Source organism: Ceratotherium simum, chromosome 2 (assembly GCF_057802395.1).
Source record: "Ceratotherium simum simum isolate JZ-2026a chromosome 2, ASM5780239v1, whole genome shotgun sequence".
NCBI lineage: Eukaryota > Metazoa > Chordata > Mammalia > Perissodactyla > Rhinocerotidae > Ceratotherium > Ceratotherium simum.
The window spans coordinates 67,038,323-68,167,099 of NC_141901.1; the positions used below are offsets into that span (position 1 = coordinate 67,038,323).

At 35.9% G+C, this 1,128,777-nt stretch overlaps 1 protein-coding gene across 3 annotated transcripts; it reads left to right on the top strand.

The window, feature by feature from the left end:
* The first annotated feature begins 133,696 nt into the window (after positions 1 to 133,696).
* Positions 133,697 to 911,259, top strand: DPYD (dihydropyrimidine dehydrogenase). 3 transcript variants are annotated; one of them, XM_004420800.3, is made up of 23 exons: positions 133,697 to 133,852; positions 171,924 to 172,034; positions 241,676 to 241,758; positions 323,922 to 324,009; positions 343,224 to 343,385; positions 363,685 to 363,881; positions 372,046 to 372,127; positions 379,861 to 379,948; positions 467,466 to 467,573; positions 469,580 to 469,749; positions 483,133 to 483,343; positions 506,230 to 506,414; positions 530,397 to 530,612; positions 589,175 to 589,339; positions 641,057 to 641,125; positions 649,672 to 649,755; positions 708,256 to 708,376; positions 709,213 to 709,332; positions 769,549 to 769,691; positions 804,165 to 804,344; positions 889,984 to 890,127; positions 906,859 to 906,999; positions 909,821 to 911,259. In XM_004420800.3, exons 1-23 carry the CDS (start codon positions 133,814 to 133,816, stop codon positions 909,989 to 909,991), a joined length of 3,078 nt encoding a protein of 1,025 aa, XP_004420857.1. In that variant the 5' UTR covers positions 133,697 to 133,813; the 3' UTR covers positions 909,992 to 911,259. The 3 variants fall into 3 exon arrangements, with proteins under 3 accessions (XP_004420857.1, XP_087303052.1, XP_087303060.1); XM_087446926.1 differs by lacking the exon at positions 649,672 to 649,755; XM_087446934.1 differs by lacking the exons at positions 133,697 to 133,852; positions 171,924 to 172,034 and adding an exon at positions 243,374 to 244,256.
* The last annotated feature ends 217,518 nt before the right edge of the window (positions 911,260 to 1,128,777 follow it).

Below are 1,128,777 nucleotides of genomic sequence, written 5' to 3' on the forward strand. Positions count from 1 at the left end.
CCCACACCCACACACCGCACTCCACCACCGCTCCCACCACTCCCACTCTATTTGCATTTGAAAACCTCTGGAAACAAGCGCTTTCAGGATGAACTTACACACACACACACACACACACACACACACACACACACACACGGCCCGCCAAGTGGAAACCGAGTTGAGTCATAGGATGCGTATGAATAAGATTGCCTGGTCTTTCGCTTATGAAGATAAGACTGCCTAATAACCCAGGATTTCGGCAATATCAGAACATTCCTAGGTTTCTAGAACCCTGTTCGGATCCTTTAGAAACAATTAGAACAATAGTGGTAAAAGGAGCAACAGTCAGAGGAAGAGAATTGTGTCTTTCAGGGCAATCTGCTACGTCGTGTGCGGGGAGAACTAAAAACGTTTGCCTTGATTCAGACCCACAGGTCAAATGACACCATCTCTCTTTTCTGGACGCTAATTAAAAGCAACTCTGTCGATAGGCATTTGAATCAAAATAGTTGAAATTTTCTTGCTCAATGACAATGTACTTCTATATATGTAATCATGTGTAATCACATCATACATATGATATATAATTTTGAAAGAGAGGTGAATTTTTTTTTCTTTAAAAATGTCCACTCAAAGACAACTAGAAATGTCAGCTGCAGGCAGCCAGTCGCTATTCTGGCTATAACAAGTTGTGCAATTAATAGTCCAACAGCCTAGTCCAAAGCGTCTCTTGGCTTGAAGCAAGAGTGTTAATAACTGTAGATGCAAAGGTCTTAATGTATAGATGTATTGTCCTTTTGAAATTTAACAGCAAGCTTTAAAAATAGAATGAAATAAAGATAGGCATTCAGGTTTTGGTTGGTTAGTTGGTTTTGTTTTTAGATTTGTTTAAAATATAATATAGTCATCCCCAGTTACTATCCCATGTTTCTATTCTGGAGGATCTGGAAAAAGCCATTAGTGGTTAGGGTAAAAAATCCTCCAATAAACCCTGAGTCTTGCCACAATCCTTTATTTAAGTCTTTTTTTTTTTTTAAAGATTTTATTTATTTATTTTTCCCCAGTACATAGTTGTCTGTCATAGCTGCACATCCTTCTAGTTGCTGTATGTGGGACGCGGCCTCAGCATGGCTGGAGGAGTGGTGCCTCGGTGCACACCCGGGATCCGAACCCGGGCCGCCGGCAGCGGAGCGCACGCACTTAACCGCTAAGCCACGGGGCCGGCCCTATTTAAGTCTTTTGTGAGCATTTCAGAATAGCTCTAAGATAGCAGAATGCATTTCGTGTTTCTAACTACTTCAACGCAATGTGGAAATAATACTTCTAACATTTGACTAGGTAAAATTCTTATTGATTGCTAATTTGGCATTAGAACTGATGATGTTTTGCATAATGATATCCTATTACTCAGTGAGATGTGCATTTAAATAATAGAGAAATACAATTGCAGTCTTCTTTACAACGTGGTGTAACCATATCATGACTTCCAAAATATAAAAAAATGTCTTTCCATAAACCTTCTGAAATTATTCCCATAAACCTGCTCCACTTTCTAATACTGTGGAAAGTTGATGTAGTTTAATTTCTATTCTGTCAACAATACATTTATTTCATCTTGGCAAGGTGCCTTGTTTAGAAAAGTTGATTGTAGGAAAGGCGTATAGGATGGCAGGAGCATGGAGGTTTAAACAATGTTTCATTTTATAATCAAGAGAAACAATATAATTGTCCCCATCATATCAGCAGTAGGAAGAATCTGAAAGGGTTTGATTGAATGCACTTCATTGAGTCTACCAAGAGTATACTGACATCAAGCAGTAAATTGCCCAGGATTATTTCTTTATTACTGCAAAATCATAATTCCAATTCTGTTGCATTCATTTTTGAGTTTTGCTAGATCTTGTAGAAAAAGAATAAGGGAACATGAAGAAACTATATTAAGTGTATCAAGCTGCTTCCTGTGGGACAGTAAAGTGAATGATCTGCTCCACCCAGCAAAATTCTCAGAAGGAAAACTGAAATCACCTATCTTTAAATCTCATTTTTTTCTGAATTTACTATCTCTAAATAAATAAACTATAATGTAAACACACAAAGTTAAAAAATCGACTCCACTTAAATATTGGGAAAGAACGAATAACATGACTACCATAAAGTTCTTGAGGACTTGGCCAAATTCTGCCTGCACTTTCAGCCTAACCTGCAGGGGGCAATAGCTTGACACGAATGACAACACAGGCTGCTGAGCTATTAGACTTGGATTTCTGACTATGACCCTGGAATGTTGTGTAGGTTGGAAAGAGTGCTTAATTAACGTATATTGAAACAAAAGATCAGGTAAATTGTTTGATTTGTCTTCAAGCTATATTTTTAGACTAATATAATTCATAACTGGTAGGGTTTTTTTTTTTCCTTAAAGAGATTTTCAAAGTTTCAGGAGACATATTCAGCTATCTCAAGAATTATCCTAAACACTAATTGTTTACTATGAATAGATGTAATTTATGTTCTCACAAAAGGCAGCAAAATAAAAATGAACACAGTTTTCAATGTTTAAATGCATGACAAAATCAGAGGAAAGGTGGAATATTAGATATATAGAGATAAAAGAATGTCACATATCTAGATAATAAACTCTCTGTATTTCTTTTTTAAACCTTAAAATTGCAAATGGGAGAGGGACAGTCACTCTATTGTTTACAATATATTTTCTTTCCACATATAAAACATTAATTTTGAAAACTGTTTATGTTTCAATATTATGATCGACGACTAGTAAGTGATCTCTTTTATTGCCGTAGTTTTTTATTACAGATGAAATAGAATTTATTGGCTCTTGATAATCTACACTCTCCCTCCCCTTGTCCCCCATATCTCTACTCCCTCCTCAATCCCAATACCTCCCCTATCAGCTGATCAGGAAAGACTGGAAACAGACCAAAGGGGTTTTGGCTGGAGGGAATAACCGTAGAATTAAAAAAGAAAACTCTCCCCATCTCCTCACTGCAATCACAGTGAACGTTTGTCATGTCACTTTTCAGTGATGCAAAATGTCTTGCCCAAGAGGCATCCTGATTTCAAGAAGTCAAAAGGGTACCTGGCATTAAACAACCGCTAGTCAATCCTGGTGGGATTAACTGGGCTGAGTTTCTATACACTGCACACGCTATGGATCTACTTTGATCACAGTAAGGAAAAAAAGGATAATAGTTTTGTTTTTGTTTTTGTTTTTGTTTTTTTTAGAATTGCTGCACAGGAGTGTTCTGTTTCTTTTATATGGCAGAGTTTAATCTTGATAAAAACCTTTTTAAACATCTTTTTTCCTCCACTATGGTAAAGATATGGTATCTATTTTTGCTTTTCTTTAAGGAAAGAAGATGAGGATTTCTTATACCGGGAAGGAAAATTTTATTCTCCAACACCGCCCCTCCCATTCTACTAAACCGTTTTAGTCGACATATGTTTGTTATCAGAGAGAGGTGCTGTGAACACACAGCCATTTTCGTAGCAGCTTTTTGACTGTATGTTACCATAGTCCCACAAGGCATTGGTCCTTTCCCATTGGGAAGTCATGAATAAGAGACTATGAAGCTTGCACGTCAGATCTTCCTCAATTAATCCACCATTAGTATGTTTGGGATCCACTACTGGATGGTTAACAGCAGCTTTTGTAACTGTATGCCGACCATACTCAATTATGCTCTGCTAAAAATGAACTCTTTGCAGACCAACCCTCTCGGGCTGTCAGTGTTTTCCGTTTTCCTATTTTAACGTTTGTGTATAGTGGCAGGCGACAGATGGTGTAGATCAGATCGATTTGATTGCATTAGATGATTTTTTCCCCTTCCCCACTCCTTTCTGGAAGCTCGCATCAGCTGAAGGCTATCGCCTGGGACTCCTCGGAAGCGTGAGCAAGCCGCCAACACGCGAAGGCACTGGGGCACAGCCAGCGAGAGGCACGGAGGTCCCTTCCCAGGGCTTGTTAACACTGTAACCCAGCACTCCGAGGGAAGCAGCTCCCACTGCCCAGAGCCTACCTCCACCGCTCGTCAGATGACTCCCTGGCTTCTACACACACTTGGAGTTCCGCTTGAAACCTGGATTTAAAGGGTAAGCACTTCAATCGAGATGGATTTGTGACAGTTACTTTGCTATACCGCAAGACAAATCTCAGCAAACGTAAAGGATGTAGGATGTGTGGAAGAAGGAGACTATGTTTACATACATAAATGTGTTTCTTTTTGTCTGAGAATGAGAGTATTATTCAGTAAAGATGTGTATAGTGTTTTTCCATTGATTGTAAGAGTCGACTACCACCCTCCTCCCGATTTTTTTCCTCTCCTTGGTGGTTCCCCCTTTCTACTTGAGAGGGAAGGAGAGAGGGAGAGGGAGGGAGGCAAAGGAGAGAGAGAAGGGGGGGGAGAAGAGAAGCATTTCTGCTTTAGCTTAATTGGCTTATTTCCTCAAACCCATTGCTTTGTCGCGTTTCTTTATGTATATTTGGTTGCAAATTACCAAGCGTTCGATTGGGATGGGTGTTGGAGTGTGGGGGACAGGGTGGGAAAGTAGTGGGGACTGGCAATCAGTCGCAGTGGCCTTGAGAGATTAAAAGGTGCTGAAAGCCCCCTGCCCGCAAAACACACCTCTAGTTATTGGGGCTCGAGAGAAATGTAGATTCTAATAAACATGGCTTGCAGGAGTCGATGAACAAAGGTACTTAATGCGGACCTAAGCCTCCGTTGATATTGCTCCGCTAGCAGAATCTAAATATTCAAAAGCAAAGTGTAAGTTGATCAACAAACGCCCTGATGGTATTGGGCTTTTTCCTTTTTCTGTTTGTGTGGAGGGTGGAGAAGGGGGGAGGGTGGATGGGTGGGGGAAATCCGACAGCTTAAGGAGGTTTGAATTGAATATGCACCCAGCGGCAGTGGTCTCGTAGGAAATGGTGTTCTCGTAAGTCAGGCTGCCCCGCTGAAGCACGAGAGAGCTTTGGTTAGAGCTCAGAGCGTCAGTTCTGCTGCGAGTGCTGCCGGCAGTCGGCCCAGGCTGAGCTGTCCACTCGTCCAGGTGCTGAATCTGGTGGAACATTTGGGTAGGTAGGGAAAGGGCTGGCACTGACTAGTTAGATTTAAAAAAAAAAAAAAAAAGCATATCAACTGCGTTGTTCTAGTTTCTTAAAGCGTGTGAATCTGTGGGTCAGTTTATGTATTTTATTTCAATTATAAGGAAGCAAAACTAAAGGAGATTACTTGGAAAGCATTGAAAAGCTGTGTGGGTATTTATGCTGCAATTCTGATACGCCGGGTATTGTTGTGTATGTATGTATATGTGTGTGTGTTTGTGTCTGTGTGTATATGCCTTGATAATTCTTTTTAATTCAAAAAGAACAGTACATTTAGTGAATCGAAATCCATCTGTATAATGTGTTTCATGTTTTCCTTTTAATGTTAGTTGAGATTTAAATGGAAGAGTTCAGGAGCAAACGTACACTTTGCTCATAGACTATTGCATTACTTTCCCTAAGGGCTTTTGTTTCTAGGAGTTCAAGCTGAAGGGAACCTGTCAGCTTTCTGTGTGTATGTGTGTGTCTATATGTGTGTGTGTGTGTGGTTGGTTGTAGCACCACCAGAGAAAAGCTCCACTTTATAGCTGTGTTAGGTAATGGCAGAAAATAGTGCTTATTAATTTGTTTAATTAGCATCTGTCTTTTTGCTAAAGGTGTACTTAAGAGTCATCTGAAAATACTGTAAAATAGGCTAGTAATTGGGCAATGCTGCTTTTCTTTTGAGTTATTTTAGGCATCGGGCGGTATATATTAAACAACTGCTTATAAACCTAGAATTCATGTTGATTTTTCTATTTGTAACATGTCAGGAAAATGATGAGTTGGTGTGTCTGGAGAAGTGATATATTAAAAAAATAATATTAATAGCCAGCACAACCTAAGTGCCTTAAATTGCAACCAGGTCAGTTAGAGATGAGTTGTGGTAGTGGGAGAAATGCTGTTATATAATTACTCCTTGATGAAGAGCTATTTGCACTTACATAATTTGAGGAATCATAATGTCTGTTGCCATGTTTCCACATCCCCTCCCTATTCCACTCACATGGATGTACTTCCATGTATTGGAGAGTGAAGAGAAAAACAAATTGAGAACTTTCTAATGGAGCTACAACATGGCTTGAGTAGTGACGTTGCACTTGTCCATTTTACTTAGTGAACAATAAACCCTTAATATCAGAATATTCACTGCAGGTTCTAAGACAAAGCTTTTCCACTAAGAGCCACATTGATCATCAAAGAATCACAGAAATTCTCTTTCTGAAAGCCAAAATTACAATCACTTTGCAAATGAGTTTTTATTGGGTTTTTTCCTTAAAATAGTTTTTATGGAGACAGAGCTTCAAAGGTTTTTCTGTCAAGGTGTTCACAACAACTGCACAGCATTGCATTTATACTGTATTTAAAAAGGTGGGCTATGGAATTACACATTGTGGTACTACAAAACAATGCCTAAATCATGGAAACTCTATCAGCTTGTCAACTCAGTGAGTTCTGATACTATGGAAAATGAGTTTAATTATTTTGTGATTTGAAGCTTTTTTTTTCTTTAAAAATCATTGTTATATAGCTCTAAGGCCTTCAAAGGAGAGATGCCTATTTTTGTAGATCTATAAGTATTTGATTTTGAGTAGTAAATTGAATGTGTGTTTATTTTCTGTAATCTTGGGCTTGAGAAAATGCATTTCCAAAACACACTGGTGAAAATTTCACCCATGCATGACCCTATCTTTATTTGAGCCTCAATTCTTCTTTAAGCCGTCTAGGCAAATAGGTTTGTAATATTTGTGTGCTTAACTGTGCATGTCTCTTACAGGGCTCTCTCCTGCCACGACACTCAATCAAAACACCTAGAGCGGACTGGCCGAGACCAGAGAGGGTATGAAGCAGAGCAAGTACAGAGGAAGGCACTGGGAGAGCACCAGGTAAACTAAAGGTTACTTGTCACGCCCACCCTGTGCCCAAAGCGCCTCGCCACATCCTCCTTCTTCACTGGGAAGAGAGCACCCGTCTTCTGTGTTAAGTGCTTGGTTTTGTGATTTGTCTTTCAGAATTGGAAATAGAGCAGCCATTTGGATTCGGGCAGGAAGCAGCCGAGCACAGCTTTGGATCCTTCTTTAGGGAAATCGAGTTATGGATTTATGGTCCCGGTCAAGCTCTGCCCAGCCCCAGCCCCAGCCAGGGGCGGGCTCAGCAGCAAGAGTTCTGGTGGCGGCGGCGGCAGTAGCAGCGGCAGCAGTAGCAGCGGCAGCAGCAGCTTGGTCCTCTGACTCTCTTCGGTGACGGGTATTCTTGGGTGGATAATACGGATTACGTTGTTATTGCTTAAGAATACGCGTAGTCGAGGAGAGTACCAGCGGCAGGCGGGCAGCGGCCGCCCCTCCCAGCCCACCAGCTGGCCTCTAAACGCCTGTGGTTGCCAAGGTAGCACTTTTTTGATCTTTTCCTTTCCTTGGTGTTTTCGCTCTGGGTCGCGTGTTAGGTGATTACAAGACACATCCCACCAGAACGGTTCTGTGCGCCGCGCCTCTGGTGACCAGGGCTGTATAATGGGTGCGTGCAGTGGGGCGGGGGTGGAGGCGCAGGGGAGGGGCGGGGAAAGGGTAAGGGTCTGTTCGGCGGAGCCTGTGGGGAGTTCTGGCATCCCCGGCCTGCTGGTCTCCTCTCCTCGGTGGGGTGCGGCTGGGGGTGGAGACGCGGGCGGAGCGGGTCTCTAAAGTTGGGAATGATTTAAAGGCCTTGAGCAGTTTGGCAGCGTCGCGAGCGAGGAGCTAGAGCTCAGCAGAGGGTCGCTGGGGGCTGCCTCCGCAAAAAGGGCGTGTCCGTGGGCGAAGGTGCCCCCGTGAGCTGCGGAAGCTCGTGACTTCGCAAATCCCCGGCCCGGGGCGGTGCCGGAGCCCCACCCCCGGCCGTGCCACTCTGCAGCCAGACGAGGCGGCCCGTGCTGGGGAGGGGGCGGGGGACAAGGCCCTGGGTCCCCGCGGCACTTCCAGATTGGAAGCGTGGCGGGTCTCTCAGGAACCCATGTTTTCTTTTCGGATTCTCCGCGAAGGGGTGGAGAAACAGGATGGGAACCGGATTGGTTGCGGTGTGGCACAGAACTGGAACCTTCCTGAAAGTGGTTGGGGCAGGCAGTGACTGTTCAGTCGTCCAGTTTCTTTGGGACACCTCTTCGGCGCTGTCTTCCCTGCCTCTGCCTTTAGGACGAGCCTCAAACACCAACAAACCCAAGGCACGTTCCTCCTCTCAGGTCTGCTGCGAAGGGACGAGAGGAAGAGCGAACCTGTCCTTCCTTCTACTTCCAGTTTTTGTTTGTTTCAAATATTAATGGACGAGAAAACCATACGGATTTTCCCCCTGCTAGCGAAGAGCAAGCCATCACCCACCCACCCCCACAAGCACACCCGGGCACTGCTGGGGACAACCGGATGTGGCAGGAGTTGAGAAGCCCAAGATGGAGCTGGAAAAGCGGATCCACTGTAGAAGGCGCGGGCCCAGGAGGCTCCCGCTCTCGGGTCTCGGGGACGGCGGACCACGCAGTTCTGCAACTCCCCTTTCCTTTTTGCGAAGGGCCCGGCCGGTAGTGGCGCTTCAAAGGTGGGAGGATAAAATGCTGGGGACAAGAACATAGCAGGAGCCCAGAAGGTTCCACGAGGCTCGGCAAGAACCTCCTGGGACACTAAGACCGGGTTTCCTCCCTGCGTGGTGGCCATTGGCTGCGAAGACTGAATTCCTGAGAAGTCGAAGCTGCAGGAGGAAAAAAAGAGAGAGAAGCCTGCGACGCTCTCCCTCGCGGCTCTTCCAGACCAGCTCTAAGTTGAGCTACGCCCTAGACACCTTTTCCCTTTGGAAGATGGACCTTTCCCAGGCGCGACGTGCATGTACCCCATGGGCTGTTGCTCACAAGAGCAGCTCTGAGCCCTGGAGACGCTAAGAGCCAGGTGCCTCGAAGGAGGCGGGCGCACTCTCACGCTTTCCCACCTAGAGTCTCGCCTTTCTTCCAGTACTTTGGATTCCGAGTGAGGGGTGCACAACGCCACTCCTCTCCCTGTCCCTGGTTGCACCACACCGCGTGTGATCCCACAGTTACTCTCGGGGTGTCTACATTCACAGCTTTTGCGCTCGAGGAAGGTTGTTTGCAAGAAAAACCAGTGGGGCCCTTCTCAGAAGATCCCAGGGCGAGTCCATTTTAAGAATGAGTTGAACTAGAAAAGAAAACACAGATGCTGTCTTTGCACACGATATTCTGTCACTAGCAAGAGAATATGTAACTACTGTTCTTTCCTTCATCGTTCCATGAATTACCCTCTTTCTCTAGGGACCCACCAGTTGGTGATTAAGGGCTTTTAAATATTGCGCTTGTTATGTATTTAACAAAATTCAGTATGTCTACTGGTGACATTGTTTTACTGGGAAATTAGGAAACTAGAGACAGGCTGCATAATCTAGTAATAATCTAGAGGCTGCCTGATCTTTGGAAAGTTGGCTTCATGCTGGTTGGCTAAATACGTGTATAAACTTTGAAAGGCAGAAAGGGGGCTGGGGGCCTAGTGACCGAGTTTTCAAGAAATGATAGATGTAATATTCCAGTAATCCGGCATTTGTTTAGAGAATGAGGAAGAACTTTTGAAAAATAAGCTGTTTCATTCTGTTCTTTGACACTGGTACTTCAGCTTATGATTGCAATTGCTTTATAAATGAATCATCATAGTTTTTAGAGTGGAATAATTGTAAATGCTAGTGATGAAATCTAAAGGAAGCCTCTACTTACCTCATGGTCAAAAAAAGTATCTGATTTTCTTGGTTCAAGTTTAAATACTTATTGCATTGCTTTTTTTTCCTTTACAGAATTATTTTCTTATAAAAGTTTCCATTAGGTGTCAGTCTGACTGAGCTGGTTCCTATGTAAATTTGAAAAGAAAAAAAAACAGAGTTTTTACCAGACTGAACCTTTTTAGATAAAAAGGAGGGGAAAAAGCCCCAAAACTTTATTAAATTGAAATTACTGTAGTTAGTTACCGTTATAAAGCAGCTCTTTTTCCTCAGAAAACAGAATTTTGAATTACATCACCACTAGCCGTTATCGCTTTTGCCCTCTTAGTATCCATAGACAAGATAAAAGACGTGCAAAGTGACTGTGTGTGTTTTTCACGCTAGATCCAAGTGATTTTAACTAATCGTAATAGCTGGATTATGTTTCAATTGATGTCCAAATACTAGAAGAGCATGCGTCCTTTTTCTAAAATTTGGTTTGCTTTACAAAGGTGACAGAATTTTTACCTGAAAAAAGCGCATGGATACAGCTTAGACTATTCATTTGACAGTAATACTTAGGCACAGTGGAGGGGGAGGGAGAAAACTTGTCAAAATTGCTTTTGTCTACTATTTTTACTTAGTTAAGCCTGCCTAAGTACTCAAATTTTTATGAACACAATTTATGGCTTACAGATGAAGATTTTAGATTTTCCATTGAAATTTATATATTGTCTATGAACACTCAAATTTATACTGTGATATTCACTAATAGGTGTATGAAACATCATCTTGGTTGATGATTTGCCATCAGGTAAGGAGCTTGATGGAAACTGCATTTTACAAAGAATTTGCTGATTTTATTCTTTGGGTTTGAGAATCGTATTCTGATATTTTTGCTTGAATAGAACTGCAGGGAATGGTGGTATTCAGGGTTCAAGATCCGTTGAGGATCATGACAACCTCTATTTGAATACAACAAAAAAAATTATGGGACAGATGATTTTGACCAAGTACATTTGTTAATAGTAATTGTGTCCTGGAGCCAGGATCTCTCCCCAAGTCCACTGTTAGCCCTAGAATGATGTGGTTCTTGTTGCACAGCAGTGCCAATCTAGAACCAGGGCAGAACTGTCAATGAATGTCCAGGCAAAGGACAGCAATGGTGAAGTAGCATTTCGATGGATAGAAAATTTCATAAACCATATTATCATTTTTTCTTATTATATTCCACATAAGTAATGGTAAAATTTCAAATATGAAAGTAGACATTTCTATTTTGTCTAGGTGGCGATGGTGGGTGAATTGGGGAATATTTTGTGCATTTATGCAGGACAGAGGAGAAGCACTAAGGACATAGAAGACACTATAAGACCATCATGATTGTGTACCAACTTTTCAGTGCTGTACAGTTTCACTACCATTGTATCAAAGAACTGACAGAATGATGTTCTTACAGTGTTAGAGAGTAGTGTATTCTGCATATTAGACTTAGTATTTGAAAGTAAATTTACTTTGGTGATAAATATTTTCAATAAAAAGAGAAAATATATTAATGACAGAAGACTTAAAGACTTTTTTATTATTATAGTTAGCTATTACATTTAGTTATTGGTAGCTTATACACCTATAAATGTAAATGCTAAATAGGTTTTAAACAAAGAGTTTTGTAATACAATTTATTTAAATGTTTTGAGATTTTTCCCCTGGCACCTATACTTCAAGTCGTGACTTATAACTTAAATTTCAATCTACATAACATTGGGTGAGTGTATATTAGAGGCTTTTTAATTGAGAAAACACTGCAATGCATCCAAAACTCTATAAACTAAAAGAGAGATATTATAAAATTTTAAGTTTCTTGAAGTATGTTTAGTACCTGGTGATTAGTTGTGTTTTTTGAGTCCAGCTTAACAATCAAACCAAGGTATCTCTAACGTTTGTATTGTTGTCTAGATTACAAATATGTGACTACCCAAATCTTTCAAGTTATGAGTTCTGTTATATTCTGGTTAATAGTAAGAGCTAAATAAGACAATCTGATGTTCAAAATCAACGAAAAATGTTATGCTATCTATACAAGTGTAATGACAACACTTTTCATTTGCTGTGTTTGTGGAAATACCCTGCAAGACTCAGAAATAATCCACAGTATCTGAAAATTTACATGCCACCTATAGCTAGAACCAAAAGTTTAAACAAAAACTAAGAGTAAAGTACGAACGTTAAAACATTCAAAGGATTTTAAATAAGGCTTGTGACATTTATTGGCTTCAAATCAATACTGAATCTCAAATTCTAAACTAAAAAACATTTATGTTGCTGTAATCTATTTAGTATGTTCCTGGTTAAAATGCAGTTTATATGATAATATACTTTTTTTTTTTAAAAGTTGACAAATTATATTACAGTAGTGGCATGATTGCATAATTTGAAGTAGTGTCTATTTTTAAACTTGAATAAAATGTATGCTCTTAAGAGACACTGTTTCTAAAAACTTCTTTTTGTAACATAAATACAATTTAATTGGAAATATAATTTAAATATAATTTAATTGGACAACTGATATTTCTTGCAATTTTGTTTTTTAAATTTATATCCAATACTCGAGTGAAAATTAATTGTTTGAGGTCTATTTTTATCTCCCCAAGCAAATGTGGCCAATTTCAAGAATTAGTTCAAACACGTCCCAAGATAAACTAAAATTACTTATTTAAGATAGGTTCTGTATATATACTAAATATTCCATTCATTTTTGGACTCCAAGAAGAATGAATGAATGAATGAATGAATGTCATGCCTAATATTCTATCAGAAGCATACGTGTGAAGATCTTTTCCTTTATCATAGAAGTATATTAGGATAAGACAAATATTCTGGATTGTTTTATGCATAACTACAGAAAATTCAATTTAAGAATGGTTACTTTATGGGTCCAGTTTCATGCACAATTTGTTTTCACAACTATTATTTTAAACAGGCTTTGACAGTGTTGTCAGACAAAGCAAATTAGAGAATTGAGGCAGTTATATGGGAAAACTCAACTATATGATACTTAAGGGAAGAAAGTGTGCATCCTATGGTGGAAAGAACTTTGAAATAAAAGCCAGAAAATCTGATTTTGAGTACAGGTTCTGTTGTGAACTATAACAATGGACTAGCCGCAGAGCTTCCCTGACCCTCATTGTCTCATCCACAACAAGAGGGGCTGGATTTAGATTCTCTGAAGGCCTTTCTACATCTTATGCACTCCGTTTCAAAGAAGTCCTTTTTTTTCGGCCTGAATTCTACTCTTCATTTTAGCTATAAATTGTGTGCAAATCAATACGACAGTGAAGAAAGCTGCTTTAAAAAAGACATAAATCTTTCAAAGGTATTCACCAACATATTTTGTCTTGATATCAAACAAGAAATTGGTCTTCAATATTTTTACTTAAGGTGCCGGCCTGGTGGCGCAGGCGGTTAAGTGCATGCGCTCTGCTGCAGCGGCCGGGGTTTGCAGGCCGAATCCCCGGCGCGCATACACGCGCCACTTGTCAGGCCATGCTGTGGCGGCGTCCCATATAAAGTGGAGGAAGGTGGGCACAGATGTTAGCCCAGGGCCAGTCTTCCTCAGCAAAAAGAGGAGGATTGGCAGATGTTAGCTCAGGGCTGATCTTCCTCACAAAAAAAAAAAAGATTTTTGCTTAAAATTTTAAAACATGAAACACATGGAAACTTTTTTGTCACTTCTTAGCCCCAAAAGAATGACTTACAGATTCATTCTAGTGTGTAATTGTGGGAATGCATAAATGTGTATGTCTCTATATGTATAATATATGTGAGACTCCCCAAATCGTGGATCCACCTCAAAAATATGTCAGCCTAATAAAACCAAATCACAAACAACTTTTTTCAAAATCAGTGTATATGACTGTAGTGCATAAAGAATAAACACTGGGCCTTTCAAAATTTTTATTCTGGGGTCTGGCCCAGTAGCGCAAGTGGTTAAGTGTGCGCCCTCCACCGCGGTGGTCCGGGTTCCCCGGTTCGGATCCCGGGCGCGCACTGACGCACCACTTGGCAAGCCATGCTGTGGCGGCGTCTTATATAAAGTGGAGGAAGATGGGCACGGATGTTAGCCCAGGGCCAGTGTTCCTCAGCAAAAAGAGGAGGATTGGCAGATGTTAGCTCAGGGCTGATCTTCCTCACCAAAAAATAAAATAAAATATTTATTCTGTGTGTAAATGTTTATGCTATTAAACTTAGCTACAATTTTATGGGAGTAGGGAAATTACTATGTTTTTTTTTCCATTCTTATAAAAAGAAAAAGACTAATATTTGTCTAGGATATTTAATTCTAAAATAGCATAGCAATGGTCTAGCCTTTTAAAATACCTTATCCAGCATCTGGCACATGATAGGTGCTCAAAAACATTTATTAATTTAGTGAAAGCAATTATATCCTTTCAGAACATACTAATACAGAATTTTACTTTTTTTTCCATAGTTAATGTCCTTTTAAAAGTAGCTATTATATAAAATGGCTATTGAATTGCACATATTTAAGTTTAATTTAATGTTAACATAATTTCTCAAATTTGTTTACTAAGAGTGCACTTATTCTTTGTTAAGGTAGAAAATTCATTTTCTCTGATTCTCAGGTATAACTACTAAGTAATTGAAAAATCCATGAGAACATTTGTTTTAAGCTGGTATTCTTTTTGGAACAACAAGTAACTGTTTCATCTAAAATCATTTCGTTCCATATGAATTTTGATGTAGAAAATGTTACCTAATATGTTTTATTTAATATTAAATGTATAAATACTCATAAGAATTCATAAATTTTTAAACAAATAATCAATGGAAATCATTTTATCCAATATAATAATTACTGTGGTAGATATATTTTCAAAGATAAAGATCTGTGTAGTATTCTTTTCATTATTTACTAGCAAAGCAAATTTAAATTATAAGTATAAGTAAATGATAGTTTTACTTGAAAGGTGTGACTCTCCTGGATGTTCCAAGTACAATAAATATAAGATGACCTTTTAACCACAGAAGAATACACCCAGTCTCTAAAAATTAAAATAATATAGTTTTTGTCAGCTATTGCTTTATTCTGATAATTTACATAACATTTCATCTACAGTTTGATGATGGATATGACACATTATGTCCATTTAAAACTTTGAGAATAGGTTCAATAAAAGTTCTATAAAGCTTTCAAAAGCAACTGATTTCAAATAGATTTTTGGTGGTGAGAGTGTGAGGTTTGGAAGCCATTTACTGACAGTTTTATTAAAATATCTCATATTTCTTTCTGTCGCTGGATGTGGCTATCCAAAACAGCTTTAAGATTGTTTAATACTCTATATTAGGATAGAGTCAAAATATGAGAATTCTTTACCCCAAACAAACAGGTTTTTGTTAGTTGTGTCTGCTATATTAAAAATCAGAGTTGATGTTAAATTTTTGAGACAATTTCACATTTAGATCCGATATTTGTGCAGATAACAATTGAATTTGACAAGAGACAAGGGACAATGATGGCAAGAACTAATATTAAGGATGTGGACTGTAGAGAGGACTGTTGCAGTTTTTGGTGATGTGTTAAAGAAAGAATAATTAAATTATTGGTGGCTATTTTTTTGGCAGACGTAATAGCTATTACTGATACACATTGAAAAAATATAAATTTTAGGAAACTTTAGAAGAGATCTTTATATAGTGCCCGTGTTCCAGTTGAGATGGGAAGTTGACAATATTGATTTTATATAGTGTATCTATATAGTAGGAATTCTTTCATAATATTCAAAAGTTCTTGCTTTGATTAGTTAGACAGTCATGCTCTAGTATAGAACTGTGAATCAATTAAAATAGAAATAGTGTCTAAGTAAAATGGGCCTGGCTTATAGGTAGAAAATTGAGAAAGGCATGAAATCTGGATGTTTCGCAAGTCAAAGGAAAGATCATCAGTCTGAAAAGACAGATTGTGGAAAATTAAGCCTAAGGGGGACATGACTTACAAAAAGAGACTTTTTATCCATTTTTCTATTGGAAAAGATGTGTGTTATATTTGAATTCGTGCTTTAGAAATAGTAACCGAGGGGAATTTGTTTAAGACTATATTAGCAATATTTCTCAATTAAAATACAGACACTTGTGTCTGAGTTTAGCTTTTTCTATTCACTGCAATTGATTTAGATTTTAGGGAGGAGGGCTATTTTTTAATTAACCATGGTAAAGATATAGAAGATTGACATGCTTGTTCTTCTCTGGCTTGGCCTTTGTATCCAAAGACATAGCATTTCCATTAGATCATTTGTTTTCTTTAGATGGAATTATTTTCCAGTCTATTATTCACATAGAATACAAAATTTCATGAGTATTAGATAAGCCCATAGTAAATTCCTATGATATTTAGTTGTTATGATAATTTCCTATTTCAGATCCAGTTATTTGATGTATAGTCCTACTTCCATGTTTTACACATGAAATCCTCACAACACGGAGAATCTAAGTAACTTCCCTATGGACGCTCAGATAATGTTTGGAACCCATTTCCTAGGTCCTCTCTGGATGTTTTTTCCCAGCATAACCACACTAAAACTTCATTATTGAAGTTTTTCTTACAGCTTTATTCTTCTAGTGTCTGACAATAATTCCTATATTCTTCTTACTAGACAGTGATTCATCTGATTTAACCTTTTTCAAGCTCGAATATTGTATATACAGATGTAAATGTGCTGGTAGATTCCAAAAATCGATAGTGTGCTTATACTTACATTTTTTCAAAATCTAAGAAAATTTTATATGTCAAATTAATATTAATGTAGAAACAAATATAAATCATAATTAAAGGATTAGCTTGATGTTTTACTCAAGTTGCAAATATTTCAGTAAAACAAGGAAAATTTTAATCTCAATTAAATCAACTCAATTTAATAAGCTTCCAAATGAAAATATTGGCTGAAATATTGGAATGACAAATATTTGTCATGTAGTATATTCAATGGAAAATTAAAAATAAGTTTAGTAAATAACACTGACCCAACAATGTTCTCACACCAAAGAACAGAAATAAACTCACATTTTAATATATAAATTAAAATTGTATTTATTCTGTCTTATTTCACTTTTTAAATATTCAGAGGTATCTTGTTGAATAAAGACAGACAGATTGACTCGGATTACAGCAGAGTCAAAATAAAATTCTCAATTTTACTAAACCCTTGTCCACTGCTGTTGGCGCTATTTATGAAAACTGCATGGTGGCCAGCCACAGACACATCTGGGTTACCTGTGATGCTAACCATTTAGGAAGCTGAGACAGTGATTTGTTGCTGTGTGGTCATCCAACTTATCAATCAAAGAAATATGCTTCTTACACTTGAAAGACGACTGCTCCCAAGTCAGACCTCTATCACAGCAATGAGAGGTCACTGAAAAAAGGGTGTAAGTAACTATCATTGTTTTAAACTTCACCTAAATAGAAAAATATCTTCTGAGCATTTTGTCCTCATCAAAGCTTTTCCTTTTCGTTAACTCTAAACTATAACAGTAAGTAATTATGCCCATTATTTTCCTCAACTTTTAAAAACAAAATGTAGATATAATTCTAAGATAGAGAGATGAGGGAGAGACTTTTCTTCTTCTGGTCTATTTTGGTGCTCAATTAAAGGTAATATGGTGGCAAAATTGACTCTCAGGAGCCACACCTAGAATAATCAACATTTTGTCCAAGGAAAGATATTTTACGGATTCACATAATTTGGTCAAGAACAGAAGGCTTTAAAATGTGTAAAGGATAGATTTTAATCCTCAAACCAGCTAATTAAGCTTCTTCTGTACAACATACAGTTTTAAGTTAACAGTAATTAATATAGCCAGCTTGGAACCTCAGGAAGCTAAAGCCGGCAAGTGCTTTTTGGTTCACTCAAGAGGATGCGGTTTGATTGCTGGCGCCAGTAAACAGGTTGGGAATTGTCAACATTGTAATTAGCAGCAAGTTTCTGGATTCTCAGCCTGCCAGACTAGTGGGCTGATGCTTGGAGCACTTGCCCCAGGGGGGAGAAGGAAAAACAAAGGAAGAGAATTTGAGCAACCTTGCAATGCTCTGCCAGCATATGCCACTGGACCGGTGTTTTTCTTGGCAAAGGTCTATTTTAAGACATCTAGCAGTGGTTTCCACAAAATATGAAACTCACCATAGCAACCAAAATGGCAAGCGTCTCTAGGAAGCTTTCCTTGATTGGATATCTGGTCAAACTGTGTTCAGAGCTGTATTGCCTTATGTGCAGTATGCACTGTACCCTCCACAGTGTGATTATTAACAGTATGATTAAAAGGGTTAAAATCTGTTTTGGCAGCAATCCTGAAATACTCTGCCGAAAAGCCGTCAAAGAATAAGGTCATGTAAACCTTATTAACCCTTCGTGTAGTACAAATAGAAAGGAAATGTCAACCGTAATACCACCAAGAATCCAATCTTCAATACTTAAATGATAATTTAAACATAGTTTTCTTAATTCAAAGCCCTGTGATCGTTGTGGAGAAAGGTTGTCATAGATTTAAAACCCAAACAGTATTTACAGTGCTTCTCAGACTAAGGACGACATTAATAAAGTTTATGGGTAACTCATAACCCAACTGAACGAAAATTAGGCTAGCTTTTGGAACCTACTTGATAAAAGTTCATATATATGTGTGTGTGCGTGCGTGTGTGTGTGTGTAGGTGTGTAAAGTTTCACTGATCTTATAGCCGAATATGATTTGAAATAAATTACATATATAGTCTGAGTAGTTACAGGGTAAGTACTGAATCCACCTACCTTGTGGCGAAAGCATAATAACAAACTCACTTTTTCTTTCAAGCAGCTCTGAAGTAAATTAATTGTATCTTCCAGCTGAAAAAGGTCAAGGTTGCTGAGCATTGCTAAAATACACGCATTAATTTCTCCCAAATAAATGCTTGGAATCATATCAGGGATATTCTTACTGTCACTTTTTACCTTTGCCAAAATAGGAGGCGGCGGCTTCAAAGAGATAAACAGGATGCAGAGAGACAAACAAAATAACTTTCTTTACTATAAAAGAAAAAAGCTCTCAAATGGATCAACATGCTATATTCAGCAATTGCCATGTGGAGATTGCTGCAGGTGGATTATCAAAAGTGCCCAAGAAAGGGCTGTGTAGATCTGGCACCCGGGTGTCTGGTGTTGCATTTAGCAGACTCTTTTGTGGGGAGAAGGATTACTCATATTTGTTGGAGAGAGTACAGTTCTCTAATCCTCCTCCACAACAGAATCCGTGTTGGAGTGAACCAGCAACACGATTCTTATCCCCTATCCTCTAGACTCTGAGGAATTCTCCACAATTATTTATTATTTTCAGTGGAATTAGATGCCTACAGGTGGCCCCATAATGTGCCTCCAGGCATACAACCTGCTGTAAATTTTTAAGTTACATTAACTCAGCAGTATGTTGTCTTATAACAACAGTTCATTCAGTTTATGGGTGAAGGGAGAAGGAAGCAGAAAGGCAGTCTTTCGTGTTAAGCACCATTGCAGTTCTTTCTCACCCTGTTCTTTCTTTGACGTTAGTAAAAGATATTTGCCAGAAGCAGGGCTGCTGGTGTATTAGTGTGGGCTGCGCCTTCTTATAGAGTCAGATGGGGGTCGTAGCCAGCCGGCCTCAGGATTGTGTCTCAGGGACTGGTATATTGCGGGACAATATTAAAAACAGATGCAGAACGGTAGGACTTTTTCTTTCTTCCTTTTTCTGTTTTTTTTTTGTTTTTTTTTTTTAAGCCTTTAAATGACTTCTGTTATTAAAGTATTTTGTCTTTAGTGGTTTTTCATATTGTGTTAGAAAAAATTAATTCAGCTTCGTCAAGACATTTGGGTTTATCAGGTGTTATTGCAATTTCTCCCCTGTCACACATCCTAGACGCTATGATAGTTTTTCCTAGGCGTTTAGGTTACCAGTCAGTGAGTGACGGAGGGAACGCCTTGATAACTTTTTTGTCATTGGGTTTTATGCTCATCTTTTCTTTGTAGTGATGCAGTTATTATTGAATATGTACAGTTAATTCCCCCAGCATATTTTGGGGTACAATTCCCAAAACTGACGAAAAAACAAAGATAATATCTGGGTTACTATACTTTAGAAGCAGAAATTAACATTTTAGGAGCAATACACAGGTCTATTAAATTTAAGCCTCAGAAGTACTAGTTCTAGGTTATAAAGCTCCTTCTTACAGCCGTAAGAGAACAAAATGTGGTTCCCACCATTCTGGTCTCATTAAACCTGTAGCTTATAATACAAATAACAATGATGATGTGTGTATTTTAAATATACATTTTATTGTGTACAAAGTCATATCTGCATTATTAAAAACAAGAAAACTTTTTTTAAATGTAGAAACATGTTTTTATTATAATACCTATAGCATAGACATGAGCAAAATTAGTAACCTAAGGCCAATTTGACACTTATCGAGTTATCTACCTTAATGTAAAGATTTTTAGACCAACCCCCCTTTCATTTTATAGCATCAAACCAACATGCTAAGATCAAGCAGCTTGTATATTCAAAAGAGCTAGGATGCCTTCCAGAAGAAATCAGTAAATATCTTTTATGCATGTACTATTCATGGGGCATATATTCAGGTCTGTTAACATTTATTAAGCACCTACTGTGTACCTGGCATTCTTCTAAATTGTTGGGATTACGTTGTCCTTAAAGCATTTATGCCCTATAGGACATCTCACAATCCAGGCTTTGATGAGTTCTGTGGGAGATTCAAAAGAACGTAAAGCAACATCTTCCTTTCAAGGAGCTTATTGGGTTGTGGTTAATATATCAGATATTAAATTGTGTAAAAGTGAATATTGCCACAAGCCCTTACAATACAAGTCTGTATTCACCAGAAGGCACTTAACACATCACAGATATAATAAGAATAATAATACTTTCTAGAAATGGATTTCTTCTTTTTTTTTTTTCCTCTTAGAGTATAGACAGTCTTTCAGAACTGAATAGACCAAGGAAGCACCTGACTGGAAAAGAATCAAGTACACAAAGCAATAGTTACTCTGTTACCATTTCTAAGTTGTTATAACACCATTTATAATTACACACGATTATGTTATCCTAGGAAAGATTGTTAGTATATCTATGGCTATCAGAAAATTTATTTTAGTAACTATAAAATTATAGTGAATACATGTGATTCCCAAATCCATTAATATCAGGTTCCAGAGTCAGTCAATGTCTTTTGAGAATGTGATGATAGGCTTTATCAAAGAAGGTGCTAAAAGTACTATGCTACAATGCAGATCAGTGGTTCTCAAAACGTGGTCCCCTGATCAGCATCACTTGGGAACTTGTTAGAAAGGCATCTTCTCAGATGGCATCACAGGCCCACTGAATCCAGAACTCTGGGAGTGAAGGCCTTCTAATCTGTGTTTTGACAAGCCTGATTCTAATGCCTGCTAGAGTTTGAGAACCACTGCTTTCTATTGATTATAAAAATTCGTAATTGAAGTCAGGTTCTATGCAACACTGACCCAAATAACTTAGGCTCTGTTGTAGATTTATAGTAACAAGTTATTATTAATTATAGCACGTATTTTAAATTAAAAATCAGGACTTTACCTGACTGGCAAATTCTATAACATTTGGGAAAAAGTTTAAGCTACCAAATATTCCACTTTATTTGGAATTCTATTTATATGAAACTTAGTACTCTTGTTAGTATTATATGATACTCTTATTGCTAATAGTTTTATACTTATGATAATATATATTGAAATGAATTTTTCCAGGACTTAAACTCTCTCTCCCTTTTTTTTTTTTTTTTTTTGGTGAGGAAGATTAGCCCTGAGCTAACATCCATGCCCATCTTCCTCCACGTTTTGTGTGGGACGCCTGCCACAGCATGACTTGATAACTGGTACAGAGGTCCGTGCTGCAAATCCGAACCTGCCAACCCTGGGCAGGGGAGCAGAATGTGCAAACCCAACCACTATACCACCGGGCCAGCCGCTAAACTCTTCTTTTGATTTAAGTTATTATTATTGTGGTAATTCCAATAGCTGCCCACATTTTACTCTGGTGTTACATTACCTCAGTTTAGAAGCAAGGAGAATGAGCTTCATTTTATAAAAAGCATAAAGCATTGAATAAGGTCCTGCGTGTGTGTGAGATTGTCCCATGGATTATTAATATTTTCGCATTCATCTGTGACACAAAGACGTTTTAAATTCTCATGTAAGACAATTATCCTGAGCAAATTCTTTGAGCATTTACAGAATGTTCCAGTAAGACAGTAGTATAAAATAAATTTTATAAATATGTTTATTAGAACTATATTTTATAAAAATTTACTTAGAACATAGATTATTATATATATGGTAAAAATGAATGTTATTGGTTAAACAGTTAGATTACGTAAATTCTCATTATGCCAGTTGGAGACTGTTTCATAAAGCTAAAATATGTTCTTAGTTTGTCAAATCACAGCTTTTTATTCAAGCTTTTATGAAAATGCTAGTAATTCAAAGGCTAAAATGTTTAAAATGCAGCTCTAAAGTGCAATGAATTGTTTCTTGTTTATGCTTTAAATTCAAATTTAAAAGGACAACTATTGAACTATATCACTGTGGATTGTAAGACCTAGAATAGTCCTCTGATCCATAAAAGTTGGCTTTTGTATTTAACACAAAAAATAATTTCAAACCACCTTTGCTTTAATGTTAAAGTAACCAATTGACAATATAACTGGGATTTTTCTCAGTCTAAAATCTTCTTTCTATTAATGAGACACTGTACTTTCTTATGTCAAAGTATAAATTTAGTCACGTACGTTATAGCATGCCAGAATATATAATGAAGAATTAATGATAATATGTCTTAGGAAATATTAGTAAAATACTTTTACTAATATGTAAAGTGAGGAGGTGATGGCCTGATACTCCAAAAATTACCTAACAGAGAATATGTGTAACATTAAATAATAAATTATGTAGTATTTTACTTTATAACTTTAATGCATTAATGTGTTCTATAATATTGTTTTCTCAAATATCATCTTTTTGTAGTTGCTCCATTACTTGACAGAATAATAGAACTTTCCTTCTGTAAAAATACATTCTGACTATAAGCATAGGACTGTAACTCTATTTTAAGATATGATCTTTTCTCTTTCTCATGGTGGGAGATGAACAACATGTCCAGACTTAAATACTAAAGTTAAGAGAGAGAGTCAGTGGCGGAAAAATTTATGCACACCCGGTTTAGATAGAATGATTGACAAGAGATATGTAAGAAATCCACGTTATTCTTACAGAGAAAAAAAAGTCCATTATTTTGACAGTTAACAGTTTAAGATTAAGCACTTTAGATTAACCAGAAAGGAAAATGAAATCATTTTAATAGGCCTGCAGTTTGATGGATTTAGTTATTAAATTAAATAGACACTAATTTAAAGGTTACTACTTCAGACCTCAGACAGCGAAGACTTGACTGTAAAAAGGATACCAAGTAAGTACCAAGTAGTTTATATTTCGGCAGAGAAGATACTTAAAATTCAGAAATGTCAAAAATAGCTTATTTTTCTCTTAGTTTTCATTCTAGTTCTTAAGTTATGTGGTAGACTCATAGGTGATCAGTTATATTGTTGTTGACGTTTGGCAAATTCTTTTATATGTAACAACTGTTACTTTAAACATTTTTTAAAGGAAAAGTCAGTTTGGAAAAATTGTTAATATTACAAAGCCCAATGTTTCTCAAATGAGTATATAGATTTATTTTTTAGCCACATCTCATTTGGCTTATTGTGGGCCTATATTGCTGATAATCTCATCATCATGGGTTTATACATAATATATATTAGTGTATTGATAGCTAGAAAAGTTATCAGATGTGAGCTTTTTTTTTCTCCTGGTGAAGAAGATTTGCCCTGAGCTAACATCTGTTGGCAATCTTTGTCTTTTTATTTTGCTTGAGGAAGATTAGCCTTCAGCTAACTTCTGTGCCGATCTTCCTCTATTTTGTATGTGGGACACCGCCACAGCATGGCTGACAAGTGGTTTAGTCTGCACCCAGGATCCGAACCCACGAACCCAGGCCTCCAAAGCAGAGCATGCCAAACTTAACCACTACGTCCCAGGGCTGGCCCCAGATGTGAGCCTATTAATTATCGACAATAAAACATTAATGGTTTAACATCTCCTAGAATGCTTGAAATGTTTGGCAAACTTGATTTAGTCACGTCTCTTGACCATTTTATTTGCAGATTGCTACCTTATGCTACTTAGAAAATTTTTCAATATGCCTGTAAAGGCAGTTCTGTGATGGAAATTTTAAAAAATTATTCACATAAAATTGTGTTATTTAATAGTTTTTGAGCTCTAATTTTTAAATAATGTAAGTTTTAAAGTTTGTACTAAATCAAATTTCACGTTCATGAAAAACTAAATATTTGAAAAGAAGGAAATAAAAGTGAAAGGACCCTTTGGTCAGATATTAAGTCCCAGTATTAAAATTAGCATACCAAAATAGGAAATATTAGGTGTAATGTTTATTAAATCAAGGTATTTCTATTACTCTTTTTTTCTGTTCTTCCTTTTTGATATATATTGACTTTAATGCCATGACTGGCTCACGAGTAAGTATCAGCCAAGATCATAATTTTAGTACTTACTTCAAATTACATGAAAAAACTGGCATACTGCAACAAAGTCTATTTTCTTGGATCAAAATGGATTGTTGTACATTATAAATGATACTCCCTGATGTTTTTGTAAAGATTCATGAAACTATGGGGCTGACATTTTAGCACCAAGATTTCCATAAAATGCTAATAAAGGAGGAAAACTAATTGCAAAGTACTTGTAGATGTTGATAAAGCAAGGTATTCAAATAATTCTAATTCTTTTCTACTACTAATGCTATTTATAATACTTTTAAAAAAATCTTTAAATACAATCCAAAATATTTTTAATAACTAAGTTAACGGGGATTAACTCAAAGCTAGGCCGTGGTAAAAGACCATCACATGATAATTAAACTTTTGCTTTTGTATCTCTTAGAAAAACGTAACCACTTAAAAAACATTCAGTCTAGGGGCCTGCCTGGTGGCGCAGCAAAGTGTGCACGCTCTGCTTCAGCGGCCCAGGGTTCACAGGTTCCAATCTCGGGCACACACCAGTTCACCGCTTGTCAAGCCATGCTGTGGCAGCGTCCCGTATAAAGTAGAGGAAGACGGGCATGGATGTTAGCCCATGGCCAACCTTCCTCAGCAAAAAGAGGAGGATGGGTGTCAGATGTTAACTTAGGGCTGATCTTCCTCACATAAAAAAAAAGAAAAAGAAAAGTTCAGTCTTCAGGAAGATTCAATATCTTAGCCTAATGTAGAAACAATTATGAATTATAAAGAGTTATCATTTATATCCTTTTTAAATTATGATCTATTTTTCTTAAAGAAACTTTAGATCAAATTTGAAATTCTGTTCTGATTTATTAACTTTTATTGTAGTTTATCTCGGTTTTGTTTTTTTTTTAATTTTTTTTTATTTTTTGTGTGTGTGTGCGAGGAGATCAGCCCTGTGCTAACATCTGCCAATCCTCGTCTTTTTTTTTTTTTTTTTTTTGCTGAGGAAGACTGGCCCTGGGCTAACATCCGTGCCCATCTTTCTCCACTTTATATGGGACACCACCGCAGCATGGCTTGCCAAGCAGTGCATCGGTGCATGCCTGGGGTCTGAACCGGCGAACCCTGGGCCGCCGCAGGGGAGCACATGCACTTAACTGCTTGCGCCACCGGGCCGGCCCCTATCTCGTTTTTTTAATCTTTAAAAAAGAATCACACATATCTCACAGGCATGTCCTATACATCAGTTAAAGTTATTTACATACATTTAAAAATGTAAAGTAATATTTTAAATAATCGTCACTTCTTAATTGTGTTGGCTTATTTGAACAAACTAGGCCTATTGTGTCAAGAAAGTCACTACTTATTTTCAATCAAGAGATAGAAATCCAATTTGACTTAACAGATTCTGAAATGATTTCCCAAAATGATGTTTGGTACATAGTGATTACTGTTGTCATTTTCGTCTCTTTAACTTTACATGTTGTTTAACAGCAGAAAGAACACTTGTGGTAAAATTTGTTTACAGAAATTTATTTTAAAAGAATTAGCTTCGTTTGTTTTCTCTCCATTCTTCAGTAGGAGGGATATTTATATTGATTCCTTTTTTTACATTTACTATAGTACAAAATTACACTAATTTAAATAATATAGTTTGTATTCAGAAAAGGCATTTCCTTCATTTTATTTTTATTTTGCAATATACATAATTTGCTTTCTGTGGCCAGATTCGTATGGCTACAGAAATTAATTATTTTGGAAAAAAATACATTAACTTTTAATATTTAAGTTGCTTTGGTAGTATATTTTTTTCAGAACTATTTATATATCATTAATTGTTATACATACATATCTATATATTCGATTTACATTGATTTATGAGGATTATTGTGTTTCCAACCTATCTTTACTATGATTTTCATATTTTTCCCCAAGGTATCTAATTTTAGCCAAAAATGTAATCTGTCAATGTGAATTTCTTGGTATAGCAAATTTAAAATATCTGCAAATAGAGGTTGATGGAAGTATACCTGCTTAGTGTTTAATATCGTCTCAACTTCTGTGAATTTCATGCTCACTTATCCCCTTCATCTCTATTTGCAAGTGGCCACTTCGTCATGTGTTTTAACTGTAGGAGGACGGAAAACTCTAAAAGTGCCCACCATCAGCATAAAGTGAGGCATTTTGAGCTCACTCTGCAAAATGAAAGCATAATATTCACTGCAGAGAAGACTTAGAGTTCTGTTATCCTGTCATTTACACTTAAGGGCACTTAGATTTCTGGGAACGGGCTAAACAAAAGAAATTTGGAAGGAATGGCTCTTTAAAAGTTTGCAAAATTAGAATCCTGAGTTTTGAAAACCACTGAATACTTTCAGCAATGTTCCAGACAATATGTGGATGGAGGATAATCTATGATGTAATGAACTCTAAGTGTCAAGATATGTGAACATGAAAAAAAGGAAGTTGATTTTGTGATTTCACTTAATCACAGCCACCAACGGAATGGGTTAGCACACTGCAAGCGACTTCCCAATTCTGGAAAATGGTGCAGTTCTGCTTCTGACTGTGAATCTGGGATTTCCTATTGAAGTCAAAAGAGGATTTATGCTGTCCTGATGGACCAGGAACAAAATAGGTGGTGATTATGGAAGCAGTCTCTCTGGACTCACTTCTAAGTCCTCCAATAGTCCTGGATGTTGATTTGATTTATAATAGAACCTCACAGAGAGGAATGTCTCCCCTCCAGCCTCAATCCTGGTGGATTCTGGGCCCATGTATAGGGACAAAGACTATCTTTGAATTGATGTCTTTGAATTGATGATAGATTTGTTTACAGAGCTTAGTGCTGGAAGAGATTTAAGTGGTCATTTGGTACAATCCCTCTGATTTTAAAGACATGAAACTGAGCTTTAGAGATCCTACAACTTCCACTCTTGATACAATAGTGTTTTCTCCAGTAAAAGTCCTGCTCCTACAATAACTCCAGAGTCATGGATCACATCCAGCTTAACACACGTGTGGTTTGACCTATCAATTATTTGTATTATCATCATTATTATTGTTATCAAAATGATTATTATCACAAAAATATTTCTTCTTCACATATAGTTTATCCCTAATTTTCCCATTCTTTACTCAATCACTGGATAATCTTATGAAACTTATTTAATTTATAAGCTATTTTAATGACTTTATTTGAAGTAAAAATATTGTTCGAACATAACATGACAAACAAACAGAGGATTCTTTTCTCCTTTATCAAACATAGAGGCAGGAAGGACAACTCTATGTCCAGTTACTACTGCTGATGTTTACGTTAACATTAAAAGTAACTGATTTTCCCAGTCAGCGCATCTTCTCATTGGCATTCGTATGATGGCACAATCTCCTCCTTTTCTGTGTAGATCCGATTAAGGGGCTGCTCCAGCCATCGTTTTGAACACAAAACTTACATTCCATTTCAACAACAATCCTATTTACACCAGGACCTCAGGGTTGAACACTGAAAGTACCTAACCATTACTGAATATTGAATCATTTCTCTCCACATAAAATTGCAAATATGGTCTGAGAGCCAATTTCCAGATTACCTTGGTTGACTAGGACTAATTACTTCTAAACCGGCTGCAGCCAAGGTCTCCCAAAGCAATACTGGATTTTCGCAATGTCAGGTGAGCTCTGCCCACCCAGTGCTTGTCTCATACTGTAGAGCGCTGCAAAATTACTCATGCTTACAGTAAAGATTAACTATAAAATTAATGCCAATTTCAAATCATACTAGTAACAGGTACACTTTATTTGAATGGCTACCATGTGGCAGATGTTGTATACAGTATCTATTATCTCGTTTCATTTACTCCTGAAAAGGATCTTATGTGTCAGGTACTATTGTTGACATTTTATAAATAAGAAACTGAGCTTCGTAGGGATTGTCACACAGCTAATAAGTGCAAGAGCCAAAGCTACCTTCTATTAAAGTAGTTCAATTCTTCCCACTGCGTTGCCATTTCTGTGTCTTCTTAAAACAACCAGCGAAGATGAGTGATGCCTGAGAATAGCATCTGCTTGAGAACCGGTATTGGGTTCTATTCCTGCTTCTGCCATTAGCTGAAATGTGACCTTAGGCCAGCAGTTTGCGCCTCATTTCCTTCATCTGAAGAATTTGGTGATAGAACTAGTTTAGCTTTGTGTGATTTTAGGTAATCTCAGAGAGGTTTGTTTTTTTTTTTTTTTTTAAAGATTTTATTTATTCAGTTTTTCCCCCCAAAGCCCCAGTAGATAGTTGTACGTCATAGGTTCACATCCTTCTAGTTGCTGTACGTGGGACTCGGCCTCGTGTTGGACGGAGAAGTGGTGCCTCGGGGCGCTCCCGGGATCCGAACCCGGGCCGCCAGCATCAGAGCGCGCGCACTTAACCGCTAAGCCACGGGGCCGGCCCATGTTTTTTTTTTTTTTTTTGAGAAATAAAATTGAAAAAATCATTCACAGTAATAATACCATTGAACAATATTTCTCTGGTATTTCCCAGGTTCTCATCTGATTTCATGGCTTCAATCACAGGAGAAAATCTCTGTTGATGTAAAAGGAAGTCCATCTTCTGACCAGATCAGTGAAGCACAGAGAAAGATATGAAATTGGCTTATCTTGGGTCAGACTCTTACCAAGTTTGAATTTAGCATGGTGCATTTATTATGCTGCATATATAAAAAAATTAAATGGATGGTGTGAAGCATAAATGGATGGAGTACAAGCATAAAGGATATTTACAGTATGTGTGATGAAGCATAAAAACACATTTATCTCCCTCAAAAAGCAAAATGTTGGATACATTGCTATGAAACACCTTAGGCTGTATCAAGAAAACTAAAATACTTAAATATATCTACATCCTATTCATGTAAATATATTGACTTAATCATAGCAGCTCTAGGGATTTATGATAAGCTGTAAAAACTGCCCATAAAAGATAAGCAAATGACCCTTTAAAATAGAATAAAAATTAATTATAGGACACCAGCAATTTTAGACACATATGCCATTTTGAAAATCTGTGCTTTTGAAATGTTAGCAGTTCCTTATGTAGTTCTCATAGTGATGCATCCATATCACATATACAGTTTCCTAAACATATTGTATTTTTCTTAGAACATCAAACATCATTATGTCCTATGTCAATTCTGTAATATTTTGAAAGAACAAAATATGGTATAGTAAGCTGACATATTTTCCTTCGTTGAAATATCCTTTTGTGTGTAAACTCTTTACAGATTTTTCTCACCATTTTCTCCTTTTCTAAAGTTGACAAAAATGTAAATGATGGCAAAGTGAAAAGAATTATCATTTCTTTCGGCAGTTATTACTCTGTGCTCTCATATTGCTATTGCATAAATATTGACATAATCCCACAATTTTTATATTAGAAATAATAATAAACAATTGTTCCACACAATTTGTAAGCACCTAGAATACCTTCTTGGAATACATATGATTTTTCACTCACACGAAAATATGTCACTGAAGGTGATTTTGAGCTAGTTGGAATTTTGGCAAAAAAAAAAAAAAACTTTAGTTAGATTTGATTTTGCTCATTTATATATTCAACACGTATTTATTGAACTCCTACTATGTGCCAGGCACCATGCAAGGCACTGGGTCTATATTGCTAAAAAACACAGCCAAAGTTGATACCTACACGAAGCTTCCAGTATGATAAGAGAGACCAATAAATAATTAAACCAATATAGAGAAAAATAATCACTAATTGTGAAAGCTTCCTCTGAGGAAATTAACACCTTGAGGAGATAGAGATTAACTGGGGGAAACCAATTTAGATAAGGTGGAATGAGGGTATTTCCGAGATCCTGAAAGACAAGAAGGAAACCAATGTTTGATGAAGAGTGTTCTAAACAAAGGCAATATATCAAATGCAGAGACATTGAGACATATCAAAATATTTTAGAAATACATTTTCTGCTTTGTCCTTCACTTTCATCAATAGCATGATTCTCAGGAAAATCCCAACACTCTGCACAAAGATTTGCTAAAGAGATAAACATTTTTGAAAAGTTGTAGCAATTTGGAAAAATAAAAAAATTACTCCTAAGAAACAGCTGTAAGAGTAGGGATGGGTGAAGTACTTAATACTTAAAATATTATTGTTTCCTAGATATTATATTTTTAAGAAACTGATATCTTAAAGCAATGATTTCTGCTTGGATATTCTGTTTATAATAGTCTATGAGAAAGATTAATTTTTTTAATAGAATATGAAACTTATTCAGATACTTTTTTGTCCTTAGAGTCTGACCCATGATAAGTCAATTTCATATCTTTCTCTGTGCTTCACTGATCTGGTCAGAAGATAGACTTCCTTTTACATCATCAGGGATTTTGTCCTGTGATTGAAGCCATGAAATCAGATGAGAACCTGGGAAATATCAGAGAAATGTTGTTCAATGCTTGTTATTTATTTCTTATTAACAATGAATGCATTTGATTCCCAAAATATACACCATATTTGAGAAAGACAGAAAAAACTAAAAGTTGTTTGTCAAAAACGTCTAAAAATATTTTCATGTGAACTCATCATTTCAGAAAAAAATACGTGGGTTAGCTCAAAGATTGATTTAATAAACATTCTCTCATTTTATTATATTATACATGGGTGCTAGTTAGAAAGTGTTTTATTTTGTTTTGAAATATTTACATTGCACCACCAAAAAACAAATTAAATAATACTTTATAAAATTATTATAAATGTTTTTCATGAAAATGAATTTTAATCAATTTTACATACAAATTCATGATAATAATGACATATCTGCATAACAGAACAAACTAACAAAATTAAGAGAAAATCAGTTAAATTGGTTTTGTGTACAAAACGGAAAGATTTGCCTTTTTTAATGACTATTCTGAATTTATTTTAGGACTGAATGTTCTTAATTGACTGGTATGAAGTGACAAGAATTAAATACAAAATTGAATTAGTTCACTAACTTTGCATTTGTCTATGAGATGATAGTGCTACCAGGTTAAAATAAATAAAGTGAAACTAGTATGGTTTATGAAGCTTTGGCTTAGTACTTGGAGTGGGCATCACTCAGTCTTCATATTATTTTCGACAATTCTAATTCTCATTTATGTACAATTCTAAAACATAGATATCAGTTAAATGTCATTTTTCAATCAATTTTATAAATTTAGAGCTTAATAGAGAGCTAATACACCTCTTCTGAGACAAAAGTAACAAAATCCAAATTCACTTTGAAGAAAGTAGATTCTAGAGCAAGCATTTTGCAAAATTTGGAGATATCAAGAATTTCTCAGGAAGCTCATAAAATAAGACAGGAAATAATCTAACCTGGAGGCTAAAGCTTGAAAGTGAAAGCCAAACTCTAATCCCATTCTGAGGGTTATAAAATGAAGTTTTATCCAAAGAATGAATAGACACCAGGTAAGAATCATGAACCTCTTTTCCATTTTTACATAGTATTAAGAAAGAGGCATTTTACACATGCATCACAGGTAAATTGCAAATTATGTTCCAATTTCAGTTAGGGTTTACTTGTTAAAGTTTTAAGCCAGCTAGAAGTACTTCCACTTATACAGCAAATGATGTCATTGAACATGCTTCAGTAAATCTTGTGTGAAAGACAAAGTAGATATTCTTGTGCACATAGTGATTCAGGAAATCACAAAGATGTTTTAATCTGGAATCCACCTGGCAGAGTTAGGGGCTTTCTGTGGTTTCCTATTTCCTTATGAATATCTTCTGGTACCTATCATATTCTATTGTAATTATTGGTTCACATACCTTCTGCCTCCTCACTAAGAGCTCCCTGAGTACACAGTGGTCTTCTCTAAATTATCTGTTCTCCTTCCTGAATCTCTGATAGGTGCTTAGTAACTGTGAAAGGAAAAGACGAATGAATGAGACGAGAGAATGGGAAATGTAACAAAGATAAAATTGAAATCAGCTAAGCATGAAACAAGTTGGTTAGAGAAAGAGGAAAACAACCTTCTTACCCCATCCTATTTACAAAACCATGGAGAAATGGAGAATGTTGAATGATAAATTAAGAAACTATAAATTTTTGGTGCTCTAAAATTCATTATTTGGCATGTTTTGGTAGGAAGGCAGAAAAGGAGGTTGATGAACTATGATGTCTTTTAGGCACTTTTATATTCACATGAGACTATACATAATAATTTTCTCACATCTTTACATTCTTGCCTCATATTGCATCTTCATGGGATTGTATGATCTGATTCCGTTTCCACTGATCGATCCTTACAGCTCTGTCAGCCTCATTGTTCTGCAGAAATTTAATCTCATATGCATTCTTATTTCAATAGTTGTCCTTCAAGAAACAAAGATGGTCTGTATGTAACGATGCTGTTTCCACTAAAATGTCATCTTAGCCAGTATAGAAGGGTAAAAATAGAAACAATTTTGGATAACTAACACTATAAGAGTAGCCATCTGCTTCTCAGAAAGATATGAATGTGTTTTCTTGTTTCTTTCCTTAAACTAATCCAAAAGATTTTCTTCCTAAAATCTAAGATTATGATATTTCTCCAAATAAAATTAATGATATTTTATTACCAAATAGTTAACTTGCAAACAGCTTGGAATAACTTTAAATAACCCATCAAATATTGTTGATGGATACTACATAGAATGATCCAGCAGTCATCTGGAGACCCGTTGGACGATCAAGCTAACCATTTTGCAGATCGAGAAAGCCATCAAAATGAGGAAAATGGGAAGAGTACCACACCAGATGGTATTCCAGCTGAACTATACAAGTGTGGCTACACAGCAAATAGTGAATACTTTCACCACTTGTTCAAAACCATATGGACATAGAAAGATAGATGCAGATATTTGAGGGACACCTATTTCTTAAGAGAAAAAAGAGAGGATAAATTACGTACTAAAAGCTACTGAGTTAACTGGCAGGAAGCTGCAGACTTAAATTTTGTTAAATTCTCTGTTATCTAAAGTAATTTACTTTGGAATATAATAATCATGACAATGTCCTGGAACTTCAAAAAGTTCATTTATGAAATAGTAGAATAAAAATAGTTTAGAGAATATGGGGAAATACATTGAGTTAATTTCAACTGAATTTATTTTTTCAGATCAAAGTTAATAAAAATGTTAACACTCTAAACTTTTGGTATTATCATTATTTCTTTATGGTGTAAATCCCACAAATTTATATTATTCAAGGTCATAGCTACTTTTTAAAATTTCAAAGGAATAAAACACCTAAGATAAAAAAATTATTAAAAGACCTAATACTTAGAATTTATTTGGATTGTAATAATAGGTTACTAGGTTATTGGGTGATATTAGGTTATAGGAGTATATATAAGTTACTCTTATCATTAAGAAAAATTCTAATCTTATGGTAGCCTATAGTGAGGCATTTTTTTGTTGTTTTGGTCTGTGTGAAATATAGCAGATGACTCACTGGCTACTTATCACAAAAAGTCTTGGGCAATCTTAGACAAAGCAAGGGACTATATTCTTGCATGATTTTGACCTCTGAAACATATGTCAGCACCAAGTTCACTAATTGTGCACCCAGTACAAATGTTGGAAAGCTCAACCAAAAAAACAACTCTGAAGTATGAAATAAATGTACACATAAAGAGAAGATACATGTTTTGATTTTTCCTTATCTATGTTAGTAACTTTTTCCTACTAAGAATTTTATTATGAAGCTGCTTGGAATGCTTACTATAAATGATACATAAATAGAGATAACTCTAATGATAATTGAACTAATGAAACTTTAAACCCACGCTGACTTTTGCAGAATATTTTAGCATGCAATGCTATGCTTATCTCATCTACATCAGTGTAGAATACAAGCTACAGGAGAGAGATAGGAGGCTTCTAGAGGTAATTTTAGAGATAGTGTCTTAGAAACATGTAAAATGGGAGTTCAAATGCTATGCAAACAACTGAAGTTCCACGTTTAAGTTTACAGGGAAGAAAGAAGTCAGAAATATGTTCTCTCAGAAACATATTGTCAACATTTCTTAAAACCAATACCCCCAAATGAATTGTAAGTGAAAATTTCAAACCCTAAAGTCTTAAAATTTACCAATTTATTTTTTAACTGAGACTACTGCAATTTTAATGACATTATTATTATATCAAAAATGTATGGAGCATTTTCTATGTGCCAGGCACAGTGCTTAGTTTAAATGGATTATTTTACTTAATTCTCACAACGACGCTGTGAGATAGGCATTATTATTTTTTCCATTTTATGGGTGGAAAACAGGCACAGAGAAGTTAAGCAATTTGCCCAAGGGAAAACATTAACAATGTCAGAATGGGGCTTTAAAAAAAGCAATCCGACTGAAGAACGCTTTTCGAAATTTATCACCGTGCTGTGCTGCTTCCCTTAGAGTAATCCACCTAAAACATTCTGGTGCTCATTATTTTTAGAAATGAAGAAAACTCACAACATTTAAAAGGAATCGTATCTCTATTTGGAAACTAACATTAAGATTTAGTTGCTTCTAGGTGAAATTTGATACAGCTGATGTTTTTTCCTGAGGGTTTGATGATAATCAGTATGCCAAGAATTCTTGATATATGTAAGTCATTTTGCCAATTTAATGAATATTAACATTAGTATTATATTTACCTATAAACTGATCACTACACTCTTAAGGTATTTCACCCTCCACATGTAGTCTTTCTTTGTAGGAGAAATATTGATAATGCCTAAGTCTATATGAATAACTTATATTAAAGATCTGGAACACTTCAAGCATCAGAGTCATTTGAAGTCATGAAAATTAGTCAAAATATTGGCAACCATGAATATGTAAAAATTAAGACTTGGCTGCTCTATGTTTAAATAGGCAAAATCACTTATTCAAATATTAACTCTTTCCTTTCACCCTGGAGAGCTAAATGCCAGCTGTGAATGAACAAGGCAAATATAGATTGAATTTTGTAAAATTAATATTTTTATGCTAGTGAGATATTATTACACTGATGAACTGAAAAATCAACTTATAAACCACAATGATGAAGGAATATACTTTTTTTTTCATTTATGAAATCTATCCGAAGTTGAAAAACTAAAAAAGAGGAAACCACTTTTGTGTCATCTAAATATTTTGTATGGAGATGTCAGAGGTCTGTTATACTCCTCAACTTCTGACCGTGTGTTTATCTGCAGTTGTCATTCATGAAAGTGATTAGGGCACAGGTGTTAGACCGGATTCCTGCCTCATAACCTCACAGCCAATTCATTCGCAGCGTGTAAAGTTATATAATGGATGCGTTTAGGGACATTTTTTTCTCTGTCTCTCTCATTTGTTTAAGATTCTATTATGCATGGAAAAATATTCCCCAAGATCGCATAGGGGAGAAAATTCTTACATGTTCTATGTTTATTGTAAGTAACAGTCCAATTTCTCCAACGTATGAAAACCAAAAGACTACTTCCCCGTTCAGTTTTTTTTTCTTGCACTGCTCTATTGTAACGTTTATAAAATTAGCCTGTTGGTGACATAAATAATATACTCTAAATTATTCTTGACACCTATTTCCTTTAACGATTAACAAATAAATGTCTGTGATGCTTGACTGCTCTATCAGGTGGTGTATAAATGCTAAATATTTGCTGATTACTTATAAAAAATATGAATACACACAGCCAACATCTGCTGGCTTCATGTAGATATACATTGAAAAACTCTGAAATATATATTCACACTTTGAAGGATTTCTCAAATTTTCATAATTACATATTTCCCAGTTTCAGTAAATCAAGTTCAATAACTATTTCAGGCATCTAATTTTTAGAAAACCTTTCCCCCATGCTGCTGTAATGTTGATTTAAAATAGATGACCAATTACTTCTGATAAAGGAACTCATTTTTTCAAAAGAAAAAGAAAAGAGCATTTGAATATTTTTAAACAACGTAGATTTTTAAATTATATATATGTACATATATATTCTTTTTTTTAGTTGTGGCAAGAACACTTAGCATGAGATCTACACCCTTAACAGATTTGTAAGTGTACAATACAGTAATGTTAACTATAGGCACAATGGTGTACAGCAGATTGCTAGAGCTTATTCATCTTACACAACTGAAACTTTATACCCTTTGATTAGCAACTCCTCATTTCTCCCAGTCTCCAGCCCCTGGCAACCACCTTCCTGCTCTCTACTTCTGTGAGTCTGACTATTTTAGATAACTCATATAAGTGGAATCATGCAGTACTTGTCCTTCTGTGACTGTGTTATTTATCTTAGCATAACGTCTTCTAGGTTCATCCATGTTGTAGCATATTGCAGGATTTCCTTCTTTTTAAAGACTGTATAATAATCCATTATATGTATATACCACATTTTCTTTATCCATTTATCCATCAATGGACATTTAGATTATTTCCACATGTTGGATATTGTGAATAGTGCTACAGTGAACATGGAAATGTTAATATCTCTTCAAGATCCTGATTTCAGTTCTTTTGGATAAATACTTGGAAGTGGGATTGCTGGGTCAGATGGCAGTTCTATTTTTAATTTTTTAAGGAACCTCCATAGTGTTTTCCAAAGCAGCTGTGCCATTTTGCATTCCCACCAACAGTGTATAAGGGTTCCAATTTCTCCACATCCTCACCAACACTCATCTTTTGTTTTTTCGATAATAGCCATCCTGACAGGTGAGAGATGATATCTCATTGTGGTTTTGATTTGCATTTCCCTGGTGATTATTGATGTTGACTAATTTTTTTTTCTTTTTTTGGTGAGGAAGATTAGCCCTGAGCTAACATCCAATGCCAATCCTCCTCTTTTTGCTGAGGAAGATTGGCCCTGGGCTAACACCCATGTCCATCTTCCTCTACTTTATATAGGACACCACCACAGCATGGCTTAACAAACGGTGCATCAGTCCACGCCCGGGATCCAAACCTGAGAACCCCAGGCCGCCAAAGCGGAACACACGAACTTAACTGCTACGCCACTGGGCCGGCCACAATGTTGAGCATTTTTTTATATACCTGTTGGCCACTTGTATGTCTTCTTTGGAGAAATCTTTCTTTAAATCCTCAACTTTTTTTTTAATTGAGTTATTAGATTTTTTGCTATGGAATTTTAGGAGTTTCCTACATATTTTGGAAATTAACTGCTCATCAGATATATGGTTTGCAAATATTTCCTCTCATTCCATATGTTACCTGTTCGTTCTGTTGATTGTTGTTCCCTAAAGACTCCACACACAAAAAAAAACCCTGTTAGCACTAATAAATTTAGTAAAGTTGTAGGATACAAAATCAACATATAAAAATCAGTTGCATTTCTATATATTAATAATGAACTATCTGAAAAGGATATTAGGAAAACAGCCCCATTTACATAAGCATCAAAAAGAATAAAATACTTAGGAATAAACTTAACTAAGAAGATCAAAGAAATGTATGCTAAAAACTACAAAACATTGATGAAAATTAAGGAATGGAACCACAAACAAATGGAAAAATATTCTGTGTTCATGGATTGGAAGACTTAATATTGTTAAAATGTCCACACTACCTGATGTGAACTACAGATTCAATGATATCCCTATCAAAATCCCAATGGCATTTTTTGCAGAAATAGAAAAAACGATTATAAAATTTCTATGGAATCATAAAGGACCTCAAAAAGCAAAAAAAAAAACAATCTTGAGAAAGATTAACAAAGCTGGAGGCATCACACTTCCTGATTTCAAAATATCTTATAAAGCTACAATATGGTGCTGACATATTAAAACTGTGTGGTATTGGCATAAAGACAGCTATATAGACCAAAGGAACAGAATAGAGAGCTCAGAAATAAATCCATGCATATACAGTCAACTGGTCTTCAACAAGAGTGCTAAGAATACATAATGGGGGAAAGATAGTCTCTTCAATAATGGTGTTGGGAAAACTGGTTATCCATATGCACAAGAATGAAATTGGACCCTTGTCTTACACCATGCACAAAAATCAACTCAAAATGAATTAAATACTTAAATGTAAAACCCCTAACTGTAAAACTCCTGGAAGAAAACATAGAGGAAAAGCTTCATGACATTGGTCTTGGCAATGATTTCCTGAATATGACACCAAAAGCACAGGGAACAAAAGCAAAAATAGACAAGGGGGACTACATCAAACTATATATGTGTATTCTTGACATATCTATATTCTTAATTTATGTATATATATTGCTAGTATATATCTATTCTCCAAAAAATATAATTTAATCTAGAGGATTAATGCTGTATTCAAGAAATAATTATGAAGGTGTTGGTTTGTGACAATGGGATTTGTATTTTCATTTATTTCGGAATTGAGAAGTCCTGACAAAACTGTAAAGTTTTATGGGAGTAGGGCTTCTAGTCCAGAATGTCTTGCTAAGGGGATTATAGTCATGATTATATTGAAAGAATAATTTATGGCATAAGCTCCTTCAAAAATATTGTGATCTAGATCATATAATATCACTTAATTGGGGGTTGAAAGTTAACTTTTAACATGTAAGATTAAATCTCAATCCTACAAACATATGAGGCTTCTGGTTTACTCAGAAAAGCTTTAAGAAACTGATGGGGCACTTTTAGGACCAGGAATGGAGTATGGAGAGCCTTATTCATCTCCACGGTCCATGCTTCTATCCTCAAGTTCAGGGTTGTTGAACATGTTTCCTGCCCTAACTCATTTATGTGTTGAAATAGTCACAGAGGCAGAGTTGAATCTCAGGTATGCTCACTTGCTATTAACATTATAGGTGCATTCTTTCATTTATTCAGCCAGTACTTATTGAGAACCATTCCCTGTTCTAGGAACTTCGAATCCAGCTACATTCAAAGTTCATGCCCTCATGTGGCCTTTAATGTGGACAATAAATAATAAGCGTATAGTAACAACTACTCTGAAAAAAATAAAGCAGAGTAAGAAGATAGAAATTACAGATTACATGCTACATGATATTGGATCAGAGAACTGACTGAAATGAGAGAATAAACTATTCAACTTTTGTGGGCACAAGCCTTCCAGAAGGGAAATTTGCAAGTGCAAAGGCCCTGAGATCGGAATAGGCTTGATGTGTTCAAGGATTCGATTCATCAGGGACTTTATTTTTCAACCCTATGTCTTGGTACTTGCTGTCTCCCTTGCCTGGAATTCCCTTCACTACTTTATATCCTATTATTCATCCTTAAGACTCAGCATCATCTCTACCACACATTCACCAAACCCTCAAACTGGCCCAAATGCCTTTTCTTCTCTGTTCCCATAGCACTTGCACAAACCTCTAGCCAATTATTTTTCAAATATTGGCTTTTTCTGTTCTTGAGTCTATCTTCCCTACTTGACTATTAGTGCCTCAAAAACAGGGACTTTCTCTAATGAATTTTGGTTATTCCAAGGCCTAGTACTGTGTGCAGGATGTCACGGCACTCAATGAAGAAAGAAAAATAATTGGTTATAAAACAATTTTATATAACCTATTTTCCTTTACTCAGATTATAATTGGAAAATCTTGATTTAAGTCACATCCTCAGGCAAAAACAAGCAATGAGGCCCATTTTTTGGAGATGTTGTCGTTATGGAAGATTCCCAATCTTCAAAATTAGCACTTTTCTGGGAATCTTATTTGTAAAAATTCTGAAAAGAGCTTAGATGAAATTAAGTAAACCTTTGTAAATAGAATAATATGTTAACAGCTATTTGTTTTATATCAGAGGACAGCAAATGACACTACATGGCATAAATATAAAAATTTTAAAGGAGAATCAAAAGAATAGAGCTATTCCATATTGAATTCTTGCTTCATCACATTTTCATAATTAGAGCAATTATCAAACTAAGAAATAATTTGTCTGGATCTGGTATTTATATTATTTAATATTATAATAAGAATGCATGTAAGAGCACTAAGGTCGTTTCAAAGATAAATCAGTGGCATACATTTACAATTTCTCTATTTGACTGCATAGACACAACTAAAATTACATATACGATTGAATTTTGTAATTATGCACCTCTCAAGAAGATATTTTATTGCATTTTTTTAAAGTTTGAAACATTATTAGGTTATCCAAAATGTTTTATTTCCTTTGGATGTGAAACACATCTGGTTGGATCATTTTGACAAAGTACTGCCTAGTAGGCCCAGAGTCAAACCCAATCATATGGTCATTGAACAAATGGCCACTGTATTTCTTGGATTTGATGCAAGTTTATTCTCCAGTGTAGTTGCTCTTTTCTCATTTGGCAGTGTACTGTCAGCTCTCAATTAATTGCACGTTGCTGTCTGTATATACTGAATGCTGGTGCCTCTCAGCATTTTCTTCCTTCCAGAACAGTGTCCACCTCACGTCATCATCCCGTTCTCCCAGATGGGCATTTCCCTCCATCTGGTTCTCTTAACAGTCTCAGAAGTTAAGTGAATTAAACATTCTTCTAGGCACTTTGATATGCACTGGGGATACCCACTAATGGAAAAAACATGGCCTAACCCCTCAATAAGCTAAAGTTCTAGTGATGGAGTTGCCAGTGTGGAGACAAGCACCTGAATGGATAATCTCAGTGCAATAGAAAAGGTCATGAGAAGTCTGTATAGAGTAGTGGGTAGACTCAAGGAAAGATGCTCTACTCTCTTTGGCAAGGTTTCCTGGAGAAATTACCACCTGAGCTGAATCTGGCATGAAAATAGCATTTAGGCATAGAGATCATTTAAGGGCAAAGAAAGGGCATGTGCAAAGGTACAGCAGAGTGAAAAGGAATGTGAATAATCAGAAATAGACCAAAAATAGAAGTCTTTAAATTCTAGAGGGTGAAGAGTATCTCTGGAAGGAACCTTATTTGTAACAATATTTTGTTTTAATCTCTGTTAATCCCATAATCTGCATACATAGGCACTCAAGGAGTGTTTTTTGTTTGACTAAATGAAGATTAAATTGGCCTTTTAGCAAACTCAAAGCTGTCCATAGTTGAAACTAAGAGAATCTGAATTAAAGGATATACTGAAAAGATAGTAGATTCCTATTTTCAATTTTTGAAATCTAAGGTTTCCAAGTAAACACAGAAACACTAATAGAGTGTTGGCCAATTTCAGTCAAGAAATCCGTTCATCAGAAGTTAGTCATTTTTGGTTTTGACTCTCTAAATGCCTCTCTCCTTTGAAGAACTTTTTTTCCCCCCACAAAGTAACAGTTGTGTGTGTCTTTTTTACCATTCTAAGAGAGACGCTTTGTTGTAGAGATGGTTAAAGAAAAATGAACAGCATTGATACCCAGTGAGTGACTAGACTCACATACTAGCTAAGTGATTCTCTCCAAATTACCAGAGTTGAAAAGAAAATAATTTAGATTTTGGGCTTCAAGAAATGATCACAGTTTTTAAATGTCATAAACTTTTGGGGCAGTGCAGTCTGTGAATAGTCAAATTTCAAATGGCAGATCCATAAATGGTAAGGATCTAATATAAATGACAACTCGTATTTCTGGGGGCTTCCTAGGTATTGTTTATCTTGTACCTACTTATCAGAATTATCAAATCTCTCAGTCCTTAGGACTGCTGAACCAGAAAGAAAAGTCCTGAATAAGTCACCCTCCTTTTTGAGCTACCCTTGTTCATACTTCCATTAGGCTAAATATCCTAAAATTGACTTAATTGCAATACCTAAGGACAAGTTTGCAGTATGTGAAAGTGCTTTGGAAAAAAATGAAGTGCTCTAATATTAGCAGGGCTGCTGAAAGATGAGTGACACATCAAAGAAATTTGAGCTGGTTTTTCCCTGATAATTTAAGAGACTCAAAGTCCTCCTAAATCAAACCAATTCTCCAATATATACCCTGGTCTAAGATTCAACAAAGCACTAGGAATAGAAATTTAGTGTTATATTCATTAGCTGACACAAACAATTAAACCATGATATAGTTAATTTTTTTTTCTCAAAAGGAAACTTCCTTCAAGGCCCTATAGAACTGTAAGGATTTAGAATAACTGGAAATGCCATAATATTCTAGACCATTTTAATAATACTATCATCATCATTTATAGAAAAGACTAGAAAAACAAAAAATTATAAAATGTGATGAACTAAAATGTTTGCTCATTATGTTTTGCTTGCTCATGTTAGTTTCCAATTACAAGGCGATATAGAAATTTAACTAATACCAGTATAGAGAGAGTAAAAAGAAAATTGATCTCCATTCCAACCCCATCCTCCTTCTCTTGTCATTCTTATAGATAATGAATATTAAAAATTACATTTAGGGGCTGGCCCGGTGGCTTAGCAGTTAAGTGCGCCCACTCCGCTACTGGCGGTCCAGGTTCGGATCCCGGGCGCGCACCGACACACGGCTTCTCTGGCCACGCTGAGGCCGCGTCCCACGTACAGCAACTAGAAGGATGTGCAACTATGACATACAACTATCTACTGGGGCTTTGGGGAGAAAAAGGAGGAGGATTGGCAATAGATGTTACCTCAGAGCTGGTCTTCCTCAGCAAAAAGAGGAGGATTGGCATGGATGTTAACTCAGGGCTGATCTTCCTCAGGAAAAAAAAAAAAATTACATTTAATTGTGGGTTCCTTATTCACTGAAATAACGCTAGGCTTCTGGATTTGATTTTGTCCTCATCATAGGACTTGGATTCCATGCTGCTTCACTATTACCAGCCCAACTGATTTGTCTTTGAGCAGTAGGCTAGAATTTAAGTCTTCTGTTTTTCCGTTGTCAAACTGATATGAATCCAAATAATTCAATGTAGAATTTTTCCATTTACACAATTTCTTGGGAGTCATGGCAGCCTCAGTGACTATCTAGGAGTATACACCTCTAATCTTCACTCTAGAAGAGGTGATTTTGTCTTGCGTTACAGCACATGACGCATTATTAAAAATAACAATTTCCTATAAACTCTTCAAATTTCCAAGCGAGTCCTCTAGGGTTACAACTGCCAACAGGGGACAGCCAGGTATGGTAAATGTGTAAAATGGCTCTGCTGAGGGCTGTTGTGAACTGGAAAGTGCGAGTCCTGTGTAGAAGGAACAGCTGCTGTTCAGTTCTAGCCAATCGTTGCCACGTGAGAATATGGACCCAGCGTTGTCAGAGCTTCCAAATTTTCAAGAGAAGCTGGAAACCCAGATATTCATGTAAAAAACAAATACCCTGGTGTTTAAATACTGGCTTAAATTTTTAAAAAATATTATGCATGACAAACAACACATTTATGGACCAAATTCAGTCCATGGCAACCAATTTGCAATCTCTGCTACCCATTTATAATCACAACTTTGTTCATTTTATCCACTAAGTTATAATTCACATGTTTGAGCATTGATCCAAACATGTCTCGGGGTGGTCTCAATGATCTGGAGCAGCACATTTCCATTCGTGTCAGCTAATTGCTTTTCAGTTTTTGTGATAAAAAGTAGTAATTTTTGCTGCTTACCTTGGTTGTAGAGACATGTTGTACTTTTCTTTTAAATCCTAACCTCATTGAAATATTCAGACACAGGTTTCATTGTGTAAATAACCCTTTAAAAAATTGATGGAATGCAATGATAAATTAGGGACAGTTCATAACAAACTCGCTTTCCAACTTGAAGAAAGATAAAACCTTTTCTCAGAAATTGAACATGTCACTATCTTAACCCAGTATTTTTCAAATTTTGTTCCATGAAAACTAAAGAGTTTAAAGTTCCTTAGAAGGCACATCATGGAGATAACTGAAAGGTGTCATTTGAAATGTGGATTTTATTTTAAAAACAAAAAATTTGAGAATATTTGTTCATCAGATTATAGAATCAAGAATTTGATCCGTAAGGAAAGAGGTCTTATTTTCAGATCAGTGGATTCCTCAGTGTCCACAGAAGTATTTCAGAGGATCCATAAGCCATCTGATAATGCAAATTGATCTGCAAATGGCATTTTAAAATTACTTTTATCGTATTTTCAAGGGAGTTTGTGACCCAACATATGATATTTAGGATAAATGATTATATGTGTTTAAAGGCATGGACTCTGAAGTTAGATCTACATAAGTGGTTCATCTGGGACTAATTGCAAACTTTTTAAGCCTCACTTTGCTCATCTGTAAAACAGGAGTAAAATAGCATCTACCTTATTGTGTTGTAGTGAGGTCCAGCAACACAAAGGGCACAGCACAATGCCTTACATAAAATAAGCACTCCATAAATGTTAATTATTACTGTGGTTGTCCTTGCTATTGTTGTTTAGCAAATTGAAACCCTTATAGGAAAAGTCACAAGAAATTAGTATACTATTATGTTTTTAAACAAAGTGATACAGAAGCACAGGGCACTCTTCTTGGATAGTCACTGTAGACTTCCAGAAGATGTGCCATTTGATCTGGGTCCTGAAGATGAGTAGGAGTTTTACCAAGAGAAGAGATGGGAGAAGACCTTTCCAAAGAAAGGGCAGGACCAGTATGGGAACGGCATTGGAAAGCTCAGGGAGTGGTGAGAAGGTTGGTGAAACTTAATCAATAGGGGCCAGGAGTGGAGAGGCAAGAAATGAGGTTGGAGAAGTAAAGTGGAGTTAAAATATCCAGGTGAGTTGGATTTGTAAGCAATGTCAATCAATGAAGATTTCAATAGAATATGATCACCTTTTTAAAGGAAGAGAATTCTTACGGTGTCGTCCAGGATAAACTGAAATGAAAAGGTAACTCACATCTGTAGCATTTAATACATGCCAAGAATTGTATTATACAATAATTTTCTCAATTAATTTGAAATGTTCAGATTATTACTTCACGCTTACATGGGAAAATTGAAGCTTAGAATAGTTAGCTATCCAAGATCACATAACTAATCAGTGGTGCAGCTGTGCTTTTAATCATTTTGAAAGATTCCAAAGCCCCTTATATTTCCACTACATGGTACAGAAATAGGATATGAAACTATTGCCGTTCGTCTAGATGAGAGGTGATGTAGGACTGAAATAAGAAAGTGGCGATGAGGATTGATATTCAAAAGCCATATCCGAGGAAGATAAGCAGACTTCTTTTTTTTTTTTTTTTTAACAGATTCAATATAACAAAGGAAATAGAAAGCACTAGTCAAGGATAACTTAGAGGTTATGAGATTGGGAAAGTGTTGACACAAGCGGCAACATTCAAGACTGGGAATCCAGTAGATGAACAATGATTTTTTTGGTGGTTAAAGGAAAATTGGTACAGAGAAAATTTAATGTGTGAAACACTGAGTTTTAAGTGCCTAGAGGACATCAAAAAGAGAGGTTTAGTAAGGAGTTGGAAATACAGCTGTAGATAAGAAGTGTCAGGGATGTCAGTACTTACTGTGGTTTTGAAGTCTTGAGGATCAGTGAAATTACTCGGGCAGAATGTGTAGAGGAAAAGAGAAACACTGGTCTCATCCAGTTGGAATGATATGTCTATAAGCTTTCTTCGCTACTAAAGGTCAAGATCTTCAGGACAGCGCCTTTGTTGCATGCACTCAGATTTTCACACTATAGTACACGTGGTAATTTCTTCCTAAGTGTTCTTTGGGTCAATAAGTGGGAAGAGTACAAAAAATTAGAATCTAAGGAAAAGGGAAGGGGCCCAGAAAGGAAGTTGAAGAGGATTGGTTAGGTGATGGGATGAGAAGAGAAGGAGAAGAATGGAAGCTAAAGGAGAGAGAAGAGTATTTCAAGATATAGAAAATTGTCACAGATATTGAAATGCTTCACCGAGATCAGTCGGGACAAGGACTTAAAATAGGCCATTGAGTCTGACAATAGGAGAACACTGGAAAATGTGTTATGTAGTCTAAGCTAATCACTGGAACTAATCACTGGGATTTTGGAATACATCGTTTGATGAGTTGGGAGTCAATCTACAAGGCAAGTTTCCAAATCCACAATTTAGCAACATAACTGTAGTATAGATCTAGTGTAGGAGACTAACAGGCAATTAATTGTACTGAATTTCATTACAGGTGTCCTAATTTAAAGTGCTTCCTGCTGATAGGGCATATTAAAGGGAAAAAATGAAACAAAATATATTTACACTGTGATTCTTTAACAATTAAAAACCCCAAACACAGACATATGATCTGAGAATGCACTGATTTGCCTAAAGATTTCAAAATTTGGGGGTCAGTTAACATCTTTGCATACTTAAAAACACACTGAGAATGCAAATATAAATAGAAGGACTGCGATTCTTGAAAAAAAGCAGATGTCTTTGATATTTCTGTTTTTATGTTTCATGCTTCCAATGCTTGTATCTTTCCATGAAAAACAAATAGCCATTTAAAAACTCAGTCTAATAAGAATTGGTATGTTGTTCCTGGAAAATTAAAGACTCATAAATATGTTATACACTTTTGTAACTCAAATATTTTCATTATTCTTCCCAATCAGGTGGACTTTTTGGATAATAAATATAAATATTTAGACATATTCAATTATGTATGATATAGTGCATTTATAATACTTCATTGGAATGCTTTGAGAGAAAGGCACTAAAATCTAACAGTAATTGCATTTCAATAGTATTTTTTTATTGTTAAGAAATAATGGCCGAAAAACAAATGTAGTTTCTTCATAAAAATCAGGATAGATTGTCCTCTAGGCATCGAATACCTAACAGTACTTTACAATTTTATTTAGATAATGTCTTATATATAAAGTCTAGAAATAACAACCAAGATTTCTTTTTTTTTAACCCACCAGAGAATCTGACACCTCTGAATTACTGAGCAATCATTGATCAAGAGCTAGCATGGCCTCTTAAAGCCCGTAATAGCTAACGGGAAGTATACCTGTAGGCTATAGAGTTGGGGATTTAAAAATGTCAAGCAACACTAATAATTCATGCATCTTGGGAGCATAAAGCCAGCAGCATGTCAATAATAATGGCATGCTCTTTGGAAAACAGGTAAAATTAACATGCTAGTGTTTTAAGTTAAGGGAATATTACAGAACTTCGGTAAAAGAAATCATTTTGTCTGGCATATGAGGTTGCTGATTTGTGTTCTACATGTTGCTGCTACTTATTATGCCTTCTAGACATGTATCCCCAATACAAGGCTACCCATACTGTCAGTTGACAAAGGGCCTGACATGGCGTAATAGCAAAAGGTGTAGGCAATAAAAAGAAATGCACCAAATAAATATCAATACCCGAACAAGTCAAGTGTGCTGGAGCATACGAGAGATTTCACATGCAGGAAACATTTAAGCAAAGAGATGACAGAATAATGAAGGATACCTTAGGAAGCCTACTCTTTTGTTAAAATAAAATTTGCTGAGATTTGTTATTTTTATTTTTATTATTTCAAGATGGCCTATTTTAGAAGTCATGCTTAGAAGCAAGACTTCAATCCAATCCAATGCTCAAAAAGCTTCCCGGCTCTTCAGAGACTGCCTCCTTTTCTTGGTTTTTTTTTTTTATGGTCTTCACTTTTGAAAGAAGCTTTAAGAGAATAGCTGCATTTGAAGAGGAAGGGAGGACCGGACACAAGAGAAAAGGGAAATTGTGTTGTATTGAACGATATTTTTATTACCACTCTGGGAACCAAAAAAGTGACTATGGCTATCAAATAACTCTCTCTCAAAAAAATCTTTAGATCAATCTTTAATGAGAAAGAAAGAAAAAAAAAGATATTCACCCAGGTCTTGTTTTTTGCACACAATTCTGTACCTTTTCCTAACTCATCAGTATGCTCGTGGTTCTTAAATTTAGTATTTGAATAAAGCGCCCAAGAGCCTTGAATGACATTCACCCCCTCCCATTAAAAGATATGTAGATCAATTATACGGCATTGATGAAAACCTTGATATGATTTGTGACCCTTTAACTAACGACATTTCCTCTAAAGTGACAAAATCACAACAAAACATAAAAAAAGAGTGCCTCATTACAAAGGAACCCGCCATACATTATTTAAATCTTTCCCTCTGAGAGAGCGAAAGAGAATGCATACTGAGTAACCGCTACTCAATGTGAAATGATTCTTTCTCACGGAACTCAGAGCACTGATTTCTGGCTGGTCATTATGAGAAAAACAAATACCATCTGCAAATAATAATTAGAATGTAATACTATTTAAGGTTCTGAAAAGAACATAAAATATGTATATAGAAGCTCTGAAGCTAATAAAAATATAATGTAAATGACTTCAAAGCATTTCACATTTATATTGGCTAACCACTAATAAGATGAAACAATGTTAAATCCACTTTCTTAAGTCCTATTAAAAAAATCTCTCAGTTGAATCAAGAATGGTTCAGCTCACTTGAAGTTACAGCCTGGTTTAGAAAAATTGCATTTTACTGGTCTTCTATTGATTTTTAGCAAATTTAAAACTGTCACTATCTGCTGATCTCTGCTTATCTTTGAATTTAAAATGTCCATAGTATTTACATAGCATTGAAACATTACTGTTTCAACACACTGTATTTTTAATGCGGCTCTCTTTTTGTGGTTTATATAGCTAGCTTGCTACCAAGAGGACACTTTGATGTCATCCTCCTTTGTAGCCTACAATGAAATCTCATATTTTTCTTTAATCAGCGATGGCATATTGACTGAGAAATAAAACCATTTCTCATTTCCTTCCTTCCTCCCCCCGCCCTTTTTTTTTAAGTGATCACTATTTCAATTGCTTTGCATTTGTAGTTTTCAATAAAACTCACACTGAGTATTACTAGATAGTTCAATACCTTAAAATTATTTTCAAACAAATACAACATCATCTTCAAATTAGCCCAAGCAGAGATATCAAAGTTCTAGTTTCTTACTTAGCTTACTGGTGAAAATTCTACCTAAAGATAAATGTATTATTCAGGTCCTGCTGTCCATAAAACCATGTATATAAAATACACATAAAATTCAAACCACAAGGCATTTGTTGAATGCTAGTCCCATCAATTATGCTTTATTTCCCTATGACTTTGCAAATTATTTACTCAGAAGATGGGCTTAGGGAATGTTTAAATATCTTGGTAAACAATTAATGTGCATCAATCAATATAAAACCAGATTTTTTTCTAACTCCTGTTGAATGTGATTCTTTTCCTAAAATAGGCATTACCAAACAAAAGCTATAGATTAACTTGCTAAGCATCCATTAAAAATGTAATAGCCACATGTAATGAAAGTCACATCACTATGGCAAAAATGAAATTTGCATTCTTCATGCAAATTTGTCACGATTGCAGCTCTCAGTAGTACAACTTTGGGGGCCTATCAGTAATTTTATTGTAATCATGAAAACGTATATGATAGCATTATTATTTAGGCACATATACAATTTCCTCTTTCCTGAGATTTGAATTTAACTAAAAACCATAGCATTTTGCCTACTATTTCAACTTACTCTACTCTGGAAATTTTAAAATGATGTTAACCAAAATAAGTTTAATATCATTGAGTTGTAAACAGATACATTTTTGTTTGTTTTGTTTTGTTTTAATGTGAAATCTTCCAGGTCACACTGCAGGCTTGAATTTTTCAATTGGCTATCAGTTAAAGAAGAAACAGTGATGAAGGGGGAGGAAATCAGGGTTCATTAAATGCCCATCATTTATTCATTCATTCAACGTTCTTTTCAACTTGTTCCTGTCATGTAGGGAACACTGTGCTATGGGGTGCCTGGGGCTGAGCAAACTTCATACATATTAACACAATTCATTCATAAACATTTTCCATACCTATATTTATTCAATGAAAAAGTGCTGAAATAAAGGTGTTAGCTGTGTTGTTTACCATGAACAAAAATCATTTTCTTCCACCATTGTTCTTCCACAATGTTATTGGGACGAAATTGAGCAGTCATGCCTATTTCTAAGTTATACTTGTCCTAACACAACTCTTCCATTTTTGTAGTTACCAGCTAGGTGGCAATATAAAAAAACATAATAATTGTTAGTACTAAGGCAAAGATCCTTTAACAACTCTAATACTTGGCTTTGAAATATCCTAAATGAAACTAATAAACTCTTGCTAGTTTCCAAACATTACAGATTCAAGTTCTTCCAAGTCAGTATTGTTTGTAAAAAAGCACTTAAAGTATGCATTGAAATCATCTTCACAGGAAAAAAAATTAATTTTATAGTATATTTGGTGAGTTATAAAGGTCTTGTTCTGTATGAGTTTATAATTATTTCTTAGTTACTATTTTCATACCTCCTTTGGAATTTTAGAAAAACTCTCAACTTACACTTACTGTTTTGCACTTGACAAAAGGAAATTTTACTCTACATTAAGCCAAGTACCTCAATTATTGATAATTATACAAACCAAGTTATCAAATATATCTCAATTTTTCACTCATGAGTAAATGATGGAACATTTCAGTATATGGGGATAATCTGATAGTTTTTTATGCTTGTCAGACAGGGACACATCAGTTGATAAAGGGCACTCTTTTTCTCCACTACCAGGGGCTCAGTCTACTATTTTAAACAAGATTTTTGTGATTATAAAAATAATTTAATCTAATTTTATGCAATTTTGAAAATGTGTAAAAGTGTAAAGAAGTTTAAAAGGGCAGGCCATTTCATTATCTCCTTGAAGGTTGTTAAGCATTTTAAACATCGTTACGTAGAAAGATGCAGAAATAGGTACAAATATAGATATGCACATACATGCAGTTACGATTCTTCATAAATTTATGTAATTCTTTCTTAACAATTGTTTTTCAATCATGAGTTTTCATTTAAAATTATTTACCATTTTCTGAACAGTCATAAATAATTTAATTATTTGCAATCGCTTCTGCATATGGATGTATTATAATTTATTTACCCAGTTCCATTTTGTTGGATGTTTCAGTTATTTCCATATTTCAGTATGACAAATGTCACGGTCACAATCACCTTTCAATACAAGTTTTAGTCAGTGTTCTAATTTTTCCTTATGATAGATCCCCAGCAACAGGATTTACTGCTTCAAATGACACGAATATTTCAAGGTTCCCAGTGCACTTTCCCAAACTGATTTTTAGAGGGATTATCAATTCATTCTCACTATCTATGTTTTAAAGTGTTGATTCCACTGTACTTGTATCATTTGTGTGCTCCAATTCAGTAAAATGTTGCTAATTTCATAGTTAGGAAGTAGCACCTTGTGTTGCTTAAATGTATATCTCCCATCAGCTAAAGAGGAAGCCAGACTGCATTAAAGATACGGGCTCACAAGAGATGGTTGGATTCTGCAGGTGATCCAGCCTGGCTAGAACTTCTCACTAATAAATGCATAACTAGACTTCCAAGTGAAACTCAGGACCAAACCTGAGAATTTTACACAACACATGTTTTGGACTTGACTTCCAAACAAATGACCTCTCTGGGGGTAGAAAGAAAAGAACTTCCTGAATCCATAGACCAAGATAGCGCCCCCTTTGTCTTCATGCCTTTAAATATGGACTTCATATTAAAATATACTCATAAACTTACAGATGAAGAAGATTCTTCAGTAGGCAGCCAGAGACATAATCTATCCATTCATGTTGTAGCAATAAATTTTAGAGGTATTGGTGATAATTATCTTTGTAAAATGATATTTAATCAAACAGCAGTTTTCTGAGTAGCTGCTGAATGATTTGGAAGGCACCTCATGTGATTGTTTAAAAAAAAACCTTCATTTGTAACTTTGCTTTATATAGCTTAATGTATAGAAATTGGTAAGAAAATAGTATCACTAATAATCAGATCAGGAAATTATTTTGAGTTTTCTACTTTATAATGAATAATAGTTCACCGATTAGTCCATAGATTAGGCTATTGGCACCAGTTAATTAAATGGGTGAATGGAACTACATTTCTGAAATTAAATTTTGGTATTTAAATTGAACTCACTTTAACAAAAGATCATTTAGACTAATTCTATATGATGCCAAAATAAATTAATTCAAATTGGTTGTTGAATTTTAAAGAAAACCTTGGTCCTACCAAGTTCATAGAAAAGGTAGTATTGTAATAAGCTGATAGTTCAAATCCAGAATCTAGGGCCCAGCCTGGTGGAATAGTGGTTAAGTTTGCACACTCCACTTCGGAGGCCCAGGGTTCGCAGGTTTGGATCCCGGGCACAGACCTAGGCACCACTCATCAAGCCATGCTATGGTGGCATCCCACATACAAAATGGAAAAAGATGGGCACAGATGTTAGCTCAGGGCCAATCTTACTCAGCAAAAGAGGAAGATTGACAACAGACGTTAGCTTAGGGCCAATCTTCCTCACCAGAAAAAAAAAGAATCTAAAAAAGAAATAGCAAAGTCTATTTGATAGAGTTAGAAAATAAGCTCAATTAGTACTTGGTAAGAAACTGTTACAAGAGGAATCATAACTCAGAAATGCCATAATTTATATCAACTCAAAATTCTAAAATGGATTAATAGGAAACATTAGTTGAAAGTGTTCTGGAAATAAATTTAACTATTATATAAGTTTATTCATAAGTGAAAGTCTTTTTGTGTGGGCATCTGGAAATCTTTTCTCTAAACAGACTTTCAGAGGTTACACATGAACAGGAAGACCTTCCTCCCAAATCTACTAGTACTCAGGATTTGTTTAATTATTAATTTGGAAAAATCTGAGAGGAAGAATGATTTCCAGACAATAAGTGAAATAGCACCACTCACCTTATTTGTTTCTCTAAATGCATTAGAATAATGACAGTATTTCCTATGTGTTTAATAATTTCCAGACATTTTTACTGTTTGTATCAATTCAATGTTTGCAATAAAACTCTAATAAATAGTAAATAGATTGGGTAAATTTAATATATTGTATGTACAATTATTAAGGATCAGCAGAAATGTTGTAAGTTTATTAGAGACAGTTGGTATATAGTTTCATGTCCTCTGCATTTCAAAATGATCAGCAAATGGATCTGTCATGTCCTATAAAGATGAGAAAAATCTCATTGTTTATCCATTTGAAGCACAAAACAAAAGGTGCAATCAAGGAACACATATGTTGAAAGTTTCTCCAAAACCTCCTAAAAGTATGATAAACTTCAAATGTACTTCAATAAGTTCCTTAGAAAAGATTTGATGTTGAACAGTCTTCGTAAGTCATTTCAAGTACAAGAGTTGCCATTAAGAAGTCTGAGACAAATAGTTACACACTGGGTATTTTTCTGTCATTGCGATCTAATTTTATACTGGTTTTAAGGTTGCAAAAGCTCAAAGGGTATTCCTGATACATGATCTCAATCTCCAACAGATGAGACAGCCCTCACGAGTACATACTGCAATGAGACTGTCTTCAAAATTGAGGGGATTGTTATGGAAGTACGAACAGGATAATGTATCAGGAAATATACAAAGGATTATTAATAAAGCAAAATGAACATAGGAATCAATTGCTTAAGTGTCACAGATTACTGACATCATACTGATGACGTACAGTCATCAGTATTCTTGCAGACTTTATTTGTGTTTTTAAAAGCTTTTGAAAGAAATACAATTGACCTAATCTATCATGGATAGACAGACTCATGATCCCTTTCCTCTGGAATACAGGGCAGAATTTTTTGTAAATTTTCCACTATTGGACACTATTTTCAAAGTTTAAGGGCTATAGAACAAGTGGAATAGCTTTCATTTTATAGTTGTGTCAACACTACCCAATCGTAGATGTAGAGCTGGTTATTCTTTAACTTTTCTTATACTCTTGGGGCCCTCTGCCCTCCAAGACATAAAAAGAGAAAATGAAGCTGCATTGTAGTAGAAGAGATTAAAGCTACATATAACAATTTCTAGACAGGAAGGATTGCTAAATTTTGAAGACACTAAGGGAAACTGATAAATCTCTCAGTCTCTCCCTCTCTCTCTTCTTTTCTCGCTCTCTCTTCCTCTCACCTCTCTAATCCCTTTAAAGACATTTCTTTCTAAAGTTAAACTGGTTGGCATGCTTCACTCTGTTTTAGAGATTGTCATTATTATTCTCAAGTTAGGTGAGAAACATTATATTTTAAACTAAAAAACCAAAGATATTTAAAATAAAATAAATAAAGTTACATAGGTATGCCACTTTTTACTCTTTTCCTCAAAACCGTTGATAATTGCCTTTGGAAAAATTGTTCAGGAATTCAATTTGCTACTTTGAACCCTAAATCTTTTATTGAAAATTTCAGGAAAAAAGAACCCAAGTCACTACAAACAAATTCACATTTGCTAATAGCCTTTACTTGAGACATAAAGTTCAAATACTGGGCCGGCCCCGTGGCTTAGTGGTTAAGTGCCCACTCCGCTACTGGTGGCCCGGGTTCGGATCCGGATGCTCACCGACGAACCACTTCTCCTGCCATGCTGAGGCCACGTCCCACATACAGCAACTAGAAGGATGTGCAACTATGACATACAACTATCTACTGGGGCTTGGGGAGGAAAAAAAAGGAGGAGGATTGGCAATAGATGTTAGCTCAGAGCCGGTTTTCCTCAGCAAAAAGAGGAGGATTAGCATAGATGTTAGCTCAGGGCTTATCTTCCTCACAAAAAAAAAAACAAAAAAAGTTCAAATACTTATCACCTTCATCATCGGAGACATTGGAAACAATCTATTTCAATAGAAAGCTGAGATATAAAATACAGAAATGTCTCCTGCTACAATTTAGGCTCAAGGAAACTAAACAAAAAAAAAAAAGAACATGTAGTCTTTTTAATGCTACCATTTCTTTCAAATCCAACACAGAGCTTCCCACGTGGTATGCCAGTACACCCTGATGTGTGCAAATGGGCTTCAAATGTGCCAGGATAGTGATGCCTCCAGCCCTCAGGACTTCTGAGTTGGGCCTGGGGCCCAGACCTTTTCTGGCTTTCAGTCTCTGCTGGAAGAAGCCTTCTTTTTAACCCCAGTGTGCTATACAAATACTATTTTCAATGAGTGCTATGATGTGAAAAAATTTAAGAAACCCTGCTGTACAATATACCTGGTGGATAGTGGTGTCTATAGTAGAGTTGAGAATTATCCTAACTACAATGATAAATACATAATTGTGGGGCTCGTAAAAGCCCTGGAAGGAAGAGAGATAACTTCTCTTTTTGATCTATCAGTTTTTAAAATATGTTTGTGTTTGATACAGTCATCTTCAAAAGATCCTAGGGATGGGTGAACAGTAAGGGAAACTACTAAATGCTTTAACTCTCTTACATTTACAGCATGGTGATTACTAAAAATCTCCCTCACTCTGATAAATAAAACAAAAAGGATATTTATTTTGATATCTTGGCTTTCTATTTTCATAGGTCAATTGCACCATTCCATGGACATTTAGATCACTGCTAATAAAGAGCAATTTCTCCATATTTATTTTTGCAACTATAAGTGGAATTTTAGGAAAATTCCAAAAGTAAAGTAGTTTCCTGGTTTTTCTGCAAGTCTGTTGTCTATGTAAGAGTCTATGTTTCTTAATTCCCATTTAGTGACCAGTGTATTTCTTCTGGTCTTTGGAAATACACCCACAGAAATCACATGACATTCTTGGCTCTTGTTGAAAATTCTTCCATTTTCCAAAGCATCCACACCTGTAAAACTGTTTTACTTAAAAACAAAACACCAAAAACCTCATGCTTATTATTTTGTTTTCAGTTTTTGTATGTGCAGAATTCAGTTTTTAAATCGAACATATTTCAATGTGGTCTTTTATTGCCCTTAGATCTAATTTAGTAGACTTTGCCTTTAAAAGAATTTCCTTGTGAAAATGTAGCAATTTGATTGTACGAACGTGCCATAGTCTGCTTTTTGAAATGAGAATAGTACTACAGAGAAATAAAATACTGAGAAATCTAAACCTTGACTACTACACAGGATTGAAAAAAAAATAGTACAGTAGAAAACATTGCCTGTCTCAGGGCCATCATTTTAACTCACCACATTTCATAGAAACATTAGGTGTACTAAAGAGTTGACAATGTTTAAAAATACTTCTGTTACCATAAGGACATATTTACAAGTCGTCTTAGCCACCTCAAACCTCTGTTTCTTAACATGCTGTAAAATGCAGATAAATTATGCAGTAATTTTAATGTATAGATATTAAGTGCCAGTTTCTATCACACTCTATTTTATATCTCATTTAATTTCACAGCTTGTAAGGTAGGACCTATTCTCCCTACTTCACCGTTCTGCCTCTACAGCTTGAAATATTTATAGGATTATAAAAGTGAGTAGAAAAAATGCCCAGTTCAAAAGATAAAAATAAGAAATACAATGTATTTCCACTTAAAATGATAGAGCATTTAGTGGTCAGAGGCTAGGCCTGGAACGAACTCCTCAGTCAGGATATAAATGGGTCCCACAAGATGAGAAGTGGTAGCTGATAATCTGAAGCCAACTGTCATACCTTCAGAGGACATGGGGACCCTTTTGAGTTTTCAGTCAGACCAAACCCTGGACACTTATTTTTAACAAGGATAATGATGGCTCCTTGGAGATGATCATTTTCAATTTGCATAAGAACCAAGTGGCTATGAAATTAACTCTTAACTGTAGAGTTCTAGAGACAAGCATGGTGAGTTGGGACAAATCAGCTGAAAGAATGCTTAGATTGTGTGTTATGTTATTGCTATTTCCTCAACACCTAGAACGGTACTTAGCCCATAATAGGTGTTCAATAAATAGTTGTTAAATGAATAAACAAACTTGGGAACTATATAAAGATTTTCCTTAGAATCCTTGAGAATTGGTCATAACGCTCTAGATCTGGTGACACTTGGACCCAGCCATTTGTCGCCAAACTCCTCCTATCTGCATTCTGGTAAATCTCAAGTCAGTCACCTGCATCTACACATGTATAAACTATGACTTCTACTGGAATCAAAGTACCCCAAACTTCATGGAAGGGAACGAATTTAGGGTCACATAGTCCAGCTTCCCACATTGAGTAACCTTCTAGTTTCCACATATTAACTACCACTTTAAGAAATCTTTCCCTAACTTGCCTGAACATAAGAATCAATTAAAGCTATTATTTAAAAAAAAAATAGAGATTCTTAAGTCTTCCTTTGGAAATTCTGACTCCAGAAATCTTTATTTTAAAATCGAAATCTTAAAAACACACCTCAGATAATTTTTATGAACAGGCAAGGGTGTGAAATGTTTTCCTAAAGCATCCATCTCCATTTTCAGACAGCTCCATTGGGAACTTTTATGAGCTAAATCACCTGTCCAAATTTTGGCACAAGTGGACTATAATAGCCATCTTCATTTATTCAGTCATGCAGCATTGATTCAACAATATTTAAGGAACATCATATGTGAGGCGCTTGGGGGAGAAAAATGAAAAGACAGGACAGATACACCAGGAACTAAGTCTAGGTAAAATAACATCGGAATCTAGATTCCTCGTGGAGTGAAGGGCAGGCACTGGAGATTTCTGAGCATGAGTGTGACATAATCAGATGTGAGTGATGGAAATATCACCATGGGAGAGAAGTCAGACATAGAGTGGGGTGGTGACTTTTGACTTATGTCAAGTAAGTAGTAAGAAGGCTATTTCTGTAGTCCAACCAAGAGAGGATGAGAACATGTACCAGGACAAAGGCAATCCAGATAGAGAGGAGGATTGCACAGGATTGTTTTCATCCAATTTCAGCAAACAAGGATATGGGACAAAGACAATCAATCACATTGAAAGCCATATTTATTAAAAAAAAAAAATAAGTAGGTAACAGCAAGTGTGAAACTTTGATGTCATGCTATTCACTCCTTCAAAAATATTAATCAAGTACTTATATGTTTGCGGCCAGGTTGAAGATACAAAGATGTATACGATGAATATGACACCAACTCTGCCCTCAGGGGTCCACTTTTAGCAAGAGAATCACAACTATGCGGAGACAATTATAATAATATAGTATTTAAAAGAGGGCTATAATATTATCATTAAAAAGTACCATCACAGAGAGGGGAGTTCATTGAATGTTTTAGAGAATATTTATGTGGTAACATAATGAATCAATAAATAATCCTTTCAGAAATAGTCATTTCTTGCATAGTCTTCTGTAACTTATGAAATGGTTTCATACATTTATTTACAGTCTATTCTTTCTGAAAAGCAGGGACGGGTGGCAGGGTGATATTACTGGTCACAATAGACAGGGAGAGGCATTTAACTCCAGCAGTAAAATTAAATGCATAAAAAAGCACTAAGACTTCCCAGAATATTATTTACAAAAATCATCATGTTGTGGATTAATCTTCTATTTAAAATTGCTTTTCCGTATTACTCTATTGAGGCTTCCTACTTAATGAGATGTTTGGCAGGGAAGATTTGGGGAACATTTATCCAAAATGCCAGAACTGCCTTCCACTTTGCTAAAATGCTAGCAAGAAGCTTTGAAAGTGGTAACACATTTGCGAGACATCATTGTCAAATTTCCCCTAAAGGAACAATGTGAATGGATAGTAAGAGAGCCGTGAATCAGATTGTCAGTGCCAGGCTTATGCTATTGAGTTTCCCGAACATGTCCCTAATTTTGCAGTCACTTCTCCGTTTTAGGATTGAATTCCACATTTCAAATTATTTCTTACAAATGTTTAAGCCCACGTGCCCTTTATGTGATCATTCATCATATTCTCTCACTCATCCTTTTCCTAGATTATATGTATATAAGAAATTAAGCCAATTTAAAGATTAGCCAGTCCAACACAAAAGTTAATAAAACAAATTTGCTTGGCAACAATCAGAATGCATGCCAAATTGAAACAGAAATAACATACACTGTGTGCCAGATTGGATTATCCATTGGGCTAGGTGGCCTCTCAGTGACTCTGCATGTCTATGACAGATCTGACTATGTGGTATTGGTGTTACTTGTTTCCGCATCCACATCGTCTTCCTTTCTTGCTAGAGTATGTGTTTTTGGAGGGGACGTACTTTGTCTTATAAACCTTTGTGTCTAGAGAAATGCTGGACACAAAGTTAGGCTCTCAATAATTGAATGGCAGATGACTGATTGAATGCCGAAATGAATTAATGAAATTCTTCTCTGTCTTATTGTTTTGTGTTGGGCCTATGCTCTTTTATTTATAACAGTTATTCAACTTTTGGATTGGCATAAGATTTGATTTATAATTCTTTAAACTTATATATGAACTGAAAGCCATAATATTAAAATAAATGCTGTATTAGATATTTTTTCATTCTAAAAAATGAACAAATATATTGATACGTTCTTAAATTCATGAGTTTTTTAATAGATAATATTTATCTGAGCCTTGCACATTCCAAGGATATTTTTTCAAACAGGAAGAAAAAAATTACCAGCTATAAGCCAGAAAAAGTGTCATGCAAAAAATAGTAACCTAGAGGAAAAATATGAGGAAGAAAACAGTCACTGATATTTGCAGGAATAATATTATTATTCAGTAATCCCTTTCCAGTATTCATCCATTCATTTAACTGCATTGTCTTCCCGTGTTCTCTGAAGGGTAATTAGGTAAATACTTAGCATTCTCATAATAATAATTAAGAAAAGGTATTCTGCTGCTCAGAGTAAATAAACAATTTAACAAGGGAAAGAATACTGAAGAAAAGAATAGTCATGCCAGATCTAAGGGGAGAATGAGCATAAAAGAAGCAAATAACATAAATAACTAAGATGTCAGAATGTAAATCAGTGGAAAACATAATTGTAATTTAATCTATAAATAAGACAATGGCCCAAGATAATTTGTACTGTCTCCTCATGATCTGCATTATCCGTTACACTGAAAATAGTGCCATATGAAACCTTGTCATTTGTGTATGAAAATGGTGCTATGACCCACCAGTAACAAATCTACAAAATTGTTTTGTTTTTGGAGTAGAAAAGGGTTGGCAGTAAATTCATTCACCCTCTCTCATCGGGTCCTCTTGTGAGCAATGGTGTACATTGACAAGTTGAAGTTACAGCTGCAGTCAGTGAGCCTAGAACAAAACAAAACAAAACAAAAATCCAATGAGTGAAAAATCAATCAGATTGTAATTAGTGCATGGGGAGATTGAATACCCTAACTTGACATCTTAGCACCAAGTTCTGACCAACTGAGCTTAACTATCCATATGGTGTCAAATAATGCATCTATATTTAATCCAGTTTTTAAAATAAAGTGGTGTTGTAATATCTTGATGAATTTCAGAAAGCATCACCAATTCCTCCTTACTGTACAGCCGTCAGCATGAGCATTATAAATAGAATGCCAGGCATCACTTAACACTATAACCAGGAGAAAATAAGAGGAAAATGCTTGGTATGTCTCAACTCTTTTTGGTGGGAAAACACAACCCAAGTAATATTTTGAGTGGTCAGCTCATATGGGCCAGTCCAATCACTAGCAGATGAGTTTGATGTCTCCACAAAATAAATAGAGTAAGAATCATTAAGTTGTTTGCCTGAACGCCTGTGGTGGAATGTTGTAAGAAGGTGTTTAAATAAAAGGATAAGCCAGCACAGGTTTTGCAGCCAAGCATGAAGAGGAACTATCATTGACTCATAAACTACCCTATGCCAGCTGCTATACCAGTTTCTTATATAATATATTGTGCTTGATCCAGGACTATGTGGTTGGTATTATCTTCATTTTCTAGATAAGAAACTAAATTGTGGGGTAAAAAAAACTTGTCCAGGGTCAGTGAAAGCCTCAGAATTTGGCTACAAAGACTCCAAATTCCATGATCTTTTTTACTTAAAATAAAGATAATATAAATCTAACCAAAAAACTTGATAGAATTCATATAATTTGTACTGTTTATATTAACCTATGACTATAACTACTTGGCCTAAAAACCCAAGTGGAGAACATGGATTTTTAGATGACTATAATTTGTGACCACGAATTTTATAGACACAGGACACATGGACAAAAATACTCTATTTTCTCACTTATTTTAGCTTTATCTTAAAGACTTTGCTAGACTGGCAGAATTCCTGGGTAGTTACAGCGTTTCAGTGATTCTAATGTTTTAAGAGATGGTTATAACCCACAAACTAAACATCTGTTAGGCTAAAAATAAAGGCATTTCTTTCATTAATTTACCAAAACTTTCTTAAATGCCACTATCAGCATGGCTTATTAAGACCCCTATAAATATAGATGGCCCAATATCCATTGTATTAAACCACATGCTCCAAGCACAATCAAAGCAATTTGAATTTATCATTCCCTATGAGGTTTTTCTGTTTGAACAAACTTGGGAATGTTATTTATTTACAAATTAGTTGGCAACTCAGAAAGACTAAAGTTGCATACTACATACATATATACATACATGCAAGCTTTCAATCATTGATATGCATGTATGTAAATGAATCACAATGAAACAATCATCTCAAAAAATGATTGGAAGGTTGGTTTAAAGGCTCTTCCTCTGCACTCCCATGACTTCCTATGAATTCTGTTATATTGCTTACGATGAGGTATTGTCAATGCCTTTCTCCCTAACCAGAGTATGAACTTTGTAAGGTCAGATATTGTGTCTTTTCCTCTATGAACCAGTGTATAACACAGTTCTGGCATTCACTGATTACTTATTGAATAAATAAATGAATAATATAAAGTAAAATATCAAATTACATAATGGCAACATAGGGTATAATCCATGTTTACATCCGTGAATGGATCTGATTTCTTCTTACACACCTTGAATGCTTGAAAATACATCTTTAGTTGATCCAGGCACAAATTTTATAGAAGAAAGTGATATTTAATCATGTATAGATGAAATAGAATTATTACTCAAAAGCAACAGGAGCCACCTATAGCGCCCACGACAGAAGCTGAAAGGAGTTGACTTTCCTTGAATTCTAAGCAATTGTGGCATGCTGGTCCCTGGACAATAATATAAAGCTGGGAAAGTTTGTATCTGAGATGATCTTCACCCTCCATTTTTTGAACTTCTTTGACCTTTTGCCTCTGTTCCCAGGCATCCAAAGCCTTTGGGATGTGCTCTGACTGTCAAGACTCTGATGTTATAGAAACAGGATAAGCTTTGCCTCCACTCGAACTAGGTAACTGGCTTGGGTGTGAGTCAAATTCTCTGACACTTAGTCCCTTCAGTGTAAATTTAGAATAATAATGATGTTCCTCTGAGAGAAATGATACAGGCCTATATGAAAAGATGCAAGTGAGAATGCTCTGTAAACTAGAAAACATTAAATAGATATTTGACATTATTTTTTAAAAGCCTTAAAATTGGGAAACTGTTAAGGTCCTCTCTGCCCTGAAGTATCTGTGACTTCAATAACGTCATTCTTTCTCTTATCCAAACTCCCATCTCTTGTCTCAATTGTTGGGATAGAAAACACAATCTGACTGTTGTCTAAATTTATACACTTCAAGCTAAAATGCCCGATAAACATAAAACCACCTTAGTTTGTTGACATTTTTAAAGAGGGGATTGTGAATCCAGTTGTTCTGGAGGCTGCTCGTGACAAGTCCTTCTTTTGTCTAATCCGAACGCTAATCCCCACCCCAAGAAACACAGGGGTCAGAGAGGTGGCATCCTGGAAAGAAGAGGCTAGTCATCTCAATTTTAAGGCTGTAACACATAAGGGATAGTAATTTAATTTCCTGAAATTTGCTAGTCTGAAAGTTTAATTAAGAGAAACCAAGACACTAAAATAGTTTTGTATCAAATATATAGAATAGTGGTACTTAACTACTAGATGACTTATGTTACCATAGTGGTTGGTAAAATTATATTTATAAAAGAAACCAAGTGTAACCATTTTAGCAATTCTAGAGAGGCATACTCTAAGAGGTAAAATTAAAATTAGGGAAAATGAGACCATTTATAATGGGTCGTTATGACTCTGAATAATGATGATTATTGGTTCTGCTTAATAAAACTGTCATCTAACACAAAATAGATATTAAGCTAAATTACATTCCATTATCATTCTATCATGCTACAAAATTCAATGGAAAGCTTTTTAAAAAATAAATCCACCAGAAAACAGACCCAGTACTAACTTTTTCTACCTATTTCCAAATGGTTTTAAATTAATAAAGGACTCTGTGTGAAGAATAAAACAAATTGTGTGCTGTAAAATGTTGCTTTTCGCCAGAGCAAATGACCAAGCGTTTATTATTTACATATGTATTTCTAATGCTCTAGCTTTGGTATGATACTTGATGAGGCCAGGATCAGCCTCTCTCAAACTTTGCTCCTGTTATTCGGCTTTTACTCCTCCATTCCAAAGCTCCTCTTTCCCTCCAGTCTCCACTGTCCCTTCTGCTGACTAACCCGTGCAGAAGAATCTGTAGTTGACCTGTCTATCACTACCATTTCTACATCTGAGTGCACTCAGGCAGTATTTCTCTCAAAGGTGCTTCTTGTTCTCCCAGAATCAAAATCACATATGTTGTGAAAATACAGATTTCTAGATCTTTCCCCAGACCTACTGAATTAAAAACTTTGTGGTGAGGCCTGTGAATCTGCAATTTAATGTTCTCCCGAGGTGTTTCTTAAAATCTTTGGTTTGAGAATCATTCTACTCGAACTAAATTACTATCTCAGTAAGATAGCATTAGTTCAAGACTTAATATAGAATCCTGAGTTCTCTGCTTCCACAAGTTTAAACCAAAAACAGATTTTAAATCAAATAAAATAATATAGTCATTGAAATAAAATAATAATAGAAAGTATATAAAGTAGACTAGACATAGATGAAGAGAAAATGAACGAACAGGAAGTTTGAAGCATGTAAAATGCAGCACAGAGAGAAAGAAAGAAAAAAAATATGAAAGGGAATTAAAGAGACATGGAGAAAAAGAATCAAGAATCTTTGACATATGTCTAATAAGAATTCCAGCAGGAAATAATAGTGTTCATAGGGAAGAGGAAATATTTGAAATGATGGCTGAAAATGTTCTTGAACTGAAAACAGTGATGAGTCCTCATATAAAAAAGTTAGATAAAAAATAAATAAATTATACCTAGTCATTTTGTAGTGGGATTGAAGAACATCAGGGACAAAGAGAAAATCTTAGAATTAAACAGTGATCAAGGAGAAAAAAGTTCCTTATTTACAAAGGAGCAATCAGACTGATAGCAGACCTCGTCAGCATTAAGGGAGGCTAGAAGAGAGTGGAGTAATAACTTCACAGGGCTGAGGAAACAACATTCAAAGTAAAGATAAACATTTAAGAAAGAGGGTGGAATAAAAAAGTTTAAAGACATACAATATCTTTGTATGCTGTAAAATGCTGCTTGCATTTTACAATCACACGGAGCTGCCTACCCTCACTCGAAAGAAAAACTAAAAGACATATTTCATTAATAAATAAATAATTCCATAAAGAAGGAAGGAGTGTGATTCAGGAAGAAACAGTGTGCAAATAGGTCAGAAAAATATGTTGTTAAATCTAACTAAGTTTTGGGTAGGAATGACAAAATATTACAAACACTATTTTTATTGTTTAAGTAAAAACTAGAACTAAATTATGGAAAATGCACATCTCGACAAGAGATTTATAAAAGTAGATTAGCAACAGGCAATTTTATAGCTTAAATTAATTTGAGGAGATAGCAAGAGGCACTAGAATTAACATTAAATGTGTAATCAAAATCATTTTATTTTCCTTTATATCATCAATTTAATAGCAACCTAAACTCTATTGATTTGAAAACAGATTTTATTTTACCAGTTTCCCTTAAAAAGATTGTTTTATTTTAAGCAACAGCCAATTTTGCTCTATAGTTTTGGACATGTAAAATATGTTAAACGTAATTATTGAATGACTAACTTTTCACAAAAAATGAAGGTCCCTGTCTTAAAAACTGTTTTACTTATCAGAGAGTCTGTTTTTTTGAAGATATAGACATTAGTTACTATTATAGTAGAATTGACAAAGAGAAGTGGCTATATGGGCAAAAAACGAGCAACTTGTTTATAACATAATTTAGGAGATTTCTTATGGAGTTGGATTGGTGTGCTGCAGATCAATAAGTCACACTTGTAGCCAAACTTAAAAAAAAGTACGTTCTTTCAATTTTTTCACTGTTTAGTAGTGTAAAGTTTTCCCTTGAATTAAAAAAACAGCAACAAATTTCGGGGAATAGTTCTTGGTAAAGTCAAAGAGGTAAATTCTTTTTACGTCTCTAAGAGATGTTTGGTTCTGTTGGTATCTTTAAGATGATGACAAAGAAATAAATATGAACTTTAATATTTACTTCATGAGAAATTCAAAGGATGATCTCAGTTCGGTATTTAATTAAAAAAAAATTGTTGGCATTACTGACATCAATACATTGTCAATGTCCGATAGAAGTTATCATACATTTGGTTGGTCCACTCAATAAGGAAAAAAGTATTCAATTCACTGAAAAAATAATCAATTGAATTATTTTAGTGTAGATAACGCTCTTTGAATTTTTTGTTTATGGGGGTGTGAAAATAAAGTGATGATTGATTAAAGTTTTCTTTTTTCTGCTAATTGCTACAAAAATACAATTTTTAGTCTTTTTTTCCTAGATTTTTTTTCTTATTACATTTCTAAGTAATTAAAGAAATGATCTCCTTATTTCTTTCCCCACAATTAATGGATGTGGTCTTCTCTCAGACTCCCTAACCTTATACCTGAGAAGCAAATCTCCAGTTCTGCCCCCATGATTCCGTTCCTTAGTGTAGATTGTAATGATGAAACACGAAGAGAGAAGTGTCCCTTTTATCTCTCATGCTGTGGCATTTGAGGATTTTTTTCTGTACGACTAAAAGGCTAGAAATACACTAAAAGTACCAACACAATCAAAAGAAAAACTACTATGAAAAAGTACAAACATTCTACACATAAAATGTTGAGAAACAGAAAAAAAAAATCTGCTTTTAACAGAGCTCATAAAACTGAAGAAAACAGGTCAATATAGACATTGGGACCATAGCAAATCCTTCTTGCAGTAATCCAAACACATGAAGTACTCTAATATATCTGAGATAATCTACGATAACAGAAAGAATCTAAGGTAAGAAAGAAGGGGAATTTAAATGTGTTATAGTTTTGTGTGGAAGTAAGAAGCTGAATGGAAAAAGAATTATTGAAGAATGTTGGAAGAAAGAGAACATGAAGAAATAGTTAAGAAAAAGAGAACAGGTACGGGGAGCCCATGGTGATGAAAAGGCACTGCTCAGTTTTATTTATTTATATTTATGTATTTATTTATTGTCTCAATTCATCAAACCTTGGAATTCCAAATTTTTAGAAATTAGTGATTTTTCAGATTTGAACTAACATGTTTACAACCTTACTACGTCCTTGTTAAATCTTGTACTTGTGCAGCACATGTTCTAATGTGAACCTAACATCATGGTTGCCATATCCATATTTTAAAAAGAAAATACTATAATCAGATACTATAATCAATTAGTTGATTATTCATCCATATTTGCTTGCAGGAAGTTAATGGTGTAACTTGCCATAATACAGGAAGCCTGAAAAGTATTCTAGATGCATTAATAAGAAGGATTCTGTATGAATTTAAAAATTTTACCACCTATAGAGTGCCTACCACATTCTAGGCTGTTTACCTGTATCATTTATTCTCACATTGAGAGAATGAGAGAAAAGAGGTTAAATTTTAAGCACTATAGATTTAAATTAACCATAAGGAAGATTTTCTTATAATATGAATTGTTAACCTTTATTTTTAAAAGATATTTGTTTATTTCAGGTGATTTATTGATGGTCCCTTCTGGAAACAGGATTTTGAACATATGGACTTATTTAGGTCAATTTCAACCCAATAATTCTGTATCTGACAGGTTCTCAGCTGCTTTTATTAAACAACAGATTTTCTAAATAATGACTACAGTCAAACTCACAAAAGTCCATCACCATTTATAGCCCAATTTCTTAGTCTCACAGTCAGCACAGCATTTTGTCAAATGAAAACCATATATGGTACTCATTATTTATTAAGATGGTCTTTCTTTGTAGTAATTTTGTAGTAAATTGTTTACCTATATAAACTTCTGATTTCTGATTTAGTGTATTTTTGAAGCATTTATTTTTCTTATCATATGTAACACTCTCTATTGAGGACGAGGATAAACTAAGTTAGACCACAGTGAATGGTTGTGCAGGTTGCTCACTGCACAACCCTAGAGGAACCATTCATATTGCAGACTGCAAAGTTAAGTATTAATTACAACAATTTTCTGGCAGATGGCAGTATAGTGCCTTGTTCTAATAAAATTAGTTTATTAGGACAAATTGCCTACAGATGGACATAAAATGTCTTGAGGAAGGGCACCTTTTCCAAGTTGCACAACGATGCCGAATGACTTCGTGGACAATCAGATCTAACAGGGCCACTAGCCACTAATTCATATGGCATCGTCATGTTACCCTAGAAAACACTGAAGAAATGTTCGTATGTTCAATGAAGATAATTTGAGTAACAACAACAACAATAACTAAACTTCACAGGGTTTTTATGTATAGTATTATATGTAATATGTGGGTATTTCATTGTAACTAATATTTATATAACTAAATAAATCCACTTAACAGAAACAAGAGTCTTAATTAAGTGTAATCTGACTGCTTTAATAATAAAGTAAATTTAGGCTTTGAAGATATTTTATACCCATTTGTACCATTTTGTATTAAGGAACACCTTGATTAAATGTACACTTCATCCTTAACTCTAATTTTCAGTCATAGTAAGTTTCTGAAGTCACCAAGTACAGTCTGCTATTAACTGGGGAGAGTATTTGATAATTCAGTGGATTACTATAAGAAAATTGAAGTTTTTATGGTGTCAAACTCCCCACGTATCTAGATGTCTCCTTTAATAAGTTTCCTTTGCTCTCAGAGAGGAGTGGCCAAGGAGAGGCCAAAGACTGGGGCAGAGTGGACACTGTGGATCAAACCCACCTGGAACGAGAGCCAGGATCAGCTTCAAACTGAAGCTAACATCTAAAGAGAGCCTTAAAAATAGGTTTTTCCAGCAAGACTAGATGCGAGAAGTCAGATCAAGCAGAGGAAGTGCTATGAACAATCATTAAACAGCCTGACATTCCTAAAATGTCTTATTCTTAAACTACAGACACCTCGACTGTGCTCTCAGAACTCACTATGCCTCTCTCTGCCTTAGAGTCTCTTACTGTATATTGAAGTGTGTATTTATAGTTGTTTCTTCCATGGACTATTATATTCTCCAGGTCAGAAGCAATACCTCCACTGCCTAGCTCAGAGCCTGCTAGCATCAGTTTGTTGAATTAGACAGAGCTCTAATTCAAGGTATTGCCTCCTTCACCACGCCATCCATAACCCCCAATTCTACCTTCCCTTAATACCCTGGCATATTTCTTGTAAAGCATTCACCACTTTGTGTTCAGTTATTACCGTGTTCTCTTCGTAATTAGACTGCAAGATCCTTGAGGGCAGAGATTAGATCCTATTCCTTTTTAGACTATCAGTGACTTGCCTGGCACATAGTAGGGTGAACTAACATTAAGTATTTCAATATTACTGGAAATGAGTCTTCTATAAGAAGGAGTGAGAGGAGGGCAGATGGAACAACATATGTGAATGAAAAAATAGGGGGAAATTCATTATTGGAATTAAGTGATTAAAAAAGAGGAGCCCAGAGTGACTCCTGTGTTTGTGTGATGATAGCATTCACAAGGTAAGCTATACTAGAATAATAAATTGGGAAGATGATAATGAGTTGAAACATCTATGGACCATCTACGCTCCTAGTTGAGTTAGATATATAGTTAGACAACTAGTTCCCAGTTTCTCAATTTTTGGAACTTCAGATAGTGGGAACAGAGATAGAAATTTAGCCACCATGAGAGGCAATATGGAGTAATAATAATAATAACAACTAACCATTAAAGCGCTTTCTAAGTGTCAGCATTGTTCTAAGTGCCTTGCATATGTTATCCTACTTAATACTCATATAAACCCTGGGAGACAAACATAAGTATCCCCATTTTATAAATCAGAAATTGGGGCACAGATCTGTCAAATGGTTTACCTCAGGTGACAGAGCTCCCAAGCCAAACAAGATTCAAACCCAGTCTGCTTCTAAAATCCACAGTCAGTATAAGTCGAGGGTTGGGACCCAGACTTCTAGTCCTTCCTTTCCCATCTATGAGCTGTGTGACTTTGATTATGTTACCTACCCATTCTCTGAGTTCCTACCAGCTACTGAGTTCCAGAGCTGGGATTTGGACTGATGGCTTCAGAGTCCGTGCTTGAAACTATTACAGATTCCTTATTCTTACCCACTTTACTCTTTCAGGCGGCTCATTTCATTACATCCCTTCCGTGTTTCTGAAGGGCGATAACCTCTTTATATCGTTTCATCTCTACCTCCTCTGTGCCCAACAAGCCTGGATGGGGGTGGGGATGTGGCACATTTTTGGTTTTTAAGGAATTTCCCTCTCAAATATATATCTATATTCTGAATCCTCTCCATTCCCCCCAGGGCTTCAGGTTTTTTCTAAGTAGTTTCAGAAAAAAAAGAACAACTAAATATTTTTCTGCTTTTGACTCTATGTTATCCTAAAATATTGACAGTTTTGGAGCAGTGTTAGGGTAGAAGAGGGAGGGAAGTGGCAAAAGAGGAACTTATTAAGAAAAAAATGCTTAATATTTCAAAACTAGTTAGTGAATTACTGAGTCACCAATGGTGGTATTAAAAACAGTCAATACCATTCTAAAACAAGAAGGGTGAGTTAAATAATACCAATTGGCTGCTTGGTGATATCTAAAATGCAAAAAATATTTCCAAATATGTGTTATGTTTGTATTTAAAGACAGAGCAAGACAAAATAATGGGAATATTAAAAACTCAGCAGTGATTACGTCATTTATATCCTTTCCTTCTTTAAAGCTTGGTTAATGGATTCAAAACCTGTAATGAGCCTGAAGGCCTTATCAGGGTCCTAGTGACTCCAAAGATAATCAATACTGTTAATGATCACATAAGATACATTCAGGATCAATAAGCTCTAGAATTTAAAATAGCCTGATATGGAATCACTTCTGCATGAATTAAAATTGAAATTATAAGCAACCAAAACATAATTGAATATTAATGTTGGTTAAATGAATAGATAAGTGCATGACTAGAATAAAAAGCCTAGGCATAAATTATGATGGTTTGCTTTCTGGTCTTGTCACATACTCTTTTTGCATAGTCTAATCTCAGATCATTGTATATAGATTTTAAAAGTCTAATTGTCTATTAAAATGAGTTCTTTTTTCTACGTATATTTTCCATTAGCTGTAGATCTATTAAGTATCAAATTCTGATGCTAGAGAGAGTGAAAGGATTCATTTAAGTGGATTTGATTGTTGCAGTAAATATAGTAGAGGAAAATTCGTCTTAAACTAAATTCAAAATTCAAATTTCCCCAGCCTACACTCACTCTCTAGCTCGAAAGTTTTTAACTTTGGGTGTACTTCAGATTGCCTGGGGAACGTTTAAAAATACCGTTTACTGAATCCCACCCAGGACAATTAAATCAGACTCTCTGGAGGTGGAACATTAATGTTTCTCAAAATCTTCCCAGTGATTCTAGTGTGCACACAGGGCTGAGAACCACTGCTCTAGTCTTTTTATTATCTTTGATCTTAAGAGAATTCTATTGCTAGGCTGGGATGTCAGAATTTCCAGGATGAAGAGGTGGTGGGTAAAGGCTACTTCATTCATTTATTCATTCACCATAAAAACATGTATATTGAGATTCTAGAATCAAGGGTTGTGTGAAGGGCTAGGGCACACAAAGACAACACAAAGCCCTATTTCTCAAGAAACTTACAGTCTATTATAAGGGAGAAAAGACAGGGAGAATAAATCTTAAAAAGATACAGAATAAAAAATATTTGGCTAAATAGTGAAGGTTATTGAAATAAAAAATTGAGTAATTAAGAATTCTCGTAAAAAATCATTGAAAGTTTCTGAATATGATCAGAACTATGTTTCGCAAGAAAGAAGTGGATAGAAAAAGTCAAGTTATGTAATTATTTTGATATTTTAGATGAAAGTTAAATGAAAGACTAATGGCAAAAATGAGAATCCAGAGGAGGGAGCAGAGGTTAGGAATATTGTGACGGCAAAATCCACACGGTTGTAAACTCAAGACATGTGGTGAGGAGGGTAGGGTGGGAGTCAGACCCAAGTCCCATAATCAAGCCTGATTTTCTGCGATTATGGTCCTGCTACCTAAGGAATAAGAAAGTGTGTGGAGAGAGGAGAGAGATGCTTTGGATGTGTTGAGTTTGAGGTGCTGATGGGATATCAGGTTGACGTCCAGCAGGCAGCGTGCAGTGAGAGAGAATGATTTGGGGAAAAGCCTCACCGAAGGGAGAGACAAGAGGTACATTTGAGGGAAGTTGAGAACTATAAAGGAAAGCAAGCAAGCTGATCCTTAGGAAATACTTGTATTTCCGGACAAAAAAGAGATGAAGTCAGACAAGTTGTCAGAGTTAAGACAAGGCGAGGAAACCAAGAGAAATAAGTTTTAAGATGGGAGTGATCAATAATGCCAAAAATCAAAAGATGATTCAGAATTAATTTGGAGAGAACGCCAGGAGGTTGATAACTAAAGAGTCTTGCTATCTTCAACAGAAAAGTTTGGATACAGGAAGCCAAACTGAAAGTAGTTGAGGAGTGAATGTGTGGTGAACAGCAAGGCAGTGGATACTGGCTATTCTTTAAGAAATATAATCTTTAAAAGAAAAAGATGACTTTTTCTTATATTGTATAGTCTATGAATATAATGTGTCTTTTACATTGTAGGAATAAGTCTAATTGCTTCTTTGCAGGGGAGTTTACGGAAAGGAAGGACTATAAGTGAAAAGAAAAAATGTAGGAGGAGAAGCTAGCTAGCTGACTAAAAATCATTTGAGAACCATGATCTTCCCACCACATCTTTTCCTTAAAAGAGTCCTCAGGTGAAATCAACTAGTATGGCTGGATTAATATGGAGCTTCAATTGGACAGGCAATTAATACTAAGATAAAATGACAAGGTTGATGCTATGTATTTGAATATTGTTTAAAAGTGATGAAAAAAAGCAAAATTAAATATTCTACACATTTCAAATATAAACATATTACAAAGCAAAATGCAAAAAGCAAAAAAATGTAAATTTATAATATGTGAATATTAAACATCATTTTAGTATAAATTATTCATAGATTTCAACTAATAAAAGTAAAGTATTATTAAAAATAAACAAAATACTAGAAAAAAATGAAGAGAATTTAATTATTTAAGACAAAATTGAAAGCAAACTAATATTCTTTGGATTTGTAAATTTGTGACCTTAAGAAGCAAAAAGCTTCATTCAGTCCATTTTGTTGTAATTTTTCTAACTTGATAAGCTCTTTTCGCATCTACATGGTCAGGGAAATTGTAAACTATTTCTACACATTTTCTTCTGATTCCTTCATCTTCAAATAATTCTACGTCTTGTTTGATAATTTTAAGATCTTTTTTATTACCTTTTTTCTTTTCAGGAATTGAAGTTTTTAAATTAAATGAGAGCTGTAGTTTCTATTTCTTTTTTGTTTAAACACTTCCAGTTTGTCTTTATCATCTTTAATTTTATTTTGGGTACTTGGAGATTCCTACACAGAATTACCTCTCTCACTATCAATACTGTCTTATTTATATGACACTAGGGTAGGATTATTCTTATAATATAAGTATGTAGCACCACGATGTGTTTGCCTGATGTACTGGGCAGTGACCACTCTGGAATTGTAGACCATTTTTCCGTTTGTCTTTTTTGTATAAATTGAACAATTAAATTCTTAATTTTAATCTTATGATGTAAAAAATTTCAGAATAAAAAATCAAACAATATTATACAAAGTTACCAGTACCTTAGTACTTTAAATTGGTGTCATATAGTTGAATGCTGAAATACCAAATACCTGTATTGAAATCAGGTTTAAATTTAAATTGCACTACTAACAATATCATAGTTCTTATGTCTTAAAATAATGGTATTCATACTAGGTGGACTTTTCTAAGTGAGGCACTATATGTACAATGGTTCAAATTTACATAATGCTCTGTAATATTCTGCAATTTAATTATTATGAGCCTATTATAAAGTAATAAAATTGCTTAGGTTATAAAGCTGCCTAATAGGGGCAGCAATTCTCTTGCCATTTAGTTTTTTGTTCTTTACTTTAGACTGAAACGCCAGATGGCCACAGGAAAGTATACTAATATTTTAATAATTGTGTTTTTATCCTTTGAATGGCTTATGAGATCTTAAAAAATTATCATTTAATATAAAGTATTGTGTTTTACTTGGAGAAAATTATTTGTTAAATTATTTTCCATTTATAACATTTGCATTTAACATAAGTGACAGTAAATTATATATATGTAAAAGCAATTCTATTCTCAGTTTTAATAATTTAATATCATGCTTTAGGTGGGAAAAACTACAAAAAAATTGCCTATTGCAATTTAATTTTCAGGGTTTTAAATTTTATTTATTTTCTGTTTCTAATTTTATTTATTTTCTGACATTTATCTATCATCTATCTATCTGTCTGTCTGTCTTTCTATCTATCTATCTATCTATCATCTACTGGAACACCCACATATATTTACACAAATATACAGAGATGTTCTGACTCTACACTTCAGCTCAAAGTTTTGTTCTGCCGAGAATAACCTAGTTTGTCCTTTCCACCTTTGCAAATCTCATCCATTCTTTGAGATACTGTACAAATCCACCTGTTCTATAAATATTCTTTGATCACCATAACATGAAATCCTCTCCTCTTCCTTTGAATACCTTTAGTCTTTAATATTTGTATCATTAATTTATTAAATATGTACTTCCTCCTCAGAGTTCTTGGAATGTTGTACTGCTTAAATATTTTGTGTTTGTCTTTGATACACAATCAACTAATTATTGAAAACAGAGTGCTTCCTGAGTAAATCTTTATCAATTTGATCTCTAATTGCCTTTTGCAAAAACTAGCAAATAAAACATAAACAAGCAATAAAATATATACTGCCATTTCTTACATTGTATACAGTAGTCCCCTCTAATCCATGGGGGATATGTTCCAAGATCCCCAGTGGATGCCTGGAACCACAGGTAGTACCAAACTCTATATATACTATGTTTTTTCCCATACATACATAACTATGATGAAGTTTGATTTATACATTAGGCAAGGTAAGAAACCAACAACATAACTCATAATAAAATAGAACAATTGTAACAACATACTGTAATAAAAGTTATCATAGATCTTAGCAACCTCAGCATATGATTCTTTTTCTTAAGGCGAAAACTTTTACCTTTTCACTTAAAGGAAGCACTTTACAGCTTCTCTTTGGCAAATTCGAATTGCTAGCGTCACTATGCTTGCACATGGGGGCCGTTATTAAGTGGAATAAGAATTGCTTGAACACTAGCACCTTGATACCACAACAATCGACCTGATAACGAGACAGCTACTAACTGACTAACGAGTGGGTAGCATATACAGCATGGATACGCTGGACAAAGGGGCGTCCAGGGCAGGATGGGGCCGGAGGGCCTGAGAGTTCATCAGGCTACTTAGAATGGCTTGCAATTTAAAACTTATGAATTATTTATCTCTAGAATTTTCCATTTAATATTTTTGGACTGTGGGTGATCACAGGTAACTGAAACTGTGAAAAAGAAAAGTGTGGCTAAGGGGCACACTTGTGTATGGGAAAGAGATAAGACAAATTTATATTTATGATGAAATGTTGAGTATACACTCCTAATTCTCCATGGAACATGTATGTGTGTTCATAACAGTGACATGTAATAACTAAATTCTGATTAGCCTATTACAACTTTTCAAAATTCATTCTCCTGTATTGTCTCATGACTGATAATAACTTGGGAAAGTGAGTGACTGGCATTATAATCCCTGTTTGTTTAGGAGGAAACTGGTATTCAGAGGATTATAATTAACTTAATTGGTTAGGGGAGTACCACAATTAGAATCAAGAAGTCTTCTAAACCAGTGCCTCTCAAAATATCTGTAGTGAAAGAGCAGTTTCCCACCCACCCCTAATCTGTCACCAAGCATTATTTTTTAATAATATAATATATATGAATCCCTAGAAAAATGAACAAAAAAGTTATACAAAATACAAATCCAAATTTTTTATTATTAGATTTAACAGCCATCAAATGACTTTGCAAATAGCTATAGGAGTTCCAAAATGGTTCTCCTCAATGTGTTTATAATTTTGGATGGGTAACAAATAGCACGTGGACCAGCTCCAGTCTTTGGACCACACTTTGAATATTGTCTGTGTCAACCATGACATATCCCTTCTAAGAGAATCATCCTCATCCAGAACATTTGCCGTCTAAGTGGCCATGTTTACTCACAAGTGTGTAAACCACCATTTACTGCTGATTGGACTGGAACGAAGAATAGGCTAGGCAGCAATCTATGAACGGAGGCCAGGCTTGAAAAGATGAGCTGGGCCCATCAGTTTTTTTGTCTCTGGATTTAGGTCTAATAAGTGAGGAAAGGATTTTCTATGATATCCCAAGGTTTTGTACATGCTTAAAATATGAGTTAGCAGAAACTCTGAGTAGGCTGTGAAAGTTGGGTTGGGGCAGGGAAGAAAGAGAGAAAGAGGAAGATGTGAAATACAGCTGAGTCATATTAATAGCGGATCGCTAAAGGTTCAAAAACTGCTGATACTGAGGCATGAAGAGCTGCTGTAACTCTAGAACTACCTTCCAACTCCAACATCCCCTGGCCCCAGGCATGAAACAGCGTTTTCTTTGAATGTCCTGAGACATGGATCCCACACGTCTTGCAATGTGCATATATATCTTAGCTGGCATAAATGGGTCTCTGAATTATTAAAGAAACTTAGCTTATCTAAGACATAGTCCAAGGCTTTTCCCATTATACCAAATAAGCTTATTTTAGACACAATAGATGCCATATTTGAAGACGAGGTGTTAGCATCCACATCTCTAACTGACTTTCAGTCTGCGATGAGACTGTAAGCCAAACTGGATTGGTCTGGTGGAACTATCTGTTTGCTACCAAATATCTATCTCCTATCTACCTACATATTTACTTCCCCAAAAGACTGATTATAACAATTTCCATAGTTAATTATAGTTTGATTTTGCTCAGGGAGAGAATCCCTTAAAATTTATAATAAATTATCTCACTAATGGATGAGCCTCCATGCTCACCTGCCCTCTGGATGTCCTCTGATTTGCAGAGCTCTTTAGAACCAGACCACTGTCTAAAGGACCAGATGTGCTTTTAGTTCATACTATTCCAGACACATATCATGTGTTAGTGGTTGCTGGAGTCACCCCAGAAATCAAAGGTGCAGGTTTGAGATGGAGTGCACAGTGATTCTCATAACAAGTTTTATTGCCCTGGTGCTTTTTGTTTTTTAAGTGAACATGTTCAGATTATTTTTAACTCTTTAGCTGTTAAAATAGCATACTTGCTTTGTGTAAAGAAGTATATTTCAGTGTAAAAATGGAAATATAACTTCTTTTATTATTCTCCAGTACATTCTAAATTTTGAATTACTGCTAAACGAAATGGTTTATGTCAGAGGTTAACAATATGGGGTCTTAGATTAAAACAAGCTCCGTGTAATCTTATTGAGCCAGTAGGTAACAGAAATAAGAGAAAATGTGTTTGAATCACAGGAGAGAAGGGCTGTTGGATGGATCTGTGAAATACTTTCTGTTGTACTATCAGCTGATTGATAGCAGCGATTCTCAGAAGGGTTCCAATATTATGCCTTTTAAAAGCTGGAGATTAGTGCAACCATGGTGAACAGCACAGCGACACTCTGGCAAAGAAAAAGAGCCAGGGCTGGCAAAATGTGGCAGGTGTCAAAATAAAAGGTTAGGCTCTGTGCCTGGGGACCCATCTGTCAGATAAAAGTATGATAAGGCAATTAGTGTATTTATTTATATTGCTCATGACAAACCATGTATTCCATAAAAATGGTCAATTTAAACATTCTCCACTGTTCTCTAGAAATTAGAATTAACATAAAAACTAAATGTTCAAGACAAAAAGCAAGATCTAATAATGAAATGGATTGCTTATATAAATAAATAAACGTTGGAAGAATTATAGTAGCCTACATTGAGGGATTAAAACTATTAAATATAACATGTTGACAACACAGTGATTATATTAAGGACCAAAAAAATCGATGTTTATGTTGCACAATAATTTTGATAGCATTCCTTGTAAGTTCAGCATGCTTTATAATCACTAGGCTAGATTTCATAATCTAATAAAATGAAGCCCAGAAAAATTATAAAAATAGAAATTTAGAAATCCAAGATGTGTGTCTTGCATTTTCTTTAAATGTTTTGCTCGCAATCTTGTCATTATTAGAGCTTTCATTTTCACTTTGTGACTAATCCTGACTCCTCTTTAATTTATTTATTATTTATTTAGCTTTCTCACTACTTCTGCTTTACAATCTGTTTAGAGTATGTTTAGATTTACTATTCATCAGTGATACATTTTTTTTACAGATAAAATAAATTATCATAAATTTTTTAAATGTTATGCTATTTTACTGGTTAATAAAAATCCAACCCAGAATTATATCAAAAGTGATATTTACTATAGTTCAAAGTTTTATGCAAAAACTGACCCCTTTATATATTTACCCCCAAATAAAATAAAGTTATATCTCTCAATTATCATGTTTTAATAAGTGAGCTCACACCTTATGGTAATAGAAAAATTTGAAGAGAAACAACATGTAAGTCTGTGGTGTAATATGCTATACAGAGGGAAAATTCAAGTTCTTTAATTGTAGGCAGAAAAAATGCCAATACGACTATGTTATTGCCAAGTTGCACATTCTGTCTGCTAAGTGATGAAATTTAACAAGTAGAGCCATTGGAATAGTAAAGAAACATTTGGCTTTGGAAAGAACAGAGGTATTATGTTCAATACATTTATTTGCTTTATGTTGATGCAGCATTTATGCCATCATCAGAACTTTCCATTTATTAGAATGATATTGGTTAAACCTTAACCAACTTTTTTAAATTTTTCTCCCCTGACTCCATTCTAGCGCCTGACATTATTACAGTCTTAAACTATCTTCTATTGGTCATACGAAACTTGGCTTTCTATAGTATAACAGCAATGGTAGAGTGGGAGCTGAGGAAGGAAAAATAAACAAAAAGACACAAAATATAAACTTTGTTATATGTTCCATTTAATGGTCTGATACATGATTTACAAATTATATTTGAAGTTTAATTATAATTAACCACTATTTAACATCAGATTCACTCATGGCTTCATTTCCTGACTCAGAGTTCAACGTTGTTCCTCTCGCTGCTTTTATTTCATTTGAACCTCAAGCTTCAAAATTATCTCTGTTTCCTATCAATTTATTTTCATTTGCCTGGATGTACTTGAAAATGCATCAGGCCAAAAAAAAAAAATTTTCCTTATTCACCATTCTGTACAACTCTTCAAAACTCCAGGATATGCTACATAATAAAAATAATAATTTCAATAGAAAATCAAGATGTCGTTGAATTTTGCCATGGAGCCACAAGAATAATATATCAAATAGAAGGTAAGATTTTTGTTTTACTCCTTGAAAGTGAGAATTATCCATTTTAAGTTAGCTCTCTCACAGCATATATTCTATCTTTATATGGGAAGAAAATATACAATGGGGCTCATTTTATAAAAAGAGAAATCAACTTAATTTTTACTCTTGTTTTTCTACAGAAGTAGATGAGAAAAATTTTGCTGGGTCCTCACTCACTTCAGCCACTTGAAGAAATTATAAAAATTCTGTTGAGTTTTAAAAGTCTCATTTGCTCTGGCATAATACAAACATGCATTGATCTATCGTCACAGGTATGTTTTCATAAATTTTCTCTCACCAGTCGGATATAAATTCATACCAATTTGCTAAATTGTTTTCTTTACTTTTTTAAAAGCTTAACAGATATAAGATTTGGGAGAAAAAAACCCAGATTTTCTCATTTGTCATTCTTTCAATCCATTGTAATGGTAAATGGTATTCATGAGTACCTTAATTATTTTAACAAAGGATGAAAATTTTTAGTATAAAATCTGTTGTGTGAAGAAAGTACTCAAGTACAATTTTATTTTATGTTCTGTAAAAAATGTTATCACTTTCAAAAGTCCTTTTGTTTCTAAATCTTTGAGATGTGTTCCCATCAAACATCAAATGATATTTTTCATCAGCATAAAATAGTGTTGGATCTCACCCATCAAGGCATCATCCATACCCCCATTATCTCAGACCCTCCATATTTGTTTCTCCTATAGTTCCTGGTTTTGTTTTGTTTTTTTAATTGATCAAGCACTCATACAACACAAGGTAAGTACTATTATTATCCCCATTTACAGATAAGGATATGCTGGTACCGAGAGGTTAAATACTTCTTAAAATGTGAAGCCACCTTATTTTAGTAATTAGACTTTTATCCATCTACTTACTTGCTCAAACAAGGAAGGACAGAATGTTGAACAACTAAAGAGCAGAAGTGTGAAAGTTATGTCATAAGGTAAAAAAAAAACTATAAAAAAAAGGCAGCAACTAGTCTGAAACACTAAAGGAATTTGTTGGGGACCAAGCATAAGAATTTTAAGATGAAAAGTGGCAATAAAATATGAATAAGATGCAACATTAGCAAAAATTGTGAAAGCTTAAGAATGGAAAGGAAGAATAATGGAATTGGTGATAAGAAGAAATGTACAGATTTTCTTGGCCTCTAACATATGGTTATTAAATAATTCTTAGAGAATATTTTCTGTATTAGTTTCCAAAATAGAATAAAGAAACATCTATGTTTCTGGGATTAAAGATGTTACTGACGTTCATGATTTTTGTGATTTGTCAAGTGAATAGTTTAATATGTTGAAAGGCATAACTACATGATGGTTTAGATGGACTTTGTAGACAACCAGGAGCTCAAATCCTGGCTCTCCAACTTCCTACTGTTTGTGATCTTGGTGGTGGTGTGCCAGAGCCACCTCCTCCGGGCTCACAATGGCTGATGATGTGCATCTCTTCCCAGCATCGTGTTCAGTGACATCACACTGGTCATCTGAAATCAGCCAAGTCAAAATTATTTACATCCCCAAAATTGGCAAATGCTATAAATCAAGGCTTTATTCACCATGTGCCAGCTTACCAGCACACCACCAGACCTTGGGCAAATTCCTTAACTTTTCTGAGCTTTAGTTTTTTTCATCTGAAAAGAAAAAATAGATATGACAGGTCCTCATAGGATTCTGCAGACCTTTCAATGATGATATATTTCATATGATGCCTGTACCTAGTAAACATCAATAATGGTAGCACTCTAGTAATTTAATTCAGCCTATTACACAGGACATCAAACAATTTTGCTTTTCTAACACACTAGAAAGCATTTCAATTAGTTCATCTAAATTCCAGGAAAGGAGGATTTATAAAAATTATTTTACTGACTTTGTAGATGAAACAGTTTGTCCTTTATATTATTAGATTTTTTTAAAGATAAGCAATTACTAATACTTGTATAATAAATTTCTTCAGTATGATTAATTTAGGAAAACTTCTATTTCCTACAGTGACTTATATATAGAAGCTCAAGGGCATCTCTTGGGTTTTAACCCATCACCCCTTGAATTAGATTAAATTCATGGTTTCAGTTCTTCAAAACTTCTTGATAAGTTAATACAAGAACTGATGCTGGCTATACACCCCACTGTTTGGAAAGCTGGAACAGAAAATTCTGAGCCAGAGGCCACTATGTCTGTCAAGATGACAGGCAGTATGTATACCTTGAAATTTTAAAGGTAGGCACTGCAGGAAATAAGGAATTATAAAAAGATTAAACAGTCTAGAGATAACCCTGCTTAGTTGCCTAGCTAACAGCTCTCTCATCTAGGTAGTCTTCAATATGGATTATTTATTCTTAAGATCATTTCTCTGGCCTTGGAATATAATTCTTTCTACTATTTTAAAATAAGCTTTACATACATATTTTCCACTATAGTTCACAAAGTATGAAGATCATTTTATTGTTAAAAATATTTTAAAATTCATTTAAGTAATTTTGTAATCAGAAAAGAAACTACTGAAGTTGAATTGAATTGTAATGTCCTTTATTATTTCAAAGACTTTGTGGTAGATTGTTTATAAAGATGACGAAAATAATTCCTCCTATGCCTGTACACACACACCTTTGCAACATGATTTTGCCGTTCCTCTCATCAAGAGCTAAAGTTTATTTCTCTGCCCCCTCAGTCTGGGCTTTGCTGTGTGGCTTGCTCTGGCCAACAGGGCATTAGCAAACACGATGAAAGCAGGGGTTTGACAAGCACCTGCACGATGGGGCTTGCTGTCTTTGCTGCCGTGAAACAGTCGTGTGAAGAAGCCTGAGCTAGCTTCCTGGAGAATGAGAGACCACATGGAGTGGAGACGAGCCATGCCAGCTAAGGCCCCCTGGACCAACCAGGCTGCCAAACATTAGGCACATGAGCGAGGCCATTCTAGATCATCAGCCTGAGATAACCTATCTGCTAACTGGACAACCAATTTATCCCACAGAAGCATAAGCAAAAATAGAATAGTTGTTGTTTTAAGCCAGGGGTCAGCCGATCTACAGCCCATGGGCCAAATCCAGGCCACTACATGTTTTTAAAATAATGTTTTATTGGAACACAGCCACACTCATTTGTTTCTATATTGCCTATGGCTGCTTTCACACCACAGTGGAAGGGCTGAATAACTGGAACAGAGACTGCATGGCCTGCAGAGTCTAAAATATTTACTATCTTCCCCTTTACAGCAAACGTTTGCTGATCCCTGGTTTAAGCAAGTAAATTTTGGTGCAGTTTATTAAGTAGCAATAGAAAAATGGCACAGACTTATTTTTAAAAAGGGAATATGCCTCATTCCTTATTAGGTTAATAAAGTCCTATGCTCATGAAAAAATACATGCACTTTTTTTCAAGGTCAATAATCTCCTTTAGGGCAAAAGCAGTACCATTCAGTTTGCATTTGTAAAGTATAGTTATGGAGACTGCTAGTTGTACCAATATCGGTTCTTCCCCTTTTCCATAGTAATACCAGGGGGGCTGGGCATGTAGCCACCCAGTCAGAGATCACATTTCTGAGCCCCATTCTCAGCTATGTGTGACCACAGCATAGGTTTTCACTACTGGGCTATGGATGGAAGTGATGTATGCATTTCTTAGGCTTTCTCCATGTTCTCACTCCCTTTCCTACTAACTGGAACTTACAGCAACCTGATTTACCATGCAGACAGGTAGAATGTCCTAGAGAAAGAGGGAGTACACAATGAAAGGAACTTTGGTCACTTAAAAACCATGTGGAGGGCCAGCCCCGTGGCTTAGTGGTTAAGTGCGTGCGCTCGGATGCAGGCGGCCCGGGTTCGGATCCCAGGCGCGCACAGACGCACTGCTTCTCCAGCCATGCTGAGGCCGCGTCCCACATACAGCAGCTAGAAGAATGCACAACTATGACATACAACTATCTACTGGGGCTTTGGGGGAAAAATAAATAAAATTTAAAAAAAAAAAAAAAAAAACCATGTGGAGTAGGGGCCGGCCCTGTGGCCTAGTGGTTGCGTTCTGCATGCTCCACTTCAGCAACCCGGGTTCATGGGTTCGGATTCCAGGCACAGACCTACACCACTGGTCAGCCATGCTGTGGCAGTGACCCATATACAAAATAGAGGAAGATGGGCACAGATGTTTGTTCAGGGTGAATCTTCTCAAGCAAAAAAAGGAAGAATGGCAACAGATGTGAGCTCAGGGTGAATCTTCCTCAAAAAAAAAAAAAATTTTTTGGGAACAGAGCCAATCCCAACTTGGACCACTCCTAGGGGACTGTTAACATAAGAGAGAAAGAAACTTGAATCTTCCTCAAGCCACTACCTTCGGGTGTTTTTTTGCCGCAGGCTACTTTTATCTTAACCAATACATTACTTTTATACAACACACTTTTATGTAATATATACCATATACACATACCAAAATGATTTCGTTGGTAGAACATTGGATTTGGGTCAAAAACTCTAGGATACTTTGATAAACTTTGTCCCAATTTTCTGAATTGGCCAGAGGCTAGTCATTTATAGTAACTGTGATTTTGTTTCCCTAGATAAAAATATACAGCTCTGGATAGGCTAGGCAGGAATTTTGAACACTGACCTTTCTAATTCCTACTTCTACCAAGTAAGAGGGCCACAATAACTGGTGATTGCCCTAGGCATGTGTCATTTTAGTCCCAAGAAATGTTTATATACCAACATAGTGCCTTGGGTAATGCAATGGGAAATAATCAAGGTGAGTGTTTGGCACTTGGACAGCTAGGGATAGTTTTCACTTGAAAAGACACATATATACCTCCATTTTGAGGTAACTAGAAGAAAATTGGGAAAGGAGATTTTAGTTACATTCTGAATATACACTCAGTGATAGCAGCCAATAAGTCTCAAACCTTAGTGTGTATGAGGGGAACTTGTTAAACATGCAAATTTGAGTTCTCTCTCTTCCTCTCCTCACACTCCCAGAGATTATGTTTCCGTAGGACTTTGGGGGATACTACCGGAAGTGGTTCCAAGATAGGGGGTCAGTGACTCTTCTTTGAGAAACCTCAGCCACAGTAGAAATTAAATTCAGATATTAAGACTCAGTTCTAGGAAGTGCAGAAATCTAGATGCGGCAAATAAGTTCTGGAGAAAAAGAGTTAAATCAAATTTTCCCAAAGAAAAGCTCCTAGATTTTAAAATATTCTTTCACAAATGATTTTGTTTAAAAACTAATAAGAAAGAGTTACGAAACACAACAGTAAAAATGAAATTGGCCCATTTTGCCTGTGAACTTCCTACTCAGCATTGTGTCCAGTTGAAAAGTAACCTCTTTCTGAAGTTACAGTAGGTGTCTCTGTCATGTGCTTTCATCATACTCCATAATTTCTGAATCAGAACAAGGAGCAAGCATGTTGAGTTTAGTTGTGTGATTGTATGTCTTTCCTGCTGGACTAAACGCTCTGTAAGGGAGAGAAACTGTCTCTTTCTTGCTCACCAAAGTATCCTCAAGGCTTATTAGTATGCCGGGAATATGCCAAGTGCTTAACCAATATTTATTGAAGGAATGAATCTCTGAATGGAAAATCGCTGGTTGATTTCACCAACATAGGAAATGGACATGCACAGTAATGAGACCAGGTGGAAACTGCTTAAATGATGTGCTTATATCAAACAGATAATGGCTTAAGCAATACAGACCCAATAGAGGTATATTCAGAAGATAATGTTGGGCCATGTCCTCTTGAGGGCATTCTACTTCGGAGGAGGGAGTAGATTTTAGTGCAGGGCCAAGGACTGGAGATAGAATTGGCCTTATTCAGACCAATCTCCCTGCAAGCACTATACTTAGCTTTGGGTAAGAGACTTTGAACCACTTTGATTTTCTGTTTCGTTATTCTTCTATAATTATTGTGGTTATTCTTCTACCTTATTAAATGTTCTTTTGGATAATATTGAGGATGGTGTGCTTATGAGGAATAGAGCTGGTGTTTAGGTTTCCCAGCTATTAGAGAAGTGATAGTCCAACCATTAGAATACAAACTTGAGCAAATAAAAGCACAATGAAATGTGGTATCTAAAAATGTGGAACTCCTAGAAACAGAGAGTAGAATGGTGGTTGCCAGGGTCTGGGCAGTGGTCGAAATGGGGAGATGTTGGTCAAACAGTACAAACTTTAAATCATAAATTGAAGAAATTCTGGGGATTTAATGTACAGTATGGTGACTACAGTTAATAATATTGTATTGTATGTTTGAAATTTGCTAATAGAGCAGATCTTAAGTGCTCTCACTACAAAAAAAATGTTAACTATGTGAGATAGATGTGTTAATCAGCTTGATTGTGGTAATTATTTCACAATGTATATGTATATCAAATCAGCACATAGTATATCTTAAATATAAACAATTTTTATTTCTCAATTATATCTCAAAACTGGGAGAGAAAAAGCCCAACTGACTTAAAAAATAATGTATCTCTCCAGATTATGTTTCTGACAGAATTATTTAAAATTTAGGTAAAATATATTATTTGCCTGCTTTAAAATTTGGGTTTTTAGGTTCTTTGTATTCCAAGAGTGAAAGAAAAAATGGACACTAATACATTAGAGGAGAAAATGGAAAGAGCTTGTGAAAAAGGTACAAATGCAGGCCAAAAAGGGTGCAACCCAGTCCTAGAAAGCAGCTAGCCAGCTGCATGAACTGGGAAAAGTCACTTAACCCCTTCTACCTGATCTCATTAGTAAAATTAGGAGGCAGGAAGAAATAATTTATAAGGTTGCTATTAGCTTTAAAATTTTTATGAGTTCAGAGCCTTTAAAAACATGGTGTCTTCAGCAAAAAACACCACTGCATATTTTTTGTTTCAATATTCCTTTTACCTATAATGGAAACAAGTTAAAAATAATAGACCTAATGTTCACAAATCCATTAAATATTTACTGGTTACCCTCTTGATAACCATTTTGATTCAATATATGGTATGTATAAATCATCAATATTTTCAAAATTCAAAAATGTGCACGAAGGAATTTTATAGCTTCTGTGATGGCTTTGAACTAAAGTCTGATATACTTTTTTGTTTGTGCAAGTGTTTTTATGCATATCATTTGTCACTAAGCCTCAGAATCTAAGTGTAGTATTATATATACATGCTAAGTGTTTAGTTTATCATCATAATTTTTCTCTGGAATTGCAAATTGTATAAATTTTCTAGGGTTTCCCTATTTATTTTAAAAATGTTAGTGTTCAGGTAAAAACCAAAAAAAGGAATTTCTCCAAATCCTGTGGTATGCTAATACTGAAAATAAAATGAGTATTATTTCCCTTGAGGGAAATATAATTAAAAATAAAGAGGAGATAAGTATAGATAAGGACATTTGTTCATACATACATAATGTGATAGTACTATTTTATAATTCTGTACATTTTTCTTATTTTATTTAATTCTATGTCCTGGCAAGTATTTTTGCTTTTTTATTTTTTTATTTATTTATTTTTTTAAATTTATTTATTTATTCTTCCCCCAAAGCCCCAGTAGATAGTTGTATGTCATAGCTGCACATCCTTCTAGTTGCTGTATGTGGGACGTGGCCTCAGCATGGCCGGAGAAGCGGTGCGTTGGTGCGTGCCCAGGATCCGAACCTGGGCCGCCAGCAGCGGAGGACGTGCACTTAACCACTAAGCCATGGGGCCGGCCCTATTTTTGCTTTTTTAATTAAAAAAATTATTTTTCTTCTTAATGACATATTGCCATCTTTTTTTTTTTTTTGTATTTTCCCCAAATATTCCTAGAATAGTTCTCTGTCCTAGATGTTGTACAGGAAATATCTGTTGATTGATTAACCTTTTCAATGCTGCTTACAACACCTCCTTTCCATCCTCGATGTGACAAATACTGTCACTTACCTACTTTACCACCTTCACCCCACTTCTTCCAGGGGCATGTGATGCAAATGTGGCCAATGAGATACAGGACAACATCTTCCAGGAAGATTTTTTCATACTCTTCAGACAAAAGGAAGAGATGCCTTTTCATCCAACCTGTGAACAATCTTGTGAGCAGCTACCTGAAGCCGCTGTAGCCATCTCATAAGGCTGGGGGGAGTAACAGACATGCTGAGGATGGCAGAAAAGAGAGATTCTGAACCAACCCCGTACCACTCTACCTTTTTAAAGGAATTCTTGATATGTGACATAATAAATTTTCCTTATGGTATAAGCCACTTTTAGTTGGGTCTTCTGTTTCTTGCAGCTGAAACTAATAGCACTTCTCATTCCTTTCTTTCTAATCTCCACACATATAAACACAATCTTTTATAGAGCCTACCTAGTCTGAAATCTTAGATAAGAATAAAATAACACATCCATGCTGTTTCATTTGAGAAAGAAACTGGCCACAGGTGTAAGCACTACCCCAACCAGATAATAATAATGACAGCAGCTTACAATATTGAGTGCTTTCAATGAATTAAAGACGTTGTGCTACAAACCTCACATATATTATTTTGTCTTCATAACAAACCTCTAAACTGAGGAAAAACATTATCTCTATTTTATAAAATGCAGGAAATGTGGCAGAGAGACAGTAAGTAACCTGCCAAGTTTCCATGGCTAATAAGTGATTAAATTCAAGGTCTGTTTGAAAACAGCTAGTAATCATTATGATATCTCAAGGCGTGTGTATATTTAAGATATAGGCTATGTATGGACCTTTGGCTGCATGTAGCAATAAAATGAACAGACTGGCACATCATCTTGGTGTTCTCTAAGCTTATCACTTATATTACAGCTCTGTGCACTAATGGTTTGTGGGTATGAGAGTGGGAGTATATCGCACTATATATATTCAGCATATGGTAATTCAAGGAATAACATTTAAATGACACCTAGCAATGTTGATATTCCTCTACATTAAGAAATTTTTACATGTTCACTGGTAGTTTCAAACTTATAGTTACATACTGAACACAATTAGATAAAATATGTCAGCTTTCTCTGGACATACTATATATATAGCCCTTCTACACTGAGAAAAAAGTGAAGTGAACTGGAAAGCTGACCATTAAGTTGAATAAATTTAACATCTAAAAAATTACTATTTTCTTCACTTCAGGAATCTAGGAGACTCAGAATAGTAAAGTATGATCTTTACTGAGTAGACCAAAATTGAAGATCTACAGTGAATAAAACTTAGTAATGAAATTGTTAAAACTCATTTCCTAAAAAATTTTATCAGTATAATGATATACCTTGCTCTACTTAATAGACATGATCTTTAAAATTAATTTTTAAATTTTAAATATTATTTTATTATATACTTATAAAAATTGATATATAAAAATTTGATATATATCAATAAAATATTTGATACATAAAAATCATAAAGCATGAAAATAAAACAGTCATGAACCCTCCAGCCAGCTCAGGTGGTAGAATATTACTCATATTACTGAGGCTATACCTATGTTTTCCTCCAAATCTCCTCCCTCTGCCAATCCCAAAAGGTAACCAATATCCTGAAATTTGGGTTTATTGTTCCTTTCCTCTTTGAAATAGTTTATATTTTAAATGCACTATCTCTAGATTTGGAGGTTTATAATATGGTGTCATTGTCTGTGTGGTCTGCAACTTGATTTCTTACTCAAGGCTATGTTTCTTAGATTCATCATGCTGTTGTGTGTAACTGTAATTTTTCATTTTTATGGCTATATAATATTCCACTGAATGACTATACAACAAATTTTTAATTCAGTCACCTATCAAAGAATATTTTGTTTTTTTCCAGTTTTTTTATTGCTATTAGAAGTATTTTGTGAGCTCAAATTATTTCTATTTTTCAGCTTCTGCTTAATGTATCAACATTGAAAGAGGTGAATGGAAGTCTCTCACTATGATTGGGGATTTGTCAGTTTTTTGTTGTTTCAACCATTTTTGCTGTATATATTTTGAAGATGTTTTATTAGGTGCACACAACTTAAGAATTATTAAATCTTCCTGATGAATTTATTTTGGTCATTAAGTATTTAGCCATTTTATTCCTAATTATGCTATTTTGTTTATTAAAGTTTATTTTCTCTGTCTTTAATAGAACTACAGTCGAGTTTTAAAATGAACATTTGCCTTCTATATATTTTTCTATGCTTCTTTCAACTTTTCCATGTCCTTATGTTTTAGTGGTGGCCATTTAGAAGAGGGAATCTAAAAATGTCTTTTCAGCTGATATTTAGTCTATGTCTTAAATAAGCTTCCCTAGAAAACAGACCTTGAGGCAAAAGTTTATGTGCTACAGCTTTCCTGGGGTGCAATCCCAGGGAAGCAGGAGTGAAGGAAAAACTGTGACTGATAAAGAGTACATTCCTGAGCTGGTCATAGCTTTGCATCACAGTTGGCTGTTAATTGTTGCAGGAAATCTCCAGAAGGGCTATATGAAACTATTGTGGCTTGGAATAGTCCATTGGGGGAAGGAAAGGCAAACAATTTATTTGCTGGCTCCTTCTGTTTCCTATCTTTTCATGGTTTTAGTCTGCCCCATGCAACAGTAACTCCCCGAATTTCTGGCTTATGATTAGTTGTCCCCTCCAGGTATACGCTGGGGAAGTCAGAGCCTCCAGACATCCAATACAGCCAGTGGGCTGATGCAGCGTCTTTGTCAGGCAGTGCGATGTGTGGAGGCTCCTAAAGTTGTGGCGATGGAGGTGGGAGTATCAGTGGCAGTGTCCGGGGCTTCTCAACCGTGGAAGGTGTGTCCTTGCTAGATCCTCTCTCCATCCACCCCATCACCAGGGAGGCAAGTGCCTGATGCTGGAGATGTAGGTGGTTTTCAGCAGAATTCAGGTGGTGCATATCTGAGCCCAGTATAGTCCGTCCCTGCACCACTTGGATCGTCTTGCACTCGAGCTCATGTGAGTACAAGTGCCCACACTTTTTCTCTGAGAGCTGAGGTGCAAGTCCAATCTGTTTAGGAGGTAGTGATTTACAGGAAACTGAAAAACTTAGAGAGTTCTAGCAAATCATAGTTATAGTCCTCACTGCTGCAGCTGTCCAGTGCTATAATTAAAGGATTTAAGGAATAAAAAGTGCAGGAAGAGAGTAATAGAAATTCAGAGAGAAAAGATGGCATTATGCTAGGTTTAGAATATTTAAAGCTTGTAAGGATTCAAAAATTATATCATCTCTAGTTGTTTCTTATTTTCATCCCCCCTCCCACTAACCAGATGTCAAACATTTTTCGCTTATTATGGAATTGATCTTTTTAACATTTATCCCTTCATGAATACTTTTAGAATGAAAAATATATTTTTTAACCTCTCCTAAATGCAGCGAGAATGGATTTATTGTGTAATTTCTAAAATTGATTCTACCTCTGAGTAGTCCATCATGCAGCAAAATGTCAATTAGATAATGAAGTTTCTTGCAATTCTACTTGAAACTCTAAGAGGGCTATGAAGTTAAGCCACTGTAAAAAAATGTAAACATAAAATAAAACAGAAAGCTGATTGTTCTAGACCCTGTATAGACTATATATTTAATACAAAAATTAGTTTGATATGTTAACCAAAACAAGTTTTCGAGGTACAACTTGATGGGATAGAACTTAATATTGGAAGAAAGAAAGATAGATATCTTTAAAAATAGGCTTAATGGGAAGGGGATGGGAATAGCATTGTATGTCAAGAAGACATTCCACACATATGCAGAAATCTTCAAACTCTGGGAAGGAAGAGAGGGAAGAGGGAAACAAGGGAAGGGAACAAAAGAAGTAAAACCATTGGAAGATTCTGTCAAGAACTCGCATGACACTCTCCTGATAAACATGATAAGACTACCACGAAGGCAAGGCACAGTGTTAAAGAGGGGCTTCACCTACCTGACCTTTCTCTCAAAGCGGATATCTGAAAACATGTTAATTATATTAATAATAAATGTATGCCCAGAAGGATGCCATGAAAGCAATGAGTTAGTGTATCTAGAATTAATTTTCATCAATGTGGGAAAAACTATTAGTAATAAAAAGAGTGATAGGACAATTAGAAAAATAGTGGCCATGAAATCAGTATGGTTCTTCTCTTCTCTGCTAGTTTTCTGCCTGCTTCACTGATGCCTTATAGTTTCCTTTCCCAGTTAAGGAGGAGCTCTGCGGGCAATTCCTGGGTTGGAGTTCTGGGAGAATAGGAGTCAGGTGGTCCTGGTCATAGGAGTTGGGTGGAATTCACTTATAGGCTGTAGAATATGGAGTAGAGAAAGTCAGTATCCAAGGGCAAGCCTGGTATCAAGCAAAACAATCTTTCAACACCTCTATCTTAAGAAGATGGGCTGAGATGCTGAACCTGGGACCAAGGCAACAGACCAGGAATCTGGGCCCTAGCTGGAGAAGCTTTCGGATCATTCCCAGAATCATTGAAATGGGAGAATTTACCTTGGCCCTTCAGGTAGCAGCTGGTTCAGACTTCACCCAACTCTTAAATTTGACTTATTTTTTTAGGATTTTATTCTTTTCTTATTGCAAAAAAGGTCATGCCAATCATTTTTCTTATCCATACATTCTGACAACACTCAAATTTTTCTCTCTCTGAACTGTCATCTGACCTCTAGGTCATATTTCCTTTCAGGCTAAACTCTCTCAAGTTATCTCAGAGCCCAAACCTCTTCTATTTAAAATCTGAAGATTTTAATATTACAATCTACCAAATATTCCAAGGTAGAATTATTCTTGTGTATTCCCTCCCTTTCATGGTTCCCACATTTAGTGGATCACCAATTATACTTCATGACAATCTCTCAGGCCTTTCGTTACCTTTTTATTCCTGCTGCTTTTTGGCTTATCTCAAGTCCTAGTCACGTCTTCTCTTTAATATTAAAATTTGCCTCCAGAGTTAGTCTTTCTACCCTCCAGTCCACTATCAATATCAGTGTTTTCTTTCTATGATACCAATATGATTGGATCAATTTCTGCTTTTGATCATTTATCATTTCCTTTATATGAGATAACCGAGGATAAAGAATCATTTCAACAGCATTGGTAAAATTCATCTGAAAAGATAAGCACATGAGAATATAAATGAATCTCATGAAAAGAAGGATGATGGAAGAGTAACCAGAAAGAATTTAAATCTATTTTAAAATCAACCAGTTATAAAACAAGGAGATATTGAACAAAACTGGAAATAAACAACTATGGAACATAATAGAAAACTTTTTTATGGAAAATGATTAAAATATATTAAAGTATATGTTCAACTAGCAAAGAAAAGATTTATGAGTATGTGCTATAATGATAGCAATTATATAACATTAATTTAAATTCACATAGTACACAAAAAATTCTGTAAGAATTAAATAGTTATTCAAGTTTATAGAATACAGTATGTTATCAAATATTCACTGGGATAAATTTCTAAGAAATTTTTTTTTGCAATTTTTAAGTAATCTTTTGATTGACATATAATACATAAAACAGAAGCATAAAGTCATAAGTATTCAGCTTGATGGATTCTTACAAAGTAAACATGCTTGTATCACCAACTCCCAGACCAAGAACTAGAACATTACCAGTACCCCAGAAGTACTCCTCATGTCCTGTCCAAGGAATTAATAACCCCATGGGTACTAATCTGACTTCTAAATTCACAGTTAAGTTTTGCCTGTGTTTGAATTTTATATAATATAATCATGTAGTATCTATTATTTTTTATCTGGTTTCTTTTACTCAACATTGTATCTTTGAATATTATGCATGTTGGTGCATGTAGCAATAATTTATTTTCATCACTTTATAGTATTAAATTGTATGAATATAGCACAATTGAATTACCCATTCTGCTATTGATAAATATTTAGGTTGTGTCTAGCTTTTGACTAAAGTGAATAGTGCTGCTGCGATCATTAGAACATTTTGTGGGGGGAAGTAAATATATGTAATCATTTCTATTGGGTGTATACCTAGGAATGGAATTGCTGGTAGTACATAAATGCAGCTTTAGTAGATATTGTCCAACCATTGTCTAAAGAAAGCCTTGTACCAGTTTATAGCTTCACTGGAACTACATGAGGTTTCAGTTGCACCACATTCTCACCAACACTAGCATTATCTATATTTTTCATATTATCCATTCTGGTGGGTGAGTAGTGGTATCTCAGTCTGGTTTTAATTTGCACTAACTTGATGATCAATGAAATTGAGCATCTTTTATCATATTCATTGTCCATTTGGATGACCTCTTTCGTGAAATGTCCATTCAAATCATTTGCCTTTTTTTCTACTGGACTATGCTTTTCTCTTATTGATTTGAAGATGTGCTTAGTATATTTTAGATAAAAGTCTTTTGTCAGATATATACCATATATTAATATATACATATATGTATGTGTAACTTCTACCACTGTGTCTTGGTTTTGATTCTATTAACGGTTTTTGATCAGAGGACATTCTTAATTCTAATGAGGTAATACTTACATATTTAACTCAAATATTATCCAATTTGTCATTTTTTCCTTTAAAACTAATGCTGTCTGTGTCCTGATTAATAAATCTTTTCCTCTTCCAACAAAAAAAATCCATTAAGTTTTTTCCTTAACTTTTATTGTTTTAACTTTAAAATTTTATTCTACAGTCCTTCTGAAATTTACTTTTCATTTTTAATTTTTTTTTGTTGAGGTAACATTGGTTTATAACATTATATAAATTTCAGGCGTACATCGTTATGTTTCAACCTCTGTACAGACTACATCATGTTCACCACCAAAAGTCTAGTTTCCATCCATCACCATACAAATGTCTCCCTTTACCTCTTTAGCCCTCCCTCCGTCACCCCTTCCCCTCTGGTGACCACAAATCTGTTCTCTGTATCTATGTGTTTGTTCGTTTTTTATCTTCCACATATGAGTGAAATAATACGGTATTTTTCTTTCTCTATCTGACTTATTTTGCTCAGTATTATACCCTCAAGGTCCATCCATGTTGTTGCAAATGGCAAGATTTCATCTTATTTTGTGGCTGAGTATTAGTCCATTGTATATATACACCACACCTTCTTCATCCATTCATCTGTTGATGGGCACTTAGGTTGTCTCCAAGTCTTGTCTATTGTAAATAATGCTGCAATGAACATAGGAGTGCATATATGTTTTCAAATTAGTGTTTTTGTGTTCTTTGGATAAATATCCAGAAGTAGAATGCCTGGATTGTACAGCAGTTCTTTTTTTAATTTTTTGAGGAATCTCCATACTGTTTTCCATAGTGGCTGCACCAATTTACATTCCCACCAGCAATGTATGAGGGTTCCCTTTTCTCCACATCCTTGCCAACACATGTTATTTCTTGTCTTTTTAATAATAGGCATTCTGATGGGTGTGAGGCGATATCTCATTGTGGTTTTGGTTTACAGGAAATTTACTTTTCTACATAGCATGAAGTAGTTGTTGCATTTCTATACACTAACAACAAAACATCTAAAAAAGAAAGGAAACAATCCCATTCCCAGTAGCATCAAAAACAATAAAATACCAAGATTAAAGGTCTGTACATTGAAAACTACATCTTTGATGTAAGAAACTGAAGAAGACATGAACAAATGGAAAGATAACCCATGTTCATGGATTGGAAGAATTAATATTGTAAAATGTCTATACTACCCAAAGCCATCTATAGATTCAATGCAATCCCTATTAAAATTCCAATGGCATTTGTCACAGAAATAGACGAAACAATTCTAAAATTTATATGGAACCACAAAAGACCTCAAATAGCCAAAGCAATCCTGAAAAAGAAGAACAAAGCTGGAAGCCTCACACTTCCCAATTTCAAGCTATACTACAAAGCTATAGTAATTAAAACAGTATGGTACCAGCATAAAAATAAACACGTAGACCAATGCAACAGAATCAAGAGCCCAGAAATAAATACTTGCATATATGTTCAACTAATATTTGACAAGATAGCCAAGAATACTCAAGGGGGGAAAGGACAGTCTCTTCAATAAATGGTGTTGGGAAGATTGTATAACCATATGCAGAAGAATGACATTGGATCCTGTCTTACACCACTCACAAAAAATTAACTCAAAATGGTTAAGACTTAAACATAAGACTTGACACTGTAAAATTTCTAGAAGAAAACATAGGAAAATAGCTCCATGACATTGATCTTGACAATGATTTCATGGATATGACACAAAAATCACAAGCAACAAAAGCAAAAATTAATGAGTGGGACTACATCAAACTAAAAAGCTTCTGCACAACAAAAGAAATGATCAACAAAATGAAAAGGCAACCTATGGAATGGGAGAAAATATTTGCAAATCATATATCTGATAAAGGGTTAATATCCAAAATATATAAAGAACTCACACAACTCAATAGCAAAAAATAATCCAATTAAAAAATTGGCAGAGGAACTGAACATTCACTTTTCCAAACAAGACATAGAAATGGCCAACAGGTACATGAAAAAGTGCTCAACATCACTAATCATCGGGGATATGCAAATCAAAACCAAAATGAGATAATTACCCCACACCTGTAAGAATGGCTAGCATCAAAAAGACAAGAGATAACAAGTGTTGGCAAGGATGTGAAGAAATTGGAACTTCTGTGCACTGTTGGTGGGAGTGTAAATTGGTGCAGCCACTATGGAAAATAGTATGGAGGTTCCTCAAAAAATTAAAAATAGAACTACCGTATTATCCAGAAATCCCACTTCTCTATATTTATCCAAAGGAAACAAAAACAATTCTCAAAGAGATAACTTGTACTTCCATGTTCGTCACAGCATTATTCACGATAGCCAAGATATGGAAACAATCTAAGTGTCCATCAATGGATGAATGAATAAAGAAAATGTGGTATATATATACAACGGGATATTATTCAGCCATGAGAAAGAAGGATATCCTGCCATTTGCAACAACATGGATGGACCTTAAGGGCATTATGCTAAGTGAAATAAGTCAAACAGAGAAAAACAGATACTGTGTGATATCATTTATATACGGAACTTTAAAATGTCCAACTCATAGAAACAGGGAGTAGAGACTTGGTTACCAGAGGTTGGGGGGTGGGAGAAATGGGGACATGTTGGTCAAGGGTATACACTTCCAGTTACAAGATGAGTAAGTTCTGGGGATCTAATGTACAGCATAGTGACTATAGTTAATAATACTGTATTATATATTTGAAAGATGCTAAGAGAATAGATCTTAAATGTTCTCATCACAATGAAGAAATGGTAATTATGTGATATGATGGAGGTGTTAGCTAACACTATGGTGGTAACCATTTTGCTGTATAAGAATGTATGAAACCAATATATTTTACACCTTAAACTTACACACCATTATGTGTCAGTTACATCTCAATAAATCTGGAAAAAAACTTAGCATTTTTCCACATGGATATTCAATGGAACTAGTCCAACTTATTCTCCTCTGCCCTGCAGTGTTATCACTGGCATATATAAAGTGGCCACATGAGTGTGGGTCTGTTTCTGAATTCTTATCTGTTCCTTTGGTCTGTTTGTCCATTATTTTGCCAATATCATACTGTCTTGCAGCTTGACAGTATGACATGATAACTAGTACTGGAAGTCCTTCCACTTTATTCTTCTACAAGTTTGCCTTGGCTATTTTTGGACCTTGGCATTTTACATAAATTTTAGAATCAGCTAATCAATTTTCACCAGAAAAAAAAAACTCTTCTGGGATTTTGATTGGGAGTACATTGGACCTATAGATCATTTTGGAGAGAATGGCCATCTTATACACTATTGTTCCAATTCATGAACATGTTCTATCCTTTCATTTATTTAGGTCTTTAATTTTTCTCAACACTTTTGTAGTTTTCAGGATACAAAGTTTGCACATATTTTGTTAGATTTACTTCTAGATCGTTTATGTTTTATGTTATTGTAAAAGCTATCTTTTAAAATTTTATTTTATATTTTCTGTTAGTGGTATATAGCTATACAAATGATTTTGGTATATTGACCTTGTATTTAGTGATATTGCCAAATTCACTTATAAATTTTAATAATTTGTTTAGATATTCCTTTGGACTTACTACATGTATAATCAAATAATTTAAGAATAATGGCAGTTTTATTTCTTCCTGTGATATGTTTATACCTTTCATTTCTTTTTTCATGTCTTTTTGTACTGATTGGGACCTCCACACACCCTTGTCTTATTTCCAATCTCTGAGGAAAGCTTTCAGTAACTCACCATTAACTATGATATTGTAGATACTTTATGAGAATTTCCTGTTTAGGAACAGAAGATCCCATCTGTTCCTAGCTTAGTAAAAGTACTTTTTTTCATGAATGTATTTAATTTTTTTATCTATTGATATGATTGTATATGTTTTCTTCTTTTTCTATTAATGTCAATTATATTGATTTACTTTTGATTGCTAAAACACCATTAGAATTCATGAAATAAAATGGACTCATTTTAATACACTGCACTATATGGTTTGGTGCAGGAACTTTTTCACCTGTGCTCATTTTTTTTTGTAATATTATTTCCAGATTTTGGTATCAAGGTTATTTAAGCATCAGAAAAAGAATGGGAAATGTTTCCTTTGTTTTTTTAATCCTCTGGAAGGGGCTGTGTAGGATTAGTGTTATTTCTTCTTAAATATTTGAAAGAAATCATTGGTGAAATCAACTTGACAACATGTTTCTTCATGTAAAATTCTGAATAATGGGTTCAATTTTTAAAATAGATGTAGAATTATTCAATTTTTTATTTCTTCTCCCGACAATTTTGGCAAGTTTTGTTTTTCAAGGTATTTCTCCCTTTCATCTAAATTGTCAAACATATCTTTGCCAAGTCATTCAAAATATCCTTTATTGTCATTTTAATATCATTAGAACCTATAGTGATGTCTCCATTTTTGTTCCTGATATTGGTAAGTTGATTTTCTCTCTTTTTTAATTGATCAGGCCTGTGAGGAGTTATCAATTTTATTATTCAAAAACAAAAAACAACTTCGCACTTTGTTGAATTTCTCTGTTGTGTGTTTGCTTTCTATTTCATTTATTTCTGCTTTTATCTTTATTACTTCATTCAGTCTACTCTTTTACATCTATCTGTATCTCTGGTAACGTATATGTGCTATGTTAATAGGTGTATACAAATTTATAATTGTATAGTCTGTTGTTAGTTTGACCTCTTTATCAATATGAAATATTTCTCTTTTCCTGTAGGAATTCTAGCCTTAAAATCTAGTTGGTCTTACATTAATTTAATACCCAGCTTCCTTTTGAATAATGTTTTTATGATACATCTTTTCATATCCTTTTACCATCACTCTTTCTGTGTCTTTATATTTAAGGTATACCTCTAATAAGCAGTATAGTTAAGTTTTATTTTTTTTAATCTTAGTCAGAATATTTAATCCCTTTATATCTAACAATATTACTTATGGGGGTATACTATTTGTTTTCTATATAACCCATCCGTTTTATATTTTTTATGTCCTTTCTTACCTTCTTTAGGATTAATTACTTATTTTTAATTATTTACTTCCCCTCTATTTGTCACTTGCACATTCTTTTTTTTCTTCTTTCTGTGATTGCTATAGTTATTAAAATATGCATCCTTAACTATAAATTATTACTTTTTCACTCCTGAGACAATGCAAGGATCTTGGAATGGTGTGCCTCAGTTTATCCTACTTTCCCTTTTGTTATTATTTTTTCTCAGCTTTACTGAGGTATAAGTGACAAATAAAATTATAAGATATTTAAAGTGTACAACGTGATGATTTGATACACGTATGCATTGTGAAAGGATTATGTTAATTGAGTTAATTATTGTGTTATTATGATGCATTTAATCCTGTTTACACTGTAAAGCCCCAAGACATTAGTACTATTATAACAATATCAATATTCATTTATATTTACTCATATACTCACCCTTTCTTTTCTTAATTATTTTTCCCCTCTGAGATTATTTTCCTTCAGTCTGAAGACTTCTTTTTAGTTTTCTTTTTTTTAAGCTTAATTCCACTAGCAACAAATTCTCTCAGTATTTATTTGTCTGAAGAATTTTATTGCATCTAAGTTTTTGGAGGATATTTTCTCCAGAAATAGGATTCCCTTCCAGTTCTTGGGATATCATTTCATTGTCTTTTGGTTTTATTGTTCTTTTAAGAATACACTATCGATCTTGTTGCTATTTTAAGGCAATGTCTCTATTATCTTGAACGCTCATAATTTTATTTTAGTCTTTAGATCTAAGCAGTTTTACTGTGGTGTGCCTAGGAATGGTTTTGATTGTATATAGCCTTCCCAGATTTGGAAGAACTTCTGAACTCTATAGTGGATGTCTTTCATCATGTTTTGAAAATTTGTGGCGATTATGTATTCAAAAATTTCTGCCTCCCTATTCTCTGCTTTTCTTATGGGACATAATTACATGTATGTTAGATCTTTTCACTATGTTATACATTTCTCTTATGCTTTTCTGGATTTTCATTTTTTCTCTGCTTCAGTTTGCATGATGTCATTAACTCATTTTGGAATTCATTATGCTCTGCTGCTGTGTCTAATCTGCTATTAGACCTCTCTTTAAAGTTCTCAATTTGTTATTTTATTTTTCATTTCCAAAATTTCCATTTATTTATTTTTACATATTATAATTCACTGGTGAAATTCTCAACATTTTCACCTATTTTCTCCATATTTTCCTCTACTTATTTTAATTATCAATCATATTTACTCAAAAGTTCTTGCTGATAATTTCTAATATATTTATCATCTGCTATTCTTTTTTCAGTTTTCAATCCTGTTTTTTTTAATCCATGTAGTCTTGTCTTTTCGCCTGTCTAGTAATTTATAATTGAATGTCATTCATAAATTTTTGATATTATAGAGTCATCATATGACATTATCTTCCTGCAGAGAGGGTTCATATTTTCTTTTGCCAGGCAGATAGAGTGAGGACTGAATTTAATCAGGGAGTGGATTAAGTTGGATGGGCTGAAGTTTTGATGTGATTTTTCCTACATCTGGTTTGCTGCCATTCAGTGTATCCATTTACTACTTACAAACTAGAGCTTAGTTTGTTCATTTGGATTGCTTTCCCTGGTAGATGCTGAAATTATTATTATTTTTTTTTATTTTTTGGTTAAGAAGATTAGCCCTGAGCTAATGTCTGTTGCCAATCTTCCTCTTTTTGCTGAGGAAGATTGGCCCTGGGCTAACATCCATGCCCATCTTCCTCTACTTTATATGTGGGATGCCCACCACAGCACAGCTTGATAAGCCGTGAGTAGGTCTGCACCTGGAATCCAAACCTGTGAACCCTAGGCTGCCAAAGCGGAGCACTTAAACTTAACCACTACGCCACTGGGACAGCCTCAATTTCTTTTCTTTTCTTGTTTTTTTTTTTGTGAGGAAGATTAGCCCTGGTCTAACATCTGTTGCCAATCCTCATTTTTTTTTTTTTTTTTTTTGCTGAGGAAGATTGGCCCTGGGCTAATATCTGTGCCCATCTTCCTCCACTTTATATGTGGGACACTTGCCACAGCATGGCTTGATAAGCGGTGCGTAAGTCTGCGCCTGAGATCTGAACCCGCAAACCCCGAGCCTGCTGTAGCAGAGTGCAGGAACTTAACCACTACACTACCAGGCTGGCCCCTGAAATTATTTTTGTCCACTCATTTTGACAAGAGTGCCAAAATCGCCAGTCTGTTTTTCAGAAACTATTTAGCTTTTAGCTCTCACCGGTGCAGCTTCAGAAATTGACAAATATCCTGTGAGGAAAACTTCCCATGTGCAAAGGTCAGTTTTCTACCCCTCCCTTCTCACTAGGATCTTAGCCCCACAGGTCTCAAATTTCATTTTTATCCTGAGCCCACCAAAAGCTCTCCTGTTCTCTCTCTTCCTGAGTTCATTCTGCAGGAGGACAGCCTGGATTTTCAGATTCCTATCCTGAGCCCAATATTGGCAAATACCCTCAGAAAAGAACTCTCATCAATCTATGAACTAACTACTCTTAACTTTCCCTCTGTCCAAAATCTTGTGTCTCCCTTGTCCTTTTGCTTCTACACTTCCCCAGTGCTTCAGACTCATGTATTTTTTTTAAATTAAGAGACTTAATTTTAGAGCAATTTTAGGTTTACAGGAAAATTCAACGGAAAATGCACAGAGGTCATATGCATTTTTAAAATCTCCTTTTATTGTTGCTCTCAGTAGAAATGTTGGTCTACTGCAAGATAGTCTATCACACCAACAAGTAGATAATGCCTCTTAAGCACTATTTTTTGAAGTGATCAATATATTAACAAAAGGAACATCTACTAAATATTTACATACAAATTCTCCAAGTTGTTAGTAATATACTTATATATTTAAATAAAAGACTGGGAAAATATTTTCAGCAAATAGAAAAAGATGAATATATTATACAGAGAGCTCATTGAAGTTGATAATTAAAACAATACTTCAATAACTAGATGGATAATGTCTATAAAAGTTTTAATGAGAAGGTAGATTTAATATTTAAAAACTTAAGAATTTGCTAAATTGATGATTTATCAAAAATGCAAGTGAAAATATGTATGTTTTGCCCATTAAATCAGTTCTGATAACTGCTAGATATGACTTCCTAGGTATTGGACCCTGATCCTTAATGCTAGCTGTTAGCTGGATTTTGCTTTAAACTGAAAAACAATATCTTCATATCCTGGTGCTTCCATTAGCCTTACCACAAGAATTACCGCCATCTTGAAATTCCCGCTGCTCTGCTCCAATCCACTAGCTTGTACTTGGGTATTACTGTTAGAACAAATCAAGCCTGAGTCTGCCATATCCCCTTTAACAATGCTTTGGTTTGCTCATCACCCTCCTTGGTGTCCATTCTATAATCAAGTGAATTTCCTTATGCTTTCTCTCTTGACGTAATTCCCTATCTTTACCAAAGTCCTGTTATTCCTAATATTAAAGTATGTATGTGTTAGACTAATATCCACCATTTATGAGATAGTGGTAAAACTGGCAATTTCAAACATAGTTAGTGTCAGAGCATGTTATTAGGCTATGTTAGGAAAGCAGAAAAATATAATGAAAGCAACTAAATGTTCAAAAATAAGAGAATGGTTAGGGAAATTCTTTATCCATTTATATATTTCTATACACTGAACACCTTAGTACACATACTCTTTTAAATGGCTTAAAAATATTCAGATCATCATGGGTAAAATAAATACATAAAAAATCAAACAAAAATTTTTAAAAAGTGTAGGAAAAATAAAATCAGAGATAAGACTACTAAAAAAAATATGCATGGGTGTTACAGGGTTTTGGAGAAAAACTGGCCTCTGCTTTTTGAGCTTTCTATCAGCCAAACAGGAGAGAGAAGCACAGTCGATTATGATTCTCACAAGTGTCTGAAAGATAAAAGACAAACCAGTTGATTAGGAACAATAATGTCTGTCCTGAGACCTGAAAGAAATTTTTGCCACATGTTAAGTTTCCTCCTACCTAAATGCAATAATTTAAAAAAAAATTTTTTTGAGCAGCAAACAGCTTTTTCAAAAGAAGTCTTACACAAATCCTCAGTATTTAAAACAATAAATTAGATTAAATAGACCTGCTTAGATATAAAGAACTTCATAAGATTTTCTTGGCAAAGAGAAGTCTTAGAAAGAACAAAAAAGTGCAAAGCAGTGGAAATAACATCAACTTTCAGGCTAGGCAGACTAGTGTAGATATCAGTTAAATCATTTATAGCGTGCAACTGAGCAAACAACTAACCTCTTTGAATCTCAGTTTCCTCAGCTTTGAAATGTAGTAATCCTTCCTTATAGGATTATTAAACTTAAATAAATGAGAAAAAGTATGTCAAGCACTTGGTACATAGAATGTGTTCCTTCCTTCTTCTCTGCTTTTGGTGATTCATATTTCCAACAACTTCTTTTTTTTTTTTTTTTTAAGATTTTATTTATTTATTTTTCCCCCAAGGCCCCAGTAGATAGTTGTATGTCGTAGTTGCACATCCATTCTAGTTGCTGTATGTGGGACGCGGCCTCAGCATGGCCGGAGAAGCGGTGTGTCGGTGCTCGCCCGGGATCCGAACCCGGGCCGCCAGCAGCAGAGCGCGCGCACTCAACTGCTAAGCCACGGGGCCGGCCCTCCAACAACTTCTTAAATTGATTTTGTTATTCTAACAGATTTATGTATTAATTACTTTATAGACAGAGCTCTCTGTGGGCCAGGGCCTATTAACTAATTAATAATTAAGGTCCTGATACTTGTGTTAGGTGCTCTGGGAAGTACTATAATAGGTGATGATATAAACTGATGATTATTAATCTTTTTTTATATCTGTGGTTATAGTTCCTCTTTCATACATAATGTAAAGAGCTTGCATCTTTTTTTTATTTTCTTGAGTTTTCTGCAGTTTATCTCTTTTAATGGTCTTTTGAAGAGCCAGCATTTACATTTATTTATCATTCAACTGTTCTTGTCATTTATAAATTATTAATCTACAATTTTATCTTTGTAAATTCTTTCATGCTTTTCTTATATTCATTTTAAAGAATTATTTCTAGCTTCTTCACTTGAATGATTAATTCATTTATTTTCATTCTTTCTTGTTTAATACAAAATCATTTAAGCATTAAATTTTCTTCTGAGGATAGGTCTGGCAGCATCCCACCAGTTTTAAACCTTCTGTAATTATAGTTTTGATTTCATCTTTTATCTGAGCTAAGAGAAATTTTCCTTTTAGAATGGCTACAATGACTGGTTGCCCCAGCACCCCAATATCTGTTATCCCCTTCTTTTATTGAAATATATTTTTTATCTGAGCACATGGTCACCAATCTGGAGGCTACTACTTCTTAGTTGCTCTTGTAGCTAGGTGTTGCCATGTAACTGAATTCCACGAGGAGATGTGAGTAAAAGTGATGGAATGAAGTGATGCAAACTCTTACTCTGAAAATGAAAGAGTGTGCCTTCTTCTCAACGCCTGAAATGCAGACATGAAGGAGAGAGGAGGCGGAGCAGCTAACGTGGACCACAGGGTGGAAGCAACAAGTTGAGGTGTGTGGAACAAGCAAATAGAAGGCGCCTGGGTCCCTGACACCGAGGAGCTGCCCTAACTACCCTGACAGTTTATGACAGAATTGTTCATGAGATAAAAATAAACTACTGTCTCATTTACGAACTGTTATTTTGAGGCTCTGCCTCAGCAGCTATAATTATACCACAACTAATACAGTTAATAATTTTTAGATTCTTTGCATTGTTATCAAAGAATATAGAATGCACAATTTCTGCCTAGAATATGCTGAGATATTTTTGGTTGCCTAATAAATGATCAAGTTTTGTAAATATTTCCTGCATTTTGTTAGTTTTCAAAGCTATATAATAATGTGTGTATGTATAAGTTTTGCATATATTTATATTTTATTTAACCTACCTAATTAATAATATCACCACTTTCCATATTATGCTCTATAAAATACTATTTTTATGGAATATTAATAAAATCACCTCAAAATAAAAAGTTTAATGGTCCCTATATGCCCTGCTTCCTGTCTTTATTGTAATGGTTCGTAACACAGACTCTGGACCGGATCGTTTGAATTCTAGATCCCCCAATTTACAGACTCTGTGAGCTTGGGCAAGTTATTTAATCTCACTTTTGCTCAGTTTCCATGTCAGTAAAATAGGGAAAATAATAGTACTTCCCTCATGGGATTGTTATGTGGATTGCAAGGTGAATATATATTGAACATTTAGAACAGTGCCTGACAGAGAGTAAGCATTTTTTAAAAACAGCTAGGTATTGATACATTGCATATAAAAGGCTCTGAGAAGTAACGAAGTGATGGAATCTGCTTAATATTGCTTATCCTAGCATTTCCAAAACGTGAGTATAGGATACTCTGATCATAGCTGGTTGGGGAAAAAGTATGTTCCAGGAAATATTGGTTTTGGAAATATTGAACTAGATGATTCAGATCCACTGCGTACTGGGAATTCTTCACCATAACAGGGGGTACAGGAATGCAATTTGGGAGGTCTGTGAACCCCTTGAAACTGATATGAGTTTTAGGTGTATATCCATGTGTACGTATTTCTGGGGAAAAGATCCATGGAGTTTATCTTATTCTCAAATTTCTCCATATGCATTTTATACTTAACCTAAACATCAGAGACTAGAAACAGTATAAGTCGTCTTCTATCATGTTATTGTTCCTCTCTTTCTTGTTGACCTTCTCAAGTTTATCCTCTACATCATCAATAAGCTTTTTGGAGTATCAATGGATTTTTGTTCTTTTAATATAATCTTTAATTTCTTCATAATTCTTTCTTATTTTAAGTGATTCCTTTACCATTTCATTTGAACACTGTCTCTCTAAATGACTTTCTCCTTCTGTTTTAAGAAAAGCAATGATTTCTTGCATACTTTTTTGAATGCTAATTGTTTTCTAATATTTCCTTCTGGTTCTTGCACCAAATCATTTTCAGAAACAAAGCCCTTTTACTAGGTTATCTAGATGCTGTTTCATTTCCATTGTTTTGTATTGTTATTTCACATATTCAGGTTTGGCCTTTATTTTACTTGTTTTTCTCATTCTTAAACAAGATAATATCTAGCCCTACTTCAAATGAGTCAGTTTAGATGGTGAGTAAACTTTCTTGTCCCAGCACATTTTCCAATTTTGAATAACCTTTCCAGATATAAAGCTGATGGAAAGGATGATACATATATATTTTCCTCACATTTCACAATTTCTATCAGATTTTGTCTATTATTCTTCCCTCATTTGAGAGGACATCTTTTTATACCCACAACTGACACTCTGATACTTCAAAATAATGCAAATAGCTTTGCATAAAATATAATTCAAATAAAACAGTTTATTAGGTTGGCTTTCCTCTGATACACATACTAGAAAATGACATTAAAAGAAAGAAAATTTTAGACAATATTCCTCGTGAATATAGATGTAAAAATCTGTAACCAGTAGTAGTTGCTAACTTCTTTATTTCTTTTATCTGTCCAAACATTTATTTGTTTGCACAGTATTTTTATTTCAATCTCTGCAACATCATCTACTTCTTGCTTTCTATTCTTTCTGTTATTGTCCTATTTCAGATTCTTGATACCTATCATCTGGATTATTTTAACTTTCCAACTTGTCTCCATATCTTCACTCCATTCTTTTCACTGCCCTCCCCCAGAGTTTTCTTCCTAAACCCAGCATCTCATCATAGATTTGAGTGATGAAAGACTTTAAATAGCTTTACAGATTTATTTAATACAACTAGTACTTTCTATCCCAACATTTGAAATTCTCCCTTACTATAATCAATCTACTTTTTTTAGATTTTTATGCTCCTGTATACACTGTATGCTCAGTCAAGGCAACTCCATAATCTAGCTCCACCTTTGTAACGTTAGTATATTTGCTAAATTCTTCCCTCTACATGAAATCTTAGCCTATTAAAATTCTATTTCTTCTTTCTCAATTTTCATCCCTCCACCTTTTATGCTCCCATGCTATTTGTTGTTAACACTTATCACATTCCACCTGATATCATAGTTTAATACAGCACTTATTGTTTTTTATACATATTTTGGACATAGCAGATGATATCAGGTTTTATTTTCTTTTTATGGATATTTTCTGGCTTTCTAATAAGACTATAAAACCTAAGGAACTAATGATTCTCTGTCTTCTCATCATTTAACATGGCATTGTACATACATAAATGTTATATTATTAATAAATACTTGTCGGTGATGGGATCAGATAGATTTAGCGGTAGATTAGTATAAAGACTGAAATGCCTGCCCCTTCTTCCAGAAGCAAGCCTCATTTGGAAATACCTGCATTTGTTTCTCTGCTTCTATTTAGTAGCATCTTTTAAACTGAAACTAAATCACACATGTCAAAATGTGTGGATTTTCTGCATTCCTGATTCTGTAATTTTCTTGTCCAATGAATAATAAAAGTATTTTCACACTTTTGGTTAGTTTATGGCTATCCTTACTTACATCCCTATTCATCTTTGATCCTCTTTCTCCTCACCCAACTCCAGGCTTGCTATAAGCTTGCTTCTCCCATACAGTGGAAGAACTTCCTTAAGGTATATAACCATAACACTGATTTTGAATATTTAAGAACATTTTATCATCTAATACACACACAACTTGGGACACTGAAATTCTCACTCAGTCACGAGAAGTATCATTTATTTTCCATTTATTATAAAACATGCACAAAACTAACTCAAATATATACCTACTCATACACACAGAGGCAACTCAATGTTAGCATAATTCCGTATGCTGCCTAGAAAATTATTACCTTCAATTTGAGTGGATATAGCTTAAGAAATACTCCTCTAAATATTTCATTTAATATCTAGACACTTTTACTCTGTCTTTTATTGCTCAGATTTATATTTTAAAAATACGTGTTCAAGAGATATTATTGAAAAGATCAAAGCATTTGATACACACAAAAAAAACGCCTCTAATATTTCCTGGGAGTCAGATATTTGTGCATTAGAAATAGAAATATTGAGGGGCCGGCCCCATGGCTTGGTGGTTAGGTGCTTGCACTCTGCTGCTGGCGGCCCGGGTTCGGATCCCGGGCGCGCACCGACGCACCGCTTCTCCGGCCATGCTGAGGCGGCGTCCCACATACAGCAACTAGAAGAGTGTGCAGCTATGACATACAACTGACTGCTGTGGCTTTGGGGGGAAAAAATAAAATAAATAAAATCTTTAAAAAAAAAAAAAGAAATAGAAATATTGAGTCAAAATGTTACAGATCACAAATTTGTTTCATAAAATCACCAAAAATGGCATCAACATTTGTATGCCCTTACCGTGTCTAATCCATAAAATAGAAAAATAAACCGTAATTTTCATTAAATTCAAATAAGCTGTATGCTCAGATTTATAATTAGTGGATATATTTGCATTTAGCATTAATTTTAAAAATATTTATTGAGCACCTACTAAGTGTCAAGCACTACACAGTAGAGGATGATTGTTTTCTTAGAAAAGATATAAACAATTTCAGTTTAATTTTAAAGAGAATACTTTAGTGGGAAAATGTAATCAATACTTTCTCTCTCAACCTCAGAACAATTAAATTGTCCCTGTTTCCAAATACCCAGTTGGAGAGTTTCCATCTTTCCTACATCTCTATTGTATTGTGAATAATTTTTCTAGCTCACTAATTTTGCTGCTAATCAAACACTTAAAAGAGATTCTTTATACTTTCAGATAAGCTTTGAAAAAGAGCCCGCCCAACATATGCACAAGGGAATTATAAGTTCATTAGTATACGGTTTTTCAAATCTTAGATTCATGGTTCATTATGTTACCTTAGAGATAAAAATACAATTTTAGGGCCGGCCCCGTGGCTTAGTGGTTAAGTGAGCGCGCTCCACTGCTGGCGACCCGGGTTCGGATCCCGGGCTCGCACTGACGCGCTGCTTCTCCGGCCATGCTGAGGCCGCGTCCCACATGCAGCAACTAGAAGGATGTGCAGCTATGACACACAACTATCTACTGGGGCTTTGGGGGGAAAAATAAATTAAAAAAAAAAAAAAAAATACAATTTTACACTTATATGACAATAAAAAGAATTAGAATTAACATCTGATTATGAGTTTTAATTTTTGAAATTAATCTTCAGGCATCTCTAATTTAAATATTTCAAATCAAAAACTACCTTTAATGTTTTATCACAAACAATACTTAAAACCTAAATTAGATCCATTTAGCGAATGCTTTCCAAAAACATGCAGTATTTCCAGATTTTTAAAGAATTTCCATATTTTATGGTAAAGATTCTAATGTAGACAAACCTAAAAATATATGCAGACTTTGCATTTTAGAAAAATTTGCCATGCTTCTTATTCAACTCATTCTTTATTCAGTTGAAGTTTGTGACTACATATTTCAATGGGAAATAGATTATCTGTAATCTGGTGATATGACATAACACTCTAAATCACAGAAGCACATAGCACATCAATTCTGGCCATAGGAAATGTCTCGTGTTGTTATTACATGTCACTAAAGCCTAAATCAGCTCTGAGACCAATCCAGGAAATTTAGCTAAATACTAAGCTCTCTGAAAAGCTTTACCTAATTTGCAAAGGCTTCCACCAATTTCCACAAAATTGTATAAAATAGAATATTCAGGTTGTGGGTTAGAAGAATCCTAACCCAGCTCATCCTCCTAGGAATATAAATTGGACAGACCTTATAGACCCGCTTTTCCAGCACTAACTGTAGCCATAACTGGATGCTAAGCATGAGGTTTGCCCACTGGATACTATTTGTGTATAAACAAATTCATCGGTTACAAAGATTAAGAAGGTAATAAATTCCAACAAGATATCTGTTTCAGTTCTTGTGATACCTTCTATATGAAGTATAGGTATAGGATATTCTAAGAGAGATTTTGGACTAAATTGAGAATTGGGGAGGATGTTTTTCATTTTACTTTTTCATCCTGAGTCAATTATTCCTTCAGTGCCTAGCTAATGTTTTTTCTTGAACCTCTTTTCTCATCACAAGGAGATACATTCACATTTAGTTTAGTGATGGTTATACATATAATAAAATGCTCTGCTGTTTAATGTCCAGTCCAAATATGAAAAATCGTGTCCAGAATAAGAGATTGACAGAAAAATATGTATATACATATACATGCACAATAAAATTGATAAGGAAAGTCAATATAAACAAAATTGTTCCAGGACGCCAAAGGTTATGCTTGCAAAAACTATACATCTCTTTATTTAAAGTATCATGAAACAGCCCAGGGTGATCATCAAAGTTATAGGACCAAAGAATTGACTTTTTGATCAAGAAGATATGATAGTCTTTCTAATTTGTTGCTATTATGACTTTATATAAAAGTATTTGACAAAACTGCAAAGGAAAAGTACTTATACCATTTATTGCAATTATTTTATATTTCTTTTTTTAAAGACCTCTTTTGAATACTAGAGAAAGTTGCGGGAAATACTGGATGTCAGTAAGATTTTTCACGATTTTGTTAAATCTCTCCCTCTTCTACTTTGTCCTGGGAATTGCTGCCAAATTCATAAGTCTAAAACATGGCCTAATCATGTAATTTCCTTGCTAAGTTACCTTTGGGTAATTTCTTAAAAATCCTCTCCACCCATCGAGTGTGATTATAAACCAAATCCTTGTGTACCTTCCTAACATGGCAGTCTCCTCCCTGTCGCTGAGCCTTTGAGCATGTCACACCTCATTTAGAATGTCTGTCTTATTCTTCTATGCCTGGCTCATTCCTACTCTTTCCTTCCTATTAGTTCCTGATACCAAAGTGGCTTGCGTCTTTCTTGAATTGCTCAGGCAGCTCCAGATTTCTCCCTTGCCTGAATTACTGCAATAATTGGAAATTATACCTTGAAGGACAGCATGTGATGATACAGGTAACACCCACTAAATTTACGTGTTCTAAAAGATCATTTGTAAGTTACTTAGAAGTTGAAAATTTATTTGCCCACAAAAATGCTAAATATAATTAACATGCCATGCTATATTTTGGATAATCTAAAAGGTAGTTGAAATGTATTATCAACAAAAATATAATTTCCAAAAATTTCAGCAAAAAGATGTATACCATACTCCAGCTCAAAAACTGGAAGTCAGTTACATGAGGTATCTGAAATAGCCAAGTTCATAGAATCAGAGTGGAACGGTGGTTTCCAGGAGCTGGAGGAGGGAGTAATGGGGAGTTCCTAATCAAGGGGCATAAAGTTTCAGTTAAGCAAGATGAGTACATTCTAGATCTGCTGTACAACACTGTACCTATAGTCAGCAACACTGTACTGCACACTTAAAAATTTATTGAGAGAGTAGATCTCAGGTAAGTGTTCTTACCACAATAAAGTAAGATTTAAAAAACCCTGGAAGTCAAACACGCATCTCTCCATCATCTATTCTTTGGCCAACTACACACTGCCAGATATTCAGCAGGTGCTTTTTCTGGTTATTCATTGCCTCAAAACTAAACACCCTAAAACTTATCAGCTTGAAACAACTGTTTTACATGCTTACAAGTTTGAAGTCTGGGCTGGGCTCAGCCTCTGATTCTTCTGCTGGTCCTACGGCTGGTCACTTTTGTGAGTGAATTCAGCTGGCAAGTCAGTTGTGGGCAGCGGGGAGGCTGAAAGAGCTAGGCATCTCTCTTTTCATTTAGTCTCAGGGCTTGTCACTCTCCTTGGTGCTTCTTCACATGGTCTTTCTAGAAACATAGCTGAGTTTCTTACATGGGGGTTCAAGTCTTCTATGAGTGCAAGAGCGGAAACTGCCAGACTTTTTGAGGCATAGGCCTGGAACTGGCACAGTGACACCTTAGACATATTCTTTTAGTTAAGCACATCATTTGTCCAGCCCACATTCAAGGGGGGAGGATTGCATATGGTGACGAATACCAGGAGACTGATTCATCAGGGTCACCAATGGAACAGACTACCACATGGCTTAATCACTACTTAGGAAAAATATATTCTAGTCTCTAATCACTAGGGGAAAAAATGAATTTAGTCTTTTGTTAACAGGCAAAATTCAAGTATATGGAAATTAAGTGTTTTAGTATGTACAGAATGTGACCTGGTTATTCTTTTGACAAAGTTCCACTTCACCACAATTTAAGCTATAATTCCTACCAATGGGAGTTAAATTGAGAAGTTTTCACTTTTTTCTGTGTTAATTCCTGGTCTATAATATTGAATACATTATCTAAATACTAAGCCCTCTAAAATAATATACCACATAGTTTGAAAAAACTTGCAAAGTATTGGCTTTTTTCCCCTACCCAAATATTTGATTTGAATTTGGTTTCAACTTCATAATTTGGAGTGTCCTCAGAAACCAATTCATTAGCATCACATAGAAAAAATGTAACTAATCAAAGTATCCCAAATAATGAGCTTGCCAGGTTAATATTTAAAGATACCACAATTACTTGTAATGTTTTAATGACAATGCAAATTAGTCCTAAGAGCCTATAATGAATAACTTCAGAGTAAAGTGGGGACTTGAACCCCACTCTTCAAATTCCACCCTCTTCACATCTTTAGGGGAAAAAAAGGTATGCTGGTTAGCATCTTTCAATTGTGAAAACGACATGCTCACTTAGGTAATCTAAATAATATTAGATGTCAGGACAAAGACACAAAGTATAAATAAGGAAAACAAGGGTCTCAAGGGACCCAGGGCTTGTCATATAGAGACTATAACATATTCAGGTCCCAGAGATGACTTAAGAATCAAGACAACTCTAGGAAGGAGATCTTAGGACCTCTCAGTCCTAGAAAGTTGTCAGTTAACCACTATTTCCTTGCCAAACTTGCTTTTGTCACTTGCAAATTTTGAACTCTACCCTTTACTATCTTTTGGTTTCTGCTAACTCATATGTCTGGCTTCTATTTTCATCTGAGATGCTCAGCGACATTTCAGATAGGGTATTTCTTAATTGCACAAGACTCTTTCACACATTGCACAATATTGACTGAGCCTCAGACACTAAATGCTTGCAGCACACACTGGTCACTGTGACAACTGAAAGTACCCCAACACTTTGCCAAACTCCCCTAGAGGGCGATATCTCTCCTCCCCACACTCAGGAAAGAACCACAAAGGGCAACATGAGCTTTCTGCCTTCTTTCTGGCTAACAAACATCTAGCTGTCACAGTACGTAACAGGTAGGAACTGTCCCACAAATATTGGTTACAATTCATATCACATTTATTTGATTGAATTAAAATAAAGAGACCACAGTCTTAACACACAATCCAACAATAGTGCTTCTAGGTATTTACCAAATTGATTTGAAAATTATCTTCATACAAAAATCTGCACATGAAGCACATGAAAATACGCTCGTCATTAGTCATTAGAGAAATGCAAATCAAAACCCCAGTAAGATACCACTTCACATCCATAAGAAAATGGACAATAACAAGTATTGGTGAGGATATGGAGAAATTGAAACTTTTATACATTGCTAGTGGAAATTTAAAATGGTACAACAGCTTTGGAAAACAATTTGGCAGTTCCTCAAAGAGTAAAACATAGAGTTACCACATGACCCAGCAATTCCACTTCTACGTATATATCCGAGAGAAATGAAGACATATGTTCATACAAAAATTGTACATAAATGTTTACAGCAGTATTATTCTTAATAGCCAAAAAGTAGAAACAATCCAAATGTCCGTCAACTGATGAAAGGATAAACCAAGTGTGCTATATCCATATAATGAAATATTATTGAAATATTATTCAGACTTAAAGAGGAATTAGTATTGATGCACGCTACAACATGGATGGACTTTGAAAACATTATGCTAAGTTAAAGGAGCTGGCCACAAGGGCAACATATTGTACCATTCTATCTACATGAAATGTCCAGATAGCCAAAGCCATAGAGACAGATAGTAGAGTAGTAGTTGCCAGGGGTGGGGGCAAGAGAGAAGAGGGGATAATTGCTAATAGGTATAGAGTTTCATTTTGAGGTGGAGAAATTATTCTTGAATTAGATAGTGGTGATGGTTGCACAACATTGTGAATGTATTAAAAAACACTTAAATATACATTTTTATAGCATGAATTTTATGGTGTGTGACATATCTAAACAAATTTTTAAAGATAAAGCTAAAAATCAATTCTGCACATGAATTTTTACAGAAATTTTATTACCAGAACCAGAAGCAACCAAGATGTCTTTCAGTAGGTGAAATGTTAAACAAAAACTGTGGTATATCCACATAATAGAATACTATTCGGTGATAAAAAGGAATGAGCTAACAAGCCATGCATATTACTATGTGAAAGATGTCAGTGTGGAAAAGCTACATACTGTGTGATTCCATTTATATGACATTCTGGAAAAGGCAAAACTATATAGTTGGTAAACAGACCAGCAGTTGCCAGGGGTTCCAGAAGAGGGAAGGTTTAAACAGACGAAATACAGGAGTTATTTTAGGGCAACTAAACTATTCTGTATGATACTAATAGTGGATACAGATATAATGCATTTGTCAAAACCCATAGAACTTTATAGCACAAAGAGCAAACCTTAATGTATGCAAATTAAAAGAAATAATTTAGGAAGTCAAGAGATCCCAGGATGCAATGCAAACTGTGATGAAACAATCTAACTGTATTACTTCTGGATGAAACAATCTTACTGAATTTTGGAAATGAGCAGAGTCTGTAAAACTAATGGCAAACAAATATTTTGTATATAACTATTGTAGTGTAGCTGATAAAGTTGCTTCCCACAGGGTTATTGGTTAACAATTCTGGTACTGCTATACATGTATACTGAAATTGAACAATTAAGTAAATGGATGGTGGATGTGGGTGCCAGGTTTCTCACTGTTGGAATAGGAGGCTACAGAAAAGCAAGGGGAGGAGGTTGGAATGATCAATGTAGTTATGGATTAGAGTTGGAGACATCAGTATAAACACATGGTTAGTTTAATATAGTTACAGATGGATACATATAGAGAAATTTATAGATATTTATATATACAAGGGTTAGTATATACACGTATATTTTCTTGTTCTGTCTGCTGAGAAGGCCTAGAAGCAATGACACTCCAGCAGCAATAAGCACACTTAGTTCCCGATGATCTTGGTTTCTAATACCATTCTCCAATAAAAGGGACCAGGGCTCCTTGGAGAAACGGTTGCTTCCAGAACTGGTGCAGGGAATATACAAGACAAGCTTGGAGCATCTCATAGTGCCACAAAGTAAGAAAGTGTTAAAACACAGACACTGTTATGAACTGAATGTTTGTGTCTCCCCAAAATTCATATGTTGAAATCCTAATCTTCAATGTGATGGCATTTGGAGATGGAACCTTTAAGAGATAATAGGTTTAGATGAGGGTGGGGATTGGATTAGTGTCTTATAAGAAGAGGAAAAGAGATCAAGGCTTGCTCTCTCTTTCTCTCTCTCTACCATGCAAGGACACAGGGAGAAGGCAGTCATCTGCAAACCAGGAAGAAGACCCTCACTGAGGAAATGAATGAGCCGGCATCTTGATCTTGGACTTCTCAGCCTCCAGAACTGTGAGAAGTAAATTTCTGTTGTTTAACTCACCTAGTCCATGGTATTTTGTTATAGCAGCTCAAATAGACTAATACACACACACACACACACACACACACACACACACACACACACACAATAATGATATGTCAAAGCAGTCAAAGCAACACAGGAGCCAACCGAAAGAGTTCCCAATGTCCAATCCCGGAAAAATTTGAGCAACAAAATAAACAAAGTAGTATTTAATTATAACCCAAAGTACAAAATAAATATCCATGCATCTATACTAATATAAATAAATGATTGAATACGTAAATAAACAGGGGAGAAAATAAAAGCTCCTATGCGGAAGAATTCCAAATAATTTATATAGATTTTGGGCCCTCAAGGAGGGGGAGCATAACTTCCCTTTCCCTGTTCCTTCTGCTTATCCAAACTCTACCTCTGTTTCCCTCTTTTTCAAAGCATTGATTAAACCCTAACTCTTTTATATACTTCACCTATTCACTCCTCCCCACAATCATTGATCTTTCCCTTTTCCAAACATTAAGTGTGGGCTTCCCATAGTGACTTCCTTGAAAACAAAACAAAACAGTAGAGAAAGAGAGAATAAAAAAAAAGAGTAACTTTACAGTGGAGAAATCTGACAAACACCATCTCAGCCAAGCGGTCGTTTAATATCAAAAGTGCTATCATGTTGATAGCATATACTCTTGATATGAGAATGGCACTTTACTTCTGTGGTCTTCCTCCCAAAAATCCTTAACCCAGTGTAATCATGAGAAAAACATCAGAAAAATCCTAATTAAAGGACATTCTACAAAATACCTGACCAGCACTCCTCAAAACTGTCAAGATCATCAAAAACAAGGACAATTTGACAAACTACCAGAGCCAAGAGGAATCTAAGGAGACATGCCAACTAAATGCAATACTGGAAGGGATCCTGCAACAATAAAAAATATTAGGTAAAGACTAAGGAAATCTGAATAAAATTTAAATTTTAGTGACTAATACTGGGCCAATATTGGTTAATTACTTTGACGTAGGTATCATACTAATGTAAGGTGTTAATAATAATGGAAACTGGCTGTCAGATACATGGGAACTCTCTGTACTATCTTTGCAACTTTTCGGTAAATCTAAAACTATTCTAAAGTAAAAAGTTCATTAAAAAATGAGCAGACCATCTAGGGCCTATATAATGCCACTATCAGACTTTGATATTCCACTATATGCTCTATCATTTTTTTATCAGGATTCCTGCCCAGACAGCATAAAACCTTTGATGGTTGTGGCTCCAGTGGAAGGACAACTTCCTCTTTGTCTGGCTTTGCTGTGAGGAACATTTGCCAAGATCCTCAAAATGGTGAAACTCAGTACTCAGTCTTTTCAGGAACCCATAGAGCCTTCTCTTTCTAAGACCCTAAGTATTCAGAGGGTCTCTACTCTGTGGAACCTGCACTCACCTTCCTTCCCATTTCCCACTCAGGACTGAGGACCAACTCTGATTCTCACCCCACCTCCAAAACATAAGGCCTTCACTATCCTTGCCCCTTTCTCTCTCAAAACATGGACTCATATCTCAAGACATGCTTATTCGTCCAAAAAACCCTCCACCAGAATGACAACATAATCTAATTTATCTTTCTTTCTTTGATGGGCAGGAGGATTGGAAAAAACTCCTTAGACACACAATGACAGGGCTTCCTTCCCAGGAATCAGAAGAAGAGCAGGAGGGAATTCCATTCACAACTAATGAGTCACCTTCCCCCAATGATAGACAAAATGTTCTTCTAAAACAACAACTAACCAACAAATGAACAAATAACAAGAATTCCTAAGTCACCACAACCACTTCTAAAAATACATAATAAAATTTTATTCCCGGGAACACCTGAATCTCTAAGTAAAATTCTAAGGTTGAGAATATGATTGGGCCACATATTATTACAGGAGAAATTTGGCTCCAGGATCCCAAACAAACACTAGACAGTCAGGCATTATTAGATGACATAGTTGCATGGCACAGAATATGACCACCTTACACAGAAGAAACCAGCCATGAGTATTGTGTCAGCAGGTTACAGAATAATATCTTGATAAATTGGTATGTATTTTTCTTTTCCTTTCCTTATTTTTTGCCTTTCTTCTATTCATTCAGTGAGATTATAGCTTCAGATTAGGGCTATTAAAACAGAACAGGAGTAAAAAGAGCCAAATTTTAGCTTTTTCATTTCAAAAGCTGAGGTCCAGGAACAAGGTTATGCTACATCATAAGATCTGGGAGAATACGTGATCTGTCAATTTCTATACTCCTCACCCTTCCTATCAAGGATGAAAAATTAGTCACTTATGGGTCTCCGAGAGACGAACCCCTCACCCTCATCTCATTCCTGACAAATTTCCAGTGTGTTAGAGGAACAGAATAATGTGCTTCCTGTGCCTCACAAGAGCACAGCAGTAACAGACAGAATAGGAAGCTTTGGAAGCCTTGTCTTCAGGAAAGAGAAGCATACTGTACTTATGTGTGGACCAGTGAAAAGAACAGATGACGGTCATCTCATCATTTATCACACGGGAACATGAAAATGACTGAGGACAGGTGCCCACTCTCCTTACTGAGATGTTGGCACTTTGTCAACCCCCTAGAACTCAGAAGCCACTCTAGGTGGAAGGGAACTCTTGGCTGAGATTTTGGTTTTGCCATTTGGCTGATTAAGGATTCGAAATAAAAATTAAGTTCTATTATAGAATAAGTTATATTTTTAGTGAACCTAAGTCTGAAGCCTAAGGTTACTTAGTAACTACTACATTTTTATCAACACTTGAAAAAAGGAAAGGACACCTTTCTTGATAATCATAACTTTGAGAAATCGCTGTTAAATATAAAGCTGAAGAAATTATATTAAAGGAAGAAACTTAAGAGGCCCAGTTATATAAATTATTTCCTTATAGTTTTCAGCCCCCTTGCAATTAGGCGAAGTGATGTAACTTGTTCTGGCCATTGGACTATGCGTGGAAATGACATGTGTCATTTCAGGTTTAAGTATTTTATTGCTGAGATGAATACTGCCTGCATCTTTTTAACATGCTGGACTGTCTGAGGAGGCCACATTTTCTGGAAAGTACAATCAAAAGAAATGTGAACCTTTGGCAACCTAGGTCCCAGAGTGACTGCATGGAGCAGTTTTCCTGTCAACCCACATGGGATATGTAGCATGAGCAAGACATAAACTTTTATGGTATTAAGCCTCTGAAATTTCTGGAGTAATTTGTTATTGTAACATAATCTAGCCTACACTTACTAACATATTCTAGAACACTCACAATTTAGAATAATATGAATCTAGAACTATCATATTTTGTGTTAAGTGAAACAAAATTAGATTACATATCAATGCTATTAAAATAATTTCAATTGTCTAAAACAATTGTGCAAATTGACATAGATTAAAGCACTGAGGGTGGGATATATTTTCTCCCTTCCTTTTTTTTTTTTTTTTACATTTTTCTTATCACACTTTCAGGAGAAAACACTATGAATAAAGAATTATCACATATCCCTCAAAAGCTCACTAGTAGAAAACCAGGATGCACATTCTATACAGTTTAAGTTCTATAATAGGAGGTAGGGTAAATTTTTTCTGTTAAATTAAAATCAAGATTTGCAGGGGCACAAACCTCTGAATTTCCATGACTTGATAATTTTATTAGAATGTTAATTCAAAACTACAAGCGTTTGTTGAGCATTTATTCAGTGCCCAGTAATGTGTTATATGTTTTCAAAGACAAAAAGAAATATGTAAATCAGTTACTGGATTGTTGCACTCAAAATCTTACCTGGTGACACAGACTGAAACAAACAAGAAGTATACAGCGGCACACAAACACAACTCTCCTTCTTCATTCCACTACATGGGTTAAATAAAGTACTGAGTTGAATGCAGAAGCATAGTATTTTCTTACAGAAAACTCGATATATTGTGGTGGAATCTCAGACTAGATCTTTAGGTTCTTAAATAGGATGATCAAATCACAGACTATTAGGATCTGAAGAGATTGTGAGTAACACTGGTTAAGAAAATAGGCTGTGGAGCTGGAAATATCTGGGTTTAGCCTGAAAATTTGATATTTCCAGCAATGTGACTTTGGTCAACGTACTTAAACTCCAAAAGGCCCAATTTCCTTTACTGTAACACAAGCATAATATCTACTGAGATTGCTTTAAGTATTGAATGAGATATACATAATGCACTTAACACGGTGCCTGGCATAAAGTAATCTCTCAATAAATGGTAGCTATTTACTACCCACCATGTAGTTTTACTTACAGGAAAAAAACATACAAGTTCAAGGTTTAGGGAACTGCCCAAAGTCATAAGGCTACATTAACTCATAATATATTTGAAAAATAGTATCAAATGTGCTAAGTACCCCAACCAACATATGACACTAATATATATGGGAAAATGGGCTATGAAAAGTAATCACTATTTAATCTTTCAACTAGGGATTCTCAGAATGCACGTACACTTTTTGATCTCAATTCATGCTTGACACTTTCCATCTACTTTATCATGTCAAGTGGATGGGGACTTCCCCGGTTATGAGCTTTTACTGTATCCTTCATGGCTTAGGGCAGATAGTACAGCAAATTAGGGTGAGCAGTAGCAAAAGAAGGGCACCAAAACTACAGGTTGTCTGTAGGTAGCGCCTCTAGGGTGAGGAGCCAGGTGAGAGTTTGAGTGAGAACTATAACTAGTTAACCATGAGATGTAGTTAACTAACTATAGGGGAAGCTGAGGAAGGAGAAAATGGAGAGGGAGAATGAGGACAGAAGAGTTCAAGAGGAGTTATGGAGATGGTGACCTTTACTCTCCCATCTATAATAGCATTACTCACACTGGTATTACATCCATAATCAGGTAATTAGATACCATGCAAGGCCAGGATTGAGAAAAATCTACTAATTGCAGGGATTATTGGGAGAAGTATCATGGAGAGGGAGAAGGAATGCGTTGAATGATTTGAAGGACTAGATTAGGTACAGAGAAAAAATGGACAAGAATCCAGATGAGGCACAGATTGAGATAAACGGAGACTGACTTGCTTTTGGGGTAACGAAGATACTGCCCTAACTTTGTCCTTATTAGTCCTTCTGTTTCTTCTAGGATTGTCAACACCGTGGCAATTCAGAATAACAGGAATAGCTGTTTTACGACAAATGGACCTGACCACAAAGGAATGAGCCTGAGAGCACTGACACAGTTCACATATGCTACAAACAACCGTCTTCAGCCAGTAAAGCCACCCAACGGTGCCAGACTCAAACTGATGACCTTGAGGTGAAAGGTTCTATTAGCACATTTCTGATCACCGAGGCTTTCCATGTTCCCTAAACTCTTTTCCTTAATATTCTACAGTGTGTTTTCATGGCTATAAAGTCGTACTCAGATTTGCAATGATATTTACTACTATGTTGCAGAGTATTTTAACAAGATGTTAGTTCAAATCAATTCTGGAGAAACTTTCCAACCAAGGGAATTGCAAGCTAGCTGGTTGACACTGGAGGTCAAATACTCCAGGGTATGGGTCTCAAATCACTTAATTCTTCACAGCAAATTAGAAATGGGACTCCAGCTGGTGCTAAAGAATAAGATAGACTTGCTGTATAAGGACAAGCTGCTGCTTGGATTTCAAGTCTTTATATTCCTAAAATAAAAAATATGAGACTCAATTTCCGTCCCCCAATCTCATTCTTCCAGAGTAAAAGCTTTCTTAACAACAGCAAAAATCTGGCCACCTGATTTCAATACATAAATCTTGCCAAGGTATAAAAATAAAATATGATTTAAACAGCAACCTGTAATCTCCTGTTGACGACCAGCTGTGCCTCCTATTAGTATTAATGGAAGTTACACAGGCATAATAAGAAGGAGGGGAAAATGCCACCTTATGCTTTTTGCACACCTTAACGTTTTTACAGCAAGTCTGATTACAAGGGTTTACTTGAGCGGCAATTAAACACTGATTGATTACTAAGTACAATTTGTATTCCAGGCAACATGCAAATGGCAATGAAATTCTCAGATAGGGAATGGAATAAATTCTCACATCAAAGAGAGAATCACATTTTTTAAACAGCAAACATTTTCTTATGTGGAGAAAAGAAGTTCACTCTAAGTTTTTTTTGCAATATATTTTTACCCAAAGACAATAAGCCTTGATTCACTTTAGAAAGAATAAATGATATGATTTATGCAGATTGTACTTCCCACTTCACCTTCAGACTATAGCTCTCTTTCCACGAGAACAAACCATATGTGTGGAAAGCATAATATTCAGTCACAAATATCCTCACTTTGGCTATAGTCACAACTATAAACAATATTTTTTCATCAGATTTTGGCATTGCAGAAATAATGTCTACTTTTAAATTGAAAGTGAAGTGAAAGGTTGATTTATTAAATGTCTATCATGTGCCAGACACTATTCTAGGTGCAGGCAATACAGCAGAGAATAAGAAAGAAAACAGTCCTTGATCACAGTACTCATGATATGGAAGGAGAAGGTGACAATAAACAAGAATACAAATACAGATATAATGTCGGTGCGTATGCAGGGAAGAAAAATACTCAGGAGAAAAAGAAGGACGTTGATGTGTATGTGTGCCTATGCATGTTCAGGAGAAAATGACAGAAAGAGAGAATTCAGAGCTTTGCATTTGATGTTGCCTATGTGTGGAATATCCTGATCCAACATTGTTAAATGGTTGCCTGTTCTGTATCATGTTGGGATTAGTCTAAGGACAAAGAATCGAAAGAGCTAAGAAGTTGGTATGGTGGATAAATAGTAAGGCTAGAGTGGCTGAAGTGGAATGAGCTAGAGAAGAAAAGGAGGAGATGAGATCAGAGGTAGAGGGACGTTCAGATATGTCAGGCCTTGTAGACCATTCTAAGGAATGCAAGTTTTACTTTAGTGTTAATGAGAAACCATTGATAGGTTTGAACAGGAAGTGTTATGATTTAAATATGTATTTCAACTATCAATCTAGATGCTATATGTACGTTAAGGGATACATTAGAAATGTGATCTACCTTGGAATCTGTATTTTTCCTGAAAAACTGGCTGTTACATAACTGTTTTCACTTCTTGACAATGGGATGTAAAAGAGAAACTGCAGTTAATAATCTCATAATCAGATAAGTTTAAAAATAAGAGCCAGAAATTGTTACTCCTTAAAGTATTGTTATGAATAGCAGGGAAAGATGGACAAAAAGTAAGAGAAGAGTAATGGTGTTTATAAAACAAAAAATTAGGAAAGACTACCGGAGATCATATTGTCCAGCAGCTTGCCTCTTTGGGGCAGGGATAAATGGCTGTTTATACTCTGTGCTGATTTCCAGGTATAAAGACTTCACATCTTCCTTAGTAGTCCATGCTAATATTTTATCACTTTGACATAGAAGTTGTTTTTCTTATATCCAATTAAACTACCTCATAAGTTATTAAACACATTTGCTGATCTGATGTCAAAACAGAAAACAACAGGTCACTATTCTTATTAAAAAAAACCCTATTTAAATAGAATAATTTATTCAAGCTTAGCTAACTTTATCTTCTCTAGGCTAAATGATCTCAAATTCTTAAATCTTTATTTTCGTCACTAGCCAAATTTTTCTTATTTTCAGAACAATCTATTTTAAAGTATGAATTGCTTCTTGTATCAGTGCATCATATGAGCTGTTTAGAAATTTCTGTTATGTTTAGTAATTTAGTTTAGTTCAATTTATGGGAGAAAGATGACAGTATTTAACGCATTATATTTGCATGAAAATCTATATAGAGCTCATCATCTAGGCACGAATTCATTATATGTATCAGCCACAAATTCATATATTTACTTAGGATGTGGTTAATACATATAGTCATATATGTAACTTATATGTAGTCATAAATATAAAATGTTTGTTTCTTATTGAGCATGGAGTAGCCATGATATAGAGGATACCATTCCCCAAACATCAGGATTATTATAGGTCATGGACAGAATAGAATAGATAATAGATAGGTAGGTAGGTAGGTAGATAGATAGATAGATTCTGCTATTTCAAAGCAGAATAGTAAGATGTAAGGTGTACTGAGTGAAGGAGTCCTGGGCAAGAATCCAGGATCTACCACCGTTCAGTCTTGTGAAAATCCAGTTAACCTTACTAAGTCTGCTTTGCTTACACTGTGTTAGTTAATATAAAGTCTAATGCAGTGCTTAGCAAGGTAGGAACTTTAAAAGTTCCATGAAAAAAACTAAAACGTACTTTATAAATTACAATGCATTTAAAACAACAAACAAAATCCACAAATTTCTAGTGTTGTTTTAATTAGTCCTACCAAAAAAATTAGTTAGAAATTCCCATAAAATATGTAAGCATCAGTTTCTCTATCTTTAAATTCAGATTATTGTGATGATTAAACCAGAAATTATGTGTAATGTCCTAGGCACACAGTAGATGATCAATAAAGACAGGTATTTTTTATTAGCTCTAAGTAAAATTAATGATGAAGCACGCGTGGTTCAACAGAGGACGCAACACACAGCAATCGATGGTAGTTCAGGCAAGTACAGATGGGAAGGTGGCTCTGTCCATATACTCCAGTCATTCATTATCCGGCAACAACAAGTGTGGGCCAGGAAAATCTTTCCCTAGAACAATAGTGGATGCCAAGATCCTAACCACTCAATACAATCTCTCGGAAAGAAACATTTGGTGGCCTTTAAATAGAAAGTATGATGCCAAAAGAATGCTTTTGATTCCATATTTTTTAATCTTCAAATTGCAAATAGTTGTGTGGAAAAATGTTTCTCAACTGAAAGATGCATTATATTCTTTAGGGGGCCAAAGTCAATCCTGAAATATGTTAACGTTCTTACACCCCCATAATGATGCTGAGGGGGACAAAAAATATCATAGAGCCCTCAAGAAACAAATTTTTGTTTGTGTCAGTGACACAGATGGTTGGAATAAATTATGGGACTCAACAAAAAGCAGTTCAATTTACTTAGTTTTAAAATCCATTTGGACATTTATCAAAGATCACATTGTGATATGTATTTGTGCTACTTGGGAGAGTCATACTAATCAGCATCCCCCACACCTTCAGCCCCCCTCCCCCCAAAAAAAGGAAAAGAAGAAAAAACTAAAAGAAGTTCTTCCAATTAAAGCCTAACACAAGATAGCTGAACTTATGAGTTCAGTGATGACTCATCTTAACAATAAATTGAAAAAGTATACTGGGTGGCAAAACATATATACACACACAGACACACACATCACATACAATGGCACTAACGTGTAATATATTAGTTCTTTTAAAAGAATGTTAAAATACTTTAGGAATGGTTATTCTGCCTAAGATACAAACTACAAAATGATTGTTCCCTTGCACTCTGTAAACCAGATGCAAATATTTAAAAAAAAAAAAAATTTGATAACATTTTCAATAGATGCAGAAGAGACTGCTCAGAACACTTGAAAAAACAAAACTAATAAAAATCTTTGTATGTATTTAAGACACGAAATAAGGAAATGGAAAATATTTTTGAATTTATTAAAAATATTCTATTTATTGAGAATACTTTACATGGATGATTGTATTTATCAAATATTGCTAAGTGAGTTGCTAAGACAAGAATGAGAAGAGGAAATACGTTTCAGAGTAAGCTTCTCGCTTAGAGTTTCTCTGATTGTCATACATGATAAATTTCAATTTTTAAACATCAAAAGATGCATTGGGGTGAGTGCTATTGGGAAAGTACACAAACATGCTGATTTTTAATCCATTTGTTCACTCAATCAACATATTTTAGAGCATACTTACTTATTTCCAGACACTATGCAAGCTGAAGGATTCAAAGATTTATAAGACATAGTCCTTGCGCTTGAACAATTCTCTCTGGTGGGGAGACAGATACAGAAACATATAATATTCAATATTAAATGCTAATATATAAATATAAAAAATGATAAGGGACTGTAACCTACAAGCTGTTTCATGCATTCATCCAAAATATTTGTTGAACATATACAGTGTGCTAGGCACTGGTCCCAACACTGGGGATATGGCCACGAATAAAACAACCTTATGGAACTTACCAGTAGGGGAAAGTAGATGATAAATGAACACATAACAGTTTATATTAAATGCTATGGAGAAAAATAACCAGCTGTGGTGGTCTAGTAGTTAAGATTCTGCACTCTCACCACCACTGCCTAGATTTGTTTCCCAGTCAGGAAACCACATCACCCATCTGTCTGTCCGCTGTCATACTGCAGTGGCCGCATGTTGCTGTGATGCTAAAAGCTATGCCACCGGTATTTCAAATACCAGAATGGTTATCCACGGTGGACAAGTTTCAATGGAGCTTCCAGACTAAGACAGACTAGGAAGAAGGACCTGGCCACCCACTTCCAAAAGAACTGGCCATGAAAACTCTACAAATAGCAGCAGAGTTTGCCTAATGTAGCACCAGAAGATGAGAGTACGGTGCAAAAACACCAGGGAGGGTTCCGCTCTGCTGTACATAGGGTCGCTAGGAGTCAGAAACGACTCCACAGCACTAACAACAATGGACAAAAATAAAGCAGGGAAGAGGGGAAAGTGAATGTGAGAAATGAGGGTTGCAATTCTAAACGTGGTGGTCAGAGAAGAATTTACCAAAAAAGGTAATCTTTACGTAAATGCTTGAAGCTGATGAGGGGCTAGCTGTTGGAATATCTGGTGGAATATCATTGCAGACAGAGTAAATAACAAGTGGAAAAGCCTGTGTGGATGAAGTTAGAGTGAACAAGAATAGCAGGAATTAGGAGAGAGAGGAAACAAGCAGCTAGATCATACACACTTTGTAGGCCACAATAAGGACTTTTTTCTACTGAGTGAAATGGGAAGCTATGACGGGTTTGGAGCAAGACTGACACGCTTATTGTTTTATAGATTAAATAAATTAAACATTAAAATGACTATTTTGCAATAGAAAATTATTCAAACATTCAGATTATTTTGTCTAGTTAGATAAAGCTTAAGTAGTTCCCACTATTTGCCAGTTTCCCTAACTTAAAAAAATTTTACCCAAGACTATGATAATATTAATAATTCTATTTGCCAGTTTCTATAACTCTTAAAATTTTTCATCCAGGAATATGATGATATTAATAATTTTCATGGAAGGGACTGTAGAACATTATAGACAATTTTGGTATTCAGTTTTTCATACCAAATACTTCATATATAAATTACAGTGTGCCTAACGTGTACCAAGCGCCGTGGCAGGAGTTACGAGAGTCTTACATAAAAGCACACACATACAAATTTGTAAAAGTTATATGCGTTTGTGTATTTGTTCATAATGCAATGGAATTTTTAAAACCACTTTTACTTTTTTCTATAATTAACTAATACATGTTTGTTACTTGGCCATGTATATTTAGACCCTATAAGCTCATATGTTCTTTGATATATTGTCAGTATCTTTCCCTGTTGTTAATAGTCTACAACCACATTTCTAAAGACTACATAAGATTGAATTGTATCGACTCAGTATAGTTATTAATCAGTCACCTGTTGTAGGACATTTATGTTATAATCTTTTTGTATAAACAACTTTGGAATGAATGATATTTTTTGGTATATTTTGCATATAAGCATAGTTGTTTTCTTAAGATAAAGATATCAGAAATGAGGGGCCAGCCCCGTGGCTTGCTAATGGCGGCCAGGTTGGATCCCGGGCGCACACTGACGCACTGCTTCTCCGGCCATGCTGAGGCCACGTCCCACTTACAGCAACTAGAAGGATGTGCAACTATGACGTACAACTATCTACTGGGGCTTTGGAGGGAAAAAAAAAAGGAGGAGGATTGGCAACAGATGTTAGCTCAGAGCCGGTCTTCCTCAGCAAAAAAAAAGAGGAGGATTAGCATGGATGTTAGCTCAGGGCTGATCTTCCTCACACACACACAAAAAAGATATCAGGAATAAAGTTGTTGGGTCAAAGAAAATGCACACGTTTATAGTTTGGCTATGTATTGTTAAATACATAGCCTATATATACTGTACCAATATACCGTGTACTGTACCAAGTTTTTACTCATTATTGAATCTTCTGAATCTGTTAATCTTCCTACCCCTGATCACTCCTTAAAAAAATTTTGCAAGAGCTTCCAGGTTGGTGAACACGTGGAGGTGCTGGGAGAGAGTGGTGTGCTGGGACAAGTCGTGGAAGCTCCACGCCCTTTCCATCTGGCTGTTGCTGAGTTATTTTTTTTATAATAACATAGTAATCTAGTAAAAGAAAAATTTGCCAGTCTGATAGGTGAAAAATCATATCTTATTATCATTTAATTGGCATTTCTTTGATTACTAGTTTGGCTGATACAATTTTACATTTTTATCAACTACTTGTATTCTTTTTTTGGGGGGAAAAATTGCCCATTAATGCCCTTTTTTTATTCATATATTACTAGTAATCTTTTCCTTTTAGCCTTTCTAAACCCTATGTCAGCTTTAGAGAGAGTAATAATGAATACTTATTCCTAAATAAATATTTATGTACCTACTATTACTAAGTACTGTGTTAGGCATGGAGGATAAAATGATAAGACCCAGTCAAAACCACTAAGGACGCCACAGTCTAGGGAGGTGGCGAACAACGGCAAACAAACTACAGAACAAGAACAGCATGTCATTCATTATTCAGATGATTGAAAATGGATCACTACAGTCTTAGGTTGGAAAACAGAAAGATAGCTTCTGACTGGGAGACAGAAATCTTTCTGGGGTGTAGGTTTTTCTTTCCAGACTCCGATAAAAACATAGAGATCTGCGCTTTAACCGTTACAAAATGCTAAATAACAATGGCATTGATAGACGGTAGGGAATTCACTATTTTGGTTTCCAGTGACAAAGATGATAACCACCCAGGCTAGCATGTGGAGAAAATGACTGAGCCCATCTTCAGAAATCACTTGCCTTGGTTGATTTTCACACATTCACCCTAGTGAATATATGAATATGCAATTACACATATATTGCAATCAGTGATACTTCAAAATACATATTTGATTATGTCATTCCTCTGCTTTAAAAAACGTCCATGACTTCTCATTTCTTATAGCATAATATTCAAAATCCTAAACTATGACTGAAACACTGCATGGCATGCTTATCTCTATGGCTTCACTCTGGGTCACTCTCCCCTAGCTGCCTGAGCTCTAGCTATCAGAGCCTCCATTCCCTTGTATCAGGATACCTCTGGCCTTGCAGCCTTTACACAGTTACTTCTTTGCCTGGAATGCTTTTGATCTCTTACTTTTTGCCTTCTTAACCCCTGTTGTCCTTTAGATCTTAGCAGCAAGGACATTTCCTCAAAGAGTCTTTCACTGATTTCCCAGGTCCCTCTGCTATAACAGCTCCCTATTTTTCCTTGATATCGTTATTCACGATATTATATTTTTGTGTGATTACTTGACATATGTTCATCTCCCTAAGTCATCTGCAAGGTGCATAAGCATAGAGTTCACTTCTATTTTGCTCACCATGGTACTCTAATATTTTTCATTGCACTTAGTATATTAGTCACACAGTTATTTGTGATATGAATAAATGAATGAAAGATGTTGGGATATCCCAGAACATTGAAATAAATGATGAGACTTTATTATATAAGTCAATTTCTTATGTCCAGATATGTGGATAATTAAGTACAATTTACATGCAATATATGCAATCAGTTAAATAACATACAATGGTGACAACGCAGCTTAGGTCCCCTGGAAAGTGGACTCAGAGATAGAAATGTGCGTGCAGGAAGTTTATTTATTTGGAAGTGCTGTCAGGATGATGACCTGTGGGGGTGAGGAATGAAGCAGGATGGACAGAGGAAGAAGCTGAACTCTACTGCAATCCCAACAAATGTCTCAGATGATCCCTTGAGGGACCTCTAAAGTTGGGATGGCCCCTCAAAAATGTTGAATTGAGACAAGTGCCAGGACTATATAGCCCCATATCAATCAATCAGTGGATCTCCTCTACCCTGAGCTTTAGGTGAATGGCTCTCTTCAGCCAGCGGTAATTTCCAGCGAGGGACTCAGCAGAGAGATGTCTGTCAACCACCGACACTCCCAGCAGCTCTGACAGTGAGCACCTCCATCTTGAAGGGGTTGGGAAGAAGGGTGGGAATCTGTGAGGTACATCACAGCATCCACTACAGATGACCAAAAGGAACAATGAATAATTTACAGTAAGGTTCTGTCTCAATTCCAAATATGAACACACTTAAAAACTATGAAAGAGTAAAATTCCAGCCAGAAAACAAAGAGACAGCTTTAAATTGCCAGCTGCTGGAATTATGGTAACTTTCCATGGAGAGAGAGAGAGTAACAAGCCCAGGCAAAAGGCCTCAAGGCGATGAGGGAAATTCAGGGAATATTCATTCTCGAAGATATCCCCCCCCACCCCCCCACCCCGCCCCGCTTTAAATCAGATAAGTCTACAAACCTACTCACCCTGCATTTTACCCCAAATCATTCATAGTCAATCATACACCAATGGCATTTCCCCAGAATATGAGCATTAGAGAACGTCTTTAAATTTTTAACTAACATTATTTGGCATTTGCAATTTACAAAATATTATTACATGCATTTTGACATTTAACTCTCACAATAACCCCATTAAGTTAAATTACTCAAAATCACTATGTGACGATGTGTGTTTTTGAGCTAGTTAGTGGCTTAAGGTTTGTGATGACAAGGACAATGTCTGTATTATACACTGAAGTATCACTAATGTCTATGACAGTGCCTGAAACAATAGCACTCAATACACAATTGATGAATAAATTTCCAAGAGAGATTTGTAGTTTCTCTGAGTTAACTGTGCTTTTTATGGCATTATACAATATATATGGATGTATGCAGCACCCATGTGTGTGTGCATGCATGCTTATATAGGATACATGTTATATGTAGGTGAATAAATTATACCAAGTTTATTCCATAAAATATCAACTAATACATATGTTATCTACATTATAGACTTTTTGAGTATGAATACATACTAGCAATATTTGGACACAACTGATTTTTATTCATTATCCTTTGGGTCAGTTTGGACAGAGTTAATATGGCCTTAGAAAATCAGAACGGGGAAAAATAAGTCTCATGATGATTCAAAGTCTCTGATTTTTTGGGAGAAAATCACCTTCCAAGGAGTATCTGAAAAAAACTGCTTAATGCTAGACTACAGGGGGAAATAAAAGCATGTGGAAATCTGAATTTTTATTGTGTTTCTAAATTTGTGGTGCTGAATAACTTTTCATAGATAAAAGATGATTCATAAGCCTTCCTTTTAAATATGGCAATAATAATATTCGTTTGTGTAATGTAAACTATTAGGCAGAGATGCATTTTGGTAAATTTGTACACTATTAGATGAGCTGTCTTTCCAAAGCCTACAAAAAATTAATGTGGAACACCTGATATTTGACTGTGCTTCCAGATGGAGGGACAGCTTGACAAATGCCATCATAATTTACAACTTTTAAAAAGTGTGGTGTGAATGCATTTGCAGTGAGCTTTAAACAGCTTGGATTATTTACAGGTACAACTGTGTTTCATGTGGAATTTCAATAGATTTAAAATATTATTGGGTTCAATCACTGATCACAGAACATAGGTGTGGCATGTGAGCAATGTGATTAGATGCCTTAATTAAATATCTCAGAACAGGATACATCTGTTTGCTGAGGTTGGGGGGGATGGTAAAATACCATTTGGATTTTATGTTTGATTATTGAGTGTCACTGAAGAAGCTCTTACCTTTGGAAAGACAACATATTTTGGGCTTATCCTCTATGGTGGTTTAGGAGACTAGTAATCACAGAAAACAAATACAGAAATACAGTGTCTAACTCTTAAGACTAATTTGGACACTTGTACCCATCAAACAGCTAAAGTATGGATTGCTAACTGAAAAGATCTGTATTACAGTGCAACTGAAAAGAGCACATAAGTCTATATCTCTAGAGGTTAGGAAACTGAATATTGAAGTTTTCTGGTTAACTTGGAGAAGGAATCATATATATTACCATTATATATATATATACACACACATATAATTATATATGTATATGTATATATCTTTGTTCTCTCCTAAATATGTATATGTATGTGTGTGTGTATGTGTATTTGTGGTACTGAATAGATGTATATATATATTTGTGGTACTGAATATATATATATATAAATTCTCCAAGAAGATATAGATGATTTTAGAGGAGGGTAAGGTATGGTTGTAGAGAGATGCAGGAACATCTGACTTTGGAGCATTATTCCACGAAAAAGAAAGTAGTTAGTTTGACACATTTTAACTGATACATATTGTGATTTACTTCTCAAGATTAAGTGGAATATTGAGAAGAATACATGGTAAAGTGAAATTAAAGTTTCTAAAATGAACTGCTTAATGCATAAACCAACACAGGATCTACTGTGTTCATTCAATCACCAAGTATTCTTGGTCTCTTATGTTTTAGTCCTGGGCTAGGAACTGAATATCCAGTAAACAACCAAGCCAGACATGGGCCCTTTCTTCCTGGAGATTCTATTCTAAATGGAAGACAGACATTAAACAAGTCACACTCAAATAAATATACAAATAACATTTGACAGAGCCATGAAGAAAAACTAGGGTGTGATGAAAGGGAACAACAGACACAGGGTGGGTCTAATTTTGTTGGTGGTGGGGATGGGTCCAGGAGGCTTCTCTGAGAACTAAAGAACGAGTAGAAGGGAAAGAATGACCCAAATGAAGGACACGTGCAAAAGGAGAACAGCGGTTGGAGGATGGGAAGATTACTTTGTGGTTGGAACACAACCAGCCATGGCAAGGGTGGCCCTAGGTGAGATTGGAGAAGTGACGCAGGGGTCACTGTGGAGTTTGTATTTCTTACTACAATGGGAACCACTGAAGGATTTATACTCTCTCTGTGTGTGTGTGTCAGAGCCAATTAATACTTTTTAAAAGTCAATCTGGAGTGGAAAAGGGTAATATGGAATATGTAGCTTGGACATTGGTGGATTGCAGTGAAGATGGAGAAATGAAGAAAGATTCCAAGGTCTATTTAGGTTGAATCCAGAGAGCTTGGGAATGGATTAAATTTGGGAGTGAGAAAGAAGGAGTCAAGGATGATTTCAAGGTTTCTATGTAACTTTCCAGTGTCTATTAATACTACTACTTGATTCAAAAAAGAAAAAAAATAAAATGTACCCATCCCCTAGCGAATTCCAGGCCCTGGAAGGTAATCTGGTGGTTTGTTTAGAGAAGTCTTCCTCAGCCACTCAAGGTAGTGAGCGCCTACACCCCAGTTAATCTGTGCTATCCCTCTTTTATCTTCCGAGCAGGCATCACAGCTTCTTATCGTTTTGCTTACTTGCTTACTTTGAGTATAATCTCCATGAGAGTGATGTGTCTTCTTGAAGACTATATCCAGATCACCTAACACAGCATTAGGCACACTGAAAATGTTCAATAAATATTTGTTGAATGAAATGATGAATGAACTAATGAAAGAATAACGATAAAGAGGAAATACTTGACTCCAAGGTGCTCACAATCTAACCAAGAGGATTAAGTAGTGTGATAAAAGCCTTAATAGAAGTAAGCAGGAAATGTCGTGAGAAGAGAGGACTATGCATCTGTGTAACTGCAGGAGAGAGGCGGGAGGTCTGGAGTTCAGAGATACTCAAAGACGAGGCGAATATTTTCTGGATTGAGGCCATCTCTAAATGAAATCGCTCCCCTCCGCGCAGCAAACTCGGGAACTGAACATAAAGAACAATTGTTCAAAAGAGCTTCACATTTTAGAATAATTATTTTTTAAAATAGAGAGTAAAACGGACTGTCCTGCAAAAATACAATCTTGATTTTGTACAACCTACGGCACTGACTACTTGCCGCTTCTGGCTGTAGAACGTTCGCTCGCCTCTCCCCGCTGGTGCCCCCTTTCCCCGCCCCCGTCGCGAGGGCCCCTCGCGGAGACCCGTGCTCTCGCCTTCCCCACCGCAGCCCAGCGCCCTGCTCGCCTATTTGTTGGGTGGATGGAGGAACACTGATTACCTCCTCCCTGAGGAGTTCCTGAAGATGCAGTGGCCCATAAGACAATGTTTCTGCACCTCGGGGGGTCGTGCGGAAGGAAAGAAAAGGGGCAATTTGTTCCTTAGGGCGCCCACAGTTTTTACCTTTAATCCAGTGGGTCTCACATCGGGCCCCGCCTACCTAGCTCAGCCTTTTACAGTTTCTAGAGCAAAGGCCAGTCCCCCGAGCGAGCACTCCCTCCCGCCCTTCTTCCGCCAGCCGAAGGAAACCAGCCGCTAGGGCGGGGGGCGGGCCGGCGGCCGAGGCCCGGCTGCTGTCCCCGCCGCTCGGCCGTCTGCGCCCGGCGCTCGGAGCCGCGGGGCCGCGCGCTCAGCCCCGCCCCGGGGGCGTCGCCGCCCGCGCCCGCCCCGCCCCGCCCCCGCGCCGCGGACCCTGCGCTTCCGATTTCCCGGGCGCTCGGGCAAGCTGTCGCTTCGGTCTCAGTCTGGAGCCTGAGGACGCAGGGAGGGTCTGTCTCTGGGAGACTGCAGACTGTAGGCACTGCCATGGCCCCCGTGCTCAGCAAGGACACGGCCGACATCGAGGTACTGACTGCGCGCCCGGTCGCCTGGGGCGGGAGGGGGCCCGGTGGTGGGTGTCCGGGAGGCCGCCCGGGCAACCGCCGCGCCCGGGCAAGAGTGGGAGACGCGGGAAACTTTGCTTCGGCAGGAGGGTTGGGGGGGAGGCGGAGGAGCGAGGGGCCGGAGCCCCGCGGGGGCAGGCCGGGGAGAAGTGCAGGAGTCCCGCGACTGGAAGGGCGCCCTTTGGATTGGGACCTGGCTGTTTACTTCGGAGAGGAGTTCAAGAGCCTGTCTTGTGCTGCCCCGAGTGGCAGTGACTGAAGAACCACAAGAGTTGGAGAGAGGTGGACTCTGGAGGGTAGGAGCGCCCACTTCCCACCCGATCTACCCCGCACGTCCCCTTCTGCCCCCTGTGTGCTTTTCGGGACACCTGTCTGCTGCCCCCACCTCCAACAGCTGAATCCTGAATATTTGGAAAGGTGGAGTACAGAAATAAAGGAGATCTGTTTGTCAGCTATAGCGGTCTCCGCTAGCCATAGTATTTCTTATGAAATAATTTAACACTGGGAAGAATGGAATAAAGTATTGAGAACGTGAAAAATGCAGTGCCGGTAGAAAAACATAAACTGTTTTTGTCTCCTCAGCAGATTTTTTGATTCTCTCTTGCACTCTTTTTCTGTAAAAATGTCATCTTTCCTCCTGTGAATAAGGTCCTACCAGAAGTGACATGACCCTTTCCTTTGAGTTCTCCCTAGGACCTTTCTGTAAGAGATGAGAAGGATTTAATTATCAACTGTGATTTTAGACATGCTAAGCCAATGTTAGCCCTTCCGAGCTAAGATAGACTGCTTTTTAGTTTTTTGTTGTGTTTTGTTTGGGGCTTTTCTTTATTTGAGTCTCCTGTTCTAGTAAAATGTGTGTCTGTGTGCAAGCGTGTATGTTATCTTTAGAAATGACAAATTTTTTTTTCCCTTATTTCTTTTCAGTGGCTTAAGTAAAAGTTTAAAACCACCTGTTTGCAGAATAGCTGCTTTTGCCATGTTTTGCCTCTGTCATTGATTGAAGGAACTTTGTATTCTGTTTGGGGGAAGGTAGTAGTGTTTTCTGCAGACTCTATATTGGTTTGAAAAATCCATTTTAGTGACAAGAGCCATAGTATATTATGTGGACATCTCCGGTTAATTTACTTGTGGTTTCTCTTGTGGATAGTTTACTTTTTCATATTGATCAATATGATGTATTTAACCCAGTATTTATTCATGTGCGCTTAGGGTAAAAAATACTTGATTTATGTCATTGGTCCTTTTTGGTCCTTGTTACTTTAACTTAACCAAATCCTTTTTTTACTAAGTCAAATGGCACACTCCAGACCACATTCAGAGGGTACTGATTTCAGAGATAAGTGTGTCAGAGGGCAGGTGGCTTTTGGCTTTTGAATTTCAGAATGGTACGTTGTCTGTCTGCTTAACTGATTTCTTTCTCTGTATGTCTCTTGCAGTTGTCTTTGAAATCAGTTCTTAGCCACATTACACAAGGAAAAAGATGCCGGTGAAACGTTAAATGACTGGCTTGATTTCGTGTATTGTTTCAACGAAGACCGTTTAAGAAGTCCATGCCCTTGCACTTACCTTGATCTAACCTTAGTCTATGTGACTAGTCTGCCTGATATTACTTATAACCTAGAATAGTGGTATTCAAACTTTTTCAGCTTTTATGTAGTTCATATATGCAACACACTTTAAACAGTAACATCTTTCATCAGACACAGTACCTTACTTTTTTCTCAAAGTAATACCCATGGTTCATGAGCTGGAGTACCATGAAAGAGCGTGAAATTAATCATGAAAATATAATACAGTGAGGAAAAATACATTAAGCCTAGAAAAATACATTGAGCCAAGAAAAATACATTTAAGCATAGGTGTCTCAGTTGATTCTGTTGACTCACCAAAGTTCATTTTTGTTTGAAGAATCAGAATGAATTACAAAAGCTCAGTTTTCAATCAAATTTGAATGCATACATTCGATTTGCCTTCCTTGCATGAATTCATTAAAATCATTGTCTAGAGATTGATCTGATTGTAACCTTTGCCTTAGTCTAAAATGCATGGAGAAGCAAATAATCTTAAAAAAAAATTATTGGTATGAAACAGAGTACATGTTCACTTGATAAATGTGAAAAGAACAGAAGGTGATGGTGACAACCCACTATAATAGTGATTTAATTTTCCCATAAGCTACCCACAAAACCTCAGATTTCAGTGAAGCAGCCAAGAAATATCTTTGTTTCTGAGGAAAAAAGTTATTGAGATATACAGAGTTGCTTTGTGTGCTCATGCCATAATTTCTAGCCTCAATCCAATATCAAATCAGAGTTTGAAGGATTGGGGGCATGAAAAACAATCAGAAGGTCACCACACTCCAAAACTTGAATACCTCTGGGTTGGAAGATAGGCGTAGCAAGGATGCATTAGTAGATAATTAGGCAACAGAACCTAGCTCATGTACTCAAAAATTGTTGTCGTTGTATTAATGGCAGAAGTTACGTGAAAAATGAAGTTTTTTTCCAGACACATTAATGTGGTTCAGAGCCTGGGATCTGGAGCAGACTGCCTAGGGCTGAGGTCTAGTTGCACGCCTTTTGAGCTGTGTGACTTTAGGCAAGTTACCTCACTTCTTTGAATCATATTTGCCTAATCTGTTAAGTAGGGAAAATAATAATAGAAAAGATAATAAACAAATGTCACAAGTTGACGTCTTCTTGTCAGGAAAAGCCAAAAACATGTTAAAAAATAAAGATATAGAAAAAATATCAGGAAAATCACTGCCAATGAAGTGATTAATATTCTAAGGGTCACTAATGGTAGCTATATACTTTTAAAAGATATTTTACTTTGTGGACTTACTTTTTGGATAAAGCTGAATTTTGTCAAGGATGACTTTTGACTACCAGTTCTCCTGGGAAGGTTTCAAAGAAGGTGCATATCAGACATTGATCAGTTTCTCTGACCTCAGCAGTGCTTTCACGGTACTTCATTTAGTTTGAATTGATAACTGGTATAATGTCAATATCTGCACATTTAAAAGGAAGTTAGAATGATTTTGTAAGAATTTACTTTTGTTCATTGTCTTGTTCCTCTTCACTGACATGGATAACTGAGAATATACAATAAAAGTACAGCCAAAGGAAAATGTATGCAGCTGCAGCCAGCTTTTAACTCTTTGAATACTAATAATTTTGGTATGCATTTAAAGACAAACTAAATTACTACCTACCACTCTACTTCTTCTGCAATCACAAGTCAAGGTCCATTCCCTTCAATTATCAGTTAATGAGTATTAAAGGTTATAAACTCATTTCAAATTTACCATGAGTAAAAAAGGGATTTCAGTCCATTGTCCACAAAATCACAATACATTTCGAGCCAAATAGAAACAGTTTCTGAATTACTGATACTATGGCTTCTATTCATTTGAGAAGATAATTGAGAATTTTCTGTTTATTAATTAAGAAAATAAGATAATAAAAAGATAGATTTGGAAAACGGGAGTATAATGGAAACAACTTGGAGAAAGTAAATTTTAAGGAGCATTTTGAAAAAAGGAAAGGCATGGGTTATGTATTGGTGGAGATGGCAAAGGATATTTCAGAATACTCTTTATCATAACTGCTTTTGCCCCTGGGGAAGGAGAAGGGCCATAGATCCACAGGAGAGAATAAGGATTTAGCTTTGCAGATGCTATGGGTTATTTATTTATTTATTTAAATTTATGTTTTTTTTACTCAATGTATAAGTAACAGTCCTTTCTTGTCTGCTTCCTTTTATTGATTGGGCACCACAGATCTATGGAAATGCTACCTTCACTTGCTAAAGCTTTTAAAGCTTTTTTTTTTTTTTACTTTCAAATTTTTTAGCTTTAAACCTATTTTGTGAGTTTGAGTTGTTAAAAATGTATTTGTCCTCCCTACTTTAAGCTGTCCCATGGACCATGCTTAGTTTCACTTTAAAGTATTTCTCCTGTCTAAGGAATTTAGCTGGGCAGTAGAAATGGGTCTAATTATGTGATTGGAGAGTTACTTTATTCCAGCGATAGATCCTTATAGTTTTAAGGTACTACACATTTCTTTAGTTCAGCATGGTCGTATATATATTGCCACAGTTAAAAAAAAATTCTACCTCTGGCACATAAATTCAGAACTAGTGTCAGTAGTTTAATTACAAACTGTGAGATTAATGACTAATGATGAGTCTATCACTGGGGAGGTTTTTAGATTGGATCTGCTTAATCATAGCAGGTCATGTTGACTGATCGCTTATTGTAAAAATGTCCTAGAATTCAATAACCTCCTTTCTTACATTCTGGAAGAAAAATCCAGTTTTGGAAAGCTGAACATTAACAGGAAGGAATTAATAAGAATACCAACAAAATCTAGAGTCAAAATGCTGAGATAATTGAATGATCTTTAAGCAGCTGTATCTTTTCTTAACTATTTGAATACAACATTTTACCAAGCTCTCTATATACACAGGCAACAACACAAGAGCTGAAAAATAGACCTTCCAGTTAAAGTAAACATGTCTGGTCACTGTGGCAGAATTCTAATAATTAGCATAAATTTAAGTTACAAGATTAGAAACACTAAAATTAAAGACAATGAGACTGAAAAAAAATTGCCAAAAATAATATGACAAAGAAAATGTGATAAAAGATGTGGTATGGTCTAGGCTTCAATGCAGCTAAAGAGGAGATTGAAAAGTAGGATTGGCCCATTCATTTTTCTGCCTCTTAGCTATATGGACACAATTGACAAATAAGTAGCAGAAACCTTCACTCCTTAAAACTGTAAAGAAAATTCTCTGTCATTTATTCCCTGACTTAATTCAAAAATATTTAATAAGGCGTTCTAAGATTATAAATTTATCTAAAATCAGGATTCTGATTTTCAAATGTGACATGTTTACCTTCTGGACTTCATTTGCTCTTAATCCTCCATATCAAGACAGAAGGTGTTTTTTGGCCTCAAACATCAATAGTCTGGGTGTTCACAGATATCCTGGAGCCAATTATACTACTGAGATAACTCTTAATAGGATTATGTCTTTCCTGTGGCTTATAATTATTACTGCTTCCAGTAACTTTAATTAAGATGTTACACCAGTAGATATGAAACATCTGCATTTAACTCAATGTATAACTTTTCTTTTAGAGTGTTCACCACTGATGTTAGGAACTAAGTACTTGTGTAAAGTTATTTATTTTGTATTTCACAAAATCAAGCTTTATTTCATGGTTAGTTAAAAAAACAAAAACAATAACATTATATTAAAATATAATGGTTCAAATCCTGGCTCTATTATTTTTTTATTTGTGTGATTGCATTCACGTTCTTTCCTGGACTGTCATTTCTTCCTCTGTAAATTGGATTTAATCTTATTTATTTCATGCACTAGCTGTAAGGATGAATTGGAGTCATGTACATATAATGCCTCAGCATCTGTCACATAAAATATTTACTTTTTAAATGGCAGTAGTTATTTTAAATATTTTTATTGCATATATCATGGGTGTTATATAAACGTCATTTGGCTAGAATTTTGTTCAACTCCAAGAATCAACTAGTGGTACTGAAGTCTTTTAAAATATGTGAGGGAGGAGAGAGTTAATGAAGTTAAAAGAGTTATGAACAGCACTCATTACAGATTCAAAAATGTTGCAGATGTGTCTTATGAGAAAGTTACTGAATTCTGTTTGTCAGGATTACCAGATGGGGGAGTTTCTGATATTCAGGTCAAATTAAAAAGACCTACTTCATTTTGCTTTTTATTTCTATTTAAAAAATATTTTTAATACCTACTGTATTTATTGCCAGCCCTCTTGTTTAAGCTGCAGGAGATTTGAAGGAAGTATGTGGCATAGGCTTTGTCCGTTGCAGGATTATCCACATCTAATACACAGGAGAGTAGGATTCAAATCCAGGGCTGACCACCCCCCCTGCCCCCCCAACCCTTGCTGCTTTATTGCAGGGTACATATAGAATGATTCTTCAGTGTTTTTCTGTGTGTTTTTGAGACTACATCAGGGCCGATGTATGGGTGAAAATTTTCCTTGGCATTCTCAAGGATATTTGGAAGGGATTTGGTGTTAACCTTTTCTGAAAGGAAATCCCTACACAATTATTAAAAAAACCCAGCTCAGGTATCTCTTTGTACAAACTGGGCTAAGCTCACAGTTTCTCTAAGCAAGCATATTAGTTTCAAAGAAAGTCTTTTCTAGACTTCTAAGCATCCCTGCACCCACTGTATTTGTTCATAAATAAGATTTTTAACTCCTAGGAAGGAGGGAGTTGGAGATCAACCTATTTTGCACCAGGAAAAGGTAAAGCATGCCCTTTCTGAAAGATGACTCTGATAATAAACTTTTTATACTAGGTTATAATAATTTTATTTCCTTGAGATTTTCAGCTTGGTTGTGTAATAGCATTCTCACTATCCTCTACCTCTAGCATAATAATTAAAGAGACAGTCTGCGTCCCTACCTCCCAGGTGCTTGGAAATTGATATTATGAGTGCTTATGAATGTCCCCTTGAGGCACTCCTGACGGGGCCACTTTGAAGAAAAATCTCTTCATCAATAATGAAGCCCTGAGGGCCACTTCTCAGGGGACTCACACAAAATTACATGTCAACTCCAGGCCTGATTTATATGGATGGCGCTCATGGATGGAGCCCTGACTGCACCTCACCCTCCCCTCATATTTTATTACCCACCACTCTCTGTTGATCCTCCCCACATCACCCCCTCAACTTTCACTTCCCTCCCAAAACTTCAGCCCCCAATTTTCAACTTGTTTTACCTACCCAGGATTGACTCATCTAAGTAGATCGTTTGTTTAATCTTTGTGAAATCCTTTGAATGGTATTAAAAATTGACTATAGTAGCATGTTAAAACTTGAAAAGTGTTAGTCAGTATGTCTCATGTAAAGGCCATGTGAAAATCTTCAGCAAAATAATAGAAGAGAAGGTGTATTTACTGTATGTTAGTTGAAATAAGTATCCTGGGATACGGGACAGGCCTGGGGATATTTTTGCTCTACATGTTGGATCCCTTGCTCTCTGACCTTGTGGAAATCATTCAACCACTATGAAGAGTTTGTGATTCCTCAATGAGTTTGCTATTGATCAGTCTTTTAAGGATGGTTTGTAATGAAATATGGCAATGGTGAAATTGTTTGGACATGTGACCTGCTGAGTGATCATATTAAGGAGATGCAGAGGTGGTGTTGTCATAGCTACTCTCTTTTACATGCTAGGTAGGATTAAGTATACATTTATACCAGCCATGTGGATTTGATAGACTTATTCACCTGATTTTTTAACTTTCTTCGTGCTTGCCTGCTTCCTTTTCTTCTTTAATCAAATGAATGAGCTAAATCTACATCTCTCCTGAGCATACAGAAAAAATCCGATCCTGCTATATATGGCTGGAGTTCTATGAGCGTGATCTGCAATTAATAGATTCATATTTTGTGTCTTGTAGATCATGCTGTCTCGAAGTAGAATTTAAGACCAGATATTCCAAAAAGGAGATGGGACTCTCGAAGTCAGTTTGTCCAGTATGTTTGTTGATTGATTACTGTCAGTGAAACCAGAGTATCAACAGTGGGGTCCCCAGCCCCACAGGGAATTCAGGTTACCTTTGTCTGACTCCTTCCACCACAGTGACCTCAAAGCTTTGGGGACCTTCTCTTCCCTGACAAATATTGGGGAGTGCTGGGCTAAAACATTTGAAATCCTCCGTAATTCAAAGAAGAAAGACATTCACTTCCCTTCATAGATCTCTAGGGTTAAGGCATGACAACTTTCACAGCAAAATGTTCTCTTTTTTTGGATTAACTTTCATTAAACTTTTTTTCATTCCTCTGATTTAATTTTTAATTATTTTTTATCATCATTACAGAAGATTTGAAGGATGCAAAAAAAAGTGAAAAGAAAATAGTTATAGCACCCGAAACAGCCATGTTGATATTGATTTAGTACTTTTCTTTCCTATGCATGAGGGTTTTTTTCCCTAAATAGTTTTGATCATATACAATTTTACATTTGCTTTCTTATTGTATCAGAAGTATTTCCCCATATTCTTGCTAACTTTTTAACTGGTTTTAAGTAGCAGCATGAGATTCCATGGGAGCGGAGATACCAAAATTTATGCAAGCCTCCCCTGTATTATAAGACATTTACTTTGTGTTTAGTAGTAGTTATTAAGAATAATGCTTCAACAATTTTTTTTTTTTTTTTTGCTTAAAACATTGTATTGTAAATACGCTTGAGAGGGTTGGCTTCAATAATAAATAGTGCATTTCAGTTCTGCCCTTCCACCCTACATGATTCAGCTGAATTAAGTGTCTTTTAAAAAGTGTTTTTAAGAAGGAAAAGGGGCCCAATTTTAGGTGCAAAGGCAGAAAGGACAAAATGGAATGGGGACCAATTACCCATTTGCCTTATCCTTCCAGCACTGATACAAGGCTCAGAACGCTCAGGCATCTGGATGTAGTTTCCCTTGCTATGAATGTGACTTCATTTGAACTCAGTGCTGACCTGATGCTTCCTTCTAGATCATGACTTGGCTGCCTGAAGGTTCCTTATTTTTTCTGCCCTGAGAACAAGGAAGAATAAGGTTAGGGCTCAGGTTGTTATCTTGAATGGATAAATCTCAGATTTTTATCATGAATGAATAAATATAACACCAACTGCAGATGTCCCAATGTGTGACCAAGGATGGAAACTTTTATACTGTACCCCCTCGTCCCCCCAAACCACTCTGGCAGACCAGCTTCTCAAAGAATTCTTTTAACCTAGGCCTTTACATTAGAAGTATGAGTGGTTGTGTGTGTGTGTGTGTGTGTGTGTGTGTGTACGTATGCACAGGCACACGTGTGTGTACAATTTTTTTATTTTTCTTTTCCTTATGGTACTCAGGAAGAGGAAAGAGATGGTGAGTGTAAATGACACTTATCTCACAGAAAAATGACATTTTTTCTCACAGTGACAAATTTTTTTTTTTCTCCTGAGGAAGACTAGCCCTGAGCTAACATCTGTTGCCAATCTTCCTCTTTTTTTTGCTTGAGGAAGATCAGCTTTGAGCTAACATCTGTGCCAGTTTTCCTCCACTTTATATGTGGGTCACCGCCACAGCATGGCTGAAGAGTGGTGTAGGTCCACACCCGGGATCCAAACCCGTGAACCCGGGCTGCCAAAGCGGAGCGTGCAAAACTTAACCACTACATCATGGGGCCGGCACCTCACAGTGACAAATTTATTAAAATGAAACATTCTTCTGTATTAGATGTGTTAACCAAAACAACTGTTGATTCATGCTACATTTTAAAGCTAAAATTTACTTGCAGCCTGAACTCTGAACGTTGTTATGCTTAAGCCTCTGTCTTTGAAAGAGAGAAAAACATTTGCAGAAGAAAATTCTTATATGGTTCGTGAAAATTACTGCCCATCAACCCTCTACCCCAAGACACTAATAAAACTTTAAAATATTCTTTATACTTGTTTAAGACCACACTATTATGCAAGGATTCTAGAAGGGAAATTATCACTGGTACTTAGGACTGTTTTAAGGATTTGAAATATTTTCGAGTTGTTATCCAGGTAGTATCAGTTCATACCACTGCTATCAGTATATGAATGTGTATGAAATGATACCCTTTTCAATGTTAATAATATTTAAAACTTTTTAATAAACAATTTGGTGAAAACTCCTGTCTCATTGGTTTAATTTGCATTTGTCTAAATATTGGTAAATTTGAATATTTTTCGTTGTTTTGAAATAGTTTGGATTTTCTTTTAAACAAATTATTTTAACAGAATTTTAATGTAAGAGTAAAATAAGAGAAAAAAGAAATAAGAAAAGTAGAAATATCATAGATTTTAAGAAAATTAAATACTAATTATAAAATCACAACAAAATCAGTATTTTGGAAGCATACAATCCACTAAAACTAACTTCAGATAAGTTAAGAAACAACAATAGCTCAGTAGATGCAATCTGTTATAGTAGTTATTGATAATATATAATGGATGATTATTTATTTTAATTATAATGAATGTGTAGCATAAATTAGCAGTTAAGAGGGTAGTTTCTGGAATTAGAATGCTAACGTTCATATCCTAGCTCTGCCACTTACTAGTTTTTGATGTTGGCAAATAACTTAAAACTTTGTTTCAATTTCCTCATCTATACAATGGGGGCAAAAATAGTACCTATATCATAGGATTGTTGTATGGTTGAAGGAAATACTACATGTTCATCACTTTTAATAGTTCCAACATGTAGCAAGTGTGCAGTTAATGTTAGCCTATTAAAATATTAATAATGGCTACCAATTACTGTTTTGACTCCAGTGGCCTTTCTATCTCTTTGATAATGTTATTTTGGTGTTTTAAAAACACGGAAACTTCCTGTAACTTTTTCTTTTGTTCATTCAAAAATATTTACTAATTTCCAGGCACTGGTCTAGATTTTGGAAACATACTGCAAACAAGACAGAAAAGATTTCTGCTCTTAATGACAGAGCGTTACTGTAGAGGAATAATAGGCAGTAAAAAAAAAATTTACAATGTACAGTAATTTCCAACATTATCATGAGATTTGGTAAAAGTAAACCAGAATAATATGATGCAGAATGATTGGTAAGGCCTTCTTTATATATGGCAGTCAGAGAAGGCCTACTTGTGGAGGTGACATTTGAACTCAAACCTGAAAGACCACATGGAGTCTGACATGGCTTTTGAGGAAAAAAGAAAGCAAATCAAATAGGTGGGATTAAATTTAGTATAAGAAGCAAAAAGAAGTGACAGATGTAGGGGAGGTCCAATGTTGTATTTATGGCATTAAACTTGAAATCCTTATTCAATACCAAAATAAAGATATCACATAGGCAGCTGGAAAGAAGCATCTGGAGGTCAGTAAAGAGGTCCTAGTTAGAGGTGGAAATGGAGGAACTATTGATATAAAGGTGGTGTTTAAAGTCTTGGGGCTGAGTAAGATCATTTAGAGACAGTGGAGCTAAACAAGGGGCTGGGGATTTAGGCATTGAGAAGAGGAGACAGTGGCCAAGGAGTCTCTGGTATCACAGAAATTAAGGAAGGAGGAAAAGTGTTATTGTCATCTCTCTTAATTGCTGTTGAGAAGGTAAGATGAGGGTATAAAAGATTCCTTTTTAGTTTGTTAATAGGGAGAAATTGTGAGCTTGACAAAGCTAGCTTGGAGAAAGAAGCCCAATGAGAATGGGTTGAGAAGAGAACAAGATGTAAGGAAGTGAGACAATGACATTAGAAAACTTGGGGGGGGGGAAATTTGCTGTAAAGACAAACACAGAAATAGGGAAGTAGCTGGAGAGGGCTGATAGAGTACATGCATATGCTGATGAAGAGATCCAGTAGAAAGGAACACCAGTGTTGAGGGACACAGAGGGGATGATTACCTGTATAAAAGGATTCTTTTGGTGAGAGGGAATAGGATTGATAATGTAAGCATTAGAGTAAGATGGAAGGCAGAGTGTGGTATATTGGGTGGTGGGAAGATGAAGGAGTTCTGATCTGATGGTTTTTATTTATTCATTAAGAGTATAAGGCAAGATCATTAACTGATGTTAAGAGGAAAACAGGATATAGATGCAAGTATGAATAGACTTTCTGGGAAGTGGGAGAAAGAAAATAATAGGAAAGTATAGTAGGATTGTTAGGCAGTGTTTGCTTTCCATTTGAAATTTGTCAAAAATTTAACATGAGAGCAGTGAACATAGTTGTGAGTTCTCTAGCTGCTTTTAGCTGCTTGGGTTCAGACAAAGAGTAGTTCAAGAGATGGACTCAATTGGGTTAAGATTTGCCTGGGTAATAAAGTTGGCATGAGAGAGGACCATGGAATTAAGTGTATTGTGAAGAAGTCATATTGGTGGGTCATGGAATCTGATCTGAGGCAAGTCGGGATAATAGGGAAAAGATGGCTAGTGAGGATACCCGGGGTTTGCTCAATGGATTGGCTATCTCAATAAGGTCAAAGAATTGCTGGAAGGTGGAATGGTGTAAGAGGTGAAAATTAGAGTAATATGTTTGAAATAAATCTTTTGGAGATGGTACAATAATTAATAATAAGCACAAGAATATAGCCAAGGGAGATGGTGGCTGAGGTGGTGTGGAAGGAAAAAAAATACTGGTGGTGAAATGGTTGAGGAAGAGGCAGATGCTGGATGATCCAAGTGGCTGTTGAAGTCACTAAGACTGCTGTAAAGAATAGAGGGAGTGAAGGACGAGAGAGCTCAATGTTAACTTCTCACTGTTGGGGCAGAGGGTGGTTTGGTGACCAAGGGGTTGGTAGATGTCAGGAGTATGGAATTCATAAGGAGTAGAACACAGAAGAAAGATGATGTGACGATATGTGAAAAAAGATGGCCATACGACTATGGAGGCAGAGATTAGAGTGAATTGGTATGAATTTTGGTATGCATAGTGAAGAAGCTAGGATGTCTATGGAAGGAGAAAAGAGAAGGAGGGAAGATACTTTGGAAGTAGAGATAGTGAGGCTGGGGTTATCTTTTTTTTTTTTTTAATCATGCATTTTCTTTTGGAGGAAGATTGGCCCTGAGCTAACATTTGTTGCCAATCTTCCTCTTTTTCTTTTTTCTTCCCAAAGCCCCACTACATAGTTGTATGTCCTAGTTGTAGGTCCTTCTAGTTCTTCCATGTGGGACACTGCCTCAGCATGGCTTGATGAGTGGTGAGTAGGTCCGTGCCCGGGATCTGAACCGGCAAACCCTGGGCTGCTGAAGCAGAACATGGGAACCTAACCACTACGCCACTGGGCTGGTCCCTTATCTAACATTTTTAAGAGAGAAGATCTTTATTAAATTCAAATTCATAGTTTAAGGAAGTAATTAGGGTTAAATATCATAATATATTTTAAAGAGTCCTATGTATGCTATTAAAGTCTTAGTTCTGCTACTTTTTAGCTTTGTGAACTTAAGCTAATTTCTTGTCTATAAAATGGAGATGATAATCTTTGTCCTGTGTACTTCATAGTATTATTGTTTTGAACAAATGAATTAAGAGTAAATGCAAATGTAAGCTGATATTATCAGGAAGTTGTTTAAGTTACAGACATGTACAGTCCTTGAATGAGGGGAAAAGATGTTTAATATCAAATATGGCAAAGAACCAAGTAGATAACTTTTAAAATCCATACTAAAAATTAAATATATATTTTTCCAAAGCTTAAGTTACCAGCAGAATATACCTTCATTCAATTTTGTAGGTAATTATCAAGTACCTGCTAAATTCTAGGCACTGTATTAGGTACTATGTAGGGACTGGCTGGAAAGAAAAATGCGTCTCTTTTAAATGAGTTTATGATACCAGAACAGAAGATGAGGCAAATTCACAAATAGCTATAAATCAAGACAGAAAGTGAAAAGTGCTTAGGGGTATGGTTCAAAATTATGGTGTTAGAATTAAAGTATGCATATTATAAATTCACATTCATGTGGCTTAATGATTTAGTTTTGTACCGTCATTTTGAATTTATTTAATAAATTCAAAAGAAACAAAGGAATTCATTTAAGTTGTGTTACAATCTCCTCCCACCTTCAATACAATCTCCAATAATTCAGGGGCCAAAGAATGAGTTAAGTGTCTCTTTCCAGGGATGGAAGTGGAGGGCTGTTCTGGCTGAAATGGGTCTAGTGTAAGACACGTGTAAGTGCAGGAACTGGCAGAGTTCGAGTTGAGTGGGGTCAATGTGGGTTTGTGCACTCACAGCATTTTTTTTTTTGCTGCTGCCTCACTTAAAAACATGATTCTAGCCTTACAAAGATATATCAGTTTTGGAAATGGTGAAACCAAGGGCATGGGAAGGTTAAATGGTTTGATTAACGTCAGTAGTGAACTGGAAACTAAAACCTATGAATATGAGTCCAGTTTTATGTTGCAGTTTATTCATACATTAAAATACATGACATGAAAATGAGGAATCAAAGAAGGATGGGAGTGGGAAGTCCTTCAAACGTTACCTCATTTTTTCCCGCTGTCTGTATTCACAGAATTTCCCAATAAGATGTTTTATATTCAGTTCTTCAAGGAGTCCTTCACATGTGTAAATGAAGCAAGGTATGAATGGCTTCTAATCCACAGGCCAGATGGTTGCAGTGGAGGGAGCGGATGAGATATCGTCAATCACTTCTCAACATGATGTCAACTGACCTGTTCTGCCCTTTGCCAGGCTACTTTAACTTCTGACAGGACAGATTCTTTATTTGTTGGAGAAATTAGGGAAAAGAAATAGGCAAAATGGACTGCAAGCCTGGAATTGGTTTTGGGATTCTCTATATTCTTTTTTTTTCCTTTAGTTTATGTACATTTAGACAAGCATTATAAAACTTGGATTCACTGGACCCCTGGACTGAAGGACTTTTTCTTTTGCCATTCTACTTTATAGCAATAATAATGCCACTCTCAAGACAACCAGTTCATATGTGAAGATTTTAAAAAATGTCGTTAGAAGGGTATGATCTACAGTTAATTCCCTTGCCCCTTTTGCATCTTTAGTACTGTACAATTTTGAATTGATGATGCTACAAGGGCAAATACTTAGAGGTACATATTGTGTGATTATAATTTGCACTACAATGTTCAAAACAAAGCAATTTGTCTAGCTCTCCGTTAATCTGAAAATGAAATAAATCAAGAATCTATGAGATTATTTAGTTTCTTAATTTGAACGTAGCATACCTCCATAAAAACCTGTGGCTTAAAAATAAATGTAATATTTGGATTTGATAACTTTCATTCTTTGAGTCAACTTTTCTGGGGAAATTAAATTACATTAACTAGTTATACAAGTTCTTGTGCTATTACTCAAGCTCAGCAATGTCTTTTAATACCCATGGAAGCTACTTTGGGTTGACATGGAACTTTGAGTTCTTTCCATTGTTATTAAGGTATCATCACTGAAATGTTAAGATCACCTTGTTGCCCAGTGATTCCTGTAGAATAATTTCTGAATTATCCCACTTTCTAAATAGTGGCATCTTTAAGTGTAGTTTAATTTTTATCTGTATAATGAATGCACAAAATAAAAATAAAAAGTAAATAAAGAAGAGCTTTTAAGGAAAAGTAGTGGTGCTCTTTACCATTCCTCCCAGTGACTTGCTGGTAAACAACTAATTGAGAGTAGGGAATCGAAAGCAGGGAAGCCCTGATTTGTAGTGTCTGCTGATTATTATGGGATGAACACATCTCTGTGGCAGGTTTTAAGCCCTCAAATTCAGAGCTGGGAAGAGAGGTTAACTATGGGCTCTCCAGTGCCCATTGGAGCTGGGTCCAGCACACCATTGGATTATCTGCATTCCTTCTCATCTTCTCCCAGTCCCCAGAAGCAACACTTTTAACTGTTTCTGTTTTTAATTCATCTACTAATATGATTCGAATTGCTATTTATCTACCAAATTTTTGGACATTTTAATTTTTGTCTTTGGCCATTTGCCTAGCCGTTTTGGAAAAGTACAGTTTTTTAAAAGGCCACCTAAAGTTTAAATTAAGATTTAAAAACACTGGATATTTCAATCCCTGGATTCCTCTACTATAGTTTAAACTAATTTAAATTACCAGATAATGGGTTTGAAAGTGAAAATGATGAATTGTAAGATAGTACCACGAAAAGTTTTCCAAGGAATAATTTAAAAAAACACGATTGATATGCTAATAATAGAATTAATTTAATAACCACAGGACATTTCCTCAGACTTGCCCATGTTATATATTGCTTTGCTAGACTAATATGTTTTGCCTTTTTCAAGATTCTGCTTATGGCAGAAGCTCTACGTCGGAATTGGCCACAAATTGTGAGAAACACCATTTATATATATATAGATATATATAGTTATCAAATGCTTCATCCACTTTCATAACCTGCATTTTTAGGAGGGTTAAATTTCACTTCAAGTGAAACTTACTTTTTACAATGTAAAAATATTCAATGTAACAAATTTTAAGGCAAAAGAAATCTGAGAATTTATATTTTTTGTGATATTGTTTAACAAATTGTATCTAGTCCTTCAAATTTTAATTTCACTTCATAGTAAATGCTACAAGAGATGTATTAATCCTGTAGCCTTTGCTTCCTTAAATGTTAACAAGTGTGTAAATAGCAGGAATGTTGCTCACAATCAATCCTGTTAGGTAATTACATAGCTACTTTGTTAATTTCCATCACAGAGTGTCTTCTGTTAAGTCAAATTCTCTTCTATGCTAGGGCAATAACCTTCATTACAACCTAATATCTATCATCCTTGAGAAAAATGTTTATACCCTTGAATAAGTTTAAGTGTCAGAAAGGCTTATAGAAAGTATGTGGACCTATACAGTGATGGGAAGTGCCTTTTATCAAACACCTGGAAGTTATTACAGTTATTTAGATTGAAATAGAGAATAATAGCTGATTGTTTCCTAGTGGTATGTCCCATTTAGGAAAAGTCTTAAAAGGTAGATGATTCTGTTTAGTATGCTCCTTTTACAAAATATTCTATGAATAAAATAATAAAGAAATCTCACTAGAAGCTGAATGCTACTAATTTGATGAAATTATTACTCATTACCCAGCAATGTAACTCTGCTTAAAATTTATGTTCAGTATGAATCTGTAAAATGACAGCTGAAGTGTAAGAAGCTTTGTATTGAAAGTGATGGTGATAATTTTCTCATCTTGAGATGAAGAGTATTTCAATGGCAATGGAAAACTTTTAATGCTTGAAGAATTATTTTAAATATAGGGATCATGTAATCTTTCCTGTGGAAATAAAAGAATCTAGCCTTATCCAATAAATCTGAAACACTGAACTTCTGACCTGTTATGCCTCTTTCTGGTCATTTATTTATCCATCTCCTGATTCTTGCTTCCTTTCTACTTTTATGTATGACTTCCAATCAGAAGTAGGGTCAGAGACAATAAAAAATAGTAGATAATTCAAAATATTTGGGAGCCTCTTTGTAGTAATATGTTTGTATGAATGTAATGGAGTCAGGAGACTTGGTCCTAATCTTGACTGCCTTTAACTTGGGTTGTCCTTTCACCTTACTAGGTCCATCTGTAAATGGAGGCCCTAACGCTCTAAGGAGATGCAGTTCAATTCATTGCGAGCCTTCTTTATATTATTCCCTATACAAGGTACTGAAGATACTGAGATGAGTCATAGTCAGTCATTACACTCAATAAGCTCAAAGTCTAGAGGGGCAGACTGGCACTTAAACAGAAAATTTCAGGGGCCGGCCTTGTGGCTTAGCGGTTAAGTGCGCGTGCTCTGCTACTGGCGGCCCAGGTTCCCATCCCGGGTGTGTACCGACGCACCACTTCTCCGGCCATGCTGAGGTGGTGTCCCACATACAGCAACTAGAAGGATGTGCAACTATGACATACAACTATCTACTGGGGCTTTGGGGAAAAAAAGGAGGAGGATTGGCAATAGATGTTAGCTCAGATCTGGTCTTCCTCAGCAAAAAGAGGAGGATTGGCATGGATGTTAGCTTGGGGCTGATATTCCTCACACACACACACAAAAAAAAAAAAAACAAGAAAATTTCAGACAGTGTGGATTTCAGTTGGAATACATGATCTAATAATGTAGGTAAAAAACTTTATAAATTGAAGTGTTAATCATATAATTTCTATTATAATGGAAGTAGTGTTACTTGGCATTTCTGAGTTATAAACTGTATTTTTCGTACCAGAGCATCTGTGATTTCTTCACAATTAAGGAAAAATATTAGCTTTTCAGATAAGATGTCTGGACTTAATTCAAATCCAACAATTGAAAGGCATTGGAAACATGCTATATTTCACTGTCTTTTTTTTTTTTTTTAGCTTTTAAGTCATTTGCAAGATGACACCGATATTCAAGTGATGTGCCAAAAAGAATTGAGCATTTTTTCCTGAGCTAGTTCTCTATCCCAACTTTTATTTTCTGTGGTTGCCATTTCCCTTGTAATCACAAATTGCTGACATGGGATGTATATTTATGTTTCTGCCTCTTCACAACATATATTCATTGTCATCAAGTCGTGCTAGAGCTTCCTTAACAATATTTCTAAGATTTGCCCCTTTCTCTTCATTTAAACCAACTACAGATAACCAGTGTGTACCAGGCAGTTTGTTAGATGTTGTGGCTAATAGACAGATGATAGACTTTTCTTTAAGTCTGACTTGTTTCAGGTCTTGTTTACATTGTTATCGGCCCCAATGCAAAATGATTTCATTATTTACAACAAATATACAGCAATCTTTGAGTTACAAACATTAAAAATAAATAAGAAGCTAATATTATTGCTGGTCACGGAGGAAGTACAGATCAGTGACTAACAGTGTAGAATCTGAAGCAATACCTGTGGGTTAGAGTTTCTGTCGCTTCCCGGGCAAGTTATGCAACCTCCTTGTGATTTTATTTCCTCATCTGTAAACTGGAAACTATAATACTAATGTCATCATAAGATTGTTGTGAGGATCAGCTTGAAAAGAAAAACACTGAGAAAAGTCTCTGGCATAGTGTAAGCCCCCATTCAACACCAGCTACTCTAAACAGTCAGCTGATACAAGAGCATTAGAAAAATGTGTGTAAAACACTTAGAAAAGTCCCTGGCGTAGTGTAAGGCCCCATTCAGCACCAGCTACTGTAAACAGTCATCTGATACAAGAACATTAGAAAAATGTGTCTTAAATATTTTTTTCAAAAGAGACATTATAAAATTTTGAGAAAAAGGAGTTAAACTGTTTTCTTGTTTGAAATGTATATTAGACTGAGAACAAATCCTGAAATTAAGTCAGAGACCGTTGATAGAAGTGTGTTATCTACCACAACCTGGTAGGAGGGGGTTAACACAGCCTGGTTGGGAGAGTGGATTGAACGGAGGGAGTTGTATACAGGGGATGGTTATGGATGGTTTCCAGAAAACAGTTTACAAAGGAACACTGGGTAAATTTTTATTCACATCATTATGCCATATTGTAAAAAATTCATGTCAGTTAAAATGGAGAAACCTATTAGCAGTCAATCAATGGAGATTAAAACGAATCATTTTTTTCTGTGCTGGCATAACAAAATTTCCATTGATCATTTTTTGAAATGAGTAATTTTTGGTTTAGGATTTTTGACATTTTGATGGATTTCAAGAAAAATACTAACTTATGCTGATGTGGTTTCCCATTTGTCTTTTAAGTACATAAGCCAAATGCTTTCATTTTGACATTTATATACAGCCTGGCTCTGAATATTTTCCCTTGTTGATTAGACTATCAGTACTTCCCACACCTAGTTGGCCACCAGAATCACCTTGGGCACTGTGAGAACCAGATTATGAGGCATATTCTAGAAAAAAGTTAATAAAAGTGGGGTAAACAAGACAGTAATTTATTTGTTCCTCATGTAAAGAAGTCCAGAGATATGTAATACAGGGCATGCAGCACCTTTTTCTTGTCAACAGGTTTCTCTCTTTCCATGGTGATCTCTTCCAGTCCAGCTCAATGTTCAAGTTGGAAGCTAGAGCTCCAAAAGGAGGGAGGAAGGGGAAAAGAAGGGTGTATCCCTCCCTTTAGTGAGATTTCCCAAAAGGCCTACACTTCTAAATATGTCTCATTGGCTGGCACTTAGTTGAATATAAAAGTGAGTGGAGAAATCACTTTATTGCCATTTTGAGAACTTTTATATATTTTTGTCAAGGTGCTTTACAAAGTTAAGCTGTGTGCGGAGGGAGTGGCCATTAAAATATGGTACTCTTGTCTCTACTTCCACTTCTGCTCAAGGTGGAGTAATAGGGAATGGATTTACATTTTGTGTCAGGGGTCCTCAAGAGCATTCTCAGGCTCATTGTTTCACTAGAGGTACTTACAGAACTCAGAAGTTATTATATTGATGGTACAGTTTATTACAATGAAAGATAGATTGAAGTCAACAAGGAGAAAAGGCTCATAGGTCAAAGTCCAGAGGAAACCAAGCAAAAGCTTCCAGGCATCCTCTCTCAATGGAGTTATACAAAACACACTTAATTCCCCCTGTGACTATGTGTGACAACATGTGTGAAGTGTTGCCAACCAGCAAGGCTGACCAAGCCTTAGTGTCCAGGGTTTTTATTGGGCATTGGCCACATAGGCATACAGTGCTGCATGACTGATGTCAATTACTCAAGCTCCAGACCACCAGAGAAAAAGCAGATGTCAGTCATTAATCACATTGTTAACATAAACTAGTCAGACTGGTATAGCATGGCCCAAGGCCTTAAGCATACAAAAGGACTCTTGTCAGCATCTCCAGCTTGATTTCCAGGAGTGAGTAAAGGACCACTTCTGAAAATAGGCCTTTTTTGCAATGTGCAGGATTGAAGCAACTCAGGCCTACTGAATTAACGCTTTCCTGCATACATTTCCAACTGGAACAGTTAAAGAAAAAGAAAAAAAAAAAACATATATATATATATGACACAATGGTTTTCAAGACACTAGCTATTAGGCAACAAAAGATAGTGATCCCTGAGAGACAGAAAACAAATGACGAGAGCCCCAGTATTTCCCCAGCTTACTATCTTGAGAGAGTCTATATAGGCTTCAGCTCAGGAAGTGATAACCCTCACAGAACCTGGTGGACTCCCTCAGTTGAGGAGACAGAGCTGAGAGTCTGGGGAGACCAAGGCGGCTAGAGTTTGTAAAACAGAGTAACAGAGGAGAGAACTGCTCAGAGAGAAACCTGGAGATCTGCAGAGGGTCCTCAGTGAGTTTTCTGCAAATTAGTGATCAGCAAATGAATGTAAGAAAAAGGACCCAAGGCTGGGTAAAGAACAATCTGAGAGAACTAGAAGGAACAGTGCCTGACATTCACACTGCTCTGGGAATACTGCTTGCTCCCACCAGCCAGACTGGAAAACTTCATGATTCATAGGACATTGAGTACGCAGAAGTTTCTTGCCTCAATAGTGGGAAATAATTAGCCCTAGAGCAAATGCTATTAAGTCCCACCTCACAAATCTTAAAAGCAAGACCTGAAAGGATCAAACTATTTCCACATAACTCAACTGTGTCTTAGAACAAAACTCAAGAATATTTATAGGAATACGAAAACATCCTGCCCCCAATAAGGTGAAATCCACACCTGGCATCCAGTTAGAGATTACCAGGTATGACAAGCGGTAGGAAAATACAGCCCGTACTGAGGATAAAAATCAGTGAATTGAAACAAACTCAAAACTGACACAGATGTTAGAAGTAGCAGAGGATATTAAAACAGTTATTATAACTATATTCTATATGTTCAATAAGTTAAGTAGAGGCATGGAAGATAGACAGAAGACCCAAATTGAACTTAATAGAAATGGCAACTACAGTGTCTAAGATGAAAAATACACTGGATAGGATTAAAAAAAGCTTATATATTGCAGAAGAAAAGATAGTGAACTTGAGAACATAGCAATAGTAACTATTAAAAATGAAACACAGAAAGGAAAAAAAGAGTATCAGTGAGCTGTGGGACAACTACAAGTGGCCTAATACACATGTAAATGGGATCTCCCAAGGAGAGGAGAAGTGCAGGGGTGGGAGGAGTGAAAAAACATTTGAAAAAATAAACCCATAGGTCCAAGAAACCCAATGAAGCCCAAGCAGAAGAAATATGAAGAAAATAGCACCAAGGCACATCATAATCAGATTGCTCAAAATTTGATAAACCAGTGATAAAGAGAAAATCTTGAAAGCAGCCAGAGGAAAAAAGGCAGACTAGGTACAGAAGAAGAAAAATAAGGCAAAAAGCAAATTTCTTGTTGAAAACAATGCAATTGAAAAGACAACAGAGCAGCGTGTTTACTGGGGGAAAAAAAAAGCTGTTCATCGAGAATTCTATACCAGTGAAATTAGCTTTCAAAAACCAAGGTGAAAAAAGACTTTTTCAGATACACAAATGCTGAAAGAATTTATCAGCAGCAGACCTGCACTATAAGAAACGTTAAAGGAAGTCATGTCCTTCAGACAGAAGGAAAATGATACCGGGTGGAAATATGGATTTACACAAAGGAATACAAAACTACAAAAATGGAACTGCATGGGTAAATGATTTTTTGTTTAAATCTGATTAAAAATAATTGACTATTAAAATATAGTGTGAGGTTTAAAACATGTAAAATTCAACTTGGATAAACCTTGAAAACGTTGTACTAAGTGAAAGAAATGAGTTACAGAAGACCACATATTGTGTGATTCTGTTTATATGACATGTCTGGAATAGGCGAATCCATAGCAAGAAAACAACCCAATTAAAAAACTGGCAAAGTACTTAAATAGACATTTCTTAAAATAAGACATACAAATGGCCACCAGGTATATGAAAAGGTGCTCAACATCTCTAATCAACAGTGAAATGCAAATCAAAACCACAATGAGATATCACCTCACACTTGTTAGAATGGCTAGTTTCAAAAAGACAAAAGATAACAAGTGCTGCTGAAGATGTGGAGAAAAGGGAACCCTTGTGCACTGTTGGTGGGAATGCAAATTGGTACAGCCATTATGCAAAAGAGTATGGAGGTTCCTTAAAAAGTTAAGACTAGAGGGGCCGGCCTGGTGGTGCAAGTGGTTAAGTGCTCGCGCTCCGCTGCTGCGGTGGCCCGGGTTTCGCCGGTTTGGATCCGAGGCGTGCACCCGTGCACCGCTTGTTAAGCCATGCTGTGGCGGTGTCCCTTATAAAGTAGAGGAAGACAGGCACGGATGTTAGCCCAGGGCTAGTCTTCCTCAGCAAAAAAGAGGAGGATTGGCATTGGATGTTAACTCAGGGCTGGTCTTCCTCACCAAAAAAAAAAAAAAAAAAAAGTTAGAATTCATAGAATTCCCATATGATCCAGCAATCCCACTTCTCAGTATATATCCAAAGGATAGAAATCAGTATCTGAAGGGATATCTGCACTCTCATGTTCTTTGCAGCATTATTCACAATAGCCAAGATATAGAAACAACTCATGTCCATTGATGGATGAATGGATAAAGAAAGTGTGGTGTGTGTGTGTGTGTGTGTGTGTGTGTATATATATAAAATGGAATACATTTAGCCATTCAAAAGAAGGAAAGGCTGTTATTTGAGACAACATGGATGAACCTGGAGGACATTAGGCTAAGTGAAATAAGCCAGGCACAGAAAAAGAAATACTGTATGATGTCACAAGTGGAATTTTAAAAAGTTGTACTCGTAGAAGCAGAGAGTAGAATGGTGGTTTCCAGGGGTTGGGGGTGGAGGAAATGGGGAGATAATGGTCAAAGGGTACAAAGTTTCTGTTATGCAGGGTGAAAAATTTATAGAGATCTAATATGTATAGTATGGTGATGATAGTTAATAATACTGTATTGTATACTTGAAATTTACTGAGAGTAGATCTTAAATGTTCTTCCCACAAAAATAAAAAAAGATAACTATGTGAGGTGATGCATATGTTAATTAGCTGGATCATAGTAATCATTTCTTGGTGCACATGTATATTAAAACATCACATTGTATACATTAAATATATATAATTTTTATTTGTCAATTATACCTCAATAAAGGTGGAAAAAAGAAATAGATAAATCCATAGGGTCAGAAGGTAGATTAATGTTTGCCTAAAGCTGGGAGTTTGGGGGAAATGAGAAGTGACTGCTAATGGGATTTTTTTGGGGGGAGGTTGATAAAACGTTGTAAAATTGATTGTGGTGATGGTTGCACCACTCTGTGAATATACCAAAAGCCATTGAATTGTACACTTTTAGTGGGTAAATTGTGTCGTAAGTGAATTATATCTCAGTAAAGCTATTACAAAAAATTACTTGAAAAGAAAAAAAAGGTACTAAATATGAAAAATTAAAAAAAAAGTAAAGTGTATGACAACAGTAGCCCAGAGAGAAGTAATGGGCAATGCATTCATCATCAGAGACTTGACAAGAGCATTTCCAGTAGTGGTAGGGGCAGAAACTTATTTGCAGTGAAGACCCGGTGGGTGGCTAAACATTTCTCTTTTTGTCTCTTAAATTGGAAATATACATGCATTCCTCTGTGAAGTGTTCATTCCTTTTTCTTATTTATCTAAAAGCATTTTCTTATGAATTTATGTGAGCCTTATATATTAAAAAGACTAACCCTTTGTCATAGTTCTTTGATAAATTTGATTTATACAGTTCAATGAATATTTGGAATAGGACTCCTGAATTAGGATGGGAAATCAAATGTTAATATCTAAAGTCCATTCTAACTCAAATATACTAAATTCTAGAGACCCAAAAAAGATGCAAAGAGTTAATTTTATTCATCCCTGGAAGGAAACTGGTTTAGGTCATGTATTATTTAATTACAACTGAATATTAGTAAAAGAGGCATCATTTCTTTATATCTTGCTTTAGGTTTAAATTTAAATTATTTAAAATGAGATATTTATGCCCTACGTTGGAATTGCTAGATCATGTTTGTTAAAGAATTGAGATGCCTTGATCTGACATCATACTGCATATTTCCCACTAGCTAATATTACTTTTTAAATGGAGACCATTCTCCATAGGCACTCAAATAAAGAGCATTAGTTAAAAATACAAGGTATTACTTATTAAGAGTACAAAAGTGCCTCAAATAGTAGTTATATACATGAATTTTATATTATTTAAAAATATTTAATACACACAAAATTATATCTTTCTAACAGAACTGGTATTATTTCATATATAGATTTGATTTCTCCTCCTTTTAAAAACTTTCCGTGATACCAAGAGTATTTTTCCATATCAGTAAATATCCTTTTAAACATGATTTTTAATAGGTATATATATTACTCCACAGTAGACAGACCATAATTTAACTTTTCTCTTCCTGCCAGGTATTTCCCAGCTTCTTATTATTATAAATAACAAACCATACTTTCTCTTAAGGGAGATTTTTTTAAAGGATCTCCTTTTTATTTTAAAGATTAAAACAGATACATTAAAAAAAAAAATACACATCCTTCAAATGTAGCCTTTCCTAGACTCAACTTCTGGGTTCACATAGCACTCTGCATTACTCTATGAACCTATTTAAACTACTTTTATTTTTTCATGTCTGCTCCCTCCAGTGATCTACAGCTTCTTTCGTTGTAGGAACCATGTCTTCTGTGTGTTGGAGGTGTCTGTGTTGTATAATAAAATCCAAAATTTTGACTCTAGAACATTTTAAGGGGGGATAACAAGAAGTGATTCATTTGTTTTCCTGTCAGAACTTGTTCTTGATGTAATATTACCACACATTGCAAGTTTCCGTTCAGAATGTTTCACTGCTGTTTCTGCAAGTGAGTTGCATGATTAAACGTGGGAATGAAAGGGAGGAAAACACTGACCTCTCCCATTTTGGAGTAGTTCGTGATTATACGGCTTAAAATCCTTGTAACTGCTGACAAGTACTGAATGGTGTTCTCTTTGTGTTCTGCAATAGAAGGAACACTAAGAAGAAAACAGTTCAGTTTGTTTTGCCAGCATTAAAGTCCTTCTACTCTCCACTGAAAGTTTCTTTCTGCTTTTTGAGACTGTTTTGCTAAGGAATTTTTCCCATTAAGAATTTTTTTTTTTGTATATTTTCACTTCATACTTTCATAATGAAATATTATGCTTGGTTTTGCAGACAGGAGGATATATAAATTATATCATTGCTTTTGAGGGTTTTCCTGACCAGTTTGATGGGAGAGGACATATATATTAATAATTACTTGATATCATATCCTATGTGTCAATGAATGGCAGTGGCAGTAGGTTCTTTAGAAGTTCATGGGTGCAATCTAAATAAAGGGATGGAAAGTTTTTCTTAATTTTTGGAGGAAATGGTTCTTAGTTAGAACTTAAAGAAAAGTTAGCATTTAAGGTAACATAAAGTGCTGCATCCTAGACATAGGAAGTGATGTGAGCAGAGTTATGGTTGTAGGATTATACAGAGACTCAGTAAACAACAAATAGGTGAAGTGGGGGTAGGTTGGAGTGGTAAATGGGTACCAGGTCTAATAGCAAGGTGCTAGTTTTTATTGGTATTCTGTATGTAATGGGGAGCCATTTAAGCTTTGTGTGTGTGTATGTGTGTGTGTGTGGCCACGCCTTTACCTGTGTGTATGGAGGATGTCTGTCATATGAGAAAGTACAGACTTGAGGTGAATAGTTCAATCAGGAGAATACTGTTATATTATAATCCAAGCATACTGCAATAAGGGTTCTGTAATAGGTTGGAGAAATAGGAAATACAAAGGACGGGCCAGATGTGACTAACATTGACTGGCATCGTGTGGGTTTAAGGAATAAAAGAAGTAGTAGTTATAGATTGACCACAATATGAAGTCCAATTTACTGGAGAAGTGGTGGTGCAGTAGTCCCCCCTTATCTGTGGTTCCACTTTCCCCAGTTTCAGTTACCCTCAGTCAACTGCAGTCCAAAAATATTAAATGGAAAGTTCTAGAAATAATTCATAAATTTTTAATTGTGCACCTGTTCTGAGTTGCATGATGAAATCTTGCACCTTCCTGCTCTGTGTCACTTGGGACGCTACATCACAATGCCTGCATCATTCACCTCACTTCATCTCATCACGTAGGCATTGCGACATCTTACATCATCGCAAGAAGAAGGGTGAGTACAGTACGATACGGTACAATAAGATATTTTGAGAGAGAGAGACCACATTCAGATAACTTTTATTACGGTATATTGTTATAACTGTTCTATTTTATTTTTGGTTATTGTTGATCTCTTCTTTTGCCTAATTTATAAATTAAACTTTATCATAGGTATGTATGCATAGGAAAAAACATAGTATATATAGGGTTCGGTACTGTCTGTGGTTTCAGGCATCCACTGAGTCCATTGGAACGGATCCCTCTACAGATAAGAGGGACTACTGTGTTATTGATGGACGTCAAGGGGAGTTAAAAAGTTGGGGGGGGGAAGGCAATGCATTGCTTTTCATGTGAAGAAATTGAGATAATGATGGAACATGCAAGTAGGTTATTTGGCATCTAGTGAAGCGGATGACTGTAGATCAAGGCAGAATCTCAGGATTTGGAATATAGAAATAAAACTGAGCTACAGAAGAGTAATCATTAGTACAGGGGCATGCAGTAGAGGTCCACAAACCCTTCATTGTGGTCAAGAGAGGAAATGCAAGTCACAAAAGTAAAGATAGTGAAAAGAAAGAGGTTTTAATGCCGTGATGTCAGGGAAACCAAAGCAGATGAGTTTCTGTATAGAGGAGCAAATCAACAGAATTGAATACTGCATAAAAATCATGGAGAGTTGAGAGTTAAACTAAGGCTTATAGCGTAATAATAAAAAAATGTTTTCAAAGGTTGCATTTTCTTGATTTTAAATAGTCCAACTCTCCAACTTACCATATACTCCTTGCCTTGCTTTTATGCTTCTCAAAAGAAAAAGTATCTTATGATAATCCTTCATATTAATAAAATCCAAAAATTAATAGGTCGTTTTTTTGTGTCTGTCATTTCAGTCATTATTTCTGATATAAATCACTTGCTAGCCGCATATATGTTTTTTCCTTTTAGCTGTTAATCATATAGATGAAGGGCAACTAGTCAATCCTTCATTTATTACAATTTTGTGAACCTGAAAATCATGCTACTTGCTCAAAAGTATAAATTCTAGGATATGAATTTTCTTAATTACCCAGTGAACTGGTCAATTTTTTTTGGCAATGTAATAATCCTCAATTCTTTCCCTTCGTAATTTTATCTTGGTTTTCTGTGTATAGATTCATATATATGTTTAACTCTTGCAAACACAAGATAGTATTTTAGCATGGATTTTCACAGTTATTCCTTTTCAAAATATTAGTTTTTACTTAAATATATAATGCATGCATGCTTTGCAACATTATATTAAGTAAAAAACAATTTATAATTAAAATAGTGAAATTTTTAAATAGAATAGCTGTAGTACGGGTTCTTATCTTTTTTATATTTTTGATACCACTTTATAAGTGCCTGCATGTGATACTTTATTTTTACTTCTTGTAATGAAAATTTATGAATAGCACATAAATTAGTATGTTATTAGTGCTTTGCTATTCAAAAGGTTTAAAGAATAAAGGAAGATGGGTAATTAATGGCTAGTGTTGATTTCTTTGTTAATATTGTTTTTACTTTATTTTTTAAATGTATTTTTGTTTATTCTGAAGTTTCCTCTTGATAAAATAATAAAGTGTAGACTCAATGAGGTATGATATGCAGTCTTTAATAAAGCTGTCTTTTAAGTTAGTGCCCAGTATTAACAGCATTCACATAGTTCCGCAGGTAGATGACTATTATGGACTGAATGTTTGTGTCCTCCTTCAATTTCATATGTTGAAGCGCTAACTCTCAGTGTGATAGTATTTGGAGATGGGGCCTTTGGGAGGTAATTCGGGTTAGATGAGGTCCTGAGGGTGGGCCCCTCATAATGGGATTAGTGCCTTTATAAGAAGAGACAGAAGGCTCTTTATAAGAGAGACAGAAGGCTCTCTGTCTGTCTGCCCTGTGAGGACACAGTGAGTACGTGGCTGTCTGTAAGCCAGGAAGTCGTCTCTGACCAGTAACTGAATAGGCCAGCACCTTCATCTTGGAATTCCCAGCCTCCAGAGCTGTGAGAAAGAAATGTCTGGGGCCTGTCCGGTGGCACAGCAGTTAAGTTCGCTCATTCTGGTTTGGTGGCCCAGGGTTCGCCGGTTTGGATCCTGAGTGTGGACCTACTCACCACTCATCAAGCCATGCTGAGACCGCGTCCCATATAGAAGAGCTACAACTCTACAGCTATGATATACAACTATGTACTGGGGCTTTGGGGAGAAAAAAGAAAAAGAGGAAGATTGGCATCAGATGTTAGCGTAGGGCCAATCTTCCTCAAAAAAAAAAAAAAAAGAAATGTCTGTTGTTTAAGCCACACAGTTTAAGAGATTCTTTTATAGCAGTCAGAGCTGACTAATACAATGTCTAAGTCAGAATCAGTCACCACCTTTGGCATGCTCTGTTCTCTGTTAAGAATTGTGAGATTACTATCAGATGTATAAGTTTTGGTTCTTGTGTTTGAGTTCTCAATCTTTTCTGAAAGACAATAAAAATACTTTTTTTCTGTTAGAGAGCACGTAGGTACCTGGTGTGTGCTGTCTATTCTATAAGTGAAGGAGAGTCACAAACTGGGCCTTCCAAAGCCAGACAGGAACTTCATGTAATGGACCTTTGCTTGTTGAGCAGGAAGGTGACGTGATGAATGTGATGTTTTAAGATAGGTAAACTATTTTATTTGTGTTAACTATTTGTTCAATAGAAGTGAAACAAATTTCCCAGGCAATATGGGTAGTATTCTGAAGGGGTTCATTCTTTTCCAGTTGATGAGTTTTTGATGTTTTATAAATTTATCACTTTTGTTCCGACCTGTCTTTCTTGAGAAGGAAATGTAATGTGAATTCAATAAACATGTTGGGACCAAAGTTCCATGAGGTATATACAGTTGTATGTATTATGAAATGATATGTACGTTGCTGTATATATGTAGTGGATTTTAAAAATCTGTATTTGAATTTCATGAACTTCCGTTTTAATTTGTGAAAAGCATATTGCATTTTCAGGCAGTCTGCTTTTGAAAGTGCAGGCTTAGGGAAAGATAAGTTCACAGACCAGTGATTTGGTTTCACCTGGAATACATCTCTTTTTTCTTCCTATCTTATTTATAGTTATCTTTTCACTTGTTGCCTTCATCTTTTTCTGTATTCCTGTACTTTAAAAAAATGATTCCCATGTGTGTATTCAGAATTGGTAATACAAGAACGTGAATATACATTGGTTGAATGGAGTCTAAAATCTGGTTCTGTCCCATACTAATTGATAACATGTGGTAAGCACTTACCGAATGTACCATTCTAGATGGTTTTATGTATCATATTATTTAATTATCAAAATAGTCCTATGAGGTAGCTACTATTACTAATCACCATTTTATAGTTGAAGAAGTGGAGGGATTGAGAGTTAAAATACCCAGCAAAAATAGTAGAGCTAAGATCTAAGCCCAAATTTAACCTCAAACACTATGCGTATTGCTTAGTGAATACTTAATAAAATGAAAGTTGTAAGATTTAGGACTGTCAGAGATTCTTTCCTTCATCAATTATTTATTAATTACAATGAATTAGCCATTGTGCATAAAGGGAAAATTGGCCTTTTTTTAGAACTAGTAAAATGAAAAAAATAGAAGATAATTTACTTGGAAAAGTAGTCTAAGCTAAAGGAAAAGAATTCTGAGCCTGGATAAAGAATGGAAGTGCATTAAAAAAAAAAAAATTGGGAAAATCTGAGAGTCCTCAACCAGCACTGATTACCATAGATTTCCAAGGTTTTCAGATTTCAAGGTTATATATATCTTAATCGTGGGCGTAGGGTGCAAAATGAAGCTGCGTTCTCTTCTCTTCTGCTCCCAGCCCAGCTGGAGACTGACCATATCAGTTCTGAGCTTATCCAAGAACCAAGTCACCTTTGTAAAATTCCTAAGATACTTACTTAAACTCACCCTACACTATGACTAATGATAGATACGGGAAAGGATGGAATAATTAACTGAGATAGGGCATATAAGCAAGAGACTGTTAAGTAAGTACTGAAAATCTCATTTCTCCATTGATCAACATTTGTTAGATTGTTGCCTGGATGAAGCAACAAATACTGATCAAACCCAGTGATCAATAGATTTTTCTGTTTTCCTGTTAGCTGAGAATATTTGTTGAGGAATAAAATGGCAGCACAATACAGTGTTTTATCGAAATCAAGGTATTTATGCCCAATTATGAAAAAATGAGAAAAACATGGTTTTTATTGTTTTTTTTTTTTTAACTATTGCAATGGAAAGTAGGAAAAAACTTATAGAGGACTCAGGATAAGCCATCAAACACAAAATTTAGGCATAATTTAAATAAGACAAAATGTAATTCATCAAGTTCAGCCTGTAAATCTAAAATGTCAGTATGTGTGTGTGTGTATATATATATATATATATATATATATATATATATATATCATGTTAATGGCTCAGAATTATAGTAAGTAATGACCAGTATTGAAGAGGAAACATTTGTTTATAATTTAAAATGCAAAGGGCGAAGGAAGCTTAATGGTGTGTTATGTTTGATTGCGTATAATTGATATTATGATATAAAACAAAGCCACGTTTTTAGAAAGAGGACATGTTGGCCAAATGGCTTCCTGCAATTGGAATTCAAGCTCTCAAATAATACTGCAGTTCCAATATTTTCGAGCTAAGACTTATTTTATTTGTGAGGTGAGGGCTTGTGGTTGTAGTCAATATGGCCTCCTCTTTGTCCTCTCTTTGGTGACACAGAAAGACTCTCCTCAGATACAGAATTCTAGTTTGTATGTTGTGGCATTCCAACTGCTTCCCCAAATAGTGCTGACAGAAAACACAGTAACAACACATAACCCTGATTTGATCTCATGTGTAAATCTGTCTCTGGATCATATTCTATCATTTCTTAAACTAAATAAAATTAGTGCGGTGAAATTTTTTTCTGTCTCTGGAATCACCAGTACATTTTTATTGTGTTAGTGAAAATGATTGGGAAAGCCAAAGGCCAAATTCTTTGCGTGGGAGAAAATCTCCCTCTGTAAGTAACATACCTTATATCTGAAAGGGTAAACGGGCCTCTTAAAGTGCTCAATTTACCAGAGAGGGGACCCCATGACCCTGTTAGGATCCACCTTTGGTCATTTCTTAGGAAGAATGCAATTTAGAACTCCCGTGTATGTTCCACCAGCTGCTTAGTTATTGATGATATTGGCTTATAGTCTTAAAAAGTTTTGCTTTGGAAAATTGTTTTTAACAGCTCTCAGCCACTCATGTCCTGTATTTTTATTTTATATCGCTTTTCATTTGAGATATTATTAAGTCAAATCCTCGGTAACCATTCTCCACAATCCAATTTATTTTTACCTAAGATCCATTGAATTCAACTCACTGCCTTTTCACAAAAGGTTAACCCAATATTTCATGTTATGTTATACTTTCTACTTATGCTATGTAAAAGAAAAGCTACTGTGATAAGCAGTCAATAAATTGCATTCAGAATGTTTATTCTTAAAAGTTATATTACTATGCCGACATAGATAAACATAATAATTTATCACAATATGGATTGTGGAAGTAAAAACTAAAATAAATGCATCCATCTTTCTTGCATGTTGCCTAGTTTTTTTGCTTTAAATGTTGGCCACAATAACTACCTTTAAAAAATGTCATCTTTTTATTTATCAGCTTGAATTAATGTATGAGGTTAGTAATGGTTCAAGGTTGAATAAGTAGACGAACAAAAAACTGCATTTATTTTATAATGAGAAAATGTTTTCCTTTTTTGTGTATAAAAATGAGATTTCTATTTTCTAATGTTGGCTCTTGTTTGTGGGTTGCTCTGGCGTTATTTCATCATAAGGAATAAAACTCATAGCTTTGTTTTGTGTTTGTTGTCCAGAAGACAAAGAGAGCTAGATTGATAGAGTGAAGAAATATTGTGTCTCTCATATATAGGAATTACTAAAAATAATCTTTGTTTATATTGGGCTAATAAAGGAAGCCCTAGTGATGTTTATTTGAGTGACTGCAGTGTATAGTGAAATCCATGGAATGTAGAATTTAGTGGTTATTATTTTTTTTGGTAACAGCTTTATTGAGATATAATTTATATATCACACAATTCACCTGTATAAGGTGTAGAATTCAAAGGTTTTTAGTGTATTCATAGAGTTGTGCGACCATCACCAAATCGATTTTCATCACTCCAAAAAGAAACCATATACCCTTAAGCAGTTACTCCCCATTTTCTTTTAATCCCCCAGCCCCTGGCAACCACATTGTACTTTCTGTCTCTATAGCTTAGCCTATTCTGGACCCTTTTTTTTTTGTGAGGGAGATTAGCCCTGAGCTAACATCTGTTGCCAATCCTCCTCTTTTTGTTGAGGAAGATTGGCTCTGGGCTAACATCTGTGCCCATCTTGTTCTACTTTATATGTGGGGTGCCTGCCACAGCATGGCTTGATAAGCTGTGTGTAGGTCCAGGCTGGGATCTGAACTTGCGAATCCCGTGCTGCTGGAGCGGAGTGCGCGAACTTAACCACTATACCACTGGGCCAGCCCCTATTCTGGACACTTTATATAAATGGAATTATACAATATGTGGTATTTTGTAATTGACTTCTCTCAGCATAATGTTTACTGTTTATCTAAGTTGTTTGTGAATTTCCCAGATTTCTTCCTGTTTTGATATCTAATTCCATTCCATTGTGGTTGGAGAACTACTTTGTGTGATTTAATGTTTTCAAATTCGTTGAGACTTTTTATGGCCTAGCATGTGTTCTGTCCTAGAGGATGTTCTGTACACTTAAGGATATGCATTCTGCTGTTGTTGGGTACAGTGTTCTATAGATATTTCTTAGGTCTAGTTGGTTTATAGTGTTGTTCAAGTCTTCTATTCCCTTATTGTTCTTCTGCCTTCAGTATAGAGTTTTTGGTTGACATTTTATTTTCTTTTAGTACTTTGAAATTTTCATCCCACTATTTTATGACATGTATTATTCCTGATGAGAAGTCAACTGTTAACCTTATTGGAGTTCCCTTGTACGTAATGAGTCATTTTTCTCTTGCTGTCAAGATTTCCTCTTTGTCCTTGACTTTTAGCATTTTTACTAATATGTCTATGTGTATTTCTCTTTACATTTATCCTACTTCACATTTGTTGAGTTTCTTTGATGTATAGTTTAAGATTTTTTCTGTCTGTTTTTTTTAAATCAAATTTGGGAAATTTTCAGCTATTATTTCTTCTTATGTTTTGTCTCCTTTCTTTCCTCACCTTCTGATATGCCCATTACAGGGTGTCCTTAATGGTGTACTGCATATCTTTAAGGCTCTGTTAGTTTTTTTCATTCTTTTTTCTCTGTATTCTTCTGAGTACATAATCCCTCTTGATATCTCAAGTTCGCTGATTCTTTCTTCCGCCAGTTCAGATCTACTTTTGAGCCCCTCTAGTGAATTCTTCATTTCATTTACTGTAGTTTTCAGATCCAGAATGCCCATTTGATTCTTTTTTATAATAATTTCTGTCTCTCCATGAATATTCTCTATTTGACGAGATATTGTCACCATACATGCCTTATAATGGCTGCTTTGAAGTTTTTGTTAAATTTGACACCTGGGCCCTCTGAAAGGTAGTTTCTGCTGTCTGCTTTTTTTCTTATATGGATCACACAATCCTCTTTCTTTGAATGTCTTGCAATTTTTTTTATTAGAAACTGGACATTTTAAATAACATATTGTAGCAACTCTGGATACTAATCCCCCCCCCCACCCACAGGGATGGGGGCTTGTTGTTCTTTGCTTATTTGTTTAGTGTCTTGATGAACTATTTTAGCGAAATCTATTTCCCCTGTAGTGTGAACCTCTGATAGCACTCTCATAGGGTGAAGCCTTGGGTGTAATAACACAATTATTATGGGCACAGTATTGGGCACAATAACCCTGGTTTTATCAGGAGTCCTATGCCTTTTCCCCTGATTTCTTTGTTAAACTGTTTGCCTGTGTTGGTATCACACCCAGCTCTTAGTCTCTACTGACTGCTGGTTGATTGCTCTGTTATTTTTGACAATGTCCTGGGATATAAGTTGTTCCACAGTGTGATTCAGTTGAATTTGGGCCCCTTTGCTGGGGTAGTTTTTGAGGTGAGTCTTTGAGGTTTTTTGTGACCCCAGGGGAGCTATTCTTAGCTATCTCTTTCTCTGGTTCTCTCTGGTAAACTATCAGCCTTATGATTTAGTTCATTGCTCTCATGAAGCTACCAGCCTCCTCTTAATTGTTTGCCATCAAAAATCTTTATTGTTTTTGAGAACTTGAACTTCCTCACATACAAATTCAAATAAAGTCAGTTCCTTTGGGGAGAGCTGTCTGTTCTTATGGCCTGACTCTTCCTCTGGGAAAAATCTCTGAGCCACAGCTCCAGAGCTAGGGTGGTGACAGTGGCCTGCTACTCTCAGAGTGAGACTCCTGCTTTATGAACAGGGCACTGGTGTAGGCAGTAGCCTTGATGTCAGCTTGTTTCTCCTGGTGTGCTAACTCCAAACCATTGCAAGCTGAGGTGAGGGTGATCAGGACCCCAGTGTTATAGGTATGCTGTTCCTGAGGCAGAGCCTCTGCTCTATGAGTGGAGTCTGGTGGAGCAAAGGAGCTCCCGACTTCTCAGCTGCACTTTCCTGGAGTTTAGTTGCTGCATGGCAGGTAGAGGGAGGAAGGGGATGATAAATGCTGACAGTGCTCCCCTCCTTAGGAGATACCACAGCCCTCAACTAGAAGCAGGGGGCAGAGAGAGCCCTGTGTTCTTGGCTGCACTCAAGTGAGGTGGAAGTTCTGTCATGCTGAGCTGGGAGAAGGGATGGTAGGGACAAGTTGTACTTCAAATGCCGAAGACTCTTGCCATTCTTACCAAGTTTTAGTAGATCTTTCTTGAATAAATGTTTCTTTATTTGCTGTTTGACTTTAAGGTGATTTCTGGAGACTTTGAAGGATTGTTATTTTTATCAATTATGTTTGTTTTGCTGGGGAGTTGATCTGCAGAGGTCTTCACGCCACCATTCTGAAAGTGACCACTAGTGGTTATGTTTTAAAGGCTTGCATAAGATAGGGCTTTGAAATTAATTCTTTATTGAGTTACTCAGGTGCCATTTAATATTATTTACACACGTGGTTAAAAAGATTTTCTTTTCTACTTTATACCTCACAAAGTCACAGTAGAATATAGTCTTCATCTTTGGATGAATTTGAATATAAGCCCAACACTTAGAAGAACTGAGTTCTAATTCAATCCCTTTTGCATATTAATAGTGAGATCTCCAGCAGTTTATTTAACCATGCTGAACTTATTTGCTCATCCAAAATATTGAGATAATAGTAGCTGTTTGTAAGTTAAATTAGATAATATGTGTGAAAGCAATTTGTAAACTAAAAACTTAAAGTGGAGAGTATTGTTGTTACTGGTTTAAATCAAATCTGGAGTGAAGTGCCTCTTTTCTGATTTTATTCTCATCTAAGAATATTAAGTATAAAATTTATCTTGAAGAGTCATTTTTATAGTTTACATAATTTTTAAATCCTTCATATTATCATTAATAAATATTCTTATAAAATCAGCTAGGATATCACCTAGTAAATGATAAACTTAGATAAGTTTATTGTGGAATTACAATAGTAGAAAGGAAAACAACGTTTTTAGTGTATGTCTAGTAGTATTATAATTTCTTATATCTACTCATTTATTTTGCTCTTTCTGATGATTCTTTGTGGAGCCGAATAAAGGCTCTTTTTCATATGTGAAAAAGATTAAACAACCATTAATTTTCATAGTATCATAGAATCTAGATTTGGAAAGTGATCTTAGAGTTGGTTAAGTCTAGTAGGAACTTTCCCCTCAGGGCCCCTGTCAAATTCTTATCCAGCCTCTGCATGAACAAGTCATGGGCAGTGAATTATGTTGCTGCGAATCCATGTCGCAGTACCCTTGGATTCCATTTTCGCTCTGCTTTAATTGTTAGGGTGTTTATCCTTCAGAAAGCATGTTGTATCATGCATTTCATTTATTCTTTACTGCAATCTTTTGATCCAAGTGTTGCCACATTTTGCATGTGAGGAAACTGAAGATCAAAAAGAATAAATGGTTTACTCCAAGTTATGTGACCAGTATGGATTAAAAACCAAATTCACGATTTTGAAATCATTTGTTTCAAAGACATGAACATCTGCTACCTACTAGGTGCTGCATGTTAAAGACTCAAAGTTTAAAAAAAAATCCCTAATCTTTCAACTCAAAGTGTTTATGGTTTAGGAGGGAAGAAAGATTTATAAAGCTGCAGTTACTGTATAGATTGGTATGTCCCAGAATAGATGTTTGTGTTTTGTAGAACAAAAAGACAGATCTAGATTAGTCAAGGGAACCCTCTTGGAAGAGGAAAGTTTGAGATGAATGTCATTTTAAATGACAAAGTTGGCGATAAAGTTGGCTGGTGTGATTTCTAAGATAGTCGCAGCTGCCACTTATGTATTTATTATATCTGAATCCAAATCTTCCTCCGTTAATTTTTACCGTCTCAGTTCTGCATTCTCGACTAATACAAAATAAGTTAAATCCCTCTTCCATGTGAAAGCTCTTGAACTATTGAAAACCTCTGTCTCATTCTAAGTCTTTTCTCTGGTTTTTTCTTCAGCTATTACATACTGTTTCTTAACACAGAAATATTGTTGAAAGATGTTGGGAAAAATTGTTAATTGGATTAAACTGAAGCAATTACCGCCATAGTTCCTTCTCTCTGGTCAAAGTCTGTTGTTTTGTTGTTGTTGTATTCATGTTTCTTAGTTTGTTTTTCCTGAAGAATTAATTTTTACTATGCATTGTCTGACAACTTAGTTGAAAATGTGAGAGGAATTACTCCAATCATATTTTGTCCAGTATAACGCTATTAATGTAAGCTGAGATAACTGTTTGAGGAGCCAGGTCACATTTTGGACATGCTTTTAGCTTTTTGTCAATTCATGTCCTTAAGAGTTTTTCTTAATTATTTGATTTTTTTCTAAAAGTACTTTGATCCTTCTCACTTTATCTGTATGAATTTTTGTTGTATTAGGATTTTCCCACACTGGACTCTTTTTTTTTTTACCCAAATACAGAATTTCTCACTTACTTTTCTTTAACACCATCTTGATAATTTTGAGTCATTTTTCTAATTTGTTTAGATCACATGTAGTCTTATTTTTCCGTCGTGTATCATAAGTTTTCTCTCCTAGCTAAGCCTTTGTTTGGCAGGGGGTGGGGGGGCGTGGGGGTGTGTGGAGGGTGGGGGTATAGTGTGTGTGTGATGTGTGTGTGTGGCACTGGTGGAATATTAAAATAAAATTTTGATTTTTTTTTACATGCCAACATATTTACGTATGTTTATACATTGTTTACACTGTTTTCAGAGTATCCTGGCTTTAAATCCTCGAACACAAACTCATGCAATTCTGCGTTCCACTTCGGCCAAGAAATTAGACAAGAAACATTGGAAAAGAAATCCTGATAAGAACTGCTTTGTAAGTACTGCTGCTACATGATTTCATGCTGAAAATTATCTCATTCTACACATTGTAAGACAAGATTTTACATATGCTTTGAAATACAATTAAATATGCATAACATACAGCTGTGATTTTTTCCTATTTTAAATATTTTATATTTGAATAATCTCGAAAGTGTGTTTAATTTTACTGCTTTAAAAAAATCTAGGGCTGGCCCCGTGGCTTAGCGGTTAAGTGCGTGCGCTGCGATGCAGGCTGCCCGGGTTCGGATCCTGGGCGCACACAGACGCACTGCTTCTCCGGCCATGCTGAGGCCGCGTCCCACATACAACAACTAGAAGAATGTGCAACTATGACTTACAACTATCGCTTGGGGCTTTAGGGGAAAAATAAATAAATTAAAAAAAAAAAAAAAAAGGGCCGGCCCTGTGGCTTGGTGGTTAAGTGCGCGCGCTGCGATGCTGGTGGCCCGGGTTCGGATCCCGGGTGTGCATCGAGGCACCACTTCTCCGTCCATCCTGAGGCCGAGTCCCACATACAGCAACTAGAAGGATGTGCAGCTATGACATACAACTATCTACTGGGGCTTTGGGGGGAAAAAATAAAATAAATAAAATCTTTAAAAAAAAAAAAAAAAAATCTATTAAAACGCTTAAAAATCATGTAAATTTAGGTTGGTGCCAGCATTTTTCTTAAAACTCTATAAAATTTACCTTAAAATTGTTTATGTAATGACACAATGATACAGAAGAGTTTCCATATTACAGATATAATTCAACTGAAGAAGGGTACGCTGGTATATACAAACTGTTTGAAAATATGCTTTGGGGGAACATATGAACATTAGATGTTTAGTGTGAACATCTAGTATTTCCAGGTGAGGTGCAGAAGCAAAATAGTGTTTCTCTGGGATTACTAATTGCGAGAACCTTATTTAACTGGGCCTATGAGGTGATTACAGAGCTACGACTGCGAGGCCATAAATGGGGATGGGGATTAAGTAAGTAGAACCTTGAAGGCAATATTTAAAATGCCATTTTAGGGGATAGAAATCTTTAACTTTGGAAAGCAATTTCCTTTTTTTCCTGATTTTTCAAAATTAATTTCCACGAATTAATTTTCTCTAATTAATTAATGAGACAATTAATAGTATTAGCTTATTTAACATTAGCTCTTTTGGTGCTTTGTATATACTGTCTAATATAATGATTTTAGTTTATTTTTATGTACTTCTTTGTTTCTTCCTACATATGAACTCTTTGAGGATGGGAATTGAGGGTTTGTGTGCATGTGCATATGTGTTTATCTGATTTTTTATTTTTCTGTCACTGGCCACTCAGCAGTTTTTTGAATGAAAAAAAGAAATAGAAATACAGAGAGAAATACAGAGAAACAATATGACTTGAGATGATCACACAGCCACTGAATAGCACACCTGGATTTGGAATTCAGTTTTCCTTGCTCCAGTTTTGTGAGGTTTGCATTCTACCATGACATTTCTAGTAGAGGTCTCTAGAAGGACATCGATGTGGTCCAAATTAGATCAAGGAATAGACCGACTATAAGGCATGACCCTGTATAATGATGTGAACAATTGAAGGGCAATGAAAAAAGAATCATGTAATTTTCGAAGTTAGAAAGCCTTTAAAGATTATCACGTCTAAATTTCTCATTTTAAAGGTGTAAGAACTATGATCCAGATAAATTAGATGACTTCTCTAAGGTCTCACTTATAGATTATTAAACTATTGATGGTCAGAATTTTACTTAGAAAGAGACTTTTTCTATTGTGATTGTTGTTATTATTATTTTATGGAAATTAGCATTTTTATTCCAGAATGATATCCTGTAAATTGAGTCTTATTTTATCATATTTTTTATAATTGCAAAGATGCAGTGAAATGGGCTCTCTCCGTTAAATATATATTGGCACAAATTCCTAGGAAAGCAATTTGACAATATCTTTGACAATATTCATTAACATCTGTGTTAGTTTGCTAGGGCTACCATAACCAAGTCCACAGACTGGTTGACCTAAAGAACAGAAATTTATTTTCCCACAGTTCTGGAGGCTAGGAGTTTGAGATCGAGGTGTCAGCAGGGTCAGTTTCTTCTGAGCCTCTCTCTTGGCTTGTAGATGGCTGTCATTTCCCTGTGTCTTCACATTGTCTTCCCTTTGTATGTGCCTGTGTCTGAATTTTCTCTTCTTGTAATGATACCAATCATAGTGGATTAGGGCCCACCCTAATGACCTCATTTTAACTTAATTATCTCTTTAAAGACTATCTCCAAATACAATTATATTCTGAGGTACTGGGGGTTAGGACTTCAACATATGAATTTTGGGAGGATTCAGTTTAGCCCATAATAATGCCTTTAAATTGTCAAACACTTACACCCAGTAAGTCATCTTCTAGTAAATTATCCTTAGGAAAGAATTAGTAATGTACATGAAGAATTCAGTAGAAAGTGGATTATCCCAACATTATTTATTTGGTAGAGAAAAATGAGAGGGAAGATCCACTGAATAACAACCACTGGGTTGTGGTTAAGTAAATTAGGGCATATTCATTTGGTGGTAAATTGTGCAACTGTTAAAATTATTTTTGAAATAATAATCTGGAAAAATACTCATGATCTATACATGGGAAAGGCATTACATATCACTATATTTAAGAATGTGTGCACTTATCCACAGCCACACATATCCACAACGAAAAAAGAAAATATAACTAAATGTTAATAGTGATTATCTTTGTTTCCTTGGCACTTTTGTACATTTCGAGTTTTCTATAAAGAACAGTGTTAGTGGAAAAATGAAATGAAAGCTTTAAATATATGTTAAAATAATCTCAATTTATTAGATCATATTTATATCTCTGGATGTATACCATTTTGAAAACTATATGACACACCTGGATTAACAAAGAGCAGTGACGTTCATTTGAAAAAGGGAAATAAGGAGCTAGGGTTGAAAGTTATCCTCAGTGCAGTTAAAGGATGCGGTCCTTTTCCTTTTTATTATTTTCTTCTTTGTGCTGGTATGATGAATTGAATAAAAGTTTTGCCAAAAGATATGATTTATTTTTTAAAATTTATAAATTTTCATACTTGTGTTTTATAATCACTCATCTAAATTAAAAAGCCCTATACATAAGACAAATATAAGAAGACTCTGAAAGATGGAGAGAAGGGCAACCAGCTAGGGATATGGAACCTGAAGACCCGTAAGTGGTGAGTTCTCTGGGTTTTCTTTTTTCATCATATATTCCAGCCTTGGAGCTGAAGAAGTTGGAAACCCAGAAAGGCCAATCAGCACACACACACGCAAAAGCTGCAACAAAAATCTATTCTCTCTAATCAAAAGACCGGAAAGTGACAGCCTAGCAAGACAGAAGACTTTTAGACAATAACTGCTCTCCTCTAGCCAAACACACACACACACGAAATTGTGACCCCATCCCTATGCATTTCATAAAGGCTGAGTGGGGAGCCTAGACTTACACCCTGGGGTGAGATAATGAGATGCCCCAATACCCCTACTGGGTGAAAGAGTAGGGAGTCAGGACTTTCACCCCCACTAGCTAGCCAGTAACCAAGCCAGCCTGTGCCCTCACCCATACGCCGTGCTGTCAGTGGAGAGACCACTGGACTTTCACCCTGATCCAAAAGAAGAGAAGAAAGAGGGTGGAGCTCAAAAATACTCAAAATAGAAATAATGGCTAAAAACTTCCCAAATTTGACAAGAGACATAAACCTACGGATTCAAAAACCTGAGTGACAGCCAAAGAGATCCACAGCAAGACATCATAATTAAACTTCTAAAAACTAAAGGCAAAGCCATTATCTTAAAAGAAGCCCACCCACTCGCCTCAAAGTAGGGACGACTCTTATGGGCGTTTGATTCTGGCTAAGACTAGACAGTACCATTGACTGGATCCTTGCTCAGCATTTCCTTCCTCTTTACCCTGCTTCACCCCTCCTGTACTGGTTTTTCCTGAAGAGCGCTCACACCATAATCACGTGCACCAGAATCCTTGTCTCACATTTTGCTTTTAGGGAAAATGAACTTTAAATTATTAAACAAAGAGCCAAATCTTGGCCTGTATCAACAGCTCTTGGTACAGCCACTCACTCTTTCCTTCCTGAAATATATTTTTCACTTGGCTTCCGGGACACCAAACTCCATGGTTTTCTTTTCTCCTCATTGGTGTTTCCTTCTTGGCTTCTTTGTTGGTTATTCCTCATCTTTTTACCCCTAAATATTAGAGTGCCCAGCTGATCTCATTGGTGATCTCATTCCATCTCCTCGCTTTAAATACCGTCTACAGACAGATGACTCCTGTATCTATATCTCTAGCCTGGAACACTTTCTTAAATTCTAGACCTCTATAACCAAGTGCCTCCTGAATACCTCCACTTAGATGTCTAATAGGCATCTCAAACGTAACATGTAGAAAATCCAAATTATGATCTTATCTCCAAAACCTGTTCTTCCTGGAGTCATCTCCATCCATTCTTTCATTTAGAGAGAAATATTAGAGTCCACAATTTCCTTTTTTCTCTCACTTCCCATAACTAATTAGAAAATCCTTTGACTATGCCTTCAGATATACCCAGAATCTGATCACCTCTCACCACCTCCACCACCGCCAACCTTTCTAAGCCACCACCATCATCTCTCACCTGAATTGCTTCAATAGCTTTGAAGTGGATTTCCATGCTTATGCCCTTTCCTGGTAGAGTCTCTTCTTGATAATATATCTAAGTAATCCTTTTAAAATTCCTGTGCTCGGAATCTGTGAGTGGTATTCCAGCTTACTCACAGTTTGCACAGTGTCCTCTGTACAGTTGTCACCTCAGCAAGGCCTTCTCTGGCCACCCTGTTTAAAACTCTAACCTGCCCCCCTACCTAGCTCTCCTTAGACTTCTCTGCTTGATTTTTCTTCATAGCACTCATCACTGATAATACTGTTTTTCACTCGCTAATTTGTGTATTGTCTGTCTTTTTCCACTAGAATATAAAGTCTGGGAAAGCAGGGGTTTTTGTGTTTTGTTCATCATGTGTTTTGATTCATAAGCTGAAGACACAGCTTCTAGAACAGTTGGTGCTCACTAAATATCTGTTGAATGAATGCATGAATGAATATGACTCTTCTTTTACATATTCTTTACATACCAGACATAAGGATTATATATCTTCTTGTGTAGTACTGTACAGGTTTCAGAGTACTTTTGCATATTGCATTTGATTTTTACCATGATGCAAATGGACAATTCAGAATTGTTTCCTCATTTTATTGATGAGGAATACTATGCTGAAAATGTTAAATGATTTCGTTAAGCTCATTAAAATTACTTAGTGTTGCAGCCAAATCTGGAATTTTGGTCATGTGAATCTAGTGTGCCCTTTCCACTATATCAGCTGGCCTCCTTAGGAAAGACAAATAAGATTGTAAGGAAAGACATAAATCAAAGTTAAGGAAATTGTGGATTGTAATGGTTGTCACATTTGTGACCAGTAATCTTACAGCATTTCTGAAGAAAGTGAAAAAGGTACATTTCAACCAACTCCCTGACCAACAAATATAAGGGTTTTATTTTTTTGTGTTTATTTTGCTTCATTTTCTGACTATTTTGCTTTGGCGTTAGAATTTTCTGTTTTAATTTAATTCAGACAATCACTGACTTATCACTGTTTGCATATCTACATCAGGGTTGTGGGTTGGGGTTCTTTGACGTCTCAGAGAAGATATTTCTCTTGAGCCGCTGTGTAATCCTCTCTCCACTGTACAGTCCTCTCTCCATTGTATAGTCTTCTCTCCCTATCGGCTTACTTCCTTCTTTCCACTTTTGTCCTTAAAGCAACTGTATTTCAGGCACTGTATTGGATGCTATTCAAAGATTAATAAAATCTACAAAATAAGTGGTCTAAAATTGTCTATTAAAGTATATTTAAATTTGGTTTTAATAAATGAATTATAGGCTTTTTAGAAAAATAGGTGTGTTTGACCTCTAAAAGTGCCCTAAGAGTGGCAATTTTGAAATTTTTTCCCTTGGCAGGTTAATACCCATCTAGAATTAATTGGAAATTCTGAATTCAGTAGTGGATTTAAACTGGCAAATGTATTTATACTGGTTAATGAAGCATGAAGCAGTTATTTCCAGTATCTTTTAGGCAGGTGTTCCATAACTGCTGTTTATTTTTGCCACTTTTGAAAATGTTGAACTGTTCTAATTACATAAATATTTTGCACTCATTTTCCATTAGGAATTTTTGAAGACCAGAAAATGTTACAAATCAGAAAACTTATCCTAGGTGAAAATAAAAAGAAAAGGCAATTAAAGACAGCCAATTATTAGACATGTTTTTAAGAATTTTAGCTACTTTGTTCTAAACACATGGCACATAGTAGGTACTCACAGTAAAAAAATAAAAATATGAATAAACCATTAGGTGTATTAAGAGTTTGCTAACTGTAGTTATATTTCTAAGTACTCTTTGTGAAGTAACTTGTTTAAGACTGAGAACCACCCTATGAACTAGGTGCTATATTTTATCTCCATTCGTAGATGAGGGAACTGAGGCACAGGGAAGCTGAAGAAACCTGTCCAAGTCCCACAAGTAAATGGTGGAACTAGAGGCTGAACACACGCAACCTGGCACTGGAGCTTTTTAAGTAGAAATTTTTGAATGAGTAAATAAAGATAAATCATTGACTTTTCTTCTTTCTAGGCAATGAAAATGACTGAGTAATGTATAGGTTTTGATAAATCATTTTTCTTCCCCACGTGAATTTCAAAATCTCAGTTACTACTTTGGTTCTGCGTTTATTGCCTGTTTACAGTGGGCCAGGCATTATGCCACTTAGCACGCTGGAATAAAGATGAATATGAGATAGGCCTTGCCGAGAACTTCTCAAATTCTTTTGAAGAAGACAGAAATGTCAGTAAATAATAATAGTACTCTTTCAAAGGAAGAACCATGAAGGAATTTTAATTATCAATGTGAGTCAGTCAGATTTGCCTTTAGCTGAAACAGTGTAACTTTCAGAGTGGAAGGTGATTTTATAGGATAAATTGAGAGAAATAGGGGAGTCAGTTTGGGATCTTTTGAGTTTCTTGTACCTGTAGGACATCCTGTTTAGTTACAAAAGTTGTAGCTCAGTGAATGGGTCAGGGTTGGAGATGAAAAGTTTTGAATCATCAGAATATAAATGGGTAATAATGGGTAATTAAAAGCCTTTGGCTAGGGTTACCCAGGACGTGTGTGTAGAGTAGAAAGAGAGTGCGGGTTAGATCTTTGGGACCTTTGGGCAAGGATTAGGGAGAGGCAAGTGGGACATTGGTCTCAGGTACAAAATGTAGGGGGGCACCAAAAGACTCAGTAATCAAGATAAATAATCTAAAAATATATAAAAAAGTATATAGGGGCACACCTTTTTCCTTTTGCCTCAGGATGGCTCAGCATGTCACTGAACACCAGCATAGCAAGGGCAGGCCGAGATGAGAATTTAGCTTAATGCTTAAGCAGCACTATGAGCGGTGAGATCAGAACCACAAGAGCAGAGTGGGAGAGTTCCTACAAGGCAGAAGAGGTCAGTGTGTTTTTCCTCTAATACGTAATTTCCAAATGTGGTTATTTTTTGTACTTTGGAAATTATCCTTACAGTTTGCCTTGTCTGCTGGGTCCATTTTTCCTTGTCAAGTTTACGTGACTATTAAGGGATGAAATCTATGTAGTTAATAAAGTTATCAATTAATTAATCTCATTCAGAAAGGGAAGGCGGAGTCATTCTTGCTTAGAACCCAGCCACTTAGCTCTGTTAAACTTGACGTAGGATGCAGGTCCCGATATTGGTACATATCAAATTCACCATATGGATTCCTACTTTTAAGCTCCGAAGTTAAGTGAACTTTTGACCAGATGCACTGTAAGAAGGCAATCCTTGTTCTACCCTCGCCTCTTCTTACACTGTATTTTGAAACAACTTCTCAAGCTTGAGCTTGCTTTCCTGATTGCTAACAGTAGTTTTCTTTCAAAAATAGACTCACTGCCTGAAGGAGTTTCTGAAATAAAAAAATAACGAAAACCAAGATTGTTTGCAACTTAAGGCCCTCTTCAATAGGTGAAAAATACATTGGTTGTGTAGAGAATACAAATATCAGACTAGAAACTCAGGCATGCAGGAAATATAACGTTTATTTTCCTAGAACCGAACTTTTCTGTTTTGCGCTTCTCTACAAGTCGAAGCATAGTTACTGTCACTTTCAGGATTCTTTTTCCCCTGCTTCCACTCCCAACCCCCTCGCCCCCCACCTTATTACTCTGGGCTAACATCTGAGTTCCTGGGGATTTGGTGGGAGGTCTGGTAGGTGAGAGGAGCCCAGCTGATTCTTCATGACATTTTGCCACTAATAACCATCATGGGGGGTGTGGAGTCATCCTTCATCCCCATTCACCAGGTTTCTTCCTGTCCCCTACTTCTCTACTACTTTGAAATCCCTCTTGAACACAGGACAATCATTCTAATGTCCCTCTCAACACTGGGGCTTGGGACGTTTCATGGTTAGTCACCTCTCCCAGGGCTTCACCGTGTTGTCGAGTTACAGGTTCCCCATCTCGTGACTTCCATGCACCTGGCTAGTATTTGCCATCTCCCTGTTTCCAGCTTGAGGAGCTGGGCACTGATCCTCTTTCTCTGGGATCTACCAATATTTCTGGGCCCTTTCCTTTCGATCCTCATGTTGTCTTTCTATTCTTAAAATATTCATATAGTCTAGATGAGAGGGTAGGAATGGAGAAGAACATTTGCTTTTCACTCATCACGCATTTCCACCTAAATCCACTGTCAATCGCTCAAATCCTTTCCATTTCCTTGAAAACGTGACTTCTGAAATCTCAAGTCTGATAGAAACTCTTCTTACTTCTCTGCTGTCTGCAGTTACATTTTTTCCTTCAAGAAATGCAAACCATTGGCCTCACTACCTAACATGTGTAAATTTCTAAGGGGAAGAAGGAGGGATTATAGCAAAACTATCCCTACCCCATAAAGTCTGATTTTGAATTTGGATTTAACATAGTTGATGATTATTTCCCATTTTCAATCCAGCAGGATGTCAAATAAGGGCTGGTGGGGGTGGGAAGAGGAGGCAGGTTAAGTTACTCTTTTGGGTGGAGAGACTATAAAAAGGAGGGTGAGGACAGGCAAGGCCACTGGAACCCCATGTTGGGAAACTGAGACCACACTTGCAGGACCCTGAGAGTGAGTGCCTCCTTGAGTCTTGTGCCATAGATGCCTCACTTACCTCACCCTACTAGTGGCCCTGAAAACAGCTGCCAACCGAAGGAGTTCCACTGTCCTGCTGTGTTGACCAGCCTCAGGATCCAGGAATGTTCCCATGAATGTTTAAACTTGGGGAGCAAGTGCCAGACCGCAGCAGGGACTCACATGGCTTTGGATGGCACAGGTGGCCCCAGAGCTCCTCGCTGGCTAACTGGGTAGGCTTCTGTGGTCATTACATTAACTTCTCGGTAATGCTACCACACGTTATGCAGTACTGGATTTTTTGGAATGATTAATCTGGTGCTGTTTTACCGTTTATATTTTATGCACAATTATCCTACTGCATTTGTTGAGAACATCGTAATGAATTAGAAAAGTAAGTTTGTTTTAAAATGAGTATATATATATAAGTATATTTTAAGTGATCTTTATTGGACAATCTCTTCTGTACTTCTAACAAAGATTAGAAGTTATCACTATACAAATTTAGTAATTAGTTTTATGTGTATGTGTTAGGATAGACATTAACTAGAAGAAACTATTTAACCCTTTAAAGAAAATGCAAGTTCAAATGTGATAACCTAAACATCCTGTTATCAGAGTATAAAGCTTTAAGGAGAACAGAGATTCTGAGTTTAAAATCTTGAGGTCATTTAGACATATGTAGACCTTATAATTTTGAAATTGGTGTGGGGTCTTTCATTTTATGGATTCTGACGCATAACCAGTATTTATTTTAAAATAGTAACATACTGTGTATCATAAGGCATTTTTGTTAGAAGTTTTAGAGTCTAGTTATGGATTTCAAAGGAGAATTTTGGGTGATCTCAATTTTTTTAAGAATACAAAGTATATCCTGAATCAGTAATGAAAATATGAAATCATTGATTGGTTCCCATTGTTTATATATGAAGTATGAACTCTAATGAGCATCTCCTGAACATTTTGGGGCATTAATCTAATGGCTGGAAATTTTACTTTCCATAGCAGTGAACCCTCTTAAAGAATTCATGTATTGCACCACATTTTTCTATATTTATACAACATTACCACAGATAAATTATTCTACCTAATTTTAAGATTTACGTAGGATAAATATTTGCTTGAAATGTGAATTATACAGTTTCATTAATTACCAAATATTAGCGATAGACGTAATATCTACCAGACACAGTGATAAGTCGGGGGGAAGGGACAAACACTTTTCTTGCCCTGACAGCTTACAATCATTTGCACAGGCATTAAACTCATTCACAATTGAGTGTTGTCAGTACAGCTAATCATGGGAGTTATAGCTGAAGTACGTAACCTGGTTTCAGGATTCAACGTTGCCTCCCTGGGGAAACAAAATTTAAGTTGAAACTATAGATGAAGGAGGGAAAGAAACAGAAGAGAGGTTCCAGCAGAATAGAAAACATATTGAAAAGACTGAAGATGAGGGAGCATATTGAATTTAAGGTACTGTAACAATTTCAGTACCGCATATCTGAAGTGTAGGGTTTGTGGGAAGAGTAGCAAGAGATGAGACAGAAGAGATCAGCAGGGAGCAGTACAAGTAACGATATCAGTGACAATGACGACGATGATAATAATCACACGTATTGAAAAGTTCTAAATTCTGGTTATTTCATTCAGAGAAGTGCATGTGATCTTATTGAAAAAGCGCCTTTTGCTACGTGGTATAATTTAGAGTTTTGCCGTGTATTAGCTTCTCTCTGTGACAGTATGTGGTTTCTTGGTGCTTCATTCCACACATAGAATAGTATTGTCAGAGATTTATTCACCAGGCAGAAATATGTAATAAAATGTTAATTGACTAAAAAGAAGAAAAGTGTTAACTCTTGATTTCCTGAGGCTCTTAACAAGAAAGCTTTGCTTTAATTATTTATTTCAGATTGATCACAACTTTCTCCATGTCCGTGTGACACACAAATTAAACTCGTTTGTAATTGCCAGCCGTCAGCTGTGTTACTGTTATTTTGTTCTTTTTTAGTTTGAAATTTTTGTAATAGTTAAATGGTGGCTCTTTTTTAAAACCAACTTTATTGTTAATTAGAACAGAGTGTAGTTATCTAGTCAGGATTTAAATTAAACTGGAAAAAAGGTGTGTTTCAATTAGCTTTATTAGCAAAAGAAAGAAAACTTTTCCTTTAAAACTAGCTTCCTTATCTTTGAGGTTGGGTTTTTATTAGAAAAGACAGTGGAATCAAAAGGGATGACCTATCAACAGAAAGCTTGATTAAGAGTGAGCTCCAGAGATAAACTAATTGGGTTCAATTATTGGTTCTGCCATTATTAGCTGTGTGACCTTGAGTAAATTCTTTAATCTCTTCCTGCCTCCGTTTCCTCTTCTGTAAAATGAAGATAATGATAGCTTCTACTTGATACAGCTGTTGTTAGGATTAAATGAGTCAATTTGCTTACTATACTTAAAACAGTGCCTGGCATATCTATAATCCTCTATAAGTGTTGTTGCTTATCATTATCAGCATTGATGGGTTGATGCTCCCAGGTCTGTTTCTGTTACTACATATGTAGGTCCATCATGACAGTGGATACAGAACAGAGTAGCTAATTATGGAAAGAACATGGAGAGTTAATGAACAGGAAGATATTAAGGATGATAATGGAAAACAGAGCATTTCCTCTATTGCCCAGAAATTTCCTGGCAGCAGATTGTGTGTGTGTGTGTGTGTGTGTGAGAGAGAGAGAGATACAAAGACAGAGATAGAGAGAAACAGAAAGCGAGACACCAGATTTTTTGAGCACTTCCTAAAATATGCATAAAGTTGGAATGAATTATCTTCCTGTAAATTTTTTTGCCACACTTTGCCTTCTCCAAAAAGCTTCAACGTGACGCCTTGGTCCTGCCCAGTTTCATTACAGTCTACAGCTCTGCGTTGTCATGGGGACCCCACCCTGGCTGATGCTCTCTTGTGTGAGCCCCTGCAGGGTACTAAGTGATAACTGGAAATGTGCCTCTTCTCTTAGAATGGCCCTAGAGTGAAATAATTCATCTCAACGTTTGACAAGGAAATTTCTCTTTGGAGAAGTTGTTGATAGAGATTACATATTCGTCCAAGAATATTGAAAAAGGATCCGAAAAATCTGGAACCAAGCTGATTTGATTTGTTTATACAGAAATTCTTCGCATAGTCATAAATATTCAACTGGAATTGTATGATGTATTGTAGGTCAATAAGTACTATATAATAAAGCAGATGTGTGTTAAGACTATGTCTATAAAAACAAAATATGTATATTTTAAAAGATATTAATGAAGCACATTACTGTATTTGCAAATAAGAAATATCTTTGCATATGGGAAAATAGAATGCTTTGAACAAAAGAAATCAGCTAAATTGTCTTTAGAGCCTAATGGTATATTTTACCTTTGCAAAACATTTATTTGGTGCTCACAGCAAATAAATATGCGAGTTTTGCTGTTTTCCGAATGGGCATACAATGGCAGCTGTCTTTCTAACCGCTCCCCTATTCAAATACTAATCGGTGGAACCCACAGTAGAATGCTGGGCGCCTGAATAGGTAGACAATGGCAGCAGCGTTTTTAATCACAGTCCTATTCAAGCACTAATCGGAGTGATGATTAAGGGACATTAGAGGGAGCACTTTGACATCTGATCCTTTGAACTGACGTCTGTGCAGGCTGCACTCCACAGAGCTCACTTGGCCAGACTGATTTCCTTAAATAAAGTGCCGTGATTTCCAATGTAGGAAATATTACATTAGAGCCTATTGAAATGATTAGGATTTGAGGAGCTTTTCTTTTCGTGGGGATTTGGTGTATGGTGTATACTCACAAAACTGAGCACATTAATATTGCATGCATTACGCTGAGTATCAGGGACTATAGAGAAAAAGCATAAAAAGATCCTCCTGTAGTCCTGCACTTACAATTGAATGTGAATAGAAATGTGGAGCTCTGCTGTCATGGTCCTCCATTGTGGAAGTTTATGAATTTAAAAATATTTGGATTTTCGTATAACCCAATCAAGATCAGCACATCCTAACTGCATTGCATTTTTTTGTTTTCTTTACACTAGAGTATTTTTAGTGTTGCCTCTTGTGAGTTGTTTTAATAAAAAAAAATTTGTGTTGTACCCTATCTACATGGTCATACTTTGATTCAATAGTCTTTAGTAAGACAAAGTGGAATCTTTTCTTTTTTTTCCTCTCAGAATTTCTAATATCTATTTAGATTTTACGAACCTGTTTTGCAGAACAGTTCATGTGATTGATCCTGAAGACATTACTATCTAGTCAACATTTGCAGATTGGATTAGTGGTTAAAATTTCAACATCAGCATTTGAAGATATAGCTCCAAAGATCTTTATATCTCTGTCTGTCTATCTATCTATCTATCTATCTATCTATCTATCTATCTATCTATCTATCTATATCTATCAATCATCATCATCATCCATCTGTATTTATGATATAAAGGAGAAACAAAAACTTTTCCTCTACCTTCTTATGTTCATTGAACCAGGCCTGTGAATTAAACTGGCAAAAGACATTAACAGAACAAAAGGCATACCAATTTTATATGATGTTAAAATTTTATTATTTCTATGTGCACAGAGGCCTTCATAGAAAAGAAGTGAAGACCCAAAGAAGCAGACTCATGGGCTTATATACCAGTTTAACAAAGGGTGATAAATTGTGGAGAAGTGACAAGACAAACGAAAGGGGGTTTGGGCTTCTAGGGGTCATTAATTTTGGGAAGGTATATATAGGGGGGAAACTAATAGAAGATAAAGAGTCATTTTAGTAAGGTAGGTTTGTGCACCTTGGTGCTGTCTTTCTGTCTGCAGTGATGAGGGATGTTCTTCTGGTACAGGAGAGGGGAGGAAGAACACTTTTACAAAGGGATATTTATGTCCTGCTTTTAGGCAGATGGGGGAGGGTGAAGAACTCTTTCTCTGTTTGTTTTTTCTCAATTTCCCGCAGCTCAAAATAATCTATATGGGGCTGACCCAGTGGTGCAGCCGTTAAGTGTGCATGCTCCGCTTCGGAGGCCTGGGGTTTGCAGGTTTGGATCCCGGGCACGCACCAAAGCACTGCTTGTCAAGCCATGCTGTGGCGGCGTCCCATATAAAGTGGAGGAAGATAGGCATGGATGTTAGCCCTAGGGCCAGTCTTCCTCAGCAAAAAGAGGAGGATTGGCATCGGATATTAGCTCAAGGCTGATCTTCCTCACACACACAAAAAATAATAATAATCTTTATGCCAAAGTGGCGTATTTTAGGGTAGCATATTCTGATCCCCTTCACATACAATGTCTTAGGATTGAGTTCCCTGTAGTTTTTATGTTCCTTAGTTAGAGGATTCTTTACCACAAGAGACAAATATTTGTCATAAATTCTGGGATAAATATAACTGTGGAGTATACTGTGAGAGTATCCACCCCCCAAGTCTGCAGGTGTGGAGGTGTGGGTCCTTGAAACTGTATTTGTACTACCTGACTCTGACCCCAGTTCTGGTGACTTGAATCTGATTGAGAAAACTGATTCAAGCCAGGAAAATCAGATTGTCTCCCAGAAATCTGAAGTAAGAGATTCTATTTCATTTTGGGCTCTTCGAGCGGAAAAGAAATGAAACCTGAGTGTTTTGGGATGGCCATTTTCCACCTGCCATGTATATTAAAAGGCAGAAAAAGCCATCTGAAGAGAGAGAATATAGAGGCAGATATAGGCAAAAAAGCTGCCTGGGTTACTTATGGCTTTTCATGGGATGAGTTTTGCAACTTTGTGTTTTGTGAGATGCTCTTGTATCCAAATATAGTCTCCTTTTTTTTGGCTTAAACTATCTAAAACAGGTTTCAGATACAGACAACCAAAAAATCCTAAGAAGCACAGTGGAATATGTCAAATTCTAATGACTTAGAAAAAGTTGTTTTATTTTTAGGGAATATGTTAAAATTATAATTAAGTAGAACAAGAAAAACAGAATAAGGAGGAAAGATATTTAACTTTTATATTTGTGAGGCAATAAAGTAATCAGCTCCTATCTAGAATTTCTTTGAAGAATTTTACATCTTTTAGTAATAATTTATAGATATTAAAAATTGTGTAAAGTGATACTACATTTATTTCTCTTAAGTGTGACTTTTTAAAAATGTCAAATGCTTTTAATTTTAGTATTTGGTAAACAATTCCAGGTTGATATATCCATATTACTTTCATGATTAAATAGGCCCTGTATCATGAACTCTCTTAGTCTTCCTTATTGTATAAGAGACAAAACTTATACAGATGCAATATTTTTAGTTTGTTTCTATGTTACATGAGGTAACTGTAGTTTGTTACTTTGGATTCCTTTCATTTTTTTTTCCCCCCTGAGCTACAATAATAAGAATACGAGTAGTATTTATGGTATAACTTTGCCCTTATTATCTATTGGTTCACCCTGTTTCTATCAGTTTATTTTTAGGCTTATTATGTTTTCTTTAAAATTGCCTCTCACGTTTTTGAGAATTGAAATTTCTGTCTCTATATTTTTCTATCTCTATCTCTAGATCTAGATCTGTATGCCTTCTTTTTTCTGACTTGAAAGCTAGCAGCTCTGTAGTACTGCAAATCAACAAGTAATCTACCCAAGTCATTTCCCCCAGAGCACTGCCCGAGAAAGTTTGACAGTGTTCATCTTCTTCTTGCACGTATTTGGAATAGCATTTCTATCATCTCTAGACTCTTGCCATTTTCTGGTTTAATAGGGAAAGATTTAAAAGAATGAATAAAAGGAAGAAGGTGAACAGGTCTGGCAAGGAGAACAGAGATTTAAATGTGGAATATGCATAGTATGTTTTGGAGATAAAGAACAAATAGATAATTCAGCTTCAAGGAGGGATTCATGTCTGAGAGCAATAGAAGAAAAGTTTTGGAAGGAAGGGTGGAGATGGAAATATCTAGAAAAGAAGACTGGATTCAGCTTATGAAAATAATTAAATACACTTTAGGGATTTTGGATCTTTTTCTTGCGGCAATAAACTTGTGATTTTGATTAGGATACTATCATCATAAAAGTGATGTTTTAAAATTAATGAGTAATCTTTAGAATATTAGTTTGGAACTCGCTTGTTAGGGGCGTCAATAAAGGTGGGAGCTATGGGAATAGAGAGAATGAGATTAAGGATTCTTCAGACATTGTGAAAATTATTTAGGAAGAATGGACAGCACTGTTGGTAGGAAAGAGATGAAAAAGATCAAATAAAATGTCATCATTCAATGACCATCTTAATGAGTACCATAGTAGGCATATAAGAATGTGTCCATACTGTTATTAGGGAGAAGCAGACAGCAGTGGAATGAAGCATTGACATACAGTAGAAAACAGCAGCTGTGATGCCACCTTGGTCCATTGTTCTCAGCTGGCATAGTTCCTGGCACATAGTAAGCACTCAGATATTGGTAGCTGTTGTTTCTGTTCTTGGCAGATTTTGTTATCATTGTTGCAGTTTTTGTTATTATTATTGTTCTTACTATAGACATTTAGGGGTAGGGTCACTTCTTTCTAATTCCGGGTAATATTACACCTTTGTGCTTCTGGCTGCACCAGAATTGCCTCTAGGCAGAGATGAAAAAAGGAACAAGTGGAAGAGAACATAGCTTCGCCCTCCACCCAGAAACAGACTGAAAGAATTTATCAGGCCTTTGTATACATATTGGAACAGTCATCTGCTATGCTAGTTTTAGGCTTTATCAGATATACTAAGCTTTATTAGGTTGAATATAATATCCTTAGTTATAATTTTTTCATTGCTAGGGTTCTTTTGAACACTCTTACTTATCTTCCATTTAACAACGTTATTCTTTTTTGCTACATTCGTCTTATACTTTCTTGGAAAATAGCTCATTGTATACTTTCTCCCACACTGAAATATTGTTTTCTTTGTAATGAATGCCATTATAGTACCCTGGTTTTAATATTTTGAGTGGGAACTATTATGAATCAATTACACAAATATTTAATCCCGCAAAGACAGAAGTGAATGGAAATGTGGAAATAGTGGCATGTCAGTCTTCTTTTTATTCACCCAAATGAGCTGGGCTTGGGCCTGATGACAGAAAGATGAAGAGTAAAGAAGATCAAAATTTAAACAATATTTTAAAATATAAATCCTTGAATGGATAAATTCTAAAACATTAGAAAAATTCTAGAACATTGGATAATGATGGACATTCTATAAATATTTGTTAAATAAATAACTGGATAATTATAGAATAATCACCTCTCCCAGGAGAGAATGGAATGGTTTTCCTGAGAAGACGATGGGTAATTTGGATATCAAAGATGTAGCAGGACGTTTAACAGAGTAGGAAAGAGGAGGGGAACAGGAGGCAATAGCACAGCATGTGTAGCCTCACAGATCTATACAACAGTGCCATATTGTCACCCAGCGGCATATAGTATGGTATTACTAGAATAGACAAGATAATAAGGACAAGCTCCTGAAGGCCTTTCAATATGTTACTATGCACCTTTGTAAAAGAAGAAATTAAAAAACACGTATTTAATTTTCACAATAATTCAATAATGTTAAGTGCCAGAGTTATCCCTATTTTAACGACGTGGGAGTAGGCGATTAGAGTTGTTGAATTCCTTGTCCAAGTCACGCAGGTAGGAAGAAAAATATTAACATTGGGGGGATGAAATTGGACATCTACGTATTCTAGCACATTTCAGAATATATAAAAAGATACATATATTTTTACAAGAAGAAATGAAATATTTGGAATAATTTTGTACTGAATTGACATTGGGCAAGAACAGTTGCTGCATTTACTCATTTTTTTGTTATCAAGATATAATTAGGCAAATTTTACTAGGTTTCCCCAAAATTCAAATCAAGTTTTTCCAAAGAAACTTATTTTCAACAAAGTGATCTAAATACACTCAGCAGCTTGATGTGTCTGACAGAAAATTGTCTCAAAGAAATAATGTTATTGTATTGTCACATGAGGCAATAACTTAAAGAAAAATAAAAATATTTTATTGTTAATTAAAAACTAGAAACAGGGGCCGGCCTGGTGGCGTAGTGGTTAAGTTTGCACACTCTGCTTCAGCGGCCCAGGGTTTGTGGTTTGGATCCCGGTCGCGGACCTGCGCACTGCTCATCAAGCCATGCTGTGGCACCGTCCCACATATAAAGAGGAAGATGGGCATGGATGTTAGCCCAGGGCCAGTCTTCCTCAGCAAAAAGAGGAGGATTGCCAACAGATGTTAGCTCGGGGCCAATCTTCCTCACCAAAAAAGAAAGAAACAAAAATATTTTAATAATGAGAATCAATATCTAGAAAACTACATGTGAAAGCTAAGTCAAATTGAGTAGTGTTGAAAACAGTGCTGAAATGCTGAAAACAGCACTGTTGATAAAAGAAAGCTTTTTTCCTATTGAGACTTGCATCATATTTGAGTCTTTCACTGGCCCGTTAGCTCTACCATTCTGTCTGTTAACACAATGTTGGCATCAGGAAGGAACTTAGAGCAGATGCTCTAAGAATTCATTTGAAAACTATTATAAATGTAATATCAAGATAACAATTCCGGTTTGCATTTATAGAATATCTTCCTCCAAGGAACTCAAAACGACATTCATCTTATCACCTTGGTGAAGTATTTCTGTGGTAGGTATTATTGTTCTGTCATTCCCCTCAGGAGAAAAATACATTAAAAGCATTAGCAGTTTTTTCTAGCAGTTACCTAAACTTTTTTTGTTTTCTAATAGCCAAGTAAGTCTCAGTAAATGGCAACTTTATCCATTTAATTCAGGCCAAAAACGTTGGATCCTTGATTACTAATTTTCTTTCACACATCATATCCAGTCTGTTAATAAATTAGCTCTACCTTCAAAATATACACAGAATAAGATAACTTCTCACCTTCTCCACTTTAAGGGAGCTTCATTTATATTGTGATCTGTGTGAGTAGTCTGTGCACAACCTGTACAACCATACCTGGTCTTACTGGCTACTACCCTTCTTGGGCATTTGTTTGGCTCAGGCAAGAGTACAAATAGAGGCCCTCATATCATATGTCTAAATATTTACAACCTATAAAGCAAGACAAAAAAGTTTTACATAAATTATGTTCTACCACTTAGCTTTCACAAATATATAATGACAAAGTTGAAAAATATGCTTTTTATACATGTCTGTTCTCTTGGTGGGCTGGTAATGCTTAAATGAGTAATAAAATAAACATGTGCATAGTTTATAAATTATTATATATATATTACAAAATTTATTTTTTCTTGACTTCATTTCAGCAGAATCACAAATTATGTTCTGTTAATCAAGGTTGCTGTATAATTTGTGTTCAAGTGACAATAATGTTTTAAAGGATTAAAATATAAATGTAATTTATTTAAAATGCACAAATTTGAATATATTTTCATTAAAAAGTACACAAAAGTAAATATTTAAAAATAATGAACTAAAATTATTTTCTTATATTTAAAATTGATTATTCCAAAATATTCAAATTTTAAAATGATATAAGAAAGTAATATAATAATAGAGACAAAAAATATGAAATGAAGTAAGAGAAACAATTTATAGTTAATGAATATCAACATTTTAAGTACAACTATTTAAATAAAGCTGGAATTTATATTGAACTTTTGTAAATATCAAAAATTTTTTTTTTTTTTTTTTTTTTTGTGTGAGGAGGACCAGCCCTGAGCTAACATCCAATGCCAATCCTCCTCTTTTTTTGCTGAGGAAGACTGGCCCTGGGCTAACATCCATGCCCATCTTCCTCTACTTTATATGGGACGCCGCCACAGCATGGCTTAACAAGCGGTGCGTCAGTGCGCACCCGGGATCCGAACCGGCGAACCCTGGGCCGCCACAGTGGAATGTGCGCACTTAACCGCTTGCACCACCGGGCTGGCCCCTCAAATATTAATATTTTTATAAAAATAAATCTATTTGATTATTAGCTTTAGTTTTCATGTATAGGGTAATATAAAGAATCATATTTCACACCGTATATCTAGATCTATATATGCACACAAATTTAGGAGTAATATGGATTGTCTAATATTAAAAATTATTCTCTGGCTGCCATGTGCAAATTTTGTGAGGACCACAATAATGTGTTTCTGGAATTATGAATTAGAAGATGGAAAGAAGCAAGACAATTGACTCTTGGCACTACTAGAAAATGATACAAGAAGCATAGTATTTATGCTATCTGTACAGAAGTACCTTAGTTAATTTTTTGTTGCCTACTTAAATGCTTCTGCAGCTCAAATCCTCCCTTCATTCCAAAGCAGTTTTTGTCTCACTTGTCAGTAGCAGTGTAATGCACAATTATTCATGTTATTCTCCCTTTATCAAGGACGTAGGATGGAAGATGTAGAGAAGTGTTCTCTGGGGCCTGAATGGTTGGGTATGAAAATGGGTGTCTAGAGTTATGATAGAGTTTAGAACTGTGTCAGCAATTAGCACCAGTTTCAGGATGACAGAGCAGGAATTTGTTCTTTAATAAATTTATTGTGTGTATGTGTTTGAGATATGGAGGTTCTCCAAAGTGACCCTCTCTTGCCCAGGTCTAAGGGCAATATTGAACTTCAGTATTCTCCTATATGGTCTCCCTGCTTCTTCCCTTGTTGTCAGACATTTAAAAAAAATTTAACTGTATTATTGTTGTTTTGAGACATAAAATAGATCATATCTTCCCATTGTCTGCCCATCTCACTCAGAATACAATCTGGTCTTTATACAGACTACAACACCCTACATCATCTCTTGCTATTCCTCTTACCCCAGCTTCTGTAGTTCTCCCAATAGTTCACTTTGTTTTGACCTCTTTGATTTTTTTAAGACTTTATTTTTTAGAGCAGTTTAAGATTCAAGCAAAATTGAAGAGAAAGTAGAGATTTCCCGTATACCTCTTGTCCCCACATCTGCATAGCTCCTCCCATTGTCAATATCCCCTACCAGAGTGGTACATTTGTTGCAACTGATGAACCTGCATTGACAACATCACTCAAACTTCATAGTTTACATTATGGTCCATTCTTGGTGTTGTACATTCTATGGGTTGGGACAATGTATAATGACAATCTCTACCATTATGGTATTACACAGAGTATTTTCATTGCCCTAAAAATCCTCTGTCCTTCACCTATTCATCCTCCCTCTCTCCTAAACCCCTGGCAAATACTGATGTTTTTACTGTCTTCATAATTTTGCCTTTTCCAGAATGTCATATAGTTGGAATCACATAGTATGTAGCCTTTTCAGATTGGCTTCTTTTGCTTAGTAATATGCATTTAAAATTCCTCCATGTCTTTTCATGGCTTTTTAGCTTATTTCTTTTTAGCACTGAATAATGTTCCATTGTCTGGATGTACCACAGTTTATTTATCCATTCATCTACTGAAGGACATCTTGGTTGCTTCCAAGTTTTCGCAGTTATGAATAAAGCTGCTATAAATATCCATGTGCATTTTTTGTGTGGATATAAATTTTCAACGCTTTTGGGTAAATACTAAGGAACACAATTACTGGATTGTATGATAAGAGTGTGTTTAGTTTTGTAAGAAACCACCAAACTGTCTTCCAAAGTGGCTGTACCATTTTGCATTCCCCCCAGCAATGAAGGAGAGTTCCTGTTGCTCCACATTCTTGTCAGTATTTGGTGTTGGCAGTGTTTTGGATTTTGGCCATTCTAATAGGTGTGTAGTGGTATCTCGTTGTTTTTATTGCATTTCTCTATTGACATATGATGTGCAGCATCTTTTTATATGCTTTTTGCCATCTGTATATCTTCTTTGGTGAGGTGTCTGTTAAGGCCATTGGCATATTTTTTAGTCGGGTTGTTTGTTTTCTTATTGTTAACTTTTAAGGGTTCTTTGTATATTTTGGATAACGGTCGTTTACTGCTCTTTGCAAATATTTTGTTCCCCTCTTTTGCTAATCTTCTCGCTCTTTTGGCATTGTCTTTCACAGAGCAGAAGTTTTTAATTTTAATCAAGTCCAGATAATCAATTATTTCTTTCATGATCATGCCATTAGTGTTGTGTCTAAAAGTCATTGCCATACCCAAGGTCATCTAGATTTTCTCCTATGTTATCTTATAGGAGTTTATAGTTTTACGTTTTACATTTAGGTCTGTGATTCATTTTGAGTTAATATTTGTGAAGGGCGTAAAGTCTGTGTCTAGATTCATTATTTTGCACGTGTATGTCCAGTTGTTCCAGCACTGCTTGTTGAAAAGACTACTTTTGCTCCATTGTTTTGTCCTTGCTCCTTTGTCAAATATATCAGTTAACCATATTTATAGGAGTCTATTTCTGGACTCTCTTTTCTGTTCCGTTGATCTGTTTGTCTGTTTTTTTTTTTTTTTTTTTTGCCGGTACTACACTGTCTAATTTACTGTAGCTTTACAGTAAGTCTTGAAGTCAGGTAGTGTCAGTCCTTCAACTTTGTTCTTCTCCTTCAATAATGTGTTGGCTATTCTGTTTTTCTTTTTTTCCTCTCCATATAAACTTCAGAATCAATTTGTTGATATCCACAAAATAACGTGCTGGGATTTTGATTGGAATTGCATGTAATCTATAGATCAAGTTGGGAAGAACTGACACCTTGACAATATTGAGTCTTCCTGTCTATGAACATGGACGATCTCTCCATTTGTTTAGTTCTTTGATTTTGTTCATCAAAGTTTTATAGTTTTACTTATATAGATCTTGTACATATTTTGTTACATTTATATCTAAGTATTTCTTTCTTTCTTTTTTTTTGGTGAGGAAGATTAGCCCTAAGCTAATCTTAACATCTGTTGCCAATCCTCCTCTTTTTGCTGAGGAAGATTGGCCCTGGGCTAACATCCGTGCGCATCTTCCTCTACTTTATATGTGGTATGACTGCCACGGCATGGCTTGATAGGTGGTGCGTAGGTCTGTGCATGGAATCTGAACCTGTGAACCCCGGGCCGCAGAACTGGAGCACGTGAACCCAACTACTACGCTACTGGGCCACCTCCTCTAAGTTTTTCTTATTTTTGGATGCTAATGTAAATGGTAATGTGTTTTTAATTTCAAATTCCAATTGTTCATTGCTGGTATATAGGAAAGTGACTGACTTCTCTATATTAACCTTGTATCCTGCAACCTTGCTATAATTGCTTATTAGTTCCAAGAGGTTTTTTTTGTCGATTCTTTCTCCTTATCTACATAGACAGTCATATCATCTGCAAACAAAAACAGTTTTATTTCTTCTTTCTCAACCGGTATACCTTTTATTTCCTTTTCTTGTGTCATTGCACTAGGCAGAACTTTCAGTATGGTGTGGAAAAACAGTAGTGAAAGGGGACATCCTTGCCTTGGACCTAATCTTAGTGGGAAAGCTTTAAGTTTCTCACCACTAAGTATGATGTTAGCTGCAGCATTTTTGTAGCTATTCTTTATCAAGTTGAGGAAGTTCCCTTCTATTCCTAGCTTATTGAGAGTTTTTATCATGAATGGTATTGCATTTTGTCAAATGCTTTTTCTACATCTATTGATATGATTTTGTGATTTTTCTTTTCTAGCCTGTCAATGTAGTGGATTATATTAATTGACTTTTGATTGTTGAACCAGCCTTGCATACCAGGAATAAATTCCACTTGGTTATGGTGTATACTTCTTTTGTACATTGTTGGATTTGATTTGCTAATATTTTGTTGAGGATTTTTACATCTATGTTTATGAGAGATATTGGTCTATAGTTTTATTTTTTTGTAATGTCTTTGTCTGGTTTTGGCAGTAGAATAGTGCTGGTCTCATAAAATAAGTTAGGAAGTATTCCCTATGCTTCTAAGATAGAGATTGTAGTGAGTGGGTATAATTTCTTCCTTAAATGTTTGGTAGAATTCACCAGGGCACCCATCTAGACTTGATGCTTTCTGTTTTGGAAGGTTATTAATTATTAATTCAAATTTCTTTAATATATATATATTATTCAGATTGCCTGTTTCTTCTTGTGTGAATTTTTGCAGCTTGTATCTTTCAAGGAAATGGTCCATTTCATATAAGTCATCAAATTTGTGGGCATAGAGTTGTTGTTAGTATTCTTCTATTGTCCTTGTAATGTCCATATTATCTGTTGATACCTTGTCTTTGATTTCTGATATTAGTCATTTGTGTCCTCTCTCTTTTTTTCTTAGATAGCCTAGCTAGAGGCTTATCAATTTTATTGATCTTCTCAAAGAACTAGCTTTCGCTTTCATTGATTTTCTCTATTGATTTTTTGTTTTCAGTTTCATTGATTTCTGATCTAATTCTTATTATTTATTTTCTTCTTTTACTTTGGATTTAATTTGCTTTCTTTTTCTAGTTTCCTAAGGTGGAAACTTAGATTATTGATTTTAAATCTTTCTTATTTCTAATATATGCATTCAATGCTATAAATTTCCCTCTAAGTGATGCTTTCACTGTATCCCATATAATTTAATAAGTTGTATTTTCATTTTCATTTGGTTCAAAGTGTTTTTAAATTTCTCTTGAGATTCTTCTTTGACCCATGTGTTATTTAGAAGTATGCTGTTTAAACTATGTATTCTGGGATTTTTCAGTTATCTTTCTGTTATTCATTTCTAGTTTTATTCCATTGTGGTCTGAAGGCAGACAATGTACAATTCTTATTTTTAAAAATTTGTTAAAGTGTGTTTTATGGCCCAGAATGTGGTCTATCTTGGTGAATGTTCCATGCGAGCTTGAGAAGAATGTGTATTCTGCTTTTGGCTGAAGTAGTCTATAGATGTCAGTTATATCCAGTTGACTGATGTGGTTGAGTTCAACTGTGTCTTTCTAATCTTTTGCCTGCTGGATCTTTCCATTTCTGGTAGAGGGGTGTTGCAGTTTCCAATTATGATAAGGATTCATCTGTTTCTCTTTTCAATACTATTAATTTTTGCATCACGTAGTTTGATGCTCTGTTGTTAGACATAGACACATTAAAGGTTCTTATGACTTCTTGAAGAGTTCACCCCTTTATCATTACATGATGCCCTTTATCTCTGATAACTTTCCTTGCTTTTAAGTCTATTCTCTCTGAAATTTATATAGCTACTCCCGCTTTCTTTTGATTAGTGTTAGCATAGTATATTTTTCTTTATCCACTTACTTTTAATCTATATGTGTCTTTGTATTTAAGTGGTTTTCTTGTTGACAGTATGTTAGTTGGGTCTTATTTTTTGATCCACTCTGACAATCTCCATGTTTTAATTGGTGCATTTAGACCATTGATGTTCAAAGTGATATAATTGGATTAATATCTACCATATTCTTTACTGGTTTTTATTTGTTGCCCCTGTTCTTTGTTCTTATTTTTGTCTTCCTCTCTTTTTCTGCCTTTTGTGGTTTTAATTGAGCATTTTATCTGATTCCATTTTCACTCCTTTCTTACTATATCAATTAGACTTCTGTTTTTACTTTTTTTAGTGGTTGCTCTAGAGTTTACAATATACATTTATAGCTAATCTGAGTCCACTTTCAGATAGCACTATACCACTTCACAGGTAATGTGAATACCTTATAAAAACAAAATAATCCTAATTCCTCCCTCCTGTCCCTTGTATAATTGCTATCATTCATTTCACTCATATATTAGCATACATAAATGCTAATATATATACACACACACACATATATATATATATATATACACATACACAGACAAGAGGCGATTGTTCTATGATATTTACTGTGAGAACCTGGTTGAGCTCCTGGGGGTAAATCTCACAATATTGTGAGGACCTCCTTATGACTGGGTCCCTCTGGAGTTTTTTACTCTCAGACTTGTCCACACTAAGCCTCCAGCAATTCATCAATTACAGTTCAGGTTTTCCTACCCGGACACTGGTTTCCCTGGCAGTTTCCTCTTGTGAGTCTCTGCTCGAATCAGCTGTGACTCCTTGTAAGCACTGGTCTGTCTCTCCAGTTGTTGGGGAAAGCAGTTTGCTCTGGGTCCTCCCCTCTCTTAGGGCTCCAGGAAGAGTTGTTGATTTTTCAGTCTGCTCAGGTTTTTACTTGTTAGGATGGAATGATGATTTCCAAGTTCTTTCATGTGGAACCAGAAACCGAAAGTTCGTGCCTCCTTGATTTTTCATGAACACTTCCTATAGCCTCCTGCCTCATGGCATTTGTAGTATCGTTTTTTTCTGTCTAGAATACTCTTCTCTCAGACATCTGCATAGCACACTCCTTTACTTCCCTCGGATCTCTGCTCATATGCCGGCTAATTGGCAAGATCTTTCTTGACAGGCAAAATCATATAGCAACATCTCTCATCCTAGGATTTCTTATTAGCCCTAACCACACTTAATTTTTCTCTGTAGCATTTATTGTCATCTATATATTTGGTAGTTAATTTGTTTATTGCCTTTCTCCCTGTCTAAAATGCAAATTTCTTGAGGACAGTAGCTCAGTCAGTTTTGTTCACAACTGTGTCCTCAGGGCTGAGACAAATACTTGGCAATAGTTGATATGCAAATGAATGAAACAAATATTCTAGAGACTAGGCCACGCCACTATCTCAAATCTAATTAATGAAATTTTAAAAAATACTGTCGCGTATGTATCAAAATTGAAGTTCACATTTAAAGTTTGGTTTTTCAAATTCATTTGCTTCTTTGAACACTAATAATTTCATGTTGTATCAATTTTGAGGTGGATTGAGATTAGAAATATTTAGCCCCGCAGTGGGCACAGTAAAAAGGTCTGTAGCAGAATGCCTGATTTTCCCTTTCAGACTACCATCTAACAGTGTCTTTTAGTCAGGAAAATGATTCTCAAGTTCTCTCAGTAAATATTAAAATACAGCAGTTATCCTGGCTTTTTTTTCTTTTTTTTTTTTGAGGAAGATTGTCCCTGAGCTAATATCTGTTGCTAATCGTCCTCTTTTTGCTGGAGGAAGATTGTCCCTGAGCTAACTTCTGTCCCTGAGCTAACTTCTGTGCCAGTCTTCCTCTATTTTTTGTATGTGGGTCGCCACCACAGCATGGCTTGACGAGTGGTGTGTAGGTCCGCGTCCAGGTTCTGAACCCACAAACCCTGGGCACTGAAGTGGAGCATGCAAACTTAACCACTATGCTACTGGGCCAGCCCCCAATCCTGGCTTTTCATTGAGAAGGTTGTTTTATATCATAGGAGGAAAAATATCAGATAGCTTATATCTTTGGACTGTTATGATGAGAAGTTTTTATTTTATCTGGAATTATTCTGTATAAAGGACTTGAAGAGGAGCATATTATGCTTTTTCTATGGTGCTCAAATGAAATCAGTAATAATGTTTCTTACCCTGAGTCACTTAAGAGCTAGACATTTTATAAAATTGTGAGATCCTTGGGGCATACTTTGTAATATTGTTTATAGGTTAAAATTTTACAAACAGAATAATCTAGCTGATGAGAGCACCACTGATTTTACTACAAAGATATGCTGGTTTTCTCATTGTTACAAATGGAGGAATTTAGTGCAGCACTTCCCAACTTTTTTCTTTTCTTTCTTTTGTTTTAGAACACCGTGGCACACATAGATATTGATAATATTTGCATACCATACTGAAGTAACAAGGAGGATTTGGAAGTTTCTATATGGGCCTTGGTGAATGAATTAATTACATCTCCTTATATCATATAAATAAATTTATATCAACAAAAATACCTACATATAAGTAAATATATAACATAAATGTCATTATATATAAAAACATAAATATAAATGTATAAATAATATAGTACAGTGAAAATTCAAATATAGAAGGAAGAGATTAAGTATTTATAATTTATAAAAAAATACTTTCAAATGGGATATTTTTCAAATTATTAAGATCAAGAAGTTAGCAGAAGGACTTATACAAATAGTATTCAAATATATTTTCAAGTGTTATAAATTTTGAATGTGTACAAATGACTCAGTAATTTTTATCACTATAAGAAATGTTATCACTTTACATCCATCAGTGTGTCTTGTCACCCCTCTACCCCATTTGCAGAAGGCCGGTTAAGAAGCTGCATTATGGAAGTCATACTGAGAGGCCACAAGGGTGATTACTCTGCATTTGCCCTCCTGCGGCATCTCTCGATTGAAACAAGTCTTTCACTTCAAAGACTGTGGCAATGTGGTTAGGAGACTGAATGGAAAATAAGGATTTATTTTATATGTACTTTTGGAAATACTTCTTGAGAGTTCGTTTTGGTTTAAAGTAAGGAAGTTTTCTATCCGTGGCCGTGAAACTGCCATTGCAACATCAGAGACGATTTGAGCTACTTGATGGTAGGAATTATGTCTCAGTCATCTTTGCATCACCTGTGTCTATATAATCACTTGTAGTTCAACAATTTAAGGAATAATTAAAAAATGGAAGCAGTCCTATGTATGCCAATTTAAAATGCATGTCAGTATTGATATTTTAAATTATTTTATATACTTGTTTATATTAGACTTCTTTTTAAAACCCGGGGCTTTAGGCAGAGACGTTTAGGGCATGGTTTGACGAGAATTGCTGTTTCTCAAATAAATGCTTGTTAGTCCGCCCATTGTACAATTCTCCAAATTACACATTCCAAAATATTGGCACTTAGTTGTAAGAGTGCCAATTGTTATATTATAATATTGTCAAATGTTTTATAATTTTAAAGCTAATTTAAAAAATAAAAGCAATGTACTTACATTTATGTGGTATAGGTAGAATTTCTGGGTTACTTTTGCAGTAAATTTAAATGTAAAAAATGTAATGTCACTGACTCTTATGATCATTTGAAATCTACCTCTTAGTGCCATAACACACACAAAATTTATCATTAACTTTCAATAAATATTTACTGACAATATATTGTGGAAAGAATGGAACTATGCAGTTATCAGAGAGTGAAGGAAGATGGCAAGAAAGAAACAGAAAAAAAAATTGAGTAAGAAAATGGTAATGATGGAAATTCTATGGTAATTTTCCATTATATAAATGAATGAATACCTAGTAATCAATAAACAATAAATTTTAGGTCTCAATATTTCGTATTCTTTGAAATAAATGATTTTCAAATATCCCCAGAAATGTTTTGGTATTTTCACAAATGTTGTCCTAGAACAACCAAAAGCACAGAATATATACAACCTTGAGTACACCTGTGGTGAGAAAAATTAAATACATTTCATGTGGTTCAGTGAACAAGCTTACTCTGCTTGTTAAAGCTGTTTATTTTTCTTTTCCTTTCAAATCCAAATAATAAGCAGGCAAATCTTTCCCCCGCCAAACAGTGTCAGTAAGTAAGCTTATACTGTTTGATTCTCAAAGCTGCTAGTGAAAATGTCCAAAAGCGTGTAGAAGCTGACGTGTACAGTGCAATACACTTTTTTCCCCCTCTCCTTCCACAGCAATAGTTCCTTGTCCACAAGCAAACACATAGCCTAGGTTTGTTACTTCAAAAAATCAGTTAAGTATTTATTACAACTAGAGGCATTTACAGACGTAACCAGCTAAATCTGCCTTTGCCCAGAATCAGACTTGGAAAACAATGCCCATTCTCTGGAAATGCCAAGCTCTCATCTCTCTTACTCCTAAACTCACCACAATTTGGTTTTCACCTCCTCTGCTTCAGTGAAATTGCTCTGATTGGGATCACAAATAGTTCTGTGTTGTTAGATCAAGTGAATGTATTTCCAGTCATTTTTCTTACTAGAACTCTGTGTATAACTTGATATATACATCGTTCTATCTATCTATCTATCTATCAATCAATCAATCAATCAATCATCTATCTATCTATCTATCTATCGGACATCTTCACCTTGGATACTCCACAGGAGCAATAATTGCAAATTAAACAATGTTTTCACAGAAATCCATTCCACTTATCTCTGTCTAAGCAATCCTCTGTTTGACCTAGGACCAAAAACAATCTCACACCATTCAAATACGTTCACTAAATCCAATCTTGTCCCTCAGGTTTCAGCTGAGGTTTCATGTCTTCTGGAAAACCTTCTCTGATTACTACCCCGCCCTCAGCACCCTGAGCCTACCTCTAATTTAGTACCCCTCCCTCCTTTCTGCTTTCCCTCCCTTCTTTTCTTCTCTCTCCCTGTCTTCCTTCAATCAGCTAATCCCAATGAAGACTTATTATGTGCCTGGCACTGCTCTAAGCATTTGGAATACAACAAAACAGAAAAATATCTTTTCTTCATGGGACTTTCATTCCAGCTAGGGGAGACAAACAGCAAAAATTTACAAATAAGTAAATTATATTACACTATTTAAAAAATTACTTACGTTGTATTAACATTGCTTGTTTACTTGTCTCTCTTCCCCACGATACTCTAAATTCCTTTACCTACTAAGTGTCTGGCATTTTATTAGGTGCTTAAAAATATTTATTGAATCTAGAATCTGCCTTTCCAGCTAGTTGTTGAGTGTTCTTACCAAATTAACCTGTTCTCCATTCCCATATTCCAGAGTCTTATACAAATTAACTTTAGACTAATGCCACCTTTGTGCTTTACTAGGACCCTAAAGAAAAGTTCTCTCTGAGCAGATCTAGATTACTATATTACATGCATTAAATATTTTTTTATTCCAGTTTGGGAGTTTTATTTTTTAATTTATTGCTCTCCAGAAACTTAATGTTATATATAATTATATTTAACATTGTAACTTAATGTTATATTGGATTGCTCATCAGATTATAGACTTTTGGAAGAGTCTGCTGGTTAGTAGCTACATATAAGGCGAATTTAACTGATTCCTGGGCAGTACATATTGTTCTATTTCATTAATTTTAATGGCTACATAATATTATATCATATACATATGATATCATATATTTAATCATCCTTTTTTAAAGGCCATTTAGTGCTTCCCTGTTCTTGACCATTACAAACCTTGCTACAGTGAAACTCCTTGAATCTACATTCATATGTACATATCTACATGTTTCTGTAGGATAGCTTCCTAGAAGTGGACTTGCTGATTCAATGAAGGCTGACAAATTTTCCTCCAGAAAGGGTTTACCAATTTATACTCTCTATGATAGTGTAACTGCTGCTTCCTTTCTTTCTTTCCATATCCTTTCTATATAGATGTAAATGTACGCGCGTGTGTGTGTGTACGTGTGTATTTAATTTTCTTATATTCTGATGATCATACAGCATTTCCTTGTGAAAGGAAGAGAAGGTTGCCCCTGAATCTGTAGCCTATGTTCTGTCTCTCTGCTGGATGCCCTCATAGCATACCACATCACATTTTATCCTAATTCCTAATGTCATCATTATTATATTTTACTTTTTTTACTGTCATTCTTGTTTTTTAAAATCATAACTTCTTGAGTTAAATACATCATTATGATTAAAAAATAATAATAATTACAACATGGATAGGTCTTTAATATGAATTTTTCTCATTTTACTTATTTTTTTAAGTTTTTTTTTTGTAATTATAGTTTTACCTAATAGATGTTCAACAGAGTGGTTACTGCTTTTATCTAAATGATTGCTATTTTTCCTGTTTTTGCTATGTTTGTTATCATTTTCTCATTATGCTGCATTGTAGTGAGAAACTCTATAGAATAATTGCTTTTTTGAATTGACTGTAAAATATCGTTTTTAAATTGCTGTAATATTAGGTTATTACTTTTTAATGTTCTAAGAACAATTGAAAATAAAGTATGTCCTCTAATTGTGGGATATCATGTTTGACATATATCTATTAATTTAAACTTGTTAGTGATATTATTTAAACGATATCATCAGGTCTCTGTTTAAGAAAGAGTGATCACGTGATGTGTACAATCAAGTTAGGGAAGATGAACAATAAAGAAAGAAATAGATAACATTTTAGGTACTGTAAATATACTGTAATGAATATAAAGTAGAGGGAAGTGAGAAGTGGCTGGACAGGGAATTTAGGTTGGATTCTCTCTGAAGAGGTAGCCTTTAAATTAAGCTGTCGTATCTTTTATCATTTGTTGAAAGTCAATTTAAATTTACTGCTTTGTATTTTACTTTATCTGGAAGTATTCGCTATTTTATTTTTGTTTGTTTATTTAATATTTTTTGTCCATGCTTTTTATCTTTAAATCTATTTCTTAGTTTGTTTTTGCCTTGTTTCTCCTAAGTAGTATATGTTCAGATTTAATTATAATTCAAGGTTATTTATTATCAATGACTGCAAACCATTTAAACTTACAATTACAAATGACATATTTGATTTCCATCAAGTGTTAAATGCCTTCTATGTGTTAGTTCTAAAATATTTTCACTGTTTTCTACTTTTTAAGCATATATTATGCTATATTTTCTTCTGTCTCCTACAGTGTTTCGGCAGGAAAATTCCCTTTTTTTTAAAAAAAAAAGGGTAGTGAGTATCGTTAATACTTTAATAACTATATTTAAACTGACATTGTTCTAATTTTGAAAGTCAATAATTAAATAGTGGTAAGGATGTTAGTACCTGTATTTTGTTCTATACATGAATATTTGCATTGTTTTGATTTTCTTCTTCTTATGACATCATTGTTTTATATATTTTTATACATTTATCCTGGTACATATGTGCAAAAGATTCTCTAATGTATATACTGGGTGATAGGGGCTGCAAAAGTACACCATTACAAGATAATGTCCAATTATTTATGCCATTTATACTTTAAAGAAGTATTTTAGAAGTCCTGTTAATCCACATTATCTCCAACAATTATATTGTCAGCCTCTTGATTTTGGCCCACATAGTGGTGTAAAATTCTATCTTGGTACATTCTTAATTTGCCTTTTCTCTGGTTTCTTATGAGGGAAAAAATCTAGTGAGGTTGACCATCATTTTGTGCTTATGGCCATGCATGTTTCCTCTTCTGAACCATGCCTCTTCATGTCTTTTGCCCATTTTTTGGATTAGATTGTCTTTTTCTTATTGATGTTGAAGAGTTCTTTGTATATCACAAATAAAATAATTTGTTGGTTATATGTGTTGCATATATCTTCTCTCAGTTTGTGACTTATCTTTTCACCCTATTTATGTTTTGTTGAACAGATGTTCTTAATTTTAATTTGCTTGAATTTATCACCCTTTTATTTTACAGTTAGTGATTTCATTTCTTATTTAAAATTATATGAAATTATAGCTAAATATGAAATTTTCCCACTAATTTTTCATAAAACATTATATGTCTTTTCAATTATAGAAAGTGTCTTTTTTTCTTAGCTGAGGAGCATCTTCTTTTGCTTTACTTTGTTACTGTTTCTGCATCATTTGTAGTGTTTCATTCTTTCAGGAGCTCCATTATCCATAGATTAGATTTCTCTTACTAGTACATAATATATATTATTTTTTATTTGTTTATTTCACATCTGTTCTTTTGCAGTGTATTTTGAGAAACAATGTCAAATTGATCTCTGATATTAGTAAATTTATTTTTGTCTGTAATGTCAGTTCTGTTGTCTAGTGTATTTGGAGATTTTTATTTCTATTGCATATTAGTTTCATATAAGTACCTTTCCCTCATCCTATTCTCATATTATTTAGCTCCATTTTATCTCAAAAAACATATCAGCTTAAAAAAATATTATCTTTATCTCTTTTTTTTGAAGTTCTTTTATATTGTAGCTTTTTCTCACTTGAGAAGACAAAACATTTTCTATTTCTGTTGTTAAATATTTTTAGAGTAATGCTTTATTCACAATGATTCATATAATGTGATTTTTTTTTGCTATGATTTTGTTATATGTCTCTTGGTTTCAGTGTTTTAGGTTAGATAAACTTTTACAAAGAATGATCTATCGATGCCCAGTTTTTGTTAACTGACTTTATAGCTGTCATTTCAGTTGTGAGTTTCTGGTCTGACATTTGTATAGAATTAGCATTGTGCATTGAGAATGTCAGGGGTTATAATATATTTAACATCAACTGGAAGATTTGTCCTGTATTTAGATGCCCCATGTTTACTGGAATTTATACATTTAAGTTTAGTTTTGTGTATAATTCCCTTCTGTGTGTTGGTTTACGTTATAGATACCTGTTTTATTTTATTATTTTAGAAAAGTTCTTGATGTCTTGTGTCCCACATTAAGTTTATTTTGTTGTTTAGGTTGTTTTCTTTTATACTTTTGACTAAAAATACTTGGGTATCTCCGTATAATTGTTTTGTAGAAGTAAATAAGATATTTTAAAATGTGATCTCATAAAAATACTTAAATATCTACTGTCTCCCAGAATTATGAAAATCTAAGGCTATCTCATTTAATCCATCAGAGAGAAATATGGAACAAAAGAGTAAAGTGTTATAAATACAATTAATAGCGGAACATATCTTTGTCATTTATATCTTTGTGTTTACCGGTGAGTTGCTACATAGTGAAAAAAAGGTTTTGCATACCAATGCACTAAAGAGACAGAAAGGGAAGGAATCTTTATTGCTGCTCCACGTTAAAAAGGTCAACGAATGGTGTTGCTAGACAACATAACACTACCAAAGAGAACATTCTTTGAATTAATTTATTTTTTGGTTGAGAAAAAGTACTGCTTGGAGTCATTTGGGTAATCATCAATCAGATATAACGGTGAACAATAAAACAAAGATAAAAAAATAAATATTTTGATATTTTCAAAAACAAAAAAGGAAATGATTCAAGAATGAGGGGCAGGTTTACAAATTACCAGTAGAAAATAAACAGAAGAGAAAAAATGAAGTAAAATTTAGAAAACCAGAAAAAAAATCAAACCTTATGTATAGATCATTGTAAATTCATAGAACTATAACACAGCTTGTTATGTTGAATAGAAATTAAGAACTACTGCCACATAATATTTGTCAAATAACATTCTGCATTTGGGATTAAAGATTTCATGTATATATTCATTAAGCATGTATTATGACTAGTATTAAAATTGTTTTGACAGTAGTGTAGATTTGATAATTCTTAATTGAAGTACTAGACAGTAATGTCTATTTTTCCTTCCCAAAGGCCTACATGTTTAGGTAGTTTAATTTTTTTTTAAACCAAAGTTTATTTTGGTAAACATATCAGTCTCACCAATAGATTAAATTTAATCATTGGTTACAAAATAAAGTTTGAATTTCAAATGCCTTGACTGCAAGATTTCCCTTTTAAAACTCTTACTATAGCTAATGTTGGGGAGGCTTATGAAACAGCAAAACAGAAGGGCTGTCTTTATACTATCTAGAAACTTAAGAAAGGAAGCAATTTAGTTTTGAAGAAAAACAAAAAATACTTGTGTTTCTGGATTATTTTAGTAGATTTAACAACAAAACAATGTAATTACAATACCTACAAATTGAATAAGATGGAAGCAATTTGCTTATAAGATTCACATTTAAATAATCTCTAGTTATAAAACATTTTCCTATGGATTATAATCCTATCAAACTTCCATTTGAGCCATTGTATAATCACTTAATAGTAAAAGAAATAAAAGAGAAAAAAATCAAAATTCCTTTAGTAAAGAGAGAAAAAAGCATCTCGCTATGATCCTGAATCTTCAGAACCATATTCATAGATGGGATCAAGTAGGAAATTGACTCACTTATATTTTCAGGCTGTATGGTCAGAAGACAAAATCCAGTGCTTGGTATAAAAACCTTTCTTGTTGTCAGGGGAGAATGTGCTGGGTGAGGGAAGTCTTTCAGGGAAGAGGATTCTTTGGGAGGTTCATCCTCACTTTACAGAATAGAGGGGAGGTCAAAGGATCCTATTCTCATTATCTGCCCATGGGGACCACTTTGTATCATTCTGACAGGAGGTCAGGATAAACTCAGAACACCAGAGTCTGGACCGGAAACTCCATGTCAGATGGGAGAGTTGAGCCCAAAGAAGATATGAAGCATCTGCCAGTAGAGGGAACACCAGGACAAGCTCATCTTTGCTCTTATGGAGGACCTGCTGTGTCAGGAGGGAGTTGGCCTGATAGGAGGACCCTGCTCATGTGGCTGTAACCCTGGGGCAGGGGCGGGTGCCATCTGGTCCATACTGGACACGAGACTCTGTATCTGCCAGCATCACAGCTTGATACTCCTCCTTCTCCAGAAATCTGTTCGTCCAGAGCATTCCTCAGTGGTCCTGTTAGGCCTCTGCTAAATACCCCACTTGGAACATCAAGGATGTTAAGATACTTTTCAGAATATTTAAATTCTTGATAATTTGTATAATGTGTAGGCATTTTGTTTTCTTTTGTTATCAAGGTTTCTCTCAGCCAGCCAGCAGAGCTCTCAATCTATCTGAGTTTTTCTCTCATGGGAAGTAAGCTGGCTTTGATAGTAGCCAATGATTTTTTTTCAAATTATTTCTAATAGACTTTTGGCTGTAATTTTGTAGGTGTCCATCTCTTCGCATGCATGGCTGATCTTTTCACCTCTGTTGGAAAGATTCTCATCTATCTTTATGGAGTAAATTCACTTTAAATTGGATATTTTGTGAAAATGCAGTTCATTTTTTTGATTCAGTTCAAGAAGGAAGTGAAGTTTCTATCAGCACTTTGGCCTCTCCTTTGGCCTCTCCTTTGGCGCGCGCGTGCGCGCGCACATGCTTATTTTCTGACTACGATGAAGCTTTGTCAGTTTGGAGACTTTTGATATGATCTTTAAGTACATCAATTCTCTTAGCTTTTTCAGTTAGAAGAAGCGTTTAGTTAGCATTCGTTAAGAGTTTCTAAATAAGTAACTCAGCTACATCAGTTCATTTCTTCAAATTTCCATTCATTGTCTAAGAGGTCTCCACTTTTTACTGCATTCTTTATATTCATTCCAAGTTCCCACCATCCATGTTGTCTTCTCCAAGAGCCGTAGCCCAGTCTCTCTAGTTAGTGTTCATCCAGAAGCTTGATCTGACTTTCTTTATTTTTTGGAATTTGTTTCGTATACATTTTAGAGTTTTCTAACCTTTAATCCTGTTTAATAAGTTTGTTCTGTTTCTCTTTTCCATTTTCTGGCTTCATGTGAAAGCAAACTTTGTGCTTCCCTGAAGGTTGGAATTTTTATCCAGTGCATCATTTAGTGCTATTGGAAGTTGTTCTTCATTTTTCTGGTGTATTTTGAAGGCTGTTTTGGTTGCACCTACAAGCAATTGGTTGCGTTTTGATGTATCTTCTAAAGACTGAAACATTCTTGTTAAGCCAGCAGCTTAACTTGTTCTAAACGTTTAGATTTTTCTTCTTTTGATCCTTCCTGTAAGTCTCTATTGTAACCCAAGTAAAGAGTTGAAGATTCCTAGCTCCTTATTAAAGATTTCTGGTTTGTGTATTTCTCATAATTTGTTCTTAAATCTAGCTTCTCTTAAACTTGATTTAAGTCTTCCACATTCTTTTTGAATCAGGTTTATTTTCTCATGGATTTGTTGTCTTTCCTCCAAAATATTTGCCCAGAACCAACATTGCAATTATAAATGTCTTTTCGTCTTGATTGTTTCTCATGTATTATTCTTTTTTTGGTCATAAATATTTTTTTGCAAGGATAAGTCAGACTTGCCTCCACATGGACTGGTATATTTTTATGGCTGGTTTTTTTTTTTTGTTTGGAAGATAGTTTTGTAAAGCAAAATAATACTGGAAAATGGAAGAACACTCTATTTGTGCTAACTACTCAATCTTAGACAAGTCACTTGACTATTGTGTGTTATCTTGTGATCTCTTGTTATCTGATGATAACCTTCATGTCTACCTTCTTTTTTTTTTTAAACTTTTTAAAAATTTATTTATTTATTTTTTCCCCCAAAGCCCCAGTGGATAGTTAGTTGTATGTCATAGCTGCACATCCTTCTAGTTGCTGTATGTGGGACATGGCCCCAGCATGGTCGGAGAAGCAGTGTGTTGGTGCGCACCCGGGATCAGAACCCGGGCCGCCAGCAGCAGAGCACGTGCACTTAACCGCTAAGCCACAGGGCCGGCCCATGTCTACCTTCTACTAAAAGTAGTATTCTGAAGATAATTGAAGATGATGTGTAAAACATTTTGAAAGAAAAATTAAATGTTAAATTTAATTTTAAGTTAAATGTTAAAGTGTGGCTGCTAATTTATTTACACAGTTAAGTAGATTTACTAAACATTTTTATTCAGATAATGTTTTAGTTATAGTCTCTAGGCGAGGTGTGGTGTGATATGTATCACACTTAGGTAGGAAAAAATCAGCCTTGAGGTTGTATTCAGCAATTTCATAAAGGCTGCTACTCATCAGATATGCCCACATTTGGCAGCAGAGTCTTCATTATTCTTGTCAGAGTGATTCATCTAGTTCAGAAACTTAAGTAGGACAACACCCAATGAGTTCATTGAGTCAGGATTTTTTAAGACTACACATAACTAAACTTACAGCATAGAGGTTCCTTAAGAGTTGATTTAAGTATAAATCAATCATTAATTAATTCAGTAAATGGATATTGAGCACTTACTGTAGACCAAGCACTGGGTTATGCACCAGGTATTTACACACAGAAGAATGTTTAGTCTAGTGAGGGAGAGAGACCCGTCAACAGAGGGCTACAGTAAAATAAGAGAATTAACCTGATAGACAGATGCCCAAGTGCTAGGGAGCACTTCTGTGGAATCACTAACCCAGAACGAGGTTAACAGGTGTCAGGGAGACTTACGCCTGGAAATAATGTCAAGAACAAAGACTGCACTGTGGGGTTTGGGTATTGACAGCTAATTGCTTCTCACTAATAAGTTGGTGAAGTATTTGTGAGGGTATATCTGATTGATTCTTGCTAAAATAGCTTTCAGTGTGCCAGTTTACTGATTTATAATGAGGAAAATAACTCTTCCATGTAGCAGAATACTTTAATTGCTATGAATATCATTTTCTGCCTGTGTTTGAGCTACGTGGCGTATCAAATCATCAACAGAAAAATGTTCTTGATTTAACCTGAGAAATCACCATCATTGAGAAAGGAAATTCTTTGAAAGCCAACTCATAATCAGAAGATTGCTATATGAGCATCAGATCAGTTGACTTTACTAAGTAAGATGAATAGAAAGTTGGCATTATACAAAGCAACTTCATGATGGAGATGACCTTTTTTAGAAAATGCATATGTTCAGTGCTCGTTAGCTACAACTCCACTTTTACAATTTGAATAACATTATCATTAATAAAATAATTATTATAATAGATTACATGTATTATGCTGTGTGCTCATTTTCAAAGATGGGGGAACAGGTTTAGAAAATTACTAGCTCTGTAATATTAAGGAGGTTATTTCAACTCTCTGGTACTTAGTTTCCTCATCTATAAAATGAGGATGATACTAATACATACTAATATTAATAGTGCTGGTATATAATAATAATATTGTTAACAAATGTAACACCTTATGTCTGGCACATAATAAATACTACATAAGCCATAATAACACTTGTGGGGTATTGTTATTATAGCTAAGAGAACATAGAAAGGAAATTAAACAGAGAATTTGAAGAATTAGTTTTTAATGTGAGGATTTCTGATTTTAAGAATCTAGCTAATAAAAGTTTAGTTCCTAATGCTGGTCCTTGAATATTTGTCAAAACTAGCCTAATTTCCAGTTAATTTCCTCATTCCTTCATTTTGTTTTCTTCAGCCATTTTATAACTGCACTTCTTGGCTTGTTGAAAGATACAAACTTGAACAACTTAATTTCTTTCTGGTTTACAGTCCTGACTTGCCTGAACTAAGCACATACGTGTGCGTGTGCACACACACACAATTCTTATTTAGAGTGCTTTATGATTACAGAAAACTTGCACATTTATTTGTTCAGAGCCCAACTGTTTTTTTCTTGCTGCCAGCACCATTAGTCATGTGGAAATTACAAAAGTAGGTATGGTCTGGTTTGGTATTTGCCGAGTTTTGGGAACAAGGGTTGGATATCTAATTTTGACTTAGTGTCAGAAACTTTTTGTAAAATAGTGTAAATATATGGATATCTGAAAAAGACTACATAAGGGAGGTCCAAATGTCCCTGCATATTTAAATAATAATTACTCTTACTTGAATTTTCATGATGGTACATACCTTTCAAGTGTTTTGCCTTTATTTGACCTTGACTTTATAGGTGATATTTACACTTAGGTGATTTAATACATCATAATTTAGGGGAAAAGAATAATGAGTGAGGTGATATATTACACTAACTTAAAAATAAGGAGGATCTTAATCTGGCCTCATCATAACCAACATTTCCACTACTTTGGTTGAATAAGAATATTAAATAAGGGTATGTATGTGGTAATTAGACAAATGATAATTGTGTTCCAAAATTGTAACTTATTAGAGACTTATATTTTTAAAAAAATCTAAATTAAAATATCCTTCTGTATTTACCTTTTACATTACTATAGATATTTCCTTTGTCAAATATTATCTCTTTAAGCATCATTGCTTTGTCAAATGATAAAACAGTGATATATTTAACTGAGGAAAGACGTTCGATAAAGTTCTGTTCTGCTCTGTTTTCCATATAATGTGTTGTTTTGTTTTATTCCATAGGCAATTTAAGAAAAAAAGAGGACAATGCATTTTTCTCTTTCATTAGCAAATTGATAAGGAATCATGGGAGATATATCATATTCTAAAAAAGGGCATGTATTTAAAAAATCATCATTGATTTGATTTTTAATATATAATTTATAGAAGAACAGATGGTGGAGTTAGAGTTATAAGCAATGAAATACAGAAATCACCTAGCCTGATGGTTTTTTAGTAGGCAATTTGCATGATCAAATTAATTTGGAAAAAATAGGAGACAATTCTATAGATAACATTGCTGGTAGTTTTATTTTCCCTATGATTATTTCTTATCTCTCATGGTTGCACAGCACCCCTCATATTATTCCACTTCTCATTTTTCCTCCTATTCAGTCACTCTAGTATTCTGAGGCTGATTTTTTTTAGATATTTAAAGCCAGATTCTGGTGTGAAAATCCATTTATGTTAAAGAATTCATATGAAATAAAAAGACTATTGAATCAAAGCACAAAATAGTTCATTAGGAAGCATTGTAGAAGTGAATAATGTCCTAATAAAGAGTTTTAGACTTCATTTTCATAACTAAGAATTTAGTTAAGCATATCTTAATTTACTTCCTTAATTAATACCTACTTTGGAAGTTAAGTAACAGAGGAAACTGGAAATTTAACCTGCATTTTACCATTTGTAAGAGAGGTGCAAAAATATTCTATACCGGTTGTAATGGTGCATGACTTTAATCAGATATTTGGAGACCTATTTCAATTGCCTGCAGTGTTAGCTATTCAAACTCAGAATATTCTGTAAGATTCCCTTATAACTTGAGAAGCAGATGACTCATTTCCCTTAGACAGCTCAGCTTGTGCAATTTTAGCTGTGGAAAATGAGCTGTCCATTACTCTTTATCACCATTCTCTGCTGAATGCGTTTGCTCTTTCTTCCTTTCCATTGCTTGTGTTTGTTTATCTAATTTGGATTATTAGCATGCCATAATGGTCTATAATTTTTTCCCCTCAGTCATTTACTTCTCAGGCAGGAAATTTCTTAATGCTCCTGAGGACAACAGCAACACGTGATATTTTGTTTTTGTTAAAGAAAGTCACAAAATTACAAGTTTGAAAGAGACTCATGTCTTTAGGAAAAACTTTATTCAAACATTGCTGCAGAATATTTGCTCATATTTTTTCCTGTAAATAAGCATAAAAGGAGCTAGAACTGATCTTGGTGATAAATGCCAAGCATGGCAATTCTTAAATTCATTTTTAGTTTAATTTTTAATATAACTATTATAGTGCTTTGAAAATTATGAAAGATAATTCAGTACTTATTTGTGTAATGCTTAGAGTGTGGTGCAGGTCCTGGTACCAGATGAGTAAGGTTCAAATCTAGGCTGTCAGTGGCTACTCAGGAAACTTTAGGCAAGTTATTTAACCTCTGCCTTGGTTTCCTCATCTGAAAAAATGAATATAGTTATGGCTCTCTTATAGGGATGTATAGGATTTAAAAGAATTAAGATATATAAAGCACTTAGAACAATGCCTGGTACAGAGCAAGAATTCAGTAAACGTTAGCTATTAAAGGATTTTTGATAGTGTAGAGAATTTTAGGAAATACATATAGACAGAACAGAGAAAAATGGAATCACTTGAAATCCCACCACTCAGAAATAAGTCACTAACGTTTTGAAGTATTGTTTCAGTCTTAGTCTGTGCTTCTATATTTTATTAAAAGTGGCATTATAGCATACATCTTAGTTTGAAACCTCATTTTGTTCACTTAAAATAATATGTACATTTTCCATATAATCACATATCATAATACATATTTAAACACCTTTAGTATCACGGTAATATGGTAATTTATATATTCAGTGTCCTAGAGCTGAACATGAAGTTTTCATAAAGGTTTTTTTGTTTTGCTACTGTCAACAATCCCTCAGTTGGTATTGTTGTACTGGCCATCTTTTCACATATTTACATATTTAAGATTATTTTCCTAAGCGATATAAAAAATTTCTTTTCATATCTAACCTTCAGTTACTAGATATAATTCAAAGTGAACTGAAATTGATTCCACTTCTGATGTTTGGAAACATATGACTGATAATCTTATAATACACAGAAAAACGTTCTTAATCTTTCCTCATTGTTTTCCTCTGAAAACTCTTTGATTTTTGTTTGAGCTTCTCCAAAACAAACATAGCGCTCAAGATACTGACCAATGGTGACATACAGAGGGAAACGCTACTTGCTGTTAGTGATACAACACAGTTCTTTTATAACTATGATGTGAATGACACTGATTAATGTCTAATTAAGCATAATTGTATAAATTAGTCATTTCATATATTATTAATTTACATTAGTATTTTTAAAATAGGCAATTTAAATGTGTATTACACACATGTATGTTTTAAATATTCGTATGATAATGGTGTTTTATATTTACATGCTATATATACATAAAAGAAAACTTCTTTTAGTATATCTGCTGCCCTAATAACATAAATATAATTTCGTATCGCAGCCCAACCTCCTATCTCCTCTACAGTGACACTTTTCACATCCTCTTAAAGGATGAACTGTTTTGGATTTATTTTATTTTATTTACTCACTGTGACGTTTTAGGAGAATAGTCACAATCTTTAAAAAGTTCTTAAACAGAAATGATATTTTCTCATTGCTAAACAGAGAGACATTCAAGTTTTCAATTGATATTGACTATTTTAAAAATATTTTAAAATACTGTTTTCATTTCAGTTTCCTATTATTATTATTATTATTTTTTTTTAATTTTTAATTTTTTGTTTATTCAGTTTCCTATTATTGTATCTTCTTTGTGGATTTTACCATTTATCAATGGTAAAATATAAAACAATCTTCTGCTTTGCGTTTTCCCGGCCCATATTTTTATTTTTAAATTGTCATTTGATATAGAGGTATATCTTGTTTTTATATTATTTTTGATTCTAAGAATCTTTGTCTTGTAATGGAGAAGTTTAACCATTTTACATTTATGTTTAATTGGTAGATTTGGATTTGCATTCAACTGCTATCTTAGTCCCCATCCCATTCTCATCATGTCTGTGTTTCTTTTTCTTTATTTTTTTTTTGCTGAAATTTTTATTTTTTTCTCTAGATGAATAGGTCATACACTATATTTTGATTCTATCAGTGTATGATATTAAATTTTCAACATATTTGAGTTAATTGACTTCTCTACCACAGTCAGTAAATAGCAGAATCAGTAAATGGAGTCAGGCTCTATTGAGTACCTTCATTTAAGCTGATAAATTTATCATGCTTTTATTTCCTGCCTAACAATCCCTTCTCTTATTTTGTTAGGATAAGCTTGTGTTTAAAATCTGTTTTATTTTTTAGATACTATGAAGCTTCTCTTTTAAGAATAATTTTAAATATTTTCACTAATCTCCATAGGTATGTTAAGGACAATTACCAATTGCTTAAGTTTTTTATGCTTTTATTCCTCATTTATCTTCATTTTTTATACTACATCTTTGCACTTAAGAAATAAAATAAATGAAGGAAGTTCTTGTTTGAATAATTTGAGATTTTTTTTTTGTAGAAATAAGATTCTTAGTTTCCAGCAGTCACTATATCCCAAAAATATTTTGCTTGCTTTTGGGAGGAAAATAATTTATTTTGAGGAAAAATATACAGTTCAGTGTCAAACATGTTGTGTGACATAGCCCAGTTCTAAATTACTAGCAGTCAGTTGGCAATATAAGACTAATTCTTAAGTAAGAGACCAGAGAGTAAGTTAGATTTGAGGGTGAATAAAAATGATAGCTGAGGCAGCCATTCCCCCCTCTTCTTTCTTTTTATTTAATTCCACAAACTAAAAGGTAATTACCTCTTGTGCTTTTTTTAGAAGTCAGCGCTCCTTGGTGAATATGTTTGTTGTAGAAACACATGACGAACTAATATTTTAAGAAGTTAAAAAACTAGTAAACAAGGACTGGTGATTTAAAAAGAGAACAGAAAGTATGATGTGATGTTCTTCCTATGCTTTTAGGACAATGATGCTCAATAACTATTTTCCTGTAAAGGTTCATTTTGTATTTCCAATAAATTACAATCTCCTTATCATGGTTTAGCAAGATTCTGTATGATCTGGACCCTGTCCACCTCTCCTATTTTACCTCCTATCGTTATGTACTTTATTTATCATACTTTAGGCACACTGTCTTTTTTACTTTCCTTGGAATTAGCCAAATTCATAAGCATCTTAGGGTCTTTGCAATTCCTGTTCCCTCTATCATGACCTTAGAAAGGCCTTCTCTGACTGTTCTGTTTGTACTAGGCCCACATATCCCTCTCTGTCACATAACCTTCCTTTCTTTCCCTAAACATTTAACACTATCTGAGGCCATCTGTGTTAAATGTTGACATTTGAAATGTGTATGTTGACCATATTTTAAATAGATATTTTAAGTATATATTTGTATCACCTCTTTCCCCTCCATTAAAATGTAAGGTTTATGAGGACACAGAGCTAGAATATTTAGAATAAACTTTAAAAGGATTATTAATTTATTTCTACTAACTCCATACAAATCAAATTCATGCAAATGATTTATGTATGCAAATATTATAGAGTGTCTATTTTGGAGTACTCGTTACTCAATTAATGAACATTTGACTTCTTAAGGAAAGAAATGTGGCTACCCTTTAATCTAGTTATTACATTAAACAGGGTCAGCCTGATGTATGCTATGATTAGTGTTTAAAAGATCAGGTTTACATTTCAAGCTCGTCAGGAGAAATAAAAGTTACCATGCAGCCAATATCATATTGTTTGTTGGGGATTGTCAGAAGGCTTCGTAAATGATGGATTTGGGCCAGACAATGGAATTATTCAAAATCGCTATACAATGGCACATGGGTGTTTTTTACTGTATTTTGTTTTGTTTTAAAATTGTATTCAGTACTGAGCCATAAAAAAAGACAAAATCATCCCATTTGCAACAACATGGATGGTCCTGGAGGGTATTATGTTAAGTGAAATAAGCCAGAAAGTGAAAGGCAGACACTGTGTGATCTAACTCATATGTGGAATATAAACTAACACATGGACAGAGAAAACTGTATTGTGGTTACCAGGGGCAATGGGGGTAGGGGGTGGGCACAAGGGGTGAAGGGAGACATATGTATGGTGATGGGCAAACAAAAATGTACAATCCAAAATTTCACAATGTTATAAACTATTAAAACATCAATAAAAGAAAAAATTGTATTCAGTTTGGGGCCGGCCCGGTGGTGTAGTTCACTCACTCCGCTTTGGTGGCCCGGGGTTCACAGGTTCAGATCCCGGGCATGGACCTACGCACCGCTTATCAAGCCATGCTGTGTCAGACATCCCACATATAAGTAGAGGAAGAAGGGTATGGATGTTGCCCCAGGGCCAGTCGGCAAACAGAGGAGGATTGGCAAAAGATGGTAGCTCAGGGCTAATGTTCTTCACAAAAAAAAAAAAAAAGAGAAAAAAAATTGTATTCAGTTTACATGTAATCAGCTTATGCTAAAGAAAATTATGATAAAACCCTGCTGAATATACTGAAAGGAACCATAGTATTTGCTTTGATTGAAAATAGCTTCTGCCACTAAATTAATGTGTTCTAGTGAGTCAAAGTGTTATTTTAATTCCTAAGAACATCTAGATTTGGGGGGTTAAGGAGGAAGTTATTCCTATAGTGAGAAGCTATAAAGGAATATTTTGTTGATTATGTTCAAAATTGATTAAATGCATAGAGCAAGTTGTCCAGTTTTGACCTCCATTAATAAGAAGAGAAGTTGAGAACCTGAAGTGGATTCCTGAGATAAGCACATGTATAAATTGAGAGTTAAAAACAAATCAGAATGATGAAGCAAGGCTAAAGGATTGGATTGTTCAGGCTTGAGACTAGAAAAGTGGGGAGTTAATAACAGTCTTTAAGGATGAAGTGTTCTTACAAAAAAAAGAGGACTAGCTGTTTTCTGTCTCTAGTGAGTACAGAACAAGAGGATGGGATTTAACAAATATTTATTGAACAGCTCCATTGAGTGCAGAACAAGAGGATGGGAAGCATAAGGGCTTTAGATTAGAACTAAAGAATACCTGAGTGAAAATTTTAATTCCTTGAGAGGTTGTGAATTTTGTTTTTTGGAAGTCTTTTAAACAATATGGATTTTTACTTCATAACTCTACCAATAGACAGTAGTGTCAATTCAATTTAACAAATATTTATTGCAATCTTAAGGCCTCCTCCGGTTCAGTGATCTCAGCAGTCTTTCACTGAATAGAATGCTGAGCAGATCCTTGTAGAACTAGTAACATTTAAGCTATTTAAGATAATAATAACCATAATCATGGTAATTATGATAATAGTAATTTAGTAAAATTAATAAAAGAGTAAAAGTAAAATGTATTAATAGTAGCATTTAGTAGAGAATCATTACACTAAGTTCCTTCATGAATTGTAGGATATGTTTATAGGTACGTATGTAATATACGAATATACAAAATGTATGTAATACTTTATTAAAGCATTAAGGTATTTGAACTATTCAAATATATTATATAGATGTCCTCTGATAGAAATAAGTAAATAATATTTAGAGAGAGAAGAGATCATCTTGAATTGCAGTGTAGTATGATTTTCTTAAAAATGTCCATTTGAAAATGAAGCTCTAAAAGAATTTTTTCCTCACTGCACTTTTAACATATTCACTGACAATTTAATTTTATTATACTTGTTATTCTATTAATGATTATATCCAACATTTAATGATTCTAATAAGGATGGCTAGATTTATCAGTTTATCAAGTTGAAACATATTTAGTATGTTTAATAGAAATGTTACTTTATAATAATTTAAATAATATGTTACTCGGTGTATTATTAATGGTCATTAAAAAATAGAATTAAGATATGCTTATCATCTTCCCCTGTGAAGCAAGTCAGTTTTTAAGAAGAACTGTATCAATATAGCAGTGCTTATCAAATGAGCTGCTGCATACTAGAGAAGGTCTGGGCCTTTACCCACAGGGAAAATATCTATGAAGTCTTCCTTTGTTTAATTTTAATATTTATGCAAATTTTGTATTCTATATATAATATGGTTTTTATTCATTCATTGAACACCTAGTATGGGTCAGGCACTGTTTAATACCGTGGAGACACAGCAGTGAATAAAACAGAGGAAAATTCTTTCTCTTGTGGAGATTGCATTCTAGTTTGATAAAATTAGTGACAAACAAAATAAATAAGTGAAAGATATAGTATGTCAGCTTCGTTTAAGATTTGTTCGTTTTGACATTAAAATATTTGAATTATTTATGCCGAGGAAAAAACCTTTTTTTTTGCCCCAGCTACTCCTTTTCGGGGTAGCCAGTAGGATGCTGTTTCAGTGATCCTATATCAGTACCGGGAAACTGGTTTAAATTAAGAAGTACTTATGTCACATATTCATGCAGAAAGGAGGTGATTATCGTTCTTTGTTAGCCTTCACAGCATTGGAGAGTGCATACAGTCATGTGTGGAGAGTTGCCCTCGGTTGCCTTTTTCATTGCTTGCTAAGTCTATCCAGATAATCACTAATAAGAGATATACAGAATCAAGTCAAAGAGGCAGTGCAGTACAATATTTCCAGGCTATGTTGATGGAAACTTTGATAAGTATATTTTTTCATGACAGGTTAAGCCACTTGTGGTTTATGATGGGATGAAAGGGTCACTAATCTTTTGGTCAATCTTCTCTTGTCTCTGTGATAATCTCATAAAAGGACTGGTGCAGGGAATAACGATGACTGATAATGCCATTAATTTAAAAACTGATACTGTAATTTTCATCACATGTAAATTATCTGAGACTTGCAATCTACATAATCAACTCTCTTCCTTCAATTTTCAAATTTCATTTTCCTTGCAGCATTTTGATCATGTACCGTAAATATACTGTTTTCCTTATGATTTTTTTTATGATCATCCCCAAATTTGTAAGAATATTTAAGTAGACCAAATTTGCAAATCTCTTTATTATGGTGAGCAATGAATATTGATTTACCTTATTTCAGCTTTTAACCTCTGACAAAGCATCAGTTTTCCTTCATGAAGAAAAATTCTTGGACCAACACTTTCCTCCAGTGAAGTGCAGCAGCACAAGCTATACACACTCCTGTTTATTTCATTAAAAATTATCTGTAAATACAGTTACTGATACCTCAAACTTTTTTAAAAATAAAATTTGACTGTTTTACCACTCAAACCCGTCAAGAAAAAGAGGCAAACTCTTAGAAACAAGATGTAATTTGAGAATGAGGCTATTGTCCTGGAGCCTTCAGAAAGTGGCATGGCCCAGACGCAGGTGATTCCTCTTCTATATCTGCTTTTCATGGATTTGGCATCATTATGCACATGACTCCATTTTTTTTTTCCTAATTAACACAATATTTATTTAATAGTAATAAATAGTGAAATACTGAAAGGAAAAAGCTCAGATACCCTACTGAAGTTTTCTTCACTGATTATTTTATCTTTAAATATTTGGGAAATGAACACATCACAAATAATAGGGTGAAATGTTAAACATGGCAAAAATAAGTAAAATTAGTGATATTCATGCTTTCATCCAAGAAAAATACAGTATCTGATTAACATTCCTTCTTAACCAGTTATTCAGAGGTCATTTGAATGTATTAAATTTTATGGTTTAAATGTAAATAAATAACAATGCCATTTTCTGCTTCTTTTTGGCCCAAAGCAGATTCAACCAAAATATTACCACATTGTGCTCCAAAAATTTACTTCTATTTTATTAGACATGTGGGGAGGGGTTCTCTTTTCTTTTTTTCTTTTGTTATAAATTGTTTTAAATGCTTACTTCGTAATTTTCAATACTTTATTTTTGTTTGTTTCCTGTTGTATTTTTAATTCTATAAATTTTCCTCTAAAAATCCATTTTAGATTCATCTCATAGATTTTTATGTTATTTTTTGTTATTCTTAATATACTTTAAAAACAAACAACAAACTAACAAGGAATGATTGTGTGGCAAAATGTACCCTAAACAAGTCAAATAGAAACAATTGTCTGGGAATATATTTATAACATAAATACTAAAGAAAAATGTCAAAGGATATAAATAGGCAATATCTAAAAGAGAAAATATGAACAGCCACACATGAAAAGATGCTCAACCTCATTAGTAGCCAGGGAATTGTAAAATGGTTTCCAATCTGAAATTGGTAAATGTGTAGGAGATTAATAATATCCAGCATTAGCAAAGTTTCAGGTAACTAAATGCTTTCATACACTGCTAGTGGGTTGTGAATTGGTACAAACTCTTGGTGAAATATCTGGTAATGTATATTAAAATGAAAAAAAAGATCCTAACATTTCCATTCTGAATAATTTATCCCATGATAAGAAAAATCACCACCACCCATGTACCATAGTATATGTTATGGCATAATTTGTAACAATAAAATGCTAGGATAAAAACTACATTTTTATCATTAATAAAATTATTAACAAATTATGGAATTTTAATCAGTTTTTTGAATTTTAGAGATATATTTATTGATCTGGTCAGATATCCACATATCCATGTTATGTGAAAAAAAATTTGCTCACTTTTTAAAATTTAATTTTTTTTTGTGAGGAGGATTAGCCCTGAGCTAACACCTGTTGCCAACCCTCCTCTTTTTGCTGAGGAAGCCTGGCCCTGGGCTAACATCCGTTCCATTCTTCCTCCACTTTATATGGGACGCTGCCACAGCATGGCTTGACAAGTGGTGCATCGGTGTGCACCCCAGATCCGAACCCTAGGCGGCCGCAGCGGAGTGCGCGCACTTAACCGCTACCCCACCAGGCTGGCCTCTGCTGACTTTTTTTTAAAAGGTAGATCCCATTAGAAAACAAGTACACACACACACACACACACACACAAAAACCACAACGTAAAGCTATGTTTGTGTGAGCATGGAAAACTCTATAGACAGATAGTAATTGTGCTTAAAATGGTCAGCACAGAGTGGAATTAGATGTTAGGTTGGGGGTAAGAGATTATAAATTATTACATAACTTTGTATTTTTTCCAATTTTACAAGGGCATATATTACTTTTGTAGTTGAACATCTAATTATTAAATAAAATTTGAAGTTAAAGAAAAATTAAACTTAAAAATGCTAATTCATTTATGATATGCAGATTTTTCAACATGTTTTTTGTGTTGGGGAGTATACTGTGAAAGGAGTGAAACTTCATGATGTTTTTATTACTAAAAGATGTTCATAGAAGTTGTTATGGAAGATGTTGATGTATTTTGTAGGAGACAGTTTTGTCTGTTGGTTGGTTTAACCAAGGAGGCAAGAAGCCTGGTTTCTAGGCTACAAACTAATTTTTTAGAAAATTGGTTCATGAAGATCTGCTGAAATCACTGATTCTAGCTCCTACACTCCTTTTTGGGCTATCAATGGTCCTATTAATTTGATGTGACTGCCAAGTTTATAATGTTGAATTCAGTAATAATACTCAATTTCCATTATTTACCGATTAATGCACATATCTTTTTTCCATGCTGAGATTTCGTGGAAAGGACACAATATTGGGTAACCTGGAACATGTGACTCTTTCGATTATAGTTGACAGGCAAAATTTCAAAACCTTTTCGCAAACTATCTTTCATGCAACTAACGTTCCAGGAAAATACACCCTTTTTTCATTTGGCTTTGAATACTCACAGTTCTGAGCCACTTTATCTGTTTCATCTAGCCAGTTTGATAAGTTATAGCATCAGAGTATTCAGAGAACTGGAATTATTATCTCTGCTAATTCTAAAATGCTTGAAATGGTGAGAAACACACCAAATAAAACGCTTCCTAGTGTGGATAATTGAATATAAAGATCACTGTCTAAGACTTTGGTTTTTATTATGATTACGCTTATATTCAAAATTCCATCTTTTGGTCTAAAATCTGTTTAATTAGAGAAAATCAAAGCACTCTTGTAATTTATGATTATTGGAAGAAAGGGAGAGAATTTACTTTTTATTTCATACCTTCTGAAATGAAGGTCATATTTTATAAGAAAGATAATTGTATTTTGACTGATGATCGGTAACTTGATACATATTCCAGACACAGATAGTGTGTTTTGTGTGCCTCTGGTGTTGAAACATAAAGTAAATATATCTTAGACTTTCTAATCAAATCTGTACCTCTGTGTGCCTACTATCTTCTATGTTAGATTTTTACCTAGTCAACATTAAAAAAAAATTCATTGCCACATTTAAGTCTTCAGTTCCTTAGGATGGATGGTTCATGAACACTGAATTTATACTTTCCGTATTGATCTACTTATTACTGATACTTAAAATTTTAGAACTGATTATCACTTATTATTCTGGGGAATATGAATTATTGAATCAGTCCCAAACTTTTGAAATAACTGTCTGGTGTTTTAGAAACCAGAAACAAAAATTATAATAGGAGTTTAGACTATAATATATTGCTGCAAGGATAATTATTAAGGGAAAACACAGCTGACATTTTCTGATTTATGCACACAATCAGAGTTGGAGTCCAAGGACTGTGACATAATTATCTTCATGCTAACAATTTTTGTAAATCTCTTGACAGAATTTTAGCTAATTTTAAAATGTCTTCTGAAGATTAGCACTTAAAATTGTTGGGGAAAATAGCACAATTTATTAGCAAGGGTATAATTGTAAACCTTCTAAATACTCATTGTGAATATCATTTAGACAGTAACTCCTGCTTTAGCAGCTGGTATATAAGACACCAGTTTATGGAGTCTTGAAACAACAGAGAGTGGAATCTAATTAAAGAGGATTACATGCCAAAGAAAAATTATTAAAAACAGACTAATAGACAATTGTTATGAATTTAGAAGTCTCTGCCAACTTCTCTTTTTGATACAAATTTATGTAAGTAACTGTCAAGTAAAAGCCTTTATTTCTTCAAAACCACAAGGATTTTAGAAGGCTTTATCTTTTGTGACTTAAAAATGATTGCTTTCCTGAATTTTAACTTAACACAAGATCTTAAATGGTTCTATTAATCTTTTCTCACATATTTAAAATGCACATGTGCTTTTAAAGATAAATGATTAGAAATACTATTTTAGGTTTTTTTGTTTGATATCTATCTGGTACCAAGCATTCCCTAACTGTATAGAGGGAAATCTTGAGCATATTTTTCCTTTATAAACAAAAATCAGTTTATCCAATTAGATACTGTTTATGGAGGCTTATGTTGAATTGGTTTTGTTGTTTTTGGAATGGACATACAAAATTTGTGAGGCACTAAAGATTGTTGAATGTCAGTACCCCAGTTTACTAAATTCCTCCTTCCTGTTTGAATTGACTCACTGTGCTGTGATTTCAAGGGGTTTTATTCCAAACAAGAGAATTGAGATAGCTTAAAATGATGCATTGGCAGATTTTAATTATTTTTTAAGAAATAGAATTTTAAAATAAGGGGTCTTTCCCAGTACTAGAGAAAAAGACTATGTTCATATCTCTGAGTTTACCTGGTGGCTAACTGTACATCTTACACACTCTCTATGGTATTATTATAATACATCATGCATTACATTACACAGCCACGTGGCCTAAGTAGACTTTTGTAGATTTTGACCAAATTAAACATGTTAAAAATTAATTGCTAAACACTGGGAATAATGTGTTCTGTATGTAATTAATAAATGCATGAACAAACACACTGAATTCACTAAATGAGACATTTGTTTAGCATTCTTCAGTGGGAAGTATTCCTAAAAATAATCCTCTATATGAAAAACTTAACTATCTACAATTGTCTTTGAGGTGTAGAGAAATACCACAGTAGTAGTAGTGGAATTATTTGACTTAGTTTCCCTTTATCCCTGACCCCAAAGTTTTCCTCATCTGCTTATTGGGCACCTATTCGAGCAGAATTGCCTACTGCTTCAGAGAGAAATTCCCCAAGGACAAGGGATTGTTTTAAATTTGAAGCCTCCAGATTACATCAAATTTTTTTTGTCTGGTATAGGCTTAAGATCCTATAGAACAATTGTGTACCTATGGTTTTCTAGTGGTGGTATTTAATTTAGTGATGTGGTAATTAATATTGATGTTAGTAAAAACTATTAGTAAATAATTTCTTTTAAGCTTCCATATGGCAAAGGTAAACAGCTGTTGGATCATGTGGTTGATGGTCATTTTAATGTAGATTGCTCAGTATTAGCATTGGGTCTCCTGTATGATAACAAATCAGCCAGTAAATGAAGTGCTTGGTACTGTGGACTTATTAGTATTAAGAAAATGAATTTAATATTCTGTTTTGGTAGAAATACTTTTTGTAGAAGTTAATTCATAAATATGTCACACCTGAAGACTTGTCTTATGGGAAAGTTCTGATCTTCTTGGAATTAGGTTTTTCCTGTTGGCTTCATTTAGCATAGCAGGCTTCAAAATATCCACCAGAAGGGCATTTGAAGGTACATGAAGTCCTCTCATTCATTTGAAGATCATAGCAAGGAACTGCCAGCAGCAAGTTGACCTGTGGTGCTAACTGTGGTCTGTACCCACTCCAGTGTTAAAGAAGTGTTTAAATTTATGTGCACAGACAAGCTTTGGAGACAAATAAGATGATCAAAGCTTCCATTCCTTCTGTAGCTTTCTGTCCATCTTCTACTACATTGTTGAACATAGGAAGGTGAGTTTGGCCAATAGGTTTTTGCCATTCATCAAAAAAATATATAACCGTACTATTTAGTAGATAGCATAAAGCTGAATTGGAATGAGAATGCTAGAAATGAACTAGGAATTGAAGCAAAGTGTTGAAAAAATGATACAAATGTAAATTATGATTTATAATCCAACTTTTCTTATTCTTATCAGGCAGATTCTATAAATCCCATCAGTTTCTGGCATTTTCAGGGTTTTTTTGTTTGCTTACTTTTTCCCCCTCTATTTTAACAATTTATTAAATACTTAATTGGAAGTCCTTATTGTCTTACTATATGTGACTTGCAAATAATTTTCTTTTTGAGTTTTTTTTTTGGTACCAGAAAGATCATTTGATTGTGATTTATGAGTACATACATAGGAAAAATTATCTTAAAGAGGTTGGGAGATTCAACTGGCAGATCAGTACTTGTTGGAGTTAACTATACCAAAATGTCCATTAGGAGGGCTTAACTCTAGAATCATAGGAGAAGATGAGTTATAAAGCTCAACAAGAGCAGCGTCTATTCAAGCCAAGTAATATGACTGGTAATGATCTCTTTGTGGAATGCAAGAATCCTTTATGCAGTCTTTACGATGTAAAACTTTTTAAAAGCTTCTAATTTCTTTTGGTTAGAATCTATGCTCACTAAGCAACATTTGATTTTTATTTGCCATTCCATGTTGAGTTTCCAAAAAGTTAAATTTCACTGATCATGTTATCATGATAGTTTGGCCCATGTGACAGTTTCATGTAATAAATGAGTTCATTTGCATTCGAGTTTTGTACATCTGTTTCTATTAACTTGGTTAATGTGAGACAGAATATTGAAGGCAGACTCATTGTCACGGATGACAAAATTAACTTTGTTAGTTTGCAAGACTGAGAACCAAATTTGGAGCGTGATGTAGTCATCAAGCTCAGGCTACCATGGAAGGTCTCTTGGAGGAGAGAGAGCTAGCTGCATTCACTGACTTTGTTTTGTACTTTTTTTTTTTTAATTTTATTTATTTATTTATTCCCCCAAAGCCCCAGTAGATAGTTGTATGTCATAGCTGCACACCCTTCTAGTTGCTGTATGTGGGACGCGGCCTCAGCATGGCCGGAGAGGCGATGCGTCGGTGCGCGCCCAGGACCCGAACCCAGGCCACCAGCAGCGGAGCGTGCGCACTTAACCGCTAAGCCACGGGGCCGGCCCTGTTTTGTACTTTTAATTGAAGCTAGCATCTGACGCATGTATGACTAAATATGTGTGAAAGTTCTAGAACATCCATTCAACAAACTTTAATGGTTAAATACTATGTGGAAATGTAGTAATTAGGAAAAAAACACCTCTTGTTTTCATGAACTTACAGACAGTATTTGAAAATACTGTAATGTGTAATATAATGTTAAGTATAATAAATATCGTGAAGAAGAATAATGAAGCAGGGCAAGGGGGGCGGAGAGTGAGGATGGGTTCATTTTTGGAGGTAGTCGTCAGGGAAGATGTTTCTAAAGAAGTGACATTTAAACAGACACCTGAATGAGATGAGAGAGTGAGCCATGTGAATATTTGAGGGAAGAACATTTCCGGTGCAGGCCCTGAGGGGAAAGGGTGCTTTTGTGTTGAAGGAACAGCACAGAGGCACTGTAAGAGCAAATTGAGCTCAGGAAACGAGATTGGTCAGATCACACAGAGCTTGAAGGTGAGCAAACTTCCTTGGTTGAAATAGTAGATTTTCATTATTTAGATAGCTCTTTGAAAGTCTTCCCCTTGTCAAGATTAAGTGAAGAAGTAAATAATAATGACTTCCAAAAAGCAAATATTAAGGTTTGTGTAGTGATTTGAGGTTAGCAGTGCTTGGCAATGGTACTCCACAATATTTGTTGAAATAGTGATACTGTGTTTTATTTGATTATCCCGTATACCATGTGACTCAATTGAAACATAACCATACATTATGTAAAGAACTGTGTGGTAATTTTGAATAAGAAATTAAGATTAAAAAGTAAATACTTAATCTTGAATTTTGTTGACCTCCTTTAGATATAGGAATTAATGATGAGCAGGTAGGATTCTGCAACATAAGTATTTTTATTTTTATTTTTGCTTACCTAGGGAAAGTACTAATATATTACTTAATACTTACAATGAGAGTTGAAATCTTAAAATATTTCAAAATAAATATAACTAAAATACATTTTGATTTAGATTATGAACCTCAAAATGAGATTTATTCTATCCATTTAAAAATGTATAGTAATATTTGAACAATACTTTCTTGTTTAGAATGTATTTTCACATACATGATCTCATTTATCCTCACAACAACATTTTGAAATGGGCATTGTTACTTTTATCATCTTCACTGAGATCTTCATTTCTTGAAGGAATCTTTCCAGGTTGAGATGTTAAGCATTTTCCTGAGAACACACAAGCAGTTTAGTTGCAAAGCTGGAACTTAAAAGCAGATTTCCTGTCTCCACAGCTTCTACCTCTCCTACTCTACTATATTCCATTTCCCTGTGACTCATGTAAGATTCTCCTAGACAGTGCCTGATTGTAAGCTGGCCACCATTAGTGAAATGACATTAGCTAAATATGATTATGTCTTAATGTTCCCTGAAAGGATTAGACTAGTTAAGACATACCGAAGGGAAAAGCAATTATCTATTGAAATATGAATCTCTTGATTAGAACTGGAAATCGTATATTGGTATAAGAATGTTCATCTGGAATTTAAAAAAATCTGAATAGAGTCATTATTTCTTACTTGATGTGTAAAGAACTTTAGTGGGGCTGGTTTTGAGGCTTTTTGTTGAGTGCCAAAATTAAAATATAACATTTTGCTGGAAGAGTAAGTTCACCTAATTGACTCCTTCTTCAGAGAACTTAGACCTTAGGAATTTTTAATTGCATGAGAAACATACGCACTGGTATTATCTTTTCCCGATTTACCATACTGCCTAAAGAAAACCATTAAATTAATCAACATTTAATAGCCTTAGAATTGCAGTAGTATGACTTGGAGTGTGCTATTTTACTTAAATTCTTCAGATTTTAAAATGTGAATTTATAAATGCCTCCTTAAGACTTGTGGCCTCCTTGGTGATAATTCCCTGTGGGTCCTTCAAAACAGAGTATGCTGCAGGCTTTCAACCATCTGAAATTTGTAATGATCGTTAATACATGATTAATATATGGCAGGGATTCTCGCACTGCATGCGGGACATACTTACCTGATAACAATTACCTTATTGAATTGAAATAGTATTTTTTGAAAATGAAGAGTTCTTTTTTTTTTAACCTTGGTATCCTCAGTGACTAGCACAGTATCTGACACCTATTAGATTCTTATTAAATATTGAATGAATGAATGAGTGAATGACTGTCTTTCATTTCTGGCTTGGCAACAGGATCGACTTTTGGATCACATTTTTTATTAGTTATTTGAATGCTTGAACTTAAGCGTCGTTATCAAACACCAATAGAAATATGCCAACTATTGGACACCTTGCTTCTCAAGGTACTTGGACAACTGATTATATTTGTTAACCTTCATTTTTGTGTCATCTAGGTCTGCTGCAAAATCTCTCTTCCTGGTAATAAAATTTGGTGAGCATAGACATAGTACCATAGATGGATTTCCGGGGATCTATTGGACCACTTAAATTGTATATAGCATATTGTTTATATATGCATATGTATTTTTTGTGAATGTTTAATTTTTTAAAAGGAAAGGATCATGATGTTCATTGTATTCTCATAGGGATCTTACGACCAAAATGTTAAAAATCTTTTTGTTCCATAAAGACTGTATTTATTTTACTTTATTAATCATAAGAATCACCTGGAAAACATGAAAAATACACATTTTTCTACCTCACTCCTTAAAATCTGATCCATTAGGATTATGGTGGGTTCATGGATACCCTTCCTCTTCTTCCTCTTTATTCTTTTCTCCCTCTTCCCCCATTTGCTGCAACTCTCCTATTTGTTCAGTGTACTAAGTGATTTACACATATTATCTCATTTAATTCTGCTGCAAGCCCTAGAAGGTAAGTATATTTCACTTAGAATAAACTGAGTTAAGTAACCTGCCTAAGGACACCTAGCTAGTAGGCGATAATGTTGAGGTCTGTGGTGAGAGCTAATTCTACTACCTTAGATTTTTTTTTCCCCCTTAATCTGGAAAATTTGGACCTATTTCAAAAACATGTTCAGAAGTAATGAACTTGTAGATATCTCTGCTCCAGAAGAATTAATTCTTCTCTCTTCTCTCTATTCTCACTTGATTATGATCAAGTTGGGGTCGTGTCTTATTTACCTTTATATCCCTCGTGCTTAGTACGATGCCTATCATATAGTAGATTTTCAAGAATTTTTTCCTGAATTGAAATGTAATTGATTAGTAATTCTGAGACGTAAGTTCTTGTAGCTGTGCTGTTAACTCTCTGTCACCTTAATAATATAGAACTGAGTTTCCTCATTTATTAAAATTAGTTTTCTAATTTTTAAATTTTGGTTAGTATATAAATTTCAGATCCAACCCATTTAGTTCCAGTTATTGTGATTATTTCATAAAGGAAATGCAGACCTATGGAAATTAAGTCCTGTAGTAATACCATGAAATCTTTTATGAAATAATGTAATTTGCTGACTTTTTTCTTCTTTCCGGCTCCATCCAGCATATGAATCAGTAGACATTTGGTTGAATTTGTTATTGTTTGGTTTCATTTAATCAGTGATCTCATTTAAATATTTCAACCTTCGGAGATCTCCTCATGTGGTATTTTGCTCCCATGTTGCTGTTGATATTCTACTCATTTGTTTTATTATACTTTTATATAATCCTTAACACAGATGAGACATAAAACACTATAAAACCTATCGCAGTTGAAACTCTAGACCTTCCCTCAACCCTTGGGGATTCATTTGGCAGGAGGCCACCCAAACCAGTTCTTTTTGATGCTTAGTTTCTAGTTTCTACTTTAATTGCTGCCAAAATCTGAGTACTTGGGGATTTAATTGCTCATTATATTTGTCACAGTGGTGTCACAGACCCAAATAAAGACTGTAGCATGCAAAATATTTATGGGTATTAATTTGGCCTAAACATGTGTATGTTGGATTCCTTATTTTTCTACATTGTAAAGTATATAGCACATCTAGACAGAATTCTGCAAGAACTATGCCCCACTTTACTAGTAAACTATTATCCATCCAGTCCAGTATCTAAATTTAACAACAAACACTGAGAGGAGGACCTATTCAGAACTTGATTATATTACTTTATTCAGTTTACTCTTTTGAAGCAATCTCTGAGAGATTTGAGTCTGGCTCTGAGGTCAGGCTGCTTGGGTTCCAATCCCTGCTTATCCCTTATAAGCTATATAGTTTTGGGCAAATATCTTAATCTCCCTGTGTCTGTTTCCTCATTTGTAAAGTATGGATATCGATGGTGGTAGTGCAGATTAAATGCATAAAGCTCAGAAAAGTGCCTAACACAGAGTAAACCCTCAATGTTTGCAAGTTTACTGTAATTCATCCTCATATGCTAAAACACTATAATGTTTACAGTGGTTGCTGATATGGATTTCCAGTTTCCTACTAATTAAGGGGGATAACCTTTGCCTGTTGTAGCAAATGGGATGTCTGGTCAGCACTAAATTCACTACTTTTCCTGTCCTTCCATGTTTCCTGTGTGTCCCCACTGCTTGCTCCCTGGTGTCCAGGCTAGTAGGACTGCTTCTTGTTCCAGTGTTTTATTACTAATCCCTGATTTTTCTTGTTCTTGTGCTTGCTACTCTGAGGAGTAATTTGTTCACTCATTTTCTCTCTGCGTCCCCTTTTCCCTTTTGTTTACCCTCTGCCTTTCCCTTCCTTCTTTCCTACAAAATAGATGCACCACCTTGCTTCTGCTGTGATGGTTGCAGCTTTCTCACACAATTATCCTGATCAAAGGAAATTATGAGGCCCTTGAAAAGTAGGAAGTGCAACTCATCACTATGGACAAGGGAATTTTTTTAGAATTGTTTGGAAGTTTTTATATCCTGGAAAATAAGTCCCCTATGTCTGACTTATGCCTGAAATTGCCTTCTGGGGTAGTCCTACACTGACATATTGAATCCCCTCGAATGAACAATATATTAAGATATTTGTTATTTAAAAATAAGTTTATAATTTTTCTCAGATTCAACTCATGTGAACTGGGCTGAGGATAGAGTTTGATAGGAGGACATCGGCTCCACTTAACTTATAGTTGCTCCTAATGTTAGGGAAATGTAATTGATGGTGACTTGACAGTGAGTCTGTTTGCTTCTCATCCAGTGGATCTGATGCTTAATGTTATTTATGGATGTATCTCTTATTTGGTACTTTCATATATTGTTCTTGAAAAATAAAAAAATTCTTGGATTTGATTTCCATTTCAGGACACAGAAGTCTTTTTGATGAAGGTAGCAATTAGACTGTTTAAATGCTTACAGGGCTTACTTATTTCCTTTAGTGTTCTGTTAAGGCACAATAAGCTTAGTGCAGACTCAGGAACTATAAAACATGGAGCATTCTTTCCTTTTCTGTTAGTCAATCTGGTACTCATTTTGTGTTCCCATTCCACCTCATGATGAAATATGTACTGTTAACCACTTCCAGATAAAATCACTGCTAAAGTTGAGACTTCTTATCAATAAAATGAAGAAATACCTTCAGATGCTCCAGAAGGTATTTCTGGAGCTAACTTAGCTAACTCTCTTAGCTAACTTTGAGAACTTTGGTTGTCCTCACTTCCTGGAGCCACAGTGAGTTGAGTGGGGCTACTTCAAGCTTCTGTGTCCAACTTTTCTCTCTCTTTTGCCTTCAAGAGAGTGTTTTTATCTCCTGTCTCTGTGGCTGGAAAAACTAGATAGTCAAGTAGTCTTCCAACCCTATTGTTTATGCTAGGAACGGGTCTTTAAGAACTCAAAATCCAATAAGTTTATTTGCTTCTTCTTTAATGTCTTTTATGAATTTGTTCCTCTGCAGAGGAAGCCAAGATAAATTTTAAAATTACAGTGTGGGTGGCGAAGAGGAGGAAGTAGATGAGGGATTTCAGGGCCAAAAGAAAAAAGAAACAAAAAATTGTATGTATTCTTTCTTTATGCTCTCAATTCACCATATAGAAGAGGAGGCAAATGCATTTTTTGTAATAACATCTGGACCTGTTTGAGATTCTGAAACCATCTGTATAATTTTTGAAAATATAAATCTGAGAAAGTAAAATTTTCTCAAGAATTCTGCTTTTAAGAGATTGTCTACATGTGGGGGCCAGCCCAATGGTGTAGTGGTTAAGTTCACACGCTCTGCTTTGGCGGCCCGGGATTCACAGGTTCAGATCCCGGGGGCAGACCTACGCACCGCTTATCAAGCCATGCTGTGGCAGGCATCCCACATATAAAGTAGAGGAAGATGGGCATGGATGTTAGCCCAGGGCCAATCTTCCTCGCACACAAACACAAAAAAGATTGTCTACATGTGGATTTTAGTGTAAAATGACCTTTTCCAAAAAATCTATCAGATTAACATTAGTTTTTTGGAAGGATTTATAAATTATAAAAAATGAAAAAAGCTTATTTTTTATTTTTGTTTATTACATTTTATTATACAGTTTTTTCCACAAGGGGCTTCAGACATGGATATTGGGATGACAAGAGGTTTTTGTGGACTCCATCTGTGTTTGCTTTTGATTCTAAGCTACCACATCGCACTGTTGTAGCAGGCTGCCTTAAATATTTGTTATCTGTGACTTTCTTTGGCCATGGGCATTATTGCTGTAGTCTAGGGAGTAACTTTAAATGGCTAAATTGAGATCTTAAAATTCTTTCTTAATTACAGTAATGCAATTATCACGCCCCTTCCATTGGTTTTAACAATTAAAGAACACATTTCCTATAGCATCATGGGTCTTAAAGACAATATTCTAACTCCAAACAATTGTTTTTAAATAAAGAGATTCAGATATAGTGTTATTTGATTTTGTTAATCCCTACTGGTAAATGAAAATAATGTAGGGGAACTGATATCAAGGCAGGCATCAGTTTCTAAGATTTTCTGAAAAACCAATCAAACAAAATAAAAATATCCTGTCAAGGGACAGATTTATTTCTATTAAATGACTCCGTTTAGCAAAGACATATATATGTGTACATGTATGTGTTTGTGTGTGTGTGTGTGTGTGTATATCGAAAATTGGAGATTTATTAAAAATATGCCCATAGCAATTAAATAGAAATATTCATTCCCATGTCTGATATATAAACCATCTGTGGGGAAGCATCAAATTAAAGATAGTTGTTGTTTTCCATGTCGCGAGTCAGTCAAGTTTGAAAAAAAAAAAGGTTATGAAACCTTTTTCACTTTAAGATTTAAATGGAAGACTCTTAGCAGTGATTCATCTAAATTGTTGGGGTTGGGTTTATGGCAAACCTAATTGCAGAGAAAAGTAAATATAATTATATGACCACAAAGAAAACATACATTCTTTTCCATTAATGGTGTAATTTGGGAACAAAAAGAGATTTAGAATCAGAAACCCTGAATTTGGGTGTTGACTGTACCATAGATAATAACACTCACATGCTTTGAATACATTTTAGGTGAAAACAGTTTGAGTTACAGGAGAAGTTAGCTGAATGAATAATCCCAGTCTATGAATGTTTTTTCTTTCTTAATACTTTTTAAGCTTTTAATTCATTTCAGCCATCTATTCCTGTCCTATGTTTATAATAGCATTAGGAAACAAAACAAACCAAAAAGAAATTGGCTAAATAAATAATAGCACATGGATGCAGAGGAATATTAGACAGCTTTAAAAATGGCATCGTGAAGTCTGTTTAGAATCATGACTAGATACTATTCATATATTAATGAGTTTAAATTTATGAAGGTTAAAAACACTACATTCCAAATGTTATACACTCAGTAGTCGTGGTTGGTTCTTTTCAGGCATTCATTTAGCTCAAGTGGTGTTATTTGAGTAACAGTTGTTAACGTTAACTATGTTGTAGGTTGAATGTAGCAAATGAATGTTAACTGATTTTATTACATAGCTTTCTTTTCTTTTATTACTTTGTGTACATCCTCATACCTCTCTTTGTGTGTGCAAGTGAAGAAAACAAACTGAGGATTGGAAACACTTTTTGGGATGATTTGAAATATGAAAACTTTCATGAACTCACTGGGAAATAGAGGACGCAAAATCTTAATTAGTGAAGTGCATATTTAATAGAAAAAATTAAAAAATATTGAAATAGTCAAGTCCTATTCTATATTAAATGTCTTTTATTGCTAGCACTTATCTTGTTTTCTTATATTTTACAAAAACAGCATATTCAACATAGAATATACAAACATTTCCAAAAACTTTGAACTTTGGAAAATATTGAAAACTATAAGTAAAAAGAAACACTCTTATTTATTCAACATTCTGAGATAATCTGAGTTATTAGTATTTCATTTCTAGTCTTTTTTTGGTTTTGCTTGTTTCTTCCCCCCCGCCCCCCGTATTTCACTGACATAAAAATGCTGCAGTAAACATCTATGAGCATTAAGCTTTTTTAAAAAAATTATTATTTCCATAGAAATAATTTGAAAGGGCACTATAATCTGTAGAGTGTAAAATTTATATTTGTTTCCTCCCCTTTTTTTGGTCTGACTGCCAGTATTAGGCAAAGAGAAAGGAAACTCTGCTTTCTACTTTAGAGGCCCAGACTCTAACTAAACTTAAGTTTTATTCCAGAAGTACTGGAAAAGTGGTCTTCAAAGGCCATCTAATTCAAATAATTTAGTTACTCATCTTTGCAATTATAATTGTATAAATTTCATCCTTTAAGACTATTCACTATAGAAAGAAACATTCATAATGTAGTTAATAAAGTTTCAAAAGCGTATCGGGATAAGTTAGACTTTGTTACAGGAACTGGATCTTTAGTACAGAGTTTTATTTTATTATTATTATCTAGTAGCTAACATTTACCATGTCAGATACTTTGAACTTCTTTATATGCATTCTTTAAATTTAACTATAGTGATATGTGATTGCCTTATGATTTCTTAACCAGAATTCAAACTCTCCTCTTAAAACTTTTTATTGCAATATAATTACATATGGAAAAGTAAACAGATCTTAAGTATTTAGTTCGGTGAATTTTCACAAAATGAATTAAACTGTGCTCTGAAAGACCCTCTTGTACCTCCTGTAGTCACTATTCACCAACTTCCATCTTGATTAGTTTTGCCTATTTTTTGAATAACGGATTTATTGAGATATATTCATGTACTATAAAGTTCACTTTTTAGTTTGATGTAGTCCCATTTGTTTATTTTTTCTATTGTTTCTCTTGCCCGGTCAGACATGGTGTTTGAAAAGATGTTGCTAAGACCGATGTCAAAGAGCATACTGCCTATGTTTTCTTCTAGAAGTTTCATAGTTTCAGGTCTTACATTCAAGTCTTTAATCCATTTGGAGTTAATTTTTGTGTATGGTGTAAGGTAAGGGTCTACTTTCATTTTTTTGCATGTGGCTATCCAGTTTTCCCAACACCATTTGTTGAAGAGACTTTCTTTTCTCCATTGTATGTTCTTGGCTCCTTTGTCAAAGATTAGCTGTCCATAGATGTGTGGGTTTATTTCTGGGCTTTTGATTCTATTCCATTGATCTGTGTGTCTGTTTTTGTGCCAGTACCATGCTGTTTTGGTTACTATAGCTTTGTAGTATATTTTGAAATCAGGGAGTGTGATGCTACATCAAACTAAAAAGCTTCTGCACAGCAAAGGAAACCATCAACAAAACAAAAAGACAACCTAACAATTGGGAGAAGATATTTGCAAATCATACATCTAATAAGGGCTTAATCTCCAAAATATATAAAGAACTCATGCATCTCAACAACAAAAAAGCTAACAACCCAATTAAAAAATGGGCAAAAGACCTGAACAGACATTTCTCCAAAGAAGATATACAGATGGCCAACAGACACATGAAAAGATGTTCAAAATCACTAACTATCAGGGAAATGCAAATCAAAACTACAATGAGATATCACCTCACGCCCGTCAGAATGGCTATAATTAACAAGACAGGAAACAACATGTGTTGGAGAGGATGTGGAGAGAAGGGAACTCTCATACACTGCTGGTGGGAATGCAAACTGGTGCAGCCACTATGGAAAACAGTATGGAGATTTCTCAAAAAATCAAGGATAGAACTACCATATGATCCAGCTATTCCACTGCTGGGTATTTATCCAAAGAACTTGAAAACACCAATTTGCAAAGGTACATGCACCCCTGTGTTCATTGCAGCGTTATTCACGATAGCCAAGACTTGGAAGCAACCTAAGTGCCCATCAAGGGACGAATGGATAAAGAAGCTGTGGTATATATACACAATGGAATACTACTCAGCCATAAGAAACGATGAAATCCAGCCATTTGTGACAACATGGATGGACATTGAGGGTATAATGCAAAGTGAAATAAGTCAGAGGGAGAAGGTCAAATACCGTATGATTTCCTTCATTAAGTAGTAGATAATAACAACAGTAAACAAACACATAGGGACAGAGATTGGATTGGTGGTTACCAGAGGGGAAGGCGGGAGGGAGGAGGGTGAAAGGGATAATTGGGTACATGTGTGTGGTGATGGGTTGTAATTAGTATTTTGGTGGTGAACATGATGTAATCTATACAGAAATAGAAGTACAATGATGTACACCTGAAATTTTTACAATGTTATAAACCAATGTTACTGCAATAAACAAAAAATTAAAAAAAAAAAATACAGTTCACTTTTTATAAAATTCAGTAGTTTTTAGTATATTCATAGAGTTGTGCATTGATCAATCACCACTAATTCCAGAATACTTTCATCTCTCTGAAAAGAAACCTCCTTACCATTAACAGTCATTCTTCTCGTTCTGTTGAGTGCGTGGCAACCACTAATCTCCTTTCTGACTTTATGGATTTGCCCATACTGGATATTTGGTATAAGTGGAATCATACAATGTGGCCTTTTGTGTATGGCTTTTTTTTTGGTAAAGAAGATTGGCCCTGAGCTAACATCTGTGCCAGTCTTCCTCCATTTTGTATGTGGGATGCCACCACAGCATGGCTTGATGAGTGGTGTGTAGGTCTACGACGAGGATCAGAACCTGCAAACCCTGGGCCGCCAAAGTGAAGTGCGTGAATTTAACCACTACACCACTGGGCCGGCCCCTTCTGTCTGGCTTTTTAACCTAGCATGATGTTTTCAAGGCTCATCCATGTTGTAACATGTATCAGAGCTTCCCTTTTTATGGCCATATAATATTCCATTTTATTGGTATACTGCATTTGTTCATCCATTTATCATTTTATTGACTTTGGGTTTTGTCTACTTTTTGTCTATTATGAATAATGCTGCTCTGAACACTTGTGTTCAAATATTTATGCAAATATATGTTACTCGGTATTTTCATTCTTATGCCAGTACCACATTATCTTGATTACTGTGGTTTTGTAGTCAGTTTTGAAATCAGGAAGTATGAGTCCTTCAGCTTTGCTCTGTTGTTATTAAGAATGTTTTGACTAATCTGAGTCCCTTGCATTTTCATATGAATTTTAGGATCAGCTTGTCAAAATCTGCAAAAAAAGTCAACTGAGATTTTGACAGGAATTGCATTGCATCTTTAGATGAATTTAGGGAGTAGTACCATTTTACCAATATTAAGTCTTCTAATCCGTGAATGTAGAATGTCGTTTTATTTATTTTGGTCTTCCTTTTTATGATATTTTGTACTTTTCAGTGCACAAGTCTTATGCTTCTTTTGTTAAATTTATTTGGAAGTATTTTATTTTTTTATGCTCATAAATCGACTTATTTTCTTATTTTCATTTTTGGATTATTGATTGTAGCTTTGCCTATTTTTGAAATTCATATAAGTGGAATAATTTTGCTATGAGCTCTTTTCTGTGTCACTTATTTTGCTCAATACTACGTCTGTGAGATGCATCCATGTTATTCCATGTGGATATAGTTTGTTCATTCTCATTGCTGTGTAGTTTTCCATTGTATTAATATATCACAATTTATTTATATATTCCATCTTGACGTGCATTTGACTTGTTTCCAGTTTTGGGCTATTTTGAATAGTGTTTCTATTAACATTCTTGTACATGACTTTAGGTGACCATATTATGTGTTTGTTCTGGGTGTATTCCTAGGCCTGAATGTTCAGCTTTTGAAAGCACTGCCAAAAAGCTTTACAAAGTGGTTGTAACAATTTGCAGTTCCACCAGCAGTGTTTCAGTTGCTTTTCATACTAAAAAAACACTTTGTATGATTTATCTTTTTCATTTTAGGCATTTCCAAAGTGTGCAGTGATGTCTCGTTTAAATTTGCATCTTCCTCATGACTAAAGATGTTGAGCTTTTTTTTTTGTCAGATTAGCTATTTGGATATTCTCTTTTATATAGTGTTTATGTAAGTCTTTTGCCCATTTTCCATTGAGTTATTTGTCTTTTTCGTATTTATTTGTAAGCGTTCTTTATTTATTATAGAGATAAGTAATTAAAATATTATGGTACTGGCACAAGTATAGGAAATTGACCAGTTTGCCTTAATGGACTCCAGAAACAGACCCCATTTATACTGTGACTTACTTTATGGAAAACATGAATTACAGTGGGGAAATGATGGTCTTTTCAATAAATAGTACTGATTTAATTGATTACCTATATGGTGTGATTTCCTATTTCACACCATGTACAAATATCATTGCCAGTGGATTACACATCTAAGTGTGAAATGTAAAATAACAAATATTTATGAAACAATGTGGGAAAATATATTCATAACCTTGAGGAAGTCAAAGATTTCTCAAATAGGAAACAAGAAGCACTAATTGTAAATTTAAGCAATAATAAATTGGACCTCATTAAAAATAGGAAATTCTCTTTATGAAAAAACACTACTAAAAAAATGAAAAGACAAGACGCAGAGCAGGAGATGATATTTGCAATTTACATATCCAAAAAAGGACTTTTATTCAGAATTCAAATTATTTTAGTTACATTTTGGTCATTTTCAAGATTTTCATTATAAAAGCATGTAACTATGTGTTAAAAGGATCTTTACCTTAATTTGGCTGACCTGAAGAAATCAAGGTAAAAATAGTGGTATATATTTCAGTAGATTTTAAATCAATTCTTACACAGTGGAAATTATTAATTTAAATTCTGTAATTTTCTAAAATCCAGCATACTTATTTACAATTTAAAATAGAAAGAACACATTAATATTTAAAATCTTATTATTGAGCTTTTCTTTGTTAAATTAACAAAAATGCTAAATCCAATTATTTTGTTACCTAAATACCACTAAATTCTTTATAAAATCTAACGTGCCGAAAGATGCATACGGGTACATTTTTTAATCTCAAATTTAATCCTATACATTATGTTCTCAAAATTTATTAGGGTCATGTAAGATTTGGTTAGTTTTACATATAAAAATATAGTTAAAATGTAGTAAAATGAAAAAACAACTCTTAGAAAATTCAGTTTAGTAATGCTAAGAACCTAATAAAATATCACTTCTTTTTAGGAATTGGCCCTATTTATTGGACATATATATATTTATATATATATTTGAAAATAAACGTTATATATACAATTGTTATTTAAAGATCTTACTATAAAATTTTGATTCCAAAATGTTGGAAGTTTTATTATTATATTATACCTGGGCTCTATTGTTCCATGTCAGTAAATGCTAATTTTTTTAGAACTAGATATTTATCATATACAGTTTATTGTGATTTCAAACTTTATTGACTTTTTCTTTTGAATCAAATTGGCTTTGATATGCTTGAAATTATTTTAGAGAACTAATTTTTAAACCTCAAAACTCTAGAAGTTGTACTACTTGTATATAATATTCATTTCTACTATTTGCCCAATTTTGAAAAATTGATAAAAAGACTTTTGTGACAGCTGTGTCATAAGATGTTTTTATTTTGTTACTGTTGAATTCACACTGTCAATTTTAATGAATCCTACCAATTAAAGTGGGATGCGTATTTTTCATAAGTCCATAATCAATATAATCAATTATTTTTTTACATAATTGCATAGATATAATTTTGTCTCAGGATGTTGGAGGATTAATGCATTTTTAAAATATGTTGCAGAATTGTGAGAAGCTGGAGAATAATTTTGATGACATCAAGCACACCACTCTTGGTGAGCGAGGAGCTCTCCGAGAAGCAATGAGGTAAGTCTGGGTCACCATAGCAACAGTCACAGATGTGGTAAAGAAAAAGTCATTCTTCATTATTGGGGGAACAAATGAGTTCATTGCCACCATTCAGCTCTGTTCTCTAAGGTATTAATTTGTCAGTGGAGAGACTTCCCTTGAGGCTGTACTTTGGTTTTGAAGCTGCATAAATGTTAAGCCTCAGTGCACAGTAAAAAATGTAAATGTTTAATTTGTTACTTAAAATGCTTAAGGGGTGTCTTGTTTTATATTTATACTAAACTGTGTGAGTGAATGGAAATATTGTTTATCTAAATTCTGCCTGTATATAAAAAAATAAACAGTACAATGGTGGTTTAACTGAGTAGTATTTTCTCCTAATTAATATTTAATTAAAAAAGAGGTACTTAAAATTTCATATTCTATTAGATTTTATAGGATTATATCATAGTATTTTTAAACTGATTTACATATTCACACTATTATAAAATTTACAGATTAACTTTTTTTCAAATACAGTGCTTTATAATGAGCCTGATGGTTTTTTCTTTTTTCACTTTTTAAAAAGACTATTTCTGAATATTTCTCTGAGATATCCCCAAACTTGATACCTTTTTAATAAGTTTTAGGAAACAGTTTTGAAATCCATCTTATCAGAATCAAGGAAGGCTTTTTACTAGACATTAAAAATGCGTGAGGAATAAAACCCATCATCCTTTCTGGCTCCTTAGAGCCAGAAAACAACAACAAATGATATTAATCTTAAAAGTTCTGAGCTTGAACCTTCGTGTTGGATAATTTCCAGTATATTTGTAAAGAAATAGTGTATTTACCTTTATTTAGCCTAAGAAACTAACATTGATTTTTAAAATATATCTTCTAGCAATGCTTGTTTATTTAGGATCTTAAATCAAGGCTAAAAAAATTTAAAATACGAGAAAGGATAAACCTATGAGGCTTCCTAGAAAGGTAGTTTAGATACAATTTTGTTATTGCTGGTACACAGTTACCATATACTTTAGTTTAGAAGCTGCTCTTATTTAGTAACCTCCCTTTTACCATGCAAGCAGCAGGGGAAAGTAATTAAATTTAATAGAAGCTGCCCTCATTTTGAAGCCACTTCTACTTAAAACCACAGGGGGAGGTAATTAAATTTAATGGAAACAGTAGCTTCTACACAAAGATACATGGTACTTCTGTATAGATGATTATGATGTCACAAAAAGAGGAATAATATATTACTAGTACTGAGAAATTACCAGCTGGAGCAAGTGAGCCTATTTTATTGTTAATGTCTTTACTAATAAAAAAGAGAGAAAAATACAACTGAGTACACAACAGAGAATATTTATCTATATAAAATGCAATCAGACATTCTCAGAAAGTTAAAGTTATTGAAAATACTAGTAAATTAAAAATAAGGTGTAAAATATATTGTGGAAAAGGCCAATGCAGAAATTATGAATGAACTATTTTTTAATATAGTCTTTATCTTCTAAAACTACCACAATTATAAATTGAACACATCATTTTTTGTACATGCCAGTTTTAATAATTTTGAATATATTAAGCATGCACATCAATGTTTATTTAGAAAACTACAATTATTTTCCTTATTTTTGTATCTATTCAGTTTGAAGTAAATGCGTAGACACACAGGAAGACAAAGAGAATGCCAGCTCTGAAGCTTTGAATAAAAGAACTGAAGGCCAAAAACATAGAAAGAATTGCAAAGGGGGAATGTGAATGAAAATGGGTGTGAGTGAGGGAAATAGAACGAACAAACGAAGGACGTGTAATTAGTATAGAAAATTTGTCATCAGGAAACACCAAATTGAATTATGGGAGAACTGCATATGAAGAGACTATTAAATTCTGCCAAATTTTGTAATACTTGCCTTTTTAGAAAATACCAGTGTATTCTGCTTTTAAAAAAGTAGAGATGAACTAATGAGAAAAACAAGTATTACCTGGTGGAGTAACCTCTCAACCACCATGCTCTGAGATAAAGCAGTAGTGTAGACAGTTTCAATCAGCATTTAATTATATGGCTCAGTAATGTACTTTGTTTACATAGGCTGCATGTATTATACACACACATACACACATATTATTGGTAATGTTTAGATTCACTAAACACAATTAAATAATTTAGTAACTAAAAGCATTCAACAACCTAGTATACTGTGGGCCTGACACTTTTTGTTTTTGTTTTTTGCCTTTAGACAATGCAGCAGGAGCTCATTCTTTTACATGTGAGATTATGGAAACATGTAAACAAAAAGTGATAATGCCATGTGACTAATAGAATAAGAGGAGACAGCATGAAGGGGAAAAATTGTTCTCTCATCTGTGATCAATTTTTGCCTTTTGTGAAGGATGTCTGGATCAAAGAAAACCATAGAGAGATGAGAAATTTGATCTAGGCCTAGAAAGATGGCCAGTTTTGCAGGTAGAGGGAATAGTATTGAGCAAAGGCATGGAGGCCTGCAGGTGCCAGGTGTATTCCAGGAACGGTAAGTGGTCTGATATAAGGCAAATTTTTTCAAGCTTTTTTGGATATGTGTTTTCCCACAAAACTCACATAGCCAGAATTTTTCAATCAGTAATATTTCTCCTTATGTGTCAAGAATCCTTGGGCGGAAATGGAGCAGTACAGGGTCGGCAGGGACGATGGGAGCAATTCAGAATCTCGGAGTGGGAGAGGGGGCAGTGGGAGACAAGTATGAATAATTTGCCAAAAACCTCAGTTAGCACAGGGGCTGGTCTCAGGAGGCTGGCTGGAAATGTGTTTGTTTCTATATTCTAGAGGCCAGTTACATAAAGTCTAGTTTGCCATGGTAAAGAATTTAAATTATTTCAAGGAGTCATTGTGGGTTTTTTTTTTTTTTCCGGAGGAAGAGTCACCCTGAGCTAACATCTGTTGCCAATCTTCCTCTTTTTTGGCTTGAGGAAGATTAGCCCTGAGCTAACAGCTGTGCCACTATTTCTCTATTTTGTATGTGGGTTGCCGCCACAGCATGGCTGACGAGTGGTGTAGGTCTGTGCCCAGGATCCGAACCCACGAACCCAAGCAACCAAAGCACAGCACACTGAACTTAGCTACTATGCCATGGGGCCAGCCCTGAGTCATTGTTTTTAAGGAAGGGAGTGACAGGATTAAATATAAAAACTGGGAAGACAATTTTGCAGCTCTGTAGAATTCTAGTAGGAGAAAAAGATATAATATAGAGATGGATACAGTCATTCATTTACTTCATAAACATTTATTGGGTTTCTATAATATATCAGATAATGAAGTTACAGATGTGAATGAGGCACAGTCCCTGCCCTCAAGGAGCTAACAGTCTAGTGGAGGAGACAAGTACAAAAATCGAATGCTTGATGTGAAGACTCAGACCCCCCAGTACTTGAGTCTTTTCCCTGGTCCCAAAACTCCAAGGTAGCATTCTTTTGGTCCATGGGCATGGCAGCTTGGTTATTGGAAGCATCCTCTTTTCTCATTAGCTTGGCCTCTGCAGCAGCCCTCAGGTGGCTTCTGGCACCCACAGTGGTGCTCTAGTCCTAAGCGTGTCTAGCCTGAAGAAGCTGGAGCAGAACTGGACTAAATCTGAAGATTGACCTTTTGTGGCTGCTGTGTTTGGGGCCTTTCTCCAAGTTGGGTATACCTCGTTGTTTATTAAGGTTCTGCTTTTTCTAGAGCTTAGAACAAGAGAGAGAGAGGATTCTGCCATTGCTCAATTCTCTTCTCCCTCATCCAGTCCCTCTTCCTGGCCAGTCTTTGCCATGCAGTCTTAAACCTGTTCTTTTGTCAGTATTATCCCACCTCATGAATCATTTTAGACACCTGCCATGCTTCCCCCTGATCCCAGATTGAGGACGCCTCAAGCCTATAGCTGGCTGTGGAAAAAGCACAAGGGGCTACAACCTACTCTGGAATGTGCTAATTAAATACAGCAGGTATTTGATTACGTTTTAGCCGATTCCCAGAATGGGAAAAAATAATTTAAAAGTTAGTTTTGGCAGCAGAGGGGAGGATGCAGCGGAGGGAATGAGAGAGCAGGAGAGATCAGTGACTCCACTAAGACAGAGGTAGGAAGGTGTAGAGGGCAACAGAGAGGAGTGTGTTTGAGGAATTTAGAAATATTTAGAATGTAGACCTGATGAGGCTTTGTGACTTACTAGTCTCAATAAATCATATACCTGATTTAATCTGTGCTGCTCTGTTTTAAAACTTTTAAGGTTTTCTTCTGCTTTTAGAATAAAGTCTAGTTTATTTGTGTGTCCTACTAGATAGTAAATCCCATGAGGGCAGGAGGATTCCTATTTTGCTCCCCTTTGTATTCTTAGCCTTACCATAGTATTAACATATAGTAAGTGCTCAATAACTATTTGTTGAATTATTGATAAAGGTAAGAAGGAGACTGATGAAGGGCAAGTCAAATGTTTTCATTTTGAGTGTTTGGGTATACATTAGTTGAGATAGGGAAAGAGAAAAAAGAAGAAGATTATAGAAGAAGATTTTGGTTTTCAGATAAATTTGACATAGCTATGGTAAACTCATGTGCAAATTTGCAGTAGGCAGAGAGGAAGTACAATACTAAATTCAGGAAAAACCCTGGGGCTTGATGTGCACAGTTGGTACTTGTTAGCATTTTAGTACCTGTAGCCGTAGAAAAGCATGTGATTTCCAAGAATAATGCATCAAATCAGAAAGGAGAGTCTAACCATATGCCTAAGAAAATATTGGGCTTAGGAGAATGTGTGTTAGAGAGAAACGTATTTTGGGATTTAAAAATTTTAAATAACCTCCAACAGAGTCAGTGGGACTATAATATGGTATGCTTGAGAAGAAAAGGGTAGATGGCATTCTTGCCCAGTGTTCTGCGGCTCTTCAAGACATCTAGAATAGTGCTGCCCAATAGAACTTTCTGCGATACTATAAATGTTCTGTATCTGTGCTCTTCAGTATGATAGCCGCTGGCCACATGTAGACTGAGCACTTGAATTGTGGCTAGTGTAACTGAAGAACTGAATGTTTAATTTTATTCAATTTTTACTAATTTAAATAGTTGCCTGTGGTTAGTGGCTATGGTTTGGACAGCATTGCGTTGCCCCAGAGGGATGTTTTTGTGTTGCTAAGGTGACATTCAGCCGCCCTTCACTGATGGAATTCTCATCAGTGGAGAGGCTATGGTAAGGCTAAATCACAGTCACACACATCACACATATACATCACACACACTCAGAAAACAGAGTAAAAGGTGAATTCATAAAATAGTAATGGATGTAAAACCAAAATTAACAAGTATGATTTGATACGGAGGAGACAAAGTAACTATTATTCTCTAGCGGCATGATTTATATCTAGAAAGCCCAAGAGAATAAACAACAAAAGCGCCCTAGGAATTAATAAGAGAATTTAGTAATGTGGTCGGATTCAAGATAAAGATGGAAATTCATGTGATTTTCTGTGTATTACCTACCACCACTTAGTGGTTGTAACTGATAATAGATCCTATTAAGGTCCTATGAAGTTATTATAAAGTACCCCAAATCATCCAGGACATGTTGAATCACTCAGCAGATGGTATAAGAGGCAGTTGTTTTGCTGTTTGGAAAAAAGAAAACACTATATTCTCACCTCACATATGCTAAAGGAAATTTCATGTATATTAAAGAGCTGAATGAAATAAATGAAGCAGCCAAAGTCCAATAGAGTATGGAAGAGATTATTTTTTTGAGGTTTGTAGGGGGGGAAGAGATGATAAGCTAAAAAGTAGTTGAAGAAATTAAGCTTTGACTGCATTAAAAACACTTCTCCTTGTATGAAAAAAAATCGCAACATTAAAAGACAACATCAGTGCACCATATTGCCATGTGCATAGCAGATTCAAAAAGATTAGGAGCTCAGTGGATAATTGGCAAAGTATGATTAAGAAACGCTTGAAAATATTCAACTCTAATGGCAAACAAAATATAAATTACGTAAAAAAATACTAATTTCTTGGTTATTGAGGGTACTGCAGTTCAGTGGGGAGGAGATTTTTGAGTGCTAGTGATGGAATGGTAAGAGAGCCATTCTTGAGTTCTCAGAGCTCAAGAGGAGTGGGAATTACTGCTGCGTTTAAGGAAAAAGGTACCAATAAGTACTAAGAGCATTAAAACAAACATACACTTTTCATATTAATTTGGCTTCCTGAAATATATTATGCAGAAGACATGAAAATTATGGACAATCTGAATCTGTTTCTCAACTATAGAATATGATAGTAAACAAATTGAATGGAACCTGATTGTCTGCTATTAAGGCAACAAAGAAGGCAATGAAGATTTTATTTGAAGATTTATTAAATGAAGATTTTAACAGGAAACAAAATTATGTGTAGAACATGGTCTCCACTGAACACAAAAAATGCAGAGAAAAAAGATAGGAATGAAATATAGCAAAATAGCTGTTACATCTAGGTGATGGGCTTACAGATACTTTTTTTCAGGCTTATAATTTTCTGATATCCTAAATTTTCTATTATGGGAACATATTATGAATGATTTGAAAAATGATGAAGAAATGAAAAAAATGGAAAGAAAAAATATAAATTGTAGGATAAGTGGTAAACATCAGATTTGAGACTCCAACTGTGATTTTAGGTAAATGAATCTTTTTTTTAGTTTTACTTTTTTGTAAAATAGGATTGAAAAATTCATAGGGTTGATATGAAGAATGAGGATAATGTAGGAGAGAATGCTTTATAATTTATGAAACATTAATAAAATGAAGATATAAATTTTATGTTTATACACATTATTTTCATTTAATGGTGTGTAGTGCTTATTTCAAAGAATTTATATATGTCACACATAATGGAATTGACTGGAAAACTTCAGCGTAGTCTTAGAATGTAGGATACCAGAGGGAATATTTCTTATCTAACTTAGAGTCCATTGTAGTTCCACATCTGTGTGGAAATATTGTATGAGATTTCTGAAAATTATGACATAAAAAAACATTTTAAGGTCAGAAAGAAATGCTTTATCTCGAACTTAAATCTCTGTCTATAGTACAATAATAGTGAATTTACAGGTAAAATTCTCAGTTTCTTTTCATCATATTTTCTCCTTATCTCTGCCAATTCAACCCTGTTACCATGCCAAAGTGATTTGATTTCTGTATTGTCATATTTTGTACCTGTCTTAGCCCCTGCAATAAATTCGAAATATCGAAGGGAAAAGTGAGACCATTTTTAACATTGTGTCTCTGTCTCCTTTTCAGTTCCAGAGGCAGCAGTGGGCCATGCATAGTAGACATGTGAAAGTGGAAGGTGTTTGAATTGAGTAACTTGAGAAAAGGGAGTGTCAAATTCTGAAAAAGAAAAGAAACGTATAAGAAAAGAATATAGTTAATTAACAAAAAATAGTAAAAATGCAAATGAAGCTTTTTGACAATGACTTAATACACAAAAATATAGATTGGTTCGATATATGGATATACCTCTATGATGAGAATACAAATTACATTTTTGGAGTACAAACATTGCCAATTAGGGGTTAATGTTTTATTTGCAGAGCCAAGCCAATTCAGTGAGAGCTGTTACATTTATATTATTATTATAGAGACGAACTTCCAGCACATAATGTCTCGGAAATCTGTTCTTCCGTTTTGCTTGGCCTTGTCACGTGTTAGGAATTCTGTCACTAGATGGTGATGTTGAGTTGCACAGTTTGTGTTCCTGGCTTTTTTTCTGGTGTGTGTAATAGTGATTGTAGCCGCGCCATAAACCCCACCATTAATACAGAGTTAAAAATTAAAGTATAACTGTGTAAACTTGGAAAATAGCTTTAAGAGGTACAACACTTTCAAATATTAAGTCAAAAGGTTAAAATTGCTTTAATGTGCTTGTTTCTTTACTTTAGACTCATAGACTTTGAGAGGTGAAAGGAATATAAATAGCAGTCTAAACTTTTCATTGAAAGACTGAGGTCTGAAGAGAGATTCAAAGACATTTAAAAGATGTATTTTTCAGTTTTTCCCTTCTAGATGTGTTAGTCTAAAAAGTACATCTTTACCTTCACTCCTTTGTTAATATCCAGTGGTACTGGGGCTGTTTACCATGTGGTCTAAGGGCTGTGTTACTCCTGGTACCTAGATATTGTTTTCGCTGCTAATTGTTCTAGTTATATTAAACTTACATCCCTTGCTAAGAGAAATGGTTAAACTACATTGATATTTCTTAAACTGGTACTTCTACGTGAACTGGAGCAAAAGACTGTCTCTATGAATAATTTTGTCCATATGAATAAGACTTAAAGATAAGAATGTTATCATAATCCTACTTAATCTTATTCTTGTAGATAAATTTGTGTTTGTGCATATATTATATATGTGTAAATGTGTGTGTTTGTATACATGTATGGTCTCTAGATCTCTATCTAAATCTCCCCCTCCCAGTGAAGGAAATCTGTCAGCAGACAGCATTTGGAATTTGGAGATCCCTTTGTTTTTCAGACACACTATTAGGATTATAAATATTTATGTACAAGGAGGTTCAACGAAATTCTTTTATATACAGGAGGGAGAGGATGAGGCAACCTAAAGATTTCTGGTTAGTGAATTGAATAAGTAGTTTAGAAAATGAATATAGGCTATGAGAAAATTAAAGTGACATTGAAGAAAAATATAAAATAACTAAAACGAGAAAGTATTAATAAAATACTTCTAGTGAAATCAGCAGCTTTTTTAATAATATGGAATGTAAATACAATCTTTTAAAAATCCTGAATATGTGATGTAATGATATCAATGATTACGGATGATTTAACATTTGTAACATATTTTTTGTTTTCAAAAATAAACATAAATTACTTTTATAATCATAAATGCCCATGTATGTGTGTGTCTGTGTTTTTTTTTAAACTACATGAGAAGTTTAACCTGTGAAATTGGACTCAGAAACAGTGTGTTAGCTTTCTATTTTAATCAAATTTCTTGATCCTATCATAATTATATTTCTCCAAGTATTCTTTCACTAAATGGATCAATAGGAATCTCTTGAAAGCCTCTTACTCCCAAATGAGCAGATTACAACAGTAGTCTCTTTTCTCCTCTGCAGAGGAGAACACTTGTTTTTATCATCTCTGTTATAGAGAGGCACATATCCCACCATGCCTACAGTAGGTTCCTGGATTTGGTTTATGCCATCTAATGCATGGATAGGGCAACCAGCCTAATATCTTTAGATTTTGTGAAATCTAAAGACAAAAGAAAACCATCTTTTTTTCTAGATAATGATGATGCAACTACTCTAATAACCATCATTGGAATGCAGCTTAGGAAATGTAGGTTAGTCGTTAGAAAAATGGTTAATTACATAAAATATATGTAATTGATTGTGTTTGATTATATATTCTATATAATAAAGTTTATGTAATTTGTGTAATATGAATATATGTGTATACACACATTTTACATACACATATGTGTGCAAACGTGCACACACACACAGACATTTGGTATCGTCTGTTTACCCCATAAATTAGGAATGTTACTTTCATTCACTCCAGGAGTGAGCGAAAGCAAGATTTGACATTCAGTTTCAGATGGGCCAAAGATAGTTTAATTTTTCACCATTTATGGGGAATAGAAGAAAAGTCTTACATTAATTCTACTAATGTTTAATAAAACTGAATATATGCTTAGCATTAATACTTCGGGATTATTTATGGATTTGGTAGCAATTGGCATGTATGAATTTGGAACTATGTTTATTTACAATCTTTTTATCTACTTTGAACTTTAATTTGAACTTAAATGTGAGAAATATTGGTTACATACTTATCAGTTATAAATTTTGTAAAACAACAGCACAAATGAAATCAGGCGTAGGTTAATTCAATTATATATTTTTAAAATGCATTATCGTACTCATTCATCTAAACATTGGTTTATTTAACCTGGCCTACTATGTACTAGACAATGTTTATTTAAAAGCAGTTTTTGTAGAAAAAAATGAAATTAATATTGTAACTGCCATTTTATGACAACTTGATACATTTAGAATGATAAAACCAGAAAAGAAAATATATATTATTGGTATATAGTATGTTTCTATTTAAAACAACGTTGGCAACAACATAAATAGCATTTATCCAAGGTAGAAAAAATTGCATTTTTCCCTTACTAGCAAAAGATTGTGTATTAAAGACTAGAAAGGAAGGGATACGGCTTTTGTTTTGCTATCAAAGAAAAGTGCAGAGCTAAGTCTTACTCTACAATGCTTATCATTTTAGATACAGACTTTGAATGAGCAGCTAATAGCTAAAATTATTTAGGAGATAAAAATTGGTACTGTGAGGATTAGCTTTAAGTATCCATAATTGAAGTGCCACATTATGATTTTAATGTTATGATAATCTTGTTAACAAGCTGTTGTGTATATACTATCATATTTTAATGTAGTTGCAAAGCTTAAGTAAACCATAAAGTAAATTGCTTTTTGAATCAGGCTTTTACAAGTGGAAAATTAGTGGTTTACATGTTTTGAATACGTATTTTGTCATCATATTTGGCATTTTCTACAACTTAAGAAGAATAATAGAATAGGTTTATAGATAATACATTATTGTTTATAAGTACATTGGCATTTTTTGTTATTGCCCATTCTAATTAATTTGGGTTCATTCCACATGTACTATAAGATAATAGCTGATTCTGTTTTTTTTTGGTGGTGGTGTTATAGTCTTCTCTTCTGGAAGATATACATTGCAGTTTAGTTATGATATTCTCATATCTCATATACCAGCACATTACATTTAACAGAAAATTAATACCTTTTCTTGTTTAGTATGTCTATAGGTTATTATGATGTATACTAAATTCCATCCATTGAGAATGTTTGTGTTTATTTTGGGGGAAAAAAATGTCCCCTTCTGACAATTGGTGAAGATAGCTAGTACGTTAGATTTACTTTTTCTGAATTTGTTGCTTCCATTGACAAAGCATGGTAATTTGATAGTCTAAAGCAAAAGTAAGCAAACATTTTATGTGAAAGTCCAGATAGTAAGTGTTTTCAGCTTTCTGGGTTATATGGTCTCTGTTGCAATTATTCAGTCGTGCTGATGTAGTTCAAAAGCAGCCACATAGATAATATGTGAACTAATGGCTGTGGCAGCATTGGTATGGCTGTGTTCTAATAAAATTTTGTTTATAGAAATAGGCACCCAGCTGGATTTGTCCCATAAGTCATAGTTACTGACCCTTGGTTAAGAGCAATCTTGACATAGATCAATTAAAATAAATTTCAAAGAATTGTTAAGTAAATATATTATGAATTTGTGATTGTCCTTGATAGATAATTAATAAAAAATACGTGAAGCTCTTCCAATTTTATTAGTAAATGTGACTGTAGAACAATTACTGAGATGTACTATCTTTCAATTTCTGGGCTGTTCTTTGAAACTGAGTAAGTTATATTTCCTAGATTACTCATTTAAGTAAACAAGCATGATTAAGAATTAAATCACCAACTGCAATTGTAAAATCACCAATATGCAACTAACATGAGGTATCAGTATCAATGCCACTGAATCAATTAGCATTAATTTGTTACATTTATGGTTTATAGTTAAAATATGGACTAACCACTGAAGAACCATCTACTTTATGAAGCAGTATAATGTTACTCTTCAGTTTCATACTAGTTTACCGCAATGTGGTACCTATAAAAATACAGCACTGTGATATTTTAGTTTATCAATTTTACTTATAAATGGATGAAGAATCATGGCATCTAGTAAGGTACATATATGATATCTGGTAGTGATTGGAAAATATTGATTGTGGTGTGTTCTGTGGTCTACTATTTTAACTCTTTTATAAAGTTTTGTACCCATGGGACTATGTAAGGAATTGCCTCCATTTCAAAAATTTAATTAATAAATATTTATTTGATAAATCAGTGAGTAATGAATAATTTTTTGTCTAGTCCACAAAGAAAATTTTTTTAGGATTAAATGAGATGCCATATGGGATAGTCTGAGCTCTTTTTAAAGAGTTCACTTAAAGTTCAGTCTTCCTAATGTCTTCTAAGGAGCCTAAGAAATTAGTTTAATTTAGTACATTTCCTAACTTTTAACCCTATAGCTCTCTCTCATTTTAGATACAGACTTTGAATGAGCACCTAATAACTAAAATTATTTAGGAGATAAAAATTGGTACTGTGAGGATTAGCTTTAATTTTAGGTATCCATAATTGAAGTGCTACATTATGATTTTAATGTTATGATAATCTCGTTAATAAGCTATTGTGTATATACTATGTGGTGAATAGAAGAAATAATAGTAGTCATTTTATTTAGAGACCTTCTATAATATCAACTTTCATCAAATTTGAGTTGGAATGAGTGTTTGTCTTTGGACCACAGAGGTAATACTTTTAGTCTATATCTATGCTATGTTTACAAAACAGTTATTTTGCCAGTGTCTTCCTCTATCTTTCAGGAGAGTATAGAGTAATCTTTATTTTATTTATTTATTTTTTAGATGGGGAAGAAAAATGATTTACAATAAGGTTAAATTACTTACCAGTATTATATTTGTCATTGTCATATTTTTCCTTCATATTTCATTTCTTCCTTCATCCCCTTAGATGTTGTTTATAATTTCATATTCTGTGAGTGAATGTTACCATGTTGCTTGAGACATTTCTCACCCAGAGGTAAGAATTGTGTTGAAATTTAAACACTTTGGATGAAAAAGCTGTTTGGGGAATCAGATTTTTTCTTTTTAATAGTGAAACAAGGATAAGAAATTTTTTCACTGTAAAGAAAAAATTAGTAGTTTTGACACATAATTATAGTTAAATGATTATATGAATAAAATATATTAAATAATTTAAAAAGCAGTAGATAGCCAGTTTGAGCCAGTCGCCACCGTTAGCTGAAGCCTGAGAATCATTCCTTGAGTTGGGTCATTCTATTAGAATGAAAGTCTGTTGTTATTTGGTATGAATACAATACTTGTCCTGCAATTCATTTTTATTCAGGATTATTCTGCTTATCTGAAATTTTTAGAGAATTGATTGTTCTTTCACTACCTCTGCCAAAATATCTGCCCTGTTTTTAAGGGTCATGACAAATATTTTTGTCACACGTATTTCTATAGATGATATGTTTATTCCAGGGAGATATCTTGACTATACCAATACTAATAACTACTATTTGCAACCTATAACTATATGAGCAAACTAAAATTTTCTAGACATGTATAAATTATTGCATGCCTCTATTCTGTTATCCACTTACATATAACAACAAATACATTTTAAATATGATGATACATAAAAATAGTATATTTAATCAAATTACCAAACAGTCCATTTAGGGCTATAAATAAATCTCCTTAAACTACGTTTTATGTTTTATATCCTCATAAGTATGTAACATGGTAGATTAATTGGGCTTGACTAAATCCAGACTATTGTGTTACTGTTAGGGTGCTCAGTTTTCAAAATGCACTTTGGAAAAAATACCTTTGTTGTTTGGAAGCATATAAATGTTAAACATACACACACACAAAGCATATATATTACACACATAGACACACATACATTTATTGTAGCATAATTCAAATTGAATATTTTTGAATGTCTCACCACATTCCAAGTTTAACTTTAGTGCTATGGAAAGTGATTGTAGTTACCGTAAGTGTCTACTAAAAAGAAAAGTAGGCAAACCTTTTCTGTTCTTGATTGTGCAGTTCGGTTCAATTATGGGACTGCCAAATATCAAGCACAAGGCTGGGTGCCAGAATGGAAGGGTGAGGATCCCTCAATCTCTGCTTTCAAAGCGTAGTGCCCAGGGGTGGATTTGCTGGTGAAAGACGTAGCCTTTTGAAAGTGTTTAGATAGAAGCCAGTGATGTGCATAAAATTTCATAAGTCATTAGCATGCATTTATTAATTTTAAAATCATGAGAGAAGATGAAAACAAAACCACTGGTGGGGAGCAGTGGATAAAGCTGAAAACCTAGAAATTGTCTCAGAGCATAATTGATAAGGAAACAAAGAAAGTAGCATCAGAAAGGGATGATTTGTTGTATTGGTTTTTAAAATTTGTTTATATTTAAGATTTTCTGATCTTGATTGATATTCTTGAAATATATATTTATCAGATTTTTATTTGTGGTTTGTCATTAATTTAAGTTAGTGACCTTAGGCTCCTTATCCATGATTGGTAATTAAATGATGTTAGGATTTATAAGGACTATCTGTAGCTAACAATTACAGATTGCCTTTACATAAATCTTGAATTTCAATCTATAATTTGGAGATTATAGTTTAGGAGAAGTTATGTATATTATATATATATATATATATATATATATATATATATATATATATATACAACATCGATATGTGTTCCAATAGAATTTTAAAAATTTGTATGTATATTGAGGTATAGTTAAAAATACTGGGGCTGGCCTGGTGGCATAGTGGTTAAGTTTGTGTGCTCTGTTTCAGCTGCCCAGGATTCCTGGGTTCGGATCCTGGGCATGGACCTATGCACCACTCATCAAGCTATGCTGTGGTGGCATCCCGTATACAAAATAGAGGAAGATGGCCACAAGATATTAGCTTAGGGCTAATCTTCCTCAGCAAAAAGAGGAAGATTGGCAATGAATGTTAGCTCAGGGCTGATCTTCCTCACCAAAAAAAAACCCAAAAACTGGTGGTACAATTAATTGAATTTTAGTAATGAAGTTTTATTTTATATGTGTCTCAGATCTCATTTATGACATTTTAGAGGATTTGATAAAGAAAGAGGGTTTTGTTATTACATTAAAGTATTTATTGTTTAGATCAGTGTTTGTATTTGTGAACTCTCATAGCATTTATATCTAAAAGGATGACTCTAGTATAATAGATATATGTAAGCTCACTGAAAAAAAAGTGGCATTGAAAGTTTGTGGAGATAGCTACTCTCATATATGATTTATTCTTTCAAATATTTATTGAGTTCTTAAATATGCAAAGTATAAGTAGGCACTGGAGATAACAATTATGAGCAAATTTTCATGAGCTTTGCCTTCATAGTCTAATAGGAGGGGAGGTGGGCATTTGTCAAATAACCACACAAATGTATATAAAATTATAACTAAGATAATTCTCCAAAGGAGAGGAAGTATTGCTAGAGGAAGTGTTACTAAATTATAGAATGATTTGACAAGGGAGATTCCCCAATGGAGTTTCTTGAGCTGAGATCTGAAGAAAGCTAGGAGGCTATAGGCTAAAAGAAGAGGGCAAGGCATAAATGGAAGGCCATTGTGGTGCACAGTTCTTTGGGAATGTGGTGCATGAAAGGAACCTCAGCCACCTGAAACCTCCTTGTTACCACTAATTCACCTTGTAGTTCAACAGCAGTTAGCCTAACCAAAAACTTGGGTCATTCTTGACTCCTCTTTTTTTTCCCTCATACTCTACATTCCATCAGAATACATCAGAAAATATTGTTGACTTTTCTTTACAAATATATCCAGGGGCCGGCCCCGTGACTTAGCGGTTAAGTGCGCGCACTCCGCTACTGGCGGCCTGGGTTCGGATCCCGGGCACGCACCGACTCACCGCTTCTCCGGCCATGCTGAGGCCGCGTCCCACATACAGCAACTAGAAGGACGTGCAACTATGACATACAACTATCTACTGGGGCTTTGGGGAAAAAAAGGAGGAGGATTGGCAATAGATGTTAGCTCAGAGCCAGTCTTCCTCAGCAAAAAGCGGAGGATTAGTATGGATGTTAGCTCAGGGCTGATCTTCCTCACACACACACACACACACAAAATGTATCCAGATTATTCAAACTCAGTAGTTCTGAACCTTGGGTTCACATTGGAATCATCTTGGGTAGGAAGGGAGTTAAAAAAGTCCCAGTAAGCCCAACTCCAGATGAATTAAATAAGAATTTTATGTGTGTGTATGTGTGTGTTGGGGAGGCTGTAGTTAGCATCAATATTTTTAAAACATCCCAGGTGATTCCAGAATGCAGCCAAGGTTGAGGACTGCACTTCCAAATGGTCTTCATAAAGTCTATTCTCCACACAGCAGCCAGAATGATCATATTAATTTGTCAGATCATGTTTCTCCTCTGCTCAGAACCCCACAGTGGCTTCCGACTTTACTTAAAGTAAAAGGAAAATTCCTACAGTTCCCTTAATTCAGATCCCCTCCATTGCCTCCCTGACCTTATATTTTATGACTCAATTTCTTTCTTTCTTACTTTCAGCCACAGTGGCCTAAATATTTAGAAATTAAAGAACAAATTTCAAAATAACCATGAATCAGAGAAGAAATCACGGGAAATTTAAAAAAATATTATGAACTGAATAATAATGTAAATAAAACATCATAATTTGTCAGATGCAATTAAAGCATAATTTAGAGGAAAGTTTACTACTTTGGAAGACAGTTTCACAGTTTATTACAAAACTAAACTACTTTTACCATTTTTACAATATTTGAAAAAAGATGATGGATATATAAATCACTATTTTAAATAATAAAACGATAAAAACACGAGTAAAAAAATGGTCTACCTGTTAAGATCAGGAACAAGGCAAAGATGTCCCCTCCCACCCTTCCTTTTCAATATTGTACTGAAAGTTCTAGCTAATACAATAAAACAAGAAGAGGAAATAAAAGATATATAGATTGGGAAGGAAGAAATGAAACTGTATGTTCACAGATGACATAATTGTCTATGTAGAAAATCGGAACAAAATTGACAAAAAACCTCCTGGAATTAATAAGCAATTATATCAAGGTTGCAGGATACAAGCTTAATATATACAAGTCAGTTGTTTTCCTAATATCAGCAATGAACAATTGGAATTTGAAAATTAAAAACAGATTACCATTTATATTAGCATCCAAAAAAATGAAATAAGTATAAATCTAACAAAATATATACAAGATCTTCTATGAGGAAAACTGTAAAGCTCAAATGAACAAATCAAAGAAAAACTAAATAAATGAGAAGATATTCCATGTTTCTGGATAGGAAGACTCAATATTGTTAAGTTGTCATTTCTTCCCAACTTGATCTTTAGATTCAACACAATCCCAATCAAAATCCCAGCAAGTTATTTTGTGTATATCAATAACATGATTCTAATGTTTATATGGAGAGGTGGAAGACCTAGAATAGCCAATACCATATTGAAGGAGAAGAACAAAGTCAGAGGACTGACACTACCTGACTTCAAGACATACTTTAAAGCTACAGTAATCAAGCTGGTGTGGTATTGGTGAAAGAAAAGACAAATAGATCAATAGAATAGAATAGTGAGCCCAGAAATAGACCCACACAAATATAGTCAACTGATATTTGACAAAGGAGCAAAGGCAGTACAATGGAGAAGGGATAATCTTTTTCAACTGATGGTACTGGAACAACTGGACATCCACATGCAAAAAATTGAATCAAAACACAGGCCTTACACCCTTCACAAAAATGAACTCAAAATGGATCATAGACTTAAACGTAAAATGCAAAACTAGAAAATTCCTAGAAGATAACAGGAGAAAAACTAGATGATCTTGGGTTGGTGATGACTTTTAGCTACAAAACCAAGGCATGATCTATGAAAAAACAGATTGATAATCTGGGGGCCAGCCCAATGGCATAGTGGTTAAGTTCTCACTCTCTCCTTTGGCAGCCCGGGGTTCTCAGGTTCAGATCCCAGGCGTGGACCTATGCACTGCTCATCAAGCCATGGTGTGGCGGCGTCCCACGTACAAAAATAGAAGAAGATGGACACAAGATGTGAGCTCAGGGCCAGTCTTCCTCAGCAAAAAAAGGGAAGATTGGCAACAGATGTTAGCTCAGGGCCAATCTCCCTCACTAAAAAAAAAAAAAAAAAGATAATCTGGACTTCATTAAAATGAAAAGCTTCTGCTCTGAGAAGGATAATATCAAGAGAATGAGAAGAGAAGGCACAGACTGGGAGAAAATATTTGCAAAACATACATCTGATAAAGGACTGTTACCCAAAATATACAGTGAACACTTAAAACTCAATAAGAAAATAAACAACCCAATTGAAAAATGGCAAAGGATCTGACCATACACATCACCAGAGAAGATATACAGATAAAAATAAGTATGTGAAAAGATGCTCAATATTATACATCATTAGAGAATTACAAGTTAAAACAACGAGATGCTACTATACACCTATTAGAATGGCAAAAATCTGAAACACTGACACCAAATGTTTGCAAGGATGTGGAACAAAAGGAGCTCCCATTTATTGCTGACGAGACTGCAAAATAGGACAGCTACTTTGGAAGACAGTTTGGCAGTTTCTTACAAAACTAAATATACTTTTACCGTGTGATACAGCAACCACACTTCTAGATATTTACCTAAATGAGCTGAAAACTTATGTCCGCACAAAGACCTGCACATGGATGTTTATTGTAGCCTTATTCCCTGTAATTGCAATAGTTGGAAGCAACCAAGATGTCCTTCAGTAGATAGATAAACTGTGGTACATCCCGACGATGGAATATTATTCTGTGCTAAAAAGAAGTGAGCTATCAATCCACACAAAGACGTGGAGGAAACTTAAATGCGTGCTGTTTAATACATATTATTAAGTGACAGAAGCCAGTCTGAAAAGGCTACATTCTCTACGATTCCAACTATATGATATTCGTGAAAAGGCAAAACTATAGAGACAGTAAAAAATCAGAGATTTCCAGGGGTTTGGGAGGAAGGTGTAAGTATGTGGAGCACAGGGGATTTTAGGGCAGAGAAACTGTATGATACTATAATGGTGCATACATGTCATTGTACATTTGTCAAAACCCATAGAATGTAAAACACCAAGAGTGACTCCTCAAGTAAACTATGGACTTTGAGTGATAATGATGTGTCAGTGTTGGTTCATCACTGTGAAAAATGTAGCACTCTGGTATGGGATGTTGATGTTAAGGGGTCTGTGTGTGTGTGTGTGTGTGTGTGTGTGTGTGTGTGGTGGGAAGGGGGTGCATGGGGACTCTCTGTACCTTCCACACAATTTTGCTGTGAATCTGAAACTGCTATAAAAAATAAAATTTGTAAAACACTTTTTTAAATGGTCAAAGCATTTGAATAAAAGGTATCACAAATGGTGGTATACACGTATCCAATAGGCACATGAAAGTGTGCTTGACATCCGTAGTCATCAGGGAAATACAAATGAAAACAACAGTAAGATACCAATTTATATGCACTTGCCTGATTAATATTAAGCAGACTGACAAAAACCACATTTTGGTGAGGATGGGGAACAACTTCAACTCTGATATTGTGGGTGGAGCTCCTCTAGGTTTTATTGTCATTGACTTCTAACTCATTTCTGTTATGGCCATAAAATAAAATCTGTAACATTTTAATCTTTGAACGTTGATTTTTTTATCAGTATGTGGTTTATTTTTGGTGGATGTTTGATGTGGACTGGACAATAATGTTTATTCTGCAGTTGTTGGTGGAGTGCCCTATAACTGTCCTTTAGTCGTGGTTGATAGTGTTATCTAGATCTTCAGTATCCTTACTGATTTTTATTTATTTAAATATTTATTTTTTCTGAGAGAAAGTTGTTGAAATCTTAAAGTGTGAATTGAGATTTGTCAGATATCTCCTTTTGGTCCTAACAGTTTTCATTGCATGTCCATCCCCTCCTATTTCTGTCTACCTTTTAGACTCTTTTAGCCTCACTCTTGAGCCTCCCACACGCCACTAGAATTCTGCATATGTCCAGTAGGGAAACAGACATGTGTTTGTCCTCTTAATTTTCCAATTATAACACCCCTTCCGCAATGCCAACGATCACTGAAATAGTTTTGCTGATTTCTCCTCAGCTCATCTTGAACACATTCTCTCCTCTCGGGAACTTTAGTTTGTGTAATTTTCCTTGCTTTCCCAGATCTCTGACGCCTCTAAAAATTGGATGTTTGCAGTTTATCTAACTTTTTCTAGTTTTTAGCAGTGGGAGCATTGATTGGCATCTTGTGACCTACTACATGCTTCCTAGAAGTTGAAGTCCCTCTCTGTCTACCTTAACACATTATTTTGGTGATCAAAGTTATGTACTGGTTGAATATAAGCAATTACATGTCATTGTAAATTTAAAGAAAAACAAATCTTGTGCTTTTTTATAATTTATCTTTTGTTTTATTCATTTTAAGCAGAATATTTAATCCACTATCTTTTTGTTTTTTCCTTTTCTCTCTAAAATATGGGCATATAAGTAGCTTTCATCTCTGGTCCTCTTCTCTGCACTCATGCCTCTGGTGATCTCATCTACTTCTTTTGCCTTTATTCACAGACTGTATATTAATATCTCCTAAGTCTGTATTACCTGTCACATCACCCTCTTGAACCCCAGATCCATAGTTCTGAATATTTATTTGACATCTGAATGTTCTTCAGGAACCTCAAACTCAACTGCTCAAAATCAAAATTTATTTGCTTTACCTTTCAATTGCTCTTCTGTATTCCCAGGGTTCTAATTTTGGCTCTGTCACTAGGACTGACTGTAATTTTTAGTAAGCTCCTTAACCTCCTTCAGCCTTATTTTTAAATTTATATTTCATTTAAATGAATCAAAATAAAGCTAGGTCATTGCTTGTTTTAACAAAATATTTTATCAAGTGTCTACTTAGTATTTATTTTTTTTCACAACTGAAATAGTGTACGTTCAGGTTACCTCACATGTAAAAGAAATAATTCACTACTTTGATAAGAATTAGTTATTAATTGGTCAAGTTAAACAAGGAACAATTAGGATAACTTGGTCCTGTCAGCTCAGTTCAATGCTCAAATGTATATGTTTACAAATTCTAAGAGACAAAGCTAAATTAGTTTTAATTGAGCTTTTTTTTAATAGCCACTTAAACACTTACCTTCCCTAAAGTGTCTATTTTTACAAATAGAATATGCAACCTGTTATCTTCTGATTTCTTTAATTCCCTCTTCTTTTCTCAGGAGAGTGTTCTGTGTCATTGAGTATGCTACACCTGAGTGAACACAATCAAATGATTTAGACTTTGGTGTAGGAAGATAGATATCAGTGAGATTTGTAGGGATAGATAATGTCAAAGATACATTGTACGATGTGTCTAATTAAAGTTTTATGAAATAAATGCATTTATTTATTTTTCTAAATGAATTTATATAACATGTTAAAGTCATTACAACCTCACAAATAGTGAGTTTCAGGACATCATACCATACGATGCAACATAATTTGCAAAATTATGTTTAGTTCCTTTCTATTTTTTGTTACTGTTATATTCACAAGTGTGTCTGTTCCTGAAGAAATTCTATATGTGTTTCTATCTGTAATAAAGTCTTTTGGTATCTTTATAATCTGATCCTCAGTTAATGCTGCTAGTTCTTAAGGAACAAGTATTATTTACATAAAGCTCCAAATTGGATGTTATATCCCATTATATACACTCCTTTTGTTCCCTCAGTGATGTCTGCATTAAATGAGAATTAAGGGTTAAGAAAAATAACATTTAACATATTAACAAATTTTTTTTTCCTAAGTAGAATGTGATAAGACTTTTCATTACTCACTAGAAATGAAATTTCATTGCTCTGTAGCACAATTGTTCATAAAGCTACTTCAGCTTGTACTAAAAATTATTTTCACTTTAAAGGTGGTCTTAATATGTGGAATTCAGGGAGAGGTGGGGTGGGGTTATCAAGTATTTTCTAAAGATCACTTTTAATTCTTCAATGAAGGTAATAGCACTTTCATAAAAGTTATTTATTTCGACAAAATTAACCATGGAGCACATGATACTATGTAAGCATCATGAAATGTAAACTCTAAATGACAGTTTCTAGAAGTAAATTTCAAGACCTTGTATACAAGAAGACTTTGCTTTTTAGCCATATTTTACTTAATAATCAAAGGGCAATCAAAAACCCCAACAATTCTGTAATCTTTGAACAGTAAGATATATGCTGTTAATCATTTAAAAAAAATTCGAAGACACATTTTTCAGAATTCTTCTCATCTCTCTATTTTGTGTAGTCCCATTTCATAGATATTTGGATATAAGTATGTGTGTCTATATTTCCATCATCAAAAAATACATTCAGTCATGTTATTAGGAGCAATTGCCAACACAAGTGGTTCTAAAACACCTGTTTGATTAATGTCTTTAAAATTTTTTTGTCATACTATTTTTATCCTGAATATAAAATAATTCAGAAATCCTTATGTTGTATATAAAGGAAGAGCATGAGACAAGGTTATTATAGTAACTCAGTGATATATTATAAAGAAGAGTGTTTCCTAGGGTAGTCCAATTACAAAATAGTAAAAGAGGAACAAAACACAATAAAGTGTTTTTTCTATTTGTTTCAGTAAGTTTAGCACAGCAGGAATTGTGGCATTCCTCCTGGCTGGTGCGTCAAATCTGCAGTTTGAAATGTAACTGCAAATGGGAGTTATTTTAAAGACATCATATATAAGCTAATAACCTTAGCCATATAAATGAGATAATTATACAGCATTTAATATATTTAATTTGCTTTTATTGTAATAATTTCATACCTTCGGTTTGAGAAAATATTGATTTGAAAAGAGTAGTAAACTTGTATGTTGAAGACATGTAAGAACAAAACTTTGAATCATTGAAATGCCACTTCTGCCTGTATCAATTTTTTTGCAGATGTCTATTTACTTGACTATGTCTTGATGAGACAGTTCGGTTTACTTTGAGAAAAAAATGTTACTGGGGGTATAAATTAGACAACAACAACCATAATACAAAAAAACTGATATAGGATCCAATAGAACTTTTGAAAAATAATCTGAAATCATTTCAGGGCTATACCCTGGATTATAGCATGAGAGGAAAAATATGTACATTATATAGATTTGTAGAAATTTAAAACATATATATTTTTTAGTGGTAAGAGGTCTAGGTTTCAGAAAGGTCAGCCAAGGCAAGAAGGATCAGTGGGAGAGCTTGGATATCTACACCAAGGAGAATAAGATCTCTAAAGTCAAGGTCCCAGATAGTGAGTCTTGAAAAGATATAGCCAGGGGTCTTGGTAACAGAAATATCTGAGGAATACATCTGGAACACCCAAAGGACAGATGCTTCATTGAGTAGTAGAAATTGCTTCTGACTCAGTGGTTTCTTGTATATTTCTTGAATGAGTCCAAAGGTCTTACTGGAGCAGAGTTGGCCCTGAACCTGTGTGAGAACACACTTAGTGCTTCCTGGTAGTGTAGTGCACCGTACCGTCTGCAAATATGGAGACTGTAAAATGAGTTTAGACAGAAACTTTTAGTCTTGCCCTCTGACATCTTGGCAGTTCTTATTCAGGCAGAAGAAAGATTTGTCTTAATTAAGGCTTATGTTCATATGTTCATAATTAAATAGTTTTAAAAACCTGAAAGAATTCACTAAGAGCCAACTGTCAGAATTGTGCTGTGTCCAACTACAAATTTATCTGGAAGGCGTTTCACTGCCAAGCTTTTAGAATATGTAGTTTAAACAGCGTGACTCCATGTCTTTACCTCCCAGTCATAGCTCAACCCACTACAATCTGGCTTCTTTGCCTTCTTTTTCTGTTAAGCATAGTGTCCTTTACAAAGTAAAAGCTCAATTGACACATGGGTGTATTTTAATTTGACTTATTTTGTTTTTTATCATTTATGTCCTGCTTACTTCTAAAAGAAATTAAAAGAGGATCTGTTTGCATGAAGATAAGGCACTACTAGTCAAATAATAAAATGAATGATATTTATCACTATTGCAAAGTAAACAAGAAAAGGAGTAAGACATTTAAAAAGATGCTAGACAGTGAATAGTTATTGTACATGGCTCAAAATTCAATAAGAGAATGAGGAGGCAAACCATAAAAAAATGTTTCACAGAGCACAGGGGAAAAGGAAAATGAGAAGAAAAAATACTACTTTGCACTGGCTGTTCCTTCTGCCCCTAGATATCTGCATGCTTTATTTCCTTTCTGTCTTCAGTTCTTCTCTCAAACGTTACCTTCTCAGGGATGCCTTCCTTGGCTGCTATCTGAAGGTAACCTAACTTTCATCATCAACCTTTTTTTTCCCATCTTTCCTAACTTATTTTTCTCCTGAGAACTCATAACTCTCTAATATACTATATATCTTATTTGTTTATCCTCAGTACATCTCCCTCAATAGAATACAAGCTCTATGAAGGCAAGAAATTCTGTGTTTGCTTACTGTACATCCTCAGCACATAGAACTATTCTTGGGACATGGCAAGTGCTTAGTAAGTGTGTGTTGAATGAGTGAATAAATGAATGGATTTAGTCATTATAAGTGACACGCAAGTCCATAGATAAGTGTGGAAATCTGAGAATGCTGGACATATAGATGATAAGTATGAAGATATGATTGAAGCCATGGAAATGAGTATAGAATGAGACAAAGAAAAGACTACAGCAGAATCTTGAAGAGCTCCAATATTTAACAATTATTTACGAAAAGAAGGAGAAAACAAAAACAAAGTAGACTGGGGAATGGCCAAATAGATCTGCAAAGTAAAGGAAGAGAATGTTTTAAGATGGACAGAGTAGCCAACTTTATTGAATGCTTCTGAAAGATCAAATAAGAAGAGATCTGAAAAAGTATTCTCTCATTTGAATGGCATGGACATGTTAGTGACATGAGCTATATCCATGGAGAAGTAGGAGCAGAAGCTAGACTGGAATAGACTGTGGACTGAATGAATAAATTAATGGACAGGAAGGAAATAGGGACATTCAGTATAGAAAACAAACTTTTTTTGACCTTCTGGCTGTGCATAGGAGGAAGGAGATGTAGGATTCAGGGAGGAATGTTATCAGATTGGGATGACAAAAAATAATTAGATGCTAATAAGACGGTTCCAGGAAATAAAAGGAGAAAAGGTGAAAATCGAAAGCATGTGACTTTAGAGGAGGTAGAAGGAAATGGAATCCAGTTACTGTACATATGTGGGGATTCCCCTTTGATAGGAAGAGGTCAGAAGCACCCTGTGATGAGTGGCAGAAGAAAAGACAGTGGTCATTACAGATAGGTTTAGAGTTGAGGTGGCAGCACTGTTACGGAGCACCACCTAAAGGCTTTTATTTTGTCACAAGAATAGAAAGAAAGGTTATCTGCTTAGGATAAAGGAATGGAACAGGAATGGCTTGGAAATCAGAAGGAAAGAAGAGAGTTTTAAATAGTTGCTGTGGAGTATAGAAGAGTGGAAGGTTGACCAAAGAAATATGTTCCATTGCTGTGAGCTCAGTTAATCGGTAACACTGGCTATATCATGATGCTGGTTTTCTGCATGTATGTATGGTTTTCTCTGTGGACATGGATGTTTCCATCCAGAATATGAATTTTCTAAGAAAGGCCTGGTGGAAGAACTGAGTAATAAGAGGCGAGGCATCTTTGTTAAAGGTTATTTGAAATGATTAAAAATGGAGTTTAGGCTGAGTAGAAACCAAGATGAACTTAGTGGATAAAGAAAAATTGGAGGAATCAATAATAATAATAGCTATAATTTATTGCTTACCATATGCTAAGAACTTATCTAAATACTTATGTTTACTCAATTCTTGTGACAATCCTATGAAGTAGATATTATTACTTAAATTTAAGATATTATTCTTACATTAATTTTACAGTTGAGTACCAGGCCTAAGATTAGACAGATAATACAGAGCAAATCAGGGATTTGAATCATTTGATAGTTTGGTTCTGGTGTTTTCACCTTAACCCCTTTGCAACACAGAATATAGCAGAGATCTTGAAAAGCATGAAGAGCAGTACTAATGGGGGAATTAAACAAGCAAAATGGGAGGCTAGGAGCTTCACGTTGAAAGCGTTGGATGTTTGAATTAGTAAATTCAGAAGGAATACACTTTAAGGTGACAACAAGGTTCTAGTCTTGGCATGTGAACTTTTGTTTTTTCCTTCTCTCCTCCAATGTAACAATTCAATGCTGCAGGTACAAAATACTTTAGTCACACTTACTAAAGATTATGTTTTTCAGGTATCATTTTTGAAACATAGGAGTTTTGGTAAGTCAGTGAGACCCTAGTAATTTGTTATGGATTTTTAAGAAACTGGATTAAAGTATTCTCAGGGAAGACTCCATGGGAGAGCATCTTGAGGTAACAATCTCAAGAAATGGGTCAGACTGGGATAAAGATCTAAATCACAGAGTAGCAACACATGTTTATTTCACATTATGATGGATCGCATAGTTTGTTCTTCACCTTTGTTATTTCAGACAACCAGTGTGGACTTTCAGAAGGTGATTTTTTTTTTCAGGGTGAGAACTTATTCATGCAGGTATAAATTTGCCTCTAGAAATTACTGTCATATACTCTAACTTCCTTAGAAATTTGCTGATTGATCATACAAATCAGAGCCGCATTAGATGGCAAAGCTGGAATAATCATTAGCGTTTCCTAAGAAGAATTAAAGTTACTCAAGTGTAAGAACATCCTGGGAACCTGTTGTTCTTAGTTAATGTAATGTGACTAACCATTGTATAAATCCTCTGTGCCTCCATGTTGCTTTCTGTGGGTGAGGGAGGTGTACCACTGTGGTAAAGTGCATGGGGTTCCAGATCCACCTTGATATGAGAACAAGCTTGCTATATCTGAGGACTCTAAGAAGGCAGTGTGGTTGGAGCTTGGTGGAGGAAGATGTGCTCTAAGGCAATGTAGAACCTGTTGGCCATGGAAAGGAGTATGAATTTTATTTAACAATACTAAGATGCAAGTGAAGATTTATAATCTCTGCCCTTTTTTTGTAGATATAAAATTAAGACTCAAAAGTGTCCAATATTTTGTCGATGAGAACTCTCTTAAGTGACAAAGCTGGAACTTAAACTCTTTTTGCCTGATGTCAAAGTCTGTTCTTTTTTCAATACCACCTTATGTTCCTGGAAGATAGCAGATAAATTAGCAAAGGTTTTTGAACATATGTGGGCTGCATAATATGGTAGATAGAAAATTTAATCACTGAAGTGAATACATCTTAAGTAATTTAGATTTGTTTATTTAATAAATTATAACAATAACATAATGTTTGTTGTGATCTGTTTTTCAATACTAAACTAAATACTTTGCATGGATTATCTTGTTTCTTGCTAATAACAATCCCATGAGATATGTCCTATTATTATACCCATTTTATGTATGAAGAGACTGAGATTCAAGCAAGTCAAGAAACTTGCCTATGGTCATTCACTGAGTAAGTGGTAAATTCATAATAGCAAGAATTATTTGTTTACTTGATTGTCACAGAGAATTCTGTTAGACTATGGTTTATTTGCCTAGTTTTTGGTTAGCGTATATGTGGTTAGTTAGTAATAAAAATAAAATTATATAATACCCTGTAATTCACATTCTTAGTGATCTTTTCCAAGACAATTTCAGAGAGAATATCCAGAGATCTAAATTAGAAGACTAATTCTGGAGAAGTAGATGTCAGAGCAGAGGTCTCTAAATGTAGGTTAGGACTATGTGCTTATTGGCAATATGGCTAAATAAGAATTTTGAGACTATTTATTCAATTATTCAACAAATGTTGAAAATCTACTACATGCCAGGTACTTGGGGCAAAAAGAAGATAAGTGAATAGGAGCCAACTAAGATCAATAAATTTCTATCTGTGATTTAGCTCTTCTTCTGAACTTGTCAGAATCTAATAGTCCCTAAAGTTAATTGTTTTGGTTAACAGGAATCTATCATATGCCAAATAAAAGACTTTCTAGTAACCATTAACCTTGCTTTGCATATATAAGGTAAATATTACTCATCAAAAGGTTATCGTAAATCTTAAGATGCAATCATATCTCTAGGTATGGTTTGATCATTTCAAAAGCAATGATAGATTTTAAAAAAGACTTACTGAATTCTGAAGGATTCATATTTTCTCTCTGAAAAATGACGAAGTCGTGCCCGTCGCACGATGATTGGTTTAGCACGGATGCATATATGTTAGCTAATCTAAATAGTATGCTTAGCTAATTCATTATCATCCTGGAATGATATTCAGCGTGGTTGGTATCATGAAAGAAGGGGTGAGCTGGAGAAACTGGCCTCTGCCTCTGGGTTTTTAAGCCATCCAAAGCTCAGGATGCATGGCTTTTAAATATGCACCTCTAGTTCAGGATTTCTTATGATGAGCAGGTATGCTCTTCCGTTTCAGTGTGTGCTCTCATCGATATTTCATACTGAAAAAGAAAGAGTAGAAATGTAAGCTTCTATCCTTTTGGCCAGATATTCAACTTTTCCTTCTGTGACTTTGAAGGTAGTAGACTGCAGATGTAATGGACCTTTCCTTTTTAAATGAGTTTCCTTAAGCAAAATTGTTTTAAAAATATGTCTGGTATCTTTGTTTATACCTAAGGGTTGCCTAGCTATCAGCTGCATGAATGATTTTTACTGAAGCATGTATGTGTGTGTGTATATATTTATATATGTTTGTATGGCTTCTAATAGCATAGTAATAGTTTCAGGGGAGGAAAGAGAGAAAGATAAATGTATTACATTTCTGTACTTTGTCCTTGTAGTTTTTTAAAGATAAGAAGGCCCTGTTGCTAAATATAAACTGGTAATTTGATCATTACTTGCTATTCATTTGAACTACTATGGTCAACAGATAATGGACAGTGAACAGAGAGAACCCTTTTGGTAAGCCATGTAGTTTTTCCAAGGGTGATTGCTATGCTATGTGTATTTAGACAGAAGCTTTTCCCTGTATAATCGGCTTGCTGCTGCCCATTTTACTGCCAAACATTCCTTCTCTATGGTAGCATAATATTGTTACCAAGGGAACAGCTTATGGCCGACACTTACAGTAGTGCCACAAATTAATTTCATAGTTATCAGAATATAGGATGATAACAGTAACGTGAGCTACTGTGAAATTACCATTGTTCCCATGGAGTTACAGTGTAATTATTACTTTTGTGGTAACTAAGCAAATAATTCACATCACTACTGCTGGGTGTTTGTGCTCTCTTCTCCATTTCTCTGTCTCTCCCTCGTTCTGTCTTTCCCTTCCCTTCCAATATCTCCCTCCTTTGTAGGTTCAGAAACTCCCTCACACCTTATTCACAAGTAACAATATAGAGTAGTTTTTATATTGGCATTAATAAACGGTTGCAGTGAATTGGGGTGAAGACTTATCATTTATGTAAGTCATGTCCATAATTAGGATGTTTACTTACATCAAAAATATAAAAGGACCAAAACATGGATTTTCCTGGTGTGTTGAGAGGGTGTATTCAATTTTCAATTAGTGTGGAATGAGAACTTGCAATCTTATTTTCACAGAAAATTAAATTTCTGTGTTAAATAGAGGGATCTATTTAATGTGATTAAAAGCACTGAAGAAAAATAAATGGTACCTAACTTCCTTACTTAGCTGTGTGATTTGACACAAGCAAAAAAACTTCCTTCATGCTCAATACAGCCATCTGTAAAATGGCAATAATAATAATCTCTAGCTAAATAGAATTGATATGTAGATTAAAAGAGATATGTGTGAAAGTGAATTTTAAACTGTATGGTACAATAAAAGTTTTAAGATGTTACCATCATTACCATGTCTTTAATGGGGGCATCTCTTGATGAAATACTCTTCTTGTTAATAGGAGATCTATAGGGAGACTTCAAAATAACAGTAGTAGTAACACAGGCAAGGACCAGTTTTTGTTGCATTTTATTAGAGTAAGAAATAGTATTTCATTATATCTACGGTACAACAAAATGAGATGTAATCATTATAATATCATTTAATTTTTAATAATTAAATTCCTCAGAGAATGAAATTTTTTTTTTATATTATCTTTATTGAGCATGTACATATGTTAAATAAAAGTTGTGTTGAAATATAAAATAATAACAGGAGTGTGTATAATAGGCTAATTATTTTTTATAAAACTATAATAATGAATATATGTGAAATTCTAATTATTCACTATGTCAAAAAATGAAATTGTTAAGATAAAGGCAAGAATATATAAATGAAAATCAAATTTATTTAGGAATATTTGTTGTGATTATTTGCTGTAATGTACACTATGGTCTTTATTCTCTATTCTACTTCAGTTTGCTTTTTAGTATATTTTATATATTCTATTGGTAGGCTCCACATATGACTTAGAGTTAATATTTTTCACTAAATGTTCAATAGTTGATTGCATATTTATTTATTATTCCAACACTATAAATTACACACCCCTAGCATTTAGAAAATTGATGCAGGATGGAATAAAATAACTTGATGAAATTGGTTGTAGGCAGATACACTTTGTGAATGAATGATGATGAATATGTAGTAAGTTGCCTCCAGTTGCTGAATATCTTTTTAGGGAGGATAGACAATTACAAATAGAAACTTTTTTCTCCCTTATATTTTTCTGCTACCCATTTTGAAGTTACCCAACACTAGTAACTTATATAAAGCAGCATAACTTTGTGCTTATCTCATTAATCATCACTGTTTTTTTTATATTATTTTAATGACACGGGTGGTGTGACATTATGGTGACTTAGTTTCATCACTGGTAAGTGGAGATGCTGCTGCTGAAATGCTCTGAAGACTAAGTTAGAAAATATATGTGTAAAGTATTTAGCATAAGGGTGGTCTGATGCAGGCTACAGAGTTCAGGAGCCCTTTCTTTTTTTCCTCGCTGCCAGATGGGCAAGGTCATATGACTAAACTGGTGTCAGGGCAGTGTCTGTGATTAAGGTCTTACGGTATAGTCCTTCTTTGTGTCTGATGGCATACAACAAACAATTGTTAATTGAAGTATCTTCACTCTATACTGCATTATGACTATGCATAACAGAGGTTAGCAGAGGAAGGTTCTCTTTGGATTAGAGCTATTAAGAAGCATGAATCTATTCCCTTATTTTTTTTACATTTATAATTTTTGAAATCAATTTCTTAAACCCAAAATAGTATTATGAACATTGTGCTTCTTAGAGCAATTGAGAATTGAGATTTTTTTCCACTTTTCTTGTTACTAACTTATTCTGTATATTCCCATTTCCTTGTCTTTCTCCACAATTCAACAAAAAAAGAAAGTTCTAATAAAATATTGGTGTAGCTGAGTATTTAAGTGCATAAATTTGAGGGATCAGAATAGCTTTAGACATAAAATATTTGTTTTTCTCTTGTTCACAAATGTGAGATTACTGATTGAGATGAATTAGCGTAGTCTATTCACTATTATTTAAATATTTTTTTTTTCAAAAGATAGGGGATTTTGAAGTAGTAAAAAGAACTGTACCTGGGTCCAATTGATTCATGAACAGACCATGATGTCGTTACTAGACTTAAGCATGGTTTCCCTGTAAGCTTTCTGCATTATTGCAAATGCAAATTTCTCACTCCTTTAAAAATGTTTAGCACAGCTATACTATAAATACACACTAGACCATAAAACTTGTTACAGTACCGCTAATGCTACAGTTGCAAAAGCAGATTATTATGGTTTCCAAGTTAAGTAGAGGTTTCAATGGTTTCAGTTTGTAAAACGTGTTTTCCCTCCTGAATTGTAAAGTGAATCTAGTAGTTCTTCACTGGGGGAGTGGGTGTTATTACCCCTCAGGGGGCATTTGGAAATGTGGGGAGGCGTTTTTGGTTGTGACAAGGATGGCTGGGTGCTTTGGCACTTAGTAGGAGGAGATCAGAGGTAGCAGACATCCCACGAAAAGAAAGAGCTTTTCCTTAGGAAATGTGAAGGATGCCTCTTAGAAAGTGCGGATATAACTGATCTTTCCTATTGAGTATTTATTTATATTATATATTAAACTCTTATTTAGACATATTTTTGATGAGCCAGCTGCCTATTTCCTGACCGAATGTATAAACATTAATAAAGAAACTATAAGCTCAGCAGAGTGACTTATCTATTTATAAAATATATTACAATAATTTAATAGATAACTGGAAGCTATTTTCGATTGCAGCTCATACTAAAGCAAAGAAGGACATTTTACCATGTGATAATTGTAGATAATCTTTAATCATGCCTATAAATGTGATTAAATTATCTATTGATTTTTTTTTCTAATTCAATATTTTGTATTCAACAGAATGTTCTCTGTAGTAATTCTACTTTTTCCAATATAAGTGAGCTTACATGAGCCTAGTCTTTTGAAAAATTGTAAAGAGCAGTAAAGAAGAGATGTAAAGAGAGTAATAAATTATACCCAAATGATAGGAGAATATAGAAAATAATTGCACTGTTTTTACTTTTCCAGCATGTGTTATTATCCACATTTTGCAAAAAATAGAATGTATTCAGGATATTTCTCTGAAACAAATGTCAAAAATGTAAGAGAACCATACAAATCACATTGTTGCAGAATATTCTGTGCCCTCCATAGAAACATTATATTTTTGTTTGAAATGCATAGATGCTGTAGAAAATCTGTTTTCTCCTGGGTCCCCTGATACAGAATCCCTCCGAGCGTTGTACTATCCTCTTCAATATGTTTAAGAAAGAACTTTCAGAGACTAAAATTCTAATATCCCGATTGCTTTCCTTTTTGTGCAAGAGTGACCTCTTCTAGCACCAACTTTTCTGTTTAAGAAGAGTATAATCCTAAAGTCAGCTGGATCTATGAGTAGTGTCTGTTCTGAGCCCAGACTAACTTTGAGATAGAATTTATCACTTTTCTCCAGCACCAGAAAGAGTTCACTCTTAGAAATTGTTAGTAAGCAGTATAGAAATTACTGAGGATTTCGTGAGGGAGGTGGATGACGGATTTACAACATAGGTCCCAACTTCCTGTTAATGTGTATCCTCAGTAGCCTTGTCCCTTCTCCAAAGCTGCCCCTGCCTCCCACACGCACCCTCATGTGTGGTTCTTCTCTGCTCTTTGACTTGATTTCCTTCCTTGGAATCATGAAGGCCTCCCTTCTTTATTTTTCAAAACCTTCCATCTCTAAATCTATCTGAGATTTAAAGCAGTATAGAAATTAATCGTTTTATGATAAAGTTTTCTTGCCGAAAAGTATCTGAGATCAGCTGTACTCAGAGACTGAGCATGTAGATTTTGGGAAAGGAATTGAGTGATTTTGGGACATGAATCCTTTGGGAGGTATATCTGAAAAGACGTATTTATGTTATACTTAATTTTGTTATTCAAATATTGCTTCTCTGAATTGAGAACTGAATTGAGAAAATTGTGAAATAGCTAAAGGAACTCAGGCCAGCATGGGATCCCGTGGGCTGAGAAAGTGTGGAACGTGAGAGAAAAGTGGAGAAAAAGAAATGGGCCTATTTAAACTTTTGCCTAACATCTATAATAAAATATTTATTATTTTTTTATTTTCTAGGAAAAAAAGCCTAAAATTCATATTCATAAGCTCTTTTCCTAGAAATTAAACTGCTAGAATTTAACACACAGGTTTTTGTATCCTAGTCATCGATAGTAAGCGTGTGAGTAATAGCTTATCATACCATTTTACAAAAGAAAGAAATGCTGTTCAATGATTGATGCTCCTTGTACAGACAGAAGCCATATCATTAAACCATATCTCAGATAAAGCATTTCTGAGGGAGACTCAGCTCAAATGGTCCAGTTATATTGGTTTATTAAATGTGATACATGGTTAGCACTTTCAAAATGTTAATACTGAATAGTTAGCAAATTAATTGTAATATCTCAGATTGGGGCTGTAATAACTCAATGAACCTTTACCAGATTCTAGATTGCTGTGAATTTGTTATTCAGTGAGGGTGCTAATATGTACCACCAATATAGGTCATCTCTTCTGTTGATTAAGGTGAGTCATATTCAGCCACAGGATTTTGTGTTCAGTTTGAGAATAGAGCTTGTGTTTTTGCCTTTGCCTCAGTCCTGGAGGAGAATCCAAGGGAATATGTTTTTTTGTCCTTTTCTAGCTGGTTATTCTTGGGAAAATCAGATTAGATTCTATAGACCTAAGTACTCCATGAACATGTTTCTCTTACTTTATCTCAGTTATTCATTGCTGCATAATAAACCATCCCAAAACTTAGTGGACTAAAACAACAACAATTGACTGTTCCTTGCATTTCATTTGACTGGATTCACTGGATTGTTCTTCTGCTGGTCTTGCTTGGGCTCAGGCATATGGTTGTAGTCACGTGGGAGCTTAGCTGGTGCTGGAATGACCAAGATGGTCTCACTCACATGGCTGGCAGTTGGTGCTGGCTATTGGCTGAGTTGCCTTCGTTCTCCCCACAAGGTCTTATCCTCCAGTAAGCTAAACCAGCATCTTATGCATAGCAGTTGGATTCTAAGAGAGCGAAAGTGAAAGCTGCCAGGTCTCTTCAAGTCTAGGTTCAGAACTAGTACAGCATTACTTCTGCTACCCTTTTATTGGTCACTGGAAGTCACAAAAGTAGTTCAGATTTGAGGGGAGAGGAAACAGAGTCCATATCTTAATGGGAGAAGTGGCATGCACATACAGGGATGGGAGGAATTGTTGGTACCCTCTGAAGAAAATCTACCACATATTACTAATAAAGTAGTTGTTACGTTGTATTGCAATTATTATTTCAATCTATTATTGCCTATTTCTCCACTGCAGTGTAATTTCCCTAAGGGAAGACTTACTATTAAACTGTCTCTCGGATGTACGCAGTAGGTGACCAATAACGGTCAATGGCAGAGTGAACTCTGTGCAGATGTATTGATAATGATAATTTCAATGTTAATACACACTTATATGTTAGCACTTAACATATAAATACCTTCTATTTTCACAAAAGAACATTTTGAGAATAATTAACTCTATTTTTAAAGGTAATCTTATTACCATAGATTTACTCAACTGAACTTCTGTTTGTTCAAAATTTCCCTTAGGACTTTAGCTTTTTTTTTTAAAGTAGAGGACATCATAAAAATTGCAGAAGGATCATTATTTTGAATTTTGTATCTTAGACTTGTAGTCTTTGCTAGGAATCATTCTTTAAAAGTGTTTGCTACTTCTCTGCCAACGGGTAAGTTGAATCTTGTAAATAGACCTCTTTCTTCTTCTTCATGTATTACGGACTAGCAGGGGATCCTTGCAATGGAAGACTGCCACTGTTCTAAATGAACACTAGAAATGCAGGTTGACAATTTAAGCCAGCAGTTATGATATAGCATTTTGAAACTTCTGTCTTTCCAAAGTGTTGTCCTTATGATCTGTTTCTCTGTTTAGGATGAAAGTCTCACTTATTCCATTTTACTTTGGATATAGATGCAATTATGGCTTATTAAGTGATGCTTTCAAATATTTTCACTGCCTATATGAAGTATTCTACTGGGAAATCTGTGAAATGAGAGGGGAGGTTTTATTTTCCTTCTGAATTTAGCTATTATTTATGTGCATATATAACTTGAAAGTTTTAGTTGTCTTTTCTGTAATTGGACAGAATGTTCAATTTTCTCATTGCTATTGTATGGAGAATAGAAGGCGACATGAATATTTTAAGGACTACTCTTAGTTCACAGTGACCTGCGTATTTTTTTACCCCAAAGCAAAGGAAATAAAGCATAAAATATGAAGCTGTGATTAAGTGTTCTATAAGTTAGGAACTTCCATGCAAAAAGAGAACAATTTACACAGTTTTCCCCCTCAGCAGTTATGCTAGCATTAGCTTTTTATTTCCACCCAAATTCCTGTGGGTATATGCTTTCTTTTAACAAACTTTACCTTTGCAAATTTTTGCTATTTTTAAATCAAACAAAATAAGTGATAACTGCTTGTTGCCAAGATAGCGAAAATTAACTCATTGGCCTCAGAATGTGTAAATTTATAGCACCCCTCAGAAATCACACACTTCAACCTAAAAAGAGTGCTACTCTTTAGGTGTAAAGTTCAGGTGTCTATTCTAAGTTTCATTCAGAGACGAGCTAATCAAATGACTAATACTAATATCTCCTCAGGTAGGGCCTTGATCTTGTGTGAGCACATTTCCAGGATGAGGAGGATGAATATTTAATGGATGTTCCCTTGGTATAAAATAAGATAATCTCTGACAGATGGTGGTTTTAAATGAGAACATTACGGTAATTCAGAGTAGACTGGGCACATCTTATCTTTATGCTTTATAAAAAAAATCATTTACAAGGCTGATGTTTTTTGTGAAGAAATGAAGGCTAATTACAAGTCACAAATGTACATATTTTCATATATCACCCTATATTTTTCATCTGTATGTTAAGAGAAGGCATGGATTTCCTTAGAAATATCATTACATTGTTTTAGGCACTAACCATCAAATTTGACAGGATTGGTAAATTAATGGTGACTAATAAATATGTTGTAAAAAGAGAAGGGAATGCTTTTTAAAAAATTGCCTTTGTTCTTTTCAGAGTAATAAGATTTAAATGCCATTCCTTCTCTATGGTTGTCTTAAATTGAGTATTTTTGGAGAAATGTTGAATCTTTTTTTTAAATTTGGCTGAGGCCTATTATTGACCTAAGATTTAAAGGCCAAATTGGGCACCACATTATTTCAGTCAGGAGGCAGTGACCTATAAGGAAAGGTCATCTTTCTCTTTCAACTAGCATAGAGATCTATTAATAAACACAGAGATGTCTGATGTGCTTGAAACTCACTGCATATTTAAGTTCTCTTCGTGTTTAGAGAACTGCTATAAAAACATATGGCACGAAAGACTGTTGATGGATGGGTGTCATTGCCTAAATAAAAGCTTTGAATCACAAATGTGTGTGTAAGTAGTTATTTTCTTCCATTTGTAAAATATTACCCTAAATATATATTCAAATTGAATAATATGCATAGCATAAAACAATGGTCCAAACTGCTTCATGTGATACTGGTAGAAACATGTGGAAACCTGTGTTCTATCTATGGAACATACTCAAAAAGATAAATTTTGACCTTTCTTATATTCAGTAAAAGCCTTTTAAAATATGGTGGATGTTACCAAAATGACCAATGAAATATGCATATTCATTAAATTAAATGTTTAATGGACTTCATGGTGTTTGAGGCTTGTTGAAAAGGCAAGTATATTTTTGTTGTGCTTCTATATTTTTTCCCTTCTTTCTACAAATTAAAGTGAGTTAGCTATGGTCTCATTTAATGATTTTACTAACCAACAAGATGCAAATGTAGTTCCCATTAAATAACAAAAATTTAATAAATGTATTTGTGTTTACTAAAATCAGAACATTAGGAAATTATAAAATATTATCTTTTATAAATAGCATCTTCCCTTTCTTTTAAGCACAGTTGTACTGTATTTCCCAATATAAAAGTTGTCAATGCAGGGATTATTTTGCCAGCTTCTGTTTGTTGTTAAAATTCCTATGGGCAACATTTTTATGTATTGACTACCTTTGTGGTATGTACTTAGCAGTGCAAAAAAAAATTAAGAAGTTGATAAAGATGACCATCAAAATCACAGTCCCATAACAATGCCACTTTGGATAACATGCATCTGGTAATATGATGCAGTCAGTCTGGTAATATGATTCCCTCACATGTTTTTCACAGAAGCAGTTACAAAGGACTTTCTGAAAGAGAAGCAAAGGGAGGGGTGGTATTTGAACAAAGACTGCCTATGAGAGAGAGTGCTTCTTTAGTGCCCTTATGAGTAATAGGAAATATAATCGGGTTTTTCCTCCCTTAGTAAATTAACAGCCTATTATATTAAATAAGAACTACTCAGAATACATTGTGTACTCCATTTCTTGAAGACAATGGTTTCGTCTTGTGAAACTGTATATATTTACTTTTTTCTTAAAACACTTAGAGACTTAAGTATATTCTCTTGTTCTGTATTTCCTTCTCCTCCAAAGAACTACTTCATATAGCCCCTAAAGCTTTTTGCCAGGGAGTCTTGGTTATTGCATAGATATTTGTACTCTCAACTGTTGGTATGAAGAGCTGAAAAATTGGTTTTATTTACACTGTAACAGTAATTAAAAAAAAAAAAGGGAAACGTGAAAGCATGGCTCACACCTAAGGAAACATTATTGCTGGGAGAGGGAATGATCACTGGGAATTGAGATGTCCTTAGTTTGGCTTTTGTTTAGTATTCCCCCTATACTGAACATTTTTAATTTCTTGGGAATAGAAATTCAAATGAGATCAAGTATTGCATATCAGATTGATTATACCAATCTGACTCATGTCTCTTGCAAACTCTTGGTACTATTACTAAGGAAAAACGTAAGAGGATAATAATGTCAGTGTCGTGTCAGTCCTACTCTTTAAGCCACAGTATGTTTGTTTCTACTCTGAAGTTGCCTCTCCTGAGATAACATCTGTTGCTGTGGGAAAAATAATTTCATTAGAAGTATGAGGGATTCTGGGGAAAAGTTGATGCTTCCTATTACCATGATATGGGGTCAGGCTTGGGATTTAGGAGAAGGTACTGATCTTAAGAGAGGTGTGGCCTTCCACTGAACAAGTTGTCATCTCAATCTACTCCTTTCTCTCTTCCCCAGGTTTATGACTCCCAATAAATTATGCCTTCTTATTCTTGCCTGAAAGTAAAATAACAAAGTGTAGATTCTTCCCTCATTTATAAATATTATCTCTAGGGTAACAACCCCTTCCCCACCCCCTTTTAAAGAAAGCACGTCTGATTTTCTATGGTCTGAGTCAGCCTGTATAAAAATATTATTTTTAAATAGGATGATCAATACGTATCCGTACAAAACTGGGCCATGGAGTTCTTTATATTTTAAGAGGCCAATCATTTATAGTCATGACTATTCAAAGAATTATTTTGTCAAAATCATTTTCTATTATGTTTTTATGTTCAACAGCCTTGATTCTGTAAGAACTAGGAAGGGAATGTTTGAGAGATGGGTAACACAAAAGCTATATGAGACTTGACATTTTGTGCTTCTCCCCCAACCTACCCCTACCCCACACTCTTAGACTTCTCTGGTGCCTGCCACATCATTGCACATTTCTTTAGGACTGTGCCTTCATTATGTTGTCTCACATTTTATATTTTTGAGTCATAGAGAACCATAGCAACACTGTGATGGTACTGCCAGCTGATGTTCAGGGAATATTTTCTCAGCCTTGATTCATACAGACAAATGCGGAAAAGAAGTTTGTTCATTTATTCTGTTTTCCAAGTGTATCGAAGGAAGATAGTTTACTCTTTGTAAATGACTTAAGGCAGTTGATTAATCTGGCTAATGATAGAGTGGGTTTATATGCAATAGAAGCTGTGACTTTGTGGCCTATTTCTGAGTGGCCCTTCCCTCACTGGTCTTGCATTTGTACCTCTTTCACTTTCTGTGCTTTTGTTGAAGGTTATGAATGTAAATGGACAACTGAATAAAATTAGAGTGCAGCTTGGTAGGGTGGGAAGAAAAGTGAACTTGTGAGTCACTGTCCCCAGCAGATGAGTAATTCCCAGTGCAGATATTCTACCTGCAGATAATCAAGATTCTCTGTGGTAGGCTTCCATTCTCCAGGAGAGAGGCAGCTGCTAGGGATGAAGACCTCTCACAGAGCATGCACCAAGTAAAGCTGCAGTGACCGCCATCAATTATGTTGTTAACTACAGCAGCTATCTGGTGCCACAAAAGGAAATGAGATGGTGGTTTAAAAAAAAGAGATGAGGTAAAACTACCTGTAAAGAAGTGAAGATTACAAAAGTAGTAGGGTTGTGAGTACACCTCCCACAGTGGGTTGCCTGACTCACAGAAACCAGGCAGTGTGAACAATGCCTCCTATGTAGACCTTCTTTGTTTGCAGTGGCTTAATTGGGCATCTATTAATGTGAGAGGATAAGGAAGAGAGAAAGCAGAAAATAGTGGCTGATTTTCTGGCCTCAACAATTTAAATTTGATCTTTCTGTCCCTTGATGGTACCTTTACAACAGATGCAAAAAAACACCTTTCAGTATTTAACTTTTCTGCCTGAAAGTTTCATCAGGGAATAAGAGACTAGAATGAGACATTCACAAACGTGAATCGATTAGTCAGAACCACAGTGCTCTCACTCTCCGTGTGATCTTAGGCAGCTCTCTCAGCCTTTGTGAGGCTCACCTTTCTTATCTGTAGTGTGGGTGTAAAGATGCCTATTTCTCATGAATGATGTGGTTGTTGAATTAAAATAATGTTGTAAAATTATAAGCATTTGAAAAGTGGATAGTATTATTAATAAAATATTTAGTGTTGATTAACTACATTAAGCTGTGTTATTATTGGTATAGAAAAGTGAAAGTTGACTTGTTAAAATCATTTCTATAATTCTTGAGCTTTATTTAGAAGAGAAGTAAACAATTTGTGTCATTATGAAGCTGTTAAGAAATTGTTTACCACAGAGTTTTTCATGGGGACTCAGTGATGTCTTTCATTAGGATATCATACTCAAAGGAGATTATTAAGGATGTGGTTCAGGTTCTTGATACAAATCATTCTCTTTCAGAATTAGTAGGGTATTTTTCCTGTTCTCAGCAAGACTCCAGCTGTAAAAGAAATGTTTAGCGATATTGAAAGGATGGCTCCATGTAAATAAAAATTATATAGTAGGTACTCAACAAATGTTTTTATGCAGGCATACAAGAATGGATGGACAAATTAACGCATTCCCAGTGGCACCTCAGAAATAGTAAAGCTTGAACTCTAAATTTGAAATAATTAGAGATGTCCAATTTTATGAAAAGCCTCTTATGGTCTTAAAATCATAAGTAATTTTTGGTAGCAAAAATACAAAACAAAATTACTAGTTTCTGATCTTTGTATACATTCACAATTAAATCTGGCCACAGTATATTTAAAATTATTATGGTAATTTCGTATAATGGCTAGAAAGAGAAGACTATAATGGAGATACAGGTGGAGGTTTGGCCATACCAGCACAGCTAGGACTGCTATATCATGAATAATACAGCTTGTTTTCTGGTTTTCTGTGGCTGTGTGCTCCAAGCAGATTGCACCATTAACTGTTGTGAGAGATGGCTAGTCGTGCTGCAGTCATAGTCATTCTGGACATTATTCAGCTTCTAGAATGATGCCTTTTATTTCTTCACTCTGTTACTACGTTAAAGATATAATCATATTCCCATTGTCTTTCCCTTTATTGTATTCCTTTAAAGATGTGGTATTGTCTTTACCTGGAGTAGCATCAAGCATCTTTAGTTTTCTTAAAATGTCGGTGAAATTTTGGAAAATTGAGCTACCAAGAATTTAAAGCTGCACATACAGAGATCCATGCAATACGATTTATAGTAATTCTTCATTTGCAATTTGACAAGTTGCATGTTTCCATCTGGCTTCTTCTCAGTTAAAAAAAGGGACAGAATGAGGTTTTGTGGAGTACTACTTGCTTGGTAGAACTTAGAATATACCTCCTTCTGAGTTGACAGCTGTTGCAGTATGTTCAAGAAGTATCCATGATTTCTTCCCTGTGGCGTCACCAGGTGCTGCAATGCCTAGAGGAGTTAAACGTGGCGCTAACTTTTACAGATGTCTCCATTGTTATCCACATGTAAGAAGTCTCTTGATTAAAACTTTGGGCAAACAGCAAATCAGTAATTAAACTACGCAATATGTTATTGTGCAAGAATTCTTTTTTTATTTTTGTTCCTTTGCACATAAAATTTAAACAAAAATGCAAAACTTTAGTCAATTGTCAACTTTTTTTCTTAAAACTACAATGCCTAAGTCTTTATTACGTCCTTTATTTGTTCACTAGTTTCTAATTTTTCTCCATTCATGATTCAACTTCAACTGAGCATTTTATTGAAGTATTTCTATTAATAATTCTGCTTAGTTCAAAAATACCATGAAGGTGATTATAAAAGTACCCCAAGATAAGCTGGTACTGTTTTCCTCAATTCTAAGACCTCACTGATTTAAAAACTGCTTTTTTTGGAGAACGCTACTGCATTAAATGTAATTGTAAAACATAACTTTATTACAGAAGCTTTATTGAAATAAAAACATGTAGAAATTAAGTTATGTAAGTAGCCATTACATATCAGGCACCCAATAAATATTGGATATCTTTAATCATTGTCTCTAATCAGTGTAATAATTGTACAAGGAAGATATTTTTAGTCCCAGTTTATAAACGGCAAATCCATAGTTTATCGTAGAGATAAAGTAATTAATCAGGACCCTACAGCAAGTAAAAGTTAGAGCCGGTTCTGGTTGTTCAGCTTCCAAAATCCGTATTCTTTTCACAGTACCAAATATATACGTAAAAATGAAAGTAAATGGTACTATCAGGCCAAAGTGAAAATAAGGCAGAAAAATAAGATGTAGCTAGGAGTGATAGTAGAGTACAAAATGCATGCAATGACTTCTTATATACTGGATAAATATGAACCATAAATTTGTCTCTAAGTACTGTAGCAGCTAATGCAAAAAGGGAAACAGAAACCCAATACAAGCATGAATCACTGGATCCATAGAGAAAAATAAACCAGCTGCTGGGTAAGAGCTCCATGTTTTCTCCTACGATAGAAATTTCTACTGTAGACACTCAAAAAGAGGGTTCTATGTAAATACGTACTTTATTTTGTAATGGTAGTCATAGTAGTAGTATTTTATAGTAGTATTTATTTTGACTTATTGTAAATTTCACACAACAATGAATTTATTCAGGTATATAGCCTTTTCTTAATTTTTGTGTCTCTTTCCCCTATACTTCCTTCCAACCTGAGCCATTGCAATTTTTATATTTTTGGGGTGTGTATGCAATATTATAGATCCAATAGGGGCAAACACTTTGGATATAACTTCTAAAACTATAACTGGAAAATTGACTCAAAATTTTAGGTCCATTGCCAGTATGTAATCAGTTATATCCTGGCCTCTTGAATTTAAAAATGCTTACATCGTGTTATCAAAATCATTGTGTTATTCAAAATCTAAAAATATTCTCTTAAATATAGCATTTTTCTCTCAGACTGCTTTCAATAGAGCTAGTAATTTTATTTTATTATTTTTTTTAAATTTCAGATAATTTCTATGCTTTATGGTCATATTCCTGGCAAGAGTTTGTTTTTAAAAGTTTTCTGAAAAATAAGATATAAAAAGAATAGTCATAAGGTGGCAGTATGTTTCAATGATAACCGTCAGTATAGAAAAAGAGCTTGTTGTACCAAGTGGTTCCTTAGCCAGTGTTGAGCTGTGCATAAAAATTCACTGTACCTAAGGTTCTTTTGAGGAAAATTGAGCAGCTATTTTTTAGGGAATGTGATGAAAATTATCATAGATACTACTTTTTTGAGTTTTACTATTGCTAGCTCCAGAGATCATTAGGAATAGATTTTTTTTTAAGTGTTCACTGCTACAAAAAGGAAAACCTTTTCCTTCAGCCTGTCTGTGCCTGGATACAAAGATATGACACTGAAAGGAATGCTTTCTGTTATAATCATTAAACCGTTTTAGTGAGAAGTGGTATGTTTACATGTTTTGAGAAATATCTTTTAGGTTATAGTCATTTTGAATGTTAAGTGTAATAGTTTTCATTTCGGTGGTATCAAATACAGGAGTTTTTGGATGTGGTTTAATAAACAGCATTTGTCTGTGAAGTGATAGAAGAATTTAAGCTTTTTACTGAAATGGACTAAGTTTGATTTCCTGCCTTCCCACTCATTAGCTTTGAGACATTGAACCAGTCACTTTGCCTCTGAGATTTTTCTTCTTAGTAATTTAGAAGTAATAATGCTTACTAAATAAGACCGTTGAAAGATTAAATGAGATGATGTTATTGGTGTGCTTACTGATATTTTAATTATTCTATATTCTTACTAATATTACAAATATTAGAAAATATTCCTTTTTATTTCTAAGTATTTTCTGATGTGACTTTACTTTGAGAGAAAAAATTGAAGTTTGTCACATTGATTTGTCACATTATTACGATGTGGTACATTATGCTACTTAACCATGCTGCTAAGCTAGAACAACAGAAAAACAAAAATATGTCTTGCTCATCATCCATCATATATCAACACTTAAGCATTTTTCACTCCCTACCAATATTATGAGTGTGAAGGAGATTACTGGGACATAGTGGACATGATCTCTGTCCTTAAATATCTTTCTGCTTAGCTAGAAAAAAAATGGAAAAGAAATTGGAGAACTTGTGTTCTAGCCTCAGTTCTGCCATTAGCTAGCTTTGCAATCTTGAATAAGTCTCTATGGTTCTGTTCTCTCATTTGTAAATTGAATTTGATAATCTGTAAGCTCCCTTCTGGCACTTCTAAGAACATTTCATACTATGAATTTGCAAATAATGAAGCACTAAATTGCATGTTAGTGAGTGAACATGCAATAGATGTTCAAAGAGAGGAGAAATTAGTGTAGGCTTGGGTATTTGGAATATCTTTGACACTATTTTCAAGGAACAGATTTATAGTTGCTCATAAGCAAAAGGAAAGCCATTTTCATGACTAAATCATTTTTCTATACTGTAAGTGAGACATACAGAACATTTGAAAAGCTTGGCATATTTTAATTTTAAAATATTATTAATGCTTTAAATAATCTGAGTGAAAAAAATTAATCATTTTGGATTTTCACTACCATCTGGTTGGTGGAAAATAATGAGTACCCAGGGAAGAAAGACATACAAATAAATAATTATTAATTACAGTTATTAGTAGTTTAATCATGGTAAATAGTATCTACACTTTTTAGGGTATTTTAGATAATTTCATTGAAGGTATATAATATCTGTCAAAAAACTTGAATACTGCTTTAATTAAAATTTACATATGTAGCTTTTTCCAGCATTTATGAATTCTTAAGGAGATACTTAAAAATGTCAAACCTTACAAAAACAGTAACAATGAAGTCTGATGGACAATCTAATAATCTTAAAGAAATATATACTAATTTTACATCAAATGGATTTCCCCTGAGAAAACTTGAACCAGGTTTCATTTTTTTTGTGTGCCTCAGATTTATATCATAAAGTAAAGACTGCCTGAGACTGAGGGAGGAAGATGCTTCATTGCTCTACTTCTGACCTGGAGACCTTATGCCTGTGTTAATGAGGAAGACGAGTGTCAGTTCCTCTGTACCCTTCTGGAACTTCTGTGAAACACAAGAGACTCTTGTGCCTGTCTCCACTTCTCCTTCCTCCTTCTACATACAGGCAGATCTTGAAAATCCTAGAGAAACCAGACAAGAAGTCTGCAAAAACTAATCAAGTCATGGGACCTTCCTTGAAAGTTAGCCCGAAGATAGTCACAAGGCTTGTTGGTCGTGTGAAGCAGATGAACCCTGTAGCAATGCCTGTAACTGTTACCCATTATCTTTTGACTTCCTGGAGTGTACTAACAGAATTAACCTTTATGATAAGTATATAGACATGCACACACCTTGGCAGAATTTTAGGACCTCAACACAGTCATGAAGGCATCACTTCTATGAAAAAATAACAGAATATAAGCAGAGATAAGACAAGGGAAAGAGGTAAGACAGAACTGCTAAGAATCTAAAAACAAATAACTCCTACAATGGAGGCAGTAATAAGTAGAATTAGAAAATCAAAAGCTAAAGAAAATAAAATCAGTGATGAAAAGAAGAAATTTGATCTGCTCTTAAAAATGCGGATGAAAATGATCAAGTTTAAAGTAACGTCAGCCAAAATCAACGATATTAAGGACAAAATGATGACCCAAAATATGATTTCAGTGATTGACTCTGAACATATTTATATTCTAGCTATACTAGATCTCATTCAATTCTCTGGGGATGAAAAAGCAAGTATTGTACCTGCTCTCACAAAGCTGACATCCTGCGGAGGGAGATAGATTGTAAACGTGGGGACATAGAAATGTATAATGTGTTAGGGAATGATAAACACAAGGAGTAAGAAAAAGCAGAGTAAGGGAATAGAGAGTGGGGAGCAGAAATAGATGTGCCCCAAAGAGAAAGCAAAATAAGTAGAACTTTGAGCCAATAATCAAAGACATAATCGAAGAATATTTTATTTATCTAAATTTGTAGCTTGAAGTAATTTCTTTTTCTATTTCACTACTGTCTAGTCAAATTATTGTACTACAATAATTAAGAAATGACCTATCAATATCTAGGCCAAAGAAACAAATAGATTAGCAAGAGGGGGGAACATCAGTTGGCTTCACACATCTTCTTTTTCAATTGTAAGTGTCAGAAGACAATGAAGAAATTCTATTTATATAAGGAAAAAATATATAATATATATAAGTATATAATTTATAAATATATAAAAATATAATATATAATAGTTTTATATAGAACCAAGATGTTTCTATATGGTGGTGACAGGAAGATATTCTTAGACATTCAGATGTTCAGAAAATATACCATTTAACCTATTAGGAAAAAAATTACTAGAAAATATTTTCCAACTGAATTAAAAAAGAATTGAGAAATCAAGAACGGGGTTTAAAATATCTTTTGAACAAGTGAGTGTAAAAGACAAATGTTCTTGAAAGACTGGATATAATGTAAACATGTCAATATAATAATGATAATCTGCATGTAAAACCCCAGACTGTAATAATCAAGAATGAGTAATTATGGAGTAGGGAAATGAAGGAAAGTAAATATGTACTAAACTCCTTGCATCAAAGTCAAAATATACAATTTTACTCTTAGCTGACCATGAGGAAAATATATTAACTTAGGCTTTGGAAAAAAACACTAAGAGAACAACTAGAAAAATAAAAAACAGAGTTATGTGCCTTGTAAAACATTGGGGAGACAAAAAAATAAAGAAAAATGTTATGTACCAGTTAACACTGCACTGATATTTATAATGAGATAACTAATAGAATTACAGTGCTTGATAGAAACCCAATATTAGTAAGAAATATGATAGCAGTAGGCAAGTCAGTAAAAGTTAACTAAGATATCAAATAAAAATGAAAAAAAAATGATAATTCAATCTATGAATCTGGTTCTTTGAAAAGACAAGTCAGTTATTTACATAGAATAAACCAAATGGATAAAAGTAAATAACATGAAACATAAATTCAGAATATTAGGAAAAAGGAGGGAAATCTATCCATAGATGCAGAAAAATTGTTGTAGTTTTATGGAACTCTAGATAACTAAAATTTGAAATCTCAGTAAAATAGTCTTTTAGGAAAATATAAGTGAATTAGAAAATGTACGTGAATTAGGTGAATTCAGTGAATTAGAAAATGTTACCAGGGGAACAAATTAGGAGCAGAGAAGAAAGAGAAATGGAAGAATTAGGAACAAGGAAGAAAGAGAAAAAGTAAAAAAAAAAGAAAAAAAAAATCTAACCCTATAAGAGTTGCAACATGAATACACTGTTTTGCAGGTGAGCTTTACCAATCCTAAATAATAACAATTATTATTAATTATAACTAATGATCAATAATACCTGTGTTATTTGAACTCTTCTAGAATATGGGGAAACACGAAGAGCTTTATTATATTTTTAAAACTCTAGATACCAAAACTTGACAAAGATAGCACTAAAAGAAAATTGAAATTGAGATTATTTATATTTATAGAAAAGTTTAGATAAATATGCAAATCATATCCAGCGGTATATTAAAATAATAATATTAGCGTTAAAAATAATAACACATTTTAGAAAACGACAGAATTTTAACAGTAGAGTTCTAAAAGTAGAGTTCAATGGAACAGAACCAAAGATACATAATATTTTATATAATATAAAATTTTAAAAAGTGACTCTGAAGGGCATAATATGCCATATCAAATTATGTGTAAAAGGTTTTTTCCTATGTAATTGTTCATAATAGCAAAATAAAAAAGAGAGAAATGATCCATGTATCCAACAATAAGGGATTGTTTAAATAAATAAATCTTAGTAAAGGTAATACATACAAGGTAATAATAAGCAACCATTAAAAATTATGACATACATCTTTTTTTGTTGACCTGGAAAAATGTTTCAATATATTGTGAAGTGTAGAAAGCAGATTTCAAAACAGATAAGATGATGTCCTTTTGTAATATATGTGTTTATTTGTGTGCTTATTGTCTTTAACAGATTAGAACGTGTGCACCAAAATTCTCTGTGTGGCAGATATTAAGAATGATTTTGATATAGCCAATGATATGTTTCTGTGCACTTTTCTGTGTTTTAAAATTGCCTATAAAAACCATATTACTGTTAGGATGAAAACACTAATGTAGGGTTTAAAATTTCAAGTACTCTATTGGATTAGAGTTCTTATTTATTTCCTAATAGGTCTTGTTATGGCACATGATAGCAACTCGGTGTATATCTTAGAGCTATTGTTATAGAATAAAACTTTTCCATTTCTTTCTTTGGTTTTCTTTCCTTTGATTTTCAACTTTGTAGTAATTAGATTACTGATTTTCTATTGTCTCAACAGAAGGATATTCACTCTCCACATGAGTCTCCTTCAGAGGTCATGAAAAATCATCTTCACAGAGCTCCTTTATTCAGAGACCATCCATCTTCTTCAGAAAATCTGGCCTCTCATCTTTTCCTATACCTGTAGTAGAAGAAATACTTCTGTTCTTTCTAAGTTGACTTTTATAACTATGCCTTCATAGTTTTACCCCTGTGGAGATCTTGATCCCTCAAACATTGGCTTTTGTTGTTATTATCCTCAGTTCTCCTTTCTCCTCTGCTGACCCGTTTTCCTCCAGTCACAGGCATGTGGGATACACTCTATACTGAAAATGCTTTAGCTTGACGTTGCTGTCCTCTCTGGTTCCTGTTCTGTTTATCTTCTTGCTTTCACAAATCAGACTATTTTGAACAAATTTGCATGTAAAAATGCCACATCTACTTCCTCATCAAATACTTCTTAGCACCAGAATTACACTTATCCTTTCGAATGCTCTATTGAAATTATACTTTTGAAGATCACCATAGAGTTCTCCAAATTCAAGTAGCTTCTTTATCATTCTCTGTAGGGACATGGTGGGACAAGAGGGAGGATACTGTTGGAGTTAACTGTGAGCAGGCTGGATAAATAACTTATCTTCTAATAAGAGACAGAGAAGGAGTACAATTTCTGGGTTCTCTAAGGTCAAAGGTGGATTCATCCTGTCCACTGCTGTATCCTCAGGACCTTGTATAGTGCCTGGGAACATGGTGTAGACACTCAAGAAATATTTACTCGTATAGAGGGCTCTTGAGAAGGTCTTCTCTTATTTTGCCCCTTTTCTTTATATTTGTTGATGAGAATGGGGAAGTTTGGGAATGGTATAGAGAAAGGTGAAAAAATTTGAAAGAACATCAGACTGAGAGAATATTGATAGATAAAAATTTGTCATTTATTTTTGGTATAGTAGGATGAAGAATACAAGAAAGAATATCCCCAAAATAATTACCTTTTACTTATTTTTCTATTTATTTGATTTTATAGGCTTTCCCCTTATTAATAAATTGAAATAAATTGAGGGTAAGGAAGGACCATGTAGCAGATAATATTCTATAATATCACTTTGTAAGATAAAACAAAAGTATGGTGCATAAATGGTTAGACTATGTCATCAAGCACACAAGTTATCAAATTTAAAACAGCAATCACTTTCCTTTCCTTGTCCACTAAATATGAACATTATTCTATTATTTAGAAAATCTTTAAAGCTAATGTACTTCCTGCCTATTATACTGATAAGGTAAATCGGAGGCATTCTTAATCTCCAAATATGGCATGTATAACTAGTTTTGAAGGAGACTAATGCATTTATCTAACTGTTTTTAATCACATGTAAGGGAATATGATGTCATATAAAAATATTTCTTTTCGAAATCATGCCATAATTTTAGATTTATTGCTTTGGAACTTGTACTTTGAATAAAAGTAGTGCTTTATAGGCAAAGAATATGTTTCTTTGATTAGTTCATTCACTCATTTGAAATAAATTTGTGTACACATATGTCTTTGTGTACATGTATGAGTATCTTTATAGGATATATTCTTAGAGGTGAACTTCTGGTAAAAGGGCAGGAGTATTTTTTTTACATCAATGTCAAATAGCCCTTTAAAGTTGATAGCCACTAATAGATGATTAAAGTGCCTATTTCTTATTTACTTTCCAACATTGGACCTTTTCCTTTTTAATGTTTGCCAATCTGTTATTGGAAAAGTTACATTTTGATTTAATTTTAATTTCTTTGGTAACTAATAAGTTTAAGCATTTTTTAATATGTCAAATCGATGGCCATTTTTATTTTTTCACAATTGCCAATTTATAGTATTTATAGTGTTATTGTCTATTTTATCTACATACACACAGATACATCCAATATGTATACATGTATGTGTGTATGCACATATATATATATATTGTATTTTAGTTATAATTTAAGATGTCTTAAGGGCCTAGTAAATATAAGAAATAGAATATTTGAATGGGACTTGTGCAGCAAATAAATTGTTACATTGAGATTTTGGATAGCGTATCCAATATATTTCATGTTATTTCCTATGTATGATGTAATGTTTATAGAGATTGAGTTGCAAAACTATTATGAAGTTTCCAAATTTAGTAAAATAGAAATGATTGTTATATTATCCAGTCAGCCTAGACAGAGCCTGTATCACAAAGCTCCCATGCAAACATAGTGTTTTCTAGCCACTCAAAACAGTATGTTCTCATGCAAAATGTTAGTCACTACAATTATCTTTATATTCCAGTCAGTGTTTTCTCATTCACATGCATAACATTAATTATGCAAATGTCTATGCTTTTTTTGTATCCTAATTTGGAAAATTTTAGTACTCATAGAAAAAAATACATGCAAAAGGTTTTTAAAAAACCCAGTTTGGGGCCAGTCCGGTGGGGTAGTCATTAAGTTCGCACACTCTGCTTTGGTGGCCCGGGATTCGCAGGTTTGGATCCGGGGCGTGGACCTATGCACCAGCGTCCCACTTACAAAATAGAGGAAGATTGGCGCAGATGTTATCTCAGGGCTAATCTTCTTCAAGCAAAAAGAGGAAGAATGGCAACAGATGATAGCTCAGGGCCGATCTTCTTCACCAAAGAAAAAAAAATTTTTTTAACTTTTTTTTTAAATTAAAAAAATTTTTTTTTCAGTTTTGGTATTGAATTTGTTTATTAAATCTATCGGACATTTCCTTGTTTACATCACTTAAATCATAACATTTTATCTTTTTCCTAATAGCTAAAATCAGTATATACACTCATATATCATGCTCCTACAAAATAAATTTGTGTTTTCATTAACTAATAGACTTTTATTCTTATTTATTTATTTTTTTTGTGAGGAAGGCTCGCCTTGAGCTAACATCTGTTGCCAATCTTCCTCTTTTTTGCTTGAGGAACATTGTCCCTGAGCTAACATCCATGCCAGTCTTGCTCTGCCTTGTATATGGGACACCACCACAGCATGGCTTGATGAGCGGTGTAGGTCTGTGCCCAGGATCCGACCTTGTGAACCCTGGGCGCCAAAGTGGAGCCTGTGAACCCAACCACTACGCCACCGGGCCGGCCCCACTAGTAGACTTTCATTAACCCACTGTTGAGAATGTAGAGTCATACTGATAATAATGTTCGTATGAAACAACTAGGGTATGTGATCTCTGAACTCAGGCACTTGCAGTTTAGTTACAGACGTGCAGCATGAACGAACGTGTTAACGTGCAGGGGCCCTTTACATTTGCAGTTCCTCCTGCCAAAAACGCTCTTACCCCAGATCTTCCGGTGGCTGGCTTTTTAACATCATTCAGGCTTAGTTCAACTATTGCCTCCTAAGGGAAGCCCCAACTGCCTAATCTAAATGAGTCCCACTCCTATTAATCAATCACTATGTTTTTTTGTGGTTGTTGTTTATTTCAAAATACTTATCAGTAGTTGAAATCATATTGAGCATTAATTTGTTTACTGATTTATTCCTATGTCCTTCCCAACCTCCACCTCCACCCTAAATGGAAGCTCCAAAGAAGGGTGATAACTTCTTTCTAGTGTCTCCTGTTTTCTGCTTTATTTCCCTGGACTCTGTGTCCTTTATAAGTTATGGAGAAAAATAATGTTTGCAGATTTTTGAGCTATTGTCCCATGTGGAATAAGCAGCTAATATGTTGCAGAAGTTTGTGAAATGTGTATTTATATTTTAACAGCTAGGAAATATTTTTAAACTAAGTTCACATTTCACTTTGAGATATTTTCCACAAAATATTTTGAGGGATAGTTTTGAGATCTCCCACTCTTTGAAAATGTTTAAAAAAAAACCCAGTTTTTCTAATCTTAAAAATGGAATGGTTTAACATTCACATAAAGTCTCATATTGTTTAAAATGAACACATCATTACTTAATGACAAATGTTTTCCAACATGGTATGTTAAATGTCCTTTTATAACTTAAATATGTGATGTAGATAATTTTATGCTTGAAGAATGTTGGTAAAAAATTGAGTTTTTTTAAGATAAAGAAACCTAGTATGACTTAGTTGAAAATTGCTATTCTGTTGCTTTAGAAAAATTTGTGTAATTGTATCCAGCTCTTGTATTCTTTGAGTATGAAAACTGTTATACCAGAGAGTACTTCATTCCTTCAAAAAAATTCTTTTCCTTTTGCAGAATAGTGCTAGTAAATGGAAATCAAGGGAAGACCATCAATTTCTAAATAGTTTGTAAGAATCTGGGACATTCTGTCAATAGAAAGATGAATAGCCATAGAAAGACCTCTTATAAGTTATACCTTAGTAAATGCTTTTTTAAAATAATTTCATTCGAAAAACTGAATAGAGTTTCATTTTCAAAATTTAGTGTTCTCTTTTTTCTTTGGGGGGAATTATCTGATTTATGGTTAATATTAAATATCATTTTATTTCCCACCTTTTATTACTATATTATGTACTATAATATGGCATATTTATTGTATATTGAAGTTGTACTTGTGAAATTTATTTGGCTATATTTGAAAGAGCTTCCATTTAACCTTCCCTTATATGGTAGACTGATACGGATTTTTCCTTCCTGGGAAAAGATGCATTTTGAAATAAATATTTGTGATGTTGGAAGTCCTACATGCATAAAAAAGAGTTTTACTTATAGAAAAAATGTTGAACATTTATCCCTCTTGTAGCAGGAATTTAACTTTTATAATTGAATTATTCCAATTTTCACATGACAATAACTACTCAACTATTTAAACTACAAAGAAAATGACTAACTTTAGAATGTGAAAGAATACTTGAAATTTTTACATTATCATAACAGATCTTAATGTGTCTTTAAAATGCCAGTAAGAAGTATGAGTGAATTTCTTTTACTGTGAATCTATGATTTGTGTGAAATTTTTGCATATAGAATGATGTTTGGCAATGCTTGCACAAAAAGAGCATTTAGAATGAGCAAACATTGAGATAAATGCTGACAAGAGCACATTCAGGACAAAAGTACATGTTTTTTGATTCCCAGGCCCATAGCCTCATTATAGTGAAACTTTTTATTACATTTAACACACACATACACACACAGCATATTTTAGAAAACTGTGGATTATATGTCTTCTGGCATTAAAAAAACCTAGAATTTTTTGAACATAGGAGGCTATTTGCTTAAGAAGTTCCATAATTAGGAAGAGATATATGTACATATTTGAGAGCATACTTCTCAGATTCCCAAAACTTCTGAAGAACTGATTGCTCTTTCTATGGGTTGTTTCCTTGTTAAATTGAGCCATTATAAACGTCTTCATGGAAACATTTAAGTAAAAATCAGACACTCTACTATTGTGATAGTGAGTTTTCTCTTAACTTTGCCAAATCTTATCCTCTCCTTGGTCTACTGTCAGGAAAAACGAAGTCTTAAGTTGAAAGAACCTAAAATGATCATCTGATTTTGGCCCTAATTAAATAGAGGACTGTGGAAATTAATTCTAAATATTGTTGAAAACTTGGTTGTTATTTAGTCTGCAGTTGAGATCTGTAGAGGAACATTGCATGTATCAGTGAGCTATTGCAGCATAACAAGCCATCCCAAAACTCAGTGGCTTAAAACAATAGCATTTATTGTTGTTTCTGAGTATACCCATGCATCCTGTCAGTGCTGAGTTGTGCAGTAGCTCTGTTGATCTTAACTAAACTCTTTCACATGTTTGAAGTTGGCTCCCTGTAGGATGGTCTAGGATAGCCTTGGCTTTCACAACAGGGCTCTCCTCCCTGTGGTCTCTCATGTAGTAACTCCATCAGGCTAGTTAGGAGTTGTTCATATAGGAGAGGCAGGGTTCCAAGGGAGGGAACATAAGCATGCAAGGTCTGTTGAGGTCTAGATTCAGAACTGGCACACTATTTGCCACATTCTCTTGGCCAAAACAATTCACAGCATCAGCTTCAATTCAAGGAGTAGGGAAATAAACTCTACCCTTTGGTGAGAGGAGCTGCAAAGTCACATTGTGAAGAGTGTGAATACAGGAAGGGTTAAAGAAACGGGCTCATTTTTGTCACCAATCTATTACAGACCACTTCTGGCCTCAGTTACACATGTCTCCCCCAAAAGCAAAATATGCTTACTCCCAACCCAGCACCACCAGAAGTCTCATCCAGTTCTAGCATCATGTTAATTCCAGGGTCTTATAAGCTACATAAAGTTCTGATGTGATTCCTCAGATGCAGCTCCAGAAAGGGGTAAAATGAGAACACCAAGCAGTCACTGGTCCATAGTAATCTGAAATCCTGTTGGAAAAATATTACCAACTTCTCAACTCCAAAAATAGGGAATATTCCTTTTTTTTTTTTTTTTAGCAAGTTAAAATAACACCCATTTATTACCTTACAGTTCTCTAGGTCAGAAATTTGGGTGGACTCTACTGGGTTCTCTGTTTAGGGTCTCACAAGACTGAAATCAAGCTGTTGGCTGGGTTGGGCTCTTATCTAGAGGCGCTGGGGAAGAATCTGCTTTTGAGCTCTTTCAGGTTGCTGGCAGAATTCAGTTCCTTGAAACTGTAGGTCTGAAGGTCACTGTTTTCTTGCTGGCTGTCAACTGGGGATGGTTCTGTGCTTTTAGAGGCCCTTTCACTTCTTCTCAAGTGGCATTCTCCATTTTCAAAACAGCTATGGTATACCATGTACTTCTTTTTTTTTTTTTAAATTTTTTGTTTATTGCAGTAACATTGGTTTATAACATTGTAAAAATTTCAGGTGTACATCATTGTACTTCTATTTCTGCATAGATTACATCATGTTCACCACCAAAATACTAATTACAACCCATCACCACACACATGTACCCAATTATCCCTTTCACCCTCCTCCCTCCCCCCTTCCCCTCTGGTAACCACCAATCCAATCTCTGTCCCTATGTGTTTGTTTATTGTTGTTATTATCTACTACTTAATGAAGGAAATCATACGGTATTTGACCTTCTCCCTCTGACTTATTTCACTTTGCATCATGCCCTCAATGTCCATCCATGTTGTCACAAATGGCTGGATTTCATCGTTTCTTATGGCTGAGTAGTATTCCATTGTGTATATATACCACAGCTTTTTTATCCATTCGTCCCTTGATGGGCACTTAGGTTGCTTCCAAGTCTTGGCTATCGTGAATAAGGCTGCAATGAACACAGGGGTGCATGTACCTTTGCAAATTGGGGGAATATTCCTTGATTAGGTCCTTGCTCTTCTCTCTGGGAGTAACTTTTCAATCCATTATACCCTTTGGCCCCCTCTGGGTTCCTTGCTCTGTCCTCTGTGATGTCCTTCCTAGTCTGTTGCTTTCCTTGGCTACTTCTGAAGAAATGGTCTATTTGGGCACCTAAGTAGGTTTCTTAGACTTATTCCTGGCCATAGAAAGTTGGAGGCACAGAAGATGCTTTGCAGTTTGAACAATTTAAGTCTCTTTTATTACAGATTGGTGGCTCTGTTATCTATGAAACTTACTATAAAACTTTGTGGGCTTTCTCTGGGTCTGGTTATAGTCTACTCTGCTGAAAAAGCCAAACTGCAGTTGTTTTCTAGAAATGCTTCTCTTTATACAGTTAATCACTGCTACTTCTGAATTTAGCTTCTGTGAGACCACACCTTAAAGATTTCCAGAAGCCCTCATCCTTCTCTTTTCTGCCCCCACTGAACACCACCAGAGGTCTTTTAGAGCTCTGAGCAAAGGGTCGTTTAGCTACAGCCTTGATTTGATTGTAGTCTTTGGGCATCATTTTACTTTGAAAATCCTTTGTTAGCTGGAAATACTAGAGATGAGAAACATTTTTATTTTCCAACTTAGCTATTGTTGGCTTCTCTATATTCCCTCTAAAATCAGCTTGCAAATGGACAAGTGCTTCTTTGTCTTCTTATCAACATACCTTATCATATGCAGTAAAACCAACTGTCTGAATATATCACCTGAAGAATCATCTTACCAAGGTCCATAAACTCATTAGGTATATGATCTTGCTTTAGATTTACCACAGGCAGCAGTTTTACATTTGCTGCTACATAACACAGGTCACCATTTTTTCCAGCACCTGTAGTAATTCTATCACTTTTTCTAGCCTATACTAATCATTTTCTCTGCCATTTTTCTAGCTTTTGTAACAATTTCCAGCCTCTGTCCACCACCTCATTATAGAACCAGTGCCAGGTATTTTAGGTTTTTGTTACGATAGTACTGTACTTCTAGTTACAGTTTTTCTATTGCTTAGCTATTGTCACATGACAAACCACTCCCAGCTCATTGGTTTAGAACAATGTGCACATAATACTGCTCATCAGACTGTGGGTCAGATGGAGAGTCCTGTAGATCTGTACTAGGTTCGATTGATTGCAGCCAGTTTTCTCACCAGTTGTCAGTACTTCCTCAGGAGTAAGGCTATCCAACTGCTTTCCTGCTTGTGTGCCAAGCCCACCTGAGTGGGGATGGAATTTGGAATTCCTTGGATGGATACATGGTATTGTCTGCCACAGATGCTTGTCCCCCACAGCTGATTCTGTGTCCTCTGAATTTGCACCTGAATTGCTCAGATGGCCTGCCTTAGTGCAATGGCTGGTGAATATAGTGGCCCTGAGGTGGTCCAGTAGTCTGTCTGTAGCCATAGCCCATAAAAATGTATTAAACACACATTTCTGAAGATGTTTTGCTAACCTATGTTAAATACCCAAGCAATGAAACATAAACTGGAAAAGCGTTTTCTTCCTACAAACTCTACAGAGAACTTCCACAACAAGTTTATGACAATGACATACTTGAAACACAAAGCAAAGCATCTCATCAGAGTGAAAGGTAAGTGGTGGAGAACATTTAAATCTATGACTTAATGGTATAAGGCTCAAGGCATTTAAAGTTTTTTTTCATTCCCGAGGAAGATTTGCACTGGGCTAACATCTGTTGCCAGTCTTCCTCTTTTTGCTTGAGGAAGATTTTCCCTGAGCTAACATCTGTGCCAATCCTCCTCTATTTTGTATGTGGGATGCTGCCACAGCATGGCCGCTAATGAGTGGTGTAGGTCTGTGCCTGGGAACAGAACCGGGCTGCCAAGGCAGAGCATGCTGAACTTAACCACTAGGTCACGGGGCCAGCCTCTAAAGTTGTAAGCTTTAGAAAGGATGAGTCCTTTGAATGTTTTGCGGCAGAGGAATATCATTATGAAATAAAGTATTTAACGCAGATTAGCTTGGTCCTAATAGGTAGGCTAGAATGGAAGAAGCAGATATGTGTCAAATATGTGAAAAGATTAGTGGTCATAGAAATTAAAGTATACTTAAGCTATAACACCTCATTTATTCATTCAACAAACATTTGTTGAATGTATAAACTGTTGGGCACTGTGCAAAGAATGCGAGCTATAATATGAGTTAGAAACCCTAAAGAATCCACCAGAAAACTTTTAGAAGTAATAAACAAATATAGTAAAGTTGCAGAATACAAAATCAACATACAAAAATCAGTTGCATTTCTATATGGCAACAACGAAGTGGCAGAAAGAGAAATTAAGAATACCATCCCATTTACAATTGCAACAAAAAGAATAAATTACTAGGAATAAACTTAACCAAATAGGTGAAATATCTGTACACCGAAAACTATAAAACATTGCTGAAAGAAATTGAAGAAGACACAAAGAAATGGAAAGATGTTCTGTGCTCTTGGATTGGAAAAATTAACATAGTTAAGATGTCCATACTTCCTAAAGCCATCTATAGATTCAGTGCAATCTCTATCAAAGTTCCAACAACATTTTTCACAGAAATAGAACAAAGAATCCTAAAATTTATATGGAATAACAAAAGACCCCGAATAGGTAAAGGAATCCTGAGAAAAAAGAACAAAGCTGGAGGTATCACACTCCCTGATTTCAAAATATACTACACAGCTATAGTAACCAAAACAGCATGGTACTGGCACAAAAACAGACACACGGATCAATGGAATAGAATCGAAAGCCCAGAAATAAACCCACACATCTATGGACAGCTAATCTTTGACAAAGGAGCCAAGAACATACAATGGAGAAAAGAAAGTCTCTTCAACAAATGGTGTTGGGAAAACTGGATAGCCATATGCAAAAATGAAAGTAGACCCTTACCTTACACCATACACAAAAATTAACTCCAAATGGATTAAAGACTTGAATGTAAGACCTGAAACTATGAAACTTCTAGAAGAAAACGTAGGCAGTATGCTCTTCGACATCGGTCTTAGCAACATATTTTCAAGCACCATGTCTGACCGGGCAAGAGAAACAATAGAAAAAATAAACAAATGGGACTACATCAAGCTAAAAAGCTTCTGCACAGCAAAGGAAACCATCAACAAAACGAAAAGACAACCTAACAATTGGGAGAAGATATTTGCAAACCATACATCTGATAAGGGCTTAATCTCCAAAATATATAAAGAACTCATGCATCTCAACAACAAAAAAACTACCAACCCAGTTAAAAAATGGTCAAAAGACCTGAACAGACATTTCTCCAAAGAAGATATACAGATGGCCAACAGACACATGAAAAGATGTTCAAAATCATTAACTATCAGGGAAATGCAAATCAAAACTACAATGAGATATCACCTCACGCCTGTCAGAATGGCTATAATTAACAAGACAGGAAACAACATGTGTTGTAGAGGATGTGGAGAGAAGGGAACTCTCATACACTGCTGGTGGGAGTGCAAACTGGTGCAACCACTATGGAAAACAGTATGAAGATTCCTCAAAAAATCAAGGATAGAACTACCATATGATCCAGCTATTCCACTGCTGGGTATTTATCCAAATAACTTGAAAACACCAATGCGTAAAGATACATGCACCCCTGTGTTCATTGCAGCGTTATTCACAATAGCCAAGACTTGGAAGCAACCTAAGTACCCATCAAGGGACGAATGGATAAAGAAGATGTGGTATATATGCACAATGGAATACTACTCAGCCATAAGAAACGATGAAATCCAGCCATTTGTGACAACATGGATGGACATTGAGGGTATTATGCAAAGTGAAATAAGTCAGAGGGAGAAGGTCAAATACCATATGATTTCCTTCATTAAGTAGTAGATAATAACAACAATAGACAAACACACAGAGACAGAGATTGGATTGGTGGTTACCAGAGGGGAAGGGGGGAGGGAGGAGGGGGAAAGGGATGATTTGACACATGTGTGTGGTGATGGGTTGTAATTAGTATTTGGGTGGTGAACATGATGTAATCTATGCGGAAATAGAAGTATAATGATGTACACCTGAAATTTATACAATGTTATAAACCAATGTTACTGAAATAAACAAAAAATTAAAAAAAAATAAAGTAAAAAAAAATTAAAAAAAGTAAAAAAAAAATATGAGTTAGAATATGGCTTTCAAACAATTTTCAGTCTGCAAGGACAGAACTATATAATAAATCTATAAAATAAATCATATATAAAATATGAGAAGCTGTTCATAAGTCAGCGTTGTAGGTCAAAATAAAATACTATATTTATTTATTCTTAGGGAAAACAGTCTTATTCCTAGAGTTTTGTAATTATTGTAAAATGTAAGCTAATTATGAATAGAACTAGTTTACCTCTTTTAACCTAAAATAAGAAAACTTAAAAGTTGACTGATAATTTTGTGTAAAGTGATAAAGTTAAAAATTTAGTCTTTGGCTTGAAAATGCAATGAGGAATGCTGAAAAGTATGCATTATTATTAACTTGAACATGTAATGCATATGTAATGTCACCTTTGTGCTAAACAAAAATAGATTGCTATAATCTAAATTAAGATCTCCTTTTAAGTGTTTTGAAATCCCAAGAATTTCTGGGTTGGGAATGGGCCAAATAGTAAAAATCTCTGTCTTGGGAAGGCTGAGTCATTTTTGTTGTTAGTGCTGTGAGTCCCGAGTCAATTCTGACTCCTAGACACCCTGTGTGCAACAGAGCAGAACCCTACTGGGTCTTTTTGCACCATCCTCTCATCTTCTGGCGCTGTATCAGACAGTGCTCTGCTGCTATTCATAGGGTTTTCACGGCCAATTTTTTCAGAAGTGGGTGGCCAGGTCCTTCTTCCTAGTCTGTCTTAGTCTAGAAGCTCCACTGAAACCTGTCTGCCATGGGTGACCCTGCTGTTATTTGAAATACCCGTGGCATGAGGCACTTTACCTTGTACTGTATTTTCACTTCGTAATGCTAGAGTTTTATATTCGAGATATAGAATAAATACCTGTGCATCTAATATTTTTTCCCCTTTGTATTCTCTAATTTTCTTCTCTTTCCTTGTTTTTCTCTCCTTTCTTTCTGTACTCTTCCTTCTTATTTCACGGTTACTTTTTATTTTTTTCACACCTTCATCAGTTCTTTTTTTAATTCTTTCTTTTTGTTTTTTTTCCTTCTTTCTCAACTTTGTCACTTCTTCCTTCCTGTGTCCTATTCTCCTTTCCTCCACTCTTTCTCATGCTTTCCATCTTACCTCAAAAGATTGTCAGCAGTGTTCTCTTATTATTTTTTAATATAATGATGATATCTTTATGTTCGTTCTAAATTAATAAAATATGTAGTAGCTATTAGTACAAACAATTATGAACTGACTGGAAAAAAAAAGTAAAATCCTTGAGGATGTTTTCACACACAATAAATGCATGCTAATTAGGCTGGTATGAAGCTTTACTTTCAGAGAGAAATAAGATTCATAATAGATGTTTGGATGAATATTGAGAATCTTGATATCCTATCTGGATTTTTAAATTCTCATTTCAAGTTCCCTGGCATAAATCAAAGTAATCAAATTAATAAATCATAATAATTTAAACTATCATTACCTTTTTATGTGATGCATTCTACGGCTATGCCAAAATCTTTTAATTAACAGGCAAGATTATTCAAGTCACTTCAACAAATTTGAGCTCCTACTATGTGTGAGAAGCTAGGCTAAGGAACAGAATATATTATTGGAAAAGGTAGTTAAGATTCTTTCTCTTTTCTTTCTGGATTGAGGAGTTCAGAGAAGGGATGGGTTAGTTTTTAGAGAGATAATGCAGAAAAACAGTGGAAGAGGCAGATTGGATGTGCTTTTGCCAGGAAAGCTGAAGGGAATGATAGAAGAACAAAAGAGGAAGAGAAATGTCAAGGTAATTTAAGAAGTCCGTATTGTGCAGTTTAAAAAAGCATGGGTTGCACGTAGGGACAGTGAGTGGAAGATAAATTAGACTGTACCTACGTTAATTTGTTCATCTGACATTTATTAGGCCTCTACTATTAGCTGTGCCAGTGTGCTAGATGTAGAGCGATACAGAAAGGAATAGAAGTAGGCACTGCTCTGAAAGGATTTTACAGACTAGTGGGGGAGGCAGTTGTGTAAATAAATTAGTTTAACCAGATGTAGAAACAGAGAAAGGTGAGGTGCACTTGAAGTATCGGTCTCTTCTTTATTGTTTAGTCAGGAAAGTTAGAGAATACCTTTCCTGCTGAGTATTAGTAGGAATGAGGAAATAACGTTTACTGAGCACTTACTATATTGCAAACACTTTGCTATCCTCTATAGATATTTAATTTTCTTTGGTCTTCTTAATAGCTCTGTAATCGGGGCTTTTTATTCCACTTCTGCAGATCTGAGGCTCACAGCAGTTGTAACTTGTCACATGAGTAGCAGAGACAGAATTTGAACCCAGATCCGTTTGACTTTTAAGACAGTTCTATTTCTATTATCTTATTTCAGGAGTCTGCACTTGATTTGGCAGTTATTGGAAATAGTGTGACTGCCATGCTTGAAACTTAGTGGAGACATACAATCATTTTGAAAAGAAATAATACTCTAGGCAGTGAATAATAACGAGGCTCTATGCTGGGTGAATTGGAAGGATGGAAATAGGAATAAATGTGGAGAAAGACAGGCCTCCTCCTGAGGCCAAGGAGGAGAGGTTTCAGAGAATAACTGAAGAAGTTTTTTAACCTAAGAAATTTTTAAATGTGGAAACTAACTTAATGAACTCAGAGAAAAATTAGGAAAATAATGGGTCTCTTTCTATTCCTTCTACCGCCTATTTGTTCATGACTTCATCATGCCTTGGCAGGAATATGACAGTAACCTATTATTCATTCTTTATTCTGACACTAGAATTGAGTTCCTGAAGAATCCTCTGAATAATAACTTTTGATGACTCCCCACTATCCACAACACAATGATGTCTAAACTCCTTATCCCAGAATATAAATGTGTTAATCTCTGTCACTCTGTGCTGCATTTTATACGAATTATCTAGTACCATATTACAGTTCACTAAATTTCTCTCTGTGTCCTCTCTAGAATGTACCCCAACTATTATATTTTCATTTCAATGACCAAATTTTCTATTTCCAAATTTTCTATTTGTTTCTTTTTAATATCCTCCCATTTCTCTTTTATTTTTGCTTGTTTTGGTTGCATACATTCTTATTTTATTTTTAAGGGATGATATTTACTCCTTTCTTTTATTTTATTTTGAGGCTTATAAACATAGTACTCTTAAAGAAAATTTCAGATTACTCTGTTATTTTTATTTTGTAATAAATTCAATTCCTGATTACTGGCGGTCTGTGAATGTGAGCTTTCTTTGTCTGTTTTTAGAGACTTTATATATCTGTGCATCTTGAGTGATCGCTGTGCTTATTTGTCTTTCTCTTGATGGACTCTCTCCCCTTGCCCTCTAGCAATTCCATGCTTGCTTCAATATGGATCTCAACGTGCTTGATCTGGAATCTAGAATCGTGTCTTTTATTGGTGGCTCTGGGAGTAATCTGTGTCAAAGTCATTAATCTTTAAGACCAGGTCAAATGCCACTGTCCACAGAACGCTTCTCTTGATTCTCCCCACTGTGAAGTTATCATTCCTTTCGTTATGCTTGTAGAGCATTTTGTACATTCTTTTAATTTATCACATCCTATACACCCATGGTTGGATGTTTAAGTATCTGCTGCCCAACAATATTGTTATTGTTTAAAGTCATGGATCACATTCTGTTTGTGTTTGAAACTCTGGTGCTTAGTGTGGTGTTTGTCACATGGTAGGTACGTAGAAAATGCCTGATAAACATGTAGTTATTGTTAAAACAAATGAAATAAATTAGAGTCATTTCTTTTTTTTTAATAGCATCTCAGTTTAGGACTGTGGCCTTAATACAAAAATTTATATGTATATATAAAAGATTGTAGAAGGTGACAATGCAGTGTAAAATTTGTGTGTCTCACAAATGTTCATCTAAAACAAAACACAGTTTTTAGAAAAATCGTATGTACTGGTTTCTACACAGTATTATACAAAAATGTAGTTCATTACTTGTCTTCTAAGAAACATATACCAATGCTAGTTTGGGTAAATGCTATTTTCTACTATTATATAACTTGATGGCTAGGAGAGAAAGGAAATATCAGAGAGTTGAGATTAAAAGTGGCCACGTGGATAAATTTGTTGGATTACCTAAGAGTAGATAAGCATAATATTAAAAGCCAATTAGGCGGTGAAAGACTCAAAAGCCAGGATTTTGGCAATTTTAAGAAGCAAAGACTAGAAACAGGGAGAGAGACAGGACAGTAGTGATAAAAAAAATCTGACATAATGGGTAAGTTAACAGATGTTATGGAGTTTTAGGACTTTAGGAAAGTTAGTGGAATATTTCTGAATACCAACCCAGCAAAGGTTCATATCTGTGGGATTCAGTGATGCTAGCTTATGGCCTGGGCAGCAAGTTAGTGAAACACAAGCCAAAAGACTTAGGCCTGGAGAGGCGTGCTCCAGGTGAGGTGTTGGTGGGATAAGTATGAACAACAGCAAACAGAATGTCTAAGTGAATGCACAAGTGTGTTTTCAATAGCTACTTGTGCTTCAGCATTTCTTGTACACTATTGAATTCTCATGATTCTAAGGTATTATCTCATTTCTCAGATGGAAAAAGTTAGACATAGAAAGATGAGGTGGCTTATCCAAGCAGTACAGACTCCAAATAGCAGTGACAGGATATAAACCCATATTTTCTGGCCCCTGCCAGTGTTTTTTGATCCGTTTTCTAGAAAGGACCTTGATATTTCCTGTGCAGGAAGCTAAAATGGCATGATGTAGATAGAAATAAATGGGAACTTCTGACTGTAGTGTAGGTAGAGGAGGTTAGTTCCTAACACTTAAAAATGGAATTAAGTAGCTTTCCTATCCAAAATGAAGTCAGACTGCCAAGAAATACAGGGTGGAGAAATTGGAAACATTCTATAGCCTCATCACTTAATGTGGCCGAACATTTTGGACCAGATCAGGGTTGTCAGATATTTTACCATTTTTATTGCTGTGGGTTGGATTTCTTTCAAGTTCTTCATATTGCTTTTAAAATAAGGTTTTCCACACTGTTAATGAAATTTTAGAAGTCTCACTATTAGGCTCAAACTATGTTCCATTTATTGAAAGATTTATTTCTCTCATTTAAAGAAAATGTTTAGAGTTTAAAATTTTGGTGATTCTTTATTGGCTTTCCCCAAAACTGCAAACTGAACATAGTTCTTTTCTTTTTCTTTTTTTTAAAGATTTTTACTGTCATAATCTCATAACAGTTGAGAAACGTGTGAAAAGGATGTCAGATGATGGCCCTTTTGTGTTAAAAGGCACTTTGGAGACCCCCTGGTCATATACCCATTGCTTAAAGATAAGAAAATTGAGACCTAATTAGATTAAATGATTTGATCAGGGTTACGTAATTTGTCGATAATAGAATAGGAGCCAGAAAGCACTCTTTCCTGAATGTTTTTTCAGTGCAGAGGGACAGTTGCAGGTTAGATTCTTGAATCTGTCTTCCCCTGAGAGTTTATTTTTAGATATCTTTGCCTCATGACTGAATCACTTTGTGATGGGAGATGTCTATAAATGAGATAATCAGTCAGGGCCAGGTGTTCCTTTTTCTTGGGCAGTGTGTATTCTGGGAATTCAGTAGTGCAGACAAAAGAAATGGTTAGTGCCAAGCTGCCTTTTTGGGCATTCATTTGGTAAGGCTATGTGCGAAATGATCATCATTTTTTTCCTGAAGAGATTATACAATTCACATCCCTTTGTAATCCACAGTGAAACTTTGCAAATATTATAAATATTTCCTCTGGAAGCAGATGTATGTAAAATGCCCGTTTTTCAAGTTAGCTGCATCATAAATACTTTATATACTGTATTTAACACTGAATTATAGCTCTGTAAATTATTTTTAAATATTTGAAAAGGGGAACGTCTTAACAAGGCAAAAATATTCCTGTTTGTAGTAATGGGAAGTAAATTACCTTGTAAAAATTTTAATTTTCCCAAGATAGGAATAAGACAAACCCTCAAAAACCAAGCAAGTGTCTAGTCCTCTTTGGATCATTATTATTATTCCTTTATTTATTCAACAAACGTTTCTTGAGCACCTGATGTGGCTACCTGCTGATAGTGCCAGACTGAATCAGCAGTCTCCCACCCTTCTCAGCCAGCCTTCCCCTCACTTCCTGCTCCAGGCGCCAGGGTCTTCCTCCAACCTACTGAGCCTCCTGCCATCTCATGGCATTGGCACATCCGTTTCCTCTGCCTCCTCCTTTCTCTCCTCACTCTAGGTAACTCCTACTCATCCTTGAGATGGCAGGAATACTTCCCTGATCCCCTGATACCACTGCTCTGTGCTATCATAATTTATCTTAGTTTCTAATGAAATGTTTGTTTGTTGAACCCTAAGCTACAGAAAGGAAGTATCTGTGTCTGTTTTACTTGCCGTCCTTTTCCCCATGGCCTTGCACCTAACAGGTGCTCAACCCATGTTGTTGAAGGAATGAATGTTCTCCTGGGACCTATCAGCTATTTGAGGATACAGTTAGTTTAAAAAATAATAATAGTGTAGTGTGAAAAATGTGGGGATATGAAGAAGTAAATGAATAACCCTTAAGTGGGGAGAGGGGGTAGTTGAGGAAGGCTTCTCAAGAGGAGATGACTTCTATGCTGCATCCTGAAGGATGCCCAGGAATTTGCCAGATGAGGAGTATGAGTGGGGAGTCAGGCATTTTGGTATTGAGGGAAAAGCAAGAGCAAAGGCAGGAAAATGGAAAGAATATAGCATGTTTAATAGTAGTACTGCTTTTGTATTAGCATTACCAAAATCAATACTGTACTGTCGCCTTATATATAGAACTTTAACAACACTTCTTCACTAAAAAAAGATTTATGCACCCACTATGCTGGAGGAACAGATTAATATCTTTCTAGCTTGCAAAGCAATTTCCTCTCGGTAGGATTGTTCTGAAAAGTTCACCTTAAAAAAATATCAGGAAGGGAGCAGGTGGGACATTTCACAGCTTGAATGAAAAGCTAGTACATAGGAAAAATTTATTCTCTAAAATTATTTTTTTAATAAATTTCTTTTTTCTCTTTTTGTTTACTTAAAGTAGAACATTTAGGTGCCTCTTTATATGAAATGCATTTGTGTGTTGGAAAAATATCCGTTTTAGATGTGGAAAAGAAAAGAGGCGAAAAATTATACCTCTATGAGAGAGCTTCCCTTGACAAAGGGAGATTCATTTTCTTCGCTGTCTACTTCCACCACCCTGGGCTCCAATACCTCTTTTCATTGTTGACATATAAATTTGCCTACCCTAACTACCGAAATAAAGAATTGGTTACTGAAGCAGTCCCATCAAAACTATTAATAATGTACTGAAGCGGAGGTCATTTGGAGAAATGAGGTAACGATTGCCAAGTCACTTCTTAAGTGTGACTCATCATGCTGGCGGTACGTCTGTGGACATCAGTTTAGGTTTGGCTTGGTGGTGTTGCTGCTATTTTCATTAGAAAGCTTATGGATACACATGACACATCTTACATATTTTATTTCTTGTGATCTCTCATAGTTACACATTTTATTTTTATTCAAAATGATACAACTTCACTTCTGTATTCCACAAACACCCTTGAATTGGCTTAGATTAAGATATTTTTCAAAATGTTTTCCAGTTATCATTTATTGAGCAGCTGCTATGAGCATGACATTGTTGTTGGTGCTCCTCATAATCATATCATTTAATTTTCACAGTAACCTATGTGGTAGTCATTATTTTACAGTTTCACCATAACCGTGTGCTTTCCAAGGCTATTGGAAACCAGTGCTCATTTGCTCTGTTGTATTCTCCATTGTTCCTAGATAATAATACAAATGATTTACAACAATGATTTACATTACTGAGCACTTACTATATGGCAGGGCACTATATGTAAATGTTTTACATGTATTAATTTATTTAATCCTCCCTATAATCATATGATGTCTAGCCTACAATTAGTAACTTGGATGAGGAAGCTGGGGTCACAAAGAATTTAAATAACTTTTACAAGAACACAAAGCTAATAAGTGATAGAGCTGGATTTAAATCCAGAATCCATCAAACTATATTGTCTCCTATGGTATTGTGTTGTGATGGGTACCTAAGGGATGGTATATGGGTAAAAGAAGAGAGATCAGTTGAAAGAAATAATCTGTTTATCATCGAGGTGAATCTAAAAGTAGTTGGACAGAGAGCTCTATGCCCCTTTCAGTAGATAGTAATAAATATTTCCAGTTCCTCACATTCTGTATCTTCCTCAAGCCCTGTTGCACCTAGCCTGTCCACAGGACGCACCTATACACACACACACACACACCCACACACACACCCACACACACAAACCCTCTGAAGAAACAAATCCATTCATTATGTCTTTAGCATTATGCTAGTCATTGAAGATAAAAGAATGAACAGATGGGGGCACCTCTAAACTCGGGGCAAGTATGTCCACGCCTCGTCTCTCACCTCTCCACTACCACACCTTCACGTCATCTGAGGATGTGTATTCATTTCTCTGACTTCTCCACTGTGAGCTTCTTGAGGGCAGAACCCGTGTCTTACTCATCTTGATATCTCCATCACCTAGCAAAATCCCCATCAAATAAGTGCTCTAAAGATAATTGTTGATTGAAGAGGAAAGTAAAGAGACTGAAAGAACAAAGGAAATAGTGTGTTAAGATTCCACAAACCACAAACACATTTAAGTTCTAATACCTTCACTCAAATTCTCCATTCAGCTTTCTTAAATTTAATGGTGCATGTGACATACTATGACAGCATTGTCAGTGTTATAATGCATTTCATTAGGAGCACAGTTGATCAATTTTCCATTTCTACAAAAGGATATATTATTTGCCCTTAGCTTTTTTATTTTTGTCTTTTTAGAATTTAAATCCTATTAAGCTGTAGGCAGCTAATTTTGATGACTATGTTCAAGATATTATTTCTGAATATTGTGTCCTTTGGCTTCTAGGCTCATTTTTCCAAAAATCTTTTTTTAATGATCAGATCATTGTCACATTAGTTCATTTTCCAAACAGTCCCATTGCCTGAAACCTTGGTCCACCTTAAGATATGAATTAAATTGAGAAGATTAAACATTTATATTCTTATCTGTTTTTCTCCCATATTCATTAATTTCCTGAAATTTCTGCATATTCTTCGTGTGTGTGCAATGTCAGCGTTGACTCTTAGGCATTAAACTCCTGAGGACTGAAATAGTGTCTAAGTCGCCTCATACAAAACCTAGTGGGAAATAATAGTGGTCTCCATAATAGCTTTAATGGAGACAATTCAGTTTTAACTACTTTTTTGTCGCAATATATAACGTTCCAAATGTTGTATAGTGACGGAATTATTTTAGGCTTGGACGTGATTATAGATGTGGAATATATTTTTATTTTATTTACTATGATTCATATTTGTGATATTTCTATAGTTTGTTTCTAATTGCTTTTATTTTATCTGTCTGGTATTTCTACTAGAAAGATTGATCTTAGTGATTTCTATAGGTAATTTACATATAAGAAAATGCTTTGTGAAGAAGAACATGATCTGCGAGTATTATTGCTGGGTACCTTGTAAAATATATGAAGAGTTTTGTTAGATTGCTTTTTAAGGCAACCATCTATGGAATAGATTGTATAATAATGACTGTAACATGCATGGCTTTAAGGTATCATACCAGAAAACTTTCTCAAGTTCTCTAGGGCTACTTGGTATCATGAGAGTTACTGCAGAAATGAAATGATGATACCCATAGGTTGGGCTTTGCAGTAAGTCAGACCTGGATAAGAGTCCTGAATCTGGTTTTCGCAAACTGTGAGGCAAGTCCTGACATCACCTTATACCATTAGGATTTTAGAATGAAGTAGAGGAGAAAACTGGGAATCACAGACCGTTAGGAGATTTTTGTTAACTTAATGATCACCAGAATGACAAAAATAGGTAATAGAATATTTCATATCTAAATCAAAGAAAAAAATTTTGCGCCTTAATATTTTCATCTTTAAAATGAGAAAAACAACAGTATCTACCTCATCTGGTTCTTATAAAGATACAGTGAGTTAATATTTATATCTACCTCATCAAGTGATTATGAAGATTAAATGAATTAATATTTGTAAAACACATAGAATAGTGCTAGTATATAGCAACCTCTACATAAATATTTATTACATAAATGAACCCAAATATAAATATTTTTATTATACTTATAATTTTTTACACGTGTATTATTTATGTACGTTTGAAGAGCAGTTATTAAAAAAATATTTTTTCCCAAACATTAAAAGCAATAACTGGAGTATTCCCCAAATTCTGGCTGTCTTTTTCATCCAGTTTCAAATTAATTTATTTCCTCGCAGACTAATGCTAAACACAAAGGAACCCAACCATTTTCTCACTGGAGGAGGAAATAGGAGAGAGACCAGAAAAGTGAATCGGCTGTTGCAGTCCAATGTGATAATTGCTTTGATAAAGGAACCCGCAGGGTGCTCTGGGAGATGAGAATGGCAAGAACCAGGGAGCTCCCTGAGAGACTCCTGAGCTGAGCTCTGAGGCGAGCTGTGGCTCTTCAGGCAGGGGAAGAGCATGTTGGAATGCATGGAGGTTGAAAATGACTTGATTTGCTCACCGAAGGACAGCAGGGTTCTAGTGTGGGGCAGGTGTTGCAACTGCAGCTGTAGGAATGAAATAGGCAGGAGCCAAGGCTCAACGGTCATTTTGTGCCAAAATTTTGCCTTTAAGCAGGAGAATGTCATGATCAGTTACAGGTTTTCAAAAGATCTCCAGGATTGCATAAAACACTTTAAAAAAATTTGTGCTGAATACATTTTTCTTTTACTTGGAGTAATCAACAGAGATTTAGCTAAGTTAAAGAAATGAATAAATTTAATTTAAATTAAAAGAGTGTGAGAAGTATTTACTTTTTACTTTTAAAAAAAGAGGGAGTGGCATCATTTTTGTGGAGTAAACTTTTAAATAAACTTGTGCAGGCTCCACACATGAAACTCAACACTTGTAATAGGAAGAAGATCCAGATCTGGCTATTGGTCTCCAAATGTGTTCTTTCAGCACCTAAAATAATTGCAATTACCGCTGCACTTACAAAAATAAAAAAAAGCTAGACAAAAATCTCATTAAAAAAAGCTAGACAAAAATCTCTTATACATGAAATAAGTCCAGTATATTTTTAAGTTACTGTCTTCCAAGTAAGTTTCAGTAAATCCTTGCCTTCACCAGCACAGAACTTAGAACTTAGAAATATTGAATAAATAATTTCGAGTTGAATTATTCCTACTGTGCTATGATATCTAGATAGCTAAGATTTGGATACATTTATTTGTTTCTAAATTCTATTACTGGCGAATGCTGTCTTATAATTTAAGGCCAAGTATTTTCTTCCACTGTAGTTTTAACTTCATTGAGTCTCCCAGCACTTGTGCTGTCACTCGCTCATTATTTCTTTGGCCAGACCTGATCCTTGGTTCTGGTAGCTTTGTGAACCACCAACCACTCAGCAGTGTATTCCATTGTGGCCATACTATTAAAACCCCTAACTGGATCCTTTGTAACACTTTCGGAGGTTTTTGAGAGAGGAAAAGAAAATATGGGAGCATTGTGGGTTTTCTTTTGCCTGGTCAAGTCAAATGACCAAAGTAAAAAAATAAATATTACACCGGATAATGTAATTTTAGTAGCCAAGCAACATCTAAGTCTTTATTTTTTAAATTACATGTTATACGTGCTCCTTGCAAAAAAAATAAAAATAATATAACATTGTATAAAGTAAAATCTATCCCAAATCTTAGTCCACATGACCTTAAGTGGGTTTACATATTTACCCAAATATTATTTTTTCATAATCAACATATCCCATAAATTTAGGAATTGTGTCATAATAAATAACCTATTTTCTTTATGGATTTAACTATTTGACTTTGTTTCTCTTTTACGTCTCTATTAGAAACCAGATGGGGCCGGCCCCGTGGCTTAGCGATTAAGTGCTTGCGCTCCGCTGTTGGTAGCCCGGGTTCGGATCCCGGGCGCGCACCGACGCACTGCTTCTCTGGCCATGCTGAGGCTGTGTCCCACATACAGCAACTAGAAGAATGTGCAACTATGACATACAACTATCTACTGGGGCTTTGGGGAAAAAAAAAAGGCGGAGGATTGGCAATAGATGTTAGCTCAGAGCCGGTCTTCCTCAGGAAAAAGAGGAGGATTGGCATGAATGTTAGCTCAGGGCTGATCTTCCTCACACACACACACAAAAATAATAAACATGCACAGCTGTCGGGTTTTCCTCAGGTCTGCCTGTGCCTTCTTTCTCCGAGGAGCTGGGTCTCACTGTCCAGTAGTTCACAATGTCATGTCCTGCGTTTAAAAAAAAAAAAAAAAAAAAAAAATAGAAACCAGATAAAAATCTATATCGATATTACTATTATTATTATATTATTTCTGAAATTGCCTGCAAATGTTGTAAAATATACAGCTTTTTCAGTTTTGAAATTTGCTTAAAAGCTTGCTTTTAGAGCATCTGTGACTATATGTATTACTTTTTTTGTTACCCTTCCTAAAGGGGTAACATTGATGTTAAGATAAACATACAACAGATGTTTCAAAATTTGAAAAGATAATTTGCGTAGCATGTGGATGTGCTACACAAAATAATGTCTTTTTTTTTTTTTGAGAAGTTTGGAAGGATTTTCTATATAAATCAAAGAGTTTGTGACACTACTGAGGAAATACTCCAGGTGAAATAAGATTATTGAGTAGTAGGAAAACTATAATAAAAACTGTCAGTACTGTCACCCAGTTCCCTATAAGATCTGTAAAGGATCAAAAGTATATTGAGCATCATGTAATAGCTGTCTAGAATGTGAGGGGAACCACAGTTGTGGTGAGCAACAATATGCTGGTTTGAAAAAAAAAATTACATATGGATTGTTGTAGTTATATTAAAAATGTAGGTTGGGCTATAAAATGTATTGTGAAGCTTGGGTGTTTGAAAATGGGTACATGCTAACTAAACGTGTAACTGATCTTTATTATGGATGAAGGAGACCATCTGTATATAAACTTACTCAAATGAAAATGGTATATAAAATATAGGTATTTTCTTGATTATAAACAGTTACCTAAGGAAAGACTACATTCATACGTAGATAGCATGTTCTGTCAGGGGAAAGTGCTACCTACCCCCGAGGGTAAGAAATACTTTGTTGCCATCTCACCAGGTGGCAGCATTTGCAAAGGGGAAGGGAGAAATATGCCTAACATGGGCATTGAACATACAGAAGTGCTAGGAGATGATGTGTGGAGCAGGAATGAAGGAGAGACTCTTTTACCACATGGATTCTCACATTACTTATTGCATCAGTTAGGTACTTACTCAATTACACATCCATAATAAAGATCAGTTACACTTTTAGTTAGGATATAGCCATTTTCAAAAGCACAAACTTCACAGTATATTGTGTAGTCCAACCTATCATCTTGAATTTGAGTAATTTTTAGGAAGAGAATATTTTTACCTCATACTCTTAGCATGGAGAAACAACTAGAAGCCTCAAGAAGAAAAGATTCTGTGTAAATAGCATTGGATCACTGATGAGATTGACATGTTGTGTTTTAGCGATTTGATTCTGAAGAAGTACAGTGACTAACTGAGGAATTTTCCATAAACATATAAGAGCGACTATATATCTGCCAGCTACCAGGATAGATGCTGAGTACCAAAGATGAATTATAATCTCTGCCCTGGATGAACCCATAGTCTTTTATCTTTTTTTTTATGGATTGCATTAGGCAATAGAGTTTCTTTTCTGCTCATTCCTTTCATTCATTCATTCATTCCATGTTATTGGGCAGCTAACATGTACATGGTGCAGTGGTACATGGTGCTGCTGTATGGACTACTGAGAAGAACCACATAAGCATCTAGAACTTGTTCTCATTGTTCAGCTCTAGAAGACTCATTTCCACATGGTAAAATCCTGCTGTTCTTCAGCTTCCAGCATAAGTATCTCTGTCTGAGAATGCTTCTCTGATTCTCCTGAGACGGAAATAATTTTTCCTTCATCTGAAATTCCATAAGGAGAAAATGAAAACTTACAGCATACAGCATATATTTATATTTGTCAGATATCCGCTGTGTTTAATGTATCTAAATAACCGTAAAACATACTATGAGTCCTTGCTGAGCCCCTCCACATTAGAGAAAGCAACATATAACTTTCAGAGCATTTTGAGGATTATAGAGAATGCCTGTTAAGTAACTGAAGAAGTACATACTATTTAGTGTAAGTATATAATCTTTAAAAATTCTCATAGCAAACCTCTGAAGTACAAATTATCACCTCCATTTTCATCTGAGAAAACTGATGCCCAGAGAGGTTAGGTCATTTGCCTAAAGTCTTAAAACCAGTAAAGTGAAGTCAAGAATTAACTATGGGCAATCAAGCACCAGAGCTTGTTCTTATAAACTCTATGCTATGCTTTCTGAGTTAATACACTTAAAGGCTTTGGATAAGCACATTTGAGCACTTAATTAACATTAGCATACTCATAAGTCTGGGTGGATACTCAGCATACCTGTATGCTATGTATTATCTGACTTGTTTATGCTGGCTGTATTTGTATAGCCAGATCTCACAAGGAACCCTATCCTAGGTACATGGCTTATCACTATCTCATTACTGCCAGACCAAAAAAGCTCTTTATCTTCCTCTTTGATCTAGCCATCTTCCTCAATCCGTTTAAGTACTCTCAATCCACACCATCTTTAAGGTGGATAAAGAATGGTTTTCTAAGAGAGTGTTGCCAAGAAGACCATCCCTCCAAGGCATTAAGCAGAGCTTTTATCTATGGTATTCTCTGGTTTTCCTGATTAAAGCATACCTCTGTTGTAGCTGTAAGTGACAGGGAGCACATATTTATATTAGAGGTTCTAGGGCCTAGATGTGTACTGGACAGGAAAACATTTAATAAGTACTTTTATTTGTTGTCATTAACTTTGGTGTAACCGTTTCTGTATTATTGATATATTAAAAAAAAACTTGTAAATGTGTAATATTTAATTACTTCTAATAGTTGCAATATAATAACTTTTTATTAGATTTCAACAGCTTAGTTTGTAAGTCATGATCTTGTACCTTTTCAATGAATTCATAACAGAGAAAAACTGCAAATGGGGGCACACTTCCTTCACTGTGGCAACTTACAGCGATCTCATTCTTCCCCATAATTCTCAGCATAATTATCATCAGTACCGTTCATTTGGCAAATAAACCTATTTTCCAACACTATTGTGGTAGTGTTATTTAAATCTTGTCTTATTATTTAGTATTTCTATTTCTAATATCTTAAAGTCCCAGTAGATTCTGAAAGCCTTAAGAACTGACCCGATTTCCTTTAGTTGTACTTGGTTCTCTTTTCATACTTAATTAGTTCTATCCTATGTATATATGCATAATATGTGTTTATTTTCTTCCAGTGAATCTTCATGCAATTATTAATGTACACTGGTTCCATAGCATTGCTCTTGTTCCGCCTCTGTACGACAAAAACTTATTTTCCAGTCTCATCTTCTGTTGTAAGAAAGAGAAAAATCTAAGAGCAGCATTTTTCAGATATTCATGATGATATTCTCTTTGTGTAGTAAAATAGGACAATACGTTTGTTTAAAACTTTTCAGAAAGAGATATGTACTAAGTTTTTATGGAAATATTTTACTTGCTTGTAGCACAAGATGTACGTGAGTTTGTGGCTTTCATATGCTGTTGAGGTTTTTGTAGCATACTTAATTTTTAAAAGATAAGAATATGCTAATAAAAGTATCTTTCTAATAGAAATGGCTACACCAAAGTTGTTTATAATAGTAATAAAATTAGCTTCCTAATTTTATGAAGTAGTGCCTCAACAACTACAAAGATTGTGTAAGGCTTTGAAATTGTGTGATACCGTAAAACCCTAACATTTTCATCTTGTCTTAAGAAGCCTCTTGAGGAGACAGTCAAGACTACCTTTTCCTTTTTTTTCTCAAGCTAAAATTGGACTCCAGGAGAGATGATACTGTAGCCTTTTTCTAGCTCTGACTTCTTAACTGCTTTTTTTGTTAGTCTTTAAATTACTCTGGCAAGGAGGCACTAATGTTGCCAAGAGATGAGGTCAATAGAACATCACCTTTTAAAATTCTAAACTGTCTTCATATGTGAATGGGATAGTCCTGGGTATAAAATGGTGAATGTATTCTAGTAGTTTCCTTAGCTGCCTTAGCCACTGGTCTCATTATACTGCTGGGAGATTTCTGGAGCCTCAGTACTCTCATCTGTGCAGTGGAGATAAAAGCAGTCTTATTAATTTTTAAGAATCAGTTATATATGAAGATCAGAAATGAGTATTAAATTTAAGTCCCTTCATTTAATTCAAAATATGCAAAAAGTGTAACATATGCATTTTGTCTATTGGTGTCTGAGAAACCCGATAATTCTCTGGCAGAAACTACAGAAAGATTGTGGAAAAGTTTTTAACTATTTTATTCCAAGACTTGTGATCATGGTCATCCAACAAAATATTTTGAGTATCAGTTGTGTGAATTGTGTGCTGTTCGAAATTTTGTTCCTCTTGAATTGTCTTGAAGCAGTGATATGCAAATGGAAATTTCTAGTAAATAAATAGGTCTATTTAAAAATTATGTTTTTGTATTAACCTATAAATTCAAATAAATATTAAAGCCTTCAAACATGAACATCACTGGTGTGGTTACCAATGGTGCACAGCATTAAAAATTCAGTTACTTTTAATGATGTTGCCATAGTTTTCCAGCCCAGCAGAATGTAGAAGCTGGGCCAAGAAGCATTTAGGAATACTCAAAGTTAGTTCCAAATACCCCTGAGCTAGTAAGAACCTGTGGTGTAATCAGAGAAGGAGAGGCAGAAAGTATATAAGAAAGGCTGTTAATGGAATATTGAGAGAAGCGGAGAGCATTATTGGAAGCTGAGAATGGCTCTTGACTGTTTAATGTATCAGAACATGTAATTAGTGCCATCATGTTTAAGAGACACCAACCATCTTTCTTGGGGTCCTTTTATTATGACAGGATCTGGGTACAAGGGATGCAAGCTGTAGAACTCAAGACACATGTATGACACTTCTAACCTCCAATTCTTGATTCACACTCTTTCCATTCAACCTGATACTCCGTTCTGCCCAGTTTCGGTAGAAATATTGCTCAGTTGGGGACGGATATTAGACTACATATTTGCCTACTTTGGTGATTATAGGGCAGGGAAATTAGATGCTGTACCCATCTGCTACATCTCAGTTAGACGCCCCAAATAAAGGTACTAAATATCAAAGATCTGAGGAGGAAATACAGTATCAGTATTAGGAAAATATTTTAATTTTTTAATATAAATACTAACTTGCCTAGTCTGATTATGTATGGACTAATATAGATTATACATAGCCTGATGAAACAGTGCTGACTTGATTGAACCAAAGTCTAGCAAAACACCAAAGACAATAAATACAATATGAGGCTTTACAGCTTTCAAATAGATTTGTGTGATTTTTTTTTTTTTACTGAGAAAGAAATTGTTATTTAAAGTCATGGATTAGGGCCGGCCCCGTGGCTTAGCGGTTAAGTGCATGCTCTCCGGTACTGGCAGCCCGGGTTCGGATCCCAGGCGCGCACCAACGCACCGCTTCTCCGGCCATGCTGAGGCCGCGTCCCACATATAGCAGCTAGAAGGATGTGCAACTATGACATACAACTATCTACTGGGGCTTTGGGGGAAAAAAAAAAAGGAAGAGGATTGGCAATAGATGTTAGCCCAGGGCCGTCTTCCTCAGCAAAAAGAGGAGGATTAACATGGATGTTAGCTCAGGGCTGATCTTCCTCACAAAAAAAAAAAGAAAAAGAAAAAGAAAAAAAAAAATATTAAAGTCATGGATTAGAACATTCAACAAACATGGGTTACAATTCTGACTGTTGTGGATGCTTAACAATAAAAGAAGCAGGTGGCTGTTCTCAGATGTGTGAAGAATGAAATGTTGCTCATGTCGTTAGTCACTATAATATTTTTTGGTGTCACACTACAGAGTAAAACTGTCCAGCCTCGAGGATATTTGGGGCAAGGAATCGTGGCTCTCTTTCCCTAGAGAAAGATCTGGATAAATATATCTTTAACAGTTTTTGTCCCTTAGGTAGCAGTACTAGTTTTCATACATTTTTTACGGTCATGTTGAATCATGAAGGATTAACATTATTAAGGATTCTATATTTTGCTTTTAATGAAATCCATTGTTATGTTGTCTATTAAATATGGAAATGAAAAAAGTTTATCACTAGTAAAAAATCTAAGATATTTTATTGCTTTAAAAAATAATCTAATATACTCCTCTTAGTAAAAGTGTAATTATTTGGGGATGAAAAATATTACATAATTGTTTATCTGAATTAACTTTCCCTTTTAGAATGCATTTAAAAATAAACTGTCTAATAACAGAGTAACTTTGAAACATAAAAGGGGAATTAAATGACTGAAGATAAAAACAAGTGTAATTTAAATGTTACTTCTAAGGAAAAATTTATGTAGAACTGTGGTTTACAATAATTGTTGACATATTCCCTTAAGTACTGTGTCTGTGATTTTTCACGGTATCAATCATTTAAAGCAATTTAGGTAATAACATTCTGACATGCATTTCTGCTATTTTATTTACACCATTTGCCTACATCATTGTAATGCAGTACCTTTCTGATTTGGTACAGTAAATGCACTCTGTAATATCTATTATGGCATGGTCAAAGGATAATTTATTGTCAAATAGAAAAATAGGTCAACACTAATGTCACTTGATGATCAACCCCCCCCCCCAGGTTTAATAAAACATCTCACCAGTATGCATTCCAGTGCAGTGGTTGATATTTTATTAGGACTACCTGGCTATAGCAGTAGTGTAATTACTGAGCTGTCAGAGTGATAAGTGGGATTAATGGCAGCCTGATGCACTTTAGTCTGCAGAGCGCTTAGAGAATTGCAAGATGGTATTATTATCAGAGTCTGCCCATTCTGGCATATTCATGGCACCAAAGAAAAAAAGAATGCTACAATTCAGGTTTGCGTTGCCCTGCCTCATTAACATCTGACATTTCCAACAGCTGTTATTTGTGAACTAGCTCAATAATAAAAGGAGAATTATTTGGTAAAGAGGCTTAATAACCACAACTAAAAATCCTTACATTGTCAGTGCTGTTAAGTGAATCTGTTTATGTTGAATTTAAGATTTCTCTAGAAGAACCGAAAAACACACTGTGCATTAATTTGGCTCATTCATACCTGCTGACATTATAACTTTATTTTTTAATTGCCTTATTATTCAAGTTGGGTGTTAGAAAAAAGATAAGCAGAAAACTTGTGACTTCATTATGGATAGCCAGAATCTATATGTTTGATATAAGTATTTATACATATCTATATATATATAAAAAACAAATATATGTCTTGCTTTATTCCAATGGAATGGCAGATATTGTCAAAACTGTTTTTTTTTTTTTTTAAAGATTTTATTTATTCATTTTTTTCCCCCCAAAGCCCCAGTAAATAGTTGTATGTCATAGGTTCACATCCTTCTAGTTGCTGTACATGGGACTCGGCCTCGCGTTGGACGGAGAAGTGGTGCCTCGGGGCGCGCCCGGGATCCGAACCCGGGCCGCCAGCATCAGAGCGCGCGCACTTAACCGCTAAGCCACGGAGCCGGCCCTGTCAAAACTGTTGAAATAACTTTTTTATAAATTAGAAGATATTTAAAAGATGGCCTATTATTTGCTAAATTTTTAGTTATTTTATCACATAATAGGAAATCCTTTCAAACCATTATCAATGCTCAACATATCCATGTGAGGATAACACACCTAAGTATCACCTCATTTCAACGTCAAGGTCCAAATAGACCGTGTATTATGCTCCTTTTGCATTGTTATGCAATGTGTGCTGCTGATCTTAGCTTCAAGAAATTCTTTTTAAACTCAGTGACAGTGTTTTAGGGAAAAAAAATCATAAGTATGAAAAGATAGGAATTCAACTAAATGATAGATGTGAATCTAACAATGGCATTTAGAGAAATGATAGGGGAGAGGTTTAATGACTACATTTCAGAGAGGACAATTGATTATGAAAAGCCTTCGGTACTCATTGTGTAAAATTTAATTTAGAGAGAAGGCTAAGGGCACAAACCAGAGAAAAGAGATCAGATTTAAAAACAAGATATTAATTAGGTACTGAGGAATTGGTTCAGACAATGAAGAGGACTCTCCTACCCACAAAAGAATGACAAGGAGACTGGTATTGTTTTCTGGAAGGAAATGAAGGTCTTTACACATGGAAGTGGATAGAAAATGAGCTAGCTATTCACCTTTGTCACTGAGCAATGTAGGATTCATTCTCAGTGAAATTCTTGGAGAATTATGGTCTTCTGACAAATGTGACAGTGGTATATCTTAAGTTTTAGATCTCTAGCCTAATTTTTCTCTATGCCCACTCTCACTTTATGTCAGACCAAATTCCATTAGTTCACCTACCCTATCGTATTCTTTTCTCTCCAGGCCTTGGCACAAACTATTTCTATTCTTGGGCCATTTTCTTGAGTGACCTTGTGCTCCACGTCCCACCCTCCTTAGCTTCCCTAATGCCCACTCATTCTTCCAGCTTCCCTTTAAGTATTATTCCTCTCCAAGATCTTTTCCTGACTCTCTCCCTTCAGGACTACTGTTCCTCTTGTATGCTCTCTTAGCATGCTGTTTTCACCCAAATTCACATTGACCACATTAACTGCTACAGTTGCCTGTAGTATGTCTATACTTTCTCCAAACTACAAGGTCCGTGAGAGCAGGACTATGGTGGTCTTGTTCACTGCTTTTATAATCTCGTATCCCAGGTTCTGTCATGGAGCAGGGGCTCATTAAATATTTATTAAATGAATGAATAAATGAACAAATAAATATACAAGTTAATGTACATTCTAGCCAGTGGTTTTAGTCCTGAAGTAGTAATTATAGAATTGTGATTTTCCCTGTGTGGATTGAACCATGTATATCAGAATCACCTTAATGGGTTTTTTTCCAAAATGCAGACTCCCAGGTCCATAACTCAGACTTGTGAGTGGCTCCTCTGTGGAAACCAAGATGATTATCAAGCTTCCTAGGTGGTTCTTAGGCACATTGAAGTTTGAGCGTGTCTCTGGTCAGTTCCCTCGGAAGCAGATTCTGAGACAGATTAGTAGGCAGGAAGTGTATTTGAAGACCATCATCTGTAGGAGAGTGAAGGAATCAGGACTGGGTAGACATAGCCGCAGTAAGGCTACAGTGGATCCCTGCAGACTTGTTCCCCAAAGTGGGGCAAGGGGACTGGGCCTCTAACCCGCTCAATGACCTGTGATTGGATGTGGGCTGCCACTGGAAAGGGAGCATGACCTTGCTTCAGCTTGTTCTCTTCAGCTGAGGGCACAGCAGCTGGGGGCGTAAATGCTTCAGTCTGGAAGGGGGTGGATCTGGGCTGTGCACTGAAGCATCTACTACAAAACCCAGTCGCCATGTGGATAGTGTGTAGGTTAAAAGACATCAGAAAGTTGGAGGGAGCGAGGGATGATGGGAGGGAAAGAAGGAGGCAGGGAGGGAAGGTGAGAGGAAAGGCAGGAGGGAAAGTGGGAGGGTAAGGGAGGAAGAAAGGAGTTACAAGTCAAAGGAGAGACTTTACCGTTGCATTTGTATAATAATTGTGGTCTACAAGGCATAAAAAACTCTTATAAAAGTCTGCGTTCTCGGGGCGGGCCGGTGGCGCAAGCTGTTGGGTGCGCGCCCTCCGCTGCGGCGGCCCGGGGTTCGCTGGTTCGGATCCCGGGCGTGCACAGACGCACTGCTTGGCAAGCCATGCTGTGGCGGCGTCCCATATAAAGTGGAGGAAGATGGGCACAGATGTTAGCCCAGGGCCGTCTTCCTCAGCAAAAAAGGAGGATTGGCGGATGTTAGCACAGGGCTGATCTCCTCACAAAAAAAAAAAAAAAAGTCTGCGTTCTCTAAGCATGGTCAGTGTAGCGAGGGATGAAAACAAGATTGATTTAGTAAATGAGTAAATGATGTATCTTTAATAAGTATGATCCTCAACCTCTAGGAGGAACACCAAGAGGAAGGGCAGTTATTAGCCTGAGTGGTGCTATTTTGTACATCTCAGAAGTTGTGCAAAAAGTGAAACACAGGTACTCTATGTTTACTTTATTGCTTAAAAAAAGATTTTGTACCTGAAAATAGTACAATTCTATTTGTTCTTACTTAAACTCTGAATGGGTATAGAGTATGGGTATAATAGAGAATGTATAGAATATTATATCAATTCCTTTGTAGTTTCTTTAATCCAGTTATTTTATTCCCTAGATGCCTGAAATGTGCCGATGCCCCATGTCAGAAAAGCTGTCCAACGAATCTAGATATCAAATCATTCATCACAAGTATTGCAAACAAGGTAAATTCAGATTTAGCTCTGCAGATGAAAATTAATAATAGCTTTTGATTTTGATCTCTATTATGACCTGTGATTAAAGCACAAAGCTTGTCTTAGTAAACTGGGTTAAAGTATTAAAAATATTATTTCTATAGGCATGTGAAAATGTGGCACGTTTTATTAATTAGTCTCTTCCAAGTTGTGCTATGATTATTGTGAAAGTGTATATTCATTGTTTATTGTCTTAAAAATTAGTTTATGTTGAAATTAATGATTTTTTAATCAAAGGCATTCACTGAATTGATTGATTCTAGCTTAAGCTTGCTAAATGCTTACAGATAGGAACTGTCATTGATTATCAAAAGATATTTCAAATTAGTGAAACATGTTTGTTTTAAAATGTGCTTTGGTATTAAGTCTGGCACAATGAGACACATTGAGGGAATGGACTTTTCCCTTGTACTAAAATTCAGTTAATTTGTTTAAGATTTGGAATAATTCATTGAAACTGATAGAGTTGTAACCAAAAAACCCCCTAAAAATTGAAAAATAGAAAACAGGCTTTTATGAGCAGGAGCAGAACAAAAGGAATTTTGATCTTTAAGTTTTTTTTTTTTAATCAATGTATGGCTAAGCACAGTTTTCATTCACTAAGTGAATGGTTGATTGATTGAATGATTAATTAATAGAATCTTTTGTTTGCAAAAGGAGCATTGTGAACTCTTAGCCCAGCGTTTTGTCCTTTAGCAAATGAGCAAAAGCTGAAGGAAGTCTCCCTGTCAGGATGTAGAGAATCTTTTTCACAAGGTTTAACACTGATGTTCTAAAATGCTGCAAAAATGCAGGAAGTGCTCTTTCAACAACTAGGTACCTTTTTATATATAATGATCATTTCTCAATGTCAATTATTAAAAGACATTTTAGGAGAAAAAGAATCAATTTATATAGCCTTGGGATTTAAAAAGAACTAAAGGTTATTACTTAGGTATAGAGCATGGTATTAATCTACCTGGTGAGATTTATTAGGTTTTGAAGTCTAGGTTGAATTTTTAGATTGACCATTTATTGTGGACCCAGAGAAAATTACTTATCTATTTACTTTCATTTATGAAGGAAAGAGAGCATCTGTCTTACAAGGTTGTGGTATAAACTGAATAATACTTGTATGTGAAAATCTCTAACATAGTAATTATTCAACAAGTATTTTGTTGATGTAGAATTATTAATTTCCCTATTCATTCAATACAGTAAATACTATACAAGTGATTACTATTTTTGTAGCTGCTGTTATTTATTGAAAACCTACTATCTACCCAACACAGTGGCAGGTGTTGGGCAAGATAGAGTTCCTGCTATGACCCTGCCTTTTAGAAGTTCATAATCTATGAGCAAAAACATAGATTTTTATTTAAAAAAAAATAAAAATAACTAACCGTAATTCAATGTGGTTAGTGCTGCAATCCATTCAACCCAGGAAGAGTATTTGGCATATGAAAAAGCAGGTATGTGGGTGTGTGCATGGCAGGTTGGGGGACGTGTAATGAATTCAATGTGGCTAGAATAGAGACTAGATTATATGACAATGGGTGATGGGAAAGAGACAAGGCAATTAGATTGGGATTAGGTTGTAAAAATATTTTAATTCTATGCTTAGTATTTGAGACTTAATCCTATAGGTAGTAGGAAATCATCAATGCTTTATATTTGTTTTGTAATTAAGAAGATGAATTCTGGAAAGGATCTCATTTATTAACTTTGTAGTATCCCAAACATCTATCATCACAGGACCTTTGTCTTGTATGTGAAAATAAATAATTTATGTGAAACATATATTTGAAATCTTATTTGTTTAATAGTGACCTCATGTGAAAAGGAGTGAAGCAAAATGTCCAAAGTTTGAAGTCTAAGATGTTTTGGCTAAAATTATATCCAAGGGAGCCCTCCTGACTTCAAGCATGAGGAGATAATAGAATTATGTTGGACCATCTTGGAAGATCCATGCTAGCTAAAATTTCCCTAGGTATTCCAGAATTCAGTAGTCACTTTGTGATTCCAATTAGTGCATACTCCTTTCATTCAAGGTCTATGCAAATTTATAGAAAAAAGAGACAAAAAGGGAATAATGGTATTCTTTGAAAAGTTTATAAAATGTCTAAGCAAGGCGTGAATCATCTTTATTTTGGGAAAACTTCTTTCTGCTTCATTAATTTGCCCATATTCTTTACTACCTAATGAAGCATTGCGCTTAGGTATTTATTTAAACAGATTTCCATGTGAAGAGAAGGTTTTGGAGATATTTAATTGAAAATGTAATCTTTGGCCAGGCATTTAAGGAACTCTATTGTAAGTAGTGTTTTGTTGAAGAATCCCTGTAGCAATCATAAAAGGTCAGAGATTCTTGTTCTTTAAAGCCTGCAGCTGTTTAGATATTTACCAGCTGTGTACAATGTAGGCTGTCCCACATTGCTCTGCCAGTGAACCTCAACTCAGGAGGGGGGTTCTTTCCAGGTTCAGAGGGTAATTGAATCGCCAGACTCAATGAGCCTTGCGCCTCTTTGAGAAAAGGATGTCACTTGTGTTGTATTGTGTTAGGTTTCTGTGATTCAGTGGAGTTTAGGCCAATACTTCCATTCTTTATTTTCTTACAAACTGGATTACAGTTCTAGCTTCCAAAGGTACACTCAATTCTATTGTGTCTCCTCAGTCAGTTTTTCTCTGTTTCGTTCGTGCAGGCTGTTGTTTGCAATTGTATCTCTCAATTGGAAGTACACGTTTCAGATTTATCAAACTGTGAATACCAGGTTATATTTCTTGGTAGCTTTCCTTTGAAAAAAACGGTACTTTATATAAGAATGCATGAGGTCAATCTATAAATGTAGTGAAAAAAATGACTTTTTAAAAATGTTACTTCATTTCATGATGCTTTATTTTAAACAGCAGAGATATTTTCTCTTTTCAAAATTTTACATTAAATTGTAAAGCACTGATTTTTCCACTAATTTGCATTTTTTATAGAATCTGTGTGCTCAGATTTCTGTGGCTTTTATATCTAGGTAAATAAATTTAATAATACACATTAAAGAAAAGCTGACTAAATGACTCAATGTAAAATAAAAGTCTCTTCTTTATCATAGATCCCTATTGAGAGTAACTAGAAGTCAGAAGAGCAACAAAATTTAACCAGGAGAATTTATTGATAAATACTATTGACAACAATATTTTTATTTAAAAAAAAGTTGTCTTGATATATGTATATGTTTGTGTGTCCATGTGTGTGCACACACATTATATATATACGTGCATACAAATGATACAAATGTTACAAAGCAGAAGTGCAATCAATAGATGTAGTCCATTCTCCTTTTGGGTTTGCTTTTCAATTTCAATGGCTAAGTGGTTTCTACCCTTAGCAAATGTTGATCATTTCCAGAATAACATTCTAAAAGCATAGCTCTAATTATATTATTCCTTTGTTCAAAAAAATTCAATGGCTCTACAGTGCCTAGAAACTAATGTTTAAATACATAAGCTATTCTGTAAGTCTGTTGGGCTTTCTTCCACTATTATGATAGAGAAGTAAATTGATGAAAAAGATATTAAGAAGTCCACAATTTATTAGCCAGTAATTTTTAAAAATGTGAATATTGTAGATATATAAAACAAAAAAGCGATGATAAAATTTCAGGTTTCCTTTGGTACACAAGGCTAGTTCCCTCACTTATATTGCTAGATGATAACTGTGAGCATCTCTATCCATTCCAAGAGGACTGACAGAAATTTACTTATCTGCCATAAGATGGGGCTCAAGAGAACACAGCTTTTGAATCTATCTCTGTTATGCTCCTAGAGAGCAAACAAACCATTATCCTGCGGAGTTGAATATGCCATTTGGTTTAAAAAAAAAAAAGTCTGAACTCATGTGTCAATTTCTTTTAAAGTTGAGATGGCAATTTTTGAGTAATGTGAAAAAAATATTTTTTCTATGACTGAGTGTATTCAAAATTTTACAACTGCTGTATATTATGGGTCTCTGCCATTTGGGGTGTTAATCTGAGTGGGTTTTGTGGCATAGAGTAAGTACTTCTAATTAGCTCCTTCTTATCTCATAAGATAATATATATTAATTCTATCTTTTTAAAACTTGATGAGATAGTATTGTTAATGCTTTGTTAGTCAATGTTGGATTAACTTTATTCACATTTTTGCCAAATTTTTTAATTCTTTTTCTCATCTTTTTTTTTTTTTCCACATTGGCATTTCCAAGGGAAAGGAGTTTACTTTTGCTTGGAATAAATACTTTAAATTTTTATTCAGTACGGGTATGTTGTTGGCAGACTCTCTTTGTTTTTGTTTCTGAAACTGTTTTTACATTTCTTCACTTTTGAAAACTACTTTCGCTATATATAGAATTCAGGATTGGCAGTTATTTTTTTTTCACCTCATGGAAGATATCATTTCAGTGTCTTTCGTCATGCATTGATGCTATTGGAAAGTCAACAGAAGCCTAATTATTGCTCATTTGAGGGTAATATGTTTTTGAAGGGGACTATTTTAAATATCTTTTTATCTTTGGTGTTCAATAATTTTACAATGATTTATCTAACTCTGGATTTCTTCTTGTTTATCCTGCTTGGTTGTCATTGAAATTCTTGAATCTGTGGATTGGTGTCTTTCATCATTTGAGGGAATTTCTCATTGTTTCTCTCTCCTCTCTTTATGGAACTCTTATTAGATATATGTTAAACTTTCTTACTTTATTCTCCATGACTCTTAACTTATCTTTCAAACTTTCATCTCTGTTTTTTGGGGGTGACATTCTAGATAATTTCCTTCAATTCTATTTTCAGGTTTACTAATACCTTCCTCACCAGTTTCAAGTATGTTGTTAAAATGGTCCACTGAGTTTTGAGCTACGAGTTTATCTGTCATTTCTAGGAGTTCCTTTTTTTATATATATATATATTTTTTTTGGTGAGGAAGATTAGCCCTGAGCTAACATCTGTTCCAATCCTCCTCTTTTTGCTGAGGAAGATTGGCCCTAGGCTAACATCGTGCCCATCTTCCTCTACTTTATATGTGGGACACCTGCCGCAGCATGGCTTGATATGCAGTGCGTAGGTCCATGTCTGAGATCTGAACCTGTGAACCCCGGACCGCCAAAGTGGAGCACGTGAACTTAACCACAAGGCCACTGGGCCGGCCCCTTTTTCTTATATTTTTAAAAACTCTACTAGCTTTTTTTTTCACTTTCCAAGCCTATCTGTCATTTCTTAAAACATATAAAAATACTTATTTCATACTCTGAGCATTCTACTATTTGGAGATTCTGTGTCTTTATACTGTCTGTGATGGCTACTGGCTCCACTCATAGTGCTTTGTTTCCTTGGATGTTTAAAACTTTTTTACTCTGGCTGCTCATTTTCTTTGAAGCTTTGTCTGTGGAAATTCTGTGAGGACTGAATGATTACGTGTTTATTTAGAAGGGATTTGAATTTGCTGTGTTCTTAGAAGACCTGCAAATGGAAGCCTCTGTTCACCTGGTTTGACAAATGCTTTTAAAATGATTCCACTTATTTCTCTGGCTTACTGCTTTTTCATTTTCAGTCTCTGGACATGACAGTTCATGGATGCATTCACAATAAGTTTTTAAAAAATATTTTACCTATAATTTTAACTTTTTAAATTAGAAGAGTCATAACAGATACCTATTTCTCAATACCTGTGGAAAAGTGCAATAAATATTTAAGATCTAATGTTTAGTCTAGATTGATTGAAACCTAGATTTTTATTGGTAAATACAGCACTAGTAATTGGGAAGGCATGGAAGAAAGAAACTTCTGAAAAATAAGACAAAAATATTTGCCACATTAGATATTGAGACACACTCTAAAGCTCATATAATCAAAATAATATAGTGTTGGTAAAGGCATACACATTTCTAGAACAGATGAAAGATCTGTAAGTAGAACAAAGTAAATATGAGAACATAATATATAATGAAGAGGACATTTCAATTTAGTGGAAAATGATGCGTTCTTTAAAAAGTGGTTCTAGTATAATTTTGACTTTACTTTTAGAATACTTCACCAGGTCATCTAACGTAAATTTTAGGTGGACTAAACTTTTAAATATAAAAAGAAACATATTTAAGGATAATTTTGAAGCTATAAACTACGTGAGAACAAATTTTACTACACACATTTTAAAATATATTTTAAAATAAAAATTAACCAAACTTGAAACTAAGTGAAAATTTTTTGCCATGCATGTTTCAGGCCAAGTGGTAACTTCTCTGTTAATCAGAGAGTTCCTGAAAATTTCACTGAGAACGACAACCTAGTATATTATGGGCAGAGGTTGTAAACATTACAGAAGAGGTAGTGCAGATGATTAATAACCATATTCGAGATGTCCTACTTCCATGTTAGTCAGAAATGTATAGCTCAAAAGAGGAGACACTAGTTTTCTCTTATCAGATTGTTGATGTTAAAACGTATAATAACCTCCTATGCTATTTAGCAAGAAGGAAACATGAACTCTCATATAGTGGAAATATATTTGAAAATTACAAATATATACTGTTATGCCAGCAGTGCTTTATTTTGTGTTCTTCCTAGAGAAATAAAAGTAGACCGTGTAATGGCATATGTACAATAAATATTTATTGTGGCAATTGTAGCCTTGTTTGAGGTAGTAAAAAACTGGAGACAACTTTAGTGCCCATCATTAGGAAAATTGCTAAATCTGTTAGACTGTATTTGTGTTATGGAATGTTATGAAGCTATTGTTAAAAATGCATTATTATTATATTGATTAATCTAGAAGGATATCCTTAAGTAAAAAAGAGTAAGTTGCATACTAATATGAATAGCATGATATTATCTTTAGAAAAAAAATGTACTCTCTCTATATGCTAAAAATGGCATTTAGAAGGATGTAACTTAAACTGTAGTTTCCTCAGTTGATTGAGGGAGGAGTGAAGGGAGATTATTAACATTTTCCTTATTTTCCTTATAAATCTCCATATTATTTTACTTCTACAATAAACATATATATTTTTAATAAAAATAATGAATTAAAATCCAATAGTAAAATAAAATAAAGCTGAGAGGTTACAAAGTAACATGCGACAGGCCCTATTCTAAATTTTTATTTTGGTGTACAGAGTGAGAGAAAGATCCAGACCTTTTTTTTCTAAATGACTAACAGTTCCAAATCTGTTTGTTGAATAATATGTTTTCCCACCATTCTAAATGCTACCTTTATCATATGTTTAATTTTATATTTATAAAGATCTATTTTCAAACCCTCTATTTGTCCTATCGATCTATCTATCCTTGACAGGATCAAGGTGTTTTAATTACTATACTGTTTCATATATTTATCATTGAGTAAGGCCATTCCTCTGATATTATATTTATTTTCAGAATATCCTAGCGTTTCTCTACATGTAAAACTAGTTTTATGAAATGAAAAAAAATGCTATACAAAATAATTATTGAACACTGTGCTCAGACTGTAATAAAATATTAATTTAAAATTATTAATGCAAATGTATGCCCACCTTGCCTCATTTGTTTATCGGTTGATATAACATTAACTGAATTTTCCAGAATTTGGCCTTTAATTTTAATATATAACTTGCTAGTGTTGCAGGTGGTAGGATACTAAATTTATTAGTGTTAAAGACAAAGAACTGGAATATTATTTTCAAAATGTCACATCTTATTTAATGTAGTGTGCTGAAAAAGATAGATGGATGTTACATTGTCTGTTTAATCATTAATGCTTATATAAAATCTGTCTTGTTTCTGTTTTGTAATATATGTCTTTGGACCTTTAGAAGGTTACATTTGTACTTTTAATCACAGCCAATACAATGTGTAATGGTAACTTCTTTTCTTCATATTTGCTTCAAATGATGAACATTTAGTTCTGAAAAACCTTCTATAACTCAAAGCATTGTTAGTCAATCCATTATAAAATGTAAGCAATATAAATCTAAGAGTAATGTCAGTATAACTAAATGAGAAAAGATTTTCATTGTACATCTCAAGCCAATTTTATATGAGGCAAGTAATACCACGTTGTGGTTGTGTGTATGTATGGACACATTTAAACATATACCTATGTAAATATTTTTAAAATTTTAAATTATTTTTAAAACAGAACAATGATATATTGTCTATATATGTATATGTAAATTAAACTGGAATCACAACTATTTTGTTTAGTATAATCAAGACAAAAATCTGTATAAACACATGAGACACTAGTTAGAATATTTTTTTAATTTTAATAAGTAAAATTCAATGTAACAGAATCTAGACCAAATGGAATTTTAATCTAATTAGCCATCTCATTGTATGGAAAAGAAATGTGAAACCCAGCAAGGCTAAGTGATTTATCCCAGATCACACAGCCATTTGATAGTGTAACTGAATTTTCCTGAATTCTTGTCTAGTGATCTTTTGTCTGCATCACACTACTGTCTAAATGAATAAAGTATACCTATTATGTCATTATTAAAATATATAAAGTAAAATAAGTAACACATTTGCTTTCATGACAGATTTTTATAAGTACTATTAGCATCTTGAATGATGAGGAAAATAACAGTAAACTTCATCTTAAAGAAATTTGGGGTTAGTTTTTTGAAAACTACTTTGATAAATTGAAGAATTTTAAGTAAATTATTATAATCAAAACTAATTATGTAATGTGTAATGGGTTTAAATTAATGTACTTGGAATGGAGACTTTTCTGATAAATCTGTTTGTACCCACTGTACAAAGAGTGGCTGACAGCTGGTTTTACCAGGCGTAATATAATATCACACTGTGGTAGACACCACAAGTACCCTGTCAATTAAGAAATCTCTCAAATTCTTGTCAAGGAAGAGCAAACTCGCACAAAATAGTCTGACTTTATTTTGTTTGAATAGAAAGTAGGAATGTTAAATTACAGTGTGGCTCTCATGGCATAAATAATGAAATTCTGTCCTTATTAAGTAATTATTTTATGTGTATGATGTTCAACAACAGTCATTGTTTGTTGTTGGAGATAAGATTATTTGAGCTGTTTCTCACCTTCAATTTATAATTTTGCTATTACATATATTTGTTATCGAGAATATAAATTTATTTTTAAACCTTGGCTAACAATATGATTGACTTGAATCTTTTTTGCATTTTTTAATAAAAAATTCTTTTTTTTTTTTTTTTTTGGTGAGGAAGATTGGCCTTGAGCTAACATCTGTCGCCAATCTTCCTCTTTTTGCTTGAGGAAGATTGTCCTTAAGCTAACATCTGTGCCAGTCTTCCACCACTTTCTATGTTGGATGCCACCACAGCATGGCTTGATGAGCGGTCTGTAGGTTCGTGCTTGGGATCTGAACCCGCAAACCCTGGTCCATTGAAGCGGAGCGTATAAACTTAAAACTACTGTGTCACCGGAATTTTGATATAGCTGAAAATATTATTCCATTTAACTAGAACAATCTAGAGGCAGCACTACTGATTCTTCAGTCATATCTAAAGCTTACCAAAAGGCCACTCACATAGTAGATGTTCAATAAATACTTGATGATTAATGAATTTAATACACGTAACATATACACTAAGTTATTGTAACTAACTCATAGGGAATATTATAAATTCTCAAGTCAATTAAGTAGAGAAGAGTAGATAGGGTGCCGAAAATAGCAGTAGAAGTGATATTTTTACATTTCTATAAGGTCTATCAGGAATTATTCCCCTATTTACATGTCTCCTTGCCATTTCTTTTTATGGCTTAGTGGATTGATGATAGCTTTTCTTTCTATACTTTTTGCTTCTTTATTTTTTCTTATTCTACCTCCTGAGTTTTCTTTAATAAATGTTAAAATCTTAAACTTTTAGAATTAACATTTTAAGAAAAACTTTTTAGGGAGAAAAAGCCTGGGGGGATGGGGTGGAGACTTAAATTTATTAAATCTATTCTATGCTACATAATGTAGTACGCATCTTACCTGTGTCAGGTTTTTAAAAAATACTTGATGTAAATATGACTAAGAAAAAATTTTGATCTACAGTTCTCAAGTGATGAAATTGAGGCTAAGAGATTTTTTCCCCCAATCATCATTTTTCCCCAATCGTATGGTATAAGCAGGATTCAAATCCAGGAGTGTATGGCTCCAAAGCCCATGCGTGTGTGTGTGTGTGGGTGGGTGTGTGTGCACGCGTGCACTGTGTACACACATGCATGTGTGTTTTCTAGTTTAGTGTCTCAAAGTCAGATAAAAATTTTATTTTCTACGAGAATGATTATTTATTTCCTTACACATTAACTTTAAGTGAGACTAAAGTAAATTCATAGTTCTAAAAGTCTAATACTATTACGTAAAACTTTTCTAAAATTTAGTTTATCTGAGATAGGAAGCAAGGATTTACTGAATAAAACCAGCCAAACCTATTCTTCTGTCCCCGTAAGAATGTGAATACTGTGAGGGCAGGAATTTTTGTCTCTTCTGTTCAGGATTTATGCCTACTCTCTTTCGCCAAATGTGTAAAGATTCACGGGTTGCTTGTTGAGGATAGTGACAGCCTGACAGGGTTTCTTTTGCCTATAGTTTCTGTATGTGCTACTAGAGACATTCTCCATTCAATTAACGTACATCAGTACACTCACCATTAGATAGCTCAATCCAGAAATAAAAGTAATGTTAATTCACCCTTCTCACACATGCGAACTTATTGAAGTTCAGCCCAAGTATTTTTTAAATGCAACAGATTGAAGTTTATCTTGGAAGGGTGCTTCCATCTGTGAAAACTGTCATTGGAAGAAGGAAGAATACTTTAAAATAAATACACCAGCTGTATTGATAATGTTGTAGTCATATGAAGGCCTGAATATGATAGGACTATTTGTTAAATTAGTTATACCATATGACAGGATAGCTGGCTTGTGAGTTTTTCATGTTTCTTGATAATGACTTTAAAAATCATTAAATTGTAGAGGGATGACACTAATGCAGTTTCAAGCTATAACTTTAAAATAAAAAGCAAAGAATAAAAGTTAAATTTATCTTAAAATTAACGCACACAAATGGCACATGTTGTACCCTAGAACATACTTTAAAAACCCCAATGAGTAGTAGAAAATTCAATATGTGCAAAGTATGGGTAAGTTAATAGGCTAGAAAACATTCAATGCCTATTCTTTTGTGTTGATATGAAAACAACAAACATATCAAACATCATTTTTGTCTTTTAGATTTTTGTTCAAAGAAGGGGTGGAAGTCCTCATGCTTTTTACATAAAATAAGTCTATGCACAAAAGATCAGGTATTTATTTTTTATCCCTCCTAACACAGCCCTGTACATTTTTCTTCACACAATAGAAGACTAAAATACTTGTGACTGAATAGCATGAAGAAACCAGTTGAAGTGGTTGTGTATTTTCTAGAAGGAGACTGCTGGCGTGTCTTTAAAGTACCCTTCTAAATTTAAATTTTATAGCCTTTACTTTTAGAAGGGTGAAGAGCTCACAGAATAGAAGTCAAACCTCTTGTTTAGAAGGAGGACTCAAGAAGTCTTCCCACTTACTATGAGAGAAAAAAATTGATATTGATCTTGATGTTCTCGATGGGAAGAGTCGAGGAGGTGTTCCCTTTCTAATAGGTTTCTGAATGTCTTTGACTCTGAGTACCCAGATCCCTACACAGTGGAGTTGTCTACCATTTCTTCAAAGTTATTTGTGAGAGGTGGATTGCAAAGGAGACTTCTGAATCATTGTTCAATGTTGGCTCAGCCCGTTTTCAAAACCATTTTTCTCTATTCTGTGATACATACCAAGTGCTTTTGCTTTTTAGGTATCATCATGTCTTTTCCTTCACATTCTCTATCTTTCCACTCCCTTTCTGAGAATTTGCACATCATCTATACAATAACCTTCCCAGTTAGTCCCTTAATTCTGGCACTCTTCTATTATATAGCTTCAATTAAATACTAAACCCTTAGGTTGGCAGTCAAGATACTCCATAATTTGGTCCAAGCACATTTTTCAAATATATCTTCTAATTACCATTTCCTAAGTGAGTGAATGAACTCCTCTAACCAAATTGCAAAGTCACTATACCGAGACATATTCTGAACTTTCTTGAATATTTACTCATATCAATCCAGAATGACTCGTATGTCATTCCTTCTCATGTCTTAGGCCTGTCACCTCAGAATCATTTTGATTGCCACCCATTTAAAGCTGATTCTAAACCTCAGCCTGAAATGACTTCATACTCTGCTACCAAAGCGTCTTGATGTCAGGAAGCATATATTTGCTTTTTTAAAAAATCCCCATGGTGCTTTTTATTTAATAAACATTCAGTAATTCTTGTTAATTTTTAAAAATTTTATAGCCTCCTACCATTTTATTTTGGTGTAAGAGTTACACTTGGAGTTGTGAGAGTGCTCAAGAATTGCTAGATGGTTTCATTGTCAATGATAAGCTATGATAGATCAGGCCCTAGTAGTTTGACAACTATAGCAAATCATGAGCCGTAAGTATAATTTTAAATGTTTTATTTGTTGCATTTTTTCCAAAAATTTGTCTTTTTCTCTTCTTGTGTCATCATTTTATTTGCAATCTTGAAACTCAGTTTGGGGCTCATAAAACAATCAATATTCTTATGGAAAGATCCTTAGGTGTTTAATTAGATTATATTCTTTCTGTTCTTTTCTTTTCAAATCTTAAAAGTGATCTGCAATTGACATGTTTTTCCCGTGATAATGTTTTTTATATTACAAGGACACTTCTAATTATGCAATAGGAATTTTAGTCAGTGAGTCAGTCAATAAATATTTGTTAATTAATCAGGTGAAGTGTCCCTGAGATGTCAAGTAAGAGGAGGAAAGAATACTGACAATGACTTTGGGATTTTCTGCAGCAGTGATTAACTGCTTAGTTTCAGGTGCTGAGTGAGAGGATCAATGGGTTTAGACAGGAACTAAGGATATTTGCTTAGAATTAGATTAATTAATTTTAAGTTAGTAATTGTTCATCACTGACTATTATTAAGTAAAATTATCTAAAACCAGAAAATAAGGCCAAGGCAATAAGTCTGTATCTGTTTACTATCATCATACTAAAACATTTTTTAAGTAAATACAAGGTAACACCTAAGTATTATTTAGTTTTCTAGGAGAAAGAACCATTGGTTGGTTGACTCTGCTGTTTAATATTAATTAAAAGTTCAGACTGCTAATTTACATATTGTAGATTTGGGTTCAGTAGAGATGCAAATTATTTCTGTTGAGTAGAAAAGATAATTCCAAGTTATGTTTTATTGTCCTCTAGGACATTGTCCAGTTTTGTATCTAATCTAGCAATCTTATTAAAATATTTTTTATTTAATTGCCTATATGGTTTCTAGTCCCATAAGTGTACTTTAAAAAATATAAAAGCTTTATTGAGATGTAATTCACATTTCATACAATTTGTGAATGTAAAGTGTACAATTCAGTGATGTTGAGTATATTTGCAGAGTTGCAGCCAGTATCACAATGGAATTGAGGATATATTTATCATCCCAAAATGAAACCCTATACCCATTAACAGCCGTTTTCCATTTTTTCTCAGATGCCTAGCTTTGGGCAACCACCAATCTGTTTTCTGTTTCTCTAGTTTTGCCTATTCTGGACATTTTGTATAAATGGAATCATACAATATGTAGTCCTTTGTGAATGGCTTCTTTCACTTAACATAATGTTTCCAAGGTTCACCCATGTTGTTAGCATGTATCTTTACTTCATTCCTTTCTATTGCCAAATAACATCTGACTATATGGATATACCATATTTTTTTTTAGCTTTTAATCGGTTGATGGGAAGTTGGGTTGTTTCTGCATTTTAGCTGTTAGGAATAATACTGCTATGAACATTAGTGTACAAAGTTCTGTATGAACATATGTTGTAAATTTTCTTGGGTGTACACCAAAGAGTGAAATTGCTGAATCATATGGTAACTCTATTTTTAACCTTATAAGGAACTGCCAAACTATTTTTCAAAGCAGCTACACGATTTTTCAATCCCATCAGCAATGTATGAGTGTTCCAATTTCTCCACATCCTTGCCAACACTTTTTATTGTATATCTTTTTGACTGTAGCCATCCAATTAAGTGAGAAGTGATATCTTATTGTCATTTTGGCTTGCATTTCTCTGATGGCTAATGACATTGAGCATCATTTGTTGTGATTATTGGCCATTTGTATATTTTTGGAGAAATGTTTATGCTAATCCTTTGCCCATTTTTTAATTGGTTATTTATATTTTTGTTAGTGAGTTGTAAGTGTTCTTTATATATTCTAGATGCAAATTTCATGTCATATATGATTTTCTCCTGTTCTGTTGGTTGTCTTTTAATTTTCTTGGTGGTGTCCTTTGTAGCACAAAAGATTTCAATTTTGATGAAATCAATTTATGTATTTTTCTTTTGTTGCTTGTGCTTTTGTTGTCATATCTAAAAACCACTGCCTAATCCAAGGTCGTGAAGGTTTACTCCTATGTTGTCTTCTAAGAGTTTTATAGATTTATCTCTAACATTTATATCTGTGATTTATTTTTAGTTAATTTTTATGTATGATGTGAAGTAGAGATCCACCTTCATTTTTTTGCACATAGATAGTCAGTTATCACAGCATCATTTGTTGAAGAGAATATTCCTTTCCTATTGAATTGTCTTGGAACCCTTGTCAAAAATCGTTTGAACATAAATATGAAGGTTCCATCTGGACTCTCAATTCTATTCCATTGATCTCTATGTTTATCATCATGCCAGTGCCACGCTATCTTGATTACCATAGCTTTATAGTAAGTTTTGAAATCAGGAAATTTGATTCCTCCAACTTTGTTTTTATTTTTCAAGATTGTTTTGGCTCTTCTAGGTCCCTTGGATTTTCATATGAATTTTAGGGTCAGTATACCAATTTTTGCAAAGAAATCAGCTAGGATTTTGATAGGGATTGCTTTGAAGCTGTAGATCAATTTAGGGAGTATTGCTATCCTAATAATAAATCTTCCAATTCGTGATCATGGGATGTCTTTCCATTTCTTTAGGTCTTCTTTAGTTTCTTTCAATTATGTTTTGTTGTTTTCAAAATATATGTTTTATAATTTTTTAGTAAGTATAGTTCTTAGTAATTTAGTTTTTTGATGCTCTTCTAAATAGAATTATTTTCTTGATTTCATTTTTTGCTTTGTTCATTGCTCGTGTATGGAAATACGGTTGATTTTTGTGTATTGATTTTATATCCTGCAAGCTTGCTATTCTCATTATTGGTGCTGTATTAGTCAGAGTTCTCCAGAGAAACACACACACACACACATACATATATATATACATATATATATATATATATATATATATTTACACACACATATCATGACATATATATATATACTGATGTCCCAGCCCAGCCAGGCAGACAGGAACAAAAAGGGACAAGTTTCTGCTTACTCCACTTTTTCGTGCTATTCAGGTCCTCGATGGATTGGATGATGCCCACCCACAATGGGGAGGGCAGTCTACTTTACTGAGTCTACCAGTTCAAATATTAATCTCATGTGGAAACACCTTCACATACACACCAAAAAATAATGTTTAGTCTAGGCACCCCATGGAATAGTCAAGTTGACATATAAAGTTAAGCATCACAGTGCTAATTGTTTTTTAGTGGATTTCTTAGGATTTTGTATATACAAGATCATTTTATCTACAAGTAGAAATAATTTTATTCTTCCTTTCCAATCTGGATAGCTTTTACTTCTGTTGCTTGCCAAATTATCTGGCTTGAGCCTCGAGTACTGTGCTGAATAGAAGTGCATCCTTGTGTTGTTCCTGATCTTAGAGAGAAAGCATTCAGTTTTCAGCATGAAGTAAGATGTTAGCTGTGAGGTTTTCATAGAGGCCCTTTATCAAGGTGAATAAGTTGCCTTCTCTGTGTGGTTTGTTATGTGTTTTCTTCATGAGAGGTGTTGGATTTTGTCAAATGCTTTTTCTGCATCTTTTGAGATGATTGTGTGATTTTTGTCCTTTATTCTATTGATACAGTGTATTACACTAATTGATTTTAGGGATGATAAAGCAACACTACATTCCTGGGATAAATCCCATATGTATATTTTGGAAGTATTTGTGAAAAATTAATATAAATTGTTATTTAAATATTTTGTAGAATTCACCATTTAAGCCATGTCAGACTCAAATGCTCTTTGAATCAGCTTTACTATCTGAATGATTCCTTATTTATTAACGATTCAAATAAAATTTTTGACACATGCTCTATCTGTATGTGTAAGGTGTCCTATGTTAACTTTTGAAGATTACACTTTGACAATTTAGTGCTTTATTATTGGCTCCTATTAGTGACACTAACAAAGACTGTCACAAAAACAGTGGTAAATATGACCAAATTTGGAGGAAGAAGCAGATCTTAATCTCTTGAATTAAGAGGAAAAGACTTTTACTTTAATATAACTTTTCATTGGACTGATGGCAAGATCAAAACTAAAGGAACTATACAAACAAAAATCATCTAATGAAGTATAAAGCATGATTAATCTAATGGACTAGCTACATGCCTTCCTAGTTATATTGAAAAGAGCTGTGTGTGTGTTTTACATTGAGATATGTACTGTAGCTGAATAACAATTCTGAAACTATATTTTATAATCTATTGAATGGTGAACAGTATACTTTAGGATTAGACAGAATATACCTTGGTCCTTAAGAGTAGGTAGTCAGACATATGACTTTGAATCCTGGCTCTGCAACTTATATGCAAATTGTTTACCCTTTCTACCTCAATTTCCTTATTTATAAATTGAATTTAATAACACATTCCTACTATGTATTCAGAGAATATGTATTGAAATACCATTTTTGTGTGTCAGATATGACTGTTGATTGCTAAGGAGACACATTGAATAAGACAAATACTGTTAAATTACCATGAGTGTTGTTAAAACCAGGCATTAAGATTAATTTTTAAATGTTTTATTCAGTTGTGGATTATCAGTTTGATTTTTTTAAATTAGATTACAGTATTCTCATTAAATTTTTAATTGTTCATCTATTTTGTTTGTCTTTTCTTTGCCTGAATTTTCATCAAGATTATTTTAGTCTTTTTCTGCTAACTCCAATTGCTGAATCACCTGTGGAGCTGTTTCACTTAATTATTTTTTTTCTCATTTTCAGGCATTAAATTCTGTCTCTTCTTATGCCTAGAAATTTTTGATTGAGTGCTGGACATCTTATATAAGAAGATGATGGGTGATAAAGATTTAATAGAGGCCTGGCAGAGTGCCAGGAATGTACTAAAGAGTCAATAAGTAGTAAAGGTTATTGCTATTGTTTATTACCATCAGTATTCTGTCATCTCTACAAATTTATATTTGTAATTGAAGGTAGTCGTGGAAGCAATTCGTATGTTTTCAAAGACCTTTAAAAGTATCTTAAACAAAAGCCAAAGGAAAAAATAAATGCATTAGTTTCCAATTGTTAAGTATATTCTACCATCTCTTTTTTTAAATGTGTTTTTAGAGCAGTTTTATATTTACAGAAAAATTGTGAAGATAGTACAGTGAATTCACATATATACCTGCACATAGTTTCCTCTATTAACATTTGACATTAGTATAGCACATTCATTACTATTAATGAAACATTATTTGTATATTATTATTAGCTAAAGTCTATTGTTTCTTCAGATTTCCTTAGTTTTTATCTAATGTCCTTTTTCTGATCCAAGACCCCGTCCAGAATAACATATTACATTTAGTTGTCATGTCTCTTTAGAGTCCTGTTGACTGTTATAGTTTCTCAAAATTGTTCTTATTTTTGATGTACTTGACAATTTTGAGGATTACTGGTCAGGTCTAATTCTTACTTTTGATTAGAGAAAAAAAATGCCCCTGAAATATTCAACTTACTATTCTTTCTTTATTTAATAAATAATTATAGTTATAAAATTTATGGACAAGTTGGATTCCAAAAACTCTTGATAAAATGAGTAGTATTCTGAGCTATTCTATAATAATCAAATGTGTGGAAGGGAGTGATAAGAGATGAACTTGTCAAGGTCTAGTCCGGGGTGCCTATCTAATGAGTTTCGTCTGCAAATTTGGTTAATAGGATGTTATTGAAGGATAATAATCAACACAAAGTGTCGTAATACATAGTATCCCTGGACAAGCTAGATGAAATGAAGGGAAAGAGAGCCATGGATGCTTTTTTTTTTTTTTTAAAGATTTTATTTATTCATTTTTTTCCCCCCAAAGCCCCAGTAGATAGTTGGATGTCATAGGTTCGCATCCTTCTAGTTGCTGTACGTGGGACTCAGCCTCGGGTTGGACGGAGAAGTGGTGCCTTGGGGCGTGCCCGGGATCCGAACCCGGGCCGCCAGCATCAGAGCGCGCGCACTCAACCGCTAAGCCACGGAGCCGGCCCTGGATGCTTTTAATTTAGTAAAATGGAGGATAACCTTTTTTTTTTTTTCAAGTTTTAAGATTTAGGTTTTAAGTTTGTTTGAGCAATCTACCTAACTTACCTTTGTTAAAAAATGAAGAGAAGAATTTATGGCACAATATAGTTAGATGCATGTGAAAGAAAACTACTTACAGAACATTTTTTTGTATATATATATATACATATATATATATATATATGTATATATGTATATGTGTATATGTGTATATATATATATACGTATATATATATTTTGTGAGGAAGATTAGCCCTGATCTAACATCTGATGCCAATCCTCCTCTTTTTGCTGAGGAAGATTGCCCCTGGGCTAACATCCTTGCCCATCTGCCTCTACTTTATATAGGACATCGCCACAGCATGGCTTGACAAGCGGTACATCGGTCCGCGCCCCGGATCCGAACCTGTGAACCCCAGGCTGCTGAAGCAGAGCACGCAAACAACCACTATGCCACTGGGCCGGCCCCAGAACATTTATATTTTGAATTTCAATTTTCCAAAGTTGATTAATTGTTATTTATGAATACCTCATATATTGAATACTCCTGTATGTTAGGTACTCTGCTAGTTATTACTCGATGCTTCCTGATGATGAAAATAATTGTAACCTCCGCATCTTGATCTTCAATCCAATTATCTAATGGAAAATATTCGGTAGTTGAATGTTTGAGGTATATTGTTACATAATAAAATTTTATTTTATTTCATTTCTGCAGAACTATTATGGATCTGCTAAGATGATTTTTTCTGACAACCCACTTGGTCTAACCTGTGGAATGGTATGTCCCACCTCTGATCTTTGTGTCGGCGGATGCAATTTATATGCCACTGAGGAGGGACCAATTAATATTGGTGGATTGCAGCAGTTTGCCACTGAGGTATGTAAGATGTACACATTGTTTTATTCCCCCGTAATTCACAAAAATCTTAAAATAACTTTAATTCTTGCTATTTTGTTGATATCCAGCATTTTTAGTGTGTTACATGGCTCAAGTATAAATGTGTTGTGCCATAAACAGTATTTTTATTCAAGCATTTGGCAAGAAAAATGAAATTTTATAAAACCATATGTCAAATTCATTGCAATCCCAGAAGGTTATTAAAGTACTTTGACTGAAAGTTATATATATTAGAGGATCTGGAAATAGAATTTATTTATTAACCTTACATTGGAGTATGGTAAGGGAACCCCATTATGAAAAGGCTATCTCACTTAACATTCTTTTCCCTGAAACTCTCCTTAAGCTTTACAGCTTGAAATAATACATCAGCATTATTTTATAATATTTTTTTGAGTAATCGTGGTTACAGAATTTTCAAAACCCCTGAAACTCAATATTCTTTAACAGTAGATTTATAAACTTATAGATTAGAATCAGATGTGTTATTTGGCTACAAATTTATAATGAAATAAAATGAAAGCATTTGTCACTATTTATCCCATACGTTTGGATGATGGCTTTCTCTTTTATGAATCCTTTGTAAATGACTTTGATTCTCTGGGACATCTTATGCTCTCTGGGGTCTCCTGTTTGGAGTCAACTACCAGGTCAATTCCCATGTATCATTTAAATGATCAGCTTATATGGAGGTTACAGTAAGATTTTGTAATCCTTGGGGTCCAGTTGGCTAGAAGGCCAAATTAAATGCCTGTCAACATTAAATTTTTAGTTAATGACTTCCCTATCTGGTTTTGTCAACTTAAACACAATGTATTCTTTCCTTTTAGGACCCCTCCCATAATATCCCTCAAGCTTAAGTCTCACTTTGCTTTTAGTAATAAATCAAGGTTATTCCCTTCCTGCTTTCTGACAGGTTAATTCTAAGGAAGGGCTCGTGGGAATGAGAAAATAGAAACAATTTGAGGTTGTGAGTTGTTGCAATAAATTCTTGGATTTAATTTCTTTTCTTACCAAATTCAAAATTACATTAGGCTTACCTGACCAGTGCAAGGTATGAGCTTTACAACCTGAGAAAATCCTTAGTTGATGGAGAAGATTCACTTGAATTCTTCCACATCTTTTTTGGGGACCCATCACCTCTTCATTAAACCAGGGCAAGCTTTCAAGGATGTAGTAAGTGAAAGGCCATACAATATGTATATGAATTAATGCTGCATTTCAAAACAAAATGAGTTAAAATAATGTTAGTTTGTCAGTGACCTGGACGAGAGAAAGAGAGAGAAACACCATTCTTTTGAGAACTCTCGCTTGATTTTAATGAGGTTCATAACACCCCTTCCCAAAGCAAAGTCTGTTTATTTAAGGCATAGCATAAATTAAGATGGCATTAAATGCATTTTAAGTGAATCATGGAATTAGGAATAGGAATGTATCTTCTTATTCTGTTCCAATTATGCTTTGTATAACTGTGACTTCAGATATATCTATCAAATCATAAATAAAAATCTCCCAGTGCAACTATGTAGAAAAGCTTTCATTCATTTTCTTTAAGTTGGCCACTTATGGCAAGTTATTTTAGAAAGTTCTGTATTCCCTAAGTCAAAAGGCAGTTTACTTAAATTTACTCAACTGTCAAAGTTGTTATGAAGATAAGTGAAATGCAAATAGCATATTAATTGACTGCCAGTGGAAAGAAAAAGTATAAAGTGCAAAATACTATAATTCTTTCAAACCACTAAACTATTGATGTGAGTACTTAAGTCGAAGCAGGACATGATGCAAATAATTTTGTGTTTTGGTTGTTTGATAAAACAATGATTGATTTTTGACCTTTAAAGGAATACAAATCTATTTTTCAACCAAATTAAGCAAAGGTTAAGAAAGCAGACTAAAATAGTATGATGTTTTTCAAAATTGTTTTTCCTGTAACGTATAAGTGATTTTTAAAATATCAACTCTGTAGTCTCCCACTATTGGTTAAATCCATGCCCTATACTTTTCCATTTGAACATGGGCTTATGATTTGGAGGGACTGTAGTAAAAAGGAATAAATCACACAAAGGACAGCCTGCAGTAGAATCAGGAGGCCAGCTGCTTTTTTTTTTGTCCTGCGTTGTCATTATTATTCAATCCTTTGCTATCCCCACATCTGCAGTGACCTTGCTTCAGACACTTTTGTGTGCCCGTGGGACAAACAAGCTACGAGGTGATTCCGACTCTATGAGGCAGTTTTTCCTAGTTCAGTTAGGTATAACAATATTGCTTCAGTAAAATAACTTGGAAATAATAGTTTGATGTGGATTTTCTTATCAATCTCATGAGGGTTTTAAAATTTCTCTACACAAAGGTAACCCTTGAAAATTTTATTTTGAAATGTTTGAGTATTTAATTGAATTTTTAAGAAATTGTATATTTTTCACATTTAATAGACCAACTGCACTCTCATTGCCTCTCAAATTTAATGAATTGTTGCAAAAGGAGAATGAAATGAGAATGTAGCTTTCTTTTTTTTTAAATTATTTTATTGAAGTCGTAAAGGTTTATAACATTGTATAATTTCAGCTGTACATTATTATCAATTTCTGTATAGACTGCATCATGCTCACCACCAATAGTCTAATTTTTATCCCTCACCATACATATTTGTCCCTTTACCCCTTTCGCCCACCCCCCCAGCCTCTTTCTCCTCTGGTAATCACTAATCTGTGGTCTTTATCCATGTGTTTGTTGATTTTCCACATATGAGTAAAATAAACCAGTATTTGTCTTTGTCTATCTGGCTTATTTCACTTAACATCATACCCTCAAGGTCATCCATGTTGTTGCAAATGGGAAGATGTTGTCTTTTTTTATGGCTGAGTAGTATTCCCTTGCATATATATACTCCATCTTATTTATCCGTTTATCCGTTGATGGGCACTTGGGTTGCTTCTACATCTTGGCTATTGTGGATAATGCTGCAATGAAGAGAATGCAGCTTTCTACTCATTTCCTAAAGTTTGAAAAATAACTATGAGTACATAATTAGCTGCATGTCAAATCATTTTCCTTCTACTGATGTTAAAGAGTTATTGGGGAAATTTAGAAAAATTAAAATTAATTCCAGGGTTCTAAAGTTTGACTTTAAATGTTAAAATCAATGAAGACCAGAGGATGAGAACTGAAAATTGCTGCCTCAATTATGAATTTTTAGGAATACATTAAATTATGAAATTGGTATCCAAAAACAGTGTTTGTTTTCCACAATAAATATTCTGTGGGATTATTTATTTTAATACCTATTAAATATATTGTTTTGTGTGGCATATACTTCTTGACACTGTACTTTTAGTTTAGTTTTTATAGTTTTAGTTAAGAGTAGAACTGACAAATGGAATTCCATACTAAATCAGATGACTGAGAACAGAATCTCTTTAGATTTTTGTTTAATTGTATCTCTCAGCAGGTTTTTTATATCACCTCTCATTTGACATTACCCAGTTCTTGTCCTACCATCATGTACTATTTATCTATTTATACATCATCTTATACTATTTCTATTTATTTCTATGTTTTGTTGAGTAGACACAGTTCAAATCAAATTGATCAGTACTTAAAATGCAATAAAGTATACACTTATACAATTCAAACAGCCAGGTGTTATGAGACTACATTAAAGAACATTTTACAATTACTTAAATTACATCAACATTTATATTTTGCCTTAAATCACAATAAATAGTTTGAAGAATTGTGAATGAGGAAGGAACATGCTTACTTGAGTTACTTTGTGATTATTTTACTATGACAAATATTATTTCTACCATATCTTCATGTTGAACATGAAAGTCCCTAAAAGCCTTCAACTTTTGCCTTCTAAGCATATTTGAGGGGAGTATAAAAATACGTGTACTAATAAATAAGAGTATTCCGTGTCCTTTCTCAAATAATGTATTTATGTGATATATCCCATCTATCAAAAAAAGTGAAAAAAAAAGTGGAAAAGTAGAGAAGACAAAGAAAAAAAATAAATGCAGTCCTCAAATTAAAACAAATTACAAAAAAAAATATATATATATACATAAACTGAAATATGAGATTGGGTATACTCTAACTGTGTGTTATGTTGATTGCTTTATAAGTAAGATCATCAAATGACAGAGATACTTTGGAGAGTGAATGAAGATGTTATTAATAATTAATCCAGTGCAGCAGGCACAAACCAGGACTCTCCCAGGCGAACTGGCTTGTATAAACACCCAGTGTAATAAGCTCCCACTAGGTAAGGATTCAATTAATCAAACAAACATTGATTAAGCATCGATTAGAGCTAAGTGCTGTTGTAGTCTGCTTCCAAACTACAGGTCCTGGGAAACATTGTAGTTACTTAGGAAATAATAAAAGCCAAATTTAATTTCAGTTAAATTTTGTAGCAAACTTAATAAGACATATGCATTTACATTAGCATCCTTGGACTGATAATCCAATCTTCATTAATTTTTGTCACTTGGTTTTGGAGGTGATTAGACCTTAGCACAAAGGGAAGGATCCGGCAGGGAGAAAATGTAGAGTATAAATACACTATACTTGCATAGCACTTGAATGCATTTCTGTAATATCTCACTTTACAATGTTGAGAAACACCCTTGAGACATGAAAGCTAGGTAATGTTTTTCCCATTTGGACATGAGAAAACTAAGGATCAAAGTGATTAAAAAATCATAGTTAACATTAAACAAACTCCTCTTGCCCTGGACAATGTTAGGTACATTACTCAGAACTTGGCTAATCCTCAGAATAACCCTTTAGGTAAATGTTATCATCTCCATTTTATGTATGAGTAGCAAGAGGCTCCGTGAAATTAACTTCCACAAGCTCACATCTAATGAGGCAGATCTAGAAAACAAACCTATTGCTCTAATTTCCATTGTTTCACAAACTCTAAATTGCCCCAGATAATGTTACAAGTCATCGATCCAAACTCAGTGTAAACCCAGAGTTTCTGGCTGCAAGTTCACAATACTGCACCTTGTTGGCTCAGCAACATATACCTCAGTCACTGTACCTCACAGCTCACAAAATGAAGTCACTGTACCTCATTTGCTGTGAAATATGAAACAACTATATTAAAATAAATTGTGTTAGATGAACACATATGTCTCAGTCATTTTCTTTGTACATTTACCAAGAGCTTTTCTTTTTTCTTCTTTTGTTCTTCTGGCCATCGAAGGATTATTGTATAACTAGGATCCAGGTTTTGTGGGGCCAGAGATGGTAAACTTTGGGTTCCTTCTATGAAAAATTACACAAAAGCACTACTACAAAATTCAAATACAGAGCCTCGGAAGGGGCCCATCCAATGAGGGGCCCTGAAGCTCAAGTTTATATTTAAAGTTTTATTTTAGTTTGGTAAGCCTAAGCCTGATTTTGTGATAGCTGGGCTAAAAGTAAATTTAGGAATGAGTCTAGCACAGTTATGATACAGTTTGGCAAACTGGTCAATAAGTTCTTTCAGTTCATGTAGCTGATCTAAAACTAAGATAAATTACCATGATAATGAATAACAACCAATATTTATGTCTAATACCTTTTATAGTTCATTTATAAATAGAATATGGATTAGAGAATAGTTTTTAGATTAATTATATCTCACACTTGCCTTATTGTCCCAAACTTGTATCATCTTTGAATAAAATTTCTCTATGCTATTTCTATTTAAAGCAATATTATTAATAGTTCGTGAATACTGTTCATACGGAAAAAAAGGTAACAATTGCTGGAAGAAATAAGATATACATGAAAAATATACATTAAACAGTAATAAAATCAATAGTTTATACCCTGATGAAATATTACTCGGGGATGCAAATGCAAGTAATATCGGTTAAGGCTTCATTTGTGTCTCTCCTTTTGGTCTTAATGCAATGATTAATAGAAAGGAATAATGTCTTGATAGATTTCACTAAATATTTGACATTATTCTCCAAAAACCTGTAGAAATCCATTAAAAATACTCAGTGCTGGCACAATGATTGATAATAAAACTCTAGGACTGAATGAATTACTAGATGATTTTTAGCACAATATTTTAGTTTGTTTTAAAACTATATATTAGTATCTAGAACTTCAAAACATAAAAGTAAGTTTCAGAGATTTGGGGCATTAGCTTTGAAATTTACCAAAATTGCATGGTTGTTAAGATCATTTTCTATTAGTTTTTGTTTTTTTTTTTTTTTCTGAATTTTTTTTTTTTTAAGTCCAAATATATATACTCTTGTGGGCACCTTACAGTTTAGAATGATGGATTTTCATTGGCTTGAGTGTTAACAACTTAAACATACGCATATTTTCATGAATATGTTTGAGGAATAGTAGCATAAAGTAGCATAAAGCAATAATATTGTGTCAGCACGAATCACTTATAAGAGGCGTGATGCTGCGAGTTAAACCACCCATTTTGCTCTAAGTATAATAATAAATGAAATATAATAAGCAGATAATAAAAATTAATAGTTGAAGTAAAAAGGAAGATAAATACCTTTGGGGACCAGAAATGGTATAGAAATGTTCCACAGTAAACAGAAGACTTGGCACAGTTTGCTAGACTCTGCATAAGCCATCAGGGGCTACTGGAGAGTGTGACTTGTATGGGATAATAAGTACCCAAAACATTGTGCATGGTAGAGGACTGGACTCACTCACTTCTGGTAGAAAGTTAAAAAAGTTGATGCAACTACTGCACAGGGCTGGGGTTATATAAAGCTGCAGAGAGAGCTGTGCCCCAGTGTTTCGGACACGTGACTAGGGGCACAATAACTTGCTTCTGTGATGGCTCTAAATATCACCTGGGGACTGGAGCCCTGGCCTTTTACTAGGAGACTTGGTTCTGCAGTGGGAGAGAGGGAGAGGAATGACGGTGGGTGCAGGTCACCACAGACTTGATATAGGAAGCAAGAGGGTAAGTGCAATGCAGAAAAATTTCACTCAAAATAAGTCTGTAACAAAAAGTTCAAAACTTCATTAAAAAAGCTAATGCTACCGGTGATAATCAAAAGCCTCGACCCATAGATGACTTTATCCTAATGAAACACAAATAATACCATAATCAGGCCTTTAAAATAAATAGGCATAAAATAATAGCCATAAAAATAAGATAAAATTATGAAAAACAACGATGAGTCTGATATGAAAAGTAGTTGATTGAAAATATTGACTGAAATAAAAATACCAAAAAATGAGTTAAATTTTGAGCTGGCTGTAGACACACATATAATTGGTGAACTAAAAAAGAAATATGAGAAATTCAACCAGAGTACAGTAAAGAGATATAAAGAAATGAAAAGTATAATAGAGAAGTTAAGAAGCTTAGAAGACATATGAAAGGAGTTCCTGAGGTAGAGAAAGAGAGATTGGCAAAGAGCAGCCTTAATGCAGTTATGGTAGAGAATTTTCCAAAAGGAAGGAAAGAAGTGATGTCTTCACCTGGACCCATGGTTGTCAAGGGGTTCAGAATAGGTCTCCTCAAGATCTGCCACTTTGGCATGTGGAATATTTTGAGCTAAAGGCAATTGAGACCCTGCAGGCTTAAGAGAAACTTTTACTCTCATTAAATTTAAATTGGAGGCCTTGTCCGTAATAAGATTTATTACCAGAAATAAGTTCTTATGACCTATCTGTACGGCAGGGCAAACCTCTAATTACTGAACATCTGCTCTTCTTATCATCCTGTGAACTACCCTCCTCCCCTCTGGAGCCCCAGGCCCCTATCCCATTCCTTAGCTCATGATGGCAAAATACCTCATTTTACCCTTCTGTCTCTGACCCTCTCATGTATGTGGGGTTCCCATATGTACAAAATTAAATTTGACTTTCTTCTGTTAATCTGTCTCATGTCCATTTGATTATTAGACCGGCAAAAAGAACCTTTGAAGGGTAGAGGAAAATTTTTTCTCTCCAACAGTTGTCATACTATGAAATACTGGGGAATCACAAAAGAATCAGCCCTTCTGGAAAAAGGTAAAAGAGATTACTTTAAAACGAAATGACAATTAGGCTAACCCCAGACTTTTCATCAGCATCAATAGATGTCAGAAGCCAAGAGAACAGTCTTTTTAAAGGACTAAGATAAAGAACTTTATTTCTTATTTAACAATAAGAACATTAATAAAGATGTTTTTCAGGCATTTTAAATCTAAGGTGGCTTATCACTCACCTTGTCATAAGAACTGTTAAAAGTTAGTTATTCTTGGGCTGGCCCCGTGGCTTAGCGGTTAAGTGCGCACGCTCCGCTACTGGCAGCCCGGGTTTGGATCCTGGGCGCGCACCGACGCACCGCTTCTCTGGCCGTGCTGAGGCCGTATCCCACATACAGCAACTAGAAGGATGTGCAACTATGACGTACAACTATCTACTGGGGCTTTGGGGGGAAAAAAAAAGGAGGAGGATTGGCAATAGATGTTAGCTCAGAGCTGGTCTTCCTCAGCAAAAAGAGGAGGATTAGCATGGATGTTAGCTCAGGGCTGATCTTCCTCACACACACACACAAAAAAGTTAGTTATTCTTCAGTATGAATTCAACGAACCTGGAATGAAAGAGAAAGAGATGCAAGATACAATGATGAGCAAAGAAACCAGCAAAATATGGTGGTAAATATAATTAAATATTGACTGTAAAGTAATAATAACAATTCATTTTGAGTTGTCAAACATAAAAATTTAATTAAAATTTTATATAATTTGACAAAGAAGGTGTTTGAGGTAGGGTGGGTAGTGCAGTGGGTAGTTAAGTGTGCTAAGGGCCTGTCATGTTTGGAGAAGAAGAGAGAACTGAATAACTTGAGAATGTGTTTTTATAAACATTGATATACCTATGTTAAAAATTAAAAGATAATCACAAAAAATAAGGAAATACAATCTGTAACTTCCAAGCCATCATTGAAACAAAGAGGAGTGGGCGAGGAGAAAACTTAATCCAGTGAGAGATAGGAAAGGAGAAATAAAACACAGAAGAGAGAGAAGCAAAGAAAAAGCATGGTAAACAAGAAACACAAAATGAATAGTAGAAATAATTCCAAGCATATAATTAATCACAATAATTTATATTTATTAAATTTGCCTATTAAAACATAAGTGAGTCTAGTATGGATTAAAAATAAATACTCCAGACTGCTATATGATGTCTAGAAGGGAAAGACCTTAACAGAAAACTTGAAAATAAGGTGGTTGAAAAAAGATATACTATGCAAACATTAACCGTATGAAAAGTAGCGTAGTGATATTAATATGTAGCAAAGTAGAATTTTAGGGAAAAAGTATTAATAAAAATAAAGAGAAAAATAAGTAATGAAAAAAGAATAAATGTCTTAAAAGATGTAACATTCACAAACCTGTGTATACATTATATCATAGCCTTACTCAAAATTAGTAAGGTTTATTTGAATAAAGCTTATTGATTGATTTAATAAATCTATAAAGATTCCTGCACTGAACTAATACAGAGTGAACACAACCTTTCATGCACTTGTGTAACATTTATCAAAATTGACCATGTACTGGGTCAGAGACGGTTATATATATTTCCAAATAAGTACAACAGACTTTTTTTTCCTACAACATAACTAAATTAGAAATAAAAAATAAAAATATTACAAAAATGAAGACAATAACAATAACAAATTTATGTTTGGAAATTTAAAAAACATGTTTGTAAATAATTTATGGGTTAAAAAGATCATCACAATAGAAATTACAAAATATTTAGACCTGAATGACAGCTTCCATTGACAACCTATGAAATGTGGCTGAAGTCATTTTTACATGAAAATTTGTGTTGTGTGTATAACAGAAAAGATAATGTATAAATTAGTAGTGTTCATCTCAAGGAGTTAGAAAGAGAACAAATGGGTAGGAGGGGTATGGTGGTGACAGTGGTAAATTCTAAAAAAGTAGAAGAAAAGAAATGAAAATAATAGAAAAATAATGATCATAAAAGCAAAAATAATGATCTTCAAAACAAAAATCTGGCTCTTTGAAAATGGTTTAGTAAATGATTGTCTAGAATATTGAGTAATAACCAGTACATTTCAGTTGTGACTGCCTTCTAATTACTGTCCTTTTATTATTTTATTAATCTGTTTATAAAGTAGCATTGGCTCCATAGTTAATCATCACTGCTGTTTCTAGAAAAAATCATAGAAATACAGAACATTCAGCTGAAGCTGATAGGACCGGGAGGATCTCTCCAGTCCACCATGTCTCCATCACTCTCTGTTGCCTCCCTGCTATCCTCTTGTCTTCAGCAAGCTGTAACATAGATTGCCTGGCCCCTGGCAGCTTTAGTTTCCAACTCCAGCATTAAATACACATCTGAGTGACTAAGTAGGTATTAGGCAGTGTCTGGATGCGAAGGATACAGTGATGAACAAGGTGGGAAAGATACTAGCCCTCAGGGAGCTTATTGCCTAGTGAGAAAGACAGACGATTCAGCATGCAAAATTACAGTGAAGTGCTGAGCAGGGACAGTGAGGCAGTACTATGGGAGCCAGTAGCTAGGAAACCTAATAGATAGCCTACCAGGGAGGGGAAGTTGAATTGAGAAAGTGAAATGTTTATTTATTTGTTTATTTTTATTTATTTGTTTATTTATTTTTTGTTTATTGCAGTAACATTGGTTTATAACGTTGTATAAATTTCAGGTGTACGTCATTATACTTCTGTTTCTGCATAGGTTACATCATGTTCACCACCCAAGTACTAATTACAACCCATCACCACACACACGTGCGGAATTATCCCTTTCGCCCTCCTCCCTCCCCCATTCCCCTCAAATGTAAACTGCGTCCTGAACAGTGTTCATCAAGTGCAGCAAAGTCAGGAGTGGGCGAGTATTCAAGGCGCAGGGAACAGCATGAGCATATCCTGAAGGCAAGTGGGTACTTGTATTGGTTCCTTTGAACCTGCATATGACTTTGGATCAGTAATGTTGCTCGTAACCAAACTATACACACCTATGTTTTCAAACTGTATTAGCTCAACTTCAACCATTTAATTCAGTTGCACCCTCAAATCTCAAATATAACACATAGTGCATTTATAATAAAAATATGAACTATAATGTAAGAATAATAACTTAGGAATCTGTTCTGTTGTCTATAAAATGAGCAATCATCCCTAACTTTGAAGATTGGTTCACATTATCAGTCTTCACAATAAATTGCTGACATAATTATTACTCTCCTAATTTTAGAGCTGACATTTAGAGAGGTAGTCTTCTCTAAGATAGCACATATCATTTTTTTTTTTAAGATTTGGCTCAGGTGTTGTCTTTCCTCCCTTCTGGTTAAGTTTTCTTTCTCATGGGCTCCAAAAGAGCACCATATGTAAAAATGAACCCTACGCATGACAGATTGATTGTAATAATTTTTCTATATTTAAGACATGTGAGTACTCTGTTACCCAGGGAGCTACTTACCCGAGAGTCTCTGTTTGTCTTAGTCACCTGGTGTCTAGTGCATAGAGGGCACGTAAAGATATTAACTGAATTAAAGTGGAAATTGAATGGAACAATATTCTGATCTCAAATTACACAGTATTTTTACCATGCTGGAGATGTCTCACAATAATATCTATTTTAATAATAAGAAAATAATGAAACAAATCTTTAAGAATTACTAATACTTTAATAATTTTGATAACTGAAAATTTGCCATGGCATGAAGTTTTCCTTATTTCAGATACATTTGAAACACTGTTCCCACTTTTGGTGTCCCTTGTGTAATTGTTTTGAAGAAAACTGTCAGGTAGCCCAAGAATACTTTCTCTCAAAGGAGGAGTGCAGTGAATAGTGTGTACTCAGTATTTCCTTTGAATTCTTTTACAAAAGGAAGCAAGTTACAAGGAAAATTACAGAGAAGCATCTCCTAGAAGGCATGTAATTTGAGGTAACTTACTTTTGGATGCGCAGGAATAGCAGTCTTTTTCCATTCAAGCATTCAAAAGATAACCAGACTGTCATACTGCTAATTAAATAAGGCAAAGAAACTGAAACCAGCAAAATGAAAATCAATGTAGTATTATTTTTATTAAGATTTCTCTTAGACCTACACTGATGAAATAAATAATAACTCTTTAGAAATTACTAGAAATTATGTTTTATTTTTTAACAAAATTAAGCTCAATACTTGCAAAAATACAAACCTCTTAAGAGGTAGGCAGAATGCAGGCATCCTTTTACAATTCATCCTTCAACTAGTGGAGATATTCCAAAATTTCCAAGAATATTTTGTCATGATTTCCCCATAGTTTGTTTTTGCTTTTGCTTGTTTAATAAGAACAAATAGAGTAACTGAGGAAGAATTATAGCTAAAAAACATTCGTGTTTATTTTCATTATGTACCATTTTAGAAAGTAAGAAAGATTAAAATGAGAAAGTTACCCTGAAATTAGAATTGGTAAATATCTTTGCATTTACCATGTTATGTTCTTTTTCATTTAGAGAGCACTATATAATGATTAAAAAATTACAGTTTCCGTCTCCAGAATGTGAGGAGGCTTGAAGGAAAATCCCATGGTCCCTCTCCGTGTCTCAATCTTTCCATTTTTAAAATCAGGATAATCTCTCCCTTGCCTCAAAATAATGTGAAAATTATGAAGAAAATGCTAGTAAAGTCAATTTGGAGTGATGAAAGAAATACACTTTCCAGATGAATGAAAGATCAGAAATCACATGGTGATTATGCAGGGAATGTATTTTAAAATGCTCCTCAAGAAGAATATTCACTTATAAATAACCATCCTTCCGAATCACTGAGGAAGAACTGTGTTTCCTTGGTGACTGTTACTCATTTGTTGAAGCCTATAACTGGAGTTCAGGAATTTTGAATTTATCAGAATCTTGTTGGATGCCTACCTTGGGGTAGAATTCTACTATGCCCTGGGGTTACAGATGGGAGGAAAAATCCTCTGATTAATTTATAACCTATAGGGAAAGTCAGATTGTAAGCTATAATGTTAAGTGAAAAAAAATTATGTAAAGCCCCTAGCTAAGTGCCTAGAAGATAGTAAGTGCTCAGTTATAGGTAGCTAAACATAATTTCAACAGCAGTGAACCTACTGGTAAGCCCCCAGCTAGGTCCTTCATAGCTAGTTCAAGGCCTTTTTTGTTGTTTTCTCTAACACAGGGCTAACAATGTTGTATGGCTCTGTAAATGTTTGTTATATACTGCTGATGAAAAGTAACATAATCTTAAAATAGTCCAGGTGCTGCAGCATTGGTAGGGAAAGGAACACCTTCAAAAGGATATAAATATAAACTATTTTGGTTGATCACAAGATCATGCGTGTCTTAATGCATCTAACTACTTTAGTTTCTCAGGTTGCAGAACAGCAGGGTAGGAAACCAGATGGTGTAGTGCTGTGTTTTTCAAACACTTCATTAACAATTTTTTGTTTGTATATTTAGTTTAATTTGTTAAGTTCAACAACCAGCTTTTGTTGATAATAGATTGACCATTACAAGTATATTAGACTTAGGAAAGATAAATTCATGAAACACTTTTTTCAGTTATACATTTCCTATTGAAATATTGTATATATATAATGATTTCCTACTGAAAATCACTATAAAAATTTGACAATGGCAGTGTTTAAGAGTTCAGGTTCTGGAGTCAAATAACCTTGGGATAAAATCTTTCGTATGTGAACTTGGCCACAGTTTCCTCACCTGGGAAATGGAAATAATAATTGTGCCTTCATAACAGGAGCAGTGAAGACTCAATGAGATCATCTGTACGGAGACTAAGCACAAAGCCTGGCACATAGTATGTGCTCGATGAATGTTGGCCTTCTTGTTATTGTGGGAAAATACATATTGGCTATACTTTCCATGCATCTTTAAATAATTGAATTACTCCCTTGTGATATTGATTAACCTATTTGCTTTATTTATTACCTTGTTTTTGGCAGCTGAATCTTCAGCTTAGAAAAAAATTACTTCTTAGAAAATTAATCAATGACTGACAGCTGAAATTTGTTTTAAAGAAAGGTGTCTTTCTCACCTTAAGAGCTTAATTGACTTGAATTAAGTTTTTGTTACATTATGAAACAACAGGAATGGTACTTCAAGAAAATCTATTAGAAAATGTTCTTTTGCTATTATAAATAAGTGGACTTAATATAACCTTTATATGTATTTATTTGAGGACTGATCTAGTTTTAAAGAAAGATGAAAATATGCTTTATTGCTATTTATTTATGAACATTCTTACAATTTGTAGATTTGTTTTCATTTTCTAAGTTTTGGGGCAAAATTAATTCATGCTGTTTTCTCAATAGTATAAATTAGCTTTTTTCACTCATACTATTTATGGATTGGTACTCTAAGGAAAAATATACCAAGATTCATTTTTCTAAACGTAGTTCAGTGTTTGTTTTATTGGATATATTAATTTACTTTCATTTATAAAATGACATTTTTAGGTGTATAGTAAATGATTTATTTCACATCTCAGGTTTATAAAGTAGTATAGATAGATATCAAATCCCTCCTCCCCCCCAAAAAAATGTTTGTGGAGCTATTTACTTGACTTCCTGACCAGTTTTTTTTTTTTTTTTTTCTTTTAACATCTTGTCACAGTCAGGCTACATTCATGGAAGTATATTGTGTACATATGAGATTATCCACTATGTGTATTTTCAGTTGGAAAGGAGTTGAATGCCGCTGTTTTAAAGGGTTAGAGGGCCACTCATTCCTTCAGATCTTGAGAAAACTGGCAAGTGTAGCTGATATAGCTCAAAGTTTGGGACTGATGATGCAACTATCTCAGAGGTTTAAATAAAATTAAATGAACCCTCACGTATTGCCTAAGTCCAGTAGTGTGTTGAAGCCAGCATGGACTAGCTCTTGAGATGCTGATTACATTTTCAGGAATTTTGTGACCTGGTTATTAACTACAGCCATTATGAAAAATTAAACTATGTAATCTTATAATCATATAAATCATATTAAAAACAACTATAACAAATAGTAAAAACTCATTACTTTGTAATTATTTATTTCATTTTTACATTAGCTATGATCTTGAGGTTATTTATGTCTATCACATCACATGTTGTAAATTCTAATTTCTGCGGTGATGGAAATGTCCTATAATACGTTTACCACTAGCCACATGTAGTTATTGAGCACTTGAAATATGGCTAGTGCTACTGAGAAACTAAATTTTTAATTTTCTTTAATTATAATGAATTTAAATATAACTTTGAGTAGTCACGTGTGGCTATTGGCTACCACATTGGACGTAAAAGTTTAGATATACTCTATCTTATGGAGTTTGGATACCAGGTGAATTGAGAAGTAATATTTGCTATATGGCCAGTACTTTTCTAAAGTGCTTTACATGTATTAACTCATTTAATCCTCATAGTAGCCCTATGGGATAGATATTATTCACTCCACTTTACAGTTTGGGGAGACTGAGGCATAGAGATATTAAGGGACTTATTCAGTACCATACACCATGAGAGTGATGGAGGTCAGAACTCAACCCAGAAGTCTAATTTCAAAGCCAGATCTCTAAAAATCTTGCCCTTTGTGATAAAATTTACAAAATTTTGTTCAAATATCACTTCATAAGAAAAACTACCAAGATTGATTGAACCTGCTATGAAACTAAGGGGGAAAATCCAGTGCAATAAAAAGTTACAAAAGCAGAACAACAAAAGTAAAACAAAACAGGCGAAAGAATAGTATCAGTTCATAGGTCAGTGTATTGAGCAAGGTATTGAGTATGTATTAAACAGCTCATAAGTTGCACAGCTCGGGGTAATCATTCACGTTCTAGTGCGTGTCCATGTTGCTATGTGTGTGGAGGAGTATGCATGCTTCCATTCCTTCAACCCCCCTGAGAGCCTTCAACTCGGTGTTGGGCACTGGTAGGGATTCAATAAGCATAGTTTTTTATTTTAATATTTGCATTTTGACAATTTTTTAAAAGAACACTTAAAGTTTCATTGAAAAATAATTAAAATATCCTTGGGTTAAAATGTATACATATTGTATATTATTGGATAATTGTTACTTTATTTGCATACCATTGGCTAGAATTCGTGTCTGATATGTTCAGTGTCTCAAAACTAAACTTTCTCTTGCTTCTGAGTAAATGAAACAAGACAGACATTTCACAAATCCCATTTTATTTGGTTATAACAGCTTAACTTCAAATTATAATATAAACTTTTCAGCCTGTAAAATCCTTAAGTAATCACATTAAACTCTCTTCTATTGTATAAGATCAGCAATAAATGATTCTAAAAACAATAATGTTTTCTGCTTCTAAAATTTGTTAAGATACAATAAGTTATAAAAGCTAGTAAGTTTTAACATGGGAAAGTTTTTAATTATGAGTTTGCAAATCTAAGAGTACTCAACTGAATATGAAAGAAATTGGCCTATTATTTAATTCCTAAACGAAATTAGCTATAGTTCTCCCTGATCATGTTAAGTGTATGTTTAAATATTGATTTGTGAAAAGTATATGAAATCTTACTTTGCAAAAATATAATAGATTTAAAATACATTTTTATTAATGTTTCAGTAAAAGAGTTTATTAATTTGGAATTAGAATTTAGTCTGTTTTCAGATTGCTTAGAAAGAAATGAAAGGTAAAAACATGTTGATTCAAAAATAATATGAGAGATTATCTGTACTATTTGGATAACACAGGAAGGAGCAGCAACATATATCTGTAATTTGTAAAACCCTAAATTGTACTGGAAATTAGAAATGGTTATATTACCAATTTAACTTAAACTCTTCAGTAATTAACATATATACCTTCTTCTATATAAAAACACTAGAAATTAAAAGATGAATTCAAAGATGATGTCTGCCCTTAAAGATCTTATGGTCTAAGGGAAGAAACAGAAAAGTAAACCAGTAAAATGTGATCAAGTATTAGAATAAAAATGATGAAATTCTATGAGAACATTTGTGAGGACAATTTGGCTCATACTGAGAAATTAGGCCTTGTAATACTTGATAATACTCTCTTTAATTTTCAGATAGGATCATTTGGATGTTTCTTAGACACTTTGAATGGCAGACTTTCAGAGCAGTTCGTGATGTATGTGGGAGGATTTCAAGAAAACATCAACGCCAGATAGGCCTCCCCTTTTCCTCACTCCCGAGAAAAACTCCCATCTGTCTTTTGATCTTTGCCTAGTTTTCCACAGGAGAGAAACATACTGCTTTCTCCTATTAAATGCAAATAACCCTGTGAGGTAATCCATTAAATATTTTAAATAATTTCTCCTTAGTATGAATTTATTCATAGCCCCCTTCTATTGATAGGCAAGATTTGGATGAGAGGAAAATGGTGAAAACATACTGATTTATTTTTTTTCTACTTTCAGTTCTGTCAACTTCTCTTTGTAGATTTTGAAATTGTAATTAGGGACCTATAGATTTAGAATTGTAAAATCTTGCCAGTGGATTGACCTTTTTATTATTCATTAACTTCAGTAATGCATCTTGCCTTAAAATCTAATATGTCTGATACTGGTATACCTTTGCTAGCTTTATTTTGGTTAGTGTTTGCATAGTATAACTTTTTCCATCCTTTAACTTTACACTCTTCTGTATGTTTAAGGTGTATGTCTTTTATAATTTTGGTCTTTTAATTGGAATTTTAATCCACTTATGTTTAATGTAATTACTCATATGAGTGTGTTTATATTCACCATCTGATTGTTTTCTGGGTTTCTATTTCCCCTTTGCCTGCCCAACTATTTACATTAATTTTCTCTCATTTATTTCTTTTGTATTAATAATGTTTTAAAAATTTCCACTCCCCCCCACCAACAACTTAGCTAGGTAAATATTCTTTTACTGTTCTTTTAGTAGTTACTGCAAAGATACGACATGCATCCTTAAGTGATTATAGTCTAATATATATTAATACTTTTACCACTTCCTAGATAAAGCTGTGTTCTAGTACATGTTAACTCAATTAGCCTCTCATGCCTTTTATCATGTATTTCAGTTTTCATTTGTCTTAAACTCCATGTGACCTTAGTACTTTCCACAGTCAATATTCATTTACATTTACCCACTTACTTATAATTTCCAGTGCTGTTTATTTTTTCCTGCATTTCTATGTTTCCATCTGGGATAATTCCTTCTTCCTGAAGAACTTTCTTTAATATTCTTCAGTATTTCTTTTACTGTTGCTGACAAATTCTCTCTGTGAATGTCTTTATTTTACTTCACATTTGAAGGATATTTCCTTCTGAGTGGAATTCTGGGTAGAAGGTAGTTTCTTTCATTGCTCAAATTGCGTTGTCTTCTGAATACCATCATTCCTTTTGAGAGGAAAGCTGTCAGCCGTTTTGTTGCTGTTGACAGTACTGTGTCTATTCTTTGGTTGTTTTTAATACTTTATTATTATTACTTTGGTTTTCAGCAATTTTACTGTGATATACGTAAGTATGGGTTTATTTATTATATTTACCTTGTTTAAGATCTTAGAACTTCTTGACTCTGTGCCTTGATGTTTTTCATTAGTTTGGAGAAATTCTTGGTGTATTTCTCTTCAAATATTGCTTCTGCCTCATTTCTCTCCTCTCTCCTTTTAGGATTCCCATTACTCATATATTAGATCTGTTTATGTTGTCTTTTTGTCCCCTGTTCTTTTCTGTATTTTCCTTCCTATTTGCTTTCATGCTTCAGCCTAGGTAGTTTTTACTGACCAGTCGTCAGTGTGCTAGTCCTTTTTTGCTCACCTGTCCAATCGGCTGTTAAATACATTTATTTAGTTTTTAATTTCAATTTTGTACTTTTTTCTCTTCCAAAATTTCTTTTGTTTTTTAATAAATTCCAGTTTCCTGGTGAATTTCACATTCTTATTTGTTTTTTGGACAGGTTCATCGTAGTTATTCTAAAGTCTATGTTTGATAACTACACTTACTGGATTATGTATGCATCTCTTTCTGTTTTCTTAGTTATTGACAGTTCTTAGTTCGTAGTTGTTGGCAGGCCTTGGCTTTTTGATCAAAAGCCAGACATTGTATATGAACATTTGTGGATGCTGCAGTTGGCTTATTATCCTCCACAGAAGGTCCACCCTATCATTTGGTAGATAGAGTGAGAACTAATCACTTTCATTCAAATCAGAGGCTGAGCTGACCCAGGCTGGTTGCTTGTCTATGTCTGGTCTGCCCCTCTTGTAGAGTGTAGCCCTTCAGAAGTTCTGGCTGTGTGCTGGAATGTTTACTAGGGCTCTTCCTTCTTTAGCTACTCCTGCACTTCAGTTTTTGTTTCCTCTGTACCGTCAGAGTGCAGAAAGCTCTCCTCTGCTTTACAGCGAGTTTTTGTTTAGATTCTTAGCCTACTGTCTTATGCACTTAAGAATTAAGCTCCCTTTTCTGCACTTTCTTCTGCTTCCGGTTTCTCACCTCTTTCATTCCCAAAACCCAGTGTCTCTCTACTCCTAAAAGATTGCCAGAAATCTCTCTTGCTGTCTCTTCTGAGCTGTGATCCTCTACAAGATTCTTAGCCTTCCTCCCTCTGCTAAGAAGTGGCCAATTACCTCAGGGTTAAAGTAACTCCTAAACTGTCATCTCACTTCTCTGCTGTTCCCTTTTCTCTTGAGATCTTGGCGCCTCTAGTCTGGCTTACTTCAGTAGCTCTCCAGTGCTTCTAACAGATTTTTGAAATGTTATCCTTTAAAAGCTTATCTATCGTAACTCGAAGCAGATGTCAACAAATTATTTTCTGAATGTCTGCTATGTACCAGGTTAGTGCTAACTGCTGGTAGTACAGTGGTAGCATGTTGTAAAAAGTACCTAAAACTTATAGTTAATACGTTATATGTGTGTATGTTTTTATATATGACATATTCTCTGACTCGAGGAGATAACGTTCTACTGACTAACATGGAAACATGACACATAAACAGGTACAGCAGTAAATGGTTATGTTAGAGGCGTACAAATTATGCCATAGGAGCTCAGAGGAGGAGCACTTAACTTGGCCTAGATGTGAGAGTAGGGAAAGTGAGTCAGGAATGCTTCCTAGGGGAGGTGTGACCCCAGACAAGAATTTCAAAGATTGAGAAAGAGTTAGTCAAGTGTAAATTGTCATCTGCTTGGCCCAATATAACTTCTAAGTATGAAGTTATAATACTGAAAATGTATTGTTTATTTCTATTTAAAACACTAGGGGGTTTAAAACATTAAAAATATGTTTGAGGATATAAAAGTTAGTTTAAAAATGTTAACCATGACAACTGGTTTTTCCATAGGTGTTCAAAGCAATGAATATCCCACAAATCAGAAATCCTTCTCTGCCTCCCCCAGAAAAAATGCCTGAAGCCTATTCTGCAAAGATTGCTCTTTTTGGTGCTGGACCTGCAAGTATAAGTTGTGCTTCCTTTTTGGCTCGATTGGGCTACTCTGACATCACTATATTTGAAAAACAAGAATATGTTGGTGGTTTAAGGTAAGGCCTACAATTATTTCATGTTTATAGTGTCAAAAATGATGGAGTAAAACAATTATGAATATCATTGGTTCATAATCATATAGGAACTTCAGGCTCACAGATGGTATTTTAAATGTTCTTTTTCCAAATGCTCAAATTTTGATTTTATTATTCACTTTAAATTTGCAGTTGGCTTTAAGCAATATTTAAAAGTTTCTCTGTCTAGTTCTGTGAATGTAAGAGAAATCTTAGCAAAATATTTTATGGATGGAGGAACCAATCATATGAAAACGTATTTCATCACTGTGAATCTTTTCTTTAATGGAGATATATCCGAAAATTATGGAAATTAGAGATGGGGAAAACTTAGCTCCATAAAATATTGGGTGATGCATTTTGTTGTGTACAGACATGTCCTGCTCACATATTTTCAGTTTACAATCTCTTAAGTTTTGCATTTGATTACAATTATGTCAGAGTCTACAAAAAATGTTCCATTTTAATGTATGTTTCTGCAGTACTTATTTCATACATGCTTTATTCATATTTACTTTTAATCATTATCATTATTGTAAACTAGAATTTGGTAACATAGTCTTTTATTCCCGTGAAGATTCATACACTGAAATGGAAAATGTTCACTTTGGGTAAGTGACTTTCAGATAGTCAAACCAAGCTTAGAAATTGGATGAGTTTGCTTTATTTAAAATAAATGGAACTCTATAGTAAACATATTTTACATTTGTGATCATAAAGAAATAAAATTTATTTTAAGTAGACAGTAGATATTGCTTAAAATATTTGATGTAAAAATGAGAAAGAATTTGGGTGGTAAGTTGATAATATTACTCAATTTATTGTTATTTTTCCTAAATATGTCATCTTGCATCAGAAATCATAGATTATGAAATACAACCATTTGGTATATCTGTTGCTATACTTATTATTTAACTTTTGATGGCACTGAACTATTCTTTGAGCAACAGATTTGTTATTTAACAATCACAGAAAGAATTAAATCGACTTGTGACTAAAATTTGTGCTTATATTTTTTATTTTATAGCACCTGTAAATATGTATCAATAAATGTGTAAATTTCATTATTGGTCAAATGACAATATGCTAAACCCAAGATGAGCTATCATTAATATAAAAGTATTTGATGAATCATCAAGCAAAAATATCACATAGTAAAAAAGACTCTGTAGAAAGGATATGAAGCATAAACTGAAGAAAAAACAATATGATTGTCAAGAAATTATTGTTTTCTGTATTGATGTTTCACCACTATGAGTTTTAAGGGATTACACATATTTTATAAAACTATTTTCCTGGAAAGTAAAATACCTAATGTATTATTTTGCTGGAATGATTTAGACTATCTTTTTTAATGGCATTTTACCACATTAATTCCTTTATTAATTAGGAAAAACAAAATCTATTAGCAACATATGTATAAGCCTTGTACATTTTTTTCAGTTATACACATCAACGATTATGTAAGCTAATTTAAAAAGTATGAACTTAATTGTTGTGTACCCTAGTAGACTAGGAAAAATCTTTTTGCCCCTTAATTGCATTTTCACAAGAAGCTTAAAATGGAACAAGCCCTGTTTGTGAATTATTCTGTGTTGACAATTTTGGTAGAAGATTATGATTCTTAGCGTCTTTATCTCTTTCTTAAGTCAAATGCAGGATAGGCATTTTTAAATCATATAAATTGGCACTAAACTTGTTTTCATATATTTGTAAACACTTTCTACTGGGACAGAAATGGATTAATGACCAAACATGTTTCTTTTAAATTCTTTTTTGATTTATTTTGTTTTGTTAGCTTTTGAATCTTCTCAGTATCTAGGGAGAATATGAAGTGTTTAATCAGTCTCATTTGGACTGTCCCATGGTAGAGGCATTATGTGTCACTGTTACAGAATTATAAAAGCTGACATTGGAATTTAGCCAGAATTACAACCACAACACTTTCCTGTTAATTTGTTTTCTCACTTACATATGCTTCTCATTCTCTTATATCTTCAAAGTGGCTGAAAAAGATTAAATTAGTTTTGTATTTGAAGTCAGTTGCTTAAAGAGGTGATGTCAAGTTTTATCTTTCCTTCTCCTTTGTATCCAAACAGATCCTTTTATCCCTGGTGAATTAGTATTGCAACTACTTTTTTAAAAATCATTAGAGTTGATGAATGATATCCAGGACTTAACCCCGATTGTATTGAACACAATCGATTGATTATTTTTTTTAAAGTTTTATTCAATTTATTTAAACTAAAAATACCCGAAAAATACCCATTTCTTTCAGCACCTGCACCTCCTGCAACCACCAATCTGTTTTTTGTGCCTTGAGCTTTTTTCTTTTTTAGATTCCACATATAAGAAAGATCATATGGTATTTGTCTTTCTCTGTCTGACTTATTTCGCTGAGCACAGTGCCCTCAAGGTCTATCCATGTCATCATAAATGGCAAGATGTCATTCTTTTTTTATGGCTGAATAACATTCTATTGTATATAAATACCACAATTTCTTTATCCATTTATCCATCAGTGGTCACTTTGGTTGTTTCCATATCTTGGCTATTGTAAATAATGCTGCAATGAACATGGGGGTGCATATATCTTTTTGAATTAGTGTTTTTGTTTTCTTCAGATAAATACCCAGAAGTGTAATTGCTGGATCATATGGTAATTCAATTTATTTATTTGTGTTTGTGAGGAAGATCAGCCCTGAGCTAACATCCAATGCCAATCCTCCTTTTTTGCGGAGGAAGATTGGCGCTGGGCAAACATCCGTGCCCATCTTCCTTTACTTTATATGGGACAGCTGCCACAGCATGGCCAGACAAGTGGTGTGTTGGTGTGTGCCCAGGATCCGAATCTGGGAACCCCGGGCTGCCGAAGTGGAGCGTGCACACTTAACCGCTACGCCACTAGGCTGGCCCCGGTAATTCAATTTTTAATTTTTTGAGGAACCTCCATACTGTTTTCCATAGTGGTTGCACCAATTTACATTCCCACCAACAGTGCACAAGGATTCCTCTTTCTCCATATCCTCACCAATTGTTATCTCTAATCTTTTTGGTAATAGCCATTCTAATAGGTGTGAGGTGATGTCTCATTGTGTTTTTGGTTTGCATTTCCCTAATGATTAATAATGTTGTGCATCTTTTCATATACCCATTGGCCATCTATATGTCTGTTTTTGAAAAATATCTCTTCAGATCTTCTGCCCGTCTTTTGATCATTATTTGTTTTTTTGCTATCGAGTTCTATGAATTCTTTATATACTTTGGACATTAGCCCCTTATCAGAAATATGATTTTGCAATTATTTTCTTCCATTCAGTAGGTTGTCTTTTCCTTTTGTTGATGGGTGTTTTTTTTTTTTGCTGTGCAGAAGCTTTTTAGTTTGATGTAGCCCAGTTGTTTATTTTTGCTTTTGTTGATTTTGCTTTTGGTGTTGGATTTAAAGAATCGTGAAGACCTGTGTCAAGGAGCTTATCACCTATGTTTTCTTCTAGGAGTTTTATGTTTTCAGGTCTTACATTCAAGTCTTTAATTCATTTTGAGCTAATTTTTGTATATGGTGTAATATAGTGGTCCAGTTTCATTCTTTTGCGTGTGGCTGTTCAGTTCTCCCAACACCATTTATTGAAGAAACTGTCTTTCCCCATTGTATATTCTTGACTCCTTTGTCGTTAATTAATTGACTACATATGCATGGGTTTATTTCTAGGCTCTCTATTCTGTTCCATTGATCTGTGTGTCTATTTTTATGCCAGTACCACACTGTTTTGGTTACTATAGCTTTGTAATATATTTTGAAATCAGCAAGTGTGATGCCTCCAGCTTTGATCTTCTTTCTCAAGATTGCTTTGGCTATTTGGGGTCTTTTGTGGTTCCAAATTTTAGGATTGTTCTATTTCAGTGAAAAATGCCATTGGAATGTTGATATAGATTGCATTGAATCTGTATCTTGCTTTGGGAAGTATGGACTTTTTAACAATATTAATTCTTCCAATCCATGAGCCTGGGATATCTTTCCATATATTTGTGTTATTTTCAATTTCTTTTGTTAATGTCTTTTACTTTTCAATATACAAATCTTTCACTTCATTGGTTAAATTTATTCCTAGGTATTTTATTCTTTTCGATGCAGTTGTAGTGCAGATTGATTGCAATCTTTATTGATGCAATTGTAAATGGGATTGTTTTCTTAATTTCTCTTTCTGATAGTTTATTAGTGTAAAGAAATGCAACAGATTTTTGCATACTGGTTTTTTTATCTTGCAGCTTTATTAAATTCATTTATTAGTTCTAACAGTTTTTGGACGGAGTCTTTAAGGTTTTCTATATATAATATGTCATCAGAAACTAGTGAGTTTTATTTCTTCCTTCCAATGTGGATGCCTTTTATTTCTTTTTCTTGCTTAATTGCTCTGGCTAGCATTTCCAATACTATATTTAATAAAAGTGGCAAGGATGGACGTCCTTGTCTTATTCCTGATCATAGAGGAAAAGCTTTCAGCTTTTCACCATTGAGTATGATATTGGTGGTGGTATGTTGAGGTACGTTCCCTCTATATCTGCTTTGTTGAGAGTTTTTATCAGAAATGGATGTTGGATTTTGTCAAATGCTTTTTCTGTATCTAATGAGATGATTGTATGATTTCTATTCTTCTTTTTGTTAATGTGGTGTATTACATTGACTGGTTTGCAGATGTTGAACCATCTTTGCATCGTTGGATAAATTCTGCTTGATCATGGTGTATGATACTTTTAATGTATTGTTAAATTCATTTTGTTGAGAATTTTTGCATCTCTGTTCATCAGGGGTATTGGCCTGTAATTTTCGTTTTTAGTAGTGTCCTTGTCTGGTTTTGGTATCAGGCTAATGCTGGCCTTATAAAATATGTCTGGAAGAGGTCCCCCCTCTTCTGTTTTTTGGAAGAGTTTGAGAAAGATTGGTATTAATTTTTCTTTGAATGTTTGGTAGAATTCACCAGTGAAGCTGTCTGATCCAGGACTTTTGTTTGTTTGTTGTTTGTTGGGAGGTTTTTGATTACTGATTCAATCTTCTTACCAGTAATCGGTCTCATCAGATTTTCTGTTTCTTCATGATTCAGTCGTAGTAGGTTGTGTGTTTTTAGGAATTTATTCATTTATTCTAGGGTGTCCAATTTGTTGGTGTATAATTGTTCATAATCTGTTATGATCTTTGTATTTCTGTGGTATCAGTTGTAACATCTCCTCTTTCATTGTTGATTTTGAGTCCTCACTCTTTTTTTTTGTGGTGAGTCTAGCTAAGGGTTTGTCAATTTTATCTTTTCAAAGAACCAGCTCTTAGTTTCATCAATCTTTTCTATTATCTTTTTAATCTCTATTTCATTTATTTCTACTGTAATCTTTGTTATTTCCTTCCTTCTAGTATCTTTGGGCTTCTTTTGTTCTTTTTTCTAGTTCCTTGAGGTGTAAAGTCAGACTGTTTATTTGAGACTTTTCTTGTTTCTTGAGGTAGGCATTTATTGCTATGAACTTCTCTTTCCTGATGCTGCACCAAATTTATAAAGTAATCAGTAGTTTTGCTTTCCTCCAACTGTGGCTTCTTTTTTCAAGACATGAGTTTAAAAAGATTACAGCACTTGACATTATGATAGCAAATATAAATAAAGATGGGGTTAAGAGACTGTAAGTGTACATGCCTATATATACTTTCTGATTTTATCTATTATAAAAATTAAAATATATTGATTATGACATTTTTATTGGATAGGATAGTCAGGGCAATGGTGTCTTTTGCTTTAGCTATTTCAAATGTTACAATATTTTCACTATGTCTATTGCATTTTATATTGATTGACAATAAAGAGAAACAGGGTTTCGGTTAAATAGTGATAGCAATAGGAAATATTTTGAGAACATGTGTGATGCAATTCACATTTAAAGTCTGGTACCTGTACCTTAATAAACTGAGGAAAGCTCTATCAAAGTATGACAATTGTGCTGTAAAAAGAATGGAAGGGAGTTATAGGCAAATTCCATTTATATGAAGGAATCATGAACATAGACGAAAGATGATTTTTTTTTTTTCAGGTTTTCTGGCATTCTGTTGACTGTACTAAAGGATTTATGGTTGCCACAAGAAAAATTTCTTTCAAAACTTTGGATTGTTAAAAGAGCACAGATAGAAGAATAAAAGTTTGTTTTCATAAGCACAGCAAACCTGGAAGTAATCATTCCAATCCATTTCTATCTTCTATCATTTTATCCCCTTTCTCACCATGCAGTCTTGAGGGTAATCTCATTTACTCTCATGGTTTCAATTACACCTACATGCAAATTACTTAAAAATCTATATCTGCCCTGACCTCTCTCTCTGTTCTGGCCATACATTCTAATCCTGGATGTCTCCTCTATAAACCTCTCCATACCAATATTGCTTCTCTTCCTGAATTTACTGTCTCAGTGGATGGCATTACCCAGACGTATGAGAGTTATTTACACTATTCTTCAATATCCTGGCAATTGTATTTTGTGAATACTTTTAAAAATGTCCTTTCACCCCTTCATCTCTGATGTCCTTAATATCTTACTTCCTGTATCACTGCAGTAGCCTCCAAATGGTTCTCTTTGCTTCCTGATTTATCTTTTACAAATTTATTCTCTTAGGCATTTCCAAATCTGATTATATCACACTTCTCCTTGAAATCTCTCAATAACTCCCCATAACGTAAGAGTTTCTGGCTTAGCACAGAAAGCTCTCCATGACCTGATGTTTACCTATCTTGTTCTCTTCCTTTCTTCCTTCAGTGTTTCTTGATCTCCTACTATGTGTTGGTCATTATCTCAGGCATTAGAGCTATAAAGGAGAACAAAGCAAAGTGCCTGTTCTCATAGGGCTTATACTCGAGGCAGACAATAAAGCAACAATAAACCAAATGCAGAATATGTCAGGTGATTATATATGCAAGAGTGCATCACTCTTATGTATAATCTCATGTCCTAACTAGATGGAAAGCTCCTTTAGTATAGGGCCTTGATTTTATACTCTTTAATACTTTGCATTTTCTATAGCACTGAGCATGGTGCCTTGCTGATTGATATATGGAAATTAATTGGATAATCAAGTTTTTAAGTCACCAAAGAATGAAAAGACTACATATACACTGTGGAAGACTTTGCACTGAATGATCCAGAAGGTTCATCTTCAACAATGATTTATTTATTTTACAAATCAATCTCTATAATGCCTGGATATATCTCTTTCATTGCATGTACTACATTCTATTGTAATTATCTGTTTATGTATCTTTGCTCACCAGAATGAGACCTTATTAAAAGTGGGAATTTGGTCAAATTTACCATCAAATCACTGCAGCTACCATTGTGCCTGGCACTTTGTAAATGTTTGTTGAATGAATAAATGAATTGCTATTATGCATGAATATATGTAGACTTTTTATTACTATAAGATATTGAAGTTATTTGAGCTTACCTTTAGTCCTCAAAACTATTATACTATTGAAATTATTATATTTTAGACTCATGTTTTTTTTTTTTAAGTGAAGACAATGAGCACTGATATCAAATAGGATTACTTTTTAATGACTGTATCCTTTTGGGATGCTTATTACTTTTGTAGAAAAAGATTGGTTTACTATAAAAATGTTCTATAGATCACATGGAACTGATCCTGGAATATCCAAAACAGCATGGTAACATAAAGCTACAGATTTGAATTTGAACAAGCTAGAGGTCTAGTTGTAGAATATATACGTATGTATATGTATATATGTTTATTAAACACTATATACTTTCACGTAATTTTTGGTTTTTTAAGATTTTGTTTTCTTAGGAATTCAGAGAATTGTTAGTAGATAAATCAACTAAATACTTTCATAAACTTAAAAGTATTGGAATTGCTTTTGACTAATTGTTTACTGTTTTCCATTGTTTATAATTATTTATTTTCACGTCAGTTTCTGCTGTAGCCCATGTAATATTTTGTCATGCATATAAAATTTTGAATGTCCTCACACTCACATTATGTGATATGAAAATACCCTTAGAAGAGATACTTATTCCTTTAATCCTATTGATCAATAAAGATATGTTGCATTTTTCTAAAATAGTGATTTTTCCATAAATACTTCTTCTTCCTTTTTTTTTTCAGTGCTTCTGAAATCCCTCAGTTCCGTCTGCCATATGATGTAGTGAATTTTGAGATTGAGCTTATGAAGGACCTTGGTGTAAAGGTAAATGAAAAACATAACACTTACATGTGTATTGCTCGAAGAGAAAGGAGTAAGCTCTACATTAAAGATTAACAGCAAAATGTCACACATTTTAGGAAAGAACAATTAAAAGCTACACCAAGCAGAAGCAGAAAGATGCTTCTCCTTGCTTAGGGCATTTGTCTGTCTACTGTCTGAATGCCACTAGCCTGGAAAAGGGCAATCAATAGTTCTCATCTGGCACGCCTGCATGTGATTAATTGTCTGTAAGAAACAAATTCCTAAATTGCTTTAGGGGTTCAGTGCAGCTAATAGATTTGGTTTCTTTAATCACGTTTTTGTTTTCATGCAAGTTATGTGCACTCTGTAACATTTGTATTTCACAATTTGGAACAAAACTTCTTACAGAGTTTTATTTATTATATGCATCATGTCAGTAGTCTTAATGTGATAATCCTTTCTCCACGTAAGCAGTAAATCAGCAAAATATAAAGCAACAGCTTTGTATTTTTCATTGTTTTGAGAAATAAATATTGTGTTATTTTAAAGATGGTCAAAAAGTTCATACGTACTTTCGGAATACAACTTTGGATATTCCTGTTCTTTTCTACTTATTAAGAATATTATTCTCTGGCTTTTCAGTTGAACATATTGCTATTTTTGTTTCAAAAATCTTAATTTTCCATAATAGATATAACACAATAGATTAATAAAGTAGTGTGATTTACATAATACATTCTGTAAGTACATGCAAAAGATATTTTGAAAAGTGACTAACAAACTATTCATGGTTCTTGTGTTTAGAAATAAAAATTAAAATAATCAATAAAAGGAGAAACACTCAAAACAATATTTTCTGCTTTTATATCTATAATTACATTTTATTGGCAGTAGTTGGGTGATGAAACATTTACACATAATCACTAAACAAAAATACATAGTACAGATGTGCCCAACTTTATGAAAACTTAGCGTTCTAAAATCATGTTCAAAATAAATCGTTTAAAGGTGATTATTTGCTTTATAAAAGTATATTCTGAAAAGCTCTTTAAATGTCTTTCATTTTGAATACAAGTTCTTACTTAAATCTCATTAAATGAGGAAATGATTACTGAGAATTCAAACTAATATATCAGGTGTTACTACCAACTGAAGATGAATCAGAAATTAATTTAAGGTACTTCTAAATTTATCTTATAAGTAATTGTAAAATTGCATTCAATTTTTACAGTACCAGATATATGGCATAAATTAGGGCATATCCATTACTCTTATTAGGAAACATCAAGCCATAGTAGTCAATACACTGACTGCCAGAAAATATACATTTTAGCTACAGTCATGCCACTTTCTAATTTTATAGTCAGATGACTTTGACAGAGTCGGTTAATATCCCTAGCCTTGGTCCATATCTGTTCAAAGGTAAAAGTTTGCTACTACCCTTTGTATAAATATAAACATATCTGCTTATATATACATAGAATAGCTCTGGAAAGACGTAGGAGTCTGACAGCATGGATAGCCTTTGGGAAGGTGTAGGAAGGATTTTATCACCATTTTGTACATTTGAATTTTAAACCCTATGAATTTATTATGTTATCAAGAAAAAATTAGAACCTAAATTAAACAGAAATTTAATACTGTCTTGTCCATCTGTCAGGTTGTTTTAAGATGTGAAGGAGATAAAAGTATTCAGGCTTGTATTGTAAGCGCTAAATTGTATGTGCGATTCTGAGGAGAGACAGCATGGCGTCTTTTCATGTCTATGAGATAGCATTTTTAATTATATTGATTAAATTTAATTTTTATAGACTTTGAATACTCAAATTTTGTTTAGTTTTTTTATTTTAATGGAGAAGGGGTATTACATTTTTTAATTGCCCTTTTTAAAAACTTATTTTCAGTTAATATATTTAATTATATTAATCTTTGCATTTCTGGAATATATCCATTTTTGCATTATGTTTTATTCTATCTGTACATGTAGAACAAGATTTGATTTGTTAGTCTTTTTAAAATTTTTCTTTTGCATTTACTTATTTATGCAATAAATATTAAAACTGGAAATATAGCAGGGAATAATCAAATACTGTTGCTGTCCTTATAGAGTTTCAAATTTACTTGAAAACCTGTTTTTGTTTTGCTTTATTTATTTTTGTTTGTTATTTTTCTGAGTTTTTGGTAATAGAGTTAACGCTAGCCTTATAAAAATAAACTTCTGAGCATTTCATTATTTTATTGTTAGTAAGAATATTGTTTTGAGACTTATCTTTTTTGCTAAATTTAAAAATTTTACCCTTCTGGCTTCAAAGCCTTTTTATGAGAGACAGAACTTTGACTTTTTTTTTTTTTTTCATATCTTCCATGGTTGTTGGTCTTTCCACCTATTTTATTCTCACGTCAGTTTGGCCGATATATATTTTCCTAGAAAAAAAATTCTGTTTCATTGAGACTTTTGAATTAATTAGTATAGACTAAACATGTTATTCCACTATACAATGCAAATATCTCATCTGTATCTGTGATATTTTCTTTCACATTTCTAAATTTATACATTGCATTTTCTTAACTTTTTTTCTTGATAAGACTAGGTAGTCATTTCTCTAGTTAAAGTATTCTTTAAAAGAACCAGCTCTTAGAGTTTTATGTTTGCTTATGCACTAATTGTTCACTTTATCTTTGTTAATTCTTTCCCTCTGCTATCCTTAAACTTGTTACTCTTTTTTTAACCTCTTGAGTTGCGTACTTATGTAATTTCATTTTTCTAGGTTGAATAATGAAACCATTTGAAATAATTTCTTCCTGAATAAACTCTTGTCAGAATCCATATGTTTTCGTTAGTATTATTATTGTTATTTTTCTTGAGCAGTTTTAGTTTTCCTTTTTTCTTTTACACAGAGTTATTTAGGATAAATTTATTTTTCTTTTGTATTCTTGTGATAGAATTCACATTTTTCTTTTCACTTTTACTTATCAGCAGGATATACAATTTTTAATTTATAAAGTATATTCTCAATTGATTTCTCATCAAAGGATCATTTCTAGTAAAATAAAGTTATTTATTCTTTAGAAGAAATAGCCTCTTAGCTGTTATATTTTAATAAAATCTCTTGATTTTATAATAAATTTCCAATATAGATCACTGCAGATTATTTTTAACCTTAAGTGGACTTTAATAAAGTCTCTTGTGATATTTGTGTCAAGCATTGTTACTAATCTTTTAAATTAAAAGCTCTTTGTTTGTCATGCAATTCAGAACTTAGGTGGACATAAATATTTTTGTTTCATAGTGTTTATAATATTTCTAATAACTTCATTTTCTAAAGGTAAAAATATAAATCTGCATAAAATCTTGTATTTTTTTAAATAAGCTTAAAAATATATATGTATCTGCCATTTCTCAAAATACTTTGATATAATTCTATTTTCATTAAACTTATAGTTGCTAGGCATTTCTTCTGCTTCAAAATTTGAGTAAAAATATCTGAGATCTCTTTCTTGATAACCTCTTTACTTCATCTCATTTTTCATTACATTTATTGGAGGAAAGCATTTCCATTATTGAAGTATGTTATTGGAAAACTAATATAAAATCATATTGTAACTCTACCAGAAGGAGAGAAACGTGTGCATTAATAGCCAACAAAATAATTTTTGTGTCTAAAGAAAGCTAAATATTATTTTAAAAATTTCTCCATTTGATTTCCTATCTTAGATTCTGGAAATATTTTATCTATTTAGCCAAGTATTCGATCAGAAAAATGTGAGGAGCATGTGAATTGTTACCTGTATTTTTTTACAATAGGTATCACATATTTCATGTGAAGAAAGAGTTCCACTCCAAAAAAAGTCATGAACTTTTATCCTACATTATAAATATTATTATTATATATAAATACATATTATGGATATATAAAGAAAGTTTTCATCTAGTCCTAAAGTGGATATGGGATGGAACTTTGGCTCAAGGCTTGTTATATTCAACCCTTATATTGGAATAGTAATAACTTGTACTGAGCTTGAAGTGGAGTGAATTTTATTCTGAATCTAGCTAAAAAGTTTGAGTACCCAGTCATATATTACTAAAACCATTATAGGAAGGTATAATATATGCTGTAAGCCATATCTAAGAAAATCAAGATGGAAAACTATTACATATATAGAAGTGCAGGAGAATAAAAGGAACAAAAACACAAACAAAATGCCCACCATGTGATTTTTCTAACATCCTAACTATTTAACAAATAATGTTAGGATTTCATGGTATATCAGCCACAGGAATCTTTTTGATGCCTGTAATTGTCTTGTAATACTAGTTTTAGTTAAGTTTTACACATCGCAGCCCAATGTCCCGAGGCATAATGTAAGCAAAATTTTAACTTTTTTTGTCAAAAAATGTTTCTCCTTATTCTTTCTGACTGAGAGTGGGTTATTGATTGGATGGCAAATGTTTGGGGGTCTGAGGCTTTTAGAAAAGGGGAATTTTACTGGATTCCCCAGCACAGATAGGGAAGAGTCCCGGTGCCTGTCACTCCACTGAATATTGTTATTATTGCTCTGTTCTAATTCTACCATGTAGCTACTGCCCGATGATAGTTATTCTCCATCTTACCCACAATGTCTGTCCACAGTATAGTGAAGTCTGCTGGTCCCAGTCCTGGTACGTTAACACCAAGAGTCAAGCTATTTGTTTTGCCAGTTTTCGATACGGAAAGGTATAATTCAACTTTTTTACTTCTCCAGTTGCACACTATTGCCTACTGGGGTGGAATCAGACTATGGAAATATAAAATGTCTGTGTATCTTGCCTGTATGTTACAAACTCGGAGACATGTTTTCTCTGTTAGGGTGGAAGGACTGGAATGTCTTCATTCCCATTTGATAAATCACGTACTGCCACTACTAAACTAAACTTCTGCTGTGCATGCATACACACCTACCCCACCTCAGGAAGGATAAGAGGTCTTTCTTGAATCTTTTTGTTGAGGCAGTGGATAAACTAAACCTAAAGTCAAGTGTTCTGAGCATCACTTTCCCTAATTAACCCATTGGCAGGGCATTGCACTTCTCAACTTTGGAAATTGCTTTCTTATTCTATTTGCTAAAATTGTATTTAGAATGTTTGGACCTATAGTTTTCTTTTATGTCTAACCTTTTTCATATATTGGTATTAAGGTTATTTATTTCATAAAATAAACAGAACTTACTATCTTTCTTTATGAGCAGAAATAGTTTAATAAAAGATGTATTCTTTAAAAGTTAGAATAAATTAAAATTCTAAAGCCTCAATATTAGATACACTTAATAGCATCTAATTCAACTAATTCTAATAGTAATACTCATTATTAGATACTTACTATTAAACACTTTTAATAGTACATGTTTATTTAATGTTCTAGTTTATTCCCTGGTATTTGATATGTTCCAGAGTTCTGAATGTTAGTTATTAAACTCACCTTGATTGTCTCATGCTTATAAACTTTCAAACAGTTATTCTATATGCCAGTATAAAAATAGAATTAGTATTTTAGGAAAACAAAGATGGCCCTCTATGATACAGTCCCGGTCATCATAATCCTCTACTTTCTCTCTCCATTCTTTGCTTTGCACTTTATACTCCAGAAATGCTACATTTTCAGTAGGTTCTATGCCTTTGAGGATGGTGCCAATTCTGCCCTTCATTCTCCTTGTAACCTCAAGAGACATAAGAGCACAGCTGTTACTCATGCCGGCTCTGCAGTCAGACTACATATGTGACTTTGGTAAAGGTTGTCTAAGCTCTCTTGTCTCTTAGTATCACCATCTGTAAAAAGAGGATGCTGATACCACTTCATAGGACTAATAGTAAGGGTTAGATGAATCCATCTATGCAGTATTTAGAAGAGAGCCTTGTACTTAGTTAAGCACTCTATGCAGCTTAGTTGCAATTATTGTTTCATGAATAAAGTTTGTTCTTCCTCTATGTCTCAGTTTAGAGACTTTTGTTTCCTGCTGTCTTTAGAACCCAAAGAAGCCTGCCAGGAATTGTGCTTCCTTTTTTATGGTGGTAAATGAGAGCAAAATCTTCTACTTTAGAGAGGATATACTGGCACGTACCTGACAAGTGAACTCTCAAACATCACTCAAGTGGCTAGTCCCTGATAATGTAGGGTTCATCTTCTGCCCTCTGGAGTGCATGTGTTTTCATGAAGTCTCCAGCATACTAGCCACGTCTTCCTCATACTGTCCAATCTGCATGACGTTCTCAACGTAATAGATCACTGCGATGTTCTGGGGAATGGCCAGATTGTTTCAGATTATATATGTTATTACAAAAGAGAGTCAACATATTCCTCAGGCAAAACTGTTAATGAATATTCTTATCTTTCCCCATGAATGTGAAGTGTTTCTGATCCCTTTTTCTCAGAAGCAGGATGGAAAAGTGTGCATTCCTCAAATCAGTGGCCACATGCGGTGTAGCTGTGGCCTTATTAATCTGCTCTAGCACAGTACCACATCTGTCACAGAAACTGCAATCAGGGCTACTCTTCAGTGAAGCCTGCAGTGGTTTACAGTCATTCTCCGGGAATCATCTGGTCTCTGCAGGGGCCAGACTGTTGAATTAGACAGAAATATAACATGGACCACCACCATCTCTCCCCATCCCACCCACTTCCAGGATACGATAGTGTGTTTGTTTTACTCTCTCGACTGGGGTTTCAGAAGTTTTCTGGCCTTTCCAATTTTTGTAGCTATTATATCTCTTACTTCACAGACCAGAGAGCCAATGTGGGGATTACTTCAACTGACAAGTATGACAATTTTGATTATGCAAGTGAAGACGAGGGAATAATCACTGACTGGGTCTGAAACCTCAGTGGACCCACTGTGAGCCAGACTTTAGCCAGACTCCATTTTTTACCTCATCCCTGTAGGTCCCCACTCTTGCGTTTCCAAGTATTAATGTTAATGAAGAATCTGTGTCCAATGTCCTTAAAATATATGATTATTCCTCTTTCTTCAGTGTACAGTCACCTGTGTAAAGGCCATAGTTCCCTTTGGAGAAGGACTAGGGGAATCATTATGGTATTGATTTGCCAGGTTGTTGCAGAGTCCTTCTTCCTAGGGACCTGGCCACCTCTGCAATCAGTAGATTCCAGATCTGAAAATTGGCTCATGTCTGGGGACTGAGCAAAGTATTGTGACTTTTAATAGAGGTGACTATCCTCTGCCTCCTGACTTTATTCATCTTCCCTGGACAATGTCCCCTATCAAAATCCTATCCATTCTTTAAAAAGACCCCATTGAAATCCGACTACCTTTCTTTATTCTCATCATTATGACCTTAGCCAGAATGCATCTCTCCATCCTTTGAATTCCCATAGACATGTGCTGATCACAGACGGTTTTTCTTCTCCATAGAGTTTGACTATACGTTGAGGCAGAAACTGTGTCTCATTTATCATTTTACTGTTTAAAGTGCCCCACATAGTGCCTTGAACATACTAATTAGGCTATGCAAGTTTACTGACTTGATTTTAAATACACTATTTAATTAAAAGGCAAAAAACCATTTAGCCCATAAGTAAAGCATGTTAGTGTTCTATTTATATACTCTTTTGTATATGTAAGTCTATCTACTAAAAGACAAAAATATTTACACATATATGGAAATTTTATATATATGCCAGTTTTCTGTTCTTTCCGATGTTAAAGATTAAGATTTTAGTTAATCAGATACCAAAATATCATTATTAAAATGTTGTTTTTTATAGATAATTTGTGGTAAAAGCCTTTCAATGAATGAAATGACTCTTAGCACTGTGAAAGAAGAAGGGTACAAAGCTGTTTTCATTGGGATAGGTGAGTAGCTTACTTTTAAATATTTTTCCTTGTAACATTTCCAGACAATATCCAGAAGAATAACTGCCTTCAGACATTTTCAAGATAGAAGTTACATCTGTTCAGGGAATAGCAGTCAGAAATGAGTGGCCAAAGAATATTTTCTACTTTATAACTAGTTGTGCAGCCTCACCTCATTATGAGTAGACTTTGGCAAGACAGTCTATCTTTCCATTCTTTCACTCTGCCATCATCACCAGTGAACATCTCTAAGAAGCTAAATGTTTTCAAGTCATGCCATGGAAGCTCACAATTTGGGCTTAGAGATGTCTAGATGCTGTACCTTTCCCTTTATCATAAAACAAATAGGCTAAATTGATAATAAAGGACAGAATTGGCTCATTTTCTTGTTCTCTTCATTTTTTCAAAATCTCCTAACGACTTTTCATATTTGGCTGAATTATAAGTTGCTTAATCATAGTTCTTAAAGTCCTATGGACGATGTATAGCTTCTAAGGCAATTAATGTATCTTATGGTTCTGTATTTTGCCTAAATATTCCATGGAGATTGAGTTTTGTAATATTTTTTCCTTCTACCTATTGTTTACTGAGAGACCAGAGAGAATGAATAGTTGAGTTAATTTAGTTTTTATCTCATGAACTTTGTTTTCATTCTCTCATGTGATCCTACTATGGATAATTATGGCCTACAAACTGAATAAGTCTATCCTCTTGTCTATTAGTTTGTCTGTCTCTTCTCCAGTTCATGCTCTTTGCCTATGAATATCTAAGTAATAAACCCACACAGAGATGAAAACTGTTCCATCTCTTTCGATTGATCACACACTGGATAGCATTTGTTTGGAGGTCTTCTTTTTCATAGCATTTCTAGAGTGAAATCATCAGGAATGCTTCCTAGCCAACTAAATTTTTCTTATCAGGATGCCATGTGTTCTCTTACTAGATAATTGCTACCAAGTCTAAGACCATCTCTGTCACTCCCTTTATTTAGATACAAAATGATGAAGAGGAAAATAAATTTTCACTGTCTCCAGCTCCTGAATATCTGTATTGAACCTCCTTCCTTTCAGAAACTTGAGTCCCATTGTCATCAGTATTGCTCTATATTATCTTTATTTAAGTACAATAATCATGTGTATATCAAGAATAGGAAGGAAAAAGGGTATATTTTTCCTAGGTTCCATTTTTAGAGACACTAACCCTGACTTTGGTTTTACTTTTCAATGTTACATTTGTATTGAGAACTTAATATAAAGAAATAAGGCAAGTATCTATGATGTACATTCTGCTAATACCATCAATGTTGGATCAGTAAGTTGCTGTTACTCTCAACAAATACATGTTCAAAAATGGTTGGTCAAGAATAAGTGGAAAATTTAGTCAGGTAATAGGTCTGAAATACTGGTGATGTTTTGAAATAGCTATTTGAAATTCACCATTCTGGTTTCCTAAAGCAGTCATATATAAAAGGTATGTTTTCCATTAATGGGGTAATACATTTTACTGCAGTTTCATGTATCTCTATGAACTTTGTCTGCAAAGAATCTCTGTACTGAAGAGATAGGGGCCAAATAAATAACTGATATATTGAAATATCTCCAAATTAATTGCATAAGACTCAAAGTATAACAAAAATTTGGAACAATTAGATGGTTTACCATTCTGACTGGTTTCAGCCATAGAGATATTTTCCATCTGCAAGAATCAATAATGTTTCAGTTTTTTCCTTTTCTTTTATTTCATTAAGTTCCCTTACATATATTATTTGATAATGCTTCATCCATTCACAATACTCCATTTGACTCTGCACCAGGGTGTGAATACAGCATTTAAAATGTGGAGACCTTTCATATTTATTTTGCTGTGCATTTTCACGCTGAGAAGTGAATCTTTTGACATTTTGGTGTAGTGATGTGTAGAATGCAGTTTTCTGTTTCAGTATTTTGTATGAAATATATACAAGAAAGTTTCATCTTGTCAAAAAAAAAAAAAAAGCTTCTGTCTGTAGAAGACAAGTAGCCTTATCCTTCTGGAAATGTTTATTTGACACTCTTGATTGCCGAGTTGGGAATTTATGACCTTTATGTTACCATATAACTGCCTGTTACTTGGACAACTTCACGTCCTTACATGCTTTTGTTTATTAACTATGCTTCTATATTGTAATTAAACTTCGCTCACTTAATTTATCTACCTTTTCCCAGTCAGCTTAGAGGAGTAAATTTTGGAATAGGAATTCTGTATTATTTAGGATATAGGTTTGGTCACTTTAAGAAAAATAATAGAGGCTTAAACAAGATATATGTTTAGTTCTCTCTCATCTAACAGTGTGAACCATCCTCAACACCTGACTTTTATCTTGGTCCATAGGTGGCCACTTTGTCCACATCCCTGCTAAGAAAAATGGGAAAAGGGAAAGAGAGTTCCTTTCCTTTTAAGGTTATGATCCAGAAGTTGCACATATGACTTCTGCTTTTAACTTGGTGTCTACTACTGGGTCACATAAGCATACCTGGCAGCCAAGGATGCTGGGAAATATAGCCTTTAGCTGGGTGGACATATGCCCCATTAAACTTCCATTACTGTAGAGTAAGGGGATGATACATAAAGAGAGAAGAAACAAATAAAGGTCTCTGACATAGATGTGCACCGTCATTGGTATTTGACACCTGGATTTCTTATTGAGAGAGATCAGTAAAGCACTTATTAGCAAAGAAGACACTCTTAGAACTTAGCACTTATATAGTGGTTACATAGGTCACAATGAAAATGGAGTATTTTCTCTGTCTGTAGTTAGAAATACCATATTATAGATCTTCTGTATTTATAACTACTGTCTCATTCTATTAGTAGTTTGTTTAAAAGAAAAAAATGACTATTTTTTTGTTAAGTGTGATTTATTAAGGATAGTTTAATAAATCCATTGCACTAACATAAATGTGCTCTCATGTTTCCTGATTTTTAATATTGTGTGTGATAATGCTAGTGAAAAGTTGCTCACTTTTGGATTTTTCTCTAACTAATGCTAACAGGGTCCATTAAGGAAATTATCTCATTGTATATACATCATTGTGAGACTTAAAGAGTTATGTCTCTTTACCCATGAGAGGTTTAGTTTCTTCTAAGTGAAATAAAGATGTGTGATATAAAGCTCTGTGTCTCGTTCAACCTAGATTGAGTTGTCTTGGAGATAATTGGCATTTTTCAAAAGACTCTAAAATTTTGGTATTTTATTGAAATAAAAGCACCTGCATAGTGTGTTACTGTCAATGTTCAGAAATAGAGTTGGAACATCCACTGTACAAAGCTTTTTCAAAGTATTGGATAGTTCTTTTTGGTTGGTAATGAAATCACTATAATAGATTACAACCATCATTTCTTTTATTATTATTTTATAAAAATGAACATAAAAGAATAGAAAATATCAAAGTGTGTTGTACATGGTTAGGATAAGTGTTATTTTGTGAAAAATATTTTTCAGCTGTATGTGTATTTGTTTTTGGTGTGTGTGCTTTCATGTGCACATTGCATTATATGAAGAATGTGTGTTTTATATGTGGTTTAATAGTCAACATTTGAAAGCCATTGGTAGACATTGTAAAGTACCCTAAAGTACTAATTGCCTTTTTCCCATAGCATGCCCAACACCTATCAATAAGTAGCTCTTGAATGAATTAAATAAGTTTTGAATGACTACAATGTTCCAGGCAAGGTGCTAAGAATTAAAAATATAAAGAAATCTGAATTCAGTTTTTAACTTGATTTTAATTTTCATCGGGAAAATCTTTAGAGATTCAAACAGAATTGTATCATACAATTTAAGGAGTGAGATGTGTTGGGGTGGGCTGGGCATGAGTGTGGGTATGTGTATATATAGTTATATATATTTTTTTAGTTCTTTAGATAATTATTCTAGAGCCAAGTTTAAGAACCCCTGTTCTAGGTGACTGAATAATTGGACCCTTAGTCTTTGCTTCAAAGGATCCCATTTTCTTTCCCTTTTCTGTTTGTCCATTTTTTGGTAGGTTATCTCTTACAGTTTCACAAAATGTGGCAGGGTTGAAAAGGTTAAACAAGCATGTAAGGGAGACAATATGCGCTAAGACACCCTCACATAAATGAGAATACTTTATATATTCTTCTGACAAGGTTTTTGTTTTTCTGAATTTTTGTTTTTAATACTTGGGAGAGAGAGAGTTATAGGGAAACAGCTGTAAAATTCATTATTACATTCATAATAGACACAAAGGGAGAAGGAACTTCTGGAAGATATTATAGAGATGAACAGTCACTGTCTTACCATTAGATGTTTTACTTGTGTCTGCCCCAAAGATTTCTCTTGAATTCACCTCTTGCTATGACCATTCCCCTCCCTTAATGCTCCTGGACCATTTCTGTAGCCTCCTAACCAGTCTCCTTGACCACCATTATCCGCACAACAGAAATGCAGTAGTGATCTTTCTAAAATTAGATCTCATCATGGCATTCCCTCATTAAGCCCCTCCCCCTCCACCATAGCTCCCTATTTCCTTTGGGACAGAGGAAAAACTCCTTAAAATAAGACATTCAAGACCCTAGGATTTGGTCAACAGCTTATGTCGCCACTCACTTTATCCATTAAGTTGCATGTTTCAGCCATTTTGAACTGTTTTTAGTTTGACCTCATCTCAATTTTTTTATCTCAATTTTTGAACACAGTGTTGCCTGGACCTAGAACTGTCATTGTTTTCATATTTAAGTTCTTAGCTTAATGTGTCCTTTTTTCTACTTCATGAATGTTCTCTTTACTTGTAATGATCCACCCCCTACATTAACTCTTTAACCTGGATAACTGAAGCTGCTTCTTCACTCCCAGTCCTCCACTGTTATGTTCCTGTTCCCTTTCTGGGTGTCCAGACTGCACTTTGTACTTTATTGTAGCACTTATTTCCCTGTTTTATCATTGACTGGTTACATGTTTGTTTGCACCACTGGAAGTTAAACTTTTGCAGACTGAAGATTCTGTCTGCCGTTTTCGTAGATCTTCACTGTCTAGCAAAGTGCCTGGCATATAGTAGGAACTCTATAAGTATTTTTTAGTTATTGTTTTTTTTTTTTTTAGTGAGGAATATTCGCTCTGAGCTAATATCTTTTGCCAATCCTCCTCTTTTTTTGCATGAGGAAGATTAGCCCTGAGGTAACATCAGTGTCAGTCTTCCTCTATTTTGTATGTGGGTCACTGCCACAACATGGCTTGACGAGTGGTGTAGGTCCACTCCCAAGATCTGAACCCACGAACCCTGGGCCACTGAAGTGGAGTGTGTTGGGCTTAATCACTACACCACAGGGCCAGCCCTACTTATTGATTTTCAATGCAACTGTTTTGACTCTTTGCCAAAATAAATTGTTAGGATGTTAAAACATATTGGCAATTTCGGAAGTATTATAACTCTGAACAAACCCAGGGGAAAATAGATATTGCATTATTTTGAAGTTGGTATTACACTACAAGTGAAATAGACAAGTAGGAGTAGCAATATTAACGGTGGTGATATTGGCAGTAATAGCACTAATAGTTAAAATATTCTATCCTCAATTCTTTTTTCTCAATTCTTAATGTAATCTATGTCATTAACTCCTAAAATGGCCCTTGAGATAGATGTTATTAACTCTATTATATAGATAAGAAAATTAAGATTAAGTTAAAGAAAACTAGTCAATGGCAACCAAAACATGGAAAGAAAATTTTATACAGAAGAGGGAAAATGTAACAAATGGAAACATCCATACTTCAACATACAAAGCTGTTACAGACACAATAACTGAAAGCCACCAAAGACACCTGCCTACATTGAGTTGTCCAACTTAAGCATATCGTACATGGAATCTCACGCACTACAAGAATTAGTCTTTATATTTAGCCTCACCTTTCTCATTGTTGCCATGAATTGGTTTTTTTCAGTTACCGTTAGAAAAGAGTATTTTTTAAATGTAATGATTCCCAAATATTATAACAACTGAAGAAGAGAGAATTACAATTAAGAAAATCCATTGAGAGATTGTGGTATTAAATTTGCTACAGCGTGGCCTTTGGTTAAATCTCTTGTGCCTTCTTCGAGTCAGAATTCTTCTTGGTAGAAGTTATTCTTAATTAGCTTCTTAATCAGGAGTTTCTAAATTGTACACAATCATGTATACTTTCTATTTATTTAGAAGAAAATGCAGTAAGTTTTTTAGACCACGCTCGTGACTTCTGTCCAAAGATAAAAACTAAAGCTGGGTAGGGATTATGCACAATTCTGAAGAGATTATTTTAAAATAATAAACCTGACTTAATTGTAAGCCAAAAAAAAATAAAAGGCAGGAATATTTTGCCAATCCACTTTTTTTTTATTTGTAATATTGTCTAATCTAGTATCACTTGTAAGTACTTGGATATAATTGTGAGATGGCTCCCAAGAATTCAGAACTGAGTGAAATAGAATTCCAGCTGAGAGTTCATTAACTCATCACTTAATGAATTCAAGTGAAGCCCCCAGAAGGAGATGAAATAGATATAGGGCAATTATTCTTTGATCATATTAACATATCTATAGAAAGTGCATCTTAAGCTGCAGAAACAGGTAATAAGGTGTGGTCACCTTTACAAGCGTAGAAAGGAAAAAACAATCTGAGGAAATATTGATGGTGCATCTTTAAACGCACCTGAATCAATGGACCTGGAGATCTTTGAGCCCATATCATGAAGATATACAGGTAAGTTCATTTTAAAGACTTCTGAATCTCTTTGTTCTGATTCCAATTTTACCAAGCTAGCCATGATTCCTTAATAGTTTGAATATATTAGGAAACAATGCTAATCACATTAATAAGGGTAATCCTAGTCCCTATGATGATTATCTTTGTTGCCCAAAATCACTGTCTCTTAGTAATATGATACTCTAATATGAAGAACTGGCAGCATGAGGAAATACTTCTTAAAAATAAGCTATGAAGGGGCTGGCCTGGTGGTGTAGTGGTTAAGTTCATGTACTCTGCTTCGGCGGCCTGGGGCTCGCAGGTTCAGATCCCAGGCGTGGACCTACATACCCATCAAACCATGCTGTGGTGACGTCCCGCATACAAAAAATCGAGGAAGATTGTCAACGAATGTTAGCTCAGGGCCAATCATCCTCACCAACACACACACACACACACACACACACACACACACAAGCTGTAAATGTCTCAAATATTTTTAGTGGCTGCCACTGCATTCAGAATAAGCCAAATTTTCTTAGTATGACTTTCAACAGGCTACCGTAGCTGTCCAAATCTACCCCTTTAGCCTTAAATCTACCACTTTATAGATCACTTCCAATGCCAGATATGTAGCTGTCCCTCAAAATAACCTGAACTCTTCTACAGTTATATTTGGCTCATACTCTTTCCTTTACTAAGAAAATCTTTCAGTCTGGCTTTATATGATAAAGTCAATACTACTTATAACATTCATCTCAAATGCCACTTCCTACATAAGACTTTCATACTTGTCCTACTGAGATAAATGTTTATTCTGTGTTCATACATAGCAAAATGTTTTATGCATCATTTATAGTACTGAATATAGTTTTCCTTTTATTATTTTTGGTTGTGTGCATATATCCACTCTGTCCTGTGCACAAACACACTGTGTTAAAAACCTATGAGAATAGGGATTAGTTTTTTAAATCTTTATCTTCTGCAATTTTAGCACATTTCTGGAACATAATATAACATAAACATAAATTTTCGAAGTAAAATAATTGAAGAATCAAAAGAAAAGAGAAACAGAGGAAGAAATGTGAAACAATGTAATAACTTCTTGAGAAGTTTGAAACTATACTTGATCATTTAGCCTTTTCTAAATTCATGGATCTTTCCAAGCATCCTCCTATATCTTTTTTTGAAGATTCGCCCTGAACTAACATCCATGTCAGTCTTCCTCTGTTTTGTATATGGGTTGCCGCCACAGCATGGCTGCTGACGAGTGGTGTAGGTCTGTGCCTGGGAACTGAACCTGGGCCGCTGAAGGGGAGCACATCAAACTTAACCACTCGGCCACAGGGCCAGCCCCTCCTATATCTTTTTTTTTTTTAATAAAATGCAAAGACATATTTATGGTTTTGATTACCCACTCAAAGGCAATGAATTTCAAATTCTAAATGTTATAGTTTATGTCATTCTTACATTTATGCCTTATCATTACATCAAACATTACACTGCTGTGTTGAATATTAGATATTTTCTTTGAGCATTTTTGGTAAAAGTAATGTTATTTACTTGAGAGTATTTAATAAGCATTTTATGATGAGGATGGTAATATAAGAAATTTTTTTTAAAGTGGCTTTTTTTGCTGACAGAATTCCTGGAATATTGTAGATGCTCAATAAATATCTATTGAATTGATTATTTACTTAATTAAAATACATCTATTTCTTCCATATTATAGTCAAAAAAGGAAGTAATTTATTCAGCAGGAGGGTTTTTAAAAAATATTCTATAGTCCATTTACTTTTCATTAAACATTTTTGTCACAAAAGAGTATAAATTATATTTTAAAATACTGAACACTTATCTTCTTGGGATTTCTTTGGATGGAGCCATGGAGGAATTTTTATTATATTTCTGTGTAAATTTCATGGAATTAAAATATATTTCGCTTACAGTATTTGCTTAAATTAAAGAAGGAAAAAAAACTTTCTTTTTCACCCTTTGCATTGTCCAAGCACTATTTCTTTTAGTGGTTCCCAATGGCGTAATTAACTCTTAAAAAGTAGTTGACAAGAGAGTTGGAAAATTATGGGACTAAGAAGATGTTTTCTTTCAACTGCTGCTTAAGGCTGCCAGTCACATTTTAATTTTTGAGTGAAAATTATCATTTGAATTTGGAAGGGGATATTATTGAACATACGCTAAGAGCATCGTGATAAGTTTTTTTTGTGTGTGTGGAAGATCAGCCCTGAGCTAACACCTGCCAATCCTCCTCTTTTTGCTGAGGAAGACTGGCCCTGGGCTAATATCTGTGCCCATCTTCCTCCACTTTATATGAGAGGCCACCACAGCATGGCCCGACAAGCGGTGCTGAGTGCACGCCCGGGATCTGAACCGGTGAACCCCGGGCTGCCGCAGTGGAGTGTGCGCACTTAACCGCTTGCGCCACTGGGCCAGCCCCATGATAGGTTTTTTTAAAAGTAGTAATCATCCTATAGGTCTGAGTTGTATTCTAGGGGTAGAATGTTGATGTTGAAGGATAAACTTTAGGATGATTAGCAATATTAGAAGTCACAGAAGTAATGGATATTGTCATAAAAGAGATAAGGAACACCCTAACCTCTCCCTCCAACCCCCTGTTCAACGCAGTTGTTTCTGGAATTAGCGACTACATTGAATACATATGTACAAAAGATCAATGATTTCCAATTAGAGCTAGGAGGCATACTTCTAGGTAGCTTTATTCACCCTACGAACCACACAGCTCTGCTTATCTTGCCGTTTTGCAAATCGCTCTGTGTAAAAGTTGGTAAAATAGGGAACCCATTTCACACAAGGAAAGAGGGATTAATAAGAGAGGCATGAGAAATGATATGGAAATGGTAGAGGTTGATGCAAGTTAGAGGAAGCTGGGTGTATTTCTACATATGCTTTAGATTTCTTTCTAGAAATAATCTTTCCAAAGAATAGAAATGAGAAACTTTGCAGACTAATTTGTATCTTACTTATCACTTACTTCCTATTTATACAGGTTAGGCTATACCATCTTTGGCTAGCAGCATTAGACCAAATGGACTACTGTTATTTTTCATTGACATTTAAACACCTTCTTTGACAGTAAATGCTTAAAAGCAGTATGTTCTAAAGCAAGACCATTGCTTTTAAGAGGAGACTTCATTAAGATATAGTATTTTAAGTAATAAATCTATTTTAGAAGCAATTCAATTGAAATTTATATCAAATCAGTTTTTCTCCAGACCCTGCCTTTGAATTGTTTAAACGGGCGTCCAGCAAAATCATATTGTTCTCAATTCCCCCAAGGTTCTATTGTGTGACACAAATTTACTAAATAAATGGAAATCAATTGGGGAGAACCTAGTTTCTTATATTACTCTTTCTCAGTTTCTTAAACTCATATTATTTGGTAATATTATTTAAGTTATATAAGGAATTAATATAGAGGGGACATAATACTACAGTAATGATTAATTTACTCTATTAACTCAAATAGCATAACCCTTTAAAGTACATTATTAAGTATATTTACTGTGGACATTTAAGAAAAAACATTAAACAAAACTTTGATTTATTTACTTTCTTATCTCCAAATATGTAAGAAATCTTGATGTGTTTTATCATCTTCTGATTAACCATGCAGTGCCACCTGGTGTGCAGATGGAAAGAACATTACACATCAGAGGCTCTGTTCACACCCACCCCCCATACACAAACTTACATGGTGGAAAGTTAATAGATGTTCACTTTGCTTGTGTTACTGAGATAAATTGTGCATCCAACTCTTAATTCATAAGTTAAATTTAGAGAAGAAGGTATTGATGTTTGGGTTAATCAGGCAAAGATTATGTGAATACATTCAGTTTAGCAGAAGAAAGTCATTTTAAATTGGAAAATTGCTTCCTTAGATCTTTAAATATTTACTTTGTATTTCTATTCTTTCTTTTTTAGGTACATGATAGTTTTGTTTGTTGAACCTTAATATCTATATTTCACTCATAAATTTATCAGTGCTAGAATAACATGTTTTAAAATTTACTGCTGTTTAATATCTCTATGGTTAAGTTTCCTTTTTACTGGGAGAAAATAGCCTTTCTTTTGTATTTTATAAAGACCATACCATAGTCAAGTGCTTTTCCACTATTCTTATTCCTTTAATCTTACCGTTGGCTGATTATGTTTTAAAGTATATTATTAAACTTCTACCACATGTTTAGCAGTGTGCTAAGAATTATAGATTTCAAAATAAATTTAAAAGGTTATAACTTATTTAGAAAAACAATAAAAATACTTTAATACAATTAATAAATAATAATCTTGTATATATGAATATAATATAGTAGCTAAATTTCTTGGAGTGTTGGCTAAGTTCTTTGCGTAACATACTTTAATTCTCATGAAGTAATTTTGGATTCATATTATCGATACCTCCATTTCACACATACATCAATTGTGTCTAAGAAATGTTAAGTGATTTTCTCAGTACCAGAACCTGGAGTTGAGCAGAGGTCCATCTGAAACCAAAGCCTTACTCTTAACCAATATTCTAAGTTGGCATTGTTCATAAATAATGATATTTTTAAAATTTATAATGGTCCTTTTTAAAATTCATTTTCTAAAATTGTGGTAAAATATTCAAAACATAAAATTTACCATCTTAACTATTTTCTAAGTGTCCAGTTCAGTGACATTAAGTACATTCACATTGTTGTGCTATAGTCACCACCATTCATCGACAGAACTCTTTTCGTCTTGTAAAACTGATGATATTGTAGTCTTGTAAAACTGATATTCATATAAGTGGAATCATACAGTATTTACTCATTTGTGCTGGCTTATTTCAGTTGGCGTAATGTCCCCAACATTTATCTATGTTGTAGCATGTGTCAGAATTTCCTTTATTTTTAAGGTCAAATAATATTCCATTGTACTTATACACCACATTTTGTTTATCCTTTCATCTGTCAGTGGACAGTTGAGTTGCTTCCCACCTCTTGGCTATTGTGAATAATGCTACTAGAACACGAGCGTACACATATCTCTTCAAGTCCCTTCTTTTAGTTCTTTTTGATATATGCCAGAAGTGGAATTGCTACTTCATATATTAATTCTATTTTTAACTTTTTGAGGAGCTGCCATAGTGTTTTCCATAGTGGCTGCACCATTTTACATTCCTACCAACAGCGCCCAGGGGCTCCAATTTCTCCACATCCTTGCCAACACTTGTTATTTTCTGTTTTTTCTTTTTTTTTTGATAACAGCTATCCCAGTGGGTGTGAGATGGTAGAGTGGTTTTTAATACTTTCATTTGCATCCTGCCTGTTACCAACAGAAACTTGCAGTGGTAATATAGAGATAATAAATGTTAAAAATATATAAGTTTAATGCAGAATTAATCAACAGAATGGATTAGCAAATAAGAACTTCTCTTAGTAAAAACGAAATTGTGTTTATTTTTTGTGATGAGGGCCTCAATCAGAGTATATGCCAAAGAGATGAGGAGAGAGGGCCAAATTTAGCAAGAGGATCAGTTTAGAAGGTGCAAATTGTAGAGAGGAATAGTAAAACACAGAATTTAAATATCCTCTATTTGAGCTTCTAACTAATAAAAAAAGAGTTAAATGAGGAGTTGGCAGAATTTTTCTATAAACAGATAGTAAATATTTTAGATTTTGTGGGACATGTGTTGCACTACTCAATTCTCTGTCTTTGTAGTGCAAAAGCAGCTATAGAATAGAGTATATGTAAAGAAATGAGCATGGCTGTGTGTCAGTAAAACTGTATTGCAGGTGGAGGGCGAGATTGGGTCAGCCGACTGTGGACCAAGGAATTACTTAAAAACATTATTTGCTTGTATTTTCTTATAATTTTGAAACAAGAGAAGCCTTTAAAGTGGAAGTCCACGTGCAATATAAATCAAGTTAACATTTTTGTCTAATATGACCTAACTTGTTTTGACAGTATGGACCTATTTATAGAATACTTTTAAGCACACTAATATAGGACCTGTCTTTGAAGCAGAAGATATGTCTACCATTGGTTATTTTGTACTAGCACTTTACCACCTATTGATTCATCCAAGAAGTAACAAAGAGCTGTTCATACTATAGTTCCTCTTATTCCTAGCGCTTAGGGAGGTAAATTGGATGTTATTTTGGAACATATCCTTAAATTTGTATGCAAGTGTATCCATCATCTCAATACAAAAGACAAGAAGATGTTTGTTATGTGGCAAACTTTATTAAAGACTATAGAAAAAGTATTACTGATAAATGAATTAGGGATATATTCAAGTAGATACTGAATAAGAAAAACAATTGTGGATCGTGAATAGAATTTGTGATTTTTCTTAATTTTAAAGATAATGATGGGGGCCGGCCCCATGGCTTAGCAGTTAAGTGCGCGCGCTCTGCTACTGGCGGCCTGGGTTCGGATCTCGGGCGCGCACTGACGCACTGCTTGTTCGGCCATGCTGAGGCTGCGTCCCACATACAGCAACTAGAAGGATGTGCAACTATGACGTAACAAGTATCTACTGGGGCTTTGGGGAGAAAAAGGAAAAAACAAAAACAAAAAAAGGAGGAGGATTGGCAATAGATGTTAGCTTAGGGCCGGTCTTCCTCAGCAAAAAGAGGAGGATTGGCATGGATATTAGTTCAGGGCTGATCTTCCTCAAAAAAAAATATATATATATTTTTAAAGATAATGAGATCAGGTAGAAATGCATTCTTCTGTGACAAGTGGTGGAGCAAAACATGTTTTAGTTCAATATCTGTTTGACTTGTGAAAATATATTGAATTCAGGACTGATTAATTTTTTTCCTTTGTTAAACTTGACTTAAACTGGATTCAAGTTAGCCTTCATGCTACTAAGAAAAATGCAAAAAATAAAAAAGTAAAAATTAAAACCAGAATGCCAACCAAGATTAATAATGAAAAATACTATTGTCATTTTTTGGAAGGTGTAATCAGTTATTATATTAATTACTAAAATAAGAACATTTTAAGTATGTAGACTAAAATTATTTTCTAAAGAATACCACTCTAACACAGTCAAATAAACAAATTATTGGAGTTGTGTGTGTATATGTATGTTTTCCTCTGCTACTGACTGTAGAAATGTTTGATTAATGGGGCATTCTAGCGAAAATTGAATCATTGTTATGGGTCTGTCCTTTTTTCCACTTCTAGTGCATTTTTGGTAGCTATTGACCAGAGTTTCTGGTGGGAAAATTCTGGGCTATAAAATGGGATCATATGGGGACTAGAGAAGGCTGAATAAGTCTCTAATGATTGGTCCAACAGTGAGATTTCCTATTAGAGTGGTACAGATTGTAACGTCTTGTCCCTAAAGCAATCTTATGTTTCTCTACAACTGTTTTTCCGTTGTATTTAAATATGTTCTTTTTTCTCCTACATATATGTGTGTTTGTGTGTGGATGTACACATATTATACCTATACACACATATATATGTTATGAAACCATCCCTCTTGGTTCTTGGAGTTGGAGGGGTTGTTTGTTTGTTTGTTTCATTTTAATTCTCACTTTCCAACCTTTTGCAACTTACAGTCATCTGTCTGAGAAATAGAATCTTGAGGAGGATAGAGTAAGGAAAGAGTAAAATTTGTGATGGCAACATAATCTTAAACTTATTTATTCTGCGGCCCTTTTTTCTGTAGCAGGAAAGTCAGAAAGCAGCCTAAGAGAAGCAAACCTCACTTGTAGATTTTAAAAGTTTTCTAAGTACTAAGACCTCTAAGAACAGGAAATAAAATAAGGCATGGTTTAAAGAAAGTTTTGACTCAACATCATATTAAAAAATTAGTTTTGAATAATTTAACACACATAGCTATATTTTTTACTTAATTGTGTTCATACAACCTTAAAATGCTATTTGAAAAATTTAATATTTACAAGTTATTCTTGGAATCCAACTCTGGCATCACTGATAAAATATCAACAGACTATGTGCTTCAAGTATTAACAATAATAAATAACATTCATTTTCATAATTTTTTTAATGCTAAGGCTTTCACTCCCGTTATTGCTTATATTACTTCATTCACTTGTTCATTCAGTAAACACCAAGTTCCTGGTAGGTGATTAATATGTCCTTGCTATCAACAAGTTACAGTTTTGAGGCGAGATAGATATACAAACATTTCCTGATTGTTCCCCAGGTAACTCTTTCTTTCTTTCCTACATTATGTAACACAGTGGCACAGTATCTAAACATTTTATTCATTTACTTATATGCACTTTTATTTATTCATCCTAGACTATCAGCCTCTGTAGGAAAAGGACAAATCAGAGGACATATGGGGAGTGGAGGATGAGGAGGACACCCAGATATAGGGATTGTCATATGTGACAGCTCCATATTGTTGCTGGAGCTTTCACTACCAGGGATGTGTGCTGACAAATATGGCCAAACAGATATAACAAAGTCTGCAGATGTTGCATGGTGTACACATGAGTTTAGTTTAGTGAGTGTGTTTCCTTTTTTACTGTGGAAGATGAAGGATTTTGACATGAGAGGTAAGAGATTAGAAAGATTGATTTGGTGGCACTATGGAAATGGATTGGGCAAGGATAAGACTAGATACTGGGAGATTTTACATTGTGGCTATTGCAAGAATTCAGGTACGAGAAAATTGAGGATCTGAAGTAGGGCTGTGAGAGCTGAGAGCAGGGAACACATATAAGGAAATATAATGAGTGGTCTTAGTGCCTGATTAGATATCGTCAGTGAAGAACAGGAGTACGAAGCGCAAGGCAGATTGAGAATTTAAGGAATAGTTACAAGTCAAGGATGTCTTCAACACTTCCTTTGACCAATTTGATGAATAGTGGTGACAATTTACTAATAGAATAAAAGAGGGGACTATTATGAGTTCTGATCTGACCTCTTATGTTTGAGATTCCTGTGACGTCCTGGTGGAAAGATCCAGTAAGCCCTCAGGTATACCTGATTAGGTCTGGAAACTCAGGTGAGAGGTGTGGGCAAGAGAGATTTGGTATTAGTTTCTGTCTGCTCTAACAGAAAAACTATGAGCCTTGAAGGCAGTCAAATTCAGTCAGTATCCCATCCTTCATGGTTGTTGGGAGTAATAGAAACAATATAAAGTACCTTTTCAGTGAAATTGACATATGGTAAGATTAAAAAAAAATGACAGTCATTAATATGATCAGCTTATAGGTATTATGTGAAGCCCTGGCATTGATGAGATGACGTATTCATTCTTCATAACCACCCTACATAGCATGAGAAAACTGAGGCCCAGTGAAACTGTGTGACTGCTCAGCGAGTGTGATATAGTCAAACATGCTGCAATGAATATGTTCTAATAACATGTCTGAGGGTATTATTTCAATATGACTTATTCATAGCGTGTTTAGTTTTGTTCTTGTTCTAGCCTTCTTTTGACCATAGCATATATTAGTTAGATAACTCTCTGTGGTTAGAGGGATCTTTTGTGATAAGAGAGAAAAGGTAAAGTTAGCCCACATGAGAAGTGAACTTCTTTAGCACGTTTTCATGTCAGCTGTTGATGTACGGAGCCAATATTCTCGAACACCATTGAACCTGGTTGTTATTTGCTAAGGAGTTGACTTGGAAATACTAGATATTTGTCGTAAGTATTTTTGGAATACTAAATAAGTATGTAAGAGTATACCTTTTAAAAGAAAATTTGGTATAATACGTGTATATTTAGAAAAAAGATGAATTTGGAAAGAAAATCTTTTACTTTAAAAGATATTATCTTGGGATCCTTAAAAAAGCAAGTTTCCTTAACAAGGATTAACATAAGATATAGTTTATAAAATTGATTGATATTTTTTTCGTAGAGACATATTCATCATATAAAGTGAAATGTGAATTTATCCCCTTTTTCTCAGTAACCAATAAATTTCTTCTGCAAAAATATATATATATATTTAATTTTGCCATAATTTGTTTCTTTTTAAGTTTGCTTCTTCCCTAGAGCATTGTTCCTGGCTTTCTATATTTTCTATTTTATCAAAATGTAGTATTAGTATACAACTTAGCACAGTTAGAAATTCTCTTAATTTTACAACTATTAATTAGATAGGTCTCTAAAATTAACTTTTTGCCATCATCTGAGTTAAATATTGTATTTCCCTAGTGTCTGGTAAGAAAATATGCGTTATGTATTATGGAAACGTAAAATCAATCCTCACAGGTTCTGTAAGTTTCCATAATGCAGAAACTGAACGTATGGTCTCCACTAACCACTGTAGGTTGATTGGTACAGAAAATAAAAGGGGGGGTAGGAAAATTTTTAGGCGAGTCTTTGATCTCAGGGTTTATGTTTACCCTCTATACAAAATGAATTTGTAATAATGAATTGCATTACATCTCTACTTAATACTTATTTCTATATATACAATGTATGTTAAATAAACAGATCTTTTTAAACATTGGTAATTATTGTTATTCCAAATTATTTTACCCTTAGCACTGTAACTTTTTAGAACCCTGGTAAAAATGTATATTATTATTAACCACTATTTTACCAGAACCCTGGTAAAAATATATATTATTATTAATCATTCATTAAATGTGTTCAATTTTTTACAGTTATGCTGATTTGATTTCTATTAAAAAAAGAATTCTCTAAAAATGCTCAGACCTATTAAGACCACCTACCTTTCAGCTGAAAAGTGGTATATGCTTTTCTTATCAAACTGGCTTTTGTGGAGAATTCCTTTTCATTTATAATAGGATACTAAAGGGATTCTTTGGTATTCCTGTGGGAATTCTTATCATGTTCCTAATCATTCCGCCCACCAGTGTAGATGAGTGGCAGAACACTGAACAGTTAAACAGAGGCTTGTTGGTCGCAGATGTGAGCTCTCCTTAACTGGTTACAATGGAAATGAACTAAAATCCTGAGCCAAGTCATTTAGGAGATTGTAAATGTGGAACATGTCTATTAATCAGGCTAGCGAATGTTTCCTGATTATTCTGTAAGGACTGTTTTGAAATGCTGCTTTTTTTTTAGGGTCCTGAATCTAAGCTGTGGGAGGTACCTTTGTTGAATCTTTTGAAAGAGCATTAAAAGCTCTATCAGTACTTTATAAACTTGAGAAAAGTAAGAAACACCAATTATTCTAGCAAGTACACTTGATGTTTTTGAGGGTTTTTCTTTTCTAATGCAAATAAATCACAGTTGCTTGAGCATCTGTCACGTTGTAAATGTCAAATTTGGCATTAGCCATCAATATGTAAGAGCTTCACCAGTATTTTTTTTGAATGCCTACTATGTGTTAGGGGCTTTGCACACATGATCTCATTGGATCTCATTCAAACTGCACCATAATCGCAGGAAGTGGGTATTAGTTACACCTTTTTAATGCTGAAGAAACTATGCCTAGGTGGGTAAGTGGCTTGCCTACAGCCACCGAGTTTCTCAAGAACAGAATAAAAAATCCAACCCTGTAGTTTTCCCACCATTCCATAGCACCTCATTCAACAATCATGGAGAAGTAAAGGGTGCTATAATGGCTTCAGGGAAGAGGAGAGGTGAGAAAGTTGTTGTTTTAATAGAGAAATCTGAATAGATTTTATGGCAAGGTAAGGAAGTAAATGGAAAACAAAAGTTTGAAATGATATTTGAGGAGAAGAACAACAAGAGACTAGAAAAGAAGAACATAGGACGATGTATTAGTTTTTAAAAGTTGTGAGTGTCAGCGCAAATAATTCATAATCAATCTATAAATTAAAATTGGGGTGAGTTTATTATGAGCCAGATCTGAGGACTAGCCCAGGGCCTTCCTTCCTTAAGGAAGGAAGGGCACCAAAGAAGTGGGGTGCACAGAGTGGTTATATACCATCTTGGAACAAAGAGCATACATCACATATGACAGGAATGTCCCTTTTACAATAGTCATGAAATTGATATGCCAGCACAGCAGGTCAGTGGTCACAAGGTGGTGGTCACAAGGTGAGTGCAGCAAGTCAGCAATTAATCCTTAGTTTAGGGAGAGATGCTTATCCTTAAAAAAATGCCAGTGTAGGGGAAACTACATCCTTATCTTTAAGGGTATTGTTCTTGTCTTTGAGACATAGTAAATATTTAAAGCAGATGTGCAATGCATGCTCAACAGGCCACGTCAGGTCCTTTTGGAAAAACAAGGTCAGGCCAAATTAGTTTTAACCCAAATGGCTTCCTCATATACTCTAGTATAAGCTATTGCTTGTCATTTATTTATCATAAGGATACATTTCCTCATGGATAGAGAAATAGTTTGGTGAAGATGGAAAAAGTTCTAAGGTGGAACATTTCAGCCGAGGGAGTTCACTTTGCTTTGGGGGTGGGGGTGGAGAGAGAGAAAGAGAGAACCTTAACTTAGCTCCAGGAACACACGCAACAGATGTTAAGTGGGGAGAAGAAACTGCATAGCAAAATAGAGAGATTTAGACAAAGAACATTAAATTGTTACTTAACTAATTTTATATTTCTGGTAGATCTTAATACCAGTTTACTTTTATGGAGTGGAAGGAAGAAAAGAATAAAATAAAGCATATTATTATAATAGAAGGAACAAGTAGGGATGATACCTTTATTGAACATTAGCTTTATTGTTTATTTGTAATTAAAACAAAAGTAATATCTCTTGAACTTCTTACAATGAAATTAGTGATTATTTATTAAATAGGTAGTCTAGGAGACCTAGAAAATTATTATCCTTTCAAGCATATAAAAATAAAGCCAATACTCAAAGCTGGTTTGAACCAGTTTGTCCAGCTATAAGTTATACTCGGGCTGTAATTAATTGCTTTGAAAAGGAGTTAATTCTACCAGGTCATTAAATAACCCATAGTAGATTATTATGACAAACATATTATTTGCAAAAGTGCAGGAACAGTAGCATTTTAGCAAATTATTAGTCCTTAGCAATAACTTGAGTTTTGCTTAAGTATAGTGATGGAATTAGCTACCGTGCCATTAGAGAAAATTAGTATTAGAAAAAATGTAGGGCATTTTATCAATTGAAAATTGAAGATAAATTCATCCTGAAACATATCATGCTATGTTACCAGAGCTTCGTAGGCTGGACCTATGTGAAAATCAGATGATCATATGAATATACAATACTCATGTATGGTGAGGTGGAGATGGAAGAAGTGAAGGTGAATTAGGAGAAAGAGACAAGAGAGCAAAACAAATGTATGTAAAATTCAATGAAGGGCAATCTAATTTAGCATTCGTTCAAAAACTTGAGTTTTTACACCACATGCATGTATTTCACTTTTAAATATTCTAGGTCAACTACGTAACATTACATAATTGAAAAAAATAGCAAGTAGAAAAGTCTTATTTGCTGATTTGAGGAATGAGGTGTAATTCATTTTGAACTAAGCCCTTAGGCCAAAACTTTAGTCAACGGGGAAAAAAGTGATTCTGATTTCTGCCAAAGGCTTAATTAGCCATATGCTAAAGAACAATAGTTCAATATACATGGTGTGGAAAATACTTCTCTTTATGGATTGATCTTTTTAAACTACAGCTATTCAGAGCAATACAGATAACCAAAGAATTTCCATCACTGAATATGTGGAGAAGATACCATCCACATACCCATGCACAAAGTGTATTCTGTAATATAAAAATGATCATTGGAATCTTTCTTCTAAATCTCCAGAGTGCCAATTTAAAAGCAGCATGCTTGGACATATCTAATTATATCAAATTATATATTCTTTCTACAAATATGCACCATGATCTATACTAGGAATAAAAACCCTCCAGATCTTTAAAATTCCCAGTAATCTTTAAAATACCCAGTCTAACTATCTCTTAGATTTAAAATTATGGAGGCAGCAAAGCAGCAAAGGTTAGGAGCAGGGAGTTCCAGGTTAGACAGACCTGAATTTAATCCCAACTCGGTCTCTTACTAGCTGTGTGCCCTTGAGTAAGTTGTTTAACCTCTTACTTTTTAGGTTTCCTCATCTTTTAAGTGGAGAAAATCATTTGCCTCATGAGAGTCACTCTGATGATTAAGTTAATTTAACACAGTGCTTGGTGCGAAGGGCTCAGTGGTAGTTGGTATAATTTTCATTAAAATTATGGATTTCCCTTAGAAGAAAATCTTTGTGACTATTAGTTAGGAAAACAAAAAAAGTGAAACAAAATTAAAATTTGAGAAATAAATTGCACTTCATCAAAATTGAAAATTTCTCTTTAGATGAAATGGCAAGTCATATCTGACAAAGGTTTTTATATATTTCCAGGGTATGCAAAGAATTCTTTATGATATATAAGATAAACAACCCAATTTAAAAACTGGGGCAAAAAGTTTGAACAGACAAATGAATATATAGGAATAGCCAGTAAGCACACGAAAAGGTGCTCAACAACTTTAGTCATTAGAGAAATGCAAATTAAAATCACAAAGGGAACCACTTCACATTCATGAGAATTAATAAAGTTCAGAAGACTAATAATAGCAAAAAATTAGCAAGTGTATGAAGCAACTGGAACTTTCATACATCGCTGGTCGGATGTATGAAATGTACTTTGGAAAACAGTTTCGTAGTTTTTTATATAGTTAAACATACCTACCCTGTGATGCAGCAATGCCACTTCTAGATATTTAACCAAGAGAAATAAAAGCATATGTCCACACAAAGACTCCTACATGAGTATTTATATCAGCCAAAAACTGGAAAAAAACCCAAATGTCCATCAACAGATGAATGGATTAAACAAATTCTGACATATTTACTCAATGGAATACTACTCAGCAACAAAAGGGAATGAACTTCTGATACATGCAAAAACATAGATGAATCTCACAGACATTGTATTGAACAAAAGAAGTCATAAGTACTGGTTGTTAAGCATTCAGTAATGTGAAAAACGTTTTCCTTGATGTCATGAAGATTAAAGTCTGACTGGGTACAAAGTAACATAATGACAACACAATGTTGTAATGTATGTAGTGATTGAGAGATGCCCAGTTTTGCAGGGGCGTAATGGGGATGCCAATGGTATCCATGACCCTGACTAATTTATGTGTGAGAGTGTGTATTGGGTTGGGGGACGGGAGTCATGGAAGACTTACTACAGGGAGCAGCGTCTTTACTGAGTTGAAAGGATGATTAGGAGTTAGCAGGAAAAGAGAAATTGGAGAGAGGGGGTTATTCCTGGCAGAGGGCTCAAGAGAGCAAGTTTCCAGTGAACTAGCATGATAAATCCTGAGTAGTTTTATGTTGCTGGAGCTTGTGAATCCTGACTGTTGAGTCTTCGGATTAGAGAGTTAGGCAAGAAGCAGATCGTGGAGGGCCTGCTTAGCGTGCTAAGGAACTTGGGCTGTTATTCTGTTGAATATGAAAAGTGATTGAAAGGTTCTAAGCAGCATAGTCTCTCTGGGTAGGGTATGAATTTGAGAGTAACAAGACTGGACATGTGTAGAACAAGGTGGGCAGCTGTTATACAATGCAGGTGAGAGATGATTAGAGCTTGAACTTGGGCAAAGGATGAATTAAATAATTAATATTTAGGTCCAGCTGCTTAGATCTTTTTCCTTATAATTTAAAATCAGGAACCTTAGTGAGAACATTGGGAAATAAACAACCACTTAATAAGTAGCTGTTAGAATTATACAGTCTTTTACTTCTAAATTCCTGTAGCTTAGGGTTTTAAATGTAGTATTAATTTATATGTACATAGGATAAAACCTAACATTATCATAAAAGTCAAAATCAATATTTGCAACCAAATAAAGCTATGCGCTCCCAGCATTGGGATTATTGAAATGATATACTTTGATTAGCATTTGCAGATTACATAAAATTATTCCTATAATTGTTTTCAAAGCATTTTTCCATATTTATCTCCCTGAATATTAAAGCTCATTAGGAAATGTATATTTAGGTATGTAGAGAAAACTAATTTATAAAACTAAAAGTAAACATAACAGCTAATTGAAATACTTAATAGAGCATTAACAAGAATTGAATTCTGGTATAACCAAAGAAAATATTTTCCTGATCTTGTTCTTGTGGTTTATTTGATGCAAACTGCAGGCACTATCTGTAGAATAAAACTAATAGAATCTTATGAATAGAAAAAAGCAACTGAATAACTTTTAATTTCTTTAGGTGTGACCCTATAGGTGTATTTCAACCATTAGTTGGCCTCAAAATTTTTTAAATTTTCATGTGAAATTCAAAAGCATAAGCTGTATCTGTTTTAGCAGTTATTTAGAAATCATTCTAATTACCCAATTTTTCTAGTTAGAGGATCTGAAGAATGGTCTCTAAGAAGAACTTAGGAAACAGCTAGTCTTCAGTGTTCTCTGTTAATTATATAACAAAGAGATTTCTAGTTGGAATATATTATTGATGTTAACTTGTCAGTGTTCTGATACCACTATTAAGAGAAAAATGCATTGTAAACTGATTTTTCTGGACACCCATTGTTCGTTTGTTAGGGAACTGTCTTTTATCAGATATATCTGTGACCACGAGAAGATGATGGTTGTTCATTTATATACAATGTATTAAAAACAAAACCAGTTGCTTAATCAGTAATGGCAATAGGATGTGATGTCATTAATTGAGCCACAACATTGTTAAAAAATAATTTGGCTTTATATTACATTTGCCCATATAAAATATTAACAAATATAAAATTTACAAGAGTGAGGCAACTCATGGGCAAGACTGCATATGTTAGAATTTAGAAATTCAATTTAAAAATACATATTTTAATACTCTGTAGAATTTTTAGTAAGTAAATATCCACAGAAAGCCATAGCTGATTTTGTTTGCCCTGTATCTTGCTTACTGGTGTGCTAACTGAACAGTGAAGGTGCTAAAGGATACAGTTATTCAACAGGCTTAAGAAATTACAATTGAAGTTGAAATCGGACTCAAATTCATTTTAGAATGTAGACCTAAGAAAGAAAAGTCACACCTACAAATAAATTTTCTAGTTCTATTCAGTCTTTTGAAATGAAAATAGAAAAGTTCTCAAGTATTAAGACAAAGTAAGATATGGAAGTTCTTATTTTTATAATTAGTTCAGTGAGACTTCCTTTTTAAAATGTCAGGCTGAATACAAGCATATCCTTCCATCCCTTCCTGAATTGCCACTAAAATGAAAGCAACAAGATTTTTCAAATGCCGTAACTCCAAAAGAAAAGAGAATAAGAGAGGAAACAGCAATAACACTTTGGAAGCTTTCAGCAAATGGGTATATGAGATCAGACTGAGCAGACCTGAGAAAACTGAATCCTGAACCAGACCCGAGAAGTGTTATGATGTGTTCTCATGTTTCAAGATTAGTAACACCAGGTAGCTGTGGAAGTAGATGTGAAGGAGGGGATTTGTCAGAAGTCCGTTAAAAAGTAGCTAGATCCTTGATTCCCTTGTCCACTTTGAATAGCGCAGGAACCCCATTTACTCAGTGGAGAGAGTAAATCCAGTGCCTAGACTGGAGGACACAGGCAAAAGCATACTCTAGTGAAAAGAAGGGGATTAAGTGAATTTCTGCCTGCTACAAATTGAGAACCTTATACTCCCTTCTCTCACTGGGCTCCCAGAGCAACTGCTTTGTACATAGAATAGGACAGTTGGGCATGGTTGTTTGTTGCATAGGATGTGTTGTTATGACTTGTAAGGAGAGTAATAGCTAATGGAAAATGGTAATATGATAAAGTCAGAGCTCAAGAGATGTCACTATTTTGAAAAGTCCCTGCAGTCTTCTGAGCCCTCATTCTTACAGAAGAAATAATGACGTTTTTTAGCAATTATTTTTCATTAAAAATTAAAGAGGAAAATGTGTCCTTATTTTGAGTTTCCTAGGCATGCTAACCCCCCTTTTGGCCCTATTTCTCACCAAGTAGCAATAGCTAGATGACTCAAACAAAAAAACTTAAATGTTAATATTTTTATTATTTGGCTCACAGCACAAGATAACACAAGTCCATTCAAATTTATATCAAATATGTACAATTTTTGGAGTTTTTTTTCCTGGGATGGAAGGAGATGCCAGTGCTTTATGTATTTGTGTGCACGAGTGTTATATTCATTTGGTTGCTTCTACTGTAAAAAGACTTTTTAAGGATTTTAACTTTTATTATTAAGTCTTGAAATTTTTATTTTCCTTGTCTAAGCTGAATTTTAGAAATCAACTTGTTCAAACAAAAACAAAGCAAAACTACGAAACTCCGTGTGAGATTACCTCTACCACTTTGCAGCTGAGATGGCTGGATGTGTTTCAGCAGGAAAACCTGAAAGCAGCTCACAGAGAACATCTTCTGAGAGCTGAGGCGGCAGTCACAAATGTGTCTCGCTCTGTTTGAGGCTTAACAGAGTAGTGGAGCTGAGCTTCAGAGAGACCATGTCTTAGCCCCTAAGGAAAAAGAGATACATACTTTTTTATGAAAAAGCTGTGCAGTAATTTTAAAAATCAAATCCATGACACTTCATTGTGGAATCACATAGGACTTTATTTTCAAAATACCTCATTGCAAAATTAATTATCAAGATTTTTTCTTAGGAAATGCAAGTGTTCAAGTATATTTGTGTATGTTCAAGTAGGTCAAGTAGGTTTGGATTGACTGTTTTTCAAGTTATTTTTATTATTGTTTGCCATTTAATAGCATGTTTTTATTTTTTTTTAATAAAAGTTATGTCTGATAAATAGGGCAATGTAGTCATCAAATTATTTTTTCTAAAGACATGTATTTGCTGCTCAGGTCAAATAATAGATATTAGAGATTCTATACAAAAAGATTATATACAATAAGATATCTCACATGATCTTGAAAAATATATGGAAATGTAAAGTTATTTTCTGATAATTTCCTAGACTTTTTTGAATAATAAAAGGCCACATAAAAAATATATCTTTTGTAAAATCACTGTTAAGCATTATCTATTATATTGGTCAGTAAATTTTATATATTGATTGGTGTCATAAAATTCCTTAAAGAATTTATGATAGGAGAATAGTTTGTCTCTCCTGATGAATTGGTAAACTTTCTTTTATCAGATATTGATATCTATGAAATTTATAATAATTTCATTTTGACTCCGTTGTCAGAAAGCTCAGAGTTAACTTTAGTGTTCAATCATTGTAATTATCCAACTATTATTTTAGATTATCTCAAATACATTATAGAAGCAAGAGAATATATATTATAATTATGTATTTTGTAGTCTGTTTAGCCCTACACAAATTTGTGAATGGAGTTTCTACTTACCCCATGAATTTTTGAGATTGTTTGGTTAGTTGAGATAAGATGGGGGATCGTAAACTATAGATGACACCTTGATAAGTTATTGTACACACATATCTAGCGGACATGCACAATATGGATCACTGTTAGATGTTAAGTCTCTTTAAACACTTTTAAGCCCAACCTACAGTTTCACAACTAAAGGCTTATTATTTAGTGTAAAGACAGCACCTTATGCTTATCCTTAGTTAAATGCACATGTGTCTGGGAAGAATAAAATTTTAGCACTATCACTCATTTTAAAACCCAATACAAAAGTATTTCAGATTCTTTCCTATAAAGAGGTGAAAGGAAAAGATAGAATGAATAAAGAAAGAAAGAGGGGGAATGGATCTCATGAAAATGTAAGGACAAGAAAATATCAAGGTACAAATAAGAAACTGAAATTCTGACTCTAAAGACAACTTTCACCCATTTCCATTATTTAATTATTTGTCATATTTTTAACAATTATTATTGGTCCAGGCATTATACTAGTCACTGGCCATGCAATGATTAATTTAGGCATACTCTCTTCCCAGAGACGCTCATCAATTTTTAAGGAGAAAATAATTACTGTACTAAAGTACAAAGAGAGAACAGAGAAGATACGTAATGACCATCTAGAAGGCTGAGACTTTAACTTGGTAGGGTAGGAGTTTGTTAGAGAAGTTGAAGCAAGTTTATTACTAGCAGATAAGATGATCGGTGTCCACTATAACACAGAGACTTGAAAGAACACAGTGAGTTTGAAAACTGGAACAAGTATGATATAGCGTATTCCTAAGATGCATGCTGAGGGATGAGAAAGTAAGTACCATTAGATAGGGCATGAGGATAGGGGATGAATAAATTGTTACGAGTCATATATACATATGAAGTTAAGACTTAGTTTATGGAGTTTGGATTTATCCTGGAGGAATCTGAATTTCTGGATTGATGTCATCAGGGTACTGCCTTAGGCCTCCATGCTCAGGAATGTCACCATACAAACAAATTGCTATGGTACTGTTCCTCTTTCCTCTGCCCTCAAATTAATATTCCGTAGGGTTAGTTGGGACCTGAGTGAATCATGGTAATGTGCTTTTCATGTACTTTTTCTTATTGGCTTTGAATCCCTCAGATCTTGAGCTGAAAAATGGTCTTGCAAAAATTCACGTAATTTTTATTACAAATTTACTGGGAAGAGGGCCATATCAACACGTACAGCACCATACCTTAGTGGGAGAGGATTTATGAATAATCACTAATGATATTGATACATAGTGATGAAATGAAATATTTATAAAGCATTTCCTTTATGTTTAGTTGGATGGTAATCTCCAGTTCATTAATTCATTGTTAGATCAGGTTTTGAAGCGATTGTTGGCTTTGAGTTCTTGTTCAGGATTTGCTAGTCAAAGAGGATGAATGACATGAGACTGTGTTTGTGAAGAGAAAATGAAAGTGATTTCTGAAATTCTTTTTTTCAGTATCTGTATTACTGGGCTATTTTTGAGGTAGTAAAAAGATGCAGTTCATATCAGTTGTCTTTTCTTTAGATCATAAGGATGTTATAGGGTGTCTCTAGTGACTCATGATCCATAAGATCATGTATGATTTCTTGTATTACAAGTTGATCCATTTTCTGTAATACATTTCCTCAGAGAGGAAAAAAATTGAGAAAGATTTTACAGTTATCTCTAACTTTGTTCCAATTTCTTTTTGTGGTCTTAAAAATTACATTAGGGAGACAGATTGCCCTTCATTGTCTTCTGAAATGATTTAAGTAGCTTAGGCTAAATTTTAAAAAAGTATATCCCTGCATCTGTGTTCTAGAAATTTGATGTGTTAGATATATTCATTGAAATACAGCTTACATTATAAATTTATTATTTTTGTGGACCTAATTTTAAATAGATATTATGACTGCGTTTATTTGCCATTTTAGATGTACAGTTTGATTTAGCTCAGAATACAGCAATATGGGATTCAAGAAGTATAATACCATTTAGGATTTTTTGCCATAAAGGCTATTACACTGTAGGAGGTTTCACATTTCTAAAATGCAGTCGGTAAGTGCTGTGGGGTCAGGGACTAAGCAGTGAATGAAAGTCAGAACTCAAGATGAAGTGCCTTTTCTGTTTAACACTGGGCACTGATAGAAACTGATAATGTTTGATTAATGAACGGCAGCCTTGCAGCGGGCGAAAACATCTGCAAGAAGTGATTTATTATTTCAAAGGTATTGGAAGCTCGCGGTATCTTGCAGATTTAAGTATGTGTGCCTGAATAAAATAAATGAGATGCAACATGTGAAAAATGAAAACACATTACTTGTAAAGGATGTGTCACAAGCAGGGGTATTTTTGTTCAAGTACACTTTGTCATGGGGACTTCTAATGCTGTTCTGAATACAAATCATTTAACTGGTTCATAAAATCGCCTCAGTTGGAATTCTTGCATCTATCATCCAAGACGTAAATGAGGGTTAAACTTAATGTGGTGTAACATCCCCTAAATGTTCGAATTTTGCATCATATACAACTATTAAAATTGCACATATGTTTTATGTATAAAGATGAATAAACTGTAGATACTTAACACAACAGTCCCCAAACAGATACAAGCTTTGAAGTCTTGAGGTCTTAATTGAACACTCAACAAAGACTCAGAGTTAAGGATTTTCACTGCAACTATTATGGCTAGACATTTGAGTAATCTATCATTTTATGAATGAACAATTTTTAGTTAGGTGACATGTTATATAATAAATGATGGAATGCAATGAAAGGAAGGCGCTGTTTTAAGTACTGCTATTGGAGCTCTAATGTGTGTGTGTGTATGTGTGTATGTGTGTATACACACCTGGAATCATTCACTGTTGCTTAGGTAAAAATCATGCCTTTTCTATAAATATAGTTACCTTATATTTCAAATGTACTGGATAATTATTTACAGAAAATAAGATTTAAAATTCTTTCAAGGTCCTAGCGACCTCATAGTAGTCATAATGGGTTATACCCAACAAAAAACAATTGAACATCAACCTGGAACAATCTGTAAGAGAATTATGCCATCAGGACTACTAATTCCTTCTTTTGTGGTTTGTGAGATGTATCTGCTTGTTTAACTTGCCCTAATAGACACTTTTGCAAAGTTGGATGTTGTAACTGAGGAACCTAGTATTCAGATCAACAGGATTTAAAAGAACATAATCACCATTATAAGCAAACTAAATGCTGTGAAATAAAATATGTTTTTAAAAATATTATGGAACTTGATAATTGCATACGTAATTCTTAATAAATTAGAAACTGAATTGGGGCAAGGTTTATGCATCCCTTTTGACCAGGGTAGCCTTAGGACTGAGCATACATTAAATCCTTATTAAATGTTCTGTTGGATGATTGAATAAATGAAGAGATTAGTACAGGAAATATTATTCGCAGCAATTTTACTCACTCATTTAACAGAGTGCAGGAGAACCTGCTTTATGCCAGACAACGGACTGGGCCTGGAAGTATAACGGTGGAGAGACGTAGTCTCTGCTCTTAAGGAACTCCTAGGCTGATGGGAGACAGATATTAAATATATCACATATCACACAGTGAAACATTTTGAAAAGTAATATAAAGAAGTATAAAGGGCTATGAGGCTGCATTCCAAGGAGACGTCTCCAGAGTGGGAGAAGAGGGAGATATCATGCCAGCTGAGCTTGGAGAGGACAAAGAGAGGAGGCGAGTGGCAGGAGATAAGAGATAGCTGGGTTGGGAGGTGAAATGGTCAGGTTTGCATTTTAAAGGAATCACTTTGTCAGCTGTGTGAAGGGAAGAGTAGAGGTGGGAAAATCATTTAAAAGGCTTTGGTAATCAGAACAGGAGATGGTGACCTTGATTCTACTCTTCTCAAGAATACAAATCTCTGCCTGTTATGGTCTCTCGACCTGTCCCCTGTGTCTCATTGTCTCTGTTCTCCCGGAGTGGTTGTGTCCTCAAAATAGGGAGTCTTTCATCATTACTTTTTGTTGTTTCCTCAACTCCCCCTTCGTATATTTAACTTATAATTATCTGTTAAATCTTAACTACCATTTGAATTAAACAGAGTGGTACTTGTGTGGCAATAAGACAATTCCAATAGGATTTTTTTATATTTTCAAAATTTTGACTCCACGAAATGTCAAAAAATTTTTATGCCACCTTTTTATTACCAAATACTAATACATGATTAGTTGCTTTGTGATCAATTTAAACACATTGCTATTTCCAGCCATAGAATCATTCATAATAGGAAAAGAAACATTATATTTTAAGTAGCTTATTCATGAGCAGACAAAATCGTAACTAGAATAAGAAATATGAAGAAGATTTAACAACATTCATGGAAAGAATTTCTAAAACCTTTCTGTTTTCTAAAATTTGTTAACCTTTGCTGTCAGGAATATTTTCCTCATCTTTTTGCTATCTTATAAATCGGTTTTTAAGTGGAAATAGGCATGATCATCTTGAGAGCTCCTTATGTAGCTGAAAATCTTCATTAAATTGACTTCTCCAGGCTGAATAATTATAGTTCCAATTAATTAAAGACTAAAAATTGCTTCCTCAATTAAACTGAAATATGTAGGCAAACATATGAAAATATAAACCTTCTAGATTTAGGAGTTTTCTTAGAACTCCTTGCTAAGATGTCAAATATTAATATAGCCTAACATCCTTAACATCAAAGAACATATAGAGATATGTTCTTCTTCCTAATTATGTAGATATAACATATGTAAAACAAAATTAAGATCCAGGGCATACTTAGTAAGAATCTAATAAGAATTCAGAATAAATATAGGACACTGGTTTCTGGTTCTCTCTGTCTTTAAACTGAATCTGCAACCTTGGACAAGTCACACCCTTCCCAGGTCTCAAATGCAGGGTTGTTGATATGAGGATGAAAAAAAATGACACATGTGAGAAGTTTGATAATTATGCATCAGTCTGTAACCTTATAAATATTAATTGTTGGAGTTGAAATTCATTCTCAGTTTTCGTGTCCCGTAAAGTTGACTGCAGTTTCAAGCCCATATATACGTCATAAGCAGTCTCTATGTCCTTGCTTGAGTCCTTCATAAGAAAATCTGAGCACCAACCAGTCAGACCTTAACATTATTTTTCCCTAGGTTTTACACCTTCAAATTAGCGTTGTGAGGGCATTTTTTAGGCTACTTATGGGGACAGAAGGTAGCACTTGGTGATTTGTACAGCTAGAACCTAATTGTCAGTATTGAGCGATATTCATAATGGATGAAAATTTGATAATTTATTCTTTCAGTAGAGTTTCTGTCCTAGGAAAGAACTCAGGGTAACAAATGAAAGAGCCATAATTGACATTATTTTATAATAAAAGTATGAAAGAAATGAATACATGCAAAAGGATACTATGTGCTTTTTGGGGAAATAGTTTAAAAAGTGATTCTGGGCAGTGAATATTAAATAACTACATTAAATAGCTATTCAAATAGTCTTTCTTCATCCCTCCCCAAATATACACATATTCAAAGCTGTCACTGCACAGTAATTTGAACTAAATGATATTTGGGTTTAAAGAGAGAAGTTAAATTGACTAGTACCCCATAGAATCATATAATATTATATAGATATAGATAGAGACAGAGAAAGACACAGAGAGAAACAGAGAGAGAGAGACAGAGAGGGAGAAATTATATGGTATAAGCCAGTCATTTTGCCTATGAGAATAAAGCCCAGAGGACTTGAGAAAGTCTTAAAAGATGGTGAGTAATAAAGGAGAGATGAGATAATAATTAAGATATAATGCAAACTATCAAGGAAAATCTACTTTAAACAGATACTGTCAGCAAGCAGAAGACTATAAAATTGACCAATCAGGAAGAATAACTAGGATGACCAATTTTCTAAGGGATCTTTGTGTTAGAAAGTGTGTCATTTGCCTATTGCTGCATAATAAACCACCCCAAAACTTAGTGGCTGGAAACAGCCACCATTTATTTGCTCATGATCCTGCAGATTGGCACTTTGTTCTGGGCTGAGCTGGGAAGTTCTGCTACATGGGTCTTACATGTGTTGGAATCAGTTGGGGGGTTGCTTAGAGGCTGGTTGGCCCAGGATGGCCTCACTCACGTGTCTCAGTCCTCAACTGGGAAAACTGGATCTTTTCTCTACATGTGGTGTCTCTTTTTGCATAATTTCTCATCTCAAGTTGCTGAGCCCAGGCTTGTTCACAAAATGGCCTTGTTCCAATGGAAGGAATATATATAAGCTTCAAGTCCCCTTAAAGCCAAGACTTGGAGGCCACATGATGTTACTCTCACCCCATTATGTTGGTCAAAGCAATTCACAGGACAGTCTGAGATTCGGGGGGAGGTGGCCTGGGGAGTGGTAATAGAATTCCCTTGAATCTTAAGGAGAGAAATAGCAAAGTCATCTGCGAAGGACCATGTGTACAAAAATGGAAGGAATTGTTATGTCCTTTTTTGCAAACAATTTGCTATGCAAAGGTAGTGCTTTGTATCAAGGAAAAAGTAGATTTTTTAAGATGACTTCTCTTTTAGAATGGCTTGCCTACATGAAAATTGTTCTATAGAGGATCTCATCTGACTGAAATGAGTTAGCAGGAGTCATATGCTTATACATAGTTCCAAAGAATCTTATATTCCAAATTATTATGACTGAAGATTCCAGAGCCATAGTACCTGGGTTTAAAACCAGTTCTGTTGTTGAGCAAGTTACTTAATGACTCTTTGTTTCAGTCTTCTTAACCTCAAGTCTGAAAAATAATCTAATTGCGTCATAGGATCATAGAGAGAAGTAAATGATTTGATATAGATAAAATGCTTCGAAAGAAATGCATAACGTGTTAGCTAATATTATATCTTATTCTCAGTTTTTAATAGTAAATACAGCTATGTGGCCTTATGATATAAATCAATGTAATTAGTTCTAATTCTAGTTCTACCTGCTTTCTCTTACTTTTTATTTATACAAGTACTTTCTTTCAATAATTATGTTCTAAACTTCATTCTCAAAACATTAATATTAACCATAATCATAGAAAATAAAAGTTTATTCCCCAAGTATCTAGTTTCCTATCAAACACAAGACATTATACCTATTGAGATGATCCACAGACACCAAATTGCTTCTAAATCCCAGCTCCCTAATTCCTTTTCCTATTATGTTAACAGTCTATAGCGCCTGGCCCATTTTTACCGTAGTTTTAAATCAGTTTGCCTATAATGCCTTAGACATTCACTCTAAACTCCAGACTGATTCCACAGTCCTATCTAAGGTTAGGTTTTCTGGATGATGGCTACTCCTTGACTGAATCCAGAATGAATCTCACCACCTAGATTCCTTACCACTATTTCTGCCAGACCAAAAATATACTGATATCCTCACACCATCATCTAGTAATACCTGCACCTAAATCCAGACCTGACATTCAGTGTCCTAGTTATCATTGCAGAGTTCCTTTTAACAATAGCTTTCTATGTTTCTATGAAGCTAGAGTCAAGGTGAAAGATAATGAAAATTTGATTTGGTAGTAGCAGCAAGAATGAAGGGAAGTTGAATAAAAGAGAAAGGACAGAGTTGAATCATCAGTAATTGGCAAATATCAAATGTGTGAGTTGGAAAAAAATAGAGGAGATTCTGAGGAGATTTTCGTTTTGGTAATTACTTATTGGACATGATTTTGGTTATGATGTGGTAGTTGACAGTGTAATGACTTTAATATTTTATTAGGAAAAACTTTAAATATAATAAATTTATGTATTTTTATTCTCAGAAGAAGTTATGTAATTATACAAAGATATTATGCACATATAATATCGATAACAAGTAGTTTGAGATCATCTTTCTTTGGTTCATTTAGAGAAATTATAAAGATATAGCATTATTGAATGAAATTATGCTCACTATTTTATTACTCATTGTAATGTGTAAATTTCCCTCTTTGAAAATGTGTTTGATCTTGAATTTAAAATTATCTGCTTTTAGTAAGACACTCATGCTATATAAGTGCATATTATATTAGAATAAAAACTGTATATTATACTGTTTTGTTGTTGTTTTCTTCATGGTCCTCTTACATAGTATCTTAGCTCCAGAGAATTTGTCTTCCATTTCTAATCAGATACATAATTGGGCTGTATACTTATTTCCCCTCATCTTGGGCCACCAAATATAAGATTTACTTAGAATAAAATGTATAAACTCATGGTTAAAATTTAAGAATAATATATGTGAATTTAATTTTCTTTATTTGTGAAAAGGACACCAAAATATTTAAATTTATATTTTCTATTAAGTTAGTTCTCTTTTCTCCTTAAAGTCAATAATAATAATATCAAAAACATTCCAACTCTTTTTTTTTTTTCAGTAAAATCAGAAAATAAATATAACTGGCCTACTCCAAAGTAATTTAGGAACTGACAAGAACTGCTTAAATCAGACAAAAACTATAGAAGAAAAAGTGAAAACAAATATTATAGAGTCTTGAAGCTCAGAAATGGCAGATCTCAGATAGCATGGCACTTTGCATGAATGAGTGTGTAAACTGGGATGAGCAATGCTGATAGATTACAAAAAAAAAGCAAAAAAACAAAAACACCTTCCTGTGCTTGATTTTCTTAAGAAAAACAGAGTAGGTAAAACTACTCAAGGAATCTAATAGAAATAAGGCATATTTGCAGGAAGCAGTCTCTGTGGCAGCGAAAAAGGAGAAAACGTTTGGATTAGTAATCTTGGAAGGTTGCCTTCCCTCTCTGCCCCTCGCTGTAACCACTTCTGCAGGAACATCCTTTACATAAACAATCTAAACAAAGTCGACTCGTTAGATAATGAGTAATAAGATATTGTTGTAACATTAAAACAAAAATACTATAAGAGAAATTGTGGAAAAAAGCAACTAAATTTACCAATAGATAAATCATACTCCCCATAAAAATACTGCAAAAGGATATATAAAAATAATGATGAAATATTTTGCTATTTACTTAAAACAACAAAATTTAGTGTAGCGTCACCTCTATGATTAAAAGCTGTTAACACACGAGTGCCAGAGCCAAGGCAGGAAAATAGGAGGCGATGGAAAATGAGTTGCTGGAATACAAGACAAAATGGAAGAAGCATAAAAATGAATAAAGATTGCAAAACACTGTAAGGGACATTTAATACAGAAATGAGAAAAGTGAAAAAATGATACAGATAAAGGGAAAGAATAAAGAGAGAAAATAATAACTGCAGGAAACAAAAGAGATCCAACATACACATAATTGGAGTCCCTAAGGAGGGAAAGCCTCTCCCTCCAATGGAACAGAACAAATATTTGAAGCAATAATTCAGGAAAACTTCTATGGAGCCTTCCCTGATGGCCTACTGGTTAAAGTTCTGCGTTCTCACTGCTTTGGCAGCCCAGATTCGTTTCCCAGCCACAGAACCACACCACCTGTCTGTCAGTTACCATGCTGTGGCAGTGGCTTCACATAGAAAAACCAGAAAGACTTACAACTAGGATATACAACCATGGACTGGGGCTTTGTGGAGGAAAAAAAAGGAAGATTGGCAACAGATGTTAGCTCAGGGTGAATCTTTCCCTGCAAAAAAAAAAAAAAAAAAAAAAAGGAAAGGAAACTTCTATGCATGAAATAAAAGATTTAAAATTATACTTTGAAAGGCTTGCCAGGAAGAATTGCCCTGGAATTCTTAAGACTGTGAAATATCCTAAGAAAATTATTAGATTTTAAAGAATAAAATTTCTTTGGAAATATAGGGGGAAAGATCAGGTCACATTTAAAAGAGAAAATATTAGACTGGCTTCACACTTCTCTGCAGCATCATTCTAAAACAGAAAACACTGAAGCAACACCTACAAGAGAGTCAAAGAAAGAAAGTGTGAGCCAAATATTTTACATTCAGCAGATAAACAATTTTGAACATTCAAGAACTCAGGAAAGATTATTTCCAGGAGACCATTCTTGATGAAACTATTAGAGAACAAACTTCAGTCAGTCAGATAAGATGCTAGAAACTGGGCCAAAAGTGTTAGTGAGCACTGCACTTATATGACTGAAGAATTACATCTGAAACAAATGTGGGGATTATAGTGACAGAATAGAATATGAATGATACGTGCTCTGAGAATGCTGAAATGATTAAAATAACAGAAATGAGGAGGAAAAGTGGGAAAGAATGTGGAGCTTTATCTTTAATAGTAGGTAATTATTTAAAGCTGACTAAGTCACTGTTTAGAAGTCTAAGCACATTGAACAGTGTAATGGAAAAAGATAAAGATGAAAATAATATTCATTAAAAGCCAGTGATGAAGAATGGGTGTTGAGGGGAGAAATCCTATCATTTTTTATAGTAGGGAACGATAGATGCTGTCTAAAATATTAGAAAATTGAGGGTATATTAATCATGTAAAAATATCAAAAGAGCTACCCACTTAAAATTTTTAAAAAACAGCAGATCAAGTGATAAAATATGTAAAAACCAGAAAAAATACCATGAAATATTATGACTTAACTGACCAGCTATGTTGACTGTATCATAAAAGTCACAATACAAAAACAAATCCTTGAGATTGCATCTCAAATCAAGACCCAGTTCTATGGGATATTCAATAATATATCTTAAACAGAGCGATTCAGAGAGGTTGAAATAAAAGGATGGTAATGTTACACCAGGTAAATCAAAGCAAAAAAATAGCGAGGTCATGACGTTAATAATAGGCAAGGTTTTCAAAATGCAGTGCAAAAGCAATTGAATGAGAACAAGAAGGGCACTTTATAATACTAAATGCTGAAAATCACAATGAAGATGTATTAGTGATGAAAATCTATGCACTGATAGAAGCAAATTTCCAAATTTCTAACACACTACTAGTAGGACACTTAATCCACCACTCTCAATCCCGGAAGATCAGGTTGACATAAAGTGAGATAGACTTAAATAACATAATAATCAGTTGCTAAAACATATAAACAAAACTGTATCCTGAAATTGAGAATACATCTTCCTTTAAAACACCTACAGTATATTTTTAAATGAGCATATGTTAAGCTACAAAGAAAACCTCAATAAGTTTTCAAAAATAAGCATAATACTGATCATATTATAACAATATATTGGTATTATTATCTGATCATAATAGCGTAAAAAATAAAATAAAATCCCTCTTTACCAATATCCCTCCAAATGGGAAATATAGGGAAAGAAATTTCCTTTAAACTACTTTTGGACCAAATAAGAAATACAAACGGAAATAACAGTATCTTTAAAAAAAAGTTGGGGGGAGGATCAAACGTCTACATGTAAAACCTTGTAGAATACAATTAAGTCAGGGATAAGTGGAAAAAATGTAGCCTTAAATACCTTTATCAACAAAAAAGAAAGATATAAACAAACATTTAAACTGCTGGCCCAGAAAGGTCAAAAAGGATAATTTAAATTGAAAAAAAGAGAAAAGAAGTAATTAATAAAGACAAACTCAGAAGTTAATGAGTTAGAAAATAGAAAGAAAGAATTAAAAAAAAAAAAAAAAAATCCAAGAGCCAGCCCTGTGGCGCAAGCGGTTAAGTGCGCGCACTCCGCTGCGGCGGCCCGGGGTTCGCAGGTTCAGATCCCAGGCGCGCACTGACGCACCATTTGTCAAGCAGTGCTGTTGCGGCGTCCCATATAAAGTGGGGGAAGATGGGCATGGATGTTAGCCCAGGGCCAATCTTCCTTAGCAAAAAGAGGAGGATTGGCAGGTGTTAGCTCAGGGCCGATCTTCCTCACACACACACATACACACACACAAACACAAATACAAAAGCTAGTCTTCAGCTGCAAAACCAAATAGTTAACCTAATTAGGAAAAAAAGATAAAAGTTAGCAACCACAACTACACAAAATATGAACTATTGAGCATTAAATAGCCATACATAACAGAAAAAATTAAGTGAATCATAAAAAATTCTTTGTAAAACTCAGGACAGGTACATTTGGTATAGATAATTATTTAGTAAAATAATGTTTCCAAAAACTTACCTCAAAAAGAGAGTGGATTGATTTCCGTGAAGAAATATAAAAATGTGTCACAGAATTTCTTTCCCAAAAGTATCAGGTCCAGAAATTTTCATAAGAGAGCAAACAATTCCAATGTTATTTTGACTGCTTGGAAAAAAAGGAACACTTCTAAAGTTTTTCTTATACTGTTCATAGCTTTTACAGAAAACCTGACAAAAATTGCCTAATTCTCCTCAAAAAGAAAAAAAGAAAAAAAAAACCTATGTACCAATCTACCAATTTCACTTATAAATATTAACGCAAAAATATTAAGTAAAATTTAGCAAGCAGACTCCACCAACACACTTAAATAATAATACACCAGGAAAAAGGGAGGTTTATTACAGAAAATAAGGGTGGTTCAACATTAGGAAAGCCAGTGATATACCATATTAATAAGCCTAAGGAGAATATGATAACTTTTATCAATTTTGGGAAGTCATTTGACAAAGTTCAGTAGTCATTATTGATTTTCAAATATAAACACTATAAGTAGGATAAACTGGATATATTCTTAACACAAATATATATCTACCCTAATGCAAATCTAACATAGCGCCTAATGGTGAAACAGTCTCTCACTGTCGGTAAAGTCAGGATCAAGACAAGGATGTCAGTTATCATCATTATTATTTCACATTTGCTGGAAGTAGTGGTCAGAATACTTAGGGAAAAGAAAGAAGCTAGAGATATAAGAATTGTATTGGTTGAGGGAAAATATTTAATTCTAGATGAATACCAAAGAAAATCAACTGATACACAAACAAAAAAATTCAGTAAGATTGGGGTTCAAAATTAGTATATCGAGATCAATAGCTTTTATATATGCAAACAATACCCCATTAGAAGATGGAATGAGGGGCTGGTCCCATGGCTTAGTGGTTAAGTGCGCACCCTCCGCTACTGGCGGCCCGGGTTCGGATCCCGGGTGAGCACCAAAGCACCGCTTGTCCGGCCATGCTGAGGCGGCGTTCCACATATAGCAACTAGAAGGATGTGCAACTATGACGTACAGCTATCTACTGGGGTCTTGGGGAGAAAAAGGGGAAAAAAAGGGAGGAGGATTGGTAATAGATGTTAGCTCAGGGCCGGTCTTCCTCAGCAAAAAGAGGAGGATTGGCATGGATGTTAGCTCAGGGCTGATCTTCCTCACACACACACACAAAAAAGATGTAATGGAAGGAAAGAACATATTTATAAGAGCAGCAAAAGACAAAATATATTGGAATAAACCTAAAATATCAGTAAGCCTCATCAATTAAAATAACATGGTATTAGTGCATGAAAAGACAGATCAATAGAACAGATTAGAAAGACCCAGAAATAGACACAGAAGCACTCAAAAATTTAGTATATGCAAAAGGTGACATTCCAAAGCAGTGTGGAAAAACAAGTTATTCATTACATGGTGTTGATATAACTGGGGTATCCTCTGCAGTAAAGTTGGATCCATACTTCACATCCTGCACTAAAATAGAATAGCACATTTCACAGAAAAGGAAATAAAAATGACCCTTAAATAGTTGAAAATATGCTAAACTTCACTCATAATAAAAGAAATGCAAATTAACACTCCACTGAGGTACCATTTTATCTATTAGATTGGCAGATTGTTGATGAGGCTGTAAGGAAACGCACACTCTCATACAATGCTTATGTAAAATCATCACTTCCACTTCTGGGAAATTATTTTACACATATGCAATAATGTGTCTACTAGCTTGTTAACTGTGGTACTGTTTGTAGTAGCAAAGTAATGGACACAACTTATTGTTCAAGAGAGACTAGCAATAACTGATAAATAAATTATATTATATTTATACAATAGAGTACTAGGAAGCTTTAAAAAATATTGAATATACTGATAGGGAGATATCTCTGAAATGGATCAGTAAAGTGAAAAACAGTTGGTGTAAAACAGTATATGCTGTCATTTGTGGAAAAAATAGGGGCAATATGAATATTTACTTGTGTATGCATAAAAAAATTCATAGATACAAAGCTATCCAAAAAACTTAAAACGGGAGACAACAATGAAGAGAGATTTTTCACAATGTATCTTTTTGTATCTTATCTTTGAACTATGTGAATGTGTTATATATTACAATATAAATTCCAAATAAATATATATTCCAAAATTTCCTTTAAAAACATATGGTAAGTTTCGCTTTATAGTGCATTACCATCTGATGTATATACATAAATATTTGCAACATGGAGAGCCCTGATAACTAAGGGTAGAAAGCAATGGGAAGAATTTTTAACATGACCTTTTGGTAGTTATATAAAATTACAGTTTTTTTGTTACATCTTAGAGATGGAGGAGCTTGAGATTTTCTAGTTCAAATTCCCCCATTTTACAGACGTAGAGGATCAGTAAACACTCAATAAATGTGTCTGCTGCTGCTGTTCTCAGAGTAGTCTTCAGTGCAGAAAGCCACTGCAGCTAGCTCAAGTGAAGGATGATTCAGGGCAAATATGGGAAATGAAATGTGGCCAGGCTTTATGGGAACTGGGAAGCATCAGGAATAGAAGTCAAGTTCTTCTTTCCTTGGTGCCAAAAACTCATTTATATCTGGTCTCTCTTTCTGCCCTCCCCATCCCTGCTTTTCTCTACACCTCTACATGTGCTTATTGTATATGTCTCCAAAAGGAGTCCTTAACCCTCTATGTTACAGATTTCAACCAAATCCCCTACTACTGACTGCACATAGTGTCTGCATATTGGTCAGGAGTTAGGACCTGGGTTAGGCATTCATCCCCCATCCAATCGGTGGTGACGAAAGAAAGGATCATGTGAGTTGTCCCCAGCCTGGGGATAGGCTAAACAGTCCCATATGTCTTTTACATCCCATCCATGTGTCAGCCAGGCAGTCATACCTTCATCTACGAAAGACCAGGAAGCTAAAACTCACATTTCAGATTGAAGAGGAAAAGTGAAGCATGGGCTTCATTATAAGCATTTTATGTTAGAAGGCCTGCTTCTGGGATCTATCTCATTAAGGGGATTGGGGAGTGACCCTTAAAGTCAAAGCAGGCAATAATAAACAAGATATTTAAACTAACTCTCAAACCTTAGAGCTAGAGCAACAGAGTCAAATATGAGTCACACTTTCCTGCTATCACTGTATTGGCCTCTGTGACTTTTCTATAAAAGCGACCATTTTATTCACCCAGGGAAAATTTCCATGATGCGTGGCTTATGCGAAGCATCAGGAGCTGCATGGCAGTGGCAATTGTTGCAAATGCAGGCTCTGTCCTAACTTCTCCACATCTACCAGGGAACCCCACATACTGGTTAGGCTGTGTTGTGGTTATGCAGCTTGTACAAGAGACTCAGATAATCTTTTAATAGAAAATAAATATGTAAATAAAAATGCCTCTGCAGGAGGCTGAAAGCAATACTAAAAAATTTTAAATGCCCTTGTTCCTGCTTTGGAATTGCTTCTTAAAAACAAATCAAAGAATTTGTACTCTTCAAATTCTGCAAGTCACTATGTAAACTGACTTCATTCATATATATTTAAATATTGTGATGAAGTGTCAATTATATATGCAGATTAGATAAAGAGACATATTCTCTGATGACTGATTCCCCTTGGGTTGCTTTTGTTTTGATAGTTAACTCCTTATTTATGATGTTGTAAAAATACAGTTTCCACCCCTATGTTTCCATTAGGTTGAGTAGAATAAGAACCAGCTTTGACATGACTGTTGACCTTATCAGTGTCACTCAGAAATCATGTTGGCTTGCATAGGAATGTGAAGCATTGTCTAGTGATGCATACATGTGTTTGAGGATCTAACTTGGTTGTATTTTTTTAATGGATCTTAAGCCTCCAGTGGGCTTCTTAACAATGAGATAATTGGAATCAATGTCATAGCTGAAAATCTTATTTCTTTGTTTACCTACCAATTATATGAAATTAAATACACACACATACACCATTGAAACTCAAGGACCCAGCTTCACAGACTATTTGTAAGACTGCTGTCTCATTTTTAATGAGACCATTGATTATTTGATATAGCATATCACTTTAATGATCATTAGAAAGGGAGATTTTTAAACCTTCAAAAAATTCAACTGTTTCTTATTTATACTTTTTAAAATGCACGATGCTTGCCATTTCTTTTTCCAAAATTTATATAAGTGGTAAGAAAAAGACAGGATGGGAGGAAGCAACCAAATATATATGCACAAAACAACAGTTAATATTGAGTTTGTTGTTAGTCATGTCAAGTCAATTCTGACTCCTAGCAACCCTCTGTACAACAGAGCAGAACCTTGCCCAGTCTTTTTGCATCATCCGCTCACCTTCTGGCGCTACATCAGACAGTGCTACACTGCTATTCATAGAGTTTTCATGGCCAATTTACAGAAGTGGGTGGCCAGGTCTTTCTTCCTAGTCTGTCTTCGTCTGGAAGCTTCACTGAAACCTGTCTATCATGGATGACCCTGCTGGTATTTGAAATACCAGTTGCATAGCTTCCGGCATCACAGCAACACACAGCCGCCACAGTATAACAACTGACAGATGGGTGGTGTGGTTTCCTGATCAGGAAACAAACCTGGGCCTTGGAAGTGAGAGCAACGACTCTCAACCACTAGGCCACCAGGGCTGTATTGAGCACAATACAGTAATTTTGTTTGGTGTCTGAGCCATTGGGCAGTAGATAGTAGAAGGTAATAGAAGATTGTTTTTAATTCAGTACACACACATTTATTTTGCAATAATGGCATTATCAATAAGGGGTAAAGAATGAACATTTATTAAATGTTTATATACACCAATCATATATAATGTCTTTTTAAATTGTTATAGCAATCCGGAGAATAGACAGTCTTATTCCCATGTTATAAATGGGAAGACCAAGATTAAATTACTTTAATATTTTAAGTCACACTTAGTAAATGAGAGGAGCTGGTCCATAGTAATCCAGTGTCTGTATTCTTTCTGCCTCATCCACTGTCTGCAGACAAGCTTTGCCTTATTACACTGGCAATTGAATAACATAATCCAAGAACTATTCTCTGGAGAAAAATATGTGCTTAAAGCTTCAAAAGTGTATATTGAACCCATTATGATATCATCTCCCAATATGAAGGTTATCCTTCACACATTATCAGGAGCCTTGTACTTGATTCTTGAATTTTCTTAGCTGCTTAGCCCATATCATCAATAATAAAGATTTGGTAAGCGTGTGTATGGCTTTCTATTAGAAAGCAGCTTCTCTCTGGTGATTTAACAATCTGCTGCAAGTACCCAGACGTGCAAAAGCATGCCTGTCTTACTCTGTTGGGCTTAGCATCCTAGGACATAGATCTCAATGAAAGGAAAATGGGAGCATAACTTCATGGGGACATGGCAAAGTTCACATGTCTATGGTCCTCTTTTCCCCAAATCTTGATGTGCTGGACTGGGGGTCAGGAGAAGGTATGCGTTTTGAAAAAGTTGTCCATGTGATCCTTATCTGTAGCTCTCTGCCTTCCAGGCAAAAACCACTGTTCTAAACTGTTAAGACCAAGGAAGAGAGCAAGCAGCCCTTTTCCTGGGAATACCATTAATATTTAGTGTTAGGTGAGGTATGTGTGCTAGGAGTGAACACCAAGGGCGCATGAGGCAAGTTCAGAGAGATGATGCTGGGCACTAAAAAGTGCTATGTTTAAATAGAGTACCTTCCAGATACAAGGGACCTTCTTGGCAAAGTCGCCTGCTTTCTCTGTTCTATACTCCATGCTCTCAGAACGATCCTTATCATAGATTTTCACAAAATCCATCAATGAGGTTAGTATTTCCTTGAGATATTTGAATAGAATATGGAAAAGTAGTGTGTACTGAAGCAATGAAAAAATTAATCAAAAAGCATAGTAGACATCACTTTTCTTAAAATATCCTTTGGCTATCTGGCTAGCACCCTTCATGGAGCCAAGTCCCAGCTACTCTTTTGTTGGCTTCAGAAAGAAGCCTTCTTCTGTCTTCTCTGTTTTGATCTTTTTTCTTTTGTTTTTTGGTCTTGAAACAAAAAAGCAAATCCTCGCCTGGTCTCAGGCAAAGCCCTTTAGCCCTTTGCCTTGTTTTCTGTGCACTTTCTGACTTCAGGACACTTTGTGTTGTCAGAGAGGAAAAACTTTTCCTCCACCCTCTTAGGTTTGTAACTGAGGACCCATGAATTAAACTGATAAATGTCAGATTGATGAGAGATAAAGGTTTACTTGTAAACACATAGGAGCCAACAAAAGAAGTAGCTAGCTCCGTAAATGGTTCAAGTTAGGAGCTTATGTACGTAAATTAATAAGAGAAAAGGAGGAGGGGGAGAAAAGGCATCTGTGGGAATAATACATAGATTTCTTTAGGAATGAAATTGGTTTTTAGGGGAATAAATCAAAGATAAGAAAGTTTGTGATGTTTGTTTGCCCATGTGGTGGTCTTTCCGACTTCTTCATGGCCATGAAACTCCGCCGAGGGGGGATTTATGGTGGGTTGACTCTCCATCTTCTTTCTGGATGTAGAAGCCACCTCAAAGAGGGAATTTATAGCAGCCTCATTTCCCAGAAATTTGTGCTTTTAGTCAGATAAGGAAAGCTCTGAGAAGATTTCTTTCTTTATCTGCTGAATCTCAAATGTCTTCACCTTAAAATAGACTTTATACCAACTTTGAGGTTCCAAGAGGGTCCTCACAGTGTGAAGGGTGTTCCCTGGTGTTTTGCAACATGGTGGGCCTTCCATCTATACACACGGGATTTCTTACTGACTGCGAGTAGGTTTGTCAAGGCATTTCACAGGACAGACAATGCCCTCACCAAGAGGAGCTCTCATGCCTGGTGTTAAGGTAGCGAGAATATGAAAATTTCACTTGTTACAGAAATCAAAGAATTCAGACTTTGCTGGGAAATCATTGAAGCCTTTTAAGTAGAAAAATAATTTTTGCAAAGCAATGCTTATTTATCTGAGAGCAGAGGAAGGGTTGGATTAGAAGCAAAACTTTATTTTTGATGATGATAATGATAAAAATGATAATTTATATATTATGTATCTCCACTTGCCCATATCCCCTTTCATATAAAAATAATTAATGTAAGTAATCCTAAAAGTATTATTGTCAGGCACTGAGAACTTTAAATAAATTATTCCTAAATTTTCACACAGTTTTATTTGGTTAGTTTTTCTATTAAAATTTTTTAGAGAACATGAAATCAGAAAGGTCAAGTGACTTACCCAAGCTCACACAACTGTAAGTGGTAGAGTCAAGATTCAACCCAGGTCTGCATGACTCGACTCTGTGCCAGGAATGAGGGATAGAGACTTGGGGAAGAGTAGGGCTAGTAGAAATGAAAAGGCAAATGGGAAAGAAAGGGATCAATGTTATGACTTGATTGATTGATATTATTACCTTTATATTATTGATATTATATGTAATATATTGATATTATTACTTTGATGATTGACTTAGTAACTACTTAATGCTTGGAATAAGGAGATGAGAATAAAGCCAAAAATGATGCTAAAGGAGCCTGGCTCACTGGTTTTTTGACAGAAATTGAGTGAGTCAGAGAAGAAGCTAGCTTATTGGAAAGGTGACAATTACAACTTTAGGCATGTTGAGGTGAGTTAATGATAATATCAGTATCTTTCCTTTTAAATTATTTGACATTTATTTTTGAATATGTTCTGTTTGTACAATATAGACGCTTAGAATACTCAAATTTTAGCAGACATTCCCTGCCCTTGAGGAATTCCAGGCTAGTTGATTAAGAAACACATCCATATATTTAATAGCTAGAGAATAATTTCAAGGCAATTTGTAAGCAAACCCTTTCCTTGGGTAGGAACTACGCCGGAGCTCTTAAACTATGGTTGCCAATTATGTTGTTCATATATAATCCCATGGAGGAGGAGCGGAAGAAGTAAGCAGTGTATCTATTTCCCACTCCGATAGCCGCACTCTGGCCACCCCTTGCGCTTGTTGTGCAGACATGTCAACCTAGGGATGGAGCACTAACCAAGGAAGAAGCTGCAGGCCTGGGAAGCAGGCTCAGACCTTGTGGGAGGGGAATTGCAGGCTTCTAAATGGGAGGAGAGGAGGTGTGGGCTCCAGGTGGGCACATAGCTTAGCCTCCAGGGAACTCCTCACCCCCTGGAGTACAGCCAAAGAATTGCTAGAGTAGTGCCTCCTGAAGTCCAGTGCCATCTGAAGTTGGAGCCAGGGGCCCAGGTAGCCTTGGCCTGAAGGCAGTGCCATTCCTGCCTCTCTCTTCAGAGACATCACTCTCCTCAATGGCATCTCTGTGCCTCTTCACTTGTTTGAACACTCCTTCTAAGTAAACAGAGCATGGACTGAACACATTCTTTCTCCCTGGTTATTTGCATTTTAAGCCCTTTATCTCTAGCTGTAGATTGAAAGGCTTTGTCTCCAGTTAAAGGAATTTCAAGCCATTGCTACTAGATGGAAGAGATTAGATTTGGTCCTAAGGGGCTTCTCTTTTTCCCTAAAAATCCTGCTATTGTCAGTTGTACTACACCCAGACATAAATAGGCTTTATTCTGACACTATTCTGTAAGCCTTGTGGAAACACCACAAGTGCCCACTTTGACCACCAGTGTTAAATACTGTAAAATGCTCACCTACTATTTTTTTCAAATAGTGCTTCTCTATCTTTCTATTTTATTCTTTGAACTCCAAAGACATCTGTTGGTATCTTTCATATGTTCACTCTCTTGTTCATGTTTTTGTTTCTCTGCCTCGTGGATAAGTTCTTCAGCATCATCACCAATTATCTCTTTTACATCTTCAGAGTAAGAGTTATCTTTTCACTTATTTTTATTTTATGGATTATTTTCAATTTCATATCGTATTTTTTATCAATTATTTTTTTCAAATGTGTTGTTTCATATCTAATTTCCCTCTTTTTGTGTCAAATAACTTAATGCTTTAAGAAAAGCCAATGTGTCATTTTCCATTTTAAGCATCCTAGACATACTTATTTTAACGTTTTGTTAAATTTAAAAAATTAGTTTAATTTTTGTAAATTCATGGTTCACATATTGAGTTAATTGGTTTTCTTTCCCAGCATTAGAATCCTTTACATAAGCCTGTTTTCTCAGGGTCACTTTAAGTAGGATTTTAAAAATTTGTGTTGGTTTTACTTTCCTCTCTCTCTCCATCTATACTCTCGCCTCCCTATCTAGTGGTTTCGCAGTTTGCTCACCTGTTTCTCTGGACTCTGGACTCTAAACTTGAATCAGGTTTTTGAGGGGGATCAGAATATGTCACCCCAGAATACGCCACTTTGGCATAAGGATTATTTTGAGTGAAAGCAGTTGAGAATCACAGATGCAGGAAGAGTCCTGTGCCCTGCCCTTATCTGCCTAATAGCAGGGCGTAAATTTCCCTTTGTGAAGATGCCCCTCTCCTCCCCCACCAGGAAAGGAAGAGGAACTCTTTACCAGAGATGGGATTCAACACCCAGATGAGTTTGCATAAACAGATCTTACTAAAATAACCCTTATCTTCCTTTATTTCCTGCATGTATTTCCTAGTCATTTCCCCACAGTTTATCTTCCCTTGAAGCCCCAACTATTTCCTTTGTTAAAATAGTACATAAGTCCCCTGGAGTCTAACAGCTTCTTTAAGTTTCACTTCTTTTCCATGCATGTAAATATTAATAAAAATTTTTTGCCTTTTCTCTTGTTAATCTGTCTTTTGTTAGTTTAGTTCACAGACCCCCACATACTGAACCTAAGGATAGAGAAAACGTTTTTACTCCTTGACATCTAATAAAGTGTTTGGGGGCTTCTTCCCATAACGATCTAATGTCTTGACGCGGCCCATGTCTTGGTTTGATTAATAGTGAAGAAGCTGTGCCTGTGCCCAGTTATACGTTCTAGGCCCACATTTTAAATGTCATAGTTCCGGTCAGGGGACTGGCAACATTTTGGCCTCTTTCCCCCGGCAGCTTAGCCTTACCCGGTCCCCAGGCTTTCAGGGTTCCAGATCCACATCTCACTTTTTGTCCCATTTACTTTAGAGGGGGCTTCATATTGCTTGAAATTTTACGTTTCTGTCTCATTTTCTCGTCCAAGATCATCTTTATCTTATATTTGACACTAAGTCTTTTCTGGGTTTTTTCTTTGTTAATTTAACTCATTGGTGATATATATACCATCTTGACCCAAAATTCTTATAAACATGTTTGACTTCACATTTTAGATTTACCTTTCAGATCTCTCATATATTATTTTTTTTTTTGGAGGCTCTTAGTGAAAAGGATGTAATTAGCAAGAAAACCAAAGAAGGCTCTGTGGCTTGAACAAATTTGGTCGTGTTAAAAAAACATGGCCCACCATCTTGTGTTACGATTACTTGTATTTTTGAAACCTGGAAAGAAGCCAGGGACATTTTTCTTGGTAATGTTCATGTTGTCTATATCTTTAGGCTTTAAAGACCAAACTAAGATTAACCAGCAATTGCAAAAATGTTGACTGCTCTGAAACAATTTTGTATATTTCATCTTAAAAAAAAATAGCCCATCCTCAAACCTATTTATGTAGTTTATACAAATGAAAGAAATGACACCTGTACATATATTAAAAATTCTAGGACCATTGTTTTGACTAACAACAGTGAGTAAACATTTCAATAAAGAACACGCCACCCAACATCTGTGCCAGTTGAATTTTAGGGAAAGTCACAAGTAGAATTGGGGCTATTATTTGGCTTAAAAGTTTTCTAATGAAAATCAGACATCAATGATGAATAGCAGTGGACATGTATGACTAATATCCCAAGAGATTTTTTTTTTTACGTTAGGTGTCTTAAAATATATGTATATTTTTTTTGGTGAGGAAGATTGGCCCTGAACTAACATCCATTGCCAATCTTCCCCTTTTTGCTTGAGGAAGATTGTCCCTGAGCTGACATCTGGGCCAATCTTCCTCTATTTTGTATATGGGACGCCTGCCACAGCATGGCTTGATGGTGTGTAGGTCCACGCTTGGGATCCGAACCCGCAAACCCCGGGCTGCTGAAGCAGAGAGTGCAAACTTAACCACTATGCCACCGGGCCAGCCCCAAAATATTTTGTTAATCTTATTCATGTCTAGCTTTTGAGCAAGTTTGGCAGTATATCTGTATATCTATAGTAGTATGACTAATTATCTCTACATGCATTTATCATTAAATAAACCTCACAGGAGACAGCAAGATTGTTTACTTAAGCAGTGTAATACTGGGGATGGTAGATAGCTCTAGAACACAGGATTACATTGCCAGAATGGCACTATTTATTAAGCTATGATAACGCTAATGTTCCTCTTTGATGTATAGCATGTGCGACTTCAGCTGAACTTGTAGAGAGCCTTAAGGATGTTTCATTGAACATTTAGTATGGCAGCCAGCCAGAATACATTTAGCCTAAGCCCAGATGACGGGCTGGTAATGAGGTAGTGATTGATGACCACAGCTTCCTTATGAAAACCTGCTTGATATGCTGGGGGGGAAATGCATTGCCAGCTCTTTTCATTTTACTCCCTGTTATATTAGTTATTTTTACTGTGGAAGAAGTTACACGGGCTTGTGCTTATGCACTCTTGGCATTACTTTTAGGTTACAATTGAGTGGTGGTACGGAATTTTAGAAGTCCAACCCTGTGGCTATATTTATGTATAATTCAAATCTCAATTTCAAAGGGGTCTTTAAAAATAATTTTAAAAAACTGTATGTGTGGTATCCATAAAATGTTCTAATATTCTTATTTTGCATCTTTTTTAATGTTATGGTTTCTCTGACTCTTTTATCCCCCTACTGTATAATAAAGATCTCTGCACGAATTTCTCTCTCCACTCCCATAACTTTAAAAAGCAGACATTTGTCCAAAATTGCAAAATGTGTTTCAAGAAAATTGTATTTTTAATTCTTCTTACATTTTAGTGGTGTGTGTGTATGTATGTGTCCTTTTTCTTGAATAAAACATAGAAAAATTATTAATTCATTCATATCTGTTTTTATACATGAAACTCCTTTGACTTAGTTCTGAATAGAACGTTCCTTAGAAGCACCTTTTGTTTTCCATCTCTTTATTGCTTTATGCATTTGCTCTTTTACTCTTTGTCAACATAAATCATTTCTCAGATTGGTTTCCCATAAGCACATATGATTGCAAAATGCCGCTTGCTAGAATGACCACTTTCATTGCCTGCTGACCTGGGACAAGGTGGAGCAAGGCCCAAGATTGACATTTCACCCTTAATAAATCTTTCTTGTTGAAATGCCAGTAACAAATATGGTTTGCTGAGGTTGACAAGAGAAAATAAACTATGCTCTGAGCTAACGTGATCCTGGCTGGCTGGGTTTTCAATTTTGCCGATCAGAAGAGAGTTTGTGCCCTTTGTACCTTGCAGCTGTCACTCCTTTGGGCTAGGAGTGACCAGCAGATTGCGCCAAACTCCTGATCCCAGTCTCATCATTGGGGCAACTCATACAATGACAATTTGAGGCGACTGGGAAATCCTTCTGGGATCCCCATAACCCACCTTAAGTGCGGTATCAGCCAAATGAGAATTGGTAAGTTGCTCTTGGAGGCCTGTTACATAGTCACTTTTTTGTTGTTGTTTCAACTACCTCTATTTCTTCAATTATTTAAGTTATTAGAAAACCTAGAATGAAACACATCGAGACAACAGGAGTATTAGTGTGCTGTTGAGGTATGGCTTTTCTCTTGAAGCTTTCGATAATTCTGCCTATTACAGGCTTTGTAAAGGGCAGGAAGTAAAGTGTAATTCTTTACTTTGCTCCCCATCAACAAATAGTAGCAAAATCAGTGTTGCACCAAAGTGGAAGGCTTATGCCTTCCTATTATAGAACTTATCTTTTATTAATAAGTTGCTTACTACTATTACCACCAAACCATACTTTCTTACTGGAGATAAAGAAACTTGTTATTTACTGGGAAAAGTTTCTGGTAGCAAAAACTTGACCTGAAATGAATTATTTACAAGTTTAGAAGAAAGACTTGCTAAGTCAATGCTACAGCTGAGAAATAAGCCAACACTTTCTCCAAAACAGCTTGAAGCTGACAAAACACTAAGCACTGAGGTCCTAGAGAAGCAGCAGTTCAGGGTCTTGTTAGCTTCAAACTGCAGGAGAGACAGTACTGGCAGAATGCTCAGAGGAAGGCATGAGCCCCCCAAGAGGAGGATGTGAAGGAAGCTAGAAGTAGAATGACTGAGAAGTCATGGAGAAATGAGAGCAACACCAGATTAGATACATAAGAGAGGGTAAGGCATATAAAGTATTTGAAGGAACTTAGGGACTAAACAACAAAACAAAACAAAGAAAAATAAATGGTTAAGGATGGAAAATGGGAAATCAAGTAAAACAAACTGTACAGAAAACTTTAGAACAAATATTTAGAAGAAAAGATTAAAAAATGTTAAGTATAAGAACATTATATTTGTCTTACGTTTATATAAAGCTTTATAGCATATTTGTATTATTTTATTCAATGCCTGCAGCCTTAGGGTATAGATGTTGTTATCCCCATTTTACGAGGAATAATAAAATTGAAAATATTTGCATAAATCATAGTGTTGTCTAGATTTTCACTTCTAAAACCCATTCATAGGATTTGCTGAATATGTTTTCTAGGATAAAGATTGCTAACATTTTACATAAATTTTTGTCTTTTAAGAGGGATAGGACACTGTTTTAAATAGGATTACCAGAAATGGCCTCTCTGAGTAGGGTCATTTGAGTACAGTAGTCCCCCCTTATCCACTGGGCATGTATTCCAAGACCCCCCAGTGGATGCCTGAAGCCGCAGATAGTATCAAACCCTATATGTACTATGTTTTATCCTATACATACATACATACTATGTTTTATCCTATACATACATACCTGTGATAAAGTTTAATTTATGTTAGGCACAGTAAGAGATTAACAACAATAACTAATAATAAAATAGAACAATTATAACAATAACTTTAATAGAAGTTACCATAGATCTTAGCAACCTCAGCATACAATTTTTTTTCTTTCCTTATTAAATCGAGAACTTGCACCTCATCCCTTAAAGGAAGCACTTTACAGCTTCTCTGTGGCATATCTGAATTGCCTTCATCACTACTCTTGCGCTTTGGGGCCATTGCTAAGTAAAATAAGGGTTACTTGAACATAGGCACTGCGATACCACAACGGTCGATCTTATAATCGAGACAGCTACTAAGTGACTAGGAGTGAGTAATGTATACGGCATGGATACGCTGGACAAAGAAATGATTCCCGTTCCTGGGGGGACGGGGCGGGATAGAGCATAAGGGTGTGAGATTTCATCACACTTGCTACTCAGAATGGCGTGCAATTTAAAACTTATGAATTGTTTATTTCTGGAATTTTTCATGTAGTATTTTGCACTGCAGGTAACTGAAAGCTCGGAAGGGGAAACTGTAGATAAAGGGGGACTAGTGTAATTAAATTATGTGAGGGAGTCAGTCATGCTGGCTTTACTGCATTTGATAAAATATGGCTGTATCAAACTAAAGTAAGAGCCCAGTGTCAGATGACAGTGGAGAGGCAAGTACCAGAAAAACTAAAGCCTCTGTGAGCAGCCTTGGAACCATGAATGGTGTCCCCTAAGTGCCCCAGTTCCCTGACCACTGGGGTGGGATAGCGCTGAGGCATGTGTCCTACATTGGCTCCCAGAATCCCTAGCAGGACTGAGCTCATTACTCATAGTGTTAAGTTGCTTGAAAACACCCTTTGTTTGCTTTCCTTCCTTCTCTGTCTCACATCCTTATTCCCCAACTGGTGTTTCCAGGAGTCATCTCCCAAGTCAACTACTTGCAATTGATTTCTTGTCTCAGGCTCTGCTTCTCGGAGAACCCAAACTAAGACAGTGAAAGCAAGGTAAGTGGTAAGAAGTGTCAGATCCAGCATGTAATTTAGAGGTGGGGCTGATAGCATTTACTGCTAGGTTGGTTATGGAGTGGGAGGAAAACAGTCAAATAAATCAGTGATTTGTGCTTTAAAAATCTTTAAGATAATATTAACTTAAAGGGAACAATAATAATATCTAATGTGTGTGCGAGTTTACTAATTGCCAGGCACGCTTCTAATCCTGCTATGCATGTTAAGTCAAATGACTTATGACTATATCCCCATCATTTCCCAGTTGAAAATTCCCAATTGAAAATTCATCCCAGGTCGTTTAGTTAGCGTGTAGAGGCTGGGATTTGAACCCAGCTGTCTAGTTTCAAAGTCTGAGCACATAATCACTATGTTCTTTTGCATAGTCAGTACCTGGGCCATAAAACAGCACAGGCATACATTAGTATTTACTAGGTCTATTTGCATATAATGAAATGATAGTGCTGAATTTTTCTTCTTCTAACCATTTTGTTTTTTGCATAAATAAAGCATTTTGTAAGTTTAAGTAGGACTTGGCTACATGATTTTACAAATCATGGCCCTTCTCATCTCATAAAAATTACAAAGAAGTATTATTAATATCATTATTGTTATTATTGGCAAGATTTCTAAGTGGTACTGGATTTCCTATAATTAACTGTTATTTGATAGAATTGTTTGAGAATATTGCTAGGTGCTTGATTGCAGGACCTAAAACAGCAGGCAAAACATATATGATGCCAAAGACATTTTCTTTTATTACTAGCTGATTTTCAAAAGACAAATTAACCATTAATGTTTGAGAAAATTTTCTCTTTGGCATACACAATAAGAGAATCACTGTGCATACTGAGTGATATCTAGGGATGGAATATGTATTGCTCCAAATTTTAATTGCTTTAAAATCAAGACACAGGGAGGAGTGCTGAGTACACATTGAGGGTAAGCTAAAGGAGAATGTGGAGATAGGTTCTTTTTTATTTATTTATTATTTTTGGTGAGGAAGACTCGCCCTGAGCTAACATCCATTGCCAATCTTCCCCTCTTTTTGCTTGAGAAAGATTAGCCCTGAGCTAACTTCTGTGCCAGTCTTCCTCCATCTTATGTGTGGGTCACTGCCTCAGCATAGCTGACGAGTGGTGGACATCTGTGCCCGGGATCTGCACCTGCGAACCCATGTTGCTGAAGCGGAGCTCGCTGAACTTAACCAGTACGCCACAGGGCCAGCCCATGGAAATATGTTCTTAAAGCAAAAAGTCCACCTGGACCTAGCTTGTAGATTGAGGGTATTAGAGAGCCGGGGCAAGAGGATGGGTAAACCCAGGAGCAAGTGCTCATGAAGATTTGGTCAATGAAAGTGACAATGGTTTCTAAGAATCTTCCTCTCCCATTCCTTCCACATCAGGGCAGTTTTCATGTCCTGAAGAGTCTACTTCTAAATGTCTCTGAAATGAGTCCCTTTCTTTTCATTGCTTAGTCCAGGCACTTGCCTTTTTGCTACTAGATAGTTACAACTCAGCTTGCAAACTGGTCTTTCTCCTGATAGCATCCAAAGTCTTTAGCATGGCTCAAAAGGCTCTTTTTAATTTTACCTTTTTAAACCTAATAGTATTATAATTATAATAATATATTTTATTTTTGTATATTGTATATGCTATATATATACGTAAAATATATTATTATAATATAATGCTATCAGCAATGTAATGTCAAATGAAAATCTGTTGATAATGTTCCATCCCCTGAGGTCATCCAGGATGGAGAAATGTCCCAGATACAATACTTGGAGAGAAGGGGATAAGTGTTATTCAGAGCAGGATTTTCTATCAAAGGCACAGTGGGGATTGGGAAATTTAGAGAGTTGCTGGCCCTGCGACAGACAGAAGCATAAGTGGGTAAGATAGAAGCGTCCAAGTGCAGTGTCATGACTGGGGAGGCAAAAGGGGCATAATTTCTTTGGTACCTAGAAACCTGAGAAATTGAAGAGCAGGAGGGTGATTTGGGGAGAATACCTGAGACAATGTGAGTTGCCACAGACTGGCTCATCAGGCTCTCACTTAAAAATACAATAAGGGATGAATAGGCAGGTAACAGCAGTTCACTTGCTTGGAAGAGATAATTGAAAACTTTATGTTTGTAGAAATGATTATATTTATTAAATTATTGTTAATATTTACTATAAAGTTTCGTTAATCATAAAAGGCAGTGTGCTGTAAATTAAAGTATGCAGGCAGTGGATCCAAATCCTAGATCTACTGCTTAGTAAATGTTTATCTCGGAGAGGTACTTCAACCTCTTTAAGCTCCGGTTTCTCCTTAAATAAATAAATTTATTTATTTATTTATTTATTTTTGTGAGGAAGATCAGCCCTGAGCTAACATCCATGCTAATCCTCCTCTTTTTGCTGAGGAAGACTGGCTCTGAGCTAACATCTATTGCCAATCCTCCTCCTTTCCCTCCCCCCCCCACCCCAAAGCCCCAGTAGATAGTTGTATGTCATAGTTGGACATCCTTCTAGTTGCTGTATGTGGGACGCAGCCTCAGCATGGCTGGAGAAGCGGTGCGCCAGTGCACGCCCAGGATCCGAACCCGGGCCGCCCGTAGTCTAGCGTGCGCACTTAACCGTTAAGCCACGGGGCCGGCCCTCTCCTTAAATAAATTAAAAATAACTATATATTTTTACCGAGATGCTGTGAGAATTGAATGTAAGTCACCTAGAAAATACCTGGCACATAATATATATTTCAAGAACTATAGTTCCCCTCCAATTTCTTTCCTTTCTATGTCTTTTCATTTTGACATCTCGCAAGCTAATACAGAAGGAAGAGATGATAAGACTTGATCCTTCTCACCTGCACAAATCAGGCAAATACTGACGACTGATATCAACTTAATATTGTTTTAGAAGATTATTGTGGGGCCGGCCCCGTCCCGTGGCTTAGCGGTTAAGTGCACGCGCTTCGCTACTGGCGGCCCAGGTTCGGATCCCGGGCGCGCACCAATACACTGCTTCTCCAGCCATGCTGAGGCCACGTCCCACATACAGCAACTAGAAGGATGTGCAACTATGACATACAACTATCTACTGCGGCTTTGGGGTGAAAAAAAAAAAACGGGAGGAGGATTGGCAATAGATGTTAGCTCAGGGCTGGTCTTCCTCAGCAAAAACAGGAGGATTAGCATGGATGTTAGCTCAAGGCTGATCTTCCTCACAAAAAAAAAAAAAAAGAAGACTATTGTTTATGTTGGGAAATATGTACATCATATTTAGAAACTATAGACTGAAGTAGAAATATGAGAGAGAATACAAACTCATTTTCATTTAGGCAGAGATTTTTGGAGGAGCTTGGAAGTCATTGCTTATTTCTTTTCCTGTTATTTGGAGTAACCAATTGTAGACACTGGAAGTATTCACTTCCGAATTAAATTGAGATTAAAATCATTTTAAAGTAAAGTACTTGAAGTAGCTGGATATTTGCATGAATTTTCCCATTACTTTAATGTTTTCTCATTTAAGTTATGTTGGTGTCATTGACATTTAAAAATAATTACAACTTTGACTAGAGCTTAAAACATTTTTTCCTACTGGTTTGTTTCAACAAACATTAATGAAGCAGTGACAAGTGGAAGAGACTCTGGGCTTGGCACTGTGGGAAATATGAATTCATTCATTCAACAAATATTTATATATTTCCTGCTATGTTTCAGGATCACAGATAGAGTGACAAATAAGAAATAAGTGGTCTGAGACTTCGCTTTACCCACAGACTAGTAGGTACAGGAGTCAAGAGGACAAGCTTTCTTATCATTGATTTTTTTAAATGACCCAAAGACGACAGTGATTTCTTTGTGTTAAGAGATTCATCATGTGCCAGAACCCACATGAACTCCCTCCTCCACTTTGGAGTTACTTTTATTGATGTCACAGTTATTGCACTGGGTTTCAGACTTCAAAATTGAGAATTATTGTTTTATCACTGTGTTAATTTCCAGGGTTGCCATAACAAAGTACCACAGACTGGGTGGCTTAAACAAGAGAAGTTTGTTTTCTCACAATTTTTGTGGCTAGAAGTCTGAGGTCAAGGTGTCAGCAGGGTTGGTTTCTCCTGAGACCTCTCTCTGTAGCTTGCAGATGGCTGTCTTCTTCCTATGTCTTCACATAGTCTTTCCTCTGTGCATGTCTGTGTCTTAATGTCGTCCTCTTATAAGGATGCCAGTCGTAATGGGTTAGGGCCCACGCCAATGAGCTTAATTTAATTTTAACTTAATTACCTCTTTAAAGACCCTATCTCCAAGTACAATCACATTCTGAGGCACTGGAGGTTAAGTCTTCAACATATGAATTTTGTGGGACACAGCTCAGTCCATAACAATTACCATCCTGTATATCATCTACAATCAATCTGTCGTCATTTGTATCATTTTTTTCTCCTATTGTGTCTATTACTCTAATCCAGGTGCTTATAAACAACAAAATTTTCTCTTACAGACAGCCTCTTTATATTTTCTTTCATTTCATCCTTCCAACTAGAATTGTCTTCCTTAATAGTTCTTTTCATTATATTATGGCCCTGCTCAAAACCCTCTCATCAAAATGCTTCTATTGCCTATGGTTGACTTTATGAGATGTTGGCAACAACTAAACACTCTATGCTTCCAAATTTATTTCTGATGATTCTGCAATGAATCAGCTTCGCTCTACACTGAACAATCTTTTTACTTTCCATAATAGACCACCTTTAACACCTTAGTCTAGTCTGCCCAGCTAAAGTAGTGTATGCCAGATTTCCTCACCATAGAGTTACTGTTTTCTCCCCCCTTTTCATACCCTTTTGTACTCTTTGGAAGGAAGCCACTATGAGCAGGCCACACTTAAGGAGTGGGGAGTTATGCTTCACTTCCTTGAGGGTGGAGTATCTACATAAATTATTTGGAATTGTTCTGCTTAGAGATTTGTCTATTCTGCCCATTTATTTATTTATTCAGTTATTTCTTTATATAAGTACAGACCCATGGATATTTATTTTATACTTTGGGCTATAATCTAATATTACTTTATTTATTTTGTTGCTCAAATTGTTCCAGCTATGGCCATTAGTTTCTTTCAGTTGTCTCCTGTGTTCCTTTGATATATAACCCCATCATTGTGTGTGTGTATATTTGTGTTTTAGCATTTAATGTCTGGCACTACAAGAGACTATAGGCATATCTTATGTATTTCTTGCCCTAGTCCTAGAATCAGCCATTTCTCCAAGGAACCTTGATTCTTTTTATTAGGTAATGCTATTAAAAACCTTCAAGCTAAGTATGCTCATTGCTACTCCAGTGTTGTTGCTTCTAGGACCTCTCAGCTGACAGAGTAAGGAAATATATATGTACATACTCACCTGTGTATATACATATATATATATATATAAATCTATATAATCATCTGTATCTATATTAAGCTGAACATGAGTACATGCTGCTGTCTCCAACTCTAATTTATCACTACGTGGATCACTCTAGCACCTTCTTGTTATTTTTCTGTACCCTCCTACTCCAACAGTGAGAAACTTGACTCCCATCATCCACCATTGATTTACTTAATTGTTCAATTCCAGTGTGCATGTATAGTGGTATTCAAATTAACTCACACCCCCATCCTAACCCATTATATTTAAAATAGTGTATAAGTGCCTGGCACTTATCATATTTCTGTATTACTCAAAGGACTTAGAAGAATGATAAATTTATAGTAGGTCCTCAATGCTTATGCTATTAGTGGATTTCCAAAATAGTTAATATTTTCAATATATTCAATCAAATTCAAATTTCTTTGACATTGCAGCTTCTTGCAGTGCTGCCATGGCCATCATTATGAATTTAGGTAGACTTATACTGTAGATGTATAAATATGCCAATTATTAGATAGTTAAGTTTGAAGTAATATGATAGGTCTCCTTATGGGATGAAAACATCTAATTATTCAATTTTCATATAAAGCTATAATACATTTGCAAGTAGGAGGCTGATTTTTTTTTATTAAAAAATGATAATCAAAATGGAACCAGAAAACTCTAATTACATTGATTAGATGAGGGCAGAAATATGAAGAAACGCTAAGAAGATTAGACCTCCTCATGCTGAGACAGTGAAGAATGAAAGAGCATATACTAATTAAAGTCATACAATCGTGAAGAGTATAAAAGGTCAATATGGATTTCTGCTCTAATATGTGAAATTGTAAGCTATCTGAAGCTTAAGTGAAATACATTTTGGTCATCTAAGTTTGCCTAATTTTAAAGGGTAATATACAAATGGTTCTCAGTAACCCATGATATGTTGCTAGTAAGAAATCGAAATGTATTAAAAATCGGTATGGAAACACCAATACACAGCAGAACTTTAAGATTAATGTCCTATGTATCCCCTGAGATAGTGATGTAGCCAAATCTCCCTGGAATCTGAGTGTGATCTAGGGTAATAATTCCAGAGTTCCTATTTTTTTTTCACCTAAACCAGGGAATTTTGCCAAACCATGAAAATAAAATAAAAAGAATGGCTAAAAATGGTTCTCATAGCATTCAGCTTTTTTGTATTTAGAATCAGTCATGGCAATCACAGATGTTTGAATTTGATTTAACTTCCCCAAATCTATTTTTCAACATGAGAAAACCTGTCAAATAGTAGAGGCACAAATGCCACTGGCAATACTGAAAAAGGCTTTAAGCCCAGAAAATAATGCTGCCATGTGAAAAATATCCATTTAAAAAAGTTACTTCTAGATTTCCTAGAAACTAAGTGAAATTAGAGAGTTTGTATATATGGTAAAAATACAAAAGATACCAAGACTGAGGAAGAACGTCAAAACTTTTCAAAGGGATAAGAAACAAAGCAGCTGGGTTCTTGATGCTAGTCAGTATTGTACAATGAAGACCAATGGGTGTAACATTAATATTAATTAGCTTCTCTTGCATTGATTAAAACATGGGTAAGGATTGAATACATGCAAAACATTCGAAAGAAAGTTAATTATTTTTTCAGGATTCTCGTGTGACATTCCAAACAATTAAGTACAAAAATATGCTTAATTCCAATTTCACACAAAATAGTTAACTTGTTATCTTTACATATTACCAAATGCTAAAGGCAACTGAATCAAACATAACCCTGTGTTTTATGCTGCTAGCCAGCATATCCTTTTTGATCATAAACTGGTAGTTGTGTCATCTTGATATAAATAAGATGCTTGAATATAATTTGGTGCAAATTGTCTAAGTAGGAATAATTATATTAGGCATTTCTAGCAATTCTAAAAGAATTGCAAATATGTTATGACTACCTAATTGATTTGAAACCAAACAATTGATTACATTTCTAGAGAACATTAGATTTTGTAAATTAACAATCTGTGTGAAATAAAATAATAAAACTTTGTCAAAGGGTATAATCCTTATAACCACCTAGTGATGTGATATTTTGTCCCAGTTACAATCTGGAGTATATTACATACCAAATATAAACAAAATAAAAATAATGAAGATAAATAAAAACATCTTCATTGAGATTACTTACTAGTGTTGCAGAACTGAGACACAAAAGTACATTCTCTGATGTTTCCAGTCCATTATTATTTCTTCTATGTTACACTGCCTTATGATTTGACATAAACTAAGTACCGGTCTGTAAGCAAGGAACCCTGTACTCCAGGCTGAGCTGTGCCCCTCACAGGTCAATGATGGTGTCATGGTTGAAAGCGGTGGTCTGAAGTCTGACTATCTGGATTCAAATCTTATATTTATTTCTGAAGCATGTGGCTATCTGGGTTCAAATTCTGTGTGATCTATAGCAGTGCCACTGGTAGATTAGCCATAGACTGGTGCCAGCGTCTGAGCTGGTTATTACTGGTCTGTAATGAGATAAGCCCACACACTGAGAGTAAGTGCTTAGAAATCTTTATAGCAACTTGACAGTGTAATTTCATGTCTGATTAATCAAATAATAAAATATCAGAGCCTGTATTTGTATGCTTGCTATTTTTTTCAATTCATGTTTCTGGTAATTCATTTTTATACCGTTTTACAAAAATAATTTTTGAAATAATTGGGATTAAAGAAGACTGGTCCCTCACCATGGAGTGTTTGAGAACACTGATCTAGAACAGCACTAAGGCCATGCTTTAATTTCCTCATCAGTAAAATGGGACAAAAACCAGAGCAGAGTAATGACTTTTATGCCATTTGAGCGACAACATTCAGAGGGTCTACTGTACCATCTCAAAAATTCTTTCTCTGTATACTTGCCCATTTGCTTCTTATGCAGTTATCAGACCTACACCAAGGCTGACCGTGGTATGACCCATGTTTCAGGGCAGCCAAGGGGCAAACTGAGAGAGTTTTTCAAGAGAAGGCAGCTTGAGACTCCTTCCTTCTTTTCATAAAAGTTTGTTCTTACTTCAAGATGAGAACTAATGGTTTAATAGTGCTTCTCAAACTTTAACGTGCCTACGAATTACCTGGAGATCTGCTTCCAGCTCTGACTCAGTGGGTCTGGAGTAGGGGGTCTGAGTTTCTGCATTTCTCCCAAGATCCTACGTGATGAAGATGCTGCAGACTTGCAGACATTGCTTAGAGGAGCAAGGATTTAACAAGCTCTGTTTCTCAGGTACACCCTCCCACCTGAATGCCTGGCAGCAGACCCCCCACTCAAAGATTGAATCTCCCTGTGAATACTCTGTAGCTCTCCCTAGGTCATAAGGCATGTTTTATCTTCAGCCTGGCCTCATCCTCAATAATGATGTTTTTCACTGGACATGTAGACTACCAAAAGTCAAAGATCCACCAAAGCTAAGGGTCTAGGAACTCTGTTGTAAACCTAACTTTAAGATTAAATCATTTTTTAAAATGCAAACTTGCAAACATAAATAGGACAGGTTGACTCGTCTGATAGAGGTGCCATATCTTAGTGGTATGTAACCCTGGTAAAAATATGTTTGCCTGAAATCAATAGCCATTGTAAATTAACTTTATTTTAGTGTGGATTGGTTTAGTGTTCTTGTATAGTAGTTTTCAAAACTGACTTCTGTGGAGTCATGGTCTTGTGGTCTTGGTGAAGAAGTGTGGGAATTATAAACATGTACATTGTGTGCTTTTTTCCTTCATAGTTAACCCCCTTCTTAATATGTAGGTATTGGATCTTTGGATCATTTATGAAAAAAAGGAAGGAAGGAATGGAGGGAGGGAAAGAAAGAGAGAGAGAAAGAGAAAGAAGAAAGAATATTTTCCTAGTCTCAATTTTAGAACAAATCTCTGCTCTAATAAACTTAGAAATTTTAATGCAACAGTGGAATATTCATTCTTCAGGTTTTCTTTTTGTTCATAGCATTAAAAATTGAAATGACAAAGGGGCTGGCCCAGTGGCACAAGTGGTTAAGTGTGCACGCTCTGCTGCAGTGGCCCAGGGTTCGCCGGTTAGGATCCTGGGCGTGCACCGACGCATCGCTTGGCAAGCCATGCTGTGGCGGCGTCCCATATAAAGTGGAGGAAGATGGGCACGGATGTTAGCCCAGGGCCAGTCTTCCTCAGCAAAAAAAAAAAAAAAAAAAAAAAGAGGAGGATTGGCAGATGTTAGCTCAGGGCTGATCTCACAAAACAAACAAACAAAAAAATTGAAATGAAAACTTACAATTATTATGTTTAGTATTGTACAAATCATTCACCTAGGATATATTTTTTTCTTTTTTGTGTGAACCAGTTCTCTACTTACTATGTCATCACAGTTATCTAAGCACTTAAGTAATTTGAGCTATATGGGTAGAGACAGTTATTAATATTTGTGATTCTTAGATTTATAATATCACCATGCTTGGATATCTCATTTTAGCACAACATTCAAATTGTTTGTATGAATAATTAAGTGAACAATAGATGAGTATCCAGTATCTCTATATTGTTTCTCTGGTCTTTGTATGATAATCCTATCTGGTCTCAAAAAGATAATATTTTGTATAAGAATTCTCTTCTTGACTTAGAATAATTTCCAATCTCATTATTCTAAAATTACATTTGGATACTTAGATACCAAAAAAGAAAGATGAATCATTCACATATGTAGGGAACCTTTCTTTTGTGATGCTGAGAGAAGTGTGAAAGTAAATAAAAAATGAACAAGTAACTGAATTTACCATTCCGTCATTAGACTAATATTTATTGAATGCCTACTGTGTACTAGGCAGAAAGAATACAGAGAAAACAAAGCAGAGACTTCCCCTTAAAGAATTCACTGATAAAAAATAAGAAATTAGAGTGCAGTGTAAAGAACAATAAAATAGACTCAAACACTGGTTATAATAATCATAAAGAGGGGGAGATTCTGCAGAATAGGGATCCGATATCTCAGTTTGGGTTAGTGGATGACACTGGTCTGTAAATCTTCTCAGAGGAGTTGATTTATCATTTGCTTCTTAAAGACAAGGTAAGAGAAGCCAGGCAAAGGAGGGATGGAGAGGCATTCTAGTCAGAGAGAATCAATAATATATGGAGTAATGAGAAGGAATGCTGTGTTCAGGGCACTGCATGATGGAATTCAAATTGGTCTATCAGAAGTAAAGTGTAGTTGTTAAAGGAATGGGAGTCTTGAGACTAGAGTTCAAATAATGAAGAGCCTTGTATTCCGTACTAGGGAGTTAAACACTGGGGAGTCCCTGATCAGTGATATGGTGAATTTTCCATTTTAGAAAAATTTCTCTGCCAGTATGGTGTGGAATGATTCCAACAAAGATAGGCTAGAAGTAGGAAGATCAGTTTGGGAGGTTATTTTTGTCAGCCATGATAGAAATGTTAAGGACCTGAACTATGGTAGTGAGATTGAGAAGGCTAATTTGAGAAATTATTAAGCAAGAAGAAGAGGATTTTGTGATTTAATAGAAATGAGGTTTGATGAAGAGGGAGATGCATGGATGGATGATTCCTAGTTTTCTTCTTATCTGATAAGCTGGATAGTTGGTGTGTATGTCACACTAGACAATTTTTTTTTTTTTTTTTGGTGAGGAAGACTGGCCCCGAGCTAACATCTGTTGCCAGACATCCTTCACTTTGTATGTGGGACACCACCACAGCATAGCTTGATGAGGGGTATGTAGGTCCACACCCAGGATCCAAACCCGCGAACCCCAGGCCACCAAAGTGGAGCACACAAACTTAACCACTATGCCACCGGGCCGGCCCTGACAATTCTTTTTTTTGAAGGTAGGAATCAATTCAGCATTGGTCAGCATCTCAGCAGTCAATACAGTGTTCGGCTCAGTGTAGGTGCTCTCTAAATATATTTTGCATGAATGTTAATCTTACTGTTCATAAAAAGAGAATGTAGGATCTAGAGTATGTTTGAGGATGAAGATGATGGATCAAATTTTGGACATGTTGAATTTGATGTGTTACCAGGCCAGCCAGTAACACATTCAGTAAGCGGTTGGATGTATGGATTTATGAATTTTTTTAAACAAGAATCATGGCATCTTTTTTTATCTACCAGAGCAGTGTTTTATATATATATATATATATATATATATATATATATATATATATGTGTGTGTGTGTGTGTGTGTCTCTCTAAATATGTGTTAACTTGAATCATAGTTATCAACAATATTCAATTAGTATTGCAGAGTTTAGCAATCTAAGCTAGTTCTCTTAGACGTATGTGAAAAATTAGAAATGACTCTAGATTTTTAAAAGCCTGTAATCTTTATCCAGACACTGATGGACACTTAGGTTGTTTCCATGTCTTCACTATTGTGAATAATGCTGCAATGCACATTGAAGTGGGGATATGTCTTCATGATACTGATTTAATTTCCTTTGCATATATACCCAGAAGTGGGATTGCTGGATCGTATGGTAGTTCTATTCTTTATTTTTTGAGGAACCTCCATACTGTTTTCCATATGGCTTATCAATTTGCATTATCACTAAGAATGTACAAGGGTTCCTAAAGACAATGTGGTATATATATACAGTCATGCACCACATAACGACATTTCGGTCAATAACAGACCGCATATATGACAGTGGTCCCATAAGATTAGTACCACATAGCCTAGATATGTAGTAGGCCTAACGATGCATTTCTCAGAGCGTATTCCTGTCGTTAAGTGACACATGACTGTATATACAATGGAATATTATTCAGCCATAAAAAAGAAAGAAATTCTGCCATTTGTGACAACAAGGATGAGCCTGAAGGACATTATGCTAGGTGAAATAAGCCAGGCACAGTAAGACAAAAACTGTATGATCTCACTTAATATATAGAATCTAAAAAAGTCAAACTTATAGAACCAGAGAGTAGAATGGTGGTTACCAGGGACTGAGAGTTGGGGGAAATGGGGAGATGTTGGTCAAAGTGTATAAACTTTCAGTTTAAGATGAATAAGTTTTGGGGATCTAATGTACAGCATGGTGACTATGGTTAATAGTACTATATTGTAAACTTGAAATTTGCTAAGAGAGTAGATCTTAAGTGTTCTCACCACACACACAAAAAGGTAACTATGTGTGGTGATGAATGTGTTAATTAACTTGATTGTGGTAATCATTTCACAATATATGCATATATTAAATCATCATGTTATACACCTTAAATACATACAATTTTTATTTGTCAAGTATACCTCAATAAAGTTGGGGAAAAAATAAGTAGATAAAATCCTGCTTAAAAGAAAAAAAATCCAACTATCATAGAATAAATGAGGCAGAAGTAAGAGGCAGCTCTGATTGTGGAAAGAACTTGGATGTTTGAATTAGAAGATCTCTAAGTCTTAGTTTTGCTGGTAACTAGATTTTAGTAGCTAAGAATTTTAAAAGTTTGTAGGCCTCAGTTTCTTCATTCTAAAATGAGAGTGAGATTTGATGATAGCCACGGTCTCTTCAACCTGTAACATTAAACAATCTTGTATATACGCACTTAAACATGATTTAAAAAAATATATTGAAAAGTCTGTGTTTTGGTGAGTGGGGAAGATGTACATTTGATTTATTTTGGTGTATAGTCATGATGGTTTCATTTTTAATGAAAATAGAGTGGCTTGAGAATTAAGTAAGTAGGTCCAGGCCCCATCTCGGTCACTAATTGATTATGCAGTTTTGGACAAGTCAAGCCCCCTTTAGGGGCTAATCATCCTTGAAGTACATTTTATCTCAGTTTTTTCTGGTTTTATAACAAGTTTCTATGTTTGATTTTATTCTTTCAAACTTACGGGGCAAAATCACCTCACTGTGTTATAAATATCATAGGCTATAGTATTTACTGAGGCTGTGCTTGATCTACTGAAAACACAGAATGAAAGTATTTAGATTATCCAGCAGAAACATTGATGTTAGATTAATTCTTCTAGCCCCAATTCTTTATCCCTTGTAATTCCTTAACACCTTACCCACACCTTTGTAATTTTTCTTTTGTAAATTAAATCTCCTAGAGTTATCCTAATTTAAGTGTGAAATCTGTTTCTTACAGAGACCCCATAGAATACACCTTTATTATAAAACTTTTTTAAAATTTAAATCAACTTTAAATATTTGGCTCATTTAAAGATATTTATTAAGTTGGGAATCATTACATTCCAATACCATGAGTGGAAATATGTAGGTACTGTATAAAATTTCCATAGGTTGATTATTTGAATATCAACTCCATGAGAGATACTGCTGGGATTACAAGCCACATAGTTAGAAAAGACGATGATCTAGCAACGAAAATTCTAAGACAATTATGATATTGTATATATGCACAAAGGAAAATAGTATAATGTAATTGCTTTTATGGTGCCGGTAGTTCCTGGCTCTGTGCCATTATCCCTTGTATGTACAAAGAACCTAGTTTCCTTCTATGTTTATACTTGTGCCTTTACTCATTGTTGGTGTTTATTGACATGTAGTGATACCCATCATTGTTTACTTATCATATTTCTCTATCATGTCCTTTGGCATAAAATCTATAAATTAGAATTCATTCATTACTTATGTTTATATTCATACCCTACCTCTTTCAAATTGTAATTTTAATTAGTAAAAATAGATTAAATAAATGAACAGATTTAGACACATATTGGCAGATCAGACACTGAAAACAGGTCTTTTGGAGGTCTCACCAGCACACATCAGCATGCTCTCCTCTGTCCTCTCCTCATCCCTCACCTTGATATGCTACACAGTGAACAACAATGATCATGTTTGCCTTAGGTTATTCAGTGATAAATGGTATGTAATCCAAATTTATAGATATAGCATCTAAATGCTAACTTTTTGTGATACTTTTTGTGATATTAGGTAGATTGAAACTACCTAATAGTTTATGTAAAACAGATGATAGGCATTGTGTTTACAGAGGATGAATAATGGTAAAGAACTTATTAAAGATTTTAGTGACATGCCCACTCTTTCCTAATCATTTTCATACTTCAGAGAAGTATGATTGATTTCTGTGAGCGCACTGAACAAAGAGTTTGTCCTCTTGTATTATCAAGGTGTAAAATATTTTTCCTTAGGAAACAGGGTTTTCAGGCTTAAACTCTATCAACTACTGACAACTGAAATTATGCTTTGATTGTGCAAATAGTCTTTACATTAAATTAGTATATGATTTAAACAAATTCAGATAGCTTTGCCCAGAAGAGAACAGTGCCTGTCATATAAAGGCTGCTTAATAAATATTTATTGAAGGGAGGAAGGAATCAAGGGAAGGGGAGAAAGAAAGAAGGGGGAGTGAGAGGGAGGAAAAATGTCTGCTTAACTTGGCTTCAACCTTTTTATTCTAACATTTCACATTTTAAGATAACAAGGAAAATCTGATTCATAACATTCACTAGATTATTCAATACTCTACATTAATCAATAAGAAAATGTCAAAATTAGATACAAGACTGTTAATGGAAAAACATTCATATAGTGTTGTCTTGGCCTTGATTGTCTTGGTATTTCAGAGAAGTGCATAGTCATAGAAAGGAAGCTTGAGGCAAATTACAACCTTGTTTAGCCCTGGGGGTGAGGTGGAGGATAGAAGAAACAAAAAACGTATTGCTATAGCAAAATTTGTCCTTGGGTTTGGAACACTTTTCCCATATAATTATTAAAGCTAAAATTAAAGATATGTTAAAGCCAAAATTAAAGATATAATTTGCTGCTTAATAAATGGCATATGTTTTATAACTTGATTTAGGATGCTACCTTCCTTAATTTTTGCAGACCATGAGATTTTCAGTGAGGTGCATGTTAACTGCAGAGATAATAATGTTTCTGTATGTTAATAATTTTAAATGAAAAACACTTGAGCTATTTTCCAGCCACATGGGAGAAATCATTTACATCCTTAAAGGCTTATTTTACAATTAACCCCTTCATTTGAGTAGAGTGGAGAGCCATATGTAAAGTATTAATTCTTTTTACATTAGTGCTAATAGCAAGTATTTTAGACCCACTGGGGTGAGAGGATTAAAAGCCACAACATTAGGCATGCACCAACATTTCTAAGATTAATCCTTGTTAGAACAACCTAGTGGGAACATGTAACTTGATTTTCTGTTTATTGATCAGATGGTTCTTGTTTCTTTTATCATGTGAAATGAAACTCCACAGAGACAATAGTATATTACATTAGTATGCTGAATTTAAAAAATGCAACACAATATTAAATTGGTCTATTTTACCCTTTCTGCTTTTAATATGTCTTACTATAAATGCATAAGGGGAGATCTGTGGAAACAGGATATACCCTAAATATTTGGCATTATGGCCCAGATAATAGATGAGCCATTCATGCTTTTGCTAGTCATAAACTAATGCTTGAAAGTCATGTAACAATAAAGCTCTGGGAATATTTACTTCTGTTTGTTAGAAGGGGGGATTAACAGGTCGGTGAAAAATAGATGCACTCTGAGATTTTGTTATGTATTTTGAAAAGTGGAAAGGGATAATATTTCTGTGTCTTTTCATTTCTCTGTTACTCTCACCCCTACTGGACCCCACCCTACCTTCTTGCCATGTTAGCATAGAAAATGTTTCCTAGCCTCTCATCCCCATGTTCACTTTAATTTGGCTAGATCTCAGGAGTGACAGTCAAATATTGACTAACGAGCAGAGCACGGGCACAGACCAGTCAGGAGGTACATCAGCTATAAACAACTTATGGTGAACGACTTGATTGTTTGGCTAAAACTTAGCCTGGCATAGTGGTTGGCTTATCTTTAATTTATCTAGGTGTCTTAAACCATCTTGGATAATGGCAGTCAATGGATTCTTAGGATTTCTGTCCTACAAGAAGGTTAGGAGAGAGTGGGAGATAAAAGTAGGAAAGGAGAGAGGCCATCCCACCAGACGCAGCTATACCTGCTGATAGTGGTGAGTGGTTTTTGAACTGTTAGAGGGGCCCAGATAAGTCAATTAATTGTCTTACTTTTTGGTAAAGCTATGTGATTTTTACTATTAACAAGTACTTCTGGAACATATACATACATATATAAATATACAGGGATAAATAGGTAGATATAGATCTTACTTGTGGACATATAGTTGTGAATATGTATGCATGCATATATAGTATATATTATACACACATATACATGCACATATGCAAAGTCTATCATGAGTTAGCACATGAGTTGGGTATCCCAAAGTTCTATATATAAGTTGGCATTTACAGTAGTAAGTGTATAGCAAATTTTTTGTCAGATAGTATAGTACTTTTATGATATCTACAAGAAATGTTTTTAGTTCCATATTAGCTTCCCTGAACCAGTCAGTATTCAAGAAAGGCTGCCGTATTTTGCTGTGAATTCCATTCTCTCTTCCTCTTTTATGCCCCCTTGTCAATCTTTGCCAGGTCTTGACTCTGAATCTGATGCTCTTCCACTTGGCTCTGAGTTCCAGTTGAACACACTGCAATTAAATTTATCTTTCTGCTTGCCACTTGACTGGGTTTGATGTTACCAATTTCTTTACCATTTAAGATACTGGTACACCATTGGTTTCTTTCTCATTATACCTCTAAATTTAACGTGGCATTACCTATGGGAAAAAATGAATGGCTGGTGGTATTACACTCATAGAACAACTCATTAAAACTGATCGGCTTTGAGTGTCTGTGGAACAAGATTCAACTGGATTGGCACACTGGATAGGTTAAAATGTTACTGTCCTTTCAAATAAATATATATTTTAACTCTCTGATTGATATTCATTTTAAGAAAAAGAATAAATATAATTACCCAGTACTAAAATTCACATAGAGAAACAGATTTCATTACTAATTCACTTCTGTTGGCTGAGGCAGAGTCATTGTTCTTAAAATAAAAATGCCAACATGATTCCCACTTCTATGTTTTCTTGTCAGAGACTTTTCAAACCAATCAAATTTTCATGGGCTACTGTAAATATTTTAAAATCAAATGATAAAATAAATCACCCCTGCCTGGTGAACAGCACCATACCCTGCTTTATTGGTTTTAGAATGTCAGTTGACTACCACTGCCAAAATTTGGGCTTTTTCAACTGTGAATCTATTAGTTAATAAACAGAGATAAGACAGCTCTTGTGAAAGGAATATTTATATTCCTTTATATCTATCTATCTATCCTTTATATATGTAGTCATATATATATAAATATCCTTTATATATGTAGTCATATATATATATATATATCCTTTACATTTTCACTGGATGCTGATTTCTGTATTGGAGGAAACAGGACAAATGTACTGTTTTTCCAAGAGTTCATGTAAAACCATAAGTTACCTGTTATATTTCAACTTTTTTAGTCTGGTAATATTTTAGTTTTACTTATAAATATGTTCTCTGAGCTGATGCCTGATTGATTCACTCTTATTTCTTCTCTGATCTAAAGTATAACATATATACATCCATCTATCCATCCACCCATCCATCCAGTTCTTTATTTTTTCATTCAATAAACATTTATTGACCATCCCCTATATGAAGCTGGTGTTACGATTGGCACTTTACATAATTAATTTCATTTGATCCTCACAGCAGTCTTTCAAGACAAGTATTAGTATCTTAATTTTGCAAATAAGAAAGCTGATGCCCAAAGGTTAACCACTTGCCAACATCAGATTGTTAGGAGTGTTCTGCTCCTTTTTGTTTCCTAACATGGTCCTTGCAACATGGGGAGCAGTTAGTGAATGTTTATGAATGAATGAACCAGAATACATTTTACTACATTAAGTACCACAAACATTTCTGTGTTTGCCTGTATTCTTTCATTTACTCATTACAAAAACCCTAATAAGCTTGGTGCTATTAATGATCTACAGATGAGGGAACTGTGGTAGCGGTCGTAAATTAATGTGTTCAAGGTCATAGAGCTGGAAAATAGCAGAGTTGGGAATTGAATTTAGGCTCTGGCTCTGGGGTCCATGCCCTTCACCACCATGCTGATTTTTAGTCTAGCACAGTACATGATGCATCATGAATGCTCAAAAACTGTTTGCCACAATGGTGATGGTGATGTTGTAGAATGAGAAATTTTGTCTGATATATTGAAAAAGCTATTTTATAGTAATTATAGAATTTTCAAATTACAGCTGCATGGATTGTCTCTGTAAACCCCTAGAACACCTTATATTTACTCTACTTTTAACAATAAAATATCTTATTTTTTATCTTTATAGAAAAATAAGAGTACATCTGCCTTAGTGGGTAAATGTATTAGCATATATGTGTATGTGCATATATATATAGACATGGTTATAGTTAGAGATTTAAAACTAAAACTGGTGTTGTCTTCTCTTTCTCACGTTAAAATCAATTTGCATTTTAAAGCCTCCAAAATGTACCAGTGTATCTGGATCTGCATTTGAAAACAAGTAATCATGATTTTAGTAAATGATGCATTCTTTAATTGCTTAAAAATAAAGGTTTTCACATGAAGAAGTATAGCACAAAATTATAATCTTTATAAGGAAATTGGAGATAGAAAATGTGATTCCACCTTAAATCATGTAGAAGAAAACAAACCCACTATGGAGTCTGTTTCTGTAATCAATTGTTCATATGTCCACAAAGATAGCTTTGCTTTTTAACCCATTGCGTACTCATTTTTCAGTATTTGGTTCTGTCAATAGAGGACCCTGGAAGCAAAGAGGGTAATGAGGAGGAATGATAGTTTAGATGTATACTTTCCTGGAATGCCGGTTGAATTAAATCTTTCATTCCCACTGCAGACATACAAATCTGTAATCTGCTTTCAAGATGAATCCAGAATCAGGAGTCTGTATTCTTGTATTCTTGGTTAGGAGATTAAAATTGATCACAGGCCACACAAGGGAGTTGGCGGTGGTGTCACAGCTCAATGTGGTTAACGAGGACAGTGCTTGCCTCTGTTCTCCTTAACTGTGCACTTACACGTTACAAATATTATTGATTCCAAGGTCATCTGAGGCTGTGGGGAGGTTGTGTGACTCAACAATATTTTGCTGTTTTTAAGGGATAAGTGCTATGAGCCCTGATAGCAACTGGGACAGGTATGGTTTAAATTTGACAAATGAAGATTTATATTTTTTTGAGCTGGCAAAATCCTTCATGTAGAAATAATGAATGAAAATTTGATAGTTGATTTAACATAGGTCAAATGACTTGCAGTGAAAGAAGGAAAATAACGCTTTAATTATTACCCTTTCATCGAAAGGAATTGATGATAGGTTTGTCATTGTAGATCTGTGCTTTAAACAAATGAATAGTGCTTAGAGGATCCTTTTACAAGACATCATTTAAATTTAAGTAGGCATAGTTTACCTAAAATCATTTGAAAATGCAGCGTAGGTGGATGATATGTGAATAATTACCTACTAATCTTTAAAGCATGTTTTTTTCTGTCTTGTGAATAAAACTACTGTATTAACATTCAGAAAATTTAAGGTGCCACAGATCATTGTATGCTAAATTTTCAAAGACTAGGTTAAGGATCCTTCTTTTTATTCTCTAATAATAAAGATTATATGCTATTCTAAATGTGTATTTTATGTAATGGTGGAAGAAACGCTGTATCTAAGAGTTTATACTGGATTAAATCTCGCTTTGGCACTAAGTAACTATGAGATTTTTAGAATGCTTATTTTACTGCCTTGAACCTCAGTTTGCTCACCTATAAATGGTCATAAGGATATCTAGCCCATAGAGATGTTGTGGAGCTCACATATACAAGCAATATTTTTAAGTACTAGAACACTCTACAAATATACTCTCTTAAAATATTTGTTATTACTGGGCTTATTTGAAGTTGAGTCTGTATTTACGACAGTTGGTGGTGAAAATATCTTCTCAACTCCATTCTCTCTCTTTTCTTTATCATCTGTAGAATACATTGGCAAAACAGCAAGTTAGGGTTGCAAAAGAGTAGATTGTGGCTGGAATGTAAAACTGATTGGACTACATTAAATTGCTGTGGTTTTATATGCATCATGCTTTAAGAAGCAGAACTCAAGCAGTTTAGCATTAGAATATGACTTCTTAAAAAAAAAAGCAAATATTTACAGTTAAAAGAAATGGGCCTAAAACCATATATCAGAATAGAAATCACCTGTTCAGAAACTGAAAACAAAAAGTTTCGAAGCATTGACTGCTCAGTTCGTTAAACCAAAGGCATTTGTAATATAATTCATTATTTTACATTGACTTAAAAAAATGTGAGATTTTTATTGCTACTGTCAGATATAGCTCTATATACTATGGTTAGAGTGGTTCAGGTGCTTTTGAGTATAATTTACTTGTTGAATGTGTGTATATTGTATAGCTCATAGGGAATTTAAATAATTTCCAAAGAGCAACCCAGAATCTCAATCTGATTTCCTTGATTAATCCACCATCCACTGTTACTATAATTTCTTTACCTAGTAGTAGGAAAAGAGAAGACGAGAATGGGCTCCAATAATAATGAAAATAATTTCAATTATTATTAATTAAATTTCTTATGTCTGTGTAATGCTTCATGATTCAAGAGTCCTTGAAACAGCTCAGGGGAGGGGGTGCTAAAAGCTTCATTTTACAGATGAGGAAACTGAGACACAGAGACTAGGCTAATTTGCTGCACATCACACAGCTAGTAGGTGAAGGGACTGAGAGCAAACCTAGGTGTCACTACCTTGAGTGTATAAAGACCAGGAGCCTTTATTTGGTTTTGCTTTCAGAGTTCAGAAAATTGTTGCAGGGTGATCCACACGGGAATATGCCCTTCTGTAGGATTTCCAAACCCAGTAGAAGGGGAACAACACTTCCCTAAGTCAAAGCTTCAGTCTTCAGAGAAGCCCTCTTAAAGGTTGTTTTTAATCAAACAAATATTGCACAAGCTAAGTTATACCCATTTTGTATTATCCACTTACATTTTAGTTAATGTGGAGTTGCCATTATTGACTAATTCTTTCTTCTTAAGAAGGCACTCTACTGTGAATATGTTCTCCATTAATACTGATACCTGGGAAGGTGCGTGGTATATTCCTTCTCTGGCAAAATCTTTCTTTCTCTACTTTGTCTGGCATTACCACTAGAATATGTTGCAGTGTGGGTATCAGTATAGGGTTTATTCCATTTCCTCTTCTGATTTGCCTCATTTAAATTGATTCTCATAGTTACAGTACATGTATTTATATTTTGTTGTTTTGTTCTGTTTTATAATTCTCTCTCAATACATCTGCTTTGGTTATATTATTTCTAAAATTAATTGTAGGTCAGTGGCCTTGTTACTATACTTTTTTTTTTTTTTTTTTTTTTTAAAGATTTTATTTATTCAGTTTTTTCCCCCCAAAGCCCCAGTAGATAGTTGTATGTCATAGGTTCACATCCTTCTAGTTGCTGTACGTGGGACTCGGCCTCACGTTGGACGGAGAAGTGGTGCCTCGGGGCGCTCCCGGGATCCCAACCCGGGCCGCCAGCATCAGAGCGCGCACACTTAACCGCTAAGCCACGGAGCCGGCCCGTGTTACTATACTTAATTCAAGAAGGATGAGTCCTAAAATCAAAAGTACTCTTTTGAACACCTGTTTCTTTGTGCTTTATAGTGTATATTTTTAGACACTGGATAATTTTTTAAAAATTTTGTCTCTTTTTCTTCTGCAGACAAAAAAGTTTGAACTCATACCTCTCTTCTCTTGGCTTCCGGCATACCACTTTCTCCTGCCCCTCCTGACGGATGCCTCCTCCATTTCCGTTTGGGCTCCTCTTCCTCTTTCCTCCCTTAAATGCTGGTATGTCATTTAGGGCTGCACCCATGGCCTTCTTTTCTGTCTACCTTACACACTATCTCTGGGATTAGCTCTTTAGTGTGCATGGCTTCCAGTACCATCTCTTTGCTGGTAATTTTCAAATCTGTTTGTCCAGACCAGATTTCTCTCGTGAGCTTCAGACCTGAATTTTTACCTGTTTATCACCTATAGAACAACTTTCTGGTGTGTCCCACGCTCCATTAGATATGTCCAAAATGGAACCATGTTGTTCCCCTGGGGTCTGCTCTGCCTCCACTACACTGGGCCACAGTCAAGCACCCCATATTGAGGGGCCAATACAGAAAACTGAGATTCAGCTTTACCCTGCCTTTCCCTCTACCACCTACAGCCACTGGTTGCCAAATCCTATGAAATATCTCTGACATATATTTTTATTCTCCTGTATTTCCACTGTCAGTATCTTAGTGTGAGTCCCTTTTTTTCCCATTAAAGTTACTGTAACAGGAGAAGAGAGTTGAAACGTATCTCTAGGGAATCCAGAGGCAGTTTCAAATGCCATATACAGAATGTCTTTGAAGTATTAAAATTTCACTCAAAATTTGCATTTCATCCCTCAATATCCGTGTATCTGTCTTAATATAAACACCATAATTTAAATTACTTATCTTTGAGTGAAATAGTTGCCCCAGGAGGGTAAGCTGTGTTTATACTGAGGCTGTGGACACTCCCTGCAATGCTGTGTTAGTGGAGGTTACTAGTAATCCAAGGAGAGAAGTACAAGGTAAGTGCTCCTTTATTATCTGGCTTTACGCAGCCTCCCCTTTCCTGATCTACTTCCTTCATTCTCACTGCCTGCAAATCAATTCCACACACTGTCACCAATTCATTCTTGTTAAATATACAAAGCTGATTATATCATTTCTCTGCAGTGTCTCCTCACTGTAAAATCTAAACTCCTTGGTATGACTTGCATGGTCCTTGGTGGTCTGGTGCCTGCCTATCTGTCAAAGTTTAAATTTTGCTATTCCTTGTACCCTCCTGTCTGCTCCGCTGACCACACCCTAGTTCCAGTCAGATTGAACTCTTACCCCTCACACCTTTGTATATGCTGCTCATTCTTCCCCTTTTTCTACCACTGGAAACATACATCTTTCCAGATGAATCTTGAGTATCATTGTCTCCAGTCCAGGTGAAGTGTGCTTTGGGAGTGCTCCTATGGATGCACTCACCTATGCATCCCTCTCTCATAGCACTTATCCTGCTTTATTCTAAGTTTCTGATTGCATGTCCTTCTCCCACTAGATTGGAAGCTATTCATCTATGTATCCCTAGCACCTAATATGTTAGCTAGCACATAGTAGGCACTCAATAAATATTAACGACTAAGTGGTTAAATAAATGAAACATCTAAAATTTCTATTTCCAACTGATCTTAATCACAATTAAAAATCACAGCTAGTGTCTAAATCTAAAAGTTGAACATGAGAGACTGTATTTTTGTTTGGCTTTTTTTATGTAACAAAAATTTCAGAACTAGGTACATAATGACTATACATTGAGCCTGCCAAGTTTTATATGGGTTAATTACCAATATTTAAGTATTGAATTTCATTTGGCACTATGTTTAAGAAATCATCTGTAGTTTTTGTTGTTGTTATGGTGTTTTCTATTAAAGTTGTGTTAAATATCAAGGAAGAAAAATCAAGGAATGTACAAATATGAAATTAATAGGATTTTAAAAGTTTAAAATACATAAAAGTTAATTCATTTACTAGCATTTACCATATGCCAGTAACCATGCTAAGCAGTTATCATATTATTGAGATATATTATCTCAATTAATCTCCTTGGAAGGCAGGTTTAATAGATAAGGAAATTGAGGCTTAAAATTTAAATAACTGATTATGCAAGGTTACACAGCTAATGTATAGTGGAAGAGTGATATGAACAGTTATGTCTGATGTCAAAATCATTACTTTCTCTTACACCAGGCCTAATATACTTACAAATTCTTATGTAAACTGATATTCATTCATGGTGTGTAGTGATTGTCAGGTGTGGATAATTACATTGCATTTTGGCATTTATGACCACACTCTAGGCATTTGGAATGGCATTTGGATAAATGGTACAGCGTAATTGGTTTAATCGTGGTGAATGTGATTCTTTAACTGTAGTTGAGTCACAGACTCCTTCGAGAATGTAGTGAAAGGTATGGACGCTCTGCACACATACACAATAAAATGCATTCATATACAAAGATACACTTTTTTGATAGTCCTGGTTTCCTTGAAAAACCCAGGCAAGGTTCTGACTTCATTGCTAGATAATCTAGCTACTTTGTGGATGAACAAACTGAGGTTCAAGGTCAAGTATGTGTTTGTGAATTGTTCTGAAATTGATGTTTATCTATCAAGAATGTCTTTTGGAAAGTGATTACTTTGTGGAATTTTCTGAATTCCTAGAAAAGTATTCTAATTTCAAGATTCTTACTCAGCAACATGTCAGTAATTTACTAAACATATTCCAAGTATATTTAAGCATGGAAATAATTTGATATTTTTCTTGTATCATACACATTTCTTGAAAAAATCTATTGAGATAAGTATTTTCTTGTAGAATTTATAACATTACAGTAGTGATTTAGAGTAAAATAAATAAATTTGCACAGAAATGTATCATTTGTGTATAAGAGGAAAATGCATAATTAAAGTAAAATGACACTGAGTTGTGAATATCATCGTAAAATAACAGAATTATATGGTAGCCTCACCAGTATCTGATTGTGAATTGTATTTTTTACCTGTAAAACTAACCTGTTTGAACAATATAGAGTTATATTATGCTTACTTATCCATATAACAGTTCTATAAGGAAATATATTTTTGTAACTCTTCTCATTTTAAAGATGAAGAAGGGGAGGTTGAAAGCTTAGTGACTTGAGCGTGAACTTCTAGCTAATAGCTAATAAGTAACAGAGTCAGGAGTCCATTAGAGGTCTTCTGGTTCTGAACCAAGCAGCTCTCCATTGTTCCACAGACATGCTGGGGGGAATCACATAGATGCAAAAAACAAGATCCAGCAGCTAAGCGAGTCACCAAGCACATTTGGTGTGTGGTCTTTATTTTAAAGCCTGCCACTTGCTTCCTCAGGCTTGCTTTGTTTCACTTTGCAGAGCTCTGAAGGCCAGAGCCTACTTGGGTAATTCAAAATGATTCTTAGCTTTCATTTCAGTTTTAATCCATGACCCTAACTCTTGCATTGTGTTTCACCCCTTTTTATTCCAGTACTATAGCAAAGATTAGTCTGACTTGAAAGGAAACAGTTTAACTACATTATCTAAATGCATGTTATGTTAAAAATTATAAAGTTTTTGATATACATAATGCTTTAGCCTCACAATATAGTTGTAAAGTTCACCAGAACAATTTCAAAGAAGTTACCAGTGCCTGTATTTAAGAATTTATTGAATAAAAAATGTAGAAGTACAATTTTTAAAAAATGCCTTTGAGAAAGTAACTAATACAATACAGTGAATGTGTGGTACATTTACTGGTGATTAACACATTAGTAATACTTTCAAGATTACATTTTTAAAGGGGTCTTCTCTCTCCTACAGAATGTGTGTTTATGGTGGCAGCTTTAATGCTGTATCCTGCTGTGCAGTTCAATAGAGTATGTTTTTAGGTGGTTGGTTGAGGGTTTTTTTCTTTATGTATGTCGATGGAGATAAGTGTTTTAATTACTTTTTTAATGTCTGTGCTTTTGTATTTTTCTCCTCTCTTCCCTTTTATTTCCTGCTGTTGAGATTACTGCCTCATCTCCACAGCAGGTGGCTGTTGCAAATTTGTTTTCTTTGTAAGCCTGGTAGATTTATTTTGTAATATAACTGTTCCTTTTTAGTATTTTATTATTAATGATTTCTTTACTTTGGAATATAGTATACTTACATATCCTAAATAGTAATTTCCTAACACTGTCTAAGAATTCCAATCATTCAGAAAAAAGCCTTTGCCTGAGGCATATTGTTTGAGTTTTTTTTGCTTACCCTTACTTCATGATGTGAGGTTTAAAATTTAAGGAATTTGTTATATAGCAAAAGCCAAATGGGAATGAGAAACAGAGAAAAGAAATGGGAGAGAAATAAAGAAAAGACAAAAGGCCCAAGAGATAAAGCCCACTTTAATAAATAATAACAAAAATCGAAGAAATACGTAGAATTTTATGACAGAAATAGGAAATTACATTAATATATCTTTTTAGAAGAAGGATTTTAACGAGATCTTATGTTTATATTAAAATTAAATTTTAATTATTAAAATAACTTCTGCTAATTATAAGAAAATTGGAATATTACAAAAGTGTAAAGAAAAATACTTCATCTTTTTCTGTCCAATATTTTGTTGTTTTGGTTGTTTTGTATGTCCCTTTATCTAGAAAGAGCAATAGATAAGATGGATCCTAAATATAGAAATTATTTATCGGGAAAGTAAAGTACACTCAAGGATATTTGTCCATCTTTGAATTCTTGGACATTATTTTATTAATTAAAATAAAGTGTGTCTCTTTTTTTCAAATGTATAAAGGGAATAAAAATTATGAGACCAAAAATGCATAGTGAACCATATTCTCATTTTGTTATATGAAATTGCTAGATATTTTATTACAGATTAAAAAATTCTCTAGAAGATTTTTAACTACTTAGATTGAGTTTATTTCCTATATATTGCACTGTGAATACATTCCTTTCTTAATATTTTTATATTGTTTCTCACCCATACGTAATCTAAATTGGAGCCTGGTATTAAGCTCCAATATTAAATTATACGAACTGATCCCATTGGTGTGATAGAACTTGTGCATATTTTCTACATGAAGTCATAAAAGCTAACCGAAATACATTTGTAACTAAACTTTGTAGGAATTATCATCTTTGGTTATTTTATTCTCTTCTTCAATGCTTTAAAAATTTTTTACTATTTTATAAATTAAATACAAAAGAAGATCTTACATTCAGCATCTATCAGATTTTCAAAATTGTATGAGTACTCAGTAGTCCTCTTGGTTCTGGACTTCATTATTGTCATGTGTTTCTTACAGAAAAATACCTTGTGTAACGGGAAAAGATGTGATTTGAGATGGTGACTCCATTCAGAACATTTTTTAAAAGTCTTCATCTTGTTATACTCTAACCAATTGTGTGATACACACAATTAATGCGAGTGATCACATTGAGAGAGAAACTAGACAGCAGTTATATGAAACAGATGTTTAATGGGGATATGAAAAATCAATGAAATGAATACTATTGTGATGCATGGTGGTCTTATTTCATATGTGTTATATTGAATCACTCCATTCTTTCTGAATTCACTGTGAACACTCAGAACTAAACGTATTTACGGTGGGGTGTCAGGGAAAAGATGTAGTTTTATTGAGAAAAGAATCACAACAGGGCATCATTGATCTGTTCTCTTTCTAATCAATATATAGATCCTAGAATGATAACCCATATGGCACTGTTGTCCCTTGGAAATAAGATATAAATGCTTTGAGTCGTATAAGTGATCTTTCAGTGACAGATGAAAAACTTTATAATCCATTGTGTAATTGTTCAATGCTTAGACCCTTGAAAGGAATGTTTTATTTCCATGTTGAATCTCAACTGTTCGGGCTTTATATAGGAATAGTTTACCTTTTCTCATAAGTATATAAACACATGTATACATAGATACAAATATTTATGGTTTTATTCCTATATTTACATATCTTATATACAGCCATTTAAATGGCTTCTTATGATTAATTGCAATATATTCTGGTTTTGGAAGTGTTTGCTGTGAATCATTTTATCAAATGAGTCTTTATTTTCCATAGTTTTTTATATTTTACCCACGACAGTAATAATGACTTACATTTGAATATGATCTTAGATGTATCAGAGTGTTTTTATATGCACTTTTATACCTAATTTTCAGAACAACGCTGTACCTCAGGCAGGGATATCTTCATTCTAAAATCAAGAAATTTGAGAACCATAGTATTAAGTAATTTTACCCACGTACAGCTAGAAAGGGGAAATAATGAGACTAGAACTCAGTTCTCCAGACTCCTGGATCTGTGCTCTCTGAGATACAGTTACTCTAACTGCTCCAATTTGAATGGCACATTAAACATTAGAGGGTCTTAATCTTGCTACTTTCCTGGTCTTGAAGCACATGTGGTTTGAGTCCACGGTTGTCTGTAGAATGAATGAGGTTAGAATACCCTTGTCTGGCCACAGCCTTTCATTCTAGCCAAAGATGTAAGTTTCGTGGATTCTAATACCAATTTGTCCAACACTGACCACTTAAATGCATAATAGTATTAACTGTGTGTGTCATGGTTTAGATGAACATTTAATTTATTTCTAGCCAAATGTATCATTTTATTAAATCAAACATAGGTTTTTAGGGAGAGAATGCAAATAAAAGGAAACATTTATTTCACATCTTTGCAAAGATCTTTACATATATTGTTTTCATTTTATTCTACTAACAATCCTCTGATGAGGCTGCTGCTGCCCAGAAAGAATAATTTACTTGCCCAAGGTCATAATAGCTAGTGAGTGCTAGAACTAGAATTTTAATGCAGAAAGTCTGACTTCAGAGGTTTTACTCTTATTCAAGATACTCTATTTACAAATAATTATGGAAATAAGTCAGTTGGCATTAAGATATTTTAAAAAGATTCAATAAACAAAAATAAGGAAAACCAATGTTTACATAGGGACATTTCTTTTACAAAGACATGGGTGGATAGCTGTGGTAGATAGCTTGATGTCCCTCAGTGACAGTTTGTTTAATGAATCCATGTTTAATCTGCATATTTTAATGTTCTTCCTCCTGCAGCACCATTCCCCAAACCAGGCTTAGGAAATGAGGACTGAGATCATACAACACGCTTCCTCCTTTGAGAAAAAAGTGAGATCTCGGATGCAAAAGTCCTTGGAAAAGTGAAAACCTTAGGACATTTGCCGTTAGGTACATTTTGCTGTTCTCAGCCAGTAAACTCGAGAGTACTAACATAATCAGTGGGATTTTATTTGTCTACAAAAATCTTCTTATTGAAAAAGAACTCGCGTGAAATAACAAAAATTGATGTGCCTATAGAGAGAGTTCAGTATACTAGAGCATTGCCCGTTTCTGTAAGCCACAGTCTTTTGTCAGGAACCTGAGGCAATTTCTTAGTGTTCTGTGCTGTCTTCTCCACTTCGGTGGGATGTGTGAGACTGTCTCCAATGACAGATCTGTCTGACCACCATCTTTCCAGCTTAGCTGTCATTCGAGTGGATGCCTTCAAGAAGGAGAGCTATCACACAAATGCTTGCTCAGTGCAGTTAACACTGCGTAAGTGACCCGGTGCAGTAACACAGGCACATTATAAAATCCGAGGAATTCTTAAATACGTCCTACCATAGCTATGAAGACTCAGCTTTAAAAACTTATTTCTCCTCTCTTACTTACTAGATGATAATATGAAAGAGAATATTTAATATCTTGATGTTAATTGAAGTTGTGCAGAACTTAGTATGAGCACAAAGAATTTACTTATATACTGCTGTTATTTGTTTTGTAGTTGTCCCAGAAGGAGGTGCTTTGAAAACAAAGGAGAGATACATATTTCAAAGAATATCAAATATTGAAAAATAACCAGCAGATACCCAAGGGGAATGCCCTTAAGAAGGAAACATTTCAGAAAGGAATTGTACTAGAGAAAATAATCGCAAAACAAAGATGCAGCCTAGAGAAGCAGCTGGTCTTTTCTGTAGCTCTAGATTGAAACCTGGCCACAGACACGTTCTGTGTTGTATGCGTATCTATATAGCCTAACAGTGAAACTTAATTACATAAGCATTGAATGATTAATTTAGATATCACTTGTTATGTAGCATCACATTATAACAGGGCTTAGTTATAATTTTATACATGAAAGAGGCAGCATTTTGAAGTTAAAGCATAAACTCTACAGCCAGACTGTCCAGGTTAGAAATTGGCACTGCCACTTACATGTTTGTGACCGTCAGCAAAGTTTTTCGTCTCTATGCCTCAGTTTCCGCATATCTAAGATGTGGAAAATAATATTAGTTGTCTCAGTTGTTTTGAGAATGAGGTGAGTAATTAGAACAGTGACTATAATATAACTAATCAATACATGTTAAATTAGATTTTCCATAATATAAGGAGATTTTTATTTATTTTCAGAGAACTTGAAAATTATCATTTTTCACTAATTTTTAAGGAGGTGTTCCTTTGTGTAAATACATGCTGAAACACCCAAAACTTCAGTAACTATTCTAAGGGAACTAAGAAACTATCTGGCCTTCTTAAAAGACAAAGAACACTATACATCTACTAAGCTGAGCTGTTTTGTTTGTCAAATCTTTGTCAATTCCTCTTTATTCATAAATCCCCTTCTTCCCACTGAAAGGTGAATTAAAAAGTCATTTCAGTGTCATTTTGAAATCATCCTGGTATAGACACATACCTTATTTATTAATATGCCACCTACTCTCAGGGAAATCTTCCTTTGATAGATGGGTATTTGCAAGTTTTGTTGTCTTTCATATTTCACTTAAGATTGCTTCATTTTTCTTTCTTTGTAGCACTTTGTTTAAATTTGCCAAGGTTTGATACTTTACTTTGATTTAAGCTCAATTCTTTCCTTGCCATAAGATGTGAAGTTTGAAAGAATTGATAAGCTAAAGAATAAATAAACTTATCTTAATATTAATAGCTGATATTTATTGAGCATTCACTACATGCCAGGTCTTAATGCTTCGCATATATATATATTCCTTCAAATCTCACATATATGGGAAAAGTGTAATTATTATCCCTATTAGAAATGCTGTAGTAAAAGATCAGAGCAATGGAGGAACTGTTTCAGGTTCTCCAGAAAAACAAAATCATTAGGATATATATATATAAAATTTATTTCAAGGAATTGGCTTGTGTAATTGTGGGAGCTGAAAATCTGAAATCTGCAGGTCAGCAGGCAGAATTTCTTCTTTCCCAGGGAAACCTCAGTTTTGTTCTTAAGGCTTTTCAACTGATTAGATGAGGCCTACCCACATTATCAAGGAAATCTTTACTTAAAGTCGACTGATTGTAGATATTAACCACATCTACAAAATACCTTCACAGCAATACCTAGGTTAGTGTTTGATCAGACAATTTGAGACCATAGCCTAGCCAAGTACATGTAAAACTGACCATCACAAGAACTTACACAAGATCACAGAGCTGGTAAGTGGGAGAGAAAAACTCATACCAAAGTCCATCTGATGACAAAGACCCTGCTCCTAATCACCCTATAGTATCATGGTTAGCAGAGGCTAGGGTACTTCTGCCAGCTGGGCCAGACTATCCATGAGTCTGTGAGGAGAGCTTCAGATGCACTATTCTAGGACATAAGGGATGACCTGTCACCCAGGGTGGGGGGGGGGGGCTCCATGGACCTTGGGACTCTAAAAGTGTATGTGACCTGGAGTGTGGCTAAAGAGGCTGCAGAGATAACCCAATCATAAGGATCCTGTCCAGATACTGGCTCATTTTTCCTCTCCTTAAGCCAATATCCATAGGTCAGAACATCTAACCGGTGCCCTTTTGTTACATTTACAGGGAGAATCTGACCCAGTAAATGTTAAAATCATTATAGTGATAAATGCAGAGTGGGGTGAAAGCAGAGGAAAGTCGGTTGTCCTTGTCAGTGTCTTAACCTAAGTGAAAAAATGAAATTTAAATTTTACCAAAGCTTTTTTCTTGTGACATTATCCTTGCAGGAGAGGAAAAGTCGTCTCTGTGGGTCTGCTGGTACGTTTAATAAGAATGCCTTGCATTTCTTTGGATAAGTTATTTTAGTAGTGAGTCTGCAGAAAATAATCACAGATGTAAAGCTGCCTCTCTGCCTTAACCATGGCAAGTAGTGAAAACGCCCAGATTAGGAGTTAGGAAAGGAAGGGTTTTAGACCTTATTGCCGGTAACTGTGGAACTGTTGTCCACCACGTACGTTCTCTGTGCCTTGTTTTTGATCTGCCTTAAAGGTTTTTGCTTATCACACCACCTTGAAATTGCATAGCACTTCAGGTTGTTTTTCTTGTTGTTTGTGATTTTTTAACAGGAAAATGAAGTGCAATAGAACATATGCTATCTCTATAGTATAGTAATATGAGAGAGGAGATAAGTCCGTATTTAAATCTTGATATGCAGCATATGTATATGTTAGTTTGACTGATCAACTGTAGTTTAAACTACAGTCATCTTTTAATAGCTTTCAAGAAAAATTGTTTTGTCATCAGAGTCGTCAGATACATATTCAGCTATTTTTATATAACTGTAATCACTCCCTCTCCCAGGCTTTCTAAAAGAATTACATAAATAACCACACATTTATGTAATAGTTTCCATGTTATAAATATACGTAAGGAGTATTCCTCTATGTCAGAAAATGAAGAAACAATCTTATACCCATTTCATTTAAAAACAAGCCAAGGCAAAGGCAAGTCAAATGCCTTACCTAACTTTCCTAGAAAATTAAAATAATTTTAATAACAAATGGTCTTAATTTATGAGCAAAGGGCAAATCTTTGGGCAAGGAGGGAATGCCGGACAAGGAAGAAAAACGTTTGATTTAATTTGAAGGGACAGCGGGGTTTATTGCCAGTTACACACTCAATCTATAAGCACTTTCAGCTTTCAGACCAGATACGGTACCTACCTTACCTCTCATGACAACAGTCATCCTTGGGCCATGCTTATTACTCTATGTGTCCACCAGCAACTACTCATTGCCCTTCATTTAACTATAAAATAAACTCACTCTTCTCTAGAATGACCCACTGGTAGACTGGGTTTTGGACGGTAAATAAAATTAAACTATAAGTTTCCCCCTATGTTTCTGGAAATGAGGTGAATTGATTCTCCAGTTTCCTAGGGTGAGGTGATTGCTATCAGATTTGCTGTTTATACTTTGAAAGAAATTTTAGTCTGCTATTCATTTTCTTTTCAAAATTTTGGCAATTATTTCCTAATTGTATAGTTGATACATGCGTGTTGTAGGAAATTTGGAAAACCGGGAAATAATAAAAAAATAGAATATCCATAATCCCACTACCAGAAATGATCACTGTTTAAATTATATAGTTTATATATTCTTTTTTTACAAAACTTGAATCATACTATACACAGAGTTTTGTGTCCTACTAGTTCGTTTAACACTATATTTTGACTACAATCTAATACCATATTTTTCAAATATTCATTTTAATGGTTGTATTTTGGTCTGTCATTTTCCTTTTTAAAGTAAAACTCATTTATTCATTCTGTTGACATTTTGGTATTCCTCCATTCTTTTTCTCTCTCCCTCTCTCTCTTTTTTTTTTGCGTTGACCATTTTTGTACGTTAAACCTTTATTTGCATGTTTTAGTGTTTCTGTAGTATAGATTCAAAACTGTTTTCTAAAAATTGAGCACCAATGTGAATTTCTATCAAAAGACCATGACAAGTCCCATCTCTACACTTAGTCTAATTCTCTTAAATTCTTTACTTTTTAATAGAAAGGAAATCGTATCTCATTGTTTTAATTTGTGGTTCTTAAATTAATAATGGAGTTAAGATTTTTGATGCTTATAAGCTGTTTATATTTTTTCTTATCCCAATTTTGTTATCCATTGTTTATGCTTCTATTGAAAAGCTAGTATGTTCCTCCTTGAAATTGAGAAACTTCTTTATGTAGTAAAGACATTTTATTTGTTAAAATATTCTCCTGGTTAACCATTTGCCATTTAATTTGTTTATAATATTTTTGAAATGTAGAAGAGGCTGAATTTTTCTGGTAAACTACATTTCTTTTCCTTTGAAGTTTTTCATCTATTTTTTTTTCTTAGAATTATCTTCCATATAGAGGAACTAGGTACATATGTGTCCATATTTTCTTTTAGTTTTGGTGACGCTTTTTTTATATTTAACACTTCAGCACACCAGAAACTTATTATTTATGACTTGAGGAAAGAATATAACCTGATTTTCCCCTGAACACTATATGTATGTGTATGTGTGTGTATCCATGTTTCTGCCTATGTATATGTGTATGTGAACATGTGATTTATAATGTGTGCTTAGTTATATATTAAAGGTATGCTTGGAGATCTGTTACATTGTGTTATGTACATTCTTTTAGGTTGATTTGCTTATAGATTTTTTTTCCTTTAAGAACCACATTATTTTAATGATTGCAGCTTTCTTTTTTTTTTTTTTAAATATCAATTAGGAAAACTCCCTTCTCCTGCTAATGATGTTTTATAAATTTTTATTACTTAGGTTTGCCAGAACCCAATAAACACCGCATCTTCCAAGGCCTGACGCAGGACCAGGGGTTTTACACGTCCAAAGACTTTTTGCCACTTGTAGCGAAAGCCAGTAAACCAGGTATAAGATATTGTCTTTTGTTCTTAATGTTGCCTATGTTGTTGTATGTATTATAAATTTATATTAAATCCAGGCTCAGTAGGACTGTTGTTTAAATCTCAAATTTATCCTTTTATAACACCAATATAAAGTTAAAAAAAGAAAAAAAAAGCATAATGTAAGCATTTTCCAGAATCGTCTATTTGTTCATTCTTCCAATCAAACATCATCAGAAGGATTTTTAATTGTATTATATTCAGGTCTAAACTGCATCATGAAAAATTGCTTTAAAGTAAGAGCATCCTTAACAAACATTGGAAGCTATTCTTTAAAGAAATGGCAGGAACTTCAGTTTGGGAACTATTTTATTTTTTATTTTAAAATATGACAGATTATCACATATATTACATGATTTATGTCCACACAGGCAGTAATATTCAGTATCTTTGAACAACAGTTTTCTGAAGCTAAAGTAAAACACATAGTCTCTGTGTCATGTCACTTCATACACCCAGGAAGAACAACCTGAGGCTAAACCTGTTCAGTGCTTTGGCTGCCCTAGTCATTGTCTTGGTGATAAAGGAGTTATAGTATATGCTCCAAAACCAGATAATCTAACTCCTTTAAACATATATTTTTTTTTTTTGAGGAAGATTTGCCCTGCACTAACATCTGTTTCCAATCTTCCTCTTTTTTTCTCCCCAAAGCTCCAGTACATAGTTGTGTATCATAGTTGTAGAGTTGTAGCTCTTCTGTATGGGATGCTGCCTCAGCATGGCTTGATGAGCGGTCAGTAGGTCCTCGCCCAGGATCCGAACCGACGTACCCCAGGCCACCGAAGCAAAACGCACAAACTTAACAACTGTGCCATGGGGCAGGCCCCTAAACATGTATGTTTTAATGAAGTCTGAACTTCAACTATTCCAACATCTAATTATGTGTGGAAAAGATAAGAACTTATGTTTTCCCCTAAAATTGAAAAAGATAAGAACCTTTCTCTGTTAGATCACTCTGCAGAAGTTTACAGCTAAAGATGTGTACCATCTCCATCTTTCTCCTTCCAGGAGAATGGGATGCTTGTATACCTGCAACCCTTTCTAAGGAAGGTCATAGTACATATAGCATGTATTTGAGAATTATAGAGTACTGATTACATAATCCCAAATACAAACTCTTCCAAGCGAAATGATTACACTTATTGAGATTATAGGCCTATGCTATCCATGGAGCCACTTCAATAATTATAGTAATTTATCTTATCAACAGTTTTATTTAATGTGATAATACACTACCACTTACCACATAGAGAATACCTGCATTTTACTTTTTTACAAGAATCATTTGGACATCAAATCTTCATATAGATGTTCTTGAGAAATGAATACTTAGAACGTCATATTTCTTTTATTGATCAAATTTACAAACAAAACCAGGGAAAAGTGGTAAAAGAGAGAAAGTTTTATTTTAGCTATTTCAAAAAAGTAGTTTTCAGAAGTTCTTCAGTTACATAAAGAGTACTTATTGAGCATGTTAATTTTCATAGTTTACTAAATGTAATATACAGCAGGGCTGTATGTTAGGAATCTTATAAGATAATATCTGAATAATGTATTTTCATGAAATGCTGTGAATTATTACCCCAGATCATAAGGATCAGTTTTTTTCTTCTAACAAACAGAAATTTAATGGCACCAAGTTAAAAATATATATCACCACATTGACCAAGAGAGTTTTAATTGATTGATTCTGGTTTATTATGACCTAAACTCTTCAAAATGTGTTGTAGTTATCCTTCTAGAAGGCAAAAAAGAAGTTAAAGGTACTGACTATGAAATTACATATCTGAGCGTATTTTTAAAATGGGAATAAAACTGTCTTTCAATGAAGCAGAATAATTTGATAGTGACACTCCATCCTCGAAAACTGCAAGATGCAATTTTACACTGCTTTGAGTACAAGTATCTTTTGAGCTGTCATGCAGAAATGGTTTCTCTACTTGAAAATGGGGTTTTCCTTTCATCATTCAGGAATGTGTGCCTGTCACTCTCCATTGCCATCGATACGGGGAGCTGTGATTGTACTCGGGGCTGGAGACACTGCTTTCGACTGTGCAACGTCCGCCTTACGTTGTGGAGCACGCCGTGTGTTCATCGTCTTCAGAAAAGGCTTTGTTAATATAAGAGCTGTCCCCGAGGAGGTAAAATGGAACCATCAGAAAATATGGAGCTGTAATGCAACAGATTTTAGGAGATGAAACTGTTACTATGCAGTGTCCTGGTTTAAATCATTAGAATGTTCTTGAAATTATGAAATGCAAATTTAAAAATTTTTGGACTACCCATAGCTGTTTTTTCTCTAACTCAGACATTCAAAGCAAAAAAAATTATTTTATAATACTGATTTAGATGAAATGAGAAATTTATCTTTTTCAATGCACAAGGGCTTCTTATTCTCAGTGTTAATATCTTTGAAGTGTACTGCATTTGACTGGTAACAATGGAATGTGCTAAGTCTTCCATATCCTGAACAATAGGTACTCTTCACAAAATGTATGGACATTAGGAGAATGTGGTAGTTAGAGATATTCAGAATTTTCCATAAGCCGAGTTTATAAGCTGCATTCAAAGATATATACCTTGGTCATACTTACAGTCAATTCATTTTGCTATGAAGCCAATAGAACAAAGATTGCCATTTATTTTTTAAAAAGAGCTCTAGTTTAAGCATTATTTAGAATTAATCATTAGTTAACTTACTAAAAATGACAGATTTAAAAATCATTTCATCTTACAGGTGACTAATCTTGGGTGAGGCATCAGCTGGGTACGTGTACCACGAACTTCTCAAATTTAATTCTATTAGAGAAAGATAATGCCTTATAGAGGATATTAGTTCTGAGAACAAGAATGAAATGTATTTATAGAAAGATAAATTACTCATTTTATCCAAATCAGTATTTTGAATTTGATTTGCTTTAGAATGCCTGAAAATATTTGGAGTCTCTGTACTAGGCAAGAGTTATAACTGTAGTCAATAGGTAATTTGTCACGTGTAGATTAACCATGTTAGAGATTAATCTCACTAAAATATCAGAGTCACCACTGATTCATGGCTGGGTTTCAAATGTCAACTCTATTCTCTGGGCTTTCCTTCATCCAATCTACCCTTTCAGACTTTTTTCCAAAATCCATGGTGGAGATGGTTTTATAATCATAGGAATTTATTCTAGAGTGTGGTTTGAGGCATCAATTAGTGCAAGCTCATCATGTTACAAATAAAAAGAAAACAGGCATACTGAAGTTAAGTGACTTGCTTAAGATAAATGAAGACAGGAGCTAATTTTATTCATCTTCGTATCCCCATGCATAGCATAGGACCTCAGCAAATAATAAGTACTCGAGAAATGTGTATTGAACTAAATATTTTGTCTTATTCTTCTGATTGCAATGTCAGAGAAGTTTTAGTTACATAAGGCTGTACCCTGAGAGTTGGAAGGGAAGATGACCCTGAATGGCAATGTCAGTTTACTTCATAGTTTATATTATAGTCATCTTCCACTGGCAAGGGTAACTAGAAGTAAGTAGTGGCTATTTCTTCTACCTTAAATAGAATACACACAAAATGAGACCAGATAATTACTTAAGAGGGTAGAGGTAGAAGATTGTTTGTTCATTTAATCAATCTACATTTATTGAGCATCCATTGTGTATCGGACATTGTTCTAGGCAATTTGAATATAGCAGTGAAAAAATCAGATAGAAATTTTTGCCCTCATGGAGCTTATACCTAGTGAGAGAAGACACTCAATAACCAAACAAATAAATTGTCACATAAATAATATATTGAAAGATGGTTAGTGCTATAGAGAAAAATTAATTAAAATAGGTCTATAAGGAGAGTGTGTATGGGGAGAAAGTGTGGTAGAATAGGAGGCAGGATTTGCTATTTTAAACAGGGTGGCCTGGGAAGGCCTCTCTAATGAGATACCTTTTGGATATCGAGATGAAGATATCGAGAGAATGTAGATATCTGGGAGAAAAACATTCCAGATCAAGGCAAATGTATTCTCCCTTGATTGAAGAAGCCTCTTGGACTTCTGGGAATAGAAGAAAAAGTCAGTGTGGCTGGAACAGAGTAAGAGAAAGCAGTATGTGGCCGAGCAGGTGAGGTCTTGTTGGTGTTCACAAGCCCTTTAGTTTTTACTGACTGAAAAAGAAAACTATTGTACTGTTTTCAGCCGAGAAGCACCAAGATCTGAGTTAAATTTTAAAAGGACTGCTCTGTTGAGAATTGACTAAGGGAGGCTTGGGTCAGAAGCAGGGAGGCTAATCAGGGGCTAATGGAAAGAGTAGATAGACTATTAAATATGACTGGATCATGAGATGGAAAGGATCCAAGTCTAGGTATAGCTCAGTCAGAAGGCCAGAGCTCATTGGGCTGAACCATGTTTACCAAAGTATTGAGAGGAAGCAATGGGCCCATTGAACAGCATGTCACATGCCTGCAGTAGAGCTTAGTAGAACCCTAGTGGATCTGGAGCTTAATTAAAACCAGAAGAACAAATGTTTAGATGGTTTTTTATTATTAACTTACAAGAAAGCAAATTTTTTTATGTGGTCTTAAAACTACTTGACTTCGAGCTCCACGAGAGCGGGGGCCATGGTCATCTCTCTTGGTCACTTTTTTCTTCCCCTTGCCTAGTGCAATGGGTATCACATATAAAGCGTTCAACAAATAATTGTGGAATGAATGTTTCCTGGAGGAAATCAGTATCCAGTGCTTCTAGCTTTAAGAGGGCAAATACTTTCCAAGTTAGATCAATGTTACAGCAATAGGCCTTTGAAGGTTCATTTGTTAATTTTAGGCAAATTCCTCAGCATGAGAGAAGGAATAATACGTAGAACATTTTCAGAGTATGCATAGATTTCAGGGTCGGGTCACTGGCCAGTGTTTATACTTTTTTAGGATTGGGGACTTCTAGCGTTTGTAGAGGTTCCAGTGTTAATCCTTCATGACCATTACTTGGTTTTGTGTACATCAAAAGAGGGCCCAAGACATGGCAGTGCTAACACTTATGAAACTGGAAAGTCAGGAGGAGGTCCAATATTATGTATCTACTTCAAGATATGGGTTTTGAGAGAATATGTTCTAGGACAAATTTTTAACTAATACGAAGATTTTAATATCACACCTAATTTCTTTGTATTTCTCCTGTTCCTCTATGCTTTCTACTCCAGTACATACAAACTGCAGCCACACTTAGTTTCTTTCTTTAAAGTCAATGAAGATTGAGAAACAGGGGCATTTAGATTTTTTCTCAAATATGTGTATTGTCTAATGGGCTTGGGCTCTGGGATGCAATTTGGGGATAACATGATTTGTCTGTTGGTAAAAGGCCTCACCATTGGGCATGCCAGCATGTATATAGCCAAAGCCGCAGTCTAATTCTCAGAGGTTTTTTGAGGGAGGGAAATACAGAACAATACAAAGTTCTCTCATCCTTTAGTGACAAATATGGATTATTACAAAGGCTAGTTACATTTAACATGAAATTACATAGTTAGTAACGAAGAACCATGGATTGGATCCAGAAATGTTCTAATCTACAAAGCTAGGAGGCACCATCCAGTAGATTCTGCAGTGACAACCACATCCCATGTCTCTAATGCAGAGGTTCTCAAACTTTAGTGTGCATCAGAATCACCTGGAGGGCTTCTTGAACACAGCTTACTGGGCCCTAGTCCCGGAGTTTCTGATTTAGTAGGTCTGCGGTGGGCCTGAGAGTTTGCATTTTTAACAAGTTCCCTGGTGATGCTGAGGCTGCTGATTCACTGCTCTAATGTATCATCAATGTAGTTTCCAGCTGTCTAATTAGAGCCATAAACAGTGTGCTGTTTTGGGGTACTTTCCATCTTAGTTAAGAAAGCATTAATGCTACAGGATATAGGTTTGATGAAACGAAGATACGGAGGCATCATCAGCATACTGATGTAATTCTGATTCCAAATGTCTTTCAGTCTCCCTTGTGGCCTCACACGCATGCTAAGTAGGATGCTACTGACAAACTAGCGCTTCTCAGCCGTGGGTCCTTAGGGAAACCAGCCAATCACTCAGCACTATCCTCTAAGAAGATGAGGGAAATTCTGTTAATAATTCCCTCCAGTACTTTCTGCAAGCTTAAATAGGTGAGATTAAATTTCACAGGATAACAGAATCCCCCAAAATGCTGGTATTAAAAGCTGTTGACAGATCAGATAGAACTGCAAGAATTCTTTAGGCAGTTGGGAATCCCTAAAAGGAGGCATGAAGGTCAGGACTCAGCAGGCCTGCTTGAGTTGATAAATTTAAAGCATAAGGTTGGGGAAGGACTTTGTAGTTCTTATTAATTATTACTGAAAAGAATGTGGTACAAAATTATTTTAATAGCACAATCCCACACACAAAGAATATTTCAAGAATCGATTCTTCACATATTCAGTTTCCCAATAGCAGCAAAACAGGGTAGATCTTTAATTCTGCTATATTTTAAACAGGCTCTCTATGCTATTTCCTAGTGCCCTTGGTTCTCCCTATTCATTTTCCATAGTGGTAACTGATTTAACTTTGATAAGCCTGTTTCTATAGATTTAAGCTATTTAGAGGGTCAACTATTTTGATAATTAATGCTACTTTATTATTTTTAATAATTAAAAAAATACCAGATTGCCTGGTCTGTTAGTCAAACCTTTCTTTATCTGTTATTGCAATTCTGAAATAGTACATCTTTATGTGAAAGCCTTTTAGTTGAATCCTTTTGGTACCACACAGCATACCTCATAATAGACCATTCATGTGGCATGATCTGTAGGCCTCCCCTCAGACATTTTTAATATAAAATGATCACCTTAAAGCTACATCCATAGATACTTTCATCATCTATATCTTGCTGGGTAAACATACATTTTCCTACAAGTAACTGATGCTTTTTAGTTTTTATTTAGTGACAAGAAATATGAACCTGGGACTATTTTTAGAAAATAACCTCTATCAGCTGACAAATTTAATTTTACTTAGTAAGGTTGATGTTTACAGCAGCTCTTCAACATTTGGCACCTGCACATCATTTGAGTTGGTGTTCTTCACGGAAAGTAATCACAGACCTGTTAGCATGATTGGCCATATGAAGATACCTGCAAACAAACATACACAAGTGCCCCCGGCACACAAAGTTAATTAACGGTAGTTAGGGACTCCCCTGGTACTAAATATTAAGTATACCTTTAATACTTTATGATGACATGGGAATGACATTCCAAGGATCTATATGTGTTTACATTTTTAAAAAGTAAATTTTCAGTGAAGTGTGAGAAGGTAGAATGGAACAGTCAAAAGGAATTAACTAGAAGTTGGAGTACTTGGTTCTAGTCTGAGCATGACCATCTGTAAAATTAGTGTTGTAACTCTATGCTTCTTAAAGTTTCATCTATTCCCCAAATTCTGTGTTTTGAACATTCGGATAAAGATATGTGAATGATATGGAATCTGGACAGAAAGATCCTTTCTTCTCACGGAATAACAGAAACTCTGTACTGAAAATTTGGGCCATATCTGTAAATATTACGCTCGAAACAAGTTGCAGCTAATGTATCTCCCAGTCAGTTGGTGAGGTAAGATCTGCTACATTCAAGACGTGGATATCCAAGGAGCTGACAGGTGTAGTTGTCAGAATTCTACACTATGCTTGATAATTCAGATGGTGAGTGAGAAAAAAGACTATAACTAGGCCAAGAGCCAACAAAACCCTGTCTCCATTCAAGAAGATATATTTTAAAAGCTTAATTATTTAAAAAAATTCCAGGGGCAGGGTGCATTATGCTGACTAGGAATATCTGTAGAGCTGAAAACTATGTACCTTTTGAAAACGTTTACCAATCTTTCACATATATATATATGCATATATATATATATATACACATGTGTATATATATACATACACACAGATTCATTAATAGTGAACATTTTAAACTGGTATCAAGTCACTATCAAGCCTTATTAAATAAGAATATGTCATTATTACTCTATTAACTTTAGGTCATCATTACTCTGTTAAGTTTTATTTGAAAGTTGGAAGCCCCTCTCTCATTAATAATATTTACCTCAGCTTTCCAAGGTTGTCTTTTCTTGTCTTATAATTTGAAAATATTAAAAAGCAATTTGTTTGCATAATTTATGAAATATACATGTTGGTCATGCATACAATTCAAAAGATAAAAATAAATGAAAAACACACATGAATTAATGTAAAAAGAGAAAACTGTCATTCTTTTTAAAAGTGATTTTTTTCATCCTTCAAGGTCTGCTCAAAATGTCATTTACTCTTTGAAGGCTTCCTTAGTTCTCCCAATTAACCTCTCCCTCCTGTGAGATTTTAGAACTCTTTATCCTTCCTATATTATAGCACTTATTAAATAGGATAGTCATTACTTTATACTCATCCTACAAATTAAAATGCAAGCTCCTTCAAGTGGATTGGCTCATTCAACTTGGTATCTGAAAAATACCAATCTGAAAAACTATAGAACAGTGCTTAACCCCAGGCAGCAGATCAGTGAGGCATGTTGAATAAGTCAACATTTTAGGGGCATTAAAAACCTTGTCGGAAGACTTTAAATGAATATGAAATATTCAAAATATGTAATTTATACATATATACACACACCTCAAAATTACTTCTGATAGCTTTTAAATAAGTAATTATTTTATTTTTAATTTAAATTTTAAAAAGTACCATTTTATCACAACACTATATCAACCTAACATTAAAAGTAGATTGAAAAAAGTTGTTTCTAGTCTTCAGTCCCTTAAAAGATAGATGAGAATTTTTAAAAAAGAGGAAATATAACCAAGCAATATAATAAAAAGTAAAAATTAATAAAAAGTTGTAGAATCAGAGAAGATTAGCAGATTGCAGAAGAAGACAGAAGATCCTGATTTGTACAGAATTTATATAAAGAGACATTTCAAAATTGAAGAAGGTACTGCAAAGGCTCTAAAGTTATGCAGAAGATAATTTTGTGAGGTACTCCAACAGCAGCCAGGAATGCTTGACTGTAGCAAAATCTAAGATGAGGAGTTATAAGAGCTAGTCGGATTTAAGAAAATGTCATCAATCATAAATGAGTAGTGTTTAAAAATACTCTCTTCTTCTTAGAAAAGATGTATTTTATGATACCTGTGCAAAGGCGTTTTATGCCTCTAAATTATCCCATACACTGCATTTCTGGTTTTGCAGCTCGATAATGACACAATAAAATAGTTAAAGGGAAAATATATTTATCTAATATATAGTACAACTCTCACATGGAGAAATGTTTTCCATTTTAAAAGCTTCAAGCTAAAAGAAGCCTGTTTGTAACACCATATCAGATACTAAAACAAAGAACCTCAACAGGTGGTTTTAACAAACTTTTTTGCCCAAGAAAAGAATAATTGCAGAATTAGCTTGTATATTCCAGGGAGTAGTAAGCTTATCAACATTGTTCTGCCTTCTGCCACTGACTGTGAGTCTATATAAATCAAAAATTACAAAATATATTAAGAACTGTTTAGTAAATTGAGGAAGATGAGATCAAGTGTGGATGGACAGGATTTACTGCCTCTTTCATCTCCTTGGTAACTGAAATAACCAGAATATTGGATTGTGAAATCAGACTCACATGAATTAGAGATATAGTCTGCATTAAGCTTTATTAACAGTTTCAAGTATACAAGTAAACATAAAGTGTTGGGTAAACATGGAGAGGTACAGGACCAACACTGTTCTCCAGGTCACATCTTGCTGCATCAGGATGTGCTTTAAATAAGATTAATGTGAGGTCTCTAAGTAGCATAAGTAGCTCCATCAGTTACCCAAAGGGAAGCTGTTTTAACTGTGAAACATCTCCAGTTTATACTCAGATAGTTACATAATTTATATGACTCTTTACAGAGTGCCATGCCCCATAAATCCATAGTTTCCGGGTTGGTTTACCATAGCAATCCTAGATTAACAGGTATATCTTGCCAAGAGCATTCAACAGATAAGGGCTCTCCCACTTGCAAATGCTGATTGATAGTTTGTTTCCCAGTAGCATGTTTATAAGGGGATTTAACCAGGTCACTTTCCTTCTTTCTTTCTTGAGATGAACTCCTTTAGGTTCCTTCACCTTCCCTCACCAAAAGGAGATAATCTATTTCATACTGGAACTTCTCAGTAACTAATTCCTTCTCATCCTTCAAGATTTGTTTTTAAAATACCTTTTCCAGGCTGCCATTTCTTGACCTGTGCTACTGCTGTGTAAAATGCCCTTTTATGTGCCATTAGCGCATACTATGTTTATATATTATCACACTGAACATAATTGCTGTCTTGTCTGCCTCTGTGCGATTTTTGAGAGTAGGGATGATTTTATTAACTGTAGCACCCAGCACCATTTTTTATACATAATAGATACTTAATAAATGTTCGGTAAATTTTTGAGTTCATGGAACTCTTGTAGTTATGAATGTTTGTGGTACATCCAATAATTTAGCACTGATGAAATAGAAGGTAATATTTACCAGGATTATCACTAGCCAAAGCAGACTACCAAACGATTTTGGTTTGAAATAGCATTTTCGAGATCCTCATGTTCATACAGAATTGATAACTTGTTAAATGTCCAGCTATTCAAAGATAATCTTTACAAAGAATATTGTTTCTCAAACTTTGGCATATTAGAATTTAGTGTATGCTAGTTCTGAGTTCTGCTCATTATAGTTTATAACCTATGCTTACTTTGCCTATATGCAATCTAAAAATGAGTTGGCATCATGCTTTTAATTATAGTAAATTAAGTTGTTTCATAATTTCCACAGTATGATGCCTGTAATATTAATCAGACCAAATCATCACATTACATAAAGTTAATCATTAAAATGATGATCATTATTGCATGCTATAGCACTCTATTTTTATTTCACTCAGCATCAACCACGTATCTTCCCTGAATATGGAAGTAAAAATCAAAGCTAAGAAGAATGTTTTTTTCACTTTCCTCATACTATGTGAAAAGAAAGTAACAATTTGATTTATTGAACCTCAAAAATGGAGCGGTTGAGATGCTTTATCCTTTATTCCCTTGAGTAATTATTGGTGAAGATAAGGGCAGGAGAAATTTGTATGTTTTCCTGATGTACCAGTTGTCCCTCATGAGAACAGGCACCATCAAACAAATAAATAAATATGTGTGTTGTGAACAGAAGTGTTCATATACCAAACTCACTGAGTTGCTGGTTATTAATGATCACTAACAAACAATAGATATTAAAAAGCACTAACACTGACACCTGTGAACTACTTAGCACAGAAGGCTGATTAATTTGAGCAATAAAATATTAAGACCGACTGCATGAGGTTAGACTACTGGTCCATCATTTTCTCATGGCAGTGTAACTGACAACTGGAGGAGGAACACCATTTGCTTTTTGGTTTCAGGCTTACAACATTGGATGATCTGGTCAGGTAGCATGTCTTCTGCATGCCCATTGTTACTTGCTTTGAGATGGGCATTTAGTAGCCATTTGATTCCACATACTACTAGTTGGTTGTCCTTTCATTAACTTGAATGTCCTCTTGGTTTTCATATTAGTTATTCATTTTGGTAAACAAAATGTTACTCAATATCTACTGTGTGCTAGTCATTTTGATAGACACCAGTAGTGCTGAAATTCACTTAATTTCCCTCCATGTGGCATATTGACTGGAGTATATTCTGATTTGCCAGGCATCTGTCTGAATGTTCATTTGCTTGAACTCATCAATTGTTAAATATTTGAATATCATTCCTAGACATTGGGGATAGAAAGTTAAATAAGATATTATTTCTGTACTTAAAAGAGTTTTGTGAAGGAGTTTACTGTCTAACAAATAAATTTATTTCAATTCTATTTTAATTTTCTACCTTTATACCTTGAGATATCCTTGAATTCTCATTTTCCTATTGTTTCCTTGTTGACTAAGATAGATCTTATCATCTCAGTTTTTCTGTTCCCAATATATCAATTCTTTCCACAAAAATACATATGTTCAAGTGATACCTTTCTATCTTTCCTTTAAAAGTTTTGCCCTCTCATGTAAAATGGAAAATGTAGATACTTAATAGCAAAATAGCAAGAAGTGGTGTGATTTGTGTCTGCTGCCCAACAGTCTAATCTTACATGTTTTAGAGAGTAAAGAACATTTCAAGTTTCAAAAGCAGAATTTCAGAGTAATCTCTCTGGGGGCCAATGTTTATACCCCCGACTTCTGTGCACTGTCAGATAGTTGATATGAATACAAAATATTTGAATACAAGTAATCAATCCTGGTGCATATGGAGAATTATGATGTGAGCTGAGGATATATTAAAATACAGTTTCTTCATGTTCATAATTATACACAGTTTTTTGTCCCTCAAAAGTCGAAACTATGTAAGAATATTACTAAAGCATGTTCAGACATTAAATCATTGGTAATCTTTATTTTAAATTCTTAAAAATTTTTGTTTGTTTGTAGTGTCCAATTTTTGTTTCTAAATTCAATGCCAAATTTGCCAAAAAGTATATGAGATTATCTACATATAATAATAGATACTATCTGAGTATTAATAGACAGGAAAAGTAGAATGGGACAAGACAGACTCTAAATCAGTCTGAGACATGCTCCTAATATGTGCAGCATAGTTCAGGATTTTATTTCTGCCCTCCACAGAAAAGAGTAGTGTTATAAATATGCATCGTGTATTGATTTATTCAAACCATAAACATTTGGCATTGTCATTCAATCAAGTTTGGCATTATCATTAAAATTTAGCATCACTTGACATTTTTGAAACACAATAAATTGGTTTATATTGATGAATTATAAGGTACTATGTTACACAAATGTAACAAAGTGATACAGAAAACATATCTTACATACTAGAGCCGTATTTATTTTGTAATCTGAATTATTCAAGGAATAGTTTGCCTTCCAGAAATCATACATTTTTATTTTGTAGAAAATTAAGGAGGCATCTAAGGTTCATCTTTGGCCTTTCCTTTCTTTACCTTTGCATTTGGGCCACCTTTCTCTTGGAATCGTAATCCTATTGCTAAGTAGTATTGAATGGTTTGGAGAATGGTTGAGGGAAAAAGTGAATTCAGAGAATTGCAACTACATATAAATAACATTTGTTTGCACCTTCTATATGTTAAATTACCTTTTAGGTACTTTACATTTCCTGAATTGCCTTAAATAATACCCCATACCAATTAATTAGATATTGTTATCCCCATTTTACGTATAAGGAACCTGAAGACCAAAGAGATTAGTGACTACCCCAAATAAGCAGTAGAAGCAGATTTCAAACCTGATTCAATTCCACTTACCTCTAATTTCCCTGTCTAAACAGTAAGCAGTTTTAGATCCACTGTTTTGTATTTTACCACCCACAATATCCCACATATCTATTATTTTTGATATCGCTAATCTCTAAGTTTTATAATGAAAAGGGAAATACTGTGTAATAATAGTTTATGTGGTCCAATTTTTAAGCCTTTAAGGCCAATATTCAAAAAATATCTTAAGTAAAATATAGACTGAATAGCTTCGTGCCAATGTATAGTAATGACCAGTGTTTCTCAATAGTTTTTTTTTCATTTTCATCTCTCTGGGGAGTCTTTTTGCTGCAGCCTTCGTGGTGTAGAGGTTAAGGTTTGGTGCTGTCACTGCCCCAGCCCAGATCCATTTCCCAGTTAGGGAACAACACCATCTGTCTGTTGGTTGTCATACTGTGGCGGCTGGGTTTTGCTGTGATGCTGAAAGCTATACCACCAGTATTTCAAATACCAGCAGGGTCACCCATGGTGGACATGTTTCAGGGGAACTTCCGGACTAAGACAGACTAGGAAGAAGGAACTGGCCACCCACTTCTGAAAAAATTGGCCATGAAAACACTGTAAATAGCAGTGGAGCTTTGTCTGATAGAGCGCCAGAAGGTGAGAGGATGGTGCAAAAAGACCGGGCAGGGCTCGGCTCTGCTGTGCACAGGGGCCCTAGGAGTCAGAATCAAGTGAACAGCACTAACAAGGGAGTCTTTTTAGACTTTTTTCTCCTAGTCACTACCCTCCCACTGTAATCTTAATAGTACAGATATACTGGATATCTGTTTATATACTGTGGCTCTTTTGGGGAGGAGTGTCATAAAGTATTTTGATATCTAAGAATTTTTCCTTCCCCGAGAGTCAATTTTTGCTCCTTTGTGGGTGGTATTACTCTCATTGAGAATGTATGGTACAGATCCACTAAGTTCAGAGCCAGTCAGCTATGGTCTAGTAAGACAGTGGTTCACAAAATGTCACTTCTGGACCAGCAGCATAGCATCACCTAAGAATTTGTTAGAAGTGCAAATCCTCAGCCCTCACCCAATCTGACAGAATTAGAAACTGGGAGTGGCCCCTTGCAGTCTGTTTTAACAAGGCCTCCAGGTGATTCCTGTACACACCCAAGTTTAGAACCACTAGTTACGGATAGAGTGCTGAGAGATAGGTCCATGGCTTCATCGTGACATTGACTGAGCAAGTTACTTTATCTCAGTTTTTCCGTCTTGACGTAGTGCAGATAATTTCTAGTTTGAAGCCTTACACACACAACCTTCTCAACCTCTCTTGTCAGAGGTCCTACTAAGAATCCCCCTATCTTCCCCCGAGGAGGGAAAGAATGAGGCTCAGCACCCCTTCAACCTCTTCAATAGGATGTTTTTACATTTTTAAAAAAAGACTAGTCAACATACTAGTTAGGTTTACATTGACGAAGGCCTGGATTCCCCCAAAGACAGTAAGTGGAAAAATAAGCAAATAAGTACTAACATTCTGTCTGGATAGGCATTCCACTATGGGCATGAAAACAAAAACTAGGGTGTCCCATTTTATGGCAGAATGGATTATGTAAGAGATATGGAAGAACTGGGAATTTTTTAACAGGAGCATGCTTGTTTCTTTTTCTTAAAATTTTCATTTGTATTTTTACAAAATTAAGAATAAATGTTAAATTTATTTCTTAGTTCCATAGAGTTTCTCTAGTCTTTTCTCCTACCTACCATTCTAACCATGTGCTTGCACATATTGGCTCACCTACTTTATTGACTTTTTTCCAGCTTAGCTATATGCAGCCTGGTAATAATCTGAAGTATTTATTTTCATATGTGGCATAATTGAAAAGAGAACTTAACCTACAGAAATGAAAACATAAGGAGTCCAGGCTACTGTCGTCAGAAATCTCACACACCACCAACCGTAGGGCATGCATTAGCTAAAACTTGAGAAATATCTCGTCATGCCGTGATCTATAAATTTCCACATGACAACTCCAATTCAAGACTCCCCTGAGTGAGAGATTTACAAAATGTAAATAGCTGATAACTGAATTTCAGCTTTGGTGAAAGAAAAATCTTCATCTTGATTTAAACATCATAAGCTTTAGCATGTGTAATTGAATTAAAAATCAAATAGTAAATGGAGAAGAAACATTTTCAAGTTTTTTCTCTGTTCTGTTTTGTTTTAGATGGAGCTTGCTAAGGAAGAAAAGTGTGAATTTTTGCCTTTCCTGTCCCCACGGAAGGTTGTAGTAAGAGGTGGGAGAATTGTTGCTATGAAATTTGTTCGGACAGAGCAAGATGAAGCTGGAAACTGGAGTGAAGATGAAGATCAGATAGTCCAGCTGAAAGCCGACGTGGTCATCAGTGCCTTTGGTTCAGTTCTGAGTGATCCTAAAGGTAGAACCTTCGGGAGCTGAAGTGTGTTATGTAATTGTCTGTTATTTTAGTGCCATAAAAGTTAACAGCTTTCAGGGAATTATTTTTCACTTTAACATTCATTTCCTTCTTCTAGTATGGAATGCAAGCAATCTTGATTTCAAAGGCTTAGGAATGGTATTTAATGCATATATATAAAATTATTTTTAAAGTGGTGGGAATGGAAAAGAATATTAATCTTTCTTTTAAGCTGATAATCAAAATACATTTTCCATTTTGTAATAATGTTTGCCTTGTTTCCTCTGTAAGCATGACTTTTTCTTCAATTAGACCTAGAGTAAGAAAATGTGACAGAGAAGTTGTAACAGCCAGTCTTTAATGATTCAGACAAATTAGGATCTAATGGATAGGCAAAGATAGAATTCATGTTTAGTACCATCCTCATGCCAAACCATCACTAGAAACATCAAAATTATCAAATTGGGAAGTTTGAACTCTTGTCATTTCATCTGGATGGCATAAATGAACATGCTATGGAAGAACAAAATACTCTAAAAAGAAGATAATGAGAAAAGAAAATGTTTTATATAGCATTCCAACTGAATAGTAGGCCAATCGATTAAGACTATTTTGTGTTATATTTTCCCCACTAACACTGTTTTTGTGGGTCCTTGTGGATGAAAGCTAAGGTATCTAGGTAACTTCATTTTGCAAATCCTTTACCTTTTTAATATACATTGTTGAAATGACAATTAACTCCTTTATTTACTGAAAGTAAAATAAAAGAAAAACGTTTCTCTAGGTCAGAGATTCATTAAGAACAGCAATAACAACAACAAAAAATATCTGAGCCTGATGATTCCTGTCTATGACTTCCTACTACATCCATGCTAAAATTACATTTTGTGTCTGAAACAGGAAGAGACATATGAATGCAAATGTACATTTTTATGCAACAGATAAGTAAAAAATTCAACCAGTCATCAGGATATTTTATCTGCAGGACATCAAACATCTTGGTATTTGGAAACATCCAGATGTTTAATGTCATCAAGATAAATGTTTTCAAATAGCTTGTTGATAGCCTGAATTTGTCACTTTTCATCTAGATGTTTGTGTGATGTTTAGACATAGTCACAGTGTGGTTTGCTTATTCATTAACTGGATTCAGGAAGAAAAAAAAAAACAATGTGTAAATTGCATTCTATTATCTAAAAAAATCACACTGTTCTTATTACTCTGTACATTATCAAAAACTGAGTAAAAAGCTGAATCACATTTAGCTAGCAATTCTGTTGATGATTCGCCAATCAAAAAATAATTTAGCTTACCATCTAAAGTTATGTTCCACAACTGACAACTCTAATATTAAGAAAAATGTATCTTTTCCTAAACAAACCTAAGTAGATGTGACTCAGAAGATCATAGAAAACAGCTTTTGCAATCTCAGATGTGATTTTGCTAAGCTTATGCTAGTGTCTGTGTGTGCGGAGTAAAATATTTAACTTAGTACTTAAAAAATAAAGTAGAAGAAAATTTGATTTATTCATGTTTACTTGAGAAAGTCATTCCAGAATTTATGTATTTTATTCCAGAATTAACTTGTGTATGTTTCGTCCAGTGCTTCCCATGCACCGCCCCATATACATTTAGAGAAGTGAAGGACAAATGGTACTTCACTTTTTTTTCCCTCTCCTCCTGACTTGAAATAACTGCCTGGAAAAATTTATCTTTAGGTAGAATTACCTGCTTTACCAGGGCCCTTTAATGTTTACATTAATAAGAAGCTACTTTCCAAGTGAGAGGGGAGCTTCGAAGAGCAGGAGTGTTAAACAGCATTCATGCCTCTACCACCATCTAAATTTTTTTTTTTTTATTTTTTGTTTATTGCAGTAACACTGGTTCATAACATTGTATAAATTTCAGGTGTACATCATTATACTTCTATTTCTGCATAGATTACATCATGTTCACCACCCAAATACTAATTACAACCCATTGCCACACACATGTGCCGAATTATCCCTTTTGCCCTCCTCCCTCCCCCCTTCCCCTCTGGTAACCACCAATCCAATCTCTGTCTCTATGTGTTTGTTTATTGTTGTTATTATCTACTACTTAATGAAGGAAATCATATGGTATTTGACTTTCTCCCTCTGACTTATTTCACTTTGCATAATACCCTCAATGTCCATCCATGTTGTCACAAATGGCTGGATTTCATCGTTTCTTATGGCTGAGTAGTACTCCATTGTTTATATATACCACATCTTCTTTATCCATTCGTCCTTTGATGGGCACTTAGGTTGCTTCCAAGTCTTGGCTATTGTGAATAACGCTGCAGTGAACACAGGGGTGCATGTATCTTTACGCATTGGTGTTTTCAAGTTCTAGTCTTTGAATGGAAAACGTTAAAGAAAGAGGTAGAGGGAATCAGTATTTGTTAGAAGTTGACCAAGAAGGTCTTACCCAAACAGTATTTAAAATCTTAAAGTAATAATTCCAAATCAGAAAACTTTCATGTGCACACACGTATTTAAGGAATGGCAAAAATCAGTTTCCAGGAAGCAAGTTGTCCACTTGGGTAAGAGAGAAGATGTGCCTGTTCTCCCTCATCTACCCTAAGTCTTATCCCATCCTGATACTTTTCAATGCGATTTATGGGTGATACCTTTGTGATCATCACATATGTGAGACTATATGATTTAATACATTTATCTATAATATATTAAACCTCTGTCTTAAAATGTCAGCCTCCTTTTCCACCTCTTTTTCCCCTTCTTCCCAACCTCACTTTGCACAGGCTCCAACGAGCTGCCTGTGCCAAGCTCAGTGACATCTTTTCAGTCCCTATTCTATTTTCTGCATTTGACAATGTTAAATATTTCTGTTTGAAATGCTCTCCTCCAAGTCACTTAACCTTTCTGAGCCTCAGCTGCTTCCTCTGTAAAAAAACAAGGATAATAATACCGTCTATCCCTGTCTCTCAGGACTGTTGTCAGTATTAAATGAAATAATGTGAAAGTGCTTTGGAAATGAAGCTGCAACATGTTATTATTGTTTATGACACTTCATTTTCTTGCTTTTTCTTTTAACTATTGCATATCCAAGCCTATCATGAAGCCTATCACTGACTGCTTTTCTTCCTCTAGCTCATTACTTTTTAGTACTTTCCAAAGTTTGCACTTTGCCCATTTTTTCTTAATATATTTATTCCTGTAGTGAACTGATTGTCTCATTCATTCATTCATTTATTCATACATACATTAATTCCTGTAAGAAATATTTAATCAACTTCTTCCGTGTGCCACATAGTGGCTCGACTCACAGTTAAGCACTATTACAGCTCTGTGTAAAATGACTCTGAAATCTTTCTCCACTCTCCATGTCTCAGAAGACATTTCATCCTGTATTTATGCTCATACACGTGACAAACATTTACTGAGTTATCTAGTGTATGCCAGGAGCCAAGTTGTATTCTGGAAAGTGCAAAGATGATGAGACATTTCTTGTACTTAAAACTTCACAGACTGTGGTTGGAGGCCAACTTATAAACAAATCATTGTTTTACCTAGTGAAGAATACATTCAGGGAGATACCCACGAAGTAAGGAAGAACCACCTCATCGGATTTCCCTAAAGCAGGGCTCTTCTCAACTTCGCTGTTATTGTAATGGTACCGTAGTTCTCCCCATCACTAAAGTTCAAAATGTTATCCCAGATTCAAATTTCTAATTCCAATTTTATTTTCATTAAATTCACCACTGTTACCTTATATTCTAGGATAAAGCTTCTCCTCCTTAACACTTGAGAACTTCAGCAAATGAGTTTACATTTACTATGTATCCAGCTTTATTTTCCACTGTTCCCTATTGAATTCTTCCTCCTAGTGTCTAGCACAGATTGGATTCCGTAGTGCTAACTCAGGAAGTCCTTGGTGAATGCATTACATAAAGATATGCTGAAGAATTCAAGGAATGAAATAAACTTGACACAGTACATGTAAAGTACAGTGGTAATTTATACTCCAACATTCTCTGATTATAATAATATTTTAAATGAAAATACTTTTAGTATCTCAATTATATCAACAATAATATTTGTAAAGATAACCTAAATTAGGAAATTTGAAGGAAATTAAATTTTTAATCTCAGTTTTTTGTCTGCTGTGTTTCATGACTTTGCAAGTCCCTTAATTTATGTCTCACAAAGGAGAGTATAATAGTATTATGCATCTAATATATCTGTGATAAATATTTCCTGTCGTGAAAATGGTGTCTCAACAGCTTATAGAAAATAAAATATATCAAATCTATAAAACAAATTTAGATGATAAGCTTGGATTGTAGTTGCTAATTATTTCATTGCTACTAAGGCTAATAACAATTATAGGTAATCATTATTATTTTGTCTAATTCTATTTTATTTCTGTATCTTTTTTTGGATTGTAGCAGTGAGTGGAAATAAGAACAAAAGGCTACATATTCCACATCCCTGTGCATGGAATATGTGTGTGCTTATTATGAGCACAATTTAATTGAATCCTTCATTAACTGCTATCCCAAATTCTAAAGGCTTTGTGATGTCTAATTTCTAATTTGATTGAGGTAATAAAGTCTTAGCCTTATTTAATATCTTTCCTATGAAAAACTCAAAGTAGTTTCACCTTTTAAAAATTCTCATCCATTCTCTCTAAGTATGTAAGATTGCAAATCACATTAAGTTGGGATTTTATTGTTCCAGACTGGTTTTAAAGGCTGTCAGTAAATTAAGTATAAACTACCTCGAACTGGCATTTCTACTCCACAAATATTGCCCTTCACTGGAAATTTTAAAAGATTTATTTATTTTAAAAATATATGTTTCATAATATGGGAAATCTCCTCTCCTGCTAAACAACACCGTCAATGTTAATTGAATTGAATTTCTCTCTTTTGTTTATTTGGACAATGTCAAGTTTAAGAGACTTCTTGCTTATTTCATAGTTTGTCTTCCCCTCTCTTTCTGCTTGGAACCAAACTGCCAGTTGTGAAAGTGTGCATATCTTTTCTGTTAGTTTGGAATTGATGAGGATAATTCATGACCATTTGCACCAACTCCACAGCTTCATTTTTCCAACTGAAGTAATAACAGTTGGCCTTGTCCTCACATTCCCAGGAGATCTAGATGACGTAGTTTTGTGTATCTTTGAATATGCTTTCAGCCCATGCCATGACCTCTGTGCCTCTTCCCTTCACTGCACTACAACCATCCTTTCATTCTTTTGAAGTGTTCACTTCGAAAAAAGCTATGTGCTTAGATCTTCCAGAACCTATTATAATTTATCTTCCAATTAGATTATAAACCTCAAGAGGGCAGAAATTCTACCTTTATAGTAAACTGTAGTCCCAATAGCAGCTGACATACTAATGTGCCCATAATAGATGCACAATATATATTTGTGCATTTTACGTGATTCATCTTAAGATATTAATTTTTCGTTACTCCTAGTCATTATTGTTTTCCTACTATAGGGTCAGTTTGATTTATTTTTCTTGGAAAATATAAAAGTTAGAAAAATACTTCTATTTTTCTATTGTTATTGATTTTTTTTCCTGTTGCAAGGCATAAATTGTTGTGTTCTTTGTAATTCAATAAATATTACACTAATTAGAGTCTGTCTGGTGTAGCAGCTCAGAACAAGGGCTCTGGAGCCAGGCTGCCCAGCTAGAAAGCTGACTCCCTTAGTCTCTTTATACTTCATGGTCCTGATCTTTTAAGGGGGACGCTTACAGTATATACCTTCTAGAGTTGTTTTAAGAATAAATTAAATAAATTACATATGTAAAGCACTTAGATATATGCCTAGCACATAGTAGGCATCTCTTAAGTTTAGATGTTATTATCCTTGTATAACAAAACCGTATTTTAATAGTAATTAGATTGAGTTACATTATACCCTTATGAGGGTATGAATGTTGTCTAGGAATAAAAGTACTTGAAACTCAGGACTTCATCTGGGGCCTGGAAGGCTCTGTCAACATGTCTTTGTAAATAAATGAAGGATATTCTCTTACATTTATGATTTTTTTAAATGAGAAAATGTTTCATATATTTGATTATTTTTATTTGCAGAAAAAAAGATTGCAGTTTGTAACTGTCTCATATATTTTTTAATGTATTATTAGCAATTCTGATGTTTTTCATACCATTAAAAATCAAAAGGAATTTTCTTTCAACTAATTTTTAATAGTTAGAAATCTCCTTTTTTTTTTTTTTTTTGGTGAGGATGATCAGCCCTGAGCTAACATCTGATGCCAATCCTCTTTTTTTTTTTTTTTTTGCTGAGGAAGATTGGCCCTGGGCTAACATCTGTGCCCATCTTCCTCTACTTTATATGGGACGCCACCACAGCATGGCCTCACAAGTGGTGCATCGGTGTGCGCCCAGAATCTGAACCAGAGAATCCTGGGCCGCTGCGGTGGAGTGTGCACACTTAACCACTGCACCACTGGGCGGGCCCCAGAAATCTCCATTTTGAGTTTCCATCAATCAGGTTTTGAAAGAGCCAAGGATTTTTAAATAACTTTGTTCTTTCTTCTTAAAAATGGTGAAATTGGGCCAATTTTTTATATGTTTATCTAAGATGATTGCTTGTTATTTTAAGAAGGAAAGAGAGAAGCACTTTTGAGGATACTAAGTTTAGAGTTTTAAGTGCTTGAAAATTATGGGATGATATAACGAATATTAAAAACCTACTTTTTTTTAATTGAAGTATAATTAACATACAGTACCCTATTACTGTAGTTTCAGGCATACAGCATAGTGATTCGATATTTGTATACATTGCAAAATGATCGTCATTGTAAGTCTAGTTACCAATCTGTCACCATACAAAGTTATTACTATATTATTGACTATATTCCCTGTGCTGTAGATTACATCTCCAAGACTTATTTATTTTATAGCTGGAAGTTTGTGCCTTTTAATCCCCTCCCCCGCTCTGGTATCCACTGGTTTGTTTCCTGTATCTATGAGTCTGTTTCAGTTTTGTTTTATAAATTTGTGAGAACCTGTTTTTGGAAGGAAGAGATAGGGTGAATGGTGGCAGTAAAACGCACTCAGCGTAATGCTCCACGGCACTGCTCAGAAGAGCAACCTGCCCCTTCTTCTGGGAAAGGAGTTTATATATTCACTCAGTGCCTCCATTTTCTTTCTGCTCATCTCACTAGAGATAACAAGGAAACACAAAGCCCAGTTCTTTCTGAATCTTTAATGCAACCCTTGGAAACCAACTCCCTTGACAGCATTAATTGCAATTAGTTCTATAAGAAAGTGTTTTGGGGGAAAAGGGTTTTAAAATTGCTCACCAGTTCTCCTTATTAGAAGGCCCTCAGAAAAGTTTTTAAAAGCCTCATGGGGTAAATCAAAGATTCTGTCAATACCAGCTTCGAGTGTAGCTTTGATTCACTTGCCCCCATACTGAGAAAAGGTGCAGGCCATGGGTTAATTTGCCTTGTTCTGGCCTAAGTCAGAACTAGAAATTGCCAGTTAGGCAAGAAATGGCGTGCATGAGACCCTGACAATGCAGACATTTAGGAATTTTTCCAATGTGTCTATTTTTTCTTTAATTATTTAGGTGTTGGGAAAAACCTAGGAAAAATGTTTTATGGTGAGCACTAGACGAGTCAGGTGCCCAATAATAATAGTAATCTGTGCTTTAAAGACATGGCATCTGTATGTTTGATTTGTTTTATTCCTTATTGAAATGTTACTTATATGGTAACTCACTAATGGAATTGGGAACACTAAGACATTTTAATAACCCACCCCTTTTTTTTAACCAGTGTGTTCCATTTTTCAAACAATAAAACATCTCCTCCAGAAACTAATAGTGGCACTTAGAGATTCAACAAAATTTTCTTTGAACAATTGTCCGCTCTTTGTGGCCTTCAGTTTATGTAATTCCTTTTCTGTCTTACCAAGAGTAAAGGGGAGGGGCAGGAAGGGAGTACCAAGTTGAGAAACTGTCATGATTGGTCAAATTTTTGCTGTTGTGTGCATTTTTTATAACCAGAAATATTTGTAATAAAGTTTCAAAGAACAGATAAGGGAATACTGCACTTTATTACTAGCTAGGAGACGTTTCTGTTGATGACAAAAATGTTGGATGAAGGGGCTTACTAATGATTAACATAACTAAGAGTGGATGAGACAAAATTAGAAAATGAAGTTGTTCAATCCAGTGTCATTTACTGGATCTGTTACAATACAATAGCTTGCATTAGGGTTTTCCGTATTTATATTTCCAAATGTGCTAGAAAGGACCTAAAAGACCGTATATTCTAGTCCCCTAATTTCACAAGTTTATTCATTTAACTAATAACTTCTGACGACCTGCTATTTCAGACACTGAGCTAGGTTCTGGGGATAAAGTGGTGAGAAGACAAAGGCAAATCTTGCCTCCAGAAATGCAGTTTAAGAGAGGAGACTCAAAATTACAATAAATTGTGCTGGGAGAAGTTTAGAATCCTAGGGAAGCACAGAACACAGTTGAAGGGTTCAGAGAAGCATCCTAGAGGAAGTGGGTTGTAAATTGAAGTCTGAGTGATGTGTAGGCTTTTCCAGGTGGAATGGGGGTGGAAGGGAGGGAGCCACAGGGAAATTATGCAACTTGCTCAACACCACACTGTTAGATTAAGTAGTCATTTTACAGTCATTTTAAAAAGCTATTAAAAAAAAAAGTATGTCTTTAGAAAGTTGTCATCAGCCTACTTATTTCATGCGTGTTCTCATCTTTATAAATGAAGGTCTGAATTTTCCACTTTTATTTCTAAAATTGAATTTTTTATTTTCTGATTTCTATTATTCATTCTCTCATTATTCATCATGCAATGAACATTTTTTAATGTCCACCTGTGTAATAGGCACTGTCCAGGCACTAGGAATAAAACACGAGTAAATAAAAGAGAATCTTTGCCCTTCAGAGACTCATAGGCTGATGGGAGAAACAGACATGTAAATACACACGTTCCAACATAATGTGATAATCTGAGGTCCAAACCCATTTGGACTGGGTTTCAGAGCTTAAATAGGAGTTTCTTTGTTAGAGGGAGTATCATACACAAAAGTATGAGCTGACAAATGGCCTCCTGTGACCAGACAATGGTGAGAAATTCTGTTCAGCTGGTGCAGATCATGTATGGTAAGATGAGGGTGGGAAGTGAGTAGGAATAAGATGGCAGGAAATTTGGCTACAAATTTATGTGGAGGTAAGAGACTTATATGCTAAGCTAGGGATTTTGAGTTTTATCCTGTAGACATCCAAGGGATAAGTGGGGATGTTTAAATATGGGAGAGGTCTTTATTGTTAATGAGGTAATTCTGGTAGGGGCTGGATCTTCCTTCTCTTTGCTTGGGTCTTGAACCATTTGCAATATTCTTCAAATAGTTGGGAGTTAGAAACCAGGAAATCACTTTTGAGGTGGTTCATATCAGACGGCAAGTGAGTTTTCTAGTATTGAATGCCTGAATTAGGCTGTTACTCACCCAGTCACAGGTATGATCCAACAATGTAGTTCCCCAATGGGAAGCTGATCCAGTAAGATTTTTAGCATGAAGGAATGGAGAGAACCTGTGCCCGATGGGCAGCTGCCAAGCTATAGGCATGGCATGGGTGAGTTATGCATACCTAATTGCTTCTTCCAGATTCACTAATTAGATTTACTAATTTCAGGTTTTTGAGGAGAGGTAAGTAAGAGTGAGAGACACACCATGAGTGTTATAACAGTGATTGATTGTTTTCCCACATGGAAGGAGGTATCACGAGTGTGGAATAAGCATGTTGCTCCGTGGTGGCAGTGATGTTGAAAAAGATGGCCTGGAATTAAGACAGAATAGTATCAATGAAACCAATTAAAAGACTGTTTTCATTAGTTTAAGTGGCTACTGACTAAGGCCCAGATTAAGATAGAGGAGATAGAACTAGAGAAGAACATCCAGAATCAAGGCATGTTTCTTAAGGAGAATGGTCAGGATTTGGTCATCTGTTTGATAAAGAGATTGAGTGTGTAGTCTCCAGTCTGAGAGTGTGATCAGATGTTCCTAAGGCTGATGGAACTCTCAAGTGCAGCAGGTAGAAGAAACCTAAAGAAGATGGTGAGGTGTTGTATTTGGATTTGCAAATCTATTCACCGACTGGAAATGGGACTAGAACTAAGAAAATAGAAAATGATTGAAAACAGACATTGGGAATCATAACATATCATTTGTCTCTCTTTTCATTGTCATAACCTAATGCCTAGAACAGTGGCTATTCACTGATTGAATTAATGAATGAAAGCTGTTATAACTAAGCTCTTAAAAGTGCAATAAAAGAGGATATGTGACATTTCTTCTGGAAATCCAGAAGCATCTCACCTACCACATTATGAAGAGGAAAAAGTCAGCTTTTGTTACTGCTCCTTTTCAGATGGTAAATATCTTGAGGAGGACATGGCATCAAGACAGTTTATTCCATGGTTCTGTACCTTCCACCTTTTCCTAATGCATATGTTTCCTTATGCTGTCATTTTGTTTTATGATGCCTGAGTAATAAACATTGATATATCTTTTGTACTACAGTGATGAGAATGCACCATTTTTAGTCTTCCCTCTACATTGCCTTGCTTTTAATTACATTTTGGGCAAGAAGCATTCTCAGGAGCTTAATAGTAAAACTGTACATGTTTTCTTAAACTCTGCCCTAATTATCAGATTTTTTTCTTGCTGAAAGATTTATTGTCTTTCTGTTATTTACTGTGCAGAGTGAGGATGAAGTGGTGGAATCTAATGCCAGTACTAGCATTTCTGCAGAATAACCATTCAAAATAATGGAATCTTTGCACAGTTTTTCTATGAAATTATTTTAAAAGGGTAGAGGTGATGAGGAGGGAGGTCAAACTGATAACAGTGTTGAAAGTGATTTGGAATCAACATCACATCACTTACAACTGCCTTAGACATCCATTTGAAGCACAACATGATATTTCTGTAATTATTTTACTTCCCTCTAATAACTGCATAGGAATAGGTTTGTTTCCCCAGTGAATAGCTCTGTTCAGAGCCTTCCCTTATCTTTATTTTCCAGGTTTCACTAGTGGTTGATATCATATGCATTCTTACAGGGAGACAGTGGATAAATCAGTAGTTTTCCGTCAAATCAAAGATTACATACAAGAAGCAGAGCAGTGGCATGTAACAAGTTTTGCTGGGGAAGGAAGGTAGAAAATGAAAACATAACAATTGTTTCAGAGAACAGAAATCATAAAACATAGGCAATGTTATTCAACATATAGTGAATATAATAGTTGTCCTTCAACATATAGTGAAGATAATAGTTGTCTTGAGCTTTATTGACCATGGCCTATTATATTTGTCTTTCAAATACTTGTTAGCTTATGGTATATTAAAAGTTTATTCTGAAACTTAATATTCTTGTGAAATGTGAAACTACACTCAGCTGCTATGAGATGTAAAATCAAGATATAAAATTTAAATTATAAAGTAATGGTGTAGATTTTATACTAATGTTCTTAGTAATATGTATTTTATATTGCAGATTATTAGTGTTAATTACCTTGTGTTTGTATCCTTGGCTCAAAGCACAAAATAAAAAGAACAACATACCTGTTTAAGATAGTCTTTCATTAAATTAGACAGTGACCTGCATAAATGTAAGTTGTAATTGTATAAGTTGGAAAATTATATCAAATCATATTTAATATCTATCCCCCAAATATGGAAGCTACCCGATTCAAATGTAATATGCATGTGTAATTTATTAGGTGTCTTGAATGTGCTTGCATTGCTGGAGGAGAAAGCCAGCACTAACTTTAACATCAGCTCAGGGGTGCTGCACGAGCTTTATGTGGACTAATGCTGTCCAGTGCCAACCTTTTCTCCATGCTAGCCATACTTATAATATTTTGTAATCATAAAGTTCTTTAAAATGTTTCAAAAGGACTTTTACTTACACAACCATTTTTTTTCATACAAGTACATGAAAGGCTGTCAAGAATATTATATGCATTATGTGTTCAGCAAATATCCAGTGATTTTCCAAGCCCTCTGAAAAGTGTATTGACAATTCACTTGGTTTAATATGGCCCAATGTTTTCCCCTGTATTTGCACACTGCTGCCAAATGAACTTCTACATCACCAGTATCATTGCATTACTCTCAGACTTTAGAATCTAAAATTATTCTCCCCTGATGGTGGGATTGAAACCAAATGCCTCAGTTTAATTTTGACACTCTTCTAATCTGTCCTCCTAAATACTTGTGGGAACTTATTTCCCATTCTTTCATTCTGTATTTATTAAGTATACAAGATTCTGTTTTAGAGTCTCCTGAGTACACAAAAGTGAATACATTGTCCCTGTCTGCAGGAGCTTGCAGTCTAATAGAGGGAGAAAAGTGCACATAAATAAAAATGCTATTAGGTAGAAAGTGACTCAAGGAGAAAGAGATAAACTGCTGGTGTAACACACAGAGTGGAGAGATGACTTCCAGCTATAAGAATCAAAGAAGGTTTTATGGAGGCAGTGGCATTTGTAACAGAGTTGAAGACTGGGTAGGAATGAAGAGAACAGAGTCAGGGGAAAGGACATTGGATACGTTCATGGACTCGTTCCTTGGGCTAGATCATAAGGTACACAATGAGAAATAGTAGAGTAAAGATGGAAAAACATATCATCGCTAGTTCACAAAATGTTTTTAGTGTTAGGCTAAGATATCTGAGTTTTATTCCAGAGTTGGTGGGTACTGGAAGTCTAACGGGGCAAGTCAATTAAATATGTTCCCTCACACACAGAGGGAACATGTATTAAATGGGTGTCTCCTTTTCAGCTCCTGCTCTTCTCCTATTTCACTCTGTCTATCTTATATATTCTACATTATATTGACAATAGGACTGCAGGATTCCTCCTCGGGCTTTAGTTCAGGTTGTGTTTGCTGCCACTTTAAAAAATAAGTGGTTGGTTGACTCTATTTTTACCTGGATTTATGTTCTTTCTTAAGGAACTTTATCCATCCTTGTAACTGTATCTAATCTCAAGATGCCAGGGCCCTCTCCTGAGGTCTCGGTGTGTATCTCCAAATGGCCCTGAAGACCTCCAGGCTTTTCTAGCTGGTATATCTGTAGCTGATTTGAAGGATCAGCTGATTTGAATTTAGGTTCAAATCCTAAGAGTATGATGTTGGTAACTTAGTCTCGGTTTCCTCAGCTACAAAATGGAAATAATACCTATTCTGCGAGGATCCAAAGAGACAATTTATTTGGTGCCTAGTCCAGAACCAGCCACATGTTCATGGAGGCACTCAATAATGTGTGTCATTATTATCATTATGAACCCTATTGAATATAGCCTTTGCCAATACCAAAGATATTTCTTGACTGCATGGTGATTCAACTAGTGCTCTATATAAAGAAGCTATATTTTTGAATCAAGTATTTACTTATGTACTAAAAATGTTTAAAAGAAATTCTACCGTGTGATTTAAGTTTGTGTTGAAGTATGCCTACAGCCGATTGACAAGGAAAAAAAAGTCATAAGATGGATATCAAAAAATAACATTAATGAGCTGCTAAAGCTGAAATTACAGGAACTTATGAAATTGGTTAAACATAAAAACCATTAAACTGTTTACTGAAGCTTCACAGATATACTGCAGCTAATGAGCATTTCTGCTATTTAAATAAGCCCAAATTGAACACACATTACAAGGATACATAATTAGTCATGGCAGTCAAACACACATAGACTTAGTTTTAAAGCTCTATTTAGGGAATCTTTTCCATTTGATTTATTTTGTTAATTAAAATATTTTTCGATATTCACTTATATTTTAATAATATTGTTTTCGCAAGTAGTGTAATTTACTACTGGCTTTCTATTTGTTTTCGTTTATGCTTTAAATTCAGCAAATGGGGATTTTATATTAAACATTTTTCTTAATCCCTTTCTGTAATTATTTATATCACTTGATGGTATCATTCAGCATTTTAGAACGTTCTTTCAGTGAGAAGTATATATATAACATTTCAGTAGCCTTTCTCCTTTTTTTCACAGTCTCCTAATTATCGAGAAGTATTAAGCACCCAAATGTGCATAGAATTATGTTGATTATGGTCCAAATCAGATTAAAGGATGATCTATTCCTTCAAGGAGTTTGTAGTCTTAAGTAGATGGTATCATTGAATATAAATAAGCAAATCAAAGTGTAGCATTTGGGAATCCAACAGAGAATTTGAAAACAATCCCCATATATTTCCTTCAAGGACACTGACCTCCTTGAGGAGATCTCTTACAGATAAAATGAAATCAAATCTTCAAGGAGTTTAGAGTTTTAAATAGATGGAATTATTGCAGAGAAATAAGCAAATCAAGGTGAAGTGCTTGGACAATTTTAATTCTGAATTGATTAGTTGGTCAGTTTAGCAAATGAGAATGAGACTCCCCATAGAATACAAGTAAAATAAAAGGAGTTGCTACAGGCTATTATTGACATCCATCTTTTATATTTAACTTGGGCAGCCTAAGCTTGTCCTGAGCATAGAGGGGAAGAAAATGAAATCTGTACCTTTTACACTGCCTGAATTCTTTAAGTAGATCCAAGCTGAGCATTATTTAACCCTAGCAGTAGAACAATCAAATAGTTAAATCAATCAAAAGAGATTAACCAAGTGCCTGCTCTTCTCTAGTTAGTGTGTTTGTACAAGCTTTTTTTTAGAAGCCTTTTTTTAAAAAAAGGAAAATATTTGGGTTTCCTCTCCACAATGAGCTGACTCTCTGTGGAAGTAAGACCTACAAGAAAAATAGCAAATTAAGATAGGATAATGTGAGTCCTAAATAAATGGAACAATAGCTGTTACATTTTCATATTACATTTTTCTACCAAAAAACATTTATTGAATTCCTCTTATGTGCCAATTATTGTGCTAGATGCTGGGGAAGGCACTGACCCGGATATGGTCCCTAAACTCAAGGAGTGGTGGAGGCAAAGCAAGTAACTGAAATAAAGGCACACAATGACTAGTTTAATAGAAAGTTGTTATGGTTAATTTACCTAAAAGGGAAAAGAAAAGGTCCCATTGGAAGAGATGACCTAAAGGCTGTATCTGTAAAGCTGGTTAAGACTAGAGTTTTTTGCTGTCTCTCCAACCCCTATCTGCTTCATTTTAGTTACTCCCATGGTCCCCAGTAGTGAAGCTTTAAGAGACTGTTGTAGGCCCATTCCTGGCTTTCTCTTGCCCCATCCCAAGTGAGAGGGGGAGCTTTGGAGTTAGAAATAACTGGATTCAAACACTGGCTCTGTCACCCCTATTGGTTATATTTAGGATGGTAATACCTACCTTAAAGAGTTTTTTTGTGGTCTAAATGAGATATTATATGGAAATATCCAGCATCGTGCCTGCTTAATACAAGAGATCAATAAATGCTGATTGCTTTTCTTAACAGTCTTCACTAGGTGAGGATGATATAAATGAAATGTAAGAAGTAACTAGGAGAGAGTTTCCTTTGGATGAATTGTCAGAACATGGTAACTGACTTGACATTGAGACAATCGAAGAGAAAAGATTCAAATATGCCAATATTTTTAAGATCTATTTCTAGGTCATTTGAGAAAGAAGAATAGGAAAAAGCAGTAGTGAAGATTAAAGAGTGATCACGGAGGCAGGTGGAAAAACAGAAAGTGTGGTGTCTTTGAAGCCAAGATAAGGGACTTTTGTGAGGAGGAAGTGATCATCTGTTGAATGCTGCTGAGAAATCAAGGAAGGCAGTGTGACAGTTAGGGTGAGACAGGTGAGGTGCCTACCTGTACTTGTATGATCTTGAGCCCCAGGACCTTCTCAAGTTTTGTTCTTTGGCTACCTCACTCTTGTCCTGGTCCTGAAGCAAGGTGACCACTGAGAAGAATCCCTGGATGTGGCAATGTGGAGCTAATTCATCATCTTAGTGAAGAGTTTAGTGAAGGTTTGGGAGGCAAATGCAGGTCTGGAATGTTTTTTTTGTTTTTTCTGAGGAAGATTTGCCCTGAGCTAACATCTGTCGCCAATCTTCCTCTTACGTAGGTCGCCGCCACAGCCTGGTCTTTGATGAGTGATGTAAGTCCATGCCCAGGCACCGAACCTGGGCTGCCAAAGCAGAGTGCACTGAACTTAACCACTGGGCCACGTGGCCGGCTGCTGGAATGGTTTTAAAATGGGAAATACTGTACGTGTATGTACATGCTTATGGGAAACGTCTAAGTTAGAGGGAATGGCTGATAATAGAGAAGAAAGAGCATGTAACCTAGGGAGCAAAATCCCTACAAGGTAAGAGAGAGGATTGTGGGGCACATGTGGAAGGATTGGCCTTTGATAAGAGGGAGAGTTATTTGTTATAAGAATGAAGAGGGATAGAATGGGTACAGATACAGTAGGTTTGTAGTTTTGGCAATGAGAAGACAAGGGAGTTCTCATATGATAGCTTCTGTATTCTTTATGAAATATGAGGCAAGGCCTTCTCCTGACAGTAGGGGCAAGAAAAAGGAGCCAGGTCCATGGAAGGTTTGAGGAGAATAGAAAGGGTATGAATGATCGTCACAATGAGTAGGAGAGGTGAAAGGGCAAGCTTACTAATAATCAGTCATGAAATGGTGGAAGACCCAGAGGGAGCTTGTGAATTAGGTTTTGGGTGTGATGATTTGGAAGGGACAGTAGAACGTCCACATTGGAATCTATAACAGGCAGCTAGAAGTGCCAAGATAAAAGAGCTTGAGATAGTGTCTGAGGTCATTTTCGTAGAGACGAAGTTAAAGGCTCAAGATGACTATAATTTCTGGTAGAGAAAGTGTGTAGACTGTATATTTGAGAGCTGGGAAGAGGAAGATGAAGAGGTGAGGAGGAGCTGAAGCCCAAGGAGGACAGTTTAAAGGAGAGCTCGGATAGAGTAACATTCCATAAATCAACGAAGGAGATCAAAATTGATGTGATTCAACTCTTGGATGCTACAGAAAGGCAAAGGAAAGTGGACTGAGGTCGTAGAATTTGGTGAGCATGGAGTCCATATTTTCATTAGAGGGACAGACTAGAAGGAATAATTGGGTGGTGAAAAAAGTAGGCAGTCAGTGTAAATTACTCTAAGAAATTAGGTAAAGGAAGATGTAAGAATGGCAGTGAGAACAGAGAATCATGTCAAAACCAGTTGTGACAAAAGCAAAATAGGAGAAGAGAATATGAGAAATACAATATTCTAAAGAGAGTCAGAGATGTTATTTGAGGTCCTGGAGGAGCAGGAAGGTGCAGAATCAAGTTTAACTTTTGAGGGGTTTACAGAAGGAAAATGATGAATCTTCACTGTGGATTCCATTGTGTTTGGGAATGGATGGCATATTGATTCAAATACTTAGAAGCAGAGGGAGATGTGAAGACAAAGCTCAGGCCATCCGGACTTGATATTCTTAGATGAAGGCATTCTCTGGGTCTGTCCCTTCCTTTCCCCAGGTTATTCTATTCAAACAGAACTCTGATATCCTGGCCCTGTAATTAGAATTTATTTGCTCTTGCTGAGATTTTGCTTTCAGCTCTGAATTACTGAGATTATTGCCTCAGCTTGTCTTTTTGTTTCATTGTACTTTGATCCTATTGGCTGATAGGTTATGTAAAATTAAACAGAAGCAGATAGGTGAATTCGTCTGTGTTTTCAAGGTATCATTTTATTATAAATGTTAAATTTTTTTATTTCCCCCATTGTTTCAGAGCATATCAAACTCTCCAAAGAATACTAATGATCCTTCTTCACTGTGATTTCTGTTGTACTGTTTTATTGTTTATGGAGAATTAATTTATATTTGTGTACTAAAATATAACATTCTTGACGTCTTTTTATAAATACTGAGAAATATACTTGTCATATGCTTGTGGGTTTCTCTTCTACATATATGACAGCACAGCTACATCAGTTTAATTGACCTTGGCAATCTGCATCTGCTAGTGATGTGTCCCTGAGGGACGGTTTCTGCAATGTTGAGCTGTGGCTTATTGAAGAACTTGTGTGTCACAATACAATTAAGTCTATCTAAAAAAAATCATTTCATGCATAACATTAAATTGACTAAAAGTTCCTATTTCAAAACCATTTCTTGTTTTAAAGCTACCTCAGAGTGTCTTTGTTTTTTAAATAAGCTCATTCGAACATAGTAGTAATTAAAGCAGAAAATTAACATAAATCTTGAATGTTTGGTATGAATTAAGGATATTTTCATTCTTTTTAAAGACTGCATAAAATTCCAGGCACCATATCATTTAACACGTTTCTCTCCCATTTGCAGAATAATATAGACTGTGAATAAGCATGTTTTGAGTTCTTTTTCTGTTCAACTGTGGAGCTGCTGGGACATATGCTGCAGTCTCCATCAAGATGCAATATCATGGAAATTGTGGGAAAACTGCATGATCGTAGCAGAAAAATCCTCTCCCCCCACCCTCGTTATTTTATAAACAAGAAAGAAAAAATACAATCCTTCCATTAATATTCATTTAACACTTCATAGGAAATGGCAAGCAGTTATTTGGTTTGCAAATGTAAATATACATTTTTCATCTACTTATGCTTTCACTCCTTCCAAGCTAAATGAAGGCAGAACAGAAGATATGCTTCTGAGATTTATTTTCATTGTATTCTGAGTTAAATGTATCAGCAGAGATGTAAGAGAGCTGTGAGGAGTTCATAGAAGGATGGTTACAATGATGAGGGGGATGAAAGTCTTCCTCACAAGAGGTAGCTAAATAAATGAACTCCTTTCTGACAAATTAGGAATAAAATGCATATGGATTTTCTTCATTGAATCCTTGAATTGAGTTCTAAGTTAAATACTTTGGAGCTTAAAAAGTATGGTTAAATAATAGAAATAACTACTATATTTCAGAAGAGTCATTGAAATCATGAAAGGTGCTATTTGGATCCATAATCAGATTCAACAAAGTTTCAATAAATTCCTGAATTTATATTCTTTCTCTCTCTCTCTCTCTCTATACACACATATATAAAACATATGCTTAAATAGAGTCCACTGTGCCTACAGGGAAATGAGCCTAACATTTGATGTTCAGGTTGCAGTGAACAGTCATTCTTGCATTAGTTGCTTAGTGCCACTGCTAGAAAACTTTTTTGACCTACTGTAGCATTGCTTGTATTCATGTAAGTTGTCCATGTTGTACTTTTTCAATGATCTTTTGTAGATATTGACAAATCAAAATATTAGGTATTAAAATGGAAATAATCTTTATTTTGATTGATGTGAGCTTTGCTATAATATGTTAATAACATCATACCCAACTGCTTGACCTCTCATTGTTTTTTCTGTTTATTTCTTAAATGAAGCTGTGAACTTGTTAAACTTGAAGGCCTCCAAAAAGAATAGGGGGAAAATTCAGTAGATAATTTTCAAAAGGGGGCTGAGATAATTTTCAATATGAAAGAAAAATCCTTTTCGATTTTGGAAACAGTGTCAGAGAGTTTGTTTGATTATTAATGAAGTTAGCTAGATACTACAAATGATAAAATAATTAAAACAGTTGATATTCAGGTCCAAGAGTTCAAAGTATAAATGAGTGAAATATTGAGGAAAGAAAACATATTTTTAAAAGTAAACTTGAGTATGTATGAATGTTTAGGGATATTTATATTTATAATTATATATATATAATATAATAATACAATGCATATACAGTGGAAAGACCTATAATAGAAAAGCACTTTTTAATTTTTTTTGTGGTGAGGAACATTAGCCCTGAGCTAACATCCGTCGTCAATCCTCTTTTTGCTGAGGAAGATTGGCCCTGGGCTAACATCTGTGCCCTTCTTCCTCTACTATATACACTATATATATATATACTATATACTATATATACATACTATATATGCTATATACTATATATATATATATATACTATATATACACTATATATACTATATGTGAGACGCCTGCCACAGCATGGCTTGATAAGTGGTGCACAGGTCCATGCCCAGGATCCAAACCTGCAAACCCTGGGCCACAGAAGCAGAGCATGCATTAACCACTTAACCACTATGCCACCAGGCTGGCCCCAGAAAAGCACTTTTGAATTCACAAATAAATGCTCCTGGAGTGGCTTACAGTGTTAGTGCTAAATATTGTCAGAAATGCAAGAGTTACTTATTAAACTTATAGTAAGGTCTGCTGACTACTTATTGACTGAGTTAGTGATGGAGCTCTAATATTAAAGTGAATCATACTATATACATTTTTAAATTATAAGAAATTATAAAGCACATTACTTAAGAACTTCAATTGAATCCAGCAAATATTTATTCAGCACCTACTGTGTATAATGCACTGTGCTCAAGAGTAGATTCAGGTTTTGTGAGTCCTCAAAGTATATAATTTGAGGACTCCTCTATAAAAAAAGAAAAAATTACAAATTCAAATTTAGAAACAGGGCCTTAAAAGAGTTCCGTGCAAGTGAGGGACCCTGAAACTTAAGCTTCAAGAATGTCACACTATCTATGTCTTTGACTCTAATAGCTGCTGTGGGGAATCAAAAATAACTAAGGCATAATCTGTACCTTGCTCAAGTTTAGAGTGAATTCTGTGCTAACCTTCAAGGATATTCCTGTAAAAAATGAGAAAAATGTATAAAAGGGCTTTGACCTCCTAGTGAAATAACTTTGAATTCCTTTTCATTTAAAAAATCATCTTTATTTCAGATCTCTATGTAGGACGAAGTTGTATCAAAGTGTTGGACAAATAAGGTCATTTCTTCTACAGGAGAATTACTTTTTACTATATATATAGTATGTATACTATATACTGTATTTACTATATACTGTATTTACTCTATACTATATTTACTATACTACATATATAGTGTATACATATATAAAACCCATTACATAAACCATTCAGTGATGGTGTGTTACAGTTACCATTATTATAATAGGTTGAATTGATGAGCCATGCTCACTATTGACTTTCTTCCAACTCAAGTAACTGTCAACAGATGGTAGTGATGATCTGTTATGCAATGGGGAACAAATGATAAAGGTCTCTTTCCATGTGACCTTTCAAGACATTAAAAAAACTTCTCAAAATGCCATTCTGCGTTGAAAATAATTACATGAATACTTAATTTTACTCTCAATGAAAGATGAAATTGCATCAGAGATACAAACAGTAGCAGATTTTTAAATAAAAATGTAAGCTCGATAGCATTGATCCATCCATTCATTCATTCATTCATCTGTTGAACTGAGTGTCTCCTATGCTCCAAATGTTGTGCCAGGCTCTGTGGTACAGCGACAAGTAGCATAGACACATTCCTGTTCTCATGCAACCTACAGTCTTGTGGGGAAAACACAATCAACAATAGTCCTTTAATAGTTTTCTAAAATTCTAATATTCTTTGAGTAGAAAGCTACAAATATGTACCAGGGTGTATTTTTATGTTTTTGTTTGTTTATTTGTTTTTATTTTTTTGCTGAGGAAGATTCACCCTGAGCTAACATCTGCTGTCAATCTTTCTCTATTTTGTATGTGGGTCACGGCCACAGCATGGCCGCTGATGAGTAGTGTAGGTCCGTGCCCAGGAACTGAACCTGGGCCGCCAAAATGGAGTGCGCCAAACTTAACCACCAGGCCATAGGGCTGGCCCTCTATTTTTATGGTTTTTTTTTTTCTCTTATTTCTCAGAAGAAATTGGTTTTAGGTGTCATAATAACATTTTTCACATCTGATTATTTTATTTTAAACTTGACTCATTAATCTATTCAACTACTGACTTTTGTGTTCCAAGATCTTCCAGTCTGTTCTGCTTTGGTTTAAGTTGTTATATTCTCTTTTGAATTGGACTAGAGAATAGCTCTTTAGTCTGTCTGGAGATGCTGTACTTAAAATTCATGACATGAGTACCTGGAGAGAACATTTTATCCTAAACACTGACTCAGTTTGCCCCATCATATATGGTGTTGGTTACTTTTCTTCATTTCTTCTCTTGATCAACCCTTTCTCTAACTTCTGTTCTTTTATCTCCTCCAAACATCAGGATCATGTGTCTAGTCAGAGTTTCCTTTAAATATTTTCTTAAGGGAACTCACCCTCTTCTTTCTTCCATGACTCGTATAGATTCATTGGAACACAGCGTATTTGCCAAATAATTTAAAACTCTTTTACAGAGCAATTTCCACAAGGAACTAGCAGTCATGCTGGCATTTGTTGATTTTTACAAAATAGAAACTGCTCGCTAAATGTAACTATATTCTATGTCCGTTAAATTGCTTAACATTAACTGCAAATAATTTGGTAAAAATGTAGAAGACTTTGTCTTGTTTTATTTATAAAACTTCTTGCTGTGAAAGTAAGAGATTTTCCGTTGACCCAAATCCATGATATAACTTGCACCTGTGAAACACAGGAGCAAGTTTGGGATCATATGAGCAATAACAAATCTGTAAAAATAATGGTTATGGACAAATGAAGTTTTAGAAAATGCACTGTATATTCATTTAAAGGGATTTAAAAGGACTTTATATCCATTAAAATCTTTAAAGGGCTATACTTTCCTTCTTCATGGATCCATACTTCTTAAACATAAATACCAGATCTGAAACCTTGCCCAAATCTGGGTTCTTTAATTCTACATGTGAGGTGTATTTTGAGTTGGTCAAGTAAGTAAACTTTGAATGTGTTGTTAACTGAGACATTTAATTAACTTTCTGTTTTTATGGTTCATTAAAAACAACCTAGGGATTGTTTGAATCCCTAGAACAATAATTAAATCATAATTTTTCTTAATTTTCAAATTACTGTTATGTGATACACAGATTAGTCATTGCCTGTTGTCTTTCTTTTTTTTTTTTTTTTGTACAGTAAAAGAAGCTTTGAGCCCTATAAAATTTAACAGATGGGGTCTCCCAGAAGTAAATCCAGAAACTATGCAAACCAGTGAACCATGGGTGTTTGCAGGTGGTGATGTTGTTGGCATGGCTAACACTACAGTGGAATCAGTTAATGATGGGAAGCAAGCTTCTTGGTTCATTCACAAATATATACAGGTAGGCATTTGTCATCAATTTCAGTTAATTTTTTCCAGTGGATAAGTACTTCTTTATTTGTTTTTGCTATTCATTCATATGAGTTTTCTATAAGGTGTATAATAACGATATATGAAATATGTCACTTAGATATTTACTTGGATAAAATTTTTTAAATGTGGACTGGATAGTAGACCTATTTAGTTGATTGAAAATCCATTGTGCATTTCTACCAGTGGAATGCCATGAAGTCATTACTCGTGCTGAGTTCAAAGTATTTGTCAATGGCTTAAAGACATAGATAATACATTTATCAAATCTGGATGGTACACAATATGGTAGGAGATAGAATCTATATTCCTAATGATCTTAAACAGTCCAGAAAACTATGTTGTCTATATATTTGGATCAGATCAGGTCCTAGTCAATTCCCAAATTATATGCACCTAAGTGGAAAGAAAACAAATATTTTATAAATTTCAATTGTAATTATTTTTTTTACTATTTAGTTTTGTGATACCAATGCAAAATGTAAAAATGATAAACTATAAAGCTGAACATACTCTGGGGCAGTAACGGTGTGGTCTTGCTGGAAAAAGCCATAACTGCATCTCAGTTGTCTTACTTTTTGACTACATGCTCTGCGTTGTTCTTGCTCTGTAATGTAATTAAATGTAGATACAGTGACCTCATTTACATAAAATGTTTCTGGAAAAGTTTGCTCTTGTTAGTAAAATTCTTATTCTCTCTTCCCTATTCAGGAAAGACTCTCTATTCACAATATGCTTTCTGCTTCTCTTATGGTTTCTTTTGTTTGTTTCTCACATGCTAAAAACATTCACTTTGTCTTTAATGTTTCCTTGAATATTTTTTTCCTCTTTGTCATGACCATTTAGTCTATTCTGGTTGTCTTCCTACTGTTTCTGTAACTCATGAAGAATACCTGTCTACTAAGTAGGGCCTAGACTTGGTACTGATTACATCATATTTTTTATGTTCAATTCACATACCTACTCCCGCCTCACCCCTGACATCTCTGACTAGGGAGGCTTGAGATGTTTGGGTCTGGGCCAGAGTGTGGTGTCCCAGAAATGTAGGGCTCTAAGAATGGGTGTAACCAGCTTATGGGTTTTGCATGGAGACAAAGGTGTGATTTAGGAAGTGTTTTGGGGGAGATGACAAATCTAAAATTAAGAACGCTGTTCAAATCAGTCAAATCGAAAGAGACTAGACTATTGAGAGAAGGGAAAAAGGAATGCAATTTTAACAAACAGAAACCTGGAAACCGAAATGAGAAAAGTTGGTGAGTGGCTCCGCTCCGGTCTCTGCAGCACCTGTGCTTTGGAGGGTCTCCCTGGCCTCAGAAACACACAGAGGGAGCAGGTCAAGACAACTACCTGGGGTGGACTTCTGCTTTGGCTCCTTTTGCTCTATCTGCCCCAAAATTTATCGCCCTATATTTTTATGTTCTCATTCTACTTGTATTTTCATAGCACTCTGAAGGCTCCCAATCGCACCTCCTTCCAACTAACTCCCTAATGTATATCTCCAGTAGGGCACTCTCTTCCATGATCCAGCCATCTGCTGAACATCCTCACAGACATGTCTAACGTACACTTCGAATTCACTGCTTTTAAACCAAGCACACCCTCTCAAACCTTTCCACCTTGAGTATTTAGCATTTTTGATTCCTAGATTCAAATCCTCTAAATCAGTGGTCCTCAGACTTTTAGATTACTCAAACTAATAAAGTTTTCAAAATCAATTTGGAAACCAAAATGAGGCTGATGGCTTCTTATTTTATTGAGCAATAGCATTAAAACAAACACTCAAACACATGAAATTATAACACTAACATATATAGAAAAAGAAAGTTTATGAGGAAAGTAGGAAACAACACAGTCTCAAAATAAGAGGTGGTACTTAAGAAAACACAGTTGAAAGATTTACACTAGTGTGTTCACACACATACTTTTCTCATTATAAAACAGCACTGCTGTACGCAATTTTATTTATGAACTATTTATCTAAATTTTCGTTTATTCTTCCCTCTCTCGTATATAGCTGGTCAATTCTATCTCTGTAAAAACTCTTTCATACACTTATTTTAATTCACTTATTTTTTGCATAGAGTACAGTTTTTGGTTGACCAGATATCTCACTGACCAACCTGTTAACTCCTTGAAGAAATGAAAGTGGAATCAGGAGATAAGAGAACAGGCTCTTGTGCTAGGCCAGATGAAACCCAGTGAATGTGTGAATTCAGTTTGCAGGAGTGAAAATGGTAGGAAGGCAGAGATGCTGAAGAGATTTGGAAAGGTAGAACTGAACATGGGTCAGTGGAGAATGGCATATGTTAACGTTTTTTCTGAATATTTAAATCCATTTATAGCTTTTAAATTAAAATACATAGAGAATATTTATTTTGTGATGATTGTGGTTTTGTAGTGCTTCACAATTATCACTTGAAAGGATTCTTGAGGGTATTTTTCTTTTGACTTCGCTGTATCTTTTTACTTCCCTGAATCTGATAAATGTGTATTAAAAAAAAATAAGCCTTCGTTTTACTTAGCTTCCACTTACTCATGAAAGGAAGGAAACAGACTTTTAGGAATGATGAAGAAAGTGCACGTGCTTTAAAAATACGTATTGCTAGGAATAATACTGTTGGAAATATAAAGTAAAAAATTTGTGACCAGTAAGAGTTTTGGATTTGGCCGAAGGATTCAGACTTGTCAAACAAAGTGTTGAATTACATTTTAAAAATCGAGTAGAAATGGAAGGTAGGTAAAATCTCCTGCCAGGATGTTGGATGCAAAGTGTTAAGCAGTGATAAGACTAAAAAGAAACATGTCGACAAAGTGGGATTTTTCTCTCGCCACACTGTCATTAACTTAGTTCTGGCCTCTATCGCCTCTTAAAATTGCCTCTACTTTCTCCCTTTTCAAATCCAATGCACCTACATTGCAGCCAGAGTCATCTTTCTAGAATACAAGTTTGATCCTAATTCCTTCATTTAAAACCTTCAGAGGCTCCTCTTTGCGCTCAAGATAAAGCCCAAACTTCTTAGCTTGTGATGCCAGTTTGAATTTCCCCCAACATACCAGGATTTCTCCTGAGTCTGGGCTTTCTCCTGCTCAACCCATTTCATCTGTCTGGATCCTACTGGATCCTTCGGGTTTTGCTTGTGTGTTCTATGGCACCCTAAGTTTCCCTGAATGAAGCCTGTTTACTGGTGTGTCTCTACACAAGCCAGTGACCATGCTGTTTGTTGTTATACCCTCAGAATAAAGAGTGTATTCATCTATTAAATACGAAAAATACATAGAGTGAGTTAATTCATTTTAAAGGAATTTAAAGAGTTAAGAAAACTAATGGTTTTGTTATATAAGTTCGTTATCACTGTAAATTAATAGGATTTTCTTACAAATGTAGCATTTGTTAAGAAAAATTTCTGTCATGTCTGACGTGTATTCATGAAGGAAGGTTTACAACACCTTGTTGTATGTTTTATATTAGTTTTTTGTTGGAAATGTAACACTAGATCGTGTACTTTAAAAATGATTTAATACACATGTAGTATTAATTCATGCATGCAATCATTGCAAAAGGATATTTAGAATTTCTTTGTAGTATACTTTTTAAGATAAATGTGATTATTTAAAGACATCCATGTTGGGATTTCAATAATTCCCATGGTTGTCTGATGAAAACTTCACCTAAATTTCATTATTTAATATGATCAATTATCACTTATTGAGTACCAGCTGTTGGGCCCAACATTTGACTTTGGGAGGGTACCAAAGTGAATAAATGAAGAGAGGTATAATATAGTGGTTAGAAATTTGGGTTCTGAATTAAACAGACCTGATTTCAAACCCAGTTCCAACATTTTCAAACTGTATGACCTTGGGCAAGTTACTTCATTGCTCCAGAACATGGTCTTCTCAAGGGTAAATAAGTGATTCATTAATAAATGAGCAATAATAATTAGATTTGCTACCCTATTGAGTTGCAGGGAAGATTATTTAAATAATTTATGGAAAGCTCTTAGTAGAGCGTCTGAGCTATATATGTTTGTTGTTTGTTTTGTTGTTGTGGGTTATTAGAGATAATTCCCTTTGGATTGCTAAAATGGTATCAGAGACAAATTATAAGATAGGAGATTTAAATGGAAAGCCAAAGTGTAGGATTTTAACAGATGAAGATTGAAAGAAGCTATTTCAGGTAATTATAAAGGCATTTTATTTAGCCATTCATTTATTCATCCATGTACATCTATCTGTCTATCCATGTAGTCATTCATACATGGATTCATTCACTCATTCAATAAACAATAAAATTAAAAACATAATAATGCTATCTTTTATATTACTAATATAATAATCACTAATCACTAGGTTTATAAATGTGAATTAAAACATAAAACCTGCCATTAATAATCACACAGTCTGTAGGGAAGAAAGTTGTATAAACATAAATCTAATACAATATAATAAATGTAATAATAAAAACTGTAAAGGGACAGGGATAGCATGGGAGAGATAATGATGGATTCTGTCTGGATGTGGGTATCAGAAGGTGGAGTCAGCAAAGGGTTAAAAAAAATCAAGATGCGAATAAAGACGGAGAATAAGGAAAATTGGAAGAATATTGAGTGATTTGAATTGCTGGAACTTAGAGAGGGCTCTTGGATATGATTGTATAGCCTGCTTACTGTGCAAGGGGTACCCAGACAAGGGTACCAGCTGGCTGAAATCCAGACCAAGTTCCACTCACCCACATATTGGTACCTTTTGTTGTGCCACTTCTATTCAGAGGAAGGAGCGCCTTCCTTGAGTTTTCACAAAGGTGCCGTCTGCTTGCTCTGTAAGCCTTGCACCTGTGTGGCAGCTTCTTTTTATTTCACCAAAAGGCAGTCAGGGCTACTGGAGGCCCTGAACATAGAGAATACATAGGAAAAATGGGAGAAAGGATCTGAATTAAACTGGAATTAGAACATGATAAGAATACTTAGGTTAGGATTTTAATTTGGGGTATGTAATGAGGCAGGAACGTGGTAGAAATTGTTTGCATAAAGAAGTTATAGTGTCAGCTCTGGTATTAGTATAGAGAGAAATATTTTCCAATTCATCAACATTTCCCTACTTAAGAGACATTATTTTATAATATTAAATTTACTCTTTAATTAAATTGTGCTAATAAGTGATCCAATATGACTTCACCTTAATTGTTTATAAAACTGATGTTAGCAGAATCCAGGCATATTTGACTTTTCTTCTTCCACTTGAATAAGAATTACTGAATATCAAAGATAATTTTGACAGTGTACCCAGAGAAAGAGTGTGTAACTGAAAGAATGACTATAGCTAAACAAAATTTCTATAAATTTTAAAATTTATTTGCATTTTTACTTGCCTCTTTCTGGTGAATTTATTTACTTAAGCTGTGCGTGTGTGTGTGTGTGTACAGATGGATAGATAAAAGTTCTGTACTAGGAAAAAAAAATAACCATATAAACCCATTAACTTTTCTTCTCTTAAGGAGCTTATAATGATGTTTGAATTCAAAAATTACTTGTGTGAGGGGCCTAGCCCCATGGCGCAACGGTGAAGTGCGCACGCTCTGCTGCTGGCAGCCCCGGGTTCGGATCCCGGGCGCACACCAATGCACCGCTTGTCAGACCATGCTGTGGTGGCGTCCCACATAAAGTGGAGGAAGATGGGCACAGATGTTAGCCCAGGGCTAGTCTTCCTTAGCAAAAAGAGGAGAATTGGGATGGATGTTAGCTCAGGGCTGATCTTCCTCACACACACAAAAAAATGTGTGAAATAATTAGAGAAATATATGTGATACGATGTAATGGAAACCTAAGTTTAGTACAACAAAAAAAACGCTAAAGTAGTCAAGGAGCAGAGGTCAATGTTGACTTAAAATTATTGGAGAAAACCAATGAAAGAAGTGGTCCTTGATATTTATCCTCCTTGGAACATACCGTTTATATTCACTTGTCGATCATTGTAATAATGGCTACTATTTGTTTAACATGTATTATATGTTGTACATTTTTTTGTTACAATGACCCTGTTTAATGGTTATCATTATCTTTATTGCACATTTTAAATATAAAGGCCAAAATGATAAAGAAACCTATTCCAAGTCAATATCTTGTCAGTAACGAAGCCAGGATTTGAACATACACGTCTATTATTTTCCCCTATACTCAACTACTTCCCTGGTACTTTTTAACAATTGGCTCAATTAGTATGATTAAAGACTTAAATCTAATTGTTAATTGAAGATAAAAATGAGATGTTTTAATTGTATAAGTAAATCCAGAACATTCATTAACAATAAATTGGGTAAATCTAGAACATTCTTTTAAAAACACAGGAGTACAAAAAAGTTCTCTTATCCTTTGAAACAAAAATCAATAATTCATTGGTTAATCTGAAAAAGTTCAAATGGGGAATTGTATAAAGGATATACACATATATTAAGGATATCATTTTAATTTAAAGCATATAGATGTTTTCTTATTTTCCTTTCCCTCAAAAAAAAAAAAAAATACTCAGAGCTAAGGCGTTTTGAATCCCATGGTTGGAGGTCAATCATGTTTCTTGTCTAAACCTGTCTGTGATATATAGTCCACAATTTCTAGTTTTGTTTTTTAAAGTGGAGTAACACCTTCAAGAAATGTATGAAGAAATTCGCTGGATTTTTATATGGTTGCCCTACTGTCATTTCAGTTGTTTAATCCACACCTAATTTGAAGCAATTTTTTTTTAGTAACTCACCTTTATTATACGTTTTGAAAACATTCAACTTAGTTTTCACAGAATCAGCCCCTTTCTTTTCACATTCCTATAGCTCATCAATTTATATAATTTTTATTTACGTTTATAATCAACACAAATGGAATGAGGAACATACAGTTGAGTCTTAATAAGCACACAGCTCAACTAGTGGAGTAGAAAGTCCATTGGCACACAGGGGTACCCTACTCATTACAAAGATTCAGCACTCCTTGGCCGTCCCTGGTATGTCTCGCAGAGGAAAAGGAGAAAAGAAATTAGTCCAGTGAATCTGTTAGGTGCAACTAATTGGGGAGAGAACCTGTAAGATGCCTAGTGTCCTTTACAAAAGCATTTAAGAGATGGCTTAATACCAAATGTTATTAATTTACAAAAATATAATCATTTAGAAGATTGAGCACTTACTTTGTTTTAATATTAACAAATTTAGTCACAAAAAGTAAAGGGAAAAAGAGGCTATATATCTCACCACGCTGTATCCTCCACTGAGAACACACTTAGAAATGGAATAAAGGCTGAATTCTTCTAAATTCTAATCCTAGATTGGAAACTCATTTTCCCTAAAGTAGTCACGGTAATTCTGAGATGATGATCTTATAAACATGGGGTACTTTGTCAAAGAAAGTCGGTCTTAAATGTATGGAAATTATAATCTCAAAACCCACTGGTTTGAGTACATCATTAGAAGAATCCTTTAGTTATGTCATTATTCTGTGATTCAGAATTCTGTTTTTAATTCACTCTCTCTTAGATGCAACTTTAAAAAAAACAATATTTATTACTAGTAGTGGAAGGGGTCAACTAAATGTACATGTAGCTACTACGAAAGCAGTTGTAGTGGTAGAAAGATAAATATTGAGAGACAAAAGACAAGAGTTATCACTGGAGGGTTAAATATGAAATGAACAGGTAGGAATAGAAATTAAATAAAGAAAAGAATTTGTGTAGAGCTTCTTCAAATATAGGCAAGAAATGAAAAGGTTTCTTCCAGGTAGAACTCATCCTGTGAAAAATCACTTATGAGAAACTGCAAAAGATAAGGAAGGAGGCCTTGGGACATTAAACATAAAAGTTTTGCTTACTTTGTTTACAAGTGACTTGAGGAGTCTCTGAGTACTTAGTTACAGAATAGTTAAGTTGAATAGTTATAGAATATTGTTTATTGGCAGCCAACATTTGAGGTCAACTTTCAACAACAACAAGAAGTTAATTTTTTCCTTACTGGTTTAGTTTCGTTGTTTCTGCTATATATATGACTTTGTCTACATGCGTGTCCCAAATGATATTCTTTTTTTTTCCTCCTCAAACTTTATGCTTTATTAAAATATGCTATATTCCTATAATAAGTATCCATGTTAAAGTGCCTGATACTGTTTTGATTATTTCATTTATAAATCTATGTTATTCTTTCCAATTTGTCAATCCCCTCTGAAACTAATTTTTGTGGCAGAATTATCTTAGAATAGATACACAAAATACACACACAAATGTTCTGGCATCATGTTAGATCTAAAGTGTCTTTCTTAACTTTATGAAGTCACAGAGCACAGGAAATCTTTATGTTTTAGCTTTCTACAGTGTTTCTCAGCTCAACAGTGAAGCTTATATGATATTTTAATGAAGGTTATAATGAAGTTCTCCAACAGTCAGTGTGATTCTACTCAGCTATATATAGAATATGGGTATATTTTGAAATAGTTCTTTGTAAAGTTCTTCAAAACTATCATAAATTCCTTGGAGTGATGACCTACTTTTCTGCTGCTTGAGGTTTTTGTGTATTTTCTTCTGGTTCGATTGAGGCACAAAAGAATCACCAGTTGTTGAGGAAACAAGGTATCTCAGGGAATTGGTAATGAGATACAGACCCTTTAACCTCTTGGTCGCTAGTTCAAATCTGCCCCAGGTCAAGAGTGACAGAAAGTCATTACCACCTGATGGCAGTTCAATAGGCGATGTGAAACGAATTTGTGATTTCAGTACCTAGTGGAGAGAGATTTATGCTATAGTCCCACCATAGAGTGAATACAAAATGGTAGTTGTGATTTTAGTTTGAAGAGAAAGGAGGAGTCCAATCATTACTAAGTATTCCATTTTCTTCCTGTGAGCTGAGACTCCTTTTGGTAGATTTGTTGATGGAATAGTATGAGAAAGCTAGGCTTGTACTTGTGTTGGCTTGTGATTTGGGGCCATGAGATGCACGTCCATAGGAATCCCTATCTGTCATTGTTGCTAATGAGGTACAAATCAGCATCACTAAATTGACTTCTAAAAAGTGATTTCAGTCCCAGATGGTGATTAATTCAAGATTGAAAGTTATATCATTCATGTCTCCTGTTTCTTCAATGCCCTTCTGCATATATTTTTTAAAAATTTCATTTTCCTTTTTGATCATATTATTAATTTTATCTACATTTGGACATTTAACTGAACATTTAGAGAGGCCTATTCATTCTTGTCAATCTATCCTTGAGAAATAGTGAGTTAACAAACAAGAATAGAAAATTGTAAGGACACTTTGAAGAGGGGGAATTTGAAATTGAGCACAGTGCAAAAAGATCATTGCTATAAAGCTAATTGAATTATGTGCATTCATATCAATAAATGAAGCCTTTCACCTTCTGCCATTTTTAGGGTTTGAGATTCTGTGAGGGATTTTTGTCTTTCTAATATCTATAGTGAACAGTCAGGTTATTAAAACTTTCTGATTTGGGGTCTCTTTAAAAGGAATTATCCTTCTAAAGAGAAAAAAAATGTATGTTTATATTTGAAAGATTTATGAGATCACAGCATTTTCTTAATAATGGAATATTTACGATTTTATTTTATTTGGGCTCAATGGTTTTCAAAATGAAACCACATTGCTGCATTGTAAGAATTTTAAAACTATCTCTAATAATTTTTTTGATGTGAAAATAAAACCTATAAGAATGGTAGTAACTGTGCCTCATATTAAAGATGTCTGCTCTGGTCAAAGGTGAAAAGTTGCTAAAAATATGACAGTCTAAGATTTTAGAAAACAAACTTAGAACTTATCTATGTTCAAGTTTTTGTTGCTTAGAAGACTTTCAGTGCCAACTTCAAGTAAAAGACACTTATCATTATTATTGCTTAAAATATCACTTTAATTTCCCATCTTCAAAGGCATTCTTTTGCCCTGAAATATACCAATGGTTTTCTACAATATCTGAAGAACTATGATTTGAGAATTAGAAATTTAAATTGCACAGGCTTAATATTAGAGTATTTCCGTTACCCTTTGCAGGTTTTGAGGCAGCTTATTCGACCTTACAGTCTCACCAGGAAGCTAATGGGAAAGCCTCGCAGCAATCTTCACAGGAAAGTTTCCAAATGTCAAGTGTCATCTTTCCAGCTGTTAGATGAATGGGTAGCCAAAAGGCATTTATTTGGGTGTGCAGCCCCTGTGAAATCTGGGTGAGGCGGGAGAAAAGGCTATAATTTGGTGGTTAGTTTACCAGCATTGGTAGAGTCACACATCTCCTGGCCAGGCAAAGGACTTCATTTTGTGATTTAATGATTGACAGCCAAGTGCAGTGTTCTTGCACTTGGAGAATAAAAATGCTTTAAAAAAAAAAGGCATCATCAATATGTCATACTAATTTTTGAATCCTCCACTGCTTCTGATAAAAACAATCCTATCAACAGAGCTAGCTGCTGCTTCTCTAAACTCCTCTCCAACTGAGAGGAGGTAAAGCTTTTCAAATGACAACTGTATTAAAATCTTGAAACCTATTGAAAAAGTGTCCTTCAGCTTAAGATGTATTGCAAACTCTTTAATTCCTCTGTTAAGAGAAGATTGATATAAATCATTGGCCACTGTCAGGTTGAAAAACAATGAATATCAATAAAAAGACAGTTTTAAATCATAATGGATTCAGTTTGAGATAGTAATAGCCTCCAAAAAATAATATTGAAGTATGTCATGGCTAAATGCTGTTTCCATGCTGTTTTTCCACTTGGTCAGGATCACAGTATTGAGATGACTTCAGCCCAATTTCTCACTGGGAAACTGGGCCTTTAGACTGAACTAGAATCAGAAGTGCATGTGATCTCATTTTTATCCCATTCAGTGGGAACTAGTAAAGTTAAATTTGCTTACTGTCATTGAAAAATGAAGTCCATTTCAAGAGTTCATAAATAAACATACAATAATCCTATAGTATGGTCTAAAGAATTTGCCTTTTTGTTGGTGCATTCAGGTTAATTTTTGGCGTATTCTCTAGCTAATATTTTAAAATAATTATTTAGTATCAGAGACTTGACACTTTTTCTATTAAAAATTCTATTTGTAATAATGTGTAGTTTTTGTGTATGAAGGGGTATTTATTTTTTATAACATCTATATGTTATAAAAAGAAATCAAGGAAAAAGTGAGGAGGGAGCCTATATCTAATGGAGCTATCAAAACAAAATTATCTATTTGGTGATAGAGGAAGAAAATACCATGACTAATAAGTAATTTTAATGCCTTTCATTGACTTTGTATCGGGTTCCAAACTTTTATTAAATGGCAGCGTTTGACCTGAAAAGTAATTTAAAATGAAATTGTCTCCGTAAAGGCAGAATACTTCCTTACCAATATAGCAGTAGATTGCTACTTCAGGCAGATAACTCAACATTAGAATGGGTAGAAAAAATAATTCTGAAAAATACGATCCATGCCATACAGAACCTGACCTCAGTGTGTGCGGATAGAGTATGAAAGAAATTAGCTGCTATAGTGTCACTTGGTCCAAATGGGCGATAGGTGTTAAGAATTCCATGCCATATTCCAATGCCCTGATGCCTGGGTCTCTATGGCACTGATGACAACATCACATTAGAACAAAGCACCAAAAACCTTTAGTTTGCCAGAAGAAATTCAAATGCAAAAATAACTCAGTTGGAAATTTTAACCAGAATTGTGTTCCTCTGTATTCCATGATGTAGTAAATTTGAGTCTTATACAAGTTCTAAAGGATCAGATTGAAAAATATCCAGATACAGGTGGTGTAATGGAAGCCTGAAAGTCCAGAGACCTGGGTTCAAGTCCTGAATAAATTAATCATTAATTTTGCCTTCGGACCTTTGGGAATGTCATGTTTCCTTTTGGTTCTCTCACTTAGGCTCTGAGACAGCACAATGTAGTCACAGCGGTAGAATTTCCAGCTCAAGCAGTTAAAAACTTTTAAAATCTTGGATGTGTTATCTTGTGCCTCACTATTTTCATCCATAAAAAGGACAAAATTATGTTTATAGTTCAAAAACCCAAATAATATATGTTAAAGATAAAGAATCTAATTTATTCAAAACCCATTATATGCTAGTTATCTATCTAGGGGTGTAGCATTCATATTATACTCCATATTACCTCTAGAGTAACCATTTTTTCCATTTTACAAATTAAAAAATCTATGCTGAGGTTGGTTGAGATGGATATGGCCCTGGAGATCATTTGATTCAACCACTTTACATATGGGTCAGGAAGCTAAGGAGCAAACTTTAAAAGAGTAAACTCAAGTAATAGGAAAATTCACTCAGGAGAATAGAACGATAATGGAACTATCTAAAAGGGCTTTAAAATAAATATGTTAAAGATCCTCAAGGAGGTAAAGACAGGACTAACATCCATAAAAAAGAACAGGAAAAATGTAATGCCCTTCTTAAGGTGTTGAAACTAGATAATGGCCATGCTAGAGCTAGAACTCAAGTTTTTTCATTCTCAGCCCTGCTGTTTTTTTTCAATAAGCATCCCACCTCTTCCTCATGGTGTTCTCTTTGCTTGAGCTCTAGCTGAGCATGTGGAAGACACGACACATAGGCGAGTCCCTTCGGGTCATGAGAGAACTCCGCGCCAGAATGCAATGGTACTGGACTTTTGTAATCCATGCAACCAGTCCTCAAAATTACCTTATTTCATTTTTGGATCCCTTCTCCTGTATTGCTCAGTCACTGTGTACCAGACAACATCCATCGGGAATGTAGCCTTCAAATTGATTTTTTGTCAGTTTATTCTTTGTGGTATCCTTGGTGCCCAGATCAGTGCCTACCTCATAGTAGATGGCTGGCCAATAAAATGCCTACCATATAGTAGACACTCGATAAATATGGTTGAAAAATTGAATCTGCTGAGGAAAGCTTTTAGATTATGGGGTACATGAGGTTTAGGAAGCAGATTTTCAAGTTCGTTTGGCTCCTTGGTGATAGATACTACTTTAGACTGCTAAACAGGTGGTAGGGGTACAGTTAACATGGAAATTGAAAGATGAAAATGAGCATACCAGTATGTTATAATTTTTCTTGTTTGATCCCCACAATCATCCTTCCCAATAGGTGTTTTCAAGATTAGACAAATGAGGTTTAAAGAGGCCTAACTGACCTGGTTAGGGTCACAAAGTGACCTCTGAGCAACCACACTGGTTTTCTCCCTGCATCTTAGTCTAATTCAGAAACTTGTCCTCTCAGAAATACAAGGGTTAATAGGTTAACACAAAAACAGATATTGCCTGGTAGGTTGTTCACTTACAATTTTGAGCTTTTTATTCCAAGTCTTAATATTTAACATTGCTGCTGTCACCTTTCTTAAATGTCAGCTTCTTTTATTTACCTTCATCTCTCTCACCTTGATCACACTGACTCCTTTGTGCTACATGGATTTGCTGTCAGGCACCACCCTGTGCTGGTCACCAGGCTTTTCTTACCCTACTCATTGACATCTTGTCAGCAGTGTCACCACCTTTGCCCCTGGGCCTGTGAATATGGCAATTGTTACCTTCTTGATTGACACTTTTGAAAATTTGTCAACATGTTATTTATTATTTTGAGGGGATTGTTGGCTAACTTACAAGCCATTTCCTCAAGTTAGTTCACTCTTTTATGCTTTTAACAGACTCTTTGGGTTGTAAAACTAGAGGCTCTGAGTAATAGTCTGTGATATTTTCTTAATGGATGATATTACAATTAGTAGAAGGTAAGAGAAACGAGTGTTTACTGTAGCTCAACTGATAAATTGGACCATTCCTTTCAAAGTCATAAAGAGAGTTTACCAAAACTCTGTTGATATATGCAGGACTCTTTGCTCACCTCCTTCTGGTATCTCAGATGTTATTTTATTAAAGAAACCTCCATGGCTACCCAAATGTAAGCCTTCCCTGGCCCCAGCCCCACTGTTCCCTTACCCACATACTCTGCATTCTGTTTCTGAGGAGAAACCACTTAAAGCCACACCCACAGAGGCATGCTCACACACACTCATCTATGTTTTTGTCTCCTTCCTTCCCCCACCATCATTCTATAATGTAAGATCCATGAGACCAGAAAATGAGCATTGTATACTACTGTGTTCCTAGTACCTGGTCACAATGCTTACCGTATAGAAGGCACTTCATTAATATTGTTGAAAAATTGAATATGCTGAGGAAATATTTTAAATCATGGGACACATGAGATTTAGGAAGCACATTTTATAAATCCGCTAAGCTCATTGGTGATTCTACCTTAGGTTGCTCTGTTAGTCAGCTTGGGCTGCCATAAAAATATATACCATAAACTAGGTGGCTTAAACATCAGAAATTTATTTTCTTACAGTTCTGTGAGACTACAAGTCTGAAATCAGAGTGCCAGCATGATCGGGTTCTGGTGCGAGCTCTCTTCATGACTTGTAGATGGCTGCCTTCTCCCTGTGTCCTCACATGGCAGAGAGAGAGAGATAGAGAGAGAGAGAGCTCTCTGGTGTCTCTTCTTATAAGGGCATTAATCCCATCATGAGGTTCTCACCCCCATGACCTCATCTAAACCTAAGTAACTCCCCAAAGCACCATCTCCAAATACCATCACTTTAGGGGTTAGGGCTTCAACATATGAATTGGTGGCGGGGGTGGGGCAGTGGGACACAATTTAGTTCCTAGCGGTTGCTAAAAGAGCCGGTACTTGGCAGTGAGAGTAAAGTTTACATGGAAAGAGAAGGATAAAAAAAAGCATGCTGGGAAGAGAGAATAGCAAGTGCAACACCTAGGGAAAGGTAGAGTTTGGTGGAAGTCACATGAGACTGATATATATATTTCCACAGAGAGTGGCATAAGGTAACTTTGGTTAGGAAGACAGGACCACATCATGAAGGATCTTGTAGGCTATGAAAAAGAATATGAATATTAACAAAATACAATGAGAAACTAATGAAAAGTTTTAAACAATCAAACTTGTGTTTTTAAAAGGCTACTCTGGTCCAAAGTAAAGAGTGGATTCCAGTACGAAGCAAGGAAAATGAGGAAACCAGTAAGAAATAGTCCTAGTAAGAGATATTGGTGGCAATGAGAATGGACAGACTGCATGGATTCGTATATTTTGGAGACAGACTCATTAGATTTGCTGGTGGAATAGAAATGGAGAATGAGAGAGAAGAGAGACCAAGAACGATACACAGATTTTTGACTTAAGCTGGATGAATGGTAGTGTCATAAAGTAAATGGGAAAAATTGGGGGAGGAATAGTTTTGTTGTTGAAAGGCAGAGGAATTTTTGCATGATACTACCTTAAGTTGCTAAAGAGTTGATAGCTGGAGGTGAGGGCAAAGTTTAGATGGAGAAAAAGGTCACATGGATTTGAGTTAATATCATTTAATTTTGTGGCCTTATTCTACGCTCAGGTTACAAGTATCTTATTAAGAGCAATGTGAATATAGTCGTTTAAAAAGCGAATAAAATGAGATTATTATTTTTTAGAAACTTTTCAATAGCCTCATATCTTTTCTAAAATTTTCATTACAAATAGTAATTTCTCAAGATGGAGAAATGAAATCTGATTTTATGTTATAATTGTAATCACTGTATCTAGGCCTTTCCACCATGGAAGCAGCTAATACAAATTAATTTCTGCTTTGCAAGTTTTTCCCTCAATAGGTATTTCTTCAAAGGGCAAAGTAACTGAGTTGGAGTTAATTAATGCATTAATCCAGCCTATGAATTAATCTAGCCATAAGTAGCTACACAATGTTATTTATTCTTTGCCTTAAAATAATCTCAGAATGGGTGCTTATAGCGCAGCTGTACTCCAAGATAGGGGCCATTGTAGTTATATCACAATGAAATATAAATAAAAAGAGTAAGTGAAAGCTGTTTGATGACTTTAAATTGAATGGAACATAGTGGTGGTGATTTTCTCTTCTTCAATCAAATATAACACTACCAGTAGTCTTGCTTTTAGCAATGCTTTTTTTTTTTTTATTTTCATTCTAGAAAAGCAAATTAGGGAAAAATGCAATCGGGATGCGTAATTATGATGTGATTTGATTTTCCCCAACAACATAACCATTATACATGGAAATTTTTCTTTCTGTAATTCCATAACCCAGCCAGGAATAAAAGAAAAATACCAGTGGTAAAGACTAATAATATAATAATAAAATAATAGGCTATTGTAGTTTAAGATTGTATTTGTTTTTATTTCCATTCTCAAATGAAAGTCATTATGATGTATTATATTATTGATATCTGAATGGTATATACTTTTTATTTTTGATAATACATTTTTCAATGTATGTTTGTGCATGTATGTGTGTGCATGTGTGTGTTTGTGTGTATGTTCAATCAAAGCATCATGAATAGTTTTCAGATCAGTTCCCTATTTTGAAGACATTAATACTTTAGAAAAATAATGTCTGTGTAAATAGGGGAAGCTTATATAATGGAGTAAATGTAAGCTTTGAATTCAGGACTTGCTCTATCACATAATTATTAGCTGCTTATCTTTAGAAAGTGGTTTACTTTCTTTGAACCTCACTTTCCTCATCTTCAATAGGAGAATAACGCCTAACTTGAAAAGTTGTGATCAGAAAGAGAGAATAAGTGCAAAACACCTATCACTGAGTCTGGCATAATTATTATTTGCAAAAAAATAGACAAGTATCTTGTTGATTTTGAGAATAAATTAGGTGTCCTATTTTTTCCAGTAGGTCTTGACATTTGGACAATGTATTGATGGTTGTCAGAGCTGATGCTTTATAAGCAGGTTAAGGTCCCCATATGAGCAACTTTTAGAGTGTCTGCCCAGCTTACAATAATACTTTGTTCTCTTGAATAGCCCACTGGTAGCCACTTATTTGATAAGATAGACATCTAACACCCTTGAGGCCAAACTTGAATGTCTCACATGAGAATTAAGAATTAGGAGGGGCCAGCCCCCGTGGCTTAGCAGTTGGGTGTGTGCCCTATGCTACTGGCGGCCTGGGTTTGGATCCCGGGCGCGCACCAACGCACCACTTGTCCGGCCATGCTGAGGCCGCGTCCCACATACAGCAGCTAGAAGGATGTGCAACTATGACATACAACTATCTACTGGGGCTTTGGGGAGAAAAAGGGGGAAAAAAAAAAGGAGGAGGATTGGTAATAGATGTTAGTTCAGGGCCAGTCTTCCTCAGCAAAAAGAGGAGAATTAGCATGGATGTTAGCTCAGGGCTGATCTTCCTCACAAAAAGAAAAAAAAAGAATAGAATTAGGAGGAGCATTCACATGTCTAAAGAAGTGATTCTCAGCCTGGGACGCACAGTGCAATCCTTTGGAGAAATTTTTAAGAATACTAATGCTTGAGTCGCACTCGGGGTGATTCCAATGTAATTACTATGGGGTCTATCTGACCAGGACATCAGAACTTTAAAAACTTTCCAAATGTTTTTAGTATGTAGAGTTAAAAATGACTGGGCTAGATATAGCAAATATCAACCATTCTGGATAAAGAAGCAGAGGAAGCCAATTGGCAGAGACAGGAGACTAAACTAGAGGCACATAGAAGAGGAGAGGAGAGACAGATCAGATGGCTTTCCTCGAGGATTCCCAGCCCTTCCTGGAGGCCTAGTTGCATTCCTGCTTGAGTTTCATGAGATGCTTCTGTACCCTTATAATAACCATCTGAGACTAGTTTTTGTTACTTGCAACCAAAGGAGTCCATTCTAAGCTGGAATTTAAAAATCAGGGAGGTCAGAAAAATGCTTGATTTTAAGCTGGATCCTGGCAAAAATGTGAGGTTGCTGAATTTTTATGTTACTTTATATGACTGAATTATAGAATATAAATACATATCCTTACATAGTAACTTAATTGCCCAGAGCAGTTATTTGCTATTCCCACTAGATGGCTCTTTTGAGAGCCTCTGTTAAGTTCAACAGCCTTCCAGAGGTTAAGAGTTGAATGTTACTGTAGATGTTAGAATCATAGAATAATGGATTTTTGTATATCTGGAATACAGTTGATGATTATGACATCTAAACTGATTATCATCTTACTGGGAACTGATGTAAAAAAGAGGCTAAGTACCCAAGGTCACTAGTCTGATGGCGTTCAACAAATGTTTTGAGCATCTTTCTGCCAAGTCTTATGCTAGGTGCTGAAATTAAATTAAGTAGGAGACTCATATATGTAAGCAAACAAGCACAGAGAATGATAAGGGAATAACTTGCTTTGTGGAGAGCCAGGGAAATTTCCTAGTGGAGATGACCGCAGACTCACTCTTGAAGGATTAGTTGGAATTTTCAAAGCAGAAAAGCCAGGCAGGAAAGAACATTTTAGGAAAAAAAAAAAAAAGTCAAAATACATAGGTACATTAATGATATTGTTTTGTTTGAGAAATTATAAGTGATTTAATAAACTGAAGCATAAACTGTTGTGAGGAGTGGTAGTAGATGAGAGTAGAAAGGATGATAGATGAGATTAGGAAGGGTGGGGAGGGGGATGAGCCCAGATCACCATTGGGATTATGTCATGCTAGGGAGGTTATGCTTTATTCTGCAGGTAGTGAAGGAGGATTTTGTAGATGGAAATTAAGTGAGAAAATTTAAGTGTAATCCGTATAAATTTCAAACCTTTCATAGTCTATGCACGTCATGGAGTTAAATTGAATTTTAAGTGACTAAAATCTTTACTCCGTCTCCCCTAAAAAATTCTGAGGGGAGAAAAAGAAACTTTTTAGAAAGCCATCCTTAGACATCCCTCTCATTTTTATTGTCTCACATGTCTAACAATGGCTTCTGTAAAACGAATGTTACTTTTTATTTTTACACTCTGAAAATCTGCTGGATGTCTGGCTTTTCCTTAATCCGTTTTTACCCTCCCCTTCTTTCCTCATCTCAGCTCTTTATTACTTTAGCCTCTTTTGATTCTGTGGTTTACTTTTGGTGTTTCCATTAAGTGTATTTTGAACAACCAGAGAGATCATGGTGATGTCCAGATTATAAGGCAGTTCCTGCTTTAGAAAGGGAAGGGAAGGGGGAAATTGCAAGAAAATTCAAGTTCTTGTATCTAACCCTTTCAACTATGTTAGCAGGTTCCTCAGTTTCAGAGCATAAAAGGTAAATGAGATATCCAACAAAAGACAACTAGAATATTGAAAAGCATGTTGTATTAAAAATGGTTATCAAGATATAAATGTTTAGCCTAGGGAAAAAAGGAGATATAGAAAGAATATTATAGTTCTTTAAAACATATTTGAGGGCTGCCATGTGGAAAAGTGAATTTATTTATCTTTGTCTCTACAGAGAACAGAGTTGCCTTTAAGAGTAACTGTTATATGCATATATGTATATATAATATGTAGATATAAAATATATATACTATATTATATAGTATATCTACATATTATATATATGTATTACATATCTTTCTAATTCTAATAGAGATACTAATTTGAAGAGGATAAGGTCACTGCCCTCAAGAAGCTTATGTTCTGTTTGAAAAGAAAATTAACAGGTACAGGCCAGTATGATGACTGCCGAGGTAAAGGCACATTTTAAATTGTAATATAGCCAAGAAGAGTCAGTTACATCAGACAAAGCTATGGATTATATTTAGGAAATGCCCCAGGAAGCATATGCTTGCATGAATGAGTTGAGTTTGGAAGGATGACTAGGAGTTCAGTGGATGAAGAAAGTCTTGGATTGTATTTGAGGCCAGTGGAAATAATGAGATAATGCATGGAGACATGTAGCAGGGTGATGAACTATCTGTGTTTTCATTTTGTGTTTGGTTGGTTGTTAGCTTTATTTACATTCTTCTGTATGTAAGCTCTAAGGACCTTGGCTGTTTTGTTCCCCTTTGTATCCTGAAGTTCTCAATAAATACCTGCTGAATATATAAATGAATAAAAATAGTTCTATATGAATGTTAGGAATTGAGTCTAACTCAGTGATGGACACTATGTTATAGAAACAATCACCATATGCCATGCCAAGAAATTTGAACCTGGTTTCCTGAAGATATGGAGAAGTTTAAGCATGTTAGTGCTTAAACACATAACCAAATATTTTCAATGTAATTAATAAATTACAAAAATGTTATTTTTTATGCCCTAGGAATAGCACAGATACAATTATGTGTCTATAGTGACCAAGGAGGCCCTCAGAATGGGTAATTTTTCAGTAGGTGAAGAAGAGAGATATGGAATGTGAAAGGTGCAGAGACAGGGGACACAGAGTATTTTTGAGGAGGAATAATTGAAGCATTTTATTTCTGAGAGATGGCTTAAGGTAGCAGAAAGAAGATTAGCCAACAAGACAGGAAAATATATATTTTATTGTGACTTTACCACTCACTGAGTAACTTAGAGTTACTCAACCTCCTCTGGCCTTAGTTCTCTCTTTATAAAATAGAGCTTTTAAGGTAGATCATCCCTTTGTTTGTTCCAGTTCTAAATTTTTTTTTTTTTTTTTTTTTTTTTTGCTGAGGAAGATTTGCCCTGGGCTAATGTCTTTTGCCAATCTTCCTCTTTTTTTTGCTTGAGGAAGATTAGCCCTGAGCTAACATCTGTGCCAATCTTCCTCCACTTTATATGTGGGATACCTCCACAGCATGGCTGATGAGTGGAGTAGGTCTGTGCCCAGGATCCAAACCTGCAAACCCAGGCTGCCAAAGCGGAGCATGTGGAACTTTAACCACTTAACCACAGGGTCAGCCCCCAGTTCTAAATATTTTTAACTTTTATGAATAATAATAAATATAGCTGAAAAGATTGATTTGGGACCATCCGTGGAAGAAACTACAGAGTAGTCTGTTTACCTTGGTCTTCACTTAATGAGTTTTCATTGCTTCTTTTAAGAAATTATTTTAGCATACCTTTAATTCTGTTTGTTTTATATAAATTAATTTATGGTCATTTATTGAAAATGTGAAAAATACAATAAGCAAAAATTTAAAAATTGAAGGTCATCTAAAAATCTCAATTCTGAGAGGTAACTCTGGTTAACATATTGGTGTTTACTCTTTATGATAGATGGATAAACAGAGAGACATATAGCAAAATATATATACATGTGTATATTTAGTGAAAACTTTTGGATTTACATACAGTGTTAACCCACTATTTTTTCACTTAATACAGGATAAACATTCTTTCATGTCAACACATTCTTTTTCTGTATCATTTCTGTTGCCACCATTACATTCCTCTGAGCACTAGTATCAAATCCTCATTTTTTCTGTATCATTTCTGTTGCCACCATTACATTCCTCTGAACAAATCCTCATTGTTCAATATCTAGGTTGTTTCTTATATCTGTTATTTACTAACACTGTTGGATGACTGGAAAAATACTATTGTCTGAAATTGAAAATCTGGGTAACATTCTTTAGAAGGGAGTATGATGAGATACATTTTGAAGGAGTTGAGTTTGAATTAATGGCAAAGCATCTACATCCAAAAGTCTTGAAGTCTCTTGGAAATCTGAGTTTGGAGGTTGCAAATGGGATTTGGGAGGAATTAGCCTTGTGGTGAAATTTGAGATGCTTGAGCCCTGAGCAAGGGTGCGGAGGAGAACAGGCTTTTAAACTTCACACAAGGAGGCATACATTAGGGCATGATTATATTGTGAGCTTGAACAGACTGGTTGCTGTAGCACCACACTGTGGCAAAAGTCACAAAGACAAAAAAATAACCCTGTGTATGCACAGTATGAAAAAAGACTGCCTATTACAAGTAAAGATTTTCAGTTACATCATACACACATACATATCAGAAATATTTTCGTCAATAAAGGAAAATATATATTTTATAAGAAGCTATACTTCTCATTTGAAGGAGTTTTGTGTGTCTGTTTATTTTTTCTTATTTGTTTGCTTTAGTTTGTTTGCTTTTTGTTTTTGTTTTGAAGCTTAAGGAAAATTTTGTGAAGTTTGTCCAAATCATTTCCATTCTAAATATTATGGCAGCAACCTTCTTAAGAATTTCAGAGCAATACTTGATTTATTTAAAACTGCATAAATTGAGAACTGCAAATTGAACTACACGTATATAGCTGCCTCCTTGGGCTATTGCATAATGCAATATATAGCTATAATTATTAAATTAAAATTCATCTGTAAGACTGAAGAGATTAGATAGTTCAATACAAAGCTGTAAAAAGAGAAGAAAACTTACAGTGTCATTCACTTCACCTAGTAAAGAATATGGAGCCATGTGTATTTCTGCTGTCAGCGTCTGACACAAGGTTGCCTAAAATTTCTAAGATTCCTCATAAATGAAAGGTGCTTAGAAGTTTTTCCCAGTATTAAGCAACCCCTGGTCTCAGGAAATTCTTCCCTAGTCTAACATAAAACTTGCTAGATTCTATTTAAATTATGATTATGCAGAGCTAAGAAAATCTCATCAAAAGTGTTTTTCTTCCTCATCCATCCCTGTACATACACACACACACACACGCACACACACATACACACACACACACACACCCCTCAAATTAACATGCCTCAAGTTATCCCCTACTTCCCTATATTATGCATTATAGCTATTAGAACATTATAGTCTTTGCTAATAATCCTTTTAATAGTATTGCAATCCCACATGAGGACAAGAGAAATTATGTTCACAACAGGACTGACTAATATTCAGAAATGTGCTTTGAAACCCAGAACATTCCTGGCAGCAGGTGCCTGCCATAACTGAAGCCCAGATGCCATCAAGCACCTCTTTGCAGGTACCAGAGACACATTAGTCTTTCAATTGACAAGTTTGATTCTTTTTACATATTAAGTGAACTTTGCTTTGCATTGTAAATGGTGGAGGGCCAGAAATAATTTCTATGCAAGTCATGGCAATGTTTATCTACACAAGACACACTCCTGTAAAATTAAAGTTCTGCTCAAATAACTTTTCTTTTGAGTGATGATTCACAAAAGAAAGGCGTTCTTACTTTGGAATTAACTAGCCCTGTCCATTCAGTAACCACTTTGGCTGAGAAAATTCATCCTTTTTATATTTGTCAGTAATATTTGTCTTTCAGAGATAAACAGAGAGAAAGGGATTCAGAAGGGAGAGAAGGAGAGAGACAGAGACAGAGACAAGACTTTACAAACAAAAGGCCTGATGAGATCTTTAATAAAGTCCCCAGTCAGAAGGAGAGACAACATTTAGCAAGCACCTACTGTGCTTCAGCGTATGATGCACTTTGCGTAAATATTTTTATTAAATCTTTCTGGTAATGTGACATAGCATTACTACAATGATTTTTTAACAAAGGTAAATTTACAGTTTTGAGAGCCAATTGAAGATTTTGATGTTAACTGTTTGGTACCTGTTTGATTTCTGAAAAAACAAACGCCCTTCATGCACATGAGTACATTATCCACTTTCCAAATTAGATGTCTCCCTGTGGCTTATGATCGCCTGCATTTTTCAGTATCCCTATGAGGTAGGAAATTAGGCAACTAGCATTCCTGCTGCTATACTGGAAATGGTAGAGGAGAAAAGACATGGACATGTTAGGTGGATTTCCTAAAATCTCATAAGCAGTAGTGAGATTACAGGAAATTGAATTTAGGCCTCCGGACTTGCTGTTGCCCATATCTCTGAGCACTAAAGACATTTCCACAAATTAAGTACAAAAAGGCTGGGTTAATGGGACCAGGGAGATAAATTCTAAAATTATTCCCTTTTGTGTTTGAATCTCAGTATGTTTTAAATAGAGTTTTTTTGTTTGTTTATTTAATTGATTTTATTTGTGTTAATACTCTCTATGCTGTCTTTTAAATTAGAAAAGAATGATATTATATGAATTTGGTTCACTGCTAACTGATTTTTTGACAGTTTTCATCATTGTGAACAGACTGATAAATCTATATTAATTCAAATGCTGTGTTGGAGTGATTTTTGTAAAAGATTATATGGAAAAATCAGATATGATACAAAAACAATTATTGGCTGTTTGGTTTTGCAGTCACAACATGGAGCTTCAGTTGCTGCCAAGGCTGAACTACCCCTCTTTTACACTCCTATTGATCTTGTGGACATTAGCGTGGAGATGGCTGGATTGAAGTTTATAAATCCTTTTGGTCTTGCTAGTGCAACTCCAGCCACCAGTGCATCAATGATTCGAAGAGCTTTTGAAGCTGGATGGGGTTTTGCCCTAACCAAAACTTTCTCTCTTGATAAGGTAAGAAAATATTTTTGAAGTCATGGTTAAATGTCTATCATATATTTTAATTAGCGCATAAATATTATAGTGGAAAGATGTTTCTGACCAGGAAATAATAGTTATTAAACTGCTGGACAAGACCTATTATTACAAATTAGTCTTTACTTTCCTTCCATTCCTTCTGTCCGTTTGAGAGAGAGGTCATATATTTCTCGCTTTGGTTTGTCTAGGAAACATCAAACATGTAAATATTACAAAAGTGACTATTTAATAATCACAAACTCCTGAATTCTTATTTTGGCATTATTAACTGTTTCGTGATTCTGGATGTTTGTGAATGAGGAAATATGCCTCGACTGAAAGTTAGGGGGACAATGGATTGGTTTGCACATAATCCTGGGATCTAATTTGTGTCAAAAAGAATCACTCAGTATAACTCATTGGTGCTGGTAATAAATAAGATTCTTCTTGAATTTTTAAAGACAGAAACTTTTCCCAAAATACATATATCTGAGTTTGATTTGACATTATGACTTTCTACTCACACCGTTAAGTGGACATACTTAGAAAATAAGCTACATGTTAAAGTTGAGATTGATTCTTTAAAGTACACAAAGCATATAGATGCATGTTTTCAAAGTAGGATGATTTATGCAGTAGAGGGTTGCATCCTTATATGGTTTTGCATTAGAAAAGAGCTGCAGAATTTAACATTCTTAAATCTTTTATTGATAAAATTTTAAATGCTAAACCTATTGATGTATTTAGTACTAAATAGTAGTTAGTAATAATTAATGTATAAGCATGTGTGAATCTAGTGACTAAGGAAAGTGTGTCATTATTTAAATCAGCCTTATCCTTAGGCAAAGAAAATAATAGAGAACAAATATGCCCCATTAAGCACATTCTTTCCTTCTTTCTCCTCTTACTAGGATCAATAGCTGGCATTATTATGGCTAAAACATTATGGCTGTCTTATTCTGACAGCTTTACAAGATGCTATGTATAAATGTGGTCAAGAAAATCTAGACAATCCTCAAAAGTGAGAAAAACCAGCGCATGAAAAAATAATACTTCTTAAATATTTTTGTATTTAAATAGCTAAAGGGGGGTTCTTTTTCAAATAAATTGGCTATTTAGAAATAATTTGGTTAAAAAAAGTGTAAAAATAAATAGACCCTACTGGATTCAATTTTAGAGTATTGTTAATCAATTGTTTACAATCTTGTAGAATATTGATAGTATATTTGTCTTTGTTTCAATTCATCCTTTAAGAATTACTCGGAAGCTGTAATCAAATGTTTAATCCATTGAGAAAATCTGAGTCTCTGATAGTATTTAATGACGACGTTAGTTATACTATTTTAAAAATTCCATATGTTAACAGAAATAGGTGGCTAATCAGGTTCAAGTGAAGAATTGTAGAAAAAAAGTGTTGGCTTTGAATTTGCTGTTTTCTCTGCTTGCAAAAATTGAATTCTGACTAATCAGAGACATCTGTCTTTACTCTGTTGGTGACATGCATTGATTTGTGATGCTGTCTCTCTCAGTAACCTAGGAGCGGTTGCCTGTCTTATGATCACCAGCAGAAATAAATGTGGAAACTAACTTCCTTCTAAACTTCCAATTTGAATTTAATCTATCAATTCAGAAGTCTGTGATGCTAGTTCAAAAGGAGAGTTATGAACAAATGTAAATTAAATCTGGCACATAAAACATAATGTTGGGGGAGTTTTAGAAGCTCTATTTGACTTACCTTGATGATGTGTACAACAAAATATTTGTGCAAAGACTATTTTAAATGTATTTGTGCAGATTGTAATGACATAAATAATGACGCCACCTTGGGCTTATAGAATGCCATTTTCAAGAATGATTATTTCCCATACATGATTTTGCAAAGTAATCAGTTTGCCTCATAGAGATCTACTTTTTTGTTTGTTTGTTTTCTGATATTGTCCCTAATTAGTGACTAAACCTATTGTGGATATATAATTGTCTTATGAACTTCTATGCTTTCTTATTGATGAAATATTGTAGAATACAACTCGGCAGTATAAACACATGCTTTTCCCACAGCCTTTTACTAAAGACATCTATTGAAATATTGTATGTACTATACATTTGTGTGACATTGTAGTGTACCGATTTGGATTAGCTTTATTATAATTTATCACACGAATTCAAGAATCTACTTAAAATATATTAAAATTCAGAATCTTGACATTTGAAATTTGGATGCTCTTAATATGACAAAGGTTATTCCATGGAGTTTTGTTATCATATGAAATATTAATCTTTCACAATACAGTTTTGATGAAGTACAATTTGCCGAGCCTGCATATGATAAAGAAATTAAATGCTTACCAAGGGAGTTCAGTAAAAATTAGAGCCCTGCCTGAACATCTGCTAGAAATTTTATTATCCTGTCCTACTGACAGTGTGGCTCCCTCGTTGTTTTTCTAGATTGACAGCTGAATATTGCACTGATTTCTGCAGCAAATATGTTTAGGTGAACTTTGTTTCCCTTTTTTTATTTTTTTGAGAGTTCAGAACATGCTTTTGATTTTTATCCTTTTTTTTTTTTTATACTCTTGACATTTGTAGATGCCAGATTGAGGTCTAATACGCTGTAGCAACGGTAGACCATTGACTTACAGTGAAATGCCAGTTGATATCTCAGTAAACAGAAATATTATTATTCTTTACTGTGCAGGCTGTATAAAAGCTGTACGTGCTTTCTTTAGGGAGGCAAATGATCAGATTTTTAATGTCAAATATTAAAAGATCTATGTTTGCTTTTGTGTTAAATAACATCAAAGATGGCTTTTATTAACTACATTCTTCCTTCCCAAATCAGTCTTTTTTTAGAATGTCCTAAAATCCCTAGATTGCGTTTCTTGAGATTCTGTTCATGTTTTATAAAGATGACATTTAAAATATCATCATAAAAATGATATTTAAAAATAAAATTATAAATTATTTTTCTATATAAATATATATTGAGTTCAAGTTTAAATTAAAAAAGTGGGAGAGAAATCAATTTGTCAAGCTTAATTAAAGCTCAGCTATCATGATGAACCAAAGAAATGCTCTGTTTAACTGGTAATATTAGAAATTGTTTAGACTTCACATTAAATAACCTCCTGACCTGTGTTCACATTATACTGATAGGAAATAGATAAAACATTTCGTTTTTGTTAATTATATCATAAATTTTTTTTCTCTGGGCTAGCTACATATTATATACTACAAATATATAATATTTAACTACAAGTTGCTTATATCTTTATTACTACATAGATAAACTCAGAAGTGTTTATTACTATCCTAAATCAAATTCAAACCGAAGCAAAAGTTCACTTCATATATAAGCTATTTATAGATAATTAGAGTAAACTTGTGATTGATTTTTAGCAAGAAAATGTCTTGAATGCATTTATTTTGTTGTAATAAGTATCAAATGATTAGATAAATTGGTACACATATTTACAATGTCTTTCAACATAAAATACTGAAAACTAAAAGCTGAGAAATATTTATGATTCTTTATTATTTCTTTGGAGTCCAAGTATTGGTTGTAGCTGTTCCCATGAAATACAACCTGATACCACATAGCACAATGCTTAGTGTATAGGAAGAGTTTGATAAATGTTTCATAAATATTTGTTGGAAAAAGAAGTTAATAAATGAATAAATAGATTTTTTGGCAACGCCATATTGAGTTTCTTTTTTTTTTTTCCAGCCGTACAAACAGACAGTTAACAAATAAAAAATGGACTGTTCTGAGTATTGATCTTAATCAAAGGAGAAAAGTTCAATTTAAAATCTTCATATTCTTTGTTGCTTTCTAATACTGCATCTATACATGTCTCAAAATGAAAATGTCAGTGGAATTTCTAAATGCATGGATTGTGTTTTAAGACTTAGGTTGCCTAGTAAGCCCAGAATTTTTGAGAAAACAGAATAAGTATCACACAATTTTAAGAAGGGAAATAAAAATTATCTGGCCAACTGTCTAAGCTCATGTGTTGATGGATATGACAGAAGAAATGTAACCTGTTTTTGAACGCTTTTAGTGACAAGAAATATGCTAGATCTTTAAGGCAATGCAACGTGTTACAATTATACAAAGGTCTATTTTAGAAATATCTTCTTTTTATTGACCCCAAAAGCTCCTTCTCATAAGTTCCATCCATGTTTTATAGTTCTACCCTCAGGGACACCATGGAATAAATTAGTCTAACATTAACATAAATGAAATATTGATTTTAAAATATGGTGTTTTTTTTTTTCTTCAAGTAAATAAATACCCTAGAGAAAGGCAGACAAGCATGGAGATGCCATGCAGTCTAGGGAAAAGAAATCTGGCCTGGGAGATTCCAGTCTCTGTCCAAAGCTGCTTCTAAGTCACTATCTTGAAAAAGTTGTTTAATATTGTATGTTGTTGTTGTTATAATTATTGCTATTATGTACATTAACTACCATTTATTGAGTCCTTAGAAAATATAGACATTGCCACATATTTTTCATAAGTTATTCATTGAATCTCCACAATATCCCTATAAGATAGATAGTACTTTTTTTTCAGATGAAATAATACGGACTGAGAAAGTTAAATAAATTGCCCAAGACTTAGAACAACAATTATTTATTTGCTCACAAACATGTACACTGGCAGTTTGGCTGAGCTCATAGGGGCAGTTCTTCTGCTTGACCTTGTGTCTTCTGGGCCCATTCATGCATTTGCAGTCAACTGGAGGGATGCCCAGGGACTGGCAAGATGGCCTCACTCATATGTCTGGACCCTCAGTTGGAGTTGCTATAATTGCAGAGATGGCTAAGCCCCTCTCTCCATCTCTTTATAGTCTCTCTTGCCTTGCGGTGTCTCATAAAGGAGGCTAGCCTGGGCTTGTTCACAGCACAGCAGTGTTCCAGGGGAGCAAGAGTGGAAGCTGCAAGGCCTGTTGAGACAAAGACTCAAAAGTCTACACTGTCACTTCCACCATACTCTCTTGTTAAAGCAAGTTACAAGGTACACAATACATGCTATATTTAAGAAGTAGGTAAGCACCAAATAAATACTGCTTATTGATGGAAAGAACGGAAGAGTCATATCACAAAGGGGCATGCATACAGCATGGAAGAATTGTTGAAGCCATCATTGCAAACAGTACTAACTTGCCCTCTGGTTACAATAATGCATATCCCTCTCACAAGCAAAATGCACCCACCCCTTGCCAAGACACCCAAATGTCATCCAATCATGGCATTAGGCTTAATGTCTGTGATCCTGTGATCTATATTAGGTTCAAATGCAAATGAGGTTACTTAAGTTTAGCTTGCTTTAGCCAAGATACTATGAAATAGAAAGACAAGTGTTCTGTCCTCCACACATCAAACATAAAATGATATGGTCAAGAGAACCATAGTAGATGATACTCTCATTCAGAAACAGGAGAAATGGAATGAATATAGCAATCATTTGTCCATAGCAATTTTAAAATTCAGTTATGCACATGTTTTCAGCGCCCCTTACTCCAGGGATGGGGGATGTTCCTTGATTAGGATCCAGTTCTGCTTCCTGGTAGCAGTTTCTCTAATCCATTGTTCTTATCCACTATTGGCTCTGTCTTCTGGGGTCTAAGTTTTGTTTTATTTTATTTAGAAATAGCTAGTGATGGCCATTGTTGGCAGTTGAGTAGCTTTTTCAGCCTGTTTATGCCCATAGAAAGTTAAGAACTCCTATTCCTCTCTTTATTTTGAATTGTCCCTTTTGGTCCTAGCTCATAGTGATGTCGTCATAAAACTCTCTTAAAAATTTTTTGAATCTATTAAGGGCTGATTCCATGCCCCAAAGCCATATCCTAATTCTTTTTGAGACAGCCTTCTCTCCATTTTGGATATGTCTTCCTGCTGTGGCACAATGCCCTTAAGATTCTTAGAATCGATATTGTCTACCTGAGAGTATCTACTAGGACCTGCTTTAAATCTTTCTAAAATCTTAACAAAGTATCATATAGCAACACTCTTGACCTGATCTTTACCTTAAGGTTATTTTTACTTTGAAAATCTTTTTATTTCTAGGACAGACAAAGTATAAAGAATAGCTTTGTTTTCCAACTCAGTAAGTCCTGGGCCCTTTTGCTTTGCTCTTAGTTTGCTTAGCAAATTAAATATATCCTTATTTAGCTCTTTTCTCTCTTACAGTACCTTGTTATACTTGGGTAGAAACACTCAGCTGACACTTTCAGTGTTCTGTCTGGAGATTTCTTTAGTCAGATCTACAAATGCATTATGTACACTTCCTATCTTCTGAATTATCACAGCGACATTCTTGCCAATTGTTCTGTCACTACATAAAACAGGCCATTCTTTCCCCAGCCTCCAATAACAATTTTCACACTGCATTTCAAGCCTCCGCTAACAGTTTATTCACCATTCTTCCAGCCTTTACTAACAGCCTACTCTTGATTTTTCAAGAGAGGCCTCTGCCTGCCTCTCAATTCTAAGGCCAATGTCACATGTTTTAGATTTTGTTATGCTAGCAAACATAGCCAATTTCTGTATCATTTATCCATTGCTGCATATCAAATCACCCACAATTCAGTGGCTTAAAAAACAATTAATCTGCTCTTGATTCTGTAGTTTGGCAATCTGGTCAGGGCTCAGCTGGGTAGGCTTGCCTTTGCTCCACGTGGTGTTGGTTGTTCTCACTTGTACATTTGCAGTCAGGTGACAGACCGCTTGGTGGCTGGCTAGTCCTTGATGGCTTCATTCACATGCTTGGATCCTCAGCTGGCATGACCGGGCCTGGATCTCCATGTGGTCTCATCTTCAAAGAGACTACACTGGGCTTGTTCACAAGTTAGCAGTGTTTTAAAAAGGCAAGAAGGGAAATCGTGAGACTGAGCCTCAGAAATTGCACAATATAATAATTTCCACTGTATTCTGTTGGTTAGAGCAAGTCACAAGGCCAGACCAGGATTTGGGAGCATGGAAATGGCTCCTCCCTTTCAAAGGCTTAAATTACCACCAGCATTGAACCAAGGTCTGTTTGGTACAAATCCAGCCTCTTTCCTCTATATCATGCTGCCTCCTAATTTATCCTCCCTGGATCTCATTACTATATGTCTAAAATGAAGGCAGTTTGACTCCATCCATGTTCGGCGGGGACCTGGAGTTCAGCTGAGCAGGTACACTGAGAGCCTTCCATCCTCTGCTTCAAGCAGAGCAACACCTATGATTTTATTTCTATTTAGGTTCTATGTACAATTTTTTTTTGTGTGTGTGAGGAAGATCAGCCCTGAGCTAACATACATGCTAATTCTCCTCTTTTTGCTGAGGAAGACCAGCTCTGAGCTAACATCTATTGCCAATCCTCCTCCTTTTTTCCCCCAAAGCCCCAGTAGATAGTTGTATGTCACAGCTGCACATCCTTCTAGTTACTGTACGTGGGACGCGGCCTCAGCATGGCCGGAGAAGCGGTGCGTTGGTGTGCGTCCAGGATCCGAACCCGGGCCGCCAGTAGCGGAGCGCGCACACTTAACCGCTAAGCCACGGGGCCAGCCCAGGTTCTACGTACAATTTCATTGAGAGAGAGAATTTTGATTTAAAACATTCTGGGAATCCATTGTCATCAAAAGCCAATCTCCTGTGCTATTTTTCTTCAGCCACATTGGCCCTCTTTCTAGTCCTCCAACATGGTGGAGTCCTCCTTCTCTTAGGACCATTTTGCTGGTGTTTGCTCTGCCTGGAATGCTCTGCCTGCACATCTTCATACATCCAGCTCTTGCTTCCCATTCAGTTCTCAAATCAAAAATTACTTCCTCAGAGTAGGCTTTGCTGACCACTCAAAACTCAGTCTCTCTGAGCCACATTTCCCTGGTTGTTTTTTTCTTCACTGCACTTATCACCATATGAAATTACCATGCTCTTGACCATTTATTTATTTACTTGTTTATTTTTCTGTTTTAGCCATTTGAAGTAAGCTCTATAAGAAAAGGGAGGTTGTTTTTCTTACTCACTACTGTATGCCCAGTGTGAAGAACTATGTCTAGCAGATAGGAAGGATGCAATACATACTTGTTAGATAAATGAATCATTACAGGATTCTAATTTGAACCACAATTCCACATGACAGCTCTTCAGTTACCTGGAGACAGCTCTCATGTCCTGTCCACAAGCCTTTTCTTTTTCCTTTGTAAATAGTCCTGTTTTCCTTTCCATAATAAGGTTTGCAGACTTTTTACCATGTAGGTTGTCTCTTCTCCCATGTGAATTTTAAGAAACTTGTTTCAATCCACATTATCTTAATTGAGAGGAACTTGCCTACATTTGCACAAATTGCTAGCACCTATCAACCAGACAAGAATTCAGGAATAACATTGTCAGGATTATAAATGCTAAAAATAATATTTAGAGTTGTTAAGAAAAATTTCACAAAATGTTATGTAATAATATTTTAGAGCCTGGGTAATTCTCTTTGGATTACAATACAGAAGATCACAATTTACTCTTGTAACTCATTTGGGAAGGCCTTATTAGAAATAAAGATCTGGATTTTTTTTAAGATTATATAAAACTGATTTATTTTATTATTGAGTTTCTACATTACCTTATCATGGAAGTCTATAAAACAATAAATGAACGACAGTCCAGTGCATTATTTTCACTGCTATAGGTCTAACTTCAAATTTGGTGCATAATTAATTTCTATTTATTGTGTAGTATTGTTGCCCTGATGTATACCTATGCATTAATTAACGAGCTATAATTATTTAAACAAATTCAGTGTAAACTTCTCATCTGGGAAATTTTTAACATGCAAAACTATAAGTGATTCCTGTGTAGTAGTAGTTTGATTTTCACCTGGTTAGGTTCTTTAATTGTTATTTAGATTTATTTATTGAAATTCATAAAATTGACTCATCCTCAGATTATAAAGAATGGGTTCATTAAAAGTCTACAGTTTACACATAGTAATCCTTTGGGAGATTTCATCCAAATGTACACTCCAAGACTATTTAGCAAGCTCTTCTATGAAGCAACCCTCTTTTATTGTTCATCTCTTCAACAACAAAAGAATGTGTGGGTATGCTTGCATGAGCATTTGTGTGTACGCTTGCAATATTGAAACTAAATCTTGCAAGTTAGACTCTAATAAAAAATACTCCCCGTCTCTCCCCAAAGTTCTAAACTAATCACTGTTTTCAACCATACCGTGTATGCCGGATTTAGTTTATTCAATAGAAAATATAGATTATGATATTTCCAAACACAGGTTAATGCGCATACTTGTAATCTTAAGTATAAATTCTTTAATTATAGCCAAAGTAATATTTTTAACCAAGTACATTATTCAAGTTATTTAAATTGCTCCCAATCTTTTTTACCTTTTATTTCACAATTTGGGCTAGTTGACTATGAAGCAGACCAATCAATTTTCCAATATAATTACGTCTTCACCTCTCTTCTGTTTCAGGCTGTGATTTCACACTTGTTAATTAGTTAATCATTTTGGTAGAGTGGACAAGGTGAGACTCAAATAGACTTTTTAATAATATAAATTGGCATGTACAGTTTTGATCTGGGTTAGCTGGTAGAAGAACCTAACTTGTGATGGAAAAACCTCTCATTCAGTTTCTTTTTTTTTAAGCAACTGGTGTCAAGGTTAATGGAAAATTCTCATAAGTATGGCTAATGGAAATTTCCTTAAAGTACAATCTTGCTATTTGAAAAACTGATTTTACCTTTATTCTATCTCATGTAATTCTTTTGCAGATTTTAAATTTAACTAGTTAAAAATATCCATATTCTGGGTATGTTTGGATGACACAGTTTTGGTTGAAATTAATATGACTTGAGTTCCATAATACCCTCCTTGCCTTTGTATTTTCTTTATTAATTTTTAATAAGATTCTAGTCGTTACTACATAGGGATATTCTTTATCACTCATTAAAAAACTTTAAATATGAAACCCAGTGATCACCTCACTGTCAAATTTTTATTAAAAACACACCCACGTTGGCTATTTTGTTGCAAGACTCATTCAGTTTTAAATTGCAGTTTTCTTTATGCTCCTTTTTCTTATATGACTTGCAATGAGCTTCATATTCAATCACCATTATTTCTGAAATAAAGTGTCATTAGATGCTTAAGGAAGTGAGCGGTTTTTTAGAGAAATATTCAGCCAAACTGCCTTTTTATACACCAATTGCCTTTACTTAACTGACTTCCCCATCTGCGTCTCTCACGTCAGCTAAGTCCACTGTCATTTTCATCCTGCTCTGCTCACTCATTTGCATGTTTTCCAGAATATTCCATATGTTTGGAACAATTTATCATTCCTCTTCTGCCAAATTCACCCTCTATTAAAGTTAAAAGTATCATCAAGTAAAGTGTCACTTTTAGGTATATGGGCTAGACTAGATGTATCCTGAGAGCTGTTGCTAATGTCCTTTCTACACACTCTTTTTATTTTTTTTCAGTTTATTCTTTATTTTTTTATTGGGATGTTATATCAATAGAACACAATATATTTAACATATATGTGAGTTATAAAGCATAACAAAATGAACACCCGTGATTCTAGCATACAATTTAACAATACCATTATATCTATCTATGTGCAACTCTACACTCTTTTTTTATTTCATTCACTCACCAAACATTTGTCAGTCACTGATCATTCGTATAGTGTGTGTGTGTGCGCGCGCACACGTATAAATGGTCTTTTCTCTAGAAATCTTAAACTCTGGTTCAGAATATACGCCAAAAGACACAGGATGACTGATTGAATGTTGACATAAGGCAACAGAGATTCTTAGACTAAAAATGTTACTTAATAAGCAGTATTTTCCTCAAATTTTTTCAAGGAAAAATGACTTCACGTTTGAGCTATGCCTTTGTTCTAGGCAGAAGGGACAGCACATGGACATCCATTGTCATGAGATACCAAGCGTATGTAAGATTCAGCAGCTGAATCTTAAATAAGATTCAGCATAATGTATCATAAGGTGGTATAAAGCCGTGGAGACTATGGGAAAAACCTGTTAGGCTAGGAATTTAAATGTGATTGTGTAGACAGCAGGGAACCTGAAGAGGTTTTAAGCAGAGGAATTACATAATTCAATTTTCAAGTCACTATTAATCATAATGTAACTCCCATTCACCATTTCAATAATAACTTCCACTTTTCCCCTCACGCAGTCTCTCTTTTCTGATTAAACCAGTCTAATCACTAGGCTTATGTTTGCATCATCTATACCTTAATTTTACTATTCCTCCTTCTTAAGAAGACTTCTTCTCCTATTCAAATATTAAAAGGCCAGTGGTGACCCAAGTTCTCTGTGGCTATGTTGACCAATGGTTATTTTCTCTCCATTCTCTGAGCTTTTATAAAATTTTACTTAGTTGATGTACGATAGAATGGATTCTTTATGTGGGTGTTTCTTTATTCCTTTCCTGAATGTAAGCCTCTAGAAGGCAAATCCTGTGACCTTCAGGCCTTGCAAATGAAGGAGTTGGAAAGTACCTATCGATTGACTGTTAGCAAGACAGTTGTGTTTTGGAATGTAATACATTGTTCAGCAATATTATGACTATTAAATTGGTAAATAGCACTACTTCTTGATGAACAGTTTCACTTTCTTGGATAAATGTAATTTTGTACGGCTATAATATTTTTTGTTAGGAGACATAGATTTTTTAGGCTCCTCTTGTGGGTGCTTTCATGGGATCTTCAAAAATTCCTCCCATCATTAGGGAACTCTCCCTTATGGTTCTTTTGAATCTTTGCTTATAGCTTACTCTGTACACAGCTCCTAGGAGCCCTCGGAGTTCTTTAACTTTTCTCTGCTGAGACCTGCTTGCCTTTCCAGGGGTCTCTATTGACTAGAGCTTAGTGTGACCTCACACTGCCTTATTTTATATGGGCCCTTTAACTGGTCCACAGGAAAATCTTACATTTCCTTTGCCCTGATAAATCTTAGGAATGCAGGTTGGTCAAGGTACAGTTGCATCTTTTTTAGCTCATCTTTCAGCAGCAGACAACTCCAGCTTTACACTTTAGACATATTAAACAGAGTAGGATCCTGTACGCTATGTTCCTCCCTTGAAAGAAGAAAAAAAAAATGCAGGGAACACATATCAAGCGTTTTGAGGTGTCTCTTTTAACCCCTCTCTTGGGGCTTGGGATGGCAGTGAGACTCATAACACACCATCAGCATGCTCCAAAGAAATAATTTTATTATCTCCTGCATCCCTAACTATTTGTATCTTTATTGGGGGCAAAGAGTATAAGAGTTCCCTAAGCAGATTTTTCTCATCTACTTGGACATTTCTGCAAGGGAAAAATTTATTTTTGTAATTTATTTCAATTTCCAAAAATTTAAATTTTATGCTATTACATTACTAAAGTCTATGTCGAATTTTAATTAGCAACATTAATTACATGAAAACACATGATAAAAAATTTTTAAATTTTATCAACTTTCCCTCATACTGAGATGTTTTTCTAGATTTTATTGATATCATTTAATTTTTCAACATGGCATCAGAATTGTTTTAGTCCAGATCTTCCATGAAACAGTTACCAAGATGGGATTAAACATGCAAGAATTGTACTGGGTGAAATACTTGAGAGAATATATGGGGGGAAGTAGAGAAAACTGAGAGAACCATAAGACAACAATGTAAGTCTGGCCTCAAGTGAAGTAGAGAAGGAAGGAGGGTTGGGCAGAAGCAGGCTAGAGTGCCTTGTAGCCTAAGTCAATTTCAGCAAAGCCATCAAGGAGTCATAGTGTCTCTCAGGAATGCAGCTGCATTAGTATCTCTGTCCTGTTCAGTCACTGGCTGAGCCATGGGAAGCATGGCTGCCATACAATGAAGGGATGGATTTCACAGCACAAGAGCTGGGGCCCTTGCTTGGTTGTATTCCCTGTAGTTGGAGTTCTGTGAGGTTGCCACAAGGATACTTGGGTTTCCTACAATACCCAGCATAATAAGCTAAGCAACCACTTAGTATATGGTTCTTGAATGAGTGAATAAATAAACATTGACATTATATTTTGAAATCTTCTCTTGATCAATATAAAGAGAAATGATATGTCACCAAAGGTAAATTTAATTTATTAACTATATAAACTAAATTTCTTAACTATTATAGTGCAAAAAGAGAAAAACGAAGTTGCGATATTTTACCCTAAATTTTAAATGGTGGTTTTCACAGTAAATCATGCTATAGTTATTATTCAAGTATTACAATTGTCCCCCTTTGTTTGGAAGTAACTGTTGAGGGTCATATCTTTCATAAGTATTGTGACTGTCAATAAATTACTTAACCTCTCTAAACCTCAGCATGCTCACTTATAAAATAAGACCATGATACCTGCTTTGACTTTCTTATGGTATTCTAGTGATACTCAGTTTGAATTTTTGAAAAATAGAAGATGTAAATATGATTTATAACATTAAAACACCATATCAGTAATAGTTATCATTATTGTTACCGTGATCTGTATGCCAAAGTGAAATATAATAGTTATGTAATCACTTATTAAAACATAGAAAATCACTATAATTTTTCCCTTCTCATTTAAGGACTCATCTCCACTAGTACCACCCACATCCAAGCCCCCCATCATTTCTCACTGAATACTATACCAGGCTCCTACAAGAGCTTCCCCGCTTCCATTCTTGTCTGTCCTACATTCCAGCCTCCACACAGCAGCCTAAGTGGTCTCTTACAACTTAAGTCATATCATGTCCCTCCTTTGCTTAAAATATTCCAGTGGCTTCCCATAGTCCTTAATAGAAGATCCAAAATCCTTATACAAATTACTTTATCATATTTTCCTGCCTGTCTCTCAAACCTCATCTCATTCTGCTTTACCTTGTACCAATTAAGCTACAGCCACAATGGCCTTTTTTAGGTTCCTACAACAAGTCAACTTCATTCTCACCTACGGCCTTTCACTAACTGTTCTCCTTGCCTGGAGTTTTTGGGCCCTTACATTCAAAAAGAAGAAAGAGAAAATTGTTGCTAATGAGAACATTTAAATAATATAAGACTCCGCTATTGGCGGCCCAGGTTCAGATCCTGGGCGCGCACCGAAGCACCGCTTGTCCGGCCATGCTGATGCAGCGTCCCACATACAGCAACTAGAAGGATGTGCAACTACAACATACAACTATCTACTGGGGCTTTGGGGAGAAAAAGGGGAAAAAAGGAGGAAGATTGGCAATAGATGTTAGCTCAGGGCCAGTCTTCCTCAGCAAAAAGAGGAGGCTTGGCATGGATGTTAGCTCAGGGCTGATCTTCCTCACCAAAACAAAAATAAATAATAATAATAATAATATAAGAATAATTCTGTTGTAATAAGTAGTTTACATTTATTGTAGTTTATCAGATATCAGAAAATGTAGATGATAATTAACCAATTAAACTATGAAGGAATGGTCGTATATTCTTCCTTTTTGTTCCTTTCCATTAACAGAAGATTTTATGATTTTTAAATCATTCAATAAGATTCATCTTCTTCTTTAATATTTCTGAAAAGAAAAAATATAAATAGTTATTCTTCCTTATAGCTGTTAGGATCTCATTAGTTATCAATCATGAAATCCCCAGAAAATGGAAAGTATTTTATAGGGGTCAGAAATTGCAGTGCAAAGAGCGGTGGGTGTTAACATGACATACACATGGGCTCAGAGGAAAACATTTTTAGAAATGCTTTTTCATGTAAAATTAATAAGTGTTAATGTGAATGTTAAAACGCCAGGTTGTGATTCCTGGCTTCTGAACCTCTTCATACTTCACTGAAAAAAAACTAGAAAATGCTTCCCCGCTCTAGAGTGCCTTACATCAGTGTATGTGGGATTTGCATCTATAACTGCTATTAACATTAATGAGATATAATCAAGTAGGTCTCCCACACACAGATCAGAAAATTTACTCAAATTACTATAGGCATAGCCAATCATGGAGCATAATTCGTGGTACATGCAATTTAAAGTATTTTACATTAAAAGATGAAGTAAAACATATTAAGAAGTTGGCTTGTAGCTATTTCTGGAGCAGGTACTTAAAGTATCTTTAATATTGGACTTCCAGTATTAAATAAAAGACAAGTTTATAAACAGTTCAATAATTGGACAGGCTACATATTGATTTTTTCCTTTGTTATATAATATCACCCACTTCTCCATTCAGAACCGTGTCGCACTGGGTTGAAGAGTGCTAGAAACATGGTCGCTGTTGTGTATTGGAATGTGGAGAGACGGAAAGGCTGTCACAGCAGTCAATAAGATCTGAGAGGTGTTGACTAATTGCCTGCTAATTACACAGTAAATTGTCTAATTAAGCTGATGGTTAATTAGGGTACGCTTGCACAGCAGTCTTGTGGAATTTGTGTCTGATGTCTGGGAAGCAGCTTGTGTAATTGGCAAACTGGGAAGGACTGGCAGAGAACATGACTGGAAAGCTCACTGCCAGTGGATGACAGAATAAGGATTTAGTGGAAACAAAAGGGTTGTCATTTTTATACTGAAGGTTTTGTTTCAGTTCTGCAGCTATTCTGCAGTGAGCAATTGAGAAATACATCTGAAGCCTGAATTATGTGAGCAAAAGAAGGCTTAAAATGTGCCTCAACATGTAAAATATTCTGCTTGCTTGCCATGTGTGGCTCTGATACACTATATCACATTATATTAATATACACACTGTTTTTACAGTTCTTCTTTTTAACATATGTTATTTGGTGTTTATGTGCAAAAAAATATGATAATCTCGTGCATTCTAAGGAAAAATATGCCTCTTTTATGAACATTTGAGAAGATAAACATGACTGGTTAGAAGACATTTGAAATAAGAACTTTGAGTTCACTGTTTAATTTTTAATTTATAAATCACCATGAACTATAAAATATTAGACATAATACTTATATAAGTTTGGATAATACTTTAAAGAAATAAAAAAAATTATTATTATTTTTTTAAAGCTTCAGTGCATGGTTATGTATCCTAGTTACTAGTTTTAGTTCTCTATATGAGCTGCCGCCACAATATGACAACTGACAGACATGCGGTGTGGTTCCACGACCCGGAAACGAACCTGGGCCACGGCGGTGAGAGTGCCGAATCTTAACCACCAGACCACCAGGGCTGGCTCAAAAAATTTTATTTGTAATGAGAGAATTTCAGTTTTATCAGTTATACAATTTTACCATGCTTTTGCTTATAATTTAGTAAAATGTAAGAACAGAATATTTAAATACCTAATTAAATGTATTTCATTTGTGAATGGATGTGAATAGTGTTTGATAACTACCTACAAAATTTCAGTGCCTTTAAAAATAAAAGATCTAGAAGTTTGTTTTGTTACTATTATTGTTCTTTATAGCTGAGGAAATTTAACTTTTCATTTCAAAAAGTTATCTATGGTTAAAATAGAAACATGAAAATTCTCCCTATAAATAAACTAAACTAACCCACTGAAGAATACAGGCCCTTTATAAATGAAGTACACACACACATCGCCCCTTTATAAGAGATCTGAATATAAATGATCACTTCTATTACCACTTGCTGCTCAGATTCCAACATTTTGTGAGGACTTTGAAATAAGATTTTAAATAGAACATTAGGTTGCAGTTGAAACAAAATGTCACAGGTGCACAATAAATCTTGGAATGATACTTTTGTGTTAATAAAGCAAGAGAAAATTTGAAGCATTTCAAAGCTAGATTTCTAGAAGGTAAGAAGGCCTTAATCTAATTACAATATCAAAATTTTTTGTTGCTTTCTTAAATAAAAAGTATTTCTACATGTAATTGGATAGACATGTATGTTTTTTGTTTCCATTGTTTTCCATGGAGAATTTGAAGTTGTGTATATACTATATGTTTTTAAATAGGAAGAGAGAAATACACATTATACACTCTCTGAAATGTCTTTGAATTAGCATTAACCTTAGAGATATATGCATGGTAAATGAAAAGATTTACTATTTTAACACAAAGGTGTTTTTCAACCTGTCTTAAAGCAATACTTCAAAATATTAAGTCAGAGATATTAAAAGACGCAAAATAAAAGCATTCTTTATTTCAGAATGAAGAAAAATCATATTCATTCCCTTTGGAGTCTTAAGTTATGAATTCTTGGAAGATTTTATAAAGAAATTATGCAAGATAGAAGAAAAGTGAATTTGCCAAAGGAATACAAGGCTAAACATTGAAATTGTTTATTTAAAGATATTTCTCCTGAGGGAGAAAAATCAGATAGAGGTCATTGTTGCAACTCCAACCCCTCTGTAGTTTGATCTACTCAGTTTTTCATTTTATTCCTCATAAAGATAGAATAAAAAGTTTATTGTAAGTGATAAAAGTTGGCATAAAAAGAAATCAAGTAGATCTGTCTATCATTGTAATTACAGTTTTAAAGAAGAATTTTTTACAAAACAAAACCTTCAAGAAAAACTCCTCCTTTATGTTTACATATAAATTTCAAATTTTTTTAAGTCAAAATCTAGATGGTTTTCATTAATATATAGCTCTCACAAGAATAAATTTTATATATCATGAGATCATGTGATCATCTGCTGAGAATTTCTTATAATGCTTTACTTTGGCATTTAAAAATTTATATACTTTACGTACGTATGTGTATATGTGTGTGTGTATCATGTAATCACAGTTTCTTTTTTAATTCCTTAGAAAGTTTTATCCCTGCAATTTAAAAATTCAGAGTAAAGAAATACAATATTTGGCAACCTTAGCCATCAACGTCATTCGAGAATTCTTTTGTTTTCTTTTATAATTTACATATCATAATATTCACTCTTTTAAAATATACATTTCCATGGTTTTTAATGTATTCAGCATTGTATAACCATCACCACTATCTAATTCATTTCAGAACATTTCCATCAGTCCCCAAAAGAAACCTCATACCTGTTAGCAGTAACTCCGCATTCCCCACATCCCCCAACCCCTAATTCTGTCTCTGTGGATTTGCCTATTTTGGACACTTTGTATAAATGGAATCATAAAATGTTTGACTTTTTGTATCTGGTTGCTTTAACTTAGCGTAATATTTTCGGAGATCATCCATGTTATAGCATGTATCAAAACTTCATTCATTTTGTGGATATACGACCTTTTATTTATCCATTCATTAGTTCATGAATAATTGAGTTTTTTTCCCTACACTTTGCCCATTATAAGTAGTGTCTTCTTGAACATTCATGTATAAGTTTTTAACTGGATGTATGTATTCAATTCTCTTGTGAATATATCTAGGAGCAGAATTGCTGGATGATATGGTAACTCTATGTTTTACTTTTTGATAAACCACCAAACTGTTCTCTTCAGTGATTGCACCAATTTACAGTCCCACTAGCAATGTATGAGGTCTCTAATTTCTTCACATACTCACCAGTGATTTCCATCTTTTTGATTATAGCCATCGAAATGAGTGTGAAGTTGTTCTCACTGTGATATCGACTCCTAGTATAATTGATAACTTGAATAGTAAAAATATGAAGGTCTAATAATTGCCTTGATATTCTTAATAACGTATCATAATATCTTAATAACATATCACTACAACAACTAGTTAATATAACTAGCAGTTAAAGTAGCTGCCATTTTTCATCCTCTTTTATTCCAGAATACGTGGTCATCAGGAAAGGCTGACCCACTTCCACTGGAGGCATGACATAAAAGCATGCCTGAAAATAGAATTTGGCGTAGGGGGGTAGAGGCAACCTTGAAGAATAGCCAGTTTATATCGGTTCCTGGCCTTTGGGAGAAAGTGTTACAGGTTGGCGTATATTCAAAGAGTAGTCTCTTATTGTTTGGTCATTTACATAGTTCAAGAAAATGAGTAAATGTTCCAAGCTAATTTTGAGCATAACGTACTAAATTAGAAGCCTAAGGAGAAACATTTAACATACTCTAGATGGAAAGAACAAAGAATATTCTAGCAGTCTGAATCAGATATTCTTCCCTGCTCTCTGCTGCCCTAGTTGGTAATTTTTTTCATTCTAGATCTGACAGCACAAACTGGGAGAGTTAAAGCCTTCCCTTAGCACTAGCTCTAGTCTCAGCGCTCTCATTTACAGGTGAGGAGAATTAGTCTTAAATTAATTAACAGCTTTTCTCAAGTTCATTTAGATGGTGATGTGGCGCTCTCAAACCATGTACTCACTCTCAGCACTGTTTTTTATAGTACTTGATAGTCTCTATAGGTTTTGTTTATTTTTATCGATCATATATTGTAGAACTGTAATGTTGTCCTTGCTCTCAGAGAACTTAAAATCCGGTGCTGAGATGCACCAGTAGCCAATTCACATAACTTTGTAAAACGTGCTATAAAGAGGTAGAAACAAGGAGCTATAAAAGTACAAAGGAGCCACCAGACCAAGCTGGAGGCAAGGGATATCATTGGAAAAAAGATGATATCTAAGAGGAGTCCTGACCAGTGCCTGTTGGAAGAAGAGGGAGTATGTGTGGCTGAGTAGCATGTGCAAAGTTAGGCAGAGAGAGAAAGCCCAGTTTAGGAAGCCCAGTAAAGGAAGTTGAGCTTCACGGGAAGGAGGAGGTAGTGAGTAGGGAGAGTTGATCTAGAACTAGATAAGAAAAGGCTTTGTTTGCCCATTTAGAAGAGTTTAGACTTTATCTTAAAGGATAATGAGTGAACATTATGCAAAGAAGGGCAAGAACAGTATCAGATGTACATTTTAGCAAGGTTTCTCTGATAGTAGCGTATACAGTGTTTAGAAAATAGCCATGCAGGAGGGGGAGAGGATCACTATATTCATTCTGCAAGGATTTTGTAACAAGCTACTCTATTTCCAAGCACCATGCTTGGTCACTGATGATAGAGTGAGGAACGTGGCAAGGCCCTAAGTTCACGGAGCTTACAGGTGTAATGTACCAGGGAAGAAATGGTATCGGCCCAAGCTTGTAGCTAGAGCAAAGTGAACCTATTTAAAATGTATAAAGGAGACTAAAGTAGCAGTCTTGGTAACTGACTGCATGAAGCTGCAGATGGGGAGGGAGAAGGCAAGAATGACTATAGGATCTCTGTCTTGGCAGCTGTTTATGGTTGTTTCATCCACAAAGGAAGTGAATATAGAAGTAAAATGTAGTTTCTGTGTTCTGTGCCAGTCACTGATGCAGGACTTTCCAATATCAAAAGAAAACTGTCAATGGGTGTTTTAATGCTCCAATTATAATTACTTCAAATATTTGGAAGGAAAAGTTCATCCTAATAGAGGAAGTGCAATTATTAAAACTGAACTGAAAATGTTAATAATTTTTCAGATGAGATATAGGTACTAATGTAGAGTTCTAAAGTTTGAACTCAATTTAATTATTCTAAAATTAGATCTAAAACTAACATCTAAAGGGGAAAAGTTAAATAACAGAGCAGGATGTTAAATCAATATGATTAATTAACTTGATATAAATAACTTGAGTATTACTGTGTTTATCTGTAAATCATTTATCATGGTACCAGCTGTAAAAAAAAAATCTTAATAATAATGATAATGATGTGTGTCATCCTCCCACCCACAGAGGTGTCGTGACAAATGGTTAACAAACCGTCTAACCGCACTTCACAGATTCAAATGCTAACATAATAATAATAAAATCAATAATAATAAAATCAACAATGGAACAACTAATTCTGATGCAGCTTAGAAAGGGAAATTTATTAAAACTTTCACTTCACATATGAAGAAAGTACCAAAACAGAACTCTTCGTCCATCGAAGTCCATATTTACGTTTGGACTTGTAAATTTCAATGAGATGAGGAAGGAGCACAGAGAAAGACAGGAGAAACATTCTTATAATTTATTAGGATGTGGAAACTGATCTTTCTGTCTCTTCCTCTACCTCTCTTTCCTTCTTCTTCCTCTCCTTCTTTCTCAAATGAAGCATTGACCATTCCCATAGAATCAGTTACCAAATCCAGAACAGTACACAAATACGTATCTTCCATCCCCACACTGACTTTCATTGTTCAAGGCCTCATTTGTCCTCACTTAGACATTACATGAACCTCTTAAAAGTTCTGATTTCCCTGGTCTCTCCTGACAGAAATCAATGTGCTTATTTTCAACCAAATTTATCTCCTGAAGTGTATTTGGACATGCCTCTCCCCACCTACCTAAAGGAGAAAGTTCACGCTTCTTAGCGTGTCATACAAGGCCTTCTATCATCTCAACCCACCTTTTTCTTAGTTTTAATTTCCTCCCCACCTTTTCACAAAAAGGAAGTTTAACAGAAGGCCTAAGATTTTTCAAATATAAGTACTCCCTTTGTAACCTTATAAAATTTCTCAGACCCCACATATTATTTCTATTATTCAGTCTGCAGACCATGCTTGTGCACATGGATTCATAGCCTGCTCACTACTAAAGCCAAACCTGCCTGAGGGCGCCCTGCACGTTTCCTGAAGGTGCCTTATGCTGGCCTACCCCTGGCACTTGTTCATGCAGCATGCTCCCATCTGAACAGCCCTCCCCAATATCTTACCTATTGGGAACTTAATTCACCCTCAGGAGTCAGTTCAGATGTGACTCTCCCTAGAGATTTTTCTTCCCTTAAAATTGTGTTTCCACAGCTTTGGCATTCTAGAACTGCCTGCTTTAATAGGAAAAAGTCAAAAATCGCAACTCTGCCGCTAACTCACTATGTAGCCTTGTAAAATGAAGTAGGTGAACCAACTATTAGTCAACTCTTTTCTGTTCTACCATGCTAAATGTTTAATTAGAACATTTTAATTTTTCTTTAGAGTTATCTGAGTACCAGATCCGTCTACCTCTGAGAAACTAGCATTGAATATTTATTGTGTATATATTATGTGTCAGGAATTCTGAAAGCCACATAATTTATGTTTTCTCTTTTACTACAAGCAACTCAATATGGTAGATGTCATAATCTCTGCATGGATAAACTGAGGTTTAACAATTTCTGAGTCCCCTGTTCTTTATGTCTCATACAGTCATAGCTCAGTGCCACAAACACAGCAGACACTCAGCAAAGGTTAAATTCCCTCTTCTGTTTCACATTAGGATGTTTTATTATTCCAGATGGAAATGTGATATGATCTATCGTATGATAGAAACTGATCAATGGTATTTTCTGCCATCATTTAGCTGCAGGTCGAATTTAAGTTGCTGTAGGTTTTTAGGAGAGAAATGAGAAACTTGTTAAAAGATTTAGTATGGGCCTCTTTTTAACTGTCTTATTTTATGGGACAAATTTCTCTGTCATAAGTCCCATATTCATGGGATCATGTTTGACTATTCATTGGTAATCATTGTTTTGTTGGCTTTATTTCCCTGGCCCTTGTTACACTGAGATGTTTACATCCCAGGAATCACAGTTCCCAGTTCTTGGACAAAATGACTCTACTCCACAGTTCACTCAGTTTACTAGCAAGGTTGTATGCCAAGTAGAGAAGATTCAAATCCAGGATCTCTACAGGGAAGATGATGACCCTGGACTTCTTAAATCTTTGAAATAATTTCAGAGGCAATGAAAAAGTTTCTTCTGAATTGAACCTCTCTGGGTTCTGGATTTCTGTGGCTTCCTTCACTGCCTGTGTTTTAGTACAGCGGTATGAATAGGAAAACTGGTAGTACTAGGGGATTATCCTCCCCCCAGCACTCTGTGCAATATTTTAAAGGTATCCCAACATTATAGGTTATGCTGAAATAATACAGCCTACTTGGTATTACATTCTGTATTCATATTTACTATAAAATGTCCTGCTACAGCACATTCCTTAACTTCCTATGGAGAAAGATGTAATGTACAACAGAGAAGTGCATTTTTTAGAAACACTGAAATGAAAGTTGTTGATTTTAAGAGACATTTTGTCACAGATGAGTGAGGGAGAAAGAGATCAAACCAGCAAGTCTAGCCAATCCAAGGTTTCGTTCATACATCTCTTCTGCTTAGTGCTTTCCCCTTCGGTATCATTAGCATTTTCATTTCGAAAAATGACAGTCTGCAGTGGAAGCAGTAAAAATGTTCAACCTGTGGTTTAAATTATTGATTTTTTAGAATATTGAAGCAGTATTTCAAATGGATTTTGTTAGAGATACTTCTGGGTGGGGGGTTTCAAAGGTAATTTGATATCCAAAAGCCTGTATATTTCAAAGACTTTCCATTCTTTGAATTTCTTTAGACTCTGGCTGATTGGATAAAAATGTTTATTGTCTTCAGGATTATAAGTAGCAGATCACTGCTGCTTGAACTTGAAACATATATTTGCAGACTATACTCTTCGTGATTTATGGTGTATGTTCAGGCTATGATCAACTGGCAAAATAAATCTTTATTTCAAAACAAAAGCTGATTTTAAAATGAAGGAAAACATACTGTGATTTGCACGCATTGAAGGTCAATAGTACAACTGATAGCTAATTTATTGTAATAAAGCATGCAAGGCGTGGTTCTATAAAAATGGATTTTAATGAAGCTCCTCCAATTGTGTTATGCTAATAGGGAATAGAGTGTGGCTGCAGAGATTTTCTTTAAAATCTTTTTAAGTCTCTCACCACAGTCAACACTTACATGTGAACAGAAAATGTTTTGACAAGGAGCGAGGTTACTGACTGCTGTGTATATGCTGTGCAGGTAGTTTGCTATTCCCAGCATGTTTCTACTTATGGAAAAAAGCTACTTAAAAAAATTACATTATATCAAAATGGATAGATCTGCAATCATTCTACAAGCCGAAGCCCTATTGAAGTCAATGAGGGCTTGGAGTGCAAATTTATGAATGTATAGAGCTTAATATTTGGAGAGTTACATCATATTTTGTGATGTCAAGTATCACACAGCAATGAGATGACACAAATTTGAAATAAAAGCTGATATTCCCTCCTTGACGAGTGGAAATGAATTCAAAATACAGTATCAGAAGAGATCTTCTTGAGGCATTGGGACATGAAAGGGAAACTTGCTACTGAATACATGAGATGTATCTGTAATAACTCCTGTTAATGCTTAAACCAGCTCAAAAATGCCTTCCCAATGGCAGTGCTACCATGAAAGTTGGTTGGAGAATCTGCTGATGTTACTACTTTTGAGGGGAAAAATATTTAAATCTGAGGGTGCAAAACCCCAGGATCAAATCCTTTGGGGGAACTTACCTTCCTCTAAAAACTTTATACGGTGGACGATATGACTGAAGCAATTTATGTATTATTATGACATAGATCATCTGATTTAATCTTCACGACAGCTTTTAGAAATAAGAAAGTTATATCTTTTCATATTGTTTCATAATATTATAATTAAAGAAACAGAGTTCCAGAGTAGTAAGTAAACTATTCAGGGTCACACAGCTATTAAATGGTGAATCCAGAGTTCTTACTCAGGTTTACCTAACTCCAAAGCCAATGCTTTTCTAATACACAACACTGCTTCCCATTGTTCTTTAAAAATGGCATCAAAAGCAGCTTAAAAAGAAAATGAAGGCAGAGAAGAGCAGTGAGCCCTCACAGTTACACAATATATATGATATTTAGTTCTTTTTAAGATTCAGGGGTAAAGCCACTCATGTCTTCTCTCTTCCCCCATTCATTAGGTGCTTTCCTGATTGAAAACAATTTCTGTGTGATTATGTCCTAGGCAGTGTGGGCGGATTAACTCAGTGAATCTCCAGAACAACCTGTGTAGTATATATTAATATTAGTCCCATACAATAGAACTGTAAGGAATTGTTGTGAATATTCAGTGAGTTGATGATGATGACAATGATGATGATGATGACGACGATGATGATTTACTAATAAAGGTATTATAATTATCAATACTTCATAGGAATAAAACAGAGTCACAGAAGGGTTAGTGACTTGCCCCACCAATATCACACAGTGGTTAATTTGGCATAATGATGAAAGTACTAGATACGTTTCTTGGCATCTAGTAAGTGCTCAAAAAATATTATAAGTATTATTATTAAGGTACATGTTTAGACCAAGAATCAAATATTTATTGAATGATGAACTAATGAATAAAGCCAAGCTCTGCAATTTGCTATGGGACTTTTGGCAAGTTATTTCAACTCTAAGTTTCAGCTTCCTTATTTGTAAAATTGTTGTAACGAAATATTAATAACTGTAATTTACTGAGTTCATCCAGTGTCAAGTATACTTCTAGCATGGAACAGGAGGAAAACCTTAGCAAGTGCTTAGGACATAGTAAGTGCTCAACAAAGGCTAAATATTATCCTGGATGTATTTTGTTATCCTCATTATAGTAGTAGAGGATTAACCATGGCAGTAACCTCAGGTCAAGTCTGTGATGTGTCCTGGAGTAAGTCTACCACATGTGGTTGTAATGGGAATAGAACCTTCTGGAATAGTCTGAGCTTTGCTGAGTCAGCATTTCCCTACCTTTACTGTGCTAAATACATCCAGTTATTAGGACTGTACTTTTGTCCTGATTTCAAGGTAGGACCATGAGCCCAGATCTTAAACCCAGTCTACTTAGTGTAGCACATGCCAAAAACTCTTTAGTTCCTTGAAAATACATTTTTCCTCCCAATAATTTCTCCTCAATAAAGAGTTCCTGATATCGGCAAGTATAAATAGTTTATGGATTGTCTTTTCAACTAAGTTTTACGTGCTTGAACAGTGGTATCATCTAGTTACAGCCACCATCTTTCAGACTTTACACCTGTAGGTTCATACTAATTTGTGGTTATAGCTTATAAAATTGAGATTACAAAGGGATTTAAATTTACAAAAGGCACAAATATTCTTTATGTATATATATAGAAAATTGTCTAAGGTGGGGACACAGGCAGAGATATTAGATATAGGACCTGCTTTGAAAATCTGAAAGGGACAATGGAACTTAGCATTCATGTCATGTTAAAAACTTTTACTACAGAAAATTTCAAAATATAGAAAGCATACCCATCCCCACGCTGCAATAATTATAAGTTCATGGCCAGCTTCTTTCATTTTTGCTTTACCCATTCGTCTCAGTCCAGGTTATTTTGAAGTAAATATCAGTTGTATGATTTAGTTGGTACATATTTCAATATATATCTCTAAAAAGATAGACTCTTTTAAAATGAAAACAATACCAGAATAACAACTAAAATTGATTAGTAATAATTCCTTAATATCATAAAGTATCCAGTCAGTCTTCATGTTTGCTTTTACTTTTTATAGTTTGTTTGTTTAGTGTGCTTTGAAAATTTAGTGTGTCCAAATAAGATCCCTATGTATCAATTGGTTAATATTTCTCTTAAATCTCTTTGAAAATTTCTGTCTCTTTTAAAATTTTCCTTGCAATTTTTGTTAGAAAAGCTAGCTAGTCTGTCCTTAGAATTTGCCAAAGTCTGGATTTTGTTGATTGTCTCCCTGAGCTTTCATTTAAAATGGTCTCTTAGCCCTCAGATTTCTGATAAAATGATGGTTAGGTCTAGAGACTCGATGATATTTGTTGTTGTTTTGGCAAGAATATCTAATAGGTAGATTGTATACTTTCTGTCAGGATATGCAAAATGGCTGCTTTTCTCTATTGATGATGCTTGTAAATAACTATTGCTGATCTCGAGTGACCATATATCCCAATGTTACATCCCCAGGTTACATACGTTTTCGCAGTGTTTAAATAGTGCCTCGTTTAGAGAATAAATTTTATTATCACTCTACATGGATCTATTAATTTATTTGGCATTATGTAAACATGATATGTTAATTCTATCTTACCTTCTTCAAATGTGAACTAGAATTCTATAAAGAGAAATGTCCTACCAAGAATGATTTGGTAGCTGAAGTAGGGTTCATACAGGAGAAGCAAGATAAGTACTTCATTTTTTTTCCATTTATTTATCAGCTTTCACATGGCTTTAATACTTTTTTACAGTTTGACAGCTTCCTTGCTTTTTGTTGGGATAAAGTATTCTAGACTCATTTTGCTTTCTACCCATCCAGAAGTGGAATTAGCCATTTGTTCAAGCCATCTGTTTCCACTTAATAGAAAAATAGTATTTAGAGACCACAGTCTGGGTCCTGGGGCTGCTCATTGCTGCTAGGTTGGTCATAGCTTTTGGCTTTTATAGTAGACAGAGATAGGAAATGTTAATTGTTTAAAGATAAAGTAAATCATGGTACTGATCTTCCCAACTCAAATTCAGGACTACACGATTCTTAGTTAACACTGTCAATCTTACATCTATACTTTCTTTCTTCCGTACTACACACAGCAATACCAGAATAACATTACTAACACTATCCAACATGTTTATTACTGAAAATATTTTGATATATATTTTATTTTGTTTTGTTTTGTTTGCCATTATGTTTGTCCCACTAGAGATGTACAAATTACTGTGCTTTAAAGTACCTGTACTGTATAGCACCTCTGCATGTGGTTATGCCACTAGCTGGTTTTAAATCATGTAGAATATGTGCCTGGTTCCAGGGCCAAATCTATAAAACAAGATACAAAGAAGTAGAGCTTGTATTTCTGCTCTTTCACCCTGTTCTCTCCCTATCCCAGAGGCAACCAGTTATTTTTTAAAAATTTATTATTTATTCTTCCATTGATTTCATTATGAGTATAAACATCCATATCTCCCTTTTCTTGGTTAAACTGAGAATTTTATACATTCTTTTCTCCATCTTGCTTTGTTTCAGTAATTTTTTTGTTTTGAGATAACGGTAGGTTCACATGCAGTTGTAAGAAATCATACAGAGAGATTCTATATACCTTTTACACAGTTTCCCCCAATGGTAACATCTTGCAAAACTATAGTACTATAGCACAACCAGGATGTTGGCATTGATACAACCCACCAATCTCATGCAGATATCCCAGTTTTACGTTTACTGCTTTGTGTATGTGTTCGTGTATATTTAGATCTAGGCAGTTTTGTCATATATATAGGTTCATCTATCTACCACTACAGTCAAGATATAGAACAGTTCCATCACCACAAAGATCCCTCACGTTGCCCTTTTTTTTTTGTGTGAGGGAAATTAGCCCTGAGCTAACATCTGTTGCCAATCCTCCTCTTTTTGCTGAGGAAGATTGGCCCTGGGCTAACATCTGTGCCCATCTTCCTCTACTGTATATGGGACGCTGACACAGCATGGCTTGATAAGCAGTGCATAGGTCCGCGCTGGGATTTGCACCTGCGAACCCTAGGCCGCGGCAGCGGAGCACATGAACTTAACCACTACGTCACCACATGGGCCCCTTACGTTGCCCTTTTAAAACCACACCTATCTCTATCCTCTCTCTCTTTGCATCGCTAACCTGTGGCAACCACTAATCTGTTCTCTATCTCAACAATTTTATCATTTCAAGAGTATAATATAAATGGATTTATATAGTATGTAAACTTGGGGGATTGGCTTCTCTTTTCATTCAGTATCATTTCCTTGAGCAAGTTGTTGCATATATCAATAGCTGGTTCCTTTTTATTTCTGAGTGGTATACCATGGTATGGTTGTATCACAGTTTGTTTAACCAGTAACCTGTTGAAAGACATCTGGGTTGTTTCCAGTTCTTTGCTAATAAAAATAAAGCTGCTGTGAACATTTGTGTGCCCATTTTTGTGTGGACATGAGTCTTCGTTTCTCTATGATAAATAGGCAGGAGTGCAATTGATGGGTCATATGTTAAGTGTATGTTTAATTATAGAAAAAACTGCCAAACTATTTTCCAGAGTGGCTGTAACATTTGACATTCCCACGAGCAGTGTATAAGTGATCCAGGTTCTTTGCATCCTCACCAGTACTTATTGTTGTCATTTGTCACTTTTGTTTTAGCTATTCTCATAGGTATATAATGATATCTCATTGTGGTTTTAATTTGAATGCCCCAATGGCTAATGATGTTGAACATATTTTCATTTGCTTATTTGCCATCTGTATATCTTCTTCAATGAAATTTCTGTTTTTCCATATGGCTTTTTAAATTTCAATAAATATCCTAGAGGTCACTCTATAATGGAATATGAAGATATTTCTCTTACCTTAATTCTAATGTATAGTTTTCCATTGTGTGGATATACTATAATTGAAAAAAATATTAATATAATGAATTATATTGCAAAACTTGGTCATCTTTAATTTCAAGCACTTCAGTAAATAAATGTTCATCTGTTATAGGTTTAAGAAAATTAATTTGTTTTAGCTTTTCATTTCTTAGAAATTATGTGAAATATGACCTACGGGTACAGATAAAATGATTCTTATAGAATGCATCTCCAAAATGCCCTTACTTTTATTTAATTTTTAAATAGTTCTATCTCCTTTTTTAATCATTAACTGATTGATATTTTAATGGTGCTATTTATAACTTTGCAAAAATAATAAAATGAATAACTTATGAAGAGAAAATCTATTCTGCATATACATTTGGACATACCTTATACACAAAGAAAACATTTATTTAGTTCTAGAAATTTTCAGTAGATTAATGTTCTGAATACTGAGAGGTAAATCCATAGAATGAATAAACGAACAAAATTAAGATCAGAATAAAAATATCCCAATCTTTTAGAGTGTTAGAAATTCTGTATTAATCTTAAATTCATATGAAAATTGTTTTGGATAAGACTAACAGTGACGTATCTTCCTGTTATATACAGGAACATTAAATGTAAAGAATTCTAAATTAATACGATGTTTCTGGATAACAGAAATGGAATGAGTAACAGTCTTTTGTAACATTAACATCTTGTACTGATTTAGATTGTATAAATTATATACTCTCAACCCATGATCATGATGGCCTAGGTTCTATATTATTTTGTAAGTCCATACATTAGAATCATGAAACTCGTGAGCAATTTGTCATAAAGTTTGGAAAGGCTCAAGTTTCAAAAAAGTGTGTGTATTGTTTCATACATAATGCAATATATTAGAAGTACAAAATTTATTATTTCCTTCAGCCCCTAAAAATTGTACAGTATGTTGACTATAGTTAATAATACTGTTGGGTATATTTGAAAGTTGCTAGGAGAGTACATCTTAAAAGTTCTCATTACATTTAAAAAAATTCTAACTGCATTTGGTGATGAATATTAACTAGACTTATTGTGGTGATCATTTTACAATATATACAAATAGCAAATAATTATGTTTTATACCTGAAACTAATATTATATGCCAATTATATCTCAATTTAAAAAAGAGAAAAAAAATGTAAATGGAGGACTAAAATAATTTCATAATATATTACAATACACTTTGTGTATAGTTTTTATTTTTACATAGTTTACATATGTTTATATTACAATTTTACTATTAAACATTAACTTTTAAATTTTCAAAGAAACAACACTTTCCTAATTTTATAATTGAATGTTAACTCAATGAATAGACAGTAACAAAATTATGATTTGCCTCTTTAAAATGACTAATTGTCACATAATCTGGATAATTGGGGCAGTGCATGAATAGTAAAAATTACTAACACCAGATACAATGTATCACTTCCTGTTAAACATTGCAGTTTCATCACACATGTTAAAGTCTTAATTTCCACTACAATACCCCAATAAAATTTCTTTAAAGAAATTTTTAAAAACTGTGCTATTTATACAAACTCACAATGACAAATGTATCAGATGAAACAGTGGACCAAGGATACCAACAAACTTCTGGAATAGAAAAAGTTAAGGGACTAATAGTGGTAAGTCACTTTAGCAGACTAAAGAAATCTGGAACTTCATTGTCTATCTGAGGCTAGCCAGAAAGTTGCTTCAAGACAACTCCAGCTGCAGAAACTTGCAAAAGATAAGCAATTGTATTCCTAAGGATGAAATATGAAAAATGACCAAGTATATTTGAAAAGGAACCAAATAGAACTAGAAACCAAAATATGTGATACTGAATTTTAAAAAAAACCTCAATGAACTGATTAAATAGCTAAAGAGAACAATAGGGAACTGGAAGATAGATATGAAGAAAGGAGATGGATAATATGAACAAAATATTAAAATACATGGAAAATATAATGCGAAGTTCTAAATTAGAAAATGTCAGAGTTCTAGAAAATAGGCAAAATAGGGAAAAGCCAATATTTAAAGAGAGAATAGCTCAGAATATCCAAAAATGTTGAAAGATCTAATTCATAAATTCAAGAAACTCAGTGATCTCAAATAAATTACATGAACAAACTCCTATCTACGCATATCATAATGAATTTACAGAAGATCAAAGACAAAGAGAAGACTTTAAAGGTACAGATAAAAAAGAGATAAGGAAAACATGTAATAAAAGACAGAAATCACAATAATTAAACATAAAAAATGAAGTCATAGTTACCAGAGTAAATACAGGGAGCAGAAAATAGAGAACCAGTGCAGAGAAATAATGGAAGTATTAGAAATTAAAACTATGATAGCAGAAGTAAATAGGTATTAGAAGAGTTGGAAGGTAAAGTTGTAAACATCTTCCCGAAAGTAGAACAAAATGAAAAAAAGTGAAAATAGGAGAAAAAAGATAGGAAAAATAGAGAATGTGACTAGTAGGCTCAGTATTCTAAGAGCAGAGGTTCTACATGGAGAAGTCAAAGCAAATAAAGGGGAGACAATTTTTAAAAACATAATACAAGGAAATGTCCCAGAAATGAAGAGCCTGGGGCCACCCTGCACAATGGAATAACAAAGACCCACACCAATGTTTTTCATCATAAGATTTCTTAATATGGGATTAGGAAGAAGATCCTAGGAGATTGTAGAGAGAAAATAAGCAAGTCACATATAAAGAAAGGAGAATCCAAAAACACAACATTGAAAATTAGAGGACAGTGTCTTTAAAAATCTAAGGGAAATTGTTTTTAATATTTAATTCGATACCAACCAAAATATCAATCAAATATGAAGGGAAGACAAGTATATTTACTTTCCATGAGCCCTTTTCCAGGAAGCTATTGGAGAACATTCTACAACAAAAGGAGGAAATCAATGAAGGGAGCCAACCCCGGACTGAGGCAAAAGGAATTTCTGGTTAGGATTGGGGAGAAAAATTCCAGGATAAGAGGTGTGCTGTAGACATTGAGAGTAGATGCTGAGAGCAATCTGGGATCAGGCAGTAGAGAGCCTACAGGAGGAATTTTTCAGAACATAGGTGAAACTGCTCAATTATCTGACAGGTTTGACCTTGACCTGCAATTTGGCTCTGCAGTGACCAATATTTACATAGTCACCAACATAAAAATATTGATTCCAGATTTCTGAAATTTTTTTTTTCTGAAAAAAGAATTTTTTTTTTTAACTGAAAATGTGTTCGGTTTTAATTGAAATTTTTTTTCTGAAAAAAAAATTTTTTTTTTTTAACTGAAAATGTGTTCAGATGTGTGGGGAAGTTGGAGGAGAATAAATTTGTGTGAGAGGTTATATAAAAGAACTAAAATCTTAGCCTCCATGATAGGAAGTTAGAATTGAAAGCAGAGGCAGTGGGGGGACTTTCCCTGCACAGACATCACTGGCTTCTTCTATGTACCCAATCAATGCGGAAATGTGGACTTTTTCTTCACTTGCTACTCATGTCATGAGAAATAAATTTGTTATCTTTGATTTCCAATATAATAACAACATGCTTCTTTGTTATCACTAATGAAACTGCACGTATCCTTCATTTATCCACACTAGTTTTTTGGCCATGTGTGCCTGAATCTGGTTCAGCCCTTACTTCAAGAAAAAACAGTGGAATTTAAGTATGTATTTTGTCTTAGAGTACTCACATGGAGGCAGTGTCTCTGCCTCAAGTTCTTCACCCTAAATAATCTAATGATGTCAGTCAATACTTATAGAATTGTAGCAATCTTAAACTCTAATGGAGAAAGAAAAATATAGGTGTCTGTGATGTGTGCATTGATTTTAACAGTTCATCCTTAGTGGAAAATGTAAGTGAATATGTGTTCAGGTGGATAACATCACTTTAAAGGAGGAATAAGACAGTTTAATGCAATGGAAAGAACTGGATACATCCACATATTAAATAACTGTATAGTTCACTGATTGACAGTAAATCTCTACATCCAGCTTTTATATATATCCCCTAGACCCCTCTCTCAACAACAGCACTGTGCTTCTTCAATTGTTATCAAGTTGACATGTAATATACCTTTTATAACTTTTAATGTGATAGACCTTTCCTTTCCGCCACTCCCCATAGGAGAAGGTAATGCATCTGCTTTAGTAAAGGCAATATGTGAAAAAAATACTTTCAATGCAATGATGATTTATAATCCACTATTAGTGCTTTATATCCTTCTCTAGGAGTATGTGTGCGTGCGTGTGTGTGTGTGTCTGAATGTACATATGTATACAGAGAGAGAGAAAAAGTAAAGATCATATAGTTTTCTAAGAGAAACTAGTAATTTAAAATATTTATATGATACAATGCAGGTATCAATTAGTTGAATGAAACATTATAATCAAAAGAACCATGGCTTTTTATTTTAAGAAATAGTTTTAACTTCATCAAGTATTAAAGATTCCAATAAAATAGTTATGTTAATATATGTAGTTTTATTTATCTGTTTATTGTCTATGTCTTATAGTAGAACATAAGCTTCGTGAAGGCAAGTACCTCATTGGTATTATTCACTCATTTATTTAATAACTACATAATTCTCATAGTATGGATTGGATGTAGCATAATTAATTCAACTCTTTCTTTCTTGATGGACTTTTAGATTTTACAGATTTTTGTCACTATCAAATGTTCATATTTGGTGACGTATACTATTATTTCTCTATACTAGATTCCTAAAAGGGGGATTCTGATTCAAAAGTATATATATTATTTAATTTTCAGAAACACTGAAGATTAATTTTCAAAAATGTCCTAGCAGTTCACACACCCAATAATGTTAGAGCATCCATCCCCACCACCACCTCCAGCACTGGATGTTATCAGTCTTTTAAACTTTTTGCTGGGCTGCAAAACTATTTGGGTGAAAAACGGCATCTCCAGGTTCACATGTGTGTTTTCCTGACTGCTAGTGAGGGTGAGAACATTTCACATCATTGTTCATTTGTACTTTTCTTCTTCTATGAAATTATTGTGCACATCCTTTGACAGCTTTTCTTTGTTTTCCCCAGAGCTTTATTGAGTAATAATTGACAAATATTGACCATTTTCTTATTGAGTCATTTTCCTCTAACATTTTGAGTTGTACTTTTGTGCATAAGGGATAGTAATCTTTAACATACCAATTTTTATATCATATTTTCCTTTAGCCTACTTTTTATAACTGTTATAAAACTAAAATTCGCCTTTAGCAAAGTAATATATACACAAGGTTAAACATCAAATAATACTAAAAATATTTTGATGAAATTCAGCTGTTCCCTGCCCCACCTTTTCACACTGGCCTTTTTTGTTCTTGCAAAGCAACTACTTTCAATTCTTACCATTTTTTAGGGTGTTTTTTAAGTCTATGCATCTAAATAATATACTTACAGTGCCATTTTTTTTTAGTTAGACATTTTCTATTGACTTCCTGTCATAGTTCCTGAGGATTTAGTTCTCAATTATTAATGTTTACCTTACCATATCTATGTAAATATTGTTCGTTGTTGACTCAAGTGGTGTGCAATGATTATGTTTCCTTTGTCTCACAAATGTTTGTTTTAGGAGGACTTAATAATGGCAACTTTTAAAAAAAAGTTCTATTTTTTTATATAACTATCATTATTTTTTCCTATATGTTTTACCTGATTGGTTACATAGGTATAAGTACTGTTTCCACACAAATTTCCAAAGCTTCAGTCAGTTGTATTCTATCTTCTGGATACTAACCTCTCCTGTTATAATCTAGACTCGTTTTATTTCTTAGTGCTCAAATTACTTTATGCTACTCTCCATGTTTCCTGAATCCTATTTCTTTCTCTCTTGGTTTGGTCTTTTTTTCCCCTAAAACCAATCCTCCAGAAAGCTTCTCAGAAAGGATGTATAGTACATATATTTTTAGAATTCTTTCAGATTTAAAATTTCTAGCTTAAAATTTCTCTCTCTTCAAAAATTTGAAGGCAGTGCTTCTAGCACTTAATGCTGCTATTGAGAAATAGGTTTTTCAGACAGAAAGAAATAGAAGAGAAGCAAGATATTGCAATATCTGTATCAGGGAAGCAAAACCTTTTCAGAAATTCTCAGATTATTTCTCACTGGCTGGATCTATGTGAGATGGTCTCCCCTAGGTCCAAGGGAATTTAGAGACGCAAGTCTTAAATTGGGCACATTGTTCCCTCTAATATCAGGATTCTATTATAAGAACACAAATAGGAATGGATATTGGGTAGGCAAAGAACAATGTCTGCTCAATTTGATTTCATTATGATTTGTATGACTAATAACTTATTATTTGACATTTAGCCTGTTTTAAATTTTTTTTCTGTTACAAATAATGCTACACATGGTGTCTGTGTGCACACATCTTTATATTTTCTGACTCATTTTTGAAATAATGTCCTAGAAGTGACATTGTATTTCAAAAAGTATATTTTATGGTTCTTTCTGTTGCCTAATTATTTCAAGTTTTTCAGTGTAAACTCCACTAACAGTCCATTAAGTTCCCTATTTCCTCAAGCTTCCCCCAATACATGGCTTTATCATTAAAATAAATTCCAATTTGATAGGTATATAATAGGATGTCATTTTAGTATTTACTTCTTTTATTATTAATGAGGTAAAACATTTGTTGTTTCTTTTTTATAGGAATTTTTATTTTGTCAGCTGTTTATTCATCTCTTTTGACCATTTTCCTATTAGAGGGCTCATCTTTTTCTTACTGACTTTAAACCCTTTGTAATCACACTTAGATATTTTACTCCACTGACCAGCAGTTGTCTTTGGATTTGGATTGGTAGTCAAGCTCAGAGACTTAGCATCAAGTTTACTTAGCTTTGGAAAGGATCTGGGACAGGACTGTACAGCATGCGTGAATCTCTGGGAGATTGGGAGCCGTTGGGAGCATGGCTCCCGACATCCGCAAATCATCCTGCACTATGGATTTGCATGGTTACTAGAAAAGAGGCTAATCAGGTGAGGACTCTCAGTTCAGAGAACCTTCAGCTCTAGAATCCATTTAGTCCTTTTTCCCTTGTTAGTCTGTGGCTCCCTCAGGGGTAGCTCCCATCCTCTGATGTAGCTACATCTCATCAGTTACAGATTACTTAGCAAGCAACCTCACAACAAGGTGCAGGCGTCCAGTGAGTAGAGCATAACCTCAGCCAGACTCTCAATTATCTTGGATGGGGTATACATTCTTGGAGTTATTGTTAGCAAGGAGGATTTGGCCAGAGGTCAAGTCTTTAGGCATCTCTGTAGCTAGAGCAGAAGACAGGAAACTGAGGCCCACAGGCCAAATTTGGCTCCCTGCCTAGTTGTATAAATAAAGTCTTATTGGAACACCACCATGCCCATTAGTTTATATTGCCTGTAGTGGCGTTCATGGTGCCATTGCAGAGTAGTCATGACAGAGACCGACCCACAAAGACTAAAATATTTGCTAAATGGCTCTCTACAGAAAAGTTTGCTGACCCCTGAGCTAGAAGAAAAGCCACAACTCAGTTGTTGATCCTTTCCTTCCAATATATCAAGAATATTAATCCATGCTAACCATGTTGCAAATATTTTTCCAATTTTTTGTTTTTATTTTTTAAATTATATGGTTTGGAAGTACAAATATTTTGAATTTTTATTGTCGAGTTAGTCCTTTTTTTCTTATTTATTTTCATTGCTTTTATACTTAAAAAGATTCCCAACATTTAAAATTGATTTACATATTAACATATATTTCTTCTACTTTCTCTTGTTCATTTGAAATTTTTACCTTTTTAATTCAACTAGAGTTTATTTTGGTGCATAGCAAATCATCATTATTTTTAGCTTATTTTTCACTAAATTATTTATCAATTGGCCTAGGACAATTGATAACTAGTTCATATTTTTCCATTACTTAAATATTATAGCCTAACTATACACCATATTCACAAACATGCCCACATACATTGGCCTTCCATTTTGTTCCACTGAGCTTTCTGTTTCTTCTTATGACAAAACCATACTGTTCGGGGCCAGTCCCAGTGTCCTAGTGGTTAAGTTTGGCATGCTCCACCTAGGCGACTCGGGTTCAGTTCCTGGGCACAGACCTACACCACTCCTCTGTCAGTGGCCATGCTGTCATGGCAGTTCACATACAGAAAGAGGAAGATTGATAACAGGTGTTAGCTCAGAGCGAATCTTCCTCAGCAAAAACAAAAACAAAAAACATACTATTCAAATTACTGATTTTGTTATATGTGTTAATGATACCAATAAATATTATTGCCCACTTTTTCTTTTGACAACATTTCCTGAGCTATTCTCACGGCTTTATTTTTATAGGTAAAATTTGGGATCTTTTTTTTTTATAATTCGAAGAGTAAATCATGGGAATTTTTATTGGAATTGCATTTTATCCATGATTTATAGAATTCTATGTAAAAAATGATATCAAAGATTTGTTATAATTATATATGTCTCATTCAGATTAAATAAAAAATTAGAAAGGATATTCAAAATGACAAAATTACATGTCTATATGCATTTTCTACGTTATATACCACCATGACACTTTTTACCTAAATATGAATAACATGTTTCTCCTATGTTTGTCATTCATTTGGGGATTATTTATTAATTTTAATAGATCGTAACTGATACAAAGTAATTGCCCTGTAAATTATTAAATGAATGAATGAATAATGAATATATTAAAAATATCTAATATGCAGCTACTAGAAGAAATATTAATCTGTAAGCTTTTTTCAGGATAGTGGACAATATTTAAACACGAATCAAGAATATCAAATATCTAAGAGTTATTAGAGATGGTCCCCAGAAATTTAAAATGTGCAATGTGTCTGCCAGAACTCCTGATCTGTATCTAATTCTAAATATTTCTTTGCCGTGTTTTCATATATTTAGTCAAACACTGAGAGTGTGTATAACTGGGCTCTATTGGCATTTGCACTTTATTGTGTTAATGTCCATATTTACACTCAGAATGAGTTAATTATGTTTCTATTCTTTCTCCCTAAACTGCAACTTTCATCATTAGAATATTTTATTATAACTTGGACTTTGTCATTTCAATGACCTATGATCAATATTTAAGACTGGTTCAAAAATTCAGTATCTTTTTTTTAGCTTTATTGAGATATAATTGATATAAAAAATTGCACATGTTTAATATAAACATCTTGATGAGTTTGGACATATGCATACACCCATGGTCCCATCACCACAATCAATGTACTAAACATATTCATCACCCTCAGAAACATTCTTGTGTTCTTTTGTGGATTTTTTTTTTTTTTTTGGTAAGAACACTTAACATGAGATCTATCCTCTTAACATATTTTAAAGTGCACAATACTATATTGTTAACTGTAGGTACAATTTTGTACAGCAGATCTCTAGAACCTATTCTCTTGCATAACAGAAACTTTATACTCATCACTAATAATCAGGGAAATGCAGATCAAAACCACAGTTAGATATCACCTCACACCCATTGGATTGGCTATTATCAAAAAAACAAATGACAACAGTGAGGTGAGGATGTGGAGAAATTGGAACCTTATACACTGTTGGTGGGAATGTAGAATGGTGCAACCACTATGGAAAACAGTATGGAGGTTCCTCGAAAAAATTAAAAATCGAACTACCATAGTATCCAAAAATTTCACTTCTAGGTATATAGCCAAAAGAATTGAAATCAGGTTCTCAAAGAGATATCTGCACCCCCATGCTCATTTCATTTCATTATCCACAATGGCCAGGATATGGAAACAACCCATATGTTCATTGATAGGTGAATGGATAAAGAAGGTGTAGTGTATACATAAAATGAAATATTATCCAGCTTTAAAAAGGAAGGAAATTCTGCCAATTGCGGTGACATGAATGAACCTTGAGGACGTTATGCTAAATGAAATAAGCCAGTCACAGAAGGACAAATACTGCATGATTCCACTTATGTGAGGAATCTAAAATAGAAGCAGAGAATAGAATGGTGGTTGCCAAGGGCTAGGGAGAGAAGAAAATGTGTAATTGTTTTTCAAAAATTCAGTATCTTAATGATTTGGGGAAAATTTTATCATATTTTCTTCTCTTTTTAAGGCTATTTGGGCTAATACAATTTGGGTGAAGGCTAGAGTTTGTGATAAAATTTCTACATCCTGCCCTTAAAAATAGATGTTTATTGAAGATAAGTAATCAGACATCCAAAGTATCAGTTGGAAGGGGACTTACAGGATTATTTGCCATCATCTGTCTACTCCATCGCTATAAATTAGTACCCTGGCCAATAGGTATGTTAGTCTTGTTTTGGTTGCAACAACTGAAATCTAAGTGAAAAATATAAGGAGACATCCCACAGATCCCAAAGACAAGAAAACAGCTTGCTTAAGGAAGAAAGTATAATAAAAAATTGAAACCATGTCTGGACTCTCTCAAATTATTGCTTCCAAATCAATCTAAAGTTGTGGAGGAGGGGGGCCTGCAACCAAGTGGATGAAGGAGAGAAAAGGCAATTCTCAGAAAAGAAGAACTGGGTAAATAGATAATCCCATAGGTGTCTACTACACTATTCTCAAATACTTTAGTTAAGAAGAACTCTCTAGAGACAAATGATTGCCTCTTTAATAGCTTTGGGTGTTAGAAAGTACAATTGAAATGCTTTTGAATAGTTTCTAATAATCTCATCTTAAGGTGACTTAGAGAAAGCCTAAACTTCCTCTATGTGGTTGTCCTTCAGATAAATGATAAAAGCTTTTATATATCCTTTGTTTTACTTATCCAAGCTAAATATTCCTACTTCTTTTAACTATTCCTTGTAGGATATGACTTTAAATCTCTTAACCTTTTTTTGTTTTGTTTTCCACTGAAAGTGTTCTAATTTGCTCAAAACTGCCCAAAAGGCAGTACTCTGAACAGCTCTGAAAAGAGTAGGACAATCCCATCTGTTTTTCTAATACTAATTTACTACTAATATATTCACTAGCTTTTGTGTGGCCCTCTTTCCTTTTTTGAGCCATATTGAAATAAAAGCTCCATAGTATTTTATTAAGTTTTTAAGCTGATGAACTGTGCCTTCTCTATCTTGTAGTTGTGTATTTAAAGTGTTAGACCCAAAACATAATTACTTATTACATTTTATTGTGTTAAATTAAAGTCTATCACTGTGGCCCATCAACATCTCTTCCGAATTTGATTCTGTATCCAACATATTGGAGAAGTCTCCCTCTCCGACTCTAGCTTTTTTTTTTTTGCCCTCTCCTGGGACCCCCACCTTGGTCTTTACGATCTCCCTATAAAGCAAGTTGAAGATAGAGACAGCGCAATTTGAAACTTTTGGGGAAACTTTATTGATCTCGTTATATACACTTGCATCAGAGAAGTAGGCATATCAGGCTTTGTTCAAAGTTTCTTAAAAAGGATATATATGGCCTAGATCTTTTCCACATTGTAGCACTCACAATCTGTAGCTCAAATCCTTTCCCTTTACCAGAACAAGCAGAGTGGCATGTTATCAGGAGAGCTAATTCAGAAATCTTATAATCCTTTTGTGGGTCCAACTGTATCACCAACACGTGCAGCTTCAACAAATTTGCACTTGGAAGACCCCCTGAAGACCAGAGTTCTCCCAGGATCTTGGTGCAGGTGTACTACTCAGAGCCATGCACAACCTCCCTAACACCCAGCATCAATTCACCAAAGATAATGTAGACATCAATATCATATTGCGTATATTGGAACTATAGGGAGGATAAAGAATGTTAATGCATAGAAGACCATGGAATTATAATAAACATTTGTATTATATCACACACTGTTCTAAACGCTTTACATGTCCCTTACTTTACCTTATCCAAGGTAACTTTTTGAGATGTTATATTTGTCTTCATTTTACCAATAAGGAATGTGAGTAGAAAGAGGTTGTTACTTGTCTAGGTGGCACAGCTAATATGATGAAAGAATTAGGATGTGAACCCAGGTAGTTTGATTTCATTCTTTTTAACCAATACACCGTACTGCCTCTCCATATCAAAAAATGTCCCCCAAAACGCAGGAGAAATGAGTGAAGTAGGTTTGGGATAATCAATATAGACCTGTGTCTCCTAATCTGGTATTTTAGTCCACTGAAGTATAACTTCTGATTCCCCTCGATACCATCAACACATTTAATATACATGATCTCTCTCTGTCTATATTCAGGTCTATAGATAGCTATCCAAAGGTTATTTTTAAAAATGATGAACATGACCTGGCTGAGGGTAGAGCCTTTTTGTATAATATTAGAATCCTTTTCCATGTGAATAAGCAATTATTTAAGTTTTTTTTTTAGCCCATATCTTGCATCTTATCTAAGGAGGCAATCAGATACATTACTTGCAATGGTTCAGGTACTTGATATCTTCTACATTTCTCTATATATTAGATTTGTAACCATTTCAAAAAAGAAATAAGATTATTTTGAAATTACTCCCATTACAAAATCGATCCAAGATATTGCAATTCAATTATAAGATCATAATTTGGTGCTATGGTATCTACAGTCTAAGTTGTGAACCATCAGTAGAATTTAATTTTGTTATAGAAACAGAAATTTATCAATGTGCTAATGAATGAATTTCAACATCTTTTTCTCTATTAAACAGTGGTGCTTGTAACTATTGTTTTATTTTCACTACCAGAAAATCAGTAATAATAATACTGTGTTTTAAAAAATCAACCACAACCAAAAAACTTGGTGAGGAAATAGTGGCATTTTATTTGTCTTCCTTTTGTCTTTTAAATTGTAGCTTCCCCTTAGGGCTATTTTAGCGACAAGCTGTACTTCTGTAGGCCTGCAGTGTATAAATTACTCATTCTTTACCCTTTGGTAATCAGAACCATGAGGTTTTATTACATTTAAATTTATCAGATAAAAGGCTTCTGGAGATCTATGATGTTTGTGTAACCCTCACCTAAACTTGAAAATAATTATATGTAGTGCTATGAAACATTACAGATATTAGGAACATTTTGTTCCTAATGAGTTTGATGTATTAAAAGGCAGTTCCATTATACCATTTTTGCAGAGACAATTCCAGCTGGCAAACATTAGTGCTGACTATTCACAGAGGGCCATAAGGACCATGGAGCCAGCTCTGACTAATTTTGGAGTTTCCTGAAAACTTGTCAAAAGTGTTATCGTTTTTAAAAAATTTGAACTGTCTGTTTCTATAAATTTATATTTTGGAATCAGTTGTTATATATTGACTGGCTGTTTCTTTCTTTTTTTTAATTTAATTTATTTAAACTAAAAAAAAAAATTCACTATCCCTCCCATCTCTGTCCCCCACATCATGCAACCACTAATCTGTTTTCTGTTTCTGTAAGTTTGTTTTTTTCAGATTCCATATATAAGAGAGGTCACATGCTATTTGTCTTTCTCTGATTTATTTCATTTAGCATCATGCCCTCGAGGTTCATCCATGTTGTCAGAAATGGCGAGATTTCATTCTCTTTTATGGCTGAATAATATTCCATTGTATATATACCACATTTTCTTTTTTTTTCTCCCCAAAGCCCCCCAATGCATGGTTGTATGTCCTAGTTAGAAGTTCTTCTAGTTCTTCTATGTGAGTCACTGACACAACATGGCAACTGGCAGACGGGTAGTGTGGCTCTGCCCCCGGGAAATGAACCCAGGCTGCCAAAGCAGTGACAGCGCCAAACTTTCACCACTAGACCATCAGGGCTGGCCCTATACCACATTTTCTTTATCCATTCATCCACTGATGGACACTTAGGTTGTTTCCCTATCTTGGCTATTATAAATAATGCTGCATTGAACATAGGGGTACATAGATCTTTTTGTGTTAGTGTTTTCATTTTTGTCAGATAAACAACCAGAAGTGGAATTGCTGGATCATGTGGTAGTTCTATTTTTAATTTTTTGAGGAAACTCCATACTGTTTTCCATAGTGGTCATACCAATTGACATTCCTACCAAGAATGCATAAGAGTTCCCTTTTTTCCCATCCTTGCCAACATTTGTTATTTCTTGTCTTTTTGATAACAGCCATTCTAACAGGTGTGAGGTGATATCTCATTGTGGTTTTGGTTTACATTTCCTTGTGGTCAATACATAACAAATGAAATTCAAATTTTAGTGTCCATAAATAAATTTTCATTGGAACATAGACATGCTTATTTGTTATATTTTGTCTATGACTTCTTTCATGTGACAATGGCAGAGTTGAGTAGTTGTCACAGAGATCATATTACCTACAAAGCCTAAAATATTTATTATCTGACTCTTTGCAGTAGAAGTTTACTGACCTCTGCTCTGGACAATCTTCCTGTCCTTTGTAGGGCAGATTTTTAACTTCCTTTCTGGACAGATCCCTCTTCTTTTTGCACTCCAGACAGACCTTTTTCAATGCCTTTCTGTGCATTTTGAGTTCAGACGTCCCTAAAACACTGGGATATGGTAAGAAAGTATCTATTTATGTTATTTTTATCTCTTTTTTTTCTTTTTTTTTTTTTTTGAGGGAGATTCACCTTGAGCTAATATCTGTTGCCAATATTCCTCTTTTTCTTTTTTCTCCCCAAAGCCCCAGTACATAGTTACACATCCTAGTTGTAGGTCCTTCTAGTTCTTCTATGTGGGACACAGCCTCAGCATGGCTTGATGAGCGGTAAGTAGGTCTGCACCCAGGATCTGAACTGACAAACCCTGGGCCACCGAAGAGGAACACGCGAACTTAATCACTATGCCACCAGGCCGGCCCTTTTTTTTTTTTTTCTGATTTCTGTTTTCGTAAATGATTTATTTGGAGATGCATGGTCAAAAGTTTGCTTTTACTTATAGGTACATGATAAAAAATTTTTGAGACCTCTATGTATGCTATTATATATATCATAATCCATTTTCTACAAAATATTAATGTCATGCAGGATATTAACTGGTAATACATGAAAAAAAGTTTCAGAGTCCAGCAGGTTTGTGAGATAATGGATTATAGAAAGTTTGACAGGTAGGTTTAGCACTGGATATCTCAAGGCCTTTGATATGCTTATGTACATTGTGGATCACCAAGGGAGCTATCTCTTTGATGTTTTCCCAAGATAGTCTGGTCACAGAGCTTCCCATCTGTCCCCAAATATCCCAGCAAACACCCTTGGAAAATGCCGTCTCATTTCATAGAATGTTCAAGAGTGTTAAATTTTATCATACATGTGAAAGCACAGATGATGATTGTAGAGCACGATACAAATATAAGCAGTCATTTGGAGATGCTTTTATCAGTCTTGACACCCAGACAAGCATTTAAATGAATTCATTGCTACTTAAAATGTATTTATTGTTGTTGTTATTGTTATTTAATTAATTAATTTTGAATATATTTAAAGTCAGAATGTGATTACAGCCCAAAGGAAAACTGCCCACTGAGTTGTTCCTTCTACTCATCTAATAATCTCTAAGGCTATTTCAGCAAGCTAGTGGTACAGTCTCAAATCAGTGTTTTAATCAGAATTGATCCGAAGATTTTGATTATAACATCTCTACCAGGAACCAGTTTATTTTTAGGTTAACCTGTAAGAATGTTTATTTTATGGTTCTATCCAGCATTTCCATCTGCCTACCTCTTTTTCGTTATGATTTTGATTACACCATTTTCAGAATTAATAGTTATTATGATTAAAGTAATTTATTAAGTAATTTAAATGGTGAAATTCTCCATTTCATACTGTCTTCTGAAGAATGAGTAGACAAGAAAGTATATTATTTCAGAATACTAGGTTTAAACCAACTGACAAATCCATTTGTAGGGTAGGAAAAAGTTTTCCTGGATTCTGTTAGGATCCTTGGCTGGGTCTGAAAATTAAGCTAACAAAGACAGATTAACAGGAGAAAAGCATACAAATTTTATTGAATCTTTACATGTACATGGGAACCTTCACAAGAGAATGAAGACTCAAATAAGGGACCAGAGGAGGAAGCTTTTATACCTTTTAGACAAAGAAACAATAAATTTGTGAAGAATTGACAAGACTAAGGGATTTGAGCTAGGGTTAGTAAATGAAGAAGTAACCAGGAAGATAAGGGTAAATTTAACAAGGTTTGTTTGAACAGATTTCTTGGCCCCAAATTCTCTATCTGGTGATGAGAATGTCTTCCTTCCGCTTGGTACAGAGAAGGTACCTTTCACATGGGCGTTTTATGGTGTATTTCAGGGAAGAAAGGTTTGGTGTGAGGGATGGGTGTCAGAGTGACCTTCCTGCTTCTTCCATTTTCTCAAACTCCTTCAGCTTAAGATATTTAATATGCCCAGGTGCCATATTTTGGGGTAGCATGTCCTAAACCGCATCAAAGCCAAGACTTTACCATTCAATTTTCTTTTCTACAGTAATGCCTAAAAAGTGGTCCTGATAATTAAAACAGAGACTTACTATGAATAACACATTCTCAAGTCCAGAATTCAGAGTTTCTTTGTTTACTTGGTTATCTGTTTTTGTTTTGTTTTGATTCTAATTTTAACACCTTTCCCTATGAAGCCATATTGATCACGTGTTAAGTGTAACATCATTATCCCTTATGAAACTAAAAAAATAAAAACTTGAAAAAACTTTAGAGGATACAACCAGGAAGTTTTTCAAATGTCCTTCAGTTTACTTGTTTGCATTTCCTCAAAAGAGACTGGTGCAAAGCAGTTTGGAGTTTAGAATAGCTTTGAAAGCATTTATTGTTCCAAGGCTAATTTTAACCTGTGATAAAGATTGCTTTTTGTATTCAGTTGAATGTGATATCCAGTGATTGTTTGTCAAGGCTAAGTGCTGTAGGACATAATACATTTTTTAAATGGAGTTTTGTAATTAGAATACAAGCCTCTTTATGGCCTAATATATGAAAGAATGCTATTGAGTAGGGGTGTTAGAATTATGAGAAAACAGACTTTAAACTTTATTACAGTTATTAAATCTCATGGCTGCTTAACTTACATTTAAGGGAGTTTAGATTTGTATATTTGCTCAAGTGAATGATTTTGTCTTAGCTGAATGGTTTTGCAGATTCTTGGCAGAAGTAAACATTTTCCCCCCCTCATACTGGACTTTAGTCAGTAGGACATTGTTGGGACGAATTCGCTAAGATAGCCAAAGCATGTGTGTGTGTGTTACCTGAAGAGATTTTAATAGGAGTTTGAGATTACCCCTAAATCGTAGATTTGTGTCATGGACTGAAACAGGTTTCAGATAGCAACATTTCCAATCTAAAATGCTTCCATGTTGTATATTTTATAGTTGTATAGACAAAAGACTTTTTGCTATTCTAATCCGTGGTAGCCAGAAGTGATGTTAGTGATCATGTCGTGCAATCTCATCATTTTGTTAGAAGAATGACTAGAATCAGTACTCTTTCTAAAACATTGCTCAGGGTATATATCAGCAGAAGTGGTAATGTTGAGATGGGACATATGAATCTTAGAGTCTTAGACAGCTAACTGTAGAATACTTCTACTTTCAGGTCTGCATCCTATTTTTTTTTTCTTGTACTTGATAAATTTTAGGGTTTTTGTTTTTTTTTCTTACTGCAAAATGTAGCATGCATAAGAAAGTGTATATAATTTAGATATACAGTTTAAGAAATGATAAAATGAATACCTTTTTTCTCATTTCACATGATAAGATGGAGAACATATAATTCCTGTATCTTTGACTCTCTATGTAACTCTCCTCAGTTATGTTCCTTTCTCTTTCCTCTAGAAGTAATGACGTAGATTTTGTGATAATCATTTTCGTGCTTTTGTATGTCTTACCACATATGTGTCCCTAAACAGTAAGCAGTTTAGTTTTGTCTCTTTTTATACTTCATATAAATATATTCATACAGTTTATATTTTTATGCAAATTGTTTTTTCTTGTTGTTCAATGTTTTGTTTTTCAAATCTTATCTTAGTTGAATTAGCATTAGTTCATTCATTTTCTCTGCTGTATATTATTTGCTCATCATTTCTTTTGTTTGAAAATATCATTATTTTATTTTCTTTCTTGAGTTATCATTTTGAAGGTATGTAATTCTCAGTTAACATTTCTTCTTTATAGAAAATATTTTACTGTCTTCTGACTTCCATTGACACTACCAAGATGTTTGCTATCAATCTGTGTTTCCTTTGTAGGTAGTCTTTTTTTCTACGGTTACTTTTTAAGTCTTCTCTTTGTTTTTGGTGCTTTTTTTACTACAAGATATTAATTTTTTTAAAAAAACTATTTTCCTTGAGTTTTTTAGTGTCCCTGAATCTGAAGATTGGTGTCTCATTAATTCTATTAACTCTCTGACAGTATCTGTTGAAAAATTGTTACTGAACATCTTAGTCTCAAATTCTTGTGCCTGATGTGCAGTAAGCCCAACACTGAGACATTGGCGCTTGGAGATGGAGAAAGATTTATTCAAATTGGCCAAGATGAGAAGGCGGGAGCATGGGTTCTCTCAAATCCACCTTAACAAGAGAAGAAGGCAGGGAGTCTTATAGAGCTAAGGGGTGGGGCAGGAAGAGTTTCAGAGAAACAAAAGGATAATCCACGTTTCTTTCACTCCCAATAAGCCCCTGGGCAATCTGACTTCTGGGCGTCAGTGGCAGTTGGGGATGATCCTTGAAGGCATTCTCTTTATTCTGTAAAACAAGCTCATAAATCCTTGTGACCCTTGAATCACCACTCAGGTTAAACAGGAAAATAGCAAATTGACAAAATTAACTTCTTTTCATAACAAGGTGGAAAGGTAACGTTATTGAATATTTACAGTAACTCTCAACTACCGGGCTTTGATATTGCCTCCCTGGATTCTCCCCATTATCTTCTTGTAAGCTCCAATTTGATTTTGTTACTGCAAAAAATTGGGGTTCTCTTCCTGATGCATGTAAACAAGCCAGTTAATTATGGCATCAGCCTTTGGGAAAAGAGATCAGCTTTATTCTGCAAGATCAATCTGCAGGGAGACAGGGGATGAGTGACCTCGGATCTGTCTCCCCGATTCAGGATTTGGGGCAAAATTTAAGAGGTTAGGGAGAATATGCTGGCACACGGAAACACTGGTGGGAGAGGTTTTGACTGGTGGGCTTCAAGCATTTATGGTAAGTTTTTAAACATTTATGACAGGGTTCTAAACTTTTCTGATGGGTTTCTAAACATTTTTGATGAGGTGGGGAAGGAATTTTAACACCGGATCTTCCTCCCCTTGCTTCTGATAACAGACTCTGACTTGCAAGTTCTGGTCGTGTTCTGGTCCTCGGGTTCCATGGGAAGGAGCATCTTTGGTTCCAAGGTCCTTTTAGGTCATGATTTCTTCTTTTGCGCATGGCCTGGCTACATGACTTTGCAGATTTTCTGTGACTCTGTTGATAAGAGATGGGGTCAGTTGAACTGGTCCCAGAAGGCCCATGATTACAATTTCCCCTTTCATTCTCACCCTGTCTCCTAAATCTCCTTCCATGTCTTTTAACTTTTCTATCATATTTTGCATCTCATTTGTGGGTACTGCCTTTCAGGTAATTTTCTCAGATGTATTATCAAATTGACTGATTCTCTTCAGCTATGTCTAACCTCTTATCTACCCCAAACAATTAAAATTCTTTTTTTTTCCTGATTACTATTATTTTTTTATTTCTAGAAATTCTTTTTGCTTTTATTTAAATTTTTCATGGTAAATTTGAGTTTCTTGTTCTTTGATTATAAATTGAAGTCTTTTTTATTTTTCAAACATATTAAACTTTTATTTTGTATTCTATATCTGATAATGTCAATGTTAAAAAACAGGGCCGGCTCCGTGGCTTAGCGGTTAAGTGCGCGCGCTCTGATGCTGGCGGCCCGGGTTCGGATCCCGGGCGCGCCCCGAGGCACCACTTCTCCGTCCAACGCGAGGCCGAGTCCCACGTACAGCAACTAGAAGGATGTGAACCTATGGCATACAACTATCTACTGGGGCTTTGGGGGGAAAAAATGAATAAATAAAATCTTTAAAAAAAAAAAAAAATGTTAAAAAACAAAATTCAGCTGAGTAAATTTGAAGATCTCATTGGCTTTATTAAGCCATTCATGAATTGGGCAGCATCCCATCCAGAAACTTGAAGGGCACTCAGAGGGGTTGTACAAAATGGAAGGTTTTTATAGGAGGAAGGGTAAGGCAAGGGAGTTATTAGCAAATGAAAAGAAAGGATTATTTTGGGCCAGGACGTCTTCTCTTTGGGGAGAAGGGAATAACAAGGGTTTTATCATGCAGATTGCCTCTTTTTCCTCTGGGGCCAATGGAGAGGGCCCACATAACAGATTACCTCATTGGTACTGACCAAAAGATTCCAGACTAGTTGATGAGATTACATTTCTGGGAAGAGTTGAGACTGCAATTAAATCTTGGTTTGCTGTCGTGGGGGGCAAATGACTCCATTTTGGGCCTACTGGCTCTTTTTTAACATCAGTATCTGCATTTTTTTGTAAATCTGATTTTGTAGCTTTTCTTCCTACTGACTCTCACCTAGAATGTCTTTTTTTCTCATTTGTTTAGCAGAATTCTATTGCAAGCTCACATTCCTTGGAAATTTATTTACGGGAATTTTTTGATACCTGGGGTAAAATTTCTTTGAGAGAGGGTTTGAGATTGCTTCTACTAGTCATCGGAGGACACCATGACCAGGAGCTACTTTTGAACCAAATTTTCAACTTGTGATTTTGGAGCCCACTCAAGTTTGAATTCTCGGGGGAAACGTTTTCTTTTTCACCTGATATGAAGGCTGAGGGGCCGGCCTGGTGGTGTAATGGTTAAGTTTGCACGCTGTGCTTTGGCGGCCTGGGGTTCGCAGGTTCGGATCCCGGGCACAGACCTGCGCACCGCTTATCAAGCCATGCTGTGGCAGGTGTCCCACATATAACGTAGAGGAAGATGGTCATGGATGTTAGCCCAGGGCTAATCTTCCTCACCAAAAATAAAAAAAACCCAGTATGAAGGCTGACATGGACACATGCCCCACTATTTCCCTAGGGTTATTTTCTAGCTCACAGACTGAGAGCATTGCGTTTTGTTGGTCCTGCCTTTATGTGGAGGTTTCTAATTTACCTGCCACCATGCTCCAGCCCTGACTTTGTCTGCTCTCTCAGAGGTTTGGAAGCCATTATAACTCAGGCTCTAGGCCACTGGGGACCGACAGAAACGTTGAGGGCAAACATTGCTGTACAGCTAGTTTGTCCCTGTGGGTCTCTGCTTTGTTGTCTTTTCTGATCTCCAAGTAATTTCCTTATTTTGACACCAGTACAGTTGTGCATCTTTTGCTTTTCTTTTTTCATATCCTTTCCAGTATTTTTTAATGTGCTATATTGCGAGGATTTCTCTCAATATCTTGTTAACAATTTTGCAGAAATGGGAAGCTCCTATCTGATTGTTTTAGATGGCCCCTTCCTTAAATAATAGCCATTACAGTGGCTTCTAGAGTAAAACCGGAGGATTTATAGAAGTTTTATAAAAAGTAAAGTTTTTAAAAAAAATTTATCATTTTCAACGAAAATTCTTCTCTAATACTTGAATATGTTTAGTAATTATTAGAATTGACTCATGCTTACACCTTCGCAGCTGCTGTTCTGGGCCTTAAAAGATTTCTTCGAAGCATATCACGTGATCACCTTATAAGCAGGCCAGCAGAAATTTCTAAGTTAATTACAGTTTGGCACAGTATATCCAAAACCTCTTATCTGAACAGTGAACCTAATAATTTAATCAGTCTGTCTGTTGATTAATCACGTTCTAATCCATCTGATATCAGCACTGAAAAAGCTCTTCATCTGTTTCTTGTAAAACTTATCTCTGTGAATGCACAGCTGCTGTGAGCTATTCGTATTAATAACTTGAATGGGAGACAGAACACAATGGATTCTCAAAGCCTGCAGAAAAAAGTTTGAACTCCTTAGAATAGTCACTCAAGAGTCTCTAATCTCACCCAACTCTATAGTCTTCCCATCCTCAATTCCTATTGAATTTCCAGCCTCAGCCCATGCACTAGTTCAGGCCAGTCAACTGAACTCTCACAACTTCTGTTTTGACTGTTTCTGAAGCTGATGAGTTGATGAAAGAATAAATATTTATTTATAAAATACCACACGTCAGGCATGTGCTATATGGTTTCACTTAATATCCTACAAGCTCTCTGTGATATAGTGAGGCCACTTTGACAGATGAGAAAGTCAAAGAGCAAAGCGAATTACTTTTTAGTGTCCTGTTTACAAAGTTATAAGCTCTTTGAAAAAGGGCAAGAGGGAAGACAAAAGGCTGCACAAGTCTGTGACTCCGTATTTTACAGACAAACATAAATAAAATTAGAAAATTAATCTCCATACTTGTACAGTGTGAGACACCAAATCCTTTAGATGTTTGACACTCTCAAGAGATGGGGACATTTGGCCCAAGGTGAGCACTAGAGAGCATGTGAGTAAAGTTTCTTCCTTGACATGTAGTAGATATTGAGTCTATTCAGTTTCCATTCAAGTTCCCCTCTTTAAGCCTAATATTTTCCTATGCATTCTAGAACAAAACGTGTTGATGTTACCTGTTTTTTTCCAGCCCAAAACTGAGATTCCGTCCAGTCCAAGACTGACAGTCCATCACACCAACACACGGGAATTACACAATTCCCAATGTAGCCTAAAACATGAGAGGATTTCAGAGAGTTCTTAGAACTTTGATCTTGCAAGGCTTTGGGCCGCAGGAGTGGGGAATGGATTATCATGGTTGATTCAAGACTATGTAGAGTTTCATTTCACTAAATGATAATTATTTTCTGTTTTACAGCCATTTCCCTAGTTAATTACACTTTATCAATATCTATATGGTATTTTCTTCTGAGCTTTCTAAGGTGAACCTGCATGGTCTAGTAGACTCCTTTAAGACTACTTGCTCAGATCTTAGTTACTCCATATTTGTTTATATGAGCATCTACGTGAATTCTAATTAACTCTACCCTGCTAGATGTAGTTAATTAGACAGGGTGAATATTGAACCCAAGTTAAGCCCATCAGCATCTCTGCCACCAGGGTTATAAGTTTTGGGGATTGACTATACCTGTAGCTTGTAAACTTGGGACCTGTCAGGGGCCTGTGTTCTATCATATGAACTGAGACAGGAAGCCTTCCGTAGAGAGAGAGAAGAATGAAGAGAGATGCAGACAGAAGCAGAGAGAAGAGATGGAGAAACATTCCTAGCTGTTTCCCTACAGCTGCATTTCCTTCATTGCATTATGTGAAATATTCCTTTTCCTTAAAGTAAATATACCACATCTTACTTCTTTTTAATTTAACTTGTTCAAGTTGATTTATTTTTCTTGCAACTAAAATCACTCCTAATTATTATCACATACATCAAATGTTAAGAGGTCACTAATATTATTATTATTCATATCACATAAATACACTTGAATTCTAGTCTCGTCTCTAATGCTCACTAGATAGGTGCAACAGTGGACAAGTCACTTGAATTTCTCTAAGCCTTGGTTTTAGCATTAGCAGCATGATGAGAGAGTTGTGAAGACCAAATGAGATGATGTATGTGAAAGATTTGTGCCATAAAAATCTAAATTATTATTGTTTCTGCAGTTTCAACACCACTCTTTCTCTGGTAATTTATCTTGTATTTCTAGGATAACATTGTTATTCTTGTTTATTGTGTTTTCCATGTGGATAGACATATTTAAAGTTCCTGATAACAAATGTGTAAATTTTGTCACTAATTCAGGTTTTTGAGTGCTCTCTTTATACAAGACATCAGGATGGAAAAATTAATGTATCAAGAACAAATTCTCATCCTGTCCATTCCACCCTCCAAAACAACTAAGTAGAGATTATTGTGACCATTATAAAGTTTATTTTGGGGAGTAATCAAATATTAATATACTTAGTTTATGAAGAAAATAAAATGTTAGAGAGTTCTTTCATAATAGTGGAGTTGCACTGGAAACTGGGCCACTGTTGAATTTTGTTTTACTTTTTGCTATTCCCAGGGTAGCAGTATGCCAGATTTATAATGATGGAATCATATTATAGAAAGGATATTTATTGTTGGATTTATTCGCAAAGTGATTCTCTTCTTTTACGAAATAATGTATAGTTAAAACCCCACTCATACAGAAAGTGATGTATTTTAGAAGACAATTTGTCTTGCAGTGCATTTCATTTGTGAAATCCTAGCTTGTAAAACCAAATAACTGAAAGATTTGTTTGACAAAAACAACCAATTCACAGTAGAATCTTGGAAATCAAAAAAGGAACAAATAGGGGGGCAGCCCTATGGAGTAATGGTTAAGTTTGGTGCACTCTGCTTTGGAGGCCCAGGTTCGCAGGTTCAGATCCCTGGCATGAACCTACATGACTCATCAGCCATGCTGCGGCAGCAACCCACACACAAAATGGAGGAAGTTTGGCACAGATGTTAGTTCAGGGCGAATCTTCCTCAGCAAAAAAAAAAAGGAACAAATATCCCTAAGATTTAAGTTATAGGTTTCCAGGTAAACTGATAAAACTTTCTTGAAGGCTTATAACAATATGCATTATGCTACCACAAAACTTATTAAACAGATTTCTCATTCTACCATGTGTTTCTGTATTTTCTTTAAAATTATATACCACTAATACTTTTAGAAAGCCATTCTTGCTCCACTATCCCCAATTTCTCCCCCAGCATCTGCCTACTCCAAGAGATAACCGCTCTCCTGAATTTTTTTAAATTATTCTCTTACTTACGTTTGTATTTGGTCACATAAGTATGTTTCACTAAATAATATTTTCTATTGTTTTGCTTGTTTTAGGGATCATAATCTAGATATTTTGCCACAGCTTACTCTTTTCACTCAAAAACATATTTCTAAAATTCATCTGTTGTGGTAGTAGCTCTGGTTCACTTTGCAAATTTTATTTTTCATTTTCATGCAAGTTTTTTGGATCCCAGTTCTTTTCCTAGTCTCTTACCAAGACATCTCTGCAAAGTTTCCTTTTTCTATTCTTTGAGGCCATTGTGACTATCTTCATCCAGTAACCATGGAAACACTATGGTTTTTCAGGAGAAGAGAGGTCAAGTAAATGAACTTAAACAAATATAATCAGTCTGTTTACCATTTAAATCTCTTTACTAATGCTGAAAAATCACTATCGTCACTTCAAATGTTAAGAGGTCACTAACACTCGATTTTATAATGGTAGTTACAGTATCACATAAAGCAGAGATATCACCTAATACTTCCTTATCTATAAACATCAATTTTAAAAAATCTGGATACTGTTAATGCACTGAAGTTTAGAACTATGGTAATTCATCTTCTTTGTCATAGAGAATGAACTCTTATCTGTTCTAACTCTTCTTGATTATGTTTATTTTGTTATATTAACTCCCTTAAGCAATGCTAATATGATTTAGCTATTAAATATTAAAGCAAAATATTATCTTATAAAATCATACTCAAATTCAAGTATTCCCAGGTCAAAAGCTTTAGTAAGTTATTGCCCAATTATTGAAGCTCTAACTGTAATCATATAACCAAGGATAATTGGTTATATTCAAGTTTTCATTCATCTTTCACTTAATTTTAAAATTCTAAGAAGTCTCAAGTCAGTGGAGAAGGTTTTTGACAAAGTAGTAAGAAACATGACTGAATTTGGGAAAGAAAACCTAGAATAACATTTCTATCACTGATTTATCACCAGGTGACCATACTAGAATTTCAGCACTGTAGTTGAATTTGGACTATGTTGAATTTTTAAATTGCTGTGATGGTAACAATTGACTCACTGATAGCTGACAAGTTCTATGCAGTAAGCATTTGTAATTTGGGCAGTTGTTAAGGGTCTTTCTTCTTTGCTTGAGTTAAGGAAAGAGAAAACTGACCTGTTTAGAGAAACACTCCCTATCATAAATCAACATAAAGGAATAAACAATCCCTATCATAAAGTAGATAAAATTTCTCTTTGATTTGCCTTGTACTTCCTGTTTGATCTTGGTTAAGGAGATCACTGATAATCCTCCCATGGTATATTTACAGTTTAACACTGGATTATAGAAGAGAAAAATAAAACAACTCCAACATTAACGATAAACTTGACTCACAGTACACAAAGGAAAAATCTCTACAGGTAGAATTTTAGGTTTTAAGGTATCACTGAAGGGGGACATTTTAAGAAAGAAGCATTTGATTGACTGTCCTCTAATTAAATCTTGTCAGCCTATTGACCTTTTTGGCTATTGTGGGCTGCTGGCCTAATAGTTGTTAGGAGGGTTGCTGTAAAATAGCATATGGCTTAAAATTCCTGGACTGTCAAGTTTTTCTTTATTCAGTATAGGTACAACTCTTCCATTCTGTATCTTTTTTATTTTATGATATTAAAACATTTCCTAGCACATATTATGAAGATGTGGGCCCAGCCTAGGGCACAGATACATGGCTTGATGTGCGGTTACAAGAGGCAACTATAGTTGGTTAAGGTCCTGATAGGCTCATCAGCTAAGCAATCCCCTAGGTGGCCTTGGACCAGGTTAGGAATTCACATCCACCTGAACCAGACTAAGGCTAATAGATTGCATCTGAATGGGACCATTCTGTTTGAATCCTAGAGATCAGATAAACCCAACAATTTGGGGCCAGCAATCAGGAAGGTCTTAGAAGTTACAAGGTGATGAAGTTCAAGCAATTCCTGTCATTGAGGCTCTGCAGTAGGCTGGGAGGGGGAGCGGGGAGCAATGGGCAATCTGTATCACAACATGCTGGTACTAGGACCTAACCACAGTGGGGTCTCGGGGAGAGGGACCCCCTGAGGGATCAGGGGAAGCAAGGACCCCAATTCTAGAGGAATGGACTAGTAGGAAAGGATCTAAGCACAGAGCCAGTACCTGAAATTTGAATATAAACCCAAATCTCCTAGTCTGTTCCGCAACAGAATGAGGCCAGCAATAAATACCTCATAGTCCCAAGCCTCAGGATGAGACTTATTCTAGTGCCTAGGGTTTTAGTCTAGGCTCCTTCGAAAAAATATTTATTTGAGCACCTACTAAAGGCCAGGCCAGAAGCTGGGCATGTAATAGTAAACGAGATATAGTTTCTTCCTTTCCAAAGCTTATACTCTAGTGGAGGGTTCACCAGAATATAGACAATCGCAATACAAGGTGTTAAGAGTGCCAATTGGGGAAGGTACATATTTCGATGATGCTGGCATGAGTCAGAGCATCTTATTAAGACTTGGTGTTGGAGATCAGAAAGGCTTCCCAAAGGGACTGAAGTCGAAGCTAAGTCTCAAAGAATGGGCAGGTGCGGTGGTGCTGCTAACACATAAAAGTTTTGTTGAATAAGCAGAAAGCGCTGCTTCCAGGTCGATATAAATTACAGAATAGTCATTTAAAACAGGTGCCCCTTTATTTGTGGAACTACCCAGTGGGAGGGCCCTTGACTTGGTGAACTAAATATGGACTCCATTCACCTTCTTGGCCAAGTTCTCCTGTGTAGGGCACAGCCTGTGGCCTAGATTGGACTTATCTAGGTGAAGAGCATTTAGAATAGGGAGTATAGCAAAGGAAAGGAGGACCTCAGGCTTGAAAGTATGGCTCTTAAAATTTGGAACATAGGGGGCCAGCCCTGTGGTGTAGAGGTTAAGTGCACGTGCTCTGCTTCAGCGGCCCAGGGTTCGCAGGTTCAGATCGCAGGAGCACGCCGGCGCACCGCTTGTCAAGCCATGCTGTGGCGGCGTCCCATATAAAGTAGAGGAAGATGGGCATGGATGTTAGCCCGGGGCCAATCTTCCTCAGCAAAAAGAGGAAGATTGGCATCGGATGTTAGCTCAGAGCTAATCGTCTTCAAACAAAAAAAAAAAAAAAGAAAAAAGAAAAAAATGGAACGTAGAAGAAAACCAGCCTCATTTGAGTGAAACATTTCAAGAATTGTCTTCTCAGACCATGGCAGCACAGGAGTACCTACAGGGTGAGCTGCACAGAAGCCACCTGCAGGGATGCAGGGATGCAGAGCACACTTTTAAGCATTCGCCAAGATAGGAATTTGACCCACTAGGCTTGAGCTTCCTGGAGTGACTCTTCTTGTTATTTTATCCAGTAAGAGTGTGTAACACGGTCTCACAATAACAAACCAAAGTAAGGCTGTTGGTGTTGCCCACAATTACAATAGAAGTGGAATGGCTTAATTAGTAAAACATTAACTGGCAGGATTCTTATAAGTAAAAATGTACATATTTAAAGAGGCTTATTGTAACGTTTATACCATTTATTTTATAATATACTAATTCAAATGTAAAAGTGAATGTAAATTACCAGAAATTAACATGCAATGTGAAGAAAAGTCCTTTTATCCTCTGCAACTGTAGCATTTGGCAGATTCAGGAATAAATAATCTTTTGTGGCAAGGGTATGCCTTATCAAACATATGCAGATCAGCACTAATTAATGCTAATTAAGGTTTCCTGTCTATCTAGTTGGAAAAACGTCCAAATGTTATGAAATCCAGTTAGTATGCCTATTACGCTAATTGTTTTATATGGGGTGGTTCTTAATTAAAATATGTAAATTGACCTTAATTGCTATATACTAATGGGGGTGCATGTTATCTCACTAAAAGTGACAAGATGGTGAGGAGGGGTACTTAAATGACTAATTCTGATAAATCCTTAACTAAATGACCTTTACTCAAAATTAATTTTAATTGGAAGTTGGCTGAAGAAACATTTTCCTTCTTTGTTTCTTTTTAGTTTTTAGTAATGTAAGAATGTTACTCTTCTTTGTTAATGCAGCTTTAGAAGTAATTGTGGATTGTTAATTACACTTAACAAGCAAGTTAATTTGACTGTTTACTGTTTATAGTTATCAGGAAGTTATTGATATCCTCATTTCAGTCTTGGGAAAAGTGAGTTCTCATTGAATGTGGATTTATAGTTAGAATCTTATACGTAAGTAGATCTAGTTATTTTGTTAGAGTGTGGGTTAGAGTTTGATGAGTCAGTAATACTAATGTGTACTCCTTGGCTGATTTACATTGGAATTACTATTTAGGAAAAAAAATATTTTTTTTCTATGAACATTAACTCTTATTGGAGTTAAAATCTCTTTGGAGATACTTAGATTAAATAGACTGAAATGATATTCTTACATTTTAATCATGTTTTTATTTATTATTTAATTGCAAACAAGTTAAAATGTGTATGCCCAAAACCAGTGTAAATGAATTTACATATTTTTATTTTTTTATTATGCTAACCTTACAATTACAGGAACTAATTTAAATAAAGCTAAAAAATATTTTATTTTACTCTTTCATTTGGAAGTAGTTTGTTCAACTGTACTTTAAAATATAGTTAAAAGATTCTTCTGTAAAAATGTGAGAAGGGACTTAGTAAAATACTGTCATATGGAAGTAAGCATAGAATAATGCTTAATATGATAATGATCAATGTGATTGAAGATCATAGTTTTTCTTTGTCAAAAGGAGACCTGATATCTTTGCTCTTTCATCAGGACATTGTGACAAATGTTTCACCCAGAATCATCCGGGGGATCACCTCTGGCCCCTTGTATGGCCCTGGACAAAGCTCCTTCCTGAATATTGAGCTCATCAGTGAGAAAACGGCTGCATATTGGTGTCAAAGTGTCGCTGAACTAAAGGCTGACTTTCCAAACAATGTAAGTGTGATTTAACGTCTAAAACAAAAGAATTGGCATAAGTTGGTGAATGTTTATTTAAACATCCAATTCATAGGCTTATAAATATTAATGTGTATAATATATTTTATTAAAGAATCTGCCAGTTGCTTTGCTGATGCATAGAAAGATAAAAAAGAAAGAAAAGCTCAAGAACTCATAAAAATCCGCACAATGTGAGGCTTTGTTATAAATGGGTGCCATGTAGATGGAAGAAGTATCTACATAACCAGGAGGAAGAGAAATGAAATACTCATTTTATTGAGTTGGTTTTCACTCTATGTAGCTAGTATTTATGAAGGTGGTGACCTTAGGAAGAAATTGCAGACTATAAATCATTTTAAATATAAACCTGAGGCAGAAGCAGAATATCTTCTTATATAGTTTATTTATATTTTTTCAGTGGGAAATAATTTACCAAATAATTTTAACCCTTATACTAAGTGAGTCAACTATCTTTTGTAAAGCCTTTTGTTCTTTTAAAGTACTGTGCACAAATATTACAGTAAAATCAGACTTACATATAATATTTCGTTCCTTTGTGGATTTTTATATGTTGCCTGTAGTTTTTTAACGTACAGATAGTAGTTTCTCTTCAATAATTGGTTAGGGTTGTTCTTAATGTTATGCATTCATTCTCTGTCTCCCCTTTCCCCCTCACCATCCCACCCCCCATGCACGCACACACGCACACACACATTTCTGCCTGTCTCTCTGTCTGTCTCTCTCTCAATGAGCTGGTAGTGAATGGAGGTTGAGCTGTGGGGCAATGTGTGTGTTTATGTTGGAGAAAAGATTTTTCTACATTAATCCTTCAAAAACAAATGAAAACACTCCAAGTATTCTAATGATAAATATTTAAAAATCTGATGAAATCTGTGGATATTTGCCCACAAACTGATAAATCAGAAAATCTTACAAAGGGACTTTAGATATCGCACTATTGGCCAGACCATCATATTTTTTTTTTCTCATTTAGAAAGTTCTATTTGTTTCAAAATTCTCTCTTACCTTGAATCAAAATATAATCGCTTAGAATACAATTGATCTTCCTCAAGTCAACGCTTCAGATGTGAAGGGAACTATCAAGACCCATCTATAGCTTCTGCTTATTAGGAATTTTTCACTTTCTGAGCTTGATGTGGCAATTATCTCCATTTTCACATTATACAATCAACTCTAATAATAATGATGTTGAACTGTTTGTTTTTTAAAGGACTCACATCTTTTAGGAAGCTTTTCTCAGAATGACAAACACAAAAAGTGGTCAACCATAAAAAGAATTATTAATATAATTTTAAACTTGGTCTGCAGTGTTAAGTACTATGCTACATACTAAAAATGCAAAATAATAATAATAAACGTAAGCACTTATATAATAATCACTCTGTGCTAGGTAGAGTTATAAATGCTTCATATGTTTTAACAGTCATTTAATTTCAACAACTTTATAAGATAGGTACTATTATTTTCCCCATTTTACAGATGAGGAAACTGAGGCACGCAGGGCTAAGTAACATGCCCAAGGTTACACAGCTATTATATGGTGAAGCCAGAATTTGAACTTGAAATTCACTTTTAGCATCCGTGCTCCTGTCTAATAATAATGTTCTCTAGTGTACCTGCCTATATTGCAGTATCATTTCAGGCCCTTAAAAGTTCAGTATTACTTTTTAATGCAACATAAGAACAGTATGAAATATAATTTCCCAAATATTGCTTCAATAGTATTTAGATAAGCCAATTTATCTTTAAAAAAATCCCTTTTCCTGGAAAATAACTCCCACCGATGGCTTGTCTTAAGCTTACCTACCCTTTCTACCCTCTCCTGGGCAGGAGAAAGATGTTATAATAATGGCCTCCAAGAAATGGCAGTAAGTGGACAAGAAAGCTGAGACGAGACCCTTGCTTTGTGATCCCACGGTCAAGGAGAAAGAAGAGACACATTTAAATGTTCCTTTCAATTTCCCTGGAAACCATTTTCTTCTCCTATAATGCTTTTTTTTTTCCCCTGTAAAAACAATGCATGCTTTTCTTGTTTCTAATTCTTTCACTGTTTAGATTATACTCATTATTCTTTTTCTATATTCTTAGAACTAATGTCTAACATGTTTACTCCCCGTATCAAAGATAACATTTTAAATACAATTAAAATGGCATTCCCATTTGAACCCATAGAAATAATGTGTGTGCACCTAGATATTGCCATGCTGAGAGTGGAATATCCCCCACTGTTTTGGAATTACTCTGATGCCAAACCCAATGAGCTGAATAAAAGAAGGTGACCCTTCATTTTCCAAGTTTAATTATCACTCTCACTGGAGTTTTCCCACATCATTCTCGAGTGCGTGGCTGCCACCTTTAATGACAGGGATCGGATAATTCAACCCACTCTGGCAGCTTCTAAGCAAGGGCTAACTTTTCTGAAAAAGAAATTGTGCTGGGGGGGCATATACATCAGCTAATATCAGCAGCTAGTATCTCTGTTTCCAGAGAGATTAGGCACCAGTTGACCATGAACTTGAGGAAACAGCTGGAAACATCTTGCATATAAAGGCATCAAGACCCCTGAAATGTGTTGTAAGGGCTTGTTTCTTAACTATCATAGTGTTGTACCAAAGCCTACACATATATTAGACTTCTGCATGGCTTTCAAGGTATCCTTTTATCTGGGAATGAAATTTGGCACACTGATCATTGTAGTGACAATTTGTTACCAACTAAGAGTTTTTTTTCCCTAAGCTGAGATTTTGCAGTGCTTATTATGAAATATACTGTATAACTGGGGCTTACAGAAATCAATTTTAAGTGAATCCTTTCATTCTCACTGCAAAAGCCTTAGAAATCATATATTTTAGGCTTGGAGAAAATTTTTACCAAAAAATACATCCTGCATTTTGTCTGATTACACTGAATTGGCAAGCCAAAACTGACATTTTCTATCATTTCTGGCAGCTAAAATCAGAGTTAGGGAGAAGATACAGATTCAGCAGTGAATCAGCTGGTGCAGATAGAAAAGAATGACGGCTTTGTTATAGAAATTAATAAAGAAGAACAATTCATATGTAAATATACTTCTGTTACAATACACCTCATTTTTACTGAAATCCTTTCTCAGTTCATTACAGAGAGATCAATCAGCATTGCACACACTAAGTTCAAAGAAGTTGCTCTTCATCAGCATTCCTGAAGTTGCTTTCTTCACCAGTTGCCTCTAAATACAGAGTTCTTAACCCCCTGTGAGTGCCAGGGTCCTTAGGTACCCTAGTGAAGCCTAAGAACCTCTTCACATAATGTTTTTGAAAGCATGAAATAAAATTCTATAGTTTACAAAGGATTCCCATTATATTAAAATAAAATGCTCAAAATATTTTTAAAAATGTGATATAGTAATATATGTTACTATTTAGTAAGTCACTAAAAACACAATCTAGTGGCAGATCTAATAACTACTGCGATTTTGATGTAATGGTGACTGTAGGTGACACCTTGAGATATCTGCAGCAACTGTACAGTGATTTTCTGTGGTTTCTGTTGGTACAAAGTTACAGTATTGATGGTGCTACTGTAGTTTGTTGTATTCATGAGGAAATGCTAAATGTCATTGAAAATAAAAGTCTAATTTTTTTTCCCATCCAAGTTAATAAGTTTCCCGTATTCTATGAAGAGTTCTATGGACCTCAGATTAAGAACCTGTATCCAGTGAGTCTCAATTCTAGTTGCATATTTGAATCTCCTGGGGAGCTTCAAAAAGGGTATTATGGTTAGGCCCTATCCTAGTTCAATCATTTCAGAAATTCTGGCATGGATACAATGAATACATATCTATGTGTGTGTTATGTATGTAAGTATGTCTATATATGTGTATATATGTGTTTATGTATTTTTTTATAAAGCTCATCAGTTGATTCTACTGCAATTGATACCACCAGTATCATTCATGACCCTTGACATATATCATTAAATATTTATAAAACCCCTATATCAGAACTATTTACTGGGAGCCTTTATATGTACCAGGAACTGTACTTTGTATGTCTGTAAAGCAGCGATTTTCCCCATTTTACATATGAGGAAACCAGCATTTAAATATATTGCATTAACTGTCCTGTGTCACACAGCTAGTAAGTGAAGTCACTGGCCCTGGAAATCTTTCTGTTACACCTTGAAGAGGTATTCCATTTGACCTTAAAGAACCTGAGAAGAATATATGTTATTCCAGTCCTCCCTTGCCCACCCACTCAAATGGGCCAGTTATATTGAGCTGTCTTAACTTAGGACTCTCAAAAAAGAAAAAAAATGTTTTATTTGACAAGAAAAGAAGTTCTGTCATCAGCCAACCGTTATTTTGTCATTAGTCCCAGCACAGGACATTTTATAGCCCAGCTCTTTTTGCTTTGCAGGGATGTAGCTGTCTATAGAAAATAGTGTTGGTGACTCAAGGTGGACCTTGGTTTGAACTGTTACCTGGCCCCCTCTTAAGTTCTGTATTTAAAAATAGGGGAGTCAAGGGATTGAGTCAGATCTAGGTATTCGGCAAGCAAGGAGGATGCTCACTGCTTATTCAGTGCGTAGTCATCACCTCATAATCCCCACACAGTCCTCTTACAGGCACGATGGAGGCTGACTCAGCAGAAGTGGGCTTCCTTTTCTTTGGAGTGTTTATGATTAAGTCCCATGCATTAGAAGTAGGGGGATTTTGTTACCCACTCAGTCTGTTTAGAAAAATAAAATTTAGTGACAGATACACTACAATATATGTTTAGGCCAGCAAAGACCAGGACAGGGTTGCTACTTTTGCTTTCTTATTACAGAGCTTGTAAAGCATAAACATCACCGTGGCTCTTCTCTCCTCACCTCCCAAAGAGGCTATTCACCAACAGAAGGCTATTCACCAACAGGCTATTCACTGTGGCTCTTCTCTCCTCACCTCCCAAGAGAGGCTATTCACCAGCTAAGCATCCCTGCACTGGAGGGGGCTCCTCCTTTGCTCCCTCTGGAATTTTTTGAGCTTGTCAGGTCCCTGTGTCTGTCAATTTCTACACGTTCCCATGCTGATTTATTTTAAATAAATTAGGAAATTACTGGAGCAGGTATTGAAGGGAAGGCTAGAATATTGCCAGGAAACTTCTCCATTCTTTACACCAGAGCTTAGGTAGTGATTTTCTCATTTTGTTCATGAATTCCAGAGGACATAGATACTTCCCAACCTTCCTTCTTTGCTAAAATCCAAGACGATTATCTGGTGACATTACTTGATTGATTTTTTAAAAGATCCATCTAGTCTACAAAAAATAAAAATAAAAATTAATCATGACAGTAATGGACACTTTAGAAGTTAGGGTGGGTGGAGGTAAAACAGGCCATGCCCAGTTATCCTAACAAATCTCTGTTTTAACTCTTCTAGAGTTGATAGAGTCTAGGAGCAAAAGACATGGGGTTTACAGTCAGAATGGATTTTAATCTCAGCATCTCCTCGATTTGCTATTTATTGACAGGCTCAGCCTAAACTTCCTCATATGTGTGATAACAATACCTTTTCTCAGAGGTTGTTGTAAAGATTAAATGAGGTATCATATATAATGTGTTTGACACATTGCAATTATTCATGACTATAAGTTATATTGCATAGAATACCTTTATACATTTAGCTTTTATTCGTGCTTAAAATAATAATTAGTTTTTATAAAATGTTCTGAGAGCAAGATTTGGCAAGTCAAAGGTAGTAGCATGTTTATAGCTCTTAAAGTATATTGCCCAAGTGATTTTTAAGACATCTGTGAACTAACAGTTCATACAAAAGACCCTATTTTTAGGAATAATTACCAATTGAAAAATTGAAAACTAATCACTACATGTGCTTTTTAGTGATTCTTTTGAACTTGGGTTCATTATTTGTTATATAGAATGTAAGGTCTTCTGATTCCTTGTCCAATGTTTTATTCGTTATACTTCCTTGCTTTAATATCATTCATTCATTTGACTTAACAGCTTCCAATTGAAACAAGACTAATTAGCGACAGTTATTTTCTTGGTATCAACATAGAAGCAAAGAGGGCCAGCCCCGTGGCTTAGCGGTTAAGGGCACGTGCTCTGCTACTGGCGGCCCGGGTTCGGATCCTGGGCGCGCACCGATGCACCGCTTGTCCGGCCATGCTGAGGCCGCATCCCACATCCAGCAACTAGAAGGATGTGCAACTATGACATACAACTATCTACTGGGGCTTTGGGGAAAAAAAAAGGAGGAGGATTGGCAATAGATGTTAGCTCAGAGCTGGTCTTCCTCAGCAAAAAGAGGAGAATTAGCACAGATGTTAGCTCAGGGCTGATCTTCCTCACCAAAAAAAAAAAAAAAAAAAACATAGAAGCAAAGAAAAATTAAAATATCTTTAATTCCACAATACAAGAGCAGCGAAAATGGATGAGAATACATAATATAGCTCATAGTTCTCTCTGGTTCCATGTAGCCAGGTATTTTCTCAAGCTAGAATATTCCTAGTTCCTTAAAAGAAAACATTAGCTGCAGCCTAGATAGAGTAATAGGGACCTGATTTACCCTCCCAACTGAAACAGCAACATCAAAAAATTTATAAAATACATGAAACAACAGTTTTTAAGACCTAGAACATCAGTCAATAAGGACAGTGGTCACTGAGAGATGGAAAACAAAGGAGATGAGCCCTTCCATTGCCCCAGAAGGTTTCCAGGCCACATTACATTCCAGGCCACATTACAGGGAGCAGAAACCAGAGATCTCTCTGAGTTGAGGAGACAGAGCTGAGAGTTCGGAGAGACCAAGGTAGCTGGAATTCATAAGATAGAGCACCTGAAAGTGGAGAGCTGCATACAGGGAGAACTCCAGAGATCTGCAGAGGGCCCCTCTTGACTATTCGGAAGAGTACAGATAAGCTCATGCATGAGAGTAAATTACAAGAGACTGCAGAAAGAACTTTCTGAATGGATTAGGAGAAGTAATATTTAGTTCTTACATAGATCTGGGAATAGTGACTCTTCCTGCCGTCCAGACTGGAAAACCCTGTGATTCACCATTAGCCATAGGCTGAGCACTGCTTTGGTCATGCCCAAAACAAACCTTAAAAGCCAGACCTGAAAGGATCAAAATGTTTCCAAGTAACTTAACTGCAACTCAGAGCAAATCTCAAGAATATTTAGAGGAATACAGACATATTTATTAACAAACAAGATAGAATTTACAGTGTCTGGCATCCAATTAAAAATTACTCAGTATATAAGGAAGTAGGAAAATATAATCCAAAATAAGAGGATAATCAATCAATTAAAACTGTGCCAAAACTGATGCAATGTTAGAATTAGCAGGCAAGTACATTAAAATTTTTTTACAACTATATTCTGTATGTTCAAAAAGCTAAGACAAGACATGTAAGATTGATAAAAGACCTAAATCAAACTTCTAGACATGAAAACTACAATGAATGAGATGAAAAAATACAGTGGAAGTTATTAACATCATATTAGGCACTGCAGAAGAAATGATTAGTAAACGTGAAGATATAGCAATAAAAACTATCTGAAGTGAAATGCACAGAGAGAGAGAAAAGAAAGTAAACATACAATTGGTGAGCTGGTGACAACTTCAAGTGGCCTAATATGTACTGAAATTCCCAAAATTTGAAGAAATAATGGCCTACATTTTCCCAGTTTTGCTTAAAACTACAAGCCTACCCCCCCCACACACACACAAAACAAGAAACTTGATGAGCTCTAATCATAAGAAACATGAAGTAAATTATATTAAGGCAGTATATCATAATCAAATTAGTCTAACTAGTGATAGAGAGAAAATCTTAAAAGCGGCCAGAGACAAAAAGCATGTTCCATACAGAGAAACAAATATAGGGTTACTGCTGTGATTTTATCATCAGAAACAATGCAATCTAGAAGACAACATCTTTAAAGCGCTGAAAGAAAAAAAAAATCCTAGATTTCAAAATTCAGCAACATATCTTTCAAAAACACTTTTTCAAACACAAGAAGACTGAAAGAATTCATCACCAGGAGATCTGCACTATAGGAAATGTTAAAAGAAAGTATTATAGACAGAAGGAAAATGATGACAGGTTGAAATATAGATTTCAAGGAATGAAGACCACCAGAATTTGTAACTACATGGGTAAATATATGATTTTTTCTTCTTAACTCACTTTAGAAGAGAATTGATTGTATAAACAAAATATATTATAAGATAGTATGGGGGTTTATAACATACATAAAGGTAAAATGTATGGCAACAATAGTACAAAGTTGTGAGGAAGAAATGGAAGTATACTACTGTCAGCTTCTAACTCCTTACTTAACGTTTTAGATCACTTGAAGGTAGACTGTGATAACTTAAAGATGTGTACTCTAAGCTCTAAAAAAACCACCAAATAATTCAACAGAGTTATAGCTGAAAAGCCAACAATAAAGATATAAAATAGAATCATACAAAGTACTCAAACCAAAAGAAGGCAGAAAAAGGGAATAAAAAAGAGATGAAACAAATAGAAACCATAGAGTAAGGTGATAGAATTAAACCTAACCATATCAGTAATTACATTAAATGTAAATGGTTTAAACAACCCAATTAAAAGGCAGAAATTTTCAGATTAGATAAAAAAGCAAAACTTAACTGTATGCAGCTTACAAGAAACACAATTTTAAATATAAAGATGCAAATAGGAGGAAATTGAAGCAATGAAAAAAGATACACCATGTTAACTCTAATCATATAAAACCTCATTATATTAATAGCAGACAAAGTAGTTATCAAAGCAAAGAATATTACCAGGGGCAAAAAAGTTCATTTTATAATGATGAAGCAGTCAGTTCATCCAGAGGTGATAATGAACCTAATGCTGTGCACTTAGTAACAGAGCTTCAAGACAGATGAAGCAAAAGCTGATAGAACTACAAGGAGCAATAAAAAAACTTACAATTATAGTTGGAGATTTCCATATCTGCCTGTCAATAATTAATAAAATAATAGAGTGAGGCTATTTAAGATTTGAAAAATGCTATCAACTTATCTAACTGACATTTAGAGGACATGCCATCCAATGGTAATAGAATACAGTCTTTTCAAATACGTAACGTTTACTAAAATAGGCCATATTCTGGGCCATAAAAGAAGTCTTGATAATTTTCAATTGTTATTATTAAATTCAAATTGTCCAAGGTGTGTACTCTGACCCAAACAGCATTAACTTAGTAATCAACAATAGGAATATATTTGGAAAATCTCCAAAATTTAGAAAATAAATAATACATCTAGATAAGCCTTGGATGAAAGAAGAAATCATAAGAAAACTTAAAAAGTATTTTGAAATGAATGAAAATTAAAATACAAAATATCAAAATTTGTGGTATGCCATGAAAGCATTACTTGTAGGGAAATTTATAGTATCAAATGCATATATCAGAAATGAAGAAAGTTCTCAAATTAATGACAGCAACTTCCAACTTTAAAAACTAGAGAAAGAAAAGCAAATTAAAATCAAAGTAAATAAAAGATATAATAAAGATCAGAGGAGGAAATTTGTGAAATAGAAAACAGAAAAATAATAGAGATTATCAAGAAAGGTAAACCTTTTTCCTTGAGAAGACAAATAAAATTGATAAAACTTTAGCCAGACAGATCAGGGAAAAAAGAGAGAAGAAACACAAATTACCAGTATAGGCAATGAGAGAGGTAACAGCACTGCAGATTCTATGGAAATTAAAAGGAAAATTACAGAACATTATGAACAATTTTATGAAATAAATTCATCAACTTAGGTGAACTGGACAAATTCTTTGAAAGACACAAATTGTCAAAGTTGGTCAAGAGACAATGGATAATGTTAAAGAAATTGAATTTACTGGTGTGGCATGGTGGTTAAGTTTGTGTGCTTCACTTTGGTGGCCCAGGGTTCACAGGTTTGGATCCTGGGCACGGACCTACACACTGGTCATCAAGTCATGCTGTGGCAGCGTCCCACATACAAAATAGAGGAAGATTGGCAGAGGTGGTAGCTCAGGGACAATCTTCCTCAAGCAAAAAGAGGAAGATTGGCAACAGATGTTAGCTCAGGGCCAATCTTCCTCACCGAAAAAAAAGAAGAAATTGAACTTCCAGTTCAAAACATTTCCGTGAAGAAAACTACAGGGCCAGATGGCTTCACGAGTGGCTTCTACCAACCATTTAAGAGAGAATAATGCCAGTTCTACACATACTCTTTCAGAAAGGTAAAACAGGGGGATTACTTCCCAACTAAATCTATGAGGCCAACACTCTGATACAATTAGACAAAGACAGGACAAGAAAAAACTATGGACCAATGTCCCTCATGAACATAGGGACAAAGATTCTAAACAAATTTTAACAAATGTAATCCAACAATATGTAAAGAATATAATACATCATGACCAAATGAGTTTCATCCCAGGAATTTGAGGTAGGGTTAACATTTGAAAATAATGCAATTCACATAAGTTACTGACTAAATAATGATGATAACAACAACAACACAAACTATATGATCATTTCCGTAAACCAAACAAAAAAAACATTTGAAGAAATCCAAAAATCTATTCCTGATTTTTAACAAATTTTAGCAAAAAATCGAAAGGTAATTCCTTAACCTGATAAAAAGCATTAAAAAAAAAACAAACACAGAAACAAAAAAACCCTACAGCTGACTTCACAGTTAATGGTGAAACACTGAATGTTTTCTTCCTAAAAGAAATAAGATAAGGGTCTGCTTTCACCACTTCTATTCCATATTGTGCCAGAGTTTCTGTACTGTTCAATTAGAGAAGAAAAATAAATAAAAGATATACAGGTTGCAAAGGAAGAAGTAAAACTGTCTTTGTTCACATATGACATGATTATTTATGTAGAAAATCTGATTGGATGTACCAATAAAAACCACGTTATTTACAAAAGCAGGCAGCTAGCCTACAGGCTGTAGTTTTCAGATTTGAGTTTTTAAAATATTGCATTAAAATACTATTTTGACTTTTCTTGCACTCCCTTAAATTCTGCACTCCAGATGAATGCCTAACTTGCATCATCCTAGTCTTGGCCTGACAAAATACTACTTTAAATAGTAAATGAGGGCCGGCCCTGTGGCCTGGTGGTTAAGTGCGTGCGCTGCGATGCTGGTGGCCCGGGTTCGGATCCCGGGTGCTCATCGAGGCACCACTTCTCCGTTCATCCTGAGGCCGAGTCCCACATACAGCAACTAGAAGGATGTGCAGCTACGACACACAACTATCCACTGGGGCTTTGGGGGGAAAAATAAAATAAATAAAATCTTTAAAAAAAAAAAAATAGTAAATGAGTTTAGCAAGGTTGTAAGATACAAAATCAACTTAGAAAAATCGTGTGTACTTTTTATAAGCTAGCAACAAACAATTAGAACTGAAATAAATATATCATATCAATGTATCAGTAGCTGCAAAAACATGAAATAGGGATAAATCTGACAAAAGATGTGAAAGACATGAACACTGAAAGCTACAATATACTGCTGATAGAAATTAAAGACCCAAATAAATGGGAGGCTATACTGTGTTCAGTGATCAGAAGAGTCACTGTTGTTAAGATGTCAGGTATCCCCATGTTGATCTAGAGATAAAGTGCATTCCCAATCAAAATATTAGCACAACTTTCTTTGTAAAATTTCATGAGTTGATTCTGTAATTCATATGGAAGTACAAAGGACTTAGAGTAGCTAAAGCAATTTTAAAAGAACCAAGTTGGAAGCCTAAAACTTTCTGATTTCAAGACTTATTTTAAAACTGCAGTAATCAGGATAGTGTGGTATTGGCATAAAGATAGATAGACAAATAGATTAATGGAGCAGAATAACAAGTCCAGAAAACAACCCACGAATTAGTTGTATGAACAACTGATTTTTGACGAAGATGCAAAAAGGAAGTTCAGTGGACAAAGTATAGTCTTTTCAACGAATGATGCTAGTAAAATTGGGTATCCATTTGCAAGAAAAGTAAATGGTGACTCATATCTGACACAATGTATAAAAATTAACTCAAAAATAGTCATAGACCTAATGAAAAACCTGAAACTATCAAACTTCTTAAGGGAAACATAGGAGAAAGTCCTTGTGACCTTAGGTTAGGCAGTATTTCTTTTTTTGTGTGTGTGAGGAGATCAGCCCTGTGCTAACATCTGCCAATCCTCCTCTTTTAGCTGAGGAAGACTGGTCCAGGGCTAACATCCATGCCCATCTTCCTCCACTTTATATGGGACGCTGCCACAGCATGGCTTGCCAAGCAGTGCGTCGGTGTGCGCCCAGGATCCGGACTGGCGAACCCCGGGCTGCCGCAGTGGAGCGCGCTCACTTAACCGCTTGTGCCACCAGGCCGGCCCCTACGCAGTATTTCTTAGATACCAAAAGCACAGTCCTTGAAAGAAAAAAATGATAAATGTGAATTCATCCAAATTAAAAACTTTTGCTCTTCAAACCAATTGTTAAGAAAATGAAAATACAAACCTGGGAGAAAAATATTTGCAAATCATATATCTGATAAAGGACTTGTATCCAGAATATTTAAAGAACTTTCAAAACCCAGTAATAAGAAAGCAAATAACTCTCCCCATTTTGAGCAAAAAATTTGAACAGACACTTCACCAAAGGTTATGAATGCTAAATAAACATATGAAAATGTGCTCAACATCATTAGTTATTATAGAAATGCAAATTAAAACCACAGTTTGATACACACCTGTTAGAATGCTTAAATATAAAAGACTGATCATGCCAAATGTTAGCAAAGATGTGGAGCTACAGGAAATCTCATACATTGCAGGTGGTAAAACCACTTTTGAAAATAGTTAGATAGTTTCTTAAAAAGTTAAACATACACCTGCCATATGACTCATTTATTCTACTTTTAGATACTTAACCAAGAAAAACCAAAACATATGTCCATACAAAGATTTGTACAAGACTGTTCACAGCAGCTTTATTTGTAATAGCAAAAAACCTTGAACAACTCAAAAGTCCATCAAAGCTGAATGGATGAACAAATTGTGGTGTACATATACAATGAAATGCTACTTAGCAATAAAAAGAATGAATATTGATACATAACACAACAACATGGATTGTTCTCAAAATAATTATGCTGAGTAAAAGAAGCCAGACAAAAAAAGGTACATATTTTATGATAAAACTGTAGAAAATGTTAACTAATCTATAGTGACAGAAAGTACATTAATGGTTGCCTCATACACAAATAGGAGAGGAGTGGGAGAAAGGGATTATAAAGAGTCATATGGAAATTTGGGGGCATTATAGACATGTTCATTATCTTGATTGTGATCATGGTTTCAAAGTATATACACGTCAAAACTCATAAAATTGTATGCTTTAAATATGTGCAATTTATTGTATGTTATACTTTATATAACATATAGCATACACAGAATTATACTTCAATAAATCTGTTTTAAAAAATAGGTTCAATTTAAAATTATAGTAGCACTTTTCATGGGATGTGCCCTGGGAATTAATTCTAGGTTGGGTTGAACGCTAAACGCTTGTCACCCAGCTCTTCAATCACTGCCCCATTGCCCAAGCCACCGGTCAATTATTACCCTCCAGGAAATTGTCTAGCATTTGGATCACATTCACTTTAATATTGAGTCATGGGAATTAACGTGAGGTTAAAAATGACCTTTTGCAAGATTAAGAAACAAAAGAAATGTTGGGTGGATTTTTAAGTGTCTGCTTTGTGGGAGATTAAAATGCTAGTGGTTCATGTCATTCAATAAAGGAAAAATCTTAAGAAAATCCATCAAAGCTTTTTAAGTAATCACATTATACAAGCATTAACTGCCTACGACATACTTTTTCTCAAATTCTCCTTCACTTTGTAATTTGTCAGGCTGCCTTTTGGGTAACAATATCATCTCCTCAGTTTAGAAGTATAGCATCGAACACACTGAACCATGTTGAAAGAGACCCTGGGGATGGCAATGATGCATTGAATTTAGACTCTTTCTTGGTATAAACTAGCTCCTGAGTGGGGCAATGGAAACAATTTATAAGTTGCATATGTTTGCTACATAACCAGACCATGTCATAAAATGAAGACAAAGTCCATACTCAAACAGCTAATGAGGTTTCTTCAGTGGGTTCACTTACTTAATATCAATTTGGTAATATTTCATATTGGTTAGTGTTCTGTTTTTGTAGAGAATGCAACTCGAATGCTTTCTTCTCTTAAAGCGTTAGGAAAACCAGGAGAGAGAACAAAGTAAAACCTCCTACTTTTCCCCCTGCAAATCCCTAAAATGTATCTTTTTTATCTTGAAGGGCTGTTTAATCTGCTAATTTGAAAACAATCTTAGAAAAAGACACTGCTGTTTTATGAGAGGCTTAAAAGTAGGAGGCAATCTGAAGGCTGTTATTTAACATCAGATATCACAATTACGTGTGTTGCATTAGGTTTGTTACAAACTTCTTGTCCTATTTTACTTTTTTGTTTGTTTGTTTTGCTGATAACAACAACCGTTTTTCCTCCAGCTTCTTTTATTGCCACTAGACATTTTATTCTTTTACATTGTACCCTACATGGAATATTCTAGAGATTTATTTTTCACAAGGAACATATTTCACATTTTTCCTTTAGGTCTTCTAAGACGTTTACTTGAAAGCGTTCTCTTTATTCTTTAAAATAGTTTTTTAGACAATAAATACTTAACAGTACTGTTTTAAAGGTTTGTATACTGTATTTTAATAACTGTTTTCCGTTTTTAACCATTATTTATGGTTGGGTAATTGATTCAGTTTAAGCAGAAAAGGCTATAACTGTGACCCACAAATATGATCTAATTGATTGTAAACCATCTAAAAGGAGAATAGTCGTGGAGGCATTGGACTGCTAATTTAATCACCGGGCAAACCAAACATTCTTGATATCACAAATGAGGCAGACTTGGATAAAACAAGCAAGTACGATAAATCCTCTAATTTACTAAAAATTGTACTCTGTAAGATATGTCTTCATTTTAAGAACCAATGTTATGAAAATATAAATTAGAATGAGGACTATTTTAGTAAGAACATATACTAATACAAGCAACTTGGGATTATCCCTTTTAATAGCAGATAGGGAAGAATTGATGAATGAAATTCATCAGTCAAGATACAATATTTTTACCAGTGTCTTTACTTTTCTACCAAGAGTGCATTTCTTAACCATGCTAGAGAGAAAAGGGAACATAAAAAAAAAAGAAGAAAGGAAGAAAAAGAAAAAGACAGATATCTTCTGGCAATGAGCCTTTTCCCAAAGCAAACACAGAATCTTAAGGAAAGTAAAAAAAAACAAGAATTGACAAAGGGTTTTTATGAATTCAAAACATAACTTATTAATTTTGTATAGCCATTTACAGTAAACAAATTTGTATTTCTCTGAGTTGATCTCACAATAACGTTGTAAGGAAGGCATGAAGATCACCCCATTTCATAAGAATCTGCTATTCAAATGAAGGTGAGTATTTTCCCAAGGATATTTCTTAAACTGTAAGTGGTAGAATTTCAAATTGATAACAGAACATCTGATATGTACACACACTCACAATAGAAAAATTATTATTTTTTTAAAATCAAGCATCAGAGTTTTTTAAAAGTCCGTGTATGGTTCACTTTTTCTTTTCTTTTGGATTTTCTTCCCCTTCTGGTGGAGGTGCTAATGAGCAGAGAAATGGGAAAGGTAATTAGCCAGAGGGAAGAGAAGAATCAAAGACCTAGATAATTCACAAACTGGAAAATGAGCTCTTAACTAATCAAGACTGGATTGTAAATAGGATAGAAAGAATTTATGCATCCCTGGTATTGGCCTGAATAGCATTTTTACCCAATCCAAGGAAAGTATTTGTGAATTTCACAGTTGGCTATTTTTTCTCCCTTTGAGATTTTTTTTCCTGAACTAATTATCCATTGTGTACATTAAGCAAAGAAATAACTTATCATTAAAGTCATTTTTGAGGTAAATATTTCACTTGGCATGTTGTTAAAATGCCTAGAGTGAGTTAACTTTATTAGTACAGCTTCTTTGGGGGTTTCTGATCTATACACTGACCACCCAAAAGGAAATTTTCTGTAATATTTTATTCATGAAAAATTTAGAGAGGTAACTAGATTCACTAATCTTTCCATAATAAATAATTTAATTTAACTTGGTGCTGCATTTTGCATTTTAATTTTTTCATAATGTATCCTTTAAAACCCCCAATATTAAAATGATCAGTGACTGTTTTCTGTCTGATTTAGTTTAAATTGTAAATGTAGTTATGGCTCTTGGGTTACAAGGTGGGGGGATGTGTCTTAATATAGGAAATGAACACTTTTATAGGCTGGGAAAGCTATGTGTTTCATTAAATGAATTAATGAAAACAGTATAGAAATCAATGTGAACAATGACATATAACACCATATAATAATAATTACTGTTGTTACCCAGTCCATAATTATACCTCAAATACTTTACATTTCATATACTTTCGTATATACTATTGAACTGCAGGGTTTTGTGACGTGTTTTATGACTCAGAGTTGTTGCCTTATCTCTGCTTAACATCTTCCAAGACCTTCCCAATTCAAACTCTAACAGCCAGGAAATATATGATTAGATTATGAGTTTGAAGTTCAGGCAGGACTTCTGCTTCTAGTTAGGATGTAGAAAACCAGAAGAGATTACCACTACCACCCTAATAACCAGAACAAGCCAGATAAACTGCAAAATCAGGCTTTTGAAAACCTATCAGAGATCTGAGAATGCAAATAAACCTAAATGAACTAAATTCCAGGAAACGATAAGCTGTTTTTAGGAGAGAAGAGACTCCTGACTGCTTTGCTCCCTGGAGGATTGGTGAGAGGTGAAGGAAGTCAACACTGAAACCAGTCAAGTTGTAAAGAACCTTTGATGGATGTGTTTGGAGTGGTGTGATATGTGAGGATCCTAAGGAGTCCAGGCAGAGGTCTTGTCAGCCTTTACCAACCAAGTTTTTCCATGTTATTTCATTGAGTTGCCTACCAGATGTGAGGCCAAGGCAGCAGAGCTGAGAGAGCTGCACCTAAGGTAAGCAGGACCTTCTCCAGTTACAAGGCAGAGGCTGGCTGAAGGCTGGGGTTAAAAAGCCTGAGAGAAATCCTTCTAAGGCATTCCATGCCTTCACCAATTGTACTGCAGTGGCTCCTTTGAAGGCTGGAAGAAGAGCTCAGCAGAGAGACACCTGAAGCACAGAAAGCCAGTGTGGGACTAGAGACACAAAACGCTAGTAGCTGGCCTCTAAAGCAGCAAGAGATATCTCATGGTCTGGAAAGTTGGTGGCTGGAATAATCATAATAAAGAGACTCTGGAGTCTTTCGGGGGCTCAATTCCCAAGTCCTGCTGAAGAGAAAGTTCTGATCCAACCCTCAAAACGTTTGAAGCCAGTGGAGAACTGAATCTAAGTAAAGCCACAACAAAGCCCAGATTCAGCTTAACTACAGATTTGATCAACTTAGTCTCCTACATTAGCAGCCTGATAATAGAAGGGGTGCACCCTTTTCTGGGGGTAATCATTATTTATGTAAGTCTCTACTGTTCTGTCTGGCATATAATCAAAATTATAAGACGTGAGAAAAAAATGTGACCTAGAGTCAAGAGAGTTGTCTTGAGAGTTGTCTATAGAAGCAGATCCAGAGATAGAATTGGAATTAACAGAGAGACTTTAAAATTACCACGATAAATGTGAAAAACAAAATCTAGTGGAAAAACATTCATGACAAGATGTGGAATTTTGTCAGAGGGTTATAAAATATTAAAAAGATCCAAGTGGAAATAAATGAAGACTACTATATCAGAAATGAAGAATTCATTGGATAGGCTTGAGGGACACTGGACATAGCAGAGGAAAGAATCAGTGAAGTTGAAGACAGAATAATAGAAATTACCCAAACTGAAAAACCAGAGAAAAATGTGTTACAGTGTCCAAGATCTGTGGGACAATAGCAAATGCTTTAACATTCATGTAATTGAATCTTACAAAGAAATGAGAGAAATTCAAGCACAAGTTATTGATTCAAATGGTGCCATCTTACAATGACCTTCCTTGACCATCATGTGGAAAGCAATCCCCTAACCCAAACCCCAGTAGTACCCATTCTTACCAAAACTGTTCCTTTATTTTTTATTTTATTCTACCAATATACTAAGTGCCAGACTGTTTTAGAACATAGTATTGAACTAGACAAACAATCTCTTTTCTCGTGAAACTCATTTCTTATCTAGAGTATGTTTCATAAGGATGGGGATCTTTTTTTAATTTTTTCTCATTTATCCCTGAATCTCAACCCCTTAGAACAGTAGCTGGTGCATAGTAGAAACTCAATTAATATTTCTTAGGGAAAATGAATAAGTGGATTTTTCTAGGGGTCAGTTCTAAGGCCCTGTTTTATATTGTCTCTCCCAAGATTATCTGGCAAAAAACTCCTAAGCCTGTTCTGCTATGTATTATTTCTTTTTCTTTTTTCTCTCTAATCCCCCAAGCTCCACTTTTTCTACATTCTCAAAAGGATTGATTCATGTTTAGGCAATTTTTAAAGACAGAGAAAGGTGTATAGATGTAAACTAGAAATTTGATATGAGGAACTAGATATGGGGGAAGGATAATCATACTTCTATCAATACATATATCATTCTATCCTGTAATTATTTGCATATAGATCTCTGTTGTCTCCGGACAGTGGTCTCTTGGTATTCCTAGGGCCAAGCTCCATGCCCAGCCCAGTTCAAGTGCTTCTCTTTCTTGTACATCATAACATTTTATTAAGTTTCATGTGAAAGTGGACATTTCTCAAAATTTTCAATAATTCATAAAAATCAGCCATATAAATAAAGGACACATGCCATAAAAGGATTTTTTTTTTTATAAAAAGGCAATTGTCAAAATACTTTGTATAAATTATTATTATTTAAAAAATGTGTCCCCTAGGCCGTGTTGGCTGAGTCTAAGAAACAGATGACTAAATCTGTCAAAGTCTATCAGTAACTGATTACATAGAATCTATCAAATCACACACTGGAAGTCTCAGGCGGTATTATTTCATTCTCATAGTTCTAAGTAAGGAACTTCTTTCTGTATGTCTCCTGTGATTTTCATTCAGATTTACTCCCAATCATCACTGGAACAGCCTTCTAATCTTAGAGGGAAATCTGGAGAAAAAATTGGAGTTGCCATTATTTAGCATTCTCAATAAACATAACCAATCATAGAGTCCTTGAATGCCAAAGAATCTTTGAATCATTAATTTATCAAGCATCATCTGGCTCAATCTGTTTGTTTACTGAGGAAGAAAATGAAAGTTAGAGATATCCGTCTCAAAGTTGTGCAAACTAATGTTCCGTTTGTCCACATTTGTCATGTCCACACCATGCCTCTTTTCCTAAATATATGTTTTTGGTTATTGTTAACCTCTCCTCCCTGCCCCCCCCCCCACCAAATAAAACACACCAAAGAGAATAATTTTAAAGCCCAGGTGCACATCCTTTAGAATTATATGTTGCCAATATCTATTAGTCAGTGTATCATAATTAATGATGACTAAATTTGTTAGAAATAACTCCCTGTTATTGTGCCAGTTGCTATGTTGAGTAATAGACATACTTTATCACTAATACTCATCACAATTTTAAACGGGAGGTATTATTTTCCTCACTTGACGAATGTGGAAACTAATCCTAAAAACTAAAAGTGCCAGAAAGTGACAAAGCCAGGAATCGAAGTCCAAGATTTTCAGTCTCTCCAATACAACACAATTACCTGTAACAATGTCTGCCTAATCACACCTCCTGACCAAAAAAACAAAAAACTGAAAAAGGAAGAAAAAGGAAAAGAAATAAATTTCATATCCCTATGATAGATATTTCATTCTACTTAGGATTAAGGCAGCCAAATTTATGCTAAATTTATTTCTTATACAAAATATTTTACCAATACAGTATTGATTTACTGAAAATTAAGAAGCATATTTAAGAAATTAAGTAAAATATAGTCAAATTATGTGAAATAAAACAAGTTGTAAAGCTTACCAATCTTTCTAATCATGCACATACTACAATTGTAATGTCTTCGTTAACTCAAATTTACCAAGTTGTATACTGTGCTACACTGATAGTTTGGGCTAACCATTTGACATTTCTCGGTACAGTTATAAGGACTTCATGATAATTTGTATTAAATCTACCAAAATCCAAATTTATATCTAATGTCCATTTCTAAAAACGCTCACTATTTTTTTTTTTGAGGAAGATTGGTCCTGAGCTAACATCTGTTGCCAATCTTCCTCTTTTTCTTTTTTTTTCTCCCCAAAACCCCAGTATATAGTTGTAGGTCCTTTTAGTTCTTCTATGTGGGATGCCGCCTCAGCATGGCTTGATGAGCAGTGAGAAGGTCCATGCCCAGGATCCAAACCAGCAAACCCTGGATGCTAAAGTAGAGCACATGAAATTAACTGCTATGCCACTAGGCCAGCCCCATAATGCTCACTATTTTACTACTTAAGGTCTTAAATTTTCCTGAGCTGATATTTTGATGTCATTTGCATCCTTGTAAAATTTTCTAAATGCTTTAAAAATTTTAATACCTTCTTTACCCAATATTCTGTTAAGAAAATAAGCCATTTTCTCAATCCAAGTTAATACTGCAGTTTAATTATAGCCATATGCACATTTTGAAAAGAAACCGTCCTTACTAGTACTCACATGGACACACTTAAAAACACCTACATGTGCTCAAAAAAATTTACAGACTGGCTGGATTTTGAATAGCATGTTCATTTTCAAATTATATGAATCATTTATTTGTGTGAGAGATGTTATCAAGTTATTTTTTTAAAGAGCTCAGGTAGATTTTGTTGTTGTATGGCTTTTAGCTGTTGTTGTTGTTTCTTGGCTGGTTGGTTGGATTTCTCAGTCTTAGCTGCCTGCTAGCACATGATCCCCTTGTTACTTCTAAGTAATGAGCTCAAACTCTGAAACTTCCCTATGTGAACGAAACCTACCACCTTCCTCTCTCTACTGCTTGCGTCTTATTAATTTTGTTCTATAGTGCTTGGCACATTGTCATCACTCAAATAAATATTTATTTATTTGTTTATTTATTTATTTATTATTTTGTGAGGGAGATCAGCCCTGAGCTAACATCCGATGCTGAGCCTCCTCTTTTTTTTTTTTGCCAAGGAAGATTGGCCCTGAGCTAACATCTGTGCCCATCTTCCCCTGCTTTATATGGTACACCGCCATAGCATGGCATGACAAGCGGTGCGTCGGTGTGCGCCCGGGATCCGAACCCACAAATCCCGGGCCGCTGAAGCAGAGCGTGCGCCCTTAACCGTTTGCGCCACCTGGCTGGCCCCCTCAAATAAATATTTATTGACTATTAACTTTTTGAATTTGTTCTTTTTCATGTTTAGAATTTGAAGAACTGTTTTTCTTTCCAAAATAATTTCAAGCAGCTGACTGCTAGATTAGGAAGCCTGCAATTTGGTAGGGGGGTGGGGAGGATGGCTATGGGGCAAACATCATGGAGTGTAAGGGAATAAATGAATAAATGCTGGACCAGGGTCTGGGAGAAAACTGCAGTCTTTCACAGCTCTGGTGTCAACTCTGTGAACTTGGGCAAGTCACAATCTTGTCCACAAACAAAGAGGTTGGGTGATGTTATCACTGCTCTAAAGACACTATACTTCTGACAATGATTTGATTAAATGGATCTCTCACTGAGGCTGACAAATCACTTTTGTAACATATAACTTACCTTGCAGTAGTATTTACTGCAGTAGTATTTGTTGCAGTGGATATTGAATAGTAGAAGAAAAAGCTTTTACATTTTAACTGAACCATAAATATTTAGTCATTTTTTTAGACATCTTTGAATTTCACATAAGAGAAGCCAGTGGGATCTCATGCTCAGAAAATATATGAGATCATTCCAGAGGTGAATACATACTATTTTCTATTTCCTACTCCATTTTAGTCATATGTAATGAAATGGTTTGATGGGAGCAACATAGAAAATTACTGAGAATTTTTATATTCTGAGGTTCTTTGACTATTGGCTGAGTGGGCAAAGGGGCAGGATTAATATCTATTTCTGAACAAAAAGTTTTTGAGATGGAGGTACATTTTCAGAGAGATTTTTTTCTTCTTGCTTCATTGGGCAAGAAAGCTTTATCTTGTCTGTAAGGTTAACTATGGGAACAGACCACTGCTGGGAGCTGGGGAACACAAGGCAGAAAGAGGAAGGGAGAGAACGCTCTGTTAGTTTGCTGGCTAGACAGGTCACATTGCACTTGGGGCATGAAGATGAGGGTAAGAGTTTTAAATCAGCTGTGAAATTATTTTGGTACCTAGTGTAGAGTCAAGGATTGGGGTTATATTTTCTTAGTAATTTCCTAGAGTAGACAAACAGGAGTTTTGTATTACAGCTTGTATGTGATGAAGGTATAGATCTTTGGGCACACAAAAATGTCAGTCATTTGGCCAAGCAGAAATAGGAGTAGGTTTATGTTGGCTCTTGAGATAATAATCAGGAAAAATATATCAAGAAGGTCATTTTTGTCGAATTCTCAAAACTTCCCATATCAGGAAGCTTATCTTTTGGATGGATATACCAATAGATAATTAACCTCAAAAGCAAACAAAAGACAAATCCTTGGCTATATGCCTCTCCTTTTCTGTCATAGTATCCCAAGTCAGTGGTTCTTAATAGGAATTTTCCCAAAGAATGCATTTGAGGATTAAATATGAAATTATGCAGGATCAAAACAGCTTAATTCATATATTTTATGCTGCATAAATGATGAAGTCCTTCTACCAACTCTGAAATCTCTCATGCCATGGGAATTTGCAGCAACATTATATAAAACAAAATTCCTGATATCCTAATTAGCCTAAATAGTTAGTGACATCTACATTTAGCTCCTCTCCTTATTTCTCCTATATTTCTCCTCTCTTATTTCTGCATCTTTGCTGAAGGTTAATTCCCTCTAAATCAGTTATCATCCAGTAGAACTTAACTTTGCTTTTTCCTAGAGTACCTTCCTTCTATTTACCGTGCCCTCTGAAACTCATATCCTCTTGACATCTCCTGATAACCTTAATATTTTCCTAGACTCTTGAATCTACCTCTTTGCCTTAACTAAAATATCTGTTTCCCCTGAAAAAGGGGAGCATTCTTCAAAACTCTCTCAAACAGAGGTCGCTTTTGTACACTCTCCCTGCCTACCCTTCACCCCACCCCACTACACATCCACATCTCAATTCTCAGGCCGGTAGTTGCATCTCACACTCTTCTAACTTCCCACTGCCACTTCTAGGTATTTAGCCAGTCGTGCCTTGTCATTGAGCCAGATTCCATGAATTTAAGCCACACTCTTCCTATCCTACAGCCTCATGGGTCCTTGTTCTGTATTCCCTTCTCTTCTTCCTTACCTCCAAATATTCATGAGAGCTTTAGTATATGACTTTTAATCTTCAATCTGCCATCATCCTAGGCAGCTTTAACATCAACATTTAGGTCTTTGTTACCATGTCTTAACCTTTTATCCTCTGGTTACTTCTGCCATCGTGTCTCACTAGCTTTCTTCCATAGACGGCTCCTCGTCTTGTTTTCCCGAAGAACTATGCCACCTCTACCATCTTGAAAGCAGAGATCCTGTTATCTGAACAAAAGCTCGTACCTTCTATATCCCCCACCACGTGTGCTTTTTGACATCTCCGTGACCTCTTGCCTCTTATTTCCTCTCTGTTCACTCCAATTCTCAGCCCACTTCTGGTTCTACAACCCTCCTTTTCCAGCCTATATTTAATAAACACTAATTTCAATTAATGCTTTTATTTTAATTTTGAAAAAAATGAAAAATAATGAAAATTATAGGACATACTATAACAAACATCTTTGTGTGTACCACCCATAACTAAAAATGTTAAGATTTTTTTTGTGTTTGCTTTACGAGGTTCTTTTATTATAGCTGTAAAGAATTCAGAAGATGCAGATTTATTTTTCAGTAAACTGAAGTCAATATGTATAATATGTGTGAAATTGTGTAGTTAAAATGCAAGCAAGGAGTGAAACTTGTGAAAAAGGGAATAATTAAAAGAATACTATCAAAGGTTCAAGTGAGAAAGTTTTTAGGATCTTATACAGAAGGATTTGACCAGAGTTGGGGGATTGAGATGAAGCCATAGTGTGGTTGGATAAAGTTTGTTTTGTGAAATATCAAATGTACTTTTATCTCCATTGAAGTTTATCTGTAATGTAAGAGCACAGCCATATACAAAATTTTACTGATCATAGACATCTGTTCCTATAAAATGTCCCTTCTGAATTTTCCCCTGGAGTAACAAAGAGCTGGATCATTAAAGAAGATTAGGGCTTTCAAAAACTTGTAGTCATAAAAGGAGAGTAAAAATCTCTAATTTTCCCTTTTCTTCTTCTATCTTTATAGCTTTAGTAATAGAAAATTCCTGGCTATTATTTAATTAATAAGACAATATGATAACTCTACCATCTACTTTGAAAATTGTTGCTTTTACAGAATTCTCATGTCACACTGAAGTATCTTGAGTTGCCTAATTGTCTTCTACCAAAAGGTTCTAAATAGGCAAATTATCAGTTTATTAAAAAGATCAGCTTAATAACCTATTGTATTATATTATTGTTAAGGAGGAGACTAGACATTTTGCATTTGTTTTTCTTGAGTTGAAATCTTTTGGTAACATCTAGTTATCTTGATGATTTTAATCTACACTTAATAAAAGAATTAATTACACATGCGAAATGTACACATATTTATTGTCTGAAGATTTCAAGTTAACGAATGCATTCCAAAAATTTTTTATCAACTTTGTATAGTGCACTACCCTAAGCATAGTCATCATATACCCTAAAATTTCTAAGGCAGACTCATTATCTATGTAATTTATATTCAATAAATGTGATTCTGTTGTTATAACCTTATTTGTTTTTTACTACAAAGAAAATTTCAAATCTGAAAAACTGTATTGGTTGGTCTATGCATTTGGAACATATTAGAGTAAAGATAATGTGGGAAGCTGGCAAAGGCCAGTCTAAGAACTCTTAATTGCTTGGCTTTGTATATTGTAGAAAACTCTAAGAAAAAGTTAACCTCCAATAAAGCAGCATTTGGAAAGGGTTTTGTTGACTGTGGGTACAAGAATCTAGAATATAATACTCAAGGGCCCACTAGATCATATACTAATGTCGATGTCTGGAAGGTTCTTTAGAATTGATCTTATGAAGGTAACAGAAAGATCCTGTAATAATTACTGAGCCCAAACTCTGTAATGAGTGTTATAGAGAATTTCACTACAAATATTTGCATAACAAATAATAAAATATGCATAGTTAGTACTATAATCAATTTTCATTTCCTTTTTACTGTGGTTCTGGTGATACAGTTTAACCAGTGGGGCCAAAAGATCCTTCTTTCACAGTCTAACAGGTCTTGTTTCCACACTGTGTCTCTCTTATCTGAGCAGCATGTCTAAGTTTTCTTTTCCAGTCGTATTCTGACTACCACTCTCAGTTGTCTTTTCTACTCATGTGATAAAAGACACATTTCCGTCCTGTTTCCATCCAGTAGCTTCATGGCTGTAGGTGCATAAACCAGCTTAGTGGCAGTTCTGGAGCTGCCCCATGTAACCACTGGACGCCTGTTATAATGGGGACTGCTTTTCCAAATGTCTTTTGATAGAAAGAGTATTAAGTGTTTTCCAGATATCATTTTTATTAGTTTTATGAACCACTCTGGAAGTACTTTTTAAAATTTTCCTTGGCTATATATTTTATTGTAATAGTCTCTTGTTATCATCAGTAGATGAAAATAAATGTAATAATTATAATATACTAAGAAAGTTCTACACAGAAAGACAAACAGATATGATGTTGTGTTGGTGTATTAAACAGGTGCAAATCTTAAAATCAAGAGGACTAGCTGTATTTCTAGTTGTAGATCTGGTTTTATTGTGGGCTTATAAGCAAGATTTTGCATTCATAGGCTATTAGAAAGATAAGCAACAATATTAATATCTTAGTTTAAAATCAGTGTCAAAGACGACTTTCAGTGCAAAATGCCTGAAAAGAGAAGAGGGCTGGAAAGTAAAGGGCACGAGCTGGAACCTGAAGTGACAACGCTGTGTTACATTACAGAGATTCTGCAGTATGTCAAAGGGTTGGTGATTCAATTGTCTGAATGCATGATTCGGTGAATCAGTTTCGACTAGAGCAAACTGGACCTGTCACTGAAATCACAATGGGTAAAAATGGACCTATTCAATCTGCCTCTCAATGCCCCAAATTCTTCTTGGTTGTAAATTAGAGCCTCTGGACAATGCATTAACTCATTCAGGTCACCAGGGTACTATGTCAGCTCAGTGCTCACAATTGCCCATGACCAATTCTGCACTCTCCTCAGCAGGAGGGATGCAATGTCATTTTGTACTTTCTTCTTTAGGATAATATCAGGTCTGAAAGGAAAGGAACAAAAGAAGTTGCTGCTTTCCTTCCACCCACCCCACTTAGCCATAATCATACCCCTCCTCCCACTTGGCCAGACGACAAACCAGACAGAAAATGGGCTTACAGGATGGACGTGTGGTTACCTGTAGACTTGAATAAAATCAAGAATTCAGTGCTGTTCAACTCCATCCTCAAGTTGAAGAAAAGGAGCGTATAGGCAGCATGGAAGAGTAAGAGAATTGTTTTGCTCATCCCTAGTAAAATCATCACAATCTGGCTTCTCCTGCTAGGACCAGCATTTTACTGTGATTGCTGTCTGCTTCCCGGACAGCATCTCATTCCATTCCCTCCTTAGTCACTACCATCCAGCAACACTGGTCTTCTTTTACGTATTTAAACATGCCTAGTGCTCACTGCATCTGGGCCTTGATGTATGATTTTTCCCCTTACTTGAGTTTGGCCACTCTTCACCCAACAAATTCCAACTCATCTACCAGACTCCCACTTGCAAGTCACTTCAGTGGGGAGGCATTACCCGAAAGAGTGATCTATATTAAGTCCTCATGTATTTTATTTATTTATTTATTTGTTTATTTATTTATTTAGCATAGCAACCTATTTGCAGCGCTCATCACAGTTTGTAGACATACACCAGTTTGTTAGGTTCTTTGAATATTTCTATTCTTCACTCGACCATAATCTTTTGGTATGTATGCTGTGTATCACATCTGTTTTCTTGACTGTTGTGTGCCTAAAACCTAGCACAATTCCTGGCACGTGGTAGGTGCTCAGTGAATGATGCACCAGAGCCCACCATCCTGTCATGTGCTCAGGGTCTCTCTTCTGACCTGCAGGATCTGAGGGGATGCCATTGACCCAGCAACACTGTGGAAGGGGGAAGTGAGACATCCCAGACCCAGATCAGAAAAATAAATTTAAATAAAGTTGACTGTACTTCACCTCCCCTTCTGTTTGCTGCCTTCATGGTCTTCTCCTGGGTCAGCCTCCCACAATCCCTGGTCAGCAGTGGACGTGTTATCAGAGGAAGTCTGCAAATGTGACCTTAACTCCCTCATTCGAAGTTATTTGCCATTTGAGGCCCTATCCAGTCATTTCCATGGTCCCTTGATAAGGACTAAACAATCAAGTTGTGAAAGCCCTCTTCCCTTAATTGTAAAACTCTTCCTAATGAATGTATTATTTGTTTGAAATGTACATTTTCTTTTTTTTTTTTTTAAAGATTTTATTTATTTATTTTTCCCCCCAAAGCCCCAGTAGATAGCTGTGTGTCATAGCTGCACATCCTTCTAGTTGCTGCATGTGGGACGCGGCCTCAGCATGGCCGGAGAAGCAGCGCGCCGGTGCGAGCCCGGGATCCGAGCCCGGGTCGCCAGCAGTGGAGCGCGCTCACTCAACCACCAAGCCACGGGGCCGGCCCTGAAATGTACATTTTCTTAACTGCAAACAATTCCATATCCAAATCTTGGCACCTTTATTACTATTATAATAACGTAAAAATCAGATTTTTGCTTTTTTTAGTTTATTAGTAATACCACTTACAATTAACAGTGAGGATAATTCTGTATCACTTGCTTTTCCCAGAGAAATAACAAGAAGTAGGAATGAATCACAATTTCAGGAGTATTTGACTCAGAAGCAGCACTCAGTTTTAATATAGAACTCCAATCTCCATTGCTCCTATTCCGTATCTCCTTGCTTCTGTCCCCAGAGGCTAGCGCTTTATATGTCTTGCTATTTCAGAACCTCACCTCTTACAGAAAGTCTCTCTGCTTCTGCTCTTGGAAACAGTCTTCCTATTGCTGCTGCCATGGGGTCTTCAAAGCTGAGGGAGAATTCCCACCAGAGATAACAGTTTTTACGACCCTCAAATTGTCGCCATGTCTTTGAATGGTGTATTTCCACCTCCTTGAGGAGTTGCAATAATTTCCTCTGGCATTGAAACACAGGGGTGTATGTCACCTCAGGCCACAGCAGTGGTCCATACTGATCAGCAGTTTGTGTCCCAAACTAAGGCATATACATTCTTCCAACAAACATTTTATCATCTGTTATGTGCTAGGCACTCTTGTGTGCTGTGGATTACCTAATGAACAATAACTAGCAATAACTAACAAAAACCTACCCTTGTGTTTCTTGGTCACTCAGAGATTTGGGAAGCCACTTGTTTCTTTTCTTTACTAGGAAATCTTAAACTTGATATCCTCAAGAGTTTTAGTGTCAGGCCCAAAACCTTTTCATATTTCTCCAAGGAAATCTGCAAATAGTCCTTCTGAACCTCTTGGAAGTAGGATCCTTGGTGGCTTGCTATGATACATAAACATGCTGGAGCTAACAAAATTAATGGCTAACATTTATTGAGTACTTCTATACTAGACATAGTGCTAAGGACTTGGCAAAATTAGTTCTTTTGACTCTCACAACAACCTTAACAGAAAGGCACTATGATTACATCCATTTTACAGCTAAGAAACTTGGAGAAATTAAGGAACTTTACCAAATACACACAGCGAATTAGTGAAGGCTCTCAAGTTGTTCACAGCCTGAATGGGGAGAAAAGCAAGTAAACAGGTTCAGAAAACTATATTCCGGTGAGAAACACACAATGTCCCATAGAGGCCTAACTCTGCCATGAGAGAGTTGGTTAGGAAAAGCCTTCCAGAGGCGGGGACTCTTGAGTGGCTTCTTGAAGAATGACTAGGAGTTCACCACGCGTGCTAAGGAGGAATAGCATTGCTGGCAGAGTAATGCAGCCACATGTAAGTGTGAGAAAATGTTTCACAACTGGCAACTGCAAATGGCTCAGTACTGCTTGAGTGCCAAATACAAACAGGCATTTTTGAGGTGGCAGGCATGGGAAGCAGGCACGATGGCTGAAGAGGTGCCCTCAGACCACAGTGGCCTAATTATGAAGGGCCATTTATTCTTGCCTAGGAGTTTCAACTTTATTCTGGAAAGTTGGAGAACTACTGAGAGATATGATGCAAATAAATGACATGATCCCACTTGTATTTTGGAAAGATCCCTGAGTGGCTCTGCAGAAACTTCATGGAAGGAGAGCAAGAGTGGAGATGACAAAACCATTTAACAAAGGAATATATAGTAGTTCAGAAACCAACATGACAGAATAAAAATATTCACGTGCTTTAGTATTATACATAAACTTTTTTTAACGTTCAAGAATGGAAAATTATAAGGTCGACATCTTCAATTTTCTGCTCAGATCCACTCTCCTCCCTTCCACACAGTGTCTGTATTCGGAAGGCTGACCTGCATCAATAGGTCACCTTGTCCCCTGGCTTCTAGTTAGGCTCAGTCCAGGGGGGACCAGAGAGATTGAGGAAAAGTAGGGGACTTCCTCCCTGCAGAGTCACTGTGAGGTAGCTGAGAAGGCCACTGAAATCTCAGCTCTGGTCTGGTGGCCCTCTTTACCAGCCTTTGGGTCTTGGAGTGGTAATGGCTCCCCTCTGGCTCCTCCAGTATCCTCCGTTGTCCCTTGTGGATTTCCTACACAAGCTACACCTTTGTAAATAGCCCCTTTATTAATCTTTACTCAAACTACCCAAATTGAGTGTGCCATCTGTTTCCTGCCAGGACTCTGATCAATATAAGAGAATATGGGAAAACAGCATTGTCATACACTGTTAGTGGGATTATTAATTAGTGCACCCTTTCTATAGAACAATTTGACCATAGCAATAAAAATTTTGAATGCATGTGCCCTTTCACCCAGAAATCTCTTAATTAAGAATTTACACAATGGATATAACCTCCAACATATGTGTAGAAAAGTGTTTATTGTGGTATTGTTTAATGGTTTAAAAAAAAATTAGGAAAAAATATATATCCATATATCCATACTTACTGATTCAGTAAGTATCCAAGATAAATTTTTGAATTATAGTTCAAGTTGTAGAACAGTGGGCCTAATATGATGTTTGGTATAAAAATGTATATTTTTATGTAGATAAACAACATTAATATTGTTTACATTTGTGAAAAGGGCCTGGAGGCAAAACATAGAGTTGGAGGTAGGTTTTTATTCTTCATATTGCATTATTCTAAACTGTTTTAATTATCTAACCCTTAATAAAAGTTATTTGTAATTTTTAAAAATATCTTTAAAATGAGAATATTGGCGCCTATCTCATAAAATTGTTGTGAGAGTTAAAGTCAAAATATATCTTGATAAAGTAGCTATTAGGTACCAGGTAATAGAAGGACCTGGTGTAGGTAATAAATGAGAACAACCAGAACACGAGTAGTGAACATGGAAGAAGTGATGAGTTTTAGAGTGGTGTAGGAGTTGGAATTGCCAGAGATTCTGACTATTCAAGTAGCAAGGCTAGGGTTTATTGCATAAGGGAAATAAAGTGTTATAGAATGATTCTCAGTTTTCATTTAAGCCACTGTGTGTTTGGCGGCTCCACTCGCTGAAGATAGAATGCAGCAGGAGACATAGATTTGGAGAGCAAGATGATGGGTTTGGTTTTGGGTACACAGCGTTTCTGGTACCTCTGGGATATCTAGTTGGGTTGCCCAGACGGCATTTGGACAAGAGTAGATTGATGATCTAATGACAGGTTGGCCCTCTCTGTACCCTGGAATATTATCATCTGGAGTACCTTAGGGGAGATATGAGTAAGAGTTTAAAATCAGTTGGAGGTTTCAAGAGCCTTTTCTAAAACCCCTACTTCCCCCTTGAACTTCTTTTCCCTTATCAATCGATATCTGTTCTTCCTTTTTCAGTCTTTAGGAGTTGAAGGTGTCATTGCTTCTTAGCTTCAGCTAAAACCTGTGTCCGTTAATGCAATTTAATCTGCACCAGCAATCTCAGATACCAAAACAACTTGCTAATGTAATAATGCAGCTGAACTGATTTCTTGCTTTCTGCTTTTTCTTACAGTGTCTTTTTGTAGTGAGACTTTCATTCTTTTCCTACTGTATATTTGATTGATATATTTATAATTTTTACTTTTCTTGTCATATTTTCTCATGGGAAAATGTATGACACTTTTAATATAAAGAATCATCTTATATCCATCTGAATTAGAACTAGAGGCAATTTTAATGCAAAACAACAAAGGTAAACTGTGTTTTGCAGAAAACTTGCCAAAGCGAATAGCTGGATCAATATCTTATATCCACTTCCTACATCACTATGTAATTATTAATACTTAACTTATCTAAAACCTGAGAAACATATTTACATGCCAGTTATGCTAAAGGAAAAAGAGGCAGGAGAAGGAAATTTGTTAAATTATTTACTGACTTCTTCCACAAAATGCTTTTTTTAAATAAAGGGATTATAGATCAGTAATGTCAGGATATTCTGCATAGATTGTCTTTATCCAAATAAGGAATCTTTTTCTGAAGGCATCCCAGAAAGGGTAGATTTATGGATTGAAGGCAGTATGTTTAATATGTCCGTAACCATCTAGATTGACAGTTCTCACAGACATGAATTTCCCCAGAGAGACAGTGTTACTGGTGTCAGTGGATGGCATCATTTACTTCAATGTTCCATTATTAAATTGATAACAAGATAATTCCTCTGCTTCTCAGAGACATGACAGAGTTTACAATGGTTAACACTCTTATTGCATGGGATTTGGTGTTCTAGGTAGTTTTTAATAAGAAGCATATGTGTATTTCAATATTGAAAAAACACTGAAGTGAAAACAACCTAGTAAAACAAAATCAAAACCAGATATAACAGGCAATAGAGTATATATGTTTAAAAAATATTCTGCTTACTGTATGTAGCTTTGTTTAAAGGAAATGTACTTATTATTCTTCCTTCAACCATTCAGCTAACACAATTCTACTGTTTAGAGACATGTATTGTAATGTTACTTGTTGAAATTGAAATTTACATATTTGGTTTAATATTTGTATATAAGAAATATATACTAATTTTCGATAATTACAGAGGCAAAGGAACTAGCTAGTACTTGTTGAGTGCTTTATGTTTATCACTTAGAAATACAGGTATAGAAGTAGAGATGGAGAGAGAGTTAGAGATAGCAATAGAGACAGATATAGAAATAGCCAGAAAAATAAACAGAAATGCTTTCAAAAGAATAACTCAACAATTCACTAAAGCAGCTATTATTAATCCCATGTTACAGATAAGGAGACTGAGGCTCACAGAGACTATTGACTTACCCAAGAGATTATGAAATTTACCTAAGGTCCGTAGCTAGTAAATGTGGAAGCCCATGCTCTTTTCACTACATCATATGACTTCCCTTTTAGAGTTTAGGGAAGTATGTTTCTTGTCAGGGTCAAACAGCTAGCAAGCAGGGGAGATAGTAGTCAAAGATCTTTCCATACACTCCTTAGAAAATTAAAAATTAATTAATATTTATGTGACTATATTATATTTGAGAGTAAATGTTGAGAACCAATGGTAGGAAAATATGAGTCAATAAGAAATTCTTTAGGCTGGAGATAAATCCAAGGCCTAACGAAAGGGGGATTTGGTGAGCAACTCCCGTTTAAGGATATTCCAGAGGGTTTGGATTAATCCTGTCATCCCAATGATGAATGAAGCTACACTTTCACATTTGTTTAAAATTGTGGGGGTCGGCCTAGTGGTGCAAGCAGTTAAGTGGCTCGCTCTGCTGTGGCAGTCCAGGGTTCGCTGGTTTGGATCCCGGGAGCGCACCGACGCGCTGCTTGGCAAGCCATGCTGTGGCGGGGTCCCATATAAAAGACAGGTGATATTGAATAGTTGCCATATCTACTAATCAGGAGTATAGCTAATATATGTAAGACACTATACTTGGGAAAATAAAATATATAAGAAAGAGTCCCTGCCATCAAAGGGGTATAAATTTGCTGGGCAGACAGGACCAACACATACAAAATGACAGTTAATTAAAAAAGACATTACTTCATAAAATCCCTATCTTTACAAGCCGTAAATGCTACAGGAGTACACACACACACACACACACACCTGCTATGACTATATTACAGAAAAGGGGTGAGGCTGTAGGAATATCAGGAAAAACGTCATTGGTAATAAGGCATGGAAGATGCCATATTACTGATAAGTATCTCCCCTAAGTATGGATAACTCAGGAAGCATGGTAGTTTTTATTATTGTAAGTAAAGTGTTGTTTTATCAAGGATGGAGATTATGGAAAAGATCATCTGATTAATTTAGTTTGGATTGATGACTGCTATAACACTAGCTTAAATAAGGAAGTCCTTGGAAAATATGTAGACTGATAGTAGTTTTCCCACCTTGTCATTCTATAAGTTTCCTAGAATTTGTTTTATTCCTTCAGGAAGGTGTTTTCCTTCTTCCCCATGGCTTTGGGAAGAGTGGCTTTGTATGAAGTAAAAACAGCCGGGCCACCAGCACGGAAATTTTAATTTGACAAAGGAAAATTTAGCGAAAAAGTGAGGAAAGTTGATGAGTTTTTTAAAAAAAGAATGAGATACATAGTTTAATAAAGATTCTAGAGTGGCCTAGAAAAGATTCACTGACAAAGTTATTTAGGATGAATTGAGCAGATGAAGAAGCTGACCCTTCAAACCAGACCAAAAGCCAAGTCGGGCAACAGAAATGCTTCAATTCTGCTTGCTGTTAGGAAGCTTAGTAACATATAGGTTGTGAACTAAAATACTTTGCACCTAGAAAGACCTAACTCTTAGAAATTTTATAGCTACAGCCTACTCAATGCAGAATGAAAGCTCTTCTACAAATAAATAAGAGGGCAGTAAGAAATGGAGTGGGGCAGAGTAATTCTATATGAGAAGAAAAAACTATATTAAAGCACGAATATTTTTTTAGAAGATGAGCATCTTGCACTGCTAGTTAAAAAGCCAAGTTAATTTTCCACTGTGGAGTCCCTTCTGATGCACATCTAAAAAATGGCACCATGAAACCCACACCAGGCCAAAACTATACAAGTCCTTTAACACATGAAATGTAGCCACTAATTTGCTTTGAGTGAAATTTTCCTGGCATTTCTTATAGACCATAAGTATAAGATAGGGGTAAGATCCCACACAATGAGCTTCACGGCACTTACAGCTTATTTGCTATGGTATTTTGATACAGTGAGTCCTTTATCGAAAGCTGCTTGAGTACTCAACCAATGCTGGTAACCAACTGAGAGAAAGACCGATTTAATAAACTACAACTTGAAAAGAAGGACTTTGACTAGACAGGACTAAAATTAAAGGTTAAATTTATATACTAAGAGTTTTCCTTCCAATTCACAGACGTTTTAAGGTGTGGGTTTTTTTGTTTGTTTGTTTTTGGCTGAGTGATTCAAGCTCATAGTGACTGTTTCAGAGTAGAGTTATTGGGCTAGTTGGTCGAGGGGAAAATGTATGTGTATATTTATGTATATAATCTATATATGATTTCTATATATATATACACTATTTACATAAATAATTTGGGGACTATATTATACATTTAGCAAATGCAGTAAATCTCTCTGGCTTGGCTGAATAATATCTACTAAGAAATAATACTCCAAGTCATTAGAATATATTTAAAGAAAAGAAGAAAGGAAATTGCTTAGCCTGATTCAAGAGTCATACTTAAGAGTATCTTGAGGGGGGAAAGAATTAAAAAACCTCTTGAAAGTAACTACCTACTATATTGTGAATTCTTCCTAAAGAAATAGCAAAAATCCATATTACACTGAAAGTATACTGAATGAAACACTGAATGCTGTACTATAGCAAACAGTTCTTTACTAAGGACAAGATGGATTGGGTGACACATGAGTTCTACTACACTTGTATCTCCTTTTTTTCCTATCTGTCCCTCATTGAACACTTTTATCTCAAGAAAGAACAGCATGGTGCCAGAAGAAGCTTCCACTCAGTCTTTACAGTCTGCATTCATTCTTTTATTTAGTAAAAATGTAAGAGGTTTTTGTTTTGCTTTTATACTTTTCCAAATACGAGGCTGGAGAACATTTGCCTTTGTTCTTGGTAGTTGAAAAATGCAGCATATGGTAAACCTTTTCACTGAATAGGCATTCACGAACATGCATGTGAAAATGCATTAGAGGAATTTATGAGACATGTGGGGACATGGACTGCATCTGAGACTGAAATCCTCATCATGAGCTTTTATGGTATTCTACTATGATGACTTGTTTGGCAGGGGAGGGAAGGATCTCTCTCTTTTCCTTCTTTAAATGATAGAACAATTGGAAGTGGCTGTAAATAATTCAAAAGGTTCTGAACCAGAATTTGTCTTTTAAATCAAATTATTCTAGAGGCTATTCTTTGCCTTATTCTAAGTAATTAAAACAATCAGTGCTATAGGTTTATAATGCTCTCTGAAAATATATAGCAGTTATCAAAACAGAAAGCATTTGATGACCCCAAATTACAGTCTTACACCTTGTTCCCAACTCTTAATTGTGTATACGTTTATACAATAATTCCTAAGACAAGTGTATGCTTATAAATTTATTTTTTAGACAAACTTTCAAATTGACAAATCTTATATAGTAGGTAAAATGTATAATCTACCCTTAATTTAGAGGACTACAAACTCTAGCCATATAATTACTTCATTTTGAAAGGCTACTTTTCTCCTATTTATTTTGAAAGTTTCAAAGATCATGTAATTATATGTGGGAGACGGGAGAGAAAAGATTACAAAACAAACACATAGTTGTTTCTTAAAAGCAGCATTGTTATCAACATCTGTGTATTCATGAACAATCTGGAAAATATGAACAATGAGAAAAAGGAATATTTAAGGGAAAAAAACTTTTTATTTTCAAACTTTCAATATATTATTGTGAAAAAGCTTCCAATTTTAAACTCTGAGAAGGTCTTTCAGAGTTTGCTTTGGATTAGAATGGCTAATGCATTGATTATAATCAAATGAGACTTTAGCCCAGCCGTTGAAATAGCTAATATTGATATTAGAAAAATTTTATGAAATGATTAGAGCAAAGAAATTTGGGGATTTTTTTCCAGTGCACTTAATGAGGTGTATATCTTTACATGCATTGTAAATATTAGTACATATATATTATCTTAGAAGTATATAAGTATGGCTTGAATACAATTTCTTGATTTTAATTAGGTTACATTGCCTTTTGAGTATCTTCATTTAACAGGTAACGTGAATTTAACAGAGACTTTGTTGTACACTCTGTTTTATTTTTATAGTATGCAAATAAGGACCAAATGCCAACACATTCATTATGCTGTATAAAGTTTATACCAGAAAGATTCCAATCACTTTGAAAAAGGTCCTGTCATTATTTCTATTGTAAATCACTATTCTATGCTTCCGAGAAGGAACATTTTGAACTGAAATTTAGAATATAGATGAAACCCTAAGATGTTTACAAAATGTGGGAAACATCTTTGTTTGAGTCCTAAGTTATCAACGGCATATTAAGGCAAGGGAATCATTTATCAATATTCAGTGATACAATGAATGTTTTATTAGTTGAGTATCATTAATCATTATCCTGCAAAGTGAAGCTTGTTAGAGGTTTTGTTCCTATTGCTGTTTACCAAGGTGCCCATTGTTGGCAGATGTGGCAGCTCCAAATGGAGGACGTAGAAGCATCTGAGTTCAAACATGAAAATAGCTCCCTGTAGAGAAAGGTATGATGCAGTGAGGGAAACTTGGTGGGGATGGGACGTGATGAAGAGCAGGGAGAGCAGAAAAAAGTGAAGATGGAATCATTTGTGCAAGAAGAGTGCACAAGATCATTAGTTTATTTATTCATCTGGTTTTACCTCAGCTCCTTCTCTATGCTTGTCTCAAGGCAGGACACAGAAGGAAGTGGTCTCATGGGGAGAAGGGTGGTGGATGAGTAATTACAGAAGTGCATAGGAGAAAGACAGGTGCAATGGAAATACATATGTCTCATGCAGAGCATGGGTTGGAAGAGAAACTTCCGGCTTTGTGGTCTAGAATTCATGCCCTTTGGACCTCTCAGGTAACGGGCATGATTCCTACCTCCCATCCCACTCTTCATTCCTTCCTTGCCCAACATTGCAGCGGGTTCCAGCATGCTACTCTACCCTTAACGTGGCCTCTGTTCGCAACAGTGGCCCTCTTTGGGTTTTCCAAGTCAGGAGAGCACACGTGTTTGGGGCTCAAGTTCTTAGAATTTTTCCTGAGTAAGCAGGAAAAATTTTTCAATCTCAATTCCGACAAAGCGATGTAAGACAAGATGTATGATTTAATACAAAGATATCCTAGATATTAATGAATTTCCTAGTGCTTCAGTGAAATCTAAAAATAATTTTTAAATATCTATAAAACATGAATCTGTCTATAAAATGTGATTTTGTGGATCCACCTCTTTTTTTTTTAAACTACATTAATTTACAAATATAATATGCCCACAATGTGGGCACAGTGTGACACTACCAAAAGATCAAAGGAGCATGTAAAGATGATGTTTTCTACCCTTTCCAATGACATATTTTTAAAAGTCTTATCTGTGGATGCTTAAAACCAAAGCATTGTGCTATTTGAAAATGTCATTGTTTGCACTCCAACTAAATTGTAGAAGATGGCAAATCTGAATATGACATTATTCGCTTAGTCATAAAAATAATCATTGAATTTCACTGAAAAGTATTTAATGTCAAATATATAATACCATGTAATTCTCAGAATAATCTATATGAAAAAAGTGTAGTAAGCCAAATTGTTCCCATTTTATAGATCAGGTAGCTGATGCAGAAAGACATTTAAATGAAATGTTAGTATTTGATTATTTATTCCACAATTATGGGGCACCTACTACATGCGAACAGTTTTGTATCCAAAACAAAAATTCTTACTTTAGTGGAGCTTGCGTTCCAGCCAAGGAGAGAAAGACATTGAATACATTAAGTAAGAAAATGATATGATAGAAAGTTCCATAGAAAGAAAATAGAGCTGGGAAGGGATGGTTTGCAGTCTTAAATAGATGTCACTGAGATGATGACTTTTGAGCAGAGATGGAAGGAGGTATGGGGATGTCTGGGGAAGAATATGCAAGGTTGAGGAAGCAGCCAGGGCAGGTCTCCCAAGAGTGAACGGCATGTTCCACAGTGAATTGAATTTAAGCCGTCCTTTAGAATTTCTGTGAGGTAATAGGGTATAGTTGGAAAAGAATAAATTGTATGTTTTTAGAAGTCCTTGACTTCTTAAAAGCATTGCATTTAACAAACATTTATTGTATCTCAACTATGCTTTTATTTATTTTTTCATTCAACAAATATTTTGTGGGTTCCTGATATGTGTCAGCTACACTGGTAAAGAGAACAGGCAGTCCCAGCCCACAAGGGACAAATGCGGAGATGAAAGACAGCCTCTGTCTTCTAGGAGCTTACCATCCAGTGCTTAAGTCACAATACCACTAACTTAACAGGATTATCTAACTGAATGTGCATTAAACATACAATTGTACTTAATGAGAGCAAAAGAACTACATCTCATAAAATAATTACAATAACACTTAGTATTTACATAAAATTTTCATTTGGGAATTTGAAGTCTTACAGAGAATGTTTCAATAATCTTTACAACACCCATGTGCTATATGTGTGGTATGGGAAGAAGTGCCCAAACTATTTAATGTAGTGCATCATTCCATGTAATTATCTTGAGAGTTTTCATTATTTTCTTTTTAATCTCTTTTCTTTCAAATTCCTATGTCACTATATTAATTATTAGCCTTATTAATTTATAAAGGCAGTTCTTTAAATGAATATTTGTTATAGCCTCTAAATAGAAAAGTTTAAAATTGGAATATAGATACTTCATAACATATTTCAAGTCAACCCCTTTGCGTGCCTTTGAATGGGTGTATCCATGAATGAACCACATCAATACAGGCAACATATCATGACCTTTTAAATGAAAGCAAAGTCACATCTCATACACAGGTTTTGTGTAGGAAGCACATCTTTTCACGTGTACAGTGAATTCGAATCTCGTGACTTTGGTTGACTTACTGCAACCTCAGTGAAGGGTCAATAGTGATAGAATAATAACCCAAATAGTTAGACATCATAGATTAAAGTCAGTGCTAAAGTCATGCTGTGAGGACAGTAAATGGCTTACAGATATGAAAAAAATATATGATAGTCATGGTAGTTTTATATATGCACTTTTTCTCCATGCTTGTTGCAAGTACTACAGTATTTATAAGGATGAACCAGAAAATTTTTTTAAATTAATCATAAAATAACAGGAAGCCATCATTCCTTCTACAGACATTTATTAAAGACACATTAGGTGCTATGCAATGCTGAACCAAATGATAAGAAAACAGAGGTGAATAAAAATTAGCATGTTCTCCCAACGAGTGCAGTAAGAGAAGACAGCAGTATAAATAAACCCACATCTGTGATGCACTGTGACAGGAACTCAAGAAGAGGTAGTTGCATCACACTCAAATACCCAGTAAAAACAGTGACTCTATCTCTGAGATCATTGAGGGTGGTATGATAGAAGTTAGCTCCGAGTCAGACCTAGAAGAGTGAATAGGAGATATACTATCAATCAGAAGAGTAAGGTAGTACTATAAGGAAAAGGACCAGCATGGGGAAAAGAATGGAAGCCTCAAAGCGCACACTGTGGGTAGTGTATATAGGGGGTTCAGTTTGGTGTGTCAAGATAAGGGACAGCAAGGTGACTTGGGGCCTGATTATAAAGGGACAGCACTACCCTACCTTCATCCCTTAATATATTTAAGTGGTCAAGAAACAGTGAATCATCTTACTGGGTCTTGCTCCCTTGATCTTCCCTCTGACTTTATGATTTCCTAGGCAGTTCCATCTGCCTATCTAGCTTAGATGTTATTTATGGAGTTACAGTGTAATAACCCATTGGCCAAGAAAATAGAAAGTAGGTTAGCCACTGAGAATGAAAGTAATAAAAATTGACACATATTGAGTAAAATCCACCATGTGTAAAAATAAACCCACAAGATTTTCTATAAATGTATGATTAAGAGCACAGAAAAATGACTTGAAGAAAAAGCATAGCCAGACAGTTCAAGATTTGTATCTACTCTTATCAGCAACCATGAGTAGTTATTTAACCTCTTGAAATCAATTTTTTTCCTATCTGTAAAATGGGGCTGATAATTTCTATTATGTCATGTTGTTCTAAGGATTAGAGATAATGCATATGAAATGCTTAACACAGTGCCTGACACTTACAAGTACACAGCATGTGCTAGTTCTTATTGTTGTTGTGGTTGTACGTACTAAAAATGATAACAGTTAGCTTTGGCTACATAATGGGTTGAAACAACTATTAATTTAGTTTAAAATTTTATGTGTTAGCAATTGAGGCTGGGCTAAGCTGTGTGGTTCTTCTGGTCTCAGCTGGTCTCACTCCATCTGTGGTCAACTTCCAGGTAGGCTTAGAGGCTGGCTGGTCTTGGATGGCTTCAGTTAGATGGCTCATCTCTGTTCCATGAGGTCTCTGATCCTTCAGCAGCCTATGCCAGCTTGATCACATGGCTAGGCAGGATTTCAAGAGAGTAAATAGAAGAGGACACAGCTTCTTCAAGCCTTGGTTTGACACTGGCACAACATCACTTCTGCCATGTTCTGTAGATTAAAACAAGTCACAGAGTCAGCCCAGATTCAAGGGGTGGGAAAATAAATCCCCACTTGGTGGGAGTAGCTACAGAGTTACATTGCAAAGGGGCATGGATACAAGAATGGGAACACTTTTGTTCAAATAATCTACCACAAGAGGGTTGAGGACGCAAAATCAACTAGAATCTCTAATGTAAATTGAAGGGATAGGAAATCAATATGGTATAGTTTTGATGTAGTAGAGAGGAACTGGCAGTCCAAAGACCTGAGCTTAATCCCTGCCTCTGCGATTGATTAACTTGACCCTTGTAAAATAACTTAAATTATCTGTGCTCATTATTCTCAATATAAGGTTCTCTAAATTCAGGGTTACTGTGTGGAATAAATGAGATAATGTATGCTAAAATATGTCCTAAGTGTAAATATATAAACAAATATAATGGATTCTTACTCTTTGACATAAAGTATACTTTATAAATTATGAGGTTCTTGAACATCTTACCTTGTACCACCTATCTGTCCTTCCCATTCTTTCTCTAGAATGTAGAAATTTACTTACATTTAGATATTGGGATTGTTAATAAAAATGTACATTACTTGGAATTCCTTTTCTCAGCTATTTATTTTAATATTCCTTTGAGGCAAATATTTATTGAATCCCAGTTACATACAAGGTACAATACTACGTGCTAGAGATACAGAGACGAAAAAATGGGCCCTGCCCCCCCTCAAAACTTCAGTCATCTTTTGAAAAACATGCAAGCACCAATTTAATACAATAGAGTAAATGTTATGACGGAGAAATGCAAAAGATGCTGTGGGATCTCAGAAGAGAGGTGCCTGATGCAGTCAGGGGATGAGGGGGGAACAGGAAAGCCTTTCTAGAGAAGGTAATGTCCAAACAAGGGGCAGGAATTTACTAGAGAGAATGATCTAAAATTCAAATCTAGATGCTCAGCTGATTGGAAACCATTGTTTCAGCCCCTTACCTGAATAAACCTGGTTCCTACCTGTGCATACAGCTCTATTGCCCAAGCAGTATAGTCATTCATTTCTCCCAGAGCTAAACTGAACTACTTGAGATTCCTTAAACACAGCATCCCGTGCCTTTGCTCCTGCTGCTCACTCCACCTTGAGCACTCTAGCCCCTTTTATTTCTAATCAATTTCCAATAAATACCCGTGGATGATTTCAGATTCAGTTGAGTCACTTTTCTAAGATGCCTTACCTGATTCACACAGGTACAAATGCTTACCTTTTCCTTTCTGCTCTCACTGTATCCTGTCGTCCACTATAATTATTTTTGTATCAATTTACATATGTCTCCTTTATTATACCATATGCTCCTAGAGCACAGGGACCATTCCTTATTCATTCAGACAAAAGGAATAGACATATGGTCAAGAGAATGCAGAATGCATGTTATGTTCAGGAAGCAAAATAGTTCAATATGATTGGACCAAAAGTTGCATTGTGGTCTTGTATAGCATATTAAAGAGTGGGATTTTGGGGCTGGCCTGGTGGCACAAGCGGTTAAGTGAGCACGCTCTACTGCGGCGGCTGGGGGTTCACCGGTTCGGATCCCAGGTGCGCACCGACGCACCGCTTGTTAAGCCATGCTGTGGCAGCATCCCATATAAAGTAGAGGAAGATGGGCACGGATGTTAGCCCAGGGCCAGTCTTCCTCAGCAAAAAAGAGGAGGATTGGCATTGGATGTTAGCTCAGGGCTGGTCTTCCTCAAAAAAATAAAAAAAATAAAGGGTGGGATTTTATCCTGAAGTCGGATTTGAAGCAGAAGTGTGGTATGATCAGGTTTGTCTCTTCAGAAGGATCTGTCAGACGGCATAGGCTGAAATCAGAGATAGGGAGTGTAATAAGGAAGCTACTTCAGCAATGCAGGGGAGCAATGGTGAGGATCTTAACTAAGCCAGTCATGATGAAGAGTCAGAAACATTTAGAAAAGATATTTGGGAAGTGAACTAGAGCAATACTTCTCAAACTTTCCTGCACATTAGAATTACCTGGAGATGCTTGGAAAACCCTGATGCCTGGGCCAAACTACATTCCAATTAACTCAGAATCCTTGGGGTTATTTTTTCTACTCTCCAAGTGATTTCAGCCAAGTTTGAGAACCAGTGGACTAGAGTACTTGGTGAATAAATTGGATATGGGCAATGAGAGAGAATGAAGAAAGGAAATCTCCTCCTAGTTTCCTAACTTGGGACAAAAGGGGGGAGTATAAGCATATTTAATGTGAAGAAATAAGCAAATTCAGTTGGAGAAATTTAAGTTTGGTTTGGGTAAATTGAATTTAGGTGTCAGAAGGTAGTTAGATATGCAGTTCTTGCACTTAGGAGAAAGATATAGATTGGAGATGTACACTTTATGAATTTTCTGCATATAGATATTATTTAATCATTGTGAATATGATGTCTAAGGAATAGATATTATTTAATCATTGTGAATATGATGTCTAAGGAATGTGTATGAAGTGATACGAAAAGAGGACCGTGAGTAGACCCCAGGAATATCAACATGTAAAAAGTGGCCAGAGATAGAAGAGCCTAAGAATGAACAAGAAAAATAGGAAAAGTGGTATCTCTGAAGCTCTATGAGAGAGTGTATCAAGAAGCTGGATATGGTCTAAGTGCTAAAGAGAGTTCCAGTAAAGATTCGGGCTAAAAAGTATTAATATATTTGCCAAGGTCACTGGTGACCTTGGGGAGATCGTTTCTAGGCACAGTGAGAACAGAAACCAGATAAAAATACATTAAGGAGTGATCACAAGGGGAGGAAAAAGCAGTAGTTACTCTAAGTCATCTACAGTGGTTGTTTTTTTCTGTTCTACTGGAAAACATCTCTGATTTTCCATGGAAACCATGTGCATATTGTTTAACTTTAAATATGACTTTTCTAGGTTATGAATAGTTGTATAAATAAGACATTTGTGGACCCCAAAATAAACAAAGAAAATGATGAATTTTAAAATAATATAAAAAGACAACTTTAAGAATACTATTCTTATATGCAACCATTAAATAACCATGACGGTATAAAATATGAAGAGCTTATGAGTTTTACTTTTAATGTCTTACTCTCAATGTGTACATTTCACGAAAATTGTACCCATCTCCCTTTCACTATATTTGTACAAAGGTATAAAGTACATTTAAAATTTGAATGCTGTACGGTTAATTAATATTTAATAAACATATTTTCTTAGTTTAAATGTCTTTGAAAATCACATGTCCCATGCTATTTTTCCTCCTCACTATAATCCCAGTAGTATTAAGAATGATTTTATTAAATTGTTTGACAAAACCTAACTCAGCTACTTGTAATTTACAGTTGTTCACCTTTGTCGCTTTGCAGTTTTTCCCTACTAAAAAATTTAGGTTGTCTTGAAGCTGAATTGTTGACTGAATTTCCAATGTAGCTCACGGTATGGTTACAGAATACCAAAACAGTGTTGCTGACGTGTATTTTAAGCATAGATTTTAAATTTGACGAGACAGCCTGCTTATAACCAATTGGAAGTTTTATGTTAAGTTCTTCACCTTAATTTCTGATTTGCAAACCTTATTGTAATTCAGTTTGAAAAAAATTTTAATAAAATCATTTTATTTATTCCATAAGGAAATGTAATTATAAAAAAATAATTTGACCAAGAATTGTGATTCTTTGAAAGTTTGGAAAGATGACAATAGAAGCCATTTAACACTACTTTTTTTTTTGGCAGAGTAAGTGTCCTATTGTTTTTAACCTTTTAGGTATTTTTCAGGGAGAAACAACATGCAAAATTTGATTCATAAATTATTAGAGTTGACATTTTATATGCTTTAGAACATTAATGTCTCATAGAAATTAGATGTTTACACAAAGAGAATACATTTTTAAGTTATATTCATTAGTCAAAATGAAAGTCAAAACTATGTAAAACTGCAATTTAAAAGTATTCTCTATAAAGCAGAATTAGATATAAGATTGCCCTTTCATGGAACATACCAAATTTTAACGACTGAAGCACCACAAAACATCTTGATATGATGGGTCTCAACTCTAAAATGATCAATACAATCTACATTTTACGGTCAGCCGTATAAAGATGGCTCTAATCTATGTTCCAAGTTTTTTAAATCTTACTGTCCTTTTTCTCTTAATTAATCTTATTTTCCAAAAACACTATCAATCTTGGTTAAATATGTCTGCCTTTGTGGCCTCGTCATCTTACCGTAATCTCCTGGTAAATTTGCTTTCCCATTTTCTTAGGTGACTAGTTCAGTAGCTCCATCTCTCCCTCATACTTCTAAACCTCTGTCCCTCATTCTCTTTACTGTCAACAGGAGACCTCACCTACTACTTCATAAAGAAAATTTAAACACCAGGAAGGATAATTTCACCTTTTCCACACGGAATCTATAAACTCAATTGCGTCTATACTTATTTTTTCTCTCTACTCCTCTCTTCCACCCCATTAAACTAGAAACAATGCCTCTGCTCCTATCAGAGTTTGTCTCCTCTATTTATGTGCTGCATTCATCATCACCTCTTGCCTTCTCAACAGCATCTTTCTCTTTTCCAGATCATTTCCACCAGCATAAACACATACTTAAATATGGTCCATTAAAAAAAAGTCTCTCACTAGACCTCCACAGCCCTACATCTGCTGCTTCATTTCTCTTTTAGCTAGCCCACTAAAACCTTTAGAGAGATTTGTGTGTCACTTCCCTCCACTTCCTTATATTCCATTCACTCACTCTATTCCAGTCTGACTTTTGTCCTTCCTGCTTCACTGAAACCCTTCTTGGAAAGATTGCCCATCTTCTGAGCTAACATCTGTGCCAGTCTTCCTCTATTTCCTATGTGGGTCACACTACCACAGCATGGCTGACGAGTGGTGTAGGTCCACACCCAGGATCCAAACCTGTGAACTCAGGCCACCAAAGCAGAGTGTGCTGAACTTAACCACTAGGCCACAGGGCTGGCTCCAAGATTACCAGTCTTTACCAATGGTTTACCAATGGTTTCTGTATTGCCAAATCCTTTAGACATTTCTCTGTTCTCTTACACAAATTCTCAGAAGCATTCATCACAGCTGGTTGCTCCTTACTTTTTGAAACACTTCCCTCTCTTGGCATTTGTGACACCACATTCTCATGTGGTTCTAGGTCAGTCTCTAGCCCTTTCTTTTTCTCCATTTTATTCTCTTCCCTTTGTGAAGTCACCTAGCCAGATGGCTTTAAACACTGTTATATGTTGAAGACTCTAAAATGTACACCTTTATCCCTAACCTCTAGTAAATTCTAGACTCATGTATCCAGTGGCACAATTGATGTCTTCACTAATGGGATGCTTACTAGACATTTTATATGTAATAGGTTAAAATTGAACGTCTTACTATTCCTCCTCTAGTTACCTCATGAGTCTCTGTTTCATCTCAGTAAAGTGACTACATTCCACTCAGTAGCTCAAGCCAATAATCCAGGGATCATCCTTAATTTCTCTCACCTCCTGAATCTAACCATTGACCAGTCTCGTTGGTTCTAGCTCAGAACTATCCACTTCTCTGCGTCTCCATGGATATTATGTAGTCCACAGTATTTCAACCTAACTGGACTCTTTGCTTTCACCCTAAAACCCGCTCAGTTCCATTACCTATCAAGTAGTCAGAAGCATCTTTTGAAAATGTAGATCAGATCATTTTATCATCCTCCTTTAAACCTTTCAGTGGCCTCCCATTACACCTACAATAAAACCCAAACTCCCACAGGGCTCAGCTCCCAGAGATACGGCTGCTGCCTGCTCGTCTCATTTTCGTTTGTAGTCTTCTTGCCCTATCGTGAAACTCCATCCACATAGGCCTTCTCTTTTTCTTAAGTATACCGTACTCATTCCTACCTCAGAGTCTTTGCACGTGCAATTTCCTCTACCTCAAACGCCAGCTTTCACCCAATTCCACATTCCATTCTTCATCGTGAGGTGCCTTCTTACCTTTCAGTTCTCAGCGCAGAGATCCCTTTGCTGACCATCACCTGACAGGGCCCTATGCACCCCAGTGATTCTCCATCATGCTCTCCTTTATTATTGCCTTCATAACAATAATCTTGACTTGGAAATCATCCTAACAATGTATTGTTTTACCTGCTAGGACATTTTCCCTCCCTAAAATGTAAGCTACAGAAGGGCTTACTGTTTTATTCATCACTTCTGAATTAGAATAGTAACTGGCACATAGTAGGTGCTCAAGAAATTAGTTGAATGTTGAATGAACAAAGACTCTAAGTCAACGTCTTAAACTCCTATTGTATGTCATTTGATGCCACTCACAGTAGGTGCTCAGTTTGCTTCTTAATTGATTAACTGACATTGTTTGAATCTCTCACCAGACTATGTGTCATAAATGTAAAATGTAGTTCAAACACTACATAGTATTTGGCTTTTACATGTAAACTCATCCAATAATGTTTTAAAATATGAGCCATTAAAAAATGAAGCACTACAAATGGCATAAATTAAGTGGTATATGGAGAAAAGTTACTCTGATTTTAAAATATGTTTCACTGGGTAATCATTTCTAGTAACATTGCATGATGTTTCACAATATGTAATATCCATCAATTCTCTTTTTTCATAGGAAAAAAAAATAACCTGTCCTCTCCTGCTTGATTAAAAACTAAGCACAGTGAAACACTGAAGGGCTTTCTAATCATCAAAGAAAGATTAAATTATGCCCAGTGTCTTTTTACCATTAATATCTTTTAGCCTGACTCTTTGAAAAATCCTAATCTCTTTTAATAGAGAATAAAATTATTTTGGGGTCATTTTTATTCCTCTGAAATAGAATGCCACCATATATTTCACAAACCATCTCTTGGTTTTAGATAAAGATATTTAAACTTCTTAGACCGTTCAGCATTTTTTAAATAATGTATAAAGTTATTTTTCTCCTTTAAATTTAATTGACTGTTAAGAAATTTCTTAGGAAGTTATTTCAAAAATGACAATTTTAGTTTTGCATGTAGTAATTGTCAAAATTCTATGTAATAGAAAACAGAATATAACTTGAATTTTCTTAAGCCAAAAACTGGTATTTATTAGTTCACGTGTGCAAGCATGTTAGTGGTACGCCTGGCTTAAAAGTGGCTGTAACGTAGGTCTCTCGCAATCTCGCATCCTGACTTTTCTTTGTCGGCTTTATTTTTTCTCAGTGCAGCTAGCTTTGGGCTGGGCTGGGAGGGTTTCCTTAAGTGAGGAGTCAGTCAGTGGTCACCAGTGCTCTGAACACGCTTCATTCCAGTTTAGGAACCAGTGAGAAAATTGTTTCTCAACAAAGAAGAAAGGAAGCTTTTATCTTCCCAGCTCCAGTAAAGCACTTGGATGGGAACCAATCACTATCATTAGCCCTGTCTGGGCTACTTTCTAGCTTTTTGGGAAAGAAAGTAAATCTGTTTTCAGAAGATGGGGAAAAGAGAAGAGAGTTGTCGTCTCGCCAAGACCCGCCTCTGCTTAACATGTGTCTCTCCCACCTGTGGTCACCCTTCCCCAAGGAGAGCCGGCCCACATCATACTCAGTCACCACATCCCCAGGCATTCAGGACAGTTCTCTGGATGATATTTGTTTCTCTCCATCAAGCCCAATTGTAGCTCCTCATGATCCTCAGGATCTATAGGGCAAATGATGATTTTAACCAACGCCGGCACAATCAATACATGTTTGAAGCAAAAACAGCTTTATTGAAATTAAAATTGCCGTTGAGGAGAGAGGAACCGTGTTAGTCACTAGTTGAGAGCATATATCATATCCTGCTGTCAGTGCTTGTAAACCTTACTTCCCTGGCAGTGGATTTCTTTAGTCAGCCCGTCTGCCTAGCTGGACCTTGCCTACTAGAAGGATCTTCCCTGTTGTCCTCCGTGGCACCCTGAGAGGGGCATTGGAGTGGGGGACACCACGCTGATTTAGCAGCCGCTTCATGTTTGCATGGGAATGTGAAGTTGGGAATTACTTTGCCATGCTTGGAGGTGGTTTTCGTTTGTTTTTTTTCTTGTTTCTGTCTCGTCTTGTTTTAAGTAATAAAACTCCCTAAAAACCCCGGTCTATTGTTTGTCACTTTCACCACAGGAGAACTAGCATCTAGTGCTAAAATCTTATTTTCAGTCTGGATGTTTGGATCTGCCGCTGTCCTTGAGGTTTTAGCAACAAACCTGCAAACCTGGGGGCTCTGCCCGTTCCCTAAATCTTCAGATTAACTGTTGTTTTCTGTTTGTTTTTTATATGTGTTTGTTTTTGTTTTTTTACCTGACCTTGAGACCACTGAGCACAATAGGAATCTGTCATTTGCCGGTAGGCTTCATCTTAGTTGATTTTCCTTTTAGATGGGGCTCTGTTTATTTCATGCAAGGGCTACTTACCAGGAGGTATTAGGTGTAGTTCTAGATCTAGTGTCCCCTGTGGTACTTCCTCCCTGGTCCATTTTCTAACTGGGGAGTGGGGCAGATTATCCCTGACATCTTAGATTACGTGGAAAGGGCAGAAAGAGCATCTCTTAGTGAAGATGCATAATTACGCTGGTGACCCTTTTCTGTTTGCAAATGGGCAAGCTTGGAATTTGACATTTCATTTTCTTTTAGCCCCTAGAGAAGAGGCCATGAAACATTCTTGCCTTTTTCTCCCACCTTCTTAAAAGCTGCATCCTCCCCGGACACAAAGATTGAATCCTGAACTCAACCAAAAATAATTAGGCATTCTTAATTTTCCTCCTCTATTCATCATCTACTGTTTTCTTTCCTCTCTTTGTTCCTTTCTCTGAAGAGGAATCTATCTGAATCTGTTTCTCTTGACTTCCTCATTTCTGATGTCCTTCTATCTTTGTCTGACTAACGATCTGTGATTTTCTCAGTTACTCAGATTCAGACTCAGATCTTTGGTTCTTCTTTCTAAATTGCTTCTTCTAGTTCATGAGTCCTGTGTAATTTAACATCTGACCCTTTTTTCCATCACCAAGGCCAACAGCCGTATCAGCCCTGATCACTCTTCACTCCAACTCGTAGAATAATTATTGGCCAGCAGTTTTCACCAATTGTTTTTTTTCTTCTCTAACTCATGATATTCATTTCTGCTTAATCTTCTTAAAAGGATGAGCTAATAAAGCAACTCCCTGCTCCTAAACCTTTGGTGACCTCATTCATTTATTCACTCAGTCTTACTATGTGCCAAACATCATGCTGGTTATTGCAGATAAAATGATGAATGATGCAGAGCAGTCCCAGCTCCCATGGAGATTATAGTCTATCAGGAGAAAAAAATTAACCCAACATTAAGGACAGGCTTGTCTCCCTGGTTTTCAGAATTCTCTCCAATATGATCACAACTTATTTTCTGTCCTTCTCTTAATGTTAAAGCATTCATCTGACTTTTATGATGTCTTTTTTTTTTCCTTGATGTACATTAAAAAGCTGTATGTGGTGAGAGCGCAGTGGCTTTTACTGGACTCTCCCACTAGGCTCTGTGACTTTAGGGTTGGCACAGATTCTTTGTGTCTTAATCTCATAGTCTTTAAATGGTAATAATAAAAAAAGAATTACTGACATGTATTGAATACTTACTTTGGGCCAGCAAGAGCCAGTGGTTACAAGTACAGACTCCCAGTCAGACTGCCTGGGTCTAAATCCTGTCTCTGCTCCTTGTTAGCTGTGTGACCTTTATATCCCAGTGCCTCAGCATCTTCATCTGTAAAATGGGAAGACTAGCGTTGGGCATGATTAAGGAAGTTAATACAGTAAAAAACATTCAAATAGTACCTAGCACATCATAAGAACTATTTAAGTCTTAACAATATCTATTATTACTTTTCTAAGTAGCTAGTACTATTATGCATATTTAACCAGTGAGGCAGCTATATATCTTGCCACACAGTAAGTGGTAGAGCCAGAGTTCTAACCTGGACATTCTGGCTTCAGAGCAGGTACTTGTAACTACCACTGTATTTAGCCTCCATTATTGGGAGTAAGACTGTAGTTAAACAATCAACATTTAGCAAAATTTAAAACTATGAAGTATGAATATGTAAGGTATTATTATCCATGCTATAATAAGATATGATTGAAGACGACACTAATTTATTTCTTTCCCATACCTTGAAACCTTTTAGTTATACCAGTAATTGTATTAATAAACATTTCTATGACATCGTATAATTTAGACAATCCTTTCACATACACAATGTATTTAATTCCCACTATCACTTTCTGAGGTTGGCAAAGTCAGTATAATTATCTCCATTTTAAAAATGAGAATGCTGAGGATCAGAGAAGTTGAGTAACTTGCTCAAGTATTCAAAGATAGTCAATGAGAAAGTCTGTAACATAAATCTAAAGCCCCAAATCTCATCCTTTGCTTGACTGTAACAACCACTGTTTTTTAATAGTTTGTCTTTGAACAGATTGAAAACTAATTTTTAATATAGTTTACCATTATAAATATATACATGTATATTAATATATCCTTGTGTACAGTGGCATAACTATTTGAGCTGATATTCTTTCTTATTTCTTTTTAAAGATCGTGATTGCCAGCATCATGTGCAGTTACAACAAAAATGACTGGATGGAACTCTCCAAACAGGCCGAGGTAATGATTTCTTTAGTATATATTTATTTTATTTCTTCTCTTCTATTTTTATTAGTTTTAAATAAAGAGCTGCCATGAAAAATAACACAGTAGAAGTAAAATTGAATGGAAAATGGTAACTTAAAACATTTCCATTATAATATGTTTACCCTGTGTTTTCATTAAAATGATGGAAATGTAAATTTAAAAGGAATCTATTCCATAAAAGTGGTCCCTTGGATTTCACACACTACCTAAAAATCCTTTATTCTCTGTATCCATATGCTCTTTATTTGCATATTAAGCAAACTGTATATTATGATGGATGCCATGATAAAATTTAATTCTACCTTTGAGAGTCTAACTTGATCTTACCTTGCCTTTAGGCAAACCAGTTTGACAGTAAGAGAAGAAATTTTGAATATAAAACTCTTGAATATTTAAAATATAAATGGTTCATTTAATACTATTCTAGTTTGAATACAGACATGCATGAAATGGTAGGACAGAATGCTGCTGAATGGAACACTAGTCAGCAGGTTTTCTATAATATAAATTGAGTCTTGCACAAATGCAAACAACTAACCGTGTGCCTTAAATTTATATTTCAAAAAGAAAAATACATACTTAAATTGTACACTTATGTCCATCATGCTATCATGAAAAATACTCTAGGCAGTTTTAGCTGGGGTTTCTTGAAAACCTCTCAGAAGTATAGAAGACTCAATCTAACAATACTTATGAACTAATGACTCTACAATATAAAATATTATAAAGCTTTCTATAGTGTTTAAAAATGTTGACTGTACATTTTATTTGGATATCTTAAAACTATGAGCAGAAAAATTACTTCTGGGACTTAGGAGGGTGAAATTAAACATGATCAGTAATTGGCTTTGTGATCTTCAGTGCTGGGTCCGTTTTATACATATATTTACCTAATTGACCATGAAATCTTCCACAGAACCCATGCTTGGCATGAGCTTTGCCAATTTTAAGCTGACTATGATGAATGGCTTTATCATGCTGCTTGCTTCTCTGCCTTTCTGTAGAATAAAATATTTTAAAAAATTATTTTCTTCAGTAATGAATATTTTTAAATAAGCAAATTTTACTTTTAAAAAGTCAAAAGCCTTTTTATCAGTAATATACTAACCGACTTAAAGATATGTTTTACATTTCTCACATTCCATATCTATTTCTTTAATCGCAGTTTTATTTAATATGATTTTCCAGGTACTAATAGGAAAAAAAAAGAAAGAAAGGAAGGAAAGAAGGAAGGAAAAAATTTTAAAATAAGGAAAAAGATAATGCTTTCCATTCAATCAAAACAGTCTATGAAATCTCTCCACAGGAAAGCAATCTACATATCAAAAAGGTCAATCTGTAGGTGGTGTCAATTAAAAAAAATCTTCCCTATAAACTTAAAATTTGGACCAACCCAGGGATATCACATGAAGGAACTATCCCCAGGCCTTCACATCCCCCTGGAGGGCGGTATTAGACAGCATGATTTCATCATAGCTCATATAGTAGGCACCCAGTAATGCTCTGTAGAGTCAGTATTTGCTTTTGTTTTTATGAACACTTGCTTCAAAATAGATTTTCTTACAATGGAAGAACCCACATTAAAACAAACCTACAAAAACAAGAAAGTACTCAGGTCCGTTACTATACTGCTTACAATGTACATTTCTTTGGGAGTGATGATAATGGGCTGTAAGAAATCAGAGATAGCACACCAGCAGTTCTGACATGCCACAAGTTTTAAGTTCAGCAAATGACGATGTGGTGATGGATATACTTTAAATTCATGAAGTTCCTCTCCTTATAGTAGATTATTTCTTGAATTACACAGTAGGGAATTGAGGAAACCTGCTATCAGTTCATTACTATTATATCTGAAAACAGAAATGACACGTGTGTAACAGCAGAACAGATCCAGTTGTACAAGAACATGAAAATATAAAGACTGAGAAACTACGTTAGAATGAAAATCTGTACAAGGAGGGATCGTTGTTGTTTGTTTGTTTCACCAGAGGCTACCATTTTATTTTACTATTTTGAATAAACAATTAAGACCATGTGGGTGATTTAAAAAAATAGAATATAGGTATATTCTTCAAATATGGTAAATTCAACTAAATGCTGTTTTTAAAAGTTAATGTATAGCCAGTATATCTTCTTGATCATATGTATATTCTTGAGAAAGCTTTGTTTTTTCCTGGCAATAGAACCATACTGAAAAAAAAACTTTCTTTTCACTTTAGCCTTAGAATATGCACACTTCTAATGTCTTCTCTTATGCATTCCTCAACCTGATTTGAATTTATCATGTTTTTGCAGCACCATAAAAAAGAAGCAGTCTCTGGAAAAGTTTTCACAACTTGGTGTCAAATCAGTAGCATTGTTAGGCTCTGATCAATTTTCTTGGTCCAGGTATCTTATCATAGTCTCTCCTACTTTTCTGGGACATTGATAACCTATTCCAATTCCACGCAAAGGAAGATCTGTGAAGTACCTACTATGTGCAAAGTCCCTGGCCAGCCAAAACAAAGGTGAATAAGATACAGTCTCAGCTGTGTAGATGTGTTCACAGTTTAAATATGTAATCGGATATATACTAAATTGAACCATACTGAAGGCTCACAATATTAGGTCTTAATAGATCTTGAACTCATTTTGATAGATCTTGAATCTATTTCTTTCTTAATGTCTACTAGCTTAGAAAACAGAGCCTGAGTGAAAGTTAATGTGCAGATGCTTTATTGAACGATACAATCCCAGAGCAGTAAAAGTGAGGAAAAGAAAAGTGAGACAGGGAAGAAGGGAAAGCAGATACAGTATGGTGCATTACAGAGCTGGCTCCCACTTCACCAGGAAGAGGAGCCAATTGCTCAGTCGTGTGGGACAGAGTGCTGTATGGAATCATCCTGCCTGACAACACTTTAGAGGAGAAGAAGGAGGAGGAATGTCTCTACTGGGTCCCTCCCATCTCCTGTCTCTCATTGGTCAAATTTCACACCACAGAGCTTTACTTTTCTCTGTACTTTTGAGTTATGTGTTGTGCCCCCTTGGGACAGTTGCTGGGAAAGCCACATCCCACCATTTTGTGAGATGCTCCGTCTAAACCCAGAGTTGGAGGGAAAGGGCACAGCCTCTTGGTCTTGCCCGGGCCCTGGCACTCTTGGAGCTCACGCTTCGATAGGTACAACAGAGGCAGTGACCAAGCTCAGCTTTCATCCAGAGGGAGCTGGATGTGAGGAGAGGAGATGTGAGGATATTAGCAAGGGCTAGGGCTCCCTTTCAAGCTGGTGGCAAATGCTTTGGTGGCAAGTAAGGTCATCAGATTTGAGGAAGCATATAAGTTGAGTGTGGCTCAATATGCATTGCTACCACCCTAATCCAAGTTTATCTAAGATAGCTACACAAATTTTCTTGCCCTCAATCAATCCAAAATCTTCCCACTATCTTTCTTAAGATGCAGAACCCTTAACTTGACCTATAAGTCCTATATGATCTGGCTCCTGCCTTCCTCCCCAGTGTCATCTTGAGTTTGTTAATAAAGCCATATGAAGCTTAAGCCTCAAGTCCCTTACTTGCACAAGCCATCTCTAAGCCCCAATACCTAATTTTGTCTTTGTAATTTTTAATTATTTTTTTCTCAATGAAGTTTCCCCGAATTGTTTAAGCTTCAGGCACCCCAAAATCTGGGCATCTGCCTGTGCTTTTCCTCTAAAACATTTAATAGAGTGGTGATTAAATTACCTCTTTCACCTCTGTCCTGCCTATTACAAAGCAAGCTCCATGGGGACAGAGGCCCCTGTCTAGTTTACTCCTTAATCCTCAATTCCAAGCACAGGGCTTTGCACCAGTGGATAGTTCTCAAATATTTGTTGAACGAAGTAAATAGAGGTGCAGAACTGATGTATTGGCATATGACAAACAAAAATGAGCCATTACAGAATAAATGGGAAGAGTGGCACTTTATTTGGCACCAATGACCTTGAGGTGATTAAGATCCAAACCTGAAGCTTTTAAGTCAGAGACCTGATGAGGGATTGCCACAGGTCTGACCATAACTGGTAGGATGAGACAAGGCAGGTCCAGTGGCGAGGTATAGGTATCAAAACCAAGGGGCCACACTATTCCTAGCAGAGAGTGAAAATAAATCACTTAGAAGCCAGGTTCTCATCATTTTTTACCTGAACCTGGGCTAGCAGTATGTCATAAAATTAAATAGATGTTAGAGTTCGGAGATCTCAAATAGCTGGGGTAAAAAGCAGACAGAGGAACATTACAAAAATATGTAGGACCAGTTGGATATAAGTCCCTAAACAGGGATGGTAAGCAGGACAGAATGGAATCAGGAAAGATGGACAGCTAGTTGGAGACAAGAGACAGTCACTGACTTAGTGTCCAGTGAGGCCCAGGCCAGTTCAGTGTTTACTTGTTTCAGGTCTATTTCAGAGTGGTTTACACAGAGAACTTATGTCTCCAGTTTTGGATACTTGAGACTAGACGACGGTGTTGCTACATAGAAAGTCAACATTAGACCTTGCGTATTCTTTTAACAGAAGAAATTAAGAGAGAATCCAAGAAATGTACCTTTCATGCCCCACCAAGGGAACATCCTCCTCACCTTGCTTGGGCTCTGATGCCCTTTGTTCCTCCCAATAACCATGGAAGCCGTCCCTTCCCACTTGGGCTCTGATACACTACACCAAGCCACCCTCCACATGGACATCCTTCTCACTGCACTTGGACTCTATACCCCACACTGGGCTCTCGTGGCTCCTCCTCAGATCCTCCCAGTCACCTACCTTGCTCTGCCCCACCCAATGACTTTAGAACTACATTGATCAGGAAGGGGGGGCGGTAAGGAAAGGAGAAGGAGAAGATCTTGGTGCTTGATTTTATTGTATGTACGATATAAGGCTTTGTGGTTTTGCTACCCTGGTTTCTCTGAGAGTTTTTATAAAGTGATTCAGAGAATTTTAGAAACTATACTGCTAGCACTATTCTGAGAATTTCTCAGAATAGTTCCACCCCCCACCCCTGAGGTATAGATAATATAGTGCAACATGAGTTACTTTAAATCCTTTTTCAGATGAAGGCTGAGGAATGGCAAGTCTGAGATTCTAGTTGGATGGGTGGATGGATGGATAGATAGGCAGGCAGATAGCTAGCTAGCTAGCTAGCTAGATAGATAATAATTGCATACACTTACATAGTTTTTACCACAGTCCAGGCACTGTTCCAAGTCATTTACTTTTATTAAATTTATTTATACCTTACAAAAAGGAGTTAGTTCCATTGTTTTCTACTTTTTAGAGATGAGAAAACTGAGGCAAGAAGTAATTGAATAATGTGCCCAAGTTCACACAGCTAGTGACGTGGTATAAATGGGATTCAAACCAGTGAAATCTGGCTCCAGAGTCCATGCTATTAACATGTACATTCTACTTCGTAGAGATAAATGGATGATAAATAGATAATGTATGAAATTAGAAACAGCAAATTTTCTATGTCACTACCTTCCCTGGATTACTTTATCGTATAATCATTTAGGTGAGGTAGAATAAACTCTGGGCTAAGTGACTACACTAAAAAGCTTGTGACTAACAGGAGTCAGAATGCGTGCCCAGTTTCAGTTAATTTAACATTTCATGCTAATTCAGCAATTAAGGCTTTTTGAATGGTTATACTTGCTTGGAAATGGAATTAACTGCCTTTGAAGGTGGTGTACATCCTGTGACAGGAATATTCAAGCGGAGGCCAAGTGAATGTTCCCGATCTCTTAGTGCCACCTTGAACAGGATTATCTCAGTTTTTGAGGCCTGGCTTCTCATTTCGAAGGTCTTTCCATGTGTGTTTGGTGGGTTGATGTTTGTGTATGTGTATAATAGTGAGGAAATTTTTAATAATTAGTCACTGAAAAGATTTTCAGTTGGATAGGTGGTTTTACAAGACTTTAATTTTTACTTCAAGTTCAGAAGCTTTCAGGATGTTGAGTTGTGTTTTTCTTAACATACTGTTAAGAACTCTAGTCATGGAATAAGTGATTTCTAATAAGTTATGATAGTGGGTAAGAACGCGGGCTCTTGTCTCAAAATGCTTGGGTTCAAGACCCTACTCTCATTTATAAGCTGTGGTATGTTGGGTAAGTCCCTTTAACTCTTTTTTGTGTGTGTGTGAGGAAGATTGGCCCTGAGCTAACATCTGCCAATCCTCCTCTTTTTTTGCTGAGGAAGACTGGCCCTGGGCTAACATCCGTGCCTATCTTCCTCCACTTTATATGGGACGCCGCCACAGCATGGCTTGGCAAGCAGTGAGTCAGTGCGCGCCCAGGATCCGAACCGGTGAACCCCGGGCCGGTTGGAGTGCGCACACTTAACCGCTTGCACCACCAGGCCCGCCCCAGTCCCTTTAACTCTTTATACCTCAGTTTTATCAGTTGTAAAATGTAAATAATGATATATCCTACTACAAAGTAGAGCCTAACAAAGGGTCTGGCAATATTGTAAATGCTCAATAAATGTTAGTTAATTATTATCTACTATGATAGGTATTCTTGTAAGACTGCATTTAAATTTTAGGAAATATATATCATATATATATACCACCTAAAGCTTATCTAATCCGAAATGCTGTTGAATTGATTTGCTATAAATTGCTGCATTTCGGCTAAATAACGAAGTCTAAAGGAAATATTTGAAATAACTAAGAAATGATAAGAAAAGTGCAGTATTGTATATAATTGCAATGTGCAATCTTTTAATTAAGTGTGTAATTCCCATATGACATGGTTTTGAGATAGATCATATTATCTTCGGATTACACTTGAGCAGATGGAGACAATGAAGGTTAACTGACTTGCCCAAAGCATCCCCAATTCCTTAGCAAACCCACGACTAGAACTCTGAGTTTAGCGGGTCATATGCTTTGTCCATGCTCACTGTGATACCAGCAGGAGAAAAAGTAACACGATTCATGGTAATTTTCAAATAACATGAAGCATTTTGAAACTGAATTAGAGAAGCAAAAACCATAGTGGAACGGTGTTAGAAAACAGGCTGAATGATCACATGAACTTTCACAAATATGCAGAAGAAAAAGCAGACTCACTAATGAATAAAGGTGAGCAAGAAAGTCGACTGAGAAGTAGCTAACTAGGATTCGTAAGTTTGTTGAAGTCCTACTTAAAATTCATAAAGCAGGAAAAAATAGGCTAAAATCTTGAACAATTAGGAAGAAAAGGGAGACCTTGAAGAAGCAGCTGTTGACCTAAAGAAAGACCTGACATATTTAGAAAATATTGAACTTTTTTTTAAGGTTTTGCATAATGTGATAGACATGTTATAATATTATGGAGGTTGACTGAAGTTTCTAGTTAACCTCACTTAAAAAGCAATTGTGGCATTGTAGAAATTCTAGAAGTTGGGTAAAAGAACATACAATTTGAATCCTTTAGTTTACTCCCTGTCCCTCAAATTACTATATTAAACTATAAAAATGTGTTTTGCTTATTCTTATTGTTTTTCACAGAAGACTTCTCAAAAACTCTGTTTCTCCAAGTATTCTAAGAATATTTAGAATGAACTATTTTGTTTATTTTTGCAGGACTCATTTGTTTACTAATGAATCAATGAGTTAAATAAGAAGGATTCCTATTTAATTATTAAATTAAGACAAAACTATCTGTGCTTCATGTTTCTTGTCATGGACTATTTTTGAATACAATAAAATTGATTTTCAGTTAAAAACATTTTAAATTTTACTCCTTATTTTTTTTGTGAGGACATCAGCCCTGTGCTAACATCTGCCAATTCTCCTCTTTTTTTTGCCGAGGAAGACTGGCCCTGGGCTAACATCCGTGCCCATCTTCCTCCAGTTTATATGAGACGCCGCCACAGCATGGCTTGCCAAACAGTGCGTCGGTGCGTGCCTGGGATCCGAACCGGCGAACCCCGGGCTGCCGCAGCGGAGCGCGCGCACTTAACTGCTGCACCACCCAGCCGGCCCTTAAATTTTACTCTTATTCATTCCATTAGCCTACTACTACATTTTTCTTTGCACTCCTACTTTCAATACCAATTATCTAGAATTAGTAAGGTTTGTTTCTGTAAAAATAGAAGCTGTTGTAGGGCAGAGTAAATGTGATGTGAAACAGACCTAAGTTAAAATCTCTACTGTGTCACTTAATAACCAGCTTGTCATTTAACTCCATGTGCTTTGGTTTCCTTGTCTGTAAAATTGGTATCCTAATAATCCAAGGATTATGAGAATTAGAGAGAACAAATATAAAGCACTTAGAACAGTGGATGTCACCTTCTAAGCACCTAATAAATATTTGCTGTTGTTATTATACATGCTCTATACACACTCTTGTTGTTGTTATACACACTCTAATTTGAGAGAGTCAGAATATACCTCACCAGATAGCTGTGATGCAAAAAACAGAATAGTTAAAATTTGACAAATGTGACCTGTGTTGAGTTGTGAAAGCATATCAGCACACAAGTAAAGCCTCGTTTTTCCTTTCATTTTCCTTCCACATCTTAAAGGCTTCTGGAGCAGATGCCCTGGAGTTAAATTTATCATGTCCACATGGCATGGGAGAAAGAGGAATGGGCCTGGCCTGCGGGCAGGTAAGGACCTCCACAGCTACCGCGTATGTCTGTGACAGAACAGGCCCCCGTATGGATAGTTACTGTCCCTTAGTCAAGGAGATGCGTGGCTCAGATGACTGGCTTGAGACTTCCAGGTCTGTATTGTTTAAATATTTAGTGCTTAAAAAGTGGAAAATGAGGAAAGCTGAAATTACAGCAACTGTTTAGTTTTATTGAGGAAAATATCACATTATGTGCTTGACAGGAAGCAATACCATAACAAATAGTTTTTAAAAGCGCTGAAGCAGAATTAGCTGATTTCAAATGCAATGTTCTTTATTCATTCCTGATGCTGATCCAGTTTCCCTGGAGCAATATACTGTACATAATGCATTGTTCGTAGTGATTTTGTAGTAAATGGGGCACAGCACAAATTGCATTTTACGTTTTTTAGCGTATGATCATTATTCCCTAACTGTGTTTTGGGAGTTGCAAAAAGACTTTGATGCTATTTTTATTTTTGGATACAATAAATGGAAGCTTCATGCTAAAATACTTTCAAAAATCTAATGAATAAAATGTGGAAATATATGTTAATATGTAGAAAATACTGCGTCTTTATGTAATCAGATACAGTGTTGTATGTTAAGGAGCAATGTAAAAGCTTAATGCTAAAAAGGTGAGTGTTTTGCATCTAATTTAGCTTTTAAGCCCACAGGGAAATGATGTGAATTAAATAATATGAAATGTTGTAACTTATGACAAATTTCCTTGTCCTGGAAAGTTTATTTTTATCTCCACATTTGGCACAGGGCCTTGTACATAGTAGGTACTCAATTCTTTTGATTTTTCAAGTCATCGAATTATTTGAATTAAACTTAGAGGCCAGAGGTCCTTAATGTGGAAGGACAAAAATTTCTGCTTATTCAAATGAACGTAGGTTGCTATTTTCATATAAACGTTCAGAGAGGATTCTAAAATACCTTGTAAATACTTAATTAACATTCAGAACAGATTTGTGACTTAGGAAGAAACCCTTCTTTTGTCCCAGCAGAAAAGAAGGGCCTAGTCAAATGTTTTTCAGGTGTATCCACTGTTCCACTCTCAACAGGTTCCCCAGAACCATTAGTAAGCGTGGTAGCAGAACCAAGCCTCAGAATTACCCAGTAGAAGGGAAACACATATATTAAATCATGACTTTTATGAGTCGCATGATTAGACAGCAGCCAGTGTCAAGATGTGTAACTTGATTAAAATGAGGAAGGCTTCTACAAGGACACTGGAGCTGTCAAGGACACTCGAGGTGGTCAAGTTTCTCTCCTTACCCCTTTCGAAGTCTCTCAAACTCCAGAAACAAATATTTTTCAGTTACATGGATAAAATCAGCTATGGAAAATTTAAATCTATTGACTAACTTTTTAAAGAAGGATGCATTTTAATATATATTTTTTCCCACAAAAATGGCAATTATTTTGAAAATGTTTCCCAAGTCCATCTTGAGTTTATATTTTAGAGTAGGCTTTCTCTCTCCAAGCACATCTGAACTTACCCAGCTGCTCAGTGTCTTAGGTGTATCCTCTCCAGGGAGTCATTTAGCCACATAAATTTTTGCACAGACTGGCTGACTGAGGATGCCAAGTGCTAAAATTTTGCAGTCAAAGTTATCATTACAATCTCTAAAACTCTCGGAAGACATATGTTCCAAAAACCATGGTCTCTTAGGCTGAAGGAAACTTAGGAACATTTCCATTTCACTTGTTAGCTATAAGCTCTAAAACTGAAACTAATTCTTCCTATTAACCAAGTTTCGAAATTTTCTTTTGAATTATATCCTCTTGTAAATTCTATAATTGAAAAATAAAGCTAATTTAATCATTTTTACTCCAACATATTTTAAATGATTATTCTGCCTCAGGGCACAGGAATATTCAATATTTTAAATGAAAGGAAGGAAGATTATTAGTGCATTTTAAAAAAAAGCTTTACTATAACTTTGGGTCTTTAGAGTGGCCACTGACACATCTGTGGCTTACTCATCTTTTCCTCTACTTCCTTTTTCCCTTCCTCTATCTCTTGTTCCTATTGCCTCTCCCTCCCTCCCTAAAGTTCATAGTTTTCAATACTTGCAAGTTGGTGGGATGGGGAATTTGTACTCAGTACTGGGGGACTGAGGAGTCATGCCAATTCCTCTTCCCTGTTGCCGTGTGATCCTTCATTCCATCTGTTGAAAGCTCACTGTGTGCCAAGCACAGGGCCGTGTGCATCGCCAGAGCCTAATAAATGTTTGCTTCGTGAATGAAACAAACTGGCATTAGTTCCATGGCTAGAATATTTATCTATTTGCAACTTGCTTGTACTCTCCTCATTTTTACTGTTTCTAGAAATCATAGTCTTTTTATTCCCTTAAGAAGAGGCAGAGTATCATAGTTCAGTACATTTTCCTCTCTAAATATCTGTTTTTCCCTCCTTTATCTCAAATATTTTCTCACAAATATTTAATAAGTTAAAAATACTGCCTTTGTACCTAAGTGATTTTAAATTAACTATGTGTGTCTATATTTAAACTCTTTATAAAAGTTCTCATAAGTGACTAAAAATTGTGAAATTATGAACAGAAGGTTATAGTCTCTACTCTAAAACATATAGACATCCTATTTATTTATGGAATTTGTAGAAATAAAGAAAATTTCGAGCTGACTTTGAGAATTTGAATTGTGTGTTTCCTGCAAAATGAAACTTCACATAAAATTTTGCTAAGTGTTTAAAGACAATTTCATTCTTTATTCTTTCCATCAACCATCTATGTTGCCTTGATCAAGCCACTTACTCACCTGAAGCATCAGTTTCCATTTCTAAAATATGGAATTTGAGCTAGATAATCTCTAAATCTCCTCCCAGCTTTACTATTCTGTGAATGTTAATATTATAGGTAGCAGGCTAATATATTATTTTTAAACTACCCATAAAGAGTATTGATAAAACAAAAACAACTAAAGAAATAAATGAATGCATATTACGTTGTTCTTTTTAAAAACACTTTAACATTTTCTCTGGCCTGCATAAAAGTCAATGTTTTACTTATGTGATTCCTATTTTTACATCAACCAATGCTGCTCACTTTTTGGTATATTTTACTTTATTTGATGAATGAGTGTCTAAGTAGCAGTTGTTTAAAAAGGCTTTGGTTTAATAGACGTCCTATACTTAACGTGGCAAAAATAGAACCCTTGGTCTTTTATATATCAGCCTGCTTTTCTATCAGGTTTTGTCATTTTAGTTAATGGTACCCCCAGTAACCCTGATGCTCAAAGAAAGGTGAAAATACGCTCTAGTTTTGATTGTGTATACTCCAAAGAGTCCGAGTTATGTTACAACGTGAAAAAAAAAATTAGTCTTCTTCCTTCTCCTCACAACAATGCTCTGAAGTAGGTTGAGTTTTGATCCCATTTAGAAAATTAAAAAAAAAAAAAACAAAAAAAAACCCCGAGGCTCCCCTGTTTTCCAGGTCACAAATCTGATCAGCAGCTGCCGGGGCCTGAGCTTTAAGTAGCGTGTAAGCCTGAATACAGGGAAGGCGCCTAGAACAGTTTCTAACAAGTTCGTATTCCAATATCAGCATTAAATATTATTAACTGAAGATTAACTGCAAGACTAAGTCAGCTCTAAAGTCTTTTGTAGTTCTAAATTCCCACTTCTGTAAATATATAAAAACAGAAACAAATCTGAACCTGCTATTTAGATGTTCCATCTCCCAGGAGGAAAGGAGCTTCTCTGATGTCTTAACATTCAGATTTAAAGTTGGCTACATGCAATCTATGTAAACCAGTTTCCTCTGACAGCATCTTATTTTATAAACGTAACTGAACTATAATAAATTCTATAAAATCCAGATAAAATGGCACCTCTTTGAGGTCTTCTCCCTTTCCTAAATGCTAAGTGTTCTGATAGCATTGAGTGAACAACCCTCTTTGGTCCTTTTACTATTATATTGAATATTTTTACTTTCATCCTGCTGAACCTTCTAACTTAGATTCAGACGAGAGCGGAATAGGCCTTGAATAGCTTTCTGTTGTTACTGTGGTTGTTTTGTTTTTTTTAATTATTACTAACATTTTAAAAATAGGTGGATTTTTAAAAATCCTATTTTTTACTTCTCTTGAAATAATGGGAAGATATAGCCAGACTTGGCCTGCATTGCCATACAGCAATGAGGAACTAGAGCTTAATTAGGCTCTTTTAACACTGTATGCGGTCCGTGTAAATAGCAGCAAACGTGCTGCTTGACCAAGGATAAAAGTGCTCATTCTCAAACATGGATTTGATCAGTATGTGCCTCTCTGATTCAACCTTTAAATATTGAAACCAACCCTTCCCAAGATGCTTGCTGACCCTCTGGGTTCCTGACAATGAAGAGTCTCTAGGCTGTCTTCTTCAGCCAGCAGTACCTTTAATTCTTAGAACCTCCATCAGCTACCAAAAGAAAAACAGTTGATGGCGGTTGTGGGTAGAAGGTATGGGATAAGATACCTTGCCTTCCTATTTTCCCATTTTATCCTCCACTTGGCAAAAAAAAAGATCAAGAGGCAGCATGCTCCACAGGACTTCTCAGCGCTAGTTATATAATCCTCTTGAAATGATTTTTTTTTTCATGCCATCAAAAAACATAAAATTTTAAAGCTTTTTCTGAAGTTATTTTTCACACAATCTGTATACTTCTTTGCCTTGAGTAAATGATGTGGCATAGTGAAACACAGACTTTTAGAACTGAGAAGAACCTTAAAGATTTTCCAGTTCAACCCCCTTATTTTCAGGAAACGAATTGGGGACTGGGAAGTGCCTAATTTGCCTTAGCCTGAGACAACCAACTAGCAAGGCCCATAGCATTTGGTGCCCTTGTCACTGGCCCACATCTGGTGCTCTTTCCAGTATTTCCTGTGTGTCATTTGAGTGTATCCAAATCACTAGTCAAACTGAATAAATCAGTGCAATGCCCTGGGAACTCTTGCCTCTGTATCTTTTTGCATAGTATTATTCCCTCTGCCTGGAATTCATATGTTTTCAACTGAAATTATCCAAATAGAAATCACCTGTCTAATTCTATTTCAAATGACATCTAATTCATTAACTGTATATGTCTTATCAATCAACCAAACTTTCCATGAGAAAGGAAAAAGAATATATTGTATGTGAATGGGTTTAAAGGTGGAAACTAGATGCATACTCTCATTTGAATCTATGGTGACCTAGAGATTGAATCACTGTCAATGAATTTGGATTTCTTTACTTAACACTTCTAAGTGGTTACAAAGATTTTATTTCCCTGGCCTTTGTAGGATTCCCATTGTTCATTGGTTTGGATGCCTTCCTTGTAGGAGTGATCACTAAATAGTGCACAGTTATTTCAGTAATGATTGCTTTGGATGGAAAATTCCAAAATGATGGTATCAACAGAGAGAAGACTGCTTTAGCTTCATAGGCAAGCAATGTCCCAAATGCAGATGGTGGTGCCACTGTTATCACCTGCTATGTCCTGCTATCTCACACTCCCTTGCATTTGTTTACACACATCCTCTGCATAGAATTTCTAACCACTGGAATGTTCAACTCAAACAGTCTTAACATTAATTTTATCATCTGGAAATACATATACAGTCCTGCTTTCATGATAATTTACTTAAGCAAGAACAAACAGGTTTAAAAGTGGTAAATCTAAAAATGTTTAGTGATCTTAAAATAATCATTGACTTAAATTAAGATCACCCAAAGCAATACTGTGATATTTCCCTTATGATCTGTTTTATGTCCAAATTTAATTTACACAAACTCTGCATGCTTATTAAAAAAAAGAGAGAAAGGCTTCATTTCTGTCACAATACGCCAAATTTTTCATAAAACATTAACCACAGATTATTACTCTTACCCTCGCCAGAGAGGAGACGTCTGTCACTAGGAAGAGAATCCAAAACTAAGTGTGAGGACCACAATGCCCCAGATGTGCTAGCATTTCCTTTGGGAAATAAAATCTTCCTCCAGCAGCTGGGTTAACAGATCCTCTATCTCATACACAATACAGGGTCCAGGGAGCGATGACCACAGCCCTTCCTGGATCAGGTCCCCGTTAGATATCTGTAGAAGAGACAGTATGTAGATACTGCTTTTAAAGCCAATGCAACTGAAAAGTCATAGTACAGCCTATATTTCCCAGAGGGGTGAAATTCAGAAAGTCAGGAGTATGAGAAATCCCAAAGGTTGGAGAAGGGTATATGGGAACCCTACCAGTGGTAAAATACAACAAAGTGAAGCCACTGTGACCTCTCTGGCCTCTCTTGGGGGACCTAAGGTGAGGAACACTGCTGAGTTAGATTTGTTGTTTGTTACTAATCAAGTATGAGCCCATGAGACCCCCTCTGTTTCATGTTCTTGATTCCTCTCACTCCTGACTCCAGCCTCTATAAGATACATGTGTGGCAAAGTGCCACATTGTCCTGAATGTGATGTTTCATCTTCCTCTAATCATGGATGGATGTAAGTTCAGGCTAGGGACTTGGAGCTTGAGGTCTATGAGTTGATTGGATAAATATGGCATAGGCTAGGTGGGCCTCAGTGGATCGAGCCCTCGAGACACCACGTTCACAACTGCACTGCAAAATAACATCGTTTCATGAAGAGCTGTGCGAAATGCTGCATGACATAAGCTTCTGCAGAAGTGACTGAATTCTGCTATTATCCGTATACATTTGACTTATTCTTTCTCTTTTGTTTTCCTTGTGGCATTATAACTTTAGAAGTACTTTAAAATAAATTATCAACTTGTTTATGAGAAAAAGTATCTCTGATCAAAAAGAAATATTTGCTTTAGACTATATTATGTTGCCCAACTTTTTATTTGATTTTAATTCTCAGACATTTGCATAGACATGGGTGCTTGGATAAGTAGATAACTACAGGAGATCTGTAAGAGGCATTTATGTAACTGCCAATATTTTGCCCTAAGCTGGTTCTTTATGAGTTTTTCAATTTTAGTTATTAATGTTGGTTAATGATATAAAAATGATATTTTTATATCATAATTATAAATTATATCAAATTTATAATTTTTAGAAGAAAGCAACACCATTTAAATCTAACTGAAATACCAGTTCTAAGTCAGGGAGTATCATTGTTTTTGTCTAGGACAACCATCATGTGGCAGTAAAAATAAATTATATGTAGTACAAATAGGTGGACCACCTGATGAATGGTTGCAGGAAAAACATCTAAATATATATTTTTTAAACTTACTGTGGTTTTTATTGTACTCATCATTTATTATAGTCCCAAAATAAAGCAGCAATAGCATTTCAAAATATTTTTTTAAAATCACATCACAGTGAGTTTGAGAAGTAGAGCAGAGTTTTCTATATGTCTGCCAGCTATAGCATAAAGATAAATTAAAAATGTCTTTAAAGAGAGAGACATGGGAGTAAGGTGAGGAGAGGCTATGGTCTTAGTCTATGATATTGTGGAGAGTTCAGATAGCACAATGTCGCACCAGAATAACAGGCATCAGTTGTGCAGAGTAGAGACAAGGTTGGAAACCAAAATTACGAACATGTAAATATTGGCACAAAATGGAGAGTTCAATCGTGAGTTCCAACTAGCCTAGAGTATTTGGAAGAACTGGCAAACAAGACTGAGTCATGCATTAAAAGCCATGAAAGACTCAGGAGTAAAGAATACTGCATATTAGGCTAAAAAGCAAGATTGGACCAGAAAACTAGTAAGCACTCAGGAGCTAAGAGACTTGGAGGCAGCAGAGTTTAAGATAAGGCAAGAGGATAATGAATAAGACAAATCAAGGGCAGGCATAAGAGGCACCACTTTCAGGAAGACCTTAAAATTAAGGCAACTTCTACCTCAGAGAAAAAGTTTTTACACATTTCCTGCTGGGGTAGAAGACTGCTTTTAGAGTGCAGTCTTTTAGAGTGCAATCAGTTTAAAGCTTCCAGCTGGGAGTAGGGGAGCAATGTCATGAGGGAGGAACGTGCATGTGCCTGACTAGAGAAGGAAATATTGAGCCCTCCCCAAAAAGTAATTCAAGGAAAATAGATTTATTAAAATCATGGCATTTTACAGCCCAAGAGTATTGATTCAGGATTGAAGACCCCATGGCTTTTGTTACCATCATTTGGCAACCACATTCCCGGAGAATGAATACAACCACCAAGATACAAAGAGATGGTGCTTATTGGGAATCACAGATTTTACACAAGCATGAAATCTGTCTTGATGTTGATTACATTGTGGAAATGTTAATGACAATCATGTTTTGTAGCTAACTTTGTTTCTGTTCTTTCACCAAAAAAAAAAAAAAAATCACTTATTAAGTAGCAATCTGATTAATAAATATATACTCTACAAAAAAGTTTTAAGGAGATATCAGTTTAAAGCATGAATATGGATTTTAGCCACTTTGAGATGTCTAGATTATCTTTGGTTCTTTCCTCATATTATTTGCTCTTTATTTTTTCTTGAGTTGATAGTTTGAGTGTTTACTCTTCTCTCCCTGTCTGTTGTTACTGGATGTATTCAGCTTTAAAAGTCCTCATAGATCAAGTTGCAAATTCGGTTACACTTGAAGTGTGTTAATGACTCATCACAAAAGAGCATACAGACTTTTTTCTCTGATTTGTAAAATTTCCAACCCTCTGTCAAATGAACAGAGATCTCTGTTGCCAGTTTTTCTTTGCCAATGTTTTTCTTTTCTTGACTACACCAGAAATCGTATGGCAAGTGATAGGCATGCCACTCTTGTTTTTCCTATAACTGTGTTTTGCCTAATATGGGAGAACTTGTTATATGAAAGAACAGTCAGATCCCTTCACTTCTAGTGTCTGTTCTCTATTCCTCTTTCCTGTGTTCAGTCTTGATTCTCCTTCTGTGTTCTATCACGTAGGTCTCAGACTTTTAGAGAATAGCCTTTCTATTTAGAAGACATAGGATCTAGAGACCCTGTAAGTTTTATTGCACTCCCCAAATAGTCAAATATTTTTCTACTTTCATTCATTCAACAAATATTTGGAGTATCTACCATGTACCAAAAATAGTTGAAACACTGAGAATTTAAGGAGGAGCAAAAATAGACATGTTCTCTGTCCTCATGGAGCTTTCCATTTAGGAGAGTAGACAGATATTTGACAAATAACCCTACAAACAGTAAAGTCTAACTGGCATAATAACCCTGGAGTGGCAGTCCATGATACTTGAAAAGCATGTAATGTGAGGTTTCTGGACTACTATGAAGAGTCAAGAAAGGATTGTTTAAGGAAGTGATGTTTGATCTGATACCTGAAATATTTACAGGATTTTTAACTAAGCAAAATGATTGGTGTGGGTTAGAGCATTCCAGGCGATGGAAACAGCAGGAACAAAAGCCTTGTGATTGAAACAAAGCATGTTGAAGGGCAAGAAAGAAGAATGAGGTACTTAGAGCAGATGCATGTGGCACAAGATGACATTGAGAGGAAAATAGAGGTCAGGCTATGTAAGATGCCATAAGTCAGGCCTTGTTAAGCATTTTGATTTTATCCAAACAGCAGTGGAAAGCTATTAAAAGGTTTGTCGTATGTGCGTGTATATGTGTACGTGTGTGCATGCATAGGTGTGTACATGGGCTTGTGCATGTGTGTGGTGGGTGGGATGGTGACAATGGTGAGGATGATAATGATTAAATTTTCATTTTGAAAGAATAGAATATAGGAGCATAAGAATGGACTTGGGAAGACTGGCTAAAATCCCTTGCAGAAGTTCATGTAAGAAATAATGGTAGTTTGTAGCTTAGACTAGGGAAATGATGGTAGTGATAGAGAAATGGATATGCCAAAGGTAAGAAATATATCCAACAGGGTTTGAGGGTGAGTTGGCTATGGGTTTTAAGGGAAAAGCAAGTGGCAAGATAGTTCTTAGCTTTCTAGCTTGTGCAGATGGAGGAATTCTGTTATTATAAACGAAGACAGATGTATTAGCTGATGTAACTGAATAAGATTGAAGTTGACCTCGTGATTGTCTGGATCCAGGAAAGCAAGTGATGTCTTCAGCATTCCCACTCTCTCTGGCTTTCTAGTCTTTGCTCCATGGTGTAGCAGATGGCTCATTCTTACTCATGACAGATAAGCATTCTTCATCCATCTGATGACCTAGCCTCAGACAAATCCATGGTTCCTAATCCCAACTCCCAGGAGATCTTCACCTTTCCACCCCTGGACCATCCACTGATATCTGTGACTTTGGTATTTTCAGTATGCTATCTCCAGTCTCCACCACAAAGCTCTTATTAAAAACTTTCTTTTAAATGGAGCCATCCTTATTTTAAACAAAAACTTACACATAAAACATTTTGAATATTAAACATATTAGATATCCTTTCTCTCTATAGAGATGATAGATTTAGGATAAATAAAGTGAAATACAGTTTTTCCAGTAGAAAGTAAATAAGGAATTATAATTTTGAGATGGCTACAATGACAGTATAGCTACCATGATGTAGATATATTCACAGATAATAAATTCATAAAGGATTTTTATGGAGAACAGAAATTGAGTTTATTTACTTAGTGGCCATTGTATTCCAGGAATTGTGCTAGGTATTTCTACACATGGGATCACATCTACTCTTCAGTCAACTTTTAGGGGGAAGATATTTCAGATAAAGAAACTGAGGCTAGAGTGACTTGCTCCATGTTGAATCCTGGGATTAATGTTATTCTGGCACCTGGTAGGTTTAGTAGATAATTTTTAGACACGTTAACAAAGGTATGAATGAATGAATGAATGAATCAATAACTGAATGAATTAAGCCTTTATACAAAATGTTTTTTTTGTGCCTTTGGCAATGAGAAGATCCTGAGCAGAGTGTTTATGAATATGACTCAATAAAGCAGTCCTTGATTTTTTGTAAGTTCAGAACTTATATTTCAAATCATTTTTCTTCCCTCTAAGACCAATCTCAATACCTTGTTCTGATTTTTTGTTATCTTTCCACCTCAACTATTTTAGGTTTCATGTGTCTGATTTCTCCAATTTGTGTCTTGAATCCATTCTAAATATATTTGCCCAGAAATCCATACTGCTCACATATACATGTTACTCACAGTTCCCTGTATTCTGGACAGGAGTCTATCTGCTTTTCAAATATTCCACCTCTAGAACTCAATAATCATTTTTTTTAAGAATGAGCATTTTTTACATGTTACTGTAGGACTTTGGAGGATGAAAGACATCAAAATGGCTGACTGTAACTTCCTTTTGCAAACTTGCTATCCTATATAAACAAGCTCTGTTCCCAGGGTGAGGGAAAAGGAAGAAAATACACTGCCTCAGCTTGGCCTGCAGTGGGATTAAGGACATTATTTTCACCTGTCTCCATGCCCACCACCTAAGGGCAGACAGTTCTGGATTACAAATGCCCCCAATGTCCCCTCACACATTATTTGAGAGCAGGTACAATAGCTGATGACTGCCATGCTCCTACTGTTTGCCAGGCTCTGATCCAAGGTCTAACTCCTGCAATCCTCACTGCAACTCTATGATGTATTTTCTATTATTATTCCCATTTTACAGATGGGAGAACCTAGCGATGGAAAGTGTAAGTAATGTGGTAGGGTCACAGGGCAAGTAATGGCAGCATCAGGATCCGAATCCTGATGGTCTGGCTCAAGAGCCTGGGCTCCTAACCTCAGGCACTACTGCCTCTCAGAGAAGTAGTTCCTAGCTTCACTAATTGTAGAAATTATTGATACTCATCTTAATGATGCATCTCTGTTTGAAGATACTGCTATTTGTAGAAGTAATGAAAGCTCCTCTATATAAATACCACTGAAAAGGCCAGTTTCCTGAAAATGATTGGTTAAAATGGTTTGGATGATCTTTATTTGTATGTGATTTTGATTTTTTCTCTATCCAAGTTCATTTCTAAAGAGAAAACCTAGCAGGTTTTTTTAAATCTCCAGACATGATTAAAATATAATGCAGTTTGCCAAATATGAATGTTAATTTTCTAGGTCTGTTTTTATTTTAAAAATCTATTTTTGGTGGTTTAAATTTGACATCACCCCTCCCATAAAGGAGGCAATATGTGGTATCGGGCATGAAGAAACTACTGAGAATTGGTGATTATTCAGGAGAAGCTGAAGAGGGGTGAAAACCACCCACAGAGGTACCCCAAGAGTTAATTCACCCTTTCTTAAATGGTGGCGAGCTCTAAATATGCAGAGCGCCATCCAGCCCCATAAGTGGTTCTGTGCTCGCCTGCCATTCCACAGCCTCCCCCTCTACAAAGGGTAGATCATTAAGCCATCCAGCGGTGGGGAGTATTTTCATATAGCTGTTGCCCTTTATAGCAGCCTGGCAGTGAGTGACCATAATAAATTATGCACCGCTCTGTGAGACGGTGACACAATGCACTGGTGGAACAGCGGGGGTGTTCAGAAATCCATTATTTGAAATTTTTGTTTCTTTTTCCTACTAGATGCCATGCTGCTCTTTTCCTGTCATCTTGTTCCTTTTTTTCCTGTCTATTGTTTTGAGGGTTTTGTGTCTGACGGTTCCTTTCTGCTGCTGGTTTTGTCTTTTTTGTTACCTTGTTTCTGCCTTCGTGGCCTCCCCCACCCTCCTTTCCTGGTCTTGTGTGTTGTGAGCCTCGTTCTCCTTTTCTGGCACGCAGTCATTTGCTTTACTTTTCTTTCTCTTTCTGCCTTATTGTCTCATATAACACAGAAAAACAAATTCTCTTTTTGTCGGCATTCTTTTACATGGTGTTATGTGGTTGTCATTTTCCCTTCAGGGTAGGTATGCTGTACTGTATGTACTGTTCATTTTGGTTCCAAGAATCCCAAACACATGTCCAGAGGAGTGCCAAGGCTGATGGCAATAAAATACAATGAAAGCAACCAGTAGAATAGTTCTTTGAGAACAGAAGAAACATATTTCTTCCCTGTAGATCAATTCACGTGGAATCTGTAAGTTTTTGTTCCTAATTTCAGATTATTCAATATTTTCATCTTTTCTCCAAAAGTAGCTCCATTATTCCAAAGCGGCAATTATTTTGACACTATTCCTTGCAGATAGACCTATCTGCTTTGTTCCTTCATTGTTTTTCCATTGAACACCGCCTGAAAAGATAATTCTGGTAGTTAGACCATCCGCTGATTCAATTAATTCATTAGTTATTAATTGAACTACTATTATGTGGCAAGAATTGTGCAGGTGTTGAGGACACCAGATGCCATCAGTTTTGTTCTGACTTCTTAGATTCTTTACTTGGTCATTTCTCTTATTCCCAATTTCTTTCCTCTTTCTGTGGATACATCACATATTGTTATTTGTCATCTTGCCTTCTCCACTTTCTCTTCCTTGATCTTTTTGGACCTAGCACTCGTACTTTTTATTTGGATTTATTTATAAAGAATTTTTGATTTTTCCGCCTAAATCCGCTTCGCTGGATTAGAAAGCTCAAATCTCCTTGGCAGTGAGCACCCGAGAATATGTCAGGTTCTTCCATCCCATTTTTGTACTGCAGTTAAAAAAAACAGGAAGAGTAAACTTGCCTCTGGCACGGCTATGGATGTTTGTAACGTTTGCAGTAGCTGAATTTAATTGTACTAATATTTATACCTATTAAATATCAGTGAATTAAACCAAAATCTACAATTAACCTCTTCCCTTCACAGTATTTGGTCTCTGTCCCTTTTAAATATTCTTCTCTCTATTTGCTTTTATTTGCTTGCTTATTTTCTCTTTTTATAAAATTGCTCTCTTCTAATCCTGTTTCTCCTGAATCACCTTTGATTTTCTGTTTCTATCCCTACTGTGTTTTTATATTTGCTTTCTCTATTTTTTTTTCACTTGATTTTATTCCAGGATTATTGTTGCTTTTATTTTTGTTGTAGTTGTTATTTTAAATAAGAATCGCTACAGTCCTCAAAAAAGTTAATTTACTGTTTTCTACCACTTAAGTGATTTCTTCTCTCTCTGCACTCATTTCCTTTATATTTTTAATCTCTCCACCCTTCCTCATGTCTCCAAATTTCCAGTTAACTGTTTCCCTCATTCTATGACTTTTTCTCTTTTCTTGCCACTTTGAATTCTGCTCCTCAACTTCTTCCTATATTAGTTTTTTTTTTTTAAAGAAACACTGGTCCCTTTAATATCATTTTGCAAATGCCATAGGAATAACATCTCTTATTTTATGTTTACCATTGGACATTCAGAGTAAACTCTCCAACTTGTCACATAGCTCATTTTACGCACCCACAAGAATAAGTCTATTGTCCTGTCAGCTTCCAGATGCAGTAAAATGCCTGTGTTAGGCTCTCACATATTTCATGCTTCCAATTTTAATAATTTCCTTCTTAGTTGGGGGAAGAGAAGAGGGAGGAAACAGATATAAAAAGCTATGAAGATAGTTGTAAGAGTGAAAGAGAGATAATAGAATGAAAGTAAATAAGTAAACATGGTAACTAGGACACTTGAATCCTTAAAGGATGTCACAGGGAAAATATTTTTGGCAACAGGATAGAAGATAAGTTCAGGAACTTTCACAGATTCATTCCTAAAGAGCAGGGCTTTTATAGCCAATTACACCAAACAAAACTGACTTTTGTATTAAGTGCACCCAGTTCACCCTATAGAGTTTCATTCATGTCCTTACTAAATGGCTCTGCCTTGACAAGGCATTGCTTCTATCTTGCATGCTTTTGACATGGTGCCCTAATTTTTTAAAGTTAACAGTATTAGTCTCTCTTGAATCTCCTATTGCATTTTTATCAACGAGATTCCACTTATGACCTAAACACTTGTGTAAATGATAATATTTTAAAATCAGTTTATAAAACAACCCCAAACAATTGTCATATGTTTTTATTTTTCTCCTGATTTTGTGACCTATAGCATCATTAATAATTGAAGTTCAATTCTTCCTGTGCCTTGACTAGTGTCAGTTTTAATACGAAACCTGTCACCTTTAAAAACAACCTCTCCAAAAATAAGCTGTTAATTTATCAGTTAATTTATTTCACTGACCCTTGTACCCAAAACTTTTAGATCACCTTAGATTTGTCAAATGAGATAGTTGCCTTTGAAAGTTGTCCAGTCATATATGGATGAGTAAATATAAAAATGTTATGGACAACCCACATTCCTGTATAAATTGTAAACATAAAAAGAGAGAAAGTAGGTAAATTTGGAGGGCTAGCTTATTTAAAAAAAAATGTGATATACATTTCCTAATCTTCAGATTAGGAAGCTGTTTAAGTAAGATATTTTGGACTAAATCTTATGACTTGAGTATTTAATTTCTTCCTTCTCATTACCAATACCCTGGCCAGTATTATAATAAAGTTTAATTTTACTTAGTTAAAAAATAGATTTCAATTTCCTCATGACTTCCTTTCTTTTTCTTTGTCACCCATCCCTGTCATTCTTCCCTCTCTCTCTCCCAGCCCTCAAGAAGAGTGGTCCCCAGGTCTGAGGCAACATTCATCTCACTGAATTTAAAAATTTTTTTCTCATATTTAATTTTATCTTTGTTTTTCTTTAATTACATCTTTATTCTCTTTTTGCTTACTTAGCATTTTTCTTGTTTGAATCAGTCTCACGATTTCTGATTCTCTTAGAATCATCATTACATTTTTTGATATGAACTTGTAGGGTTGTCTTATATTGCTACAACAAATAGCTCTGATTTTTTGAGAGTTTATTATATGCCTGGAAATGTGTTAACATTTTCGATAGATTATATTAATTCTCAAACAACCCTCTGAGCTAGTACAACCTTTATCCCTATTTTTGCAGATGAAGAAACCAAAGCATATAAGGGTTAAGCAACTTGTCGAAAATCCTGTAGCCAGGAAATGGCCAAGCCAGAACTCAGTATCTCACTGCAGGCCTGCACTCTGTACCACTACTCCATAGCTCCTCTTGTAAGAAGATGCCAGGTTATATTAATTTGCTTTTAATCTTGATACAAGAATAAGTGATCCAGGGGTTCTGGTTCAACACGGCCACATAGGAAGATCCTGAACTCATCTCCTCTCATAGACGTACTGAGTCTATAGCCACATATGGAACAATTTCCTCTTAAAAAAACTAAAGCCTGGCTAAGTGACGACTACACATTGGACGAACAAGAAGAAAACCACATCAAAGCGGGTAGGAGAGGCTGGGACACAATCTCACCATAAACCCTACCACCAGCAGAGCGACCCACAATGGGGAGGGAACTCAAAACCTGGAGCTTCTCCCCGAGGAGTGAAGGGTTCAAACCCCACATGGGGCACCCCAACTTTTAAGATATGCACTTGGGAGATGAGCCCCCAAAACAACTAATTTTGAAAACCAATGGAGCTTGCATCTCAAGACCCACAAGACAGTAGCGATCTGAGAAATGCCTCTTAAAGGGCCACCGCTGCTCCTCCTCCGACTCACCCCCCCCCCCCAGGGTCCTGCTCAGAGATAGTCAATGGAACCCAGACTTCAAGTGAAGGAGGCTTACTGGCTTGTATTAAAACCTCAGCCTGAGAGACAGGCATCTAGTTTAACACACACACCTAGGAGCCTACGGGAACACTCTCCCGGGACGGAGACTGGCAGGTGCTATCTTTGCGTTCTCCCTTTGCCGTGCTCCAGAACACCAGTATCTCCCAGTAAGGGAACCTTTACACACATCTGATGCCCTGATTTTTGCAGCTGCCACTCAGGGGATACCTCTTAACTGCCTGGCTCTGGAGGCCAGGGGAACTTGTATGCGTTCCTTGTCACATGAGACTGTACTAGTCCGTGTCACTGAGTAAGGAGCTCATATCCCTGTCAGGCACCCCGATTTTTATGCTGCCAGGAGGCACTTCTGCATAGCCTGGCCTTGGTGAACAGTGTGGCTTATGCTCATGGGTCACACAGGACTGTAACCATTGGAGAAAGAGTTCTTAAACAGCTACCACCCCCAGGGCACAGCAAGAGACAACTGATCCAGGAGCTCAGTCTTTCTGTGAAGGAGGCCAATTAGCTAATCATCATGACTGTGGCCTGAGGGGCAGGCTTCTAATTAAACAAGAATCTAGGGGCTGAGTGTAATCCTTTCCAGAGACCTCAGAGGGCAGGCACTATCTTCACACTCACCCTCTGCCATGCTCCAGAGTGCCAGGGTCTCCTGGAGGGGAGCTTTACATGCATCTGGTGCCTGGTTTTTCTGGCTGACACCCAGGAGACGCCCCTTGATCATCTGGCTCTGGTGACCAGAGGGACTTACATTCCTGCATCCCGTGGGACTGTAGCAATTGAAGGGACAGTTTTTGGTAGGCTGCCACCCCCAGGGCACTGCACAGATGGCAGACTGAGGCACAACCCGTTTTTCTGTGAAGAAGGTCACTTTGCTTGTCCTTGATCTTCAGACAGAGGGAGAGGCTTCAGGTTTGGCACACATTTACTGGCCTGTGGAGATGCTCTCAAGGAACACAGGCTGTGGACACTGTCTTGGCATTCTCCTTCTGCCCTGCTCTAGCTCGCTGTTATCTCCCAGAAATATACACTCGTCTGGAGCCCCGATTTTTGCAATTGCTGCCGAGGGGACACTTCCATATGACCTGGCTCTGGTGGTGAGTGCGGCTTATTCTTGTGGTCCCTCAAGACAGTATATATTTGCATACTTTTAAAAACTGCTGCCTGAGGGTCTAGTTTCCAATCAGCCTGAATCTAGGTGCTGAGATCCTCCCCTTTGGGACACTGACATGTCTTAGCACATTGGTCAACTGCTGGGAGATATTAAAAATATAGTAGGCTGCATGGACAAGCACAGAGATTTGAGAGATGACCAAGAGCTGGGGCAGGGCTGAACAAAAAGATTCATCTCCTGCATGAGGCCACTCCTTCAAGACTGGGGGAGGTGGTTGTTTCATCTACTATATAGAAACCAATACAGAGAGTCAAGCAAAACGAAGAAAAAAAAGGATATCTTCTAAATGAAAGAGCAGGATAAAACCTCAGAAAAAACCCTTAATGAAACAGAAATAAGTAATTTACCTAATAAAAAGTTCAAAATAATGGTCATAGGAGGCTCACTGAACTGGGGAGAAAAATGGATGAACACAGTGAGAATACCAACAAAGAGATAGAAAATATAAGTACCAAACAGAAGTCACAGAGCTGAAGAATACAATAATGGAGGGGTTCAACAGAAGACTGGATGAAGCAGAAGAAAGGATCAGTCAACTCAAAAACAGGGCAGTGCAACTCACCCAATCAGAGCAGCAAAAGAGAAAAAAGAATGAAAAAATGTGCAGGTAGCTTAAGGGACTAATGGAACAACATTAGGTGGACTAACATTTGCACTATAGGGCTCCCAGAAGGAGAAGAGAGAGAAAGGGGTAAAAATCTTATTTAAAGAAATAATGGCTGAAAACTCCTCTAACTTGGGGAAGGAAACAGTTGTCCAGATCCAAGAAGGCCAGAGAGTTCCAAACAAGATAAACCCAAAGAGACGCACACCAAGACACGTTATAATTAAAATGTCAAAAGTTAAAGACAAGGAGAGAATATTAAAACAGCAAGAGAGAAACAACTTGTTACATACAAGGGAACTCCCATAAGACCATCAACAAATTTTTCAGGACAGAAGGGAGTGACGTGATATATTCAAAGTGCTGAAAGGAAAGAAACTTCCAACCGAGAATACTCTACTCGGCAAAGTTATCATTCAGAATTGAAGGAGAGAGAAAGAATTTTCTAGACAAGCAAAAGCTAAAGGAGTTCATAACCACTAAACTGGCCTTACAAAAAATGTTAAAGGAACTTGTTTAAGCTGAAAAGAAAGGGCATTAATTAGTAACAAGTACGTGTATGAAAGAGTAGATCTCACTGGAAAAGTAAATATATAGTAAGGGTAGTGGATTAATTGTTTATAAAGCTAGTATGAAGGTTAAAAGATAAAAGTAGTAAAAATAACTATGATTACAATAGTTAGTTAAGGAATACACAAGATAAAAAGATTTAAAATGTGACATTAAAAATACAAAATGTGGGAGGGGAGAATAAAAATGTTGAGCTTTAGAATGGAATCAAACTTAAGTTGTTATCAACTTAAAATAGATGATTATAGATATAAGTTGTTACATGTAAGCCTCACGGTAACCACAAAGCAAAAACCTATAGTAAATACACAAAAGTTAAAGAGAAAGGAATATAAGCCTACCACTAGAGAAAGTCATCAAACCACAAAGGAAGAGAGCAAGAGAAGAAGAAATGAACAAAGAGGAACTACAAAAACACCTAGAAAACAATTAACAAAATGGCAGTAAACACATACCTATCAATAATTACTTTTTAATGTAAATGGACTAAATTCACCACTCAAAAGACATAGAGTGACTAAATGGATAAAAAATAAGACCCATCTACAGGCTGCCTACAAGAGACACACTTTGTATTTGAGTACACACAAAGACTGAAAGTGAAGGGATGGAAAAATCTATTCCATGCAAATGGAACCAAAAGAAAGCTGGAGTAGCTATGCTTACATCAGAAAAAATAGACTTTAAAACAAAGACTTAATAAGAGACAAAGAAGGGTTTTACATAATGATAAAAGGGTCAATCCAACAAGAAGATCTAACAATTGTAAATATTTATGCACCCAACGTAGAAGAACCTAAATATATAAAGCAAATATTTAACAGATCTAAAGAGAGAAAGAGACAGCAATACAATAATAGTAGGGGACTTTAATACCCCACTTACATCAATGGATACATCATCCCAACAGAAAATCAATAGGGAAACATCAGCCTAAATGACAAGTTAGACCAGATGGACTTAGATATTTTCAGAACTTTCCATCCAAAAGCAACAGAATACACATTCTTCTCAAGTGCACATGGGATATTTTACAAGATACATCATATGTTGGGCCACAAAACAAGTCTTAATAAATTTAAGAGGATTGAAATCATATCAAGTGTCTTGTCCAACCACAATGGTATGAAACTAGAAATGAATTACATGAAGAAAACTAGATAATTTACAAATAAATAGAGATTAAACAACAAGCTACTGAATAACTAATGGGTCAAAAAAGAAGTCAAAAGAGAAATCAAAAAATACCTTGAGACAGATGGAAATTGAAATGTACAAAATTTATGGAATACAGCAAAAGCAGTTCTAAGAGAGAAGTTCATAGAAATAAATGCCTACCTCAAGAAACAAGAAGAGTCTCAAAAAATCAACCTAACTACACTTCAAGGAACTAGAAAAAGAAGAACAAACAAAGCTCAAAGTTAGTATAAGGAAGGAAATAACAGAGATTGGAGCAGAAATAAAATAGAGACCAAAAGCACAACAGAAAAGATCAATGAAACTAAGAGTTCGATCTTTGAAAGATAAACAAAATTGACAAACCTTTAGCTAGACTTACCAAGAAAAAAAAGAGAGAATTGAAATAAATAAAATCAGAAATGAAAGAGGAGATGTTACAATTGATACCACAGACATACAAAGGAACATAAGAGACCACTATGAACAGTTATACGCTAACAAATTGAACAACCTAGAAGAAATGGATAAAGTCCCAGAAACATACAGCCTACCAAAACTGAACCAAGATGAAATAGAAAATCTGAAGAGACCAATTACTAGTAAGGAGATTGAATCGGTAATCAAAAACCTCCCAAAAAACAAAAGTCCGGGGCCAGATGGCTTCATTGGTGAATTCTACCAAACATTCAAAGAAGAATTAATACCAGTCCTTCTCAAACTCTTTCAAAAAAGAGAAGAGGGGGATCTCTTCCAAAAATATTTTATGAGGCCAGCATTACCCTGCTAGCAAAATCAGACAAGGATGCCACAAAAAAAGAAAATTACAGGCCAGTATCGCTGATGTATATAGATGCAGAAATCCTCAACAAAATATTAGCAAACTGAATTCAACAATACATTAAAAGGATCATACACCATGATCAAGTGGGATTTATTCCAGGGATGCAAGAAGGGTTCAACATCCACAAATCAGTCAATGTGATACACCACATTAATAAAATGAAGGATAAAAATCATATGATCCTCTCAATATATGCAGAAAAAGCATTTGACAAAATTCAACGTTCATTTATAATAAAAACTCCTTAAAAAACGGATATAGAGGCAATGTACCTCAACATAATAAAGACCATATATGACAAGTCCACAGCTAACATACTCAACGGTGAAAAGTGAAAGCTTTTTGTTTAAGATTAGGGACAATACAATAATGTCCACTCTTGCCACTTTTCTTCAACATAGTATCAGAAATCCTAGCCAGAGCAATTAGGCAAGAAAAAGAAATAAAAGGCATCCAAATTGGAAAAGAAGTAAAACCGTCACTATTTGTAGATGACATGATATTATATATAGAAAACCCTAAAGACTCCATTAAAAAAACTGTTAGAACTAATAAACAAATTCAGTAAATTTGCAGGATACAAAATCAATACACAAAAATAGGTTGGAGAGAAGGCAACCTTGCCTTGTACATTATTTACACTAATAATGAACTATCAGAAAGAGAAATTAAGAAAACAATCGTATTTACACTTGCATCAAAAAGAATAAAATACCTAGGAATAGATTTAACCAAGGAAGTGAAAGACCTGTGTATTAAAAACTACAAGACATTAATGAAAGAAATTGAACAAGAGAAAAACAAATGGGAAGATATTCCATGCTCATGGATTGGAAGAATTAATATTGTTAAAATGTGCATATTACTCAAAGCAATGTACATATTCAATGCAATCTCTATCAAAATTCCAATTGTACTTTTCACAGAAATAGAACAGACAATCCTAAAATTTGTATGAAACCACAAAATGCCCTGAATAACCAAAGCAATCTTGAGACAGAACAAAGCTGGAGGCATCATGCTCCCTGATTTCAAACTGTATTACGAAGCTATAGCAATTAAAACAGTATGGTATTGACATTAAAACAGACATAGATCAATGGACAGAATAGAGAGCCCAGAAATAAATCCATGTATATATGGTCAATTAATTTATGACAAAGAAGCCAAAAATATACAATAGGGAAAGGACAGTCTCTTTAATAGATGGTGTTGGGAAAACTGGACAGCCACATACCAGAGAATGAAACTGGACCAGTATCTTACACCATACACAAAAATTAACTCAAATTGGATTAAAGACTTGAATGTAAGACCTGAAACCATAAAACTCCTAGAAAAAAACATAGGCAGTAAGCTTCTTGACATAGGTCTTGTGACAATTTTTTGAATTTGACACCAAAAGCAAAAGCAACAAAAGCAAAAATAAATAAGTGAAATTCATCAAACTGAAAAGCTTCTGCACAGCAGAAGAAACCATCAACAAAATAAAAAGGCAACGTACTGAATGGGAAAATATAATTATAAATCATATATCTGATATAGGGCTAATATCCAAAATATACAGAACTCATACAACCCAATAGCAAAATAAACAAACAATCCAATTAAAAAATGAGCAGAAGATCTGAATAGACATTTTTTTCAAGGTCATACAGAAGGCCAACAGGTGCATGAAATGATTCTCAACATCATTAAGCATTAGGGAAATGCAAATGAAAACCACAATAAGGTATCACCTCACATCTATTAGAATGACTATTATTAAAAAGAGAAGAAATAAGAAGTGTTAGTGAGGATATGGAGAAAAAGGAACCCATGTGCACTGTTGGTGAGAATGTAAACTTGTGCAACCATTATGGAAAACAGTATGGAGATCCCTCAAAAAATTAAAAATACAACTACCATATGATCCAGAAATTATACTTCTGTGTATTTATCTGAAATAAAATGAAAACACTAATTCAAAAAGATTTATGTTACCCCCATGTTCCTTGCAGCATTATTTACAATAGCCAAAATATAGGAACAACCTTAGTGTCCATCAATGGGTGAATAGATAAGAAAGATGTGGTATATATATGCAGTGGAATATTATTCAGCCATAAAAAAGAATTAAATCTTGCTATTTGTGACAACGTGGATGGACCTCAAGGGCATTATGCTAAGTGAAATAAGTCAGATAGGAAATGACAAATACAGTATGATCTCTCTTATATGTGGATTCTAAAAAAAAAGCTCATCGATACAAAGAACAGATCGGTGTCTGCAAAAGGTGGGAGGTAGGAAGTGGCAGAAACGGGTGCCCTCTGCCCACCAACCACATGAGATTAGTTTACACGTGAAAGAAACCCTTGTCCTATCTCCATTACTGGAATAAACACTTTCTAAGGGCAAAGTCTATGTCACATTCTTTTTCATATCTTTCACATTGCCTTGTACATTAATAGTTTCCAGATATAGGGCCAAAATTATAGATCATGGCAGATGAACCTTCCCAGGCACTTCTGCTGTTCATTGCTCACGTTATAATGATGTTTTTCCTCACAATACAGGAGAAAGAAAGGCAAGGAATCAGTCTTCCTTCAGTGTAGGCAAAATAGAGACATCTTAGAGTCCCTCCCAAGTGGTCTGTTTTGCAAGAACTTATTTCAGTTTTATACATTTTTATTTTCTTTATTCACTGGAATTGGTTACAAAAGAGGAAGCAGAATAACTTGGCTAAGCAGTTAACTGTTTATTTTGTAGAATCCAACAATCTCTTATACTTGAAAAGGTTTTATAGAATTTTTAATAAATACTCCCAAAGAGATTATGTTTTTATTTCAAATTACAATTCAACAACATTTAATCCCTTGTTATTGCTTTGTCAGACTTTTAATTGAATTATTCAAAACATGAAACAAAAGGAAAGAATTGTAGATAGCACAGTAATATTAGCAGAATTACCAGAGTGCTGAGAATTATTAAAGAGGACATTATGTTTGTTAATCGGGCATTTAATTTTGCTTCTGTTTGTTGATGGAAAACATCCTCTTGGAAAGGATTTTTTCAAAAACCTTCATTGTGACAATGCCTCCTTAACATCTATGAATATACTGTACAAGCAAAAGCTGTTTGAAACCTAATTAGTCAAAAGGATTCCTAATTTCCATTTTAACTATAGAATGGCTGACCAACATTCCAGTCAGATTGGTCTTTAGTGCACAGGAAAAAGCAGGTCTTTCAAAACTGGCTTTGAAAAATGAGAAGTGCTTGGAGGAAAGATTTTAAACTATTACAGCCTATAGCAAAAAAAGAAATGCCCTCTCAGCTCATTTTATGAGGCAGGCATAACCTTGATTTTTGAAAGGTCAGTATGAGAAACAAAAATGCAGGCTAATCTCACTCATGAACATCAATACAAAATACCAAACAAAATATTCACATGTTGAATCCAGCAATGCATAAAGAAGGTGAGTGGGGCACCAGCCCGGTGGTGTAGTGGTTAAGTTCGTGCACTCCCCTTCGGCAGCCTGGGGTTCGTGGGTTTGGATCCTCTACACGGACCTATGCACCGATTGTCAAGCCATGCTGTAGTGGGGTCCCATATAAAGTAGAGGAAGATGGGCATGGATGTTAGCCCAGGGCCAATCTTCCTCAGCAAAAAGAGAAGGATTGGCAATGGATGTTAGCTCAGGGCTAATCTTCCTCACAAAAGAAAAACAAAAAAAAGATGAATGGGCATGACACGTGGGGTTTATCTCAACAAAGCACAGTTGGTTTAACAACAATAAAAATAAATAAACTAAAGTAAATCATCACATAAACAGGTAAAAGGAAAAAAAATCATGTAATCATCTCAGTAGATATAGAAAAAAAAAGTTTGATAAAATTCAACATCTATTCATAATTTAAAAATCATCTTAGGAAACTATGAATAGCTAGGAATTTCCTAAAAGTGATCAAACATGCTTGTAAAATAACTGCAGCAAATATCAAACTTAATAGTGAAATGTGGTAAGCATTTCTTTAAGATCAGAAATGAAACAAGGATACCTTCAATTTAATCTATTCTACATTGTACTTGATATATAATCTCAATGCAGTGACTATAAAAATAAATTTAAAATAAAAGTATAAAAATAAAAAAATATATCAGGATTGGAAAAAATTAAATTACTCACATATCTTCTGATTATCTGCAATGAAAATCTAAAATAATCCACTGATAAATTATTAGAATTAATGAGAGTTTAGAAAAATTACTGGGACAAAAACCAACATGTAAATGTCAATTAAGTTTCTATACACTAGCTAAACCAAGTTATAAATGTATTTTTTAAACTATACACTATTGTTGCATTAAAGCTATAAATGAATAAGATTTAACCTAACAAAAGATGTATACAAACATTTTTTAAAGAATTTTTATTGAAAGACATTTTAAAAAGATGTAAAAAATGGGAAATATAATGCTCAGAAATTAGATATTGTGACATAAAGATTTTCACTTTTTTCCAGATTGATCTCTAGTTTATTGCAAACCCAATCAAAATCCCAGCAGAATTGTTTTGTTGAAATTGACCAACTGGCTTAAAAGTTTATATGGATAATTAAAAGACCAAAAATAACCGAGGCATTTAATAATAATAATAATGATAGAAAAGATTTATATAGCATTTATTCTGTGCTAGACATCATTCTAAGCACTTAACATATATTGAGTTGGCCTTAACCACTATCAACAATTCTTATAAAGCTATAGCTCTTAAGATAGTGGTTTTGGCTCAGATTTAGATATATTGAGCAAAGTTACAGAATGGAGAACTCATAAAAAGACCCAGGCATGTATGGAAGCTTGATTTACATGAGCTGTCATTGCAAACCAGTGAGAAAATGTACCTAAATGGTACTAGGACAATCATATCTATACACAAAAATCAGCTACAAGTAAAGACCTAAATGTGATAGGCAATACCATAAACAGTTAGAAAACAATATTGGAGAATGTGTTATTGACCTCATAATCTGGAGCATTCCTTAAACAAGGCAGTAAAAGTACAAATCATAAAGGAAAAGATTGATATCAAAAGATACCGTGAGGATAGTGAAAAGACAAGGTACCAACTGGGAATAAGCATTTGTTCTACAAACAGCTGACAGAGGAGTAATATTTAGAATGAATGCATTTCTTCAAATTAAGAAGAAAAAATCAAAAAACAGTAGAAAAAATGGGCAAAAGAATTGAACAGCCGCTTAAGAGAAGAGATAGAGAGATGGTAAGAACATAAAAACTATAAAAACCTAATGCCCATCTACGGTAGAAAAACTTGTAATTATACAATGAACTACTATACAGCAATAAAAAATGAATGGTATACAGCTACATGTAAAAAACATAAATGAATCTTAAGAACATAATGTTGGGATAAAAAAGGAAGTTGCAGAAGAATAAGTAAGTATTATTCCATGTATATATAATACAGAAGCACTTAATATTAAATTATCTGTTTTTTAGGGATGTAAATATATGTGGTAAAACTATTTTTTCAAAAAAGAAAATGAGAATTACAAACATTTTTATGTAAAAAATATATTTTATAAATATTCTTTTCTATATATTCTATTTAAATAATGAAAAAAACCTCCTCTATTTTAAAAATCCTTGCAATGTGTCAGGAAAAAAATGTCTTGGGAAAAATCATTCAAAAAACACACAACCCAAGTGCAAATGATTTCATTGCTGCATTTATACTTCCACTAGGCAGGCTGCATAGTGACTAAGAACACAGATTCCAGAACTAGATTGCTAGATTCAGGCTGTATGCATACTCCATGTTATCATGTAAAGCAAGTGACTTTGCGTTCATTTCTTCTTCTATAAACCGGCGTTAATAACAGCACTCATCTCATAGAGTTGTAGCAAAGATTAAAATACATGTAACATATTTAGAAGAATAGATCCTGTTTGCACACATAATTGCAACCGAGGTACTCATCACTTGTCTTTGTGCTGTTTTCTACTTGTCAATTAAAAGACATTTTCTTACATTCCCACAGTCATCATGGCCCAGTGCAGAATACAAGTTATGCGAGGAAGCTGACTCAGCAGCTCCTCTTTGATTCATTTATTTTGAGTTTTCAAAATGAAAACTTGCTTGGTGAAAGGATTTCAGTATTTTCTTATTTTTGTTTTGTTTTGATTAAAGTTTGAAAATCACAGTTGTGGATCAACATTTAAGGTATAGAAAAATGCCGGAGGCTCTCTTGTTGAGTGAAGAGAAGAGATGGCAAAACAGAATGGGCACAATGGTTTTATCTCATCATTGATGCTACGAATAGGACATATGCCACAAATATTATCTCTGTGTGGGTAGAAATATGACCAGCGTTCATCTTCTTTTTACCTATAAGTATGTTCTAAACTAAGCGTGCATTATCCATATAAGCAGGAAAAAAAAAGCACGTTAGAAAAAGATTTCTAGCCAATTAACAAGAAAAAGACAACCCAATAAAAAATGGGTTGGCAATTCAAAGAAGCAGAATTGCAAATGGCCAGTAAACATGAATAGATATCCAACCCACTTGTTCAGCATGGAAACGCAAATTGAACCAACACAAATACTAAAGTTTTCACCAATGGATTGGCAAAGGGTAATAACTTTCTGTGCTATTGAGGGTGTGGGGAAGCAGGCACTTTCATGGTTGTTATTGAGGAAGTAAAATCCTACCACACTCTGGGAAAGTATTTTGTGGAGTCTAAGTAAATTTCAGGGCATGAACTTTTAAGCCCAGTAATCCAATTCTAGGAATCTATCCTATAAAAATCTTAGCACATGCATAAACATGTTTAATGTATTTCAATGCAGCTCTGTTTATAATAACACCAAAACTGGAAAGAACTTGTTCACCTTTAAGGAGAAGGTTGAGTAAATTATGGCATGTCCATACAATAGGAGATTCTGCCACTGTTAAAAAAGAATGAGGTGGGGGCCGGCCCCGTGGCTTAGCAGTTAAGTGCTCGTGCTCCACTACTGGTGGCCCAGGTTCGGACCCCGGGGCTCGCATCGATGCACCGCTTGTCCGGCCATGCTGGGGCAGTGTGCCACATACAGCAACTAGAAGGATGTGCAACTATGACATACAACTATCTACTGGGGCTTTGGGGAGAAAAAGGGAAAAAAAGGAGGAGGATTGGCAATAGATGTTAGCTCAGGTCTGGTCTTCCTCAGCAAAAAGAGGAGGATTGGCATGGATGTTAGCTCAGGGCTGATCTTACTCACAAAAAAAAAAAAAGAAAAAAAGGATGAGGTAGATCTATATGTCTTAATCAGGGGGAAAAAAGTGAAAAACAAGTTTCACATATATCAGTGTGTATGGTGTGTGTGTGTATATATATATGTAGAGAGACTGTGTGTGCAAAGCAAATGATTGAATTTTTTTTTTGAATTACAGTAATATATAAATATATATAGATATGTCAATATAAACATAGGGTAAAAAATGAAAAAAAAATACATACTAATGTGCCTAGTGGTTAGAAACTCTCGGATTGGGAAGGAGGAAATTTCATTTCTCATTTTATACAATTGACTATATAGGAAAAATAGTTAATTCTCATGTGTTTTAAAATATAACTATGTCAAGAAGTAAGGTTTTAAAAGGATATTTTTATGTTTCAGTGCATAGGATGTGACTTGGTAGTTAAAATAATTTCACTACCATTATTGTTACTAAGCTGTGAAATGTTATTGCATGACATTGACTTAGGCCCAAATGTTGGTCTGTCAATTCAAAGAATAAACAAGTTTGTTTGCAATTATATTACCCCACTTCCAAAATTCCTTAGAATGGTTACTAACAAGTACAGGTTAACTTTTGGGAATAGTCTCATTATTTTCTTTTTTTAGAAATAGTGATCAATAATAAATTATCCTAAACTCATTTACTTGATCTAGGATTCCCTTCTATGAAATAGTCCAAAAATGCCTAAGTTCCATCTAATGAGAAATATAATTTGATAGTGCTGTATAAATATTTAATGATAATATATTAATCAATAATAATTAAACTTAGAGTAATTTTTAAAAATAAGATGCTTGTTAAAAAATTTTTACAGTGGACACAGCACATGAAACTTTATTTACCATTTACCAACAGGATAAATAGTAAATCATGATATAAATGTAAACAAGTTGAAATTGTAGACTCATAGACTTTTTTAATTTGCCATTGCTTTTGTGAAGATTGATAATATCTTACTAGCTATTTTCTGCCTATTTATTTTAGTAAAGGGATTTTGTTCTTTCATACCTGCCCATGAGAGAAAGCCATTTGTAGCTTCAGCACTCATATATATATTAAAGAAGTCGTATGCTTTCCTTTAAAATTTCTCATGGAAGACATAAACCTAATCAAACCTTTCTCCCCTCTAGCTGGTAACCTCTGCATGAACTAAAGGGTTGAAATATTGTTTAATCATGCTACATGCCACTTTTTACAGTTATGAGAGACATTATTTTGGTGCAATGGAAGCAACAAAACAAAATGTTTTTGCTCTGTACAAAGAGAAATATATTTTTAAATTATTTATTATTTTAAATGGCATGATTTCTTATGAAACTATGTTTTCCTTTTCTGTATTTCAAATATTACTTTTGGGAGAAAGCACATTTTTAAAATGATGCTAATATACGTGTAATCTGGGGAACATAGACCCTCACACTGACTTGTGACTCAGAGAGAAACAACGCGCTAATTTCAATTGGCAATCTTTACTTGATTCTTTCAGTTCAAACTCAACTATTATTAACCTTTGTTTGTGACAATTGAAGAGAATAATGGTTGAATTTGGGGCCTTTAATGTCACATTGAAATCAATAGCTGTAAATGGTAGTTGCCACCGTTCTAACTGATCTGTCACATTCAAACAAAAGAAGGCCTTTCTCAGTTCATAAAAGATAGCTGAGACGATTAAACACACACACACAAGAATCTCAGAAGACCTTTGTAACATTAAGGAAATGTACTGATTCTCAGTGTTTTTTATGAGATTTTTTGTTTGTTTTAATAGTGTTTTTAAAAATTCGTGAAACTGTTAAGTCAAATACAGGACAGGTAGCTAAGTTCATCTCAACCTCAAAAACTAGTCTCTGTCATAAAAGTTAATTGAATTGTCCTTCTTAGAGTGGTGGTGATAGTGAGCAGTAGGGGGACTGATGATAAGCCCCTTGATGAGCTGGCAAGGGCAGAAATTGCAAAAGCCACTAAATAAAAACAACTCAAAACCCTTGGAGCCAGAGCTCTGCATGCTCCTAACAACCCTCTTATCATGACTTCAGCTCCCAACACAAATCCGTCTTTTAGACTTCTGCACATCCATCAGTGTTAAACTTTCAGTGCTCAGCGCTGACCTTGTCCCTACCTTTCTTATTTTTCTGGACATTTTGTGGATGCAAATTAAGGGATTTCAGTTCATATTCCCATACATGACTTTGATAAGCATATTTGCCAACTCTGATCCTAATACTGTTTATAATCGTCTGGACATTGATTAATTCCATTAAGAACATAATTCCACTTCTGCTTAACATTGTTAAGTTGTATGAAGTAATGAGAACGTTGCGTGCTCTATCAGAAAGAAAAAGCTTTGGTGGTTTTTTTCCCCATATAATAATAACAGATCTCCAAGTTTTATTAAGGCATAATTCTGAAAAATTCTTATTCACTGAAATGCCATTCCAACCATCCTTTGAAAAATCAAATTAGTTGTTCTTGGAAGTAGAAACTAGAAAGATTCAATACTACAAGAATATAGGAGATTAAAAACAGAAAAGTAGACAAGATCATGTTTTTGACTTGCCTTAAGCAAAAGTACTATTTTTTTCCTCAGCTTATAATTTTATAAGACAATTTTTTAGGCCTAACATTTCCCCAAATTATTAGTTTAAGGACTTCATGACTTTTTAAAAGAATTATACTTCTCAGAAATAAATTCATTTATCCAAGAGGAACATAATCAGTTTCTAATGAGCCTTTTTTCTATTTTATTTTCTCCCACTAGAGTATGAGATTCCAAAATTTGTCAAATCAACTACCTGGGATAAAATTCAGTAGTGTGCTGTAAACTAGCTCTATGGAAAACAAACCCCTGATTTGTAGCATTTGCTGGTTTCTGTGGTATAAATGCTCCCGCTATGACCAATTTCAAACTACAACCTGATGTCACTGAACGTAGAGTTGAGTCCAGCCCACCACTGGAATAGTTGGGCTTCATCCATGAAGCACCTAGCTCTGCAGCCACTATTAGCATTATAGTATTCCCCCTTATCCACGGGGGATACATTCCAAGACCCCCAGTGGATGCTTGAGACGCAGATAGTACGAACCCTATATATACTATGTTTTTTTCCTATACATACGTACCTGTGATAAAGTTTAATTAATAAGTTAGGCATAGTAAGAGATTAACAACAATAATAATAAAGTAGAACAATTAAAACAATATACTGTAATAAGAGTTACCATAGATCTTAGCAACCTCAGCATACGATTTTTTTTCTTTTCTTACTAAGTTGAAACCTTTCACCTTTTCACTTAAAAGAAGAACTTAATGGCTTCTCTTAGGCATATCCAAACTGCCAGCATCACTACTTTTGCACCTTGGGGCATTATTAAGTAAAATAAGGATTACTTGAACACAAACACTGCAATATCCTGACAGTGGATCTGATAATCTAGATTGCTACTAAGTGACTAAGGGGCGGGTATCATATGTAGCTTGGATACGCTGGACAAAGGGATGATTCACTTCCCAGGTGGGATGGAGCATGAAGGTGTGAGCTTTCATTATGCTACTCAGTATGGCATGCAATTTAAAACTCATGAATTGTTTATTTCTGGAATTTTCCATTTAATATTTTCGGATCATGGTTGACCACGGGTAACTGAAACCATGGGGAGGGAAACCACAGATAACGGAGGACTACTGTACTGGAACACTGACAACAGAAAAAGATATGCCAATCTTCATCAAGGAGAGAAACATAAAGTGAAAAAATGGCTAAGAAACCAGCTGTTTTTATTGGATCATCATGCTGATCTGCTTTGAGATAAAATAAGAACCATTAACTTTGTAGGTACAACTAAAAAGTCTTTGAGGTAAATTTCATCTTCTTAAATGCTAAGCCAGAGAACTCAAAATGTTCATCTTCAGTGGGGTGGTCTGTGTTCAGTGAAAGAATTTAGATATTTGAAGATTCCATGGGTTCCTAAGTATATAATATACTGAACAGACCTTTTTGTTAAATTACACTATTCTGGGGAAGAAAAGAAGGGTTCATGAGAAAAATCTAACTTGTCAAAGCTTGTGTGTATAAATATAAATCTGAGGATATCTGCATTAATTTAGGGTCTTTGCAATTCAATGTAATATAATTGAATGTTTTTGTATAAATTAGTATAACAAAGCTCAATAATGATCGCCCTACTAGGACATCCTACTTGCCCATTTAATGCCTTAAGCTCTCCTCTCTCTACTTCTTTTAGAGACTTTTAGACTCCTTCCTTTCTTCCTCCCTCTGCTTTCTTCCCTCCACAATTCCTGGGCTTGCTGAGTAGTTGAAAAATTTTAATTGCAGGTTTTTATTAAACTTTTATTAAATACATGTATATAATTAAATACATATATTTAATTTGAAGAACCCTGTCTTATAACTTCTATTCTCAGTCTTAGTTGTAGAATTGTCATCATATAAATTAAAACAAGTTGCTTAACACTGTTTATTGTACTGTTCTGTTTTCCTCTTCTCGGACAGAAGAGATTTGCTTCTGATTGATTTTATATGAGGTTGGGAGTACTTCCGTGAGTATTTTCTTCAGATAAGATATCAGTACATGGGTGGCATATTTTCTGAATCCTTGAATGTTAAAAACCATTGTGCTTTTTCCTTAATGTTTGAATATCATATTGGCTCGTATAAAGATTCTTGGATCATAGTCCTTTTCTTTTAATAAGTAGCATAGTCAGATAATCTTTCTTTTGTAAGAAAACTATTTTTTGTTCTGAGTAGAAGAAAGAATTTTTTCATTAGCATTGGAGGTCAGACATTTCCCCTGATTATGTCTAGGTGTGTGGCTTTTTGTAAAATTAATCCTGTGTTAGTCTTACTGAGCCCATTCAGTCAAAAGGCACAAGTCTTTCTTCAACTCAGGGAATTTTTATTCTGTTATTTCCTTGATTATCACTTCTATTCCATGCTCAATTTTTCCCCATCTGGAACTCCTCTTCTTTGCGTATTATGTCACCTAGATCTTCCTCTTAATCTCTTATTTTATTGCTAATTTTCTTTTTTTCCTCCCCTTTCATTTGATCATCCAGACAACTAATTCAGTTCTCAGCAGTGGCTACTCTCTTTTTCAATTCCTCTATTTGATTTTAGAACTCTGAAAATCATTATTGTCAGTTCAAGTAATTATTATTTTTATTTTCTAATGGAATCTCCTTGAGAATACTCATTACATTTAAATTAACATTTTCCTCTATCTCATTCAATAGCTTTTCCTTAATAGTAGTGTCGGGGGAAGAGGGAGAATCTCCCTCTGCCCTTTCCCTTAAGGTTCTTCTGGCTGGCCAAATAATCAACAAGACAGGTTAGCAGGAGAAAATAATACCAAGTTTAATAACATGTATACATGGGAGAAAGCAGGGACACTGCGTTTCTCAACACAATAGCAGAAATTCTCGTCTTAAATATCATTTTCAGCCAATGACAAAGGAGGATTTTGGGGGTGGGGGGAGTCAGTTACAGGAGATTACCACTAAAGCACAGTAAACAAGAGTAAGGTTTATTATACAGCCCAAGGCCTCACCTTCCACATTGATAAGTCACTAGAAATGAGCTCATCCCCCTCTCTTCTCCAAACAGAGAGGGAGATACCTTTACAAATGGAGATTTCCCTTATAAATGTAAATGATTGTCTGGCAACTCTTCGCAGGGTCATCCAGAGAATGTGGCCAGAGAGACAGAACTTCTGATAAGAGGGACTTGTTGGTGCCTTTCCTATTGTAACATTTACCCTACGTTATCTTTACAGCCATCATGATAGATCTGTTCCAGGAAGGAGCCACCATGTCAAATTCTTTAGGCAGTTAGTGGGGGAGGTCAAATGTCCCTAGAGAAAACAATCAAGGTAAAGAGATAGATTTCAGGGTGGCCAAATCTTGATCTCCCACAGTAGCTACCAGTTCAGCTCCTTTCCACAAGTTACAGAGTCTGTGAAATAGGTAGTAATTTTTCTTTGACTTCCCTGTAAGTTAGGTTTTGTTGCATAAGAACAGGCTCAAATTTGAGGTTCTCTTAAGCTATAGTAAACTGGAAGGTTGTGGATGATACCAGTCTTTTTGTCTCATGGGCTAAAGATTATACCCTGGCATACCTGAACCAGGTCCTAAGACTCTCTAAGAGCAAATGGGAGAAAGTCATTTCCTCCCAAAATATGAATCCTTGGAGCAATCTATTGCACCTATGCACCACCCTCCAACTCTCCCAGATCTATCTGTCCCAGCAAGATTAAGTAGCCTCCCAGAGGACCATGTGAAATGTTGACAGATGTGCTCTTTTTTGCATGATTAGAGCACCACTGGCATATGTTGGCTGTGCCCTCTCCAGTGGCTGAGGAATCTGCTGTATTAACTTCAGACCTGCTGGGACATCTGCTCTTCTTACCTCCCCAAGGTTAATGAAGCCTCACATTTGCTCTCTTCTCTGGGGACCTCAAAGCCTTTTTAGGTATTGAGTTACTGGGACAACTTCCTATCTTCCCAGAATCCATTTTCACAGTTTTAAACATTGCCATCAAGTGTAAAGGTTTAATCTTAAGTAATTTTTCACTTTCACCTTTATTTTGTTTAGATTATTTCTACTAAGTCTAATTTTCCCAGTGTCACAATATCTTTGGGGTTAAAATGGCAAGTCAAAATAATGGGATCATAAAGTCCTGTTACTTCATCTACAAAATTCTGTAACATATGGAGTACATAGCAACCGTCATACTTAATAAACAATAATGGAGGAACCACCCATTTAGAAAAGGGAAAGGAGGGAATCGAGATATAGTTGTCAATGATACTAGAGTGTCAATGAGACCGCATTCTGCTTGCGGGTTTAGTGGTAACTCCCTTCCCATGAAGTAAGCCAAGTTCTTTCTTTAGCCAGTCTGGCTGCCACAGGTTCAGCTTCTGCTGCTAGGGGATAGTTCTTGCCCAGTGTTGACACAGCCAAACCTGTTAACACAGTTAAGCAGTGCTTAGCTAGTAAGCAATCCCGTGCCATTCTGCCAGACTGAGAGATTCTCTGACAATATAGCTCCTTTAAAATCATACTCAGCTCTGTATTAATTTCATTTGGGGTGTTCTCTTAGCTGGAAACCAATTCCAAAAGATGTCTTGGGTCATGAGTCTTCAATTTATACCTGCCTTAGTAGTTTCTTAGCAAAAGGCTTAGGAGTTCAGCCCGTCAGCTAAGATGTCTTTTGAAGGTCTTTTGCCTGAGAACAGTGGGAGACAGTGGGGATCTGTCCTGTGAGGCCTACCTGAATGGATACATTATACCACAGAGTTGGGCCCATGTGTGGTAGTCAGGGTGGGGCAATTTTTCTGGACAAGGGAGCACAGCAGGAGGTATTTAGTAGAGTCCTGAAGAATTCTGCTTCCTCATTGCTCCGACTCTCCTGGGAATATTTCTTTCTAGACAGCTCTCTCCTTTAACCTCAGTATCAGATAGAAGAGTCTCTCCTCCTTTCTAAGACAAACCTCTCTGTGCATGTGCTTAATCCCAGGCTCATCTACTTCTTTAATGTCTTAGTCTCTTCCTCATCTTTTATAAGTTTTATTTCTCCATCTTCCTGGCCCATTCCCGCTCTCCTACATGCATGATAAAAATCCTGAGATAAACCTTGCTCCAATCCTGCCACCCTCTTAATACACCTCTCCATTTTTCTTCATGCCTTCCTTTTAGTCATCTAGAAAACTGTCTCCGCTTCATCATTCATACTCTCCAAACTCCTTCCGTCTGACTTTTCTCTCACTGTACTCAAAACACTATCAGAAACGTCACCAATAACATTTTCACAATCTTCTACCTTTTTATCTCCTGCACAGAATTTGACCTTGTTTACCATCTCTCCTTGAAACTATTTCCTACCTCTTTAAAACTATACTGTTCCTGTTTCATTTCCCATCTCTCTGAGCACTCGTTTCCCCTCTTTTCTGGTCCATTTTTATCTTGTTCCTTAGTCAAGACTACAACTTGGGTTTCCTGCCTCCTGGTTTAATTCTCTTTCTTTTGCGTTAGTTAAATATGTTGGCACACTCATTCCTTCTACAAACACTTACTGAGCACCTACTACATATAAACACCAGCAGGTTTAATTACTAGTGGTTTTACTATACTTGGTTCTTAAATAATTTTTGTGAATAATTTTAAAACACTGCTGCAAAATTTTCAAAATTGATTTCATTGATACTGCATCCACTTATTCACAGTCAGATTTAGAATAGTCTACAAAGTGTGATTCAAGAGGCACTTTGTAAAGGCTTAATTGCTCAAATACATCTTTTCTACTATTTTGCCATAGTGTCTGAATTATCCACCATTACTGAGTCATTCTTTGAGGTAGAGACATTGTTACATTGTTTTTTCCTGAAGTTCTCTGTTAAAATGTGAATGTTCTTTATAAGGAAAAATTATCAAGCTGTTTATAACTTCATGACTTAAATTTATGAAACCAGTCACCTTGAAGAAAGAGAGAATGAGATGTAGGACAGGACATAAGGCACTGAGAAAAGAAAATAACACATGGGAGTTAAAGGGAGAAGGAGATTTGAGTAGCCTTGGATCACTGGGATGAAGGCGGAGGAATGGAAGAATAAAGAAAATTAGAAAGAGTGAATTGAATTGTGTCTTCGCCTTGAAAAGGCATGTGGAACACTTTTAGGAGTGCAGCAACTGTACTGTTGTATTTTCCAGTATGTTATTTTAAAATGTAAGAAATTTAGAGTTGTCCTTGGTCCTATCTGTTGAATTGGCTGAGTGGAGGAGGTAGTGCAGAGGACTGTGGGGACCCAGTGGAGAGAGCTGTGGTAAATGGAGCAGGCTTTTGGATATTGACATCTCTACAATTAATACCACATGGTGACATATTCCGTTATTTTAATGAGAAATGTACAGTTACCCCAAGGGGAAACAAGGATGCTTTCATATCTGAACAGGTAACTATCTTTGACCCATATTTTAAAGAATTACTAAGAAAGAAAATATGAGCTATAAGTTCTCCCCCAGTCATTTCTGAAGATTGGAATTACCTGTGAAGCTCTTTTAAGAAGGTGCATGGACCCCTCTTCTCTGAGATTCTTAAGGAATTCTGGACCCTAGGCATCTGAATGCATGCGTGTATATGTGTATGTGTGTGAGTGTGTGTGTGTGTGTAACTCCACAGGTGAGTCTGATGCACAGCCTGTGTTGAGAACAACTAAGCTGGAAATTTGATGAGCTGACTTTGGTTAGATAAACTGCAGCCATGGAAAGAAGGGGGAAGGTTCTCCTTCCACGTTAGGAAGCATCTTCTAATTGAATGTAGGAAGCAGCCTCTACAAAAGCTGACAGCAAAGCTTCCTATGCGTGCTGCACGGGAAAGCTTGGTGAGAAACAAAGGAAGTACCCCCTCTAGAAGCTTATCACAGAGATAAGCAACTTGTCTTTCTTTAAAAACCTACAGTTTTGGTCTTATCCATCCACCCCCCCCAACCCAGCTCCAAAGAATCTCCATGTTACAACACATACACACTTTGCTTTCCCCAGGATGCACCAGGCCCCCTTGTTCCCTACAGTGCCTTTATTCACGCTTGGGCCGTGGCACGAATTTCCTCCCAACATCTACCTTGTCAAGCCTATTTGTTCTCTAAGAATGGATTCCGGTATCTCTATTGATCACTGCTGCCCAGAGTGACCTTTCCCTTCTTTAAGTTCTGCAGCAGTTTGTGCTGCTTACCTTGCATTTATAACATATTGAGCTCCTACTATGTGCTACCTACCTGTCATATAGCTGGTAAGTGACAGAGCCAGGAAAACAGAGGTTTAGCTGATCCCAATCCCGTATTCTTTTCATTATGCCAAGCATGCTGTCTCCTTCACTCCATACCACCCTGTACTATGACTACTTGGGCCTTTGCTTCCCTCCTAGACTATAAGCTACTTATGGTCACAAACCATAAAATACGCATGTTAGAAATCCCATAATGTCTGCCACAGCTTTCAATAATAAGTCAAACAATGACCGAGCAGCAGGAATTAGCAGTAGCTGGGGGTATAACTTTAACCACGGCCCATGTTAGCACTTGGACATCTGGAGAGGTTGCAATTCTTAAGGCATCTTAAATCCTAAGTTTCTAGACAGTGCACTGTCAAATTTAACAATAACTTGCAAGGGAAAAAAAAAGTTCCATAATAAGCTGAATAAGCCAAATTTTAGCAACTACTGAAGAATTAACAAGAAATTATAGGGGGAAAGTAAATCTACCAGTGCTGAGACTTAGATATTAATGAGGGATATGTCCCAAGACCTTCTCAAATCCCTAAGTATTACTGTAATATATACTTTTCGTCATAAAAAGCAGTAAAATATAACTGAAATATTTAAATGATCCCTATAGACCCGTAATGATTCTATAGAAACAGGACTAAAGTCATTTATAATGCTATTAACATAATTTCTGAATTGAGCACCGGCTGAAACATTTTCAAACATCACTTTTTCTTGTTTCCCGTATAGAGCATATGGTGTACTCATTTTTGTCTGAGTCACCACCAAGTGTATCCAGAACTTCTATTTTCTAAGATGCATCAATTTTTAAAAGCTGTTTCACTTTTTCTTAATTTTCATCATGAGAATTAGCAGTTGGATTTCTTTGGGGGTCACTTTATACAGAATTTTTTTGATCAGTTCAAAACTTATTTTGTACTTCTAAGCAAAAAAAAAAAAGTCAAGACTGCACCGCAATGTAGGTACAGAAAAGCTCTTGAAAGTTTGGCTCATTCTTAGCCAAGTGACTCACTTAGCCAAGTGACACCAATATTACCACATGATCCAAATTTCTTATAAAATTACGTATTAATATATGTTCTATGGGATCATTCACAAATAGTTGAAACTGGAAATGGTTAGCCTATGAATATCAGAGATTTCTATATTATGTAGTAGTTTTCTTTAAGTCTTGCTTCTTTTGTGTTTTTCAGTGTACCCAACAATAATAAAAAGGAATTTACTTATTTATTGACTGTGTATTTACAATTTGTTTTCCCAGAGCTTGTGATTTATACTACTGCTTATACTATGCCAGAAACCCAGTAAATGGTAAATATTTAATCTCTGTCACATGAGGTGGCACCACCATCGTTTGTTGATGACTGTCCTGAATTGTATTCATGCTCAAGCGTGAAGACAGAGTACGTGACTTGGAGCAGATGAAGATGACTTTAAGACAGAGAATCAAACAAAATGCTCAGACCTTGAAAGATAGAATTCCTAGTTCAAAAATTTGCCTATAGTGGTGCTATTCCTGGTCTTACTTTGATATTACTACCACCCTTAATATATTTACTGAATATATATGTGTATATATATATGTATGTCTATATATACACACACAAACACAAACATATACACATGTACATACACACATGTATGTATGTTCAAATGTATGTGTGCACAAACATACATATGTGTCTCTTTAATAAAAACTGAATACGTGTATGAGAAATTTTAAATAATTTTATTTTATACATATACGTTTTTATTTAACTGTTTTAAGTTTTTTAGAAGCAATCTGGCCCTTAAAAGTAAATAAGTTGTAAAACAGAAACAGGAGAAGTGGCTCGAAGACCTCATTATAGATGGGATGTGTTGTCATTTTAAGGAGGCAGCTCACACCACAGAGTTCCAAATAGCAGAGCTCATCAAGAGGGTGTATGGCTCTGGACAGTAGATCTAGACCCAGAAACTCCAAGTGCATTCTTAGTGTTCCTAGGCACACAACTAGAAGATAATTAACAATGGTTATCACAGTAGCATTTCAGATGGAATAAAAAACCTGGAAATATAAAACTTGAAGATGAGAGAAATGAAGCATTCTTTCTTCTAATGTAAAAGTCCCTAGATAATAGATAGATAGTAGCAAGAATATTGCATTAGTACCATGGAGTCATATTTCTCTGAATCCATGCTCTAAGCATTATATAGCTTTAAGTAGCAATTTAATCAAAGTTATTTTCTTAATAACAGCACAGACATTCAATTCATCTTGTCCTATATCTATGTCTGAAAAAGAAAAACTACCTATTATTCTTAAGCTACTCTAAACAGATGCCACTGTCGTTTAATTTGTAACAAAAACCAAATGCCATAATGCTTTGGAGGAGTTAATTCAGTTTCTTAGGTCTAGTCTTCTTTAGCCTGCCTGCCTTCCTACCTCCCTTCATTCCACCCTCCCTCCATCCCTCCCTCTCTCCTTTCGCTCCCTCCCTCCCTTCCTCCCTCTTTTGTGAAGAAAATCTCACTACCTGGCCATAACTCATTTGAACATGTCTGCAAAACATTTGCAGTTTTAACTATTGGTGAATGATCTCATATAAAATATAGCAATACATAGTTTTGCAAGAAATTTGAATCATACAATGAGGTTGGTATAGGTGAATCACTTGGCTAAGAATTAGCGTAACTTTTACAAGCTTTCTACCAGCTAACACCTGCATCTCAGTTTCCTGTTATTGTGTTATATGTAAAACTGGGTAATGCAAACAGGTAATGATCTTATAAAACATATCAGCATAGCATTTGCTTTGAAGTCACATCTCATTCTAATAAAATTTTGTCTAAGTCAAGGAATATTGTGCCTATTTTATACCACTATTATGCTTGCCTCTATGGCCACTATTATGCTTGCCTCTATGGATGATATTCCATGATTAAAAAAATGTATGGTCCCTGACTTTGAACAACTCAAAATCCAGGAGCGAAGAAAAAATTTATGTGAAATTAAAATAATTTTAAGCACTCTAAAAGCAAAGTGGTGGGGCCGGCCCTGTGGCTTAGCAGTTAAGTGTGCACGCTCCGCTACTGGTGGCCCGGGTTCGGATCCTGGCACGCACCGACGCACCACTTCTCCCGCCATGCTGAGGCTGAGTCCCACATACAGCAACTAGAAGGATGTGCAACTATGACATACAACTGTCTACTGAGGCTTTGGGGGAGAAAAGATAAAAGGAGGAGGATTGGCAATAGATGTTAGCTCAGAGCCGGTCTTCCTCAGCAAAAGAGGAGGATTAGCATGGATGTTAGCTCAGGGCTGATCTTCCTCACAAAAAAAAAAAAAAAAGCAAAGTGATGATTTGTGTTGTTCATAGAATATACATGGAGTTAAGTGTGACTTCCTCAAGGTTAACCCAAGGTTAAACCTGTCCTCAATGTACCATACGCACACCCCAGTCACTGTTTCTCCCCTTTTCCTCTTACCCTGCTGTATATTTTTTATTACCTACTTGAAATTGCATGACATATTTATTCATTTTTTTCCTTATTGTATTTTCCACTTGAATGAAAACTACATGAGAACAATGTTTGTCTCATTTACTGTTATAACCCTAGCAACTAAGGTAGTAGTTGAATAAATATTTGTTGAATGAATGAATGAATGAGTGAATATCACCAAATAAGGAAAAGATCATTATGGACTAGTTGCACAACATGGAGCCCCTTACTATGAAAATAAGATAAATATGGCTGGTGATGCCTTAGTGTTTACCATGGCACAGATTTTAGTTATTATACAAGTTCAGATCTTCATTAAGCAACAACTGTAACAATGAACAAGAAGAAAATGATATAAAAGAAAACAGCCTAATCATCTCTACAATTTCTTTAGGGCCGCTGCTAACTCATTGACATGGGACTCACCCTGATTTCTTTTGTAGCCAGGAAAATCAGTATTTATTTTTATGGCTTCATTTTACCTTGTATCAGGGTAGATTACAGGATATTTAATGTTCAAACAGTTGTCCATTCCCTAATCAAAAAGTGAGGAATATAAGTAAAGTGTTCTTTGTATATTAGGATTTTTTATGTATTACATAATAATAAACATTGTGCTAAAGTTTGGATTTGAAATTTTCAAAAAGTCTAAATACATTGCTAAAAGTGTTCTTGAAATACATTGTATGTTTTTGTTATTGTAGAACTTATGGGAAATGTCACAGAACTAAAATTTCAAAGTATATATGTATTTTCTTCTGTAAAACTTAATATTGATCAAAACTTCTAAAAACTCTAATATGGATAATTCAAAGTTAATGGCATAACTATAAAAATAAACTTATGTAGTATTCAAATTGGTAGCAATTCCATATTCTAAAATATATTTTTGTTAATGCTCGTTCCTATTCATTCAATCTTAAGAAAATTCAGATTTACAACTATTCTTCTTTTTTTCCCTTCTTCTTTAATAGCTGCTTTGAGCTATTAAGTTCATCCTATAAAATTGCCCAAAAGTCTAGGAAGTAACATTTAGAAGTGTCTCACTCACTTTGGGAAACATTTTCTCTAGTTTATCACACTTTAAACAAATTGTTAGCTTTAATTAAATGTGAAATAAAACAAAGACATAACTTACAAAGCCCCTGGGTATGAAGAACTGATACAATACGATTAACTTAAAAATTCACAAATGATGACTCTTTTCTATAATGACTGATTGTAACATAATCACAGTAAAATTTCAGCAAACTTTAAGTAATTTTAATTGTATAAAAGTAAGTATGTAACTCTCAGATGATTAGCAAGAGATTATATAGGGATGCTTTATATAAACAAACCTGTATTTTATGTAGTCTGACCATTTCTTTTTCGCTTAGTGGTATACAGTTCTGTTATCTTTTCTAATTAATGTGTCTTTTGAAATGTATAACCTTATCGATATTTTTCAAATATTTTTATCATATAATCCAGTTATATAGCAAAGAATATCCATTCATTCATATATTTAATAAGTTTCTCTTGAGCAATCAAAATAGAAGTACATATATATAAAATCCTAAGGAAAGATAAATGAGGAAATTAATTCTCTTAAGTGCTGGAGCTAGTGTGTGCAATGTGAATGGGGAAGAATACTATGGATGGGGGAAACAATATTAATAAATTCTGTTAAGGTAGTTCAACATAAGTGGGCTAACGTGACTGTCTTAACATTGTAAAGTGACTTGACTGTGTATCATGGTTTATATGTATAAAATAGGTTATTGTCTATTTCTTAATTATTTTGAAATAACTGTGGCTACAGTATAATGGCATTATCGTTTTCTCCCTTAATAGGGATCTCCATCGTGTATAAAGTTCAGGAAAACCCCATTATGAATAACATTGGCTTAAATTAAACACGGTGGAGGAATCAAATTATACATGTGCCGTCTGAGGGAAGATCTATCTGTGAGTGAGGCATGGAAGCCCTGTATACTCTGGAGGCAGAAAGGGAGAGGTTAAAAGCTGATTGTTTGATTGTGGATGGGCTCTGGTGTATTTTGCATCACCTGAAAGATGTAATTCTGTCTCTTTCACCAGTTGCTCCCGTGATAACTTACAGCACATGGCCCAGGGCTGTTGACTACCCAGGTCTTCTAAGGGGTTATATTTTCCAAATGCCTATTTTTATTTGTTTGCTTTAAAAAATACATTTTACCCATAAACACAGCACCTAGCAACAAAAGCAAGGGAATTTTAAGCACCAGTCACCAGAGAAATTTAATCCAATGTTTTTTATAATAAAACCTGGAAATAAAGTGCAACAATTGGGAAATAATTAAGATAAAGTATATCTAAATGCTGAAATATTTTATGCATATTAAATATTATTTTTTAAAAAATTGAATGACATAAGGAATGCACAATGATATAATGTAAAAGTGAAGGATATAAAACTAAAAATGGAAAGACTTAAATTTTGGGAAAAGTTTATATATATATTTTTTGTGTGTGAGGAAGATCAGCCCTGAGCTAACATCCATGCCAATCCTCCTCTTTTGTTTGCTGAGGAAGACCAGCCCTGAGCCAATATCTATTGCCAATCCTCCTCCTTTTTCCCCCCTTTTCTCTCCAAAGCCCCAGTAGATAGTTGTATGTTATAGTTGCACATCCTTCTAGTTGCTGTATGTGGGACGCCGCCTCAGCATGGCCGGACAAGCAGTGCGTCGCTGCGCACCCGGGATCTGAACCTGGGCCACCAGTAGCAGAGCACGCGCACTTAACCGCTAAGCCACAGGGCCGGCCCCGAGAAAAGTATATTCTTACTCAAAGAAAATAGGAGGAAATATACTTTTTAAAAGTGCTATTGTTTTGTTGTTTTATTATGATTAATTTTTATTTTTCTTCTTTATTCTGTAATTTTTCAAAATAATTTATTCAAAAATTATTCCACAATAATTATGAAATCATCCTTTTGTAATCAGAAAAAAACCTTCCTAAAAATAACATTTGAAGAAAGGTTTAATGCAAGGATATTATATAAATTATGTTAAACAATTATTCTTTTTCTCTTTCAAGGTAAGACAAAAAGATATGATTTTAATCTGTAGCAGGATGGGAATGAGATTCATGTGAATTTGTTGATTTCAGATATTTTGCGAAGTGGGGTCAACTGTATCTCTCACTATGGATAATTCGATAGAAAACAAAAGGCTAGAATGACTTAAGTATAATTAAGTTAATATGTGTGAGAGCACTTGGTAAATCATTAAATGTTGTATGTTTGTTTTTAAGATTGTCTGAAAAGATCTAAATAACCTCTCTGGGTCCTATCTAGGCCAGTGATTTCAATTATATATTTAATTAACAAAGTTCATTCTTCAGGTCTCAGACTGTCATTGACTCCATATTGTAAGAATTCAGAGATGTTGTTGAAACTACAACTGATTCCTATAAAAATGTCATACAGTCTCCATTACATACATACATTGCCTTATAACATAGCAAATGATCTCCTTCACTGTGTCATTAGTTCTAATTGTGATAACTATAAAATGATAATTAATTGACATTTGTTGCATACACTTTTTATGTCAAGCACAGTTCTAGGCTCTGATAGTTTAATTTTGTTGTTGGTTTTCTTTGGCTTTGTGTATCTATAAATATAACTTCTTAATCCATTGTAATCTGCCTTCCATCCCTATTATGTCTAGCTATATGTACCCATAAATTGCCAATGACTCTAAGGGGTATAATCTACTGCCTACATTTCAGTCTTCTTCCTACCTGATTTCCTTGCAGTATTTTGTATCAAGAACTCCACCTACATCTCCTTTATTGGAGTTTCTCTTCTCTCTTGTATTTTTTCTGATTGTTCTCTTCTCTTTCTGACCATTGCAAAGATTTCTACTTAATTAACAAATGATCTCAAGACTTAAGTTCTTTTCTTTCCATCTTCTCATCCATTCACAAGACTTTAACTGTCGTCTACATGCTAACAACTACTAAATCTGTGTTTCCAAAACTCTTCTCCTGAGATCCAGAGTCCCATTTACTTTCAGCCAGATTCTATCAGCTAGATGTTCTGTAGGGACCTCAAACTCAATGTATCTAAAACTCATTCGTCATTTTACCCCCAGACCTGCTTCTCTTGTATTTCCTCAACTGGTTGATGAAATTGCTATCCTTCAACAATGACAAACTACAGAATTATTCTTGATTTTCATCCCCCAACTCCAATTTGTCCTTATCTTGAAAGTTTTTAATATTCATTCTTAAAGTGATATTTCAGTCCACTTGAAGTTCTTGATTTTCACTGGCATGCCTTCACTTTAGACCTTTCTTCTCTTTCAGATTTGTCTCCTTGCTTGTACTGTATCTTATCCTACTCACCCCACAGATGTATATGAAATTACTTTTCTAAAACATGGATCTAAACGTATGACCTTCCATGTTTTCTTGCTGCCTAAAGGATAAGGCACAGAATCTTTAAGAAGCTGACCCTAAACTCTAACAGAACCGTTTAGCCGTGTCTCCTCCCTGTCCCCTTCATATGCAATAGTTTTTTTCTATTTCCCATCATGGCATGCATTCCCATGCCATAGAGTCGTTTCCTGTGTATTCCTTACTCATGTATTGTTCCACAAACCTTACTCTAGCCAGCGCCATTTTGTGAATCCTTCAAGATTCCAAACTACAGTAACGTTCACTATGCCCCCCCGCCCCGCACACACTTTAGAAGTAAATAAAAGTAATCCTTCCACCACTAAGTTCCCATTCACTTTTTACACACTTCAAGTAGAGCAAATTATTTGGGGTTTTTTTAATGTTTATTTCTTCTACCAAAATGAAACTATTCATAAAACCTTCATGGTTAGCTGCAGGGTAATTGCAAATGTCCAATTAAGGACATTGGTCCAGATTCAATAACTTTTGTTATGCCCACAAATCTCTTACTTATCAGAGAAAGGACAAAGGAATAAGGACTGTGTGTGTCGCGTTTGTGATTTCAGCTGTTGCTTGTTAAAATCTAGGAATATTAGCAACTGGAAAGAAATGAGTAAAATCTTCTTTGTAATGCTGGATGCCGCCTTTGCCCAATCATCTAAAAAGCTAATTAGGTGCTGCTACATCTAGATGTTAGTTACATAACCCAGTAAAGTTCACCACAGTATGCTTGTTTTTAAGTCAAAAAAAATTGCAAAATTTTAAACTATCTAAATTTAGCAGTCCTTTGGGTACTTTACATTTGTTGAATATTGCAAAAGTAAATACCCATCTGTTTTTAGTACTAATATAATTTTGTGTATCAAGCAGTTTGAAGATTTCTCCCCCATGCAAGCTTCATCAACTGTTTTATCAACAATGCAGGCTTGAGGCACTTTCGTAAAGTTGAGTTGGGATAAATGAAAGATCCTTGTTGAATTGGTAATCGTGCAGGTATTCAGAGTGAAAGGGAGATCATATTTTAATTTAATTTTAGTGCCTCAAGATATTTTTCGTTATGGGCTGTATTACCATTCTCTTTTTACATATCCATCATTTAAGAAATCATAGCCACTCTTGATACATTTCAAATCAAGCTTTCCTGGATCTGGGTGACATACATCACTTCTTTCTGCAAGAATCTCTTGAATTATATGAGAGCTTCCTCATGACATATTCAAATGTTAAATGATTTATAGAGGAATAGAGATATATTGTAATCCCAGAGGCCTTTTATATATTCTGTTGACTGACAAATTTTAGTGTCCTAAGTGGTTATAATTTGATTGTAAGTTGTTTGAGGACAAAGTTGATGCCTTACTCTTTTGTAATTTCCGAAAGTTTCAGGTTAATTATTAGGTGCTAAATAAAAATTGACATTTTCTTTCTATACAGTCCATGAAGCTAAGAGCCTGTCACACCCGCAGCTCCTTTTCTAAAGGAAGTGTCCAGAAGCAATGTCTTATATACAAGCTACCACAAAAGTATTTGTCCTGGCTGCCTTGATCGCAGTTCACTGGACCAGATATTGTATCCAGAGCAAAGAGCGACCACCTATAGACTAAATAAAAGAGGCCAGCAGCCTGTCAGGGAGGGTGGTGCCATAGCTCAGGCAATAAGGTCACTCTTTACTGGACAGTGTCTAACCGACTATATCATTTAGCACTCTTAATTGCAAGCAACAGAAACTGACTCTAGCTGTCAGCAGCAAAAACGAGATTTATTGGCAGGATACAAGATGTCTTAGAGAATCAGGGCAGGCCGGAACAGCAGGCACAGAAAGAGGGCAGAAACCAAATGGGTCCAGAGAATGGGCAGCAAGAATCGTCCAGCTAATGTGCAGCCTCTACCATTGCTGATGTCTGCCCTACTGCCCTTGTTGGATACTGTCAGGAGACACTGCGCCACACATCACCTCAAATAAACTTTAACCACTTTCTGATTGTGAGATTAAAATTTCTGGCTAGAGCTTCAGTTGGCCATGCCTAGATCATGTGCTTGTTTCTTGGTTGCCAGAGAGTAGAGAGGAAAACTCTCTCTTCAACGGGTTCCATAGTGGGGATAGTTTCTTTGTCTCACCAATACTTCATACAGTGGGAATTTCCGACAAAATAGGAAGAGTGGGGAAATGTTGGACAGCCAAATAAATAAAAAATTATATTTTTTATTTAATTTGTGTTGCATGTGAAGATTTGTGTTGCATCTTCTCTGTGGGTTTGATTTTAAAACATATACATTCTATAGTAGATAGTAGAGAAATTCAAATTAGAGAATGTGAGCAGAAGTAGAAATGGAAAAAGAGATGCTGGGAAGTAAGGGCAGGTTCATTAGTATCACAGAGTTTCTAATCTTTAAAGCAATAGACACCAACTCTTAAAAAGAAAAACAAGAAAGTAAGAGCTGCTCTTTGTCCCTGACTTCACTGGTGGGTCACCAGAGCTGCCACGCATCCCACAAGATGAATGAGAGGCATCCCAGACTCCAGAAGACTGGCTCTTCCTTTACCAAAAACATTTCCCTTACTTTCTTACTTCTCCACGTATACTTGGAGAAAGCCCCTGACAAGGGGGAGTAACCTCTGCATGATTCCTTTCCTTGATATCTGAAAGACTTTAAAATAGGGAACCCCCTTTTTACACACACACACAAATCTTATGATACCCAGTCTTATAAAACAACACACAAATATAAATTTATAGGATTACGTTAGGTTCAGATTGCTCAAAATTTTGGGTAAAATCAGGCATCCATGAATTTTATATCAAGAGCTTGTGAATATCACACTTGCAAAAGGTCACATTTAATATCCTCCCCATCCCACATTTTCACAGAAAGACTTTTCAAGAAATTCACCCCACTTTTAGTATCTCCAAATCCTTTTAAGCTCAAAGAGGGAAATCAGTCCACAGAGCTGGCAAAACAAACAAAGACCTAGATATTTCTTTCTAGCTTTTACTGGAGCAGTAGGAAGAAATCCCTTAAGGAACTGTACCAACTTGTTATGGATGAGTTCCCCTTAGCTGAAACCATTCATTGCCAAGGGATTGAAGTTTTCTGCACTATGTTATTTAAAATTGCCTCAGCAGTAATTTCTTCTTGCTTGGATTTCATAAAGTTCCCAGGACAGAAGCATGACTTCCCTAGACTCTCTTCATCCTAAATGTATCTGCGTCGTGGTTGCTTCAGGGCAGAAGGCTGTTTTATACTAGCCTCCTCCCTGTGTCGGTTAATCATTCACACCAATATGGGATTACAAAGATACTGAGGTTTTGTGCTTGTGGTTGTTTTCTAACTCTAGCGCTCGAAAACAGAGGCTAAGTGAATAGACCAACAGATGTATAAAATATCAATTGGTACACTGTTTACATTAATGCTTTGCATTAAGAAAACAAATGCCAGGCTGCCTAAAGTCTGCAAAAAATAAAACCTCCTTATTATACACTTAAATACTCACTTGCCCTTATCTAAAATGAATCCATACACAGTAGTGCAAGTGACTGCCTGCACTTCATTACCCACTGAAGTCTTTTCAGTGTGTTCTGAGTGGTGATTGGGAAGCCTGCTGGGTTTCAGTTTGACTCAGCGAGTCCACAATTTTGAACCCCTACCGGTGGTATCAGCAAAGCATGTGCGTAGCCTATTTCTCCATATATTAAGATTTTCCAGTTACACTGCCTAACCTCATTAATAAACAAACTATTGGCAGCACTCTTTTTGGATGATGGATAATACTAGCCTTTGAATTCACAGATAAATAACATCCCATATATATAGAAATATCAAGCTCTTTTTGGGGGCTCAGTATAAAGACTGCTCAGTATAAAGACAGAATGAGCCATTTTCAAAAATGCTTTAATGTAGAGGATTTTGGAGTATCTTAATTTCTGTGAACTCTGACCAATGCATGGTTCTCAAAGGGCATTTGTTTGCCTAGGAAGATAGACATATGGAACCTGTGTCAATCTTGTTTTTTGTGGGGGGGAGGAAGAATGATAAAAGCTAAGACAAGGGAAATAGTGATGGAAATATCCAGCAGAGGCAAAAGAAAATCAATGTGAAGCAGAAAGGAGTGACTGCCCATAAGTGACCAACAAGTCATGGATCAAGTATGGAAGCAACAGAGCAACTGCAGGTCAATTCACACAGGTGGCAAGACTCAAAAGGGGTCCAATCCAGAAAGAAGTTGGCGAGGGATAGTGCAGAAATGGAAGGATTTAGGCAAACAGAATGGATTATGAAAGCAAAAGCAGATATTAGAATAGATTATTACAGACCCGTCAAGCCTGGAAGAAGTTTCCAGATGACCTCTTCATTGATGTTGTTAAGGGAGTTGTCATTAACTGATTATATCAACAAGAGACATGGGACTGGGGAAGGGATCAGCATATATAGGATTCCCCTGGCCATACGCCCTTGATGGATAGGTCTGGCTTTCAGCCACAAAGCTATCACCTTTTTTATCCATGAAGTTCTGCATAATCATTTCCAATGTCCCATATCACAGTAGTGACTCTTTCAGCAGTTCTGAATCAAAAGATCAAGTAGGTGTCTAAACTCTCTAAGGATGTCACTGAACTGTCTCTAGACAGAGGACACCCAATCATTGTCCCCTACCCTGTCCCTTAAAGCAGTCTTTTTCTGGCAGAAAAATTAGCCCTGCTTCTTGGTATTGGGCCCTTTCTTACCCAGAAGCACATGCTGGCCATTGTTGGAAAAACTAGGTCTGACTTTCCAGGACCTTCCAGGAAAGTTGGAGTTGAGAGATTTGTTTGGGTTCAGTTTAGCTTTCTTGAGTTTCTCTGAGTGAGATACCCTGGGGTCATTTGGGCAAGTTTCTTTTTCTTCTTTCACTTTCTTAGAATATAGCCTAATCCTATCACAGGAGGAATTCCAAATCCAAGTAGGGAATTGCTGTGGCAGTTGAGGCCTCCAGGAATCAGATACATGGATGGTGTTAGGAGTGCAAAAGGTTTATTGGGGAGTAATGCTGTGAAAGGAAAAGGGAAGAAGTGGAATTGGGCAAGAGTAACAGCCAGATCCTGATACAGATGTGAGAAAAATCTTTGCCAGCCCAATGGGGAGCTCAAGGGCAAAGATTGCCCATTAGAGGAGCCTGGCATTGGACAGAAATGGCTGGGCCCTTGAACCACAGTTTTGCTGTCATTGGCTGGGGACTCCCCATGAGAAGCTTGACCTTATCTTAAAATCTGAGGCCTACCTGAAGGTTAGAGGCTGAAAGCTTACCACACTGTTGCAGCTAGACATGAGTCTTTTCCTGAAGGGGGATCTGAGTGTGGTGCATATCTGCATTTACCACAATTGCCTGCTTCTAACGTGTTTTCTATAAGAACATTTCAGACCATACTTAAGTCACCTTAGCATATCTGCTCATCATTTATGATGAAAGGTTATATGATTGCTCAACAATTCAAAAAGTTAACCCCTGAATTTGCAGAATCTGACCGCAGCTTATACACACACACGCACGCGCACACACACACACACACACACACACACACACACACACTATATATTGCATAATATGGAGTCCCTGGAATAGCAACACAGGGCATTTACACAATAAGACAGCAATAATGCTGTGAGGAAGAGTCTCCCTAAGACATTCATTGGCCAGAATAGCACACGGAACTGTGGGCAGAAGATGTTCATTGGCCTGCTTATTGGGCTCGTACATTTTCTCCAACTTCATTACCAAGGCCAAGTGAGGCAGTGGATTTCCAGCTGAAATTAGCCAGTAGGATCAAGGTAATCTGAGGAAATCTGAATCTGATTCTGTAGGGACAAATTGTGGAGGGGAAGATCTGAAATTTGAACAGCTTTCAAAGCTGACCTCTACCATTAGCATCACCATTTGGGATTAAAGAAGTGAGTTGGTGGAAAGGTAGCAAGAGAACCAGAGGGTCATTAGAGGGGATAAAAATAATAACTCAAAGAGTACACAGTAGTCAGGAATTATCTAAACAGTGCATGGCAATTCTTGTCCATTTGTTAAAAATTTAAGTTTCTGAAACCAAGTGCATGAGAATGGGGAATAATGACACTAAGAATGTCAGAGGAATGGTACGCTGGAGAAGTGCTGTCTGAAAGGAAGAAAAAAGAGCATGGAGCCATAGTCACAGGAAATGTTATTTAAAGGAATGAAATAGGAATGCATGTTCCCTTTAGCTGGCAAAAATATGAGCAGGCCCCCCCAGTAGGCCCCAGGGACCAAGAACCGGGAGTTGAGGCAAGGTTGGGGGTACAAACACTGGAGAATCCTTAATATCCTAAAGATTCAGACAGAAGGGGCCTTGGGCATCCTGGGACCTCAGGGAGGTTTTCATGGATTGTCAGGACATAGTGGGGACAGTTGGCCTCCAAGCACTTTGGCGCAATGATAGAGAACATCAGAAGACTGTTTTAAAACTCCACTGGCTTGTGGGGGAAGAACTACTAATATCTCCAGCTTATTTTGGCTCCATGGAAAGGAAGAGGCAGATGTTTTCTTGCTCATTGTGGAAAGCCGGTACATATTTAGGAATCTTCAGTCTTTCATCAAAACAGTATTTATCGTCTTTGGTGTCTCAGACTCTGTGTTAGGAGATCAGGATAAAAGAGTAGGATACATCCCATAAAAGATGACTAGTCTAGTAGAGAGGGTGGAAAAAACGTAAATGATTATAAAACACCGTGATAAATGAAATAATAAAGAAACATGACGGAAGTATTAAAAAGGGAGTCATTTATTAATCCATCCTCTGCTGACATAGGATGGGAGGATTGGTCATGGAGGGCTGCTTTGAGGAGTGTTATCCAAGGGGTATCATCCAAAAGATGAAGGACATTCTGGACAGAGAAAGAGAAATAAAGAAAGGCCTGAAGCAAGAAACAGAATGGAGAAGGCTGTATGTGCCTGGGGAGGAGAGAACACACGAGCGATTCTCTGTCATCTTCAACTTAAGGCACGAAGGAAGTACAGTAAAAAAATTTATATGTATAATATATATTTATAATACATACATAAAATATATAAAAATTTATACGCATACACATTGCATGTGTATACACTTACAACATTTTATATTCACATTATATATTTGTTATATGCATTTCCCCACCCAGATTATGAAGTATTTTTTTGTTTTGTTTTGTTTTGAACAATAGGGATAGTATATTATACATCTTTAAATCTCCACTGTCTAACATAATGCATAGTGCCTACAACAGTTGTTTTTAGGCTATTCTAGGGAGTATAATTTTATACTCCCAATTTTCTTCTATGTAAATAGAAATGTCAGTGTTAATTCATGCAATGTGAGCTCTATCAATTCAACAGTATTTGTTGAGTGCCCACGATGTGTCAAACCCTGTGCTACATGCTCTGAAATAATCTGAAATGATAGACAATTATCAAGACCTCCTTTTTTATATTTGCCATCAAACATGCATTTTATTTATGTGCCTGGGTTGTATTTCCTAGTAGACTCTGCGTTCCTTGTTCCATTCATCTTAGTCTCCAGCATAGACCAATTTCAATGCCTTGTGATCAATAAATATTTGTTGAAAGGATAGAACCCACATTGCCTAGAATGCCAGTGGCTTTCATTTTTCTATTATATTTGAATACCCTTAGAATTATTTTTTAAATGAAATTTCTGGTGGTATAATTTACCCACAAGAAAATGAACACATTTAAGTAGAGTTGGATGTGTTTTGGCAAATGTCTACACTAATGTAAATACCACCACAATCAAGATATAGAACATTTCCATTACCCTAAAAAATTTTCCTATGCCTCTTTCCACTTAATTCCTTCTCCATCCCAAACCCCAATTCTAGCAACAAACGCTCTGCTTTCTTTCAGCACAGTGTTTCGTTTGTGGAATTTTATATAAATATAATCATATAGCATTCACTCTTTCATGTACTTCTTTAACTCAGCATAATGTTTTCTTTATTAATTCCAAGTTGTAGCATGATTACATAGTTTGTTTCTTTTTATTGCTGAATAATATTCCATTGTGTGGATATGCCACAATTTGTTTATTCATTCACATATTAATGAATATTTGGATTGTTTCCAATTTGGGACTATTGAAAAAGTTGCTGTGAACCTTCATGTGCAAGTCTTTGTGTGGATGTATGTTTTCATGTCGCTTGAATCTATAACTAAGAGGGTTAATTGCTGGGTTGACTGGTAAGTGCATGTTTATCTTTACAGGAAACTGCCAAACCATTTTCCAAGACGACTGTACTATCATTAGAATTCTTGTCAGAAACCCAATCAAAGAAGCACACATGCTAAAACACAGGTTAATTTAAAACATCCCCATTCCAATGCACAGTCTTTGCATTTACTAATAATTCTCTCTGCAGTGGTTAACTACCTGGAGTAGTTAACTCTTTCTGTCCTATTTTATTGACATAGAAGGGTAAATACATCACTTTTGCCTATTACTCTGAAACTACATCTAGTCTTACAGGTATAAGTGAAGTAGAAGCCTTTTATAGTTCTAGTTTACAATTGTGGTTGAATTTCACTTTAGGGAGCAGTTTTGCTAAAGAAGATGATGTTTTAGGACATGGTAATGGGGAAGAAAATTAAAAAGGTGAAATAGATACTCAGATTGATCTTCTGGGCCCCAGTTCTATCAGAAAAGTGGACATAATAAAAATGCGAGCTTCTTCCTGGCATGTCGTGTGAATTAAGACTTAGGAGTTCCTTAGTGGAAAACATTTTATAACTGGTAAAATTTTTCAGTGGATTCATTGAAATGCCACCCTCTAAGAAAGCCATTTTGAAAAGAATTGTGTGGAGCAAAAATTACCGGATAAATTGGAGAGAAATGTTTCTTAAAGTCAAAAATTTCACTTGTAATTTAGCTTATCAAGAGACTCTCACAGACTCATTCTCTAGTGCTTGTTCCTTTGTACAGGGCATGAAACCAGTGAGATTTGATGCCCTAGGTAATTGGTAGAAATGCCTGTTCTACAATGGAGAGGTCATCTCAGGGGCCTCAAAAGCAGCAAGGTGTATCCTTTATAGAACCTGTTAATGTGTAACTAGAGACATACTAGTTACTAGAATTAAAAATTATCATCTTATGGCCTATGTAGGAAATAAAGCTTTAGTAACTAGTTTTGGACAATGGAAATGATCTGCTCAGCACTGCATTTCTTGCTGTTAGCGTTGTTTGGTTTTCATAGGAATCTATGGCAGAGTGTATTAATTTCAAACAGACACAGGGCTACTCCTCATTAAAATTGTCAAAGAGGCCAATTTGTCTCTAGCTTGCTTTCATTCTCTTTTCAGCACTTCACCACAAGTCTGGTCTGCTACCTTTGCCTCACATAGTACCCTCAAGACCACCATCTGCTCCTCAGGCGGGTCGCTCATTCCTTTAAGGGCTTCAGTACTTTCCTGCTTATAATATCACACACTTCCATCTCAGAAGAACCCATTCTGTTGCCTCAGAGCTTTCTTTGGTGATCACATGAATAGTAAAAGTGTTAACAGGTATTAAAGAAGTACACACACACACTCAGTTACTGTGGGAAAGATTGCAATCATGGTCAGGGATGAGCATTATTAACACCTGTAGGAAGAGCCAATAAAAACTTGGTGATACGGGTAGACTTTTTGTGGATTAGACACTTTAAAAGACTTATTAAGCTGTTCTTTTTTGCATGATTGTCCACCATTTTTCCTTAGAATTATCGTGGGTTTGTAAAGAAGTCTTCTTGGACTTCATGTTATTAGATATTAGCTATAATAAAATATATACAGGTTTTTCTTAAACCTAGACATAGTCTATATTTTGATAGATATATAAAGAAATCAATTCAATATAAAGAAATTGAAAAAGTGCCAAGTTTTCATTCATTCTTTCATTGGCACACGAGTATTTTTTCAGCGCCTACAATGTTTTGTGCCTAGAAATAGAAAAGCGGTCCAGAATTGTTTTTTTTTATTTACTTTTTATCGGTGTGGATGATGTTAAAGTCTCAATTTGTCAGAGCGATAATAGTAGCTTTGTGTATTTCCTCTCCTGAAGATTTGGGGAGGAATTAGAAATTGTCTAAAATTTATTCATTTCAATAAGATTCTAAAAAGTAGCTTGTTAGGAAGGGCAACACCATCTGATACTATCATTAGAAAATAAGAAAGTCGAGATGCAGAAACACTATTAATTGCTTTTATATCTTGAACTTTCATATCAAAAGTATGACAACACCAGGAAAGTGTGATAGCTATAGTTTGTCCTTTAATTCCCCAAAGTATACAGATTCATTTTCTCGTGTTATTAGCCCAACCACATTTCTAATTGTATTAGAATATTCCCTATTAGGCCTGGCAAACAAAACTTGGCGATTTACAGAATAGTCATTAATTTTCACAATAATTTTGGTCAGAAGTTGTTTTTAAAATTCTTAGGTAATAAAATTGTGTTTCAGCTGGGTATGAGGATTAGTCAGCAACTGGCTTGACTGAGTATGAAGGCGAGAAATATATATCTGAACACCATGAACCTTACTCATAGAAGTATAGGAGGGTCAAATTATGGTACCTCAAAATAGAGTCAGATATTCAAGTAAATAATGGTAGCCATGGGATCATATTTTTTTAAAAAACTGAAAAACTTAGGACAAATTCCAAATTTCTCTAAATAATGGGTATCTAAATAATGGATATCTAATATCTAAATAATGGATAAAAGGCATTCATTTAAAATATTCAACTAGTGAGAATCAATGGAAAAACGTGACAAATGTTCAAAGTAAATTATAAAGACATGGTGGTCAATAGTATTGAAAGCCACTTAGAAGCCTATATCATATTATTAGTGTTTACTCAATTGGAACCAAATAATATTTTAAATTTCTTTCAGTAATTCTTATCAGGCTACCTTCCATGTATTATGCAATTCAAGTGATCTCTAAATTATTGTCAAATTCTACCTTAAAGAGAGCTTTCACAAAGGACATGCAATTCATATCATCTAGAGTTACTGTCATTTCTAGGCTAAGTCCCATGGAAATTCATAACTTAAAAATGAAAGTCACAAAGATGCAACTGCCTTCATAATGCCAATGCAGCGGTTATAAATATTTCATGAACATTGCATGGGCAGGGGCAGATCTCCATTTTCATGAGTTAGAATTTGTACAGCTAAGTCTCCAGATTTCACTATTCATAATGCACAGTATGCCCTGTAGAGCATTCCATATAGTGCTTTTTTAATATTTCTGTTTAATGAAGAAATTACTGTTCTAAAAGAGAACAAGCCAAGCCAAAGATTTCTTGTTAAAATTACTAGTTTTGCTGAATAGCGACAATAACAATCAACAGCAATTACCTCATTGCAGTATCTTAGCACATAAACGCATAACTTTTAAAGTAATACACTATGATGGATCAAGACACATTAAACCTAAGTGAAAAAGTTCTTTTTAAAGGTTATAACATTAGAAATCTCATCTTAAAAGAATTTTAAAGGTTAAAATGCAAAGAGCAACTTTCTTACATATAAAAATATTAATTACAAAGGATATACTTGCCTACTGTTTCATCGTTTAAATATATGTCTATATTTTTCTGAGTTTTTCTATTATTCAAAAAAAATTTTAACTTTCTAAGATAATATTACCAGTTCAATAATGAATTGCTGTTGCATAATTTAAGGTAATTTATCAAAGCACATTATCAGTACCTGTCAGAATAAATTTTGCACTAAAAGTAATGAAAAAAAGGACTATTGTATGTGTTGAATCAAAGAACGTTACTACAGCTACGTTATTTTCAATGGTAAGGATAGGTGATTGCCCTCTAAATGATACTTGTCCCATGAGAAAATAGAAGCCTGAAAAATCACAGGAAACAGGCTCAGGAAAATGTCTATTCCTTGCTTTTAAAAATGAGCATTTGATATTTTATTTCATTTTTGTCATTTTGATCAATTCTTTCAAGTAGATGAATGTTCAAAAGTGCTGCACAGATCTTGGTAACATTTACAAAAGTAAGCTAAAGTTACTGATCAGCTCATGTATAATCCAAGGCTAAATTATTCCTTATTAGTGTATATTATATATCAGAAATAAATTGGTTAGGAAGTCACAGGTTTTCTTTTGAATGCACTTCAATAAGACCAAGTCTTCTAATAATGAAGACAACAGTTTTCAGATTTAATATCATTTGACCGGGAGTCAGCAGTTCAAATATTTTTTATTAGGTTTAAACCAATGAGGCCACTAGAAATTCTGTAATGTTTCCCAAACTTCCCACCAGAAGTTTACGTTTTATTCCTGGTATTATTTAACTGAAATGGGAAATACTTTCTTCCATTTGGTTCTTTGTAATTTTATTTTCCAAAGGCTCCCTTTAGGAACTTAACCTTCATGTGATGAATTTGCAGTTCACTTGAAGTGTGTTAACCTTAGCTCCCTAATGAGTCCAGGTGTAATACTGAGGAGGAATTTGAGAAATATATCATGTAACTCATTGTCAAGTTGGATTTGTCTTGCACATCTCCAGCTTTGCTGTTGTTCTGGTACACATTTTCATCACAATTCTTTAATTATGTTCTATATTTAACTGACCTATTTGAACAGGATCCAGAGCTGGTGCGGAACATCTGTCGCTGGGTTAGACAAGCTGTTCGGGTTCCTTTTTTTGCCAAATTGACCCCAAATGTCACTGATATTGTAAGCATCGCAAGAGCTGCAAAAGAAGGTAAGAACTAGACTTGCATCAATTTCCTAGTTATGGAAATATGCACCTGAATTATGTAGCCATTTGAAAGTACATCTTTATTCACAAATATATATGTGTATATCTTTGTTTAGAGTTTAAGAAAAGTATTAAATTGAGCATTTGATCTCACAAATGCAGTAGATTCACAGCTAGAAACAAGCTAGTAAGTGGACTCCAAACTTTAGCCTAGAAAAACAAGAACATTTATAATTTTTCCTAATAAACATCTGTTTCACACACAAAGAGTTATGAAACAAAACCACAGTCACAGCGACCACTCCAAAATAAATGACTCATGATGTAACAATTTAGCAATAGCACTTGAACCTTTAATGAAGTAAAAAAGAAAAGATACTAGCTTCCGCAATGTGAAATTTCTTATGAGTTCCCTTTATATTTGATAGGACTTGATACTCTGCCTTAAACATATGCTCCATAAATATCTATCAAATAAGTAAATCATGCAGTATAATGCCTGATTTTACAAATCATGTATGCTTGTGTTCTCTCCAATGGAAATTGCATCCTGATTTGCAAAGATATTGTAAATTACCTGGAAAGTAACACTGAAATGCAAACGTTTGGCATTCACAAATCTGTATAATAATTGGAAAAATGAAGTGGTGGTAATTAAAAATTTTTATGTTTAGCCGTTTAAGCATAATTGTAGGAGTGAAATTAGTGCAGACATTCAAGGGGGGGGAAATGTTCTCAAGAGAAAGTAGATTGTGCTTTTTCTAGGTTGTGGGGTTTGAATGGGTTTTAACCATTGTCTCTTTAAGAACTACAGGTAAATGTTGATGTGTTTTTCATAGGAGGTGCAGACGGCGTTACAGCCACCAACACTGTCTCAGGTCTGATGGAATTAAAAGCCGATGGCACCCCCTGGCCAGCAGTGGGCATTGGGAAGCGCACTACATACGGAGGAGTGTCTGGTAGGTATTGCCTTCTCCTCACATTTTGCTTCCTTGGAGGCTGCTGAAAAGTCAGGAGATCATGTTGTAAGCAAGAGTATCATGTCTTTTATGATCCCAAATTCTTATCTCATTGCTGGTCAGAATTCCTAGTAGTCATGACAGATGGAGCAGATTGAGTGGGAAGGCTCAAGTGACTGATAGCACAAGATTAGAGAAGACTGAGATAGGGTTTTACATAAATTCTATTCTCTTGTGGTCTGTGTTTTCCTCAGAATTTCTCGTTGTCCCAATTGTCTTGTGACTTATTAGTAAAGGCTAATACCGGGGCTTTCTAAGAGAAAAATATAAGCACACTGATTATCATATCTTTTTCATAGTCTGGATTAGTTTCTACTCTTCCTAGAATTTTGAAATCTGCCTTCTTCAAAAAATCTTGCTTTTACAACTGTCTCAAACGAACCATTAAAATGTGGCATTTATAGCTTCAGCTGACAAGACGTTTGCAGACCCCACCCCTTTGCACACTCTTTCTCATCATTGAACACTTGCATTTAAAACAGAAAGAGAAATTCTAATCCCAAAGTCCAGTTCGCTATCTTTGCCCTGTGCACTCTGTTGCTGTGACAACACGAGCTTGGTCTTGCAAAGACAATGCTGTGTGGTTCTTGACTGTTCTGGTATGGGGATTAATCTCCTTGGTGATAGAGACAGTGGTAAATATACATAATATAGCAGTGTCCCACTGTTTAAGAAAAGCATTGCTGAATCAGACCAAAATATGTTTTCGGAAGAGGCTGGAAAGACTCAAATAAAGCACTATCCATGCTGAGGTATTATGTTTTGAGAGCATGAAGTATGTCTATGAGCCATGATTTAAAAAAAAAAAAAAAAAGGATTATATTCTGCTTTTAATTGAATGCCATTCCCATTCCCACAATGTCAGAAAGAAGAAGACTGATGAACACCTGCTCAGGGTCCAGACACAGCTCTCTTTTATCAGGAGCTATCCAACAGGGCCTGTAATATTATTGTAATGCAGAGTAACGTGGACCACTTTAGCATGTGCCGCAGAAAGAGAGTCGAGAGACTCCAGAGTTGGGCTGTAACGTGCACTATATTTTCTGTCAGCCCATTTCAATTTTTCCAGCCTGCCATGTTGACAGCAAGAGAATAAAGGAGGTCACAGGGGGTGCTGAACATTAAAAATTAATAAAAGAACTATTGCAGTAGTATTTTATATAAGTAACACCATTCACGTTTTCTCATTTAAGCTGCAATTTCTGAATATTCTCTCCTACTATAACTCAGTCTAATAAAACTACAAAAATACAGCATTAGGAAAAGTCTTTTGTGTCTCAGTCTTTAAGCATATACACACTGGAAATTATAGCAGTACCTGAAAACAAGTTCAGCTATACCTCAGGGCCTGTTAATATTTCCATAAAACTCTATTTCTAAGATTTATAAATTCATGTATAAATATTCACTTGGGCTATAAGCTCAGCTAAGCCTGGGTGGAACTTTCATTTTAAACAAGAAAAAGTCCCTAACATTTTTAAGGGCTTGTACCTCATTTCTAATAGGTTCTATATTAAGTCCCTTCACATTAAACATTCTGTTTTGAAAATAGCCTCTCTCCATATTGACAAAATTAATAGAGTTTTTCTTCTTTAGAGCAATGTTTGCTTTTATTTAAAGGTAATAGGATCTGAAAAGCAGTTTAAACAGGCAATGATAATATATTTTAGGACAGAAGCAAGTTCTATATCAAAGTACTTTCAGAATGAGTTATAGCAAAACCTAGCCTAGCAAAATTGTGTTAAATAATAATGGTTTCAAATTATAGGGGTGATGAAAATATCAAAATAGCTAAATACCATTCCTAGTTTTATCAAATATGGCTGTCAGGACTTCAAATGCTGCTCCAATATAGAATATCACACAAAATATGCCAGATATTTTTATAAGATTTAAAAAAAATTTTACCACAGCACAGTGCTAATACTTTCCCAAGTGTTTGCTCAGAGCACTGGAATGTCTACTTTTAGAAGAGCTGCTTGAATCACAGATTTTTTTTTTAACTGAAAGCTAAATAGAGTTCAATTTTGGATAGCCACCTGAAATACAACACGTACTCTCCATTGCCAAAGAAAGACATTTTTGCCTTTCAGTATTCTCTAGCTCTTATTCAGTCTTTATTATTTTTTTGTCAGAATAAGATTTTTGCTATTTGAAAAGAAGGTTTTGTTTTGTTTAAATGGGGAAATATGAGATACTTGGGTTAGTGCATGTACTGTAGAAAAATGGTAACATTTCTTTAATGTCCTTCTTTTAAAACGAATTAGCTAATAAGGGGCAATGACTAGCACTGGGAAGACAGAACCTCAGGTAAGGAATGTCAGTTGAATTATTTCAAATGTGATTAGTCTGGATCTAGAGTACTCTAAAGCAATGTTTTTTAAACTTTGGTTCCCAACTCATGTGTACTATGGAGTCAAGTTTAATGAACTGTAATCAACGTTTTTAAAAAATTAAAAGAATAGAAAACATGTCAGAATATTTTGCACACAGTTGGGGTAAACATTGTTTGGTCAAACATCTTTTTTCAGTTATACACGTAATACATTCAGTTATACACGTAGTATGCACATGTATGTATATTTCTGTACTGGGTCATGATGTAAAATGCATTTTTTATTGTGGTTAACTTCGAAAAAGTCTGAAAGCTACTGTTTTAGAGGGCGGTCCCTTCATTAAATAAAATAAATCATTAAGCCTATAGAAGTCATTAAAAAAAGTAACTTCTACTTGTTGTAGTTTAAAATTTATATCAAGAGGGAGAGTTAGGATCCATTCCAAGGTCTCATCCTTAGCTTTGTTATTTTAGAAACTGCGTTTTTCCAACTCACTTGTGATTAGAATGGGGGTGGGGGGCGTGGCAAAATGTACGAACCAAATTCATGATAGAATGATTTATAAATCTGAATTTCAATTATGGGGGAAAACCTGGCAAGATTCATGCTCACAGTATGAGTCCATTAAAGGTTGAATTATAGAATTAAAGGTGATTTCATAGTGAGAACAGTATCAAAAGAAAGCTTGTTCAGTATTCATAAGAAATATTTTCATGAAACTAAGATGGCTAATTAAGCTCTCAAGTACTTCTTTCTAAATCATTGACTCTAAAGAATCAATGTTCTCTACCTTTCTTTGGACAGTAGAGACTTGACACCATAAGTTGTTACACCTAACTTTCATTTTTCTAGAATCCATTCAGAAGACTTTTGTTAACGTCAAACAGGGGTTAATTCATGTATCACCACACAGTTGAGTAGGTTATTGTCGTTTTTGAGTGGGGGGAATTCGTTGGCTTTATTTATTTGATTGGAAAAAGTACTAATCTCATCAGTAACATTTATAAACTCTGTCGTCTAGTGATTACTCATGATTTTTCCTAGTTTTAGTTTATTTTTTTCTTGTTTTAGTTTCAAATTTTGACCTTTTTCTTGACCTTGGCCTCAAATAATGAGGGCATCTTAAGATAGCCCCTAACTCAGTGATTACTATCACCTATGTAAATGGTGTTATCCAGCTGTGATGTGACATTTTCAAATGAAGTCCTCCCTGTGGATAAGATTCTTTTCGAGATGGTTAAGAATGAGTCCTGCATGGTATAACTAAAGATATGTCTTTCTTGCAACTGCCTTCACGAGGACAACCTTTATTCATTTATAGCTGCATCAGTAGAAAAGTAATCAAGCATCTTTCAATGGGGTAAACTCATTTGAAGAAGTTTTTATTGTTGTTGTTTATTGCGTTTTAAATGCTTCTTTTTGTTAGTGGGAGATGGGCATATTCCTTAGGTTTATTATATTATTCCATTGTCTTGTACCTATTTTGTTTGTTATACATATAAACACACACACCACACATAGGGAAAAGTTCTGACATTTCTCTGCAGAAGGTACTTTGAAATGACTACAGATATTTTAGGCTCCATATAATGTACTCCCACAAGCTTGAAAAATTAACTCATTGTTTTAAATTATTTTATTAGCCAAATTTGTTTTATTTTACCATAAAAAGGAAATTCTTATTCTCAATTGAGAATTTTTTTTTCAGTTATTTTATTTTTTTATTTTTATTTTTATTTATTTATTTATTTTTTAATTTTTTGTTTATTGCAGTAACATTGGTTTATAACATTGTAAAAATTTCAGGTGCACATCATTGTACTTCTATTTCTGCATAGATTACATCATGTTCACCACCAAAATACTAATTACAACCCATCACCACACACATGTACCGAATTATCCCTTTCACCCTCCTCCCTCCCCCCTTCCCCTCTGGTAACCACAATCCAATCTCTGTTCCTATGTGTTTGTTTATTGTTGTTATTATCTACTACTTAATGAAGGAAATCATGCGGATACTGCATGATTTCAATTGCGAATTTTGGATGCTCATTTGATATTATTCATTCTGTATCAACTTATTTAAAACAATAGAAAACATTTTATTCAATATTAATCCTTATAAACTCTATTAAAGATTACCTTCAAGATTTGATCTCTGTTTCAGGAACCCAAATTTACTAATCACATATAGGATATTACAGAAGGTTTAAGAAATGATTGCATATTTCTCAACAAATGAAAATGGCATATTCCATAAACGCCCTTACATTCTACAAATAAATAATGAATGATTTGAAATCTAGCTACGTGGGCTATTGGACACTGACTGTAACTGAGCTCTTACAGTTACAAGCCTCCTAAAGGTGGTTTCATTGTAAAATCAACATGAGAAATACCAATAAAAGCAGGTACAAGTTTGAAATTTTGCTAGTAATTTGTAACTCTGTGCCTATGTAGGGCTGGAAGTTCAAAGCGTACAGTTTAGAAAACTTGAGTGAATCAACATAGTAGCTTAAAAAAGGATCTTAAGCATTGACTACACACTGCATATTTTATGTTTGTTTTTAAAACAATTACTTAGGCATGAATTGTAGGGACCATGCAGTGACTCATGCACTCAGCTACTGCACACTACATAAAAACAAATCCAATGTAACCCGCTCCAATCATAACCTTAAACCTATTTTGATGTATTTTTATTAGGAACTATTTGTGTAAAGTGAGGAAGATGACAAAACGTCTAACAGATTGGAAACTCAGAAGTTTCAGTTACATTTTGCTTTGAATAACTATTTTCACATGCAAGCAACTAAAGATTTTGGCATGATTGCCTTAACTTCTTACACTATACATTACAATTATATCATAAAATACAATATTGGTATTTTTTAATAGGAAGTAGTTCTTAATGGGCTGGATTTTTTTATGTGTCAATCACATGATTATTGATGCATAAAATCCTTTTATAAAAACACACCTACTATCTGTCATAAAATTTCAGCTATCTATTGTACCTATCTTTATCAATAAGAGCTTAAATTTTAATACTGAGATGTCTAAAATAACCTGATAGATAAAGATAATATTTAAATGAATAAAAAAGCAGTGATAAATCATGCCAAAAAGAATAATTAAAAGGAGAGCCTTCCACTTTATATTCACTCATCTCTTTTCTCTTTTGTATGTACCAAAATAATGCAAAAAATCCAGCCTATTATTCACATATGTAAAAACATTCTTAGACTATCCAAAGTTTAACTGATCAAACTATTAAAGACCTTGTTATATAAATATATGTAGTATATTTGCAGGAACAGTCAAAAGTAGGCATTTCAAATAAAGATGCTGAATTAGAATTTTCATTATAAACTATCAGTTTGGTTGAGAGAAGCTCACCATTAGAACTATTCTCATTTAAATCATGCTCATTTGAATATATTCATGTACAGATTGACAAAGAATCCCTTTTTGCGTTATATTGCCTTTCCTGGAGCCTGAGTTTCTCACTGTTTGGCCGTCGTTGGTCTGTGCAGGAGATCAGAGCCCTAATAATAGATTTTTGACAGTGAGCTCGCCTGCTACCTGCCCTACACAAATCCTACTGTTCATGTTTGCTTCATGGCAACAAAGCAGACAGAAGGAAAATGCCAAGTGCTGAGTTTGAGGTACAGCCTTGCCTTGGCTTGACATTTCAGCAGAATAGCAGTTTATGAGATGCATAATTTTTCATCTGGGACTCAGCTGCCATATTCATAGATGCTTACAGCTCATCGACGGACTGGAGCAAGGGCAAAGGTTTAAAGCGTAGATCAAGGTCTACACCCTTTCCTTAGGTATTTAAAAATAACTCGTGTCCCGCAGATAAATGATAAAATCAAATAGTATTTAAGAGCCAACAAATTGATGGATATCTGGATATTATGTATTTTTTCTTTGTTCAAAATTAGGAAAATAAATTGTCTGTACCAGCTCCTAAGAAAATATTTGATAGACTTTATAAACCAAAGGACTCTGACAAGCATATTAAGAAAACTTACCCTTGTAGTAGTGCTAATGAATTATTAAATTTCTTTCCTCTGTGTGTGTTTTTTTCCCATAAAGAATGATTTCAAGCTTGAAATTAATCAAAAAATGTTCTATTATGAAAGTAAAACTAGGGAGTATTGTGTCACTGTTTGAGCTTGAATTTAAATATTCACAGATTCATGCATATCTACTGTACTAAAAAATCAGTGTAGGTACACGTCAGTGACTGTTTAATTTAGAACTACACATCTCTGTAAGCTTCAGAAACAGTTCACCATGTCAGAGTCTCATACAGGACGATGGTACAGTACATTGGATTAATTAAAGAAGGCTTGCAGAGAACTGAGTTCTCAGTATGTCAAGATTTCAGTTTTATGTTAAATATTTTCTAAAGGCCAGATCCTTAAATCTCAGGGGCTGTACCAAGCAGTGAGCTATGAATTTAACCATAGGCTAACTGCTAATGATAAGGAAAAGAGTCCTAGTTGAGGCAGCTGTAATACAGCCATTGGATTAGGCTATCAATCACTTGGCTCCCTAAGGGAAAGAGGAAGAAGACCAAACAGTGAAAAGGGAAATTAGGAAAGGAGGGCATGACTAGAATGAGATTCCTCACCATCTTTATCCATTCGTCAGCTTAAATCCCTGAGCATCAGACCAAACTCTCCAGCATTACTTTTACTATAAAGCCAACACATTTATTCCTAACATCTGGAGAACTATCAGAATGTCATTGGTTCTCAGTAGTTGAAGATCTTGAAACATGCTAGAAGCAAATGCCTGATTACATAATAAAAATTAGATTAACCCTTAATTTTTGGACTTAAGATTTATATGTATGATTCTTTTATGTCTGTGGATTCATGTATGTTGGTAAGGGAAATATTCTTATTTAACTTCTAAACTGTAGTCAATTTTTACTTATCGAAGTCCTATTGGTGAGGTGAGATTCCAGTAGATCAGTGGTTCTCAAACTTACACATGCACCAGAACCTGGAGGACTTGTTAGAATACAGATTGCTGGACCTCTCCTCCAGAGTTTCTGATACATAAGTCTGGGAGGGCCTGAGAATCTGCATTAAACAGTAGATAAAGAATGGTTAGTGTCATTAAGCTTTTGGTTAGAATATCTTTTTTCCAAAATAATGTCAAAGGCTTTAATCAATGTTAAAATAGAGAATCATGGTATTCCATTAATAAATGCAGAATCTCTGGCCATAGCTAAGTATCCAAAACAAATTGTAGTAAATAGGATCAGAATTCATTCTTAGGAAAAGTAGTAGAACATAGTATTTGAGGTCTCAGAATAGAAAGAATATGTCACTCCATTTAAGATTAAATGTTGACTGCAAACCATTGTTTATGCAAACAGAGTCCATTCTAAGTGACACTAAAGATAATTTATGGATATTAGTAGTCCTTTGAAAAGGAAACAGGTGTCAGAGGCAGACAAGGGTAAAATTAAGCTCACAATTGTCAAATATTATGTTTTTCATTTTGACTCTGTGTACATACTAACTATTAAATAATAACAGTTCTCTCCCAGAACAAGCACTTAGATATCAATGAACCTGGCTATTTTCTTAGACTTTAAAATGTAGAAGACAACAGTATTGGTAGCCTCCTGCTTTTCTCTCTTCGTTTACTTTTTTCCTGTCATCCCCAAACAGTGGTATCCTTTTATCAACAGAAGGGAGAAAGAAGATAACCAATGTTGTGGGAATAAGCTGTTTCAATGCACAGTGTCCCTGCCATAGTTACATTGTGCACCTAGAACCTTCCAAAGTCATGTTTATAGCCTGTTGGAGATACTGTTTGCCCACCATGGAAGCTGCCTGCAGCCTTCCTGGATGGAGGAGTACCCTGGTATGCAGCCCCAACAATTTAGCACCATGTGAATCTCTGATAGCAAACTACACCCTAAATTCCAAGAGATCCTTAAATGTGGGGCAAAGTGAACCCTTAAGAGACCCTTGCAGTATCTGATACTCAAAGATGCAAACTGCCAAGATGATACAGGAGTGATGATACACGAAGACTTAGGATTGAAATAGAGGAGGCAAAGTCCAGCTTAACTTCACTTACTATGCTTTTTGAGAGTCCAGCCTTTGATTCAATGTGTGTAATGATTTTACACACATAATTTCAGTGTTCTTCAAATTTTTATGCTCACAAATACCCTACATTAAAAAGTTATAAACTACGTACCCCTCACCCATTTTAAGTCAACCTTGCAAATGTTAGCCACAAGTTTAAGTGATAGCAAGAGACATAATCTCCCACATTCTGCAAATATTAATTCTTAAAATGAAAGTGCTACTACACTCTTGTAAATAAACCTAATAGAGTCTAAATAGCACAATGATTGTATATTCATTATCACTCATTTAAAAATACGTAAACAAACTTGCAATAGTACTTGGAGGTTTTACATCATTTTTTTTTCCCTTGAACTAGTGTTTCCAATCAACTTTCTCCCCAGATTTTATCCAGTTTTCATATATTTTTAAGCTTGAACATCTTTAATAGATCATCCTATGGAATTTCTCTTTAACAAAATATGTCTTTAAGTGAACATTTACATTTTTTAAATTTCTGGGTTAAGGCTTTAAATGATAAAGTTTTTCTTCTTGTATTGTTAGAATTTATAACATCATAATAATGTAAATATATTATAAATAGTGATAATTATTCAACATAAAAAATTTTATTGGAAATGCATTTCTTAATGAGAAAAATATGGCTTTTTTAAACAATTTGATCATATATCCATTGATGCATATTATTCCTAAAAATGTTAGGGTTCAGCATCCTTCTATTCTACTTTCATTTTTCAGATGTGAATGCTAAAAATCCTTGTTTATCTAAATAATTAAAGGAGACTGGAAGGAGTTTTACTGTAGTCATTTCACTCAAATTTTTGAATACTTTCCATGTTATAAGCTAAAAATTACTTAGTGATCTTCACCAAAAACAATTAGGCAATTTGATGAGTTTCTCTTTCAATTTCGTTAAAGCAATAACTTGGAAGTCACTTGATTTGCAAAAATATTTGTTACCCAATCATAAGTCACTTCCTTAAAACCAACAACAATATTTTGAATTATCATTTTGTTTGGTACCTCAGAATTTTTACACTGTAGGACAATAAGTCATTGTAATATTTGAGATCACTGAGAAGTATGCTTTTTTTCTAAGGTGGAAATGACTGTTGATACACAGAATTTGGGAACAGAAGAACCAGCATGATGTTTTGACTGCACTCTTTCTCAGGCATATAAAATTTAAGAAATAATACAGATAGAAACTGGGGGGTCTAGTAAATGATTCTCTTAAAATCAGTTTACCCATGGGGTGCATACTTATGTCTGAAGTGCAACACTGGGTGTACATACATCTGTAAGAAGACCACTAGCTTATTTCATTTGATCTTCATACAACTTTATGACACCTAAGCAGTATCTTATTTTTCCCTTTTATATAAACTCAACTGTGTCTCTTAAAATAGCACCAGCAATTTTAAGAAAATTTTCAAGCATGGGTTAATAAATCTCAATATATAAGTTAATATGTGCTAATGGTAGTATTTCAGAATTTATATTGCCAGAATTTTGTGTTACTGGCAAAATTGGTCAGCAATTTTGCATTGCTCAGCAGACTATTCAAGCAATGGGTAGCAGCTATGTGGAAATATCAAGACCTTTGAATAATATGATATTTACGTGCCCAGCTCTGTATTGAACACTTTATATGCATTCTTATTTAAATAACCCTCTAGGGCTGGCCCTGTGGTGTAGCAGTTAAGTGAGAGCGCTCTGCTGCTGGCCGCCCGGTTTCGGATCCTGGGCGTGCACCGATGCGCCACTTGTCAGGCCATGCTGTGGCGGCATCCCAAATAAAGTGGAGGAAGATGGGCACAGTTGTTAGCCCAGGGCTGATCTTCCTCATAAAAAATAAATAAATAAATAACTCTCTAAGGTGGATAGCATCGGGTCCATTTTATGGACTTAGAAACTCAAACTGCAGATGGTTAAGCAATTTGCCAAAGTTTACATAGACAGAATGTATCATAGTCTGAATTCAAACTCAAATCCATCTCCAAAGATGAACTGCTAGCATTTGTTATCAATGTCTTCATCCGATATCTGCCATGGTAAATCTCTGTCTAAATATAGTATACTCATTAAATTCTAATAGGCTACAAATGTCACTTACTAATCTAAAATTTATTCTATCTGGATTTGAAAATCTATGAGTGTACTCATCTCTGACCATTGTGAAAATCATGTCCCTTATTATCTATATCAATCTGTCTCCATATTGGAAAATTGAGTCAAATAGGTGAATTACGGAAAAATTCTTGAATTCATTCCAAAGAACAAAAAAAAATGACAGGAAGCATTCAGGCATTTTTCTTTAAGTGTAAGCATGCAGCATTCACTTGAAATGAAGCTATCTTCAATATAGCAATAAATAACCTTATTTCTTACTGACTTAGATAAACTGTCTGAGGGCTTGGTCCAACTGTGATGCCGCGAACCAACTTTTGATGTCCTTCTTAATTTCTTCTTTGTAATCTTCAGTCAGTTACAAATGACTGTGTGTTCCTGCAACTGTCTAACCTTCTTTTAGGACAGATCCATCTTTTTCCCCAGTAGCAGTATCATCTCCTTTATAATTTCAACTGAGCTTGCAAAAAGCACTACTAAGTAATTCAGAGATGCTACTTTTTCATTAGGTGGAGAGAAAGAGAAGGACATTTTGAAGGTGGTGAGGTGAAGAAGAAATTGGGCCAAAAAACCTATGCTAAGCCCTTTCTGAAAGGAAAAAAGTAAACTACACCATTTCTCACTTTCCCTGGTTTAAAACAAAAGATAAAATATAAATAAAATAAGAGGGTGAAACCCTCTTAGAATACATCTGGTATGATACGGTATGAGAAATTTTAATCAGTAAGAATTAATTTGAAAAGAGGTATATAGGTCAGAAGCCAAGGGTCCAAGGAATGTTCCTAAATTGCTCTCAGTTCATTTGGCACATCTGGTTAGTGAGTGACCTGTTTGGATTATAAAGCGGGAGCCATGGCTATTTCTTCATCACCTCCTCCAAAGCCTAGAAAGTTATAGGCACATTATAGACATGCAAGGAACACCATTTGATTCTTAACATTCAGCTGTGTACAATTCAGAAGGTTTTGGAGATCAGACTGCCTCTTAATCTCTTCCATCAGTCTTGATTTGCTGGTGAGTTTACGGTAACTGAATAAGAAATTGTAACTATTAGAATATGGCCATCTTACTGTGCACCAGATGCTAAGAGCTTTTCCCATATTATGTCACTTAATCATTATAACAACCTGGTTAGATGGTCACAATTAGTGACTTGTTTTACAGAAACAGAAATTGAGGCACAGAGAAATCAAGTAAATCCTGTAATGCCACACAGCTGGTATCTAGATATATTGGGATTCATGTTGTCTGACTCTTAATACTATACACTTAACCACTGTGTTACAGCCGCTTCCCCACTCCTGCTCATTCTGTATTAATCGCTCTATTATGCTTTTATAATGTACTTAGCATATTGTAGGATGAAAAGATAGACACACTTTTATATTTCTTTAACAAAAAAAATTTAGGCTAAAAATAATCTGTAAATATAGCACTAATATTAATCACTGTTTAAAAAAATTCACAGTAATGACAGGTCACAATTATACTGTAAGTGGTCTAGTAAACCTCTCAGTATTTCTATTAACCTCTGTGCTTCATGCACTTCTCATATTAATATACTGAGAAATAACACAAAGAAACATATGTACTTTTCAAGGCAGATGCCAAAGGTTTAATGGTTCAAATTATTTCTGTGCTAGATTTTTATTCACTAGTTCTAAACGTTGTTCTTTTATTTTAGTTTAGTCCGATATTAAAATGGAATTATAAATTTCTCTATTAAATAGTATAAAATAAAAACATATTAAAAATGAATTGGGCTAGCAATGATAGTTTGAGTAGTTGAAATATCTTTTTGCTTTAGCCTTCTAGCTCCCTAAATCTCTGTTTTAATAGCAAGTTTATACTAGATGAGGGTATGGTAACTTTTTTGTAGAAATAGTACATGTATGTATCTGCATGTTTGTTCCTTGTAAATTATTCTAAATCATTCCCAAAAGACTTTTCATTACTTTCACCATTTTTACATGTTTATAATATAGCAGGGATCACTAACGTCTTTAATGTAATCATAGTCACCTAGAGAACTTGTTAAATATGCTAATTCCTGGGCCCAGAGAGCATCTAATTTAGTAGATCTGAGGTGAGGCCAAGAATATATACTTTTTTCAACAGGAATCCCAGATGATTCTATACTTGTGATTTTCAGTCCCCATTTTGAGGGGGGGAAGAAACTTAATATGGGGAGTGCCACCATTACAAGGTATAATACTTTTGTTTCACAAAAATTTGAGATGTTTGTTTTAGGGAGAATGAAATGAACCAATATATCTTTGATAAGTTAAATTTAATCAATGATCATTCTATTAAGAATTGAGATTTTTAATCAGTAGTCCCTCAGATGGACTCTCCAAAATTCTCACTAAAATATACGAAGACATAAAGAGTGACAAAAATTCGAAGGAATGATCAAAAGTTGACTTGACTTTTAGCCACTTGTCATAATTGTCAAGCAATTTTCACTAACTTTCTGTTTGGTGAGCTTTACTTATGTGTGTTACATTTGGGGTGATGGGGCATATCACAAGAAGCCCTTCTTTGCCACTCCTAATTCCTAACCAGGTATTTCTGAGCATGTGTATATGATTGGATGTATCAAAAGAGCTGTTATTATAAAATTATTTTCAGTAAGTGGTCCAGTTTTGTTTTGTTTTTTTCTAAACCAGGAGTAGATTAAAACAGAAGCAAGAAGCACTTAGTACTTTTTTACCTACTTTAAGGCAAGCACAGTTGCTGTTGTTCCAGTACCACAGGATAGACTCCAAAATGAATGAAGACTTTATTTCTCTCTCTGTGAAGAGTATCAAGGAGTAGCTGGAGGCAATGCCTGATGCTTAAGAGCTCTAATCCTCATGGCTAAGATCTTCAAGTAGAATTAGATACTCCAAGATTCGAAGTGTCCGTTCACTGGGAATTATGTCTTTTTATATATATGCCATCTATACAGAATGTCAGAGATCAAGACAAGGAGAAAAAGATAGAACTTTCCCACTTTAGCCTCATGGAGTCCCATGGTCTGCTAGATTCTGCCCCTTTGGCTTTGAACTGTGAACATCAATGTTATGTCTACCTTTAGTCTTGAAGAGGGGATTTGCCCAACCAAGTAGTCGGAAAAAGCAGGGGCAATTCACACTGGACTGAGATGAGAAGATTTTACAGGACAGATAGGGAAATAGTTAAGAAAAGAAAAAATAGTCAAGAAGTAAAAATACAGTAGCACAAATAAAATCTGCATTGCTGTTATGACAGAGCAAAATTGAACTGTGAAAACTTGAATCGGTGTTGCAAAGGATAGCCTTAGGAATCTCTCCAAAAATGTAGAGAAATAGGACAGAGAAATCAAAATCATGAGAGAGAAGGTGATGAACATACAGACAACCCAAAAAGGAATTCATGATGAAGGTAGCAGGATGGGAGTGGGGCAGCAGATAATTAAAGATAAAATAGTAATACCTATCATTTACTGAGTACTTGCCATGTACCAGTCACTGTTCTAAGCTCACTTCCTATATTTTAGTTCCTTTAATAGGCACTTTTCATATGTTAATTCATACTGCAAGGCATACATTTAAAAAAAAATTTTAACTTTCCTGAATTAAAAAAAAAATTAGCTATAAAGAATTCACTTATTACCAGAAAAAATTAGTAAAGAGACTTTTACCTAGCAAATTCTTCAAAATATTTTGAATTGCTAGAATAGATAGGTAAAATTAGGCTAGCCACAGATACCGTCTCAACAACACTAAATGCCAGAAGAAAACGGAATGGTATATATTTTTAGAAGAAAGAGTAATTACACATCCAAGTTGATATTCATGTGTCAATTCAGGAGGAAAATTCTCAAATATACAAGGGCTCAGAAAATATAACATATCGGGCCGGCCCCGTGGCTTAGTGGTTGAGTGAGCGCGCTCCGCTGCTGGCGACCCGGGTTCGGATCCCGGGCTCGCACTTCTCCGGCCATGCTGAGGCCGCGTCCCACGTACAGCAACTGGAAGGATGTGCAGCTATGACACACAACTATCTACTGGGGCTTTGGGGGGAAAAATAAATAAATAAAAAATCTAAAAAAAAAAAAAAAAGAAAATATAACATATCATTCTTTAAAAATATTATTGAAGATATATGTACTAAATAACTGAGTGATAAATTGGTTTTCAAACTATGGTTTCTGGACCAGCAGTGAGCATCACCTGGGAACTTATTAGAAGCACAAATTTTTCAGGGCCAACCCCAGACTTACTAAATCAGAAACTCTGGAGTGTGGGCCTAGCAGTCTGTTTTAACAAGGCCTCCAGCTGATTCTAACGCACACTGAAGTGTGAGAAAAATTGAATTAAATTAATGAATTCAAGAATTACAAAGGTATTGCATAAATGTTAAGCTTCTAAAAAATCAACCATATATTTAGGCCTAAATAGTTATTAGAAATTGAGTTTTAAAATCGAGTGCCTGTGTCAAAATTAATCCTGAAAGACAAGCCACAAATATTAACAAAATTTTAAGAGGAAATAACTTAGATCTAAATCCCATATTATTTTAACAAAGAACCATTTATGAAAAGTAGCAAATGTAGGTGGGTGGGGATTCAGGTGTGCAAAATTTCTTATCCTAAATAGATTTTAAGTTTCATTGATTTTTTTATTGCATTTATTTATTTAATTAATTAATTAATTAATTTTTTTGTGAGGAAGATCAGCTCTGAGCTAACATCCATGCCAATCATACTCTTTTTGCTGAGAAAGACTAGCCCTGGGCTAACATCCGTGCCCATGTGCCTCCACTTTATTTTTTTTTTTTTTTTTTTATTTATTTTTTTTTTGTGAGGAAGATCAGCACTGCACTAACATCTGCCAATCCTCCCCGCTCCCTTTTTTTTTTTGCTGAAGAAGACTGGCCCTGGGCTAACATCCGTTTCCATCCTCCTCCACTCTACATGAGACGCCACCACAGCACGGCCCGCCAAGTGGTGTGTCGGTGCGCACCCGGGATCCAAACCAGCGAATCCCAGGCCACCACAGCGGAACACGCGCACTTAACTGCTTGTGCCACCGGACCGGCCCCTTCCTCCACTTTATATAGGATGCCGCCACAGCATGGCCTGACAAGTGGTGCATCGGTACGTGCCCGGGATCCAAACCCAGGCCGCCAGCAGTGGAGCACACGCACTTAACCGCTAGGCCACGATCCCGGCCCCTTAAGTTTTATTCTTGACTTAAATAATTTAAAAAAATATAGGTTGAAACAGACTTTTGAAAAGTTTAAGGATAACTATTATTTGAAGTAGTGAAATTAAAAAAGGACATATACTATATACTTATTTATACTTCTCTGATAATCTTTGAGTGTCTCAGGATCTATAGTTATTATCTTCTTTCAATCCTGATATTGGTAATTTATGTGTTCTCTTTTTTTTTTCTTGATCAATCTAGTTAGAAGTTATTAATTTTATTGATCTTTTCAAAGACCCAGCTTTTGGCTTTATTGATTTTCTCTAGCTTCTGTTCATTTTCTCTTTTCATTTTTTACCTCTATTGTTTCCTTCCTTCTACTTGTTTGGATTTAATTTTCTCCTCTTTTTCTAGATTCTTAGAATAGAAAGTGGACGTACAGATAATTGACTTTAGACCTTTTTTCATTTTTAATATAAACATATAAAGCTATAAATTTCCCTCCAAGCATTACTTTAGGAACATCCCACAAGTCATTTATGTATTTATTATGTTTATGGTTAGCTTCTACTCAGTAAAGTGTAAACTCTCTAGGAGCAGAGATATTCTGCTGTTTTACTCACTGGTGTGTCTCCTCTTGCTAGAACAGTGGCTGGCACATATATTAGGTACGAATAAACATTGTTGAATGACTGAATCTTCAAAATTGGGGCCTGACATAAAGAATGGTGGTCTTTTAATATAATTAGAAAATAATATTTTTGAAAGTCATGGTAAGAAACACAGTAGCCACAGCAGACTTTTGAATTAGTATATTTTGAGACCTCAGGAAACTTAACTAACATTTGTCTCCCTGAGTTTTCTCATCTCTATAAAAGGAATAAGAATAATGTCTATTTCAGAGGGGAAAATATGGGTAACACTTATATAGTGCTTCCTCTTTGTCAGTTCTACAAAAATAGTCCCAGAATATTTCTATAATGAAAAAGTCACTGTGCAGCTAGCATATTAAAAGTGGGTTTTTTAAAAAGCACCAAATAAAAAATTTGGATCAATTTTATTTATGAATCTAAATGTATGTTAATTGCTAAGAAATTAAATTCAATAATATATTAAAATAATTATCTGTCTTGACCAAAGAAGAATATTTCAGAAATGCAAGGATGGCTTAATATTCTGAATATTATTTTCATAACATCGTCAGCATTGCTATTTAATATTGTTCTGGAATTTATGTGTAACACGTAACATGAAAGAAGAGATATACATTTTTAGAAAATATAGTTAGTTACCTGGAGATGCTCTGCTCATATACCTAGGAAATGCAAAATAAAATGTTCAATCTTAGAATTAATAGAAGTATAGGACAGTGTAATAACAATGATGGCACTAAGATGTAGCCGCTATCTCTTATTAAAGGGCCCCTGAGTACCAGGCACTGAGCTAAACAGCATATACAAAGAATCTTTTCATAAATGAGGAAATTATACCGGAGACTCAGGTTCATTGTTATTTGAGGACAGGTCTGACAGATTCCAAAGCCTATGCTCTTAGGTCAGCAATGTCTGCACTGTACAGCAGGCATTCAAGCATGAGTTGCTTTCCTGTACACCAACATTCACACTAGCAAAAAAAAAAGAAGCATGAAATATTCATCCTTAATAAAGAGTATACAGGACTGAAAGACAGAAACAACATAACTGCAGTATAGAGAAGCAGGTTTGAATAAATGACAAAACATAGTATGTTCTTATAGTAAAAGATTCATTATTGTAAATATGACAATTATTTCAAATTAAGTTATAGATTTAATGCAATCACAAAATTACAGTAAGCTTTCTTCTAAGACATACAAAATTATTTTAAAGTTCAAAAGCAAGAGTAAATAGGAAAAAAAACTTAGTGATCTTTTCAACCAGAAGAAGGGTGAAAGAGGACATATACAACCAATTTCAAATTTATGGTAATTAAAAAATGTTTACTGGCACAAGAATCAACAGACAAACCAAGGAACGGAACAGAGAACCCTGAAAGAAATTCTGTATTCCAAATAACAAAGCATATTATGAAAGAAGACTCTCAAGTCAATTGGGAAAAGGTGTTTTATTAAAAATACAATGAATGGATAAATTAGCTATTTGAAAAAAAACTCTTAATATATCCTTTCTTCATACTCTACATCAAAATAAATCATAGATTAAAAACTTAAAGAACGACTTCACTAAATTAAACTATTTTAAAAAAGAACAAAAGATGAATATTTACTGTATTTGAAAATGGAAAAGATAAGCTTTCTAAAGATGAAACAAATGGAAAAAATGTCACAAGGAAGATGTTGAGTGAATTAGCATATACTTTTTGAACTTCTGTATATAGAAAAACCATGAACAAAATTAAAAAATGAATGTGAAACAGTGTTCATAAGATAATAATGCAAATGCTTCAGAACCAAGGTGCATGCCTTCTCATTAAAAGAATAGCAGGTTGGGCTGGCCCGGTGTTGTAGCAGTTCAAGTGCGCGAACTCCACTTCAACGGCCTCAGAGTTCGCAGTTTCGGATCCCAGGCGTGCACCGACGCACCGCTTGTCAAGCCATGCTGTGGCGGCGTCCCATATAAAGTAGAGGAAGGCGGGCATAGATGTTAGCCCAGGGCCGATCTTCCTCAGCAAAAAGAGGAGGATTGGCATTGGATGTTAGCTCAGGGCTGATCTTACAAAAAAAAAAAAAAAAAAAAAGAGAATATCAGGTAATATAATATTCTATCGTCAACACACTAACACCAGTGAGTTTGCTTTCTTATGACATCCCTCAGTTTATAGCATAATATCAAGGTGTAAGTCAATAAAAGTAGCTCTTTGCTGGTCTGGCTTAAACTAGAGGTAGATTTTTAAAGTTCTTTGAGCAAAGGATGGAAAATAGATGTTAACTATAAGGAAAAAAAGCTCTTAAAACTCAGTTTGCTGAGACATTCAGAGTAAAGCAGCAGTGAGCTATTTTTGAGTATCAAATTGGTAAAATATTTTAAAGGGAATATTTATTCAAAAGATGGTGGTGAAGTAGAGATTTTTACACTCTCTTGGTGGAATTGTAATTTGAAATACATTTTCAAAAAAAAATTATGCCCTTTATGCCTAATTAATGTTGTTTAGGGTTGTCCCTTAACATACCACTTGTGTTGGATGCTCTGTTGAGTCCCATATATTTCTCATTCTCAGTATATTTACTTTTTTTTCTGGATCTTAGCTTGAGAACTTCCTAAGATATTCTAAGCATTCTGACCAATTGTCAGTTTATGCATATTTGAAAACGTCTTTATTCTATCTTCATACTTAATAATTTGAGTATAAAATTCCACATTAAAAATCATTCTTAACTAAACATTTTAAGCCATTATTCCAATTTATTCTATCAGTTATTGAGAAATCTGTTTTTAATTTATATCTGCTCTTTTGAGGTATATATATATTTATATGTATATAATATATACATATATTTTACCTCCTTCAGATTCATTTAGTAGTATCTACTCTTTATTCTAGTGATCTGGTTTTCACAATCAAGATTTTTCTTTTAATTTATTATTGAGGTCTCAGCCCTTTTCTGTCTGGAAATTTGTACCTTTAGGTCTAAGAAATTTTCTGGTGTTATTTTGTTTATTATAATTTTTCTTCCTCATTTTTTCCCATTCTTTCTTTCAGTCATTCTCCTCTCTAATTTTTTTTTTTTTTGGTGGGGAAGATTGGCCCTGAGCTAACATCTATTGCCAATCTTCCTCTTTTTGCTGAGGAAGATTGGCCCTGAGCTAACATCCGTGCCCATATTCCTCTACTTTATATGGGATACTGCCACAGCATGGCTTGATGAGTGGTGGTTAGGTCTGCGCCCAGGATTCGACCCTGCAAACCCCAGGCCACCGAAGTGGAGCGTGCGAACTTAACCACTACGCCACCAGGCTGGACCCTCTCCTCTCTAATTTTTTTAAATATTTTTTCTCCTATTTGAATCTTATTGTTCTCTCCTTTGGGAGATTTATTATTCTTTCTTTTGAGGGATTTTTTTAATATCATTTTCAACCCTCCAACTTATTTTTTTATTAGTTGTTATATTTTAATTTTCTTACAATTCTTTCTTGTTTTCCAAGAGTTTCTTTTTGATTGCATCCTGATCTTTTAAATGCAATGCCTTCTCTTACTCTTTCTAAGGATATTAACTTTTTTTTTTCCTTTCAGTTTTCCTTCAATTCTTACTTGATCTCTATTTCCTCTGAATCCTTATTCATTTATTTATTTTGATGATTTGTTTTGGTTTCTCTAGTTCATGTAGGAGACCTTTTTTTTTTTTTTAATTTTATTTATTTATTTATTTTCCCCCCAAAGCCCCAGTAGATAGTTGTATGTCATAGCTGCACATCCTTCTAGTTGCTGTATGTGGGATGCGGCCTCAGCATAGCCGGAGAAGCGGTGTGTCAGTGCGCGCCCTGGATCCAAACCCCGGGCTGCCAGCAGCGGAGCGCGCGCACTTAACTGCTAAGCCATGGGGCCGACCCCTGTAGGAGACCTTCTGAAATGTGTAGGGTTTTGCGGCTCTCTTTCTCGATTTAGTTTTAAGCATGAGACACTAAAAAGCTGATTGGAAGCTCTGAGTTTGTGAGTGAAGTTTATCAGCCAGAGAATTTATATGTAGAGTGATTAAACGGTAAGCTATCCGTTCTACCAGGGCTTACAAATGTGAGTATCTTAAGCTCTTTTCTCTGAGAATAACTAGTTTCTCAGGAGAAGAATCCTGAAGTCTCCTATCATGGAAGCACATGTCTTCCTGTTTAAAAGGGAAGGAGGGTGAGTGGTAATCTCAGTGTTCAATAAGCAGACTCTCGTTTCATATCCCTGCTTTTTATCATCATCTCAATGGCAGCCTTCTGCTAGTTTTGATATCTGGTGTATCTCTGGTACACTTCCTCCAAAAAAATAAATCTTTGGTCTCCAGTGGACCACAAGAAATCTGACTGCACAGAGTGGGAGAGGGGACCGGGGGTTCCGGTTGACTCTAGATACTAGTCTTCAAACAGTGTTCCCATTTTCAGCTCCTTGTGATCCCTGCCTTCCTCAGTCCTGCTGCATTCCACAGGCCTTAGCCTTTCTGAGAGTTCTACACTGTAAATGTTCTTAGGTTTCTGCTAAGTCAGTACCACTTCTCAATCCACGTTCCATCTTCCAAAATTTCTCATCTGCAGATGATGCCTTCCTATTCTCTTTGTCTTCATGCATTTATGCTTTGTATTTTGATATTTACTTACTGTCATTTAGGTGAGGTTTTCAGGAAGGAGTGTATAGGTGCGGTGAATCTGCAATACTCAACCAAAATGTGTGTTAGGTTGAATATAATTAAAAAACAATCGTTTGAAAAATTTCAATATGAGTGCCATGATATCTTAGAGATTCAAAATGTGACATATTATTTTAAAAGTAAATTCTTGCCATTCATAAACTCAAGTTTAGTGTCTACCAAGACCTATGGAAAAATAACTTTTATGAATACTATTGTCTTAGTAAGAGTGTAATATATATAATATATAGGTGGGTATACATGTGTCTGGTTTTGTGTGTGTGTGTACATGTGCACACACAATTAAAATTGATAAGATCATAGTAAATTTCCTTGTGCAAGGAAAATAAATTATTGTCTGCACAGAATTCAGGATTTTAGATCTCTCTAGCCCTTTGCATCATTGCCGTATGACAGGAAACATTGTTTCCTTCTTAAGTGATGCCTTCTTTCTAATTATACACATCAAATTGGCCTCATTTGGTTGTCCTCATTTTCCTCTTTTAGAGGAAACTTTTAGAGGGGAGTGACGGCAGGAAGTCTGCTTTGGGGTTAGTAATACCACCAGGTAATTCGGCATAATTGGAGCACTGGTCTTTGACTTTCTAAATCTAGGCATTGGGTTAAGAACATGGGGAACATTTACCTAGCACAGCTTAGTCGTGTGCTAGCATATTATCAACAACAATGGCACTTCTCTTTCCCTGTCCACTTACCTTCTGGAGTTTCTGGTTGTCTTGCTCTGAACTGTAATGTAGTAAAGGGACAGTCAGGTAGTAAATGTAACTTTTAAAAATTGGAACTTCAAAGAACACTGCTCTGTTATAGACTGACACATTACTTTTGGATTTTCTGGTACTTTCTTATCTGAAATGAAGTCTCTGAGTAGGCAAACTTTCTTTGACACTGCTGGTCATTAGGTATTGTTCAAGACAGGGAAACGTCTCTGAATATGAAAAATGTTAAGCCACAATCAAAGAGAAATTAATATGTTTTTTGATCTTGGCATTTCCTGGAACAGGCTGAGTCATGAGATGAGTGACAGTAAGCACTTTTTTGGTGCATTAGTCAGAGTTAGTTACATAAAGTGAACTAGACGATCATAAGCTAAATACATAGATCAGCACTGCCAAAGAAAACGAGTTAAAGAAAGTGCCTTCCAGTGGGAACCTAGAGGGTAAGCTTTTGCCCATGAATGTTCAGTTAAATTATGAAGAAGAGATGAGTGGATTAGGAGACAAATTGTGTATGATTTTGATAAATGCATCTGAATGCTAAATTGATCCATTACTTGAAATTAGTTATTCAAATATATTTACAATTCCTGTTTTATTAAATATTTATTAATTGAATGTTTATTCAATAAGTACTAAGTCCTTGCTATTTTTAATTGCTTGGGAATATAAGACTGAACAAGATAGATAAACTCCCTGCCATCATGGAGGGTAAATATTCTAATAGAGGAGACAGGAATTAAATAAATAAATAGATACCTAATGTGATATAATGATAAGTTCTAAAAGAAAAGACTGGATAAGAGACAAGGGAGGAATGTGATCACTAGTTTAGAAAGTATGGTCAGGAAAGACCTGATTGAAGTGTGGGCACAAGTCCTGTTTATACCTGCAGAAGAAAGCACAGCACACAGGTCCTGAGATGGCAGAATGCTCAGGAAGAGCAGTGAGGATGTGTGATGTGAAGTAAGGTGAGCATAAAGGAGAGTGGTTGACAAAGAGATTAGAGGGATAATCAGAGCTCACATAGGCCCTGTATAGATTTTGGATTTTGATCTAATTTTTAGGATAGTTGTGTGGTCTGACTTCTATATTTACATAATAGGTCACTATTATTGTGTGGCAGACAGACTGTAAGGCATAAGAATGGAGACAGGGAGATTATTCTGAAGGCTAATGTAAGAATCCAGGCAAGAGATGGTGGTAGCTTAGACCAGTGTGGTAACTTGGAGGCAGTAGAGGGGTGGGAATGTTGCGTTTACGGTGTGTTTTGTAGGTAAGTTAGTGGGATTGGCTGATGGATTGAATGTTGGAAATGAGAAGAAGGAAAATTATAGGTGACTTCAGGTAGTTTGGGCCAAGCATCTGAATGAACAATGGTGCCATTTAAAGTGATGTGGAACCCAGGAGAAGAACAGCTTTATGGCAGGAGAGTGGGGGGAAGATCAGTAGTTCATTTTTGGATGTGTTGGATTTGAGATGTCTACTAGACATCCAAGTGAAGATGTACAGTCAGAGGTTGGATATTTGATTCTGAAGCTCAGGGGAAAAGCAAAGCCTAACACATAAATCTAGCATCCATGCTGTAAATAGTGCATAGTATTTAAAAGACGTGGGATCTGATGAGATAAACCAGAAATTGCATACAGATAAAGAAAAGAAGAGAACCAAAGACTATTTCAACATTTTGTGATCAGGAAGAGTACAAGGATCCAGCAAAGAAAGTTGAGAGGAGGGAGATCAGGAGAAGGCATAATATGGCAAGCACAATGCAATAGCTGTGCACATGTCTGAGCTGAGAAAAGGGGAAACTAACTCATCAAGGAGACAGAGTAAGTGAAGATTTCCTGGAAAAAGTAATGATTGAGATAAATCTTCAAGGTTTTAGGCTTATAAATAATTGGCAAACTATACTATCCACCCCTCATAGGGTCTAAATCTTGCCCCTTTTTAAGAGTGTACATTCTTGTAGGAAATCTGTGATATATATTCAAGTAACTCAAGTATCACTTCCAAATTTCTAAAGCACTTTCACATACTCACAATAACACTGGGTGGCAAATGTTTGTATTATTACCCAGAATTTATAGATAAGGAAAGTAAGGTTAACAGATCTGTCCAAAAGCAGATAGACTACTGCTAAGTGACAAAATTGAGAACAGATCCCTTGCCTTCTGAATCCTAGTTGCCTATTTTCGCTCCACCACCTATTGCAATAGAACATGTGGTGAATGCCAAAACAGCAGCTCACAGAAGGTTCTGTAGGAGTTCCATGGAGGGAGAGACCACTTCTCACTGGAAGGATCAGAGAAGTCTTTGTGGGAGAGGAAGCATTATAACTAGCACTTGAAGAAAGGATAGAATTCCAGGATAAAACTTGCCTTACCATGGCATCCAGGTGTGATTTTGTCCCAGCCTACAGAGCCAGCTCCTCTGTGGTCATTTCTCTTAGCTACCCAGGGCCGTGAGCGACCATAAGCCGTGAGTCCATGAGTGTGAGTGAGCTACTTACACTTCTATATCATGTCAAGCTCTCTCTTGTTGTTGTACTTACAAACATACTGCTCCCTTAGATGTAGAGGCATTCCTCCTGTCAGAGTCACTCATCCATGTATTCTTCGAGACTAAGATCAGTGTTTTCCTTACACTCCCCAAACCACTTTAGAAGTCCCTTCTCCTGAGTCCATGCATCGTGTACCTCTCTCTATCATGTTTATATGGCATTCAACTTCTAATTTCTTGTCTGTCGCACTTAGATTGTGAACTTCAGGAGAGAAGGGACTTGCCTAGCATATAATTGGTGCTAGTCCCACAAACTGGGGACAGTGGTCACCAGCACTGATCGCTTCTTGCTCCCATGGAGCTTCCAGAGTAGCAACACTTAGTAAATGCTCAATAGATCTTTTATGTTATTATTATTATTATCAGTGTTAATGAGTATATATGTACTTTCGTTCATATTGTTCCAGATTCCTTGTACTTAGATGTATTTACCTGAGCTAATGTTTATTTTACTTATTTTAAAGTAAGTTCTATTTTACTTTATTGTATTCTTTAAAGTATAAGCTTCTAAAGTAAAGATTGCCTTAACTTTATGGTATATAAAGTCTCCTCTGAGTAAAGGGAGCATCAAATAATAATTCACAGGCTATGATGATAATAATTTAGAGTCTTGTGCTTCCTTCAAAAGAGATATTTTCTCTAACTTTACCCCTAGAATTCAACAGGAAAATTGAAAAGATGGCTTGTGAACTTGTTGTATATATATCTTTCATTAGACATCGCCTTATCCCTGGAATATTATGACTAAATAATCTTTTCCTCAATTGTACAAACACCAAGAAATTTGGGCTGCAGGGCTTCAAATAATGCAAATGACATATATCAGACAAGCAAGACACCTGCATTTTAATATGTGTGAATTCATGCAAGAAAGAGAATGAGATTGAGAGAGCTGGATAAATGTCTTACAAAAAAGCAATAAACACGGAAATCCTCCAGGAAAACTGGTGCAGTAATTTAATCACATATTGACAATATCTGTATTCGTAGGTAAATGCAAAAGACCCTCCAGTTTATAAACAGCTTACCACCTTCCTCAGCCCTCTCTAACACTTTTGAAAGCCATGGCTGGTAAAGACACAAAAGCAAAGATTTATACTTTGAAGGGTTAACTGCCATTTTGTAGTCACTCTGAAGGTAATTGTACTGTATTAAAAAGTGCTATGTTGTGAGAGAGAATAGTTTAGTTAGAGTATAGAGGAATATCAATGCTGTCCTGTTAGCATAGTTTATAAATTTCTATGTTGATTTTCTGCATTCATTTTTTGGTAAAGATTTCAGGGGTCAGAAAATAATGAGTCTTACCCTTTGCCTTTTTGGGGCCATGGCAAACCATATTTTGAAAGGCTTGGACAGGTTAGAAAATTACATTTCTAAAATTCATCTCTGTGTTGGAGACTATTAGTTAATTTGCCTTAAAACTGAATTTAATTCTGAAAATTGTACATCATGAATTCAAAACAGTCATCTACAAGTTATTTTTTGAAATAACTATTTTGTATGTAATGAACGGAACTATCCCACATTTCTCTCTCTGATTTTGTGGTACTGCATATAAAATGCCCTTATTACTATACTCCCAAGTAACTTTAGGGTTAAGAGTTTTGCATGTTGATCTCAGCTCAAACATAATTTACAAGCAAGTGCCATTCTTCTCTAAAACTGATGGGGAAAAGTGCACTTTGTTTATTTTAACACAACTGAAAATAAAGTACTATAGCTATAGGCCGCATGCCAATGCTCTGACCTCAGAGGCACCTTATAGTCAGGAAGTTCAAGGTGCTGGTTGTTAAATATTCTAGAGAAATTATCCCCATAAGTCTGGTCAGAGATCGAGCTTATAGTAAAACGTCTTTTCCTCAGTCAAACAAAGCTTGAAATGGGTGAAGATTACTACGTCATTAATCTACTTAAAGATTAACCTTTTAAACAGCCAAGATTTGTAACATACTTGTTCTTATTCAAAGTTCAATTGTGTTCAGCACCATGGAAAATTTTATGATTGAATATATGTAATTATAGTATATGAAGATTTAAAAATAACTCAAGGGATTTAACAAAGTTTTCCAGGAGTTAATCATTAATGAAGATCTTAAATCTGTGCTTTAAATACAGACAAAACTAGTTATAATGATCTCATTAGTGCCTTATTAAGGTTATCTATTTTAGTATTTGCCAGGAGAATTCAGATGGAAATGAACTCCTTAACATATTTAGAAAGGATTGTTGATCACTCACTCAGATAAAAGACATACCATAGCTGATTAATTGTTGTGTAAATAAAGATTCAAACTGGAAGCAGTAGAATCTGCTTCTAGCTAAATGTAGCCTTCTCAAAAAATAAGCTTCTAGACCTGTACTCTCTGCCATGTTTTTGTTTGTTTTTCCTGATTTAGCCAGGAAATCATTTTAAAATGTGGTGGAAGTTGGAGAAAAAGTAGAGAAAAAATAAACATGACTGTGATTTGGGTTTTCCTGGGACTTGGCTGAGTGTCAAATTGAATCGAGACCTTTCACAGGTGTTCACAACTTGGGTTTTTAAAAGAGAAAAATGTGCTTGTTTCCCTTTGACAAAATCTGTTGCCCTCAGTTCAAATTGCAGAAAAAAATAATCTTTCAACAAGAGGCTCATAATTATCTCAGGGTATTGGTTTGCTCTTTAAAAGGAACACTGTGATATAAAGGCAAATGAAGCTAAGGTTATTGATATAAATATACTTCAGAGAGAAGAACACATGCGTGTTAAATCATAAGGGAGCATGCTTGAGATCAATTATTCAAACCGTGGAAGTTCTTCCATTTCAATATTGTGATTCAGTGGTTCACCAAGTGGGAGAATGGGGACTACAACAATTTGGGGATGTTCACCACATCCCCAGAAAAGCAGTGGTGAGTGGGCGGTAAATTGAAACTGGTCTGTATATTTATGCCCTAGTAATTTGTTCTGTACATTGTTTTAATCTGCATTAATAAAATTGATGCTTCTGTAGGGTTTTCAAAATAAAATATCAGCAGAGTGTGGAGAGTATGCAGATTTCTTGAAAAACATTGAATTTAAAATGACAATCTCTTTGATTTTCATTACAATTTTACCTTCAATTCACATTACCTCTTCTAAGATGATAAGGGGAGGCTATGATAATTATTTCCACATCTGATTGATCTCTAAGGCCTGAAATAACCTACTTGCTTAATGTTTTCCTGAGCTGGTCTTTTTCTTCTAAATCCCCAACTTCCCTGACTGGGAATATTGAAATAAACTCCTACCTGATTTTATTTCCTTCATTTCTCTCCCATCTCCTGTTTATTCTCTACACTACACCCAACTTTCTTTCTTTTTCAGACCCCTTATGCTCACAAACTCATCCCTAAGCACCTTTCTACCCTTAGTTTTCCCTGCCTGCTCACCTCCCCAGACTCGGCTGTGATCCAGTCACTCTGCTCTTCACATGCACCATGCTCTCCCTGCTTCGTGCTTCTTCCATGTCAGGGGAAATCCAAGTTTTCCTTCAATGTGTAAACACATCTTCTCCGTGAACTCTCTCGCTAAATTAGATGCTCCCTTCACTGGCTTCCACATTATCTCAGTGTACTTCTGTCAAAGGACTTAACCATTCTGTGTGGTTATTGTTTGTTTACATCTCTCTCTTACTAGTCTGAAAGTTCTTTCAGCACAGAAATGATCTCTTGGTCATATATTTTCTTTTATCTTCTATTAGCAAAGTCCCTGGTATGGAATAGTAGGCACTTAATAAATACTTGGGGAGATACAACACAAGAGGCAGATATTAAGTAAAGAACAGAACTCTTACTGATTAAAATTGCTCAAAATATAGAAAAGAGTTTGTGAGAGAATTTATATAACTAACTTGCCTTTAAAATCTTCAGCATAGGCAGGGCGGGCTCTTGAATTTGACTAGGTAAAGTTTACGTTTGTCCTTCTCACTTGTATTTCCTCTTTTAGCAGACAAATTCTAGGTGTCCATATTGCCTTTCCTAGGTTGAGCCAAACATTTGTCTCCCAAGCACCACCTTTAGGTAATGGTAGTGATTGCTTACATTCCAAATATTTTCTGGCCCCACACTCACAGCAGAATTTACCTGTCCTATATTTTCTCCCTTCATAGCTTTCGTAGCTTAGGTCCATGTAAATAAGAAATAGTGTAATTGGCTTAGCTAATGAACTTCCACAGATAACGTGTGTATATTTTAATTAGATTCTTCTGGAGATCTGTGATTTAACCCAAAGGAGTAGCTCAAATATGAGGAATATCAGCACTTGGTTCAGATATGCAACAAGGCAAATTTGGGGAAAAAGAAGGATCAGGGATTACAGAGTCTGTAGACATTCTACTGCAGTACCATGCTGCTTTTCAACACCATAATGGCACAAATCCTGTCTTTGGGAAAGCTAAACCCATTCTCCCGTTGTTTGTGAATTCAGACTCCTAATGGGAGATCGTTAGGTTGTTTAGTGATTCTGGTGCCTTCCTGTCTACTTTTCTACCCTCCTTCCTTCCTTTAACAAATATTGAGTATCAGATATATTTGCCAGGCAATCTGCTGGAATGAAGTAGTGAAGAAAGCATATGGCCCCAGGCCTTTAAGGTGCTTATCATCTGGTAAGAGAATAACTCTTAAACATTTAGTAGATAATTGCAACTGTGCTAAGTGGTATGAAGAAAACTCACAATTAGATGAGCAACTATCTCCAGTATTTCAATATAATATCCACAGCGTTATTGTTAAACCTTATTTTGTATGTAGTTCAGACACTATAATTTTTGTAGATTGAGTGTCAGATAATGGCAATGTATGTCCAGATACAAGGTGTCCCAATTATAAGACAATCCTCGATTTTCCAATGAGAAGACAGAAAAAATGTAGTTTTCACCCACTGTGAATGAATAAATTTTATGAAGGTAAAGAAAATTTTCAAACACCTATTAATAATATTTAATATCTTAATATCCTTACCCATACATACATAAAATTTCATTGTGTGTAAAATAACATGTTAATTTGGAAATAATCTTTTCCCATGTTTATTTTATGAACAATTGTATTCACACTCTCACATACATCATCAGTAACAGTTATTTCTCATCAATGAAGCTACTTTTTTAGTTCTTCAGTAGTTTTTTCAATGACATTTTTACTTCCAAGTTGAGATAAAGCAGTTTTTGAGATCATATATAATTTTGTCAGTGAAAATTTTATATCAAGCAACAGTTGCCAATTCACCTTAATTTTGGACTTTTTTTCTTATTTATCACATCAGGATACATTCATAATCTTGACAACTTTCAAATTTTAAATTAATTTTTATTCTAATGTCCAGCCCTTCAGTTGTCAGGTCATTCCCCACCAATGCAAGAGTAATGATTAAATCAGTTTTTAATTTATTTGCCTGTTTATTTAAGATAATTCTATCATATAAATATCAAAATATCCAAAATAGCATATTAAGTAGTTTCTTTTTCAAAATAAGTTTATTAGGAGAGTACTACATAATGGAAAGACTGTAAGATCTTGAATATAATGTGACTCTCTTTTCAGAGGGATAATTTGAGACGTTATAGCTCATCTTAAATTTGAGTGTTTACGTAAATTTGAGTATTTATAGCTCAGTTTAAGTGAATGATTCAGCTATGGACTGAATTATGTCCTCCCCAAATTCATATGTTGGAGCTCTAAGCCCCAATGTATTTGGAGATCGGACCTGTGAGGAGGTAATAAATGTTAAATGAGGTCGTAAGGGTAGTGCCCTCATAAGAAGAGGAAGAGATTCCAGAGCTCTCTCTCTTCCATGTGAGGACATAGCAAGAAGACCGTAGACTGAAAGCCAAGAAAAGAGTCATCCAAGGAACTGAATCAGCTGGTACCTTGAGCTTGAAGTTCTCAGACTCTAAAACTGTGAGAAATAAATTTCTGTTGTTTAAGACACCCAGTCTGTGGCATTTTGTTATGGCATCTCAAGCTGATTAATACAGTGAGTAAGTACACATCTGTAGGAGGCACACGTTTTAAAAGGCAAGCTGTCACAGAACAGCATTTGGGGGAAAAGATGTAAAACTCTTAGGTATAGTACCCTTGGATGATGGGAATTACATCCATGCATTGGTCCCCATTGAGGCTGGGAAACGGCAAGAGACTTAGGCAGTGAGTGATAAGGCGACCAGTAATATAACAAGTAGCCCTCATACCAAATCATTCCAAATTATAATAACTTCACACTCAGTGGATTTGACACATCCAGATTATTATCAAAACAAGGAATTTATTGTTCAAGATTTTTATCTGGATAATAGAGAAACATATAAAAAAGAAGGTAAAAATCACCAGTAATTCTGTCATCTGGATCTAGTCAAAATTCACTATTAATATATGTGTGTGCATGCATACTATATATATGTATGTGTACACACATACACACAAGTAATTTATATTTTATCGTCATAGAAAAACGCTATGTAGTCAATTTTATTCTCATTCCTTTTCACTTAAAATTATATCATCATAAGTCCTTTGTCATGTCATTAGAAATTCCTTGTGATTATCATTTGTAATAGTTGCATATTATTCCTGGATTGCCTAGAATATAAGAAAAAATAGCAAACTAACTTAAAAGTTATCATTAGACAATCAAAGATCTAGCCTTTGGACCAAGTATGGGGCTAGCCGGAGCTGTTGATAAGTATGTTCTTCTTGAGGGGCTAATGGCAGTGATTCCCAAGGAAATGCTGACTGCTGAGTCAGGTCTCTGCTTGGTGTGGTCTTTGCCCCAAGCACAAATTTTGAGCTCTCCCAACAGCTAGTAGGGACCATGTGCTCAGGAAATAACGCTAACAGAAAAGCCAAGTGATGAGCCTACATATGGCACTCAGAGCTCCTTCACTTTCTTATTTCTTCTCTCATTTAATCTTCTGAAGAATCCTGGGGAACACTTCAAGATAAGAGAACCAAGATTCAGAGGGGAAGTGATTGTCCACATATGCTAATTGAATGAGGATCAGCATACACACTGTGGTGTGATGTTAAGTACAATACTCTCTCACTGACAATAAAGCTTCTCCTCAGTGGCTTAGCAGAAAGTACACTGCTGAAAAAAGAATATACCACCTGATCTTTTGGACTGGCTATAGAATTTTGTGAAGTTGGATTCTAACTCTACACTTCCTCAAAACTGGCAGACACAAAATCAGATCTTAAGCCTCCTTCTCCTCACCAAAATTGAAGAATGATTTGGAGTATAATCCTTTGCAGCCTACAACTTCAGGCTGCCTTGAAGTTTTGTCCTAGCTCAAAGAGAAGAAAATTGTGTTCCCAATTCCTACTCTCTTTTTAAATCAGCGTTTGGGCTAAGATGCTGAGCTCTTCAGGATCTTTCTGCCGTGGGTCAGATAAATTACTCTGACCTAAATAAGACTCTTGTTTCTCACTAGTCTGATAAAGGGAGGGACAGAACTAGATGATGTAGCATTCATTTGAAATATTCACATAAACTATGAAGAAAATTGCAGATCCATCAGAGGTCACTTGACAAGGTATAATGGAGTAGTGAACTGAATTGCATTGGAAGGCCAAAGATCCAGGACCCTGAACTGCAGCCCACAGCATTTGTTATTTAATCAGGTTTTGGGTAGCCCTCCTAGATTCTGCCTTCATGCTCCCTGTGCACTCTGTCCAGGGTGCAGAGCTTTCCTCTCCTAACAGCTGACATTCTGAGCACAACTGCACTATTTTGCATTCCCTGGCTAGTATTTTCCCTTGACATGCTAAGCCAAGTGGATGTTGCTGCCTAAGGACATTTATTAATACCCTTCTGAACTCAGAGGGATGAATCATACAGATTTTATAGCACAATATTTCTCTGAAATTCATATTCTATTAAAATTATTATGAGCTAATTCTTAGGAAACTTAGATTAAGTTCTTTATTTCTAAGGATCTCCATCTTTTTATCTAAAAAAATCTAGTAATTGGCAATAACTTTATTCAATAGTACTATTTGTCTAACTTCATATGGCTAAGAAGTAATTTTTACTTTTATTCAAAGCACAATATATTACTTTTCTCAGTCAAAATTTTGTAGAATACATCTGATATGGAATATTTAATTTATAAAATTCTAAGTGAAGGAATCAAACTTATACTACAATAAAGGGATGGAGTTTTCTTAGAAAATTGATCATCTGAGTAGAGAATACTAAAATGTTCTGACTTATGAGTAGATGGATTACATGTTTGAATTGAGAAAGTCAGTAGGAGACCTGGAATGATTAAAGAAGAAGTGTGTTTAAAAGTTTAATGAGAAGATTAAAAGCTGAGGTTTGTCTCCTAATCAGTATTGATGTAAAAAACATACACTACATACTGGAAAATTGATAACAGGTTGTTTACACATCACGGTGATACAAATTTTACTACATTCAAATCCTCAGAGATGGGGCTGGTAAAGGCAAATATTATTCTTAAAAGAATTTTTTGTAGGATATATTATATCTGGATGTTAAAGATACTCTGAATCAATTATTTATCCATTAAACATATATTTATAAGAGAGCCTACCTTTTGTTAAGAAGACTGAGCGCAGAGCAATGAGCAGAACAGGAGGTGAGGGCAGGCAGAGGAGGAAAAACAATAAATAAGGGGATCTCAGTTACTCCTAACTGCTATGAGAATAGCAAAACCAGGAGATATAATTGTGATATTGAGAGAAAAGGGTGGAGTGTTAGATTGGGGCTCAGGGTAGGTGTCTCTGAGAAATGACATTTGAGCTGAGGCTTGTATGATAAAAAGGTGCCAATCATACAATAATATGGACACTTAGAGCACCAGGCAGAGGGGAAAGAGCATGCAAAGGACCTACTACCATGAGTTTAGGAATTTAAGAACAAGCAAATACTAATGAGGCAGGAGTGTGATGAACAGAGGCAAAAGTAGTATGATGTAATTTATAATTAGGATTCCCAGCATCCAATAAGCAATTCCAAGGATAAAAGGGATAGTGTGTAAAAACTGATTTAGCCATTATTATCTATTGGGGGGGAATTGAAGGGGTTTTCTAAGAAAAGACAAGGCAAAATATAGCTGAAAACTGTAGTGTTTTATCTTTCCCATAATGAAATCTCTGACACATGCTGGAAAGTAATGTTTCTCTGAAAATAAACACATTTTTAGGTCCAGAAGTCTCAGCATGTTTGTATTCAAGCTTTGCCTTGATCAAGAAATCTCTAATGTGTTGATAAAAACAGAGCGCTAAGGTTGTAATCAGCAGACCCAGATGCAAGTCCTGGTTTAAAAACTTCATAGTTTTGGGTTGTTGGATTGTGCTCACTTGACCCATCTGAGCCCAGTTTCTCATCTATAAAATATAATAATAGTTATGAAGGTACTGACATTTAGGAAGCTTAAATTAGGGACAATGATGAAAAAATTTATCACTACATAAAAGTTGAAATAGAACTTAAGGGTGTTCCTTATACATTTGTCTTAGCTTATTGGAACAAATATGATAAATCAAACCTGGAGTTGTTTCAATGAATCATTGGAATTTTCAATTCAGACATTTATAGACTGAGAAGAGAAATTTGCCATCGATATATTTAAAATCAGAATTGCCAGTCACAGCTATCTGTAGCTAACCAAAAATAGCTGGATCATGTCCTGGCTCTTCTGGTTGTTTCAGCCTGATTCTCACTGTTGCGGTATCAATCTGAATTTATCTTTGGCCACTATTTTAGATAAAAAACTAAGATAGATAATACCAAGGCCATTCTCAGTCGTGTTATAAAGACTCGACATCTATGAAAAGTTTGGTCACCAAATGAAGAAGGTAATTCTTCAGTTATCTGAGATATGTGTTTAACATTTTGTTTTTGTTTTTGCCGTAATCTTCATATACCCAAGCTCATAGAATGGGAAAAAGGGAAAATATAGATTTCTAATTCATATTGATTAAATTAGAAAAGTCAGATGGCAAAGAGAAATGTATTAATTAAAAAAATACCATTTTTCATATCGTGTTCTATTCTCAATCACCATAGAGCATGTAGATTTTCTTCATTATAAGATTGATCTCCACTATATTTCCTTAAGTGTAAAGAATAATGGTTATAGAAGCTTAGATACCTCACAGTGTCATTGTAGCAGAAGATTCTAAGTGTAGAGTTATTAAAATTGCAAACTATTTGTTTTTAAGTTTATGAGAATCGTTACCCATCATCACATCTGTATTACATTTGTTTCTGAATATAGATTAACATTTTTTTCCAAGCTTTTTTCTATATTGTAATCATGATGAGAAAATGGTATTTCAAACCTCAGATAAAAGCCTCATAGTGATTTCATGTGACAGGATTTTATCTGGGTTTCAAGAAACCCTAATAACAGCATTTACAATTCTTCTATGCAATTTCTCCTCTTGTTACTGTAGGAGTATGGGAAACACATTCCTGGTTTAAAAAGCTAAAAGAAAAAAATCAGCAGTTTAATCTGAGTGTTAGGAAAAGGATCACAAATCCTGCTATAGTATTTTGTATTTAAGCTAGTTTCTGTAAAGGCCCCTGACATGCCCCCTGGGAACTAAATATTGACAAGCATGCTTTGGCAATCAAGATCAAGCTTGTTGAATTAACACAGCTCAAGTCTTGCATTGACACTATAACCCAAGACTAAGAACTCTTATCTCACCCCATTTATTTTGGCTTTATAGGTGATACTGTACACTTGAATTTAGGGATTTTCACTGTATTTTAAATGCTACAACTGAGGTTTAATTTGATTTGAGAACATACCGGTCCTTATCATGTTCACAGTGGAAATTATAAATGAAGTATAACATACATTGTTTTGTCTCCCAGCATGGATCCAGAATAAAACTGACTATATACCTAAGTCTGATGTTATCTTTTCTACCAGAAAATGTCTTATAATTTCCACCTCCTAAAAGGCAAAGAGAAATTAGAAAAATTACATTGTCCTTTGTGTATCTTTCAGTAAAGGCAAATGTATACCAAATTGCTAATTCTTTAGAAGCTTTGATCAAAAGTTAAGACAAAATATAAATCATAAAAGAAATAAAGATTAATTTATTTTTCATTGTGACTCTAAAAACTCAAATGGCAATCTTCCAATGAAAAGCACATTTATAAAACTTAAAATTAATTGTCCTCACATTTTAGAGGAAAATGTAACCCTTTTCGATTTTTCAGAAAGTTGAGGAATGAATTTTATTAATTATGAGGAATAATGATAGTAGTGGTAGTGGTGGTAATGGTGGTAAGAACTAACATTAATTTAGGGCTTACAATGTGTCAGGTTCTGTGTGGAGCATTTTACATGCAGTTTCTCATTTAACTCTATGAGATAGGTACTTTGATTGGCTCTGTATAACATATGAGGAAACGGACCCAAGAGGGCATAAGGAACTTCTCTGGCCATGCCCAGTTTTTCTTAAAGCTGACCCTTATCTTCTTTCCCATGGATATACCCACAGTCAAGACAGTAACTGGATATTTCCCCTGCCCTTACAGAGCTCATACCATTAAAGAAGAGGCATGCATGTATTGCTATCATTCAAGGTGATATTTCGCTAGTGCTAGGGGGAACAAAGAGAAAGGAATATGTGATTGAAGATGATCCAGGAAGGCCTCCCAAAGGATGTAATGTTTCTTATGGACCTTAAAGGATGAATAGCAGAAGAAGGTGAAGAACATTTCAGGCAGTGGGAATAGCAAGAGACACGACATAGAGGTGTGAATACCCTCAAAAAACTGCAAATAGTTCTGTGTGTCAGGAGTTACTGGATAGAGGCCACATGAATGATGCAAAGAACTTATTGAGTTTAAATGTCAGAAGCACACTTACCAGCTGATGACGTCTGTGTCTTCACTGTGAACCAAAGATAACACCCAAAAGCGGATGTCACAGAGCTGTCATGAGAGATAAATGAGATAATGCATGCCAAATGCCTGGCCTAGCCCTACTTCTCAATTCTAAGAACACTGTTTTATCTTCTCAACTAAATTCATACCCTTTGCTACCTTCAGAAGTAATTTTGCAACTACTTTCTCAAATTAATTTCTTTCAATAAAATAGCTATTTGGCATAATTTCTTTTCTAATTTTCTTCCTTCCTATGGCAAGCTAGGAGAGAAACACATATTGAGTCTTTCTTGACATACATGTTCTTCTTTTATCTCTTTCTCAAAAATGGTTGTCATAACTTTATCCCCACTAGCAAGTGTCATTTAATACTTAATTTTCCCATATTTGTGCAATTGGATTTCTAAACTAATTTTGAATTGATGTTATTTCAAATACATATATTAATAATAAAGTATAATCATAAGGATAACATATGTAAAATCAAAGTTGTCCCTCACAGCGCCCAGCAGGTAGAGACACCCAGTTAGTTCTGCTTCCCTTTCTGTCCCTTCACCTTTATATTAAAATCCTCTTCAAAATATACTCAATAAGCTACACAGAAAGACAACTCTCTGCTTTTTGCCAGTGGCCTGTTTGTCAAACTTCTTAGTCATCCTAGACTAAGTCTCCACAATCTAGCAACCATCTACGTCCCAAACTATGTCTCAGTGATCATTTTACAGACTGTCTGCTCAAGGTGAACGCTTATCTTCTTTTCAGTAAAAACAGTATATGCCTTCTCACTTCCATGCTTCTTTCAAACATTTCTGAAGTTTGGAACGCCTGAAGTCTTCTTATCTAATCTTGTAATTTGATGATCACCTTCTCCAGGTACTTCCTGGAACTCACCCACTCTCTGAACTCCTTTGGAACTGTCCACTATGTTTCTTTGTCATTTAGATATGTTACATTATATAGTTATATTCAGTCTACAAACCCTCTCTCCAGAAAAATATAACTCCATCTACATTAGGGATCTAATTTCTCTATGTATTTGACAAAAAATGAAATTTGTCTTTTGAAAGTAAAAATCATCATGTTTTTATCAAACTGCACATTCAATAAAGTATATCCACATAACTATTTCATAAATTGCTTCAACAATTTAACTTTAGGGTAATTGTAAAATGTTTCACAAACATTCTTACTTCAAGTCCATACTTTTCAAATAAATTAAAATGCTCTCAAACCACAATTTTAGTAATTATTTAAATGGGATAATCTTCAGATTAAATGACCTAGTGCCACCACACCTATCCAGTATACTTTCATATAGTTCCTGAATATATTTCTATCTCTTATTTCTTATGTCAGTACAGAACAGTGCCATATGTTTTGTTATAAAAAAGATACAGAAATCTTAACAACTAAATATTTAGAAATTGACGTAACTAGTTATAAAACCATAATTATATAAGAGAGTGTTCTTTTATAACAAGACGTCTTCACATCTGTCATCCAGTGTTTTAATGCCTATGGTACTTATTAGCTGACTATTTCTATTATTACCATTCTACAAGCAACTTCCATTCTTGAAACTGATTGATGTTTAGGAATAAAGCACATTTATTACATGTTGCCAACTTCAGAGGAGCAATCTTATAACCTACAGCGCTTTTTGAGAAGTGATGATACCTTATATTTCTGGAACTAATCACTGCTAAAGAAAGTAAAAGAGTGAAAACATAATATTTTTTTCCCTGTAAAGACCTTTCATTGCATCATATGCCATTCAACTATAAAATGATTATAGTGTTTTATCTGCCAGGAACGACAGTGGTGAAAGGTAACTTTGTATATATGTAGAGATATGTGTACATACCTATCTATCTAGACATGTTGTTGTCCATATCATTTCCCTACTTTAGTCTGGCTAGCCTAGCTTGAACAGATATGGGGGAAGGGTGAGAACAGAATACAAGAATTAAAACTCTTGTTGAGTTTTAATGTGAGTGAGCAAAAATTAATGATGTTAATATGATTTTTTCTTATTTCACTACTTTTTCCAAATTATTTTTGTACAGTCTTAAATCACCATTCTTTGAAGTTCTTGCCTTCATTATACCACCTTGACTTTTTGAACTAACCTTGCCTCAATTATGTCACCTGATCTCATCTATTGACCTTAAGTCACTACCCCACCTTAATTGAATTCTTTGGTTCTTGGTTCTCTGATCTTTTTATCACTCCAACTTCTGCCATCGTCATTAAGAGATCATAATTATAAAAGTACTTAAAGATCTAGCTAGCACATAGTAAGAGTAATAAATTTTACCTTTCATCATCATCATCATCATCATCATCATCCTCATCCTCATCAGTAACTCCAGAATCCATGCTGTTATATATCCATCAATTCCCAAAGCGATTTAAAAAATGATGTGGTAACTAATATTTGTGTAACACTTTTACTGTTTCAAAGCATTTTCAGAATTTCATTTGATTCTTACAACAACCTTATGAGATAGGTGTTAGCTTTATTTTTAGAGTGATTAAAATCCAGCTCATGGTTGCTCTTAAGAGAGGAAAGCAGAATTTATACCAAGTGTTATGATCCTAAAGTCCATACGTGGTTTTTCAATTGGACAACATTTTAGCATATGCTTCTCAGTAGTCAACATTGTCACAACCTTTTCACCTCTAGTCTACTATATGTAAATAAGACATTTACAGAATCCCAATTATACAATACACTGTGCATGGCAAACCAAAATATAAATAATGGACTGTATTTCATGTTCTTAAGTAGCTCAGATGTTTTCCACCTAGATAACCTCAGGTACTTACCCAGATCCAAATCTATTATTCCCTACAAACCTTAAAAATTGTTATAGTTAATGACATTAACCTCTGAGTATTCTTGATGCCTCCCACCCTCTTTACTCTGCAAATGTACTTAATCACAAGGTCCTATACAGTCCATCTCTGAAGGTGATTGAGCTCTTTTACTTCATTTTCTCTCTCTATAGCCTTGACTTAGTCCAAGCCCTTGTACTTATAGACTTAATTCTTAAATGACCTTTTAATAATCTCTTTGCTTTCATTTTCGTCTCCTTCTAATCTTTATGTAACACAGCTGCCATTTATTATAAAGTCTAAAATACCATCTGATCTGGTGACCACCTGCTCAAAATTCTCAGAGGCCCTCCCACTCCTGTAAGAAAAAAATCCCAAATGCTGAGTGTGGAGAAGGACCCTTGACAAACTGGCCCCATCGTATCTCTCACTACCTTGGTTTGAGTTCTCAGAAAGCCAAACCTGAGACAAAAACTTGGATGCAGTAGTTTATTTGAGAGTTGGTCTCAGGAAGCAGGCATGAGAGAGGAGGGAGCATAAGGCAAAGAAGAAGCAAAAGCCAATTTCAGAGCATTAGTTTGAGATCACAATGGCAAACTCCTGAGAAGTATAGAGAAGGCGGAAGGCCTTCCATAATTGTCCACCTGAAGGATTGAAAGCTGGAGCATTTATCCACTGGTGCCCATCAACGCCTGCTTGAGGGTTGTCCTAGGGAAAATTAACTCCTCTGCACTTCTGTGGGTGCAGCTGTGCAGGCCTAGTAGGCTCTTGCTGTGTCAGCAGAGCCCCTGAGGCAGAAAGTAGAAAGAAGCCTAGCAGAAGTGAGATGGGCCTCTGCCTTCTTGGGGTTGGTACGAATTGGCATGCAACTGTCCGTTGCAGCTACAGTTGGAATAAGAGGTGGTTGAGGAGATGAGAGGTGGGTCACAGAGATACCTGCCACACTCTCCATCCAGGCTTGTCCCCTCCTGTCCCTCTGAATCCATCCTTTACTCTAGGCCTTGTTATGCACCTGATGTTCCAGTTACTTCCAGATCTTGACCCTTTTGCTCACGTACTTCTTTATCTGTGATTCATATCCCTGCCTTCTGTACCTTCTAAAATGCCATTTATCTTTTAAGATTTAGCTCATATCATCTTCAATTAAAGATGACCCAATCAGACAAAGTACACTACACCTTCCACTGAGCTGTCCTGGTCATTTGCTTGGGTTTTACTGGAGCCATTAGCATTTATTACAGTAAGTTATATCACCACCTCCAAACATAATAGCTGCTTTATAGTTAGGGTTCAATAAATGTCTGTTGATTTAATGGATGAAAATATTTGAATACTTTAAATGTATAGTGTAAATTTGTATAAAAATTCATTTTTAATTCAAATTTTGCTTTTCAATTGATGGCATGGAACTTTTCTTGACTGGAAGGAAAGCTGGGAAGATATTCACACTCACACCATATATATAAGGTCTTTATTTTAGTTCTAGTAGTAAATATCAAAATTTGTTCTCAATAATAATCCTTAAATATTAGGTCTCATTTATAAAAAGATAGACCCATTTATCTAGTATATGTAGTATATGATAAGTAATTATCAAAGTTATATTATTTGAAGTAATTTGTATTCCACTAACAAAATATCAAATATAGAGATTTTATAAATATGAGTATACACTTTAATATTATCCAAACTATTGTTTGAAAACAAAATCCTATACTTTTTTTTGTTCGATACATTTTATAATTTTGCTCTACTTTAGTTTTTCTTGTGAAACGCGAAATATCCCTATAAAGAGCTATCTTAGAAGTTTCCTTTGCATTGTGGCATGTTAAAAGTATGTTCTTCATATGTCACAATGTCCTCAGTCTCCTGACTTCTTTTTGCCAATTTTCAGCCTTAAGATTGCCAAAGGGATTGGTTGGTGTTATGAACTGAATGTTTGTGTCCTTCCAAAATTCATATGGTGAAATCCCAACCCCCAGTGTGATGGTATTAGGAGGTGGGGCCTTTGGGAGGTGATTAGGTCATGAGGGTGGAGCTCTGGTGAATAGGATTAGTGACCTTACAAAAGAGACCCCAGAGACAGCTTCAGAATATGAAGACTACTACTATTGAGTTTGCTTGAAACGGGAAACATCTACCAGCATTTTTATCAGGAGGCCGTAGAGACATCCTGGAGGGAACTAATTAAATCACTACCAAACATTCTCATTTTAACCATGCATGTTCAACCTCTTGTAGGAAAATAAAATCTTAAAATAGGCAAAACTGAAAGGATGCATAATTAACTGTCATCAGTCATCAGTCAATACTAATTTCATATAGAAACATCATTACTTTTTTAAATTCGCATATCTCGTTTATAAAAGAGAGAAATTTTCACCCATTTGGGCTGGCCCTGCCTGAAAATGAAGTGATGGACTTGACAACTTCTCAAGCTTACATAACTGCTAGACCATGAGACAGAATACTCTACTATTCTATTTCTAAAAGGCAGCAGCTTAGCGCAGGGATGAAGCGTGGGGACTTGGGAGCTAACTGCTTGGGGTAAAGCCCAGCGCCACCACCTCCTAGTTTCCCTTGGATAGGTTACTCAGCTACTCTGTACCTCAGTTTTCTTATATCTGAAAAAAAATGGCAGAAATAAGAGTATCTACCTCTGCAGATTGCTGTGGGGATTATATCAGTTAATATTCATACAGCACCTGGAACAGAGCTCAGCATCTAAGAATTGCCATAGAAGCACATGCATTTATTATGCTTATGAAACTCTGCCTTTATTCTTGGTAGCTTTGTTTCCTGAAGAGTTTGAGTTACTTCAGGCTCTTCTAATAAGTGGAAACATGAAATAAAACATATGTTTTCTTTGTAGAAATACCCCAAATAGTACATCTCCTTTGTAATTTGATGCTCAGGCATGCCCTACAGTCTCAAAATCAGTTAAGATAAATGTGCTGTCTAAATGAAGCCAGTGTCGGTTGTGTTGATAGAGAGCTTACCCCATCCACAGAGCTTTTACCAGGTTTTAAACCTCAAACCTCCGCTTGTACCTTCTGATCTAGCCTCCCCAAACCAAGTACTCGAGCACCAAAACTTCGATTTTTTCCTCTGTATCTTGGCCTCTTGACATACTCTTAGAAAATGAAATCTTTCCTTTTTGTCTGGGTGTCTTCTAAAGTAGAAAGTGTTGAAATAAATGGCTTATGACATGTATAGTGTTGAAATAAACGTTTATTTTAACACTTCATAAGTCATGAGCCATTTATTTTAACACTTTTCACTTGAAGTGTTTAAATAATAGGTTTTATACAGGGATGTGTCATCCACTCTGTTTAATGTAAAAGTGAATATGTAAATATATCCATCTATCTAATCTAGATTTTACACCCTTTGACTGCCAAACAACCCTGTTGCCATAGCTTCTGGAGTAACCTGAAATTAAATTTTCTGCTCTTTCTTTTTCAGTTGATAGATAATTTGGTGATACATAAGGTAATTGGACATTACTCCATTAATGGAGAAATGGTTAAATACATGTTGTTTTTCAGAAACCTGAAGAAGTGTCAGCAAAAACTAGAGCTGACAGTGAAATGCTTTCATAACTAGAACAGCTTTTACTAGAAAATGTCAAGATTTTCCTTTTGTGTTTAGGACTAATAACTTGTTTGTGGGGTTATTTTTGAGCACTCTTCCAAATATGTAACCTAATACAGTGCCTGGAACCATATTTGTATGAACATAAGTATATACAAATATTAACTTTTTGAAGCCAGGCAATGTGGAAAGCAGCACTGATTTGGAAGTCAACAGATTTGGATGGAATCTAAGATCTTTCAGTTACTATTACAAGGGCAAGATATTTAATCATTTTGAGCATCAAAAGTAATAGCTCCCAGGGGCCAGCCTGGTGGCGTAGTGGTTAAGTTCACGCACTCTGCTTTGGAGGCCTGGGGTTTGCAGGTTGGGATCCTGGGCGCAGACCTACACACCACTCATCAAGCTGTGCTGTGGCGGCATGACACGTATAAAGTAGAGGACAATTGGCACAGATGTTATCTCAGGGACAATCTTGCTCAAGCAAAAAGAGGGGAAGATTGACCACAGATGTTAGCTAAGGGCCAGTCTTCCTCACCAAAAAAAAGTAATAGCTCCTTGGAATTTTATGAGATTTAAATGAAATAACATAAGTAAAAGCCTTAATAGAGTGTTTTGCACATATTAAGCAGTTCAATAAAAGATAGCTATTATTGCTGTTATTTGTAAGTAGGAAATGGAAATTAATAAAAACAACTATAGATGCTGTATTTTTGAACAATATTCACAGGTTTATGTCTTTGTTTTTGCCAAATAATATAGACAAAATGATATTTTTATAAGAGTAGGAAAAATCTAAGTGTTGTATAAGGGATATTTTTTTAAAAATAAGCTTTTTATTTTGAAATGATTTTAGATTTACAGAAAATTTAAAAAGATAGTACCTAAAGTTTCCATATACTCCTCACCCAATTTCTTCTGTTTTTAATTGTAAGAAGTATTTTAAGAATATACCAGGGGCCGGCCCCGTGGCTTAGCGGTTAAGTGCACACGCTCAGCTACTGATGGCCCGGATTCGGATCCCAGGCGGGCACTGACGCACCGCTTGTCCGGCCATGCTGAGGCGGCGTCCCACATACAACAACTACAAGGATGTGCAACTATGACATACGGCTATCTACTGGGGCTTTGGGGAGAAAAAGAGAAAAAAAAAAAAAAGGAGGAGGATTGGCAATAGATGTTAGCCCAGGGCCGGTCTTCCTCAGCAAAAAGAGGAGGATTGGCATGGATGTTAGCTCAGGGCTGAGCTTCCTCACAAAAAAAAAAAAAAGAGAGAGAGAGAATATACCAAAGTAATATCTTGTGGTAGAAAATATTTGTGCCAAAGCCTTTATTTTGGAGGCTAAAAAGAGTGATGTGAAATGAAGGGAACAAAAACATTGTGAGATAGGAGGCTGAGAAGGACATAAGGGAGAGAAGCCAAAAGAAGGGACATTGACTAAAGGACAAAACTTGGAAAAACCTTAGTATTCGTGAAGACTTGTCATTTTCCTGTATATAAAACAGCTCCCTGACAAATCTAAATCTGTTGAAAGAGTTAATTGAGACAAGAAAGGGCAAATGTTTGCTTTTGATTTCAGGTACTAGGAAATATTTTAGGAAATAATTAAAATCTGAATGGTAAGAATGCTCCAGAAAGAATACAAATACTGGCATTTATTTTCTATTTGACATTTTCCAATGTCTGTAAATACTATTGGTTTCAAATTCTAAATTATTTCACTTCTGAACACGCCTTGTAGAATTATTACAACGCTGTTTGTGTGGGCTTGTAATTATTGATTGCGATGTTATACTCTCCATAAATGTGCCATTGTGAATAATTAAACTTGTTAGCATTTTGTTTGCCTACAGTCTTTAGAGTGCTAGCCCTTTTTGGCAATCGCAAATATGTTTTTCTAGTTCAGTTTGTGCCAAATATGGGACATATGTCATTTTTCCCTGAAACTTTTTAATACTTTGCCATTTTTTTGCGTGTGTGTGAGGAAGATCAGCCCTGTGCTAACATCTGCCAATCCTCCTAATACTTTGCCGTTTTTAAATTTCAAATTTCAAGAGCTGCCCTGTAACAATTTAGCATTTAGTAAATAAGAACTCTGGAAGTCTTATGATTTGTATTCTGGAGTTTATACATAAATGATCTTCTAGAATGCAAACAGGAGACCTTTTTCAAGCCACTTACTGCCTCTGAACGTGCCATTTCTCACACCTTCATTGTTATTGCCTAGGGTAAAACAAACATTCGTGTTAGAAAAAAGATATACATTGTGACTGCTGGCCCCATTTACACCCTCTGCAGATGTACTTGAAAAGATTTGAAAGACTGGTATAGTCTGATATGATTTCTGTCAGCTTCTACACAATTACAAAGAGTCTCCGAGCTCTGCTGAGAAAACAATATATAGCAGTTTTGGCAAAGGTTGCTAAACAAGTCTCTTCCTTTGAGGCATGGAAACCATGTTCTAGCCATGCCTCTGTAACTGAATTTAGCACATCTGTGATGACCAATGTCCAATTCTGAATGGTCCAATGCCGTTTGGAATCATCATGCACGATTTAAGCATTTGGATGATGAAACACTTATGGCAACAATATAAATTGAATGAGCATCTATGAATGAGGAAAAACATATGCATCACATTTCTGCTTAGATATGTGCATTAGATACTGACTATATATCCTTTTTCCACCAAGTTGGTCCTGATAATAAGCTGTCTCCTTTTCATGCATGCAGAAGTTAGCTAAATGCCATTTGGCAAGGAGTTGAATCATCCGGGGTTGCACAGTTGCCAATTCAGCCTAAATATCCATGCCAACCGACAAAGTAATGACCTCAATTTGACAAGAGCCTGAAATTTCATCAGGAAACATAAAGGGTTGGAAAAGTAGCAAGTAGAGATAGGATATTTCATTGTAAACCCATCATAGACTTGACATAAACTATCAGCCAAGTATTCTTTAAAGATTCAGCTGGGAAGATGAGTTTATGATTACAAGGTTTTAATAGGAATAACACCCATGAGTGCTTGTTCTCTTGTTTTGGAGAGGTAAAGATGTACTCAAATAGCAATTAGGGCATAAAATGCAGAAACAGAAACTCTCATTATATGTTAACAATATTTGTGATCAGTTGATGACATTTTTGAAATTTGGCTCTAGGGTCTTAGTTAGAATAACAGTCAGCAAAGGGCCAAGCTGACTCTGCGGCTTGCTAGAGCTGTGCCTTCTACACAGAGTGGTGCTTAGTGTGCCTGGCTAATTCAAGGGTGAGGATTTAGATCTGTGGTCCAGCCATAATACCTGTCTTTATATTTGCATCATTTTTGTACTCCATGTGTCCTTATTCTTAACAGTCAGTCACTTATCACTGGCAGTGTGAATGTGTGTGTGTGTGTGTACATGCTTATATGTGATATATGTGGCTTCTTTAAAAGCATTGCTTTCAAGAAAATTTTGTGAAGATTACGAACATTGAAAAGGCCAACAACATCATATAAAGTGCTCCTGAAGGGTCATCTAGTTCCCCAGATTTTTCTTTCATGATGTACTGCAGATGATAATCTTTCGTCTTATTTACCTTTAAAATATAAGACTAATTTCTCAAAGATTTGGTTTCTATCTGTGAATGGGAAGATGCTGTCATATTTTATAAAATGAAGTCTTTAATGATCTCACCATCAAAAGGTTTCTTAGAAGAGCACCCAAATGGGAGATGCTCACTTTTGATGGACGTTTTTGCTACTTCTTATATGTATTTACATATTTTTAATTTTTTGAATGAAGTGTATTTTATATACAATACAATGCACAGGTATTGTGTTCAGCTAGCTTAGCTTTGAAAATTGTGTACATCTGTAGTAATTACAATCTGAAACAAGGTAGAGAATATTTCCTTCACACCAGAAAATTCTCTTGTATTGCTTGGCAGGCAATTCCCCCACTCCCAGCTGAGACTTGTATCACTGTAGATTCTTTTTGACTGTTCTTAAACTTCATATAAATGAAATAATATTCGTTCTCTCTCTCCATCTCTCTCTCTCTTTCTCACACCCCTGCCCGTGTGTGTCTGTACTGTTTGGCTTCATTTGCTGAACATATTTTTTATATCCACTATGTTGTTGCAGATATCAGTAGGCAAGTCCTTTTTTTCCTATGTTGCGGTTTTTATTGAAATTTTAAATAAGACATCCCAGCTTTGTGAGAGAGGTTTTTATAGTTGAAATTTTTTTTAATTTATTTTTTATTGTGGTAACATTGGTTTATAACATTATATAAATTTCAGGTGTGTATCATTGTATTTCAACTTCTGTTTAGACTACCTCATGTTCACCACCAAAAGTCTAGTTGTCATCCATCACTGTATACAAATGCCGTTTTACTGCTTTCTCCCTCCCCTCCTCCCCTTCTCGTTTGGTAACCACCAATCTAGTCTCTGTATCTGTGTGTTTGTTTGTCATTGTTGTTATTTTTATCTTCCACATATGAGTGAAATCATATGATATTTGTCTTTCTCCTTCTGACATATTTTGCTTAGCATAATGTTCTGAAGGTCCATCCATGTTGTCGCAAATGGCAAGATTTCATCTTTTTTATGGCTGAGTAGTATTCCATTGTATATATACCACATCTTCTTTACCCGTTTATCCATTGATGAGGACTTAGGTTTTTTCCAGGTCTTGGCTATTGTGAATAATGTTACAGTGAACATAGGGATGCATATATCTTTTCAAATTAGTGTTTTCATGTTCTTAGGATAAATACCCAGAAGTGGAATAACTGGATCATATGGTAGTTCTATTCTTAATTTTTTGAGGAATCTCCATTTTCCATAGTGTCTGCACCAATTTACATTCCCACCAGCAGTGTATGAGCCTTCTCTTTATCCACATCTTCTCTAACATTTGTTATTTCTTGTCTTTTTTTTTTTTTTTGTGAGGAAGACTAGCCTGAGCCAACATCCAATGCCAATCCTCCTCCTTTTTGCTGAGAAAGATTGGCCCTGGGCTAATATCTGTGCCCATCCTCCTCCACTTTATATGGGATGCCGCCATAGCATGGCTTGACAAGCGGTGCATTGGTGCGCACCCAGGATCCGAACCCGCAAACCCTGGACTGCCACAGCGGAGCGTGTGCACTTAACCGCTGTGCCACTGGGCCAGCCGCATATTTCTTGTCTTTTTAATAATAGCCATTCTAACAAGCATGAGGTGATATCTCCTTGTGGTTTTGATTTGCATTTCCCTAACAATTGGTGATGTTGAGCATATTTTCTTGTGCCTGTTGACCATTTGTATATCTTCTTTGGAAAAATATCTGTTCAGATCCTCTGCCAACTTTTCATTGGGTTCTTTGGTTTTCTGTTGTGAGTCCTTTTTATTGCTGATAGTTTTCGTCAAATTAATTGATCACAACTTGTTTATCCATTCTCTTGTTGATGGACATTTGGGTGGTTTCCAGTTTGAGGCTATGATAAATAAGGCCGCTGTGAACGTTCTTGTACATGTACTTCTATAGTCTTGTTTTCATTTTTCCAGGTGAAAATCTAGAAATTGCTGAGTCATAGGATAGGTGTATGTTTAATTTTTAAAGAAATTTTCAAGCAATTATCCAAAGTAATTTTACCATTTTATACTCTTACCAGCAAGATATGCGAGTTCTGCTTGTTCCATGTCCTTGCCAGTGTTTGTTTGGTGTTGACAAAAATCAGTCTTCTTGCTTTTTAGCTGTTTTCTAATGGGTGTGAAATGGTGTCTCATGGTAGTTTTGATTTGTATTTTCCTGACATGGAGCACCTTTTCATGTACTAATTGCCCGTTTGTATATCATTCTTTTTTGCAATGTCTGCTCAAGTTTTGCCCATTTTAATTGAGTTATTCATCTTGTAATTGTTGTTTTAAAGCAGTCTTTATACATTTTGGATATGAGTTCTTTTTCAAATATATGTGTGTAAATATAATATTTTTTCTAGACTTTGGCTTCTTTATTGATTTTTGATAAAGTCTAGTTTATCAATTTTTTTTAAAAATTTAGTTAGTGCTTTTAGCTAAGTAAATTTGTCGTTTCCAAGAAATCTTTGCCTAACTCAAGGTTACAAAGAGACTCTCTTATGTTTTTCTTTTTTGTAGACACTTTATAGTATTAGATTTTACATTTAGATCTTACAATCCATCTTCAATCTTATTAAAAAAATTTTTTGTGTGAAGTGAGATAGCAGTCAAGGTTCTTTTTTTTTCCTTACAAATATTCACTTGTTCTAGCACCATTTGTTAAAATGACTTTTCTTTTCCCCACAGAACTGACTTGGTGACTTGGTCAAAAATGAACTGACCTTATATGTGGGGACTATGTCTGGACTCCATCCTGTTCCATATTCTTATACTATTGTCTTGAGACTGTAGATTTTTAGCAAGGCCTGAAGTGAAATAGTGTCCTTAAATTCTGTTTTCTTTTTCATGATCATTTTGGTTATTCTAGATCCTTTGTATTTCCATATAAATAGTAGAATCAGCTTAATCAGTTTCTTCAGAGAAAGCTTACTGGAATTTTTATTTGGGTTCTATTGAATCTATAAATCAATTTGGAGAGATTTAACATCTTAACAGTATTGAATCTTCCAGCCTATGATTATACTACTATGTCTCTTTTTCTCTTAAGTCTCTTTGATTTTTCTCAGGAGTATTTTGTAGTTTTCAGTGTAGAGATCTTGCATATCTTCAACAAATTTATTCCTATTTGTTGCTTTTTTGTGCTATTGTAAATGTTATTTTGAATTTTAATTTTCTTATTGCTTATTGTTAGTATATAAAAAAGGTAAAGTATATAGTGTATAGAAAGTATATAAAGCATATAGAGAAAGATAATGTTTTACCATTAAGCATGATTTTAGCTGTAGGCTTTTCATTAGATGCCTTTTGTCAGGGAGAGGAGATTGATCCCTTTTATTCCTATTTGCTGCGAGTTTTCATCATGGATGGATTTTGAATGTTCTTAAATGCAGTTTCTGCACTCTTATGAGATGATAACATATTTGTTCTCTTTTATTCTTTTGTTTTATGTTAATGTGGTGAATTACCTTAATTGATTTCCAAATGTTAAGCCAACTTCACATTCCTGGGATAAACCCCATTTGATCACGATGCTTTACCCCTTTTATATATTGCCGAATTCAGTTTTCTTATATTTTATTAAAGATATTTGGGTCTTTGTTAATGAAGGCTATTGGCCTATAATTTTATCTTCTTTTAGTATGTTTTTCAGGTTTTGGAATCAGGATTATGCTGGCCTCAGAAAATGAGTTGGAATTTGTTCCTTCTTTTTCTATCTTCTGCAAGAGTTTGTATAAGATTGGTAGTTTCTTCCTTGAATTTCGTAGAATTTACCAGTGAAGCCATCTGGGCCTGCAGTTTGCTTGGTGGAAATGTTTTTTTTTTTCCTTTTGAATTTAGTTTCTGTAATAGTTATGGGGCTATTTTTTATTTTGATTTTCTGTTTTATGTTGTCAGTTTTGGCTAGTTGCATTTTGGTTGGAATTTGTCCATTTCATTTCAGTTGTTGAATTTATTGCATAAAGTTGTTCATATTGTTCCCTTATTATGTTTTTAGAATCTGTAGTGATGGGACTGCTTATGAAGCACTTACTCTGTGCATGTCACTGTGCTGCCTGCCTTATATAGATTATTTTATTTGATTTTACCTAGTTCTAGTTAGGTGCACTAGAAGTTCTTCCCCACTCCCTGGTTATCCAAATAACTGCTGGTTTCTATCCAGGCACTTGCCTGAGGAGCATCCTAGCTTATAGACCAAAGCCCTAAAATATCAGGGTTCCCAGGGCCCACAGTGATATGCACAGGTTGAGACTAGATGACCAATTTGGCCTATAGCTGCCCTCTGTATGGTGGAAGAGTTGCCAGACTGATGCATAGCCCCATGATCTAGGGAGATCTAGATGGGATCTAGGGAGTTATGGGAGCTCCTTTAGGTAATACTTTGGAGATCTTGTCTGAAGGAATGTAGTGTTAAATTCTTTTCCCTTTCCTAATTGCTTGATCATGTGCTCTATTTTATACATGCTGCAGATTCCTACAATATTGTTGTTAAAAGTATATTTGCATCTATGAAAATTAAATTTACATTACTGGGAACGGTTGTTTAATGGTTGAACGTAGTGCAACTTGTACTCTCCTCCATTACCCGAACTCTCTACATCGTGAAAAAAAGAATCTTACTATTTTAATTGTAACTCTTGTCTCTTTTGGCTAATATAAATCCTATCACAGTTTTAATCAGACTGGAAAGATCCTTACGATCTATAGATAGGCTACAGCCAGGGACATGTACATGGAGTATGTATGCTCTTTAGTTTCCCCTGAGAAATATTTTTTTATTAACAGTAAAATAAATCTGGACTTCTTTCATTTTATGATGTCTTTTTTTCAGACACTGTTGAAATTTAAACCTGTTTATTATTATGCCAGGCCAATATTTTAAAAAGCATCTTTAAAATAAAGTATTATATATAAATTGATGGTGGTAGCTGGGGGAGCGGGGGAAAGGCTGTTCCTTGGCTCACCAGGCAACACCTTTCCCCACTCAAATGCGTTTTATACCATTTCCCAACCTGAGAGGCTACTTTAGTTTTGCTCTTAACATCAGTGTTTCACAAACATGATTTGTTCGTTACAGTATCTGCAATTTTGCTCACCTTGTCCCCAACCCCTGCCAGAATTTGAAATACCCTACTTCTCAACCCCACACCTACCTACCCATCTTTCAAGAGCCCCCCTGAAGTCCTGCATCTCCCACAAAGGCTTCCTGGACCACTGTAGTCTTCCTGGATCATCCTGTCCTCTGAGTCTCAGCAGTTCCGTCATCTGACCCACACAATCAGGATGTGGGCATGCATTGCCCGCGTTTTCATCTCATCTGCTCAACCTCATAAGCTTGCTGAGAAGAGGCACCTCTATTGGTGCCTTTTAGCAATGGCCACGATGCTGGGTACAAGAAATAATTCTGACTGAAAATAATTTCTCATTTTTTCCTCCATTGAGATTCAGGAAGAAATTTTATTGTCAACTAATTGAGAGAGCAATGACTAATCAGTAGAGCAAATATTAATCAGTCAAGTCCCTCCTTTCCCAAGTGCCTAGTCAGTTTACAGAGAACATTGGTTCTCAGAGGGTTCAGATAGGGTCCAGCTGCAGAGGTCCTTGTCCACATTACTAGCTCCGAGAGTTGTCCAGCCCGAAGAAGAGAACAAAACCTCATTGCGTGCTGTACAGTGTGGGTTTTAGCAGACACTGAGGAATGCAGTCTTATCACAGGGCACAGAGATTTACACGTGTAATTCATTGTAAAGTGAAAAGAGAAGGTGTTCCTGAGAATGAAAGGAAAGGTTTTACAGTACAGCGGGTGCTGCCATGGACACCCTGACCATGGAACCACCCACAGAGTAAGCAGAGCACAGAATTTCAGAGAGAAAAGAAGTCACTGTTTTCCAAAAAACAAATAATATGAGCCTAGTGGATGTAGGAACTCTTTTTGTTATTTTTTTATGTCTTCAGAAAAATGGTCATTTCTAATTATCCTGAGTTCTCCGAGGGTAAAATGTAGTTCTGGTCATCAGCATTATTATCGTCAGTATCATCTTCTTCTTTCTCCTCCTTAAATAACCATTTTTGAATACGCATAGACTGGTGAGATTTTTATGTGGTATGATGATAGTGGCCAAGCATCCTTAAGCAAAATCATGTGAGAAATGTGTATACTCTGTAAAGTCCACTAAGTCTGTCGTGTTTCAGAATTTCTTGGCTAGGAAAATATGTGTATTTTTTTAAAGGGTCCATATATTTATATTTATAGGTAAACTCATTGTATTTATAGGCTAAAAGCACTGCCAGAGATACTTATATGAGAGAGACTGAGACATATGTTAATCTGGAAATAAAGAAAAGCCCTCAAATTCAAACCCAGCAATGAATTTTACAGTCACATTGTAGGCTAATTGTTTTATTGTTGTGATGCGTTATTTTACCACACAACCCTGCCTCTTACATGCACATACTATTTAACCTTTTTGAGCCTGAATTTCCTCATCTGTGCAATAGGGGTAATGCATATGTGACTCCTTGTGAGGATATAAATAATGTGTAAATAATTTAGCAGAGCAACCGGTATTCATTAGGCTCTCAAAATTATTTTATTTTAGCCATGAAATGATATTGCCATTGGCTTTGAATTACTAGTTCTGTTTTATCATATTAAATCAACAGCTCAAAAATTATGAAAGTTTCAAAGAGTTTTATCACCGGCAACTCAGAAACACTGTTTGAGCCCTCATCATTAGGTCTTAGTGGAATAGAGCCCAAGAGCAAGGAAGAAACTGAGAGTTAGGTCTCTGGTCCATTTTAAATGCTAAATACCAGCTGAGATTTAAAAGCCATTTATAGTTTTCCTTGATAACTCTACTTTGAAAATTTGCACCATTCTGTAAGTAAAAATGTACTTAAATATTTAAAAATGATAGTAAGAAAAATTCCCTACTTGTTTTCTCTTGTGTGGAGGTTACTGAACAAATAATACAATGAGTATATTTACATATTCATAGATTCATATGGTTTTAATTTACACCAGCCAATTACATGAATCAATTTACAAAACTCTCCATTCTTGTTTCCAAAGAGAGTACATATGTTTTAGCATCTACTATGAAGACTAAACCAAGTTGGAAATAGCAATAATGTACTTATTTCAGTAATCTTTTTTCTTTTGTCTGTGTATCTTTCTTCTGTGTAAACACGTCTGCCCGCTGGATTTCTTTCTAAATCTGAATGTCCTCACTGGCCATATTGAAGAATGTGCTTACTGCACTGTTTCATTAAACTGCTGTGTTATCGGGTAATTGTTTAAACATAATGCCATAGCACTATCAAAAGGAAAGGTGAACTAATGACATTTGCAAATGTCAGGGATTATCTTAACACTTTTATTATAGTTTATAAAAAAGTAGGTTCAGGGCATTTCATGGCAATTATTTCTACAGAAATTGGTTATTTAAATAAATTGCTAATTATCTGAAGATGACAGTATTGAAAATGCTACTAATGAGTTGTTTAATAGGTGTAGCTTGTGGTGGCCACCTACAGGTTGAAAATAGAAAGAACATATAGACTAATTATGCCTAGACACCACATATGAATGCCATATATTTTTCCCTCTAGTAATTAATTTAAAGACATTTATGTCTTTATGCCATCCTTTGAGTCTAGGACAGTGTCGTTTATAAGTTCTTCAGAGATTACAGTTTTGATCTAAATCAAATTTCACTTTGCTTCCATAATTACCTTTGTCCTATAATTCCTGGATATAATTCTCATTAGAATTCATTATCAAAACTGGGATGCTTTTAGAGTGAAAGAGGATGCTATTTATAATTACATCATGTAATTACAAATAAATACAGGTGTAATAAATTGGGACTCTTGGGGAAAATTAAGTCATATGGTCACTATAGTTAAAACAATTACTAACTACTATAGCTTTAATTTAATTCCTAGCCAACAATTAATATAATGCTATTATTCTTGGTTTTGTCATACATAGGCAACCTATCTTTTATTAGTTATAAAAATTATTAACTCCTCTCTCTGTAACTTAATTTATGTCCAAACATTTAAAATAGGGAAGAAGTATAGCATTGTGGTTAAGAGCTTGGTATTGGGAGCCAGGTAGACCTGGACCCACACTTTCTAACTGATTGAGCTTGAGGGTGAGATATTTATCTCTGCTGAGTCTTGTTTACACATCTGTAAAAATGGGACAAAAAATACCTATAGTAATGTCATTGGGACAATGTATGCAAAAACACTTAGGAAAACACCTGCAATTAGAAAGCACTCAAAAGAGGAGTCTCTATATTGAGTGTACTTAATGTTAAAATTTCATTTTGACTCATACTTGATCCTTTTCTAAGTTAACTTCATCACTGGTATGTATTGAGAAACCACAGAGCATGTAAAATTGCTCTGTAAACTACCATGACAAAGTTCACAGTACCCTCAAATTTTGAATTGAACGACATCATCTAATCTAATATTTCCTATAGTACAGAGCTCTTTTCTGTGGCATTCTACCTGCCAAGTATCCACCTAGGTTCAAGGGATAGGGATGTCTCAATGTACCCATTTGTGTTGCTGAATTTACAACAAATTAATGATGAAAATAGCAATAATAAAAACAATAATGTGTGCTTAACCATTTGTTCCAGTTATTTTCTGAGAAAAGCATAGAAGAAGCCTTTTCTTCATGGTTACCCTTCAACTATTTGAAGACAACTATTGAGATTCAGCCGTTTCATACACACACACACACTCACATACGTAGTATAACTATGTTATGAAGCAAATAAACATAGCTATAAACATATGAAGACTCAGGAAAAAAATCTTGAAATATTCAACTGAAATTAAAACATTTTCATAAGAAAGCTGAAAAACTTTTCCAATAAAGTTAAAATAACAACAACAAAAAACAATTGATTTTCTTTCTCCCATTTCTCCTCTTTAGATTTCATATCTCTACATGTAACCCTGGATCCTTTTAGTACTTTAGTTTCTGGTTGAATTATGCTAATTCTCTCAGAGGACTTTAATTCACGTGTAAAGATGTATTTTTAAATAGCTGTGCTTTACATATTTATCAGTATATTAAGTTCGTTAGCATTTTAAACTTGTTTTAGTAAAGTATAAATTTTTTGGTGCTTGATTTATGTGTATTTAATAAAAATCAATCTCTCAACTCCTAAATCCTTGAAATTCTTGATTTGCTAATATTTTCTTTCTTCTGATTGATGTTAAAACTATTAACAATTAGACAAAGTTCAATTTCTAATGAATTTGTTATCCACTTAATTCATTATATTTTAATTAATGTAAGCAAATTAAAACTACATTTTCTTTTTGTATACACAGTGAGCACGAGTGAGTATTATAACCCAATTTCTCTTTTATTGCCAGCTAGAGCTATTATCAGGGAGTTTATTGTGGACTTAGCTCTAACAATTAATTGTGTAACAGTAGCTGTCCTAGGAGTCAAATGATTAGGGAAAAAACAGAATTAAACTCAATTATTCAAAATTCCAGTTATCCAAAATTAGCATATGTTCCACACTATCTTGCCCATTAAAAATTCCTTTTCTCTTCAAGGCGTTAATCATGCAAAGTAAAGCTCTGCCTCCTTTTCACCAATAAACTTGAGTTCTGATGTTGTCATTAAAATTCTTGTATATTGGTTTATTGCATGGGCCTTTTGATTCTCAAAAAAAAAAAATCTTAAATATATTGATGTCTGCCTTTGAAGTTTTTACCTCTGGAATCAGTTAAAGTAATTTACCAATCACACTGCTAAATGAGAGCTGTTAGGAGAGGAGAAAAAGGAGGGGAGGTGTGTGGTTCTCCTAAAGTTTCGGAGGATATAACTTTCTATCATCATAGGCATTATGCTTTTTTCTCTAATAAAAAAATTGGTTCATTGCATTACTAAACACACAGCAACAGCATAGAAGGCACTGTCAAAGTAAACTAAATAAATGCTCCCTCTGAAATCAATTGTCCTTGTGGGTAGTACAGATTATTATAATAGCAAACACCTGTACAATTTTTATTATGCGCTAGCCCTTTATATATATCATCTAATCCTCAAAACAACTCTGTGAAGTTATTACAATTTTGTTATTTTATAGGTGAAAAAACAGAGGTACAGTAAGATTAAGACATTTTCACCGTCACACAGCTTCTGAGCATTGGAGCTAGAATTCAAAGCTAAGCAGTTGGCTCTGTTGTCTGTTTGATATTGTAACTAGTTCATCTGGAAATTGCCTTCCTTCTAAAATTCGTATTAACAGTATTTATAAAATATATAATGTTTAAATGAATGTGAATTTTTCCTAGGAGAATGAGTAATTGGACTCATATTATTTACCTTGAAACAACCTCCTAAGATCATCAGGGCTGGTTTGGGGTATCTATCCTGCGTGACAATATGATTAGGACACAAACTGATTAACTGGGATTGTTCTTGTAAGCTTTTCAGATTCCGATACAATTATCTTTTTTTAAAAAAGACATAGGTGCTTAATAAATATTTATTGGATAGACAGATGGACAGATGAATGGACAAATGAGGCCTGAGCAAGGAACCTGATTAAGTCATAATATGTTCATACTTACATATACTATTATATAATACCATGGCTAATGGTAGCATTTTTGAAATTTCATTTAAAATGATATTTGCCGAGTGAAGGTATTTTCTTAAGGAAAAAAATCATCAAAATCAGAATGATTAACTTATAATTAAAAATCTCTGGCTTACTAAAATGTTTTTCTAGAACATGAATCAATCCAAAAATCTTCTGTGAAGTTTATCAAAGAAGATCTATGAATTCAGCACACTGATTTGTATTTTAAGATGTGACTATATGGAAGGCCTAGATTGATTAGATACCAAAAGTTACAGCTCAGTCTAGTCCGCTAGCTTTTCCACTAGGGCTGCTTCAGTACAAATCAGAACTCTTGGTAGTAATGTTGGAACTCAAAGGTCCAGTTCACTTTTTGTTTATTTGTTCAAACCTGCAGCTTGTTTCAAAATTTGGGGATTCAGAATGGCTTGATTTTCACTGGGGCGTTCTACACAGTTGAAATGGAATGGCTTGATGTAACTGAATTTCCATCAGGTTCATGTGACCACCTCATGTAGACGAGGCCTTAATTTAAATTGCGTGTTGCCTATTAGTTCATTTAAGCTTATAGGATTTCAGTTTCTTGATTTAAACTTTATTATTTCCTTAAGGATAGAATCCACATTCAATTCCTTGAGCCTCTTATACTGGCTTCTTCCTTCCTAGTCTTTGGTCTAAAATCATTAATTACTGTAGCAGTGACAAAATTTTAACAACTCATCTCAATAACTGTGATTCTGGAAATATTTGTGTTTTAGTTGGCATATATACAACTCTGCATAGTATTGATATATATTTTTTCTTTACATCAATGGTTTTATTTTTATCTTGAACCTATTATTTCTTCATTTCTGTCATTTTAAAACTAAAAAGAAATTTCTATATAACAATTGAGAAAGGTCCTTTTATATGCTTTCAGTTTCCTTCCAGAAACCTTTTATGGTGGATAAAAGTCATCTTTAAAACGTATTCCCCATAAAAATGCTGAGAACAGGTAGATAATATTTCATATTAAATCAGTTGAGTTACAAAGAAAACTAATAAAATGGAATTTATGATGGAAATAAAAACTGAATTTACTATTACTCCTCAACAGAAAGATCCATTTCTTTGTTTTGAGATCACATTTCCTCAGAGAACATAATTATTTTTAATTAAAAAAAATACTTTTATTAGTTTGAAAGGTTTTCATGTTCATTAGGCAGATTAGAAAAGTTTTAGAAAAGAAAAAAAAAACATGAAATAGAAAATGTCTTATTGACCTAATTGAACATCTTTAAATGCCACTGAGGATTTGCTGATGTTTTTAACACCTGTGTAATAATGTTGCCCTTTAAATGTAACTGGTTAAATTTTCAAAGCTGTGTTCTGGGATTTTGCCATTTGATGTCCATTAATATCAATTGGAATATGTGGCCAAATCCCTGTGTACCACTTTGAAATTTTATCCCTTAATGTTAATGATAGTCTTCTAACAGTGCAGTTAGAAATAAATTATTTATCTGCTTAGCTCAAATTTCCTTTACTCTCTAGGGTCAACTAAACAAAGAAAAAAAAAGAATCCCAATATTTCTTTATTACTTCAAAGTAAGATGTATGTACAGAAGCCATCAGCTTAATATGTATTGAACATGTCAATAATATTATGCGGATAGCTGTATGTCTATCTAAAAGGTTTAACTTACTGATTTCCTTAAAAATGCTCTCCTTTAACTTTTCTTCTTACTTAGATTTCTTTTTAGTATAGCTAAAGATTTGTGTACGTAAATGTGAGTATGGTTTTCTGCTACACATTCTCCTGTCCACTATGATGGCCTTCTTTATGGTTAAAACATACAAACTAAGAAGAAGTCACTGATGAATATTTTGAAATAAAAATAGAATATTGATGTTCAGTTTCTAATTTGCCCTAACTTAATGCCTTGTATTTAAATGTCAGTTATGGAAATCTGAAGTGTCAGCATTGAACATTCTTGACTAAGAAACACTAATATCTAGAGGAAGCTTTTGTAGCTGTGGGAGCAGTAAGTAGACATTTCCACAAATATTTTTGGTGTTGAGTGCAAAGGCATCAGTTACACATAAATTCACTTTTATGTGAAATGGATATGAACAGGATAAAAAGAAAGCCACTGATTTTAAGTTTTTTGTGCTTCCTTTAAGTGAGCACTCCAATGAATACATATTGATAATGCTGGTGAAGATGCTTGTGGTGTTGGAGATGATGATCCAGTACTCACCGCATGAGGCTGCTTTTACCAGTTGCTTGCTTCTGTTGTTTGTGGAGCCCCAGTTTGAGACAATGTCAAATTCTTGCACAAATAGAACTATTTTTAGTTCAGAAAATGCCTTTAAAGACCATTAGCTTATGAATATACACTAGAAATATCAAATTATATTGCTATGTTATGTAAAGATTAATTTACTCCAGGATGTGTTAACCCTTGAAAGTCGAAAGCAGCTTTATTATAGTATAATCATTTTAAAAATGACCCCAAAGTGTTCTGTCCACCCATGCAGTTTTCACTACAATTAAGGAATAATATATTGGTAATGTCTGGCTGAATAAAGTATAAAAAATTAAACACATACTCTCTACTGAATTTTCATAAATTCTCTTTAATGTGATTAAAACTTTCTAATATATGGAAAATTAGATTAGGCTCACCATGTTTTATCAAATTATGGGAAATACTTGTAAAAAGCAATAGGGAAGCTGTAAGTTCATCAGCACCTTGCTTGTTTTTACCGTATCTCCGTTCACACCAGCTGCTTTCTACTTAGAAACATAGCAGAGCTGTATGTCTGTTTATGCACTGTATATGATTGTTTTTCTTTTTCAAAATCTGCTGTTCCTTGTTCTTTTTAAAACAGATGCTTGAATGTTCCATACAATCTTTTATACATTACTGTATTTCAAATTATAATATGCATGTATTTTATGTGCGACTTCTAGGGTTGCTATACCCACTTGCATAACACGTCTGCATGCAATAATAGCATCAGAGTCCTTAAAATAAATGCACATCCATTTACAAATTAACATACTTTGAAACATAACGATGTTTGTGTATTACATATGTATATATCTTAAATAGAGCTAAAGAGATCTGAATTTTGTCTAGTACAACTCTGCCATCACATGACAGTGATTATAAGGCAATATGCTCAAGAGGTCAATATGCTAACCATTGATCATTCTCATTTTCTGTAGGCACAGCAATCAGACCCATTGCTTTGAGGGCCGTGACCGCCATTGCTCGTGCTTTGCCTGGATTTCCCATTTTGGCTACCGGTGGAATTGACTCAGCTGAAAGTGGTCTTCAGTTTCTCCACAGTGGTGCTTCTGTCCTCCAGGTAGTACTTGTGTTTGTCTGTCCCTTCAAAAATCTTTGCCTAACAATTACAGTGCAAAGTATGTGACAACAAATATATTCTTATAGGATCTCTTGAGAAAGAGGCAGTGTTGGACCAAAATGGCACCATTCATTAAGTTCCTGTTGTGAGTTGAGAGCAAACCTAAGGTTCATTTCCTGTCCTACCGAGGGCTTACAAACCCTCTATCTTTTTTGAATGTATTCGCTCACCTCTCTGTTTCTAAAATAAAAGAGATCAGGTACCAAAATGCATACTGTACTACTGGATAAAAACCAAATACATGAGGAAATCTGGATAAAAATAAAATCTTGGTTGAAATATAAAAAGAAGTCAAGAGTAAGGCCAGTACACAAAATCTATGCCATAAAATACTGGAGGGATTACAAACTTGACTCTGAACTTCCTGACAGCTAAAGCAAGGAAATTACTGGCTTCCTAGCTTTCAAAATATGAAAATAAATTGGTCATTCAGCTTCTTGTGGTACAAAGCTAAGGGAAATTCTTCCATTGTCTTCATGAAGGGATACTTTGCGATCTGGTACACTCTACTCTTAATAGCATTGCTACATTAAAATTACTTAATTTTTATTACTTATACACTTGCATTTTATAATGTCGCTCAGCATAGGCCCAGTACAGTGCCTTGGCATGTTATTGCATAAGTGTTTCTCTGAGAGGCCACATATGAAGGCTTGGATGATATGACTTGACCAAGGAATAAAATTTTTTACATGATGACTAGGCCATGACCACTCAGGTAATCCTCTATTAATATGACTTCTTACTACCTAGCATTGATGGTAATTGGGAAGCAGAGAGTCTAGCATCACTTATATTCTCTGGCAAGGAAGTGGAGTGTAAATATCTTGTGTTGCCAGTTTGATGATCAGAGTTAACATCCTCTTATGAAATACAATCTAATGTGGAAATAACATGTATCAAAATGCTAATGGAGGCAGACTTCGGCTTCCAAGAAGATGGAGTAGATGTACTTTTCCCTATGCTTCCGACTAAATATAATGAAAAATCTTTATATGTAAAACTAACATAAAGAGACTCTGAAAAGTGGAGAGAAGACAATCTTGCTAGGGCATTCAGGACCCAAGGAACAACACGGTAGTATTTCCTGGGGTTTCTTTTTGCCTCATATATCCCAGAATTGGATCCAAAGAAGTCAGAAACCAAGAAACAGCAAGTACAGACGAAAAAATCTGCTCCTTCTAGCCAAAGAACCATGAAAAGGGCAGCCCAGAAAGACAGAAAACTTCTAGATAATATCTATTCTACTCTAGCCAAACATCACAGGTAAAAACTGTGGCCCTGCCCCCATCCACACACGCAAAGGACAAGTGAGGTCTTGGACTTCCACCTTCATGAGGCTGTAACAAGGCAGCCCAGTATCCCCCTTGGGCAGTAACAAGCTCCCCAATGTGGGAAGCCTGGATTTCCACCTCACCTGAAAGTAATGAGGTGTCCCTTCTCCTCCCTGCTGGGGTAGTGTCAGAGGTGGTTTAGTGGAAAGTCAGGACTTTTCATCACCACTCAGTGGTAACAAGACCACTGTCCTTCCACCACCACCATGGTGACACCCATGGTGTGAGTAAAGGCCAAGTGGGATTAGTAACAAGGCACTTCTGCCCCTCCTAGCTAGGAAGGTATTAGTGGAGCCCTGGTGAGGAGCCAGAACTCCCATCCTCTCCCAGCAATAACAAGTGTCAAAGGAGGCTAAGTAGGGAACCTGGGCAGTGACAAGGCAGCATCCTCTGCTTCCTCTGCCAGGATAGTGTCAAAGAAAGCCAACTTAAACAGAAGGTTTAAGTATGATCAAGAGTCTCTTAGCATAATACCCAAAATGTCAAAGTTTCAATTGAAAATCACTCTTCCTACCAAGATCCAGGAAGACCTCAAGCTGAATGGTAAAAGACAATTAATATATGCCAACACCAAGATGACAGAGATATTAGAATTATTTGACAAAGATTAAGTAGCCATCATAAAATTGCTTTAACAAGCAATTACAGACATGTTTAAAACAAATGAAAAACAGAAAGTCTCAACAAAGAAACAGAGGATATAGAGAAGAACCGAATGGAAATTTCAAGACTGAAAATTATAACTAAAATGCAAAACTTAGTTAATGGGCTCAACAGCAGAATCAAGAGAACAGAAGAAAGAATCAGTGAACTAGAAGAGAGAGCAATAGAAATTAACCAATCTGGGGCTGGCCCCGTGTCTTAGCTGTTAAGTGCGTGCACTCCACTACTGGTGGTCCGGGTTTGGATCCCGGACACGCACTAATGCATCACTTGTCCGGCTATGCTGAGGCGGCGTCCCACATACAGGAACTAAAAGGATGTGCAACTATGACATACAACTATCTACTGAGGCTTTGGGGAGAAAAAGGGGGAAAAAAAAAAAAAAGGAGGAGGATTGGCAATAGATGTTAGCTCAGGGCTGGTCTTCCTCAGCAAAAAGAGGCAGATTGGCATGGATGTTAGCTCAGGGCTGATCTTCCTCAAAAGAAAATAATAATAAAAAAAAAATGAAGTAGCCAATCCAACAACAGAAAGAAGAAAGACTGAAAAAAATAATGAACAGAGCCTCAGGGAACTGTGGGACTATAACCTAAGATCTAACATTCATGTCTTCAGAGTGCCAGAGAAGGAGGGGATGAAAAAGAAATAATGTCTGAAAAGTTCCCAATTTTTGCAAAAGACATAATCCTACAGATTCAAGAAGCTGAATGAACCCTAAATATGATCGATCTAAAGAAATCCATATCAAAACACATCCTAGTCAAACTTTTGAAAACTAAAGACAAAAAAAGGACCTTGAAAACAAGGAAGAAATGACATCTCACCTATAGGGAACAAACAATTCTAATGAAAATAGATTCTCACCAGAAACCATCAGGTTCAGGAAGTGGGACATTTTTCAACTGTTGAAAGAAAAGAACTATCAACCCAGAATTCTATATCCTTCAAGAATAAAGGGGAAATTAAGACATTCTTAGCCTAAGAAAAACTAAGAGAATTTATTGCCAGGAGACCAGAACTAAAAGGATCGCTAAAAGAAGTTCTTTAAGAAGAAAGGAAATGATAAAAGAAGGTACCTTGGGATATCAGGAAGGAAAGAACATAGAGCAGTATCTTTAGGAAGAATCTGGACAATAATGGATGTCTAGGCTTGAATATCACCTGAATTTTTTTTCATGAACACAGAAAAATGCATGGACTGGAGGATACAAGTGAGTTATGAACGGGTCCCAGAAAAGATGCCTGATCATTTCCAAACATGTATTCTTGGGCAAGTCACACATGGGGGTGAGGATTGTTGACTGTCTACAGTGTGCTGGTTCTAGCTGCTGCTACATACAGTCTTTCCACATCTACCTGAGAGTGATATAGTTTTACACTACCTTGATTGACATCAACTGAGACTTGAAGGCTGAATATAGTGTAGCCAAAGTCACATGACTAGTGCTAGAGCAAGAACTCAGAACTAAGGTTTTAACAACTGTAAAACCAATGATCTTCTAACTGGTCACACTGCCTGTCCCCCCACTAGAACCTCTTAGGTGGGAATATCAGTGATAGTTAGGTCTTCACTGCCTCCTCAAGGCTTACATGTTCAGGCTACAGCTAATTCCTTAGAGTGAGGATTCGAAGAAGAGAAGAAATGTGAAAACATGGAAAAGTAAATCAACATGATTTGTTCTGAGTACAGACGTGTACTCAGGGTAAGGACCATAGTCTGTTAGTATTTGTAGAGTGCTGTGTGTCCTCATAAAAATGTGTGGTGAAATAATCACTCAAACTGCAGTTTCTACTTAGGCTCATCTTGGATTGAGAAGCAGAGAATCACTCAGAGTACCCAAAGAAAATGAAGCCAATTGTACTCTATACATGATTGGAAAATGAAACTGGAACCTCAAGAACCAGTGGGGCAGCTCTGGGGAGAGACCTTCTCCATCTGTCTTTTGTGGGCCCTGTGATTTCTCCCTCAAAGGAATCTATAGTTTTGTCCACTCTTTGTCTCTCCATAGCTTAGTCTTTGTTTCTGCCTTCTCTGAACTTCTGCCTACCATGTGCCTCTTAGGCACACTCCACATGGTAGTCTTTCAGCTCCAACTTCTACATGAAATGCCTCACTAGCTTAATATCTGTTGGCTCAGATTTTCAAAAGAGGAAAACTGGCTCAATTTGTCTTTTCAAGCCAGGCCCCATCGTAAAACAAACACTGGTCACCTGATGTATTGACTGCTTGCTGTGTAGCAGAAACACACTAAATACTTATTGAATGAGTTTGTTAAATGAATGTGCTTGAGTTGTGACTTTTTTTGTTGTTTTTCCCAACTTGTGAAGGGAGAATGAAAGAGTTAACATGGTATAAAAAGTGGTTACCAAAGAACTGCTCCTTCAGCTTTGGCTGGGAATGGCCCAGAGACTTTCCAGCTGTGTAATATATTGGCTCCCAAATGATTTTGTTAAAAATGTAGCGTTCCAGGGGCTGGCCCTGTGGCCTAGTGGTTAAGTTCAGTATGCTCCGCTTCGGCAGCCCAGTTTGGTTCCTGGGCGCAGACCTACACCACTTGTTGGTGGCCATGCTGTGGTGGTGACCCACATACAAAATAGAGGAAGATTGGCACAAGATGTTAGCTTAGGGTAAATCTTCCTCTGCCAAAAAAAAAAAAAAAAGTAAAGTTCCAGGCATAGGCTTTTACTGGTAGAAAATTACAGATTATGTAACAATTTTACATTAGCTTGAGTCAGATTTTTATTCAGCCAGAAAATATTTTTAAACCAATTTTAGCTAAAGTGTGAACTAAAATCAGTATTAAGATATATTTAGGAGAGTTGTAAATGGGAAAACCCTTTAATTTAGAATTTTGGCTTGGCATTTAAGTGGGGTGGAGAATGTGTAATATTTCTCTCTCTCTTCCATTGTGACTGAATTTAACCCTGTCCCATTCCCTAGTCCTGGGTTAATCTAACCTTTCATTTTCTATACTTCTGGGCTGCTGAGTATTATTAGAGAAGTTCAGGTGACTCTGCCAATTGGATTTACTCCAAATTCACAATGTATAACGTCAGCTGGGCGTTGGGTGCTAGTCAGCATCCATTTTTATTTTTCTTTTTAAAAAAATTTCCGATCAAATTCCCTCTGGCAGTTAGTTCTAATCTTTTTCATACACCTCAAGGCCCTAAACCCCTCCGTCATCACCCTCCCATTTCTCTGATGGCATTTGTTCACTGGCTCTTATTACCCGACTCAATCCCCTTCTCTGGTTCTATTTAAGAGCTCTTCCTCTTAATATCTACAACTGGAAACTATCAAATCTACCTTTCTAATTATTTCTACTCAGATGGGAAATTTGTCCTGATAAAATGCATTTTTTACAAGACATGATTAGACAAATGAAATGTATTTAAATATCATGGTGATGGTGCTGATACACTGGAGTATAGAAAGAGAAGTAATGGTTACAGAAATAGTGATATAAATAAATATTTTGATTCTGATTTTCTTGATACACATACATAGACTATGTAGATAAGTGAGTTCACCACTGGAATAAGGATTTATACTCAAAGTAATTTCAAATTCAGTTTTCAGTGAATTCAATAACTATCACCTTCTTTGTGACTTTAGAAAAAGTACTGACATTTCAAAAATAGGAAGCTAAAATTTTTTTCCTAAGTTGGATAAGTGTGATAGCACATGCCTTCCTTGTTAATCAATATGCATCATAAAGAATCGTTCATTTGGGGCCGGCCTGGTGGTGCACGCGGTTAAGTGCGCATGCTCCACTGTGGCGGCCCGGGTTCGCCGGTTCAGATCCCGGGCGCGCACCCACGCACCGCTTGTCGGGCCATGCTGTGGGGCATCCTATATAAAGTGGAGGAAGATGGGCAGGGATGTTAGCCAAGGGCCAGTCTTCCTCAGCAAAAAGAGGAAGATTGGCAGATGTTAGCTCAGGGCCGATCTTCCTCACAAAAAAAAAAAGAATCATTCATTCAATAAATATTTATTGAGAACCCACTACATGCCTAGCATTGTTCTAGAAATTTGAAATTCTTCTGTGAATAGAACAGACAAAAGTTAGTTACCTCATGGGGCTTACATTCTAGTGAGGGGAGAGATATAATGTATAATAAATATGAAACATAAGTCTATTATCTGGTATGTAAGATGACAAGTCCTGTGGGGAAAAGAAAAGAGACCTCATTGAAAAGGTAATATTTGTATAAAAAATTGAAAATGGGGGCCGGCCTGGTGGCGCAAGCGGTGGCCCGGGTTTCGCCGGTTCAGATCCTGGGCATGCACCCACGCACCACTTGGCAGGCCATGCTGTGGCGGCGTCCCATATAAAGTGGAGGAAGATGGGCACGGATGTTAGCCCAGGGCCAGTCTTCCTCAGCAAAACAAAAAAAGAGGAGGATTGGCAGACGTTAGCTCAGGGCCGATCTTCCTCACAAAAAAAAAAAAATTGAAAATGGTGAATCAGGGAAATTTTTATTGAAGGAAATACTTAGGTTGTATCATCACTTGCTTAAATTTTTGCTAATTTAGAGTTTAACTGAAATATAAAAAAATCACAAAATATTGTAGATCACATTGCAGTTTAGAAACAGAAATGCCTTTTAGGGTTTCAGGTTACATTTTAATGGACAATTTTTTGTTTTTGAAGCCTCCTTACCATTTCTAGGAATGTATTATTTCTCAGTGGCACTGTTTATTTCTATTATCTTATTCTATAACTTGCTTTGACAAGGATTTAACATCTCAATGGCAAAACATCCAATAACTCTACCTTAAAAATGCTTTAGTGAATGTTGAATATGAAACCTAAGAAATTACTAGAAAGTAATTTAGGTATTCCAGATCATTTCCCTAGTACTACTTTGGAGTGAAAATGTTCACTCCAGATGCAACACTTTAGCCAAGAAATAAGGGTCAAAACCGATTATGGGTCTGTGTTCTTAGATAGCTGCTCTTATAACTTTGTCAGTCAACTCAACTGACTTCTAATTTATTTAAGTGAACCCCAGTATCTTTGAAATCCGATTTTTCTTCTTACTTGATAGGCTCTCATTAGTTAGAATATGCAAGTTAGAGCTATAAAAAGGATAAATGAAAATTAATAATGAATTTCAGATACTGAAATTTATAAATACCTCCTTGTTAAATTCTATTCTCAAATTCTTTATAAACTCTTAAGATCTTAGAATCTTTTGAGAGGCTGCTCTGAAGAAAAGAAGTTTGTTTCTGGCTGTCAATTAGTTATTCATGAAAAAGATAGTAAATAAATAACTTGAATAATTCCCTTCTAAAACAGTTTGAAGACAAGACTTTTATAAGCACTGGCTTTTTTTTACCTTTAGTTTTAGTTTGTTGGTCCCAGATCTAGCCTTCCCAGTGAGTCCTATATCCCCTTCCTCTAATCAAAGTACTAGTCTACAATTGCTTTTAATAAAAACTGTTTAGTGATTTCTCTCACGACCAAAACCAGACTGAGTCAGTTGCTTTTAATGATAGGTTTCATCACTAAATGTTCACTCTCCTCTATTGTATGTAGATAGAGAATACAAGGGCTATACTACATTTTTTTTCACTGAATGACTATGGGTTTCTATAATTTAATTTAATGAAATTGCCATTACAATTCAGTCTCTTAAGGACTTTGATTCAGGACATCAGAAATTATAGGAAGCCATCAGTTCATTTATGTACAATTATGACCCGTGCCTTCATTAAGATTGTATGGGTGGGTTTTTTTATTTCATTTCTTTTGTGGGGGTTTGTTACTGAAGTTAACAGAAAATCCTGAAATACCACAGAAAGAGGGAGCATAGTGGGCATTTGCTGTGAAGAGTCCTGGTCACGTGACAGAAACTCACTGGACTTAGATAACCAAATCAATTTTTGACAATAATCAAAGCTGCTCTAATGGAGCTAGTTCAAGCTAAATGGAATTTTTTAATGTGATCAAGAGATGTATTATTTTATTAAAACTAGAGAAAAAGAAGTAATTGAAGCAGCATGATGACACTGTTTCCACATGGGTGCAGATGCCTTACCGGCATCCTCTCTTGGTCATAACACACAGGAAGACTTCAGTTCTTCAACTATATTAATAGGGGTCTTTAGGTGATAAAAAAATTTTGCTTACTATATTCTAAATTTTTATTGGGTAGGTGGAAAATATTTATTTCTTATTTTTTTTCCATTATCATTCACTTTAAAGTCAGGCTATGACATATGAAGGAAGAATAGTTCATACCATTCAAAGTTATTTTAAATGGCATCGGAACTGTTTCACATAGCTAGTTCTTTTCTTTCCACTATGCAGTTTCTTGTTTCCTAGCTTTAACGAGTGTTTCGTGTACAATTTTAAGAATGACAGGCAAGTGGGTATGTAAAAAAATAGAACTCTATAATCTTAGAATAATATATAAGAAAAAATATGCTCTTAGTATCCATTCAATGAAATTCTAATTACTGTGTCAATTATTAAATTATTTTAAATTACTTTAATGGAAGGTTACTTTAATGGAAGAGGTTTTAATTTTTGAAAAGCATCTTGATTCCAGTGCAACAATGTTGTTTATAAGCAAATAGAGGAAATTAAATGGAAACCTGCTAGGCCTTCAAATGATTACACACTCTCCACTTGATAGGAAGATTAACATCTAGATTCAAAGGAAATTAATTGAAATTAAATCTAATCTTTTTGAAAGACAGTTTTACTATAAGAAAAAAGTAATAGTATCACACGATGACTATTTTATGTTAGAAAATAACCATGAGTTAGCTAAGGTGTTTGCCGATATAGCTATGTGAAATTTCTGAACTTGTATAAACTTCCTTGGCTAAATTTTTCTTGACTCTGATCAAATCCTTTATGCATTGTATGCAGAGATATGGATAACTAATAGTTTCACTTCATCACTCTGCTTGACCAAAGTTTTAAGCTACTATTTACCCTTTTATTTTTCAGGTTAAAAAAAAATCCCAGTTGTTTAGATATTCTTATTTCACATGTTATTTTCTAAACACTGTATTTTCTTTGTTGCTTTTCTCTGAAACTTCAGAATTTATCAGTATCACTTGAAATGAGTTGTGATTGGACGTAACTGATTTTTAAATAACTATCTTGTAACTTGGCTATCCAAAACTGTTAGAAATAGTCACTTTGGGAGGTAATGTATTTTGAATGCAGTAACCACTCTTCATACTTTGAGAATGCGTTTGATTTCCTGTAAACAAAGCTAAAGAGTGCCAAATTGAGTGAACAAAGTTGGTTGAACTGAGTGAGATATACAAAGTCATGTGTGTCTTTTTCTGTCAGTTCATAAACTGACTTTAATAAACAATTCAAAAAGAGGTGTTACAAAATTTTTCTGAGCAATGCCAACATCAACCAAGGTCATTATTTTGAAAAAGCCACGCTCATTTGGAGGTATATAATTATGTATTTATTTAAAAATCCACCTCAATATTTTACAGACTTTGTTTGGTACTAAGTTAGGGTTCAAAATTCAGACTACATAGAGAATTAGAAAGTTCTAGGCTATAGAAAATATATTGTAAAAAATATTAATAATCTGATGAATATTACCTTCTGTTTTTCAAAGTCTTTGGCAATTATTAATTCATTTGGCTCTTACAAAGCTATGGGTATATCAGTAAGCATTTTTAACCCCATTTTACAGATTTGCAAATTTGTAATTTCCATGAGTTTATTTCATCAGCTGGCTATGCCAATAGGACTAGAAACCGTGCTTCCTGATTGCTATTCTATGATTTGTCTCCTACCATCCTTGTTACTGTGCTCAAGAAATACGCTAGCATAATGAAAGAGAAATTCATCATAACAAATGTGAATGCTTGCTCTGCCCTTGACTTATTAACTGGTGATTCATTCTCAGTTCTTGAATTACCCTCGTGCATAGTATGTTTATCCCAATCTTACATTTTACAGGTGAACTGCCTGCTCTTTATTAAATAATTTATCTCTGACTTCTTCAGTTTCCAAAATTACTTTGAATTCTGATAAATGTTTCCATGTGCTGAGTAAAGGAAATCCTGAGATTTCTAGAAGACTGGCTACCCTGGGGCTTCTGAGTTCTGCTTGGGGGAAACAGAAATCTAGTGGGTCAAATTCTTAGGTAATGTGAAATATGGAGGCACAGTAAGTTACAAGGTAGATTTCAGGAAAAGCAAGAGATACATGATTGATACAATATAAGAAGATAAAGCTGATTCTTGATAAAAGTAAAGTCCCATCCTTGGGTGCAAAAACTTAATTATACATCTAAAATGGAGGCAACCATGGCAAAGAGAAGAATTTTGTGGAAAAGCCATGGAGGGATTTAATTGACAATAGGGTCAACAATAGCAGTATATTGATATAGCTTCCAAAAAAAGAAGTTCATATGATCTTAGTTACATTGGAAATATGATCTTAGTTGCATTTGAAATATGATATCTAGAAAAAGGGAAATGATGTCCTCAATGAGCTCTCATCAGATGACATCTTCACTCATCACATGGTGGGTGCCCACTATGTGCCAGGCATGGTTCTAGCCCCTAAGATATAAGATATTCTCAGACAAGTGAGAATGCTCTCAGGAACCCGGCATGCTAGATGCTCCTTAAAAGGAATGATAAGATAATTAAGCCCAGACTTGGGCTTAATGAGTAAAAAAAAAAAAAGTCAGCTGTGCAGAGGTCTGGGAGAAAAGTGTCCCCCTGGCAGAAAGAAGAGCAAGAGCGTAAATACAGGCCCTAGGATGCAAGAGTGAGAGCAGTCTTGCCCTCTTTCAGGACTGGCAAGACACAGCGGAGGTGAGAATGATAGGAGATGAAAGGGCAGTCATAGCAGAGGTGGACCTTATGGGGTACCCTAGGCCATGATGTTAGATGTTATTCTATGTTCAGTGGGAAGCTACAGAAGAGTGACAAGGTCTTTACAGTTTCACAGGCTGACACCACGTCCCATCTCTCTCTCCTTAGACCCAGGAGCCAACAAACGCTCGGTGGGCCCTTTCTGCTTTGTACTTCTATGACATCTTGTCCACTTTTTAATTAGTGGTTTTTATCCTTCATAATTTCAATTCTCTTCTCTTCTAGGGCTACTGACAGCCTCTCTCATGCTTGGTTAGCTGCCTTGCAAATGTTTTTTACTTTTCCCAAGGATGATGCCCCTAAAAATGTGCGTTTATCAACATGAACCCATCATTTCTAGAGGAAACATCTCCAAGCGCGTGTACTGTTAACGGTAGACCATCATTATCAACTTTCTATACAAAGAAAGACATTATTAAATATTAACCTAAAAATCAAACTAACACAAATCTCTTTCCAGAATCATTCAGTTCTATCATGTGCTTAATATATTTGAATTTTTCCCCAAGGGTTCAGATCAAAATAGATTGTTTGTGCCATTCTAAGTATTTCTCTTGCAAGAAAAAATGAAAATACAGACCACAAAAAGACATTTCACAGTTGGTTCCTCATAAGTGCCTACCTCCCTAAGAGTTTCCAATCATGACATTCAATTTTGTACCCCACTATTTTGCTTTGTGTGTGCTGTCCCAATTCTTTATCACTTTTCTTAATTACATTTTTGAAATGACACTGAATTATTAGGTTATTATAATAATGATGTTCTTGGGTTATGGCCACTCTTCTTTTTAAATGACTTCTCTTTCAGCCTTATGATTATTATCCTTATTCTAATGGGTACAAAACAGATTTAGATATTTTTCCAGGCTATTTTAAGACTGGATGCTTTGATTTTTTTTTAATGCGTCTTTATGTTTTGGAGGAGCACTCTCTCTTTGCAATCGTAACAAACTAAACCTTAGATTCTTTTATCCTCCTGACAGCTACACACGTGTCTGTACAAGGCTGTTTACAGTCAGCCTCATGTTCAGTCGTCACCCTCACAATGTCTACACGACAAACTGGACTCTCTGAAGTTAGCTTCTTTTGAAAAGATCCAGTCATCATTTTAGTTGTGGTGCATTATGATTTTACTCCAGTTTTTCTTTTCTTTTTTTCTACTGAGATACTCCTGATTTTCTTCCTAGTTCATTTCTTATGGAGCAGATTTGAAAAGGTCTTATTTCTAACCATCTTCAAAGATTAGAAAATGTGAAGATTTATTTATTCGTATTCTGATCTTGATCTAGGATGTGTCTAAGGCTGAGGTAGAGTAGAAAAAGAGAGGTGGGAGGAAGACATGGGTAGACAGTAGCTGAACTACACAATGCCTAGGGCTCGGAACCAAATATATAACTGAGCTCCGAGAACTGCTTTATAAAGGCTAATGGTATCTCTTCTTAGTGAGGTAAAATTGAAGCTGTATAGTTCTGCCTTAGGGCTCTATATCATTGCCTAATACGTGGTTTTCGTTTTGTTTATTTTGCAAACCAGTGTTCTCAAGTTCCTTGTTCTTAATGCATTCATTTAAGAAACCTTGTTGTTGGTCCCTAGCATTTTTCAAAAACCTCAGTTCATTCTAGAAGATTCTTCACAGTATTTATGTGACATTGTTATGTATGCAGATGTGGTTCTATTGCCATGGATAGTATGATAGTTAAGAGAAGGAGCTTTGAAGTTCCACAATCCTTTGCTCAACTCCTGGCCTCAGCATTTAATAGCTGGATAAATTTGGACGAATTATTTAACCTCTGTAAACCTTGGTTTATTCATCCATAAAATGGAAGTTATAGTACATTATTGTATTGTTGTCAGGGAGAAATGATATTTAATATGTTAGAGGTAGTATCACAATTCAGAGTCCAGTCCCTGAAGTGTCTCCCTCCTGCTTCAGCCACCCTGATGCTGCCACCCTCTTGCCATCCAGCGACGCCTGGCACATCAGGGAGCCTTCAGCACCCTGGTCTGGCTCTAAGATTGGTTGTAAAATGAATATCAACTCTGATTGTATCTGTCTCTAATTATAAACTCCTAGAAGAAAGAATACCAGGATTATGTAATTCTAGTCAAGCAGTTGACATTTATTAAAAGTTTTCTTGGTACAGATGATAATGATTTACTGAGGAATAAAGAATAAGCAAACAATCTGGGTGCACATTTATTTTTGCAGTACTAATTGTGACTTGATGCAAATCATGGTTATGAAAGAAATTATAGTAAAATATCAAAGTACTTACAGGCCTAAAGATACTTTTTAAAGACTTTTATTAGAAATCACAACTATGTCTCCCATTTACAAGTTTAGAAAATCATTGATAAGTTTAAGGTGTATGAGAAGTTGTAAAGGAAATTGCTGTCAGAATATCTCTCCAGTTCAAGTGACTTCTAAGTCACAATTCAGAAACCAGATTTAAGCCAGGTGATCTCTGTCTAGACTAGGAGCATGATCAAGGTCAGCATTCAAATATAAGCTTATGGTCAATTCCACCAGATGGAAGAACTATTATTAGTTAAGAGTTTGACACGAACATAAGGAAGTATGGATTTTGTCAGAAGTGTTCTGTGCAGATGTGTATAAATATTTACTGGATTTTTGCATCTTCGTCTCACACTTACACTCTCAAAAAATATTCATCTCTGAAATAAACTGTTTACTTATATGTTAAAAGTTTGCTCTGGGAGAGAAAATCACATCATCAATGCTCTCCAAGTAAAATGCTTTTAGGAGAAATTTTCGAATGTTTTATTGCACACTATTCAACAAATTGTAATTTCAGATAGAGGACCAAATGGATTTCTGTTTTATCTAAGTAAAAAAACCATTCAAGAGCTCGGCACTCTAGAAATATGTATCTGTACATCATGTATGTGTTTTATAGCGTCAAAGTTACAGTTCAGTAGATTTCTAAAAGGCTTTTGAGACAGAGACATGAATTTTTACAGATTCTAATTACAAGTTAGAAGTGATCTCACTGTGGGAAATTAAAAATGGAGACAATTAGAGAAAATTCCAGTTGAAAGAAAAATGCGTTATGGAAAAAGCAATAAAAGGACAAAAAAATAGGAAAGTAAAATCACATCTCAGTAGCCTCTATGATTCAATTGTAGATCAATAGCGTGTAGTTAATGCATTACCAGGAGAGCATTAATTTGCAATTACCGCAGGTGATCTGATCCTCTGTGTTCTGTCCATTGACACAAATGACCTTTTGTTGAAAGAGATTCTGTAGTCATTATTTTAAATAAAGCAACAGAAAGGCAAAAGGAAAATATAGGTCACTTTCAGTCATAAGTATCTTACACCACACAAAGCGGGAACCTTTGTAGTGTAGTCCCAAATGGTCGTATAATGGAGTATAATGAACCTGAGCATGGGCATGTCTGTTTGTGTACAGGTTGGAGGTAATATGCGCTGTATGATGGTGGGTAAGATGATTCAAGGTGAAACTACAAATGCCTTGAATTTAAGCATAAAATTAAGTAGACCATTCATAAACCTCTACAACAAGGGAAGATATGAGAGACTGGTTCAACTAAGTGTGTGTTTTGCGATGCTTCCTTTTGAACAGACAAACTGTGTAGCCTGGGAGGTAGAGAGTCTGATGCCCCAACAACCACACATTCTTTTTTTTTTTTTAATTCTGCCTTAGCAGCTGTTGTTTTTTTTTTTTTTTTGAGGAAGATTGGCCGTGTGCTAACATCTGTTGCCAATCTTCCTCTTTTTTCTTTTTTCTCCCCAAAGCCCCAGTACATAGTTGTGTATTGTAGTTGTAGAGTTGTAGCTCTTCTGTGTGGGATGCTGCCTCAGCATGGCTTGATGACCGGTGAGCAGGTCCCCACCCAGGATCTGAACCAGTGAACCCTTGGCCACCGAAGCAGAACGCGCAAACTCAACCGCTCCGCCACACGCCGGCCCCAACCACACATTCTTGAAAAAAAGTGGACCTCAGCTCTCTAGAGACTACATTCTAATCAAAAACCATGTGGTTGGGGCCAGCCCCGTGGTGTCATGATTAAGTTCGCACTACATGTTGGTGGCCTGGAGTTGGCGGGTTTGGATCCATGGGGGGGACCTATGCACTGCTCATCAAGCCATGCTGTGGCAGCGTCCCATATACAAAATAGAGGAGGGTGGGCACAGATGTTAGCTCAGGGCCGATCTTCCTCAGAAAACAAAAACAAACAAACAAAAAACACAAATGTGTAGCAAAGACCCAAGTGACCTTGTCCAGAGTCTGCTACACAGGCAGTGATATCAACCTCAGAATTGCCAACTAGGCACAAGAAGCATCAGAGGACTGCACCTTGCTGATGAATGTTTCAATACAATGAAAATGCATCCAATTGCTTGGGATGAAATCCTAGCTATGCTGTTCATTAGCTATATGACATTGACTTTCTTAGATATGTGAACTTTTTATACTTCAGTTTTGTTATCTGCAAAGTGGGGATAATAATAATAGCTACTTCATAGGATGAGGTTGTGAGGATTAAACGTTGTCACATGTAAAGCACTTCAAACGGCACCTGCAAGAAAGTACCCCACAGATGTTAGACTTTAATGGTCGTCGTCATCATCATCCCCCCACTAGTCTTTTTATGCATTGGCAAAGAATTTTAAAACAAATTTATAGCCCTCTATTCTAGCTTTTGACTAGCATATGTCTTAGCTCAGGTTGATTGAACACAGGGCCTGAGGACAGGGTCAAGTGCTGATGTCTTATTGGCAGGTAAAATCTAGGGTAGCTAGAGTAAAAGAAAATAGAAACGAGACAGAGAAAGATGAGATTTGAATATAAGGGGATGCATTCCTGTGTTGGCTCCTGCTTCACAAGCTGCAAAGAGATGCAGGCAGTCAATTGGCCACATGGAACGTCTCCAGACAGACTGGGTAGAAAATAGTGCCTTGAGACAATTCATCACAGGGAAAACAGACAGAAAATTTATCTGCCGTTCCCTTTGGCCTTCTTTCTCCCATTGGTTGAAGTTCATCCTTCTGGAAAGTTAACTTCCTCATCCTGCTGGATTTTATCATCCTGAGAAAGCCTGCTTCCACATCCCGTGGTGTGGCCCATTGTGCCATTTCATCCAGGATACTAATTTCTTCTACATGTCAGGTTATCAAGCCCCTGCTTATATATTCATAGTGAAAGATAAATTATTACCTTACAAGTTATTCAGTTAAAATTATAAGCAAATTCTGCCTCATATTGTGGAAAACCTACTTCCATATATCTTTTATCCATTTGACCCTACATCTTTTATAACTAAACAGAATATGTGCATGTTATTGTTTAAAAACATAGAATTTCAGAAATGGAAACCTTGTCACTGCAGAAAGAGTTAAATATTATTTTTGTATTGTCCTTATTATCTTTGCTTATGACTATAGATAGTGACACAGGTAAGTGAAAATAGCATGCAATTTTATAATAATATTTTCACCATACTGCAACCTGAATCAATCACTCCTGGAATGAGACACAGAAAGCTAAGAAGTTGAGTGGTCTCAAGTAAAATTGGCTTGCAGTTAGAGAATTAAATGGGTACCCCAAGACTTCCTGGAACCTGGAGAAATTAGGACAGCAGTGACCTAAGCATGGAGAAGTGATCCCTGCTTATAAGCTGGAAAAGTAAGAGAAGTGCTATGAGATGCTTTCAGTAATATGCTTTAAAAACTGACTAGCATGCAAAACATCTTCTAAAGTTATTAATCAGAAATATGTCTGACAAGCAAATGGGTCTTGTGCCTCTCTAGAAAAGCATCTAAAATGGGCATTGTAGTGATGTGAGAAGGGGAATATCATTCTTTGGCTCTTATCCCATTCATTCCTTGGTCAGAAGCACCAATGATCCATTAATCATCCAAATAATCAAGCAAAGGAGAAAAGAGACAAAGAAACAAAGAGATTAGGTAAAGAAAAGGGAGGAAGAAGGTCCTTATGGTCAAGTAATTTAGAACCGAATGCAACTTTATAAAAGAAAACAACTTATCTATATCAGTTTCTATTTTTTTCCATGGATAGGTACTTTTTTTTTCTTTTTTTGAGGAAGATTAGCCCTGAGCTAACCTCTGTTGCCAATCCTCCTCTTTTTTGCTGAGGAAGATTGGCCCTGGGCTAACATCCATGCCTATCTTCCTCTACTTTATATGGGACGCTGCCACAGCATGGCTTGGTAAGCAATGCGTAGGTCCGTGCCCAGGATCTGAACCCACGAACCCCGGGCTGCCAAAGCAGAGCACGTGAACTTAACTGCTACACCACCGTGCCAGCCCCAGATAGGTATATTTTATGAATAAATGAAACCACTGCTTAAATTAGTCAAAGTCCCATGTCTGACTAAAGTTGTCTGGTAGATCAATCTGGCCATTTGGAGTCTTACTCATTCTAATTATGTGTAAGATCTGTGGTTTGATTTTCATAGCACCTGACATTCTAGTGCCTGGACATTGTGACAACTATCATCTTAGACCAACATCATATACGGAACTGATAATTAAAAGAATATACACAGTTTCCCAAAACCTAACTGTAATCACAACCAGGCTATAAGTACATTCTAGCTTTATAAATAACAATAGCAAAACAATTATAATGGCTAGTGCTTATATAGAATTTACCATGTGGTGCCAGATACTTTTGTAAGCTAATAGTTACATTAATTCATTTACACCTCAATAATCCTGTGTGATAGGTATTAATATTGTCCCCATTCTATAGACAAGAATGTTAAGTTACACAATGGTAAATGGCAGAGCTGTGATCTAAACTCAGACAATTTGGCCTAGCCCACTACACTGTGTTGACATTTTTACTGACTGGAATGAGTATTATCAAAAGATAAGCAATAATAAGTGTTGGTGAGGATATGAAGAAACTGGAACCCTCCTTATGTATTGCTTATGGGAATGTAAAATGGTGCAACCACTTTGGAAAACAGTTTGGCAGTTTCTTAGCAAGTTAGATATAAAGTTACCATACAACTCAGAAATTCTGCTTCTAGATATCTATCCAAGATAAATAAAAACATATACCCACAAAAAGACTTGTATACAGATGGACATAGCAGCATTGTTCCTAATACCCAAAAACTGGAGACAATCCAAATTCCCATCAACAGATGAATGGATAAACAAAATGTGGTACATCCATAAAATGGAATACTATTTGTCAATAAGACGGACTGATACCATAACTGTGTAGACTGTTTTAACACGTGTAAAAAACATTATACTAAGTGAAGACAAGCAGACACTAAAGACTGTAGTATTTGTGTTGTATAATTCCTGTTATGTGAAATGATCAGAAGTGGAAAATATGTGAAGACAGATCAGCAGTTGCCTGCAGCTTGAGGAGCAATAGGGGGAGTGACTATAAAAGGGCACAAGGAAACTTTTGAGTGATGGAAATATTTTAAAATGAGATTGTGGTGATGATTTCACAGCTCTATAAATTCACTAAAAATCATTGACTTGCACACTTATAATGGATGTGTTTTATGGTATTAAATTATACCTTAATAATGCTGTTTTTAAAGCCCCCACATACCTAGAGAGAGATAGCTTAAATACTGTATGTAACCAATTTATTAAATACTAAAGGCTGGAAATCTGGATTAAGAGTCATTTATGGTGGAAAACCTGGAAGGTAAACAGGGAGATATAAATAATGCTTGAGAGTTCTCTATATTTAGTCTTACTAGAAAATGATATAATGCCTTTTTTAAGGATCTATTATTTATACTATTATTAGTATCTCAACTGTAATCAAATTAAATAAATGTTTATGAACCCTGCCAAATTTAGAAGCAAGCACAGTCAAATAAGTCACCTTAATTAAGTCATCCTTAGTAGAGGCATTCCTAGCTTTCCAGATGTCTCATGAGTTAAAGTATTAAAATTAGAGTATTTTCTCACAAATAAACACTCATTACAGTTGGTATTCATGCTTATGTCTGATGCAAGTATTTTAATTTTTACAATTATTTATTATTTAGGAAAAGTTAAATAGATCAGGGAGAGATTGGCTTTGATGGTATCATTAACTAACATCTATTGAGAATATCGGTCATGAGATTCACTGTATCAAGCAGTATTATGTAGTAGTCATAATGTCCATTCATTCTATGCATAGTTTTTGAGTGTCTGTTAGGTTCCAGGCACAGTAATCAGAAATATAATGTATAAGAAAATGTCAAATAGTGATAAGTGCTATGCAGAGAATTTAAGTTAGAAAATGTGATAGTGATTGGGTGGCTGGATTGTCTAATTGGGGAAGTCCTCTCTGGAGAGGTGACATATAAGTGGAGAACTGAATGAGAAGATTCACCCAATGAAAATGTGGAGAAGAGCATTAAAAGCAGACAGGGCAAAACCCCAAGGCAGAAATAAAGACATGAATGACAAAATAAAAGGCATGCGTTTTTTTGGCACACTCAAAAAAAGGCCAATGTGGCTACAGCATAGTGGGCATGAGAGACAAGTGAGCAGGGACCAGATCACACAGTAGTTTATATCAGGTCTTCTCATTTTTTCAAAGTGAGGTGAAACGTTCGTTTTAAGCAGTGGTGAGGTATGATCTAATCTATATTTTAAATAATCACTCCAGCTGTTGGCATAGATAATTAACTTTGGGATGGTCAACAGTGGAAGGTGAAAACTATCACAATAGTCCAGATGAGAGATGATGATGGATTTGAGTAACAAAAAGCAATGGATGCGGAGAGAAATAGATTCACAACATATATTTGAGGTAGTGCAAAAAGACTTGCTGAGAGGTTGGAATTTTGCGGACAGGAAAAGAAAAGAATGACTAATGATTTCTAGGTTTTTAACTATTAGAGAAGTAGGTTGCAGAGAGCGGGAAAATTAAGAATGCTGTTCTTGCCTTGAGCTAATATCTGTTGCCCATCTTCCTCTTTTTGCTTGAGAAAGATTTGCCTTGAGCTAACATCTGTGCCAGTCTTCCTCTATTTTGTATGTGGGTCATCACCACAGCATGCCCGCCAATGAGTGGTGTAGATCCATGCCCGGGAACCTAACCTGGGCCACCCAAGTGGAGCGTGCCGAACTTAACCACTAGGCCACAGGGCTGGCCCCTAAGAATGCTATTCCGACTGTAGTTAAGATGCCTAAGAGACGTCTCCGTGGAGACATCAGATAGGCAGTTGCATCTCTTTTTTTCTATCCTACTTTCCAGAGAGGTACCAAGCCTGAAAATGCACGTGTATCCCAGTGCTGATCAATGAATGTATGTCTTCTCTCCCAGCAAGGATGTACATTCCTTTCCACTTCTTATGAATGCCTCACAGTGTTTAAAAACATATTAGGCACAGAGTAGATACATGGATACATGCTTGTGGTTAGATGCTGAGAGTTGAATGACTGGGTAGATGTCTAGATCAGTGAATGTTTAGAAGTAGACAGTAAGCATCTGGGTATTGAATAGTTCAGAGGCTAGTTTCAGTTATCTCATATCATTTTCAGCTATATATTCCTGAAGCTGAGCTTTAGAAGATCATGAGTGTTAGAGGAAAAGATTAAAAGAAACAAAATTTTCATTAAATGTATATTTTTAAATAAATGTATTTTATTAAAATTAGATTAATAAATTTAATTTATTAAAAATTTATTTAAAAATAAATTAATAAATTTAATTTTACTAAAAGTTAAAATTCAAAAATTTCATTTTTATAAATTTTATTTATTTAAATAAATAAAAGATCTAGAAAACATTTCCCTCTAAATGAAAACAATCCTAAACTTATTAGCCTTTAAAAACATGCTCATCCATTTCCCTGACTCATCTTCTTCAAATATTCAGGAAATGTTGTTTCTCTGCTATGTTTATGTGGTCAGATTTCCCACACATTTAATGTTTTTGTGACTCATAGGTCTTTTGAAAACTTTCAAACCAGATTCTCCTGGTTTGAAATACAAATATTCCTAGTTAAACACCTCTCTCACCCTGTCCACTGATCCTGCCCCACAAAATCAGAGGAAAGAAAGCAATGATTACTGTTGGCTTCTTTTGTTTAAGCTGACAGCTCTGAACCAAGAGGACTAAAAATTTCTTGGAATTAAAAATTGGGGCATGCAAATATAAACCTTCATTATCCCCAAATCAATTATGCTGTGTTTGTAAGACAAAAGAAGATAATAGGTCTAAGGATCAAAATATCAAAACTCTGTTTCAGATAGCTGGCTTAATCCCACAGTGATAGACATGTCAGATATTATAATATTTAGCATATTTCCTCATGTGGAAAATGATGGGATTTCAGTTGTCATGCTTTAAGGGCATGAGCCATAATCTCATTATCATCTCCCTAAATCAATCACTACATCCTGGATGTTAACTCCATCCTGATCACACCAGATCCAGTAATGTATATGAGATGAGAGAAAAGTTCCATGACTCATCATTGGCCCCGAAAACAATGATGCAAGCTGAGAATCAATTTAATCACTGGCGAATTCAGTATGGCCAAATACACCACACATTGCACATGCCTGGACTTACAGAGCTAAATTAAGAATAATGTTGCATATTCATAGGGCCTGATGTATCTAAAACACACAAAGTAAATGTGAGTAATCTAGAGTTAAAAAAAAATAAGCCGGTTCTATTGCATACTAGAGCATTATATAATTAGGTAATGTTCCTTATAACAGCTTCAGAATATAAGCAATAGTTTAATTTACAGTGTGACATTTTATAGACAAGACTGAAACGTAAAACACATAAAATTCAACTTAGCTGCATTTACCTTATTTATTTTTTCTTTAATTCATATTCATATTCTAATTCATATTTAATTCTGATTCATATTCAATATTTATTTAAAGCCTCCCCACAATTTATTGTGGGGAAGGGACGGTAATCATATTTTAGTTTATGCTGTCAAAGCATGACAATTGAAATTCAGTCATTTCTTGGTCTCAACATTCTGTCTTATATGTTCATCTGTATGTGATAAGCTAATTGTTTACAACATAGGCGTGATCATTTTAGTCCTGGGGCTCATCGTAGTAACTTATCTTAGAAATCCGTCAGTATGGAGAGAAAACTCAAAAGGCACTAGTTTCACATTAAGATACACAATTAAGAACTTGAGTAGTTATTCTTACCTCTGAATGAGACCCACTGTGTCACACATACACCAAGAAAGCCTTCCTGGTAATTAATACTTCATAATTCTTATCTCATTTGGTCCTCACAATAGCTTTTTGAAGAAGACGCATTTTGACAGATATAAAACAAACAACATAACCCCAGGCTCCTGCAGTCAGAAGTTTTGTTTGACAATAGAATTTGAAAAGAAACCCAGAGGACTGCTTCATAAGTTAGTATCTATTGAATAAAAGAATAAATGAATGAGTGGGTAAATTTTGATTAATGGAGAAAGACTTTTTTGAAGTCTTTAAAATTGCTCTCTTATGATCAAAATCTAGGACGATCTATTAAACACTCCTGGCTACATCTCCAGAAAATAGAGAAGACCTTTACTGCACAGATGCAGCAATTTTGTGGGACATATATTAGAGGAGAACAAAGTATTTTAAATGCCAGTATTTGCACAAATCTGTTCAGTAGTAAATTTGATCACTTACCTTAAACTATTGAGAATAAGTTGATGAAGTTCTGAACTTTAAATTTAAAGTCTGAACTTGGAATAATTAAAGATAGAGAAAGAATTCTTTAAAATGAAAATATTGGTCCTGATCCAAGGAGACAACTAGACTGACCTGGATATGTGTGTGATGCAAAACCCAAAAAATTAAATAAGAGAATCCAGACACAAAACAGGATAGAGACCTTTGCCTTAGCTTCTCCTGGCTCTATTTTCATCTGTCCTTCATTGTAGCTAGCATCTAGACTGCTACATCTGAATATTTTAACATATAGGCATATATGTGTGAAAATTAGTCTAGAACATTGCATATATTGGCCTTGATACTGTAAGTTCAATCATTGCTAAATGATGTCTTTATAGAATTGAGTTACGTATTTGTTCAGTTCTTATGAAAGGGGACTACCAGAAGAGAAAGAATCAAATGACAGCTGCTGTCGAGATTCAGGTATCCAGACTGGGAACACCAGATAAGCAATAATCCTTCTACAGGCTCTGTCAAGTTTGACTGTGACAAATAGTACTCTGAGTATTAAGAAGAATGCTGAAGTAGAGCTGCTTCTTTGCATCCTGGAAAAGCATTGGTATACCCAAAGAATAGTTAAAGTAATAATGCAAAGAAATTAATGTTTAAATGGTGCAATGAGTGGCACAGACTCTAAATGCGGTAGAAGTTTAGATAAGAGTATTTTATTGTGGATTGATGTGAATTCTGAATTATGATATATTTGTATAAGTAGAGAGAGAGAAAAATGCATTATTGACAAGGAATGAAAGAGACTGGTGCTTGTCATTGAATGGTATTACTGTGATATCTTTATCTTGCTTCATTCCTTCATTCACTCATTCCTTTATTCACTGAACAAATCATATCCCGGGCACAGATCTTCATGTGCTCAACACTGGGTGCACAGTGATGAACAAAACAGATATAGTCTCTGCCCGTTTCACTGTCTCTCTGAAAGCTAGTGAAGGAGATCCAAACTATAATACCTGCCATACATGTATTTTAGGCACTGAACTCAATACTTGGGTATCTTTTTATTTGATATAATCCTCACAAGAACTCTTTTTTAGACAAATAGATAGACACATATATAATATATGTGTATGTATGTGTGTGTGTAAATTATACATATAATATATATTTTAAAATGCATATATATATTTATCCTCATTTTCACATGAGAGTCAGGTGCTTTTGTAGTGGTTCAAACAGAAAAGCAAGATTGCACAGTGGTTATGAGAAAGGGTTCTAGAAGCAGATTGACCCAGGATTTGAACCCTTGCTTTGCTGTTAATTAGCTGTGTGATCTTAGTCAGGGTCCTTAATCTCTGATCCTCTGTTTACACATGTGCTAATTGAAGAAAATAATAATCCTTACCTCATGGTGTTATTGTGAGGTTTAGATGTGGTGCTAGCACAGTGCTTGGAACAATAACCACTAAGTGAATTTCAGTCAAGTGCAGTAAGCCTAAAGGAATTTGCGTAAATCATAAAGAAATGATGGTTACAAAAAAACAGACTGTTAATTATGTAAAGTACATCAAACTATTCCACCCTTAGGTGGTTATGTCCAGCTTACAGGATTCAGATTTTGAGCAGTCCTTTGCCCTTCCTATCCTTCTTGAGTTTTTCTTACACCAAAGACCCTTGGAGGCCAAGGGGAATGCTTTAAACCTGGGGTTATCTGAATCAGGTCAGGTCTCTGAGGTTCTGAATCCCCACCTAAGCAATAAAGGCCCGTGACTTCAATCCAATGTTAATGTTCTGAGGTCTGCACAAGTACCTGAAGGACCAGAAGTTTAAACGGAACCAAAAGCGACACAGCATTTTAGAATGCGTTCCATGAGGATAAGTGACAATCTCCCTCTAGTCTAAAGATGGGAGAAAACCCTTTAATTAGTAAGGGAATCATAGATCCAAGTCTGTCCAGGACAGTTTTAGTTTATGCTGATTGTCCTGGTGTTTTCATAATTAGTTTCCCTGTGTACTCTCAAGTGTCACGGTTTGTATGGTAAATTATATGGTCACATCTAAGCATCTTCCTAAAACCCTCAGCCTAGAACTTTTACTGGTGTTAGTAATCTTTCTTTAGGTTAATTGTCATATTCACAAATCCTAAAATATGTGCCCTTTTAGTGAGAAATGCACAAATAAAATTGCTTCTTTGGTCATTGCATACATTCATCTGTAACCATGTTCCAGTAATCCATCTTCGAAGGCTGAAAGCCAGGCATTTTATTTAGGTTCTTGGTTTTCGTTAATTTAAAAAACAAAAAAAAAACCTAGCATACAATTTATTTCCTTGGTTTTTCCACGAAACCACAATCTTTGTGAGCCTCATATTTCCACCTGCATAGTAAAGGAATTAAGAACAAGTCTTTAATATTTTTTAAAAAGCTACTTTTTAAAAATACAAACCTTTCTGCTTTGCTTCTCCAGCCCTCCAGAGGTATGCACTATGCTTTCAGTGTATTAACTTGAACATTGGTGGGTTTTTTTTTTTTTCTACAGCGCTTAACTCTTAAATAGATTATTCATTCTTAATCAGCTGAACTTTGTCCAACTTTTGTGGCCCAGACTGTATTGGCAACTCAGTCAAGATTGTTGACTCACTGATAATAGCCACACACTACTCTCACAAATTTGTGTTTTTATCAGTAATAGATTAACCATCAAATCAACTACTGAATTGTGAGTGCTTTGAGTTAAGAGGTGGATAGTGTTATCTGAGATGCTGTTTTCACGTTAATAACACTTTTCTCATTGCAGGCAAATTGTCCTCTTTTCTTGGAGAGTCGAATGTCTGCTTATATTATTGAGTAACCACATACCTTTATCCATCTTCAAGGTCCAGAAAAAAATTTCCATGGGTTAATTTGCCCGATAGACTTTTCCTCTCTAGACATTATGACTTATTCTCCTTCTGTCATCCAAACCCCATGTGGTATTTTGGTAAATGATATTGTAAATCAAGTTTTCCCAGCTGTGTTGACTCTGTTGAAAAAGAGAGATTGCCTAAAATTATGGACTTTAGTCATCTGACAACTATTGTTTGGATGTTTAGTTTCCTTTTCTTGGTCACTTTTATCATGGGAGGTGCCGAGCTTGCACGATGCTACGTGCAAACCCTTGCCCCACCACCTGTGTTACTGCAGAGTAATTGAAAACTACTGTGGTAACTGGTGCTGCACCACAGCAGTATCCCAGGATGGTGAGAATCTTTTTTGGGAGAAAATTCTACAGCTTCTGAAACAAAGTGGCTGAGCTTCCTCAGACTGCAGCCACAGCCCCTAACCAAAGAATGGGCTGTGTAGGAGCCCAGCCCTGGTGTGTAGAGGACTCCGGATCTTGCCTCAGTCTTTGTAGTCTTGTATTTATGTCTGTGGGGAATCAGGACCATAGACAGCAATGACTTCAATGAGGCAGGATGGCCATCACCCTTGTTTGGCCCTACATGTTGTGCCTGGCTCACCCATTTTATCTCTAGCCCTTATAGAAGGCAGACAGAGGTGCTGTGACTCTGTATGGTTCTTTTTTATTATTGTTTTCTTGGTTCGGGTTATTATTGAGATCTGAATCCAGTTGGAGCTGATTTTGTAAAGGACAGATACAAGGAAGAGGACAGAGGCAATCTCATCCGCAGGGCACATCCCTTTGACTAATCAGCTCAGGCCATCTTCATCAAGTTGTGTCATCAACAGAGTGCAACACAGAAGCTCAGTCCCATAGTGCTGTTCTGAATAATAGTCGAGTGGATGGCCCGTCACCTACGCTGCCTTTGAGAAAATACTTAGAGAATTGATGATTATATTCTGGTTGGCAAAATATGGTCTGGATCCCAGTACAAAATACCTTGGAAACACTTTATTCTCTTCAGTATGTCTTCAGCTGAACTTGGGTTAAGAAATTAATCATATACAGAATGACCACAGATGGACATTGAAAAATAGCCTTGAAGCTTCATAAAATTTCTTCCTGATTGGGGAAAAAGGGGCATTCGTATACTTAGAATTTGTCAGAGAATATGTAATTTAAAAGGCTAGATAAAAGGATAAGTAATGTGATGGACAATGAAATATATAATATACAAAACAGAACAAGTTAAATGACTCCTATATCTTTAGGATTTACCAATGAGTAGCAATTAAAGGAGAATGGTGAAAAAAATTTAATAAGCAGAACTGCTTATCCATCAGGCTTTTTCTAAGCTGAACCTTTGAAAAACAACATCTGTGGGGCTATTTGTTTGTTGTTCTTTTTTTCCCCAATCCAATTTGCTGTGGTCAGAACGTAGAAAACTGAACTCAAAGCCAGATTTCTTAATAGGATGGCACTTGGACAGCTATTTTACTTAGTGATCCTGTGCAGTTTAGTAGCAAAGCTGAAATAAGCCCTCTCCTTTTGGGGAAAACAAGATGGTATTCTGCTGAATGCTAAAATTTTATCACGTTGGGGAAAAAAAAGCTGCTTGAGAGACCTAAGAGTATAAAAGCATTTGAGATCTCAGAAGGAGTTTAAATCAATGCACTGCCACAGTTACAGAGCAGATGAAAGAGCCTGCTGTCTCAATTGCCAGGAAACTACTTAGAAACTCTCACTTTGATTTCTTCACGTAGTCCGTTACATTACTGCTAAATGCAATATATAGGGACATCATGACTTTGATGTTGTACAGCTCCAACAAATGGAAACTAATGTGATAGAACAACTAAGATTTGTGGTTTTATGTGGATATACAAATATATCCCTGTCTAGCTCCCTATGTGCTATGTATCTCCAGGGGCTGTCTTTTCACCTATAGCTTTATAAAATTATAATTTTGGTGTTTTATTTATGAATTTTAGTAAGCAGTGCCATGTTTATGTAGTACCAAAAACTCATAAGGGGATAGTGTTATTCTGAAGTATTACTTTAACAATATGTATTGTACACCACTTTCAAAAGTACAATGTAGTTTTATACGTCTGTTCATCAGTACTGGTCAGAACTCAATTCAGTGAGGAATTACTTGTTCCATGCCTTCGGAATAGCTGATGTTTTTAATCAGTGGGTGTGGACAGATAGAATTGGAAACTACATTTCCATCCAAAAGTAGCAGAGGTCTGTTTTCCAGTTTTAGTAGTAAACCTTCGAGTGGTCATTCAATTATTAAGATCCTATATTTTAAAAATCTATGAGTTTCTGCCATTATTCATTAAATAATATATTTGAAATCATTTTGCAGTAGTGTGCTTCTTCTTATGAAAATTATAAGTATGTGCTTATTTAATTATGTAAGACTTACCAAGTTTAAGATTTGAAATTTATAGAAATAAGAGCAGAAGTCAGAAGATCTGAATCTGACCATTGACTCAACCACATGCTAATCTTTTGAGTTGGGGCATAGAATTCAATGTTAGTTTCAATTCCCTCATTTAGTAAACAATTCTGTCTTCCTCTCAGAATTGGTGCACGTACTAAGATGATACTTGAGAGGCAGTGCTGTAGTGGAGAGGACTTCAGACCAGGTGGGGAGACCAGCACTGCCTCTGACTAGCTGGTGACCATGAACAGATCATTTAACCTTTCCAGACTCCTAATCTGTGAAATAAGGAGGCCAGTCTGAAAAATGTCTAAGTTCCCTTTTGTCTTATTTGTCAGCATGCTTTGAAAACTGTAAATCACTATAAAAATATTTCTGGCTTTTTGACAGCTTGCTTTGAAAACTATGAGCACGATGTAAAATATTGCAGGTGTTTTACATTGTTTAAACAGTTTAACCTTTTATCAAAATAGGTTAATAAAGGGAGATGATAGGATCATTTTTTTCTTTTTCTGGGAAATCTTGAAGCATTTGACGGATAATCCTTTTCATTCAGTGTTTCTTCTATGGAACATGTTCATGGGAAAACTCTTGACTCCTTCCAGTTACATAGGCCTCTGTTATTAGTGTATTTTGGAATGTGATAAACATTGCAGAACAATTTCCATTTTTGCTTAAATATAGTTACTCTCCAATATTCCTTTTACTAATGAATTTACAGTAACTTTGAGACTCCTTTGGACTTAAATTGTAACATATATTTTACTTGCATATAGCCTGGTGGCACACATTTCTAAGACCTGGAGTGTAGTTTGTCCACTTATGTGGTAAGAAATGAAAAAGGATACTTATGATCATGGGTTCATCTGAGTTGTGTCTAATAGTTCAAGATCCCTGTTTAAAAACCTTGTCACATTTTAAAACATCACTTGAAACATGTGCTGCTTTACTACACGAAAACATGTGCCAGCCCTGTGGTATTCTGCTTCTGTAGAACTCTTCTTTGCCAAATTATTTTCCTGGGATTAGTATTTTTAATTCAATTCAGATTGTAGTTGCTACCTTCCTAGTAGATTGTCTTGTACATTTCAAAGACGTTGTTTTTTTCTTTAGAAGCAAAACTTTCCATTTTGACCTCTACTAGGCACTTTAAATTCTAGATTATCTGATAATAACTATGTATTAATTTATTAACTATAAATATTTAATCTCCATTTTTAAGTGAAGAAAGTTGCTCATACTTATGTAGCTAAGATGTAGTTTAAACCCGATTCTGCCTGACTTCTATATGCATGCTCTTAACCTCTGGGCTCTACTACTTGGTATGGCATAAAAACCACTAGATTGGACTTTAAGAAATAGTTCTTCAAGTCCAAGCTCTTTCCATTTTTAAAGTAAGACTATTATCCTCTCTCCTGCCTAACTCATAGGCTTATTCTGAGTATTTAAAAAAATAATATAAGAGATTTTTAAGATGTAAATCACCATAAATAGGTAATTTACTATTAATGTGGTTAATCTCATTTAATGAGAAATAATGAGAAAGGAATAGCACCCCACAACCCTCTGACACCTTCCAGGTATTCGTACTGTCACTTTGCATAGACAGACTTCGATTAATGTGCCTGCACCTAAAGTGAAAATTCAGGGCACTGTGTCAGACGTCTGGAGGAGACTATTTGGTGGCCATGGGAGCTTTATGGCACACCTCAAATCATGCTACACAGGGGGCTACCACCTACTCAGCCCCTGCACGGGGCTGGTCCCGCTGAGACTCCAGGGGCCCCTATTTGAAACAGCTCGCTACAGGGATGTTCACACTTATGGAAATAATTAATGGTGGCAATGATCCTTATAATGGCACCTGATGCCCTGCTGCGAAGAAAGATAAACCAGCCTTCACCATAAAGAACTTACAAATTATACTAAGCAAACATGTTAGCAGCTATTAAGAGTCCTAATCAGAGCTGTTAAACAAACAATTAAGAGATGTCATATAAAATACACCCATTTAGGAATAGCAGCTACATGTTTGGAGTTTTAAAAGGAACCATTTACCTTTGAGATACAGATAAAGACCTCAGTGGAGTGTAAAGGTTAGGCAAGAACAAGGCACCTTTCTGAGCAGATCCAGCTTCTGAGCATCCGATCCCACGGACGAAGATCTGTTTCCAATGGTGCACTTGCATCCTAAGATTTATTTTGGGTCTCATTAATATTTAATCAGAAAATTACTCTTGTTTCTTCAGACGTGACTTCTTATTATAAGTAGTGCTTCTGTAAAGGGCCATGAAAATGTACTATTACAATCTACCAGCAAAAATCAAGTAGAAATTATTTGTCTGGAAGAAATTTACTTTGGAGACAGCATGTCAGGTTAAGATGAGATTCATCCCTACCAGCACTTAAAACCTGCTATTCTAAGTGTGGCCCAGCAGCACCAGTACCACCTGGGAGCTTGTCACAAATGCAAGAGTTGAGCCTCTCTCCAAACCTACAGAATCACAATCTGCATTTTAGTAAGATCCTCAGATAATTAAATGTATATTCAAGTTTTAAAAGAAAATATCAATGTGCAAAATTCCTATTACTAGAAATTCTGTCAGGAAAATTAATGTTTAATCTTATCAGAGAGTAAAAATTAAATTACTCACTTTAGGGAGGTAAAGAAATAGGGTGGCATTTGCTTTATAATGAAATCTGTCTGAAGTGGTCCCCTTCGGCACCCATGTCTAATGGTGGCTTCTAGGGTTTCCAGCATAGCACACCATCCCAGCCGTATTCAGTCACCATCTTGTAGTCTCTCTTCTCTCTTCAGGTTTTGTGTCCCCTTCCCATACTCATTATAGCTCCCAATTATGTAGAACACTAATGCTATAGAATAAAGAGCCTAGGAGAGGGTGAGAAAGAGGGAGTCTTCCTAGCCTTAGGCCCTCCTGTGTACTTCCATAGTTAAAATACTACTTCTTAAAAGTCTACGTTTTGATCATTCCAACACCACTTGGCTGAATCTACCATATACAAATGGTGCCGTGTTTGTGGATTAAGAGAATTAGCGGCTTTTGTATCTTCTTTCTGGACAAATCAAGGATGACTGAGATTAAACTTTACTACTCATACAAAGCATGCAAACTATCTAGATTTCTTTTAGCACTAGGTTTTTACAACAGTCATGCACATCTCATAAAGGATATGACATGATGTGATTTTTAAAATCTGATTTCTTATGTTCATATGGTGAACTATTTTAAGGCTATAGTAAAAGCATACCCATAAGCATATACTACAAAAAAGTAAAATCTCACAGTGAACAAAGAGGATTGAGCAAAGCATCAGTTGACTTTTACAGTTAAAAAAAAATATCCTGGGGCCGGCCCGGTGGCGCAAGCGGTTAAGTGTGTGCGCTCTGCTGCGGTGGCCCAGGGTTGGCCGGTTCGGACCCCGGGCGCGCACCGATGCACCACTTGTCAGGCCATGCTGTGGCGGCGTCCCATATAAAGTGGAGGAAGATGGACACGGATGTTAGCCCAGGGCCAGTCTTCCTCAGCAAAAAAAGAGGAGGATTGGCAGATGTTAGCACAGGGCTGATCTCCTCACCAAAAAAAAAAATATATGTATATCCTGTGGAGGAAATTATAATGATATGCTTTATAATTGTTCTGGAAAAAGAAATCAACTCTAAGAAAGTTATAACAGTCCTAATTAATGCTCAAATTGTTTCTCCAGAGAAATAGATTTTTTTTATGTAACATAAATGGGCTTCATAGAAAATATTCTTGCCTGTATTTAGTGGTTATTCGATGTTCTTTCCTACATCGTGGCAACATGCAGCACTTCAAAATAGGAAATGAAGGGTTTTTTGTTTCTGCTTTTTGGTTTTGCTTTGTTGTTCTTACTCATATTATACAAGTAAGAAGGTTAATAAAACAGGAGGACATTGACAATTTTCATCTAGCAGTATGGATTTTTCAAAACAATAGTTATATTTGAGTTGAAGATAATTTGATCATTTAAAAAAAACATGTGTTTGATTCATGGAAGAGTTGAAGGAAAAGATAATTGTAGTTACATTAAAACAAACAGTTTTTCCCCTGTCGATCTCTATATTATAGTGACATTAGAGTGCATGGTCATGAGTCCTGGCTCTACCACTTTCTAACCATGTGGCCTGGGGCAAGTCATTTAACTTCTCTAAGACTCAATTTCCTCATCTGTAAAGTAAGGCTAAAATTTAAGCCTAATTCTTAGGGTTATTTTGAAGACTAACTGAGATAATACAGTAAAAAGTGTTTAACAGAGTGCCTGGCCCATAATAAGAGCTCACATCATGTTAGAGATTACATTTTTTTATTCTTATCACACCATCGTTCAGCCAATTTTGACAGAAATTTAATACATGGAAGTCATTCTGTCTTATTCTGAAGTGTGAAATGGCCACATCCCCCTAAAACATAGCTATTTCCATCCTTTAAAAATTAAGATACAAAGCCCTTCTACCTATACCCCTAGCTCTCCTCTTTCTTTTACTGGAGCCAAACTTCTTATAAGAGCAGTCTGTCTCCATACCTTCAGTTCTTCAATCCTCACCTACTCCTCAACCCACCATAAAATGGCTTCTGTCCTGTTGTAGAGCTTCTCCCCTATAAATGCAAATGTCAATCAGTTTCTTTCTGATTGCTAAATCCAGTGATCACTTTTCAGCTCTGATGTTATTGGCCTTCATGCAGCACTTGACATCTTTCTTGATGCTGTCTTGGATCTCTCTTGCTTAGTGTCCTTCATGATCTTTTTTAGCCTTCCTTTTCAATGCTGGCATTCCCAGAATTCCCCACTTGGCCTTTTTTTACATATATGTCTTGAAATCACTACCACTTCTTGCTGAAAACTCCTAAGTATATATATTTTTTGCCCCTTTCTCTCCCTCTGTCTACTTCTCATTCCATATCCAGAATCCCTTAGTGTGTTTTCAATAAATTCTCTCAACCATCTTAGCAACAGCTAGGTATCAGGTAGTATGGTAGGCCTAAAGATTACAATAAAGTTTCTTAATCAGAGACCCAGAAGGCTTTAAGAGACCTTGAGATAGAATCTGATTTATTCTCCTATTTTCAGGTATTTCCTTATTTTCATTCATGTATGACATGATTTTACTTTCTTGGCTGCCATTGCCAGATACCATGATATATATGCTAAGAATTAACATCTGGGAAAATGGGATAGAAATGAGTTTTGCTTTGCTTAGCTTTTTTTGGATGGTGGCTTCTTGGTATTGATTTGGAATACAGATAAGGAGAGGTGTTAATGCTATATTGTAAATTTTGAATCTGAAATGCTTAGTGGGCCTTCTGGGTGAAGAGGTCCTACTGGCAGTTGTAAATGAGTCTCTGGAGTCTACATGTGGTGTCAAAATTGGAGAGGTGTCTTTGGAAATAATCATCTTAGAAGTGCTTATCTAAACTCACCTTCTTCAAGCTCTAACTCAAATCCTAACACACAACCTCAAGTATAGTTTTATTGGAAGGATCCTAATTTCTCAGATTCAGCCTTCCATAACGCTACAAATTTTTTAATCTCTATTTTCTGACATATGGCCACTCAAGTTAAAAAATCTCTTCTGAATTATCGATTCATTCAACATATATTTATTGACAGCAGAATAAGTGACACCCCTGTGCTAGTCACTTGGGATAATATAGTGACTGAGATAAATATGGGTTCTTCTCTTCTGAAGCTTCAGTCTATTTGAGGAGTGAGCTTTCAATCAAATAATCATGCAATAATTATTAGAAGATGTATGAGTAAAAGAAGGCTTTAACCTATGGTGGGCTCCTGGAGGCCTCCTTGAAGAAGTGATATTTACCATGAGACTGAGGAAGAACTGGTAGTTAGCCATGTGTAGAAGGGAAAGGCATTCTAGGCAGCAAGATCTTATGAAAAGGTCTTGAGGCAAAGAAAGAATGTGGCAACTTTGAGGAAAAGAGGAAAGACCTGTGTTATTAGAGCACAGTGAACAAAAAGGAGAACAATAGTAGATGAGGCTGAAGAGGTAGGCAAGGGTCATGATGGTTGAGTTAACTGATGAACAGCACTCCAGCCTCAGCATGATCACCTCCAGACACAAGAACTACCTCTAGATGGTACGTTCTAATGGAGGAAAATGAGAGAGTTAAAATGTCCTTTCTTATGTTTTGCTGAATTTGACTCCTTGGAAATGCAGCTGATTGAATGTAATTTTTAACAACCATACTGAGGTATACCTGACATACAGTAAACTGCACATATTTAAAGTGCACAATCTGATAAGTTTTGAAATATGTACACACCTGTGTCACCATCACCACATCAAGTTTATGAAAATATTCATCATCCCTGAAAGTTTCGTTGTGCCCCTTTGCAGTCCCTCCCTCGCCACCACTCCCATCCACAGGCAATGATTGATGTGCCATGCGTAGAACAGTGCCTGGCCCAAAAAATAAATTTTGTTGAATAAATGAAAAGTGAGTCCGTTTTGAGATTAGCTCTTAGTTTGACATTTGGTTGGTTGCTCCATATTTTCTAGGTATGCAGTGCTATTCAGAATCAGGATTTCACTGTGATTGAAGACTACTGCACTGGCCTCAAAGCCCTGCTTTATCTGAAAAGCATTGAAGAACTACAAGACTGGGAGGGGCAGAGTCCAGCCACTGTGAGTCACCAGAAAGGGAAACCAGTTCCTCGGATTCCTGAACTCATGGGGCAGGTATGTGCTCACCCCTTCTGTGCTGTCCTTGAGAACTCTGCCTTGGTCACTTTCTATTTCAAGTCTGTTTGCCCTCCCACCATCTCACAGGCAGAGGAAACACAGTGCCTATTGGATGTGATTTCTACAGTAGAATCATTCTGAAGGAGGCTTGATTACAGCTATGTGATAGGTCTGCGAGTTACATTTTTATAAAACCCATAAAACACAAGGTCATATAAAAGAAAAAGATTGAAGTTTGTAGTGTAAATTGCCTCCAAATTTTTGCGTGCTGTGGTGATGACTGGCATTCTTTCCAGTGGGAGGCTGGAAATTTCTTTATTCTTTAACAAGCTCTGGAAATTATAACATTACCTTTCTATTTGCAAGACAATCAAATCACTGAAGCTCTGAATAATATGATGAAGTTCTCAAAATTAAAATCTAATCAGTATCTTTTGTAACTGCTTCTGTTATGTGGTTAAACCTGGGCTCAAAAGGTTATGTCCCAACTTTCTCACTAACTGCTATTTTCAGAGAAATGTATACTACATTTACATTTTGTATAATACAATGATTTTAGCAAATCTTTTCTAAAACAACATTCAGCATTTCGCCTTTGTGTTTCCTTTGTATTATTCTAAATAGACAACCATTGTCAGAAGACGTTTCTTGAGTCCTGAATGAGGGGTGGAAGAAATGATAATTCTTAGTCTTTTCAGCTTGTCACTACATCAATAATTAACTTTAAAAAAAAGAGAGGCAAGTATAAAAAGATTCTTTAAGGAAGCATTTAATAATTCAAATGAGTCTTAACTTGAAACAGGTCACATGAAAAAGAATGGAAAACCAAACCCTGGGTACTGTGCCTTAGATGGCAGGGTTAGGGACTCAGAAAGAAGAAGCAAAATATCATATAACTGACTTACATTTGGCTGGTTTTAATGGAAAATATCACTGTTCCTCTCCTAACAGATAGCCAAAAATAAGGGCTTCTTGAAAAATAATATGTATGATTGCAAGTCTAGTAATGAAAAACAAAAGTGAGAAAGCAATATCTTACAGTGTGGATTCCAGGAAAATATCGTGATGAATGACTCCATTAGTGGCAATCAAACAGAAAGGCTGGGTGACATTAATATTTATAATATTGTAATCAGCAAGACTGTGCCTAAGCAGCATTATTAGTTAACTAATCATATTATCATAAACTGAGTCTGCAGTATTTAGACAGTGAGTGTTCTTGCCTTTATCAATGACTATCAATATCCTAAGGTTGTTCATAACTAAAAAAAATTCACATGTAACTTTACAGTCATTCAATGTAAATATCTCAAGTAAATTATTTCTGACATGATAGTTTGGATAGTTTATGACCATCTATAAAAGCATTGCCTCAAATTTGAGAGGTTGCTATGCAATCTGAAATGTCAGTAGCTGCGTTACACTGTGCCATTTTGTTTTTAAGGACTTCCATACTCATTTCACAACTTACATATTCAAATAAAAGATGGATAATGATGGAGACACTCGTGTCAGTGACATAAGTGGAAATTGATTTTCCGATAGTTTGAATCTAGATTCAGACTTTATTTTGGTAAGGCTAGCCTTGGTCAAAATCGTAACTGTAATATTCAGCATTATCATTTGTTTAAAAAAATAGATTTTTCCCTATGTTATTATATTAGCAATTCATTTCTCAACACTAAGTTGAGGAGCAAGCAGATGGGCTGGTAAGAGATCTATGCTCCTGGATTCTCTGGTGTGGGCTGACATGACTAAAACAATAGGTGACTATCCCCTTCAGGTTAATATCCGTGATAGCGAGTCAAAGCGCTCTGGATCCAAGATACAGGTGGCTTCGTAATTGTTCCTTCCTAGTGCTGCTGGTGTGTGTGTGTGTGTGTCTTTGAAAACAACTCATATCATACTCTCATTAACTAAAGAATAAAATGCTGCTTCTTATGTTGTTTTCATGCTGTAGGGAAAACAAGAGACGATATAGACCCTTTTTACAAAGATCCACTAGATGTAGCTGGCTTCTTTAGACAGGAAAGATTTGTTTGGAAAGCACAGTTGTTACTCTACTTAATCTTTCACTCAGAGGTCAGGCTAGAATAAATTAGAGTAGAAATTTAGAAGAAACCAATTACAATTCAGTGTTTGAAGATGGAGAGAAAATGAGACTTTAGCCATGGAAACAAGGATTTGGCCAAATTAGTCATGTTATCTTTCAAGTAATTAGTATATTTAATATACTCTTCCTATGCATACCTCACTTATTAATTGATTCAACTTCCCAAGAAATGTTTCCTCAGGGGGCTTTGGAAGGGTGAGAAGTCAGGCATTTATAGTTTGCTCTGGTCTTATGATGCAAGTTGTATAGATCTGTGCCTGCAAGTGTGAGAGCAAATCCCATAGAAGAGCAGTCACCAGCTTTGCCACACCACAGAGCTGTTGATCCTGAACTATTGATGCTTAAAAACCATGTGGCATGCTTGTGAAAAATGTAGACTCCCAGGCCCCCCACCCAGAGATCCTGATTTAATTGGTCAGAGGTGAGTCCAGGAATCTGCTTTTTAATGTTGTGATTCTGATAGAGGGATCCAAGGATCCACATCACCAAAAGGAATGAAGAAGAGAATAGCATTAGAATATAGTCAGAGATTGAGAAGTTAGCAATGAGACCAACACAAGCTTCTCTTGATGGAGGAAGCTGGCAATAAATGAGTTTGAGCTGGAAGAGAAATGAAATAGAGAGTCAGGAGAGGAAATCCAGAGAAGCAGCACACTGGGTTCTCAATGGGCAGAGGTTGAAAATTCCCAGTGAGGAACCTGGGGCAGAGAATTAGTAAGCAGTTGGGTCAAAGACATGTAAGCAAAAAGAATTGTGAGGACAGAGACACTTTACTATCAAAGGGATAACATCCAGAGTCCACGCAGACAGTCAGCAATAAGGAAATCTGGGAGGATAAGGAAGCAGAGACTATTCACGGTATCATGAGAAAGGAAGGGTCTCAGTAGCAAAACACCCTGTTATTTTTTACTAAGTTATCTTTATCTCTCCTTCTCCCTGGCGAAAACCTAGGCAACTCAGTAAAAGTCAAGTGATTGCTTGCTGCATACAGGACAGTGGTTACTAGCAGAGTTCAGAGTAAAACTGTTGGGTTTACATGATGCTTCGTTACTTACTAGCCAGGCAACTTGGGCGAGTTAATTAATCTCTCTAAATCTGTTTTTAAAACTATGAAATGAAGATAATCACAGTACAAGTCCGCAATCCCTTATTAACAATTCTCAAATCCAAAAAGCGCTGAAACCAAATGTTTCACATAACTCATTTGGCAGCAAACCTGGCCTGAACTGATGTGAGACTCTTAATAGTCTTCATTTATTCCTCTTAGAGTGAGTGTTTAAGTGTTTACTGCAGAGAGACTAATGTGTTTGATTTCAGCTGCTACCCCATACCTTGCTGGGGGTGTTAGGTAAAATGTGGTATGTGCACCATTTCACTTTTCCAAAATCTAAAAAACAGTTCTGAATTCTGAGATACATTTGGCCCCAAGGATTTCAGATAAGGGCTGTGAAGAATACTCACATAAGAATATAACTGCAGTTATACCTTTATCCACAAAATCTTCTTTAGAGTTGGAGGCAAAATATTTATTTCAGTGATATTAGAAAATAAAATATTTGTATTTGGCATTTTTAGGTATGGCAAATAAGAATTATGTTGAGATTATTTTCTTGAGAAATATGAAAGAAGTTGGATGCTCCAATATTAGAACAGAAAATTTTGCAATCAGAAAGGGAAGGAAATGACTTCACTTTTCTGTGCTTGGGATGAGAGCAGGATTCCTAAGCAAGGGCTCTTGAAAGGGAAACAACACAGGCCAAGACTATAGATTACTGGGCGTTTGCATGCATTTTTACATGCTGCTCCCTACATCTATAATGTCTTTCCAGTTTACTGAAGAGAAATTCTCAAGCATCCACTTCTCTGTGAGTTATTCTCTGACCTCTACACCAGAATTAATTTCTCCTTCTCTTCTTCAACCTCCATTGCAACAGGTATCAAACAGCATTTGAGTTTTTACATGTGTGTTTCCTCTACTAGACAGTGAGCTCACTCATCTTATTCATCTTTGTATCCCAATTCTTTGGACGCCCACTGATCCACAGTAAGGGCTTAATACTGCCTCAAGAAGCTTGGCAAAGTGTTCCTAGAGAATAAGCTTCTTGAGGGCCTAGAACACACACTGTGTACCAGTGCCTGACCCAGCATCTACCCTGTAGGAGCAACGGGATGGTAGCTGAATTGCTGAATGGATATATTGATCAATCACTCATTTATTTTAAGATCTATCTTAAATGTCACTTCCTTTGTGAAACCACCTGTGATCTTCTTCCTCTCCCTCCAGGAAAGTTGAGTCACTCCTTCCTCTGTTCTACTATAGCCCTCTGTTCATATAACTAGTAGTGCAGCTATGACAGTATCTTCTAGTTATATGTCTTCTTGTCCATCACTGAGCTCATTATGAGCATCTTGAAAACACAGATCATGTCTAAAAATTTTAATACTTGAATTTTCAAGCACCCAGCACAATGCTACATGTTTATAGAGTTAAATTGCACAACCTGTCTGTGGTGTCCTTATTTAGAAGGAAAAAAGAAAGCCAATTTATAATTAAAATTCCAGGCCCTTTCAAGAACAGCAGTCATTTTAGAAAAAAACAGTGAACGTGCCAAATTACTTTCAGTAGGTATTAAAACATGATGAAATACATATCAGTGAAATTAAGTGAACATAATCTGTGCTCATTAAAAAGCTTTCATTAGGATAAAATCAGAAAAACTGTCATGGTGCTTGTATAGCAACTCCTAAAACAAGGCTTTGTTTTGATGATAGAAACCAAAATTGGTGCATCCATATGACCAGATGCATCATTCTCATGTTATTTTAAAGCCAAAAATACTACAATTATATAAAGCTACTGCTATCTGGTTGTGGTAATTTTATATGTAGATATCTAACTATTTATTTATTTGTTTCTGGCATGTTATCCAACATAGAGAACAAAGAAATGTTCAAAAGGAATATATAATGTCACGAGCAAGACCATTACAAGAGGCCTAATAACAAGAGTGTCAGAAGAGGAGAGTAGTATCAACTATTTACCACAACTTTAAATGTTTTGTGTCTTCCATGCTATTTATATTTTCATGCATTTAATTTTTCTAAATTCAGATATAATTTACATAAAGAAAAAATGCACCGGTCTTGAATGAACCATTTGATGAGTTTTGACAAATGCATACACCCATGAAATCCTTACTTCTACCAAGATACAGAACAGTGCCAATACCTCAGAAGATTCCCTTCTGCACTTTCCCAGTCATTATCTGTCCGTCCTCCCCACCACCAGAAGCAAACACAATCTAGTTTCTATCATCATAGATTAGTTTGCTCATATTTAGCATCATATAATTAGAATTCCACAGAATGTATGTTTTTTTGTGTGTGCTTACTTTCACTTAGTACAATGTTTTGGAGATTCATCCATGTTGTTGTGGGTATTAGTAATTCCTTTCTTTATATTGGTAAATAATATTCTATTGTATAAATATACCACAATTTTATTATTTATCCAAAATGACATTTGGGCTATTTTCACTTTTCCAATATTATAAATATATCTGAAGTAAGCATTCAGGCATAACTGTTTTTGTGAACACATATTTTCATTTGTCTTGAGTAATACCTAGGTTTGTAATACTTGGGTCATAAGGTGATGTAAAAGCTTTTTAAGAAACTTACAGATTTTCAAAGTGGTTGTACCATTTTACACTCCTACCAACTGTGGGTGGGTGTTTTGGTTCTTCCACATTCCAGCCAACATTTGATATTCTCAGTTTTTTAATTTTAGCCATTTTAGTACATGTGCATTGGTATCTCATTGTGATCTTGATTTTCATTTCCCTGAAAACTAATGATGTTAAACACTGCTTCATGTCTAAAGCCATCCATATATCTTCTTCTGTGAAGTGTCTATTCAAATCTTTTGCCCATTTAAAAACTGGGTTTATTTTTTATTGAATTTTAGGAGCTCTTTATATATTCTGGGTACAAGTGTTTAGATGCAGAAAAAGCATTTGATAAAATCCAGCATCCACTCATAATAAAAACCCTAAACAATCTAGTAATAGAGGGAAACTTCCTCAATCTGATAAACGGCATGCACAAAAATTATGCAGCTTGCATCATACTTAATGGTGAAAAAATAAACTTTTTCTCCTAAGATCAAGAACTAGTCATGAATGTCCACTCTCCTCATATCTCACAAAGAACTTGTGACCAGAATAAATATATATAATACCTTATAAATGTACACTGGAATAATTTGAAGTAATTTAATCTTATCAACAAGTATACAGAATCTTACAGTGAAAAATCCAAGGCCCTACCAGTAGGCTCTTGCAGCTAATTCCCATCCATCGTGATAACCTTTTTTTGCTCTTTTCTCTAATGACCACCTACAGAGCTCCCAGAAAAGAGGGAGCAAGGGAGATGAAAGCCATTTTCCTTCAAGTTCATCTTATGGCCCAGTAGCTCTTGTCCGTATTATTTTCTCCCATTGCAGCTTTGTCCCTGCAGTTATTCTCCTTGGGGCTGTCAGCTGGGTACATGCTGTTGTTAGAAAAGTTCCAGATGACATTTTACATTTCTATCAGTTACTTGGGTAATGATTGAAATAGAAAGCAGTATTATTGAGGTCACTTTCTATGACTGTAGCCAGATCACATGAGGCTAAATATTTTTTATTGTTTTAGTTCATTTCATAGGACATGGCAAAAAAACAAAACAAAACAATGAAGCACCAGTTCCTGGAAGTTCAAACTTTCCAAAATTACCAAATCAGAGTCTACTGCATAGGACTTATCTACATCTCTAAATATCATCAGATGATTTGAGTAGTAACTTAGGTAGAATGCTGAAATACCAAGTGTCCTTTAAGAATGGGTCAGACACCTGTTTATAAATGGTGATTATTCGTACGTAGAAGCAAAAAATGTGGGACAAGATTTGATAGCCCCCTCCTGTAGTTCTGAGCATCTGATCATCTCATTAATGTATAATGATCCCACAAAGAAGTCAATGTGCTATAGTGAAAAGAGCACAGTGTTTGGAGTCTAGTAGGTCTGAGTTTGAGTCCAGGCTGAATATCTTACTACTGGGTGAACTTGGGCCAGCTACATGAATCCCACAACCCTCCCTTCCTGCTATGGCAAATTGAGATAATGATATCTATTTCATAGATGCTTCGTAAGGATTAGAAATCATATATGCAATGTGTATAGCACATAGCAGGCATTCAATACACGGCAGTTATTGTTATAGTTAATTCTAACAGATAGATAGATAGATGTAATTTGGATATGTGATAAATGCATATCCAAAATATATGGATAATATTAGGGTAAACATAGACCTTTGAACAATATTTTATGAGTGGATTTCGTCTATCTTTTGTGTAGATTCTACAGCTGATACTTACACATTATTTTTATCCTTTCTCTTAGCCGTCTATTGATAACATGATCTTACTAGCTTAGCTTTGTTTGATCTGGTCAAAAGCTAGCATCTTTGTCCTTTGAAGCACTCTTTTTCACAAAAAAAAAGCTTCCAAACAATTCAGAGGTGTTAGCTTTCCAGGTGAAATGGAGATAAATTAGTTAATTTGGGGTTTGGGCCCGAAACTGGCATGAGTGGTCCATCACTGACCCCAAAATAGGTAAAAAGGAGGGGCCTACTGCTGTTCCCAAATCAGAGTAACAATATCAGAATTTAACATGAACCGTTGGGGCAGGTGCTGGTAGAGGTCTTGCATGTTATAGAAGGGGTGGTTTTGCATTGCTTATAACCAGAATAGTTTGTGCCTTTATAAGCCTTCTCAGCTTGGTTTCTATTCCATCTCAGGGGTAAGTAGGTTCATTTCACCGGGAAAATCTGATCAGTTGGTAGTGACTGCCTAGGAGTGCTATGTAGAGGAGTATTATGACTTAAAGCGAAGCCCAGCAGAAGTGTGCAGTCGATTGGCAATGCCTGCACAGGCAGGGACACATGACAAGATGCTGCAGAATGTGGCTTTCCACTTCCCTGAGTGTGGAGCACCAACAGGTTGCCTGGTCTAGGAATCTGGGCAGCAGTGAGATTTCGAATTTGTAACCACTGAAGTTGTCTCATTGTGATCCACCATTCTGTGCCTGAAATAAAATGTAAACCATACAATATTTTTGCTGTTTTACCAGCATCCCATCATGCTTTGCCTTCATCCATCATACTTTTAAAAGTTATGATTCCCTATTTCTCCTCACTCATAAAATTGGTGTCTAATTGCCAAGCACAAATGTATTATTTCCTTTGTCACTTTCATGAAAGTAAGTGGTTAAGTATAATTCCTCATACTTCATCAAATATACTACTTTAATCAGAATGCACCTTATTAATATTAATTATATACTTAGAACTTGTGTAAAAGTGCTTTTCATCTTCAACACAACTTACCCACATTAATTCCAATGTTGCTCTTAAGCCAGGAAAAAAATTAGGATTTCCCTTTTTCTGGGTGGGGTTGAGGATTTATAAAGACACCATTACTGTAAGCATATAAGATAAAATTTGAATTCAAATACTATCCTTGAACTCATCCCCTATCCTCCCTCCTAGGAACTCTACAAAATCAGTGGACATTCATTGCAAACCAGTTAGTTTTGTTCCTAATCCTGATTTTTATGGAGTAAGGCAAAATATCTCTCTGTAATTCTGAGCTATGCCTCTGAGATTCTTCCTGAGGAAAAAAATGTGTTTGTTATATCTCTGTTTAAGCCCATCTGCCCATTTAAATAAAGGGAGTATTAGATAAAAGATATAATTTTCTGGTAATTAAAGGAGTCATTTTGATAATGTAAAGCGTCATCAAAAATTCTAATTATATTCAGCTTTATGCCAATTTGTCCTAGTCTAAGATTTGAGAAAAAAATTAAATGTCACTATTTGAAATTAAAAAGTGGATCTGACTTACCAAAAAAAAATCAAACAAAACAAACCATAATGAGGTTGTTGTTTTTTTTTCTTTCAAATTACATGGATCATAACTGTTACTGAACAGCTTTACCAAAAATCTGGAAGCTTAGGAAGGATAGGCCAAGACATCTTCAGTTGCACTGAATAATTGGCGATCTCACAGTTAACCAAATCAGTTTAGATATCCAGATGAAATATCCATCCCTTTCCTCTTCTCCTTAGAATCCTGATTACTCTGTTTGGTTGCCTAAATTGATCTGGTTAACCACCTAACTTCTAAATATCCCGTCTATTTTATGCTGTATAGATATTGGAAAGCAATCTTATTAGTGTCTCAAATCCATACCCTGTAGTAGTCTGTGCTTCATGGTCACAGGTGACCCCTAGAAATGTGTTTGAGAAGATGTGACTACAACCTGTGCAGAGAATGTGACTAATGCTGTACAGAGACTGCTTTGATTTACAGCTTCAGGCACTATTTGTGAAGTTGCCTCATAGACTGGAAGTGCCCTGAAGCCCTTGCTCCCAGCTCCTCACACCATACTGGCAGGTCTGCTGTGAATTGTTCCTGGCAAACCACATCAAGACCATGCCTTTTGAAGATTTGTTGCCGTACGTCTCTAAAGCATTTTGCTTGTCTTCCCTGCTTATGAATTTTATCCCATTTCATCTCAAACTATAGAACCTTCTCTAGATCCTCTTCTGGAAGTTATTCTCTGCATGTGCTCAGTCCATCTGAGCTATAGAATGTCACCCGTCATTTCAGGACTAAGTTGGTCATCTTTTAGAACCTAAACATTACCAAGTCTTTCCATTTAATATAGGTCTCAAGTAATGCCATAACTGTATGGCATTTGTGGTAATCCAGGCTTCCTAGGAAAACAGAATTATTCCAATACTACTATATACAATCTTCATTGAAATATAGAACAAGCCTGCAAGATTACCCTATTCTGTTCATGCCCTTGGTGTTTGTGGCAGGTGTTGGTGATGCTCACTAATACTTCCTAGTTCTGTAGACGTAAACCTCCTTGCCTCTTGGATGATCCGTATGACTAGGTGACTTGCTTTAGTCAATGAAATGTATGTGAGGTCTGGTATGTGATTCTGGATGGAAACATTTAAGAGCTGGTACTCGATTCTCCATATTTTCTTCCTTTGCCACAGCAAACACTCAACTCTCATGTTGAGAAGGTGGCAACATAAAATGGATGGCCTAGATTGCTGAGACACCACATGTAGGACATCCAGACACAATAGACTTTTTTGTGAGTGAGAGATCAACTTTCATTGTGTTAAGTCACTGAGATTTGGGGGTTGATTATTACCACAGTGCAACCAGCCGGTGAGGATTAATACAGAATGCCAGATAACTTGTAGCTGTTGCTGGAGGGATTGATGGCTCTGTAGCACTTTGAAAAACTGTAAAATGGAAGAGCTCATGTTTAGTGATCTTGACTTCCCTTTCTTCACCTCTTCACACGCGCTAGCAGCCGGTACCATAATGCAGTTTCCCATTACAACACTCCAACCTGTGTCTGATCTATTGGCAAAGTGCCTAAATTTACCAGCTAGCCTTTTTTCCAAACCATACATATAGTGAAAACGTTTATTCCTGCCTTGTACCTGGTTTTAGATAAGTTATTGTGAAGACAGCCAACAATTGGCCTAATCCAACTGAGGAAACTGAGCAGAGTGTGTACCTTACACACAGCTTCTTTCTTGTTAGTAGTAAGACCTTGGGCAACTTACATACTTTCTCTTAGCTACTATTTCCTCATCCAAAAACTTGGAATAATAATATATATCTCATAGGCTTGTTGAGAGAAATAAGTAACAGGTTCTGAATTTCTTCTTCCTTTCACAGGTCAGGTTCTAGAAAACATCGTCTCTACTCACTGTCTCTCATTTCTCATTTGTTTTTCTATCTTCAACCTGTCAAAATTAGATTTCTACCCATCTCCAACCTCAAAATCACTAAACCTGTTCTTGCTAAAGTTATCAGTGATTTAGTGATCACCAAATCCAGTAATTTCCCCACTTTACTAGATCTTGTTACATTCAACAATTGACCACTCCTTTATATTTGAAATTTCTTCTTTGATTTTTGAATACTCTTTTTGTCCTGGTTTCTCCTTTACTTTTATCAAGCAAGCAATTTTTAGCTCCTAGTATGTGTCAGGCATTATAGAGGCAAATAATAATAATATAACTCTGCCCTCCCTTTAGAAGGATCATAGGCTGGTGTGGAAATTAGACAATTAAAGAGTTATTCAGAATATAATGTGGTAATTACAGCGATATAGAGATATGCACAGGATAGCAGGGGTGGCAGGGAGTTTGAGAATGTTTTCCAGAATAATCTGAAACTTAAGGTCTAGTAAGTGTAGGAAGAATACCCCAGGCTAAGGCAGAAAGCATGGCAAAGCCTGGGGGTAAGCAATATTTCTGTGTTGAAGAGAACCTTTCTGGACTTAATCTTTTAGGGCCTCTCCCCTTTTTTTGGCCCTTAAATCGTACTAGTGTTCCCCTTTCCATAGCTCTCATATTCCTGTTTGTGCTCATCAGCCCCGTGAAGCCAATTTTACTCTCCTTATTATCTTTGAAATATGTACTCTCACCAAAGACCTCCCTCTGGACCATACACACCCATCTATTCAGCTTTCTGGTGGACTTTGCCACCCAATAGCCCAGTTCAGCGCTCTTCCTGCAGCTTAGGAATAAAACAACAGTAGTGATTAAACCTGACAATTATATAAGCACTTTACAATTTACAAAGCACTTTGGCATACATTGTCTCACCAGCTGCTTCCTTAATGTAATAGCAGCAGTGGGCAAAAATCCGTGTCACTGCTGACAGCGCTTTTCTGACCTTGGTCTCCCAGCCCCACCTACTAAAAACATGAGAGCAGCTGGATGGGAACTGATTAGATGCTGGAAGCTGACCTTGTTTGGGGACCAGGGGAGTGTGACAGCAGTAGTTGCCACCTCCACCTTCTCCATCTCCATAGGGGCAGTAGAGCAAGCCAGAGGTTTCATGGTGAAATGTGGGAAGCTGCACAGAGCAGCAAGGCTTCTCATGGACTGCCTAAGCACAGGCTGAGGGTGGCAGGCATCAGCTTGTGGGAGGCTAAGCACTTCTCCACTCTCCCCCCACTCTTCTGATTTCTCATTTCTTACATGCACTAACTATCATTTTGAAAGTTTCAGTGGGTTAATTAGATTCTTCTAGTGTTGATGCTAAGAAAGCTGAAACATTTTCAACTGAGATTGACACTGCTCAAGACATAGGCTTCACTGATGTTTGTTCAGTAACACTCCAATATGTCACAGGATTGCTGCGAGAACATCTGAGAGCTATAATGAGCTAAAAGTCAAGTACAGGGGAAAATATGTTCCAGACTGCTGCAGATGTTCTCAAATCAAATCATATTTCTGTGAAATGCCGTATAGAAAATTCAGCAGTTGAAGGATGCAACATGAAAAGACAGTGCAATTGATTTGCACTGTGTTTAAAAATATTATTTAGCCTAAATTATATGAAATGTGGTGGGTTTTTTTTTTTACTTTGAATCAATTAAGAAGAGATGCAGTTGATTCTAATAAGCTTCAAGGATAATTTCCCTGGGCTAAGAAAATGCAATTACTGGTTAGGTAGGAGTCAAGGCCTAGAGAAGATGGCAGTTTGATAAAGGAAACAAGGTAGAGTCAAGGACAGACATTCCATAGCCCCACTCCTGTGCCTTTATTCCTGCTTTATCCCATGGGCACCAAAATTGAGCATCTGTTTAATTAATTCACCAAGATTCTGATAAACCTATCGGTGATGCTGTGTTGATGGTGGTTCGTTCTGCCCCTCCTGGGAAACCAAAGGAAGCTTAGCAGGAATGGGTCAAGGAAATGTTTTGATAGATGCATCTTTTGTCATTACCAACTTATATTGCATCACACAGGTGGCCTTGCACATCACCATAATTTAGGTAGCCTGGCCTATGATTAAGAATGATATTCTCCTAAGTGAAGAACAGCCTTGGGTAAGAACTGACAAACCTTGGTAAGGAAAATCAGAGAAAAATGCTTAGACGACATTGGAAAACACAGCAAAACACCACAGTGAGATACCACTTCACACCCACTATAATGGCTAAAATTAAAAAGACTGACAACATCAAATGTTGTCAAGAATATGGAGCAACTAGAACTCTTGTACTTCGCTAGAGTATAAAATGCCAAAACCACTTTGAAAAACTCTTCAGCACTTTCTTATAAGACCCAACAATTCCACTCCCCGGTAGTCATCCAAGAGAAATAAAAACACATCTCCATAAAGTTTGAGATAGATGAATTTCAAAACAATTATGTTAAGGGAAAGAAGCTTGACACAAAAGAGTACTTATTAAATAATTCCATTTATGTGGAGTTTAAGTATAGGAGAAACAAATCTACGTTATTAGAAATCACAACAGTGATAAGCAGAGATTGGAAGAAGGCACAAGAGAATTTTCTGGAGTGATAAAAATGTCCTATACCTTGATTAGGGTGATAGTTTCCTGGATATATTTGTTTGTCCAAACTCCTCCAACTGTATACTTATAATCTGTTTATTTTGCTGTGTGTAACTATACATAAATACATTAAATTAATCTTTTTAAAAAGTAAACAACTAACTCTGAAAGGAACTAGAGGATAAGCATTTGGTAATACTTCTAGGGACAAAGGAAGACATATCATATAAGAAATACTAAAGACATTTTTTATGTCCAGATTACTTTTAATCAGGTAGCCTTTGGGGACTAAAATCCTTATGAATTTAACCACTGGAAAAGAATAACTAGTACCTAGATAAAAATCTTGGCTGGAAACCAGCTTAAAGAAAATGGATAGCTGAGGGCATAAACAAATTTAGTTCTCTCTGCCAACTTGCTGGCAGCTGGTTATGGAACTGGAATACTTTACGCTTTGTGCATCAGGGAGGCTGTCTGGGCTTAGAAGCAGAGAAGGGGAACATCTGGCTCCTTGAGGAGTGACGCAGGTAAGGGGTGCATTGCATCACAATGCAAATGAGAAGCTGCTTCTTAAAGATGGAAAATTTGATTAGGTCCTTGGGTAGGCCTTCAACTTGCTTTGCTTTGTAGGCTCAGCCAATGCCTGCAGCCTCTGTTAACAAACGCTGGCCTTGCCTGAGGCCACAGCTCCCAGAACAGAACCTTAAATTGATTGCTGATAGAGTGTTACATGCAGGGCTGGGCTCTTTTGCCCTAATGTCCTGCCCACCCTTACACAAACAAACCCAGTGGGACATTTGTCTGGAAATTTTTAGCCGAATACATTTCTAATGCTTTAATATATGCATTGACATTTTGTCTTGTAACAGCACAATTATTAATGGATAATAAAATTATAACATTTATAGAAATAAGGAAAAAACTCTTGAGGTTGAATTTCCATTCACTTAGGTACATTTTGCGCATTTTGTGGGGCGTTACCATTGCAAAGTTGTAAACCGTCAAGAACTATATCTTGATTCTGGTATTTTTTTCCTTCAAGTTTCTGCTTTTACTTCCTATTTTCTAAGATGCATTTCATAAAAAATTATGGCTGGAAACAAATATCACACATCTTTTCTGAACTCACATACTTTTTGTGACAGATTTGGTTTGGGGTTCTAATTAGAATTTATTTTACATATCTGCCTAGCTCCGAAACTTTAATTTGAGTTTAGATTTTAATCATTTAAATATATATCTGTTCATTCAACAAATATTAAGTATCTGTTATATATCTGGCATTGTGGTAGATAATTGAGCTTGAGTGATGAACAAGATAAACCCTTTATCGTCGAAGGATAGTCAGTTGCAAAAAATAAGATAATAGTAATAAACTCTTTAAATGCTTTACATAATTAATGCTTTACATAATTATTTATACAAATATATACATATATATAAACATATACATATATATCACTCCATTTTACAAAGGTGGATACTGAGGCTTAAAGAGGGTTAGTATTTAGCAGTGGAAGCAGAATACAAATTCGATTCAGTTTATTGCAAAAACTGTGCCCTTAACCACTTAACACACCTCTTCTCAACATAACTGCTATTATGATCTCAGAGTTATAGAAGCCGAAAGGAACAGTGTCCATCTCAACCTGGGGGATCAGGAGCAATTGGGAAGGAGCAGATGAACTATGTCTTGAGGGATGGAAATAGTATAAGCTTTATGTAAATGTCCTCATTAATTCCAATCTATGTATAGGCAATGGTGATGGCCAAGTGATCACTTGTGAAAATTGCTGCATTTTTATTTATAGTGGAAAAAGAGTTATAAATCTGTTAGATAATTAATTCCATCTCCTGATAGGGCCCAGGCTTCATTCTTAGTTTATACTTTTGGGTGCTGTTGTCTTTTAGCATAAATCCCATCAAATCTGTGTGAGTTTTGCTCTTACATTTCCTTCATCTGTGACAAGAAGATTCTATTAGCAACCCTGGCACCCTCCATTAAAGTCTACAACTTCCAACTGCCAGGAAGGGATAATGAAGTGATAAATTTAATTTGCTACCAAAATATGTAAGGCAGAGATATCTAAGTGAGTTTATAGTGTTAGCTATGTCTTTCCTCTTAGCATTAACAAAAGTTTTATGGCAGGTTATCAAAATCAGTGCAAGAAAAACAAATTGATATGAATTTCCACACACAGAAATCAGATATATAACTCTGTATCAAATCATATCTTTCCTCCTTCTTCTTAGCATTTCTAGGCTCATCAGAACTTAATAGAATGAGTTTTAAATATTTTATTACTTGAAGGATTATAAAAAACTGTTAACCAGATTAAGAAACACTTTTTTCTCATTAATATGTGTACTCTGGAGTTTATAAAATCTGAATCCCCTTCTCCTACTCTGACTATAGACCTTAAAGTCTATGAAGAAATATAACATCATCTACCTACAAGTGTGACAGTGAGGGTGCTTCAAATTCCCTGGGACACAAATTCTGCCTTCACCTGGACTTCTCAGCTCTTTGTGTCATGGTCGTAAACACAATGATTCTTTTAGTTTGAAACTTTCTTATACCTTCTCTAGACGCTAACATTCCCACTTCAAGAATTCCTTTGTTCCAGTGAACTTGATCTTCTAAGGTCTTGTCATTCCATGTCTTAGCATTAGGATCGGTCTTGTTAATCCAGGGGACCAGTAATGCCCCTAAACTGCACCCACTGAATGCCAAGCCAGGCTAAGTTCTGTTTCTACCGTTCAATGATTACCATTCATTGTGTAAAACAGACAAAGCTGTTAGAGTCAGTTCATGAACTCAAGGTTATTTGCCCAAAGAAAAGTAGAATTAATAATTATGATAGTGATAATAAAAATAAAATACCTTCAACTAGTTGTTATGTAATACTGTTTTGAGGGTGTTGTATGTCACCTACTTTAATCCTTACAGCAATCCTTATGAGGTTTGAATCATTACACTTTGGGAGATTAGGAAAGTTGTCCAAGTTTCCATGCTAGTAAGAGCAGAGGCAGCATTTTAGCCCATGTGTACGTGCTCACAAAGCCTACACACTGCCTACTATCCGTCATTGCCTCTACTTTTCATCCTGTGCAGAGAGGATCATTGGTTCTAATGCTTTAGATTTGATTCTGGACTGACAGATAGCAGATTGAGATTCTATTAATTTTGGGCAAGAATGGTGAACTTTCCACCTCCCTTCCAGTGACCTGAGGCTGTCGGGAATAACACTATACCTGCTTGCTCACCTGTGTTTAGTGGGCTCAGGGTAAATCATTGCTTTTGCAGGCATATTACCTCCTTTCTTCAGCCCTTAACCACTGGCATCAAGAGCATTAGCCTCATTGCCATCCTGCCAACTGGGCTGATCCTCACCGTGCACTCTCTGATTACTGGCAAAGATGACGGGCTCATCTCTCCCTCCTTCCATTCTGCCCATTCATTTTGGATTACTTGACTTTTAGCTCCTCTACAACAAATCCAGTTTGGGGTATGAATTCATATATTTATTTATATGCATATATATCCTCCACTAATTGCCTTCATGAGCCTAGTCCTTCTGGTCTGCTGATTTATGTCTTTGAAAGTATTTGAGGTAAAGAGAGCCAGAGAGTAATGGAGAAGAGAGAGGCTTCAGACAATGGGGAGAAGCTTGGAACCTGAGGTCTGCAGAGGCCTCCCACAGACTGTTTTGTTCTCGCCAGCATTTGGCCTCCCTTCGGCAGCTGCTGGGCCTGTCTAGATGTGCGTGGATGTCTGGCTGTATGCCCAAACAAATTGTTGATGTGAATATTGTCTCCTTTCTCTTGTAAGTCACCTCAATTTTATAAAAAGTCAGCCATCTAGACAGTAACTGGGCATTTGAAGGGACCTTAGACTTTCTTGTGGTAAACAACTTCCTATGGGCTTCTAGTGCCCATTACTGTCCAGGGTACCAGGCAATGACTGATTTATACTTAATGGCAAGCAAACTCCTAGACACACCTGCCAGGGGCATTATAGCATCTTCGTTATTGTACCAGGCAAAGCTTGGAACAGTCCTTATTCAAGCATTGTGTTGTATGCAGGTCTGCAGAGAACCAACAGGAAACCTACAAGTGGTGTCTGAAAGTACCCTAGATCTGTATGTGGGTACTCTCCCCTAACTTTGCAATGCTTGTATATTTGCTGTATATACGCCTATATGTTTCTCTCTGGAAGTCCCTAGAGGATACCTGGCCTCACACTCTTTGGCCAAAGAAAAATTCCTGGAAAAGTTATTTAAATTTTTATCCACTCCTTAGTTTTTATTGAGTGTCACAGGGTGTAAAATGCCAAAGCTAGGGTGGGGTGAGATGAGGCAGCAGCAGGGCTTGGGGGGGAGATGAAGAGCTCCAAGGTTGTCTTTGAGGAAGTTTCAGTGTAGTGAGTATATAAAGTCAAGCGATAATCCATGGCAGGGCATAATTACAACAAGAGTCACCATCAGAGAGTGTTTTTGAGGTTTTCATTTGTTATGTCAAATATGTATAGAAAGCAGGTTAGAACACTATAACCTGATTCAGTAGTGATTAACTGCTCCCAGTTGAGACTAGAGTCTATTAGAAGAAGAAAGTGTGGCAGTGTTTCAAAACATAACCCAATTCATCAAAAAAAAAAAAAAAATATATATATATATATATATATATATCTCATCGTTGTCACAGGCATCTATAAACACATCTTCATGCTACGGCATTTTCCCCCAAATGTTTTGCCTTGGAAAGAAAGGGATGCTTCATCTAAGACAGAATGTAAGGAGATGCTGATATGTAGACATCTGAGTTGGAAAGAAAAGAAAAGAGTAGATTGATATCTCATCGGTAAATATTGGCTTTTTAGAGCTACCAGATGAAAATGGTAGTGATCAGACCATTCCTTAGGAAAGGAAATGTAACACTGTAAAGTGTTTACAGGTGACACAAAGTTGGCAGAACTACTCAACTCCTATTTTGTTTCCATTTTCTCCACTAAGAAGAATCATCTCAATCTGGAAAGAGCAGAACAAAACTCATGAAATGGAAGTTGAAGCCCTATCGCCAAGTGAGCGAGTTTAGTCAAGTAGTACTTAGCTGCTTTAAATTCAAGTCTCCAGCCCCAGACAAATTGCATCCCAGAGAACTGAAAGAGCTTGAAGATGTGATCAAACGCAGCTACTGGTCATTTCTAAGAAATCATCACACACAGGGGAAGAGCCCAAACTTTGCAAAGGCATTGATTTTGCCAAAGGGGAAAAATGTGAATTCTGAAAATTTCTGAATGTTAAAGTTGAGTTTGGTCCTCTAGAAAATATTTAAACTCATTGGTTAAAAAAATTATAGAATTGTAATAAAGGAAAATATACAGTGTTCCTTTGGAAGCAGGATTTGTTTGTCTAAAACAATGTGAATGGGTAGGGGTAGGGGGAAATGAAAACTCAATAAGAACAATTCATGCCAAATAAACCTAATTTCTCTTTTTGATACATTTCTAGGCAATAGATAACAATTGTGAACTTTCTCCTGGCTCTTACTAAGTACCATGTGTTGGGTTACGTTACCTCATTTAACCATCAGGGCAACTGTGAAGCAGGCCTTATGAGATCCCTGCTGTACAGATGAGAAAACAGAGGGAAGTCTAGTAAGTAGTCCAGCTGGGATTTAGACCCAGATAACAGGAAATCAGAACCCAAGCCCCGAACTATTCCGCATCCCTCACAAAAGAGTGAAGAACCGCTGCCCGCAAGGTGTAACTTGATGTCTGAAAGGCGTTTGACAGCTGACCATGATAGCCTGTTGGACGCTGGAGAAGACTGGCACAGAGCTAGATAGATATTAGTTAAGCCTCATAATATTCTTATTTCCCCATGAAAAGCTTAACCTGCTGTTTGGAGAATACTACACTTATAAAAAGACTTCATATTCTCAGAGTTCCTCAGATTTACATTAGAATCTGTGACTATATGACTGAAAAAAACTTTAGGCCTATCATCCACTATAGAAATCCAAACTTGAAAACATTACTTTATCAGGATATAATAATATTTAATTAAGGTAATATATTTATGAATATTGAATGAGGGTAGTGGACCTCTGTAAGAAAGGCCTAGTATTTTTCCAGAGGTTAGTAATGAAAAACCACAAACTTGTAAATTTTAGATATAACTAACTTAAAATGCAGGATGTTTAGTCATTAGAAGCTGTAATATATGCTTATGCTATAATATGAAAAGGCCTGCTTTGCTAAACAAATTATTTGTATAAACACATTTCAAGAAACTGTTTAACCTACTTAAGATAATTAACAGCTTTCAAGTACGCTATCAAAATTCATAGGAAAACCAACAATGAATGTGCTGTTTTAAATGAGCATTTGTTAGCAATTCCTTCTAGTGGATGTACCTGAAAGTGCGTTTCTTTCCCAATAATCTATAAATCAGACTTTTCACAATTCAAAAGAAATCTTCACACAATTCATCCAAATTAGTGAGCTTTACTATAGACTTTCAGAGAATATAGAGAGCACCATATTCCCTGTGGATATAATTTGATCTCAGTTATATAGTCATTGTCTCATTCTATCTGCTTCTACCAGGAATCTTTCATTAGTTGCTTACTGATCTTACTCTAGAGACTCAAAGTAATTATGTCCAAGGATTGTACAGTGTCAAGAAGCAGTAACTTACAGGAAATGGAGTGATATGTGCTTTAATTTTTAAATCTAATACTGGGATACTAAATAAATCCGGGGAGTATATAAATATGAGACAGATATTCCACAGACATGTATATTGTGTTCTTCCTGTGGCCAAAATGATTTTAACTTTTAATCAGCATGAAACCTTTTCAAAAATATAAACTTTCTGTTGGACATACTCTGAAAGGAAAAAAAAAAAGATTGTCCACCATAAAAGCTTGATAATATAAATCTATTCATGAAAAGCCTCATCTAAAGCATAATTCCATATTTTTATAAATTTAAACTTTTTCTATCATAAACATTCCCATTTCCTAACTTAGCATTAATATACCCTCTAAAGTGATTGAAAACATTGGTAGTAATAAAACTATTAAAAATAAAATATAAGGACATTTTCCAACGTGCTCAGATAAAATAGTACTTAGATAGTATTCCTATATCAGCATTAAATTCTGCTTTTTTTAAACTTTAAAGCACAAGTATTGGCCCATATGGCAAATTTCTGGATTCTTGCTTATGTCTGGAGAGTTCTTAACACAAAATGTGATTCCTAGCAGGTAATTCCCAGTACCTCTGAATTGAGAGAAGAGGAAAGTTTGGCAGGAGTAGGTGGCTGGGTTGGTCAGCTGCCAAGGGCTGAGTGGACAATACAGATAAACCATATCATCGTAAGGAGACCCTAACAGGAAAGTGAATTATTTTCCCATTTGCATGAACCTCAGTTTTACTATACAACTTTTTAACCTGCCAGTTTTTCTTAAGACTGAAACTCTATGGACCAGAAGCAAGTGAATATCACAACATTGTTCTCTCAACCCTGTTTCTAAAAGAGGGTCATCCCATTTGCTTCTGATATTGTTCATGAGACCCAGTGTGTGGACTTGGATGGTAGGTTGCATTCTTTCCATTTGAAAAATCACTTTAACTGCACGTGGTTCAGGCTTCATGTTGAATTAAAAATGAGGGAGAAGGCCTCTGTAGATTCCAAACGTGTTGCTCTTTGTTGACTGGCTTAGAAATACCCTCAGATCCCTCACGATTGCAGGTGCTTTCTGAAGGTGAGAGTTCTTCTTTATAAAGAGTCTTAATTTATTGGAACATTGATACTGTTATTTCTCATATTTGTATCAGTGTGGTAGAATAATGGCGGGTTGCCCCACAGAGCTTCCAGGCTGTTTTCTGTGACAGCTTCAAACATTAAAAATGAAAGTGTTCAAAGATAGTCGTGTATTATAGTGTCAGGCTGTTTGAGACATTTCTTGCAGCTGTGTAGAAAAGATGCTTTATTTAAGGAAAAAATCCTTGGAGAAATTAATTGATATGAGCCAGAAGTTGTTCAGCCAATTTAATCACTAATATGCTGTTGTTTCTAAATTGCATGAGATACAGAAGGAAGTCTGCTTGCCTCCAAATCAGCCAATTCAAGATATGAACACAGGATGGAATTTAGACCACTATATGCTAAAATGCCTGCTTGAAATTAAACAGGCTTTGCTTGGGGTGGGGGTGAGGGAGAGACTGGCCAAGTTGTTAAACATGCTAATTCACTTTTGAAGGCATTTTGCCAAGTTAACTAAAGCTCTCCTGAAGCTATTTGAGGAATTAACTGGAGAACAAACAGTGCCCAGGTCCAAATTTCTGTTTTCAAAATTTGTGAAGAACTGGGCTTTGAAAAAAAAATGAAAGCAGTAATTAAAGTAAGGCTTTTATTCAGATACTACGTTATTGAATCCCAGTAATGATACAGTCTCTTGTGCACAAAGTAAATAATTTGGGTGGTACCCTTCCAGTTCTGACTGATTCTATGTGTAAGGCTGTCATGTTCTCTTTGAAATTCAGATATTCATAATATGTGATAATAAGGGAAAATTCAAGTACCAATGAAATTAAAATTGTGTTTAAACCTTGGTAACTAGAGAGAGCCTGATAGGAGGGGATAAGTCTCATACAATTTCTCTATTCAACTTAAAAAGTTAGCTTATCTCTCAGAATCAGCTACCCCATCACTAGGCCTTCAAAATTCCACTGGACTCTCTAATCTCACATTTGTTTGTATTAAAGAGGCATCCGTTTTTAAGTCTCTTATCAGTATTATAGAAAAGGTATGGAGTGTTAGTTCAGTTGAGGATGTGTAACTAACATTCTAGTAGGAGTGGCTTAGAGAAAACATTCTATCTTGCATTTCAAGTATTGCTTCCTAGTCACTCTATTCTAATATTCTGAATGAATAAAGTAGAAAAGTTCTCTTTGTTGTTATTTTTTCCTTTATCATCTATTTTTGTAAAATAACTTTCTATTTTAATTTCATGTCTTTTAAATAGAAATCATCCTAAAATCATCTTGGAAAGCCTAGCACCCTACTGTATAGTAATTATGGAGAAGTGACTTAAGTGTGCAGCATTATAAATATAAAACTACTGGTTATCACAATGACTCGACTCAAATATTAAAATGTCATTTCATCCTCGATCTAATGGTATCAAGAAGAAAAACTGCATCCTTTGCCTTTCTCCAGGATAAAAGATAGGGAAGGAGGGAGGAAGGGAAATGAAGGGAAATCTTAGGATTTATTTAAGTGGCATAAGAACTGAATAATATCATTTCTTTTTAATTATCTAATGGATAAATTCATTCTTACAATACTACTATTTAACATTCTAATAATAGATTTTAAAGGAACAGAAGGCATTTCTAGTTCCTTTTTATTTTCCCGTTTTTCCATATCCCCTTTGCTCCAGTTTTATCCAAACGTATTACAAACTCAGAGTCCCAAATCTTTTCTCTAACTTACCCTCTACATAATACTAAAATATTACAAATTTTGAAAAATCATCTACAGTGTTTATTCAGCTTAAGCTTCTCTGGGATTCTTGAATCTGTAAATATATGCATCTTACCAAATTTGGGCAATATTTAGTCATTATTTCTTTAAATAGTTTTTGTGTCCCATTCTTTCTTTCGTTTTTTCTAGACTCTAATTAAATGTATACAAGACTTTTTTATATTGTTCCATGGGTCCCTGAGATTCTTTTGCTTTCTTTTTCTTCAGTTGTTTATTTTCTCTGTTTTTCAGATTGGATAATTTCTATTGATCTCCCTTCAAGTTCACTGAGTCTTTCTTCTTACAGCATCTCCACTACGCTGTTAAGCCCACCTAGTGAATTTTTTATTTCAAATATCACATCTTTCAGCTCTAGAATGTCTTTTTGGTTCATTTTTATAGCTTTTCTTTCTTGCAAGGTTTTTATCGTATTATTCATTATCAGCATATTTTTCCTTATATGCTGAGCATAGTTATAATAGCTGCCTTAAAATCCTTGACCTCTTGGGGCTGGCCTGGTGGCGAAGTGGTTAAGTTGGCGTACTCCACTTCAGGGGCCTGGGGTTCACTGGTTCAGATCCCGGGCATAGACCTACATACTGCTCATCAAGTCCTGCTGTGGTGACATCCCACATAGAAAATAGAGGAAGATTGGCATGGATGTTAGCTCAGCAGTGATCTTCCTCAAGCAAAAAGAGGAAGATTGGCAACAGATGTTAGCTTAGGGACACTATTATTTGCTACCTCAGAGTACTGATTTTTGTTTGTTGAAGCAGACAGTTAACTTCTCTGAATGCAAACCCCCAACTCTGTTCCCTCTGCCCTTAGCAGCTGCTGAAATATCTTTTCAGTTATTTCAGACTTATCTGGGCTGCTTGGAGTCTGCCAAGCACAAGCGTTATCTCAGAAATCAGCCAGAGATTTGGATCGAGTACATGTGCAGAATCTGAGGCTCTCTCTCTGTAGCTTTCCCCTTTCCTAGATATTCCCCCACTTTGATTTCCCAACTAGTAAGACTGGATTTCTCTCTGAGTTTTAACCTCCCTGCTTGGTACGACCTGAGCTTATCCTCAGGCGAAAAGGATAGTGTCATTCCCATCTTTGAAGTGTCAACTCCCCTCCAGTTTCTGCATTCTTTTAGACATTCTTCAGTGCCTTCAGATCGCTTTTGTGTGTGTGTGTGTGTGTGTGTGTGTGGTGTGTTACCTGCAGGAGAAGTCCAACACAAGGTACTCTGCCATTACTAGAAGTGGAACTCTCTAAAAATCATCTACATACAGTAAATAAGAAACGTGAAGAATCCTCTTAGAAAGAACATTCACCTAGATATAAAACTGTCTGAAATTGCAAATTTGTACAATCGGAAGACTTAAGTGTTTTTTTGCTATTGTTGTTTTTAAATTCTTATCCTACATACTGCCATCTCTGAATCAGAGCAATGAATTCAGTGGTTGTGAGCAACTTGACATGATTTGTAGAAGCATAAAAGGCCCTGGGGAATTGGACTTGGTATTGCTCACTTTTAAGCTAATAAAGAGAAAACCCTACAATCAAATGCAGTGAAGGGTATAATTGGTGCAATACCGCTTGCTATCAGTGTACTTTTCAGGGTCATTTTTGTTAACTGTGGAATGAAGTAAAACATTTTTAAGCACCCAGTACTTCAGTAAGAATATATGTGGTTACCCTGAGCAGTCAAGTCCAAATATGTGATGTCTGATTATTATAGAAGCACCTATTCAATACTACTCACTGTAAAGAATCTTATTCTCTAGTCACAGATATACATCACCTGAAATCAAGCCACGTCTGAAAAATATATCACTTTTAGCTCCATGTACCATTAATGGTGAATAAAAGTGTCAAAAGTAAGGGAGAGCTTATACACATATTACAGGTATGGGAATGCTTGTACAACTTGAAAACATATCCATCAAGAGGTGTGGGCAGTTTTCACAGAAAGTGAAATATTTCAGAAGTGATACTCCATTCTGTGCCATGGGACACATATTTCCTGAGTCTGGAGAAATTTCCAGCCTCCTTTTTTCTGTCTCATGTGCTCTGCTTGACTCCTTATAGTCACTGCTTCTTCATTCAGTCACCATGGAAATTGAGAGGGACTTTGTTGTCCTGGATAGAGAACTGACTTAATAATAGGAAACAACAAATAGGGATACCTAAGCATTTTTGTTCCTCAGGGTTAGAAATAAAACTTATCTTTTTTGAGGAATAAAATCCCACATAAGTAGATAAGTCTTCCCAATAAGCAAAAGACAAGATGATAGTAATACACCGGAAAGGGATCTCTGAAGTTGTATGAATGAGCAGAAAAGGTGCTATGTGTTTGAATGTAGGCAAACACTAGGTAACATAGCTTACCATCAAGAAGGATTTGAAAAGAAACAAGTAAGCATTTTCCTACCCAAAAACAGAGCCCTAGAGTCTGAAGAAGGAAAACCCAAGTTCTAATCGCCCTCTTAGGTCATATTGAAGTGAGATCCTTTCTCTAATCCAAAGTCAAAGGAATTCATTCATTTCAAATAACCACTATCTCAAACAATTTCCATGTGTAAAAATATGAACATTTTCTTTAAAACTTTATTTGAAATCAATTAGGTTATTTATGTTGTTTGCGTGAACTGGATTTGTCTAGGTAAATGCTACTCAAAGCGTGGTACTTGAACCAGCAGCGTCAGCATCACCTGGAGCTAATTTGCAGCATCTCAGATCCAACCCCAGATCTATTGAATCCCAGTCTGTGTTTTAACAAGATCCCCAGGTGATTGATATGTATGTTAAAGTTTGAGAAGTACCGGTATAGATAATACAATAAAATAAAATTTCAATGTAAGAAGCACCTCATATGTCTTATTTAGTGACATCATTGGAAAGTGAGGTCAAAAGGACATTAAGGAAATTTGTAGATTGTTGTAATTTGGGAGCTACTTTCAATTCCCAGAAAACGATAACTTGCACAAAAGAATCTAAACAGGTTACAAATAAGGAAGAAGAAATGAAATGAAACCTGGGTAAATGTAAGATATGAATCTGTGAAGTAATAATGCCAAATAAGACATTTAATAGACACCGTTTAGAAAGCAGTATTATCAGGAGGCCTAGAACTGGGATGAAAATGAAGAACAAATTATAGTAAAATCAAGCTTTCAATGTATTAGGATAATAAAACAACTAATCCAATTTGGGGCCTCCTACCCTAAGATAAATCACAGAAGAGGCAGATACTGGTTCTTTTTGAATGACTCAGGTGAAAATTCAAAGAGAATATTTGGACACAAAAGCAGAAAGGCTCAGGCTTCATACAGGATCCAGAGAAAAACACATTATAAAGTTTGGTAGATGAAAAGAACTAGGAATAGTTTAAATCATGATTCCAAGGTCAGACATATGACAATGCCTGTAAGTATGAAATGTGAAAAGCCTTTGACTTTAGGAAGCATGAAATTTGAAGTATAGTAGTGAAATCAAACAGAAAAATATGTCCTAAATATTTTAGGACACATCCCATATATTTACTAGTACCCAGCCCAGGTCTTTGTGCTCCGTTCTTCAGGCCACATAAGCATTCCCCCAAAGAGAAGATAACGAGTTGCTGCTAACTCCCCACTTCATTATCAGGTCTTCAGAAAAGCTCGGTCTAATTCAGCTCTGGCAAGCTCCACTTCTGCAATGACACAGACAAAACACATTAACTGACCTAGGACGAGGCTACCTACTGTGTAAATTACCTAGACACGTGCTCTTAGTACTGTCCTCGCCATGTTCTGCAACATACAGCGAGGCCTAAACTCGCATGTCATGCCACATCACCATATTGTCCATGAAGATGATAATGGCAATATGGGAGTGTGATGGGAGAGGAGTGTGGATGCAGTGTAGCTATTATCCTCTTTTTCCCCATCTGAATCTAATTCCTGTTCTTCTGGATAGCAATTCTGCTCATTAGGCTCTAAACTTGTTGTGTTACATTAGTAATACAAAAAAAAAAAAAAAAATTAGGTTGTTATCAGCTATCATAAGATTAAGCTACAGAACATCCTGCAGGTTTGCCCTGCCAAAGAATACCTCTACTATATGAAAATCAGTAGCTAAAGTACCAATAAATAAATGGCTGATTACAAAGGATTTTCTCGCATTTCAGAAGGCTTCTCCACAGGGTTCTTTTTAAAAAATGAACTCCTCTAGTGTTTTTAAGTGTTTTACAGATCATTAAGTACATGGCAGAGGGGCAATGAGAAGGGATTTCTAAATTTAATGAGCTAGGAAGCACTCAAATTGAGGACAGATAAAAATAAGACAAGTTATATTTAAAATTCTACTTTATTGGTGGGAAAACACAATGAAAATCATCTAAACATAATCTTAAAAAAGTATCCATTTCTCAATGATGCTATGCCTGAGAAAGTAACAACTTGACAAAAAAAATTGATAGTGTTAATATCATATAGATATGATATTTATGTATTAAGATATATATAATATATGTAAACATCTATTGTATCACTGTGTGTATATATATTATTGTATATAATGTTATATATTAATATCTATTTCATTTGGGTGTCTGTGTATGTATATGTGATACTACACCATCATGTAATATATATATTAATAGATATTAAATATGTGCATCCGCATATGTATGTGCTCATATATATGTATATATATTTGTGAGTCAGGCGTCACCTAACAAAGTGGAAATGTCATTCAAACTTCCTACCTTTGCATTTTACACCTAGATTTAATACTGACATTGACCTTGCAAATCTCATTCTTCTGAATATAATGTAACCCAACCGTACATTCACTCCCAGCTTTTAAACTCTTAAATCTCGTTTAGGGATGGTTTAGGCCAGGAAATAAATCAGCCACATCCCTGGAAACTTAGGCTGAAATTGCATAGTATATTCTTCCATCAGAAGTGTTTAAAATGCTTCCTATCAAGTAAGTGCTTTACAAAGCTAGCAGAAGGGGTTTCCTGGAAATACCAGGATAAATATTCTCAACTGCATTTTGATGGGAAACCAAGAGGTCATGATAATTAATACTTTATCCATAAAATTAAATCAGGCTAGAGAAAGTTAGTTCTTAAATAACTATAATATTAATTTAATACACTTCTTGATGGGGAAAGGCTGAAAAGGGCTTAGTAATAATACCAGACAGATTCAGATAATGTTCTATTGTAAAACTTTTTCATGAATTAACTTTTTGCTACTAAGCTCTTCCCTGGAATAGTGGAGTATCTTCATTAGAATGTTTTTAATCTAAAATGCATTTTATATCATCTGTATTTGTAAATATAGAACAGTAAAATAAAACAGGAATCTGAAGATCTGAATTCTGATTCTACTATCAGCCAGCTGATTGCATGGTCACAGACAATCTTTCTGAGCCTCAGTGTTCTCATCTAGGGAATGGAGATAATTAAACCTTTCCCTGCTGATTTCACAGAACTCTTATAAAGAATCAGAAGAGACTATATATATATAATATATATAATAAATATATAATAAAATTAAAATATCTATGTATAATAAAAAGCTCCTAAATGAAGTAAGGTGCTATATAAATATATGTAAAGTATTTTAATGTTTTCTATAGTGTTCAAGTTATAAAAGGAATACATTTCATAGAAGAATGTTGTAAGAATGTAATGATTTCCCATTTTAGCATAAGATAGCTAGATCTGATATCAATATTAATTTTCCATATGTGTATTGACTTAGCTTTGCTGCCTATCTTATAAAAAGAGGTCATAATCCTAGCATAGTTTTTATTCCACTGACTTTATTACTTTATCAAAGCTAATAATTATGCTTGTAATGTTTCTAGACCAACAACAAAAACAGTTGAACATAATACAATAAATATTGCTATGAAAAACATTTGTCTTAATAATGTGCTAGAATTCCAGGAAGATGCAATATACTCTATGTATGTGTAGTTTTTTACCAAGAGCTTTATTTCTTTTTGAAGTCAAAGAAGAACAAGGTGGCTAGTGAATAATAACTTAACAGCTCATTCTTCTGAGATAGAATAGAAAATGGAAAAGAGAAGGCCCTAGAAAGCAGCATAATACCTCAACGCATCCAGGAGTCATGAAAATAGAGGATGCAGGAATGTACTTAGTTCTGGGTTCCTGTTTTGCATAAAAGAAATAAATGTTAATAAATATTCATTATCCTGAGGAAATTGCTTCTTCATGGGTACAGAGCGCAGTACCCCCCAAAAACTGCCTGAATGAGCTTGTTATATTTCTGGTTGCCCAAGCAAATTATATCTTAACTTCATGAAAAGAATAATAATAATGAGAAAAATGTCATTGGGCATTTGAATGTCCCTTTCGTTGATTCATTCAACAAATCCATTCATTTAACTAATGTTTATTAAGCACCTGCTGTAAGCTGGGCACTGTGCTGAACGTTGTCACATTGTGGTGAATAAGGTAGATGGGGTTCTTGCCCTCTTGAAGATTACAGTCAGATAATGGAGAGAAGCCATTTTAATGTTTTAAAAAGTTACAGTTTGTGATAACTATCATGAAGGAGAAAAAGGTGTGCTTAGGAAAATAATGAGGAATGTGTATCTGCTTTAGTTTGGGTATCAGGAAAGGGTCCTCTGAGGGAGTGACATTTGAAATGAGATCTGAAGGATGAGCAAGAGCCAAGGAACAGCATTCCACTGGGAGGGAACAGCATCTGTGAAGCTGTTTAATAAACTGAAAGAAGGTCTGTATGGCCAAAGTTAGAGAAAAAGGGTAAAAGTAACAACATATGGGATTAGAGATCAGCAGTGGCCACCTCATGTAGAGCCTTATTGGCCATGATAAAGAATTTGCATTATATTAAAGGTACAAAGGGAAGCTGTCAAATGGTTTTACACAGAAACAATGACATTATCCAAATTTCATTTTAAATATATCATCATGCTGCTATGTGAAAATAGATAGGAAATGTACAAAAGTGAAATCAGAGAAATCACTAGGAGACTTTTATCAGGGCCAGCTTCATGAGTGTGTGACCTGTGCAGTCTCACAAGTCTCCCCTCTTCAAAAGGGTGCTGCTCTTGGTTTAATACTCTGCTGATTCCATTTTGAAGTTCCTAGTAATTTTTAAACAGGAGGCCTTGCATTTTTATTTTGCACTATGCCCCCAAATTATGTAGCTGGTACAGGTTGTTGTAGAAATCTAACTGCAAGATGATGTTGCCATAGACTAGGATGATGACACTGAGAATGGAGAAAAGTGATCTCTGTTTTACAGATGAAACACAATTGGAATCCAATATCAGGTTGCTGCCAATATGAGCTTTCATTTTGGTCCATGTAGAGCTTTTTAATCATTTGTACAACATTAACTTAAGATCCACTTAACAAATACTAGTTTTCAAAAGATTGCCACTTTTTGTCATCCTCTATTAGTACATCTGAATATCATGTATCTATAACAGAGGTGAACTCTGAAGAGTGTGAAACATTTGGATTTACCTTTCCATTCCACTATATCTATTGAGCCAAAGCACGTAAAAGGCTCTGTGCTGTGAACTTAGAGTGACGTAGGTGTTATCTATTAAGAATTTATAATTTAGCTGAAAGGTAAGACTATATAGCTATAATACAAGGAAGAATATACAAGAAGAATATAAAGGAGATACAAATGACACACTGTAAGGGATTCCATTTGTTTAGAAGGGTCATTAGAAGTTTTATCGAGTGTTTCTGCTTGTTTAACAAGAGTTCAATGGTTTTTGTCATGACATCAGAATGTGGGATGACATTCTTGTGACATTTCATTTTAATTAAACCAGATATTACCAGGGATTCTGTAGTAGATATCTCTCGATATGTAGTAAGCCATAAGATTGTCCTGGTATATTAGAAGATTCCATTTAGAAGATAAATATTATTGGGGTCTTTAAAGAAAAAAAATTCAAAATACCTGTCCTTATTTCCTACAAAATGAAATAAAGCTATAAATAAAATAATTCTTAGTAGTCATCATCAGAGTTGAAAAACAAAACCTGAATTTGGACCAATAGATGGGAATCTAATGAAATTAGGAGATAAATGAAAGCATTCTGGTTGCTGTACAGCAGATCTATCTTCAGTTTAGCAAGTTATGCAAACTGCAGGCAAATGTGGATATTTTCTCTGTAGTGTGGCGCTCTCACCAGGGAAAAGCCTAGTTTGATGACCAGATTTCAAAGCAAATGTCCCAAAGGAAAACACACACACCCCCCAAACAGAAGCCACTTGGACAATGGAGGGATGTACTAAGTGCCCCAGAGACAGAGACCTCTGGCACTGACGAGCTTCGCTGTCATGCATCATAGCTTTAAGACTCCAGACATTACGTCTCAGGACATTTGTTACAATTTCAGGCTTCCATGATTTGACTGTGGACAGAGCTTCTAGCTTGTGTCTCCTGAGACAGAGTCAGGGCTCTGGTTTGCCTCGCACTTACCTCCCTTTTCAAACCTGCACCTATAGAATAAAGTAATTATGTCCCCAAAGTGCTCTTACTTTTCAACATTAAGGCAGAAGAAAATGCCTACTAGCTTAGGCTATACCAAGTCATGTAAACAGACTCACCTTCTTGGTCCTAAGCATTCTCAACATAGAGCTGTCACCTGCTCTTCAATCACTGAGCCTGAGACAATGCACAGAAGAGTTGGACGTGAAATCAAGACGGAATGGTGGGCTGAGGACACAAAAGATGTTGAGAAGATATGATACAACTTGGGAAATATGTGTAAGTTTTACAGTAGGGAGAATAGGAGCACATTGAGCAGCCCCACCTATTCAACTCAAATATCAATATCCTAGTTTAGGCTTTTAGGATCTCTCTCCTGCTCTGTAACTGTAGGCTTTCTCCTCCCAACTTCTCCCTCTCCAGCCCTCTAATAAATCACCCTCAGTTTACTCTTTCCAAAACTCATTTTCCTTTTCAGAGCCTTCAATGACACTAGGAGATCAACAGATATAAGGAATTCTTTCATCTGGCGTTCAAGGCTCTTTGTGATCTCACTGCAACCTATTTTTCCAATCTTAACTTTGTTATTCCTCTGCAAATATATTGTTTTTGAAGCAAGTGGTCCCTAAACATGCCCTGTTCTTTCCTATCACAACCTCAACATCTTGGCTTATGACATGCCGTTCCCTTGACTATTCTCCCTGCCTAATGAAATTCTACTAATTCTTCAAGATGTCGTTACCTATTCCAGGAAGTTTTGTTCATTTTTCCCCAACATATAGGATATTTCTCTCCTTTGAACTAAGAGATCATCTAGTTTGTACCTATATTAACATTCACTATGTGTGTACCTATTTGTTTGCGTCATTGTGGTACTTGTCTTTAACCATCTTTCCACCACCAGCCCTGATTATAAACACCATGAGGACCATACTTTTATATCTTTCTGTCCCTCACGGTGCCTGTTTATCACAAAACAAAGGTTCAGTAAGCTTTGTTTAATGAATGACTAGAAAAGAGTGGAAGAGTGGATTCTTCTCCCCCTTCTGAGATTGTCTTCCACAATCACTGTACTTCTGGCCAGATCTTATGGAGAGTCTATTGGCTGAAGGCAAAAAAAAAAAAATCCTAAATGTTTAATACAGACTGCCTAAAAAAGCAGAATGTACTATGCTGCCTTTAGGTCACAGCGAGCTTCCTTCACATTTGCCCAGCCAAGAACCTGTGGTTGGGATAATCATATGGGCCAGTTTGCCTGTGACAGATCTGGTTTTTATACCTGTAAGTTTTGGTGCTTCTCTCCATTTCATTCTCAAGAGTTCTAGTTTAGATGATAAATTATATGGTCACTCTCTCTAAGGACGATTTTTATTGGCAAGTGAAAAGACTCACCCTATACGTCATTATTATTAGTTTTGTTAAACAAGCTAGTATGGAAGTGGAATGGGTTCTCATCCTACCCGTTTTTCCCCAAAGTTTCAGGTTAATCTAAAAAGCAAACCAGCCAGCAGACAGATAAGAAACCAAAACACAAACAAAAATCCCAGGAAAAAAAGACCAACCCCAAAACAAGTCCCAAAGGCTAAGCCGTTTGAAGTATAAAAGTATAAAACATAAGGCTCAGTATCATTGGGAGAGATTTTCTTATCCTTCTTTTTTCCTTTTGTCTCCAAGGAATTCTTCATTAGACTCAATTTAAGCCTTGAGTTTGAGGTTTTGTATTCTCAGTTGGTAAGCACACCTATTAAAAAGCAATGTATTCATGTTAACTCCCTGGCACCATCAGGCTCTGTGTATTCACTGCTAGCAGTGGACGCCATGCCAGGAGAACCTGACTCCTGGTGCAAAAGGATTAAAAAAAAAAAAAAAAAAAAATTAAGCAATGCCAAAAAACAAAAAACCCACATAATTCTTTTCTGTACTCTGTGGTTTGTTTTACTTAGGCAAACGGCCTGGTTTTACCCTGCAGCACGCATTCATTACAGTGATCTTTGACTGGCAGATGCAGAGTAATAGGATGCATATTTTAGTGCTTATTATAATACCCTGTCCAAAAACAACTTGACAAATTTGTGATTTCGACAATATCTCATTTTGCTGGCTGCAGTGCTCTGTGATTGTCTGGCCCACGTGGCTTCCAGATTATGCATACCACCAATACTTCTCATTAAAATGGCCACAGTTCACCAGTTTCGGTAGCTTGGAACGAACTTGGAATGAATTATTATACAACAAAGAGGCTGCTGTCATGCAGAACAAAAGACAAGCAAAAGAGAGCTTTGGCTTAATGAGGCTAAGTGAGTGTCTCCCCTGCATCACAGCTACTTGACGGCCTTTGAGCATGGATTTTTTTCTCCACAGGCCAAAACCTTTGGTCTATTATTTTGTGTTTATGCACCTTGAGGCTAATATACATTTTAATATGCTGCACATGGAGAAAAAAAAATCAGCCATTAGATTAGAACATGTGCACTCCCTGTTAAATTAATGACAACCGAACATAGAGATAAATTTAGGTTTTCATATTTAATTATAGCACACTGCCGTACGTTTAGCAAGGATAAATTGCACTATTATTACGCTTCATTTTTTTTGACATCTTCTCCTCTTAATGGTGCACACTTGCCCCCCACTACCACCAACGCCCTGTACTATACTAACGTCTCTCTACATATCATCCTCGTCTCAACATCACCCAATCTTAGCCACCACATTGAAAGGTATATGCTATTTTATTTGTTAAATTTAGTGAGAGAACTAATGCTATTTTGGCATGTCTATGGAATGAATAAGAATGTGATTTGTAAGAAAAAATGCTAATTCACCTAAGAATACTTCAGTTGTCACTCCTCCTCGCTGCATCAGATTATAGCGATGGACCCAAGTTCTCTGTTTTTCTGATCTACCAAAGGGATAAAGCACAGCAGGTGACTCTGAATAGTTCGTGTTTCACTATGACTCAAATGACCTGTACGTAAAGAAGAAATCATAACTAGCTTAAGAAAAACCCCAACAATCTCGTCACTCTTTGGAACTTTTCTCTGTGGATGTTAATCTATTTGTTACAGAAATGAGAACACTTCAAGTAGTGAAAAGTTGTAGGGTAATAAAAATCCAGTGGTCTTCAAAAAAAAAAATTAACAGAGCCTATGGTAGAGATTATGAATATTGCTGTTCATTGTCGCAAGGCCACCAAAGCAGGAACAGATTGTGAATACAACAGAAATGTCAAAATGGACTTTTCGTGTAGGATGGCCTGATAACTTTGAGTTCTTCCCATTTGGGGGCTGTGACTCTACCTTCCATTGATTGAGTGTATTTGTTCCTTGTTACATCTGGAACATATAGTTTAGTTTATTTCATCTACCAGTTAATAGAGTTCTGGTCGGTTGCCCGGAATGTAAAAGATTCTTCTGCTATCTTTGTGTAAAGCAGAAAGAAAAGCATTTGCCTATGTGGCTGCATTAGGGAAGTACATTTATTTCTTGTCCTTTTGCTTTAAAAACTCACTTGAATTAGCAAAGGCCTTAAAGTCAGAGAATATTTTTCCAGAGTCTCAGAGTCACAGTCCAGCTCTGTGGTTATCCCAAGATGATCCTTTATGGGACATTTGTTTCATGGTGATACATACTGGGTTTGATGACCAGAGAATCACATCAGGAATAATAATTACCATGTAAGAAAGGTCTATAACTGGGGATAAAGCATACACTAAGGAATCAGTCAGTGTTTGGTGGTGGACAACTCTTCCTGAGGACCCAGAAAAGCAGCCTTTACATATTGATTAAGAATAACTCTCTTTGCCCAAATTCTGGTAGAGTGAAATATGCAAGATGATACCAAAGAAATGGCACTACAAAGATGGGTTGTAAAGTGCATTTTCAGCCTGCTTTTTTATTTAAAATTTTACTCACCTCAGAAACTAAAACTGCGAGGTAACGAACAGCTAAGTAACCTGGTAATATGGTATGATATAAATTTCTTATGATTAAAAAGAACTGTTTTTTAATCTATAAGTGCTTGACAAATGTAAATTCTAAAAATGTTGTTGTGGAATATATATAAAGATTATATCTAATATTTTATAGATGTTGACACTGAGTCACTATATAGAACTGTCTACCTAACTGGACAGTCACCAGATAATACTAAAATTCCTTACACAAGAGTCTAGATTCACTCATCCTTGAGATTTCTTTCCACCTGTGGAGGTTCAGACATCTTGACCAGTAATAGTTAGTGGTCATCAAGTGACTTTTCTGGGTTTATTCACTTTGCAGTTCAAAGAATTTACTCTAATTGGTCAAGTGTGCTCAGTTCCAAATACCCTCACCTTTAGACATTTCAATATGTTTAAAGCAGATGCTGAGATGCCCCACTTCTCATATAACTGTTCTACTGAGCAAGATTTCAAAAATAGACCTTATTTCAAACATCCTTGGTAGAATGAAAGTAACTCTTTTTTGAAATAAACATAATACTTAAAAACTAATATTTACAGAACCTACAAAACGCTCATGTTAAGTAAAAAAAAGCAAGAAATCAAATTATATCTAAATATTATTCCAGTTTTGTTCAAAAAACATGTCTATGGGAACAGGAGAAAAGGGCTATGCTATCCCTATATTAACAAGCATTTCTGAGAGCAGACATTCTGTGTGATTTCAATTTCCTTCTTTTTCTTTTCTGTGTTTCCTCAGTTTGCCATAATGAACATATATTTTCTTTATAGTGACAAAGACTAAAAATGAAAGTTGTCGTTTTAGAAAGTTTTGTATGAGTCTCTAAAGAATATGGATCAAATATTTCATCAAAATAGCCCTGGAAGAGCCAAATTTAAAAGAATCAAGACTATTCAAGTGCTGAAAAGAAAAATCAGAAAGGGCATAAAGAACTGGCATTATTTAGCTTGTAGAATAAATTAAACTTAGTTTAGCCAACAAAGAAAGGCTGGGGAAAAATTGCTACTTTAGAAAAGAAAAGATTATTATGTAAAGTTTTCCAAAAAAGTGACAGTTTTATAAGTCTACCACTGAGGAAGGGAAATTAAACCACTATGAGGAAGTTTAATCTTACAGAAGGTATGCTTGCCTGAGAATGAGCTATTTGAAGGGGACTGAAAAAAAGTCCCTAGAATCTTTTCCTTTTCCTTTTTCTTTTCTCTTCATTTCTTTTCTCAGGTCTTTGAGAAAAAGAGAGACTCTCATGTATCTGTAATTCTATATGTATAGAACTATATGAAGGAAGCTAATTTCTTTTCCTTCCCTAATGTTACATGAAGTTTTCTTTAAAATACATTCACCAGAATTCTCAAGTTAGTTCTTCACACATAACACTGGAAATATTTGGTGAAGTCCTACTGAAGACAGATTTACTTATCCTCAATGGGAAGTATGATTATTTTTTGCCAAAAATGGTCCAATGTTCTTGGAGTGCAAGTTGATTTGAAGAACTATCTAATCTAAATTGATTCCATTTCAATTTATTGTAATTTCCGTTAGTGTCTAAATGCCTATGCTCTCTGCATTTATATAGGAATAGCTCTCAAGATATAAACCTTGCATGCCTCCAAATCTAATTTAGTAGTCCCTGCTTCCAGACAGCCAAGGAAGAATCCAAAGCAGCTCTTTCACCTGTCGTTTGACTTGAAAGCCCCTGACTAGTTCTTTTTTTTTTCCCAGCTTTAATGAAATATAATTGACAAATAAAATTGTGAGATATTTAAAATGTACAACATGATGATTTGATATATGTATTACATTGTAAAAGAATTCCCCCTTCAAGTGAATTAACACGTGCATCACCTCGTTACCTTTTTTATTTTTGTGAGAACATTTAAGTTATACTCTCTTAGAAAATTTCAGTTGTACAATACAGTGTTATCAACTGTAGTCACAGTGTCATACATTAGATCCTCAGACCTTATTTGTCTTTTAACTGAACGTTTGTACCCTTTTACTAACCTCTCCCTATTTCCTCGATACTCCCTCCACCCCCCACTCAGTCTCTGGCAACTACTTTTCTACTCTCTGTTTCTATAAGTTTGACTTTTTCTTTTTCTTTTTTTAAATTCCACGTATAAATGATACCATACAGTATTTGTCTTTCTCTTTCTGGCTTATTTCACTTACCATAATACCGTCTAGGTTCATCCATGTTGTCACCAATGACAGGATTTCCTTCTTTTCTTAAGGCTGAATAATATTCCATTGTATATATATCACATTTTCTTGGTCCATTCATCCATTGATAGACACTTAGGTTGTTTCCATACCTTAGCTATTGTAAATAATGCTGTAATGAACATGTAACACAAATGTCTCTTTGAGAGCCCTTGAACAGTTCCTGAATGCAGTTTAATAGCCAGGATGCTAGGTTTGGGCAGGAGGTTGTGGGTATGCATTGCACCTACTTGCCAAAGAAGTCAATAATTCCTCACCCACCCCCAGCATATGTTCCATGATGCCTCAAAGGGAATTCAGTTAACATGGCACAGAAGCCTCACCTATAGCCATTCTTCATTCAGCTAAGATAACTCTTAAATCCCCACTATTTGCCAGAAACTGTCCTAGACACCTCGGATACATCACTAAAAAAAAAAAAAAAAAATCCCACCCTTGTAGAACTTATATTCAAGTAAGGGGACACAAAAATGAACAATAAAGATAAGAAATGATAATGTGTTAGGAGATAGGTGTAGTAAAATGGAAAAATAGAGTGGAACAATGGAGTCAAAAGCAGGGGAGTAGGAGACAGGTTACAGTGTAAGTGTTGGGGGGCAGTGAGTGCAGGTTTCATTGAGAAGTGACATTTGAGCACAGATGTGAAGGAAGTGAAGAATAAGCCACGGGGATGTCTGTGAGAAGTTTCCAGGCAGAAGGAAGCACTGGTGCAAAAGCCTTCAGGAACAACAAGGAGTAGAATGGGTAGGGAGTAACAGGAGATAAAGGCAGGGAGGCAAGGCAGAGTACAGCAAGGGTGCCCGCATCATGCCCTAATTTGTTCCCTTCTCACTCAAGAACTTGTTGGCCAACTTCTGTGCACTTCTGCCCCATTGTCTCCCAAGCTTCACAGTTCAGTCTGACATACATTTATCAAGCTTCCATTATGTGCCAGGGACTGGGCTAGAGAATGCAAGTACTCTCCTGCATGAAGCCAGATCACTGTAGTAGTACCTCCCATTCCACCCTACTTTGGATTATGACAAGGTTTGCAGGTGTAATATGTACTCAGAAGAGAACTTTCTCTACCCTCCACAAGTTTGCAAACCTATCAGACTCAAGGCCCACTCTCAGCTCATAGTTAACGTTCAGCTTTGTAGTATAACACAAAACTTAATTATTTGATTATTGGAAAAAACAATACTACAGTTTACTGAATGAGATGCACTATCAGAAAAAGCCAGAAATATCTTTATTCTCTAAAGTGATTCTCCAAATCACTAGATTCCTTTTCTTGTTTTTGGATGAAATCCTGGACAGATCCCAGAGCTTTTCTGGCCACTTTCAGATGTTAGAACCCTTTTGGGTAGTAAAGAGTCCAGCCAGGAAATATCTAGCTCTCCTTCTGTTTACAGATTATCTGCTTTAACCTGCATTAGACTCTTGTATTCTGTATCAGCAGTAGGGAAGGGAGTGAGCATGCTCAGGTCTTCTATGATGTTCCCATCTCCCTCTTCCATCCGTCCTCTCCTCTTCTCCATATCACCTCTGACTCCTCCAGTGTGCCAGGAAGGGAGAGGCATATGAGGCCAAAGATATTGGTTTGGTATTGATGCTAGCCCAGTGGGACATATGCCCATATGCTGGCTCTTTTTCTTAGGGGATACCTTTGTGAGATCTTAAGACTCCCCTCCCATTGTCTGGCCCTGGAGATAACCTCTGCCTCTGTCCATCATGATGCCCTGTGCTTCAGCATTCTCAGCTCACAGCCTCTCTCTAGCAAGATCACTTCTCCTTGACAAGACTTTCAAACAATTCTATCACAGCAGCATTCCATGGTGTTCCCAAAACAAGCTCCCATGCCGTGCCATCATGGCAGCAAAGCCTGCTCGTGTGCACACATCTCTCTCCTGATCCTACTATCAGGGAACCCCAACAGTCAATCTCTAACATATAGATCTTTCTAGGTAATAGTCAGTCACCAGCCTCCTTATTTTCACCCTCCTATGGCTACCAACCCAAAAACCAAGGGGCATATCCATGTCCAGTTTGCCAAGACCACTCTTACATAGTCAGTAGCTGTCCCACAAAGGCAGCTTTTTGCAAGTAGCAAAACATGTAGCCCAGAGTCAAAAATGTCAGTGGCCTCTTTGGGCAAGCACCCCACTCTTAATTAGTTCTCTAGAGGCTCCTGTCACTTGGCTTGAGGTAGGGGAAACACAAGATTCTGTGGGAAAATCTTGAGGTAGGGCAGAGAAAAGCACAGCACTTTTTCTAAGCCTATAATAAATTCTCTTTTCTACAGACTCTTCTTTGTCTCTCATTAAAGCTAGGCTAGACATGGGCGATGGGGCAAGATCCCAGACCTACAAAACAAGTTCATGTCACGTCTTACCATGTCCTGACCAATCCTCTTTAGAAAGAAGGAAATTTGCCAACATTTCTTTCATCTTTGGTGCCTCATCTGAGATGAAGAAAAATCCCATAACGTCCTATTACAATAGTGCTATTGTTTGTTTTCAATCTCTCCCTTTCCCTTCAATCTGTTGTTTGTAAACATAAAAAAATTTTTCAGGCTAGAAATATCGGGTAATGTGGGAATAACATTAGACCAAGGATATAGTGATGCTTCAGTTCATTAAACTTAAATTATAGGGAGAGAAGTTTTAAATGCCCAAAGTCCAAGATTTTTAAAATCTATGAATAAAACCCAGTCTTTGGGTTTGGCGCTGTTTCATTGTTGTAGTGCATATCTAGAAGTCGTATTATTAGGTTTTTCATAATGTTTTGATTTTTCTTTGAAAGATTCATCTTTTGAAACCACTTTGAGAAGAAATATTTTTATTTTTATGACTTCTCAGAAGAATGAAAAGTACTTTGCAGTTTTCTAAAAATCCCATTTACTTGATCCAGTTGTAATTGGGAGGATCCTGCTGTAGCATCAGAAACGAGGGGGAAGCATCCGAGGCACCAGGACCTGTTCAGCACTGATGAACCCCAGCTAGCATGGATCAAAACAGGACCAATGGAATTCCAGGATTCCTACTTTGGAGCTATTTCAGGAAATTAATCTACATTTTGAATAAGCTTTGTGAATCCACAAAGCTGAAGAAGAAGTATGCAATTGTGGCAGATTTCTTTTTTTCAAAACGACTAAACTCAATGAGAAAATTTCCACATTTCTAAAAAAAGTAAAAGTGGAATCACCTTGGTGTTTTATTCTGTGATTAATGTTATCTTACTGCCCACAAGTCTTTGTTATGAGGGTAGAATGCATCTAACCAAGTCAATCATATGAGTAGAATCAGTGAAAGCTGGTCAGTGCTACGGCATAATAACCCAGGAGCGGTCATAAAGCCAGACAAGTTCTTGGTTCTCGAAATCCCTGGAAAATGCATTGTCGTAATTAGCAGACACCAACTTGAGTGACTCCCCCAGAGACTCCCAATTAACTAAGCTTCTAGACTAGCATCATTAATACTTCTCTCTTATTAGCTCATATATAGACACTTATTAGTTTATATATATATTTTATATATAAATATAAAATCAACAAAAATTCTCCACACTTTGTCACCCTAAAACCTAACCCATATGAATATTCTCTGGGAGTAAAATGCAAAAGAATAAAACTAATGCCTTCTGTTAAATGAACAATCTTAGAAGCAGCACACAACACAATTGCTCATCAGTTTACAAACTCACCAGATTATTTCCTGCTGTTTTCAGTTACTTCTATTTATACTTCTAACCAGATGAACTCACCATGCCCCCTACTGCTTAGGAGCAATACTACCACAGTGTAGCACAACGCAATACATCCTGATATTCTCTAGAGATTTATCCCTGGCCATATGCTATCTTTCAGAATGCTTGTTGAACAACGTTGTTTGTCTCCCCTTGGTCGCCAATGCCAGGATAAGTCTGTGGAGTCATGCTGGCAGGAGAAATGGCCTCCAATCGGCAACAGCAAACAAATTCCTTATTACTGACCCCGCCATCTGTCCCAATTATCCACATGCCACTCACATAGGAACAGGCTTCAGCCAGGTTATGTTTAGTGTGCAGCCCACATCTACCAGTAGGGTCAGCTTGAATAACCAGATTACATCTGTGCTTAGTCCTGTACCTAGCTAACATCCTTCATCCAGACAGGAAAGTGGTCGGTGGACACTGAAAAAAACCTTTGAAAGCTCCACTGCTGATAAGAAATGTGTTCACTAACATCTTGGCTCAGGGATGTGTACATAGTGGAGCCATCAGTCTCTCTGTGGCAAAGGCAAGATGTAGGTGTTACCTTCTTTATGTTAAGGTGTGCACACGCCAAGACCACTCTCCTTGTAGGCAGTGAATATGAAAGGAGTTTTGCCTGGTACGTTAATTATTAGCCCTTTAAAAAACTTGGATACAATAGCCAGACAGATTCCCAAGATGAAGTCACTTCCTGAAGGCTCATTTCAAAGAGGTAGATGATCCTATACGCTCTGCCGTTGTAGTCTCAATATAAATCAGTTTATCTCTGCTTGCAGCACATCTTGAGTGTTCAAAATATCACATTTGGTGACAAGGATAAAGAAGATAGTGCTCTCAAACCAGCAATACTAAAGTAAGTGTGCTAAGAGCACATTTCTCCATCAGGAAAAACTGATGGAGATACAGAGCCTGCAGAATGTCTGCAGAGAAGCACAATGAGAGAAATTGTCTTTTCCTGTTAATACCACGATGAGAGAGCTTACAGAAAAGTTGTTCTATTAAGTGTTTGTGTTATTAAAACCTATTCACCTGTCTAGAATTTAATGCTACACAATATACTAAATAGTTGAGCTTCAAGAAAGAAGATAAACCTGGAAGAACTGCTCACTACCCAAAGTATTGGTCATTGTGCAGTGATTTAAAATGTAACAACCATATTACACACTGGGTTAATCAATAGTAATATTTTCAGTCTCTCCAAGGCAGATGACTGAACATGCTGAAAGCATTGTGGGGTTGTGTGGCATGATGTTAGCTGGGACATGTGTCATGGAGGCTGGCATCCAGTATAATCAGCTCTGGGAAGACATTACTCTTAGCGTTTTCAAAAAGCCTGCTATTCCACAGCTACAAAAGACTCACGAGCACTATACTCTACCATGGCACCAACAGCTAAACAATAATAAATCTGGTTCAAATTGAGCTATTTCCTTGGCATTTGCCATATTATTCCTTAGGCTCCATAAGAAAAATTAATAGGTGATCACCTTTAGCAAATATCACAGTTATGGAAAGAAGAGCTTTTTAGCTGAGAATTTCTCAGATATGTCACTTTTAAGTATTATAATGTTGGTCTCCATTTTAGCTTTTCTTTCTAGTCTAAGACAGTCTAGCATGCTACTCTTTATCAGCATTGACGAAGACATAAAGAAAAAAAGGAATCCAATTGCTTTTGGCTTAGATTTCCTTTCTTCTCATCACAAATTTGCATTCCTTCATTCTTCCTTAATTGCAGCACCTTATTTTCACTGACATTCTTTTTTTTTTTTTTTTATAATTTTATTTATTTATTTTTTCCCCCAAAGCCCCAGTAGATAGTTGTATGTCATAGTTGCACATCCTTCTAGTTGCTGTATGTGGGACCCGGCCTCAGCATGGCTGGAGAAGCCGTGCGTCAGTGCACGCCAGGGATCCGAACCCGGGCCGCCAGTAGCGGAGCGCGCGCACTTAACCGCTAAGCCACGGGGCCGGCCCTTCACTGACATTCTTTTTGGGGGATTCAGACTATTCCTCCCTGATTTGTCCAAATACCTGGTGTTCTCTTGTATTCCACATTATGTGTGACTTTCAGTCCTGAAGCTCTGAATATGAATTTCTGTTTTGATGGTAGGAGGTTTCCAGGAAAAAGGTCTAAGTAGGAATTAAGAATTCTATTAGAAGAATACTAGGGTAACCCACTCTGCGTTGGGAAAAAAATCTCCTTATATAATCCAAAAGGAAAGTGTATAAGTGTTTGTACACTAATGGGTTTTTGAGACAGTACTTATAGTGAAAGACAGCTTAGCTGAATCCTGGTGCGAAGCATGGGGCCTGCTGCGAATTTTCTCCTCTGTAAAATGGGGATAATAATAATACTTACATCTAAGGGTTATTGTGAAGATTATATGAGATAATGAAACATGTTTAGAACAAGGCCTGGCACAGTGAGGGCTCAGGGTTTTGTTATTTGAGTCGTGATTCTTAGCACTTTCAAAGCTAAGGATTTAATGAATGGAGAGTCTGATCAGGGTCATGCTCCATTTCAAACCTTGGAAATTATGCAGGTCATTCTTATTGTGTGGATGCAGAAAGTAAATAAATAGATTGGCCTCAGATGACACAACTGGAAAATGGGAAGCCTTAATTCCAGCCACGACTTTATGAGGACTTAGCATGTTACCTTTGCAAATAATGTAAACTCTCTGGCCCTTGGTTTCCTAATGTTTGAAATGAGGGAACTGGGCTCTATCAACGTTAAAGAATGATAATCCTGGATATACTCTCTCTTACATATAGAAGATAGCCACAGTCCATTGTGGAGTAATTTGAAAATAACAGAGACTCTCAATTCAATATTTCTGCTATTAGAATATCATTTTTTAATGAAAATCCATCATTAAAAATCCTCTCTAGGCATCCTCTTTCAAAAGACAGCTATCAATCAATCAAGTTATTTATTGAGTACCTATAAGTGAGGGGTAGAAGGAATAAAATAAGAAATCCTGTCCTGCTGTAGAACCTTGAAATTTATTTAGAAAGAAAAAAATTACCACTATTTTTTAAAAATTAACATTTAATTGGGGCCAAATGAGGAAAACAGACAAGAACTATTTCATTCATGTACCTACATGGCTTTTAAAGCAGCTTACAGATTTTAAATATTTAAGACAACACAATTTTTTAAATATAAGAGAGACCAAGAATAATTTAAGAAGTAAGAAGTACTTTTATCAGAAACCAAAAATAAGCTGTACTACTAAAACAGCACACCAAGTTTAGTTCTAAACTTATTGGTAGCTAAGAAACTGAAGAAGTTCATAGGCTTTACAGCCCTTGTGTTCTGATAAAAGGTGGTATATAGGTTTGTCTTAAGAGACAACATTTTGTTCTTGGCACTAAATATTGGGAACACTTTATTACATGAATCTATATTCAAGAAACGTTTATTAATATAATGTACAATGCCTACAACTGGTGTTTTGTGAAAGATACAAAAATGTCCTTCAAATAGGTATACCATATCAATTCTTAGTGAAAGCCAAGGATTAGCTAAATCAACTCAAGAGAAGTATGTCTGAGCAAAGCTATGCTAATAAATTCTAGGAACATTGCTTCATGGTGACCAAACTGTATGCTTATAGAAACCCAGAAAAGTCCTAGATTAAGGTGCCCTTTAGGCTGATTTTTTAAAATATCAATTATTTCTGAGACACTTTTTAAATAAAAAATATTTATAAGATCCTGACTACAAGGACTAACCCACTAGGTACTGTTCACCTTTGTGTAAATTGTTCTATCAGACCCTTTACCATTTATACTCTCAGCACCCTACTTCCACTGAGAAGAGGTAAGTGTCAAAGGCAGTATTGACATAACTTCATCATTAGGCCTAGGACTGCTTCAAAATAACATCCTACATGCCCCAACACAGCTGGGTGGAACCTTCTGAAAGTATGTAGTGAAACTTCTCTGCTAAATAGGCAACCACCAGCTTCAGAAACTCGTGTCAAAATGGAAAATTCAAATAGTGAGCATCTACTTACGTTTTAAGATTTAGCCTAATGGTAACCCTCTCAAGGAAGCCTTTGTTTACACACTTCCCCCTCTTTCTCCAAAACTAGGTAAAATAATATGAATACTCATTTAATCCTTGTAACACCCCCGAAGATAATGACTGTTATTATTGTCATTTTATATATGAGGAAAGTAGTGCACGAAAAGGTTAAGTAATTTGCCCAAACTATCCAGCCTGTCGGTAGCAGACCAGAGAATTGTGCTCAGGCAGTGTGATGATACATACTATGTGATGATATGAAATTCAGTCTTATTTTAAACTGATCATTTACCAAAGGAAAACAAATATTTATACTCAGACTTAATGAAAAGGGTTATTTTCATTTTGGAGAGAGAATAACAACTTAGCTTAAAAATTGAAAATGATATTCTTCCCATTTCTTGAAAACTTAGGGTCATCCCAGAGCCAACTCTATAAAGCCCCGGCTTGGGCAGAAGTCATTACCTAGAAGATAAAGAAATTATTATCAGTGTAATGTTGCTTCCCATAATTATCATATATTGTCAGTGTAATGAGCCCATAACAAACAGTCTCCACCTAATATAGTTAGAATATAATTTTAAATGAAAAATAGAACCTAATGTGTATAATAATTCAATATGTTTCATACAACAATGAGGAAAGGATTTTTTAAAATTAAAATATGTTATATGATAGATAATGTATAGCAATTACAGTGAAAATAAAATTTAAAATCTCATACCATAAACCAAAACAAATTCCAAAAGGATTAAATAGATTTAAAAAAAAAAAAACAAACAAAGAACAGGTAGAAGAAATTAAAACTGAATGTTTATCAAACGTCTATAGGTAATCAATTTTAAAAAACAATGAAAAGGAAAGACACTAACAAATAGATTTCTCTGCGTTAGTTAGATATAAACTTTAAAAAAAAGTAGAAGATAATAAAACTATCATATCACTGTAAGTTATCACTATCAAAAAGCAATTTTAAAATAAAATAAAGACCAACAAATAAATTTACAGATTTATCTGCATACATTTTAAACCCTATTTATGTAATATATAGCCCAAATTTGAAAAGGCTAGTTAAGTAGATTTAGAGAAAGTATAATAAATGCGACAGAGTTAATGTTTTTTTTTTTAAACAGTTTTATTTATTTATTTATTTATTTATTTTGTGAGGAAGATCAGCCCTGAGCTAACATCCATGCTAATCCTCCTCTTTTTTTTTGCTGAGGAAGACCGGCTCTGAGCTAACATCTAAACGTCTATTGCCAATCCTCCTCCTTTTTTTTTGTTCCCCCCCCAAAGCCCCAGTAGATAGTTGTACGTCACAGTTGCAACGTGTGTTGCAACCCTTCTAGTTGCTGTATGTGGGACGTGACCTCAGCATGGCCGGAGAAGCAGCGCGTTGGAGCGCGCCCGGGATCCGAACCCGGGCCGCCAGTAGCTGAGCGCGCGCACTTAACCACCTAGCCACGGGGCCGGCCCCAGAGCTAATGTTTTTATTTCATAAAGGGTTAAATTCAATTTTTAAGAAAAATATCTTGACACCCCTATAGTCAGACAATTCACAGAACAAGAAATACAACTAATAAAGAACAGAAAAAATTTCAAGCTCACTGGTTTTTGAAAAAAATTTAAAGGAAAACTGTCTCATTTTTATATCACATACTAAATAGGAAGAAAAGAATTACATTTATGTGTATTAAAACAATATCAAGTATTGGTTTGGAATTTATGATCTCATAAATATTAAGGACTTTGGAAATGGTTTCATCTTTTTTGGAAAAGAAATCCTGTAATCTAAAGCCTTTGAGTTAATTCTAAGGAAATAATCCAAAATATGTATATTTTTAGATGTGCACACAGAAATTCACTTTATTATTATTTAATAATCAACTAGTACTAACCGTAAAAACTTGGAAGCAATATGGAAAAAAGTTGATTAAATTACGGTACGTTATTGGATAGAGTATTTCAATTTCTAGGCAGTGATCTGGCATGCTCCACATGGTACAATGCAAGATGAGCAAACATATCCTGAGTCATTTTACATCACGATGACTTGCACATGAAAAGGATGGAAGGAGGACCCACAAGAATGATAAGAATTGTTAGAGTGCTGGATTTATGTGTGGTTTTTTTCTTTCACTTTTCTTCATGTGTCAGATTTTTCCATAGTATTATTTTATCTTTATAATCGAAAACTATAGAGACAAAATTTCTTATGCATATTTCTTATTTCACATATGAAATAAGAATATGGAATATGTGAAATAAGGAATATGGAGCTGTGAAGATTTCCTCCATCTTATTAATTTCCTATCCTGGTAAACTGTACTATAGCCAAGTTAATGAATGTGGAATAGATTAGTGGAATGATATAGTATTTTATTTATCTGGAGGGGCATTTCTATATAACTTAAGGGAAAAAAATCTTATCATTATAAATTTTTCTTATTAGTAACAGTTCTTGTGCTGAAGCATTAACCTCAATCATGATGTTCCTGTTGATGAAAGCATTAGCAGGGATTTGACTAATTGACCTAAAGAAGGCTGAGATGTAAGAAAGTCTGGTGAGGATAATAAAGGAATTACATTTGTGTGTGTGTCTTTAAAAATATCTTTTTTTAAAAAAATTTTTTCCTGGGTTTCTTTCCCCATGATCCTCCCAATTTTAGCTGTGTTAACTTTTAATAGCACAATAATCGTGAAGGTCACAAAAATTTTTCCAAACATATTTTAAGTTGTAGGCACCTTAGCAACCATGCATCTTCATTTAAAAAGCATTTAAGCAAAGGAAAATACATGACAAAAAAGTTTTGTTACAGGAAAAAAATACAAGAAGGTAACCCTAGAAACTAAAATTATTCAGTTTTAAATGATCTTCCCTCATTGCTAGTCCATCTGGGCGTAATATGAAAAGTTTGTTCATGGATATCCTTCCTTCCTGTTAGGATTGGATCTGGTGGTTTGTTGCAGTCGCATTCCTCAGGAGTCTATACTTTGAATTTCTCAGTAGGGACATCTTGATTTCACCTCTGTATGGAGTCATATGTGATTAGGTCATGAAGACTGACATTTGTACTCAGGTTTCTTCAGATCCTATGAACATTCACAAACACACAAATAGTTGTCTCTTCGGCTTCCACTGCTCTTGACCTTCTCAGTGTGTTTCAGTTGTCTTGCTCTGACATATAGCAGGGACCAGGAATCCGTGCTCCTTGCCCATCTTCTTGTGCACATCCCATAACACTAACCTTTCTCAGGTGGAGGTAAGAGAGATATTGATGTTCTTTTTGTGACTGCTGTCTAGTGGAGTTAGCTGATATAGTGGTGCCTGGGTATTATTACATGCATGAAATGTACCATTCTCTTCCAGATCCTCTATGTGAGGATTATAGTAGGGAAAAATACTGCATATGTTGCCTTACTCTTTTCCCTAACATTATGAAGTATGAGTCACTAAGAATAAATGAAAGCCAATAATGATGAGTACCATATTATTGTGTTAAACTTTGACCAGAAGCCTATTGGGTTTCTTCAAGTGACTGATTACATCTGACCTATAGCCTTTTTTATCTGGGATTTTTCAGTGCTTTGAAATTCTTTGGATTCAATCAGGAAACCCTTGAATACCTTCTATGCATAAAGCACTATCTTATATACTTTATGTGAAATAGAAATTACTAAAATACTTATTTATTCCCCAACCCTGTTCATATTTAAAACTTCTTACAGTGATTTTCGATGTATAAGTAATAACTGGATAAGTAGATAGATGATAGATAGATCAATAGATAGATAGATAGGAAAAGAAATCAGAGGGTATATATTAGAGTTAGAAAAATAAAATGGAGATAGAATGGAGTTAGTAGCCAACTACATATCAGTGGCCTTAAATACTCTAATAAAGGAAGGTTGAAAATAAGACTCTAAGCTGCCTAACAATAATGCAAAAAGTGGAGCAATCACATATACAATTCACAAGACCTGTATTTGTAAACCAACAGAAGAGAAGCACAGCTTTTTCTGGTAGGAATCCCTCAAGAAATGTCTGATATATCCTTACAAAGAAGATATTGTGTTCTAGAACCACATATCTGATAGAAATGCAATAGTGGGTTTCATAGTACAGCACTTCATACTGTCCTTCACTGTTAACAGTGACAAGAATTTTACGAAGGACCATCCATTTAAGTAGATCTCTAAAGCTTAAATTTAGAGCACATAGAAATAAAATTTAGAGAATCCAGAAAAATAGATCTTTCAGACCGTTCTCCTTAAATACTTTATTTTCAAATCTATGTTTGATCATCACTGAGTGGCAGAGCGCATGAGAGTACCCTCTCTGACCTCCAGTGAAGTCTCTCAATGTTGCTAAGACAGATCCATGCCTTTTTATTTTACCTTTTAATAGAATATCTACAGGAAAGTCTGGGGCATTTGGAAATGTCAGGATATAGACCAGAAGAGTCCTCATGAGTAGAGCCAATATTTTGTGCAAAGATAATTCTGGGGCCACTTAAAGCACACTGTCAGATGGGTAATGGAGATGCTGAAGAAGACATGAAGATGCAACTTATAGTCACTGGGTCCTACAGGAATTAAAATTACAAACTATAATAAAAAGCAGAATAAAAATACCACAATGGAAATGCAATAACAGTGTCAGGGAGCAGAGAAGGGAGATTGTTTCTAATTGGAGGAATCCAGGAATACATACCGGGCCTTTGAGCCAAAATTTGACAAAGAAGCCATATTTCAGAGGGTGAAGAAGTTCAAGAGGATTCAGGGTCGAGCAGAGTGTGCAGAAGACCATAAGTTCATTCAATGCTGCTGACACATAGGATGCGTGGAGCAGTGCTGTGGGGGGTGAAGCTGCAAAGGTGAATAGGTTGAGATGGTGAGGGGATGATAATTCTAAGCAAACAACCTGGGACTTAGTAAACAGGGGGGAAAGGGATTATTGTTTAATTAATGGGTTTTTTGTTTAACTAATTTAAATAAATTTATTTAATTTAATTTTTTTTTTTTTTTTTGCGGGGGGAGGAAGATTAGCCCTGAGCTAACATCCGATGCCGATCCTCCTCTTTTTGCTGAGGAAGACTGGCCCTGGGCTAACATCCGTTCCCATCTTCCTCTACTTTATATGGGGCGCCTTGACAAGCAGTGCGTTGGTCCGCACCCGGGATCCCAACCTGCGAACCCCGGGCTGCCAAAACGGAGTGCACGAACTTAACCTCTACGCCACCGGGCAGGCCCCTATTTAATTTAACTTTAAAGCTTTCTTAAAGGAATAGTGATCTCGTGTGTGGCATGTTGGAGGGCAATTCGAGTGGGAAAGGCTAGAGTCAGAAGAGATTGATTAAGAAACGATTGAAATAGGCCGTGTGAGGTAAAGTCAAGGCCCAAAAGTAAGGAGGAGCAATGAAGAAGCAGGGGAGAAGTGGCTAGGAGAGAAATGATAGGAGAAATGACTGCACTTGGTGACCAACTAGGGAGCAAAACGAGAGAGATGTGAGCTCACACTAAGATGTCTAGTCCATGTGTCTATGTGATTAGATCCGTGATTGTGACAAGGAAGACAAATAGGGACTGTATATAGGAGGCAGCGGAAAATTTGAATCTAGAGCTCAACAAGTGAATCATTTAAGAACACAGCAGGACCTTTCAGATCAGGGATCCACAGACTTACCAGAATGATTATGGAAGGACAGTTTCCCCAAGGAGCACTGTTACTAACTCTGACCTGGACAAAGTCTGAGTGGGCTCCAATGGGAGAGGACAGTAAAATTGTATTTGGTATCACACCCCCGTCCACACTCTAAATTTCTCTCCTTCCTAACAGATATTATTCTACAGCATACAGAATTAAAGTATTGTTTCAGGAACCATCGACTTCAATCTTCAGCAGGAAAGAAAAAAAACCTAAAAGCATCAAATTTGGCATAGTACGTTCCCAGGCTTCTATTCATTGCTGAAACAGAAGGGCTCCAATTCAGGTTGTGAGAGTCTGATATACTGCAATGTTCCTGCCACACAGGCAGGCAGCAATCCCTCCCCAAGTCCCGTAAGAGCACTTTACATTTTCTTCCCATCTTTCAGCTCATAAACATGTTTCTCTTCAGAACACACACCATATGCCATTGGAAAAGGGTTGTAAAGTTTTATAGATACATTTGAGAGTGTTATAAGAGTATAATAAAGCAAAAATAATGCAAAGGAATGGGAATTATTGAACAATGGAATTAAAATATTAGGCACGGATAACTCTAGCCACATCAGCTTCCATTTGTTTGTGCAAGTCATAAAAACCCAGAACTCTTGTTTAGTTCAAAGATACAAAGCCTTTGAATTGGGCTTTTACAAAAAGAATCGACAATGGCTATACTTTATTGAAAGCTTAGGACAGGCATCAGTAAATGAGAGCTAAAGAGTATGTTTCTATATTATCTTAAATACCAAATATAAGAATCTGTGTATTTTGAGGTGAGAGAAATTATTCTTTTTTGCACTTCCTTGGGATTTTTCCACAGGCGTTCTTTTTTCTGAAGGAATTAATTACATTCATTTAATTAGCATTTATTGAGTGTCTGTACCAGTGAGAGTAGATGAGGATGTAGAATATAAAAACTAATTCTTGTTACTGAAGAACATGTATTCCAACATGAACCCACATTCATTCATTTATTCATTAAGCGTTTATTGAGTACCTACTGCTGTGTGCTTGGTTCATGCAAGATCAGCAATACCTATAGGGTTTATTATTGCAATATATAACAGCATGTGTGGGGTTAATGGCTTCTGTTTGAAATACTTTTTCCATAATCTAAGAAGATATCCAAGAGAGTTTGGTCATGAGTTGATATTTCAAAAAAGAGAGACAACACAGAGGCATATAAACAAGGAAATAGCTCCAGAAATGGAAAAATTGGAGTCAAAAGTCTCAAAAGGACTAAGAAAATGTGTAGCAGGTAAATTGGAATTGGAAGGATGCCAGTAGGAAACTACGGTAGAGGCCAATTATCAGGATTTTGAACCTGATGTGAATAATAAAGCTTAATGAGAACGGGGGAATATTGTTTGACAATGACCTTTCTAGCAGCCTTCAAGTTGGGCTTTTTAGAAGAATCGTTTAGAATGTCATAAAATAATAGCAAAAGGAACCTGGAACGAGATGAGAGGTGCCTCTATAGCTTTGTAAAAAAAGGAGTTAAATACAGAGATATGGTATAGGAAGATGAAGCGAGACCCAGCAGCCAATAAGAGATTTACAACTCTGCTCATAGTCCCCTTTGTCTACCAAAAATCTAACTCCATAGCCGATCATTCAAGGATCTCCACTACCTAGATCCAGGCTCCCTTTTCAAAATACCATCAGCATTGTTACAATTCTTCATAAACCCTGAGCTCCAAACAGACTTTCGTCTGTGGTTTACATGTTCTCTTTCTTCACACACATTATGTCATGCCTTGGAATGTCTTTCTCTTTATGCCATGATGTCCAGACACTGCACATGCTTTAAGGCCTTGGTCATGTTTAAGAAGAGCTGTCTTATCTCTCCAATTGGATATATTGTTTCCCTTCCATAACACTTACCATTTTCTACTTTGATGATAGTATTCTTTATGCCTGTCTTCCTTTTTCCATTAGAGTGTAAACCCCTTGAGGGCAACACCCGAGTATGATTTCTCTTGGAGTTCTTTCTACAGCCTTGCAAAGTGCCTTATACATAAACAAAAGTCAAAATATTTTTTGAATGAATGAATGACTGTCCTGGCAGAACAAGGCAGAAAAGTCTCGAAGAAAACATAGGATTTGAGAAAATTCCAAGGTACTATTTCCAAGGGATTAAAAAGAACTGAAATGGGGAAATCATGTGCAGAAAGCACATTAAAGAAAAGATGAAGTTTTTCCAACCCATTCCCCCGTTCATTTACTCAACAAATGTATTTGAGCACCTCTATGTGACAGGCATTGTGCTAATAATACTATAACATTCAGTTCCTTGCCCTTCAAGGAGCTAGCCTGGGGGAAAGTCAGGTACTGAGCATAGTGGAGTAAATGCTATGAATGGGTTAATCTCAGGTGTTATGGAAGTAAGTGTTAGCTGGGAGTGTTTTCCAGAGGAGACAATATCAAAGCTGAGATGTAAAGAAATAGTAGGGATTCACCGGATTAAGAATAGATGAAAGGTATTTAAGGCCCAGAGAACAGCATGTGCAGAGACTGAGAGGCATGAGATGTTATGGGGCCTTTGGGGACTGCAAGGAGTTTAGTTTGACTAAATCTTAAGTGTGGACAGGTGGAAGAAGGGGCCAAGGAGGCAAGTCAAAGCAAGTGCTTGTTTTGTTAAGATCCAGAGTTTTCAACAAGTCATTTATGTAGAAATGTTTTATAATCTATACATAGTAAAAAATTATTAGGATGGAATCAAGTTTGTCAAATATTCACATTTAGAAGTTCTACTCAAGCAAATTTATGAGATATTCATGTTTAGAAGTTGGAATCTAAAGAGAAGATATCCCAAACTAAATTAATTGGGAACCTTGTGCTGAAAGTAGAGAAATGGCCACTGCCCCACAATTTCTCCAACTATTTATCACTTAGTACCACGTCTGTTAGATGAGGGCCAAAAGAACAGTTCTGGAAAGAGTCTCACATGTACAGTAAATTTTCCTTATTTTTATCCTGATTATTGAGAATCTGTGACAAGTCAGACTAGAGCAAGGCTAAAGTTGATCATTGTCCTATTAAATCCTCAAAAGGATTTATAAGCCGTTAATAGTCTCAAAAGAAAGGAATGATATAAATTATTTCTCCACTAAACAGAGTTAGCTATTTCCAAGCATCTTAAAGGCATTCATTTATATAAAAATAATTTGTTGCTTATCATGGTTTATTCTGGCCTTTTCTATAAATTGAGTCTCTTTAACCCCAGGCCTATGCAAGTATTCAGCATAGTTCTAATAATTATATGTACTAGAAAACTGGAATTTTTTTTTCATACCTATGTAAATGATCTGAGGTTTTAGTGAAATCTACTTAATTTTCTACAACAAATGAAATGCTTAGTCTTAGTGAAAGAGAGAATCAGAATGTCTAAGATGCAATAATTTTGGTTTGTTCGTTAAAAAAATTATCTCCTGTGGTCATGCTAGTCTTTTGAAAAGGAGATTCATCCACCTAGAATAGGAGACAGAGTCATACATGTCCAGTTTCCATTGGCCAACAGTCCTCACTTTATGCAGAAAAAGGTGATTATTTAAAAATATTTCCTTTTTTCTGAAAACCTTAATCTAAAAGCTAATTTGGGAAGTTGCGACTACAAGGTCCTGAAACCATTTATTAATTCCCCAAAAACAAGTGGTTTATTTCTTTCTCACTAGTTAGTTTATTCTAAAGGAATCTCTTTTAAAGATTTCAAAATTAAGGCTAAAACAATATTATAGAAGTTGTAGTTTTACTGATTCATTTACTGATTGATTTACTAATTCATTTCCTTCCAATGTTATTCAGAGTGAAACTAGAGTCTTTTCTTTCACATCCCCTAGAAAAAGTTAAGAACTCTCTAACTTCCCATGTTAGGGCCCACAGGATTTTAGAGAGCATGTATGGCACATTCAGCAGATAAAAGAAGTGACTTTCCTAAATTCATAAAGCAGAGATCACCCAGCAAATCACTAAGAGAAGATCAGATAAACAATTCTCTCTGTGGATGCACAAATATTTGGGGCAGGAGGAGAGTGCGGGTGGAACATCCAAGGTGTTCAAAGATGTAGGCAAATTTTAGTACCATCTAACTTTTCTCAGTGGACTTCTATCCATTGAAACCAAATATTTTATCCCCAATACCTGTGCAAATAGGAGGGATAAATTCTGAACGGACCATGGAGGCTGTATGTTTCATCCTTGGTAGACACTGAAGCATGTTGAAGAAATAATATAAAATGCAAAACACAAATTCTTATGTGGACACTGACCTATTGAATCTGTGCTTGGAATAAATTTAGTTCTTTTGTTTCCCTGGGCGGTCCCTTGGGAAACTGCGCCTCTCCGTGTTTTTAAAATTACTCAGATGAGTTACTAAAATTATAATGTTAAAGCATTGTGAACCAGTTAAATGACTATTTGCCTTTTCTCATAACAAGGTGTTAAGAGAAATAAATAACCTGAGAGTTAGGAAAATTATTTTATTAGGAATTAAAATCTCTCTGGTCAAACTAATGACAAATTAAAAATACCAGAAATCCATGCCATTTGGAGCAGGTCAGGGGGAGCCATTTGCTTCGGCAAAGTGATAAAGAAGAAGTTCATTATGAAATTTTCCTTTGGTTCTTACAGACTGGGCGTTGTGTCATTCCAAACCATAAATCTACTGATTGATCAGTGACTTTCACACAGGAATTGAGAGTGTAAAATACTTCTTGCAAAGTTGTTTAATGAAACAGAATCCAAGCAAAAGTGAAATGCAAGAAACTCCATCACGATTTAAAATTCAGGGGTGGAACTTCACAGTGGCAGACCATATTAGGCAGAGACCCAGATTCGTTATTGCACCTTAAGCCAAATCACTCAGGCTGCTTCTGTATGCTGCAGGGCTCAGAACCTGCACTGTCCTGACAACTCAATAAAAGTGTCTGCCTAAACATCGCAGTGGCGAAATAGGAAATAGGATGCTTAGGAGGTTGTAATGAAGCTTTTCAAAAAATCTTTTAAAGGTTAGTCAGAAAATAAAAGAGAAAAATTAGGGAAAGATGAATGAAGGAATAAAACACAAAAGTAAATGTCGATATGCATTCATGTATATTTTCTTGGATAATAAATGCTCTCATCCATTTTGAAAGCATCTAGATTGTTGATTTTCTTACATTCAAAGGAACAATAAAGAAAAATTTCATAAATAAGCTGTATATAAATGTGATGTCAAGGAGCATATATATTTTTCTTCATATGTTTACTTTGTTTATTGGATTTAGAAAATAAGAGAGTCCTCTAGGCTATTGAAGGTACTATATTTCAAACCCTATTCAGTTGAACTTTTGCTAGTTTTCTTAAATTCATTTGATAGTACCAATTTCAGAAGATAATAAAGGACCAAGTAGCAATGAACTGGTCAAACCCCAGCCTTAATATTAGAAGCAGAATTTATTAGAAAAATAAATTTTAACTACAGGAAGTGTGGTAAACTCTTTGTGTGTGATCTTAGTATTAACTGGTATGCAAAGCAAATCTGTTTCTGATATGTAAAAATACCCAATTTTCAGAATTCAAATGAGAACCTACGATGTTATCGTTAGCATTAAAATTTTCAGTCTATATTTCATCAACCGAAAACTGAGGTTTTACCTTTAAATGTGTCAGGACCATGTTGTACTATTCTCTGGCCATATGGTAGTTAACCTTTATTTTAAAGATAGTAAAGAATGATCTGATCGAACTAGGTTCAAGGATAGAAGAAAAATATCTGAGGGTATAGGCAAACTTATATTTAATTTGACTAATCAGAGCAGTGCAATTGAGGACTAAACATCAGTCAATGTCATAAAAGAACCACAAAATGATCTTCCACTAGTCTCTACAATGGTCACACTCTTCTTAGGTCAAAATACAGTTTTATTGTCAATTTTCAGAGAGAAATATAAGGATAGTAACAAGAGTTAAGAGCTTTTTTTAACTAAAGGGATAAAATAATTAATATAAGGAAAGATTAAAGCAATGAGGGTTTTAGAGGACAATGGATTATTTCAACAAAATTTACTTGCTTAACGCTCTTCAGGTATATAGCAGGCTGACTTTTGGTAATGCCATGTGCTAATTCTCTGTGTACAGAGGACTAAATCAGATAAATTTGGTTATAATGAAGGTTATGAAGTTTGGTTTGGAAATAAAGAAGAATTTCTTAAGCATTCAGCATACTAGAAAGATTGATGAGCAAGATTACCAAGTCTCTGGGAGGTCTTTGAAAAGCAAGTACATGACTCTGTTTAGAATATTTGACTTTTATCTCTTAAGGATTAGAAGTTGGATGAATTCCATAGTTGTTAAGCTTTATAGTACAGTACTTATAAATATTTATTTACTGACTATTTATGTTTTCCGCCACCCCTATTACTCCCACAAAAACGAAATAAAATAAAACATCCTGCCTAGAGCACAGACTTCTGAAGGAGTCTATCCTCTCCCTAAAAGCTATAGGTAGTTCCCCAAGAAACTAATACAACATGTAAAACTCAGTCTCCAATAAAACTAGCCACTTATTTTTCTAGAATTATCTCCTTTTTAAACCATCCCTCCAGTAAACGTCTACAATGTAAGTGGACTACATGAGGCTAATAACTATTCCTCAAATGCATTCTGCTTCTCTTAACACCATTCTCATTGCTTTTAATGGCATCAGTCTCATCTCTGCTACTGAAAGCCTTGCCATCCCTCAAAATTCAAGATAGTGAACTCCATGTCCTGCTCTGGACTTGAAACTTATGGGCTAACCTCCCTGGATCAAAATCCACTTGTAGACATAGGCCAGGATGCTGTCTCCCCTGCAGTGCCTGGCATGGTACCTATGTCATAATGGCCCTCGCTGAATTACTTTGCTTGAAGCATGTTGGACCAATAGCTGAAGACTTGTGTCAAATTCAAACCAGCTAGGTTTGTCTCTACAACACACAAGTTCTGGGATCTGACTATTTGCAAGCCCATACTTGGGCTAATACCTTGTCCTGGGTTTGGAGATGGGCTTCCTCTCCTATACCAGACCCAGTTCTTATAGAGCTCCTGAGGGCTCTCAGAGCAAGAGGAGGTTTTCTTCCCAAACACAGTCATTATGTGAGTCAGCCTGCAGTAACTGCTCTACATGGGGCCTCAGTTCTTGGGTGACAGCAGAGCTGCAATGCTGCTGTTCCTGCACACAGGGACTACTTGGCAGATGTGGCCTCATAATGTTTCTTTGGGAAACACTTATTGAGCACCTACAGTGTGTCAAACACTGCGCCATGCTCTGAGGATAATTTAGTAAACAAATAGAACACTTACATTTTACTTGGGATGGAGATGGACAATAAACAAAATAAGTAAATTATAAAGTAAGGTGGAAAATCATAAGTGCTAAGAAAGAAAAAAAGGAATGCAAGGGTATAGGCAAGGTTGAGGAGTGGCAGGAGGTAGGAAAAATTTTTCAATATAAATAGGATGGTTAGGAAAGGTGATACTTGACCAAAAGCTTTAAGAAACAATTTCTTTGACACGAGATTCCTGCTGGAAAGTCAGCAGATTCCACCTCCCTCATGAGATCTTCTGCACCCTTCCCACCTCCTCCCCTCCCGGGCCATCCCACCGTGGCACTGGTTGCTGTGTGGTGTTGAGCTGGCCTTGGTCCCCTATGACAGCATCGTGCCCAGAGCGGTATAAGGCTCTGTCTGTGGGTTATTCTCGAGTTCTGAAATACAGAGAGAAAAGATTGAAACCAAAGAGTCATTTTATGGTGCCCTGACAGAAAACACAGTGTTGTTCATTACTTAGAAGTCTCCCCAGGAATTAATCATGATTAAATAGCCCCAGTTTACTAAAATGACCAGGCTTCACCACCAAATGCACACTTCAGACACTTTATAGTGTTTCACCAGCATCTTTGGCAAAGCTAACAAACAATGTAGACCCAGATTTTTTTCTCCCCAGAGACCCTACACATTTTTCCAACTTGCTGCAGTCACATGGATTTCAAAAGGAGCTTCGCACTCATAAGAAAAACACGGAGGGCTTAGTATGTGATCCATGGTTTTTAACAGCCGTAATATTTAAAAAAAAAAAATAAAGGAAGAAACTCAAAGCATTTTCACATTGACAGGAATTGGCTGTTTTGACAAGGGAAAGTCATGGCATAGGATTTTTTAGATAAATTAACAGAATGAAAGTGCTAAATTAAAATTGCAACATTGATTTCCTTTTTAGCTCAGCTGTGCATTATATAAAAGGGTCAGAGGAAGGATTTATTATGGGCGATGAGTCTCTGTCGTCCACTAAGAGAGACCAGTGTATAAAATAAAGTTGTCCATTTCAGACACCCTTTGTCTTCAAGGAAAGCTGTCTAGGAGGCCCACGGGTGGCAAAGGTACTGAAAGGAAATGGAAATTGATAATCGGTCTTGTTAGGCTGATTCTCTGCATGTTCAATTCATATCCTTTTGAAAAGAAGAGATTAAGATGAAACCTCATTGCAAATACACATTTTGAAGAAAATAGAAACAAAGGTTCAGCAAGGCTATTTCAGTTGGTGTCAAATGTGAGAACAAGGCAACACCAACTTATATGAAGAAAGGGCATTAACAAAATCCCCAGACAAAGAGGAGCTAATAGCAAATATATGCAGCCGTCTTTGTGGATGCTCACAGGAGAAGTGGTACAACTTGATTTACAAAGGACCTGGATAATTATTTGTTACTGGGAGCCAACCCTGCTTCTCCCTCTGCAGAGGGCAGGCAATGACCATCTGCGTGTCTTAGTTTTGCTTTTGTGTGGATACGAATTAGCCACATTTTTGTGTCTGGTAAGCTTTGCATGAAGAGATGTTTGAAGCACTGGCTTTGTTTTGTTTTAAATCTTTAAACTGTTCCCTCAGCTTCAGTCAGAGGATTATTGCACATCTAACCACGAATAAATTGAAATATCAGCTGAAGAGAGCACATGTTGCTCACTGATGGAATAATGGACGGCAGGTGGTAGAAGGTTTTGTTTTCAGAAAAGCACAGGAGGCTGGAACTGACAAGAGTGATTTTGTGAGAGGGCTGAAACTGTCAGGCTGAAGTCATGGGGGTCAGTAGTTCCTGAGCTGACCTTTTTAAACAAACCCTGAGAAGACCTTTTACTGGATCCTCACAGCAGTAGAGCATTCATGCCAGAAAGGTTGCCCCTCCTTCTAGATATTGAGAGTTTTAACAAAAAGCATATTTTCTGTGATAGGGCCCATGTTCAACGCTTCACTCACTGGGTAGCCCGACACTCCCTCTCCTGTCAGCATGTGACACGCGATCCTAACTACTCACCTGCTCCACCACACACACTAGCGTTTGAGCTATCCCTTAACACCTTTCTGCAGCTTTTGATATCATCTTCCTGTCAAATCATGGAAATTGAGGGACTCGACTGCAAAGCGGGAACTCGGTGTGCTAATTTCCGTGTCATTGCCCTGAATGGTCTTCGAGCGCAGAGCTGTTACACGGAACTCTTACCTGACTTCTGGGCACACATTGAAGGGTTGAGATGTGTTGTCGACAGCAGAAAATTCCCTTCTTCTGAATGTTTGTGAGCCAGAGCTGTAGAATGCACAGCATAGGGCTTTCTTTTCAAATACTGTTCTGCTTGGCCTCTATGATGTGACTAGAAAGCATAATAAATAACACACCTAGTGTGCTTTATAATGAAGACTTTTTGTTCAAAATTGCCAATACCCGAAGGCAAGAACCTCTTGTCTCCAAAGCCTGTGAAAAACAATGAGGGATTTTTTTTTTGCCCTCACCACTAAATAATATTATATTACTTATCCTCTCATTTTAAAAATTTTAAATGATGGAGAGAGTTTGTCTTGCATACGTAAGAGGCATCCATTGCGGAGCTGTGCTCCTTGCTCAGGTCAACCTGCTAATACCCGGTGCATCCTGGACTCAGAGACCTCTAAAGCCATGCACCTAAATTTAGAAACTTCTTTTCCATTTGCACCTGGCACAGTAATTTTCTCACTGAACTTTAATCTTCAGGAGACCTGGTCTAAACCGCTGAAATGCAAATCATGAAAAACGAACAAACAAGCTTTTAAAAAGTTTCCAGGCAGATTCAAGTGATTGTCAAACTTATAATTACACTTTTTTTTTTTTCAGTTTGGCTCTATGTACTTCTATAATCTTTTGAGTAAATAATAAGGGGGAAATTTGGTGAAAGATCCCTTAGAGAAGACTTAATTTTTGAGTCTGGCAGAAAAATAATTTAAACAAAGGCCCAGAACCTTAATCTTCTGATCCCCTGATTCTAGACTCAGTATTGTTTTCAGTAGACACTGATGTTTCCAGGTACTTAAGGAAACAGAAAAATTCAATAATGTCATTTATTATCTCTGGACCTGATTTTTGATGCCCTCCCTATCCCTGCCCCTTTGCAGAAGCCAAGAAGCATGGAATCTATTTTATAATCATCTACTGCTTTCTACACATATATATTTAAATGGTCTGTATGCTGGGAAGCCAAAGTTGCTGGCTTGAAAAAAAACATTAAAAAGAAAGAGAAATGGATAGAACATCGAGGCAGAAGGTTAAGGACAGGAGGAAATAGTAGGGAAAGAAAGAAGGTGTTTTCACAATAGACCTGAAGATTATAAAGAGAGCTCAGGGTGCCCAGAGAGGGGCAGGTGAGCCAGGTGCACTGGATCTCCCAGGAATATCCACGTCTGGGTGTCAGCAAGGCCTGTTTGAGGAGTAACCAAAAACAAAAGGAAAAAGGAAGAATGAAACAAAAAATGGCATTTGAAAAGACCAATAAATAGATAAAATTATCATTAAAGCTTAAAAAAGGAGGAGGTAAAAATATATTCTGTAAGAGTGAAAACAGAACTATAAGCTCAGACACAGAAGAGAATTAAATAATAATAAAATGTTACGTATAACTCTTTGGCAATAAAATCTAGAGAAAGGAGGTAATTTCTTATTAAATATAAACTACCAAAATTTAAAAAATATTTAACCTATAATCATCTACAGAATTGGAAAGCAAATTTTAAAATTTACCATTAAAAAGATATCAAGGGCCAGCCTGGTGGTGTAGCCATTAAGTTCTCACGCTCTGCCTCAGCGGCAGCGGTGGGGGGGGGGGGGGGGCGGGGCACAGGTTCAGATCCTGGGCGTGGACCAATGCACCACTTGTCAAACCATGCTGTGGCGGTGTCCCATATAAAGTAGAGGAAGATGAGGAAGATGGGCACAGATGTTAGCCCAGGGCCAATCTTCCTCAGCAGAAAGAGGAGGATTGGCATCGGATGTTAGCTCAGGGCTGATCTTCCTCACTAAAAAATAAAAAAAAAAGAAAGAAATCAGGCACAAGTAGTTTTGCAGCTGAATAGTTAATATTTTTGTTGGAGTTTCTATGTTATTTAAATAATTCCAGCTTATAGAAAGATACAAAAAAATCCCTAAAAAATTTATGAACCTTCACCAACTTGACTACCAAAACCAGATAATACTGAAGTAAAAAAATATAGAGAGACCATTTTTCACTTATGAATAAAGATGTGAAATGCTAAACAAATAATATTAAAAATTGCATCTTTGTATAATGAAACTAAAAGTTCCAAGCAATATCTATACAATGGATTAACTTTCTCTTATAATCTTCTCTGTGTTAACTTTGTAGAATGTAGATAAACCCCAGCATATAGGTTGAATCAGTATATGAGAAAGATGATAACAGTGCTTGACCTAGCTTCTGATAAGTGTCCTCTGCAATTATATAGCAATAATAAAGCTTTAGCCTTTGATTCTGAAGTGATCTTTTACTGAAGATTGTTCAGGAAAAAAGCCTTTATTCATCCATACATTCACATATACTTGAAAGCATCAGATAAATGAGTGACTCTTGATGATGATAAGGCATTCAATCAATAAAGGTTTTATTTGGGAAACCTGTAGTGTTAGCACATTCAACCTGTCATTATGCTTTTTATCCAGGGAGACTTGACTTACTTGTTCAAGCATCTGCCAGGGTAGATATTAGAAGACAATAACCAAAATCGGTAATTCATCGGCACTATAAAACATTGCAGAAAAGAGATTGTGTATAGAAATGAATTCTATGAGAAAAATTACCCATTTCTACAGTAGATCCATGAACTGTCATTTCCCACCAGCTATATATATTTAGGCCTCCTAAACTGGTGTCTTAGTAAGACACACTGTCGCCACGCTTTAGAAGGTATCCGTGGTGCAGTCAGCTTGGGTCTCTTCACTGAACAGTGAGTCAGCTAGAGAGATAAATGCTTAAAAAATTGTAATTTTAACTTAATTGAATTATTCAGACAGAACACTGTCTAGGCTTTCAAATCACTTCATGTGACTCAGCATCTGCACAGTCTCCACAGCTACTTTTTCTGAACTTCACTATTATATATGGTAAGAAAATTGATGTTTTATTGACTCATTAACATTTTCCTTTACTTCCCTTTTTTTTGGTCATGTGCACATACCCAGTTTCCCTTATATGCATTTGTCCTTTGATTTTAGAGGAAGAGGAAATTTATATTGCAGTTGGCTTCTCTCCATATGTATTTGTGTATGTGTGTGTATACACATAAATGTATTTATATTTTATACAGATGTCGTTATATATTTATATATTATATATGTATTATATAAGTATGTGTAGTAGGCCTTAGTGAAGTATGAATACCCATTTTCGAATGCTTATGAAGTAGATATTACCTTTATGGGTCTTCAAAGCTTGTAAAGTCCCAACCTTCTCTCTCTCTCACCAATTGTTATTTACAGATCCTTTAACTCTCTACTGACACTTTAGTTTTCCATTGTCAGTGTATTTGCTGCTACTGCCTCTATGATCTATATATAATCTTAATTGTATCTTAATTATGTATTACTATAATCTTTAATTAATATAATCTTTAATTATATATATTATATAATTATTCTAGTGAACCTTCAACCATACTTTCTGATGTCTACATAAAAAGACTGGCCAATTAAAAATGCTCTTCTTTTTCAATCCACAAATGGACCAAGTGGAACTTAGTGTGAGGGTAATCCTTAGCTCTGTAGATCTTAGCTCTGTTCATTCTGTCTGGAAGTGCACATGATACTTGCCACCAATGAACCTTCTAGAGATATAATATTTTAGGCTCAGGGACATTTCAGTAAACTACATTTGTTTAGCTAGCTCAACTTCGGAAGGACAAAGTTTTATTCTGTATATTTTTGTGTATATATATTTTCGTATGTTTACCTATCTAAATGTATATCTTCTTTGAGCAATATAAATGAAAAATAACTCACTCCAGTAAAAGCTAGCATTAGAGTTTGAATTCTTGGAAAGTTCGCATTACAATTTAATTCTTGGAGCTACATTAATTTGCCAGTACCCCATATAGAATGAAAATTTATTCATATACTCAGAAATAAAAATCTATAACTTCAAATATATACAATGATTTGCTGGAGTGGATGAACATTTCTGATTTAATATGTACTTAACCATATTATAGAATTAGGCCTGAGATCTGCTTATCATATTTCTGTCTGTTTAGTATGCTTTCTCCCACAGCTTAGATTTGCTTGGTAACTACCATTCTAAATTATGATTTGGGGCTCATATTTAAAAAAAAAAAAAAACAGGATAACGATGTTGACCATAATAATAATTGTAATTTTATTCCCACAAAAGTTTTTATAATATTTCCCATTAGTGTGTCTTTTAAGACAATATTTGTTTTAATAACATTTTTCTGATTTTAAAGGTAATATGTGCTCAATGTAGAAAATTAGGAAAATACTTAAGTATGAAAAAAATCATCTCTAATCTCACTATGCAGAGATCCCAATGGTGTGTGTATACACATATAAACAATAATTTCTTAAACTAAATTAAGATCATACTGCATATACTGATCTAATCCTCCTTTTTGTTTCACTTAAGAATATATTATGTAAGCATTTTATATACTTATTATAATCTTCCTAAATATGATTTTCTTTTTAATGGCCACCTAGTCTTTTGAGGAATGAACGCCAAGGTAGCCAATCTGCTATTTTGGAACTTTTAAATAATAAAATCAAAATCCATTTTGATGACAAACTAAAGAACTTACTAGGGCCATTTCTGGCCCTTAAGGACTTTTCTCTCAAGTACAAAATACTGCAAGATCACATGAAAGAAGTCAGAGCAAGAGAGGACCCCAAAGTCAGTACGCAGTCTTAATTCTGTGTGTTGACAGGAATCATTGGTGAAGGCAAGTGAGCAGCGAGGCTCCCCAGATTGTCTTAAGTGTAATAGAACCCAGACCATTGTATAACCAGTAATGGCTTCTTTGGCTGTAACTCAAAGACATCCTATTTACACTAGGGTCCTTTTTTCAGGAGCCAATAGCTTGCATTTAAATTATAAACTTGGAAAGGAGAGGTAAAAGGATTACAGAGTGTGAGAGATGAATGAAGAAAAGCAGTAAAGCCTATGTGATCCGAAGGATAAGTCTCACAGTTCATCTGACATAAGAGATGGATTACAATGGCTCTGAAGTGGGGGACGGTTTACTTAGGAATTTAGCAGTAATTTGCATTTAAGGAATCCATTAGTGCAGTCACATACAGTTCCATCATTGGATGACAAACAGGAATATGTGGTATTTGCTTATGATTTTATTGATTCTAATAAAATACGACATTATCTTTTTTGAATCATTCTTATTCAGGGAAAGCCTACTTTCCTAGGACTGTTGGTTGACGTAACCCGCATCAGCCATGAAATGGCATAAAAATGCTGTATCTTTTGACATTGTCTTTTGTATCTTTCTCCCTGTGGCTCATTCTGTCCTAGAAAAAGTATCTCTAAGGGGCAGTGCTAGACTTAATCCCTGCATGCTGATCAACAGAAATTTCTCCTAGAAATAACTTAGTCTGTCAACTCTTCAGGTATTTAGCTCATGCAGAGACATTCATACAGAAATACAAGAAGTAAATCTTGCTCTTAAAAAATGGGCAGACATCATGATTTTCTTTGAAGGAACAATGTTGCTTATGGTATCTTCTCCTTGAACTCACATTAGACCATACAAATACAAATACATATTATACATATTCTTTAATTTAAAAAACACTTTGGCATCACCTCAAGAGGAGATATGGGGGACAACAGAATTCAAGAAACAACAGATACCTATCTCAGAAACATTTAGATCTGTACTTAATCCAAATCAGAAACATCCAGTGACTTCCTCTCTCTGCCTTTTCTTTCTTTCAGATGCTCACACATTGTTTTCTGGGATAAAGCTGGAAATAGAAAAATGTTTATTCCCTGCTTTTCTCTGATGATAAGTTTTTTCTGTTTTATACTTCTAAAAAATTTGTTTGTAAATAGTATTTTAGGAACGGTGATGTAATTTTCACATAGCATTGCTCTAGGAATAATGAGATACCATTATTATGGCTACTAACAGTGATGAGAAAGAAACCTAGAACTGGGCCAGTAATTACTTGGGAAACATAATGCATTTCATCAATTCTAAGACATGCATTTTTTGTGTGTTTTAATGTCTCTGAATCAAGATATCTTGCAATTAATTGGTGGCATCTTCAAATTAGAAGACCCTGAATGTGAAAAAGTTTTAGTAATATTTTTAAAAATTTATTTTGCTTATATTTCCTCCTTATTGCATGCATAAGAACAACGTTTGATAACATCTCAAAAGTGATGAAATATAGTGTTGGGCTTTCATTTGTAATAAAAATGAAATTTTTCACTGTTTTGGGAAGTTATTCACTGTTTCAAGTACAGTATTATTCACTGTACTTGTAACTGGCATTCTAATACATTAACTTAGACCCTTTCCCGCACTCCTCTAGACAGAGAAAAACACATTCTCTTGGAAAGATCTTCCACAGAAGGAAATTCAAAATATCATCCTCATTCTGTTTAGAAAGTCACTTTCAGAAATCCAGCTAATGGGGTATTGGGCCAGGGTGTATTAATGAATTGCCTAGATAATCCCCCAAAACTCAATTTATTCATTAAATTCTTCTTTCTTTACTGAATATATTCCCAAAGCTTGATAAGTAACCCAACTGATTAATTTGTAACGTATCTTTACCCTTCCTTGCTGATAATCAAGAACGAAAAAATTCCAAAGTGAGACAGAAGCAGCAGCACAAGGACCCAGATAATCCCTAAACTGAATAACCGCCCCCAGATCACAGAGAGCCTACTCTGCTTTAAGTCTTTCTATAGAATTCAAAATATTGAATTAGAGTATGGATGTCTCACATGTATTTATATGTGTTTGTGTGTGTATGTGTGTATCTACACATGGTAAGCACACACACATTTAATTACATAGTTATATGTAATAAAAAGGCTTTGGCCATGACGTTCTAAAACCACTATTAAGAAAGCAAGAATGTACATGTTGAAGTTTCTTTCTGCGTTGCTAGAGATGCGGGGAAAAGTTATTGGGGTTTGCAAATTTATTTTAAACAAATTCTTTAAAAATACCAGCTGACCTATATTTATGGAAAGAAAAACAGTCAACTACAGTTGTAATTGTTATCCTGTCAGTTATTTATTAATAGACAGGCTGCTGTCATCTTTGTTAAAACGCTCTAAGTTGACAGAATTTCATTTACATAAATGGGTGGAAAGTCCTTTTCTTACTTGTCCAACAAACTGGAGACAAAGTGCCTGCCAATGTTTTAATCTCTTTTTCATGTTCTGGATAGAGAGTGAGAAGAATGCTTTCACTCCACAGTGTCATGAATATGATAATCTATATGGAAATCATGGAAAGGAGGTACTTAAGTTAAGCATATACTGTGCTATGGGAATCCGTGATGAATTCCAGTCTCTTCTGTTTAGAGAAGATGTTGTTGCCTATGAAGTGACAGACTGCCAGATGTTCATGAAGTAGCACAGTAATGGGCTCAGATCTCGTCTTCTTTCCCAACCCCCACAGATGACAGCATTTACTTTAGGCTACAGAATGGTCTTACCTTCATTCTTTAAGCACAGTTGTTTACATTTACTTTTCAACTATCAAATCTCCATTTTTTTAATTTTACTTATTTAAACATGTGGAGTATAAAATTATATAATTATATGAGCAATCCTGACTTTATAGAGTATATGAAGTCTAAATGTGAAATAAGCAATTCTCCATCATGTTAAACATACTTAATCCATTGACATCCCTTATAAAAGCTGGAAAAATGGTTTATGGAGGGAGGGGGTCTGTTTACTCTAGCATAGTATTAAGCATATGCTAAAGCACATGTAAGTTAATAACAGAAAGAAAACTATAACACATTGCCAGGATTTCTATAATAATAATGATGTTGATGATAAGGGCTAACATTTATTAAGTGCCTACTGTGTACAAGCTCTGGCTTCTTTTTTATATAATTTCTGTAAATTATATAATCCTTACTATAACTCTATAAAATATTATTCCTCTTTTATGAATGAGGCAACTGAGATCTTATGAAGGTTAAGCAAAATTTGACCAGGTCAAAAACCTAGTAAATAATGGAACCAGGATTGGAAGCCAAGCTAAATTCAAAGACTGCAGTGTTTATCCTAAATATACTGCTACCCAGTACATTCATTCATTTGAGAATGTACAGTGGGCCAGGCATTGGTTGAGGTTCTGGGGAAACATCAGTGAACAAAATTGATGAACAATCTATTCTTGTAGCTCATACCTTCTAGAAAGGATGGAGATACAAAATAAATGAGTGAAGAATACAATGATTATTAAAAGGAAGATATGCAGAGTGTGATTTGGAGGGCTTATTTTAAATATAAAGGCCCTAGGTCTATAAGACTTTATAAGACTTTTTGAGAAGAGCAAGAAGACCATTATGGCTGCAGTGTAAAGAATTAAGAGGAGAGTGGTAAAAAATAAAATTGAAGAGGTAGTCAGGGGCCAAATGAGCCTGCATTGTGAACTTTTAGATTTTATTGTAAGTACGATGGGAAATCATTGGACAATGTAAAGCAGAGGAGTGACATGTTCTCATTTCTATTTAAGACAATTTCTCAGGCTACTATGTGGAAAATACATTACAGCAAGTCAAAAGTTCTAGTAGGCAGATCATTTAGGAGGCTACTGCAGTGTCCCATGTGAGAGACAATTGAGCTTTGAAGTAGAGCCATATCAATGGAGATGGTGAGAAGTGGAGAGATTTGGGATGTATGTTGGGGTTGGAGCCTAGAAGTTTTGCTGAAGGGTTGGATCTAGAGGGAAAGGTAAGGGAAAGAAAGGAATCCAGAATAACCCTAGGTTTTTGACTTGAGCAAATGGGTCAGAAGTCATTCCATTAACTGAGATGGAGAAGATTGGAGAAGGAGCATATTTGGAGTGAAATAACAAGGAATCTACTTAAGATATGTTAAGTTGGAGATCGCTTTTCAACATTTAATTAAATATGTTAATTAAGTTGCTGGATATAGGAGTCTGGAGCTCAGTATAAAGAACAGAACTGGAGCTATAAATTTTAAAGCCATAGCTTAAATGATATTTAAGGCCAAGACACGATTAAATCACTTGGAAAGAGTATACCAACAGAGGAAAAAAGTGCCTAGGACTGAGCCTCGGATATTTTCTAAGTTATAGGTTTCACAGAGAAAGATACCCAGCAGAGATGCAAAAGTGATGGAGGAGGAAAAGTAGAATAGTATTTTAAGGAGGCAGAGATCACCTGAATGATGCTGAGAGATAAAGTAAGATGAGCACAAAAATGTGGCCATATGATTTGCAAAATAAAGGTTGTTGTTGACCCCATTACCAAAACATTTCCATGGCTTGGAATGGAGGAAAAATTCCTGAAAAGAGAATATTGATGAGTGAATGGAAGGTGAGAATGTGAGGATAGACACTGTTAACAATGCTTAAAAGAAGTTTGAAGGGAAATAGATAAATGATACCTGAAAGTGACTGTAGAGTCAAAGGAGTTGTTTCATTTGTTTTGTGTATTTGTTTTTAGAATGGGAGAGGTAAAGCGTATTTGTGTGCTGATGGAAATAATAAAAAATTGAGAGTGCACTATTTGCAGATGACATGATCTTATATATAGAAAACCCTAAAGAATCCGTTGGAAAACTATTAGAAATAATCAACAACTACAGCAAAGTCACAGGGTACAAAATCAATCTACAAAAATCAATTGCATTTCTGTATGCTAATAACGAACTAACAGAAAGAGAGCTCAAAAAGATAATACCATTTACAATTGCATCAAAAAGAATAAAATATCTAGGAATAAATCTTACCAAGGAGGTGAAAGACCTATACAATGAAAACTACAAGACATTATTGAAAGAAATCGATGATGACATAAAGAAATGGAAAGACATCCCATGCACATGGATTGGAAGAATAAACATAGTTAAAATGTCTATATTACCTAAAGCAATCTACAGATTCAATGCAATCCCAATCAGAATCCCAATGACATTCTTCATGGAAATAGAAAAAAGAATACTAAAATTCACATGGGGCAACACAAGACCGCAAATAGCTAAAGCAATCCTAAGAAAAAAGAACAAAGCAGGAGGCATCACAATCCCTGACCTCAAAACATACTACAAAGCAATAGTAATCAAAACAACATGGTACTGGTACAAAAACAGACACACAGATCAATGGAACAGAATTGAAAGCCCAGAAATAAAACCACACATATACGGACAGCTAATTTTCGACAAAGGAGCTAAGAACATACAATGGAGAAAGGAAAGTCTCTTCAATAAATGGTGTTGGGAAAACTGGACAGCCACATGCAAAAGAATGAAAGTGGACCATCCGCTATCGCCATTCACAAAAATTAACTCAAAATGGATCAAAGACCTGAAGGTGAGACCTGAAACTATAAAACTCATAGAAGAAAATATAGGCAACATACTATTTGACATTGGTCATAAAGGAATCTTTTTGGATGACATGCCTACCCAGACTAGGGAAACTGAAGAAAACATAAACAAGTGGGACTTTATCAGATTAAAGAGCTTCTACAAGGCAAATGAAACCAGAATCAAGATGAACAGACAACCCACCAGCTGGGAGAGAATATTTGTAAAACATATATCTGACAAGGGGTTGATCTCCATAATATATAAAGAACTGATACAACTGAACAACAAAAAAACAAGCAACCTGATCAAAAAATGGGCAGAGGAAATGAACAGATACTTCTCCAAAGAAGATATACACATGACCAATAGGCACATGAAAAGATGTTCAACATCACTAATCTTGAGGGAAATGCAAATCAAAACAACACTAAGATATCACCTCACGCCTGTTAGAAGGGCTATAATCACCAAGACAAAAAACAACAAATGTTGGAGAGGATGTGGAGAAACAGGAACCCTCATACACAGCTGGTGGGAATGCAAACAGGTGCAGCCTCTATGGAAAACGGTATGGAGATTCCTCAAAGAATTAAAAATAGAGATGCCCTATGATCCAGCTATCCCCCTACTGGGAATATATCCAACGAACCTGAAATCAACAATCCAAAGAGGCTTATGCACCCCTATGTTCATTGCAGCATTATTCACTATAGCCAAGAAGTGGAAGCAACCTAAGTGTCCCTCAACTGAAGATTGGATCAAGAAGATGTGGTATCATATATATATACAATGGAATACTACTTAGCCATAAAAAAAGACAAAATCGTCCCATTTGCAACAACATGGATGGGCCTGGAGGGTATTATGTTAAGTGAAGTAAGCCAGAAGAGAAAGACAAACACTGTATGATCTCACTCATATGTGGAATATAAACCAACACATGGACACAGAAAACTGTATTGTGGTTACCAGGGGCAATGGGGGTGGGGGGTGGGCACCAGGGATGAAGGGAGACATATATATGGTGATGGACAAACAAAAATGTACCACGCAAAATTTCACAATCTTAAAAACTATTAAAACATCAATAAAAAAATAAATAAATAAAAAAAATTGAGAGTGAATCATGGGATGGACAGAGATAAAAAGTCACGGAAGTAAATTCCTTCAGATGATCAGACATACGTGAGCTAGAACTCTCAGTGGATCTTTTGAAGAACCAGGACACTTGCCATCATGATGGAAGAAAAGATGAAGGATGATAAAACAGATGAGGTGGATTTATAAAATTCAAAATAGTAAAATGACTTCAGTATCTCTAACTGATAATGTGAGGCAACATCATCAATTGAGAATGAAAAGGAGTGGCATTTAGGATTTTAGGAGAAAGAAGAAGGTATGGAAAGGTCATTTTGTAGAGTGAGAAAGCTGAAGAGTGACAGTGGTAACACAGCAAGTCTTACTGGGCAGTGTTGAGTGCCCATTTGAGACTATAGTTATGAATCTGGGAGGAGGCAGTCATAGTCTCCAGCCATATTCAGTTTCTCAAGTATAAATATGGAATAACTGGATAATTGGTTAAATATGGACTAAGATTTTGCCTGGTGAGTACAACAAGGAGTTAGAGGTTGTCTGATAGGAATAGACCTTAAACAAATGATCAGATAAATATGTATCATTGAAAATTGGGATAAATGTTATCTATGTTTATGGAATTACTTGTTTATGTTCAATCCTATTACATTACAAACTATTACAAACTCTCTAAGGATGGGGAGTATGCCTGTTTTGCCCTCTACTTTGTCCTCAATGCCTAGAATACACAATGAGCCTTTTTTCACAAGAACACATTTTATTAGATCTTTCCCTTGGTATTTTCTCCTAAGACACCAAAACCTTACAGTATTTTTGGTGAAATAGCAGCCAAAAAGCTCAAGAAGACATGACCAATAGAGGAGAAGGCGCTGGGCTTGGAGTTGGGAGACCTGGGTTTGAGTTTGCTCTGTTGCTTACTATTATGTGACATTGGATATTATGTACTTGCCATCTGTGGGCCTGGGATTTCATCAATATTATAATAATTATGTTATTTTGAAAATTAAATGAGATAATATGCGAAAACAATTTCTAGAACTGTAAGAGCTATAACCATGTTATTGAGTTTTAGAGTTTGGTGCCAACGCCTCTTGGGACATGTGATGCTGAGCAACTGGCTGATGTCTGATAAAGCTCAGCAAATTATGTACAGATCACTCTGCTCCAAGCCTAATGGCTGATTTCTTTGACTGCTCTCCTCATTTTGTGGTATTAGCCATTGCCAAACATAGGCTCACCCTTATAGTAGACTATGGCAGCCAAGAGCAGGAGAGTCTAAAGACCAGCAGCATGGACTACAAAGCCATATGGCTTTCGTAAAGCCCACAAAATCAAGTGGATTATTCTTTCACCGAAGCTGAATATTTGACCTAAAGCAAGAATTGCCTAGATTCAGAATTGTTTGAAGTAAATTTTAAATAAAAATAATGGTATTTATAATAACTATGGTCTACAAATTATTTTGTTGTTAGATTTAGTTGTTATGAAGCAAGAGAGTGGAATAGTTGGTCATTGTTATTTCCTTGATAGAAAACTTTAAGCAGAGAACCTGGAAAATACAAAGAAATTATTTGTATTGAGCTCTAAGCCATTGAATCTAAATTGATTGTTGGAACTATACTTTATAATACCTTATTACTACAAATGCTATTAGGCTGTAGGATGTTATTACAATTCAAAGTAAGTGTATTTGTCAGGGATTGGTTTATGTAATATTATGGACCAAGCCAAATATTATTTGTTCAGTCATTAAGCATTAGATGACTCCCACTCTTGCCAAGCATTGTGCCTAGAAAGAACCTTTCTGAATATTTTGTATGAAAAGTATTCAATCAAACTAGATCAGTTGCTGTCATTATTAAGCTGTGACCACATAAGATTAGCTGAAATTTCTTATCAATACAGCTTTTTGTTGATTTTATTCCTTCATTCATTGATAAAATATTTAATTAAGACAAAGAACTAAGGGGAATGATAAAACATGTTGAAGAAGTATCCTGTCCTCAAAATGTTTATTATCTACTCAGTAAGATAGAAAATGCATAAATCATGGTAATACAGTTTAGAAAGCAATGAAGAAGAGACAGAGAAAAATCCAATTCTGTGGGGCAAAGATTGGCTTCAGTAGTAGGTTCTGAGATGAGTTTTATCTTAGGGAGGTTTGCTAGTGTTTCTGTATCTGCATGCAGAAGCTATTGTTTATGGAGCACATTGCCACACATATAGAAGATTCTTTTCCCATGTTAAATACTTCCTACTAGTATGATAATTAATTATCTTACAAAATTCTTTCCTTTCCACTAAAAACTTGCACTTACTTTCATTTTCTCTCCAATATAAATCTCCTGCTTAGCATAGAAACCCTAAAAATTGACTTTCAAAACGATGATCATTTTCTCCAATACGTCCTGAACTGTAACTCCAAATAGGATTTTCGATTGGATCAAAATGTAATCTTTTATGCCCTGTGCCACACTTTTAGGTAAAAAGGCTTAAAGCAGTCATCCAGGTGTTTCCATGTAGGAAAATATTAGGTATCATATTGAATAAATTTGGAAAGCATTGATTAATCTTCTGCTCTTGCTCCAAACATAGCCTGAATCCTATATGCTTTTTTCATATTATTTCTAGCAGTCCCATTTTCTTCGTCACCCAATTTTTCTGTTTGCCTTTGTTTCCATACCATTATATGAAGTAATTTTTATTCTATCTTCCCTCATTGGATTTTGCCCTTGACAGTCTGTGCAACGTTTAGCCATGAAAGCAATAGCATTTTGAAGGAGGATTTCAAAAGCAGATCATTTCATCCATGTCCTCCTATGGCATTGGAAGGACCATAGTTCAGAAGATCTTTATGTGTAGCTAATATTTTATGATGTTTTTAATTCAGAATACTCACTTCATCTTTAAATTGAAATGCACAAAATATGATTTGTGCTCAATATAATAAAATAACACTTTGGTTCTATACTGTTTTAAAGTTTTCAAAATAGTAAAAGCTGTATTTTAATAACCAATTAGTGCCTTCTTATTTCAAACAACTGTTGTGAAGAGCAAGTAGTCAGGGTGATCACTGTTATTTCTATTTTACACAGATGAAAACTGAGGCTCACAGAGGACAAGTGATTTGTCTTAGAGACCAAGTGCTTAGTCTCTGCATCCTAAGGCGAGGGATCATTGCACTGCTTTTTTCTATTTTCCTTCAACAACCTAAAACTCCCAATATATACCAAATGCAACCAGAAGTATATATATATTTTATTCTTACTTACTTGGCAATTTCATGCCTGGTATCACTTATATCCGCTTCTGATATGTGTGTGGTTGATTTTGTATGGAATGTGTCTCAGGTGAGTTTGTAACTAGACATCAAACTCTGTAAAGATAATTACAGTGTAGCATTAATTATGATCTGTATGAACTTCCCAATTCCCAATTTCCCAAATTAAAATAAATAGCTTTTATTTTAAAAATTATTTTTATTTCTATTATCTATACAAATTTCATTATTTAATAATGAGATAAAATAGCTATGATATCTGTGGTTGTACCTTCTACCAATAAAGCCTAAAACAGTTTATGGACTCCTCCAACCTTGGGAGTTTTGATAAATGTTATCCATATTATTCATATTTTACAGCTTAAAGAGACTCAGAATGTTCTACAGTTAAACAGGAGGGAAAGAATTATAATTTGTGACTCAATCCACTGTTTCATCCACAGACTATGTGATGCCACCTGGGCATAAACTGTGAGGATTTCTAACTGTGATTTTGAAAAGAAAACAAAACATCTCACTGGAAGGAACTTTATAAATTTTGGGGTTCACTCCCCTCATTTTACAGATGAGAAAACTGAGATTCAGACGGAGTCACTACTCTGCCATAGGTCACAAAACAAACTGATAGCAAGCTAAGATCAAAGCCCCGTCTCCTAACTCTCAAGTTAGTGCTATTTCCAATATACCAACATTACCTCCCCCAGAAAGATGCCTCCCATGGGGCACTGCTTCTTGAGAATGAAGTATATTAAATTCACATTTGACTGCTAATCATTTTCTCAGCAGCTCTATGGTATTTCATTAACTGCTGCATGTAACACTCTGATCTTTCACCTGTATTAACTTGAGCTCATTAATCTTGAGGCCAGTAATAAACAGGACTCAACTAATACAGATATTTTGCATGGTATATATTCAGCATTATTTTTTAATGGTGTCTACTGTGTGAAACATTTTTCCCTTCACAGTTTGTGGAGTGAGAGAAACAGGAAGATTTCAAGGAATGGAGTATGTGTGTAGTTTGCCTCTTTATATCAATCAAACATATATTAAATACTCATCTTATACAAAGCTTTGTAAGGACTATAAAGACATATGAGGGACAGCATAGCACAGGGTCTGACATCTGGCAGACTGGGATTTGAATCCTGTTTCTGCCATTTATTAATGATGAGAATTGGAACAAGTTACTTAGCCTTTCTGAATTTCAGTTTTCTCATCTGTAAATGGGGACAAGAAAAATACCTACCTCATTGGGTTGCAATGAAGAACAGATCATATGCTTTGCGAAGGGCCTGGTGTATAGCAATACGCAATAAATGTCCTGGTTTTGTTGAAGATGATGATGATGGTACAGTTCCTTCATAGAACTTATAATCACCTCTCACTACAGCTATTGTCGAGAAAGTTGATTTTCCCCGTGTCTTCTCCCCCTACTTCATCATCACTACGGAACACAAGCAAGGGTCCTCCAGAGTGCAAGGAAAGAAAAACTAGTCCTATTTCATCCCTCCTAGGTTCCCCACCAACATTATTTTATGTTCCTTTTGACTAAGAAGTAACTCTTCTGAAGCTCACAGCCTATGCAGCCACCAGTTAACACAAGTTCCTGTGAAGTTTTGAAAGTGTTTGAGATTCTAACTGAGCAGGGGATGGTGAGAGAGGAGGGGTCATTTGTAGAAAGATCAGCAGCAAAGAGGTAGAGACAGAGGTCTGTCAGAGAGGAGTTCTGTGTCAGAAAGAACGCAAGCTGAGTGGTTTCAGGCGGGGTCACTGTCGGAGTAGGAGTGTAGCAGTCAGCGGGCAATGTGGAGACGAAGGTCAACGTTGGACTGATGGGGTTGGGATGTGTAGTCAATATTGCTTCTCTATTTTCCAGAGTACCGTAGAATCTTAAATAAAAATCTTATAGGTCATCTACTTAGCTTTTCTGCTACTACCGGAATCCCGTCCCAACATTCTGGATGACTATTTTCTTTCTGCCACAAACATCCTCCCACAACCCACCTTTCTTTCTGCCACCACAGGAATCTGAATGCATATTTTCAAATATCTGGTGTTTCTCTACACCCTAAAGAATAAAAATCCAAACTGCTTTGCCCAGAATTCAGAGCCTTCCATAGATTTCCCAGATTTATCCACTACTATTCCTCAGTCACTTACTATATTTTAGCCATATAAGAATGAGTTCATCCTGCAATTTGTTAACTTTTCATTCCTTTACTCATTCATTCCTTTACCTCTCTCCTCTTTCCAGCATCACACACTATTTCTCCCTTTTATAACCTTTCATCACAGTTTAAATTCCTCCTTTACTAGAAAGTCTTTCTTAATCTCTTAGTTGGAATTAATTGCTCATGGATTGGGGTTACATCAAACAATTTGTGCATTTCTTCCTCTACTCATCCCATTCTTCCTTATAATCGCCTACATAACCCAGATGTCAACTGAGATCACTCAGTCCCATCCTTTTGGAAATTGCTACAAAATCCCTGGAGATTATGTTCTCTAGGTCACTTCTGGCTATAAATTCCAGCTTTCGCTGACTTCTGAATCTCCCTCAAATCTTCCCTCTTGTTGCTTTCTGTTCTTTGAGCTATATGCCAACCTAACTATGAAACTCAAGGCTGTTTCTCTGAATTTCTTCCAAATTTCTCTCCAAAGCATGTCAGTATGTAGGAGATTTTATGACAGTTTTAAGGGTCATACTTAGAGGAGGATTTAGAGTGTAGCAACACCAACAGCTTAAAATTGAATATGAGCTCTTCCTCTTTATGAAAGTCCTGGTCCGACCATCATACCTTCAGGCTCTGCTCCCTCTCTGTCCCTCCCTCTTCCTTCTCGTTTTGCTCTTTCCTCTTCCCCTCCTTTCTCTTCTCTTCTCCCTCTGCTACAGAACTCGTCTACATTTCTCATGCATAATGATTTGGCCATCTCCTTGATTTTGTTTCTCCTAAATCATGCCATAAGGGCTTAATCTCCCAAACTCCAAGCTAAAGGTATTGCTTTAAAATTTATTGCTTTAAACAATGAAGTTTGTTTCTTTAGATGAACCGGATATGCATCATTTAAATAATATTTCAAAATAAAATAATTTCCTCATCATTCCATTGAATATGAGCCAGTCTTCCTCACAAGGCCATAAGCTCCTTTTAGAAATAACTACCTCTCTCTCTCTTTTTTTTTGGTGAGGAAGATTGGCCCTGAGCTAACATCTGTGCCATTCTTCCTCTATTTTGTATGTGGGTCGCCACCACAGTGTGGCTGCCACTGAATGGTGTAGGTCCACATCTGGGAACTGAACCCAGGCCACTGAGGCAGAGTGCACGAAACTTAACCAATGTGGCTGAGTGGTTAAAGTTCTGGGAGCCTGGGTTTGCAGGGTCGGATCCCAGGTGTGGACCTACTCCACTCACCGGCCATGCTGTGGCAGTGTCCCACATATAAAGTAGAGGGAAATTGGCATAGATGTTAGCTCAGGGCTAATCTTCCTCAAGCCAAAAAAAAAGGAAGATTGGCAATGGATGTTAGCTCAGGACAAATATTCTTCAGCAAAAAAAAAAAGAAAGAAAGAACTACCTCCTAGTCGTCTTTGTGGCTCCAGCACCTGCACAATGCTTGGCAAAAAGCAAATCTTACCTCTTTCATCCTTTGCTGGCATTCCATTAATGTTAAATTTTCTTCTCCTGATTGACATTCTTCCTAACATACATTCCAGCTTCATCACAACAAAAGATGTTCTGCTTCCCCTTCAGAGAGGAAGCTCCTCAGTCTCTTGTATCTTATTAAACACAGAGCAGAGGGTTAGCAGTCTGCTACTCCCCAGTGCCTCTTCCAAAGTGTCACCCTCCTCCCTCTGGTGTTTCTTCCACCTGGAGGATTTTCTTCTCCTTTCCTGACCCTCATGCCTTATCTTCACTACTTGCCAACCTGCCTTCACCTTATCCCTCAGAACTTAGCTCGTATGTCACGTCCTCTAGAAGAGCTCTGACCCCTCAGCCTGGGTTAGATACACATTGTCATTGCTCATCTAACATCCTGTGTCACCTCTGCCATAGACCTTGTCTCAGGGTATTGCAATTGTTATTAGCTATAGGCTCTTTAAAGTCACGGATTGTCTTTTATATATAAATTTCGTCTGGCGCTTTATAAATGTTTTTTGAATTTATGAGTCACAGCTGTTGTGTAAGTATGATATTTTTTACTTTACATAATTTTGAATAGTAAAAGAACCTATTTATATAATTTAATTTCTTTCTGAAAGTAATTGTTTGGGGTTGTCTGACATTTCAAACAACTGGCAGGATTTTTTAAATACATTCAAGGTATTCATTCATTCATTCATTTATTCATTCATTCATTTATTCATTTGTTTTGTGAGGGTTTTTTTTTTGTGTTTTATTTTTGGTGAGGAAAATTCACCCTGAGCTAACATTTGTGCCAGTCCTCTTCTATTTAGTATGTGGGTCACCGCCACAGCATGGCCACCAATGAGTGGTGTGGGTCCATGCCCAGGAACTGAACCCAGGCCACCAGAGAGGAGCATGCTGAACTTAGCCACTGGGCCATGTGGCCAGCTCCCATTTCTTAAGCTTTAAAAAACATATTGAGTACCTATTTTGTGCTGGATCAAAAATTAACTCTCTAGGAGCTCAAGCAGGAAGATGGAGGCACAGGCTAATAGTGATAAGGCAGTGCAGTGTGTGCAAGGATTAAAATGTGCCCAGAGTACTCTGGAGCACTGTGAGGGGCCCCTAACACTGAGTAGGGAGGGGAATCAGTAAAGGAGATTACTTATGCTAGGAAGACCGAGCTGAGACTAAAACGCTAAATGGGCGTGTACCAGGTGAAAAAGACAGGGAGGAGGCATTCTGAGCAGAGAGGATACATGGAAATACAGAGAGCAAACATGGAAATACAGAGCATGGTACACAATGCAATATAAGCAGTTAAGGCTTATGGGAATAAATTGGCAGGCATGCACTTTACAAGTATTATTCCATTTAATGCTTATACCAATATTGTGAGTTAGATACTGTCATTCTCATTTCATTGATAAGGAAAATTAGTAGCAGAATGGTTAAGTAATTGGCTCATAGTCACACAGCTAATGAATGTAAAACTGTGATTTTAATGCAAATTTGACTTCTAAATCAGTACCCTAACCACTCTGCAAATTTTGGCTTTCTACTTTCACTATGAAGCATGAACTGTCGTTGCTTTTGACTGATATAGACATCAGATTTTTTATCAAAAGTTGTATGCTTAAATTTATCGGATTAAATGAATAGTTTTATGTCATTAATTTCATGTATTTGGCATGTCTAACTCTAGTGTCCCAATTTGCACCATTGGGCACCACATAGTGTTAATGATGACAATATATAAATGGTCCTTCTTTCTCTTATTTTTTTTCACTGTCCAAATTTGATAATATCATGAGAAATTGTTTACTGTTTTGTCAGTGATTAAGCATTACATGCCAGTTACTCATGGGAAAAATCTGAGTTTCTGAATCTAAGCCATGCTAAAATAGATTTTGAAATAAAAATCAGGGTCAAATGTAAGTAATTGATTACTCTCATAATTGAGGGAAGAAGAAAAGTGACTGACTTCAAACACAACAGACCAGAGACTTCTCATCTGTGTCTCCCATACCACCTTGCATCATCCTGAGTGCAGAGGGATTGAAATTAGGGTGTGTGAGGAACAGACTCAGAGAAGCCACGCTCCCAGCCCTTGTGCTCCCACATTTATTTTATATATCCCGAAAGTACTCCAATGCTGTCTTGAGTTTTGTTAAAGATCAATTCTTTGAAGGTTTATTCTCTTTATTTTTCTCTCCAATTGTTGATATCTCCAATTGTTGAGATCAAACAGTTTTCCAAGGAGTTGGGTTTATCATGCCTTTAGATAACTGCAATAACCAAGTATACTTGATCGCTAATTTAGTCTGACACTAGCCCTGAATGAACAAGAGACACGTATAAAATTAAGAACAATGATAATTGCACACATATGGAAATTATTTAACCTTTGATGTACTGCAGGACAGTTCCTGGCCCAGAGTAGGCATTTGATATTGTATCTGTTGAATAAAAAGCAAAAGATAAATAGTGTAACTAACTCATATGGGAACATCTTTTTTTTTAAAAAAATTCTTAGTTGTGAAACATATATTCTCTACATGTAATTTATTCCTCAGTCTGTCAGTGTATACACACACGCTCGCACATACACACCAATATATATGTATATCCATATATACATAAATATATATAAATCCATATGTATATGGATTTATTTATAGTGAGTTTTATACTGAGTTCAATTTATACTGAGTTCAATATATGTGTGATATATATATTGCACTCAATGTATATGTATATACATTTGTGTATATATATACATATGCAATATATATATCGCACTCAGTATAAGCCTGAAATCTTTTTATCTTTTAACTTACTACCATTTGGATATCAAAGTAATTACTTTTCTTGCTGTTATTGTTACCAATCAGATAAGAAAGTATGATTAGGAAAATAGAGTTGATCCATTACAGTACTATAGACTAGTGCTATTAGCCAACTTGCTGCCATTCTCGTAAAAATTATGCAATTTAAACTGGAAGATACCAGTGCCTGCTTCTATTAGAAACAAGAACCCTTTTCTACTTCATAATATGCTCAATTACTTTTAGATTGATCCATGAATAAATTATAATCCAAATAGACTTCTTTACCTTAAAGCTTTGCTGACTTAAAGTATCATTGTTGATTCATTATGTTGTCACTTTTCTATCGGCAACATAATGCTTTTTATATCCGGATAGAGACAGTTTTAGCGTGAGATACGGTTATCTTTAAATGAGTAGGATTTAGCTTTTCTGGTGAGAACAAATTCATCAATGATGAATCCCTGGAGAAACTGTTGAAACAAAAATCACACCATTTCTGAGCTTTGTTCAGTTCATCAGTTACAAAGCAGCTTTTGATCATCCTAAAGAACTTTTCCCTTTGTTTAACAAATATAGCATCACGCTCAACACCTCTCACTTTGAGTTACCACAGGCTACAACTTTTTCTGCGAGAAAATAATGAATGAAGAGGAAAAGCTCCTGCTGCTGGCTCTGTCAGCCCCGCTGCTTCTCCTCCTGCGATAGGAAATCAATTAACTATATGTTCAGGCAGAGATTTGAGCTAAATGCTTTATTAATCGTCACTGATTGCACACATACACAGTGGCCAATTATGCATTCATCTTCACTCTTTGTTAGTTTTGTTTTGCTTTGGTTTTTTATTTGTTTTTTGGCAAGATCAGAACGCAAATGGATGCCTAAATGTAGCGTGTGTCAAGGTGATCCTCTGGTGCCGGAAAGAATTGATCTTTTATATTTTCAGAAAACTTAGTTTTTAAAATGTTCAGTATTCAGATATCCTAGAGGCATTTTCATACATACAACATAATTTTTAAAAAGCACTTAACTTGCTTATATTAATGCAGAAAACAAAATGTCTATGGTGGCCTTGAAGTTTTAGAAGCTGGTACTCCAGCTCAGCCTCTGGGATCTCCATCTAGCAGTGAGAAACCACACACAATGGATCCTATTTGATTTGGAGATGCATGCTGGAAGGTTGAGTTGGCAGTCACTGATATTTTGTGTGGGTGTGCTTTCAGTTTAAAGAAAAATTTGGCAACAGTGTTCCTTCTTTTCCATTGATTCTTTTAACCAGCACACAAAGAAAATCCGATAGGAATCTTTTTGTTAAATTGAGCACCTCTCCTTAGGACTCATTATAAAACATTAGCATATTAGAATCATAGCACTGTTAGCCAATAGGCTGCATAATTTAAACATGGCAAATATGGTCAACCGCTGCAAAAAATTACAGAACATTTCAGGCTGGTAGATGTTTTCTCAGGCTGTATTCTACTCAACACCAAGGGATTTTCACTTATTATTATTATTATTATTATTACCATCATTGGAACAATTTGAAATCATCACAGTTTAAATTTAACTGCTGTATTTCTCTTCCTTTGGATAAAGATTAATCTAAATGGGAAAAAAAAATCTCCACTAGTCTATGTTTAAAAAAAATTAGACCAACAATTTCCAAGAAAGATTTCTTCTGAATAACCTTTATAGAACCTTAGGTGGAGTTAGATACTGTTGAGTAAGGTAAGAGCCAATCAAGGAATCAGGGTAATGGTTCAGATTTTCATAGAGCTTGCCACCGTAAGAGATCTGCTAGACCAGGTCATGTGTTTCGACACTTAACAATTCTTGATAATCTTCAAGAATGTAAGATTAGGGTTTAGATGCCCTTCATGTGTAAGAGAAGTGTGGAGAGAGTGGTATTCTGACAAGATTTATATCATGTGGACACGCCTTCACCACCTTATGAGGCATTATCGGGACCCCAGGGACATTTCTTTGGCACCAAGCATAATCCCTAATACCTCATATGCCCCAGGACAAAGTCATTTCATAAGAGGACATTTCAAACAAGTATTATCTTTTCTACATTAAAGGGGCTTACATATGTGATAAATATTGAGGATTTGTTTTATACTCTTATTTATTTTATGCTTTTTAACAAGACAGCAACACTTATTTTATGGTAAGATAGATACAATATATTCTCTCCCTCCATTGTATCATTTCGTATTACTGCAATCACCAATATTGTAATTTAGGAAAACATTAAGGTGTAGATATGAAGTATATATTCTAGTTTAATTGAATATAAATTAATTTGGCATTCATAACATTGTTTCCATTTGCTTGACTTGTTGACATAATTACAGTAAATTGATAATGAAAGTAACAATCTTAGATATTTGCACATAAACATGCTCTGCTAATATAAATTTTCAGTTGCAGTTTGGCTGAATTGGAATACGCTTTAAGTTTAGTTTCCTGACCCTACTGACATCTCTGAAGAACCAGAGAACTCATTTTCCTGGGGCATTATGCAGCCTGGCAAGTGGAGGCCAGTGTTTTGAAACAAGTGTGATTTTTCACCCAGGTGCTTGCTAGGTCAGAGATCAGGATGACCTTGGACTGCTGTAGTTTTCCAAGCCTCCATCAGCTAGATAAATGGGCTTTATTCTGCAGGAGGGGGGAGCGGGGGATGTTTTTGCAGTCTTAGAAAAGAGACCTAGCAGTTCCAGGTTATAGGAGGACACAGAACATTTGGAATTCAGTGGTGTCTATCACCAGCAGCATGTGTCAGTAAAAGTGAAGATCAAAGGTTCTAGAAGAGGAGAAGGACAAAGTGAAGAGGAAATAATTGTGGTATAATGAATAGTATGAGGGCATATTCGTGTTAACTTGAAACCACTTGGCATTTTTCCATGACACCCAGGTATCTTTCTAAATGGACTTTGTAAAGTACAATTCAATAACCTTGAGATTTAAAGCTCCATGATGTGATTTTGAATACTGATGGAGTTTGTTTAAGCACTGTGATATTTCCTCTGCTTTTCATTTCTATTTTTGCCTCTTCCATGCAAAATAAAACTTATTTTCTGTACAGAGAAATCAATATTTTTACCATTTGTTTTTCAGCTATTCCAGTAAATTGCAATCAACATTAGTTACAATCTTTAAAGAGATATGGTAAGAATTTGAACACAATAAAATAGAGATACAGATTAGAATTTTGGCAAAGTACCTTTGCTATTGACAAAAGCATTTATCAGGGACTATGGCTGTGTCTATATTGTGCTAAAAAGCTGATGAAGAGGAAAAAAGGCATCAATAGTATACACTTTCTGTCTATACAAACCAAACAAATGGTCTAACTAATAGCTATTGTTTTCAGCTAATGGATTTGGTTTACCATGGTGAACTTGTAGAAATGTATTTTAATTAACATTTGTATATCTAATACATACATATTTGGTAAAAGTATTTTTGTGTTCTTCTTAATAATTAGTGGAATCTGATACCTAGAAGATTAGTGGTCCAAGAATGAATGAAGCCCTTCCTGCAGTATACGTGAAACAATCTCAAAACATACATTTGTTTGCTGATAATATTTAGATGTTTATATCCTCACATTTTTCTCTTCTGTGAGCTAACATGCTTTCTTATTTGTGTGTTTTCCTTTTAGAAACTGCCAAGTTTTGGACCTTATCTTGAGAAGCGCAAGAAAATCATAGCAGAGAACAAGATTAGACAGAAAGAACAAAATGCCGCTTTTCCACCACTTGAGAGAAACAATTTTATCCCCCAAAAGCCTATTCCTGCCATCAAGGTAAAAATTAAGCCATATATCTATGTCATTTTATTATTTAAATATACAATATAGTTTAAGTGTTTATTTTCTGTTTAAATATATCACTGATTTTGTTTTAAAAATATACCAAAAGTTTTAAAAATTCAGTCTATGGTGATAGGATAGCCTCTTTTATTTATATATTTTATACTTTTTAGAACACTGTCAAGTATGTGTTTCATGGAAATTTTTGTATGTATTAAATGGGCCGGAAATATTAAGGTGAATTCTTTGTCTTCTCATAGTCATTTTAAAATTATTTTAATCCACAATTAAATCAGGAGATATATTAGTCACACAATACAACTAAGTGATCAATATCCATATGATATCTTACATTTTAGACAATCTTTCTCTGGTTCAGCCTGTGGAAAGCCTGTAAAATTTGGGTCTCAGGAGATTATAGTCTGGATAACAGCGAAAATTATTATTAAGATGGAATTGTGTGTGTATTATATTTCTTGGTATTTGTTGAACTTTTTATTTTGAGAGAGATGTAGATTCCCATACAGTTGTAAGAAATAATACAGAGAGGTCTTGTGTACCCTTTACCCAGTATCCCCAGTGGTAGCATGTTGCAAAACTATGATACAATATCACAACCAGGATAATGACACAGATACAGTCTACTGATCTTACTCAGATTTTTCGAGTTTTACTTCTACTCATTTGTGTGTGTGTGCATGCCCGCACGTGTGTATTTAGTTCCGTGCAATTTCGCCACAAGTGTAGGTTCCTGTATCCACCACCACAGTAAAGATACAAGAGTTCCATCATCACAGAGATACCTCAGGTTGCCCTTTTATAGCCACACGCACTTGCGTCCTGCCCACCTCCCCCAAGGTGGAGTTGTCTTAAAGCAACCATCATGGGAAATAAAGGAGTGTCACAGGTTCACATTCTCTCTGAAATCACCGTCAGTAGTGTGGTTTGCAGTTACTGAAACTTATTCTTCTCTATTGAGTGACAATCTACTCCTACATCTCCATTTTCTGTTTGAAGCATCATCTGAAAAGCTGGCTCTCAGGAGCTCTCAAGTGGACCTTCCTGAAATTCATCTTTAGTAGTTAAGTGGGAATTGAAACCCTTAAAAATTCCCTCTACCTATAAGACAAAAAAAAAAAGGGTCCTCTGGTAAAAACAGTGGAGTTTAGACTTGATGTTGCAAAATTTAAGTGATTCAGAGTTCTGAAAGGAAATATGGAAGTCGCTAAACACAAATTGTACCAGCACTTCAATGCCATAATTCCAAATAAAGTGAACACTTGGGACTTTTAACAGCATAATAGTCCCAAACAGTCTCTTGTGCTGTTTCCTTTAAATTGATTGTGTTCTACTAAAAGGATGAACAGGACACTGATGGTCAAGAGGAGACCAGATCCTTCAGCTCTTTGCAAGCCCCCCCACCCCTTGTTTGGCTATGATTTGGGGTTAAGTGAGAATTGTCCCAGCTCTCTCTTCTGAATTAATTTGAATTAAATGTAACATCTCTCTCTTTTCCTTATGTATAGAAATTTCAAAAGAAAGATATTATTTATATACAAAATAAAAGAAGTGCAAGGTGACTATAAAAGCATTTTGACCTTTTCTAGTCTTCTGTTCCTTCAGAGAATGTACTGATAACCTAGAAGCAAAACAAAAACAGAACAAACGAAAAACCTACTATAGTTGAATTAAAGCTGGCCGATCAGTAATCCAAATAAAATATCAAACTCTGCAGAATCAAACAAACCAAAGAAATATGAAGTCAGGAAAGTAAGTAAACATTTTTTAAAGTATCAGAGATGAGGAGTCTTATTAAAAATAATAGAGGTTTACATCCCTCTCCTAAATTGTCTCACTTTAGAAATTATCCAAATTGAAGTATCCATGGTGTCACATTACATAAGCCTCAAGGCATTGCAGGTACCATCTTCCCAGCATCTAAGACCATAACGGTGCTGACATTTTAAGAGACTGCTATGGTAAAATTTTCTCAGCATCCAGTGGATTTTCCACTACCTTGGCCTTCTCCCCAGGGTGTCCATGACACGTTCTGTCATTTCTAGGAAGATAGTGTGCCCTGTCAGAAAGCATAATGGTAGCTGATAACGTTGGGGTGTTTTTTTTAAGGGGGGCATTTTCACTAGTTATAAGTGCAAGTCTCTCTTTGAAAAGTGAGGAATTATATTTGTTATAACGATGACTGCTCACTTCATCTTGCTTTCTATAAGGCTTTCTATAGAGTGGGGGACAGCATATGTTTTAGAGGAAGAAGGAAGATATAGAGATCTGTTCCTGTCCCCAGAGATATCCACGGGTCCATCTTGACTTCAGATGACTCCTGATTGCTAGAACCATGATGTGGTTACCAAAAGTGAACTGTGTGTATATGTATACATATACATATGGTTGTATTTTTAATTAGAGCAGTTGTCCTCTAATAAATGCATTTTCACTCACATTCCAATGTGATTTTGCAGAGGAGGAGAGAAAGTTTATCTCCTGGAAGCACTCATGGAAGTATGCGGCAACCAATAGCTCTAATATGTTATACTGTTCCAGGTGCTATACATGTTTTATCTCATTTAATCTTTACAATACCTAGGATAGGTACTATCTTTATATTCATTTTACAGATAAGAAAATTGAAGAACAAAGAGAGATTAAATAATTTGATCAAGACATAATAAATAGTGGTAGAGTGGGGATGTAGGTGAAATTGAGAATTGCTGGCTTAGAAGATTCAAAAGATAGACTTATAAGAGGGACTAGAAAAGTTTGGATCCATTCTAGAAAATATGTGGAATATACCTAGAGACAGCTCATGGAAGATGAAGATGTCAACATGGAACAATGAAACATTTAGTAAGGGAATTATGACATATGGGTTTTGTCACAGTTGTACTATAATCGCTTGATTTGGGGCAAATATCTAATAAGAGGCCTGTAAAATGAGACTACTAGACAAAGAAGTCTCTTATCTTGCCTCCTTTCTTTCCTCCTCCCCAACCTTCTGTAGTTTCATTTGTTTGTTTTATTTTTTATCTAATGGTAAAAACACAAAGATTAATATAAAAATTACCCATAATCTTACTGCCTAAACTTAATCACTATTAAAATTTAGATTTATAAAATTCTAGTCCTTCTTCTGTACCTAAATGTAATATATTGAAATGAATATAGAATACTCTTAAATTTTCTACATAAAAACCTTAAAATAATTTATATATCACTTTTACATCAAAATAATGTTTTCATAATATGAACTTATTATTAACTTTTTAAAATTAACCTACTGTTGAACCATTAGGTTTTTTTCAGAATGTTATACAAATAATGCTATTATAACTATCATTGTACAAAAATCTTTGTGTAGACTTCTTATTGTTTTCTCAAGAAAAATTACAGGTGAAATGTTAGGGCTTTTGATACCTATTACCAAATTGCTCTCCAGGAAGAGCGTGCAAGTTTACCTTCTGCCAAAAAACATAAGAGAGGGCTCATTTTCTTAGGCACTCATTAAGAATGAATTTATTTTTAATTTTAGCCAATGTGATAGTCAAAAAAGCATTTTATTTTTTCTTTAATTTTTAATGTCTACATAGTAGTGAGATTGGCATGTTCTTATATATTTTTGACCACTTTCTCTTGAAAATTTACTGCTCATTTTTTTGAACAGTTTTCTGTTAGAGTATTTATCTTTGTCGTAAAGATTTTTTTATAAACTCTTTGTATATTGCCATTCGTCTCATAATTTGTGTTATGGTGTTTTTATATATACATACAGAAGTTTTAATTTTATGTAATCATATCGGGCAAAAGCTTGTGATTTCTCCCTTTATTTGCCTAGTTTAACTTTTTCTACCATAAGATCATGAAAATATTCACCCATCTAGTTCTTTTAAAATTTTGATATTTACATTTAACTAATTATTCTAAAGTTTGCTTTGCTCTAAACTATGAGATATGGTTATAACTTCATTTTTTGCCCAAATAGACTTTTTTTTTCCAAACAGATAGTCCCAAGATCTCAATATTTGCATTTCAAAGTGGCCCCTTCCATCTCTCAAATTATGACTTCATGATGAAAATGTATCATAAATTGCATGACTCACTTTACATTCAAATTTTCGGTTTCAAAATTTGCTAATGTTAATGGTGTCTGTATTCATCTCTCCGCTTCTTTCTTTCTCTATCATCTCCCTTTATGGTTCGTCTAAACTCTTCCTATATAGTGACGCAACTGTGCTCCATCACTACCTCTTTTCTGTGCTTCAGACCTTGTTGCCCACTATCTTCTGGACACCGCCACCTGGATAGTTTAAACAAGGAGCACAAGGGCCATCATACTTAAAACTAAGCTGGCTATCATTCCTTCCAGACTTGCTCTTTCTCAAAATCCTGTGTTGCAATGACAGCACCCTATCCACTCTCTTTCCTAAGCCAGAAACTTGAAATTCAGTCTAGATTCTCTCCCATTTCTCATCCCATTCATGAATGAGATCATGGGACATTCACCAACTCTATTATCATTCCCATCTCTCATGTTTCCCTCCTGTTCTTCCCTATGGCAGAGGCCTTAATGTAGTTCTTTACACATTCTTTCCTGGAATTCTGAAATACTCCACTAACTGGCCTCCCACCTTCTTTTGTCATTCTTATCTAATGCATCCTGCAACTATAATGGAGTATTCTTCTCAAAATGCAAATTTGATTATTTGATCCTTTGCTTAAAATTCTCACGTCTTAACCATGGTCTTAAATTAAGGTAAATTCCTTAGCATAACCTCAGACCTTTCATATCAGCTGATTTTGGCCCAAGCAGCTTCAGTGGTGAAAAGCAGAATTCAGGAGGTGGTAGACTGAAGAATGAATAAAAGTTGAGAAAGTGAGAACAAGGTCTATGGAATACTCTTTCCTGAACTTGAGAAAGATCAGAAGGAAAGTGATAAGAAAAGGAAATGGAGTAGAGGGAAATGTTGGTTTGTTTATGTTAGGATAATCTAGGCTTACATGTGTTTATAGGCCAGGAGAGAATAGCTACAGTTACCAGAAACTGCGTGATTAAGGAAGCTACATCTTTGACAAGTAGGGAAGGAATGGGGTCCAGTCAATATATTAAGTCATCTTGGATAAGAAGAAGGACATCTCTTATCCACTGCATGCCATATGCATTTAAGGAAACTGAATTTGGGTTTACTAGTGTCATTTTAGTAAGTAACCATGTTTAAAGAAAGTGACCATAATAAAGTCTAAGAAACTGTTTCCTTCATTGAAATACATAGCAAAGTTTGTACGATTTTAGCAGATTACATTTATGGAAGAAGAGTTTCCTGAATTAAGCATGGGCCTACTCTGTCACACTGTCTGGGTTCAAATTGTGGCACTGCCATTTAGTAGCAACATGAGCTTGCCTCAGTTAGCTAATCTGCAAGATGGAGATAATAAAAGTGTCTGCTTCATGGGGTTATAAATTAAGTAATGTGAGAAGAGCTTTTAGCCTGCACCAAATATGTCTAAATAAATGTTACCTACTATTAGTCATTATGTTAGGAATGGACGGGTTGAAGGAGATAACAGGTTAAGGAGGCTCTCCATTTCTATTTTGTCCAATAAAATGAACTAAAGAATGAAAGTAGGGACACCTAAAGTTCTGGAGGCTAAGTAAGTTGGAAGTTTTGAAGAAGTCCATGTATTTTCCAGGAAATCTTTATTGCATACCTACCATGAGATAAGCAATGTGCTAGGAATTGAGCATCTATAGTACAATAAAATAAAACAGACACAACCTCTGTCCTCATGAAGCATACAGAATAGAGAAAGAAACAGGTATTAAACAAAGAATCTCAATAACAATATAAAATTATATTTGTGATATGAACTATATAGGAAAAATACGGGATGTATGGAGTCTTTTTCATAGCAATACCTAATTTAGATTGAAGGGTCTAGGAAGGCCTCTCTGAGGAAGTGGCATTTAAGAGTCCTTTAGACTAGGTAGGGATTAGAAGGGTAAGGGGAAAAAGGAATGTTCCAGGTGATCCATAATGTGGTCCTAGATTTGGCAAGTGGCCATGGTTATGGAGACAGAGGCAGAGATGAAATTGATGAAGTGTTGTTAATTCTCCCTCTAAAACTTAGTGATTCTCACTATATATTGAGGGATAAGGGGTAGTAAGGAGTTGAAAAAAGGACACTAAGATTAGATTTTTGATGGTCCCACTAACTCAGATAAAGAAAAATACAAGATAATGAATCAGGGTTCTGTTCTTAGTGTTTTTAAGTTTGATGGATTTTTTTGACATGGGATGGAAAATTTAGATTTGAGCATATGGACACAAATGAACTTAAGCGAATATGGACCTGTGCTGGAAAATATAAAAAAAAAAAAAAACTAACATGTTGACTGCCTAGTATGTGCCAGACACAAGATAGGAGCTTCTCATATATTTTCTTATTTCTTACTTAACCTAATACCCTATGAGGGAGAAGGAAGTTCTGGGGAAGCAAATGAGAAGAAGTGATCAAAGAAATAGGGGAATAACCAAAAGAAAAATGTGGGGGAAACCAAAAATGGAGGAAGTCTTAAGAATGGGGAAGTGGTCCACAGGTGAGAAAGCACTGCTCATCTTGGCCACAACACCTTGTGGTGTTTCATTTTATCTTTCACATGGAACCACTGAGATTCCAACGTGAGATGGCAACAATTGTCATGTTCACCCATATATCCATTTGGTCGTTGATGCAACAATTGTTAATGTACACCCACTATGTTCCGGCACTGATATAGTCACTAGTGATTCAATAGTGAACAAAATAAAAGCCCAGTTCACATGGCGCTTACATTCTAGTGTGGAGAAACAGACAACAAACAAATAAGCAACTGAATACTTACTATGTCAGATGGTCACAGTGGTGGAGAAAATACAGCAGCATTAGGAGAATAGGAATTGCTAGAGAGGTTGGTCAGGCAATGCCTGCCTGATTACATGGCATTTGAGTAAACACATTAAAGAGCGAGAGAGTGAATGATGTGGATAGATATCTGGGGGGAGAACTCTCAATTCAGAAGCAACAGAAAGTGCAAAGACCCTGAAATAGGACAGTTCTTGGCAGGAAACCACTGAGGCTTTTTAAGGCGAAGAATGACATATCTGCCTTAATTTTTCAAAGGATGCTTCTGGCTGCAGTGTTGATACAAGATCCTAGATGGGCAAGGGCAGAGCAGAGAGACCAGTTAGAAGGCTGTTGTTACAATCCAGACGAGAGATTGGCAAGAAGGAGAATAAATACTAGATTGCATCAGAAGGCCTCAACTCCTTTGTTTTAAATGAAATGATGTGTGCGAAAGTATTATACACAGCATAGTTCTATTCAAACGTAAGAAGTCGTTGTTATTGTCATTTAATTTGAGTCCCCTGCCCCTTTGCCCGTTATTTCAGACCCCAGCTGGATGTTGTAACTGTGTAGTTGTTCAGTCCACATTGAAATGAACAGCTACGTTCCCTTTAAGAGTCAGTTTCTTTCTGCGTGTGAACCAGACATTGCTTCTTGTGCTGTTATTGTTTTATTTGACCACACGTACCCAAGCACGCTATGTACGTCTCTCTGCTGCTTCATCATGACTTTTGTGTTTTCCCTACAGTATTTCTTCTGTTCTTGACATTCCATTTTTCCTTCTTCCCTTTTTCCGGGAGAGTCTGGGTTATCTCTTTTCGTGTTTAATATTTTCTCTGTCCACTCATCTGTTTATTTTAGCTTGTTTCTTCTCTCCTCTCTGCTGGCCTCTTTATAGATTCCTCTGTTCAATAGTTCAAACTCCATGACACTGCTTTGTTTATCCTCTCAGCTAGCACAGTATATTATTCCCCATCTGCTATCGAAAGAGCCCTAGTGCCTCACAAAGTTAACTAAGCCCCTCTTGTCTGAACAAGTTTTTCAGTCATGCATTCAAGTTTCTAATCTACCCCCATCTTCCCTGGTTATGAGTGTGACAGTATTATTTCTGAGCAAACCATGCTCAATAGATCTCATCTTTTGTTCTTTTTTCCTTTCAAATGCCTCAGATGAGATTCAATGGTCTGTTGCTTCAGAGGTAGGCAGTTTCAGTATAGTCATTCAGTAAGTATTTATTTAGTATGTGCTGTGTGGCCAGCAGTGTGCTAAGGAGCAGTCTGTGTCCAAAGACATACAAGGTATGGTCCAAGGCTCAGGGATTTTCCCAATCTTGCTGGAGATGGAGCACTTGCATATATTTATTATGCACTCACTGCAATCCAGGAATTGTGCTAGAAACTAGGAGTCCAAAATGAATTTTAAAAAGGAAGAAATCTATCCTAATGGAGCTCATAGGCTAACAAGGGAGAAAGACACATGTTAAAAATTATTTACAGTTCAATCAAATATGTACAAAATGCTCTGGGAACACAGAGGAGTGAAAGGGATTAGTTCTGCCTCGGGTAATTGTGGAAAGCTTCACAGAGATGGTGATATTTAACATGGAGTTTAATAAATTAGTGTTAATTAAGCAGAGAATTAATAATAAAAGCTAATATTTATTGAGTACTTAGGAGGTTTCAGGCACTGTTCTACATGCTTGCGAATTAATTCATTTAATCCTCACAATAACCCTATCAGGTACCCATATTTTCCCTATTTTCCTGATTATGTAATTGACAAACAGAGAGGTTATATAACTTGCCCAAGGTCACACAGCTAGGAAGGTATCAAAGCCAAGATTTGATTTCAAAGTCTGGTCTAGAACTTGGGCCCTTAAGCACTATCCCCTGCTGTCTCTCACAAAAGAAAAAAAGAAAGGAAGGTGGCATTTCAAGCAAATCAATATGTTTGCAAAGCATAGTGTTCATATATACTTGGAATAACATAGGACCTTACATCCAATACACCATCCCTGGATCAACCAGGTAGTAGCGTCAAGTGGAAAACTCATTTTTTTGTTCAATAGGAATTCATAGAAAGGACCGGGCTGAGAGGCAATAATGAGGAAAATAACCCAGTTTTCTTGATCAGTCTTAACAACATGATATAAAAGGGCAAGGGGATGAACTGATTAAACTGCTAAGAATTTCAGCTAGCACATCAGGAGTGGTTATTCCCAATGTTTCGCTGTGACTAGGGGATCCTTGAGAAGCAGAAGTCTTTGCTTGCCAGTGTGTTATCTGCTTCTCCTTGCTTTCTTGGAAGCTAAAAAATGGCCTCAGAGGCCCTCGATCCTACACCAGGGAATGGTCTGGGGCCCTGGGGACAGCCTGGCGTCCAGTTGATTTCCTCTTTATCAACCCCACATCTTGATTTCCATTTTGTAATGACACAGCATTTACCGTGCATATATTGCCATATTATGGAGCTGTGAAGGTAATAGACGGAAAAGGATTCTGAGGAAGAAGAAGGTAATTAAAAACAGTGCTGGAAGGCTGAAGGGGAAGAATGAGCTAAAGTAAGAAAAAGAGAGCTGGCTTCCTGCAATAGGTGTAAAGGTCTCCTTCTAAAAGATGAACCAGGTAGGACCTTCTGAAGAAGCTCTTGACACATTCTACAGGTTCACCTGTGCTAGAGAAAAGAAACCAAATAGGAGACAGTTCTGTTTCCTCACTGAGGAGAACTGAAATGACAGTGTGCACATTTGGCCCAGCTAAATGAGAAACGTGCTTTATTCCCAGGCAGCGTATAACAGAGACTTGAGAGTCTGCCAAGACTTATAAAGTCCCCCGAACGCTTCCCACTTCTGTTGATATATATGAGAATGAATTCTTATTCTCTTTATGAAGCTAGGAATGTATTTCTAACACATTTGAATTTCTGGGTAGGAAAATGAATGGTTTAGGGGCACTAGTGATGTTTTCATCTCTTCTTCCTGCTGCTTCTAGTAAGAGATGGACTGCATCTCATAAGACTGGCAAGACAGTGTTGGCAGGAGACCAGTCAGTCTGATCGAGTGGTTTATTATTTCAATTGAATTGTGAGAGGAGGGAGAAAAGTACTCAGATAAAACTGTAAGACCATATTAGAGACTAGGGAGCATAAAACGATGGCACAGAAAGAAAAATAGTGGAGGACTTTCCTAGCAATTTTCAGAAGGTACCAGAGAAATGGGCTGGGGTTGATATTAACATTCTCAGTTGTCTCTATACCAACAAATAGCAGATGAAAAAATGATCAAACTGAACTTTAAAAAACACGAACAAATTTGGTTAAAATCATCTCTTACATCTTATGGGGATCTTTTGAGATGTGATTCCTGACTGGAATGTGACGATGGAAAGGTGGATCTTGTTTGGAATAAATATGTCTAATCGAAGAGCTGGGGGAGGGGCGGTATATGTCAAGAAGGTAGACACATGCATGGAAATCCACAAATCTGAAGGTGAAGCATGGAGGAAGCAGCTGCAGGAGAGTGAAATGAAAGGAAAACGGAAATGTTATCCTGGGACTACATCAGAGACCTCATAACCAGATGGCTAATATGCACAGGCAAGATAGAGGAGTGATGTAAGCCTTTACAGACTTCAGATGAAAATCCACTCCACTAAAGGCAAAACATCTGAGAAATTATTGAATTGCCTTGTCGGAAAGTTAATCTCACAAAAGAGAGAGAAGCAATGAGGGGACTTGCTGCCTTGGCTTATTTCTGGCTCTTTATAAAATTCTGTTTGGCGAAAATGGCCGCTAAAGGAATCTTGAAGGAAAGTAACCATACCATATCATCTTAGAGTTCATTCAGCCACGAAGGGAAGTCTGAGCTTAGATATTCAAGTATCCCACCTTTAGTAAACCTAATTTCAGGAAGTTCAGAGAAAACAATAGAAAACAATCCCATAGTCAACAACTCTAACTTGAAGATGGATCAAGAAGAATGAGAAGCTGTCAAATAGAAATTTAATGACATAATCACTAAGTTTCCTAAGGAGTATGAAAAGGTTAAGCATTTAGATAACTCAGTATTCAATGGTCATATGAAAAAATACAGGTCACATTACCAATGATGATCATAAAAGAATGGCATCAAGATTTAAGGATGGGTCAGGCCAGAGCCTGAAATTATCTGAATATGGAGAAAATATTAGAAAAAATGGAAATAGACTTGGTCTATTAAAAGTAAAAAAAAAAAAAAGAAAAGGAAATTCACCCACTACTTAGAGCAGATACAACTAGAAAGACGAACTGTTCGACCCCTATTATCTCTCTATCATCCCCATAAAGAATGCTCTTAGAACTGAAAAGGAGAGGGAAAACATATTTGAGAGTTGAAGCCTAAGATAGGTAAGGATATAGTAAAAACACATTTCTCTTCATTAAATGAATTTAAATCCAAAGTGTCTGCCAAGAACTTGCTACTTTAAAGCCTGAGCCCATCCCACATAAAAAGACTACAGTAATCAGGGCCACATATCTATATTGAACCAACCTTGGTCACACCCGACCTCATCCATCTGTCTCTCTTGCTAATAAGCTGCCTCCCACCCTCTCTCACCCATTTCAATTCTCAGATTCTCACTTGCTTCTATCCTATGTCTTGGTTTCCTTGCTTCTCTCACCCTCCTCACCAATATACTGCCTTATTTCCTGCCTCATGCTTTGTCTCTGACCTCCCATCTCAGTATATTCACGCTGAGTCCTCAGTTATCAGAGTTCTACTGAATTTAAACTTAAGACTTCCTTTTCTAACTGTACAGTCCCCCTCCCTGCCTCCTAGTTCAGAGGGCATTATGTAAGATATCAAAAATAAATTTCATGCTTTATTTTTGAAAGTATTTTCCTATAATATTGTTGTACCACGCTGCCGAAAAATAAATGTTGCCCCAGGTTCTTTAGAAAAGGAAAAGATCGATGTGGTAGGAGGAGAGGGGAAAAGACAGAAGTAGACCAGAAAATTCTACAGAGATCATTAAACTTTTGACTTGGGAGCATTAGTAAAGGAAGATATTATTAAGAGTCAGCATAAATTCAGGGAGAACAAACCAAATTATCTCATTTCCTATTCTGATAGGTTTATTAGGCAAGTAGTGAACTTGATGTAAAAGATAAGAACATATGACAATGGTAATGGTACATATAAGAAAATTTTTAAGTGATTAAACAGCTATGCCCAAATAATTTAAATATTGGATCCCTTTCAGATAGAAATTATGGTGCTTGCCCACAGCACACTGTCCTTGGTCCTAGCTTTTGAATGGCACTTTTATAGATATTGTAAGAAGTATGCTAATCAGACGTGTAAAAGACTTAAAGCCAGGAAGAAGAGCGCCAGAAGAATGGCCAGATAACAATCACAGCTTGAAAATACTTCAATCAATTATAAAAACTAGACCAAAACTAATAAATTCTTGCTAAGCATAATAAATTAAGTATGATACAGCAGGGATTCTGGGGCTCTCCAGTTCCTCTCTCTTTCGTCCTAAACCTTATATCAAACAGAACTGTTGACTGATCTAGTTTTCAAAAATACTTTTGATTATCCCAAACAAATAACCAGTTGACAAAGACATGATTCTGGAATTCTGTAGTCCTTCACAACATTAATTTTGGGAACACTTATATTTAAATTAAATGGATCATCTATACTTAAAGAATTGAGCATCACTTTCTCCACACACACATTCACACATAAACATTTCCCCTAATCAAGGATGGCTATAGCAGATAGCTCCACCTTTGTATATCCACACCCTGCTTACAATAATGAATGAGCTTCCCTAATCTCCCCAGATGTGTGTCCAAGAGGGACTAGACTAGCCATATGTGCTTTACTGATTATGTGAGTCTTTCAGCAAACTCCAAACTCCAGGACGTGTACTCAAGGTTATTCATAAGCTGGCAGTACTACCTGGAAGCTTTGAGTTTTAAACAAAGGTCCACATTTGCAGCCACATAGGATGATAATTCATTTTTCTTTGATACTTTTTCCCAAAATAATTTAAAATAGTTGTCATTCTTTTATCCTCTTCCAAATTAAAAGAAAAAATCCAATTTTATATGTTATATTATTTTCTTATATATTTCTTATATTTTTATTATAATTTTCTTAAGAACTGTGATGAATGGGGGTGACTTTTTAATACCATATACTAATAACTTTTAGAATCTCCAAGGACCTTGTTTTATTTAGTTCAACATTAAACAATGATGTTTTAGTAAATAACAACAGCAAATCTCCAATAGAGAGCAAAAGACATAGTTAATGTACACAGACTGTGAACTTGCTTTTTTTTTTTTTTTTCTGTGAAGAAGATCAGCCCTGAGCTAACATCCATGCCAATCCTCCTCTTTTTGCTGAGGAAGACTGGCCCCTGGGCTAACATCTGTGCCCATCTTCCTCCACTTTATATGGGACGCTGCCACAGCATGGCCTGACTAGCAGTGCCTCGGGGCGCACCCGGGATCCGAACCCTGGCCGCCAGCAGCAGAGCATGCGCACTTAACCACTACACCACGGGGCCAGCCCCTGAACTTGCTTTTTACAATAAAATTTCTTAGAAATATATGTTGTTTCTTTGAATAAGCCTTATAAGCTTGATGACTGTCTAAGGAGTTTCCTGTTTAATCATCTTTTGAATATTTACTGGTGATTTCGGTCAACCCATGATCCAATTTAATGAAACAGCTATTTTGACTGATTTATTTACTAGATTGAAAAAATTATTTTCTGTCACATATAAGTAACCTTTTATAGCCAGAGAGTGACCTCATGCATTTACTGTCTTAAAATAGTATTAGGAAATATTAAACATATCCAGATTCTTTGACTATGATTATTTTGTATTTAAAGAAGTGCTCAAACCTTTTTGTGAATCTCATATTAATAAAAATGTTCAGTAAACCAACAAGTAGCTATTCACCCATACAACTATGTGCCTATTATGCTGTATATTTAGTACATAGGTAAACAAAAAATATATTTATTTTAACAAATATTTGAGTACCCATTATATTTCAGTGATCTGCAGGAACAAGATATACCACATGAGACACAAAGAAGAATAAAGTCTCCTAAGAGACTGCATTTGGAAGCTAAATGTAGAAAATATCCATAACATGAAGTTGCATTTGCTAAACACAGAAATAGCAGATGAGTCAGCATAGCAGAGTGCTTATGATCATAGAATTTGAAGTCAGGCAGCACCGGTCTGAATCTCTGCTTCACCGGTTACTTAATTTTATACCTTAAATCTCAGTCATTTCATCATCTATAAAATGTATGAGGTTTAAAAGAGAAAATGCTTAAAAATTATGGCACTGGCCTGAAACATAGTAAGAACTCAAAAGTTATCTGTTATCATTAGTTCCACATAATAGATAAAATATTACAGGCCATCAGGAGAAAAAATAGAGAGGATGGGGAGGGGAGAAGCGGAGGAGGAGAAGAGGGAAGAGACAGAGAAGAGAGAGAGAGAGAGATCACATCTTCAACTTGGTTAAGAAAGAAGAAGGAAGATTGAGGAAATCTTCATGAGGGGGTGGCATATGAGCTGTCTTTGAAGGATGGATAAGATTTTTCAAAGTGGAAATGGGAATGAAGGGTTTTCTGGACGGAGGACTCAACATAAAATTAGGTGTCAGAGGAGCTGATTGACAAGTGTGTTAAGTGTGTCCAGTGTAGCTGAAGCATATGGTGTTTGGAAGTGAAAAATTAGACCCAAAAAGATATGTTGATAGAAAGCCTTAAATGCTAGACTTAAATGTGAGACTGTATTTAATTCAACAGATTTTTGATGAAAATAGTGAGAAATTTAGTCTGTGCTGTACAGCCTAGATTAAGATGACAACATTGCACAGGGTAGAGGGAGAAAGAACACGAGGATGAAACTGAGCAAGGAAGCTCTTGCAACTGCCTTAGAAGTAATGGTGAATTAATTAGTAATGGTTAAAGATTGTAGTAAACATGGAAAGAGGATTCAAAAGATATTGCAGATCCAGAACTCAGAAGACTTGGCAACAGATGAGATATTGGAGTAGGGAGAAGTGGGAGTGAAATATAACTGAAATTTCAAGCTTCAGTGATTGGAAAAATCCTAACACTGTTCACAAAACTAAGGAAATCAGAAGGAAGATCCAGTTTTGTGGTGTTGATTAGTTCAGTGAGTGGTGAATTTGAGGTGCCAATTTCTGTGACAGTGTTCATCATGCAGCTGATAAGTGTAGATCTTGAGTTTGTGAGAGCAATTCAGAATGGAGTTATTGATTTGGACATCAAGGGCCCACCTACAAACAGACTGCTGTACAGTTGAAATTCTAACTTCAACACATCGAAAAGAAAATAGTGAAGACAGTATTGTGTGTTTTCTAGCATCTTACTCCTCGAGAGTTGCATAAATGAACTGTATGTAAGAATGTAAACTTCGTTTCACTTTGAAAGCTTAAAGTCATGAGCATATTGTCATTTAGAACTAAAATAGAAAAAAAAAGCAAAAATGAGTAACCAAGGTCATACAAAGAAGAGCAGAAAATAAAATACCGAAGAGAAGATAGGAAGATGGCTTTAAATGAGTCAAACCTCCTTGAACATGGACCTTGAATTGAAACAAAAGATGCTGTTGTTAAAAGTTGAAAACAAAAGCAGAAAATCTTGACAGCATACTAATTTGACAAACATTGTTACGTGCTTCTGTTTTGTTTTATGAAACAAAGTGTTTCTTATTGTTGATGAAACATCCTCTGTGCTTCACATATTAAGCACACTTCCAATTAATATGAAGAACAAAGCAATATGTAACTGCATGACAAATCTTCAGTGGTGAATGAAGAAAATCTTAGCTCTTTAAAAGTAAAAGAGCGTCTTATTTAGCTATTAGATGAACCTAATTAATTAACATAAATTACAATTTTTAAATAATGAAATATACTCAAGATATGACAGGTGGGTATGCTATCAAAGCACTTTTCTAAATGAAAATCTAGAATCCAAATGCAGTGATATAAATGCATGACATTCACATTTTTATTCCCCTCATCGCCAGCAAGCTAAAATTTTCTACTATCAGTGCATTACCCTTTGTCACTTTCATTTTTTTTGGATCCTTCAAAGTCCAAATTTGAGAAAAAGTAAGCCACAACCACTGAAAAGGGTGTCATTTCTTCTGTCCACAGAAACACTGTTTTAGATTGTCTAATAGAAAACCTATTGAGTGCAGTTAATTAGGTCTTGTGTTTCTAAGCTAGGTATCTCTGTGTGTGTGTATATATATATATATATATATATATAGCCCATCTTTCAGAAGACAGAAATATTTAGGGCCGGCCCCATGGCTTAGCGGTTAAGTGCGCGCGCTCGGCTACTGGCGGCCTGGGTTCGGATCTGGGCGCGCACCCACGCACCGCTTCTCTGGCCATGCTGAGGCCGCGTCCCACATACAGCAACTAGAAGGATGTGCAACTATGACGTACAACTATCGACTGGGGCTTTGAGGGAAAAAAAAGGAGGAGGATTGGCAATAGATGTTAGCTCAGAGCTGGTCTTCCTCAGCAAAAAGAAGAGGATTAGCATGGATGTTAGCTCAGGGCTGATCTTCCTCACAAAAAAAAAAAAAAAAGAAAAAGAAATATTTAAGTTCCAATTATGAAAAGCAGATCTGTCAGAACTGCAATATACAAAGACTCCTAAGTTACATAATGCAGCATTGTATAAAAACAGGGAAATTTGGAATGGTGTTAATTATTACATGGTAATATTTTAAAATGAACACTGTAAGTAATTCAGTGCCTATCTTGTAGGATGTAATTGGAAAAGCATTGCGGTACCTTGGAGCATTTGGTGAACTGAGCAACACAGAGCACGTTGTAGCTCTGATTGATGAAGAAATGTGTATCAACTGTGGTAAATGCTACATGACCTGTAATGACTCTGGCTACCAGGTAAGAATTCTGCTATAATTAGGATGCTGTGAGGCACGTTTCTTCTGACTTTTGTAGGAAAAAGCATCTTCTATTGCTAAGTGTATGATGCAGACCAGACGTGCCAAATATTGCCCCTCAGCAGTGGTACATCTCTCTGTCCTCTCACCTCATAGCATAGCAATTTTTTTAAAGGAAAGCCATAAATTATACTAACTACGCCACTATTCAACGCACAGTACTATTTCATCACCCATAAAATTGGAGGAAAATATCCAACCGAAAAGAGAAATTCACACAATTATGGACATTAGGAAGCATTATGCTTTAATACAGAGGGAAGGGAGAGAACTACCATTTATTGCCATCACCCTGGAAGGACTTGATTCCTTCTACCAAAAGGGAATTCTCTTCCATTCAATATTGATTGGGCTTTTACGACAGTTAGAAAGAAAAAGCACTTTCCCATCAACTTGTCATGCGGGTTGGGACCAGGAATTGCTTTGTAGCTGGAAAAGCCGACAAGTTGTATTCCTACCACAAGAAGGGAGACATAGGTTCTTCCCAGTTCCCCACTCTTCAGCTGCGAGTCTGCCACGGGACAATAAAGAAAAAGTGGAGATTCAGCTGTCTTCAGGCTAAAAACTACAGAATAATATTATTCTCATTAAACTTCTCAAGCCATAAAGAAGTATAATAAAGTAACATAAGACCCCTTTAAGATGATTAATGGAATTTTCAAGATACATAAAATGGCCCATTTTAAAAAATTGAAGTTCATTTACCTTATTCAGCCTGGAGCAAGGTCCCATGTTGCTCATGGTGGAATTTTGCATATTCTCTGACCACCTAATAGAGATATGACAGACATATTTTTAATTTTTTTTTTAATTTCTTCCTCCTTAATTTGACATTAGTTCTCTACCAATTTTTTCCCATTGTATCACTTTTTTCCTAGCTAAAAGGTGTCTCTAACAGTTATTTTGAAAATGCTAATCATATCACATTCACTTTCATTACCTCTTTCCTCTAATTGACCAATCAGAGATAAGTCAAGAAGTCCTGTCACTAAAATCATGGCATCAGGGTTCTAATATCTTAAATCTTAGAAGTTAGGACTCCCACCTTGGAATTCTAGCCTTGGTATAACTTCAATAAAAATAATTTTATTAATGAAGAGAAAATCACAATTAGGCATTTTAAAAGATTTTTAAAGTCCTCCTTTGACTCTTCTGTCGCAAAAAGATAAAAAAATAGAAAATCAAAATCTTTAGCTGAATGTAAAGTTCTATATGTTTGCAAATTTTCAGAGTATAAGATTTCTAAGACATAAGTATTATTTTATTTTCATCAGTTGCTTCGTGGGTTTCTATTTATAAAACAGTACATAAGGAAGAGAAATAGTTTTTACTCATTCAAACAGCCATCTGAGATGTTGTTTTACAAACCATGGCAACAGTTTGTGTGGACAGATTTTCTTATGGTTTGTCATAACTACAGTTCTTGTTCAGGTATAATATGGTTGTTTCCTTAAAGATCAGACTTTTTTTTTATATTAAGCAGTCTGACATGATTTACTCTAATAAGACCATTTTCATTTTTATGTGCGTAAAAGAAGAAAGAATTATAATTACAAGTAGCTTCATTTGGGAGAAGGAAATTTTTAAACAGAAAAAAATTTGTGTTGAATTGGATTATAACCCATTGTATATGACACAGGAAAAAGACCAGAATCAAGTAATTATTTGAAAATGTAAGAGTTGCAGACTGGGCCCCAAGGAGTATGGGAGGAGGGGACCTTGATGTCCCTCATAATTTTCCTCAACCCCTACCTCGCCACTCCAAATTAATACACAGTCTGAGTAAAAACATTGTATTTGTTGTGCAAGTGAGACTGCCAGACAAGTCCCCTAAGTCGCCTCTGGCCCCATATAGCTGCCCTGAAGGACCCCCAGCAGGAAATTCTTGCATGTTGTTTCCACAGTTGAAATGTTTCTCTTTAACAGGCAAATAATCATCATGACTTTAAATAAAAATCTCAATTGTAAATTTCACACTAGATATTTTTATTGCTTATTATAGATTGCTTCATGTTTAAACAAAAAAAGAGAGAGAGAGGAAGGAGGGAGGGAGGGAGGGAGAGAGGAAGAGAGGAATAAGTAATCAAATTTCTCAAAATCCTGAGCAGTTTGAGAGCTAGAGGCCTTCCCAGGTTCTCACAGCTGAGTAGTGTCTGCCCAGGACTAGAAGCTCTCGTCTTTCAGTGCTTTCTCCCCTTTGTGGTGGAACAATGCTTAGAATCGGCTTGGAAATCCTCAAACCTCAAAGCTGGCTCATAAGCTAATTTTTTTCTACTGCTTCCTTCTAAAAACTACATGCATAATTTGAAATCCAAACCAATGCATTCATTGCCCCGTCTGACGGTGACACTTTTCCACAGTCGAGAACAAGGAGTGTGAGGAGGGGAAGGAGGACGTGTGAGGGCACCCCGTCCTCCTCAGGGAGCAGACACCCTTCCTGGTGGGACACCAAGGACCCGAGCTCTGCTCAGAACAAAGGAAACTAGAGAGTTACTATGTTATGAAATATTTTCCTCACACAATGGAAGAAAAATGCCTCTAAGGAATTTTAAACATTGTGTTTCTAATTTAAAAGGATTTCTTTTCTTTTTTTTCCTCCTCTCTGGCAGCTCAACTGTTGCTATAGCTGCACCACACACAGTGCTGGGCGAGTTGTCTCCAACTGCACTTCTACCGCAGTGGAGAAAAACGTTGATGCTAAAATGGGGGCTTTATTGACCTTTGTGAGCAGCGACAGCAATCCTCTTAATTTCTGTTTGCAGGCCATACTGTTTGATCCCGAAACCCACCTGCCCACCGTTACTGACTCTTGTACAGGCTGTACCCTGTGTCTCAGCGTCTGCCCTATTATCGACTGCATCAAAATGGTTTCCAGGACAACACCTTATGAACCAAAGAGAGGCTTGCCCTTAGCTGTGAATCCGGTGTGTTAAGGTGATTTGTGAAACAGTTGCTGTGAACTTTGAGGTCACCCTCATATGCTAATCTTTTTAATTGTGATCATTATGTTCAGCTCTTTCTAAATTAAAGCAGATATATAATTTCTAAATATATTTCTAAATTTTAAAAGAAGTCTACCACCAGTGACCATTCAATTAATGGTCATAAAATAGAATAATTCTTTTCTGAGGATAGTTGTTAAATAACCGTGTAGCAGTTAATTGGATATTCACCGTCAGTTGTCCGTTGTGAAAAATAGTAACTTTTTTGTGGCAATTAATGTGACAATTTCCAAATCGCCCTATGCCATGCTCTTTGATTTCTAATTGTAAGTGAAACTAAGTATTTTAGAACAAAGCACAATTTAACATGCAAGAAAATGTTTCCAAGGAGACATTTTATAATTAAAAATTACATTCAATTTGAGCGCTGTTTCTAAGCAAATGTAATTAGCTCCATAAAGCACAAATGAAGAAAGTCAAATAATTATTTACTATGGCAGGGAAGAAAAAGCCAAAGTTTTGAGAGTTTGCAAAACTTTTTTGAGCCCTCTTTGACGACATAGCTTCTTTTTGGTGCTAGATACTGCAAGTGAGAGTGTTTAGTAACCATTCATATCACTCTGTGCTGTTCACCACTCATGCCAGAGACAGGTGTCCAAACCCCACCAATGAATCAAGATGACATTCTTCTTTAAATATTTAAACTATGTTCCTAACCAAAGATGTTAGGATGGAGCTCTGGTTAAAGCCACTCTTTTGCTGTGCACCAGTCTGCTCTATCTGCTTTTAATAGTAACCTTCATGATTATGGCAATTAATGTTTGAACAAAGCCTAAATTATACAGTAGTGGGTCATGCGCTTCATTATTCAAGAGTGAAAAATATAGTATTGGTGATATATTAAATTGTGCGAAACCAGTTTGACTACTCTTTCTTTTACTGTTTATGCTTGATTTCAAAAGTAATGGAATAAAAAAGAAATATATATTTTCTATTATTGCCAAACAATATTTTTGTATTTCTCTAATTTCATAATCAGCAAATACATCATATAAATTCATTTATCTCTTCTTTGTGGCATATTTTAATATGAATCTATAAGGAGTAAATCTTTAAATAACAATCTGTGGCATACTTCTGTGACAAATGCAAGATCTAGAAAAGTAAGATGTTTGATTATGCACTTTTAGAAATGTGCACTTACCACAAAATCTGTATTATTGAATAATATCAAATAAAATTTCATAAAGCATTTTGAACAGCATGGTCTTTTGCTGCCTCTTTTGCAAGTACAATCTCATGTCAACCATTTAGATTTTGAGGTGGGGCAGTTTTTGGTTAATTCTGCAGTGAATTCCATCCAAATGTGTATATAATGCTAGTTCAAATCTAATGATGGTAATGACAATGTAGTCACTTAATGTTTCACGTCCTGTTCCTCTTAGCCAGGTTTCTCTTCTGAATTCAGTTCTATTCTGCCAAAAGGCATCTTCACCTGGGCACAGACCAGGTTTTTTGAATAGCTCATGCGCAGAGATAAATGGGAAATGGCAACCTACCATTGAGGGTGCCATCGTCACTATAGGAAACATCCATGTAACCTCACATTGCTCCTTAGATAGTTGTGAGATATTAAGGACTTATATAAACTGATTCCCTTTTTGCTCTTGTCATCATGGGGATAGTTTACCTTTTGGACTTGGTAACAGCTTAGCAAAGAGTTCAGTTTGTCCAGAAAAGAAATTTATGAGGACCATATAGATGCTGTCATAATGTCTTACCCCCTACCTCCGTATGGCAAGAGGTTTTTACTCTGGGAATTTGTGAAAAGACATCCCATGCGTATATGCCTGAGTTCTCTTCAAGATACCAACTGCCAGGCAGAAATTCCCTTACTAGAGATTAAAGAAAAAAGTTGTTTATAACCTTTGCATCCTCCTCTAAGTAAGAATGGACACAATGCTTCAGCTCTTCACTTGAACTGCTTTGGGGAACTGCAAATGACCAGGGCTTTGAGTTAGGCCATGGAAGTCCATGATTTTACGCTAGCTTGTTCCTCACACACATTTCTTTCTGTTGTGTCCATTTTCTGCTTTACACCGGGAAGCATTTACTATCCATACTGTTTATAGGAAACATAATTCAATTTTACATGTAGGGTTTGCAGAAAGACTCAGAATAGAGTAAGAATGAAAATCACGTTATTCCATCCAGCAAGAGACCACACACACATTCTCATGGATCCTGACCTTCAGACATGAGTGAAGACATAGAAACAGACCAAGGAGACTCATTAGTGAGTGCTTCCTATGTCTAAGAAGCTGTACTAAATGTTCTGCATACCTGCTGGTTAATTTTGTGTGTCAATTTGGCTGGGCCACAGTACCCAGATACTTGATCAAGTATTATTCTGGATGTTTCTGTGAGGGTGTTTTTGGATGAGATTTACATTTACATCAATAGACTCTGAGTAAAGCAGATTGCTCTCCATAATGTAGCTGGGCTCTCCATAATGTAGCTGGGCTCTCCATAATGTAGGTGGTTGAAGGCCGGAATAAAACAAAAGGCAGACTTCCCTGGAGCAAGAGAGAATTCTCCAGCAGAGGGCCTTTGGACTTCCTCTGCAACATCAACTTTTCTTGGTTCTACAGCAGACTGTCTTTGGACTCAAACTGTAACTCTTTCCTGAATCTCCAGCTGGCCAGCCTCCCCTATCAGGTTTTGGATTCATGAAACTTCCATAATCACATGAGCCAATTTCTTAAAATGAATCTCTTTATACACACAAACACACACACACACCCTATTGGTCTGTTTCTCTGAAGACAGACATGGTTCCTGCCTTACTGAGCTTATATCTCAGTGGAGGATACAAAAAGCAAGCAAATAAATAAACTGCAAATCATGGTAAGTGCTTTGGCAGTAACAACAAGGGCCTGGGGTAGAGATGAGAAGGGCACTTCTTCTTCTTAGGGTGGGCAGGGAAGCCCTGATGCACGGGAAGGAGCCAGGTGCATAAAGAATAGAAAGTGTGTTTCAGAAGTGGAAACAACAAGTACAAAGGTCTTGAGATTGAAAAGAGCCTGAGTTATTCAAATTACTTAAAAGATAGATAGAGGTAGGGTAATAGAAGGCAAAGCCTAAAATCTAGAGGAACTGTGGACTAGAAGCAGTCTCCAAGGTGTTGAGATTTCTGCTGCCTCTCCCATTCTGACAATTGCAATCACTCCTTCTATACAAATGATGCCAACATCTAGACCTCCAAGTTGGACTTCTATCCAAGTGCCTGACCACTTGGCTGTATTTAAATATTTTGAAGTCAAGTTCTAAAATCAAAATAGTTACTTCTTCTACCTTTATCTTCTGTGCCCATATCCAGTCTGTTTACTATGTCCAACAATTTTACCCTTGAAGCGTTTCTGAAGTCTTTCTCCAAGTTTCCAAAGAGTTTATGTGATTTTCCCAAGACCATATATTGCAGAGAGCAAAGTCCACATTTAAACCCAGTACTCCATTCACCCACTACTCAGCCCGCAATGCACGTTCCCCATCTTCACTTGAGTCTCTCAAACCTTCCTACTTTTATGAAAATAGTTATTCATCTTACAGGTTATTAGAATCTAGAGCTGCCACCTGCCAATTGCATGAACTTGGCTATGTTAACTAGACTGCTGAACCTTAGTTTCCTCATTTATAAAATGGAGAAGATAATAGCCTTGCATTTAATAGTTAGATATAATTATAATTTCTGTTTGCTATTATTTATGGGCATAGAAATTTCAAATGTAGTTTAAAGAGATAAAAGGCTACTAACAAAAATCCACATTTGCTAGACTCAGAATCAGACTGTTGGAATAGTAACTGATGGGATGACTTCCTAAGCTAACATTCATCATCTGTAACAATCTGGAAAAAGACATTCCATGCATTTGGAAGATCAAGATTTTTTTTAAAAGAGAGTAGGATAACCAATTCTGACAAAAATAAAAGATCTCAGTGATAAAACTTAACATATATATATAAGCATATATATATATATATATATATATATAATTATCTCATTATATATATAATGACCTCATTTTACTTTCTTCATTCTATGAGCTGGATAGAGCATATAGAATTTTTTCTATTTTTTTTATAAAGAGGAAATTTAAAGACAAAGCAGATAAGTGACTTAAATAAATTGACATGTTTAATTGGTATCATATTTGGAAATGAAGCTCAGCTGACATGACTTTCAGTCAATGCCCTCTCTTCCACATCATTTTGCTAAGCAGGCATCATATATTTTTATACAATGTGGATACTTGGAGATGCATTATGCACTTCTGGTGGTCTTAGGGTACCAGTAAATAGCCTGAAGAAATCATGTAATAGCTATTATCTGAAAGGGTTAAGACACTGCCCTTAGAAACAAGCTTATTACCTGGCAGGATCAGATCTGCTTCTATCCTATGAAGTTAATTCAATTAGCAGGAAAGCCATTAGACACACTATTATCTCCCCAGAGCTGTAACTTTTCCTTTTACCCACAGATGCGCACAATTCAGCAAACTGCCTGCAGAGTGAAAATTTGGACCAGATCCTTAATGATTCTGGGAGGTTCGTGTAGTCTAGCTCTCTCTTTTATTAATCAATATGGTAACATTAATTAATATGGAACCTCTTTTATTAATTAATATGGATTTTCTGCTTAAATTTTAAAAATTACAGATGACATCTTTTAATGGAATAGTCCCATTTGGGTTGGAAACATGCACAGCTGGTTGTCCCTGTGAGTGTGTCAGCCTTTTGTGAACTGATCTAGAGCATTTACAAACTCTGATATTGTCTATCATTGTATTCATATTTACTATTCTTCTAATATGCACTATAAACTGCTGTGCCATAGAAGAAGCCAAGTCATTTTGTCACTGGTAAATCGTCTATGGTAGTGAATCATATTGATTAATGTATTTGTGCAGTTATTTATTTATAGAATTTATATAGTGCATTTTCATATGCTGTGTTCTGCAGGCACCAAGAGCCTTCTGTGTGCTCCTGTCTTTCTATGTCCCTGAATTCTTTATTCCACTACTCTTGATGGATTCAAGTTTATATACTGCTGGCAGTTTTCAAAGATTTGCATTCGTCAACATATGGGTCAAAACCTCCTCTCTTACCAATAATTTTCCTTTATGTGTTTCTATTGAAAATAACAGCTAACTGCCTATTAATAGTGCTGGCTTATTCATCTTTCCTGGCCTTTTATGGTATCCATCTCCATGGGATTTAGGTATTTGGTCAAAGATAAAACACCAAATATAATATATATATTATATATGTATATAATATGAGTGTGCATAAAGACACATGTATGTTAAGATTTAAGATTACTAAAAAGGTTAAGTGTACATATTTTTCTTGAAAGTATTAAACCTAAGTGGAAGATAAGAACCTTTCAATTCAATTTATGTCTTTAGGCAAGAAACTGAAAAAATGCTGATTTCCTCTGTTTTTAAAGAGCCTCTTTTGAGGGAAAGCGAGAGGGAGGGCTTAAGGATTTGGGGCAAGACTGTAGGAAGCTAATTGTGAATTTTTTTATATTCCATTTCTGTTCTGCAACATTTGGGAGACTGCGTCTCGCTCTTCCTTCTTATAGGCTGTGATATTTTGATGGGTCTTCAACCAACATATGTGGTTGGGGGGTGTGGAATACTTAACAATAACAGTTCATTTTCTCTTTTGAGACTATGAACATGAGTAATTTTTCTCACACTCCACAGTCTTGCCAACAATTATGGCCAACGACAATGCCTCCTATTGCAATATTGTTCTGAGCTAATCCTTAAAATAAAACCTTTGAAAATTTCCTAAAGACAAGAATGTGATATATTTATGTTCCTTTTTGCTAAAGATAGCAGTATTGGAGTCCAAAGACCTAGCAAACCAAGAACACCATAGATAAAACATCTACATTAAAGACAAGAGAAAAAGATTAAAGACTCCAAAATCTATTTGTGTCATCCTCACTTCTCTGAATTTCAAACCTACATATCAGAGTGCTTATTGACAATGGATATTCAAATACAGACCCTAACTAAATAGACCTAAAGTCAACTATCTCCTCTTTATATCTTCTCTTCTTTCTTTATATATAATAGCTTCCCTCTTCTCTCAGTCACTCAGAATTGATAATTAGAATTACAATAAACTCTTCCTTTTCTTTCCTGCCTCATATCAGTCAGGATGCTTGATTTCAAGTGACAGAAAAACCCAACTCAAACTAGATTAGGAGAAGAAAAAAGAATTTTATTGGGTCACATAACTAAAACCCAGGGGTTGACTTCACTGAAGTTTTTATTAGATCTAGAGTTTCAAACAGTGACATCATCAGAACGCAGTTTCCCTTCATCTCTCTGTTCTGTCTTCTGTGGCTTTATTTTCAGGCTCTACATGTGACTCCTGGAGCTCAAAGTTTATATCATCTTTATTGTATCATATCAAATAATAGCGTATTTATTATTATATGGTAGACAAAATAATGTCCCCTCCCCAATTTGCCCATGTCCTAATGCCTGGAACCTATGAATATATTATGCTGTATGGCAAGAGAACTGATAAAGACTACATTAAAATTAGGAGTTTCTTTTCATCAAAAGACCATTAAGAGAATGCACAAATGAGTCACAGAGTGAGAAAATACATTTGCAATACATATAACTGACAGGACTCCATGTACCAAATATAGAAGCAACTCCTACAAATCAATAAGAAAAAGACAGACCCCAACAAGAGAGCAAATGGGCAAAAGACATGAGTAGACACTACACAAAAAGAGGATGTTCAAATGATCAATAAATGTATAAAAAGGTGCTTAACTTCATTAGTCATCAAGGCATTGAAAACTAAAACACTGTGATTTCAGAATCCAAATCTTGAATAAGATGCAACTCCACTAGATAGAAAAAAAATCTGAAAGAATTGCAACAAATAGAGAACATTCTGAATCTGCCTTGGCCCCTAACCAGATTGTGTAATTGAGCAGTTAATAAAATTTAGCCTACAAGTTCCATGCTGAGGCAAAATGAGAAATGAAGTACTCTTAATCTTTATGCATTGTAAAGGATTTATTTATTTAGGAAAGGAAGTTTATTAATTTCTGCATCAAGTGATGTCTTAATGAATGAATGTCAATTTCAGAGAGTTTAGAAGATATCTTCCTTAAAGAAGATACTCATGATCATAAACAGACCCACATGGGATTTGTCAGGCAGTTGAAAATTTTAGATGGCTTGTTTGGTACAGCAACAGTAAAGACAACCGTGCTTTGCATATTAGTATTAAGTCCACCATTTTTACACTCAGCTAAGAAGTGTTTACAAATCAACACTCTTCATCACCATGCTTTGAATAGCAGAGACAGTTCCACATTCATCAAGTAATAATTGTTAAGGACTTTCAGGTGGCAAGGCTGTCCAAATTATCCTGAAATTATTGGGCCTACATGTATATACATTTAGCTTTTGGATCAATTTTATCAACTGGGAGCCTCTAGATTCTTTTGGTTGCACAGAACAGAGACTCACTAAGATTATCTCATATCACGGGCTATGGTGAGGGGTATGGTTGTACCAAGTCTAATTAGGGTGCTGTTACATCTGCTCAGGAAAGAAATTTTGAATGCCTGGACTTAATAAGGCAGCAATAGCAGGGTTATGGAGGAAGGAATGGGTTGAAGAAATATTTAGCAATAGAATTGAGAAAAATAACATGTATTTATTAAGAACCTAGTAGATACCAGCCACTGTGTCAAGTAATGGGAACACACTAGAAATACACGGTGTTACATGCTTCTAATAAAATGTTGAACGTGCTATTATGGAAATACCAATAAAGGCATCCTTAAATCCCTCTGGAGAAAACAAAGGATGCTTCACAGAGGATATGTACCGGATGAACTGAATCTTGTGGAAAGGTGATATGGTGTACTGGTTTAGAACACAAATTCTGGAATCAAACTCCCTGTTTTTGAATGCTGACTCTGCCTCTTAGCCATGTCTTCTTGTGGAAGGTACTTAATAATCTAAACCTGCTTTCTCAGTTGTAAACAGAAGTAGAAAGGAAATTATTGGTAACAATTAACATTTAAACAGCTGTCGCTGTGTGTCAGGCACTATTCCAAACTCTGTGCATCCTACAATCTTTTTAGCCATCACAACAATCCTGTAAAGTAGGTACTATTATTATCACCAATTTAGAGATGAGGAAACTGAGGCACTGAGCTATTAAATAATTTGTACAGGCCACATTGCTGGTAAATGGCAGAGGTAAGATTTGAACGCATGCAGTCTGTCTCCTGAATCCATGCTGTTAACCAAGATACCACTCTCTCAAGGATCAACTTCTCAGCATTATTGTGAGGTCAAAAGGAGATAATGCCCGCAAAGTGCTTAGCACAGGGCCTGTGCATGAAAAGTGTTTAATAAGTATGAATTTGATAATACTAATATCATAATATAAGGTCAAATATTAATAAATATTAGCTATTCAGAATGGTGCAGCTGTGTGGTTGGATCTGCTGGCTGGACGGTATAAGGAGTATGAAGGAAGGAAGGAGGCAGCTGCCCTGGAACATGAGACCAGGATTCCATTTGCAACCTCCCTGGTTGTAGGTGGTGGCAGTGCCCGTGCTTAGGGCAGGGCTTCCCGGCATGGTCTCTTTGGGCTGGACAGAGAGGAGAGCTGGACTCATTCCATCGACAGTCATTTTCCAAGGACCAGCAAAGGGCCAAGCCTCATGCCAGGTTTCTCAGGGCATGTAAAACTGGAATAATGTCTTCGAAACAGAAGAGTGACTGAGAGCTCAGGTTCTGGAGACACATTTCCCGGGTTTGAATTTTAACTCTGCCACTTAGCAGTTCTAGACTTAGGGCAAGTCCCCTAACCTCTCTGTGCCTCACGGCCCTTCTGTGTAAAATGGAGAAAAGAGTAAACAGCCCTCATAGGGCTGTGTGCAGATGAAGAGAGCTGATACACGCAGGTCCGGAGTGAGGCTCCATAAATGTGCCCTCCGCTTGGGCCCCACTCTCCACTCCATCCCACACTTGCGGCCTGAACTTACATCCTTGCCACCACTCATCAGTACTAGGGTAATTGCCCAATGAAGTGCTTTCAAACCTCTTTATTTTTTCCTTTTTGGAGCATAGAATGTTTAAAACTAAATCTTGTATCAAAATATAATATAAAAAGCACCCTCATGCCTTAGCATGTGCTGTTTCCTCATTCTGTATTGCTCATCATCATCTCACCCAAGGAACAAACTTCTTCTTCAAAAACTACCTCAAGCGGTTGGAGCCTCTTCTCCGAGGAGATTCCCGGCCATGAGAGTTAATCTTTCCTCCGGGAATATGTCTGCTCCTTATGCACCTGCCTATTAGTGCACCAGATTGCAAGCAATAGCCATATTCATCTTTGCATTCCCAGGACCAGGTGCAGAGCCTGGCATATAGTAGGCTGGGTACACTATAGCCTATTTTTATAACAGCTTTACTGAGATTATAATTCACATAACATAAAATTCAGCCATTTAAAGTGTACAAGTCACAAGTTTTTAGCATATTCGTAGATTTGTGCAACCATGACTACAATCAATTTTATTACGTGGAAAAAAGAAACCCTGTACCCGTTCCTCTCTAGATTAGTGGCTAACACTAATCTACTTTCGCTTTCTAGGGATTTGCCTATTCTGGACATTTCATAAATGGAATCACACAATATGTGGTCCTTTGTGACTGGCTTCTTTCACTTAGCATAGTGTTTTCAAGGTTTATCCATGTTGTAGCATGTGTCAGTACCTCATTTCTTTTCATGGCTGCATAATATTCCATTGCATGGACATAACATGTTTTATTTGCCCATTCATCAGTTCATGCACATTTGGATTGTTTTCAGTATTTCGGATATTATGAATAAAGCTGCTATGAACATTCATGTACAAGTTTTGGTATGAACATATGTTCTCATTTCTCCTGGATATACACCTAGGAATGTAATTACTGGCTCATAAGGTAACTATGTTTAACCTTTTAAGGAACTGCCAGATTGTTTTCCAAAGTGGCTGCACCATTTCACATTCCCCCTAATGCTGTATGATGGTTCAATTTCTCCACATCCTCACCAACACTTGTTATTGTCTGTCCTTTGATTATAGCCATTCTAGTGATGTCAAGTGGTATCTCATTGTGGTTTTGACTTGCATTTTCCTGCTACCTCATGATGTTGAGTATCTTTTCGTGGCTGTATGGGTTATTTTTATATCTTCTTTGGATACATGTCTATTCATATTCTCAGCTTATTTTAAATTGGGTTATTTATCTTTTCTATATTGAGTTGTTGGAATTTTTTATATATTCTAGACATGAGTCCCTTATTAGATGTATGATTAGCAAAAAATTTTCCCATTCTGTATGTTGCCTTTTCACTTTCTTGATAGTGTCCTTTAAGAGCAAAGTGTTTTTATTTTGATGGTGTCCAATTTATCTACTTTTTTATCTTGCTGCTTGTATTTTTGATGTAATATCTAAGAAACCATTACCTAATGCAAGGTCACAAAATTTACACCTATATTTTCTTCTAAGGTTTTTATATTTTTAGCTTTTACATTGAATTGTTTGATCTATTTTGAGTTAATTTTTCTAGATGGTGTGAGGTAGGGGTTCAGCTTCATCTTGCTGCATGTGGATGTCCATTTGCCCTAGCACCAGTCATTGAAAAGACCGTTCTTTCCCTCGTCATAAAATTTTGAATTAAATGGCATAATACCTGGCTCCTCCCTTCAGGGAACTCACAGTACAGTGATGGAGACTGGCAGGTACACCAGAAATTCACAGTGCAACATGACAATGTGTGAGACCAGAAGAGCACAGGAGTCAGCTAGGAATCTCTTCTTCTGGGTTTCTAGACTGAGCCCTGACATTGCCCATAGGGTTATCACGAACAATGGTTCTCTCTTCCTATAAGTATAGTTAAAATGACGCCTGCACAATATATGAATTTCCTGAGGGCCCTAGTCTTTCTACTCATATACGGTTCCCATTAATTAGTAATCACCAAGAATAAAAGCACAGAGAAAGATGGAGATTCCTTAGTTTAAAAAGAGAAAAATCTTAAGTGTGCTAAGAAATACCTAAGAAACTAAGGCAGCTCTCCCTTGAAGTACGTCTCCCACTGCCTTTAATGACATCATCCTGGCCATGGTTAAATTGGTCCATTAGTTTTAAACAGAAAGCCACCAAATTTCCTCTTCCCATCCTTCTTTCTTGTTCTCCATTCTTTATCTGGGCGCCTGGCTTCTCTGCAGACGTTGCTGAAATCACCAAACTCAATTAGCAGGAAGGGCCTGCACTACCTGGCCTCGGATGTTTGTCAGGGGTGTCACAAAGGCTGTGGTGAAGGACCGCAGATGGAGCAGAGCTTTTCAATCACAGCCTCTTATTTCAGAGACTGAGCCAAGCTTCGGGCTTGATACATCTAAGATGATAAAGAAAACTTTGACGTGAAATAACGTTATTCACCGCAATTTTGCCATTTATCTCTAAATTACAATAAATTAACAACGTACTAGAATCAGTTTTTTTCCTTAATCTGACGCCACGTTTATGGATGTGTGCAAATACATATATGCAGTGTTCCTTAATTATGCCTTTCCAGCAACAAACACAATCTGCGTAATATTTCTTATTCATTGAATAATACAGGAGCTTATAAATCCTTTAGAATTCTACCCGTAAAGATCTGAAATATTCTTTTGTTACACAAAGAAATATACCAGGGGGTTATCATTTGCTGTAATGTGTAGCATCACTTTGCTGATGACCTGTGGAAGACGTGTTTGCCCTGCCAGCATCTGGCTACCTGGCAGACTCCATAGGCAGCTGGGGAAGAAACTTCAGAGTTGCTTCTGGGTCTTCCACCTAATTAGCCTGTTTATAGGCCATCTGGGTTGCTTTGATTTCACCATCGCCATTTCTTTCTTTCTGAAAAATTTCTGTGTGTCTCTTGCTTTGGGACTAAAATCATTAATAAGTCCTTCCTTAGTCAGGGACACTAGCTTCTTTAATGTGTCTGGCAGCTCTCTGCCCCTCTGGATCCATCTCATTATGAAGCACCCTACAGACCCAAGGAGGGCGGTGTTTATATTTGATAATGCTGTCATCAAATTAACAGGCCTCATTAGAAGGAAATTACAGATTTGGGGCTCCCTAATAGAATAGATTCTTAGAAAACCTCATCCAAAGAATTACAAAGGGTCCTTAAAGAGAACTATCGCAAGGACTGAATTTTAGCAAGGCCTGCTCAGATGTGTAGACCAGCTGATCTGTTGGTGCTATGCTAATCACAGTGCCAGTATGAATTGTAACCTAATTTGAATATCCTCAGGACCCACCAGCCTTATGGATCAATGAGGTCACCACATTAACTTCATGAAATAAATGTCAATGGTTAATTAACCCTCACCTGCAAGCCTGCCTATGTCAGCTCTTTTTAAGAGCACACCTCTCTCCCAACTTTCAACAAAAACAAAAGACAAAAGGATTAGCATGAGTCTCCAAGGGCCATGTGCTCCCCCATCCACCTGCATATTGGGCTGAGCCTGGGAACACTAGTGTCCCATCACTCTAAACCTGGTTCTGCTGATCTGAGTTTATACTGCTTTATCAACATCCTCTTGTTCACATCCTGTGTACCCACAGCCACCAAAACTCTCAATGCTCTTGGTGCTACATCAGCTCAACTTTTAGGAAAAAAGAATAAAAGCTGCCCCTACTTCTTGTATTACCTTCTGTCAAAGGAGTCCAATAAAGTGGCCCTACTATTATGGGGCGTGGAACAAAAGTACAAATGGAAACACCCCCACCCCACCCCAGCCCAAACCTTTCTTTCCCCACCCCCTCCCTGCTCCTATCTGTAAGTGGCTTCAGATACACACATGTGGACACCTCAGTGCAAATGTTCAGGTCAGTGAAAAACAAACTTATTTCCCTCCAAAGAGCTTGTGCCTCTGCCTAGGAGTGGCCACACCACATGGTAGGGTCTGCCTTTAGGAACGGGGCCCAGGGAAGAGGCCTGTGCAAGCCCTAGAAGTGCTGTTGAGCTGTTGGGAATTCTGGGTTCCTGAAGCACAGTCTCAAGGGTCTCTGTTTGCTAGATGTGTCTAATCTCAGCTGAGTTCCCAGAGTTCCATAGAACACATTTTGAAAACTCCAGCTATAGAAGAAGAAAGACCATGACGTTAGATCTGGCTTGAGTTTCTGCCACTGCCACTTAGCAGCAGCAAGCTACTGGACTTACAGGATTAAGGGAGGCTGTAATATTTACTTCACAGGATTGTGGTAAGAACTGTAATAACTTGTGAAGCAATTAGCATATAATAAACCTCCTTACATGTTCCTTCTATCTTCTTCCTCCCCAGTTGCTATTTATATGTCTGTTTCTAGTCTATTTTGCCCCCTTTGGGACCAAGAGACACATTTGCAGGGTAAGTGACCACTCAGGAGTGGAGTTTGACTCTGGACCAAACAGAATTTGTCTGCCTGTGTGAAATTCATTAATCTGTACTACAAATAGTAAAACACAAGTATTGATGCGAAATGTACAATAAGTGGCAAAATTGGCACTTATTCCTAATAGTAAGCTGGCCTTAACATCTAGCTTGTTATTTATATGTCCTCTTAACAGGTCTTTTAATTATTATTAACTCAATAGCTATGTGGTGATTCCTCTGTGCCAGGGATTGTTTTAAGTGCTTTTACAAATAATAACTCATTTAAGCTTTGTAATGCAGAGACGGGGAAACTCAGGCCTGGGAGGTAAGGTCATATGTCTAAGGTCTCATGGCTGGTAGATGGCAGAGCTGGGATCTGACCCTGGCCAGCCTGCCTCCAGCGTCTGTTCTCCTAAACCACCCACCATGAACACCTTATGTCCACTGATCAGCCTTCTCATGCTATTCTTCCTTCTTAAAAGGCCTTACTTTCTCCTCTTCAGTTATCAAATCCTACTTATCCTTAAAGCCTATACCAAATCTTACTGAAAGGGTGCAAGTTGGCTGAAATGGGGTTATAGAAATGGTTTTGCTTGGATCAGATGGTATAAAAACATTTTTGAGTAAACATTTTAAAATGAAAATATTTCTCACTACAATCCTGATTTCTAAATCCTTTTGAAAACTCAGACCCGACAACCTTCAGTTCTAGAGCAGAGGTTGGCAAACTTTAGCGGCCACGCCAAGGCAGCCTGTTTTTGTAAATAAAGTTTTACCGGGACAAAGCCACTCACATTCACTAACCAAACTGTCTGTGGCTGTTTTCATGGGTAACAGTTGCATAGTCAATTTGTGACAGAGACAGTATGGCCAGCAAAGCCTAAGATATTTACTATCTGGCATTTTACAGGAAAAGTTTGTTGACCCCTGACCTAAAACTAGAAGCAACTTCCCCTTCAGGCGGGGGACTCCAGGTGGACAGACCATCCCTATTCACCCCTCCCATTGCCTGCCTGGCCCCTGCAGACGTGCATGTTTCTTCCCTGTTCACAAGATTTTAGAACCTCTCACCAAGTCAGCTCAGGCCTCTCTCCTTTAACCAAGTCAGCCCCAAACTCTCCCCGCTGTCAATCAAACCAGCCACACTTCCCATCTTGATTTAGCTGCAGAAATGTTTTCTTCCTGTTTAGTTTGTTAGTTTTGTCTCCCCAGGGCAGGAACATATCTTCACTTCTGCATGCCCCTAAGGCCTGGCGCTGTGTGGATAAAACAATAGACACTTAGTAAATATTTTTGACTAATTGTTGTCAACCTGATGCACCCTAACTTTAGGAAAGAATAAAGAATACCAAAATAGATATTTTGCTTCAGGAAGAAAACCTCGAGGGGAAGATGCACATTTCCCATCTGACAACTAGAGAAGTCACCTGTGTCAGCTTCACCTAATAACCTGTCTGCTCTCTGCACGCAAAGGCAGGAGTCTCGGGAGGGGCTGCTGCCCGCTAGCAAGAAGTCCTCCCGGGGTGGTGGCCTCGGTTGCCCAGTCTTGAGGGCTTGTTAGCACACACACCACAGCTAGCTCCACATCTTGGAGCAAATTCCTGTTACCTCCACTCACAAACACTGTTACATAAAACAGAATGTGTGCTAAGAACTAGAACAACCAAGGAGCCTGGACTCACAAGCCTGCGGGCCAGCATGTTGTTTTCCCTCCATACCGGGAAAACATAGGGTAAAGTTAGAGGAGTTGGCTAGGTGGTTGGAATGTTCGCTGACATCAGTTTCCAATCGTCCAGAGCACCTGGGCTGGTACGTCACCTCCCCCGGCCAAGGCCCCTTCCCTCCAAGGTGCTTTAATGGTTTCTGTCTGTGATACTATTTCTAGGATTTTATTACTAAACAAATACCTTTCCAATTTACATATTCCTTCCCTGGAATATATCAGTACTAGCATTCCTGTCTTGCTTAGGCCTGGGAGCCTGTTTCTTTAACACGACCTTCTATACTTACTATGCTTTGTTATATGTTGATCTTTCAACCTAAATCTCAGAGAAGTATCTTATTTTCAAGATGAGTAGGAAAAAAGGGAAAGCGTCACCCCAGAGTTGTCCCAGGTACTAGCGACATTACTGAAGGAGGACAATGTAGGGACAGCACACTTGGGTAGAAGCTCTCGACACGAAACTGAAAGCCGAAGGCAAGTAAGAACCCACGTCTCCAATATACAAAGGCCTTGTTGGAACCAGAAATGTTAGGCCCACAAGGCCATAGTCTAAGCTCACTGGGGAGACCAACCCTCAGGTTGTATTCTGATTGTCCAAACAGTCTCTAAATTTTGACTCCTGGTCTTGAAAAAGTGGAGAGAAGCTGCTTTCTCTAAGGCAAGAAATCACCACAGTGTGTCATGGTTGTGACCTTGGTCTCGATAGTCTCCTCTCTCTGGGAGCCCACTAGGCCTGCGTGGGGAGGAGGGTCACCCTCCCAAGGAGCAGGCATTCAGAGGTAGGGGCCAGGGGAGGAAACCACAGATTACACTGGGTCGGCTCGGCTCACTCTACTAGACCAAGTGAATCTGTGAGTAGGAATAGTTCTTGATCCTTATCCACAAAGCTTGGGGCCACAAGTGTTTCCTATTTCAGAATTTTTCACATTTTAGGAAAAAATACATATGCATATCCTGTATATCATATACTTCCCCAGCAAGGTCACCAGGGCAGCACTCCATCTACAAAGTCATTATTATTTCTGGATCAATGCATTCACTACAGGCAATGAAGATGCTAAAATAGACTCACATATCATCAGTTCAGATATTACCCCCAATGAGTACAAGTCAGATTAATTTTGCTGACAAATGATAAGTTACCAAAAAAAAAGAAAAAAACTCTCTGGGTTTTTGGAGCTTTTTAAATTTCAGAATTGTGGAAAAGAGATCATGGGCTTGTATTGCCAAATAAGACTGTGAATTGATTACCACCAACTCTTGACTCATCTTTAGTGCTATCTCAGCACAGTGGGAAACACTGTCATGCCCCAGGACCTTGGCTCAGGCTCAGGCTCAGGCTCAGGCAGGCTCTTACTGCATTCTTTCCCTCCAAGCCGCAGGCCTGAAAGACTTAGACTGCTTCTTTCTGTTCATTAAGTGGGGCACAATTATATCTAATGTTTGAGGATGCTTCTCTGCAGAAGGGCAGTGTACTTTCTAATCCCCCCCAAAGATAAATGCTCGGCATTTTTCATTTTACAGACTTTACTGTTAAACAGTACAGAGACAAGAGAGGAGTTATCAATAATAACAATAATAATAAAAGTGGAAAATAATAGCACTAACAATAGTTACTAACAGGAATAATAATAACTGTTAATATTTATTGAGCCCTTAATATGTGTCATCCATTGTCCTAATGGCTTGATTACATGATTAGACTTAACTTCAAAATAAGTCAGTGACATAGATTCTATGATTATCTTCATTTTATAGATAAGGATATTGAGGCACTGATAGGTTAATTTACGAACTTAAAAAATTCCTGACTTTATTGATGAGGTGGTAAAGTTACAACTCAGAATTTGGGTCTCAGTTTGTTGGTTTTTAATTGTCAAGGATAGAATTGCACATCATTCCTTTTCCCCTCAAGAACCCTCTTCTTCAGCCATTAGGATTTTAGAGGAAACGATGGCAGAACAATAGAAGCCACCTTACCCTCCAAGTGGGTAATTGATTTCTTCCAGGGCTCTGACTGTGTGAAAAATGTTGCTCTCCCTTTCTGAGTTTTCTCATATAGATCTAAACCAGACAAAGTCCACTGTTGTCTCCAAGACTTTCTACCATCATTCCTATCAACTGCTGGAGGAAATGAGAAAACCTGAAAAATAAGTCTTGTTGCTTTAAGGAACTCTATAGTCAGTCGTCCTGTGAAAGGACTAAACGAATAATCATGAGCCGGTCAACAAGGTTTAGTGAATGTAATAGAGCAACACATTGGCCAGATTAAGGGATGATCCCAATTCAATTTAACACAGTTAACAAGCAGTTCAGAATTCACCAATAGTTAGACAACTGCCTTGTGTTCCCCAGAAATGAGTTTCTGTCTGGAAAAGCTAAAGATTATATAACACATGCATTTTTCTCTATTTGCACTCAAAAAAGTTTTCTTTTCTGTCTCTAAAGCCATTACCAAATGTATCAGAGTGTATATTTCCACCTACAGGCGGTGATTCACTCCCAAAACAGAAGACAGAAGCAAAATTCAGAATGAGACTACTGTTTGTGAAAATTCCCACCCTGTGGAATGCTACCATGAAATTAAAACAAAAGTGCTTAAACTCCAGTCATAAACGCTTGACACTCAAAAAACCTGCCAGCCGAATATTAGCTTAGAAAGAAAAAACACATATCACTACTAAAACAGTAGTCAATGTTCAATTTATCCAGAAAAAAAAACCCCACATGCACTCCCAATTGCCTTTTCTATTTACACATGAATGACTAGATAACTCGAATTTATCATCCGTCGGAGGAACATTTTCTTTATTCAGATGTTCTTGAGGCTTCTTGCAATCACCATTTCTATTTGCCCTTATTAGAAAAAGGTTCAAACATAGTAACCAACGTTGATATAGCTAATATCTGGGAGTTAATGTTTCACAGGAAATGAGTTACTAGTATCATGCAGATTAGAGGGCCTGAGGATGAAATCATCCAATTTGATTATATGGATAATGACATTGGTGTCCTGATTCTAATGACTGAGGAATACATAGACAACATCTATGTAAAGAATGATCATAGACTTGTTAATAATTAAGACAATTTTACCTAACTTGAGATCTGATCTGACTACTTTTAATAAAGAAGAAAAGGAGACAGTTCTGGCGATGACTGGGGCTCCATTTTTACTTAAAGATGAACTCTCTTAGAAAAAAAATAAATAGTGGAAAAGATTTTATTTGCTTGATCTCTCCCTGTACCTCTCCTTTTAGGTGTCATCAGCTCTTCAGAGGCCCCAGAGTAATAGCCCACTTGGTTTGGCCCTTCCAAACAAAACTCTGTGCTGTAGACATTTCTCAGTCTTCTATCAAATTTTAATTTATTTAAATTGTCCACCCTGGTACATATTAAATGAGAAAAAAACCCTGTCAGATAAATGCATAATATATCTGAAAAGTGATACTGAGAAATACAAGGCTTAATTACTATCTCTCCATGTCATTCATCAACACCCTTTTTTCAAGTTCCTAGTAAGTGCTAGGAATCATGCCAGGCACAGACAGTATAGAGATTTATCCATATACAACATTCCTTCCGGCGTTTATTCAACTATAAGCTACTTATTTGCAGGATCTGCATTTCATATATAACTTGTATTCTCAGTGCCATGCACTGTTCCTGGCACATAGAGGGCGCTCAATCAATATTTGCTGAATGAATTCAATCAAATTTTATTATTCACCAACTATACCAGATACCGAGCCAGGCTCCAGGAATGCAATGATGAAAGACACAATCAGGACTTCAACAAGAGGAGGAGTGTCCCTTAACCTCCCCCAGGAGCTGGGAGAGTCTGTGAAGATCTCCAGGGGAAACATGACCACTGGGATAAGTTTGTTTTCCTATATAGCATATAATTTTTTTCTTTTTGAATTACAAAACTAGTTCATGTTTATTATGGAAAAGTTTAAGAAAAAAAAGAATAGAAAAATCACCTATAATTCTACCACCCAGAGGTACTCACTGCGAACATTTTGGTGTATATCTTTCCAGGTTCTTTTCTATGTTTGATAGATATCTTTATATGTTTTATTTTTTATTTTATATGTTTATATGTTTTATTTTTATATGTTTATATGTTTTATTTTTACAAAAATGTAATCACATAAAAACCTCTATTCTTTAAAAAAAACTATTAAGAAAATAAAAAAGCAAGCCATAGACAGGGAGAAAATACTATGTAATGTTATATAAATACTATGTAAAGTATTTTTTAATATTATGTAGTATACACATAAAACAGAGGTGTTGTTTCCAGAGAAAATGAAAAAAAATTCTTATAACTCAAGAAAAAGACAAATTAATAAATGATATACTTTTTGATTTATCACCAAAAAGATACACAGATGGCCAATAGGTACATGCGGAGATGCTCAATATCATTAATCACTAGGTAAATATAAATTAAAACCACAGTGAGATACTACTACACACCTGGTAGATTGGCCAAAACTAAAAAAAGAATGACAACAGTAAGTATGGGAAGACTATGAAACAATTGGAATTCTCATGCACTGTTGATAGAAATGTAAAATTGTTCAACCACTTTGGAATACAATTTGGCAGTTTCCTATAAAGTTAAACATACACTTACCAACCAACTGAGCAATTTTTCTCCTACCTATTTACCCAAGAGAAATGAAAACAAATGTCTCATGCAAAGATTTGTACTTGAATGTTCATAGCAGCTTTATTCACAATAGGCAAAAACTAGAAATAACCCAAATGTCCATCAACACATGAATAGAGAATTACTGAATATCTGAGTAGAGTACTACTCAGCAATAAAAATGAGTGGACTATTGATACATACAACGACATGAGGGAATCTCAAAATCATTGTGCTGGAAGAAAAAAGCCAGAACATGCTTAATATTTTCATTCATACAAAACTCTAGGAAAGAAAATCTAATCAATAGTGATAGAAGGCAGATCAGTGGTTGCCTAGGGCCAGGGGTGGCAGTGGGATTGACTAGAAAGGGGAACGAGGGAAACTTTTGAGTGGTGGAATGTTCTTTATCTTCATTGTGGTAGTGATTACAGGGTAGTATACATCAAAAAGAAAACTCATCAAACTGTACACTTAAAATATGTGAATTTTATAAGTAAATTATATGTCAGTAAGGTTAATTTTTAAAAATTGAATCACTTTGAATATATTATTTTTTCACCTGATGGTAACCTAAAAAGATAGCAAAAAGTATTTTCTCCATCAATACATGTATATCTCTGGCATAGTTTGTAATGGCTTCAAAATATTCCATTTTGTGGCTGTGCCACAATGTATTTAACTAAATTGTTTAACTGTGGGACATTTACATTTTGACCATTTTTTAGCTATTACGTATGACACTATGTTGCCCACCTTTGAAAATATAGGTAAAATTTTAAATCACAAACTGGAGAGCATTAGATGGAGAAGCAAAGAGAAACATTCAAATTAAAGGAAGAAACAGTTGTAAAATGACACAAACATTGAGAACGTGTTGTCCATTTGGAGAGCTTCAAAAAGCCTTTTTGACTAAAGAGTAAGACGTGGGGCATCAAAGGAGATGAGGGTGAAGTTGCTAAGGTTCAGATCATGAAGTGCCTTCTAAGAAGGAGGTACTGCCATTTGCAACAACATGAATGAAACTGGAGGACATTGTACTATGTGAAATAAGCCAGAGACGGAAAGAAAAATACTGTATTATCTCACTTATATGTGGAGTCTAAAAAAGTTCAATACACAGAAGCAGAGAATAGAATGGTGGTTACCAGGGGCAAGGAGTTGGGGGAAACGGGGAGATGCTGGTCAAAGGATATGAAGTTGCAGTAATGTAGGATGAATAAGACTAGAGATTTAATGTGCAGCATGATGATTACAGTCAATAACACCGTACTGTATACTGGAAATTTGCTAAGAGAGTAGATTTCGGGTGCTCTCACTATAAAAGACAACAGTAGCGATGTGAGGAGATGGATATGTTAATTAGCTTGACTGTAGTAGTCATTTCACTATGTATATGTATATCAGACCATCATGTTGTACACCTTAAATATATGCAGTTTTTATTTAAAAAATAAAGACAGATGAATTTAAAAAAATGAAAGAAATTTGGATTTTTCACTGAAAGGGGGAATATCTGAAAGATTTTAAGACAAGAGATTCAATTTGATTTGTGTTTTAGAAAGATCACTTTGACACCTGGGTGGAAAGTAGATTGGAGACCCATTTGATTATTAAGTAATGCAGGGGAGAAACAATGGCTGCCAGAGCCAAGAACATGCAAGAGAGTGGAGAGGATAGTTCTCATCGAGACCTATGAGGAGTGGAGAAGACGAAGACCAAGAAATCTAGGATACCGCCCAGGAACCAGAAGACGGTGGAGAGAAGAGGTTTATGAAGAAAGACAAAATATTTTATGGGTGTTTATCAGAGTTTGAAATTCATTTACAATCTGGGGTGGATTTAGTGGTGTGATATATTTAGCAAGTTGTAGTGAACTCACCTTCCACAGACAACACTGCAGGGCCTGGAAAACAAACTCTTTCACTTATATTATTACGGTCTGGTGAGTTATAAAAATTGAATTATTTTTGCTGTTCCATTGCTGTAGTTGTGGATGGAGATGTTGTTATCTCAGATATAATACATTCCTACCGACTGGCCAGATAATAATGTGTTTGATAATTACTCTGATATCCCATTTGAACATGTTTTATTTTTTACAATTTCCACTCAGTATAGCCTTTTATTTTTGCAGGAGCATATGTTTACTTTCTAGATCCCTTCTTAAGATTAAGCATACGTAAACTTCTTTTATAAGGTTTATAATGTGCAAACATATATTCCCTTTTATGCCACTGGTCTATTTATTGGATTAGCCAGAAGGATTTGATGTGAAAGCTTAGGATGGTATTGAAAACACATCAGTTCTATTGTAGCTCAGAAAATCAGCTTTAGAACTAGTTGTGCTGGGCATTATGTATAGACCTTTAGCTTTTTTATCACAGCTGTTCTTTGTTACCATGACAACAGAATTAACCATTTCATTAATATCACTGAGGAAAGACACATATTTATGCATGTCTGACTTCGAGCGTAGTCAGTTCAGGTTTCAAGGTCTTTGGCATGTTTATGTGCTTGTTTGTATCCCTCAATATTTTGCTTAATGCTTCTACAGGATATTTAAAGCAAAGCTTTATATTTTTCAAATTAAATTTCCATTGGCTACATTGGTTTGGCTGCTTTCAAGTGTCCCCTGAGTGGTGAAACAGGCTTCGGAATCAGAAGCTGGTGAAAGCAACAGGAAAGGAAATTTAATACCAAAGAAAACAGTTACCTGTTATAAGAAAAGTCACTTGTTTGTTTTTTCCTTCTTTTGGGCTACACTTGGTGAAACGGGTGTTACTATAAATACTGAAGAGTAATCCCTCATCAAAATGGGTGATCCAGCTGTTTCTGTTGCTGCTGAAAGAGGGTAGTGTGCTGATTGCAATTGTGATGAAAAGTCAGAAAAAAAAATTTCCTAAGACAAGTCAAATCCATTATTTTGAAAATAATACCTGAAGAGAATAATTTTGCCCATTCCCCCAAAGCTATGCTGATTCCTTACATGTTTCTATCTAGCTTTTCTTTTAAAGGAAAAAAAATGCATCTTAATATTGAAATCCCTATAAATATTCATATTTTTAAAGACCAATGCAAAAATTCTCTAATAACATTAAATTGGCTTGAGGAAGCTGTTAACTCTGTTTTCTATTCATGTTTTTTAGTTAAATAAATAGAATGATTTCCTTCAGAACTATTATTAATTTCCATCTTTTTTGAACATCTACCATATGCTAAGCAACTTTGCAAAGTGGTTAAAATGCTTTATCTCTTCTAATACATGAGACAATAGCTGTGTGAAGAAGGTACCGCTATCCCCATTTTATAGCTAAGGAAACTGAGATTCAAAAGGACTTGTGCAAGATATTACAACTAATAAGTAGGATCTGAATCTTAATCAGATCTCAGAGCCTGTGCTAGTATCCAGCAGGGCAAAGTGTTGCCCTTGGCTCTTTGTTTCTGCTCATATAAATATTGTAACAAAACTTAAAATATTTACATTCCCTCCAAGGCATTTTGTCCTGGAAAGGTGGGGAAAAAGTCTGAAGGAATATTATTCATAATAATTAAACTCATAAAACAAGAAGGCAGATTTGAACCAGAGACATAAAATCTTTAAAAACCAAGGAAGGTTCTGTGAGGCTAACTGCACACATATGAAAAGTTTTGAATGCCAAACATCAGCCATTGAAATAAAGGAAAAGACTTTTCATAAAACACAGTGGGTTTTTTTTTTGCTTTGCTTTTTCACTTTTTTGAGTTTTTCTTTTTTTAAATAACAGCTTTATTGAGATATAATTTCAATACCATAAAAATCATCTAAAATGTACAAAGCAGTGATTAATATATTCATAAAGTTGTGCAACCATCACCACAATCAATTTTAGAACATTTTTATTATTCCCCAAAAACCTTATACCCGTTGTCACTGCCCTTTTCCTCTCTCCCTCTCTATCCCTTTCTGTCACCCCTAGCCCTAAGAAATCACTAACATACTTTCTATCTCTATAGATTTGCCTACTCTGAACATTTTATAAAAATACAATCACATTATGTAGCCTTTTGTGGTCTGGCTTCTTTCACTTAGCATAATGTTTTCAAGGTTCTTCCATGTTGTAGCAGGTATCAGTACATTATTTCTTTTTATGGCTGAATAATATTCCATTGTATGGATAAACCACGTTTTGTCCATTGATGGATATTTAGATTGTTTCCACTTTTTGGCTATTATGGCTGTTATGAAGAATACTGCTATGAACATTTATGTACAACTTTTTCTGTGGGCATATGTTTTCATTTTTATTTGGGCTCTGTTTGCTTTTAAGTCATTCTTATCTTCTAAAAAGATGGACATCAATCATCCTCCAATGACTAAAGACCTCATGGAAGTCTAAACTGTAATCCACATCAAAGATTTGCTTCTACATTCTGTGAGTTATGGATTAGAGACAGAGTAATTAATTCAGATAACATTGCTCAGGATTCTTAGCCACTCATAACTTTCACAAAGATAGCCGACTAATTCTTTTCTAAGTGACAATAATTAAGTTCTTTAAAACTCTAAATTTAAAAAATACGAGAGAGTATTTACATAAAATAAAACTTACCATTAAAGTCTCAGAAATAATCCATCTATCTTATCTACTTATCAAATATGCATTTTGGAAGCACTGCTTCTTCAATAGAACTAAATATTTGGAAAAATAAGACCAAAAAAAAAGAAGGTGGGAGAGTGTGTGTGCTCTACCTTTCACTTTTAAGTGGTAATCTTGTGAAAGGTTCTCCAAGTTTTTTCTCTCCCACTGGTGACAAAGTCAAGACTTCCACAGACCAAAGGGAGTGGGTCTGACTTCTTTTCCATTTAGTTATCAGAATCTATTCATTAACAGATCAGAAGATTTTGTAATTAGAAATAAGCACATCATTTATTTTTTGAAAGGGGAACCCTGTAGGCTCTTCCTACTGGTGGGCTCTTTTCTTGTATTGAAGGGGAGAGTTTCTTTTTGGTCTGAGCTATATAAAGGAACCATGAAAATCATAATCCTTTTCTAAGTACAAGGAGTCCAAAGGAAGGTTAAGAGTGAATTCCTGGCATTTCTAAATGATGACCTGTGGGTCTCAAGCATAGTATTAATGTCCGCTGCAGAATCCAACAGAAAATGCATCTGCTAACAAGGTAAATGAGATTTTTTAACAGTTGCTTCTCGTCTCTGCACAAGAGGGCAGCCTTTCACCAAAACTTGGGCAGAACTTTTTGTTAATTTGTATAGGGACCCCTCCAAACATAGAACTTCCAAGGGGAAGAGCTCCCTTGATGTAAAGAATGAAGAAATTATGATATAGTTAATACCATGTGCTGTCAATCCCAGAAAATATCTTCACATCTAGATCACCACACAAATGTTTTCAGTTTTAGTGACATTTTGTCTTTATTGTTACATAAATGTTTGGATTTCTTAAACTACTGTGAACAACTATAAACTTCTGAAGTTAATACTGGGGATAAGGTATTTTTAAAAAACTGCTCCTCAAATCAAATCACTCAGCCCTAAAAGATAATATTTTTTTCTGTGTCTCACATGAATGTTTTCTTATGGTTTATCCATAATCAGATTTCAAGGTTTTAGAATGAAATTGCCAAAATCAATTCGAAATGAGTAATAATTCATATTGAGACAATTATAAATTTAAATTATAGAATACGATTGAAGAGATTTACCAAGAAATTAAGAGAAGCCAAAAAGAGTTGTTATAATGCACACACTTTCAAAATAATTAACCACACTTGACAGGAAATATGTGATTTAAATGTATTATGATGGGACTCAAAATGCTATTAAAAAGGGGGTTAAAATTAATTTGTTACACAGAAAGGTAAATGTAACTACTTTTATGTCCAAAGCTTCAGAATAACATTCTTGCGAAGTATAAACTAAACACAGCCCTCTTTTTCTCTTAAAGTTTATGGAACTTTCAACTAAATATTTCACAGGAAATTACTGTCTCGAAGAATATAAAGGGTTTTATATGAAGGATGCTGATCAGTTGTTCTCCATGGATACAGAGAAGCAAACAAGCAGAAATTGGTTTAATAAAGCAGGAGAGATTTCAACTGGACACAAGGCAGAACTTTTTGACTATCATGGTGATAAAGAAAAATGGAATCTTTTTAATAATTTTTCAAAGATAACTGTCAAAAAATATCCAGTGAAATGGATAGGAGATGTCTTTACTTTTATTACTTATATTTACAGAATTGAGGACTAGACAGGGAGATTAATATATGCCTAATACCATTTCCACCATTTTATTTTTTTTTCAACAAAAGTAGTCGTTTCATACTAGGTAATCAGCTAAGAAGATAAACAAGGAACAGCACTTCAATCTCCTTCAGGTTTAGTTTTGTAAACAGATACAAGTTTATTTCCTTATAGCCCCAGTTAAGAATTGAGCAGACACCTGACTTTCATTTTCCCTTAGATAACATTTACTGATGGGGAAATAAAAATGACAGCCAACATAAAAATGATCTTTCGTTCTCACCTGCTCAACAAATTTGACTAAATTGAGAGCTCCTAAAATGTAGGGACAGTAGGTGCCAAGCACACTGCCTGGGACACGGTAGACTCTCAGCATGGGTTTACTGAGTTATGGCTCACAAATTGCTTTTTTTTTTGGTATATCATTAGAGGATCAAACTCTAAGGGCCACGATCATTTTCAGAGGTCACATCAGCTCCAGAGACAGCACTATGGCTAACTTAGAGGTATGCTGACTGTAGAGCCCTTTCCTAATCTATGTGAACCTGGACTACTTTCAGTGGTTCAGCAAACTACTTTCAACTACTTACAGAATCTCACTGAGAGTAAACTTCATTCATCAACAAATATTTATCTAACATTTACTATGTACAATCACTGTGCCAGGTGCTAGAGACACAGCCACAAACAGGGTTGGCACAGTTTCTGCCCTCCTGGAGCTTACGTTCTAGAAAATGTAAGCAAATTAAGTTGTCAATGAAGTATTTAATTACCATTACTATAAGTGCCTCAAATGAGAAGTCCAGGATGTTATGAAAGAATATAATGGTAGGGAGGTGATCATAGAACCTATTGATGGTAGGGGAAAGGACATTACAGGATAGATTTGGTTGATATTGAGAATTGATTTTATATACTGAGATCTGAAGCATGAGAAGGAGTAGCTAGGTGGGACGTTAGGGGAAAGTATGGGGGAAAAATTGCATTTCAAGAGGAGGGAAGAGGGTATGCAAAGACCTAAGTCAGGGAAAAGCCTGGTACCACAGAGGGAAGAAAATAAAGGCCAGGTGCTCAAACATGGAAAGGCAAGGGAGTTCCTCAGCCCATTGAAAGAGCAAGCGAGGCATAAAAAGAAACAAAGAGAAGGCCAAATCCAGGTACTACCTGCTGGGGAGAAGTCAATTCTCATTGGTCTTTCCCCTATTCAATACCAAAACCACTTCTGTCATTCCTCCACAACCGATTTCTACATGCCCTACCATCTACCCAACCATGTGTCAGCTCCTAATCTCTAGTCAAGGTGATGTATACCCTAGTACAGTTGTTTCTGTGGGATTTGCTTGCCTATGGAAGCATCCCTTTGAGTATTTAATCATAATGTGGAACATTCTCTGTCAGAGCAATGCGGAAATTGGACACATAAATGATGCATAATTCTTGAAAAGTCCATTGTAGGCTTGGGTCTTTATAACAAAATAAAAGTTCCATATTAAACTATAAGGCATTATACTTCTGTAAAATAAATTAAATAAATGGCCAGCAGGGGTGTTTTACACAATTTATTGGTGCCCTCTGCAGTCAATGCTACATCTCATTAGTGGCTCTGTCACTCATGAAAAATGTGGCACCCATCAGCATCACTCATTAACTTAAAGCATGTGCCCACACATCAAATATATATCTTTTAATTATGGGAATATGTTATAAAACAGATGTGTGTGTGTGCCATGAACAACAAAAGGCATTCAAACCTCTCTAAGCCTCTTCTTGATTTTTTTTCTTTTTTACCAAAATGGTGAATAAGATACTGTTCTCATCCTTTCAAAGTTTTTTCTCTCTATTGACTTTTTCTGCTTGCATTCATTGCAATAGTCCAGACTTTGCCAAATTTTTTTCCTTCTTGACATTTCGTTTTTAATTAAAAATGACATTTTAATTAAAAGGAAACATATGTAGAATAAACAGAATAACTCACCAACAGCAGAGAGCTGGGGCTGTCCTGTCAGCGCAGTTTTAACCTTTCTGGCTCACGGAAGGCTGTGCTGGGCTTCTCCACAATGGTTGCCAAGGCACATTCTTGACAGAAAGAAAGAAGAAAAGAAAATTTTTAAAAAATGGTCATTGAACCAAAATCCACCCACATCCAGAAAGCCCTAGGAAGTACAGAGGCTGGAGAAGGGAGAGAATATACCCACTCTAAACTATATTATTTGGGACTTTCAGGACTGAGAAAATCAGTCTTTCTTCTGTTCTGAAAATTAAAACTATCACTTTGGTGAGAGACCCCAGTTTTACAACTTTTCACGTTTACAGATGGCCTGATTTGGCAATCTTAAATGTTAAGGGAATTAGAAATCTGGCAGGAGGTAAGCATAGCCAAAAGTAAAGTATTAGAATTAAAACTAACCACCCTTCTATGAACATCCATAACTTAGGACAATTTGTACCTCCCAGAGCCATCTTGCCTCCTATCAGAGCTGGTGCTGGTGGCATCCACTGGCAGTGGGGTGCCAACCCTCTCCCTAGGGTGAGCTGGCTCCCTGTACGTGAGCATATTGTGGTGTGGAAGGGAGTGCAGCAAAACTGAACAAAATGACAAAGAAAGAAGCCAGTAATGGATAAACATTGCATCAGGGGCAAGTAAATGATTCTCTAAACAAAAACACCAATTAACATTAGTTAGCCCATGTCCTCAGAAACCGGCATGAAGATGAGGGTCAACAGGGATCAGTGTGGTGACCTGACTTTCACCACATTTAGTGCACATTTTCTGACAAGCAGAAGGGCATCGGGATGGACTGAAATCAGTCATGGATAGTTGCTGTAATTATAACCCGGCACAAAGGAGAAAGGAAGGGAATATAATTTTGTGCCACCTACTAGATGCCAAGCAATTGATTTGTCATTCTAGTTCAAAAAAGAATTCTATATGTCAGAGCGATGGGTTGAAAGCCGCCCCCCCGCAAAGGTATATTAAAGCCCTAACCTCCAGTATCTCAGCATTTGAATTTATTTGGAAATAGAGTCATTGCAGATGTGATTAGTTAAGTTAAAATGAGGTCATCCTGCAGTAGGGTGGGCCTCTAATATAATATAACTGGTGTCCTTATAAAAAGATGGCCATGTGAAGACATAGACACAGGAAGATCACATGTGATGAAAAAGGCAGAGATTGGAGTTACACAACTGCAAGCCAATGAATGCCAAAGATTGCCAGCAACCACTAGAAGCTGGAAAGTGGCAAATCTATAGGTTTCACAAGGAGCATGGCCCTGCTCACTACTTAATTTCGTACTTCTAGCTTCCAAAACCATAAGACAATAAATTTGTTATTTTAAACCACCCAGTTTGTGGTACTTTGTTATGATAGCAGCCCTAGGAAACAAATACTATCAGGTATAATTATCTTGGCACATTACAGAGGAAAACGAGGCATAGAAAGCTAGAATACTTTCTCAAAATCCCATAGCTATTGAGGAGCCAAAATCAGTCTGACTCAAAGCTTGTGCTCTTCACCATATATTACAATGCCTCTAGGCCTTCAGACAGTTATCCAAATTGAAATTAGATAATGGCATGAGGAGTTTATGACTTTTAAACACCTAAAGCAACTAATGCTAATGAAACAGGTCACTACATGTTTTTTAACCAAAAAAAAAAAAATCACCTCATATTAAGAATAACTACATAACCATCAAACTGGATTCTTTCAACATGTATTTACTGGACTCCTACTATCTGTTCTGTAGGTATTGCTCTAAGAACTGCCTTCACAGATTTTTCAATCAATCGGGAAAAATATACATGCAAAATGCAGGTAAACAAGTGCCCTAGTGTCATAGATAGTGTTACAGAGTTATGTACCTGATATAAATTAGGGACCAAAGAGCTGTGCAGGGTGGGAGATCACTGGTGGGCTAGAATTCACTCTCTTAGATGTTCATGCTATCAAATTAAATATGTCTTAAAAGGACGTTGTGTTAGCAATGATCATTTATGAAGGGATTCTTCTGAGAAATTGCAAGAGATGTCTATGTGAATATGTGAAGCAACTGTATATTCACGTAGCCGTCAGCTGTCCAGTTGTCTAAAACAAGTGTGAGCATAGTGAGAACCAAAACCATCTACCTCCACACACACATTGGACACTGAGGATGGAAACTGCCTATCCTCCACACACACACATAATTTGCTTTCAATATTAGCATGACTTTACTCTTCTATTGTCTTCATTAATAAAACTTTACCCTTCCAGGACAGTCTAGTTCAGGCAAATGGCTTGATTGTTTGTTAAAGAAACTTCTGGAAACACCTATCAATTGTTCCTTGGAAAGCATCAACAGTTTGTGTCCTTAGATTCTTTGAATCCTTTCCTTCAAAAATCCTCACTTTGCTGTTTCCACCAATCCTGGATGGTTGTATGATGATCCTTATCCAATCGTAATCAAGTCACCACATTGAAACACATTTTAAACCAAAGTTTCAACTCTCAATAAATTCAAACCTTGCTTTCTGCCACCAGACACTTTCAAAGTTCTATTGAGATGATGTTCTTTCTTACCTCAGAAAACAACTATTAAAATATAAATTGAGGCATATTAGAAATTTTAAGAGTTTATTTGAGAAAAATTGATTAGAACGAGGCAATGGTCAAACCAGAAGTGGTTAGCAGTGCTCCAATAGGAGTTTGGGGCAAGACTTTATTTATAGAGAAGAGACCGAAGCAAAGCAAGGTAATTATTTGATTGGCTACAGCGTAAGCATATAGTGGCCAATCAAATAATTTAGCATATAGTATTGCATTATTTGGGAAAGCCTAGCTGGCTGTTTGTTGTTGGTTGTCTTTAGGTTTTGATTTCTTAACCTTGAGGCCTTGTAGGCTTAGGTTATGGCTTGCTTACATAGACTACTACGGCATTCAAGCCACCTCAGTCTAATGACCTTCTTGTTTAATTAATTGAACACAATCAACTGAATTTTATCTCATCAACAGATTGTGCTGGTGATATTTGGGAAGTCAGCATTCAACAATAATTATAGCGAACAAAGGGAAAGGGACAAGTTCTCAGGGAAAATAGCAACTTTAGTTTTTAACCCACTGAATTTAGGTGTCTGAGAAACAATGAAATAGAGAAGTCCAGTACAGGCAGTCAAAGGGAGCTTAAGAGAAGGATTTGAGCAGAAGATCTGGGAGCCATTGCTGAGATCAGTCAGGGAGCAAGTGAGAGTGATGCAAAGGGGACCTGGGGCAGAAAACTGAGAAGTATATTAAAGAGATGGTGCGAAGGAGAGAATCCCCAGAAAGGAGACTAAGAAGTAAAAGGGTGGGGGAAAACATCAAGAGAGTTAGCTATCATGGGGTCCAAAGGCAGAGAGCATTTCAAAAAGTAAGGCGAGGTCAACAGGACTAAATATTGCCCAGAGGACAAACACACACATACAAGATTGTGGAATTTACCACAAAGCGTCCTCCAAAAGAGCTAACTCAAAATCGAATTAATCGTCAAATGACCTTAAACTCTTCAAGTCAGTTTTATTACTCTGCCATGTACACCATCAACTCTGGGAGCACATAATTCTAACTTCTCAGGAATGAGTGAGCCCTAGCTGATAAAGAATAAAGTGGTTTTCATGAAAATAAACAAACAAAAAATGTTGTCACCTAAATTATATGATGAAAAGAATGGCTTAGTTTTAATTTTTTTAAAGTAAACATCAGTTTTCCTGGAACTGTTTAATTATCAAACTCGTTCCACTGTATTACCTTAAACCCTGATCAAAGTAAGACAACAATATGCTTTTTCTGATCATTTCATAATCATCCATTAAAACAGTGGGATCGTTTATGCAAGCTAAATTGTCATCCGCGATCTCCCACAAGACTATGTGGCATATCCCTGGCTGCTAAACAAAAGCTTTTCTCTTAAAGTCACTTAACTTTCTTTGGTTTTGTTTTTAAGCAAAGGGATTTATCAGGTTCTGAGTTTTATTTTGCTTCTGAAGCTTCCGCTACTTTATCAGCTTTAAATATGCTCAATTTGTTTGTGAGCCATAGCTTCCTAGAGAGGCAAAACAAGTGACTGAGCGATTTGCCTTCTATGACCAAGCAAGTTTTGGGTTCCTCAATTTTTTCCCTTTCCCTGGATGGGCAAAAATAAAGCAACCATGTGGATTTAAAAGTTAGACTGTTTCATGGTAGTGGAGTTATATAGACACTGCCTGATTTACCGATCTTGGGAAATAATTTTGACATGATGCCAAATCATCTTTAGCAATCCTGGAGCATCAAGACTTTGTTTAGATGTAAATTGAACTCAGTGACACCTATCCATAGACTACCTAGGACATCTACTAGCATTCATTAGTGTCTGATGAAAGAGTAAATCTAACCGATCATTAAAAATCATTATTGCCACGGAGAAAAACGCTAAGTGTATACCTTAAAGAATAAATATCACCCAAAGCCAATCAAGAAGTTATTTAATTAGTATTTTTGGCTGCTCACTAAGTCCAAGGCATTGCACCAGCTGGTGGGGAAGGGAGATGTGCCAGTGGGAAGAGAAGTGCTGTATGAGGTAGCTTCTCCCCTGGAAAAGTTTAGAATTTGAGTCATCTGGGACAACTGTTAGTTTGGAGCATAATGTAAGGTTATCATTAACATGATTTCTTTTATAATGCATTTTCAAATTCCTATGTGCAATATTACAAACATGTATACACATATATAAGTACCTAAAATACATACACTTAGAGAACAAGAGCCTCAAAGGAATAGACTAGGCACTCGATTCATCATGCATCCTGAAATGCTAATCCCAGTGCCTGGCACTGAATAATTATTTAAAAAGAGTTTGTCGAAGGAATAAGTGATTGTATTAATCCATTTTTGTTGTTGTGGTTGTTATGGGAGAAATAGAAAAGATATTGAGGACAGTTAAGTAATTGATTCTCAATTACCTCCAGGAGGGTAGTAGAGACCAGTAATAAATCCACATCACTGTTTTTTCTTCAGGTACCATGCTAAGAACATGATGACTCTAAGGATGCTAATAATATTCTCCCCCCACAAAAATATCCCTTCCCATTTAGACTCTGTTAGTACTTTACACTCAGGAGGTTGTCAGTGGAGTTGCTTGCTACTAAGTAGCCTTATTTGAGAGCAATTTTTAGGCTGTATAAAATGGTCCCACTTTGAAAGTGCTGAGAGCTATTTCTGCTGACATGTAAGCCACAGTACAAGACTGTGAACAGTTTTAGAAGTCATTACAGGGCCGGCCCTGTGGCTTGGTGGTTAAGTGCACGTGCTGCAATGCTGGTGGCCTGGGTTCGGGTCCCGGGTGCGCATCGAGGCACCACTTCTCCGTCCATCCTGAGGCCGAGTCCCACATACAACAACTAGAAGGATGTGCAGCTATGACATACAACTATCTACTGGGGCTTTGGGGGGAAAAAATAAAATAAATAAAATCTTAAAAAAAAAAAAAAAAAGAAGTCATTACACTAAAAAATATGATTTTTAATAGCATAGTGAGGTTTATAGTTTATACTTGCCTTATACTTTCAATTTTAAGTACAAATGAAACAAATGTAATGCAGGGGAAGTATAAGTAGGATATTGGACATCTATTCAAGAACATGCTTTTCCTCTCCACCCGTGTGACCTGGGGCAAGTCAGTCAACATGTTTCCTCAGCCATAAAACAGGATAATAATACCTGCTTCACAGGATTTTTGTGAGTATTAAGTGAGATAATGTGTATTAAAGCTCATATTTAATTACATTTAATTCATTCAACATTTTGCTAAGTACTACGTGAGTTCTCTTATTTCTGAAATGTGTAATGTGACTTTAATAAATTAGACAGGCTCTAAAGCCATTGTTTCAATTAAGTTAAGATAATCAAATGTACTTCAATCATAATATATATTATATATTTGGGTACTATAGGAAATTGCTCAAATCTACAGTTTTTGTATGTTATAATTATATTGACTGGAGATGCGTGTGTGTGTGTGTGTGTCTGTGTTTTAAGACTTTCTTTATTGAATGTCCAGAGTCTGAAAGATTGCCAAAAATTTCTTCGGGAAACATTGAAGTGATATTGAAATGGGCCAAAGGCTACTCCCTAGATTCACATTCTTCTCTATCTTGGTCGCGAGCTCCTTTCCTTCCTTCTTTGGATCACAATCACAAATAAAGTAGACCATTGGCTAATGAAGAGCTTGAGCTGGGGAGATGACCACCAAGCTATATGTTTCCCCACACAATGGGGTCCAATATCTATAAATAAAAAAGCTGTATTTTTGACCAATTGCCTATGCTACCGGTAGTGTACAAGGTATACAGTATTACAAAGGCTGATTACATCTTCAATCTCTCTGTCTTCATTGACTCCTCCACTCTGACAATCATTTTTAAATCTACTCCATGCTTATTTTATAAAGTTCTCCCTTTAAAAAATACCCTATAACTAATCTCATCCTTGCTCTCCTGGCACTCAACACCAAGCTTCTCAGAAGAACAGGCTTCACTTACTGTCTTCACTTTTTTATGTCCTATTCTTTCTTTAACTAGGTCTAATCTAAAAACCACTTCCATGAACCACTTACTTAAAAATACCATTAATGTTCTAATTACCAGACATCTTTTTTTTTGCTTTTTTCACCAATCATCCTATTTTATATCTCTGCTACATTTGACACCACCTTTTTTTTGAAAGTCCAATCTTTCTCATGATATCAGGAATCCACCCTTCTTCCACTGTGTGGCTCCCATCCTCTTCTACAACCTCAAAATTCTCTCCATGTAGCAGCTACTTTGCAGCAACAACCCTCCATCATAGAAGGAAAGCAAGAAAAGGCCGCAGTCAATTAGCTATCTCTGAGTTACTTTACCATCTGTGGCTCAGTTTCCCCATATGTAAATTGGGGATAACAATAGTGCCTACAGCATAGGCTTGCTGTGAGGGCTAAATGAGTTAATTTGTGGAAAGTGCTTAGCAAAGTTCCTGGCACATAGAAAGTGCTATATAAATGTTTGCTATTATTTTGCTATTATTATTCACTTTCCATAATGTGTATATTGGGTCTAAGTCTTATCCTAGTCTAATTTATATCGTGTTTAAATATGTACATGGCAGACTATATGGAAAATTTCTTGAAGACTAACACATTGTCTCATTTATATATCTCCCACAATGCCTGGCACATTGTAGGCTGCAAGTAGTGTTATTTAATTGAATTGTTAAACTGCTTGCATTAGTCAAGTTTTACTTTCTATTTCTCCAATTTTTTATACTTCTCACTAAATTTTACTTACGTAGGCTCAAATGTTATCCATAAACTAGGGTAATATATAAAACTACTGGTTCTTGAAAATTAAGCCCTGGAAGTATTTTAATTTTATTATGAAAGCAAGAAGCTGTGTCACTTTTTTTCTAAGAAATTAATTCTACCTTTCGAAGAGAGGTTATCATAGTGTGGTTTCTAGACCACTGAGGCCCACAAGTGCCCTCTGAGTGGTCTTCAGGCTCATCACTTGTAGTTTGCAGGTTTATAATAAGACACCATCTGTGCTTTTGTTGCTGCCATGATTTCATAATCTATTTATGATGGTCAATAAAATTCAAACATTACTTCAAGGGTACACCATTCATGCCATTAATGCTAAAATTTATTTTATTTTTATGCTAAGCAAAAGTGGGCAGATGAGGGGGTACATTGGATTTTATGTACAGCAACTGACCTGAAGATTGGTCAAGCGTGATAGCAATTCCTTCAGGTAGCCTCTCAGCAGGAAATGTTGAAAACCCTTCAAGACTTTCTCACCTAATCCATCTAATCACAAACCAAAGATTTACTGTTGACCAGCTGCATATAATTGGAAACTTCTCTTTGAATCAAAAACAAAGATAGACATCAGCCATCAGTAATAAAGGACAGAAACTAAAGACTGAGAGTCATCTGAGGCTACCGACATATTACCAAGACACTTAGTATATTTCCAATCCTATAGAATCTACACAAATAACTCCAACTAACCAATGTTGTACCTAGTATTATTTATTTCCCCCATTTAAATGTAAGCCCCAGTTACTCCAGAAACCAGCTTGATAATGCATAACTTCTCTATTAGGAATATTTTTATGGAGCCCATCGTTATGAATTCATTTGCTATTCACAGTAATAGCACATATCATAATGAATTCATTTAGTATTCATGGGGATAACACAAACACCATTTAGTAACTGGTTAATGAACTGAGTGGGGCTCTTTATCCTTCCTGGGTTTTATAAGAAACAATGCTCGTTTATTTAAATCATCAACTTCTTTTTCAGCTTCATTTTACACATACTACTTCTTTTTGTTTCCCAATGTCCAAGTACAATGCTCAAGTAAAGAAGTATAAATCTTTCTCTGGATAACAGAAACCCGACAGCAAAGGGCCCTGAGACATAAAGACAGGACGAGTAAGTGTAATGTTGTTCCAGTGCATTGCAGGCCAGTGTTGACAGTTTTATCCTGAAAATTAAAAATCACCAAAGTATTCTTTATGCACCAGGCTCTGAGCTAAGCTAAAAGTGCCATTATTGAACCCATTTTACAGATTATAAAACAAAAACAACTAAGTACAGACAGACTAAGTAACTTGTTCAAAAATCACATGGCAAATAAGTGAAGAATCTGGAGTTCAAACCCAAGAAGTCCTATTCCAGATCCATGGCCTTCACCATGTGCCAAACCACATGCCATTTTAGTCATCAGTGTCTTGGCTCGCCTCTTTATAAAATAATGTTACGTGTGTATCTTACCTAATAAAGGTTTTTGTTGTAAATGACCAAAGTTCTTCTGAAGCAATTTGCAAAATTAAAATGCCAAACAGATTCAAGAGCCTACAGTAAATTATTAAACCAAGAATTGGCATGAGCCAGCTACATTCTCTGGGTAATTTGGGTTGCAATAATTAATTGTTTTAAAGTAGGGTACAAATTAAGTAGTTCAGGAAGAATTTTGTCTGGAGTTCATCTCGTCAAGGTAAAATACGACATAGTCCAAAGTAAAATATGGCATTTTCTCAAAAAAAAAGAAAAGAGAAATATAGAAAAGAGAAAAAAGTAGTCTTCACTAGCAAAGTTAAGACCATAAGGAACATTAGGTATGATATAGGGTACCAGTTATCACTGTAGATTTACTCGTACCAAATAACATCAAATAATATCTACAAGCCAAACGAAAATCTACACGCAACAATTAGAGGTCAGGAGAGGAGAGAGAACAGGCTCCCACCTTTTACACATGTGCACAAATTATTATTCTTTCATTTTACACAAGAGATAAACAGACCCCAAGAAGGTGTGTGAATAAATTGGCATCTACAGGAAATGATATCTACAAGCACTAAGAAGTGAGAAAAGGCAGAGGAAGGAAAGAGAATTGTTTATTAACGTGTACTCTTAGTTTTTCTAGAGAGAATTTAAGGCAAATATAAAATAGAAAGTCTGAATACATTGTTTTTTAAACATCAGGGATAATAGACTATAGTTAGTAGGCCTGTAAACACTCCCATCAGTGACTAGAATTGAGACATGAATTTGACTGTACATTTCCTAGATGCCAATATGAAATAGTGAAGTGGGTTTCATACAGAAGCCACATTGAATAATGTAGTATACAAAGTCCTCAATAATGTTCCTGAACAACAAATGCAATGGTGTGACTCATAAACCTATTTCTTACAGCATCCCTCAGTGAAAGGGCTGAGGGCCTCAGACACCAAAGCATCTTTCAATTAAAGAGTCACGCTGACCTGGCCCATACCACTAGTATTCAAACCAGGTAAAAGCATCGCCTACCTCTTTAATTTTAGAGATGAGAAAATAGAAATGCAAAGAGTTTAATTCATTTATTCTCTTCTCCAGTCTCCATGGACTCCACATGTTGAAAGATGTTACTGCCAGAAAAAGTGTATTCATAAGTTGATCATTTTCCCCATTCTCTCTCTTCTTTAATGTAAGACATTTATAACTCCTCATCAGAGCTTCTGATAAGCATGAATCAGACAGTTTTTCTATACTGGGTTGACCTAATAGGAGCCAAAAGAAAAGAAACAATGAAGCGCTATTACTGATCATTTTAAAGCTTCCCTCAGGCTGTTGAAATAGTTAAAAATCCTTAAGGATTCCCAGTACAACCCCTTGTTTGAGACTCACTGGATTGGGTCACAGGCAAAGGCGTATATATACTATGTCATTGTTAGGGGAAGAAAGAGAAGACTGGACAATAAAGACAGAAAGGAGACGAGAGGAGAGGAGAGGAGAGGAGGAAGGACTAAAATTAAAGATAAAGAGAGAGAGAATAAGAAAGATAAAAATAGCTTTCATTTATGGAGTGCTTATACTATATGCACTACACTAAGTGCTTTATAGATACAATCTTATTTATTCTTCATATTAGCACCAATTTAGAGATGAGGAAACTAAGGCAGAGAAAGGGTAAGAACTTGCCCAAGTTCACATAGCAAGTGTAGAGCCAGGATTTCAATTCCTGGTCTATCTGATTCCAAAGTGCTTTGAAACATAACACTATAATTTTCCCAATGAACTTTAAAAGATGAAAAGGAAGAGATATACAAATGAAGGCTTTTTAAAAGAAGGACAGAGGAAGGAGTCGGGGTGTACAGAGGCAGGCCGTAAGAAAAAAGGCTGAAGTCGCAGCCTCACTGGCCTCTGGTTACTTTTATTGTGTCTCTACCTCACAGAAAACATGGAGGTTTTCATCACTGTTGGGTAACTGATGGCAGATCACATGGGAATGCACACAAGATGGAGTATGCATACAAAAATAAATATGGTAAGAGGTTTTTAAAACCTGCCTGGCTTCTTAGCTCAGCACACTTTAGATTTGTCTCCCATTTTGGGCAGACCATCATGTCCTAGCTCCATTTCTAAAAGTCACCTCTTTGGCCCAAAAGATGTCCTGACTTTAAATAAAAGATATGAAAAGTACCTCTCTATTTTATGTGAAATACTCCAGACAAAATTTATAAAAGCAAGCAAGACACAAAATTTCATTTTTAAGGTAAACCTGTAATGGAGATATATAGGATTTACGGAGGCTGAAGGGAACAAAAATCTATTTCCAATCTTAGTTGGGTGAAATAATTCTCTGGCTTGTTTTGCTCTGCATAAAAGCCAGAGTTTCAATGGGTTTATTGTAGCACCAGTGCTGAAAAGAGCTGTCAAAGACTGCCAAAAATAGAAATAATCCTTATCTAAAATAAAAACATAACCTCTGTGCAACTTTTGATTTTGAACATCTAAAAGACAGTGAGGAGCATTGATATTTGGCTAGAAAGTTACTATAAAAAATGTAAAATCAAAGACAAGCTGACAGGATTGGAAACGCTCCACCACGGTGAGTAAACACAGCAATGAGAGCTGGACGGTAGCAAAGCCTTTATATCAGGGTTGGCAGCCTTCTTGGAAATCTATTCCCAGGGTTACAGAAAATCTTTTGTCCCAAACACTTCAGTTTTTGCAGAGAGAGCTGGTGCAAGAGTTGGGACATACCTTGAGCAAAGAGCCAATTTAGTCATTGTCTACCTTACGTCTTCCAAGTCCTGATGGCTGAGAAGATAAGTGGTGAGAACACCTTGCACCACTCTACCTTACAGAAATATTTACTCCAATAAAAACCACAAAAACTTCTGCTCACTTCTGTAAGGATGACCATTTATGAGGCTGGCAGACTGACAAGTTACCCTGCTGTTATGAACTTAACTGTCTCTCCCCTAAATCATATGTTGAAGCCCTAACCCCCAGTACCCAGAATGTGACCACCTTTGGAGATAGGGCCTTTAAAGAGGTGCTTAAGTTAAAATGAGGCCATTAGGGCGGGCCCTAAATCCTATCCGATTGGTGTTCTTATAAGAGGAAGTTCGCACATGCAAAAGACACACCAGAGATGTGCGCACACAGAGGAAATTCCACGTGAGGACACAGCAAGAAGGTGGTCATCTGCAAGCCAAGGAAAGAGGCCTCAGTAGAAGCCAACCCTACTGACACATTGATCTTGGACTTCCAGACTTCAGAACTGTAAGAAAATAAATTTCTGTTGTTTAAACCAAAAGTGGTTATGGTATGTGGTATTTTGTTATGACATCCGTAGCAGACTAATATTCCTGCTGTTTTAAATGGGGGCTTTAGGCTAGGTTGGAGGGGACAGTGGGGTTCCTCTCTCTGCCACCAATGGAACTGCAGGGGTGGATGAACAGCTGGCAATCCGGTCTCTGTATGCTTCTCTCTCCTATCCTCTCTCCCCACTCCACCGGGACCTTTCTGCCTCTTCTTATCCCTTCACTAATACTCTAATAACTGTATGTTATTTTGAAGACATAATGCTCCTTATACCTCCATTCTCTTATATCTACCACTGCTCACTCTTTTTCATACAAAGAGATAGTTTGCAACTTTTCCAAATGAAAAAATAAATCATTCCACAACTGATGAGAAAACTTTAGCTTGGATATGAGTTTCCAGCTGAACCACAAGTCATCATTTGCAGGAGGTAAAGAAAGCAATGATTTTTGGCAATTTTTCTCTCCCTTATGAGCACAATCTGGAGGCACCATCTCATTTCATATGTTCTTGATATAATAAAAATTAGAACTGTCACACATATGGACATACTCCCACATTTATGTTTTTCCAAAAGTTTTATTCTTTGCCCCGTTCCTGAGGGACTTGGTAGAAATGTGTTTTTCTTGGAGTTGGTTGTGTATTTCTTGAAACATTTCCAAAGGATGCAGGGTGTAAGACCTCTGGGTTTAAACCAGCTCTAAATATAACATATAAATCATTGCTTCTAGATCTCCTGTTCCTGTCTGTATGGTCTAGAGAACAGGGGAAGGGAGACTGAAAGTCTCCACATGAAGGACATGGAAGTAAAGAGAAAAAAGGATGAAACTAACAAAGTTTTTTTCAAGGTGACAACAGCAAGAGGGTGTTCATCAGCTAGAGTCTATAACCAAGAGCCCACTGGGGGTGGGGGGGGAACCATGATATTGTATGCAAAAAGTTTTATATGTGTACAGACATACGTTGGGTGAGGATAAAGCCTGTTGCTTTTATCAGATTCTCAAAGAGGTTTTTGGCTCCCAAAGAATCTTAAGAACCAAGGATATAATGGAAAAAGCTTAAGTTAGTAGACTAAATTATTAATCTAACACATAGTTGGGTAGCCTTATGAAGGATATTTCAGCATTCTGGGACTCAGCTTCCTCATCAGTAGGAATGGGCACTAAGACTTTGTCATCTTCTATCTTGAGCAGTCTATTACTGTTTCCTGGTCAAAGAGTTATCCATAACCAGACAATGTTAAGGCCACTCCAGAGAGTACTGAAGCCAGAAATAGGACCAGGATGTGGCATGTTGCATAATGAGACAGATTTTTCTGTTCATAAGGGAGGAGGGGGTATTGATGGCTTATTTTTAAGATTGAGCCATAAATAACAGGAAACTTGATTAAGCGTTTGCTGTATAGCAGGCACTGTGGTAATAACATTATATAGATTTTCTTGTTTAATCAGAACAATAACCTCAAGTAAGTTCTATTATTATCTACATTCTGAAGATGGGAGATCTGAGATTTCAAAGACTAGGTTGTCCAAGGTCACACAACCAGGAAGAAGGAAGGCTTTTGAACTTAGACTCTGCAGCCCAACTATATAATAATGCCTTCCAATGACATAATGGGTAATGATTCATAATTCTAAATGACCAAAAAGTATGCTGGATTTTCTTTCTCACAAATTATAATTCTACTATCCTATTTTCTTTTTCTCCTGTATAGAATCAATGACTATAATTTAGGTATCGTGACAGTCTATAAACACACTTGGTTTCTTATCAATTTTGCACACTTCTTGCATTTTTCCCACTGTGTCTCATCCCTCTGTTTCTCCCTCTCACATGTATACCAGCTCATCCTTTCAAGCTACTGAGACAGCCCACTGTCACCATAAACTAGGGGGTTACATTTGTTCAATCTTAAATTGTCCCTTGAACTTCCCGTGCAAACGCACATTTATCCCCAGGTATAAAAAACTTTGCTACAAACTGACATTAAGGTTCCCATCATCACGTTTCCAGAGTTAACGGTAAATGAAAGAGAGTTTTTAATATTATAAATCTAAAATATAAAGCACATTTTTGAAAAGTGTTAAAGCTAAAAGTTTTTGATGTTCATTTTTCCAAATGACGAAGTTCAGAGCTGCATGTGCCCACCCACAGCACATGATCTCTCACTCTCACTCACACTGGTCAGGGAGAAGGTTTCAATCTGACTCCATGTATTTTCAAAGTCCCACACACAAATTTCTCTTTCTCACTTAACGGCAATAAGAAAGAATGAGAAAGAAATTTGCCCTTCACATCTTGATTCTCGTCCAATGCTGAAAACCTGACTTCTATAACATGCAAGCCTTTTTTACTGACATAATTTCTAAGTATACTCTTGTCCAGACCATCTTTTACTCAGCACAGTGACAGCTATATGTATAAGACATCTTTAGCTAGACCAGTGAAATTCCCCTGTCTCAAACTTCAGATTCTTCTAGAAGCTGGCCCAAGCCCATGTCTCAGAATCATGTCATTCAAAGTGCTATGCATACTAATTCTATTTTGCTTATTTCATTAAAAAACACCAGGTGGCAGTTACACTATCAAAAATCCTTTGACAAGTCAGTTACTAAACTCGGTATGTTCGCTTTCATTCTCAGTTTAAAGTTATCTTAATCACAGTCCCAGAGTCTTCCGGAAGTCATTCAGCAGAAACTCACAGTTTTTCTTCTAAGAAAGGTGTTTCTTGTTCCTATTAGCTTCTTATTCCAAGTTTGTCTCACTTTAAACTGATACAAAAATCCAAATTAAGGATGATTTTATTTACTTTAATAACATTACTTTTGCTGAAATATTTATAATAAAATTTTTCCAAATAGTCACCTATTTATTGAATTAACACAAATTTGGTTTGCTCATCATTTTCCCCAAAGTATTCATCTAATTGTGTAAAGCAAGAAATAAGTTTTCAAGACCTCTGTCCAATAGTCCTCTATAATTTAATGCTAACCTCAAACAAATAAATTTGGTTGAGTTTTCCTTTGTAGTAAACCAGTAGTATTGTCTGTTCATCACTCTGTCCCTTTTCCTGGGAATGTCTCCCTTCCTATTCTGTCCATGTTTTTCTGTGGGACTCATATGTTTTCATATGATCCAATCCCTCTGCCCAATGCCACATTTGATTTGTTCCAGAGGTGGGAAACTAGCCCAAGTTGGGTCAATAATATATATTGCCTTAGATTCTTGAACTTGACATCAAGAAAATGACAAAATTATCTCCCTCTTGTGATAAGAGGTAAAACATAAAACTTGTAAGCTACAGTCATTCATGTTTTCTGCCATTTGGAGAAAACCAGTTGGCAGCAGGAGAAAATGAATATAGAGAAAAGTAGATGAGAACCAGATAGATCCATCAGCATTAGCTTCCTTGTCTGAGTTTTCCCTAAGGCCCATGGCCTCTCGGCGCCTCCCATGACTCCACCATTCAGTAGTTCTTTGGAGATCATGATCCAATAAATTTCTTTTCTTCCTTAAGTTACTGCAAGTTAGATTTCTGATACTTGCAACCAAAAGTCCTAAATAATATCATTTTTATTAAATACTCTTTGAAATTATATCTTGATTTTAAAACTAATAGTAATATGAAATTAAACTGTTCTGGAAAGTAGGTATAGTCCTTTTTGGAATCGGAATCAGGCTGTAAAACTGCTAGAAATCAATTAACATGCTTAGCAGGGGGACTGATTGTAAGACTGGCTAGATGTAGTTGTAGGTTAACAGCATCTACTAAGAGGAGGCATATCCTCTCTTCTAAGGAGGGAAGCTGTCCTGATTAGAAAGGACTTTTGTCACAGAGGCACAATTTGATGGTACAGTATAGCCATGATCATCTTCCCTTCTCTTTTTTACCAAGCCAAGTAGAAAAGACACCCAGTTTCTTTTATATGGCAGGTAATATTGCATAGCAATTGATAGCCTGGACTCTCAAACCAGATTTCCTGGGCTCAAATCATGTGTGATCTTAGGCAAATACCTTAATCTCCCTGTACCTCAGTGTCCTTAATAGTAAAATGAGGATCACAGCACATTCGTTATCGGGTTGTGGTAAATGGTAAGCAAACTTTGACCAGCACCTTATATTTAAGCATTTAATGCATGTTAGCTATTCATTATTAGTATTGTTGTCATCATCATCATTATGTTTCCCCTCTAAAGTGATGCTATAGAATAGAATATTAGACCATAAGAAAGTGGACCATTGGCTGGGTAAAGGAAAAATCTGTGATCCTAAGGAATCTTAGTTAAAAATTATAGGACCATGCATGGATCTTGATTTTCTTTTTGCTTTGAGTTTGAATGTAGATAGTGCATTTTTCTGGGGAAGGGTCTTTAGCTTTCATCATCTACTCAAAAAGGCTGGCCTACAAAAAAATTAAACGTATCTGCTGATGGGAAATAAGACATAAAGTTTTGAAAAATTAGAGATCTTAGAGCTCAGAACAGACCATGTATAAGTTAAAAATAAAAAGCCTTGAAGTTTCTATTCCATTTCAAGGAGACTGTCAGGGTGGTATTAAATAATGCTAATTATTGAGAGTTAGTAGGGGAAGGGAGGGAAAGAAGAAGAAAGAGGAAGAGAAAGGAGAGGGAGCAAAGAGAGGAAGAAAGCGAGAGAGAACCATTCAAATAATACAATTACACCAGAGATTTTGGCCATTTCACTCAGTGCATGTATATCTCAGAAAGAATTGTAGATGGAGTGTGAGAATATGAAAATCTGTCCCTTTGATCAGCCCCAGTTCTTACATGCCCCTCATCATGTGAATATCCTTGCTATGTTGACTCAGATTCCAGTGCTTACAGAAATATACTTCTGTTGCGTCATGGGTGCCTAAATAGAAGGCACCCAGCACCTGTGGTACACACAGAAATGCTGATCTACCCAACCTGGGAATAAAGCCGGCAGTGCTGGATTCACTGAGATAGTGTCTCCATCTTTGATATGGCAACTTCCTGAGATTTTCAAGAGTAATTTTGATGATATACGTCTTTCATCCTTCATGATTATTTTAGAACTCATCACTTAGAAACATCTCCACTATGTCCTGACTGGGCATTTAGCACTCTACAGTTGAGAATAACAAAGAATTATGATAGCAGGTTCTCTATAAGTTTATGTGCAATTATTTTCCGACCTGAGCACCAAGGAATCAGTCTAGGCCTCCCATTTCACAGCTTCAGAATGCCACATATGTTGTGTTATCTCTATCTCATAAATACTTGTAACATATGACTCTCATAGACTCAACAGTCCTAGAATTGATGGAACCCTTTGGGACGTGATGAAATGATAGCACATTATTCTGTTAAGGGCCCATTTGTCATTTTACGTTTTGTCCTTGACATCCAGTTGTTGTAAGATCTCACATAACATTTCCAGGCATGATACTTGTCCAGTATTTTCATTGTGATATCCATTGACAACCTAACCTCTAGTTGAGAAGCTTTAAGCATTTAAGATCTTCAAAGCTTAAATCTTGGAAATCCAATGTTCTTCATCTGGCTTTATCTCCCATCATAGAATTGATCTTAGTTTTCTTTTCATTAGTTATATCCCAAAGGCCACATACAGTGCATAATCTGATAGACTCCACAGAAAAACAGAAAATCTTTCTTCACAGTAACATAGCCTCAACACGGAATCTGCCCACATATCCAGTTCCCTCTGTCAAAGTGAAAACTCACCTCCTGAAGCATAAGCTTATTATTTTTTGTTCCTAATTTGCTTAAGAAGATAGGACATAATTCATCAATATAGAAATGAATTGGGAGTTCATGTAGTCAACCAAGAATTCACTAGTAATGAGTTAGTGTTTTCTAACTTTTTAAAGAAAATGTCCTATAACCGAGTATGAAGCTAAAAAATGGGAAACCAAAGCTCATTAAAATCAATGTTAGATTAGTATAAAGCAGAAAAGTGACTTAGAAAAGTTAGCCCCAAAGTGTGTTCTTAAGAAAAATCTATTGCTTATTTGAATATGATATCTTAAATTCATGTATAACAGAAAATCAGTAGAAATGCTAGGTACAAAGTAATTTTTCAAAGCTAACATCACTTAATCACTACTGTCCATCAATAGTCCATGCAATAACACCACGCAACGTTTAGCGTGACCTCCTTCCTTTATGTGCAATTATCACCAGGAATAAGATATACCTGTGTCAGTTAACAGTTTTAAATTACCTCTATGTGATAATTTATGTTAATAGCATAATAGCATAACAATGATGGATAATGTGTACCAACATTTACAAATTGGTTGCAATACATTTCAATTACAATTCTCTTCCTATCTCTGATCAGCAGCAAAATCAAATTAGCAGTGTAACCATTAGTTAGTGAATTATCCTAACATGTAGAGTCTCTCCTTGGACACCCTTTCATTTGCAGAGCTGCTCTAGGATTCTAAGTGTATCACAACAAGCAGGAGAATCCACCAAATCATGCACAAATGTGGGTAATGATTTTTTTTGTGGAGCAACAATGAGAATAATCAGGAAGTAACACTGAACATCTGAAGGACTCACTGTCTGGTTAAGGCCAAGAATAGAATGCTCTTAATATTACTCCAGAGTGAAACGGATTGGGTGATGTGGAATGATATGGAACAGATTGGAGCAAATGAGCCAATGGCTCATCCACCTCCTGTGTCCAGCCACAGACCAAGGTAAATTCTTCACACGGGTCTCCAAAGGTAGAGTTTCAACTGGCCCTCATTTCAGTAGGTCCCTTGGGAATCCCAGTCACTCAGTACCACCTCAAATGTTTGCAACAGCTCAGAACTCAGGGGACCCAAAACTTGTTTCATCATTGTGAGGCAGGGCTAGACCTGCTAGGAGCAAATCAAAACATTCTACTCAAAGGCATCCTTTGAAATGTCTAGTCCTTGATCAAATGCACCGTGCAATGCATTTACAGAAAATGTCCTATAACTGTGTGTGAAGCCAACAAATGTGACACCCAAACTCCTCCTGATAGAAGAGCACAGCAGTGCTCTTTATTCTGAGCACATCGCCAAATGATTTAACTGTAGTGAACACTACATTCCTGGAGTGGAAGCCTATGTCTTTCTTAGGTAAGGCTTAAAACTGTAGATGATACCAATTCTGGAAACATCTATTCTATTACCACCACATGTGTTGAGGGAATGTTTATGATCATACTTCTTACTATTTGCAATTTCTTCGTGTGCTCCCAGTACGTCCCACATTCAGAATATTTTTGTTGCAAAGGAGAAAATGTGTAGCTACAATAAATTTAGGATTTTCCCCAAATTAAAGAATCCTAGAGTCTATTGCTAACGGGGCAAGGTAGCCTGAAAAGCCAGGAAGTTTATGTGTCATAAATCAGAGATTCCTTGCTTCTCCTCAGGATTAATCTGATACTGGAAAATTCCCTCACTGCTACTTCTACAAAAAAGCTATCTCTCAAAGTCTATGGCCATAGTGATTAAAAACACTATGCCTGGAGTGGGAGACCTGGGCCTGTTTCCCCTCCACCACTTACTGTGTGACCCTAGGAAAATCATGTAACCTTGCTGTGTTTTAGTTTCCTCATCTGAAAATTGGGATAATAATAATGCCACTTTGTAAGACTGCTGTGATGATTAAGTGGACTAACACATGTAAAGTCCTTAGAACATGCCTAGAACACAGTGCTCAGTAAATACTAACTCATCTTTTGTTCTACCAAAGAAATGCACAATACACCCCGAGTGATAACACCTTAAATATTCCAAGCCATAGTTGCATTGTAAATAATTACTGGACAGCCCTGGGTCAGGAGGTGCAGACACAAGGAAACCTCAGGTCTATGGCAGAAGAGGGGCGTTGATCAATCCCTCTCCTCTGTTGTTGTTCCCAAATCCAGAGCCACTTGGAATCCAACTTGGCACCCCTGGGAGCCTTGGTAGGGGACCATGCACCCCATGCGATAAAATAGTATTCTGAACTATCGTAGCACCTAACGTAAACCAAAGACACCCGGAATGACAAGCCCAGGAATCCTAACTCCATCTTTCTCCAAAGAAATCTTAAGTCAGTGAACTGATTCTTGGCAGATTAATATAAGCACAATAACACATAGAGCTATTATAATGGTATATACACATCACACACGGGTTGAAGGCTCAGCATGTATTGTCATTAAGTGCAAAATACATACAATCAGAATCCCTTAGATTTTGGGAAAAATCTAAGGGATATTTCAGAAGTCAAAATATGTCCTAATGCCTATTTTAAAATTTTTAAAGCATTATGCCTGTTGAGTAAAAGATAACATGTTTTTATACAGTCTAGGAAGTGTGCACTCTGCAAGGTTCCTTCATTTATTGCTCTGATCAGCAATCCAATATACACAAAACCAGATTCCAAACTGGAGAATATTCCTTAGAGTGTGTGTTTCTACCTGAGAAGTTGTTATCAGGATAGAAGAAAGGTCTTGGGTTTGCAAAAGCTTGTGTTTCAATTTTGGTGGTCTTTGATTCTCAAACAGGAAAATTTAGCATTTCTGTTAATTTAAGACAACGATTGTTATAATTGTCAAAAACAGGCAGGAGGCGTATTTTGTGTTTTTGTCATATTTCTCTCTGGATGTCGTGGATTGGACAGGTTTGGAGAAAAGAAATCATATTTTAAAAAGCCAGCTTGGAACTTCTAGGAGGCACAGCAGACTTCCTGCGATGCTGCGTGCGCGTGCTGACAGCCTCCGCCGATCTCCACATGTTAGCTGGTACAGCTCAGTGAGTGATGCTGCATAAATATGAGGACTGGTGTCGTTAGGAATCACAGCTACCACAATATAATTAGTAACCCATTCTGGGTCCCATTCCCAGGTGGGAAGAGAAACCAAAGGGACAGAAAAAGGAAAATATCTCAGATTCAGAAACAATGCTTATCGTTGACAAGGTTTTGCTCTGAGGACGCTCTGGACAATCTCATCCTCCTGACAGTGGCATGCAGCCAGCTGGCGTTTCTGTGGGCTACACTGAGAACCAGCAAATACCATGTGGGCGGTTGTCAACATTAGAACCGAGAAAAAGAGAAAGGAAAAATGCATTGGGAGTTATAACATCAACTTTCAGGGGCTTTTTATTTCTACCCAGATGGCACCAAAATTCTTAGGTATTGGTACCCACACAATAGACATCCCTGGATAATAATTATAAGAGATTTAAAGTTCACAAAGTACTTTTACAAACACAGGCTCGACTGTAAAGTCAGGACTCTGCAGCTCAGGAACTGATGTGGTAGTGGTCAGGTATGCTGACCTTCTCACACAGCTGCAGAGTTTTTGTTGTGACTGTTGTTGTTCTTTTAGTTTGCATCTGGATCAGCACCACCTGAACTAGTCAAGGAAAATGGGAATGCTGTGCTCTTCTCTTGAGAGCAGTATAACAGGTACTCATACGACACAGCACGTGATGTGTTTACTGCCATCTCTATTAGAATGAAACGCTAATGAGTTATGTACAAATGTCAGAAATCTCTGATGGGGCTCTTTTGGCCTTTGGATCCCTGGATGATGTATAGCTTTAAATAAATCTGACTTTTAGTTTAGACATACCGCCTATCATGGTGTAGTTTTGGATCACTTATGTTTGATTTATTTTTCTCATCTTTGACAAGAGGACAAATGTAATACTGATATTTATAAAGCTGATATTTATGGATCACTTACTATGTGCCAAGTGTTTTTCTAGTTTCTTTATATGTCAAATTTAGTCTCTTTATATTATCAAATTTAGTCCATTAAACCACCCTATGCAGTAGGTACTCTTATTATCCTCGCTGTTATTATTCTTATTTTTCAGATGAAAAAATCAAGGCAAAAGGGGTCCTAGATCACACAGTGATGAACGATGCTGCCAAAATTTAACCCAGACAGTTTGACTGCAGAGCTTGACCCTACCTACTACATCCATGGCCTCCCAATCTCCACTTCACATGGATCTGAGATAAGGCAGGCAAAGAAATCAACATAGTAACCCAGTACATTAGAAGTTATTTAACAAATGGTAGCTATCTATATTAGCATACTTAATATCATTACTACCATTATTATTACTAACCTTCTCCTGTACTTTGTTTGGGCTTCTCAGAAAAGGAGAATACATTTGTTTCATGAACAAGATGGACTCTGCAGAAACAGCAACTGAAAACAAGTCAGATATGACAACGGACCTGCCACCACCTCCAACAGAGTGGGAATTTCATATTACATCAGCAATGCAAAGAAGATCGGTTCACACGCATCTACTTGGAAAGACGGTCTCCATCTCCAGTGACGTGAAATAAAGCATGTGTTTCCACTATCATGTCTGAACACACTCAGGGAAGATGGATGTGTGAAGTAGAGGTACCCACGGATGGTACAAATGGAAGGAAGGGAAGGCGAGTTACATGCTTTAAATGTCTCCTCGTAATAAAGTCTGAATATGACACAAGGATGGGGAAAATCCCAACAGACAGATAGATATTCAGGCCCAGCTCTCAAAGGTGTTATTTTTGGAAGGTAAAGAGGTAGAAACAGTAGGAGGCAAGTGGCTTTTGTTAGCGTTCAGTCAGAGGCAGAGGACCTTTCATGTCTTCTCTTCTCATGCCTTTGTACTAAACCAAGAGGCTACAGAAGGATAGGACTTTCCTTTTCAAAATATCACCCTAGATGATGTGCAAATAGTGTCCTCACTATTCCTTCTGGGAAGATTTTGGGAAACGTGGGCAGACTTGTCTTGCTCCCTTCCTTATGGGCAACCATGCATACGTCTAAGGATTCTGTTTTGTTGTTGTTAGTGCTGTCCAGTCAATTCTGACTCCTAATGACCCTGTGTTCAGCAGAGCAGAACCCTGCCCAGTCTTTTTGCACCATCCTCTCACCTTCTGGTGCAGTATCAGACAATGCTCTGTTACTGTTCTTAGGGTTTTCATGGCCAATTTTTTCGGCAGTGGGTGGCCAGGTCCTTTTTCCTAGACTGTCTTAGTCTGGAAGCTCCACTGAAACCTGTCCACCATGGGTGACCCTGCTGGTATTGGAAATATCGGCAGCATAGCTCTCAGCGTCACAACAACATGCAGCCACCACAGTGTGACAACCGACAAACGGGTGGTGTGGTTCCCTGATCAGAAACAAACCCTGGCTGTGACAGCACTGAATCTGAACCACTAGACCACAGGGCTGGTCAAGAATTTCTTACTCAGCTTCAGTACACACCCTCTAAGTCACCCAAGTTCACTGCCACTTTTCCATTTTCATTAGGCTTATGATCAAGGAAAAAGGGGAATCAGTTAAGCTTCCATGCCCCTGCCCCAGCTGTACATGTGACGGTTGCCAAGAGACAACTGGTGAGAGGTATATGTTCTTCAAACACTTAAATTGTGGAGGGCCAGCCATGCCCTGGCACAAAAACACCGTCTATTTGCTGATAACTCCTCCATTTTTCTTTCCAGCACAACCTTCTTTTCTGAATTTCAGGCTCACATACCTAAATGCCTACTCATCCTTTCCATTTAGATGTCTAATAATTACTTTTGATCTCCCCTCCAAAAATGTGCTCTTCTCACAATCTCCACCCATCTCATCAAAAGGAAACTCCCATCCTTCTCAATCATGCAAACATACACACCCACACCACCAGTTAATAGAGGAGAAAATAAATTTTAATCCAATCTGGTAAACTTAGTCAGATCCAATAGTTTAATTATTCCCTTAAAATAGCTCAGTCTCTTCTGGGCTAATAGTCTCTCTTCAGTATTTCAAACTCTTATCCTTTCCCTGCTACATGTAAAAATATTGTCAGAGTATGTGGAAGAATGTAGCTAATGTGACCTAGTGGTAGTGGTGGGAAGACAGAGTCTACAAATAACCCAGTGTCCTCTGTTACAAATGGTCTGGTCTGTTCTGCTCCGTGAACTCGAGCTGCAGAGGTATAATGCTTCTATCTCTTTGTTTTTGGTGAGGAAGATTAGCCCTGAGCTAACATCTGTTGACAAACCTCCTCTTTTTGCTGAGGAAGATTGGCCCTGGGCTAACATCCATGCCCATCTTCCTCTATTTTATACTTGGGATGCCTGCCACAGCATGGCTTGATAAGTGGTGTATAGGTCTGGGCCTTGGATCTGAACCTGTGAACCCCAGGCTGCCAAAGCGGAGCACTCGAACATAACCACTGCCACCGGGCCAGCCTCTCTCCTATTTTTTTGTTTGAGATTCTGCTGTTCATTGCCAGAGTCCATGGCCCCAACTGTTTAAATCCATTCCTCTCATGCCCATCTTGGAGTCTCCTGCTCCATGGCCTCCTCATCCCAACCTCTGATAGTCTTCTGGCCTCTCAGTACCTCTGCATTCCCACACCAGGCCATTTCCTCTAAGCCTTACAAATGCCAAAGGGAGCCAGTAATGCTCCTCCAGCCTCATCCCTAAGAATGATGGCGCCATCACTTCTAAAAGAAGTTGGGCAGAGACCCATCGTAAAGGTTGGGATTGTTATAAGAGCCTGCAGCCCCTCCCCACACATGCCATTAGCACTCACATTCTCAAGATCCCAAAATTATTTGGGTGATTCTTAAGCTTCCTTGTGCCAATGAGATGTGGACCCAACTGTGGGGCAGGAAGATCTCCTCACTCTTTCTCAGTCTGTCCCTTCCCCAAATCCTCCTGGAAAAGAACAGGCTAACTTCTGGTTTCCCATTTCCTTTTCCCCACGGCCTCCTTCCACGCCAGGGCAGCAAGTCTCATGGCCTAGCTGGCAGAGGTAGATGAGCAATCCTTTTTAAGTAACAAAAGAAACACCATGCTTAAAATCCTCTAGATTTGGTTCTTGAAAAGTTAAACGGGAGATAAAGGAACGGGGGAAAAAAGTTTTATCTTGCTTAAAAAGTCTGGATTTCAAAATGATCATCTCAACACAAAATAACATTTAGCTAATTAAAAGCTAAAGTACTCTTTCTTCTTGCATTCTTGTTGTACTAGTCCTGAGTCCTCAGCCCATCCCCCAGCTTCAAGTAGGTTGAGGTCTTGGACTGACAGTTAGCAACCGTTTGTTGAACACTCATTCTGTGGACAATGTGTGTAAAGCTGTAGTACAAGCTTTACACGCATTATGTTTTTAATCCTCAAAACAACCCAAGAGGGAAGACATTTTTTTATTCTCATTTTACAAATAAGGCAATCAAGACTCAAAGAGGTTAAGTTGCTCAAAAGGAATATATCTAGCAAATATAAGAGTCAGAATTCAGTCTGTTTGTGACCACCGCACTGTGAATAGAATGTTTTTAAATATACCAATGAGCTATTAGTCTTCATTTTGAAAGTTCAAGGTAATTCATTCTTCAAACTGCATCTATAACATAAAAAATTAGACAAACTGGACAAAATGGTCACGTGATAACAAAGTAAGTGTAAGAAATATAGGAAAGTAAGGAAAGAGGAAGGAAGGAAGAGGAGAAGGAAAGAAGGAAGGGAGGTAGGGAGGGAGGAAGGAGGGAGGGAGGGAAGGAAGGAAGGAAGGAAGAAAGGAAGGAGGGAAGGAAGGAAGGAAGGAAGACTGAGAGGGAGGGAAGGAAGAAGGGAGGGAGCGAGGGAGGATCATTTATATACAACTTCCCAAAGACAATTACAAGTTTGGTACAGTCACCATTGTGGTTTACTGATTCTCTGTATGTGTCAGGATTTTAACAACTGACTTATACTACACTCAGAAATTTAAAAAACAAAAACCTTTACTGGAGACAGTGTAGGGTATCAAGACAGAACTCTGGAGTCATATTGCTGGGTTCACACAATGATTCTACATAATAAGAGCTTAAGAAATGTTAGCTCTTATTATTACCATTGAAAGTTTTCTTTAACACATCTAACCATCTCCGTGAGCTTGCCACCTCGTTCTGTAACAAGAAATAAGTAAATTTTATTCCAACTAATAAATGCAGCCTGATTCACTGATTTTAAAAATATTTATTTCAGAGATATTTATAAATATTTTAAAAATACCTTAGGTAACTATACCTTTTACATAAACAGTCTTTCAGATTCTGCAGCAAACTTAACAGTATAGAGAAAGTTAAGATGTTGTACCTGCACTATGATTACAAATACACAAAATTAAGCAAAAGAAGGAACCCTAGAATAAATACCAAAAGAGAGAAAGGCAGAGACAGTAGGTTAATTATGGGGAAAATAGAGTTGGAATTCTACTCTGCCTGACCTCTAAGCCAGTGCTCTTAACAGCAGCCTATACTGCGTCTACCACCAATGCTCCATGGACTCAAGTACCCGACATCTAATCACACCAGAATGAGTAGATGTTGATGACAGCTCATCTCTGTGTTGTTACAGCAGGACTGCACTGTCCGACATGGTAGCCACCAGCCACATGGCGACTGAGTGCCTGAAATGTGGCTGGACTGAAGGGAGATGTGCTGTAATTATAAAACACACACCAGATTTTGAAGGTTTAGTACAAAACAAAGAACGTAAAATAGCTTGTTAATAATTTTTTCTATTGACTACATGGTGAAACAATATTTTGGAAATATTGGGTTAATTAATTTCACCAATTCAAATGAAGTCTTTAGTTTAGTTGATAGTATTGTACGAATGTTAATTTCTTAGTTTTGATAATTTACTGTCGTTATGCAAGATACTAACATTAAGAGAAGCTGGGTGAAATGTATATGGGAATGCTCTGCTATTTTTGCCACTTTTTTATAAGTTTAAATTTATTTCAAAATATAAAGTTGAAAAATTAGTTTTACCTATTTCTTTCTACTTTTCTCAATGTGGCTTCGAAAAAATTTAGAAGTGCCATATATGTGGCTCATGTCATATTTCTATTGGATAGTGCTGTGGTAGAATATCAAGATACAAGGAGAACCAGAGTCACATCTATACAGCTCTGCACTAACAATTGCAGGTCCGTGTTTAGAGATAGTTTAGTTTACTTAATAAGCAGTTTTATTGTCGGAAAGCTAATTGGGCCATCAGTTAATGCAGCCCCATAACACCACTAAACCGAGGTGAGTAATGATGTAGATTCACAGGTCATCTAGTCAATCTATGGTTCCAGGCAGAAATACACTAAAACTCTTCCTGGAAGACGGCCCTATTCCTCGAAATTTCCTGTGGGTGTTTCTATCACCTCCCTTAGGAAACTGCTCTGGTTCTTCATAGCACTAAAGTCAGGAAAAACTTCTTCTTTGCATTAATAAGTAAATACGATGACTTCATGGACTTTTATGTCTTTTATACTTCCTAGGGTGATGAAGGAGGCAAACTACCAAAAAAAGTCTGAGGGCAGAGAATAGGTTATGCTTCCTGTGCTTGCTTGAAAGTGCTGTGAGTTAATGCTCACATTTGAAGAATTATACTAAGCACAGTTAAGTTGTAGGCAAATGAGAAAGAAAATGCTTTAAAAAAAATCCCTTGGGGCTAACCTGGTGGCATAATGGTTGGGTTCATGTGCTCCACTTTGGCGGCCCGGAGTTAGAGGGTTCGGATGCCAGGCGTGGACCTACACACCGCTCATCAAGCCATGCTGTGGTGGTGTCCCACATACAAGAGGGAGGAAGACTGGCATAGATATTAGCTCAGGGACAATCTTCTCCACCCAAAAAAAAAAAAAAAATCCCTCATTTATATTTTTGTGGAGACTAGAATGAGAAAGTATAAACTAAATAAAATAAATCACTCACGTTAGATTACCTTACTCTGCGTCTATAACAGCAGTGTGGTGAGTGGTGAAGCATTAGCCTCTGAGTCAGGAGGCCTGCATTCTAGTTCTGCCTCTGCCTAACAAATTGTCCAACCTCATGAATCCTCAGCAACCTCATCTGAAAATGAGTAAGTAGGATTAGATTGATATATTTCAAATCACAATGCTACCCCATTGGTAGGTCATGAAATCAATTTCATGGGTCAAGACCAGCTTTCTTTGAAATGAAACAGTATGAAAAACATCAGAGTTCAGTGCACATATTAAGGGCCAACATTGTTGCATGAAACTATTGTTATGTGTATACTGGTAGCAGGATATATCAGAAATACACATATACACTTCTATAACTTCAGTTTTGTATACATACTGAATCATGATATAAAATGTTTCCTACTGTGGATAACCATAAAACTGTTGGAAAAACACTATTTTAAATGATGTCTAGAGTTCCTTGTATCTCTGAAATAATATGCTCTAAACTAGAAATAAACAATGTACAAGCAATGAATCCGTCATCCAATGATCCTCAGTCCCTACCAGAGCAGTCAGGAGGCATCTCTAAAGCCCCTAAAGATGACCACCATCAATTCTTTCCCTCCCTGGACACACATGGTGCTTCTTCATCTCCAAAGAGGTGAAGCTACTTCCCCACCCTTGCATCTGGGCTGGCACGTCACTTGCTTTAATCAGTAGAATGCGGCAGAAGTGATGTTATGGGACAAGCCCTGGCCTAAAGGGGACCAGAAGCTTTTGCATCCTCCTTGGAAGCAGGCACCATGTAAGAAGTCAGACTTCTCTGAAACCACGATGCTTTAGGCGGCCCAAGCTCACCACGTAAAGAGGCCATGTGGAGAAAGACGCCTGACCAGCCCCCAGCTGTTCCAGACACCCCAGCCAAGGTCCAATCCCAGCAGACACCAGATGGAGTGGAAGAACCATATCTCTGAGCCCAATCCAGATTGTAGAATGATGAGAAATAATAAATTATTGCTTAAGCCACTAAGTTTTTGGGTGGTTTGTTACAAAGCAATAGATTACCGAAACAATGTCTATGGAACTGTTGTAAGATTGCTGTGAATCACAGAGGCTAAATGCTTCTTTAATGGCAACAAGACCTCTGTTTACTCTAGAGGGCTCATTTCAAAGCATATGATGTCAATATTTACCTACATTTCTTGGGAACACTGGCAAATCATGGAAAATGCAATGCAAATTGTAACACTATGCTAATAACATAGGGAATTTACTGGATGTAGAATAAGTTTATAAGATCTGAGAAAATATATTATATTCACGTAAATAAAGAATTCCAAACATCTCAAGATTTGCCATGTTGTTAAATTTGCTGAAGTGTGATTAGAGACGAATATTCTGGAAGGCAAGTGGAGAAGGAGAATCTATGTTTTCAGACTTTTCTCCTGACACACAACTCCATGGACAAAAGTGAAACTGAAACATAGCAAATTATTTGCAAGTGACAGCCCTTTCATTTGTACCCACAGCTGCTGTTAAGGACCACCACTGCCTCAGCTTGATCCAATTACTGCACCGTGTACCTTATCACACAGCTCCGTTTTGTTCCTCTCCTGTCCTAGGATCTATGCCTCATTAAGATAAGATCCGACAGACTTGGTCAATGCCGAGTTAGAGCTGGTGGCTTATCTTTATTTGGGCACAACTACAAGTTCCATGGACTTATATTCAGTCATATAAAAGGGAAGGCATCCTTTGCTGCTGAGATTTTCATTTACTCTGCTGTTATTTATCCCAACGTGGGCATTTAAGCAAGTAAAATTTTCCAGGCTTTCTCATCAAAAACACCCCTCCCCCCCACATCCCTTTTCATGGGGCTAAAGTGCTGCTTCTTGATTAGAAAAATATCTCTAATGAGGAGGTTACAAATTCTTGTGGTGTTTTGTGACATGGGTCAAAATGTTCTCCTTTATTTTAGTATTCTTGCTGTTCTCCCAAAGAGCCATAAATAACAATAAATGATAATATAGGCTCTTGTTGAGAAAACTCAACTCCTTCACCTTTAGTGAGCTTGATTTCCTTTCAAACTGACAAGGACTCAGTTTCTGACTGTCTGCCTTCATTTATCCTTCACACTTTGGATCTGCCTCCTGCACTGGCTCACAGCATAGTCCATATGGAAATAAAATACATCCACACGTGAAATGAGAGAGCCTTCCCTCACTGGTATTTGTTTCCAATATGATATAGTTATTTCAGTGACAAGGTCCAATGGTTAAAGACATAGTAAGACCAGAGTTACGTGAGCAGAAAAAGGATTGAAGTGATTCCCTGGTTACTCAAGCAAAAGTAGCAGAAGGAAAGAGGAGTCCCAAGGGCCTGGTAGGTTCTGCCTGAATTATCCAGATAATTGCTTCAACCCTTTACTTTGACAATAGAGACCTGGACTAAAATTACATAAGCCAACACAAGTTTATTTAACCTATTTTTTCACATTCCATTAATAATGACAGAAATGAAAGTGAGTGGAGATACCTGTTGGGATTTAGGCAGAGGCCTAATTCCATTATTGTAATGTTTGTGGGGAATTTTTAAATGTTATAGAGGTAAACTCTAAAATGAATGAAAAAGAAAAAAAGAAAAAAATTCCAACTCTAGTGCCCCTTCTCTGCCCAACCTCTAAACTTTGGAGCCCTGGAGGACTTCATGATAGGCCTTATCCTCTTTTCTATCTACATTCTCTTCTTAGCTGATCTCACTCCACCCCCATGATTTTGAGTGCTATTTATACTCCAAAATTTATAGCTCCAGATAGGACCTCCTCCTGAGAGCACACTTGACACACCACTGCAGAAATAGCTGCTTTTTTCTAAACCTATTGCTACTTCTTCTACCTCTACTACCCAATCGTTAACACATTGAGTGCTTCCTATGCCACGTACTGTACTTAAACATTTATAGGCACGATCTCCTTTAATTCTCACAAGTCTAAGCAGTAGAATCTGTATCTCTTTTCCTCTGGATAAAGGAATTGGGACTTAGAGAGGTTACATGAGTTGTCCAGTGTTTTACAGTTACAAAGGAATGGAACTTGCACTCAAGGGCAGAACCATTCGATTCTCAAACATCTCTTTACAGTGCGCTGCCTCTGTTGTGTTTGCTATTTCCTTCTACACGTTTGTGATTTAGCACGTGCTACTTTGGATTCCACTACCATCATCATCATTATTTTATTATTAAGTCTTACTTCTTCCTACCCTGATGCCAGCCCTTATGGCAGGGACCCTGTCTGGTGTCTCTGCATGCTTAGCTCTAGAAAGCCTTGCATGGTACATTATTATTGCGGTTGAAGCTTCACAGAAAGCCAACATTACACTTAATAGCCTGGCTAGAAGCCTAAGTCAAGAGGTTTAAAAGAGCATCTTTACTAATCACGGTTTTAACCCATTATTCAGGTCTTTAAAAAGCTGTAGAACACATTGTCTGTGCTGTACCTGATTTATAGGAGATAACGAGATTCTCTGGCTTCCTCTCCATAATACACTTTGCAGAGATAGATAGAAACTACATATTAAATGCAGGTCAGATTCCTTCAACTCTGCAAATTGTACTTTGGAGGTCACCAGGCCAAAATCTAGGAGACTAGCCTAGAAAGCCTTTTGAGGGTAGGGATTTATTATTCGTGGGACAAAAGATGTAATCAAAAGACTTGTCCCTAACACTACTGGGGATCAGCCTCTTGTCTTGAAGACTGATTTTTTTTCCTGTTTTTGGCTTTTGTCACATTGTTCTGTCATTTAGTGTCAAATGGGGCAAGTTCTCTTTCCCTTTGTAACTAATCATTGCTGACATGTAGTTAAAAATCTTTTACTCCAGAGAATCTGCCTGTGGTGTTTTAGGTCAACCTCACCCCGGGTGAAAATATCATACATGGTGTCTCTGAGTCTGGGATCTAAAAATACAACAAGCTTGTTGTGTGCTGACACTTTATAGTACATTAGGCTGGGTCATCTTTCACCGAGGCGAGTGTGCTGTCCAACGGTCTACAGCAAGTGCATCACTGGCTTTGTTCAAAGTGCTCCTGGATGCAGCAAATGAAAGGGGACTTTATTGACTCTCTACCATCTGCCCAGCCCTTGGGAAGGACTTCAGTATGGTAACTGGCTTTCTCTTGACTTTTTGAGGTAGTTTCCCAATAGTTCAACACTGTGAAGCCATGTGGTTTTTTGTTTCTTCTGATTTTTTTCCAGTTGTGTATTGTTAGTGTAAAGAAATGCTATTATTTTTTTTAAAATCAAGGTGATTGAATATTATATAGTAAAATTCACCCTTCTTGGTATACAGTTCTATGAGTTTTGACAAATGTATACAGCAATGTAACCACCATCACAATCAGAACATTCTTTATATATTCCAGACGCAAGTCCATGACAGTTAAGAGACATTAAAAAAGATGAAATTTCACCTGGTGTTTACCATACTCTTTTTCTGCAGAAGCCTAGCAAAAGAAGGAAGACATACTTTTCACAGTTACAGGTCACAAAAGTGATCAAATGTAGGTACAGAGTCTTTTGACTAATGCTGCCCTTCCTTTAATTTTTGGGAGACATCATTTAATGAAGTAAACTTTCCCAGGGCTCAGCCCTAGGTTCTCTCTTCTCTATCACACTTATTTCATTGGTGACCTCATCCAGTCTATGGCTTTAAATACCACCTATGCAAATGATTTCCAAATTTATATCTCCAGTCTGACCTCCAGATTTATATCTCTAACTCCAGATTCATATCTCTAACTGCCTAATTGACATCTCTACCTAGAATTAAATAAACATTTTAAAATTCAGCATGTCCCAGACTGAACTCCTGATCTTCCACCCCAGATCTGCTCCACTACAATTCTCCTCATCCCAGTCGACGGCAACTTTATCCTTCCAGTTACTCAGGCCAAAATTTTGAAGTGTGAAGGAGACGTTAAGATTCCTCTCTTTCTCTTGCACCCTACATCCAATCCATCAAGTGCTGTTGTCTCTACCTTGAATAAATATCAAGAATATGATTACTTATCAAAAGTTCCACTGCAACCATCCTGATCCGAGTCAACTCTTATCTGGATCTCTGCAATATCCACCCAACAGGTCTTTCAGCTTCCTTCCTTACCTTTCTCCCCAACCCCCACCCCATAGGCTACTGTTGACACAGCAATCACAACAGTCAGTTAAAAACATAATTCATATAACTGTACACTTCTCCTTAAAGCCCTGAAGTGGTAAAAGTCAAAGCCAAAGTCCTCACAACAGTCAACAAGGCTCTGCATGATCTGCTCCCTCCCACATTATCTCCAAATTCCTTTCTGAAAACACTTTGGCTATGTTATTATCACCAAATTACAACATCATATTTTCCATGTAATTTTAAATTAAATAGCACAAATAAGAAGGTACATTACTAATGCCAAGTATGCAGTGAGTCAATAGTAAAGCTAAAAGCAGAATTTAGCCCCTTGCCCACTTCTAATACTGTATTCTAACTACTAGATACTTTGCCTTCCCAGGGGCTATAATAACCTTGTTAAAAAATAAAAATAGCTGGCAGTTATTAATTTCTGTTTTCCGGGTACTTTACATCCATTTTCTTTAATCTTCACAACTCTACACGGTTGTAACTGCACTCATTCTTGATGTGGTAAGCCTGAGACTCAGGACTGTAGGGGACTTCCTTCAGGCCACACAGACGACAACTGAAGGGAGGAGGGGAGATCAGGTGGGCCAGGCTCTAAACCCCATCTCATTGTTGCCCTATCCTCCTTCCTTTGGCAAAAGTAGGTCAAAAATTGAAGAAAAGAATACAAAGATATTTCTCCTAGATTTCTTATAAAAAAGATATCAAAGGTAAACATTGTTTATGCTTTGTAATTCTGTCTTCAAAATATTGTGTACATGCTTCTGTCTTCCTTTATTATATTTTTTCTTCTTTGCCCATGCCCACATAGGTGGCAAGGATCTTATAACCCCGGGAGAAATGCTCCCAGTGAAAATCCTGAAACTTGAAAGAGAATAGTGAATTTACGGGAGAGGAATCAAGTTCTCCCGCCCTGGAAACCAGCCAGCCTAATCAATATATATATCTACTTGGCTTTGTGCACTAAATGTTTCTGAAAAGTTGTCTATAAAATAAATATTTGTATGTGAATATCATATATTCCCACCGCTTTCCTTTGTGATTTTAGAAATGTGTTTCCCCACACACAAAGAAAAATGTTTACCCCAATGTATTACAAAATGACGCTCATGAAGCCAAACATGCACTTGAAGGAATAGTCTGACTGTCAACACCACTCATGCAAGAAGTTCATCAAACGGACAACCAACCCATGTGATCATTGATACTCTGCAAAAGCACAACTATGTCAAAATAGCACAACCAATTCCAGCTCAAATATTTAAACAGCCTTCCTAGGCTGTGAGGCTGGATGTTTAACAAAACTCAACAGAAATAAATGAAAATACTTTCAGGGGTGTTGTTAAGCATCCTTTGCTTTGCAGTTAACAGTAAGTTGCTACCACCCCTTTTAACTGCCTACACACTCCTTTACCAATCGATAAAAGTTTGCTAACCCTAATGAGTAGCTAATTGATAAAAAAGAGATTCTATGTCTCTTACCTGATAAGAACAATTGTAGTGTCACCTTGAGATAAGAGAAAGCTTCTTGCTACTTCTACATAACCCTGAAAACTTTAGAGCCAGATGTCAGATATGTAAATCAGAACGTGGCCTCATGTGTTAGCTACATAGATGTCATTCTGTGCAACTTGTGGGAATCATATTTGGAAGAATCTTGATTGCCTGCTCTACAAAAATGTGCATAGCAATATCAACCTCATAGAGTCATTCATAGAATTAAATGTTAATTTACTCACATCTTATCTAATTTAACCGTCATCAATCATGAGATAAGTATTATTTATCACATTCTGACAGATTTAGAAACTGAAACTTAGAGAGTTGAAGTAATTTACTCTGTTAGGCTGCTACTAGGTTTCAAATGAAGGTCTTTCTTAAGGCAAAGTCTATGCTCTCCTTTTTAGCAGAGCAGTTAACTTATTGCAGGCCTTCAAATAAGTTTTTTCATTTAATGACAAATTTGTTGATCAGCAAATAAGCATTTGTCCAATGAATGAAGGAATGAATGAATATAGTGAGCATATGTGTACCTGCATGTGTACACAATGTGTGTGCAGATTTACGCTGTGAAAACTCCGTTACCTGTTATTCACTGGAGCAGAATGAGTCCTGAAAGGAAACTTACCACCCAGAACCAATTAACAAAGAATTAGAAGAAACAAAAACACTTAAACACCACTAATCCTATGCTGAATATAGCTTCCTTCTTCTTGGGATGAATTCACAGTTTTCCTAGACAAATTTTATTTGTTTAAATAAGAGCTATTGGCTCTTATTGGAAAATTTTCATCAAGCCAAGCTATTCAGTGCAGAAACGAATGCATCAGTGCTTAACAATCATAGTATTTCTGAAAAATAAAGCCATCACAATTATAAATATGGGCAAATATTGTCAAATTTTCTAATATAATGTGAGAAAATGCTTGTATTGTTACTAAAGCATTTGAATTTTTAATAGATTCATTTTTAAGAGTGTTGACATTTTGGCTGATTTGAATGGCCCTTAACGGAGAAGGATTTTTGCATTCTGGCTAGCTTGGCAGGCCAATTTACAGATCCCAGTCTTAGACACACAAAAGCCATTATCAACCAGGGCGGAGAATTCCCAGTGAGGGAACCCTTTCGTTGCCACCATTGGTGGCGGCTACTGTTTCTAGTTTCCTCTGCTCAGGGACTCCCTAATGAAGTCAAGATTTAACTAAATGAAAAGAGCACTGCTCTTGAGATCAGGTGTCCTTGATTCAAACCCTAATTTCTTTATTTATTCTTCCATTTAATAAATATTTATTTTCATTAAACAGATACCAGCCACTTTCTTAGGAGCTATCAAAACAAAGATCAGTGATGACCCAATATCCCAGCCAGCCTTCCTTCCTCCTTGCTAGATCCTTCTCTGTGGATCCAGGAGGAGGGAGGGCTTTCATTTCAAAAACCACACCATCAAACTGCGTGGAGCAGTTTCTAACCAAGGGGAAGGAGGGTCTCTGCATTTCTGAGTCACAGACCAGTAAAGTATAGAAATGCGTTTCTACTCATGTCTTTGAATAGAGCAGTAGTAGATGAGTGAGTGAGTGGCCTGCCCATTGCCCTTGGCTTTGACTGTCCCAGTGCATGCTATACAAGCACCTATGACTCTGCACAGAGGGCTTTCTCTGGCTTCTAACGGAAGGCAGGGCCTGCCAGAAATGCTGTGGGAGTTGATCCCTCCTGGAGTAGCACTCATTAATAATAGAGGAGAATAGATACCCACCTTTCCTGCCCCTTGTGTGGGACACTGCTGAGGTAAGCTCCTCACCGTCTCCCAGAGGTAGAGAGGGGACTGAGCTCCAGGAGTCTACTGCACACATACCAGCTTCCTTCCTTCCCTTTCCTGTCTCACCCCTCTATCCCCTATTGGTGTTTCCTGAGACATCTTCCAAATAAACTAATTATGCTTAAATCTTTGTCTCAGGGTCTGTTTTGGGGGGGCCCAACCTAAGACAAAAACTAAAGAACTTGTGCGAAAACTTACTGTGCATGCACAAGGCACAGACCGCCCCCACTCCCCCCAGTAGCATAGTCTGTACTGGTATACTGTGAAAATTGACCTGCAAGTCCTCCCACCCTACACCCAAACTCCTGTGGCCAGGCAGAAACTTGGGGATGAAAAAGAAGAGATTTAGATTTGATGCTATTCATGCCAATTAATGTGAGGAATATAATGTAGGCAATCAAGTGAGTCTTTAACATACAAGGCCAGGATTATTCTCAAGAAACAAGGTCAAAGGGATGTTAATAAGGAGAAATGTGAACCTGTACCAAAGATTAGGCACAGTGTCTTCCAAAAGAAAGCATCCTGGGAAGAGGGTGGGGGGAGAGCATGTTTTCCAAAGCGCCAGGAGGTTCTAAGTGAGAGCTCATCTGGTAGGCCAGCAAAAACCAGATAGAAGAAAAAAACCCACGAGATGTAGCAGATACCCGAGGCCCCACGTTGTAGAATTTTCCTGACACAGGGAGGGAATACTCCATTATCCTGGCTAGAGGGTTAAATTTCTGGGAGTATTGGTGGGAATAGGAAGGGAGTAGGGATGGTGCTGGGAACACAGATGGGAAAAGGCTTTAAAGGGGTGAGAGGAGAGAAGAGGGAGAATTAATGAACGAGAAAGCATCCACTTGGAATACCCTTAAGGCCAAGGTAGGGAGACCCTGCTCCTTTATGTGGTGCAGAAGCTACACAATTCCCTGCCCTCACGCCCTGACTGTGTGGTTTGAGAGCAATTATATGAACTCTTTGGTAAAGAACTGCTTAAAACATTCATCAGCATATTCTGTTTTCCTGGAAGTAGCTGAGGCAGACATTACAGTCAGCTGAACTGTGAACTCCCACGAGGAGAAAAGATCTGTTTCTGACAACCACCCAGCTTAGGAAACAGCCTGGCCAGTTGACCAGAGGGAGCTGGACACCCCTGCAGTGTGAGAGGAAGGGCCTTGCCACCTGAGTGATTCCAACATCTCCTACACTGCTCAATTCAATGATTTCAGGATGAGAAACTTCCTATCCAACTGCCTCTCCATCCTACCCCACCACACACATGTATGTACATTCCATGTGTTAATTTTCAAAAATAACATAGAAGTGCATATATCTTTATACACTTGTGTTTTCAAGTCCTTTGGATAAATACCCAGCAGTGGAATAGCTGGATTGTATGGTAGTTCTAATCTTAATTTTTTGAGGAATCTCCATACTGTTTTCCATGATGGCTGCACCACTTTGCACTCCCAGCAGCAGTGTACGAGTGTTCCCTTCTCTCCACGTCCTCTCCAACACTTGTTGTTTCTTGTTAATTATAGCCATTCTGACGGGTGTAAGGTGATATCGCATTGTAGTTTTGATTTGAATTTTCCTAATAATTAGTGATGTTGAACATCTTTTCATGTGCCTGTTGGCCATCTGTATATCTTCTTTTGAAAACTGTCTGTTCAGATCTTTTGCTCATTTTTAATTGGTTGTTAGTTTTTTTGCTATTGAGATGTATGAGTTCTTTATAAGACTTAGAAGCAACCTAGGTGCCCATCAAGGGATGAATGGATAAAGAAGAAGTTATATATACACACATTGGAATACTACTCAGCCATAAAAAAGATGAGATCTTGCCATTTGTGAAAACATGGATGGACCTTGAGGATATTATGCTAAGCAAAATACATCAGAGGAAGAAAGTCAAATACCATATGATCTCACTCATAAACAGAAGATAAAAACAACAACAAAAAAACACGTAGAGACAGAGATTGGATTGGTGGTTACCAGAGGGAGGAGGGGAGGGAGGAGGACAAAAGGGGTGATTAGGCACACGTGTATGGTGATGGGTGGTAATTAGTCTTTGGGTGGAGAACATGATGTAATCTCTATAGAAACGGAAATATAATGATGACACCAGAAATTTATATACTGTTATAAACCAATGTTACTTCAATGAAAATAATGGCTCATGGGGCCACTACCAGACAACTGCTATGCAGAGCATAGTCTTCTTTCTAAGGACACCTTGCAAGGAACTTGGGAGTGAATGTATCCTAAGTGAATGTATCCCAGAGTGGGCCTGCACACATAATTAGCAAATCAAATGGGAGAGGGACTGAGATTCCCAAATGAGCAAGTGGGGCTCTGAGCTGGTAAAGTTCAGGTAGTAATGTTTACATGCCATCACTGATAAGAGAAGGTCTTCAGATTACACAAGTAATTAGGCAACCAGATATGTGGTACGTAAGTAGATGTAACAGAGCTCAGTGCTGGCTCTACATTAGTGGAGGTGGTTCTGCAGAGCTCTTTTGGGGACACTTGATATGTATGGAACAGATACTGAAGCCGTTTGAAATGTTTTCTGACTCTCAGAGACTTATGAGAATAAAATGTGTCTGTAAAGGAAAAAGAATGCAAGGGCAAAATTGGAAATGGAGTCAAATCCATGTCATGCTTCTGGGTGTTTTAAAACTTACTGTTAGAGGCTGGCCTGGTGGCATTGTGGTTAAGTTTGCATGCTCCGCTTCGGCGCCCTGGGGTAGATGGGTTCAGATCCTGGGCACGGACCTACACACCACTCATCAAGCCATGCTGTGGAGGCATCCCACATAAAAAATAGAGGAAGATTGGCACAGTTGTTAGCTCACGACAATCTTCCTCAAGCAAAAAGAGGAAGATTGGCAGCAGATATTAGCTCAGGGCGATGTCTTCCTCACCAAAAAAAAAAAAACAAACAAAAAAACTTAGTGTTAGAGGGGAAATTGCACCAACTCTTCATTAGGCAAAATGCATAATTCTAAGAGCCATTAGGAAAGGAAAAACCTAGAATTGTCTTCTGTTGATTTCACCTGTCATTCTGGTGGTTGCTTACATCCCCTCAGTTCCCAGAGAAGGGCTTCTGAACCATTTAACTCTGCGCTTGAGTTGGTGTCCTTCTTTTGTTAGGCCTTGTGTAAATGCACCACTGAAGGAAAAATGGATGGAGGAAATAAATCATTGTGGAAGGAAAAAAATGTGATGACTCACCCAGAACTAATCTCCTTTTCTTTTTTTTTTTTTTTAATTTTCCCCCAAAGCCCCAGTAGATAGTTGTGTGTCATAGTTGCACATCCTTCTAGTTGCTGTACGTGGGACGCGGCCTCAGCATGGCCAGAGAAGTGGTGCGTCGGTGCGGGCCCGGGATCTGAACCCGGGCAGCCAGTAGCGGAGCGCGCGCACTTAACCGCTAAGCCACGGGGCCGGCCCTAACCTCCTTTTAAATACGACAAAATTGACAACTAGCCACAACCATGCATCCTGTAAATCCTGAGGAATGAAAATCATCTCTTTCTGTTAGATCGAATACTCCATTGCTATCACCACCGCCTTCCTCCCATTCATCCAGCACAGCAGTGGAAAGGACGTCACTGAAGTACTTTTTGCCTTATCTGTTTTGTGTCTAGAAGGCTACTCCAATGACCACTGAACTGAACTGAGGGTGATTTCATCAAACAATTAGCCAAACAGCCAGTTTAGGAGTGCTTTGCCCATCAGCAGCATGCCTTCTCTTCACATGACAAGGAATTGATTGGCTAAGTAACTGGATTGCCTACATGGGTCAGGTGTTTTATAAATAGGTAATCATTGCCTTCAGATGTGTATTCACAAATATTTACTAAAGATTTATTCTATGAGATATAAAAGGCACCATACTGGGAGTTAGGAGACCAGAGCACTTATACTTGGTAACTGAAGAGCTGTGTGACCATTTTACATTTCGGTTTCCTTATCTGCAAAATGGGCCGAGCAGTGTGTTTGGTGCTCTCCAAGATGCTGTTGGACCTAACGTTCTCTGATGCTTCGATTCCAGTAGCAAAACACAGAAATGCATTTGGAAACTGCCACCACATACATTTTGCACCTTCAGTGAGAGTTTGATGAGGTGTGAGGCCTTCCTATGATAAAATTCACTACTCAGTAGGGCATAGGTTAGTTCATGGCTTCCTCAGTCATCTTTTTTTAAATTTTCTGGGTTTTTTAGATTGAGATATAATTGGCATATAGCATTATATTAGTTTCAGGTGCATAATATAATGGCTCGATATATGTATATATTATGCAGTGATTACCGCAATAGCCTAGTTAACATCCATCACCACACATATTTACAGTTTTTTTTCTTCTGATGTTCCTCAGTCATCTTGATCTAATTCAAAAACCCATACATTCTAGAGAGCAACTGGGCAGAAAACATTAGAAGTTACATAGCCCAAGAAAACTTGCTGATGTTGCGAGTTCTGTAATATAGTTTTAATATAAAAAATATACTCAGGAAAGTTCTTTTGTGGGGTTCCAACATGGAAAAACAGAAAGCTGGCATTTGGGAGCTTTAACTAAGAAAGCACATTACAGAAAAGACCAGGCTCAAGAAAATTCTGAGTCCAAGGCTAATACACATCATGGAGATGTGAGTTGCTTGGTTCAGGATGGGTCTGTGGTGACAGCATGCTAATAATCATGGCCATGTGTGCTCACATTGTCTCATTCGTCATTACTAATAAATAAATAAATAATCATATGAGGTGGTTACCAATATTATCTCTATTTTACAGATGATGAAGTGAAGACTCAGACTAATTATCAGAGCTGGGGCTTAAACCCAGGTATGTCTTGACACCAAAAGCTGTGATAGTCACCTCTACCCTATCCTGCAGGACACATTAAATGCCAAGTAGCCTAGGGCTTTGTTTCAGAGATACGGGCCTATACTGAGTGGTCAGACCACACATTTCCTCATGAAGTCTCTTCTGGCCACATCTGATGCCAGTCTGATGGCTCAAAGTTACTAGGTCATGCTGAGACTGTCAGCAGAAGTTGACTTTAAGGGAAAAGGAGGATTAAAACCAGAGAGCACATCCTTCAGATTGATTCAAAATCCTGGGACCCCCTTTTCCCCAGGCCAGACCGGAAGCAGTGTGAAACTGAGCACAGAAAAATATTGAAAGGGAGATATATCAGAAAAAATAACTTTAAAGGAGTTCAACAAGAAGCACCTAATCTCATATCACCAGACACTGCTCGGCATATTCTTGGCTCTAGTCTTCATCACAGCCATCTCTTAACCGCAGAGAGAAAAATAAGATCTGCCCACTCTGCCTCACCAGAATGCTGTAAAAGTAAATAAAAATGTGTGAAAAGTGTTTAAATCTCACTGAAATTGGTTAAATGAATTCAGGGTGCTCTCTTTGTGTGTTATTAGAAATTTTCATTGGTACTGTAAGCAGCAGTTATTCAAGAGAGCTCTACTCTCCCTCCAGACAGAGACTCACTTCTGCCACCCACTCGGTGGCTGTTGATAAAACTGTCCTTCCCTTTGTAAAGAAAACAAGCAACTGGCTATAAAACTATTTTCTTGGGATTATATTTGAAACGACACAACTCCAGCAAGTTCCCACTCCATAATGCACTTTTGAGTTCTTCCTCTTTGAACCCTCTGCATCTTCTCTTCTCTCTTCCTATCGTGTATGTGTGTGTGTGTTCGTGTGTGTGCGTGCGTGCCCATGTGTGTTTAAAAGCCAGACACCTAAGACTGAGACAGAACAAACGAATGCATCCTCAGGGGAAATGCTAAATCAGTGACATGAAGGTGATTTAAAGGTCTTGAGTGCATCCAATATTATTAAGCTTAAGCATAGCCCCGACTTCCAAGGAAATAGAGCCAGCTGAAACTAGCATCCTCAAATTTAAAAAAAGAGAGAGAGAGAGAAAGAATGTTGTATTTACAACTCCCATGTTAAAATAACTCAAAAAGAGAGAAAGACATTTCCAGAGAGGAAATAACTTTTTTCTAGATTCATTGTGTTGGCGAATTTGGTGCTTTTCTGAAGAGCTCTGTGCAGGATGCTTTTTAACTCAATTTAGTCCCCACTTTAAATTCTGTTTCTTGGGGCAAGAAAGCTCTTTTTAGAGCACAGCCAGGTAATAGTCAGCCTCCTGGATAGTCAGAAGCTTATGAAAGTCTTGCTCTTGCCTTTCATCTCTCCATAAAACTGTACACTCTCCTGATTACCCCAAATTACAATGTTTGCCGCTACTCCCTTTAATCAGATTTGAGCAATTCTGTTTAGTTAAAAAAAAATCAAATGGCGTTTCCCTTTCATAAGGTTTTGCACTTCATAAGAGGAGTGAATTCTGTTATCCTTCATTGCTCCCCATGAGACATTTTTCCTTTAATGTTTTGAAGCCATGATTGTGGTGTATCAAGATGCTCAGGCTTGGCCCCATGGTGGTGGATTGGATTACTTTGCTGATTTCTTACCTGCAGTGTAAGATTCCCATGTAGATTAGGGCATGGTTTAAGAGGAGTTATCTCCTTTTTTTAATAGATTACGTACTGAGTCTCAAGCTCCAAATTCAACAGAAAATCAAGCTAATTGTTCATTTCTTCCAGGATATCCCTGAAGGATAATTGACCTCTGCAGAACAACTTCTTAGTAGGAAACTAAATAATTAAGTCGAAGGAAACATATTTCTTGTTCACGATTCCAATTGTAAAGGGTTTTCTGTACGTGCAATGAGATCATAACCCTGCATGCATTTTATACAAAAGATAAATGCATCTTTTCCCCCAGTCTGTTTTGAACTAGTTATTTTAAGCAGGACACACTTTCAAATTATTATTATAGAAAAAATCTTTGTCTTTCAAGTTATTAAAATGAAGTATTCTCAACCAAATCAGACCTCTCTTCATTTAATAAATCAAGTTGTTCTACACCCATTGGGTTAATCCCTACACTAAAAGAAAGACCTGGAAACATATAATATAGACAGCCTTGTAAAATGATAGGTATGGATGTTTTCCCCAATTGGTACATTTATTCTTTATTATTTTAATCTAATATGCCTATTTGCCTATCCTACAAATTTTCAGCAGTAATTATGATTCACACTCCCCAAACAATAAAAAAAATGCTAACCTCAAACTTCTAAATCCGTAAGAGCACATATCAACAGCACTGATGAGGCTGTTGCATTTCCTATGATGTTTAAAAGCATGTCAACCCAAAGTATTATAATACATGGTCTTCTCAAAATAAGAGCACACCAAAGGAGATCCTAATATATGCCTCCAACTCACTAAAATTACTCTTAAATTACAGAGGCTATGACATTTCCTAGAATCAACCCCAATTTAAATTAATTCAGTCAATGCAATTTTTAACTTAACAATTATAACCTCCAAAAGGAGCTTTGCCAGGAAATATTTCAAGGTCCTTGAGAAAAATGGAATAACGTTCCCCAGCGTGGCCTGAAGCCTGGGAAATCTCCCCTAGGAGAGGACAACTTTGCTAGCTCACTGCACATCCCTAACCACCCCCAAAGTCTCTAATTTGTAAATTGCTGAATCAGTTTGCGCACATTTGGAAAATTACTGCTTTCCTGCAATTTTCTGTAAGCTATTGCTAAATTGTTCTGCTGAATGTTAGTGAAAAATTATATTTTTGAACCACCTCTGAATCCTAAAAGCCCATGGCACAGTACTCTGTTTATGTGAGCAATTTAGCTTTATTAAACAGCATGACATAGACTAAGTGAGCTAAGATAAGCTTGGTACAGTATGTGCCCCAGAATCATCAGCCAGAAGAGCCAATCAGTTTCTATCCTGATTACTGAAATCTGTATGGATACCTGGGAAGGGGGGGGAGCCTCTGCTACCTGCTCCCCAGATAGATTTGACTCCCTATTTCACCTTGGACATTGTTAGAGGAATTTTTCTAGACAGTGCAAGTCTGAAGAACTAACTTCCAGAAAGTATTTATTTCTGAACTTCTCTGTTTTCAACTGTTTACCAAACCACCAATTATAGAGTTTGCTTTGGGCAACTTGGGCAATAAGATAATATGATTCCCAAGTTGAGTCTGAAGTGCTTTACTTCGAAGTCGGAATTTGTTCATTGATTAAACGAATGGAATAAGGTAACCCAGCTGCAACCCGAGAAATGAGAAAGAACAGACACATTTAAAGTTATCTGCTATCAAACAAAGTAATGTTAGCTTTGCAGACCAAGAGAATAGAAATGGTTACTGAAATCTGTTAGTCTGTTTGTGCCCTCCCGGCTCACCCTGCCTGGGAGTTTCTGAAAGGATGAATTAAAAGGAAACTTGCAGAAATTCAGCGAATCGTCACATAATGTGTTCTCATGTTTCGCTATGCGAAGTAATATTCTTGCTAAGCAGTTTGTTCCACTTTGAATCTTTAGATACTCAGTCTTCTCTAAGGTCATTGTATGAATTTAGACACACCATTCTGGAAACTAAATTAGCCTGCATTTACTGGGAAGTTGAATGCAGCCAGACTAATGGCAGTGCAAGTGTAATTGGTTCCCAACATGTGTCACCGTGTATACTTCTCAAGCCCTAGAAAAGATGCATTATGGGACTAATTTTTAAATGTTAATGGATATTGGACATTTGCCAGACGCCCAGCTGTGCACAAAACACTGAGATGGTAAATAGCTCTTGATCTGTTTAGAAACAAATGATGATGGTTTTTAGGATTCCACAGGACTGACGGCATGGCAACCGGCTCAGACTCGGAGACTGACCCCATTAACGGCACTGAAGGGAAACGTTCTGATTTTTACCATCAAAATTAAGGAGCAAGGGCATTGTGTTAAGGCTCAAATTATTTTTGATTAATATTAAGGAAAGTCTAGTCCCTCACACCTATTAACCTTACCTGTGTTAGCACAGCTCTTTGACAAGCATTTTGGGTTTGTTTGTCTGTTTTCTATGGGATCAGGTTAAAATGAAAATGTCTTTCTCAATTAGCTTGGGTGTAAAAACTGCACTCAGAATGACCTGCTCACCTGGGCTTGCAAAGAGAACCCCGCTCTCCCACCATGCACCAGCCACAGGGTTGACAGCGAGGCAGCAGGTTTCCTATCACTTAATCTGTTGCTCTTATCATTTTAATTGAAAGTCAACGAATGGAGCATTGTCTGTAAATTCTTCCTCCAAAAGGTTTTACTAATTGTGTGCATTTGGCCAGTCAAGCCTACTAGAAATAGCGTTTTTTTTTAATGTTGGTCATGAGCCGCTTTTGATTAAAAAGCATTAGGAGGAAGTGTCATTTTTAGCATAAATATGGGAGAGAAATGGATGCAGGGTACTGCAGCCTACTGTTCCTCTGGAAAGAGCCCCACAGGGTGGTGTATTCAGCATCTAAAATGCCATCTGAGGCTATCAGCACGGTTTAAATATTTCATCAGCCAAGGAGAATATGAACATGAGCCGAGCTGGTCTGACATCGTTTCTGGAGATGTGTGAGAAGCACCAGGGGAGCTCTGGCTTGTTGGCAGCTCAACAACTAGCAGTGTGCGTAGGGTAAAAGCAAGAGAAAAAGGCAAGAAAGGGAGAGTGCTGCCATTTGAATCCAGTAAGCACGAAATAAGAAATTCTGGATTTTCAAGACTTTTAGCAGTGATATTAACCTTTGAAGAAATAGTAGGAGAACTCACTTTAGGAGTGGTTTCACTTTTCATAACTTTGCGGTGGGATCTTGTAAGTAGCCAGGTTTCCTTTTTCCATCTTGTGTTGTTCTGCCCTCCTTAGCAGTAAGGAAACTCAACCTGCAGTCTTGGTACACTTTCTTCAAAGGCAACTTGTACCAACAGGCTTTAATATCTGAAAGATACAGATTCAAATCCTGGCTCTGCCACTTACCAAAAACAGTGTGATTTGAGGCAAATTAAAGTCTCTCTAAACTCTGTTCCTTTAACTCTAAACAGGATTACGACTAAGGTATGTAAAAGCACCTGGGGCACGATAGATACTCCATAAATGGCAATAAGTAACATTTTTATGATGTCATGTAATAAGAGACAACATTTTGAAATTTTTAATATTTTGTCCCTTATTATGAATCTCAAGAATATATTGATGAACAGAATATCCTTATTATATATTCCTTTGTAAAATTGTCCTTTTTGATAAAAGTTCATTGGGAGAGGAAGATTAGCAACTGATTTGTGGATTTCTCCCAGATCCTTCACTCTTCTGCACCTCATAGTTGCATCTCTAGAAGTGAGAAACTAGCACAAAAAAACAGTCACTAAAAAGAGATAGGAATTATCTTTCAGAAAACCCAGTTTCCCCAAATCATCAGAGACTGAACCTCTGATTTCCACACTTGCTAAAAAAGAGATTTAAAGGCTCAAATGGAGTCTGAAGCGGACCCTCTCTTTTCCTTTGGGCTGAAGCTGTAATTTGGGGTGTCCCATAATCTGGTTTGAAAAGTCAAATGTTACATTTGAGACCATTTTCAAACCACAGATTCAAATGTTACTTCTTTTATTAACAGCTTTATTGAGATATAATTCACATACCATTTAATTCACCCATTAAGAGCATATAATTTTAGTATATTCATAGATACGCGCAACCATCATCACAGTCAATTTTAGAACATTTTCATCCCCTTAAAAAGAAACCCTATACCCTTTAGCTGTCATTCCTGTATCTCCCAGCCCCTCCCCCAAGCCCTAAACAATCACTCATCTACTTTTCGTCTCTATAGATTTCCCTATTCTGTACTTTCATCGGAATAGAATCATACAATATATGATCTTTTATGTCTAGCTTCTTTCACTTAGCATAATGTTTTCAAGTTCATCCATATTGTAGCTTGTATCAGTACTTCATCCCTTTTTATGGCCAATCAATATTCCATTGTCTTTTGTTCATCTGATCCTCAATTGATTGACATTTGGATTGTTTCTCCCTTTTATCTATCATGAATACTGCTGCTGTCAACATTTATGTACAACCTTTTGTATGGACATAGGTTTTCATTTCTCTTGTGTATATATACCTAGGAGTAGAATTGTTGGGTCATATGGTAAATGTATGTTTAATCACTTGAGAAACTGCCAGACTGTTTTCCAAAGAAGCTGCACCATTTACATTCCCATCAGCAGTGCATGAGGGTTCCGTAGAGAGAGTTGTAGAAAAACTCTAATTGCTAGCAGGTTCTTTCTTATACTGAGCAAGATCTGCCTCCTAAATCCTCTCCATTGATCCTAATCTTGTTCTATCAAGCAACACCCAATAGAAATGTAAGTTCCTTCCTCTTCTATAATTCAAGCCTTCTACTACTTAGAATCATCAAATCTCACACTCCCTTACCCAGGGTTTCCCTTCTTCTGATGGATATACTCTTGAAAGTCCTTAGATAGTCTTCATACTTGCCCATATCCCTCTTTCTGATTTTACTTGCTAGAATGCAAACCCTCTTAGGGAAGAGACTTTATCTACTTTATTTAACACATCACGATTTTGTCCCCAGCACCTAAAAAAACGACTGGCACGTAGAGTGCAAGAAATATTTGTTGAATAAACATATGTTGAGTGATTGAGCCCCAGCTGCCTTCCAAGGGATATATGTAGTTTGTGATGTCTTGTATCCAGAGCTGTATAATATACTCCAGGGGATGTTGACTAGTGTTGAGTACGATGAGATCGTTTTCCATCTCTTAGAAGCTTAGAAAACTAATTTCATAACCTAATGCCTCTGTATATACAACTCTATAAACTGGGAGTGACAGACTTCCTTGTTTTGAAGGGCTAAAATGAAATCACTGCAAAAGAATTTGTAAATATAAATGCAGACTGATAACAACCAGACTGATATATAACCCTTCATAGTTTCTGTTACTAGTTCCATGTACACTTTTTCAAGTATCCCACGGTAACTTCAAAGAAAGTAAATACCCATCTGGTCCAAAGTTTCTAATGATGTCAAAATATCTAGCTAGGGCAACAGACATCTCCATTCTATCTCTGAAAATGGACATGATGAAGAAAGCTCGTATGGTAAAGAGAAAATCCCAACATTTTATAATTACACTCAAATTTTACCTCTACCAATAAAACAGTGGGCAATGGGTGTGATGTTTTTGAAATGCCTTCTGAATTGTAATTCTTTATTGGTGAATTGGTTTCTCTCTTTAAACCTCAATGACCGATTGGAATGAGTTATAACCCTGAGATCTGCAAGGAGAATGTAGGATGTAGGAAAAGTCCTGATCAGATAGGAAGAGGAAGCAAAACAAAAACCCCACCTTGCCAGCACTAAGGAACGGCAGGAAGAAAAGGAGCAGAGAAAGGGATGCATATGCATTTACATATGCATACAATCCCCCTCCCCCCAACCGCCCATCATGAGGTCATATACCAAGAGGGAGTGATAATTAAAAACTTACAGTTATAGAGGAACTCAGCAGCACTGGGACTAGTGCCTGCCCACTCTAGGATCTCTAGGACATCCCCAGCCTTTGAGACCAAGCCAAGTCCCCATGGTGCAGGAACAGTGGTACACAAGCAGTCCTGGGAAGAGGCCAGATGGATGAACCAGAGGCCAAAATGAGACTATTTAAAGCAGAGGAAACTGATATCTTGTTAATTAGCAACTCAAAGTATCTAGGAGGGAGGAGACTCACAAAGAAGACTCAGATCATTTATAGAATATAAAGATACTACATTTTCCCAGCATGGCTGTGTACGGCTTGAGTAAATCTGTGTCAATTTGTGACCCCACTACCAATCTATAGGGTAGAGTGGATTGAGAAAACCATGTTGGAAGAAATGGGAGAAATCAGCCTGTCACTTCAACTGTCACCCTTTACCAGGAGACTTGAGTTCTGGGAGTTCTCCTAACTTCTCTGTGTGGCTCTCTCTACACTGTAATATTCTGCTCAGCATCTTGGTGTTCAGGTCTTTCTCCCCATGTCAGTATTAGTCCAATAGATCAGATCAGTGCCCAGAACTATAGAGATCCTACACGTCAACCGGGTGGGAGAGAAGGAAGCATTCTGGGACAAAGTGGGTGCAGGTTTATACTGGGAAGCTATGTGTAAAGCAGATAGAGGAATGCAGGCAAGAGGTTTACTCCAGGTTCTCCAGACACGCCCTTGACTTCTCACCACTCCCTATCTCTCAAATGGCGATCCCAGAATATCTCCCCAGTGCTAGCTGAAGCCACACTCATGGTTTGGTGTTGACTTTGAGGTTATAATTTTGGATGAGAGAGTACAAAGTCTTCCGACTAAATAGTTTCCACCATTTTCTCTAGTATTTACAAGAGGTGCATGCTGATACTGAACGAACAGACACAGGAGTGAGTGTCTAAGAGAAAAGTACATAATGTAACTGTTTTGGAAAAGTAATTTCCTCTACCAGTTCATTTTCATCAATTTTATCAATTCACTTAAGCTGCCTAGTCCAAATGAGACACCACATATTGAAGCAGAGAAATGGGAGTTATTTCAAATCTCTTCTAGTCCTCCATATCCTGCACCAAAAAACCCAGGCTAGGCTGGCTGTAGACATAACTCCACTTTCATAGCTCTTATTTGGGATTCACGAGTTTATTGTGTTACTGAGCTGTATGGAAAGGGAAAAAAAAACCATGCCCATCCCTTCAATCTGTCTGTAGTCATTATGTGATGTGCTGTCTCACCAGGTTGGGCAACAATATATTGCACAGAGGTTGTTAACAGGAAAGCAAGTGCAGCTTTTCTACACGCTGGTACATTTGGTGAATATTCCCAATACAAATAAATAAATAAATAAATAAAGCATGATAGAATCAGAAAATACATGATTCCATTTCTTGACAGATTGATACCCCAAGCAGGTTTCACAGGTATACTAATTTTAACAAATTCATCTTTGGAAATTCTTTATTTACAAAACTTATTGTTGCCTCCTTTTAATGTAATGAGATTTCATAATGAAGTCCAAATACAATCTGGTAGAGGAAGAGGGCATGTAACACTGATTCTAATAAGCCTGACTAAAATCAATAATGTTGTTAGTTTCCCTGAAACCAGCCTGCATTGGCTCACAGAACCATGTTCCGCCTAGAGCACAATATTAGTGGTTTATGTTCTATCAGGCAGGTTTCTTCTATTGGGGGAGAAAAGATAGAAACTTAAGGAAATTAAGAAATGTTATTAAATGTGTCTTTAGGCTTTAAATGACCATAAAGTTGTTTGCTTCTCTTTTAATCAGTTCTTGGTTTCTGTGGAAATGGCTTGATGGCATCCTTGTTCCTGCTCATTTCTCTGTGCCTACTTCTTCACCATCATTTTTGCTGTCTCCTCTCTTGTTTTCAAATATCACATGAGTAGGGGCTGCTTACAAGCATGTTTTGAGGAGGGCACAGAGAGAGCTCTGTATCCAGAAATCAGTCGATGTCTAATATCTCAGCAGTAGAGCCATACTTACACATTCAGGCATTGTCTGGTTAAAATGCAAACACCCACGACAGAGATAGTGGGGCTTAACATGGAACAGTTAAGTTTTGATTGCAGAAAGTAAGAGAGAGTCCTGGAGGCCCATACTTTGCTTAAAAGGGGCGTGCCAGAGGGCTGTAAACATCCAGGAAGGGTATGTGAGCACTAGCGCAGCTTAGCAGTGACAGGAGACACGAGTAGAGGGAGAAGAATGGGAAAAGGGGGAAGTAAGAAGATGATTAGTCTTAACAACAACCATACTGAGCACTTTCTATCTGTCTAGAAACTTTCCAGTGCTTTGCATCTGTTAACTCACTAAAACCTCACAAAACCCTATGGGGTAGATACTATCAGGATCCTCTTTTTACAAATGAGGAATCAAAGACCAGAGACAGTTACCATGAGGATCAACCCTAGTGAGCAGTCCTCTAGGCTCTATCCGTGGTTGTCCCCTCTGGAATTTTTTGCCTAGATAGCTCGTCAATCTGGTGTCAACAGTCACCTCCTGTTGTTGACTTCCAGTTCTATACCTCTATTCCTGATCCAAGCTTCAGAGAGGCTCTGCTGAAAGAAACAGCAACAAATCAAAGAACAAATCAAGTCCACTGAGCCCATACTGCTGATAAGGCGAGCGAAATTAAGTTTAAATAAAAACCCTATTAAGTAAGTCATAAAAGGGGCTGTGTGGCTTGGTTGGCTCTGTGTTGGGGATGATGGGCACATGTATTGGCTGATTCTTTATTTGGACAGATTCCTCAAACTTTGCATCTTAGTTAAACCTATCTAAATAAAAACATCCTCCTTTGCCTCCAACACTGGCTCTCTGATAACTGTCCCACTGCATAGTGTTCACAGCTCTAAGCAATTGTCCCAATTTTCCAGGCCCTTGGTATGCCTCTGAAGCATAATCAGTTTCAATCCCACCAGGTGGTGCAGCTGCAGATATCTGAGAAAACTTATCTTCATAAAATTTGAATAGAGCTTCTCTACCAGAGTTATTACTCTACTTTCTTGAGACCGGTTCACCTGCCAAGGGCACAGGGACGTCTTATGTCTATTTGCGTACTGGACCTCCCAGAGAGCTTCCCTATTCGATGCATGTATAGCACCTTAAAATCCTTAGCCAACTGTCACATTACTTGATATGTTTCTCCAAACACATTGCAAGCTCCTCAACACAAAGCTCTACTTCTTACATATTTTGGAGCAGCTAGAATGGTGTACTAGTAGAGGTGCTCAAAAAGCACTTTTAGATTAACTGGCTGATTAACGGAGAGTGGGGCCAGGACCCTGAAGCAGCAGAATGAGGCCACTGATTGTGATTATCTCCATCTATGTTGATACTATCACAAAGTTAAACACATAAGAAAAGATATCTGGGTCCTGGACATTTCTCACAGTTGAGTCTGGTTCAAATTCAATTAAACTTAACACAAGGAAATGCCTGAGAGAGAGCAAAGCCAAATAGCCCAAGGGAGCTTCATTTTAATTTCATTTTTAAGCCTAAAATCAAATCAACTGATGCTGATTCAGTGCCTACCATGTACGAAGAAGTACGCACAAATAAATAGATATCGGAGAAGGCTGTCTTGTCTTAACTCAAATGCCTTCCAGGGTAGAGCACTGGTCTTAGACAAAACAATAGGCACTACATTGCACATATGCCTCAAGATCTTGGAACAAATTATTTAAATTCTCAGAGCCTCAGTTTTCTTGTTTTTTCTTTTTTTATGATATACTTGAACCCAAGAGGCAGGAGCAAATGGAGCCATTTTGCTTCCATGTGAAGCTTAGGAATTAAGCCACCACTAGTGTTCAGAGGTGAAACAGTACAATTGGGTGCACCAGACTTCGCCATCTTTAAAAAGCTGTGCTAACCCCTGTGTTGTATGACAATGCGAACTGTGACTCCCGGAGCTGTGTCAGTCGTCCTCTGACCATGAAGATAGAAGCTGAGCCTGAATCCAGTCTGCTGCGAGAACGGCAGAGCAGAAAGTCCTTGGCAAATGTTCAGTCCTTGAGGAATCATTCTGCCCTGGAGCCACTCTACACTGAAGCTTCTTTATTGTGTGAAACAATATTTTCCTTTGTGTTTAAGGCATTTTGATTTGCCCAATCCCTGCCTTAACATTAGTTCAGAAAGCAAAAAAGAAAAAAAATTCTCCTATCTAGAGTATTTCTCCTCATCTTTACTTAAAAATGTATATATACAAATATGTATATAGAATTTTTTTTTTTTTTTTTGGGAGGAATTTCAGCCCTGAGCTAACATCCATGCCAATCTTCCTCTTTTTTTGCTGAGGAAGACTGGCCCTGAGCTAACATCTATTGCCAATCCTCCTCCTTTTTTTTTTTTCCTTTTTCTCCCCAAAGCCCCAGTAGATAGTTGTATGTCATAGTTGCACATCCTTCTAGTTGCTGTATGTGGGACACCGCCTCAGCATGGCCGGAGAAGCAGTGCCTCGGTGCGTACCTGGGGTTCGAACCCCAGGCCGCCAGTAGCGGAGTGCGCTGCACTTAACCGCTAAGCCATGGAGCTGGCCCCCGCATATAGAATTTTTAAAATGGGAAGTAATAATAATTATATATTTCTCAGAGGGATGGTGTGAGGATCAGTGAGATAAATAAGCAAACAACACTATAGAAGTATTAATAATTTCCTTTATCATCTTCATTCTCACACCACCAGACTTTCTTCCTCTGCTCTCTTCCCAACAATACTCCTCCCTCTGCTCTCTTCCCAACAATGCTCTCTTCCCAACAATCTGCCTGTTGTCAGCCCTTCGGTGTCAGGAAGGCAGCACAACAGTGCTTCCCTTCAGAACTGAGACAGCAGGGATGCAGGGAGCTAAGTGCTGTCAGTTGCACTGGCTGGTGAGGAGTAAGCGGGTTCTCTGCTTCCTTCACAATCTTGGAACCCTGTAGCTATTCACCCTGTTTATGTAACAGATGCTAAAAAGAAAAGAGATGTCAGCTTTGAAAGCAGAAATCCATACTAACCATCTCTGAAGTGAGAACTCCAATGAAAGCCAAAAATAACAAAGTTCTCTTCTCTGTGACAAGAGAGGGATATTCAAAATGCAGGCAACCTGAAACAATCCATTCAAAATGGCATAAATCTTCCTATAACTTCCCAGAATGTAACTTTCTCTACACTCACTTGGGCACTTTTTTTTTTTTTTTGGGGTGAGGAAGATTGGCCCTGAGCTAACATCTGTTGCCAATCTTCCTCCATTTCGCATGTGGGTCGCCGCCACAGCATGGCTTGATGAGTGGTGTGGGTCTATGCCCAGGATCCAAACCTGTGAACTCTGGGCCACCAAAGTGGAACTCGCTGAACTTAACCACTATGCCATTGGGCTGGCACCTGGGCACAATTTTGATGGAAAGCAAAATGGACACCACCTATAAACCAATGATAAGAAAATATGAATAACAAAATTAAAAACTCTGATTGATTGACCACTGTTACATTTTAGATTTTCAATGGAAGCCCTAAAAGGTATAATTTTATAGTTAAATATGTCATTTCAGGGGCCGGCCCAGTGGCACAAGCAGTTAAGTGCGCATGCTCCACTGCAGCAGCCCGGGATTCGACGGTTCGGATCTCGGGTGTACACCGACGTACCGCTTGTCAGGCCGTGCTGTGGCAGTGTCCCATATAAAGTGGAGGAAGATGGGCATGGATGTTGGCCCAGAGCCAGTCTTCCTCAGCAAAAAGAGGAGGATTGGCAGATGTTAGCTCAGGGCCGATCTTCCTCACACACAAAAAAAAGAAAAAAATAATGTCACTTCAATGATGTGCAGTGGACACGCATGTTTTTATTTTTTTAATTATTATACATATTCATAAGGTATAGGTCCCCTCCCCCTCAAAAAATGAGAATCACAAGGATTCAAAGTTATACACATTTGCATATATAGAGACACATGTGGATAAAAATATATTAATTTAACTAAAAATGTCCTATAAGATTTCTTTTTAATAAGAATATACTTAGAATTTATATTTAGCAATTCATTCAACAATAAACAATAATAATTCAACAATAATGTTTTTAGATTGCTAATGTATAAAGATATTGCCAAGAATTCTTTCATGTCAGTGACTTGGAGATGTCTGCTATTGATTTTTGTTGGCAAATTTATTGAGGAACAATTAAGATACATAAAGTTCCATTGCTTCTCCATTTTGTAAGTTTGGTCCAGGGTGATGAAAAGGGCCAAACTCCTTTAATCAAAGTTTGAGACAGATATTTTGGTAATATGTTTGAAATATCTCTAGGTCTTCAAGGAATTATACTTCAGCAACCTCAACAGTCTGCCAACATAATGTTAATATTTAAATATGTAATAAGATGGTTACTTAAGTAATATCTAAATATGTAATGAGATGGCTACTTAAAATTTTTGGAGTGTGTCTGTAAATCAAGGTTTACTGAACTTTGTGTCTCCTTGGTATAAAGATCCTACTGGGGCAGCAGAGCCACGGTTCTTGAAAGTTCTGAAGCACCACTTCCATCCAAAGATCTCAAGTGTTTAGGATTGTTGCCTTTTTGCTTTGGAATCCTGCCTAAATGAGCAGAAGTGTTAGCGTGAGAAAAGTCAGGAAAGTTCATTTTATTCAGAAGTGTGAAAACGTCTGTGTGTATTTGTTTTAATAGGCCCATTCACTGGACACTGAGAGAGTGCTTTGAATTGGATATTGATATTTTCATTGAAGCTATAGGAATTGGAAATGTTCACTAGGATAAATAAAAGATATTATGTCATGATAACAACAACAAAAATAAAAACTGATGTTTCTCATTACTGTGGCTTGTGATGTGTTGAAAATACGGTTATTCATCATGGGAAATACCATGATGTGTTACTGGTGTGCACTGGTTACTAGTGCCCTCTGCTGGACAGAACACACATTTCAAGAACCACCAAGGCTATGGCTGAGCTAGTTCTCCCTTGTTATAAGCAATAAGTAATAAGGATGGATTTATATTTCTTCTATTTCAGATGCTGTTGTTGTAGAACACACAATGCACACACAGCATCATCCTGAGGAAGAAAAATATCTTTCCAAACTGAAGACAAGATACAGAGACTCATTCCTACTATGTGGTTCTGTTAGGAATGCTGGTTTGCTATTAGCCTAATCTCTGATGGATTCCCACTTTACTTACCCTTCCTGCCTTCTTTCTTCTTTTAAACAAACTGTATAATTAAATTTCTTACACTCAAATTTGTTTTATAGGAACTCTTCCCTCTCCCTTTTTCTTTCTCTTTCTCTCAGACGTATTATCTAACACATTTCTTTTAAAAATCATTTATTTTGTATAAGTTTTAGTTGTAAAATGCATCAACATAGTGTCATTTGAAATCTAGAAAGTAGCCATGACATTGCTCATCTCAAAAGGCTCTGGTTTATCATAAATGATCAGTAACGGAGAGTGTGAAATCAAAGTTAGAGAAACATGAAAGACCTCCTCCTGGTGTCAAATCCTTTAAGGACAGTTCGGACCAGTAGTCCAGCAGTAGGAAACCCAGCGGTGGAGGTGTACAGGGGCTCGTGTGAACAGTTCACCGTTATTCACACCCCTTGAGTTAGATTGTTGAATGGAAAGTTCAAACATATTTCCTCAACTCAAAGCAAAACCAACCTGAAAACATAAATTGGCCATTTGGGCTTCAAACTTGACCCAAATGTACAAAAAGGGGTTCACAAACTTCAGGGAACCTGATTCAACCTTTTAGTTTGCTAAGAAACCCAGAAGAGAGGGTCTTTATAGTTATCAAAGGTCTGCACATTACCTCGTCAATGGAAGTGCGCTGTTAATAAAAGCCGTTCCCCCACGTGTCAGGGGCACCAACCCACTGTGCCTCAGAAGTCCCCAAATGTTCTAGTGTGGTAGCAACCTTTCGTTAGGCTAAATTTATACTCTCTCTAGTTAGACTGTGATGAACAGAGTGTCGGTTACGTCCATTAGACAAATAGCTAATGCTGGAAATAAAGAAACCTCGATGATGTGTACAGATATAGAAACTGAAAATATTAAAGTATTATGTTATTGCTCCATTGATGATAACAATTTTTAAAAGTTATAGCAAGGACACTAAAATATTTTGTATTTGCTTTGTACTTTCTTGGATACATTTCAAAATGTTTGAAAAATGGCCTATTGTCCTGGAATATCTGATAAACCATCTCATAAGGGCCAGCACCTTCAATGTCGTTTGCCTTCTATAAATAGCTAACATGCTGAGGCTTCTTGAACATCACTTACCTTTTTCCTGGGGTTTATTTCCTCTCTATGTAAGAACAGAATTTTTCAAATGTGTAATGTGTAGGCAATCTTAATACCATTGTTCTATTTCTCATACTTGGATCCTTTCTTGCCTTTTGTCACATCTGATATTGCTTTCATATGCAGAAATCAAACAAAAATGTCAAAAGAAGAAGAAAGCACCAGCAGAGATGTAGTGTAAATTGAAATATTTCGTATCTATAGTAAAAGAAAACTTTAATTTTAAAAATGCCAGAAATGGTTCAGTCAGTGTGAAAATGAAGATGTCACGACTAAATAGGAACTTTCAGTCCCTTAGCTCTCAATAATTAATAGATTATTTACACTGGCACACTCACATTTCCCAGCTTTCAGGATTCCATTTACACTTTGATCCTTTGCTCAGCAGCAAATTTAACATCATTGTGACCTTCTTCTGCCCAACACCATCCGCCCATCAGACAGGGAGAGAGCATCATCTGATATGTGCATTTATTTAGGCAGCAAGCTCCAAATATTGGAAAAATGACAAATGCCAGTGTTTCCTATAATAACTGGAAGAGAAACAGATTGTTCTCAAGGAAAAATCAATTAGCAGACCCTCTCTACAACGTTTTTCTTAGGAGCCGAGACGTTTGCCTCCTATACCGAAGGATAGTTCTCAAAAGATTGTTTTTGATTTGATTGTTTTTGATTTAAAGATTGTTTTGCTGCAGAATTGATAGCAAGTTGGCAATAGTTATATAATGGTTCTAGTCATACAGGAGAAATCCTAATGGTAAAGATTCACAGTGTCTTGCTTAATTGCATGGTTTGAAATAACTGAAGTATCGTTAACATCGTGATTCTAGAAAACCATGAGTTGTATTAAAAATTACACATTTAATGAAGAATATATCTTTAAAAAGAAAATGAGAACTAAAAAATTATGCCCCAAAAAGCATAGTATGAAAGTCCACGTCATATTAATCGGCAAAAAAATATCACCACAAAAATCATTGAATCTTAAAACTGCGTGGTCATCAACGTGATAATATTTGGTGGAGATGCACAAGACTGTTAGTGTGAAAAATCATTTTGAAGTTGATTTGTCCTTTGATGTTGATTCAGGTTTGCCTATTAAAAGATTTTGAACTAGGCCAAAATGATGTGGAGCTCCAATATGCAGTAAAGATATAAAGAACAGTGAAAAACACACTCTGTAGCTGCTATGCAAACAAGATGTCAAGTATTATTTGTGAATTTCCTTACTAGAAAATGGTTGTGCAGATAATGTGTCAACATTTGCTTTAATGATAGCACTATTAATAATGAAACTGCAGGATGAAGCTCTTGGTGCCACGTTTCAGCTTGGAATGTTTGTGTGTGGTGGGGGATGTGTATTATACCTCTAAAAACAAAAGCACCAGTAATATAAATATATCACAGATACAGTATTCATTGTGAGTAAGCAACTACCATCCTTCCTTCCTGTGGCCTCTTTTTAGGCCATATTCATTCTGACTCACAAAGAGAACAGGATTTTTTTTTAAGGTTATATGAGATTGAAGTGACACCTATACTGCTTTTGTGTCGATTTGGAAATTCTAAGCTCTTTTCAACTGCTCCCCATTAAGACTAGTCAGCAGGCTAACACTGCTTTCACTTCCCTGGAAAGGTTCTATAGAGAGACAGCATTTTTCTCAGCCAGTATAGACCTGGTTTTATTGTTACTATTTCACTCTTTAGCATCTAACCAACAGTTAAGGTAATAATAAAAACAGAATTTATGGAGGGCTTTTATTTCAATGCAAGTATTTTTATATCTGTTATTATTAAATCATGAAACCTTAGGTCTTGAAAGGAATTTGAGGAGTTTTCTGGCCCATTTCCCATCTAGAGGCTCACTCTCATTTGATATGACCCTAAAGAGCCGAAAATATATTTTACCTAAGAAATGAATGGTTGGTGATAGACCGTTTCCGAGGCCCCCTTTATTTCTATGATTTTTTAAATTCTATGATTCTTCTTATTTAAATTTCCAAACAAGATACCTACAAGAAGATCTTTGAGAATTTTAGCAGATTGCACTAACAGAAAGTTCTTCCATTAATCTATCATCTATGCCTAGTCCAGAAATACATGAACATGTTTAATCACTATATTACTTTCAAAGCCAAGTGTGGATGTCTAGAACATTCCAGACCAAAACTGTACTTTGTTCCAACTGGGTAAAAAATGAGAGCACCACCTGAACTCCTTTACCTTTATCTCCAAAGCTGTGTACTTACTTGTCCTCTTTTCTGCATGACTGTGACCCAGAGAGGTCAGAAGAGCATGGCGTGTTTTTCTAGCGCAGGCTTTTTATTCTACTGAGAGCACATGTTTTCAGTTATGTGGTAGGTACTCAGTGTGCCAGCAGATTACATCCTTCACGCAATTCGAAAGCACAGCAATGTCCTTTGCAAAATGCCTTGGCAGGAAACACCGCTGAATGCTAACCTAGTCCCCAAAATAACTGCCTATTGGACTATGTGAAAGATTCTACACAATATACCTTAACTGTGCTTAAAGAAATGGTGATGTCAGGGAAACCACAAAGCATGAATGAAATCTGAAGCTTAGGATGACTTTCTACCCCAAGTCTCCATCCATACGGCAATAATCTTGGTGGGGAAATTATCACTAAGTTTTTAAAAGACATAAACTGCTATCTCTCTGGAAGATATTCTTTGCCTTGAAGGCAGAAAGATGAATGGCTAGTAATATTCTTTCTTATGAACCTGTTTCACAACACAAAATTATCTTCTTATCAGTGATCTATGTATTATACAGGATTCTACCCTAATGCAAGAAACTCTTAGTGTTTCAAGATGACTAGAGATAAAGAGAAGAAAAATATTGCATAAAGTTGATTTATTACCAGGCAACCCTACAATATTTAGACAACTGAAATAAACCCATGAAGCACTGCATTTGTGACATGGGCCAACAGAAAGGTAAGGAATTTCCACCAGAAGTGAGTTTTCAGCTTGAGGTATATGACCTCTGAAGAAATGAGATTTGTAAAGTAAATGCTAATAGAGCCTCCTCGGTGGCAGCCTGAACACACTGCTATGAAAACACAGAATAACAAGCATCTTTTGGCTTCTTCAGTTTAGTTTTAATTACTGCAGAACAGCCTTCTCCTGCTTCCCTAGTCCTGCCTCTGTCAACACTCCACTCTGAACCTGGATTCTCTGAGGCTTATGTGTTTGCAATATAAGTTCATTCTTGAAAGCCTTTGTTTTGTGAGATTTTTAAAAATCTTTATTTTCAACTGGATGAGTGTAATTCCTTCCCTCCATTTCCCATTTACTCCTTCTTTAAATTCTACCCAGAGAAATAGATATTGGTGTGTTCAAAACACGAAGGTCAATAATTGCAGTTAGGAAAATGACTGCCAAAGGAGGCTCACATGCTTCTCCGGAACAATCCAATGTTAAAATTGTCGTATTGGGCATCCAAGGAGTCTGCAGTCATTCCCTGTACTCTAAACGTCCTTAGGTACATACCATTACTTTTGTTATCTAGCTTCTCTTCCTGAAAAGTTCTTTTCTCCAAAGCTTTCAACTTTCCTCCATATCTTTTCAACCTTCCTCCATAGATTTTTCTCTTTGTACCCTTTACACCAGTGGTTCTCAAAGTGTGGAATGCAGAACATCGGAGACCTAAGAGTCTTTCAGGGCATCTGCAAGGTCAAAAGTATTTTCATAAAAATACTATGACATTACTGGTCTTTTTCATTGTGTTGACAGTTTGCATTAATGGTACAAAAGCAAGGGTGGGTAAGACTTCGGGCGCCTTAGCAAAATCAAGACAGTGACATCCAACTGTACAATATAGTCATTGTATTTTTCAACTGCCATGCAATCACAGGTAAAAAAACACAAAGCCAGTTTTACTTAGTGACATCCTTCATAAAACAATAAAAATTAATTTTATTAAAACTCGACTCAAACACAATATTTAATAACCTAGATGATGAAATGGGAAGTAGATATGAAGCACTTTGGCTGCATATAGAAGTATAAGCTTTGTCTGAAGGAGAAGCACTGTGTGATCATTTGAGTTGTGAGCTGAACAAGCCACTTTGTGGAACTTCATTTTTACTTGAAAGAATGACTGACAAACTACGATTACTCAATCTTGTGTATTTGGGAACATTTTCCCAGAAACAAATGAAGGGAATCTATCAGTTCAAGAAACAAATGAAGTGAATCTATCAGTTCAAGAAAAGCCATTGATAAAATTACAGGTTTCACGCAAAAATTGGAATTTTGGAAAACTTGTATACAAATGACAAATGAGCTTGACAGCTTCCTAATACTTAAAGACTTTTGGATGAGTTTGGTGGTAATATTAATGAATATAATTTTTAAATACTGTATAATGAAATGTGTCAACATTTGGAAGATCTGCATAACTCAGTGAACTTATATTTCCAAAGGACCACTGCAAAATTTTACAAAAATCATGCAAGTGCAACAGATCCACTCAAAACAGAAAAGAAACCAATGGATTTTCATGTAACAGAGTGCAAAAAGTTTGTTACTATGGTTTCAGGTTTGACATTTCAAATAACTTTTAAGAAACAACTACTTGCCAAGTTTTAGTGTAATATCAAAGAAGAATATCCACAATGATCTTAAGAAACTATTAAAGTACCTCTCCCTTTTCCATTTCCTATGTGAGAACAGATTTTCTTCATACGCTTCAACCAAAATAACATATCCCAACAGATTAAGCAGAAGTAGATCTGAGAATCCAGATATCTATTTATTAATCCAGACATTAAAGAGATTTACAAAAATGTAAAATACTACTACCTGTGTTGCTCATTTTTTTGTATTGGAATATGTAATTATGTTTTATAACAACATTTATGTTAGCACATAATGGGGTCTGTCATTGTTATTTTTGAATTAATAGATGGTATATTTTAATTTCTCCATTTTAATTACTATTATCATAAATGTAGATTGATATAATCTGCATAAACAAAAAACTTGGGAGGGTTCTTAATAATTTTTAAAAGTGTAAAGAGGTCCTGAGACCAGAAAGTTTGATAACCACTGATCTATATTTATTCACTGCCATTATATACTGGTAGGCTTATCCACCTTGCCTTCCTTTAGACCAGGAGTGCCTAACTGGGGTCCCAAGTGGGTTTTGGAGAGGTCAGGAATACCTTGAAATTTCACACAGTTGTATTTTTTTTTCCTGAGGCGAGGGTCATGGATTTCATAAGATTCTCTATAACTCACCAGGAACCACTGCTGTCAGTTAAAATTAGGGAACATGTCTTCTCTATACTCTGCCCAGACACTGTGGCACCCAGGATCACCAGCATGTAAGTCACTGGGTCCCTGGTGTCTAGAAAGAGCAACCTAATTCAAACAATTAAACATTAAACTGATCTACTTATTCTTACCCTGCAGAAACCTGTGCCAGGAGGTAAGGAGAGGACAAAGAGAGTAAGGAAAGGACAAAGAAGATAGGACACAGCTCCAATCACAGATGTCTCTTTCTTTAGCTTTGCTTCACTCTCCTACTCCCAATCCTCAAGATGGGCTGGATGCCCTTCCTATTGCTTCTCTAATTTTCTCTTTACATGCCCATCTCTGCACTTCCCACAATGTGGTATGATTTCACGTTTATTTCCCCTGCTAGACTGTGAGCCCCTGGAGAGCAAGGACTATGTTTACTCATCTTTGCATCCTCCGAGCCTGGTACAGTTGCCTGGGATACAACAAATGCTCAATTATTATTATTTTTAATGTAGTGAGTTTAAAACTAGTCTGGAAGTCTAGAGTCTGGAGGAAGGAAGTAGAACATAAGTGACAATCATAGCGATATAAACAACATGACATAGTGGCAAAGAGCATAGACTCTGGATTCAGACTTCTTGTATTCAAAGCCAAGGTTCTACAGGTAATACTTTAGTGACCTTGGGGAAGCTACTCATCCTCTCTGTGGTTCAGTTTCCTCATCTGTGAAATAGGAATAATAGTAGTGTCCACCTCATAGCATTGTTACGAGATCATTGTTATGAGTCTTGTAAAATGCTTAGGATGATTCTAGGTAAAGAAGATGAAATCTTCCATATCTGACTAAATATGAGGAAGCTTTAATGGGGGGCAGTATTTGAGTGAAGTGCATTTTTTCCCCAATAGCATTTTAATTATCATTAACATCCTTACACTTGTTTGAGGATAAATTTATAGAAATCAATATCAAGGTAGCAATCACAGGTTCATCAACTTCTCATTTTACACCCAGTTAATCTCCGATAACTTTTCTCTTCAAGTGACACACTGTGGCATCGTAAGGCATTGTGCAGTATTAAATGTTATGCACAAATAGGTACCTAATGGTGGGTTTAAGGATGTTGCAGCAGTCCAAGTTCTTTCATTTTCCTGATTATAACTGCATTTGCATAATGTATGAATTCAAACATTATTGCTGTTAAATAATGCATAAATATTCTCCCATGCCGAAATATGTCTATTTCCTCTTCATGAATTCTGTTGAATGTATCATTCTGTTGTTGTTCTATTTAAAATGTACTTATAGATCTGCATACATCAGAACTATGACTGGGGGAAATGTCACAGCCAGAAGAACGAACCCACTCAGAACTGTAAATGAAGTATACATTATTAAATGAGCCAGGTTTTCCCCTCTTCAGGGTGCATTATCTTCAGAATCTAATGTTTAGTATTTTAGAAACGGCAAATACTTTCTTGATCACCTGATAATCAGAAGAGCTTTGCATGTCTAATAAGACTTTCCTGGAAGGTCTCAGAAAAAAAAGATATTTTTCTTTGTTTCGTTTTGTTTTTCCAAACCTAAATATAAATATGAGCATGATCATACACTTTAGAGATTCTCTTGCATACTAAGAAATACTATCTAAATTATTAGAGGCAATGATAATTGGTATGAATTCCCACTTCAACTTTACAGCTTTAAATATTCCATTTAATGCACTCTCAATGATTCTCTTATGGAAACCACAGCTGCTTCTTTGTTTTATAAAATATATGTTTAAAACAAAATACGAGTGTTTATTTCTAGCTATATTGTCTCCTTTTCTTTTCCAAATAGATGACTTGCCTTTTAAATTCCCTCTCACTTGTAAAAGAGATATAGCGTAGGACTTAATTTAGAATCTTATGTAGTAGATTCTCTTGTCTTAGTCTATTTTCAATTTGCTGCTAGTATGAAATAATCAAGTGACCAAAACAGACCACATTTTAAAAATTGTATTTCATTTTATGATTTGCCATTATGATGCCAAAAGATGTCTATCGTCGTATTATGATTGCTGTAATGTTACTCACACACGTGCAATCACATACGCATATGAAGAAGAGCCTATTTTCTCTGTCAAATGGATTTTCTGTCACTTCCCTGTTCTATCCTCTACTTACTACTGCTGATAAAACGGTGTGATGCATTCAAATGTCTAATAAAAAAAGGATGTGCCTTTAAAAGAATAAATTTTTAATTCTAAGTGTTTCATTATAAGCAGAAGATAGCTCCGAAATGCATCACATGGACTTCAATGGGAAATACAAAAATACTTTTATTCTAAAATTGAATATACCTATACAATAAACAAAATAAAGTGAACCGTGACACTGCATGTCAGTTTCACACATGGAGCTCCCAAACTAATATTTGCTCAAGAAATCAATTTCATATACCACAAGGCTATTCATGAAATCTTTTCCACTTTGCCATGAACGTATGCAACGGAGCCATCAAAGCATGAGGTAAGAGCGCTAACGCTGCGCTTCAGATTTAGAGAGTGCAAGTTTTCAGCACAAAAACTTGAACCAAATTTGCTTCTTTTTCAGCCTCCTTAATGAGCAATTCTAAAGCCCCACGGTGCAATTGATTAAAAAAAAATAAAATCAATAGGAAGCGGACCACGGGGCGTGGAGATCCAAGGATCGTCCGTGGGAGAATCATGGCTACAATTTGCCAGCTTTAGGTTTTCCCTCATTTCTCCTCACAGTTTATGCCTCTAGGATATGTGCCCTACCTCAATCTAGAAAGTAGAGGGAGCTGCCAAAAGCAACGTGCCCAAACCTTATATTATCTTCAATGGGAAGAAAGTTTATAAGAACTTCAATCCAAATGCTGATTTTTTTTAATCCAACTGCTGTCCGTTTTCCCTAGTATTAAAGTGAGAATTAAAAGAAAAGACCCGGGGGTGAATGCTGTAGTAAAAGGAAATTTGAGAAGCTGCTCAGAGATAGGCAGCCACACTCTGAGCTAAACAGGGGAAGGGCAACAGAGACTGCAGAACCAAGTTTCCTCCCAGGTGCACTCCACCACCCACCGGTCTCGAAGGGTTGTAAATTCCACTGTCAACCCCAGGGGAAGAGCAGACCCAGGATCCACCGCCCCCACAGCTCCACCTGACAACCCCCTAGCCTTGCATTGCTGAAAGATCTCTGCCTTGGAACTGCAGCTTTTACTTTCATCAACTAAGAACTTGATTCAACAAACCCAATGGCATAGCGTGCCTCTTTGTATTGAAGCATCTTAAGTAGTATAAATAAAGATGAAACTCAAATTGTGTCTGTGAGAATGCTATGGCAACGCTGGGGAATTTGGCAACTTTTATAAATCTTACATGTTGGGTATTTCTAGAACCTTTAGACTGTTTTGTAGATCTCCCTATTCATCCGTTCAATTTAATGTCTTTTTGTTTACCTTGCACAGCCCCTCAACCGAAAGAGCTTATTAGTAGAGTAAACCTTTTGAAAGACACTAAATTTTGTCAAGGTGCTAGAAAACCACACATCATGTGGGGTCTATTGATTACAAAATGACTCTGTGAGGTCTGAATATTATGTCTGGCCCTCATGTACCAATCGCCTGTGCTGACAAGTATACTTGACTCAAGGTCTTGGGAAAATCGAAGCCCTGTGACACTTGCACTCACCGTGGTGTCCCCCCTCTAGCCCCGACTGTAGTTCCCATCTCCAGCTCCTACTCATTTAGGCATTTTCTCTAAGGCTGAGACAAAGGAGTGTTTAATCAGAAAATATATTAACTAATTGGTGAAGCCTATTATAAAAATCCCCTTAATTACTCCATGGTGTCAAGAAAAAGGGCCTGTCAAGAGAGGATCAGCGTTACAACTGTGACAGCAAAAAGCAACATTTGGAAGTCCTCCTCCCCTGGGCCTTTTCTTTGATTTCTGCCTTTAATACTGATAAGAAGTGACAGTAGTTGGATAAAACAATCAAAACTTGAGTTGAAGAGCTTATAAACCTTCTGACACTTCAATAAACCAAAGCCCGATATGAAACCAGCAAAACGGTTTTATTTTAACTCTGGCTAGCCACACACCACAGACATGACATCCATTTGCAGAGCTCTGAGCTATCTCCTTGATGTAATATTTTACTAACTCTCATTTCACATCTTTTAAATAAGAAATAAATGCTAAATTCTACCAAGAGAAATAAAATCTTTTATAATCTTTTAGACAGTTGTTGTCATCCCTCAGGAGAGCTTTATGCCTGCTGCTAAATGTCTACAAATCAATATTTAATATTTTGAAACATGAAGTCTTAATTATCCATCTCCCCTTAAAGCGTGAAACCCTCACTGAGTGAAAATAAAACCATTTGTTGGCTGATGGATTGATTGCCACTTATTAGCACTTTTTTGATCTGCAGGTCAGATTACAGGGCTCCATTCCAAACACATACTATGCCTTATCATTTATGCCTGGATGTATGAGTGAGTAGAGCAGAGTGTGTTAACTGGGGGCTGTGTAAAGATCTTTTTCAGTTTGGTTCATTGGACTAACACTGACGAATTAAAAAAGGAAAAAGAAATCATCTTCAAGTCATAGCTAATATTTATACACCAGACAAACTTTTTACTCTTAGGTATAATAATGATACACATTCTAATAACCCATGTACAAATTAGAACATAAAAGAGAGTTGTGTATCTCACTCCCTACTAAGGGGGAAAATGGAAATTGTCTAATCTTCGTTGATTGTGTAATATTACAAAACCCCAATTACAAAATGAAAAAAAATCCATGGGCTTCTGTGGATCTTTAACCTGTCTATACTTGATTGAAAGCCTTAACCACAGCAGAGAGTTGAAGCCTGAGCAGGGAGGTCTTCTGCCTCCAGGAGCAAAGAGATCACAACCAAACTGGTAATAACCTGAGTTTTCTCTGGATGTGTTTGTCCAGAACATAGCAGGAGCTTCCTGAAATGGAACACACGGTGAAGTGTGAAAAACATGCCTCCATGTTCCAGAACCTGTGACTGTGACCTTATTTGGAAAAAGGAATTTGCAGATGTAATTAAATTGAGGATCCTGAGACGAGACCATCCTGGATTATCCAGGTGGGCCCTAAATCCAATGAGAAGTGTCCTATAAGAGACACACGGAGAAGAGACACATAGGGGAAAGGAGGAGAAGGCCATGTGAAGACAGAGGAAGAGATTCGAGTTATGCAGCCGCAAGTCAAGGAAGGCCTGGAGCCATCAGTGGAAGAGGCAAAGAATGATTCTCCTCAGAGCATTCAGAGGGAACACAGCCCAGTTGAAATCTTGATTTCAGACTTGTGGCCTCCAGAACTTTGACAGAACAAATTTCTGTTGTTGTAAACCACTGAGTTTGTGGTTATTTGTTACGGAAACTCTAGGAAACTAGCACATATGGCATGAACACAAGATGACTTAATGGGTTGCTGGTGAATTAGAGAGGTACAGCGACAAACAGATTGTGTGGATTTGTTCTAAATTCATCCAGAAGGACAGGTTCAGGAATGTTTAAAGGCTTTCCGCAAGTTGCATCTTCCTTGTTTATCTTGCTTTGTCTACTGCTAACCCTTTTCGGTTGTTTTTCTATTTAAGTGCACTATTGGCCTAGGACTGTGGAATGGTAGGATTGCATAGCTTTTAGTTTGCATATCAGCACGCCACTTACCTTAATCATCACTTAATCACTCTGAGACTGCATTCTATTATTTATAATAAGGAGATAATAATACCTCCTGACAGGTTTGTTGTGCGATTAGACATATATTTGTAAAGTATTTAATATGGTGGCTGGAATACTGTTGGTGCCCAGTGAGGAGTAGCAATTACTACCTCACTAGGTATTGTGAGGATTAAATAACAACATATAAACCTCCTAACACCGAGGAAGTAGTTAATAAATGCTACTCTAGCTATTATCATTACATATTTTTCTCCCTGGAGTTTCCATCATCACAAATTGGCAATCACAGGTTGAAATCCTTTAGTGGTTGCCCTTGCACTAGGGTTAAAATCCCAAAACTCTGCAGCCCTGCACAGTCTGGTTTGCCGGATAGCCCAGCGCCCTATTACAGCCTCCTCCACCCACCCCCATCCCAACCACCAGCTTCCATTTAGTTCCTCAGAGAGGCTTCCTTTCTCCCTTTTGCCTTTGCACTCCTGAAACACTCTTCCCCTGCTCCGAGCTAAATCTTACTCATTTTTCAGGTCCCAGCTGAAATGCCACTTTCTTAGAGAGGAATTCCCTGACCTCCACCCATCCCCATCTCAATGGTTCCTATGTTTGCTTTCATCACACTTACTTCATAAAAACCTCATAATTACTTATTTACTTGTGTGATTATGTGTTAAAGCTTGTCTTCTCCACTCACTAGGCCATGTAGTAGGGATAATACTTTGAGAATATTAAACCAATACATTTTCATGCTTGTTTCATCGCTAGTTACAAACTATTCCATGGCTACCATATGAACAGTCATGCCTGAGATACTCAAATCATGGATTGTTTTTTTATTAGTGTAGGGAGAGATATTTTTTCTTCTATCATGGGTAAATTTTTTAAGGCTTTGTGAATAGTGGGGGAAGGAGGATTAGAATAGGGAAGTTCATGCACAGGAAATGGAAAGTCCAACTTTTCTGTCCCAATAAATTGTGGAAAGGGAAAAGAGAGGAAAGAGCCAAGAAGTCATATGGATAGGTCTTCAACTTTCTGCTTTGGAGGCTGTGTTGGTTGGCTAGGGCTGTCATAACAAAATACCACAGTCTGGGGGGCTTAAACTACAGAAATTTATTTTCTCACCATTCTGGAGGCTAGAAGCCCAAGATGAAGGGGTTGGCAACTTTAGTTTCTTCTGAGGCCTCTCTCCTTGGCTTCCAGATGGCCACCTTCTCCCCGTGTCCTCACATGGTCTCTCCTTTGTATGTGCCCAAACCTGGTGTCTCTCTGTGTGTCCAAATTTTCTCTTCTTATAAGGGTATCAGTCAAATTGGATTAGAGTCCACCTATATGACCTCATTTAACCCTAATTAAAGGCCTATCTCCAAATATATTCACATTCTGAGGTACTGGGGGATAGGGCTTCAACATATACATTTGGGTGGGGGAGACACGATTCAGCCCAAAACAGGGGTAGAATTTTCAGGATGTGGGGAATGATAGAAATATGTAGGTAAGTCTGAGAAAGCCCAATGATACCAAGTGGGAGAAAAGGGAGCTGGTGGTATGTTTTGTCAGGCATTGCGTAGGAAAGCTTGAGAACCAGTGCAACACTGGTCTGGGAGGGCAACTGGAGAGATGGAGACAGTTCTCCTTGCTCCACAGAGCCCATGTGGGACATGCAGGGATCCTGCGTGCCCCAGTGAGCACGTGTGAGTTTGTTGCTGGGGGCAGTGGACCAGCAGGACCCCACAACAGGACAATGAGGACTATAGAATCAGAGACAAATGGTTTGACTGTGGACTCTAGGGATAGACCACACCCATCATTCCCAAAATTCAGACAGTGCCAGTCATGCCTCATCAGCAGAGATCACCAGTATCTAAAAGACACCATGTGAGTTCCCACTCCCTTCTCTCCCATGCCATTGTGGAAAAGAGCAAGAAAAAGACAAAAAATCTGAAAAACTAAAGATTGGCCTAAAAGATTGAATCATGTAAAAGAGATCATCTAAACTAGCCCTAATGGGGAATTGACAATTCTGAATTTACTAAGCATTTAATCCACAGACACATTTAAATGATTGAGATTGACACAATGAGATGAATTAATTCATTGTTAATTGGCAAGTTTATATTTTGCTGTTACCCAGTGAGATGAGAATCACGAGGAAGGTTAGAAAAGTTCTAGAAAAAGAAGCTACTTTTTTCTGTACACCAGAATAGCAGTGTGTGTTACCTGTGGACGTCATTCCAACTATAAACTCCAGGAGGACAGGGAGCTTGTCTATTGGGGGTACCTAGCACAGAGTTGGTGCTAACAAATGTTTGATGAATGATGTCACCAAGCTTGCAGCAACTTCTATGCTAAATTACATCCCTTCCCTCCTTTAATATTCTACTTAAAGCTTGCCTCTGTTCTGCATTTGCACAATTGTTCAGTTCCCATCATTTTAAATAATTCCATCAAGCAAGTCTCCAACCCTACGAAATAGTGGTGGAGGTGGGGCTTACCTCCAAATCCAAATTCGTCCAACCACTGAATCTCATGCCATCCCCAGTTTAGGACCCTATAATGGGTACCACATTAATACCAACTCTGTCTAGGTCTCTTGGCATATTTGCCTACCTTGTTTTATCGCCTATAATTCCAAATCAAGAAATAGTAGCCCCCATTAAGCAAGTCCTTTTACTGCCTCCCTGACTCTGGCCTCTACCTTGGTTCATGCTGTTTGTCTTACCCGATTGTCTTGCTCCTCCCATCTGTGCACCTGAATGTCCAGATCCAGTCATCCCTGATGCCTCTCTTCACATCAATCTCCTTTAAAAATTCTCCTTTACAATATCTGTATTGCATATTGCATAATTTACAGTTCTTTACGTGCCAGTACCTCACAATTTAATATTTAGTTTTATCTATAGTGATATGCATATAATACTAATTCAAGAACTGTTGCTAGTATAATTCTATAGATAGATACATAGATATAGACAGAAACACACACACAAAAATGATACATATACACACACACACAACACACATACATGTGTGTGCAGCTTGTCCTGGCAGTCATAGGTATTCTCCTTAGAAGAAGTCCACATCTTTAAAACTCATTAATTTTATACTCCATAGTTCATAACATAAATAGATAGTAGACACTTAACAAATGCTCTTTGATTGATCCTAGATGAGACATTACTTTTTTGTTTAGGAAACATACCAATAGAAACAAAATGTTGATTTGTATTTGCTTAATTTTTAAAATCGTTTTTCTATCTTTAGTATTTTATGAGTTATTTTCATTTAGCAAGTAGGAGAATTTTCTAGCACCAGCCCATCTGCTCCTCCTCTTGATTTGAAGTGGTCGGCAGGCTAAATTGGTAACATCTTTCATCCTGTGGCAACGCCCCATGTTGTCACAGGCATGCAATTCTGATTTCATTGCCCTATTGAGCCAAAGGCAAAGAGAGGCAACAAGAGATAAATCCCTTCAAAACCTCAATAACTTTAATAATAGCTAACAGACACAGAATACTACCCGCCATAGAAATGCTTAATTGCTCTTTGTCATTAAGTTGGCTCTAACGATAAAGGCTCTTTGTGAAAGTTCCTTCCCCTTTGGTGTTAGACTCTGAAGGATTGGACTGGAAGGGGCTTTGAATACACACCTTCCCCCACCCCCCATACACACACTTTCAGCTACCACCTCCCTGAAAACAATATAAACAGGGAGGAAGCCCATCTACTTAGAAAGTTCTCAAGGGAAGGCATTTTCACAGTCATTCTAGACAATACACTACAGTGTTTCAAAAATCTTCATCTGAACCAGCTCTACCCTACGTCTTCCAAATCACCACGATTTTACTTTAAATGCAATTCATCTTAGACTGCCCTCTATGGAGACCAAAAACAAATTCATTATAGGTGTGGACCTAAATAATAGAAAAGGAGTCCATTTTATTTATAATATTCAAGAAAAAAATCCAAGTGAATTTATAGAAAAGATTCACTTGTGCTGTAGTCATTACAGTAGATTTTTAAAAAGTTCTTTTTCCCACAAAAGAAATCCACTAACTGAACATAAGGACAGCAAACGATTTCCACTAAGTTGAAACGTGGGGGGAACAATTTCAGAACTTTAAAGTAGAGTACACTGATGTGACTATAAAATGCAAAAGCCACATTTATGTTTAGCCACCAATCCACTTGCACTAACTTTCTCTTGTTTCATTATTTTCTTTTGGACATTCCAAGGTCACACCTAAAACAGCAATATGCCTATGGATTATGAGAAACTGAGGCACACAGTGGGACAAAGGCCAGCCCCAGGCAAAGCTAAAAGCTATAAAAATGTGGTTGTAGATGTCCCTCTTTCCTCCCTCTCTACCACCTCAGTCTTTCTACTCAACACCCCCTCCACTCCTTTTGAGAAATAAATGAGATTAAGGGTTTAAAGCTTGTACAAAGCGCCTGGCTTTGGTACTATTTAATAAACACTATATTTCAAATTATTTCTTTGAATCCTCAAGCTATTCTATGAAACAGATGCCATCCTTAGTCAAGTTTTACGAGTGAGGAAAATGTGGCTTGGAGAGATAAGCAACTTGTCTAAATCACTAAGCTAGTCAATGCTTTAACCATGGCACTGCATTGACACTATGGCAAACAGGTGCTAGTATAACCCAGCCTGTGTCCTTCCCTGTTACTTTGGTAGATCCAGTCCTATGAGTATCTATAGTTTTGATTCAGAAACTCCACATTCATAAATGGTTTGTGGAAACTGAGGTACAATGGAGATCAGCTCCAACCATGAAGGAATATGGAGAAAGTCCTTCCTCTCAGTCTCATCCACATTGCTGCCTAGCACCATGGTCCCAAGAATCCAACAACAGAGTCTGTAAACCAAGCAGTTGGTCAGATTCATCAAACCTCTGAAGTTGTGGGCCTTCAGAAAGTTACATCAACTCATAGAATCAAAGAATGCTAGAAAAAGGAGGTACCTCAGAGGGCATATAATTGAATTTGCTCATTGTACAGATAAGAATACTAAGGCACATATTGCTTAAATGAATTTCCCACAGTCCCAGAGCCAATACGTGGCAGTCGGGTCTTGAACGTAGGTCTTTGGACATGACTCAGAAGATGGACTTCTACTTTATCACATCAGTAGTAGCTCTGACCTTGATTTATTATTACTATCTACCACCACCTCTACACATACAAATAATCATAGCTCTTACCTCCAAAATTCTCTCCACTTCTTCCTGCGCTGAGTCTGATCAAGCCAAATATCACGCCATCATGATATTTTTCTAGAGTTTTAATTCATTGTGGACATATTTGGGTTTCCGCTGCATATGTTTATTATACTTTTTAACATCTTAAAAGACTTATTAGTATATAAGACCTTAAAGATGGACTCTATGTCTATTTTTTCTTTTGTGTGTTTTATTACTTTTCTTCACCCCAAATATATCCCAGTTCTCACATGAACCCAGCAGGATATTCAAATACACCCTGAATGGCAAGATTCTCCTTGTATGAATATGGGATCTGAGACTTCTCATGTAAAAAAGTACTGGTCTTCATGATTAGAGAAAACTTTTGTTCTGATGGACATGGACAACACAGCTAACTGTTCCAAGGGTCATTTGCAGTCCTGTATCACAGTCACCATCATCTTCATCAATTAATATTTTGGCCATTCACTGGGTGTGCATGTTCTGTGTTAGGGCTGCAGACACCACTGTCATCAGCTCTACAGTATCCCAAGCTCCATAATCAGTCTCATAGTCTCTTAAACAAAATTTGATTCTGCTTTAATCAGTAAAGTTTGGGTTCCACAATTACTTTTAAGGCCATCTTCCTGCCAAATGTGCCTTACAGGTTTGTATGAATCCTGCTGAGGAAACAGCTCACAAATGAACATGAACTTGCTTAAATGTCAAGGGTTTGGTTGAATTTTAGATATGGGCAATGGGTTGGGAAAAAAATAGCGATTCTGTTCTCAGAGAGCAGTAAAGGCATACCCTAGCTAATTCTTTTTCTATAGGGCAAATAAATCATTAACGATTATCAATACACAATCATTAACAATAAAATACTTCTCTCGACTAGCGTTGAGTTTTTTATATGGACATCTTCAGAAAATCAAATTCTGAGCGATGTCATTCAATATTTATAGGCAGCTTCCAATTATCCTCCCTCCAAATTGTCCCCCACCTGACACCAAAGTGATCTTCCTATGAAAAAATACAATCATGTCATTCTCATGTTTCAAAACCTTCAGATTCTCTATAACCTTCAGAATAAAATCGGATCCCTTTAGAAAATCACACCAAACCCTTCCCCATCATAGCCTGACTCGCCTTTTCATTCTCATTCTTCCGTCTCTCTTTCATACTCAACCTCTTTTTCCTCTCCCTCCTCTCTGTCTTGCACATTCCCTTTTAGCCACGAAGGCCTGGTTCAAAATTCATCTTTTCTAAATCCCCTAGGAAGTTAGTCACTCTTCCCTCTGTAAACATCCAATATTTTTGTTGATACACAACTTGACTGGTCCTCCCACCAGACTGCACTCTTCGAGGGCAGGGGTTAGTTCTTACTCATCTTTATGTGCTCCTCCTGCCCCAGCACCTGGCCAGGCACATGATAGAATGTCAATAAATATTTATTGAAAAATGTGGATGAATAAAGAAAGAAATGCCTCGCTCTAAAGTTGTTGAAACTATAGTCTTCAGGCAAGAAAGAAACATCTTCAACTGCTATAGGTTCATTTATTTTGACCACATCATGAGCTTCAGAATTTTTGCCAGGCATTTACATGGCATAATAAAACAAGATTAAGTAGATTGTTGTCTGTATGACCAGCCCTTCTTCATGAGCAAGGTAAAGGTCATGCTTGTATGGGGTATGCTGTTGTAATAAATAACCCCCAAATTTAACCTTTAAAAAAATAAATGAATCCAAAGTCTATCATCCAAAGCCTCAGACTATGCATACACTTCTGATACACAAAATCAGCTTAGCAGGAGGGATGTAACATTTAGCAACCAGGAAACATATTTCAAATATAGTCAAAACAAAGGGTAGACATTCATTGTAGTAAGAAGAGAAATGAATAACAGTTGGTTAACATGGGCATGTTTAATGCCTGTTTTGTTTCAGTTCTCATTACAAAGGCTACTATTGTCAGAGATATAATATAATTCCTACCAGAGGACTTAAGAAATAGGATTTAAAACAGGCCAGGGACTTAGTCATCCAGATCAGATTTGCCAAAATGTCCAAAAAATTAATCAGTTCATCCTGCAGTATAAGAACAACACAAGGATTAACTCATGAATTATGGAACAGTTGGTCTGACTCTCAAACCTGAAAGTTTCTGGGGCAATTCATTAAGAAAAAGATCAATTTCTAAAATCCTAGAGGTTATTAAGTTGTTTAAAAGCAGCCCACAAAATTTGTCATGTCAAACCAATCCCACCTTCTTCTTCAGCCAGGAGGAGGTGAGACGTGGCATGAAAGATGTGAAGGAGATGGCTTCCTCTGTTCTTAACAAGGTTTTTGATAAATCAGCATATTGACCATCAACTAATATGTTGTTTGGTGTTAAATTTAGGGACAACCAAACCACAGAAAGTGATGCAGTAACAAAATAAGAGAATCAGTCCTTCACCCAATATTTGTTGAGTTTCTGGGATGTGTAAAGCACCCTGCTAGGCAACGTGGAGTGGCCAAAGAAAATCAAACAGTGTAGAGTGCTCTATACTCAAGAAGATTAGAGTAGGAAAGGAAGTCACCATCAACATCTTTAATGCTAGATATAAGGCACTGACAATATTTAGGCATTTATAGAATAAGGGTTAAAAGCACGGAGCCTAGAACCAGACGGTCTAGATTTGAATTCTGGATCTGTTATTTACTAAGAGCATGAACTTGAGAAAGTCATGTGATCGTTATGATGCCTTCATTTCCTCATCTGTAAAATAGTGGTGATTGTAGGGCTCTATATACCACAGGGTTATGGTTAGTATTGGATAAGTCAGCACATGTAAAGTACTTAGACTACTGTAGGAAGTTCAAGGAGAGAGACATTACTTCCCATGGTGGGTAGGTTTGAAAGGGAGGAGGACAGACAAGAGGGATGAGGTAAGCAAGAAGAATCAGAAAGACAGCATTTAAACAGACTCAGATAGATAGAACTTGGCCATACAGAGATTGGAATAGATGGAAAAGGCTATGGTTTATATGGGAAACACTATATTAGTTCAGTAATAACTAATACACTAATCATGTGTGGAATAGATTTCTGTCATATAGCAGATAGTCCAATTTGATCATAGCATCATGTGCATAAAAGGCAGAAATGAGAGAAAAGATTAGAACTCATTTACATGGACATCGTTATTAGGGCCAGGAAATCATTTAAAAGGACAAAGAGGGGCCGGCCCCGTGGCTTAGCGGTTAAGTGCGCGTGCTCCGCTGCTGGTGGCCCGGGTTCAGATCCCGGGCGCACACCGACGCACCGCTTCTCCAGCCATGCTGAGGCTGCGTCCCACATACAGCAACTAGAAGGATGTGCAGCTGTGACATACAACTATCTACTGGGGCTTTGGGGGGAAAAATAAATAAATAAATAAAATCTTTAAAAGGACAAAGAGAAAGAAGGGAAAGAAAAGAGAAGGGGTGCATTGAACAGCTCAAAAAAAGGAGTATCAAAAAAAAAAAAAAACATACTCAAGCCAGGAAGATGGAGTATAAGAAGGATTACTTCTACTTCAATTTAATACTTACTCATTTACCTTTGTTTAATTATAAATATGTCTGGCCTCCCTCAAAAAATAACAGATATCCATTCAAACGAGCATAAGCCAGAAAAGGGAACTGATTCTAAGACATAGCTGTATCGCAGTGAGTTCAAGGGCAAGAAGTTCTGACGGGCAACATGAGAAAGTAGAGAGATTTCAGGAGCTAGGATGTTTAAGTACTTTCTCAGTAATATTCTGCGTTTCTCTTTCTCAGGGCTACATGGTGGTCTTCAGAGAAGGTGAATGTTTGCTTGGCAGACACCCTCAAGGATTCTATAATATCTTTCCCTCTGCTCTCCCCACTCTCATGGAGTCCATGAGTTGTTGCTGGATGAGATTGCTGCAAGATCTGATCCCTACTTGTTTAGACCCCCACTGCTGTACCTAGAAATGAACTTGGCACAAATTGCCTACTCAATAAGTGTTGAGAGGCTTACATTTCATATGGGAGCCTCAGTTTCTCCTAATTCCTGACGTATCATTTTTAAATGAGATCCTTTTCTTTCTTCAATGTGAGAAATATGTTTCAAAAGGTGGTTTACTTGATTTTGAGAGAAACCAATGCCTACATTATAAATCAGAAACAGCCTAGTTTCTTTGATAATTGTGTCCCTATGTCACATGTACACTTTAAGCTACCCTGCCCTATGCCACTCCTCAAATGTATAATGTTTCAGCCCCTTACTCTGTACATATTAGAGGCTATGAGGAAATCTTTTCTCCACTCCTGCCATAGATTTTGTGTTCACATCTCAAAGTAAAACAACCCTCTCCCCACTAGCAAGTTCACCTGCACAACCACAGCAACACATTTCCCTTCTCCACCTGAGGAACTCACTGAGGAAATATAAAGTGGTAGCCGCCATGACAGTCAGACATCAGCAGTCACAGTCCCCATACCTGGGCAAGCTCCTGCCTAAGGATCTGCATGAGCAGAATCCCTTCCCACAGGCCCACCCTTCCTCTGTTTTACAACCACAAGTAGCTAGTATTTGAATGTAACTGATTTCCCTGCAGGTAGGGAGTGAATCTGTATCATTGAGTTTCAAAAGCAACATGAAGGCAAATTATCACAAAATGCGTGATGTTTTACCTCATGCTAGTTCTTTATACAAACATTTAAGGTGCAATATGTATCTGAGTCTGGACACTCTCCATTCCTGTATACTTTGCCCCCTCAAATATTCCACCTGAACTCCCTCCAAAGTCCAGCTAAGCTGAAACCCCACAGAGAGTTGTATCCTTCCTTGACTCCTTTCTCTCCAACTTCAAATCCCAGGGGAGAGGTATATGCTGATGTGAGATATTACTTCAGTGAATTGAAAACTGATCTGGAATTTTTCTGAGCTTTGTCCTGCCCTTTGCAATAATCAGACTTTCTGTTGACAGTTCCTTCTTCAACAACACTCTGCAGCTAGTGAGACTCCTTATTCTATGTACTTTGCTGTCTAGAGCCCTATTAACCTCAGATTTATTAGCTTTTTTTGTCAACCACTTACGCTGCCAGCCTCCCAAGAGGAGAACACATCACAGAGCAAAGAAACTCTGAGAGACACATACATGGAAAAATATCTCAAATAGCAAACAGTTACTGAAAGCAGAGTCAGATGATAGCCCTTGAATAACCCTTCTCCCCCATAAGCACATTCTATAGATGCACTGCTGGAAGTTGTGCAAATAAATCTCATTATGCTGCCGAAGTGCAGAATTATTGTCTCTCTGAGAGCACTGAGATGAAGCCGAGAATCTTCACAAACTTACTGGGCCGGATCCAGACACACACTAGATTATATTCATTAAAATGAATGGATTTTAAAGTGAGTCCAAAATAGATTCTTTCAAAAATCTAAGACTTTGCCTCAGAGGGGCTTCTTTTTTTTCCCTTCTGTCCTTCTCTGCTTCCAGGGAGGAGAAGAGAAGAGAATACTTATTAAAACAAAGAGAAAAAGGTAATTTGACTTAAGTTACTGAGCCAGAGATCTGCCAGATGTCAACAGAACCAGTAGAGGTTACCGGCAGCTTGGGACCATAAATAGAAATTAGAGCAAATATATCTATAGAAAATGTCTGAAAAGTCCATTCAGCTCCCATACAGAGTGATTTTGAGATCCCTAGATGGAACCTCTCTTGGCTGACCAGGCCAGGCAGCTGTCTCTTTGGTTAGTTCCACAGACACTTTGCTCATGATTTGTCTTCATAAGTGTCATGCTTCCAAATTATTCCACTTTAATATATCAACCTGATATATGTGGCTCTGCTTAACAACAAGACCAACCAAAAGGGACATAAATGAATATGACTTGCCACTGGATCCATTTTTCACCCAGGTCATATATAAGGTGTTTCCAAACACACACACACACACAGACACACACACAGTGAACTACTCAGAACTGACATTCCTTGAGTGCTTACTATATGCCTCTCACTGTTTGATCTCACTTAACTTGTCTCTCTAAGTTTTATCTCATTTAACTCTCAGCAATCCTATGCGATAGGTAATATTACTGTCCTCATTTTACGGATGAAGCGACTAAGACAGAGAGATTAAGGACCTTGTTCAAGGTCACACAGTTAGTGAAGGAGGCAAGATAGGAAAACAGGCAGTCTAGCTTCAGAGTCTGGGCTCTTGACCACAGCCATTGCCTTCCTAAAAAGTGCTTACAATGAAAAGTGAGCTAGATGTTGCAATATGTGCTTTAAGAAAGCAAATTTTCAGGGCTGGCCCAGTGACGTAGTGGTTGAGTTTGGCACACTACACTTCAGTGGCCCAGGTTCACAGGTTCAGATCCTGGGCACGGACCTACACACCACTCATCAAGCCATGCTGTGATGGCAACCCACATACAAAATGGAGGAAGATGGCCGCCACAGATGTTAGCTCAGGGCCACTATTCCTCAAGCAAAAAGAGGAGGATTGGCAACAGATGTTAGCTCGGGCCAACCTTCTTCACCAAAAAAAAAAAAAAAAGAAAGCAAATTTTCAATGTTATCTTATTAGCTTTCACGCCTTTGCGGAAAGACAAAATGTACAGTTATATAACTATAAGTTACTTGTTTATATACTTGTGTTTTATCCTCTAGATCTGCACTGTTCAATATGAAACTACCCAACACATGTGGCTATTGAGCACTTGAAATGTGGCTAATCCAAATTGAGATGTGCTATAAGTGCAAAATACACACTGGATTTCAAAGACTGAGTACCAAAGGCTATAAAATGTCTCGTAATATTTTTTGTATCGATTATATGTGGAAATTATAACTTTTGGATATGTTGATAAATAAAATATAATATTAAAATTAATTATATCTATTTCTGTTTGCTTTTTAAAATGTGGCTACAAGAATATTTTTTCATGTAGTATTTCCAATGAACAGTACTAGTCTGTGTAAATAAGGATTAACAAAACTCTGTCTCAGATTCAACACATACGCTTGAAATGGCGAATGTTTTGTGGTTCATCTTTATACTCACTTTATTAATAATTTTGCACCTTAATAACATTTTGTTTTCTAATAAGATTTTTAAAATATGGTTACAAATTGTCTTTATTTGCAGACAATATAATATTTATTTATATAGAAAATCTTAAGAAATTTATAAAACAGAGCTAATAAATAAATTTAGCAAGTTCTCAGGAAACAAATTCAATATACAAAATTCAATTAAATTTTTATATATCAAAAGCAAATAATTTAAAAATAAATTTAAAATGCTCCTATTAAAATAGCATGAAAAAATATAAAATACTTAGGAATAAATTTAATAAAAGATGTGCAAGACTACACATCATTTCTGAGAGAAACAGAAGAGACTTAAATAAATGGAAAAATATACCATGTTTATGGATTGGGAGACTAAATATAGTTAAGATGTCAATTCTCCTTAAATTGATCAACACAATTAAATTGATTCAACACAATTTTAACAAAACCCCAATGAATTTTTTTTTTTTTGTGAGGAAGATCAGCCCTGAGCTAACATCCATGCCAATCTTCCTCCTTTTGCTGAGGAAGACCGGCCCTGAGCTAACATCTATTGTCAATCCTCCTCCTTTTTTATCCCCCTTTTCTCCCCAAAGCCCCAGTTGACAGTTGTATGTCGTAGGTGCCCATCCGTTTAGTTGTTGTACGTGGGACGCCGCCTCAGCATGGCCGGACAAGCGGTGCGTCAATGGGCACCCGGGATCTGAACCCAGGCCACCAGTAGTGGAGTGCACACTTAACTGCTAAGCCATGGGGCCGGCCCCCTCAATGAGCTTTTTAAAATAGAAATCACAAAGTTGATTCTTGAATTTGTGTAGAAAAACCCTGGGATAGCTAAAACTACCTTCAAAAATGAGAAAAAATTTGGACTCACACTGCCTGATTTCAACATTTACTGTAAACAGTACAGTATTGCATAAAGATTAAAAAATAGATCAATGGAACAGAATAGAGAATTCGGAAATAGTCCGTGTATGTGTATGTATACAAATGTTTGTGTGTATGCAAATGTATATTGTCAATTGATTTTTGACAAATACCCTAAGGCAATTCAATGTAAAAAGAACAGTCTTTTCAAAAAATGATGCAATAATTACTGGATAAATACATGGAGAAAAAATAAATCTCAGTCTCTACCTCACAGAAAAATTAATGTGAAATGGGTCATAGACCTAAAACCAAAAGCTAAAACTTTAAAGCTTCTAAAGGAAAACAAAATATCTTTGAGACTCTTGAGGAGGCAAAACTTTTGTAAAGATGAGACAAAAAGCACTGATCACAGAAAAAAAAATTGACAAATTGACTTCATCAATATTTAGAACTTCTGCTCATCTAACGACATGGTTAAAAATGAAAATGCAAGCTACGTCTGGTAGAAAATATTCACAATACTTATATCTGACAACAGATATTATGGAAAAGAATTATACCAGATTGTTTACAGTAGCTTTATTCATAAGAACCTAAAACTGGAAACAGCCCAAATGTCCATCAACATTTGAATGGATAGACAAATTGTGGTATATTCATACAAAGAAATCATACTCAGCAATAAAAAGGAATATACTACTGATAAAAACCGCATGAATGAATCTCAAAAAACCTTATGCTGAGTGAAAGAAGCAAGACACAGAAGTGCAGACTCTGTAATTCCATTTATATAAAATCTAAGAACAAGAAAAAGCAATCTTTGTTCATAGAAATCAGAGCAGTGATTTCCTGTGTGGGGTATGGCCACATTAGGAAAGAGCAGAGGGGAACTTTCTGGGATAATGAAAATGTCCTATAGTTTGAGTACAGTTGTGATTACACAGGTGTAAATATTTATCAAAGCTTGTTAAATTGTTCACTTCCTAACTGTACAGTACACTGTGTATGAGTTTTACTTCAATAAAAAATCTAGTTACATTGCTCAACCTTATTAAATTCTCATTAAATATTTAGTTTGTACTGTAACTAAAGTCATCATGGAATTAGTGCTCCACAAAGGCAGGGATTTTGTTTATTTTGTTTACTGCTGAATCTCAATGCCAGGCCCTCAGTAGGCATTCAATAAGTATTTGTTAATGAATGAGTCATGGAACACATTACTAATGCTGGCTAAGGATCTTAACCCCAAGTTATATACAGCATCATGTTTCTAGTTGTGTATATGTATAGATATATAATTTACAATCCAACTCAGTTGAGCCTCTTGGATTGCAGTCTGCCCAATAGAAAGTAGATAAGAATTGGGGAGCAAAGGATTCATTCATTGGTTACTTGGTTGCAAATTTAGCTTTACCAGCTTAATAACTAATGGCTAAAATTATCTTTAAAAAATTTTTTTTTAATTTTTTTATTGAGGTAACATTGGTTTATAACATTATATAAATTTCAGGTGTACATCATTATATTTCGATTTCTGCATACATTACATCATGTTTACCACCCAAAGACTAATTACCATTCATCGCCACACACATGTGCCTAATCATCACTTTCGCCCTCCTCCCTCCCCGCTTCCCCTCTGGTAACCACCAATCCAATCTCTGTCTCTGTGTGTTTGTTTGTTGTTGTTTTTATCTTCTATTTAGGAGGGAGATAATATGGTATTTGACCTTCTTCCTCTAACTTATTTTGCTTAGCATAATACCCTCAGTGTCCATCCATGTTGTCACAAATGGCTGGATTTCATCGTTTCTTACGGCTGAGTAGTATTCCATTGTGTACATATGCCACAGCTTCTTTATCTAGTCATCCCTTGATGGGCACCTAGGTTGCTTCCAAGTCTTGACTATTGTGAATAAAGCTGCAATGAACATAGGGGTGCGTGTATCTTTATGCATTCGTGTTTTCATGTCCTTTGGATAAATACCCAGCAGTGGAATAGCTGGATTGTATGGTAGTTCTATTCCTAATTTTTTGAGGAATCTCCATACTGTTTTCCATAGTGGCTGCACCAGTTTGCACTCCCACCAGCAGTGTATGAGAGTTCCCTTTTCTCCACATCCTCTCCAACACTAATTATCTCTTGCCTTGTTAATTATAGCCATTCTGACAAGTGCAAGGTGATATCTAATTGTAGTTTTGATTTGCATTTCCCTAATAATTAGTGATGTTGAACATCTTTTCATGTGTCTTTTGGCGATCTGCATATCTTCTTTGGAGAAATGTCTGTTCAGATCTTTTGCTCATTTTTTAATTGGGTTGTTAGTTTTTTTGTTGTTGAGATGTATGGGTTCTTTATATATTTTGGATATTAACCCCTTATCAGATATGTGATTTGCAAATATTTTCTCCCAAATGTTAGGTTGTCTTTTCATTTTGTTGATGATTTCCTTTGCTGTGCAGAAGCTTTTTAGTTTGACGTAGTCCCATTTGCTTATTTTTTCTATTGTTTCCCTTTCCTAGCCAGACATGGTACTTGAAAATATGCTGTTAAGACGGATGTTGAAGAGCATACTGCCTATGTTTCCTTCTAGAATTTTCATGGTTTCAGGTCTTACATTCAAGTCTTTAATCCATTTTGAGTTAATTTTTGTGTATAGTGTAAGACAATGGTCTACTTTCATTCTTTTGCACGTAGCAGCCCAGTTTTCCCAACACCATTTGTGGAAGAGACTTTCCTTTCTCCATTGTATGTTCTTGGCTCCCTCGTTGAAAATTGGCTGTCCATAGATGTGTGGGTTTATTTCTGGGCTCTCGATTCTGTTCCATTGATCTGTGTTCTGTTTTTGTGCCAGTAAATGGCTAAAATCGTCTTGACAAATTCTCCAAGCATTTCATCATTCATGCTGGTAATAAACAGGTAACTAGGAGATTTTAACATTAAGCTTGATGAAAGCTGTACTGAGCAAATCTACACAAACTAAAAATTAAACTTTTTGAGAAATTTATGACCAATTTTTAAGAGTTCAGGATATAGTTTCATATATGGTTCACATAATTATTCCCCTGCAAAACATTTGGGTAGAATTACATTTTTCTAGTGAGTAACCACTTCCTCATTTGAGATGTGATCAAAACCAGTCGAACAGCATTAAGGATTATTTTGGTGTGCCAAGTAAAGGAGGTCAAGATCTTTGACTATTTTACCCTCCTAGTTTTAATGTGAAAGTTCTATGTATTCTTATGTTTTAGCAAGTATTCAAAAAAAATTGACCAGGGTTTGCAGGTGATAGGCTATTATAACAGATTTTTAGAGATGTGTGTCACCACCACCTCCAAAAAACCTCCACTTGTATACGGTGGTGTGTAATTATTTCCAACACATTGAAATGTAAGAAGAAATTAGTAGAATCTTGAAGTAGGTGCATATTTATGGTTGTTGAAGAACATTATTTCCCTGTGAATTCCTATTTAACTCCATGAACTGAACAAGTAAACTTAGACTTGCACCTCACAACAGCTGTCTCTTGTGACGTCATTCACCCAAGGGGGACACACAGTTACATTTTGTTTCACATGGAGTTGGGATTTTCTGATTAAACTTGAGCATCATTATCTTAGGAAAATATTTCAGGAAGAAATATTTTAAAAGAAATACCACATGAGAGTAGGTTGTGTTGGTTGGATAGTTCTGCATACATACATCTATGATTCTATACATGGTAAGTCATGAGAGAAGAGAAAACAAGAGAGAGAATGAGGGAAAATGTAGGGAAGGAATGAAGAAAGCTCTCCCTTGAAGAAAAAATAAAAATTATCTAACCTGTGCTAGTAATTTCTATTTTTTTCTATTTCCCAACATCCTTATAGGTTTTTATGTTCTATCCTATCCTTTATAAAAGAATTTAGTTTGAACAGTTTTGAAAAGTAACGGCTATGAATATTCTATTCTATGCAGACCTATTTTTGAATACAAAAAACACACAAAACAGCGCATGTAATTTGACCCCCAGAGTTGCATGAGAGAGGCTATTTCCAATTGAAGGACTCTGCCTCAGTGGTTGCTAGGTAATGAGATTTTAGAATAAATGCATTTCCTACCTCCATATCAATAATCGTACAATGTTAATTTAGAACATGATCTCCATGGTCACCAACAATTACCATGAGAATTTGCTTTTCATGAAACATTTGCACAAAACTTGTCGCTGCCAATGTATTCTTGAGTACTTGCTATATTTGACATTGGCAGCTGTACTACCACGGCCTGCTCTTTGCTGTTGGGTCTATTGATTGAAATGCCATTCATTTTGTGCAGATAAAAGAAATATGGCTTAGCTGGCTTCTGTTTATTAAGACATGGCCAAGTAGAAATTTCATTTAACTTTAAGAAGCCCTGATATCATTTTTCTTACATCTTTGCTTCTCATAAAAAGTATTTGAAATTCGGGGAAGAATTATAAAACATTCACCTGCAGTTTAGTAAAAAAGCTTTCAGCTTCTAGCAAGTTCTCTACTACTAGCCTTTATTTACACCACAAAATACTTTCACTGTAAAAGCAAACTGTCTCATGGATGTACTTTAAAAAGAAAACATCGACCCTGAATGGAGACAAAAGCACTTGACAAATGAAAACAAGAGGAAGGGTCTACACAGAGCATCTCAAGTCAACTAGTAACAGACCACTTGTTTGAAATTTTTTTCCCGTTTAAAAGGAAAGATTTTACAAAGGAAAATGTGAGAGAATTATTTGGGGATTAGTGTAGATATATCAAATGGGTAAGTATCAGTATCAGTTTGTAAGTATCTGTATTAGTTTGACATTAACAAATTACTACAAACTGAGTAGCTTAAAACAAGAGAAATTTACTGTCTAACAATTAAGGAGGCTGGAAATCTGAAATCAAGGTGTGGGCAGGGCCATGCTCTCTCTGAAGTCTCTAGGGGGTCATCCTTCCTTGTCTCTTTCTAGCTTCTGGTGGTTGTCAGCAATCTTTGACATTCCTTGATTTGTGGGAGCATAACTCCAATCTATGCCTCTGTCTTCACATGGCTGCCTTCCCTCTATGTGTGTCTATGTCCACATTTCCCACCTTTTATGAGGACACCAGTCATTGAATTAGGGCCCATCCTACTCAATGTGACCTCACCTTGACTTAATTGTATTTGCAAAGACTCTATTTCCAAATAAGGTCACACTCTGAGGCTTGGTAAACCACACTCTGAGGTGGACATGAATTTTAGGGGGACACGATTCAACCGAGTACTGTTGATTGGTTTAGAAAATTAGATTATGTGCCACATGAGGTCAAGGACTATCACTGACTAATCTCTATATCCTCAGCATCTAACATGAAGTCTAGTACCATGTAAGTACTTAATACATGTTTGTTTAATAGGATAGATGGATGAATAAATAACAAACTAGATAATGACTCTGAGTGATGCAAAACAAATAAATTGCAAGTGTAAAATAGAAGTAAATGTTACCACTATATTTTCTGCTGTTTATCTTTGTGTTTGTATTTGGGAATGATCCAATTAGAATTCAAGATTCCCATTGTAATCTGGATCAGAAAGTACTATAGGCCCCTCAACCTCCTTTTGGACCTCTACTTCCACACCATGAGCTCTGAAATAAAACAACAATGCTAAAGCACCAATGAAGATTTTTCTAGTTTAATCAAACTATCTTGATCTTATTTCAAGTACATGAAAATAAAATAGAGCTTCTTATAAAACAGCATTTCCAATTAAGGAAAAAGACAGAACAGTAAGCTGTCTTCATTTTATGTCAGGCTCTCTCGGTTCTTTATATACTGTTTTTTCAGAAGTCTAGAAAAATGTGTCAGGAGATTTTTCTCAGAATTTTCTTGCTTTAGCAGAGCTGTGACAGATTATAAGGTTAGCTCTGCCACTTAAGAGAGAGAAAGACATCTCCCTTGTCTTTATTACGTGGAACGGGTGACTAGACTTAGCATCTTGTGTTATGAGGATACCGCTATGCTCTCATTTTCCAAAGGTCTTTAAGTTTAGCATCCTAATAATGGACTGAAGGATTACAAAGAGAAAATATTGGGAATCTTTGTGATGCTTATCACTCACTCTGGTGAGAAACCCTGGAAATAAATCACAGCTTTAAAAGACAACCACAGAACATTAACAAAGAAGATTTACAACCATCCTACCCCTTTAACCTTTCCTTGTTTCTATTTTTTACTTGTTTCAGAGCAGTTAAGCAGCATGCTTACCCTGACATTAACAAATAGCCTCTGTCAGAAGTAAATGTCTGAAATTACAACTGCATATTTATAAAAGTCCAAATTCATGCATCATTTGATAGCAATATGCTGTTATTTGAGGAACAGCAATTGGACCCACTCTCCATGAAACATTTCCTCACCAACCTTATTAAGGAAGTCTGCAACTCCATTATTAAATCATCAGGTATTGGGTAAGGGTTTCTCCTACTGCTAAAAATGCAAATATCCCCAGAGGGTGGACCACATTAACAGCTTCCTTCATAATATTTTATTATGATTGGTTTTCAATCTTGTGTACCTGGGGGAGCTAGAGAAAAAACACAGAACCGTACTGAAATGCACAACCAGCAATCCTACCACATTTATTCAGTGTACTTACTGACTCTCCTAGATGATATCTTCTCTTTCCTCAGACTCTTCACATCTCCCGTCTTTTCATTCTCACCTGAAGACCTTGCATTTTACTTCACCGAGACATTAGAAGTTCTCAGAAGCAATGAGAACATGTCCCCACCACAGCTACCAATCCATCTATATCTGGACCACATCCTCTGCCTTCCTTCTTGTCACTTTCCATGGTTCTATGTAAGGCCAATGCTTCTCCGAGCTGCATCCCCATGTCCTCTCACCTACTCAAGAGTATTGCTCCAGCAATTGTCCTGTCTCCTGCATCATCAATTTCTCCTTTTAATTCTTTCCTATCGGCCTACAAATATGCTGCAATTTGTTCTGTTTTTTAAAAAAACCTTCCTTGACCCATGATCTCCTCCACCACTGCTCCATTTTACTGCCCCTTTTTATAAATATCATTCTTAAAGGATGTCTACACTTGCTGTCCTACTTTATCTCCCCCATCACTCTTGAACTCACTCCAGTCAGTCTCATCTTTACTACGTTGCTGTGAAAACTCTTGTCAAGCTTATCATAGACCTCTCTATATTGCAAAATCCAATGATCAGCTTTCAGTCCTATGTTTTTCCCCCACCTTCTGGAAATATTTTCTTCACTGGACTCCCAGGTTGTTGTTCCCTTTGGATTCTCTTCCCATCTCATGGCCCCTCCTCAGTCTCTTTTGCTGATTTTCCACTCCTCTTTCCAACTTTTAAACATTGAGGCACACCAGGAACCAGACTTATGATGACTCCCAAGTTATTTTTCCAGCTTTGAAGTCCAAACTTGCATATCCCACTGCCTGTTTGACACAGCTACTTGAAAATTCAATAGGCAATTCAATCTTAACATGTCCAAAGCCACAGTCCTCGTTTTCTTCTCCAAACCTTCTTTGTCTCTGGTTTCATTCATTTAGGTAAATATCAACTCCATTCTTCAGTTGATCAGGTTAAAATCCTTGGTGTTATCTTTGACTCCTCACTTTCCCTCACACGAACTTCCCCTTCATCAGCAATCTTCACAGATTTACCTTCAAAATATATTCACAATCTAGCCCCTTCTCTACCTCAGCTGGTACCATCCTCCCTCATTACGATGATTTTCGTAGCCTCCTAACTGGTCTCCCCACCACCAGCAGCCAGAGTGATCTTTTCAAAACTAAAGTCAGATCTCACTTCTCTGTTCTGAAATCCTAGTGGATCTTCATCTCACTCAGAATAAAAACCAAATTCCTCAAATATTAGATAATAGTCTGGTCCCCGTCACCTCTCTGAACTCATTTCCAATTTCTCTCCAGTTTTCTCCCTCTCCTCCACTTCAAATAGTTTCTTCCCAGCAATCTCACTTCTGGGTATATATCCAAAGGAAATGAAAACAAGATATTGAAGAGATATCTGCACTCCCATGTTCATTGCAGCATTATTCACAATAGCCAACATATGGAAACAACCTAAGTGTCTATCAATGGATGAATGAATACAAAGAAGATGTGGTATACATACAATGGAATATTATTCAGCCATGAGAAAGAAGGACATCCTGCCATTTGCGACAACATGGATAGACCTTGAGGGCATTACACTAAGTGAAATAAGTCAGACAGTGAAAGACAAATACTGTGTGATATCACTTATATATGGAATCTAAAAAAGCTAAACTCATAAAAACAGACTAGAATTGTGGTTACCAGGGGTTGGGGGGTGGGGGAAATGGGGAGATGTTGGTCAAAGGGTACAAACTTCCAGTTAGAAGATGAATAAGTTCTGGGGATCTAATGTACAGCATGGTGATTATCCTTAATAAGACTATACTATACACTTGAAAGTTGCTAAGAGAGTAAATTTTAAATGTTCTCACCACAAAAAAGAAATAGTAATCATGTGATGTGATGCAAGTATTAGCTAACACTATGGTGGCAATCATTTTGCAATATACAAGTATACCAAATCAACACATCGTATACCTTAAACTTACATAATGTTGTATGTCAATTATATTTCAATAAAGCTGGAAAAAATAAAATAAAATAATTTCTTTGCTCTTCTGTCAATATGCCAAGAGTATTTCCACCTCAGGGCCTTTGGACTTGCTATTCACTCTGTCTGAAACACTGTTACCCATATAACACAAGACTCTGTTTCTTACTTCCTTCAGGTCTCTGTTCACCTGGTACTTAGCAGGGAGGTCTTCTTTGGCCACCTCATAGAAAATAGCAACCGCCACCCTGCTCTGCTCTTCCCAGACTTCCCAGCACTTATCACTGCTAAATATCATATACGTACTTGTTAATTTGTCCATTATCAATCTCTTCTTCTAAAAATTGATGTCTAAGCTCCCTAGACAGGGATTCTTGACTATTCTAGTCATTACTGTATGCCTAGAGCCTGGAACAGTGTCTGGCATAAAGTGAGTGTTCAATATGTTCTTTTGATGAATAAATGCCTACTTTTTACCAGCTTCACTCTTACTTCTCCTAACAATGTCTATCTTCTCATTTTCCTCTAATTAATGAGATAAACCTACTCAAGAACCTGCCATCTGCAAATGATACTCAGAATCCTCCCACAGTCAGAGTTCCTTGAAAACTAAACTAAAAAGCAATAGAAAGCTGTGGAAAATTTTAGTGTATTTATTTTAGGTTAAAATTATAATTTTTACTAGGCCTACACAGTATAGTTTATTTTAGGAAAAACATGTGTGAAACGGGGAGGAGAAAAGAAAAAGCAAGAAAAGTCAGACAGGAGGAGGGTTAACTAACTGTCAAGTCTGACCTGGTTACCTCAGGTGATCTGTGAGGATCAGATGTGTGTGAAACACTGTACTATGCAAATCCAGTTGTTTTATTAAAGTCATATTCTCTGAGTTTTTTAAATTGTTAACCAAGTTATTTTGGTTTACATATTTATTTTTGCTAGTCTTTCTAAAATATTCTGTTAACATTTTCTACCTAAGTAAATGTAGTGACACATTCTAAACCTCACTGAGTCTTCCTCTCTGTGAAAAGAGAAAGAACAACGTGGTAGGCAGAGTAAAGCCCCCAAAGATGTCCAAGTCCTGATCCAGTAACCTGTGAATATACTGAATCACAGAGCGAAGGGAAATTAAGGTTGCAGATGGAATTAATATTGTTCATCAGCAGAACTTTAAAATAAGAAGATTCTCCTGGATTATATGGGTGTGCTCAATGTAATGACAGGGTTCTTCATGGGGAAAGTTGGAGAGACCCAATAGGGAGAGCAGCATGAGAACCAGCAAATGTTGCGGGCTTTGCAGATGGAAGGGGGCCAGAAGCCAACGAACGTGGCCAGACTCTCAGAGCTGGAAAAGACAAAGAAGTGGATTATCCCCTAGAGCCTCCAGAAGGAACACAACCCTTCCAAAATCTTAATTTTAGCTCAGCAAGACTTGTGGTGAACTTTTGAACCCTAGAACAGTAAGATAAAACTTGGTGTTATTTTAAGCCACTGAGTTTGCAGTAATTTGTTACAGGAACAATAGAAAACTAATACGAGCAATTTTCTGGCCAGGAGCATGGGCCCCAGTGTCGAACAGAGCTGAGTCTCAATTCCAGAACCACCAGCTTTTGCAAACCTTGGTTCCTCAACAGTAAAATGAGGATAACAATAGTGTTTTCTCCATAGGAATATTGTGAGGCTAAAATAAGACAGTTTATATAAAGGCTTAAAACAGGGCCTGCAACATTGTAAGTTTTCAATAATCATTAGCTGTTAGCTGTTAACTGATAATTTTTCTCTGAATTTTAAATTGAATTTATTTGTAGAAGTCAAAGGACTAAGTAAAGGAAGCTGTACATGTATTGAATGAAGATAGAATTTGGAGTCAGAAGAGCTGAGTTAAGAGTCCAGGCTTTCCTAGCACTGTGATCTTGGGCAAATCATTCAACTTTCTTCATCTGCAAACTAAGATAACTACAGTTGCCCAGTTTATACCAAATTAGATATTCAATGTGAAAGCACGTTAGAAATCAAATTCATACTACTGGAATTATTGCACATCTCATAAACCCTTCTCATCAGCTTCTTTTGTTGATATTTACTTTTCTAAATGTGGAATAGTGAAGAAAGACTCTCTAGTTAGAGCCAGAGGAATCTTATTAGTTGGGTTTTGGTTATGATAAATTTTATAGTAGGTAACAAAGTAGCTGAGAGATAGAACAACAATATTACCTGAACAGGATTTTTAAAAAATGAAATGTGGGCCATAACCATGTTCTAGAGGGGAATCAGAGCAACTTTTCTAAAACCATCATAAAGAATCTGACATTTCTTTCTCTGTACTAACTCTTCTTGAAAAATACTTATCTCAAGCTCAGCTCACATTCATCCTGATTCTTTTGAATAGGCTGTGTGTCTAAAGAGTAGACTGCATCTGGCTGTGAGCAGAGTAGGAATCCTGAAATCACAAACCCACAGTGCCCCTTCCCTCCCTCTCTCTTTCCTTCTCCCTAAACTACAGTATGTGAAAATACATTGTAATAAAACATGTGAAAAGTCCTTGATCAGCTTGTACCTTGGTTGGGTTTCTGCTACAACACCACCTTGGTTCTAGAGCTCTCTCTGCCCTCTATTAGCCTCGCCTTCCTCTTTTTCCCAACTATTTCCTTAAATTCAACTTCTTTCCCCTCTTTCTTAGGTCTTCGGTAATACAAATGAATAAAGGCCCACAATAATAGAATTAAGGTAACAGGATGGAAAATGTAATGCAATAAAGTGGGTTAACACAGTATTCCCCCACAGTGTATAATACAGATGTCTAGCTCTGCAGGCTGTCAATAAGTCAGTGTAAAGGGTTCCCTGCTTTCATAAAATTGGGGAAAGCTGGTTTAAAGTTCAACAGATTTCCTTATTTCAGGTTTCTCGGGGCCTTTAATAAGCGAATATGCATGGGGCAATAGTACAAGGCATTTCAGGCTTACCTGGCCAGGAGGTCTTCTTTGAATGTGGAACGTTTGGGGGACTAGAATTCTCTGGATTACCCTTAGGTAAATCCTGGTTAAATATCTGCCCTCGGAAGGAAGAAGATTGCTGTTACAGAAGGTCATGTAGGGCTGGTGGTGGTGGTGGTGGGGACCCAGGAAGCACATTTACCAAAGGCCAAGATGTCTGTCAAAGAAGAGAGGAAGCTCCAAAATTATTGTTACGTCTTTTAGGCTAACACAATATCATGCTTGTGTATAAAGAAACAATCCCTATTCCAACTCTTCTTGTCTTGGGGAGAAAAGCCTACTTAGTTTCCTCCTGTCCTCCCACACTTACTTTTCCTTTCTCCTCCTCAAACCTAAAGACATGATCTTTCCCTAATTTTTCTCCTTTATCTATTTTCGTCTCTATTACCCTCCTACCCAAGTCAAGAAATAGTGATAATTCTGCAAAGCATCGGGTGTTTTTTTATTCTCTCTCAGTGGAGAGATGACTAGGCTATAGCAGAAAAGATTTTATTGATATCTCATAAGTAAAACATTTGAAAATCTGAGAATTAATTACCATTGCAATGTCCCTGGCTTTGAGTTTTTACCCCTTTTCTAAAGCCTAAAAGCTTACTATGTTCACACCTTAATTATTCTCAACAGCAAATAAATGTGTACTCGAATTTTACCATGAGCCTACGTCCCCAGAGTTAGAAATGGAATTTCAGAAGAGACCTTCCTTACATGCAAGAACCACATGTTCTGCCTCTTTCATTCTTGCATACTGCTCAATAACTAGGCATTTGTCATTCAATAAAGATTTATCAAATGCTAGTGCGTACCAGGCTCTGTGCAAAGTACCAAGGATTCAAATGTGTAGCTTATAGTCATTGGTGGTGGCGATGATGGTGGTTGTGAGAACATGGTCTTCTCTAAAAGGTGTCCCTCAATTACATGAAGGGTCCAGTAGAGTGGAAGTCCCCAGCATTCTAAACAGATGACAATGAGACCAGCTTACAGGCAGAGGGTAAATATTACTGTTGGTGAGTGGCTTACCGGACCAATCATTTGTTCTGAATCATTGCTTCTAAACTCCAGCTGCACAATAGAGATCTTTTAAAATATTGATGCCTGGGTCCCACCACAAATGAACTGAATTGGCATCTCTGAAGATGAGGTCTTGGACATTGTTATTTTATAAAAGATCCATTGGTGAGTGCAATGTGTAGCTAGAGCTGAGAGCCATTGTTGTAGATGGGAGTAAGAAGGGAGTTTTCTGGGCGTGTTAAGAATATCAATAGCAACTGAATTAAGAGGAAGGCCAAAGGAGAAATTATTAACTACTTAAATTAACTAAGGAGCTCAAAAGTTTTGTAAGTGCCACCAAGGGTTATGGCACCTACAAAAACACATAAGCCAAATCCCAGGTCTCCCAAGCAACTCCATTCCCTTAGAGCATGCAGAGGAAGTTTGTGCTACAGAGGGGATCATAAATCTCCCGGGAATTCCACTCATAGGATAAGTTCATCCGAGTTATGTATAAATATTGCACATGGTCTCAATATCGAGAGAGAAACATTTACACACCAGATTTTATTGGCAGACAATTGTGAAACCAAATAATGATTTTTCTGCAGATTTGCACATGTAAGAACAAATACAAATTAAAAATAAGAGGCTTAATTCTCCATGCTGAAAATAGGAGATTTCCCTTCTCTCCCTTTTCTCAGAGTATTTACTCAAGAAAACGTATCATTGCAAGTACTTTCTCTTCTCTTTGAAATGTATAGAATCTGATTGAAGACTAGATAGGCCTTTTGTCAGCTGGCCTTTTGTCAGCTTTCTGACCTAGGAAATGTCTTTCTGAAGAACCTGGAAGCCATCTCTTTGAAATGCAAACATCAAGGGAGATAGCACCCCTATCTTCCAGTTTCTGTGGGAGGGTAGAAGCCTAACTTCAATGGGTACCTTGCTCCAAGTTGCAAAACTGCCTCCTGTCACAAAGAAATGAGAAGTTTGTTTTTCCTGCATATAAAGCCAATTAGCTAACACATATGGTTACTCCAATTGTCAGGTATAGTTAGGATGAACTATGCGTGACAAATAGTGGTGCGAGTCCTTTACTTGAGAATAGTTACTGTTTATCTTGAAGCACATATGTAATGGGTTGTATCTGCTTGGCAGTATAAGGGGATGAGATTTCTGTCTTTGTGATCTCTTAACAGATTGCCTGTGATATGCTTCACAGTGTGATTTAATGCCTATTCAATAATAAAACTGTTTTCTTTCTCTATTACTTCTGTAGAGAAGTTTTCTGAGTTGGGAGAAGATTTTGTTTTTAATTATATTTTCCCAGCACACAAGACTTTAGCTGACTAGAAAGTGAAAATTATTCTCAATTTTTTCCTCTTTTTCTTCTGATCTCAAGCTAACAGATATAAAAAAATTGAGATATCATAGCCAGATTTCAAATTCTCTTCAATGTTCACAGCTCAGAGTAAAACTTGGAAAATGCCTTGAGTTGTAATCTTGGTTTTTAATCTAACCAAAGACCATAAGAATCTCCAGGAGTCCTCCAAAAAAAAATTGCTGCCAGAAAAAAAGTGTTCATTTTGTCAATTTAGAGACCTCATACTGCTCTGAGCACTGTCAATCAAATGGTCAAGGAAATTAGGAATATAGAAAAAAAATCTTAGAATTTTTTCCTCCTTAGTGCCTATTTCCACTCAGGGCATTCCAAGGCAAACACGTTCACTGACCTCGCTGAAACGCAAGTTGCAGCAGGGGAAACATCTTCCTTCTTCCCCTAATAAATGCCTCGAAGAAGTAAGCCTTCATCTCTAGTCGTTTCATTTAGACAGTTTAGTGATACTAAAAGTATCATGCAACAAGCTTAAAGTACTTGTTTCAGAAAAAAATGTTTAGTTTGTTTAACAAGCATAGAAAGCCAGAAAGAATCTGTCGTTAGTTTTTGTGATGAGGGGTCTGATGTATCACAGGTCCCATTATGTTCTATGGCAGCAAAGCAACCACGCCAGAAATATACAATCCTCCTTCCCTAAGGAATGGGCACATCCATTATCAGAGCACCATTTACATAGGCAACACTCAGGTCCCATTGATGGTTAACTGGAAAGAGGAGCAGGAAGACTGAGAGGGGTAGAGCACACAAAATCTCACAGATGGTCAGAACAAGGAAAACTGAAGTAGTCCAAGAAACATTTTCCAGGGCCTGGCACCTGTAGTTGAAGAACAGCAGCGAGGAAGGAGGTCGGGAGATGTTAGACAGTACAGGGCAGTAAGCAAAATGAGCCAGAGCACCTTCACTTAGCACAGTGCCTGGGATATAGAAAGTGCTTAATAAACATTAATTGAGAAATCAATAAAAGTCTAGCTTTCCTGTTCTTTCTTTTTTTTGTTTAAGTACTGTTTGTATGGCGTGTGGCCACTTGTTTAAATTCATAAGGACAAAGTGAACTCAAAACGTCTATCTTAACTCAATCTGTAGGGTGGCTCTTATCTGTCCCCCAACACCAGCATGGATTTGAAACTGTCACTGTTTAGTGAGTGCTAAAACTCACTGCCCCTAAGTCTTTATCATAAGTGAAACAAAAAATTGTTTCATTATAGGTAAGATGTTCTTTGGAAATCTGATCCAATGATTATTTAAACAAGCACACACTTTATCATTCATCTAAAACCCAATGAAGTATCCAAATTTCAGCTCCTATTTGCTGCCTCCTCCCAGCTCAAAAAGTTATCCATTTTCTTTTATAAATTAATAGGTCCCCTGTCTCAAGCTTTAAATACAAAGCATAATAAATTAAATGTTTAATGGAAAAGATATGAGTTAGAATTGCTGCTTGATCTATATTTAAAGTGAAAGTATAAAAACTATACCTTTGATGCAGATATTGATCATTAAAAAAAGGTTCTTAAAATAAGAATATAGATCATGTCATCTTTTCCTAGATCTTTTTCTGAGTCAGAGTCTGAAGAAATTCTCCTGCCATCAAATTAAAAAGATGATAGGACCATGCCGAGGTAAAACTGACAGCAGTACCAATTGATTCTCCAGCAAAATCATATCCTCCTTGACTAATATGAAATGTTCAATTGATAAAGTCTGGAAAATACACGTATAGGAGTTGTGATATCTCATGAGATTAACTCAGTAATATCCTCTCAGAGTAAATCTGTGCTGCTTTTGATATTAGCAGTTTTACATGGTAATAAAATCTAAGTATAAAAATGAACTGAAACAAGATTAGCTTTGAAAAACAACAACCCCAGGGCAGCAGACAGGCAGTCGGCAGCCGCCAGGGTCACTGCCCCATTGTTCCTCAGAAGAACCCCGGGACCATGCCAATGAGAACGCTGTTGCTTGACTCACAATGGCCTCTCAACCCCTCGCATAGAACCCCAGGGGGCTGCCAAGGCTGCCAGGCTGGGTGGAGAGAGAGATCTTAACAGAACAGTATCTAAAGAGCTTGCTGTCACCTCCTGAAGCCAGGATCCCCACAGTGCCCCACTGGTAGTTCCAAGGAAGCACAGCTCAAAAGGAGCACTTGTTGATTGATTAAATTTACAGGGACAACTGAGCTCAGCATGCATCTACTAAATTAGCAAGTTCAGAAATTAGGAAATGAGGCATTTAACTTGTGCCAGGATGAAAAATCTATGCATTTGACGGGTGGGAGTGGGTATTTTTTTTCATCTTTCTAACTCACTAGTAGTATGGATATACAAATGCTCTGGTAAGGTTTTGATATTCAAAATCCATTTAACACCTATACCTCAAAAGTACCATGTACAATTACCTGTCAAAAATAAATTTCCAAAAAATCCAGTCTTCACTCTTCCAGACAAGAAAATAGAAACATCAGGAGTATGTCCTCCTGCGAGGCAGTCAGGGGTGGGGCGGGGGAGGGGTTGGGGGAGGATGGAACACCATAGCAAAGGCAAAGAATAGGTATCAAAATTTCTACTTAAAAATCTTCATGGTAAACACTTCTTTCCTATTAAAATATTATTCAAAATCACATTAATAAAACTACCACAATCTATCAATTCACCCCACTTGATAATCATGTTATTGCAGTATTTCTTAATTTTTTTAGCCATAAGCAATTAGTGTTGTATTCTATCCACAGCTATTCTAACATACACATTGTCATTTCAGCACCTTTCTACTGCCACTGATCTAAGACCAAGCCCCCTACCCTTCATCCTTCAGTGTCCTGTTACCTTAGGCAACCCAACAGAGGTGATATTATTTCAGGACATATCTGAAAACAACTTCTTTATAAAAAATTTTTTTATATAGCCAACCACCTGCATGGCAGGAAAATCACAGGAAGCAAATAACCATCCCTGCATGAGTCACTGTCGCCAGCAATCTCACAAGGTAATGAAACCAATTCTACACTTTGCTGGTAGCCTGCAACTGGAGGGTAAAAACCAAAGAGTTTTGATCGTCCTGAAAGTAAAGCCTAGAAGAATTCCTGAATTTAAACAAAGAAGAAAGGCAGAGTCCTTGAGTTCATTGTTCTCAGCTATTTAATTGTCCTCTTGATTCACTCTTCATTCGGGTGCATGAATCACTACTGGACTTCTGGAGACCAAACTGAGCTCAAATGAAAATTATGACAAGCAGAGAAAGGCTATGATTAGAGCTGCAGGAAGCTGCAACCCAGAAATTTGAATTTTGAGCTCTGACAAACAAGTTCTTCCAAATTCACTAAAGAAGTCTGTTTCATTGATGAGTAATTCAGAAAGCATTCAGCTCTTCTCCAATCCTGAAAAATTCAAACTCCTGTCTACATAGATGGTAATCAGGCTGCAACACCTTGAAATACCAAGCAGAGTACATAATTCTGGCGAGATTGTGAATGGGATAAGAAGTCTCTTCCCCTGATGGGTTGGGTAGACTGGGGTACATCCAGAGATAAACCAGTAGCCCAGCCAGTGCTTACACATTCTGTTTTCCCAAAGCCGAATCCAATGAGAGAATTGGGAGAATAAATTTTCTCTCTTGAAGTCTCCCTTCAAGTTTAAGCACTTCAGACAAGATTCAATGTAAAATTTTAATCTAATTTTTGTGCCAGCAAAGCCCATATAAATCAGCACAAGCCTTGAGAAATTGAAGAGGCACTGTTTTTTATTGAATCCATAAATCTAAGAACTTAGCACTTAAAGAACAATTTTAAGTGTTTCTTTTTTTTTTAATAATTAGTGTGAGAACAGACAGGGAAATTGAGCCTAAGAATATAAGAGCCTTATTCAAATCCCAGGAGCGAGAAGTATTTGGGAGAAGAAGACTGCCTAAATAAAATTGACTAAAATGTCTGAATCCAAACCCAACAATTGAATGCCTTTTGCTTCAGGAGGTTTTGGTTTGGATTTTGATCCCCTTGTATGTGTTCTAAAGCCCCAGTGACAGTCATGGCAAGAGGGAGGTGCTTTGAAATCCATTTATTTTTCAATTGAAACACTTAAGAGATTTTGAAGTTTGGCAGGGAAGTTGGCAGAAAGGCACCAAGGGGAGAACTTTGAGGTGGCATCATTCAGAATTCTCTCCTCACTAGGGAATTTTTTGATCAATTCAATTTGGATTTGTATAGAGTTGCCATCTGACTTCCAATAACAAAACTAGAAGAGTATATACATCAATATAAATTATATTCCTTCCTGTACTAAAAACCACAGCATCGCATGCCTTGTTTTATTCCAGAAACTGCCTCTTGTTTGCCTCCCTGGAAAGCTATCTGAAGTGTGGCATGGTAGAAAGCACATTGCATATTCAGGTTTTAAAGTTTGTTCTGCCATCAACATTTATGTTCTTGCCACTCCAAGCATGGTCCACTGAGCATCAGCATTGATATGACATGAAAGTTTGTGAGAAACACAAAATCTCAGGTTCCACCCAGAGTTACTGAATCAGAATTTGCACTTTAACAAGCCCCCAGGTATTCATGTGTCCATTAAAGTGGGAGAGGTATTGTTCCATATAACTTCACACTAATCCTTTCTGTGTTCCCTTTTCCCTTTTGGGAAAACAAAAGAGTTAGACTAAGTAGCCACTAAGGTTCTGTGCACAATTTATGATTTACAGCAAATGCAAGCTAGAAAACCCCCCTTTTTGGACATCCTCTTGAGCTTTCTGTAGCACTTCTAAGCACACCATCTACATATGGAGACTGAGACTTAATGAGCCTTTGCTGCCTCTAAGTTTACTTCTTTATAGAAGCAAATCAAGCCAAATGTTTAGTTTTATCTTACCCCAAGATAGAGTGCATTAAAGAGTAAAGGGGGGGGCCGGCTCCGTGGCTTAGCGGTTAAGTGCGCGCGCTCTGATGCTGGCGGCCCGGGTTCGGATCCCGGGAGCGCCCTGAGGCACCACTTCTCCGTCCAACGTGAGGCCGAGTCCCACGTACAGCAACTAGAAGGATGTGAACCTATGACATACAACTATCTACTGGGGCTTTGGGGGGAAAAAACTGAATAAATAAAATCTTAAAAAAAAAAAAAAAAAAAAAAAAAAAAAAAGAGTAAAGGGGGAAAGAGAAAGAGGGGTACTAACATATTACATCTTAATAAACACTTCAAATTCATCATCCAATTTAATCCTACCCACAACCCTGTCAAGTGGACAGTATAAAATATAACACAGATGAGAACACAGGCTCAAAAATCTTAGGTAACTTGTTTTAGTCACAAAGTCAAGCAGCACAACCAAGATTTAAGCTTAAGTGTCTCTCACTGCAAATCCCCTGAAAAGCAGAGTTGCTTAGTAATGTGCTAACAAATTCAGTGGTATTAAGTGCTTTTATTATTTTTGGTTTCCTCTGTAGTGAAGTCATATTGAAGTCATCTAAATCCTAAATAACAAAAACGACACTAAAATTACATATCTACTTTGCTTTGCCTTCCTCCAAACCACCCCTCTCTAATGATATATTGGTAAATCTAGATTTTGTGCACGTTTTTAATATGCAATTGGATCACCTCTTTTTTTAATTGGTGTATTTAGTCCATTTACATTTATTGTGATTACTGATTTATTTAGAATTTTTTATGTTACCTTGTGTTTTCTCTTTTCTGTATTTTTCCATTGTTCCTTTACTCTTTTCCAGCCTGTTTTTTGATTGATAACATTTATTTGCTCTCACTTTCTCACTCTTTCTCTGTTATTTTAGGCATCATACCTTGTATTTCTATTCTTTTAGTGTCAATATTAAAATTTTTAACAACCTCATTTAATTTCATGTTTTTCTTACAACGCGTAAAGTTTTCACTATTTCTCTCTTACTCCTGAAATATCTTAGCATGTTTTATCCTCTAAACACTGCCCCTCATTTTTTCTAGGGTATTGTTATTTCCACTAATTTTAAGATAATTAGTGATTATTAATATTAATTTTAGAGTCAATAGTTAATTAGGTTGCATTCATATTTCAATATCTTCCCTGAGATTCACTAACTCACTAGTTCATTAGTTCTTCTTTAAGCAATTATATTTGGGGTATAAATCTACTAAATCCTAGTACCTGAAAATGATATTTTGCCTTTACTGTGAATGATAGTTTAGCTAGTTATAGAATTACATGTTGAGAGTTATTTTCCCTGTCAACTTATGACATCCTATTGTTGCTTCTGAGAAGTCTGCCATCAACTTAATTTTCACCCCTTTGTAGGTAATATGTCCTTTTACCTACGTTAACATTTAAGATTTCGTATTTCTTCTTTATTGTCTACATTTTTATTATTCTGAGGCTAACTGAGGATTTACTATTTTTTGTGTTTCAGTTTGCTGTGGGCCTTTTCTGACGATAAACTTTTATCTTCAATTCAGAAAGACACTAAGCCATTATCTCTTAAAATATTACCTTTCTGCTATTCTCTCTTTTTTTCTACTTCTGGAGCTCCTATTATATGTAAGTTGGGCTTCTCATTCTATCCTCTGGGTATTTTAACTTTACTTTTATATTTTCTACCTCTTTATCTTTCCTGAATTCTAGGTCATGCTCTCAGATCTTTCTACCAGTTCATTAATTTTTTGTTGGCTGTGTTCAATTTACTGAGTTTATTTCAGTGATTACATTTTTCATTTCCCAAATCTCTACATTTTTTAAAATCAGCTCCTGTCCTTGACTCATACTCATCTAATTTTGTTCATAATATCTTATTCTTGCTTTATGGATATATTTTTTCCTTTATGTCTTTGAAGATTTTAATCTTGGTGAGAAGATTCATTAAAATTCGTAATCTTGGTAATGAATTTTATCATTTATTGAATTTGTTGACTAACTATTATGAATTTAGTTTTCATTCATGGAATTTTAGTTGCAAGATCAAATTGACAATTTTCCTTCCTATTCCTCCCTCTGCACTCACTGCTCCATGTCTAGTCTTTTTGTAATTGCCTCTGTTCAGGTTGCCCAAGGTCTCAGACAGAAACAGGTCTTGTACTGGCAGCTCAGAGTTACTATTCTGGGAGTTATAACTGATGAAGTATCCAAGTCAATATATGGCTTGAGCCATATCCAGCCATCCTGCTTCCTCCTGCTGTGCTACCCAACAGTACACTATAGGCTATGGCCCCTGAGAATGATTCTGGCTTTTTGTCTTACTCCAGCTCTTGACTGGAGTATGGAAAGCTTAGGTCCTATTTCCCCACAGAGACTAAGCTCTTAGCTGCCTCTTTGTGTTTTCATCCTGTAGTGTAGTAGATCTCCAGCTTCAGACTCCCTTACTGCAGTTTGTTTCTTTTCAATTTTTGGTCCATAGACATGTTTATCTTTTTTTCCAGAGCAGCAATGACTCTGTAAATATTATTTATAGATATTATTGCTATATGTTTATAGTTGAGAGGAGACAGTTTTATACATACTTATAACCCCATTTTGATCAGAATACCACCTCTCCAGTAGTCTGAGTTTTTATCCCAAGGAATAGAGTGGCACCACAATTAGAATCCTTTGAAAATTAATCCCCTTTTTCATTTGGTCAACCACGTTTACACAAAAAATTGTTTTTCAGAAATCTTGCAAAACAAAGCCATAGAGCATTAAGAGTCATTGCTGACAAAAATGCCTCCCACTCAGCAAAGATTTGTCTATGACTAGTTTGAGGCAAACTGGACCAACTCTAAGTCAAATGATGAGGACAGCAAAGCTAAATTTCTCCTCCAATTAGCCCTTTCTGCCACTTTTCTTCACCTACCAATCCATGTATGCTACTTCCCCCAGCTCAGGTGTCCCAAGCTACCATCTTCTCTCTATCTCTTTCCCTTTGGAAAACTGGAAAAGATTTAATATCAGTAGTTTGAACTTTTTGACTTCTTGATAGGGCATATTTTAATGAGTACATTTCTTACTTTGAATAGTGAACTTCTTTGAATAGTGAATAGTTTGTAGCTAACAGAAAATCAAAGATTTTGTTTTCTGTTAAGGAGTTTTAGGTAGTAAGCAAGTGAAGTTGTAGTTTGTTTATTCTGAGCAGAAAGCCCTTAATTTCATATTATACCAATTTATTGGACAAGCCATGAAAACACAATAGGGTAGAGGGAGGACCAGAAGACACAGACTGTGACCTCTGACTCCTAGATCAGGAGGCAGAAAATTATGCCTGCAGGCCAAATCCAGCCCGATGCCTGATTTTGTATATAAAGTTTACTTGGACTATTTACATATAGTCTATTGTTGTTTTCACAGCAGCAGAGTTGAGAATTTTCTAGAGACTGCAAAGCTGAAAATAGTTACTATACGGCCCTTTATAGAAAAAGTTTGCTGACCCCTGCCCTAGATGTTCTCCCCACTTTGCTGAGAAGAAAAATTAGTAACTGGCCTGGCCACCAAAGGAAGGTCTGAGATTCTTCCATAAAAGAAGAATCTGTGTTCATTTTTATACCAGCTTCTGAAAGATATGGGTCTCCTTTGCTCTAATTCTGGTCTCCCAACCTTTAGTCTATACACGTGAACACCAACTTCCCTGCCAAATTCTTTTTCTTCCTCCAATCCAGCCTCTCTTTCCCTCTATAACAAAATCTTAGTTCCCAGGTGCATACATTATATCACGCTTTAATTTTACTCAACATTTGATTATGTTGTGCCATAATATCTTTCATCAACCACATCCCTTTGCTTCATGTGTAACCAGCCAGTCTCCCTCTATTTCTTATACATACTATATTTCTTTAGTTTCACAGCTTCTTAAATTTATTCATTCATCCATTCTTTCAAGCAAAACAACACATTTGTACAGCACCTACTCTGTGTACTATGCATACTGCTAAGCACAGAGAGACAAAAGAGTGTATGGCCCAGAAAGAGAGGCAAACAGGTGAACAAGCACATGCAATAAACTGTTACTATTAAGTTTCATTTGGGACCAAAAAAAGAGTGTGAGATCAATTCTACCTTGGAGGAAAAGAGGAAATCTGTGAGGAGCAAAATTTGTGAGGAGGTTTCTTTTGCTAATAAAAATACTATGATTGTGCATGTCCTAAAAGTCCTGAGGAAACTAAGATTTTTATGAATTTGGTGTAGTAAAATCCATAAAAACAAAAGAAATATTATTCTAAGATAAGAATGTATCACAAATACGCTTTTCTCAAATGCTTTAAAATAGTTATAAAAGACAAGTGAGGCAACATGAAATTAATTAAATATAGATAGAACATGATTGATCTCCTGCCTTAGGAATTCATTAACTCTCGCTGATTGGATTTGACTAAATCACAATATATAGAGTTACCTTCAGTGGAGGTGGTGTTGGAGTACAGGCTCCAAGAGCAGCTGACAAACGAATCTTCACATAGAAAAATCCCTAAAAGAAACAATAGATAAAATATAGAGGCAAATAGTTGGATAGGAAATTTACATTGGTTTCTGATGATAACAAGAAGAAAAAGGATGAGGAAGTACGGAAAAGGAGGAGGGAGGAAGGGAAAAATAGCCTCTCAACTGGTTTGGGAAATCTGCTGGAAGATTAGAATTTTTAAATATCAGTTCTTAATTTGAAAAAGGAGACATTGACAGTCAAACTGTCTTGCTTTGGAAATTCACCAAGGCCACCAGAGACCCTTCCCAACCCATTCTATCCTCTTGGGCAGGAGCCATAGCAGCCCAGTAACTCTCTTTCCTCTGGAGAACAGTTGGCTCTCCCTCTGCAGGCAGCTTTAGCAGAGCCTGGGTGATAAAATCTAGTTACAACAGACACTTAAAAAAAGGATTAAAGCTGAGATGTGAAGAACAAGCTGCCTTGAAAGAACATGAATTCCCAATCCCAGGAAGTTTTCAAGTGGGACTAAAACTATTTGGAATGTTGTAGTGCTTTTGTGCCCCCCTTGTATCCGGAGGAAAGTTGAAGTACTTAGATACTTTAGGTTCATTGTAACTCTGTGGCTTTATCTAATGGCTGTATTTTATGAGCCTGTGAAGGCCTGTAAGCCAGAATCTAGTGCAGAAAAGGTATTCAATATGGGTCTGTACAAAGAATAAGTGGAATAATATGGATGGATAAATAGAAGGAAGGGATAAATAAGGAGGGGGAAACAAGGACCCAGTCTGTCATTTCAATCAAGAGGGATTGATACGGTCTAAGTCAAGGAGACCTTGAATGGATATGCGTTTACTAGTGTGTAACTTTGAGGAAAATTACCTAACCTCTCTGAATCTTAATTTCTCATTTGTAAAACTGGGATAATAGTACCAGTCTCATTGAGTTGATTTGAGAAATAAGTGAATTGCAAGTAAAACGTATACCATGCTTCATAGTAGATAGTAAACATTCAATAGGTATCATTTCACTTTTTGACATTCTTGTTGTCATTCCTGTTATCCATATCAAAAAGTGATATTTCAAAGAATTCTAGAAATATAAAGGTGTTGTGAACTGAATTCTATCAACCAGCATGAGAGCTACGAGGACACCTCTAAGCAGAAGTCAGTGTAGAGGTGTACACATCTGAGGAACTTTTTTTTTTTCTGTAGTTAACTTCTATAATAAAATCCTGGTTGGTATTCCTATCATATTTTCTTATTTTAGCCACTCAGAGTTATGGGATTTTAAGGTGACTTAGAGGCAGGGAAGCCTGTGTTCTCTTTAGTTATCATTGTCAAGTCTCCATCTGTTGGCAACTAAGGAAAGCAGTAAGTCACTGCTCAGAGATGCCTTTGTGGGAAGATTTAAACCACATCAACTTCAAAGCATGTCTATAGCAAGAAAATATTGCTTCTTTTAAAAAAGACTAATGTAAATCAGATTAAGTGATTTAAATAGAAATAAACCTATAACGGTTACTAAGGTGCTGATAAGCTCCCGTAGCTGTTAGACAAAGAGGGGATATTTTTTATTCTAAAGAGAGACTTTCAGAGCCAGTATTTATTAAGGGAAAGGGCAGTAACCTAATGAAAAACCAAATGTGACACTCCCTGGAAGATGTATGGCCTTTCCAGAGCTCCAACAGGATACAAGTTCTATGGTAACAGGTTTCTTTTTGTTTTTGTGAGGAAGATCAGCCCTGAGCTAACACCAGTGCTAATCCTCCTCTTTTTGCTGAGGAAGACCGGCTCTGAGCTAACATATATTGCCAATCCTCCTCCTTTTTTTTTTCACCAAAGCCCTGGTAGATAGTTGTATGTCATAGTTCACATCCTTCTAGTTGCTGTATGTGGGACGTGGCCTCAGCATGGCGGGAGAAGCGGTGTGTCGGTGCACGCCCCGATCTGGACCAGGGCCGCCAGTAGCGGAGCCCACGCACTTAACCGCTAAGCCAAGGGACCGGCCCATGTAACAGGTTTCTTAACCTGTGATCCTGGAGGATGTTTTCTCAGTTCCTGGACCACTTTCAATATCTTTCTCCCTTTACCAGCAATCAACAAGGAAAACTTACAATTTTCTCAAAGAGTTTTCAAACATCTGAATTGAAATATATATGAGCATTTATCCACTGGATACCCTCCCTCATTGGTTGAGGGGTGCCCTCAATGCTGTTAACTATTCCCCCACTTCAAGACTGACAGGCTCTACAGAGTGCCATTGAGATGGGAGGGAAGATGCCAGCACAAGGAGAGCCTGAGCTCCCATGGAACTGTACATCACAGCTGTACTGAAATCAGAGGTGGAACGAGAGAATGTGACTGACACTGGGCGCCAAAGGCATCAGCTACAGTGTCCTATATGGTAGGGTGAGACAGTTATTAGGAACAAACCTTTCTGCATTTAAGACATGCTACACATATATCTAGATGGCAAGGACTGTGAGTGCTTTACAGGCCCACTCATGAAACATGACTTACCACATCATATTTAGCTTGGGAAGAAGCGGAAAGAAGGGGAGATGTGCTCACACTGCTACTGAAATGATAGAACAAAAGTAGGCAATATGAAGACCTTGTCTCTGTGCATTTTTTTTTCATTATCTCCTCCCCAAGCTTACCTAACAAAACGCCCTATGTCTCTCAACACATTGCTCAAATACCTCTTTCTAGGCTGCTTCTGTTCACTAAGATTTTCTTCTGCTCTTTGAGACCATGTGTCTGTTCCAGGCAAATCTCTGGAACACTCAGATCAAATCTGTACCCAGCTCCTCTTCCACAATTTGAGTTCAAGTCTGTCTCTATTCCCGGCATCATTTCTTCCCGTATCCATGTTCAAGGCCTTCCTTGTTTTAGTCCATGTCTACACATCTCTCTTCCAAAACTCTTCCATGATTCCTCTGGCTAGACACAATCTCCTACTTGATGGTACTTTTCACTTCCTATCTTATATTATAGTTATTTATGTGCCTATTTTATCTCCTCTCTTAGATGATAAAATCCTCAACAGAAGGATCTAAATCTCAATGATCCTTTTATGCCTCATGCCATTTAGCATATGGCATGGCTTATAGTAGATATTCAATAAATATTTGTTGGCTAAATAAACAGAGATTCAATTGTAAGCTCTTTGCAGTTAGAAGTTGTGGAAACTTTTGTGTGTACTTTCCACATTGCCTTGTGCAGCATTAGACATGTGGCAGAGATTTTTATGTGCTCACCAGACCCCATTTCCTATCTCTCTCGGCACACATCTAGACTGTATGTCTAGTCTTCCTTGTGGTTAGGTTGGACCATGTGCCTGAGTTTTGCTGGTGGCATGTGAATGCAAGTGATGTGTGCTACATCTAGGACTGGTTTCTAAGCCTCCAGCAGAGTCGTCTGTGCTCTCACTCTTCTCTTCATTTAGAAAGTCCAGAAAGGATGCCACTACCCCAGTGGATGTGGAAGCTACCAGATGAAACAAGCATGGTCCCTGAAAGACTGTAGACAACAGGCTTCCCTCATCCCTTCTCTGACCCACATTAGGCTGGAACATGAATGAAGACTAAACTTGGATAAGCCACCAAGATTTGTGGTTATTTATTATGGCACTCAGCCTATCCTGACCAATACAGACACGTAACACATATTTTAACTGATTTTATTAACTCTAGCTAGAAGTAGTAATGCCATATTTCTTTGAATTTAAGACACCATCAAATGTAAGACACATCGTTATTTTATGTTCCATTAAGAAAGAATGCTGCCAATCAAGCTATGACAACCCATCCCAATTTCACAACAGTTAAATTGTGCAAAAAAGTGGATCCTAGAATCAATGAAATACTATAACAATAACTCATATGTAAAATAATTCTATAATTAATTAAGTGCTTTAGTGAAATATTCAACTCATTTTTGCAACATGCATTCATTAGTCTCTTCTTTTATGCTTAGCATTATGCTTGGTCCTGAGAATAAGACATAGTCCCTGACCTCATGGAGTTCATAGTCTAGTAGGAGAGTCTCATAATTAAAAATAATTAAACTTCAGTTAAGTAAACACATAATTTCAGGCTTATGTCAATCCCATGGGATCGGTAGCATTTTTGCCTCCTTTATTACCATGCTGCCCAGTAAGCATACTAGTGAAGGTCAGTCTACCCAGTCCAGATTTGTCCTACACAGATTTGTAAAGGTAGTGACTAAGGTGTATGATTAGGGTAGGCTGGGCGAGGGGGTAAAACACAAGGGTCATGGGCCATGTTACAGAGAAGATGAGGTTTTAACTATGCCTTGAATCTGAAAAGAAGTGAACGGAGGGGCAAGACAAACATTCTGGGGTGAAGGAAGAGTGTGTGCAAAGCAAAGAGGAAATGAACATTTGCAACATGCTGGTGTATACTGTCTGAGGGGTTGGAGGTAAAAGAAGATGAGTCTGGAGAGAGTGTGGTGGGTAGTTCACAAAGAGCTTCATATGTGAGGTTGAAGCATTTGGACTAGTTCAGAAGGATAATGGGAATGTTAGAGAAATTTTAGGAAGGAGTGGATGTGGGTATGGATATTACCAAAATAAGGTCAAAATGGCAATTTTAAAAATTACTTCTTAAAAATGTCTACATTTATAGGCATTTAGTTCAAATTAACAAAGAAATAGGACGCTTTATGTCTTGGTATCACTTGATCACAAGAATAAAGATAGAGAGATCCATAAGATGGCAAAAACATCAAGAACATTTGTTACTGAAATACATTTGAATTGATTTCATATTACACATGCATAAAAAAGATAATTTTCTATTCTTTTTGATGTTTTTTGAGTTATTACCTTAAAAAGAAGACTTTACAGAAATCATTCATAAATCCATTCAGTTCACTTATTACCTCTGGAATATTTTCTTTTAAAAATATTACTAGGAGCAATTTTAACCACCCCAAGTTTCAAGCTTTAAAAGGCAGCTATTTTACATACACAGTAAGTACTTTTTCTGAAAATTTTGTGTTATAGATTCATAATTCACAGTGGGCTACCCCTGTTAATATGCACTCACAGTTGCATGCAGCCCTAGGAACCATTATTATATTAAGAATAATGTAAAGACACTTAAACTTATTCTGTATCCTCATGCATACTACCAAGCGTGCACCATTATGAATAGCAGTCATAGCACACAGCAGAATGGTATGTTAAAGAAGACGTTGTGGTGTAAACTAAATGCACATTAAGAATACACAAAACTGCTGAATTTTAATCGTCCTTATTCATAGAACACAGAGCTCTAACGATCCCCAAAATGCATGTGATTTAAATAAGCCATCTTTATTCTATTCCATTTAAGCCCTTGGTGTGAGTTAATCGGCTTGGGTGGACTCATTCCTAGCAACGAAAGTGAAGAAACGTTGGCTCACACATAGAGAAATGGGTAGTACATAGTGAACAAATAAAGTGAATCATCTCTAATCTACTTCACTAAAGACACCCTACTTACTTCCGGGCCTCTCACAAAGTTGTATGAATCTGGAAGGGGCTCATTAATTGATCTTCCCTTCTTAAAGCTAATCTCCAAAGGATTTGCACATAGAAGAATTACAACTAAATAAGAATGTTGTCACAGTTACTCTCAAAGTTCAAAGGAGAGACCTTGATTGTTATTCTGATACGTAATTTAAGAAACATTAGCAATAACCATCACTAACAAAACCCCATCAGTAGAACTCATCCCACTCATTTCAGTAGCTTTATTTCCTCTGATCTGACGAGTGTAGCATTGCAGAGGAAAATACCAGGCCTATTACCAGGAATCTCATGATTTCCCCCAAATTTCTTCGAAATCTAGTTAGAAGAGTATGAATTTCCAATGAGTAGATATGATGTCTTACGTTCTGAGTGGAAATCGTAGGCAGTCTTTCTCTTTTTCATTTTTAAAACATTTGTGCTGGGTGATTTGCTTTCATTGGTGTGAGAAAGTGTGTGAACAATATTAGTATGGACACAATATTAAAATCCCTTAGAGGCCCGTAAGAGCCATAGTAGACTGTGATGGCTATGGTTTTGTCTGCTTCTTCTGGTATATACTCACTTTCCTTTGGGAACCCTTGCTTCCTAATCACACTTGGGGCTATTAATCCCAGTGTCCCGCCCTCACCTGGTCAATACTGGGTCCAAACTTGGCCAAAGTTGCCATGCATCTTGAGGCCTAGTCATTAATGCAGGGATAGGAACCTGATACAAGCAGGGCCAGAAAATTTTCTCCAAGAGTTCTGGAGCTCACAGGAAAGGCAACCATTATCCACCGGAAATGCTGAAGCAGTCAAATGTTTCCAGCTTCAAAGCAAGTACAAGGTTTTCAGTTGCCATTTTGCCCACCTTGTGCAGAGGCCTAATTACTAAAATAACACAAATAAAAGTGAAAGAATGCAAGTGAAAGAGTCATACCAACCTCATTTGAGCTCTTGGCCACTGCCTTGAGTGAAGTCAGCTGTATCTCTGGACTTCCCATGGATGTGAGCTAATGAATGTTCTTTTGTCTTTAAGTTATTTTGAGCTGGGTTCCTCTAAGTTGAAGAAGAGAAAGAATCCAAAATATATACAGCTTTTTTTAGTTATTTGGCATCCACTCTCCATTTTTCTGGTAACACTAGCTCATATTCCCCTAGAGAAGCACCCTGTTTCCAATTTTTAGTCATGATGCTTCAGATGGTGCTCCACCTGCAGCTATAAGCATGACCAACTAGAGCATCAAATTCTCTTGAACCACAGTGATTGACTCAAGAATGGGAATGTGCCCCAATCAGAGCCAACGAGGCAGAATGAGAATTTTAGAAAAGAGACACAATCTCTTTTCCACTGGATTTAAACATTGGAGAAACTGAACATTGAGTTTATAGGGACTACTGTGCTGGGCCTAATTATGAAGCCAGTAAATCAAAAAATAGAGTAGAGAAATGGAAAGAGAGAGAAAAAGTACCAAGGTATCATTTGAGATCTTGAGACCCTGGATCAACCTGTATCAGAAGCTGTATCCTGTTTTCAGATTTTTTAATCAATTATTTCTATTTTTTTACTTAAATCATCTCGAAGTTTTGTTTTCAGTTTTGTTTTGGCCACTTGTTATTGATCATTCTAATGCAATAACAATTATTTTATAAGTAGGTTATGTAGTTGGTATATTAAATATTTATAGATTTCCCTTAATTTTTGTCTCTTCATTACTGGAATGAAATGATTCTGTGGCCTTTGCTCTAGTCTCAGAGACACCTGAGACATGATCCTGCAAATCCTCCTGTAACACTAATGGAAGACATTTTTGGAGTGTGCTTATACCAGGTCTAAGATAAATGAGAATCGAACCAAGGACTATGTACTGGACCAAGAACGTATATCTTACTGTCAAGATTATTTTATCAAATAATGAAGTGGTGAGATTCATGGGTGAGAATCAACTGCACTGGAGAATGAGAGTTAGAATTATAATTCTGAGGGGTCTAGTCATAAAAGCTAAAAGAACCCAGAGCTGGTGCTTCTCTAAGCTGAGGTTGTCTACACCTACTCATTTTCCTTGCATTCCAAGTGCAGAGTGTAGGGGACCTCAGAAGCTGTGCCTGGGAGTCACGGGACCTTTACTCTGCTGGTCCGTTCATGCTGTTATTGTATCCTGCGGCCTTTCCTAAAGCTAAACAATGCTGGGTGAGGCCTACAATGTCTTCTGAGTTTGATTGTCAATCCAAACCCAAGATCAATGCTGCTGTCAAGCAGAAACGGCGTGGCAATTACAGAATAGAATTGGTTCCTATGCTGGGAGGCTAATAAACATAATTATGAAAAGAATGATCTTTCTTTGAAAATACATCATAGATTCCAAGGAAAAGCTTTCAAGTAAAATTTCAGTATATATATATGTAAAAAATTGCGCATATATATATATATATATTGCAACCAACTCCCAATTCTGTTGATTATTGCAAGTATTCTCTTTTCCACAATGCTCTCCTTCACATATTCCTCCTTATCAAATAATGCTTTTGGTGGAATTTTATCTTACTCAAAAGTCTCAACTTCCGTATATTTTCCTCTGCCTCCTAAATTTATAACTCCAGCCCAAGATCCCATCTGGACCTTAGGTATGTGTTTCCACTGTACCTATCCACCTATATGTTCTCGTCAGCATCTAAAATTCAACATTTCCTAACTCAGCCCCTAAAGCAAGGCAGCAATAAAAATAGTAAAAGATGCAGTATTTCATTTCAAGCAAACCTAGATTTAAACCTCTCCCTCACCACTCAGTAACTGTGTGAACTTAACAAGTTATTTAACCTCTCTGGGCCTCAATTTTGTTGTCTATAAAACGGAGCTAAAAATACCTGTCTCACAGTATTGTTGCAGGTGTTAAAATGAGTACTATAGGTACTAAGGCAGATGTTTATTTTCCACTCCTCTTATTTCCATAGATATGAATAATTCCAGTGCCTCTTCCTCCATCCCTCCATCCTTCACTAATTTCTTCCCAAAAGAGGAGGAGAAGCACTCTGATTGATGCATTTGGAAGGACGTGTGGCTGCTCAGGGAAGTGCCTTCAAGGTTCTTTCTCTTTCAGAACTGCCTGCCTTTAGAAAGCGTTTGTTCTTGATCTGTTCCTAGTCCTGTGATAAATACCTACAACTGTCCAGTTGCACCAGTGGATAAATTTGTTTGACTCAGGTGAAAAATATGGGCAAGCCCATCTGACCAAAGATTTTTCATCTCCATGTGACTAACTCTTGTGTTGTATCCTTCAATGGTTTCCAAATTGAGGAGATAAATAAGACTGTTATTTCTTGACCCCCTAAATGCCAACAGTTATGGAAAGTGTCTAGCACATTCTGGCACACAGTAGGAGCTCAAAGAGTGTCAATTTCTCCATAAGAATCTGCTGCTGCCCACATTCCTTATTTTGATCTTCAAGCTAGAGACTTGGTTGGCTTTCTAATCTTCTTCCTCTCCCCCATTTCTACATCTAACTGTTCACTAAGTGTGTAACTGCAGGCCCTCCACTGTTCAGCTGACTCCATCTTATCAACAGAGTGATTAAAAATTGCCTTTCAGGGGCTGGCCTCCTGGCGTAGTGGTTAAGTTCATGTGCTCTGCTTTGGTGGCCTGGGGTTCACAGGTTTGGATCCTGGGTGGGGTCCTACACACTGCTCATCAGCCATGCTGTGGTGGTGACCCACATACAAAAAATAGAGGAAGACTGGCACAGATGTTAGTTCAGGGGCAATCTTCCTCACAAAATAAAAAAATAAAAAAATGAATTGCCCGTCTGAAAACTTGCAGTCATGTATCCAGAGCATGCATGGAAGAAATCTTGACCTGAAATGACAACAGAACCAAAGAGTCTCCTCCCTATGGAACCAAAGGTCCGGGACATGACCAGAACTTAAAAGTCAGACTCTTATCAGAAGCCAGAGGTCCCTCATGCAGGAAGATCTGGTGTTAAAATTCCTTCCCCACCTCATCATAAATGCCTAGAACCCTATCATAAAAGTTTAGAAACTCCCCATAAAAGTTTAGAACCCTGTCATAAATATTTAGAAGCCCACCAATCAAAACCTGTCCCACCAGCATTTCCATGTGCCAGCCTATTCTCCCTAATATCTTAAATTTCACCCCAAACCCTGAATTGAAGCGACAGATCTGAGGCACACACCCCCGTCTCCCTGCAGACCAATCTTGCAGAATAAAGCTGATCTCTTTTCCCAAAGGCTGATGCCATAATTAATTGGCTTTTTATGCACATTGGGCAAGAGAACCCCAATTTTGTGCAGTGATTAGCAGGTCTATTCTACTGTACTGATTTGTCTTGAATCTATCCTGTTCACTCTACCCTCACTTCCATTGTCTTGGTTCATTAACTAGTCATTTCACTCCTAGATTAGTTCAATAAATGGGGAACTGATCTTGCTACCTGCCTCTGTCTCCCCTCTTGCCAATGCATCATTTATCCTGCAACTAGTGTGATCTAATGGACAATGCAAGCTGCATCCTGTTACCAAAGAGCTAAGTCTATTTGAATTTTCCTTTCCAGTCTCATGTTCTATTACTTCCCACCAACACACACACACACACACACATCACACTGTTCACATGCATTCACCCCATGTCAGGTTACTTGCCCCAGTTCGTCACTGCTCATGACCATGGCGGTAAGTCAGGGTAATTCTGGGGACTGCTCAGCAGGTCTACACTAAGCTATATTTTCCAACTTGGCATATATTAGTAATAAAAATCATATTTGGTTCCCCATCTGCTACTCCATTGTCTAATTTGACAATTTCTTCCAAACCCAAGGTAGAGAAGAGAGATGCTATGATTGGCCACTTTTCCAAATACTTCAATGCTCCTGTGCCCAAAATGTGTACCTGTCTTCCACCTTGACATTCTCTGTCTTACTTTCAAAACCCAGTCCAAATATCTCTGCCTCTGTAAACCCTGTGCTGACAATCAAAGGTATTAGAGTTTAGGAGTGCTAATTACATATCTTTCTCCCTTCGGATTCAAATCAATAGATATTAGACACATGAGTCAAAATAGGGATCAAAGTATCCATGTTATTCGTGGTAAAACTGGATTGGAGAATTCAGCAGAGCCTCTTATAACTACCCCCTACACAAACACATTCAAGCATACACACCAGTCACCAATGAAAAGATAGAGAAGAGTCACTCCCTCCCCCTTGCCCAGAGCCCCGTCCCCATAAGGTCCACAGACCGAACTTATGAAAACTGAAAACAAAGCCTATTGCTTCCAAAGACAACAGTCCTAGAAATCAAGCATCTGGATCATACATGAGAAAATCATTTATCAATGCCCAATAAAAAGAGATTTAGTGAATATCAGGCTTTTACCAACCTCACCAATAAGTTAACTCAGTTAAGGGGGAGGAGAGGGAAGAACAGCTTCCCTCCCCACAACTTCTTCAAGAGCCCTTAAGTGTTAGAGAATATTCCTTCCTGTATGGGTAAAGATGGGAACTAGGAAGAGAAAAATTATCTCCCCTTACGTTCCTGTGATATTGTAATTTATAATAAGAAATGTATTGTTTGGTTTTCATCTCCATTCCTGGCACAGAGCTCCAAAAACCCTTGGAATTTCCTGGATGAGAGCTGTAAAGGTGTCTTTTGTTATGTTGTTGAGGTGAATTTTGGAAAGGCCCTAGGTAACCTACGGTAACCAACCATGTGATTAGAGGTTTGGAACTTTCAATTCCACCCCGATCACTGGGAAGGGGTTGGAGATTCAGTTCAATCACCAATGGCCAATGATTTAATCAATTATGCCTATGTAATGAAGCCTCCATAAAAACCCAAAAGGACAGAGTTCAGAGAGCTTCCTGGTTGGTGAACATGTGGAGATTTGGGAAGAGTGGTGCCCCTTTCCCAAATCCCTTGCCCTATGCATCTTTTCCATCTGGCTGTTCTTGAGTTATATTCTTTTATAATAAGCTGGTAAACATTAAGTAAATATTTTTCTGAGTTCTGTGAGCCACTCTAGCAAATTAACCAAATCAAGAAAGCGGTCATGGGAACCTCCATAAATAGCCAGTTGGTTGGTCAGAAGCACAGGTAATAACTTGGACTTGGAATTGATGCCTGAAAGTGGGGTTAGGGGGCAGTCTTGTAGGACTGAGCCCTAACCTGTGGGATCTGGCACTAACTCCAGTTAGAATCAGGATTGAGCTGAATTGTAGGACACAGCTGGTGTAGGAGAATTGCTTGGTGGTGTGGAAGAAAACACATAGTAATTCCCCAACTTAATCTTCTTAACCCAAAACTCTCCTGAGCTCTCCAGGAAATTTAGACGTTCCTTTATTAATAAACTTATTTTGCTATGTATGAATCTGTTTATGTACATTCCTGGAATATTGGGGTTTTTTTTCAAATACAAGTAGTTTTCTATGTTCCAATGCCTGGCACTTAGTAGGTTCTCAATAAATGTTTACTGGCTGAATGGATGAAGTGGAATCATAGAATCTGATAAACAGAAAGGGATCTTAGAAGTCATTTAGCCTGATTTCACATCCAAAGCCAAGAATCCTACATACAACATCCCTGGGCATTGACTATCTACTCACTCTTTGAGCACTTCTGTGAACAAGAACTCAACTTTACAAGTTATATCTAGACATAGAGAAGATAAAAACCACTTCTGTGTATTCAAAAAGACACAACATCATTTCTTCAGAATTCTTGTCAAACAGGCATAAGTCTATTCCAAGCATGAGAAAACATCAGATGAACACAAACTGAGAGACATTCTATAAAATAACTGATCAGTCCTCTTCAAAAGTGTCAAGGTCACAAAAGACAAAGAGAGAGTGAGAAACTGTGATGACTGGAGGAGACAGGAGACATGACAACTAAATGCAATGTGACATCCTAGAACAGAATAAGGACATTATTGGAAAGATGGGTGAAGTTAAAATAAGGTATGAAGTATAAAATAAGGTATGGAGTTTAGTCAGTAGTATTAAATCATGACAATTTCTTGGCTTTGATAATGGATGATGGTAATTTGAGGCGTCAACATTAAGGGAAGAGAAGTAAGGGGTACACAGGTACTCTCTGGACTATCTCTGCCAAGTTTCTGTAAATCTAAAAGGAGTTCAAAATAAAAAGTTTTTAAAATTCAGTTTTATAACGCACGAGTTTGGGTTTACAATAGTGTAAAATCTTACCTACTCTTTGTTCTACTTAGCCCAATAGTGGCAGCCATAAAATTATATCCGGGGCACAATGACACTATCAGGTATCTCAGCCAGTGAAAAATAGATAAATGTTGATGGCTAAGCAGCCAATAGTATACAAATATTTCAATAGTTCATTGTCACTGACTAATCTGTCTACTTGCGTGGCTCTGAACTTTAAAACAGCTCTCTTATCTTTGGCATTAATTTATTATTGTGAAAAGGCAGGCAGCAGAGTGGTGAAAACATCTGAAGGGCCCACCAGGGATCTCCAATCTTCCTGCTTCTCTTTCCCATGAGCCCAGTGTCCTCACTTCTCACCCGCCAGCCTTCTGTTTGAGTTACACTTGAATTCCCTTTCATAGAGTCTCTGTGTCACCTCTACCCATTTAATGGATTTCATGAAGACAGAATGTATTTCACATAGAAAATAAGACGAGGGCCTCTAGTCAGAGTTGTAGGAAAGGTTGTAGGCTACATGGGTTCACCCCAGGGGAGTTAAATAGATGTGGTGTTGATTCTCTAATTCTCACAATATCAGGAAATGAAAAATCTCGGAACATCAGTACACTTCTGAGCAATGTTAGCTATTTCAATTTTATTAGAATCTAGGGTAATGCTTAGACTAATTGAAAAGAACTATGCTGTATCCCAGATTATTGCCTCTGATGCTTCTTCAGACCTTTACTAAGAGCCTGGTATGTTCCACCACTCCACATCCTCTGAGCTTCTGTTGTGTGTTTCTCCAGCCACTGCTCATGATTAGTTCTGCACAGACCCTGACTTGCTTCAAGGAGGAACATTTCAATAGCACCTAGCTTCAGGCCTGTGTTGCATGCCCTGGCCTCTTGCCCTCATGTTCCTGGGTTGATTGCAGGAAAATGTTCAGTATCCACACATGTGCAGCTCATGGGTTAATCCCACATGGGTTGAAACTTTGACTGAAGAGATATGGGAAATAATAAACACTACCACCAACACTAGGTCCTGAGACACATTTCATGTAGGTTCTGAGATGTCAGATAGGATTGACCAACCTGTCACGCACAGTGGAGACCAACTCCATACCACATCCTTGGAATGGCTCTCCCTTTTTTCTTGCTTCAGTCACACTCTGAATAAAGTGTAAGTCCCAGGCTCCACTATCTGGGGAACCCAGATGAAAACAGCATCCTTACAAATTGCAATTAAAATATCCAGTTGGGGAAAAAAAGTCAAAAACTAGCAACAGAATTATAAAACAAAACTTCTACAAGAACATATGCTAAAGTCTGGGTAGATTTTCTAATAAATCTATCACTGAAATTCATGCTTTAATAAACATATTCTTAGATTATGTATATTCTGTCAGCCAACCAAGAATAATACAGAAGACCAAAAATGCTATGGAGAAGAAAACAAACCTTGAAACCTGAAACCTTGATTCAGCTCTAATATTTGCCCTTAGCTATGGGATGCATGATGGGCTTCTCAAAACCAGCTGACCAAAATGATGCTTCTCTCCCTGCTTCCATACACTTGTCACTTTCTCCATATCCAGAGACTTCAAAAGTCAACAAACAACATTGCCAGAAACAGATGAGAACACTCAATGGTGTACAGCATCTTAGGAAGCATAGGTGCCTGAGAAAAATGTTTGCTGTGAGGGGACGTGAAGTCTGATGGGAGAAGTGCATGATGGCAGAGAGAATAATTCCCTATTCTAAACTTGTGTTAGGAATTACTGCAGATTCCTCTGTCTTGCGAGCATAGACAGAGAGCACGACCGAAGAAAAATATCCATCTCAGCCCAGCAGACCCACCCTAATTGCAAGAAACTGAATGCAGGGACTGTACACATCCCTCTGCCCTTAGGATCTAAATCTGAGAGGAGGAATTTCCCAACAACTAGTAGACAGGGAGGGTTGCTAGAAACATATTCCACACGTCTGCAGCTAAACATGAGACCTAGAGAGTTTTCTCCCCTTCCAAGGAAGAGTAGACAACAAAAAGCAACACCTGAGAAAAGAAAAAGTGTGTTGAAAACTCAGAAAACGTAAGACTATTTTAGAAAAGCATCTGTTTGATGCTCTCAAATAGTTGTGAGACAATAAGACCCTCAAGACACAGGTGCCAAAAGCATAATGAAAAATATAGTGAGATCAAGTCAAAGACAAAAATGATGCTAGATGAAATAAAAGATTTTAATGAGTCCTAAAATGAAATTCAAAATTTTAAAAATTATGATATTACATAAAATCAAATCTTTGAGATCACTGAGCTTCTGTTTGCTTATCTTTAGGATGAGGATGATAGGAGCTATCGTTATGATTAAATTAGACAATGCATGTAAACTATTTATTTATTTATTTATTTATTTATTTATTTATTTATTTAGTGAGGAAGATCAGCCCTGAGCTAACATCTGCCAATCCTCCTCTTTTTCTGCTGAGGAAGACTGGCCTTGGGCTAACATCTGTGCCCATCTTCTTCCACTTTATATGGAACGCCACCACAGCATGGCTTGCCAAGCGGTGCATCCATGCGCCGCTCTTAACCACTTGCACCACCGGGGCAGCCCCCGCGTGTAAACTATTTAACATAGGCATTTCAAGCACTCAGTGAATAACTGTTATCAATACTACCATCGTTATCAAACACAGTAATCAAAGATGTGTTCAAAGAAATTTTTCCTGAGGTCAAAAGAAAACCTGCAGTGTGTAAATTGGAAGCGCTCACTAAGTTCTAGACACGGTTAATAAAAAGGTGCCCACCTGGCTGTAGCCAGGCTATTAAGGCTAATTATAAGGTAACAAAAAAATAAATCCTACAAATACCAAAGCTTTTGACTCAGAACTAAAATCAAGCTAGGCTCCACATTTTTTTAAAAACATTAAATACCAAAAAACAATGAAATAGAAAGACATTCTAAAATTATGCCACTTACAAATCTGTCTAGAAAAAATTACTCAAAGATGTTCTTGCTTACTAAGAATCAAAATCAAGAGATCAAGAACGGGAAAGTTGTAGTATTAAAACCACTTAGCACAACTTCTGCAAATATATTTACAGTATTTATGTGGACAGATATACACACACAATACTTGTACACTTTATAGCCTTCAAAGATTACACTGAGGGGAGAAGCAGAATGGTGATGAATTCCTCAGCACATATGGGGGAGTGTCATCTCTGCTTGGTTCTTGATTTTCATAAATGCAGAAATGAGGATCACATATTTATTTGGCAAACTATAAGCAATTAAGGTAGAATTTAGAACAGGATATGTACTTGCCACATTATTACAGATAAATGCATTTTCTTTATTTTTATCAAAAGACAGAAAAATAGAAACTAGAAAGCACAAAATCTGAAAAAAGTAAAATATTAAATTTGACAATAAATGAAAATAGGCTGTATGTTATTAACAGCAAAAATAAGATTAAAAAGAAATAAAAACGATTAAAGATGTATTGAGAAAATGCCAAAAACATAAGGAAGGAAGGAAGGGAGGGAGGGCAGGAGGAAGAGAGAAGAATCTGGTGCAGCAGTATAAATATGAAACAAAAGAGAAGGCAAAGCCAAATCAAAGCATTAAATTGAACAGATATATAAAGATATATGAATATAAATTTGTTTGAAAATTTAAAAAGAAATTGATAGAAATATAAGTATAGAAGAACTTCACAAGCCACTATCTATCTGTAGAAGATACACTTGCCAGAATTATGACATAGATGGTTCAAATAATATAATTAATAGGATTCATTAAGTAATAAGATTTATTGATTAATTAAAATAATAATATATACTCTTCATTCATAGAACATTCCCATAGAACCCTGAATACATATGAAACTATGAAAAAAACTCAATGTTTCAAATATAGAGATCTTTTTTTTTATTGTGGTAAAAACACATAACATGAAATCTATACTATTAATCTTTTTTTAAGTATACAATACAGTGTTGTTCACTGTATTTGCATTGTTAAACAGCAGATCTCTAGAACTTTGTTGTCTTGCATGATTGAAATTCTATGCCCATTACATAGCAACTTCCCATTTCCTCCTCCTCCCATCCCCTGGAAATCACCATTCTATTTTCTGTTCTATGAGTTTGACTACTTTATATATTTCATATAAGTGGAATCATGCAGTATTTGTTCTTCTGTAACTGACATTCACTTAGCATAATGTCTTCAAGTTTCATCTATGTTGTAGCATACGAGAAGATTTCCTTCTTTTTTAAGGCTGAATAATATTCCATTGTGTGTTTATGTCATATTTTCTTTATTTATGCATCAATGGACACTCATGTTGTTTCCACCTCTTGGCTGTTGTGAATAATGCTGCAATGAACATAGGAGTACAAATATCTCTTTGAACTGTTTTCAATTCTTTGGTATAAATACTCAGAAGTAGAATTGCTGGATCATATGATAGGTCTATCTTTAATTTTTTGAGGAACCTCCATACTCTTTTCTATAATGGCTGCACCAATTTACATTTCCACCAACAGAGCACAAGGGTTCCCTTTCCTCCACATTCTCACCAACGCTTGATATCTCTTGTCTTGTTGATGATACCCATTCTAACGAGTGTGAGGTGATATCTCAATGTGGTTTTGATTTGCATTTCCCTGATGATTAGTAATGTTGAGCATTTTTTCACGTATCTGTTGGCTATTTGTGTCTTGTTTGGAGAAATGTCTATTCAAGTCCTTTGCCCATTTTTTTAATCAAGTTGTTTGGTTTTTTTTTTGCTTATTAAGTTGTAGGAGTTCCTCATATCTTTTAGATATTAACCTCTTATCATATATATGGTTTGCAAATATTTTCTCCTATCCCATGTGTTGCCTTTTCACTTGATTGTTTCTTTTGCTGTGCAGAAGCTTTTCAGTTTTATGTAGTCCCCTTTGTCTGTTTTGCTTTTGTTACCTGTGCTTTTGGTATCCTATCCAAGAAATCATTGCCAAGTCCAGTGTCATGAAGCTTTTCCCTCATGTTTTCTTCTAGAAGTTTTAGAGTTTCAGGTCTTATGTTTAAGCATTTAATCCATTTAGAGTTGATTTTTGGGCATGGTCAGTGTCTAATTTCATTCTTTTGCATGTGGATATCCAGTTTTCTCACCATCATTTGTTGAAGAGCATATCCTTTCTCCATTGTGTAGTCTTGGCAGCCTTATTGAAGGTCATGTGACCATATATACATGGATTTATCTCTAAACTCCCTTTTTTGTTCCATTGGTCTATATGTCTGTCTTTATGACAGTACCATACTGTTTTGATTATTATAGCTTTGTACATGTTTTGAAATCAAAAACTGTGAGGCCTTCACCTATGTTTTTTCTTATGATTGTTTTGGCTATTCAAGGGCCTTTGTGGTTCCATGTGAATTTTAGGATTGTTTTTTCTGTTTCTGCAAAAGATGCCATTGAGATTTTGGTAGAGATTGCACTGAATCTGTAGATCACTTTGGGTAGTATGAACATTTTCACAATATTAAGTCTTCCAATCCATCAACATGGGCTGTCTTTCCATTTGTGTCTTCTTTAATTTGTTTCAGGTTAATTTAATTCTTTAATTTCAGTGTTTTGTAGTTTTCAATGTACAAGTCTTTCACCTCCTTGGTTAAGTTTATTTCTAAGTATCTTACTCTCTTCAAAGCAATTGTAAATGAGATTGTTCTTGAAATTTTCCTTTTGGATTGTTCATTTCTAGTGTACAGACATACCTTGAAGATCTTGCAAGTTTGGTTCCAGACCAACACAATAAAGCGAATATCACAATAAAGCAAGTCATATGAATTTTTTGGTTTCCCAGTGCATATAAAAGTTATGTTTACACTATACTGTAGTCTATTAAGTGTGCAATAGCATGATGTCTAAAAAACCAATGTACACACCTTAATTAAAAAATACCTCACTGCTAAAAAATGTTAATCATCATCTAAGCGTTCAGTGAGTAGCTATCTTTTTGCTGGTGGAGGGTCTTGCCTCATTGTTGATGGCTGCTGACTGATCAGAGTGGTGGTTGCTGAAGGTTGGGGTGACTGTGGCAATTTTTTAAAATAAGACAATAATGGGGGCTGGCCTGGTGGCATAGTGGTTAAGTTTGTGCACTCCACTACAGCGGCCCAGGGTTTGCAGGTTCGGATCCCGGGCACAGACCTATGCACTGCTTATCAAGCCATGCTGTGGCAGGCATCCCACGTATAAAATAGAGAAATATGGGCACAGATGTTAGCCCAGGGCCAATCTACCTCAGCAAGAAGAGGAAGATTGGCAACAGATGTTATCTCAGAGCTAATATTCCTCACCAAAAAAATAAAATAAAATAAGACAACAATGAAGTTTGCCTCATCAATTGGCTTCCTTCCATGAAGGATTTCTCTGTAGCATGCAATACTGTTTGATAGCATTTTACCCACAGTAGAACCTCTTTCAAAATTGGGATCCGTCCTCTCAAAACCAGCCACTGTTTTATCAACTAAATTTATGTAATATTCTAAATTCTTCATTGTCATTTCAACAATGTTCACAGCATCTTCACTAGGAGTAGATTACATCTGAAGAAATCACTTTCTTTGCTCATCCAGAAGAAGCAATTCCTCATCTGTTAAAGTTTTATCATGAGATTGCAGCAAATCAGTCACATCTTCAGGCTCCACTTCTAATCCTAGTTCTCTTGCTATTTCCACCACATCTGCAGTTACTCCCTCCGCTGAAACCTTGAACTTCTCAAAGTCATCCATGAGGGATGGAATTAATTTCTTCTAAACTCTTGTTAGTGTTGATATTTTGACCTCTTCCCATGAATCATGAACGTTCTTAATGGCATCTAGAATGGTGAATCCTTTCCAGAAGGTTTTCAACTGACTTTGCCCAAATCCATCAGAGGAATCACTGTCTATGACAGCTATAGCCTTAATAAAATTTGTTTCTTAAATAATAAGACTTGAAAGTCAAAATTTCTCCTTGATTCATGGGCTGAAGAATGGATGTTGTATTAGCAGGCAAAAACACAACATTAATCTCATTGTATATCTCCATCAGAGCTCTTGGATGACCAGGTGCATTGTCAATAAGCAGTAATATTTTGAAAGGAAGCTTTTCTTCTGAGCAGTAGCTGTCAACAGTGGGCTTAAAATATTCGGTAATCCATGTTACAAACAGATGTGCTGTCATCCAGGCTTGTTGCTCCATTTATGGAGCACAGGCAGAGTAGATTTAGCATAATTCTTAAGGGCTCTCGGATTTCAGATTTCTGGAATGGCAAATGAGCATTGGCTTCAACTTAAAGTCACCAGCTGCATTAGCCCCTAATAAGAGTCAGCTTGTCCTTTGAAGGTTTAAAGCCAGGCATTGACTTCTCCTCTCCAGCTATGAAAGTCCTAGATGGCATATTCTTCCAATATAAGGCGGTTTCATCTATGTTGAAAATCGATTGTTTAGTGTAACCACTTTCATTAACTATCTTAGCTAGATCCGGATAACTTGCTGCAGCTTCTACGTCAGCATTTGCTGCTTCACTTTGCATTTTGTCTTATGGATATGGCTTCTTTCCTTTAACCTCATGAACCAACCTCTGCTAGATTTAAACTTTTCTTCTGCAGCTTCCTTGCCTCTCTCAGCCTTCATAGAATTAAAGAAAGTTAGAGCCTTGCTCTGGATTAAGAGAATGTCATGGTTGGTTTGATCTTCTATCCAGATCACTAAAACTTTTTCCATGTCAGCAATAAGTCTGTTTTGTTTTCTTATCGTTTGTGTGTTCGCTGGAGTGGCAGTTTTAATTTCCTTCAAGAACTTTTCCTTTGTGTTCAAAACTTGGCTAACTGTTTGGTGTAAGAGGCCTAGCTTTGGCCTATCTTGGCTTTCGATGTGCCTTCCTCCCTAAGCTTAATCATTTCTAGCTTTTGATTTCAAGTGAGAGATGTACAACTCATCTTTTCACTTGAACATTTAGAGGCCATTGTAGCACTATTAATTGGCCTAATTTCAATATTGTTGTGTCTCATAGAGTAGGAGGCCTAAGGAAAGGGAGAGAGATGGGGGAATGGCCAGTAGGCGGAGCAGTCAGAACATCCACAACATTTATGCATTAAGTTGGCCATCTTGTATGGGTGCAATTCGTGGTGCCCCAAAACAATTAGAATAGTAACATCAGAAATCACTGATCACAGATACCATGACAAATATAATAATAATGAAAAAGTTTGAAATATTGTGAGAATTACCAAAATGTGACACAGAGACACAAAGTGAGCAAATTTTGTTGGAAAAATGGCACCAAGAGACTTGTTTAATGCAGTGTTGCCACAAATCTTCAATTTGTAAAAAAACAATATCTGCAAAGTGCAATAAAATGAGGTTTACCTACATAGAAATGCAACTGATATTTATATGTTGATTTTGTATCCTGCAGCTTTGCTGAATTCATTTATTAGTTCTAACAGGTTTTTTTGTGGAATCCTTAGGTTTTCTACATATTAGATCATGTCATCTGCAAAAAGATAGTGTTACATCTTAGTTTCTGATTTAGATGACTTATATTTCTTTTTCTTGCCTGATTGCTCTATCTAGGACTTTCAGTACCATGTTGAATAGAAGTGGTAAGAGTGAGTATCCTTGTCTTGTTTTTGATCTTAGAGTAAAAGTTTTCAATTTTTCACCATTAAATATGATGTTAGCTGTAGTGTTAGCTTATCATATATGGCTTTTAGTATGTTGAGATAATATCCTTCTATTCCTACTTTGTTGACTGTTTTTATCATGAAAGGATGTTGAATTTTGTCAAATGCTTTTTTTAATCTTGAAATTTTCATGTGATTTTTATCTTTCATTCTATTAATGTGGTGTATCACATTGATTAATTTTTGTATGTTGAACCATCCTTGCATTCTAGGGATGAATCCCACTTGTTCATAGTGAATGATCCTTTTAATATGCTGTTGAATTCAGTTTGCTGGTGTTCTGTTGAGGATTTTTACATCTATATTCGTCAAGGATATTGGTCTATAGTTTTCTTTTCTTGTAATGTCTTTGTTTGGCTTTGGAATCAGAGTGATGTTGACCTCACAAAATGTGTTTAGAAGTGTTCCCTCCTCTTCAATTTTTGGTAGAGTTTGAGAAGGATTGGTATTAATTCTTCTTTAAATGTTGGTAGAATTCTCCACTGAAGCCATCTGATCCTAGGCTTTTGTTTGTTGGGAGGTTTTTGATTACTGAGTCAATCTCCTTACTAGGTATAGATCTGCTCAGATTTGCTGTTTCTTCATGATTTGGTCTTGGTAGGTTGTATGTTTCTAGGAATTTATTCATTTCTTCTAGGTTATCCAATCTGTTGGCCTATAATCACTTTTACGGGTCTCTTACAGTCCTTTTTCATTTCTGTGGCATCAGTTGGAATGTCTCCTCTTTCTGATTTTATTTATTTGAGTCTTCTCTCTTTTTTTCTTTGTTAGTCTAGCTAAGAGTTTGTTAATTTTGTTAATATTTTCAAAAAACTAACTCTTAATTTCCTTGATTTGTTCTATTGTTTTCCCATCGCTATTTCCTTTATTTATGCTCTTTCACCTTTACTATTTCCTTCCTTCTGCTAATTTTGGGCTTAGTTATTATTTTTCAAGTTCCTTAACGTATAAAGTTAGGTTGTTTGTTTGAATTCTTTCTTCTTTTTTCTTTTTTTTTTTTTTTTTAAAGATTTTATTTATTTTATTTTTTCCCCCCAAAGCCCCGGCAGATAGTTGCATGTCATAGCTGCACATCCTTCTAGTTGCTGTATGTGGGACTCGGCCTCAGGATGGACGGAGAAGTGGTGCCTCGATGTGCACCCGGGATCCGAACCCGGGCCGCCAGCATTGCAGCGCGCGCACTTAACTACCAAGCCACAGGGCCGGCCCTCTTTCTTCTTTTTTCAACAGGAATTTACCACTATAAACTTGCCTCTTAGTACTGTTTTTACCGTATTCCATAAGTTGTGGTACATTGTATTTTCATTTCCATTTGTTTCAAAATATTTTCTGATTTCCCTTTCACTTTCTTCTTTCACCCAATGGTTGTATTAGAGTACGTTGTTTAATTTCCACATATTTGTGGATTTTCAAGTTTTCTTCTGCTATTGATTCCTAGCTTCATTCCATTGTGGTCAGGAAAGTACTTGGTATGATTTCAATCTTTTACAATTTTTTAACACTTATTTTGTTACCTACTATTTGATCTATCCTGGAGAATGTTCCATATGCCCTTGAGAAGAATGTGTATTCTCCTTTTGTTTTGTGGAATGTTCCATATATATCTGCTAGGTTCATTTGATCTAAAGTGTAGTTCAAGTCAGCTTTTTATTGATTTTTCTGTCTGGATGTTCTCTCTATTGTTGAAAGTGAAGTATCAAAATCTATTATTATTTTGTTGCTGTCTATTTCTGCATTCAGTTCTGTCAATGTTTGGATATCCATATATTTGGATACTCTGATGTTGGGTGTATATATATGTATAATTGTTATATTTTCTTGTTGAATTGACCCTTTATAATTATATAATGTCCTTCTTTGTCTCTAGTGACACTTTTGACTTAAAGTCTATTTTGTCTGTTATAAATATGGCAGTTCCTGCTCTCTTTTGGTTACCATTTGCATGGAATATCTTTTTCTATGCTTTCATGTTCAGCCTATGTGTGCCCTTAAATCTAAAGTGAGTCTCTTGTAGACAGCATATAATTGAATCATGTTTTTTGTTCATTCAGCCTCTCTGTATCTTTGGATTGAGAAATTTAATCTGTTTACATTTAAAGTAATTACTGATAGAGAAGGACTTACTATTGCCATTTTGTTATTTTTTTTCCATATGTCTTGTAGCTTTTTCCCCCTCTTTTCCTCTCTTGCTGTCTTTCTTTGTGTTTCATTGATTATTTTGTGGTGATATATTTTGATTCTTATTTTCTTTTTTGTATCTTTTATACGCATTTTCTTTGTGTTTACCATGAGGCTTACATAAAACATGTTATACTTCTTTTTTTGTGTGAGGAAGATCAACCCTGAGCTAAAATCCATGCCAATCCTCCACTTTTTGCTGAGGAAGACCAGCCCTGAGCTAACATACATGCCTGTCTTCCTCCGCTTTACGTGGGATGCTGTCACAGCATGGCCTGACAAGTGGTGTGTCGGTGCGCTCCCGGGATCCGAACCCGGGCCGCCAGCAGCGGAGCATGCACACTTAACTGCTATGCCATGGGGCTGGCCCAAAACATGTTATACTTCTAACAATCTATTTTAAGCTAATAATAACTTCAATTGCAAATATTTTTGTTTTATTTTATTTTACAAATTTAATTTTTCTAATTTATGTGTGTGGGTTTTTTGGCCATGGGCATGTGTTATTTTAATAATTAAACCATAAAGCTATTTTCATTTTAAAAATAAATTAGTAAAGTGACTGCCACATGAGCAATCTTTGAGGAGGCAGATTGCGTAAGTAGGAAACAGGCCACCTTTGCTGCTCCTTTTCCCCTACAGAAAATTCTAGAAGTGATGTAAGTCTAAAGCAGAAGCTAAAAGGGAAATGAGAAACTAGAACTGTTTCCACTAATACCAATGAAGAATAGGAGAGATCCAAAGAAGAGGAGGCAGATGAAAGAAAGAACAAAGGAAAGAAACCAGATGTGCTGCTCTATCTACTTGCATTGGCATAGGAGAAAATGGACAGAATTACAGGCTTCTATCAGGCTCCTCGGAACTAGTCATTTCTATTTGATTGAAATGACTGGAGTTCCACAAAATAAGATGCAAACAGATTTTTCACGAGCCTTAGCTCCCAAGTTCTCTAGAGGTTTTATCCATTCAAATTGTATTAATTATATAGCAGTTTCAGGTAGTGATGTCAGCATCATGGTAAAGTGAGCTGTTCCCCTAGGCTCTTCCCCCTAAGATACAATGAAAAGGACACTCATTAACCAACAGATGACATCCACACAACACAATAGACATCTGAGAGATCCACGGAGCCATACATCTGACAGTGGGGGTGCTGGACCCCCTGAGAGGCAGTGGAAGGAGGTAAGCCGATCTCCTCCCCTTCCCCAGTAGCAGCAATCAAGGGCACAGGACCTCGTGCAGCAGCCGGCATGCAACTCTGACAGGAAAAGGGGGAAAAGACAGCCCTCCATGGGAACACTTTCACTCTTGGGATTGCTTCTTAGCCCACAGGAATGCTCCACACTGGGACAGCTAAGCCACCGCAGGGGCGCCCCCACCAAGCCAAGCAGCCCAGTTGGGCAGCCAGTGAGCACAGAGTGGGTGTGTGGGCGGGAAAGAAGGTCCCCCTTCTCACCCCATCTTGCCTGGTGCATTAGCTCAGCTGGTCGGCCAGGGCAGGGGATCCTCGCCAGAGCACCTGCACCTGAGTGTGTGAAGCAGTGGTGGCCAGACGCAGAAAGACCCATTGGCACAACATCCACCAGACAGCACAACTGCCAGGGATCACAGCAGGCTCAGAAAACACAGCTCCTGCCCCCCACCATGGTGGCAGGCGGAATCTGTGACCAGATACTACCACTATGTGATGGCAAAGGTACACCCCATCTACAGCATGAAGAAATGTATTAACACTCCAGACCAGAAGGAAAATGACAAGTATCTAGAAATGAATCCTGAAATCATAGAAATTTACAATCTAAATGACAGAGAATTCAAAACAGTTACCATAAAGAAACTCAATGAGTTACAAGAAAACTCAGAAAAACAGTTCAATGAACTCAGAAATAGAATTAATGAGTAGAAGGAACCTTCACAGGAGAGACCGAAACTATTAAAAAAACAAACAAACAGAAATGTTGGAGTTGAAGAACACAAAGAATGAGATTTAAAAAATGTAGAATCCTTAAAAAACGGACCTGATTTTATGGAGGGTAGAATCAGTAGTGTACAGGACAGAAATATAGAAATGCTTCAGGTGGAGGAGGAGCGAGAACTAAGACTAAAAAGAAATGAAGAAAATCTTTGAGAAATATCCAACTCAATTAGGAAATGCAACATAAGGATTACAGCCATTCCAGAGGGAGAAGAGAGGAAGAAAGGAGCAGAGAGCTTATTCAAAGAAATAATGGCTGAGAACTTCCCAAACCGGGGAAGGAGCTGGAATTATATGTAAATGAAGCTAACCGAACTCCTAATTACATCAATGTGAAAAGACCTTCTCCAAGGCATATATTAATAAAACTGGCAAAAGCCAATGGCAAATAAAAAATATTAAGGGCTGCAAGGCAGAAGAAAATAACCTACAATGGAACCCCTTGTAGGGGTTTCAGTGTATTTCTCAGCAGAAACCTACAGGCTAAGAGAGAATGGAATGATATATTTGAAATACTGAAAGACAAAAACTTTCAGCCAAGAATACTCTACCCAGTGAAACTATATCCTTCAGATATGATGGAGAAATAAAAGCTCTCCCAGATAAACAAAAGCTGAGGGAATTTATTGCCAGAAGACCCACTCTACAAGAAATGATCAAGAATGTCCTCTGAAAAAAAAAAGAAAGGGTTTATGAAGCCTGAGAAAGGAGATAAATAGACAGACACAATCAGAAAATTGCAACTCTCTATCAGAACACGTTAGCAAACACTTAATTATAACATTAAAGATAGAGGGAAGGAAAACGTCAAAAATAATTATCAACACTTCAATTTAGTCACAAACACAACACAAAATAGAATAAGCTGTGACAACAATAACTTAAATGGGGAAGAGGAAAGGGATGGAACCTGCTTAGGTTAAGGAGATAGGCTATCAGAAAATGGACTATCTCATCTACGATATCTTTTAAACAAACCTCATGGTAACCACTAAACAAAAAATCAGAAGAGAGACACAAATGATAAATAAACAGAAAACTGAGAAAATCATCATAGAGAATCACCAAACTGAATTGGAAGTCAGAAATACACAGGATGAGAAACAAGGGAAATACAGAAAAACCAGAAAACAAGAGATAAAATGGCATTATAAGCCCTCATATATCAATAATCACTCTAAATGTAAATGAATTGAATTCTCCAATCAAAAGACATAGAGTGGCAGGATGGATTAAAAAGCAAGATGCAACAATATGCTGCCTCCAGGAAACACATCTCAGCTCTAAACACAAACACAGGCTCCGAGTGAAGGGATGGAAGACAATACTCCAAGCTAATGGCAAACAAAAGAAAGCAGGTATTGCTGTACTTATACCAGACAAAGTAGACTTTAAGATAGAAAAGGCAATAAGAAACAAAGAAGGGGAGTATATAATGAAAAAAGGGACACTCCACCAAGAGGACATAACATTTATAAAAATATATGCACCTAACACAGGAGCACCAAAGTACATAAAGAAATTATTAACAGACCTAAAAGGAGAAATTAACAGAAACACAATAATAGTAGGGGACCTCAACACCCCACTTACATAAAGACAGATCATCCAGACAGAAAGTCAACAAGGAAATAATGTAATTAAATGAAAAACTAGACCAGATGGACTTAATATATATATATAGAACACTCCATCCAAAAACAGCAGAATACACATTCTTCTCAAGTGCACATGGAACATTCTCAAAGATAGACCATATGTTGGGAAACAAGGCAAGCCTCAATAAATTTAAGAAGATTGAAATCTTATCAAGCATCTTTTCCAACCATAATGCTATGAAACTAGAAATCAACTATAAGAAAAAAGCTGGGAAAGTGACAAATATGTGGAGACTAAACAACATGCCACTGAACAACCAATGGGTCAATGAAGAAATTAAAGAAGAAATCAGAAAATATCTAGAGACAAATGAAAATGAAAATACATCATACCAACTCATATGGGGTGCAGCAAAAGCAGTCCTAAGAGGGAAAGTCATAGAAATACAGGCCACCTTAACAAACAAGAAAAATCTCAAATAAGTAATCTTAAACTACACCCAACAGAACTAGAAAAAGAACAAACAAAGCTCAAAGTCAGCAGAAGGAGGGAAATAATAAGAATTAGAGCAGAAATAAACGAATTAGAAACCGAAAAAACAGTAGAAAGGATCAATGAGACTAAGAGCTGGTTCTTTGAGAAGATAAACAAAATTGACAAACCCTTAGCCAGATTCACTAAGAAAAAAAGAGAGAAGGCTCAAATAAATAAAATTAGAGATGAAAGAGGAGAAATGCAAATGGATACCACAGAAATACAAAGGATTATAAGAGAATACTATGAAAAACTATATGCCAACAAATTGGACAATTTAGAAGAAATGGATAAATTCTTAGATTTATACAACCTCCCAAAACTGAATCAAGAAGAAATAGAGAATCTGAATAGACCAATCACAACTAAAGAGATTGAAACAGGAATCAAAAACCTCCCAAAAAATATAAGTCCAGGACCCGACTGCTTCTCTGGAGAATTCTACAAAACTTTCAAAGAAGATTTAATACCTATCCTTCTCAAACTATGCCAAAAAATTGAAAAAGATGGAACATTTCCTAACTCATTCTATGAGGCCAACATCACCCAGATCCCAAAGCTAGACAAGGACAACACAAAGAAGGAAAATTACAGGCCAATATCACTGATGAACACAGATGCAAAAATCCTCAACAAAATATTGGCAAACCACAAATAGCAATACATTAAAAGGATCATACACCATGATCAAGTGGGATTTATACCAGGGATGCAGGGATGGTTCAACAGCTGCAAATCAATCAATGTGATCCACCACATTAACAACATGAGGAATAAAACTCATATGATCATCTCAATAGATGCAGAGAAATCATTTGACAAGATCCAACATCCATTTATGATAGAAACTCTCAATATAATGGGTACAGAAGGAAAGTATCTCAACATAATAATGGCCATATATGACAAACCCACAGCCAACATCACACTCAATGGTGAAAAACTGAAAGCCATCCCTCCAAGAACAAGGAACAAGACAAGGGTCCCCACTCTCACCATTCTTATTCAACATAGTACTGGAGGTTTTGGCCACAGCAATTAGGCAAGAAAAAGAAATAAAAAGTATCTAAATTAAGCAAGGAAGAAATGAAACTCTCGCTGTTTGCAGATGACATGATTCTGTATGTAGAAAACCCTAAAGAATCCATCAGAAAACTATTAGAAATAATCAACAACTACAGCAAAATTGCAGGGTACAAAATCAACTTACAAAAATCAGTTGCATTTCTATACACTAATAACAAACTAGCAGAAGATCTCAAGAACACAATCCCATTTACAGTTGCAAGAAAAGGAAAAAATCATCTAGGAATAAATTTAACCAAGGAAATGAAAGACCTATGCAATGAAAACTATAAGACATTATTGAAAGAAGTCAATGATGACATAAAGAAATGGAAAGATATTCCATGCACGTGGATTGGAGAATAAACATAGCTAAAATGTCCATATTACCTAAGGCAATCTACAGATTCAATGCAATCCCAATCAGAATTCCAATGACATTCTTCATGGAAATAGAACAAAGAATCCTAAAATTCATATGGGGCAACAAAAGACCCCGAATAGCCAAAGCAATCCCAAGAAAAAAGAACAAAGCTGGAGGCATCACAATCCCTGACTTCAAAATATACTACAAAGCTATAGTAACATAAACAGCATGGTACTGGTACAAAAACAGGCACACAGATCAATGGAACAGAATTGAAAGCCCAGAAATATAACCACACATCTACAGACAGCTAATCTTTGACAAAGGAGCCAAGAACATACAATGGAGAAAGGCAAGTCTCTACAATAAGTGGTGTTGGGAAAACTGGACAGCCACATGCAAAAGAATGAAAGTAGACCATTATCTTACACCATACACAAAAATTAACTCAAAACGGATTAAAGACCTGAAGGTAAGATGTGAAACCATAAAACTCCTAGAAGAAAATGTAGGCAGTACACTCTTTGACATCAGTCTTAGCAGCATCTTTTCAAATTCCATGTCTACTCAGGCAAGGGAAACAACAGAAAAAATAAACGAATGGGATCATACTAAAGAGCTTCTGCAAGGCAAAGGAAACCAAGAATAAAATGAAAAGACAAGCAACCAACTGGGAAAAAATATCTGCAAATCATATATCTGACAAGGGGTTAATATCCAAAATGTATAAAGAACTCATACAACTCAACAATAAAAAAGCAAACAACTTGATCAAAGAATGGGCAGAGGATGTGAACAGACATTTTTCCAAAGAAGATATACAGATGGCCAACAGGCACATGAAAAGATGTTCAACATCACTAACCATTATAGAAATGCAAATGAAAACTACAATAAGATATCACCTTACACCTGTTAGAATGGCTATAGTTACTAAGACCAAAAATAACAAATGTTGGAGAGGATGTGGAGAAAAGGGAACCCTCATACACCGCTGGTGGGAATGCAAACTGGTGCAGCCACTATGGAAAACAGTATAGAAAATTCTCAAAAAATTAAAAATAGAAATACCATATGATCCAGCTATTCCACTACTGGGTATTTATCCAAAGAATTTGAAATCAACAATTCAAAGAGACTCATGCACCTCTATGTTCATTGCAGCATTATTCACAATAGCCAAGATGTGGAAGCAACACAAGTGCCCATCAGCTGATGAATAGATAAAGAAGATGTGATATATATATATCACAAGATATATAGATGTGTGTGTGTGTATATATATATACACAATGGAATACTACTCAGCCATAAAAAAAAGACAAAATTGTCCCATTTGCAACAACATGGATGAACCTTGAGGATATTATGTCAAGTGAAATAAGCCAGACAGAGAAAGACAAACACCACATGATTTCACTCATGCGTGGAAGATAAACACATGGGCAAAGAGACTAGATTAGTGGTTACCAGAGGGGAAGGGGGATGGGGGTGTGGGCATAAGGAGTAAAGGGGCACATATATTTGGTGACTGACAAGTAATACTGTACACCTGAAATTTCACAATGTTATAAACTATTATGACCTCAACAAAATAAAAAAATCTGTAGTGGTTTCAATTATTTACTTTCAAAATGAAAAATGAGTAAACTTAATGGTTACTGTACATTTTACAGTTTAAATAATCACAAAGTTTACCAAAATTTCTGCTTTCTGAGAAATAGGTAATATACTCATAGAGAGGCCATCAGAGACAAATAAACAAAATAAAACAATTTTTGAAAAAATCATATCCAGGGACCGTTCCCACTGCCTAGTGGTTAAGTTCAGTGTGCTCCACTTCAGCGGCCCAGGTTCGGTACCCAGGCGCGGACCTACACCTCTCATCAGCAACCATGCTGTGGTGGCGACCCACATTCAAAACAGAGAAAGATTGGCACAGATGTTATCTCAGGGTGAATCTTCCTCAGCAAAAACAAAAAACAAAAAAACCCCAAATCCATAGCCCTTTACATGGATATCTTGAAAGTGGCCCTACACACTCTCATCTTTTCAGGATTATTTATCAGGTCTGAGCTCTGTGCATACGACAGCCACTTGCTCAAGAAGTGCTCTCTTTTCCAACATTATATTTGAAGAATCTAGGACATAGTTCTACAAAATAGAGAATCACAAACATCTCTCCTCATGAAACTGTACAAGAAGAGATTTGTGAAACAGACTATGATGTTCTGTTAGCTAATTTACCCCAGAATTATCTGACATCCACATGAACCTGAATTAATCTTTTCAACCTAACAAATCTAGATAAAAGATGTGGCGGAGAAATAAAACATTCACGCAGTCAAATGCTTTATAATAACTTGGCTTAAGACAAGATTCAATATGATGTTTCAACTACTCAGCAACCCAAAGCTAATTAAAAAAAACAACAAAAAGAAAACACTAGACACACGTTATGTGACAAAAGAGAAAAATCCAGCAATCTTTTAGCCTGGGAAATTAAGAAGGAGACAGCACACAACATGATATTTGCAATTAACACCCTATATGTTTCTTCAATCTCATGACCGGTCTGAAATTAATGAAACTTTTTCTCCGTGTTGCCTCAATTTGAATCAATCCAGAGTGTGAGAAACACTAGAGTAGACAAATTCTTCACTCTGGTCGTTGGCACTGATGTAAATATCACAAAGTCATGAAATAACAAACACAAGGACATAACATAAATCACATCAAAACATCCCTATGGGGATTGCACAAAAGAAGGCTGGATTCAGGTGGGTTAAGTAAGAAGGTTATTTTAAAGACCCTCTTTCACCCAGATCAAATCATCATAATGGCTATGATTAATTCTTTTTTTCCAAATAACTTCTTTACATCCCTATTCCAAAATATAATTTCTGTTGCAGATTTCTCATAGCCCCAAGGAGAAAAAAACCCACTGATCAGTGTTTTTGTTCAATTCTAATTAAAATTGGAAAGGTACTTGCACCGAGTTTAAATCCCCTGTGTCCACATTGTATGCACAAAAATTAGAGAGGGTTATTAAAATAGGCTCTCCTCTGATAATCTCTATACATTATTTAATCACACATTCTGTGTTTTTAAACCAAAATCTCAGTCCCTGTCACATCTTTTGACCCTGACAGGGGGTTGGGGGGTGAAGGGAGATGATAACAATTGAATTTGAAGTTGATTTTCTGAAGTCTGTTGAACCTGAGCCAAAAAACACTTCCCATGATAATACAATTCAGAAAAATAGTCTTGTTTTTAAAGCCCTTACCTTAAAAAGAATAAAATATTATTTTTCTTTTTATCCACTTGCATTTGTGATATAATTCATCATAAAGACTTTATGGACAGCTTTGAAAAGAACTGTTCTTGTAGATAATTAAGCATTAAATAAGAGAGATCATTCCATTCCTGCAACACTTGCATTCCTGGGCCTGAGGCTCACAGTTGCTTCATCCTATTCATGTGAATATGACACAATTCTATGTGGTAGTAAACCATATTGTGAGATATGTAGGGAAATAGAATGTAAATAGAATGCCAAAGCAAGGTGGAAAGTTTCAGCAGATGTTGGAAAGAAGATAGAATCTATGAGATGGAGAGATAGGCAATGTCTGTTAGTTAGTAAGAGCTGAAAGAGAGCAAGCTCTCGTGTGATGTGGAGGGCTCCACACCATCTCTGGCTGAGTTCAGACAAAGAACAACCCTTGACAAAACTCTCACACTTCTTCCTATTTTCTTTGTAAGTTTACCTCCCACCCTCACCCCCCTCCAGTTCAATCTTTTTCTCACTACAAGCTCTATCCCATCATTTCCTTTCCCTTCCAACTTGAAATATTTCATTTCCCCTGGTTAATAATACTTTTCCACTTCACTTTAATGCCCTTTCTACTTATCAATCAACAGCAACCTTTCTTTTTTATGCCAGCAATCTAAACAAATGCCCCCAATTCCTGACCTTCATTTTCATCATAATTTCCATAATCTGACTCTTGCCCCTACCATCATCACCAATGACTGCTCCTGCTTACCACATTCCATGACTTTCTGTCGGTCAGCATCATTGATCTTTCTGGAGTATAACTGATACTAGAAACTCTACTGGAAACATTCTCCTCTCCCAGCATTTTAACTTTCATTATCCTCCCCCAACCCTATAACTAATCCATTTCTGTATCTTCTTCCTCTTTTTAATAGGAATAGTTATTATGATGTTTATAAAAATTGAAACCAATAGTTTATGGCATTTTAGTGTATACAATACATGCTTATTTACTTGTTTTATTTGATTCGCCAACACTGTTTCTCCCCACTGATATATTTTTTCACTGAGCTTAAGTGTACTTAAGATTTCAATCATAAAACTATTGAAATTAGATTCCAAAACTACCTCTCCAGTCTGCATCTCCTACCTCCACTCTAGTTTCTTGTTTCAAACTATTTTCAAAACATTTTCTCTTGGAAATTTGCTTACCAGCTCAAATTTAAAATATCCAAATTAAACATTTCTTCCCCCTTCTACCCAGTGTGCTCTGCCTGCAGGAAAGAGAGAGTGGAGGATAGGCAATAATCTACCACCTTATTCTATCTCTAGATTGGGAATTTCCAGTGCAGTAACTGGCGAAATGACAAAGGCAAATTAGGCAAAAAAAGCCCCATCTGCTTCTTCCCAATCCATTTTTCTTCATCCCTTCCCTGAGTCAAGGGCCATTAAGCACAGAACAACATGCAATGTGGATGAGCAGGTCCCAAATAGCCAAGATTAATCCAACGCAAGTGGGCTTGATCCTCAAAATAAACAAACAAATTAGCTTAGTAAACAGAGTTTGGGGAGGATGGCTTGAGAGGCAGATATTCCTAGAATCGGCTTTTAACAAATTAAATGGAGTTTCTAAAGTGAATGGAGAGGTTTCAAGAGGATTGAAGGATCAGGAAAAACCCCAAGCTTAGAGGGTAGTGGCTTATTTTGATTCATAGTGACTGGGAGTGTCACCCAGGCTAAAACCAATGCAATGAATTGGTTTTGACAAAGTGCAATGAATATCTGTGCCACCAGAACTGAACTGCTATGAGAATGCAGACACATACATACACTTAGAAATTATTCCTAGTGCTCTAATAAGGACGGACCTATAGAGAATACTGGACTGGGGAAAACCACCTACCTAGGCTGCAGCAATGAGTCAGATTTCCTGACCAAGGAAAGTGCTCTAATGCCAAGAAAGGGATCTCACAAATCATTTCCCATGGATGTCTCTGCTCCCATAATCTATTTTATTATTCTGTCCAGAAGATTCAGGATATGACCAGTATATGGTATAGACCTCCAGTTTCCTTACTTTATTTCCCTACGTGCAATTTTTGTTTTAATTGTCTTATTTTTCCTCTACTATTAAATATTAGCTGGGTTAGTTTTAAGTGCGTTTTTTATTTAGTTTATAAATTATGTAATCATGGGGATCATGGTAAGTTGAAGCATCTTTGGAATTGTATATATGGGAAGAAGGGGATGTGTGTATTGGGCAGCCATGAAATGTAGTAGATACATGGTAAGGTATCTTCCAAGATCTCTTTCAAGAGTATATTTCTAACCCACAGAGGAAGGCTCTGGATGGTGTGTGGTTATTATGTGACCACTTTCTTCATCATAGTTGAGGGGAACAGGAGCAGACCAACTGGTATACACATAGTCAAACAGATACAAAAAATACATACACACACAATTTAAAAATGGTACTATAATTTCCACGAAGAAGTGGAATTAATGTACCTATAACCTGCATCTAACACAGTGCTCAGTACACAATAGGCATTTAACGAACACTGGGCTACCTAGGCATTTTAGAAGGAGGTACAACACAAGAAGGTGTAAAGGCAATGAAGCAGGAATGTGTGGACCCTGTGTTGGAACATTGAATAGTAACTCCATGATGGATGGATGGTAGGGCTGATAAAGGAGAGTAGAAAGAGAGGAGGATCCAACTTCCAGTTGCCACCACCCTAATAAAGGAACCAGGATTTATAAACCATGGACTGCAACATTTTAAACTGAAAGATTTCTTAACCTCTGTTACTTCTCCAAGTTTTTTATCTCAAGCTGTCTCTGAACCTCTGTTACTTCTCCAAGTTTTTTATCTCAAGCTGTCTCTGTATTGTAAATGTCTTGTAATGCAAAAGGCCCACGTTCTTGTGTTCAGAAACATTGACACAGGGAAGAACTTAGACCGTGTCCTATCTGAAACCAATCTTTGAGGTAGTGGGGGGGAAAGTCATATGGGAGAGAGTGACAAGGAACAGATAAAGAGGAAAATAGAGGTAGCTAAACCCTTACAGCCAGGGAAAATGAAGAAAGGCTGAGCTTGAAGACCTCTGGGCCTGATAAGTTGTCTTGGGGCTTAACAATACAAAGGCCCTTTCCTCCTGGGCAGTGGTCAGTAGGTGGAATCACTGGTCAGGGAGCTCTGGAGCACAGAAAAGTAGTCACAGAAGTCTAGATTTAAAGTTACCTACTCCACTGTGGAAGTTGAAGAGGTCACAAGCAATAAGGGTAAAGAGAGAAAATGAAGAAAAGTGGGCTGAGACAGAACCCATATTTAGGTGATTTTGCAAAGATCAAGAGCATACACACATGTGCACGTGCACACACACACACAGGAACAGCACCTTCAGAAACAGGAGAAGCTATGCAGGCACAGGAGCCAAGGACAAAGAATGTTCCAGGATGGAAGAAATGGTCAAGTATCAAAGAATAGCACAGAAAAGTAAAGGCGGACAAGGACTGAGAATGGTCAAGACAAAGGTCTTTGGCATGACCCTGTCTCTCTCTGGTACAAGAAGAAAGTCAATGAGAGGAAACGTAGGTGGAGTAAAGTGCAGACTTTATGGGAAACTGTAGATCTTGCACGGAGAGACACAGTTCTCTTGGTTTCTTGAGGGATATAGACAAACATAGGCCAGAATCTTAGCTCACGTCAAAAATGCTTAGTGGCTCCCTGGTAATCATGGAACTGAAGTACTTTATCTTACACTTGACCTATAAGGCCCCCTACAATGGGACCTGTTTCCCCCTTCTCAGTCTTGCCTTTTTTCTCTCTTACAGGAACTCTTGACTGCATCCAAAATGGACTACTCACTTTTTAAAAAAGTAACTTGTACTTTCTTACCCCTAACCCTGTAATTTCACCGACCTATTCAAAATGTCTTCCATTCCAACGCCACTCATTCTCTCAGGTCTGGCTTTAATTCAGCCCCTTTAACGACATAAAACCTAAGAACACATGGGCTCCACAGTCCAACTGACTGGCTTCCACCCTGGTTCTACCACTTACTTGATGCATGACCTTCATCAATGTGCCTATTGCCCCTGTGCTTCAGTTTCTTCGTCTGTAAGATGGGAATAATAGCACCTTCTTCTTGGGGTTATTGTAAGGCTAATATGAGATAAAATGTGTAAGGCACTTAGTGCCTAGCGTATAATAAGCTTTCAATAAATATTAGCTCCTATTAATCATGAAGCCTCTTTAATCACTGTATTTGGAAGTTATCGCATCTTCCTTTTTTGTTCTTTTAAGCAATATAGTCTGGTCTATTTACTTGGTCATTAAGTTTTACTACTTGGGATTTTCAGTTCAATTCCATTTGCCGGTGTTTACTTTCTCTTTTCAATTGGATTACAAGCTCTTTGAGGAGAGAGGCTATGTTGCATAACTCCTTCTTACCCTTTAGTACCTAGAATATTCCTTTGCGATACTTAACTGCTTAAAAATACTTAGGTAATATATTTCTATCTAAGTCATCTGTAAAAATCCAATGAGAGACTTTATCGAGGAATTGCTTATATAAAATTCTCTATATACAAAGACTCTTGAACATCTAAGAATATTTTTCAAATATTCAGACCTGTAATATAATTAACTCACAAAACTAAGTAGATCCTGTATGTATCTATGTATGTATATGTGTATAAATATATGAATATATATATCCATATATATTTGTATTAGATCACTGAACCACTAGGAGCTGACCACAGCCCAGAAAATCAGAGAAACAAGCTTTAAACCTTATTTTCCTCTTGACTACTTCTTATAAGTACTACTTGAATTAATCTTTACTGACTGGGAAAGGCAATATACTTTAGCAGACTTTATTTCTCATTAAAAGATTATGAAGGAAAACAATAATTTCATAGGAGATCAGAGGGGACATAAAGATCTTGTTGGGTGCCATCCTATTTAAGTCATCTTGTCTCTCCAAAGCTGGCACAGGGCTGGGTGTGGGAGGGAGGTGGTGAGCAGCCCTGCCTAACCCTGTCCCACGGTCAGGAGACATGAGGGTCTGAAGAGTCAGGCATGGTGAGGAGACTTGGGGGCCTGAAGTTATATTACCCCGTGAAGAAGGCCCAGAGCCCCAGCAGCTGCTTTCTTCTTTCCCTCCCAATGCAGTAGTTTAAATCTTCAGAGCAACCCTGCCAATTATAGAGATTTGGAAACTGAGGCTGAGAGTTAAATAATATGCCCAAACACATCTCAGGAAAGATTGCACCTAAAATTGTCAGATTCCAAACCCACTCTCTTCCCCTGAACAATCACATTCTGCTCCCTCTAAAATCATGGACTCTTCAAATGCTCAATATTACTGGTAACATCTTCAAATTAGGAGAAGCTTGAGTTGTCAAAGTTTGGATAATGCGCCCATCAGTACTCTTGTGAAATCTAATCTAAATTGAAGGTGATTATGATAATAAAATCCTTACTGTACTCTTGGAATCCATATGCCTGGTACTGAGTATAGTTAGAAGTTCTCTTCACACTTTAAGGACATTGTCCAATTAATCCTAATAATCCATGAGGAAAGTATATTTTACCTTCATTTTACAGATGAGGAAGCTCAGGTTCACAAGTAGAAGATGGAGAGCGAGAAACTGCTATGTAGTCTGCTGGTCTCACGAACTGTGTTCTTCACCAAAGCTATTCTGGAAACACAGCCAGAGAAATCTGACTACAGTTTCTGTGAAACAGAACAATTTCTATCCTTCTCTTCCAAGTGAAATTTCCTGTTGTGATAGAAATGTTTATAGTTCACTGAATTACATGTCTGATGCTTAATCTCAAAGAAACATCTACTTTTCTGCTATTGAAGAGAACTTCTATTTTTCCAAAGATTTTCCAAAAAAGAAAAAAATAGTAATCTAAGATGAACCCTGGATTAAGACAATGGTGTGGCTAGAGAAAAGCCCCATGAGTGGGAAGAGCTGCAGACCTTGGTTATTTCCTGCCTTGGGTCTAGAAATTCTGTGCAGATCACCACTTCAAGTTAAATATTGAGGCAAGCAGCAGGATCCAAAGTCAAGACACAAGCTGCCAGGGAGTCCCGCCTCTACTTGGGAGTCTGTTTACAGGACTGAGTTCCCTGGCACTGTCCCAGAACCTTATTCTCAGACTCAGTAGTGTTTTCTGCTTTACTCCATCTCCTGTCTACTGAGTTTATAATAGCTATATTAGTGCAGTTACTGGCTGACAACTCCCTGGAGAAAACAGCCAAAGATGAAAATTCTTCCTTTACTGTTCGATATTGCTGGGAAAGAATTAAAATCTTACGCATTTGTACACATAAAGTATCCAGACATATTGGATGATCTAGGAGACAGTCAGTACAGGGAGAGTACAACATGGAGACCTCAAAGTAAATTTACTAATAATAAATAAGTTAACTAAACGATCAAATATAACATCACCAATAATGGGACAAACTGACATCACGTGCCTCTTGGTGTCATGCTCTTTGGACACAGCGTTACCCACGTAGCACTCCTTACTGAAATGTGGACAAAATGTAAGCTTGACACTCATTATGGAGAAACAGTGAGACAGGTGCAAACTGAAGAACATTTTGCAAAACAAATGGCCTGGACTAAAAAAATGCCTATGTTCTAAAAGGTGAAAATAAATAAATATATACATAAACAATTAAAAACTACTAGAAAACTCTTCTAAGATTAAAAGAGACTAAAGAGAAATGACAACTAAATACAATATGTGATCCTTGATTGGATCCTAGATTTTTTTAACAAAAGGTGAAATGTGAATATGGACTGTATTTTAGATAATAGTGTTATATCAGAATTTAATTTCCTGATTGTTATAACTGAAATGTATTTATGTAGGAGACTATTCTATTCTTAGGACACAAATGCTGAAGCATTTAGGGAAAGTAGCAAGAGAACAGTAACTAACTCTCAAATGGCCCTACCATACATATATATGGGAAATTGGCAAAAAATAAATTTATTTACTTGAGGTAGAATAATTGAAATTCTAAAATTAATGGGTAAAGGAGCAGCCCCGCTCAGTGGTGTTGGAGTAATGTATTTCATTTAACTCATTTATTCAATAAATTGTATTGAGCGTCCATTATACATCAGGTACTGTGCCAGGCTAAAAAGGCAAAAATCAATAAGATATTAATCCTGCCCTCAAGGAGCTTACTGTCTAGCTCACTTTATAGGACATCAGCCTCTGACATCACGCTTCTTTATAGTATATTCTGTTGTAATTTTAAATTATCACATTTTCTCATGAAACAAAATTCTAATGAGACCAAATTCTAGGATTAAAAAGGACATGTTGGCAATGGCTAAACAGGTACTCGGCATCCACTTCTATCCTTTTCTTTTCTCCTTTTTATGAGCTTTCCCCTAGAGGAAGGAAAACTACAATCTTCATTTCTCAGACATCCTTGTAGCCAGAGCTATAAATGCAAATTAATTTCTGTCAAATAGATACATGCATATGAGATCTTGAAGGTGAAAGAGATTAGAGAGCAATTCCTGTTAACTAGTGTTGGCAGTCATGGTCATGGAGACAGTGTGGTGGCTGGACTTAGCTTCCCTGTGTCTGGTCATTGCCTTTATCTTGATGAAGCGACAATTGTTGTGGCTGGCAGAGAGGAGGGGGGGCAGCATCTTCTTGACTCCTGGATTGCAGCTATGGTGGTATATCCTTAAATTCATTAGTTGAGTTAATCATTAATCCTTGACTTGCACTTCTCCAACTTTTCCAACAATTTTGTATATTTCTAATACCATATATTATATCCCTTACTGTTTGAAATACATGGAGAGTGTTCTATTTCCTGAACTGAACTTGGTTGATAAACATTATTTTTCTCTAGATATAGCCCTGATCAATAGATTCTTGGCCTCCTGAGTTTTACCTAAAACAGAGTTTTGAGTCTATTTTTTATTTGGGATATCAGATTAAATGAGATTAATTCGATTTTCTTGTGTTATCCACTGAGTTCCAAAATGTTTAGGGAAAAAAGTAGAAGGTTGATGATTCTTCAAAGCCACTTTAAATGTGAACTTCATTTTATTAAACATGAAAGTTACTTATAAATTATATTTCAGTTTATGAAATTACATTTTTTTCCATTAACCATCATTTCAAAATTGGTGAACTGTATTCTCAATGGAAGGGAAAATGAAATCAGCTGAACTAAAGATACAGAAAACTCTAAAAATCACATGTTTAAAGGGAAAGTAGATATATCAATAAAATATTAACACTATTTAAAATAAACCACAAAACTTAACTACGACTTTAACAACTTTAAACAACATAGCAGTAACTCTTTACCAGCGCGATTAGATTTATACAAAGGAAAAATATCCTCGTGTATTGGTAAGCATTGCAACTCTTATCTTGTGATCTCCACATCTAGATAAATAAGACGAATCTTCCATTACTTAGCACCCAATCTCATAGAATCCTCAAATAGATAGGATGCAGCGCCATCCATGAGCTGGTGTGCGTTTACCCATCCTGCTTCATTTCCCACGGCTCCCACCCACAACCCTTACCTCTTATACCCCTACAATAAAAAAAAATGTTCTTAAGCCTTGTTATATTTGCACTTGAGTTTCCTATACCCCAAATGGCTTCTGCCTGCTTGTCAACAAGGTAAATTTCTAATTTTCTTCAACTCTGAGCCCAAATATGAACTTCTTCTCTGGCGCCGTCTCCAAATAGCTTCAGCATACTGAAGTGATCCTTTAGTGGACCTCCATTGCACACATACCTTCCTCCATCCTGCCAGTGACCAAAGTATGTCACAATTACTTGTTTATCTGTCTCCTCATCACGTGTAAGCTTCTTAAAGACAAGGACTATGGCCTTTCTTTGTGGCTTATTAGCTCTACAACTTATTGACTACATAGTGTGTAACAACAAAAAAAATAAGGCTGAGGTGCCCAAGACCATACAACTAATAACCAGCAAGGATTAGAGTCCAAGTCTACTGCTTTCAAAGCCTATGTTGTGCTATCTTATTCAAAATATTCAAAGAATAAATGAATGAATGAATGAAATTCGCATCACTCAAGGAGAGGAAATGGAATGATTAAATGTATTTTCTAGTTTGCTTTGATTTAAATATTACTTTATTAATCAGAAAGTCATGCATCAAATGAGAAAATTGGAGGCATACAACCAGGTCAGAATATGAGTCATTTTAGAAGTTAAGTCCATTAATGAAAAAGACAAGAATACTGAAGGAACAGAGTTTCTCATTTAACCTAAATGTAAAGCTCCGGTATCATTTTATAATATTGACTTGTTCTAAAGAAAATTGATCATTAAATAGAAATGTTTGTCTTCTATTACTTGACTTAGTTTTGTTTTTAAATAAAGTTTACTGGTTTTAATTTGCAAGCCATAAAAAGAACTCATTTTAACTCTACAAGCTGATGAGTTTTGACATATGTATAAATCCATTTAACCACTGCAACTATCGAGACATACAATATTTTTATCATCCCAAAAGTTCTTCCAGCCTCCCTTTGTAGTTAATCTTCTACAAACTCTGACCTCATGCAAACTTTGATCTATTTTCTGTTGATATAAATTAGTTTCATTTGTTTCAAAATTTCATACAAATGGAATTTAAAATATGTACTCTTTCGTGTCTAGCTTATTTCACTCAGCATAATATTTTAGAGATTCACTCATGTTGTTACGTGCATTAGTAGCCCTAAGTAGTGTTCCATCGAATGGATATGATGCAGTTTGTTCATCATTCACAAGTTGATACACCTTTGGCTTGTTTCCAGTGTGTGGCCACTATGAATATTTGTTCTAAATGAAGAAGGCATCTATGAACATGTGTGTTAAAGTCTTTGTGAGACACATGTTTCATTTCTCTTGGGTAACTAATAAGTAGTGGAATTCCTGAGTTATGCGGTAAGTGTATATTTAACTTTGTAAGGTACTGCCAAACAAATTTCCAAAGTGGTTGTACCATTGACACTCATAATGTACAAGAGTTCCAGTTCTTTGTGCTATTGTCATACATTTTACTTTTACATATGCTATAAAATTCCACAGAACATTATTAGTCTTGCTCTAAATAGTCAATTACTTTTTTCATTAAGAAACAAGAAAACATATCATTTTTGTTTCTTCAAATATTTACCATTTCCAGGCTCTTAATTCCCTTTTTTAGATCCAAATTGCCCTCTTATATCACTTTAATCAATTATTAAAAAAAAAAATTAAGAAACAAGAAAACATCACTTTTGTTTCCACAAATATTTACGATTTCCAGGACTACCAATTCCTTTTTGTAGATCCAAGTTGTCATTTTATATCATTTTCCTTCCACTTGAAAAACTTAACATATTTTTTAGTTCAGGTCTGCTGGCAATAAATTCTCTCAGATTTTGTTAATCTGAAATATTTTTATCTCACCTTCATTTCTAATGGATATTTTTGCTATAGTAGAATTTTAAGTTGCCAGGATTTTTTCTTTCAGAACTTTCATTATATTGTCTTCTGGTTTGCATTATTTCTAATGAAAATCCAGCAGTCGTTATTAGAATATGGAATCTTTGTTCCATTGTATATTTATCTTTTTAAAGTGTTTTCTTTTTATCACTGGTTTTTAGTTATTTTATCATGTCTTGGTGTGTATTTTTAATAACTCTCTTGCTTGGGATTCATTGGAGCTTCTTGGATCTGTGCATTTATAGTTTTCATCATATTTGTAAAATTTGGAATCATTATTTATTTTTTTCCTGAACATTCCCACCCCTTTTTGGGATGTTATTTCACATATGTTAGATGCCTTGATGTTGTCCCAGAGATCATTAGGCTCTGTTCAAATTTTTTCAGCCTTTTTTCTCTATATGCTTAGGTTTGAATAGTTTCTGTTACTATATTTTCAAGTTCACAGATGTTTTCTTCTACAATGCTGAATCTTTTGGTAAGCTCATCCAATGAATTTATCAACAAGGACAAATTTATTTTTTTTATTGATGTTTTAATAGTTTTTAACATTGTGAAATTTTGGGTTGTACATTTTTGTTTGTCCATCACCATATATACGACTCCCTTCACCCCTTGTGCCCGCCCCCCACCGCCATTGCCCCTGCTAACCACAATACAGTTTTCTCTGTCCATGTGTTGGTTTATATTCCACATATGAGTGAGATCATACAGTGTTTGTCTTTCTCCTTCTGGCTTACTTCACTTAACATAATACCCTCCAGGCCCATCCATGTTGTTGCAAATGGGACGATTTTGTCTTTTTTATGGCTGAGTAGTATTCCATTGTATACATATACCACATTTTCTTAATCCAATCGTCAGTCGAGGGACACTTAGGTTGCTTCCACTTCTTGGCTATTAAAGAGCTTCTATAAGACAAACGAAACCAGAATCAAGATGAACAGACAACCCACCAGCTGGGAGACAATATTTGCAAAACATACACCTGACAAGGGGTTGATCTCCATAACATATAAAGAACTCACACAACTGAACAACAAAAAAACAAACAACCCGATCAAAAAATGGGCAGAGGAAATGAACAGACACTTCTCCAAAGAAGATATACAGATGGCCAATAGGCACATGAAAAGATGTTCAACATCACTAATCATCAGGGAAACGCAAATCAAAACAACACTAAGATATCACCTCACGTCCATTAGAATGGCTATAATCACCAAGACAAAAAACAACAAATGTTGGAGAGGTTGTGGAGAAACAGGAACCCTCATACACAGCTGGTGGGAATGCAAACTGGTGCAGCCTCTATGGAAAACGGTATGGAGATTCCTCAAAGAATTAAAAATAGAGATGCCCTATGACCCAGCCATCCAACTACTGGGAATCTATCCAATGAACCTGAAATCAACAATCCAAAGACGCTTATGCACCCCTATGTTCATTGCAGCATTATTCACCATAGCCAAGGACAAATTTATTTTTAATCTCTAGAATTTCCTGTTTTTAAATCTTCTACTTTTATCATTATGTTCACATTTTCCCTTAAATCCATGAGCATATTAATAATAGTTCTTTTAAAGTCCTTGTTTGCTAATTGCAATGTCTTTGTCGCTTCTGGATCTGTGTCAGTTCACTGACTTTTTCTTCTGGTAGTGGGTCATATTTTTTTGCTTCTTTATATGGCAGGTAAGTTTTGATTGGATGCTGGACATCAGAACTGTTACTTTATTGCATGTTTTATTTTCTTCTTTTTAAGAGTTTGAATTATGAGTGTTTAATAGGCAGTTCAGCTATATAGATCAGCTTGATCCTTTTGAAGCTTGTTTTTAAGTTATGTTAGGGCAGGTCTAGAATAGCCTTTACTTTGTGTCTGGTTTAGCCATACTATTAAGGACTGATGCTTCTGGGTTCACCACTGAATGTTTCAGATGTTCAAAGAGATCTGTCTACTGAGTTAATCAGAGCTTAAACATTTCTCAGCCTGGTTTGAGGTCTGAGAATTATTTGTCTTATAGTGCCCATAGTTCTTTGCTTGCTCTGAAAGAATTTTGTTGTATGCGCATACAATTTAGTAGTTAAGCAAAGACACTGTGGATTCCTATGCAGACTTATGGAGCTCCTACTCTAGGTAGCTCTCTCGTCTTCAGTACTCCGCCCCAGAGTAAATTCTAACAGCTTCAGCCTCCCTAAACTCTGATCTCCGACTCCACAATTCAGTGACACCTCTGTGCTCTGTTGGGGTTCACCTTCCTTTTGCTACAGTATGGAAAGTGCCTCCAGCTCGACATCTAGGACAATTATAGGGATAATCTCATCTGTTTTCCTTTTCTTAAGGGTCACAGTCCTTCTCTGCCTATAACCCAATGTCTGAAAACTGTTCTTAAACATGTTTTGTCCAGTTTCTAGTTGTTTACCGTGGGTGGCCATTTCAAGTACTAGTTATTCTGTCATAGTGAGACATGAAAGTGATTGAAATTGTTTAAGAGAAAATTTTAGAAATTTTTAAAATAAAAAAGCCTTTGAGAGTAAGCTTCCTTGAATCCAGTTTCCTTCACCTTAAAGAACTCAATGAGAATTCATATTCAGAATGATGATCCAGAAGCACTGTAATATATTCTAAATTATCAAATAATCTACTCTAAGAGAATTATAGTTATTTTTTAAAATGAGTAAGATTACATAGAAAAATATTTTGAGGGCTAAAATAATCACTTTTTCATTGTTTCTGTTCATTGGAAAATTATATTCATATGCCAATTCCATTACCTGAATATTCTGGTAAAGTAAGTGTTTTATTACACTATATTGTTATTAACATTTTCGTCATTTATATTTTCTATGCTTATCATGTGCATGTTTTAGTTTTCATTTACCCAGGGCTGAGTGTGAGTATTAAAGGATATTTTTTCTCTTCAGTAAGTCGTTTTGGGGATGTATTCTGATTTATCTTTCTGCATAGCAGGGCAAGGAGCACCATTAAAAAGAGTCTCATTTATTTCCCCAAGTAGATAATTGTCCATAGTGAGTTTCCTGAAAAAGAGTTGTATCTGGACACGAGAAGGAAGAATGCTCAAATCATGCCAAAATGAAAAATTAAATCAGTGCCTGAGTAGGCTAAAATGGCCTTCTCAGCCCTCAATACAGTACTTGGCCTACTTTTTTTTTTAAGATTTTCTTCTGGCTCCCAGTTTGTCATTTCTGTGATGGGCTTTTAAATGACTTTTTTCCTCAGAAAGTAGCATTTATCATGGTGGTAGAAAGAGCTCTGGGATGGGACTTGGGAGAACTGGGTTATGGCCAGGCTGGTTCTATGCTTCTATGAGCTGTGTGATTTGGGGAAAATTATTTACTTTGTCTGAGGTTTGGAATAGAACAGGCGTTTTTTCGTTCCATTTTTCTTTTGCTTGTTTGTTTTAGTAGTGATTTTTAAGCTGGAGAATACTGTATCTAAAATACTCTTTTACAAAAGTGCAATGTGTAAAAGCGATGAAAGTGGATCTTCCCTGATGGATGGGAAAGCTTGAAGGCTCTCTAGCTCATCATCTCCCATTGGCCCCTCAGGGTTCCAAATTTCTGTGACATTTGCTCCACTCTATACCTTTCAACCATGATAGCCAAGAGGGCAATTTCTTCCTCAAAAAAGGCATTATCGCATCATAGAAAAAAAATAAGACTTGAGGTCTTTTCTCTTAGTGTCCTTTTCTGGCTTTGGTATCAGGGTAACGCTGTCCTCATAAAATGTGTTTTGGAATGTTCCCTCCTATTCCATTTTTTGGAAGAGTTTGAGAAGGATTGGCATTAATTCTTCTTTAAATGTTTGGTAAAATTCACCAGTGAAGCCAACTGGTCCTAGGCTTTTCTTTGTTGGGAGGTTTTTGATTACTAATTCAATCTCTTTACTAGCAATTGCTCTATTCAGATTTGTATTTCTTCCTGATCTTGGTAGGTTGTAGTTTTCTAAGAATTTTTCTACTTCTTCTAGGTTGTAAAGTTTGTTGGTATGTAGTTGTTCATAGTAGCCTCTTATGCTCCTTTGTATTTCTATGGTATCATTTGTAATGTCTCCTTTTTCATTTATTTTTTTGCTGATTTAGGTATTCTCTCTTTTCTCCTAGGTTAGTCTAGCTAAAGTTTGTCAATTTAATTTACCCTTTCAAAGAACTAACTCTTAGTATGGTTAATCTTTTCTATTGTTTCCTGTTCTCTATTTCATTTATTTCTGTTCTAATTTTTATTATTTCTTTCCTTCTGCTAATTGTGGGCTTAGTTGGTTCTTCTTTTACTAGTTCCTGAACTAGAGTTAGGTTATTTATTTGAGATCTTTCTTGTTCTTAATGTGGGCGTTTATTGCTATGAACTTCCCTTTTAGAACTGCTTTTGCTGCATCTCATAAGTTTTGGTATGTTGTATTCCCATTTTTGTTTGTCTCAAAATACTTTATTTCCTCTTTAATTTCTTCTTTGATCCATTGGTTGTTGAGGACAGTGTTGTTTAGTTTCCATATATTCATGAATTTTCCAGTTTTCCTCTTGTTATTAATTTCTAGTTTCATACCATTGTGGTCAGAGAAGATACTTAGTATGCTTTCAATCTCCTTGAATTTGCTAAGACTTATTTTCTGGTCTAACATATGGTCTGCCCTAGAAAACGTTCCATGTGCTCCATCTGTATTCCGCTGTTGTTGGATAGAATGTTCTATTTATGTCTGTTAGGTCTATTTGGTATGTAATGTTGTTCAAATCTGTTTGCTGTTTCTTTATTGATTCTCTGTCTGGATGGTCTGTCCATTGTTGAGAGTTGGGTATTAAAGTCCACAACTATTATTGGATTGCTGTTTATTTCTTCTTTTAGCTCTGTTAGTTTTGCTTTATATACTTTGGTCTTCCAAAGTTGGGTGCATAAATTTTTACAATTGTTATATGTTCTTAAGGGATTGACCCATTTATCATTATATAATTACCTTCTTTGTTTCTTTTTACCTTTTTTACTTTAAAATTTATGTGTCTGATATAAGTATAGTTACTCTGCTTTTTTTTTTTTTTTTTTTGGTTGCCATTTGCTTGAAATACCTTCTTATTTCCCTTCACTCTCAGTCTGTGGGTGTCTTTAAGGCTATAGTGAGTCTCCTGTAGGCAGCATATCATTGGATCTTGTTTTTTATCCATGCAGCCATTCCATATCTTTTGATTGGAGAATTTAATCCATTTCAAGTTAAGGTAATTATTGATAGGTAAAGACTTACTATTGCCATTTTGTTCATTGTTTTCTGGCTGTTTTGTAGATCCATTGTTCTTTGTTTCTTATCTGGCTGTCTTTTTTGTGTGTTTTGATGACTTGGTGTCAGTATGCTTTGACTTCTTTATCATGATCTTTTGTGTGATAACTATAGGTTTTTTCCTGTGGTTACCATGAGGCTTACATAAAGTATCTTTATCCTTTGATAGCGTTATGGTTACCTGATTTTTCATGATCCTTGATTACTTATGTGGGTATCTATGCATTTGAGTAAGCAGTATCCTCTTCCAGACTTTACAGGTTCACTTTGGCAGAGATAGTTCTTCACAAAGTCAGCTCAGTTTGGGTTTCTGGACATGTCTGCTGGTAATATCCTTGGGCAGGTAGGTCTCGCTATTAGTGTCTATTTTTGTGTGATGCCACTTGCCTGAGCTCTGAGGTCAATGGGGGTCGCCTCTGGCTGAGAACAACTGGATACGACTGCTGGCTTGGTTTCCTGCCAAAGCAAAATCTAGTGATACAAATTTCTTATCCTTTTAAACATACAGAACATTACTTATAACAAAACACCCATCCAAAGAAGTTGCAAATATTTGCATTAAAAACTTAAAAAAAATATTTGCTTAAAATATTTGCTAAAAAAGCAAATATTTTTCTTAAAAACACAAAAATTTATACTTCTTAAGTATTATAATAGTAACATGGGTATTGCTCCCTTTTTTATCCTAAGTGATAAGGATAACTTTCCATAGAAGTGGCGTGTTTGAAAAGACCATCCCAATGACAACTACTTTTCAGCTAGGTTTTCCTGGTGTTTGCCACTCATACTTTAGCTTGGCTAAGGTATTCCCCTCACTGAGATAGTCTACCTGACAGGTAATGAATTAGAACTCACTCTCCTTTAAAAGCACAGGATCCTGAGGAAGCAAATAGGATGCAATTATAGTACATTCAAATACACAGAAAGAGAATGTTAAAAGATGAAAAGCCTGGTGGTACTTGAGTCTCAGGAGAAGGCAGAACTGCAGTTTACTCCCCAATCTTCATTTCACAGCTTCTCCATAGAGCAACATAGATTAGGGAATTAACCCTAGCTCGAAGGCTGTACCTGATTGGTTCAAGTTTAATCCCATCCCCTTGATTGGTTCAGGTCATGTGAGCTAATTCCAACCAGTAAGACAAAAGGAAACATTCACTAGAATCTTCAGAGACAGTTTTCCTTTACTCTGAAAAGAGAGCCATCTCTCTCTTCTGCACAATTTGTTTCCATTGTTACTGGCAGCCATCCAGCTGCCATATTGGGAAGGAGCTAAATCAGTTTGAGTTAGTTTTATATTACTTGCATACAAAAGTAGACTAACAGATATACAAAGTATGTTTTACAAAACTCTTTGTATTTCAGGTGACTATGTTGTTATGGTGAAAGCAATTCTGAAAGAGAAAGCAATGTTATAATGAAAGCGCTAGGATAGGGTCAGATAAACTTGGATGTTAGTCTTGACTCCACTGCTTACAAACTCTGTGACCTTGGGCTAATTACTAAACATCTGTGAATGTCAGTTTCCTCATCTATAAGATATCTACCCTTTCCATTTCAAAAGAAGATAAATACGCTTAACCAAAATAAAGGGATTCTTATCAAAGAAGTGTAGAGCAATGTAGACAAATTTTGTCTTTTTAATGCTTTTCCTAGAAAGAGTTATCTCTACTCACATTTCAGTCAGAAATGTTCAGAAACATCTGTAAGGTGAAAAACTGTACACCATGCACTAATTTACATATATTTCTAGCAGGACAGGATTTGTGAAGGGGCAAGGTGACTTTAAACGGAGTGCTGTAGGCACAATGCTCTCTAAATTACATTGTAAGAAAAAGTAAAGAATATTTCAGAAAAAAATAAATCATGTTGTATTTCAATACCTCTCTATAATTAACATTCAAGGGGACTTCATTTGGTAATTATGTTATCCCTGTGAAATATTACTTGGTTAAAAATATAATTCTGAAACTGTAATACATAACCTGAATGCTTTGGGCAGATGGAATTACTTTCCTCTGGGACCTCAAGGTACTTGGCAAACATTTATTCACTTCTGCTCTGCCTCTGTAAGTCAGGTCAGGGTTTTTGTTTTATGTATGAGAAAATTAAGACCCATGGAGTATTTGGGAGATTTGGTCATGACAGTCCATTTTACTTCCAACATTGAAAGGGAGAAGATTATAGAAAGTTTTATAAAGAGAAGATTATATAAAGTACGTCCATTTCTTATCAATCTACCATCTTGTACTCAGTGTGAGTGTTACAGAATCACATAGGTACAAAAAGATACCTTTCTAAAATATCAGAGTTGGGATCCTGTTATGGCCTGAATTGTGTCCCCCTAAAATTCAGTGTTGAAGTCCTAACTCCCATTACCTCAGAATATGACTCTATTCAAAGATAGTGCCTTTAAAGAGGTAATTTAGTTTTTAACCTCAATTTATGAGATCACTAGTGGGGGCCCTAATCCAATATGACTGGTGTCCTCATAAGAAGAGGAGATTAGGACACAGATACTTACAGAGGGAAGACGATGTGTAAACACAGGGAGAAGATAACCATCTACAAGCCAAGGAGAGAGGCCGGAGAAGAAACCAACTCTGTCAACAACTTGGTTTTGAACTTCCAGCCTACACAACTGCAAGGAGATAAATTTCTGTTGTTTAAACCACTTGATCTGTGATACTTTGATATGGTAGCCCTAGCACACTAATAGAGATCCTATGGGTGTTTAGATCCTAGAGCAGAAAGGGTTATATATTGCAAATCCTGCCTTTTCCCTGGATTCTTATAGTCTGAAGGAATAATTCCTAAGTCCTCACAACTTCTATAACTCAGGCCGGAGGCCAGCACATCGGGTCCCCTTTTTGGAGCTGAGCAAGACTTAAATGTCTGAACTCACCAATTCTAACTCCAGAAGACGTCTGCCTTGCTGTTCTCAGTACCCATCTCAGGCTGCACTTTATGACTTGCAATTGTAGGAAGTCCCAGATATGCAGGTTCTACTATGGCACCTGTCACTAATGAGCTAGATTGTAAAGGCAGTTTCTTTATCTGTATAATGAGTGAGATAATTTTGACAACAGTTTAAAGTTCATTCTGGCTCTTAAATTTCAATTCTAATACACAGATAAGGATAGTTTAAGGGAAAGAAAAAATTTTAGCAAAATATAGTCCACGATCCAAATCCAGCCCACTGCCTATTTTTGTACAGCCCATGAGCTAAGGATGATTTACATTTTTAAAAAAATCAAAAGAAGGTTAATATTTATATCAAGTGCTTTACAATGTGTCATGCATTGTTCTAAATCTTTGCATTTCTTAATTCATTTAATCTTTACAATAACCCTGTGAAGTAGGTACCATTACTCATTTTATAGATGAGCCAACTGAAGTAAATAGTCACAGATCACACAACTAATGAATTTCAATTCTGCTGCAATTCACAGTCAGGGATACTCACCTCAGAGTCTGTGCTCCAAACCTGCCTCCTCATGTTGAAAATGGTCCAACACTAAGATGATAGTACATAAGTGCCAAAAGAGAGGTGCTGGCGACACATTCCAGAAAGTTCCCTGGAAAAAAGATCACTGTGTTTCAGAGAAGCAAGGGAAGGTTTTGTAGGAGAATTAGGAGAATGAGGCCACATTTCCACCAGGAGGATAGAGGACACTAAGTTTGGCCCCCAATTAAGCAAAATGTTATACCCCGAAAGAATTCCATTCTTCTCATTAATAGACATATATCACAAAAAATTATATTCATTTATTATTAACTGAGTTATATTGATTAATAATATTTGATTATTATTATTTTAAAAATTTGTGGACATTTGTTTTTTCTCTTTTATATAAGTAACTGCATAATATCCTAGATTTTGCCTCTTGGCCCACAAAACCTAAAATATTTACCATCTGCTCCTTTACAGAAAAAGTTTGCTGATCTCTTCTCTAGAATGTTAAAGTGTGAAAATAAATTTGGGTGATTAGAAAGATGATTGTAACTATTAATATTAACTCTTCTCTCCTTTATTAGCAAGTTGTTGTCAGTAAAATTAGGTACACTTCAGCCATCATGATACTGATTATATTTTAACTTTCAATGCATCATTTTAGGTTTAAGAAGTGATTATTTTTTGAACGACAGAAATAAAAACATCTTTTGAACGAAAACAAAATGGAATAAATGAGTGTGCATAGATGCATCATGCAGTGACTGTTTTAACCAGATATTCATATTTTGTTCCTGTAGATAACATTCTATAAACGTAAAAGGTAAAGACAAGATAAATCTCAATGCAAGGTGCCACAGACCCAAGGTTAATAGGCTCACTATGTCTTCTATCTGGATTGTTGTTAATTTACGGTTTTGCTTATTAATTTATCCGGATACCCCCATATGGAAATTTCCCCACTACACACACTCTTGGTTTGCTTAAAAACATTGCCATTATTTGTGTGAAATTAAATGTGAATTAGAAACTGAGCATGAGTAATTCCTATAACTTTAGCTAAATATTTACGATTTTAAAAAATAATACATATCATCCAATGAGCTGAGAATTTTTAGCGCTGAGCTTTGCAGTTTGACCTAAGCCCATCAAAATGTTCAAAATCTGTTCTACAGAAATGCCAACACACTGCTATTTCTCTCTCTAAGTGTTGAAAACTGGGTTCAGAATTTTTATACAACTGTACTATTTTAGTGACTCTCCTCTCACCATATTTAGTAGTGCTCAAGAGGCAAATTCTGGTAAAATTAAAAGCCAGGATAGTCTACAATCTCTTCAAATTCAACATGGGTGAAACGCAGTTCTAGCACCTTGTCAAGCTAATAAATTCTCCTTCTGTCTGCTGTATTTCTAAAAACTACTCCAGGAATAAAACCTCATAGTCTTTTATTCTTTTTTCTCTACGACTTCAGAAACTAATCAGTCACTAAAATTGTAAATGTTTATCATAGACCTTCTACGGGCTTTGACATCTAAGTGCTCCACCTATTATATTATTTTTAATTCTCATAATAGTCTTGCAAAGTCATTTTTATAATTTGATTAAAAAGTCTGATTCTCAGAGAGATTAAATAAATTGCACGCTATGTATCTACTAAGTACTAGAGCCCAGATTAAAATCTAGTATGTCTGATTACAAAGACTTGATCTTCGTAAGTATTACTGATTTTTCCTTCACACAAACTCTCTATCCTGTTCCCTTCCATTCCCAACACCCCCACTAGCTGCTCAGAGGCCAATCATTTCCCTCCTACCAGCTTCACAGGCTCCAGTTTCTTCCCATTCAATCATCTGCCCTCTCCCACTGTTACTGATCTTTCAATAGTGTGAATGGAGGACAGGGGTCTTTGAAAACTTCCCTAATTGACTCACAGAACAAGATCTCTCCTTTGAATCGTTATTATTCTAAAATTAGTTTTAAAATATTAATCTAATATAAGAAGTAATTTATCCTTGTATGATAATTTTGTCAGCACTTTTCCTATTAGAGTCAAAGGTTTTAGCAGGCAGGAATTTATACCCAATAAATATTACTGAACGCATGAAAAATCTCCTTTTTTCGCTCCCTAAAAGAATTTATTTGGTTGTTTCTTTCTTTCTTGTTTTCTAAGTAGTTATTTTCTCCTTCCTGAAAGTCAATAAGGCATTAAAGAAAATATAATAGCAGGAAGACCTTACTATGAGAAAACTTCTTTATAAATGTGCGTTTGCCTGGCACGAGAAGACAATTCTGCTTCTCCTAGGGAAACTGTGCATCATTTTGAATAGCATTCAAATGACTATCTTTGCTAAATCTCCCACCTCATTGCCATCTTTGTTAAAGTCAGGGCACCAGGGAGTTCAAGGTGAGATTTTACCGACACAATGTAAAGCAACACTCCGTCCCCTCTTGTACTTGAAAGATCGCTGTATATCGTCTACATATCTCAAAATAGCACTGCCCTTCTTCCTCGTGGCATTGCACTGTGAACTCCTATTCAATTTGTTATCCACCATCCTCCCCAGATCTCACTCAGCACGACAGCTTCCTGAGTAATACCCCCATAATTTGAATCTGTGCTGAGAGTTATTTTCTCTCAGGCGCATATATTATCTTGTATGTCTTTATATTAAACTTCATCTCACTTTTTTTCAACTAGTGCCTTGAATTATCTATATCCTGCTAGGTTTGTAATATGTCATCGTCTTTATCTCCCCTACCTGCAAGCTTTGTGCGATTTGCAAATTTCGTCAATATCTCTTTGACCTTCTTTGACCTTTTAAAAAGGATTAGATGGTAATGGTGGGCTCAGGCTCTTACCCTGATGGAGCACACAGGACCCTCATCCCAGTCCTGTGCTACCCTGATGATAACCGCTCTTTGTATCCTCTTTGTAAGCCATTCCAGTTTATCCACCATCTCTCATTGTTCTCCAGATAATACTTATCTAATCTCTCAATGAGTTGTGAGTGATTGGGGGTCAAGTGCCCTGGGAAAACTAGAAAAGCATCAAGACTATTGCAAGCACCAAGGTGGAAAGGGCAAAGTGGAATACAACGTCCAAACTTTTTTTTAACCTCTCAAATACAGGTATTATTCAAGATTCATGCCATTTAGTTAAAAGCTGAAGGCTGCTTTATCCATCATTTCGTGTGTTGGGTGTTTTAACCCTGTTCTGCTTTTTACTTTTTTTGTTTGTGTGTGTGAGGAAGATCAGCCCTGTGCTAACATCGGCCAATCCTCTTCTTTTTTTGCTGAGGAAGACTGGCCCTGGGCTAACATTCATGACCATCTTCCTCCACTTTGTGCATCGGTGTGTGCCGGGATCCGAACAGGCGAACCCCGGGCCGCCTCAGCGGAGCGTACTTAACCGCTTGCATCACTGGGCCCGCCCCTGTTCTTCTGCTTTTTAAACCCAACATCTGTACTTTCTTCTCTCAGAGTCCATCATGGGATTTACTTGCAGCTGAATGCTTATTTATGTGTCACTCTGCAAATGTGATTACCTGTGTTCACCACTTTATCTCAGGTGTATTTTGAATTGCTTATTAAAGTTTCAAACCCAATTCAAATGCTTTTTCCCTGTGTGTTTGGACTCCAAAGAGGGTAGCAGCTAATGTACAATGCTGAATTCCTTAAGTGGGAAGCAGAGCTCTGGTCTGAGGTCAGTGGTTGGAAGGGTTAAAGAGAATGGGCTGTGATTAGGTATTGCTGTGGCCTCAATTCCATTCATCAACTTTATTTTTACTTCTCTCCTGCCATTGGGACACTTGGAGTTATTTGTCATTAAGGTGGATTTTGTAGTATTTTTTATTTTTTCTTTCAGTTTTATTGAGATATAATTGACATACGGCATATATATACCACATTTTCTTTATCCATTCATCTGTCAATGGACACTTAGGTTTGTTTCTGTGTCTTGGCCATTGTAAATAATACTTCAGTGAACGTGGGGGTACAGATAGCTCTTCGACATAGTGATTTTTTTCCCTTCAGATATATTCCCAGAAGTGGAACTGCTGGATCATATGGTAGTTCTATTTTTAATTTTTTAGGAACTTCCATACTGTTTTCCACAGTAGCTGTACGAATTCACATTCCCACCAACAGTGCACAAGGCTTCCTGTTTTTCCACATCCTTACCAGCATTTGTTAATCGTTTGTCTTTTTGATGACAGTCATTCTAACAGGTGTGAGGTGATAATTCACTGTGGTTTTGATTTGCATTTCCCTGATGATTAGTGATGTTGAGCATCTTTTCACGTACCTGTTGACTATTTGAATATCTTCTTTGGAAAAATGTCCATTTGTCTCCTTTGCCTGTTTTTTAATTGGATTATTTGGTTTTTTGCTATTGCGCTGTGATTTTGTACTATCTTTAGGATTTTGTAGTATCTTTAATCTCTGTGGACTCTAATATTTCTATTTTAATCTACAATTTTTGACAAAAGAAGTGAAATGGCTCTTATTTCTACCTTTATTCCCCCTTTAACATCCACCTCTCTGGCATCTCTACAAACACTCTTCTTCCTTAGACTTTTTAAAGAATGGTATGGATAGAAATGCATCTCCAAGTGAACACTATCGTGTACCTGTTACACCCAGAGTAGTTGAGGAATTTCTCAACAGGTGGTATAAAAATTTCAATTCATTCTACTCTGGAACTTAGAACAACCTGGAATCAGTGTCAGTTCACTATCAAAAAGTTTTCTGCTTTACCTTTAGACTCCAGAAATCACAGGGCTAAAACATCAGCTAGTTCTGCCCTCTAACGCAGTGGTTCTCAACCAGGGGCGATTCCTGCCCTCCCACCACCACCCCCCCCCCCCCCGCCCCTGGGACATTTCGCAATGTTTGGAGACATATTTGGTTGTCACAACTCGGGAGAATGCTACTGGTATCTAGTAGGTAGAGGCCAGGGAAGCAGCTAAACATCCTACAATACACTGCACCCCAAAATGTCAGAAATATCAGGGAAGAGAAACCTTGGTCCAACGTCTTTACATTACACTACTCCAAAAAAAAAAAAAACACCGATAAGACAACTGAGGTGAATCTATGCATCTCGGCTCCCTGGGTCACAGAGCCTCCCAGTACACTTGAGGTATTTTCCCCAATATTTCCCTCTCTAACCCACTCCAGTTCGTCTATTAATCCCAGTTCTGACTTCAGTGGAAAAACACAGATGCCACCATTCTACATAGTCACAATCCTTTCTCAGCTCTAAAGCCTCAACAAGAGTCCCTCAATTTAGGACTTCTTACAAAAATCATTTCCTTTCTCTTTCTCTCTTCTGGCTCGCATTGAAGGTTTGGGGTTTTTATGTCATCGTTGGGACAAAAGTTCCCTAACCTGTGTCTATGCCAAGGCTGTTCAACTAATGAATATCTCATAAGGGATGGAGGGGCTGGTTGATAAGCAAACAGGGAGGAGAAGGAGAGGGAAGGGGGTGGGGAGACAGGAAAGGGAAGGACTCCTGGATCAGACAGAACATTGCATTTCATTCTCATCTGGCAATTAATTTACAGAATTTCTTTTGTTTAGCCAAGTGCAGCATACATCAAGTCACCCTCTTGGTTGTCTCACACCTTCATGGTGGGTCTGTTCTCCAATTAATTTTCTACTTCATGTGGATAAAGACACCTACCAGGTATCTGATTAGTGATGCTGGTGTCACTTTCCTTCATGCTGCCAAGCAGTCACAGCCACAGACCTCTCCAAGGAGTCCAGCATCCTGCACTGTGGTCTAATGTCCCAGCAGCACCACAGAAGGTGAGGCGACCTGGGATTCGGAGCCAGGGGGCTGGCCGCTGCCATCAAGGAGGAGATGCTTGCTGCTGCTCCCTCCTCCTGTGAACCGCAGTCTTCCCTTTCCTTTCTCCTGGAGAAGGAAAACTCTTGTTTCTTGTCATCTTGTAACAGCTGCTGACATCTCTCACTGCAATGTGGCCCTGCATTTCTCAGTGGCCTCAAATTTGAATGAACGCCGTAGAGATAAAAAATTTTGATGAGTGTGGACAGAGGAGCACTGAAAATTATTGTACATTCTTTAAGCTCGAATCAGAGGCAAAATTTGCTCTGGTCCAGGCGATGGGAGATAATTGATCTCATATTCTGAACAGGGGTATCTGATTTCTTTGCCAAACAAACTTTCTTGCTCCCTACAGTTCAGATTTTAAGAAGCTAGACTTAACAGAAGTGATCTCTCCCTCCGTTCTGTACCATTACTGCATTTATAGGTTATGTACCACTCTACAAATATGGAGAGACGAGTACATCATCTATAAATGTACATATTTTATATGTGCCAATTTTTTCTATTAACTATATCGTAGATTATATATGAGTGCTTTGTGCCAGGCACCACACAAACCAAGGTGAGCTAGACAAGTTGGAGGGCTGTCAATGAATCAGGTGCTGTGTGGAGTCTTTTACAAACATGCTATCATTAATCCTTATAATAACCTTATGAAGAAGGAATTTTTTCTTTTTTTTAAAAAAGAAAGAGTCCCTCATTTTCCCGAGGAGAGTTATCAGAAGGTTCATAAGATTGATGTCAAAGCTGAGTCTAAAAGACTTGTACGGGTTAGGATCTCTGTCTGCAAATTCTGATGTGCAATATATTCTATTTAATTTTTTTAAATTCAACTTAATTTCTATCTTGCGTGCCCGTTCTGCCAGATGGTGGAATCTTCACGCGGTCAGTTTGGGGTTGCAGCCCCCTTCTGGGGATGATCGTAGTGTGTAGGTTTTGTGTGGAGGGGACGGGAGCTGGCATCTACAGGGACATCCATCCTCCTACCTGCTCCAAAGGGCTGGTCCATGAGGGTTACGACCAGGTCATCCCTCACACCCAGTAAAAGGCCACTTCCAATCTAGCAAATCCCTCCGGCAACTTTCTTCCTGCTGCTGCTGCACTTTGAAAAGCTATGGTGCTAAAATTCTACCACACTTTCCTTCATGAGATCATTCTGAGATGTCACGGCTCCCTGGACTGGAGGGTCCCATGTGGGGCTCTAGGGCCGTCTGCTGAGATGAATCACACACCATTCCTTCTCTGGGCGCTGCTCCCCCCACCCCACCGGGGTGAGATACAGCCCCCTGTGCTCTAGGTCACACATACCTTTCTACAAGATCTGCCTCTCACTGTCCATCTTCTCTTTTTCTGGGACCCTCCCCTGCTGGTTACTCATTCCTCATTTCTGCTCCTTCCTCCCCAAAGAGTAGAGAATTCATCTCTGGTGGCTTCGTTTGGGGAGGGGAAGGGGCAGACTTCTTTTATGCTTCATTATTTTCTCAAATCTATGGACTCTCTTCCTCTAAAGGCCTAAGGCTTTTAAAAATCAAAAGGCAAGGATGAACTTTTTGTCTTTTCTTTCTGCTTTTCCTGAGACAATAATGCCTGAGACAACTTATTGCTGAGAATAAATGCCTTAGCTGACTGAATGAGAGAAAGCCCAGGGTAAAATGGGCAACAGGAGAGAGGCTATATTCGCCATTTTAACAGAGGAAGAATTTTTCATGTAGACAAGTTAAGGAAGGGATTGCAGACCGTTGGAACATAATGTATAGAGTCATCAGAAATCACACGGCAGGTGGTTTGGAATAGATGAGGGGCAGACTTTAGGGTGAGGGATGAGAAGTGGGGGGGTGTGCAGTGGGGAGAGAGTCAGGGAGAAGTGGGAGAGAGGCTTTGAATTCAAGGTGGGAGATGCTTTAAAGGGCTTTTAAGTGAGGAAGTTGTGGTGACTGAATGTTTGTATCCTTCCCTTCAAAATTTATTGTTGAAGCCCTAACCCACAGTGTGATGGTGTTAGGAGGTGGCGCCTTTGGGAGGTAATTAGGTTTAGATGAGGTCATGAAGGTGGAGTCCCCATGATGGAATTAGTGCCTTTATAAGAAGAGGAAGAGACATCAGAGCTTCCTTTCCCTGACTTATGAGGATGTAGCAAGAAGGCAGCCGTCTGCCAGCCAGGAGGAGAGCTCTCACCAGAACTCAACCATGCTGGCACCCTGACCTCAGACTTCCCAGCCTCCAGAACTGTGAGAAGTAAATGTCTGTTGTTTAAGCCACCCAGTCTGTGATATTTTGTTATAGCAGCACAAGCTGACTAAGACAGAGGTGGTGAATGAGTTTGTGTTTTAGGAAGCTTGTCTTGGCACCGTGAGAACAGAAACCAGGCCTCAACCTCTTCCGGGTTCCCCACCATGGCAATACTGAAGTGCAGAGGAGGCAGTCAGTAACTACACTGAGGAGAGCAGAGTTTCACAGATGAGAAACCCTGCCAGTCAAACAATCTCATTACTTACGCTAACTTGACATCTCAAAAGGAACGCGGGCCGGCGGGCTTGAGAACCACATAGCAGACAGGGAACTTGGATACTCGTTTAAATTCCATGTTATGTTTACCTTCTTCACAAATGTCCGTGGTATTTTTCAGACTTTTTTATTTTAAATGGTGGTTATTATCCCCAATTTGACTTTTCAAATTAAAGAAATTGAAATGTAGCAAATACTTAATCAGGTTATAATTTGTTTTAAACTGAATTTAAGTGCCTAAGGGCTTAGATTAGTCAATTGGAGATTTTTCCCAATATTGAGCCCTAAATTTTAATTAAAAAACAAAATCCTGATCAGTTGCTTACCATAGGTACTTAACTAATTCAGAAAGGGTATACATAGAATTATAAAAGAATTACTCAGGAGGGATCCTAAGTCTATGTATGGGTCATAGTTGATAAAAAGCCTTGATTTTCTTTTTTTTTCTTTCTCTTTGAGATTTGATTTTGTTATTTAATTTATACTACTCTTATTTGAAAGAGTTGGTCTGTGAAAATGGGCTGAATCAAACTACTCTTCCTAAAAAGAGGAGCAATTTTTAAATTTCAGTGAAATAGACCCTCTTTCGAGGGAATGCTGTGAATCGATATAGTCTTCTTGGTAGCTGCCTATTTTGTATGATTTCAAAAACGGATGACTCATCTTACACCCAATTTAAAGCCTCAAACCACCTGATTTTAGGACAGGTACTTAAAAATATAATTATAGGATAGAATTAGTTTTAACTCTACAGTTGAAATAAGGCAAAAAATGCAAACAATATGCCTCTTCTGGAAAAATAAAGTACACTTAAAGTTATACTATGGTGTTAATGAATGATGTCCCACCTTTTGATGAATGCAGATTTTAGTAGGACAAAGAAAAAGGGAGCAGAGGTATTGGGTACTTAAAGTAGAGAAAGTCCATAGATGAAGCGTTTTTGTTGTTGTTTGTTTGTCTGTTGAAATCTCAAAAACAATTAACTGAAATATGGAAGACAAAGACTTACGTTTTTGACCTGTCTGCTGGGAATGTGCTCAATCATCAGAAGCACAAATGTCTTCAGGAACTGTATTTTCCCCCAATATAATAAGTAATTCATGTTGAAGTTTTAAGCCGTTGGCTGCATCACTATATCTAGTCCAATTCTCAGTCCTAGAGTCACAACTCACTTGTGTGGTACAATCAGTTATGAGATGTTGCAGTCTGTCACCTTTAATAAATACCAAGGTACAGAGACAGTTGGATTTTTCATAAATGTTAGAACAGATTCAAGATTATATCACTGTAATAACATAATTTCACTCACAACTCAATATGTTCTTTTGAGTAAAAAAGGAAAAGGTGGACTTAAACTAGACTGCCAAGAATAGCACATAAACCGCACCCCTTCTGATCCTTGCCACACCCTATAATCTGGGTATAACCATGAGAGTGTGGTGCACTTTTACAGGCTGTCTGTAATATGAATCATGGCAGAAAAAAATGGAAAGCCATTGTTCTAGTGTCACCAAAATCAAAAGCAATCTATACTCGGAGTCCAGGTGTTTTTCTCAAGGCAGCCAGGACCAAATCAAGGTCAAACAGAGACCCTCAGGGGCCCGTGTCCACTACTTGACCTAGTTAATAAATATGGAAGCAAAGCAACAAGTGACATTATACTTGAAACTTGAAAGACTGCTTAGCTTTTCCTCTGGCTTTGATGAATTGCATAGATATTTTCCTTAATCAAGTCCCAGGGTCTTAGAAAAGCACCTTAAAGCAAACAGAGTCTGAAGAAAGGCTAACAGATTAATGGAAAGGTTGAAGAGTTGAGCAAGAGAGTATAGCATGAGATAAAGTGAGCAAATAACTAAAATGTAACCGCTGGGCTCTCCCTAATAGCCTTCTGGGCTGTACGATGGCTCTCAATTGATTGGGCACTAGGACACTGCAAATACATGGGAATTTAATTACACCTAAAGGAAGGCTCTAAAAGGCTATGTTCTGAGAATTTTTAATGTTCCTGCAATATCTTCGGAATCGTGGCTCTAAAACCACATGTGGTGTTCCCAAATAAATTGGATACACAATGTCTACTGTGTTCTCATGATGCGTCAGTGTAGTGGCTATATCAAAAAGGAAGTAGGGTGAGTTTGGCATGATTCACTCTTAATTAAAAAAGTTGATTCGTGTTAATTGTGCTCCCTTTTCTAAGTATTTGTGAGCAGTTTTATAAAAAGCAAATTCAGTCTAGAACATTGCCCTGCATTATCATTAATCTCATCTGCCTGTAGTTTGAAAAATTTACCCTTCATTTGTTTTTTTTTTTTTTTTTTTTTTTTCGAAAACCAAGACTATTGCCTTCAGTTTGGGAGTACCTCTCCAGAACTTCTCATTTCCTCAGAAAGCACTAAGTAGCATTTGGGTTGTACCTGTAGGTTCTGAGGGTAATCTGGGATGAAGTTCATCCACACCAGGACACTTGAACTTTTCCCTCCCCCAAGTCTTAATTCCCTTTTACTAACGTCTAACATAATATTTTCTACTAAAGATAATTTTCTTTGAGAGGAAAATAAAATGTGAGTTTAATGATTCTTTCCTGTATGTCTCTCTTAGGTAAACCCAAAGCACTGGTTCCTCTCATTGTGTTCTTAACCTATTGAGAGGTAAAACTGTCAAGAGAACAAGTCAAGAATTTGTCATAATGTTTTTTTTTAAATACATATTTCTTCTTCTAGGCCCTAAGCAACCTGAAGGTTGAGACCATATCTTGTCATTTCTCTTCCTGTCTCTGAGTCATGGTACTTAGCACAGTGCCTGATGCGGAAGAGACCCTTGAACCATGATGAATTGCTCTATTTTACAGAGTTGAGTGTGAGGGGGAAATGTCGAGGGAGATTGTCCTAGTTATTCAGATTTTGATTCCATTTCTTCCTGACTTTGTCCAGGGTCAAGGATATCCTAGGCTACTGAGGATTTCTGATTCAGAGCACTGAAGGGAAGAAGGGTCTCTTTTTCCCAGATAAAGTCATCTATTCATGATATGGTTCAGTAAATATGAGCTTCCTGGATTCTTATTCATATATGAATAAAGTAGGCTCAGAATTAGCCAGAGAAGGACCTCATAATCCCTAGCATTTTATGTTAGGGGCAGCAGAAATCCCTGTTCCACCTTTTTCATCCTTCCTATAGCAGTCAACTGTAGCACTTGCTTCTTCTAACGGTGCCCAAGCTTGCTGCTAAGCTTAGACAAATCTTCAAAATGAGGCTAGATGTTGCTCTCTAAGTCTATGCATCCATAAGGAACTTGAAAAAGTTTTCTGCTACTGAGGAAATGCTAAGACTTCCTGCTAATTGGGAATTGCCCTCTAGGACCTGGCAATGTGTTCATTACTTGGCGTCTGCAGCTGAGTCTGTGAAACACAGGCAAGTAGGGTGTCATCTTCACTTGGATGACCTACAAGCACCTCAAAGGCAACATGCCCAAAACCAAACTCATTTCCTCCCTGACAAGCCCAATCCTCTTCCTGCATTCCCATCTCAATGACTGGCACATTCATCAACAAAGACACTCAAAAGAGAAATCTGACGGCTATTCATAATCTTTCCATTTCTCTCACAATCAACCTCGCTTCCTCTATAAGGCGGTGAGTCACCAGATCCTGTATATTCTTTCTACTTAATTGCTGTAATCTGTCTACTTGGATTACTGTCTCACCTGATAATTGTAACAGCTTCCTAAGTAGTCTTATCTACAATTATCCTTCAAAACTCAACCTGAGCATCACTCTTCCAGGCAGCTTTCCTAAACCCAACAGTCTGATTTTGGTGCCCCTTTTGGATACATCTGTCAGGACACTTACCTTCTGCGTCATGAGTGTTGTCTACCTATGTCTCCTCCATTACCTCCTGAGTTCCTTTAGTGTCTGCATTGTGACTTTTTAGTCCTAACATCTGTGAGACTATTTTTCAGACTAAATGAATATGGTGTTTCTTGCTTTAAGATTCTTCTTCCTGTGGATTCTTGCTTGTAACTGAAATCTTTTCTGTTAGAAAAGCTCCCCTTCATTTAATGACAAGAGTCTGTGGCCTCAGACAATGCTAGACAGCCAGGCTGTGAGTCAACTCCTGGTATGAAAACTGGGGGTCACCTATCCACCAAGCACGTACCTGAATTCTCAGTGACAGCAGCAAGGCTGTAAAGAAGAGACTCTAGTTAAAAAAAGAGAGAGAGAGAGAGAGCCCAGAGTTGGGGAAAAGCCCAGGCAATAAAGAAGGCCCTCATCCCACAATGTTCACAAGAGTTGCATTAAAGAGAAGAAGAGTTCCCGTGGATCCTAAGCCAGGGAGGGCAGGAGGGAGCACGAAAGCAAAGATGCCAGTCTTAACCTGTGGGAATGCAGAGAAAAGGCCTGGAGAAACAATCCCTGGACAGGAAACGGTGCACCCAGCCAGCCTCTGTGCTCAGTGGGGGCGATGAAGCCAGTCCCCAACTTAGCAGAGAAAGAACTTGCTGGATGAGGGGAGAAAAGTAAAGCTGACCCTTCTCTCCTCCCCGCCAAGCTCACTGGGCATCTTGTGGCTACAGGCAAGGAACACAAGACTGCTTATAGCTGTAGAGACCTCGTCTATCGAAGCAGTAGGCAGAGATGGCCCTTTGGTCAAGAAACAGTAGGAGCAGATAAGGGGCAGCATAGTTGGCACCCAGCCCCCAGACAGTTACTGTTCTTGACTACAAATCCCTTTGTAAGATTTGTGCTGCCATTTCTGGCTGCCCATCAGATAAGCATCCACTCCCTACCAGCCATGTGAAGACTATCTTCTGGCAAAGTTGATCTCCCTGGGACAAAACCCTTTGATCAGAAATTTTGTTTTGTTTCAGCTCATGGAGATAGATCACAGTAGGTGTCTGAGAGTCAATAAGAAAATCCTCTCGCTGGGGAGGCCCAAATCAGTGTTTTAATCATCTTGTGGCTGCTTAATTAACATTTGTAGGCATTATTTTTGCTACTGTTAGCAAAATGTAACTATTTAAATGGCATGTATTTTTCATGGAGCAGGAGAACTGTGAGCACACAACTTGAGGAAAAGGTCTAGCCTCTTCTTAATCTCAGCTCATAGAACACCCTTTTCAGCTTTTGTCAAGTGTCTTAACTTCCTGACTTTTCTACCTCAGTTTTTCCACCTGTAAAAGAGAGAGAATGCAAATGGTTCTAAAGGGGGTTATAAAGATTAATCACCAACTGTCCGGAAAAATTCTTTGAAGATGAAAATGGGCAAATGTAGCACTTCCACCTATGAGCCAAAGGACTCAGCAGAGAGAACATGAAGAGACGTGAATTATATGCGGAAATTATTCTACGTACTTCGCATTCACTCCATTTTAGCTGCTCAGGGTGCTGCATATCAAGTATATGTGCTCATAGACCATGGTGAGCAACAGAATATTCAACAGAATAAACTAAATAACCCTAAAAATAAAGTTGTTCACTGAGAAGCTGTTTATTTCAAATTGTAGCTTATGCCCAGATGAATCCATTAATATATCCATATCCCAGCTTTTTTGCTTAAACTTCTGGATGCAAACTATTTACAAGTTAAGAAAAGAGAAACTGCAAAAAATAAGGATTGTAAATGTCATAGAGTAAGCAGTCCTCAAGGGGAAGCATTATCCTTCATGTTCAGTCCATGAGAACGGAGTTTGTAAATATCTTGACATGACTGCATGGAGATCGGTCCTTCCTCAGGGAACTTCTGGCCCTTACATCAAGCTCATATAATGCAGGAGTTTACATGACTCATGACCTATTACCAAGGCTACAGGAGGAGGAAAGGGGCTGGATAGTGAAGTCTGGAACTTCCTAAGCTGCCTTTAATAGTGAAAAATTAGCTTCATTCCAAGTCCATTTTTATCCCCTCTTCCAGGTTAAACAAAGCAGCTTCCTAGACCTTCCATTTTGAACTTTGCCAAAAAGTGCTAGGTATTAAAAGGGAGGTTTTAGGAGGTGGAAAGTTTGCTAAACCAGGGGTTATATTTCTAGCTCCATCATTGAACAGCAGTGGTGGAGCCTCTGTTTCTGTACCTGCAGAACAGAGACACCATAGAGGCATACAGCAGAGTGCTGAATGTGCAGGCTCCAGATCGGACCTTCTGGGTTTAAATCCTGACTCAGTCTCATACAGCTAACATACCTGGGATGATTTACCTTAATTCTCTCTCATTTCCTACCCAATAAAGCAGAGATGTAATAATCTTAGGGGATTTCATGAGGATGAAATGATAATATATGTAAACCACTTAGAACTGACAGGGGCCCAAAGTTAGTAGTCCACTAAAGGTTAGCAGCTAACGTCATCACCATCATTGTCATCCTCCAGACTACCTCCGAGTTTTGTGTCAAGTGCAAATGAATATAGAAACACATTGCAAACTGCAAAGAACTACACGGCTGTAAGTTATAATTATTTTAAATAAGAAGTCCAGACCTAGGGGCCAGCCCTGTGGCGGAATGGTTAAAATTTCACGTACTCTGCTTTGGCAGCCTGCGTTCATGGGTTCGGATCCTGGGTGAGGACACACTCCACTCACCAGCCATGATGTGGTGGCAACCCACATACAAAATAGAGGAAGATTGGCACAGATGTTAGCTCAGGGCTAATCTTCCTCAAGCAAAAAAAAAAAAAAAAGAGGAGGATTGCCAACGGATGTTAGCTTAGGGCGAATCTTCCTCACCAAAAAAAAAAAAGTCCAGACCTGAGGGTCTGAGATAGCCTAGACAATGTAGAAGCCATCATAAGCAGCTCTCAGAGCGAGGTAGCACATTCCACAGATGGCCTGGGAGAGTCTTCTTTGTTGAACAAACCCGAGCGAGGCGCCAGGAAAGCGCAGCTGCTTATGAGAGCCCTAACGTGGTACGCCAGGGAAACGCTTTTGCCGATCCGTACCTCAGGCTCCTCTTCTTTCCAGAATGCCGTGGCTTCAACATCCTCGCCCAGTGATCTGCACAGGCAAGGAGGCTACTTGTGCCCCAGGAGGGAGGAGCATTTCCTGTATAGAGAGCCTGCAGCAAGTCCAGGCAGTGAGAGAGGAGAGTGAAGCACGGTGAAAACCGGAACAGAAACACGGGGGCCTACAAGCCCAGAGCTGCTTTTCCAGCAGCAGCAGACTCAGGGGTGGGGTGTCACACACCCAGAAAAAGAGGAACAGTTGAGGCAGGATGCGGAATCTAAAGTAGAAAGTGAAGGAGAAGGGGCCGCCCTGTGGCTTAGCCGTTAAGTGCACGCGCTCCGCTACTGGTGGCCTTGGTTGGGATCCAGGCGTGCACCAACGCACCGCTTCTCTGGCCATGCTGAGGCCGCGTCCCACATACAGCAACTAGAAGGATGTGCAACTATGACATGCAACTATCTACTGGGGCTTTGGGGGAAAAAAAATAGGAGGATTGGCAGTAGATGTTAGCTCAGAGCCGGCCTTCCTCAGCAAAAAGAGGAGGATTAGCATGGATGTTAGCTCAGAGCTGATCTTCCTCACAAAAAAAAAAAAAAAAAAAAAAGTGAAGGAGAAGGAGAAATAGCAGATTGCCTATTTTACTGGTAGAGCAGCTACAAATTCCAGTCTGTCGTCTCAGGTGAGAAAGAAATGCAACCGTATTTTTCTCTTATTGAACTAATTATTGAGCCCTCGTTTCTAACGTGGTTGATGGAAATACTGTCAAGCAGTTCCTGTCCCAGTCTTTGTGGCTCTAAAACACATCCTGCAGGAACTGCTCCCTTATCAATGAAGCCTCTCCTGATCACATTATACAAAATAGCACCCTCAACTCTATTCCAATCTCTTTCTACCTTGTTCTGCTTTATTTTTTTTCTCCACTGCACTTGTCACTACTTGATATATATATATATATCAAATTATATACATATAATTTGTTTATTGTCTATCTTCCCCTACTAGAATGGAAGCCCCATGAGAACTTTGTTGAGAATCGAGACCACTTGTGGCAATACGACTTCGATGACTGTAGACCACCTATGTCAGCATGACTTAATTGTTTGTTACAAAAAACCTTTGCCCAGAAAAGAGAAGTCTGTAAGCCAATAAATAACTTCACTGTTTACTTCAGGAAATTCCTTCAGAACAATTTAGCAAAGATAAGGATCTGCTTGATGCTGGCTGTGATATCAGTTCCCCAACGTTAAAGCCAGCATATGTGGAGTTAAAACCAAAAGCACTCATCCCATTTTCCCTGCTCCTCTAAATTACATTCACATGTAAATATCAGTTTTTTTAACCTTTGTATCCCTGAATCTCACAAGGCAAATGGAGGTTACAAATTGTTAAAGCCCAGGTGGCCTCACGCTGGGGCTCACACTGAAGTTTGGCTAGGTATGGGTCCTTTGAAGTTTTGTTATAGGGAAATTGATATCCAGAGACTATCAAGAAGCTAAAGCTTCCCAGACCCCAACTCCTTGGCTTCCTAGTGCCAGAATCCACCATTCATCACAGAGGCAGACAACCAAGGACACCCACTTGTGGATTCCCTTATCTTACCACCCTCCTTCCTGTGAGCAGCCTCACAAAGCCAAATGCAGGTTGATGGAAAAGCACTGACCTGCAAAGCCACAGCTCCCCCTCCTCTATCTAAAACCTTATAACAGCTGGCTCAATGCCAGAACATCTGGGACCCTCACATAATTGCCCCACCAGATGTTTGCAGTCATGTAGACAGCACATTTTTCCCCCATGGATTTCTCTTTAAAAATCCTAACTGCTAATGCTTCGGGAGGACTGTGGGTTTTGTGGCAATAGCCTACCTCATCCTCATTTGCTAGCAAATTAAAAATTACTCTTTCTTTTCCTCAATCCCTTGTCATTGTGTTCATTGATTCAGCTATGGTGACAAGGTCCTGGTTTTTCAGCAATACACTCACCTGGACAAACAGTTCGCTTATCAACCATGGTTTACTTAGCAAGACTCATTTCAAGACTCTCACTTCTCTGTGTTGGCCAATCCTGAAAGATTACATCACAATCTCTGCTCAATTACATTCAATTCCCCACTTTGAAAGACCCACCTTCAACTACTTGAGCTCAGACCCCAAAGTCTTATAATATTTTAATTTTGACTTCTGCTTTCTGAGACACTCATAAAACTCCATCAAGGTGATGCTCTCGTTAATGCAGTAAGTTCTAATAAATTTATCTTTGCTTTATTATCAGGTTGTCTGGTGATATTTTGGGGAAAATCAACAATGTTTTGTTTAATTCTGTGTTTCCCACACCTAGTTCAATAATAGGAAGATAATAGGTGATCTGTGAGTATTTGCTGAACAGATGAATGAACAAAGGAATGAGTATAGGGTCTCCACCTTCCTGTCCCTGCAATTCGTTGAAGAGCGTTTATGCGTTGGTGCCTGCTCTGTGGTGCATGTTCTCAGTCCCGACTGGCATCTGTTATGACATCAGTCATCCTTTTGGGTCCTTGACCATTGGATCCAAAAGGACCTGAAGAATGTTGATGGGTCATTCCTTTGTTCTTGTCTGTGCTGGCTTCTCCAAGCCCTGATGACATTCTTGGTTATTTTTGTACCATCATTATTCTGCTGCTTCCATGCTACACACAAGCTGCAAAAAACTCACTAGGCCTATTTTAGGCTTTTCTTCATCTTTTTGCCATTTTGAGTTCATGGGAAACATTTGAGTATTATGTGCCGCAGAGTGGCACAATATTCCCACACAATATTCCACACATCTACTTGGGGAACTGGAATTAGCCAATGCCCTAGGCCAGGGATTGGCAAACGTTTTCTGTAAAGGGCTAGATAGTAAATATTTTATGCAAGCCGATAGGTCTTGCAACTATCCAACTCTGTCTTCTCAACATAAAGCAGCCATGGACAGTACATAAGTAAATGGGCGTGTATTTACGAAAATAGGCAGCTGGCCCACGTGACAGAATGTGCTGACCCCCACCATCGGCTGTCCTAGGCAATAGAAAACAGACTTTTTCTATTCTTGGATCCACAAATTTATTGAGATTTGATCACTTCTCTCGAAGTCTCAACCTATTTTTGGGGGCAGGATATATAACTCCTCCTCAGCCCTTCCAACATTCTAATCTCTTTACTTGTCCTTTAATCATTTCTTTCTCCCAAGATAAAGTCTTGGGGACAAGAAAAAGCTGGCTTTGACAAATGACTTTTTCTTCCAAATCTATGATTTTATCTTTATACCTCAGCTTTAAGAAATGCCAAGAATTTGACTCTCTTATCTATTCTTTTTGAGGGAAAGATGCATTACTTGTCCAGTTGGGAGAGAGTAAGAACATAATAGGATATTCCAGGAGGAAATATCAGCTAATGTTTCAAAATATCACTAGAATTTTATCAATAGTTCTTGGGGAGAAGGACAGATGGAAACAGGAAGAAAGCTCATGCAGTCCATCAGTGGGATAACTGGGGGTTGCGTTGTGACAGCAGGAGGTCCACTTGGGGTTCTGCTTCACTTGGGATGGAAGCCACGGTGAATCATGATGTGGTGGGCCTTTCTCTCACTCACTCAATCTAGTTGGGGCCAACCATTCAACGGTGAATCATGATGTGGTGGGCCTTTCTCTCACTCACTCAATCTGGTTGGGGCCAACCATTCAAACTGAAGAAAGAATTTATCTGTGAGCTTCCGACCAGAAGAGAAATTTGACTCTTTTTGGGTGGTATCAGGAGAAAGGAGGCAGGTAGGAGCTCGAAGATGTTGTCACCTGCTAATTTGAGATGAGACACTCTGCTAATTTTCTTCATGATTGGAAACTGGATAGTGATGAATTAACAGTTCAATAAAATCAGCAAAGTGTGGTTTGGCCTGGAAAAAATGAGTGTGAATGGAACTATGCACAGGGAGTCTTGCCATGGTTCTCAAACGGGTATTACTAAGAATATATTATACATGTGGCTGAGACACCACATGAGTTTAACGCTACATATCACAGAGAGCGGCTCCCATTTGGAAATGGTCAGAGTAGCGCTTCCTCTAAAAATGACTGGCTTCCTCTTTTGGCATAAAGAACCTACCTTGCATTTATATAGTGCTTTATGATTTCCAGGGTACCTCCTTATCTGTGCCCATTGCACAAAAGTATCTCTTAACAGGAGGGACAAAGATCTGGGATTAAAAAAAGAAGAAAAAAATATGAAAGTGGGTAATATTTTCCCAAATGAATGTTACAGAAGCCACTTTGGAGGGTGGAGAAAGCTGGAAATGGAAACTTTAGAAAGAGGTAATGAAGGAGATGGATTTCAGAGGAATGATGAAAGCAAAGGCAAAGGAAAAACTAATGTGAACGAATTATGGGGACAATTAGAGAAGAAAATGAATATAATTTTAGATCAAGGAATAAAGCCAAATTCCAAAGGAGCTAGACGTGGGGCTCTGCATTTTATGTATGAGAATTTATGTATGAGGAAAAAGAGATGCTGACACGTAAGACGGACCATGTGGCTTTTTATCCTACTTCCACTTTGTCCTCATCTTTGGTTTCATTTTCCTTCACTTGTACTTCTGCTATCTTTTATCTTATATATCCTCATACACTGCCTTTAAACCTGTCTGGGACAAGACGTAGTAGAAATAAACAAATACCATGTGCTCTATCCTGGTAACAACCAACACTCACTGCTCATTTGCCTCAAATCCTTCTGGAAGAGGGTATAACATAAATCAGTGGTACTCACTCTGTGTCCCACAGAGTCCTGGTGGTTATTACAAGGAGTCTGCAAACTTTGAAAGTATACAAACATTGGCTGATGCGGCACTGAAATATTTTTAATTTCGTATGGTTAACAAAGCAGTAGATCCATTTAAAAATCATAGTTTTCTACTAGTATGTACTCTCTCAATCACAAAGGTACTAAAAGTAAGAATTTTCGTGAAATCACCTAATGAAAAGTCCTCAAACCCAAAAAGACCGGAGAAATTTTGTAGAAATGTATGGCCTTGTTAGAATAGCCTAGCTTTTCTTCTATTCATGAATATTCAGAGAATACCTATTGAAATAGAGTGTATATGGAAGGTCCTGGAGGAAATTTCTATAGGAAATGATTTTAGAACTTTAATTTAGTAGGTAGGGCACTCTCTTATGTGTGTATGGGACTCAGGAAATACAGTGGCAAAGGCCTCAGTTTTATCAGAATCACAAGAGTATGATATAAGGTCTTTAACCAGACCAATGGAATTTAAGGCAGGGTGTGAACATGCATGGTATGCAAAGTCTTTCCAGGGGGAAATGAGTGTGAATAGCCTTAAGGAAATCTGTCTCTGCCTCAGCTTGCACAGTACTCTCTTTAAAAACTGGTTTGCCTAAGTGCCTGCCTGGGTTCACACTAGACCTTCTCCCCTATACCAAATAAGGCATACCCTTCCCACATATTAAATATTACTGTAATTTCTTGCTGGAGGTTTGAAAATCTCCCTGTAGCCAGAAAGGGTACCTTTCAATAATTAATCAAGATGGCATAGACCCATAAAAATTCTTATATCTTCCTATCATTATATATTCTCATTCAGGATAAAGCTTGTGTTAGAAACGTGGAATTTTGGTCCATGTTGGGATATCCTGAATCCAGACATATGCTTCTTCCCTCCTCCAGTAGAAGGTGAGAGGGTCCCAAGGAAACAATGCAAGAAGAGCATTGGTAAGAAATAGTGCAATGTTGATGTGGCAGACAGACCCTAACAAGGTGACCCCCAATGATTTTGTTCCTCCTGGTGTCCGCGTTATGGCGTAATCTCTGTCCCTTGAGTGTGGGCGCCACTTATGACTACTTCGAACCAATAGAGTATGGCAAAGGTGATGGCATGTCACTCCCATGACTATGTCATTCCTCCTTAGCAGACTGTAGAGAGAGATTCTCTCTACTAACGTGATAAAGTAAGCAGGCCTGTTGAGGAAGCCCACATGGCAAGGAAGTACAAGCTGCCTCTAGAAACCATGGGCAGCCTCTAAGACCTTCAGGAGGTTTCCAGCCAACAACCAGCAGAAAGCTAGGATCTTTAGTCATATAGCTGCAAGGAAATGAATTCGGCCAACAATCTGAATGAGCTTGGAGCAGATTCTTCCTTTGTTGAGCCTTCAGATGAGAACATGTCTCAGCCAACACCTTGTGAGACCCTAAGCAGAAAACCAGCTAGGCCATGCCTGGACTCTTGCCCAACAGAAACTGAGATAATTAATATGGGTTGTTTTAAGCTGCTAAGCTTGTGGTAATTTTTTCCACAAGAATAGAAAATGAAAACAGTTGATATTTCAATTTTTATAAAGATTTTGGTTGCATAGGATGTAAGGGTAATCAATAAAATGATAGGAATATTTAGAAAAAGAGGAGTGAAAATTCAAAGCGAGAGAGTAAAAGAAAAAGTGTAAAATTTAAATGTCAAAGGAAAGCTTTTGCAAATAGATTTTAGATGGAAGATGGTTAGTACCAAACAATTATGGGTTTTAAATTCCATTAGTTTTATTTAAAAGTAACTACAGTTTTATTCTAAAAAACATTTATAATATGCTGGAAATTAAATCATTTATAACTATTCAAATTTTTTTTTTTTTTTAAAGATTTTATTTATTCATTTTTTTTCCCCCCAAAGCCCCAGTAGATAGTTGTATGTCATAGGTTCACATCCTTCTAGTTGCTGTACGTGGGACTCGGCCTCGCGTTGGACGGAGAAGTGGTGCCTTGGGGCGTGCCCGGGATCCGAACCCGGGCCGCCAGCATCAGAGCGCGCACACTTAACCGCTAAGCCACGGAGCCGGCCCATAACTATTCAAATTTATAACAGAATGTTTAGATGTCAACTTAAGATGTGCTAAGGGGTACATACTTTTTCAAAATTATTTTAGGAGGTATATGAGTGAAAAATACTGAAGACCACATATACATACTATAAGCTCTTTTATAGTAAGGGATATGTACATCTGGTTTGTATACTCTACCCCTACGTTCTAGTGCAATGCCTAAAACATAGTACAAATTTCATGAGTTTTTGGAATTAGGGATGATTATTTTTATAGAAAATCTACTACTATAAAAAGGGGCAGAAAAGAGCTTTTTGGTAGAAAAAAATTCATAGCATAAAAAATTCATAACAGATATAAAGATGGTAGCATTTCCTTTGGGAAAGCACATTTTCCCCATCCTTAGTTTATGTGCTTAGGACTCCAGGGGTGGAGCAAGTGATTCAATCTTGGCCAATCAAAGCATTCAATTCCCCTGGCTACTGTGATTGGTTCAGAGGTAGGCACAAGACCTCCACTTGCCTAGTCAGAGAAATTCTATCCTCTGGCCTTACTGATTGTCTCATGAGTTGGCATGACTCAAGCTGATCCCACAGGGCTAACATCTGAAACTTGAGAAATTACCAAGAAGTGAAGTTCTTCATCTGCAAAACTGGGTTAACCATATACGCTTGATAGGATGTTAGCAAATTAATGCATGACATATGTAAACTACTTGCATATTAAATTTGGCAGTTAGAAGGTCGTTGATGATGACCATTAATGATTCTGTGAAAGAAGTCTCTTTGGAATGTTGGTGGCAGAAGTCAGACTACAGTTGACTAGAAAGGAGTAAGTCATGAGAAACAGTGGGTATAGATTACACCTGTAAGCAGTGTGAATGTGAAGGGAAAGTGAGAGAAAATTGTAGTTAGAAGGGGGCAGGAGATCATAGAAAGTGTGTGTATGTTTGTGTGTGTTTGATTATTTTATGCAATTTGAGTATGTTTATAGGCTGAGATAGAATCCAATGGGACAACTTAGAGCTACAGAAGAGAGTAATTCATAGAGGAGTTCCTAAATGGGCAGGAAGAAGGGCATTGAGAGGAATTATTCTTGAATAGGATGGGCTCATTCTCTGCAACTGAAGAGAAGAGTGTATATAGGTGGTTGTTACGTTGGCAGGGAGAGGTTGAGACTTTTCATTTGATTTCTATTTTGATTGTAAAGTTGGATTGGGAGTGGGGAGGGATATCACAGGATCATTTTTTTTCTCTAATTCAATGAAGTGGTTTTCTGTTGTTCGTTTTTTTTTTTTTTAAAGATTTTTTTAATTTATCTATTTTCCCCCCAAAGCCCCGGTAGATAGTTGTGTGTCATAGCTGCACATCCTTCTAGTTGCTGTATGTGGGACGTGGCCTCAGCATGGCTGGAGAAGCGGCGTGTCGGTGTGTGCCCTGGATCTGAACCTGGGCCGCCAGCAGCGGAGCGCGTGCACTTAACCGCTAAGCCACGGGGCCGGCCCTTGTTCGTTTGTTTTTTGCTGAGGAAGATTAGCCCTGAGCTAACATCCGCTGCCAATCTTCCTCTTTTTTGCTTTTTGTATGAGCTGCCACCACAGCTAACACTGTGGACCAGTGGTGTAGGTCTATGCCCAGGAACTGAACCCAGGCTGCTGAAGGAGAATGCGCCAAACTTAACCACTAGGCCACTGGGTCTGGCCCTGAAGATTCTTTTAAATTTCAGCTTTATTGAGGTGTAATTGACAAATAAAATTGTAAGATATTTAAAGTGTACATCATGGTGATTTGATATACATTGTGACATGATTCCCCCCATCTAGTTAATTAACATTCATCACCTCACATTTTTAACTTTTTTTTTTTGATGAGAACATTTAAGTTCTAAGCTCCTAGCAAATTTCAATTATACAATACAGTGTTACCAACTATAGTCACCATGTTTTACATTAGATCCTCAGACTTTGTTCATCTTATAGCTGAAAGTTGGTATCCTTTTACCAACCTCTCCCTATTCCCCCACCCCCTAACCCCTGGCAACCTGGCAGCCACTTTCTACTCTCTGTTTCTATTAGTTTGAATTTTTTTTTTAAGATTCCCCACATAAGTGATACCATGCAGTACAGTATTTGTCTTTCTCTGTCTAGCTTATTTCACTAAAAAATAACTTAGGTTGTTTTCATATCTTGGCTACTGGGAATAATTCTGCAGTGAATATCCGAGTGCAGATATCTCTTCAATATCCTATTTTTGTTTCTTTTGTATATATACCCAGAAGTGGGATTGCTCAATCATATGGTAGTTCTATTTTTAATTTCTGTGGGAACGTCCATATTATTTTCCATAGTGGTTGCACCAATTTACATTCCCACCAACAATGCACAAGGGTTCCCTTCTCTCCACATCTTCACCAACACTTATCTCTTGTTTTTGATGATAGCTATTCTAACAGGTGTGAGGTGATACCTCATTGTGGTTTTGATTTGCATTTCTCTGACGGTTAGTGATGGTGAGTACATTTTCATGCACTTGTTGGCCATTTGTATGTCTTCTTTGGGAAAATGTCTATTCAGTTACTCTGCTCATTTTTTAATTGGATTTTTTTTTTTTTTGTTATTGAGTTCTATGAGTTCTTTATATATTTTGGATATTAACCCCTTACCAGATATATGATTTGCAAATATCTTCCCCCATTCCGTAGGTTGCCTTTTCATTTTTTTTTTTTTTGATGGTTTCCTTTGCTGTGCAGAAGCTTTTTAGTTTGATGTACTCCTACTTGTTTATTTTTGCTTTTGTTGCCTTTGTGTTTGGAGTCAAATCCAAAAAATCATTGCCAAGACCAATGTCAAGGAGCTTACTCCCTAAGTTTTCTTCTAGGAGTTTTATGGTTTCAGATCTTATTTAAGTCTTTAATCTATTTGAGTTGATTTTTGTATATGGCGTAAAATAAAGGTCTAGTTTCATCCTTTTTACCCGTGGCTGTCCAGTTTTCCCAACACCATTTACTAAAGAGACTATCTTTCCCCATTGTATATTCTTGACTCCTTTGTCAGAAATTAATTGACTCTATATGCTTGGGTTTATTTCTGGGCTCTCTGTTCTGTTCCTTTTATCTATGTGTCTGTTTTTATGTCAATACCACACTGTTTTGATTACTATAGCTTTGTAATATAGTTTGAAATCAGGAAGTGTGACGCCTCCAGCTTTGTTCTTATTTCCCAAAATTGATTTGGCTACTCAGGGTCTTTGGGGTTCTATACAAATTTTGGGATTGTTTGTTCTATTTCTGTGAAAAATGCCACTGGAATTTTGATAGAGATTGCATTGAATCTATAGATTGCTTTGGGTAGTATGGACATTTTAATAATATTAATTCTTCCAATCCATGAGCATGGAATATCTTTCCATTTATTTGTGTCTTCTTCAATGTCTTTCATCAATATCTTATCGTTTTCAGTATACAAATCTTTGGCCTCCTTAGCTAAATTTATTCCTAGGTACTTTATTCTTTGCGACATCATTGTAAATGGGATTGTTTTCTTAATTTCTCTTTCTGATAGTTTGTTGTTAGTGTACAGAAACACAACAAATTTTTGTATATTGATTTTGTATCATTCACTGAATTTGTTTATTAGTTCTAACAGTGTTTTGGTGGAGTCTTCAGTGTTTTCTATGTATAATATCACATCATCTGCAAATAGAGACAATCTTACTACTTCCTTTCCAATTTGGATGACTTTTTTTTTTTCTTGCCTAATTGTTCTGGCTAGGACTTCCAATATGATGTTGAATAAAAGTGGTGAGAGTGGACATTCTTATCTTGTTCCTGATCTTAGAGGAAAAGCTTTCAGCTTTTCACCATTCAGTACGATGTCAGTTCTGGGGTTATCATATATGGCCTTTTATGTTGAGGTACATTCCCTCTATGGTCAATTTGTTGAGAGTTTTTATTATGATTGGATGATGAATTCTGTCAAATGCTTTTTCTCTATTGAGATGATCATACGATTTTTATCGTTCATTAGTTAATGTAGTGTATTACATTGATTGATTTACAGATTTTGAACCATCTTTGCATCCCTGGAATAAATCCCACTTGATCATGGTGTATAATCCTTTTAATGTATTATTGAATTCATTTTTCTAATAATTTGTTAAGGATTTTTTGCATCTATGTTCATCAGAGATATTGACTTGTAATTTTCTTTTCTTGTAGTCTTCTCGTCTGGTTTTGGTATCAGGGTAATGCTGGCCTTGTAAAATGAGTTTGGAAGTGTTCTCTCATTTTCTATTTTTTGGAAGAGTTTGAAATCCAAAGGAAAAATCTGGAGATAAAGGAAAGAGAGTACTTCATAAAGGAGTTTCTAAAAGGGCAAGAGGAAGGGGTCATTGAGAGGAATTATCCTTGAATAGAATGGGATAGTTCTCTAAGACTGCAGTGAAGGGCATATGTGATGGTTATATAGGCAGGGAATTGAGAGTTTTCACTTGATGATTTCTATTTTGATTACAAAGTTAGGGTAGGGAGAGAGGAGGGGCATCAAAGGATCATTTACTGAGTGAAACAGCACATGTATGTATTTATTAGGGCCATGTGTGCATATGTTTGTTAAGTGGGGGCTTGAGTAACTTGTGCTGAGAAGAAGGGGAGCAGGAATTCATCAAGGTCGGTTAAAATAAATAAGAGGCAGCATTGAAGACCAAGTGAGACTAGAAAAAATTTGTGGTAGCCTCAATCTGGTAGTTGTGAGCCTGTCTTCATCTTTGGATCCTAAGCCCAGGTGTGTGAATGGAGAAGTCTTATAATAAAACTTCATTAACAATGTAGGCAAAACACAGTACTAAACTGATATTTACAGTAAGTTTGGGAGAGACTTGCCATTTGGCTCCTGTCTAATGTAGTCTTTAAAGAATCCCATCTCTCTAAAGCAACTGTAGTAGTGTTCCACAGAGCTCTCCATCATCATTTTATATTTAACATATTCTAAGCCTATGATGATCTTAAATCATAGATGTTAAATCTTAACAGTCCTATAGAGATCTTTGAGGCCAACTATGATTTTCAGGATAAAAGCACTGGTGCTCAGAGCCCTTAAGCTAGTTAAGGATAGAGCCTATTTCAGACACTCAGGTCTTCTAACCCAGAGCAGTGTTTTTCCCACTATACTATAATTTTTTAATTCTACTTACTGAATATTTTTAGTGCTTTTTCTTCCTAGAGATCAAATGTCCAATTAATTTACCACTAAAACCATTATTTGTTGTCAGCATTTGTTTAAAAATGTACAGCATTTCCCATTTTTCCAAGATGGAATGATATTTTAGTTTCTCTGAAATTGCATCAATTAATTATAGTAATTCTACTCATGGGAAAATTTATCTCCTAAATGGTTAAATGATTTATTCGAAGTCAGATTTAAAACAGTGGCAATACTGGCTTATTCTCCTGGACTTTTGCATGCATTTCCTTAGATATTAAGTTTCAGTTTTAAATCTAAGAATTTTTCATGATAGAATAAACATTTTCTAAATGAAAAAAATACAGTTGAACTAAATATATGTAGTAAATCAGAAGCTACAAAGTCTTTAGGTTGTATAAATAGACTTCAGTGTAAAAAAATTGAAAGTCTAAATAAACAAATTTTTATTTTTATTTAGGAAGTGCTTATTTACTTTTAAGTTCAATTAATCATTTTTGAACTATATCTTATCTAATGATTTGGAAGAAAAAAGAAAGCTTAGTTTAATACAACTACATAAGGAAAAAAAGTGCCCTGAACTTTTACTTTAGGTGAGAGCCTTCCAGTTCGTCCTTTCTTCCCCATTGACTTTAGAAATTATATGTTCATTTAAAACTCTATTGTATTATTTCAAACAAATAGTCTTTTTAGGCCTCACAAGTTCTTGCTATATCAAATATAAATGGAGTGGAACTAACCTATACTTCATAAGGAAAGGTTTAGAACTTACCAAAAAAACTTATACATGCCTCTAGGCGCAAAAACAATGTAACATTTAGATAAATACACAAAGAGAAATCTTACTTTATTTGCAACATTTTGGTGAGTATCTTGATTTTTGAAACACGTTGGATTCCTCCATTTAAGAAGAAAGTACTTTAAAAGTAATAGATACCAGCACACAAATTGTTTATATGATTATGCTTTTTTTAGAAAAGTAGTTACAATTTGAGAAATTAATAAAAATGAAGTTTTTGTTCCCACAAAAGGATATTTTTTGAAACAAAACAGTATATAAGATTTTGAGCTACCAGTGAACAGTTTTAAAAGAGATATGCACTTGTTCTTATTTTAGTAAATGATTTGTCCTAACATTTTCATGGATATATCAAGTATTAAACTTGTCATCAGTAAATCATGGTTGTTATGATACTCACAACTGCCAAAATAACTTTACCGTCAAGTTAATTCCAAAGTGGAAAACATTCTTATATAGCACATGGTACTATCTCTTATCTCTGTTAAATAGATGGCTGAAAATCAGCCGTAATTACAGATTTTTTTTTAAAGAAGATTAGCCCTGATCTAACATTTGTTGCCAATCCTCTTTTTTTTTTGCTGAGGAAGATTGGCCCTGGGCTAACATCCATCCGTGCCCATCTTCCTCTACTTTATATGGGATGCCGCCACAGCATGGCTCGATAAGCGGCGCGTAGATCCACACCCAGGATCCGAACCCGTGAACCCGGGGCCACTGAAGTAGAGCATGCAAACTTAACGCTGTACCACCGGGCTGCCCCCATAATCACAGATTTTTGAGTTAATGTGTATGGTACTCAAATTCTTTTACTATCACTACACAACTAAAATCTGTGATATGTAGGATATGGCAAACTTCCTGATGCATCTATAGTTAACTAAATAAAGATACACACATGATAAAAGTAGCAATATACACAGTACTTATCCACAGAGAATACTAAATTGAAATTTATATTAAAAAATAAATATAATAGGCAATAAAACTTCTGTGATTGACTGATAGGCATTCCTCAAGAGTTATATGAATAAATTTGAACCCCAGAGTCAAAGCAGTATTTTAGAACCAACTGATTTCCTATGATAAAATAGGTTTCCTGAGATTTAACTTGAGAATAAATGAAATTTCTAGCAGCTTCATTACAGCAATAAGACAACTTTAAGACAGTGCTTCTTGAAATTATAATCATGTTTGTGATTTCAAACAGAGCTCAAGTTCAAAATGCCTCAAGATCATATCTTTTCCTTTAAAGTAATTTTAAAGAATGGATGAAAACCTGAAATTCTGTAATCTGAATGTTGTTTTGGTGCCATAATATATATTTTAAAATATAATACCCCAGGAAAAATATAGTGCTGAGTAGGACCAATGCAAAGCTTTCAGATATTTTATAAGTCAGATCATTAATAATATTAACTAAGCACTGTGAGTAGTCGATAGCTATAAGAAATGTACAGTTATTGGCCCTCTATTACTGGCTAGAGAAGGATGGAGTAAATAATGATGTGACATGCTTATGACAGACTTGATAGTTACACAGACATATATTAAGAACTGGCACAAAAATGATAAATTGAACCATAGAAAAGAGATTTTGAAGCAATTACTAATCAGGAAAAGATTCTAATAAATCAATCAGCATTAAGGTTGCTCTTCATCAACTAGATTCATGGTATTGCAAATTATTTACATTTTTAAATGGCTCACCTGGCTTAGCAATGATATTCAAATAATTTCCATAATGTCGCCTGACAAGGACATCTTAGAAAATTGCTTATTTAACTCTAAGATTCTAATGGAACAAGGAGAGTGGGGATAGGGGGGAGGGGTAAAGAAAAAAACTCCACTAAGACAAACGAAAATATAAAGGAAAAAAAGCCAAATCTAAAGGAATAAAATTTTAACAAGTATCAACAAATATAGATCCAGCCTATTTACATAGTGTATGTGTAGATATAGAATTGTACAATTTCTCTGTGATAGTATACCTATAAGGAATTTATATCATTACAGAATAAGCATTGATATTCTAAGTCCTTTTCAATACATTTGGTGAAAACCCGAGAGTACATAGACTAGTTGTATGTTGTAGCCTTTCTGATTAGCATATATTTAAGCTTCAAAGCAGAACAATAGAAGTAACAATACATCATTAACATTACTATCCAAAAAAAAATAATAACTTTTCTATGTTCTTGAAAAGCCTCTAAGGAGAAACTGTGTCTGGAGTTACATAGTAAGTTCCACAGAGCATTCAAATTTTTCCCTGTGGTAGAATTTCATTATATTACACACCTTGCCAGAAATTACTTTCTAAATTACTCTCTCTGCTGAATTGAACAGAAAGTGCGTAAGCAAAGAAAGAAAAATGCTTTAAAGATAAAAGAGAGAAAAAAGTTCTTAAGCAAATACCCATTCATGTTGAAAGTATCATTTTCTTCTACTGGACTCCTAGAAGCATTCAAAATTGGACTCAATCCCAGCCCTCAGTGAGTACACAGTCTACTTGGACAGAGAGGACTGATAGATCATGAAATAGATAAACATAAAAACCTCTAGCCACTCTCTGCAGATGATCTTCGCCACTCCTATTGCTTAAACTATTATCTATATGATACGGCCAAAAGACTACCTGGATATTATCTCCACTCCCACCTCTTTTCTCTTCTTCATAAATGCTTTTACAACCTAAGTGGGTGTTCCAACAGTTCTTTGATGCTGTAAAACCACACTATACTTCTTTTCCTACTTTTATAACACAAATACATTTGCATATTAATAATACAAATACAAATGTATATTAATAATACAAATACAAAATACAAATACAAATGTATTTGTATTATAATACAAATAATAGAGTAAACCTCTGGTCATCAACTCTTCCTTTTTCTTCATGTTCTCTCATTTAATTATTCCCCCAGCCCATGTTTGAAACATTTCTCAAATTCTCTCCGTTTCCACTGCCTGAGTTTACAGCATTATCTTTGGCCTGCACCGTCCCAAGAGTTTCCCTAGCTCATCTCAATTACTCTAGGCTCTCTTCACTGCAATCTATTCTCACCATTCCCACCAGGTATCTAATACAAATCTGATCACATAGAGCTCTTATTTATATATTCATGATTTCTATCTACACGGAAGACTAAAATCTACACGACAGACAGGACTTAACAACTTTTCTAGTCTTATCTCTTGCTCCTCCCCGCCTCCCATACTATATTCCATAAATATTGAACTGTTCATATGAGCTGAAAATAATGTCTTTCCATTTCTCTGTACCTCTGTACATATCTCTCACTGTACCTAAGATGCCTTCCTTATCTATTTCTCCTTCTGGAAAATGCTCACTTACCCTTCAATAATACTCTAGCCAAATGTCACTTCCACTGTGGCATTAATTTATCCTTCCCATGTACTCTCATAGCACACTTATATATACATCTCTATTACAACCGTGGCAACATGGTTGTTTTTATGTTTTCTTTGCTAGCCTGTTGGTCATTTTTTGCAATCTTTGCTTGAATTAAACGGATTTGGCAAGTGCAGTGATACAGATAAATAGTTTGTTAGGGGAGACAAATTACCAAGACTAGGCTGAAATATCAGGGAAGGATTCCAGTAACACAATTCAGTCTTAAGTACAAATCAGCAGGCTGGGAAAGAGGGAAGTAAGAACACTACAGGCAGAAGAACAAACATGTACAGAAAGTAATGTTTGGTGATCCTTAAGTAATTGCTAGTGGTAAAGTTGGAAATACATATACATAGGCTAAGAGAAATAGGAAAAGGCAATTGACCTTGATCCTTGAAATGATTAAAAAACACTGCAAAGAACCCAAATGAGTTGAGCTCATCTGCAAGGATGTAAGATTTTGTTCAATGGTACTTAGCAATTCAAGCAAAGAATATAGATTTTCATATTGATCTGGGCTGGGATTTGTTGGGCAGGTGTGGCATAGGTAGAGAGGCAAGGGAAATGAAGATTTTAGTGAGAGTGGCTCAGATGACAGTTCTTGGTTCCAGACTAAGTGGTAGAACTGGAAAGTATCAAGGAATACAAGCCCTCTCTGTTTTCAAAAATCAGATATACTGGGATTCAGAAATTGAAAGTTGTAATTCCTGGATTCAACAGGTATTTATTAAGCACTTACTATGTACCAAATACTGTTTTCGGTGCTGGGGATACAGTAGAGAGAAAAAAAGACAAAAATCACCAAGATGTTTGTTGAAGTTCAAATTTTCAGAGATAAAGCAATTCTGGAAGATACAAAGATCAGATGTTGCCATCGGAAGGGATGACTGAAGTGTTGTGGAGGTCTGGGTCACTGGAGTTTAGGAGAGCAAACAACTCTAAGGAGAATATATTGCATAAGGTATAAATATGGACAAGAAATCAATCAGGACATTGTCAGCACTTGTGTAATAAGAAAAAAAAAAGCCAGGTTGCAAAACTCTTCAATGAATGTGAAGGGGTGAGCAGTAGGTTGCTAGACTATACAGATGAAAATGGGTAGAAGGTGTAGTCAGATGCAAAGGTTTCATTGTAGTAATGTTTACTTGAAAGTACGGATATGAGAGAAGCAATAGTTGAGAGACAAGAGCATGCCCTACCTTCTAACCCTGTGGGATGTAAAAGGATTAGAACCAGTTTAGCTATGGAAGTGGAAAAGCGATTATATGAACCCTGTAAGAGCTTTGTTTACCATGGTGTGAGGAGTAGGGCTCCACAAGCCCAGTAAAAAGGTCAAGGAGGAAGAGTGGCAGTGGGAAGTTGGTTCAGAAAACAGACAGCCCATAAGTATGAAGATAAGTGCCCAGTAGATGATAGACAACTTGAGGAACTTACATTTTGGACAGTGATCAAGGGGTGGACTTAGCTGACTCGAATGTTACAAAAAGCATAGGTGCAGCACGATGGCTCCAGGCTCCAGAGACAGATTTCCTAAATCAGATTTCCAGATTTACCACTTATAGACTCTGTGACTTTGGAAGTCATATAAAGTACTTTGTGTAGAGCTTGCACATAGCAATTCTTAAGTATTAGCTATTATTAATGTGCTGAAGCCCAAGAAGTGTTGCAAGTTGAATGGAGCTAGTCACCGAGGCCTGTTTTTCAAGCTGGTGTAGGCCCTGGGAAATCAAAGGTGTGATCTTTAGATGTTGAAACCAGTCCAAGAATAGGTCCCTGGTGGAAATGGAGGCCAGTGTATTGAGACACTAAGAGTGGACTGAGGCCTCAGCACACTGTCAATAAAACAAAAATACCCAACTTAAAGACTCAACAGCAAACACCATCACCTAGTCTCTGATAACGCACTCCCACTGGACAGTGAGCCTAGTTTTGTGTTTATTTGTCCCATCGCTTGGCTGTGAACCCTAGAGCCTGAGGTAGGCAGGGCAATGAGACAGGAAAAGATTAAATATCAAAAGAAAACTACACCTATTTATGGAGGCATTTGATAAAGTGTTATCACTAAAGGTCTGTGAACTGAGATGACAGTGAGAGGATTAGTGTTTAAAACATGGGCTCAGGCTTTGCCATTTACTATGTGATGTTGGTAGTAACACTGAGCCAAATTTTCTCTAATATGAAAATATTTGCCTTACACTGTGGCCACAGGAATTAAATGTACAAATGCACATAGAGTTCAGCATACGTAAGCGTTACTAGAAAATATTCTTTAAATTCTAACTCTTACTTACTACAGGACCACAACTGTAAATCCAGACCTACTGGACGTCAGATGTGTGTTTCCTGTTGCCACTGCTCCAACATGTGTGTTGTTTCCCGAAGCTTTACTAAACCCCCCATTACCGGAAAGGAAAGGAAAGGAAAACAGATGTTCTCATGTTCATCCTGTAGGAGAAAAATGGAGGACAGCTGAAAGTTCTGGCTCTCTAGTGCAAAAATGCATTTAGATCTTAGAATAAAAATGGACAAGATTGACATCCAAAGGACAGAGAAATGTTAAGTAATGTAAAATTGTGTCAGGGATAAGAGTTATATTGATAAGCAACCAGGTCCACGAAGGATAAGATTCAATAAAGATCTTTTCATCTTCCTTTGACTGAAAGGCTACCATGGATCGCTTTTAGTGTTGGTTGTATAGACAAATTGAAGGAGTATGTCTTCGTTGGCACTACAAATCTAACAAAGCTAGAATAGGTTTATGGTTCTCTTTGATCATGTCTCTATCACAGCAAATGAAACTACAAATTTAGCTT

What these genes read in the sequence shown, in the direction of transcription:
- DPYD (XM_004420800.3), top strand. Translation starts at nt 133,814, where the DNA reads ATGGCCCCCGTGCTCAGCAAGGACACGGCCGACATCGAG. An exon ending in ATCCTGATAAGAACTGCTTT is followed by an intron (nt 172,035 to 241,675) that starts GTAAGTACTGCT and finishes AATATGTTGCAG; the next exon opens with AATTGTGAGAAGCTGGAGAA. An exon ending in AGTTCTGAGTGATCCTAAAG is followed by an intron (nt 483,344 to 506,229) that starts GTAGAACCTTCG and finishes TTTTTTGTACAG; the next exon opens with TAAAAGAAGCTTTGAGCCCT.